This window comes from Dama dama, chromosome 12, assembly GCF_033118175.1.
Source record: "Dama dama isolate Ldn47 chromosome 12, ASM3311817v1, whole genome shotgun sequence".
NCBI classification, from domain to species: Eukaryota; Metazoa; Chordata; class Mammalia; order Artiodactyla; family Cervidae; genus Dama; species Dama dama.
The window spans coordinates 72,426,516-73,579,948 of NC_083692.1; the positions used below are offsets into that span (position 1 = coordinate 72,426,516).

General features: G+C 40.6%; 17 protein-coding genes, 2 non-coding genes and 3 pseudogenes across 22 annotated transcripts; 11 read left to right on the plus strand and 11 right to left on the minus strand.

Annotated features, from left to right (window-relative positions):
- Positions 1 to 136,679: 136,679 nt before the first annotated feature.
- On the minus strand, positions 136,680 to 136,787 carry LOC133067486 (U6 spliceosomal RNA). The gene has a single exon (XR_009695278.1). It is a non-coding gene; the product is annotated as a U6 spliceosomal RNA (small nuclear RNA).
- A 15,316-nt stretch (positions 136,788 to 152,103) lies between these two features.
- RYR3 (ryanodine receptor 3) lies at positions 152,104 to 531,220 on the plus strand. Its single transcript, XM_061158246.1, has 103 exons — positions 152,104 to 152,277; positions 178,193 to 178,300; positions 216,138 to 216,212; positions 218,467 to 218,545; positions 226,471 to 226,583; positions 227,793 to 227,892; positions 230,692 to 230,785; positions 236,176 to 236,250; positions 239,005 to 239,161; positions 252,614 to 252,787; positions 256,695 to 256,816; positions 270,665 to 270,833; positions 272,162 to 272,297; positions 275,509 to 275,604; positions 277,001 to 277,119; positions 284,775 to 284,908; positions 287,049 to 287,290; positions 299,757 to 299,949; positions 312,240 to 312,456; positions 317,682 to 317,786; positions 319,524 to 319,627; positions 321,122 to 321,205; positions 323,064 to 323,223; positions 324,559 to 324,706; positions 325,582 to 325,787; positions 326,374 to 326,548; positions 336,594 to 336,802; positions 338,389 to 338,564; positions 339,461 to 339,497; positions 341,281 to 341,444; positions 344,393 to 344,558; positions 351,197 to 351,283; positions 351,718 to 351,944; positions 354,966 to 355,761; positions 358,143 to 358,343; positions 367,478 to 367,580; positions 368,390 to 368,527; positions 386,973 to 387,246; positions 389,395 to 389,509; positions 391,009 to 391,138; positions 392,394 to 392,497; positions 394,278 to 394,413; positions 404,488 to 404,668; positions 405,874 to 405,982; positions 408,591 to 408,711; positions 414,084 to 414,253; positions 417,182 to 417,402; positions 421,431 to 421,521; positions 423,391 to 423,531; positions 424,958 to 425,121; positions 427,363 to 427,441; positions 431,517 to 431,606; positions 432,634 to 432,780; positions 432,965 to 433,027; positions 434,201 to 434,276; positions 434,392 to 434,515; positions 436,965 to 437,080; positions 437,603 to 437,670; positions 438,642 to 438,763; positions 442,107 to 442,156; positions 442,529 to 442,589; positions 444,887 to 445,125; positions 446,475 to 446,556; positions 455,332 to 455,462; positions 462,753 to 463,073; positions 465,317 to 465,557; positions 473,830 to 473,917; positions 474,019 to 474,111; positions 478,718 to 478,732; positions 481,355 to 481,525; positions 481,818 to 481,877; positions 484,483 to 484,614; positions 485,096 to 485,208; positions 488,278 to 488,374; positions 490,208 to 490,314; positions 490,718 to 490,769; positions 491,763 to 491,819; positions 493,036 to 493,135; positions 493,286 to 493,365; positions 494,817 to 494,893; positions 497,394 to 497,467; positions 497,723 to 497,740; positions 498,161 to 498,241; positions 498,690 to 498,778; positions 499,736 to 499,864; positions 502,754 to 502,858; positions 504,604 to 504,685; positions 505,345 to 506,678; positions 508,751 to 508,809; positions 509,912 to 510,083; positions 511,308 to 511,394; positions 512,594 to 512,794; positions 514,497 to 514,627; positions 518,899 to 518,941; positions 519,401 to 519,528; positions 519,943 to 520,003; positions 520,287 to 520,433; positions 524,548 to 524,682; positions 525,929 to 526,085; positions 527,135 to 527,199; positions 527,647 to 527,747; positions 530,080 to 530,131; positions 531,084 to 531,220. Exons 1-103 carry the CDS (start codon positions 152,104 to 152,106, stop codon positions 531,177 to 531,179), a joined length of 14,619 nt encoding a protein of 4,872 aa, XP_061014229.1. The 3' UTR covers positions 531,180 to 531,220.
- On the plus strand, positions 258,360 to 260,084 carry LOC133066499 (small integral membrane protein 15). The gene has a single exon (XM_061157648.1). It carries the CDS (start codon positions 258,738 to 258,740, stop codon positions 258,960 to 258,962), a length of 225 nt encoding a protein of 74 aa, XP_061013631.1. The 5' UTR covers positions 258,360 to 258,737; the 3' UTR covers positions 258,963 to 260,084.
- A 955-nt stretch (positions 531,221 to 532,175) lies between the features above and the next one.
- On the minus strand, positions 532,176 to 728,891 carry AVEN (apoptosis and caspase activation inhibitor). Its single transcript, XM_061158247.1, has 8 exons — positions 728,888 to 728,891; positions 728,539 to 728,618; positions 727,359 to 727,877; positions 687,668 to 687,845; positions 542,682 to 542,752; positions 536,647 to 536,742; positions 533,500 to 533,860; positions 532,176 to 532,682 (listed from the first exon to the last, which is right to left on the minus strand). Exons 1-8 carry the CDS (start codon positions 728,889 to 728,891, stop codon positions 532,567 to 532,569), a joined length of 1,425 nt encoding a protein of 474 aa, XP_061014230.1. The 3' UTR covers positions 532,176 to 532,566.
- Positions 638,668 to 640,214, plus strand: LOC133067265 (translation machinery-associated protein 7-like; annotated as a pseudogene).
- On the plus strand, positions 660,459 to 742,471 carry CHRM5 (cholinergic receptor muscarinic 5). Its single transcript, XM_061157647.1, has 2 exons — positions 660,459 to 661,067; positions 740,615 to 742,471. The coding sequence occupies exon 2, from the start codon at positions 740,692 to 740,694 to the stop codon at positions 742,288 to 742,290; it is 1,599 nt and encodes a 532-aa protein (XP_061013630.1). The 5' UTR covers positions 660,459 to 661,067; positions 740,615 to 740,691; the 3' UTR covers positions 742,291 to 742,471.
- Positions 679,607 to 681,153, plus strand: LOC133065867 (lupus La protein homolog; annotated as a pseudogene).
- Positions 742,472 to 756,256: 13,785 nt separating the features above from the next.
- On the minus strand, positions 756,257 to 771,390 carry EMC7 (ER membrane protein complex subunit 7). The gene is made up of 5 exons (XM_061157649.1): positions 771,097 to 771,390; positions 767,416 to 767,535; positions 760,723 to 760,861; positions 759,113 to 759,193; positions 756,257 to 756,731 (listed from the first exon to the last, which is right to left on the minus strand). The coding sequence occupies exons 1-5, from the start codon at positions 771,327 to 771,329 to the stop codon at positions 756,579 to 756,581; spliced, it is 726 nt and encodes a 241-aa protein (XP_061013632.1). The 5' UTR covers positions 771,330 to 771,390; the 3' UTR covers positions 756,257 to 756,578.
- Positions 771,391 to 805,408: 34,018 nt separating this feature from the next.
- Positions 805,409 to 856,084, minus strand: KATNBL1 (katanin regulatory subunit B1 like 1). 2 transcript variants are annotated; one of them, XM_061157651.1, is made up of 10 exons: positions 840,235 to 840,373; positions 822,672 to 822,802; positions 821,092 to 821,132; positions 819,431 to 819,710; positions 813,793 to 813,911; positions 813,075 to 813,125; positions 812,890 to 812,979; positions 812,442 to 812,531; positions 810,434 to 810,527; positions 805,409 to 809,010 (listed from the first exon to the last, which is right to left on the minus strand). In XM_061157651.1, the coding sequence occupies exons 2-10, from the start codon at positions 822,786 to 822,788 to the stop codon at positions 808,978 to 808,980; spliced, it is 915 nt and encodes a 304-aa protein (XP_061013634.1). In that variant the 5' UTR covers positions 822,789 to 822,802; positions 840,235 to 840,373; the 3' UTR covers positions 805,409 to 808,977. The 2 variants fall into 2 exon arrangements, with proteins under 2 accessions (XP_061013634.1, XP_061013633.1); XM_061157650.1 differs by lacking the exon at positions 840,235 to 840,373 and adding an exon at positions 855,953 to 856,084 and having other exon boundaries at positions 805,411 to 809,010.
- A 12,310-nt stretch (positions 856,085 to 868,394) lies between these two features.
- On the plus strand, positions 868,395 to 877,102 carry EMC4 (ER membrane protein complex subunit 4). 2 transcript variants are annotated; one of them, XR_009695154.1, is made up of 6 exons: positions 868,395 to 868,582; positions 868,906 to 869,020; positions 870,693 to 870,846; positions 871,172 to 871,332; positions 871,581 to 871,807; positions 876,153 to 877,102. XR_009695154.1 is itself a non-coding variant. In XM_061157654.1 (5 exons), the coding sequence occupies exons 1-5, from the start codon at positions 868,497 to 868,499 to the stop codon at positions 871,614 to 871,616; spliced, it is 552 nt and encodes a 183-aa protein (XP_061013637.1). In that variant the 5' UTR covers positions 868,395 to 868,496; the 3' UTR covers positions 871,617 to 871,958. The 2 variants fall into 2 exon arrangements, 1 of the variants encoding a protein (XP_061013637.1); XM_061157654.1 differs by lacking the exon at positions 876,153 to 877,102 and having other exon boundaries at positions 871,581 to 871,958.
- Positions 871,793 to 958,549, minus strand: SLC12A6 (solute carrier family 12 member 6). Of its 2 annotated transcripts, none has more exons than XM_061157652.1 (25): positions 957,617 to 958,549; positions 907,009 to 907,053; positions 896,289 to 896,383; positions 894,698 to 894,829; positions 893,857 to 894,003; positions 892,430 to 892,484; positions 891,822 to 891,952; positions 890,914 to 891,155; positions 888,690 to 888,904; positions 887,765 to 887,923; positions 887,487 to 887,585; positions 886,961 to 887,018; positions 886,262 to 886,436; positions 885,842 to 885,960; positions 884,439 to 884,537; positions 882,327 to 882,446; positions 881,516 to 881,620; positions 880,977 to 881,145; positions 879,300 to 879,495; positions 878,324 to 878,493; positions 877,439 to 877,570; positions 876,713 to 876,820; positions 876,343 to 876,527; positions 875,833 to 875,966; positions 871,793 to 874,861 (listed from the first exon to the last, which is right to left on the minus strand). In XM_061157652.1, exons 1-25 carry the CDS (start codon positions 957,885 to 957,887, stop codon positions 874,770 to 874,772), a joined length of 3,453 nt encoding a protein of 1,150 aa, XP_061013635.1. In that variant the 5' UTR covers positions 957,888 to 958,549; the 3' UTR covers positions 871,793 to 874,769. The 2 variants fall into 2 exon arrangements, with proteins under 2 accessions (XP_061013635.1, XP_061013636.1); XM_061157653.1 differs by lacking the exon at positions 957,617 to 958,549 and adding an exon at positions 937,599 to 937,834.
- A 3,555-nt stretch (positions 958,550 to 962,104) lies between these two features.
- Positions 962,105 to 963,224, minus strand: NOP10 (NOP10 ribonucleoprotein). Its single transcript, XM_061157655.1, has 2 exons — positions 963,088 to 963,224; positions 962,105 to 962,489 (listed from the first exon to the last, which is right to left on the minus strand). The coding sequence occupies exons 1-2, from the start codon at positions 963,139 to 963,141 to the stop codon at positions 962,349 to 962,351; spliced, it is 195 nt and encodes a 64-aa protein (XP_061013638.1). The 5' UTR covers positions 963,142 to 963,224; the 3' UTR covers positions 962,105 to 962,348.
- A 1,714-nt stretch (positions 963,225 to 964,938) lies between these two features.
- NUTM1 (NUT midline carcinoma family member 1) lies at positions 964,939 to 974,947 on the plus strand. Its single transcript, XM_061158418.1, has 7 exons — positions 964,939 to 964,982; positions 966,607 to 967,315; positions 970,088 to 970,216; positions 971,331 to 971,473; positions 971,950 to 972,233; positions 972,472 to 972,588; positions 972,932 to 974,947. The coding sequence occupies exons 1-7, from the start codon at positions 964,967 to 964,969 to the stop codon at positions 974,945 to 974,947; spliced, it is 3,414 nt and encodes a 1,137-aa protein (XP_061014401.1). The 5' UTR covers positions 964,939 to 964,966.
- A 1,094-nt stretch (positions 974,948 to 976,041) lies between these two features.
- On the minus strand, positions 976,042 to 983,314 carry LPCAT4 (lysophosphatidylcholine acyltransferase 4). The gene is made up of 14 exons (XM_061157657.1): positions 983,096 to 983,314; positions 981,680 to 981,822; positions 981,124 to 981,344; positions 980,753 to 980,865; positions 980,573 to 980,633; positions 980,230 to 980,288; positions 980,003 to 980,037; positions 979,423 to 979,477; positions 979,211 to 979,293; positions 978,790 to 978,915; positions 978,313 to 978,445; positions 977,050 to 977,148; positions 976,592 to 976,769; positions 976,042 to 976,388 (listed from the first exon to the last, which is right to left on the minus strand). Exons 1-14 carry the CDS (start codon positions 983,207 to 983,209, stop codon positions 976,234 to 976,236), a joined length of 1,575 nt encoding a protein of 524 aa, XP_061013640.1. The 5' UTR covers positions 983,210 to 983,314; the 3' UTR covers positions 976,042 to 976,233.
- A 21,396-nt stretch (positions 983,315 to 1,004,710) lies between these two features.
- On the minus strand, positions 1,004,711 to 1,004,944 carry LOC133066850 (metallothionein-1B-like). Its single transcript, XM_061158248.1, has one exon. The coding sequence runs from the start codon at positions 1,004,942 to 1,004,944 to the stop codon at positions 1,004,711 to 1,004,713; it is 234 nt and encodes a 77-aa protein (XP_061014231.1).
- A 24,698-nt stretch (positions 1,004,945 to 1,029,642) lies between these two features.
- LOC133067267 (olfactory receptor 4F3/4F16/4F29-like) lies at positions 1,029,643 to 1,030,581 on the plus strand. Its single transcript, XM_061158419.1, has one exon. It carries the CDS (start codon positions 1,029,643 to 1,029,645, stop codon positions 1,030,579 to 1,030,581), a length of 939 nt encoding a protein of 312 aa, XP_061014402.1.
- A 26,560-nt stretch (positions 1,030,582 to 1,057,141) lies between these two features.
- On the plus strand, positions 1,057,142 to 1,058,107 carry LOC133066851 (olfactory receptor 4F3/4F16/4F29-like). The gene has a single exon (XM_061158249.1). It carries the CDS (start codon positions 1,057,142 to 1,057,144, stop codon positions 1,058,105 to 1,058,107), a length of 966 nt encoding a protein of 321 aa, XP_061014232.1.
- Positions 1,058,108 to 1,082,186: 24,079 nt separating this feature from the next.
- Positions 1,082,187 to 1,083,173, plus strand: LOC133066852 (olfactory receptor 4F3/4F16/4F29-like). The gene has a single exon (XM_061158251.1). The coding sequence runs from the start codon at positions 1,082,187 to 1,082,189 to the stop codon at positions 1,083,171 to 1,083,173; it is 987 nt and encodes a 328-aa protein (XP_061014234.1).
- Positions 1,083,174 to 1,092,620: 9,447 nt separating this feature from the next.
- LOC133067268 (olfactory receptor 4F3/4F16/4F29-like) lies at positions 1,092,621 to 1,093,559 on the plus strand. Its single transcript, XM_061158420.1, has one exon. The coding sequence runs from the start codon at positions 1,092,621 to 1,092,623 to the stop codon at positions 1,093,557 to 1,093,559; it is 939 nt and encodes a 312-aa protein (XP_061014403.1).
- An 8,011-nt stretch (positions 1,093,560 to 1,101,570) lies between these two features.
- On the minus strand, positions 1,101,571 to 1,102,500 carry LOC133067269 (olfactory receptor 4F3/4F16/4F29-like). Its single transcript, XM_061158421.1, has one exon. The coding sequence runs from the start codon at positions 1,102,498 to 1,102,500 to the stop codon at positions 1,101,571 to 1,101,573; it is 930 nt and encodes a 309-aa protein (XP_061014404.1).
- A 29,947-nt stretch (positions 1,102,501 to 1,132,447) lies between these two features.
- On the minus strand, positions 1,132,448 to 1,133,385 carry LOC133066853 (olfactory receptor 4F3/4F16/4F29-like; annotated as a pseudogene).
- A 14,212-nt stretch (positions 1,133,386 to 1,147,597) lies between these two features.
- LOC133067498 (U6 spliceosomal RNA) lies at positions 1,147,598 to 1,147,703 on the minus strand. Its single transcript, XR_009695290.1, has one exon. It is a non-coding gene; the product is annotated as a U6 spliceosomal RNA (small nuclear RNA).
- Between the last annotated feature and the right edge of the window lie 5,730 nt (positions 1,147,704 to 1,153,433).

Sequence of the window (1,153,433 nt, forward strand, 5' to 3'; positions counted from 1 at the left end):
CGAACTCCTAAGAATAAAATGGCTGTCTCATGAAGTAGTGTGGTCCCTGTGTCCAGCCAGGAGCTGTGTAACCACCAGGTGGAGATTCAATAGAGCATTTCTGCCATGAATGACGTTATAGCTTAAAGTCCTACTTGAGCAGAGGAGAAGGTAATAGGACAGAAGAGAATCTTAGACTTCATTCTCTGTCAAGTGTGGGCTCAACCTGGGTCCTGGCAGAACAACCTACATCCTGGTGCACAGATATCTCCAGAATTGCCAGCACCTCATTTCATCAAGCCACATGATATTCAAGAGAAAATACATTTTTTAGTATTGAAAATTTTTCAAATTACAAATTTAATGTTCTCTGTTTATAGAAGTTCAAACATGACATAAATCCATACATACAATTATTTATCACATCATCCTCCTATAGAGTTTGGAGTGCATTTCTCCAAATAGTTTCCTCTGAATATACTAACATATATTATTATATATAACTAATGTATTAGTTAGTATATTAGTTACTATATTATTAGTAATATAATAACATATGTATAATTTATATATAATAATGTATTCCCTTTATGAATAAAAATCAAATTACTTTATACTGAGTTTGCAACTTTTTAAACTTAATTATCTTAGATGGTTTTCCATGTTAGTATATTTATTTTAAGAGGCTATGTAGCATTCTATTGAATGGGAGTCTCATAATCTAAAATTATCTTTTATATTTTTTTCTATTTCTAGAATAGTAATACTATACCAACTTGTAAAGGATGTCATTTTCTTTTTTAAAGATAAAGGTGACAGGTGATTTTTGGAATATGGGAAAGAGAACAAAACTTTCTTGTTGTGTGTGTGTGTGTGTGTTGGGGTGAGAGAGACATAACTGATGGGGTCATAAAAATTTACTGAAAAAAAAAAAGAGATTGTAATTTCTGGGCAAACGGTGACATTCTGTTGTTTTTACCTAAAGTGGTTTCAGCACCATGCTACTGAAATGAATGGAGTAGATCTTCTTGTCATTATTTACCTTCATCCTTAAATAAAATATGCACCAAAGTATGGCAGTACCCTAGGGAGCCACAAGACCAGGAACCCCAGAATCACTTGGAAGGGGCACGCAGTGATTATTCAAGGATTTACTTCCTAATTTGAATAATTGTATCCAGGGAAATGTTTCAACTATTGATATCCAAATGTAAGAATTGACATGGGTTTAACTGTATAAGGTTAGAATTCTTTAAAATACGCGATTTTGGGGGTATATCCTGTCATAATTAGAAATCCTATTGACATCAGAAAAACATGGTATGCAAGGTTCTCCTGTAACTCCCTCTTTATAAAATACCGAAAGAGCCAGAGGCAACCAGCATAATCATATTGCTTTGCTGGTAAATGCCCTAAGAAAATAGTGTGCCAGAAGACAAATTAGTGTTGTGGATTTTTTTTCCATAAGCTTTATTTTTCAGAACAGTTTTATATTTACAGATAAAAATGAGTAGATAGTACAGAGTTCCCATATTGCTCCCCTTCCCCCTCACGCTGCTGCTGCTGCTAAGTCACTTCAGTCGTGTCCGACTCTATGCGACCCCATAGACGGCAGCCCACCAGGCTCCCCCGTCCCTGGGATTCTCCAGGCAAGAATTTATAAGAATTTACAAGAACACTAGAAATTACAGAAATTACTAGAAATTACAAGAACACTGGAGTGGGTTGCATTTCCTCCTCTAATGCATGAAAGTGAAAAGTGAAAGGGAAGTCACTCAGTCATGTCCGACTCTTAGTGACCCCATGGACTGCAGCCCACCAGGCTCCTCCGTCCATGGAATTTTCCAGGCAAGAGTACTGGAGTGGGGTGCCATTGCCTTCTCCTCCCCCTCATAGTTTCTTCTATTATTAGCATCTTACGTTAGGATGGTCCATTTGTTACTGTTAATCAACTGATATTGATACCTTATTATTAACTAACATCCATAGTTATTCAGATATCCTTAGTTTTTACCTAATGTTCTTTTTCTGTTTGAGGATCCCATCCAGGATTCTACATTACATTTAGTTGTCATGTCTCCTTTACATTTCTCATGACAGTTTCTCAGACTTTGTTGTTGATGACCTTGACAATTTTGAGGCGTACTCATCAGGTATACTGTAGAAGGCACCTCTGTTGGAATTTGTCTGGTGATGTTTTTCTTGTGTTTAGGCTGTGGTCCTGAGTTTTTGAGAGGAAGATCACAGAGGTGAAGTGTTGAGTTCATCACATCATATCAAGCGTACATGTTATCAAGATGATTTATGACTCATGGTGCTGACCTCGATCAGCCGGCTGGTGCAATGTTTGTCAGATTTCTCCACAGTCAAGGTGCTTTTTACCTGGCTATCCACATTGTCATCTTTGGAGGGAAGTCAGTATGCACAGTCCACACTCAAAGAGTGGGGAGTTATACTCCACCTCCTTGAGGGTGGAGCATCTACATAAATTATTTGGAAGTTTCCTGCATAGATTTGTTTCATCTCCCCCTTTATTAATGCATTCACTCATTTACTTCAGTGTGAAACAATGCAGTGATCCCCAGTCTTTTTGGCACCAGGGACTGTTTTTGTGGAAGACAGTTTTTCTATGGACTGGGGTTGGGGGGATGGTTTTGGGATGAATCAAATTAATTAAATTTATTGTGCTAAGGATAATCTGTATTTGCAGCCACTCCCCAGTGCTAGCATCACCTTCTCAGCTCTACCTTGGATCATCAGTCGATTTTCACAAGAAGCATGAAACCTAGATCCCTCATGTGCTCAGTTCACAATAGGGGTTGTGCTGCTGTGAGAATTTAATGCTACCAGTGATCTGACAGGTGGTGTAACTCAGGTGGTAATGTAAACGATGGGGAAAGGACCCTTGAAATAATGGATATTTGTTTTATACCTTGAGTTATAATCCGGTATCACTTTGTTTTGTTGCTTATATTATTTCAGCTCTTGGTAGCTCTTTCAGTTGGCTTCTGTGCTCTTTTGACATACCCCTGTCATTTTATTTTCCCAGTAGTCATGTATGGATGTGAGAGTTGGACTATATAGAAAGTTGAGTCCCAAAGAATTGATGCTTTTAATCTTTAGTGTTGGAGAAGACTCTTGAGAGTTCCTTGGACTGCGAGGGGATTAAACCAGTCAATCCTAAAGGAAATCAGTCCTGAATATTCATTGCAAGGACTCTTGCTGAAGCTGAAACTCCAACACTTTGGCCACCTGATGCAAATGGCAGACTCATTGGAAAAGACCCTGATACTGGGAAAGACTGAGGGCAGGAGGAGAAGGGGACGACAACGGATGAGATGGTTGGATGGCATCACCAGCTCGATGGACATGAGTTTGAGAAAACTGCAGGAGTTAGTGATGGACACGGAGGCCTGGTGTGCTGCAGTCCATGGTGTCACAAAGAGTCAGACATTACTGAGCAACTGAATTGAACTGAGTGAAAAATTTGTTTCTATCCATCCACCATCCATTTACTTAATGGCTCACTTCTGGTCTGCACATATAACAATATCAGAATTGTTGACCCTAAGTCAACCAGAGTACAGGGCCATGTGCAGTTCATTTTGCCTTTAGTCTTATAGACTTGATTCATTTCCAAAGTTACAAGGAGCAGTATCTTCTCTGCACTCCTCAATAAGTTTGTTTCATACATTTGCAATAAAATTAGATTCTCATTGTCATCATCTTCATTCCTTTTTGATGTTTTCTCATCCTCTAAATGGTTTTTCTAAATGTGCATGCATTAAGATTCACTTTTTATGCTATAAATTTCAGTAGGTGTTGACAGATGCTTAGTATCATATATCCACATTATAGTATCGTACAGAATGGTTTATCACCCTAAAAATCCCCTGTGCTTCATTTCACCCTTCCTCCTCTGAAGCCCTGGCAATCACTGATCTTTTCACTGTATCTGTAGTTTTGGCTTTTCCAGAAGGCCGTATGTGTAGTTACAATTATCTAGTAGGTGACCTTTTCACACTAGTTTCTCTCTGTTAGCAATGTGCGATTAAGATTCCGCCATGTCTTTTTGTGGCTTGATAGCTCTTTTAATTTTTTTAGTGAATAACATTCCATTGGATGGATGTATCCTAGTTTATCCATTCACCTATTGAAGGACATCTTGATTGCTTTCAGTTTTGGCAATTGTGACTAAAGCTGCTATTAATAATATTCATGTGCAGGGTTTTGTGTAGACAAAGTTTCAAATCAATTCAGTAAATACGTAAGAGCGTGAATGCTGGACTGGATGGTAAGACTATGTTTACTTTGTAAGAGGCTGCCAAACTGTCTTCTAGGGTGGTGGTACCACTTTGCATTCCCAGCAGCAATGAGTGAGACTTCCTGTTGTCTGGCAGCCTTGCCAGCATTTGTTATGTCAGTTTTCTGGGTTTAGCTATTCTAATAGGTGTGTGGTGGCATCTCGTTGTTTTAATTTCCAGTTCCTAATGACAAATGATGATATGCAACTATTCATAGTGCTTTTGACCATCTGTTTATCTTCTTTAGGTGTCTATTGAGATATTTTATCCATATTTAATTGGGTTGTTTGTTTTCTTTTTTTGTTTGTTTTCTTATTGTTGAGGGCTTTTTTTTTTTTTTTTAAGCCATGCAGAATCTTAGTTCCCTGGCCAGGAATCAAACCTGTGCTACTTCATTGGGAGCACAGTCTTAACCACTGGACTGCCACGAAAGTCCCTATTGTTGAGTTTTAAAAGTTCTTGTTATACATCTTTGGATACAGATCCTTTTATCAGATTTGTGTTTTGCAAATATTTTCTCCCATTCTGTGCTTGTCTTTTCATCCTCTTAACAGTGTCTCTCATGTGTTGTTAAGTTTCATCACCATTTTTTTTAGTCTCAAAGAAGAGCTTTAGATTTGAAGCCTTCTGGTGGTAAACAAGATCAGTTGTTCTGATACAGCCAATACTTTCTCCCTCCCCTTCCTGCTTTGATATCCACTGTTCCAGATTTTCCCTGCCAGACCAAGGCCACCACACTTTGGAGTCTCTTGCATTGACTTAACTGGGCTGAAGCTGTGGGGAAGTAGGTACAAAAAACTCAAGAGATTTGATGCTTAGTTCTGGCTCTGCTTATTGCTGGCTCTGTGGCTTTAAAAAGATAGTGGTATTCCTTTGATTCTCAATTACTTTGGCTCTGGTACCCTGTATGTATGTGTGTGTGTATGCTTCCTCTGATACTCTTTTGGCTAATAGTGTATACGATATTATTCACAGGCAAAAGCTTTAGTGTCAAAGCTTTTGATTAGTCTCACTGAGGCTTAAGGTTGGCTACTACAATTAGTCTTTTTTAAAAATTGAGGCACAGTTGGACTTCCCTGGTGGTCCAGTGGTTAAGACTCCAAGTTTCCACTGCACATATGTGATACCTGGTTGGAGATCCAAGAACATGCATGCCATGCGATGTGACCAAAAAAAAAAAAAAAAAAGGAAAAAATTGAAGTAGAACTGATTTATATTTCAAGTGTACACCAAAGTGATTAAGTTATGTATACACACACACACATATATATATTCTTTCTCAGATTCTTTTTCATTATAGGTAATTGCAAGATACTGGATATAGTTTTCTGTGCTATACAGTAGTTCTTGTTGTTTATTTTATATATAGTAGTATGTTTCTGTTAATCCCAGACACATAATTCCTAATTTATCCCTCTCCCTTTTCTACTTTGATAACCATAAGTTTGTTTTCTAAGTCTGTGAGTCTGTTTTGTAAATAAGTTCACTTGTATCATTTTAGATTCTACATATAAGTGATATTATATGATAATTGTCTTCATCTGACTTACTTCACTTAGTACGATAATCTCTACATCCAGGCACGTTTCTGCAAATGTCAGTATTTCATTCTTTTTTATGGCTGAGTAGTATTCCATTGTGTTTATGTACCAAATCTTCTTTATCCAGTCATCTGTTGATGGACATTTAGATGACTTCCATGTCTTGGTTATACAATTAGCTTTTGAAGCAGAAGCCTGTCCTACTTCTGTTCTTGCATGGTGGTGATTTAAAGAGTCACTGTTAAAGCTGTCACTGGATCATGTCTAAAAAATATATAAAAGCAACAGTAAGTGTCTCATTTAACACATCAGGATTTTGTGGACCCATTTGTTTTTCTCTTAGAATTATATTTAGCATTGGTTATAAACATCACCTAGACCTAAATGAACTTTCCTTTGGAAAATGCTTCTCAAAATGTAGAACCTACTCTATAGGTCTTCTTCTGACATTGTTATACCAAGTAGAAAGGTTTAGAACTGCAAAACCCAGTATTATTTCATCATCTTCATTCTTCTGAGATATATAAATATATCTTTTATTTAATTTGAATTTCAGTAAGAATAGCCTTATTTGGAAGGTAGCAATGTACAGTCAAGTCTGGTTTTTTGCCTTGGTAAGATATTTCTGTTATTCCTTTTGCCAAAGGAAGCAGCTGAAAGATTTTAAGGAGAATATTGATGTTTTTATGTCTTCTTAAAAGAACTTACTCTTGATGGTGCAAAAGATATATTATGGGGACAAGAGTGGAAACAGGGAAACACATTAGAGAATGATTATGATGGGCAAGACTAGAAAATGGCTTGTACCGGTGGAGGTAGAGAGACAGCATCAGAGTTGGTGCCTATTTGGGAGGTTGGGCTAAGTAGACTTGCTGAGAGATTGAGTGTGATTGGTGGTTGGTGGGATAAGACCACCAACCACACTGATTCAACCAATACTGTCCCAGTTTTAGCATGGGTCATATTAGTAGGGGATTATACCCTCTTTAAAATCAGACATTGGATTAATATATCATGAAGGTTCTTCTTGGCTCTAAATTGTGTGTTACTGTGATTCTGTGAAATACTACTTTTAAAGCAGTTTTCCCCCAATTAATAGAAAGTTTTTGCCAGGGCCAGGGCAGGCACTTGAGGCAAAGTCTCCTCTATAAGAATAACATATCCCCCCTCACCCCATAACATCTATGTGAAAGAGAGTTCTTTCCCATAAGGGAGCTTTAGCGTCTATAAAAGAAATAGCTTTCTAACTGTATAGCCCTGGGAAATGGAAAACTGTGACTCCCCACTTCTAAGACATCTTTGAAGAGCTGTTTGGACATCCATTCATCTGAAGGCTGCTCAGAATCAAAGAAAAGGTTGACATGACCTTCTGAGAGGCAAATGGTTTGAGTTCTATAGCAAAAGAAGATGGCAAATGCAAAATTTAATGACTGTTTATTGTCATTACCCAAGATAAATGTTTAACATTCCACTTTCTCAGATACAGGTGACGTCCATGAAAATCCTCAGAGATGCATTTGACCTTGAAGCTATTCAATTCAACCTCTCTGCAGCACCTGCCAAGAAATCATTTGTGAAATAACCATGTAGTAAGATGCTCATTTGTTAGTATCTTATCCACTCAGTTCTAATCCTTTCTTTGGAATCTGGTCTGCCCCCACCTTTTATGATATATAGCACTGCTTTCTATTTGCTTTTCTTTCTGCAAACCGCACACATTAAGTGCAAACATTTTGACTAATGCCATGTGTGAAGCCCTGAAACTACCCATGGGGAAATATCTGGAGTCTTTTCAAATCCTGTAAATGAGAGCATCTTTACAAAAAAGAACTGCTAGGTGTCAAGTAGCACTTCATAATGCAGCTCTTGACTTATTATTTGAAAATGTGAGGCCTTTCATCTACTTTGCAAACCTGCTCTGGAATTGATTCAGTCAGCTTTCTGAGTGTGGCAGGAAATTGTGGTACAGGAATGGGGGTGGGGAGTAGTTTCTTACTAACTCTTACATATGAAGCTTCAATACTTTGGGCACCTGATGTAAAGAGCTGACACATTTGAAAAGACCCTGATGCTGGGCAAGATTGAGGGCAAGAGAAGAAGGGGACAAAAGAAGATGAGAAGGTTGGATGGCATCATTGACTCAATGGACATGAATTTGTGCAAACTTGGGGAGATAGTGAAGGACTGGGAAACCTGGCCTTCTGCAGTCCATGGGATTGCGAAGAGTTGGACATGACTGAGCGGCTGAACAGCGAAGAACAATAACTCTTACATATACTCTCTATAAAATAAGGAGATCTTCCTTTCAGGGAAGAGTTTCTCCAGGCTGAGCTGGAAGTGTACCCTGTCCTGTGCTCCTTGATTTCCCTAGAAATTCACAGGTAAAGGAGCTGGACTTCATTGGCTAGTCTGTGACAGAACCACCTTTGAGCACATTCACCACGTACCCTGACAGCCAAGAGCGTGGCATTAGCAGGCAGGCTTATCATCCTTATATCTTCTAAAAGAAGCATGGGATTTGGACAATTGTGTTTTCAATATTTAATCATGCACGTTTCTAACTTGTGGTCATTTAATGGCAAGGAGAATAAAACATGCTTATAATAATAGCTAATATTTATTTTGCATCATGCAATACCTCATTTATTACCCTCCTGTTACCACTGTGAAGTATGTTATTAGCTTCATCAAATAGATGAGGAAACTGAGGTTTGGAAACTTTAGGATGTTTGTCCAGGCTCTTTCTGCTGATGAGCATTAGAGATGGGTTTGCTGCTACTCTGGCTACCCCATAAGACAATCAAAGCCAGGATTATCTTCTCTTCTGCCATATTTGCTCCTGGGATATTACAGAACCAATCTTAATCCAGTCATGAGACATCTAAACGGTCTGGACCCCTCAGGCTGGTGTTTCTCCTACTGCAGCTGCATTTGTGGAGACCCTTGGTCACTTGAACTGCCAGAAGGAAACGGCTGCCTCTCACCCTGTTCTCCTGGTCTGGGCAGCACTGATGCTAGTGGTACCCAGTCGTGCTGAGATGCCCAGGACGAGAGCTTGATATCTCCTGGTACCTGTGCTGACCAGGTTCCCACCACCTCACCTAGCTCAGTTATGGGACTTTCTCTCCCTTTTCCTTTGAAATTATTCATTTATTTATTCATTCAATAGTTACTGTTGAGTACCTGCTTCATTCAGGACCCTGTTGTAGATACTGTGAGGGACACAAGCATAAGACCTGCAGCTGGGACATTTGGCTGGAGAGGCCTAGCAGGTGGATAGTAGAGCTGTGCTTGAATTTGGGAGACAGATGAGGACTGTAGCATAGATTTGTAAGTCATATATATGATGAGGTTCGAGGAATCTAAGTGAAGCAGTGTGACTTACTGGAAACAACCCAGAATTTGAAGTAAGAAGGTCTATGTTAGAGTTTCATGTCTCTCTATTCCTGAATGGTTGACCTCTGGCAATCTATATAATCTCAACTAAACTCAAGATTCCTTCTCTCTCAAAACAGAATAATTATCATTTCTACTTCACAGCTTTGTCACAAGGAAAGAAATAAAATATTCTGACATTCTGTTAATGTTCTATCATGATTTGTGGCATTGTTATTATTATAGTTACTGTCATTAACAAGTGAGAAAAACAAAAGTAGTTGAGGGTGCATCTTCATGGAATCAACCCCCTGGTTACTGGCTATCATTTTTGAGGTGGGCTTAGAAGTTTGAATTTGAATTTGTAGACCTTTCTCTATGGATAGATGCAATGGTACTGTCAGAAGAAACAATGATAGTTAAGAATACATCAAAATAAAATGTATAGGAAAAATTGTCATATGTTCGCTCTGAATTTTGGTTTCTTCCTTAGTAAAATGGAAATGATTATATAGTCAATACATATATGTTTATTTTGAGAATAAATGAAATTTAAAATGTGTATATAAAGCCTCTTAGTATAGTCATTGCCCATAATAACAATGCAAGACATTGGCCCAATGACAACTTAGAACAGTCTGGTGTTATGATGGTTGGTTAACGCTGCCACTTGCTTTGACCACTTACTCAAGTGTTAGTCCCTCAGCTCTCCCATCTGTATATAGATGGTTTATTGTGACAGTGCTTGCCACATAGTAAGCATCCAATCAGGGTATATATTATTAACATAAGTTTGTATATTGAGTTAGTGTGAGAGTTGAGATTCTTGGAAGCTAAATACTTAGACAGATGGGAACAAATGGGAATTTCCCACCTGTTTTTTCCATTAGTCAGGATCAGTTGTCTAGACTGGTAGGAAGTTAGGACCTGCTTCTGACTATTCCTATATTCAACAGAGCCTGAGACAAAGGACCTAGAAAAGACAGGTAGACCTGGAATTGCCACAGGTGAGCTTTTTATAGGTAAAGATGAGAAACAGTAGTAAAAGTAGAATTTATTGCCCAAAATTGTGTAGGCAAAAGGAAGGATTGGCTCATTTCACTCACTTGAAAGACTGTAACCAAATAAAATATTAAATTTATGGGCTTATGGATTCATTAACTTCAGTAAGCATCATAGTCAGGCTGTCAAACAACCAGAGATTTTAACTCCAAAACAATAATTAGAGTGATGGATTGTTATGGTAAGTCACAGTTTGTCAAAAGTAATTTATGAAAGCTATTGTTATAAGTTTATGTAAGAAGTCTTTAGTTGTATTCATTATATCAGAAGCACTAGAATCTTTCTGGAGGGGCTTACTCTTAGCAAATCTGAGAATGTTTTTGTTAAAATCTGGTGATTTCTCAAACTGAAGTATGTACAATGCTGCTGCTGCTAAGTCACTTCAGTCATGTCCAACTCTGCGCGACCCCATCCCTGGGATTCTCCAGGCAAGAACACTGGAGTGGGTTGCCAACAATAGACCACTAGAATTGAAGTGAATGAATGATAAAAATATCATCAATCTGTAAAGCTAGTCTGTTTTTAAAAGGTGTTATCTTGAACTAGATTATCAGCTCTTAGCCTTTACTGAAGGAAGATTTACTTTAGAAATGAATTTAATAATAGCAGCTTATACTTCCTTAGTAATGCTATTGACGTCTGTGATTCTGTTTCTTAAGCCTGGCAGAGCTTCCTCCCTGGACAAGCAGGCTGGGGGGCTCTGGGCCCAGCCTTGGTGCCTGAGGGTCTGGGCCGAGGGTGGGGTCAGGCAGAGCTGATCACAATACATCAATCAAGGTGATCTGAGAGGATCTTGGGGGTGCGTTGGAAATCACAATCCAGGGAGCCCTTCTGAAGAGGTTCCTGGGAGGGGACCAAGACGCAGGGTGGAGGCAGGGACACAAGTTCAGATCAGGAGAGTGTGTGGAGACTGCCCTGGTGGCCCAGTGGTTAAGAATCCATCTGCCAATGCAGGGGACGTGGGTCCAGTCCCTAATCTGGGACGATCCCACAGGCCACAGAGCGCCTAAGCCCATGTGCTACAACTACTGAGCCCGTGAGCCACAACTACTGAAGCTCGTGAACTCTAGAGCCTGTGCTCTGCAACAGGCAAAACCACTGCAGTGAGAAGCCCGCACATTGCAACTAGAGAGTAGCCCCTGCTCACTGCAGCTAGAGATAGGCTGTGCACAGCTTGAAGACCCAGAACAGCCAAAAAAAAGGGCGCTGTTGTTGCAAGGTGGGGTCTACAGTTGTTGCATTTGGAGAAAACAAACAACAAAAAAAGAGCATGTGAACCTGGATAAGGAATGAAGGGGAGAGAGTCCGCTGAGTCACTGGGATGGGGTCTCAGACACCTAGGACAGTTGCAAGCCTTCACAAGCTCTGACATCTGGAAAGACAACCTTTCTTCCTAGTCTTAAGAAATTGTTCAGTAGATAAGACTGAGGTTTACTCTCCAGGCACCAAGGCAACATTTAACTTCCCTCTTACTTCGCGTAAGATAAGCATCTAATAAATGGTAGATAATAACAGTTATAACGGAGAAGGCAATGGCACCCCACTCCAGTACTCTTGCCTAGAAAATCCCATGAACAGAGAGGAGCCTGGTAGGCTGCAGTCCACGGGCTCGCTACGAGTCGGACACAACTGGTTAACTTCACTTTCACACATTGGAGAAGGAAATGGCAACCCCCTCCAGTATCCTTGCCTGGAGAATCCCTGGGATGGAGGAGCCTGGTGGGCTGCCATCTATGGGGTGACACAGAGTCGGACACGACTGAAGCGTCTTAGCAGCAGCAGCAGCAACAGTTATAATATGGAAAGATAAGATTTCAGGGGCCACAGTTTAGCAGAGTCACTGATTATCATGTAGTCTAGTCCAGATGCTTCTTTAGAAAGGAGTGAGTCCTCTGCCTCATGACTTTGTCTGATTCTCTTGGACGGGTCTTTAGGAAGTGGAAGGTGTGTCCTGTCCTTCTTTCTGTCCTGCCTGCCTTTACTTGTCTGTTTGCTGCCAGTGTCTTGGTTTTCTCACCGTGTGGCCTGGTACCTGACATGTGTGGTGTTTGCAGCGAAGAGAGGTCTAAAAATGTTGAAAGAGGGCCTCGCCCTCCTTTTCTGATACTTAATCAGGCCTGTATTATTTAGGTACCACCTACTGTACTTCTTTAAGATGACATCGGCTCTGTTCTTGAATGATCTGAGAAGGAGCAACAAATAAGACCCACCCACCAAACAAGCAAACAAGACCCCCTGCCCTTGTAGGGACTTACTTATTTGAGGAAACTTACTTGCCACATTGCTCTTGCTTGCTTGACAAGAGAAATGTAAGGCTGTGTAGATCGGAGAGTGATCTGGGCATCACTGTCATCCCCGAGGGACCTGCATGGCACCCTATATTACCCTAATCTGTCATGAATTCTCCTAGGCTTCAGAATTTTTCTAATGTACAAACACCTTCAAGTTTTAAAATTTGAATCTAATTCTACAGACTACTAAGCCATCCAGATTTCCCAACTTGCTGCGTTTTTGTATTTAAAGTTATTTTATAATGCCTATTTAAAATGAGCAATGATCAAACTTTCCTGGTGTCTCAGTGGTAGAGAGTCTGCCTGCCAATGCAGAAGACATGGGTTCGATCCCTGATCTGGGAGGATCCCACATGGCAAGGAGCAACTGAGCCCTTGTACCACAACTATTGAACCTCTTGCTCTACAGCCAGCGAGCCACGACTGCGGAAGCCCGTGAACCCTGGAGCCTTTGCTGTGGAACAAGAGAAGCCACTGCAGTGAGAAGCCCATGCACCGCAGCTAGAAAGTAGCCCCTGCTCACTACAACTTAGAGAAAAGCCTACTCAGCAGCCAAGACCCAGCACAGACAAAAATAATAACTAAATAAATAATGAGCAATGATCTTTATACATAAGCTAGAAAATTTAGAATTTATGAATATTTTAATACATAGCTTCTCCTTTCACTAACTTTTAATTACCATGTAAACACAAACATACGGAGTACTTTCTCCCTCCTGCCATCACTGTTGAACCTGATCATGTGTGGGGTCTTTTAGATAAGAAGTATTTTACATGAATGGCAAACTTGTATTGGATCAGATTGGAAACTTCACTGGAAGAAGGGCTGCATCGAAGACCTTTTTACAAACCAGTATAGCATCACTGCCTTTCACCTTAACAAAGTGTGAGGGGACTTGCTTCACCTCTGATTACTTTCTTCTGTGCTGGCAGAGGAGTATGGAGTCAAGTTGCGTTCAAATCCTGGCTGAGTGACCATTAACAACACATACTTGCCCTGTGCTTTGCTTTTTAATGTGATAAAATAAGGATAATTATACTACCTTCATGGACTTGGCCAGGGAAACCACACTGGATCAAGCAGGCTGGGGGACAGGTGTGGCACTGTCCTGGGCACTCCTGCCCATCTGTGAGTTCAGACTCAAGCAGCCATCCGGGAAACGTGTCAGGGATTCTCCTCTGGAAAACTCTCTCAGCCTCTGTTTGTCTTACTCAGAGTTTGTTTGACAGTGTCTTTAGATGACTTATACAGAAAGGGGTTCAGGCAAGACTGAAATGCATCAGATTCAGTTCTGTATCCAGAAGGAAAATTCCTGTTGTGCTAATGTGAAAAAGAGGCTGCAGAACCATAGCGACCTATGACATGATTCAGCCTGGGACCTGGATAGAGCTCAGGTCCTTAATTCCTGCCCTAGAGTCTAATGTTCAGAAGAGTTTTGACTTCATATCCTTGTAATGACTGTTATTGAAACAGGGGTAACAGTAGTGTGGAAAAAAGTAGGAATAATTTTACCTTAATTTTCACACTATTAAAGTTTGCTTCAGTCACAGTCCCTTGCACCTCAGCAGCAGTTAAACTTGTGAAGATGATGCCCCATCACAACCCTTTGACCAAGAACACAAAGTGCTGCCTTCCCCACAGGGATGATGGCTGTTCTTTTACCAAGAAGAGGCATAATCGTAGCTCACAGTGAGTCCTTAACTGTGTGCCGGGTGCTCTTATAAGCACTTTTCAGGGGCTTAGCATATTCTAAGCACATTTCTATTCCATTTTTCTTACAATATTCTAAGTACTATTCTAAAGAGTATTTCAAGTGCTTAGAGAATTCTGAGAACACTTTAAGTACTTAGGTTCTTAGAATACATGGATTTCTTTTGTTTTTCCTCAGAGCCTCTTGATGAGGTAGGTGCTCTTTACTCTCCCAATTTAACCTGACCCACCTTCTGCCTCCTCCATTCTTACAGCCTAGTCCTGGTTACTGTCACTTCTTGCCTGGGTGCTACAATAGTCTCCTAACTACTGCTTCCATCTTTCCTCCCTTCCACCTCTGTTATGCAAAGCAACCAGCATGAGGCTTTAAAAGTATAAATCAGGTCATATCAAATCATTTGTTTCTTATATTAAAAAGAAGGTACAGTGGTAACAATAATAATAACAAACAAAAGTTTCCGCTCATTTTCCAACATTAGTTCAGTTCAGTCGCTCAGTCATGTCTGACTCTTTGGGATCCCATGGACTGCAGCATGCCAGGCCTCCCTGTCCATCACCATCTCACGGAGCTTGCTCAAACTCATGTCCATTGAGTTGGTGATGCCATCCAACCATCTCATCCTCTGTCGTCCCCTTCTCCTCCTGCCTTCAATCTTTCCCAGCATCAAGTGGGACTCATTTTCCAATGAATCAGTTGTTTGCATCAGATGGCCAAAGTATTGTAGTTTCAGCTTCAGCATGAGTCCTTCCGATGAATATTCCGGACTGATTTCTTTTAGAATTGGCTGGTTTGATCTCCTTGCAGTCCAAGGAACTCTCAAGAGTCTTTTCCAACACCACAGTTCAAAAGCATCAATTTTTTGGTGCTTAGCTTTCTTCACAGTCCAACTCTCACATCCATACATGACCACTGGAAAAACCTTAGCTTTGACTAGACAGACCTTTGTTGACAAAGTATTGTCTCTGCTTTTTAATATGCTGTCTAGGTTGGTCATAGCTTTTCTTCCATGGAGCAAGTGTCTTTGAATTTCATGGCCTCAGTCACCATCTGCAGTGATTTTGGAGCCCCCAAAAATAAAGTATCTCATTGTTTCCATTGTTTCCCCATCTATTTACCATGAAATGGTGGGACTGGATGCCATGATCTCAGTTTTCTGAATGCTGAGTTTTAAGCCAGCTTTTTCACTTTCCTCTTTTACTTTCATCAATAGGTTCTTTAATTCTTCTTTGCTTTCTACCATAAGGGTGGTATCATCTGCATATCTGAGGTTATTGATATTTCTCCCAGCAGTCTTGATTCCAGCTTGTGCTTCACTCAGCCCAGCATTTTGCATGATGTACTTTGTGTATAAGTTCAATAAGTAGTGTGACAATATAAAGCCTTGATGTACTCCTTTCCCAATTTGGAACCCGTCTGTTGTTCCATGTCTGATTCTAACTGTTGCTTCCTCACCTGCATACAGATTTGTTAGAAGGTAGGTATGGTGGTCTGATATTCCCATCTCTTTAAGGATTGTCCACAGTTTATTGTGATCCACACAGTCAAAGGCTTTGGCATAGTCTATAAAGCAGACGTAGATGTTTTTATGGAACTCTCTTGCTTTTTTGATGATCCAGCAGATGTTGCCAATTTGATCTCCGGTTCCTCTGCCTTTTCTAAATCCAGGTTGAACATCTGAAAGTTCATGGTTCACCTACTGTCGAAGCCTGGCTTGGAGGATTTTGAGCATTACTTTACCTGTGAGATGAGTGCAATTGTGCAGTAGTTTGAACATTCTTTGGCATTGCCTTTCTTTGGGACTGGAATGAAAACTGACCTTTTCCAGTCCTGTGACCACTGCTGAGTTTTCCAAATTTGCTGGCATATTGGGTGCAGTACTTTCACAGCATCATCTTTCAGGATTTGAAATAGCTCAACTGGAATTCCATCACCTCCACTAGCTTTGTTTGTAGTGATGCTTCCTAAGGTCCACTTGACTTCACATTCCAGGATGTCTGGCTCTAGGGGAGTGATCCCACCTTCATGATTATCTGGGTCATGAAGGTCTTCTTTGTACAGTTCTTCTGTGTATCCTTGCCACCTCTTCCAACATACTTTATTCCAGATTTCCTACACAGTCTTCAGAGGATCTGCAGGATCAGGTCTTTAGTTTCCTACTCTTGACTTTGCTCAGCTGGCTTCAGTCATAGTGGTTTCCTTGTCATGTGAGGTCACTATTTCTGCAGCCTCTTTTTCACATTAGCACAGCAGAGGATTTTACTCCTGGATACAGAGCTGAATCTGATGCATTTCAGTTTCGCCTGAACCTCTTTCTTTAGGAGTCAGCTAGAGACACTGTCAAACAAACTCTGAGTGAGACAAACAGAGGCTGAGAGAGTTTTCCAGAGGAGAAATCCTGACACATTTCCTGGATAGCTGCTCGAGTCTGAGCTCACAGGTGGGCAACCCAGACACAGTTCTGCCTCAGGACCTTTGCACTTCCTGTTCCCAGTACTTGGGAGGTTCTTCCCCTAGGTCATCATCATCATCATCTCCTCCTCCTTCTCCTTTTCTTGCTGTCTCTCTCCCCATCTCTTTCTCTCATGTCATTGAAGCCTCTGCTCAAAATGTAGTCTCTTCAGAGGTGCCTTCTCTGGCCCCTTGTCTAAAACAAAACTTCTGTTCCTCTGTATCCCCTTACCTGTCTTTATTTTGATGACTGTATTAATCGTAATGAGTTTACTGGAAAAGACCCTGATGTTGGGAAAGATTGAAGGCAGAAGAAGAGGGCAACAGAGGATGAGATGTTTGGGTGGCATCACCAATTCATTGGACATGAACTTGGACAAACTCTGGGAGATAGTGATGGACAGGGAGGCCTAGCATGCTGCAGTCCATGGGGTTATGAAGAGTCAGACACAACTTGGTGACTGAACAACAACAACAAATGTCCCCCCTCTTTACAAAATAAGGTTTATGAGGACAGACTTTTTGTTTCATTCATGACCACGTTCTAGCACCTAGAACAGTACCCAGCATATGGTAGTGCCATATATAAATAAATGTTATTTATTGAGATGCTATTAAGTACAATCAAATATACCCACTTAAATGAACTTAAATGTGATGAGTTTTGACAAATGTATAAACCTGCATAACTGCTACTACAATCATTGATGAAGCAGTCTCCCAAAAGATTTCCCTCTGTCCCTTTATAGTCAGTCATCTGCTCACTGCCCAGCTCCTAGGTTCAGGCAGTCACTGTTCTGCTTTCAATCCCTATAGATTATGTTTGTCTTCTAGAATTTCATGTAAATGGAATCCTGTAGTGTGTACTCTTTTTGTGTCTGGCTTCTTTTGTTCAGCATATTGTTATAGATAGGATGTATATCTATCTATTCTAGGTTGATCTATCTATGTATCTCTCCACTGATGTTATTTCATGTACCAGTGGTTTGTTTCTCTTTTTTTTTGCTGAGTAGTGTTGCATTATCCGCACATATCAGTTTATCAGTTCACCTGCTGCTGGCTGTCTACAGTCCTTGGTTCTGATGAATGAAGTTGTTATGAACATTTATGTACAAGTCTTCCTGAGGATACATGTTTTCATTCTGTCTACTAAACACCAAGGACTTGCTTAAAATATATTTGGATGAAGTTTACAAATGGGGAATTAGAACCTTAGAGAGGGTAAATGACCTTCTGAAGAACACAGCTGGCAAGTGGCCGAGCTGTGATTTGCCCCTGAGTGGTTCAACTCCAAAGTGCCTTCACTTTGAATATTTCCTTGAGGATTTCTATAGCCCCAGGCAGCTAAGGAGTCTGGCACGTGCCTCAGAGTGGCCAGCTCTCTACTCTTGGAGACGGAACAGTAGATTGTGGTCTGAGCAGATGTTGGACACCCACTTCCTCCCTGAGTCTCTTAGCTTTCTTCTTCCCTTCCTGCCTCTCTCGCTCAGCCCAGAGCAGTGGTGGCTCTATTAAGGGAAAGATGGTGCAGAGGACAGCCCCTAGTCTAATTGGAGCACATGGCATGTTCCCTGCTAACTGTAGGCTTCTCCTCCTGCATGCAGCTGGAGTCCACATGGCTCACGCGCCTGGCTGCAGGTCATCAGCTGGGCTGGTGTGGTTCCACTACTGCACATTCATATGTACAGTGAGAAATAGACACTAGATCTCAGCTCTCCTATTGGGTAAAGCAGCTCTTTCTTCCTCACCCAGGACTCACCACTGAGTGCCTGCTAAACATGTAACAGAATTATTACAAAGACTAGGACCCCTTGGCACTCTGCAGCCTCATTGGTCAGATGGTGAGCAAATATACACTAATGCCATTTTTGCAAAAGCATTGCAGAAATAAAACTACCTGCCCACGCATGGCTCTCTCTATTCCAGCAGTGTGGAAATTATATGGTTGTATCAATGGGATAGACTTCACAGGAGAGGATGAGGAAGAATAAAGTTCATGGATGTCTCCTTTTGAAGAGTAGCCAGAGCAGAGAAAAGTAAAAGAAAATGCAAGAGTTGCAGGTGCCCAGGCCTCAGGCAGCATCTTTAATGCAAAACATGGGCTAAACTAGCAGCAGAAAGGGCTTGCTTCACTGTGAAGTTAACAGCTCCCCACCTTGAGGAGCCCTTTTAAAAGAAAATGCAAGAGTTGCAGGTGCCCAGGCCTCAGGCAGCATCTTTAATGCAAAACATGGGCTAAACTAGCAGCAGAAAGGGCTTGCTTCACTGTGAAGTTAACAGCTCCCCACCTTGAGGAGCCCTTTTATTTTGTGTTTTTCCCTTCTGGAATGGCAGTGCCTTGGCTGATACACAAGCCAGTAGTCCCTGGTTCCCAGTGTGTGAAGAATAACCTGGTGCCATGTTCAAAACATAGATTCCCAAAGCCTACTCTCAGTGATTCGCAGCTAATCAATCTGGAGTGGGACCCAATAATCTGCATTTTAGCAAACCCCAGATGATTTAGATGATTGTTGTCTGAGAACCATACTTAGGGAGAGTGACCTGACCTCAGCATCTTCCTCTGTAAGCAGGGTCCTGTGCAAGCCCCAGGAAGGGAACTGGCCAGAAGCCAGCTGATGAGGCCCCAGGGCCCCAGGGCCCCAGGGCCTGAGTCATTTGGCCACTGACCAGGTATCCTTAGCCAGGCAGGACCCTCTTCCAGCTGTCTTCATGGTGTCCCCTGGGAGGTGAATCCAACAGGTTAAAGGTGTGTTGTTTATATCACATCGCTCCTGCCTTCTGTGATCTGTCACTTATTTTTTTTGTACCAAAGACTCTGCAGCTCTTGTAAATAAGAACTCCCTGTTGGCTTGTGTTATAGCATATATTCTTTGGTATTTTTGTCTTCTGTTCTCTTTTGCTTTGCTGTGTTCCAAAATGAGCAGCCTGATGTTCCCTCTCTCCTCCACATCATGGGGTTGTTGAGAAAATTAAGTGAGATAATGCATGTAAACCATTGAGAGTGGGACCTGCCACAAGCACTCAATAAATGTTAGTTGTCTTCATCGTCATCATCATCATTCATGGGTATAATCCTGCACATTTGCATAAATGTGTTTATATGTTTAAACCCTCTGTTCAGATGCTAGAACAGAGGCCCCAGGACCCAACTCAGCCTGGCGGCCAAGGTTGACTGCAGCCTTCCTTGTCCATCTTAGCTCTCTCTTTCACCCAGTGTTGTAATAGAGTAGAATCACTCAGTTTTCCCTCTACCGCATCCCACCCCATGCTTTTCCATGTGTCTTCTCATTCTTAACTCTAGGCTTGGAAAGTTTTTCTCTGAAACATCGTGTGTTTCATCATGGCTATCTTTCAGTGCTCAAGACAAGACAATAAAGTCTTCCCCTCCCCCAAAGTTTCCCTAACCTTCCTGGATAGTGTTAATATTTTCCTCCGAGGAAATTTCACACTGTGAAATCTGTATGATTTATTTCCCTTGCCTTATGCCACCTACACTTTCTACATTGTGGTAGTATCTGTTGAGCTTGGGTCTTCTCTCCCCTATTAGAGAATAAGGGCAGTGGCTTTAGCACAGGGCGATGAATTAGGTACTTCTTTGTAACCTCACTCTGTCCTAACTTCTTCCCCAACACTGATCCACACAGGATGGCAGTTTCATGCACGTTGAATAAATCAGCACAGAATGAACATCTCAAGGGTGTCCTGTGCATCCATCAGCAACAAGAGAAAGCAGGCAGCTTTTTTGCAGTGCCCACTGTCTTTGTTTATCTCACTTTATTCTTTGCAGAGAGACTTCCTTAGCCAGTGTGGCCACTGCTCTGGATTTTCCTTCTTACCTTCCTCTTCATTCCAATTAAAATGTCTTGGCTCTATGTTGATTACTGACTTGCTAACAATTGATAACTAATTTGTTTGAGCATGTTAAAGGTTGATAATAGCTTCAGAGCTTTCTCTTCCATTTTAACCAGTTGTTGTTGTTCAGTTACTAAGTTATGTCTGACTCTTTGCGACCCCATAGACTGCAACATGTCAGGCTTCTCTGGCCTCTCAGAGTTTGCTCAAACTCATGTCCATTGAGTCGGTGATGCCATCCAACCATCTCATCCTCTGTCATTCCCTTCCCTTCCTTGCCTTCTATCTTTCCGAGCATCAGGGTCTTTCCCAATGAGTCAGCTCTTCACATCAGGTGGCCAAAGTATTGGCGCTTCAGCTTCAGCCTCAGTCCTTCCAGTGAATATGCACGGTTAATTTCCTTTAGCATTGATTGGTTTGATTTCCTTGCAGTCCAAGGGACTCTCAAGAGTCTTCTCCAGCACCACAATTTGAAAGCATCTATTCTTTGGCACTCAGCCTTCTTTATGGTCCAACTCTCACATCCGTACATGATTACTGGAAAAACTATACCTTCAACTTTGGCTTCCCTGGCGGCTCAGATGGTAAAGATTCTGCCTGCAATGCAGGAGACCTGGGTTCAATCCCTGGGTCAGAAAGATACCCTGGAGAAGGGAATGACTCCAGTATTCTTGCCAGTTGAATCTATGCGCAGAGGAGCCTGATGGGCTACAGTCCATGGAGTTGCAAAGAGTCAGACATGACTGAACAACTAACACAGACCTTTATCAGCAAAGCGATATCTCTACTTTTCAATATGCTCTCTGGGTTTGTCATTGTTTTCCTTCCAAGGAGCAAGCATCTTTTAACTTTGTGGCTGCAGTCATCATCTGCAGTGATTTTGGAGACCAAGAAAAGAAAATCTATCACTGTTTCTACTTTTTCCTCATCTATTTGTCATGAAGTGATGGAACTGGATGCCGTGATCTTAGTTTTTTGAATGTTTTAAGCCAGCTCTTTCACTCTTCCTCTTTCACCCTCAATCAAGAGTCTCTTTAGTTCCTTTTTCTGCCATTAGAGTGGTATCATCTGCCTATCTGAGGTTGTTGCTGGCAATCTTGATTCCGGAGTCTGGTTCATCTAATCTGGCCCTTTGTTTGATGTGCTCTGCATTATAAACAGTACAGATCTCTAATGCTCAGTTTTGGGGTTCTGGGAAATCCTTTAGCCAGTGGATTCTAGCATACAGGATTCATAGGTTACAACAGGCGTTTTCAGAGGGTTTTCAAAGCCACATGTATACTAAAGATGTGTGTGCTGACTTAAAAAAAAACACTCTTTGAGATATTTATTTTTGTATTTTTTAAATTTAATTTTTATTTGTATTGTATAATTTTTCAAGCATATGTAGGTATAACTATAATTAGTAAAATGAAATGATCATTTAAAGAAATTACTAAATACATCTTTTTTGCCAGTGTGCCATTTCTCAATAATGGAATCTTAGCTTAAAAATCACTATTATGTGTTGAGGCCAAGAAATTTTTGTTAAAAGAGAGGTTATAGCATTGAAAACTTTCTGTTTCTCCCCATTGTGCCATCTTGTTTGGTAGCCACCAGCCACATATGGGTATTAAGCACTTGAAATGTGGTGGTTCAACTGAGGACTGGAATTTTAGATTTTGTTTAAAATTTAAAGTTTAAGTTTAAACAACAGATACTGGATCCAGCTGTTGGAAATGTTTTAAGTATGTTTGGAACAAGGTGGATATAAGGATCTACTTTTTCAAGTGTAAATTTTATAAAATCTAAATACAGATCAGGTATTTCTGGTGAAAATTTAACATCATAATTGAAGTGTGTAGTAAGTCAGAAATATACACCAGATTTCAAAGACTTAGTATAAAAATATATAATATCTCATAGTGACTTTTTTATATTGAGTCCAGCTGAGGTTGGAGAAGGAAATGGCAACCCACTCCAGTATTCTTGCCTGGAGAATTCCATAGGCAGAAGAGCCTGGCAGGCTGTAGTCCATGGGGCTGCACAGAGTCGGATATGATTGAGTGACTTTCACTCACTTCATGCTGAGGTGACAATATTTTGGATCTGTTGGGTTAAAAAAAAAAGTTCTGAACAGTTACTTCACCTTTCTCTACCTGTTTAAAATGAGGCTCCTAGAATGTTTATATTACATGTGTGTCTCACATGATACATCTGTTGGACAGCGCAGCACGAAACTGTATATCTCGGTGGTTAACTCATTGTTCACTGCACAGATCTTCTTTTTTCCTTATTCTCAGTGCTTTATGTGGACCAAAGAGGTTCTGTGATTACCGCAAAACTGCTGTCTTCCATGCATAGCTCATGAGCATTCCTTGTAGGATCCCTATCTGTACCTTTCCTCTAAATTCTCATTTTAACCAGATCATGATTTTTGTTAGCAGCTTGTAAAACCATGGGCACAATACTGGGAGAAATGCAAGATACAGTAACAGTGAGAGACTTCAAATATTTGGACCTGTACAGGCAAACACATTCAGCTGAAAAGCAGAGGGCCAGACCATGCACTGACATGCTTTACAATAAAGGTCCTCTTCTAAGATGGAGAAGAAGTGACAGGATGGACAGAATTTTGTCCAACAAGGAAGCCCCACATTGATGAGCTGGAGAAGAATGCACTCCAAAAGAAAGTGATTCTCTCCTTAGAGTTGATTAGAAAAAAATTTAAAGAAGACTAGACAGAGAAATTCAAGACTCGAACAAGACAGACTGTAGAAATGTCAGAAAAAGCAGGAGATATGATTCCACAGTATCTAATTCTAGCAGAAAAGAGTTATCTATAGTGTTGGGGCTTTCTCAAAATGTAACTCAGCAACTCTCAAATGATCTCCACAATAAAGAAAAGAAGATATTTAAGAATATATATTTAAGAACTTATCTTCTTTTCTTCATTGCTGAGATCATTTGCAGTTACCTTAGGAATGCTTAGGGAGCTTCTTCAAGAGCTCAGAGGAAGAGAGGATATACCAAAGATGGAGAGAAGGACATGTACCAAAAGGAGTATGACAGAGCAGCAACATGTAAGAACAGTACTCAGAAGGCTGAAGGCTCAGATCTGCTGATGCTGGTGAAAACTAGTGGCAATTTTAGGAGCTATTTTAGTTCAGGTGGTGAAGAAAGGATAACAAGAAGGGACAGTCTGGATAGACTTCCTCCTTGGGGCCACGGTGCTTATCCTTGCCTTAAGATGAGGAGAACAAACATTAATTAGTTGTGGGAAATTGAGAGCTTGTGGCTTGTAGCCTGGATGAATTACATCTGAGGGGACCAAGAAACAGTAAGATCACTGAATTTTCTACAGAATTTCTAAGAGATTGAAAGGAGAAGAAAGGAGCTCAGAGCTAGGAGAAAGAGTGATATAAAGTTTCTAGATTTAACAAAAAAGGAAGGAAATTATAAAGACCAGTAAATTGTAAAGAATGAATTTGACATCAGTTCCATCCAATACTCAAGAATAGGTTATGAAAAGGATAGTTTGTGAAAATTAGAAAAAGCTATCAGTGATCAATAGAAGCAAATTTAGGTTCACCAAGTGTAAGTAATCTCAGAGAAGTTGATTTTCCTTAATTTGTTAAGATTGAGATAGTTTTTCACATATACACCTACACTTTATACAGTACTTAATAAGGTCTCTTATGAAAGTGTAAAAAAAAAGAGAAATGTAAACTAAATGATATCAGAATTGTATTTAGTTACTAATGCTCATACTTAAAGGACACATCATATATTACTAGAATGCAAACAGTTTTATCAATGAATTAGGTAAAGTTTAAAAAGACATGCTTTTCAATTTGTAGATGTCATGAAGTTTCCAAGAGTAGTTAATATACTAGATGGCAGAATTTTAAAAAATTGTAATAGTTAGGAATGACGGGCCCCATCCAAGGTAAATTTTTTTAAATTAATTTTTATTGGAGCATGGAGACTCTTGAGAGTCTCTTGGACTGCAAGGAGATCAAACCGGTCAATCCTAAAGGAAATCAGTCCTGAATATTCATTGGAAGGACTGATGCTGAAGCTGCAACTCCAATACTTTGGCCATCTCATGCGAAGAGCCGACTCATCAGAAAAAACCCTGATGCTGGGAAAGATTGAAGGCAGGAGGGGAAGGGAATGACAGAGGATGAGATGGTTGGATGGCATCACCAACTCAATGGACATGAGTTTGAGCAAGCTCTGGGAGTTGGTGATGGACAGGGAAGCTTGACGTGCTGCAGTCCGTGGGGTTGCAAAGAGTTGGACACAGCTGAGCAGAACTGAATGGATATTTTACAATGTCATGTTAGCTTCTGCTGCTGCTGCTGCTAAGTCGCTTCAGTCATGTCCGACTCCATGTGACCCCATAGACGGCAATGTTAATTTCTACTGCACAGCAAAATGAGTCAGTCATACACATACCCCCTCCCTTTTGAACTTCCATCCATTCAGGTCGCCACAGTGCATTAAGTAGAGTCCCCTATACTATGTATGCAGTATGTTTTCATTAGGTATCAATTAACACATAAATGTGAAATCTAGAAAAATGATATAGGTGATCCTATTAAATATTTGCAAAGCAGAAATAGAGACACAGAAGTAGAGAACAAGTATATAGATACCAAGGGGCAAAGGTGGAAGAAGGGGTGGGAGGAATTGGGAGATTGAAATTAACACATATAAACTAAGATGAAATTTTATAGGAATTAATGTTGGGCTTTGTGTTAATACTTAGTTTCAAAAAACTAAGAGAACCAGCTGCAGTGGTACATGTGAACAAGACCTAGGGGTTTTAAATTGATAGTAAACTCAATATGAATTTACTGTGTGGTGTGCTTGTTAAAGGACTAATGTGAATTTGGGTAACACTGAGATAGACAAAGATAAATTGGAGCACGGGTTTGCTAGGAAAATGACTAGATGTTGATTAGTTTAAGCATTGTGAGCTAGAAGGAACTATTGGACTCTTGGAATCATAGAGCTTGGAGACACACAATCAATGGCTTTAACTACTCATAAGATAATTGTGTTATATGTGAGAGATTTGCTATACATAGGCCAAATGCAGAACAATAGGACCAGTTGGTAGAAAATGGGGGAGATGGATTTCAGCCCAACAACAGGAAGCATTTTCTAATAGTGAAGAGGGAATAGAATATCATAGGAGGAAACAAGCCACCCCATCTCTAGAGGGAGGCAAGGATGCCGGGATGACACTGGGTCTGTCTCATGTCAGAGAGGTCATTCTGTTTAGTACTGGGAGTAAACATTTTATTCACTCATTTAAATGCTACTGAAGATGTGCAGATGATTTAAGAGCTATGAAAAATATATAACAAAACGTTATTTTTATTTCTTTTAAGTGCATTATTTTCATCAGCCAGAGGCTGTGATCCCACCAGTGGTTATGTCATCAAATCAGAAAACATGCAGTTTACTGCCAGATGTTAAATTCTGTCACATTGCATTTCTGAAAAGAACTTTAGAAACTATAAAGAAAATAAATAGAAAAGAAGTAACTACAGAGACTTTATCTTTATTTCATTTGAATTCTTACTCTCCTCCTTTTTTTCATCTCTACCTCCTTATTTCTGCCCTTGTTCTTGACTCTCTTGTTCTTTTCAGATAATTGGTTTATTTTAAAAATATTTATTTTGACCTCGAAGTTTTAAAAACATTTTTTTGTTTTGTTTAAAGTGTACAACACAATTATTTAGTCCACATGTGTATTGCAAATTGATGTCCATAATTGGGTTAGTTAACACCTCCACTTCCTCACATAATTATCATTTTCATATGTCTGGTGATAACATTTAAGATCTACTCTCTTCACAGTTTTCAAGTATATAAGGCAGTATTGCCAACTATAGTCATCATGCTATATACACATTATGCCTCCAGAACTTGTTCATCTTATACCTGGAAGCTTGTCCCTTTAACCAACATCTCCCCATTATTCCCACTCCCTAGTTCTACCTGGTAACCACCTTTCTGCTTTCTATTTCTATGAGTTTGCCTTTCTTAGATTCTACATGTAAGAGAGAATATACAGTATTTTCCTTTCTCTGGCTGACTTATTTCACTTAGTATAGTGTCCTCAGGGTCCATCCATGTTACAAAAGGTAGGGTTTTCTTCTCCATGTGGCTGACTGATATTATTCGTTTATGAATCCATCCATCTACTGATGGTCACTTAGGTGGTTTCTATGTCTTTGCTGTAGTGAATAGTGCTACAGTGAACAAGGGGGCACAGTTATCTCTTTGAGATAGTGATTTTGTTTCTTTTGGATATATACTCAGATATGGGATTCCTGGGTCACACAGTAGCCCTAGTTTTAAGTTTTCAATGAGTGTCCATACTGTTTCTTATAGTGGCTGCACCAATTTATACTCCCATCAACAGTACACAAAGGTTCTCTTTTCTCCATATCCTTACCAATACTTATTTCTAGTCTTTTTGATAATAGCCATTCTAACAAGGGTGAGGTGATATCTCATTGTGGTTTTGATTTACATTTTCCTAATGATTAGTGATATTGAGCACCTTTTAATATATCTGTTGGTCATTTCTGTGTCTTCTTTGGATAAATGCCTATTCAGATCCTCTGCCCATTTTGAAAGCAGATTTTTGTTGTTGTTGTTATTGAATTGTTGAATTTCTTATAGACCTTGGGTATTAACCCCTTTTATCAGATGGATGGTTTGCAACTATTTTCTTCTATCCCATAGGCTGCCTTTTCATGTTTTGATGCTTCTTTTGCTCTGCAGAAGCTTTTCAGTTTGAGGTAGTACCACTTCTTGATTTTGCTCTTCTTGCTTGTGCTTTTGGTGTCATATCCGCAAAATTGTCTTAAAGATCAATGTCAAAGAGCTTTTTCCTACCTTTTCTTCTAGTAATTTTATAGTTTCAGGTCTTACATTTTCAATCCATTTCAAGTTAATTTCTGTGAGTGGTGTAATCCAAGGATCAAATTTCATCCTTTTCCATGTGAATATCCAGTTTTCTTAACACTATTGAAGAGACTGTCCTTTCCACATTGGATGATCTTGGCTACCTTGTCAAATACTAGCTGGTCATATATAACTGGGATTTTTTTCTTGGCTCCTGATTCCATTTCATTGGCCTATGTATTTGTTCTGTGCCAGTACCATACTGTTTTGACACCTGTAGCTTTATAGTCAAGTTTGAAATCAGGAATTGTGATGCTTCTCATTTCATTCTTCTTTCTCAGAATTCCTTTGTCTAATTTGGTTTTTTGTGGCTCTATATGAATTTTAATGTTGTGTTTCTTCCTCTGTGAAAAATACCGTTGGAATTTTGATTAGGATTGCATTGACTCTATATGTGGTGGTTTTTGTCTATCAACATTTTAACAATATTAAATCTTCTGATCCTTGAACACAGATACCTTTTCATTTATTTGTGTCTTCTTCAATTTAGTTCATGAGTGTCTCTCAATTTTCAGTGTACAGATTTTTTACCTTCTTGGTTAAAATTGTTCCTAAGTATTTTATTATTTTTGATGCTATTGTAAATGAGATTGTTTTCTTTATTTCTTTTTCAGATAGTTTATTGCTAGCATATAGTGATGCAATTTAGCTTTGTGTATTGAATTTATATCCTGAAGACTTACTGAATTTGTTGATAAATTCTTTTTTTTTTATTTTTGTGGGTTTTGTCATACATTGATATGAATCAGCCATGGATTTACACGTCTTCCCCATCCCAATCCCCGCTCCCACCTCCCTCTCCACCTGATTCCTCTCGAAACATCCCACCCTCGCCTTCTCCCACAGAGTTCAAAAGTCTGTTCTGTATTTCTGTGTCTCTTTTTCTGTTTTGCATATAGGGTTATCGTTACCATCTTTCTAAATTCCATATATATGTGTTAGTATGCTGTAATGTTCTTTGTCTTTCTGGCTTACTTCACTCTGTATAAGGGGCTCCAGTTTCATCCATCTCATTAGGACTGGTTCAAATGAATTCTTTTTAACGGCTGAGTAATATTCCATGGTGTATATGTACCACAGCTTCCTTATCCATTCATCTGCTGATGGGCATCTAGGTTGCTTCCATGTCCTGGCTATTATAAACAGTGCTGCAATGAACATTGGGGTGCACGTGTCTCTTTCAGATCTGGTTTCCTCAGTGTGTATGCCCAGAAGTGGGATTGCTGGGTCATATGGCAGTTCTATTTCCAGTTTTTTAAGAAATCTCCACACTGTTCTCCATAGGGGCTGTACTAGTTTGCATTCCCACCAACAGTGTAAGAGGGTTCCCTTTTCTCCACACCCTCTCCAGCATTTATTGCTTGTAGACTTTTGGATAGCAGCCATCCTGACTGGCGTGTAATGGTACCTCATTGTGGTTTTGATTTGCATTTCTCTAATAATGAGTGATGTTGAGCATCTTTTCATGTGTTTGTTAGCCATCTGTATGTCTTCTTTGGAGAAATGTCTGTTTAGTTCTTTGGCCCATTTTTTGATTGGGTCATTTATTTTTCTGGAATTGAGCTGCAGGAGTTGCTTGTATATTTTTGAGATTAATCCTTTATCTGTTGCTTCATTTGCTATTATTTTCTCCCAATCTGAGGGCTGTCTTTTCACCTTACTTATAGTTTCCTTTGTAGTGCAAAAGCTTTTAAGTTTCATTAGGTCCCATTTGTTTATTTTTGCTTTTATTTCCAATATTCTGGGAGGTGGGTCATAGAGGATCTTGCTGTGATTTATGTCGGAGAGTGTTTTGCCTATGTTCTCCTCTAGGAGTTTTATAGTTTCTGGTCTTACATTTAGATCTTTAATCCATTTTGAGTTTATTTTTGTGTATGGTGTTAGAAAGTGTTCTAGTTTCATCTAAGTTATTTTCATGGAGTCTTTAGGATTTTCTGTGTATAAGATCATGCCATCTGCAAATAGTTTTACTTCTTCCTTTCTGATTTGGATGCCTTGCATTTCTTTTCCTTGTCTAGTTGCTTTTGTTCAGACCTCCAGTACTATGTTGAATAGGAGTGGTTAGTGTGGGCACCCTTGTCTTTTTCCTGATCTTAGTAGGAAAACTTTCAAACTTTCACTGTTGAAGATTATGTTGGCTATGGGTTTGTGATATATGGCCTTCATTATGTTGAGGTACATTCTTTTTATACCATTTTTTTCAGGTTTTTTTAATCATGAAAGGCTGTTGAATTTTGTCAGATGCTTTTTCTGAATCTATTGAGATGGTCATATCATTTTAATCTTTCACTCCATGAATGTGATATATCATATTTATTGATTATTATGAAAATCATCCTTGTGTCTCAGGGATAAATTCATGCTCATGATGTATGATCTTTTTAATATAGTATTGAATTTGGTTTGACAGTATTTTTTGAGATTTTTTGCATCTATATTTATCTGAGATATTGGCCCATAGTTTTCTTTTCTTGTGTTCTTATCTGGCTTTGGTATCAGGGTAATGCTAGCCTTGTAAAATGAGTTTGGGGGTATTGAGTTGGAGTCCCTGGGTAGGCAGGTCTTGCATCTGGACTAGAGAGTGGGAAGGCTTGATATTTGGGTATATGGGGACACGCCTGGAGCCTGCTGTCACTAGGATGGGCCTGGCACCTGGATCTGCATGGGTAGGCTTGCATGGTGGGTCAACAGGTATCAGGGATCACAAGTGTGGCCTCAACACCTGGGACCCTGGGAGGAAGTCTGATCCTGGGACAGGCCAGGAGCTTGGTTTCCCGGGAGCTGGCCTGGTGGTTGAGTCTATGGGGCCCTCTGGTAGTGGAGCAGATCAGGAGTCTGGGTTCATGGGGGTTGGCTTGGCTGGGGCCTAGGACTTTATTGGTGAGCCTGGCACTAGGTCCATCTGGAAGGTTGGGTTTGTGGGTACCCACCTGGAGTCTAGGTTTGCAGGAGCTCATTGGAAGCCTGGGGCCACAGGAACTGCCTGGGCCATGAGTGCTGGCCAGTGCTGGGATGTACCAGGGGCCTGGGTTTGATGGAGAACACCAGGGGCCTCCGGTGTTCTCAGGAATTGACTTGGTGCTGGGTTGAGCTGTGTTGAGGTCTTCAGTGAAATGAGTGCCCACTTCACTCTCCTCTCCTCAGTTCAGTTCAGTACTCAAACTCATGTCCATCAAGTTGGTGATGCCATCCAGCCATCTCATCCTCTGTCGTCCCCTTCTCCTCCTGCCCCCAATCCCTCCCAGCATCAGGGTCTTTTCCAATGAGTCAACTCTTCACATGAGGTGGCCAAAGTATTGGAGTTTCAGCTTCAGCATCGGCCCTTCTAATGAACACCAAGGACTGATCTCCTTTAGGATGGACTGGTTGGATCTCTTTGCAGTCCAAGGGACTCTCAAGAGTCTTCTCCAACACCACAGTTCAAAAGCATCAATTTTTCGGCACTCAGCTTTCTTCACAGTCCAACTCTCACATCCATCCATGACCACTGGAAAAACCATAGCCTTGACTAGACGGACCTTTGTTGGCAAAGTAATGTCTCTGCTTTTTAATATGTTATCTAGGTTGGTCATAACTTTCCTTCCAAGGAGTAATCGTCTTTTAATTTCATGGCTGCAGTCACCATCTGCAGTGATTTTGGAGCCCCCCAAAATAAAGTCTGACACTGTTTTCACTGTTTCCCCATTTATTTCCCATGAAGTGATGGGACCAGATGCCACGATCTTAGTTTTCTGAATGTTGAGCTTTAAGCCAACATTTTCACTCTCCTCTTTGACTTTCTCCTCTCCTAGAGGAAGGCTATTTCTCTCTGAGCTGGGCTGCCTGACTTGGGGAAAAGAGAGATGCGGGTGATTTGAATCTATTTTTTTTAGCCTCCTCAATTCATCTTATTTCCGCACTTCATCTAAGTGCTATAATTCCTCACCTGAAATCCTTAGATCTTGTGAAGGTATTTTTCTGTGAAGATAATGGTTCCAGTTGATATTTCTGGGAGGGGACAGGTATTAGAAATTCCTGTACCAACATTTTGTTGATGTTCCCTCAGTTGATTTAATTTAAATGGTGGGAAATCCAATTGCATTAATGAGAAAATCTGAACAAGAAAAGAAAACTACAGACCAGTGTCCCTGATAAATATATAGCTGTCATGAGAACTTGTACACAGAATAACCTTGAAGCAAGAAGAAAGAGACAATGAAGCCCTAGAATGCTTGTGAGGCTTAGGCTGGATGAGGACCATTTCAAATGAGTACAATTATTGGTTTGATACGAAGGCTGCCAGGAAAGGGATTTGTTCTTAACAAGTTAAACAATGCCTGTGCATGTTGTTGTTGTTGATCAGTTGCTAAGTCGTGTCCAACTCTTTGCAACCCCATGAACTGCAGCACGTCAGGCTTCCCTGTCCTTCGCTATCTCCAGGAGTTTGCTCAAACTCATGTCAGTTGAATTGATGATGCCATCCAACCATTTCATCCTCTGCTGTCCCCTTCTCCTTCTGCCTGAAGTCTTTCTCAGCATCAGGGTCTTTTCCAATGACCCTTCGCATCAGGTGGCCAAAGTACTGGAGCTTCAACTTCAGCAGCAGTCCTTCCAATGAATATTCAGAGTTAATTTCCTTTAGGATTGACTGGTTTGATCTTGCTGTCCAAGGGACTCTCAAGAGTCTTCTCCAGCACCACAGTTGGAAAGCATCAATTCTTCAGCACTCAGTCTTCTTCAGGGCCCAAGTCTCCCATCCATTCATGACTACTAGAGAGACCATTGTTTTGACTATATGGACCTTTGTCAACAAAGTGATATCTCTGCTTTTTAATGCCTGTGCATACCATGATTTAAAAACAAAGCAAAATTCACCCCACCTTTTTTATGCAGAAGTAAAATATTATAAATTTCGGAGCTGCCTCCATATCCCTGAAGCTGCACCCCAGTAGCCATGCTAACTGATCTGATGACAACATATTCCTTTAAGTGCCCAGATTTTGTATGTTGCAAAGAGCTCAGGAGATCTCCCCATTAAGCCTCAACATTTTGCAGATGTGAAAATTGAAGCCTGCAGAGATAACTGACTCATGTAAAGTTGTGTGACTTCTCTGCAGCCAATGATCTCTTATATTGGCTGTAAAGTTTTCCTTTTCTGTGTTTATGGGCCACATAGTCTAATGAATGTATGTATATAGATATTGTTACCAGTGTAGGCAGGAAGGGGGAATACAGGTTTGAACTGAACTCTAGTTTTATTGCAATTTTGTTATTCTGCCAGTAAATTGCAAAAACCCATTCACTTTGCTCAGGCTGCCTAGTCAATCCCCTTTGGAAAAACCAGCCCAGCTACCAGTTCTCCAAGGTAAATCACAAAAAGACATTAGGACTCAGCCTAAGGAACAAACAGACCCCTACAGAGTTTGAAGTGCCTCAGCTTTTCTGAATATATCCTTCAGACTAGATTCTGGGTCATAGCCTGGTTTTGCAGCTTGAGTAGGGAAATCTCTCTCCCTATAGTAACAGTCTCTCCCTCTTCCCCATGCTGGCTTCTTATCCTGAGCCCCAGTGAACCACTTTGCATCTCTCCTTTCAGCATCAGCCAGGCTTATAAGTAAGCTTGGGGTGGGGGGTGCAGGGTTCAGCTTCAGCAGCCCCCATATTGGTCTGTGCAGTCCATATCTGTTGCAGGCTTTGCCTTTGAGACCCTTCTGAGGCTGTTTAAGCTGAGACTATAGGATGTGGTGAGATTTATAGATGTGCCTCCAGGCCCCATTTTAGTGGTGGTCAGTTCAGTGACATGTTCAGTATCAAAAGGGCACAAAATGCAGTGAGTCGTCCTGTTTTGGTCCACCCCATCAGAACAGGGTCTCTTCACTCGCAGTGTCCACAGGATGGCGCCCTCAGCAGGGAGAGCAGGTCTCTATCTGATGGTGGATCCTAGTGCCTTGAGATCCAAGAAACAAGCCTGAAGCGCCAAACTCACAGCAAAGTCCAGAAGAGAAGATTTCAATCAGAGAGAAGGCAGTGTCCCAAAAGCTTTACCTTCCTCAGTGCACCTCAAAATGATGGGTCCTTATCAGGGACATTTAGGCATCACCAGGAATATCTCCCAGGTTGGGGGAGGGCCTGAGTGATCCCTGGCTTTGTACCAGCACGCCTACTTGCAGCAACCACTCTCTCCTTGGTTGTAACTCATGTCACTATGTGCCTGATTCTACTTTACACATTTGAATGATATCAAAATCGCTTAATCCCTAAAACAACACAATCATCCCCGGTTTGCAAAGAATGAGACTGAATCACCAAAAAGTAAAGTTCACTCACCTAGGAAATGGCCAAACCGGGCAAGCTGGCTCCGAAACCAAGTCCTAACTGCTCTCCTCTGCTGTCCCACGATGGACCTTGTTAGCTTCCTCCTTCCACCTTCTAGCATATTCTCCTTACATTCTAGCCATTCCACGGTCACAAGAAGCAGTGGCACTCTTCCACCTCTATGCCTTTGTTCAGCTTCTTGACCTTGGATACTCCTGGCCTTCTCCCTGTTTGTTAAAACCTCCAAATCACCCATGGCCCGGCCCATATGCTGTCTCTTCCATGAAGCCTACCCTTCTCCTTCTAGCTGTAATAATTTCTTCACCTCTGTGCTTAAGAAACACTTTTATTATACAGTCTTGTCCTGTTACCTTCATGGCAACCATCGCTTTGTAATCCCTCATCTATCTTTCTATCTATCATCCATCTATCCATCCATCGTCTGTCTATTCATTGATCATCTATCAATCTTCTATCTATTATCCATCTATCCATCTTTTGTTGTTCAGTTGCTCAGTTGTATCCAACTCTTTGTGACTGCATGGACTGTAGCACACCAGGCTTCCCTGTCCCTCACTTCTGTCTTTATCATTCAACTTATCATCTGTTGTTCAGGTGTCTCCCTGCCCTAGTTGGAAAAGGAACGTGCTTATTTTTCTTTTCTTTTTCTAAAAATTCTTTTCCACTATGGTTTATTACCGAATATTGAATATATCTCCTTATGCTATACAGTAGGACCTTGTTGTTTATCTGTTCTGTATATATTTTGCTTATTTTTTTCTAATCACTGGATACCCAACATCTATCAGAGAGCTTGGACTCAAATATTCATTTAATGAATGAGTTAATAAGTGAATGGATGTTTGTACCATTCCTTTAGTTGCTATCACATTCTGCCCTATGTTTTAGTTCTCCTTATGAAATATTTCTCTGCCAAACTTGGTCATAAACCCCTTGGACTCTAAGGCTTAGAGCATGGACAGCATCTGATTCATCCCAGCCTCTATCCCACACCTAATCCAGTGTGCCTAGCACATAGGAAGTACTCCTCAGTGGATATTTGTTACTTGAATTGCAGGGGCCTCCTGACACTTTCAGCCATCACACTGCCATTTATTTGAATATTTCAAACAAGTGTTTGAAAATGCATCTTTTTCCTCCCTTGTAGGAGCCTTGGTACCATGGCAACGAAATTGGTTTGACTTGGAAGTATGTCTTAAGAGCTGAAGGCTTTTTCTTCTACCTGCTGCTATAAAAACCATATAGTGAGACACTTTCCAAAAAGAGCTTTTGTTTCCATCTGAACAGATTTGAGTAGGTAGAGCCCTTCACACTGCCCGCTCTGACACGGTTTCCACCTGGTCTTCCCCATCTCCACTTCTCACCCCATTACTGATGAGTTATTTTGAGGCCTGTAATCATGATGTCAGAAAATCAACAGTGATCATTCCCTTGGTGCTCTCATTGGCTCAGAACACTGAAGTCCAGACCTCCCATGCCAGATGTGCTGAGAAAGGCAGCTGGCAAGCCGAGCTGCTTGCAGAATGGACACAGCTGGCCGTAAAGAGCGCTGACTCTCAGTTCTTGGCCACGTTTCTCATCTTTCATGTAGGTAATCACTGTTGTGGCCCCAGTGTAAAATAAACTTTTCAAAGTGATGATAGGTACCCAGGTTCCCATTTTCCAGCTGGGCATTTTATGGGAATTGTTGTGCCAGGATGCTGGCATCTTTGGTGCAAGACAAGCAAGGCTGGGAGCCAGGATGGAGCAAGTCAAGTAAAGTGAGTCAGGTAAAGCATCAAGCGGAACCAGAGGCAAAACAGGAACCAAGGCAAAGTCAAGTTTAAGGCCACTTTAGACAGGCAGGGAAGACAGAAGAATACACCGGAAATGAAGATAACTGGAGAAGCAGCTGATAAGAGATAGGTGCTACTCCACACTGTCTACCACCTGCATTCTAGGGAGATTCAGGCCCTAGAATATAAACACCAGGAGACAAGAGTTTGGGTCTAGTTTATATCCTACTTGATCCCCACCTCCAAGAATAGTTCCTGGCACAGAAATGGTGCTCAGTATATATTTGGTTAATGAATAAATGAACCGAAGACAGATTTTTAAATTTAATATTTATAGCATATTTAGCAAAAGCATTCACCCACTGCATCCCATGTGATTCTGTAGCAATTCTTTGAGGGAATATATTATCCTGTTTTATGAATGAGGGAGCAGGCAGTGGATAAAGGGACTAAGCGATGGGGTCACTCAGCTGGAAAGTGGCATCTCAGGGTCTCAACCCTGACCTCCTTCTGCACTTGGAGTCAATCACCCCTCGGCAGACAAGCCAACAGGGACAGGGAGCTGGGAGCCAGGAACAGACTGACATCTGACAAGAGACCTCATGTCTGTTTTCTGGGAGTCAGGGGCTGGTTCTTCAAGTGGGCAGTGCAAGGCTGGAGATGCAGCAGCTCCCGATGCTTTGCGGGCTGTGGTGAGTGTGGCCAGGTTCTACAAACAGTACGTCCAGGGCTGGCTGTGAGGTGGGGGGTTGGCAGAGGGCCAATGGCCTGAGCCAGCAGTGATGCTGCTCTGCTGAGCACTCCTGAGCATCAGCCAGTGTATTTATGGGGTGTTTCTGCCAAGATGCTGAGGCCTGGAGGGCTTTGATACTCACCCTGGCCAACGAGCCTTTTGCCTTTCTGATGCTGCTGCATGGATGAGAGCTGATACCTGTTGATGCCTGGTTTGCCAGGCCCTGTGCTAACTGCTCCACATGGGGCCCTTACAGAAATGCCATGGAGAAGGGACCCATACTATTCTCAGTCTGTAGACCAGGAGACTCGGGCTTTGGTATCCAAAAATGGTATCCTTGCCTGGCTCATGAAGCTTTGCCATCTCTTTACTGTATGAATCTGCCTGCAGTGCAGGAGACCTGGGTTCAATCCCTGGGTTGGAAAGATTCCCTGGAAAAGGGAATGGCAACCTGCTCCAGTATTTTTATTTTTATTTTTTTTAAATATCAATTGCATTTTTTTTTCATTTGTTTTTATTAGTTGGAGGCTTACTTTACAATATTGTAGTGGTTTTTGCCATACATTGATATGAATCAGCCATGGATTTACATGTGTCCCCCATCCTGATCCCCCTCTCCCACCTCCCTCCCCATCCCATCCCTTTGGGTCTTCCCAGTGCACCAGCCCTGAGCACTTGTCTCATGCATCCAACCTGGGCTGAAGAATTCCATGGACAGAGGAGCCTGGCAGGCTATAGTCCATAGGGTTGCAGAGTCAGACATAACTGAGTGACTACACTGTCATACTTTGATCACTGTACGGTGTCTAAACAGCTTGCAGGTCCTCTCCTCTTGTGAAGAACCTGGCCTTTCACCATGTGTCTCCTGCTTCACCTGGACCACTGGCTGACCCTTGTTCTCTCCTCTTCTTTGATCTGCCTTTGCTGGCCTCCCACCTGCAAGACCCTCTCATTTTTGTCTCTCCTTGTGATTTAAAGCTCCACTCAAGTTTCAGCTCCTCATTGGCCTTCCTGACTATTCCAATCTGGGTTAAACTGTGCCTTCTTCAAAATCATGAGTTCTTTAACTTAGTACATGACAGTAGATATCCTTGCATTGCTCATGTTTCTCTATGTTATACCTGATCTGGGTTACATTCCCTTTGTAGGCAAGGGCACTGTCCTAGCCTGCTCTGGCTGCCATAACAAAATACCATAGACTGGTGGCCTAAAAAAAAAGACTTTTTGTTTTTTCTCACAGTTCTGGAGGCCAGAAGATCAGGGTGCCAGCATGGTTGGGGTCTGGTGAGAGCTCTCTTCCTGACTTGCCATCCAGTGGCATTTATGGCTGTGTTCTCATGTGATGGTCAGGGGATAAAGTGAAAGGGGAGGGACAGAGACAGGAGGAAAGAAAGGAGAGAGGATGAAGGATAACTTATATAACTTGTGTCTTTCCCTATAAGGGCACTAATCTCATTGTGAGAGCCCCACCCTCATTGTCTCATCCAAACCTAATTACTTCCTCCAAAGCCCCACCTCCTAAAACCTTCACATTGGGAGTCAGGGCTTCAACGAGAATTTGATGTCATTGCCAATAGAAAACACTATCTCATACTTCTCAGGGGTGTCTCTGCCTTTGCTCCCATCAGTGAGTTAACTGACCTGCTCTATTTTCAGCTAGTTTTCCAGGAATGGTGGCTTTTTGGTAGTTGAGTCCTCTCTTTCCTAGTCTCTTTTGGATCCACATCTGCAAATGGCTGAGGAGAAGAGTCCTAGTTCGTCACCTTCTGTCTTAAGAGTTCATCTCTGTTTTAGACTCCCTACTTGTTTTTGCCTTCTTTATCATCTCTATATAAACACCAGGTGATCCAGATCATTTGAGGTATTTATTCCTAGTTCGTCTACCAGAGAGACTTTCAACAAATTAAACTTCTTTGAACTTTGTTTCTGTGTCTGTAAAATGGACCGAGTAGTATTTATTTTCTAAGTTTGCCACAGGGTCTAACCAAATTAATGAGGCAACGGATCTGGTATAGTAAATGATCCACCTATTTTTAGGGAAAATAGTGTTGGGGATACACCACTGAGTGGAATCAATATATATTTCTGGACATGTGTCAGATATTGACTTAACAACTGCTCTGTGTTTTGTTTTTTATTGTCCAGGATAAGTTTTCAGGAGATGACTTGCTTTTTGTATTCTGATGTGTTTTAAATTGCATATAATCTTAGAAAAAGGCATCATAATGCTTAGTTCTGCCGCAGATCCTCAACAATGAAATTGGATTGCCTTGAATAGGTTTGAGACGATTAAGCTGAGGGCTGTTGGAAGTAGCAAATGTGGAAGAGGAAAGGCAGTACATGATCTAATTTGTCTCTCAGTCCTTGTGGCTACATGAAGATGCAGTCAGTCCTTGGGGTTTGCATGAAGAGGCTGAGAGGGAACTGTGTTCTTCATGGTAGTGCAAGCCCCCCACCTTTCCCCCACCCACCTCCCTTGAGCTTTGGGGGCTACATCATCTCAGAGCACAATCCTTCCTGAAGTACCCTAATGGCTTAATTTATAAGCAGCTTACATGGTATGTGGAACTGAAAACATAACGTTTCCTTTTAAAATAGCTAAGAGTTCTGACCTTAAAACCTTTAAAATACAATATACATCTCAGGGAGATTGAGCAAACAGCCATTTCACGGCACAGGATTTGGTCCCTACACAGTATCTATTTCTGACTCCCAATACAAGTGTCTAAGGCTTTTCCCCCCAAGAGCTGCCAATATTTCTGGTATTTTATAAAAGTGAAAGACAGATGAAATGGAAGTTGAAATCATTTTAAAATGTGTTTCAGTAGGAATAGAGAATAAGAGGGCAGAAACTATCAAAGATAATTAAAATTCACAGATGATTAAAGAAAATAAATCTAATTTTACATGATGGTATAAACCACCTTCCTTATAAGGCCTTAAATCAGGGATTCTGGTAGAAAACAGAGTTTCACTTGGTATCTTTTTATTTTCTCTGTCAAATCTCCAATGGAGCAACTAATCAGTAGTGAAATGTTGAAAAGATAGGTAACTAGAGGGAAGAAATGAGTAAGGACAACGACAAAAAAGAAATTAGAAAAGGAAGGAAAAGCTCATTTCAGACCCTGGATCCTCAGCATTAGAATAATTGAGTGTTGACTGTGGCTGCCTTCCTAACTGATCTCGGACTAATTCTAAACTCATCCCTCATTTAGTCAGTGGCTGAACATCACTCACACATATACACCCCCGTCCCCCACACCCCCACCCACCCAAATCCCATTCTTTCTCTGTCATCCTCAGTATCATCTCTGCCTTCTTTGCTTCTAGCAGCCCAAGCAGAGGGAAGTGAAAAATAGCCACCCTCAGTGGCATCAAGAAAGATGCCAGTTTCTCAACATATCAGATCAAATGTATTTCTTTGGGACAGTTTTAAGTCATATCTGGTGGCCTGAAATGAATCTCACTGGGGTTTAAAAAAACCAGCAGCAAATCTGTGTTTTGAATGGTAATGAAATGGTAATGTTATAATTGAAAGCAGGTGTGAAGTATATTGCACTGAACATTCAACAAGCAGAAATGGAATTGTGGTCGCATGTGTTTGGGGCATTTTGGATGCCCCCCAAAGCCCCTCAGGACGTTCAGCAGCTGCACAGCCTTGGCCTTCCATGGATTATAGCCAGCCTCAATCAGAGCTTCAAGGTCATGCCTCTTGTCTCTAAACCAAAGAAGTGCTATTATTTATTTTTAAAAGCTTTCTTGAGTACTTGTTATAATCACATTATTAAAAGCCTAGCTATCACTTTTTATTCAAGTAAGATATTTAATTAAATATGTCAAAAGAAAATAGTGTCGAGTGGAGAGGATCCAGCCTTTGGAGTCAAGAGTTGGGTTTTAATCCTTGGCTCTATGAATATGGGTAAGTTGAAAAATTTCATTGAGTCTTTGTTTTATTAACTATAAAATGGGGATAATAATACTTACTTTAAGGGGTTGACCTATCTTTAAGTGAGATAAGGTATAGATTGAATGTTTGTCTTCCTCCAGAATTTATATATTGAAAACTCACCCCATGGTGATAGCCTTAGGAGGTGGGGGTCTTTGGGAGGTAATTAGATCATGCAGGTGGGGCCATCACAAATGGGGTCAGTGCCCTTTTAAAGGAGATCCCAGAACACTTCCTTGCTCCTTCCACCATGTGAGGTTCTGTGTATGAATCAGAAAGTAAGCTCTCACCAGATGCCAAATCTGCCAGTGTCTTGATCTTGAACTTTCCAGCCCCCAGTAAATTTCCTTTGTTTATAAGCCACCCAGTCCATGCTATTCTGTTACAGCAGTCCAAATGGACTAAAACAGTGAACAAAGCATTTAGAACACCACTTGACCCATGGTAAATACTCAAGAAAGGGCAGTGACTGTTACTGTTATTGCTATTGCTATTGTCCTCCCTGGTCTGGGGATGGAAGAGGGGTTGATTCTTTAGCTGGTAATATAGTCTAGTCACCTGGACTAAGAGATGCAGAGTACAGATAAGGAAAGAAGTTGTCATAGTCCTCAAAGAACCTTAAAACTCCTAAAAGGAGGGAAATCCAGCTCCATTAAATTCAAGAGAGATTGAAGGGAGAAGGGATGAGTTCTGAATGAGGGCAGCTAGGGAAGTTTCAAGGCTCCAAACTTGAACATGGGAGTTGTGTTGTGAACCACTCTTTAAATCCACCAGAGTGGGATTAACAGTGGTAGAAAACTGCCACACATGGGGGAAAGAGAGGGAGTCCAGATTTGAGGCAAACATTTTTTATTGAAATAAAATCTTCATACCACAGTAAAATGGAAGGAGCTTGCATGTAAAGTTTGAATTTTGGAAATTGCATCCGCCTCTATAACCCCCGTTCTGATTAGGACATAGAACTTTTCCGTCAACACAGAAAGATCATTTTTTCCACTTTTCAAGGAACTTCCTCGTCATTCCAGAGACAACCACTTTCTAATTTCTAGTACTGTAGTTTTACCTGGTTTGGTATTTTATCTGAGTGGAATCACACTGTATGTACTTTTTCCTTTTTGGCTGCACCACATAGCATGTGGAATCTTAGTTCCCCAAGCAGATTGAATCTGAGCGCCCAGTCTTAACTACTGGACCACCAGGGAAATCCCCCATATGTACTTTTTTATGTGTAGCACAACCTAATGGTTTTAAGATCCTCCATAACACTGGATATATCAGCAGTTGGTTGTGTTTAATTGCCAAGTGGTATTCATTTGTATGACTATCTCACAACTTGTTCATTCTCTTCTGATGGATATTTGGGTTTCCATTTGGGGGCCATCATGAATAAGGCTACGGCAGACTAAATCTTTTGTGAGTATGTTTCATTTCTCACAGGAGAGCCATTCAAAGTTGTTCCAAATTGCGACAAGGGGACAGGTCTATTTTGTTCACTGTCATTAGATAAGAGTTGTCTCTGGGAACAGAATCTAACTCCGGTGAGGTAGATCCCTTTTGCAGAAGGAGACATCTGGGAAGACTCAGCTGTGAACTTCAAGAGCCAAACACTTGCAGCTGGGGGAATGAGGGTTTTGGTCTAACAGGGGGGCGCCTAGGTAGCTCACCACAGCATCCACTACACTGATCTAAGAAATTCTGTCCTACTGCAACATCATGCTTTCTTTTATGTTTTCCTCTGAAAGTTTCATGGTTCTTTTACATTGTCTATGACTCATCTCAAATTTATTTTTGTGCATGGAGCAAGTTAGGAATTGAAGTTCTTTTTTTTTACATACAGATACCCAGTTGTTCCAGCATCATTTGTTGAAAAGACTTCCCTTTCCCTATTGAATTTCTTGATGCCTTTGTTGAAAATCAATTGACCACATATGTGTGGGTCTATTTTTGGACTCTCTATTCTGTTTCATTGATCTATTTATCCTTACATGAGGCAGTGTTTGAAAGAAATCTGGCAGAAACGGCATAACCCTTTTTGATCAGGAAGGTAATTTAGTAGCTTAGGGAAGCAAGGAAAACAGTATGGTTTATGCAGACTCACTAAGGCAGATTATATAATAATGGGCCCCCATAATTAAAACCTGAAGTAAATTGCATGGTATGTGCTCAGAATTGATGAGGCCATGCCATGGTTATAAACCAATCTTGAAATCTTAGTGGCTCACTCTTACAGAAGTTTCTTTCCTGCTCACATCACACCTGGTGCGAGGTGAGTGACTCTCCTGGGTACCTCTTCTCTAAGCAATGACTGGGGACACTCCTGCTGCCTCCATCTTAGAGCTATGCCATTTGAAACAAACTTTCCACAGTGCCATGGACAGGGAAGAGAGAGCTGAAGGTCCACACATTTTTAAGTGTCCGCCCTAGGTGTGCTCACAGCATTTCTGTTGGTATCTAACTGTTCCATACCCAGTCACATGACACAAGCTAACTACAAGGAAGACTTCAGTAAGTAAGGGCAACGTAGTCTTTAGTAGACACAAGCATCGTCTCTGCCATAGGTGAGCCTGTGCAGTGAAGACACGGGCCTTTCCTTGTGGGGAGCTTTTTAGTAGCGCTGTTAAATTCCTGAGCTCTACGGCTAGATTTTTCCAGGTTCAATCCTGTTTCTGCCCCCTTACTACATGGGTGACCTTGAGCATGTCACATACATTTCCTGATACCCCAGATTCTTTGTAGGATGCAATGAATAATAATACTAAAGTCGTTGTGGTGAGAATTTAAAGGATTAGTGTACATATAACCCTCAACATAGGCTTGGCATACAGTAAGTATTAACATTTAATAACATTGTAGTTACCATTATGTGCATTCATAGAGACCTGCAGGCATTACTTGGAAGGGTTCAGATCCCTAGGAGCCAGTCAGCCTAGCTGGCACCCATCTAGTCAGTGTTTTGTTCCACGAATCCTGGGAACTCTTGGAGGGACCACAAGAACTGACACAGCTCTGTTGTGCCACTGTCTGTGTCTGAGCCTCACACTGCTTTCTGTTTTCAATTAAAGACAATTTTTTAAAATTAAAGTACAGCTGGCTTACAATATTGTGTTTCAAGTGTATAGAAAAGTGATTCAGATATATGTGTGTGTAGTGTGTATATATATAATTTTTTGGATTATTTTTCATTACATGTTATTATAAGATATTGAATACAGTTCCTTGTGTTATGCTGTAAATCCTTGTCTTTTTTCTGGTTTACGTATAGTAAGCTTTACACTGCTTTAAACTGACAGGTGGTGTTTCCTCGGATAATGTTAAGGGCTCAAAGGCCATACATAGCAGAATTTTAAGAGAATTTTTAGTTCCAAGCATCTTGGATTGTAAGTATTTTGAAGCTTTCTCGTCATCTTTGATAGAGGTTAATGTGGTCTGTGATAAGCTGATTTGCAATGACAGCTAGTGAAACCCAAGTTGTTTAAATGAGAAGAAGATTAGGAGAGAGGACCTAGTGTCCTTTTATGGAGCAAACTAGAAAGGTGTACTCAGTATTTGTTGGCTTGTCACAAGTTAGTTTTGGGACAGACGGTAGATTGAAAATATGTTTTATTATTATGATTAATCAGAGTTAAAAGTCTTGTCTGTGTTACTGCAAAGGTTCCCTTTTCTTCCTTCTAAATAACTGTGGATAAACTACTTCACCCCTCTGAGTGTCATTCTCTCCACATCTATATGGGAAAAAATTGGAGACGGTGTTGATAAAAGACAACAGATTTTGATCATCTTCTGATCAGGGAAAAAATGATAATCTTCTGATCAGTAGCAGCCTGGCTACTGCTTGATAATCACATACAACTGAAGAAATGTTGGTGACATGGTGAAACACTATGGTTTTCAAGAATTTGAAATGCCGATGATGTAATATTCTGAAATAAAGGTAAAAATGACACTTGGTTATTGATGACTAGTCATGCAGCTGTTCCTTATAATAGTCTAGAAGGACTAAAATTGAAGGGTCATGCTGGGGGGTGGGCATTGGGGAAGATTGGACACTAAGGTCTGGTTTGACTTTTTTGTTTATTTGCTTTCAAAGAAGCCTTTTGTTATTATTCTGTTAACAAAGTGCACTTGACTTTGACTTGGGCTGTCCTGCCACCTAGATTTTATCATTGTTTGCATATTTGTTTTTCACTTAATTGGAAGCAAACAATGGAATTAAGTCAACAAGAATAGAACTGAGACTGAGCCATCAAGTTCTGCTTCAGTTTCTAAATTGGTGACTTCTCTCTCTGCCGATCTTATCTAAAGAGGCTCCTGGTGCCTCAGCCTCAGCAAAAGGACTGACTGGAGTCTGCTCTTGGAGGCAGGAGATAGAACTCTGTATGGGGTTTCTTAAGCAAGTGCCTATTGCTTGCTCCAGGGAAATCCTTCCAACATTTTATTTTAGGGTATTTTCTGGCAGGGAACATTTGTCTTTGAGTGACTTCTAAAGTTCCGTTGGGAAGGAACTGAACTAGAAATGGCTTTGCGATTAACTACCAGGGTGATAAGCACTCTAGAATTCTCTATCGAGAGGGCTAAAGATAGCAGATTCCACATGCTGTACTTACTATCAGAATGCCAGGGAGACAACTCACATTACTTGGGCTTCATTCATCTTACATGGTGTAGCCAGTTGTGTATTTACACGTTGTCAAGCCAAACCGCTTGGAGTGTTCTGCAGCTGGTGTGGGCTGTGTGGTATTCCTCTGGCATGCAGGACATTCCTTTGGAGCCTGTGAAGCAACACATGTACCCTTAAGCCTAGTCTTAGGGAGATCCAAAATTGTCCTCAGCCTGCGAATCTCTCTCTAGTTCTGTTCTCAGTTAGCATCATGGCAGCGAAGCCTTGATAGCCAGCTATTTAATAGAGATGGTATTTTTAGGAAGCAGTGACTTATTCATGGTTTATCAAATCTATGCTATTCACCCATGAATTTAAATCTTAGGATGTAGGTCTGGGTCTTCATCACCTTGTAAAGATCAGTTATCTCCTAAATTGTTTCCAGCTTCCTATTTTTTTTTTTTTTTTTTTTTCTGCCTTCAGATGATCAGACCAAACTCCTTAAGCCTCTTAAGCCTTGGAAGTGTCCTCCATACACAGAAAACACAAAGGCTTTCTGCTGCCCAAATGAAGAAGTCCCGCTTCCGTAGCTCTGTCATCTGGCTCCCCCAAATTCCCAACCTTTTCCTATTAGTCTTAGAATGTTGGAGAGAAAAAAGATTTTCTAAGAAAATCTTAGAAATGCCCAGCACCCACACAGTAGGGAAGCTTTGGTCAAGGTTACACTGGGAATTAGCAGCAGCACCCCTGGAATGGATGCTCTGTGAGGTCACAGCAGTATTTTGCTTATTGCTGACACCGGTGTCCAGAACAGCCAAAAATTCAATAAATGTTTATTGAATTAATTCATGAAGGAGCCAGCCCTACACCGCCAGTCATCAAAATCTGAGCTCAGCTCTCTTCCTGTCTCCCTCTCTCCTCTGCAAACCCCACCCTATTACTCCTCCAGGTGTTTGCTCAGGGCATGCTCCCTACCGTGATGGCTCCTCTCAGTCTAATTCTTCCTTCAAGACTCAATTCAGTCCTGAAATAAAAGTGAAAGTCGCTCAGTCACGTCCAACTCCTTGGAACCCCATGGACTGCAGCCCAATAGGCTTCCCTGTCCATGGAATTCTCCAGGCAGAAATAGTGGAGTGGATAAGCTGTTCCCTTCTCCGGGGGATCTTCCCAATCCAGGGATCAAACTCAGGTCTCCTGCATTGCAGGCAGATTCTTTACTCTCTGACCCACCAGGGCAATTCAGTCCTACCACCCCTCAAAATCATTCTTAATGGCTCCAGATCTCGCCTTCTCTGATTCAGTTGGCCTCCTGTGGTATCTGCAACATTCATGCTCACTAGACCCAGGCTGCTGTGCGTTGTGCACTGATCTTGGTCACCTAGGGGCACCTTCACCTCCTCACCCATATCAGCAACTTTTGCTTTGCAGGAAATCTGTTCCTGGGTAGTGAGCATGGCAGTGTCACTAAGTGTGATGAGTTTCACTCAGGCTCTTACACGCCTCACTCCATCTTCTTTTCAAGGATCTATTATTTCACCAACCTATATGTCTGTCTTCATCCATCTCATGTCTTGGGTGTGCTGGGATAATAGTAGGTATAACAGTTGCTTCCAGAATGCATGGAGTTCAGATAAAGAAGGAAGGACACCAAAATTAAAATAAAATTTGAGTACTTTTAGAAGAGGAGTGAAAGTTGGCCAGACAGAGAAGGGCAGAGAGGACATTACAGGCAGATGTAACCTAGAAGCACAGAGTTTGGGGAACTGCATGTAGTGTGGTGTGACCAGAGAAAGACTGTGCATGGGGAAGTGGAGGAGATGAAACAAAGGGTGTAGGCAGCAGCCAGATGCTAAAGAACTTGTCTGCAGAAGGATTTCAACTTGACTCTGCACTCATTGTCATTTTGTTTCTGAGAGTACAAGATGGGAAAAACAACATAAATCCTCACAGAAAGGTGCTAATTAAATAAATTATGGTTTATACTTGGAAATGAATACCATTCAGGAGAATAAGGTACATCTGTATGTGTTCATATGAGAGAATCTGCAACTTAAAATGGATAAAAAACATTTGTGTAAAACTACAAATGTCCATGTATATATCACAGAAAAAATTGTGATACCTGAGAAACTACTAACAGTAGAATTTCTCAGACTCTGAGATGAGTGAAAAGTTGACATTTCATTGTCTATCCTTTAGTAATATCCAATACTTTGTCCACCTGATGCAAAGAGCTGACTCATTGGAAAAGACTCTAATGCAGGGAAAGATTGAGGGCTGGAGGAGAAGGGCACGACAGAGGATGAGATGGTTGGATGGCATCTCTGACTCAATGGACACGAGTTTGGGCAGACTCTGGGAGAGAGTGGAGGATAGGGAAGCCTGGCGTGCTGCAGTCCATGAGGGTTGCAAAGAGTCGGATATGTCTGAGCGACTGAACAACATTAAAAAACTTAAAACTGTATCTGTATCACCTTGACTAAAAGAAAATCCTTACTTAAAACATGAGCAGTTCTTTATACCTAGGGTCACTTGGCATTCTGGGAGATTTTAAATAAGGAAGTGATGTGATAAGATTTCCAAAAGATGGTAGGACAGCACTGGAGAAGGCGATGGAGAATGCTGATGCAGGGAGGAGACCAAATGGTGGGCTGAGACTCTTGCAGGAATCCCAAGCAGTAATGAGAGGCAGCAGTGGAAGTCAAGATCAAGTGCGATGGAAGAGCAAAAGGTGAGCATGTGAGTGCTCTAGGACAGGCATATAAGGAGCAGGGAGGAAGGTAGCGTGACTACGAGGTTTGTATTGTAGCAACTGGCTACCTAGTCTTGCTGCCACTGGAGAAGGAACATGGGAAAAAGAGTTTTTATTTTAATGCATGCAGTTTTTAGATATGTCACTTTTGAGGCGCTTCTGTTAGTATTCTTTAAGAGGACTGGTGGTCCTTGTTGGTGTCTTCTAAGAATTTCCTTATAGATTTCACACTAATAACATAAATGGACACCCACCGTTTTATGGCGTCCATAACACCTGAGTCTTGCTTTTCAAACCACAAGGGTCCAGTTAGTCTATAGTTAGTAGGACCAAGAAAGCAGAAAAACCAAATCAGCTTTGGCTCTGTGTCCTCTGCCCCTGTTTGATAGGGAGGGAAGTTCTGTCACCTTGATCTTGAATATAAGACCTATCCCCCACACCTCCCAAGAATCTTGCTATTTGTCATACAGTGTGATACCAGTGTTTGAACCCAGACTAAAGAAAGACAGTTTGACTGCTTACGCTCTTTTTTAAACTTTCAGAGCCCAGCAGTCTAGTTTGTCTGCTTCTCTAGGTATTTGAAAAGGTAAAATGAAGGAACGTAAGTTTAGTTTACCAACCCATTTATTAAGTTTATTTCATTTACTAAATACATGCCAAGGGCAGCATGGTGGGGGCATATTTCTCCAGAACTATCTGGATACTTCCTTTGAGCCTCTGATTGTAATTCAGTTTCCTGGACATAAATTGAGTACTTTGCACTTGTTGTTTTGACTAATGATTTTCCAAAGGTTGATTGGGGGTGGTATGGGATTTCCAGGGCTATCTCATAAGCATTTAAAGCTAAAACTATGGAAGGAATAGGAAAATCAGACTGTAATACAGTAGCCTTGATGTTTTCCCCTCCAAACCTAGATGGTCCCCAGAATAGAAAGAAAGCTAAACCCCTTCCCAGGAAATTTGATATAAACCAGTTCCTCAGGCTTTTCTTTATTCTCCTACTTTTTTGTCTATATTAAGGATTGTTTAATTTCAGCATGTCTACAGCACTTTGTCATTTCACTCATGGAAGCGAGATGCTGTGTGATTAGTTAATAAGTGTTTATTGATTACTTCTGGGCCTCTTGGTAGAATTGAATTAGAACCAGGTGCTACCCCTTTGTACTCATTGGTAATTTTTTTTTTTTTTTTAGTTTCCTTGTGGAAGATGAAGAAATATATTCTCTTTGCTGACAACAGTGACAATGGAAATTTTCTTTCTTACCTCTGTAAATGCCAAGATACTTAAGTGTGGCTTCCTATTTTTAGCTGAATGATGAGCAGTATGATTCAAGTCATTTTTTTCTGTAGCTGCCTCCAGTACAGTTTTTATACATAAAGTGAGGAGACCTAAAGTTAAAAAGTGGCTGCTGCTTCCTACAATAAAAAACAGAAGCAAAACCTGAGAGTTTAAAATCTGAATGACAAAGCCAAATATTCATCCTCTATATTATCACTGATTTAAGGCAGGGATGCCTTGTCCTGTTAAAAATTTTCACGAAATGTATTGATGCCACTACCCTCCTTTCTTTTCTCCAAAAGTGCCTACTATTGTAAAACAAACAACACTTTTTCAAAAAGAAAGAATGTATGGATATAAAAGTCTGAAATGTTTATAATTTTTTAAAATTTCTAGCCAATTTGTATAAGTTGATGGCAATTCATTTTATTCCTAGGCCCTGAAATTCTTTCCCTTCCAGCACTACTCCCTTATATATTCTTAGAAGAAGGTATGAACTAAGGATCGAATGCCTAAGTTCTTCTACTCACTAGCCTTTCATTCCTTGATGCCTTCATTTTATTATAGCTATGACTTATTTCCAAATAATGAAACAACTTTTAAGGTATCAGAGAGTCCATTCTCTTGGAGAAAAAATGCTTATATGAATGTGTAATATTAATATTGATCATTGTTGTTGTTGTTCAGTCACTAAGTCATGTCTGACTCTTTGCAACCCCATGGACTGCAGCACTCCAGGCTTACCTGTCCTCCACTATCTCCCAGAGTTTGCTTAAGTTCGTGTCTATTGAGTTGGTGATGCTATCTAACCATCTCATCCTCTGCCACCCTCTTCTCTTTTTGCCTTCAGTCTTTCCCAGCATCAGGGTCAGAATCTTTTCTAAAAAGTAGGGTCTTAGCATCACGTGGCCAAAGTATTGGAGCTTCAGTATCAGTCCTTTCAATGAATATTCAAGGTTGATTTCCTTTAGGATTGACTGGTTGGTGATCATTGCCATATCCAAAATTCATAAAATTAACATGAACTGGTACACTCAAATCAATTTGAAACCATGCCAGCATGGGATGAAATGGTAATTACCAAGAAATAATGGGCAGGTTCACAATGCTGCTATAGCTTCCTGTAAGTTGTTGCTTTTAACCATCTTAACCACTTTAAATGCATGGAACCGTATTAAGTATATTCACATATTCACATGATTGTGCAACCATGTCCATAACTTTTTCATCTAGCAGAACTGAAATTCTATACCCTTTAAACAACAATTTCCATTTCTCCCTCCCCTAGCCTCTAGTAACCATGATTCTTTATAATTTGGTTGCTCTAGAAACCTTACGTAAGTGGAATCATACAGTATTTGTGTTTTTGTGACTGGCTTATTTCACTCAAGATTCATTCATGTTGTGTGTGTCAGACTTCTTTCCTATTCATAAGGTTGAATAATAGTCCATTTTATGTATATACCACATTTTGTTTATCCAGTGATGTTTATCCAGTTTATCCAGTTGCTTTTACTTTCTGGCTATTGTGAATAATGGTACTGTGAACTTGAATGTCAGATAGTTCTTCTAGACTCTGCTTTTGATTCTTTTGCATATAATCACAACAGTGGGATTGCTGGATCATATGGCAGTTCTGTGTAAAATTTTTTTTGAGGAACCAAATACTATTTTCCATTGCAGATGTATCATTATATATTCCCACTAACAGTGCACAAGAGTTCCAATTTCTCTACCTATTCATCCACACTTGTTATTTTCTGTTTTGTTAGTAGTTATTCTGATGGGTATGAAGTACCTGTTTGCTTTTTGTTACTTGATTCTTAATTATGAATAATTAAGGACCACCAAATAGTTGAAGAGTTTGAAAAATGAAAAAAGAAAGAAAAATAAATAGAAAAAAATGACCTCACAGAAAATAGAAATTAGTCAAATGGTAAGAGAGCTTTTTTTATGATTTTTCAAGAATTTGTGAGTAGATATTGAATCCATAAAACAAGATGTTCTAAAAGAACAAATGCTCAAACAGTTAAAATGTGACTTGATAAATAACAAGGTTCTACTGTATAGCACAAGGGACTGTATTCAATATCTTATAATAATATATAATGGAAAAGAATCTGTAAAATAATATCTATATCTATATCTATATCTATATCTATATATATGAATCAATTTGCTATATGCCAGAAACTGATATGTTACAGACCAACTATACTTGAAATTTTTAAATGTGACTATTGAAATTTTAAAAATACTGAAAGCATAGGAGGTAATGTTGATACAGTCTCTTACAAAGTAAAATAAAGAGTAATGGAAAAAATAAATCATGGAGAATAAATATAGGATGAGACAGAGAGAACAAACAGAAGAGAAAGAAGAAACTTACCAAGCAAATGTTTTAAGATAATTTTTTTTAAACTGAAAGACAAGAATGAAACATTTGCTGAATGTCCAAAACAAATGAATAAAGCTTGGTCTACAGAGAAAACACACAGTTTCAGAAAGTTCTGAATACTTGGAATAAATGGAAGTTTTTTATAAACTTCTTGAGAAAGAAAATAACAAAATAAACATAAAAACAGGCAAACCACAAGGGAACAAGAATCACAGCAACAAGGGATGTGATTTGTTCATGAGGTAAAACTTCAGGTTTTTGAGTGAAAATTTTAAATTTAGATTTGCCTATCCAGCAAAATTGTCAGGCATGTGAGAGTAGAGTACAGATATTTTCAGATATTCCCTGAGAGGGAGAAAAAGCAAAAGAGGAAGGTAAAATTCTGAAAATAATTCCAGCCTAGGAGTGCAATGGAGAGTACCAGGATAACAGCTAGGTTGTACTGACTGGTAACAATTAGTCTTGATTTGAACAGGAGAAAAGATTGATATAGGAAGAAGTTATCAGAGTAGGTGTAGGTGAGGGAAAGACATTCCCATATAATATATCATTCCCTTTGATTCTCTAGATAATATAAGAAGGCAATACAGATAAACATTATAAAAAGGAAAACAAAAGCAACTAGAAACTCAAGGAAAAGTAAAGAACCATCAGTTCAGTTCAGTCGCTCAGTAGTATCCGACTCTTTGTGACCTCATGGACTGCAGCACGCCAGGCTTCCCTGTCCATCACCAACTCCCGGAGCTTGCTTAAACTCATGTCCATCGAGTCAGTGATGCCATCCAACCATCTTATCCTCTGTCGTCCCCTTCTCCTCCTGCCTTCAGTCTTGCCCAGCATTAGAGTCTTTTCCAGTGAGTCAGTTCTTCGCATCAGATGGCCAAAGTATTGGCGCTTCAGCTTCAGCGTCAGTCCTCCCAATGAATATTCAGGACTGATTTCCTTTAAGATTGACTGGTTTGATCTCCTTGCAGTCCAAGGGACTCAAGAGTCTTCTCTAACACCACAGTTTAAAAGCATCAATTCTTTGACACTCAGCTTTCTTTATAGTCCAACTCTCACATCCATACATGACTACTGGAAAAACCACAGCTTTGACTAGACAGCAATGTAATGTCTCTGCTTTTTAATATGCTGTCTAGGTTTGTCATAGCTTTTCTTCAAAGGAGTAAGCATCTTTTAATTTCATGGCTGCAGTCACCATTTGCAGTGATTTTGGAACCCAAGAAAGTAAAGTCTCTCACTGTTTCCATTGTTTCCCCATCTATTTGCCATGAAGTAATGGGACTGGATGCCATGATCTTCATTTTTTGAATGCTGAGTTTTAAGCCAGCTTAATATAACCATACTGTACCATTTAGCTTTCAGAGTGAACAATATTTATGGCATCATCATTATATAGATACTGTTTAGCCTAATTCTAAAAGTTGAAATCAATATGGACAAAGTGTGGAAGACAGTCACTGACTACAAAACAGCATGTAAACGATATCAGTCTTACACTATAAAAGTATAAATATGAGGAACAGAAGTTCAGAATTGGAAATTGGATGGAGAAATGAAGGGTACTCATAACCCTTCATTCCCACAGAGTGGAAAATCAAGAAAATCATCACTTATAGCAGATGGAAGAAAAAATGAAGAGATAATTTGTTGTTGCTTATTCACTAAGTTGTATCTGACTCTTTTGTGACCCCATGGACTGTAGCCCATCAGGCGAGAATACTGGAGTGGGTTACCATTTCTTTTTCTAAGGGATCTTCCTGACCCAGGGGTCAAACCTGCATCTCCTGCATTGCAGGTGGATTCTTGACCACTGAGCCACCAGGGAAGCCGAAGAGATAAGTATAGTATCTGGGTTTCCAAGGTGGGGCTAGTGGTAAAGAATTCGCATGCCAATGCAGGAGACATAAGAGATGTGGGTTTGATCCCTGGGTTAGGAAGTTCCCCTGGAGGAGGAAATGGCAACCCACTCCAGTATTCTTGCCTGGAGAATCTAATGGACAGAGGGGAATGGCAGCAGCTGAGATGTAGTAAGGCTGTTGTGATATTTTATTTTAACTCATTTCTTGACCATTTAATTTTAAACAATATGTATAGATTACATTGATTAAATGAGAATTTTTAATAACATATTAAAAGTAAATCTATAGCAAATAATGGAATGTAATAATAGCACACGACATCTGTAGAGAAACATAGAAAATATTTTGTTGTGCCTTGAACAATCTGAAAGTAGAAATACAATGTGATCATAACTTCATCAAATATATATGCATGTGAGCAGAAATTAAAATGTAATATTCTGATAAAATAGGTATCGTGTGAAATTGTGAATGAGTCTTTTTTTGCAAAATTTAATATTTTTATATTGCTTTTTCAAGGATGCAGCTTAGTATTTATTATTATTATTATATGCAGCTGTTTTATCTTTCAGAAATATTTACAAAAATGTAATGTGACAGTGAATTACATGAGAAAATAGCATCCTATAAATATGCTGCTTTGGCCCTAAGAAAGGTCACTTTGGCTATAAAAGAGTTCCAATGAAGAGGACCATTTATATAAGCTATGCTGATCAGTTTCCAATTTCTCTCATTTCAAATGTATAAATTATTGCTGAAAACTTGGTTTATGTTTGTCATAAACGGATTTTATGTCACTAGATGAGTTGGCTTCATTGCTGGAAATCTATGCTTTTATTCCAAGCAGTGTCTTGTTGTTGGGAGACAGGAGAAGAGATGGGCTTAGTTTCTAATGTGCTTCGCAAATGAAAGCAATCATCAAGCATAGCTCATTTGTGTTGTCAGTTGGAGATTTACAAAATTTGGGCTTGGGATATTCTTTGGGCTGGGCCTAGACTGGCTTCAATACCTATATACTTGGAGACATCAGGCACTACGCCTGAGCCACTTAATACTGATGTTTTCCAAACTACTCAGGACTATAGAACTTCCTACTAATTTACTTTTCTTTCTCTATTGATCTTATGATGTTGAAAATAGGGGGAAATATGTTCTATTGGTTTTCACAATTTCTTATTTACAGGAATGGTAGATGTGCAGAAAAGAGTAATATAACAGGCCTGAGGCCTTCTTTTGAAGGCTCTGCTTACAAGGCTGGCCCCTGGCTAGCATTTGGGAAAGTCTGGCACTTGACTCATTCCCTTTAGAGATAAGGGCAGTCCACTGCGCCTAGACTGTTCGCACAATGTGATCATGCCAAACACCTGCTCGCTTCTGGGACTCTAGCATGGTGGTATGTGGTAGGCAGAGGGTGCCTGTGTGACCATACCCCAGTAAAAACCTTGTGTGCTGACACTCTGATGGGATCCCTAGACAGAAACATTACACATCATTGTATTTTTAGTTGCTAGAGAAAGGAGAATACACAAATGTACACTTCCACAGGAAGGAGAGGGCAGAAGGAAGTCTGGCATTGATTCTTCTGCCTGTCTTTTTCTATTATGATCCAGCTGTGTATTTTTACTCTGTGGCTGTGACATATCCTAGCTAAAATACAGCTGTATGCTGAGTTCCATGATTCCTAGTGAATTTCTGAATGTGGAGGTGACTTTTTTGGGACCCATAAAATAGTAGGAAATAGATTAATCATGACCCCTTTCTCTTATTTCTCCAAACCACCACTTATCACCACCAAGTCAAAGATTTAAGAGTAATTTTCAAACACTTTTTCTAACAAAGGACTAGAAATCCAACCAGTCTGAACCAGTATGTCTCCACTGAGGTTATACTTTCCACTTTACTTTTGAATAACCTCAAGATTTCATGTTTTTAAGTGGAGTTGTTGGTGAGCTGCGATGTGGTATTCGACTCTGACTCTTTGCGATTCCATGGACTGTAGCCTGCCAGGCTCCTCTGTCCATGGAATTTCAAACAATTGACTGGTTTGATCTCCTTGCAGTCCAAGGGATTCTCAAGAGTCTTGCAACTCCACAGTTCAAAAGTATTGAGTCTTTGGTGCTCAGCTTTCTTTATGGTCCAGCTCTCAATATCCATACATGACTACTGGAAAAACCATAGCTTTGACTAGACAGACCTATTTCAGCAAAGTAATGTCTCTGCTGTTTAATATCCTGTCTAGGTTGGTCATAACTTTTCTTCCAAGGAGTAAGCGTCTTTGAATTTCATGACTGCAGTCACCATCTGCAGTGATTTTGGAGCCCAAGAAAGTAAAGTCTGTTACTGTTTCCACTGTTTCCCCATCTATTGTGCCATGAAGTGATGGGACCAGATGCCATGATCTTTGTTTTTTGAATGTTGAGTTCTAAGCCAGCTTTTTCACTCTCCTCTTTCACTTTCATCAAGAGGCTCTTTTGTTCCTCTTCACTTTCTGCCATGAGGGTGGTGTCATCTGCATATATGAGGTTGTTGATATTTCTCCCCGTATTCTTGATTCAAGCTTGTGCTTCATCCAGCCCAGCGTTTCTCATGATGTACTCTGCATATAAGTTAAATAAGCAGGGTGACAATATACAGTCTTGACGAACTCCTTTTCCTATTTGGAACTGGTCTGTTGTTCCCTGTCCAGTTCTAACTGTTGCTTCTTGACCTGCATACAGGTTTCTCAGGAGACAGGTCAGGTGGTCTGGTATTCCCATCTCTTTAAGAATTTTAAGGAATTAGAAGAGGGTATAGGTTTTTCTAGGTGCTCCAGCCACATTTGCCTTCACTCTGAAACACAGTCTCCTTAAGCCTCAAGGCTTTTAGAAGTGTTGTTTCTTCTGCCTGGGGCACTTTTCCACCTACTCTTTACAATGCTCCCTCCATACCCTTGCATTAGTCTTTGGCTAAAAGCTGCTTCTTAAGGGAACTCTTATCCCCACATGTAGATAGGTGTTTTTTTGTGTGTGTGTGTGTTTTTTTTAATACTCTGATTGTGTTCTGTACTTTGTCTTCATAGCACCCATCAATTAAACCCTTTTTTGATGTCTTTCTCTTCTGCTAGGGGCTTCCTTGGTGGCTTATATGGTAAAGAATCTGCCTGCAATGTGGGAGACCCGGCTTCAGTCCCTGGGTTGGGAAGATCCCCTTGAAAAGGGAATGGCTAGCTACTCCAGTATTCTTGCCTGCAGAATTCCATGGACAGATGAGCCTGGTAGGCTACAGTCATATAAATTTAGTGAGAAAAATATGGTGTCTGTCTTGTTAACTGTTGCAGCCCTAAAACCCAGGACAGGGCCCGCTACCTAGCAAACTCTCAAAAAAATTAATGTTGAATAAAGGCATGAAGAAACTCTGTTTGGTTGCAGTAGTAAAGGTTTTGGTCTCATCGCACGTGTCTATTTCTTAGGTTGGACTGAGTCACAAGCATATCTTAAGATAAGGTTGGAGTTCCAGTAGTTTATTGAGAAAGTGATTTCAAGAAGCATTGTTAGGGGAGTGGGGAAGCAAGGCAGGGAAGGGAAGCCCACCCAGAGTGAATAGCAGGTTATCTCTGTGGGCACAGTGACTCAGCCCTGCTCAGGGCCTCCAAGACTGTGCAGAACATGCCTCAGAGTTATTCTGAGGGGTGAGAAATTGGCTATCTAGTCACTAATTCCCTTTTCTATCTTGTCTGAAGGCTACTTCCTGCTGCTTCCAGCCTATTCCATTTGAGGACCTAGCAGGCTTCTGTGGTGAGGGATGCCTCCTAGGCAAAGAGGAGAAAATGCTTATAATAGCAGGACCTCAGTCTTTAGTGGAATGCTGTTGAGGGGATACCATCGTGGGTCACCAACAGCTTCTGGGACAGTCAGAAATGCAACTGGATGACATTGAAGCAAAGAGTATCTAGAACTGTGTCCTGTGGCAAAAATTAAAGGAAAAATAAAACTTTGCATATGCTTAGTCACTCAGTTGTGTTCGATTCTTTGCGACCCTTTGGACTGTAGCCCACCAGGCTCCTCTGTCCGTGGAATTTCCCAGGTAAGAATACCGGAGTGGGTTGCCATTTCCTTCTCCAAGGGATCTTCCCTACCCAAGGATCAAACCAACTTCTGCATTGGGAGGTGGATTCTTTACCACTAGTGCCATCTGGAAAGTCCCCAAACTTTGTATATGCAGTTGTTATTGTTGCTCAAGTATATTTGGGAAGTGTGTGGGCCAGTGAATTTGCACAAAAAGCTAGCACATGATGTATGTATAGCTGTAATCACAGGAAAGCTCATATTGACTTAAAGTTGGAGATGTTGCAAAACATTCTTTCAAAGTCCCTGAATGAGGGGCAGAGACCATCTCACCTCTGTCCCATGGAGTCATCTCTACCAAGAGGGATGTGGTCAACAGTGTTTAAGTGTGTTTTGTAATTGCTCAAACATTTTTAGGAAACAGTCCTCCTAGCTAGAATCTAATAACTGACCTGACTTTTAACAAGGAACTGAAAGATCCCAGGACTGAGTATTGGACCATGATCATTGCTTTATTTCAGAACATCAGCAAAAATATCAACTTTCTCTGTACCTACTGACTTTCCTCTCAGTGGAGTGGTTTTATTGCTAGAGCAAGGCTGTTGTAAAGACCACAAGAATCATGCTGAGAACCTATGTAGCATGAGTTCAACAGTGTTTCAAATATTTTCTGCAGAACCCAAAAGAGAGTTGGGAGAATCAGAATATCAGAGCGTGTGGTAATCTGAATCCGGTGGTCAGAAAGAAAGAATTTATGTTTCATGACCTAACTTTCCATGTGGTTTTGATTGGCCCAGATTTCAGATCTTTTTTTTTTTAGACGTGAGGGCATGGAGGTGGGTGGGTGTGAGACACCTTAGTTTTTTCCATCACTTTGAGTCACAGGTTGTCACTTTGTCTGCTGAACTGATTTGATCTCTTTGGGTGTTATCCTGTGAAGAGAACTGTAATATCAGTGGAAGAATTCTTTCCTTCATTGCATAAGATTCTTGGCTGAGGCCACAAACTAATTTGATTCTGAAATGATGCTATATAGAAAAACTCATCTTTGAGTCTCTGGGGCTTCCTCCAACTGAAATGTGCCGACTCTGTTTTTCACAAGTCACGCTAATTTCCACATAATGTAGCGATGGCTCAGGCAATAACAAGGGGGAGGGAAATTGATTTTGAAAGCCAATTCTGAGAAATGAATGGAGAAAAATTTGGAATTTGAAAGGTAGGGAGAACTGGCATATGGTATACCATGAGTCATGATGAGTTTTAAAAATACTGATCCCTGGGTCCCAGGGGTTCCGGTTTCATTGGAATGGTATGGAGTGAAGCTTTGGCACTGGGATTTTACAAAGCCAAAATTTGAGAACCACCAGGTTAGAAAGTAATGTGTGTGCTTCCCTGAATTGTGATGTCAAGGTAAGTTTTAGAGAAAAACTAAAATTTACTGAGACGTACCAGAAGGCTTCCCTGGTGGCTTAGTCGGTAAAGAATCTGCCTGCCATGCAGGAGACCTGGATCAGGAAGATCCCCTGGAGAAGCGAACCCACTCCAGTATTCTTGCCTGAAGAATTGCATGGACAGAGGAGCCTGGCAGGCTACAGTCCACAGGGTCACAAAGAGTCAGACACGACTGAGCAGCTAACACTAGACCAAGAAGGTGGTTTTACGGTCTGATTGAGAGAAACTAGTCCCTGCCTTCTTAGTGCACACACATCAAAGTCTCACTTTCCATATTAGTCACAAACCCAGGGGGCTAGCTGGAGCTGGTACCTCAAGCAATGGACTAATGGGAAAGCACTTCTTTTGGGGTGATGTTTTTAGGTTTCGTATTTCTTTACCCTGAGCTCCGGGAGCACTGCTGTATTTGTAATAGTTTGAAATTTAAAAGTGGAAGCCATTCAGGGCCCTTTTATCTCTACCATGGGCTGCATAATGCACTGCGCAGAAGTAGTTTGGCACTGGGCATTTCTAAGTGTCAGGCTAGGCTCTCAGATGACTGACAGGCAAACCAGAGAGACAGGCAGAGCATAAAATTTGAGCTGGTGATGGAATCCGTGCCGGACCCACTGACTGACAGGCTGCCAGTGACCCAGGCAGGAGCTCTGCAGAGTCTTTCCTCTGGAGCTGGAGCCCCACATTTGTCAGACATCCTAGAAATCATATCTGGCTGCTCTCTGCAGTGACGAACGTGGACTTGCTTCACTCTGGGGCTCCTGCCTGTTAAGTCTTCTCTGGTTAGCAGAGTGATTTATTTTGGGGACCGCTCGCCTCGGAATTGAGTTATCCGGTCTGCTCTGCCTATCCCTGGGGACGTCTGGCTTGGGTGAGTGGGTGTCAGACCCCACCCACCTGTATTATCATTCAGGGACACAGACGTTTTGGAGTCACGACTTTTCCTTGGATTCGGAAGAGATGTGGGTGTTTTCTGAAGTGATCTTGTATTCAGTTGTCGGCCCACTTGGGTAATTCTGAAAAGTTGGATGTATTCTAACCCAAAGTGGCTCACCTCACTGAAGGAGCCCAGCACAGGCTTTGTTGGGACTGCCCTCATTTAGATTAGAAATTGGAAAATACACTCAGTCTGTGTGGGTGGGAGTGGAGCGCCCCCATCTTACCCTTGTGGTGAACGCCATGGGTGGCACAGCTGACCCCTGCCCAATGGGGACAGTCATCGCGGTCACCTCAGTGGTCTTCTCCTGGCCTCTGCCCACCTGAGAGCCATATCGCCTACTCTTTGAAGTAATGGGACTTTATCAGAAGCTCTCCAACTCCTGTCTCTTCGATTCCACTCTCTAGATCAGAGATCTCATGCCCTTATGATCACATGGCCAGACAGATGACTCAGGGGCGTGACAGGTAAAAATGACAGGTCAGGGTAAAAGACATTGGGGGTTCTAGGGCCTGTGGTAAACTGGAGAACAGGGGACCCATCTACTGGCAATACCTGCTACTGAACTTCAGCCAGTTGTTGCCAAGAAGGGACTCGAGACCCCAGAGTCTCAAGACAAACTGTAAATACAGAATAGTATGAAATCTCTTGATTGTACATGTTAACAGCAAGTTAGTATTTTAAAGAGAATGAGACAGACAAAAAATTCTGTGTGTCAGATATGATCTGGGGCTGCCACTTCCAGTCACTCTCAGAAGCAGCCTCTTTCAGCAGTAAAAAGAATGAATTGTTTCATGGTATGATTTACAAACAGTTCATCTGTTCCCTTGTTGATGAAAATTTGGATTGTTCTCAGCTTAGAGCTATTATGAATAAAGACGTTATAAAGAGTCTTGGTTAAAAAAAAAAAAAGGAAAAGAAGCAACATCTTTCTTCGCCTCTGGATCTCTCTATCCCTCTTCTGCTACCCCTGCCTCTTGCTGCCTCTCAAACCTATACATGAGCATGTAGGAGGGACCCAGTCCAATATTAGGGCTCACTGTTACCAGTGAGAGGACAGATGAAGTGGGTGTGGAGCCCTTTCACCCACAGAAACCTCATCCCATGGGACGGAAGACTTGGGCGCCTTCTTCCTTCGACACCCTTTATAATCTTTGAAACCCAGCCAACTTCTTTATTTCCTTGGTCAAGAAACTAAGCCAGATGTATTTTGTTAATACTGCTAACGTAAAGCAAAGAACAATGTTTGCAGAAGAATTGGAGCTTGTGTATTCCCTGAGAAGGAAACAGAATACACTTGATTTTTGTGATCTGCCAAAAACCTAGAATTGCCATGCCTTTCTCCAGGGATCGTCCCAATACAGGGATCAAACCCAGATCTCCCGCATCGCAGGTGGATTCTTTACTGTCTGAGCCACCAGAGAAGCTACCTGATTTAATATTGATAATAACAATATAATTTATTTAAACTCTTTCTCTAGTGTCCCATTCAACTCAGGATTTCTTAAAGAATGATCCTTTATAAATTTAAGGTACCCTTAAATAAAATGTGTGACAAACACACAATGCTTACAGAGACTATTCAGGAACTGTCTTTGTTCTAAGTTTTGTTTTTGTGTTTTCAGAGTGTATAGATCGTGAAATGTCAGTGGTCAAAGCAAAGCTGATAGGTTTTGTTATTAGAAACTGTCAAGGTGGCTCTTCATCCACAGCCTTTGTGGATATCAGGTGTGCTCGACTTTGGTGTAGCGGCAATAAGAGGGATTTGTGGCTTTGTAATATCTTTACTGTCAAGAACATAAGTAGCAGACTCAGGGAATAGTGTCTGGCAACCTCAAAAGTCAGAAAGTTGGGGATCTGAGTCAAAATTGGGTCACTGAAGAATTTTGTTGTACTGAAATGTACTGCGGGGTCTTCCCTGGTAGCTCAGATGGTAAAGAGTCTGCCTGCAGTGTACTGTGTACTTTGCTTGATAGAATGCTGTGCAATGGAAAATGAATCTGTTCTAGTTTCACTATGTGTAAAACAAGTCTGTGGGATTTCAGGGGGAGAGATTGTCCCATGCTTTCCATGCCCAGGCGGGCAGGCTTTGGTTTCCTCCTGAGGGAATGAGGTTGCGTGGGGAGCACCGTGAAGTACAAAGGTGGGCAGGGACCTTACGTGAGGGGTGATGTGTGATGCAGACCCCCGGGGTAGAGTTGAGCCATGCGTCTGGCTCAGAGGATAGTGAGGCCCCAACCTGGAGGGGGTTCCCTCACCCTGGAGGATGTGGGCATCTCCAGTGGTCAAGGTTCCTGGGTGCCAATGGGCACTATAAGCTGTCACCTGCCCACAGCATGCTAAGAATTGACCTTTCAGATTATGCTAATATTTCTTGATTTTCTGCCTTGACTGTTTGGTTTCCCCAAATTGTAGCATTAGACATAAATCCAGAATCCTGCACCAGGTTTGGGATTTAGTTGAGTCGTAACTGAGTCCTGAAATCAGAGCCCTCATGGTAAAGAGCACAGGCTTAGCACCCCTGACACCTGGAGCCAGATCCTGGTATCATCTTTGACAGGGGACCTCCTCTGTCTGAGGCTCCATTTCTTTACCTGTGAGATAGAGTTGTGTTGTGGCGAGACTGTGATGACATAATTTGTATTTGCCTGTTACCAGTTTAAAGACAACATTTATAGTACTTCTTAGGGTCTGCATTGTTACAATATAATAAATCAATTGACCCAGAACCCAGCTCTCTTTCCCTATATTTAAAAATATAACCTTGAATAGTTCATGGGTCACAGCTGTCTACCAGTACCTTCCCACCCACAGGCAGGAAGAAGAGTGATATGGCAGCTGATACTAACATAAACCTAAAAGAAAGGTACATTTTTAGTTATAGCTGTAGCTATAAAGATGTGCGTGTGTGTGTGTGTGTGTACATATGTGCAAACAATCAAACCCTAAAGCTATATTTTTAATGAGCTTCTAAAATTGAAGTATTTTTGCCTGGGAAATTCCACAGGGTCACAAGGAGTTGGGCATGACTTAGCGACTAAACCACCACCAAACTTGAAGTAGAACAAATAGAGTTGTCCCTATATCATAACAATGCAGCTCAATGAATTAATACAAAATCTATATAACCCTAGGTCAGGAAATAGAGTGCATTATTAGAAGAATCCCCAAAGCTTCTCCCATGCCCTGCTCCTCTCCTTCTTACCCCTTCCCCCAAGGAACGCTCTGACCGGCTTTGTTATCCTGTGGCTACCTTTTGCTTGTTTTTGAACTTTAGATGGAATTGTGAATGTATTCTTCTGTGTCTGAATAATTCCACTTAAGAGTTACACTTATGAAACACAAACATATTAATGTAAAAGAAAAAAAAAAGTATGTCCTAACACTAGGCAAATATCAGTTAACTGGGACCATCCTGGTTTATAGTGTCTTATAATTATTGATGGCATATTTTTTCACTCTTGAAAGTGTCCTGATTTGGATAATAAATTGAATGACCAACCCTGCCTACCACCAAGGTAAAGAAATGAAATCCTTTTAAAAAGAAAAAACAAAAAAGCTTTTGCACAATGAAGGAAACTATAAGCAAGGTGAAAAGACAGCCTTCAGAATGGGAGAAAATAATAGCAAGTGAAACAACTGACAAAGAATTAATCTCAAAAATATACAAGCAGCTCCTGCAGCTCAATTCCAGCAAAATAAATTTCACATACCCTATAGGCTCCCCTTTTGTCACTCCTTTTTCTTTAAAAGCCACTCTCTCAATGATGAAGATAACTGATTGAACCTGTTGCTCTCTGCGTTCACGTGGGGGGAGTGAGCACGTGACACCCTGAGCCATTTCCCAGCTTAAAACTTGGTGAAACTGCAGAGGGCTGAGCTCCATCGTTAATCTGAACTTCCTTTACCGAGACCTTCTTCCTTCATGGCAGCTGTGAGAACAAGGTAAGAGAAAGAGGTGCTTTCCTGAGGTCAGGAAGGAAGGGGTAAGGTTTCTTGATTTTTTTTCTGGAGTTGGAAAGAAAAAAAATAGCTACAATGGTGAGATGCCTGAGTTGGTGTCCATTGGGAAGCAGTATTGCTAAAATTATCACTGATCTCTTTCTTGCTCCAACTCACACTCTGAAGCTATGACCTGAATGAAAAACAGCACCCCATGAACCCTCTTTTACAAGGTTTTGTGGGGGGTTTTTGTATTTTTCTTACCTCTTATCTCTGAGTGACTGTTTGGGTCAGTTATACTCACTTAGAACCAGGGCATCATGGCCAGGTTCATCTTAAGAGAAACAACTTGCCAGGCTAGCTGCCTGCCTTTACCACCCATGGTGACCTGGTCACCCTGAACTGGTAGCTTTAGTTACCATAAGAAATATGTTCTGGTTACCAGGACACGTTAAAGGCATTGGCAACCCTGGGCCAGATGTGAAGCAGTACTCTTTTTCAAAAAAGTGTTTATTGGCTGGGTCATGTAGGTCTTAGCTGTGGCGTGGTACGTCATGTGGGTTTGTAGCACAGACTTCCTAGTTGTGGCTTGTGGGCTCAATAGTTGTGGTGCACAGGCTTGGTTAGTTTCCCAAAAAGGGATCGAATCCCTGTGCCCTGCGTTGCAAGGCAGATAATTCACCACTGGTCCATCAGGGAAGTCCCAGAACTAGGGCTGTTATTATTTGCCCCCAGTGAAGTGTGTCCCTTGAGCATCTCATTTAGTGTTATCTTCTGCTCAGCTATTATGAGATCTTAAAAATAGCGCTGCCTTGTTGGGACAACCATCCTGAAGAATAGAGTCAAGAAACCCCTGGATGCTTTCCTTCACAGGATGGAAGTTCTGCCTTACGTTTCTAGGGCACTTTTAACTTCTCAGAGCTCATTCAAAAAGTTAATATTTTTATCCTTAAAGTAATAGCCTTGGTCAGGATAGATGTAACTTTCTTGTTGATTTCACAAGCACTCTGTATTGTATGAATTTAAGCCACCTGGTAAAACCGTGTAACAGGCCATCCAATGATTACATTCAGCTGTCCCCCTCCCAGCTGAATACTATGTTGCTACTAAAATGATGCTGTAAAGACATAAATATAGAGCAATGGAACAAAATAGAAAGCCCAGAGATAAATCCGAGCACCTATTGACACCTTATCTTTGACAAAGGAGGCAAGAATATACAATGGAGAAAAGACATTCTCTTTTACAAGTGGTGCTGGGAAAACTGGTCAACCACTTGTAAAAGAATGAAACTAGAACACTTTCTAACACCATACACAAAAATAAACTCAAAATGAATTAAAGATCTAAACATAAGACCAGAAACTATAAAACTCCCAGAGAAAAACATAGGCAAAACACTCTCTGACATAAATCACAGCAGGATCCTCTATGACCCACCTCGCAGAGTAATGGAAATAAAAGCAAAAATAAACATACATGACCTAATTAAACTTAAAAGTGTTTGCACAATGAAGGAAACTATAAGCAAGGTGAAAAGACAGCCCTCAGAATGGGAGAAAATAATAGCAAGTGAAACAACTGACAAAGAATTAATCTCAAAAATATACAAGCAGCTCCTGCAGCTCAGTTCCAGAAAAATAAATGACCCAATCAAAAAATGGGCCAAAGAACTAAACAGACATTTCTCCAAAGAAGACATACAGATGGCTAACAAACACATGAAAAGATGCTCAACATCACTCATTATCAGAGAAATGCAAATCAAAACCACAGTGAGGTACCATTACACGCCAGTCAGGATGGCTGCTATCCAAAAGTCTACAATGAACGCTGGAGAGGTTGCAGACAAAAGGGAGCCCTCTTACACTGTTGGTGGGAATGCAAACTAGGACAGCCACTATGGAGAACAGTGTGGAGATTCCTTAGAAAACTGGAAATAGAACTGCCATATGACCCAGCAATCCCACTTCTGGGCATACACACCAAGGAAACCAGAATTGAAAGAGACACGTGTACCCCAATGTTCATCACAGCACTGTTTATAATAGCCAGGACATGGAAGCAACTTAGATGTCCATCGGCAGACAAATGCATAAGAAAGCTGTGGTACATATACACAATAGGATATTACTCAGCCATTAAAAAGAATGCATTTGAATCAGTTCTAATGAGGTGGATGAAACTGGAGCCTATTATACAGAGTGAAGTAAGTCAGAAAGAAAAACACAAATACAGTTTACTAATGCATATACATGGAATTTAGAAAGATGGTAACGATGACCCTGTATGCGAGACAGCAAAAGAGACACAGATATAAAGAACAGTCTTTTGGACTCTGAGGGGGGGGCAGGCGAGGGTGGGATGATTTGAGAGAATAGCATTGAAACATGTATATTATCATATGTGAAACAGATCGCCAGTCCAGGTTGGATGCATGAGACAGGGTGCTCAGGGCTGCTGCACTTGGATGACCCTGAGGGACGGGATGGGGAGGGAGCTGGGAGGGGGATTCAGGATGGGGAACGCATGTACACCCACTGCTAATTCATGTCAATGTATGGCAAAAACCATAATTTTGTAAAGTAATTAGCCTCCAATTAAAATAAATTAATTTTTTAAAATGATGTAGAAATTTTAGAATTTCTGATCTGTAGAATACTTTTTACAGGGACAAATGTTCACAATATTTTACTGGAAAAATTAGATGATGAACAGTATGTTCAGTATGAGGCCATGTGGAAAAATAAAGACTAGGACAAATCGTTTTCTGTTTAACATTTTTGAAATAAGGATACATTTTACAATGTATGTGCCCCACTCTTACAGGGTTCTTATTAAAAGATGGGTAAATCTTATATTTGATAGCAGTTTGAGATCAATTATGATCTCTCCCCCCTCTCTCTAATCCATATCCATATAAAGAATTGAGCAAGGATATCTACCAAAATGTTTTTTTGTTTGTTTTTTACCAAGATGTTAACAGTGATTATCTCTGGGAAAAGACTGTGGGTGACTTAATTTTCCTTTTTCTTTCCTTTGTGTTTTCCAAATCTTCTGAGTGAATATTTATTAATTTCAACAATGACTTTTGTTGAACTATTAACAGTGTGTTAGTTTCATGTATATAGCACATTCAGTTACACATATTTAATATATATATTCTTTTTAAAATTATTTTCCCTTATAGGTGATTACAAAATATTGAGTATAGTTCCCTGTGCTATATAGTAGGTAATTATTGGTTATCTATTTTGTATATAGTAGGTATACTCCTAGTTTATCTGTCCCCCAGCCTTTTCCCCTTTGCTAACCAGAAGTTCGTTTTTAAAGAGTCTTCAGATGCTTAAGGCTCCAAGATCCCTTAATCTGGGGCAGTAGTCCCTATCAGAGAAAGATGAGATTCTTTCCCCATGATTATGATGAAGCAGCAGATAGAGAAGCAAAACATCTCCATATATGTGCTGCAGACATGGTGAAGAGTATTTAGAGAGAGGTTGCTTTGGGGGAAAGGGGATAGAAATCAGTGTAAATGTTGTGTTTTAAGAGTGCTTTCTTGGTCATAGATAGTTCTGTACAATGTAAGAATATCAGATGGGAATGACATAAGACACTAATACCTTCAGAGTTGTTTTTGTGGTTGATTCATTCACAAGTGCCTTCCCCATAGACCAGAGAGAATTTCCAAGAATGGTGAATTTTATATTTGATAGCATTTTGGGATCAATTCTGATCTCTCCCCCCCTCTCAAATCTGTATCCATATGAATAATTGAGCAAGGATATCAACCAAGATGTTAACGGTGATTATCTCTGGGGTAGGACCGTGGGTGACTTAATTTTCCATTTTAGTGGTCAGTGAGTTTTCCACAGCTGTTTCCATTTTATAGATGAAGAGGGGCAATGAATAGCACTGCTGAAGTGGTGTGATCAGTAAAGACCAGTGGAATTTAGATTTTCTGGTTTGATTTTCACTCCTCAAATACTGAAGGTGCAGAGAAGGCTTGCATACACCTGTTGCATCTGATATGTGAAAAGGCATTCACCAGGTGCTGGGTGTTAACTGTCATACTTGTGCTGATTGACTATCTACCTTGGATAAATATCCTTTATTCATTGTCTTAACCCAGACCTCTACTTGAGAACCTGATATATGGAAATACAGACAGTTAGGCTAGTGTCGTTTTTTGTTAATACTAGGGTGAACTTAACGTGTTAAACAGCTTTGCCAGACTTAGACCACCAGCTCTGGAGGTGATCCATTTGGCATAAATCCTGTACAGACTAAGAGCATGCCTCTCAGGACTTGTCCAAAGCGTGGGGTGCCCAAGACCTACTACTCAAGGACCCAGAAGACTTGCTGCTGTGGGATATCAAGTTTGTGTTTTTGGACTTGGTGCAGTTTGTTGTTAGGAAATCCTATGCCAGTAGGGCCGAGACTAATGAGGCTGACCGTGGCGTCAGCTGCAGAGATGTTAGTGGTCAGTGAGTTTCCCGCAGATGGACAGCGGTGGGCAGTGCCAGCCCCTTGGGCTCAGCCATGACCCTATTGTGTGTGACTACATCCACCATCACATGACTAGAGACAGGGTTATTTAAATGAGCAGTTATTGGCATTTCACTCTGGTACTTTACTTTGTGTCTTTTTTATGGGACAGCAAAGACATGAATGAATGGCTGGGACAGCTGATAGGGACATCAAGAATTGTAAAGACTTCATTTCTGAACCAGGACTCTATAAAGAGGTTTGAAATCCAGTAACTGATGAAAGATCCTGTTGGCCAGTTAACTATGTTGGTATTTGCTTTTTAACCATGTATGGCAGCAAATTAAACCTGTGAGAATGCTTTTTCTTTTTTTAAAATTCTGAGCCAATATCTTTATAAGATACTTGAGTTTATGAAGATAAGCAAATATAAACTCTAATAAGATATATGCTTAAAGCCATAAATCTAATACTGAAGACGGTGCTGAGAAATGCTGAGATTCATTTTTTTTGTTGTTAGTGGGTATTAGATGCTTTTAGTAATCAGAAATGAGTTGAAATACTTTATATGTCAATGGTGAGTGACTGAACTGAACTATGTATGCCTGATACATTTTAAATATAAACATTCTTAGTATATAAATATATATACACATACACAAGAGATGAAGATGTCTTTCAGTATTGATAGGTTTGATGAAGTCTCTGAATATTCTTCCAGGTCAAATTGTAAATTTCACTATAGAATAATAATTCTGTAAGAAAACTTTTAGTAAACATGTGTGATGCATTGATGTAAATATAATTTTAGAAAACAGAAAATGAATCATTTTTCTTTTTTCATTGAAATAAATAACCATGATTTTGTCTCCCATCAGCTTTATGGCCAATAATTATATTCAAGTATTTCTGTGTATGCTTGATATCCAATGCTGAACTTAAACAGTTAAGAGGAATCTGTTCATAATCAAGTCCATTGTTTTCTCCAGTTTCTTCAAAACATCATCACTCTTAGTTAGATTTGGCTGAGTTCTTTAAATAAATCCTGGATGGTTTCCAAATTAAAGCCAGAAGAGAGATTGTTAGCCAGCCATAACTTTAGATGAGTTGTAAAAAAATAAATGGTATTGCCAAAAAGCATATGGGATATCTTGTCAACCTAGAGATAAACAGTTGTTTTACATGGATATTTCTCACTTGTAATAGCAGGCCACATGTTCCTGCTCTGTCAGAAGTGTTTTGCCTCTCCCTTTCAAGGGTGATGTGGTAGTAAAAAAACAGCTTGCATCTGGGATGGTGCCTTTTATTAGAAGAAATGGTGACAGTATATAAAATCAAAATATTGCTTGTGCTGTTGTTTTTTAGCTTATACTGGTGACTATAAATGACAGAACATATTGGTGATCTTTAAAGGGAAGAAACTCTTTTATTGAACTTTTATGTGTCTGTTTGTCCATTTAATCCTCAAAATAATTAGTAATAAATATAATAATAATAAATGGTAAATGGTAATAAATGGTAAACACTTATCCCTTCTTAACCAATTTTAAATCTGGGCTTCAGAGCTGCTAACTAATTTGGCCAAGGTCACATAGATGGGGGTGGCTGTGGTCTAAATCAAAGTTTATATGATACCAAAGCTCAAATTTGTTGGGCTATACCATCCTCATTAGCCTGCTGGTTCATCCACACACAGTGACTGTCATTGAAATGGATAATTCAGTTAGCACAATGACTTAGCACAGTAAACATAATACAAAATAGGGACCAGTTTTAAATGAAGAATGTCTGCTTACTACTGTTGTTATCTTTAACTGTCAAATTGGAAAATACTAAGTTTGAGTCTCTGTAAAAAGCATATAAGCCAAGCAAATTATTTAAAAACCGAAAAGCATTACTGGTATAACGAAGTCTTAATGCAAATGGAAAATAGTTGAGTTCATAATACATTCATAATAAAAGTACAAATAGGACTAACACTAACTAGATTTTTGAAAGCTGTAGACCAGTTTTTGGGTTTTTTTTCCCCTTTCTAGACAGTTATTGTTTAGTTGCCAGGTCATATCTGACTCTTGTGATCTCATGGATCCTACATAGCCCGCCAGGCTCCTCTGTCCATGGGATTTCCCAGGCAAGAATACTGGAGTGAGCAGCCATTTCCTTCTAGTCTTCCTTCTATTCTTTCTAGACAGAATATGCACATATTCATATACATATAATCTTTCCTTAAAGTCCTCCCCTGCCCTCCACACCCATTATCAGATATCAAGTGTCCTAGAGGCCATCTCTTGGGGAAACTTGGAAGCAGAATTAAAATAGCATGAGTCAAACGGTCCAAGTTTAAGTCCTAGTTGTGGCACTGACTAGTTTGGTGACCTTGGGCACATGGAAAACCTTGGTTGTCACATTTGAAAAATAGAACCATAGTACTTCCTAGGTTGCTGTGAAAGCCTCAGTGAGATAATGTTTATGGAAATACTGTAAATACATAGAGTTCTCTGAATCAAGAGTGATGATATTTTCTATCAAACATAAAAAGAAAACTTCAGTCTTCTTGGGTGGGTATTTTTAGTGTGAGCTGTGGCTTAGTGATCTGAGTGAGCCGCCATGGCTGGTTTTCATTTTCTAAGGCCACAGTCCTGGCGCCAGAGACTGAGGCTGTAAACCACACTCCTGACACACCAGGTTAAGTATATGACTTGGAGTTTAACTGGGTAAGATGTGCTCTTTAAACTGTCTTCTTTCCACTCTCTAGGGATATTCCCAGGGACTTTTCACTGAGTTATTTGGCCAAGATTCTTAGCCAAGAGACAAGATTCTGGGACCATGGGAGGTTTATCTTGCCTTCCATAGTGAAAAGAAATATGGTTGAACAAATCTGGAGAACCATGAAATCTCTCTCTGGTGTGCTGATTTAGTCTTTTAGCCTGTTCGTATTATATGTTCAATAGTTTCTCCAGTAGAAAACAGCAGTCAACTCTGGATAGATCCTTCTCCGATACAAGCAGGTAATGCCTGTAGGTAGTAATGATGTGTATTAAAGATATTTCAAGTACAAAAATCCAACTCAAATGAGCTTGCAAAAATGGGAAAGTTATTTGCTAATGTAATTGGATAGTTACGGTGTTGGCTTCAGACCCAGCTGAATTGAGGGTTTAGATGATGTCATCAGGATTTGACTCTGTGTCACTTGGGCTCTGCTTAATTTTCAGGCAAGTTCTCTCTATGGGGACAAAGAGGTCCGCAGTGGCGCCAGCTTCTTAACATCCTCACCACTGTAGATCCTGGAGAAGAGAGTACATTCCTTTCTTCTCTGCCATCTCTATTCTAAAAAGGACTTTCAATGGCCATGCTTAGGTCATGTGCCTACCCTTGAACTAAGCAGAATACCTCGAAGGATGTGTTGCTCTGGTCATCAGCCTGAGTTACCTGCTCATCCCAGTGGCTAGGAAGGGTATTCAGTTGTAGTCAGGGGTTAGGATGGGAAGAGCATTGCCGTGGTTCATTAACACTTCGTGTGCTTTGAGGGGCATACGTGGACACAGCAGTGTGCCTGTCTGTGCCTGTGTGTGTGTGTACGCTCAGTCGTGTCCGACCCTTTGCGACCCCATGGACTGCAGCCTGCCAGGCTTCTCTGTCCATGGAATTTTCCAGGCAGGAGGACTGAAATGGGTTGCCATTTCCTTCTCCAGGGGATCTTCCTGACCCAGGGATTGAACCCGCATGTCTTGTGTCTCCTGTATTGGCAGGCTGATTCTTACCACTGCATCACATGTGCTTTCTTCCATTATGATCTTCTCTGATTAGAGAGCTGACTAGGGAGGAGGGAGTCTCAAGCAGTAGATAACTGATGACAGATAACTAACGCCCTTTGGCCAGATGGCTGGGCCTCTGGGTATTTTAGCGCCCCTCGCAGGAATCCTCCAACTCTTTTCCCCTCACCTACGGCCTCACTCCACCTCCATAAAACATCTATCTGTGATCTATTCCCATCAATCTCTGACAGTAAAAGGGTTGACCAAATGAGATTTAATTGCCTCTCAAGAACACTTACACTGGAGCTTTTCATTTTAAGGATAAGCTTTTAAGAGGCAAGAAATCAAACAGTGGACAGAAGATCTCTAAATGGGGGTCAGACAGCCCTGCCCTGCAAATGCTCAAGTGCGTGCTATGCAGGCAGGCCCCCAGTCTGCTGCGGGCTGCAGTCTCTGGCCCTGTGTTCTGAAGAATCAGTTTGGACGTGGCTGAAATTTAGCCAGCCGATGAGGAGGAGAAAGGTGTCAGGCCAGACTATGGATTCCTTCCACGGATGTTTATTGAATTCCTGATACCTGCCAGGTTTGAGTCTAGGTTTTGAGGATATTTCAAGGAACAAAAGCAAAGCTCCTCCCCTTATGGAGTGTTCATTCTGGAACAGAGAGAACAACAATAAATTGAGAAGCAAATAAATATGTATGTCAGCAGAGAAATAAAATGGAGCGGTGGGAGGAGGCTGTGTATGGTGGAGGGGAGGGGCCTCACTGGACAAAGGCCTGATGGCCGAGTGAGAGCGAGCCTTAGGGGGACCTGTGGAGAGAGTTCCAGGAAGAAGGGACAGCAGGTACCTGCGCCTGAAACAGGCCTTGCTTGACGTGACAGAGGAACAGCAGATGAGGTAGCTGGAGCCAGAGAGCTGGGGGCTTCAGAGGCCACTGTGAGGACGTTGACTTGTGTTGTGAGAGAGATGGGAAGGTCCTGGAGAGGTGACATGCCCCTGTAACCCAATAAAGACCTGCGAGCTGGGAAACTCATTTTGTGTCATTGGATGGAGTAGGATGGTGTTCACGTAACTTCATACCAGCCAAGTGGAACCCTTGTTCCTTGGCAGTGGGAGAGAGTGAGTAAAGAGAAAATGGTGGTGTCTGCAGAAAACCAGAGTGTAAAAAGAAAGGCATTTACTCCTAATATGGCTTCTGGCTTCCAGATTAACCATGAGTTGTATAGTTACCATCTGAGTGGTTCCTGCAGCATATGTATTTTTTCCTTCCCTTTTTCCCTCACTCGAGAGTCAAATCTAGTGGAGTTCTCCTGTACACTGTTGCTTGTGAGTAAGGTTCCCAGATTTAGAAAAGAAAAAGAGCACCCTACTAAACTTGAATTTCAGATAAACAAGTAACTTTTCCATATGTCCTAAATGCTATATGCCATCTAGTATTTTTATCTGGCAGCCCTCCTGGGCAGAACATCAGTGTTTTTAGTCTGAACCTCAACTGCTGCCCTCATTGAATGGAAAAATGAATCTTTAAGATTTATAGCCATTTACTTAAAGTGATTGATACCTGGAAAATATTCTTCACAAATTTGACAGAAATATATGTTTGTGCAGATGTATCTAGATGGGAGTTTAAAAAACCCTTAAGTATTTCTTTTCCATAATACAGCAGGGAGTCCACTTTTAAACTGCTAACCCGTAGCAAGTGCAGACAGAAGGAGAATTTCCAGTTATCCAGTTGATTTGGCCAAAATCCTGGGTGACTGCATTCTCCTTAGAAATACAGGACACAGTCTCGGGCCTTCCTCTCTCTGTGCAGCTCTCAGCTCTCTGGTCCTCTGTTCCGTACACACTTGCTGTCGCAGTCTCTCCAGATCCTCAGCTTCATCTCTTTCACTCAGGCTCCCCCTGGGGGGCCCCTCCCCGTGCCATAGCTTGGAACCCCCATAGGCAGAAAGCAGGGCCAGCTGTAGGGCCTACCACCCTCCTTTGCCTGATGGCCACTGTCTTCAAAACTGTTGTTTCATATGGATTATCTTGTCCTAGATTTTTTCTTCTTTTTTCTGTTGGCATTTCAAGTGGGAGGGTAAATCTAGTCCTTTTGTCTCATCTTGGCCAGAAGTGGGTATACAAGAGACAGTATCTTAGGAGTTTCTCATTCCTGGAGTTCTAGCTATGCTTGCACAATAGCTAAATTAAAACCCACCTCTTAGAGGGAATCAATTTATTTTATAGTCTAAAAAGTTACAAGGGACTCAGATAGTGCTAGTTCCCATTGCCTTTTTCCTTTGGACCTGGAATGGAGGAGCATTTCAACCCAAGAGACTCAGAAAAGTAGCAGGGTCTGGTGGTCCTAGAATTTAAATCATGTTTATAGCTTGAAGCAGTCCAAAGCAGGGGTAAATCCCAGAGAATGTAGAAGTCAAGTTCAAATAGATCTGTTTCTTTTCTTTCGTCATTGGTTTTGAACTTGGAAAAATTGTGCATCTTCGCTGCATATACAGGATCTGGGGCTCTGCGTATAGTGATAAATGAGAGTGAGAGGAACTATGTAACTGGCCCATAAAATGCAGCTTCCTGGGGAATACATGTCACTGCACCAATAAAGCACATATTTGGGCCCAATCTGTTAGCGCATCAGACTCGGGGCACTGTTGCTCCTTATGTATTTTTGAATAGCCGAATATGATGCTCTGCTTCTTCAGAGCACTTGACAAGCCCAAGACTCCCTAAATTGGAATCATCTGAGAAGAACTGAACAGGCAGGTAGCCACTACAGTGGAAATTAATTATTCACCACATGTCAAGATGTTGGGAATGATTTGTTACAAGTTTAGACAAACTTTTTGTCACTCAAGTTCATCCTCATTATTCAAACACAGGACCAGCCATCCATAATGGATTCAAGAAGAAAAGCTTGTCAGGCGAAGAAAGTCGGCTGTTCAGAAGGCATTGAGCAGTCTGTGTGTGCTTCATTGCCTTATTTTCATCTAATTGTCAGAGAGACTTGGAATTGAGTTGTAAACATCTCTTGGAGGTGTTTGCTCTCCACTGTAAATTGTTTCATCTCCAGAGCGATGGGAGGGGTAGGGTCCTTCAGACAGCCCAGCAGTGGGTGGAGAGCCCAGCCAGGTACACTTGCCACATCCATCCCTGGCTTAGAAGCTCACTGCTGGTACCCTGCTTCTCAGGCCCCTGTGCCTGGATTTCTCTTGCTCTGGCTGTTTAAAAGTTGCTTCCCCACTGCTGAAATTGTCTTGCTGAGCCCCTGAGAAAAGTTATAAGATACCAAGACTCAGTGTAAACAATAGATTGTTGTCTCTACACACGCTTAGCCATCACCGTGACATCTTTGAGGTATTAAGTGACACAGGTGAATGTGCTTCCTGCCTTAAGAAATACGGGGCAGACATTTGTCATCAAAGTGAACAAACCTGGCATGTTCTATTCAAATGCACATCATAAGAGGAGTTTGTGTGGCCACATATAGACATGAGAAGGAATAAGGTATAAGGATGGGTAGGTAGGATACTTGTGGGGTGATTAGGCAACATCACCTGTTCCTTGGTCATGTTCTTCTTTAAAAAACTATTTTTTAAAATTTACAGATTGAGTGAAGCTGCCAAAATCTGAATCACAGAACTTACCACAGCATCAAATTTACCTTGAGTTAATTTCCCTGACTGCTCATATACAAAAGATCATGAGGGCTACAGAAGTTTCACACTTTCTGAGAGCTTTCTGTGCAGATGTTTCTGTGTGGGTCTCTGTCCTTTAACTCTGTCATTGATGGCTTCTCCTGGACCTGACTAGTGGCCATCACCTCGGCAATAAGCCCTAAGGCATAGGGAGAAAACTGTCAGACCTCTTTGTCTGGTCTGTCTTTCCTGTCTTGTGGAGGTTTTCAGCAGTCATCAGCTCCATGAAGACATTTTAGGGCCAAATTAACCTCCAAGAAAGAACTTGTCACAGTTGTCCACCAAGAGATCTCCTGTTACCGCGAGTGTAATATCAAATGTGTGTCTCTTGCGAGTCAGTTACACCTGTTGATGACACTCACTAGGCTCCTTAGTGAAGAGTTTCTCAGTTATTGAGGATAGTTACTTAGGCAAATAGATACAAATACAGCCACTGAAATGAACTAGACATCCCCCTCTTAGACACAGTTTTGGGCTCACAGAGGCAGTAGTTTCTGGCAAAAGAATGCATCTAATGACCCGTTTGGCCCCCAGCTGGGAAGGGCAGCTTGCACTGGTCCCTGACTTGCCACTGACCTCTTCCAAGTGCCAGAGGTATGTTCCCAAGCTGGATCTGGGCTTGGATGCCACTCCGCCCAGGGGGCAAGCTGACAGTGGAAACTCCAAAGCTTGTTAAGCCCTTAGGAGAATCAGCAGGTGGTAGTGTGTGGGTTTCCATCAAGTAAGTCGACTGTCACCATAAAGATCACTTTGCAGCCATCCCTCCCAACAGACCATGTGTGTTGGCAGAGGTCTCCTGCCCTCTGGGGAAAGAAGAGGAAAGCCCCATGGCTTCCCCTCAGGGCCTAGCCTTTGTCACCAAGGCTCAGGAGGACGGGACTCAGGCCTTTTCCTGCCGCACTGGGGATGGACAAGGTTTGGTTGTAACTCCGAAGCTGAGCAGGGTGGCTAAATTGAGCTCCTGCTCTGCTGCTGCATTTTCAGACTGTCCTCCGGTTTGTCTGCTTCACACCCACCCACTTCGGCAGCTTCCTGTTTGCAAACAGATTGACTTGTTAAATGGAGAAAACCAAGTTCGTATGCATTTGTGTCAGGGGAAGGAGGAGGAAAGCCAGTCTTCCTGGAGGAAGGCGGCTGGGGTTGAGTCTTGATAGAGAAAAAATATTCTGTTCGAGAAAATAAAATTCCATAGGATGGTTTCTTATCTTTTCTATTGTTTTCTTTTTGAGGATGGGAATGGAGTGCCCATCTCTGAGCCTGAAAGCAAGTATACCGTCTTTTTTTTTTTTTTTTTTTTACCATTTTGATAGTCATGATTTTTTATTACCAAGGTTTTTTCATGTATAAAATGACTCTACTTTTGGAGAAGAAAAATGAGGTGTTCTTGCAACCTCTTGAGTTCTGGCATTTGTGCTTCTAGAAAGGGCCTAGCTCTGCTTTTTAATAGAGGAAAGTAACGAGTTATTTTCAAGGAAACACGGTAAAAACACACTTGTATTGTCAAAGCACTTTTTTTTTTTTTTTTTTGCTGATTTAGAGGATTCTCAAAAGATTTATGTCTTGGGCAAGAATTCATCCTATTTTACCAAACTTCTGAAAACATAACATTAGAAAGAGACCCTATGACAAGTGTGATTTCCAGGAGACTTAAAAGAACTCTGAATTTTCTTTTAAAAGCAGTCATTACAGTGTAGTATGTTAAGTGCTATGACAGAAAAGTGCTCCAGTGCCATAGAGGTCCGGAGGACAGTGAGACAAGGGAGTGATCACTGCTAGCTAGGGAGTGGGGAGCTTCAGAGAGGAGCTGACACTTGAACTAGACTTTAAAGGAAAATTAGAAATAGATGGAGAAAATAGAATATACTCTAGCCAGAAAGAAAAGCATAAATGAAGGCAGCAGGATATGAAAAGGCTGGACAGAGTGGGTTGTAGCAGGAGTTCAGTTTGGCCAGAAAAGGAATCGTGGAGGAAAGTGATGCGGAGAAGGCAATGGCGACCCACTCCAGTACTCTTGCCTGGAAAATCCCATGGATGGAGGAGCCTGGTAGGCTACAGTCCATGGGGTCTTGAAGAGTCAGACACCACTGAGCAACTTCACTTTGACTTTTCACTTTCATGCATTGGAGAAGGAAATGGCAACCCACTCCAGTGTTCTTGCCTGGAGAACCCCAGGGATGGAGAAGTCTGGTGGGCTGCCGTCTATGGGGTCGCACAGAGTCGGACACGACTGGAGCGACTTAGCAGCAGCAGCAGAGCAGTGATTCAGGGCTGAAAGCTGGGGAAACTGGCCTTTAGTTTATAGAAAACACCCTATAGAAGAAGCTACCCTGTCAGGGGTGTGTAACTGAAAGTTTTTGAATAGGAGATGACTTCAGGTTTGTATTTTAAGACAACTAGCTCTGGAGGCAGTATAATTGAATAACTAGGAAAGGCAAAGGTAGAAGCCCCGCCAAGACAAAGCATAAACTCATTGTCCAGAGACATTAGGGCCTTGACTTCAGACACTGGGAACAAGAATGAGACAAGGGGATGCGTTCATAAGATATTTAGATGGTGTAGAGAACAGGATCTGTAAAGTTGAGTTGCTTTAGGGAGTCAAGGCAGTCTGCTGGCTTGAGGGCAGAAGGCAAAATATAGTTCTGAGTTTTAATGGAATGAATGGAGGTAAAGAAGAGGCAGTTGTGAGGACAGATGACTCTATTTCCAGAAGTTTGAAAGTGCAAGAAAAGCAGAAAGTTGATTAGACTTTGGTGGGAGGACGGGGGTGGTACACAGCCATCCTGCTCTGTCTTGGGATCCTATCTACTTGGGATAGGACCAGGTAGAAAGAGAACAAGTCGAATTATAAGAGCAAGGGGATAATCAGTGGGCAAAAGTTTCTGAGGAGACGTGGACAGGGGCTGGGAATCAAGAATTAAGTAAAGGAGAGAAGTCAAATTTGAAAAAGCCACCCTGACAAATTGAGGTTGCTGAAACCCTCAATTCTCTCAGTAATGGTGGCATCGTAGACTTGAAATTATTCAACTTGCAACAAGCATCTTAGAGGTATCCGTCCTGTTTATGCCTGCCGTTGACCTCTCTAGAAGGGGTGGGGAGTCCTTTTCAAGTCAGGAGGTTGGGACAGGATATTGGAGGTGGCCAGGAAGCAATCAGTCTGATGTTGGATTCTAATCACAAACATTGAGTTCCTGCTCTCTTCACCTTTTTGTTTCCTTTTTAAAAATCTTTTCTTCAGACTTTAGTTTGAAAAGACATAAGGAAATAGTGCCTTGTAAAGTGTTCTTTGACACTTAATGGTGATAGTACCTTTGCCTGATATGTGTAGACCACATAAAGTACATTTTTTGTGCTTCATTTTCTTTATCTTGGTAACTTGGGCATTAGGTTTGATTACCGCTAAGAATCCTGTTTGTAGCTCTGAAATTCTGTGGTGGTGGCTCTAAGTTGAATTGGTGCCCATTTAAAAAACATGAAACAGAAGGAAAAAGTGATATAGCGTGTGCTCATCAGTGAGGGAGCCAGTGTCGATGGGCCACACATGTCTAAAGTCCCCTTGTCACCTTTCCAGGCGTCTGCAGTGCAAGGATATTCTGCTTGCATAAGCAGCGTATGCTTCAGCTCAGAATATATGCCAAGCACACTTGAGAACTTTCATATTTTGCAGCTGAAGTACAACACAGCTGGCCTCCTAAATGATGTAAAGTCTTCCTCTCCACCAGCAGAATTAAAACTAAGAGACTGTTATGGTGCCTCTAAGAGAGAGGAGATGCAACCTATAATTATGAATTTATCAGACAATAGGTGACTTCCCGCAAGCAATCCTTAACGTGTTACCCTAATCACACTTTTTCCTTTGGAGAATCCAGCCTTGTTTTCACAGATTTGAGTTGCATGGAAGGAAAAGAGGATGGAATAGGGGAAGTGGGTATGTTGCTCATCCATCAAGGGTGCAAAAAGAAAATCGATGGATTTTCTCTTTAAGGAGAAGGGGGCAACAGAGGATGACTTGGTTAGACGGCATCATCGACCCAATGGACATGAATTTGAGCAAAGTCCAGGAAACAGTAGAGAACAGAGGAGCCTGACGTGGTACAGCCCATGGAGGTCACAAAGAGTCAGACTTGACTTAGCAACTGAACAACAACTCCTTACCTGCAGCTGAGCAAACCAAAAGATAGAGGAATCAGAGTGTCAGGGAGATGGGTGTTCAGTAGGTGGCCTGGGTGTCTCAAGCCTAGGGTCCCATGTATATCTCTCCACAGAGCTTAATCCAGGCCTGTGTGTCATGTTACTTGTGTTGGTATTTAAATAGCCACTGTTTGGTGAAATTCATTGCCTTTCTTGCTATGAGAGAACCGAAGGCTTGCGCCATATAAGGGAAGGAGAAAGGGAGCATCAAGAGCAGTCACAAAAGGACAAATAGTGCATGATGCCTGTCATTTATATGAAATGGCCAGGAGAGGAAAATCCATAGAGGCAGAAGACAGACAAGTGAATGCTGGGGCTGGGGAGAAGGTTAAATCAGGAATGAGTACCAATAGGTATAGCATTTCTTTTTGAGGTAATGAAAATGTTTGAACATTAGATGCTAGTGAAAGCTACGAATTATAATCTTAATAAAACTGTCCTGTATAAAGGGAGCTTCAGTAACCCCAGCACCTTAATCACAGAAGGGGTAGGGCTAGTGCAGGGTTGGGGGGCAGAGGAATGTTGTAAATTGGTGCCAGCTTTCACCTACTTTTCTCCAAATCCTTCAGTAATCAGGCTGAGCCCAACCAAGTCAGGGAATTGCATGTGCCTAGAAGTTTATGCTTACAATTCAATAAATTAAAGACAAGAGACCAACATGAGAGGGACAGCTCATTTCAAAATCACAAGACTGTGAAAAATGTTTTCCTTGATATGATAAGCACAAAGCAGCCACAGTGTAAAAGGACTTGGAGGCATCAAAGGCTTTGAATTACCATCATTTTTCACATCGCTCCTGACAGTGTTTTCTTTTTCTTTTTATTTAACCCCAGAATAAACAGAACCTATTCTTGCAAGAATGGCAATTTAAAATCTTTTGATTTAAGTTGAGTATGTTTTCCATTATTACTTCTGTGGGCTTACCCTCAGCCTTCCGTCTCCTTGGGATCCTGCTGAGTTGCTGTTGCTTTAATTCTCCAGAGATAACCAGGGAGTTAAAATGGACAAGTTAAAATGAAAAGGATGTGAGGAAATCCAACCCTGCCACTAGTCAGAGCAGGCACATGGGCAGCAGATCTGGGAGGGCCAGGTTCACAAATGAGTCTTAGGAATTAGTCAAGTTCCAGTTTCTGGCTCTTATGTTTCTAACGATCAGTTCTTAGTAGAACAGTTTGGGGGACCAACTTCTCAAGTATAAAGGATGTGTACACATGCATTAAAACTGGGAATTCAGAGGCTCAGAGGAGTGACTGACAATCCTAGCTTCACATGTGGGATGAAATCAGGGAGTCAGAGTTGAAACCTAGGGCTTCCACCCTCCTCTGTTGCTCATCATCTTTTCTTCCTATAGCATCAGCTGCCACATGGGTCCATCTGAGTGAGGACTTACAAATTGGACTTGCTAAAGAGCATATGTGAACCTTCTCTGGGCCTGGACACTCATGACTAAGCCAAGTCACATCCTTCTGAATTGAGCATGTTGAAAGCCTCTATGAGGTTCTGATGAAATGTGGCATGACCTTTAGGTAAACTTCTCAGCTAGGCCTTTTGGGACTCAATCACACAGAATCCAGCTTGTTTCTTTTGGAATGCCCCCAAAGACCAGTATGACACCTGACATGGTGTCAGATGGGGGCTCCAGGAGAGAAGACCCAGACACACAGGTCATTTATTTCCACGTGGTGGTCGGGGGCCCAGGCTGCCCTAGGGAAGCACTGGCTCCGGCTTACTGATAATAAAAAAAACTCTGGAGAAGCAGAGAAGCAAGATTTTGATATTCCATCCTAATTCTGTTCGTTAGTGGATCCAACATTCTGATAAAAATAGGATCTTATTAGCATGACAAGAGTGGCAAGGGGAGGTGGAAATTTAGTGGTGATTCCTATCCAGTCAGGTCAGGGGTACGAAATAGACTCCAAATGAAAAGTAGTTAAAAGTTTAAAGTTGGATGTGGAGGATATGGAATACATTTTCCTAATGAAATAGTGGTGTAAATGTGGGTTGTAGGTAATAAAAACTGAGCTGAGCTGGAATTAGCTAACTCAGGAAAGGGGGAAAATCAAGGGAGTGTAACAACCAGGTAACCTCTTGAAAGAGAGGAAGAAAGGAGGTGATCAGGGAAAGATCTTTCTTAGTATAACACCCCCGCCCCATTTCATTCATAAAGAAGTTCTGTAAACCCCAGATGACATCATTTCTACCTAATGTTGAAATTCTCAGTCCTAAAGAACTAAATTTTCATTTTAAATTATGCCCATGTAGGACTGATTAGACCCTAATAATGCTGACCAAACTCATGGGAGTTTATTGATTAGAAAATCAGTTTGTTAATTATTATCTAGAAACCTATCTTGACTGGAAAACCACCTATTTATATCAACTGCATCTGCTAGGTAGTGCTTTGGAGTAATAACCCAATCCTCATATGTATTTAGAAGCAGAACAACAACAAAAAAGGTTGGATTTTAAAGGAGGTTTATTTAGTCACATAAAATGTGGAAGGTCTTCTACTGAGGAACAGACCTATTTAGTGGCAAAAATAATAAAATTACCAGTTAGAGGTTGGTAGCATTGGATGATTATTAACATTTTTATTTTTCACCTTCAAATTTTATTTCTTTGCAGTGAAACTCTGTGCATCTTTTAGTTGACCAATTATACTTCACTGGGAACACACTCTCGATAAACTGCTTCCCATTTGCCTTCTTAGGAAACTTCTAAGTTTCAAAGTGTGTGGATTTCTTAGTAGTCCCATAGGTTTGGGTGATTCTTTGCAGCTTTTCTAACTTTGGGATGTTTTACTTCTTACCTTGTATTCATGCTAAAATTTAGTATCCATTGAGGAAGGGCATTGAGGTGCATTGAGGAAGTATCAATGTATTGGTAGAAGTACCAAGTCTGGTAGACTACAGATGTACAAATAATCAATTGCTGTATTACAATTGCTATTATAGAGGGATCAATAAATAAAGGCAGTGGGCCATGGGTAAGGAGGTTCAGAAGTCCAGGCAAGGCTTCATGAAACTGAAACTGGATGATAGATAAGGTAGATCATAAAGGGATGGGTGCATAGTGAGCCCTTCCTAAGCACACGGAACAGCCTGGTCAAACCATGGTATGAGGGAGCCTCATGTTTCATGGGGCATGTCAGTGTCCCTGAAGCATAGAATTAGCAGAAGTGATGTGGCAGATGAGCCTAGACTTGGACAGGTAAGTAGGAACCAGATCAGGAAAGGCCTGGCATCTCCTGTAAAATAGTTTCCATTGTAGCCTATAGGTTGTAGGAAGTCACTGAATTCTTTTGAAGAGCATATTTTGAAGGTTCCAGGCTTATTTGCATATATTGTAATTCATATCCAGCATAGGGGCCAAGTTTGACACAGTTCTATAAATAAAGGTTGCATTTATTTCCCCTGGCAATGGTTGAGGCAACTGCACATTAGCTTTTTGTTTTCTTTGAGGGAATTTTTTTATTGTGTTAAAAATTATCAAATTATTAGAAAGGTAGATCAGATTATTAGAAAGGTAAGTCTGCTTACGCACACACACACACACACACATATACATATTTAGAGCTTCCCTGGTGGCTCACTGGTAAAGAATTTACCTGCCAACTCAGGAGATGCTGGTTCAATCCCTGGGTCGGGAAAATCCCCTGGAGATGGAAATGGCAACTCACTACAGTTTTATTGTCTGGGAAATCCCATAGATGGAAGAGACTGGCAGGTGGTCACAAACAGATGGACATGACTTAGCAACTACAACATATATATAACATAGAATTTGCCATTTTCGCCATTTTTAAGTACAATTTTTAAAGTACATTTTTAGTACAATCCAGTGGCATTTAGTACTTTCAAAATATTTATAATCATCTCTACTGTCTATTTCTGAAACTTTTCCATCACCCAAAATAGAGACTCTAACCAATAAACAAAATCTCCCTGTACCCCTCCCTCAGTCCCCTGGTAACCTCTAGTCTTTGTGTATCCATGAATTTGTCTATTCTAGACAATTTAATTGTTTCTACCTTTCGGCTATCGTGAATAATGGTACAATGAACATTGGCCTACATGTATCTATTTCAGTCTCTGCTTTTAGTTCTTTTGGGTATAAACCTAGCATTGGAATTGCTAGGTCATATGATAATCCTATGTTTAACTTTTTAAGAACTGCCAAAATGTTTTCCACAACAGCTGCACCATTTCACATTCCCACTGGCCATGTAGGAGGGCTCTAATTTCCTTACATCCTTGCCAACACTTATTTTTCCTTTTTGATGTTGTTTTGTTTTATTATTATGGCCATCGTAGTGGGTGTGAGGCACAACCTCATTGTGGGCTCATGCCCACTAGTTCTGAAATATGCAAAGACGTTTTCTAGTAAGTAATATCAAGCTCGAAGTAGTTTCTGTCCCTAAAGCTTCGTGTTTCTGGTTTCTGCCATGAAAAATGTTTGATTGTAGATTTTTATTTCCAAATGAATGGTTGTAGTTGGAGCGTTCCTTCAAAAAAATTTTTTTTTAAAGTAAGACAATTCTATGCTCTGAAATGCCCTCTATTACATTCAGGATCAATTTGTTAAAATAGCAGCCACTGGCTATAGCAGTGTGCTAGCGGTTCAAATCCTACTTTCTTTGCCCTGGTTCAGATCCTCCACATCTCTGGGATGGACTCGGGCACTGGCCTGCTTTCTGCGCTTCCTGCCTGTGATCTCCCTCTCTTCTAGTTCTAAGAGCGTAAGCATTGGAATCAGACCCTCATCAGAGATACTCAGAGCTGTCACTAGCTATGATGCCTTTGGGCAATTCACTTAATCTCACTAAGCCCTGTGTCCTTACCTATAGAAAGGGGAAGCAGTTGTGTCTGTTTGACTGGCCTGCTGTGAGGACGGTACATGCTGAGCCCTTGGTATCTGGCTTAGCACGTTGAGCACTCTCGGTAATTAATTTGGGGCCCATTTTGCAGCCGGCAGACTTAACTTTCTAATAATCTGATTATAGAACTCTTCTGTTTGAATTACTTTGGATGTCTGCTTTCTCAAAACAACTTCAAACTCTTCAGCAATGCAAATAGTGCAAATAGTGAAGGGCCCTTCACACCCTGGGTTGCTAGCCTTGTGTCCTATCTCACCCCTTTTCTTCAGCCTCGTGAGCCCCCGGCTAGTGTAGACCAGACACATTCGTGTCACTAGAGCTAAGTGTTTGCTCTTGCCTCTGCCTGACCAAGCCTCGTATAAGGAATTTGTCCTTGATTCTGAAGCCCATAGGAAGACCCGCTTCTCTGTGAAGCCCCATCTGGTATGCTGAGCTGGGTCATAGCTCACTTTTCTATATTACAGTGATTGTCTTTTATCACATGAGTGTTTTTGCATTGAACTCCTCTGTCTTACTTATCTATTTTACGCATCCAGTAGGGGTTTCATCAGGATGTGAATATGGTAATTAATTACCTGCGTAAATGATTTATAGAAAGCAGCTCTATGCCCTTGTTCTCTAGCTTGGCATGGTTTATGGGTAGAATTTCCTTATCTTAAAGCTCACCTGTCTTTCCTGGTAGCCGTATAATCATCAAAACAGACTCCTTAACAGTGAATCTTGTTTGCTTCTGTTGATCTCGACCACAGTTTTTTTGTTTCTTTGATTGGTACATGTTTGTTTGTTTGCTGTACATTATTTTACTTTATTTTTTTAACTTTTAATTTTATATTGGAATAACAACGTTGTGATAGTTTCAGATGGAGAGCAAAGGTACTCAGCTATTACATGTACAGGTATCCATTCTCCCCGAAACTCCCCTGCCATCCAGGCTGCCATATAGTGCTGAGCAGAGTTCCCAGTGGTACACAGTAGGTCCTTGCTGGTTATCCATTTTAAATACAGCAGTGTGTACGTGTCGATCCCAAACTCCCTAACTATCTCTCCCCCAACCCTTCTTCCCCACAACCATAAGCTCAATTCTGTAAGTCTTGTGAACAACCATGTTTTATTTATTCAACAACTTTATTGAACACCCAGTTTGTATAAGTCACTAGAAAACCCCCCTAAGGTAGACAAAGAATTGCATAAGAAGTTTCTCTTAATGAGGCTTCTCAAAATAAATGGTCTTGCTTACCCTGAGGCTTTGAAAAATGTAAAATCTAGTAGGAGAACTTGTAGTCTTTATCATTTCCTTCAGATGCTTTGGGAATTCTGAGTCCTCATGGCATCATTGTATTTCCAAAACAGTTCATCCTTCTTGGTCGGCAGATGGGGCCACTTGTAGTCCTGACTCAGCTCCTGAATTTCTGGTGAAATCTGAAACTAGAGAGATGAGAGGAATCCTGCTGTTTGCAAAGAAATCAAGAGGCAGCTCACAATAAGTAGCAAACAATTGAGAAGTAAACACTCAACAAAATAATCCTGTGTCATCTAGAGTCTACAGTGAGTTTTCTTATGCCGGCTGTTTAGTCTGAAGCTACACTAGGTTGAGACTCACAATTTTGTCAATTTTTGTCTTTTAAAAAATGTTCCTTCATTGTTTATAACCTGATTCCCTCATCTTAAAACAAAAACTACAAATTCAGTAGCATTCTTTTGAGAAGACATTAATGAAAGGGGGAGGAGGTGAGTCAGGAGAAAAGTGCTAGCAAAAAGCACAGTCTAAGCATTCTTTTGAAAACTAGACATAAAACTGAGTTCTAAGCTTCTTGACAGTTAAGGCAAAAGAGAATAAAATAAAGAATAAAATAAATAAAGACCAAGCACTGAATTAACACTTTGAAATATTAAGATTTAAAAAATTTTGAAATTGCTTAGCTGAAAGTTTTCTTAGTTTTTAAGAATATGATTATAGGTTTCCTCTCTGGTGCTTCACATCTTGAGATGATATTGGATCCACACTTGGAATGAGAATGGGCTTTTGTTCCTAAGTTTAAAAGATAGCCAGTTACGGGCACTCACTATTATCCCATGTTTTTCAGCTGGTGATTAAAAATGTCACCCCTAGAAGTGGTACCTTGCCATCCTTTTAGTGATTGAAGTGTAATATTTTTGTACTAAAGGCAGTTTAGTAGGTACAAAATAACACAAGAGTTACATAGTTTATTAACTGCATCTAATTGGATTCAGCCATCCCAATAACCCTCTCATGGTTTATCATCATCCATATTTAACATGGGTAAAACTGAAACTCATAAAGGTTGAGTAAGTCAACTGCTGATTTGTGGCAGAACCAGGATGGAAACCAGGTCTGGGGATTCTCTGGCCTCATTTTCTCCATTCCATCACACTCAACAAGTATTTGCTGGGTCCCATAGTTACTAGCTAATTAGCGCTTCTGATGGATGCAGAGGTTCACAGGAGAATGTGCAACAAAACATTGAACTGAGTATGTAGATAGGTGAGTCAGTGGGTGTTCATTAAAAATATGCAGTGGTATCAAAATTTAATGTTCTACTTTTGAATTTAGCCCCAATCTCATTAAGAGAGCTGGTGTCAGAAGATATTTCAGACTAAGGATCAAAAAAAGATTCAAACTGTGACAATTGGTAATTAGTAATAGAGAACTCTACTCATAGATATAATTTTGTGCGTTTATGAGTGTTCTCTTCAATAAATGTTTATAACTGGTATTCTTTCTTCCTTGAAAAATACATTTTGGGATGATGACTTAAAAAGAAATAAACTTTCATTTTCTGAAACTGGCTATTGTATGGTAGCCCATCCATGGAAGTTTATTCATGGCTGTCTCAGAAATGAATTTTTATGCATCTGTGCAAAGCTTGCCTCACGTCTCCAAGTGGGGCCGGTCACCAATCAGTGGCATCACAGTGAAAGCCACAGATGGAAAGGGAGCAAGTCCAGATCCACTAATGTAACACATGATACTGGAATCAGACATTAAAGAAGTGTTACGGCTGCATATCCTTTCCCCTATTCCTGTTGGGAAGTCTTTTTCTAGATATGAGCTCTGATTCAAAGAAATTAGCAAAGATCATGTTGAGTAACCTAGAAATGTTGGTTCAGGAAATATTGTCTTGATGAATCCTTTCTCTTTTCTCTCCTTCCATCCTAAGGCATCTCCTTGACCTCACCTCTTCCCCCTCATCTATCTCAACCATCGTGTATAATAATCTACCGTGTATGTCCATTATGTGTGTATAGTAAGCTCCTTGAAGGCAAGGTCGACATCTTTGTCTTGTTGTAGAAGACCTGCTGATATTCTTCAACAACATGGAATTCCTAAATAAGCCTCTTGTTCATCATACAGGGAGAACTATGGTACATTTCCTTCTTTCTCCACATCTTTCTCCATCTCTTGTCTTACACTGTGTTACTTCTATGTCAATGACACAGTGACACTTGACAAGTAAGCACTTAGTGTTTAATAGCAATGGACACTATCTCAGGTTTAACAAACTCTGCTCCCTGAAGGCTATCACTTTCTCTCCCTTTATTTCCTTTATGAAAATCATCTGTGTGGGTACAGATATTAAGGTCTATACTTTGAAGATTTTAATAATTCTTAGGCAAATATTTTGATAAAGAAAATCCTCTATGTTGTTTAACAAACAACAAAAACAGAATAACTCAGACCCTTGTTTCTGGGTCTTCCCATATCTACTTAAGGGAGAATAAATTGCCCATGTGGAAATATAACCAACCTTAATATAATTTTATTCGGGTTTTTTTTTTCTCTCTCCTGTCTTTGAAGGGGAAGATGTGTGGGACAAATTCTCAGATTCATTCCAAGATTACTTGATTCCTTAATCTTTTCTAGCATTCATATAGTCAGGGCCAATTCAAACATTTTTTTCTGCAACTTGAGTTTTAAGAGTGAATAGTACAATGAAATTTTATTTTAGAGGAAATAGTTTAATGAAAAAAAAAAGAGTTGTCAGCATGACTCTCTAGGGTACTACATTAGGCTTTTCACTGAAGTGGTTTTTGAGAGATAATTGACATATTAGTTTCAGACATACAACATGGTGATTATATATATGCATATGTTGTGAAAAGATTCCACAGTAAATTAACATCTATCACCACATATAGTTACAAATTTTTCCTCTTGTGATGAGAGCTTTTAATATCTACTCCCTTTCAGTTCAGTTCAGTTGCTCAGTCACGTCTGACTCTGCAACCCCATGGACTGCAGCACGGCAGGCTTCCCTGTCCATCACCAACTCCTGGAGCTTGCTCAAACTCCTGACCATTGAGTTGGCGATGCCATCCAACCATCTTGTCCCCTTCTCCTGCCTTCAATCTTTCCCAGCTTCAGGGTTTTTTCCAATGAGTCATCAGGTGGCCAAAGTATTGGAGCTTCAGCTTCAGCATCAGTTCTTCCAAAGAATATTCAGGACTGATTTCCTTTAGGATGGACTGGTTTGATCTCCTTGCCGTCCAAGGGACTCTCAAGAGTCTTCTCCAATACCGTGGTTCAACAACATCAATTCTTCGGTGCTCAGCTGTCTTTATAGTCCAACTCTCACATTCATACATGACTACTGGAAAAATCATAGCTTAGACTAAATAAACGTTTGTTGGCAAGGTGATGTCTCTGCATTTTAATATACTATCAAGTTTGGTCATAGTTTTTCTTCCAAGGAGCAAGTGTCTTTGAATTTCTTGGCCTCAGTCCCCATCTGCAGTGATTTTGGAGCCTAAGAAAAGGAAGTCTGTCACTGTTTCTATTGTTTCCCCATCTATTTGCCATGAAGTGATGGGACCGGATGCCATGATCTTCGTTTTTTGAATGTTGAGTTTTAAGCCAACTTTTTCACTCTCCTCTTTTGCTTTCATCAAGAGGCTCTTCAGTTCTTCTTTGCTTTCTGCCATAAGGGTGGTATCATCTGCATATCTGAGGTTATTGATATTTCTCCCAACAGTTTTGATTCCAGCTTGTGCTTCATCCAGCTGGGCATTTTGCATGATGTACTCTGCATATAAGTTAAATAAGCAGGGTGCCAGTATACAGCTTTGACATACTCCTTTCCCAATTTTGAACCAGTTTGTTGTTCCATATCCAGTTCTAACTGTTGCTTCTTGACCTGCATACAGATTGCTCAGGAGGCAGGTCAGTTGGTCTGGTATTCCAATCTCTTGAATAATTTTCCACAGTTTGTTGTGATACACACAGTGAAAGGCTTTGGTATAATCAATAAAGCAGAAGTAGATGTTTTTCTGGACTTCCCTTGCTTTCTTTATGGCCCAACAGATGTTGGCAATTTGATCTCTGGTTCCTCTGCCTTTTCTAAATCCAGCTTGAACATTTGGAAGCTCATGGGTCAGTCACTCAGTCAGTTCAGGTACTCAGTCATGTCCGACTCTTTGTGACCCCACATGAATCGCAGCATGCCAGGCCTCCCTGTCCATCACCAACTCCCGGAGTTTACTCAAACTCATGCCCATCGAGTCGGTGATGCCATCCAGCCATCTCATCCTCTGTCATCCCCTTCTCCTCCTGCCCCCAATCCCTCCCAGCATCAGGGTCTTTTCCAATGAGTCAACTCTTCGCATGAGGTGGCCAAAGTATTGGAGCTTCAGCTTTAGCATCAGTCCTTCCAATGAACACCCAGGACTGATCTCCTTTAGGATGGACTGGTTGGATCTCCTTGCAGTCCAACAACAGAAAACTAGCCAGTCTGATCACAGGACCACAGTTCATGATTCATGTACTGTTAAATCCTGGCTTAGATAATTTTGAGCACTACTTTGCTAGCATGTGAGATGAGTGCAATTGTGTAGTAATTTGAACATCCTTTGCATTTGCCTTTCTTTGAGATTAGAATGAAAACTGACCTTTTCCAGTCCTGTGGCCACCACTGAGTTTTCCAAATTTGCTGGCATGTTGAGTGCAGCACTTTCACAGCATCATCTTTTCGGATTTGAAATAGCTCAACTGGAATTCCATCACCTCCACTAACTTTGTAGTAGCCTACTCAACTTCACATTCTAGGATGTCTGGCTGTAGGTGAGTGATCATGCCATTGTGATTATCTGGGTCATGAAGATATTTTTTGTATAATTCTGTGTATTCTTGCCACTTCTTAATATCTTCTGCTTCTGTTAGGTTCATACCATTTCTGTCCTTTATTGAAATCATCTTTGCATGAAATATTTTCTTGGTATCTCTGATTTTCTTGAAGAGATCTCTAGACTTTCCTATTCTATTGTTTTCCTCTATTTCTTTGCTTGATCACTGAGGAATGCTTTCTTATTTCTCTGTGCTATTCTTTGCAACTCTACATTCAAATGGTTATATCTTTGCTTTCCTCCTTTGCCTCTTGCTTCTCTTCTTTTCTCAGCTATTTGTAAGGCCTCCTCAGACAACCATTTTTGCCTTTTTGTATTTATTTTTCTTGGGGATGGTCTTGATCACTGCCTCCTGTACAATGTCACCAACTTCCATCCATAGTTCTTCAGGTACTCTATCACTTCTAATTGCTTGAAGCTACTTGTCACTTCCTCTGTATAATTGTAAGGGATTTGATTTAGGTCATACCTGAATGATCTAGTGGTTTTCCCTACTTTCTTCAATTTAAGTCTGAATTTTGCAATAAGAAGTTCATGATCTGAGCCACAGTCAGCTCCTGGTCTTGTTTTTGCTGACTGTATAGAGCTCCTCCATCTTTGGCTACAAAGAATATAATCAATCTGATTTTAGTGTTGATCATCTGGTGATGGCCAGTGTAGAGTCTTCTCTTGTGTTGTTGGACGAAGGTGTTTGCTATGACCAGTATGTTCTCTTGGCAACTCTGTTAGCCTTTGCCCTGCTTCACTTTGCATTCCAAGGCCAAATTTGCCTGTTACTCCAGGTATCTCTTGACTTCCTACTTTTGCATTCCAGTCCCCTATGATGAAAAGGACATCTTTTTTGGGTGTTAGTTCTAGAAGGTCTTGTAGGTCTTCACAGAACCATTCAACTTCAGCTTCTTCAGCATTTCTGGTTGGGGCATAGACTTGGTTTACTGTAATATTGAATGATTTGCCTTGGAAACAAACAGAGATCAGTCATTTTTGAGATTGCACCCAAGTACTGCATTTTGGACTCTCCTGTTGACTACGAGTGAGGGCTACTCCATTTCTTCTAAGCGATTCTTGCCCACTATAGTAGAAATAATGGTCATCTGAATTAAATTCACCCATCAGTCCATTTTATTTATTTATTTATTTTGCTTATTTTATTTTTTATTTATTTATATTAGTTGGAGGCTAATTACTTTACAATATTGTAGTGGTTTTTGCCATACATTGATATGAATCAGCCATGGATTTGCGTGTGTTCCCCATTCCAGTCCATTTTAGTTCAGTGATTCCTAAAACGTTCACTGTTACCATCTCCTGTTTGACCACTTCTAATTTACCTTGATTCATGGACCTAACATTCCAGGTTCCTATGCAGTATTGCTCTTTACAGCACTGGACTTTACTTCCATCACCAGTCACATCCACAGCTGGGCATTGATTTTGCTTTGGCTCTGTCTCTTCATTCTTTCTGGGGTTATTTCTCCACTCTTTTCCAGTAGCATATTGGGCACCTACTGACTTGGAGAATTTATCTTTGTGTCATATCTTTTTGCCTTTTCATACTGTTCGTGGGGTTCTCAAGGAAAGAATACTGAAGAATACTGAATCTACTCCCTTAGCAACTTTCAAATATAGAATACATTATTATCAATTGTAGTGACCATGCTTTCATTATATCCCCTTGACTTACTCATTTTATAATTGGAAATTTATACCCATGACCATCTTTACCCATTTCACCCACCTGCTACTTCTCACCTCTGGCAACCACCAGTCTGTTCTCTATGTCTGAATTTGGCTTATTTTTAGATCCGTATATAAGTGAAATCATACAGTTTTTGTCTTTCTCTGAATCATTTCACTTAACTTAATGCCCTCAAGGTCCATCCATGTTGTCACAAAAGGCAAGTTTATTCTTTTGAATGGTTGAATAATAGTGCATTGTGTGTGTGTATCTGTATCTCACAATTCCTTTATCCATTCATCCACTGATCAGCACTCAGATTGTTTCTTTGTCTTGGCTGTTATAATACTGCAGTGAATATAGGGGTGCAAATATCTTTTCAAATTAATGTTTTCATTTCTTTTGGGTAACTATGCAAAACTGTAATTGCTGGAACATATTTTTATTTATAGTTCTAATTTTAATTTTTTTGAGGAACTTCCATACTGTTTTCCATAGGGGCAGAATTAATTTACATTCCTGCCAACAGTGCACAAGAGTTCCCTTTTCCACTCCATCCTTGCACTTCTTATCCTCTTTTTTTTCTTTTTTTAAATAATAACCATTCTGACAAGTGTGAGGTGCTATCTCATTGTGAGTTTGATTTGCTTTTCCCTGTGATTTCTGAGGTTGGGCATCTTGTCATATACTTGTTGGTCATCTATCTGTGTTCACTGGCAAAATGTCTAAACAGATCCTCTGCCTATTTTTAAATCAAACTGGTTTTTGTTTTTTTGCTATTGTATGAGTTCTTTACATATTTTGGATATTTACACCTTATTAGATATATGATTTGGAGAAGGCAGTGGCACCTCACTCCAGTACTCTTGCCTGGAAAATCCCATGGACAGAGGAGCCTGGTAGGCTGTTGTCCATGGGGTCACTAAGAGTCGGACACGACTGAGCGACTTCACTTTCACTTTTCACTTTCATGCATTGGAGAATGAAATGGCAACCCACTCCAGTGTTCTTGCCTGGAGAATCCCAGGGACGGCAGAGCCTGGTGGGCTGCCGTCTACGGGGTCGCACAGAGTCGGACATGACTGAAGTGACTTAGCAGCAGCAGCAGCAGCAGATATATGATTTGCAAATGCTTTCTCACATTATGTAGATTGCCATTTCATTTTGTTGATGGTTTTCTTTGCTGTTTAGAAACTTGACGTAGTTTCCACCTGATTATTTTTGCTTTAGTTGCCTTTGCTTTTAGTGTCAAGTCTAAAAACTTGTCAAGACCCAAGTCAGAGTTTACTTCGTATGTTTTCTTCTTGGAATTTTATGGTTTCTGTTTGTTATTTTAATCCAGTTAGACTATGTTTTTTATGATGTAGCATAGTGATCCAGTTTCCTCCTTTTTTATGGGGTTGTTCATTTTTCTTGACTTCCCAGGTGGATCAGTGGTGAAGAATCCACCTACCAATGCAGGAAACACGGGTTTGATCCCTGGGTCGGAAAGATCCCCTGGAGAAGGAAATGGCAACCCACTCCAGTACTCTTGCCTGGAAAATCCCATAGACAGAGGAGCCTTGTGGTCTACAGTCCATGGGGTTGCAAAAGAATTCAACATGACTTAGTAACTAAAGAACAACCACTTTTCTTAGCACCATTTACTGAAGAGACTGCCCTTTATCATTGTATATTCTTGACTTGTCATAAATTAATTGACAGTATATGCTTAGGTTTTTTTCTGGGCCCTCTCTGCTGTTCCACTGACCAATGTGTCTGTTTTTATGACAATGTCATACTGATTTTGATTATATTTTGATTCTATTTGTGATAGAGTTTGAAATCAGATAGTGTGGTTCATCGAGCTTTATTCTTCTTAAGTTGGCTTTGGTTATTCAGAATCCTTGTGGTTCCATACAAATTTCAGGATTGTCTTTAAGCTCTGTGAAAAATACCATTGGAATTTTGGTATTGCACTAAATCTTTAGATAGATTTGAGTAGTATGGACATTTTAACAATATTAATTTTTTCTAATCCATGAGCACAGAATACCTCTCTCTTTGTGTCACCCACAGGTTTCTTTCATCAATATCTAGTTAGTGTCCAGGTTTTTCATCTCCTTGGTGAAATTTATGTCTCTATGTTTTTATTATTCTTTGTAATTTGCAAATGGGATTGTTTTATAATTTCTCTTTTTGACATTTCACTATTAGTATATAGATATACTAAAGATTTTGGTATATTGATTTTGTATCCTACAACTTTCTGAATTTATTAGTTCTAGTAGTTTTTTGGTCACGTCTTTGGATTTTCTATAGGGATCATAGCATCTACAAACAAAGCAATTTTACTTCTTCCTTTCTGATTTTATGTCTTTTCCTTTTCTTGCCTCATTCCTGTCTAGGACTTCTAATACTGTGTTGAATAAAAGTGGTGAGAGTGGGGATTCTTGTCTTGATCTTGAACTTAGCAGAAAAGTTTTTCAGTTTTTGACCATTGAATGTGATGTTAGCTATGGGCTTTTCATATATGGCCTTTGTTATGTTGAAGTACATTCTCTTTGTGCTCACTTTATTGAGAGGGTTTTTTTTTTTTTTAATCATAAATGGATGTTGAATTTTGTCAAATGCTCTTTCTGCATCTGTTGAGATAGCCATGATTTTCATCCTTAATTTTGGTTAATGTTGTATATCACATTGATTGAAATGCAGGTATTGAACCATCCTTGCACCCTTATAATAAATCCCACTTGATCATGGTGTACAATCCTTTTTAATGTATTTTTGAATTCAGTTTGTTGTTACTTTGCTGAAAATATTTGCATTGATGCTCATCAGGGATATTGGCCTATAATTTTATTTTCTTGTTGTATCCTTGTTTAGTTTTGACATCAGAGTAATGCTGGCCTCACAAAATGAGTTTGAAGTGTTCTCTTCTGTTTTTTGGAAGAGTTTGAGAAGGATTAGTATTAAGTTTCTCTGAATGTTTGGTAGAATCCATCAGTGAAGCTGTCTAGTACTGGGCTAAAGGTTTTTTTTGTTGTTGTTGTTATTGTTTTAATTTTATTTTGGCTACACTGGGTCTTCATTGTGGGGCACAGGCTCTCTCTAGTTTCGGCACACGTGGACTTCTTTTGTTGTGGTGCACAGACTCTAGAGCATGTGGGTTCTATAGCTGTAGCACACAGGCTCAGTAGTTGCAGCCTGTGGGCTCAGTAGTTGCAATGTGCAGCCTCTCTAATTTGCGACATGAGAGCTTAGTTGCCCCATGATATGTGAGATCTGATCTCTCCAAAATTAGAGATTGACCCTGCATCCTCTGCATTGCAAGGTGGATCTTAACCACTGGACCACCAGGGAAGTCCCTCGATTAACATTTTAGAAATACCTGTCATAACGAGACCTCATACCAGAGTATGATTTGAGTGTCTGGTGACTTCTGTTCTTTATGCTATTGAAATTCTCTGCCATTGGAACCTGAGAATTTTAAGAATAACACCTACACAGGAACCTTGTTTCCCAGCCATCAAAATGGCCAGTTACTCCAGCATCTTGGGAAAGAAACAATACTTTATGTCTAAGGATGGGACACTGCAGGAATTTATTTCTCCTTTTCTTCTACCCTGATCCTTTGTATTTTTGAATATTCCTTTAGAATAGTTGTTGAAATAGATGATGCAGGAGGTCAATGAGGCTAATTTTTCAGTGTGTCTGTGTTTTTAAGAGTCAAACCACCAGGGACCCCAGAGAAGTTATCATTTTATTTCCTCTCAGTTATTATGGGTTGATCTGGAGATGTGTGAGAAAGCAAGGAAACATTTCTTAGCCCAATTAGTACCCTACATTAGTGAAGTATAGGAGTCACTGAGGGCTGTCATGTAGCTCAAAGAGATTTAGTGTTTTTCTTATAAACTACCTTCCTTGCAACAATAAAAGCAGCTCCTTCTGAGAAAGGTTAAAAAAAATCTGAGATGATAAATTATAAGTATGTGGTGCTGTAGGATTCCTCTCTTTTTCTTCCACTCAGCTTCTGGGAGGCTAAGCTTTTAATGGTGATTATCAGATTTGAGCTAATAATGGTGTTCTAATTTACTGGTTAAAAAGTGCCATTGATGGCACTCTGTTTTTATTGTGCTTTTAATAAAGCTCTTTGAAGAGAAGGAATGCTCCTTAGAACTCTGAATAATTCCCTAACACTCCTCTACATCCCCCTTTGAAACACTATTTTGAGGAACTTCTTCCTTTGTACATTTTGCTTAAGTAGGTTTATTGAGAACCTTTAGAACATGTATAGGAAAATCACAAAAATCCAATGCAATTTACTTATTATTATTAAGTGAATTATTAAGTGAATTCTTAAGATTCACTTAAGAATCTTCTTAAAATGACTGGGTACCTCTGACATTTGGCTTTTGGAAAGGCCAAAATACCATTTTAATATTATGTTTATATTATATGACACAAATAAAATTTCTTTGGAGAAGATAGATTCTTATTAGTGTTTCTTTAGAAAATGGAAATAGCAATGGGATGTGGGCTTCCCGGGTGGCTCAGTGGTAAAGCATCTGCCTGCAGTGTAGGAGACACAGGAGATGTGAGTTTGATCCCTGGGTCAGGGAGATCTGCTGGAGAAGGAAATGGCAACCCACTCCAGTATTCTTGCCTGGAGAATCCCATGGACAGCGCAGCCTGGCAGGCCACAATCCATAGGGTCGGAAAGAGTCGGACACAACTGACGTAACTTAGCATTAGCACAGACAGCAATGGGATAAAGACATTTCTTTGGTTTTCTACAATTCCTTCAGCCACAAGTTCTCCAGAGTACACTGGGCCCTCTAGCTGGGTATGCCTGGGATTGATCTAATACTCGAGGGGCATTCATTTGACTAAAAGAATGCGTGAGATTTCCAGCCAACACCAGAAAAAACTAGGAAAGAAGAAGTGTGTATTGTTTGAGAGAGGTGATCCCTAGTAAGCTCATCAAGTATCAGTAGCCTCAGAAAAGTTTAAATTGCTTTCTTCCTACTCCATTTTATTTTTACCCACCTTCTCTATCCCTGGTCAGAAAATGAACTCAGGGGTCCAAGAAAGAGTAGATCAAAGTGAACCGCCCCAGATAAAAATGGTGACACAATCAAACCTAGCTGAGAATACAGGGTAACTGGAACTCTCACTCATTACTCATGGCACTATAAATTGGTACCACTACCTTAGAAGGTGAATTGGAAGTTTTTAACTTGGTGTTGCTGCTTCAGTGTATCTAGCAGGAGATAAGCATGAGAGTATCCTTTACCAAATAACAGAGTATTTCCATACCATGGTAAACTATGAAGCAGTGAAAGGGCATAAGCTCGGTTTGTTCCAGATCAGCACAGAGGGATTTCCAATATGCATTGAGTTGGGGGAATAAAAGTTAAGAGATTACACACACACACACACACACACACACACACACACACACACATATGCATGAAGAAAGAAGAGCATTGTCTTTTTTGTGGGGGCTAGGGGTGAATCTGGGAAGTTTACAGGGCTAGAGGAAGTTTTTTGCATCATCAAGTGATCTGCTGACATATTTTAGAGAGCAAACAACTGGATTGGTTGGAGATAGAGTTGTTTCTACTGATGAGTCAATGGGCAACCCCGATCCGTAGTGCTATCCCTTGTCTTCTGATTTGGCTACTGGTGGCTCAGACAGTAAAGAATCTGCCTGCGATGCAGGAGACCTGGGTTCAATCCCTGGGTCAGGAAGATACCCTGGAGCAGGCAATGGCTATGCACTGCAGTATTTTTTGCCTAGAGAATTCTAGGAACAGAGGAGCCTGGTGGGCTACAGTCCATGGGGTTGCAAAGAGTTGGACATGACTGAGTGACTAACACTTTCACTTTCAAAATGTGAATGTATTAGCTGGCTCTCATTTATCTTGAAATTGCCTCACAAATATTAATTATTCAGTTTCAGATGAGAGTAAGTTGATGTTCTCTTCATGGCTGAATGAGTTTTTTAAAGAAAGCCAAGATGAATGTTATGGTAGGAGCTTGTGAGGATCATAAAAAATCATCGGTACCAAAGCACAAAGATGACTAGGACAGCAGGAAAAGAGCCATGTCTGCTTTAAGCTAAAAGGAAGAACAGCTTGGTCTCGAGGGAGAACAGGGGATATTATTGAACTGCATAGATGTTGTCTTGAAAACAACACACCTACATTTAACCTGCCAGCACTCATCCCGTAGTTGTATCATCTGTTTGAGAAAAATCACTATTCCAAGACTTTTCCTCCCCTCTGGGTTGTGAAACGTCCTGTCACTTAAGGGTCCTGCTCCTAAGATTTGGGACAAGACTGCACTTAAGTAAGGTTTTCAAACAACTATGGAACTAGTCTTTAGGTAGAGTCAAATATCTTACCCATCAACTTTTGACCATGGGAAGCACTTACATTCCACTAGATGCAAAGCTATTGTTTCTAGTTCCACTAATTCCACACTGAATTAGTTCGTGTGGAATTATGAAGTCAGGATAGAAAAATCAATAGACTCCAACTCTTTGGCCTAATTTAATCTTACAACCTTGGAAATAATGCCCATCGTATTGGCTGCATTAAATTAGTTTATTGACTAACCCTTTCACTTGATTTGTCCATTGTCCTAAACTGTATTTGGAGAAGGAAAGGGCAACCCACTCCAGTATTCTTGCTTGGAGAATTTCACGGACAGAGGAGCCTGTTGGGCTATAATCCATGAAGTCGCAAGGACTCGGCCACGACTGAGTAGCTGAACACACTAAATTGTATTAACCTTTACTTTTATCAGGTTTTGACTCAGGCTAACATTCTGGAGGAAGATGAAATGGGACCTTCCAGTTCATTGCTATCGCCTGTATAGAGATGCATTTTAAGTTGTCTGTAGTCAGATATGTGTTTTCTGTTAGTGTGTATGAAGCATAAAACTGCCACCTGGGCTTGGACCCAGGGGTCCCCACACTGCTCAGCTTACTGTCTCCCACAGGAAATCCATTGTTACAGAAGAGCATCCTGGTGTGATTTTTTTACAGCATTAGCATCAAAGGTTAGACCCTCAAGCCCTTTATTCCATTATTAGACCCTGAGTGTACCTTTGAATTTATCTAAAGCTATCTTGGTCATTCATTATTTCATTTAGTAAGTATGTACTAAGTGCTCAAAACTTATTCTGTATGCTGGACCTCAAAGATGAAAAAGAAGTAAGGACGTATTCTCAAAGAATTTAAAGGATATTTGGAAAAATTAATGTGTAAATAAATGCAGTGTTAGGAGTATGAATAAGAGTAAGAAAAGGTAAAATATTAGAAGTAGCCCATTTATTTCTTGATTAAGTAGCATCTTTCGGAGTAGTGAGTTTCCCATAATTATTCTATATAAAAATTACTTTTAGTGTTTTTGAAATAAAGTAGATATGTGTGAGATAGCACCTAACTTAGTAGCTAGTACATTTCAGATTTCCAGTATATGTTGATTTCTCCTTCCTTTTCTCAAGCTTTGAGATGCCTGGTCTATAAATTGATATATTCCAGTTACATTCCTTTTCAAATCTCATCTTCTAGATTGGCAAACTCTTGTATTTTAGTGTGACTTCATTGGGTATAACTTCATCCCCTCGATCATTATACTTAATTTTCTTGAATCTTCTCCAGATCCATTACATTTTTCTTTAAGAATAACAATTTGAACCGCACACAATGTACCAAATACATAAGCACCCTCGTTCTCCAGAATTATAGGATATTTTGTACCTTTTCTAATGATAATTGACATTCTGTTGGCCATTTTTCTGGGCAATAACACACTGGGTCAATGTCATTAAAAATAGTCTGTGATGTCATCAAGGCTTCTTTTTTAAGTTGCGCCAGTGAGAAGGCTCTTTAGGCAGCTGGGAAAATATGAGTTATTAACTTTCTTTAGTAAAATTACTGCCTTCTGCTCACCCATGGTGAACACTTTAATTAATTAATTTCTTTTTAATTTACTCTTTTATTGAAGGGAAATTGCTTTACAGGATTTTGTTGGTTTCTGTTGAACCTCTCCCATGGTGAAATTTACTAGTTGTTTTCTTTGTTGGTGGTTTGCCCGTCACAACTTCAGAAGCTTGCTCTGCACATCACCCCCAGTGCCTTGGTGGTTGTGGTGCTTAGCGTTCATATTGCTGCAGAAGTTCTGTGTCATCTGCACATTTAAAGATTTCAAAGTATATTAGCTCCAGGAGGTGTTAGAACTCAGTTGAATCCATTCATGCCTTCTATTTCCAGTGTGTCTAAAACTATCTCCTCTCCATTATACAGAATAGCACTGACCAATTTCATGGCGATGTTTTTGAAAACCGAGTTTGATATGGAACCTTGGCAGATTTAGGACATATTTCATACATATAAAAATACATAGTACCTCTATGTAAGGTACAAAAAATAAAGATAAAATGAACATACGTACTTATTATTCAGCTAAGCTAACATTATCAATAACTGTTTGTGTCTCTAATTATATTTCTTTCCCTCTTCCCCAGAGGTAACTCCTGGCCAAAATTTTGTATTTGTTATTCTCTTGCTTTTCTTTAAGGTTGGCTACATTTCTCTAAACACTAATAAACAGTGTATGTATTTTTTAAAAATTTTTATATAAATGCTGTCATGTTCTTCTGGAACTTGTTACTTAATAATGAGAGCTTCATTTATGTTGACATATATAGTTCTCATCAGTTAATCTTCAATTGTCCTGTGGTATTTCAATGCATACATTTATCACAGTGTATTTATCCTGTCAGTGGAGAGTTTAGGATTTTTTATGTGTGTGTTTGTGTGTGTGCTATGCCATGAACATTCTTGTACTTGTGTGAGAACTTCTGCAGGATATATACCTATAAGTGAAATTGATGAGCTGTGTGTCATCTTCATTCACATTGTATAATGTCAAACTGTGTTCCAGAGTGGTGCTAGTTTACACTCCCACCATCATTGCCTGAATCTGCTTTGTTCTATGTTCTTACTGTACTGTTTTTGTTGGACTTGTATATTTTTTGCAAATCTGATAGAATGAAACGGTGTCATGTGGTGTTTAATTCTTATTACTATTGCAGTTGGGTGTCTTTTTCATGTACTTACCAGACATCTGTGTTTTTTTCCTTAATCCCTGTTTGTGACTTTTTCCCATTTTTTTACCAAGTTACTTTCTTTTCTAAATAACTTGTAAGAGTTCTTAGATCTTATAATGTGCATTATACAGTAAATTTTAGCTCTTAAGCTGTGAGCTATATGTTACAAATATCTCCCAATTCTTGGCCTATACTTTTATATTGTCTTTAATAAAACTGTATTTTTAGTTTTAATGCAGTCAGGTACATTAGGTTTGCAAGATATGTGATATTGTTTGTTTCCTGTTTAAGTGGTCTTTATCTATCACAATGCCCAAAGTATTCTTATCTTCTAAAATTTTTTTTTTTTTTTTAGCTTAATCCATTCAACAGTAGAATTTTATTTTAAAATCAGAGTCAGGTTCTCTCTTTGATGTGCCCACACCCTTCTCATTAATGTTAATAGGAATATGCTCCTGCATCAGGAGAAAGTAATGACTGCCACACTTCCTGGTGACTGTTCACAGTGGTAGGACTTAATAACTGAGCAGCTGTCAGCATTCTGGAGAATAAATTTTCCCCATCTTTTGAAGATTCTTTTCCTTGTTTATATAAATCCTGTTTAGTCTTTGAAATATGAAGTGCAGATACATATGTCTTTGTGTCAGGATGACCCTTCTTTTTTTTTTTTTTTTTTTATTATTATTATTTTTTTTTTTCCAGTGGGTTTTGTCATACATTGATATGAATCAGCCATAGATTTACATGTATTCCCAATCCCGATCCCCCCTCCCACCTCCCTCTCCACCCGATTCCTCTGGGTCTTCCCAGTGCACCAGGCCGGAGCACTTGTCTCGTGCATCCCACCTGGGCTGGTGATCTGTTTCACCATAGATAGTATACATGCTGTTCTTTTGAAATATCCCACCCTCACATTCTCCCACAAAGTTCAAAAGTCTGTTCTGTATTTCTGTGTCTCTTTTTCTGTTCTGCATATAGGGTTATCGTTATCACCTTTCTAAATTCCATATACATGTGTCAGTATGCTGTAATGTTCTTTATCTTTCTGGCTTACTTCACTCTGTATAATGGCCTCCAGCTTCATCCATCTCATTAGGACTGGTTCAAATGAATTCTTTTTAATGGCTGAGTAATATTCCATGGTGTATATGTACCACAGCTTCCTTATCCATTCATCTGCTGATGGGCATCTAGGTCGCTTCCATGTCCTGGCTATTATAAACAGTGCTGCGATGAACATTGGGGTGCACGTGTCTCTTTCAGATCTGGTTTCCTCAGTGTGTATGCCCAGAAGTGGGATTGCTGGGTCATATGGCAGTTCTATGTCCAGTTTTTTAAGAAATCTCCACACTGTTTTCCATAGCGGCTGTACTAGTTTGCATTCCCACCAACAGTGTAAGAGGGTTCCCTTTTCTCCACACCCTCTCCAGCATTTATTGCTTGTAGACTTTTGGATAGCAGCCATCCTGACTGGCGTGTAATGGTACCTCATTGTGGTTTTGATTTGCATTTCTCTAATAATGAGTGATGTTGAGCATCTTTTCATGTGTTTGTTAGCCATCTGTATGTCTTCTTTGGAGAAATGTCTGTTTAGTTCTTTGGCCCATTTTTTGATTGGGTCATTTATTTTTCTGGAATTGAGCTTCAGGAGTTGCTTGTATATTTTTGAGATTAATCCTTTGTCTGTTTCTTCATTTGCTATTATTTTCTCCCAATCTGAGGGCTGTCTTTTCACCTTACTTATAGTTTCCTTTGTAGTGCAAAAGCTTTTAAGTTTCATTAGGTCCCATTTGTTTAGTTTTGCTTTTATTTCCAATATTCTGGGAGGTGGGTCATAGAGGATCTTGCTTTGATTTATGTCGGAGAGTGTTTTGCCTATGTTCTCCTCTAGGAGTTTTATAGTTTCTGGTCTTACATTTAGATCTTTAATCCATTTTGAGTTTATTTTTGTGTATGGTGTTAGAAAGTGTTCTAGTTTCATTCTTTTACAAGTGGTTGACCAGTTTTCCCAGCACCACTTGTTAAAGAGGTTGTCTTTTTTCCATTGTATATCCTTGCCTCCTTTGTCAAAGATAAGGTGTCCATAGGTTCGTGGATTTATCTCTGGGCTTTCTATTCTGTTCCATTGATCTATATTTCTGTCTTTGTGCCAGTACCATACTGTCTTGATGACTGTGGCTTTGTAGTAGAGTCTGAAGTCAGGCAGGTTGATTCCTCCAGCTCCATTCTTCTTTCTCAAGATTACTTTGGCTATTCGAGGTTTTTTGTATTTCCATACAAATTGTGAAATTCTTTGGTCTAGTTCTGTGAAAAATACCGTTGGTAGCTTGATAGGGATTGCATTGAATCTATAGACTGCTTTGGGTAGAATAGCCATTTTGACAATATTAATTCTTCCAATCCATGAACACGGTATGTTTCTCCATCTGTTTGTGTCCTCTTTGATTTCTTTCATCAGTGTTTAAGTTTTTCGTTTTACATTGAAATATTTAATCCAGTGAAACTGATGTTACATGTGTGGTGAAGTGAGGATCTACTTTTATTTTTCAGGTAGCTAACCAGTTGTCTAGATGTCACTTACTGTAATGATTTATACTTTTACCTATATCAATATCAAGATTGTGTACATGTTTATATGCAAGTTAATACTCGATTTGATTATAAGCAATAGAAAATATCACTAAAGTGGCCTGTTAAGCTAATATGGAACTCATTCATCTCATGCAATAACTATCTGGGGAAAGGCAGTTCAGGCAGGCATAGCAGTTCAAAAGCATCATCAAGAGCCTGAACTTCTTTTACATTACAACTCTGCCATCCTTCTCATCCTTAACATTTTCTTCATGGTTACAAGGTAGCTGCTGCACCTCCAGGGATCATATCTATGTTCATGTCTGGAAGAAGAGGGAGAATTGTAAAGGGCAAAGATCCAGTCTTTGTGATGCTTTACCTTTTATTTTCTAGGAAGAGAAATTTTTCCTGAGGAAATCTTATTGTATACAACTGTTTAAAAAAAAATGCTAGCCTTAGCTTAATGGAGATTAGGAATTTAAATAGACTGTTTAATTGGGCAGCCTCTGCTGCAGAAGAAAGCAAGATGGAATGAAGTAGAAATAAGTGTTGAGTGAGCCAACTCAACAGTATCTGCTACAGTGGCCTGTTTCTGAGTTTTCCATTAGTTATACTTACGCTTTTCCAATGGTATATGCTTATGTTGAGCGCAACACCGCATTATCTTACTATAACTTTCAAAGAGTGTTGTAGTGGTTGGGCAAGTCCTCTTTTCTTATTCCCTGTTGTTCTTCTTTCAAGCATCTTAGCTATTCTTTTTCTTTTTTTTTTTTTAAGAACTTTTATTTTTTATTGGGGTATAGGAGATAAGTCCTGGGTGTTCATTGGAAGGACTGATGCTGAAGCTGAAACTCCAATACTTTGGCCACCTCATGTGAAGAGTTGACTCATTGGAAAAGACCCTGATGCTGGGAGGGATTGGGGGCAGGAGGAGAAGGGGACGACAGAGGATGAGATGGCTGGATGGCATCACCGACTCGATGGGCATGAGTTTGAGTAAACTCCTGGAGTTAGTGATGGACAGGGAGGCCTGGCGTGCTGCGATTCATGGGGTCACAAAGAGTTGGACACGACTGAGCAACTGAACTGAACTGAGCCAATTAACAATGTTGTGATAGTTTCAGGTGAACAACCAAGGGACTCAGCCATACATACTCATGTATCCATTCTCCTCCAAACCCCTCTTCCATCCATCCTGGCACATAACATTGAGCAGGGTTCCATGTTCTATACAATAGGTCCTTGTTGGTTATCCATTTTAAATATAGCACTGTGTACATGACCTTCCCAAAGTCCCTAACTATCCCATCTTAGCTATTCTTACTTCTTTTATCTCCATGTAATTTTTAGAATTATCAAACACGTTCGCATCGCCCACAGACACACTGTTTTTTTTTTTTTTTGTATTTTACTGAATCGATATATTAATTTGAAGATAATTAACATCTTTATAATATCTTTGTTCTCTTTGATCATGGTCCATTTATTCAGGTCTTCTTTAATCTCTTTAAGTAATGGTTATGAGTTTCTGCTGAAATTGATAGATTTGAAAACATAATGATAACTAAAAGAAAGTGTGGAATCAATGGCACATTACCTTGTACGTCAGATAAATATACAGGCACATAAAACAGTAATCGGCACTTTACAAGGACTTGTACAAACAAGGATACAAGTCAAACACGTTAGAATGTTTTTCTGTGGGTGCTCTGGAATTGAAGTAGAAATCAAAGTGAATGGGCCAATATTGATCTTCTGGGCCAAGAGGTGAAGAGTGTTATCAGCTCAATGTTAAAAAAGTTAAGAAATTGTAAGTCCTTTAATCCTTTGTAATACATTTTTTTCCTGGTTCATTTGTTGTTTAAATCTTGTTATTATTTTTAATTTTGTTGGTTTTCATTGCTGGGACATAGAAATGCTTTTGGTTTTTTGGATGTTGATCTTAGAACCAGCCATTTTTAAAGTTTCTTAATATTTCTGCTTGTCTTTGGATTCTTTGGGCTTTCTGTACTTGAAAGCATATACATTGCAAACAGTGACGGGGTTTTTCTTTTACAATATTGCATAGCACAATGTTAAATAGTACTAGGGATAGTGGATATACTTGTTTTAATTTTTAAAAGGACTGCTTCCAGTATTTTAATCACTGAAGATGACTTAGCAAGCTCCCTCCACTTCTTGGTTTGCTGGATCAGGGAAAAGGGGGTGGGGGTATTGGTTGTTGTTTTTTTTTTTAATTTTTTGTGAATTAATATTCCAGTGCTTTTTCTTTATCTATTAAGATCATCATGTCATTTTTCTGCCTTATTCCATTAATGTCATTGGTGCAACATCAGAAAGTATATTTATGTACTCAATCTTGGTATCCCTGGATTGTGCTCAGTTAGATTATGACATATCTTCTTCTTACTCTATTGGATTCAGTTTGCCATTATTTTGTTGTTGTTTTAATTTATACTCATGAATGAAGCAGTCTTCGTCTTTTCCCCTATTCTCCTTAAGTGGTTTTAATTTCATAAAATAAAGTAGGGAATATTTCCTATGTCTAACCTCTAATGAAATGTTTTAAGACTAAATTAACTACAGCCATAAAATGGTTGTGTGACTGTGGACCAGTTACTCAGTCTCATTAAATTTCACTCTCCAGGTGAATAAAATGGGGACGATAATAGGACCAGTGCAATGAGATTATCGAGAGGATTCACTGAAATAACCTTATGAAGCTTTTAGCTCATCGACTGACATTGCAGGAAGCAAGTGTACAAAAAAATGATAGATACAGTTGTATTATCCTTCATTAGTCCCTTTTCAACCATAAACATATGGATGTGCTCTTTTCTTATGGAAAACAGGTTGCCTTTTATGTCCTGTAATTACACAAGCATGGATATTTGAAGCCACTGAATGCACCAGGATTGATTCCCTTGGAGCACAGTTAGAATAACCGAGCATCAGAGGGCAGGTCAGTGGGAGCAGAAGTTTGTTCCTTGGCTTAAAACTCACTCCTAATCTGACATCCGAGCGACTAGTAATGGCTAGTGCAAAACAAATTCCCTTCAATTTCTTGAATTATAACTCATCTTTTAACAAATTCAGTTCAACCTTGTGCAAGCTGTTATGGGAAATATGAATAGAATTGAGACTGGGATGCAGAGTACCATCTTGAACCAAAGTAAACGAGGACGCCCCTGGGTGAACGCTTGAACCTCACAGCTTCACTGTGGCAGCCTCCTGAGCCTCGATCCCATATGACTTTAAAGACAAAATAGCTCAGTGGTTTTCAACCAGGGGCAATTTTGTCCAGTAGTGGGTATTTAGTGATGTCCAGAGATGTTTTTGATTGTTAGCAGCTGGGGTGTTGGTGGCGTTCCTGGCATTAGGTGGGTAGAAGCAGGGGAAGCAACTTAACGTCATACCATGCACAGGGTAGCCCTGATAAGAGAGATCCAAACTAGCAATAATGCTGACTCTAAAACCTATTATGTATTGAAGGGACTCTGCGTCGTAGCATCTCTAGGTATCTTTTGGGTTTCTTGTCCAAAATTGTAAAAATCGTAGGCTCCATCCTTAGAGATTCCTTTTTTTCCCTTGTTTTATTAGTTGTGTGTGTGTGTGTTTTAAACTTTTTATTTTGTATTGGAGCATAGCCAATTAACAATGTTGTGGTAGTTTCAGATGGACAGCAAAGGGAGTCTGCCATACCTATATGTGTGTCCATTCTCCCCTCAAACTCTCCTTCCATTCAGGCTGCTACATAACATCAAGCAGAGCTCCTGGTGCTATACAGAAGGGCTTTTTGGTTATCCATTTTTAATACAGTAATGTGTACATGTCCCTCCCAAACTCCCTAATAATCCTTTTCCCCAGCAACCATAAGTTCATTTTCTAGGTCTCTGAGTCTGTTTCTGTTTTGTCCATAAGTTCATTTGTATCATTTCTTGTTAGATTCTGCATATAGGGGACTTATCCCTAGAGATTCTGTTTCAACTTGTCAGAACCTTAAAACCTGGATCTTTAAACACACAGATGAATCTGATGTAGGTGATGCAGGAAGTTCACCTTAGGAAATACTGAAGCAGATACAGTGTGAGCATTTTAATCATCGTGTTGAGCAAGTGCAAAGTACAAGAAGTACACAAGTACAAGAAGCGTAGAGCAGAAGCAAGAATAATAGTGATTCATCGTCAGGATCCAGGAGCAGCCAGGCTCTCATTGGCTTGTTCTCCTGGTGGTAAGAAGGACTTCTCAAGGCACTTGCCTTTGTGAGGCCGTGGCTGCTTACCCCAGTGACAGGCAGAGCACCGCTGAACAATTTCTGTCATTATCGAGCACTTTGTGCTCAGCCAGCCACATCTTCAGGGTCACTTCAGAGGTGAGGATCTGCCATCATTCTAGGCAGGCTACAAACAAGGCTGAGTGCTATGGATTAAATTTATAGTACTCTTCACAGAAATGTATGTATTGCAATCCTGGTTGCCGTTAGGGACAAGAATATCTAGAGGAAATTGCACATCAGGTTTTATTCCCTGTTTGCCAGATCATTCATTCTGGCTTTTGAATCATCTGTTTCTGCAGCAGTGTTTGTCACTTTGACCAAAAGCCCCTTAGTAGGAGTCATCTTTGAATAATAGGTGCTTCTTTAGCTAATATTACATAGCACTTAGAATTTTCCAGTAGTTGACACTGATGTTTTAATTTTTGAAACAGCCTTGATGAGTAGGTGCTATTATTATTCTCATTTTTAAGATAAGGAAATTGAGAAAGATAAGTGATTTCCCCCATAGTCATACAGAGAGTACAAAAGGAGACCGAAGTCAATGCTTCGTTCCAGAGTGCATGCTCTCAGCCACTTGACCAAACCAACTCTCATTTTCTGTGATTGTCGAATTAAATTTACAAAATGCTCATGCCCTAAAAGTTCATTGTTTAAAGATCTGCATTTAAGGGGATGCTCTGCTTTATACATTTGGCTCTTTAATTCTGTGTTATTTCTCCAGATGTCCTAAATACCTTACTGCTGTTGACTATGAAATACCTGTTGCAGGTCCTTAAACATGGTCACCATATTGGATTCCATGGCGAACCTCTTGCTGGAGACTGAATCATTTCCTTGAGAGTAGGAGAGAGAAGAGAAAACGTATTAATTGTACAGAAAAGAAGTGGTTTTCAGGCATATCACTGGAATGAAGTCACTCAGTCATGTACCACTCTTTGTGACCCCATGGACTGTAACCTGCCAGGCTCCTCTGTCCGTGGAATTCTCCAGCCAAGAATACTAGAGTGGGTTGCCATTCCCTTCTCCAGGGGATCTTCCCCTACCCAGGAATCGAACCCAGGTCTCCTGCATTGCAGGCAGATTCTTTACCATCTGAGCCACTAGGGAAGCCCCATCACTGGTATATCATTAAGCAAATTGATTCTCAGTTACCACTTTGGGGATTATTCATAGGTCTTTCCAAATTTCATTTTCTCTACCACTCAGGTGAGCTATAGGCTATTGACTAGGGTGAAACCAGAGAGAGGCAACACTAGAAACTGATGTTAGTGTTAGGAAGTCACTTTTGAGTCAAACAAAAAATATTTTTTTAACTTCTCAACTTGGTATTTGTCCCCTGTATTTAAAAGTTGACTATAATGATAATCAATATAATAAATTACCTTTGTGGAAATGTAGCCAGAGCATGGTTGTGAAAACAGTATTTAGCCAGGCAGTTGGCATTCACGACATGAATTAATTATATAATTCATTCCATTTCATTTTTATATTCTTCCAGAACCAAGTTAGCTATTGAATACAACTTACCTTTGAGCATTTGTGTTCAATTTTTAAAATTTTCTTAATATTGCTACTGCTGCTAAGTCACTTCAGTTGTCTCCGACTCTGTGCGACCCCATAGACGGTAGCCCACCAGGCTCCCCTGTCCCTGGGATTCTCCAGGCAAGAACACTGGAGTGGGTTGCCATTTCCTTCCCCAATGCATGAAAGTGACAAGTGAAAGTGAAGTTGCTCAGTCATGTCCGACTCCTAACTACCCTAAGGACTGCAGCCTACCAGGCTCTTCCGTCCATGGGATTTTCCACGCAAGAGTACTGGAGTGGGTTGCCATTGCCTTCTCCGTTTCTTAATATTAGGTAGTTTAAAAAAAAACTTAAATATATTTAATGGCCTTGTATTTTGCTCCTAAAATTCTTTTATTTTTTTTTCAATTATTTTTATTAGTTGGAGGCTAATTACGTCACAACATTGCAGTGGGTTTTGTCATACATTGACATGAATCAGCCATAGATTTACACGTATTCCCCATCCCGATCCCCCCTCCCACCTTCCCCCCCACCCGGTTCCCCTGGGTCCTCCCAGTGCACCAGGCCCGAGCACCTGTCTCATGCATCCCACCTGGGCCGGTGGTCTGTTTCACCATAAATAATATACATGCTGTTCTCTCGAAACATCCCACCCTCACCTTCTCCCACAGACTCCAAAAGTCTGTTCTGTACATCTGTGTCTCTTTTTCTGTTTTGCATATAGGGTTATCATTACCATCTTTCTAAATTCCATATATATGTGTTAGTATGCTGTAATGATCTTTATCTTTCTGGCTTACTTCACTCTGTATAATGGGCTCCAGTTTCATCCATCTCATTAGAACTGATTCAAATGAATTCTTTTTAACGGCTGAGTAATATTCCATGGTGTATATGTACCACAGCTTCCTTATCCATTCGTCTGCTGATGGGCATCTAGGTTGCTTCCATGTCCTGGCTATTATAAATAGTGCTGTGATGAACATTGGGGTGCACGTGTCTCTTCCAGATCTGGTTTCCTCAGTGTGTATGCCCAGAAGTGGGATTGCTGGGTCATATGGCAGTTCTATGTCCAGTTTTTTAAGAAATCTCCACACTGTTTTCCATAGCGGCTGTACTAGTTTGCATTCCCACCAACCCTTTTCTCCACACCCTCTCCAGCATTTATTGCTTGTAGACTTTTGGATAGCAGCCATCCTGACTGGCGTGTAATGGTACCTCATTGTAGTTTTGATTTGCATTTCTCTGATAATGAGTGATGTTGAGCATCTTCATGTGTTTGTTAGCCATCTGTATGTCTTCTTTGGAGAAATGTCTGTTTAGTTCTTTGGCCCATTTTTTGATTGGGTCATTTATTTTTCTGGAATTGAGCTGAAGGAGTTGCTTGTATATTTTTGAGATTAATCATTTGTCTGTTTCTTCATTTGCTATTGTTTTCTCCCAGTCTGAGGGCTGTCTTTTCACCTTGCTTATAGTTTCCTTTGTTGTGCAAAAGCTTTTAAGTTTCATTAGGTCCCATTTGTTTATTTTTGCTTTTATTTCCACTATTGTGGGAGGTGGGTCATAGAGGATCCTGCTGTGATTCATGTCGGAGAGTGTTTTGCCTATGTTCTCCTCTGGGAGTTTTATAGTTTCTGGTCTTACATTTAGATCTTAAAAGTTTCAAAGAAGAATTTAGATTTAAGGATTTCAGTGTGAAATAGTTTTCTGTGATGCTTCTGGCCAAAGTAAATGGGAAGGGAGTTTGCAAAGAAGTGACGTTCAAAACTGGCAATGCTGATAACAAAGACAATTAGCCCTACAGGTTATAACTACCTGACTGTATCAGCAGATTGCACATGGCTTGGAAATGTCACCTTTTATTTCCTTTCCTCAAGCCAATAAGTTTTAGACCGAAATTTCCATAAAGGTAGTACTTCTTTTATCTGGAAGTCACTTATCCAGTATTTGAACATTTAAAATATAATTGGCAATCTAATAATAAGCAGAGGCCTCCAAGCAACCAAAATGGATGCCACAGAGCCAAAACACAAAGTGCATGTATTCACTTACCCCAAAGGGCCATAAACAAAGGGCATTTGTTCTTAAGTTAGGTAGTTCTAATTGTTTTGCTCATTAGGATTTCCAGACCACTGCACAGTAGAAGTTGGGCGAAAGGAAGGAATGATAAACCGCATAGGCAAAAGCATAACATTTCTAGTCGATAACTAGAAAATCATCCAAACCCTGGAAGTCAGAAACAAGCAAAGAGAAGTGCCCTGGGGCTGTTCAGATGGGCCACCTCACACAGCTAAGGCCACAGCATCATTATCTAACTCGATTAAATGAGCCTAAGTGACTAACAGTGGGCTAAATCATGTTCAGTAGAGGCTGTTTAATAAAGCAAAAGTTTATAGTCCATTTTAAAAGAGATCAATCCATTATTGTGCCCTGAGAAAGTAGTGAACAGTCCCTAATAACAGGACAATATCATCGCAGAAGTGCCGCTACAGGGAGCCCAGTCTGGCCTGTGCGATGGCCTGGAGGGGTAGAGTGGGGGGAGGGATGGCTTGGGACAGAGAGGAGGATGCATGTGTGATTGTGGCTGATTTGTGTTTTTGTGCGGCGGAAACCAACACAGCATTGTAAAAATTTAAAAAACAAAATATCGGGGGAAAAAAAGTGCTGCTAACTTCAGATGGTAGAAACAAGTTGTGATGTTGTTCAGAATAGTCATTGTCAGGTTGTGGAGCCCCTTTTTGTTTTACATGACACGGGGACCCCAGAGTCTGGAAGTGATGGAGCGGACACACAGTTAACGTGCCCGTCTTGCGCGTGCACTTGGGAATTCACGGGCTGTGTCGCAGCCACCTGCATGCAGCGGTGGGTGCTCTTTGTCACATTTTCCCTTATAATTCCCTCTTGTGTTCTGCCTTCATCTAGCTCCTGCTATCTTTGGTGACTTCAGCCTACGTGTTGACAGTTCATCTGGGGTTTCATGTAAGACAGCCTGAAAATCTGTTCCATCCCCACACAGCACAGTTCCTGGGGGAGGCAGCCTAAGTCTGAAGTCGACTTCTCTCACAACCTGCGGGTTACATTGGGGTGATCATTGCAGGGTGCCTCATGTGCCTGAAATGAATTTGAGGGCTTTGTGGTTAGCAGTTTTTTTTTAATTTTTAAAAAAATTTTAGTCTGGAAAACCAAGTTGGGACCCACAGTACTACAAGTTGGGTGGTAGTGGGTGGGGGCAGGTTTTTTTCTATGTCATGGCCTGTGAACAGAGTCTTACTCAAAGCTGTGACCAGGAGGCTATCACAGACTCGGTCTAGATAGGTAAGTGACGCTAATTATTTAGCTCCGTAAACGGAAGCTTGTTAGAGCCTGGTTTTCCTAGCAGCAGCTTCTCTAATTAAGCCGATTTGCATTTTAATTTCCTTTCTGAAGAAGAAATGGTTTAAAAGTATTTCATATTTTGCTAATTTCAACCACAGAGCAATAAGGAAAAAGTGCCTCCCGATGCTGGGTTCAGCATTAGATAGCCAGAGTCCTACTTAGAAATCTCCTTTGTTTGGTGGCTGTTTATTAGGACTTTCTAATAAGTCCTAATTAGGTGGCTCAGATGGTAAAGCAATGTGGAAGACCTGGGTTCCATCTCTGGGTCCGGAAGATCACCTGGAGAGGGAAATGGCAACCCACTCCACTACTCTTGCTTGGAGAATCCCATGGATGAAGGAGCCTGATGGGCTACAGTCCATGGGGTCGCAAAGAGTGGACACGACTGAGTGACTTCACTTTCACTTTTCAGCCAGTCATGGGACACAGTGTTAGGGGCAGGACCTCCCTGCCCTCAAGGTGCTTACATTCTGGTGGGCAAGAGACAAAGAGAAAGCATGTAAATAAATACAGATTGTGACAGGTCCCTGATATATTAACAGCGGTGTAAGAGAGAGGGCAGGGGTGGAGAGCTCAGCATCAGGTTCCAGACTTAGACCTGAGTGGTGTGGTGAAAGTGAAAGTCACTCGGTCATGTCTGACTCTTTGCAACCCCATGAACTATACAGTCCATGGAATTCTCCAGACCAGAATACTGGAGTGGGTAGCCTTTCCCTTCTCCAGGGGATTTTCCCAACCCAGGGATCAAACCCAGGTCTCCTTCATTGCAGGCAGATTCTTTACCAGCTGAGCCACAGGGAGGCCCCAAAATACTGGAGTGGGTAGCCTATCACTCCTCCAGGGGATCTTCCTGACCCAGGGATTGAACCAGGGTCTCCTGCATTGCAGGTGGATTCTTTACCAACTGAGCTATCAGGGAAGTGAGTGAGCCGCCATACACGGAAGCTAGCAAAACAGCATGGCAGGCAAGGAGAATGGCAAGGTCAGAAGTCCTGAAAGGGAAAGGGCTTTACACATTCAAGGACTGAAATAAAACCGGAGTGGGTAGGTCCCAGTGACCTGGAGGGACACTGATGACAGTTGAGGTAGAGATGAAGACAATGGGCAGGTCTCATTGGACCTTGGAGGACACAGTAAGGCATTTGGATAAACTGGATAAAATTTGGATAAAATAAGTCATTTGAGGAAAACTGGATACTACCAAAGGTTTGTAGCCAAAGAGTGCTTTGATCGCTTAAGTTCTATGAAGATTGCGTTTGACTGCTAAGATGATCAAGGAAAATGAAGCAGGAAGTTTGAGTTCAGAAGCTTCAGCACTGGCCAGAAAAGAGGTTGGTTGAGCTTGGACTGAAGAGTCAGCAGTGAGGATGCTGTGAAGTGGCAAGATGGAATGTGGCTTGAAAGTGGTGGTGGTGGGAGCTGCCAAGGAACTGGATATTGGAGGAAGATAAGGGAGAGGATGGGATTGAAAGTGAAGATTTGAGCTTTGAACAACTGGATGAATGGTGGCATATTTGCAGTATTGAGGATGACACAGGAGGAAATTAAAAGATCGATCTGGAGCATAGTCACACTGAAATGCCTATTAGCCATCTAAGTGAAGAAATACATCTTACTTTTCCTGATTTGAGGCCCCCTCTGGGAAATGTGGCAGATGCATGGTAGGCCTTACATTTGGTAAATATCATTAAATTGCAGAGAAGCTGCCTCTCAGTTTTTCAGTCTCAGATGTGGATGTCAATTCCCGTCTCTCCTTATTTCATTTTGCCACAAGAATACGTGCTCATACACGATACATACATGAAAACCCTTTTGAGACTCAAAGAAGAGATTCAAGGGAAGAATTGATTTTGATTGAAAAGTTTAAAAATCATATTGACAAAGTGATTTTTTTTTTATTTTGGAAGTTAAAAAATCAACGTAATTGATCCTTATTTTGTACTGGGATACTGGATTGTACATTTTATAGCCAAAGAGGAAGGTTGGTGTAATTTTTTATACCATCATGAATAACAGTAGAAGTGCTTTAAATCAGACAATGAAGATGAGCCTTAAGACTCTGAAGGTTCTGAGATGCTGAAGCACTTTAGTAGGAGACTTGCTTCCCTTAAGCCTGTACATGAACTCTCAGGAGTGACTTCAGTGTCTAGTCCTGAGGACAGTGGAGACAATTTCTTAAGAATAGTCCCACCCCCACCCCCTGTATTTATTTTATGCATGAAAAAATTTTAGAATGGGAACTAAAAACATATCTTTTTCCCTGATCTGGAGAAAATGCCTTTTATTACTATTGGTCTAATTTCTCTTTTCCTCTTCTCTTGCTCAGATTAGTGTTCTCATGAGAACCAGGCAAAAGAGATTAAGGTAAAAGGTATAAATTTCAGACATAGGAAAACTGAGCTTTTCCCTCCCAGGTATGGGAACTTTAGAATAAACACCAACATCTCTTTATGTGGCTGGAAATTATTGTAGAAATAGACTGAATATACTTGTATTCGTTTGCTAGGTCTGCTGTAACAAAAGACCATATACAAAGCTATGGTTTAAAGAAATAAGTATATTTTCTCACAATTCTGGAGTTGAAGTTGGAGATCAAGGTGTCAGCAGGGCTAGGTTCTTCGGAGGCCTATCCCTTTGGCTCATGGGTGGCGCTCTCCCTATCCAGTATCTTCATGGCCTTCCCTCTGCCTATGTCTGAATCTCCTCTCCTGTTCAGGAGGCCAGTCATATTGGATTGTGGACCAGCCTAATGACTGAGTTTAACCTTAGTCACTCCTTAAAGGTTAAGGATTGATTAAGATGGTCATTAAGCTTATTATCTCTAAATGCAGTTGAATTCTGAGGTTCTGAGATTAGGATGTCAACATGTGAATTTGGAGGAACACAATTATTCCCGTAACAGTATTTCAATCTTGTAAAGCTCGTCCTCTCCACCCCCACCCCTAAAAAACTCACTCTGGTGTGGAAGCTTCCAGCCTCTCTTTTATAAAAAGACCAACTGTTAACTGTCGTGGATTCCCATCTCTACTCTGTCTCCTCTTTGCACACCCTCCCCTTTCTCCTGCTCAAGTCCAGTTTTTTGCTGTTGTTTAGTCGCCCAGTTGTGTATGATTCTTTGTGGCCCCATGGACTATAGCATGCCAGGCTTCCCTGTCCTTCACTGTCTCTTAGAGTTTGCTCAAACTCATATCCATTGAGTCAGTGATGCCATCCAACCATCTCATCTTCTGTCACCCCCTTCTCCTTTTCTCAATCTTTCCCAGCATCAGGGTCTTTTCCAGTGAGTTGGCTCTTCCCATCAGGTGGCCAGAGTTTTGGAGCTTTAGCATCAGTCCTTCAATGAATATTTAGGGTTAATTTCCTTTAGGATTGACTGGTTTGATCTCCTTGCTGTGGAAGGGACTCTCAAGGGTCTTCTCCAGCACCACAGTTTGAAAGCATCAATTCTTCAATACTCAGTCTTCTTTATGATCCAACACTCATCTGTACAAGTGCAGTAAGAACCTAACTGATCCCCATACCCTCCCTCCAGTTTGTTTCCCACACAATGTTCAGAGTGATCTGATACACAAATCCTGTTACTATCCTGTTTGATATCCTTCAGTGGTTTGCCATTTTCTAAGAGACAATCTAAACTCATTAGTATAGCTTCTCATAGTCTATCCCCACTTACTTTCCTATATTCCTCCCAGATTTGCCCCTTGAGTGTTGATCATGAACTGTTGGTGCTTGTCAAAGGAGCTGGGCTCTGTACATGCTTCTTCTCTGCCAGGAGCATCCTCCCTTCCCTTACACACATTGATGAAGGCAAGTTCTGTGATGTCTTCACAGCCTTGATCAGCTGCCTCCTGCTCTTTTCCCAACATCTGCAGTTGATTACAGACTCTTTATGATGCCATATTATACTTCTCATCCTACACCACAGTTCTTTACTTGCTTCTCTAATTTTGATTAGAGTGAGAGAAATGAGGTCAAGAAATGTGTTCAATGTTGTATTCTAGTGTTTAGCCTGACATTTAAGTGCTTAATCAATAAGAAGGTAAAATATGTACAAAAAATGTTAGATTTAGCTTGAAGGTAGCATAGCAACCCACTCCAGTATTCTTGCATGGAGACAGAGGAGCCTGGTGGCCTGCAGCCTATAGGGTGGCACAGAGTCAGAAATGACTGAAGCAACTTAGTATGTACAGGTGTAGCTGATATTTCACGTAGTGTGAATGAAGGTGATTTATTGTTCATTGCTTAAAGCCTGGTATAAATTACTTTGAATTCTCATGCTCTCATTAACCTCACACAGAGAACCCCCTGACTTCAGCCAGCCAGTAGTCATCAAGGTGACTAGATGATAATGATGATAACTGGGTACAAAGTGACAAGTATCCTTTAGAACAAGTAGAACCGAATAACCTGTTAGTAGTAGGTCAGGTGCACTCTCTGCCTGAAAGGTCTTCCCTGTCCACCCCATACCCATGCACACAGTGCTTTCCTCTGAACAGGACTGCGCTCTTGGACTCTGTAGGAGGCCGAGGTGATACTCTGCAGCGCCCTTTGGTCACTGCAGGCAATCTACTCGTGCTCCCTGTGGGAAGGGTGTGAGAATGGCAGCCTGTTGGAAATATAATAACATATACATCTAAAGCTTCATTGTCCAATATGGTAGCCACTGGCCATATGGCCGTTTATTCATATTTAAATTTGAAAAAACTAAAATAAAAATGTAATTCCTCAATTATGCTAACCATATTTCAAGTATTCACTAGACACCTGTGGCTAGTGGTTACCATATTGAATAGCACAGATTGTAGAACATTTCCATCGTCACAGAAAGTTCTGTTGTTCTACGTGGCTCTAAGCCTTAGATCATAACTTTTTGTTGGCCATTTACTTCCGTATGTGACAATGATCATAAGTCCCATTTAGTTTGCACTCATGTGTTAGACTCCATAAAATCTCAAGTTGAGCATGTGGAAATGGAGGCTCAGTGAATTAAGTAAACTGCCCAGGATCCCCAAATTAGAGAGTAAAGATTGAAGGCAGGAAGAGAAGGGGACAATCAGAGGACGAGATGGTTGGATGGCATCACCGACTCAATGAACATACGTTTGAGCAAGCTCTGAGAGATGGTGAAGGACAGGGAATCCTGGTGTGCTGCAATCCATGGGGTTGCAATGAGTTGGACACAACTGAGAGACTGAACAAGTGTTAGAATAATAATAAAAAAAAATTAGTCTTAAGAATTACTAGTTTAATAAGTACAAAATGGTCTTTCACAACAACTTCAACTTGCATTCAGCCACTGTGAAATTGAATAGTTCAAAGCTGATCCTAGAGAGACAGTCTTATGCTCAGCTGGTTTCAGGTTGCCACTACTCACCTTTTCTGGGTCCCCAGTGCCTTGAGGCAGCTGAGTCTTCCACTGAGGGGCTCCCAACCATGAGCAGCTCTTCTTGGAGAAGCAGAAGTCTGTCCAGCTGCCAGACTCAAGAGAATGTGGAGGCAATCTCCATCCTGACATATCTCATTTAGAAGGAAAGTTTTGAGCTTTTTGTTCCTCCTCCTTTTCTAGATCCAAATCATGTTTAACTGGGGCTAAGAGTAGGTAGGACTCTGAGAGAGCCTAGTCTGCCAAAGAAAAGATGATCTGGTTGAACAAGAAAAGAACCTTGAAGGTCTTAAGTATGTCAGTTTTTCATTCATTTTTTCTATGTGACTTACAGAACTCCTGATCAGGGGAGATTATTGTAGCCCTCTTAGAGAAATGGACAAATATTTCTAAAGAAGGGAACAAAAAAAATACCTTGACATTGAGATTTGAAGGTGACTGAACACTAATGAAATAAGGAAATGTACATAAAATACCAATCATAGAACAGCAGTTTTCACAGATGGTGTCAAAATAATGAGGGGCCTGTAGCTGCTAAAGCAAAGGTGAGATTTATCTGAAAATCAATTCTGTTTCAGCATAGTTGGGCTTCTAAAGAAAATCAAAGACAGACTGAGGAAGTGGAGTCCATGGGAAGTGGATTCTGGGCCTCATAGGTGACAGAGGATGACAGGGACTCTTCTCACACTGTCAGATCCTGAGGACAAATGGCTTTGTCTTGGTGGTCCATTCCGATTGATTGAAAGGGACTGCCTGGAGAGTGGGGAGAGAATGTGGTGTCCACAGATTCCAAAAGGGAAGTGGAGTACACTTGTCAGATACAGAGTAATTAGTTATCTGCTGCTGTGTAACAAGTTACCCCCAAACTTAGCTGCTTCAGACAACAAACATTTATGATCTCTGTTACTCTGGGTCAAGAAACTGGATGTGGCTTAGCTGGGTCCTCTGTCTCAAGGTGTCTCACAGGTCACAATCATCTCAAAGTTCTAATGGGGAGGAGGTACTTCAAGGTGACTCACCTTGCTGGCTTTTGGCTAGAAATAGCAGTTCCTGACCACGTGGACCCAGCCGTGGGCCTGCGGGCATCCACCAAAGAGAGCAAGAGAGGACACGAAACAGGAAAGCCTCGGGCTGTTTGTAACCTAGTCTTGGAAGTGACATCACACCATTTTGCCACATTCTTTTCATCAGGAGGATGTCCCCTGGTCTAGCCACACTCAAGGAGTGGGGGGATCCCGGGAAGCCATCTGAGAGCCTGTCTGAGGCATATCGTGGTGGGAGGGCAGGATATTGAGCATGTTACAGAAATACATTTGTGTTCCTGGTAATAAATTTTAAAATGTAACAGTGCCATGTGTAGTCCCATACTGCCTATAAAAATAACACAAATGCCATAATGAAACTCGGAAAAACCCCGACAGTTCCCTAAGGTTTAATCAGATTGCTTTTTGTGATGACATCGTGAGCCTGGAAGTTTTGACAAAGTGTGTAGGAGGTCAGTAACTTTGGCACATGGATCTCTTCGCTCCAAAGACCAGGAGCCCGTGCTGGCATGAAAGGAAGGTGTTCAGCCAGAGGGAAGCATTGACTACACTGACATTTTGGAAGGGAGGAGACAAAGGGCAGTCAGGGAAATGGGATAAAGTCTAAATGAGGTGGGAGAGTACACCAAAGACAATGGAAACCTGTTTTGAATTTTTACTTAGGGTCGGTCCTATCCTTCCCTATTAGAAAGCAAAAGATCCAGGTGTTCTCTCTCCTCTCTCAGCCCCTTTTCCCTCCCTTCTTATGACTGAAGCACTGAAACCTTGAGAGGAGATAAGGCAGCATCACGGGGCTAGTTCTGTTGACACCTTCACAGGGACACCCCTTTAATGGAAGAATGATCGAGTATCACTCGCCTGTGTGGCCTCACCCAACAGGCATGAACAAGAATCTGAGATTCTCCAGTGCCCTGCTATGCGCGTGCATACACACACACACACACACACACACACACACACACACACACAGACACACACACACACACACACACTGATCTTGCCAACTAATTAGCTGTTGAGTCTGTTGGCTACACTTGATTTGGAAAAATAAGAGCCTGATGGGGAATTTCTAACACAATAATTGATCTCTCAGGCTGGGAGGGGCAAGGGGAGGGACTGGGCCCTGCCAAGCCCCAAGCCACGTGCTATATAGCTTAGTGCGCTGCAAAGCCACATCTCCTGCCTTCATCTCGGGCCTCCCCAAGTCAGATGTTTCTGCACCACCATTTACAGAGCCCTGAGTGCTGAGGCAAAACCCTTTGGATCAGAGTGACATTGTCTGTTACCAGACAGAGCTCTAGCACTCCCTGGCCATTTTTGTTCATGTGTTTAAACACAGTATCAGCCTACGGACAATATACATAGCCTTTGTTTAGACTACAGGGTCTGCAGGATCCTTATCTTTGCAAAAGTATCAGCCCCAGCTCCCTGATCTTCGCATCCAGTCGACAGATTTTGGTCATGTCCAGTTTGCATGCACCGGTAGGGGCCAGAAAAGAACAGCCTTCTAGAATATGCGCTCTGAACCACAGGAGACAGAGCAATGTGTCTCCTACCCCAGGTGCTCCTCACCACCCTGCTCTGAGGTGGGAGGCATACTCAGTGGCTTTCCAGCTCACATGTTCCAGTATCTATTCCCAGCTTTGCCGTGATCTCTGAAAGAAGCACAGAGGAGATGTGTTTTGGCCCTGAGAGGCTCACTGAGGGGGCTGGAGAAACCCAGTGTTGGCAGAAGCAATGTAAAGATGAGGTGACTTTTCCCCTGATCCCCTCCAGCAGACCTGAATTCTTTTTTTCTTAATTTTCCACACTGTACATTGCATATCCATGACTTATTTTGCAACTGGAAGTTTGTATCTCTTAATCTCCCTCACCTATTTCTCTCCTTCCCCCAACCCCCTGGATTCTCATTTCATCTCTTACACTGTGTGGCTTTGGGTGAATGACATGTACTCGGAACCTTATTGCTTTTCTGTGAAATGTGTATGAGGTTATCGTCAGTGTTGATGAAGGACTGTTTACAAAGTGCCCCGCACAGAACCAGTGCAAACAGTCACCTTCTTCCTCTTTTCCCCAGCAGATAGCAAGATTGTCAGTCATTTGTGGATTCAATCCTGTATTCTAATCTCTTCTCTCTCTCTTTTTCACCATTAAGCACCTTTCAGGATAGTAACAGTTCCCATTTGCCTGGAAGAGCTCATGTATATTGTTGTTTAGTCACTAAGCAGTGTCCAACTCTTTGTGACCCCGTGGACTGTAGCATGCCAGTCTTCCCTGCCATTCACTAACTTCCAGAGCTGGCTCAAACTCATGTCCATTGAGTCAGTGATGACATCCAGCCATCTCATCCTCTGTCACTCCTTTCTCCTCCTGCCCTCAATCTTTCCCAGCATCAGGGTCTTTTCCAACGAGTTGGCTCTTCACCTCAGGTGGCCAAAGTACTGGAGCTCTAGCACCGCTCCTTCCAGTGAATATTCAGGGTTGATTCAGGATTGAATATTTAGGATTGATATAAACTGGATGAAGAAAAGCGCCCACTGGCTGTGTAACTCTGTTAGAAGTTGTCAGGACTGTCAAGAAAGAGGAGCTCAAGTTTAAAAAAAATCAAATACTGGGAAGGATTGTACCATCATATTAGTGAGGCAGACAAGGAGGCTCCATTAACTCCTGGATTATTAATGGCAGTGGCCTGCCAGAATTTAACTGAATGGAAGAGAACCCAGAAGATCAAGAAGCCAGAGATCAAGTCCAGAGAGGAGCTTCTGGGGATTCCCTAGCAAGGGTAATAGAGCCCCAGGCAAAATGGGAGACTAAAAGTAAAGCTGAAGACTAAAAGAATCTTGGTCACTATTATTTGTTATGATCTGATTGTTGCCCTGCCTGCATGGTTGTGTTACTTCTTACAGTTGTCTCTGACTTGGGCATTATTAATTTCATTTTGTAAAGAAGGCTCATAGAAGTGAGGACTTATCCAGAGTCACGCAACCAGTGAGTAACCAGCACTCAACCTGGGAACTTGGGAATTTCATTTTGGTGCTGCTTCTGTTAAATCCACTGTCATAAACTTAATCAGACTGTCTAGGGCACTGGAAATCTGGTTGAAGGACAGAGAAGCGCCTCCATACTGTAGCAGCCAACTAGAACTAGAGAGTGGAGTAGTACTTTGTGGTCCAGGGTATGTTCCTTTGTCTCTTTCCCAGAATTATGACTGGTTGCAAAGAATGGGAAGGATCCAAGCTGTATTGGGAATGAAGAGGCAACCTTGGCCATGGGGTTTGGAGCAGGTGGTTACTTGCTGTCTGGTCAGTGCTGGTGATACCGAGAGTGTCCATTGCAGAACAGAAACAGGATGCTTATCGTTTAACTGACAACATCCAAAAGCAGGACGGATACCGCAGGTGAGGGATTTTATGTTGTTTAGGTTTAAAGTAGCACTGCAGTTGCTATAAAATCAACCAGAAAATCAAAATCAGCCTAATTTCTCTTTCTAAAACATGGTTGTAACTCTGAAGACCAGTCTTTTCTATTGTTATAAGGAGACACAGGCCATTAAATGTTGTTTTTTCTTAAAGGCTTCTTAAATTAAATATGGTCATAATAGTAACAAAGTACCATTATCTGCTGAATGCTTGTTATGTGCAAGAACAGTTCCAGGGTTTTATATTCACTCATTTCTTCTCAAATGATGCCTGAAGAAATTATTTCACCACTGAAAAATATTGAGACCAGAAAGTGATACACTTTGCCAAAGGCCACATGGCTAGATTCAGAGATAAGATCCCAGCCTAGCCGGTCTGATTTCAGAGCCTGGTACTCTTCACCACTCTGCTGTAATGGATTTTATATGAAAATTGAAGCAGCAAAATCAATGAATGTGCAAGACAGACTTGAAAAACATCTTAATGCTTTAACCATAATTACATGAAAACCTACAGCAATATGTTACTGCCAGCGGAGGTTTTCTCTCTCTGAATGTGTAACTTGTCAGATAAAATTTCCAAGGCAGCAAGGCCCCCAGCATTCTGACTTTATCTGTTTCCATCTCTTCAAAAACTCCAGGGAGGTTTGCTGCTATTGAAACTAGGATTTTCTTCTTAGGCGCTGCAGCTGGAATTGTAGCTTGGAGCTTCAGAAAGGAATCTAGTGAAGCAACAAGTTGTATCTCTAAGCTCTAAATAAACTAAGACCTTTATTAAAACATCCGTTTGTCCAGTGAAATGGAAGAAAGTTGAGAAGGCTAAGTGCCATCTTAAAGCGAGATTCACGGACAAATAAACCTTAACCACTACTATGTAGAAGGCTTGTCAGCATTTTGTATCCATTTTGCTCTCATCCTGGCTCAGATGCAATGAATTCCACCAGCTTTTTCCAACTCTGTTAGTTGTTACCTTTAACTGTTTGGGAATTTTTAATATATTCCTCCTCTAGAGCCATCTCCCCGTAAAAGTCTGGCATTACATGTGTAGATAGCGAGAACATCTGTTTCCATGATTGCCTGGGTGAGAAAATCCTGTATATCGATTACTTGTCCATGAAAAAGCAGAAATCTAAAGAGGGACATATGACAATTCTGTAGGTTTAATGCAAAAGTCTGTAGCTTTAATGGTACTGTATTGAGTGACAATTTAGCCTCCCTAAGAGTATACATCTGTATGCAAATGTTGATGATGCCATTATACTGCAAAGTTGTTATATCCATACTTGGAAAATAAGCAGGAGGTATTGCATTATCTTTGTGTTTCTGCAATAGTCAACACACAGATTTCAGTTTGACTTTTTTTTTTTAATCAAAAGACAAAGCAACAAGGATTTAAAAAAATAGAATATTTCTGTACTTGGCTGCACCAGGTCTTAGTTGTGGCATGCAGGGTCTTTAGTTGTGGCACATGAACTCTTAGCTGTGGCATGTGGGATCTATTTCCCTGACCAGGGATCAAACCCAGGCCCGCTGCTTTGGGAGTGCGGAGTCTTAGCCACTGGACCACCAGGAAAATCCCAAGGATGTTGTTTTTAAGGGACGTATTGGCTTCAGAAGGGCAAACATGGAATTGATGCTCACACACACAAAGGAACTGAGATGCACAGCAGTGAGCAACCCTTGGACTCAGCTGAAGAGTCACAGCATGTTAGACGTGGGCTTTCTTTTGCCATGGATTCTTTCTGAGGCTCCATAGGTAGACATGGACTCGTGTTGAGCTAGGAGTTGCTGGGTTCTTGTCAGGTTTGGAGGATGAAATCGCCCTTGAAAATTGGCAGCCACTCAAAACCTGAACAGGCATAGTGGGAGTTCAAGTAAGGCTGGAGGACATCCCGCTGGTCTGTCCCTTTAGTTCTTTCTAAGGTGGGGGCTCATTTGGCAAAGTCCTGTGAATGAGAATGGAGGAGAGAAAACCATGGCTCCTGACATCAATGAGCTTCCAGTAAAGAGAAGACTTGAAGGCTAAGAAACAAGGAGTAACACAGTTGTTGGACACTTTTAAACCAGAGTAACCAGACAGCTTTCCTGTCTCATTCTGACCTCAGTGGATAACAGATGATCACCATCTTCCATATATCAATCCTTCCCATACTTGCAGATGGATAATAAATTTCCTTTCTGTTTGGAATTCCCAAGGCTAAATAACTCTAATAAAACCTGAAGAATTGACCTCACAGAATGCCAAGAGAATTAACTAGTTAACAGGCCCTGACTGTGGATAGACAGAGCAGGCTGGCACATAACAGAGGAGGTTTTTAGAAAATTTGGAAAGAGATGGCAGTTGAGGCACCTGCTCCTAAGAATGTTGAAACCAGCCTGCTGTTCCATTGCATGTCACATTGGCCTTTTCTTTCCACTGACTTTCCCGTCCAGTGGCCTGGCTGAACAAGTAAAAACTAGAAATTAGACGATGAACTCTATTGCATAACAGGCTGAGTTGAAGACCCTGGGCCACTAAGCTCATCATTCATTCATGAGGCATTTCCTGGGCACTTTTTCTGTGCACAGTCTTGTTCTCAGCATACAGATGAATCAGAGAATCGGACATAGTCCACATCTTCAGGGATCTTATAGCCAGCAGAGGGAGGCAGACAAAACCGCAATTAGGGTACAAGGTAATAATTATGCAGCAAGTACTATGGAAACAGGATGGTGGTCCTTTCCAGATTGGAAGATGTGTCTTCCAAGTCTTAGAAGATGGGCAGTATCATGGGGATAGGTGTTCTAGACTGAAAGAACAGCGTGTGCAGAGGCTCAGAGGTGAGAGGAGAGCATGGCACTTCAGTAGTAGCTCCAGAGGACTGAAGTTTAGCATTGAGGGAGGGACAGAGGGTGCAGGGGTGGGGACTGAAGCTGTAGAGAAGAGGGAAGAGCCAGATTAGGAGGGGCCGTCTGAAAGTTACAGGGAAACCACTGGAGAGATTTAGCTAATGGAGTGAACTCCTCAGATAGGCTTTCTGGGGATGTTGCTGTCAAGAGCATGGAGGGTTGGGGGAAGGCAGTGAAATAGAAGGCCAGGCTTGGTGAGGAAGCTATTGTGATCCTCAGGACCTAAACCAAGGTAGGAGCAGTGGGAATGGAGAAGAGAGGAGGAAGAAAGTATATTCTAACTGGATATATGAGAAGGAGAAGCTATGGATGACTTCCAGTTTCCTGCCATGGGCATGCGGATGCACACATGTCCCTGCACACCCATACAGGAAGTGCAGAAGGAGCAAGGTTGGGGAAGGAAGGGTAATGAGAGGCTTTGCATGAATTGACTTGTTCATCAGGGACATCCAAATGGAGATGATCATTTTATTGATGCTAACATAGGGGCCTGGGCACAGATAGGAGAGACTGAGGAGTTGTAAGTGAAGGTGATATGAGTTGAAACCAGTGACTTGAATGGAGTCACTTGGTAAATAGCATGAGCAGACAGAAGCCTGAGAAGCCCCCACCTCTCTAGGCATGAGTGAGGCTGAATAAGAGGTGAGATGATGGGAATGCACTGGGAGGGTCACGTGGTGCCATAGAAACCAAAAGAGAAAACATTTCAAGAAAAATGTAGAGATTTGCAGTGCCCCTGGCCTCATAAAACTCAGCAGTGGCCACAGGACTGGAAAAGGTCAGTTTTCATTCCAATCCCTAAGAAAGGCAATGCCAAAGAATGCTCAAACTACCGCACAATTGCACTCATCTCACACACTAGTAAAGTAATGCTCAAAATTCTCCAAGCCAGGCTTCAGCAATACGTAAACCGTGAACTTTCAGATGCTCAGGCTGGTTTTACAAAAGGCAGAGGAACCAGAGATCAAATTGCCAATATCCACTGGATCATCAAAAAAGCAAGAGAGTTCCAGAAAAACATCTATTTCTGCTTTATTGATTATGCCAAAGCCTTTGACTGTGTGGATCACAATAAACTGTGGAAAATTCTGAAAGAGATGGAAATACCAGACCACCTGACCTGCCTCTTGAGAAACCTGTATGCAGGTCAGGGAGCAATAGTTAGAACTGGACATGGAACAACAGAATGGTTCCAAATAGGAAAAGGCGTACATCAAGGCTGTATATTGTCACCTTGCTTGTTTAACTTATATGCAGAGTACATCACGAGAAACGCTGGGCTGGAAGAAGCACAAGCTAGAATCAAGATTGCCGGGAGAAATATCAATAACCTCAGATATGCAGATGACACCACCCTTATGGCAGAAAGTGAAGAGGAACTAAAGAGCCTCTTGATGAAAGTGAAAGAGGAGAGTGAAAAAGTTGGCTTAAAGCTCAACATTCAGAAAACAAAGATCATGGCATCTGGTCCCATCACTTCATGGGACATAGATGGGGAAACAGTGAAAACAGTGGCAGACTTTATTTTGGGGGGCTCCAAAATCACTGCAGATGGTGATTGCAGCCATGAAATTAAAAGACACTTTACTCCTTGGAAGGAAAGTTATGACCAACCTAGATAGCATGTTAAAAAGCAGAGACATTACATTGCCAACAAAGGTCCGTCTAGTTAAGGCTATGGTTTTTCCAGTGGTCATGTATGGATGTGAGAGTTGGACTGTGAAGAAAGCTGAGCACCGAAGAATTGATGCTTTTGAACTGTGGTGTTGGAGAAGACTCTTGAGAGTCCCTTGGACTGCAAGGAGATCCAACCAGTCCATCCTAAAGGAGATCAGTCCTTGGTGTTCATTAGAAGGGCCGATGCTGAAGCTGAAACTCCAATACTTTGGCCACCTCACGTGAAGAGTTGACTCATTGGAAAAGACCCTGATGCTGGGAGGGATTGGGGGCAGGAGGAGAAGGGGACGACAGAGGATGAGATAGCTGGATGGCATCACTGACTCCATGGATATGAGTTTGAATAAGCTCCGGGAGTTGGTGATGGACAGGGAGGCCTGGAGAGCTGTCGATTCATGGGGTCGCAAAGAGTCGGACATGACTGAGTGACTGAACTGAACTGAACTGGCCTCATAGACAGGTAAAAAAAGACAATCAGAAAAGATCCCACAGATATGACAAACTAGAGGTTACTGGAGACCTACAGTGAAAGAAGCTGGCCATAGGAGCAGAGAGAATATCACACATCATCAAATAAATGGATGAAGCTTTGTCAGATTGGCACATTTGTCACATGGGACAGACCCCAGGAATCCTAGTCTCTTGATTTTGGTTCTATACAAAAGTATTAGGCACAACTGCCTACCTTGTTAAACAAAGAGCAGCAAAAATACTTTATTGCCTATTTATTTGCACATAATGCCATGTTAAACAGAGGAGAGGGAGAATTAAGCACAGTTTATGCTTTCATGGAGCTCACATCCTCTAGTGCATAAGTATCAAGATGCTAAAATTGGGTAAATCGACCAAAAATAATCTTCTTTTAATGGATATTTCTGCAGAGTTGTCTTCCTACTGAATTTCCAATCACAAGATACTTTAAATACTGCCAGAGGAGACAGTTCTGTATTCTATTTGTAAATAACTGTAATCCAATCTTGATAATTTATGATCGTGTTTAACCCTCACTTTCAGTAAGACTTTTCTCATATCTCATTTTAGTCTTTTCTTCCATATCTTCAGAGCTTTCCTGTCTCATTCTGACCTCAGTGGATAACAGATGGTCACCATCTTCCATACATCAATCCTTCCCATACTTGCAGATGGATAATAAATTTCCTTTCTGTTTGGAATTCCCAAGGCTAAATAACTCTAATAAAACCTGAAGAATTGATCCCGCAGAATGCCAAGAGAATTAACTAGTTTACAGGCCCTAGCTGTGGGTAGACAGAGCAGGCTAGCACATAACAGGAGGTTTTTAATTTGGAAAGAGAAGTGTGAAAATTAGTATTACATCTTTCAGTAGGTTTTTATCTTCTCTTTTGATGCTGCGCCTGTGACTTTTCTCCCTCATTTGTGTGAATGAGCTCCCGAGAAATTTGGATTCAATGACTGCTGAGATGCTACTCCTCCAAACATGCTATGGTTCTGCGTAGATGGTTTTTACTCCCTGTGCCTTGGTTTGGAGGGATATTTGCACAGAGAACCTGATCTTCCATGCAGGGAAGAGGGAGGTCATGAGCACTTCCTTAGCATTTTGCTGGTAGAGATGGATACTGCTTTGGGCTGTTGCTGGTATGGTCTGCTCTGTACCGATGGAGTCAGTCAAATCATCAGAGCTACAGTTAGTTGTAACCATGGCTTAGTAGGTAAATCCTGCAGTGCAAGAGATGCAAGAGACACAAGTTCAGTCTCTGGGTGGAGAAGATCCCCTGGAGAAGGAAATGACAGCCCACTCCAGTATTCTTGCTGGGATAATCCCATGGGCAGAGGAGCCTGGTGGGCTACAGTCCATGAGGTTGCAGAGTCGGACACAACTGAGCATGAGATTGTCTTGTCTTGTGGGATAAAATAGGGGCCTTTCTATATCATTGATCTGCTTAATAAAGAAGAAAGCTAATACAATAATTATAATACTGTAAATCACCTATATTTCCATTTTTCTTCAGAAATATACTTAATCCCTTCTAATATCTTGTATTCATTCATTCATTTGTTATTTTTAATTGACATATAGTTGATTTATAATGTCATGTTAATTTCAGACAGACAGCACATATATATGCACATTCCTCTTCTGAATCTTTTCCCGTATAGGTCATTACAAAATATTGAGTAGAGCTCCCTTTGCTATACAGGAAGTCCTTATTGGTTAACTGTTCCATGTGTGGTAATGTGTATATATTAATTCCAGTCTCCTAACTTCCCAATCACCTATACTTCAATTTTTAAAAAATTTAAAAAAAATAAATGAATAAAAGCAATGTATAGTGCTACTTAACTCTTAAGTCAACTCAGGGATATACAATCTAAAATTATTAAAGGAAAGGTTCTTATCCCTAGGACTGTAAATATTACAGTGACTAGAATTCTGCTTATGTTCAACACATGCATAGCCACCTATTGATGAGCTGTGATTTCAGAAGTTTGTTTGAAATACGTCTACTTCTAAGTTACTCAAATTATGTAACATTGTGTGATCCCAACCATAAACATACCCCACCTCTAGGAAAGAACAGTAACATTGCTTTCTCTATTTCCAGGTAGAAAATACAAGACAGAGAAGCAGATGGATACCTGTTAGCTTTGGGACATCATTTAGCTATTCTGCCCCTCTTCCCAAATCAGCCACTGAGCAACTCTGAACATTTCCCTTATCCATTTTGAGGCTTGTTTGTCCCTAGCTACAAAACTCTTCAGTTTCTTTAGGGAATGTAAAGAGCGTTATTAATTCAGAATGGTTTTACTTACTCTTCTTTGAAGTTATCAGAAATTCATTCCTACTTGTCCAGGAGGGGTTTGGGAGTGTATTGGGAAAAAAAGAGGAAGGGTGCACAGGTTTCATGGCATAGATAATTTCAGCTTCACTGAGAACAGTCAATAAGTAGTCGCTGACTGGTTGGCTAGCTTTCTGTTTTAAACTTCTCAGCCCATTGTTACTTTATGATTCACTGGTTTTGGAGGTATCTGCAAGATGTTAGTTTCTCCTGGTGATTCACTTATAGCTGACAGATCATCTTCCTATCCCCTGTACTTAGGAAAAGGTGTCTCATAAGGCAATATTATAAATGCCTAGCAAAAAAAGAAAAGAAAAAGGGCATCAGACTGAATTCTAGAGGAACATACCTGATGAGGTCTGTTCTTGAGAGTCCCTCGGACTTCAAGGAGATCAAACCAGTCCATCCTAAAGGAAATCAGTCCTGAATATTCATTGGAAGGACTGATGCTGAAACTGAAACTCCAGTACTTTGGCCACCGAATGTGAAGAACTGACTCATTGGAAAAGACCCTGATGCTGGGAAAGATTGAAGGAGGGAGGAGAAGGGGACAACAGAGGGTGAGATGGTTGAATGGCATCACTGACTTGATGGACATGAGTTTGAGCAAGCTCCGGGTGTTGGTGACGGACAGGGAAGCCTGGCATGCAGCAGTCCATGGGGTTGCAAAGAGTCGGGCATGACTGAGCAACGGAACTGAACTCTGAACTGAATTCAACCTGATGAGGGGCCTGCATCATGACAGATGACTGGAGGGCCTCAGGTCAACTGTGGCCTAGCTTTTGTATCCTTGATTAAAAGGAAATGAGGATACTTGCTTTCCCCCAGGATTTTCCTTTTATTGCATCCAGAATGCACTCATTTTCCCCTGAGATTCCATATCTGTATCATGGTATCTGCCAGTCTTCTCTGACTTCCCCAGTTGTCACCTCTGACCTGAGTCTGGAAAGGAGTTCTCCATTCTCACTGTGCATGGTCACCTGGTGAGACCCACACCCAGTGTCCCTCCCCAGAGATTGCCATTATTTGGCTCAGGATGGGGCCCTGGTGTCAGCATCTTTTAAAAGTGCTCCAGGTGAAAAAAAAAAAAAAAAAAGTGCTCCAGGTGATTCTCATGTCTCCATGGTCACTGCTTTGCAGCAGAGACAGGTTTGGTTATTTCCTGTTGACTCATCGAGACGAGAGAAATTGGGGAAAAAATAATATAGAATAAAAATGAGTTACTTCTTTTCATTCTCATCCAGACAGGTTAGGCTTTGAGTCCTGGATATCTGGGACTTCCTTTGGTCCTGAGGACTTTTATTTTCCATAGTCTGTCAGAGGTGAAAATTGGAGTGGTCCTAGTAGGGGATGGGAGAAGGAAATAGCAACCCACTTCACTGTTCTTGCCTGGAGAATCCCAGGGACGGCAGAGCTTGGTGGGCTGCCGTCTATGGGGTCGCACAGTGTTGGACACTACTGAAGTGACTTAGCAGCAGCAGCAGCAGCAGTAGGGGATGGGTCCTGAGGCTTGGACAGGGTGAGGCAAAGTTGCCAGACCTGGCAAAGCCTTGCTTTTGGAGGCTGGAGGAAAGAACTTGGCAGGGGCTTCATAGGTAGGAAAGACCTGCAGCCCTGCCCATGTACTACCCAGGAGATGGTAGGGTGATGGGGCTCAAGATGCTGATCCTGAAGCACCAAGACTTGAGGACCACAGTCTCTATGTCTAAGAAGGGCAAAGAATTACTGGATCCCTGCCAGCAAATGGACCACACAGGCTTGGAAAATGGGTATCTTGACAGCAATTTGATGGACCAAGGACTGGCTGCTTTGCTCCAAATTTTATGGACTATATAAATCTCCTGAGATTGTTATATAGCTCTGGGGAAGGGAAAGTTTCCCTGAACATGACTGAGCTTGAAATCATTGCAAGTCAAGACTCAGAGCCAGACGTTACTACATTTAGAAAAAAAGGCAATATGGCATTATTTTTCACCTGAGTTATGGAGTAAATTCTATTCTGTATAACAAAAAGAATCAAGCCATCAAATAACCCAATTTCATATGCTTTAAATTTTATTGGGTTTTCATTAGATTTGGGTTTGGCCAAGAATTCTGAGGACTTTTTTTTTTTTTTTTTTTTGCTAATTCTGAGGTCACTTGCATTTTCTAAGCCTATTCATAGAATGTAGTACACTCTGAAATTTAAAAAAAAAAAAATTCTTAGGTTCAGGCAGGATTTACGGACGAAAGTGTGGTAGTGATCTAGTAAACAGAGTGCCTGAAGAACCATGGACAGAGGTTCATAATGTTGTACAGGAGGCAGCAAGCAAAACCATCCCAAGGAAAAATAAATGCAAGAAGGCAAAGTGGTTGTCTGAGTAGGCTTTACAAATAGCTGAGGAAAGAAGAGGAGTGAAAAGCAAGGGAGAAAGGGAAAGTTACACTCAACTAAATGCAAAGTTTTAGCAAGGAGAAGCAAGAAGGCCTTCTTCAGTGGAAAATGTAAAGAAATAGAGGTAAACAGCAGAAGGGGAAAGACTAGAGATCTCCCCAAGAAAATTGGAACTATCAAAGGAATATTTCATCCAAAGATGGGTACAATAAAGGACAGAAATGGTAAAGACCTAATAGAAACAGAAGAGATCAAGAAGAGATGGCAAGCATACACAGAGGAACTATGCAAAAAACATCTTAATGACCCAGATAATCACAATGATGTGGTCACTCACCCAGAGCCAGACATTCTGAAGTGTGAAATCAAGTGGGTCTTAGAAAACACTGCTGCCAATAAAGCTAGTGGTGGTGATGGAATTCCAGCAGAGCTATTTAAAATCCTAAAAGATGATGCTGTTAAAGTGCTGCACTCAATATATCAATATATGAATTTGGAAAACCGAGCAGTGGCCACAGGACTGGAAAAGGTCAGTCTTCATCCCAGTTCCCAAGAAGGACAGTACTAAAGAATTCTCAACCTACTAACAGTTGCATTCATCTCCCATGCTGGTAAGGTTATGCTCAAAATTATGCCTGCTAGGCTTCAGCAGTACATGAACTGCTAGATATATAAGCTGGGTTTAGAAAAGACAAAGAAACCAGAGATCAAATTGCCAATATTCGCTGGATCATAGAGAAAGCAAGAGAATTCCAGAAAATCATGTACCTCTGTTTCATTGACTACACTAAAACCTTTGACTATGTGGATCATAACAAACTGTGGAAAACTCTTAGAGATGGGAATAGCAGACCACCTTACCTGTCTCCTGAGAAAGCTGTATGTAGGTCAAGAAGCAACAGTTAGAACCTTGTGTGGAAAAGCTGACTGGCTCAAAATTGAGAAAGGAGTACGGCAACACCTTTTATTGTCACCCTATTTAACTTATACGCAGAGCACATCATGCAAAATGCTGGGCTGGATGAGTTACAAGCTGGAATCAAGATTGCTGGGAGAAATAACAGCCTCAGATATGCATATAATACCACTTTAATGGCAGAAAGTTAAGAGGAACTAAAGAGCCTCTTGATGAGGATGAACAAGGAGAGTGAAAAGACCAGCTTAAAACTCAACATTCAGAAAACTAATTCTGGCTTCTGGTCCAATCACTTCATGGTAGGTAGAAGGGGAATAGAAGGAAGAGGTGACAGATTTCCTCTTCTCTGGCTCTAAGATCACTGAGAATGGTTACTACAGCCATGAAATTAGAAGACAGTAGCTTCTTGGCAGGAAAGCTATGACAAAACTAGACAGTGTGTTAAAAAGCAAAGACATCACTTTGCTGACAAAGATCCATATACTCAAGGCTATCGTTTTTCCAGTAGTCATGTACAGATGTGAGAGCTGGACCATAAAGAAAGCGAACCACCAAAGAATTGATGCTTTCAAACTATGGCGCTGGAGAAGACCCTTGAGAGTCCCTTGGACAGCAAGGAGATCAAACCAGTCAATCTTAAAAGAGATCAACCCTGAATGCTCATTGGAAGGACTGGTGCTGAAGCTCCAGAACTTTGGCCATTTGATGCGAAGAGCCAACTCATTGGAAAAGACCCTGATTCTGGGAAAGCTTGAGGGCAGGAGGAGAAGGGGACGACAGAGATTGAGATGGTTGGATGGCATAGCCAACTCGATGGACATGAATTTGAGCAAACTCCGGGAGTGAAAGGCAGGAAAGCCTGGCATGCTGCAGTTCATGGGGGTTGCAAAGGGTCTGACACAACCTGGCTACTGATCAACAGTATGGTAGTGAATGGCAGGGATGGGTTGTAGGCAAAAAGAATGACCCTGGGGCTTGAAGTTCTATTTGCACTTGACTAAGATAAAGAAACAATTGGGTGTTTATATCTTATTTAGGAAAGAGGAAACTACCCCTTGAATTAAAGTCTTCTAGCTATACCACCACCAGCCCTAGTAGGGTGAGAAATTGAACAACAGCATGACATGGTGGGAGTGGTGTCAGTTATTAAATTACTGAAATGCTTTCTTCACCAAGAGGCCTTGGTACAGAAGGAAGGATGTGGGTTTGGAATCACACTGAACAAGATTTAAATCCCTACTCGCTAACTTGGATGCATTTTTGTCTTCTCAGGACCTAGTAGTGCATGGTGTATAATAGGCATTAATGAATACTTCATAAATTAATGAATAATGGATGAACAAAAGCAATAACGTCTGACTCTAGGCCATTACTTACCACTTCTAAGCCTATGCCCAAGTGGCTCTGCCTGTACGATGTGCATACTGATGACTTAAGGCAGTGAGGTTCTTGAAATGGTATAAAATATGAAGTTTTTAAACCTGCCCCTGGTGGGTTCTCCTTGTATTTAATTTGCCTACTAGCACATACCTTTCCTCAGTGCTGTGTATTCACTGATGGGTGATGGCAAGATCCTCACTGAATTGAAAGCATCAAGTATGAGAAATTTTTGCACATAGTAGTCTCCTTTTAACCCCAGATTAGACTCTGAGAATGAACCACTGAGTTCTGCTCCAGGAGCTGTGTCCAGGTGGATCCCTGTTAATAGGAACAGGCTTGTCTTGGCCCTCATGAGTCCCCTGCTTTTTCATGAGGTGTGTCTTATGATCCCGAACAATGTCTGGTTTTGGTTCTCTTGGTCCACAGCTGTTTACTCAGCTCTGACCCACCATTCTGACCCACCCTTTCTCCCCACGTTCATGATTTTCGTTTAACAAGCATCTATGGCATGTTGGCCATGTGGTTATTAATCTGGAATGTGAAAGTGTTAGCTGCTCAGTCGTGTCTGACTCTTTGCGACCCCATGAACTGTAGCTTATCAGGCTCCTCTGTCTATGAAATTCTCCCGGCATGAATACTGGAGTGGGTAGCTATACCTTTCTCCTCCAGGGGATCTTTCCAACCCAAGGATCGAACCCAGGTCCCCCACATTGCAGACAGATTCTTTACCATCTAAGCCACCAGGGAATACCATACAAACAAGATGGGAGATGAGAAGGATATTATCCTTGCCTGCCAAGCAGAAAAAGATCTGGTAAGGGGGATTTTAACAAGAAATCCAAGATTTACAATATGGAGGAGTCAGTTTTCTGATAGAAACACATACAGGAGCTCTGTCAGGAGAGAGAAGATGTCAGGGAGGAGAGAGAAGTATCTCAAACATTCCTGTGTTCTTCTGTCTTACTCAGATTATTCTGGTTCTGAATTATATCACTGTCTCTGCAAACCACTGCCACCTAAAGCCTATTTGAACCGATCTGTATGAATAAATTGTCATCCACTTGGATTGGGGGCTCCAGGAGGGCAGATACCTCGCCTTTGTATATACCACTTCATCCCAGGCCATGAAACAGAATCTGGCACAGCAGTAGGCACACAAGTATTTCTTGCATGACTGAATGTAAACTGGACGAAATGGATATATTTTTTAAAGAAACTAGCCCTGGACAGTTGATAGGGTTTTACACACCATTAAATGATGAAAACACTTCTTTTGCCTTTAAGTGACCTATTTTCAAAGACTTTCCTTCTCAATGTCAGTCCATAAATTTCATTATAGTCTGCTAACTTCATCAAGCATCTTTTTTGAGAAAGGAACAATGTTCCCTAGCTATTAGATTGTGTATGGAAATTTCTAGATGCTTTGTTCTTTCAGATGCAACCTCTTGTAAGTAAGTTGGTATGCACACAGAGTACATGTTACATGTTGGGTATTTTAGTTTAGTTTGCTTTTTCTTTTTCTTTTTCTTCTTTTTCTTTTCTTTTTTCTTTTTTTTTAAAATATGGAACGCTTCACGAATTTGCGTGTCATCCTTGCGCAGGGGCCATGCTAATCTTCTCTGTATCGTTCCAATTTTTAGTATATGTGCTGCCGAAGCGAGCACTAGTTTGCTTTTTCTACAAATCTTAAAGGGGAAAATTCCAGAGAGTTCACCATCTGAGGCACTACTTATGCCAGTAGAGAAACTCAATCCTTAGGTTATGTCTAAGAAACAGAAGCAGATGGTACTGTGTCCCACTCCCCCAAGATAGGAATTGTTAGAAGATCTGATTTAAAATGGGTGAACTGCCGCAGGTGAATTACATAGCCCAGGGAGGTGTTATACCTCAAGTCAGAAACCAAAGATCCCAGAATCAATGCAAAAAGTAAAGGAAACTGACTTAAAGATTAGATCTATTGTAAAAATGTAGGTATCATTGTACATTTCATCAGGGTCTCCCAGTAGTTTTGTTGGTAGAGTCAGAATTGGATACTCTTTGTCTCTTTCTAGGGTTTCAAGGTTCATGGTTTCTGAAGATGAAGGTGGCTGGCAAATGCATCAGCAGTTATAATACAAACACGGGAAATTGAAAAGCGTGCTGTTCAAACTCCCTAGTTATTTTTTTAAAGCTTAAAAAATTTTTATTTTATATTGTTGTCTAATTGATTTACAATATTGTGTTGGTTTCAGGTGTACGGCAAAGTGATTTAGCTCCACCTGGGCAAATGTGTCTATTCTTTTTCAGGTTCTTTTTCATGATAGGTTATTACAGGATACTGAGTGCTGTACAGTAGGTCCTTATGGATTATCTGTTTTATATATAGCAGTGTGTGTATGTTCATCCCCGTCTCCTAATCTATCCCTTCCCCTCTTTCCCCTTTGGTAACTGTAAGTTTGTTTTCTAAGTTTGTGAGTCTGTTTCTGTTTTGTAAATAAGTTCATTCGTATCATTTGGAGGGGGGGGATTCCACATATAAGTGGTATCATATGATATTTATCTTTTCTGTCTGACTTCACTTAATATGATAATTTCTAGGTCTATCCATGTTGCTGCAAATGGCATGAGTTCATTCTTTTTATTGCTAATATTCCATTCCACACACACAGACACCCACCAATATCTATATCTGTATATGTATACACATACCGTATCTTCTATATCCATTCCTCTGTCGGTGGACATTTAAGTTGCTTCCATCTCTTGGCTATTGTAAACAGTGCTCTAGTGAACATAGGGGTGCACGTATAATTTCCAGTTATGGTTTTCTCTGGATATATGCTCAGGAGTGGGATTGCAGAGTCATATGACAATTCCATTTTTAGTTTTTTAAGGAACCTTCCCACTGTTCTCCATGGTGGCTGCACCAATTTACATTCCCACCTTTTTCAAATTAGGTTCAGAGCAATGTTAGATCCAGAGACCTACCTTTCCCTGTTATAACTATTATCAACCCTTGCTTCCTCTTATACATCAAACATCATGATTGCTTTAGTATTCTAGCTTTTTCTACTCACTCTTCACCCCAGCTGATGTGTCTGAAGAAGAAAGAAACCAAAGGGGTATGTGTATGTTCCTGGGTGTGGTCACTCACTTGGCTTGGGGGAGACTATTCAAAATATTTCCCCCAAAGATATGTACAATTTTATTGGAAATTGTGTATGTACAATTTTATTGGGAAAAAAGCAATGTAGTGCAAAAAAGTTATGTACAATTTTACTGGGAAAAAGCAAACCTTCCTGTGGGGCCTGAAATTGCCTGGTACCAACTCGATCATTATTTTTCTACCCTGTGAGGATCGGAAATTTAAATAAAGTGACCATTATTTCTTGGAGAAGATGTCACAGGTCACTGCATTCTTCCATGTCAGCTAGCAGCCTAATCTAACTGAGAGGGAGTGAATTGCATATGGGAACCCTAGTGCCTGCTGCTGCTGCTGCCAAGTCACTTCAGTCGTGTCCGACTCTGTGCAACCCCATAAACGGCAGCCCTCAGGCTTCCCCGTCCCTGGATTCTCCAGGCAAGAACACTGGAGTGGGTTGCCATTTCCCTAGTGCCTGTAGATCTCCCTAATCAACTCAGGGAAGGCTTTCCCCCTTTGCCTTCTTCTCTGCAAATTCCAAAAGGCCCAAGCCGTGGGGGAGGCTGCATTGACTGTCTCATCAGACTTCAAATTCAGTCTTCTTGGCGGTGGGAAAAGTTGTCAAGAGAAAACAGGACACTCTTTCCAGGTCCCTGCCTGTAGGCTGTAGCTTGCTTCTTTTGTTTGTCTGCCCTTAATGTAAACCCTTAATCCCAGCCGAGTCTGAGGAATGTTTGGACAATTCCTGTAAAGGAATAAACCACTCGTCTTTTTCTTGGGGCTGAGTACCTACCTTGTAGGGCTTCCCAGATGGCTGAGTGCTAAAGAACCCACCAGCCAACACAGAAGACTCAGGAGATGCAGGTTTAATCCTGGGTTGGGAAGATCCCCTGGAGAAGGAAATGGCAACCCACTCCTGTATTCCTGCCTGGATAATCCCATGGACAGAGGAGCCTGACAGGCTGCAGTCTGTGGGGTCACAAAGAGTCAGACACGACCGAGCGGCTGAGCACACACGCATGTACCTTGTACCAGGCACTGTTTTGCCCATTGGAGATACAGTCGTGCCAAAACAGTATCCATGGAGGTTACAGTCTAATGAGGAGGGGATAGATAAGAAACAAACAAGTACATGTTCTTAGGTGGTAAGTGCTAGTGGGGAAGGAAGGCAGATGAAGCAAGGTGGAAAGTGTGGAGTGGGAATGGGGCTGTAATTTTATATTGGGAGGACCTCTCTGATAAACTGACATTGAGCAGACACCTAAGGGAAGTGAGGGAAGGAGCCCTGCAGGGAACTGGAGAAGAGCATCCTTGGCAAAGAAAGAGCCAGGGCAAAGGGCGGGAGGGCAGAGCAGGCTTCAAAAATCTAAGCTCCTAGAACCAGGCCAGTGCAGCTGAGACTAAGCAAGCAAAAGAAGAGAGATCACAGGCAAGTGGGCCTGTTTTTAGGACCACAGTAAGAATCCTGCCATTTTTCTGATTAAGACAGCCACTGAAGAGTTTTGGGTAGTGGGGAGATAGGATCTCAGTAAAAAAACCTTCCTGTAGCTAGTGTGTAGGGAAGAGATATGAGTGGGAAATAAGTTCAGAGGTGCTTGCAGTAATCATGTCAAGAGGTGATGGCATGACCAGGTGGTGTGGTGAGGAGGATGCAAGCTGGTCCAGTCAGATACATTTTGAAGATAGAATTGGTAGGATTTGTTGCTGGTGTGGAAGTGAGGTGAGGAAAAAAAAGAGGAATTAATTCAAGATTTTTCTTTTGCCTGAGTACCTGAAGAATGGAGTTGCCATGTCCTGAGATAGACCATAGGAGGAACATACAAGGGACATGATTATGAGTTGAACCTGTTAAGCAATTGGAGATAAAAGAAGTTTAAGCAGGTTATACAGATCTGAGAGTCATTAGTATTAATGACTGGAGCTTCCTTGGCAGCTTCAGTGATAAAGAACCCGCCTGCCAATGCAATAGACAGGGGTTTGATCCCTGTGTCAGGAAGATCCGCTGCAGAAGAAAATGGCAACCCACTCTAGTATTTCTTGCCTGGAAAATCCCATGGACAGAGGAGCCTGGCAGGTTACATACATGCATACATGGGGTTGCAAAGTGTTTGGACACAACTTAGTGACTAAACAACAACAATATTAATGACTACACATGATTTTTAAAGCCATGAAACCAAATGATATCACCAGGGAGGAGAGTTCAGGTAAAGAAAAGAACTCTGAAGAATAATTGTGGGGGCACAGCTGCAGCATTACAGAGGAGAAGATGAGGCATGGCCAGCCAAGGAACGTGAGAAGGAGATGCTGTTGAATAGGAGCAACATGCAAGAGGAAGTCTACCCTATGAGCCAAATGATGACTGTATTTTACAAAGGAAGGAATTATCAACTCTATCAATTTTGTCTCTTGGATCCTGGCATTTCCATTTTATTGCATTGTGCAATAAGCAATGAGTAGTAAGGAACCAGAGATAGTAGCTTAATAATTTTTAAAATGGGATTAAGAATATTTGTAGGTCTCATTGAGCCATTGTAGAAGTGAACAGGACATTACAGAGCCTTATATAACATTCCAACTGTTTCCATTTTGGCATTCTAGACTCTACAAGTAAGGAAATGCAGAAATATCTTCATGGTGCAATTTTTAAATATAAGTATGTTGTTAATATTACTAGTTTTCAATATATATCTTTCTTTCATTAAATTCACAAATATCTGTGCTTTTATATTCAGTGCCAGACACTGAGGATTCACAGGGAAATGAGAGGTTCCTGCCCCTGAGGAGCTTAGAATCTGAGGAAGCAAATAGTTAAAATGATTGATACCTAGGACACAGTAGACCGCCAGTGCTGTTAATCCTTATGAAACAGTCTGTAGATGGTCCTGTCATCCCAATAACCCACTTATTTTTCATTTAAGAGATGCTTTGGGGTAAAGCCTTGGAATAAGCTCTCTCACCCGTGTCTGTATATATATTTAGCAGGTAGCTCTAACTGTATCAGTTCCCAAAATAGTGCCTGCTGTTCAAGAAGAGTGGCGAGGCCACATATTCCTTTTTAAAGCAATAAATGGTTGTGGATTGTCCTCTGCAGTCCTGTCTGTGCTTAAATGTGGACAATGAAATCTGCTGGACTGCACCCTGTCCCACATGCACCCGCTCACGAGCTTCTCAGTATCAGTGATGTGCACGGCTAACTATAGGGCTGTCATCAGCTGCCTAACGATCGACCTTAAGTAGGGCTCTCAGCCATTTCATTTTGTCCCAAAGAGTCCTCTGCAAATGACCCAGAGAGAAGAGAGGGAACCAGGGTGCCCCTGTCCATCAACTCCAAGATGGCAAACATAGACCTTCTCTGGCCCTGGTCCTGGGAGTCGGGGTGTAAGAAAGAAGCAGTAGGAGTAGAATAGGCAAGCTCCATTTATTTTCAAGTTCAGGGTTCTCTAGCGGGGTATGGGAAGAACTTTGTCAGAGGCAACCTGTAACAATATGACATCTCAGCCGAGAGAGCCAAAGGCTGTATATTCTTGTTCAGGGACAATCACTCAGCACCACCCAGGCTGGAGCTATGACAGGAATAACCAGCGCTTGTGAACCACATGGCTTAGGGGGGATGCTGATATATGATATACCTTGGATTTTAGTCATTTCCCCCCACTGCTACAAGTTTAGGGATGATGTTCACTCCTTCCAGTGTTGTAGTCATGGGACACTGAGAGATTTGATTTTTATTTGATGTTAAGTTCTCTGACTGTTCTCTCTGGCATCATACTCTCTGATTTGGTTACTTTTTGAAGTTGGATCACCATGTGAGAGGGCCAGGATATATCTATTTTTATCAACACCATCACCGTGGGCCTTAGAATCAGGAAGACGTATTTCAAATCTGTTGTTAAGGTCAGTCTCTTGGAGTCAAGAGCTGTTTTGACATCATGATCAGGAGGACAGGCTCCCGATGCATGTAATCCCAGGTTCAAGGTTGGAATCTGTTACTTACATGTGGTTTGGTGCTAGGCAAGTTAATTAAGCTCTCTATGCTTCAGCCTGTTTATCTATGAATAAAGAGAATATTAGTACCAACTTTATAGGGAAGTTGTAAGGACTAAACTGAGGTGCTGGAACATGGTGACACATAGTGACTGTTCATTAAATGTATGTTCATTAAAATTAGCTAATTCCTTAGAGCTTTGGCTTCCTTATTCTTAGAATGGTTGTGTTGTTATGAGTGTTACCTAATCTAGGAGGGGAGGTTAGATTTCAGCAGAGTGTCTTGTATAGAATGAATGGTTATTATTATCAGCAATAAAAATTAAGCAACAGAAACTAAGAAATTTTGAAATGGACTCCAAAGCCTCATTATGGCTTTTTCCCCATTCCTTCTTTATGTCAATATCTATTTTCTTTTTATGAGTTTACTCAGTTCTGACTCATCAGTGAAGTAGTCACCCCTTCTACAAAAACTATTGTTCCATGAGAGTAATCTCTTCTTTTAATCAGATTTCGTATTCCAATCAGCCAACATAATTTTACCAAACACATTACATTCCTAGCTTGGATGGGGAAGCTGTTTTCTGCTCTAACAGAATTTGTAATTAACTGGGGTTGGAAGGTGGAAACACTCCCACTTAATAAGTTATAATTAGGTGCTTGATGTGTTTAAGGCACCATGCTTGTGAGTATCCCAACAGGTGTAAAGGTGAACCAGATGGGGACCCTGCCTTCAAGGGGTAAATGGCCAACTGAGAGAAGCTGGGAAAGAGAACGTGGATACAGTCTGTCCAGACTGGATACCAGGCTTCACCCCTTGCCACCAGGAGACCTTAGGCAAGTTACTTAACTGCTCTGCACAGGGACTTCTCATCTGTCACATGGAGATTACAATAGTAGCTACATCATAGCATTGACATGAAATTTATTTATTTTTTTTTTGACATTGAGTTTAAATGGGTTATTTTGCGTAAAACACAGTGCCTGTCACACAGCCAGAGAGCAGCAAATGTGAGCCATTTCCAAATACATAACTGGGTATATGGCATATTATGAATAATCATTATGCAAGAGGATGGTAATATTTGCTATGGAAGTTTGGCAAGAGAGGCATAGTGACCTGGACTTCATAAAGAATATGGTGTTTAAGCTGAGCTTGGGAGGCCAGCAAATCTGTGACCACAGGAAAACAGGGCAAATCGTGGCAACTTCAGAATTAGAGATGGCATGAGTAAGGGCATGGAGGTAGAGATGGCAAAGACACCTGTAGGGAAGAAGTTGGAAAGTGGAGGTCCTCATATACTGGTTTAGAAATTTATATTTGTTTTGTGGACAGTGTAGAGAGTCATTGTGGATTTTCAGCAGGAAAATGATGAGGTCAGGGCTGTGCCTCCTGTAAAAGGCCAGAGGAAGACTGCTTTGGGTATTGTTGTGGCCTTGTCCTGAGCTCTAGAACTCCAGTGTCTGCTTCCTCTGGTCCGTATGTTGCAGAAGAGGAGGGAGAGAAGACTCAGATAGGAGGTGATGGTGTTTCAGCCTGGCCTGCAGAGGGGTTGGATACATCATTGACAAATAGAGGAAACATAATAAAAAGATGAATACATGGAAAAGGAAGCCTTTTGATACAACAGAACATATTGGTTTGGGGTATTGAGAAGTCCATGGGTCAATCGGTGGAGATTTGGAAATATAGAATGCCATCAGGTTGGAGATGTGTGTGAGTATGTGTGTGCTAAGTTGCTTCAATCATGACTGACTCTTTGCAACCCTATGGACTGTAGCCCACCAGGCTCTGCTGTCCAAAGGATTCTCCAGGCAAGGACACTAGAGTGGGTTGCTATGCCCTTCTCCACGGGATCTTCCCAACCCAGGGATCAAACCCTCATCTCTTATGCCTCCTACATTGGCAAGCAGGTTTTTTACCACTAGCCCCACTGTAGGTACAGATGGCATAATGACTCTCAGAGTAAAGCTGGAAGCCTGAAGAATGGGTGAGATTGCTGAGGGAAAATGACAAAGGCCCATTCTTGAGTGATCCCTGTATTTAGGGGTGGCAGGAGAAAGGGAACATGGGAAGGATCCATCAAAAGGGAGGAGAACTAGGAGAATCTGGAGTTGAAGGAAGGAAGGGAGGGATTTAAAGAGGAGCATCCCATGATCTTTGAGCAAGACTTATTTAGGAGACGGTTCAATTCAGTTCAGTCGCTCAGTCGTGTCTGACTCTTTGCGACCCCCTAAATCGCAGCACGCCAGGCCTCCCTGTCCATCACCAACTCCCGGAGCTTACTCAAACCCATGCCCATTGAGTCGGTGATGCCATCCAGCCATCTCATCCTCTGTCATCCCCTTCTCCTCCTGCCCCCAATCCCTCCCAGCATCAGGGTCTTTTCCAGTGAGTCAGCTCTTTGCATGAGGTGGCCAAAGTATTGGAGTTTCAGCTTCAGCATCAGTCCTTCCAATGAACACCCAGGGCTGATATCCCTTAGGATGGACTGGTTGGATCTCCTTGCAGTCCAAGGGACTCTCAAGAGTCTTCTCCAACACCATAGTTCAAAAGCATCAATTTTTTGCCACTCAGCCTTCTTCACAGTCCAACTCTCACATCCATACGTGACCCCTGGAAAAACCAGAGCCTTGACTAGACAGACCTTTGTTGGCAGAGTAATATCTCTGCTTTTTAATATGCTATCTAGGTTGGTCATAACTTTCCTTCCAAGGAGTAAAGTGTCTTTGAATTTCATGGCTGCAGTCACCATCTGCAGTGATTTTGGAGCCCCAAAAAATAAAGTCTGACACTGTTTCCACTGTCTCCCCATCTATTTCCCATGAGGTAATGGGACCAGATGCCATGATCTTAGTTTTCTGAATGTTGGGCTTTAAGCCAACTTTTTCACTCTCCTCTTTCACTTTCATGAAGAGACTCTTTAGTTCTTCTTCGCTTTCTGCCACAAGGGTGGTGTCATCTGCATATCTGAGGTTATTGACATTTCTCCCAGCAATCTTGATTCCAGCTTGTGCTTCATCCAACCCAGCGTTTCTCATGATGTACTCTGCATAGAAGTTAAATAAGCAGGGTGACAGTATCCAGCCTTGATGTACTTCTTTTCCTATTTGGAACCAGTCTATTGTTCCATGTCCAATTCTAACTGTTACTTCCTGACCTGCATATAGGTTTCTCAAGAGGCAGGTCAGGTGGTCTGATATGCCCATCTCTTTCAGAATTTTCCACAGTTTATTGTGATCCACACAGTCGAAGGCTTTGGCGTAGTCAATAAAGCAAAAATAGATGCTTTTCTGGAACTCTCTTGCTTTTTTGATGATCCAGCTGATATTGACAATTTGATCTCTGGTTCCTCTGCCTTTTCTAAAACCAGCTTGAACATCTGGAAATTCTCGGTTCATGTATTGCTGAAGCCTGACTTGGAGAATTTTGAGCATTACTTTCAGATCATGAACTCCTTATTGCCAAATTCAGATTTAAGCTGAAGAAAGTAGGGATAACCACTAGACCATTCAGGTATGACCTAAAACAAATCCCTTATGACTATACAGTGGAAGTGAGAAATAGATTTAAGGGACTAGATCTGATAGACAGAGAGTCTGATGAACTATGGACGGAGGTTCGTGACATTGTACAGGAGACAGGGATCAAGACCATCCCCATGGAAAAGAAATACAAAAAGGCAAAATGGTTGTCTGAGGAGGCCTTACAAATAGCTGTGAAAAGAAGAGAAGCAAAAAGGAAAGATATTCCCATTTGAATGCAGAGTTCCAAAGAATAGCCAGGAGAGATAAGAAAGCCTTCCTCAGTGATCAATGCAAAGAAATAGAGGAAAACAATAGAATGGGAAAGACTAGAGATCTCTTCAAGAAAATTAGAGATACCAAGGGAACATTTCATGCAAAAATGGACTCAATAAAGGACAGAAATGGTATGGACCTAACAGAAGCAGAAGATATTAAGAAGAGGTGGCAAGAATACACAGAAGAACTGTACAAAAAAGATCTTTATGACCCATGTAATCATGATGGTGTGATTACTCACCTATAGCCAGACATCCTGGAATGCCTTAGGAATCAAGTGGGCCTTAGGAAGCATCACTATGAACAAAGCTAGTGGATGCGATGGAATTCCAGTTGAGCTATTTCAAATCCTGAAAGATGATGCTGTGAAAGTGCTGCACTCAATATGCCAGCAAATTTGGAAAACTCAGCAGTGGCCACAGGACTAGAAAAGGTCAATTTTCATTCCAGTCCCTAAGAAAGGCAATCCCAAAGAATGCTCAAACTACGGCACAATTGCACTCATCTCACACACTAGGAGACAGTAGGCAATAGGAATGAAGTAAGATAAGACAAAAGGTGGAGGGGAGAACTCAATGGTGGAGACATTTTGAAAGCCAGGCAGAGACCTTTTGACTTATTTGGTAAAAAGAAGGAAAACCTTCTGTGCTCTTATGCAGATTATTTCCTGGGGACCCAGGAGATCCATAATGCCCACCCAAGGACAGAGGCTGGGTCTGAAAGGTCTTACTGTTTCTGATTATTATGCCCTCCAAGCCTACTGCTTTCTTCCCTTTAGTGCCTCTCTTTTTATTATAGATGGAAGCTATTATTACTTGATAGTGACTGAGTTAAGTCTGCTGTAAGTCCTATGAAAAAGGAAAAAAATTATGATTGTGTTTCAGTGAAGCAAGGTTCAAACAAGTTGAGAATGTTACCAAAAATAACCCTCATAAATTTATTTATTGTTTGTTTTAATTTTTATTGGAGTGTGGTTGCTTTACACTGTGGTGTCCATTTCTGCGGTACAGCAACATGAATCAGCTGGACTGATTCATATATATTCATGTATATGTATATCCTCTCTGAACTGAATTTCCTTCCCATTTAGGTCATGGCTAAGCAGCGAGTAGAGTTCTCTGTGCTATATAGTTAGGTTCTCATTGGGTATCTATTTTGTACATAGTATCAACAGTATGTATATATGTCAATCCCGATCTCCTAATTCATCCCACGCCCCTTTTCCCCCTTGGTATCCATACATTTGTTCTCTATGTCTTGATTTTTACTTTGTAAATAAATCATCTATACCATTTTTCTAGATTCAACTTATATGAGTTAGTACACAATATTTTTAAAACTCCCCAAACATCAAAGTTGTTGTATTTTCTCTTTCAAAAAAATCAATCATTTTCCTTGCTGGGGTGGAGAAAATAATGATGATGGCAGTGTGCCCTCTTGGAACTGGCCAATTTGCTGAAAGAGAAAGCAAGAATAGTGCAATGAGAAAGCAAGCAAGAGAGAAGAATGCATCTGTAGAGTAAAAGTCCAGTTTTGGATTTTAGAACTGGATTCATTCTAGGTCATGACAAGGAAGGTTCATTAGAATGTGTTACCAAAACAGAGGGGCAATCATTAGGTCAAGGTATTCATTTTGAATTTGGAAAACTCAGCAGTGGCCACAGGACTGTAAAAGGTCAGTTTTCATTCCAATCCCTAAGAAAGGCAATGCCAAAGAATGCTCAAACTACCGCACAATTGCACTCATCTCACATACTAGTATAGTAATGCTCAAAATTCTCCAAGCCAGGCTTCAACAATATGTGAACCGTGAACTTCCAGATGTTCAAGCTGGTTTTAGAAAAGGCAGAGGAACCAGAGATCAAATTGCCAACATCTGCTGGATCATCGAAAAAGCAAGAGAGTTTCAGAAAAAAACATCTATTTCTGCTTTATTAACTATGCCAAAGCCTTTGACTGTGTGGATCACAGTTAACTGGAAAATCTTAAAGAGATGGGAATACCAGACCACTTGACCTGCCTCTTGAGAACTCTGTACACAGGTCAGGAAGCAACAGTTAGAACTGGACATGGAACAACAGACTGGTTCCAAATAGGAAAAGGAGTACATCAAGGCTGTATATTGTCACCCTGCTTATTTAACCTACATGCAGAGTACATCATGAGAAATGCTGGGCTGGATGAAGCACAAGCTGGAATCAAGATTGCTGGGAGAAATGTCAATAACCTCAGATATGCAGATGGCACCACCCTTATGGCAGAAAGCAAAGAAGAACTAAAGAGCCTCTTGATGAAAGTGAAAGAGGAGAGTGAAAAAGTTGGCTTAAAGCTCAACATTCAGAAAACAAAGATCATGGCATCTGGTCCCATTACTTCATGGCAAATAGATGGGGAAACAGTGGAAACAGTGGCAGACTTTATTTTTGGGGGGCTCCAAAATCACTGCAGATGGTGACTGCAACCATGAAATAAAAAGACGCTTATTCCTTGGATGAAAAGTTATGACCAACCTAGATAGCATATTAAAAAGCAGAGACATTACTTTGCTGACAAAGGTCTGTCTAGTCAAGGCTCTGGTTTTTCCAGTAGTCATGTATGGATGTGAGAGTTGGACTATAAGGAAAGCTGAATGCCAAAGAATTGATGCTCTTGAACTGTGGTGTTGGAGAAGACTCTTGAGAGTCCCTTGGACTGCAAGGAGATCCAACCAGTCCATCCTAAAGGATATCAGCCCTGGGTGTTCATTGGAAGGACCGATCTTGAAGCTGAAACTCCAATCCTTTGGCCACCTGATGCGAAGAGCTGGTTCATTTGAAAAGACCCTGATGCTGGGAAAAATTGAAGGCAGGAGGAGAAGGGGATGCCAGAGGATGAGATGGTTGGATGGCATCACTGACTCAATGGACATGAGTTTGAGTAAACTCCGGGAGTTGGTGATGGATAGGGAGTTGGTGTGCTGCAGTCCATGGGGTCGCAAGGAGTCGGACACGACTGAGCAACTGAACTGAACTGATTCATTTCTAATAGACTGTCCACAAGAACCTTGAAATTACTTGAGATGATGAGTAAAGCAGAGTGGAGAAAGGTTGTGGGCTCGCCTGTCAGGTGTCAGCTCCATTATTACAATATTAACAGATCACCTCTTATAAGACCTGGTGTACTTCATGATATCCTGGAAGAATTCTTTGCCCTTGGAAGGTACTCAATAAATGTGAGTTGAGTTCACACAAAAGTGTTTATCAAATTACCTGATTGTCATTAAGAGTCAGATAAAGGATGGGAGAAGTAACTAGTCTGTTGATAGACTGCCAAAGAAGATGTGGAGATTGGCTATCATGTGTCTCAAAATAGAAGATTTTTGGCGTCTGAGTAGAAGAGTAATCATCTGCATTGGCACTGAGGATTGTGAGGGGAGCTCGAGCTTCTGGAAGAAGAGATAACAAAAGTGGGAGAATTTGCAGCCTTCAGTTAAAGGGGCTTCCTCGGAAATAGCATTTTCTGGAAATCCCCAGCTTTGCTTTCAAGCAAAGGGATAAAGGAAGGGAGCTAACAAGAGGGGAGAAAGCATGCATCAGTATAAGGATTAGTAAACTAGATAGAGTTGGTAATGGCCTAGAGGGGGTTGTGTAACATGTTTCACTAGGGAGTGAGAGAATTAATGAAATGGGTTAAATTAACTCATCTCATGATTCCAAATGGTGCAAAGATTTCCGCGTCAAGCACTCTCTGGCTCCAGACGTCTGACTGTTGAAGGTTTGTGGTGCTCATAGCTGCTGTCTAGAGGGAAGGCAGGTACAGGCTGCCGTGCCGAGTGGCATCTACAGCCAGGTCCGTCCACAGTGTACAGTTCCAGACAGCAGGTGGGAAAAAGCGAACGTGTCTGGAGAAGGGTGAGTTGGCCCCAAGTCTCACAGCCACGTGTATCCCCCAGAATGCTGACTTGGATGGTGCCTGTATGTGAGTGCTTTTCGGGAAGTGGTTAGTGAGCTAGGGCAGTTCCTTTATTTCATGAGTTGATTGGTAGCCTAGGTTATGAGGATGTGAATTATAGCACAGGTCAATTTCAGAAGACAGATAGACCCCCAGGGCAGCTAGTGCCAAATGGTTTGGGCACTTGAGAGTGGAAAGAACTTGGGAAAGGAGATCATGGAAAGAGATTCTCTAAGACACATGTTATAAAGAAAACTTTGTTGACTTTCCCTTTGTTTGTGAGAAATCTGGTCCATAGATCAAGTTCTGAGATTTTCAAATGCCTGTTTCCACTGGCGAATGGTACGTGGGTGGGAGATACTTAAATTATTTCTCAACAAGGGGTCTTCTTGACGCTTTGGATGGAAAAATTATGTGTTTTGAGGACTGCCTCTTGCAGTACAGACCATTTAACTCCCATGTCCCTGTTTTGTGTCACCTTTCTGAAGTTTTTGACAACTCAGAATCCTCCCCCATTCCCTGTGCCCCCCAGGGGGATGGTAATGGCCCTGGGATCTAGGGGAGACTCTGCCTGGGGAAAAACTTCATTTTTTTTTCAGAGATCCCCCTGAGCCCACATTTCGAGAGAAGTGATATTCTGGAGTTCTCTCCTGTCTCAGCTCAAATGAAGACTGAATTCTGAAGCAGAGACTTGAATTTATTACTGACTCAATTTAGTGATGAACAGTGACATTTCAGGGAGAGCGAAAGTATGGAGCCTTTTTTATTCCCTCAATGTTCACCTGATATGTCTGTGATTTGTGATGTCTCAAATTTCCCTATCGCCCCTGGCGAATCCCTGGGCATTGCAGACCTCTTTGTGGGGGTTGGTCCTATTGAATCTCTTCATGTTCCCACCACATAGAGGATTTCATTTTTCCATGTGACTAGATGTGTTGTAGGCACAGTGGAAGAAAAATCATGTCTATTTAGCGTGCCTTTCCAATACTGGAGGATAGGATTGACGCTAACACAAGGGGATCTGGGAGTGAGATGGGGAACAGGAGAGCAAGCGCTGAGAAGAAGCATTTCCACCTGGTGCTCCTCTGGTTCCCCCTTTAATTCAGCCATGCCTGGAAGTCGTCTTTGGTGTTTGAAACCCGAGGTCAAGTGGTGGTGGCGAGAGAGCATGTGGACTGACAGGTTGGAGGAGCAAGGATGGAGGGATGGGTAAGGAAGAGGTTTGCCTCTCATCCTCAGGCAGGGTTGTGCAGGGGGTGATCATGTTCCTGTAAATGGAAGTCAGTCTCATTTCTGAACCATCAAGCAGAGGAATGCCACTCCAACAAGGTGTTTGCAATTGGAGGAGGGCTGCTTTTGAGGCTGCCGCCTAGGAGGAAGGTCCCCTCCTTGGGAGTTCAGAGTGGCTCTTCTATTTGATGACTCCTCCTTCCAGCCTGGATCCTCAAGGCTTCTCTCTGTCTTCCTTCCCTTTCAGTCTTCCTTAGATGCATATCTAAAATGCATCCCCTTTCCCATATAGATTATTACAGAATATTGAGTAGAGTTCCCTGTGCTATATATGTTTATGTTTAGCTGAGTCACTTCGGTGTACACCTGAAACTAACACCACATTGTCAGTCAACGATAACTCAGTATAAAAAGAGAAGTTAAAGGCATCTGCTGGTACCCTCCACAGCCTCCTCTGTCATCTCCGGCATATGCGTTTCCACTGCATACATCCCTCTCCTCCAACAAAACATGTCTTTTTCCAGCCTGTCATAGAATGGACCTTCCCTCCACAGATCCTGCCTCCCTCTGATCTCTGCCGCCATCTCAATTTCCCTCATTGTTTAATTGTTTATTTGGAGAAAGTGCTTAGGTTTAGTTTAAGGTTCCCTCAAGGGTTGAAATCCACTGCTTACCTGGATGGTGTGCAGTTTGTACATTTCAGAAGTGAGGCTCACACTGTGAACTTAAGTAGTACCTCTGTTCCAAGTCCTTGCTACCCTGCTCCCCAGAGTTGAGTAGAATCCTGACTCAGGGGAGGAACGCAGGTATGCCATGCGAGGAACAAACTCTCCTTTATCTAATAATCAAAAGTATGTGCCCCTCAGTGGACCTGATGAAGATGCAGCAGGTGCCTTAGGGGCTTGGCTATGCGTTGGGAGGTAGTCCCTTGCTCCTCACATGGGTCTCTGTTCCCCTGGCAGGAAGATGAAGTGGTCCTCCAGTGCATCGCCAATGTTCACAAGGAGCAGAGGAAGTTCTGCCTGGCAGCCGAGGGACTTGGGAATCGCCTGTGCTTCTTGGAACCCACATCAGAAGCCAAGGTGAGATTGCCCATCTGCTCTGCACCTTCCCTCTTGGCCTCCCAAGCACTTGTCCAGGGGTGGGACTGCCGGGAAGTGATGATGAGGGTGATGAGGGTGGTAAGGAAGAAATTTGAAAGATATACTTATCTTTGAAATGGGAAGCAGATCTCATAACTCTCCCCAGCCTAGAAAGTTGTACAGTGGAAGCCCAGAGGAATGCGAAGAATTAATAGTACCTGTCCTTAAGTGTTCAGCAGCACATGGGGGACGCCTGGAGGTCACTGTCAGTCTTCAGGGAGAAGATGCTTTTATTACTCCCCAAACACCTTCCTTGTTGTTAATTCCTAGAAATCTGAGTGTGTTTTCTTTACTCCCAGCTATTGTTTTATTGCTTCAGCGATCATGGGTCCTTGGGCCTGTGTCTGACAACAAGCTCATCACTTTCAGTTGCGACTGTGCTGAGGTGGTTGTAACTGCCTGCTGTGACTCAGGGGCAGAGAGGGACATTCGCTCTGGTCCCGCCTGCGTGGTGCCATGTAGTGTTCTCTCTCCTCAGTGAAACTTTGCTTCCTCCATTTTCCTTTGCTTTCTCCTTTTCACAAGCCGTATGTCAGGTGGATCTGTGTGCCCCATATTCTCACAGTACTTTGCAGTCCCAGAAAGACCTTTATATCAGTCAGGGTTTTCTAGAGAAATAGAAGCAATAGGATATCTTCCTTTTTCTGGATAGGTGGATGGATGGGTGGATGGATGGATACAGATTTATTTTAAGGAAGTGACTTATGCAATTTTGAGGGCTGGGAAATCTGAAATCCATAGATCAGATCAACTAGAAAATTCCAGAGTTGAATCTGTCTTAAGGCAGACATTTTTTTCCTCCTAGAAACCTCAGGTTTTATTCATAAGGTCTTTGAATGATTGGGGAAGGCCCACCCACATTATCAAGGGTAATAATCCCTTTTAAAGCCAACTGATTGTAGATGTTAATTATATGTACAAAGTATCTTCAGATCAAAACCTTGATTGGTGTTTGATTAAATGACTGAATACTATAGTCTAACCAAGTTGGCACACAATTACCCATCACCACCACCCCCCATACTCAGTTTTTCCTATAGACTACTTTAAATCAGAAAATGGTTATATTTTCCAGCAAAGCCGCCTGATTAGTATGTCATTGCTCCGTGTTAACATGTACAGCACAGACACATGCAGTTTGGCCAAATCCTAGAACATCAAGTGTGCCCCATGGTGGCCACGCCTCCCTGAAGCCCCTCTGCACTTCATCACTTGCCTCCCTCCCATGTAGGGAAGTCCCTGGTCCATGAGCGCAGACATCTGTCAGTAGCACGAAGGACAGAGTCACATTCAAATAAATGGCAGAGCAAAGAGACAAAGAAGATTTTTATCTTTTAGAGGTCTTAGGTTTGATTTCCCTGAGGTCTTTCCTCATTTACTTTTGCTCTTAGCTAGGTATTTTTCTCTTCGTTCCCAGCAGTCTGGGATAATAGGAAAATCATTAGATTATAAGTCAAGAAGTTGATTCTCAGCCATTAGCTCATCATGTGACCATCAGCAAGTCACTCAGTCTTGTTTCCAGCTTTCTCATCTTCCAGATAAGATGCAGTCCGGTGTAATGGAAAGGACATTGGTCTGAATTAGAAACCCATGGTACCATTTTCTAGTCATCCACTAAGTAGGGTGTAGGACATGGGTTTAGGGCATCGCTCTGGAGCCAGACTCTGAGTCTGAATCCTGTGTTTACCACTCACCAGCTAAGCTAGGGCCTTGAGCAAGGTACCTCACCTTTCTGAACTTCGTTTTCTTCATCTGCTTAATGGAAATTTAATAGTAACAACTTAGGAATGTTGTTATTAGGATTTAAATTAGTTAATATTTGTGAACCACCTAGCACAGTGTAAACTCTATTTAACCATTGGCTATTGTGATTTACTAGTACCTAGCCCAGATTACCTAAAACAGAGAACTATATATCATAACCTAAGAATTCTTTGCATCCCTCAGGTGTAAAATAATAACCCATGCCACTCAGAAGTACATTAGGGATGAGAAAAACCCTTCCTAACACCCACGTGACTGATTGTTCTTATTTTGGTTTTTCATTTTAAATTTAAAACAAGGTGCATTGGGAAGACCCAGAGGGATTGGGTGGAGAGGGAGGTGGGAGGGGGGATTGGGATGGGGAATACATGTAAATCCATGGCTGATTCATGTCAATGTAAGGCAAAAACCACTACAATATTGTAAAGTAATTAGCCTCCAACTAATAAAAATAAATGGAAAAAAGAAAACAAAATAAAATAAAACAAGGTAATGCAACTGAAGAAGTTTTCTAGGAAATATGTCATCTGTGACTGTATTCCCTGTCACAACTGTTATCATTTTTGTTTTTCACTCTGGCCTTTGTCCACATGTACTCATATATTTTCAAAGTCACACTCCTAGTGGATATTCAGACATTCTGCCTTTTTTCCTTCACGTTTCAGCCAGTTCCATATTGCTGTGTAATCTTCATGGTTATTAAAGAAAAATTTATGTACGTGGTTTTGTTGGTTTACTTTTGCTTCCTGGAGTATTGTCCAGGAGAAGAATTCATGGCATCAGAGTATAAACAACATTAAATTGGTTTTCCAAAAGGATAAACCAATTGTTAGAGTTGCATGAGTGTGTGTCTCTTCTGTATATAGTATGACGAAAGTGCACCATGAGGGCTTCTCACAGAAAAATAGGATAAGTTCATGGACAGGATAGATAGGTCTTCAGAATTTCCTGTCACCACTACTGGGAGCAGCCTGCTAGATTAACCTATTTTATGTGGCTTCAGGCTTTCCTATAGTCAGCTCCAGCTATGCACACAAAACTCTTCTGTCCTGCTCCCTCCCTTTTTCTCTAGATATTTCTCCTAATTCTCTACCATCAGATTTCACAACCAACAGTGCCATTCTTAGGCTCTTGGAAGCTAATGTTAACCATGCGATGAAATGAGAAGGTGTGTTTTTTCCCAAGCCTGGCAAACTGGGTATAAGGCGCAGACCTCAAACGTCACTCTTATCAACTGGCAACAGAGCCAGCTGGTGACCTTGGGCCATCCCAGTCAAGGGTATTTCAACTTAGTTGGGACTCAGAGAGGTAAAATTGAGATGAACTCTAGGGAGAAGGAAGACCTCAGAGAAAGAAGGCATGAGATAAGGTACTTAAAAGATATTCTCTGTGTTCAAGTTCTGAGAAAAAAGAGGTCATATTGAAGCAAGAGCAAGAGGGTAGAAATACAGGAAGCAAAAATTTTAGAATATCAACACCTACTATAAACCAGGAACTGCTGAGCACTTGGGAGAATTCTTGTGACTTTGAGCTTTGCTTGTCATGGCCTTTTCTGAAGGCCCCTGAAATTGCAGATGTTAACACAGAAGCACCCTTATTCAGGTTTCCATTCAAATAAGCACAGTGTGAGGAGTTAAAAGGTATTTTGTTTTGTAGGGAAGACTCAGTGTTGAAACCAGGGACCAGGCAACATTGAAGGGAAATGTTGCTTCTCTGTTTTTATCAATAGCAGCAAATGCTTATTGATGGTCACTTTTAAAAATTATTTATTTTTAATTGGAGGGTAATTGCTTTACAGAATTGTGTTGATTTCTGCCAAGCATCAACACAAATGAGCTATAGGTATACCTATGTCCCCTCTCTCTTGAACGTCCTTCCCACCTCCCTCCCCATCCCAACACCTCTAGGTTGTTACAGAGCCTGGGTTTGAGTTCCCTGAGTCATATAGCAGATTCCCAGTGGCAATTTATGTTACATATTGACAGTCATTTTTAAATGGAAAATGTATCCCCAGGAATCAGGAATTGACTATTTTTCCTCTAGTTCTTAATATTGTGTCTCATCTATGTTGTATCTGCAGTGTCCACCAAGAGGTTGCCTTTGGTTCAACTTAACATCCAGACTCATAAGATGCTGGTAGACCTCAGTCTGCTTAGTAGGACAAGAGCCACAGCTTGCCTGCTGGGAAGTGTCAGGCACTTCTGCAGAAATCCTTGCAGCCTCCAGGGCCTGCCTTCTGAATCCCCACCCCAAACGACAGCTCGGGTTCAAAGAGACAAGGCTCGCATCAGGCAGGTGTGGAGTCCACCATGGCTTAAAAGGCTCTGTTCCACAGGAGCTGATGTATCTCGTAACAACTCCACAGGCCTAGCTTTTGAAGGACCACTCCTGATACAAGGATCATCACACTTGGGGAATCACAAATAGACAGCTTTCTTTGAAGTACTGATGATCTTTCCAGTCCAGATGCAGGCTACAAATTAGGGATCATTTTCACCCTAAGCAGTATTCTCTCGTAACATAATTAGCATATCAGTTTTATCAGGTTGTCCCAAGAACAAAATTGGACAATTAACTGAAGGTCAAATTCTCAGGCGAAAAGAGAAGAGAATTTCATAAGCCTTACCCCACAGGAATCTTCACTGATGGCAGTTATTTATGATTATAGGCCAACACCTTTCCAAATCCTGACTTCTACCTTCCTTAATTGTAGATCATCAAAAAAGAAGAAAAATATGGGAACTTTTTGTTGAAAATCAGTTGCAACAGACCAAAGTTTGTTTGTCTCACAAAGTTTAGTAATGAAACTGATGTTGATGAGGTGAAACAGTTTACCCGACTGCCCTTAAAAGTCAGTGTCACGTCTTAAGTCTTTTGGGCTCTCTCAGAAAAATGTTCCGCCTTTCTGTCCGGAAGTACTGTGGCTTGCTGATCATGGTTTCCTCAAAATGGAAGATCCAGTTTCAAATCTAATTTTCAAATTGAACATTTTCCAGGAAAATTTTATTCCTATTGTTTTCACCTCTTCTTTTGAAAACTGAAAAAAACTGCCTCCTATGGTTTCTGAAAACTTACATAGGTACTGAACACCCAGAATTAAATATCTGTGTTTGTGCAAACATCATTATGTCAATGACATAAATTAGAACAGAATTCTTGGCTTAAAAAAAAAAAAAAAAAAAACCCTTATTTTCTGTTGCTTTTATTATCTTCAGCTCAGAAAAATTTACTGTTTACTCCTAAAACACTAAGTCTGCACAAATTTATGGAAGCAGAGGCTCAGCCTGAAGTTGGATACTTTTTTTTTAACTTCTCAATGTAATTTTAGTGTGTTGTCTTCGCTATGGGCTTGAGATCTTATAAAAGCCAAACTATGATAAAGCTTTAAAAATCCCGTGTCTTTTAATATAGAGATTTAAACATTGAAATTCTGATATTTTTTTAACATTTATCAAGCATTATAGTCTGTGTGTCATATACTGCTGTAGGTGCTTACACACTCATTTAATCTTTACAACCCTATGAAGCAAATATTGTTCTCATTGATTAAAAAAAAAAAAAGATTTAACAATTTAGAAAAAGTTAAGTGACTTCCTAAAGATGGTTCATTCCAAACTCAAATCACTGTCTAATTTCTATAGTACTCAGGAATAGAGAGTATTATGATTCTTATTTAATGATAAAGAAGCCATATTTCTTCAAGTGGCTAGATATTTAAGAATACCCAGGCAGATCTCCATACGCCCTCCCACAACCTTGCCACATCTGTCCTCTGAACGCCTGGCACTCCAAAGTTAGAAATATGTATTTGCTTAAATCAAACAGAATCTATTAAAATGCAAATGCTCTCAGTACATGAAGCAATATTGAAATTTTTATAGCTAAATTTTTTACAGATATAAAGAGTATCATTTTTTTTTCTAGAAAGTATATTTTTAAAAGAGTGATAAGACAGATGTATTGTGCCTCTGTATTGTAATATAAGGCACAGAAACCCTGTAAATGGGAGGGGTGTGTCAAAACATCCATTGCATTGATTTAGGATGGTTTACCTGTCTTTTCTCCTGCACTCCACCACTCTGTGATCCCCAAAGTTAAAGATGATATGGGTATACCTTAGAGACATTGCAGGTCTGGGTGCAGACCACCGCAATAAAGCAAATATCCCAATAAAGTGAGTCACACAATTTTTTTTGGTTTTCCAGTGCATATAAAAGTTATATTTACACTGTAATATTGTCTATTAAGTGTAAAGTAGCATTATGTCCAAAAATGTACATACCTTAACTTAAAAGTACTTTATTGCTAAAAAAATGTTAACCATCATTTGACCCATCAGTAAGCCGTAGTAGTAACATCAAAGATCACAGCTCACTATTACAAATATAATAATTTTGAAGAAGTTTGAAATATTGTGGGAAGTATCAAAACATGACACAGAGACAGAAAGTGAGCAAATGTGGTTGATATATGGTGCCAAGAGACTTGCTTGACATAGGGTGGCCACAAGCCTTCAATTTGCAAAAAAAGGAGGGTGTAATATCTGCCCAATTGGGGGAATACTGAATTCAAATGCCTGGAAAACATTCAAGAGGAAATTTTGATATGCATCTGGATATATGGATCAGAGAGGTTGAAATGGAGATAATATTTAAGAGATACTGGCTTAGGGTTAGAGAATTATGCTTGGAGAGAGTGAGTGGGGAAAATATGGGTTAAGAAGGGAAGAGAAGAGGGCTTGGAAAGTGTAGATATTTAAAGATGAGTAGAAGAAGAGAAACAGCACAGAGAATGAGGAGGAGAATCCTAAGAGATCAGAGGGAAAGTAGGCATTTGCAATGTCATAGAAGCCACAGAAAGCAAGGGAAGACTGTCAAAGAAGAGTATGGTCCACATGGTAGAATGTCACTTGGAGGCAAAGTAATGTGAGGTTGGAGTGTCCATTAGATGTAGTAACACGGAGGCCAATGGCAGTCTTGGTGAGACCTTGCCCAACGGGCTAACAAGGGCAGAGCCAATTTAGCAGAGGCGGAGTCCAAGTGGAAAATGAGAAAGAAAGTGCAGAAATCTCTGAAAGAGGAAGTGATGGCTGGAGAGAGTCGGCGGATGCAAGGATTTTTATAATAGACTTAAATGTGCTTAAGACTTAAGCATGTTTCCATGTTGATGGGAAGGTAGAAGTGGAGAAAGAGAAAAAAAGTGATGCAAAAGAGGGAATGGATAATTTAGTGTGCAAATTGCTGATACAGTGGAAAAAGCTGATGTTAAGAACAGAGGTGAGGAATTGATCTTCAAACAAAAGAGGAGCCCTTATTTCATTGAAGAGGAAGAAGGCAAGGATAGGACTAACCCTGTAGGTTTTTGTGCAGAAAGTTTTGGAGAGTGAGCCAAAACACTTGGCAGGGGTCCCCAACCCCATGCCATGGACTGGTACCAGTCTGTGGCCTGTTAGGAACCAGGCCACACAGCAGGAGGTGAGCAGCTGGCAAGCAAGGGGAGCTTCATCTGTGTTTGCAACTGTTCCCCATTGCTTGCATTACTGTATAATCACAATGCACAATGTAATAATAATAGAAATAAAGTACACAATAAATGTAATACACTTGAATCATCCTGAAACCATTCCCCCATCCCCGTCCTTGGAATAATTGTCTTCTGTGAAACCAGTCCCTGGTACCAAAAGGTTGGGGACCACTGGCCTAGAGGAGACTAGTGCAATTGCTGAGCAGTGTGAGGGCTCAGCCAGAAGGGCCACTTGAGGTTGGTGACCATAACTTTTCAGTGCTACCAGTCTTCCAAATTATGTCATCCTGTGCAGCAGCCCACCAGAAGCATGAAGAAAGTGGATAGTTGAATTCTGCCAGGGTCAAAGGGTTGCCAGATAAGTGTGATAAATGTCAAAAGGACAAGAGAGTTTAGGAGACTGGACCATGGTATCTTGGAATTTAAGCTGAATTGGGAAAGAACTGGGAGTGAAAAAGATTAAGGGGTGTCAGCAGTGATGAGAGTAATTGAGTGAGCAAGCCAACTGGAAGGTGGCTTCATGGTTGGACAGTGGGGTGTGTCCAGGAGAGGCTTCAGAGGAGACCAGTTTGGCTGAAACTAGGACCCAGGTGTATGACCATGACAGAGGGTGGCTGAACTGCAGTGTAGAATATCATTGACGAAGAGGAAGAAATATAGCTGAGAAACTGTAATATACAATAGATTATTCAGATAGCCCATTAGTTGCCTAGGGCTACTGTGACAAATTAGCATAAATTTAAGTGACTTCAAATAGAAATTTATTCCCTTACAGTTCTGGAGGCTAGAAGTCTGAAATCAAGGTGTTAACAGAGCTACTCTCCCCCCGAAGCCTCTGTGGGAGGATCCTTCTTGCCCACTCTGGTTTCTGGTAGCCCCGAGTGTTCCTTGGCTCGTGACAGCCGAACCCCAGTCTCTGTCTCTGTCTTCATATGACCCTTCTCTCTGTATATCTCTGACTTCACCTGGTGATTTCTCCTTCTTATGAGGACATCAGTCTTAATAGATTAGGCCTCACCCTAATGACTTCCTCTTAACTTAATTACATCTATAAAGACCCTGTATCTAAATCAGGTCATATTAATAGTTGCCAGGGGTCAATTGCTGGGGCTCATATATTTGAAGGGAGCACACAGTCCAACAAGTAACAATGTGAGTGTTCTAATCACCAGGAGTAGGAATGAAGAGGGGCCTGAGATTTCAGTGGACATGGGAAAGTTGAAAGAAATACACAAATAGCAAAAAGGGAGGGAGCAAGGGGTGATGTCACCAGGCATAGGAAGCTTAAAGGAGGAGTTAACTTGTGGAAGAGCAATGATCTAGAAACACTCCTGGGAAGGAGGAGGACGCAGACCCTACCTCCTAACCCTGGGTTATCTGAAGAATGAGAGAAAGAACATCTGGAATTGAGAGAACCCCAAGGGAAGATTGTTCACATTGGGCCAGGGACTTATGTTGTAGGTGGGACAAAGGACTCATTTTCTATTGGTCTATATGTAAATTCATCAAGTTGAAGGGCTGGAATCCAATCCTAGGGATGCTCAGATTCTGCAAATCATGGCTGCATCAGGCAATTCTTCCCATTCAGCAGCTAACCGGTTTCCTGTCCAGAAATTTTCTTTCCATTTCTACATCCATGTTGAGTCTCATGCTCTGCTGTTTCTAACAGTTAAGAGATAAGGGAAACAGACATCCAAACAAATAGCATAAAAGCTAAGAGCAACGCACATCAAGTTTATTAATGCATTTGTCGTTTGCCAGATATCTTCTCTAGTGAAAAAGAAGGGGGAAAAAGTGTTAACCCTGAGACCTTGTCTCATCTATATTGTCCTCCTTCCTATTTGAGTTATTAATACTGTCTTGATAACATACCTGCTTGAGGCATTACCGTCCCTTCTTTTTATTTAAAGACAGTCTGTACCTTTAGTGGTGGGAATCTTCACAGAGAATTTATTCAGCGTGTGAAGTGGCACCATGGCTCGGCTGCTCATTTGTCATTCACTTGTTCACAGCAGGCAAATGGCCCCAGGTGAATTATGAGAAGGTATTATTCATACCCGGGCTCCTCTGCAGCTCTTGGTGCTTTGCTTTTCAGACCTAATAGCTGCTATTTTGGTCTCGATTAGCAGTATTTTTTTCTTCTTCCACCAACTCCTGAACTTACTAATTAGATTACAAAGACTTGCCTTTTTTCCTCCTATGATTAGAAGAACATCTCTTTTCCAGTTGTTACTTTTACATGGAATTAAAATGATGCATTGCATTTGTGTTAGAATTTGTCAAGAACCCCAGGCATGTGACATCCATCATTTTTATTCCTCATGGGTGTTTTAAAACCTGGGGATAAAACCTCAGTCATGCTGATGACCTTTTCTGTGAGCTTTTGAAATGATGTGCATATTCATAGTTCACAGTTGAAATAATTGTTTACAAAGAACATTGGATAGGGATTCAAGAGATCTAGTTTTGCTCTCATTCCAACATGCTTTAAAATGTTACACAGAATAACCTCTCAGATCTGACTTGCCTGGCAGAGTTTTGTAAAGAAAATGTAAGGAAAATGAGAAGAGTTTTGTAAAGGAAATGTTTAAATTGTTTTAGAAGATTTCCAGTTTAGTTGACAACTTTATTTTCCTTTTCAGTAGTTCGCAGTGGTTTCATTGGTTTGTAAATAGTGACCTGAAATAACTATATGAACTGAAATATTTTTGAGTCATTTGGAAACAATATCTTGTTGGTTCTTAAATTCCTGTTGTTGTTTAGTTACTAACTCATGTTCCATTCTTTGTGACCCCATGGACTGAAGCATGCCAGGCTCCTCTGTCCTCCACTATCTTCCAGAGTTTGCTCAAACTCATGTCCATTGAGTCTGTGATGCCATCCAATCATCCCATCCTCTGCCACCCGCTTCTTCTCCTGCCCCCAATCTTTCCCAGTGTCAGGGTCTTTTCCAGTGAGTCGGCTCTTTGCATCAAGTGGCCAAAGTATTGGAGCTTCAGCATCAGTCCTTCCAATGAATATTCAGGGTTGATTTCATTTAGGATCGACTAGTTTGATTTCCTTGCAGTCCAAGGGACTCTCAAGAGTATTCTCCAGCACCACAATTCGAAAACATCTTAAATTCCTGATGTATAGCAAGCAGTTGATTTTAAATAATTGAAAATGCTATGGAGAATGAGTTTTTCTTCATCCAAATTATTTCAGGGGATTATTACAAATTGTTCTTAACACAGTCATTTCAGGATTTAGCATCTTTCTCTGTTAGGATGTTTTCTAATCATTTTTCTTCTCTTCCACATAAAGTCAGCTGAGCTTTATGCAAAGCCTTTAGATGAGAGCAACTGGTACAAGAAAGTTTTTTGTAAGCCTCTATCAGACAGCTGTTTTTGAGCTATTGAGTGGTTGACAAAATTTAAAAACCCTTGACCCTAATGATCTATTTCTTATTAGAGCACTTTCATCAAAGACTTTAGCCATAAACCCTACTTTAGCACTTTGCTATACATCCCAACATATTTCTGCTTCAAAATAGAAGAAATTATCTTCTCTTTGGGGTGGTTCAGGTACAGTACTGCCTCAGAACACTGAGGGTGGAGTAATTGCCACCCCACCACTCCCATCCCAAGAGCAGTCACCTGAGACTTGAAATTTGAATTATTACCCTGATAAGTTGTAGCATCTAGGTTCAAACAGGTCTACTTCTTTTGCCTAAAGATGAGAGCTTTTAGAATTTAATGCAAGCTCCTAGACTGAGTGAACACAAGAGGGCTTACTGTTGTCATTCAGCAAAACATAGTAGTACATGGCTCTAGAGAATTACATTTTTGGTGAAGAATATAGCCAAGAAAAATGAGAACTTTATGATGTCTGTGAGGAAGTTTCCACAACCTACTCTGATCATTTTTCAAGTTGAAAAATGAGCACTGTGGTTTTGCTCACTCCCTGGTTTCCCAGATAAATTATGTCATGAATGCTTTGTCTTTAAAGATGGTGATCTTAGCCAGCACCTGCAGGGTTTGGCACCGAGCTCACCCAGAAGGTCCGTGGTTCTCAAACTTGAATGAGCACATCCTTGTCTTGGGCGGGGCCAGAAACCTTCTTTTATTTTTTTAAACAAATTTCTGCGTGGCCCTTAGGCAGTTGGTCCACAGACCTCCCTTTTGGAAATTGTGGCAGGTCTGAATTTGCAGTCATCAGCCTTATACATCTGTTTCCCTGTTTGATTAAGTAATGACAAAGTAGCTAGATGTCATCACAAAATGAGGCAAAGCTACCACCAACCTTGACTTCATTAGTATCACGTTCACACTTAACTGCAGCCTGCCATGGAAAGTTTCCAACTGCCGTAGTGATGAATGAACTTGCTTCTTTCCCAAATAGGCAAGTTTACTAGAAAGCCAGACATGGCACTCAGCTTCATCTTATTCACTGAGAACTTTAGGACAGATGGTGCTGGAGGGCAGCTGATTTGAGACATTTATCTTCATGAGGTCTGACAAACTTCTCTTGGGTCACCATGAGCAAGGACTTTACACTTTGAGGTGTGGCATTGGTCTGTTGGTTTCTATCAGTGTGTTCATTCTCATGGTGCCGAGCTGACACAACTGTTGTGTACTGGAGGTGACTCCTGATGATGGCTTTTCCTTTCCCCTTCCCTCCTTGATAATCTTCTCTCTCCTCATTGTTGATGGTAAACCTCAGTCACCTGGGTTAGCTACCTAGCAGCGCTAAGGAAGGAAACTCAAGTTAAGGCTCTGTCATATGAGCCTGGATGGGTGGACAGGGGCAGTATTCAACATGGTTATTTCCTGGGCACTTTCATCAGATGCTGAGTGATGGGTTGGGTTCAAGTTAGAAGAGACCGAGTCTCCTAATGTTTTCCTTGTGATTATCAAAGCTGGCACATGAGCTGAGTGAAAGGTATCGGTGACTTCAGCAAGAGAAGGTTTGGAGAGAATGGAATCCAACAGATCTCCATAGTTCAATAAGCATGTTGATGTTTGTTTGTCCTTCATACTTAGAATGCTTCTGGGTAAGGAAGGCACTAGTGAAGTAGACAAAGACCAGTCCACTGTGAGAGTGCTTATTATTAAGTGAACATTTTTAATTCATGCAGCTACTTCCTGAAGGGTAGTGCTAAATCTCTCTCCAGTGTTTTAAAATATGTTTTAAAATATCTGTGTTGAGTACTATATTCTCTCTTGCAAATGGGGACCTGTGGTGCTAATCCTTGCAAATGTGAACATCTCCTGGTAGTAGTCTAGATCAGATACTATGGGGCAGTTGAAGGGGATGGGATACTGGAGGACTTGTACGTATTGGAGAAAAGTTTTATAAAAATTTGAACTATTAACATTTATAACTATTATTTGTTTCCACGAAGGTTTTTTAAATTTGCAACTTTTATGAACATATATCCATATATCCCTACCAAAAAAAATATTTTTGAATCCAGAAATGACATTTTAGGGATATTTACCAAAATGAAAATTCCACGGAGGGGACAAAAAATAAAAACTGCATTTCCATTCGGAATTTGGATTCAATTTGAGAGTAGGAAGGAGGTGTTGGAAGAAAAATTCAAACCATTTGGAAGCCAGACTGTTGTCCTTGGCCTTTGGCGCCCTGAGCTTGGTGTTCGCTTCAGACCCTGAATCCAAGAGCCTCGTGGAGCTGATGCCGCAGTCAAGCAGGACTCAGTACACAGGAGGGTCTCCCTGTTAATAATAGAGGTGATCATTGCCCCTAAGGGAGACAGCGCTGCTGTTGGGTACCCAGTGTCTCTGTTCCGTTAGCCTTTAGTTGAGCTTGGCATTTTCTCTGCTCTGTGGGCGCCTCAGAATGCTTCCCCCAATCTTCTCCTTCCTGTTATGCAATGAGAGGCCAAGAGAAACACATTGTCCTCTCCTGCAGCTGCTGGATACCACTTCTGGGTAATGGAGAAAAGCCTCGCCATGGTTCCTAAATTCTCTAACAACCACATCATTTCTCAAAAGAGAGGAGAGAGCAAGTGAAATTGCCAAGGAATATGGGGGCGGTGACCTGCTGATCAGTGTTCCTCCCACCAAAGCTAAAGGAAACCAAGCTCGAGACTAAAACGCAAACATGAGGTGGAGACTAGGCTTTCCTGCCAGCCTGCCCTCCTCAGCTTTGATCTCATCACTTGACATTTCTGTCAATCACGCGTCATTCTTGCTCTCCCATCCTATGCCCTCTGCTGCTCTGCTTGCTGATGCTGACACCCCTAATTTATTCACAGCGCATGGAGCACACATGCTGCTTTCATCTCCTTGCTGACCCGCTGCCTTTCCTCTTGCCTGAGCTCTGCTATTTTGCCAGCATGAAAGCTCTTTGGAATGACAACTTCAGTTTCTCGTAGTAGATCCCACTGAAAACTAGGAATTTAGGGTCCCATTTCTTAGCACAGAGCTTGCTGTATTATCTGTGCTACTCATTAAGTTAGAGTTTTATTTATGGCCATATTTTTTAGGACCATATAGAGAGTCATTGTTTCCACTCTGTCTATAAACAGTAGGTGGTGTTTGCTGCTCCTCCACACAGCTTGTTTTTTCCAGGTGCAAGTGTTCCGCATTTCCACCTTTTGGCACCTTTGTTATTTAACACGCCAGCCATGCCAGGCAGGAAGAACTTGGCTCAATCAAGAACCAAATCAACCATCCAGCCTGTCAGTTATGCGTTTTCCCAGCAGGCAGCTTTACAAGCCAGCTGCCCAGCATTTTGACTCTCATTCTTTGACTGCCCCTTCTTCCTCGTTTTAAAGAACACAAGCTTTGCAGCACTGATTTTTGCCAGACTCCTGGTGGACATTCTTCCTAACTGTGCCAGAAGCAACTGATGCTTGGCAGAATATTGGTGTCCAGGGTACCTCAGTGTTACTTTTGGTTGGGGCCATACCAGGCAAGATCATAAAAACAACAATTATGTGTATTTCAAATTATTGGGTTATTCATTTGCAAGAAATTCTTATATTTTAATGAAGTGAGTTCTTTAACAAAAGATCTAGAGTAAAAATCAGTTACTGTCCAGGGACCTGAATTTACTTGTTTGGTTCAGTTCCTCCACGTGTCTTTCAAATTAAGGTTAGAGAAGTCCTGCTTCAGAGTCATCTGGGATATTCTTTTAAAGTACCACCTGAAGAAGAGTCTCAGGAATCATAAGTGTCAGCAGTCTTGCCCTGAAGATTCTTGGGCCAACTGTGTTTCTACATTCACACTTCCAGAACAAGCTTATTTGTGTTGCCTCTTGCGAGAAATCTCTGAGCATCATCAAAAGGATAGCTGATGTTGCCAGTGTGGCTCATACTTGAATTAATAATATTCTCCCTGTTAGAGGCTAGACTGTAAAAGATCTGTTGATCAGTGTCAATTAAACAGCCAGTATCTGGGCATTTGAGGGATGAAGGAAACAAACAGTGACCGTGAGTGTTTTTAGTTCTTTATCACTTTCGGCTGGTATTTCCTGGCGGGACTTCTGTGAAAGGATATTTGGCCTGTGATTTGGATTTCCTGCTTCTAAGTGGCAGTGGCTCCTTGCTCACATAGGAAGTGTTTCAGCGAGTGTTCTACTCAAGTAAATTTTTAACTCCCTAGTGGAAGCTTTCTATTAGATTTTTAAAATATCAACACCTTTCTATAACCTGATAATATTCTTCCTTTCTCTTGTGAGTGATCAACCTACTCCATCTCTTTCCTTCTGAATAATCTTTCTTTCTTGAAGTAAACCTCAGGCCAGCATGGCATCAGATGCAGAAGTCACTCTGCTCAGGACTGTGATTTTGCCTAGTAAGTCTTCTTGCACTGTGGTAGTGATTTTCCACAGCTGTCAGCCCTCCCAGGGATGCTCACTGTTCCTTAGAATAAACGGCCACCAAGAGACTGGTGGATGCTGAGAACATTGCCTTCCTGTGGTTGATTCCTTGGGCATCAGAAGGCACTTTCTTTACTCCATTCCTTTAAAACATAGTAATATCTTTGTCCTCTCCTCCCCAAGAGAATGTTTTCCATCTCTGAGTTTAAATTCTGGGTGCCTTGCGGTTTACATACATGGTTTTTGTTAGCAAAGTCCAGGCAAAAGTTGAACTCAAATGTTTTTGAATAGTTTCTGTGTATAATATTTTCAGAAAGACTGTCTATCCTTTTCCATACCAAAATAAATTTTTAAAAACCTTATGCAAGGTTTTATACATTTTAAACTTGTTTCACACTAACTCTTAACACAGACAGGCAAAGTCTCTTCCCCCAACATGTGTAAAATCTGGATGTATACATGTTTAAAATCTACATACGTATTGTGTCCTTGGTGGAAACTTGTCTCGTCATGCCCAGAGTTGAATGCTTTTTGGAAGAGAGCACTTACATGGTAAGTCAGTGTCAGATTTCAGAACTGTGTAATGATGGAAATAAGCTTGCTTGCCAGGAGTCTCAACTTTAGAAAGTTCTTGAGCCCAGATAGTTTCACCAACTGCAGTCATAATCTTTGCATTCCCAGTGGCCATTCCAGACCAACCCTTCCTGAGATAGTCAAGAACCTAATATGAAGTCCTTAAATTATTAAAATACAAGAATTAGGAGGGGACTTCTGACCCAGTGGTTAAAATTCTGTGCTTCTACTGTGTAGGGCTGATACCTGGTGGGGGAACTAGGATCCCTGCATGCCCCTTGGTATGGCCAAAAAATAAAAATTGGGAGGGGGTAGCCTAGTAGAGGAGAAGGCAATGGCAGCCCACTCCAGTACTCTTGCCTGGAAAATCCCATGGACGGAGGAGCCTGGGGTCCAGAAGAGTCGGACACGACTGAGCGACTTCACTTTCACTTTTCACTTTCTTGCACTGGAGAAGGAAATGGCAGCCCACTCCAGTATTCTTGCCTGGAGAATCCCAGGGACGGGAGCCTGGTGGGCTGCCGTCTACGGGGTCACACAGAGTTAGACACAACTGACGTGACTTAGCAGCAGCAGCAGCCTAGTAGAGTTAAGAGTCCCACACATTGGTGTAGAGATGAGAACCTTCTCTTCAGGAATATTGACACAGTATCGGATAGAGTTGAGTTTGGAGTTCCTGACTTGAATGCTATTCTCAGATGTGGTTATGGGGAAGCCTTTCAGCCTTTCTGACTTACAGACTATCATCTTTTTGTTAAAGAGTTAATGTTAGAGTTAAATGAGGTAATACTTACATAGAAGGTAGTGCAATACCTGATATGATTATATAGATAGGTAAGTAGATACATTTTAAATGTATATATGAATTCTGTTCTTGTTTCTCCATTTGCCCATATTAAGTTTTACCTAATTCCTGTGTATCTCAGTTGAGCCAACTCTAAAAGAGTTGTAAGTGTTAGTGTTAGTTGTAAGAGTTAATGTTAGTTGCTCAATCCAACCCTTTGTGACCCCATGGACTGTAGCCCGCCAGGCTCCTCTCCATGGGATTCTCCAGGCAAGAATACGGGAGTGGGTTACTGTTTTCTCCTCCAGGGGATCTTCCTAACCCAGGGATTGAACCCAAAGCCACCAGTGACTTTTGTAGAAACACAGAGACTGAGCAACAACCTCAGATTTAAATATTCACTGTTATAACTTTCCTCATTATATTCTATCAAACACTTTGCAGAAGTGACAAAGGTGGATGTAAAAGGCACTTAACTGCATAAATACTTAAACCTGGTTGAGACAAGATGTAGGCATTAGTTTGGTTAATGATTGGCTCTGCCTTTAAAGTATAAATACAATGCAAATAATTATGTATTATCAATGATAGAAAGGCAGTCCACAAATGAGCTCATGTCTGCTGTAGATGGATGAGATCATGTCTATGAAGCACTTAAAACTCCTGAAATACAAGCTGCATGTCCCATCTCTAGCCATCCTGATGCTCTCCCATGGAAAGTTGGTCTTATCCAATGCCTTCTGTACCCCATGGGGCCAGATTGACCTGGAACATTTTCTGGGAGAGAGAAGAATTTTCTGCCCTCAAGGGCTTGGGAAGTCTTCTCATCCACAGTCTTTGAGTAGGACTCCATTGAGCCTCATGGAATGAACCCAAGTTTCCTGCATTTCAAGCAGATTCTTTACTGTCTGAACCACCAGGAAAGATCCCCTGGAGCAGGGACTTGCTACTCACTCTGGTATTCTTGCCTGGAAAATGCCATGGACAGAGGAGCCTGGCAGGCTACAGTCCATGGAGTCACAAAGAGTCGGACATGACTGAACAACAAATACTTTCATTCTTTTCACATTGAGCCTCATAGGGAGATTTTATCAGTCCTGTTTGAGGCACTGTGGTGAAATGGAACAAACAGGTCATGTAGAAGCCAGACCACTGGGGACAGAGTCCAGCTCTGCCCATCACTAGCAGACATGGTGCCCATGGAGATGAGTTGGAGGTGTGGCCGAATTAGGTGAAAAAGCAAAGGGAAGTAAGGACAGAGGTCCTGCAAAGCCTATAACTTTAAAATTCAGCTTCAACTAGTGGAATTTTAAGCAGGAAGAAAGAATCCACCCAAAAAAATGGAAAAAAAAACTCTCCCATCTTGTTCATTCATTAAATACAAATTCAAGTTCTGGCTCTGTGCCGGGAACTGCTTGCTCTTGTAACCCCTCTTCAGGCCACACTCCAGCCTGGGCTGACCTTTTCCATCACAACATCGCTGAAAGGCCTTCTGGGTCCAGCAAGACATAAAACTCAAACTGCTCAATTTAGCATTGAATATCAACTTTTGTATTATTTCATAAAGTCTCAGGTATGGTAGATCTGTCTCTTCAAGTAGCTTAAAAGTTCTTTGAAGGTTAGAAACCGTGTCTTTCTTCTTTTATTCCCCACAGCAGGTGACACAGTTGTTGTTCAGTCACTAAGTTGTGTCCAACTCTTTGCGACCCCATGGACTATAGCACACCAGGCTTCCCTGTCCTTCACTATCTCCCAGAGTTTGCTCAAACTCATTTCCATTGAGTTGGAGCTGTCATCCAACCATTTCATCCTCTGTTGCCCTCTTCTCCTCTTGCCCTCAATCTTTCCCACCATCAGGGTCTTTTCCCGTGAGTTGGCTCTTCACATCAGGTGGCCAAAGTATTGGATTTTCAGTATCAGTTCTTCTAATGAATATTCTGGGTTGATTTCCTTTGGAATTGACGGGTTTGATCTCCTTGCCATCCAAAGGACTCTTAAGAACTTCTCCAGCACCACAATTTGAGAGCATCAATTCTTTGGTGCTCAGCCTTCTTTACGGTCCAACTCTAACATCTATGCTTGACTAATGGAAAAACCATAGCTTTGACTATATGGGTCTTTGTCAGCAAAGTGATGTCTCTTGTTTTTAATATGCTGTCTAGGTTGGTCATAGCATTTCTGCAGCATTTCATCTGCAGTGATTTTGAGGGGTTTTTTATTAAGAAAATAAAGTCTGTCACTGTTTCCATTTTTTCCCCATCTATTTGTCATGAAGTGATGGGACCAGATGCCGTGATCTTGGATTTTTGAATGTTGAGTTTTAAGCCAGCTTTTCACTCTCCTCTTTCACCTTCATCAAGAGGCTCTTTAATTCCTCTTAACTTTTTGCCATTAGGGTGGTGTCATCTGAGTATCTGAGGTTGTTATTTCTCCTGGCAATCTTGATTCCAACTTGTGAGTCTTCCAGCCTAGCATTTTGCCTGGTGTACCCAAACTCATGTCCATTGAATCGGTGACGCCATCCAACCATCTCATCCTCTGTCATCCCCTTCTCCTCCTGCTCTCAATCTTTCCCAGCATCAGGGTCTTTTCAAATGAGTCAGCTCTTCGCATGAGGTGGCCAAAGGATTGGAGTTTCAGCTTCAACATCAGTCCTTCCAATGAACACCCACAACTGATCCCCTTTAGGATGGACTGGTTGGATCTTCTTGCAGTCCAAGGGACTCCCAAGAGTCTTCAACACCACAGTTCAAAAGCATCAATTCTTCGGTGCTCAGCTTTCTTTATAGTCCAACTCTCACATCCATACATGATTACTGAGAAAACCATAGCCTTGACTAGATGGACCTTTGTTGGCAAAGTAATGTCTCTGGTTTTTAATATGCTGTCTGGGTTGCTCATAACTTTCCTTCCAAGGAGTAAGCGTCTTTGAATTTCATGGCTGCAATCATCATCTGCAGTGAATTTGGAGCCCCCCCAAAATAAATTCTGACACTGTTTGCATTGTTTCTTCATCTATTTGCCATGAAGTGATTGGACCAGATGCCATGATCTTAGTTTTCTGAATGTTGAGCTTTAAGCCAACTTTTTCACTCTCCTCTTTCACTTTAATCCAGAGGCTCTTTAGTTCTTCTTTGCTTTCTGCCATAAGGGTGGTGTCATCTGCATACCTGAGGTCATTGATATTTTTCCCAGCAATCTTGATTCCAGCTTGTGCTTCTTCCAGCCCAGCGTTTCTCATGATGTACTCTGCATATAAGTTAAGTAAGCAGGGTGACAATATACAGCCTTGATGTACTCCTTTTCCTATTTGGAACCAGTCTGTTGTTCAGTGTCCAGTTCTGACTGTTGCTTCCTGACCTGCATACAGGTTTCTCAAGAGGCAGGTCAGGTGGTCTGGTATTCCCATCTCTTTAAGAATTTTCCACAGTTTATTGTGATCCACACAGTCAAAGCATATTGTTAGGTTCTCTAAATACTGGCTGACCACCTTTTGGGAATGGGAAAGGAAAGGGAGGTTACTTGGGCTGATTTTGGCTGCTGGGCCTCCAGGAATTCTCCTTTTGTGGAGAACAGGTGTCATTCTCTCCAATTCCTCATGTTTTCCCAGATGAGCCTCCCTCTGCTGACACTCTCAGGGCTACCGCTTTATCATTTCAGAGCCTTTGTTCTCCCATCATCATTCTGTTGCCCAAATGGAGATCCAGGGACAATTTGCTAAATGTAATTGCTAGGTGTGTGGTACTTCTGACCCTTGGGATGGCTTGTTCTTCCTAAATTTTTTTTTTTGCCCTCTTTTGCCATCTGATAGAAACACTGACCATCTTCCACTCCTCTCCTATATCCAATTAGTCACCAGATCTTCCCTCTCTTAACTTCTGAAGATTTTTCAAATTCACTACTTTATCTCCATGTCTACCACCATTACCTTACTTCATATCATTGTTTTCTTATAAGCAGTTTATTGCAGCAACCTCCTAACTTGTTTCTCTGCCTTGGTTCTAGCCCCTTCACACTGGAACTGCAGTGACTTTTCAGAGATGCACATTTGATTCTATCACTTCCTTTAATGTCACCTATTGCCCTGAAGATGAAGTTCAAAATCCTTGGCAGGGGGACTCATGACCCTCAGTGTAATGCCTGCTTCTTCCCCAAACTCACTTCTCACCTTCTTTCCTTGCTCCTCTCCCCCACTTCAGCCCCACTCAGCTCTCACACACTTCCTCATCCCTCTGTGGGCCTTTTGAATCATACTTTAAAAACTGTCCATTTGTCTTCACCATACACCACCAGACCACACAGCCTTAAAAGGCAGGGATTATCCTTATACAAAAAAAGAACTTGGAAAATTATATACATGAACATATAAGTGAGTTATGGATGTTTGGACTTCACTGCCCTCTGTGGATAACATTTGACATTTATTTAGTACTTACTATGTGCCAGACTATGTAAGACTATGTTTAAGTTCTGTAAACATAAAAACTGAGTTTATTCTGAGGAGTAGGTACCATTAGATCTCTACTTTACAGACAAGGAAACTAAGGCACAAAGAGGCAAAGCTCCCCACCTAATATCATTCAGCTAATAAGTGGTTGAACACAGATAGGACCTCAGGAAGTCGTGTACTACAATGTTCGCTCTCAACCAATAACCCATTAATGTACTCACAGAGTGTATCGTTGAGTCTTGGCTGTGTGAGAGCCAGGTGGATCAACACTCAATGGGAGGAGGCCCATGACAATAAGAGAAGAAAGGTCCCTTGAATCTTAAGCCGGAGACATGGGGAGGGGGCTCAGCCGGGCAGATGTGTGCTCAGCGCAATGTGTCTGCAACCATAGGCACCATCTGTCACATGCTCTCAGATAGTCTAGGACACAGAGTCCATTCAAGAAGGCTTGAGTTGAGCACTTGCTGTTCTGTGTACTGGAAAAACCAAAAGTAGAACTAGATATATATTTTGCAAGATACCCACAATTTAGTGAAACAGACTGCACCTTGTGAAGAACTGTGTGCTGCTGCTGCTGAGGTACTTCAGTCGTGTCTGACTCTGTGCGACCCCATAGACGGCAGCCTGCCAGTCTCCCCCGTCCCTGGGACTCTTCAGGCAAGAATACTGGAGTGGGTTGCCATTTCCTTCTCCAATGCATGAAAGTGAAAAATGAAAGTGAAGTCACTCAGTCGTGTCCGACTCTTAGCGACCCCCTAGACTGCAGCCTACCAGGCTCCTCCATCAATGGGATTTTCCAGGCAAGAGTACTGGAGTGGGGTGCCATTGCCTTCTCCAGAAGAACTGTGTAAGCCACAGAAAACTGTAGTTAGCAATGCAATGGAGAGAGGACAGCCCCACTTCTGTTAACTAATTCTTCTCTTCATTTCCCTGAAGGCTTGCCTCATACCAACTAGTACCCTGGTGAGCGTACAATGTGGGGTTGCTAGGTAGAAAAATGCTACGTGAAGCCAATAATAGAAATGTTAAATTCCCACCAGCTTGGACTTAGTAAGCCCCAGAAAAATACTTGGAGTACCTAGATTAAGGGAACGTGGAGGGTCCATAGGCCTTTTCTTTTGCTCTTTTCTATGTAGTGGGGCTAAATGAATACCTAGTTCCTGGCTTAAACAGAGCCCTGGCATCTCAAGGTTTTCTGTAGGACATTTGGAAATGGTGCTTCTCTAGGCTGAGGTCCGGGCTGCGGAGAGTGATGAGGAGCTATTTCAGAACAGATGTCAACAGAGCCCTTCTCTCCATGCTGAGAATCATCAAACACACGCCCCACGCCTGCCAGGCAGTGACTGAGGCTCAGGCTCCAGAGCACGGAGACAATGAGCCGGCCTCCTGGGGGCTCTCCCGCTGCAAACAAATTAGCTCTGATGGATCAGTGGCCTCTGTTCATTCTCGGGAAACGTGGAGGTGGGATCGCAGGCCGGTGTGGAGTTTAATTAAGGATGGCAGCTGGCGGAGCAGGTCAGCTGGCTCTCTGCTCTGCACTTCGTGTCAAAAGTTGTTGGCTGCTTTTTGTTTTTCTCCACATATTCCCATGGCCCTCTTCCTTCCCTTGCGACTGCCCACGTGTTGTTCTCAGTGAGTGGTGTGTGACCTTATCTCTGAATATGGAGAGTCCAGGCAGGACCACAGGCTAGAGGTGGAAAAACCAAACTCTAAGGAAATGATGTAAACCAGTGGGAGACACAATGCTCCCATAGGAGATACTTCCTCTCCATGCTTACTGTCTCTCTGTAAATGTATCCATTGGTACCAGTAATTAAATTTCTGCCATCTTGGGACTTTTACCTATTTTTTAACTTTAAACTTTTTATTTTGTATTAGGGTATAGCCAATCTACCTTGGGACTTTTAATATCTGGGGGGAGGGGGGAGAAAAGTTTAATTGGAGCCTGCCTAGTGTCTGGTATCAGGTTGGAGGATGGTGGTGCTCGAGGAGAATTCCTATCTTTGTCCAAGCAAGCCAGACCAAGAGGGAAGAGAGCTGACTCAGAATCACACAGTCTTGTATAAGGACAGAATCTCTAGCACTTGGAGCTGTGAAAGTTTGTGTCTTAGAGACTGGACTACACAGGGTTCTTGTCGAAGTGAGCGTGAATGTCGGGGTTATTCAGTTGATTAGCCAAAACTGCACCCCTTAAAGTACCAACTACACCTGCTGACATTCCTGAATAGAAAAAATTCCAAATCACATGCTCTAGTGAAGTGAAGGAAGAAGGAAAAACACTCAAACTCTGGCTTTTTTGGCCTCTTATTCTGGGGACATGAGATCCAGATAGACCAAGAAGTTGTAGGGGAAAAAAAAAAAAAACCTCTGTAAAATCTTGTGAGATGGCATCCTCTTTGGGAAGACTAAGTCAGACAATATATGTTTATGGCATATGATCTTTATGGAAATGCTTTATCATATTATTGTCTGCCACTTGTAATGATGCGATATGTGCTCTAAAAACACTCCCTAAATGTGAAGCCTTGCCCTGCATCACCAGCTGTCTGCTTGCTCCAGTCCCATACAAATGAGTTAATTACCTGCAGCAGGAACAAACCTTGAAAACAAAGCAAGAAGTGTGTAAAATAAAGGCTGTTGTCTCCTGGTAGTACAATTTCTCCTTGGTTATATCATGTTCATAAAGAGAACTGGGCAGTTTCCTGTAATACCAGAATTCTAGGAAGTCTGGGTTTTTAGGAGTTCTGACTGCAGAAACCCTGAGTAGAAAAGTATTTAAGTGGCAAGTACTCAAAATGTGAAGTCGCCCGTGGGCCAGTAGCCTTTGGGATAGGATCACCTATACTTGGATCAACCTATACTTGGTTGTTTTTTAGTCGCTCAGTTGTTTCTGACTCTTTGTGACTTGTGGACTGTACCCCTCCAGGCTCATCTGTCCATGGGATGTTCTGGGCAGATTACTGGAGGGAGTTGCCATTTCCTTCTAGAGGGGATCTTCCCAATCCAGAGACTGAACCCAGTTCTCCACATGTTCTGCAGTGCAAGCAGATTCTTTACTGCTGAGCCACTGGGGAAGCCCACTCTTGGCTTAGGGGATGTTAAAACTTTACTAAAGGGAAGGAGCGAGGAAGTCTAACAAGAGGGACATCTTTTTTTTTTTTTTTAAGGGCATTGAGGTTGAGGAGGAGGAAGAAGGTACAAACACTTGGAAAGTGAAGAGAACTTAAAGATTGGTGATTCCATAATATTTATTTTATAAATGAAAATGATGAAAATCAGAGGGCTTGTCTCTGCTTTAGCAGCAGGTTTGCTTTAGCTTTTAAGTTAAAGGTCCATGAAAGCAACGTTACCTGTCTCTGAGTGTTAGACATAACTGTGCATGACTTCTGGCCCTCATTCCTGTTACTCTCATGGTGCCAATATCACAGGGGAAACAAAGGTTTGGTGTGAAAGGTGAATGTAAGCAGCAGTATTCCCAAGGAAAATGGTGCATCATGGAACTGGGTAGTGATTTTGTTTGCATGTCTTTGTATCTTTCCGAATACCAAGCACTGTGTCTTACCAAAATATGATACTTAAATATTTGCTGAATGAAAATATTCTAATTGTGGAAAAATCTGCAGTGTGTCATCAGCAGCAGGAATAGAGTTAAATGTATGGATTTGAATCCAGCTCATCTAAGTGTAAGCCATCACCTTGGACAGATGACCTACGTTCTCTGTGTCTTAATTTCCTTTGCTGTAAGCTGAAATACTAATAATATCTGTACATGAAATAGTTGTGTGGATTAAAGAAAATCACTTAAAGCAAAGCACTTAAAACAATATCTGGAGCCCATTATACAGAGTGAAGTAAGCCAGAAAGAAAAACACCAGTACAGTATACTAACGCATATATATGGAATTTAGAAAGATGGTAACGATAACCCTATATGCAAGACAGAAAAAGAGACACAGATGTATAGAACAGACTTTTGGACTCTATGGGAGAAGGCAAGGGTGGGATGATCTGAGAGAACAGCATCGAAACATGTATATTATCAAGTGTGAAACAGATCGCCAGTCCAGGTTGGATGCATGAGACAAGTGCTCGGGGCTGGTGCACTGGGATGACCCAGAGGGATGGGATGGGGAGGGAGGTGGGAAGGAGGTTCAGGATGGGGAACACATGTAAATCCATCGCTGATTCATGTCCATGTATGGCAAAAACCACTATAATATTGTAAAGTAATTAGCCTCCAACAAATAAAAATAATTGGGGAAAAAAAAATATCTGGCCTAGAAAAGCACTCAGTGAGCATTAGGTGTTACTACAGTCTACAGAGAAAGGCTATCTTTGTGTTTGAGAAATGTTTGAGAATATCATGGTATTACCTGAGCAATGATGTAGCATGATTGCTGTAGGGGTGATCAGTTCTTATAGTTCTGGACATTTCTTTGTTCAGAATTAAATGTATGTAGCTCCTTTTACACTGTGGTGTCCAAATTTTCTGAACAAGTAAATAGATTCCCTATTTTGGTCACTGTTGTTGAAAGCCACATTTTGGCCTTGTCTGCTTACAAATTATTATGGATGAGATCCCAGTGACTTTCTTCCTTTGGTCCCACCCAGACATCGGTGTCAATCAGCCTTCCCTGCTTCCGTAAGGCTGTATGTGTAGTGTTCTCCCCTGTTTGCCCCCAGCCCTCACTCAAGTTGATCCTGACATCTTGGTCACTGTTCCCTTGAGACTTTGGGATTTTCTTCTCTTCCTACTTTAGAATCCAGCTTGAAACTCATCTTAGCATGAACAAGAAAAATCTGCCTTTTGTACTCATCCATCCATCCATCAAATGTTACTTTGATTCATAGGCTCTTTGCCCTTGAGATGTTACTGCGTGACTGATCCCCAACTGACATGAGTGGGTATCCTCATTCTGGTTTTATTTCCACAGTATGTTCCTCCAGATCTCTGCGTCTGCAATTTTGTGCTGGAACAGTCCCTCTCTGTCAGAGCCCTGCAGGAAATGCTTGCCAACACAGGTGAAAATGGTGGCGAAGGGGTGAGTACCTGAATTATGTCCTGGGAAGGGAGGCATTGGGACACACCATAACCCAAAAGTACACACTTCATTTCATTCCTCCAGTTTTGAACTAGAAAAATGTGGATTTCCAGTTTCCTTGAATCCATCCTCATATTCCTCTTATTCAGCAGCCCTACTTCCTCTGGGTTAACCAGCTTCCACCAGAAAATAGACTAGATCACCTTAATGCTGCCTGAGCGGGGCATAGGTCATTGAACCCATAGTCCACCAGGATATATGGAGAGGCTGAAAGGGCCTTGGAAAGGGGAGGGGTGGTGTATCTGTTAGGCTGATTCTTTTTTCTTGGAAAAGTCTCAGCAGAGATTTATGACTGTGCCAATGAAACACAGCCAGGTTACAGCCATTTGGAGAGGATTTCCTATAGAATTCAGAGTCATTGACATGTACCCAGATCTTTACAGTTTCACTCAAGATGAGCAAATACAGTTTCTATTGTCAGTAAAATTGTTTCCCAGTCTTTAACTGAGGGATAATGGCTTCCCAAAGGTCTCCCAGGCAAAACATTGACCATAGACTTCAGAATAATTTTTGACCCTTTCCCTAATGACTCACCTAGTTATATTCATTTATCATTTCAAATATTCTAATTCTATGAACTGAATATCTCACATGCAGATACCACTCTCCCACGCCCCTTAGATACTATATTAGGTGACTATCCTTTATCTTCTGGGTTATTACATCAGACTCATCACTCTGATTCCTTCTGTGCTTACCTCACCTACTATTTTATTTTCCCTAAGCTGACATAATGCTGTTTACAAAATATAGACCTAATCATTACACTTTACCATTTAAAAATTGTCTTTCTGCCCATTACCATGAATGAAACCCCATATTCCTTAACTGGGCATAAAGAACTTCAGGATTTGGTGTGTCCTGCTCACCTTGCCTGTCCTGTTTCTCCCCACATCTTCCCAAACACTCAGTGACCCAACCACATTGAATTCTTTTCACTTCCTCAAACATAACCATTCTCTTTGCCTCAGATCATATGTGTCAGCTCTTCCCTCCATTTAGAACAACTTTCTCCTCCTCTCTCTCTTCCCTTATATGACCTTTACTTCTCTTTCAAGGAACAAGTCTAAATATTAGGTCAACAGAGAAGCCTATAAGTTGACCCTGAAAGTCTAGGATGGGTGCCCTTGCTTGAGCAACACTCAGGGAAGAGTTCTTACTACTGTGTACTATAATTGCAAGTGTAATTCTTTACACTCTGTAGTGTGTGTAGGTAGGGATGTTTACAGTATCTAGCACAGTTTATTATTTGACTTGAATGAACTCATATATAATGAAGTGTCTCATTGGTGGTAGAAGAGACAATGTCTGTAGCCCCAAGAGAACCAATATTTACATTTAGGTCATCTTTCAGCTCTTAATGTGATCTTACATAAATCTTTTAATCTCTTGGGACCATAGTGTTCTCATCTATAAAATTAGGAAGTGTAATTAATTAATTTGCTAGGGTCCTTAACACCAACATTTGTGAATCTTCACTGTTTTGGTTTAGAATAATATGCTTTCATCAACCACCTGAAAATAGCTTTGTTTTGTTCCTTAGAGCATTAACACAGGTGAGATTTTGTTCTTTTGCAGTTTATCTCCCCCTGACATTGACCTCAGTACCCCCAACCTTTCTCCCTTAGGCACACACCCTCAAACATTTCAACTCAGTGAAATAAATTACTTTTTAATTGCTCACTTTTCCTCCAAGATAATTAACTCATGATTTATAGGCATCTTTGGTGAGGAAGACCTGGTTGATTTGGAATATCACCACTTTCAGTGTCAACCAAGATCAGCTAGACCCTGCCAACATATGGCCCCAGGATACAAATTGGGAAGATAGAAGCTATGCTAACTGGATAATTATCTCATGGGCATTCTCTTATCTTGTTTGTTCACAAATTGCATTTCAAAGGACTTCTTTGTCTTTACCATCTAATTTGTGTAGTTCAGGGAATCCTGCAAAGTTAAAGTCAACTGAAAAGTTCTGGTTATAATCCTTGCTCTTCTTTGTTGCCAGGAACTTTAATAATAGTCTTGTCCTGGTTTGTCATTTGAAAAAGAATAAATAATTCATTTTCCATATAGAATAGAAAGATTTTAATAAGATTGAATGCATAGTTTTGAATTATATATCTAATACCTATAATTACCATCCATGTTCTAGCAGAAGTTTACTCCATGTAGTTATATATTTCAGGGACGATCTTTAATTTACAATATTTAAAGACCAATAGGTTAAGTCTTATTGGAGGATCCAGTCTCTTTGAAAACTCCAGTCTAAAATAAGCAATCCATGACATTTTTATGGTTAAGTAGTCATTGGATAACAATCACTGTATTGAGTCAGACTCTAGAATTTCCCATATGCTGTATTGCCATTTTGTGCTATTTTACCAAAGAAAAGAGCAATTTAATAGTTACTTCCCATCCTGATATATTACTTCTATTGTAATTAATAACTGGAGATCTTAGTACTAGAAGGAAGAGACTTGGAAAGAGAGCTGGAGCACAGATAAGAGAGGGTGCTGCCTTAAAAGATTTAGATTTTATTATTTGCTGGTGGCTCCACTAGTTACCCAAATAGCAGCTTCAGTTGCTAGAACCCTCTTGGAACTCTCTCACCATTCCATCTGGGCTCTCAATCTTTATTATGAGGAATAATATTTTTCATATAACCTCTTGAGTCTGAATGTTTTGCTCTTCCGAAGTGATTGCTGTGTGCACTTACTATTAGTACTTAATTTGATTTGAAATGATAATATTCAGCAGGGGAGAAAAAGAAAAAAAGAAGAAAAATCAAGAAGGAAGTGAGTTAACACAACAGACCATAATGATTCTCTGGGGAGCCCAGGGATGTTTGAGTGGGTTGACACCTCCTCTGCATGCCAGTCCATTCTGTTTGGAAAGAGACATTTACTGCTTTTAAATGGATATTACTTACGCTAATGATCATTACTACCACCAGACGGGATGCTTTGAAGAGTGTCATTTTTCCTCCTGGGCATAAATTGGTCTTTGTGTGTCTGTTCACTGCTGCATAGCTGTTGGACTTTTTTAAAAATGATATTGGTTATTTGTTTATTCCTATGATGAGCATACAGAAGTCTTTTTGCAGGGATTGGTGGTTCTGCAGCAATTCCTTTCAGTAACAAAGAAAACAGAGGTGTCCACCTTGGTTTAACAACAGAGGGTTTATTATTGAAACATCCTTAGCTATAGCAAGTAGCACCTGGGACTCAGTTTTATGTTGAAAAGGAAACTGAATTGTGAGAAGGCCCCAGGGGGCAGAGGATGTCAGTGCCCCTCAGAGCCCACCCTTGTAAGCTCATCCTCGGGTCACTTTACTTCTGTTTAAATCCTGTCTGATGTTATTCTGGGGAATATTACCAAGAGATGGATGCTTGGCATGGTGGCCAATTAAATAGTTGGACTTTGATGTAAAATCCCTGCATACAAATATAATATATTTTTACCTTAATGGAACCTACAGTGTATGAGGTCCCCAGCCACCTTCAGCAGGACAGGGAACTAAAAAAGATGTCAGCATCTCCCTCTCAGTCCTCAGTCTTCATCATCCTATAGCAATGACTCTGAACACAAAACTAGCAGCATGTGCAGTGAGAGATGCTCCATCTTTGGAGTCAGGTAGACGTAAACGTGTTTTCAGTCCAGGCTGTACAGGAACAAGTGACTTCTAGGACAAATGGCTTCCCCTTTCTGTACCTGACTTTTCACACCTTCAAAATGCAACCTCCCTCATAGGATCAGGTGAGAATTACAGAAGTGTTGGCAAGTGCCGATGGGTGTGGAAGTGAATATTGGTTCCTCTTTTCATCTCTGGTCTGCTTCCTCCTGTCACAGATCCTTCAGGCATATTCAAATGCCTCAAAGGAAGGAGATTCCCATGCTATATGACCAGCTGCCTGTTAAATCGAGGGCCATATAACTACAAATGAGTTTTGACATGAATGAATATAATGCTTCTAAAAGTAAAAGACCTTGATTAACACAGTTACCAGCTGCACTCCTGATAAGGGCTCCAGTTTTCTCTAAAAGTTGACTTAATCACTGTCAGACTTTTACTACTTAAAAAAAGGGAGATGCAATATATGTAAAAAGAATGAATGTTATGGTTGTATAAGATCATCCTTGACTTCAGATTCTAAAATCTCTAGAATGCAAATACACAATCAGCCTTTTAAACTTGATTGGGAGATGTGACCTGGAAAGACACTGTTTCTGTAAGAACCTCTATCACAGATACACTCACTATGAGGGGGTCTTTTAATTCCCTGTATTACTTATGAGGGAAATCAACACTGAATATTCATTGGAAGGACTGAGGCTGAAACTGAAGCTCCAATACTTTGGCCACCTGATGCAAAGAGCTGACTCATTGGAAAAGACCCTGATGCTGGGAAAGATTGAGGGAAGGAGGAGAGGGGCCAACAAGGGTGAGATGGTTGGTTGGCATCCTTGACTGAATGGATGCGAGTTTGAGCAAACTCCAGGAGTTAGTGAAGGACAGGGAAGCTGGTGTGCTGCAGTTCATGGGATTGCAAAGAGTCAGATACAACTTAGCAACTGAGCGACACTTAATTATGAGATGGTCCCTTTAGCACTAAGCTTCAGACTCCTTTCACTTGCCCCTGTCTTTGAGCAGGGAGTACTACACACAGCACAGTTGCTCAAGAAATGCACACGTGTGGTGGTACATTTGTCATGCTCAGGAATGATATGTACATGTTTTCTGAGAAGCTAGAGGTTGCCTCCTGGCATTGTGTGACCTTGTAAACAGCCAAGGAGGCATAATCTTACATATTGTTGTGTGCACGTAGATTTTATTTAAAGTATGTGTCGTGAGATACTTACCTTGTAGCCAAGTTCAAAGCATTTATCCTTCTTATAAAGTCACAGAAAATTTAGTCACAGGAAGGTGACAGCATCATTAAAAAAAGAATCTGCTAAAGATGCACCTCCCTTGATGTGGTTAGGTAATGAACAAATCAAAACAGATGCTGAGGAGGGCGATTAGAAGCCTGTTTCTAAAGTTTGAATTCTGGCTGTGCCGAGATTCAAGAGATCTTGTGGGAACTTCTGGAATGAAGAAGGCCAATCAGAGCCTTACCTCTTTATTCCTGGGCCCTGAGACTCTCCTATCATCTATATGTTACAGAAGAGAAGGGACAACCCCCATCAACCAGAGGTAGTGTCTCAGTTTTCCGAGGTTTTTGTCTTCCCTCCGTAATTGTCAGAAAACAGCCAGAGTGAGAACTTACTTTGGTGTGTGTGGGGAAGGGAACAAGACTGATGGAGGAACTATGTAGACAATTCTAAATAAACTTCATCCCCATTGTCATTATTTAAAAGAAAGAAATCATTTGATGAGTCAAATCTAACAGGAGGTGTTAGTTGCACCTTTAAAATAGGACACATCAGATTTCCTTTGGAGAAATAGTACAAAGACACCTCTGCCTATTTGGGGATGTCAGTCCCAGGACTTGCCCATGTATGCCTTATAGCTGGGGTAGTCCGAATGTGCCAGAATCACCACGTTAGGTTTCCAAGTCTGGACTTGCTTTGAACTAGGTGGTAAGAAGCCACTGTGTCAAGCTCTCCAAGTACCTCCTCGGTGCTCCCACTCAGGACCTCCCCTCTCCAGCGCCAGCGCCTGTCAGCTTGTTTATCCCGGGGATGCTACCCATGCCTGCCTACCCGCTGCCTAACTGGGGAGATCCAGATACCACAGTATTAAATTCTTGACTTGTTTAACTTCATCCTGCTTTTTATTTTGAAAGGGAGAAAAATAACATGCTGATTTGGGATGCTTCCACTCCTTTTTTTAACCTATGGCTGGTCATCCACACCCACTATAAAAAAAAATACTACTTTTATATTAACAGAATCACTAAACCTGTTTGGTGAAATCGCTCTTATATAAAAAGAGCTTGAGTTTATATACTAAAACAGCCTCTTTACAGTTTGCTCCATGTTAGTGTTCGCTTACATTTGCTAATGGCAGCCTGTTTTGGTGACAAAGCTGTCAGGTGATTTAGTCTTAGAACTGCCACCTACTGGAATTTTGCACATTAAGTCGCTTCAGTCTTGTGCAACTCTGCGACCTATGGACTGTAACCTGCCAGGCCACTCTGTCCGTGGGATTCTCCAGGCAAGAATACTGGAGTGGGTTGTCATGCCCTCCTTCAGGGATGTTCCCTACCCAGGGATCAAACCTGTGTCTCTTATGCCTCTTGCATCGGTAGGCAGATGCTTTACCACCAGCTCCACCTGGGAAGCCCCCAGTGACAATAGCCCATCACTAATTAGTTGTGGAAACTAACTTGCTTGTATTAGTCATTATTCTAGAGACCCTGGCTCCCATAATATTAGGTAGATGGATAAATGGTTTTATTCTCTTTCTGCCTTGGTGTGAGCAGAGAGAATTTTTCAAATTCCATCCATAATAGCAACCCTAAAGCTCTAAGTGATGACAACATGGTCTTAATTTTTTTTTGAGACATGAATAGCCTATAAATCTTCTTATGGAAGACTATAAGAGGTATTCTGTAGTCTTGACAGGATTTCTTTCTTCAAGAGCCAAATATTATTTTCAGAAATTATACAATAATGAAAGATCTCCAAACTAAGGTTTTTAATGTATTTTTTTCACAGACCAAATTGTCATCAAACTATGTCCCTTCTCTTCTTTCTTTCCCCTCCTTACTGTTCTCTCATTATGCTATTTTATGCTGATATAATGGATTTAAATGTTTCTCTGATAAAATAATACTAATGAAAATGTGTGCAAGTAACATGCTGTTGAGCTGGCCTTTCGATAACGTGATATCATTAAAATTTGCCATCTGGAAGACCTTACTTCATGGTAAGAAAACTCCTCTTTGGTAAAAGAAAAAGTCTAATTGGTTGCTTGCAATATTTCTAAGAAAAAGAAATTCCAAATTTTCTGACGTAGGTACTGACCATTTTCCTTGGGTGGATTTTCTTGCATAAATGTAATTACAAAAAAATAAAAAGATTTACAAAGTTACAAAATTTACAAAGTTACAAAAGATTTAAAAAATTACAAAAAAAAATTTGCAGACAAATTTAGGCTACAGCATGTAGCATGTTTGCCAGTTTCTTGATGACATCAACACGGTACTGGAAAAGTAAAAACAAACTTTTACATCTAATGCCGCTGCTTACTCCTAGCTAAAATCACAAAATATTCACCAGGTAGGAATTTTATTCCCATTGGGGTTTTTGCTCTTCTAAGTATCAGCAGATTCCTCAGATGACTTGAACTCTTTCAGCACGACTGGTCCACACTCAAATATACATTGACTGTTTTGTGTTTGATTTTGCTAGCTCAGTGACCTCTTGGAATGGGTGTTATTCACTCCTTTATTGTATGTGTACTTTGCATGGACAGCTGACTCTAGCTGTATTTGGAATAAGCTAGGCTTTTCACTTGTGAGTGTTCAAGCCCGTTTCCATCCTCTGTGCCTCTGCAATTGAAAAAAGCACCACCACATCACACACCTCAGTCTGGTGGAATTAGAGGTGCTTGCACACTTAGAAATTTGTTGCTAAGAAACTTGTTAAACTGCTGCTCTGAAATTCAAAGGATGGCTTGCCTGTGGACTCATTTTTTCCTTTTCCTTCAAGATATTGAAAATTGTTTCTAAAGTCTTTTCCCCTCTGACTGTGGTCTAGATGGCCTGTGGGCACAGGTTTCAAGTCGGTAAGGTGACAGAAGTGTGCAGCCTTGCATTCCTCCAAGCTTCTCGGTGCTTCAGACTCACCTAGTCTATTACGCAAGTCCAGCTCTGCTCCTCTGGAAAGATGGAACTCATAATAAAAATGGAAAAAGCTAGTTGGATATTTCCCATTTTTTGTGCAGCATCCCCAGAGTGAACCAGCAGAAGAATCAAATGTTAATTTCAACAGTTAAGAATAACCATTAAAGTTAACTAGCTTTTTACATTTATTCATATCCTGAGTAGAAGCATTTTAATGTAAAGAGGCCACAGAATTAATTTTTAAAGCTCCAGACTCTATCAAATCTACTACTTTCTGAATATAATGTTTCAGCTTTATTGGAATAGCCTTTTCTTCAGTGGATTTTTTTCTTTTTTCATTCTGAAGTCAGTACCTCCTGCTTAGAATAAATATGCCTGTGTCATCTTGGGGTTATTTTGCTAATGTGATAACATATAGCTTGGTTGATGTTACATAAACCCTGAAACTCCTCTCATTGTTGCTGTGGACATCCAAATGCTCTGTGAGTATAGTCATGTCCTAATGACCTAAGCTGTCTTAGAAAGCTTGAGCTTCTTCCCCAGGGCTGGACTAGAGGTAGTTTTCAGTGGTTGAGTATGTTTGTGTGTGTGTGTGCTCTTTACATTTTAATTGCAAAAAATTAAACATCTTCATTAAAATTTCTTAGAGGAGTGAGGAGGGATTGGAGTACTTAAACTTTCTCTGGAACATACTAAGAGGTAAATAGTTGTATTCTTACATGAGATATTTTGAAGAGAAATTTGCTGAACTTTAAAAAGAAATAACTAGTTGAAGGGGCAGAGATGAATTTCAGCTACATTTTTAGGAATTTGATTTAATCCTAAATTGTTGAGTAGTTGAATTAGGGGAAATCTTTCAAGAGACTTGCTTACCTTTTAAAAATGAAGCACATTTGGAAATTCAAGAGATCCTGGGAGAATCGAAACCTTTCAGGTGATTTATTAGACTTCCCTTTGATTGTGAAATTTACTTTCATGACTACCAGGGTTTAAATATTTTTGTAGGGAAAATTGAATGAACTAGAAGAAAAGACCTCTTATTTATTTTCATTTCATGAAAGTTTAAGGTAAGCACCTATTTGGAAATTCTAGTAAGGAAAAATTAACTTGGTACCAGAGAAACCCTGATCTCAACTGGTGCTTTAATCCTCACTGGAGTAAAAACTGTGTAGCCATGTCCCAATGTTATGATTACTAATATTTGGTTTTTAAATGGAAGGATCTGGAATGACTAAATGGAATCAATGGAAAGAAAGCAAGAATAAGAACAAGGTTTCGGGAGTTTGGGGGATAAAAGTATTCCTGCTTTGTAGAAGAAGAGGAGGAAAGCTAAAGGAAGGATGTATCTTTTTACCTGGCATCTCCTGTAGCGGAGACTTAGGCTGGTACTGAGAGGGAGAAAGGAGCGGCTGAGCCTTGTTCCTCAGTCCGGAGATGTTGCTTTGATGGAAGGGAGGAAAGTGCAGGACTAGAAGGGGCTGGGCATTCTGGCCCAGGCATTGCAGCTCTCTGGGCCTTGTTCTGCCCCTTTGCAAAACGGGGCTTCTGAACTACATTATTGACTCCCGAGCATCTTTGGACTCTCTTCCAAGACAAATGTCTATCCATGAGGAAGAATTTGCGAGTCATCAGGGAAATTTAGAAGTAAAGAAAATATATGAATTGTTTCGTTAAGCCAAGTTTATAAATGGAAAGGCCTGCCTTTCTTATTTTCTGTGATTATGGCCTTTTTAAACAACGTTTTACTTTTTATAACATTTTAACTGTTATACTCCATTTACAGCTACAATAGAAAACATTGGCTATATTCCCCATATTGTACCACACATCCTACACCCAGTAGTTTGTACCTCCCACCCAAATGGTAACCACTAGTTTGTTCTCTGTTTCTGTGAATCTGCCTCTTTTTTGTTATATTCACTAGTTAGTTGTGTTCTTTAGATTCTATGTATAAGTGCTATCATACAGTATTTCTCTTTATCTGACATAATTCATTTAGCATAATGATTATGTCCTTCTTAGTATTTTATAACATAATTGTAATAAAGCTAGTGTTATTTTCTTTTTGAAAATTGTAGTGATAGTAGATCATAGCTTTCTTTTTTTAATGCAGAATGTATTGGGCCAAATATAAGATTGGCAACCATGGATGATCCGTTTTGGTCCTATTGTTGAAATTGCACCAGTTCTTGAACTTGTGAACCCCTCAGGCCTGTTTTCATGTACAGCTTGTGGACTTTATGTTCTAAGTAATTCCAGCCAAACACCAGAGATGTGTTTTAGCTCATTTCCAAAAAATGTTTTGATGAAACCCAGGTAGTCAATGCCCTTGTTGGTAGTAGGTACTCACATCTTCCTTGGTGGCTTACTCTGGGTCTTAGCTCCATGATGGAGGGAAGGGGGCTCTGAGTTCCCAGGCACCAGTTGTATCTCCCATGTTTTTGGTATGGAGAGACAAGTGAAGACAGCACATTGTTAAGAATCACCTGCTACCATTAGTGATGTGGAGCTAGAGGTTGGGTTCCCTGCCTGCATTTCTCTGCTGCTCATCTACTTTTATAAGGTGGAGGGCAGTGAGCAGGAGAACCAAGATGTTTCTCCTGAGAATGAATTCAGAACTGTGTCTGGGTCAATGTGGCCAGCCCTATGCAGGCTTCTGCAAAGAACAGCCTTTGGGAATTTGCTTGAGGAGGTGTTTCCTCTTCCTGAGCCCCCTGAGTTCTGCTCTCTGGGTGGGGCTGGGTAGTGATGAAAACTTATGGCTTGATCACTCCCGAAAAATACCTGTTTTCATGTCTCTGGTGAAATATTAGAAAGGTAAGATGAATGCATGACTTTTTTTTTTTCTTTAAACTATGTGTTTATCTTTAAATAGTTGTCCCTTTTCTGAAGCTTATGACTTGGTGTTAGAAGGTTCAAAATTATAGCTGGAGTACAAAAATCTCTAGATTTTATCTTATTAGTGGATACAGGTGACTGAATTATCATTCGTGAGGCACCTTTAGTCAGTCAAGCAGGTGGAGCTATCCGTGGTGCTGATTCTGTAAGTAAATGCAGCTCGCCTCGTGTTCATTCAATTCAGGACACAGCTCCAGGGGCAAGAGGACCAGGCATTTTGCCCCAATAATTTGTAGGACTGTTTCCCCATGTTACAACCCCAGCAACTTTACCTTATACCCTACCCTAGTGGGGATATTTCCATGTCATCTTGCTAAAGGGACTGTTGGGAAACCCTGATCCAATTTTAGGATTTACACAAATTTTGGAAAAAATAACTTCATGTATTACAGTATCTCAGATTCACCATTCTTTCTCTCAGCCTTTAACAGGGTCCAGTAACATGTTTCTATACCAATTTCATCCATTTTCAATAAAGGGGAAAATGGAGGGTGGATATTTAACAAGATGCTAACATTTTCAGACCTCCTCCTCCCCTCAGGGTTGCAAACTTTATGGTGAATTCAACTCCTTATTCTACTCCTGCATTGTACCCAGGCAGGCCTCAGCCCTAGGTGATGCTAAGGGCCAGGGGGTGGTCTGAGCATCAGGAGTTGCAGTTCTCTGACCCCAAGTGATTGGCCTGCATCACCAGAAGAATGAGCAACCGCTGTTCCCAGTTCATTGTTCCCTCTGGGCAGCCGCTTCAGTGTGTAGGGCAACAGGGATACACAAATCCATGATTTATTGATTGCACTCATTTCAGTCAGTGTCGATGGGGGAAAAATATAGGACTGTGGTACTCCCAGGTTCTCTCAAGGATGCAATCGTTTACAGACATAGAAAACAAACTTCAGAAAGGGCGGGGGAGGAAAGAGAATTTAGGAATTTTGGATTAACAGATACACACTACTATATATAAAATAGATAAACAACAAGGATCTACTATACAGCACAGGGAACGCTACTCAATATTTTATGTTAATTATAACTTAATGGGAAAGAATCTGAAAAACAATGGATACATGTACACACACACACACACACACACACACAAAACCAAATCACTTTGCAATACACCTGAAACCAACCACAACATTGTAAATCAACTATAATTCATTTTTTAAAACATCAGTGTTCTAATCATGAGGAAAGAAAACTGAAAAAAGGAATGCACTGTTGACCTGTTTATATAAAACTCCAATTCCTTGTCTCAAAACCTCAGTCTTTTCCTAGAGCAAAAATCCCTCTTAAAATATTTTTTTTTAATTTTTTTATTAGTTGGAGGCTAATTACTTCACAACATTTCAGTGGGTTTTGTCATACATTGATATGAATCAGCCATAGATTTACACGTATTCCCCATCCCGATCCCCCCTCCCACCTCCCTCTCCACCCGATTCCTCTGGGTCTTCCCAGTGCACCAGGCCCGAGCACTTGTCTCGTGCATCCCACCTGGGCTGGTGATCTGTTTCACCATGGATAGTATACATGCTGTTCTTTTGAAACATCCCACCCTCACCTTCTCCCACAGAGTTCAAAAGTCTGTTCTGTATTTCTGTGTCTCTTTTTCTGTTTTGCATATAGGGTTATCATTACCATCTTTCTAAATTCCATATATATGTGTTAGTATGCTGTAATGTTCTTTATCTTTCTGGCTTACTTCACTCTGTATAATGGGCTCCAGTTTCATCCATCTCATTAGAACTGATTCAAATGAATTCTTTTTAACGGCTGAGTAATATTCCATGGTGTATATGTACCACAGCTTCCTTATCCATTCATCTGCTGATGGGCATCTAGGTCGCTTCCATGTCCTGGCTATTATAAACAGTGCTGCGATGAACATTGGGGTGCACGTGTCTCTTTCAGATCTGGTTTCCTCAGTGTGTATGCCCAGAAGTGGGATTGCTGGGTCATATGGCAGTTCTATGTCCAGTTTTTTAAGGAATCTCCACACTGTTTTCCATAGCGGCTGTACTAGTTTGCATTCCCACCAACAGTGTAAGAGGGTTCCCTTTTCTCCACACCCTCTCCAGCATTTATTGCTTGTAGACTTTTGGATAGCAGCCATCCTGACTGGCGTGTAATGGTACCTCATTGTGGTTTTGATTTGCATTTCTCTAATAATGAGTGATGTTGAGCATCTTTTCATGTGTTTGTTAGCCATCTGTATGTCTTCTTTGGAGAAATGTCTGTTTAGTTCTTTGGCCCATTTTTTGATTGGGTCATTTATTTTTCTGGAATTGAGCTGCAGGAGTTGCTTGTATATTTTTGAGATTAATCCTTTGTCTGTTTCTTCATTTGCTATTATTTTCTCCCAATCTGAGGGCTGTCTTTTCACCTTACTTATAGTTTCCTTTGTAGTGCAAAAGCGTTTAAGTTTCATTAGGTCCCATTTGTTTAGTTTTGCTTTTATTTCCAATATTCTGGGAGGTGGGTCATAGAGGATCTTGCTGTGATTTATGTCGGAGAGTGTTTTGCCTATGTTCTCCTCTAGGAGTTTTATAGTTTCTGGTCTTACATTTAGATCTTTAATCCATTTTGAGTTTATTTTTGTGTATGGTGTTAGAAAGTGTTCTAGTTTCATTCTTTTACAAATGGTTGACCAGCTTTCCCAGCCCCACTTGTTAAAGAGGTTGTCTTTTTTCCATTGTATATCCTTGCCTCCTTTGTCAAAGATAAGGTGTCCATAGGTATGTGGATTTATCTCTGGGCTTTCTATTTTTTTCCATTGATCTATATTTCTGTCTTTGTGCCAGTACCATACTGTCTTGATGACTGTGGCTTTGTAGTAGAGTCTGAAGTGAGGCAGGTTGATTCCTCCAGTTCCATTCTTCTTTCTCAAGATTACTTTGGCTATTCGAGGTTTTTTGTATTTCCATACAAATTGTGAAATTCTTTGGTCTAGTTCTGTGAAAAATACCGTTGGTAGCTTGATAGGGATTGCATTGAATCTATAGATTGCTTTGGGTAGAATAGCCATTTTAACAATATTGATTCTTCCAATCCATGAACACGGTATATTTCTCCATCTGTTTGTGTCCTCTTTGATTTCTTTCATCAGTGTTTTATAGTTTTCTATGTATAGGTCTTTTGTTTCTTTAGGTAGATATACTCCTAAGTATTTTATTCTTTTTGTTGCAATGGTGAATGGTATTGTTTCCTTAATTTCTCTTTCTGTTTTTTCATTGTTAGTATATAGGAATGCAAGGGATTTTTGTGTGTTAATTTTATATCCTGCAACTTTACTATATTCATTGATTAGCTCTAGTAATTTTCTGGTAGAGTCTTTAGGGTTTTCTATGTAGAGGATCATGTCATCTGCAAACAGTGAGAGTTTCACTTCTTCTTTTCCTATCTGGATTCCTTTTACTTCTTTTTCTGCTCTGATTGCTGTGGCCAAAACTTCCAACACTATGTTGAATAGTAGTGGTGAGAGTGGGCACCCTTGTCTTGTTCCTGATTTCAGGGGAAATGCTTTCAATTTTTCACCATTGAGGGTGATGCTTGCTGTGGGTTTGTCATATATAGCTTTTATTGTGTTGAGGTATGTTCCTTCTATTCCTGCTTTTTGGAGAGTTTTAATCATAAATGAGTGTTGAATTTTTTCAAAGGCTTTCTCTGCATCTATTGAGATAATCATATGGTTTTTATCTTTCAATTTGTTAATGTGGTGTATTACATTGATTGATTTGCAGATATTGAAGAATCCTTGCATTCCTGGGATAAAGCCCACTTGGTCGTGGTGTATGATTTTTTTAATATGTTGTTGGATTCTGTTTGCTAGAATTTTGTTAAGGATTTTTGCATCTATGTTCATCAGTGATATTGGCCTGTAGTTTTCTTTTTTTTTGTGGCATCTTTGTCTGGTTTTGGAATTAGGGTGATGGTGGCCTTATAGAATGAGTTTGGAAGTTTACCTTCTTCTGCAATTTTCTGGAAGAGTTTGAGTAAGATAGGTGTTAGCTCTTCTCTAAATTTTTGGTAGAATTCAGCTGTGAAGCCATCTGGTCCTGGGCTTTTGTTTGCTGGAAGATTTTTGATTACAGTTTCTATTTCCTTGCCTGTGATGGGTCTGTTAAGATCTTCTATTTCTTCCTGGTTCAGTTTTGGAAAGTTATACTTTTCTAAGAATTTGTCCATTTCATCCAAGTTGTCCATTTTATTGGCATAGAGCTGCTGGTAGTAGTCTCTTATGATCCTTTGTATTTCAGTGTTGTCTGTTGTGATATCTCCATTTTCATTTCTAATTTTGCTAATTTGGTTCTTCTCTCTTTGCTTCTTAATGAGTCTTGCTAATGGTTTGTCAATTTTGTTTATTTTTTCAAAAAACCAGCTTTTAGCTTTGTTGATTTTTGCTATGGTCTCTTTAGTTTCTATTGCATTTATTTCTGCGTTAATTTTTAAGATTTCTTTCCTTCTGCTAACCCTGGGGTTCTTCATTTCTTCCTTCTCTAATTGCTTTAGGTGTAGAGTTAGGTTATTTATTTGGTTTTTTTCTTGTTTCTTGATGTAAGCCTGTAATGCTATGAACCTTCCCCTTAGCACTGCTTTTACAGTGTCCCATAGGTTTTGGGTTGTTGTGTTTTCATTTTCATTCGTTTCTATGCATATTTTGATTTCTTTTTTGATTTCTTCTATGATTTGTTGGTTATTCAGAAGCGTGTTATTTAGCCTCCATGTGTTTGAATTTTTAACAATTTTTTTCCTGTAATTGAGATCTAATCTTACTGCACTGTGGTCAGAAAAGATGACTGGAATGATTTCAATTTTTTTGAATTTTCCAAGACTAGATTTATGGCCCAGGATGTGATCTATTCTGGAGAAGGTTCCGTGTGCACTTGAGAAAAAGGTGAAGTTGATTGTTTTGGGGTGAAATGTCCTATAGATATCAATTAGGTCTAGCTGGTCCATTGTTTCATTTAAGGTTTGTGTTTCCTTGTTAATTTTCTGTTTAGTTGATCTATCCATAGTTGTGAGTGGGGTATTAAAGTCTCCCACTACTATTGTGTTACTATCAATTTCCTCTTTCAAACTCGTTAGTGTTTGCCGTATATATTGTGGTGCTCCTATGTTGGGTGCATATATATTTATAATTGTTATATGTTCTTCTTGGATTGATCCTTTGATAATTATGTAGTGTCCTTCTTTGTCTCTTTGCACAGCCTTTATTTGAAAGTCTATTTTATCTGATATGAGTATTGCGACTCCTGCTTTCTTTTGGTCTCCATTTGCATGAAATATTTTTTTCCAGCCCTTCACTTTTAGTCTGTATGTGTCTCTTGTTTTGAGGTGGGTCTCTTGTAGACAGCATATATAGGGGTCTTGTTTTTGTATCCATTCAGCCAATCTTTGTCTTTTGGTTGGGGCATTCAACCCATTTACATTTAAGGTAATTATTGATAGGTGTGGTCCCGTTGCCATTTACTTTGTTGTTTTGGGTTCACGTTTATACAACCTTTCTGCATTTCCTGTCTAGAGAAGATCCTTTAGCATTTGTTGAAGAGCTGGTTTGGTGGTGCTGAATTCTCTCAGCTTTTGCTTATCGGTAAAGTTTTTGAATTCTCCTTCATATCTGAATGAGATCCTTGCTGGATACAGTAATCTAGGTTGTAGGTTATTCTCTTTCATTACTTTCAGAACGTCCTGCCATTCCCTTCTGGCCTGGAGGGTTTCTATTGATAGATCAGCTGTTATCCTTATGGGAATCCCTTTGTGTGTTATTTGTTGTTTCTCCCTTGCTGCTTTTAAGATTTGTTCTTTGTGTTTGATCTTTGTTAATTTGATTAATATGTGTCTTGGGGTGTTTCACCTTGGGTTTATCCTGTTTGGGACTCTCTGGGTTTCTTGGACTTGGGTGGCTATTTCCTTCCCCATTTTAGGGAAGTTTTCAGCTATTATCTCCTCGAGTATTTTCTCATGGCCTTTCTTTTTGTCTTCTTCTTCTGGGACTCCTATGATTCGAATGTTGGGGCATTTCACATTGTCCCAGAGGTCCCTGAGGTTGTCCTCATTTCTTTTGATCCTTTTTTCTTTTTTCCTCTCTGCTTCATTTATTTCCACTATTTTATCTTCTACCTCACTTATCCTATCTTCTGCCTCCGTTATTCTACTCTTGGTTCCCTCCAGAGTGATTTTGATCTCATTCATTGCATTGTTCATTTTTAATTGACTCTTTTTTATTTCTTCTAGGTCTTTATTAAACATTTCTTGTATCTTTTCAATCTTTGTCTCCAGGCTATTTATCTGTAACTCCATTTTGTTTTCAAGATTTTGGATCATTTTTATTATCATTATTCTAAATTCTTTTTCAGGTAGATTCCCTATCTCCTCCTCTTTTGTTTGACTTGGTGGGCATTTTTCATGTTCCTTTACCTGTTGGGTATTTCTTTGCCTTTTCATCTTGTTTAGATTGCTGTGTCTGGAGTGGGCTTTCTGTATTCTGGAGGTCTGTGGTTCCTTTTTATTGTGGAGGATTTATCCAGTGGGTGGGGTTAGACGATTGGCTTGTCAAGGTTTCCTGGTTAGGGAAGCTTGCGTCAGTGTTCTGGTGCGTGGAACTTGATTTCTTCTCTTTGGAGAGCAATGGAGTGCCCAGTAATGAGTTTTGAGATGGGTCTATATGTTAGGTGTGACCTTGGGCAGCCTGTATGTTGACGTTCCAGGCTATGTTCCTGCGTTGCTAGAGAATTTGCATGGTATGTCTTGCTCTAAAACTTATTGGCTCTTGGGTGGTGGTTGGTTTCAGTGTAGGTATGGAGGCTTTTGGATGGTCACTTATTACTTAAAGTTCCATGTAGTCAGGAGTTTTCTGGTGTTCTTAGGTTTTGGGCTTAAGTTTCCTGCCTCTGGATTTCAGTTTTATTCTTCCTGTAGTCTCAGGACTTCTCCAACTATACAGCACTGATAATAAAACTTCTAGGTTAATGGCGAAAAGATTCTCCCCCGTTAGGGACACCCAGAGAGGTTCACAGAGTTACATGAAGAGGAGAAAAGGGAGGAGGGAGATAGAGATGAGCAGGAGGAGAAAAAGGGGGACTCAAGAGGAGAGAGACAGATCTACGCAGCTGTCTTCCCAGAGTGTTCTCCGTATCTCAGACACCTACAAAGATTCACAGAATTGGATTGGGAAGAGAAGGGGAAAGGAGGAAATAGAGGTGTCCTGAGGTAGAAAACAGAGAGTCAAGATTGGGAGAGAATAATCTTCGGTTTAAAAATAGGGCTTCTCTTCCTTTTTTTTTTGTAAGGTTATAGTGTATTGAAAATGAAAATTAAGGAGTAGTAGAGGAGTACTAGAGGACTTTAAAAGAATAAGAGAAAAAGAAAAATAGAAAAAAGAAGAGAAAAAGGAAAGAAAAAAAAGAAGAAAAAAAAAAGAGAAAAAAAATTTTTTTTCCTAATTAAAAAAATCGTAAAAATCTATGAAAATGAAAGTGAAGGAGTAATGGGGGAGTAATAGGGAATTTTAAAGGAAAATAAAAGAGAAAAAAATAAAAAAAGAAAAAAAAATTTTTTTTTTCTTCCTTAATTAGAAAAAAAAAAAAGTAAAAATATATCTAGGAATTTGTCTGGAGCTGTTGCAGTCAGTGTGTGTTCGGCTCAGTTTCAGATAGTTCCTCGTTCCAGCTTACACTTCTCGATATCTATAGGGCCCTTCCGATGTAGTCCGTGTTTTCTACGGGGATTTTAATCTGTTGCATCAGTCCCTTCTGAAGCGGTTCCCTTTGTTTATTTGGCTTCTGTTTGCCGGTCTCTTCAGAGCCTCATTTCCGCCCTGACACAGGCAGGCAGAGGTGGACTCTTATTCAGGTAGCTAGTTCCGTCGCTCTGCGGGGAGGGGCTGGTGCTGCCGGGAGGGGCTGTCGCTGTGGGGACAGGCTTGCGCCGCGGGGACGGCCTGGCGCTGCCTGGAGGGGCTGACGCTGCCCTCTCCGTCTGCGCCGCTCAGGCTCCCGGCTGTTCTATATGGAGTGCGCCCCGCGCTGTGCGAGGTTCCAGACCTCGGGTGTTCCACAAAAGCGCGGAAGGAAAAGCTGCGCCTGCTCTCTGTGCCTTCCCCGTCAGAGCGGTCCAGGCAGCCAGGGGCTTGGTGGGCGCACTCTCCCCAGGTGTGGCGCGCCCCCTCCCTTCCGCGGACCCAGTCTCAGTTTCTGCTGGCGCCAGTCGGGTGCGTGCGCCTTCTGCCCTCCGCGTCCCCAGCCCCAGTCCCGCCCGCGCCGGCCGGGTGCCTGCGCCCTGTGTCTCGCCGCGACCTTCCCCTCCCCCCTGCCTTCTGCCTCCGGCGGGGCTGGGCTGGTCCGTAGCCTGCGAGCTCTTCTCTGGACTTTCTCAGTCCCTTTGTTCTGCAAACGGCCGGCAGTGTGTTCCGGCCGGTTAATTTTCTCTCTCTCTTTTGATCTCCCACAGTTCAAGTTGGCCACTCACAGAAGCTCCCTCCGATTGTCCTCAGGGCACTCAGGCCCGGACCCTACCCCAAGCAATGCCGCCTAAGACTCCCTTCCCGGGACGGATCTCCGTCCTTAGCTCTTTTGTCTCACTTTTTATCTTTATATTTTGTCCTACCTCCTTTCGAAGACAATGGGCTGCTTTTCTGGGCGCCTGATGACCTCAGCTAGCGATCAGAAGTTGTTTTGCGAAGTTTGCTCTGCGTTCAGTTATTCTTTTGATGAATTTGTAGGAGAGAAAGTGGTGTCCCCGTCCTACTCCTCCACCATCTTGGCTCCTCCCCCCTCCTCTTAAAATATTTTTAGTATCTCTCCCACAAATGGAGCTACCTAGGCCATAGTTGCTTCACCTCTAATGCTATTGACTTGGTTTGTAATTTTTTATTAGATTTTATTAGATTGAGCTGTTCCCAGGGCAACCAGGAATAAGTTCACTTGCTGAATCCCAGAGCTAACAAGTCAGTTGGCAACTGATGTCTTGTTTCACTTAGTTTCTTTGTGCTTGCAGGAATATAAAATGCTCCTGAGTTCTGCCAGTCCCTTTCCCCCCTTTTTCTGCCTGTCCATAAGGACTCACTGACGTGTATACTTTTTTAAAAAATGGCATTCACTTCATTTTAATCCTGTTAATGAACCTTGAGATTTTTCTTTCTTGTGAATAATAAAGTATCAATCAACATTCACAACATTCCTTCACATTTACACTTGTCTTTCCAAACTTATCCTCCTATATAAAAGGAATCTATTTGTGTCTGTCCTTTTTATTTCATTTATTTATCCACTGTAAGACTCTGCTACTAAAGTATAGTTTTAATAGAAGAAAAAAAAAGCCTCCATTTAATTTCTTGCATTAAATTATGGTGAAAACTCAGTTGCTCAAATCTCTCCTCTGAAGGGTGATGTCCTGGTTGTTGTTTATTGTGAGACATCCCAAATGAATTAAGAGATTTCCATACTAGACATTCACTCTTGTTTCATCCAGTAAGGGCTACTTCAGCTTATACTCAAGTCTAGCACAAAACATAGGTACACCCATCCCCAGATGATCTTATTTTTACCATATATACCTATGTGTATCCCTCCAAAACAAAAGACATCTAAATCTGTAAGATCTATTTAAAATATACTTGCTTGATCTAGGACAGAAGTCTCAAGTTGAAGCTAGTTTTTTCCTTCAAATCCCAGGGTCCTCAAGAGCAGGGAAGGCTCAGACTCTACCTCCCACACATGGTCCCCAGTCTCCTTGAAGCTGGGACTACCTGACTCCAGAAGGTCCCGTTTGTGGTTCATGAGGCCTTGTGCACCATTCTTGTCCCACATGGAGCACCTACAATTCTTCATAACAGATTTTTTCTTTTTAAGTGATCCCTATGGTAATTCACCAATAAGGGTCAGCTTGGGTCGCCATGTTGTTATAATCAGTACAAGAACCAAACATGTGACTCCAGTGTTCTCCCACTTTCTAAACAGACTTTCTACTTTATACTTTCGTTTAATAATCTAGTGAGTGAAAAATAACATCGATATAGGGCTATCATAATTTGAGCTTAGAATTCCTGCTGTAAGTCTGATAGGAGCTCACGTGTATGTTATGGTGACACTTTCACATACTGTGTCACTGCCTTCCTGCTTTAGTATCATGTTAGACTCACACCTCTCTGCGGGTACCTGACATGTGCCAAAATGCAGCCTGCACTTTCTCTGTGATGCTTAGACACCCTCTGTTTGGCCCAAGGGGGTGCTCGTTAGCCCTTTTAGCATTCCTGCTGAGGTCTTTGAGAGCAGCCTCATTTCCTTGCAGGTGTAAGGTAGACCAGGCCCATCTTAAATTTTTTTTTCTTTTTTGTCACAGACATTAAATTGCATGACTCTTTGAATTCATGGCGAATAATATTAGAAATTAGATTCTGTGATGAGAGCTATATGTTAGATTGACCCCACCATGACTGGTAGAAAGGAAGCATTCGGTATGATACCGAAAAGAAATATTACTTAAAGCACATAGTGATCAAGACTTCTTTTTTATGAAGAACATGAATTTAAAGTTCACAATGATATGTCTAGTGTAATTTCAGCCTTACTAATTTTTCTGCCTTATTAAAACATGAGCACTTGTGAAACTATTTTTACTCTTTGAGGTGACAGGTTTCCTGTTACACTGTATTGGGCTGTCCTTTCTCCATTTATTTAAAAAGCACTTAGGGGATCCCTTCAATATATCCTTTCCACCCTCTGGTTTCATGGCACATTTTTCTAGTGTATTAAGGAAGATCTTAAAAGTGCATAAACAGGTATATATAGAAGCATATTGATTATTAGACAGTGATAAATTACCAGGAATTTCTTTACTGCTTTCAATCAAGATTCTCTGTTCCTCTGAGTTTCCCTCTCACTGCAGACTCTGTAGATAACATAGTTACTTCTTCAGGTTTCTGAGAATCTTTCATAGTCAAGCAGTGATTCCCTCCCAGTATAAAGAGGAGAAATCCACTGCAATATTCTTTTTGCTACTATTGTTGTTTAATTGGGATATAATTGATACACAACACTGGTATACTCTGAGACAACTTGGCATACTCTTATTGAAAAACAATTACCATAGTAAGTTTAGTTGATATCCATCACCTCTTATATACATTATTATCATTTTTTTCCTTGTGACAAGAACTTTTAGGATTTACTCTCTTAGAAACTGTCAAACATACCTACAGTAGTGTTACCTATAGTCATGATGTTATATATTGTATCCCCAATGCTTATTTATCCTAAAACTAGAAGTTTATACCTTTTAACCAACTTCATCCAATTCCACCACTCCCAGTCACTTGTCTTGGTAACCACAAATCTGATATCATTTGCTATGAGTTTGAGTAGTTTTAGATTCCACATGTAAGTGAGATTATATAGTATTTGTCTTATTTCACTTAGCCTAGTGCCCTCCAGGTCCATCCATGTTGTTGCAAATGGCAGGATTTCCTTCATTTATGGCTGAATGACATTCCACTATACCACATTTTTCTTTATCCATTCACTTCTGTTGATGGAGTTAGGTTGTTGCCGTATCTTGGCAATTGTAAATTGCTGTACTGAACATGGAGAGTATGGATATCTCTTTGACATAGTCTTTTCATTTCCTTCAGATAAATACTCAGAAGTGGACTGCTGAATCATATGTTAGTTCTATTTTAAATTTTTTGAATTTAAAATACTGTTTTCCATGCTGTTTTCCACAGTAGCTGCACTTATTTCCATTTCCATCAACTGTGCACAAGGGTTCTTTTTTCTCTGTGTCTTTGCTAGCATTTGTTATCTCTTGTCTTTTTGATAATAGCCATTCTAACAGCATAAAGTGATATCATAACATTTCCCTAATGATTAGAGATAATGAGCACCTTTTCATGTAATTGGCCATTTGTGTGTCTTTTTTGGGAAAAAAATGCCACTTCAAGTCCTTTTCCCATTTTTTAATGAAGTACTTGGAGTTTTTTTGGGGGGTGGTGTTGTTTTGATTTTTTGTTTTGTTTTTTCTTGCTATTGAGTTGTCTGAGTTCTTTATATGTTTTGGAGAGTAACCTCTTATTGGATTCATAATTTGCAAATTTTCCTCCATTTCCATTTTGTTGATTATTTGCTTTGTTGTGAACAAATTTTTATGTTTGATATAATCCCACTTGTTTTTAATTTTGTTGCATTTGCTTGGGGTGTCATATCCAAAAACAAATTAAAAAAAAAACATTGCCAAGACTTGTGTTAAGAGGCTTTTCTCTAGGTTTGCTTCCAGGACTTCTGTGGTTTCAGGTCATACATTCAAGTTTTTAATCCATTTTGAGTTAATTTTTGAGTGGCATAAGATCATTCTTTTACATGTGAATGTCCAGTTTTCCCAGCATTGTATTGAAGAGGCTGTATTTTCCCCATTGAGTATTCTTGGCTCTCTTATCAAGTACTGGTTGGTCCTGTATGCATGAGTTTACTTCTGGGCTCTTAATTCTGTTCCATTCGTCTACTTGTCTGTTTTTTTGTCAATACTATACTGTTTTGATAAAGGCTGTAATATAATTTGGTTCCATACAAATTTCAATATTATGTTTTCTAGTTCTATGAAAAATGCTATTGGAATGTTGGTTGGGAATGCACTATGTCTATGGATGACCTTGGGTAGTATAGATATTTTAACATCTAATTCATGAACACAGGACACCTTTCCATTTATCTGTGTCTTTTTCACTTTCTTGCATTATTTGTCTTGTATTCTTCAGTGTAAAAGTATTTTACCCCCTTGGCTAAATTTTTTCGTAAGGTGGTTGTTGTTTGATGTTATCATAAATGGGATCGTTTAATTTCTTTTTCAGCTAATTCATTGTTTGCAGTGTTCTTTTCTGTACCAGATTATCACATCACACTCCCACTGGGGAAATGATTGATTGATTTTTCTCCAACCATTGAAGGAGTCAAATATTAGCACAACTGAGATGTAGTGTTGCTTATTTTTGTGTGTTTTTTCAAATTGTAAACCATGCTTGACATTTCTGAGCCAGTCACTGTCTTCCTCCTCCTCTTCTCACAGGTTCGGTTCAGTTTAGTTCAGTTGTTCAGTCGTATCTGACTCTTTGCAACCCCACGAACTGCAGCACGCCAGGCATCCCTGTCCATCACAAACTCCCGGCACCTACCCAAACTCATGTCCATTGAGTCGGTGATGCCATCCAACCATCTCATCCTCTGTCATCCCCTTATCCTTCTGCCCTCAATCTTTCCCAGCATCAGGGTCTTTACAAATGAGTCAGCTCTTCACATCAGGTGGTCAAAGTATTGGAGTTTCAGCTTCAGCATCAGTCCTTCCAATGAATACCCAGGACTGATGGGTGGACTGGGTGGGACTGGTTGGGTCTCCTTGCAGTCCAAGGGACTCTCAAGAGTCTTCTCCAACACCACAATTCAAGAGCATCAATTTTTCAGCACTCAGCCTTCTTCACAGTCCAACTCTCACATCCATACATGACCACTGGAAAAACCATAGCCTTGACTAGATGGACCTTTGTGGACAAAGTAGTGTCTCTGCTTTTTAATATGCTGTCTAGGTTGGTCATAACTTTCCTTCCAAGGAGTAAGCGTCTTTTAATTTCATGGCTCCAGTCACCATCTGCAGTGATTTTGGAGCCCCTCAAAATAAAGTCAGTCATTATTTTTACTGTTTCCCATCTATTTGCCGTGAAGTGATGGGACTGGATGCCATGATCTTAGTTTTCTGAATGTTGAGCTTTAAGCCAACTTTTTCACTCTCCTCTTTCGCTTTCATCAAGAGGCTCTTTAGTTCCTCTTCACTCTCTGCCATAAGGGTGATGTCATCTGCATATCTGAGGTCATTGATATTTCTCCCGGCAATCTTGATTCCAGCTTGTGCTTCCTCCAGCCCAGCGTTTCTCATGATGTACTCTGCATATAAGTTAAATAAGCAGGGTGACAATATACAGCCTTGATGTACGCCTTTTCCTATTTGGAACCAGTCTGTTGTTCAATGTCCAGTTCTGACTATTGCTTCCTGACCTGCATACAGGTTTCTCAAGAGGCAGGTCAGATGGTCTGGTATGCCCATCTCTTTCAGAATTTTCCACAGTTTATTGTGATCCACACAGTCAGAGGCTTTGGCATAGTCAATAAAGCAGAAATAGATGTTTTTCTGGAACTCTCTTGCCTTTTCGATGATCCAGCCAATATTGGCAATTTGATCTCTGGTTCCTCTGCCTTTTCTAAAACCAGCTTGAACATCTGGAAGTTCACGGTTTACGTATTGCTGAAGCCTGGCTTGGAGAATTTTGAGCATCACTTTGCTAGCGTGTGAGATGAGTGCAATTGTGCGGTTGTTTGAGCTTTCTTTGGCATTGCCTTTCTTAGGGATCGGAATAAAAACTGACCTTTTCCAGTCTTGTGGCCACTGCTGAGTTTTCCAAATTTGCTGGCATATTGCATGTAGCACTTTCACAGCACCATGTTTTAGGATTCGAAATAGCTCAACTGGTATTCCATCACCTCTGCTAGCTTTGTTCATACTGATGCTTCCTAAGGCCCACTTGACTTCACATTCCAGGATATCTGGCTCTAGGTGAGTGATCACACCATCGTGATTAACTGGGTCATGAAGATCTTTTTTGTACAGTTCTTCTGGGTATTCTTGCCACCTCTTCTTAATCTCTTATGCTTCTGTCAGGTCCATACCACTTCTGTCCTTTATTGAGTCCATCTTTGCATGAAATTTTCCCTTGGTATCTCTTATTTTCTTGAAGAGATCTCTAGTCTTTCCCACTTCTCACAGGTAGAAGGCACTAATTTTAATGTGCCTTTCTCCTCTTGCCCGGAAAGCTTTGCTGTGGTTTCTTGCAGCTCTAGTTGGTTTTACTGTCAGTTCCAATCGGTTATCCTATCAATGTCCGTGTGATTAATTTACTGTCTGTATAATGGGGAGAAAATAGGCCAGGTATTGCTTCCTCTAAGCAGGTCCTGGCTTCTATTCACAGATCAGAAGAAGAGACTTTTTGTCCTCAAAGAAAAAAAAAATATTTTTCTTTTTGACAGAAGAATTAGTTGGTAGCAAGAACACTTAGACTTAAGCTAGGGTTTTGAAAGCAGCCATGTGAATCACACTGCTCAAGTGTTAGATGATTCAGAACAACTCTAAGAGACATTGTAGATGTAGGGGGGAAAGTGGGGTGTTATCAGTGAGAATGCAGGAGGGCCAGGAATGTAGAAACCATGGTGAGAGTGAAGATTGGAAGTGACTGAGTGGGGACGGGGTGACCAAGTAGTGAGAGAAGAAAAGTAAAATCCCTCCCTTATCATCTGTTCTGTTTTCTGCACTTAACGTCATCTCTTCCCAGGCCTTATAAAGCCCAGACTGGTGGGAGAGGGAAGGCCAGATTGCAGGTGACACCGCTCAGGAAGGGTCTAACTGGTCTTAGATCCATGAAGTTGGGTGCAGAGACCTAGAAGTCATGGGCCTGGACTCTTTTTAAACCAAGTCTGAATTGTCTAGAGCCCTCTCCACACAGGTTTTGCAACAGTTATCTGTGTCTTCCCACCTGTCACAATCATGGCAACAGAGCTAAGAGACCAAGAGTTTTAGCTCAACATGAGTCCTAGAACTTTCAAGGACAAGGGGCTGCAACCATGTTTGTTCTTTGCTTTGGTAGGATTCTGGAGAAATGCTAAAAGAAAAATCAGCCACTGGTCCAGGATGAGGCTTCTGAGAACAGGGAAGTACTTGCTGACTGTAAGCATCACATGGATTACTTATATGAAGGATCCACTGTGGCTGGGAAGGTCTCAGAAGGGTGATGGCTCTTAAGCCTGGCTATGTGTTAGAATTACCTAGGATTCCTGCTGCTGCTGCTAAGTCACTTTAGTTGTGTCTGTCCCTGTGCGATCCCATAGACGGCAGCCCAGCAGGCTCCCCCGTCCCTGGGATTCTCCAGGCAAAGAACTGGAGTGGGTTGCCATTTCCTTCTCCAATGTGTGAAAGTGAAGTCGCTCAGTCGTGTCCGACGCTTAGCGACGCCATGGACCGCAGCTCACCAGGCTCCTCCATCCATGGGATTTTCCAGGCAAGAGTACTGGAGTGGGGTGCCATTGCCTTCTCTGGACCTAGGATTCCTAGGACTCATCAAAGACCTATCAAATAAGAGTCTTAGGGAAATAGCCCTGCCTTTGGGGCTGGTTTTTTTTTTCCCCCTTGCTTTGTTTTCATTTTGAAAGCCCTACTAATGATTCTGATGGATATCTGGGATTGAGGTGCAATTCTGTATGATCAACCCATGAGAGGTTCTGAAGACCCATTGCTTCTGAACAGTGTGTGGTCCACAGACACATAGAACAGGTACTCCTAATACTTCCTATCTGTCCACTGGCTTGAACATACACACAGAACTCTGAGAATCAGCTTCTCTACCTAAGGCCACTTCATACACTTCAAGGAAAGATCAGGCTTTTGTGTGTTGTTTTTCTTGGAAGTGTAAAGTTGGCCCTAGGCTTATTTTCTGGATGTAGAGAGAACAGGATATATTTATCTCTATGCAACAAGATCATAATTGGAATAGTGCAAGGAGGTTGGAGGGATAAAGGAAAAAGAAGTTGTGTTGATAGAGAGAGAGAAATAGGTTAAAGAGTGCAGGGGAGAAGGAGGAGAATCGAATAACAGAATATACTTAAGTTCATTTTCTTCCTCATAGCCCATATGAATAGAGGTATTTGCACACAGTAGGACTCAATAGTGGTTTTATAATAAAAACTAACTCCTATTTTGTTAATTCCCAGGATGAATGGTGATATTTTTTCCCCCTAGGGACATAGTAGATTAAAGATAGTATTTGATTTTTCATGTCAGGAAAAATCTGAAAATCTCCTTTTCGATTTTTGTTGGAAATATTTGTTATTCATTACCTTGGGTGAAAGGAAATGGTTGAGCAGAGTTTTTGGTGCCACTGGCCTATCATTTCATCAGAGACATGATGGATGATGAGGATGTGTGGTTCATATAAAAACTAGAGCAGTGACTGGAAAACAGACCTGGCTGACAGGGGCCTTTCATGTAAAGAATGGACTTGGCAACGTCAGGTTCTTACAAATCTGTTAGTGAGCTATGGGAGAAAGGGGGGAAATTAATTCAGAGAAGAAAATAATTGCTTCGCCTCTTTCAAGGTATACTTGTCATCAGTCTAAATGTCATTAATACCCTGACAAATATCTCCTGTCAATTTGCTCCTTTAAAAGATACATAGGAAATAAGTTCGAGCTGCCACCCTGGCTGTCTGGTGTCTTCCTTCTAAGAAGAGCACAGATGCGTCTAGAATGACCCCATGCTCAATTTGGAGGCAGTCCCATGGCCACCTTCGTCCCCCTCAATGAAGAATGCTTATCCTCCTGTTTCACAATCAGCATTTGTAAAATCCCCGCCCAAGTGGGAATCTCCAAAAGTCATTTAGTTATTTCCCCACATGTCATGGGTCGGGAAAGAGAGGAGAGATAACAATTGGATGTGTCCACCAATCTCAAAGAGCCAGGACCCTTATTTTTAAAGACTTGAAAGACAGAAGATTCCTCAGTTGCCTTCAGTCACAAGTACAGGGCCCAAATCTGTACTGTCCACAGGCTCCTCCTTCTCATGACTTGAAGTGCTCCCAGGAAATTATGAACTCAGGGTCATCACAGCAGCTCCCCTGCAACCCCTAAGTCATCTGAGCCATCTCGGATTTTCCTTACCTGTTCAGCCAGATGTGTGCAAAACAGAAGCCCTGTAAGCACTTGCCTCAAAGAAAATACCTTCTTGCCATGCAGGTTCTTGTTACAGATGATGCATAAGACCCAGAACTTACAGTTCCTCACATCAGGCTCTGGGCTTTCATCCTTTTGTCCTGAACTGTTTCCATGTGGCAATGAAATTAATGACTTGAACAAAAATGAGTGCCCAAATCCTTCGCACTGAGGAAGAATAATTCCAGGTGCATCCATGAGGGAGGGTTGGCTGAATTCAGTGAATTATAAACTATAATAATTTGACATTTTATGGTACAAACTATGGTACACTTGGCATTCAGTGCTCGGTCGGGGGATGGATTATTTGGGTTTTGCTTTTATTTTCTCTATTTAAGAAGTGAAAGAAATTAATGATACTAGCCTGACTTGGTGCACAGCTTTTGGAGCATCCTTTCCTTGGGCTCTGGGATATGCAGTGGTGGGGAGCAGGCAGCACTGAGGGGGTGTGAGGTGGGCCTCCCTGGAGTCACAGTCCCCCTGCTGACCTTGAGGGTAGAGCATGGCCACAGACAGAGCACAGACTGCCATAGGCCCTCTGCAAACCAGTTTCAGCCTTTTCTCTTTGGAATCGTGTTGTGCCTGCAGCCTGTGAACTGTGGGCCTGTCTTGTCATTAAGGCAACTGGGGAGACGATCATGATCATTGAACTTGGGAAAGAGGGAGATGCTGCACTTCCTCCTCTTTCCTGAACTTCATTGAAATTCTGTTTCATGATTTCAGTTTTTAACAACATCCCTAGAGGCCCATGAAGGATGCCAAGAATGTGGCTTCCTTTCATGTGTGTTTATCTTAAGGGCCTGCACTTTCCTGGTTGAGTTGGCCCAGACTCACTTAGAAGGTTTCTTACAGGAGAAACCTCATTAGGGGACTCCATCCTGATGCTGTTGCTTTCTCAATGGCCAATGTCTCAGAAATCTTTGACTAAGAGTTTTAGATCCAGGTTAATTATCTTTTTACAAGTGGAAAATCAAGGTATCAAATTAAGAGAATGATACCTTAGACTTTTTATAATGTCTTTGTAGCGTGAAGTAGGGACCCAAAAGCTGGACTTGGCGATTACCTGGCTGAAGAATAGAGTAGCTGATCCAGAAAAAATGGTGAAAAGAAAAGGGTTTAGTGTCCTGCATTGGGTTTTTCAGGATTTCACATATAGGGAGGGAATTAGGATGCCTGGGATGTGCTTATAGAATTGCTGTTGGCATATTCCCTGGCTCTGACTCCAAATCACAAGTCAAACTAATCTGTACATGTGCCTTCCTACCTCGGCCCTTTCTAAAGTCCGGTATGCTACTTAAACTGTCATTAAAAATGGCAAGTTGTCTCTGTGACCAGCAGTTTCCAGTCTAAGACCTGTTTGGAAAATGCCCCATTAGTTTCTTTGGTGCCGCTTGAGCTGGCAGTTCCCATCTGTCCCACTGATTATGCAGTTCTGTCAACCTCTCCCAGAAAAGTAGGGTGCTTAAGTGGAGTCTTGGGAATTTAGCCAGAGGGGCATGATGGCTTGTAGCAGTTGGGGAAGGTGGTCCTAGAATCTGATGGCTGGTTGAGGCAGCCTTGGAAGCATAGAATAGTGTAGAAACCAAGTCTCTAGGAGCAAGGATGGAGAAAGAAATGGCAACCCACCCCAGCACTCTTGCCTGGGAAATCCAGTGGACAGAGGCACCTACAGTCCATGGTGGGCTACAGTCCATGAGGTCGCAAAGAGTTGGACACAACTTAGTGACTAAAGGGCAAAAGGAACAAGGATGGAGTCCAAGGTGAAGGGTCCACTAAGAGCCGTCAGAAGAGCCGGTGTGTTTGAGATCCAAGCAAGAGTGACCCCCTGGGCAAGAAATTTCCCCCATGGAGTCTGGGCTAAACCTGAGGGAACTCAGGAGAACAGAGGTGTCTTGGATAAAGCCTGCCTTTCTGGGCTTTCCGTCCAACACCAGGGTAGGGCTAGACCAGGGAGTCAGTGCCTAATTGCTAGCATGCCAGGTATGCTTTGCCAGCCACCTTTCAGGCAGGTAAAGTCATTTACAGAGAATCCTGGCAAATTAATCAGACCTCAAGGAACTGAAGTTTTAAGAAAGAACACTTTTGTAGCCCTCTGTTCCTTAAAAACACATGCAGTACAGTGTTGTCCCCCATGCACACACACTTATTACTGAAATGATCTTTTAGTAGTGGTGCTAGAGAAAAATTGGGAAAAGCAAAGTCTGGTGGCTCTGCACCTAGTCAAATGGCTATTTTATTTTTATAGGTTTCCTTATTATTCTTGCATATATACTAATAGTGGAAGGCATTTTGTGCTCTGCCTTTTCCACAGTGGTCTATCAGAACAGTCTTCTGTGTTTCTAGACACCTCTGTAAATTATCTTCTTTAATGGTTGCAGGATAGAACAGCCTGAAGAAGCCCCATGTTTTACTTGATAATGTTTTTCTTCTGGATATTCAGATCCTTTCCAGGTTTTTTGTTTGTCCCACTATGATGCTTTTTTCACAACAGTACCCATACTGTTTGGCTTTTTAAAAAAATTACTCCCAGAAGTAGGATTACTACAGCAAATGTTATTGACTTCTTTATGTCTCTTTTTATATATCACCATATTGCTTTTCAAAAGAGTTGTACTCAATGCCACCTTGTACAGGGTAGCACCAGCGAAATTATAGCTCTGATGGCATTCAGACTTTTTCTCCATTTTTGAAAATCTACTTGATAAAACATGATCCATCAAAGTTGCTTTAATTGTCTTTCCTTTTGTTACTAGGAGGAATAAAATCTCTGCCATATGTTTTAATTTTATGCCTGATATGAATCATTTATTCATATCCTTTGCCCATTTCTTTATTTGATGCTTTTTCCCCTACATTTCAATGAGATGTTCATCCTTTTGTCAACGTGATAACAGAGAGTTTCTGCAGTGTATTAAATGTTGATGCTTCCATTGTTCTGAAGTTTAGTAATCTTGGTAAAATCCTGTCTTTTATTTCGAGTTTATCTGTTGCTTCAGAGCATGGAGAAGTATTAGGTCTATAAAAGAATATGGACTGTTTATTACATGCTAGTTGTCATAGAATTTAATTTTAAAATGAATTATTTAACTGTTACCCATCCAAAATATATCTTTTATATTTCCTGTGGATCTTACTGAATACTTTTCTGTTTTGCTATCCACATATCTAAGAGACATTTACTTAATAATCGTGTCTTCCCCTCATTGTACTAAAAAATCTGCTTTATTATGTGCTGCGTTTCAGATTTGTTCATGGACTCTCTGTATTGTATTACATTCTTCTTTTGAACCATTACCAAAATCAAGGAATTAATTTTGCTTCTTAACATTTCCTAAAACGTGGTTCCTTTTTAGAATAAAACTTTCTTACTGTTTATGTTTGCAGATGAATTTTAGTGATTTTGTTGAATTCCAAGATACCTTACCGGAATTTTCTTTAGAACTACATTGAATCTGTAAGTTCAGTTCAGGAGACTAAGCATTAGCAAACACTAGTATTCTCATTCTATAACAAACTACACCTTTGCCTTTCACCAAATCAAGTTTTGTTTTATAGAGCAAAAGTTTGTGGTTTCATTTTGAATGTTTAGCTCAACATTTAGGTAAATTCCTTAAAATTTTAATGTTTTGTACCAATGGTGAATATAAACTTTCGCTATGTTTTCTAACTGAACATATTCGGTTCCTTGCTTTTACTTCTGCTGCTAGATGCTTACTAGTTTTTTGGGTTTTGTTTTTGTTTTTTTTGTTTGTTTGTTTTATTATTTACTTATATGGCATCATTGTTACTTCGTTGTCACCTGTGTCAAAGGAAACCTCCTCGGTGATGTAAAAGACCTCCGTGTGTTCAGGAAATGTTGCTCTGTGACCTTCTAGCAAGGCCTCTTTCTTTGATGGCCTAAAAGAATGGGGGTGGGTAGGGGGAGGAAGGAAGGTGGAAGTACATACATCCCCACCCAGGAAGTAATGTCATGCCTTACCAGCCTTCCAGGAAGTATCCCCCCAAAGCTTTCACAGCTTATGTTAGATCCACAAGGAGTCTTTCCAGATCCTGGGACCCCTAAGGTGGAGTCTGGGGTCCCAGATTATAAAAGAAGGTGGTATAAAGATCTGATAGTCTTGAAACATATGTATGGCTGGAGAGAAACAGAGTTACTCTCCCCTTTGTTGCCGTATCAGGTTTATCTTACTGGGTGACAGTGTCCTCTGGGAACCATCAAAAGAAATGTCAGTGACAGAATCACTTTTGCAATTACAGATGAGATGATTGAATTAATGATCTAATGGAACATTTTACTGTAGGACATGGCATCAGGGCACTTTTGCTGGCTTCTCCCCTTACTCCACTCCAGTCCAATGAAATGGTACCATATATTCTCATTCTGCCAATGATGACAGCCAAGGTCACTCCCAGCAGAGACGGGACTGCCATCCCAATAAAGTCTCACTAACTTGAGGCCTGGATCCCCCTTATGAACAGACCCAAGAAGTCTTCTTTGTGACACATCATTGCTTTCCTGAGATGTTATCCAGAATTAATGTCAAATAATGAAAAGATTTGGTAGAATTTGTAGTTAGACTCAAGTTCAAATCCACATTCACTGCTCACAAGCTGGTCCTAGGAGAGTTTGTCTTTTCCCATCTGTGCAAAGGAGACAAAAGGACCACCTCATCCAATTATTATTCATGCATTCAGGAAATATGAATATGAAAATGACATTAGTGCTTGCTTGCCAGGCACTGATAAGTCATATAGATGTGACAGAGAACATACCAAAGACTCAGGGAGCTTATGTCCTCAGGGGAGAGAGGGAAGAGAGATACATATCAAAAATAATATATAAGCTAATAAATGCCATGAGAAATAATATAGCAAAAAAAAAAAAAAATGTCCAGTAAGGGGGATTGTCTTTTAGGAAGGGTGAACAGAGAAGGCTTCACTAATTAGATATCTGAGCACAGAGGTGGATTCTGTGGGAATGAGCCATGAGAATGTTGAAGGAAGAGCATTTCAGACAGAGGGAAGCACATGTGCAAAGGCCCTGCAGGAGGAATTTGCGTGTCTGAAGAATAGAGGAAGGGCCACAGGGCTGGAGCAGAGTGGGTGGTGGAGACCCTCCTACTGGCCGGTGACGAGGTCAGATAGGTGGAGGAGACCAGATCAAGTAGGACAGGGATCACAACAGCAGGTCAGATCTAGCCTTTGCTTGTTTATATACAGCCCTCTAGGTGAGAAGAGCTTTTTAATTCATGAAAAAGTTGTTTAAAAAAGCAGACTATATCACTCGTGTCCTGCAACGCTCCAGTTCCTCACTGTCTGATCTTTTATAGAGAATATTTTGACAGTTCCTGATGCACAGCCTTAGAAGCCACAGTGTGAAAGGAGATCTTGAGGGGAGGGTTGAGTAAGAAAGTAATGTGAGGTGATTGACAGTCTTAAAAAGACAGCTGGGACTGCTGTGTTGGTTCAGACTATAACCAGAGTGGGTGCAGCGGGGAATGCAGTTAAGAGGCCATCGTTATAGCCTGGGTGAGACGGAGCAGTAGGAGGCACCAGACTGAAAGCAGAGGGGCGCTGGGTGGATAGAGAACATATTTTGAAGGTGGCACCGAAGGTGCTTTGGATGGACTGTGGCATGGGAGAGAAAGGAGGAAGTAAGGGATGATTCTAAGATTTTTCAGTCTATAGCCTCTCCTTAGGTTGTCTTGGAAACTGAACAAGAGAGTCATCTTTTCTGTCCTTAGGGTTTGATGCCTCCAGTTCTTTTACCATTTTGCAGTCAGGGTTACCTTCCTAAGGTACAGTTTTTGTTGTTCTCCATTCAGATGTCTCCCCCAGTGTCCCATTAGCTGTGGAACCGTCAGATGTGGCTCTCCATAGTCCAACAGCCCCAAGTCACTGCCAGCTATTTCCTTTGTTCCAACCCTAACCAGTGAATTGTCCACCAGTCCCCCCATGAACTTCATAGTCTCAACCTCCAACCCTTTGCCTATATGGGGTCCTTATTTTTCTTTTTTGTTACATTGTTAGATGTCAAGGATCCTACCAGAATATTATGGCCTACGTTTTTGATACTGTAGCTCCTAAATACCCTCATCACCTTCCTGGTCTATTCCTATTCCAATGCTGTTTGTCTTCCCATCTTAACAGCGATGTCTCTGTGTAACATGGGTTTTAATGCACAAGCCTGTCTCCTGCCAGAACACAGACAAGAAAATATTGTAACAGAGCACATAGTTAAATCCTCCCCTTTATTAAATTCCAGCTCTGCCCTTGGAACCTGTATGACTTTGAGCAAGTTACTTTACTTCTCAAAGCCTCAGTTTGTGCTTCTGTAAAATGGAGGTAATTCCATTGTCTCTTTGCAACACTAATCGAGAGGTAAAATGAGATGACTCACTATATTTCTTCTGTGCCTGCAATATGATCAGAGCTCATTTAATTGACACACTTGTGTCAATTCTGCTTCAGGAAGCTGAGGAGCTGGGACAGTATCTTTCTATTCTTCCCTGGTTTTGTACACAGTAGGCAAATGATTACATTATTTAAAAAATTAGGTGAAATGAGTCAGGTTTTAGACTTAACTCTGAGTTCAGTTCCCCCCACTGCCACATCGAGCTGTGTGACATCTAGGTAAGGCAAGAACCTTACCTCTGAGTTTTAAATTCTTCACATTCCAAGAGGATGAAATCACCCCTACCTTGAAAAGTTAGGAGAATAAGCTACGATGGTTGTAAAGCACCCAATGGTTGTAACGTGTGGTTTGTGCCAAGGATAGCGTTCTCTGAAATGATGATTTCCAGAGCTTCTGCAGAGAAAGCTCCTTTGCCATGCTACCACTGAAGCTTGATCATTCCTTAAAGCAGTGGTCCTCAAAATGCGGCTTCTGGACCAGCGGCACCAGTCAATGCCATTTTCCCCAGAACCCTTTAGAAACGCGTGTTCTCAGGCTCACCCCAGGCCTAGTAAAGCAGACACTGTGGAGTGGAGCCCAACAGTCTGTGTGTTAGCAAGGTGATATTCTCAGGCACCTAGGACCCACTGCCTTAGCAGAGGGAGGAGGTGGCTTGTGATGTCCCATACAAGCCCAGTGGGGTAGTTAAGTCACTCTGCTTTTCTGTTGGCATCAAAATAGAGGACATGAGGGCCAAGAATGTTAACCAGCATTGCCAGAGACGGGGAGCACAAGCCCCTTAGTGCCGCTCTGGGGTGTCAGCAACTCCTGATTCTTTACTTAACAATTCCTCACAGAGCTGACAGGAGCAAAGAAGAATTGGAGGAAAGTGTAACCCATGATAAACAATGGGAAGTATAGTTCACTTTGAGACACGAGACTAATCTGGGAGCATAAACCCACACCATAAACCATCACAAGCTATCAATTCACTTGCAGTAGTACAATTATACAGGAAGAATACCAGTGAGACTGACGAGATATGAAAACTCTTTCAGTATGACTGATTCTAAAGTAAGCTGTTGACACATTTGTAAACACAGCAACTAAAGTTAGTTCAGATGGTTTCAAGAAATCCTAAAACATTGCAAAGAACATTTAATCTTTTCATAGTATTAAAGTCTAGAGAGCATTTAAATATCTCTATAGCTATGGAAAAAGCACAGCCACATTTATATATAGTTGCTGGCTTCTTTTTAACGAGATACCACGTTTATTTTTTTCTTCTCTGTAGGCTCATGGTATGACATGAAAAGTCATCTCTTTGACAGGGTGATTCTGTTAATCCAAATTTAATCTGAATAGAGTTGAAATAGAAGTACTCTGCCTTCTTCCCCCCTTATTGTCTGTGGCCCTGAAGGAGGGTCAACACAGGAGAGGAGCAGACCCTGAAACCAGCCCTTGGGCTGCTGCTCTGAGGACATGAGCAGACTAACATATCATGCATAAGAGGTGCCCTTGGCTTATGGAAAGAAAATGTTAGAATTTCTCTTTATGATTAATTTTTTTATTCTGCCTTGGCTAGCCAACATTTTTTTTTTCTTTTTTTTGCCACTTTATTTTTTTAATTGAAGGATAATTGCCTTACGGAATTTTGTGGTTTTCTTTCACACATCAACAAGAATCAGCCATAGGTACACCCAGGTCCCCTCCCTCCCACGCCTCCCTTCCACCCCCCTCTTCATGCCACCATTCTAGATTATCACAGAGCCCCTGTTTAAGTTCCCTGAATCATAGAGCAGATTCCCATTGGCTATCTATTTTATATATGGTATTATAAATTTCCATGTTACACTCTCCATATTAATTTTTAATCTCAGGCTTTGAACTCTCTTTTTGTGTGTATTTGGGGATGGGCGCCTAGGCTCACATATTATTTCCTAAAAGGAGTGTGTGATCAAAAAACAGTGTGACTGCCTCTGAGGGCAAGCTCACTTGACAGGGAGAGATTTGGGTCAAAGGTTGAAAATGTTGATGCAAAAAAAAAAAAAAAAAAATCTAGAATCTTCTATAGATTTCAGTTTTCCATGTTACCTGGTCACCTGTCACTGGAATGCATAATGGTTTTGTCTCCTATCGTGTCAATACTCTTCAGTTCAGATCATGGTGTGCAAATCAAATAAAAGGAAAAGCAAGAGGCAGACACCAGTGGCTTTATGTGGGGCTGGCTCTTCTTCTTGGGCCTGTCCCGCTGCTCAGACTGCCGCTGAGTGGACAGCCAGAGAGGTGCTGGCTGGTGGGGCAGAGACAGGGCATAAATGGCCCCTTAACTGGAGGAGGTATCTATTCCCCATCACTGGTTACCCTTTTAAAGACCCGGATATCGGAGCCATCACTCACTGGTGAAATGAGGGCAAATAAGACCCATTTAAGTGAGCGAGGAGGAGACACAGGTGCCTTAAAAAGTCCACAAGGCACAGACTGAGTATATGATATGCCTTGTCCCGCCACCCCCTATGCTGCCTTTCTGTCACTAGGCTGTAGTTACATCACATTTGTTTCTCTCTCTCACTGGACGCTTCTGAGAAGTTTCAAAGGAAGGTAAGCGGTACCTATCTCATCCATGTGCTTTTCTGATAGAACAGCTCTGGGTTTCTGCTGATCCTGGGCAGGGGCCATTCTAGAGAAGAAGTTTGGCCCCGCTCACCCTCTCCCAAGGATGTTGCATGGCTGTGGTCAACCAGTCGCCCCCCCGCCTGTAGGCTGGCCACTCGCTTCTAGAATGAATTCCTCGGGAGCTTCGCCATGGGTCTTTCCTTTGTAGTGTGTCCTCCAAGAACGCTTTGCCCTCAGAGTGGCCACGCCTGGCCCGTGCTGACACTTCTTGCCCTCTTTCCCCACAGGCAGCGCAAGGGGGTGGCCACAGGACCCTGCTCTATGGCCACGCAATTCTCCTGCGGCACTCCTTCAGCGGCATGGTAAGTAAGCTCAGCTGGATCGCTCTCACCAGTCCAGGAGGTCGAGCAGGGAGGAGGGAAAGGGTGGGAAGCCAGCGAGTGTCTCAATCAGGTTAAGAAATCAGCGGGAGTCACTCGGAATGGAAATTATAGTACATTACTGTCTTAGTAACTTTCCTCACTCAGCAGTTGTACATCTGTGGTTGCTTAACATCTGACCACCCTCCTTCCCACTCCATAAGGGAAAGGATTATGTCTTTTTTTAAAAAATTTATGTAACTAAACCTAACTTGACCAAGTGTGGTGCTCTGATATACTAAATGCTTAGAAAATATCTGTTGAATGGATGATCAGATAAACCTGGAATAACTGATGACTCGCATGTGTAAGGATAACCAGCATAGGTGGAAAAGCAATCAAATGGGATTTTTGTGAAGTTTCTCTTTTACTAGCTAAAGGAAATAGGATGATATCTGGTCCTTCATTCCTGAATTTGAAGGTATTTTGTTAATCCAGAGGCAGGAGGCAGATAAAGAGCAGAGCAGTCACAGAAAGCAGATCAAGCTATAACTATTCAGGGATCTAGAACTCGAATTAACTGAAATGAGATAACTCAATATAACTTGAATTTTTTTTCAAGTTTTAATAAATGTAATTTGTAAAATTCAAATATTGCAGTTCTTTTGCAGGGAGTGTTAAGAGGAATATCGTAACCTCCATCAAGTATAATATGAGGCAATTTTAATGATATTTACCCCCAGTTCCTACATGTATCATTCTCCCTTACTATCAGTGTAAGGAACATTTCTTTCTCTAACCCCAGTGGAAAACTGTTATGTTAACTCAGGACTTTATTTTCACACATTTTACACCTGCAGTGGACACTGCAAAATTTGTCTCAAAGCTTGAACTGTCAAATTGGCAGGGAGAACAGCAGCTGCTTCTTAAATAATTTATTTATTGCAGCATTTTTTTTTTCCTGAACACTGGTAAGAAGTTGACCTTTTCAGCCTGAACATTCATCTGTGATAGTCCCTTGTGACAAAGGACAAACAAAAATGACCAAATGGAAGGTTATCTGAGCAGGAGATGGGGACCATTAGAGGGTAGGGAAATTTTGCACCCTGGCAATCTCTAGAACTGAGAGGTGATCATTTATCTTTAGGAATCTGGTGCTTATCCATAGGGTAAATAAAACCCTAGAACCTCTCTTTTTCTCCCTAAATAGAATAAATAAAAGCTCAAACAGTATACTTCTCTTGGCTTTAAAAACTCAGGCTAGCATTGTGCTACAAAGAGGAAGGTTTACATTATTCATCAGTAGGTTGGTTGCCCTCTACTCCCAAGAAATCCCACTCACAGTTAACATGAACTCTATACTAGCCAGTTCCTTTTAGGAATAGCTCTGAGAATAAAGCCCGTGAGAGATGTCTATACAACACAATGATTCTGTGTTTTCCTGTTGCAGAGAATTAGAATTATAACTCAAGAAGTTTGTGCCAAATGCGTATCTGCCTCTCGGTCCAGTTCTAAGACCACTTGCTGTGCCTGTCAATAAAGGAGGCAGGGAATAGGCTGTGGACTTTTTTCCTTTTTTAAGTTACTTTTGAAAATAATTTTTAAATTTTACATGCATATATATTTTTATAATTAGAAAAAATCAGACATTACTTGAGAAGTTTTAAAGCTGATAGAAAAACTGAAAAACAGAAAACAAATAGAAAGGAGGATATTATCATGGATGTTCCTGCTGTCCAAAGACAACCTATCAGCTTGGTGAATTCCCTTTAGCCTGGTTGCTAGGCATTTGAATTTTGCATATGTGACAACCATACAAGTACACTATTTTGTATATATTCCATACTGTTCTACACTGTTGATAAATACTCTCCATGGTAACATAATATTCCATAAAATGAAGTACCAGAGTTTATCAACCTTTCCATTATTGTTGGTCTTTTATGTTCTATTCATATTCTCAGTTTAAAAAGTTTCAGAGTATCTTTGAACTAAAGCATATTTCATATTTCAAACTTTTTCTATTTAAACTTATTTCTCATAGTCCTATGAGTCAAATCACTGGGTCATCAGATAAGAACACCTTTGAGGTTTTAAATACATTAGGAAAATATATGCCAGAAGCACTGTAGCCATGAACAATAAAGAAGCCCTTTTCATAGTAACTCAGTGTTGAAACTGAGAAGCCAATTAATGGTGAGATGCCAAGATCTGACAGAAGAGTATGACTTCACTAGCATCTGCTCTTATTCCACAGTATCTAACATGTTTGACCACATCAAGATCCCAGACGGATAAACTTGCCTTTGATGTAGGTCTACGGGAACATGCCACAGGTAAGTCAACATGCCCTAGATCTGCTGCTCAGTGGGATCTTGAGCTGGGGGCTTTTGAGAAGGAGCCTGGATGCAAATCATTTGGGATTCCAAACTAACCTGGTCAAGAAATAGGTCTGATAGAACTCTGGAGAAGAAGAATAATAAAGAATATTATTGGAATGCAGAATGAAAACATAGGAATGCAAAATGAAGGTGAGCATGAGGCCTTAAACCAGAGTCTGCCAGAGTCTCAAAGAAAAACAATTTTTAGGGTTAGATACTGAAAATAAGTAGAGAAGTTAAACCTGATAAAAACCAGTGGTAATGAATAACCACTTTAAAAAAAAAAAAGCATAATGAAGGTTTACATGATAAAATATAGTCTGGATTTTTTTTTAAAGTAGTCCCATTTTATTCTGCTGTGAATCAGCTATTTTTAAGGTAGGGTTTCCCAGATATTAGTCAATGATATCCACCTTCCTAGATTTGCCATTCCTGTGCATAAACTTTATTATTAATTTATATTTTTCTTTAAATTTAGTTTTGTATTTAAAATTTTATAGACAAAATTGACATCATTGCTATAAGTAGAAAACTGGTATTGCTTGCTGTAAAAAAGAATATAATGTAAAGAAAACCATGTCACTCAATAATTGGAGAATGTTGGCAAATACTAGAAAAGCGTTCATGGTATACAAGCTCTAAACTGAAAACCTTCTGTTAGAATCAGAAGGTTTGAAAGTAGTAAAGGGCAGATGACATGATCCTCTACATAGAAAACCCTAAAGACTCTTCCAGAAAATTACTAGAGCTAATCAATGAATATAGTGAAGTTGCAGGATATAAAATTAACACACAAAAATCCCTTGCATTCCTATATACTAACAATGAAAAAACAGAGAAATTAAGGAAACAATACCATTCACCATTGCAACAAAAAGAATAAGATACTTAGGAGTATATCTACCTAAAGAAACAAAAGACCTATACATAGAAAACTATAAAACACTGATGAAAGAAATCAAAGAGGACACAAACAGATGGAGAAACATACCATGCTCATGGATTGGAAGAATCAATATTGTCAAAATGGCTATTCTACCCAAAGCAATCTATAGATTCAATGCAATCCCTATCAAGCTACCAACGGTATTTTTCACAGAACTAGAACAAATAATTTCACAATTTGTATGGAAATACAAAAAACCTCGAATAGCCAAAGCAATCTTGAGAAAGAAGAATGGAGCTGGAGGAATCAACCTGCCTGACTTCAGACTCTACTACAAAGCCACAGTCATCAAGACAGTATGGTACTGGCACAAAGACAGAAATATAGATCAATGGAACAGAATAGAAAGCCCAGAGATAAATCCACGAACTTATGGACACCTTATCTTTGACAAAGGAGGCAAGAATATACAATGGAAAAAAGACAACCTCTTTAACAAGTGGTGCCGGAAAAACTGGTCAACCACTTGTAAAAGAATGAAACTAGAACACTTTCTAACACCATACACAAAAATAAACTCAAAATGGATTAAAGATCTAAATGTAAGACCAGAAACTATAAAACTCCTAGAGGAGAACATAGGCAAAACACTCTCCGACATAAATCACAGCAAGATCCTCTATGACCCACCTCCCAGAATATTGGAAATAAAAGCAAAACTAAACAAATGGGACCTAATGAAACTTAAACGCTTTTGCACTACAAAGGAAACTATAAGTAAGGTGAAAAGACAGCCCTCAGATTGGGAGAAAATAATAGCAAATGAAGAAACAGACAAAGGATTAATCTCAAAAATATACAAGCAACTCCTGCAGCTCAATTCCAGAAAAATAAATGACCCAATCAAAAAATGGGCCAAAGAACTAAACAGACATTTCTCCAAAGAAGACATACAGATGGCTAACAAACACATGAAAAGATGCTCAACATCACTCATTATCAGAGAAATGCAAATCTAAACCACAATGAGATACCATTACACACCAGTCAGGATGGCTGCTATCCAAAAGTCTACAAGCAATAAATGCTGGAGAGGGTGTGGAGAAAAGGGAACCTTCTTACACTGTTGGTGGGAATGCAAACTAGTACAGCCACTATGGAAAACAGTGTGGCGATTTCTTAAAAAACTGTAATTAGAACTGCCATATGACCCAGCAATCCCACTTCTGGGCATACACACTGAGGAAACCAGATCTGAAAGAGACACGTGCACCCCAATGTTCATCGCAGCACTGTTTATAATAGCCAGGACATGGAAGCGACCTAGATGCCCATCAGCAGATGAATGGATAAAGAAGCTGTGGTACATATACACCATGGAATATTACTCAGCCATTAAAAAGAATTCATTTGAACCAGTCCTAATGAGATGGATGAAACTGGAGCCCATTATACAGAGTGAAGTAAGCCAGAAAGATAAAGAACATTACAGCATACTAACACATATATATGGAATTTAGAAAGATGGTAATGATAACCCTATATGCAAAACAGAAAAAGAGACACAGAAATACAGAACAGACTTTTGAACTCTGTGGGAGAAGGTGAGGATGGGATGTTGCGAAAGAACAGCATGTATATTATCTATGGTGACACAGGTCACCAGCCCAGGTGGGATGCATGAGACAAGTGCTCGGGCCTGGTGCACTGGGAAGACCCAGAGGAATCGGGTGGAGAGGGAGGTGGGAGGGGGGATCGGGATGGGGAATACGTGTAAATCTATGGCTGATTCATATCAATGTATGACAAAACCCACTGAAATAAATAAAGGAAAAGAAAAAAAAAAAAAAGAAAGTAGTAAAGGAAATTTTTCACTATGTGACTCAGTGCTGTTTAATTGCCCTCCACCACTAGCACTATATATCATATACTGTGGGAAGTACTGGCTATTTTTTTTTTAGTTCAATCAAAAATGACAGTCAAGTGGTGGATCCTAAAAAAGATGGTAACCAGGATGATGCAGGTTTAAATGAAGAACAGAGGACCAAGATAACTGTCAACAAATGTTTCTAGTTAATCAAAGAAGGGGCTGACTTACTGTAGGTTATTGCAAAGACCAGTGGAACAATGGATAGAAGATGAAAACAGGCCCATTTCATCTCAGTGAAGAAAACCACTTTGTAATATCTGCAGTATCCAGCAAAGGCACAGCTGGCCTCGAGATGGAAGATGTTTCCTGTGGCTGGAAATATTCATGAGAAATCTGTCTGCCAAGGACATTACGTATGTAATTTCTGCTCCATTTAGAGGTTGGGCTTATGGACCAATCAGGATTCTTCATTGCAAACAGCAGAAACTGACTCCGTTAACTCAAGCAGAAAGAGAGTGTACTGGAAGGATGTTACATAGACATGCTCTGAAGCTGAGCCCCGGGCTTAGATATTGGGCAGGAAGAAAGGCCAGGGAAGAGCAAACAGCCTAGGTCACACGGCAGGAAGAGTCTCATTGGAGACAGTCTTTAATATTATGACATTTTCCCCCAAATAGGAGGGGAGTTCCATTGTTGGGGCCAAAGAAGGACAAAGTTCATGTAATTATTCTAAAACTACAGCAGTTCATAAGGAGATGGTCCAAGATTATCTGATTTTACATATGATTTAGAAAAAAAAATCTATAGTTTAACCTGTTTTTAAAAATCTAGAGTTTAACCTAGATTTAATCTGGGGGGAAGGAATCTAGAGTTTACCCTGGATCTGTTATTTCTGGGTCATACACCATCATGTCCAAGAACATCTGAGGTAAACCCCCTACCTCTCCTCCTCTTCCCCTCTTTATACAGAGCAGAAGAGTGAGCCTGCCTTAGCCCACGAGATTTGGGGGGTTTTTTTGTGTGTTTGTTTTACTAAAATCAGATTATATTTGAATATGATTTGAGGTTACTTTGTTTTCAGCTAAAGCATGTTATTCTTAAAATATAATTTCCTCTAAGGTGTTGTCAACCTTTGCTAAAAATTACAAAATGAGTTAATTGACACATTCTGAGTGTAAGCTGACCTCTAAATATAAACCAGCTATCTGTCTTGGAGCATGTAATCGAAAAAGTCATGTATGATCATACTATTTATACCAGTAAAATGACTTTAGACTTTTTGAGACTTGGCAAGAAATCTAAGAAATAACCACTTTCTAGTCATATGTTCAGGAAACCTGTTTTTTGGTTTTTGTTTTTAGTTACTAGAGCCTTCAATAAAAAGATAGGGAAATAGCAGAGAATATTACTCATTCTACCACTTTTTTTTTTACCCTAAATTCCTAAAATCAAACTTAGTATGAATTCTGCTAACAGATGAGGGAAACACATGCATCAACCCAGGTTCAAGCTGGCTTTTCAGAAGCTGATGTTGGCAGAAAGACAGGGGGACAGGGTTGACCAGATATTCATGAAAACCTGTAGCCTAAAATAATTTATTTTACTTCCCTCATCCGCAACCCATTTCATATTCTCCTTGAAGAAAGTCGGCTTGGTATATGTGGGGAAGGGGGAGAACTTCCCTGCAGCTCAGATACAGTTCAGTATGGCCTGGGGTGAGTCTCTCTCTTTAAGAGAAGGGTTGCTCAGGAACTGACAGAATAGCATTGCTTCTTTTACCCAGGCCATCCTGGGAATGCACTTTTGACTCAGAAGCCTCTTCTGAATTGAAACAAATAGTTGAGTTGAATCTCTAGGAGAATGTGAGAAGTTTGGAAGCAGTTTCTTGAATATTTCTGGAAGTGTTTCCCCTGCACAGCGGATAATAAATGATTTGACTGACTTAACTGATGACTATTTTGCCCTTGGTTTTGCTTAAGAAGTTCTTTCTTGTTTTCCTTTTGAAAGTTTTTGTTGTTGTTTTCTAGACATAGATTAAGGATTAGTTTAGAATTGAGGGGAAAACCACTGAAAGTACTGTTAGGTATTTTAGGACCCTCAACTGGCCCTCACGTACCTACTGACTTGGGGATTGGCCCATTCCTGGGCTCCAGACCACTGCCCTGTTCCCAGGAGAGGGAGAGCGCCCAAAGGTGCTCTTCTCCTATGCATCTCTTTAGGACCCCTTCATCCTGGCCCCCCTCAGTGGTCTAGTGCAAATGATGGAAATACACCTGTCATTTTCCTCCTTGAATGTAGAGAACAGCCTCTTCTGTTACAAAATTTTAAGTCTAATTAAAGTGTAATCAATATAATATTTATTTATCTGAAGTGAATCAAAGTAATACCTGTACATAGTTTAAAAAGAGACATAGCGCTCTTTTGCGTACCAGAAGCATCTACCTCTTGCCACACCCCTGCCTGTCCTGGATCCCCCCCTCTCTCAGGCATCCACTTTCAGCTCCTCCAGTGTGTTTCCCACTGTGCATGAGTCATATGGTTTACTGCCCTTTAGTTATTCTTTCCAGATTGGGCATGATAGATTGATGTCCTAAATGAATAATAAAAATTTACCTCTTGTGCTCCCCTCTTCTCTATTTTCTCCTTCCACCCTCCTAGTATATTTGCACCTATTTTTTATATAACTACCAAATCAATATTAACTACTTACATTGGTGTAACTATAACTTTTATTTGCAAATGAGACTCATGATATACTATGGTCAGTTCACTTTATGGTATTACTTCTGTGCTTTCCACTACTCAATAATTGCCTTGTTTGTTGCTTTACTTTCCGTGACCTAGTCATTTATTTCCAAACTGTCCCATAGAACAGTAACTGTCCCTGATTAGATTCAGTCACAAATAGCTCTTCTGTTGGTTTCATCTTCTTAGAAACATACACCATCATGTGGGAAATTTCTGTTTCCTCTCTCCAAGATTCTGTGTTTCCCGGATCTCATGTTTTTCTCCCTTATTGGTTGATCACACCATTTTGGGAGAGCCCATTTCCAGTAGCCTTTACAGAAAATATCCATGGGAGACAAACTATTGTCTGAAAGTTTCTTAATTTCAGCTTCCCAAGTAATTCATAGAAGCATTCTACATGGGATTTTTTTTTTCCTCAGCATCCTGAAGGTTTTTTGTTTTCTTCTAGCTTTTGGTCTGGCTGTTGAGACGTCTGTCCACATTATGCTTCCTGATCCTTTGTGTGTGACCTGTTTACATTTTCTGAGCTATCTGGATCTTCTCTTCTTGCCCTGATGTCTACAGTTCCACAGTGCTCTGTCTTGTCCTGGATCCTTCTTGTTCTTTTTTCTTTCTTTCTTTCTTTCTTGTTCTTAGTGTCACAGGAGTGGACCCTGGTGTGTGTGTGTGTGTGTGTGTGTGTGTGTGTGTGTGTGTGTGTGTGGTGTCCCTTCTCCACTGTGCTAGGGACTCTGCAAGCCCCTTCATTCTAAAAATGTTTGTCTTTCAGCCTTGGGAAAAGTTAAATATTTCTTAGTTAATGTTCTCCCTAGATGTTCTCTTCCTGCTTTCTGAAACTCCTCTAGGTCGGTTTTCTAATTTTCTTTGCAGTCTTGTTTCCAATCTGCTTTTCTTCATTCGTCATTGTGGGAAAATTTTTCAACTTTATCCTATAACTTTCATGTCTCTTTCTCTCTTTTTCAGGATCAAAGAGATTTCTTTTTCTTTGAAGGGACCCTTCATGGATACTCTCCTGGCTGCTTCCTGAATGTTATTTTTCTTATGTCTCTGAGATGATTAATTCTAAGATTTGTTTGAAGTTATCTTTAGTTCTCTGTAATCTTCATTTTTCCCCTTTCCCCACTTTTTGGTTTGTTCCTGTTGTTCATGTTAGAGACTTTCCTTACATATCAGCTTATCCTTGGTCCCAGTTGATGTTTAGATCAAGGCAGTAAAAGCCGACAGGAAGCCCCAACTGTGTGGGTGGCTTGCCATGTCTTAACTTTCACTTTGGGATAGTCTAGCAGGGACCTGCACATTGCACTGAATATGCCCAAACAACAGTATGGTTTTTGTTGGGTACTTTTGCTTCCAAACTAAACAGTAATCTTCATTTGGGTCATGGGTGGTTCAGCATCACAACTGGCATTCTGGAAGCTGAGGAATGGAGGTAGGGGAAAGGGAGCTGAGATTTTACTAATCAGAGCACAGAATTCTAATTATTCTCCATTTTCAGCGATATTCTTTACTTCCATGTCTGACAGTGCCTGATGCCTGGAGTGGCTTGTCATTCCATGGATATCACTTCTATTCTTCTTTAGAGTGGAGGAGGAAGTCACCTGGCCTGCAGGATAGAGAAAAAGATCAAATGTTCCCTTAAAACTTTCAGCCACTCCTGTTTTCAACCCCATCTTCTATGGTTGCCCTCACAAGAAACTGTTACCTCCAATTCCACAGAGTTTCTGGAGAATATGTAGCAGGAATGGCCTTACTTCTTAAGATCAACTTCTTAATCCATTTTCTTACCCAGAGACTGGAGTTGTAGCTTTGTCTTGGCTAAAAGCATCTTTTGACATCCCTTTTCCCAAAATATCAATTTTTCTCCTTTACTATTAATTTCTCACCTGCTATCTCAGACCTTATAGATTTAGACCCTTTGAAAACTTCTGATTTTTTGTTAGTGGAATTACTGATGATTTAGTAGAATTTCATGGGGAAGGGGTGAGGCAAAGATAATGGTCTGTAAGTGGTCAGTAGACCAATGAAGTTATTTCTGAAAGATTTGTAGGTGCATATGAAAAAAAATACCATTTTTTGTATGTATTAAAATTACTCAAAGACTTCTATAGCTTTTGGGCTCCAGTATTCTTCTCCAAACACTGTCTTTCTGTTTGTAAAGAAAATGAAAATGATAAATATACTCAAGAGCCAGATGTGGGGGAATGCTTATAGATAAATAGAAATTGAGGTCTGGAGGGTGCGTGTATGCGTGTGTGTGTGTGTGTGTGTGTGTGTGTGTGTTTCAGGGGTTCTCATCAGGAGGAAGGAGAATGAGGGGCAGAGTTAGGGACACTGACTTCTGTGATGCAGTCACTAACTCAAGGAGCCTTTGTGTAGGAGAAGCCTGTTGGTGGACCATTCATCCCGCTTCCAAGCAGAGGTCTGAGGGAGAAAAGGTTCGAATTGGAGATGACCTCATCCTTGTCAGTGTGTCCTCTGAAAGATACCTTGTAAGTATCTCCTAACACAAGCATCTTTCATTTCCAGAATTGTTTCTTTTAGGAATGGATGGCCAGGGAGAACAGAACTACATCAGATCGGGTAGGGTAAGATTACCTTTACACAGTGTACTTGAGACATGATTAAATTCTCTCTCCTGCTATTATCATGGGGCCTGGAATGTAACTTTATTTATTTATGTTTTTTTTAGATTAAAGCACTGTTCCCAGCTTAAATGCTCCCAGGCACTTCCTAAAAAGTCAACTATTGACACATTTAGTTCAGTTCAGCTCAGTCGCTCAGTCATGTCAGACTCTCTGAGACCCCATGAATTGCAGCATGCCAGGCCTCCCTGTCCATCACATTAGTTACCTTTGATAATAGTGTTAGTCGCTCAGTCTTCCAACTCTTTGTGACCCCATGGACTGTAATCTGCCAGGCTCCTCTGCCCATGGAATTTTCCAGGCAAGCATACTGGAGTGGGTAGCCACTCCCTTCTCCAGAGAATCTTCCTTACCCAGGGATCAAACCTGGATCTCCTGCATTGCAGGCAGATTCTTTACCATCTGAGCCACCAAGGACTCAGTTTATCACTTTGGTTAGCTCTTGTCTAATTAGGAACAAGCCAGAAAGTGTTGGATATAGAAACATAATTGGAGGGAGAAAGAGAATTGGACATGTTTCAGAGTGTGGGATGTCACAGTGGTTGGAAGAGGCAGGTGAAATATTGCCCCTGATAGTGATACTTGCATACCATACAAGATGTCAAGCAACATTGACATCAGGCCCTTAAGGGATGGGGGCAATTCCTTACAGATCAGAGAATTGTCAAAGATAAGTTTTTAAGCTTCTCAGCACCAGTTCTGCCAGCAGATTTTACTTTGCCTCAACCAAAGGCTGGATTAATTTTTCCCATTTGTAAGTCCCCTTCTCCTGCCAAGGATAGATATTTTGTAACTTCCTGTTGAATTTGAGATCCAGCTGAGGGGATGAAGTCAGCATGTCTGCCACCTCTGTAGCTGAATCCTCACCCTCCCTGAATAAAGTGTCCCACTTTGAAGCTGCTTCGAGATGGGGTGGAGCAATCTCCCACAGTCTAGGTAGAAAACGCCTGATGAGAGTAAAGCTGTTTAATTCAATCCTTAAAATTCTAGGTGAGCTGCTTCTATCAGGATTGGCCTGGTGATTTAAAGGATGTCTCATTTCTGTTTCTGCTGCAGCATCTCTCAATATCAAATGGTAACATACAAGTGGATGCCTCCTTTATGCAGACACTCTGGAATGTACATCCTACGTGCTCAGGAAGTAGCGTCGAAGAAGGTGTGCTTCTTTCTGTGCGTTCCACTCTCAGCCTGCCTGTTTGTCTTATGCTATGTATATTGACCTTTTTTGTGACTTTCCAGTTCTGGCACGGGTGTCTCAATATCCACTTAGTTCATTTTTGGTTCACCCGAATTCCTTTCTCTCATGTTAATATGGATTATTTCCTGTCCTGATTTCTGATTTCATGAGCACTTCTGACATGATTTTTCAATTCTTTCAATGCACCATGGTTTTGGCACTGTGTGCGTTCAGGACCTTGGAGACTTACCTTTCTTCTCCCGCTGACTTTTCAGTTTTATTTATGGTTATAAGTATACAGACCTTAGCAGGTTCAATTTTAGAAGACATTATTTGCCAAGAAGTTGATATTTTTTATATTTCTCCCCAATGTATCTCTCCCAACAGGTGGGAGGAGGACTTTCTCTATAATAAAAGGATGTTTGGCCATTTGTTTTTACTTATATTTATGGAAGGCCATTTAAAAATAACAAATGGCATTTTCTCCATATTTTATTTTTCCCTTAGAAGTCAGATCATCAAAGTTTGTTCAGCATATTCTATTTTTTTGGAGCTAGGCAAAGTCAATAACACCTTTCAAGTTATATAATAAATACACTGGCCTTACTTTACTCATGGGTAATATCACTGCTGAGTAGGATAATCAGATGCCAGTGACCTAAGGGTTATCACATCACATTCTAGCACTTTTTAGCAAGATCAGAGTTTTTTTAAATACTCATATCACAGGTTCTAACCCTATTTTAAATCTTGAGTCTGTGAAACCTCTTTCTATTAGATGATGTTGGAAAATGGAAAACTGAGAGTTGTCAAGGTGATACCCCAGTTTCAGGAGGCATCACAGCTAAGTTGAATAATCAGGAAGCAGCAAATTTTTAACTCTTTTGGCAACTGAAGGGAGGCTTTTCAAAGGCAGGATGTGTTCAGCTCTCTTCTTTCACACCAGAATTCACCCACTGCTCCAAATGTTTTGTCAGTCATTCCCTTTCTCTCAGGAACCAAGGAATCCCAGGTTAAAATCTTCCCTGAGGAAGTTCTGACTGAATCTTCATGTTAATTTTGTTCATTTCCACTATAGAGGGATAGTATTAGTGCCCAGTCCCAGAAGAGGGTTTGTGGAGATTAATTAATTGCGAATCATTTCACAACAATGCTTTTAAAAGTATTGAGAGCCCTTGTGGTAGAGCTTGGGCAGCTGATCCCTTGTGTCATCTGACTCTGTGCAAAATGCTCTCTCAGCATCTGCTGGTGAGAAACCCACTTCAGCCCCTGAGAAAAGGAGTCGTCCTCCTCGTGAGCCTTCTCTCCTGATTCCTGCCCTGGTATATTTCAATTAATAAATGTTGTGATGCGCCAGCATTTGGCAATTTCCTCCATGCCGTAGAATATTGATTGGAGACTCCCGGGGACTGTAAATGATGGGCTGCAAATGGAGCGTGGCTGTGCCATCATAAGATGATAGATCATTTAATCACGAACGTGATCATGGAAGGGGTTAACTTTCTAAATAAGTTGGCTGTTAACAGTTCCCCTACAGTATATCATGGATTATTTTAATGCAAAAAAGTATACAATTGTAAATATTTGTACAGTGAAAGAGAGGAAAATGAGAAAATGACTTCTAAACATTTCAGGGAAGCTTAAGAAGAACTTGCCTTACCTGGACAGATGGAGAAAATGAACTAGGGACTATCAAGACTATCCCTGCATAAGATGTACTGATAACACCCTTTTCTCCCCTGGCATGACTTCTCCTTCTTACTGTTATAATCCAACACTCAGAATAGTTTTACAGCCCTTTGAGTGATCTAATTATGTGATTTTCTCAAAATCCTGATACAGACATTGAACATATTAAGTCCATGTGTCTCCTGAGAACAGACTAGTTGGGAGAAATTTTTAATTCAAAGGGATGTCAAATTCCATTTCTTCATGTAAAGTTCATACTGGGGCCCTTCTCCTGCTAACCATGTTTTTTAAATGGAGACTTGCAGTTTATTTGAAGACTAATTGGTCGTCATGTCCTTGAAGTTCATTGTTTCCTATCCATCTCTGAACTCCATTGGTCTTGAGATTCCTTTCCTTATTGTGAAAGCTGAGGGCTAGGTGATAGCTGCCTCTCTGCTTGGCCACTCAGAGATTCTGGAATGTCATGCTGCCTTCTCTTGGTGTTGGAATAGCATTCAGGTTTGATCTGTGTTTATTTAACACATTCGAAAATTAGCTACTCCTAAGAAAGCTCAGAATAACAGTTTGCTTCTCCTTTCCCAGTATCATCTTACTTTCTCATGACTGCAATTTGATTTGAAACTTACCACAAAATATACACATCAACACTGTAAGAGCTTATCCAGGAACTTGGTGTTGGATGTATTTATGTCCTCGACAATTGGAGAATCCTTATCTTCCTAAGAATAGCAACTCAGATTTCCTTTTGGTTGTGTGTGTATGTGTATTTTTTTAATGTTGTATTATTTTATTGAGGCATAGCTGATATACATTGTATTAGTTACAGGTGACCTTTTGGCTTTTAATGACATGAATTGACATTGTTTTCACCTTCCCTTTTGATACTGGTCTTGCTCGTCTCTGAAACCCTATTAACTTTCAGTGTTAGAATTGGTTTGACTTTCTTGATTTTCTACCTGAGGCCTGAACTCGTGGAATCTGTCATTTCCCAAATGCTTCTCTCTTTGTGTTTTCTAAAATAACTGACTCAAATATGTTCTCATTATTCAGCTTCCTGTCAGCTCATGGTAGGGTATAATTCTGTTACAGGATACCTACTTGGTGGGCATGTAGTACGTCTTTTCCATGGTCATGATGAGTGTTTGACGATACCATCTACAGACCAGAATGATTCCCAGCACAGGTAAGCCAAGAGCTTCCTCCTTCTCTTGTCTCCTGTCTCCAGTGACTCAGACTAAAAATTTTGCATTTGGATATGTCCGCCAATGAATTCTGTAAGTGTTGGTTAACTGACAAACTTCTGTCCAGTCGTGTGTTGCAGTTGTAAAATAGGAAAGGCAGTATGCTCAAGTTTGCTCACAGGAATACCTATGTACACATGCTGCTTCTTAGGCAAACAATTCCATGATGCTTTTCAATCCCACTGTTTTCTTTGGTTGCTCTGGAGTCTAAGGACTTTCTGGTAGCTTTAATTGCAGACCAAAGCCCCCATTTTGGTGATGGAAATCAGGGTAACCATTCTAATGAGTCTGTGCACTTACATAAATTATTCACCGGGTTCTTCAAAGGCAGATCATCTCTGTTACTCCCCCTTTTATGTGCTATGAAGGTGGGGTTCAGTGGTTTCATCCTGCTTATCACCAAGTAGGATTGGAGAAGCCAAATGTCAGTATCCAGGAAGAGCTGGATTTAGCAGAGGACAGTGCCAAAGGAGCTGCTGAGGATGGTGCTTCCTCTGGTCCTCTAGTTATCCTCTCAGTGGATGCTTTTCCAGAGTTCAAAGGCAGGAGATGGAAGATGTTTATCTAGATCTTAACTTCATGCTGAAGCGTCATTTTGTGTTTGGTTTATATACAGAGGAACAGAGTATAAAAACTTGACCCCTGTAATTGTAAAACCGTGATATATTTTAAAAACTCAAGTCTCAGATCCAAATTAAACTGAACTTGATACAGCAACAAAACCACCTGCAATGCCGGAGACCCCAGTTCCATTCCTGGGTCAGGAAAATCCGCTAAAGAAGCGATAGGCCACCCACTCCTGTATTCTTGGCCTTCCCTTATGACTCAGCTGGTAAAGAATCCGCCTGCAATGCGGGAGACCTGGGTCCGATCCCTGGGTGGGGAAGATCCCCTGGAGAAGGGAAAGGCTACCCACTCCAGTATTCTGGCCTGGAGAATTCCATGGACTATATAGTCCACGAGGTCACAAAGAGTCAGACACGACTGAGCGACTTTCACTTTCACTTTTTCACTTGAGACACTGAGCGACTTTCACTTTCACTTTTTCACTTGAGACAACAGTGAGTCTGATCTCCCAGTTGTCTAATACGTCCTTTGTGTTTGCATGACACCTGTGGGAACCTCATTAACTGCATTTCTTTACTTTGTTAGAAACACAGGTTCACATCTACACATGTCAGAAACCGTCTAACTCAGGCTCCTGCCAAAGGTCACACAGTGGATGATTTCAGTTGGAACCCTGAAAACCAGAGATGCTAACTCTCTAGTCAGGGCTCCTTCCTTATTTCATGTCCTCAATGACACTCAGGAGCACTGTGCTTGAGCGTGTTATTGTACATCTTAGAAACTATCTGTTGGCAATGCTGTGCTGTGCTTAGTAGCTTAGTCATGTCTGACTTTTTGCCGACCCCAGGCTCCTCAGTCCATGCGGATTCTCCAGACAAGAATACTGGAGTGGGTTGCCAGGCCCTCCTCTAGGGGATCTTTCCAACCCAGGGATCGAACCCAGGTTTCCTGCATTGCAGGTGAATACTTCACTGTCTGAGCTACCAGGGAAGCCCATCCATTGGCAATGTCTATTGTTCTGAGCCTCTCCCTACTCACTCGGCCCTCTGTGTGTCCCTTCCTGGGAACCAGATGTGACCCAGAATGGTGTCTAGGACACATAAAGCACAGACCTCTGGCAAGTGCCTGATTAATTCTGGCCCCGTGGCTCACAGTTATCTCTGAGTAGAAAAGAGGCTGAGTTGATGTCCCTTCGAATTAAAGATTCCCTATGCTAAATGACGTTATATGCTCATATTTAGGTGCGATTTTCTTTTCCTTATTTTTAAACTGTAAGATTGTGCGGTAGCCCAAATGCTGTCTCTGTAATATCTTATTCTGCTGCATTAAGGGGAAGGCTTGCAGGTGGATACAGAACTGAAATTTTGTGAGTAGGTTGTGCAGAGTTGTCTACATCTAAGATGGAACACATTGGAACTCACTAGTTCTTTGTTTCCATTCCTGTTTTTTTTTTTTTTTTTTTTTCCATTCCTATTCTTTTTTAAGGAAAAATATTTAGAAAAAATTAAAATAACCTGTACATGGCCCTTTACCTCACTCCCCCACCTCCACATGCATGCATGCGTTCGTGCACACACACACACACACACACACACACACATGTCATTACATTTAGAATGAAATTAGAAGCAGCCCAAGCAGAAACTGTGCTGCTTGGAGAAGCTTGTCATTTTCTGGGCATTCCTGTTGAGTGGTTCAACAAGATCCTGACCCAGAGGAAAGTTTGGACAAGAATTTGAAAGAAGATGCTGGGGAGAGGAATTCCCAGAATGGGCCCCCGAGCCAGGCGTGCATGCCATCATTGAGTTAAGAGTAAAGGTAGCTTTCCTTTGACTGAGGATTTCATGTGAGCTAATTTGTATTTTGGAATAAAAGAAATAGGTAAAAATAAAAGGCTATTCCTTTCCTTTGTAACGAAGCATGAAAGGGTTGAGACTGGGTTGTCAGCAGTGGCTCCTTGTACTAGAACTTGGATCTCTGTAGTCACTGGTCTCTCATTCAACACAGGATGCTTTGGCATTATTTGATGTTTTTGTGAGGTACGTGATAAGCTTCATCATTGTCAGTCATCAGATAAATCCCCAGAATGGGCCAGGATGGCCAGGAATACCAAAATGTGGGAGAGCGCAAAGAAATAGGAAATTGAGAATATTCTAGGAGGTCCCCACAGCCAAGAAAGCGTGCAAGTGATTCCACTGTAATGGGGCTGACTTTCCAGAGGAAATCACTTGTATTCCTTGTGAAGCCTGAGAGCAGCCAGGCCCGCGAGGGAGGCTGACTGTCCCAGGGTGCAAAGCCAAAAGGATAATCTAACATCCTGAGCTCTGATCCTTGGCTCTGCCTCGAGCTTGTCAAGCACCCTGGGGTAAGTGATTTACTGAAGCCAAGGCTGAGTTGTCAGCCACGCTTTCAGAGCACCTCAGTTCCCCACCCACTCACCTCCTCTCCTGGGGTAATTGTTTTAGAGAATAGGAACAGGTTGTTTCAACCTCTGTAACCTTGCCAGATTCACTGGAGCAAGCTGCCTCCTTTTGCTAGATGGGAAGAACTAACCTTCTAGAATTCTTTAGATGTCACAGGGAGAGAGTCCTCAAATCATGTGATCTAAGGTGACCTGCTCCACCTTCTCTACCTGAGAGACCCTTTTGCTCTCATTGAGGATGGAGAAGCATCCATGAAAATCTCAACAAATTTTCCTGTGGGGCTAGGTCAGTGCAGCCTCATTACTACTCTGGGCCTGGCACAGAGACACCTGGGATGCTAGAGCTTCCTTTTAAATACTTACTACATATTTCCTGATAGTATGTACATTTGCAAAAAGTTTAGAATGTCTTCTATAATCCTACCAACCAAAGCTAACTGTGATTGATGTAGTGTTTTATTATATTTTTGTGCCACGTAATGTAGCTTTCCATGCATGTTTATAAGTGTCTATAAACAAAATTTGGATAAATCAACAGTACACAATATTTTATACATCCATGAGCATCTTTGTACATGTTCATTACTTTAAGGAAACCACATTAAATGCTCACAACCATTCTGTGACCTAAATAGCCTATTAGGTTCATTTTACAGACAAGGAAGCTGATGCACAGATTTGAAAGAACTTTGCAAAGTGACACAGCTAATAGCTTCAAATTCAGGTCTACCTGACACCCAAAATTAATATTTGTAACCAACTCATAATTACTTCCTGGGAGAAAGAAATAATTACTGCACATTTCCTCTTCCCCTCTGTTAATAAACTGTTGTCTCAAGACATAGGTCAAGATTCTCCTGGGGTTTGAGTAATTCAGTAGTGATACATTCAAACCTTCTACAGTAGAGGTATCTTTTTAAATTAGTGAAATTAAATGAAGTTAAATGATCAGCCTTGATCTAAAGTCACAGGATTCTCAGAAAGTATCTGGATTCAGTATGCCTGGTAATCAGGGACCCCTATTCATGAGACATACCTGTAAACGAGGATAGTTCATTTAATTCCTTATAATCTGATATAGATGAGTTGGTCCCTATTGTACAGATTTTTAAAAAATAGACTTTGCTAATCATCAGATATACATTCAGTTCAGTTCAGTCACTCAGTCGTGTCCGACTCTTTGCAACCCCATGAATCACAGCACGCCAGACCTCCCTGTCCATCACCAACTCCCGGAGTTTACTCAAACTCATGTGCATCCAGTCGGTGATGACATCCAGCCATCTCATCCTCTGTCATCACCTTCTCCTCCTGCCTCCAATCCCTCCCAGCATCAGGGTCTTTTGCAATGAGTCAACTCCTCACATGAGATAGCCAAAGTATTGGAGTTTCAGCTTCAGCATCAGTCCTTCCAATGAACATTAGACAAACCCATTTTTACAAAAAGCCTGACCTGTACTCTCCAAACCTGGCAAAGGCATGAAAAATAAGAAAATACTAAGAAACTCTAACAGACCAAAAGAAACAGGGAAAACATATTAACTAAATGCAATGTGACATCCAGGATGGGACCCTGGAACAGGAAACAAAATTAATAGAAAAACTAGTAAAATTGAAATAAAGTCTTGAGTTTAATTAGCAATGATGAGCCAATGTTGATTTCTTAGTTCTGACAACTCTACTTAGTATTATAAGATGATAACTCTAAAGGAAATGGAGTGAGACTTTACAGAAGCTTTCTGGACTATCTTTGCAACATTTTTATAAATCTACAGTTATTCCAAAATAAAAAATTTTAGTTAAAAACACTTTAAAAGATGACTGTTAATGCAGGAAAGGGGACAACAGTATAGTAATAAAACTCTGAACTCTACACTAGCTGAGCATAAACTTTGTTCCCAGCTTCCTAGAACAATGGAAATGACTTCACACTGTACTGCATATGTGTTTTACAAGTACAAATACATTTTCTAAAGATGTGAAACTGCATCAGGGAGCTGAACATGAAAGAAACGGAGCATTCAGTACTTGGTCTGATGATATGTGACTGGACTGTTTTGACTCCTGATGTCGAAATGGAGACAGTCCTTTCACCGTACACCCAGCAGCGTGTGCGTGTCCATGACGTGTATGTGGGGAGCATTTCCCTCCCCTTCAGCACCTTTTTTCCCTTTTAAGAGAGAATAGGAAATTATGTCTTTCTTTGAGTCTTGTTTCTCATTTTGCCTACTGTGAGTCCCGAGAAATACAGCGTGTTCTGAGCAGCGTCTGCAGGGAACTGTCCTCAGCCCAGTGCTGATCAGCATCACGCACGGAGGATCTAATCTCCACCTCTGTTCACAGGAGGATATACTATGAAGCCGGGGGAGCTGGCACAAGAGCCAGATCACTATGGAGAGTGGAACCCCTTCGGATAAGGTAGTGGAGCTTCAGGGCAGCATTCTTTTCAAGATTGTTTTTTTTTTCCAGGACAACCTATTGTCTTAAATGTTACATTTGTTCTACATTAGCTGGCAAACTCTCAGAAGTTACCTGGCAAAGAGGTAAATTCTGAAATGTCTGTGACTTTTGTTTTTGCTTTTAAAGCACAGCGTGCACGCACGCGCGCACACACACACACACACACACACACACACACACACACACACGATTTCCAAGACTTCTGCTTTGACTCTGAAGTAAGCAGGCTCTATTGCTTGATCCAAGCCCCCAGCTCCTGCTACCCTTGCAGTGTCTATGTTATAAAAGGCAAGCATAGACCTGTCCACTGAAAGCCATCAAAGCTCTTCTCCCATTTATTTTCTTAAATAGATTCTCTGGAACCCAGGTGAGTCTTCCTCCTCCCGGTAGCCTTGTGAGCTCCAAAGCAAAGTTAGCTTTAATTGACAGAGTGGTGGCTGTGATGGCATGAGGTAGGGAAGACTAAAACATCACTGGACATGTAGCTCTGAAGGAAACCGTCTTTACCAGAACTTGTCAGAAACAATGGGATGGAAGGAACAGGACACCAAGACTTTGGAGACAGGTACTTGAGTGAAAACATGGCATCTCTATTGCAGAGGAGTTCAGTTACACCCTGGACCTTTATTTTGCTGAGAGGGATCACAAGTTAGGCTAAAGCTAAGCTGCTCGGGGTAAGAGCAGAGGGTCAGTGTGGCCACTTTTGGTTTTCTTTCTCTGCCTTTCCCTCTAGCTCTCTATTCCATCTCTCCCTGAACACATGTTCAAAATAAAATCTCTAGTGGGTGGGGGAGTCTCCAGGGGGTCCTCAAGATAATCCATTGGCGATCAGGAGAAAATATTAGAATTTCTCTTACACACACATGCAGGTGCATTCAAATTTTTTTATTGAGGAACTCTAGAAGAGGCTGACTGAAAGACTATGGTGGCCTAAGGAGTACCCACTTGTTAGCTGGTTTGTGGCATCTATATTCTCTTTCAAGCCTAGTGAAGTTTTTATAGCAACATACTCTGATTTTTTTCAGGATGTTAGGGCTTGGTTCTTGTTTAATGAACTTTTTAAAAAATAAAAATAAGTATGTATACATAGTTCCAGTTATGGTTCTTTATTTCCCCTGAGTCTTAAACATGAAGAATTTAAGGCTTCTATTAATGTAATTTGATTCTTTGGTACTCGAAAGAATTAGATCAAGAGGAGAGTCATTTTAAAAATTGATACATGTATTTCTGAAACATTTTGTTCTAACTTAAAAGATAATTAGATACAGATTATTCAGTGAATAATTTCTGCCCTAGCACTTACCATGACTTTTGTTGAATGCCAGCCTTTTGATGTAGGACCATATGGTTCTACAACACATTCAGCATGAACTCTAACTTAAATCAATCATCTTATTCTGCTTTACTTTTTTCCATGGAATTTAACATCTTGTAACATGCCACAATATTTACTTATTTATGTTTCTTTGTTTATTATTTGTCTCTCCCTGGTAAGTGTAAACTGCATAAATATTCCTATTTCTTTTGAAGAGAGGATTCTTTTCATTATTAAAGTAGGATTGACATACAGTATTATATTAGTTTTAGGTGTACAGTATAATGATTTGACATTTGTTTACATTGTAAAATGATTACTGAAGTAAGTTTAATTATTATATGTCACCATTACAGAATTGCAATTTTTCTAGCAATAAGAGCTCTTAAGACTTACTTTCTTGGCAACTTTCAAATTGTGATGATAGTCAATAATATATATATTACTATTACTATATAAATAATATATATTATTGACTATATATATTACATAACATACATATTACTACCATGCTCTACCTTACATACATCCCCATGACTTATTTTATAACTAGAAGTTTGTACCTCTTGATCCCCTTTAACCATTTCTCCCAACTCCCCAACCTGCCTCCTCTCTGACAACCACCAATCTATTCTCTGTCTCTGTGAATTTTGTGTTGTTTTGTTTTCTCATTTGTTTTGTTTCTCAGATGCCACATATGAGTGAAATCATATGGCATTTGTCTTACTCTGTCTGATTTATTTCACTTAGTACCCTCAGGATCCATCCATGTTGTCACAAATGGCATGATTTCATTCTTTTTATGGCTGAATACTATTCCATTGTGTATGCATATATGCCACATTTTTTTAATTGATGAACACTTGGGTTGCTCCTATATCTTGGCTATTGTAAATAATGCTGCAATGAACATAGGGGTTCGTATGTCTTTTCAAACTAGTGGTGGTAGTGAAATCCTTGAGTGCAGATCATGCATTTGGAAATGCTTCACTTTCCCAGAAACAAGTTTCTCTTCAAAAGCGGGCTTCTCATTTTTGTGTGTGATTTTTAGCATCAAGACATTTCAGTGAAATGAAGGAAAAATTGGAAGCTTGGAACTTCCAGTTACATTAAACCATGGACCTGCCCACAGGACCATGTTCCTTGTTGGTGATCTTAAAGTTTAGAAGAGAGCTCACAAGAGAATGCCATGCTGAGTTGTAGACAGACACTTGATCTTAGCCAGAAGACTGAGTAGTGATGAGTTGTAGGCAGATACACAATCCTATAGCAAGCCAGGAGTCAGGGGGTGTACTTTAGGAGGGTACTGAGTCAGAGCATATATAAAAATGCTCAGGATAAATATTGAAAAAGATCTATTTTTTGTATAAATGCAATTTCTTCTCTCATCTATCCAGCTGGAGTGGCAGTAACATCAGATGGGGACAGGCTTTCCGACTCCGGCATCTCACCACAGGCCACTACTTGGCCTTGACGGAAGACCAAGGCCTTATTCTGCAAGACCGGGGGAAGTCGGACACCAAATCGACAGCCTTCTCTTTTCGAGCATCCAAGGTGAGGTGGATTTTGACTTTATTCTCAAAGCGAAAGCTCTGAAACCTCCAGGTAGAACTATGACTGCAAAGAAAATAGGCTGGAACAAAATGGAATTGGAAATTAGACCAATGATAAATATTTTGTTCTTTTATCTTTTAAATTGAATTCATAGAGGAATGTGTACCCTGGATGAATATTGAAGTCTTAAGAGAAAGGCTTGAATGGAAAGTGGAAAGCCCTAAAAAACAAAAAGGATCACAAGAATGGACAGTGTTGCGCTAAGGCTACTGGAAAATGTTATTGTTGCTTAATATGTTCTGAATTGTTTTTAATACTTATAAGTCTTATTAGGGCTTCCCTGGTGGCTCAGATGGTAAAGAATCTGCCTGCAATGCGAGAGACCTGGGTTCAACCCCTGGGTTGAGAAGGTCCCTTGGAGAAGGAAATGGCAACCCACTCCAGTACTCTTGCCTGGAAAATTCCATGGACAGAGGAACCTGGTAGGCTGTAGTCCATGGGGTTGCAAAGAGTCAGACATGACTGAGCAACTTCACTTTCACTGAAGTCTTATTGCTTCACTCCCATATAGCAAAGATAATGTGGAGGCAGGAGTTTCAGTGTTATATTTATTTAAATCAAAGAAGTAATTTCTCTCAGAGAGATGCAGAGAAGGCTTAATTCTGGACATGGCATCATCTTGCAGTTGTTTGTATTATACAGAATTACTAGTTCCTTTTCCTGGGTTGTCTGTTTTCTGCATATCTCTTAGCTCCACTGTGCCTCCCCTGCCTCTATGAAGAGCAGATTCTGTGGTAGCTAGGTTAACCCCAAGCATGTAGATTTGCCATTTGATGTGTAGAGAGAGAAATATTTTTTTAAACTTCTGTCTTTAACGGTCAGCCAGATTTTGACTCTGTGTCACTCAGAGTCTGATCCAGCTGGATGGTCAGAATCACACGCTGAGCTAGCTCCTGATGTCCAGTTTGGCGCTCTGTCACTTTATGATTGTTCTGGAAAGAGCACCCAAGCGTGAGAAGGGCTCTGCACGGTGTACGCATAGTTATAGCAGCACACACTCTCTAAGAGGCTCAGCATCTCCGTCGGGAGCTTCATCTCTAGCTTCACTCTTCTTTGCTCCTTTCCAGAGACACATCTTGATTTGTGTTCTCACCACGATTTCCATAAAGGGTTATTGATGATTCCATTCGTGTAGGACTTGGTGTCAGGCTGACAGCTGAATGTCCATGGGGACATCTCTGTTTCATAATGAATCAGAAGAGTCCAGCTTTTCAGCACCACCTTCCTTGAAGCAGGGGTTCAGACTCCTTTTCTCCTCTTTTATAGTCCTAAAGTATTTGAGGCAGAGAATCTCTTTGGCTTAGAGGTTTTTTTTTCCCCTGGTTACCCTCTATCAGAGTTAGGCTTTCCTGCACCCATTGTTCAAAGATTAAGAAATGAGAGCTTAAAAAAATAAAAATATAGAAGAAATGAGAGCTTCCTGGGACTTCCCTGGTAGTGCAGTGGTTAAGACTCCGAGTTTCCAGCACAAAGGCAAGGGTTTGATACCTGATCAGGGACAAAAGGTCCCACATGCTGTGTAGTGTGGCCAAAAAAAAGAAGAAATGAGAGCTTTCTGCCCTAAATTTCCTTCAGGCGTCTCCTGCTCTCTGCTTCTCTTCTAATAGTGCATTAGCTCCGTGACTCCATTCGGGTTCTCAGAGCACATCTCCATTTATGTTACCCTCACTTTTATTTTTTTAAGATTACCCACACAAGAAGGATTTTAAATTCAAGTTTATGACCATGGAGTAAAACATTTTTGCCTCCAGGAAATGAGCCTTGCAACTGGCTAAAAGGAGCAGCGAAACAAAACAACAGGATAGTTCTAAGAGCAGAAAGGAGTCTTCCCATTCTTCCCTAAGAGACAACTCGGATGTGGGGTGTGGAGGGAGGGCAGGCAGGGGAAGCCAGGGAGGGGCAGAAGATAAGAAGGCACACATCATGGCCGATGACCAAGTAAATGCCTTTCTCAGAATGCCAGCTTGGCTTGTCCACTCTTCGAGCATTCCATCCCAGTCTTCTCAGCCCTGGACCAACCCCGACTTGGAGATCTTTACCATTGCAGAAAGAGGCTTCTCTTGCAGAAAAGTCAGGTGGCCTTCCAGGCAGCTGGCAGGATCCTGTTCCAAGGGGACTGTTCCCTTCCATTCCTTTCTTGGCTCAGCCTCACGGAGCAGGGCTCAGCGCTGTGCTGCGGCCTCTGTGGGAAGGCAGAAAGGCTCAGAGCACCACAGAGAGTCTCCATAACACTCCTTTCACTTGGCACCACTTCCGGCCTGTGAGCTCATTTTACCCTCAAAAGGCTCGTTGCTTATCTCTGCCTGATTCCCACGCACAGGGAGGCCAGCAGTGGATGGCTGAAAGGCATCGTGGTACCAGGGGCTGCCCACATGGCCGGGCTGGACAGAAAGTCATCTATGAGTCACACTGTCCTATGCGCTTGCATTTCATTGGCGTCACGGTGTTGGAGGTTTAAATAATTCTCAGTGCAGTAGTATTCAGCCCAGTTACCTCTATTTTAATCTGAAAGAAACTGAAATTAAAATGTCCTAGTCTCCCTGTCTGATCAAGATAAGGCTGCTTCCCCCAGGAGATCTGGGCTTCCTTGGGATATTGTGTGGGCAAGGCATTGGGCATCTTAGCCGTGAAGCTGCACGGGAAGGAAGAACATGCGGGAGCCCGTAGTTCTCTCATCAGCAATCTGAAGAGCTCCTGGGGGAGAACTCTAGAGGTGCCTTGATTTCTCTGGGCCTCCAGACTCCTCCTCAGTGAATGCCTTTTTAAAATTTATTTTATTTTTGGCTGCACTGGGTCATCACGGCTATGTGCTGGCTTTCTCTAGTTGTGATGAGCAGAGGGCTACTCTCTAGTTGCACTGCAGGAGCTTCTCTTGTTGAGGAGCATGGACTCTAGGGCTTCAGTAGTTGCAGTGCACTCCTTAGTTGGCCCACGACATGTGAAATCTTCCCGGACCAGGAATCGAACCTGTGTCCCCTATATTGGCAGGTGGATTCTTATCTACTGGACCACCAGGAAAGTCCCAGTAAATGTCTTTTTATCATGCTTGGCGCAGGCTCTCTGCCTTAAATATACTCTCCACTGTGCTTCCCCTCACTGGGGAAGAGTGATGCTCCCCAGCAGAGGGATTAGTTGGCTCTGATTTTCAACAGCAGGAAGGTGCTGCATTGTCTTACTAGCTCTGGGCTCTACCAGTGTTAGGCGAGGGAGCAGACAGCAGAAAGTTGTCTGAAATAGTGGACCAGGTTCTGAGAGGTGGCACAGACGTTGGGGAGACTCACTGGGAAGGCTGAGAGGGGAGATAGTGTGTTCCTTTTGCCTCTGTGAACGAGATTGAGTGGGGGCATTTATCTGATCTTCTCTGTATGCTGGAGAACCTGGAAAACAAGAGAAGAGACTCCTGGAAGGAGCACCATTTAGGCTCCTACATTTCTAGGAGGACGTTGGTGAGCTGGGCTGTGAGTTATTGGCAGTGGTGGGCTTCCCACCCCATGTTTCCTGTCAAGTTGCGTTAACCCATGACAGCTATGACTACATGATCGGGGGTCTGGAGACAGCTGCAGGTATGTGTTCACATCCTCAGCAAGATACCCTTACGAGGAGGATTGCAGGTATCCATGTGAATCTTGTACCCACAGGACAGGACAGGGACATGACTGAGACTTACTGGGAGGGGTCAAGGTCGAGCATCGGCTGCAGTGTTGCTTGGTTCAAATGGAATCAAACTCTGGTCTCTGAGCAAACTGTGTGACTGAGCAGAAAGGGATCTTGGTCAGAGCTTGCACTCCTCTCCTTCACCAGGAGATCCAAATCGAAGTGGGGGTCTGGAAGTTGTTGAGGGCTCTGAATTACAGCCTTGCACCTGTTCCCTCAATCTGGAAGGAGTAGGGCGTCAGATAGAGCATGGGTCCCAGGTCACCTAGAGCTGGCCTTGACTCCCATCTACCCTCTGTGGAACCTTTAACACAATTCTTATTCTAGTTGCACCTCATTTGAAGTCTGTTGTGAAAGATGCCCTAAGAGCTGACCCCTGGGGACTTCCCTGGCAGTCCCGTGGTTAAGACTTCTCTTTCCAGTGCAGAGGGTTCCAGGTGGATCTCTACTCAGGGAACTAAGATCTCACATGCCTCCAAGCCAAAAAACCAAAAACATTAAATAGAAACAGTATTGTAACAAATTCAGTGAAGACTTTAAGAGCCAACCCCTGCCTACCCTGCCACAATATCTCTGGCCACCAGCTCATGCTTGCCTTGAACTCTAACAAACTAAGTACATTCTGTGTTTGAACATGGTGTCTTTTCTCACAGCTATACCTGTAGCTAGAATACCTTTTAACCCTCCATGTACCATAATCAGCAAACTCCTCCTCATTCTTCAGACAAGTGTCAAGCACCCCTCATGAGAAGAAGGCCTTTCCCTGCTCCTCCAGAAGGGCCCTTTTCATGACTCCGTTATAGCCATCACTCACTTGACTGGGAGCCCCTAAATGACAAGGAGCACACATCCCTCCACCCGCCTTTTCTGCACCTCTGCACCCCACACAGAGTGGAGCGTGTAGTAAGTTTGAATATCACGTGCTGAAAGGTTCCATTAAGTGTGGTTGTACAGTGAGATCCTTTCCAATTTAACCTCCATCCTCTTCATAGAATTTTATAGTCATTGTGTAATCATTTTCAATCACAACACAACCCTGCAAACGTTCAAGGAGAGAGATTCATTAATTTGAACATTGAAGTCAAATTTCTGTGAACTTGATTTCGCATCATTTTCCCATGGTCTTGACATTGCAAGGCCATTCCCCAAGGATTGTCGGGTAATGTAATTTAATATTTACTCTGGCGCAGCAGTGCTGTCTATTTAGATGTCATGTCTCCAGGTCAGTTTATAACACTCAATTCCTTTCGGGGAAGGATGAATTAATAATATTAAAGCAAGTCTTATTATATGAAGCCAATCACTTTTTAGCTATTTTTTTAATGACTCTACCATAAGTCTGGAATGATTGAGATAGAATCTCAAATTTTGCCTCCTTTGTTACAGAAAGGCAGAGAGCTATCACTGTTCTCAATTAGAGGAAATTTTTTCTCAGTGTATAAAAACAATTCAGTTCAGTAAACATTTGTCAAATGCTGTCTGCTATATCCTGGGGTCTGTGTTCTTGGCCAAAAATGATATTCCCTTTAAAAACTGCCCACCGCATACTCTGCTGTGTGCAGAAAGCATGCTTGTAGACCGGATCCTCTTCTACTCTTTAACCTCAGCGGTCCCACCGGAAACAAGAGGGCAGTTAGGTTCACAGCGTATCCCTCTGTGAAATCATGGGCACTGATGCAGTGCTGTTTGTACCTGTCCCCTTGCTTGCTCTGCAAGTTCTCAGTTGGGGAAAGAGAGGGTATGGAGGGAAGGGGAAAGAACAAGACATGGACCTTGAGATTCAGTCTTCCCCAGACACCACCACTTCCTGCAGTTTCAGTTGTTTTTAGGTATTTATTTTTGGTTGTGCTGGGTCTTCATTGCTGCGCATGGGCTTCCCATTGTGGTAGCTTCTCCTCTTGCAGAGCACAGGCTCTCGGCACATGGGCTATAGTAGTTACAGCCCCTGGGCTCTGTGGTGGGGTTCTCAGGCTCTAGAGCACAGACTCAGTAGTTGTGGCACATGGGCTTAGTTGGTCCATGGCATGTGGGATCTTCCCGGACCAGGGATCAAACTCATGTACCCTGCATTGGCAGGCGGATTCTTAACCACTGGACTGCCAGGGAAGTCCCTGCAGTTTCATTTTAAATGAAATCTACAAAGCATTTTAAAAATTTAAACCAACAATTTCCCAAGTCTTTTTTTTTTTTAATTAATTAATTTATTTATTTATTTTTTCAGTGGGTTTTGTCATACATTGACATGAATCAGCAATAGATTTACACGTATTCCCCATCCCGATCCCCCCTCCCACCTCCCTCTCCACCCGATTCCTCTGGGTCTTCCCAGTGCACCAGACCCAAGCACTTGTCTCATGCATCCCACCTGGGCTGGTGACCTGTTTCACCATAGATAATATACATGCTGTTCTTTCGCAACATCCCACCCTCACCTTCTCCCACAGAGTTCAAAAGTCTGTTCTGTACTTCTGTGTCTCTTTTTCTGTTTTGCATATAGGGTTATCATTACCATCTTTCTAAATTCCATATATATGTGTTAGTATGCTGTAATGTTCTTTATCTTTCTGGCTTCCTTCACTCTGTATAATGGGCTCCAGTTTCATCCATCTCATTAGAACTGGTTCAAATAAATTCTTTTTAACGGCTGAGTAATATTCCATGGTGTATATGTACCACAGCTTCCTTATCCATTCATCTGCTGATGGGCATCTAGGTTGCTTCCATGTCCTGGCTATTATAAACAGTGCTGCGATGAACATTGGGGTGCATGTGTCTCTTTCAGATCTGGTTTCCTCAGTGTGTATGCCCAGAAGTGGGATTGCTGGGTCATATGGCAGTTCTATTTCCAGTTTTTTAAGAAATCTCCACACTGTTTTCCATAGTGGCTGTACTAGTTTGCATTCCCACCAACAGTGTAAGAGGGTTCCCTTTTCTCCACACCCTCTCCAGCATTTATTGCTTGTAGACTTTTGGATAGCAGCCATCCTGACTGGCGTGTAATGGTACCTCATTGTGGTTTTGATTTGCATTTCTCTGATAATGAGTGATGTTGAGCATCTTCATGTGTTTGTTAGCCATCTGTATGTCTTCTTTGGAGAAATGTCTGTTTAGTTCTTTGGCCCATTTTTTGATTGGGTCATTTATTTTTCTGGAATTAAGCTGCAGGAGTTGCTTGTATATTTTTGAGATTAATCCTTTGTCTGTTTCTTCATTTGCTATTATTTTCTCCCAGTCTGAGGGCTGTCTTTTCACCTTACTTATAGTTTCCTTTGTAGTGCAAAAGCTTTTAAGTTTCATTAGGTCCCATTTGTTTAGTTTTGCTTTTATTTCCAATATTCTGGGAGGTGGGTCATAGAGGATCTTGCTGTGATTTATGTCGGAGAGTGTTTTGCCTATGTTCTCCTCTAGGAGTTTTATAGTTTCTGGTCTTACATTTAGATCTTTAATCCATTTTGAGTTTATTTTTGTGTATGGTGTTAGAAAGTGTTCTAGTTTCATTCTTTTACAAATGGTTGACCAGCTTTCCCAGCACCACTTGTTAAAGAGGTTGTCTTTTTTCCATTGTATATTCTTGCCTCCTTTGTCAAAGATAAGGTGTCCATAAGTTCGTGGATTTATCTCTGGGCTTTCTATTTTGTTCCATTGATCTATATTTCTGTCTTTGTGCCAGTACCATACTGTCTTGATGACTGTGGCTTTGTAGTAGAGTCTGAAGTCAGGCAGGTTGATTCCTCCAGCTCCATTCTTCTTTCTCAAGATTACTTTGGCTATTCGAGGTTTTTTGTATTTCCATACAAATTGTGAAATTATTTGTTCTAGTTCTGTGAAAAATACCGTTGGTAGCTTGATAGGGATTGCATTGAATCTATAGATTGCTTTGGGTAGAATAGCCATTTTGATAATATTGATTCTTCCAATCCATAAGCATGGTATGTTTCTCCATCTGTTTGTGTCCTCTTTGATTTCTTTCATCAGTGTTTCATAGTTTTCTATGTATAAGTCTTTTGTTTCTTTAGGTAGATATATTCCTAAGTATTTTATTCTTTTTGTTGCAATGGTGAATGGTATTGTTTCCTTAATTTCTCTTTCTGTTTTTCCATTGTTAGTATATAATTGTTGCACATGGGCCAGACAGAGAGGTAGTCAAGAAGAGCCTTGAACTTTGGAGTTAGAAGAAACCTGGGTTTGGATCCTGGCTCTGCCTTTGCTGTTTAGCCTTCCTGTCCCTGATTGTAAAAGCAAAACAAACAAACAAAAAGCAGGAGTGAAGAAGTGTGTCTTGAAGGACTCCTGTGAGACCAGGAAGATGACCTAAGAGACTGTTTCTTTATCCATGAAATGGCAGGAGTGCTGCTTACCTGAAGATGATTGTGTAGAGAGGGACTGATGAGAAAGGAGGAGGAAAGAGCCGAGCACAGTCACCTGCTCAGGACATCACCTTCCCTGATGAGACAGACAAGCCCACTCCCCGGCATGCTGGAAACAGCGGACGGCTGTCCTTGGCCTCCCACCAGCAGAGGCCCTGCAGCCAGCCTTGGGTCTAGTCAGGCTCCTAGCAGTGTCCTGCAGTGTGCAATTTTTTTAAGGCCATTCTAAGACCTCCCACTCGAAATCAGAATTTCAAAGGGGGACTATGTTGGTGGGAAAGTGAACCTAAAGGTAATTTCTGAGAGTTAGTCCTGGGAGTTTTAGGAAGCAGTGATCTGACCAGCACTGTGTTGGTGGCTGACCCCAGCATCCATGAATGAGGCCCATTGTCCCGTGTTTCCTTTTCCTCTGAATCTTTTTTGGTTGCTTCCTGTCTGTGGAAAGCTACTATCTTGTCCTCTGTGGACATAGGTGGCTTAAATATGTCAAGTTCAACAAATTCCTATCTAAGTAATAAGCATGAATTAGGACCTACTCTGTTCCAAATATCATGCTAGATTTCTATTACCATAGCAAAAACTGGTCTGTCTCTGTGTCTGCATTTCTTTTCAACCCATCATTCACCTTGTGGCTGGAACAGTTGTTCTAAAATACAACCCTTGTGTTTTCCCTGCTTAAAATTCTCAGTGGATTCCCATTACCTGCAATAGCTTTTCCCAAGAGGTGTTCCAAACAATGATTTATGAAAAAGATTTAAAATGCTATGTTAAACAGTTGAATAGGTTGTTTTTGTTCCTCTTGTTCTTCTTTGTCTTTTACTGTAAAACTCATAACAATCTAGTTAATGCTATCCTAACATTCCCTTTACCTCCTGAAAGAAAATACAGTACTGTCGGAAGTCCTCTTTTCCCACAGAAAGTCTGTAAACAGCGTGAGTTTGAGAAACATGCACCTGTAGGATAAAGTCAGAGTCCTTGTTGTTCAGGTCTTTTCTGGACTTCACCATTCTCCCTGCCACACTACTCCTATCTTACTACAATGTTGTCCCCTTCCATATTCCTCATCTCTCCTCTTTCCCCTGGCCATGCTCACGTCAAGCAGCAATTGGTATAAAAGCATCCTGAAGTCCCCAGGCACGGTGAATTTTTCTCTCTGCCAAATTCCAGTTGCACCTTCAGTATATCACTTTGTTGTCATTAGTGGTTTGTGTGTGTGACTCCTAAAGCTTATACGTTAGAACCCAGAGTTATTTTTCATAAAATAATAACATGTATTTTCAACGTCTTTGTAACAGCATCCTAACACCTAAAACATTAATATAATCAATGCTTAACTGTGCTGATGGTTACCATTCAAAAAGTTATGACCAAATGACCAACAGGCTTTGGATTTACACTTGGTTTTGCATTCCCTTTCATTACTTACAAGCTATAGGGCTTTGAACAAATTGCTCCAACTCTGCAAGCCTCAGTTTTATCATCTATAAAGTAGGAGAAATAAAAACAGCAGGTCCAGTGAAAGGTTTAGAGAAAATGTTTTTAAAGTGTCATGTATAATACATATCACTGTGTAGGCCCTTGGTAAATTCAAATGATGGTGTTGTCATTATAAAGTACTTGGCAAAAATGCTTTGCTCAAAGTAGGCATTAAATAAATACTTGTTCCAGTTGCCTTTCCTGTCCCAGAAATTTTAAATCAATCTGGAGAGCAGCAACTTATCATCTAAATACATGTTTATGTGACAATTGTTACGTGGTCACAACCATTTTCTTATAAACTCTCAGTGGAGACAAGGGATAATGATGATTATTCCCTTCAACACATGGTTAGGGCCAAGTAACCTGTTCCTTCTTAGAATCCGCTCATCATCTAAGATATGGAAGGTTGATGCAGATACACAGATAAATTGATGCCCACTGACCAATAAAGAACAAATTATTTGCAGCCTAGCAGAGCTTAGTGTGAAATGTAAAGACCAACAAACCTCAGTCTTGCCCTTGGAGGATTTCCAACCAGGCAGGGGATAGGAAGTCTACCAGCAAAAGATTCCTATCACAGAAGATGGTAAAGAGCCTTGAGAGAGAGCAAGGGAGGTGCCATGAAATTAGAGGACACGCACAGTTGGATCTGGGAAAGGCTGATGGAAGAGATGTAAAAATGCAGAGATGAAGTAGAGGCATTCTGAGCAAGGAGAGTAATGTCAGTAAAGGCCCTGAGGGAGGGAATACTTGATATAACACACAAACATAATCCAGTTTGGCTAAAGCATGTGGCATATAAGAACTTTAGAGATGAGAATTGTGTTCTGTAGGAACTGGGGAGTTACTGAAAGGGAGTGATCAAAAGACCCCTATCATATGGGAAGGTTCCCATAGGAAGATTCCATAGAGGAAGGTTCCAGCCATAGAGTAAATACATCTGGGCCACATTCAAATGAAGACAGAGGGTAGAACATTCGTTCATGACTTAAGTCAGAAGCTCACCCACCTGTGATCAGCCAAGTCCAGCTTCTGTGTCTCAGGATGCTCTCATTTCTTGAAACTGTGTCATTGTTGTGTAGTTTTGGGTAGAGTTGGCTTCAGTGTTCGTTGGTTTGTATACTTTGGTTTTCATTTTTGTTGCTCCTGTTTTTCTTTAAATTAGAAGCAGTCCCAACAATACTGGCCATAGAACTTTGGGAGTTGATGCCGTTTTGCAAAAGCAAAGACACAGAGAGACAGTCTATTCTATTATCAATAATGATCCGTTTATTTTAGAGACTCTAAAAAACAAATCTTAGTATTTATTTTGGCAAAGTAATATTTAAATCAATGAAAAGTGATAAAACAAGTGAAATGATCATAATCACTCATCATTCGGGAATATGTGCTATTTTAACTATGAGCTCTTGGTAATCACCGTAATTATTCATACTTAACAGTTGTAGTGTATAATATTTTTATTTTGCTGCATTGTCTTTGGTTAGAGAATAAGAGATGAAACCTTTGGCATATTTTAATTATATCTATTGGTTTGAGTGTCTATACTGCTATGGATATTTTTGAAATGAAAACGAAGTATCCATTATTTTATAGAATAAATGCATTCTTGACCACTTGCCTGTGGATAAATCCTTAAATATCAAATTCTGTTTTCCCATTGACTTTGTTATAAAATCAGAAATATTTTCCTTTGGAAATGTTCGTTTTGAGAAATGTCGTCTTGAACAATCCAACCAGTGTTTCAACATATGCTTAAAATAAGAACATTCTTGCAGTGTATTAATATCACTCAAAATGATCCTATAAATGTGTGCAAAATAACTAATTTTGCTTGAGAGTTTGAAGGAAAGAAATAAGAGCCGAAATGAAAAAATACACATTTGAAAGAAAAATGACTCAGTTGTATACATTTGTTCCTTCAACATATGTTTGTTAAATAATTGATAGGTGTGGATTCTCTGCATTATTGTTCCATTGCTAAGTCCTGTCTGACTCTTTGTGACCCCCATGGACTGCAGCTCTGTATTAGGAATCCAAAACTAACAATCATCTGGCCCAAATCCTTCATTCTCATAGCCTGGCAAAAGGAAAACATCATATAAAAGAGCATATTTACGTTATGGTTTGTTAAGTACTCAATAGAGGGATAAGACTCTGCTGGAGAAATACAGTAGGAGAGATTAACTCTACCTTCACAAAGAAGGTAACACCTCAGCAGGGTATTCAAGGGTGAGTAGGAGTTTGGGGCCATGGGAAGAGCATAGTCTCTGGAATCAGACTTCCTGGTTTAACTCTTCCTCTTTCACTACTTCTTGACTGACTGTGGATAAGCTATTTGTTTCTCTGTTCCTTCATTTTCTCCTCTGTAAAACTGGAATATTTGTAGCTACATCAGAGGCCATTATGAAGAGCTGGCATATGTAACAAACTTAGAGCCCTGCCTTGCACATGGAAAGAGCTCAATGCCTATGCTCCTGTCGTTCCATCATTAAGAATGAGAGTAAGGTTGGCACAAGCAGAGGAAACAGCATGCTGCATTTTTATTCTGTGAAAAATTTAAAATGTGCCTAGCTAATGGCTTTTACAAATGAGCAATTTAACGCAAGATGTACAGAAGAAATGGAAATAGGATAGGGCCATTCAGAGGCCCTGATTAATGAGGAGGGAGACAGAGTTACTAGACTACTAGTTGACTCACTGTGATAGGCGTCTTAGGTTGTGCCCTAAATTTCTCCATAGGGAAGTGGTCAACAAGATTTATTCTATGAAGCAATGGATACTTGATGCACAAAGGGAGGATACACACCTGGTACACAGAAATTCCCTTTCCCATACTAGCAGTGAGTTTTGTGAAACAGTGGCAATTGAAGAATGAAACCCACTGACTGCAACACACAGCTGAGGAGGCCATAAGGAACTAACATTGGGCTTCCCTGGTGGATCAGTGGCTAAGACTCCATGCTCCCAATGCAGGAAGCCCCGGGTTCAATCCCTGGTCAGGGAACTAGATCCCATATGCCCCAACAAAGATCAAAGATCCCACACGTGCAACTAAGACCCAGCACAGCCAAATAAATAAGTATTTTTTAAAAAAGAAACTAAAAATATAAAAGAAGCTAATACAACAATTACTGCATTAGACTTAAGGCACAGTAGCTCTCTACCTGCGCAAGAGTCTGTTTCCTCTGCTGATTTCTATAAAAGGTATTTTTATGATTTTAACAGATATATTTAAAGCCCCAAATGAAGGCTTTTGTATAACTATTAAAATCATAGAAGGTACAACTTGCTGAAAATAAGTTATTTGGCTATTAACGGTGAGTTATTAAGGTATCTGGGCTTCCCTGGTGGCTCAGAGGTTAAAGCATCTGCCTCCAATGCAGGAGACCCGGGTTTGATCCCTGGGTTGGGAAGATCCCCTGGAGAAGGAAATGGTAACCCACTCCAGTATTCTTGCCTGGAGAATCCCATGGACGGAGGAGCCTGGTAGGCTACGGTCCACGGGGTCACAAAGAGCACGACTGAGCAACTTCACTTTCACTTTACTTTCACTTTCATTAAGGTACCTAAGTCAGGATAAGGAAAAGTAAAAAAAACATAATGGAAAATTATATAAAACCAGAACCAAAGAGAGACCCTATAGGCTGCCTCCATTTCCCATGGATATAAATAATCACTAACATAGCCAAAACATGAAATCCATTGATTTTACAATTAGCAGCAAATAAGGGAAGCAAGCCTTTCTAAAATCCTGGCTTGGACAGGCACATCATGATTATTCTGGTAATCGGTTCCTTGGCTTACAAATTCTGCACCAGTGACCTGTTTTATACATTGCATTTCTACTTAATCAGACATGCCTACGTTTGTTTCATTTTCTGTGAAATAGGAAATCAAGGAAAAATTGGATTCCAGTCACAAGCGAGATATAGAAGGCATGGGAGTCCCAGAAATCAAGTACGGAGACTCTGTCTGCTTTGTCCAACATATAGCCAGTGGTCTGTGGGTAACCTACAAAGCACAAGATGCCAAGACATCCCGCCTGGGACCTCTGAAAAGAAAGGTAAGGGGTCAGACAGGCTGAAAGCAACTAGGCATGAGAAGTGATTGTGGGAATAAGGTGGGCATGATGGATTTTTACTTCTTAGCTTCCCAGATGGCTCAGTGGCAAAGAATCAGCCTGCCAATGCAGGTGTGGATTCGATTCCTAGGTCAGGAAGATCCCCTGGAGAAGGAAATGACAACCCATTCCAGTATTTTTGCCTCTAGAATTCCATGGACAGAAGGGACTGGCAGGCTACAAGTCCAAGGGGTCGCAAAAGAGTTGGACACAACAACTAAACAAAAATTCTTACTATTCTGAAGAATTATTTCTGTGACAGAGTGTGTAGCCTAGTGTGGTTACTCTGACTTCATATTCAGTGTGGAAAAGAAAAAGTTAAATAGATGACAAATCTGTGAAGAGGGGATAGAATATGTTCCTTGTGCTCTAAAACCTATACTAAATGACTTTTAGTGGTGTGCTGTTTGGGGATTATCCACATCATTGCTCCTTTCATTTAAGTGGATAATTGAGTTACTATGCAGTTTTCATAATATACAGACTAAATAGAATCCCTACAGAGAGATGCAGATTGCATGATAACAAGCACACAGGAACCAACATGCAGAAAGATGAGATACTGTTGAATGATACTATATCCACAGAGAGTGGATCCAGATCTCAGTGACCTGTTACAGCCTGTGACAGTGGGAAATCTGGCTTGAATACACAGAACATCTTTTTTTTTCCAGAAAGTCAACTGCCATAATAGGGTTTCTTTTGATAGGAACCAGGAAATAGATGCTCAAGGCATGCTTTAAAAAAAAAAAAAAAGCCCTTACAAAACACAGGTCTGGATAGTCAAGGAGTCCCATGATAAGGTTCTAGGAAACATTGTACACTGTAGTTTGTGTAGGTCAGCCTAATATGGAGGTGATGAAAAATTTCCCAGAAGGCTGATTATTGTAAGAAAGGAGGTTGGGAGGAACTCATAAGGTAATAGCTTATTTTTGTGCAAAGTAAAACTTACGAGGAAAAGGGAAAATTATGAAAAGGAGATAGAAAACAGAATACAAGGCCACAGAGACTTGCTTGTAGAAAATAGAATACGAGGCCACAAAGACTGCTTGTATGAGCCCAGCCCTTCCTCTGCCAACAATTGTAAAGGCTGGATTAAACATGGAAACAAATAAACCATCTGAAGATTTCAACAGCAAGGCACCCAGGACATGAGTGCTGAAGATCCCACTAGAATGGAAGTGCACTAAAGTGAGTTCCTGCTCTATCACCACTTTGGCCTCAGTGTCTTGCTGAGTTATCGCATAAGGAATGGGATCGCCAGTTCTATGGATTGGAGAGCCATAATTGTGGTAAGGTCAGCAGAGGTTTCTGGGACTTACGGGACCATATTCCAGAGTGGAGGAAGCTGTAGAAGCATGAACTTGAAATTCTAAATGCAGTTTCTCCCAGTATCTTAAGCTGACCATGAATAGGGTATAAAGCTAAGATGGCAAACAGAAAAGGATATTTCTCTGTGGTGGAGAAGAGCAAAGCAGAGATATGAACAGTGTGACAGTACTAGGGAGACAGAGGTTGGGGTGCAAAGTCCCTTGGGCTGGAATGGCCTTGAACATACAGTAGACTTTCAATTGCATTCCAAATAAGGGCTCTACCCCAGGAGTAAGGGCAAATGGAAAATAGATGCCAAAATCTGATCATCTCCCCTAACAACCTATCAGGAGAAAATGCAATCCTCTGAAGAGTATGATAATATCATCTAGAGTTTCCACAATTTTCCACACCTACTAAGATAAAGATGATATTGAAATAGAGTAGAATTTGTAGATCTGGGCTCTAACTCTGGGTAGGTGGGGACACACTTGAAGGACCCTGTCAACTAGGGGAGACCCCAGTTTGTGATGTTGGTTTATTGTGCCTGTCCCTACCTTTTTCTTCTGGGACCATAGTCCATAAGTCCATTTAACTGCTGGAATGTGGATTTGGGAGATGCTTTCAGAAACTCTCTCTAAATGATGCCATAATGCTAAGCCTTTGTCAGGGCTTCCCAGCTCCATTTCCTGAAGAACAAGTTAAGTTCTCCTCTAAAAATACAAAGGATGTCCAATCTTGTTAATTGTTTTAAAAACAAAATAGTAATTTAGAAAAACCAGTGGGAAATAGACATAGTGAGAAACCTGATGAATGGTAACTCACCTTTAAGGAAGCACTCTCTCTTTCCATTACCATATTCAGCTTCTGCTTTCTGATGTCAGTTATGGAATTCCTCCAGGAAAAAAAAGGACCTTAGGACCTGAGCTGCAGCGATCAATAGGACACATAATAACAACGTTCTAACAGCTGCATTTCCCCCATTTCTCATTACATTCTTGTTTGACTGGCCGGTTTGAATGTGTTATCTGAACGAGCAAAACATAAGGAGGTGGGTCTTTAGGGACCCAAAAGCTGGGACTAAGGCCAGAGTAAACCTAGTGAGATGTATTGCCAAATCTAAATGCAACATTGATAAGCAGTTGCTGGGAATCTCAAACTAATATTTTGAAAGAGTTGGTGAAATCCAATAGTAAGGGCATCCTTTGCTAATGCTTAAGCTACGGTATATAGATGAGATGCAGGTCTCTTCAAAAATGAACATAAATTTATGCAAGCCAGCATGCTTCTTCCTGGGTGAATTCATTAAATCAGGGTGCATTTTCAGAAGAATACAAAATGAGAGATTTTCACCTGGAAAGGAGGAAATAGGTGGTTTATTTGTGCTAAAAATGAGAGATACCAAAAATCCTTATTCTAAAGATATTTTTTGGAGCCACATGTTTTGTTTAATTGACATATTTACTGACTGACTCCCACCCCACTTCCCTAGGACCTACAGATGGTCCCCATTCACTTACTCACATCAAGCGGAAACCATGCCAGGAAGTTGAATGAGAATTTGACCCTGACCTGAATCAGGGTCAAACCATCCCGGTTAATAACCACACATATTTGGTTGGCCCTTTCAAGAGGAAAAAAAGCACTGACCTCCACACCAAAAGCTGCTAGCCCCATTGGAAAAAAAAATGTATCATGATGTCATTGGTGAGCAATAAGTGTACTTAACTTCCTAACAACTGATCTGAGATCCGTAATATGCTGTCCCTTATAACAAATATTCATTGAATACCTTTTATATTGTAGGTAACATGGTAAATGAATGACATGTAAAGCATCTAGTCTTCCAAACAAACCACTAAAATAAGTCCACCTGCAGATGGTGAAGTCAGAGCAGAGAGAGGTTAAATAATTTGCTGAAAGTCACACTGCTGAGAAGTGACCTAGAAGAGTTAGATGTCAGGCTGGCTGGTACCTAAGCCCATGCTTTCAACCCCCCTCTCTAGCTCCATGAGAAGCAAACCACTGTCTCAAGCTGCTTCCCTGGTTCCAGTCAACCAACCCAGTGTAGCCATCCTTCAGGAGAGAAAGTCACACCTCATCCCAGTAGAAAGTTTTAGAGGATTTTACTTTAACTTATCTTTCTGCTTCCTTGGTTTATCTCTGGAGAAAAAGGCTCTGAATGTAGTGATTTTTCTCATTTCCAGAGATAAGTTTTTGTGTTCTTTTTAAGAGAAAAAAATCTATCATAAAACTTGTTTTCACCCATTCAAATTGGCCATCCAGGCCCAAGGAATTTATTGTACCTCAAACCATAGTGGCACATAAAATTTTGTTTTCATCAAAGCACTGTGTCTCAGGAATGAATCATATGTCAGTAATAGGGTATATGGGCAAAATAACTTTGTTAATGTCCCACTTTCAAAATGAACGCAGGGGAACTTGGTCCATTGAAGGAATACAAGGGATGAGGAAAATACTGCAAAAAACATTGACTGTCCAATGTAACCTGGCCCTGGTGTCCTTGGCCCTGGGATAGGTCATACTCCATCAGGAAGGCCACATGGATGATGGGTTAACACTGCAGCGATGCCAGCGTGAGGAGTCCCAGGCTGCTCGGATCATCCGGAACACGACCGCCTTATTCAGCCAGTTTGTAAGGTACGTGAGTTCCTTCCTTTTCTCTACTCATGGGTTACTGGGTTCCTGTTTTGCAGCCATCCGATCCCACCGACCACCCCTTTTAATACTATGAATTTTCAGGAAATAATTATGTACCAGCAAAGAGTTCTACCAGAAAGAGCTTGGGATTGAAACCTTATTTCCCAGTAGGTGAGCTCCTACCAGCTTCACTCTTGGCCCAACAAATGCCCAAGCCTCTTTAGTTGGTGTCATTAGTTGGTATTCAGGTTGGCGCCATAAACAGCCAAGGTCTTCTTAAGAAAATTAAGTGGAAAGAGATGGAGCGCTGTAGGTCCCCTTTGTATTAGTGCATGAACAGGGGAGGAGAGAGAAAAAAATGGATCTACAACCTCTGTGCTATTTAGAAAGGTTTTCTACATCTTTCAAAATTGTTGCTATGGTTTGGACACAAGGAGATTTGCATGGAATGCTTGGGTCACCCACCTGTGACTGGGACTTAAATGGGGAAAGTAACTTAACTACCTACTTGGATCATAATCCTTCCAGCCTCAACAGTGCTGCCAGAATAGAATTCTGGATTGTATTCACCAATTAACCACAAAAAAAAAAAAAAAAAAAAAAAAGATTCGGTTGTAAACAATGCAGTGTTGCAAGCCATCCTTCTCTCATAGGAAAATCTCTCTAAAGCCTCGAGGATTTCAATTGCATGAAATGAGAAAAAAATGCTATGCCTTTATTTTCCTTCCTGTTGAATCACTGTGATCCAAGGGATATGTATTAGTTAGGATACAGGCTAAGCTGCTATTGTGGTTTGGAATAAACTTATTTCTTTTTCAAGTAATAGTATAGGGGAGGCAAGTGGTTTAGGGAAAACAGACCATCCTGCTGCTGGGACTCAGTTTCCGTCTGTCTTGCTGCTTTGAAATTTCTATAGGTTCTTTACGTATGTCCAGTCCAGCAGCATCACCTGGGAACTTGTCAAAAATACAAATTCTTGGGTTTTATCCCAGGTAGACCTAATCAGACACCTAAGAGTGGTGCCTCAGAAAAATTGAGTTTTGATGGGTCCTCCAGTTGTTGCTGATGCATGCTAAAGTTTACAGACCACTGCCCTGTGATAAAGGTTTTAAACTTGTCCAGGTATTAGATTCATCTGGGAAGCTTTTAACATCATGATGCCAAGGTAGCATCTTCAACCAATTACATCAGAATCTCTGGAAAGTGAAAGTGAAGTCGCTCTGTCATGTCTAACTGTTTGCAATCCCATGGACTGTAGCCTCCCAGGCTCTTCTGTCCATGCAATTTTCCAGGCAAGAATACTGGAGTGGGTTGCCATTTCCTTCTCCAGGAGATCTTCCTGACCCAGGGATTGAACCCAGGTCTGCTGCATTATAGGCAGACGCTTTACCATCTGAGCCTTAGAATCTCTGGGATGGGGTCCAAACACAAGCTTTTTATTAGAGCTCCCCAGATAATTCTACTACCCAGTCACAGTTGAGAACCAACTGTCCTGGTATGTATTCTTCAACCGTGTGATTAAAAATAGTGTACTAGGAGGTGAGTCGGGTGTGGGGGTCCGAACCCGTCGTCCCCGGCGAGATGTAGGGGAGGCGGGTGGCAGTCGGTGCCGCGGTTTTGCCCCGGTGCTCAGCGGAGGTGGCCACGGCGCCGGCGGCCCAGGGTGTGGCGGGGATGACCTCTGATTCCCGGGGACTGCCTGCTCTTCGAGCCCCGCCGGGCCCGCGCTCGCCGAGGCGGAGGGTCGGGGAAGCGTGGCCCCAGCGGCGGGCCACCAGTATATAGAATTTAAGCCTTCTCAGAAGTGTGTTGGTAGAGTTAAAAAAGAAGACAGCTAACCAAAGGTCATCTGAAATTGTGACTGGCTGATAATCCCAGGACAAAATTAGAGATCACTACTCAAGCATAAGCCTCCACGAAGATGTTTGATTTAAAGGCTTGGGCTGAGTATGTTGTGGAATGGGCTGCAAAGGACCCATATGGCTTCCTTACAACAGTTATTTTGGCTCTGACTCCATTGTTTCTAGCAAGTGCTGTGCTGTCTTGGAAATTGGCCAAGATGATTGAGGCCAGGGAAAAGGAGCAAAAGAAGAAACAAAAACGTCAAGAAAATATTGCAAAAGCTAAACGACTAAAAAAGGATTGAAGGAATAAACAGGCTGTGTGTCCAGAGGAAAATTGTTCGGAAAATTATGCATCTTTGAAAGGACCCATTAAGGTTTCTTTTTGGATCTTATGACAGTATTACTAAACGAAGTCTGAGTCTATGGAAGAATCATGTCAGTTCTCACCTGTACTGTAGCAGCTTTTCGGCTTCGGTATAGAAGTCTGTTGACAGTTACTGTAAATTGGCATTTATTATGCTACAGGTTCTTTTAACTGACTTTCATTTGCCTTTTTGCAGCTTATGTACGAATACTAAAATGAAAACATCCTGTGAAGAAAAGTGACTTTAGATTATGAACTCTATTCAAATAATGGCTTAAAATGTGGTCCTGTTCTGGACAGAGGAGATTAAGAATGTAAAAATCAAGAGTTGTTCTGAGCAGAAAAGCGTGGTTTGGCTTAAAAGATACATGGTGTATTAATTACATCTCTTATCGTTATTATTTCTTGGAATAGAATCATTTCTCGTTTCCTCAAAGCAAAATAATATTATTCAATGAGTACTTCTCTATTTTCTGTATTTTTCTTACTTTAGCTTTTGAGATACTGGTAATTACCAGATAGTCTGCATTTTTAAAAATCTAATTTTATAAAGAATTTTCTTGTCATCTTGATTATGTAGAATACCACCTACTGGATATAATCATTTTTCTACTTATGAACACTGCCATTTTCTTAGAGATGACTTGAGTAGAGGAACACTATGATTTAAAGCTTAAGAGCAAAAATGCCAAACCTGTAGTACCTTGGAACCAGTTTATTCTCACTTGTGCTAAGTAGAAGTGTGAAGTAGTTAACATGTCTTATCAGATAATTTGCTGATTATATAGATACCACTTTTGTTTTTTATTCTATTCTTTGTTTTAATTCATGTGGTGGTGATGTCCTTTACTTTTTGATCAGACAGGTTCATGGTGAAAATTAAAATTTCAACTTTCTTTTAAGGAACTTTTAAAGAGTTACAGTTATGTCATGTGTCATAAATGGTAACAAAAGTCTTAGCATTTGGAAAAATTTTGTTTGCATTGTATTGTGTGAAAAAGGTGTAAATTATGTCAAAATGAAAATGTTCAAAATAAAGAGGTAAAGGATATTTCCTTCAGTTAAATAGTATAGTTGGAACTTTTTCCTCTTTAACATGGCTTTTTTAAATGCATGGTTGATAATTTTGTTTTCAATAATTAATAGCTTATTAATGTTTTCCTCACCTCTAATAATGAATTTTAAATTGCAAAAAAAAAAAAAAAAAAAAAAAAAAAAAAAAAAATAGTGTACTAGCACCATGTCTGAGGTCTGACCTGAAAAGATGAGAAGAGAGAGGAAGTAGAGGGCAAGACAGTTCTTTTTTAAAAAAAATATAACCCAGAAGTAGATCACCTTATCTGGCACTCTGTTAGCTAACGCTAGTCACATGGCCACACCTAGCTAAATGAAGGCTGAGAAATATCATCTCTGGTGGGTTGCAACTAGAGGGTCTTGATACTAAATTGAAGGAAGGAAAGCAGACGGTAGGGGTCTTCTTGCCACAAGGTGGGACTGAGGCCTGAAAGTCAATGATCTTTGCCTGATTTTGGCTCCGCCACTGATTTCCCATGATCCTTGAAGAAAATATATCCTACTTTCTATTCTGTGTTACATCCAAACTGCTCCCCTTCTTCACAGAAAGAGGGTAAGAATGAATGGCTTGGTATAGGCAGAAAAAATTAGCTACATGCATACGTGAATTTTGCATGTAGTCTGGACTAGACCACAACCATTACCATAGGGAGTGGATGGTTTTATCTAATTCTCAATTCTCTCAACTTCTGCCCTTTTATCTTTCTTAAGGCAAGGCCCCTAATTCACACACTTACAAAAATTAAGTCAAAATGGATTAAAGACCTAATTGTAAAACTTAAAACTATAAAACCTGGGTGAGAAAGCATAGGCTCAAATCATCATGACCTTGAATTAAGCAATGCTTTATTCAATATCATGCCAAAAACAAAACCTACAGAAGAAAAAGTAGATAAATTGGACTTTATGAAAATCAAAAGCTTTTTGCTGTAAAGGGCACCATGGAGAAAGTGAAAAAACAACTCATGAATATTTGCAAATCATAGATCTGATAAGGGAATTGTATCCAAAATAAAGAACTCTCACATCTCAACATTAAAAAGACAAATAGACCAACTTAAAAATGGATGAAGGATCTAAACAGACATTTCTCCAAAGATGATATACAAATGGCCATAAGCATATGAAAATATGTTCAATGCCATCAGAACAAATTAAATTCAAACCACAATGAGATAACACTTCATTCTCACTAGGATGGCTGTAACCAAAAAGACTATCAATTAGAAGTATGGGACAGGATGTGGAGAAATTGAACCTTCATACACTGCTGGTGGGAATGTAAAATGTAGCCACCATGGAATACAGTCTGGGAATTCCTCAAAATATTAAGCATAGAGTTACCATATGACTCAGCAATTTCATTCCTCAGTATGTGCCCAAGAGATAGTAAATATTGATCAGTTGCTCAGTCATGTCCAACTCTTTGTGAGTCCATGGATAGCAGCACGCCAGGTTTCCCTGTCCTTCACCATCTCTTGGAGCTTGCTCAAACTCATATCCATTGAGTTGGTGATGCCATCCAACCATCTCATCCACTGCCATCCCCTTCTCCTCCTGCCTTCAATCTTTCCCAGCATCAGGGTCTTTTCAAATGAGTCTGTTCTTCACATCAGGTGGCCAAAGTATTGGAGCTTCAGTTTCAGCATTAGTCCTTCCAATGAATATTTAGAACTGATTTCCTTTAAGATTGACTGGTTTGATCTTCTTGCTGTCCCTCAAGAGTTTTCTCCAGCACCACAGTTCAAAAGCATCAGTTCTTCAGTGATTAGCCTCCTTTATGGTCCAACTCTCACATCCATATAGGACTACTGGAAAAAACCATAGCTTTGACTATATGGGCCTTTGTCAGCAAAGTAATATCTCTGCTTTTTAATAGGCTGTCTAGGTTTGTCATAGCTTTTCTTCCAAGGAGCAAGTGTCTTTTAATTTCATGGTTGCAGTCACCATCTGCAGTGGTTTTGGAGCCCAAGAAAATAAAGTCTCTCACTGTTTCCATTGTTTCCCCATCTAATTGCCATGAAGTGATTGGACCAGATGCCATGATCTTCGTTTTCTGAATGTTGAGTTTTAAGCCAGCTTTTTCACTCTCCTCTTTCACCTTCATCAAGGAGCTCTTTAGTTCCTCTTCACTTTCTGCCATAAGGGTGGTGTCATCTGCATATCTGAGGTTATTGATATTTCTCCCATAATCTTGATTCCAGCTTGTGCTTCATCCAGCCTGGCATTTTGCATGGTGTACTCTGCATATAAGTTAAATAAGCAGGATAACAATATACAGCCTTGACGTACTTTTTTCCCAATTTTGAACCAGTCTGTTGTTTCATGTCCAGTTCTAACTGTTGCTTCTTGACCTGCATATAGGTTTCTCAGGAGACAGGTAAGGTGGTCTGGTTAATGTCCTTAAGAAATTTCCATGGTTTGTTGTGATCCACACAGTCAAAGGCTTTGGCATAGTCAATAAAGCAGAAGCAGATGTTTTTCTGTAACTCTCTTGCTTTTTTGATGATCCAACGGATGTTGGAAATTTGATCTCTGGTTCCTCTGCCTTTTCTAAATCCAGCTTGAACATCTGGAACCTCTTCGTTCACATACTATTGAAGCCTAGCTTGGAGAATTTTGAGCATTACTTTGCATGTGTGATGAGTGCAGTTGTGCAGTAGTTTGAACATTCTTTGACATTGCCTTTCTTTGGGATTGTAGTGAAAACTGACCTTTTCCAGTTCTGTCACCACTGCTGAGTTTTCCAAACATATTGAGTGCAAGAATTTAACAGCATCATCTTTTAGGACTTGAAATAGCTCAGCTGGAATTCCATCACGTCCACTAGCTTTGCTCGTAGTGATGCTTCCTAAGGCCCACTTGACTTCACATTACAGGATGTCTGGCTATAGGGGAGTGATCACACCATCATGGTTATCTTTAAGATCTTTTTTGTTTAGTCCTTCTGTGTATTTTTGCCACCTCTTAATATCGTCTGCTCCTGTTAGGTCTGTACTGTTTCTGTCCTTTGTTGTGCCCATCTTTGTATGAAATGTTCCCTTGGTATCTCTTTCTTGAAGAGATCTCTAGTCTTTCTCATTCTATTGTTTTCCTCTGTTTCTTAGCATTGATCACTTAGAAAGGCTTTCTTATCTCTTCTTGCTAGTCTTTGGAACTCTGCATTCAGATGTGTATATTTTTCCTTTTCTCCTTTGCCTTTCACTTCTCTTCTTTTCTCAGCTTTTTGTGGGCCTCCTCAGATAACCACACAAAAACTTGTACACAAATGTTCAAAGCAGCATTACTCATAACAGACAAAAAGTGGTAGCAGTGTAAATGTCTATCAGCTGATGAATGAATAAATAAAAGGTGCTCTATCTATATATCAGAATATTATATGTCTGTAAAAAGGTATGAAGTTCTAACATACACTGCAATATAAATGAACCTTGTAAACATTCAGTTCAGTTCAATTCAGTTCAGTTCAGTTGCTCAGTTGTGTCCAACTCTTTGCAACCCCATGAATCATAGTATGCCAGGCCTCCCTGTCCATCACCAACTCCCGGAGTTTACTCAAACTCACGTTCGTCGTGTCAGTGATGCCAATCAGCCATCTCAACCTCTGTCATCCCCTTCTCCTCCTGCCCCCAATCCTTCCCAGCATCAGGGTCTTTTCCAATGAGTCAACTCTTCTCATGAGGTGGCCAAAGTATTGGAGTTTCAGCTTCAGCATCAGTCCTTGCAATGAACACCCTGATTTCCTTTAGGATGGACTGGTTGGATCTCCTTGCAGTCCAAGGGACTCTCAAGAGTCTTCTCCAACACCATAGTTCAAAAGCATCAATTTTTCGGCACTCAGCTTTCTTCACAGTCCAACTCTCACATCCATACATGACCACTGGAAAAACCATAGCCTTGACTAGATGGACCTTTGTTGGCAGAGTAATGTCTCTACTGTTTAATATGCTGTCTAGGTTGGTCATAACTTTCCTTCCAAGGAGTAAGTGTCTTTTAATTTCATGGCTGCAATCACCGTCTGCAGTGATTTTGGAGCCCAAAAAAATAAAGCCTGACACTGTTTCCACTGTTTCTCCATCTATTTCCCATGAAGTGATGGGACCAGATGCCATGATCTTAGTTTTCTGAATGTTGAGCTTTATGCTCAGTGAAAAAAAGCCAGTCACAAAAGACTACATATTGTATTACTGCTTTTATATGAAATATCTGTAATAGACAAATCTGTAGAAACAGAAAATAGATCTGGGAATGGTGTGACAGCAGGTGAAAAGGGGGAGTGACTACTTTTGGGTATGGGATTTGAGGAAAAGCTGATGAAAGATTCTAAAATTGACTTAGGTCATGGTTGCACAACTCTGTAAATATAGTAAAAACTATTGTACCGTTTGAATAGATTATGGTATAATACATGAACTATATTTCAATAAAGCTGTTATTTTTAAAAATTCAGTGGGAGTTACATGCCTAACAATGGGAAAATTATTTTTAAACAGCTTTATTGGGTTATAATTTGCATATCATAAAATCCATCCCTTTAAGTGTACAACTTTGTGAATTTTAATAAATTTATGCAGCTGTACAGCCATTGTTACTGTTCAGTTTTAGAACATTTTCATCACCCCAAATGGATTCCTTATGCCTATTGCAGTTTATACTAGTTACCACTCCCAGCCCTAGGCAACCTATCATCTGCTTCTCTCACATTTTAATGCATTAAATTGATAAACCATACAATATGTGGTCTGTTGAATCTGGCCTTTACATTTAGCATTACATTTTTGAGGTTCATCCCTATTGCAATATGTAATGGTGCTCTGTTCCTTCTTATTGCCTAAGAGTATTTCTGTGTGTTCTAAATACGTATTACATATATAAATTGTACACACATACATACACAAAAAGGTATACATGTATGTATATATATACATGATTGTGTATGTGTGTGTATATATATATATATGGAGAGAGATACACAAGTAAACTCATCTCACATACTAAAACATGTTTATAGTAAAATAGCACTATCTTGATTAATATAGCTTTATAATAAGTATTAAAATCAGATAGAGTGAGTCCTCCTACAATGTTGTGCTTTTTTTTGATATTATTTTGACTCTTCTGATCCTTTGCATTCCTATATAAATTTAAGGGTGAATTTATCAATTTTTGTAAGAAAGTCCTGCAGGGATTTTGATAGATATTGCAGTGGATCTATACATCAGTTTTGGGAAATTTTTATCTTAATAAATCTTTCAGTCCATAAACACAGAATGTCTGTCCATTCATTTATTCTTCTTGGATTCCTTTCAACAAGGTATTAGATTTTCCAGTATATAAATCTTACACTATTTTATGAAACCTACACAGTATTTATTTTTGATGCAACTACAAATGGAGGTGTTTTCTTAATTTCATTCATTTTTTTCTTAATTTCATTTCAGATTGTTCACTGCTGGTGTCTATATATACTGACATGTAGAAATTGAGTTTTTAAAATGTCAGCCATGTATCCTATGACCTAGATGAAATTTTTTATTATAGTGAAGGTATTTTTTGGTGTGGATTCTTTAGAATTTTCTACATACAGGATTGTGTCATCTGTGAATAAAAGGAGTGTTTTTTTCCTTTCCAATAAGAATGAATGCCCTTCATTTCTATTTTATTTTGCATGACTGCCCTGGATAGAACATCTACTGCAATATGGAATAAAGTAGAGAGAACAGACATCCTTGTCTTGTTCTTGATCTTAGTGGGAAAACATTTGGTCTTTGACTATTAAGTTTGGTACTTACTTGCAGAGTTTTCGTAGATATCTTTCATCAAGTTGAGGAAGTTCTTTTCTAGCTTGATGAGAGCTTTTTATATTGAATGAATGATAGTTAGATGTTGTCAACTGCTTTCTGTCTATTGAGTTGATGGTGTGGTTTTGTCCTTTATTTATATAGTTTATTACATTATCTGCTTGAGAATGTGTTTGAAATCAGTATTATTGTTAAATTGTCTATTTCTCCCTCAATTCTGTCAATTTTTACTTCACATATTTTGGTCTCTGTTATTGGGTGCTTTGAAAGTGAAAGTATTAGTCACTCAGTCACGTCCAACTCTGCAGTCCCATGGAGTGTAGCCCATCAGGGTCCTCTGTCCATGGAATTTTCCAGGCAAGAATATTGGAGTGGGTTGCCTTTACCTTCTCCAGGGGATCTTCCCAATGCAGGGATCAAACCTGGGTTTCCCACACTGCATGCAGATTCTTTACCGTCTGAGCCACCAAGGAGTTTATAATAAATACATCTTACCCCCAAACTGATTCTTATGAAATATCTCCCTCTTTTATTTTTTAAAAAAATTTTCCCCAAGTGTTTCTTTTCTTTGAAATTGAAATATAGTTGATTTATAATATTATATTAGTTTCAGGTGTACACTGTGATGATTCACTATTTTTTCAGATTACATTCATTATAAGTTATCACAGGATAATGGCTATAACTTCCTGTGCTATACAATATATCTTTGTTGCTTATGTATTTTATACATAATAGTTTGTATCTGATAATCCCATACCCCTATTTTGTCCCTCCCTACCTCCTTTTCCCCTTTGTTAACTACAAATTTGTTTTCTGTTGTCTGTGAGTCTGTTTTATATATACATTGATTTGTATTATTTTTCAGGTTCCACATATAAGCCATATTATGTAGTATTTATGTTTTTCTGTGTGACTTGTTTCACCCTGAATAATATTCTCTAGGTCCATCTGTGTTGCTGTAAATGGCAGAAGTTTATTCTTTTTTATGGCTGAGTCCCTTTTTATATGAATACTTTTTGTCTCAAAATTTATTTTGTAGAGCCACTCTGGCTGTCATACATGCTAGTTACAGTTACTGTTTTGCATGATGTATCTTCAGTCCTCTTACTCTCAACTTATTTGTGTCTTTGAATTGGAAATGTGTTTTGTAGGTAGCTTACTTTGAACCTTTTCTTCCCCCAAATGCAGTCTGACTGTCTCTTCCTTTTACTGGTGTGTGTAATGAATTTATAGATAGTGTAATTATTCAGATGATTGGTTTCATGTGTGCCATTTTGCTATTTGATTTTTATATGTCTTTTTCTTCCTCTATTCTTCCTTTACTGCTTTCTTTTGGTTTAATTGACATTTTCTAGTACTATTTTAATTCCTTTGAGTGTTTTTAACTACTTTTTAAAGTTACATTCTTAATTGCTCTAGGGAACTTAGTATGTCTTTGATATGAAATAATCTACTTCACATTAGTATGAACTTAACAAGTAAATCAACTTTGCTCCAATATTGTTCTCTTCTCTCTCAACTCCTTTGTGACAATACTGATATATGTATTATATCTTCATGTGTTATAAGCCCAGCAATACAGTTTTATAATTATTGTTTTATGCATTTTTAAATAGGTATAAGAACAAAAAAGAGAAACATTGGTACATATTCATATTGTTTTACATTGAACTGCATAGTAATCTTTACCACTGCTCTTTATTTCTCAGTATGGACTCTAGTTAGTGTCTGGTGTCATTTGCTTTCAGCTTGGAGTACTTATTTCTTGTGAGGCAAGCCTGCTACCCTTTGCTGATAGACCTGTTTGTGGGTTGGATAATATGCCCAAAGGTCAGGCAGTTTTAACTTCCTCCTGGATTTTACTTTCTGCTTACACAGGGCCTCATCATATTCAGCCAGAGATGAATAGATAGCTGGGGCCCTCTCTGGTTCTTCCTGAATGTGTCTGTCTGGGACCTTGCACATGGCCTGCCTCACCCTGTTAGACCTTCTTTTCCATGGAGCTAGGGGAGAGAATGGGAACAATCTGGAGCTGAAATATCATAGACTCCCACTGTTCTTACCAAGGTTCATTATTTAAAAAAAAAAAAAAAAACTTCTCAATTTCCTGTATACCTTTGGTCAATTTCCAGAATCCTAAAACAGTTTTTTGAATGATTTTGTCCAATTTTGTCACTTTTATTGGGAGAAAGAACTCACTGAGCTCCTTACTTCTGGAAGCCCCACCTTCAACAGGAGAAATTCTTGATTCTCCCTGACACGGGATGTTTTACAAGAAAGGAGGGCTAATGAATAGCAAACCAGTACAGCAGAGGTGAGGGCTACAAAAGCCATGGTACTTACATTTTGCAAGAGCTGGAAAGTGAAGGGTGATAACATAATTTGGAAATAGATTCTCTTCTTCCATCTCTTTTGAGAAACCAACAGTGCATGCAATGTACAAATGGAAACCAGAAAGAGAGATTGACCTTCTGCAAGAACAAGTTAAAGTTAAAGGAATAAAGAATGAAGAAGAAAGAACAATGAAGAAGATAATGTTTTAAGTTTCCCGTACTGTCTCATCATCCCCCGTGTGGTCATTGGGAAATGTCCCATAGGACAAATGAACAGTGTGATGGACCGAGGAGTCTCAGAAGTCCTGCTGGAGAGAGAAGATGCTATCCAGCTGTCCTCTGAGTTTAGCTTTTGGAGGGGAATGATATATAAATAATTATGGTAACTGTATGGTGAATACTCAGAATCACCTGAGCTTTTACTTGAGAAATCCTTGGCAAAGATCTGAGAACATAATGGGACAGTGGCTGTAGCGGCTGGAGGAAGGCTGAGCTGAGACAGGGGCCAGTAGTAATTAGTTCTGAACTGAGGCATCCTCTTGGCCCTGTCCATCTAGATCCATCTGGGTCTCCTCCCTCAAGGTTCTAGAGTTGACTGTAAGCATCATGAAACCATTCAGAGGATGTGTCCTCAATGCCAAGTACATGTTGTATGTTCTCTTTTGAAGAAAGGAGGCATTTTCCCTGGAGAACTGTCATATTGATGTTTCTTCAAGAGGCGAGATGAAGTGATCCAGCACTGAGAAGCCACAGGAAAAAAATAAATTAGACCCGGAAGGATCCTGGCAAACATAGAGTGTACCTTCCTATTTTTCAGGTGTGGAATTGAAGCACAGGAGTCTTAGAGGCACTCAAAGGACCTCACTGTTAAATGGCAGTGACAATACCCTGGGCTTTCCCACCCTCTGAATAGTGATGTGCTGCCCCATCAAGCTACAGAAATGCCTACAGATCTCTTCTTTCATCCTCATTTCTCATCACATGAGGACATACTCTTCACTTAACTGGCCTGAGTGTCTCTGGTATATGGGAAATATTAAATTTTTAAAAAGAGAGAGAGGGAGAGAGAAAAGCTCTGCAACTAGACCAGAAATATTGAGGAAAATGTATTCATTCTTACTGAAGCTGGAATTAGGGAGTCATTTCTGATTGAGTTCTTTTTCCCAAACCTTCACTTCATATCCGTATGGGATTCTCTTCCTCACTGTCTCTGAATTCAATAATATCCCAGAGAATCTTCAATAATCACTACCAGAGCACCTGCCATGGGCAGAGAACACACTGCTGAGAAGTACCTCCTGCCTGTAATTTACTCTTCTCTCATTGTGTGCACTTGGCGTTTTTATACAGAAGTGGGATTATTGTCATCTCATCACCTGAATATTTTCGGGACGTGTTTATAAGCTTCATCTGAGGCCTGGATCCTAGTCTTATTTAGCATGTGTCCAGACAGACATATAAGCAAATCTGCAGTAAATGTAAAGGACAGCTCATTAGAAACTGACCATGAAGGAAAAACCCTGATGTTATTCTCTCATGGAATAAGTTCCTATTCCGCTAGGGTCTCAGACAATGGGGTCTCAGATTCAGTTCCACGGACTGCATCCATTCCCCCTTCCTCTTCTTAGCCTTGGCCTCTGAAAAGCTCACCGGTGTACCTCTCAAGGAGATGGGAAAACAAAGGGTCATTTTGTCATCTGTGGAGGTTTGTGGCCGCTCTGTGTTGGAAGGATTCAGTTATAAGATTTGTTTGGAAAATTATGACAGAGGGAGTCAGACCCACATACATACAGGATGGGAGGAACACAACAGAGGGAGATGGTGGGGGCGTTGAAGCAGAGAAGAAGAATGTTGAGAGATGGGACACTGGTGTGGGGTGGAAAAACAGAGGCAGGCCACACAGAGGAAGTTGAAAGGAGAGACAGAGCAAGGGAGACATCAACACATCAACAAATAGGGTGCCTGCAAACATACAAACATTAAGAGGAAAACGCCCACAGAGTATCACAGAGACACATGGGGGGAGACAAAGGACAAAGATGTAGATGGAGGAAGAGACTCAGTGATGAACCCCTTCCAGCTGATGCTTAACCTGTCTCAGGAATGTGTGGTAGTCTAAAAGAACTATGGGTTAATAATTATCTATAAAAGCACTTCTACTTAGAAAGGAAGACCTGGCAGACAGCCAGGGCTCCTTTCCCTTGATTTATGAAATGGTTTTAAAATTGAATCAGAAATTCCTTCCCATTGTGCTGTTTGTCAGCAAACTTCAATTTGAGGTTATCTCTACAGTGACTCTCCCAGGTACCCGACAACCATACCAGTCCATGTGCGCGGTTCAGGGCAGGGAGGAGCCAGGACCTAGTGGACACTCGTCAGGGTCCTGCTGGAGACCCGCTGCCTAAGCCATGTCCGTTTTGTGGTTTCAGTGGAAACAGTCGCACAGCTGCCCCAGTCACCGTGCCGATAGAAGAGGTCCTGCAGACCTTACACGACCTGATTGCCTACTTCCAGCCCCCGGAGGAGGGGATGCAGCATGAAGGCAAGCAGAACAAGCTCCGCTCCCTCAAAAACAGACAGAATCTTTTCAAGGAAGAGGTAAGTCCAAAACATTAAAAAAATGAGATGCTCTTTGTGTCCAGAGCAAGAAGTACCCCGATGACTGCAATTTACACAGTCTCCATGCAGTCTCTTTGTCTCCATGCATGCATGCGTTCAAGAAAGAGAGAAAGCTGGAAAGAAAAAGATTCATTGGAAGTTACCCTTTCCTGTCAGCACCTGGATCACATTAGCAGCAAACATTGTTGTGCTTATACTTTGGTACATTCAAACCAGATTAATTTAAAGCCTCAATGTCACCCATGTATCCAAAATTCATCTTTCATAAAATCTCAGCTATGAGAGTGTGGCATTAGCTGTGATTCCCAAATTTTGGAAGGTGTCAGAATTACCTTAGAACTTTGTTGAGAAAGTATGAATTCCCAGGTTTCACCACATCAGAAATGCCTGGGGAGCTGGTTTAAGAGATACAGACGCTACTATGCCTCAAGGTGAACTTGAGCATCTGAGTCATGAGGGATGGTCATAGCTATGGGGAAAATACTAACTTGGCGCTTATGGAGTCCTGGCCCTAGTTCTGACTCCATCCCTGGCTGTGTGTGATCTTAGATCACATGGCTTTTCTAAGCTTGGACATGATGATTTGGCATTAATTTCAAGGCTGTGGTCATATTCCTGCGGCCTTGCATTCCTGTGGACAGGGCTTGTCCTTTGGGCATTTCTAAAGTTGGCAGTATGGGAAGTAGACCTGTCCCTACTGAGCCTTTGGCTGGGGGAATATTCTGTGTGCCTTTATAGACTGCTGAAACTACACTTATACCATTTCCCTCCTGCTCTGTAAGAACAGCTGGGCACAGATGTTTTTACTGGGTGGCATAGTACTGTAAATTAGATGGAAAGGTCATTTTAGAAAATCCTCTTTTAGTCTTATTGTCTCTAAATTCCCTTTTTGGAGCAGATGGGGAGATGCACAAGTTTGCATCTTAAAGGAAAATAGATCCTATATCCAAGGGCTGTTTCTAGATGAGTCAGAATCATTTCACACCAGACAGAGCAGGCTTCTGTGAGACTCATTCGTGTTCCCTCTTCCGCACTACGTCCTTGGTTTAAGTTAAACACGTGGGGGCAAGCCCGTGAGAGGAGACTGCTGACTCACTTCCAAAATGGATGCTATTTAGGTCTCTGAGGCATAAAAAATGCATATTTTGTTTTGGGGAGGCAAAAACAAAACCCAGATCACACCGTAAAGGTCTGTTTGCACATTAGTATCATCACCTTTGAAAGGTGAATGATATGGGAGAGGAGAGAACAAAAGGGATCCTGAGATCTTACCTATTTTTACTTTTTTCCCCAACTCGCCTTCACAGGGAATGTTAGCCCTTGTGTTAAACTGCATTGATCGCTTAAATATCTACAATAGCATAGCACACTTCGCAGGGATCGCCAGGGAGGAGAGTGGGATGGCCTGGAAAGAAATTCTGAACCTCCTCTACAAATTGCTCGGTGAGTACATGCCCAGAGCTCTCTCCCTGGGCAGGTGGCTGGGGAGGTCTGTAGGCATTTTTGTTGTGGGAAGGGGGGAGCCCAACAGGGGGCTTTTATCTAACATTCAGAAATGAGTGGTCTTGGGAGATATACGTGCTGACAAAACAAGAGACTTTGTTGGGAAGGGGCGCCTGGATGGAGGGAGGAGAGTTAAAGGACAGTTAGGGAACCCAGGAGGACTGTTCTGTCCCGTGGCTCACAGTCTCGGGTCTTATGGTGATGGGATTAGTTTCCAGGTTGTCTCTGGCCAATCACTGTTACTCAGGGTCCTTCCTGGTGGTGCATGCATTGCTCAGCCAAGATGGATTCTGGCAAGGAGGATTCTGGGAGGTCAGTAGGATATGTGATGTCTCCTTTTGACCTTTCCAAAATTCTTCCTGTTGGTGGTGCTTTGTTCTGTGTTCCTTACCAGGATCTCCTATCATAAAATAACTCATGCCAATGATTACTGTGGTGCCTGGCCAGGGTGGGTAGTTTCAGCCAATGTTTCCCCTAACATTTTCATGGAACAAACTGCTATTGTCATCCAGCATCATTCCTTGGAAGATTGTGCTAACCATTTGATTCTAACCCAGTGGATTATCAAATCAACCCTGAATATTCATTGGAAGGACTGATGCTGAAGCTGAAGCTCCAATACTTTGGCCACCTGATGCAAAGAGCCAATTCACTAGAAAGACCCTGATGCTGGGAAAGATTGAGTGCAAGAAGAGAAGGGGGAGACAGAGGATGAGATGGCTGGATGGCATCACTGACTCAACGGACATGAGTTTGAGCAAACTCTGAGATAGTGAAGGACAGGGAAGCCTGGTGTGCTGCAGTTGATGGGGTTGCAGAGAGTCAGACATGACTTGGTGACTGAACAACAACTAACCCAGCCATTCATTGTGTTAACTGCTAACTTATTTTACTTTCCAAAATGACAGCAACTGGAAGCAAATGGTGATTGGTTTTATCAAACTACCTGTGAAGCCCTTGGCAGTTCCTTATACTCCCTGAATCTCAATTCCTCATCATTAAAATGAGAGAACAAAGAAAAAATATGTTTAAGATACCCTCCACTTCCAGACATTTAACACCTGCAGTTGGAGGATGTCTACTCTGTTCAAAAGTGTACCCTTTCACTGTCCACTTGTTGGGCAGTCATGATTCCTGCTGTTTTGGCCTGTTTTTGTTTCATTTTGGTGAAAGAAAAAGGAACTTGAGTAGAGATATTCCAGCATCCAATCTTTCTTCTCATAAGTCTGAATGCATGGTGACCTTCCAGTGCCTGCTGTAACCTATGCCACGTGGGCCCAGGCTGCCAGCCTGTGAGAAGAAGACAGTGGAAGACAGTATTGGCCTCTGCAACAAGGTGGCCACCAATAATGATTTGGCCATGGTAACAAGGCAGCGTTTTAGGGCTTTTCTCTGATATAAATGTCCCATTGAGAGAAAGTCCATGGAAAGTTGAGCAGGCCAGAGGGGAGCCTGGAGAAGTCAGGCTAGACTCATTCTCGTTGTCAAGGGTCAGGCTGATTAGATTGTGACTATACTGAGTGACCTTATAAAGTCTCTTCCAACTCTTAACATTTTATGATATGGCTTAAACTCAGTAGTAATTATTACAACAGTAATAGCTAATGTTTGTTGATGCCAGGCAGTAGGATATCTCTTTTTGATCCTCAGAGCAACACTGTGAGGTGTAGGTACTATGACCATTTTATTGAAGAATCTGATGCTCAGAAATGTTCATAACTCATCCAGGGTCATACATGTTATAGGTGATAGAACTATGGCTTGAGTCCAGACAGCCTGACTGCAGAGCCCCAAGGTCAACCCCCTTGGTGATGTTCATTCACTAAATCATGTCTGATTCTTTGCAACCCCATGGGTTACCACATGCCAGGCTTCCCTGTCTCTCACTATGTCCCAGAGTTTGCTCAGACTCATACCCATTGAATCGATGATGCCATCCAACCATCGCATCCTCTGTTGCCCCCTTCTCCTCCTGCCCTCTTTCTTTCCCAGCATCAGGGTCTTTTCCAATGAGTCTGTTCTTCACATGAGGTGGCCAAAATATAGGAGCTTCAGCTTCAGCACCAGTCCTTCCAATGAATATTCAGGGTTGATTTCCTTTGGGATTGACTGGTTTGATCTTGTTATGGCTGACCTGAGAAGCAGGAGAGTTCAGACTGAATTCTGCCCTTTAATGACTGTGGAGGTACAAAGCAGAGGTCCTGAGGAAGAATTTCCTTATCCAAATACCTTAGAAACATCTGTGAATCCCACAGTCTTTGAAAACCAGCAGCATGACGAGCAAGCCTCAGGGCCAATCAGTTAACATGGACTTATTCCGGAGTCCCACCTATAGTACTGGCCTATGGAGGGAAGGTTACTTGGTCTAGATCAGTGAAAATCTAGTGACAGCATCTTCTCTGTCTACCTTTTCAGTATCATCTACCAGTGGTCCTCAAGCATGAACAGGCATCAGAATTAGCTGGAGGGCTGGTTAGAACACAGACGCTGGGCCCATCCCTGGAGTTTCTGGTTCAGTAGACATAGGACAAGGCCACAGAATTTGTGTTTTTTAACATGTTCTCAGGTGATACTGATATTCCTATCCGAGGATCACACTTTGAGAACCACTATCATGTACTGATTCATTTTAGATATTTTAGAGTTTCATGTTTTGCTATTACTTGCCTATTACTTTAACCCAACCCTTTCAGTTATATTCATTTGGATGCCTTCCTTTAGCACTGAAGAATAGCAAGTCTTTAGCTAGATTTAAGAAAACGTTAGAGGAAATTGAGTTCTGAAGCCAGCAACCAAGCAGATATGTTTTCTTTCTTATCACTATCTAAAGTAATTTTTTTAAATCTGTGTGTATTTTGTCTCTCTCCCCCATTTCACAAAGGCAGGGAATCTGTTGTTGTGTTCCCACTGCCTTATTCCCAGCAAGTAGACAGATGCCTCATACACAGTAGAATCTCTGGAAATATTTGAACGAATGGTAGATTTTTCTTGCTCTTCAAAATGTAGAGACAGGAATGTATCAAAAGGCTTGGGAGGGGAAGGGGACTGTTTCATTCTTTTTAATTGCTAAGCAGATGGAGTATTCAACAGCATCCCAAGTTCCCATACTATGCCCTTTAACCTACATGATCAAACATGTTCTCATTCACAGCTGCTCTTATTCGTGGAAACAGAAACAACTGCGCTCAATTCTCCAATAACCTTGATTGGCTGATCAGCAAATTGGACAGACTAGAATCTTCCTCAGGTAGGATTTGACAGGAAACAGAACGGGAGAAGGTGGGGTGTTTTTTGTTTGTTTCTGTTTAAAAAAGAGAGTTTAATCTCCAAACAGTTTTTCCCCCCACTGGATTGTAAGCAATCCTCAGTAATTACTTCAACAAAAGAAACACAATCCTAAATCTTCCTGGTACTCTTAAAACTTGATTGATCAGCTTTAAGCCAGGTGTCAAAACTCTTTCCTTTCCTGCTTCATTTTTCACTTTGTGCTCTCATCTCCTCTCCCTGGGTCCTTGAATCATTCCCGACCCAGTCTGAACATGGTCCTCTCCACTATTTAGAAGCAGGACTGAAAGATGACCAAGAACTTAGAGGATATGATACTCCTCATACCCCCGAGTCACCCTCAACACCATATCTAGAGCCCTTCTTGATGACTCTCAGAGAACTTGAGCCAAGAAAAGTGGTCATCGTTAGTAGGTGACAATGCCATGAGGCTCTGCAGTTTGCTTCCTCAGAGATGAGAGAACGTGAGAGGTGTGGGTCCCCCCCGGGAAGCTGAACGGTTTCAGTGTTCTTTTCATCATTTAGAGATGACAGGAGCTTGAACAGCAAGCCAAGGGAAAGCTCCTCTAGAATCATCCACCTCCACATATGTCTTCTTCCTGAGCCTCTGTTTCCTTCAGTGCCTCCTTCCAGGGGCCAGACTACATTTTAGGGTAATTTATGAAAACCTTGGGAAACAAAGAGAATCAAGAGGAGTCTTCTCAATATAAACCTATAAAGATATTAGTCAACAACTTACTGTGCATTTCCACCCCAGTGTTACATGCAGGTGCCAGGCTGCATGTTTTTCTTACACCTTCGCTTAATACAGAAAACCATCCAGTGTGCCCAGAAAAGGGGACAAAGCCCAGTAATCTTTATTTAGTGAGCTTACAATTTACTCATATACCATACCAGTGCATCTAAAAATAAATTCTGGAGTGATTCCTAGAAAAATTCTTTTTCAAGGAACGTTCAAAGCATTTTGTAAGTTATTTGAATGACCTTTAGAATTTGTAGTAAACTAGGTATCCCTTTATCTATCTCTTTTTAAATTAAGTATTGCTTGGTTTGATCAGGTTAAAAATTCTGTTTTCAAGCTGCTTCTCTATATTTTGACCCAGAAGGATCATGTCTTTGTCCAGGAAGAGGGAGGCGGGGTTAGTGATGAATAAACTCACCTCTAAATTACAGAGTGTTACCCCAGGGGCTCCTGAAGTCTATCCGAGATGGCTGCATCTTTCTTCTGGCTGGAAATATTTAATATATCCAAAGAATAATGGTATTCTGTCCCCTGAGGAGGATCATTTCACTCTCAGGTTTCTAATTAGTTCTGCCCGTTATTTAATGTCCAAATGATTTTTGTGGCATGCATGCAGGTATCTTGGAAGTTTTGCATTGCATCCTCATTGAAAGCCCAGAAGCCTTAAACCTGATAGCAGAGGGCCACATCAAGTCCATCATCTCGCTGTTGGATAAGCACGGACGGAATTACAAGGTAGGTGTGGAGAGAATCCCGAACAGGGATTGACTTTACCTGCCTTTTCCCTCCCTGCTTCCTAGTAACTATTGTGTGTTATGGAGAGAATATTGACTACTCTTTTTCTTGGCTTTGATTTTTTTAAAACAAATTAAAAAAAAAAAAAAAAAAACCTCTGGAAACTGAGGTCCTAAAAGAGAGAGAGTGATGACTACTGTCTTTCTTGGCTTTGATTTAAAAATAAATTAAAAAAAAAAAATCTCTGGAAACTGAGGTCTTGAAAGACCTGTCTTTCTTAGGAGTACACTCTGAGCCAGGCACACGGGCTTTGGGTGGTCCCCTCAGTTTCCACCAGCTTCCCAAGCCTGGATCATCATTACCCCCTTAACACCCAGCTGGTTTGTGAGGCATTCAGCTCTATACAGGGTCAGCTGCAGGAACTGATCCCACCCTCGAGTCTAGGAGCTTAGAAATGAAATGGCTAGTGCCAACTTTATAAAGAAGCTACACAGAAATCAGAGTTAGGATGATGTAGAAAGTCTTGGCAACATGGCATGTTCTTGAATGAAATCAGACTTGCCATGACTCAAAGCAGGTGGAAAAAATGGGCTTTTCATGAACAAGCCAGAGGGGACAAGCGGTGGGGCTCTCCCCTAAGAGAAAACAGTTGCGTGACCTTGAGCCCCCATCATTTCAGCTGTAAAATGAAGACAACGCCACCTCACTTACGAAGGCAGAATTCTGTGTGAAGTTTTGGTTTTTTTTTTTTTTTTTAAGGTCTCTGAAAGTTCTAATTTCTCTATTTGTATGAAATTATATTTCTAAGACACCATGATCTCTGGGGATTACTGTCAACTGCTGAGTCGTGTCCTACTCTTTCTGACCCTATGGACTGTACCCCTCCAGGCTCCTCTGTCCATGGAATTTTCCAGGCAAGAATACTGGAGTGGGTTGCCATTCCCATCTCCAGGGGATCTTCCCAACCTGGGGCTCAAACTTGGGTCTCCCACAATGCAGGCAGATTCTTAACCATCTGAGCTACCATCATACCATCTGAGCATGATCTCGGGAAAGTCTGTTAAAATATGTCTTATCCTGACCCATTGATATCTGCCCTGTACGTGGAAGGAGATATCTTACTGACTCATTAGTGAGCAGGCAGGTACTACAAGGCTGAAGGGGAGCATTTCAAGATCAGGTGGCATATTTGGATATGAGGGAGAGCAGCTGGGCTCAGGCAGAGTGGAGAGAACCCAGCTTGGTCACTGACCCTCTCTGCTCACCCTCAGCTGGGGGCACTGCACCTCGGAGACACGTCTTAGAGTGGGGGGTCCAGGAGAACAAGCCTCTGCAGCACTGCTCAGATGATATGTGTCATCCTAGGAAACAAACAAGCCTTAGCATCTGTGAAATTGCTTGGCAAAAAACAGAAAGAAATATGTGGGGTCGGTAATTGCTTTCCCAAATGTGGTAAATCAAAAGCAGGCATGAGGCTCCTGCTTCAGCCCAGCTTCGCTATGTCTGAACATGTCCCTTCCCATCTGCAAAGTGTAATAAGAGTAATTGATAAGCACCCAAGTAACCCACGGCCTGAGTCGTGAGCCACGGGCACATGTCAAGAGCAGCTCTTAGAAAGCCTAGCTGCTCTCCTTTCATTACTCCTGGGGCTGCTTTGTGATCACACCACAGAACACACTTAGTAGATAACGAACTTTGTGATGGCTTCTTTCAGCCAAAAGCCACAAGCCCTTACTGGATTGTCACTCGGTAATGGTAGCTGGTTACTGTTCTTTCCACGGTATGAGAACACGGTATGAGTATTCCACGGCTGAGAATACTGAAACCTTTTGTTGTTGTTGTTGTTCAGTCACTTAGCTGTATCTGACTCTTTGTGACCCCATGGACTGCAGCACTCCAGGCTTCCCTGTCCTTCACTATCTCCTGGCGTATGCTCAAACTCACGTCCTTTGAGTCGATGATGCCATCCAACCATCATATCCTCTGTCACCTCTTCTTCTCTTGCCTTCAGTCTTTCCCAGCATCAGGGTCTTTTCCAGTGAATTGACTCTTTGCATCAGGTGGCCAAAGTGTTGGAGCTTCAGCTTCAACACCAGTCCTTGCAGTGAATATTCAGAGTTGATTTCCTTTAGGACTGACTAGTCTGATTTCCTTGCTGTCCAAGGAACTCTCAATGCCTAGGGATTGAGGCCTAGGGAGCTTTATTATTCTGCTAGGAATGAATGCCTGGCCTAATAAGTTACCTGAGTGTACTAGCATGGTACTCTTACATCTTCCAGACTGAAAAGTTCTGGGCAATGATGTCAAAGCTGAGGCAATGTGATCATGTTACAAAAATCTCTTCTAGAATGTCCCATCTTTTTGTTTTCTGATGGATTTTTTGGATGGGGACTGGCTTGTCATGAATGCAGTTCCCCCACTAGAGTTTTTCATGTACATGACTTTTATTTTCAAGGGAAACCTAGTCTCAGGTCATTACCAGGGATATTTGTGGTAGCTTGGCAAAGAATGTGCTGGGTGCAGACTAGACTTCCATTGCAGCATTGTATCTTGACTTGGAAAATGCCAAAGCAATGTTTTCCTATCCAGGCTGCTCTGTTTTCCATAGTCCCAGGTTTCCAGACATCTCTGACCTGCTAAGTTAGTTTTCTGTGAAGATAGTGATTCAAAATACATAGAATTTTAGAGCTCAGGGCACCTCACAACGCCTCCCAGGGCACCTCACAGTGCCTCCAAAAACATGATGATGATAATGATAGTGTACATTTATTTTATGTCTGACAAATACCAGGTATTTGTCCGTGTTCACGTGCATTTTCTTTCTTCCTTGTTATTATTCCATGAAGTATTATTTCCACCTGAGGCAAAAACAAGCCCAGTGTATATGACACCTTAAAATATTAACTAAGGTTGCCAGACAAACCAGGACCATAATTTAAGTCTCCAACACTAAGTTCAATATTCTTTCCAATGTTTCTCAATCTATAGTCTGGCATGTTCTATGAGACTATGTTTAATTTTGTGTTCCAATTTTTATTACTGTATAAATATAAAACTCTTTGCAGTAAAAAAAATTCACAATCAGAAACCATTTTCATATAGTAAGTTAGTGTTTCTCAGACTGGAATTTGAGAGTTCCTATGGGTCCATGATGGAGAAGGAAATGGCAACCCACTCCAGTGTTCTTGCCTGGAGAATCCCAGCAGCACCATGGGTCCATGAAGGTGGTCTTCAGGACCATGACATTTTTTGTTAAAGGTTTATAGATACGGTAGGTTTGAGAAACCCCTTACTGTACCGTGCCTCCTCCATTCATATGTTTAGAAAAGAAAGCCATTCTTTGCTTCCTTTCTGAGCTGCCTGAGGGCTCACCATTGCAGGAGCTATAATGTGCTGGCTGTGACATCCTTTGTTTACTGATATGGCAAGTAATATTTTAGTTCTCAGCTCTATCCTTGCTGTGAAAAGCATTGCCAGTCATCTAAAGCATAGTCAAATTTAGGTCAAAAAGTTAGAGAGAAAGCACAGTCTTTGGAGTAAAAAGGACAGAAGTGGGGTGTGCTGCCCCAGTTTCTGAATGGACTCTACCCCATGACCTCACAAGTGACAAGGCTTACTCACCCTCAGCATCTCCTCACTTTCTACTTTTCCAGATCCCATCAAAATTCTGTTTGCCTTCAGAACAGTTCAGATGCCACCCTCTCCATGAATCTTTTTCTGAATCCCAGCCGTGGGATTCATTCCCTCTCCTCCCCTGTACACCATGCAGTCTGTTCCATGGTGTTTCCACCCTGCCTTTCCTTACAGATATACTACGTATATATTTCTCTCAGAGACTAAGTTTCCTTGACAGCAGGGATCTTGTGATCCCTGTGGTACCCAGCCCACATGTTACACACAGCCGGCATCTGATGCATGTTTTTGAGGGTGTGATTAAAACAAAGAGGAATGGATGAGTAGAACCACCATCTCCTGTCTCACCTTGAATGGGTGGAAGCTCACAAATGCACCCAAGTCTCATCTCATCCAACAGATGGCTGTTCGTAGTATGAGACACGCTTACTATGTTGGTGGCACCAATTTTATTGAGTAAAAAGGACAACTGTGGAAGATTCTGACAGTAACCCTCTAATTTTTCCGTGAAGAAAGTATCTAATAATAAAAATATAATATGCCCTTTTCACTTGCCCCTGTAACCTAATGTACTTCACACCTGCTCGACGTTATCACAGATGAATATTTTTTCACTCTTTGTTTCACAAGAATTTGGAGCCACCTGTGAGAAAAAATTGTTGTAAAATAGTCATATCATTGGTCGTGAGAAAGTATACATCAGAACTGAGATGTTAGCCCTAGTAGGTAGGTGGGGTGGGTGTGGCACAGAAGAGTCCAAAGGTAAGGAAACCATTAACTCCCACAGACTTGCTGTAATAGCTCCAGAACATCACCTCTGAGTTCCCAGGCAGTCAAGGCAAGATAGGAGTTCTCCCAGCCACTCAGTTCACACATCCACAGGGAGAACAGAATCTGTTCCCCAGGGAGAAAGCACTCATTTATCAAATATAAAACATGACATAAAATTCACCTAATTAAGTACCTTTTGTATTTTTAAAAAATAAAGCTGTTTTAATAGAAAGCTGAGAACAAAATGCAAGAGCCAAATGCTATTTCCACAGATGTGCAGTGCCTCTTTCTTACCTTTAAATCAGAATTCCCATGTGAGCCTGTGTTTGGGGTGGTGACTAATGGAGATTACATGCGCAAGGAAGGATCTTGGATGAAATGTGGTGTCAGTGGTGAAAATGGTTTTACAATTAAGCAGCAAATGAATTTCACAGAGTGGTCCAGGGAAATTCTCAAGTTGGACCAGTGTATAGATTAGAGAAGCTTAATTCCAAGACAGATACCCCCAGATTCTCACAGTGAAGTCACTGTCTGAGGCCGGCCAGTGGTAGGGCTCCATGCTGTGTGGTCATTCAGAGACACACTTTTCTTCCATCTAGCAGCCTCACTGTCCCCCAGGACAGGACTTCACAGATTGTTATGTGCTTGTGAATATCTGGGGAATTCTGTTAAACTGAAGGCTCTGATCTGATAGGTTTCTGGGGGTAAGTCTGAACATCTGTATTTCTGGCAAGCTCCTACATGATCCCAGTGTGGCAGGATCTCACTTGGAGTAAGGAGACCCTTGGGATTTGTAATCCTTCCCAGGATCTCCACATCCTGCTGGAAAGGGAGAGTCTAGGGGCCAAGCCTGAAAGCAGTGCATATCACATCCACCCACTTTCCGCTGGCCGGAACTCAGTCACATGACTCCACCACACTGCAAGTGTGTCTGGGAAGTGTAGCCTCTGTGCATAGGATGAGGAGGAGGCAGAGTGTGGTGACCACTGGGGAGTACCTACCACAGCCAACAAGCACCCCAGAGGTCACTGAGATGCTTCCTCTCCATCAGGAAGTACAGATGACCCCTAAGGACTATGTTTGCATTTCCCTAGGGTAGACTGACCCATCTACACGCCCTTCACTTTTCAAGAACAATTTATTAAGGTATAGTTGATGTACAATGTTGTATTAGTTTCAAGTGTACAGCCAAAGTGATTCGGTTATACATGTATTGATTCTTTCTCAAATTCTTTTCACAGATAGTTTGTTACAGAAGTTTGAGTAGAGTTCCCTGTGCTATACAGTAGGTCCTTGTTGGTTTCTGTTTTATGTACAATACTGTACATGTGTTAATCCCCAGCTTCAATTTTATCCCCCCATACAACGTTTCCCCTTTGGTAACGGTAGGCTTGCTTTTGAAATCTGAGTCTGTTTCTCTTTTGTAAATAAGTTCATTTACATCATTTTTAAAATTAGATTCCACATATGAGTGATATCATATGATGTTTGTCTTTGTCTGTCTGACTTACTTCACTCAGTATGACCATCTCTAATCCATTGCAAGTGGCAATGTTTCGTTCTTTTTATGGCTGAGTAGTATTCCATTGTGTGTGTGTGTGTGTGTGTGTGTGTACCACGTCTTCTTTATCCATTTATCTGTTGATGGACACCTAGGTTGCTTCCACATCCTGGCTGTTGTAAACAGCGCTGCAGTGAATGTTGGGGTGCATAACCCCAAGAAACGCCTGGTAAAATAAAGCCTGAACACTGTCAGCACATTCTTTATGGCATCGTTTATCTGTAGGTGATGTACTATTCCATTAGGCTGTGTGCTTTTCAGAGCCTTTTTTCTCCTCACTGATCCTATTGTATGTGGATTAAGCTCTCCTTTCGTTCCGGCTGTGACAGCAAGGCTCCTGCAGCCGTCTCTTCAAGGCAAAACAGATGGAAATGTGTGCTAGGCTGGATGATAAGTATTTAATTTCCTGGCCATCTATGGGCTCTTTTCTTAGAGGGACAAATTATCCTCTGGATTTCCAGCGCCACGGTCATATGTTTCATGGAGTGGCAATGGTGAGAGTCCTCTGTAAAACCACCTTTGGAGTTCTTTTCTGCTTGTCCCATTAATGTGCTCTGTGTTTATTTGGAATGAAGTTGACATTCAGGGAACCAGGTAGAAAACTGGTTTGTGAGAATTATGGATACAAATGCCATCAACAACATGAAGCCATCCAACCCCCTGAGCATGGAGTCTTCGGTGGCCACTTTGTAAGACTGAACTGGGGCTGCCCCCTCCTTGTCAGCGTAGCCTGCCTCGTTCCTGGCCAGCATTCATCCACTGCTGTTTACACACTCCTCCCCCTGGGGGAGAGAGGGAGGAGCAGTGCCTGGCCCAGCGTGTTTGCTCTGCCACGCGAGGAACATGAAATACGGATGAATGAGGATTCAGCCCAAGGAGACTGGGCAGGCAGGCCAGCGCGTGGGAGAGGTGCCCAGGGACTGTTCCCACTTCCCTGGCAGCTGGCATATGAGGTGGTTTAGGAACAGCGTGTGGTGGATCTGGTAGATTCGGAGTCTGCCTGCTTTGCTCACTCATGGTTTAATCTCACTCTACTGGGGGAAGAAAAGCAGATGAAATGTTTCTGAATAGGGATTTCTAGGAAGATAGGGATATCTTAGTGAGCTTTCGTGGCATCACAGCAGAAGACCAGCACTCGGAATCTGCCCTGTTGTCCCCTCCACCCCACCCACGCGAGGATCCCAAGCCTGCCACAAGCAAGGGACCTTAGCCAGATGGGAACCTGAGTGTCTTTCAGGCAGGAGCACGTGCTTCAGCCTGAGGTCCATGGGGGCCCTTCCAGCACCTACCCAGAGAGGAAGTTGTTACCGCACCTCACCCTAGTCCTGGACCTGGCTGGAAAAGGAACCTAGGCAGGCTATCTTCAGAGCTCAGTCTCTTACCCACTTGAACAGAACAGTAACCACAGGTGGCGTGCCTAGTTTGGAGGGATGGGTCACAAGACTAGGGCAAAAAGGAACTAGAAGGGAACCAACCTCATTTCCCCAAGGGGCAGCAGGCGCCTGGGCATCACTCACTCATGCCTGGTGGGGCAGGTGTGGCTTCCTTGACTCTGAACAGGTGCTCACCCCTGCCACCTGGCCCTTACCTTCATGAGGCGGGCTTCCTTCCTGTCCTGTGGCCATCAGGTCCTGCCCACCACCCCCCCACTCAGTGGTCCTGAGGTCTGCTGGGGTGTGTCCTGCCGCAGGTTCTGGATGTGCTGTGTTCCCTCTGCCTCTGTGATGGGGTCGCAGTGAGAGCCAACCAGAATCTCATCTGTGACAACTTGCTGCCCCGGAGAAACCTGCTCCTGCAGACGCGGCTGATTAATGACGTGACAAGGTAAGGCCACCACCATCATTGCAAATGCTCATCTTGTCCCCAGAAAGGAAAGGAAGAGTGCTGATCTCAACTCCAAAGCCACCTGCCCATCATCTTCATTCTGATGTGACCACATAAGGTAAGACCAGCAAATGTGCACATCTGTTAGGGTCTTGTACTCCAACCCCTTCAGCTGAATTTCTCAAACTTCTCCCCTGAAGTAGCCAAAGATGGAGTAAATATATCACCTGAGGACTAAAGAATTTGGCCTTAAGAGAGGGATCTACCATGTTTTATTTTAAACATTAATGCATATCTTATACCTTCTTCATAACATATTTTATTTTGATATACCAACTCTTTTTTCTAAAAATTTTTTGATAGAGTGGATGTCCCATGTTGAGACCATGGTTTCTTTTATCCTCTGGCACTTGGCCGTTTATCCCAGGGCCATCTGTGAAGGCCAGGATGGGCTCATGAAGAACCCTGGGAGTCATGAACTCACTGGACCTGGACTAGGGAGCAACTTCAGCAGCTCTCCACCTGGGCTCCCTCCCTACCTTGCAACATGAGAAAATAATGTCCCCTTCAAAGTGCAGAGCAGGTTAAAGTCTGTAGACATCACACAGGCTTTCTTCTGGGTACCAGGCTAGTTCTTCCCTTGCCCACCCAAAATGGACACAGTCTTACCCCAGGACAGCAGACCTCTAAGAGTAGGATTCCAACCAGAACAACTCCAAGTGGTTTGTCCGAAGCTTTTAACCATTTTTTTCTGGATATGTTAGAATCTCTATTTCTTAACAAGGTTGCCTAATACTGATGTATCTGCCCCCCCCCTTTTTGTCATAGAGGTTGAATTTTTTTTCAGCTTTATTGAGGTATAATTGACAAACAAAAGTATAAGATATGTAAAGTATACAATGTGATGATTCAACACATATAAACATTATGAAAGGATTCTCTCCCCCCATGAAGTTAATTAACACTGCCATCACTTCACACATTTACCATTTTTAAATGAGAACATGTGAGTCCTACTGTCTTAGTGAATTTCAGTTTTACAATACAGTGTTATCAACTGTGCGTGCATGCATGCTCAGTCACTTCAGCATGTCCCCGTGTGACCCCGTGAACTTTAGCCCACCAGTCTCCTCTGTCCATGAGGATTCTCCAGGCAAGAATATTGGAATACGTTGCTGTGCCCTCTTCCAGGGGATCTTCCCAACCCAGGGATTGAACTTGCACCTCCTGCATTGCAGGAGGATTCTTTACCCACTAAGCCATGAAGGGAAGCCCATTATCAACAAAGTCACCATGTTATATCCTCAGACTTGACTCGTCTGATAAGTGAAATTTTGTGCCCTTTTATCAACTTCTCACTATCCCCCTGCCCCTACTCTCCAGAACTACTTTTCATTTCTCTCTTTTTAGGAGTTGGACTTTTTTTTTAGATTCCACGTGTAAGGGATACCATGCAGTATTTGTCTTTCTCTCTCTAGATTATTTCTAATAGTGACTTCTTAATGCTTTTAAGAGGCCATTATTATTAATAATGCCTATGGGGGAAAGCTTAAACCAATTTACCAGAAGATGAAACCTGAGTAAGTCATTTCTTACACTTACAGAAAGAGGAGTTTGCAATCATCCAACTGTACATGATGTTTTCAACATCTTTGCCTATGGTTGGCACTCAGTAAATGTTTGTTGCCTTGAATATGGGAAGAGATATCTTTTATATTTTCTAACGGAATTAGTGTTGTCCTGACATCTCCCACTAAGAGCTTGATCAAGTGTTGGAGGCTTGAAGATTATTCCGCTTTAGAACAAGACAAAAATCATGAAATTGCTCTTGCTCTCAGTCTAATTGGGCTTTCCTGGTGGCTCAGACCATAAAAAAATCCACCTGCAATGCAGGAGACCCTGGATTGTGAAGATGCCCTGGAGAAGGGAATGGCAACCCACTCCAATATTCTTGCATGGAGAATCCCATGGACAGAGGATCCTGGTGGGCCATAGTCCGTAGGGTTGCAAAGAGTCAGACATGACTGAGCAACTTTCACTTTTTGGGTTAATTGGTCCCATGCCTCCTATGGTCTGGTTCAGTTTGCTTTCCTATTTCTCAAGAGTCTGTAGGTGCCACCTGTCTCATGTTTAATTTCAGTATTCGGCCAAACATCTTCCTGGGAGTTGCTGAAGGCTCAGCACAGTACAAGAAGTGGTACTTCGAGCTTATCATCGACCAGGTGGACCCCTTCCTCACCGCAGAGCCCACGCATCTGCGGGTGGGCTGGGCCTCTTCGTCTGGCTACGCTCCTTACCCCGGAGGTGGAGAAGGATGGGGAGGCAATGGTGTTGGTGATGACCTATACTCCTATGGCTTTGATGGACTTCACCTTTGGTCAGGTGAGCACCTTGCCGGAGCTTTGGGCCCTGACTGTTCAAATGGAAATGGTCACTTCTTGTTGAAATGATACAGACTCAAGTCTCAGCTAAGTAGATGGTTAAGTAGGAAGAGCATCACATCTGAAATGAGCCTGTCCTGCTTTTTTTATAGATATGATTTTATGTATTTGTTGGCCGTGCTGGGTCTTGGTTGCTGCATGGGGTTTTCTCCAGCTGTGGGACAAGTGGGGGCTTCTCATGGTGGTGGCTTGTCTTTTGCAGATTATAGGCTCTAGGGGCCATGGGCTTCAGTAGTTTAGCTGTGGTACTGAGGCTCAGTAGTTGAAGTTCCCAGGCTCTAGAGCACAGCCTCAGTAGTTGTGGCACACAGGCTAAGTTGCTCTAAGGTCTATGGGATCTTCCCGGACCGGTGATCGTACCCGTGTCTCCTGCACTGACGGGGGAATTCTTTACCACTGAGCCACCAGAGAAGCCTGAGACGGTCCTCTTTTAAACCACGAGTCTGTACTTCAGTTGCATCATCTAGTACAGATCACTTCACTTTTCTCAAGCTCACTGTCTGCTTCTTTACAGTCCATTGCATGGATTTGTCAAGGTTCCACGAGCAAACAGGAAAGGAGAAAAGGCTGAGGGTTTATTGACTTTGCAGTAAGCTGCATATCTTTTGTACATTTCTTCTCTCATTTTATCCTTACAATGACCCCCTACAGTGGATAATGTTGATCTCATAGTACAGACATGGAAACTGAACACAAAGATGTTTAGTTAACTTATTCGCAGTCACACAGAGAAGGCTCCATATCTGACTACAAGTCTGTCATCTTGTGGTTGTAAGATGTTGCTTTGTAATACACTTTATAAGGTGTCTGGATCTGTACCTGACACACAGTAGATGCTAATCTCTAAAAGATTTTAAAAACTTCCTTTTTAGATATACACTTATGCTTTCCCCAGAAATGTCTATGGTGGTTGCCTGTGGAGGAGTGAGTTGGCTTCTGAATGGGTAGAAATGTAAGACTAACCCTCATACTTTTACCCACAGCAGAGGCTCTACCCCTCCCTTCCCCTATCTATAGCTTGTCTTATCTGTATCTTTTGCAAAACTGGAACTGGAGATATTGTGTCCCTTATAGAAATTCCTTAGGTAAGCATAATGCTGTGTGCCTCTTACATAAGGAGCCAGGACATACAATCCTCCTTAAATCCAGTACCAGGAAAAAGTTTGTATGTACAAGGCAGACCTATGTATTTTCTTTTGTAACTGAGAACTACACAATCCATCACATTTTTCTCCCGCTTTTAGCTTCCAGCTAAAACCAATAGCTCAGGTTCTAGTGACATGTTTCTTACAGTTGATCTTTACTTTCAATTAATCAATATTTTTTAATCTTTGTGCTATTTTATATTCAGTATAAACATTTTTTTTACCTCCTAGGAATGGTGCAAATGTGTTTATTTATATATGTATCTGGGATCATTTATAAGAAGAAATTGTCTGATTCTGTGTTTTGTGTATCCCAGGGGACAGTGTGTTGCAGACAAAAGTGGGTACAAAATGGCAGGATGATAGAGTGAAGTGAACGTCTTGTTTTCTTATCCTCCCAGTTTAAATTTTCCTGGTTCCATTTCATGAGGGGTGAAGGTGGGTCTTCTCTGGATTCTCAGAGCCCCACCATAGAGCCATTGTTTCTGTGATCACACAGTTGTAGTAACCTTTAGCTTAGGTTATCATCAGATGGCATAAGAATCTCGGAAAGTTCTCTCTGGGGAAGTGGTTTGAAAAGAAAGAATTACTATTCTCATATACTTACAGCTCCTGAGTTTAATAAAATTGAACCTGTAGCGGGATGAGTGGGGTTGAGGAGAGAAAAGCATTGCCCACTGCCTGCTAGTTGCTGCTCAACTCCTTCCCTCTCTTCACCATGACCCAAGCGTATTCTCTGGATTCCAGGTACATGCGCTCAGTTGTGTCTGACTTGTTGCAGTCACATGGACTGTAGCCCATCAGGCCCCTCTGTCCATGGAATTCTTCAGGCAAGAATACTGGAGTGGGTTGCCATTTCCTACTCTAGGGGATCTTCCTGACCCAGGGGTCAAATCTGCATCTCTTGCGCCTTCTGCATTGGCAGGTGGATTCATTACCCCTGCACCACCTGGGAAGTCCTCTCTGGATCCCAGGCTGCACTTAGGGAGAACTCTGGATTGACTGAGGCAATATGAAGTCCACCAAGACCCTTGGATGGAGCAAATTGGCCCCTAGTTTCAAAGAAAAACCAACCATTCTCAAAAGAGAACATTTATTCCATCTTTTCCAGATTTCACAGCCCTCCATGGGGCACTTGACATATCCCTTTATAAAAATTTGCAAAATAAATGCATTAGTGAGTCAGGAGGCAGAGAACCCACTCATTGCACATCCAGAAAGTGCTACTGTCAGTGCATTTCAGGACCTGGACATCCATCCTATTGTGTATCATTCCAGGAATGTACAGTGCTCCCTTTTTCCTTCTTATCCGCTCAAGACCAGAAAGCCAGGTAAATATTACCCACATAGTAATATAGCTTCACCTAGGAGCATTTTGGGGGTCTTCATCACTCAATCTTCAGCATCTGGTGAGATGTAAAGAGACCGGCATCCACAAAATTGGCATCTTTTTTGCTCACTAAAACGCGAAGCTTCCTTGGGTCTGGGCATCATTCTGAATTCTCCAACTTGCACCCAGGTAACATTTATCTTGCAGAAGGCAGAACAGGTAAATATGTCAGCGTGTGCACCAGTGGAAGAAATAAGGTTTCTGTTAATGACTCCCAGCAGGACAGCAGTGAATTTTGGACTGTCTGATGAAAAGGTAATAGTTGATGTAGAAATGGAATGGAAGTGACGCTCCAACTTACTGCAGGAGAGACTAGAGGGTGGCTCGGGAGAAGTGGTGGATACTGGTCTGACCATTTTTCTTCCCTTCTTGAGATGTAAATGCCCAGGTCCACTGCCTGTATTTCTTATTGGAGTATAGTTGATTTACAGTGTTACGTTAGTTTGAAGTGCACAGTGAAGTGAATCAGTTATACACATATATATTTTCAATTGGGGTTTATTTAGAGCCTTTTTCCATATAAACTGTTATAGTGTACTGAGTAGAGTTCCCTGTGCTACACAACGTATTCTTATTAGTTATCTATTTTGTATATAGCAATGTATACATATCAATCCCAATCTCCCAATTTATCTCTCCCCCCACCAGTCCCCTGGTAACCATAAATTTGTTTTCTGTATCTGTGACTCTACTTCTGTTTTGTAAACAAGTTCTTTGGCACCCTTTTTTTTTAGATTCCACTTATAAGTGGCATCATATGTTTGTCTTTCTCTGTCTGACTTACTTCACTCAGTGTGACAATCTCTAGGAATGGAAAAACGTTTGCAAGTGAAGCAACCAACAAGGGATTAATCTCCAAAATATACAAACAGCTTATTCAGCTCAATATCAAAAGAACAAATAATCCAATCAAAAGATGAGTGGGATATCTAAATTGACATTTCTCCAAGGAAGACAAATGGCCAAAAGGCAAATGAAAAGATGTTCAACATCACAGATATTAGGGAAAAGCAAGTCAAAACTGCAGTGAGGTAGCACCTCACACCAGTCAGAGTAGCCATCATCAAAAAATCCACAAACAGTAAATACTGAAAAGGGTGTGGAGAAAAGGGAACCCTCCTACACTATTGATGGGAATGTAAGTTGGTACTATCACTAGGGAGAACAGTATGGAGGTTCCTTAAAAAAACTAAAATTAGAACTACCATATGACCCAGTGATCTCACTACTGGGCATATTCCCAGAGAAAACCATAATTCAAAAAGATGCATGCACCCCACTGTTCATAGTAACGTATTTTCCAATTTCCAGGGCATGGAAGCATCTTAAATATCCCTTGCCAGATAAATGAATAAAGAAGATGTAGTACATATATACAATGGAATATTACTCAGCCATAAAAAGAACAAAATAATGCCATTTGCAGCAGCGTGGATGGTCCATTACCTTTAAGCTTATCTGTATGCATAAATTAAGCCACAGCCTTGAGCTGGACTTTACTGCTTATTAAAGCACAAAGGACGTTGCTGAAGTTGGAAAGATGGCAGAGGCCCTAATACTTCTGTCAATAGAGAAATTTAAGAAGCAGCAGCATGACTTTGGAGTTATGCCTGGGTTTGAACCCCAGCTCTTCACTTAGTTGGTTTTTTTGACACCGGGCAAATTACTTAACCTCCCAGATACCTGGTTTCCTCTGATAAAATGAAGATGATACAAGACTCTTAGGAAATTTAAATGAGATAAAGGATGTGAAGTTCTTGACACACACTAAATGCAAAATAAATATCTCTTCCCTACTTTTATTGTCTATGAAGTCAACTGTCATCATAGAGACCAAGTGCAGAGTTCCAGGTATCTCCCTCGAGACCATGAGATTAGCTCCATCCTGAGAGGAAACGGAGCCCAGGCCCCATGCTGAATGGGGAAGAAAGTTCCAAAGTGCCATCCTGGGAAATATGAAGGAGTTTTTCCTCTGTGTGGGAGGAGGGCAGCCTTCATAGGTCTTCACCAAAGCCTATGAAGTTTCTTTCAATCATCAGCTGTACAAATATCCCCCATTTGAACCCTGCCCAGCCCTCCCTACAGACTCCCGAGTCAGCCCAGCCACTGTGAATATCCTTTCAAAGGAATGGCTCTTTTCTTGTCCTGGTATCACTTTTCCTCTCCTGATACAGCCTTTACGTATGTAGCCTTTCAGAACTGCAGGTGGGGGTGAATTAGGCTCAGAGTAGCCTGTATAGTAGGGCTTCCTAGGTGGTGCAGTGCTAAAGAATTTGTCTGCCAATGCAGGAGATGCAAGAGATGGGGGTTCAACCCCTGGGTTGGGAAGATCCCTTGGAGTAGGAAATGGCAACCCAATCCAGTATTCTTACCTGGGAAATTGCATGGACAGAGGAGCCTGGCAGGCTACAGTCCATGGGGTTACAAAAAGTTGACAATGACTGAGCACGCACACACATATACACACACACATACACAGTCCATATAGTACATCACTGGTTAGGGAGCAATTTCACAGAAGGAAATCACACCTCGTCTTCCCTTGTTGCAAATTTTCCCCTTGAAAAATTTGAGTAAGCAGAGGAATTCACCTTCCATAAGAGATAAAATGATACAGAAAGTAAATGAATGGAGTAAAATTCTTTTCTGATTACTTAGGACTTCTGACTCATCAGGACAATTTGATGAGTGGGCTCCTGTCTCCCTACTAAGATGAGCTCCAGAGTATTGGTTCATCTATCAAAACACAGCCCACTGTGACTTGGACTTTTCCAACCACAGTGCTATATGTAGAGGATTCAAGGAGTAGCTGTAGGACACCACAGTTTTGATGTATTTGGATCTTCTCTGTTTCCAAATGCCTGAGTATTTGTGTTTACGTTAGAAAACCAAACTCTGCGGTGCCTGGGGCGATGGAAATGCTGAGCGTCAGTGTTTCCAGTTGTCTATATGACTCATCAGAAGAAATAAAAGCCTGCAGTAACACATCCTTAAGTTCATTTGAAAATATGTGGTGTGTGATAAAGTGGCTCTTTACTTCATCTTAAAAGTGCTAGGCTTGGAACGGCCTTTCCAAGCCCTCTGGGACCTTCCAACGGTCCTGAGCCTCTAAGTCAGGGGTTTTCTTCAGATTTACAGAGGCCACAAGGCTTCCCAGCCTGTCCCAATAGGTGGTCTGTAGGATTACTCAGAGTTCCTAATATCTGGCAAAGCAGTTAAATCGATTTAGAAAAACTCTCCATGTCATATTTGCTTCTCCTTTCTACAGCCTCACATTCCTGTTGGTTGTGCCAAAAGCATCCAGTACATTTTAAATGTATTTGAAAATGCCTGTTTAGAGCATGGTCTTTCAATAGAGATTTATTGATTTTTCAGTAACTCCTTTTTTAAGTCACTTTCCTGGACTCAGTCCTCAATGCTATGATTCTCTGTACTGTTGTTTTTTCCTAATATTACAAAGGACATAATATCCCAACAATATGCTAGTAAGCTTATCTCTTGTTAACCTAGTGATGAAAGTGTCTGGAGTTATACAAGCAATAGAAATAGTATTTATTGTAGGTTGCACTGTGTCAGGCTCTTCCAGTTACTCTTTATGGAACAATTCATTCAAAACTCACAGTAACCCCAGGACATTATTATTTTCATTAGATAGATGAGGAATCTGTGTCCACAAAGTTAAGTGGCTTGCCCAAGCTCACACAGTGAGTGGCAGCACCAGGACTCAAGCCCAGGGAGCCTGGTTGTAGAAACACCCTTTACTGCCACATGCAACTGCCTCTCGAGAGGTACACAGGACATAAGTCATTGTCTTGTCAAAATCATGGGAATAATAATTTGCTGTGCTTGGTCACTCAGTCTTGTCTGATTCTTTGCAACCCCATGGACTGTAACCCACCAGGCTCCACTGTCCATGGGATTATCCCGGCAAGGATACTGGAGTGAGTTGCCATTTCCTTCTCTAGGGAATAATAACCATACCTTAAAAACCTCTTGATAGCATCACTGTGAGCGTTACTATCCCTGTTTTGTGGACATAGAGAAGATGATTTCTTAATGAAATGACAGCAGGTAAAGACTGGGTATTTGAACTCAGCCCTTTCTGTGGCTCCGAGACCGCTCTCACCCCCACCCCACCTCCATGCCACCTCATTACAGGCAGTTGGAAAATTAAACGTGGATGCAGGACCCTTCAGAATCATCTGGAGTCGTGAAAACCCTCCTCAGGTAGAGATTGCTTCTTCCAGATGGGAACGGTTTTGTGAAACAGAATGTACAAAAGCAGTGTCATCATTTTCTAGTTTCAAATCTTTATACTACTCACGTTTTAGAGCTAGATGTACTTTATCAGATGACCTTTTACAACATGAATGTTACATGAAATGGACTCTTTTATGCAAATAGACTTCTCATTACATTGCCCTAAGCACTTGCTAAGCACGTGCTTTATATCCAATGATTAACCAGTCTCCTTTCAGTTTCTGGATAATATTGATCCCAACTCTATATTCTCTATATGTTTTAAATATAGGCTCAGACTACGATTTCAGTTTGCCTACAGATGCTCTTAACAAGTGTTCCAATGGCAACTTCTACTAGGCTCCTGGTCTCTTAAAATAAGGGAGATGAAAGACAATGTCCTTCACCACAAGGACACAGTTGCTTATCCTGCTGGTGGTTTTCAACCGACAGAGCACACTGGACAGATATTCTCCCAGCCATCCTTCCTCAGGAAGGCACCTGGTGCTGTGGTGTAAAAAAAGCTTGGAAACTTGGTTTCTGATGGCATCAAAGCCCTGCTATATGAAGAACATCCACCGTGAAGGCTACTCTGCCTCCTTACTGGCTGAGTCTCAGACTGGCACGGAAGCCAGGAGTAAATTCTGAGAGGGTGGGATGAGAGGGCGCCGGAGTCACAATTCAACACGGTCAGTTTTGTCCTGGTTAATGTCGATCTCAGAAAGGTGAGATCTGTTAGTATCTTTGTTTTTTCTACTGAGTCAGGTCTTAGCTGCGACGCATGGGATCTATTCATTGCAGCACACGGACTCTCTCTAGTGTGGCATGTGGGCTTAGTTGATCCTCAGCAACTGGGATCTTAGTTTGTTGACCAAGGATTGAACCCACGTCCCTGCACTGAAAGGCAGATTCTTAACCCTTGGGCCACCAGGGAAATCCCTTCATTTGTATCTTTATCCAGTAAGGATATGGATACTTTTGAAGTTAGTTGTCTAACTCAGCATTTCAATTAACTCCTGGTTTTCACAAATTCATGGAAATCTCTTGGGATTTGTTCAAATGACTGCAGTGATATTTTCCAGAAGTTAAACTAATTGAAAAAGAAACAGTCGAAGCAGGAAAGATTGGTTTTTAATGGAAAAACAAGAGCTCTTAAGAATGAGACAATTATGGCAAGGTTTGCTGAGTTTTAATACCATAGGTTCCTTTTATAACAGAGTTAATATAATAAGGAAGTAAAGATTCTGGGACCCTGGGACCCATAAAAGGAGTTGAGAGGTCTCAGTCTTGTCAAATGGAGACAGGAAAAGTATCAAACCTACATACTCGTCAAGTTTGCTAAGATTTTGTTTTAAATAGTGTTGATTGTAGGTCCTACAGGCTTCCCAGGTGGCCTGGGAGTGGTTAAAAAAAAAAAAAACCCGCCTGCCAATGCAGGAGACATAAGAGACGCGAGTTTGATCCCTGGGTCAGGAAGATCCCTTGAAGGAGGGCACAGATCCCACCCCAGTATTCTTGCCCAGAGAATCCCATGGACAGAGGATACCTGGTGGGCTACAGTCCATAGGGTCAAAAGGGTCAGACACAACTCAAGTAACCTAGCATATACCTAAGTCCTACAGTGGGAGAAGGCAATGGTGACCCACTCCAGTACTCTTGCCTGGAAAATCCCATGGACAGAGGAGCCTGGTAGGCTGCAGTCCATGGGGTCCCTAAGAGTCAGACACAACTGAGAGACTTCACTTTCACTTTTCACTTTCATGCATTGGAGAAGGAAATGGCAACCCACTACATTGTTCTTGCCTGGAGAATCCCAGGGATGGAGGAGCCTGGTGGGCTGCCATCTACGGGGTCGCACAGAGTTGGACACGACTGAAGCAACTTAGCAGCAGCAGCAGCAGCAGGTCCTACAGTGAGGAAATTATTCTTCATTCTCAGTGATGCAACAAGGTGTAAAGTTACAAAAACAGAGTCTGAGGCCATCCCAGGCTCATTTGCCAGTGTGCATTGAATGTTTCAGATGCTGTTGTGCTGTTACTGTGCTGGTGGTCCAGGTTCTCTTTTTTTTTTTTTTTTGTCATACGTTGATAGGAATCAGCCATAGAGTTACACGTATTCCCCATCCCGATCCCCCCTCCCACCTCCCTCTCCACCCGATTCCTCTGGGTCTTCCCAGTGCACCAGGCCCGAGCACTTGTCTCATGCATCCCACCTGGGCTGGTGATCTGTTTCACCATAGATAATATACATGCTGTTCTTTCGCAACATCCCATCCTCACCTTCTCCCACAGAGTTCAAAAGTCTGTTCTGTACATCTGTGTCTCTTTTTCTGTTTTGCATATAGGGTTGTCGTTACCATCTTTCTAAATTCCATATATATGTGTTAGTATGCTGTAATGTTCTTTATCTTTCTGGCTTACTTCACTCTGTATAATGGGCTCCAGTTTCATCCATCTCATTAGAACTGGTTCAAATGAATTCTTTTTAATGGCTGAGTAATATTCCATGGTGTATATGTACCACAGCTTCCTTATCCATTCATCTGCTGATGGGCATCTAGGTTGCTTCCATGTCCTGGCTATTATAAACAGTGCTGCGATGAACATTGGGGTGCACGTGTCTCTTTCAGATCTGGTTTCCTCAGTGTGTATGCCCAGAAGTGGGATTGCTGGGTCATATGGCAATTCTATTTCCAGTTTTTTAAGAAATCTCCACACTGTTCTCCATAGTGGCTGTACTAGTTTGCATTCCCACCAACAGTGTAAGAGGGTTCCCTTTTCTCCACACCCTCTCCAGCGTTTATTGCTTGTAGACTTTTGGATAGCAGCCATCCTGACTGGCGTGTAATGGTACCTCATTGTGGTTTTGATTTGCATTTCTCTAATAATGAGTGATGTTGAGCATCTTTTCATGTGTTTGTTAGCCATCTGTATGTCTTCTTTGAGAAATGTCTGTTTAGTTCTTTGGCCCATTTTTTGATTGGGTCATTTATTTTTCTGGAATTGAGCTGCAGGAGTTGCTTGTATATTTTTGAGATTAATCCTTTATCTGTTTCTTCATTTGCTATTATTTTCTCCCAATCTGAGGGTTGTCTTTTCACCTTACTTATAGTTTCCTTTGTTGTGCAAAAGCTTTTAAGTTTCATTAGGTCCCATTTGTTTAGTTTTGCTTTTATTTCCAATATTCTGGGAGGTGGGTCATAGAGGATCCTGCTGTGATTTATGTCGGAGAGTGTTTTGCCTATGTTCTCCTCTAGGAGTTTTATAATTTCTGGTCTTACATTTAGATCTTTAATCCATTTTGAGTTTATTTTTGTGTATGGTGTTAGAAAGTGTTCTAGTTTCATTCTTTTACAGGTGGTTGACCAGCTTTCCCAGCACCACTTGTTAAAGAGGTTGTCTTTTTTCCATTGTATATTCTTGCCTCCTTTGTCAAAGATAAGGTGTCCATAAGTTCGTGGATTTATCTCTGGGCTTTCTATTCTGTTCCACTGATCTATATTTCTGTCTTTGTGCCAGTACCATACTGTCTTGATGACTGTGGCTTTGTAGTAGAGTCTGAAGTCAGGCAGGTTGATTCCTCCAGTTCCATTCTTCTTCCTCAAGATTACTTTGGCTATTCGAGGTTTTTTGTATTTCCATACAAATTGTGAAATTATTTGTTCTAGTTCTGTGAAAAATACCGTTGGTAGCTTGATAGGGATTGCATTGAATCTATAGATTGCTTTGGGTAGAATAGCCATTTTGACAATATTGATTCTTCCAATCCATGAGCATGGTATGTTTCTCCATCTGTTTGTGTCCTCTTTGATTTCTTTCATCAGTGTTTCATAGTTTTCTATGTATAGGTCTTTTGTTTCTTTAGGTAGATATACTCCTAAGTATTTTATTCTTTTTGTTGCAATGGTGAATGGTATTGTTTCCTTAATTTCTCTTTCTGTTTTCTCATTGTTAGTGTATAGGAATGCAAGGGATTTCTGTGTGTTAATTTTATATCCTGCAACTTCACTATATTCATTGATTAGCTCTAGTAATTTTCTGGAAGAGTCTTTAGGGTTTTCTATGTAGAGGATCATGTCATCTGCAAACAGTGAGAGTTTCACTTCTTCTTTTCCTATCTGGATTCCTTTTACTTCTTTTTCTGCTCTGATTGCTGTGGCCAAAACTTCCAACACTATGGTCCAGGTTCTTTATTCCCCGACCGCCCCTCATCAAGCTCAGCCTCTGCAAACTCTAGCCATTCTGCAAATATGTCATACACTCATATACTCCTTTTGCACAAGCTGCTCCTTCTGTCTGGAATGCTCATTTCTTTCTCATTTATCTAGTGAACCTTTCATTCTTCATTTTTAACTTGTTCCACACTCCCAGGCTGACTTAGCATCTTCTGCCTCTAAAGACATCTCATCATGTACACCTTCACTCAAACAGTTACACTGAACTGTAGTTCTTTATCTGAACCATGAATTTCTTCAGGACTGGAACTGAGTCCTCTGTCTTTGATCCCCACCCCCATGTACAATATCTGCCTCGTTACTGTTTGTGGAAGGGTGGGAGGGAATATAGTATGGTTTTGTCAATTACCCAAAATAACCAGAAGTGGGTACCTAATTTTTCATTAAGGAGAATGTAGTAGTTTCACTATTTTAAAATCCACCACTTAGTTTGGAATCTATTACTAGAATAGCAATAACCACTGAAAACGTAAAAGAGTTCTAAACAGAGATTAGAAATATCACATAGCATAGATGTATGTACAAGATTTATGAACAAGTCATACTCATAAGGGGATTTTTAAATTACCTTTTCATGGTGTGTTATTGTCATTAAAATCTATTTTCTGATGATATTCCATTATAAAATATTTACAATGTGATAAGTGGAAAAAACAAGTTACAAAACCTATAATATTCCAGTTTGAATATTTATATATGAAAAAATTAAAATTTTTTATTTTACATTTTTCCCTTATTTATAATTTTCTATATACACAATTAGCATTTATAATGAATGTGTACTGCTTCCATGATCAAGAAACAAGATATACATTTCTTAGAGTTTTGCTTAAAACCGTGTTCAAGGGTTTTTGACGAAACCTTCTGCCCCTTCATTACCCCCAACTGAACTGAAAACTTGGTAGGGGGATGGGCAGAGTAGTTCTGATAATTTACTTCTAAACCTTCCAGAATTAGATGGTATAACATAGAAAACTTAAGAGGTAATTTTCTTACTACTTCAAGTTAGGTCAGAAAATGATAAATCATCTTACAAAAGATAAGCAACAATAGAAGAAATCAGCAGTACAGCAAATAACTGACAATGGGTTTCCCTGCCTCAGTAAAGTAATAAAATTCTTTAGAACTAGGAAGTAAACTGTTCGTGACTAGACAGTCTTGCTCTTACTTACTTGAACAGCACCTTCATCCAGTGCTGAAGCAGTGGGACTCATCTTATCGTGGCTGTCCATTCGCAGAGCTTAGGAAACCATTTCTCATTGCTCACCTCACACAGGAAAGGCAAAGTCGCATTTAAAATGCAGTCTATCCAGACCTCTGTCCCTCCCACCTGCCATGGGTGGCCTGTGAATGTTTCCCCAGAGTCCCACATGCCTTCCTCCTGTTCTTTGCTCACCAGGTCGCATACCCAGAGCCGTGGCCTCCATCAACCAGCACCTCCTGAAATCGGACGACGTGGTAAGCTGTTGCCTGGACCTGGGGGCACCCAGCATCTCTTTCCGCATCAACGGGCAGCCTGTGCAGGGGATGTTTGAGAACTTCAACACGGATGGGCTCTTCTTCCCTGTGGTGAGCTTTTCAGCAGGTGTCAAGTAAGTTTGGCTGTGATTTCATGGAGAGTAGTTGTTCCCCCACCTCCCCATCATTTCTATGAGCTGGCAAGCATGGTAATCTCCTTCAGGGTTTCAGCACGATGAGCTACACTCCCCCAAGAAAGCAGTGGTGAAAGGGGAGGAGCAATTTAGAGTCACATGTATATACTTTTTGAACACATTCCTCCTGCCAGGGTTTGTATATAATGTCCTCTGATAAATAGTAAGATGAATAAGATAAATCTTACATAGAAAATGACCTTCATAATTATAACAAGTATTTTATGCTCTTTTATAAAGATAAAATTTTTTAAAATTTTATAAAAATTTAGCTTATAAAAATTTAAAAGATACCATTCTAAACAAGACAATAAATACTACCCGTGATCCCAGTGTTTACTTATAATCTCTATTACTATTTTGGTGTATTTTCATCAAGATTTTTATATTATAGATACATGTATTTTTTAATTAACATCACAGTAAGTAGGAAGTTTTATGTCTTGATTATTTTTCATTCAACAATAAGTAGTGAGTATTTTCCTGAGTTATTAAGTATCTTCCTCAAAATGATTTTTATGGCCAATAATATCCTTTTATTTGGCCATCCCATAATATAACCATTACTTTGTGTTAGACTTTCATGCTGATTTCATTTTTATTGTCACAAATGAAATTATCATCAACATCCTTGAGGATAGCTCATTGTCTGCATTTCTGTTTAGTTCCTCCCAGAAGCAGATTAAAAAGTATAATCTTTTTAAAGTCTAAACTTATAGTTGCTTGGCTAAAGAGACTTTCAGAAAGATTGTATGAACATTCAGAATTCATGATCAACAAGTCTAAAGTCTAAAAAGCTCTAACAAGCATATATTTCTTCTTTAACTGATTTCACTGCAAAATCTGACCTGAACTCATTTTATGGCAAAAACCGTCATCAACAGAAATCAGACTGTTTTCAATTTTTCGTGTATTCTATTTCTTGTGAATATTTACATTTAACTGCAAAAATATCAGTGTGTTTAATTATGGAGTACAGCCTCTCACCTAGCTGGAGGTTCTGTTTAATATATACTACATCTTATCTTTGGTCTTTTTTGTTTATTTGTTATTATTATTTGAATTCGCTGCTCCAGGTCTTATTTGTGGCACATGGGATCTTCAATCTTCGCTGCAGTATGCAGAATCTTCTTAGCTGCAGCATGTGGTATCTTTAGCTTCGGCAGGAGCACTTTTAGCTGTGGCATGTGAGATCTAGTTCCCTGACCAAGGGTGTAACCTGGCCCCCTGCACTGGGATCATAGAGTATTAGCCACTGGACTGCCAGGGAAGTCCCTGTCTTTTTTAAAATCTAAAGTCCCAAGTCTGAAGAACAGCTGCAAATATTTCAGAAAAAGGATTTGTGCCTGTGGTATCATTTAAAGTAACCCAACTGATTGGCTTCTCATTAACTTTTACTGTTATTGGTTATTTTTAATCTTTGCCAATTTGAAGAAATTGTATCTTAAAGTTTTAGCTTCCTATTTCTTTGATTACCGATGTGGTTAAACATCTTTTATGCTTACTATTTCAGCCCAGTATTTTTTAAAATTTTGTCTTCCCTGCCTTTCTGGTATTAATTTTATGAGCAATTTTTATATATTAAGGTTATTAAACTATTATTGCTTTCATATATTTTCCCAGTTTATGATTTACCTTTTTATCACTGAGGGTTTTTTTTTTCCTATTTTTTCCCTTTTACAAAAGTAATGCAAGTCCAAAAAATAGAAATACCAAGAACCCATAATTGTACCACCCAGAGATAATGATATTACTTTTTATTTATACATCTCAATAATTTTACATTACACTGGGCTTGTACTATGCCTACTGTTGTTCTTCATACTTTAACAATGCCAACTATCATTTTCATTGTTCTATCCCTTTCCTTGTGCCAGTTGGATGCTGTATTATTTTAGTCTGAGAATACATTTTGACATTTTTAAGGCAGGACCTCATTATAATGCTCTTGTTGCAAAATTTTCTTATCCATTCTTGATCCCTACTTTCTAAAGAGCTCATAATTGAGTGGGAAACTAGAGTAAATACAGTTAAAATCATGTTGGTTTCCATTAAAAAGGGTCATGAAAAGAGAGTTATGGAGAGCATACACTTAGAGCTGGCATCACAAAAAAATCCATCTGAGAACGTCTAGTATCCTAGTGATGAGACTTCCAGAGTGATACCACTGTGACAGGTCTCAGAACCTCCCGAAGATTGATAAACCAAGGCATATACAAGTATTCTCCCCCCAAAAAATGGATATAACTTTCTCTTTCAGTTAAATAAACTATTTTTGAGTAAAGAGTTATCCTTTGGACATAATATTTAACCTTTGGAATTTGTCACAGATATGCAGACGTATATCATATATAGGGCTTCCCAGGTGGCACTACTGGTAAAGAACCTGCCTGCCAACGCAGGAGATTTAAGAGACGCAAGTTCAATCTTTGGGTCAGGAAGATTCCCCGAAAGAGGGCATGGCAGCCCACTGCAATATTCTTGCCTGGGGAATCCCATGGACAGAGGATCCTGGCGGGCTGCAGTCCATAGGGTTGCAAAAAGTTGGAAATAGTCCAGGTAACTTAGCACACATGCACGCCTGCATAGTATACAGTACAGTTGTACCTTGTTTTATTGCACTTCACGTTATTGCAGTTTTTACAAATTGTAGGTTTGTGGCAACCCTGCATCAAGCAAGTCTATTTTTCCAACAGCGTTATTTTTTAATTAATGTATGCACATTGTTTTTCAAGATAGAATGCTATTGTGCATAACAGACTGTAGTATAGTGTAAATGTAACTTTTATGTGTACTTGGAAGCCAAAGTATTTGTGTGACTCACTTTATTGTGATACTTGCTTTTGTGATGTCTAGAACCAAACTCATAATATCTCCAAGGTATGCCTGTAATGTATGTGTGCGAACACACATGGTAACACAGAATACACATACCAGCACATGTACACATACACATGTACAGGCATGTTTATAAACATAGCCATGTAGATGTATATAATATATTGAAATTAAACATTTTCATTGTTTGAGCTTCTTATAACAAAAGAACAAGTGTAGTAAAACTTTGCTTTAGTTGCTAAATTGTGTCCTACTCTTTTGCTACCCCACGGGACTGTAGCCCATCAGACTACTCTGTCCATGGGATTTCCCAAGCAAGAATACTGGAGTGGGTAGTCATTTCATTCTCCAGGGGCTCTTCCTGATCCAGGGTTCAAACCCACATCTCCTGCATGACAGGCAGATTCTTTACCCCCCAGCCACATGGTCGGCGACTAGGGTTGTAAGCCTGCCCATCACAGGCTCAAGCCAGAGACACTAACATCAGCGTTAAAAACTGTGTTCTAAAGAGTTAAGAGTTCTTTACCTGTGTTTCTCTGTGCTGGGAATATTTCCATGAGAACGTCACCCCAATTCTTCCTTTTGAAGTGTGATAGAGTGGATCATTTCTATTGCAATCCATAAGGAGCATGTAGAAAACATTATTGAAAGACAGGCCCTGTAAACCCAAAGAAGATTTCTGGGGCAAGATTCTCTGGCAATTGGGGAAAAGCAGTACAAGCCCCACTGTACATCTTTCCCACTGCATTCCCCGGGAGTAAAGAGAATGAGCAGAAATCTACGTCCAGCGTAGCAGCATTTGGATCATCCACCTGTTGGTTCAGTGTTGTCTCTGGAGAAGCAAGGTCACTGATCAGTTAGTTCTCAGGACCACGTTTGCCTGAGTACTTAATGGCCTTGGTCACCCGCATCAGTGCCATCCCTGTTTTCTTTGACTGTGTCCAACGCACTGGGTTTTGCTAATTTTCAAAGAAAGCCCACCTACTTTGCAAGAATCTCATCTGAGAAAAGTGCTTAGCTTGTAGTCAGATCTCTGGAGAAGAGGTCTTTTCCAACCTGCTGGCTGATGGATTTTTCTGTATGTTCTGTGTTTAGCCAACAGTACATCTGATCCCACATGTTGCATGATTCTTAGTTGTTCATTCATCCATCCAGTCCCCCTCAGAGCAATGAGACAGAATTTTTGAGTATGTACATTTTTGTTGCTTGGAGTTTTTTTTTTTTTAAATCTTCTCTTGGTAAAGTTCCTGGTGGTTCAGATGGTAAAGCATCTGCCTACAATGCGGGAGACCCGGGTTCTATCCCTGGGTTGGGAAGATCTCCTGGAGAAGGAAATGGCAACCCACTCCAGTATTCTTGCTTGGAAAATCTCATGGATGGAGGAGCCTGGTAGGCTACAGTCCATGGGGTCAGAAGAGTTAGACACGGTTGAGTGACTTCACTTTCACTTTCTCTTGGTAAAGATGGTGGCTGGCAGGGAAAGAGATAGGGGGTTGGAAAGTATACATATGGAGAAGATGTTGTGACTAGGTCAGTGGGTCATGCGTCCTTCTCAGTGCACAGGAGAAAGAGAAGCAAAGTTCCAAGAAAGAAAGATGAGACATCTAACCCATTTAGAAGGTATAACTGCTGAGAGAATTTGAGAGCGGGAAGTCCAGATAGATTGACTTAAAAAGTTAACACCTTCAACATTAGAACTTCCTGGTTATAGAAATTGAAGGAGCATAAACTGAGGAGTGGTACTCAGGAACTTGATGTATCTTAAGTCTCCTTTCTATCAGGAAAAATATTGCCTGTGACATATTCCTATCTTTGGTTCTCAGAACATGATATGGTCTGAGCAGAGGTGGAATCAAAGTTGGTTGCATACGTGGGAAGTACATTTTACTGAAATACATCCAGTCCGTCACATGATGTCTTTACTCACAGTCAATGCTAGTCCTCTGTTGAAGTAACCAATTTGTTTATTTTCACTTTTGAGCAAATGGGATCACTGTAACAGTACTTACTCTTTCACATCAACTGGTAAAATATCATTTGGTACTGAAACCCAGCACTTCCCCTCTATATTACTTTGGTTCAGTTGTGCAAAAAGCTAGAAAAAGAAAGCAAGATATTAATTCCAAGTTAAAGTATCTTATTGAAAATAAATGTGTTTAATAACAAAATTGAAAAGAAATTAGTGTTTTCACCCAATATAGTAGAATACTTGCATAGTTTTATAATGTCATTCTCAGAAAGATGCAAGATTATTCCTATCTAGACCGAGATTTTTCTTCCATCATACAAGAACTCAGAATTGTTACTCATATTTAACTTCTCTTACAGCCCCATTTCCTCCTCTTTATTGGTCTTTACTGAGGTCATAGTCTTGAATTTGTGATCCCACAATTATTTTTATAATTACAAACTATGTTGTTAACAGTACCTGATCAGGATGTCCCTGCCAGAGGCATCAGAGAGCAAAAATCTTTTTCAATTAGATTTACCCACAGTGAAGTCAAAAGCAGTATGAGTAATTACTAACAAAATCCACAAATCAATATGTGCTCTTTTCTAACCATTATAAATGTGCCTCCTTGGTTTCCTCTCACACTAGTTTGTTTGTGGAGGGTATCATGAGTGTAATAGACCCTCAGTGTAACAACCTTATTTGTTCTAGGACAGAATTTGGCTTGAAGCATGTGTACCTTGGAGCCCACCCAAAAGGTTGAATTACTTAGATATCAGAAAGCTCTTATTAAAAGGCAATCTCACCCTGCCAAATGGCATGATGGTATGTGCCACACAGAGAACATTGCACTAAAGCCACAGTATATAGTGAAATTTGAGTGCTTAGTTTTGCAGAAAATTGATGAGTTAAGTTGCTATAGTAGAGTATATTTTATAGCTATGGTTAAATTCCGCTTGTGTGTGTGCTGAGTCACTTCAGTCATGTCCAACTCTTCGTGACCCTATGGACCATAGCCTACCAGGCTCCTCTGTCCATGGGATTCTCCAGGCAAGAATACTGGAGTGGGTTGTCATGCCCTTCTCCAGGGGATCTTCCTGGTCCAGGGATCGAACCTGAGTCTCTTAGTCTCTTGCATTGGCAGGTGAGTTCTTTACCATTGGCGCCACCTGGGAAACCCAAATTCCCCATCCATCTACTTAATCTTCATATGTAAGTCTTTTACCAGCCTTTCTAATATATAAAAACAACGCTCTCCAAAGATGGTTGGTATTTGCGGTTGCTGTTTGTTTTCTGCACCAGGCTTGGCTAAAATTCAGGTAACCAATAGCTTAGCTATTTCCAGCTTGCTGTGGTCAATGCTGTGGAAATTATTGCTGAGATAAATATACTTCTGTGGAGAACATGATGAGCACTGGCTGAATTGCCCTGGGCTTTCATCAAACACTGGCCAGAAAGAAATATGAATGTGGGAATGTACATAACTCAAATTGTTCTCCTGTCTTAGCAATGTGGACTAAAGATGCAATTATGAATCATGACTTATGAGTTGAATTCAGGTCAGTAAAAGCTTGCCATTTCTTTCTGCTGCTAACCATAGCCTGTATCCTTTTCTTCTTTGGAACACTGTCCCAACTCCTGGGAGGGATTCAGTAAGAATAATGAGACATCTAGTAAGACTAAAATGATTTCACAGTTTGCTAGTACAGTATGAATAAGGAAACTTAGTCATCTTTTTTGAGTATGGCAAAGGTTTGTCTTGATTTTTACTCTATTTTTTATTCATGGGTCAGTCTTTCAAACTTGAGGATTTATGATAGGTTTTCTCATCTCTTCTGCAAATTGGTAAGTAAAAATGTACAAATCTTAAAAGATGAAATTGCAAATGCTAGTGGGGAGTTTTTCAAGGCAGTTTTCTCTGTTTATAAAATTAGCCTAGTAAATAAAAAATTCCTCTATGCATCCTCAAACTTCACTACTCCCAGGTGACTATTACTGAATCTATTGCTCATCTTTAAAGTAGAGAAATCTAAAGAAACAGTCCCTTATTGTAATCACTTTAGGAAGACAAAAAAACCTTGGAGAGCTGATGGTGAGTCTGAGTTATAGGAAGAACCCTAGAAGATGATACAAGTGCTTTAGTGGAAGACATTAAATTGATTAATGAAATTGATTTTTAAAATCTATTAATGTAGAGAAAAATCAGAGGATGAAGAACTAACTTTAATGAGCTCTTAAATTATCTTTTTATTTTCAATTTAATATTTTTTGTGATACTAAGAGATTCAGTGGAACCCAAGGAGCAGGGAAGTATACCCCAAGAGAAGAGAGGTTTATATTTTAATTGAAAATTTCTCATTGATGAATGAGACCAAAGGATTTAAAAGATTAACAGTAAGTGCCAGATAACAGATTTATTGGAAAAAGTAGGCTAGATAGGTGTAACTGTTGTCTCTCTCTCCATGCCTTTAAATCCTTTCTCTGGACTCCTGGATAAGTTCTTGGGCAGGTTCTGTAGCCCTTATTACTCCTTTTAAGACCAGGAACCATCTTGCCAATACTTAAAAATTCCATCTTTTGAAAATATAAAAACTCCAGATTTGCATCCAGTTATCGTTTGAGCCCTTCCCTGCTCCCCCTGCAGTTTGAAGTCAGGCCCCTCCTCAGCCACAGGCTCCTGTCTCAGGCCCCTCCAGGGCCTAGGGTCCAGCCCAGACCCAAGATGACTGAAGGGTGAGCACGTTCCATGGAGCTGGTGCAGCTGCCTTGTGACATCAAGACTTCTGTAGCTGCTACATAATTGCTGCATCTTTCTCTTCTGAGGCTCTTGGGTAGGTTTCTCCGAGAGCCCCAGGCTGGGAGCATCCAACTGCAAATCTCTTGACTTGGCTTCCCCACCTGTGCTGGCCGCTCCCTTCTGGCTGACCCCAAGCCTCCTCTGTTCCCGCTCCCCCTCCAGCTATGTGGGCCTCCTCCCTCCCCCAAGCCCTGGGTTTCTGATCTCTGCTTAGTCATTTGCCTTTCCAGGCAGGATTCCTTTCTAATGGCTAGCAGCTGGCTCATCTGTCCCTCTGCTCTGCGCCATCACTAGGCAAACATGTCCCTTGCTACATTCCAGGGACACCCAGAAGCTTCTGAGTAGTTCCTTAAAGCCCTCATTTGACTTCTGATGGGAAAGGACTCCCATCTCCTTCCCCCTGACAGCTTTCTCCAAACGAATTCTTTACCTTTCTTATCAGTGTGGAGGTAGTGGGTGGGCTAAAGCTGCACTGATTTCACAGTTTTTTCATGGATCCTCATAGCTGTCCAGCACCTTATTTCAGGATGAGAAAACATTGGCATCCTCTGAATTATTTGCATCTGGGACCTCTACTAAACTAGAGACAAAGGGGGATCCCATTTTAATATCCTTACATCATTAAAGTGGGCTTCAGGTATTTTCTTTCTTGCTTTTGGTGGTTCCCTTTATACCTGTATTTTATCCCTAATTATTCCCTTTGACCTGGTTGCTGTGGGTCTCCGGGAGAGGGTTTATGAGCACCCCTGGCCTTCATGGTGGTTGTTGGAGCCCTTCCCGCAGACTCTGGGCAGCAAGCGGAGGAGCCACAGATGGTGGTGTGCCCACACCAGCTCCTGTCCAGCCCCGCCTGGCAGGGCTTGGGAAGCCACCCAGAACCCTTCTTTTTACCCCTGAAGCACAGCATAATGGCACTGTAAGATGAATGCTTCAGTAAGCAGTAAACATGTTAATTTTTTATTTTACTATCTTTGTGGCCATTCGAGGTGATAAGATTAAAATTTATAACCAAATTATCATTCTCCTTTTAATAACTGAATATAAAAGCAGCATTGTTCTCCCTAAGTGCTACCTAGATTTCTACCTTTCTTGATTTGTTCTCTATCCAGAGGACAATAGCAGATTTTAAAGCATAAGAGAAATGTTAAAACTATACGTAACTGGCAATAGGGTTTATGAATAATTAAGTCCATCTAGACGTCCTGGTAAGAGATCATTTAGTTGGTCTTAGAATCCATACACTAGTAACAAGAAATACACCAGTTGTACAAGCTCCTCTTGGGCATTCAGCTATTCACTGAAAGAATGCTCAGTAAGAAGGGGAAAGCAGAAAACTTCCCACACAAATTCTTTTCTCAAAACGATTTATTTTTGTCCCAGAATGATATAGTTTTATCCCAAAATGATTTAGTTTAGTCCCATAGTTCCAGCATGTTCCAACATGTCAGTAACCCAGTCTGTTCTGTTGCAACTGAATTTTGGAAAGGTCATAGCAAATATTAAGGCCTAATTATTATTTCCTGAAGGTTTACTAAATTAGTAACATTGCAGGCTAATGACTCAATTTTGTCCTAATATCTTTGTTCATATTCTTAATACATATAGATTGTGTCCTGTTATATAATGTTTAATGTAGGAACACTCACAGGGAATAATTGTGGTTCTAATTCTATATTATTGTTGTTTAGTACTTTAAAATGGGAAAGTGGGAGGCTTCATATGATTTCTGTAATTAATTTTAAAACAGCATAAAATGCTGTTTGGATAAAGAATTCGTTTATGTTGGGAAGGGGAAAAAAACTTAATGCCTTTTACTTGGAGAGACTTTTATTTTCCAATTTTATCATTAGCTGCGCCTGATCACAGTTACTCAGCCAACACTGAGACTCTGCTGCAAGGCTTCCCCCACCAGAATATTCCAGTTAAAGGAAGTGAGACCTAGTGGAGAGTATTGCTGTGAGAATCTTTGCTAGGTCATAACCTCCCCACATGTACCTCCACACACACGGGCCCACTTCATCACCAATTCCTAACAAGCCAAATTCCAAAACAAAATTGGAATCTAACCACTGCTTTCCAGCTTGGTCTTCATCATCTTGTTCCAACCCAGCCTTATCTCTCACTGGGACTAGATTGATGTTAGGTGCCTCCTAATTGGTCCCCAGACCTGTCTACATGGAACAGTGAGAAGAATCCTGTATTTCTTCTCCTCAAATCCCTCAGAAGCTCCTCACCTGAAAGAAACAGACCCTGCCTGATTTAGCCCTGCCCCCTGCCACCTCATCTCTCACCCCCTGGGCTCCCCATGTTCTCACACTGCCCTCCACCCATGTCTTCCCTACCTCAGGGCCTTTGCACATGTTGTTCCTTTCACCCAGAATGCTCTTCCTCCAGATTTTGAGCTCATTGGCTTCTCCTTTTCCTTTGGGGTCAAGAGAAATATCTCCCCCTCAGAGAAGCCTTTCTAGACCCCAGTCTAGCACCCCCCACCTTCCCCGAGTTGTTTCAGGCTCCCTGTTTATTCCCTCATCAAATGTCTCCCAATCAGTTGTTATAACTGTTTGCCTCATTGGATGCCTGCTCTGTGACATGAGGGACAGGGTATTCTTGATTTATTGCTGGATCCACAGTGTGGAGAACAGTGCAGTTCATGTGGGCTCAGTAAATATCATAGTTAGTTATGCTGAGGGGAAGTGGGAGGGAGTGAATATGTGTAGCTGCTATGTATGTGGATGGATTTTTCCTGTGTAAGATTATTGGTGATCCTGTAGGGCTGTGTATCTTATCATGTCTTAATTACTTAATGTTACCATCATATTTTCTCATCAGTTTAACGTGGTTACAGATGATTTGCAAAAGCTGTTATTTCTAGTCTCAAACCTAAAAGCCTATAAAGTGTCATGTTGAAATACTTCACTTTCACTCTCTTCTTGCAGAGGAACTTTGTGCTCTACCCTAACCTAACAATATATATGGGGCTGATAGTCAGCCAGAATGCAGAATTAAAATATTTTAAAGATTTCAGTTTGTTGGTAATCCATGCCAGCCCTGACTGTGGGCCCACAAGGAGTCTTCCTTCTTCCTTGGGAGGTCCGAGTGGGCCAGGGCATTAGGCCTGGATGCCAGCAAGGCAGTGGTGCCCCCTAGAAGGCTCTGAAACCCTAGTGAGCAAACACTGGGTGCCCCTTTGGCCCCTGCATGGCTGTGACCACCTGCTGGTACTTTCTCACAGCCTCCCTCATATGGCTACTTTGGGGAACTGCAGCCTCTTCAGTGTATCTTTTCTATTAACATCTCCTGCCATGTATACCATTTCTGTTTAATATTCTCGTGTTACTGGATCTTTTTGCACCTTAAACTAGGAATTTCCTATTTTCCCCAAATATTTATATCATGTTTTCTTTCATTGTTGTGTGAGTAATCTCTCTCAAGTAAAAGGACTTGAAGTTTTCATGCTGTTGTTTCAATGTGATCTTTTCAGAATCTGTCATTATCACTGTTACTCTTTTCAAACTATAGTAATAACATCTATATTAATGATATCTATAGTAATGATTCTCCAACTAGGGTAAGGATGAACTTGGTTTTTTAAATCTAGTGATTTTAATATATGATTTTTTTTTTTCTTTCTGACTTACTTCACTCTGTATGACAGATTCTAGGTCCGTCCACATCTCTACAAATGACCCAGTTTCATTCCTTTTTATTGGCTGAGTAATATTGCATTTTATATAAGTACCACATCATCTTTATCCATTTATCTGTCAATAGGCATTTAGGTTGCTTCTGTGTCTTGGCTATTGTAAATAGTGCTGCAATGACCATTAAGTGTATGTCTTTTTGAATTACGGTTTTCTCAAGGTATATATGCCCAGGAGTGGGATTTCTGGGTCATATGATACTTCTATTTTTACTTTTTTAAGTGCCTCCATACTGTTCTCCATAGTGACTGTATCAATTTACATTGCCACCAAGTGTGGGAGGGTTCCCTTTTCTCCACACCCTCTCTAGCATTTATTGTTTGTAGACTTTTTTGATGATGGCTGTTTGGATGAGTGTGAGGTGATACCTCATTGTAGTTTGGATTTGTATTTCTCCAATAACTGGTGATGTTGAGCATCTTTTCTTGTGCCTCTTGGCCATCTACATGTCTTCTTTGAGGAGCTGTCCATTGAGATCTTCTGCCCATTTTTTGATAGGGTTGTTTTCGGTGCTCTGTGATGACCTAGAGGGGTGGGATAGGAGTGGGTGGGAGGGAGGCCCAAGAGAAAGGGGATATATGTATACATGTAGCTGATTCACTTCATTGTGCAGCAGAAACTAACACAGCATTGTAAAACAATTATGCTCCAATTAAGAAAAAGAAAAAAAATCTAGTAGTTTTAATGTATCTTAATTTTTAAGAACTTAGCTGACATAGTCAATTGAGAATTGTCTGCAGTATGAACTGATACTTGGCTTTATCTCCAGTTTAGGGTGTTTACTATGATGTGTACTTTAGGGTGTTTACTGTGATGAATCTGACATCATTCACTTCCCAAAAAAATAATTTGGATGGGGGGAGCTGATCTTTAACTTTCATTTATTTGGGCTGGCATATTATTTTTTTAACCTCTCTCTTCCTGGTCTCTCCAAATAACACAGAGTACGTTTCCTGCTGGGTGGACGTCATGGAGAATTTAAGTTCCTGCCTCCCTCTGGCTATGCCCCTTGCTATGAAGCCTTACTTCCAAAAGAAAAGATGAGATTGGAGCCTGTCAAAGAGTATAAACGTGATGCTGAAGGAGTTCGAGATCTGTTGGGTACCACCCAGTTCCTCTCCCAAGCCTCTTTCATCCCATGCCCCATAGATACCAGTCAGGTAGGTTCAGGCTGCCAACAGGAGGCATCCCATGGAGATAATGTAACAGGGTTAAATCCTCTTTGCTTCTTCACCACTGAGCTATTCTTACTATACATTTTGTAGCATTGTCATGATATATGAACAACCATTATTCTTTACATTTTCACCATATGCAACAATTGAAGTCTGAGGATTTTGCAATCCATGAGCAAGTTGAGCACTTGCTACACACCAGGCATTGTACCAGACTCTGTGAGACACAGGCAGAAATGTCTCAAGACTCTCTGGGAATTCGCAACCAAGTTGAAGAGATAAGCAAAAAAAAAAAAGTGTAATTTTTTTTTTTTAAGTCTGACTTTCAGGCTGTGATTGACTAAGGAGCACTTAATTTAAACAGATTATCTTATTTAACCAGTAAAACCTAAATACAGTAGTCATTTGTTTGCTAATAGTTTTCCCAGTTTTGCTCCTTATCAAAACATCATGCCACTTAACTTTGACTTTTCAATAAGAAGTCAGTTTTTTAAAAGACTAGTCGAAAGTCAAATAGTGCCTTTTATACATAGCTTAAATATTTTATTGCTACTTTTCTCTGTAGTCTCCTTGTATGTCATTGACTTGGTATACTTTTTCTAAAAAAAAAAAATTCTCCACGAGCTCCCCTCCTCAAACATAACTGGGATTTTTGTAAATAATGGAAACACTAATAATCATTATACTAGAGCCAGGGAGATGACACAGAAGGGAAGCAGGTCAAAGGTGCAGGCCCTTCTAAAGCAGGTGGCGATTTCTTAGCCCTAGCTTATAATCGCCAAGTAAAAGTGTCAGGCCAACGTTAGAGTCTTCCAGTTGGTCAGGAGATACTAGAAATCTGAATTTTTATATGAACTCTTATACTTCTTATGAACTATCATCTAATAAATTAAAATGGTAATAATCATTTATTGTTGCTACTGTAGTAGTAGTCAATTAGAGAAAATAAGGGGGAGAAAAGAGAACTTGAGTCCCCAGTTTGTGACCTCTGTGGAGACAGGAGCAAAGTGCTGGGAAAACATAGAGAAACTTTCCCTGAAGGTATCTGGGGAAGACACTGAGACACTGAGCTAACAACAGGAGGATAAATATTGGGGTAGTTTGTATTAAAACCTTTACCTTCTCTTCTTTTCACAACTATTTGTAAGGCCTCCTCAGACAACCATTTTGCCTTTTTGCATTTCTTTTTCTTGGGGATGGTCTTGATCACTGCCTCCTATACAGTGTCACGAACTGCCATCCATAGTTCTTCAGGCACTCTGTCTATCAGATCTAATCTCTTGAATCTATTTCTTACTTCCAGTGTATAATCGTAATGGATTTTATTTAGGTCATACCTGAATGGTCTAGTTGTTTTCCCTACTTTCTTCAATTTAAGTCTGAATTTGCCAATAAGGCATTCATGATCTGAACCACAGGCAGCTTCTGGTCTTGTTTTTGATGACTGTATAGAGTTTCTCCATTTTGGGCTTCAAAGAATATAATCACTCTGATTTCGGTATTGACCATCTGGTGATGTCCATGTGTAGAGTCTTCTCTTGTGTTGTTGGAAGAGAGTATTTGCTATGACCAGTGCATTCTCTTGGCAAAACTCTTTTAACCTTACAAGTAGCTGTGAAAAGAAGAGAAGCAAAAGGCAAAGGAGAAAAGGAGAGATATACTCATTTGAATGCAGAGTTCCAAAGAATAGCAAGGAAAGATAAGAAAGCCTTCCTCAGTGATCAATGCAAAGAAATAGAGGAAAATAATAGAATGGGAAAGATTAGAGATCTCTTCAAGAAAATTAGAGATGCCAAGGGAATATTTCATGCAAGGATGGGCACAATAAAGGACAGACATGGTATGGACCTACTGGAAGCAGAAGAGATTAAGAAGAGGTGGCAAGAATACACAGAAGAACTATACAAAAACATCTTCATGACCCAGATGATCACAATGGTATGATCACTCACCTAGAGCCAGACATCCTGGAATGTGAAGTCAAGTGGGCCTTAGGAAGCATCACTACAAACAAAGCTAGTGGAGGTGATGAAATTCCAGTTGAGCTATTTCAAATCTTAAAAGATGATGCTGTGGAAGTGCTGCACTCAATATGCCAGCAAATGTGGAAAACTCAGCAGTGGCCACAGGACTGGAAAAGGTCAGTTTTCATTCCAATCCCAAAGAAAGGCAATGCCAAAGAATGCTCAAACTACCACACAATTGCACTCATTTCACAGGCTAGTAAAGTAATGCTCAAAATTCTCCAAGCCAGGCTTCAGCAATATGTGAACCATGAACTTCCAGATGTTCAAGCTGGATTTAGAAAAGGCAGAGGAACCAGAGATCAAATTGCCAACATCCATCAGATCATCAAAAAAGCAAGAAGTTTCCAGAAAAACATCTTCTACTGCTTTATTGACTACGCCAAAGTCTTTGACTGTGTGGATCGCAACAAACTGTGGAAAATTCTTAAAGAGATGGGAATACCAGACCACCTGACCTGTCTCTTGAGAAATCTGTACACAGGTCAGGAAGCAACAGTTAGGAATGGACATGGAACAACAGACTGGTTCCAAATAGGGAAAGGAGTACATCAAGACTGTATATTGTCCCCCTGCTTATTTAACTTATATGCAGAGTTCATCATGAGAAATGCTGGGCCAGATGAAGAACAAGCTGGAATCAAGATTGCCAGGAGGAATATCAATAACTTCAGATACATAGATAACACCACCCTTATGGCAGAAAGTGAAGAAGAACTAAAGAGCCTCTGGATGAAAGTGAAAGAGGAGAGTGGAAAAGTTGGGTTAAAACTCAACATTCAAAAAACTAAGATCATGGCATCCAGTCCCATCACTTCATGGCAAGTAGATGGGGAAACAGTGACAGACTTTATTTTTTGGGCTCCAGCCCATCACTTCATGGCAAGTAGATGGGGAAACAGTGACAGACTTTATTTTTTGGGCTCCAAAATCACTGCAGATGGTGACTGCAGCCATGAAATTAAAAGACACTTGCTCCTTGGAAGAAAAGTTATGACAAACCTAGACAGTGTATTAAAAAGCAGGGACATTACTTTGCGAACCAAGGTCCATCTAGTCAAAGCTATGGTTTTTCCAGTAGTCATGTATGGATGTGAGAGTTGGTCTATTAAGAAAGCTGAGCACTGAAGAATTGATGCTTTTGAACTGTGGTGTTGAGAAGACTCTTGAGAGTCCCTTGGACTGCAAGGAGATCCAACCAGTCCATCCTAAAGGAGATCAGTCCTGAATATTCATTGGAAGGACTGATGCTAAAGCTGAAACTCCAATCCTTTGGCCACCTGATGTGAAGAGCTGACTCATTTGAAAAGACCCTGATGCTGGGAGAGGTTGAAGGCAGGAGAAGAAGGGGACAACAGAGGATGAGATAGTTGGATGGCATCACCAACTCAATGGACTTGCATTTGAGTAAACTCCGGGAGTTGGTGATGGACAGGGAAGCCTGGTGTGCTGCAGTCCATGGGGTCGCAAAGAGTCAGACACAACTGAGCGACTAAACTGAAACTGAACTTGTATTAAAACCAGAGCTGGGCAGCAGTTAAAGAGGTAAAAACAGATCTTACTTAGAAGCTCTTGCAGTAGAGTTAAGGGAACCCCATTATAGAGCTGGGGTCAGTTCTGAACACAACACAGACAGGTGGAGATTTACAGCCAAGGAACAGGGTGGGGTGGGGCGGGCATGTCAGTGATGCAAAAGTAGTAAGTGGAACATTGCGGTCGGGATGGATTCTTACTAAACTGACCTAACAGTTCTCACTGAAGGCAGGTCTGAGTGATCTGATATCACCTGGGGGAGGATGGGGGGCAAATAAATTTGATCAGACATGGTGGGTGATCAGATATAAAGGGTGTGGGCTCTCAGTAAACTGAATTAGCAAGATTCTTGCTAAAACTGGAATCCTGAAGACAAGGTCCAAGGATTGAGCCTAGAGGAAAAATAGCTCAGAAGCACCCATCTATAGATAGGGCCAAGGAGAGAGTCTTTGTCATTTGTCATATGGCATGGGAGCAGGGATAGTATACATATTATGTGTGTTATGGGGAGTACTAATAAGAATAAAGGTTACATATATAAGGGCACAGAACTGTGAGACAGTGTGACCTTTGTGGAGAATTTCAGGAAATTTGGAAAGATGTGTTTGAGAGGACTGTGATGAGAGGACTGAAGAAAGGCACTATATTCTTGATTAATACATCTAGTCTGTGTATTTGGAAAGTCAAGGGGTACTTGCAGATGCTCAAAAGGAGAGTGTTTTGATGTAGTTGTATTATTGTCAGCTCATCAGTCTGGTCACAGTGTGAAAAATAGATTGGTGGGAGTTAGGGAGACCAATTGTGAATGGTCTTGTAATGGTCCAGGTAGAAAATAACAAGGTTGAGTGATGTGAAGGAGGGGAACCTTCAGAAAGATGTTTAGGAAATAAGCATGTTGGATTTTGTGACTGATTAGTTGTGGTTGGTGGGGGGGTGTGAAAGTGGGAGTATAATGCCAAGACAAAAGACACCAAGATGGCTTTCAGGTTTAAGGCAATTGTGGACACATTCATTCAACAAAAAAGAGAAGTCTAAAATGAGAAAAAAAATTTAAGGAAAAATAATGAATTCTGCTTTGAGTCATATACTGAATTCACTTTGGTGGAAAAATCCTGCAGGCAGTTGGAATAGTGGATCTGAACTACAAGAGTTCAGGCTTGACCACCTGTGGATGGCTGAGATCTCTCAAGAAGAGAGCATAGGGAGAGATGGTCCAGAGGAAGGAGTCTCTAGAAACAGCCCCTCTTGAGTGACATGTTGTTGTTTAGTTGCTAAGTCGTGTCCAACTCTGTGACCCCATGAACTGTAGCACGCCAGGCTTCCCTGACCTTCACCATCTCCCAGTCCCTGCTCGAACTCATGTCCACTGAGTCGGGACTGCCATCCAACCATCTCATGCTCTGTCACCCCCTTCTTCTCTTGCCCTCAATGTTTCCCAGGTCTTTTCCAATGAGTTGGCTCTTCACATCAAGTGGCTAAAGTATTGGAACTTCAGCGTCAGCATCAGTCCTTGCAATGAATATTCAGGGTTAATATCCTTTAGTGACATGTAATGAATTCAACTGGGGTATCTGATCTGCCTAGATTTAATGATAAGATCTTAAGAAAACTGATTCTCGTAGTAATGACTTCTCATTTGTTGTTCCCTTTTAGGTTGTTTTACCACCTCATCTAGAGAAAATCCGAGATAGACTGGCTGAAAACATCCATGAGCTTTGGGGAATGAATAAAATAGAGCTTGGCTGGACTTTTGGCAAGGTAGGTGTTTGAGTGGCCTGGCTAGAGTGGAGGGTTGGGTTGCCTTTTACCTGGAAGAGTTCTTCAAAGGCTCAAATGATAAAAAACAAAAACCTCACGAGCCCAAACCTACTTCTTACTGAGTCCATCCAGCTCTCACTGTGTCCAGCAGCCTTGCTCGGAATTGTGTTGAACCGTGGTCAGGTGTGCCGGGGAGACTGGATCTGCATAGACAGACAGGAGACCAGGGGCCAGTCTCCTTCTTACTCCCAAATGCTGGATGTTTTCTTCAGGGAATATCGAGTGTGGTCATCCCTCAGCTCCTCCTTGAGTACCCTCACGTCTTATTTCTCTTCAGAAAAAGCTGTCCTCTCTGCATGGCTGGTGAAAAGAGGCTGATTCATTGTTGTGAATTAGAATTTGTTTATTGTGGTTTTCAGACATATCTCTAAGATTCATGGACACCCGGAGAAGGTTAAGAAATTTCTTTCACTAGAGAACCTTGTTCAAAGAGGATGTAAATGGACTTTCTTCTGTGATTTGTATAAGGTCATGTCCGAAGGCAGAAGGACCCATGATTCTAGAGCTTCCTATGACCTTGACACTCTAAAATTATGTACCGTCCAGCTTAGTTACTGAAAGGGTCCCTGCACCCCAGCATGTATATATTGATATAGCTCATAAATATTCTCTTTATATGTGACCCCCTCTCTGCTATATGCTCTTGTAATGCCACAGATTTCTCCTTTGAGAATGAATCACAGTTGGAATTAAACACTTACTTCTTTGATGATTGCATTACTGCCCATAAGACTGTATCCTATTCCAGCTCACCACTGAACTCCTAAGGTCTAGCCCACAGCCCACCACCTAGTAGACATTCAGCAAGTGTTTGTGAAATAAATGAATGAATGAATGAGTGACTTAATGTCTGGATCTGCACTGCTCAATACAATAGCTATGGGCCACATGTGGCTACTAAGCATTTAAAATGTGACTAGCCTGAATTGACTTATGCTGTAAATAGAAAGTACACGGTGGCTTTTTAAGGCTTTCTATGAAAAGCCAATATAAAATAGCTCAGAAATAATTTCTTAATTATTTGTTAAAATGGTAAGGTTTTGAATGTATTGGGTTAAGTAAAATACATTATTAAAATTCGTTTCACCTGGTTTGGCTTTTGCTTTTGGGGGATGTTTTGTTTTGTTTGGGGTTTCTTTGTTTTGTTTTGTTTGGGGTTTCTTTGTTTTGTTTGTTTGGGAATTTTTTGGTTTGGTTTGGTTTAGGAGGATTTCTGTTGCTGCTGTTTTGCTTTTCTCATGTGGTTACTAGGAAATTTGAAATTACAAACGTAGTTCCCATTGGTGGTTGTGTTTCCATCAGACAGTGCTGGTCCAGAGTCTGTAGTCCTTTATGTTCTGAAGAATGCTACCCTGCAGTGGCACCAGGGTTCTATAAATTTGGGACTGGCAGGAGCATGGTTGCCATGAATAAAGTTGCTTCCCTGGGAAAGTATGTTCTGAATGCAAACACTTGACTAGAAGCAGTGCACCGAACACAAGTCACCAGCAGCCGGGGGACTGCATGTGTCACTTACTAGAGAGAAGATCGTCTATTTGTCTACCAGCAAATAGCTGTCATTGTTTTGCCTGATACGAATTGCCTGGGCCATGACTCAAAGTGTGTCCTTTTCTGTTTCCCCAGGCAGTGCCGGTTGTGAAAACTTAAAATTGTATTCTTTCTTATGTTGTCACCTAGATACGGGATGACAATAAAAGACAACACCCCTGCCTAGTTGAGTTTTCAAAGCTGCCCGAAACTGAGAAGAATTATAACCTACAAATGTCAACTGAAACCTTAAAGTGAGTGTTTAATTGAATTGAATTTGGATTAAACAGTGAGTAGATGATTTAATGCCTTATAACTAAATTACAAACCTGTTGTCTCTTGCCTCGAAAACATGATGCATTCTGACAAAGTAGCAGAAATGGGGATTATTCATGCCACGAAAGGATTTAGCATAGTGAATAATATATCCACTGTTGTTATTTAGCATATATAGTTCTTTAGAGACCATTTGCTATTTGCCAGGGACAAGGAAAATGTAGGCAGAAAAAAGGAAGAGAAACTTGCAAAAGACTGATTGCCTCCTTTGTTGTTTAGTTGCTAAGTCATGTCCAACTCTGGGATCCCATGGACCATAGCCCACCATGCTCCTCTATCCATGGGATTTCCCAGGCAAGAATTTTGGAGTGGGCTGCCTTTTCCTTCTCCAGGGGAATTGCCTCTTTTAGTTCATGTATCATTAAGAAAAGAAGATAAGATATATAGTAGGTTCTAGGTCATAGTGGAATTGTACAACTTAACCTAAGTCTCTCTTCTCTCATCTACAAAATGAGGATAGTAATAGTTCATATCTCTTCCTAATTGTCTTAATGGTTAAATGAGATGCTGAATATTAAAAAAGGATACAGCATTTCTAAAAATCAATGGGAAAACATAGTTTAATTAACTAACATTCAACTTAAAAATAACTTTTAGCTTCTCTATGATCCCACCCACAGTTTAAACATTGATTCAGATCTTCATTTTTTTTTTAGCCCAATTTTATATCTCCCTTCTTGAATTCCCTTTGTACTTGTTACCTGTGCTCTCTGCCTAGTATTTCTCTGTTCGCTCCTTGTCAGTACAGAACTTTTTAACTTCAGGTTTGCTGGCATAGTGATGCTCTGTCAGGAGCCTTGTCTCACAGGAACCCATGTGTAATGTCTTCCATCACAGTGACCCTCCTCAAGGATGGGGCTTTCGTACCTCATGGTATCCAGCACAACTCAAGGTGCTGTGTATGGGGAGCACCCAGGAAATGGTTGCTGACTTCTGGATTTGCTATTAGGGTCCCGTCTGTCCTCTGGAATTGGAGAATCAGGATACAATCCTAATGCAGATTCGTAAACTAGAAAAGGTTTCCCAGAATGAACAAACTTTTTTTGTTTCATTCTTCTGCTATGTATTCAGGAGTTGTCAAACTAAGATCCACAAGCTTATCTAACCAGCCACCTATTTTGGTTAAAAAAAAAATGTGTATTGTAACAAAGCCAGACTCTTCATATTGTCTTGCATATTGTCTATGACTGTTTCCCCTCTGCAGTGGCAGAGGTGAGTAATTGTAATAGAGACGAGACCTAAGGACCACAAAGCCTACAACATTTCCTGTCTCACCTCTAAGAAAAAGTTTGGCAACCTCTGGTCTAAATGAATGAATATAGTCTGTTTTTATCACTTCTGATGGAGGTTGGGGCTCTCACTGTCCTCCCCCTTGCCACTGACCTTTGATTTCTCTGTCCACTACATCACAGAACTCTCCTGGCCCTGGGGTGCCACATCGCTCATGTTCACCCTGCTGCTGAGGACGATCTCAAGAAGGTCAAATTGCCCAAAAAGTAGGTGATCTTTTAATGGTTGGGAACTTTAATGCTTCAGACTTAATGTTTAAACTGGGAGGACAGGAGGTCCATGCACAGAGGCAGGGGACCGCCCGAGATACTTCCAGCACCAGGTCAGGCAGTTCCTCCAGGTGCCTGGACTGCACTCAAACCCCAAGCAGAAACTGGCTGAAGTACAGGGTTTCCAGGCTTCCTCTCTTTTTACTCCTTCTGCCTGGACCCACGCTGCTATCTACTATTGTTAGTTTTGAGCCAGAAGCTGCGGCACTCGGAAGGATAAGCTGTCACGGTCTATAAGAATAGCAGTTGGCATGAGAACTTGAATATGGTCGGTAGCCACAGCAAAGATTCACTCCTCTGGCATTGGGCCAGCCTTGTAAGTCTTGTAGAAATGGGCCTGTCTGCCAAGATTTAATTTGGCCCCTAAATCTGCATGCGTCCTTCTCATCTATACATTCCCTTGTCATGTGTTCTCACACTCTCAGATACGGGCTTGCTGGCACATCCCCTGGCTCGCTTGCTCACTCACACATGTGCCAGCCATGGGGGCACACGCATTCACACCCAGGTGTCGTCATGAGTTGAGAGCCAAGGCAGTGCCAGCTCGAATCGAATGCTTATCTCCCCCTTCCTCGCTGTGAAACCCCCAGGCTCCACTCTCAGAGGCAGCTCCCAGTGCCAGGAGCCACACGTGTGAGAGGCGGCAGCTGGAGGGGTGGTTGGGTTCAGTGCTCAGTGGTCAACACGTGGTGACCTTGCCCAAGGTCAGGCATCCCTAGAAGGCGGATGAGGGACAGTATCATGCCTACAGTAGACTGTGCATCTCCTACTGCTCTGAGGTTCTTGGGTAGAGTAGCACCAGCCTGCAAGTCATCACATTTAGGTTCTGGCCCTGATCTGAGCAGTCAGTGGCCTTGGGGTCGTGAGTGCCTCTGGACTCATTCCCACAGGACTGTGGTCAGTTGCTCTCCTGTGAGTTACTCCATGTGGACCCCTGCTTCTCTCCGTTCACGCGATGCATCTACCTGGGCTCCTGCTGACCTTTTCCCACCCTCACATTATCTAGCGAATTACAGACAACTGTGGCTGTGATTCTTGGACTGGACAGCAAACCATGAAGGTCCTTTCAGGCTCACAGACTCTCTAATGCTATGATTTTTTTTTTTTAATCCTCAGAGTGAAGGTTTAGTTTTCCAAAACTGAGCAATCATATTCTGCTGCTTTATAAGCAATCATTTGGCTCAAGGTCATGTCCTTGCCCAGTGTGTCATAACCTTTGTGTTTGTGAAGTGAGGCAAAGGAGCTTTGGGTGATGCTGAATTACACTGAGTGTGCCCGTGGTTTGCAGGGCACAGAGTAGTTTTCTGAGAAATAAGGATGGGTTTGCACAGACCATCCATTTTCTCCACTAGTCACCTCTGATCTGTAACACATATTGGCAAAAAATAGATGATGAATTAAGGGCTGCATCTAAAGACTTGAAATCAAACTGAGCTATCCTTTCTGCCAAGGGGAGAACCTGTACTTGCATGCTTAGTTACTCAGTCATGTCCAACTCTTTGTGATCCCATGGACTGTAGCCCGCCAGGTTCCTCTGTCCACGGGATTCTCCAGGTAAGAATACTGGAGTGGGTTTCCATTTCCTTCTCCAGGGGATCTTCCTGACCCAGGGACTGAACCCTTGTCTCCTGCATTTCAGGTGGATTCTTTGCCACTGCGCCATCTGGAAAACACATAGAACCTGTGACTGTAGCCTTATCTTTCTAGTATTCTGACCCTGTGCTATTGGTCAAAAATCCGAAATGGGGGAGATTTACAGTTCTGTTCAAAATATATATTTTGCATTTACTTGTAGCTACATGATGTCCAATGGCTATAAGCCAGCCCCTTTGGATTTGTCTGATGTGAAGCTGTTACCTCCTCAAGAAATTTTAGTGGATAAGCTTGCAGAAAATGCACACAATGTCTGGGCAAAAGACAGAATAAAACAAGGATGGACCTATGGCATTCAACAGGTGAGAGGTGCTGGGTCAGGCCTGATGGAGAAGCCAGGAGATATGATCATCCATCAAAAAGGCATTTTGCTTTAGTGGGTATTAGATGGGAAGGTGGAGGTTGCCTTTGCAGTCTGTTGCTCATCCCTCAGCGCATTCATTATTAATAGAATCATGGGGCTGAATGGAATTCACAATGGTCACATTGACATTAACTGCAGTAGTACATAGGCTTACATTTAGTTTGTTAGTCCAACACACTTGTGATCAGGTTGCCTTGTGTATATGGCCTCTGGCTGCATCTTCTTTTATTCCCTGTCTTGCTGCTTGTCCCATGGAAGGCTTAGCTTTCACACACTCTTCAAGGCAAAGGTAAGGCTCACATGAATCAACATCACAGCTCAGCAATATTTTTGGAGTGGTCCCAAGTGTGTACCACTGTAGGGGAAACTAGCTCAGGAGAGGGGCAGACCAGCCCAACGATAAGCCTGTGTCCCCTTACTTCAATCCCCAGGGCCAGAGCTCCCAGGCAGAGTTCTTGGCTCATCCAAAGGCAGCAGGAGAGCCCAGCAAGAAGTTAGGTGGAGTTTACAACCATGATTCAGCCCTAAAGCACCTGGTGCACCTCTCACTCTGAAATAACCCCCTCAGCTCAGTAAGGCTCAGGATCAGGGAAGTTCACAGATAGCTGTGTGCACACGTGCTCATTCATTCCTGAGCCTCTCAACCTGCACATGTCTGGAACCAAGAAGATGACAACTAGGAAACCGTGGCAGGGAAGGGAGTGGGGAATTCAAAACAGCATGTCAGATTATGATGACTCATCACTGCCATTGTCATTGTCATCTTCTTAGTCCCCACTAAGGACCGGAGAAGGACTCTCATACACATATGTGCTATTACAATGCAACAGCACCACCATGGCCTTGCCACCTTTTCAAATGTTTCTCTGTGAGCGGAGATGCCTCTCTGTGAAGGATCTGTTGTGAGGAGGCCATGACAGTTTAAATCATGCATGATCTTTCGTAGGGGAATAGTTACGCAAACCACCATCTGCCTCGCCTTGGGAATGGAGGATTCTAACTAATTTCATGACACTTCATTTTATTCACAGGCTGGCATTATTAAAATGTGATTTTTACTGCTGGCTTTGATGTTAGTACAAATTTTCCATTTATACTCATTTAATCCTGAAGTGGCAAATATGTTCATTGGTAAATATCAAGCCACTGGGAGAAGAGCTGGCAGACTCACATGAGGAAACCAGGACTGTTGCTGGGAATACGTGAGTGGGACAAGCTCTTTGTAAAGGTGAAATGCATTGTCTCAGATTCTCTTTTCTCTGGCTTCACGTAGGATTTAAAGAACAAAAGAAATCCACGTTTGGTGCCATATTCATTGCTGGATGAGCGTACCAAGAAGTCAAACAGGGACAGCCTTCGTGAAGCTGTCCGGACGTTTGTTGGTTATGGCTATAACATTGAGCCATCAGACCAGGAGCTAGGTAATGAGTGCAGATTGTTCATTCTGGCTCCAGTTTGCTAAACAGGTCTTCTTCTGGAGAAATACTGGTGTTCAGTAGGTCTAACTTGTGCTGTTAGAAATACTATTGGTGCTAAAGAACATTAAAAACAATGGTGAATTTTAGGAAGTTAGGGGGGTGGAGGGGGAACCATGCTGATCATAGAGCTGTGTTCCATTGACCAGATTTTTCTGTAGTGAGCACATCTATGACCCGGCCCCACAGGGAATAAGTTATCCTCCAGCATAGCTGAGCTTTTCGGGATAGTTGGTCCCAAAACCAAATTAACCATTATTTCTCTTATTTTCCAAACATGAATATCATTTCACTTTGGGGCAGGTAATGTCATCTCTCAAGTGAATTCTATCATTGATTAAAATCACCACCTTACAAGTATTTAACATATCACTGCCACCTCATACCCCAGGGGATACCATAGGCACATGGGGCAGTAAAAAGTGGTTAAGGGGATGGATTTGGAGTAAGACAAGCCTCAGTTCAGATCTTGGCTCTCCTCGGTTTATTGGTTGTATGAGCTTGAGCAAGTGAACCTCTCTGAGCCTGTTTCTTCATTGGTAAAATGAAGATAATAACACTGATTTCATGGGATTATTGGGAGGAAACACTGAGATTTAGTTTCTCCTGCAGAGCACTCACACAGTGAATGGTAGTTTGTGTTTTTATGACATGATGATGATGGCAATGATTCTTTTATGAACATAATGTTGTATTGACTAGCAGGACATCTGCCATCAGCCTTTGTTGTTGAACATCCTTCGAGGAGTCCTCCCTAAATATTAAAAGCCTGTGTTCTCTCTCCCCCTCCGGCAATCTCTCCTCCCTTTCCTTCTTGATAGCTGACCCAGCTGTGGAGAAAGTCAGCATAGACAAGATCCGCTTTTTCCGGGTAGAGCGCTCTTATGCTGTGAGATCTGGAAAGTGGTATTTCGAGTTCGAGGTGGTGACCGGAGGCGACATGCGTGTTGGCTGGGCCCGGCCAGGCTGCCGACCCGACATTGAGCTGGGGGCGGATGACCAAGCCTTCGTGTTTGAAGGCAGCAGGGTGAGTCTGGCTGATGTTCACCACTCCTAAGTCCAGGTTTTTCTGCTCCAAACATTTCTCCAGAAGTGAGAAGTGCTGAGTATCTGGACCTCTGGCTTCAAAAGGGAGGAGCCACCACATGGACTAATTTAGACCATAGTACACTCATCACCTAGTGTTTTGTCCCTTTGCTCTAGGGCAAAGGGGAGGGCTTGTACACTCTAGTCCTTTCTGTAATCACTTCCGTATCTACCTTGCCCCTGAACCCACAGCCCCCTCGGCAGGGGAAGCTTACAGAACACCATGCAGCCAAGCATGTGGGCCAATCTTATCACTTTGTCTTAGAGGGAGTCCAGCTCATTTACATAGCTGACTAGGTATTGGGAGACTTGGGCCACCTTTTCTGATGAGCCTTGTATACCTTGGTTTCCCACATCTATAGATAGACCACTTCTCCCTGAGCATTGTCCTTAGTAGAAAGGGAAGTATCTTGTGGAAACCAGGCACCACTGCCCATTAGGAGAAATTACTCATGGGGTCACTTCTCCAGCAGCACAGGGGCCTCTAGGACCTCCATTTCTCTAATCCCTGGGCTCTTGTTTTCTAGGGCCAGCGTTGGCATCAAGGGAGTGGGTATTTTGGACGGACCTGGCAGCCAGGAGATGTGGTTGGATGTATGATTAACCTGGATGATGCTTCAATGATCTTCACACTGAATGGGGAGCTGCTGATCACCAACAAAGGCTCTGAACTTGCCTTCGCTGACTACGAGATTGACAGTGGTAAATCCACCAAGCTCCCCACCCCTTTCCATGTCCACAAGATGAAGGAAACTCCCCGGAGAGGGGTGAGATCTTCTGCCTCCTCACTCATGGCACACTGACCTTTGCAGATCTGAAGCCCTGGGGTGAAGACAGCTCTTATACTATCATTTTTGAAGAATCAAGACAAATAATAGAGATAGTTGATATATGCAGCATAAATGTAAGTCTGAACTTCCAGAGAGATCGACCAAGGAAAGTGTTTGTTGCTCAGTTGTATCCAACTCTTTGCAACCCCATGGACTGTAGCCCACCAGGCTCCTCTGTCCATGGGGTTCTCCAGGCAAGAACATTGGAGTGGGTTGCCATTTCCTTTTTCAGGGGATATTCCTGACCCAGGGATTGAACCCCGGTTTCCTGCATTGCAGAAACTCTTTACCATCTGAGCCAGATATAGACATAGAATGACCAAGGCGCTCACCTCTAATTCCCTGCCTTGTGCCTTGGCATGGTAATGTTCCCCGGGTTTCTCAGGATTACAAAGGAAGTGCTAATTGCACTGATGTGCATTGATGTCCCTAGCAGGAGAGAAAAGTCAATGAATTAGAATTATCCTCTTATTCTGATTTGAATTGTCATTGTGAATGTTGGTATAATTGAACTTAATGTTTTGATGAGAATCACTGAAACATGGAAGTTGACTTAGGTGCTCCTTGAATGAAATAGAATTTATTCTGAGACTCAAACATGCTGTGAAACCCAAGCACAGTTGCGCTTGTTAATGGCCGGGAATAGATTACAGTCAGGTTAGTGCTTCCAGCTACACAGAGGGGCAATCGGTGCTTCTTATTTCTTGTCTACAGAACTCCCTTATGTCCACAGGCTGCTGGCACCAGGAGTAGGAACACTGGCCTGTGAGTCAGCTGGCTTGCTCCTAACAAGCTGTGGGCTCCCAGAAAGGCTTGGCTTGACTCCTCTGGGCTTTGCCTCCTTCATCTGTACCAGAAAACAGGATGATAGATCATATAAATGCCAACATCCTCCTCAGATGTAATATTCTCTGGCAGTGACTTAATACCCACTGTGACCACACCTCTGTTCTTGGTGCTCTGCCCCTCTCTGCTGCTGCAGTACAAAGGAGGAGGAGGCAGGGAGGCTTAGAGCAGAAGAGGCTGCTCCAGGCACCTGGGTTACCCTCCTGCCTCTGTTCTTCCCCTCCTGTGACATCTCGGGTTGCTTTATTTAACCTCTTTGTGCCTCCTTTCCCCGTCTGTAAATGATTGGGGTTCTGGGTAGCTCCAATTTCTGGTACTTCACAAAAAGAGACCGTCTCCTCTCCCTGAATCAAACGTTAAAAAAGATGAAATTGCAGAGGCAAGAGCAGGAGAAATGAGCATATAATTGGGGCTTCCCAGGTGGTGCTAGTGGTAAAGAACCCATCTGTGAGTGCAGAAGACATAAGAGACACAGGTTCGATTCCTGGGTGGGGAAGATCCCCTGGAGTAGGGCATGGCAACCCATTCCAGTATTCTTGCCTGGAGAACTCCATGGACAGAGGAGCCTGGCTGGCTATGGACCATAGGGTTGCAAAGAGTCGGACACAACAGAAGTGACTTAGCATGCATGCATATTTTTAATACATATAAAATATTCTTTATTTACAATGTGTTTTAGCTTTATAAATCATTTTCACACTTTGTACAGACACCTACTATCTGCCACATGCATATCAACTGGACCTTAAAAGAGCCTTAAAGATTTTTCTAAGAGCCATATATTTGGGATAATAGAAAAGCTGCAAGTCAGTGTATTTTCTTAGAAAGACAGGATGACTGGAGCAATATGGGGTCATGTTTTAATGCCTTCTAAAAAGGTTTAAAATCCGAGTTTTAAAGATGATATTTTTGGAAACAACTGGGAAAGAAGTTGCTAGCAGAAAGAACGGCCTATGTACTGGTTCTGAGGCAAAGATGGGGGAACCATGTTGATGACATGAGGGCATTGGAGATGAGCCATCCTCTGTCACTGCTCTTTGGAAACAGATATTCACCAAGTACCCAGCACGGGCAGTGCTCTCTTCATGTTGTTGTTGTTGAGTCACTAATTTGTGTCCAACTCTTTGCGACCTCAGGGACTACAGCGTGCCAGACTCCTCTATCCTCCACTATCTCCCAGAGTTTGCTCAAACTCATGTCCATTGAATCGATGATACCATCCAACCATCTCATCCTCTGTCATCCCCTCTCCTGCCTCAATCTTTCCCAGCATTAGGGTCTTTTCCATTGAGTCAGCTCTTTACATCAGGTGGCCAAAGTATTGAAGCTCCAGCTTCAGCATCAGTCCTTCCAGTGAATAGCCAGGGTTGATTTCTTTTAGGATTGACTGCTTTGCTCTCCTTGCATTCCAAGGGACTCTCAAGAGTCTTCTCCAGCACTACAATTCGAAAGCATCAATTCTTTGGCACTCACCCTTCTTTATGGTCCAACTCACACATCCGTACATGACTACTGGAAAAACCATAGCTTTGACTATTTGGATCTTTTTAGAGTCATCAAAGTGATGTCTCTGCTTTTTAATATGCTGTCTAGGTTTGTCATAGCTTTCCTTTCAAGAAGCAAGTGTCTTTTAATTTCATGGTTGCAGTCACCGTTTGCGGTGATTTTGGAGCCCAAGAAAATAAAATCTGTCACTGCTTCCACTTTTTCCCCTTCTATTTGCCATGAAGTGATGGGACCAGATGCCATGATTTTAATTTTTTTAATGTTGAATCAGTTTTTTTCACTCTCCTCTTTCACCGTCATTAAGAGTCTGTTTAGTTCCTCTTCACTTTCTGCCATTAGACTGGTATTATCTGCATATCTGAGCCTATCTTCAGTGAGGCTGGAGAAAAACAAAGAACTAGGTAATTTAGGCTCATCCCCAAGGAAAGGAGCTTCCTGGAGTAGGCAGAGTTCAAAGTCCAGTGACCCTGTGGACTCGGGAGCTTACTTGTCTATAAGACTTTGGCTCAATATAGGGAAGAGAAAAAGATCTTGTCTGTGTGCAGAGTTCTAAGAACTCCGTGAGGTCTAAAGCCTTGATACTCAAAAGTGTGATCTGCTTGTTACAAATGCAAGGTCTCAGACCCCACGCTAGTCCTACTGATTCAGAAACTGCATTCAGACAAGATACTCTGACAACTCCCATGTACTTTGAAGTATGAGAGGCAGTGGTCTAAAGTATACACAAATGTAAATAGTAGCAAAATGAAGGAGTTAATTTTCTAGTTCAAAAAATAAATGAAAATCCAGAAAGGTAACCAATACGAAGCGATAGGTCAGAAATGGCAGTTGACCAATACAGGATGAAAATTCTAGAAGACTGGAATTGGAACTGAAAGTTAAATGAAGAATATGAGCTGTCTCGGCAACACCAGATGAGCTGTTTATCTCTAAGAAGGGTCTTCTCGGGGGAGGGGGGTGTAAGTAGAGTAATAGAGAGGAATCAAGAAACTGCAGAAAAGAGTGATGATAGCATTTGAATGATTGTGTATGGAATTTATAGAAGACAAAGCTGGAAAGAATGAGAAGTTACAGATTATAGCCTTGAATACCAAGACTTGGTCTTTTTATTCAGGAAACTGTATTGTCTAATCTGGGCCCACTCTTCTTGGACTCCACTCTCTATGACATGGGGGGCTGTCCTAGGGTTTGAGCAGAAGAATACTATAAAGAAAGGGGATGCTTTAGGAGAACTCTGCTTTTAGAGATCGTCTGTGCTGTAATGGAAGAGATGCCTCATCGACCCTTTGTATAGAGAGACATGATTTGACCTTCAGAATAACAAAGGCTATTATTAGGACTCTGTTTTATAATAGAATTGTACTGTATTATGTTAACAAATTGTACTGTAGCATCACACTGCACTTTAATAACACAGAGACAAGATAATTGGGAGGCCTTTTCAGTTCTGTGATGGCTCAGGAGTCAGAGGAAGGGCAATTGAAAGGGAGTCTGAGTGCAATTCTTTGACGACAATAACCCAGAGGCTTAGAATAACCATAGAGCAGCTCTTTAACCATAGAGCATCTCCGCATAAAGGGGAAAGAGGCAGCAATTCTTGCCTTGAGCTGTTAGGAAAACCATCTGTTGAATATAAAACATTGTGTGCATTACAGCGCCTCAGAAAGCAAAATCCCCTGTTTGTATGTGTGTTCTGGTAGCCAACATCCCAGCCTTGATTCAGGCCGTTTACCCCGCTGGGCTAAGTGTTTTTAGTCCTTTGGGGGAAGGAATGGGAGCAGGCACTACAATTCATGGCTGATTTTCTTTCCTCTGGGTGATTTATAAGCTGTCATCCCCATCCTCGTCTGCATCATAGATGACATACTCTTATCGGCTTCGTTTTCCTAATCATTGTTCTCTACCTGGCCTGCACCCTCACAGCTCTCAATGTTGTCACCGAAAGGCATCTGGAAGCTCAGAAGCTCTCACAGAGAAACCTTTGCTATTAGTCTTCCCTTTCATCCCATTTAAAGGAAAGGAAGATAAAATTCTGAACATCATTCTGGACCTCAGAACATGACGTCTGAAAAGAGTTTAATTTAGAACTGGTCTCCCTTGCTGCTGCTGCCAGACACCGCCTGGGCACACCCTGCTGCACTACAGCTTCAGCGCCTGCAGGGACAGCCTCCCAAGCTCTTCAGCTATCGGCCTGTCAGGGCTTAACAGATCCCCCAGCTCTGGCTCTACCAGCAGCCCTTCCACAGGCAGCAGGTGAAACTTTCTTGCAGGCAGAGTCACTGTCGTCTGTGCACAAACACGCTGGCACCTAGAGCCCCCCTGTCCTTCTCTCCCCAGGTGGGTGCTATGCTTCTGGAAGTGGCTGTGGCGGGAACACGGCCTCTTCATCCCTGTGTTTTCTACGGAGCTTCTGACAATCTCAGTGCTGTCCCTGAGCTCCATCTTTGTGAGGCTTAGAAAATTAAAATTAATGGATCAAACATGAACTGCTGGATGGAGACTCCGAGACACACCCCAGGAATGGTCTGGGCAGCCGTCTCTCAATGATCTCAGTTTTTCCATGACTGGGGAGTGATTGGCTCTCAGTAAATTTCTTCAGTTTGACATGGGATTTTAAAAAGGATCCATGGTTGGGGTGGTCTAGAGAATTGGTTTCTTTCCAAGCTCCTGAATTATAAAAAGATAACCTCCTGGGGGTCCCTCTTCCTAATCACACAACCCTATGAGGCCTTGTGTTACAAAGTTTATCAGAACCTGGGGTCCTCTGCAGCATTTAAATGAAGATGTTCTTGACATTCCTTTCCTCAAATAGGGATTTTATGTACCTCTAGGTTCCAAATAATGCCGTTTGCAAATTTCCTCCTCAGACCTCTTCAATGACGTCAGCATAATTGCATCTGCTAGTCTGCATGTCGGGATGGAGTATTGTTTTTCACCTTTATTTTTCCATCTTGTTACACCTCCTGTCTCATTTGAGCTGGGGGTTATGGTTGAGTTGTGTACAAAGTGTGGATCCTGGGGCATAGGTGACGTTGTTCACGGTGATGCCACGTGGCCTTACCAAGTGGATCTGTCCGTCCAGATAAGACCAACTCCAGGGAGCCGTGTGGCCACTTGTGACAGGCAGCCCTTCTCCTCCTGGGGCCCTGGAGTGCTTTGTGGTTGAACATCTCCAGCTGCCTGACCCAGAGGCAAACTAGTCAACTATATGACACTTGGGAAAGTCATCCGAAACGTGAAGGAAGAGTTCATCACAAAGCCAGTCACTGGAAATGAGAGTTAGAGAGCAGACATCCGGGCCTCAGTCCCCGCTGCTCGCTCTGGCCGGCTCCTCTGGCAGTCTTGTTCACATGCTGGCCCTGCATACGCTCCAGGAGACAGTCCTTTGAGCAGGTTACTCAAGTTGTTAGGCCTCAGTTTCCTCACTGTAAGACAGTCACGATAATATATCCATAGAGTGCTAAGCCCAGGACCTGACACCTAGAAGGTACTTGATAAATATTAGCTGGTGTGGTTTATCATCATTGTCACTCCCTCTATCAAGCAGAGTTACTGAGTTGCGTGAAGTTGTAATGCCTCATGTGAGGAAGTTGTGGAGAAGGAGTGATCCTTAGCTGGAGCCTTTCCACCAGGTGGAAGGAGCTGATCCAGTTGTAAAGTATTCCTCCCCAGGAGAAAGTGCTGGTGCCTTTGAGGCTGTCGCTTCGCTCTCAGCCCTTTCTGGGGTTTCACTTTTTTGATGGAAGCCTGGGATTTAGGTTCTCGTCTGCCACTGTACAGAGTTGCCCCACTGTGACCACTTAGCCCCCAGGAGTCCCTGACACTCCCTCCCGTTGCTTTGACATACCCGATTTTTGCTGCTGCTGAGGATCCTGTTTTCAGGCATGTTCAGCTCTCCCCCGCAGAGATGGCTTCTGCCCCAGAGGGCCAGTGCTCTGCTCTGCAATGAGGGCAGCCCTCTGCCCCGGGGCATGACTGCTGTTTAAATCTGGGGCATTCACCCCCTGTAACCTTCCCCCCTGCTCTTGCCCACTGACTGGCAGCTGGCAGCTGTGACTCAGAGGGACAGCAAAGTACTGTCCCCTCAGCTGATGTCTGAGGGACAAAGAGGAGCCCATGTTCCTTAGAAAAAGGGCTTTGTGCGAATATGACCTTTTTTCCTTTCCGTGTGCATCTTACATTGTCAGAGTGTCTATAATTAGGAAGTCACTGATGTGACCTGAAGTTATTCAGAAGTCCTCATGTTTTGAATCTGCTGCTTACTTATCCTATCATTCAAGTTATTGGAGAAGAATAGGAAAGAGTGGCTTTCTTTTTTTATTGATTTTATTGAAGTACCCTTGATTTACAATATTGTGTTAATTTCTCTTGTATAGCCAAGTGGTTCAGTTTTATATACACACACACACATACATACATATATGTGTATGTATATATATGCATTTTTTCATATTCTTTCCCATTATCATTTATAACAGGATATCAAATATAGTTCCCTGTGCTATACAGTAGGACTTTGTTGTCTATCCATTCTGTGTATAATAGTTTGCATTTGCTAACCCCAAACTTCAAACATGCCTCCTCACCCACCCCCCTTGGCAACCGCAAGTCTATTCTGTATGTCTATGATCTGTTTCTGTTTCGTAGATAAGTTCATTTATGTCATATTTTAGATTCCATATATAAGTGATATCCTGTGGTATTTGTCTTTCTCTGACTTACTTACTCAGTATGATAATCTCTAGGTCCATCCACGTTGCTGCAAATGGCAGTTTTTCGTCCTTTTTATGGCTGGGTAGTATTCCATTGTGTGTATGTACTGCATCTTCTTTATCCATTCATTTGTCAATGGACATTTAGGTTGCTTCCAAGTCTTGGCTATTGTAAATAGTGCTGCTCTGAGTATAGGGGCACAAAAATCTTTTTAAATTATAATTTTTTCCAGATATATGCCTGGGATTGTGAATACTGGATCATATGGAACTCTGCTTTTAGTTTTTTGAGAAACCTCTATACTGTTCTCCATAGTAGCTGCACCAACTTACATTCCCCACCAACAGTGTCAGAGAGTTCCTTTTTCTCCACTTCCAAGAGACTTTCTTAGGATGTCATGTCTCTGCTCACATCAGGGATGGAATGCTTCAAAATCAGGTCTTCCAGATAAGCTACTCTAGTGATACTTGTCCAGGTTGGAAACAAAAGTAATGTCTTGCAAGAGGGGATGTCTTACCATACACCATTCTCTCTCCCACATTCCATTTGTCATCCCCATTTCTCTAAGCCCCTGGCAACCAGGATGATTTCTCTTCCTTCCTTCACATCTCACAGCATAACACAGAGCCCTCTGTCCCAACAGGCACCCCAAAATTGTGCCAACAAGTAGTCCTTATTCCATACTAGAGTCGTATCTTCAAAGCTTCCTTACTTATAAAAATCTCTGTCTATAGAAGGGGGTAGTTTCATCTATTATAATCTCAAAGGCTATGAAGCATAGTCTCAGAAGCATAACAATGCTCAGGAAGGTCCATGAATCTGATCGACCAGACCTTCCGCCTTCCCGAGGGATGGGGCCACCACCAGTGGTCCTGGGTGGAGGCTGTTTATACAGACATCCCCTTCATTGCTAGGATTTCACTGTAGCTCTCTTACTTAGAAGTAGTATGAAACAGTATCACATAGTATGCTAAATAAGTTCATAGTTTCTGTAAACAACCAACTCAGCTTGGGAGGGATTTATCTTTCACTTATGTGACTTATTTACATAGCAACTTTGTGATTTAGGTAACAGTATAAACACTCCTTCTTTAGGAGTGACACGGTTTTCTTTATGGAGGGCTCCAAGCCCTGGTTTAGCCTCCAGCCTCTGAGCCCTTTGTCCTTTTCCGAGCAGTCTGCAGCTTCAGCTGCCCTCTGGCTGCCTGCCTCATGTCTTCCCAGGACTGGGATAATTAGTGCTTTCCCAACTCTGCTGATTTGTTGGTCCACAATTATGATTCATAAATAGCCCACAAACAAGAACACTAAGTGATCTGAACTTCTGCTTTGGGTCTGCTCTACACGGCAATGCTTTCTTTATTATGATGAGGACTCAGAAAAGAGCTTGGAGAGACAGTAAGTGTAGGAGCGAACGGTTTTCTACAGCTCCTGCTTGAAAATCTCACTTTCCTACTTAAGAGGGCGGGGACTGTAACAGGAGACTGGGAGGATGGGGTTTATAAGATGTATTTTGTAAACAAGCAGTTATAGTGCTAGCATCCAAAACTTCTTAGCATACTCTCAAATGACAAGAGCCATTACACCTCTCATTTCACTGGAGAAGATGCTGGGACCTAGAGAAATTTGGCAGTTTACATCAAGTCATTCTTTGGGCTTCTTGCATTGTTTTATTTGGGGCAAAATTTAAAATTACCCAGGGTTTAAGATATGGAAGCAGTCTAAGTACCTATAGACAGATGAATGATTAAAAGATGATGTGTCTGTATATTTATGTACATATGTATGTATATACCTGTACCACACACATTCACACACACATACAAATATTAGTTAGCCATAAAAAAGAATGAAATTCTGCTATTTGCAGCACCATGGGTGGATCCAGAGAGTATTATGTTTAGTGAAATAAGTCTGACAAAGGCAAATGCTGTATGTTATCACTTTTGGTGAAATTAAAAAATAAAACAACTGAATATATATAACAAAGCAGAAAGAGACTCACAGATACAGAGAACAAACTAGTGATAAACAGTGGGAAGAAGGTAGAGGGGAGGAGCAAGATAGGGCTATGAGATTAAGAGACACAGATTACTATGTATCAGAGATAAACAACAAGAGTATATTGTACAGCACAGGGAAATATAGCCATTGTTTTGTAATAACTTCAAATGGAATACAATCTATTTAAATATTGATTCACTGTGTTGTATACCTGAAACTAATATAATATTGTAAATCAACTATAACTCAATTTAAAAGAAGGTATCTCTCCAGAGATAAATAACATAAAATTACCCAGGGCCTAATTGATGCTAGTGATAAAGAACTTGCCTGCCAATGCAGGAGACATAAGAGATGCGGATTCAATCCCTGGGTAGGGAAGATCCCCTGCAGAAGGGCATCCCCTTCCAGTACTCTTGCCTAGAGAATCCCATCGGCAGAGGACCCTGGCGGGCTACAGTCCATGGGGTCACAAAGAGTCGGGCATGACTGAAGTGACTTAGCACACAAGTAATATCAGTTTTAACTAAGAATTTAACTAAAGAATTTCACTTTTTCTCTTATTGGTTTTACTTTTCCAGATGACATTTATTTACATCTTGGCTGGATGATTGTTTTTTCTGCCAATCATTTTGAACCAGACTCACTTGTCTTTCCCATATACCAAGGGCACCTGTCAACCCCACATGGCCTCCTTTTGTTGAGTATATGAGCCAGGAAGAAAGAAAAGGATGCTGTCCTATCTTTTCTACTGGGACTCAAAGCTGTGGAGGAAGCAAGGGTTCTGCTTCCTCCCAGCCTCCCGGGACAGTCCTGCAGGCTGACCGAGCTCTCTCACCACTCTGCAGGCTTCGTGCCCATCTGCTCTCTGGGGCTGTCTCAGATCGGCCGCATGAACCTCGGAATGGACGCCAGCACCTTCAAGTTTTATACCATGTGCGGCCTCCAAGAGGGCTTTGAGCCTTTTGCTGTCAACATGAATCGCGACGTGGCCATGTGGTTCAGCAAACGCCTCCCAACATTTGTCAACGTGCCCAAGGATCATCCACAGATAGAGGTATGCTACACGTGCACATCGTGGGGGGCCCTGGCAGGGCAGGGGGACCCAGGCACTGAGCTCCCACTGATGTTCCTGTAACAGCTGGTTCTTGCCTAAGTCCACGCCCTGGCTGTCCCCAGTCACCTCCTTGCCAGACTCCAGAGCTGTCATTACAGGCACCTTAGTTGTGGCAGCTGAGTGGCATCTTACAAGGGGTAACCAACCACCTTGCAGATCCATATCCCCAAATTTTTGGGTCACTACATTTTCTCCAGATGTTGCTATAGTAGTATTAGAGCAAAACAGCATCTAGAGTCCTTAAATGTCATTTTCCTAAAATAGTTCAATACCTGCACTTAAGATGATACGTCCCGGTCGTTGTTCTCCTCTGCTCAGGACTTAATGTCTTTTAGGCTGTGTTTAATTCCTGCAGAACCATGTCCAGTTTTTTAGGTGGAGGTGCAGTAGTTGATTATGGTGCTCGTACCTTATGTGGGGAGCAGAGAGGCAGAGAAGCCAAAGATTGTAAGGATTCTGATTTGGGTTCTGGTTCTACATCTCCTTGCTCTGCATCACCCACCCACACCACGATTTTTTCATGGTGTCAGGGTGGGACAGGAGCTGATGGGATGTCAGACAGATCAACTCCACTGAAGCGTTAGATTCAAGGGCTCGCTTCCACCAGAGTATAAGTCTCCTTTACTCACCTCCCAATCTGAATTCAGCAAGCATCAGCTCTTCATCCTCTCCTTTCCCCCAAACCCTTAAATAGTAGAGACTTGAACTTCTCCGATTTCTACCTGATAGTTACTTTAGAAAGCTGGCTCATAAACTTTTTGGAAGTCATGAGCCCCTTTGACAAACCGATGGGCTCTAGAGACCCTCCACTTAGAAAAATATGCAGACCCCACAAACCTAGGTAAGCATGCTCGTGGACCGCAGAATGGGAACTGTACTCTAGAATGCAGGGAGAAGTGCTCAGGTCATAACAAAATCGTCATTGTAAGTCTGCTCACTTCCTCTGCTCCCCATCCCACCCCCGCACATACACTTCAAACATCCAGTTGTGATCTTTCCTCCTCCACTGCACTCCTCGAAGAGCTCACGCCCTGGAGCTGAGAATTTCCTTCTTTGTCGGGAGCCTCTGTGTGACTCAGGCTGCAACTGTGGTAAAGGTGGGCAATCCACAGGGTCCTCTGAGGAAACTCTAATGTCACGTCTGGAGTCTTGGGCTTTCTGGCGCCTTCTCCCTTAGATATTCTCATGCCTGCTGACATGGGAAACCTATGGAAAGTTTCTTCTTTAGCCACTCGCCACCTTCCTAAAAGGTCAGCATCAGCAAACACACTGCAACACCCCTGCTGCCTGACGCCCCTGAGCTTGCAGAAAACCCAGCAGTCATGTTTTCGAATCCCTAATCTCCCCAGCCAGAGGTGGGTCTATGATATTTTACTGGGCAGGGTCCACGTTAGGATAAGGGTAATGGTTGGGTTACCACTCATGACCACCTTTGCAGTTCGCAGAAAGCCTTCCATAGGTGGTCTATGAGGGCAGAGAGGGTGGGCGGGGGTCAGGCTGACACGTGAGGCTGGTGGCATTTCCAGGTGGTGAGGATCGACGGCACCCTGGATACCCCTCCCTGCCTCAAGGTGACCCACAAGACATTCGGCACCCAGAACAGCAGTGCCACCATGATCTACTGCCGCCTGAGTGTGCCCGTCGAGTGCCACGCCTCCTTCAGCCACAGCCCCTGTCTGGACAGTGATGCTTTCCAGAAAAGGTGAGGAGGGGGCGGCTCCAGCTCTCAGAGCAGCTCAGCGTGTCTGCTGCAAAGGTGACTTTTTGTCTGCTGCTTGCTGCACCATGGCACAACCGGAGCCCAGTCTGTAGGGTTCCCTCTGCTTTCAGTCAGGAAAGAAAGAAGGATGTGTGCTCACACGTGTGTGTGCCCATGCATGTGTGTGTATGCGCACAGTGTACAACTAGAGGGCCAATCAAGCTTAACAATGTCACATCCAGTGGACACGTTTCTGCTCTTCTCAAGCTCTCTGAGTCCCTAGCCTCCTTGCAACCTGTAATTCCTCTGTTTGGGAGTAGAAAAGAATGTAAGTGCGTGAGAGGGTGCAATTGTTATTGCCATTGTGTGAAATCAGAAGCCTCTGTAGGCAGATACTGCCTTCTTTGCATAACTATGGCCAGAGTCCAACCCAGTAGCTGTGTGACTCATGAGTAATGTGACTTCCTTCTGCCTGATAAGGAATGTATTCCTTGCTCTCTTTCTTCCCTTTCATGTCTAGTTTTAATCGCTGATGTATGGCTCCTGCAGGTCTCCTCAAGAGTTTTACTATCTACCAAGCTTTAAACAAGCAAAGCTGTTTGAGAGAACAGGATAATGTATCCCAGGGTATCCCTGCCTACATTATTACCATCTCTCCAGCCTCCTCCTTGCCCTAGCTTACATCTGGGCTGAGAGACAAGAGTTGGAAGGCACAGTCCTGCCTGCCGGTAGCAGGTTGCAGATGAAAAGTTCCAAGATCAGTTGGGATCACTCATAAGTGGGAAATAGCCAGCTTCCTAAACTTGTCTTCATCATTAAAGGTAGATCAATTGCCTGTCAGACTTGTGGGCTTCTTTATAGAAGTGAAGAACTAAAACATGGATTATCTTCCCCCCCAGGAAACAGATGCAAGAAATACTCTCTCAAACAACAACAGTAAGTAAATGTGCTCAATTATGGTTTTAATTATCGGATTCTTTGCCATGCCTGGTAATATGCCCCTTACAGCAAAGGTCTGTCTAGAGATCCTCTTTAATTGCCAATTACTCTGCCTTTTAATATCCATCTTAATGCTTCCAGAACATATCTATGGTATCTCTCAAGTGGGGGAAAGAAAAACAGTTATTCAGTGCAAAACAGAACTCTACCTAGAGCATCTAATTGGGCACCATTCTGTACTTGGTGTCCACCAGGGACCCAGCACTGCCTTTCTGATTGAAAGGAACATCAGTTGAGGGGGAAAGGGGGGCTGTTAATTTAATCCTTTTGTTTGCTCTTTTATGTAAACTTCTGTGAATCAACTCTCCCATCTCTCTGAGCAGTGCCAGGATTTGACTGTTGAAAGCAGTCAAATGAGCAAAAGGAGCAGGGAGCAAGCTCAGAAGATGGAGGCTGCTTTTGGTTCTTTTTCTATAAACAGTGGTCAGAAAGCAGTGCTTCCTAATTTCTTTCTTCCTTTTGAGCTTTCCTGGTGGTTCAGTGGTAAAGAATCTTCCTTCCAGTGCAGGAGATTGGGATCTGATCCCTCGGTCAGGAAGATCCCCGGAGAAGGAAATGGCAACTCACTCCAGTATTCTTGCCTAGGAAGCCCCATGGACAGAGGAGCCTGGTGGGCTACAGGACAAGGGGTTGCAAAGAACCAGACACGACTTAGCAACTCAACAACAGCAACACATCTTTATTTAGCCCCTGACCAAAAAAAAAAAAAAAAAAAAAACACAAACAAAACTCTTTGTCAGAAATGCACATCACCGTTTCTATAAAGTTATCCTGCAAGCCGGTATTCATAGGTTAATTGTCAGGCATAAGGTTCTTGCCTTGGCGTGTCACACACTTGCTATGTGCAGACACTGCAGTGAGTACACTGTATCACCTTCCCCCTTAATTTCCACTGCAACCCTGGGAGATGAACAATCTCTTGCACTCCAAGACACGGAAGACAAATGACTTGTCTAAGGTCACACGATTAATAGCTGCCAGGGCCAAGATTCCAGCACAGGTTGTGTCTGGCTGACTCTTTTCTCTTCCAATAAAAAAACTGGAGATAACAACAAATAGGACTTCATTTAGAATAAATGTGTTCAGTTTCATAAAGAAAATGATGAAGCAGTCACTTAATTCAGTGCTTCAGTTGCTATTACAACATAGTGATAAACTTCACAAACTGTTACAGTGCCTACCAAGAATGGCTGTAGTTTTCAGCCCTGCCTGTCACTGAGCCTAATGACCGTATGAAGCACATTTGGCCACAATGTGGGCTTTTTCTTTTGTAGCATCCTTTTTAAGACTTAAAAAAATATATCTCTGGACTTCCCTGCAGAAGTGGCAAGTGGCCTTGTTCTCTGAACCTTGACTGTTCTCTCTGAAGGCATAGACAGTGCCCAGCTCCCCCCAGCAGCCCGGGGAACCAGAAGAGGGTGAGGGTTCTATGCTGACCATTGAGTGGCTGCCTCTAATCTCTGCAGTAGCAGCATCTTCTGGGCAGAGGGTGACAGATTAGGTGCCTGACTGTCTAGGTGCTAAAGCACAAGAGAAAGCGGGAAAACAAGGAAGACAAGCTCTCTCATCAGCCCTGCCCCTAGTCCAGAGAGCAGTGGTACACCTCAGTACAGAGTGTGCTTTCTAAGAAAGGGGCCAAGTGGGCTCCTGTGTAATGTCTACCTCGTGAGCCCATTCCCCCCAACTGGGGTCACTCACTCCATCTGTGGTCTCTCCCCAGCAGTGCTACTATGCAATCCGCATCTTTGCCGGACAGGACCCCTCCTGCGTGTGGGTCGGATGGGTGACTCCGGATTATCACTTGTACAGTGAAAAGTTTGACCTGAATAAAAACTGTACTGTGACTGTTACTCTGGGGGACGAAAGAGGCCGAGTCCACGAAAGGTAAGAGGACTTCCAAGGGGCAGGTTTGGCCATCAGGTTCCTCCCTCCCTCATCCAGCAGTCTTTTTCCTCTCTCTGCTCACAACTCAAAGAAGGAAACATCCCAACTTCTATTATAAAGAGGGGAAAAAAAGCACAGGCTTAAAATCCTTGAGTGAATGAGCTTGGGGCGGGGCGGTGGAGCGGGTACTGTGGTGGGAGAAGTTATTATCAGCCAAAATAAAGGGGTTTCATTACGTATATAAAACATGACCCAGGAATGGGAAATACAGATGGACAATTGAGAGGTCTAAGCTCCCTCTAAGTCTTTTCTCTGTGATTTCTGGGCAAGTCCCAAGTTCTGCAACATTAGAACAAGCCAGAGAAAAATCCTCAAGTGCTTGAGGGAAATAAATTCCAAAGAAATAAAAAGATGTACCACATCACACAGCAGCTGATCAACTCAGAACTCCCCATCCTAAAAGTTGGTAATGGCTGAAAGAATAAAGACCATCAAAGAGACATGACGAATTCAAGAATAATTATCGCTGGGTAGAAATTAGGGATCTTGAAGAAAAACATGTCTTAGGTACACCCATATCCTCCCACCAGTCCACTAGAACTACCATCAGAAAAAAAGATCTTTGGCCAGCAATGCCCCAGAGATGAACCAGCAGACTTTATTTCCACCTCAGTGAGATTTCCTAGAGTCCTTGCCCTTAGAGACTTATATAGAAATGCAAGAAATTGGTCCTCATGCTGACCTTTATCCCTAAAAAGCCAGGATGTTTTTCAGTCAATGCTCTTTAGATGCTACTTGCTCATCAAAATCTAGGGGCCGAGGTCAGGCTTGATTGCTGTGTCCTGGGAGACCATGGTGGCAGGTAGTTAAGAGGACAGAGTTTGGAAGCAAATTGCCCCCATTTTAAACTGGGTTCCATTGCTTTCTAGAGGTGTGACTTTGGGCCTGTTACTTAACCACCCTGGGTCTAAATCTCCTCATCCATAAAATGAGAATAATAGTTGTAATCTAACAGTGTTATGAGGGTTGAGGTAAAACATAGATAAGTGCCTGTAACAGTGCCTTGACCCAAGTACTCAATAAACATCACTCTTATTACCATAACTGAGTGTCCATCATGTTGTGAGACCCAAAGGAGATGCTGTGACCAAATGCAGTATCTGGTTTGGTTACAAAGGAGAGTATGTGAAAGCCCTTGTCTAGTCCAGACTTCACTCTTCAGCCAAAAGAACAAAAAGCCAGATGGACTCCTCCCAGCTGGGTCCCTTGCTCCAGTTTTCTGGCTGAGCCACACCAGACTGATGATTTTATTTATCTGAGCCTCAATCCACATTCATTGAGAAAAGTATGTGATACACTGGCACCTAGAATAAGATGCAGTAAATAGTAGGTGCTCAAGAACTCTTGGTTCTTTGTCTTGTATAATAAGAAACACGGGATGGATTTTCAGATGCTTTTGGGCATTTCAAACTTGAGCCCTTTAAAATAGGACCAAAGTGTAGCACTTCACACTCCCATGACTTTCATACATTATTAACTGAATTCTGTAGTCATCAATGTACTTAGTAGTCTAATCACTGGGAAGCAGTAGTAACACAGCTGCTGTTTAACCTTAATGAAAATCTAGCAATGGCTATAACTCACTTGAAAGGAGCAGTTTGCATTGGCTCTGCCTGAGGGCATTTACACTGGGAAACCAGCCCCACTGGTGCCCTAGAGAAGAGGCAAGCAGAGGAGGTGAAGGCATGCTTACAAAGGGGATTTCTAGTTGTTGGGCAAAGTGATAGACTTCGAGAATCAGAAAGAACCTGGGAGAATTCTAATCAAACTCTTGGCTTTCCAAGGCAAAATCAGATCGACCTTAGGAAGTTTGAAGGGCTGATGTGGTGTCCCATATAGAGTCACTTTCTCCTTTGTATGTGCTTAGTCATTCAGTTGTGTCCAACTCTTTGCAACCCCATGGCCTATAGCCCACCAGACTCCTCTGTCCATGGGGATTCTCAAGGCAAGAATACCAGAGTGGGTTGCTATGCCCTCCTCCAGGGGATCTTCCCAACCCAGGGACTGAACCCAGGTCTCCTGCATTGAAGGCAGATTCTTTACCATCTGAGCCACCAGGGAAGTCCTTTAGCCTGAGACAAGTCGTTTGATGCAAGTTTAAGTTCTCAGGCCCCTCAGATGGACACACCAGGGCTGGGCTTGCCCTCAGCCATCATAAGCAGCTCTGGGAACCCATGTACTGCTTCTCCAGGGCCCATCCAGTGGTTGAAATCTTACCATTAAGAAATTGGGCTTTGGGGCTTCAAAATCCTTTGGTTATTATAGTTGGCATTTTCATCTAAATGCCTATGATGGAGTTTTCTTCGTGGGGGTGGTAGCCAGCTAGCTGAGAAAGGTACCCAAGTGTGTAGGTGTGGAAGAGTGAGGGTGCAGAAGGCAGGACTCCAAACAGCTGGGAGGGCAGGTAGTACAGGTCAGGAGGCGAGAGGACATCAGAGATTAACCTTATACATTTTGCAAGTCTTCCGTGGCCCAGGTCTGCCATCCTAGGGAATGTGGGCCTGCATCTCAAGTGTTCAGTGGCCTTTTACCCTGGCACTGAGCTGGGATTCAGGACACAGACCTTTTTGTTCCTACCTCTTATACCAAACCTCTCTTTAAGTCCACATGCACCTTCAGTTCTCCCCTCTAATACTGTGGTCCCTGTTATCTGTTTCAGAAACGTGAATTGACAATGAGCCAGGAAACAGATGACCTGAACACTCTGCTCTTTGAAGCAGATAAATTGCCACATTCCTAAACTCAGTGAATTCACTTAAGAAAAACAGTTATTGGGTGCTGATTGGAAAGCTTCCTTGGAGGCTTTGGGGGCATTTCAGTCCTGAGTCTTGACTGCAAACTGCCCCAGTCCAGGTTATTCTTTGTCTTTTGCTCTCTCTGGCTCCTAGCGTGAAACGCAGCAATTGCTACATGGTCTGGGGTGGGGACATCGTGGCTACATCCCAAAGAGCGAGTCGCAGCAACGTGGACCTGGAGATCGGCTGCCTCGTGGATCTGGCGATGGGCATGTTGTCCTTTTCTGCCAACGGGAGGGAACTTGGCACCTGCTACCAGGTAGGAGTGGCTTTGGGGACCATGACGGTGGCATCCCAGGCCTGGGTGCTCAGGGCGCTGCTCCTCAGTCTTCTGCGTGGTTGGCATCTTCACCACAACACATGGAGTTGATGTACCCACGTGGTCCAAAGCTATCTAAGAAAACAAACAAGAACAAAGTGACTTCATTTTGTGCAGAGAGGGAAAGATCTTACTTATTGGTTGATTAGAAATGCTGGTCATCTTTCTAGAAGATAAGAAGGCTTTTCTGTGGTGGTGGGCTCTGAAAGGCTATTCATTAATTCCATCAGCATTTCCTGTGCAACTTTCACATTACCTATACTATATAAGATGCAAAGTCTAAAAGGTCAACAGAGGTACTCCTCACTTTAAGAAACTTCTGTGCTCAAAATATAGACCTATAAAAACTGATTACTTTGCCAGGGAGTATTCCTTTGCAAAAAAGGCTATTCTCATTCACTATGGCTTCTTTGCAGGGTCCTTTGAAAACTGCATTTACATAAATAATGTATCTCGCTCTTTCACTGACTATAAACTGACAGAAGTCCATGGGGAAACTATCAATTATATACATGTAGGTTTACCTGTCATTAACCGCAAGAAAGCTAATCTGCTTTAAGTTGGATTTTTCACCTTTGTTGGCCAAGTAAGCTTGGGAAATGCCACAAATTATGTCTTCCTTGCAGTAGAATGTTAGTACAGGAAAACTTTAAGAAATGGTTCAGAAAGAAACCTAGCCAACCATTTCTCACTTAACCAAGAAAAGCTTTCTTTTTTTTAAATTTAATAATTAGTAATATTCTGTCAGCTCAGAGTTCTACAGAGCATGCTCTGTAAGTTAGGGAATTAGATTTCTGTATTAAACTTTCTTGACACTTCAAAGGTAGAATGGAAAGCTTCCTGTATGTATGGATAGAGTGTTATTCAAGTTCAGAGAAGGAGGAGTCTGTGTCCATGGAGAGTGGTCAAGAAAAATTTGTTACAGAGAAATCTTGATTATGAAACAGAATACTTCCAGGTAGAGAGAGAGGTATGTACTCAGTTGAAAGAAGGGCACAAAAGCATAATGGAGATAAAGGCATAAGTGATGTCTGTGTTTGAGGAATGATGAACAGACTAGAGTGGGTAATGGCTGGTGGTAACAAATTTGGAAAGATAGGGAGGAATTAGGAAGCATTGAGGAACTCCGGAAGAGTTCTCAGGACAATGGCAAACAGTGTTGAGGGGAGCTCAGCCAGCTGCAGTGGATAAAAAGCTCTGCTGTATGGCTCCTGTGTCAATGGCTAAAACCCCAGATTCCAGAATCAGCCCAGGTTACAGCCTCCAGGCTGAAAAGCCCCAGCCGTTTTTCTGGCTTGTGGTTGGAGAGCAGGGGTCTGTAGCTGCCCCAAATCTGAAATGTTAAGTGAGTAAAAACACAGGCAGAGCCCTTCCTGGGGGCCAGGGGCAGCCTGCCAGTGGGCGCTCTTCCCCAGCACCTCCTGCAGTGGGTAGCCCCCTGCACACTACACGGGGGGCTCTTCCTCCTCCTGGAAAAAACTGGAATCACCACCACTACCCAGCAGCTGGGACCCCACCAGCCACTCCCAGAAAGAGGCCTTTGCCAACCAAACCGGGCTTTGAAGCAGAAAGTAACGTACTGTTCTTCCAGTACTTTCTCATGATTCCACCTTCCCCTCCCCTCTTAAGTCCCCTGAGAGGAGGCTTATATACATTACTACCATCCTTCAGAATCCATTAGCTTTTTCCCATTAACTTTTGAAATGAGTTTGACTAAAGGGTCCTCCCTGAGCTGCTGAGAGTTCCAAGGCATCTAATCACATTTAAGGTCCCTAAATAAATAAATAAAACCCAACCCATGGCATTTGCAGCAGCTATGACTTGCCTGCTTCAGGAAAGAGCCTATGATGATAAGATGTTAGAACAAAGAGCAGACACTCTGCCATTTGTGTCCTATCTTTCACAGCAGTTCCTGGATGATGTGAAGCTGGTCAGTTGTCTGAGCTGCCTATTGGTATCTGCACCCCGGGGTGGATGGTACAACTCCATGTGTGTAAATCCTCATGATTCTGCTCAGGGCTTCCAGCCAGCTCCCACCCTGAGGTGGGAATGGGGAGGAGGTCAGGGCTCTGAGCAGGGACCCTCCGGAAACTCCCACCCACCCAGCCCCCTTCTCATTCCCGACAAGACAGTTAACATGTCCAGCCATGTGTCTGGTCTCCCAGCCCTGCGATAATTATTATTCTGCAGTTGTAGCCATTTTCATTTTTCAATTATCTTGAGCAAAGCAGGGTAGTAATATTTATACACTGGCTTTCCATTCAGAAAGGACCAGCAACCAAAATAATAAGAGAAGGATTCTCTCCAAGGTTTCCAGACCTTCCCGTTAAATACTGCGATGCAATCTGAAACGCTTTTTCTGTCTCACTTAATGTAATCATGGGAGAAATGAGAAATAAAATGTATGTTCAAGAGATAGTCCTCAGTTACTGCCATCCCAGCCGCACAGCTCTGCGAGCAGAGGCCAGCTGTGAGATTCAGATTTACGAGAGGGGTTACCTTTCAATTCAGGCTGTTTCCTATGCCCTGACCTTCACACATGATTAGAGATAGAATGTCCATCATTGCAAAGACAAAGTAGATCAGCCAGCGATAAAAAGTACCTTAAACACAAAGGGAAGAAAGTCCATGGCACTTCATGGCAGCCTTAGATCTGGACTCTCTGCTTTCTCCATCAGGCTGCAGTACCCCCTTCCAGAATATAAGCTCCTTGAGGGCGGGGGCTGCCTCCCCCTCCTGGGTTCACTCCCGTATCCCTGCACATGAAACTGTGGTACCTGGCACCCAGGGAGTGCTTGCTAAGTATTTGTTATCAAACCGACCAAGTTGGCTGGGAAGTCACTAGATTTTTAGTTGCTGCCTAACATTACCACAGAATTAGCAGCTTCAAGCAGCATCCATTTATCATTTCATGGTTCCGTAGATTTGACTGGGTTCTCTGCCCAGGTGCACACGACGCCAAAATCAAGGTGTCAGCTGGACCGAGCTGGCTCTGTCCTGAGGTTCTGGCACCCTCCCTTGCAAGCTCCTTCACATTGTCAGCAGGATCCAGTTGTGGTTGTGGGCAGAGGTTCCGAGGTCCCCACTGCCTTGGTGGCTGACCCATCTTTGCTCCCAGAGGTACCCACATTCGCTCTCATATGGCCCTCTTCTATCCTTACAGCCAACAGAGGCACACCTGGTTCTTCTCATGTTTTGAATTTCTGATTTTCCCTTCTGCCCCCAGCAAGAGAAAACACCTGTTTTTAAGAATCCGTGTGACTGAATTAGGCCCACAAGGACACTGTCTCTATCTTAAGGTCAGCTGGTTAGTACCCTTGCTAACAGAATCAGTTTTGCCCCATGACATCCAGGATCACAGGACTAACCAAGGGGTCAGGAGGGCCATCTAGGATATTCCACTTACCGCACTCAGTAAGTTTCTTTTCTTATTAAGGACACCCATCAGGAGCTCACACTTGTGTGTTCTTATTATTTTGGTGATTGAAAAAAAGTTTCCATTGTGCATTGTGGTGGGAATGTACTCTGATGGTAGAAATAAACCAATCCCAGAGCATCCATCCTGCATGCTTTCAAGGACCCCCTCTCTGCAGGGAAGTTTGAGGAGGACCCTGCCATTTGACTGGGTAGCTTATGACAGTTGCAGCGATCATTCCCAAGGGACCTAAAAACGTGCGGCCTTCTTCAGCCTGTCACTCCCCATGATGGTATGATTTAGTTCAGCATCAGAAATCTCTGAGTGAGTGCATTTCTGTCTCTTCCACCTGGCTAATTCAGGCAAAGTTTTCTCACCCACCAGAGCTCTGCTTGCTTCAAGTTGCAATGACCTGAGAGGCACACATTGTTCTAGAATGTTACCTGTTAGAGTATTTGAGAAATCTGGGGCCAGCCTAAAGATGACTCTTGCCTTGTGACCAAAGTCACACAGCAGCAAATCAGAATTTCCCATTTGTGTCTATCACCCATAAACCCAGATCCTGGCACAAAGCAGGTATGTGCTAGGCACTAAATAACTGTTGAATGTCCACAGTAAAGCTTATTTTAGACATAGCCTAGGCAGTTCTAGCAGCTCCGTCCCCTACCTATTAGTTTTACTAGCATCATCCTTTTATAATCATCCAGAGATACCTGAAGCATCAGGTATAAAGCAACTGTATTATCTGAAACGTGAGCCCACTGCAGTATGCTTGAATGCCATATGCTGGGAACAAGCCTGGTGTTTAACCAGTCTGGCCACTTCATCATAAGCCAACAGCTATGAACCAGACAATCCTTTAAGTCACTTCCAGTCTTAAAAATGTGTTTATAAATATTATGTCTAAATGCATTGAGGAAGTTTATTATTTACAAGAAGCCTGTAACAAATATCCTGGAAGAAAGGAAAATCACTATATTCATTTTCTATTGCCTCATAACAAATTACCACAAACTCAGTGACTTAAAGGGCCTCCCAGGTGGCTCAGATGGTAAAGAATCTGCCTGCAATGCAGGAGACCCAGGTTCAATCACTGGGTCGGGAAGATCCCCCTGGAGAAAGGAATGGCAACCCTCTCCAATATTCTTGTCTGAAGAATTCCACGGACAGAGGAGCCTGGTGGACTACAGTCCATAGGGTCGCAAAGAGTCAGACACAACTGAGCAACTAACACTTTCACTTTACTTTCAGTGACTTAGAAGCATTCATTCATCGTCCCATGGTGTCCATGGATCAGGAGTCAGGGCACAATTTATCTGGGTCCCAATTTATCTGGAGTCAGCATCTCCCAAGGCTGTGGTCAAGTTGTCAGCCAGGCTTCGTTCTGTTTTATTTTTTAATCGTGCATTAGGAATGATGTTTCCTCGGCTTTTAAAAAACTTAATTGGAGGCTAATTACTTTACAATATTGTGGTGGTTTTTGCCATATATTCACAAGAATCAGCCATGGGTGTACATGTGTTCCCCATCCAGACCCTCCCTCCCACCTCCCTCCCCATCCCATCCCTCAGGGTCATCCCAGTGCACCAGCCCTGAGCACCCAGTCTCATGCATCAAACCTGGACTGGCAATCTGTTTCACATATGATAATCTTTTCTGGAGCTTGGGGTCCTTTTCTAAGAGCATGTGGTTGTTGGCAGAAATTCAGTTGTTTGTGTTTGTAAAACTCGGGCTCCATTCCTTGCTGGCTGAAGCCAGGAGCTTAACACTTTCAGCCCCATGAAACCCCCTGGAACTCCTTGCCACATGGCCCTCTCAAAACATGGCAGTTTACATCTCTGAGGCTATCTGGAGCAACTTCCTCTCCAGTCTGCTGAAATGGAATCTTCTGTATAATACAATCAATCAAGGGAGTGGCAGTCTTTTAGCTTTTGCCATATCCTGCTTGCTGGAAACAAGACACAGATTCTAGAAGAGGTGATTGTACAAGGGAGTAACTCACTGGGGAACACTTTTAGCGTATGTCCACAACACCCAGAAGCCCCTAATCTGATGGGTCGGGAGAGTTGTAAGCATGTCCTAATGTCTGAATTTGCTTAAAGGTAAAGGGCTTTAGTCAGTGGGATTAAAGTCGCATTCCTTCTTCTGTGGTCCTCCAAGTCTGATTGAAAGCTCCACATCAAAGTAAATAAGTGATAAATGAAGCCCCTGATGTCATAAACATATCAATTCACATGCCTCATCTAAGCAGCAGCTAAAAGGCAGTTGGTGAATCTCACACTATTTAATGTAAGAGGTAAAATCATAGAGTGAGGGAGGGGTGGAGAGAAGTCTAGAGGAACCAAGTGAGGAGGAGAGGTTCTGAGGGAGGAGCCAGGCTCTGGGGGCAGCTTCTTCATGGAAGCACCATGTGGTCCTTGCCTGCAAAGTTGGCTCTCGACTGGGGACACTTCTCCCTTCAGGGACATCTAGCCATCTCTGGAGACATTTTGGGTTGTCATGACTGTGGTGGGGTGGAGAGTACTACTGATGATAGGTTAGTACATAGAGGCCAGGGATGCTGCTAACTACCGTGCAATGCACAGGACAGACTTCACACAGAGACTTACCCAGCCCAAACTATCAGTAGGACCAAGGTTGGGACATTCTGCTATAAGTCCCCCAGGCTTGCCTGACCAGCGCCAAGTACCTTCCGAAAGAATATACTGAAGTCACTCACTGCCCTCACTCGTCACCTCCCATGGGCAGGAGTAAGGCATGACGGTGCTCCCCAAGGGCCAGGGGTCTCCTTGTGATGAGCGAGTGCCCTAACTTGTTCTGTGACCAGAGCACGCACTGCCTCTGGTGGCCAGATGGTAGCTCCCGCCTGTAGCTACCTGCCCTCCTGCGCGCTGGAGAAAGCTGCTGGCTTTAGTTACCTGAGAGGGAAAATGAAAGGATGAGACACTCAACCCTGAGTAGAGACAGGAGTGTTGAAGTTAGGAACAGTGACAGTAGCTACCATCGGATCTCTGGGAATTTCTGAACAGTGCCCAGTGAGCAGCCAGCTAGCCGTCCTCTTTCCCCGCAAGTTAGAATGAGGCTGTTGATTTAAACACTCATGACTTAGCCACCTAGGATTTTATAATTCTGGGCAAACCTCTGGATTTGTTTTGGTTTCCAGGTGGAGCCTAATACCAAAGTGTTTCCAGCCGTCTTCCTGCAGCCCACAAGCACCTCTCTGTTTCAGTTTGAACTTGGGAAGCTGAAGGTATTTATCTGTCCCTTGTCTAGTGGTATATATAAGAAGATGCACAGGCCATTAAGGGGAGAAGCTCAGGCATGAGGAAACCAGGAAATCTGTGACCTCCTGCTTCTCAAATGCGCCCCCCAACCCCCCACCCCCCCGCAAAACCTCTACACGTCCATGTGAAATTCATGCCGCAGAACATAGGTTCCCACTTTCCCCTTCTCCCACTTCTTTTGGGTGCCAAAAGGATTAATGGATGCTCGTATAACCCATCATGTCAGGTCTTTATTAGCGATGGAAAAGCCCTCATTGGTCCCTGGATGCATTTGTCTCTCTTTAATGTACGGCTCACTTTAATGTACGGCTCACTGTTGTTTATCGTGGGGCGGGTGGCTTGTCCAGTCACTGAGCATCTCTGTGTTGCATGCATCTGACACCTTTCTGCCTTGCCCCAGAATGCCATGCCTCTGTCGGCAGCCATATTTAAGAGCGAAGAGAAGAACCCCGTCCCGCAGTGCCCGCCGCGGCTGGATGTCCAAACTATCCAGCCTGTGCTCTGGAGCCGCATGCCCAGCAGCTTCCTGAAGGTGGAGACGGAGAGGGTGAGCGAGCGCCATGGCTGGGTGGTGCAGTGCCTGGAGCCCCTACAGATGATGGCGCTCCACATCCCGGAAGAAAACAGGTAGTAGAGGGGCCCATGGAGGAAGGGGAGGAGTCAGGAGCTGGGCGGGGGGCGGGGGTGGAGTCAGGGAGGCAGGACCCCTCAAGCCGCGCGGGAAGGGGGAGCATCCTCATTGGCCAGGGTCCAGGGTGGTTGCTGATTGCCCCAAGCGTGAGTTTCTCTTTTCTTTCCCTGCCCCACTTTAATTATTCACTCAAAAACAGGAGCAGGATATTCACAATGATGTGCCAGCCATGGGGCTTTCACTGTAGCTCTGAGTTCTGCACTCAGAGACATTTCCATACCTTAAATTTTAAAAGGCATACTCCAGGAATCTGTTATGATGGCAACACTGGGAAGAATGAGGCAAGCCTAGATTGCTCAGAGAACCAAGAAGCAGGCTTCTGGCCCCCTCCTCATTAAGAGGTGCTCCTGTTTTATGGCCTGGGTTCAGTTCCAGTGCTGCCATTTGCTGTCTGTGGCTCTTGAGTGATCTACTGATAGACCCCAGGCTTCAGTCTCCTCATCAATACAGTGAGATCAATGGTCACTCAGTGGATTGCTGGGAGGGAAGAAAGGAAGTTGTATAGATAAAATCGAGTTCAGTTTCAGTTCAGTTCAGTCACTCAGTCGTGTCGGACTCTGCGACCCCATGGACTGCAGCACACCAGGCCTCCCTATCCATCAGCAACTCCCAGAGCTTACTCAAACTCATGTCCATTGAGTCCGTGATGCCATCCAACCATCTCATCCTCTGTTGTCCCCTTCTCCTCCTACCTTCAATCTTTCCCAGCATCAGGGTCTTTTCAAATGAGTTAGCTCTTCGCATCAGGTGGCCAAAGGATTGGAGTTTCAGCTTCAGCATCAGTCCTTCCAGTGAATATTCAGGACTGATCTCCTTTAGATGGACTGGTTGGATCTCCTTGCAGTCCAAGGGACTCTCAAGAGTCTTCTCCTACACCACAGTTCAAAAGCTTCTATTCTTAGGGGTTCAACTTTCTTTATAGCCCAACTCTCATATCCATACATGACTACTGGAAAAACCATAGCTTTGACTAGATGGACAAAGGTCGTCAAAGTAATGCCTCTGCTTTTTAACATGTTGTCTAGGTTTGTCATAGCTTTTCCTCCAAAGAGCAAGCATCTTTTAATTTCATGGCTGCAATCACCATCTGCAGTGATTTTGGAGCCCAAAACAATAAAGTCTGACACTGTTTCTACTGTTTCCCCATCTACTTGCCATGAAGTGATGGGACTGGATGCCATGATCTTAGTTTTCTGAATGTTGAGCTTTAAGCCAACTTTTTCACTCTCCTCTTTCACTTTCATCAAGAGGCTTTTTAGTTCCTCTTCACTTTCTGCCATAAGGGTGGTGATATCTGCATATCTGAGGTTATTGATATTTCTCCTGGCAATCTTGATTCCAGCCTGTGCTTCATCTAGCCTAGCATTTCTCATGATGTCCTCTGCATATAAGTTAAATAAGCAGGATGATAATATACAGCCTTTCCCTATTTGGAACCAGTCTGTTGTTCCATGTCCAGCTCTGTTGCTTCCTGACATGCATATAGATTTCTTAAGAGGCAGGTCAGGTGGTCTGGTATTCCCATCTCTTTGAGAATTTTCCACAGTTTGTTGTGATCCACACAGTCAAAGGCTTTGGCATAGTCAATAAAACAGAAATAGATGTTTTTCTGGAGCTCTCTTGCTTTTTCAATGATGCAACAGATGTTGGCAATTTGATCGCTGGTTCCTCTGCCTTTTCTAAAACCAGCTTGAACATCTGGAAGTTCACGGTTAACGTACTGTTGAAGCCTGGCTTGGAGAATTTTGACCATTACTTTACTAGTGTGTGAGATGAGTGAGTTCAGTGTGCTGCTGCTGCTGCTAAGTCACTTCGGTTGTGTCCGACTCTGTGCGACCCCATAGACGGCAGCCCACCAGGCTTCTCCATCCCTGGGATTCTCCAGGCAAGAACACTGGAGTGGGTTGCCATTTCCTTCTCCAGTGCATGAAAGTGAAAAGTGAAAGTAAAGTTGTTCAGTCATGTCCGACTCCTAGTCGGACCACAGCCTACCAGGCTCCTCCGTCCATGGGATTTTCCAGGCAAGAGTACTGGAGTGGGGTGCCATTGCCTTCTCTGTGAGTTCAGTTTATGGACATAGAATTAAGTAAGTTTTACTTTTGTGAATGTTATTATCCCTTGATCACTTGGACAGAAAAAAAAAATGGAGGGCAGAGCTACATTGACATCTGTGTAGCTCCCATTTAGGTATTCCACTGGGTGATGGACAGCAGCAGCAGCACACACACGTGTAAGGAAGGAGCAGAAAGGAGGAGCCCTGCCAAGTAAGCTAATTGCAAAGGGTCCCCAGATTCTCAGTGAGAAACAAGACAAAATGGAAAAATCAAAGCAGAGATCAGAGCCCATGCCCTGGGCCTTCACACCAATACACAGCTAAAGATCGCTACAGTCAGGATGGAGAAAGTGAATTGACAACACCAACTCACCTCAGGTTGGAAAGTGTTTCCTCTCTGGACAAGAGTGCAGGCATATGTTTATTTTCAGGAAAGGGAAAGCCCTATGGCTGATGGTAAATTAGAGTTTATGTAGATGAGGCAGATGGTAGATTGATGGAGTGCTTTAGCTACATCTTCTTCAAGGGCAGAGGATGTCCTTGAGCCTACAAATAAGAAGACAGAGTCACCTGGCATGGACCTGAAAGTTCTCCGTATTGAGGTTTGGACGTTTGCCTAATGATGAGGACTTGCATGTTTGGTAAGCTAGTGTCTTCTTTAAGTCTTTCAGACTTTTGGGACCCTTAGAGTAAGAAACAGTGGTTTATCAGGAGCTGGGATATGGACCGAAACTGCGAGAGGAATAATAGCCTGTAAGACTCTATCTGCTCTGCCTTCCTTGGGTTGCATGAAATCCAGGGATTCCCAGAGTGAGCGCTCTGCTGAATCCTGGCACGCGGATTCGCGTGGAGGAAGTTCACATTCCCTCCGCCTGGAGCAGCTGATTGCCTGTCTCTTCCTCAGGTGTGTGGACATCCTGGAGCTCTGCGAGCAGGAGGACCTCATGCGGTTCCATTACCACACGCTGAGACTCTACAGCGCCCTGTGCGCCCTGGGAAACAGCCGGGTGGCCTACGCCCTGTGCAGCCACGTGGACCTGTCCCAGCTCTTCTATGCCATTGACAACAAGTACCTCCCTGGCCTCCTGCGCTCAGGCTTCTATGACCTGCTCATCAGCATCCACCTGGCCAGCGCTAAGGAGAGGAAGCTGATGATGAAGAATGAGTACATCATCCCCATCACCAGCGCCACCAGGAAAATCCGCCTGTACCCAGATGAGTCCAAGAGGCATGGGCTTCCTGGGGTGGGCCCGAGAACGTGCCTCAAGCCAGGGTTCAGGTTCTCCACCCCCTGCTTCATCACCACCAACGAGGAGCACCAGAAGCAGAGCCCCGAGATTCCCTTGGAGCTTCTCAAGACGAAGGCGCTGGGCATGCTGACGGAGGCAGTGCAGTGCAGCGGGGCTCACATCCGGGACCCTGTCGGGGGGTCCGTGGAGTTCCAGTTTGTGCCTGTGCTGAAGCTCATCGGAACCCTGCTGGTCATGGGGGTGTTCGATGACGATGACGTTCGGCAGATCCTCCTCCTCATCGACCCCTCTGTGTTTGGGGAGCACAGTGGGGAGACGGAGGAGGGAGCAGAGAAGGAGGAGGTGACGCAGGTGGAGGAGAAGGCTGTGGAGGCTGGGGAAAAGGCCAGCAGGGAAGCTCCCATCAAAGGCTTGTTGCAGACCCGATTACCGGAGTCCGTCAAGCTGCAGGTAACCCGGGGCAGCCAGCATCCTGCCCTTGGAAAGAACTAGGGAGGGAGACAGGGCAGCCTGGTGATGAGGTGTGCACGGTGGACATGGGCCTGAACGTGGAGTGGGGCAGAGATGCTGAGGGAGGGCACCCCCTGGTCCTGCTTGTTTCTAAGCTGGAAGGTACTCTCTGAAAGTGAAAGTGTTAGCTGCTCAGTCGTGTCCAACTCTTTGCGACCCTATGGACTGTAGCCCGCCAGGCTCCTTTCTCCATGGGATTTCCCAGGCAAGAATAGTGGAGTGGGTTGCCATTCCCTTCTCCAGGGGTTCTTTCTGACCCAGGGATCAAACCCATGTCTTCTGCATTGCAGGCAGATTCTTTAATGTCTGAGCTACCAAGTCTCCCTAAACCAAAATGAGAATACCAGCCCTCATCAATAAGGCACATGCTTTAGAATTGTTTTTCTGGTACCAGTGATAGATTTTCCCTGATCTTATCTCCGACTCCTTGGGACTAAAGAGTTTATTGGTGAGATCATCTAGAGACAGGGAGGAGCCTTTGGCTGTGGAATTGACCAAAGGAGCTGGCTTATAGGATGACTGCCCTCATCACCTACTCTCATGCACTGCCATACCCTGATCACCAGGCTGATGTGGGCCTGTTATACTGGCATTCAAAGAAAAAGCCATCTGAGCTAAGAGTCCTGCTCACTTAGAGTTTCCCCCTTGGCATCACCTGAGGAACCTCAGTATTTCTTAAAACATAGTCTTACTAGACATGAGCCAACGTCAGTGATGTACTGAGGATGATGGTGATTTTGTCTTTTCAGCACTGAGAAAAGAGAAATGAAAAGAAATAGAGGAGAAATTGACATAGTGCTGTAAATCAATTGTACTTCAATAACATTTTTAAAAAGTAAAAAAAAAAGAAAAAGAAAAATGGAGGAGAGGAGTTTGTCTTAGTGGAGTGAGCCTGGTCCAGGCATTCCTGGATTTTAATTCCTGCTCCTCAGCCACTTACTAGCTAAATAAATTTGCCAAGTTAGTAGCCCATCAGTCTTAGCTTTATGATTTGTAAAACGTGGATGGTGATATAATAAAACAATATTAAAATGTTTTTATAAAATATAATTTTAAATATATTTAGCATAAAATATTAAAAAGTAATCTGCAGTTAAGTTCTCTAATCCAATGTGATGGTGGTTATTTCATCAAAGCATTAGATATAGAGCAGAACCATAACAAATTTCACATATGTACCTTAAATATTTTATTAAACCATATAAATGTGCTATTCAGATGGAGGGCCAAGACCTTTTCTTTAATGTGAGTTCCTGACTGGCACATAGAATCCTCTCCTCCATGGATATTACCTGTCATGCACCGTCTATGATTGCCAGTCTGGGGTCTTTAAGGTACAGAGAGGTCTAGAGGTAATTGAAAGCAAGCTGAGTGCAAAATGCTTCTGGATTTTTATGATTTTCCTAATTTTTTATACTTGTCTAACACTTAATTTTAGCATTTTTTTTAAACTTGCCTTTCTCAGATGTTCCCTAGTCACTCAACTTAGTTTTCCTATTTTATTGACCCATGTGACTTTAAATGGTAGTTACAGTCACAAGGAGAACGGGTGTAAGAGATGGGTCCCAGTTTACCTGGTGGGAGCAGAGGCTGTCCTGGGTGATGGCACCCCACCCCAGGGGCCTTGTCTGTGCCCAGATACACTGAGGGTGCTCCTTAATCATGTGTGTGGTGTTAAGTGGAGATGGGTGAATAGAACTTCTGCTTTAGTAAAAATCAGGAAAATACACATAAAGTATGGCAAGTGCCTGGCACAGTGTCTGGCAGATAGCTGGTGCTCAGTAAGCTACAGATGTTGTTTTTCTTATTAGTATAAATTCTAGTATCATAAGATTAGCTATAACAATCCCGATAAATTGATCAAACAGTGCCGATAAGCAAAAGCAATGAAAGACTCAGAAACCAAAGACTCACTTTCCCATCATCCAGAACCAGAAGACGTCAGGAAAGAGACTCAGTCCTCAGATGTACTGTTTGGAGGTGGTCTCTGTACTGAGCTGAGAGCCGTGGGAGAGCACTCTCCTACATGCTGTTCTCTGTCTCCACAGGCAGACCTGCTCTATGTCTGATGAGCTCATTTTCCTATTGTGGTTGTGGTCTCAGCAGTGAAGAACTAGGCTCCAGGTTCAAATACTAATCCAGAGTCGTCCAGTAATAGCCAACTTGGATTCCAGTAATAGCTCTGTGGTTCCTGTGTAACACTGGGCAAGTTGCTTAAATCGTCTAAGCCTCAGTGTTACCATCTGTAGATTGGGAATGATCATTGCATCCCCAGTGGACATGAAATGTTGTTCTGTTCTCACGTGTGTACACTTTTACAGATGTGTGAGCTGCTCAGCTACCTCTGTGACTGTGAGCTGCAGCACCGGGTGGAGGCCATTGTGGCCTTCGGCGACATCTATGTCTCCAAGCTCCAGGAAAATCAGAAGTTCCGCTACAACGAGCTCATGCAGGCCCTGAACATGTCTGCGGCCCTGACCGCCCGGAAGACCAGGGAGTTCCGCTCGCCCCCACAGGAACAGGTGAGAACCTTCCGGTCTGTTCCTAGGGAAGAACTGCACCCTCTGGAGCAGGGTACACACAGCCTTTATGTGAAAGGGGGTGGGCAGCCATGAGATCTAAGGGAGATGCAAAGACCTCAGCCAGCACCAGCAGACAGGTAGTCCTGGGCTGAGGAGCTGATGAGCATCTCCAGCCGTCATGGATGGGAAGATAACCTTCTGAAAACGCATGGGGAGGGGGCCAGGCTTTCTCCCATCCTGCCATCCCACATGCCAGGGTGTCTGTCAGTAAGGCAAAGGCCAGATCACATCATATCACTAGATCAGCATCCTGTTTCACCCTTTAGAAGAATTTTTGTCCAGTCCATCCAAAAGCCACTTCTCTCCATCAGAGAGCAGCAGAATATGGTCAGCATTTCCTGACTCGTGAGGGCGGGCACACAGTCTTTTTCACCCGAGGGCCCAAACCTCTCACCCAGTTACCGAGACCCCCTGGAATCCCCCCCAACTCCAGTTCCAGGAAGCCTGGAGAGCAGATGTTGGGTGAGGGAGTCCCTTCTGTGATGTTCTGTCTCCATTCTCTGTGGTCCCCACCTCAGCCTCACTCAGATAGAAAGGTTGCTTGGAAAAGAATGAAAATCCTGAGAAACTTGCAGATAACAGAGGGACATCTTGTAAAATAATAGTTTCCAGTCGTCCCTGCTGCTCAGCTGCTCACATATATCCTGTAGGCCGTTCCCTCCTGTAGGCAAGGCTCCCTCAGCGTTCAAGAGAGAAGATAGATCTTTCAGGGAAGAAATTCATTTTCTGTCTCTGAAACCAAATCTTTGGATCTTATACATATTTGATAAGAAGCCTATCCATAAATTGTTGTCAGTATAATTACCACCACTTTATATTAACGACTCCACCACAATTTGGTCCAATTACTTTCCTAAAACCTGTTTTATAGGCTACAGATATTTATACTGGCTTAAAAAGGAACCGCCTCTCTGGGCTTTTTAAGATTCCTTTGAATGATACTGGCCTTGATAAAGAGCAGATGGAGCTTCACAACCCTTTGCTAGAGGCAAAATGAGAGGCCCTGTGGATGGATGGGAGCAGATACTTTGTGCTGTGCTAAGGAAAACGGAGTGAGTGTGTAGTGAGCGAAGTGCAGTGAATTATTCTTGAAGGCTTTACAAATGTTGTCAGGCTGCTTTCAGACTGGCAACAGGTGTGAACATTCCGTGTTTCGGCTGGGCAGATGCTGACTCACATTTGTGAAAAATGGGATGGCAGATGATGTGGTGATTAAAACACCGGTGTTGGCTTCAGAACCTGGCTGCCATTCCGGCTCTGCCATCACTCATGGTATAGTCTTGCGCATATTACTTCTCTCTGTCTCAATGTCTTCAGGCTGCAAAATGCAGATAATGTTTGTGAAAATCCCATGAGATAATTCACTTAGATCGCTTGGCAGGAAACCAGCCACGTAGTAAACATTCTATAAGTAGGAAGAGCTGTCATCAGTCTTAGTGTCAGAGGTATTTGCATTTGCCTCATGCCGTGTTAGCTCAGTTGGTAAAGAATCTGCCTGCAGTGCTGTAGACCCAGGTTCAATCCCTGGGTGGGGAAGATCCCCTGGAGAAGGAAATGACAACCCACTCCAGTATTCTTGCCTGGAAAATCCCATGGATAGAGGAGCCTGGCGGGCTACAGTCCATGGGGTTGCAAAGAATCAGACACGACTTAGTGACTAAACCATGTTCTATGACCTTCTGTCAGTGAGCCAGTGACTAGAGTTTACACATGTTTTCTGGCATCTCCTCAGCTCAACCAGGACTGCATTGTCCATCTGACATTACCTTTATCAACACAGCTCATGATCCTGGCTCCTGGAAGAACCCTTTCACTCTGGCTGCATTCTGCCTCCTTACCTTCTCTTCCGCCATCATCAGGGCCCACCATCACTTCCTCCTCTAACCTTGTAGGCAGTCCTCTGAACAATCATTTCAGATCCCTCTCAGAAGTCTGTCTCTCAAGAACTTCTTTCCTTATATGTTAGACCAGTGATTCTTGAACAGACATCAGAAGCCCTGGAAGACTTAATAAAACACAGATTGCTGGTCCCACCTCTAGAGTTTCTAATTCAGTAGGTCTTGGGTAAGTCCTGAGAATTTGCATGTTTAGCAAGTTTTCAGGTGATGCTGAGGTGTCCAGAAATGAAATAAAAGAAGGGACACTCTTACCAAACTCAGTGGTCTCCTTTGCCACCCCTCCCAGAGTATTCATTTCTAGAATAAACTACCATAGAAATTTCTAAATGATTAAGAATTTAATAAAGGATTTGGAGGATTTCAATCAATTTTAGGTCATAGGAATGCAAGATCACTTGGAAAATAGGATATATAGGAATTTAGAATTTTAAAATAGTGATATGATTACCTCACTCTTTAACTTTTGAGAATAAAATAGAGATTTTCAGCCCTATATCCATTCACTGTTTAAAAAGATGAAATAGAAACATACTTGGGGGTGTAACTAAGTACAAAGGTAGGTAAAGCTAGGATTAGTCCAGTGATTGTTGGCAAATTATCCAAGCATAGTCAGCAAGCCTTTCACTTTGAAAAGGACTTCATTAGAGGGTATGACCTGCAAAAGAAAATTCAGCTCACTCCCATTTTTAGTTATGCCCTGAGGGCTCCCACTTGCTTCCTAAGTGTTCCACTAAAAGGAGAATCTTTCAGTAAAGAAATTAACTTTCTGATTCTTGGAACCAGATCCTGAGATCTTATTTTAATGAACAGCTCATTGATATATGTTGCTGATATAGTTACCATAATTCAACCAATTTTACCATCATGAAACAACTACAAAAATGATGTTTCCAACCTGTTTTATGCATATTATACAAACAGTATGTCTACTTTCAAAAAATTATTTGCAGTAGAAGCTTTGAATAAGGATCTTCCTAACAATATTAAATAAGGTTCATAGTTTAATAAAAGATATTATAAATGTTTTCACCTAGAAATCCCAAACAAAGGGAGAAAATACCCCTTTGCCTCGTGTTTGAGTTACCCTATATGATATAGTAAAATGGATAAGATTACCTCTGGTTATTTTTGCTTACTTATTTATGGCTGCAGTGGTTCTTTGTTGCTGTGCATGGGCTTTCTCTCTAGTTGTGGTGAGTGGAGGCTACTCTCTAGTTGGGGTTCACACACTTCTCATTACAATCGCTTCTCTTGTGTGGAACACAGACTCTTAGCACAAGGGCATCAGTAGATGCAGGTTCAGTAGTTGCATCTCACGGGCTTAGATGTTCCACAGAGTGTGGAATCTTCCCAACCAGGAATTGAACCTGTGTCCTCTTTATTGGTAGGTGGATTCTTAACCTCTGGCCCACCAGGGAAGTTCTACCTCTAGTTATTACTTCAGTGCCTCCAGATATTTACTAACCAGAGTCATGGGTCTGTGGAAGAATTTAGACATCTAGGAATATGAGTGTTAGCTTTATTTTTACCAAATTTTCATTAATTTCTAATAGCACTTCTTTCAATTATTGATGGAGACAGCAAAGCAAATACTTGACTTTGTCACCCACAGAGGTTGTATATTTTTTCATATTGGTATCACAGTGGTTCTAATACTTGGTAATATCATTTACATTCATCACTGGTTCAAGATCACAGTGGGTATGAGGGCTGCCCCTAGATCTTTTTGTCTAATGAATTAATAAATAAGTATAAATGTTACTATATCACAAATATGTTTTTTATGATCTTGATAATTAGATTTCATTATAACTGTTTCTCTTTGTAATCCCTTACATTTTATTTTAGGTATTTAAAATATTAATTTGAGAAAAATATCCATGGGTTTCACCAGACTGTCCAAATAGTACGTGCATGCTTGGTAACTAAATTGTGTCTGATTCTTTGCAACCCCCACAGACTATAGTTTGCCAGGCTTCTCTGTCTATGAAATTTTCCAGGCAAGAATACTGGAGTAGGTTGCCATTTTCTATCCCAAGGGATCTTCCCAACACAGGAATTGAACCTGCATCTCTTGCATCTCTTAAATTGGCAGGCAGATTCTCTTCCAATGAATCACTGGGGAAGTCACGGTAGTCCATGGCACAGAAACAGTGAAGCACCTCTGACATAAATTTGTGCAGGAAAGGATGATAAGCTGGCTGCAAAACATAAAACTGACATGTCAAAAAAATTCTATAAACACAATTTAAAGATCACTAAAAACTGGGAAATGTATTTGGAATTGCAACCCCATGGACTCTAGCCTACCTACAGTAGGCTCCTCCATCCATGGGATTTTTCAGGCAAGAGTACTGTAGTGGATTGCCATTTCCTTCTCCAGGAATATATATTACCAAGAGATAATAATCTATAGAGATGTGCAAAGCACTTGCCAATTAATTTTTAAAAGATAATCACACAATAGAAAAGTGGAGGAAGAACATGGATGGGAAATTCATAAATGATGAGATGAAAACAGTCCTTCAGAGTAAAAAAAACAGTTCAACCTCACCAATTAAATGCAAATTAAAGCAATAGGGATATGACACTTTTTACTCATTAGATAGGAAGATATTTGAAAATATGTTAACTCTCATTACTGTAATGGAGTTGGCAAAGTAATACACACTCTTGTATAAATTTGGTAATATTGCAAACTGTTGTGAGTTTTCTGGAGAGCAATCTGGCAATTCATATCAAAAGCCATTAAAATGTACAAACCTTTTGATCCAGGCATTTCGCCTCTATGAGTTTATCCTAAAAAAATAAACAGAAATGTGAACAAAAATTAAGTGAAAGGAAATTCAAACCAACTTTATTTACAGGGATGAAAAAAATGAAAGCAACTGAGATATTTCAGAGTAGATCATTAATTTTACATACATTTTATATAAATTGCTGTTCATCCTTGTGATGAAATGCAGTGCACCTGTAAGAGATCAGGTTAAGAACATTTTTATTTTTTTTATTTTTTTTCAGCTAAATGATTTTATATTTTTTCCATTTATTTTTACTAGTTGGAGGCTAATTACTTTACAATATTGTAGTGGTTTTTGTCATACATTGACATGAATCAGCCATGGATTTACATGTATTCCCCATCAAATGCTTGAGATAAATTAAGTTGAAAAATTGAGTTTCAAAAAAGTCAAGTTAGATTCTAATCTCAATCTGCCTACATAGAGATATTAACTAACATATTAACAGCAGCTATCTAGTGGGGAGATCTCAGTAAATTTTCTTCTTTGGCTAATCAAATTCTGTATTACCTTTATAGTCAGAAAAAAGTAAAAGCTACTTTTATTTTTTTAGCAACTCACAGTTTATGGCTTTATTTCATTAGTGTATTATTTACATCTTTGTATTCTCATGACCCATCTCTCCAAAGATCATTTAAGATCCTTTAAGATCATCATAAGATTATTATGCATGCCTTGAATGCATGACTTTCTTCTCAGAGTCATGCGTTCCTTCTTTTTTTTTTTTTTTTTTTTTTTCATTTATATTAGTTGGAGGCTAGTTACTTTACAATATTGTAGTGGTTTTTGCCATACATTGATATGAATCAGCCATGGATTTACATGTGTTCCCCATCCTGAACCCCCCTCCCACGTCCCTCCCCATCCCATCCCTTTGGATCATCCCAGTGCACCAGCCCTGAGCACTTGTCTCATGCATCCAACCTGGACTGGTGATCTGTTTCACACTTGAGAATATACATGTTTCAATGCTGTTCTCTCAGATCATCCCACCCTCACTTTCTCCCATAGAGTCCAAAAGTCTGTTCTATATATCTGTGTCTCTTTTTCTGTCTTGCATATAGGGTTATCGTTACCATCTTTCTAAATTCCATATATATGCATTAGTATACTGTATTGGTGTTTTTCTTTCTGGCTTACTTCACTCTGTATAATGGGCTCTGGTTTCATCCACCTCATTAGAACGGATTCAAATGAATTCTTTTTAATGGCTGAGTAGTATTCCATTGTGTATATGTACCACAGCTTTCTTATCCATTCGTCTGCTGATGGCCATCTAGGTTGCGTCCATGTCCTGGCTATTATAAACAGTGCTGCGATGAACATTGGGATACACGTGTCTCTTTTAGATCTGGTTTCCTCGGTGTGTATACCCAGGAGTGGGATTGCTGGGTCATATGGCAGTTCTATTTCCATTTTTTTAAGGAAACTCCACACTCTTCTCCATAGCGGCTGTACTAGTTTGCATTCCCATCAACAGTGTAAGAGGGTTCCCTTTTCTCCACACCCTCTCCAGCATTTATTGCTTGTAGACTTTTGGATAGCAGCCATTCTGACTGGTGTGTAATGATACCTCATTATGGTTTTGATTTGCATTTCTCTGATAATGAGTGATGTTGAGCATCTTTTCATATGTTTGTTAGCCATCTGTATGTCTTCTTTGGAGAAATGTCTGTTGAGATCTTTGGCCCATTTTTTGATTGGGTCATTTATTTTTCTGGAATTGAGCTGCAGGAGTTGCTTGTATATTTTTGAGATTAATTTTTGTTGCTTCATTTGCTATTATTGTCTCCCATTCTGAAGGCTGTCTTTTCACCTTGCTTATAGTTTCCTTCGTTGTACAAAAGCTTTTAAGTTTAATTAGGTCCCATTTGTTTATTTGTGCTTTTATTTCCAATATTCTGGGAGGTGGGTCATAGAGGATCTTGCTGTGATTTATGTCGGAGAGTGTTTTGCCTATGTTCTCCTCTAGGAGTTTTATAGTTTCTGGTCTTACATTTAGATCTTTAATCCATTTTGAGTTTATTTTTGTGTATGGTGTTAGAAAGTGTTCTAGTTTCATTCTTTTACAAGTGGTTGACCAGTTTTCCTGGCACCACTTGTTAAAGAGGTTGTCTTTTTTTCCATTGTATATTCTTGCCTCCTTTGTCGAAGATAAGGTGTCCATAGGTATGTGGATTTATCTCTGGGCTTTCTATTCTGTTCCATTGATCTATATTTCTGTCTTTGTGCCAGTACCGTACTGTCTTGATGACTGTGGCTTTGTAGTAGAGCCTGAAGTCAGGCAGGTTGATTCCTCCAGCTCCATTCTTCTTTCTCAAGATTGCTTTGGCTATTCGAGGTTTTTTGTATTTCCATACAAACTGTGAAATTATTTGTTCTAGTTCTGTGAAAAATACCCTTGGTAGCTTGATAGGGATTGCATTGAATCTATAGATTGCTTTGGGTAGTATAGTCATTTTCACAATATTGATTCTTCCAATCCATGAACGCGGTACATTTCTCCATCTATTCGTATCCTCATTGATTTCTTTCATCAGTGTTTTATAGTTTTCTATATATAAGTCTTTTGTTTCTTTAGGTAGATATACTCCTAAGTATTTTATTCTTTTTGTTGCAATGGTGAATGGTATTGTTTCCTTAATTTCTCTTTCTGTCTTCTCATTGTTAGTGTATAGGAATGCAAGGGATTTCTGTGTGTTAATTTTATATCCTGCAACTTTACTATATTCATTGATTAGCTCTAATAATTTTCTGGTAGAGTCTTTAGGGTTTTCTATGTAGAGGATCACGTCATCTGCAAACAGTAAGAGTTTTACTTCTTCTTTTCCTATCTGGATTCCTTTTACTTCTTTTTCTGCTCTGATTGCTGTGGCCAAAACTTCCAAAACTATGTTGAATAATCATAGTGAGAGTGGGCACCCTTGCCTTGTTCCTGACTTTAGGGGAAATACTTTCAATTTTTCACCATTGAGGATAATGTTTGCTGTGGGTTTGTCATATAGAGCATTTATTATGTTGAGGTATGTTCCTTCTATTCCTGCTTTCTGGAGAGTTTTTATCATAAATGGGTGTTGAATTTTGTCAAAGGCTTTCTCTGCATCTTTTGAGATAATCATATGGTTTTTATCTTTCAATTTGTTAATGTGGTGTATTACATTTATTGATTGGCATTCTTAAAGGCAGGGATTAGAGCCATAGTCACCATAATGGTTATTCCGAAGAAGGAGGGCAGAGACAGTATTTTGGTGATGTAAAGCAATATTGCTAGAATATTTTCTTTTCCTTTTTTTGCTTTTGTAGTGGTGTTTCCCTCCCCAGTTGTTGAGGTTTGGTTAACACAGAACATTGTATAGCTTAAGGTGTACAACCATAATCACTTGATATCTGTCTATGCTGTAGAAGGATCATCACAGTAATTTTAATCAACACCTATCACCTCACATAGTTATGAATTATTTTTCTTATGATGAAAACTTTTAAGATCTATTCTCACAGAGGGAGAAGGAGAGAGCAGGACAAACTGAGAAAGTCGCACTACTACCTGTAAACTAGATAAGGATGAGATGGTCAGATGGCATCACCGACTCAATGGGCATGAGTGTGAGCAAACTCCAAGAGATAGTAAAAGACAGGGAAGCCTGGCGTGCTGCAGTCCATGGGGTCACAGTCAGACACGACCTAGCAACTGAACAGCAAGGAATCAGAGTGAGAGAAAAACTTTGTGCTGAGTATATTTTGTACTTATTTTTTAACTATGTGTATATTGCCTAATTAAATTAATAATAACTAATAGGAAAAATAAAATAGATAGCTAGTGGGAAGCTGCTGTGTAACACATGGAGCTCAGCTCAGTGCCCTGTGGTGACCTAGAGGTGTGGGGTGGCGGTGGGGGTGAGGAGGGAGGAAGGCTCAAGAGAAGGGGGACATATGTGTACTTACGGCTGATTCTTCTTGTTTTGCAGCAGAAACCAGCACAACATTGTAAAGTAATTATACTCCAATTAAAAATTTAGAAAATATCTACTGTCTTAGCAGTTTTCATGCACAGTGTTGTTACATTACAGCCGCAGACTTACTCATCTCATAACCGGAAGTTTGTGCACTTTAAAAAAAATTTTATTTTTAATTTTTTTAATGAAGTATGGTTGATTTACAGTGTTTCAGGACTTTGAACATTTACAGTGTTTAACAGCAAAGTGATTCAGTTATAAAAAGCTATTTTTAAATGTTGGCTGTCTTTACACACACACCAAAAAAAAAAAAAATCGAGTTAAATAAAGTTTGCAAAGAATGTTAGGTATCTAAGGTTGGATCTGGGTTCTTTAGACAAGACATTAAGAACCAACTAGCCATTCTTTTTCATCCCTCCAAGATCAACATGCTTCTTAACTTTCAACTGGGGGAAAACTGCCCATGCCCAGAAGAGATCCGGGAAGAGCTGTATGACTTCCACGAGGACCTTCTCCTTCACTGTGGTGAGCTTTCAGATAAAAGCTTTATCCAAGACAAGGCTGCTCACGGTTCCTTGGTTAGAAGTTCATGGGGGGTTGTAAAGTTAGTTTCTATTAAAATTATAATGTTAATTGTCCAAGAAATGATTCTTTCCAGACTATTTGGATCAGAAAAGATACAGGACATCATCCTGGAATAATACATGACTGAAACTCCTGTCTACAAGAAATGTTGCTGAGATCTAAGAGAGGGGACTGGGTCTCTGAAGAAAGAAAGAAAAGAACAGATCTTTATATAAACCTCACCCAATTTATCTCAAGTTAGATAGCTGGGACACTCTTCCAAGTTGAACCAAGATTCTGATCACCTTTGCTTTTTAGCTTCTGCAATGATATGAGTATGACCATGTCTGCCCTTAAGGATTCTGAACCAGCCATTTCTACTTTGATATGTATCTGCTGGTTTTAAGTGGCCATCAGCAATTGTGCTGCTTGGACATGAGTAGATTGAGAGCTATATGGATAAGAGATGACTTTTTCATTTGAAGTAACAGGTTGTTAACTGTTTCTTTCTAGATACTCTGGAGCCCATTTGGGGTATGGGTTAGAAAAAATTAGGTCTTGAGATTGAAATTACTTTATGCTTTTGTATACAAGAAATTATCATTTAAAAAGCTTGCCAAAAGACGTGATGTAGATAAATATTTATAGGAGGCTGCCAATAGTATATTTAGAAAGTTCCAATGGATGGAAAGCAGTGTTTCTAGTTCTTTCAGTTATCTGGTGGCTTTGTGTACTGTTTGAGGTTGTCCCTCTTTCTGTGGCTTGCTCAGGGGTTCCCCTGGAAGAAGAGGAAGTGGAGGAAGAAGATACCTCTTGGACTGGAAAATTCTGTGCGTTGGTGCAGAGAATCAAAGGCCCTCCCAAGCCAGAGAAGGAGCAACCAACGGAGGAAGAGGAGAGGTACCCTAGTAAGTTCCCATGCCTTTTGATCATGGTGCTCCCAACCCAGGACTCTTCTAAGGTGTAATGAAAGTGAAAGTGTTAGTCACTCAGTCGTGTCACCCTTTTGTGACCCCATGGACTGTAGCCTGCCATGGGATTCTCCAGGCAAGAATACTGGAGTGGCTTGCCATTCCCTTCATCAGGGGTCTTCCTGACCCAGGGATCAGACTCGGGTCTCCTGAATTGCAGGGAGATTCTTTACTGTCTGAGCCACCAGGGAAGCCCCTAATTAAGGTAATGAACTTCCTAAACATATATTGTGGGGTGGAGAAGGGCTGCTTAGCTTCCAGGAAGCATCTGGGCATTCTGTTATAATTGGTGCTCTTAATGCTCTATATTTGGGGCTCTGCTTTCCTTCTGTCTTAAGGAGCTTACTTTCAGAGTCTTCTGAAAGGAATAGATTGCTTGGTGGGTCTGCTTTTGTCTGTCTACTTTTAAATGCCTGATACTTGTACACAGATTTCTGTTTTTCTTTCTTTTATGTTTTCATAGTCTTCCTCTTGTAACCCTCATTGTTCTTGTCATTTTTTTTTTGTGGTTCCTTTGCATTCAAAATCGCCCCATACAGTCTGAGCTACCAGGGAAGCCCCTTAGCAATCAAAGGGAATAGGTTGTGAGGTTTGGAGCAGGGGAGTTTGTATTCACTTGGGGGCTATGATTTTCTTAATACAACACCCTAGAGGACTTGGACCTTCTATCTTTCAACTTTTCTGAACCTTGTTCAAATCATTTCTCTAATTCTTATAGTACAGATAATTCCTACCACTGAAACCATTTCCATGTTGAAACAAGATAATTGTTTGTAGTGCAAGACAGTTTACTATCTATAAACTATTTATACTTCAAGAGGAAGATTGTCTTCATATTATACTCAGTCTGCTCCATACTATGAAATTATGCAAGTATTTCACTTGTCTAAAGAAGAGGGAATTTCCCAGGTTTAATGTAATTGCCTTTTATCTTACTCCCTGTTCCTATCCATCTTAGAACATGCTTTCAAATTATAGACTAGAGCAATAGACTGTCAAGATATGATCAGTTTTTCTGAAAACACTACTTTGGGGTTTATACATCTTATTGCCCTTTCTATTGACCTTCCATCTTTGTCAGACTATCTCTGAAGGGAAAAAATTGTCCCCATTTATCAGCAGAAGTGGTGAAGCCTCAAAAGAGTGTCAGGGGTACTTGGCAGCAGTTGCACTGGCAACCCTTGATCGGTCCTATTTCTCACCATGGAGGAGGGGAGGTCTTTGGTGAGAACATGCCAGCATGATTCAAAGGTTCAGAAAAGTGAGTTTAGAGTTCTTTTGTGGTCACTGCCAAAGCAGAACTAAAAATAGACTGAACTGACCCACATTACCTGCAGAGTCTGTTTTTAAAATGGATGCTTCTTTCTAAGACAATATGTCACGACCAGGGGTCCTCCAAGGCAACCACTTCATGTTAGGTAAATAGAGTCAGATTAGCCCACCTGATTCTGAAGTCTCCCTAACTCTAAGAATGGTTTTCAAGCTCTAAGGACTACAGTGTTTAGCATTTGCTACCCCGGGGTTCAAGCAGAAAGATTATGTTTTATCTGTTCTGGCAGGACGTGCAGAACCACCTGAAAGGCCACTCCAGCGTGAGACTCCATGGTTCACCCCACACTTCTTCCCTTCCACAAGCAGAATTATGAGAGGTTCAGACTTTGTGTCATAAGTCTCCTATCCTGCAGTCCCAGAAACAGAATAGAAGGTGGCCAAACACGTCTGGTTGTCAGCATATGGGTTCCCTGCCAGGTGTTCCAGGGACACAAAACTCCTCACTCAGGGCCGACTTTTTAAGAGAAAATCTTGGAGATGGTTTTACTGCCGTACTCCCCCCAAGATTGTTTTTCACGTGATTGAGTGGAAATGATGGTTCTGAATACATACCCAGTTGCCATAAAAGATTCCAATCCTTTAAAATACTGGTAACATCACCCATGTTATTGCTTATGATTTCTCTTACCCTTGGATTTGATAAAATATTAAAAGTTTAGATGATGAAAATAGCATGCTATGGTGAACTGACAATTTCCAAAATACTTCATATGTGTTAGTTTACTGGTATTAGTTTTTGTCACTCTACCATTGTGTAGTTGATGAACATAAGACTCAGAAGAGCTAAAGGACACTTATTCTTTCCACCGTTACCTGGTACTAGAAGAATTTCCACTGAGTCATGTGAGTGTATGGCAAAAACCACCACAATATTGTAAAGTAATTAGCCTCCAATTAAAATTAAAAAAAAAAAAAAAAAAGAATTTCTGAGTGACTTGATGTCAACAGCCCAAGGTAACCAAGATGAGTAAAGCTATGACTTGATTGAGGTTTTCCACACTTCCAAGGTTTCCACTCTTCCAAACTTGACAAGGTTTTCCACCCTTTTTCCATCATCCCATGAAGCTTGCCATAGAATTTATCAGCATATATATTAATATGTTGAGCCCCCAACCTACATATTACATAGAGAATGCCTCTTGAAACCATCATCTTTTTATCTTGCTTATTGTATCTGTGAGGTAACTCATTCCTGTGACTCACTGTTATGTGTAGGAATCTGAACCCCACAGAGGTCAGAATTTTAACATCAAAAAATTGACTTAGCCAAAGATCTGGACTCAGGGTTTTCAGTGTAGGTGGTGTAATTTCTCCTCTATGAGCAGTTGGTGTTGGCCAGATAACCTGCAGGGGAACCTCAACATTTAGGAAAGAGGAAGAACAGTGTCCTGAAACCCATAAGAATCCTGCTAGCTGGTTCAATGTTAAAGGGATTTGCCCAAAGTAATTCTAACACATATAGAAGTTGCTACAATCCTATCAAAAAATTATATGATAATGAAGAGGTTAAGAAGCATAGTATCAGCCCACCATACAAAGTAACTTTTTTTTTTAATATCCCAATCCACCAAGTTGTCCAGAAAATCTTTTGCCTGTTAGTTGGAGGCCAGTGCTGCTCAGAAGCACACTACAATTTAAGTAGAGTTTCCTTGAATTTAAATTTGTAACCACTGAGTTTTTTCCTCCAGAAAAGGCCAACCAGCTCTTTCTGCTAACTTCTAAAATTAAAAAAAATAAAAGTCACTTGTCACTTCACAACTCAACGTCAGTGCCTTCCTGACCTCTGTCATTCCCTGAGTGCTTTCCCCATGGCGGGTTTTCACACTATCTTCTCTTCTGCAAAGAAAACTGCTGCCTATATCAGCTCTCACCCAGTCACTAAATAACCTGAGGCCCAAGCCCCAGATTCTCCGCCGCCTACATGCTGCAGCCTGTTCTCATACTGAGGAGGGAAAACAGTCTACTCTTCACCCCCAAAATAAATCCTGGGGCCCAACACAGATACACACAAAGTAAGATAATTTAGCAGTAGGTGTATCTGTGGTTCAGGCAGTGTTTCTAAGCCCCCTTAGATTCTCTCCTATCAGCTTCTCCCTAATACGTCCACACACAGACACATCCTCCAGGAAGTCTTTTTTTCCACCTCATGCTCATCTCCCTGCCCCTGCCACGTTGTCACAAAATTTCCAACAGGGCATGTGTCATCCAGGGCATAAGACAAACTTCTAACATTGCCATGTGTCTAACAGGGCAATGTAGGGAAAGTCATGCCACCTTAGGCAAAGTATTTTTTACTGGGACTTAATACAGAGACCACATCTTACTCGTTTCTACATTCACCTCATCAGCACAAATCTTTTCAACCTCTAATGCGTGTTAATCATTTGAGACTCACAAAGATGAAGAAAATGTGGCCCTTACAGACAAAGGAAGAAATGGGTGTGGACAGCCAAACTCCATATAGCATGCGGTCGGGTGTGCTCTAAAAGTACAGATAAGGGACAGCAGGTGGCCAAAGGAGGGGAGTGAAAACTCCATAAAGATTATAAATTGGTAGATGTTAAGAGGGAAAAGTATTTTTGATGAAAGGAGCTACTTCAACAAAGCCCAGAGGCTAAAAAACAAAAATCATATTCCAAGAGTGGCAGTGAATTGAGACTGGCTGAATTGTAAAAGGAATAGAATGAGGAAGTGTAGGAAAGGCAGGGTGTGTTAGAGCAGCGTGTCCTGAAAACTCCAGTGATTCACAGTCTCAGAGTGTGACATGTTATTGTTACCATGTATTTTATACTACTTGCCCTTACAGCTGCCAGGAGGGAGGGGCTGACATTTGCATGGTATACACACTGTGTCCTGAGTGTTGTCCTGGCACTTCTTTGAGTATTACCTCATTTAATTCTCACAACAAAAATATGCAGTCAACAATGTTATTCCTATTTTACAATTGAAGAAACTGATGTAAAGATAACTTTCCAGAGTCACACGGGGGGTGGCATAAAAATTCAAATCTTTGTTTATCCCACAGCAAACAACCAGATATAGTGGCAGCCAGGTCCCTATTTTGTACGCTAGGCAGCTAAGCCTGAGAGGAGCGAAGTAATGTGGACAAGGTTCTTGCAACAAGTAAAAAATAGGCCAAGATGAGAATCACGCTCCATATCCAGGGCCCCTGATCTTTGAGAACTGTGCAGGGATATTGTGGGGCTGGGGGGAGAGGGCAGGGGAGGATGGAGAAGCTCAGAGATCAAGGATGCATGGCCAGGAGCTTGCCTCAGCATCAGTTTATTCCCCACACCGAATAGACCTAGACACTAAAATAAAAGCAATTTGATTACCTTCCCAACAGGGTAAAGACAGAGACCTCAGGTCCCTGAGTCTTTTGCTGTCCCATCTGTGTCACATCCAGGATTTTCAGGGGTTTCCCTCCCTAGCACATCAGCAAACATCATCTGTTCTCTCTGTGCTCTCTTCCCCATTGTCATCATCAGTCATTTAATCGCCTGAATGTTTTCGAGAAAGTGATTATGAGGTTAGTTGACTGATTTCAAAAACAAGAGGCTAATTATCTCCATATGATGGATGAGACCCCAGGAGGCTGCAGAGATGGGCTGGCAGAAGTGCAGTCTCATGGATGCTTTGTGAGGCTGCCTCTGATGGGAAGGGGTGTCCGGCCAGCTGGGGAAATGGTCCTGGGGGTGATGCAGTTGTTTCACAAGTGGGGAGGCTCTAGCCAAGGTAGAAAACCACTGAGAGAGGGAAGTGGATTTAGCAGAAATAGTCAACCGCCAGGAGACTATCCACGCATGACCAGCCCTGAGAGCCAAGGTCAAGGGCAGCCAGACCAGGGGGACTGGGCGTTTTGTGAAGTCCAATTGTGCAGAGACGGGGGAGGCTCATCTCTTGTACAGCCCTCACTCCCATGCTGCCTCAGTCTATAGACCATCTATAGACAGGAACCTTGATTTGTTTATTAAATTGTAGCGCTTCTTTGCCTAAATAAAAAATAAAGTGAGGATTAGTCGAACAACAGCCATCCGTGTGGGGGAAACTTAGTTCCTACCACATCTGTCTTTTCTGTTCTTACCTGATAATCTGGAGAGTTAAGTGATGATTCAGGTACCACATTTAGCACAGAGTCAGACTCACAAGAAGTTCTTAGCAAATATTGGCTACTACTGTTGTGATGAGAAATAGAGTGTTCTATCTAGCAAGCTGCCTGAATTTTTACCCTTATTTCCCAGACAGGGAAGCCAAAAGAGAAGGAAACAAGTGCGCATGTCTAAAAATTAAGTACAGAGCTGAGATGAAGGAGAGCTGGGTGCTTTCTTAGATGTTCAGCTGCTTGCCGTGGAGCCCGGGGGAGCGGGGGGTTGCCCATCACATTCCTCTGGGGTCTGACCGCCAGTGCCTGTTCACTGGGCCCTGATGACACAACATGAACAGAGCAGTTCTTTCTTATCAGTGAGGAACAATGTCCAGTTGTCTTTGCAGGCTTTGCCTTTCAGGTTTTCAGAGCCTTGCAGCCTTGCTCTCAGTGATCTCTATAGAATCCTTGTTCTACAGAAATGAGGCAAAAGCGGTAACGAGTGCACAGCCCAAGCCAGAGAGGCACCAGGAAAGCTCAGAGGAACTGTTGTTTAGTTATTAAGTTGCATCTCTTTTGAGATCCCATGGACTGTAGGTTCCACTGTCCATGGGATTTCCCAGGCAGGAATACTGGGGTGGGTTGCCATTTCCTTCTCCAGGGGATCTTCCTGACCCAGGGATCTGCAATGGCAGGCAAATTCTTTACTGATGAGCCACCTGGGGAGTTCCAGAGATATTAGCATGATGAATTTGACAGATCTCCTTGGAATGTATGGATTTAGCTTTCTCCCTGACCTTCTCTGCTAAGAAGTCGTAGGTATTTGGTCACTTTATAACACAGACCAGACTTCCAGCCCAGAGGAAGTTCTGGAGCATGGAGCACAGAGGGCATGACACTCTCCCTAGTAAATCTTCCCAACTAAATCTAGTGGGTGTTATTGTGGCATCTGACCCCGACACAGGAAGGGCTCTTTCTCCACCAGCAATCAGGACAAGTCATCAGAAAGGCCATCAAGTTGCCACAGCTCATCTCAATGTAAGTGATTAGCGATGTGCGGTGATGCTTTGATAATGGCCACTTCTTCACCAGGGTCAGTAACCACTGGCATTTAAAGATTTTATTTCCTCAGTCTCAGATTTTACTATTAGCAAGTGCAAGCTGGGTAACATCGTGATAAGGCTGGTTGGCATTAAAATTCAGTGGTAAAATTCTCAGTGCTTATCAGTTTAACCCAATGAAGACACAGTTGTTCATTTCACTATTTTAATAAATTAGAACAACCCTTTCAAGAACTCAATGGGTCAGATAGACACAGAATTGTAGAATATTGAGCCACAAGTGACTTGACTTCATACAAGTGAGCAGAACCTCAGAGAGATAAAGCATCTTGACCAAGGTCACACAGGCAGAGCAGGAACAAAGTAGCCAGCACTCTTGTCGCTAGACGACACATTCATTCATTTTCTTAAACGTGAATTTTATATTGTTCACTTCATTTTATTGGTGAAGAATCTGAGCCTCTGGGAAAGTGACTAATCTGCCCAGCTCAGAGTCAGTTATAAAAAGAGCTAAAGCTTTATAATTTTCAGGATTTATTTCTGAATCCATTTTGGAGTTTATGAAGAGAGCATCTAAGCAGTATAATATAAAATTTAAAGCATTAATAAAGATAACTATTTTTCTGAATTTTATGAAGCTGTTGAGAGTAAGCGGCACTAAGACGGTAACATAGATGGGTTTAGATTCCAGCAGGCAAGGTTTGAATCCCAGCTCTGTCATTTACTGCTTATGATATTAAGCAGATTTCTGAAACTTTTCTGTTTTAGTTTTCTTGTCTGTAAAAAGAGAATAATAATAGTTCCTATCTCACAGGGTAGGAGAAGGGAATATGAGAATTCAGTAAATTAAGTATTCAGTGAATTCAGTAATTCAGTAAATTCAGAATTCAGTACCAGTATGTTCTGGTACTTAGAAGTTGGTATACCTTTCAGCTCCTAAAGTGAATATAAAAGGTATAGTTCATACATAAGAACTTCACTTCCATGTTTATCATTTCAGGTGCTTTCAGTAAAAAAAAAAAGAACAGAAAACCCAATTCAGATAGAGTAGCTGATAAAGGAATTTTATGACGGGTGTATCTGGAGGTGATGGCCCCAGTCCCTTTGTTGAATTAATTCCTTGGCTCTGCTCACCTCCACAGCCAACATGGTGACTGCATTTCTGGGCCTCATCCATGAACAACAGTGCTCAAGGGAATGGTGAGAAAGTTTCTTCTACTCTGGTATTCAAGGCAAGAATCCTGAGATCACTTTTGACTGGAGAACTTGATCAGGGGTCAACTGTTGAACCAATGAATGTGACCTAGAAAATAACATGTGCTAGTGACTTGGTCAACAGAGCCATCTTTGAAGTAGGGTTGGGCCCTTTCACAGAGGAACTTGGCCATGAGGTAGAGAGTCAGATATGTGTACAAAAACAGGGTTCTGTTAAAAAGGAAGAAGGGTCAAATAGATGCTGACTCAGTGGTCAGGAATACTCAATATGCCATGGTCATCACCTACAGCATCTTTCATTTACTCAGTGGGTAGTGTTGAGATGTATGCAGTTCTGCCCTTGATGTTCAGAAAGGGAGTAGAGGCCAAAAAGCTGAATTACAGGAACTAGAGAACGTGCTGTCTGTAATGTGTATACGGTATCTAAAGGGGCATAGTGGTTCTGTGGTAAGTACTTTCTGCGTTTAATGTCATTCACGCTTGACACAAACCCTGGGGCCAGATCCAGACAGTCTTCGCTTGTGTCAGCAACGCTGTCGTTTATTTACTCCAGTTGCCTCAGCAAAAACTTCGAAAACTAGCTCTCTCTCAGGTCGCATGTCTGTAGTGCTCGCTCACTGAAATGCTCCAGTCTGATTTGGACCTTCAGAAAAGGAGTCAAATATCCTCAACCCAGGACTTTCTATCCATGAGGCTATGTCAGTTTCCTGCACTGCTGTAACAAATTACCACAAATTTGGGGGCTTAAGGGCTTGCCTTGTGGCTCAGCTGGTAAAGAATTCACCTGCAGTGCAGGAGACCTGGGTTCAGTCCCTGGGTTGGGAAGATCCCCTGGAGAAGGGAAAGGCTACCCACTCCAGTATTCTGGCCTGGAGAATTCCATGGACTGTATAGTCCATGGGGTTGCAAAGAGTCAGACACGACTGAGTGACTTTCACTTTCACTTTTGGTGGCTTAAAACAGCACAAATTCACCACCACCCAAGTCTAGAGGTCATAAGTTTAAAATGAGTTAGTAGCATTACAGTTCTTCTGGGGAGAATCCATTTCTTGCCTTTCCCAACTTCGAAAGGCTGCCTGTATTTTTGACTAGTGGCCCTCCAGCAGAGGTACCAGTCCAGCCTCTTCTTCTGTCATCACAGGTCCTTCTCTGACTCCTAACCCTCCTGCCTCCCTCTTATAAGGACCCTTGTGATTACATTGAGCCCACCCAGATAACTTAGGATAGTCTTCCCATCTCAAGATCCTTAACGTAATGACATCTACAAAGCATCTTTGACATGTCAGGCAACATAGTCACAAGTTCTGAGAATTCAGAGCTGAACATCTTGGCGATGGGGTGGAGGGGCCTTATTCAGCCTACCACAGGGAGGAAGAAAGCAGAGGTCAAAATAAATACACTTATTCTTTCTACTTGAAATTGATCCTACCACCTGTTATGCCTCCAGAGCATTTACAGCATACCACAAGCTGACTTTTAATCACCTAGAATTTAAAAATAAGTCTACGTAACTTAGAGGCGCATAATTATTTTCTTTTCCCATTGTAAGTGTGAGCATTATAAATTGCTTTCTAAGTTTAAACTAAGTACAGTGCAGTTTTGTTGGCACCCTCTCCACAAAGTAATCAGAATACTTTTTCTTCCAAACCGACCCAGATTTAGGAGCACAGTCAAAGAAATGTCATACCAGCCTAGGCTTGGGAATCTGTAAGATGTTGGGATTTGCTTTGCTGTAGCCAACATCTGCTCTTTGATATTAAGCATGCACCTCATTGCTTGATGGCCAGTTGGACTGTGGTCTAAATTTAGGGATGAAAAGATTCTTTCCAGACCTCTGAAGCCTAAAAAATTTAAACCTGTACCTTGTGAATAAATGACCTTTCTCTTATTATAGTTGGCACTGCAAAGCTGGTAATTTGACCACTTAGAAAAGAGTTATACCAAGGATGATGGGTGATTCCCTAGAGAATTTTCTTGCAAGTTTCACAGAATAATGGACTTGAGATTCTGAGGTTCAATAGCTAGTTATAAAGTGACAAGTGGAAGGAAATAAGCAACCTACCAATAAATACTGGGCTCCCAAACTAATATATTAAACCTAGGTCTAATTCGAAGACACTCTAATCCTTTTTTCTTATTTGGCATGTCTGACTAGTCGAGAAATCGAGTAGTGAAGTAGCTGTTTTTCTTTTAGACTATCTTTCAGTCACCAAGTCTCCCTAAACAATACAGTGCCTTAGAAATATTTCCACTCTGAGTTAACCTGAGCAATCATTTAAAATGTGGCTTCTAGATCGTATACTTGATATAATTGCCTGAATGTGACTATCCCTAATTACACTAATTACAACAGTGGAGTGTGAGTCAGAAAGTTAATAATTTCATAAACGAAGCCATTTATAATCATCAAGGAAACCATGCGTATACATCTAGCTTCCCAAAGGCATTCTGCTTCATAGGAGCTGATTTTATTTCTCATCAGAAAAACAAGAGCTGGGTTCCATATCTTTCTTTCTTTTTCCTTTTTGAAAAAAAGCACTATAGCTTTTTTAAAATCCCATGAGCTATGGAAAACAGTGTGGAGAGTTCTTAAAAAACTGGAAATAGAACTGCCATATGACCCAGCAATCCCACTTCTGGGCATACACACTGAGGAAACCAGATCTGAAAGAGACACGTGCACCCCAATGTTCATCGCAGCACTGTTTATAATAGCCAGGACATGGAAGCAACCTAGATGCCCATCAGCAGATGAATGGATAAGGAAGCTGTGGTACATATACACCATGGAATATTACTCAGCCATTAAAAAGAATTCATTTGAACCAGTCCTAATGAGATGGATGAAGCTGGAGCCCATTATACAGAGTGAAGTAAGCCAGAAAGATAAAGAACATTACAGCATACTAACACATATATATGGAATTTAGAAAGATGGTAACGACAACCCTATATGCAAAACAGAAAAAGAGACACAGAAGTACAGAACAGACTTTTGAACTTTGTGGGAGAATGTGAGGGTGGGATATTTCAAAAGAACAGCATATATACTATCTATGGTGAAACAGATCACCAGCCCAGGTGGGATGCATGAGACAAGTGCTCGGGCCTGGTGCACTGGGAAGACCCAGAGGAATCGGGTGGAGAGGGAGGTGGGAGCGGGGATCGGGATTGGGAATACATGTAAATCCATGGCTGATTCATATCAATGTATGACAAAACCCACTGGGAAAAAAAAATAATAATAATAATAAAAAAATTAAAAAAATAAAAAATAAAATCCCATGAGCTGAACCATCCAGTGCACTTGACAAGGCCTTCTTGGAACAGGTAAATCGGTGGATAAAAATCCTACGATTGCAACCAAGACTGTGGAAGCAACTTCATCACGTGGTGGGGAGGTCCTAAGTGGAGCAGTTGGACGTCTGGGCACATGTGGGAGACAGTAAGAGGGGGCCAAACATCAAGGCAAATGGCAGATTGACCGCTTCACCTCACTTTTATGTTTTGCCTAGAGCCTCACCCCCTTCAGGAGGTGTGTTTTGTTTCTCTCTCTCTCTCTCTTTTTTTTTTTTTTGTAGTTTTAACAATTTGATCTTCAATTGATTAACAGTGTTATGTTAGTTTCAAGTGTACAGAAAACTAATTCAGTCATACATACACAAGTTTCTATTCTTTTCAGACTCTTATCCCATGTAAGTTTTTACAGAATATTGAGCAGAGTTCCCTGAGCTATACAGTAGGTGTTTGTTTGTTTTAAATGTAGCAGTGTATATACTTGTCAATCCAAAACAGGCTATCCCTTCCCTAACCCTTCCCCTCTGGTAACCCTAAGCTTATTCTCTAAGTACAGAAACAGACTCACAGACTTAGAGATGTTTTTCTTATGAACACCAAAGTGTTCTCAGTCATGAAAGGGCAGCATTTCCAAAGATGAACTTAGAAAAACAGCAGAAATGAAATCAGTATTTAGTTGCATCTGTCTCTGCTTAAGAAAGAGATTCAAGTATTCTTGAGAATCTTCTCCATTTGCTTTAAAAAAAAAAAAAATCTTCCAAAATTGTCAGCACTCTCCCACTGATATCAGAACAACAACAAAAAAAATAAGCATTTACTACATGAACTACTTGTATAAATTATCTTTTGAAAGGAAATGGTGTTGCAAACCATAGGAATGTGTTTCCTCTCAGATCATTTCATACCTTCCTTGGAAGATATATTCATGATAGAATTTTTTCTCCTTGCTTCTTTAATCTCCATGCAATATGCACCTACAGCTTCCCCTGTGGCTCAATGGCAAAGAATCCACCTGCCAAGCAGGAAAGACAGGTTCAATCCCTGGGTCAGGAAGATCCCCTGGAGAAAGGAATGGCTCCCCATTCCAGTATTCTTGCCTGGGAAATCCCATGGATAGAAGAGCCTGTCGGGCTATAAATCCTGGGGTCACAAGAGTCAGGCAGGACTTAGTGACTAAACAGCAGCAGCAATATGGACTTATTCTACAAATAGAAAGAACTTCAGATAAAGGACTCATCATTAAGGGGAAAAGTAAGAGAGGAAGATCTGATCATTTCTCTTTTCTGATTTCTTTTGGGCGTGTGTATTATAACAGAAGTTGTACCTTCTTATAAATGGTTTCGTTTCTAAATGTCCTGGGCAAATACAGTTTTACCCATTATTTTACACTTTATTTACATATTTAGTTTTCCCGGCTAGGCTGCTATGGGTAGTAACTGCGTCTTGACATAGTTTCGTATAGAGTACTTTATTCAGTATTGGGCGTATAATAGAAAATGTCATTCAGTTGATAAGCTAACTTAGGGGGGCCATAACTGGAGGTAATTCACCTACTAAGATGAGGACAGGCAGGAATGGATGAATGAGGTGTGTCCTGAGGCCTGGATACACATGGCCTCCAGAGCAAACCTTTCTAGACCAGACCACCCTGGTTTCAGGTGTTACTGAGAATAAAGTCTTTGCGGAAGGATCAGCAAATGTCAGGGGCAGAAAATCAGTGCTTCCCCTACAGCCTGCCGTCCTCCTTTTCTCTGTGCCTCACCGTACTGGCTGCAGAGCAGGCTGCAGAAGGCCTGGCTGCCGTGGTGTCAGAGATACCTGGCTCCATCCTTGCTCCCAGGGTGACTCATCTTCACCCCAAATGAAGGAGGGAAGCATAGGGCCCTTCAGGCTGGTGGGGAGCCCTTTGGTAATGAATGAATAATGGCCGGACCCCTTGCTGACTGCCAGGATTCAATTTTCAAAATAATGATTCTTTAATCTTCGCTTTATTTCTCCATGTGAGCTGTCTTACTCTCTTTATGCTCATTTAATTGACCTCTCATCCAGAAACAGAGAAAGCTTGCTAAGGCACAGTTTTCAAGGTTCTGGTCTCAACCACTTGATTAGAATCACAATCTAATGGAACAGGGTTTATCTTAGCCAAAGGGAATGCTGTGCCTTCCAGTAACAGCCATCCCCTAAGGTAGACCCTTTTATAGAGACAGTGATCCTCTAAATTTCAGCCTTGAGGCCCCTTTATGCTCTTAAAACTTACCAAGGATCCCAATATGCCTTAGTTTATGAAGATTGTATCTATCATATTATACAAGTAAAACTAAAATAGAATTTAAAACTGAGATTTTTAAAATAGTTGTTAATTCATTGAAAAATAAGAAACCCACTTATGCTTAATGAAATAAGTCAGAGAAAGACAAGGACAGTATATTATCACTTATATGTGGAATCTAAAAAGTAAACAAATGAATGTAGCAAAACTGAAACAAACTCACAGAGTTAGAGAACAAAGTAGTGATTAGCATTGGGCACAGTGGGGAGAGAAAGGGGGGGGGGAGGGGCAAGATTGGTTAGGGGAGAAAGAGATACAAACTATTATGAATGAAATAAATTGTGGTGATATAGTGTAAAACACAGAAAATATAGCCATTATCTTATAACTTTAAATCAAGTATAATCTATAAAAATATCAAGTCTTTTGGACACCTGAAACTACTATAATATTATAAATTAACTGTGCTTAAACAAATAAATAATAATAGAGTAAACCCATTACATGTTACATGAATAACTTCTATGAATAACAACTTAATGTTTAATAATTCAAAAAATGATTAGTGATTTTTGCATTTTTATAAATCTCTTATATCTGACTTAGAAGATAGCTGGATTTTTTTTTTTATTCTTATATCTGGTTAAAGAATTGGCCTCAAACAGATATATAGTTGGAAAGAGAAGGAGTACTATTAGTAGCCTTTTCAGATAATTATGGATATTCTTATGATACTATGTTAAGACTCAGCAAGTAATAGTTCCTCAAAAGTTATTTGCTATGTTGAATTTGAAATAATAGTAAAGACTTCTTTTAATTTGGTTATATAACAATCCATTGGTCTGTCTTGCTTGTAAAACGGATTCTTTTATCCATGATGTTTTTGTAACATCACACATTAATCATTCGGAAATGACTGGTTCACTGAGTTATACAGAGCTTTCAAATGTTGACACAGTTTATTATAAACTATTTCTTAAATTACATTCATTAATATCAACAACTTAATCAAAAAAGTCTTTAAATGTTGGGAAGCTGTCAAATTCACAGTGGCAGATAAACATTTTCCAGAATTCTAGTTTTCTCTTGAAAGCTTGAATTTTAAACTTGGCAACAAGTCCTAAGAGTTGTTTTCCTTGAAGTGACAGGCTTGTTTCATTTTTTAAAAAGTATCTGTCAGTTACTCAAGTGTGATTAACCAGTTTGTCTGTTGTTCTCTTAATTAAGATGGCATTCCAAGAAAGAAGCAGCTAGTTTAGCTAGCAACAATCATGATAATCACACAGGTGTTTTTCCTCAGGAAAACCGCTGGCCTTTGTACAACAGAAGTGCTTTAGAAATATGTATACTCAGGAATTTGTGTTCAGTTCAGTCGCTCAGTCATGTCCAACTATTTGCCACCCTATGGACTGCAGCACACCAGGCCTCCCTGTCCGTCACCAACTCCCGGAGTTTACTCAAACTCACGTCCATTGAGTCGGTGATGCCATCCAGCCATCTCATCCACTGTTGTCCCCCTCTTCTCCTGCCTTCAGTCTTTCCCAGCATCAGGGTCTTTTCAAATGAGTCAGTTCTTCACATCAGGTGGCCAGAGTATTGGAGTTTCAGCTTCAACATCAGTCCTTTGTTGTTAATAAAATTAATAACCTTTCTATGCCACTCAGAGCGTTCTTATGCAGGCAATACTGGTTGTTGTTCTGGTAATGCAGCAGGAAACCATAGAGTTTGGTGTTGCTGTCTTGATTTGTGCTAAGGACCCAGCTGTTGTTTTTGTTTGTTTGTTTTTGCCCCAGTAGTTTTACCCACTGTTGCTTTTTCACCATTAGTACAGCTAATCACACTATGAAAAAGGCAAATGGCATCTTAGAATTATTATGAAAGTACAGCAGGCCTTGCAAACTGCCTGAAGGGTCTTGGAGACCCCAGGGGTCTGTGAGCCAAACTTTTATAGTTACTGGCACAGATAGCATCAGAGTTACCTTCTATTAAGCCCATGGTTTGTGCCAGAGATGGTTATGTGCATTAATTATTTTAATCCCCAGATATGCAGTTACATGAAGAACCTTTCACATTCTAGAAAATGTATTCTTTTTAACCTCTCTAACCTGGTTCATTTATGCTGCTCTGTTGCTGGTTCGTGGGAGCTAATTAAAGTCTGAGCAGTTTTCAACAGCATTGCTGCCAGGGGTATAAAGCTCCATTTTCTCAGTCCCAGAGGTGTTTAGACCTTTAAAAATTCATGATTCAGCCTAGGTTCACTTGGTGGGTGCTAGGGCTCCAGCATATGTCAGGCCACAAAGTACGCCATGCTTCTCAGGGCTCTTAAGAATGTTTCTCCCCCATCCCCAGTTGTTTTTCTTCTCATCGTTATACTTTCTCTCACTTTCCAAACCTTGGTCTCACAATCTGAAACCTTGTCCAACAAGAATGGTCTTAACCTATCAATACACAATGATGAGGTGCTTTTTCTGTCAGGAGCTTGGTGGGGGGGTGGGGGGGGGGTCACAATTTTTTAACTGAGCATTAGCTTGGTCACACATAGATAATTGTTTATCCCATTGCCTCATATATACCTTAAAGGCTGACCTGGAGAAAGAACCCGTGGGGCATTTCCTGTTCTGCCCTTTCAGGCTAAAGAGCTGTTTCCCAGAAATGGACTCACAGACATAGGGAACAGACTTGTGGTTGTCAAGGGGGAGGTTGTGGGAGAAGGACTGGGAGTTAAGGATTAGCAGATCCAAACCTATTACATACACATTGGTTAACAAGGTCCCCTGTATAGCACAAGAAACTGTATTCAATATTCTGTGATAAACCACATGGAAATGAAATTTTTTTAAAACACTGTGCATATATAACATATATATATAATATATATGCATATACATAACTGAATCACTTTTCTATACAGCAGAAATTAACACAATATTGTAAATCAAGTATACAAAAATAAAATCTTGCCCTTTCCAAAAAAAAAAAAAAAGCTATTTCCTTTCCCATTTGCCCTCTCATGAGGAGGTGTGCTGAAATGAACCCTTCTCTAGGCTATAAATGCTGATTTGGATTGATAAGTCAGTGTGTGGCTAAGAGCTCACCCGAATCTTGAATTAATCTGAAAGACAGGTTAAGGGAATATTTACATGGTTTCATTGTGACTCTGTAGAATTCCCTGTTGAAAAGAGGACGGTCTTTGAGCTGATTAATACTTCTGGTTGCTTTTCGTGTGTGGCAGGGACTGTGGTCATGTGTATTATCTCTGCAAAGAATTTGGTTTTAAGTATCGAGAACTGTAATTCTTTCAGTCCAAGGTCAGGCTGAAGAGGAAACTGTACATGCAGGACCAGGTAAGCTTATGTTGCATCCAAGAACATCTGTGGTTTTGTCCTGCTTTTATTCATTAGTCTGACTATTAAGTAGGAGAAACAGAAACTTTTACATGTGACTGCTGAGGAAACAAGTTCCTTAGAGGAGACCAGGCTTAGACGGTAAATAACTTTTCTCCCCCAGAGAGTTCAGATATTATCTAACCTAACAGGTGTTAGTCAGCAATCCCTGCTGAGTGAGATCTCTTAGGAACATCTTTTAACTGTGCTTCTCTCTGCCTTGGGTATCTTTTTTTTGTTGTTTTTTAAGTTTTTAGCTTATGTCTCCCGTCTAAACCTAAAACACCCCCAGGGTTGATAGACACAGAAGTTAAGTTGAATTAATCCTTTACATCTAGATCTCTTCTGGAGCTTTGGTAACAAAGGTCAATTTTCATATCCTTATGATGAGCCCGTATGTAGAGAAGACACTTGCCATATTTAATGTCACAGAGGTAGAAAACAATTTAAGACAGGGCACAGGCTACTGAAAGCACTTATCCAAGTTTATTCCCAGTCCTTTCACTGAAGGACTGCATAACCCTCATCATCCCCCGAGCTCTGCCTTTATCACCGGTCTGAATTAAGGCTCTCGGTGCCATCCATACTTTGCAGAAATGTGACAGGCAGAGCTGGACTTGGATGCAGTTATAAGAACAGCATTTCTCACCTGTGTTATAGCATCTTCTGGAAATATGTATGACATGGAGGGGGGTGAGCAGTGCCTCCCAGACATTCTAGCAGGATCCCTTATCACACTGTCCTCCTGCTCAGATCTGCATCTCCCTTTTGGTCATCTTCCCACACCAATGCCCATCAGCGCTTCCCAGGGGCCATTCAGTTCACCCTGTGAAGGTCCCAGGGCTGGTTTGGTTCCCACTTGAGCCATCTTTCCTGACATGTGCAGTCAGTGGTGTTTCTGTGCAACCAGCGTGAGCCCTGATACGTTCTGAATTCACAGTCATACTGTTTTCTCCCCTGATGCTTATAAAGCGTCTGACACAGTGTCAGCTGACTCCTGCCAAAGACCCAGGACAACACAGTCAATTCAGCGGATGATGGTCAGGTGTCCAGTTGCAAAGTCTTTGGACCTAATATGTTCTCAGTCTGCCTCTCTCTATCCCCTAATGTATTTTTATGTTTGTGTCATCTCAAATACATTTTAGAGTTCTTGAATCACTTACTCAGTTCATGGTAGATAATATCTTTAGAATACTTGGAGGATAGCATTTATGGTGGAGAAATCCTAGCACTTAATAGTGCTTTACTCCTAAGAGGCAGTGACCAATGTCTTCTTATGTTTTCATCTACCCAGAAGCACTCCCCACTCTATCCTGTGGCACTTAAACACAACCCCATCTTAGTGTGTATTGCGTTGTATTATAAAATAAGGATAAAATGTAGCTTTTAAGTCAAAATGAAAATGTGAAGAGCCAAGTTGTGAGCACCCTGATGGCAAGAAGGCATCTTATTTTGTCCCCTACGTCCAGCATCATTCAAGCATCACTGAATGCCATTTAATCCAGATAGAATATTTAGCCTTCTCAATTCAAATGGAAGATATTCTTTTATTATAATATGGCTCATGCACCTGCCTCTTGGTATGTGTTCTACTTCTCTGGGTGCCATAATCTACCTTTAAGAATTTTTTTTAACCCTACCCAGCTGATGTTGTACGTTACCACTGAGCGAAGTGACAGAGGCGTGCAGCGCTCCTGAGCCTCGACAGCCACAGTACTGGTGCTTCCCCTTGTCCTTGCAGCTACCCTGAAGGAGCTCATCTCACAGACCATGATCCGCTGGGCCCAGGAGGACCAGATCCAGGATGCAGAGCTGGTCCGGATGATGTTCAACCTCCTGCGGCGGCAGTACGACAGCATCGGGGAGCTGCTGCAGGCGCTGCGTAAGACCTACACCATCAGCCAGGCCTCCGTGAGCGACACCATCAGCCTGCTAGCCGCCCTGGGCCAAATTCGCTGCCTGCTCAGCGTCCGGATGGGCAAGGAGGAGGAGCTACTCATGATCAACGGGCTGGGGTGGGTCATTCCCATCAGGGGCAAGCTTGCAGAGGAGGCAGTTCTGAAATCAAGTCACATAAAAACCTCTAGGTTCCCCTGATTTCACTCCTCTTGGGATTATATGCTCATTAAATCAGTCCCCTTCAATAACCTCAGAGAGCAGACAGTGGGCGACTTGGGGTGAAGGGCTGTGGCCAGAAGTAGGAAGGATTCTTGGAAAAAAGCAGATATTTAGTTTGAATCTGATAAAAATAGTCCCAGGAAAGCAAGGAAAAAATTCAAAGGAAGGGACAGTGTGTTCAGCCCAACAAGAGAGAAACTTTTTGAGCACCTAAGGTTTTGACTGGAAATCTTCTGAGACTTCCCTTTGAATAATTAGAGCCCTTTTCCTCCCTTTTCTTGGGAATAGAGTCAGGGTCTTCAATCCCTCAAAATGTATTTCCTCATGACAATAGCTTGTGGATCTTCCTTAGAAGCCACGACACTAGAAAGATTGAATTTTATTTATTTTCTTGTTTTTGTTTTCATAATTTAAATTTTTTTTATTTTTAAACAATTTTAAAGGTTACTTTCCTTTTACAGTTATTACAGAATATTGGCTATATTCCTTGTGTTGTACAATATATGCTTGAGCCTATCTTACACCCAACAGTCTGTACCTCCCATTCCCCTACCCCTATATTGCCCCATCCTCTCCTCCCCACTGATAACCACTAGTTTGCTGCCTATATCTGTGAGTCTGCTTCTGTTTTGTTGTATTCACTAGTTTCTTGTATTTTTTAGATTTCACTTATAAGTGATATCATACAGTATTTGTCTTTATCTGTCTTATTTCACTTAGCAAAATGCCCTCCAAGTCCATTCATGTTGCTGCAAATGGCAAAATTTCATTCTTTTTTATGGCTGAGTAGGAATCCATTGTATATGTATACCATAAGAAAGATCGTGTTTTAGATATCAAAAAGATTTCCTTTAATTAGGTAGCATAGTTCTGTATTGCAGATGAGAAACCTAAAGCCCCCCAAAATTCACTAACCCACAGCTTTACCTAAGTAAAATCAAGCACTAGAATCAGTCTTCCTGCTGCTGGAATTGTCATCCTACCACCCTCAAACCTGCAAAGTAAAGGAGCATCACTGAGGCCCAGAACAGAGATGCTGGCAGTTGAGGCAGGATGAGGGGATACATGCATTCCTTAAATTCATTTCCAAACAGGAATCTTACAGTAGAGGTGAAGAAACTTTTATGGAAAGAGGAAACAGCTGCAGAATTGGCCTTTCTCCCAGCCCTTGTAGTAGACATAGCTCCACTAAAACCTAGTGGTGTCTCCTTTTAACAGCTGCAACCCTCTGGAGAAAGAGATATGGGCTGAGAGTAACCACTTGCAAGGAATTACACAGCCAGGTCACAGGCTGCCTCTGTATTTTGATTTGCCTGCAGCTTTATTATGTGAATTTATGCTGAATGACTTAAAAACATAATTCTTTTTATGTTTCATTTTGATCATTTTATTGAGTGCTTACTGTCCAAAAATATTGTTGGTACCTAATACACAATTGCCTTAAGAAAAGGGTGCCCTACCATTTGGATAACTAAAGTACATAGAGACATAAATATAAGGACAAGAGAACAAAAAATAGAAGACCCTTAATATACAGAGGAAGAGAAATTCAATGGTTTGGGCTATCTCAAAACTATCACAAGCAAAAAAAAAAAAAAAAAACCCAAGGGGCAGCTACTTAATGTCATCAGAAGGAAATATTTAAAAGAAAAAAAGTAGAAATGAATGAACATAAGATATTCCTATCAGCTAAAAAAGGCCCTCCACATATATTCCACCAACCTAGTACCTTCTGACCATCTTTCCAGCAGATGGCATGTACATTAGAAGTGAACATTTTAGTCCCTCAATCATGTCCAACTCTTTGTGACCCTATGGACTGTAGCCTGCCAGACTTCTCGGCTCCTCTGTCCATGGAATTTTCCAGCCAAAAATACTGGAGTGGGTAGTCATTCCCTTCTCTAGAGGATCTTCCCAACTCAAGGATCAAACTCATACATTAGTTCACCCCAAATGTGTGTGCATGTGCATTTGTGTATTCTCAGCCCTGAATTGTCATAGCATTGAAATAAGCAAGTGCTGACTTCTCTCTCCGATTACCCTAGAGACATAATGAACAACAAGGTGTTTTACCAGCACCCCAACCTCATGAGAGTCCTCGGCATGCACGAGACGGTCATGGAGGTGATGGTGAACGTGCTGGGTACAGAAAAGTCTCAGGTAATGCTCCAAGGAGAATTTAACTTGAACTTGACCCCTGGGCCGGGTCATGTGAAGTGGCCTCTTCACAGGCACGTGGTTGGTGCCCACTGCCTAGTGATTCTTCCCAGGGAGGGCACGGGGGTAAGCACAAGGCCAAGAAGGAGCATGGAGATGGGACCCAGCCAGTGTGAGAGTTCTCACTCATCCACTGGGCTGCTCAGTCTCCTTCCCATCCTCTTCTGCAGTCCTGCTCCTTCCAAGATGGAATTCCTCCAGGTTCCACTTAAGAGCCTGGTATGTCTGGTGCTGTGTCAGAAGGCAGTTCTAAAGGAGAACAGGGTCTTAATAATGATCCTGGCACTGTTCCCACCGGAGTGTACATGTTTCCTGTCTGAGCCAAGCTCCTGATGATGTCGATTTCCTAGCCAGCCCTGCCATAAGGGGCCTGGGAGCTCCTGCTGCCAAGGGGCAGGGAGTGCCAATAGGGCCCACCTGGGCAGGTGCTGCAGCTTGTCCAGGTCCTCCTCAGAGTCAGAGAGCTTAAGGCAACAGATAGGGGATGTTTTTAAATATTGGAAATTCTAGAGTACCTGGTCCTAGGAAAGCAGCACCAATATTGACAGGTGAGCATTGTGAAGGAAGAACATAGGAGCCCCATTCACCTTGCTCCTCATTTGCTTCCTTCTGATGTCTCAGGAAAGTGGACTCTCCCTAGAAGGCCTCTGAACAAACGTCTGTGTGCCTCAGCAAACAGACAGACTAACTTTTAGAATCTTGCTTCCTAGAGCACGTTCCATCATTCTAAAAGCGGAAATCAAGGGCTTTCTTGGATCCTGAGCCAAGGTTAACACTGACACCATTTATTGAGCATGATTGATCAAACAGAGGATCCAGCCAGACCCTGGAGATGCTAATTACTTTGTTAAGCAGAGAAGCCAACCACTTTTGATGGTAATAGAAGTTGGCACTTTGGTGCTAAATTGTAAGAATCATGTTATGAATGCTGTAGGAGAGTGGTGATCAAGGACAGAGGTAATTGGGGAAGGCTCACAGTCTGAGAGGGTGATGCTGTTGAGGGTTCTACAGCAGTAGAGGCCGATCTTTATGCAGAAGACTCAGGTTTGATACAGTGCTAGGTCTTATTTTCTGTGATCACCCATCTCCATTTCTGTTCCCTCCCTTCCTACTCAGAAACAGTGGTCTGATGTAGGGTTGAACAATTTCACAAGATATCTGACAGTGACTAGAATTCTGGCTTGACATCTATTTTTTTTTGAAAGAAAGATACTTCAGGAGCTATAATTAGGTCTCGATATTTTTAGAAGCCTCTTCTTAGGTGTGTATTCTCTGTCGCTCCTATGAAAAAGTCTTGGAAACAACCGGAAGCAAGGAGAAAATTATTTTTCCCAACTGTTCACAGCTTGCAAGGCTCCAACCTAAGATTCTTTGAAGTCAGCCTTTTCAGAAAGGCTTCCTGATAGACTCTTCCCCGTGACACTTTCTACTTCTCCCTACAGATTGCCTTTCCAAAGATGGTTGCTAGCTGTTGCCGCTTCCTGTGCTATTTCTGTCGAATCAGCCGACAAAATCAGAAGGCCATGTTTGAGCATCTAAGTTACCTGTTGGAGAACAGCAGTGTTGGCCTAGGTAGGTCTTGTTATAACTTCTGCAGTTGGCTCAGGGGTTACCCTTCCCCTGCTGGCCACTTAGGCAGTGAAAGGAAAGAAGTCACATGTGTGCTATGGTATTTTTAAATCCTGGAGGAATTTTTAAATCCTGGAAGAAGGAATCCTGCCTGATCTCAAAACATGTGAGATAATAATAATACCATGTCTCTGCTCTCCAAACTAAGGAGAGAAGTCGCGGCCAACCAGCCGTGGTGACAGTAATGATGACAGATTTGTTTTGGCTTAGACACACAGTTTATAGTCACACAGTTTTGCCTCCTCTCTCTGGGGACCCGGGGTTCATGAAATGCTACCTGAGATTATGGATGTAGTCTGGAGATCCAGCGCCTCCCAGCCCATTCAGCTGACCAGGGAGCAGTGCTAATAAGACCAAGGTCATGGATCCAATCTCTTCTTGGCAGGCTGGCTGCAGGCGACATGCCTGTCCCATCAGCTAACCAGCCAGTGCTTTCATAGCTGCAAGGTAGACAGGCCAGGAGCGACTATGGACAGTGTAAATCCAACACCACTGCTAGAAAACCAGTGCATGCACTTGCCTTGCTCACTCTTCTGTATGTAAACTAAATGAATTTGTGGAAGACACAAATACATTGTGTGCACGTGAAATCTGAAATCTCAGGTTTCCTGTTTATCAAATGCAACCTCATGGGATTGCAAAAAGAGTCGTACACGACTTAGGGACTAATCAACAACAAGCTTAGACTAACCAACCTTTTTATAAAATGCCACCTAAAGTTTTTCTCAATTTTAGCCCAAGAACCAAACAAAGGGAAATGAAAGACAACGTTGGTGACCTGATATAATTCTAAGAGCTAATCTGTTTGAGGTTATTTTTAAACTCTAGGTGGTGACCCCAGAAATGACCAAGTTATGTGAGCTTGGTTATCAAGTGACATCTGAGACTTTTGAATGGTCACCAAACGAGGGCCCAAGAACTTCCATGTTAGAAAAGCACTTGAAAATACGTGGTCCCAGTTGCTCCTATGAACTGATTTTCTAACTTCAGCTATGTTCACGGTCAGTAATGAGTGTGGGGAGGAAGGATAGAAAACAGCTGCTGTTGAATGGGGCAGGCAGCCCCGCTTTGAGGACAGCGATGTGTCCAGGTTTTGTGTTTGCTGACCTCTCCTGGCCATGACTGCGCACTGCAACCTCAGCTCAGCGCCGGGTGGCCTCTTTCTCCCTTTCTCTCCCCTTCTCTCCTTCTTCCTCAGCTTCCCCGTCGATGAGAGGATCCACCCCGCTGGATGTGGCCGCTTCCTCCGTGATGGACAACAATGAGTTAGCGCTGGGCTTAGAGGAGCCAGACCTCGAGAAGGTAACTGGCCTTGGGGGGGGGCACTGTGCTTGCTCTCCCCTGCTTATAGCACGGCCAAGCCATGGAAAAGCAGACCAAAGGCTGAGCCTGCCTCAGAACCTCCTCAGCGTGTGAGGAAAGTGGGGCGGGTTGTGAGTCCTGGGAGCCGTGTGATAATTAGGACCAGAGCTTCTCCTGTGGGCAGGACTTGCCAGCTCCACAGACACCTTCACCTTCTTCCTATCCTGTCTTCACACTGTTTCCTTGACTGGACAGCTGACGCGACTGACAATGCACTTTCTCAGTTTGGAGAGGAGCCGTCTAGTCAGGAGGAGGGGGACGAGGAAAAGGCTGTCCACTGCGTGGTGGGTTTGGGAGCAGCTAGGAGCGGGTATCTGACCCCAACAAGGGGATCAGGAAGGGCCCTCAGCAAAGACGTGACCCCGAGGCTGGGCAGAAGCTACTCGGTCACATTGAAGACAAGCCTGTGCCAGGAATGTTTGAATTTCAGAGACGAGAGCATGGTGTGCTTGAATTTCAGAAAGCTGGCTGTGACCAGAGCTCTGAAGCTTGCGGGGAGTGCTGAGAAGGGAGGAGAAACAGAAATGAATGGGCCCCAGGCTGCCATTACTGCTAATAGCAGAGGTCCATACACCTGCGGAATCACTGTGTGCCCGGCCCCACTCAGAATTAAGTCACGTGACCCTCAGGACAAGCCTTTTTATTATTGCCCGAGTTACAGGAGAGGAAACTGAGGCATAGAGAGATTAGGTAATATCCTCAAAGTCATCGGGTTTGTGAGTGTCAGAGCCAGGGTCAAAGCCCTGAGCTTTTGGGACCTCACTATAGAGCCTCGAGCCCCAGAAACCACTGGAGGGCTTCAAGCAGAGGAGAAACACGACAGTTTTCTATGTTCTGGAACACGTCCTGGTTTTAGTGAGAAGTGGTGATTGGAATAGAAACAAGACAAACCCCACCCCACCCCATACACACACGAACTCAGGAGCTGTGCGCCCAGCAGCGAGTTACGTGGTTGCTGTTCTGTGAATGCCCTGAGCATTCCTGGCCTCTGCCTCTGAGGGGACAGAGTTTAGTCAGACTTGGCTATTCATCCATTTAAATGGCCATAAATATCAGTTTTCATTTAGGTGATCTGATGATAACTGACACCTGTGTTTAAAATTAGGTGATGATTCGTGATAAGACGGTGCCCCAGGGGGCCGTGTTCAGCACCCACCCTCAGCCACATTCACCTGTTCCCATGATAACTGCTCATCAGGGGCCCTGAGTCTCCCTGGGAAGGGAGACCAGGAGGCAGGGAGAGCAGAGAGAGGGTACCCAGGGAAGTCTGCAGAGGAGGAGGAGGGCCCACCAATCACCCAGTGACTGAACATTTTGGTTTTGAAATCCCATGGTCAAACAAACAGGGCCAGCCTGCATCCACCATTGTCTCCCCCGTGGCACCTTAATTAGGCCTACTTTTAAATGCCATGTCCCTCTTGCCAGCACTTTTAAATGGCATGTCCCTCTTGCCAGAACCGGGAAATCATAGCATATGGCTTATATCTACATAGCAGTGATCATCAGCCTTGTCAATTGCTTGGAAACAAAAATGAGTAAAAGGTTCCAATTTCAAATCTGCTAAATTATTTACTTGGAAAGTAGTGGGCTGTCTCCAACTTCTAGAGAAATGAAAGCCCTTCAGTTCCCAGAATTGTGCATGCCTTACCAGCTATATAAAAAAAACTTACATTAAAAAAAAAACAAACCTGGGCACTTAACTTTGTTTTGTTCTTGGCAGGTGGTGACCTACTTGGCAGGCTGTGGCCTGCAGAGCTGCCCCATGCTTCTAGCCAAAGGATACCCTGATGTCGGCTGGAACCCCATTGAAGGGGAGCGCTACTTGTCCTTCCTGAGGTTTGCCGTCTTCGTGAACAGTGAGTCTCAGTTTTCCATGCCTTTCAGACCTAGGATGGCACAATCGCAGTGCATACTAGGGAAAGGAAATTCTTTGCACTACTTCCTATCCATAAACATGATAGATTGTATAGGTAGGTGGCAACTGATAGAAAAACCTCTGGGACAATCAGGCTAGACAAGGATCAAGAATGGAATCCAGTGGAGAGAGTCCTGAATGCTAGGACCAGAGCCTACAAGGAGCTCACTACATCGGCCTGGGCTTGACACCTCTTTGTACCTCTTCTTCTAAAAGAGGGTGCTTGTTAATATCTTGATCTCACTTGTTTCCCAGAATTAAATGCAAGTGTGTCTCTAGATTCTTAGACTTTTGGATGAATGGATGAATGGTTGGATGGATGGGTGGATGATTGGATGGATGGATGAATGAATAAAAACATGGAAGAGCTGATAGCTGTTAAAGGTAACTAAACTCCCAGTAGGAAAAAAAAAAAAAAAAAGAATTGCTATAGAAGCACTAAATATTCTTATTCTTAATGCAAATCACCTCTCACTTATAGGGAATTCCAAGTTGACACAAATTCTGCATTTCCACTAGCTTAATATGCTGAATATTGCATAAAATGAGTAGTTTCTTAAAACTGCACCTTGTCTCCAAAATTTTGTCATGATATTAATACTGGCTTACTTGCATTTACATTATAGTTACAATCTTTCTCCCTTTTCCCATTTTGGAGTTTCTGGCCAACAAACCTAGCTGGGCTAGTTAAGTGACTACAGAGAGGGATTTCAGCTAATAAGCAGTCATGCCGGTTGTTCTATGAGAATTCACCTAAAAATGTATTGGTATCACGTGATCATTATCTTGCCATGTGCTCTTCTTGTCTCCACCTCCCCAACCCCCTGCTTATTTTCCTACATCATAATGCACGCTGTTCTTAATATTTGAATGGTTTCCGGTGTCCCGGTTTTTTCCCTTTCTTGACTTGGTCACAGACCTTGAGATGTTTGTCTTTTGTTCTCCTAGGACTCGTCCAGCCAAGTTTTCAGGGATTTGGGTTTTCTGCTTCTCTCTACGTCTTCCATACCTACTATCTGTTCATCATCAGCATTGCTAAACTCCCATTTTATTCCTCTGCAGCCAGTTTCATGGTATCCTCTGATAGCCTGTTTTATTTCTAGTCCAGATGATTGCATATCCTGAATTAATGCAGAGTTATTGACTGATGGGACTTAGCAGCAGCAGCAGCCTGTGGTAATAATGAGGCTTTCCTTGTAGCTCAGACGGTAAAGCGTCTGCCTACAATGCGGGAGACCTGGCTTCAATCCCTGGGTCGGGAAGAACAACTGGAGAAGGAAATGGCAACCCACTCCAGTACTCTTACCTGGAAAATCCCATGGACGGAGGGGCCTGGTAGGCCCCAGTTCATGGGGTCGCAAAGTCGGACACAACTGAGCAACTTCACTTCATTTCATTGTGGTAATAAAGGGAATTTTGTGTAGATTTTAAAGATTCAGAAAGTCCATCAAATTCCATAAATAGACTGTATGACACATACCAGATCCAGGAAAAACCCATTTATTCATCTTAGCCAACTTCACAGGAAGATCAAGGGTTTTATGAGTCAATTAGTGGGACTGTCTACTTGGGTTATGATGGTTGAGGAATCCACTGGCTGTTTTCTTACCCAGATGGCCGAATTCCAACACTTGCTTTTGCTTATGTGGTACAACTGTATTCAACTAAACTCTGAATCAATGCTCGGTCCACCCTCTTTGTTTTCAGATTGTTTTATGCCTTTTTAATATACTCTACAGTACAATTTCATAATGCAATAAACTGCAAATCTATTAGACCATCAGTAGAACGATATGTGCACTTTAACCTTTATTGTGTCTCTTATCATGTGAAGGTCACACTTGGTTTTGGCAAAGGTTATTGGCTTCTACTTTGAAGGAACTGACAGTCTAGTCAGGGGAACAGACATGGACAGAGGTCACTATAATAAGGAGTGGAGTAAGGTAGGGACAGAGTGTTAGCGGGTTTCATGAGGGCATACTCATATCCTGTTGAGATCAGAAAAGACCTCTTGGGGAGGTAATGTTAGAGATGAGCTTTGAAGGGTCAGATTTCTAGGTGCTGAGATGCAGGAGAGGAGCCAGTTGAACAGTGGCCTGAGGGCTAAAGCACATGTGCTCAGGAAACACAGTGATCAGCTGGTCTGCAGGGTAGATGCATGGTTGACAGTGCTAAGAGACAGGTGTAAAAGGTAGGCAGGCAGCTCTGATGGGGAGAATTTAAATGCCATACTGAAGAGTTTAGTCTTGATTCAGTGTGCAGAGAACTGGGGAACCTTTTCACCAGAAGAAAGACTGGCAATCACCAGGAACTTCTGTGCCCAGGTTAGGATAATGAGTTTCTGAATTGTAATGGTGGTGATGGGAATGGGATAGAGGAGATCTATTTGAAATAAGTAATAGAGACTGAATTTATCAGACCTGCTGGTGGTGGTGATTATAATGTCTGAGTCCTGGGTATGTGGACATAAGGGAAAAAAAACAGGTCACTTTAGAGCTTAGAGATTTAAGGGTAGGGAGAAAAGAAATAAGGATGGTCAGAAGGACAGAATGGTTTGAGATGGAGGGTCATGAACTTGTGTAGTTTGGGGAATGATTTTGCAGTGTGTGACCCCCCCAAATGGAGATGCCCCAAATTGAGGCTATAGAACAGAGATCAATCAGGAAACATATTGGGACCAAGGGGACTTGTGGGTCACCTGCAGTTGAAATGGTCCAGGGGAGAACATAGAAGAGAGAGGGATTCATATGAACAAACTTATTCATTTAATATAACAACCCAGTGAGTTAGATATAGTTATCATCATCATTTTATGGATAAACACCCTGATGCTTAAAGCCATTAATAAGTACCTTTGCCAGAATCACACAAGTAGTAGACTTTTGTGAGGATTTGAACCAGAACAGTTTGGCTCCAGAGGCCAAACTTTACTCAAACCATTATATAGCATTGCCTTGTAAACACTGTCTCCCTATTGAACAAGGAGAAACAGCACTTTCTCCTTTGAGCTGATCAAAAATTGTGGAATTGTTTAATTTCTGTTTGGTGCTAGTGTTTAAAAAAAATTTTTTTAAGCCAAATCAAAAGCTCTTGCTATATCAAAATAATAGAATTAGAAAATTCTTTTCTAACGTTATTTTACTAGTTTCTATTAATGTTGGTGTTAAATCTTCTTAAACAAGATTTGTCTTTAAGAGAACTTCTTAAAGCATATGATTTTCTCCACTTTATTTTTACTAGCTTGCTGGGAAACCTTGGGTAGTGTTTAACTCTAGGAGGACAAACGTTGAGAAGTTTCTATTAACCCAGCAGTTGCAAACTTTATAGCCTGTCTAGACACAGAGGTGTCTGAGTGTGTGATTAATCCCTTCCTAAGGTAGATACCAAGTAGGAAAAGATTCCTTACAGATACACAAGAGGAAGGGGAGAGTTGGGAATTCCCTGGCAACCCAGTGGTGGGACTTGGTGCCTTCATTGTTGAGGATCCAGGAGCAGTCCTTGGTCAGGAAACTAAGATCCCACAGACCATGGGCCACAGTCCAAAAAAAAAGAAGAGAAAGAAGGGGAGAAGTCAATCTGTGCTTCCTTAGAGTCCTTGGAGTGTCTCAGTGTATCTTCCTCAGGCTGCAGACTTATCTGAAGAACACAGTGTGTCCAGCTTTACTGAATCTGTCTCCCTAGGCAGCTTGATCATAACTTGGACATCCATCATGTGACATGTGAAGAGTACATGAGGGGCTATGAGAAGTGACAGGAGACGTGCACAAGATGTTCTGCCCTGAAGTCATTTAAAGTCCAAGCAGCAAACAGAGCAAACCAAAGTAAAATGATCAAAAACATTATATACATGCTAAAAACTCAGCTACACTCACCTACATAGGGACACATGTGACTGTTAGCAGGCCAAAAATGATGGTGCTTATTGGAATCTTGGAATATAAGAATGCCTGGGGAAGAAGGCAGATTGTTGAACAGGCAGGATGTTGTTGAACAACATCCTGAAGAAAGAAATGGACCTAGTTTGACAGAGTAATCAGGGGAGAACATACTGAGAGGCGTTGAGCTGGGAGCCGGAAACCTTTTAGGGTATGACATTTATATCTCAGTAATGCTGAAAAAAGGTCTTTTAGGATCAAGAATACAAATTTAGCATGTTAGATATGAAGGGCATAGTAGGTACAGATGCTTAAAAGAATCATCTGTTCTGTATTCATGTTTTTAGAGTCAGAAAAAATGTAATAACCATTCTTCATTGTGATTGGTATTGATGACTGGGGGTGGTTAAGATTAAAATGTCTTAAGATTTTGTTCTTGTTGTCAAATTTATAATCCTAGGAAATGGACAGCCTCAGTTCTTGCAAAAAACGGCTGATAATTGCGTTGGTAATGCAGTGATAGATAATCACCCTCAGCATTCCATTTGATTCTTTCAAGCCACTAAGTGATATTAACAAGAGGCTTGAGCATACAGGGTTAGATCATTCAGACATGGACCATGTTCTCATTAAATACACAGTCTAGTATGAAAAATACAGATACCAAAACATTCATTAATTACACTTGTGTACAATGCTTTAAGAAAGAAGATGGGGTGTTTGAGAGGATTAGATCCTCTGGAACTTTCAAGTTTAAGCTGATCCTCAGGGGCAAAATGGAGTTGCATAGGTCAAGGTTTTATGTCAAAGGAATGGAAAGGAAGAGAGCATTCCAGGCAGAAGAACTTAAAATAGGGATTGTGGTTAGAATACAGACAGTAAGAAAAGCAATGGGCAGTCATTACATTCTCATTAATCATTCCTGTGATGAGAATGACTGCTTAGGATTAAAATGGGGAGAATCATTCCATTTCCATCTAACTTCTCAGGAACATTGAAAACAAGGTAGTAATACGAAGGCAGTGTTGAGAGACTTTGAAGAGAAGCTCTGTGAACATGCACAGTTATTAAGCTTATTATTCATTTGGAACTCCAGCAAAAACACTGTTGTAAGCCCTTGGGCAAAACTAGTTTACCTCAGATCTCTCTCTCCCTTGAAAAATGCCCTCAAGATCAAGTATTCCCCTTCCCTCCTGGGGATTTGGTTGGCAGCCCAGCTTACTGAGCTACAGGTAATTAGAAGAGACTGTTCTCTTCTCTTCTAATTAGACCAACCTTTCTACCTTGCGAAACCTTGAGAAATCCTTTTCCTTGGTCCCCTCTCCAATTAGCATCAATGGTTGCACTTCAGTTCCTTCCTCTTGCAGAGTGCTCTCTGCATCCCCCACGGATGACCAATATCCAGTGATCAAGCTTTAGCTTCCTGGGTCCATTGTGCCAACCAACCTAATTAGCTTAGATCTGGCATCTGGTCCCATCACTTCATGGCAAATAGATGAGAAAATAATGGAAACAGTGAGAGACTTTATTTTGGGGGGCTCCAAAATCACTGCAGATGGTGACTGAAGCCATGAAATTAAAAGACGCTTCCTCCTTGGAAGAAAAGCTATGACCAACCTAGACAGCATATTAAGAAGCAGAGACATTACTTTGCCAATGAAAGTCCATCTAGTCAAAGCTATGGTTTTTCCAGTAGTCATTTATGGTTATGAGAGTCGGTCTATAAGAAAAGCCGAGCACTGAAGAATTGATGCTTTTGAAGTGTGGTGTTGGAGAATACTCTTGAGAGTCCCTTGGACTTCAAGGAGATCCAACCAGTCCAACCTAAAGGAGATCAATCCTGGGTGTTCATTGGAAGGACTGATGCTGAAGCTGAAACTCCAATACTTTGGCTACCTGATGTGAAGAACTGACTTATCGGAAAAGACCCTGATGCTGGGAAAGATTGAAGGCGGAAGGAGAAGTGGATGACAGAGAATGAGATGGTTGGATGGCATCACTGACTTGATGGGCCTGAGTTTGAGTAAGCTCCTGAAGTTGCTGATGGACAGGGAAGCCTGGTGTGCTGCAGTCCATGGGGTCGCAGAGTCAGACACAACTGAGCAACTGAACTGAACTGAAGACATAAGATTCAGATAAAATAAGGCTATCTTGGCAAATGAATTTCAATAGCAAACTCAATACAGAACTCACAGTCTTTAATTCTTCAAATCCTTTTGGACATTGTGGTCCACGTTCCATCAAACTTCATGACACTGATCACTTTGGAAAGAACAAAGTTAATTTCAGCATACTGGTTAAGACAAGGGTTGACCCATAAGTGTTTCCATTCTGAGAACTGAAAGAATCTGAGCATGGTGTTTAAATAAGCTTGACTAATAGGGTTGAGTTTTTTCCTCCATTTTTGACACTTAAAATGTCAAAGTTTTAGCTTCATTTTTCTTGTAATAGGAAATGACAACTGGGAGTGTGGATATATGTGCTACCTGATAGGTGTTGAGGGTCACCAATATTTGAAAGTAGTCAACTGTGAGTTACATCTGTAACTAAAAATACTTGCTTTCAGATATACTGATTCTCCTAGTGCTTTTCTTTAGGTATCCCTCTGTGAATAAATTCTATCATGTATAAATGCTAGGCTCACCTCATGGAAAACATGTCCTTAGAACTAACATCACTTCTTTATCTGAACTTCTCTGTAAACAGTACAATGTCAACCTCCCCTTGGGTTCCTTTCATTCCTGATTCATTATACCCTATCATTATTATGATTATTTTACCCTGTTAGCATCTCCTTAGAATTTTCTTCACATGGATTCTGGTTTAGTTAAAGACAAATTCTGTTTTGATACTATATTAGATGGAACTTGAAGAAAAACTTCTTTACAAAAAAATTTAGTCTCTTCTTGAAGGATTGAGTTATAAAATAGTGAATGCATGCTGATGGACTGTATAAATTCAGTTTAATGAAATTCTATTCTGAATCTAATTACACAGTTCTAAAACTTATGTTGGTGTATACTTAACAATCTTGAATTTTACCTGTGGTATAGAAGGTCAAGTGATAAAAGAGGATGTCAGCAGGCCACGCTTAGACCAGGAATACTGGTAGACTGTCCAGGGCTGTGAGACACAGCAGTGTGTTCACTGTGAGTTTGAGTGGGCACAGGTTAATTTTAAGTATTTGGAAGCAAGCTCAGCCCTTTTAATGCTGTGGACATGATGGAAGAAATCTCTGCACATGGGTAAGACTAATAGACTCACCCTAAAACTAGAAATATCAATATCCTCAGATATGCAGATGACACCATCCTTATGTCAGAAAGTGAAGAAGAACTAAAGACCCTCTTGATGAAAGTGAAAGAGGAGAGTGAAAAAGTTGGCTTAAAGTTCAACATTCAGAAAACTAAGATCATGGCATCCGGTCCCATCACTTCATGGCATCCAGTCCCATCACTTCATGGCAAATGGATGGGGAAACAGTGGAAACAGTGGCCGACTTTATTTTTCTGGGCTCCAGAATCACTGCAGATGGTGGCTGCAGCCATGAAATTAAAAGATGCTTACTCCTTGGAAGGAAAGTTATGACAACCTAGACAGCATACTAAAAAGCAGAGACATTACTTTGCCAACAAAGGTCCCTATGGTCAAGGCTATGGTTTTTCCAGTGGTCATGTATGGATGTGAGATTTGGACTATAAAGAAAGCTGAGCGCCAAAGAATTGATGTTTTTTAACTTTGGTGTTGGGGAGAAGACTTTTGAGAGTTCCTTGGACTGCAAGGAGATCCAGCCAGTTCATCCTAAAGGAGATCAGTCCTGGGTGTTCATTGGAAGGACTGATGTTGAAACTGAAGCTCCGATACTTTGGCCACCTGGTGTGAAGAGCTGACTCATTTGAAAAGACCCTGATGCTGGGAAAGATTGAGGGCAGGAGGAGAAGGGGACAACTGACAATGAGATGGTTGGATGGCATCACCGACTCGATGGATATGGGTTTGGGTGAACTCTGGGAGTTGGTGATGGACAGAGAGGCCTGGCGAGCTGCGGTTCATGGGGTCTCGGAGAGTTGGACACAACTGAGTGACTGAACTGGAAACTAGAAGAGGCACGAGTATCTCAACAGGACACATGAGACTCGGTGACCTGGTGCAGTGTGCCTGCTCACACAGGAATTTGCTAAAAATCTGGAGGAGAAGCCAGGTTTTATGGGTTCCCATTCACATGGACCACTTTAAGTTGATTCATAAAATTGTTCATTACACAGAACTTAAACTCTTGTGATAGTTTTAAAATACATCTATAAATTCTTCCTTGTACCTCCCTCCAAAAGACGGAGCCTACTTCTTCTGCCTTCGAGTGCGAACTAGATTCAGTGAACCACTTCTCATGAATAGGATATAGCAGAAGTGACAGTATGTGACAAGGTTGTAGAAGGTATTGCAGCTTCCTGACACTCTTTCTTGGATCCTTTGCTCTGTGGGAAGCCAGCTGGCGTGTCATGAGAACACTCAGGCAGCCCTTGAAGAGGTCTCATGGTGAGGAGCTGAGGCCTCCTGCTCACAGCCATGTGAGTGAGCATGGAAGCTGATACTCCACATCCAGTCAAGCCTTCAGAAGACGGCGGCCCTGGCTGACATTTTTACTGCAGCCTCATGGGAGATCCCAAGTCAGGGCTTAGTCACTCCCAAATTCCTGAACTACAAAAACTATGAGATAATAGTTAGTCTTCAATCTGTTAAGATTGAAGATAATTTTTAATACAAGGATAAGTAATTATTACAACAGTGTATCAAGATGCAACTTCTATTATAGAACTGAATCCTCCAATAATATCTAGTAATTTTATAAAAATATTTTTCTTCAGGTTTCATCCCGTACACAGTGTCAAAAAGCCTTGTCTTTGAGATTTGGCCCAGGGGTGAATTCTCAGACCAAATTAAGGTTTTGCCTGAGACTCTGAGACGGAAAGTGTGTCCCGTGAAATTGTTTCAACAAACTGTAAAACTGCTTTTTGTTTGTTTGTTTGTTTTTGTAAAACTACTTTTGATTATAAAACTCACTGAGAAGCATTGGTGATCCCTGTCCACATGTGACAGTTCACTGCTTAATCACTTCTTTGGGAAGTGATACCCTGTCTTAGTTATCTACGGTTTCTTCCAAAGAGAAATACCAGCAAATACAGTCATCAAATCTTTAGCTCCCCACAGAGGTATTCTAAGAATAACCAAGACAACTTTACCAAGTAGATTCTTACCCAGATAAATGATTTCAGAAGTGCCCTGAGGTCCATCTCTGAGAGTTTCCCTGGTGGCCCAGACAGTTAAGAATCTGCCTGCAATGTGGGAGACTTGGGTTGGATCCCTGGTTTGGGAAGATCCCCTGGAGAAGGAAATGGCAACCCACTCCAGTATTCTTGCCTGGAAAATCCCATGATACAGAGGAATCTGGCAGGCTACAGGCCATGGGGTCGCAAAGAGTCAGACATGACTGAGCAGCTAACACTGTCATCCCCAAGAGAAACATACCCCAGAGAGAACAACTGAGGCATGTCACCTCTCCAGATGCTAACTGAAACACACCAGCTTGAGTTACCCTATTACCTCATCTCAAGGAAGCAAGGAAATACCTATTAAGCACCCCAAGGGAGTTAATAAAGATATAAAGGTCTTTTGTTCTCTAAATCACTGGTGAATTAATCAGTAATCCATGGTAGATGCAGTAGTGTATTTCTTGCCCTCTGAGGACCTAAATATAGTGAAATAATGTGAACAGCATAAAATCCTGAACTGAGAAACAAGACTCTTGTTCTAATACTGGTTAATTGTAATACTTCAGATAAATAGATTCTGACCTAATTTATCAAAGCTTTCTCTGCATCAGTATTACCTACTAATCTTAAGAGGATGTGACAAGCTAAATCAAATACTGTTCTTCCAACCTTATCAATTAGAAATCAATTCTGGGCAACCTCGCCAGCAGTCCAGTGGTTAGGACTCCATGCTTTCACTGCAGCGAACACAGGTTCAATTTCTGGTCGGGAAACTAAGGTCCTGTAAGTCACATGGCATGACCAAAAAAATGACATCCGTTCTGAGGTTGTCCTCTCCAGCGAGATGGTAATAATGCCTCTTTCCCTTAGGTGAAAGTGTGGAGGAAAATGCTAGTGTCGTGGTCAAGCTGCTCATCAGACGCCCCGAGTGCTTCGGCCCCGCCCTGCGGGGTGAAGGAGGAAATGGTCTGTTGGCGGCCATGCAAGGCGCCATTAAGATCTCTGAGAACCCAGCCCTCGACCTCCCCTCACAGGGCTACAAGAGGGAAGTGTAAGTGAATAGAATTGCCTTCCAGCCTCCGTATGGTTGGTGAGCTCCCCAATATTCTCAGTACATGAATGATAAAGCAAGTGTCAATAACCTCTCCCTGGTAGAAGCAGCACAGGCTCTTTACAGCTGTTGCTCAAACAGCTTAGATCACTTCGTGAGCTTGTTATCTTGACTCTCCCAGTAAGCCTCGTAATCAGTCTTATCTTCCCTGCCTTCCGTTTCCCCTGCTCCAATCAAGTCAGTTGGCAAATCAAGAAGTCGCAAGCCCAGGCCCCACCACACCCCACCCCCATACCTCCCTATGGCATCCCCACCAGAGGAAACTGTATCTAGACTAACAGGTCTGGACCAACAGGGTTCCAGTCACTGTCTAACTCCAGCCCGTCCCCTTCAGTATTTTGAACCCCAGTTTTTCACCTCATATCTCTCATACTTTTAAAAAGAAGGAGCAACCTCCACTTCCTCTTCTGAAAGTGTCTGATTTGATTCTTGAGGTAAAAAGAAAGTTGCATAATGTGAAAAATCACAGCTCTACTAATCTTGGAATTTAACAGTTAAAGATGTAGTTAGTACATCATCGGCCTTGTGACCTTCCTTTCACTATGTCTTGTGACCATTTCCCTCTTATCACAGCCTCTAGGTTAGACCCCAGAATCTAGAGAAGGGATATAACTCAGCAAAGCTTGGGATTTAACTCCATCCAGGGGCTTTATTTATTTATTTATTCATTTTTTGGTCATCATTTCTGGTAGGTGAGCTGGTCGAGTTAGAACCGAAAACATAAGCTGTCCCAACTTCCTCATGTAATGTGAGAAAAACTGAGGCCCAGAGTCATATAGCTTCTTAGCATCACAGCCAGGGCCTGAACTTGGCCTTCCTGACTGCTGTCCAATGTGCTTTCCATGTCTTCCTAGCAGGAAAATGATGGAATGGTTGGTAGACATTTTGGGGGTCACAGTGCTGCTCCATGAGTGTGTGTAGAGCACGATCCACTCATGTCAGTTAAGTTCATGGGAATATATTTGGGTCATTTGAGCTTGCTGAGTTAAACCAGCTCATTGACCTCTGGGGGGAGAGAAAGAGTCCAGTGGAAAGAATGCATGATGCCCAGGGTGAGCAGAGAAAGTATTTCCATATCGTGTCTCCAACATGGTGCCACCTGCATGACTTCCTTACAGCTCCTTGTGTTGCTTCTGTCTCAGCAGCACAGAGGATGATGAAGATGAAGAAGAGATTGTGCACATGGGCAATGCAATCATGTCATTTTATTCGGCTCTTATAGACCTGCTGGGCCGCTGTGCTCCTGAGATGCACGTAAGTGATGAGTTCCCAGAGAGCAGCTTTGAGGGACTTGAATCAGGAACGTGGTAGATTTCGTGAAGGTCGTTTCTTCTTCTGTCCCTGGCATGTGTGAACGTGCCTTTCTCTCTGTTCCTTCTAGCCAAAATCAAAAGTGGTTTCTGCCTCTGGTACCTGATTCTACAGCTTTCTAAGGAATGACTCCTAGGAAAATCTCTGTGTTGTGTGATTTCTCTGTGATCCTAGTAGGGCATATCTGCTACATATTCTTGTTTCAGAAGCCTCCAAAAATTACATTTCCTTGCACCTCAGCCTGGTCACAATATGACCAACTTGATTTTGTGATTGTCTCTGTCTGGACACTCCACATGGAAAATCTTTTCTTGATGACCATGGTGTTAGGCATCAGGAAGGTAGTCATGATTCATGTTTGATTATTTCCCAGGGGTAAGCTTTGCAGACATACTGGAAAAGATGATTCTATTTTTATGAGACGTCTTCTCAAACATTCAGTTTCAAACTGAATTGGTGTTTTCACCTTCCCTTTTTCATCTCTGCTGGGCGTGGAGCTACATAGTGACCTTATTTCTCATAAAGTCTCACATTATTAAGTGAGAGAGGAAATGCTTCTTATAGGAAAATAGAAGACATAGCTTCTTATATTTTAAAAATACTTGGTAACTGTTTAATAGAACTTTGTTCATTCAGGGCTCAGGTGCGCTCTCCACAGTGTTCACTGCATTTGGATTATGCCAGTGTCTCCTAAAAGTATTTGCAATGCAGACTGGGGTGATATTTATATCTGGTGTTTTCTGGTATTGATGAGGTTATATATTTTGGTCACAGCCAAGATAACAGTGGGTATGTTGTATTTAATGCTAATGAAAAGATAGCATTGATTTAAGTAGTGGCTTTCAAATTTTTTTGACCAAAAAAATTATTTTGATCATAGTAAGAAATTTTGGGTTGGCTAACAAATTTGGGTTTTTCTGTAACAAGTTTTTCCAAAGAAACTTGTTGGGCAATTTAATATAATTTACATTGCAACCTAGTATACATATGTTCCAGAAACAAAACTTATCCTTGCTATGGCTAATGCACTCTAATATTTTCTATTCTATTCTAATATATTTCATGCCTTTCAATGCTGGGGACAATCCACTAACTGATTTTACAGCCCACCAGTTGGTCAAGACTACAGTTTGAAAGACACTGCATTAAAACATTCACTCTTATCTTTCTTCCTGTATGTCATGGTATTATCTACTTAACAATGTAGCCTGTTTGGAAATCCATCTACAAGTGTTTAGGGGAACTACACCAGTATGGAGGAATCTAGGGTAAAAGTACTGCGTGCTTTTGTGACCCCATAAACTGTAGCCCACCAGGCTCCTCTGTCCATAAGATTTTCCAGGCAAGAGTACTGGAGTAGGTTGCCATTTCCCTCTCCAAAAAAGTACTGTAGAGAAAAGAAAATCTAAATCTTCAAAGGGGAGGCTGATCAGAATTCTTAACTTGTAATAGTTTCTAGTTCCTACTGTGGAACTAGCACCTTACCCATCTTTCCATTTCTGTACTGTTAAACAAATAAAGGAAAATGAAAGGGAACTAGGGAAATTCTCAGATGTCCTACTATCTTAGGGTGGGGGGTCAGTTCCCCTGATCACCTGTCATCTCTTCACAAAGCAGGTTACAGTTTGCCTGGTCTCAGGAAGACTGGCCACATGGGATAGCTAAACCCTCAGAGCCCCACCTGGGGGAGAGTTTCTCCCTTGCTTACTGCCCCTCAGATTCAACCTCATAAATGCACACACATACTTCTCCCATGGCCCTTCCTGTGTGAGTAAGGGGAAGGGGTGATGCAGTCTTCACTCACAGCTGCCCCTGTGCTCACAGCTAGGGTCACACATAGGTGTTCCCCTGCCTCTGATCCTGCAAGCATGTGTCCCAGCATGTCAACCAACTACCTCCCAGGTAGGCTCAGTCCTGAGCTCATGACACTTACCTCACCAGCTCAGAGCCTGTGCCCAGAAGCGTGCCTGCTGCCCCCACATCCAGGAGGATGTGGCTGTCTACATGCCCACCATGGCTGTAAGAATCAGGTTATCCATCCCCAAACAACTCCCTTGAGATGCTGAAGTTCTCTCTGACATCGTCTATACCCCTCTGGTTGCCCTATTCCCAGCATAAGTCAAACTTTTTTGGGAAACCAAAAAAACCTAAGTCATGTCTACGTTTAGCAGAATTCCAGGGTCTGGAATCATGGCCACATGGTCACCACTCTTGTCATGGCCGCCGAGAGCTCCCAGGACTGCAGTCACACTGAGGCTTAACAACAGGCTGCCTTCACTGCTGAGACTACATGACTGTTGCTATCACAGCAAAGGAATCCACTTGCCCTCCTTGGCCAGTTATTCCCTCAGTAGCACCTCTTCTAGAAAATCAGGAGAAAGCATTTCTCTCTTTTTGTGGCCACCCATGTCTAGAACAATTGGGGAGGCATAAAAGTGTACCCATCCCATCCCCCCACAAGGAGAATCATTTTACTGCCCAAGGTTTGAAAGTGAGGTGGAGTGGGCGTATGGGAACCTCATTTATCTTACTCTCCAACCCTACCTTGCAGCTTATCCAGACAGGGAAGGGAGAAGCCATCCGGATCAGGTCCATCCTGCGCTCCCTGGTTCCCACTGAGGACTTGGTTGGAATCATCAGCATCCCCTTGAAACTGCCTTCCCTGAACAAAGGTAAGGGAGTGGCTGAAGACAGTCCTGCCAGCCTCCCTGGGGCCACCCGCTCGCAGCAGGATCCTGTGGGCAGTGTGGGGGTCCTCCCTGCCTCCTCCTGCAGGGCAGGCTTCACAGGGACAAGATCTTGCTCTTTTTCTGGTGGTGAAGAGTTCTCTCCTCCCAGCTCCAGCTGGCTGCTTGTCTCCTCTGCTCTTTTGGGTTGAGACTTCCGTACTCCATGTCCCATAAATGCGGCTAGTCCAGACCTCACTGTCTTCTGAACTCCAGTCATCTGGAGGGAGGCTGATGGACTGGGACCAACAGGAGCCCTCCCCAAACCTTCCATCTCCTTTGCCTCTGTGCCCCCAAACTGTGCAGCCAGCTGGGGCAATGGAAGGATAGGGTCTGACCCAGGCTCCCTTGGCCATAGTGCTGTGCACCTCACGGCCATGGACCATAAAGGGTCTTCTCCCACGGCTTCTCATGACATTGGGCATCAGTCGTGTTAACCTTACAAAACTTATACTCTCCCAAAAACACAGAGGCTCTCCATTTCACTCCACCTACTATCTAGTTAGTTTCCTCCTGCTGATGGAAAAATTGAAAAGATAGCATGATTCTGCTGCAGTGTTTCCCAAACTGGTGTTCCGCGAGACATTTTGGTAAAGGATACTAATTGCTATACATTTTAACAAGGGGTTTGGAGTCAAATAAGTTTGGGAAGTCTGGGGATATATCACCTTTTTCTATCTTTATTGAGATATAACTGACATATAATGTTGTGTAAGTTTAAGATGTACAGTGTGATGATTTGATATGTTTATCAAAATTAAGTAAATGCATGCTTCACCTTGCATAGTTATTATTTGTTGCTGTTATGGTGAGAACATTTAAGTTCTACTCTCATAGTAACTCTCAAGTATACAGTACAGCGTTATTAACCATGGTCACCATGCCGTACAGTAGATCCCCCAAACTTACTCATCTCGTAACTGAAAGTTTGTACTCTGGTCAACATCTTCCATTTCTCTCACTTCCCCCAACATGTAGTAACCATCAATCTACTCTCACTTTCTATGAGTTCAATTATTTTCATATATAAGTGAGCTCATACAATACTTGTCTTTCTCTAATTTATTTCGCTTAGCATTATATCCTCAAGATCCATCCATTTTGCTACACAAGGCAGGATTTCCTCCTTTTATAGCTAAATAGTGTTACCCTCTGTGTGTCTGTGTGTGTCCATATGTATGTAGATACCACATTTTCTCTATCCATCTATCTTTGGACACTTAGACTATTTTTTCTATGTGTTAGCTATTGTGAGTAATGTTGCAATCAACATAAGGATGCAGATACCTCTCGAAGATACTGATTTTGTTTCCTTTGGCTATATATCCAGAAGTGGGATTGCTGGATCATTTGGTTGTTCTGTTTGTGATTTTGAGGAAACTCAACACTCTTTCCATAGTGGCTACACAATGTATATTCCCACCAACAAGGGTTCCCTTTTCTCCTTATCCTTGCCAACATTTTTTATCCCTTGTTTTTTTATTGAATAATCATTCTGATGAGTGTGAGGTGATATGTCCTTGTGGTTTTGATTTGCATTTCCCTGATGGTGAGTGATGTTAAGCGTCTCTTCATGTGTTTGTTGGCCATTTGTATGTCTTCAGAAAATATCTGTTTGGGTCCTTTGCCCATTTTAAATCAGATCATTTGTTGTAGTTGTTGAGTTTTTGAGTTCCTTATATATTTTGGATATTAACTCCTTATTAGATATATGATTTGCAAATATTTTTATTGTATTCTGTAAGTTGCCTTCTCATATTGTTGTTTCTTTCGCTATGCAAAAACTCATTAGCTTAATTTGTCCCACTTATTGATTTTTATTTTTGGTGTCATATATCCAGAAAAATAATTGCCAAGACCCTATCAAGGAGCTTACCCACTGTGTTTCCTTCTAGGAATTTTAGTTTCTATTCTTACATTTAAGTCTTTAATCTATTTCTAGTCAACTTTTTTGATAAACTTTTGTGTGAGATAGGAATCCAAATTCTTTTCATCTCTGATTTTAGACAATTTTATTATAATGTGTCTTAGAGAAGATGGTTTGGGATTGAAATTCGAGGGTGACTTATTAGCTTTATAAACTTGGATGTCCAAATATCTCCTCAGGTTTGGGAAATTCTCAGCCATTATGTCTTTAAAATACGCTTTCTGCTTCTTTCTTCCTCTTTTCTCCTGGACTCCAGTGATAGGTAAATTGTTGCTCTTAATGGTGTCCCTTAAACCCTGTAGACCTTCTTCATTCTTTTTCATTCTTTTTTTCTGTTTGTTCTGCTTACTGGATAATTTCAAGTCATTTGTCTCTGGGTTCACTGATTCTTCTGCTTGGTCCAGAAGAAGCTCTCTATTGAATTTTTCCATTTAGTCATTATATTCTTCAGCCCTGATATTTCTTTTCTGTTCTTTTCAATGCTTTATGTTTTGTTCTATCACTTTGTTGAACTTATGTTTTTGTTCCTATTTTCTTTATATCATTAAGTTGTTTATCTGGATTCTCTTGTAGCTCTCTAAGCATCTTTAGAATAACTATTTAAACTTCTTTGTCAGGCCATTCATTCATTGCTGTTTGTTTAGTTTCAGTCATTAGGCATTTGCTGTGTTCTTTTTGTGGAGCATGTTTCTCTTGTTCTTTATGAGCCCTGTAGCATTGCATAGGAACTGTGCATTTGAGGAAGCAGTCACCTCTTCCAGACTCTATGGACTGACTTTGGTGAAGAAAGACCTTCACCTTCAGGTGGGGCTCTTCTGGTACCAGAATGTAAGGCAACTTCAGGTCCAGACAGCACATGATGTCTTGTTGACTCAGGCCCCTGGGTTCAACAGTATTGATGACTGCGTGGTTCTTGGCCAGAGCTGCCTGGGTTCCTCCAAGACTGAAAGGGCTGTCGGGGCCCTAAGCAGTGCTTCAGGCCCAGCATCTAGGGACCAGGGAAGGCAGTGGTGGTGGTGGCCAGAGCCAGTGGTACACACACTTGCAGGGACCAGCTGCAGACACACATGTAGTGGCAAGGGCGGGGCCAGCAGCAAAGACCAGAGCCAGCTATGGGTACATTGGCATGTGGGGAGACCCTGCTGGGTCTCACCTGGGTGCGTGTACAGCAGTGAAGGCCCAGAATAGGAGCTGGGCTGGCAGCATGCAGGTGCATAGCTGGAGTGGCTAGCTCTGCAGCTGAAGGAGTCTAGATGGTGTCTCATACTTGCACAATCACAGAGGCTGGGGCTGGCTGCTGGTGCAGATTTGGGGTTCTGGCTGTTGCTGGGGAGCAATGGGGGAGAGTCAGGTGACTGGGCATCTGTGAACACACAAACCCATGGGACAGAATCCTGTGAAATCTGGATTTTGTGGTGGCTGTGCTGGCTTTTGGTTTCTTCAGTGGTGAAAGCTGCTGGGTCCTCAGCAAGTAGGTCACTGGGAAACCAGTGGGGTTCTCCTACTGGGTGGCTGATACTGGTCACCCCTGCCCTTCTTTCCTGTTCCTAGGTGTCTCTAGGCACCTCAGCTTTGCCAGCCTCTGGGTGGGGTGAAACCAAAGCTGGTCCTTCATGAAGTGCCCAGAAGGCTCTGGAAACCAATCACACACCCTACTCTCACTAACTGGCAAAAGAAAGTCTTTCTAGTTGAGTTTCCTTCTTGGCGCTGACCAATGCCAACCCGAAGAATGCAGGCAACATGAAGCCACCCTTCCCTCCCTTTTTGTGCACTTACTCTCACGTATTTTATTCCACTATATTCATTGGAAGGGCTGATGCTGAAGCTGAAACTCCAATACTTTGGCCACCTGATGCAAAGAGCCAGTTCACTGGAAACGACCCTGATGATGTGAAAGATTGAGGGAAGGAGGAGAAAGTGGGCAACAGAGGACCAGATGGTTGGATGGCATCACCAACTCAATGGCATGAGTTTGGGTAAACTCCTGGGAATAGCGAAGGACAGGGAAGCCTGGTGTGCCTCAGTCCATGGAGTCACAAAGAGTCAGAGACAACTGCGTGACTGAACAACAAATAATGCTGCAGTTTATTGAGTGGAGCCCGCCCTAAGCCCTCCCCAAGCTGGTGTTGTCCATGGATAGCTGATCTTTGTGGGGAGATCAAGGTTGTGGTCTCCTATTCCCCCCATCTTGGTGACATCATTCTTGAATATATCACATTTTATAACTTCATGAAGCCTCTGAGAAATCACGTGGTAAAGAAGATAAATGTTGAACTCACTGTTTCCCAAACTTTTTGAACACAGAACGCTCATTAGCATCCTGTAAAAGTACTCTCTTTGGAATACCGGATGTTTGAGAGATTAATTCAGCCTCCCCTGTTCATAAACAGCTCCCCCTAGTGCTCAGGGGAGGAGACGCAGGCAGCGTCCTGTCTGGAAAGAGTCCTCCTCTCCTTGCTCTCCAGAAGTCCTGCATAGATGCCTGGGCTGAATTAGGTTTTGGGCTGGATAGCCCCAAATGTTTGCAACTCTCAGGGTGCCTTATGAAGTACAGAATTTATGTAAGCTGTGACTTTAGCTTGATCATTCCGGGGCACTCTTTTCTAGTTCTTAGTCTTACCTGTAGGAGGAAGACTTTTTCTTTTTTATCCCCTTTAGAGATCCTTTTTGTTCTCCACGTCAAGAAATTTTTTTTTTTCTTCATGGCATTTTCCTCACTTTATCTTTGACCCTTTTTATTAAAATAAGGTGACAATTCTTGGATGATTTTCTGATCTAAATTTCACCTAAACCAGATAATACTTACTAAATACTGAAAGAGTATGTCCTCAGTCTTGTGCTATTTAGGTTGCAGTGCTTCTAAGCATGACATACTTTTCAACTCAATCTGCCTTACATTTTTCTCCCTCTCTTTTTTATGTCATCATTGAACAAGCAGTAAATCAAGCCCTGACTCCTGGCATTTGCTCACCAACCTCAAGCTCCCAATGTGATATCGCTGGGCATAGCATTGGACAGAGAATTCACATAGCACCCTGCTGTACTGTATTTCAAACATACTAATACGTTAGATGTAAATAAAATCAAATATATGTTATAGTACAATAATTGGGAAGTGATAAACTTTGAATATTTGTCATGTTTTAAAATATATGCTTAATTACAAATTATAATTTTAATAATGGACATATCTAATAATGGGCTCACTAAATTCCTGAAATTTTAGCAATCAACTCTTCCAAGCCAGCATAAACGGACTCTAGTACATTGTATTATTTCAAAAATTCCTATTTCTTGTCAGGAGAACAAGCCATAGACAGACAAGCTCTGTGTTCCATTTGAGACTGTGGAGATAGAAAAGGGAATTTGACATTCTCTGTGTTTCTTTCAGATGGGTCAGTCAGTGAACCAGATATGGCAGCCAACTTCTGCCCCGACCACAAGGCGCCCATGGTACTGTTCTTGGACCGTGTGTATGGCATCAAGGATCAAACTTTTCTGCTCCACCTGCTGGAAGTTGGATTTTTACCTGACTTAAGAGCCTCTGCCTCCCTAGATACAGTAAGTGGTTAAAATGAGAAAATTATTTTTTCATCATTGTAAGAGATTAATATTGGAATTAGAAGTGAAGTTTCTATCCACTCCCTGATCACATATTAGTAGCTTGCTTTAAAGGGTGAGAAAATAGAGACACAGGAAATGGAGGATCTGAATTTCCTGGTCCAGAGACTTCAATGTAGGTAAACTGGACCTGAGACATTCAATCTAGCTCCGTCCAGTGCAGTTTCCTGTTGTGGTGGTGGCAGGGAGTGGTTCTCTCCTGTGCATTGCAGGGTGTTTAGCATCATTCCTGCCCTCTACTGGTACTACATACCAGTAGCACACCCCCAAAGCAATTCACCAGATGTACCCTGGGAGACACAATCACCCTCACATGAGAACCATGGCTCTATCACTTAAGAAGAAGGATGGCTGGCAAGCATGATAGGCTGAAAATACTCTTCCTACTCTGACTCCTTAAGTTATATGCACTGACCATCAGGAAGGGTAGTCTGAAGCTCAGGGCATGACAAGGTCAATGTAACGGGCCAAGTACAGATCCAACTTTGGAAGTCAAGTGTGACTTAGGGTAATCCATCATCAACAGACATCAAGACAGGAGGCCCAGGAGTTAGAAAACAAGAATGCCAGGTGCTCCAGGTCAGGACGAAGCAGAGAGATAGAACACTAGAGGTTCTGGGTTTAAGGAGGAAAGACCAATGAGATCAGCTTAAGTTTTAAAACAAATATTGACCAGCTTAGGTTTGTTTTTAAATTGTATTATTATTTGTTTATCTCGCTGCGCTGGGTCTTTGTTGCTGCGCGTGGCTACTCTCTAGTTGGGGGACCCAGGCTTCTTATTGTCGTGACTTCTCTTGTTGCCGATCGCAGGCTCTGGGTGCACGTGGGCTCAGCGGTTGTGGCTCGAGGGCGTCAGAGCACAGGCTCAGCAGTTGTGGCCCATGGCCTTAGTTGCTCCGCTGCATGTGGGATCTTCTGTTCCAGGGATGGAACCATGTCCTCTACATTGCAAGGTGGATTCTTAACCACTGGACCCTCAGCGTTGTTTTTAAAGAGCCAGTGGCGTATCTTCTTGATCAGTTGTCAAGTTTCTCAAAGGCACCACCTGGTGTCCAATAGCAGTAGAAGTCTGAGCTCTGGTGAGGGGTGGTCAGCTAGCCAGTACTTTAACTGGGATGAATTTCACTTGAATGAGTCACTCAGAAACGTATGGAGTCACCCAGAAGTGGAAAGCAGTATGGGCCCCAATCTGAATGGGCATTCCATCCCTATCTGTGGCATGGAGGTAAGAAATGGTATATCCATGAAGGCATTAGGGGCATATGGGTGTTTTGTAAAATTAAAACAGTTAAAAGCTTCCACTGCTTTGCTTTTTTTTTTTTTTTTTTTTTTTTGAGCTTTCTTATAAGTTCTTTGATTTAAAAAATAATTTAAAAAAAGATTAACTTGTGGGACATTCCCAGATTTCTTGATCAAAGCATTCACCTTGTTTATAAATCAGATAAGCAGCAAATAGTCTTCTAAAATTTGGTGTTCAAATCATAGGCTTATCTACACACTAACTTCCACAAAAGAAGCTTTGTATTCAGTTTCTCAGCACATGCATTTTCATGCATTCTCTTTTGAAAACTTTTAAGCCACTGGCATCAAAGCTCATCCTCATTTTAACAACTCTGTCTTTTAAAGAGATAAATGTGGAAGATTAGCTATTTCTTTCCATATGATTACTGCAGCTCCTAGAAGGCAAACTTTTGCTAATTAATAGAAACACCCAGAAATATGTTCCAGTCAAAGAAAACAGTTTATCAAGTCATGTTATAGGAAATGTGTTACAGATATAATGGCTGTGATCATCACAGGAAATAACGATATTTCATCTCTGTGTGCCTCAATGTTTCTTTAGAAATTCTGCACTTAAAAAAAAATGACAGTTAACCATGCTTTGGCTATATTTAGTGTCACTAAGTGGGCCTTCCTTAAATCCAGCCTGTCTAAATGAGCAGAGAGAACATTGTGAGTGATGATTACAGCAGAGTTTTAGAGAAGGCCATAGGTTTCTATTCCATGTACACATTTTACCGTGAAGAAGTGGGTTCCCTTCAGTGATGTCTTACCCTCATGCCAATTATCAGATTGCAGATTGTTCACAATGCTCATAAACTAGGTGATAGGGGTCTGAGCTCCACTTTCTCTCTGTGAAACTGTCACAAAATCAGTGTTTGAGTGTTTGCTGAGCCTGCGGTAGTGGGAGTTCAGTTGCTAAGTCGTGTCCAACTCTTGCAACCCCATGGACTGTAGCCCGCCAGGTTCATCTGTCCACGGGATTCTCCAGGCAAGAAAACTGGAATGGATTGCCATTCCCTTCTCCAGGGGATATTCCCTACCCAGGAATCGAACCCACATCTCCTGCATTGCAGGCAGATTCTTTACCACTGAGTCACAAAGAGCCTGTAACCGTTTGCTAATCTCAAAAGCACAAGAGGACAGCTTGTGAGTCTCCGTAATGAGAGAAAAGAGATGGAGAACCAGAATAATATTATAAATAATAATACAGGAACTTGGAAGTTGGACTTTGCAAACAACAAGGGTGTTGGGTTAGACTGGTCATCAGCTCATTTTAACAAGGGTTTGGGATTCTTCTTGAAGGAAACAGGTGTTTGTGGACCATTTGGAATGAGTTAGCACCAGTCAGCCTTTGCTTTTCTTTTGTTTATTATTTCTTTTAACCTGATTCTTTTTTTCCTTTAAGATGCAAAAGAGAAACAGGTCTCTTTAGACAGAGTAGGCAGTTGTTCAGTCTGTCACTGTGAAACACACATATGAGTACACCTCCCTGCCCTGCGGGTTATGAGCTCAGCACAGGGGAAGCCTGGCCCTGTCCTTCCCAGGAGACTGACCAGCATCTCAATCCCCTTCCCCTTTTCTTAGGTTTCCCTAAGCACCACCGAGGCTGCACTGGCCCTGAACAGGTACATATGTTCTGCTGTGCTCCCACTCCTCACAAGATGCGCCCCCCTCTTTGCCGGAACAGAGCACTACACTTCTTTGATCGACTCTACACTGCAGACAATATACAGGCTTTCCAAGGGGCGATCCCTCACCAAAGCTCAGAGGGACACCATAGAGGAGTGTTTGCTGGCCATTTGCAAGTAAGTGCACACTGCCCATGTGTTTCACTTCTGTGTGTGTATCTGTGTCAGCTGCATTTAATGGTGTAACCCTAGACCTGGTAAATCTAGTCTGAGGATACACTCAGACTTTTTTAAGATTTTGCTGGGTCCCCTACTTGCCACAGGTTCTTTCTTTTTTTTAATGTTCTGTTGAAATATAGTTGGTTTACATTGTTGTGTTAAGTTTCAGCTATAGAGCAAAGTGATTCAGTTATATATATATATATTCTTCTTTAGATTTTTTCCACTGTAGATTATTAAAAGATATCATTCCCTGTGCCATACAGTAGGTCCTTGTTTATATATATATATATATACACACACACACACACACACATATATATATGTATATATAATAGATGAACACACACACACACACACACACACACACATACACACACACACGGGCTTCCCAGGAGGCACAGTTGTAAAGAATCTATCTACCATGCAGGAGATGTGGTTTTGATTCATGGGTGGGGAAGATCCCCTAGAGGAGGAAATGACAACCCACTCCAGTATTCTTGCCTGGAAAACTCCATGGACAGAGGAGCCTGGAGGGCTACAGTCCATGGGGTCACAAAGAGTAAGACATGACTGATTGAGCATGCACATGTGCGTGCAAGCGTACACACACACACATATGTAATAAACTCCTAATTTACGCACAGGCTCCACAGGCTCTTTCTGATGAAGCTCATCTCTTGCTCTGGGGAAGTGATGGGACTGACAGCTCAGACTCTAGCCCTGAGGATTGGTAGGCCAGGAGATGAGACCATCTTTCAGTCCTAAAGTATTCAGATTAAGAAGTGATAAATTAGGTGGTTAGGATTGCACAATACTATATGTAAAACATATAACTAACAAAGACCTACTGTATAGCATACAGAGCTCTACTCAATATTCTATAATAATATAATATGTAATATATGGGAAAAGAAGCTGAAAAAGAATATGTGTGTGTATCTATAACTGATTCACTTTGCTGCAGACCTGAAGCTAACACAACATTGTAAATCAACTATAGTAGTAGCAGTAATATTAGTCACTTAGTCGTATCCAATTCTTTGCAACCCTGTGGACTATAGCCTGCCAGGCTCCTCTGTTAATGGAATTCTCCACAAGAATACTGGAGTGGATAGCCATTCCCTTATCCAGGGGATCTTCTAGGCCCAGGGATCGAACCCAGGTCTCCTTCATTGCAGGCAGATTCTTTACCTTCTGAGCCACCAGGGAAGCCTAAAATCAACTATACTCCAATATAAATTTAAAAATAAAAGAACTAATGCTTTAGTTCTTAAACTAGAGCCAGAAGCATGTTTTCCCTTCTGGATAAGTAGACCTTTACACAGGGGCCAGACTATAAAAGCGTGAGTCAAAGCAGCCCACCTCTAGGCCACATAAGACCTGGAACAAAGAAAAGAAGGCCTCTCCAGTCCCCATGGGGAATCGAGGCAGGAGTGTTCACTGCCACAGATGGGCAACCGGGACAGAGGGTAAAGCCAGCCTGAGACCCGGCATTGTCAGGAAACTACATCAGATCTCGTGGGGTCAAAGGAAGAGGGGTCTTCCAATGGCAAGTCTCAGCCACACAGTCCAGGACCAGGCTCTGCTGTTTAAGCCAGTGGTTTTCCACCTCAGCTATGTATTAGAATCACCTGGGTGTCCAGGCCACACCTCAGTCCCCCAAATCCAGACCTTTAGGGATGGGAGCCCGGCCCCTAGCTTGTGAAGCTCGTCAGACAACTCCATGATGCAGCCAAGACACTGCTGTAGGCTGTCCTGGGGTCAAGCCCAGCACGCGTCCCTTTAGTCGCCAACTGGGTCTGGCCCTGATTCTTGTGGAGTGGTTTGTTTCCTAGTCACACTAGAGATGACTCTGCAGTGGTGGGACTGGGGCTGCCTAGAAAAAAAGCAATTGGTCAGTCAGTTTAGGACATCAAATTAAAAGGCCATCTCACATTTATGTTTCAAGTGTAACATGGTCCTTCTATTTTAAATGCTTTTATGCCATCTGTCATCTAAGGCCTATAAGACCTCAGCTTTTGAGTTGCCCAAAAAGTTTGTTCAGGTTTTCCTGTAAGACATTATGGAAAAACTCAAACATGTTGGCCAACCCAATACTTTTACGGGTCAAGCTGTGTCATGCACAGTGCTATTTGCCTGTGGAGTGGAGGGGGTGGGCCATCCACCCAGGCCCCATAAAAGGGGTTTCTCTCTGAGATCCTCTGCCAAAATCAGGCTCTTATACTCTGACGGCACTTCATTCATTCCAGTATCAGAACTGGCAGAGAATTAAGCTTATTTGAATGCTGTTGGTTCTAGAAGGGAAACCAAGCTTGGTAAACACACTACAGGCCTCTAGGAATTAATAGGGTGATTAAGGTTTCCATGCCACCACTCCACAAGGAGGAGCAGGAGCCCCATGACTGGTGGATATGGTTGGGCATCTACTTTTCTCCTGAGTAGTGGCCAAGGGAACAAACAGTGAGTCTGCACAGAAATCCTTCCTGTTGGCATTGGTTCTATAATTGGCTGGTAGCTACATCCATCACAGCTGTAGGTCTTGTTCGACCTTTTCCTAGGTCTGAACTCACCAGGTATCTTGGGAACCAAACCAAAAGTCCTGTCTCCCAGCATAAGCCTCTTCCTAGTTTTTTTTTTTGTTTTTTTTTTTTTTTTTTAAGTCATGGCAAGACATGTTAGCATATATGTCTTTAAAGAATCAGACCAGACCTTGGGAAAATTAGAATTTTATATCAAACCAAAATTAGAGCTCACAGCCCTATTCCTGTATTCCTAGGAGCTTCTCCACTCCTCTTCTTGGCCATCTGAGCTCTAGAAACAGCCAACAAACTGATACTTAACTAGCTTTATTATTTATTAAGTCAGGAGTTAATCGAGTTAGAGATTTATTTTACTCCTCGATTTTATTTGTTAGTCTAAGGTGATACTGCTAATTAGGTAAACAGTGTAAAAAGATGATTTTATATGTTTATGATTATTACATTTAGAGACAAGCTTTTACTTGCTATACATCATGATTGATTTTTTCACTCCAGGGATTTTTATCGCAAGGCCAGCTCTAGCAAAGTTTGTGAAACAGACGAGCTTTGTTGTCCATCTCCATTCACATCTATCCTCCTTGTTGTAGATGCCTCTGAGGCTATCTTTGTGGCATTTTAACATTCAAGATCAGAGTTATTAACTTTGCCTCCTTGTCTCTTAGGCATCTCTGGAAAGGGGCCTGTGAGCTGAACATAATGTGCCAAATTCTGTCTGTGTGTGTATTTTATATGGGAAGAATCCAGAGGTTTCACAGAGGAGTCTAAAAATAATGGCCAAATCAACATGGTTTATCTCTCCTTTCTCTATCTCAGAATTTACTTGTACCAATACCAAGGCCATGAATGCTTTGATAATTTGATACATTGTTCTCTAATTATTCAATTTGCTTTTTAAAGAAGTTTTTTTTTTTCTTCTTCTTCTTTTGAGGACAAACCCTTAACCCAAAGACATGATTTTGCTAATAAGAATTTCAGGTTCAGTAACTCAGAGCGCCCTTCAGATCACCAGTAGGTGTCCTCAGATTCCACCTGTGCAGCTGGTCACCTCGCTTCTTCCTTGGCAGAGTTCGGGAGCATGGTCAGCCTGTAGAGAGAGTTCTAAAATCACCTGGACTTTCTTTCTGTTGTATTTCTGTTACATACATTTCTTTGCCCATAGTCAACGACTATATTTTGAGTGTCAGAGACCCTAGAACATCCTGTCACATGGTGATTAGAATTTAACCTTAAGGATCTCAGGCCATGAGCCCCACTCTCTCTCTCTGCATTTTAACTACACTTGATTTTTAAAGTGTTTTACCATCGACTGTGGTTTTATCCACAGTCTTGTGATTTAGGAGCTAAGTGTTTTGAAGGTTATCGCTGCTGAGTATTTCTTTCATTCTCTCTCCCTTATTTTTTTTTTTCATTATATCCTTTTGTTTTTCTTATTCTGTATTGCAGTCACTTGAGGCCTTCCATGTTACAGCAACTCCTGCGACGTCTAGTTTTTGATGTGCCACAACTCAGTGAATACTGTAAAATGCCTCTTAAGGTAAACCTCTCTATTGTTACAGAAATACAGTCTATGGCGCGGGAAACATGCCTTGTAAAACATGATCTTCACAACTGGGGGAGCAAAATACATCTGAAATGGGTTTTACCCCTTTGAGTTGACAGCAAACTAAACACAACGTCCAAAATCAAGCCCTTTCTTTTCTATGATTTATTTATTTTTAACTGGAGGATAATTGCTTTACAATATTGTGTTGGTTTCTGCCATGCATCAACATGAATTAGTCACAGGCATACGTATGTCCCCTCACTCTTAAACCTCCCACCCCCCTCTTACCCCATCCCACTCCTCCCAGTTGCCCTAAAGCACTATGGAGGGCTGTGGAATCTCTGACAACATACAAGCTGTTGTCAACATACAAGCTTCTTGAGTGCAGAGGTTGGAAAGAATAATTCTGCTGGATTCATTAACTGCTCCAATTTGCCTTAATCGATTTCCGCCAATTACTTGTTATTTAGCAGAGGTTAGAGAGGGGACTTAGATCTTTGTACTTTCCTGCCCTAATTAGGTTTTCAGAAGGTTTGTAATCTCAAAAAGCTTTGAAGTCTGTGATTCTTCGTTTAGGTACAGAAAGTAAAATGTCCCTTTTCTTTTCCGTACTATGTTATGCTTTTTTTTTTTCCCTTTTGTAACAGATCTTCTTTAAATTTTTTTCACTTCTTTTCTCTTATTAGTAAAAAGTAAGGCCACAGAGCCCTGTTTTCATCATCTGGTTCCTGATTTTCTCACAAATTACCAACATTTTATTGCTGGTATGGCGAGCATTCCGGCCTGGGCAAGAAGGCACCAGAATCAGTCACCCACAAGGGCAGTGTTTTTCATCTTTTATCTCTGAGGCACCTGCTCTAGTTGTATATTCAAAAGGGTCAGCAGTGGCCAGCCATACCTGAAAATTCTGCCTAGTGATTTCAACAGAACTTTCCTTCTTTTCAGAAATAACCTCAGCAAAGATTTCAGGAAGCATGTTACTGGGATAAACAGAATTCCCAGAGGCCTTTAGTCCATCCTCTTGTTCCATGCCAGATAGAAGACAGCTTGTATGTTGTCAGAGATTCCACAGCCCTCCATGGACTTTTTCTTCTGTCTAACCCTAAAACTCTCAGTTTTCTTCCCATAAAGTCCTTTAGATAAAAAACAGTTTTTACAGTTCAGCTTGGCATTGCTTCCTTGGAATGCCTGTGCCATCAGCTGAATTCTGGCTCCCAAAGAGACATCATCACTAGCACGCAGCAAGCTCACTTTTACCCCTTAGATCAGTGGGATTTTTCCTGTGGGATGTGGATCCCACCTGCTAGGATGGGACCTTTGGCAGTGTACGTGTCCCCTCTACTGGCCACGTGGGGAACTGCTGTAACATGGCTAGACCATCAAAAGGCTCGCGTGAAAGGTAGGGAAGCCAGGGGCAGGAATCAATGTGGAGAAATCTGTGGACCCACAGCCTGCTCCCTGCCCACCCCTCCCCACATCAGCATTACCAGATTTACAAGCAAAGATCTCAGAAGAAATTCTCCCCAGGCCTGACTGGCTGGAACACAAAGACTTCGAGAGGGTAGCATTTTCTTAACTGGAGTAGTAACAGTTCCTCTCCCATTTCATAGGAGCCTCTGGGGGTGATTTGGGAGGCATGAGAGTTAATGGGGCAGATTCCGTTTGGGCTAAAGCTCGTGAGGCGCAAGAGCAGGCCATTCCCAGTGGCGTCGGGGGCCTGTCTGCAGACAGCCTGACTATTTGCGTTGTTGGTTTCACTCTCCTGGTGGGTCTGTGCTGTTTTCTTCTTCCCTGTGTGCTGTCGCCTGCGGATCTTCTCTGCCCCACCCCACTGGTGCACACTTGTTCTCAACCTGCCAGCTTCTGACGAATCACTACGAACAGTGCTGGAAGTATTATTGTCTGCCTTCGGGCTGGGGGAGCTACGGTCTGGCTGTGGAGGAAGAGCTACATCTGACAGAGAAGCTCTTCTGGGGGATTTTTGACTCCCTCTCCCATAAGGTAATGGCGGTGCTCGTGGAACAAAGATGGGGTAAGGGTGGCCGGACCTCGGTGATACAAGCACCTGCACATAAGAATTGCTGATTCCCAGTCACCCTCTGCCACGTGCCCGAAACTGTGCCAAGCACTTTGCAAGCGGATCACATGCATTATCCCAACTACCCTGACCCTCATTTGACAGGTGGGAGATCTGTTGGTAACTTGCCAGACTCACAAAGTTAACATGTGGAGAGCTGCTTTCAGAGTAAATCAGAAGAATACCTCCTAGTTCCAGGATTAATGACTTACTTCATCCCCTTCCTTCCCTCCCCGCCCACCCCCACCCCCCACCCCCGCCAATGTTATATGGCCCCTGTTAGCCTGCCTTCACCAAGTTCAAGCCTAGAGAAGTCCTAGCATCTGCCCTGAGGTGGGGACGTGGGATTCCCAGGAGACCTTTCAGGGGAGGAGCTGTCCAGCCCCTGGGGACGAGGAGCCTGGCAGAGGACTAAGGGCCTCTGCATCCCCAGCCGTCCTGTGTGGTCTGATTGCAACACAGCCCCGATCTCACATTTGCTCCCCTTCCCTTGACATAGATTTGTCATGTGACCAGCTTTAGATGAAGTCAGTGACATTCAGGATGGTATGGCCGTAGATAGGTCACCAGCTGTAAAGTTTTCTGGGTTTTCATACAGAAGTCGAGAGCAGGTATACGGCTGCTGTCTGGCGTTTGTTGTGTGTATGTGCTCAGTCATGGCTGACTCTTTGAAACCCCATGAACTATACCCACTAGGTTCCCCAGTCCATGAAATTCTCCAGGCAAGAATACTGGAGTGAGTTGCCATTCCCTTCTCTAGGGGATCTTCCCAACCCAGGGACCAAACCCCCATTTCTTGCATCTCCTGCATTGGCAGGTAGAGTCTTTACCATGGCACCACCCGCAATTAAATGATCTTCACGCCTGTCTTCCTTTGGTCTAGTACAAGCAGATCAAAGGTTGTCCCTCACTCCACGTGTTTCAGCTGAGATTCCTTCCTGGCGATGTTTAGGAGAGAATGGTGATACCGAGCAATCTGCTGACTATCAGCGTGTGACCCGCCTTGGCTACTGGGGGCCCAGCCACGCTGCTGTACCCGCTCCAGGAATATCTTTAGATATTCCTGCAAGTAACTAATTATGAGATACTGATTTAAACCTTGATTTAAGGTTCCTCAACCTACAACAAATGGTGACTTGAAGGCTTTACAGATTGTCGCTTTTCTGTGACAAGGATACCTCAGTTTCCACCAGAATGCATTACAGGTCTTACACGTTCCCCATTGTGGTTAACCTGGGAAAATGCATGTGTTGCTTTGTTTTTTTTTTTCCCCAGCCAGTTGGTGAGTGGTTCTGCCGGGGGCTGTGGTTCTGGCATCTGTGCTAACGTGGTCTTTGTCTTTCGCCGCAGAAATATGACCCAGATCTTTTCCGGATGGCCTTGCCCTGTCTCAGTGCGATAGCAGGGGCCCTGCCACCAGATTATTTAGATACCAGAATCTCAGCCACATTGGAGAAACAGGTCTCAGTGGACGCAGATGGCAACTTTGACCCCAAACCCATCAACACCGTGAAGTGAGTCCAGAGTCATCTCTAAGCTGGTCCTCGATTTTACGCCATGGCCAGTGTTTCTCTTTCAGAAGGAAGCCAGAAATTTAAACTTCCTTCCCTTCTCTCCCTTCCCTTCCAACGCTGTTTGTCATGTCCCTTGACACTACAAGTCACATCAGGTGCTGGATTTTGACCTCAACTCCTGAAGGTTTAATCCACCTATATCTAATTATATGTTATATTATTCTATTCTGCACTTCTTTTGGGAGGGTGGAGTTGGTTTATTTATTATAAAAAAAATGGATGCTCTCCACATATGTCTCCCGAGGCATTGTAAGCATCCTGACAAATGATGCAATTAATTTATTAATGAGTTTTTTGACAAAATCTTTGCTCTTTGTGAATTAGGCCTGTAGAGTACTAATAACATCATACATCAAAGCCCCTCCTTAAATAACACTCAGCTGAGCTCCCACAAGACTTCAGGATGTGAGGGCAGAACAGCATGGGGGGTCCTTATTTGAGAGACTGGACCTGCTCTTTCCCAATGGATGCTGGATCTTTGGAATGACTCTACAATAACTCCTTTTAATTTCTCCCACTGATTCTCCAGCATGCCTCACTGGTGGTGATTAGGCCATGGACAAAGTATTAGACAAGATCTATTCGATTTTGCCTTTGGCAGTTCTGTCCCAATTATGATTATGGGTCATGGGGCATACAGGCTTCATCTCCAGCTGCATTTTTAGTGAAAAGCTCCAAACCAGCTGTGGTATGAGCAGGGAAAAGCAGGCATCCTGTTATGGACCCCTTGGACTTACGTTTTACGGCAGTAGTCCTCAGATGAGAGCCATAGTCTGAGCCCTTCTCTGGAGCTTTCAGCTTTGATAACGTATAAAATTCATCTTTGGGAAAACAAATACACATTCCATCAGCAGAGCCTTGAGCTGAATGAATGGTGGGAAATAGAATTGAACCTGCTGTAAGAAAGAGGTAAGGGATGTGGTGTACCTTCAGGCTGGCCAAAGGGAAGGCAGATATTGATTTTGGAGGACTTGGCCCTATGAAAACATCCGTGTGCCAAAGGATGCCAAAAGGTGTGATAACATGGACACTTTTATAAACATTATAAGACACTGTGAAACTCCAGCAATTGTGTGCTAATGATGACTTGTTCCATGCTAATTTGAGAACTCTGATTTCTTCAGATAGATTTCTGACATCAGAGATTCTTTGAGTAATATGAATAATGGAGACTAACTCTGACCAAAACTTAAACAGAAATGGACCTTATTGTAAAAAAAAAAAAAAAATACAGGGTCATTATTAAAATCTAGTGAAAGGCTGACTAAGCAGGCCTCAGCAAGGATAGGAACTAAAGCAGAGTGACCACATGGACATTCTCCAGGTGTCCCCATTGAATGCGTCACCATGAAGAGTTTTCTGTCCTGGTCTCATTCAACTCAAGATTCAAATGACAAGTTCTCTGGCGGTCTACTGGTTAGGATTTCTGCCCTTTTACTGCTGTGGCCCGGGGTCAGTACCTGGTGGGGGAACTGAGATCCTACAAACTGCACAGCACAGCCCTCCCCCCAAAAAAGATTCAAATTCCAGAGAGAGAGTCCAGTTGGCCTCATCAGAGCCAATCCTCAGTGACAATTCACATAAGACTACACACAATGCAGGAAGCCTTGCTCCTGAAAGAAAAGCAAAGGTGTCTTACCAACAGAAGGGGTAAAAGCTGTGGGGCTAACAGAAATGACAGGTGTCCACTGGACTGCCGTGATTCTAGCATTTAAGCATGAATCACCAGACCTCAAAAGGTAGACACACACTATTTTGGAACACTAGGTCCTCTAGCTACCCACTCCTGCCATCCCCCAGTTGGAGTTGTGAGATGGCAGAGCAGTGTCTTTGATGAATGCATTCTCGCAATCTGGCCAGGACAGGTCTGGCCCAGGAGCCCAAGTGGTTCTTAGGAGCCGAGGGAACCTGGGGCAGCTGGAGGAAGGCCGCCTGAGAAGCAGAGGCTGCTGCAGAGATGCCCTCTGATTAGCCGTGGGTGTGTCTGTGACCTGGTCCTGAATACGCCGCACCTGGAGCTCGGGAAGGTCACCGAGTCTGGTGTTCAGCTTCAAATCTGGAGTCAGCTGGTTGATCACATCCAACTTCTGTCGGCTGATTGTTAGTTCTGACTATCTTTTTGGTACATCTGGCCGAAGTGCTTGGGGAGGTTGTAAGTTTATTTTTCCCCTCCTTTCACAGTTTCTCCTTGCCTGAAAAATTGGAATACATCGTCACCAAGTATGCTGAGCACTCCCATGATAAATGGGCCTGTGACAAGGTAGGGATTATCATCCAGCCGACAGTTGTCAGGGGGGTAAAAATAACCAGCCCAAGAACGTTAAAGGGTTCAGTCCAGGAAATCTGCCTGATGTGTCTAAGTGACAGACTTGCCATGCCAAGAGCATTCATTATTTTTGAGTGGCCATTTCCCAGGGATGGTGGAAGTCGGAGAAATAGGTGGTGGCAGCTGCTGGTGCGGCTTTTCTTGTCTCTCAAGAAAATGATTTGATTCTGGGAAGGCTGCTATCTCTCCTCACGTTGCATTTCCTGGAGTTGGTGCTCAAGCACATGCTTATGTATGTTTGACATAAATGCTTAATGGGGGGCCGGAAGCTTTTATTAAATTTTTTTTTTAATGTAGCATTAGGAAAGGGAAAATTGAATAGAAAGCTTTATTCTCACATTTTGCCAGCAAGCTGAATTTTGGTCTAGGGAGGACACCCGTCTTCCCCTGACAGGCAGTGTTGGAACTTCCAGACTCTCCCTTATTAATAAGCCCATCCATCTGGTGTTTAAAATTCTTCACCACATGAGGTCAGGCTGCTTAATAAGTTTAATTGCTCTGTCAGCCCTTTAATGCTGGCAGGCAAAAGGAGAGGAATGTGCCAAAGCCATCCTGGAGTCCTGTAGGCAGCCAGTTAAGCACTGGGGCCATTGCTCAGCTGCAGTTTACAGCCCGAAACAGTGGACCCACCTCCACAGCACGGCCGCAGAAACCACCTCCCTGGTCGCACGCTGGATGAGATACAGCTTGAAGTCCTGGCTCAGCCTCTCTCATGAGCTGGGCTCAGCTCTGATTCTTTCCTGAGCTACTGTTTGGGGCTTATGACAACAACGATCATTGTATCTGTAGAATGGGCTCATGATTCTAGAACAGAGGTTGGCATGCTTTTCCTATGAAGGGCCAGATAATAACCATTTTAGGATTTGTGGGCCAGACAGTCTCCATTGCAACTACTCATCTCTGTTGTAGTGGTGCAAAAGCAGCAGTAGACAACATGTAAATGAAGGCACGTGCCTATGTAATACAGTAAAAACTGTATTTCTAAAACAGGGACTCGGCTGGATTTGGCCCAAGGGCTGTCTGTAGCTTGCTGACTGTTGCACTAGAGCATCTGTGTTTTCTCAGCACTCCTTCATATGCCCATCTGGGCAGCTTTGACTTAGGGACAGGGCCACCTCCATGAATCATCCAGTGCATCCCTAGGTCACATGCATTTTACCTCTTTAGTCACTCCTGAATTTATATAGTTCTCTCTGTCCAAGCCACAGTTTTAGACCAGGCTGCACTCATCTTTTGCCCAGACAATGTGATGACCTTTCAACTAGTCTGCCCACGTGCATCTTCTCCAGTCTGCTCTTCATGCTACAGACAAGCAATGACTGCAGTAGGCAAGTTTGGTCTGATTCCCCCAAACGGATCATGTTCTCCAGGCCAGACCCGTTTCCTTGTTAAAATCCCTTAATAGCTTCTAACTATTTTAATGTAAAAGTGAAAATCCTTTTTGTGGTCTGAGACCCTGCCACCATCTCTAGCCTCATATCTCTCCCCTCATCCTCTGCCTTCCAACCACATGCCTTTTATTTAGGCTCATTCCTTCCCTCCCTTCCCCACCCCATCTCTCTCTCTCACTCTCTCTCTCTCTCACTCACTCTCTCTCTCTCTCTCTCTCTCACACACACACACACACACCCACACACACTCTCTCTCTCTCTCTCTCTCTTTCTTTCTCTCTCTCTCTATGTAAGCCTGGATCCACCCTGTCTGAGCCAGGTACCCATCTGTACTCATGTGAAAACACCATTCATCAATTCCTCCTTCAAAATCTGTCCAAGTATGAATTCCTAGGACGCCTCTTTCCCAGATTCCTTAAATATAGGCCCTCTTAGCACCTTGCTGTTTTCCTTCCCAGTACTTTCAGAGCAGTCTCATATGATTCTATTTACAACAGTTATCCATTTATATATACCAGTTATGAGCTATGCATTTACTGGTGTGGTATTTGATGAATCTCTCTTTTCCACTATCCTGGAAGCTTCACATTTGTTCACTGTTGCCAGGCGGGCATTGATAATCTGACAAGGAGAAGAGTATTCTCCCCTGCCTTCAAGGACCCACAGTCTGGGGGGTCCTTGAACTAACTGAACCAACCACTGTCCAGGTTGTGCTATGCTGTGATGGGCATGAGCACAGGGTGAGAGCTTCTGGGAGGAGACCCCAGCCCAGTAGCAGGGGGTCCAGGAATGCTTCCTCGAGCTGACAACATGTACAGTATGTGATAGAAAACATTGTTCAGACATCAGGGAGCAAGTGCTGTGTAGGCTGTGGAAGCAATGGGTGCAGACCCTGAGAGGCAAGAGTGTGTAGTGGCTTTTAAGGAAGTTTGGTTCAACATGATGGGGTCACAGAGTCGGGCAGGGGAAGAAAGGCAGGACATGGGCCTAAAGGGGCCAACGAGCTCTTTGCTGCAGCCATAGAGGCCAGAAAGAGCTTGGATTTTTACCATGATGGCAATTGTGAATCAGAAAATTTTAAAGCAGCAGAGTGCCCTGATCAGAGTATTTTATAAAAATCACCTGACAGTGGTACTGAAAATGGAATCCGTGAAAGATAGCAAGAATGGAGGCAGGGAGACCACACAGGAAGCAGTTGCAGTAATCCAGGTGAGAGCTGATAATTGTTTAGCTGCTAAGTCATGTCTGACTTTTCCAGATTCCATGGACTCTAGCCCATCAGGCTCCTCTGTCCCTGGGATTTCCCAGGCAAGAACCCTAGAGTGGGTTGCCATTTCCTTCTCCAGGGAATCTTCTCAGTCCAGTGATCACAACCACAACTCCTGCATGGCAGGCGGATTCTTTACCACTGAGCCACCTGAGAATGCCCAAAGATGGCTTCTTCTTGTTGAGTTGCTAAGTCATGTCTGACTCTTTGTGACTCCGTGGTCTGTAGCCCGCCAGGCTCCTCTGTTCATGGGGTTTCCCAGGCAAGAATACTGGAGTGGGTCGCCATTTCTTCCTCCAGGGGAGAGCGATGGCAGCCTGAGCCAAAGCACTGGCAGGAAAGTGAGGGCGAGGCAGACAACAGGCCTGGGAGGTTGAACACATGTCAACAGGTACAGAGAGAAAGGGATGTTAAGGAAGGGTCCCACATTTCTAGCTTGGAAAGTGAGTGTAAGCTGATGGTGTTCATGGAGATACAGGGAACCCAAGAACAAGAGCCATTTAGAGAAGTGCAGTGCTGGTTCTCTTTCTGACCTGTTGAGAGGTACCTGCAGATATCCAAGCAGAGCTCAGATAGGTGAGGAAGTTATGGATCTGGACTGCAGATACTGATTTGATATTCATTTACTTATGTACCAGGGCCTAGATTATATACCCCCAGGAATAATGTGCCCTGAGAAGGGACACAAGCTTGAAAAACTCCACATTAACAAGTGGGCAGAAGCAAAGACTGAGAAAGAGCAGCCAGAAGTCTCTGGGCTGTGAGGTTATGAAAAATAGACTCTGACTTATCTCTGTATCCACAGTGTCTGGGACACAGTCTACAACCTACTGTCGTAGACATTCAACCAGTGTCTGTTGAATGACTTTTGAAATTTGTCAACTTCTATGATTCTAAGAAATATGCTTTGCTACAGTTTTGCTCTGGAGTTGGCATGCAAGGGGAGCAAACCAAATCAGTTCCCTCCATGCCATGGCCAGTAGGTCCATTTCTCACAAGCATTCAGCCTTGACACCTGTCCTTGCCTGTGATGGTGACACATTGACCTGAAAAGCATTGTTCTCGGGTCTTCTGAAGCATCCTTTGTGTCTGTAGAGGGCCTGAAACACAAGCAAGTAAGTGGAGGGGACAGCCACTAAAACAGGAAGAAATAAAAGGAGCAGGGTTCAAAACTCAGGGGGCAGAGAGCCTGACAGGCTTAAAAGATCAATTAGATATTTTGGGGGGAAATTTCCAAGCTCTGTCACATTCCATTATTCTATTTGTTCAATGAAAATAGAAGCTGGGCTGTGGGTCACATAGCAGGGCTCTCAGGGTGCCAAGGATATTTGAACTGAGAACATTTCTACAGAGTCAGAATGGATGGAAATATGGAATTTCCCTGGATGAAAATGTGAAGACCCATCCATTGATCCGGCCTTTCAAGACATTAACCGAGAAGGTAAGGACCATTGAATGGCCATGCTGGTTTCCCTTCCCCGGGAATTGTATCTGATGGCAGGGGAGCTGAGGGCACATTCACGGTCCAGCTCCTTAGAGACTTTTCAGGATTCGAGAAGCTCCTCAGGAGCTGGCCTATCACCCATGGCCCCAGGACCGGCTTCGAAGAGCCAGTTGGAGAAGGAAACACTGGTCAGCACTCAGAAGCTGGACCAAAACACATTTTGTGGTTCACTTGGCAACTGAAATAGGAAGGGCTTTTGTTAGATTATTGGGGGGATTATTTTGTTGAGATTTTTGGGGGGGAAACATGAATTCAGAATGGAAAGGACTTCCAATCACAAAGGATGAAAGGAATAGAGAAGAGAATCCCCAGGGAAGTATGGACAGGTCTCATAGTTCGGTTTGCTTTGTTCATTATGAGATTTGGTTCAGCTTAACTCTGAATTCCTATCTTGCCATCAGTAAGAGTTCTCTGTAAGCTTTAGACTTACTGTCACAGGTAAAGGATGATACGTATATCTTTATATGCATATTCACTGGCTATAAAATTGTATATGGCTCAAAAGAGAATTGTAAATCTAAGGAAATCTATTTCCCAAGCTCAGAGGAGAGCTTTGTGCAGACGCATTTTGACATGCGCCATCTTAAACACCTACCAGAGAACGGAAGTCACTCTTGAGAGGAAGGGGCGGGACCCAGGCGGGTGACGCTTGCGCAGTAAGCGCTGCCTGGAGGAGACGGAAGAGGTCCTCTTCTTGCTTCTCTTTATCAGCAAACTGTGGGTAATGTCTGGCACATTCCCCCTAAAAGCCGGAGACTGTAGCGTCTTTTAATTAAAAAACCTCCAAAAGGCTGATGACGTGTTTCAGATGGGATGCTGCAGAGGGTATTTTGACCCAGTGAGAGGAAGCCTGAGCCAGTTAGCCCCCTCCGCTGTGGGCTCCAACTTCTCTTCCAGGAGACAGGCCAGCCGGAGTGCTGGGGCCTGTGCCGTACACGGCTCTTCTGCTCCAATGTTCTTCCAGGAGAAGGAAATTTATCGCTGGCCTGCCAGAGAGTCCCTGAAAACCATGCTGGCTGTGGGCTGGACTGTAGAGAGGACCAAAGAGGGAGAAGCTCTGGTTCAACAGCGGGAAAATGAGAAGCTTCGAAGCGTGTCCCAGGCCAGCCAGGTATGACCATCAGGCCCAAAGGCCAATGCTGGGCCGGTAGAACCCATGGAGAATCTGGGAACGCTCTCCCCGGGTAGCAGAGATAAGGCTCACCATCCATGAGCCCTGGGAATTTTTTGGGACATACCTTTGGCAGCTGACGTTGGGGATGCTGATAGGAATGATTCTGCCTTTACTTCCCTAGGGCAACAGCTACAGTCCTGCCCCTCTGGATCTCTCCAATGTCGTGCTCTCCAGAGAGCTCCAGGTCAGTCTTGATGCCTTCAGAACCAGCATAACTTACTTCTAAAACCCCTCAAGTACAGGGCATGTCAAACTCCAAAGAGTTAAAGAAAAAAACAGAAGGGAGAGAATGCCTGAAATGTCACCGCTGAAATATCAAAATTAGGGAGGGCTACACGGAGCAGAGGCCACTCATCCGAGACAGTCTCAGCAGAATTGACCAGTAGTCAGAGGAGGTGAGGCTTCATGCTTCTTCTTGGGACATTGAAACAGGTCATAACTCACTAAGAGGAAGAACAAGCAGCAAGTTCCTATATCAAAACCCAAAACAGAACTTGTAACAGCCAGGAGAAATAACTAGTAACAAAACTAATAACAACTAAGAGAAAACCTATGAGCCGCCCCTGGGTGGGGGTGCTGGCCTGGTCACAGTGGGTTTCCCCAACCTTGAGGACAACTGTATATTCCTTGGTGGATTCACTCAAGTTGCCTGTGGTGGTGCAGATGAGTCATCACTGCAAGGTTTCAGGACTTAAAACCAAGAGGATGAGATTAAAAGCCCTAAGTGGCCTCCTCCCATTCCCCCCTTGTGCACACATTGGTGACTGTGACTGAGGCAGCTACTGCTCAGAGCATCCATCAGACCAACCCTTTGTACCCTAGAGAAAGTTTCTTTCCAAAGTTCACCCTTCATTCCAGGTCACTATCTTAATGAACCTTTTAAAGATGAGTTCTATTTGAGAAATCTCATTTTTGCCCCAGTTTTCTCCAACATGTGGCCATTTTTTAGTTTGCTAAGCTAAAGGCTTTTGGGGATTCTAGATTTTTGCTTGACCTCCCACTTACAGCTCCCTTTCTCAGGTCAGGAGTAAGACACTCAACTCCTGTGACAAATGAAATGCCACCAGCATGTAGTTTGCAGTGGAAATTTGTGTTCTCTCAGAAATGCATCAAACTGCCAAGATAATAAGTTACCAGGAAAGGACCGAATTAGAAATTGTTTTCTGTGTGTATGGGAAGATAGAAAATTAATGAGGTGCATAAGCACAGACTAATTAATGACAGGAGACACTCAGCAATGTGCAGTTAGCATTTGGTGGTGCTCTGTTTCCAAGGCTGCCTGAAATAGCCTGGCAGATATGAACCCATTTTTCTTGCTTGCTTTCTCTCTGACTGTCGTCTCCCTGGTGGGATCCAGGGGATGGTGGAGGTGGTAGCTGAGAACTATCACAATATCTGGGCCAAGAAGAAGAAGTTGGAGCTGGAGAGCAAAGGTGAGCTAGGTTCACAGCGTCCCCCACAGAAGGTGAGCTGGGGGGCAGGTGTGTTTTCCCAAAAGTGCAAAGAAAGAGCCAAATATTTTGTCATCTCTCACTTTACTGAACCCAGGTGGTGGCAGTCACCCTCTTTTGGTACCCTATGATACCTTGACTGCCAAGGAAAAGTTCAGAGACCGAGAGAAAGCCCAGGACCTGTTTAAGTTCCTCCAAGTAAATGGCATTGTGGTTTCCAGGTAAGTCGTCTTCCAGGTGATGTTAGTGGGACAGGGACAGGCTGGTGTGGTCTCTCCTGCTCTAGATATGTAATCACCTGCCTGCATAACAGATCAGAGTAAGGAGAGCAGGTGGGTCTTTTGAAGTAGGTAAATGTTTTGGGGTGTGAAGCCCTCTCTTCTGTCATAAATAAGACTGGTCAATGTCAATTTCTAAAAAAATCAAAGAACCATGCAAAGAATCTAGCAAAGAATCATGACAAATTATACATACATACCTTAAACATTTAATTTTAACTTAAAACACACAAATATGCATTCATTCACAAAGCTTGAACTGTAGGCCCCAGACCTTATTTTAGTTTGTTGTTTTATTGATTGGAATTATAAAGCACTTCCATAATGCATCCTCAAACATCTGAAACTTGGTCTTCCCTAAAGAGCGGTGAAAATTAAGGCACATACAAAACACTGTAAGTGCAGCATTCTAGGGTGGGTTTTTTTTTTTTTTTCTTCCAATTTTCTCTCTGTGTTTTACAGTTTTCTTACATCTAGTTCAAAAACTCTGTATTTGAAAACTTACAATTGCAGGTCTTTGTAAAACATGCAACCTAGTTCTCACATAATCACCAGTTCTCTTCACACTTGTATTTTAATGTTTTCTATGGTATTTAATAAAATGCCATAAAAGCAATAGAGACCATGAGTGACATCAACAACCCTCAAAAAAAAACTCGGCTCCTGGGGAGACTGGATGAACCATGATTTCTGAAGACTTTATCTCAAGCTTATGTTGATCAGAATCATCTAGATGAAGGTTTTAGATGAGGATGGTCTGGGCTGCTTAAGTCTTAAAGTTAGAATCTGTTTTCCTGCTGGTCAGGTATCAGCAGTGGACTGTGCTTGCCAAGCCCTTTGTAGAATGAAAAATAAGCAAGTGTCCCATCCTGATAAGCCATTTCTCCTGAAATGTCTGCCGAGCCGGCTGCTGTTTCTTCTTTTGGTTTCCTACAGAATTTTTGCCACTGAATGACAGAAACCCAAATAAAATTCTAGACAAATATTTCTATTGTAGCTCATATGAAAAAATAACAAAATGTATTTGCCGTATTGTTGAGTGGGAAAGGTCAGGCAGCCCGGGATAGTCCCTGGGGGAGCCTTTGAGAAAAACTCCCATCATCATTTTAATCCTGTTCTTAATGCTGCAATGCATGCAGACTGTGGTTTGCCAATAAATAACTCGCTCACAGAAATGAAAAATTCCTCTTTATGATAAAAAGGAAATCTAGGAAACAGGGAGGAAAAGGAAAAGATTACTGAATTCAGCAAACATATCCCTTTAGCGGCTTACCCGGTGCCAGAACCTGTGATGGGCACTTGAATATACCAATGAGGAGGCGACATCATATCACCAAGAACCCCTTAGTTCCTGCTGCCCACGCCTCAAATCTACCCCATCCTCAGCTTCCTCATCACCTGATGGTAGCCCTTCTTCTGGGTGCTCAAGCCAAAAACCTTGTCTCTTCTCTTTTTCCTTCAATTAGCATCCATTTCTTTAGGAAATTCTGATGGTTCTCCCTATAAGATACCCAGAATCTGGCCACTTCTTGCCTTCATGCTGTCACTATCATTGCTGAAAGTGATCATTCCCACACTCCCTATTTCAACCTTTGGCCTCAACAGTCAACTTTAAACATAGCAACTAGAGTACTCCAGTTACAATGTAGATCATATCATGGCATTCCTCTATTCAAAACTTTCAATAGCTTCCCATCTCAAAGCAAAAGGCTAAGGACAGCCCATGGCATCCTAATGATTGAGCCCATTGTCCACCCCACACCCCTCTGAACTACTCACTTTCATTCCATCCACAGTGGCTTCACTCAGCATGCTTGCTCCCACCTCAGGACCTTTGCACCCTCGCTCCTGATGCGAAAGCTTTCTCTCCTGATGTCTGTATGTCTTCACCTTCCCATGTCATCCTTCCAATAAGCCCAGCACTGATTTAACAACAGTCTGCTCACCCCCCCACTTCAGGCACTCTTGGACCCTTCATCCTTTAACTTTAGTTTTTCTTGTATTCACAAAGCTTATTAACTTCTAGCACTGCATACACTTTATGTTTTGTTTTATGCAGTGTTCCTGTCTGTTCATAGCTGGCATGTAAGTTCCATGAACACAGGGGATTCTTGTTTGCATCTCTGCTTTAGTCCCATTTCCTCATTTGTTGAATGAATGATGCAGATCTTTCTGAAAAGTCTTTTCAGAAATTATCATAGCTCAGATGTGGCATGCTCAGGGAGGCAGGTTCCAAGTTCAAGCGGAAATGAGTCAGATGTTGAGTCAGATCACTAAGCCAGAAAAACCATTAACATTTGGAAAACAGAGTTGACACAGGGAAGATTGCTGGTGCATTGAAGTCACATAGTTATCTCTGTTCCCCCCTGGGGTTTACCCATTTCCAACCTAGAGGTGTGAAGGATATGGAGCTGGATGCCTCCTCCATGGAAAAGAGGTTTGCCTATAAGTTTTTGAAGAAGGTTCTGAAATATGTTGATTCGGCTCAAGAGTTTATTGCCCATTTGGGTAAGTATCATTGTGAAATATCACAAAAATGTGTGCTTTTCCTAATAGCAAAAATAATTCGATATTCATTTTTCAAGGAAGGATGTTTTCATGCCATAGTTGTTCATGATTCTTTTAGGCATATGGTTTGGGGAAGGACACAGTGACTGAGATATTCCCACACACACACCCCACTTTTTAAAAAACCAGCTTTGTCTTTGGTTTTCCTTCTGGATTTGATTGAATCATTTGTCATTTTTAATATAACTTATCCTATTCTAAGTGCTCCATCTTTTTGCTTCGTGGCTCTGAGATCATGACTCAAGCTCTCATCACTAAGATGGTGAAATGGGTGGTGATACTCTAGAGAATTGACACAGAAAATAACCAGCTCTCACAATTGCCAAGTACTTTGTAAAATATTAGATATTTTGTAAAAATCAAATGGCCTTTTCATGATGAGAAGCTGCCCTGTCTCTCAAATGCTATGACTGTTTTGTTTCCTTTGCTCTGGCCAACTTTGTGTCACTTTGGTCTTCGTAGAAGCCATTGTCAGCAGCGGGAAAAATGAAAAGTCTCCCCATGACCAGGAGATCAAATTCTTTGCCAAAGTAAGTGACCCTGTGCATTTAACTAGGTTACTTTCTCCTTGGCAGCCACACAAATTAGGGTACAAGTTACGCAGGTTCAACAAAGATACTCAAAACGCCAGTAATGGCTTTGATCATGCAGAAGTGCTTGTTGTGGGACAGTCCTGAGGCAGGTTGGTGGTCCGAGGAGGTGGGCAGCCTGCTTTGCTCCATGCCATCACCCAGGGACTCAGGTTCTTCCTCTCATGATGTTCTTCCATCTCCTAGAATGTGATCCCTAACAATTTGGTCCAGACACAACTGTACCACATCTGTGAGACAGAGTGAAAGGAGAGGGGAAAGAAAGCTGCTGTTTTATCAAAGTTCTATCCCAGCAGCTAGAACATAATCATTTTAGCCTCGGCTAGCTGCAAGGGAGGCAGGTAATGCATTTTCTAGCTGGGTGACCCCATTCCCAGCTAAATTACAGGGGTTTCTACAGCTAAGAGAAAGAATAGGAGAGTGAACATGGAGGCCGGTGAGCTGTCTCAGCCACATAGCCCTAGGCAAAGGACTAAATACAAGTGAGGACTTGAGGTCGCCACGCTCTGAGAAGCAGAGCCAAGATGCCCCAGGCTAGTGGTGCTAGCCCATTCCTCAAGTATGCTGTTGAATGCCATGCCCAAGAAGCCACATCTGAGTGCAGACTAAGTACAGGACACGCCTGAAAGTGTTGGCTCGGGGCCCTGTGTGCACTTCTTTGGGTGCTTAGTATCTTGCTGTGTCCCTTTACATGTACCCAAGGCCTCTGGTTACAGGAATAGGAAAAGAAAATGTGTTGGAAACTGAGATCCACAGGATAGTGTTTCCTGGAAATTCCAGGACCAGTGTTCAGAGGTTTTTTGCTCACTGAGAAGGAACTTTTTCAGAGAAACCAGAGGAAGGACTTTTGCCAGCTTCCTAGAAGTTTGTCTCTAGTGGATCTTTCAGTTCACCTCCGGTGGATCTTTCAGGTTCTCCTGCCACTGGTTGACCAGTACTTCACCAATCATCGCCTCTACTTCCTGTCCTCACCTCTGAAGCCCCTCAGCAGCAGTGGGTATGCCTCCCATAAGGAGAAAGAAATGGTGGCCAGGTGAGTCTACAGGAGAGAAGGTCATGGTGCTGATGTGATTTCCATGAAACCCCAGATTCCTGGAACTTAAATGGTGAATCTTTTGAAGAAATGAGCTGTGGCCTGACAATTGGCAGCTCAGAGGTTTCGTTAACACCTTTTCTCTGAAAGTGCCTTTGTTCACACTTACCCGTGTATTATTTTGGCAGCCAAGAGAAGTGTACTGTTTGTGGGTATCAGTAGGATTAGGGGGTAGATTTATATACTCAGGTCAACTTCCATCCTGAAATATATTTAGAAAAAGGCAAAGGTAATTCTGAAGCTTGGGAAAAGCAAGCGTACAACATTGAGAAGAAACAGATTAACACTGTTTTCAATCCCATTCTTATCAGGTTTTTAAAGATTAAATTGCTTTTAAAGAATCAGATTTTACAAGTCCTGGTATGGATGATCTGAGATTTGAAATCTAGGGTGGCATAATTCAATTTAAATTCCTAACAGGAAACAAATTTTAATCAAAATTGTCAGCTTGCCTTCTCATTCCACTAGGTGTGACATGGGGGTGTCTCAGCAGAGCTGAGAACAAAGCGGGGTGCTTCATGGTCAGGCTATGGGGTGGATCCCACTATGCCTCAGGTTCTCTCTGTATTTGATTTATGAGTGACAAGAGGATGGGTTAGATTTCTAAAGAGCAGAGAGTTAAGGACTGCAATGAAAGTAGTCTACTCACCCTTTCCCTAGCATCCATTGATGGTGAAGAGTGTACTTTATATTTTATAAAGACCTAGCCATTGACTATCTTGGGAGGATTGTCTCAGCAGTGAGCTCAATTTTTCATATGCACAAATAATTGCCCACCTGTGGAAGTATCACTGTGAAACACCACAGTGCTTTAATTTCTAAGAACCACCCAGGTATTGTCTCCATTTTGCAGATGAGGAAACTGAGGTTTGAGCAGATTCCTTCCAGTGCCTACAGTGACCCCAGATAATAAGTGAGAGCAAGAATGAAAGCCCACCCCTCTTTATCCAGATCGAGGGCCATTTTCTCTGTACTGGAATTACTTCATTTACTGATATTTGTTAAACAGGGAGAAGCCCATGCTGTCAAAATGAGATGCACTTACAACCAGTTACCGACCTAAGATTTCCTAGATATGTCCACAATGCACTAATGTATTTTGTAAGAAGGAAAATGAGGTGCCAAGTGAGATATTCAGATAAGCCAACAGAGGGCAGGTGTGTCTGTTCTCTTCATCTATTTTTCTTAGATTATTAATTCATGGAAATGTAACATTTGTTCAGCCAGGCACCATTTGTCATGGCTGGAATACAACCTGGAGTGATCAGCCTTGCAAATAGCTTTCAGATCCGTCAGCAGGCCTGCTGCCCTCCCACAGTCGTGGTTGTGTCGGCACTGAACATGCTCCCGCTTGCAGACCCCTCTAGTCTGCAGCCTTCACCCGGGCCCCACCTCTTCTGCATCTGATGCCACATGTCATGTCAGTGCTCTCCAGAGTCTCTCCCCGGGGATCTCTTTATCAGCTTCTAACTCTGAGATGAGAGTGAGGTGCCTGGGGATGCTGTACCTCATAACTCTGGGCAAAGAACAGTGCTTCTGCTTAAATGGTGGGCCCCACAGGTGACCAAAAAAAAAGTGTCTTTGGAAATCTCAGGCCCTGGCTTCGGCGTGCCTGAGAGCACTTCTGACAGCAAGGGGAGCCACATTTGTATCAGAATCAAACAACCCAAGGATCTGCTTTAGCTCTAAAAGTTGTTTGTACAGAGTGGATCCACTTGGAAGCATTTTGCCAGAAATAACTGAGTTTATCAGCCCCTAATTCTGCAGACTAAGAGGGCCATGTGATGAGTCTCTGCCTACAGATGAGAAATCTAAAGCACAGAGGAGAGAGGTGGCTTCATCATGACAGCCAGCTAGTCCTGGCAGACACACAGGACTCATATTCCTCTGGGATCCCCGCCAACTCCATGAGTTTTCATCAGATACATAACTCAGAAAAAAGAAAAAAAAAAAAAAGAACACCCTGGGAAGAGAGAAAAGGCCCCAGTCCATATTTAATTTCACACTTGCTGCCTGCCAAGTTTCTGTTAACTTATTCTGAGCTCTCCTAAGCTCGAGGCCAGGGTTTCCAACTTATTTCCACTGCAAAAACAAATGACTAACCAGGAGAGACTTTGGCTCTGGTTTCCAGTAGACAGCCCAGAAAGGCTCAGGGCATTCACTGAGAACCGTTTCGAAGTGAATAAGTTTTCATCCCCACCAACACTTAGATGGATTTCTTCTTCCTTTGACCTTCCCACAAAGACTTCCGCCCTGTGTTAGAGCATGAGTTCTAAAACCATGGGAAGAACTTCAACTGGATCTCATCTGAGAATCCCACAGCCTGTGCGGAGTGATTTTATTCTACGTTCCCTCTTCCTGTTCCTTCAGGAAGGACTGCTCTCTGAAAGGGTTGTTAAGTTCTTGTCTAGCTGTGCCAATGTCAAATAATGTCAGCATTCTCAGCAGTCTCCTCCAGCAATACAGGTCAAATGATAGCCATAGTGCCCTGGGCGGGGTGGACATCAGGAGAGTGTTCCAAATGCACCTGTAGGCTCTTTGCTGACTGCACAAGGCCCTCTATTAGGCACTGTAAAAAGTAAAAGCATAAGACACAACTGGACTCCAACAGGTTCCATAGTAGAAAATATGGGTAAGAGCATGGAATAGGGTCAAAAAAAAACACAAAAGCATGGCAGGTGGGATTTCCTAGCTTCAAAGACGTGAATCAGACAGCAGTGAAGCCTGTAGGCTGATGGAGATGACAGAGAGAAGCCATTCCTTGAAATGTTTCTGGTGCAATACAGTATTGCCCATACCTGAATCTTTAACTTTATTCCAATCCCGCCATCTTGCCCACCTCCCAACTAAGGCCTCATACCCCTCACCCAGTGAAGACAATAAAAATGGCTTGCAATCCATTGCAACAATGGAAAAATCCTTCCAGAATGCTCGTTTATCCATGGATGTTATCCAAATGAATGTTATTAGTACTCTATAACAAGAGATGGTTTGCAACAGCTGGCTCATTGCGAAATATTGTAGCTGTTGCAGAAGGATTGTTTTCTGTAACACTGTAGATGCCCGCAGGGTACCTTTCACGAGTCCCCAATGAGACAGGGGGAACCACGTGTTTTCCTAGTGTGGTCCAGAGGACCCTTTGAGGGGAACACCATCCGTCTTCCTGGGTGGGGGGGCATTCTGTGCACTCTGTTTTGCCATATGGGGGGCTGAGGGATGAGGTTTAAATGGGTCTGCCTTGGATCTCTGTCCCTTTCCCACTTCCATTTTTTTTCTGCTTCAGCCTGTTCTGCAAACTCGCCGCTCTGGTTCGACACAGGATTTCCCTCTTCGGTAAGATAAGTGTTGTTAAAGGCTGCACATCCTGTGACTACCCTGAACTCATGTCCCGCAGACAACCTGAGCCTTAGGACTAAGGTGTCACCTAAATTTGCCATAGAAAATTGGGCTGAAGCATGATAAATGACCTCTGTACCCCCAAACAGCTTAGATTTTCCACGCCAATGAATGTTTTAAGCTTTGCCTCCAACATCACAAAGCCATGTGTCAGGCCGGAGATAAATGCTTTGGCCCCAAACAGAGCCCTGGCACTTTGCGTGTTGGTGGTTAATTATGCTGGGCTGTGGTTTGTGCATATTGAGAGGATTGGGTTTAAATGACAGGCTGAATGGCCTGGGGAGTCACAGGTGATATTTTTGATTTTAGGGAGTGATTCTGTGACAATGGTGAGCTGTCTTCACATCTTAGCTCAGACACTTGACACGAGGTAAGTGTGCCTGGCATTTTCCCGGACGCCCCCTCTGACTCTTTCTCTCCACTTATTATCGTACGGAAGAGGAACGTGCCACCACTCTGCAGGAGCCGGGGAGGGAAGGGAAGACAGGGAAAAGATGGAAATCACCCCGATGTCAGCACACTGTTCCTCAGCTCATGATGGAGGGCCCCTGTCGTGGCAGATACTGAATGCTGAAAGCTGAGCATTTGTACCTAATTCTCCACAGAAAAAGAAAAAGCTATCTGATGGGTGGTGAGGCCATAAGGATCCTGGGAGAGGGACTCATAGCACTCTGAGTTCAAAATGGCCAAGGAGGGGACGTGATTACCAAAAGATCAAAGACAAAGATAGATTCCGGCCTGAGGGTGGCCTGAGGGTCTGGTAGGAAAGATGGCTGAACAAGAAAGGAAGTCTTCCTTCCTTTCACATATTGGGTTTGGCCAAAAAGTTTGAGTTTTTTTATAAGATGGTATGGATAACACCTATGTATATAATATCAGATATATGTGTGTGTGTGTGTACATATATTATGGTAGTATAAAGTATTTGATGAGATTAAAAGAGAGGCAGTGCAAAGAACTGGAGGGAGCTTTCTTTAACAGACTCATTAAGCAGGGTTCTTCACAAAGACAGGAGAACATGCTTCCCAAAACCCAAGGCAGAAGAGAGGCAACAAACTAAAAGAGTAGCCAGATGATGAAAACCTCTATAAACTAAAAATGGTTAAAAAAAAAAGTTAAGGGCAGTTGAAGGGGATTTTCAGGTTTCTGAGAAAAACATGTTGTAGAGGTAGTAAACCTCTTAAAACTCTTCTGTGTGTTCAGTTGTATCCAACTCTTCGTGACCCCATGAACTATAGCCCGCCAGGCTTCTCTGTCCACGGGATTTCTCAGGCAAGAATAGTAGAGTGGGTTGCCAATTCCTACTTCAGGGAATCTTCCCAACCGAACCCATTTCTCTTGCATCTCCAGCATTGGCAGACGGGTTCCTTACCAGTGCACCACCCGGGAGGCCCAAAAGTACTAATACAGAACAAAATTTGCAGGATCAGACCAAAGCATTCCAGGGGTGCAGTTGGGTTGAGGAGTCTTTATTCCCCAAACTTGCAAAATGCCTCAAGAGCAGGTTTTCTTCCTGCAAAACTAAACAGAACACAAGTCAGTGTGTTTCATAGTCATTCCTGAGAAAATCTGAGGGAGATGGTTTATAAATACTTACAGGTTAGGAGCAAGCCTCACTGACTTTATTTCCTTGTTTTTATGTTTCTTATTGGCTGGATGATTATCGTGAAAATGCTGTAGATGAAAAGCATCTGGCCTTGTAGCAAGCCTGTCATAATCTTGTGAATAAGATGTAGAAATACGGAAAATAAAAGATAACTGATAGACTTTGTTCCAGTTCTGAGTTTTATAAGATAGTTTTAAGGGAAAGTCCCAGATACCTATAGCTAATCTCCATTCCCACATGGTTACTTCAGTGGTCTGAGTAAGCCATTTTAAATGGGGCTGACTCTTCTTCCCTCCCCTTCTCCAAGCTGGGACATCCCTGCAAAGTGATAGAAACCTAAGCTTCAGTTGACTTAATTCTTGGTCCTCTTTCTCTAAGAGGTCCTGCGCCACAGGAGAGCTAGTATTTCTAACTAGTCGTTATAAAGGTTGCTGAGCCCATGGGGAGCTGAAGAAAAGTTCCCTCTCTGTCCTTTTAATTAGGTATTTCCAGAAGAATGTAGCCAGCTGCAATATTATATAGATAACAGGTGACCAATATCAGTTTCTCTCTAAGTCGTCCTATCCATTCCCTAAGAATTGAGCAGTGTGTAAATGTAAAGTGTAGACAGCGTCCCAGAGCAGTTCTACCAGTATATGTGTACATACTCAGTCATTTCCAACTCTTTGTGACCCTGTGGACTGTAGCCCGCCAGGCTCCTCTGTCCACAGGATTTTCCAGGCAAGAATATTGGAGTGGGTTGCCATTTCCTCCTCCAGAGGATCTTCCCAACACTGGGATTGCATTTCTTGCATCGCCTGCATTGGCAGGTGGATTCTTTACCACCATGCCACGTGGGCATCCCAAGAGTTGAGCAGTCATGCCCTCAAATCAAGCATGCCTTCCAGTTGCTGGCCCATGCTTCAGGATTCTGTGATCCCAGTTTCTTTTTGGATGCTAATAATTACTGCAGCGATAGGGGTGTCAGATGCCTGGGTTGCCCTGAAAGTCCCCAGGCTCAAGAAGGCAGTTGGCCAAAAGTTCAGGTTATGCTTCTGATTTTGAACATTGTTTGCTTATAGGACGGTCATGAAGTCAGGCTCAGAGCTGGTGAAAGCCGGGTTACGGGCGTTCTTTGAAAATGCAGCAGAAGACTTAGAGAAGACTTTGGAAAACCTGAAGCTCGGCAAGTTTACCCATTCCAGAACGCAGATCAAAGGCGTCTCTCAAAATATTAACTACACCACGGTGGCTCTGCTCCCGATCTTGACATCCATCTTTGAGCATGTGGCTCAGCATCAGTTTGGGGTGGACTTACTCTGTGAGTTGTCCTGCCATCTCTCATGGATTCATGTGTACCCAGCTGCAGATCCTTAAGAAGTGTGTGGTTTATTCCCTCAGGCTGACCTTCAGTGCAGAGTAGAGACAAGCTTTCCACACTTTTTCCTTCTTAATTAAAAAAAAAAGCGGATTCTTGGAGGGGAAGAAATCCCCAAATTTCAGTTTATAAATATTTCACCTTTTCCCGCTGCTACTCAGGGCCAGAGTCTTCCATCCGCTGGTTTCACTCTCAGCCATTGTGTTCTCTCTTAATTTGAAAAGGTTATCTGTGAAATCTGTCGAGAGATACAGGTTTGCTCCCAGACACCAGTTTTCCTATTAAGAAGCTTTAATTTATTCACTGTATATCAGGAGCAAAGGAAAGCTGCTAACATCCCAGTATCTGAGCCTCCAGAAGAAAGACCATAATTGATTGGTTTTACTTTGCGTTTAGTACCACGTTCAGTCCTCTTATTCTGCCACCAAGCTTCAATTTCACACTGTAAATGGTGGCACGTGATTGAATTAGTTTAACCAATGGCCAATAGCTAAGGCTGTGTCTTCCATAGCCCTCAGTAGTGAAAATCAGTTATTTCCATGGGGTTAGGGAAAGAAGTAGGGGAACATCCAAACTCATTATTCTGTGTCATGGAAACAACACACTTTCTTGTTGAAAAATAAGAAATTAAACTAGTTCTTTGTGTTCAATTAGTTCCAGCCTTATTGTAAGTTCCATACATTAATAGAGGCACGTAGCCTGCCCATTAAATTCTGAGCACCTAAGCGAAAGATGCCCTTCCCTTGAGAAACATGGCAAAGTCATAATACAGGTGAATTACCTTTTGAAAAACATCTATCAGAGAAGCTGGGACAGGTGGACATGAGGTATTTTGCTCTGTCTTAGAAGAAGTAGGGACTTTGTACACGTCTCCCCTGGAAAAGGAACAAAAAGCTCACTCAAGCTTCAGATTGCTTACATTCTTCCTTTCAAAAGAAGGAAATAGTGCTCTGGATAAAATTTGACTGCAGTCTCCCTCTATTGGAGGGGAAAAAAATGGAAGGACTCACTGGTCAAATGATTCCTTTCCCTGAGAAGCTCTGTGATCTGTATCTGGGGTTCCACAAAAGACCTGGGATGGCACAATGGAGGGCATTTTCCTTTTGGTGTTTTCTCTTCCAGCTCAGCAACTGGCATTTGAAAAGAGAGGGACTCTCTTTGTTAAAAAGAAAGAGATCTTTGGCTCTTGGGTGAAGCCATCGTGTTTTCTGTTTGCAGACCTTTGCTGTGTGCGAGAGGTGGACCTCTGGGGTTGATGCACGAGAATGACAGTTCTTGTTTGTTCTTTTCAGTGGGTGACGTGCAGATTTCATGCTACCATATACTGTGCAGTCTCTACTCCCTCGGGACAGGAAAGAACATCTATGTTGAAAGGTAATGAGTGAACAAAAGAGGCTAACACATTCGGGCTGAAGGTGTTACTGAAGTCTTTAAACACTTAACAGTAGCATCTTTCCAATCCAGCAGAAGCAAAATGCTCACTGAAATGGCTTAGTGATTTTGAGCCTTGGGTATGAAATGTTTATGGCAGTATTTAGAAGTGTTAATGAGGCTTCTAAGATGTATGACTTCCGTGGAGATAGCTGGAGAATGTACGTGGCTGGAGGAGCAATATAGCCAAACTAAATCATGTGCTGGTGGCCAAAAAATGTCGAAGAAACATCTTTTTCTTTATGATCACAGCTTTCAGAGCACTTCCAGAGTTCCTGTGGTTAAAGCTTACTGAGAAGCTCAAGGGACGTGAGACGGTTGCTTTAGTGTTTAATGAGTTTCTATGTGATACAACCCTGGACTTCTACCATTCTTGGCTGTCAGATTAACTATAATTTTAAACAAGTCCACACTTTGGGAACAGAAACGCTACTCAGTGGTCTTGAATCTGAACAGGCTGATTTTCCGAGGTGTTTGGGTTCCCACTCTGCTCTCTAATCTGCCTGGAGCAATGGAGGCCTTTGGCCACCCCTTGCTTTTCAGAATCAAATGTCATGTGTTGTGTGATTCCATTTAAGTCCATGGAGAAGATCAGAAGGATAAACACAGTGTTAGCCAAACTCTAGATGTAGACTTAGCCTCGGAAGATTTTTTTTTTTTTCCTTTTTTGCCTTTTCAAATAAGGAAACTGGAAAGAATTTGATCTGTACTTAAAATTACTTAATCTAAACATCCTGTTGATATCCATGGTCGTAGACCTCCTCAATTTATGATCCTTTATCAAACAAACCAACGATAAATCCTTGTTTCATATCTAAACTTACATAAATTCTAATTGCAGTTTCTCAATAAAGCAAAAAAAGACCGGCTCCTTTAAGAACTCAGGATCTGATGACTTGAAATCATGTGCTAATAACCAAAGCATGTTGAAGAAATGTCTATGTCTTCATAATTACAGCTGTTAAATAGCTTCTAGAGTTCAAGAAATTAATTGAAGAACTAACAGCTAATTTATTTTGATTATGAGTTTAATTCCTTAGAGTTACATAGCTTTCCTTATTGTTTTACATGAAATATAGATAAATAGTTTTGTCCTTTAATAGGAACTGGGCAGACAAAAGTTATAAACATATTTTATACCAAATCAACAAGAGAATTAAAATTTTTTATAATAAAGAATTTCACTTAGGGAAGATATCTTTACTTTCATTAAGCATTTGTAAATATTTTCTCAACATCTTTTCTTATTCTCTTGGTTTATATGTATATACGTGCATGCTAGCTTACTTCAGTAGTGTCCAACTCTTTGCTACCCCATGGACTGTAACCTACCAGGCTCCTCTGTCCATAGGATTCTCCAGGCAAGAATACTGGAGTGGATTGCCATGCCCTCCTCTGGGGGATATTCCCAACGCAGGGATTGAACTTGCATCTCTTATGTCTCCTGCACTGGCAGGCAGGTTCCTTACCACTAGTACCACCTGGGAAGATCCTTGTATATATATACATGTGTCTATATGTATATGTGTTTTTTGGTACAATTTTTTGAAAAGTTTATGCGTTACTCTCTTCTGTTTTTAAAAAAAAAGTCAAAGAAAGGTCAACTCTGAAATGTCAGACCAGAAAAGAGACCATTCTTCATATGACTTTTTATACTCTATTCATATACTCATTGCACTGGGAATATCGGTGCCTGTGTTTTATATTCCATGCAAGTAGAAAGCCAGCCTTGAAGAAGCACCTGGATCAAGTCTGCCCCTATTGTCAGTCTGTTAGTTAATGAAGCAAGTAGGATATAAAGATTTAAAATCGTCAAGTTGTGATGCTGCCACCATTGGTGACTTTTATTTATTTTCTATTGTATTGTGAAAGTAAGACATACTTATTTAAAAAAAAAAAAAAAGTACAGACCTATGTAAAGTTAAAAGTCTGCTACTTTCTTCACCCCAGATCACCCCACCTAGTAACAGTTTGGTATATACCATTCTAGATGTTTTCTACATGTGCACATTTTTACACGTTTTAGGATCACAATATTGCTTTATAACTTTGTTTTGTTGGATGAAGCTAAAATCTGAATTTCCTTAACATACAACTCATATATTTTTAATTTATCGCTAATTAAAATAATTATTCTCTACTTTTAAAAAGATTACCAAGTTTAGTATATTTGCATTTCTGGCATTTCCTATACTTTCTACCTTTCTTTTTTTGCTGTGTAATTCTTTATAACATACATTTTACCCTGGAATATTTTAGGACTAATATTCCTTGAGCTGTTTACCTTGGTTTATATTTAAATGATTCCGTGTGTAGCCAATGCTTCTAAATTGTGATTTGCCCATTCTAAAACTTTTATTTGGATTTACCTCTTGGGTGGCCAGACTCCTCTTTTGTTGTTGTTTCTATAAGAGCACTTACTGTTGAGTGTTTGCATATTTTGTCCATCCATCGACTTTGCATGTGAACAGTTTCCATGGTATAAAATCCTTGGGTCGTAATTTTCCTCCCTCAGGAGTGTACAGACTTCGCTTTGCTGTGGTCTGACGGTGTGTGTGACCCGGTGATTTGTTCCCTGCACACGTGACTTCGCTGCTGCTCACTGGGTTCTTTCTTTGGTCTTGAAGCTCTTTCACTTCCCTGTACTTTGTCTCAGGGTTGTCTTTTCCGTATCAACCCCTGCACTTCTTCTCAGCACTTAATACACCCCCTCAGGTTCCAGAATTGGGCCTTACTTTATTTAATGAGTCTTCCATTTTATTATATTGTTGCCGAGTTTTTTGGTCTTAGCTGTTGTTCAAGGAGAGAAATTATTTGTATCTATTGACTTTTCCCTTAACCTTCCTCTCTCATTTTCTCTGTAGTAACTTTTAGCTAATTGTTCTTTTCTGAAACTTTTTTGATTTGGTCTGTATTTTGTGGCGTGAAGTTATCACACATTTTCTAATTTCAGCATAGGTCTAAATTTCTCAATTTTCCCCCAGCATTGTGGGTTTTAGAGGGGAGAAAATATAGTGAAACCTACCATTTCTCTGCCATGTTTTACTGAAGTGTCTTGGGTAGCAAATGTCTATAAGGTGGCAAAGGAACCACTCAATATTTGGTTTCCAACTATAGCGTGAATGCGTTGTAAATAGAAAAGATTCCAGACACCTCCATGATAGGGTTGACTGTGAGGAGGAAGAAAGTCATTGAAACAGATTAGAGACCTTTTCGGGGGAATATTTTCTAATTGAGCTAGACTGAGACAGTCACTGACAGGTAAATTTTCAGATACAATTTCAGAGTAGGATAAAGGCTTTTACCATGTGTGTTTAAACATGGAGAATGCTTAACATTCTTTAACCTGAATATACTTTGATTGATTTTATTACTATTTATTCATTTGGTTGCATTGGGTCTTCATTGCTGCATAAAGACTTTCTCTAGCTGCAGTGAGTGGGGGTTGCAGTATGTGGGCTTCTCATTGAAGTGGCTTGTCTTGTTGAACAAGGGCTCTAGAGTGCCGGCTCAGTAGTTGTGGCTCATGGGCTTAGTTGCCCCAAGGCATGTGGTATCTTAGTTCCTGGACCAGGGATCGAACCTGTGTCTCCTGCTTTGGCAGGTGGATTCTTAACCACTGGACCACCAGGCAAGTCCCTACTTCAATTAATTGATAGAGCATTTGATGGGGATGAATCAAGAAGACTAAGTTTGGTAGTTGACTACATTAAGCATTGAATCTCCATTTTATTTCAAATTAAAACTTTGTTTTTGCCTTCACACTTTAGAGATATTTATATCTGCCTGCCTGCTCTGTCCCCTTTGACCAGTTCTTTCCTGATCAAATGTTGCTCTCCCCAGACTGCTGAGATCACTGGTGTTTCTGTCTAGAACCTTCCCACGTCTCCACTTTCTGCCCCTCTGCTACCTGTTGTTTACTCTCTTTTGCATCCTCTGGAATTTACACAAAGGAACTTTCAAAATTGCAAAGCACCAGATATGTGCAGGTGTAGTTATTATTACTAGGATGACTTTATCTTAGCCTATGTCCCTGATGATAGACTGTTGAGAAGCAGGTCCCAATCCGTGGAAAAAAAGTTGACAGACTGACTTAGGAATTAACAAAAACTGAAATACAAATTGAATTGAAAGGAAATGAGGAGAGGGAGGGATAAATTAGGAATTTGGGATTAAAAGATACATACGGCTATGTATAATTTAGGTAAACAAGGACCTACTGTTAGCACAGGGAGCTATTAATATATTCAGTATCTTGTAATAACTTATAATGGAAAAGAATACACACACACACACACACACACACACGAGATCACTTTGCATTATAAATCAACTGTGAAAGTGAAAATCGCTCAGTCGTGTCCAGCTGTTTGCAACCCCATGGACTGTATCTTGCCAGGCTCCTCTGTCCATGGAATTCTCCAGGCCAGAATGCTGGAGTGGGTGGCCATTCCCTTCTCCAGGGAATCTTCCCAACCCAGGGATCAAACCCAGGTCTCTCACTTTGCAGGCGGATTCTTTACCATCTGAGCCATACTTCAATTTAATGGAAAAAAAAAAAAAAATTGGAGTCTCTTCAGTCAGCATTGACCAAGTACTGTTATATGAAAAATACTGTTCTTGACAGTAGTAACTGAGGGAGCTTGCAGGCAGAGTGCATTTCTCTATCCAGTGATCAACTCTTCCAGCATGCCCTTCGGTTGCTATGGAGCTGTTTCTGTAGCCCTTGTCCTTGGTAGCTGCTTGTAGCCCTTGTAGCTGCTTGTTCCACACCCACAATGCCCCCTGGGGGGCGCTAATAATCACCAGTATTTTAGCAGCAAGTTTTGTCTAGCTCCGTTGGTCTTGGACCTGGAGGCGAAGGTCATCCCTCTGGTATTTCACAGCCATTAATTGGCAGCCTTCTGGGCTTTTACAGAAAGAACTTTTCTCAGTGAGGCCAGCACTGTTGTTTCTCCCTCCAGCTTATTAGCATCGTTGTGTGCTCCAGACTAGACAATGCCTGTGGTGAGCTGGCAGAGACTCAATTTGTCAGTAACTAAATATCATGCTTGTCCCTCTCCCTCAAGTCATGGAGTCAGCATTAACACCAGAGAACTGTCCATTGCCCCCAAGGATTGCCTTTCATCAGACTAACTCTAGAAATCCACTTTTGGGAGATCATAATTTTAATTTTGGTGAGTGAAAGAGAAGAGAAGTAATATGGATCAATTAAAGTAAAAAGTTCCTTGGGCTGCAAGGAGATCAAACCAGTTAATCCTAGAGGAAATGACTCCTGAATGTTCATTGGAAGGACTGATGCTGAAGCCGAAGTTCCAATACTTTGGCCACCTGATATGAAGAGCTGACCCATTTGAAAAGACCCTGATGCTGAGAAAGATTGAAGGCAGGAGGAGAAGGGGATGACAGAGGATGAGATGGTTGGATGGCATCACTGACTCAATGGACATGACTTTGAGCAAGCTCCGGAAGTTGGTGATGGACAGGGAAACCTGGCATGCTGCAGTCCATGGGGTTGCAAAGAGTTGGACATGACTGAGTGACTGAACTGAGTGGGTCAATTTTGTACCAAGACAGCCCAGGACCAGCTGTATCCTAGATTCCTTTCCCTGCCCCACCTATAAATTTGCTCTCAGGTTTGATATCACCCCTTGTCACGTGAAGACATGTGGTTCTCCATGTTCCATGGGCACAGGCCCTCACTCCCAATCAGCTGTCCTGAGAGTTGGCCTTTCCACCACCACCATGAGCTTAGAAAGAAGTGAAGGAGTGGGAAGAGAAGAGGTGTTGAGGAGAGATGGGGAACAGGACTGGGGGGGCCTGTTCAGAAGCTTTGCAGAGCTCCCTGGAGAGACCCTCGGTCTCTGCGGCCTCCCCAGCCCCGCCCCCTGCCTTCCTCCACCACTCATGTGCCGTGTGCTCAGTCGTGTCTGACTCTGCGATGCTGCCGGGCGCCCCCGTCCATGGGATTTCCCAGGCAAGAATATTGGAATGGCTTGCCATTTCCTACTCCAGGCGATCCCAACTCAGGGATTGAACCCACGTCTCTTGCCTTGCAGGTGGATTCTTTACCTGCTGGGCCAGCAGGGAAGCCCCTTCCACCCCTGATGCAGCTCCCAAATAGACCTTCCAGAGCAGACCTGGATGGGACGATTTAACAGTCAGATCTTTCACAGAAGGACAAGGCTGTGTTGTTAGCTAACAAGTGCTTATCTGGCTGAGGGCATTCTTGCTTCCTGGAGGCTGATTTGAAAGTGATTTGAAAGCTCAAATACTTCAGGCCAAATAAGTTGTCGGCTAATCCCCTAAAAGCTGAGCCCAAGAAGAAGATAGAAAAGAAGGGATAAGATCACATGTATTAGTTGTCTTTTAAAGTAATGAAAAGATCACATTTGTCTTAGGTTTGATAACTTGGCTCAGGAGTGTGTGGAAGTTCCAAGGGGTACACAGCTTTCTTTCGACTTACCCACCCTCTCCCTCCTCCCTCTCTCTGGTCCAGCAGACTCCTCTGGCATCTCAAGCAGAACAGTTCTGTGGACCCCCAGGCTAGCCCCCAACACATTCTGACTCTACCCTAGATAGTCTTGTCAAGTCATTTTTTTCAGGACCAGTCAAGATCACATTTCTAACCCAACTCAAATGTGTATCCTTTCTCTATGCATAATGAAGTTGCAAGTTGATTCTAATCTTTATAATGAGACCATAAACATGCTATTTTGTCACATTACAGCCTGCCAGGCTCCTCTGTCCATGGAATTCTCCAGGGAAGAATACTGGAGCGGGTAGCCATTCCCTTCTCCGGGGCATCTTCCCAACCCAGGGATCGAACCCAGGTCTCCTGCGTTGCAGGCGGATTCTTTACTACCTGGCTTACTTCTCAGACAGCAGTGGGTCCCCTAGCTACCTCCCTGTCCTGTCCCCTAGTAAATGTTTGTTATCCTATCCAGAGACTCTACAGCCTTGACAGTCTGGTGTCTTGGTACTACTGGAATTATTGGCTGTTGTCATAGTGAAGGACAATTAATGGGATGCTGGGTATGGGTTTCTTTTTTCTTTCCATAGCACTTTTCTTTTAACTTTTTATTTTATATTGGAGTATAGCAGATTAACAATGTTGTGATAGTTTCAGGTGGACAGCAAAGGGACTCAGATATATATTGTATTCCTTCCCCAAGCTCCCCTCCCATCCAGGCTGCCACATAACAGCCTGGTATGCCTCATTGAGCAGAGTTCCCTGTCCTTGTTGATTGTCCATTTTAAATATAGCAGAGTGTACATGTTGTTGGGCATGGGTTTTGGTGGGAACTGCAGAGAACCAGGAGAACTGAATGCCTTCCTGTCTCTGCAGAACTGCAATAGTGGGGTACACATTTGCTCTTGGCTCCAAGCATGCCCCCTCTAGCTGACAGTTTTCTCCATAATGGCTCTGTAATATCCCCAATGTGCAGCCTGACATCCTCTGCCCCCAGGGCTTCTCCTGATAGGCTTCATGCGTAGTATCCACATTCATACTGATGAGTTTAAGCTCATCAGTCACAGAGGAAGGCTAACAAGATGGGCTTGAACCCTGTAATCCCTTTCGTCTCTTAATTATTGACCTATCGTCTACCTTTTCTAGTAGTTACCTTTGTATCGTGGTCTAACAAAGGACTCACATTATTGGTTTATTTGAAGAAATTTTTCCTCATATTTGGAAACTGGCATCACGTCTGTAACTCACAAGGCAGGTGTGTGTGGTCTGTCTGTGATCGAATGCCAGAGGGTGGCAGGGAAAAGATATTGATGGGTGGAAAACAGATGGCTCTGGTCTCCCATTCATCAGGAAGGAACAGATGTCAGGCCCCTTATGGGGCCCTTTGAGCCAGTGCTACGACTGTATTTCATCTCAGTAGAAGAAAGAACCTGCTGGGTTAGAAAGTACAAATCCAGGGCTAAGCCCAGGTCTGAGAGGGGAAGCACTCTTTCAATACTAGCTCTGCTTTGAGCAGCTGGTGGCTTGTGGTCCGTCACTTACTCTTGCAGACTTGGTTATCCTGCAGGTAAGCGTAAGTCCTCTTAGCCGGAGAACTAGAAATCTGAACTAGGAATCTCAAGCGTTTTGGTTTTGATTGATTGCGTCTTTCACAGAAAGACTTAAAAACCAAAGTTTAGTGCGTGGTGGATACTCAAGTGTTTGTGGAAGAAAGGGAAGTAATAGGTGTTGGAGCTCTTTTGTCTGCATCACGTAATTTGGTTTAGGGCATGTCATTTCTCTTGCAAGGCAGAACTTCAATTTTGTGTCTTACTGGTGTTTTGGGCCCATTATCTATGGTTCCCATTGGTTGACACAGGCTCCACTCATAGCAGGGAATAGACAAAGAAATTCCATGAAAGATTTTAAAACATTTTAAGAACCAGGAGGATCTGATTCAATTTGGATGCCAGCCAAACTTGCTCTCAGAGATGCTGGGAGAGAACAAAGCTACATAGTATATATCACCTTAGTTATTTAAAAACTAGGTAACAGGGAATGAAACCATTGTAAACCATTGGTTAGTATCCAGAAAAAGTGAGGGAGGGGAGGAACATGCAATCCAGCTGAGCTCAAGGCCCAGGATGTCCAGTGGAGCTATCTGTGGGGAAGTGGCCCAAGACATCCTGGGAAGGAGGCCTGGTCCACCAATGCATGGGGCCAGCATGGAGGTGGCACCACTTCTAAATGGACTTCTTTGTTTCCAGGCAACGTCCTGCCCTTGGAGAATGCCTGGCCTCACTGGCAGCTGCCATACCAGTGGCATTCCTGGAGCCCACCCTTAACCGCTACAACCCGCTCTCCGTCTTCAACACCAAAACCCCCAGGGAGAGGTCTAGTAAGTACCATCCATCAGAGGTCATCATTGATGTGCTTAGAGGAATGCAGGGGGAGAGAGAAAGCCAGAAAGGCACGGACAGCAGCCCCCAGCCCTGTCGGTTCATGTAGTCTGAGAGGGGCCAGGAGGTCAGAACTGGCCCCGTGTGACAGGTCTCCATCTTGCTGGAAAAGTGGGCACGAGCAAGTTCTTGGTTATCTTTAGACTTTGGTTTCCTCTTCTGTGAAAAGAGGAGACAGTGCAGTTGATTTCAACATCCCTTGCATCCTAAGAGCTCAGGTTCTCCTGTCTGCCCTGATCTCCGTTCTCTTTCTGCACCTGGAGATGGTGACTGTCCTTCTTTGTTCCTCTCCAGAGAGTGGGAACAAGGGGGTCACACAGAGCTGCACTGATAACCGTGGTGTACTCCTCAAGTCCACAGCGAGGCTGTGCTTCCAAGGATGATGACCTTAGAAGGATGATTCTTCATCGTCATGAAGGATGGAGAGAAAAACACAGGAAGGAATTGAAATTCTACACAAAAGGGAGTTTGACAGGAGTGCTGACCCGTGGAGTTCTAGAACAGTGCTAGGCTATGGTCCAAATCTAGTCTACTGCTGATTTTTATAAGTGGTGTTTTATCAGAACATGGTCATACCCATTCATTTACATGTTGTCTGTGGCTGCTTTAGCACTGTGATGTTGTTGTGTAGTTTAATCACTGAGTCGTGTCCAACTCGTTTGTGACTCCATGGACTGCAGCCCACCAGACTCCTCTGTCCATGGGATTTCCCAGGCAAGAATACTGGAGTAGGTTGCCATTTCCTTCTCCAGGGGATCTTCCCAGCCTACGGATCGAACCCACCTCTCCTGCATTGGCAGAGGACTCTTTCCCACTGAGCCACCAGGGAAGCCCTTAGCACTATGTAGGGAAGGAAAAAATAATTTTCCCTTTACCCTTCTTTATTTTTGGCTGAGACCTCCCCTCTGAAAAAGATAGATTGATGGGAGGAAAAAAAAACTTAATTGTGGACATATGTGTACATAAGTTCAGTTCAGTTCAGTCGCTCAGTCGTGTCTGACTCTGCAACCCCACAAATCACAGCACGCCAGGCCTCCCTGTCCATCACCAACTCCCGCAGTTTACTCAAACTCATATACATAAGGGAGCCCCACAAAGATATGAGACTCAAAAGCCAGCCCAACATTTGAGACTTATATACCATCCTGAGGAAAAGGTTAGGAGTCTAGGGCTTCAGAGCAGGTAGGAATCCATGGGAAAGTGAGAAGAGGAAGGGCTTGGTAAGCAGTGTGCCCCGCCAGGCTTGTGAATCTCTCAGATGAAAAAGTGGTCTTTGGTAAGAGCTCTCTTCTGGTACTGGCTCCCATAACTAAGGTAAACTTTGTTTACAAAGGTAGATTTCCCTTATAAAAGGGTAACTCTGTTGTCAGACATTCTCCTGGATCTTCAATTTCTTAAAAATAATCAGCTCAAAGTAATCCCTCTGCCAAAGGGGTATATTTTGGGGTGGCCCATTCTGTTTCTCTTCAACTGCAGTGATAGAGTTGAGTAGTCACAGTAAATATTGTTGGCCCTAAAATGGCTAAAATATTTACTGTCTGGCCCCTTTATAGGAAAAGTTTCCCCACCCCCTTTTCTAGAATAACCTGGAACTGGAATCCAAGGCAGGGGGTAAACCTGCTTCTGGGGGATGGAAGAGAAGAGTCCCCATGTATGGATAATTGTGATCCTGCTGAAGGACGATGGAGATCAGAGGCGCTTCCAACAGGAACCTTAAATGAAACTTGGCCTCCAACTGGAAAGAACTACCTTGACTTGATGTAACATGAAGCAAAAGCTACCACACAATGGGTTCGATTAATGTTAAGAAAAGCAGAATCTCCCCACCCCCCGCAAAAAAAAATCATAGCAAACCAGAATATATCCTGTTCAGAACAAGTATTTTCTTAAAATATTGTACCAGCAGATGACTAGACTGTGCCTCAGTTCCATTTGGTTCAAGCCCCCGTTTCAAACTGTCATGGGTCCTGAGAGTCCTAAGAGAAGAAGGGTTCTTGCTGCATTTTTCTCTGTCACTCTTCTTTCCATCTAAGAATCCAGAGTGCTAAACTTTGGCAGCTTTGTTCCCACTTCAGATAAAAGCAGCACCTGGTCCCCAGAAAACATGACCAGACATTTTAGACAAAATCGCTTTACCAAGTTCTCTGCTTGAGCTAAAATACAGTGGAGACCACTGCTCTCAGAGCTCATCGAGAGAGATATTGCCAAGATGCCTCCACGTTCCAAAGTCTCACATGGTATCTCTCAGTTAATTCCCCAGTCCCCTCAGCCTTATTTCACCCTTTCTCCCCTTTCATGGACTAGGAAAATTATAGTCCCAACCTTGTTTTTCTCTACTGTCTCATGATTCCACATGAGTTATGTCGTGCAGCTAAAGTAGGAGTTAAACGACAGAGCAGGCTTTGGTAATGATGAGGAAGGGCTGTAGCATCTGTAGACAGAAGCCAGCTAAAATATTGCTCCCCAACTTCATGACAGTGCTGGATACTGATGTATTTATTCTGCTCCAGCTGTGATTCAAGAAAAAGTGTCTCTCTCTGTGTCGCCAGTGTGTAGAGCTTGCACCTTGAGAGAGAGAGATCTACTTTGCTCTTGAATTCATAGAGGTAGTTATTGTTCAGTCGCTCAGTCATGTCCAACTCTTTGTGACCCCGTGGACTGCAGCATGCCAGCCTTCCCTGTCCTTCACCATCTCCCAGAGCTTACTCAAGCTCATGTCCATTGAGTCAGTGATGCCATCTAACCATCTCGTCCTCTGTCATCCCCTTCTCCTCCTGCCTTCTGTCTTTCCCCACATCAGAGTCTTTTCTAATGAGTCAGCTCTTTGCATCAGGTGGCCAAAGTATTGGAGCTTCAGCTTCAACATCAGTCCTTTTAATGAATATTCAGGGTTCATTTCCTTTAGGATTGACTGGTTTGAACTCCTTGCAGTCTAAAGGACTCTCAAGAGTCTTCTCCAACACCACAATTCAAAAGCATCAATTCTTTGGCACTCAACTTTATGGTCCAACTCTCACATCCATACATGACTACTGGAAAAACCATAGCTTTGACTAGACAGACCTTTGTTGGCAAAGTAACGTCTCTGCTTTTTAATATTCTGTCTAGGTTGGTCATAGCTTTTTTTCCAAGGAACAAACGTCTTTTAATTTCATGGCTGCAGTCACCCTTTGCAGTGATTTTGGAGCCCAAGAAGATAAAGTCTGTCTCTGTTACCATTGTTTCCCCATCTAGTTGCCATGAAGTGATGGGACACAGAGGTAGAGTAGCAGGTAAATTTGAAATTGACCCAGATGGAGGAAACCCTAGACTGGCTTTGGAGGGGAAGGAAATGACTGTGTCCCATTGTTTTCAAAGGCTGTTAGAAATATGTTTCTTCTTATCTTATATACCTTCACATTGATTTAGTAAGACATATTCATAAATTAAAAATAAATATCTTTCATTGCATACTCCATAAGGAAGAAGGGACAAGGTTGTGATTAGTGGTGACACTGTTGTTCATCCATCAGTCACACACTGTGGACTCAGGGTCCAAGTCCTCTGAGCCCATATTTTTCATCATTCAGTTAACAAAGAGTGAATTCTGATGATGTGTACAGCTCTTGAAAAGCAGAGTGTACATAAAAATGTATTCTGGGATAACCATGTTTGCCTGGAGCCAGACAATGACTGATGGGCTTGATGGGCTCTGAAAAGGTAGACTTCATTCACTACACACAGTAGGTGGCCTGAGGGACCAAGGAGGGAATAGGGAAAGGAACGTGACAGATGATGTGAGTCTTTGGTTGAGAAATAGAATATTAACTGATTTATCAAGCCTTCAGTCAATTGGACATCTCAATTAATGGAGTTTCCCTGGTAGCTCAGATGGTAAAGAATCTACACACAATGCAAGATACCCAGGTTCAATCCCTAGAGAAGGGAATGGCTACTCACTCCAGTATTCTTTCCTGGAGAAAACCATGGACATAGGAGCCTGGCGGGCTGTAGTCCATTTTGCCAGCAGAGTTACTCATATTAGGACCTCTTCTATCCTGTAACATCCTGGAGCATTTTTTAACTCATCCAAAATTGTTAAGGTATGTCTAGAAAAGGTTTTCTAGCTGTGTGCTAGATAAAATATTTGGTTACGTGTGGCAGTGGTCTATTAATCAGAATCTTGTTGTTGTTGACTCCATTCATGAGTAGAATTAGATCTTATGTGTGTATATACTCAGTCACTAAGCTGTCCAACTCTTTGCGACCCCATGGACTGTAACCCACCGGGCTCCTCTGTCTATGGCATTTCCAGGCAAGAATACTGGAGTGAGTTCCTTCTTCAGGGGATTTTCCCAACCCAGGGATCAAATCTGCGTCTCCTGCAATGGCAGGTGGATTCTTTACCACTAAGCCTCCAGGAAAGCCTAGTCAGGATAATAGATTAACCAAAACATCCTACTCACCAGCCAGGTTTACTTCTCAAATCTTTATTGGAAAAAATCAACCAGAGAGGAAGGAGGTCCGGTTTCCATGTAATACTACAGAAGTGGTGCTCTCTGATGCTGTCATCTTGAGGGAAGAGCTGCCTGGTGAAAAAAATACAGCTGTGGACTCTAACTCAGTCTTTCCCAGTGGTTCTCCCTTTGATAGCATGTATGAGGATCACTCAAAAGGCTTGTTGAAGAATGCCAAGTCCTACCCCTAGAGTTTCTAATTCAGTATGTCAAGATTCCAAAAAGGTCCTAACAAGTTTCCAGGTGATGCTGCCATTGCTGGCAGGACAATCTCACTTTGAGAACCATTGATGTGGAAGACGAAAGGACAGTGTGTTCTAATGGTTCCCCCCTCACAGTCTTGAGTCTGAGTCTAACAGGACCCAATTGAGCTATTTTTCAGGTAGATAACTCAGCAGCATTCATTCTGCCGGTGTATTATGTGGCATTTGAAGTACAAAACACCACCGGAATCGCAAATGTTTCTTCCCCTTGAGGACCAATTACATATAAATAACTTTCAAAGGTCATTATAATGACTCCAATGAAGCAACCTCAAGCAACTCTGTGTTTTTCTTAGGTAGGAGGAAAAAAAAAGTGTCTATGATGATGGATTGTCTGTGTGACATTTAAACACACACATGCTCTGAGCCTTCTCGTGTATAATTTTATAGCCAACAGTTGTAAATTTCAGTTGCCTCTGTGGCAGTCGGCACTGCTCTGGGTGCAGAGCCTGAAGGTAGAATGTTTGACTTCACCATTTGTACCTATTTATCTGACACTGTATGTGTCAAATGATTTTGTTTGTGAGAGTCTCCCCAGACCCCCACATTGATGTCACCCCCGATTCTTATTGCTCTGCGGCAAGGTACAGGCCAGACTTGTTCTCTGCAAATGACCAGCATTGGCAGTGGATCGTGTCTGACCTGAATAATTCCCTTTGGGGTAAATGGCAGGAGTTCGATGTTCTTTGGTTTTCATGCTGCTAGTCCTTTTGAATTGTCTGGATTTAAAGGACATTGCTTCACTCCTAACTTCCAAGGAAGAGTAATCAGCCTTCTACTTACCAAAGGCCATGCCAATAGCAAGAGAAAAACATAATTAGGGCAAGTGTTAGGACACCCCATGCAGGGCCTACTCCATAGCAGGGAGGCTCTTCTGAGTCCATTGATTTGCAGCTGCACCCCATCCTGTAGAACCGCTTGTATCAGCCACGGATTCATTGTCTCCTGGGTGAAGGTATCCCAAATGCCTTTCCTCCCCACCCCAGCCCAGGAACCAAGGTGCCTGTACTCTCTTTTCATCTCTTAGTCTATCTTCACAGGATTATTCTCTGTCTTTGCTCCAGGCAGTACAATCGTGAAGGAAATCAAGACAGACCCTTCAATTGACTGATATTCCTAAAAGCCAAAGCCTTTGCTGTGGCCTCTTCTTCATTAACCCTTCCGTTCCTATGGACTTAAAATCTAGAAAAGAGAGATTTCACACCAGCAGTAACCCCATGGCACAGGGCTGGAAGGTAGAACCCAACTCACTAAATGTCACATTTTATTTGAAGTTTTCTGCTTTTTCCTTTGAAATTCCTGAGAGCTTTGCACTTTACTTTTAATATCAAAAATAATGTACTCAAATCTTCTAGTGGATCCAATGTGCCCCGCTGGTGGATCTAAAAGGCACCACATTTTCCTGTTGCTTCTCTGACTCCCTAGGCTCCATGATGCCTGGTGTTTTGGCCCTGCTCTGAGAAGTTTAGCCTGTGGGTGGAGTCTGCACATGAGCTGCTGACCAGGATGCTCTGCAGAGCTTCCAGTTCCTGTTTCTTTCTCCACTGGGCCATGCCTTGCCACACAGGGCCTTTATATGCATCTCACCCATCAGCAACTTCAGGTTGCTTCTGGTCTCTCCTCCTATCTTGGAGGAAAAGAGTGTCATTTGCCTTAAGAAGAACAGGACAGATATCCCCTTGGCTTTTTCCATTTACCATCCTTGTACCTAACAATGTTTCATGTTGAACTCTGTAATCATCTCATCCTGTCTGTCCTTGTACAGTGAAGTGACCTCAGTCATTCACTGTGAGGAAAAGACAGGGCTAACTCACTATTCCTTGTCTATAAGCCTTCAAAAACAAAAAGGTCTAAGTGATTGACAAGAGCTCTTGGCAAAGGTTACTTCAGATCATCAGTAACTTCTTTTGTAAATGCAGAAATCAGTGTGTGTGCAATGTTTCCCACCCCCCACCCCCCACAGGTTTCAACTGGATGGAAAGCATTGTCTCTGGTCCAGCTAAAAGAATCTTTGATGCAAGAGGTTTCTTTTTCCTTTTCAAAACAGTACAGACATGATCTAGGTGACTGAACCACAAATTGGCAGCTCGATATCTATGGGTTGCTTTTCTGCTTTGGGTCCTGCCTTTCCTGCAGTGCATACACTGACGCCAGGAGGGAGAAGCCAAGAGACTGACTTTTTCACAGAAAAGTCTTATAAAATGTCCCTCAGCTGTGTCTCTGTTATGTTCCTTTAAGATTCAGTTTAAGTGTTTTGACCTGAATAGAACATCTGGAAGATAACCCAGCCTCTGGAAACTGCAGCCTTTACAATAGCTCCTACATATCCAGTGCTTACCTGTTTGAGATTCTAGGATGGAAAATTATGTCTCAAGGCCAAAGGAGGGGTGGACAGAGAGAGAGAGAGAAGGTTGCACTCTCTTTGTTTTGAATCACTGTCCCTTTATTATTCCTGTACCCTCTCGGTCAGTTCTGGGGATGCCAGACACAGTGGAGGAGATGTGCCCCGACATCCCCCAGCTGGAAGGCCTGATGAAGGAAATCAACGACCTGGCCGAATCAGGGGCCCGGTACACAGAGATGCCCCACGTCATTGAGGTCATCTTGCCCATGCTCTGCAACTACCTGTCCTACTGGTGGGAGCGGGGGCCCGAGCACCTGCCCCCCAGCGCAGGGCCCTGGTGCACCAAGGTCACGTCTGAACACCTCAGTGTCATCCTGGGCAACATTCTGAAAATCATCAACAACAACCTGGGCATCGACGAGGCCTCCTGGATGAAGCGCATTGCAGGTACCACGCGTGTCTTTCAGCCCTGGCATTGAGATGCCTAGACTCTTTTTCTTCTCTTAGTCTATCATTAATCTATCTCCCCTCCCTACCTTAGATAGTTAACAGTGAAAAGAACTGACTTATTCCCCTATAGGGCTTCCTGGAGCCAGTGCTCCTGCCTGACTCCCCAATTAATCTAGCCCCTCAAATCTCCAGGAAGCCCTTCTTGATAAACTCTGCAAGATTCTGATGATCATTGCTCATTTGCTTTTGGTACTTAAGAATCCCATTTGCTCTTACAGTAATTGTTCATATTTTCTGGGTAAGTGACCCTGTGTGTTTTCCACATGTATGAAACTCACTCCCATCTGGGCTGTTCTGTAAGTTTCTCGCATTTGTGTTTCACTTTATGCTTTCTGAGACACTCTCTGATTTAGGCTCACAGTAGCGTCACTTGGATTTTGGGTTTGTTTTGTATTCCTCTAGAACTCCTTGCATGCAGTAGGCTCTTAGTGAGTGTTACTCACTGATATTCTGTTCTAAAAAAAAAAAAAGGGGGGGGGGAGAGGCTTGGAAAATTAATAACCACATTTTTCATAGTCAGGAAATCATGAAGATTTTAGGGTCCTCTGTCACAGTAAAGTCAGAGGAGACAGAAGCTAAAGTCATTGCCTTTGATAGACCTGCAATTTAGATACACAGTTCCACCATAGCTGTTTCACTCCTACAGTTTCCTGGACCATGAAACACAGCCATTGGGTCAATAGGAGCTATTAGCTTCCTGGACAAATGAGTAGATACCCCTCTGCAAGACCAAAGAAGAAAATGTCCTACCTTCTTCCTGTCTCTGAAATGAACTGAGATTCAAATTATATTAATAAATACTTTGGTTACTGATGGCTCCTGGATAGTATAGGCCCCTGGGAACATGTGAATAGGTAAATTAGTGTTCCTTTCTTACCTTTTAGCCCAAGAATATTGTTAACCCTAAAGTAATTTGTTGAGGCTTAAGGGAAATCTGGCTTAAGGGAAGGAAGGAAATCAAAGGATGAACTCCCTTAGATTCCCCAGGGGTACAAAGGAAAGAAGTCAGCGCATGCTGATGAGAACTGAACTTGGCCTGTTATTTCACAAGTGTGTCCAGATCTCATTCAGTCAGGCCACTTCATTCCTGGTGTGTAAACAAAGTCAGTTTTCAAGAGCAACCTCAAATCACCCATATCTGGAAGAACCACTCTGATTCCAGGTCCAAAGCAGAGGTGCACCCTGGTGAGGACCAGGGTATGAAATGTGAGCCGTCATAGTGCTAAGTTTTGACTTCTTGATTAACACATTGCCACAGAGAACTGCCTTCGCCTTCTCTTTCTAAAAAAGTCTTTTTTATGGAACAAAAAATGAGGCACAGTGAGATTAAAAAGTTCTGGAGTATAGGCTATTTCCAACTGAAAAGCCCTACATTAAAGAACTTTGAAATACACAAAATATGTATTGTACTTTGTGAATGGTTCATCACTCTTGAGAATTTTATTTCACATATCTAAATAATTACTCTGATTCTGATCTTTATTATGAATTAGACCATTAAGATATTGCATATAAAAAAGTCAATGAGACATGTAGGTTTTATCTTTCTCTTTAAAAGGGCTAGAATCATAGTCCCCAAGTCCTACTTGTTTCTGCTTATTGACTTTGATGATAGTAGTTTGTCTGCTTTTCTCAGGGCCTAGAGGAGCCCCGAGACAATAGACTGGCAGTTCTCACGTGTTGGGGGCTGAGAAACTATGAGTTTCTCAGGGTTTGTGTATTTTTAAGAGATTTTTCTATAAAATAACCAGAAGGCAGAGTGTTAAGTATGTACTCTTGACTCAGCACAGTGCTGCTTATATAAATAAAAGACTTCCTTCAAGGAATTTATAACGTAACTGGTGAGCCAAAGTCACTCTGCTAAAATGAAACAAGATGGCCCATTATGAAGAGCTCAGAGATATAGCAAAGGCCATGCAAGAAGAGTTCAGGGGTGGCTCTTCTCATAACTTGAAGAAGCAAAACAGGAATAGGGACCTTCTCCTGTAGCTCCATCCATGCCTACCCCCACCCCAGCAACTGTGACTTCATGAGACAGACATGCCAAGTGGAAGATGAAGGAAGGGTGCCAGTCTGAGTCAACGGCTTTCCCCAGCCTCACCTTTGAGGGTCCCTTCTTTCCTTTTCTCGACTGTCATAACCTGTGGAATGAGGGGGAGGCCCTTTGTTTGCAAACACAGTGTACGCCCAACCGATCATCAGCAAAGCCAGGCCGGACCTGCTGAAAAGCCACTTCATCCCGACCCTGGAGAAGCTGAAGAAGAAGGCCGTCAAGACCGTGCAGGAGGAGGAGCAGCTGAGAGCCGACAGCAAAGGGGACACGCAGGAGGCCGAGCTGCTCATCCTGGACGAGTTTGCTGTCCTCTGCAGAGACCTCTACGCCTTCTACCCCATGCTCATCCGCTACGTGGACAACAACAGGTACGGAGGCATCTGGGCAGGGCCGGCCCGCGATGGAGGGGTGGGACTGGGTTCTGTTACAGGCGGGAGAGGAAAGTCACGGCTGCCGTCACCAGCATCCCCGCCGCCTCCATCCCTGCTGTGGGACCTCTGGGCAGCGCTTTCCGTGACCAGTGGTTCTGTATGATCAGTGGCTTGGCCACCCGTTTCACCCTCACAGGCCACTGAAGAAGGGCAGCAGCGACCCCTCCCACCCCTCTGCTCTTCTGTCACACACTCATTCAAGAGAGATTACTGACTGTCTGTCAGGCGCTGTTCTAGGCATTAGAGGACAGGCAAGAACAATACAGAAAAAAAGATGTTGGCCTAGGGAGCTTTCACTCTGGCAAGAGAGGGGGGCGAGCAAACATAAAAGTACTTAGACATTTACAGTATACTTCCCTATGTACTTATATATTTACCTATATACTTTACTTACCTAAGTAAATTATACAAGCAAAGTAAATGGAATCAGGAGAGCCAGGTGGCAGTTTTAAAAGGATGTTACTGAGAAGGTGAAATTTGAACACAGACCTGAAAGAGGTGAGGTCAGAAACCATGTGGATCTGGGGAAGAGGTTTGTTCCCAGGAAGAAGGAACATGTGGTGCAAGCCCTGAGGAAGGGACAGGTAGGGATGCTCAGGGGATCACAGGGAGGCCAGAGAGAGAGGAGTTGAGGGGTGGGGAGAGCAGCAGGAGATGTCGGAGAGGCCAGTTTCTCTCCACGGAGCCGAGAGTACAGAGCTTTTCCTCTGAGTGAGATGAGAGGCTGGTGCAGCGTTGAAGCTAAGCTGTGATGTGATCTGACTCAGTCTTCAAGCACTGAGGTGAGGGATCAGGGCAAATAAAGGGAGTGAGGAGGCTGGCTGGGAGGCTCACAGTGACCCAGTCAAGGGCTGAGGGTGATCTGGAGTTGACAGAGCAGACTCGTGGTGCCAGGACTGGGGCAGAGAGGGATGGGAGTCACTGTTTACTGGGCCTGGGGTCTCCTTTCAGAGTCCTGAAAATGTTCTGCAATTAGTCATGTGGTGGTCCAACATTGTGAAGGTACTAAATGTTGCTAATGAGTAAGTTGACATGGATGTTACTACAATTTAAAAGGAAAAAAATGGCTGAGTAATATTCCATGGTGTGTATGTACCATAGCTTCCTTATCCATTCGTCTGCTGATGGGCATCTAGGTTGCTTCCATGTCCTGGCTATTATAAACAGTGCTGCGATGAACATTGGGGTGCACGTGTCTCTTTCAGATCTGGGTTCCTCGGTGTGTATGCCCAGGAGTGGGATTGCTGGGCCATATGGCAGTTCTATTTCCAGTTTTTTAAGAAATCTCCACACTGTTCTCCATAGCGGCTGTACTAGTTTGCATTCCCACCAACAGTGTGAGAGGGTTCCCTTTTCTCCACACCCTCGCCAGCATTTATTGCTTGTAGACTTTTGGATAGCAGCCATCCTGACTGGTGTGTAATGGTATGGATGAAACTGGAGCCCATTATACAGAGTGAAGTAAGCCAGAAAGATAAAGACCATTACAGTACACTAACACATATATATGGGATTTAGAAAGATGGTAACGATAACCCTATATGCAAGACAGAAAAAGAGACACAGATGTACAGAACAGACTTTTGGACTCTGTGGGAGAAGGCGAGGGTGGGATGTTTCGAGAGAACAGCATCGAAACATGTATATTATCTATGGTGAAACAGATCACCAGCCCAGGTTGGATGCATGAGACAAGTGCTTGGGCCTGGTGCACTGGGAAGACCCAGAGGGATGGGGTGGGGAGGGAGGTGGGAGGGGGAATCGGGATGGGGAACACATGTAAATCCATGGCTGATTCATGTCAATGTATGACAAAAACCACTACAATATTGTAAAGTAATTAGCCTCCAACTAATAAAAATTAAAAAAAGAAGAAAAAAGAAATAAATAAAAGGAAAAAAAAAAGAGTTGGTGGTGGCTGGGGCCAGGCTGGTAGCAATGAAAGTTGACAGAATATGTCAGATTCTGGACCCAACATCTTAAAGGTAGAGCCTTTGGGACGTGCAGACTGGAAATAAGAGAAAAGAGATGAGTCAAAGATGATTCTGAGCAAATGGAAGGAGGGAGTTCCCAGCAATTAAGTTGGAGGGGATTGTGGGTACGGAAGTTTTTTTAGGGGAAGATGAAGAGATCCCTTTCAGACATGTTAATTTGAGTTGCCTCTTCAATATAAAAATGAAAATGTCAAGTGGGCAGTTATATGAGTCCAGAGTTCACTCTGGTGTGGACCTAAGAATTTGAGAGTTGCCTACATATTGGTATGTGGTCTTTGAGAGCCATGAGACTGAATGAGATAAATAAAGGCTTGAGAGGGAGAGAGAAGCGTTCCAAGGACTGAGCCCTTGTACACAGGTCAGGTGGGAGAGAAGGAGCCAGCGAGTGAGGCTGAGAGGAAGCCACCATTGAGACAGGAGGAAAGCAACAGCATGTTGTGTCCTAGGTACCGATTTCACAAAGGATTTCCAGAAGGAAAGAATAATGAATAAATGATTGGTGACCTTGATAAGAGCAGTTTCAATGAAGCGATGGAGTTGAAGGCCTCTTTGGAGTAGGTTGGAAGACAATAGGAGAAAAAGACTTGGAGATAGTGCTACAGACAACTTGTTCAGGGAGGTGTTTTTTTCTTTTAATTATTTTGGCTGTTCTGGGTCTTCTTTGCAGCATGCTGGCTTTCTCTAGTTGTACTGCATGAGGTTTTTTTGTTGGGACACAAGGCCATCTCATTGCAGTGCGTGGGCTTCCCTAGTTGTGGTGTGTGGGCCTAGTTGCCCCACAGCATGTGGGATCTTAGTTCCCCGACCTGGAATCGAGCCCACGTAGCCTGCATTGGAAGGCAGATTCTTAACCCCTGGAACATTACGGAAGTCCCACAGGGAGTTTCACTATAAAGGGGAACAGAGAAATGAGCTGCTAGCTAGATGCAGAATAGGTTCAAGAGGAGAGTTTTTAAGATGGGAGACTTTTCAATTTGTTTCTTTATGAATGGGAATGAGCCAATGGAGAGAAGAGAAATTGATGATGTAAGAGGGAGAGAGAATTTCTAAAGCAGTGCATTCAAACAGGCAGAGGATCAGCCTGAGATCGTTCATCTACAGTGACGGGCAGGAGGGCAGGGTGCACGGGTGCTGCTGCTGGCAGACACACAGACAGACAGACACACACACCTGCACACGCCCATATGTATTATGGCTGGCAGACTGTAGGAGTCCTTTTCTGGTTGCTTCCATTCTCAGTGAAGTAGGAAGCAAGAACATCAACTGAGAGGGAGGGTGGGGAGAATGTACTTGGAGGGTTGAGGAGGAAGCAGACAGTCTGGGGCAATGGCTGGGGCAAGTGGGGGGAGTGGATGGACCAGGGCAGTGTGGTATGGTTGCAAGGCAGCATCAGTGGCCCCAGTTGAGATCTGTGGTCATGGATTTAAAGTGGGACCATCAGCAAGTTGTGTTTTTCTCCAGCCAACTTGGCCGCCACGTACAGGCTGAGACTAGGTAGAGAGTTGGACTTAACCAGGGTTGGGGTTTTGCAAAATGAGTCTGATGGAAGAAAAATGGGTTAGGGCATGAAGGTGTATATAATAGGCTAATTATAAACATTGATCATGGAATTTAAGCTGAATAAGGATAGTTAGATCATCACTGACTCAAGGGACATGATTTTGAGTAAATTCTGAGAAATAGTAGAGAAGAGAGGAGACTGGTGTGCTGCAGTCCATAGTGTCGCAAAGACTTTTCTACGAAACAACAACAAGGAGGAAATGCAAGCATAGGAACCTTATGTTCATGAGCAGGCAAAGGAACAGAGAACAGCTGGTCCCAGTGGAAGGCAAAGACCAAACAGATACTTTATTATACCACACCTTCCCAAAGCTTCAAGACCTAAAATGGAAGTTTGCAGTGGTTTAATTTTAAAATACCCCATCGTAGATACTGAAAAGACTTGGAGACATTTGGGGGAACACTGCTAACTTTTTGAGTGGTATGCCATTCTGTCATGGGCAGGGAATAGGTCTGGATATGCCTATTTTAGCATTTATTTCATAAGGTAAATTATACTTACTATTTAAAATATTTACTTAAGATTACTTATATTTAGCTTTGCAGAATAAACATATGCACACTGTATATAGGTATATGTGTGTATATAATTCCTTAACTATCTATGGGCAATTTTACTCACTTTCTCAAAAGAAATCCTGCTCTCAGGGTCATCATTTGAGTCATTTCCGATAACATAATTATGTTAGCAGGTTAGCAAAGGAATTTGTCAGAGTCTGAGGTGAAAGCAAGAATGAAAGTAGGGTAAGACTGCTCCTGAAATAGCTCTCTAATTGCATTTGCCACTATTGACGATCAAGACTGAAGATAGAGTGTGTTCTACTTACGTAGTATTTGAAAGTTGCTAAAAATGACAATGTCAGAGAGTCTTTGAGATCATCATTAATTCATTCATCCCCACTTTTCAACCCGTTCTTCCCTGAACACCAGGGAGCATTAGGGCTATCTGAGCCTCACTTATAAATACTTCCTTCCTACGTGTGTGCCTGTACCTTCCTCGAGTCCTTTCTTCACCCTAAAGAATTGGCTGGCTTGGAAGTACAGGGTTGAGGAGTTGGCAGGAATATAGAGGTCAGCTCATCTAACTAGACAGATAAATACCCCCTTCCTTTTTCCTAGTGGTGCCTTTCCCACCTCTCATTATCCACCACGGTTATGGACAACAGACAAAGCTGGACCTGTGTGTACCTTCCCATTCTAGTTTCAGACATTTCAAGTCATTTTTTTCAACTCCTTCTCATTCATTTTTTTCTTCTGGTTTTATTGAGACATAATTGACACAAAGCCCTCTGTAAGGTATACAACAGAATGGTTTAACTTACATACATCATGAAAAGCTTACCACAGTGAGCTGAGGGAACATCCATCATCCCACACAGGTACAAAATAAAAGACAAAAAGTCTTTATTCCTTGTAATGAGAAAACTTAGGATTTACTCTCAACAACTTTCATGTAACATACAGTGTTAATCATATGAGTCATGTTTAACCTTACATCCCTAGGACTTATTTATCTTATAACTGGATGTTTATACCTTGAACTGCCTTCATCCAATTCCCCCAACTTTGAACCATTTTGAGTTCAGATCTATAACTCCTATCAGCTCAGCTTTTGCTCTTTAGAGCCACAAAACTACTCCAGTCTCTCCCTAAGCAGCTCTTTAAATATTGATGAGTGCCATCTTGCCCTGTCTTCCCCTGTTTTCTCTTGTTGTTTTAAATCTTTGTACTTCCTTCAGCCCTGTCACAGCAGTGTCAGGTGTCTTTGACATCTGAAGAGAAGCTTCGGTGGGTCAGTGATCAGCCTGAAAATGACCCAGAAGGAGCAAGAGTTCCAAGCATGCTGTGGGCATAGCCTGGTGATTCAGGGCTCCATCTCCTCAGGCCAGGAGGTTATAAATCAACATAGGTTCAACAAACCTCTCTGCACAAATCAGCTTCTCGGCTTCGTTTCTGGAAATCAGAGACACTCTGAACAGAGACGCACAGCTTTAGCGCGATTTGGAGTGAAAACTCACCTCTCAGACTGTTGAAGGGAATCCAGGTAAATCCTGTGCGGTGACTGCCTCAGGCTGAATCCTCGACAAAAGGCTCAGGGGCAAGGCAGAGATAAGCTCTTACCGCTTAGTCAGACAACCTGACCGTGAATACAGGAGCATGGCTTTACTTTCTTTCAAAACCTGATAACTGGCTTTACTTTCTTCAAAAACCTGATGACTTGTCATTTTGAAAATAGCAGTCTAACTCTCTCACTCTTGCCTTTCTCCAAGATTTTATTCTCCTGCTTTTTGTTTCTGTTTTACCTCTAAATCCAACCTTCTTCCCCACCTACAGTCTTGCATTTCCCAGCTGCCTTTTGGCAGCACAGAGAGCCGATGATAAAAGAAACCCACAGATCAGTTAAGTACCTCCAAAAGGATCAGTTGTCTGCATGTTGAGAGAGATCTTGAGTTCTGTGGAAAGCTAGGAGCAGTGGGGACAGAGCCTGGCTACTTCATTTGGGGGTAGGAAAAGATTCAGACAAAATGGAGAGGCAAGGTTGGAATCTTCTGTCCTCCTGCAAATAGTCTTAAGTCTGGTTTGAGAGGAGCAGAGAATTTATGTGCCTGGGAGAAAGCATTTAATGGTGGGTTCATGTGACCCCCCATTCTGAACCTGAAGAAGGACCCTCACTAAAGACAAAGGAAAAAATCTGTCTCTTGCGAGAAGGATGTTCAAAACAAAATTCACTGAGCTGAAAGCCAAGGTATCCAAAGCTGCTGCTTTCTCCTGTGAGCAGATGTTCACCTGATATTTTGTTTTCAGAGTTCCTGCAGGTCACATTCCCTGTGGCTGGACTTTTCCTCAGCAGGGTAGGATGTGTGCCCTCGTCTCTTCCCACTAGAGGCATAGGGCAAGTCTATAAAGCTCATTTAAGCCAGAACTCGGCAGAAGGAACAGCTGGTACTTCTGATAAAACTTGACACTTGACTCTGAAAAGGCGCTCCTGAAAAATCAATAAGAAAGAAATCAAAAAGCATTACCAATCTCAAGCCTCAAGTTTGGATTGCATTTGGCCCCTAGTGATGGATACCTTATAGAGTGGCTTAAAGTAGAAGTTAAATCTCACACATAAAAGAAGTGCAGAGATATCCAATCCATGGCCAGTGTTGTTGCTCCTCATTAGAAATCCTTACTCTTCTCACTTCCTGTCCTTAACATTGACATCCATCTTCAAAGTTACTTTACGGTGCAACATGCCAATTAGAGTTTGAGCTGTCATATTTTCATCCCAGAGAGGAAGTAGAAAAGCAGAAGGGCACCTTCAGCTATCTGATGCTTTTTAGAGAGCTTTTCCAGGAGTCTTATCCAACAACTTCCTCTTCCAGCTCATCGATCAGAGTGTAGTTCCACAGGTGTCCTTCAGGGGAGGCTGGGTAATGTGATCTTAGCAGCACACAGTGCCACCCAGGGTCAAATGGGGGTTTCTTCCTAAGGAAGAAGAGGAGAATAAATGTGGGGCAGATCACCTGTAGTATCTATCTATAAAACAGAGGCTAGTTGAAGTAGAAAACAAGAAGGATTAAACAGACGCATCCATGAAGCTAGAACTCAAGCAGTAAGGAACTAAGGAGATGAGAGAGGTGTCCACAGGTGGTCTTGGCCTTACGAGTCTTTACTTTCTTCCTTATTCTAGTAATGAGCAGAATGGACAGAAGGTACAGGCAGCTCAGGACAATTCAGTTTGATATCCCAGGTATAGGGAACTGGCTTTTGATAGCTATTCCCCTGCAGGCACCAAGGGACATGGAGTTTTTTAAACCATTCATGAGAGCCACAGTTTTCTTTAAGAAAGATGATAGACAATTTAACTCGTTACGCATTACTTTACACAGATATTTGAAAGTGGCAAATCACCCACCCCTTTCGAAATATAATTTAATTCAAATGTTTAAGATGATTACAGGCAAGACAACTTTTAGGAAGTGACTAAATTCTATGGTAGTGTAGCCTTCTTGTCACCACTGTGAAATTTCTTAACCTAGGTTAATATTTTAGATAGGGAATTTCCAACCCATTTCAGAGAGCATAGGAGTATTGGTCTCTGCCTGTACACTTCAAATATCAGTGAAAAACATTCTTACAGATTTCATTCATAAAAGTGACTTTGAAAGGAAAATAGGTGAGGCCTGAACTGTTTATAGAGTACTCAAAATTTCAGAGGCTTGACAGTAACAGATGTCCACGATACGATTGTATGTCACAGTGACCAAGACTTTCCTGATCTTGCTAACCTTGTGGATTAAAGGAGGCTAGTCACAAAACTTAGAGTGTAACTCTAATCATCTCTTCAGTTCAAAGGACCAAAGAAACCCTACTTTTGACCATTCTGAAATGTTGATTTCTAATGTCTGTTTGCTGAGATAATCCTGGCATCTTTTAGTAAAATAGAAATGACTACTGTAGGTCCTTCAAACATACCTACAACAATTGCATGTCTATATCTAAGCATGCGAGGAGTATATTGATTCTTAGCCTGTCTGAAGAATGCCTTTGGTGAGGATGCAGTTTTATCTGGATAAATGTGTACATCTGGTGCTGGTATAATTTTTAGAGTGTGACTGTTTCGATCACTGATGAATTCCACATGCATATTCATTTATCTTTCGCCTCAGATCTAACTGGCTCAAGAGCCCTGATGCAGACTCTGACCAGCTCTTCCGCATGGTGGCAGAGATCTTCATCCTGTGGTGTAAATCTCACGTAAGCACACACGGGGGCCCTGGCTTGGAGTCAGCAGTGCAAGGTATACACACGTCGGAAAACTCTCTTGTAATGTTTGCTTTTCTGTTCCCCCCACTCAGAACTTCAAGAGGGAAGAGCAAAATTTTGTGATTCAGAACGAAATTAATAATTTGGCATTTTTAACTGGAGACAGCAAAAGCAAGATGTCGAAAGTAAGTCCATAGAAATCAATCCCAAAGGCTCTCCAGCCTTGAACCAAGCTACATATCCTGGGTGTGTGAAGGGATCAGCTCCTACTGCGTTCAGGTCAAACCACACAAAACCAACAATCTCCACTGTTGTTTCTTTGAGAATGAGCCAGAAGAAACTGCTCTCAAATAAGCATGGGCATTACATTTGATAATAAGTAGCTGCTTTGTGTGTCTCAAGTTTGTTTCAAGACTTGCCTAAGGCATTGGAGAGGTCTGCAAAACCAGAGCTGCTCTTACTTGTTTTAAAGTAGAAGTACTTCCTGTGTAGAAAAGCTACAAAAATACACGTGCCGAGAGCCACCTTTTAATTAGCTGTAAGGACATTACTTTGCTTCGAAGATGTGGTTGGCACATTTTCTTACAATGCACTCATTTTCCTCCTATCCAGAACATCTAATAACTGCTTTGTTTCAGCTGTGCTGACCTCTTAATGCCTTCTATTTATTTTCCATACACGTTGCACTCAGAAACCCAAACATTTGTCCATCCCACTATAGGAAATGTTTGAAAGAGGGCATTCCAAACATCTGTCCGAAAACAGTCACCTACAGGGCGGGGTACAACAAAAATAGAGCAGGGGGATCTGGCCCCCCTGCTCCTCTTGAGTCAGTTCTGTACAAGGAAGCTTCTTCATCTTATGGGAGAGAATTCTCAGACACATTCCTTCAGGGGTATACACGAAAGCAAGGCTGACTTAAAGGTGCTGTCTCATTCCCAGCTGTTGTAGCTTACCTGAACTCTCTTCCCCTGAGAAGTGTCCCTCGACGAGGGTTGACTGTATTGTCAACTGTGTGTGACGTGTGACACCTGAGATGTCCATCTCTCATGGCTGGTACAGTGCTGCCTTTGAGAAGCAGGAAGGTGGAGGTTGCATGGGGACCTCTCAGAAGTGAGAATCAGTTCTGGGAAGATGACAGTCATGGGTTGATATAGTGAAGCCCTTGGGGCATCTTTCCAAATAACCATTTGCGATAGAAGATCTTTGTATGCACAGCTGCAGACCAGGGACTGGTATGACACCAAAAGTGAAAACTTCAGCACCCAAAACTTCACGAAGCTAGCTCTGTTCTTGCTCTGGTCAGCTGCAGTCACTCTGAACTTTCCATCCCTTCCATCTTTAAGCTATATTGACATTAACACTTCTTCCAGCATCCAAAAATTTATTCTCAGAGTTTAGAATCTGATGTCTGCTGGTCAGTAAAGTTTGATAAATAAAATTGTGCACTTACAATGCAGAGAGATTAGGTATATATATATATTCACAGTCAAGAGGAATCTTTGCTACAAAGGGATCTTACTTAAGATGTATCCTTTTGTGCTTTAGATAATTTTTATTTGATTTTCCAGAGTTTATTTTGCATTTAACTTCTGGCAAACAGCTACTTGTGTGAGGTACAGGAGAAAGGATATTTTCAGACTCCTGATCTCTGGACATCTGTCCCTCAGTTCCTCTGAAGACTTTTCTTACAGTGATTGCAAGCTCTCCTTTGACCCTGCTCCCCTACAGAAAGTCACTGATGCTCAGATTCCTTGCTTCCTTCAACTTGGGGGTAGATCTTTTGGCCTTTGGTGGAACCAGGTAGCATCCATTGTTATTGTCAGCGGATGGCAACAAAGCAAAGGAAATGACTCTGATACAGGGATTTGGATCCCAGATGAGCAGAAATGGCAAAGATATCTTAACCCTCTGGTGATGCATAGATATTCAGGGTCCTTGGGTTTACGCTTGGAAAGAGATGAGGTGACAAAGAATGATATTTTAAAACTAACCTACTAACAAACTAACCTGAAATTGTTCATTCACATCATTGAATGAGGAAAAGAGTATATTAGCCTTGTCAGAAGATGGTCAGAATGAGAATTCAGGTGGAAGGAAGAAAGAAAATCAGGGTCTTTGGGAACATCTTCCCTACTGGTAAGGTTAGTCCACAGGAGCACATGCTTTTGTTTCATTTCCATTGACATTGGATGCCAGTTTTTTTCTGAGTGATGTTGGAAAGGGTAAAAGTTACAGTGTAATGGATGGAAGGACACTCCCTGGATGTTAAATAACATTTGCTGTACTCCTCAGGGTAACAAATATTCATATTGTTCCAGTTGCCTCAGTTGAGACACAAAGTGTTAGAAGTAAACAGAACTAGATACCGAAGGAAAGAAAAGTCCCACGCTTGGCCCAGCTGATGAGTATAAGGATGGCCTTGCATCATTCACTTAACTTCTCTGGATCCCAGTTTACCAGTTTGTAGAATGGGCTTGAGCTTACTGCCTGACTTCTCCCAGCTCTACTAGTATGCCCTGTTAAAAAGTAAATTTTAAATGCACCTCTTGAATTGAATAATATTACATAAATGCAGCACATTATTTCAGATAGGGAAATACCATGCCTCCAAAAAACAGTAACCTATAGCTATTTCTGGTATTTTTTGGATGTAAAAGTATGGATTGAGAGGATGGGGAGGGAGTGTTCTCTTTAGTATCAGCTGACTCCCCACTGCCACCCTGAAATTTGATGTTCTCTCTTCTACCTGATCTGAATAGTCACCTGTGCTTGCTTTCATCTCCACTCTTAATTGAATTCTGGTGTTGTATAAATGATCTTGGCCTCAGTGCATATGGCAGAGAGATGTGTGCTGGAAAGCTGCATGCCCACACATACCACACATGCCATTGCAGACAAAAAGGAAGTGGAAAAAATATACAGTGGGTCACACTGTTCACACTTGATTAATGGAAGGTCAGTTCAAAGATAAGTCCTTTTTCCAGCAGTGAAAGCACATTTTGAGGAGAGCTCATTGTATATTTTGTTTATATAACACCGGTTTGCGGATATGTCAAGCTGTACATAACTGAGCTGAGCATGTGATTTTTGTTTTGTTTTTAAACTTGTTTTGTTTTCTGTAAAGATGGCAACAGCTTCCTCGGAGGGGAATGGTAAGTTAGAACACATTTAGCCCAAGAAATGTCAGTTCCTTGACCAAGATTATAAACAAAAGGGTTGTGATGCAAGGAATGTGAGGGTGCCTCATTGTTTAAAGCCACTCCACCGTGTGAGTGTGATTTCAGCGCATTGAGAAGGACAGGGACATGCTGAGAAGACATCTTTATGCTCCTCAAGGGTGTGCAGAATGACACGTGAGCTTGCTTCTTCCTCCTCAGTGACCCCCAGTTGGTCACTCACCTGTCTCTCTCATCCTCCCCCTTTTTTCATCTGTATTCCCTTTGTTCTTGCACTTGTACAGTTCAAGTGCTCTTTGTCCCTCTGCCCCCTCCTCTCTCCCACTTCCTGTTCTCCCTTTCTTTTACTCCAGCCTTTCCCCCTGCCACCCACCCCTCACCCTCCACCCCAGCCCCCACCCTGCCTCCCCCCCTCACTTCCTGTCTCCCTGCCCCCTCCATTCACTCCTCTGTCCTCCTCTCTCCTCTTACCAGCCTCCCTCCTCCTCTCTTCTCTCTCCCTCTCTCTCTCTCTCTCACACACACACACTTTCTCATTTTCAGACTGGCTTCTGGAAATTCATCTTTCTCTCTATTATCCAATGTAGAGTTGACTGGTCTCTACCTCTGTTACCCTCTCCCTGGGAATGAGCGCTTCAGATCGCACACCTCTGCCCTAGTTCCGAAGCCTCCCTCCACTCCTCCAACTCCCTTTCCCTTAAGAGTCTCTGTTTTTTCCTTAATTTCACACATAAATCAGCTATTTGATCATAAACTATTAGTGATTAAGTGTGCAGAAATGAAGTGATTTTGAAGGTATAGGAATTTCTAGGTTTGTTTGTAAAATGAAAAATTTCAGCTAACATTTAAAAATATATTAAAATTTAAAAAAATAAAATATAGAGAGAGAGCATGCATGAGAGAGAGAATTTCAAATATTAGGGAAATGCACTGAGTTAACTAATCTTAGCAACTTGTGAGGAAAAGAATAAAATTAGAACTTATAGCATGTAGGAGCCTTTTACCTAAGGTATATTTGAAGGTCACAGCACAAGAAGGGAGATGCCCCATCCTTTGGGTCTGAGGTGATCCTGAACCACTTTGGATATTCCTAGAGTATGGTTTTTAGCAAACATTTATTTAGGGGAAGCACATACATGGCCCCTCAGCTCAGTTCTCCTCACTCTTTTTGTAACCACAGATCTGGTGGTGATAATGGGGTGGGTGGAAGGAAGAAAGAAAATCAGGGTCTTTGGTTATGTGACAGATTGTCTGCAGCCCACCCAGGCGACAGGACGGAGTGGGGAGGAGAGAAGGCGTGAAATCTAAAGAGTCACTTGGGTGGCCAGATCTGAAGACCATCTAGGTCTGTGTGTCACACACTCTGGAATGCTGGTTCTGAGATGATGTACTGCTTGGTCTGGGTGTAAGTCCTTTCGATCCAATTAACCTCCATCCTAACCTCCCGCCCCCTCTTCATGCCATGGTCAACTGGCTTCCAGAGTGGTTGGTTTTCTGTCGTGTTGGCTGAGGAATGGGGGTGGAAGAGCTGTGACTAACATGCTTATGCTTTGGACCCCTGCTTTCACTGACTGACTTCTCCTTGTTTCTTTTCTCTTATCTTTCCACACAGGCCATGCAAGTAAAGGTACAGGTCAAATGCATGACGTGTCTTTTCTGTCCTAGCATTAGAGGTGCCAGACTCTGGCCACCCTCTGCACTGTGATCACCATGGGGGTGGTCCAGAATGGATTTTCCCACTTGGAGGTCCCCCAGGCCTGCTCCAGGGAAGACAACTGCCTGTCAAAGAGTGAATGTAGGCCTACCCACCCTTGGAATGGGGAAGCCGGGGAAGCCAGCCAAGCCTCGCCCTATCCGAGGTCTCCTTGCCATCTCTGCTCCCTTCCCAGCTGCCCACTCCGCAGCCAGCACACTGACAGAGATAGGGATGCTGAGCAGGGCACCAAAAGCCCAGGAGCCTCACTCCTCTTACCTACTGTTAGTGGTCCCAGCCCTTCCACTCTATACATGAATGGCTCTTGTGCAGGCCTCCAAAGAGTCAGAGAGTTTTCCAAGGACTAAAGTCAAGGATTTGAAATAGCCATGTTTGCATAAAATGTGTACCCAGTGGAATAAACCCTGGGACAATTTTCTAGTATCCTATACAGGTTATTGCTTGGAAGTATTTCTCTTTCTCTCCATTAACATATGTCTGCTGCCACCATCCCAAGACCTTTGCACCAGGTCTGTAGCAGAGACAGGGAGATGTGCAGGAACCAGGTCATGTGCAGCTCTTGGTAAAGAAAAATGGAGCCATGGCCAGGCATATGTCGGTCTGGATGTTGGCCTGGACTCATAACTGCTGTGTGTCCTTGGAAAAACATCACTTAACTTCCCTGAGCATCATGTTCCCCTTTATATAACTGACTTCTTGTTATCTCAGCATTGTTGGGAAGATTAAAAATGCCTTATCTAAGTACTAGGCACATTGGAGCCACATCATATATGCAGCATTTATAGTTAGAACAACATGAGATTGGCCAAAGAAAATAGCGAGCAAGAAATTATTTAAATTGTATATCAAGTCCACAGTTTTGCATATTAATTGTATATGCATGTTACTATTTACCTCTTAGGTAATGTCCGTGTACCTATACTTCATTATATATTTATACATGTAACACACACACACATATATATAACTGGGTTCTATTCTTTACGGACAATTTGAGGTATTTTCAAGGGTAATTTAGACTTAAGAGTTTTGCCTTAAGCACAACCTGTAGAATTTTATACCTGATACTAGAACATCTAAGGAACCCAGCAAGCTCTCAGTAAAGGTAGGAATTTCTGTAGGAATCAGCTTTCCAGCTGTGTGTCTAGAATACAAGACACTTTGTATCTTGCCTCAACCCACCCTCCTCCCTGCCCGCTCCCACTGCTGTCCTGGATCTGACCTGTTGTTCTCCAGCACCAGACCCAAGTAGAGTTGGCTGGCAGTATTTGGTCAGACTGGGTTTTGCCGGCCAGGGATTTCACTGTGGTTTCTGCAGTGTAACCACTTGAAGACTTAGTCGCCACAAGCTGGATAAAAGAAGCCACCTTGGTTTTGAGAGCGTCCATTAATAATACTCCTCCATCACACTTTGGAAAGTAAACAGGTCGGCGCTAAGGCGGTGTGATTCTGACCCTACTTGGTCTTCTCTCAGAAAACCAATCCTCCAGAAAGCAAATTCTACTCCAGCCGGGGGGGCCCCAGGTCTTACATGCCATTTTCAAAGGAGGGGTTTGGCCTCTCAGCAGCTCCCAGAGTGCGGAGTGTTTGTGTCATTGGAAACCACCGTGCGATCACCAGGATGCTGCAAACACTCACAGGCACCTCATAAAGCAAAAGCTCTAATAAGCCCCAGTTCTCCCCCATCATGGACCCTGACTTCAATCTCTGCCTCTGGCCTCCCAGCCCTTCCTCACTTCCAGCAGGAGCCCACTCAGCTGGGGCAGAGTCCAGCAAGTGAGGTACCACTTGGGCAGGGCAAGCCCACCCATATCCACCTTCTGCTGTGGGTGCGGAGGGCCCTCAGTTGGTTGCCTGGGGTTGCCACCGCCCAGTGCATTGGCCTCTTCCTGCAAACCTCCCACTTCACTGGATAAACGCCCCCAGAAAGGGTCCAGAAAGTGTAACCAAAGGAGGGCGGACTCTCCCAGACTTGGGGCGGTTCCTCTTCATCTGTCTGCACTGTTCCTCCTAACTTTGCCCCAACCAGATCCCAGAGCAGCCCTACCAACCTGCACGGTCTCGTTTTCCTGCCGACCATAGGATGCCTGTACCCCAAAATGCTCGCTCCAGCCCTGGCCAGGAGCTAGTATTCTAGGGTAGATGCTGTCTCACTTGTTTACTGCTGCCCACCATCAGGATTCTCAGTTCTTTTCTGCCGTCATTTTGTCAGTTAGCAAATCACTCTTCTTGTAAGAACACCACTTGTTCATTCCATCCAGATGCAAGCGAGCAGAGACAGTGGGTGTTGGTGCTGTGTGTCTGGTCACGTGGTTCCGTGAGCATGCGCACAAGGAGAAGGCTTAGCATCAGGGCTGGCCTTGAATGGCCCCTTTGGTTGGCTTTGTGTATCACAATCCTTTACTGTCCTCTGAAATGTAGAAAGGCCCGACCTATACAAGGGAGGACCTATACAGGAGGCAGGCTGCCTCTGAGGTGAGGCAGTGCCTTTCAGAGTCATTGAGCTCCTCTGTTTGTTTCAACCTCATCTCCTAGTCGGGAGGACAGGACCAGGAGCGGAAGAAGACAAAGCGGAGGGGAGACTTTTATTCCATCCAGACCTCCCTCATCGTGGCTGCGCTCAAGAAAATGCTGCCCATTGGTCTGAATATGTGCACCCCAGGCGATCAGGAGCTGATCTCCCTTGCGAAATCACGGTACAGCTATGTAAGTCACCCATCTGCTTTGGTGGAGCATTTAATACAGGTGGTGGTGATCTGTGCTCAGCCCTCCGTCCCTGGGGATCAATGAACAGAAGCCAAGGTGCATGGAAACAGCACACCATCATCTTTACAGCTGGCTTGGGAGTCAGCACATGCTCTTTCGGATAAGACTCTGTCGGTTCTCTTATTCTGTTCTTGTAGTAAAGATCCCAGCAAAACTCTTAGTACATCCCTGCTCCCCACTTTACGTTTCCATAGTAACCTATAGGAATAAAATTTCACATCTCTTTCCACAGAAGGACACAGATGAAGAGGTGAAGGAACATCTGCGGAATAACTTGCACTTGCAGGAAAAGGTGATGTAGCAGGAAAACAACTCACACAGAGAACTCACACAGGCTTCTTTCTGGCTGCAGGGGGCCCCAGGCCCACTTAGTTTACTCATATTTTTCTTAATGTGTTCTAAAAACAGTCTCAGAGTACTTGTGCTTAATTGGTAGAACTCTCTGCCTTTAATTTTTCATTTTTTGGTCCCCGATTTTTGTTTTTTTCTTTGCCAATTGCAAGGAGGTCCAGTAAAACATGTCTCTCCACCTCCCACTGTGTGAACATCAGAGCATGGCAGGGGGTTAGATTAGGTCTCAGAATTTACTGACTGTGAGGTGTGTTAGAGTGTAACAGAAACCTAGGGGAAGTTTTAGCACTTTCAGCTTTAGACATTTGTGAATAAAGTAACTCTGTGTCTGAGTTTGTATAACCCCCACCCCAAAATCCAACAAAATCAATACCAATTTTTATTTTAAGGCTATTTAAAATTTTTGCAGGCCTGCAAATCTGAACAGCTTTTCCCTCAAATATATTATGTTATGCCCTAAGATAGAAGACTAAAATGATACCAATAGCCTCTCCTTTCTACCCCAACTATACAGGAATGGTGGGTAAAGTATAGTATAAAAAAGGCGGTAAAAAGAAATTCTAAGTGCCAGAAAAAAGAAGTCATTCTAAATCTTAGTAATGAAGAGAAGACGATGCAGTGAAGAAAACTCATAAAGCTTTCCCGACCAGATACATATCACAGGGGATGAGGGTTTTAGTAATCTGGAAGAGGAGTTGTGGACCAAATTTCCCAGGTTTGGCATAAATTTAGAGCAAATCTGGATCATACCAAACTGGAAAATTCTTAAAGAGATGGGAATACGAGACCACCTTACCTGTCTCCTAAGAAACCTATATGCAAGTCAAGAAGCAACACTTAGAACCTTCCATAGAACAACTGATTGGTTCAGAATTGGGAAAGAGTACGTAAAGGCTGTGTGTTTTCACCCTGCTTGTTTAACTTATATGCAGAGTACATCCTGTGAAAAGCCAGGCTGGTTGAATCACAAGCTGGAATCAAGATTGCCAGGAGAAATATCAACAACCTCAGATATACAGATGATACCTCTCTAATGGCAGAAAGTGAAGAGGAATAAAAGAGCCTCTTGATGAAGGTGAAAGAGGAGAGTGGAAAAGCTGGTTTAAAACTCACCATTCAATAAACTAAGGTCATGGCAACAAGTCCCATCACTTCATGGCAAATAGAAGGGGAAGAAGTGGAAGCAGTGACAGATTTTAATTTCTTGGGCTCCAAAATTACTGTGGATGGTGACTGCAGCCATGAAAATAAAAGGAAGGAAGGAAACCTATGACAAACCTAGACATCATATAAAGAAGCAAAGACATCACTTTGCCAGTGAAGATCCATATAGTCAAAGCTACAGTTTTTCCACTAGTCACGTACAGATGTGAGAATTGGACCATAAAGAAGCCTGAGCACCAAAGAATTGATGTTTTCAAATTGTGGTGCTGAAGACGACTCTTAAGACTCCTTGGACTACAAGGAGGTCAAACCAGTCAGTCCTAAAGGAGATCAACGCTGACTGTTTAATGGAAGGATTGATGCTGAAGCTGAAGCTCCAATACTTTGGCCAAATGATGCAAAGAGCTGATTCATTGGAAAAGACCTTGATGGTCGGAAAGATTGAGGCCAAGAGAAGGGAGCGACAGAGGATAAGATGTTAGGAAAACATTACCGACTCAGTGGACATGAGTTTGAGCAGACTTCTGGAGAAAGTGAGGGACAAGGAAGCCTGGAGTGCTGCAGCCCATGGGGTCCCAAAGAGTCCAACATGACTTAGCGACTGAACAACAACAACAGAGCAAGAAACTTAGATAAAATGAGCCTTGAACCAGTGACACCCATGAATCTTCTGTAAAAACAGCCATGAAACCACTTAGAGACTCTACCTGCTAGAATATGGGCCATTCAACAAAACTCCTGAATACAAGTTCATATTTTTAAAAAACATACAGTGTGAATAGAAATCCATAACCATTAGAGAGACAGAATTTTCAACAAAAGGAAGAATTCAAGCCTAAGGAACTATATAAAGGAATTTTTTAAGTATTATAGAAATATTTAAAGAGATAAAGGCAGCCATATAAGCTATAAATCAAGACTTGGACATTATTTTGTAAAGAAAAGAGAGGGGAGGTAGAATTGAAAAGACCTCACAGTGATAATACAAAGTTAAAAATAATTATTGAAATTAAAAATTCCATCTGTATATGGTATGGAGATTCCTTAAAAAACTAGGAGTAAAAATGCCGTATATAGGTTAAAAAATGTAGTGGATAACAGCTCGAAAGAGAACTTATGAGTTGAACGGTTGATTTAAGGAAATCAGTGCAGCACAGAAAGAAAAGGATAGAAAATATGACAGAAGGGTTGAGACATATAGGCTATAATGAGAAGTTCCTATGAAGCATCTATATTGTTCCAGGAAAAATATGATAGAGAAAATGAAGAGGAGTTTATAGAAAAGACTCTTGAATACTATGGAACCATGCTAGGAGACAAAGGCCTTTTTATGTAAGAGGTATAAGAGATTGCTCATCTCATGTATGTACTTTAATCTGCAGTCTGATGATCCAGCTGTGAAGTGGCAACTGAACCTGTACAAGGATGTTTTAAAGAGTGAAGAACCTTCCAACCCAGAAAAGACAGTGGAGCGTGTGCAGAGAATTTCAGCAGCTGTCTTCCACCTAGAGCAGGTAAGTAGCATCTACCCTGTGGCTTGAGGAAGCAAGACCACCTTGCAGAATACAAAATTTCTCTCAACACTCAGCTTTTAGTTTCGAACGCCCTGTAAGCACCCTTGTAGGAAAGCAAGAAGTAAGGATCATCCTGGGTCATCCCAAAGTGTCATCTTGGTGCCTTATGGTAGCAACACTCCTTAATGTTTTACCTCCCAGTATTTTACAAAGATTTGCCATTAGTTCAAATAACCTATCCAAGTTCCTTGCTCATTTGTAAAGCTACTATTAAGCCGTAAGTCACCAAAAGCAGTTGGGAGAAAAAGAAAACCTAAGACTTCTACAAACTGAATCATTTAGTGCTGAGTACCTTTGGCTGGCCACAGTTAAGAAATCAAAGTTCTTTCAGGGTTGAGACGTCTGGGCTGTAGGTGACTATTGGTATTTTCTGCCACCCAGATCAGCTTATTGTATACCTAGCCATGTGATTTCTTCTTAGGTGGAACAGCCTTTGAGGTCCAAGAAGGCAGTCTGGCACAAACTGCTATCAAAGCAGCGGAAACGGGCAGTGGTGGCCTGTTTCAGGATGGCCCCTCTCTACAACTTGCCCAGGCAAGTATTCTGTCTTTATCTCCTGGCATGTGAGTCACAGATGAGAATTAAGGTGTCTTCCTATAGCTGTGCTCTCTTCTGGCTCTGACACTCATGATCCCAGGGGTAGAGATTGGAGTCCTTCACCTGCGGAGCCATTGCAGTCTGCATATAGTATAATGGCCTACAAAGGTAAGTATAAAAACTGAAAACAGATGAGATTTCCTAGTGCCCCCAAGCCTGCCTCACTTCATCTTTTTGCACTGTAAAGTCAGCCTTGTAAGCATATGGAAGCTCTCTAGTTTTACCTAGGTAGGATTCTTTGTGCAGCTATAAAGGCATTCTAGAAAAAGGAGACTTTTCTAAAAGACTTTACCCCAAATTCCATCCATAGATCAAGCAATATTTCCATGTTCAAGCACTTGATTGACACCAAAATTATGTTTCCTCGGCAAGTACAGAAATGTAACCCGAGAATCCTTCAGCATAATGTACTTGCCTTCAAGATGAAACTAGGCAACTGTTTAGAGATGCCCCTAGAGGCCAGTCATGAACATAAGGCATTTATCTGGATGTTTAGTCTATACTCTGAAGTAAAAAATATGCAAAGCCTTTTCGGGAATGTGTGTGAACGTGTGCTGCTCCAATGAAGGGCAGAGTATCGGTGTAGACTGGGCCATTGTTGACCACTGAGGCCAACGCAGTGACGTTGGTGGCGTGGCAGCATTCCCGTCCTCAGACTAATTGCACAGTCAGTAAGTTTTGGCCTCTGATCAATAAACAAAGCTGCTAGTTGAAGAGCCACTGCTTGATCAACTTCCAGTCAATCGGAATATCCTCACCTGCTCAGGAAAAAGAAACTGACTTGGCCAAGTAAATTCTGTATCATGTGTAAATACATGTGTTTCTTTGGAATTTCAGATGAAAGACTAGTCTATGCTTGACATTTTGCTTTCATCAAATTGTGTATGTTGGCAAATGTGCCCAGAGTGTCCCGTATCCCTGTCCTGAGCCAACTGGCCAACTGAGCTCTCTGAATTAGGGTCTTTGAAGATGGTGGAGAATCATGGCCTCTGAGACACACACCTGCTCCCACAGGTCTCTTGAGAAAGTAGACTAGTGTCTCTGGAAAGGTTGAGGCATCACAAATCAAATAGAATTCATTAATTTAAGAAAACTGAAAAATTAAGTCAGGCAGTAATGGGCATGAAGGTTGCTGAAGTCTTGGCAGACAAATAAAATGTATAGCCCAGTAGAAGAAGCGAAACTGCCTTGGATTTTTGTCTGTTTTCTAAAAGTGGTAAAACATCAGAAGGCATTCGCTTCCCCTTCTGGTAGAGAGCCATACCTGATGTGCTTTAACATGACCTCCAGAGGGCTTAGCTTTAAGCTCATATCTCCCGGGCCAGCTCGACAGCAATTACATCTCTCAAAAACAAGCATTTTTTTCTAAATCCACTGAAAATGATAGTACCATCCTTTAGTATTTTGGTCGCTCCTTCAAGAATTCTGCTATTGAATGGATAATAGTATGTCCAAGAATCCACTGTCTCCTTGATGAAACATGGCCACCCCCACCGCTAACCCAGCTGTTTAAAAAAAAAAAAAAAAACCAAAACTTCATTTTGCATTGGAGTATTGCTGATTAATAGTGGACAGCAAAGGGATTCAGCCATATATATACATATATCCATTCCCCTCCAAACTCCACTCCCCTCCAGGATGCCACATAACATTGAGCAGAGCTCCCTGTACTTCACAATGGTTCTTGTTAGTTATCCATTTTTAATGTAGCAGTGTCTAACATAGCTGTTTTAGAGAGGCTGCCCTGGATTTCTGCCTAGAAGTTATACATAGGAGGATTATATCCCTAGGAGGATTATACAAAGGTTTCATAATAACAACAATAACAATGAACAAGAGGCTAGTGGTCAGTACCATGCCTTTTCTCCATCTTAGGAGAATCTATACTGCATGGAGTCTTCCAAACTAAAGGGCTGAAGAGATTTATTTTTATCATGTGGAAACTTTCTCTGCTGTGAGTTTTTAAAAGAAAACCTGTATGCTTTTCCCCAGACACAAAATTAACAATTTCTTCCTGAGCACCTTTCAACGGGTTTGGCTGGAAAAGGTTAATGAAAAAACTCAGTATGACAGGCTTATACTCATTTTAATGGTAATGTAACCTGTGGAGAGACCCGCTCATTCTCTGCACACTTCTCCTTTCTTGACCATGATTTAACATGACCATGAAAACACAAATTTGTACAATTTTTAAAAAAAAAAAAAAACCTCTGATTGGTCAGATTTTGAAGAAAGATGGTAAGGGCTATATTCTACCAGAAATTATGACCAAGACTTGATGAGTCTGGTCTTGACCTTCCTTTTCTCTATGGTCCTTCTCACATTTCGGTAACCACTTACCTGCTCTTCAGTGGTTAATATTCCCAGAAGTCAATCGTGTCCTGTAGAGAGGGAGTGGCTTGTGCCAGTTTATTCAGTGTTCCCAGATGCCAGGGCCAGCTCTGGAACCCGTGAAGCATGCAGAAGTTTTGCTGATGAGTACAACATGCCCAAGCTTTATTTCCTGGGTACAGACTGGAGCCCTTGCAGCTGTGGTTCCTCAGAGGCCCTGAAAGAAGGACACTCTGCTGCTTTGAGTGTATCTGAGACTACACTGCTCACCATCAGCATAATTTAGATTGGATTACCTGGACAGGTGATCAGTCAAAAGGAATCACCAAATTGCCATATTCATAGATAACCCAGGGCTGTTCCTCGAACTAATGAATTCTCATTAGAGGGGAGACGTGATAAAGACCCAGTGAGACCACAGCAGGATTAATGTGACCTCAGGTCTTGAACTAACCATTGTTAGTTCATTCAGAAGGCTGTCTCTAAATATTCAGGATCTGCCATGTTAGCGGGTTCTGGTTTCTTTGAAATACATGCTTACAGTGTACTCCTAGCTACCCTGACCAATCAGAAGATAAGAATTGTACAAAACTGCTTACTAACCGTTAACCGCCCAGACTAAAACAAGGTGTCCCGTGGACCCCTCTTGACCTCATTCTCACCCCTTCCGCTCAGGCACCGCTCTATTAACCTCTTCCTCCATGGCTATCAGAGATTTTGGATAGAAACAGAGGAGTATTCCTTTGAAGAGAAACTAGTACAGGATTTGGCTGTAAGTACTGACTCAACTGGGAGCAGATATGGGTGCGAATGAGTTTGATTTTTGTATTCATGTGTGTGCATTATAACTTTGAAAGATTCATAAAGAATCGGGTGTATAAATTTGAAAGGAACTAACTGTATAAATTATCAGAGGAAGCCCTGCTAATAATAGTCCTACGAACCAGAGGATGAATTTCACTTGGAGGTGCTGGTCCTGTGATCATCCTCCTCCTTATTATTAACAACTAATATTTCTTGGGATGCACAGCCGTGCCTTGGAAAGTTTGTGCCGAGTTAAGTTTTGAACACCCTTGGTTGCAGAGGCCAGCCCGCCCTAGCCAAGGCCCTGCATTTCTGGTGGGTAGCTCCCCTTTGGGGAAGGCACATCTAAATGCCCTTCCTGCATCTCACATTTCTGTGTTTGGCCTTTCTGAAGATTTGCTATGCCCCGTCTCTCACAGGCTTCATATGCTTAAACTACTTGAAACCACACACAAGGGGTAAAGCTTACTGCAGCAGTATCACTGAGCTTCATCCTGGTTAAGAAAGAAAATACATCCTTTGGCCAAGCCCTAGTTCTTTTCTTCTTTCTCCTTATTTCTTCCATCTGTCTTTTTCTCTAATCTCTACTCTCTCCATTAGTCTTACCCTGTGTATCTCATGTTTACACTTTCCATGTGACTTTATCTGTATTTCCCCATTTCCCTGGTGGCTCAGAAGGTAAAACGTCTGTCTGCAATGCGGGAGACCCGGGTTCGATCCCTGGGTCAGAAAGATCCCCTGGAGAAGGAAATGGCAACCCACTCCAGTACTCTTGCCTGGAAAATTCCATGGACGGAGGAGCCTGGAAAGGTACAGTCCATGGGGGTCACAGAGTCGGACACAACTGAGCGACTTCACTTTCACTTTTCTTTCCATCTCCCTCTGTTTCTTTTCCTCTTCCTGTCTTTTGTCCTTTAATCCTTTCTTGCTCATTCTCTTTCCCTTTCTCTTTATGCCCATCAATCTTTCCATACATTCCTGTCAGTGAGAAAGACACTTGCTTGATTTTCCCAGTTTCTTGATTAGTGTGAGGTTGACAATGAGCATCATTTCAACCTTCCCCTTCATCTGAACCATTCACACAACCTATGTAGTTCTCACCAGTTTACTGAGTATGGTCCACCCTGCTGGTTCTACCTCTGCTGGGAAATCAACTTATTCATCTGGCATCAGCTGCTATTTCTGTAAAAGGAGACAGAAAAAAAGACTTGCTCCGAGGAGAAACTGCAAGGCTCGCAGCTCCAGGATAGCATCTCTCAGGAACAGCCAGATTTTCAGGATAAAGGCTGAGGTCAGGAAAGAGAAACATTTCACTGGGTTCAGTCTAGGATAGTTGTAGACGCCCAAATGGCCCCAGTGCTTTGTAACTCTTGCCCCACCCCCCATTCCCAGCGCAGCTCTGCAAGAGAAATGTCAGGTGTAGGTGGAGAGATACAGCCTCTTCGGTGCTCTCCAGGGCTTCCCTCCTGAATGCGGGTGCCCAGAGCTTGCATGAGAGTTCTGCTGACTGGAGTCTGGAGCACCTCCCCTGCAGTCAAGCTTTTGCTTTTCCTTCCATTTTGTTTTAACCCAAAATTGCAATGTTTATTTAATTGGCTGAAAAATATATTTATATATAAATATCATTCCCAGACCTTGCATCCTTAGGGCTTCTGTCCTGAAATAAACGTTTTGACGTCGTGATTCTCTTTGTGCTTTGAGTTGATGCGCTCTGTGCCTGGTGCTTCACCTTTGTTCGCGTGCGGTGGTATGCCATGTGCTGAAATTCATGCCTGAAACCTATCTGCCTCGGTTTGTGTAGAAATCCCCCAAGGTGGAAGAGGAGGAGGAGGAAGAGGTGGAAAAGCAGCCAGACCCGCTTCATCAGATCATCCTCCACTTTAGCCGCAACGCTCTCACGGAGAGGAGGTCAGCACCATGGAGCGCCCTGCTCACATCCCAGGCACGGCTGGGTCCTCCCCAAGCTGTCCTCCCCAGGTGTGCACAGAGCAGGTGCCAGATTTGAACAACCCTCCTCGCTGTCTTGTTCTTGGCCATCAAGAAACCTCTGGAGGAAAATACAGAAACCATAGCCCTTTTATCATATTGCCTGACACTGAGTCTGAAGATGAGGGAGCCTGAAACTGTAACTTCATCTCTGAATTCCATGTCAAGCCAATAATGATTCAGATTTTCAGAGTGGTTTCTAAGAATTGGGGTAAGGGAGGAGGGCTTCTAATTAATTCACTGGTATATTAGGATTTATATGCCGCTCAGTCTTTTCTACTGTGTTCAAAGTCAGTCTGCTAAACATTTCCTCCATTCTCTCCAGCAAACTGGAAGACGACCCTTTGTACACCTCCTATGCCAGCATGATGGCCAAGGTACACTTGGTTTTCTTCCTGTCATTGCAGTCTTCCCGCTTCCCTTTGACCTCTTCAGGCACGTGGAAACTGTCACATTGAGCAACTGGCCTAGGACTTGGGTCATGGCATGGGCTCCAGGCTTTGTACAATTCACATACTCTGCAGGCAACATTAGTAAACCGTTCTACCATCATCCTGTGAAAACGATGCTTTGCAGAAACAGTGGGGTCTGGTGTCTGGGTTCACATGATACTTCTCAGCCAGCTTCACAGGGTTCAGGTGTCCACATCATCCTTGAATTTTCTCCTAATGCTCAGAACACGCCCAACAGTTCAACCATGTCCGTAGGTGAAGGAAATCCAGTACATTTGAAAACAGGCTTAGAAACTAGAGGAAGTAACTAGTGTTCTAGAAGAGGCGAAGTGACCAGAGAGGATGTTTCTAGGTCACACGGGGTCAGTGGCCTCTGGAATGCTGGGTGATTAAGCAAACCTGCTCCTTCTCCAGTGGGAGCACTTCGTGTCTGGCAGAAATGGGGGTAAGTGTGGAGGGTACAGGAGCACCCCTTCCTCTGCCAGGTGCTCCGCGGGGTCACTTCGGGGTTCACATCCCGGCTTTCCCTAATCTTAGGGCCAAGCGTCTGACTCATGTTGAGAATGGGCCAGCTCTTTGCACTCCTATCTCCTGATTTACACCAGAACTTTACAGAATTCTATTAAGTAGGAGAGTTCAGGTCTGTGGTTAAACCAAGGACGTCTCCTTTGACTATGTGAGCTCGGCGTTCCCATTTCTCTTTTCTGAACTCCTTGGTAACCGCAAAGGTGGTATTTAGAGTAGAATGTTGCCTGCTGGGATCCAAATGTTCCCAGTTTTACAGAGTGCTGAGGTCTTGAGGTGCCTGTGAATTACAGCCCGTTCCCTGCCCTCACACAGTAAAGCAGAGTCCTGTTTACTAGGCCTGCCTTTAACCTGACTGTTTGCCTCCTCCTCTCCCGGCTGCATGGAATCCAGAGTTGTCAGAGTGGGGAAGACGAAGAAGAGGAGGAAGACAAGGAGAAAACATTTGAAGTGAGTTCTCACTAAGCTGGAAGCCAGCCAGGAGGGCCTTCAGGGGTGGATGCTGACATCAGCCATGCAACGTGCCCACCATGTATGTCAGGTGGCAAGTACGCAGGTCGGCGTGGACCAGCGCATTGGCTGTGGTTGCTGTCTGTTGGCCTAATGAAAGGTAGCAGGCAGCCAGTCAGTCAGCAGATGGTCCTTCAAGTTTGTTCTCTAGGAAATCTCCTACATCAACCCAAGTATGGTAGCAACAGGGGCCATAGAAGGTCACATTCAAATATTCAAAAGTGAAAATTCACAGCAGTGGAGACACTGGATGGTTTTTGCACTATTATTCTGTAAATGTACTTAATCTTGATATGGGGCAGTGTGGGACCCTGAGTCTCTCAAAATAAAACTCCATTAGTTTACTTGTACTGTTTTATAGACGAAGTATTCAAGAGTACAAGTAAATGAATACAGGGATTTCCCTGGTGGTCCAGTGGCTAAGACTCTGCACTCCCAATGCAGGGGGTCTGGGTTCTATCCCTGGTTCTATCCCTAGATCCTATACAGTGCAATTAAGACCCAGGGCAGCCAAATATATACATATATTTTTTTAAGTAAATGGATACAGTTCTGGAAAACTTTGGCTTCTAGCATCTCACATTTGTTAAGTGTGGTCTACACTTTCTGGATAAGCAGGCGTTTGCTATGCTCAGATGAATTCCAGCTGAGCAAGTTTTCCTTTATAACATTGAAAACAAACCATTTTAGTCTGAGGTCACTATTTTTTTTTTTTTTTCCTATGCTGGGTGTTCACTGGGGCATGCAGGTTTCTCTAGTTGTGGTACCTGGGCTTAGTTGCCCCATGACATGTGGGATCTTAGTTCCCGACCAGGAATCGAACCTGTGTCCCCTGTTTTGGAAGGTGGATTCTTAAACACTGGATCACCAGGGAAGTCCCTGAAGTCACTTTCTATAATCATAGTGTCACTGGAGAGTGGACTGTGTTTTGTACTTCTCAGTACAGAAAGTAGAAATTTCAGCATCAAAATGTGAGTAAATTATGGATGGACAGTTTTGGAAAACTGGGTCGCATCTAAAAATAAACTTCCAAGATCTGTTTTGTTCGAAATTATGTGTGTTGCCTTCCTAGGTGAGTAAAGAGTCTCTCTCTCAACTCATCTGACTACAGTGAATTCTCTGGGAGTAAACAAATCCGCCCTGCTATTTTTTCCAGGAGAAAGAAATGGAAAAGCAGAAAACCCTCTACCAGCAAGCCCGGCTGCATGAGCGTGGAGCCGCTGAGATGGTCCTTCAGATGATCAGCGCCAGCAAAGGTGATCTCAGAGACTTGTGCGTGGGTCCCTTAACTAACACTGAGATGTCACCCTGTGACGTTAAGTCATTATTAAAGAATCTGGATAAAGCCCAGTAGGTGTGATTTACCCTGTTACCTTGGTGATTCCATCTGATCTTTACTTCGACAGGCGAGATGAGCCCCATGGTGGTGGAGACTCTGAAGTTGGGGATCGCCATTCTGAATGGGGGCAATGCCGGTGTGCAGCAGGTAATGGGGGCTCACAGGAGGTGGTGCAGACTTCCTGGGGTGTTTCCATCTGACAGCTGTCACACTTCGGGGAAGAGAGGTTCACTCTGCTGCATGGATGGCCACCAAGAATCACCTTTGCTGGAGTTTTGTCCTCAGTGGCCAGTTATGTTGAGTGGCTGAAGAACAGATAAAACCAGGCCTGGGAGTCTGCAGACAAATATGTGCTTAGTAAAGAGGGGTTATCTAGGGTTCAAAGAGAAAAACATCACATTTGTTTCATCATTAAGTGATTTTCCGCAAAAATATACTCTAGAGGAAATTTTCTCAGCCTTTGGTTTTTATTTCAACACTTTCATTTGTTAGTTGCCTTACTGTGAGCAAGAAGCTTGATCAGTTAAGTGATGTTCATAACCCCACACACTTGTTTGTTCAGTCATTCATATTCATTCATTCATATTAACAGCTGCTTAGTGATCACTGACTATGTACTAGGGCCAGGCTGTCTTCTATGGGTAGGGGATGTAGCAGTGGATGATGAAAATAAAACTCCCTGCCATCATGCATTAAAAGAGAGAACACACAGAGATATACAGCTGAGTGCCTGGCACATGGAATTCATTCTTCAATCCGAACTGGAACTGGCTACAGAAGATAGACATGCAGTAGTGTCTCCTGAGCACTCCAGGCTCTAGCTAAAAATAAAAGCATCTGTGTGAACAGGAAAATGAAATTTCAAAGACTGTTGGCATTCCCAGAACCTTTGAGAATTTCTAAATCCATAACTACCACTATTGCACATAATTTTTCCCAGGCTTTAATTTGTCGCAAACCAAACTTCTCATTAAGAACTACCATTTCAAAGGCACCCTTTACTTTCTGTTCTCTTCCATCACCACCCCATCAGTTGACTTTCTTACAGAGCCCTTTAAAAAAGCTGAGAAGAGTCTTACTATGCCAGACCAAGTTCCTAGCTTGCCAGTAGTAGAGAACAGAGGAAACAGTCTCTTTGTGAGAGACACTGTGCTCTCAGCTAGTCTCATTACTGGTTACTAGCCAAGCTCCTTCCTCCAGTGCGTTAAACATTGCATGAGCTGTTCAGATTTTACCTCAGTAACCATGAACATTACCAGAGCCTAGTCCTAGAACCTGTTCCAAAGAGGAGAGGCTTCAAACAGTAAATCTTTGAAGTCAAAGATCTACTGTACCATCAACACCAGTGGACCTTTATAAAACATCTGCCCTAAGAGATTCTGGTTCTGTAAGTAGAGAGTGGGGCTCAGGCACATGAAAGGTTTAAGTCCACAGGTGGAATATTTTCATGCTTACCCAGGGTTGCAAAACCACCTCCTGAATCCCACTTGGTGTGCCTGAATGATTGGGAACTGCCATCTGGCCATCACAATTAGGAGGGTCGATATTTGTGCCATAGTTTTCATTGCTTTTCCTTTTTGAATGTGTCTCCCTTACAGAAAATGCTAGATTACCTGAAGGAGAAAAAGGATGCTGGGTTCTTTCAAAGTCTTTCTGGTCTTATGCAGTCTTGCAGGTAAATATGGGAAAACCACCCATAGCACTTTTTAAAAAATATTTACTGTCCAGGGAAAGGGGCATAGGATGGGAGAGTGCCACATAAACAAACTGACTTAGCACGGAATTACTGAGAAGAGAGTACCTACTTCAAAAGAGGATGGGTGTTATTCCTCTAGCCTTCAGGATTACCTTCAAATAGCATTCAGAAGGGAAAATGTAACACACACACACACACACACACACACACACACACACGCAGCTTACCTGTCTACACCTGTTTAATGTTTGAATTGCCCTTACCTCCTTTTTTGTTACTTTGTTTTCTTTGGAGCTGAGTGTGAGTTTCTGCTATTAAACATGTATACTGGTAAGTCAAACTAGCAAAGACTGGAAAAGAGGAATACCTCAGTGTGACTCAAGACTTTGTGTTCATTAGATCCATTAGGTACTTTGTTAATCTCTATCCTTAACAATTCTTTGAGCCTGAAGAGATATTTAGTGGGCACATATTTTGACAGAGGTACATCCTGATGTGGGAACATTTTGACATTGTCTGAAAAACAAAGCATTGAACTTTCCATTTATATTACCCGGTTGTGTAAGCCTCCCCTCTGACAGATGAACAATAGGTAACCAAAAGTCATAAGGTTACCATACTCACTCGTTTCAGAAACAAGCCAGCAGTCTTTCTAAGAAAAGTGTCAGCTTATTCTTCAAGATTCATATATATATTGAATCATCTGCAACTCATTCTGAAAGAAGTCAAAGTTATAATTACCTAGCTCATTTGCCTCCAATTAATAATTCTTAAAATTGGAACATTGGTCCAATTGAAAATTTGGGGGATGGACTTTTTATTTGGTGAACTTCATAATATTGCTAGTCATATTGGACTGGGTAAATATTGTACCCTGGGGTTGTAGGGAATTTATCTGAGCTGCAGTACAATCCCTTGTGTTCAACTACATTTTCCCCTCACCAACAGCCAATTCGTTTATTTCTTTTCTCTCAGGAAAAGAAAATGTAATATTGCCAGACCTGGCTCACTGAGGATAAAATAGTACATGTGGACTCAAAGATGGCAAAAATCAAGGCATTTCAGCTCCATATTGCTCATGAAATTCTCAATTAAATTTCTGAGTTCCCTTAATAGTCTGTAGAATTTAATATTGCTAAGCTAATATATAATGATGTCTTAGAGGGATAGGTGACTTACTCTTAAAGGCCAACTGAGTTCTACCAGAAGTTTTAAGATATTCTAATGGGTTTTTGCTGATTATGAAATAATACATATTTGTAAAATAGTGAGACATTCAAGAAATTAAAATTTGAAATGGGTATTTGGGGATGGAATAAAGGTCAGAAATGTCTGCTGCACAGATTGTCTCCTGAATCAGCAGTGATGCTTCAAAGCAGCTATGTCCAAATGCCCTGTGTCCATATTCTCCTCCCAAAATTGAAGGATGGTATTGTATTATTTTTTTTACAGACCCTTTTTACAGCAGGATCTGGGAAAAACCAACACAAGGGCAATAGGAATTTTCACTTTCTCTGTAAAATTCATTTAAATTCCAGAACATATGTGACTCCCTAAAAGGGGGAGAGGGGTGCTGGATTTTTCCCTAGAGTCTTTTCAAGCCGACAGTCATTTTCGTTGCCCAGTGGTTAAAGGAAGAGGGGAGTTTTGCAGAATCTTACTGGACTCTGCCATAAGCTTCCCTAAGGTCTATATTCTTATGAGACTTTGTGGTCTTAAGTTCTATGAAATCATTCATATTGTGGAAAGAGATAGACTCTATTAGAGAAACAGGGTGAGCCCCACTTGGAAATCACATGATCCTTATCCTCATGACCACAGCTCTGTGGTTGACTAGGGGTTCGTGGCTAAGCAGGATTGGGTGGTGGTTGTGAGTGGGAAGGCTATGGGAGGCGAGGACCAAATGAAAGCCGACTTTGTCACAGGTTCAGGAACACATAGGGACACCATGGCCTCTCAAAAGCATTGTCTTGGCTATTATTGGCTCCTGAAGCACAGAGCAAAAGAGATGGCTCTTCAAAATCTGAAACTCTGTAGCTCTCTCCATGGATATTTATCCTAAGCACTAAAAGCCACAATTCCTTGTGTTTCTCAGGAAAAAAAAGTAGGTGAATGTGGGAAGAACATGAATTAGTGCAGTTTAAAGTAATCTTTCCCTTAAGAAATCTTAGATACAGATTATTCCTTCTTTATTTGGAAAGCCTTTCTAAATCTTCAGCCATAAGAAAGGACTCCAACTGGACAAACAATGACAGTCACTGTAAGTGTTTCTGACCCCTGTCCTTGCATATGTCCAGAGCTGTGAGTGCCAGGCACTGCTTGTCACAAACCCAGAGAACCGTTAGACTCAACTGCACTGTAATGTAATTTATGGTAATACAAGGACAGGATATTCTTGGTTGATCGGTACATTGACATTAAAAACCCATTTTCCTCGTGTGCATAGCCCTGAAACTTGTTTTCTTTCGTCTGTTACAAGTGTCCTTGATTTGAATGCATTTGAGAGGCAGAATAAAGCTGAAGGCCTGGGGATGGTTACTGAGGAAGGAACACGTAAGTAACTGACGAAGGTGAAGGCTGCTCTCTTTCCGATTAAAATCCTGGTTAACTATTTATGGTTAGAGTTCCTGCTCACTGCTACTTAATCTCCAAGGACTTGCTCCATTTTAGCAAGATGTTTCCATCCGTAGTTTTGATAAAGCACATCCAGGCTGATGTGTTCACAGAACCAGTCTTAGCTAAAGACTGTCTATCTTGACATTTGTGGTTTTCTTACTCTGTGTTCTTCTGTTTTTCTCTTATCTCCAGTCATTGTTCGTGAGCGTGGTAAGTTTGAATCTCTGGCCTGAGTTCCTGCCATGTGTGTGAGTCCTGAGGGATCTTATTTAATTGGCCCAGCACAGACACATTTTCGGCTTGGTGGTTGCATGTTGAGTTTAAGTTAGCAGTCTGTTGTTTAATTAAAGAAGTGTCTTCCATCTTCTAAAGCATGGGTTATGGACTGTGAACCATTACTGCCAGCAGCCTAGTTGTTTTCCTTCCAAATGCATCTCGGGGCTAACAATTCTAACTTTGTTGGGCGTTGCCTCAGTTCCAATTTAAATTGGATTTGTCACCATTCATCCAAAGTTCCCTTTCCACACAGCTCTGACACAGTTCCTTTAGCATTTTTGCAGTCATGTGTATCCGAAGGTATTCTATGTTGAAAAAGCAAACAAATGCTTGCCCATATTCTGTGTTTTCAAGGTGAAAAAGTACTCCAGAATGATGAGTTTACACGAGATCTCTTTAGATTCCTACAGTTACTTTGTGAAGGACACAACAGTGGTAAGTGGAACACATTGATTTGTCAAGGGAAAACAACATTCAGGTGCAAAATTATGATTCATTTCATGTTGCCACCCTTAACACAACCAATTGCTAATTCAAGGACAACAGTTAATCCATTCCTCAATTAAAAAAAAACTCTATGTAACATGAGCTTGGCTAGTGTTATTTAGTGCCATCCAGGCTAAGTTGCTTCCAGAACCTTCAGATGTTGAAGTTAAATGCCTACCCCTTGCTGTCAAGTTCCTCAGAGCTCATGAAGTCCAGTTTCTGCTGTCACTGGGATGGGTGGGCTCAGGGTGGTGCTCTGACCACCTGCCAGTACCCAAACAGGGTGCCCTTGTCAGGCTTTCCACACAGTGCGTCTCTTCTGAGCTTAGCTGAGAGGGTAAGACTTGCTTCTCAAGCGTGACAGGGATGAGCTCTGACCCAACCCTGGTGTTCTCAGATTTCCAGAACTTCCTGAGGACTCAGATGGGCAACACCACCACCGTGAATGTCATCATCAGTACCGTGGACTACCTTCTGCGTCTGCAGGTGAGTGGGTGCTGGATGTTTGCACAGCTCATATACACTTCTAGAAGCTAAATACAGCTACAGAAGGTCAGGGATGACTGAGGATATGGTCCAGCCCGAATGCAGAAGATACTGTAATCCATGTCCACACACTTATGGGAAGTCACATACCTCAATGTGAGTTTGAAGACTGAAATGATAAAGAGGGAGCAGTTAAATATGAAATCTATTATAACCTGCTAGTTTGCTTTATTTTAGCTGATGTAAACTTAGCCACAGTACTCCAGAGCTATAAAACAACCTGTGAGTGAAAACAGGCTTTCACTAGGAAAAAGGGATACAAAAAGTGATGGAAATGAGTTTACAAGTTCTTAGTGTTCAGACATCACTTGGTTTAATTGTTTGAAGGAAAATCCAAATAATTTCAAGAAGATCTACACAAACATAAAAAAGGATTCTCTTTTCTCTTTGCTGATTTCTCAGCCTGGTTCTGCCCCTTACCAGTTCATGACCTGGAGCAATCTATTGAGCCTCCTTGTGTTCCATTCTCCTCATCTATAAAATGAGGAGTGTACTGTCTCATTGGGTGGTAGTAAAGATGAAGAGGTTTAATACATGTAACGTGCTCAGAACAGTGCCCGGTACTGACAGTGCCAGCTACTATATTGCTGAGTATTTGGGTGATCATATTTATCTTTAACATTTTGCGTTGTGAATAAATTGTCCTATAACATGGTCACCCAGCTCCGGCTGAACACTGTCCTCTCTTTCACCTGTTCTTTCCTGCGGAGGGGAAGTATCTGTACTTAGAAGATGCTTGGGATCAGATGTCTCTGTGCTTTCTCATAGAGTCCCAGGCTCCTGTAGTAACAAAGTGGTCACAGAAATGTAGGATCCTCTTGTACTCTTCCTGAACATGAGATTTTGCTTCACTTACTGATATGTGAGACATACTAAACTCTCCTTGTTTGTTCTTAGGAATCAATCAGTGATTTCTACTGGTATTACTCAGGGAAGGACATCATTGATGAATCTGGACAGCACAATTTTTCCAAAGCCCTGGCGGTCACCAAGCAGATCTTCAATTCTCTTACAGAATACATCCAGGTATGTGCTACAAAATGTTTGCTTGCAAATGAAGGGAACATTTTTAACATTCCCATATTCTGTATTCCCTGCAGAATATTTGGCTGCACATGTGGACTGCGGATCCAGCTCTAGCCCTGACAGTATTTCTTATCTATAAACAGGAACCAATAGTACCTACACTCTATGAAAAGCTGTAGTTTATGGACCCCACTATGACTTGTATATAGTATTTTCACACTTGATTTACATTGATCTAATTAACATTTTGCTTTCACTCCTAGACTGAAACTTTTTTGCAGACAGAAAATTTCTTAGGTGTTTCAAAATTCTTCATTTCTGGCATGTGTGGCACATCATGGGTGTTCAGTGAGCATGGAGAGTGGAGCGGAGAAATAACTGATAGTATGAAGGAATAAAGGGACAAATGATATTATCTTGAGCTTTGATGTTAAAAACAGAATTCATGAGAGCCTACTCATTTGTCAGAAATCAGCTCTATGGAAAAGGAACTTCAGAAGCACATAAACTAAGTACAGTGGCAGGCAAATCAACAGGTGAATTTCAGGGTGAATGTCTACACCTTACAGCATTTGCTATTACATCTTACAGCATCATGTATTCATTGCCTGCAGTGGTCTCATGAAATGAGTAGACGACGTCCTCAGGCAGAATTTGCTGTAAAATCAGTAATCATGTCATGGTCCTCTGTGATGGAATCTAAGATTTTTTTTTTAAGATCTATATGATGAGCCAACTGGCACACTCAGATCATATCTGCTTACTGAAACACAAGACTAAGACTTGAAAAGAAGAAGGAGTTCAAGAAGAGATTGATCCATCTTTACTCAAGGATTGTAAAAACATAGGGAGATCCAGCTAGGAACATGTGACCAATCTGAAGTTTCACAGCACGTGAACTACTTGTGAAGATCATTGAACAGATTGACGAGCATCTGATTTGCTCTCTGCAGAACCCATCCTAAGTTCCAGAAAATTCCATGGAGCACTTAGCCCAAAAGTAAAAGAAGATTCACCCTTATTTGGGGTGAATCTGAGATTCTTTAACAATCAGTTTTATTTCAAAAAAGAATCTAGAGGCATCTCGGGATCACATACCAAGTGTACATGAACAGTGAATTTTAAACATGCTTACTTGATTTAGGGATGCAGGCAAAATTTCTCCTGCTTACCTCTTCCCTGGGAATTCAGCCCAGCCTTTTCTAGAACTTGATACTAGAACACTAGTATCGGTGTTCCTTTTGGAAATTGACTGTGTGATTTGTAGAGTGATTAAACGGTAGAAAAATACAGGAAAAAGCATAAGGAACATAAGCAGAATGTGACAGAGAAGACTCAGTGTACAAGAAACATATAAAATAGTCTCATTGAAGAGGTAGAGAGTGAGATGCTGGCCTAAGAAACTTTGGAAATGAGAACAGTCTGAAAAACCAAAGGCACGAAAAACTTGACATAAGCACTTTGGTTGATGAAGTTTTTCCCATGTGGGTACGTGTTAATAATTCTGAAACCATACATACAGTGGGTTGGCCAAAAAGTTCATTCGGATTTTTCCATATAATTGTACAGAAAGCCCTGAATGAGCTTTTTAGCCAACCCAATATAATGGAAATGAGCCAGGTTTCTCACTGATGAGCAAGCAGAAGAGACTAGAAGATCCCTATGGGAATGAATGAGAGCTGGAGACACCCATATGCTAAACTCATGTTCATCTTAACATAGATTTAAATGGTTACATATGAAAGTATTTATGGATATGTGTATATACATGGATTAGTAAAACACATGTATTTCTGCTGCTCTGTCAGCCAGGAACACCTAAAAAAATGATACCCCAGTAGCAGCAAATACAACTAGAGCCCAGTTCTTGGTTCCTAATACCACTCTCCATTGAAAGGAAATAAGGCTCCTTAGAGAAATGACTGATTCTAGAACTAGAGCAAGAAACATACAAGATGAGCCTAGAGAATCTTATAGTGCAAGAAAATGCTAAAAAATAATGGTGGAGGAATGTCAAAGGGATACAGGAGCCAACTGAAAGAGCTCCCAATGGCCAAAATTAGAAAAATTAGAGCTACAAAATAATGTAAATAAAGTAATATTGAATTATAACCCAAAGCATAAAATGAATATGTCAAGTCCATACTGATGTAAATAAGTGCTAAATAAGAACAGACAACTCTCCATTCAGAAGAATTCCAAGTGATTTATTTTTAAAAAGAAACAGTGGTTCAGTAATGATCTTCAAAAGTAGGGAAGGTTATTAACATAGAAAATGCAGAGTGGTCATCAAGTCATCCCTCTGTTTGGCTTTTAGAAGAGAGAAATGATATACCTGACATGTAGGTTAATGATAAGAAAATCCTGAAAGTAGTTTAACATTCATAATTCAGACTTTTTTTACTTGAGTAGATAGCCATGTGGTCATCACATTTAATCAGTAGCTTTGCCTGCAGACAATGGAAACACAGGGGCCTCGTTTTCAAATTGTGCTCCTTTCAAACTGGAACTCCTCAGAACCCCTCTTAGGCCAAGGTGGGGGGGGGGGGTGCTGGAGTTGGCAGGAGTACCCTTCAGCCCTTTTTCAACCAGAGCATTTACTTTTAAAATAATGTTCTTTAGCATAAGAACAAACGCTAAAGAAAATCTCTGAAAATCACCACACTGTGAAATTCCTAGTGACTTTTCCTAGAAATAGGATCTTAGGATGGGTTGGGGGGTGGGGTGCACACAATGGAGTTGGGGGAGAAGTAATAAGTAACCTGGGAAAATATTGAGCTGCAAGATATGTGACATTTGGAAAGAGTTGATGTCAGATGCCCTTACTAAGGCAAATTTCAGAGCAGCTTGTGATGCTTCAGTGAGACAAGAATGTCCTCCTCTCCCCAGGGCCCGTGCATTGGGAACCAGCAGAGCCTGGCTCATAGCAGACTGTGGGACGCAGTGGTTGGCTTCCTCCATGTGTTTGCTAACATGCAGATGAAACTCTCTCAGGTACTGTGGCCTGTTCCCCGTTCCCCATGTGTCACTGATGTGAAATGCTTGGTCAGTCCCCACGCCATGGTCTTCCCACTGTGGATGTGGCTGCTTGACCAAATGCCTGGAAAAGCCAAGCAGATCAGATCTCACTTGTAAAACGAGGGCCTCAATGGGAGATGGGAATGAGCACCTCCTGGGGGGTCCCAGACAGGCTTTTGCATGAACACAGCTTCCTCCTTTGTGTCCCACCCACCTACCCTTTCCATCATTGCCTCAACAGTTGCTTTTTATGGTGCTGATCCCTTTTGCTTCCTTGTCACTGTTTCACAGTTTATGAACATGATCCACCACCTTGTCTGATCTGTCCAATGTCTGCATGTCTCTAATTCACATCTCCCTTCTCTCTCAACCTTTGCTGCCCCTACTCCCCATCTCTGCCTTTCCTTCTCACTCCCCATCTCTCTGGCAAGATGAATTGGAATCACTCAGAGCATTTATACGAACAAATAAATGTAGTGTCTGTAGTAGTTGATCACCTCTCTCCATGGCAATACATGAGGGAGAACGTCAGGATACGTTTCAGGCTGATTAGAGTCCCATTGGCAGCATTCATGTAAATAATGTGTATCTAAAATTTTCAAGGCTGTCACATCTGCCTCTCTCTTTTGGAATGTGCTATTTACCCCTTTCATTTTTCCCCTTTTGACTCTGGCCTTATGGGAAGAGAGAGTTCTTGGGAGAGCTGCCAGTTTGGCAGTAATACATCCACTGCTGTGTCAACCCAGCAGGGCAGTGTGGTGCAGAGCCCATAGAGGCAAAATCCTGACCCTGCCACCTCCTCATGGGTGTCTTCTGGGAAGTCACTTCCCCTTTCTGGTTTTTACTTTCATCATCTAGAAAATATTGGGAGTTAGAATAGATGATGACCTCAGAGGGCTCTTCAAGCTCTAACAGTGTACACTTCTGTGATGTTCTGTGGATATCTGTGACTCCCTCCAAAGGTGGGAGGAAAGCCTTCTGAAATCGGAAGGGCTTGCTAAAGAACTGTGTCCTGGTGAGAGAGAGTCTGTAAAAGAAGTGTGGCCCAGAACCCGTATTTTTAATCTCACCCTCAGATTCCCCACCTCAGACCTTCCAAGGGTTGTTTCCCTTCTGTGACACAGGTATCAAACCCAGAGCCCACTTGGCAATGCCTTTGTCTGCCATGCTGAAATGAAAACCAAACAGACTGGTATCAAAACCATCCGGAGGAATAGCCTCAATGATACAACATTTTAAGGGGCGAGTGGTACCCAGATCACCACCGATTAGAATCAGGAGAACCTAAATTAAGAAAAACAAGGAGAACCCATTTGGTGATTGAAACCTTGATCATTTAATTGGATTGCAATATGTATTCCCCAAAAGCTCACCGGTAATTCTTCAGTATGAAAAATGGCAACTTAAGCTACTAGAGATACCTAACGGGTCTTTGGTGGTTTGGGTTGTTCAGTGTTTTGGACAATTGGTGTATCTGACATGTTGTGCTAATAAAAGGAAAACTGTAAAGGAACTCTTCTGGATGAGGCCTGTTACAGCGAGCCTGCTGATGCTACAAAGAGAGGATGCTAAGCTGTCCGCATCCACCATGAGAAGGGAGCTCATTCTAGAGATGGACACAGCCTTCACCTGACCTTCCCAGAGCAGGCTCTCCTTGCTCGCTGCCCTGTACTTTGCTGAGGGATCAGATAGCTCAGGGGTATCTCCTGTTTCTGTTCTAGGATTCCAGTCAGATCGAGCTGCTGAAGGAACTCTTGGATCTCCTTCAGGACATGGTGGTGATGCTTCTGTCCCTCCTGGAAGGTTGGGCTGTTTGGAGTAACTAGGCGTTCACACGACTGTCACTGGTCCGAGCACTAACCGTACTAGTCACGCAGAGTATCCTTCTGGCAGGTCGTTGATGCCAGATGACATTGGTTAGAAAACCAAATTTTCAGAAACAGACAAAAGAAAATGAGTGAGGGGCACATGGTCTGATGGACAAAGCCTGAAACCAACTCATTTTGTATCAGTAGGAAAGCCAGAATGAACTGGGGAAAACCTCCAAGCTTTGCTCTTCCCTATCCTCTCCTCTCCCCATTGCTTTTCAATACATCTGGCTGCCAGTGTGTATGCCAGCCATCTAGTTGGGCACCCTCCCAGGTCTAAGGGGGCTAGAGGGGCACCACTTATCCCCATGTGTCCCTGATAACCTGATAACAAAGCCACTCTGCAGGCCCCAGGCCAGGTAGAAGGCACTGGCGTGGCCATCTCCTCCTTCCCCGTGTTTCTTTCCCCCTTGGCTCCTAGTGGTGGAGTCTTTATGGCTTGCTGCTCCCTCCTACCCATTTCCAGATCATCATGGTCAGAAAGAGAGCTGACCGATTTGGGATAGAAGTCTTCTAAAAATGTCTGCCTGACCAGTTCCATGATGACTTGGGTTTATTTATGTATCTGTGTGTCTTTTTGAACCTGCCTCACAGGGAATGTGGTAAATGGAACCATTGGCAAGCAGATGGTTGACACGCTGGTAGAGTCATCTACCAATGTAGAAATGATCTTGAAATTCTTTGACATGTTCTTGAAACTTAAAGACTTAACCAGCTCAGACACCTTCAAAGAATATGACCCCGATGGGAAAGGAATCATTTCCAAAAAGGAATTCCAGAAGGCCATGGAAGGGCAAAAGCAGTACACACAGTCGGAGATAGACTTTCTCCTTTCATGCGCAGAAGCTGATGAAAATGACATGTTTAATTACATCGATTTTGTTGACCGGTTCCATGAGCCAGCCAAGGACATAGGGTTTAATGTGGCAGTGTTATTGACAAACCTTTCTGAGCATATGCCAAACGACTCTCGCCTTAAGTGTCTGTTGGACCCAGCAGAAAGTGTACTCAATTACTTCGAACCATACCTGGGACGCATTGAGATCATGGGTGGGGCCAAGAAAATTGAGCGTGTTTATTTTGAGATCAGTGAGTCCAGTCGAACTCAGTGGGAGAAGCCCCAGGTGAAGGAGTCTAAGCGACAGTTCATCTTTGACGTTGTCAATGAAGGCGGGGAGCAAGAGAAGATGGAGCTGTTCGTGAACTTCTGTGAGGACACCATCTTTGAGATGCAGTTAGCATCGCAGATTTCGGAATCTGACTCAGCCGACAGGCCAGACGAGGAGGAGGAAGAAGACGGAGATTCTTCTTATGTGTTAGAAGTGGAGGGTGAAGAGGAGGAAGAGGAGAAGTCTTTTGAATGTGCCTCTGCATTTGCCATGGCTTGTGCCTCGGTGAAGAGAAACGTGGCCAACTTTCTGAAGAGGGCCACCCTGAAGAACCTCAGGAAGCAGTACAGGAAGGTAAAGAAGATGACCTTCAAGGAGCTGCTGAAGGTGTTCTTCTCTTTCTTCTGGACGTTGTTCGTGGGGCTCTTCCACTTGCTCTTCACTATAGTGGGAGGAATCATTCAGGTCCTCTGGAGCACAGTGTTCGGAGGGGGACTCATAGAAGGGGCGAAGAACATAAGAGTCACCAAGATCCTGGGCGACATGCCTGACCCAACCCAGTTTGGTATCCACGATGATGCTATGGAAGCTGAGAGGGCAGAAGTGCCTGAGCCAGGCATCACCACGGAGCTCGTGCACTTCGTAAAGGGGGAGAAGGGAGATGCGGACATCATGTCAGATCTCTTTGGACTCCACCCAAAGAAAGAAGGTGGCTTAAAGCATGGGCCCGAAGTGGGTTTGGGTGACCTCTCTGAGATTATTGGCAAGGACGAAACCCCTACCTTAGAGAGTACTGTACGGAAGAAGAGGAAAGCACAGGTAAGCACATGACTTGTCTCTGTCACCTTTCTTTATCCCCAGAAAAAGACCTGCCACTCTACCTTGCAATCAAGACTAATACCAGTTCTCTAGGAACAGACACTGTATTAGACACCAGCTCTTCCATGATGACCCTAATCTAATAATTCCAGCTTTGTTATGTCTGAAGAGATGAGACTTAGATGGTTGTCTCAATGTCTAATTGCTGAATGGTCTCCCAGTTTACACTGTAAGAGTTCAAACAGGGTGATCCATGACCTGCCACTTGCTTCCACACCTTTTATTAGGTTAGTTTGCAAGGCCCATGGATTCATTCAGTAACTGAAAGAGTAGAAAACCAGGTATACCATAAAAGGAGACCTTCCCGACAAAGTCATATGTCTGCAGTGTCCTGAAAGATCCAGATGTTAGCATACAGTTTAGCACAGTGCCCAGGAGTTTTGTCATGCTGGGGACATCTGGGGACATTTTCATCCTTGTGCTGCCCCCACTATCCAATTTGGACTTTGAATTAGTGGACTAGATTGAGTGAATAAGATAGCAAGAATTGAGAGCCCTCTGGCCATCAAAAGTTCTGGATGTTGCAGTATCCAACTCACAACATCATTCTAGCAATAGAGTATGGAGCGAAGTGTGAAGAGATCAGAGCCCAAAGACAACCTTTATTCATGAATTACATTACTGTTTACCAAATAGCTGATGTACACTTATCACTGTTTTAGGCTCTGGGAATACAATGGTGAATGAGAAATGCATTGTTCTTATAATTTAGTGAAAAAGGTTGACACTGGACAAGTTAGGACAAGGAAGGAGGACTGTCAGTGCTATGGAAATGTGTAGGAAAGGTGTGGGGAATCAAGAAAGGAATCTTCAGAATCATAAACATTCTGACAGTATTACTTGATTTACTCTCTCTTGCTCCCTGGTGTAACCCAGGGACTAGAGCAGAGTTTGAAACATAACAGGGACTCATTCGAGGCCTGCTATATGCCAAGCTGTATTCTTAGGATATGGGAACACGTTGGTTAATAAGAGAGACAACATTTTTGCTTTCATGGAGCTTAACTTCTAGTGGAAGAAGACAGCAAATAAATAATTACCATTTGGAGCACGTGCTGAAATGAATGAACAGGATTGTGTGTTACAGAGTGATTATGGGCCCTACTATAAATAGGATGCACAAGGTGCATCTGAAAATGTGTCATCTGAACCAAGTCCTGAAGAATGGCAGGCACATCAAAAATCAGGACAGTCATATTCCAAGCAGAGGATATGGCTTGTGCTAAGGTTCTGGTACGGGGAAGCATGTCTCAGGAAAGAAAAGGAGGTCTAGGTGTTCGTGTTGGAAATGAGTCAGATGTACAAGGTGAAGATGGAGAGAAAAGCCATAATCATAATGGCTTTAAAGGCCTTAGTGTGGAACTTGAGAGCATCCCTGATGGCTCAGCAGTAAAGAATCTGCCTGCAGTGCAGGAGTCACGGGTTCGATCCCTGGGTCGGGAAGATCCCCTGGAGGAAGACATGGCAACCCACTCCAGTATTCTTGCCTGGAGAATCCTACAGACAGAGGAGCCTGGTGGGCCACAGTCCACAGGGTCACAGAGTCGAACATGACTGAAACAGCTTAGCACACGAAGGAGCTTGAATTTTATTCTCAGTGCCATGGTCATCAATCAGAGAGGGTGGGGTAGTGGAAGAGGATTGAAGACAGGGCAGGGATGCTCTCTGATGGAAGCAGGTTCTGGATTAGACCTGCCATGACTTGTGTTCCATCTCTACCTGACCCCATGGAGCAATAGGACCACTGCCACAGGGCTCAGGCAATGTCCTAGCACACGTTTTCTCTTTAGATTGAATAATAGCAGAGAGATTTTCAAGCCTAAAATCTTTGATCTCTCCAGAGCCATGTAATGTATAGGAGGACACTTATGTTCTGTGATCCTGAGAACTGCCAAAGCGTAAATAGAGAGAGCCATTGGGATTTGTGACCATGTACAGTGGCTAGTGATATGGTTCATCATCATGAACATATTTATTTGAGGAAAGTTTAACTGATTGTTATTTTTGTCTAGGCAGCAGAAATGAAAGCAGCTCATGAAACAGAAGGCAAAATAGAGTCTGAGAAGGCAGAGTAAGTTCTTCATAGCTACTCTTATTGCTATGATTGATAGTTCTCAATATTATCTGCTGTTCTGTGGCTATGGTAAATAGAAAGCTTGAGTTCTGTTAACAAAAGGAACAGATATTGTGCAAGCTTTGGATACATTTATTTTTTCCTTTTTATGACTGAGTAATATTCCATTGTGTGTATGTGTGTTTATTCATTCCTCTACTTATCACTTCAGTTGCTTCCATATCTCAACTATTGTAAATACTGCTGCAATGAACATTAGGATGCAAGTATCTTTTAGAATTATTGTTTTTGTTTTCTTTGGATATGTACCCAGGAGTGGGATTGCTAGATCATATGGTAGCTCTCTCTCTAGTGTTTTGAGGAACCTCCATACCATTTTCCATAGTGGCTGCACCAATTTACATTCCCACCAACAGTGCACACGGGTTCCCTTTTCTCCATGTCCTCACCAGCATTTATTTCTGTTCTTTTTGATGATAGCCATTCTGACAGGTGTGAGATGATAGCTCATTGTGGCTTTGATTTGTATTTCCCTGATGATTAATGATGTTGATCATCTTTTCATGGTTGGATACATTTCGTTTTACCCCAGCTAGACAATAAACACATTCTAATAATTGTGTTCACTTTACAGTCCAAATAGTAGATCAGGGTTTTACCATCTGACCAAGCAAATGATCAAACACTCACACTTAGCAGCTTCATATAATGTTGGTGATAGTGCTATCTATTGATAGTAATTACTGAATAACTGCTACACACCAGGCCTTTTGCTAAGTTCTTTTATGCAATACTTCATTTAATTCCTAACACAAACTTGGAAGAGGTACTATTGGCAATTCTCATGAAAGCTTAGAAAATAAAGGACAATATTTCTGAAGGGGAGAAAGTTTGGTAAGGCAAATTTCAGAAGCCTACTAAATTATATATGTACACCTGTGACCATGACTCATCAAAGCAGGTAATCAAGACCTGAGATTCCCGGCCTCGGGGAATAATATGTCTCCCACCCCTCTCAGCCCAGATTCCTCTTTAGTCTCCCTGTCAGGGTCAGGCCTCCTTTTGCCCTCTGTGCTGAGTGGCTTTGTCATTCCTGCAGCATGGAAGATGGGGAGAAAGAGGACACAGCCAAAGAAGAGGAGCAGGCCGAGGCCCTGTGGGCAGACGTGACCAAAAGGAAGAAGCGACGGTGTGGCCAGAAGGTTGAGAAGCCTGAAGCTTTCACGGCCAATTTCTTTAAAGGGCTGGAAATCTATCAGACCAAGTTGCTGGTAAGCACTCTGGCCCTGGTCCCACTCGGGTGCAGGCGTTGGCACGGGCAGACCTCAGAGAGATGGCCACTGACTTTGTTTCACCAACCGATTAGTTGTGCTTCCTCATCTTTCTCGTTCCTCTTCCTTGCCTCTTCTTGACTACCTGCTTGTCCCTTCTGTGTTGGAGGGAAGAGAAAGCGAAAGTGTTAGCCACTCAGTCATGTCTGACTCTTTGCGACCCCATGGACTGTGGCCCGCCAGGCTCCTCTGTCTATGGCAGGAATACTAGAGTGGGTAGCCTTTCCCCTCTCCAGGGGATCTTCCCAACCCAGGGATCAAACCCAGGTCTCCGGCATTGCAGGCAGATTCTCTTCCATCTAAGCCACCAGTTAGCAGGAAAGGAAAAGGGGAAGGGCAAGCCCTCCGGCTCCTCTGCCCTGTGCTGTCCAGGAGGGAGAGCTTTATGTGTATGTGCCCTGTGGGGACTTGACCCCTGCCAGTCAGAAACTTCAGAAGTCGTGAGATCATTCGGATGCAGAAAGAACATTCCTGTGGTGTGTTAGGTTGTCATACTAGTTCTCAAAAGCTCTGTTACTCCAGAGGTCCTCAGCCCAGCTTGTAATATCCTCTCTCTGGCAAATTGCCCACTGAGGCACAGTTGCCAAAGGCCAGGACCACACCCTCCCAGCAGCACTGGTGGGAGCCTTTTCCATGGAGAGTGAGCACTCCCGCAGGCAGCTACCATTCCTGTCCTCAAGTGCTGGTGTTTCCACTGGGCGTGGGGATGGGGAGAGTCAGGGGAGCTTGGGCTGTGGCTTTCAAAGGACAAGGACTCTTGGCCATAGTCTGGCTCCAGTTGGGGTGGGAGCTGCAGGGTTCTTTTGTAGGCCTCGATCACTCATAATTTCCAAATTGACTACTTCCTTTGTGGAGTACACACACACCCCCTTCAGAGCAGCATTTGAGACCTGTGCTAAGGGTATGTTTAGGCATTTGGTTTCCTGAGCTTTAAAATAAGCAGGGTTCCCTTGAGCGTCATTCTAAGCAGTTTTTAAAAAATCATCATTTTTGATCCCCCACCAAATAAGTCGTAAGAAGGCCAGGATTGTCCTGGATGAGTGCTTACAGAAGAGTAGGACTAGCCCTGTGTAGACCTCTTCTGAGAAGATCCTCTGTTTGAGAGAGGGAAGGTCCCTCCCCCTGCCAACATTCTCCTACTTCTGCTTGTCCTTTTCTTTTCAGCACTACCTGGCCAGGAATTTCTACAACCTGAGGTTCCTTGCTCTGTTTGTAGCCTTCGCTATCAACTTCATCCTGCTCTTTTACAAGGTGATACTTCATTTGGGGGCTATTTGCTGAATAGATTATATGCTTTTTTAAGAAGTAAAAGGAGTTATGCTCTTAATTTAAGCAAAAATTCTAATATCTAAGGAAATTTCTAAGATGCTAGCTTCTAAAAAAGGATACTGTCTTTAGCAACGGAGAGAATGGAGAGACAGGTTGCAAGGGAAGCCAGTTAGGGCACCATTTCAGTCGTTCAGGATTGTTCTAGTTGTTACTTAATTCTTCAGATATTTGTTGGATGTCTGCAATGTGCTAGACCCTATATTAGGAGCTATAAGGATTTCAAACTGAATAATAACTACAGTTCTGTGAGTAATAAAAGTAACAGTCAGCCATGGTAGTTGACCCACATGTTAGAACTATTACAAAGAAAGAATGAATAGAAGTTGGTTTCTGGATGCGGAGGACAGGGACTCATCAAGATAAATGGAGATTTTAAATATTGGTAAGTGAGTCTTGTCACTGTAGGTGCATAATAAATGTTAGTTGAATGAATTAATGAGTGTCATAGGTCCTGGATTCTTGACATAGTCTTTAACTGGCTGTTGTCACTTGCCTCTCTCCCTTCCTATTTTAAACCACAGATCTAATTTCTATAAAACGTGCTCTTACCCACATCAGTCTTGCATTTGACAAACAAATGGTTTGCTGTTGTCCATGGTAGAAAAATGGAAATGTGTCGAAGGGCATGGTGAAGTCTGGCTTTAAACACATTGAGACTGAAATGATTCAGACAGGCACACAGGTGCAGACGGCCAGCAGGCAGTGGGACCTTCAGGGTGACAGCTTCAAAGGCACTGATCTGAGAGTCACTGTGTAAGGATGGCTGTGATGTTAACAGCCTCTAAGAAAGAACAGAAATGTTTTGTGTGTGCTATGTGTGCACTTGTGCATAAGTGTTTGTCTTAAGTCTCCTCCCAGGCCATAGCATTTCAAAGATGACCTCCTGCAGCAAAGGGATTGTAGAATATGTAGTAAGACATTCCTAACTTTTAAATTTGGGGCTTATTTTCACGAGCGAGGATTTGTCTCTTAAAAATATTGGTGGAATAAAGTACTTAAAAACCTTATTCACTCATCAGGTAATATGGAGTCAGTAGATGCCAGCAATATAAAGTATATGGGGAGAGCCTAGTGGCAGAGGTCTTTCTGATGTTTCTAAGAGGGTGTCTATCTTGGGCCAGGTCACCGAAGAACCTTTAGAAGAAGAGACAGAGGATGTTGCCAACCTGTGGAATTCCTTTAATGACGAGGAAGAGGAGGAAGCGGTGGTGTTCTTCGTCCTGCAGGAGAGCACTGGCTACATGGCGCCGACACTGCGGGCCCTGGCCGTCATCCACACCGTCATCTCTTTAGTCTGCGTGGTGGGCTACTACTGCCTAAAGGTGAGCTGAGGCACTCTGAGGCTAATCAGAACCCTTGGCGAAGAAGTGTGTTCGTTTCTGGTATTCAACAAAGCAATGCATTCGTGTGTGTGTGTGTGTATATATATATACATACATATATATATATATATATATATGATTCATTCATATATTCAATCATATATATGAATATTCATATTCATTCATGTATATGTGTGTGTATATATATATATACACATACACACGCACACATACATACACACATTTTTTTCATATTCTTCTCCATTATGGTTTATCACAGGATACTGAATATAGTTCCTGGCTTTCTCTGCTTCTCTTCCCATATCATCCGTGAACCAGCAGCAGTTACTGATTCTGCCCTGTGCAGTGCTCATGATCAGCCTTTGCCACCTTCGTATCCTGAGTCTTTTATTTCCTCAGTGTTGTTTCCTTGTTTTAATAAAAGGGTAAGGAGCAACAGTATTTAATAGCCTGTGATAAAGCATAATAGAAAAGAATATGAAAAAGAATGTGTGTATGTGTATGTATATATATATATGCATATGTATATATACATACGTATATCTGAATCACTTTGCTATAAATCAGAAATTAACACAACATTGTAAATCAACTATACTTCAATAAAATAAATTTTACAAAAATAAAGGAGAGGAAAAGGGTAGGCAGTAACTCTTTACAAATCATTATCAAAAATTTGCCTTTTTGTCTTGGAAATAAAGCAGCAGTGTGAGGGGTAGAGATATCATGAGATTTGAGAAAGCATTATTGGGAGAAATAGTTTGGAGACCAAGGTCTCAGGGATGTTGCCAAGTAACTAGTAGCTTTCCAGCTGACGAGAAGCCCTGGCTCTGTCTGAATTAAGCTTTTGTGGCTTGTTGGAGCTCTGACTATCCTGCCTTCTTATATCCTGAGATTCCAGTGGTATCCTCTGACCTTACTAACTAAAGTTTGTGTGATGGTTGGGGCAAGTGGGTTATTTTCCCAGTATTTCCTGTGTACGTACCTCTTTTGTGGTAGGTCTTTATAAAGACCACCATATCTAGGCTAGAAGCAAAGTCATGATTATAAGAGAATGGGAAGCAATGGTGGAGAGCAAGTAAGTGTGCCAGGCAGGAGCTCTTCTCAGAAGATAAGTCAGGAAGAAAACTTCAGTAGCAAAAGACTGTATACAGAGCCCAGTGAATCCTCTCATTCCAACTATTAAGCCATATTTCATTAACCAAGTTTCAAAGACATGAGAATATGACCCTAGCCATTGAAGGAAGCTGGAACTTTTACCGTATTATTCCAGCTGTTCAATATAGTTGATTGAACTAGAATAGTTTATTGTCCTTTCTAAATCTTGGTCAACCTCCAGCCTAAGAGTTTTAGGAGACCTAACTTATTCAGCCCTGTGATTCATCTACATATGGCCTTCTCACCAGCACAAGCCAGAAAGTCCAGTTGGTCGTACTGTCAGCTGTTTGAAGGCTGGCCCAAAGCAGATCAGCTCTGGAGAGGGAGGTGTATGAGCCAAAGGAGTGAGAGGTGATTTATTTAGCCTTGGACCCACAAGGTCCAAGGATTCTGAGGCACCCTAAGAATCCCACTGCAAAGAGATTGCTGCCCTGACATTGGAAGGCCCATTTGTGAGATATGCATGGGAGAGGATGCTGTCGTTAGAAAGCCTGCTCTGAGTACAGTGTCTTCCCTCTCCTAGGTCCCTTTGGTCGTATTCAAGAGAGAAAAAGAAATCGCCAGGAAGCTGGAGTTTGATGGCCTGTATATCACTGAACAGCCTTCCGAAGATGACATCAAGGGGCAGTGGGATCGCTTGGTAATCAACACGCCGTAAGTTGCCCCCACCCCAAAAAGGAAAAAGGAGTTTCTACTGTAAATAATACCTTTTCCAGCAGCCCTGGAGACTGATTAATATAAGCCTTCCTTTGATTTCTGGGACTTGTTTTCTCCCCTGCCTTTTCACAAAGTAGCATCTTGTTCCTCAAACAGTTGTATGTATTGCTATGCATTTAATGGCAGACAGAGGATATTATCAGAAAGTGCTGAGCATATTTAGTTAAGACCAGATGGTCCAGCACAATACTACTTAATCTAGTTTTCCATGTTTGAGTCATAGTGTTTCCTTGGCCAAGGAGTTTGGAGATCAAGCTGATCAGCTTCTTCAGAGTCCCTAAATGGCACAGCAGTTCTATGACAGCACTGTCTCAGAAGTCTTCTCCTTAAACAGATAGCCTAGCGGATACCAGAACTCCTCCCAATATAATTTAATAAGCAGTTCCATGGGCAGCTAAAATAGGATCATCTGGGTGATGATGTTAAGACCTGTGGCGTTAAGCCTGCCTTCTTGGTAGGCATGTGTGTAATTGCTAATGTGGTAGGAAAAGGCATTGATTCTGGAGGCAGAGAGGTAGAGGACTGAGCCAGCTCTCTCACTTAGATTCTGTGACCTAGGGCAAGGGAATCAAGTTCCATAAACCTCAGTTTCCTCTTTGTTAGTAGACTGATGAGAATACTACCTCCTACAGTCCCGGGATGTCACATGGCTGTACATTTCCTTTCACTGTTAAACAAAAAAATGGCCATCACCAATAAGTCAGACAGAGAAAGATAAATACTGTATGGTATCACTTATATGTGGAAATCTAAAAAAATACAGCAAACTAGTGAATATAACAAAAAAGCAGCAGACTCACTGATAGAAGGACCAAGTAGTGATTACTAATGGGGAGAGGAGAGAGGGGAGGGGTAATATAGGGGTAAGAGTAAGAAGTAAAAACGTTTAGGTGTGAAATAAGCTACAAGAATATATTGTACAACACAGGAAATATAGTCAAATGATTAAGATTGTAAAGTTATACATATTTTACCACAATAAAAATTCAGAAAAGAAATGACCGTTAACCATTAGCAAAGGTGATGCGCTAATGCCAGTATATTCACAATAGGGAAAATGAGAGCCGTAAGATAATGTGCTGAAAGAAAATTAAAGTAACAGGGCTGAATATAGAAACAAAGGTAACTTTTGAAACACGACTGCACCAATAAAATATGTACGTCTAGAAGCAGCAGCCCTGACCCTTGGGGGAAGAAAATGCTGCTTATCCAAAGTTAGTTAAGCAAATTGAGAGACGCAGCTTTGCAAAGGCACTGCTGAGCTTTGTAAAATAGTCCCTAGTAAGGGAAGGCTCGACTATTAGGGGAAAAAAGGTGAGAGCCTGCAAATCAAAACCACGTTTCTGCCTGCAGGTCACTGCCAATCTCCCCACTTAAAACTAAGGGAAACTACTAAGACTCATTTCTGAGCCCTCGTTATTATAGTACAAAAATTTTGAATATTACTTACAGAAAGCTTACCAAAGAAAGATCATTTATCAGTTAACGCTTGTGTCTGTGGCACAAGATGATATGGCCTAACAGTCCCAGTAAAAAGACAGTGCAGTTTCTAGAAATTTATCCTCAGGAGATAATGAGACAAGTACACTAAACTGTTTTGACAAGGATGGTTGTTAACATTTATTTGAAGTGGCTGAAATACCCGTGAATAGGGAAATGCATGTATAAGGAGAACAGCTGTTTTAAAACATTTCATTCAATGAACCTTTTTCTTCACAATAATGGTATAATTGTACATGTAGTACTTTGTAACCTTTTTTTAAAGTTAACTGTTATGTCATAGAGAGCGTTCATATTTTTATGTTGTTAAATACATATAGAAGAAGATATAGAATGCATATCTATTGTAAAGTATAGTAATAAAATGAACTACAAATCTTTAAAATTGGAACATCAATGAAAACTTTGAAGTCTTAGATATTATCCTCCCTGTCCTCCCCAGACCCCAGCTAACCACTCTCCTAATTTTAGTGATACTCATTGTGGGTATGTGTCCCTAAACATGTGGTTTCATGTTAACTAGTTTTGAACTTTATATAAATGGAATCAAACTATACGCACTGTACTGTCACTTGAATCATTTGCTCAGCACCCCATTCAAGAACTCAGCTAGGTTGATGTGTGTGGCTGTAACTGGTCATTTTCAAAACTGTGGCACTTTCCATTCGGTGAGTATATTATTGTATATTTAGCTGTTTTCCTGACAGTGGATACTTGAGCTGTTTTCAACTAGTGGCTGTTACAAACAGTGCTCTAGAGAATATTTTTATACCTGGTGCACAAGTAAAAGAGTTTCTCTAGACCAGACACCAGGAGACGAATTTGCTGACTAGTAGGATCTGCAAACATTTATCCTGATTTACATTAAACCAGCACCCTGGGAGAGCTCCTGCTTCTCGGCCTCCTTGTCAGCACTTGTTGTCCTCAGATAACTTTGCTAATCTGGTAGGTGTGTAATAACATCTTCTTGTGCATAATTTCGAAGAGATTGAGCCTCTTATGTTACTTTTCTTGACCATTCACATACAGATGTATCACTTATTTATGCATTTCCTTTCTGAATGTTCTTTGCCTACCCCTCACTTAAAGGAATACTACCAAGTGGAATTATGCTTTCTGCCTTGAAGGAGCTTACATGTCTAGTCAGGGGACAAGAATATTCAGATCAAAGTAAGATCACATCTATGAAAGGGGCTTGACCAGAGCCTTCTGTCACTGGCCCTTCAACATCACTTGTGGAATCCTCCACTTATGCCAAAATGTGGCCAAGGCTGAGTTGTGTGTTACAGACCATTTGTATAATATATAAGAGAAAGGAGACATCAGTGTGGATAGAGGAAGGGTGGCTTATTTTTGTTTTGTTTATTTTAGGTTCTAAATATAGGACATGAAAAATATCAAGTAGCAGAAAAATGGACAAAGAAGAAAATAAAAATAACTATTTCCATCTTCCATAGATAAAATCTATTAGCAGTTTACTTTGTAAGCCCAGCATTTGTTTTTTGTTTTTAAGAATCATTTGGACATTTAAGAGTGAGACTGTTTCAAATATCCAAAAAAATTTTTTTAAAGATTTGCCGCCCTGTCATGGGAGAGATGGCATTTGCTCAGGGTTATTCTGAAAGGTCCATGGACAGAGGGTGCCCCCCACTTCCTCATCACCAACTTGGGTGGCCTCTATAGAGTAGGAGACTGTTGTGTTCCAGAGCTAACAAGAATGACTTAAATGAAGGCATTAGTAAGAATGCTTGCATCAAGGGCAGAGGTTCCTTTGCTGCAAACTAGACTCACATGGAACCTCTCAGGTAACATTTAATCTTTCCAGATGGGAGCAAAATATCTTAAATGGTTTCTGCCAACACACGTGGAAGTAACAGTTCTTTCTTGACTCTAACAATAAGAAGCTATTTGCAGTGGAGCTGGTACAAGCTGCCTAGCAGAAGAAGTTCCCTCGTGGGCTTAAGGTTTGGATGGTGTAGGGACCATTTCCAAAGGAGAGAGGGATCTGATGCCTGGAGAAGGGGGAAGCCGTACCCCACAGGAATTATGTTGGAATGGAGAAGAGAGGAGAAGAACACACCATTAGGAAAACCCCCATGTAGATTAGCTAATAGGGATTTCCAGACTGGAAGCTTCAGAGTTAGGGACTTTGTCCACACTTCCCACCACTGTGACTGCAGCACCTACCCCAAGTACTGCTATAAGGTAGGCACTTGAAGTGAAAGTGAAAGTCACTCAGTCATGTCCGACCCTTTGCGACCCCATGGTCTATACAGTTCATAGAATTCTCCAGGCCAGCATACTGGAGTGGGTAGCCCTTCCCTTCTCCAGGGGGTCTTCCCAACCCAGGAGTTGAATCCAGTTCTCCCGCATTGCAGGTGGATTCTTGACCAGTTGAGCCACAAAGGAAGCCCAAAGTGGGCACTTGATGAAGGTTTATTGCATGTGTTTCCTGGCTCTTAACCATAATTTTGAAGTAGAAAATGCAAAGTAGCTTTTCCGGTGCTTCAGATGAGAACTCACCACAAAGTGAGATCAGAAATCTGGTAGACCTGTGGTGACTCTGAACTTCAATCAAGTCTTGAATTCTTCAATGAACAGGACAAAAACCAAAAAGATCATAGGTCCAGACACTCAAAAACTGCCAAGTTTCTTGATGTGCTTGCCTTGATGTTAAGAAAATCTCCTTTTTCATTTTCTTTTTTCAGATCTTTTCCTAATAACTACTGGGACAAGTTTGTAAAGAGAAAGGTATGTCTTGTCAGGGTGGCAGGGGAATTCCATGACCTCCAAAGAAATGTAAATTTCTCCAAGTTCTCCATTTACAAACATGGATCAATTTAATGCTGCTTTTATGGTATCACAAGGAGAGTAAGTCAACAGAAAGGGTTTTATATGAACTTATGTCATTTGGGGGCTTAGTTCCCATACTCATGCTTTAAACAGCTTAACACAATCACTTTTCTAGGTACTAGGTTTTTCCCTCCCTTCCAAAATGATAGCCAGAAAAGCATTTCTCACTTAATTGTCTTTATTGCTTCTGTTTTCTATGGGGGTAATTTTTTCTCTTCATTTTCCTTTTGCATTTTGATTCATATCAACCCCTTGAAAGAGCCCAGAGTGTGACACAGCTCTGGAGACATCGGGGCTGGAGAAAACACTGATGGTGGTGCATGATCTGAGCTCACCCTGTTCTCTTCTCTGCTTTAGGTGATCAACAAATATGGAGACCTCTACGGAGCAGAACGCATTGCTGAACTCCTGGGTTTGGACAAAAATGCCCTTGACTTTAGCCCAGTGGAAGAGACCAAAGCTGAGGCGGCCTCCCTGGTGTCATGGTACAGAGTTTAGGAGTTAAATCTCAAGAGTCTGGCTGCCTAGACCCTTTGTCTTTCCAGTTGTCTTCCCTATGCTGGAGGCAAAACTCATAATCATCTTTGTTGGCTCAGGCTCTGGTTTAGCCTAAGTCTTTCTTCTAGGTTCTAATATATTGGGGCAGTGGGGGGATACTGCTTTAAAAAAATGTAAAGACAGCCTTCATGCCTGATAGAGCTGAAGGAGAAAGACATTAAAATTTCAGGATGTGTGATTCAGCCACTCATTCTCATGGTGAACACATACAACTTCATAAAGCTCAGAACTGTATTTATAGATTTATTAAACCCCAAGAGAGAAAAAAAACACCCTTTTCCCCTTATTAAACACTTAAATCTTGACATTTATAAGTTTTGAAATGACTTGTTCCCCTTTAGGCTAAGTTCCATCGACATGAAGTACCATGTCTGGAAGCTGGGAGTTGTTTTTACTGACAATGTAAGTATGGCAGCTGGGAAAGTGAAATCCTGTGCCCCCAAGTCTAGGGATGTCATTAGATACCACAAAGAAACAAGCTATGGAGGCGGCCCAGGAAGATGCAGGGAGTTCTCGTGGAAGAGAGACAGCCTTAGGGTGTGGGGGGACACTTCTCTCTCATTCAGTAGTATAAGGCTGAGGGGGGGCTTCACTTGGCAATTCTTGGGTCAGTTCACAGCCCAAGATGAGAAAAAGTGGGTTTCATGAATGCCTGAAAAGCTGCTCAATTTCTTCCACTCCCCAGTCCTTTCTCTACCTCGCCTGGTACACGACCATGTCAGTCCTGGGCCACTACAACAACTTTTTCTTTGCTGCTCATCTTCTGGATATTGCAATGGGCTTCAAGACTCTGAGGACTATTCTGTCATCTGTCACTCACAATGGCAAACAGGTATGGGGTTTATACTGGTGCAGAATGGGAGGGACCAAGATACAGATAGGAAAAATCATAACCAATAACAACTAGTACACTAGTGTATGACAGGAAGATATGTGTTGTAGTGTATAATGCGCCTTTCATGGTCAAACGCTTGAATGAATAGTGATTGGTTTTGCAAAATTGCAGCCAATTAAAAGGCAGAAGACTTTGATTCAGAAACCTTTAACATTTAGATCAGTGTATGTGCTTAGAAAAGTCACTAGGTACTTGTGATGGAAGTAAGGGAGTGAAGTTGCTCAGTCGTGTCCAATTCTTCGTGACCACATGGACTGTAGCCTACACACTTCCAATTAAGAACCAATGACTTAGATATCTATGAAAGTGAAAGTTGCTCAGTTGTGTCCGACTCTGCAACTCCATGGACTGTAGCCCGACAGGCTCCTATGTCCATGGAATTATCCAGGGATCAAACCTGGGTCTCTAGCATTGCAGGCAGATTCTTTACTGTCTGAGCACCAGGGAAGCCCCATAGATATTTATCTACACACATATATACAGCTACATGCAGACATCCATAGCTATATATACATGTTTGTGTGTATGTCTGTATATAGCTGTATAGTCATTGCTCTATATCCAGTCTCATCAGTATCCAGTTTGTCTACTACAGAACTGTCAGGGTCAATCCCTTCATTAAAATTCCCAAATTGCTCCTCCTGTCAACAAACTCCCTAGCATTTTATTCCTCATTAAGTGCAAATCCACGCATGAATGAGACATGTTCCCTCACATCTCTAAATCTTTCTGGGAGGAAGGAGAAAAGAAGGTGAAGTTAATTACAACCATTATGGGAAATAGTACAGCAAGTCCTCAAAAAATTCAGTATAGAACTGCCATATTACCCAGCAGTTCCACTTCTGGGTATATATCTCTCTCTCAAGGAAATGAGATCAGTATCTTGAAGAGATATCTATATTCCCATGTTCACAGCAGCATTATTCCCAGTAGCCAAGATATGAAAACAACCTATATCCATCCTGGACAAATAAAATTTGTTATGGACATAGAGCAGAATATCATTCAGCCATAAAAAAAGAAACTTTGTCATTTGTAGCAACATAGATGAACCTATAGGGCATTATGCTTAGTGAAATAAGCCAGACACATGAAGACAAATACTGTATGGTGTCATTTTATGTGAAATAATAAAAAAGGCAAACTTCTAGAACCAGAGAGTAGAGCAGTAGTTACCAAGGGGTGTTGGGGGAAATGGCAGTATTGGTCAAAAAGTACAAACTTTTAGTTATTAAATAAATTGCCATTGGGGATCTAAAGTAAAGTATGGTGATTACAGTTAAAGCTACTGAATTGTATACTTGAAATTTGCTTAGAAAGTAGCTCTTCAGTGTTTTCAACATACACATACAGGAAATGTGTGAGATGATGAACATGTTCATTAACTTGAGCATGGTGATCATTTTATAATATATGCATACGTTAAGTCATCACATTGCACACCTTAAAAAATGGAAATTCCAACCAGAAAAAAAAAGTTAAATTAACTTTTAATTATTCTAAAATGAAAGGGTGCTAGATCATCAGATATTATGATGGTTTATTTCTTCGAGGCTTCTGGTAGCAGCAACAGTTTCTTGGTTGTTTCTTGGTTGACACTAAAAAGAATGGAGGGAAGCTAGAGATAGACATTTGCTGCCACAGAAGCTAAAAGTTTGGGGAGGTGATAACAGAACCTGTGATACAGATGTTTGCTTAGCATGGTAAATTCTTCCTTACAGGATCTGCAGAGAAATAGCGTTGTGTATTATTTTTCCATGTTTTATCCTATAAAAGTGACCTCTCCCAAAATGTGATTTATGGGATGCCAGTTCTCCAATATGTTTTTTTAATCAAAAGAATTATTTTCTTCCCCTTCACTCAGATATTGAAAGCTCACATTTTGTGGATTTGGCTTAGTGGCATTATACAGCAAAAGTACACCTTAAATGAAAAGTTTCAGTTCAGTCACTGCCATGTCCGACTCTTTGCGACCCCATAAGCTGCAGCATGCCAGGCCTCCCTGTCCAACACCAACTCCCAGAGCCTACCCAAACTCATGTCCATTGAGTTGGTGATGCCAACTCATTTTTTTATATGGGCTTGCTGACTAAACTCTGACAAGATGGTTTTTAAAAAATGTGCCTAGCTTGTACCATGTGCCTAGTGTTGCAACAGGCTCATAACCACCCTGCAAAGTAGATGTTATATTCACGTGAGAAAGAAGAGTACTGAGACTCAAGAGAGGCTAAGTATTTCACCCAAGAGCACTTTAGCACTTCCAAACCAGCTTCTTTCTGTGACGTCTGCTATTGAAGATATAAGTTACTAAATTCATTGTTCAAGAAGTCACTGAATATGTCAGTTCTGGTACTTATCTTGCCCGCTTCCTTTTGTGTAGCAACTTGAGGGCAAAGATTTTATCTTGTTGATCTTCATCAAATGAAGCCCAACACCTATTCCCTGGTGTAGGCCAGATGAGCAGGTCTTCTGTAGTCCTCATTTATGGTGCTTCCTAAAAGCCAAGAAACAAACAGGCCCTATGACTCCAGCAAAGGTCCAAGGTAGGTTTCTTCATTATGAAAGATGTCACTCTGAAGTTACTGTAAGAATGTTTATGTTTGACCAAAGCTGTGACAGTTACCCAGTTCATGGTTACTTATGAAATACTGTGATGTGGGGATGGATACCCGCCAGCCCAAGGAATCTGTAGTTTCCATTTTTTACAAATGTTACTGAAGTATTGTTGATTTACAGTGTCATGTTAATTTCTTCTGTACAGCAGTGTGACTCAGTTATCTTTTTTTTATTGAAGTATAGTTGATTTACAAATGTGTTAATTTCATGCAGTTTCTTTACCAATGGGGGTAGGGAAGGATAAATTAGAAGTTTGGAATTAACATATACACATGACTACATATAAAATATAAACAAGGACTCACTTTACAGCACAGGGAACTATACTCACTATTTTGTAATAACCTATAGGGAGAATATGAAAACGAATATGTAGGGGGGTGTGTGTATAACTGAATCATTGTGCTGTATGTACACCTGAAACTAACCACCACTGTACATCAACTACAAATAAATAAAAAGCAGCAGCTACATCATGAAGCTTCAGGTCATCGCTCTCTCTGTAAAAAACCAAAGTAACCATCCTTAGAGTGCCATCACTCTTATCATCCTTAAATCCCTCTGTAGTTTACACGTGCAGCACCCCGGCGTTAGTCTGCCCAGGCTGTTGTAACAATATACAGTAAGTCCCCTACATACAAACCTTCAAGTTGTCAGCGTGCCCTACTGTACTTTTCAAGGTACTATAAAATTTAAAATGTCTTATTTTTTGTGTCTGTTATGTATTATTTATGTGAAAAGTATTATAAACCTGTTACAATACAGTACTATATAGCCAGTTGTGTTAGTTGGGTATCTAGGCTAACTTCGTTGAACTTAAAAATACTCTCTCGGAATAGAACTCATTCGTACCTAGGGGACTTACTGTGCTCAAGACTGGAGGCTTAGACAACAGACATTGATTTTCCTCTCAGTTCTGGAGGCTGGAAGTCCAAGGTCAGGATGTGGGTAGCTTGGTTTCCCTGAGGCCTCTCTCCGTGGCCTGCAGCTTTTTCCCTTTATTACGCTTCAGTGCATACCTGGTATCTCTCCCGAGTCCTAACCTTCTCTTCTTGTTAAAAAAAAAAAAACCAAGTCAGATTAGAGCAGTGCCGACCTTAACAGCCTCGTTTTAATTTAATCACCCCTTTAAAGGCCCTTAATCATCTCTTTAAAGGCTCTGTCTCCAAATGCAGTCACATTCAGAGGTGTTGAGGGTTAGGGCTTCAACATATGAATCTCAGGGACCCAGTTTAGTCTGTAAGAGCTGATCATTACTCTTTTCTCCCAAGAAGCCTGTTTTTCTTCTCTGGTCTCATCTCTCTTTTGGCATCTGGAGTGTCACAGCCTTCGTTCCCATCCCCTCATCGTTCCACTTTCCTGTTTTCTTGGAGTCTCCCACCAGCCTTTCAAGGTGAAGACCCACTTCCTCTTCTCTCTCTCTCTTTGCTCCCAGTTGGTCCTGACCGTCGGTCTCCTGGCCGTGGTGGTTTATCTCTATACCGTGGTGGCATTCAACTTCTTCCGCAAGTTCTACAACAAAAGTGAAGACGATGACGAGCCTGACATGAAGTGTGATGACATGATGACGGTGAGTTCCCTGTGAGGCCGCCCGGCCTGGCTGGGGGAGCAGGGCTGTGGGCAGAGTGCAGACACACGACAGAGACGAGAACAGAAGACTGATGTCTGGTCCAGAAGCGAGGCGGGCCCTGGAAAGACGGAAGTGGTGGGATATACCGCTTGTCTGGGTCCAGGTGGAAGCAGCACACAGGTAAGCGGGCTGTCATCTGTCCACGTTCGTGTGTGTAAAGATGTGAGTTACCTATGTCTGTATCTTAACGGAAGTTTGGATTCTTTGCCTTTGAGAGCGGCGAGCAAAGAATCCCATGAACCTGGTGCTCAGTTTATTTCAGCAAGCCAGTGGGGCTTTTTTCAGAACACGTGTCATCTGGAAAATGTCATAGCAGTGGGATTGGGTCGGGGCAGCAGGGTCCTGTCAGGGCAGCTCTGCAGGGCTAGAAGGGCCTAGCTGCAGCAGCATCTCTAGACATTTATAAGAAAAGAATGTGTGTATTAGAGACCAATGACAGTACACTGCCCACCGCCCGCCTCCCCCACCGTGATCCTTTTTCCAGAAAATGGAGGCACTTTTTGGCTAAAAACCTTCCATATACTTTCTCAGGGCAAGCACCCCGTGAGACAGCAACACTACAGTTGCTAAAGCCCCAGTGTGACCAGCTCAGGCCCTGTGATGCCCCTGGTTTTTGATTTACCAGCCCTAAGACTGCCTCCCACACTTGCATCCCGAACCCACCATCACAGCCAGTCAGGAGGAGGGATGGGGGGCAGCCTGGTCTGTGAGCCCTGCCTGGTGCATGCATGCAGCTTGGAGGAGATGCTGTGGGGAGCCCCGCGCTCCTAGGTGTGCAGAGAACGCAGGAGGAGGGGAGCCTTTTCCTGGAGGCTGGCACTTTAAAATTAAATGAGATAAAATTCATATCTGGCCTATGCCATCCTCCTCAGAGCCGAAAGTCCTTTTATCTTATACACACCTAGAGTGAATTCTCATGTGTGTGTCCAATAGTTCAAAACTGTTTTTTAGAAAAGGAGCAAAAACTATCTTTTAAAGACTACTTGGAACAGCAGTCTCTACATCTTTATAGACAGCAGAGGGTGCAAACCCAGAGTTGGCAGTATGAATGTGTTATTGTGAAGCGTACCCTTCTCCTGCCTCGGGGCAGTCATATTTTTAATTACATGAATGATCGGACCATCTCCATAACAACAAGCAAAACTCTTCAGCTTTTACTCAAATTGCCATGATTTTTCTTCTCTAGTGTTACCTGTTCCACATGTACGTGGGAGTGAGAGCTGGAGGTGGCATCGGTGATGAAATTGAAGACCCTGCTGGGGACCCGTATGAAATGTATCGCATCGTTTTTGACATTACCTTCTTCTTCTTCGTCATTGTCATCCTGCTAGCCATCATCCAAGGTATGCTTCCCCGTTATGTTGTGTGCACGGGGCTCAGTCTAGATCTCTTTACCTTTCTGCATCTATCACTTAATTGTTTTATGTAAATAGGTTTGTGCATTCACTTACTCGTTCATTCAAACAAGACATTTCTAGACATCTACTATATAGAAAGGCCAAAGATATACCCAGGCAGTACAAGAAACTTGAACATCCTTGCAGAGGACCACCCTCCTTCACTGCCAAATCTGAATTGATCATTTCCATCTTATTCTACTTCTTAATTATCTCCTGTAGCTAGTATGGACACTCATGATTTCTGCCCTGATCATTTACCTCCCAGGCAATGGGGTGGGGAAGGAGCAGAAAGAGGAGCTGTGAGAGTGACATGTTTTTTCCTTCTTCACAGGGAGAGGTACTGGTATGTTAGTAGCTTGTCAGGAATTAGAGAACGATGGTGATAGATTTAGTTTAAGTCATGCCAAGTTGAGAGACCTATGAGCCATACAGGTGTTGAGGACCAACAAGCAGTTAACTCTAATACGTCTTTTAGGAGACAAATCAGGAATGGTATAGGATAAAAATATTAAATAAGGACATATAAAATAAGTATTAATGAATGCAAAAATAAAAGAAATGGGATCCATTAGTGGTGGTGGTTGAAGATGTGGGTGTGGAGATTTAAAAGCAGAAAAGCTGAGGAGGAACCCCAATCGATACACATCAGTGCCTAAGGGGCTAGAAGAGGAAGAGCCGATAAGGAAGACAGAAAAGTAACAGCCCTGCAAACAGTAGGACAAGGAAAGAAGGATGAGAAGAAAGAGTCAAGGAGGAGTAGTTGGCATCAAATATTGCAGAGAGGTGGAATAAGAGGAACCAGGAAAAGTGATTAACCAGGATGCAGCATCTGAAAACACAAGTGGGTTTTGTTTTTGTTTTTTTCTGATTTTGGTTTAATTGTATCATTCAGCTTCATAATTCCCCTTTTTATTTTTTAAACAAAGTGACTTCTGCTCTGAACTACTAAACAGGTTATGCAAAGCATTCTGTTTTCATATTTAAAATTCCAGGTCTTATTATTGATGCTTTCGGGGAGCTGAGAGACCAGCAAGAACAAGTACGAGAGGATATGGAGGTACCTACCGTTCTACTAATCCCAACTCCATTTTTGTATCTCACAGCAAATGGATTTTTTTTTTTTTTTTTTTTGGCAAATGGATTTTTTAAACAAAAGGTTCTGCTCTTCCTCAGCCCTAGGCAAAACTACTACCCAAGTTTGTTTTCCATGCCTGTCCTCTTATCTGTGCCCATCTACCAACTCTGGGCATTTCTTCTGCTCCACCCTCGGTGCCCCACCCGCCTCCCACCTGCCGCCTCTGTCATGCCCCATGCTTAGATGAGAGCAGGTACCCTGCGCTAGCCAGAAGCTAGGTACATGAGACTGTGGGGTAGGTGACTAACAGCCTGAAGCACGAAAAGGAAATATTTTTCAGTATCTCTCAATTCAGTTATAGATCATCACCCTTTTTCCAACTGCCTGTAATGTCACGCCTCCTCATGCCTTTTCTGTTATTTTTCTCAGACTAAATGTTTCATCTGTGGGATTGGCAATGACTACTTTGACACGACCCCTCATGGTTTTGAAACACATACCCTACAAGAGCACAACTTAGCCAACTACCTGTGAGTACCCTCGGTCAGAGGGAGGGGACAGGGTTGGGGGGAGAGCAGTGAGTTAAATGCAGTGAACGTCTTACAGTTCGCGTTCTGCTAACGTCTTTTCCTCCTTGGTCTCTGGAAAGTAGGAGCAATTAGGAAAGAACTTGCAGGAGTCCCCATGAGCCATATCTTTGCCGTATACCCTGCCTCTCCTGTCTTCCTAGATGTGTGCAGACAGTTTCTGCTTTCTCCACCTGCAATTAGATCTCATCCCTTCCCAAGGTCCTTTTGCCTCCAGCAGGTTTTCTCTTGGGGATTTTTCCTGGCACCTTATAATATTTTCTAATCCTAAACAAAGAAAAATGGCGATGGCCCCACTTTTCTTTCTCTTCCAGAAAAAATGGAAAAGTGTGCCTGTTCACAGTCTCCAATTTCTCTCTCTCACAATACTCACTCACTCTCCCCTGCAGTTGGCCTTCCTCCCCACCAATTCCTATTTGCTCTTGTCAAGGCGGCCCCTGACCTGCACGATGCTGGATTCCAGGGTTAATTTCCAGGCTGGGTTTCTTTAAGATGTGTGTGTTTTCACATTGCTGTATCCCAGCACCTGAGGCCTGGCACCCAGTAGGTAAATAATAAATATCTCATTCGGGCAGAAGTTATTCAGAGTCTATTGTGTGCCACAGACTGCCTAGGAAACTTACAGAATTTGCAGGGAATATACATCACCTGACAATTCAGATTCTGTAAGTGATCATCATTTTCAAGAAAAGAAACTGCTGGGCTCTGCTAGCTGGCCTGGCCCTTCCCCTCTGTGTCTACCCTGTATTGTTTAGAAAACTCTAATCTTTCTTTAGGATAGAATGGGCCTTGCCACTGAGGGAGGTTATTGTCAAAGAGAAGTAACAATGTCTTTTTGCTAAAATGAGTTTAAGACAAAAAACACAGGTTTAAAAAAAAAAAAAATCACTTGGGCATACCTTTCCTCAAACCATGAGTGTTCATCGCTGTTTGCATCCTCATGGAGGTGATCCGGATGGATGTACTTCTAGAAAAGGTGAGCCTGTGGCTCATCTCAGGCCCGTGGATAAACACTTGGGACTCTCGAAGGTACTTCCCATGGCACTCTGTACATGAGTGTATTTTCTCTGTGCCCCTCCACTAGCAAGCTTGAGGGGAGAGAACCAGTCTTATTCATGTTTAAAACTTCCCCCCGCCCCTGAAAATTGTGCTTTGTGAATTAAATGTGCTAGGAAAGCAATAATGTCCTATATGACAAGATACTGGTCACATTTCCTTTCTTAGTCTGATAAAAGGAAGGAAGGAACGTAGTTATTGCTTCACTGTGGGCCACAATCTGAGACTGTAAACCTAAGAATATCCTGGGAGAACTCAAAATCTGGGGTTTAGGCTCTCCTCACCCTCCCAAGGATGCTGTCTACGCTTTCTCTTCCTTTCACCAGCCTCACGGTCATTTTCCTGAAGGGCACAGGCCGATTTCCTTGGATGCTGTCTCTGAGATTGCATAATGTGAGCTGAGAGGCAGGCCCTAGCCTCCCATGATTCTGTGTTCCAGACATACTCAAACCTTAGACACAAGCCTCCTGGTTAGAGCAAGGGAAACTACACTGGCCTACCCCCGTTGCCTGGAAAAACAACAACAACAAAACAACACTTCTGAAAAAATCAGGGCAGCTGAGTGACACTCAGTACTTTTCTGTGACATAGCTTTGAGATACACATGATTTCAATTCTGCATTCCTATAAGAGGATAAACTGGCCAGCTAAAAATTATATGGTTAGAGTTTCGGCTATCATTTTATTGTTTATATTAGAATTTTTTAAAAAACAATAAAATGGTAGCTACAATGCTTCCTCAGAAGTGATCCTAGCTCAAGGTTTGGTGATAGTGAAGTGTGAAGTCACTCAGTCGTGTCCGACTCTTTGCAACCCCATGGACTGTAGCCTACCAGGCTCCTCCGTCCACAGGATTTTCCAGGCAAGAGTACTGGAGTAGGTTGCCATTTCCTTCTCCAAGGGGATCTTCCCAACCCAGGGATCGAACCCAGGTCTCCTGCATTGTAGGCAGACGCTTTACCGTCTAAGCCACCCGTTAAAGGGCCTCTTTTCACAGAAAGGCTCATTTTGAGATTTATGTATATTATTATTAGAAAATAATGGTGTATGTTGTCACACCACATTTCCCCAATTCTGAAAGGTACAGTGGTCAACATGATGCTAAACAATATATTTGATCCTCTCCCCAGTTCACTTGAGTAAATGAACTTTAGTTTTCTAACCAAAGTATCTAATACTGTCTTTCTCTCGGTTGTTAAAGCTTTTTTCCTTGTTCCAGGTTCTTCCTCATGTATTTGATTAATAAAGACGAGACAGAGCACACGGGACAGGTGAGAAATATCTAATAGAATCACACCCCTGTGTTAGAGCTTCCCCTTCCTAAGTCAAAACTCAGTAGAGAAATGACTCCATCCATCTCTTCCATGCATTTCCCCACTGCTTCCTGCATTGTGAACCATCTCTTTGTGAATTACGAAGTCAAATTTTAAGGCAAACTCCTATCTGTTCTACAAGGTCTCCTGGTTATCCTTCCCAGCACACACTGGCGTTTGCTAAGCCCTTAGGGTTGCTGCTTCTGAGCAGAATCACCGGAGGTGGGGAGAACGGTAACAGAGAAAAAGACAATGTGAGGCCGAGTGGGCGGTGCCGCAGAGAGCAGGAGCGTCAGAGTAAAAGGGTGGGAGAGACAGCGCGAGGAAGATAACGACCTCCTATGTGGGTGACGCAGGGACGCGAAGGGGTGGATGTGACAGTGTGTGTGTCAGAGGGATTCTGTGACTAAGTATGAACAAGAAACATAAAGGCAGAGAACAGGGGAGGAAGAGGTAGGTTACGGAATATTCAAACATCACTGGCTTTGTAGGAAAACTTCATGGCTCAGACACTCAGAGGCAATTGGCATCTGTATCTAGCCTTGGTTCTCCTGGCCCCTGCCTCAGTGGGCACTCACTGCTGTCTCCTCATCCATTCTGCCTCCTCCCAATTACAAATGATGCGGAATCAACTCACTGCTAAATCTTTAAGTATTTTTAGTGGCAATCATTGAGTTGGTTTCACTGGGGGTTTTTTGTTGGGGATGGTTGGGGCGGGGGGTGGTGGTCAGGAGAAGGGAGAAATGACTTCTTGCTCCCAAAATAGCCTGGAGCGGGGAGCAGTGGCTGAAAATAGAGCAAGAGAGAACGGTGCCAGTTGGACCTCATCCACATCAATATTCCCAAAGGGAGACAGAGACGGAAAATAAATTGGGTTTCAGCTTACTGTGGTTGGTTCTCACTATTTCAGGAATCTTACGTCTGGAAGATGTACCAAGAAAGGTGCTGGGATTTCTTCCCAGCTGGTGACTGCTTCCGGAAACAGTACGAAGATCAGCTTGGATAAATGGGAATGAAAGACGCCTCCACCATATTCTGGATGGTCAATAAAATCCTTCTCTTACAATTCTGCAACACATTGGAAAAATGCCGTTTCCTAAAGGCCTCCCGTACAAGGAAGAGTTCATTACATACTTGTGATATTTCGGAATTGACTTGGATTTTTGTACTTAATGGACTTACATGGTGGGAGATGACCCGTCAAAATGTTAAAAGGATGGCACAGCATCAAGGAAGCTCTAGTGGAAAGTCTTCACGTTTTTCAGTTCTAACTAGTGTATGGGGATGACGTCACTGAGGGAAGGGCTGGAGATGTAGGAAGTTTTAGATACATAAAACCTGGAATTTTAAACACTTGAATGCCACGTGACAGTAGCCCACTAGTGATTCATGGTCTGAGCTACAAAAAAAAAAAATCATTTTAACTGCAGTCTAATTTTTCCCATGGTACTTGCTAGTGAATGTATCCAGAATCAGCTTGAAAAGCTTTAAGCAGTTAAAGAAATAGAAAACAAAAAAACCACCACTTTGTCGACACTGAAACATCGATTAAGTGCCTTAAAAACCTCTTTAGATATAGCTATGCAAGTTTTTTATGTTTATGTTCAAGATGGACAGTTCCATTTAGTTGTGTTGATCTTCTCTTACTTTATGAACTGCACTTGAAAAGTTATTCATAAGATTTTTGTTTTTCAGTAACAGCTTATCAATTGCTGTTATTAGAAGTACTGTACTGAAAATTCAAAAAAAAAAATCTCAACCTTAAGCCAAATTGAGCAACGCTTTATGGTCCCTTGTAAGTAGTGGAGCTGCTCTATTTAGGTGAATCTCCTTAAGTAACATGAAGTGCCCACTGCAATAAAGTCATACACACCACTCCACGGCTTGGCCTCTTGTAATGAACCACCTTCTGGATGATTCCCAACCACCCTTTGACTGCAGGGGAAGGGACATGGGAGTAACAAATAGCCCAAAGCCCCCCACACAAGAAAGAAAAAAAATCTACAGACCAGTGTGTCTTTATTTTGGCCAAATGCATGCCTGGTTGCTTAACTCTCTTCTCTTCATCAGCAGCACCTGCTATGCTGTAAACAGAGGAAGAAACTGGAAACAAGGGCTGAAACATCTCTTGCCCTTAAGGCATCTACTCAGTTACTAAGCCAGAGAACAAATGTAGCGAGCCTCTTAAATGTCTATTTCAGATGTTGTTGAACATGGAGGAAGGCATCTACTGCACTAATAAGCGTGATGGTCACATGGGCTTGGGCGGTGCTTGTAAACCAGCTGTTCTAGGACAGCCTTGGGCCTGCGCACCATTACAAGGCAACCAAAATTGGCTTCAGGCAGTTTTCATTTTGTTTTCCCTCTCTCTTTTTCCCTTTCTTTCCTTGTCATTAGGAAATCATGCTGTCCAACCAGTCTTCAAGCTCTTCCTCGGTAACATTTCTGGATATACTTGGTTGCCCCGAGGCCACATTCTTTTCTTCCAACACAGATGGGTTTGCAGGTTCTAAGAAAATAAACGCAATGATAACAACTTCACGTTAGTCTCAGAATTGAGGGTTAATGCCTCCCTGGGGTTTGATCCATGCGAGAAATCAACCAAGTTGTTACTCCCCACCCCACCCCACCAATAAGAGGAAACGTTCTGGTATTGTGCCTACTCCCTAAGAAGATCCAATAATACCTAAACAAATTCATAAATGGGGTAGATTTGCTCTTCTATTTATTTGAATGGTGAATCTCACAGTTCATGAGGTTTTTGTTTTGTTTTTTAAAGACCAATAGCTCTGTCTTCTTTTTACTAAGCAGTGATCCTGGAAAGCCATCAGAGGGTCCTGAGGGCAGTGTATGGACGGGGCAGTCACTAGGCCTCTCCCTGTCAGATGGGCCACCATCTCACAGAACGGGCATGTGAGGAACTCTCCTCCTTTTTAAACAAAAGCGGAATAGCAGGCAAGAAGCACACAGATTTGGTCCCCAGGTCCATTCAGACAGTCGATTAAAAGGTCTGCTTCTGCACAGCTGAGGCCACAAGGCTCTAAATGCCTTTTATAGCATGAGTTCAATTTGTAGCCCCAGGTTTAAGATTGCAATCAAGCAGGTAGCAGCTTTGGAAGGCCAGTATTATCGAGTGAGAACGATGTTGTCAGAAAGGTCAGCTCAGGGGGAAGCGGAGATGTGAGCACAGAAATAGATGTCAGTGAACGAGGCCAGATCGATGGCAGACACCGATGAAGATGTGTAGGGATGTGATGGAGGTGAAGCTATTCTCAGAAAAACACCAGAATCAAGAAGATGGGTGGGGAATAAAATGAAAACCGTACCTGCTTCTTCGTGGACCACCTCCCCACCTTTCTCGGATTCCAGGTCCTGAGCTGTCTGGTCTGAGAAGATGTCACCTCCCTCTTTCACAGGCGCATCTAAATTAAGCAGCAGATCTAGCTCTTCTTCCAAATGATCTGCTGCCAACTGCAGCAGGGAAGTGGGGTTCTGAGAACCCTTGGAAGGACCCGATCCTGGGCCGTCTTTACCCGGGTACATGGGGAAGCCAGCGGTGGTGGATATCATCTCAGAGGGGGACCCCTTTCCTCCAGGCCCCGAGGGCCCCTTAAGCTGCATCCCTAGTCCTTTGCCATCATTATTTCTCTTTGGTTTCACCTGAGGGAGCTCTAAGGGAAGGGCCGTCTGAAAGAGAAGCACAATATCGGAGTTAAAACCATGAGCCCTGCCCTATTTGCTTAAGCAGGAACTAAAGCAGAGGAAGCCATCAGACTTTGTGGAGTAGGAAATTCAGTTCAGGCAGGAAGGTCACAAAGTATCTCCATCCAGGCTTGCCCCAGCACCCCTTCTAATTAACAGGGGTAAATGTGGGACACCTCAATGTTCACCCCATCCTTGTGCTAACCAGATTAGAGCTGAAATCAAAAGCCCCATGTGTTCCCATCACTGGCCTGAGATCAGACAGAACCACAGGTCTATGTGAATACACACTTAAGCCTGTGACGAGGCAGACGTCTGTAAAAGGCACTGAGGAGTAATAAGTAAACCAGATCTGTTCTTCGTACTAAAATGCACAAATACAGAGGTGAAGGGACAAATTCATTAAGAAGAAAAATAATGTTACTAACGGTCATTCATGAGTAAAAATTGCCAGACACTAAAGAAAATATTCTATCTGATTACATTTGTAAAAACTCCCCAAACAGGCAAAACTAACTCTTGAATAGTAGGAGTCAGGATAGTGGTTTTAGGGAAGTACTGCCTTGGGTCAGGGCTGGGTGGTGGCAATATTCTGATTCTTGATCTAGATGGTGGTTCCATGGTTATAAAAATTTACATGTGCACTTTTCTACATGTTGTAATTTAATAGAGTTAGAGCCTCCCCCCAGGTGACTGTAATGTAGAAGACGACTGAGAACCACAGTTCTGGAGGGAGGACTGAGGTGACCTGCCTGGCAGCAGTCGGGTAGATTCAGAAGGAGGTTCAGCTGCTCTTGGAACCACTATCCCCTTACTTGTACATTTAAGCATCCTTAGCAGATCCAGTTTGCTAATAACTCCTCAGGGCTTTTAAGACAGTAGAGCCTGACACACGAACTTAAACACTCGCCCAGCACTGTCAGTGTGCAGGGTGGAGCTGGGATGTGGGCCCCTGTTCTAATCTTGTAATCACTCAGATGGTCTGGATTGGCTGTCCGGCATTATTTTTGTCTGTCTGTTCACTCCCCAGGTGAGTAAGGTACAAACACAGTTTAAGAATAACTGCTCTACGTAACGGGGAAGGGATGGTATTTTAAAACTTTTTAGCCAAGTTTTCAAAGTTCCTGTAATTACTTTATATCTTTCCTCCTAAGGCCTGCCATCCTTCACTTTGGATTTCTCATAACCCTTCCCCCCGTTTCTCTCCTCAGTTCTGGGATCCCCATCACCTTCACCCCAATGAGGTCCTGTTAACCACTCCTCATTGTCTGGGACCAAACCAAGTATGTCCGAACTCTAACCATCTCTGGACACCCAGAAGAAAAATAATACTTGCCCTATCATTAAGACAACCCCAAACATGCCTAAAGAAGCCCCAGGGTGATTCCCCATCAGAGGCAAATGCCAGTCTTTCTACTTCTCAGTCCTGAAGTGTCCCCCAGCCCTGAATTCTACTTGCCCTAAATTTTAGGCAAGTTAAGTGCCAAAGAAACAGCAATTGGATGGGTAACCAGTTCATGGTGAGTTTAAGCTTGGCATCATATTCATCTGCAGAACAAAATTGATCATTTTAGTTGCTCGAATTCTATTTAGTACTGCCCAGGGTTTCACTTTAAAAAAAAAAAAAAAAAAAAAATCCAGTCAAGTCTCAAAGAAATTTCTAAGTTCCTTCTGGTTTAACATTGGACCCTTCCTCTCTTATCCCATTCAGTGGCTCCTCTTACCTACCCTATACTGGTTGTAACCCCGAAATTTATATTTCTAACCCTTAATTCTGAACTATAGATTTCAACATTCGATTTACTATTATTTTCACTTTGAAATCTCAGAACAAACTCATACTGTCCAAGCCTCGCTGATACTAGCTACCACTGGGTTGCACAAGCTGGAACACCTAGAATTCTTTGCCTGCTCCTGCTCCACTACCAGTATTTCACCAAGTCCTAGTAATTTTACTTTTGTAGTTCAGTTCTTGGTAAAGTCCAGTTCACCACTGCTGGTCCAGGCTACAGCATTACTCACCAGAACCGTGCAAGAGCCACTCACTTTGCCTCCCCTCATCCACACTAATCTTGCATGGGTGTGCATATGCAGACTTCCCCGACACACCCACCCCACTCTCACAGTCTTCTCTCCACTCTGCAGCCAGAATATTCTTTGTTATTGTTGTCATTATTACTAGCACTGCTATTACAGATCTGATTGGGTTACCTTTCTTTAAATCTCAACTCAAGTGTTCCTATACTTCGGCTCTCAGTTTACCTGTAACTTCTTCAGAAAAGTCATTCCTAACATCATACCAAAGTAGATCAGGTTCATTATTACATACTCTCATAGCACACGGTGCTTATCCTTCACAGGACTTAGTGCAATTTGGCAACTTGATTAATACCCGTCTTTCCCAACAGATTAAGCTCCATGAGGGCAAGAACCAGGTCTGTCTGTCCACCACTGTAACCTGAGTGCCTCACACGGAGCCTGGCACATAAACATTTTGGGTGCAACACAAGCCAGACTCTGTACTTTTACATTTCATTCAACTCCATTACATTTTATCCTTTAAAATGTTCCAAATGTATCAATAAAACAGGATAAAAACTTTGAAAAGTATTTCGTTCTCCCTCAAAACTTTACAAAATTCTACCCAATACAAAACCCTCAGCCTGTTGGAAGGAAAAGCTGATTCTGAGACATCCTGCAGGGAGATGTTTTTCAGTTTGCTTCTTCTGCCCTAATTTACACCAGCCTCCAGATGCCATCAGGGTTCCTACCTGAACCAATTCAGCAGCAACATTGAGTCGGAGTGAGAGAGGCAATTCGTGAAGGGCTCGAACCAATGACTCACAGTCCACATAAAATGCTGAATTCTACAGAAAACAGAGAAATTGATCAATCAAGATGATTACACATGACCTTTCAGAAATAAAAGGGCACAAGACAACAGTAGTAACTATAAATAAATCATCCATGACTTTTAGCTGGGAGTAATCCGATCATAAATCACACCTGATATGGTTCTATCATCTCTGCATGAAGATAAGCAAAACGAAAACCACCTTCTTGAGCCACAGCTCAGGTGGTCAGAGTAGCAGCAGGGTAGCTACTCTGTACACAGGGATCGAAAAATGCAATACGGCTTTTCAGCTGCCCAGGGTAGCTCAAATGTAGATTGTACGGAATGGGAATGCCCCAGTGGTCCAATAGTTAGGACTCTGTGCTTCCATTGGGCGGGGCGGGGCGGGGCAAGGTGGGGGTGGGTGGCGGTATGGGTTTGATCCCTTGTCAGGGAACTAAGATCCTACAGGCTGCACTGCATGGCCAAAGGAAAAAAGACAGCATGGTAACCTGGAAACTGTGGACGTTCTTGGAATTACAGAGAAAATTCAAAGCATTTAATGAAACATAACTGGACACCTCCTCCATATTCAGATGGCTGGCCTTTGGGAGGGCAGTGGAGAGCTGTCTCGGCAGTGACTTGGGGCTGACAGGCACAGCCGGAGGAGTCCAAGTGAGTACACTTCCCTTCCAACCAGAAATCTGGGGTGGAAACTTACCCTCCAGCTGGCAGCTCTGTGTGAGAGGCCAACACTAAAACTCCCTGGGACTCCATTCCCATTCACAGGCGCAAAGTCCCATCCAGGCAATGCCTTCACAAATTGACTGTATTTGAGAAGGCATTCCAGATCATCTCATGACCCCTAACAGCTGCTTCTAGGTACCCTGGCCATCCAAGAGAAGGGAAAAACTAAAAGGTGGGTGAAATCACCACATTCGAGTCAGATACCACCAACCACGTCATCCACCAAGGACTGTCACAGGTCTAGGTAGAACTGTGCCTTCTGCTATGATCACGGACTTCAAGTTAGAGAAGAAAACCCAGGGGTCATGGAGTCTCAGATCCACTATAAGGATGTCTTGGGTAGATGGGTTTATGATGACTGGAGGTGGGCAGTCATTCCTGGAGTTCTCAAGTAGAGCCCAGCACTAAATCCAGACCCACTCAAACTCCTGAGCCTCACAACAGAAGTACACAGGGATCGAAAAATGCAATACGGCTTTTCAGCTGCCCTTTTGAAAGTTTCTGGAGATGGCTAGCTCTTAGGGGAGCAATGTTGGCAGCATCAGATGTGGCCCCTTGCCCTGGAAAAAAAAAACAAACCTACATCTAAAAATAGAGAAAGAGTATTTAGGGAACAGGATGGAGGAAAACATAGCCCTGGCAGGAGAGCAGGAAATTCAGTCCACACACAGGCCCCGCCTCAGTCCTGCACTCGGCACACCTGGTGCTTCATCAGGGCCAGCAAGGCCAGCCTTTGTTTTGAAGTTTGAAGAAAATCTCTGAGACCACTAGAAAAATGTGGTCCTGAATCTGTAACACATGAGTAAATTACCTCATTACAAAACGGAAATCTCACCCTTCCCACTGCTGAGGTGTCTGCAAAGACCCCACGTGTAGACCCCCTGCTCCCTCCACCATGCCTGCCAACTACTCAGAGCTGCTAACCTCTCTCAGGTCTCCAGAGGAGGGCCACGGAGACGTGCCGCGGTCCAGCTACAAGTGCTCACACTTCCTCCCCACGTTCACATCAAGTGCAACACACTACAGGTATATTGTTAACAAGGAAGAGTCTGTGAGACGTGAGGAACGGCCAAGCTGTGCTTGTGTGTGTGTCCTGAATGACGGACCTTTGGCTGCTCCGACCCCCACATCTTTAATTCCCAGCCCCCATCCAAGCCCAGGTGACAGGGTACCGTCTCCATAAGGCCCTCACGACACTTCAGCCCAGCACAGTGGTTTCTCCTGGTCTCCCTGTAGAAGTCTCAGAGCCCAGAATCTGCCATCATCATACACCACTGTGTAAGAAGACTTTCCCTTCTTTTGTCACCAGTTTGTCCCCTAAAGAGCTAAAGCTGAATGCCTTCCGACATAAAGGGAGCTGTAGTGAATCCCTTGTAATAATAAAGTGTGAATTTGAAAACAGGTTTGATTGGAATAACCACCATGAGTTAGCTTTTTTGGGCTCCATGTTGTAAAGTAATTGGTGGGTTAACTTTGCCTGGAGCGCCCGGCTTCCACACCTATCTGGCCAACTCTATACCCACTCACAGTTGGAGCGTGTGTGAAGCCTGGCCACCTGGTGCCTCCTCTTCTGCAGACGTGGAGGCTGGGAGGGCACAGCCAGCCTTGACTATTAGAACGAGGTCCCTCCACCCCACGTCTCTGCCATAGTGTGCACAGAACTCGGTCTGGATGGTGAGAATCTATTCCCGAAGGTTCCTCCCTGTCTAGGAACTCGATCAGACTCCTAGTCTTGGTGTCTGTATGAAGACCATCTGGTGAGGAAAGAACCTGCTAAAACTCCACTTACAGCCTCTAATCAGACCATTATACCTTCCTCAGTAGCTACAGAACTCACTGTCCACATCTGGGGACTCGGGGCCACTTTACAGCGGAAGTGCCCAAATCAAGCAACACTTAGGAGTAAGCTGGGATGCCTTCCATGTACAGAGTCCCATCCAGAACTGCACTCTCGGGGGGAAGTGAGGGAGGGCATATACGCCATTAGGAGCCAGTTGTTCAGGAACCACCACACGTCACCCAGTGCTTGCTGCTGCTTGAGGAAGCGCTATGGAATAAACAAGTCACTAGTCAACAAAACTGAAAAGTAAAATGAAAAGAAAAAAAAGGCCTCGGATGATTTTTAAAAAATAATGGGCCTATTTTTTTCACCCTACAAAGTTCTCCTCCCACCTCACATTCCCTCTTCCCATGTTCCCACACTGTCCAAAGAACAGGTCTGAAAACCTCACTCAGGGATCGGAGGGACCAACTCCCCCGAAGAAATGGGGCCAACACGGCTGCAGCAGGGACCCTGACTGCCAGGCCACAGCCCCTTCCCCCTGCACACGGGCCACAGGCTTGTGAAGGCCAGTCACAGCCGCAGTGCCAGGCGCCTGCCGTCAGGGGCTGCACCAGGACCCACTGTCAGCTCTGCTTCCTCATGTCACCAGCTGCACTGGGGACACGGAAGCACATGAGGAACAGACAGATGGACAGACAGACAGGGAGGTAGGTAGACGGACAGATAGAAGGATAGACAGACAGGGAGGTAGGTAGATGGACAAATAGGTAGTAGACAGATATATAGACAGATTCTCCTCTTCTTTTTCTCTCTCAAGTAAGCAAAAATAAACAGAACCAAATGAGGAGTGAAGTGGGACACAAAGCAGTTATGACGGTGAAGTGATGAATTCACTTTGGGATATGTCCTACTAATACTTCAACTCCACACACTCACGGTCAAGACTGCCTTCTTCTGCTCCATGAGTTGTCACTGCTCACCTCGTCATCGTGCTGGGGAGCTGAGAACCCCTGCAAATCTTTCTTGTCCTTATGTCTCCTGTCTGGCCCGTGACATTATTCTCCGTCGTCCTCCACGCAGGCTCATCCATCAGTGAACTGTCTTCCCTGCCACGGCCCCACGCTGTCAGCCCACATCCCCTCCCATTACCCAACACAATATCCTCCCACTGCTTTTCCTTCTCCACCCTCTGACCTCTTCAGTCCCTCCCTCCCAAAACTGTGGAGGTCCAATCTAGCCATTTCCCTTTTCCTGCTGAACAATACTCTTGTGAACAAGTAACAGTAGCAATAAAGGCTAATTTTGAGTGTTTCCTATGTGTCAGGAACTGCACAGAAGAACTTTTATTTATAACGCAATCTAATCCTCATGACAACTCTGAGCTATACTTAATGATTAGTTCCATTTTACAGATGAGAACTAGGATTTACACTCAGGATTGTGTCTCTGAAGGCTATGCTCTCACCCACATGCTAAACTGCCCCAGATGAAAGTGAAGACAAAACTGCTGGTACTAAGTGGCCTAGACCTACCCTGGAAGCCGCCTCTTCTGAGAATACCACAGTCCAGCTATGCTCCCAACTCCGAGCACAGCCTGGCCTTTCAGATCTCATCATTCTCCTGTTGTTCCCCAGAGAGGACCCGCCAGAACCACACTTGTCCACCAGGGCCCATTCAAATCATCTTCACCCCACTTCACCTTCACTTCACTTCCTACTCTCAGTCACTGCCAGTCCAAAGCAGATTTCTTCCACCATATTATGTTCACTTATTATACCAACTATCTTATGTTGCATTCTTTTTCATTTATCATCTAAACATTTACTGATCATCTACCACATGTCATCTACCACTATGCTAAGGCAAAGGGCCTAGGGTGATGAACAAGCATGAGCTTTGTCTCATTCATCTTTGAATGCTGCCACTGCTGCTGCTAAGTCACTTCAGTCGTGTCCGACTCTGCGACCCCATAGACGGCAGCCCACCAGGCTCCGCCATCCCTGGGATTCTCCAGGCGAGAACACTGGAGTGGGTTGCCATTTCCTTCTCCAATGCATGAAAGTGAAAAGTGAAAGTGAAGTTGCTCAGTCGTGTCCGACTCTTCACGACCCCATGGACTGCAGCCTACCAGGCTCCTCCATCCATGGGATTGTCTAGGCAAGAGTACTGGAGTGGGTTGCCATTGCCTTCTCCCATCTTTGAATAAGGGGCATCTAATAAAAATATATAATAAAGAACAAGTGCTCAGTGTTTTGATGAATGAAAAACCTTAGAGTTATCTGAAAATCTCAAGGTAATTAAAATGTTCTCTTTTAGCCAACATGGTTCAAAGGAGTTGAAACACAAGCCGTTTGGCTTCCACTAAATTCTTCCATTTATCTGTTTTTAACTGTTCTATAACTCTAAACCATACTCAGGTACATCCCAAACAGACTCAAGAAAAACAAATATTTTTAATTTCCAACTTTTTCTATGTTGTAATACGTACTCTTTGTAAAGTGACAGGCAGTTATTTTACAAGCCACTTTCCTCCCCTCTGTCTTTCTGATAAGTCAATGTCCATCCCAAACAACTGAACATAACACCAGCCCACCTGGGATTGCAAGTCACCTACGGTGTGTACTGAGTTGACAACAGAATGGGCAGGAAGGGACCACACCTTACCCATCAAGTCTGCGGTTCGGTCTCCTGTCTGAAGCTGTGGGCGGACAGTCTGATCACTGTATTGGACAGTGTGCGCTAGTCCTGGGGTTGGGGAAGCATATGCCAAATCACCACTTATTCATCCTCTGTGTGTTTTTAAAGGGTGAGAATACCTGTCATCTCTCATATGAAAAGAATCAGTGCAATCCTGCTTGGAGAATCATCAAAACTCCTTTGGGAAGAAAATATGGTAGGAATACAAAGAAAATAAAGTGTGTGGGTTTTATGGATTCATTGAAAGACTATGATACTTGTTCTTATTTTATAGCTTTCTGTTCCTAATTATAGATAAAAGAGTTATTTAAAACTGCTAAGTTAAGGATTCTCTTACGTAATACCAAAAACACTGTGGGAGCAAAAAAACGAATTCTCAACTAATTCTAAGAGGAATTTTCACAGAGAGGGAAAAAGTGGAAGGCCAAATGGCAAGGTAATCCACTCAAAATCATAACCATAATCTTTGGCCCTGCAACCCAGTCTGTATGAACTATAGTCACAGATGAACCGTGTGAGGACTTCACACAGTGGCTGGTATGAAGGTCAACTCCAGCTCCAAGAACTTGTAAAATCTAAGCTCCCTGAAAACTTTCTAAGCAATTTAGGTAACTGAGGCTGAACTGTACACGAAGTACTAGACTCTTCTCTATGTGAAGACTCTGTCTAAAAACAACAGTGCAAAAGATGCTGGTCTTTATCCTTGAGAAGAGCCAACCCACATTCAACACAAAGCTTCACCTTACCTGTTTGGGGCATGAAGCTTCACCATCCCACTCTTTCTCCTCGGCAAACCGGAACTGTGAGAAGGAGTCCCCTGGGAATAGAAAAAAACACACAATTTTACATCAAGGCCAAAGGTGAACACTCAGTTCTCTAAATTTCCCTTTGGAAGGAAAAGTGCCATTTCTGAAGAGCTGACCATCCCAAACTTGGTGATAGCATTCGACAGAAGGTCCCGGTCCACGTCCTTCCACAGCAACCTGTGTGTAGGGGGCACTTGAAAATATTGTTGACAGCTGTATTCATTGTTTTATTCAACTCTCAATAAGCCACCATCCTACACACTTGAGGAACAACTAAACAGTCCTGGCCTGCAGACATGGCCATCTACCCATTTTAAGCATATTTTCATCTCTCTGCATAATGTATACATGGAAACTGATATGCATGATTTGGGGGGTAGGCAAGCAGAAAAGGACAGAGAAAACTAGAACTGAAGGAGAGCAATTCTCAACTGACCCATAATATGACGACTTAAAATATCTCTTTGAAGCGAGGTTACCAGCCTCAACCATCACTCCAAAAATCACCTGGTTAGAATGTCAGATGCAAAATAAAACCCAAAGGATGTGCCTTAGATTAATCAATGTGAATCATGACACATGGCTGGAATGAGCATGAGCTCTTGGAATAAAGGAAAATGAATCAAGATAAACAAGCTTGACAGATGATTCTGCACAAGGAGCCTGACACAAGGCTTATTTTGTAAACGTGTACTTACCTGATTATTTGCATTAGGGACAGCCAATTTATAAGCAAAGAACTATTTCTCTATCTAGCTTTCAGGATCCTCCAAAATGTGGTCCTACCTCATTAATGCACATTTACTTCCTATTTCTTCAGACTTTCTGCTCCAGAGTCAGCCTCTTTTTCACAGTTTGAACATACTTCATTTTCTATCCTATCCTCATTTTTCTTTTAATCCTCCTCCCTTGTCTGAAAGACCCACACACTTTTACCCATTCACATCCTATTTATATTTTAAGACTCAGGTACAGGCCCACTTCCTCCTCCTATAATCTCTCTCAGGTTATTTAACCATAGAATCCATTCTTTACTTCTAACTTTTAGAGGGGGAAAAGAAGTGAAGAATTCCAAATTAAAGAGGCAAAGATAAAACCTCCAGCATCTAACACTTGACAAGATCAAGTTCAAGGTAAAACAGGCCAAGAACATCAGTCTTTATCATGAGAAAGGGTAAAATCACAATCATTAGTCACTAGCAAATCAATTTGATCCCCCAAAAGTATGATATAAAGGATCTGAATTAATAAGGTCTTGTCTGTGCATGTGGGTATATAAGTGCATGTGTACACATATGTATTATGATTATATGTGGATACTTCATAAATATTTGTGTAATACTGGTATTTTAAAAGGACTATAGAAAGGTTACAAAAAAAAAAACCTTTAAAAATACCCTAAAATGCAGCAATCATACAAACCGTATTTGCTGGTGATAAACATCTGTAGCACATTTAGGCAAAGAGCCTATCTCTTATATACAAAGAATTTCTGCAAATTAACCAGAACAAAACCACCTAGTAGGAAAACAGGAAAGGGGGTGAGAATAAGAAACGCAAGTGGCTAGTATGTATATATGAAATGAATCATGAATAAATAAAAAATCAATCTGGTAGATTTTTTAAACTTGGTCGAACAGCTGAATATTTTATGAAATAGTCTTACTTTTGACATTTGTGAACTTCTATATTAAAAACGATCCTATGACTGCATGGATCCTATAATATGTAATCAGTACTAGATATCATCAGTCATCAGTTCAGTCGCTCAGTCGTGTCTGACTCTGGACTGCAGCACGCCAGGCTTCCCTGTCCATCACCAACTCCCGGAGCTTGCTCAAACTCATGTCCATCAAGTCGGTGATGCCATTCAACCATCTCATCCACTGTCATTCTAGATAACAGTAATGCAAACAAGGCATGCTCTATGTATTTTTAATATATGAATATTCAACTTCAAATACAGGTAAGTTTCCAACAGTGGCAAATAGCTTGTTTGAAATCAATGCTCTTACAGAAAACAACTAGGAACATTCCCCTACCACCATCCCAAAAAATCTACCTGAAGACATTAGAGAGTTACCAAGGCAGTGAGGAAGTGAGGGACAAAGTTCCCAGATTGAAGAAAAGCACAAAGAGATGAGTCTAACACTTAGAACTGCTTTTCCTTTTGAGGCATTTGTTAGTTTCCAAAGTGATACTGAGACACTGAAAAGTTAAGCATCAAGTAATAACCAAGAGGTTGTAAAACTACCGAGAACCTTCCACTAGTCTTATGGCACTGGGAGGACAAAAATGGGAGTTCAGGGCCCATGGGTGAAGAAGAATCCTGGAAGGTCAAGACTTTCAGATGAAACCCTTGAGGACTACATCTTAGAAGTAGGGATGAAGGAGAAGAGGGCAGCCTCACAAAGTCTGAGCCAAAGGAGTGAATCAACTCAATCTCTGAGTCTCACTAAAAGAAGCATAAGTAAATACTTTTTGGAGAAAAATGACATTATCAATAGCCTAGAATTATCTCTACTATATATTATATACAGTATCCAAAATTCATTAAAAACCACCAGGTATATCAGGAGATGAGGCCAAGATAACAGAAAACTTAGAGGAGTAAACCAGCCAACCAACCAACAAAATCCAAACAAAAAATGGGCAGACCACCTAAATAGACATTTCTCCAAAGAAGACATATAAAGACAGACAAAAAGCATATGAAAAGATGCTCAACCCTGCTAATTATTTAGTTCAGTTCAGTTGCTCAGTCGTGTCCGACTCTGCAAACCCATGGACTGCAGCACACCAGGCTTCCCTATCACCAACTCCTGGAGCTTGCTCAAAATAACACCCATTTCATCGATGATGCCATCCAACCATCTCATTCTCTGTTGCCTGCTTCTCCTCCTGCCTTCAACCTTTCCCAGCATCAGAGTCTTTTCCAATGAGTCAGTTCTTTGCATCAGGTGGCCAAAGTATTAGAGGTTCAGCTTCAGCATCAGTCTTTCCAATGAATAGTCAGGACTGATTTCCTTTAAGATTGACTGGTTTGATCTCCTTGCAGTCCAAGGGACTCTCAAGAGTCTTCTCCAACACCACAGTTCAAAAGCTTCAATTCTTCAGGGTTCAACTTTCTTTATAGTCCAACTCTCATATCCATACATGACTACTGGAAAAACCATAGCTTTGACTAGATGGACAAAGGTCATCAAAGTAACGCCTCTGCTTTTTAACACGCTGTCTAGGTTTGTCATAGCTTTTCTTCCAAGGAGCAAGCATCTTTTAATTTCATGGCTGCAGTCACCATCTGCAGTGATTTTGGAACCCAAAAAAATAAAGTCTGACACTGTTTCCATTGTGTCCCCATCTATTTGCCATGAAGTGATGGGACCGGATACCATGATCTTCATTTCTTGAATGCTGAGTTTTAAGCCAGCTTTTTTCACTCTCTTTCACTTTCATTAAGAGGCTCTTTAGTTCTTCGCTTTCATCTGCATATCTGAGGTCACTGATAATTCTCCTGCCAATCTTGATTCCAGCTTGTGCTTCCTCCAGCCTGGCATTTCCCATGATGTACTCTGCATATAAATTAAATAAACAGGGTGACAACATACAGCCTTGACGTACTCCTTTCCCAATATGGAACCAGTCTGTTGTTCCGTGTCTGGTTCTAACTGTTGCTTCCTGACCTGCATACAGATTTCTGAGGAGGCAGGTCAGGTGGTCTGGTATTCCCATCTTTTGAAGAATTTTCCACAGTTTGTTGTGATCCACACAGTCAAAGGCCTTGGCATAGTCAATAAAACAGAAGTAGATGTTTTTCTGGAACTCTCTTGCTTTTTTCAATAATCCAAAGAATGTTGGCAATTTGATCTCTGGTTCTTCTCTTTTTCTAAATCCAGCTCAAACAGTTCTCGGTTCACGTACTATTGAAGCCTGGCTTGGAGAATTTTGAGCTTAAAATTTTTTAAGAGCCAATAAAAACAAATCCAGTTACCAGACACAAATCTTGTGATTTTTGCAATGTAAAAATTTCAAAAATAGGAAAAACTATAAAAAAAAAATGACCTTCGTAAAGTCATATTTTCTTTTATGGTTTTTTACAGGATAGTGAATATATTAATAGTTTCCTGTGCCATAGAGTAGGATCTTGTTGTCTATTTTGTATATAATAGTTTGTATCTGCTAATCCCAAACTATTACTTTATCCCTTCCCAAACCTCTTTCCCCTCTTGTAAGTTTGATTTCTATGTCTGTGTTTCTGTTTCTGTTTTGTAAATAAGTTCATTTGTATCATGTTTTAGATTCCACATGTAAGTGATATCGTATTGTAATTGTCTTTCTGACCAAGAAGTCATTCTTGATTGATACCAAATACATAAAAAATATAAAGAAAAGAAAGTGAGAAAGATAAGATATTTAAGCACTTTTTGTTTACAGTAATCAAACTTCAAAACAACACAAATTTAAAATCCTAATAAAGCACATAGAGGCTAATCTTAAAAAAATAAGCTGGTTAAATGACTACTGAAGAATGTCTTACATGGAACCATAAAAGACCCCAAATTACTAAAGCAATCCTGATGGAAGAAAAGCAGGAGGCACAGTGCTCTTAGACTTCAGACAACACTGTAACACAAAGCTACAGTAATCAAATCAGTATGGTGTTGGTATTATACAAAACCAGACATATGGACCAGTGGAACCAACAGAGTGCCAAGAAATAAACCCACACACCTACAGTCAATTAATCTTCAACAAAGATTGCCAACCTCTTTAATTCTCTCACTGAAGATGAAAGTGCGTCCAGATTTGTCAAAATTACAACTCCTAGAATCAAGAGGACTTCTAGAAAACATGTTACCAAAACTCTTCTTATATCGAGACACACAAAACAATGCTGGTATTAGTAAACGTGTTATTCCTATATTTTGTACATCAGACATTTGGACTTCTTTTAAATAAGAAAGCATGATGCATTCACAATGCATTCAATTTTGCTCCTGCTTTACTCTCTAGTTGAGAGAGTTCCCGTCTCTCACACTAACAGTGTGAATCAGAATGAAGAAGTACAGAATGGAACCCAGTGAAGAACAGGGAAAGCCAACTGTTGTTGACATGGAATAAACATGGTGACATGTGTCTTAGGAGTCATAAGCATTCAAAGTTTTGGACACTCACCAGCTGAGTGTTCAGAAAGTAATTATAGCACAGCATAATGAACAGAACCAGAAAGCATAAAACGAGTATAGCACTTTCTTCCTTCTCTTTCTTCAAAGACTAATTTTATGATGTATAAGAGGTTGTGGAACTGCCTTGCTATTTACTTACACTGTATTCTCAAACAAGATGGAGACAAGCTAGTGTTTATTACATAAGGTGCTTGAACAACAGCAACAAAATCCCATAATATTTTACTTTGCAGATAACAGTAGCAAAATAGAAGGCCTGCTAAATCCAACGATTATTTATTACAAAATAATTTATTCACTAGAATCTGCTGAAAATGGGGGGAGGGGGAATAGAAGGATTTAAACAAAACTGATGCACCCTGAGAGTTCACATTTTTCCTATGTTATAAAAGTCCCATTCTATTCCAACAAAGCTCAAGTTGGTGTAATGCAATAAAAGCTGAGATATAGGTGATACGGAAACAATTCTGTCTCTCTTGAAATTCAACAACATTGCTCTACTGCCACATTTCTGGAGCCAAAATTAATGACAGATTTTTCTTCCAATCAATTAATTGCAAAAAGCATTAAAAAAAATTTGGAAAGTTAGGTATATGTGATCTTAGGTATTTCTGATAATAATCAGAAAGAATATTTCAAGCAGTGCACAAAGCACATGAAAAGATGTTCAACATCACTAATTATTAGAGAAATGCAAATCAAAAGTGAGATATCACCTCACACCAGTCAGAATGGCCATCATGAAGAAGTCCACAGCCTTTCAGCCTGTGGACACTGTCAAGTAAGCATCACTGAAGTCTTTCCTTGCTCCACTGTTATCATGTCTAAGTCAGTCTCTCAAAGAGCCTGAACAGCTATGGAAGCTCCTCCTTGGTGGACTGGGCTTTGGAACAACTGATGAGAGTCTGAGGAGCCATTTTGAGCAATGGGGAAAGCTCACAGACTGTATGGTATTGAGGGATCCAAGAACCAAGTGTTCTAGAGGCTTCGAGTTTGTCACATGTGCCAATATGGAGGAGGTGGGTGCGGCCAAGAAGGCAAGGCCACGCAAGGTGGACAGGAAACTTGTGGAACCAAAGAGGGCCGTCTCAAGAGAAGATAACTCAAAGGCCAGGTGCTCACTTAACTGTGAAGAAGATTTTCATTGGTGGCATTAAAGAAGACACTGAAGAACATAACGCAAGAGGTTATTTTGAATAATATGGGAAAATTGAAGTGATTGAAATCATAACTAAGGGGCAAAAAGACAGGCTTTGCGTTTGTGACCTTTGATGCCCATGATTCCACAGACAAGACCGTCATTCAGAAATTCCACACTGTGAATGGCTACCACTGTGAAGCAAGGAAAACCCTATCTAGGTAAGAGATGGCTAGTGCTTCACCCAGCCAAAGAGGTCTAAGTGGTTTGGAGACCTTGGTGGTGGCTGTGAAGGTGGTCTTGGTGGGAATGACAACTTTGGTCATGGAGGAAACTTCAGGGGTCGAGGTGGCTTTGGTGGCAGCTGTGGTGCTGGTGGATACGGCGGCAGTGGGGATGGGTACAGCTGATTTGGTGCTGATGGAAGCAATTCTGGAGGTGGCAGAAGCTACGGTGATTTTGGCAATTACAATCAATCTTCAAATTTTGGACATGAAAGGAGAAAACTGTAAGCAGAAGTTCTGGCCTTTATAGTGGTGGAGGCCAATACTTTGCCAAACCAATGAAACCAAGGTGGCTATGGTGGTTCCAGCAGCAGTAGCTACAGCAGCAGCAGAAGGCTTTAATTACTGCCAGGAAACAAAGCTTAGCAGGAGAGGAGAGGGAGAGAAGTCACAGGGAAGCTACAGACTTGTGAACTCAGCCAAGCACAGTGGTGGCAGGGCCTCGCTGCTAAAGAAGACATGTTTTAGACAATACTCATGTGTATGGGCAAAACACTCAAGGACTGTACTTGTGATTAATTGCATAACAGGTTATTTTAGTTTCTCTTCTACGGAAAGTGTAAAGCATTCCAACAGAGTTTTAATGTAGATTTTCTTTTTGCACCAATGCTGTTGATTGTTAAATGTAACAGTCTGATCACAATGCTGAATTAATATGTATTAAAAAAACTATAAATATTAAATGTTGGAAAGGGGGTAGAGAAAAGGGAACCTTCCTACACTGTTGGTGGGAATGTAAGTTGGTATAGCCACTCTAAAACAGTATGGAGGTTCCTTAAAAAACTAAAATTACCTCCTAGAGTAATGGAAATAAAAACAAAAGTAAACAAGTGGGACCTGATTAAACTTAAAAGCTTTTGTACAGCAAAGGATACTATAAGCAAGGTGAAAACACAACCCTCAGAATTGGAGAAAATAATAGCAAATGAAAGAAGTGACAAAGAATTAATTTCCAAAATATACAAGCAGCTCATACAACTAAATACCAGAAAAACAACACAATCAAAAAGGGGGAAAAAGACCTAAACAAACACTTCTCCAAAGAAGACATACAGATGACTAACAAACACATGAAAAGATGCTCAACGTCACTCATTATTAGAGAAATGTGAATCAAAACTACAATGAGATATCACCTCAAACTGGTCAGAATGGCCATCATCAAAATGTCTACAAAAAATGCTGGAGAGGGTGTGGAGAAAAGGGAACACTCTTGCACTGTTGATGGGAATGTAAATTGATACAGCCACTATGGAAGACAGTATGGAGATTCCTTAAAAAACTAGGAATAAAACCACCATATGATGCATCAATCCCACTCCTAGGCATATAACCTGAGGAAACCAAAATTGAAAAAGACACATTGTTCATTGCAGCACTATTAACAATAGCTAGAACATGGAACTAGCCTAGATGTCCATCAACAGATGAATGGATAAAGAGGTTATGGTACATATACATGATGGAATATTACTAAGCCATAAAAAGGAACGCCTTTGAGTCAGTTCCAATGAGGTGGATGAACCTAGAACCTATTACATAGAGTGAAGTAAGTCAGAAAGAGAAAGATAAATATCATACTCTAATGCACATATATGGAATCTAAAAAATGGTAACAGACATAGAAAATAGACTTGTGGACAAGGGGCGAGGGGAGGAGAGGGTGAAATATATGGAAAGTGTAACATGGAAACTTACACTGCTATATGTAAAATAGATAGCCAATGGGAATTTGTTGTATGGCTAAGAAACTCAAACAGGGGCTCTGTATCATCCTGGAGGGGTGGGATGGGGAGGGAGGTTCAAAAGGGAAGGGATATACGTATATCTATGGCTGATTCAGAGGTTTAACAGAAAATAACAAAATTCTGTAAAGCAATTATCCTTCAATAAAAAAAAAAAAACAAAAACTAAAAGTATATCTACCATATGATCCAGCAATCCCACTCCAGGAAATATATCTGGAGAAAACTCTAATTCAAAAAGATACATAAACCTCAGTGTTCACAGCAGCACTATTTTCAACAGCCAAGACATAGAAGCAACCTACATGTCCACTGACACACGAATGGATTGAGAAGATATGGTGCATGTATGTACATTACTGAGCCATAAAAAGAATGAAATAATGCCATTTGCAGCAACATGGATGGACCTAGAGATTATCATAGTAAGTGAAGTATACTAAGTGAAGAGAAAGACAAATACTACATCACTTACATGTGGGCTCTTAAAAAAAATAATACCAATAAACTTGTTTACAGAAACAGACTCAGACAGAGAACAGACCTGTGGTTATCAAAGAGGAAAGGGCTGGGAGGAGCATAATTAGGAGCTTGGGGTTAGCAGATACAAACTACTATATTCAAAATAAACAACAAATTCCTACTCTATAGCACCGAGAACTATATTCAACATTGTGTAATGAGCCATAATGGAAAAGAATATGGGGGAAAGGGCAGTGCACAATGCTTCAGTTTGGAGGATTCCATCAATGAAACTCATGATCAAACAAATCTCCACATCTAGCAGTTAATGAAAAGATAAATCTTCATCTAGTCTATTACCTAGTTTTTATCCAGTTACTCTTAGAAAGGACATTTGTGAGGAGTAGCATTACCCTCAACAGTATTCTGTTCTGGCAGAACTAACCAAATAATACTTTGCTCCTCCACCTACCTCAGCCAAGCTAACATCTATTGAGTATCACAAATGTGCAGGATGGTACAGTGACTATAGGGACAATCTAACAGCAGACAGTGGTGAGAAATGAGAATGCCTCTATATGGTCAAAATTAAATCTGGCCACTAAATCTTTCATAATCAAGTTTTAATTTTATTTGAAATTTCAGATTTTTTTCATGTATTTCAATACATCCATTCTATGACAGTGATATTTAGCTTTAGCTTCAGCTGAATATGATTCAACACTTGACATTTTGGCCAGAATGCATATTTAATGTGTATACTATAGTCAATTAGTGACATTTTATAAGGTCACTTTTTAAAAATACAGTAGTTTATATAATGTATGTACATCATGGTGACTATAGTTAATACTGTACTGCATAACTGAAACTTGCTAAGAGAGTAGATCTACAAGTTCTCATCACAAGAAAAATAAAACTCTAACTATGTATGGTGATGGATGTTAACTAGACTTCTTGTGGTGATCACTTTGCAGTATATACAAATACTGAGTCATGATATTGTATGGTTGAAACCAATGTTATATTATCAATTATACTTCAATTAAAAAAATAATATAGCTTTGTATGTACTGCCATGGAAAGATGCCCATCATCTCAATTGTTTCATGAAAAAAATCAAGTTTTAGTACAGTATGAATAACACACACACATGTATACACACACATACATGCACATGCTATATATGCAGATACATATGTGTACAGATCACAAAAATACTAATAAATGCATAGAAATAAGTCAAGATGATTATATTTTGAGAATGATTCACTCTCAGAGGGCAGGGTTGAAGGAGACTTATCCTTTCTGTATAATACATTTTCCAGTTGAATTTTCCTTTGTAAACAATAAGCATGTGTTACTTTTGAACTGAGCCAAACAAAATAAGGAAATCTAGAAAAAAGTTGAAACTTCTTAAGGGCTAAGACCTTCTCAGAATGCATTTAAGACAAAACATCCATAGACTTCAAGAGCTGCAACACTAGATGTCATTCATTCTAACCCTCACTTTCTAGAACAATAAAGAAACTTAGGTTCAATGGCCTGACTAGTCAGTTAATGACTAGACACTAAGACCTCAACTCCAAACATTCATTATAATACTTCTAACTATTAATAACAAAGCTCTTTCCACTATTTCTACTTGTCTTCTCAGCCATCTGAGTTCCCCAGGAAAAAAACATAATAAATATTTCATTTACTGAGTAGTGACATTTGATACACTACTATTGATATGCTGACAATATTTGAAGATATGAAAATCCAAACTCAAAAACAGAATTCCTCCCTTTAGGAATCATTTCAGGGGTTCCTGTAAATCAGTACTTTAAAAAGTAAGAGTATTTTTATAGACCTAAGTATTCTAACAGCAGTAGCATCAGAGAAATAAAGGTGATACGCCAACCACTGGTGTATGGTTGTATACCCAGGATGCTCACTCTGCCTGACTCCTCAAACTAGTCTAACACAAATGTTAGGATCAGTGACAAAGTAGACACCAAACTAGCTAGACTTCCACAACACCAACACGCTATCAAAAAATATACCCTCTAGTCATAGCTAAGACAGCTTTGAATGTTAGGCTTACCCTTTCAGCCACATCAGCATAAAAGAGCTTTCACTCAAGTTAAAGAACTTAACCAGTAAAAGTTCAGGCACAATCTTTATCTGGGCAAAGAAACCTACAAGACTTTCAGTTTCAAAAATACAGATCAGATGTATATAAAGAGCAAATGTGGAAGATGGAAAATGTGTCCAATGATTTGGGAGTGGCAATTCCTATAACAGACATTTATCCTAGGTGTTTGGATCTTATCCTTATCAAACTGGCCCAGACCCTTGTGGTATGTCCATTTGGAAACCAACTGTAGAAAGCAAGAGGAATGTAGCACTATTTCTGGATGAGTACTTCATTTCAGGGCTTCCCTGGTGGCTCAGATGGTAAAGAATCTGCCTGCAATGCGAGACACCTGTGTTCAATCCCCAGGTTGGGAAGATCCCCTGGAGGAGGGCATGGCAATTCACTCCAGTATTCTTGCCTGGAGAATCCCCATGAACTGAGGAGCCTGGGAGGGCTGCAGTCCAAGGTGTTGCAAAGAGTTGGACACGACTGAGCGCCTAGGCACACACGCACTTCATTTTAAGCTCCATTTTCCTGACTCTTCTTTATTGTGATCACCTTATAGGCTGACAAATTCACAATCTTCATAGAAAGACACTTTAGAAAGACACATAGAAAGACCATTGTCCCAATGGTCAACATCATGGCTGCTATAGAAAATGGAACATACCCTTCTTCTCTCTGAATTTCTCTAGCTCATCTATGAGACATACCATATTTGGAAAGGCAAGGTAGATCCCAAATCCACACACTGACACAGATCAATCCAGAGATGATCCACAGTTCAGTCTATAAGGATGTAAAGAAGTCCTTGCCACCCCCAATTTCTAGCTTCCACTGATGAGTCTTTCTATTAATAGATTCACAGGTCAAGCACTTCAGTATTTAACCCTAAAATAAAGCAACAGCTAACACTTTGGTCTTTGTGAGAAAGACTGTAAAAGCCACTAGAATGATGAATTTTAAAAGTTCGGTTGTTGCAAAAGAACAAGAAAGTTAGAAAATTCTCTCCTCTAGCTCAACAGTGACCTATAATTAGCTTTCTCACCAGGTATGGGGCCCCAAAGGCCCTTGAGCATCAAATATCCACATTGAGCACTACATGATAGGATGTGCCTATCTTCCCAATGCCCCTAAAAAGGTGCTTCCCCATCTGCATAGATACATTGAAGGAAAAGTCAGATATACTCAGGTACCACAGAAGGGTTCTAGGCTTTATGAGCAAAGGATGATGCTGACATTCTGGAACTCAGAATCCAGCTTGTTTTCCCCAAAACAGTTGTCAAGTATTCCGTATTAACCCTGTTCCACAGTAGACAATTTAGTAAAATTTCTCAGATCAACTGTTTTCAGAAACCAGGCCAACACCAAACTCTGGTAGATGACAGTAGAACTCGAATATGAGAGTAAATGTTCAGACAAGGCTGAATAAACCAAAGAATATGAAGACTATTCCTCAGACGGACAATGAAGTCATAAGATCCTAGAACTGATCTGTAGTAAAAAGTGCGTCAGTGAGGATGATGTCTGGCTGCATGTAATGAAACCTGAAAAATTTTGACTTTAATAAGATAAAGCCCCCACTGATGCTACAAAGAGAGGGGCTTGGAAAGACCATGAAGATCAGAAGCAATTGCTCCTAATCCCTTGGGTCCCTTGAGGTCTTGCCCTGCCAGTGCCTTCCTGGAGCCCAGACCAGTATCCTACTGCCTTCTATACTGGGACTTTTGTGTCACAGCTGAGCTATCATGGGATGAACTTCCTAACATCTTCAGTTGACCAACCTATAAGTGTTGGAGACTTGACATCCCATAGGGTCATCCCTGACCATCCACCAGCTCCCAGCTCCCACCAAATACTTTCTTCCAAACACAGTGTGGGGAGACAGCAGCTTCAGACAGCTTGTCTGAAGATACCAAGAAGACAGGGAGCTGGCTTGTTATCAAGCTATGGTAATTCAGAATGCACAGCTACATTTATTCTCCTCCTCCCCTGCCTCTGCAGATGGCATTAGTGGTAAAGAGACCACTTGCCAATGCAGGAGATACCTGAGACAAGGGTTCAACCATTTCTGGACGAGTACTTCATTTTAGGGCTTCCCTGGTGACTCAGACGGTAAAGAATCTGCCCGCAATACGAGAGACCCGGGTTCAATCCCCAAGTTGGGAAGATTCCCCTGGAGGAAGGCATGGCAACCCACTCCAGTATTCTTGCCTGGAGAATCCCATGGACAGAGAAGCCTGGTGGGCTACAGTCCATGGAGCTGCAGAGTTGGGCACAACTGAAGCAACTTAGCAAGCAGAGCAACACGCAGCAAACAAGGTAAAAGGTTCTATTTCTGTCAACTAAATGAAGTTGAAATTTAGGCGGTCAAAGGCTGGGATGGTGGCCCAGGCTCCCTCCAGCTCATTGCTCTGCTATTCCTACGGAAGCACTTCTCACCTTGATCCCAGTTGTTGACCAGAACGCCTGCTGCTGCTGCCAGAGCTGACACCAGATCCTCGCTCAAAACCTGTCAGTTTGGTTCAGTTGCTCAGTCATGTCCGACTCTTTGTGACCCCATGACTGAAGCACACCAGGCTTCCCTGTCCATCACCAACTCCCAGAGCTTGCTCAAACTCATGTCCATTGAGTCAGTGAGGCCGTCCAACCATCTCATCCTTTGTAGTCCCCTTCTCTTCCCACCTTCAGTCTTTCCCAGCATCAGGGTCTTTTCAGGTGGCCAAAGTACTGGAGTTTCAGCTTCAGCATCAGTCTTTCCAATGAGTATTCAGGACTGATTTCCTTTAGGATGGACTGGTTGGATCTCCTTGCAGTCCAAGTGACTCTCAAGAGTCTTCTCCAACACCACAGTTCAAAAGCATCAATTCTTCAGCACTCAGCTTTCTTTATAGTCCAACTCTCACACCCATATATGACTACTGGAAAAACAACAGCTTTGACTAGATGGACCTTTGTTGGCAATGTAATGTCTCTGCTTTTTAATATGCTGTCTATGTTGGTCATAGCTTTTCTTCTAAGGAGCAAGTGCCTTTAAATTTCATGGATGCAGTCACCATCTGCATTGATTTTGAAGCCCCCCAAAATAAAGTCTGTCACTGTTTCTATTATTTCCCCATCTATTTGCCATGAAGTGATGGGACCGGATGCCAGAACTTATACAGGACTGGGGAAACAGACTCTTGGAGGGCACAAACAAAACCTTGTGCACATAGTTTCACTGAGTTAGACAAGGTTGTGGTCCATATGATCAGTTTGATGAGTTTTCTATGATTGTGGTTTTCATTCTGTCTGCCCTCTGATGGATATGGATAAGAGGCTTATGGAAGCTTCCTCATGGGAGAGACTGACTGAGGGGGAAAGTGAAAAGAAAAGTGAAGGTGAAGTCGCTCAGTCGTGTCTGACTCTTTGTGACCCCATGGACTGTAGCCTACCAGGCTCCTCTGTCTATGGGATTTTCCAGGCAAGAATACTGGAGTGGGTTGCCATTTCCTCCTCCAGGAGATCTTCCCAACCCATGGATTGAACCTGGGTCTCCTGCATTGTAGGCAGACGCTTTACCATCTGAGCCACCAGGGAAGTCAACTGAAGGGGAAACTGGGTCTTATTCTGATGGGCGGGACCATGCTCAGTAAATCTTTAATCCAATTTTCTGTTGATAGGCAGGGCTGTGTTCCCTCCCTGTTGTTTGACCTGAAGCCAAACTATGGTGGAGGTAATGAAGATAATGGCAACCTCCTTCAAAAGGTCCTGTGCTGTCCCCACTCAATGCCCCTGACCCTGCAGCAGGCCACCGCCAACCCACGCCCCTGCTGGAGACTCTTGGACACTCATGGGCAAGTCTGGGTCAATCTCTTGTGGAGTCACTGCTCCTTTCACTATGTAGGGCCACCCAAGGTGGACGGGTCATGGCGGTGAGTTCTGACAAAACATGGCCCACTGGAGAAGAGAATGGCAAACCACTTCAGTATTCTTGCCTTGAGAACCCCAAGAACAGTATGAAAGGCAAAACCTGTCAACCCCCACCTTTAACAGGCATTAACATAAATGCTTGAGTCACAGGGTCCAGAGATAAGAAAGTTACAAGGGAAACAAAAACCAGACAGAACCAGCTAGAACCAAGATGGCAATGAATCTGACCTCCAAAAGACTTTGAGTCTCATTATATGTGGATTTTACTACATTAGCATATTAAATAACATGTCTACCACAGCCAGGACTGGAAATCAAGGACCAAAATGGATAAAAAGGGAGAGGCATCCTACTTCCTCTAAAGCCCTGCCCCTTCCCTTTAGACTAACACATATACTTCCCCATCATTAGCCACCCCCCTCCCCTCTTTAACTCTTTAAATCAAGTGCCTCTCATCACCTGGCCAAGAATTTCATCTGTGAAGGAAGCTCCTGCTTCTCCGTTCTTTGGCCACTGAGCAAAGCTTGTGCTGCAACAATCTCAAGCTTCAGTTTTCTTATTTGGCTACAGAAACCCAAAGAGAAAAAGAACCTTTTACCACCAAGGCAGAGGAATGGCCTCAGCCAGGTTGGGATATGAGCAGAGTCCACACACTTAGTTCAGTAACAGAAATTCTACACAGAAAGATGGACAAAGAGTTGGAGAAAAAGAGGCAAAAGACATGCGGCAGCCATCTGTTAGGTTTTCCCAGAAGCTACCACAGAACATTTCCACTCTTTCGGCTAGAACTGTATCTATCCCTTTATCAAGCCACAAGGAAGGCTGGATCATTAATTTCTTCCCCAGTGGCTATGTGTTCAGATAACAACCAGGGGTTTGAGTTAAAAAGGAAGAATGCATATGAGGTAGGGAAGCAACTGCAGTCTGTGACAAACTACAAGAGGGTCCTACTCAAGAGGTCATTAGTAAGAGTCAGCTGCTAGTTAGTGATTGTGTGCACCAAAGTATGAGTTGCCTCCAATGATTTCAGTGAAATTCTTGTCATTTTCAAACTTCTCAAACTATAGTTAACATTAATTTCAGACAAGATGTGCCTTTCAACTTTTTTCCCAATTCTGTTATGAAGAAAGTGAAAAGTGAAAGTATCAGTCACTCAGTCGTGTCTGACTCTTTGCGACCCCGTGGACTATAGCCCGTCAGGCTCCTCTGTCCATGGAATTCTCCAGGCAAGAATACTGGAGTGGGTGGCCATTCCCTTCTCCAGGTTATAAAGTAAGAGTGGGATAAAGTTCTAGTTTCCAGCATAATCCAAAATTAATACTGTTAACTGCCATTCTCAGGGATGTTAAACAACAATGACTTTAAGAGGAAAAATTCATTCATTAAATTTATTGATTTTTTTCGTTCTTTCATACATTTTTCAGCACAATTGTGTCAAACACAACTGGATGTAAACAATATAAATAGAGAAGACTTACTCCCTGGTTCACTTGCTCTCAAATCCTGAGTTGAACAAGACAAGAGGAAACTACGGAAAAATCAACAAACAAAAGAAAAGGAAATTTAAATTCCTTTTCCAAAGCTTCAGTAAGGTTTGCACTCTCTCCCTTTGTTTTAAACATATATCCCTATAAAATAACTCACTCGTGGTGTTAAATTCCTCAAAAAAGATTTGGTCCACCTAAACCTTTGCTTAGGCTTTTTTATTTATCTGATACCCAAAATGTTGACTCTGTTGGTTATCACAGCTAATGAAACCATCATACCTGGAATCTAAGGTTCCAGGTCTAATCAATCACTCAAGTAGACTGCCCTCTAATCTCATTACCAATCTTGCAATGATATACAATTCACTTCCAAAAGGAGTAGAGGAGAAAGAAAAGCCAGATCAAGGCCAAATCATCATTATCTAGGAGGCAGCCTGTATTTGTAGGATGCCACTCAGATTCAAGCACATGCCTGCACCCACTTCAGTGCAGGACAGAAAAAAACAGTCCCACAAGGACAATGACACTCTCCTTTCCAAAGGTCACTGCAAAACTCCCAGCAACCTGGTCCCACAGTAGAGTCACACCGTCCCTGAATTTCCTGGCCCATCATCCATTCCTCCCTACTATTTAATTTTCTGTTACTGTATTGAGTACTTTTTTTTGAAAGTCAATCTATCCCTATTACCACTTACACCTCTCAAACATAGTATTTTCTACCTTAATCTGCCCAAGTTTTCCTCTTGCAATTAAAAGTTCTCCATCAAGGTAAATGTTAAATAATTAAAATCCCCAAACACTGTAATTCCATGATGAAGCAGACATCAGATGATGCCCTCAGAGAAAACTGCGCATTTGTGAGAGAAAATGTCTGAACCGCTTTCTATCAGGAGTATGAGGTGACTTTCAATTTGTGGTTTACTGGCTAGATGTAGGCCAGACTCTCATATATTAAAGGATAAAGAAGTCTTATCTATTAGCTTTGATTTGTTTCACCATTTTCTTACTATATATCAACTCAGTTCATCTTTCTGATACTAATTCACATCTTCATAGTATAAAATCCAAATTCACATCCATATCTTTAGCTACTGACTGTTCTTTTCTCTCCTTCTAGCTTCTACTTTCATCTAAGATTCTGTAAAGTCTTAAATCATATAAGAATTCACTGCTCACCAGCACAACATTCTTCATAAAATCTCCATCTGGGCAGCTCTAGTAAGCACAAACAATACCAAGCTGAAGACAGAAGACCATTAGTCAATACACTGTTTTCTTTCTTTCTTTTATTTAATTGGAGGATAACTGCTTTATAGGTTTCCCTTGTAGCTCAGCTGGTAAAGAATCCGCCTGCAATGTAGGAGACCTGGGTTTGATCCCTGGGTTGGGAAGATCCCCTGGAGAAGGGAAAGGCTTCCCACTCCAGTATTCTGGCCTGGAGAATTCCATGGACTATATAGTCCATGGGGTTGCAAAGAGTCGGACACGACTGAGCGACTTTCACTAACCCGTTCACTCACTGCTTTATAATGTATTAGTTTCTGTTGTACAACATGGAATCAGTTATATATATATTCACACATATCCCCTCCCCATACACACAGACATATATACACACACATGCGCATTTCCCCCTACCCACCCCCCATCCCACTCTCTAGGTCAGCACAGAGCACTGAGCTGAGCTCCCTATGCTACAAAGCAATTTATTTTACACATGGTGGTGTATATATGTCAATGCTACTCTCTTAATTCATACCAACTTCTCCTTCCCCTTCTCCCTGGTGTCCACAAGTCCATTCTCTACTTTTGTGTCTCTATTCCTGCCTTACAAATAGGTTCATCTATATCATTTTTCTATATTCCATATATATGTGCTAATATATTTTTCTCTTGATGACAGACCCTAGGTTCATCCACATCACTACAAATGACCCAATTTCATTCCTTTTTATGGCTGAGTAATATTTCATTGTATATATGTACCTATCCATTCCTCTGTCAATGGACATTGAGGTTGCTTCCTCAATATACTTTTTTTGAGGTCAACTCATGCAGGCAATGTAGAACCTGTGGAGGTTAGTTCTGATTAACTTCATGTCTCAGATCCTTGCTTTTCTTTTTAAAATTCTCTTATTTCTAGCTCTTGGGTACACCAGGAGTGAGTTCGGTGAGGTAACATCTCCCCAGAGGAAACCCATGAGCAGAGGCCTCAAGACAGAAGGAATTTTGGCCATTGGAGCAGCAGAAGGCAGGCCAGTGTGGCTCCAGCATGATAAGGGGTAAAGAGGCAAGACAAGGCTGAAGACAGGCTGGGTCATATTCCTTATGGGACTCAACACTGTCCAACCAGGTATCAGGTTCCAGGGTTTAACACTATATTCAACAATAATAACCAGGCTTGGTGAAATCCAACTCATCCTAGTTCTTACCTGCTAAACACGTTTTACATGAGTATCCACCCTAATTCTCACACTAATTCTCAAGGACAATTACCCTTACCATTTACAGATTAATAAGACAACACAAAACAGTAAAAACAATTATTTAAATAAAATAGCAGGGTCTGTCAAATTGTCTGTCACCTTCAAAATAAAGAAGGTAGAAGATAGAAAATTTCTCTTTGCATAGGATAATAATTGTCCTCATTAACACTACCATGGCTACACATCCTCTCCCCCAGCCATGTCGGAGAAGCAGAAATGTAAATATGATGCTAAGGAATTTGGCAAGCTACCCTAACTAGTAATTAGCTTGGGGAAAAATTTGGTGGGACCTCTATGAAGTTTGGGTACAGAAAAATCTCCATGCTTAAGAACATGCCACTTTGCTGTTTAATATCCAGAATCACTCATCTGGAAGGCAGACCTTCACATTGTTAGTGACAGAAGGGAGAGGAAATGTGAGAGGATGAAATTGGGGAGTACACACCTCATAACGTGATAAATCCCTGTTGCCTGTCCCAGATTGGCAGAGAGGCAGCATTTAGCCTTCCGGTTCTCTGTTCCTCTTACTCACAGATTCTAGCCCTGTTGTTACCTGGCGCTGGCTTCTGAATCCTGTCTCCCAGACTTTAGCTATTTAACACCAGTTGTTTTGCTCAGCACCTTTCCCGATGCAACTCTTTTTTTTTTTTTTTTTTTCAGGTTGGATTTCTTTTTTTTTGTTTGTTTGTTTTTATTATTTTTTTGTTTGTTTGTTTGTTTGTTTTATTATTATTTTTTTCCAGTGGGTTTTGTCATACATTGATATGAATCAGCCATGGATTTACATGTATTCCCAGTCCCGATCCCCCCTCAAATATGAATCTCAGCCTATGTTTTGATGACATTTAACTTCCAGCCTCTCCTAGTCCATCATTTTACTGTGGAATCCATTTCTTGGCTGTTTTGTTCTTCACAAAGATGGCCACTGATATTCTGATGATAGCTGGCAAGTGGCTCAACGCTTAAGTGCAGAACTCTGAAGCCAGAAATGCAAATGGCATACTTGGAAGCCTTAGTATTTGTTTTTACTGAACAAATTTTGGTGGGTACTTTTGGGGTCCTGGCATTATTTATGTGCTGCTTGTATTGGAAAGTCACAAATTGGGTGACTAGTATTGGGTGGATCTGTTTAAGAAGGTCAGTAGTGTCGATGTTGATTCTCATTATTTACGGCTGCCTTAGAGTATACTTGGCTTGCTTTTATCTAAAGTTTCCATTCCACAACTAAAAGACAGAGTGCTGAGTTTTAAGAAAATATGATATACAAAAAGTCAGTTATAAGAAAATAACTTGGTAAGCTGAACTATTATTTATTGATTTTTTACCAAAGGATTTACCGAATATATTTACCAAAGAATTCATGATGGATTCAGAGATACTGAGATTCCTTGACATATTTTAAATGTGATTGAATTTCCAAAAGCTTTACTTAACACTTTACAGAATATGCTTATTGTTCAATAGTAGGAACATCGGCAGATTATCTATAAAGAAACATCTGTTGTTTGGATGCTAACTCTAAAATGTTCCTGATTTGATGATCATGTTTGTGTTTTATTATATATTCAGCATAAATATTTTGATTTTCATGGGTACTGTCAAAAGTAGCAACGTCTTTTCAAGGCTTCAAAGCTCAAAACGGAACCTGCATAAATGAACTATTAGTCTCTCTAAATCATTAATATGTCTCTCATGTTTTAAAAGTAGGGCAAGCGTAGTAAATGTTGGGTTTGTGTTTCGCTTTTTTAAAGCAAGGACTCTTATACATCTTTTTAACACAAAACTATGTAAGAAACTTTAGACAAGGTGCCAGTGGAATGAATCTGTTTACGAAATTCCATTTGACAAGTCTTAGGAATTACTTTTGACATAATTAACCAACTTTGCTCCATTTCATGTTTGCTCTGTTTCCAGGAGATGCCACTAGGCAGAATTCAGCAAGTTGAAGGCCTATATGCTTTCAGCACTCATATCTGCAAATATAGTCCCACCTGAGGCTTTCTGGGGGTATTAACCAAATAGCATGCTTTTCTTTTAAACTTGTGTATATGCCTCTAAAGTATAAGGTCTCTTTTTTAATAACATAGGAATAATATCATATGTAAAATGGCAGTAGTTAAAGAATAATATTATCAAACACATAGACAATATTTAAGTATACCCATAAAATGTTTTGGGTTTCTCTTAGGAGAGGGAGAAGTGGAAGAATGTTTTTTTATAGTTAATGCATTCAAACCATAATCCAAATAAATTCCCCACAATGCATTCAGTTGATTTGTCTCTTAAATCTTTTTAGTATTCATAGCTTTTTTGTTGAGCAAAACTGAGCATCTGACCTCTTGGTCTTTTTACTTCCTGTATTTTGCTGATTGGTACTCTCATATTATTGTCTAATCTATTCTTCTATTCCTTGTATCTCCTATAAACTGGTAGCTAGAACTAGAAGCTTGATCAGACTGAAATTCAATTTTTTGGAAGGATGCTTTTTAAATCAGAGAAAATTAATTGAAATGTATAAGGGCAGAATCCAATTTCAGATAAAGGCATAATGTTAGGCTTTTAGAGTTATCTGGACTGAAGGTAAGTATCCCTATGTTTGCCAGAAATTTTTAGGAAAGGAGCATATCCTAAAGATACTCATCAGTAATATCATTTAGTAGTGAAATTAAGATAAGCTTCCATTAGAAGGGGAAAGTTTTATAAAAACTGAAGTGATTGATACAATGCACAACCTATATGGCCATTAATAATAACATCACATAAAATCCAGATGTCATTGACAATGAACTTTTATTCAGATGAGAAAAGATTAGATCATGAGCAGCCAGGGAAATAACTGTATACAGACAGTCCTCAACTTATGATGGTTCAACTTATGATTTTTTGACTTTCTGATGGTGCTAAAGCAATATAGATTCAGTAGGGACCATACTTTGAATTTTTATCTTTTCCCCAGGCTAGTGACATGCTGATACTCTGTGATGCTGGGCAGTGGCAATGATCCACAGCTCCCAATCTACCACATAACCAAGAGAGTAAATGACAAAAAACACTTACATCCATTCTGTACCCACACAATCATTCTGTTTTTCCACTTTCAGTACAGTATTCAATAAATTACATGAGATATTCAACACTTTATTTACAAAACAGGCTTTGTGTTAGATGACTTTGCCCAACTGTGGGCTAATGTTAAGTGTTCTGAGCATGTTTAAGGTGGATGAGGCTAAGCTATGATGATCAATAGGTTACAGTATTCAATGCATTTTCCACTTAATATATAAGCTTTCAGCTTACGTAACCTCACTGTAAGTCAAGGAAGGCCTGTATCTGTAACCAGTTTTGAACTCGTCCTGTTTTCCAAAAAGAAGAGGTAGCAAAAGCAGAGACAAATGCCACCTTCCATGCCACTCTCCCACCTTGGTTGTTTAGACATGGAATACAAAGAGAAGCAGATGCATGCCCAGGGCAAATTCAGAATTCTGCCCAAGGAAATTTCAAAAACTGGTGCAAAATTAAACTGAGATTTCTAAAGGGGGAACGATAAGCTGTTTGCGGTTCTTTGGTCCCTGCTCCGGGCTGGCTGCTTCGTGGACTCACAGGATGGCAGGACTTGCTCCTGCACAATTCACACATGGGAAGAAAAGAAAGCGTGCATGCAAACAGCACATAGGGGCTCCCCATTCCCATATACACATCACCTCAGGGTTTACAAGTCTGATCCTTTCATCTCCTCGCCTAAACATGATGTATGGACTGCCTTCTTTTCTCACACTAATCCAGGGATGCTGACACTGAAGGGAACCTAAACCCCTTCCTACTCCATGTAGCTGTTTCCAATAAATTGTACTAAGCATCCTTTTGTGCTCTCAAATTTTAGTGAATGATACCTATTAAGTGCATGTATTTACAACTGTCATTGTGAAGCTATTATGCCACTAAAAGTCTTTATGTCATAATTGAAATTGAATTGTAAGGTGGTATTTTGCTACAAAATAAAATTTTAATTTCTATTGCCTCCCCCACTTCAGGAGAAGATGTTAATTTAAGGTTTTCTCTTTTATGGTGGAGAATAAGGGAAAAACCAATTTGAAACATCAATGTTTCTAAATCCAATATATATTTTAAACTGTTTTAATGTAATAAATTCTGGCATTGCTTTCCTTTGGCTTCTTTTTTAGAGAGGTCCATCTTCCTGCCAAATAAGAAGTAGATTTTTTTTTAATACCTGTGACATTTAAAAGCTAATAATTCCATTTATAGATGTAAAGCCCTTCAAGTAAACTCCTGTCACTAGAGAAAGATTGGATTATGTAGTTTACCTATGTTTTGTTATTTTAACTAAAATCTCTCTGTGAACTTGGTTAATTAACATGGTTAATTTTTGCTTTTCTTGGGTTGGTTGCTGGGCCTGTGATCCCCAAATGGCACGAAGACCACAGTAGGCTGGCTTCACAGTGGTGCACTTAAGTAATGAACACTCATAAACTACATCAAAATATACACTAGCCATCAACGTGAAGAAAAAATAGCCATACCACAGATCCCAAAATAAAATGGCAGAGAGCAATATTATACAGAAGGCCATCAACATAAAAGGAAGACTCTCCTATGAAGACTTTCCAAAGTTCTCAAAGCAGGTCTGCTCATCAAGGACTATGAATCAGAACGTGTGTGGCACACAAGGCCACATGATCTTGTACAAGCAAGATCCAAGATGATGTGTTTGCTCTGATGGTAAAAGCCAGTGCTAAGAACACATTCTCAACTGCTCCTGCTACCCAGGACCTGGGAAAGAATCCACAGATGAAACATCAGCCCCAGAGAGGTCTTTCAACAACGCTGCCCGCACCAGATAACTGATAACATGTAAGAGTCTTGTCTGACTCCAGAGTGTCAGATCCAATGACCATGTAACACCAACACTGCTAACAAGGGATATGGTAACTGGATGTTGTGAATACAAGAGGAAATTCACAAAGCATACATTTGAAAGTTTAAGATGATTTTTTTTTAATTTCATAATGTTTTAAAGAAATAAAGCTTTGCCTGACAAGATTCAATGACACCATACTATATTATGAAGAAGTCAATGATACTTTTAAAGGTAAAGGACTCGGTGCTAAGGGGAAAAATGAAATCAACCTTAAGGATACCAAGTCAAATTCTTATAATTTTCAAGGAAGAGGAAAAAGACAGAAAGATACCAAAGAATTCAAGTGAGTGAAATTGGGGGTGTTAATTTAGAGAAAATTATTTTGGTAAATCCAAGTATAAGTAACACATATGTGCCTTTCTGGTTGTTAAGTCATTTGCCTCTGACGTCAGACTGTCTTGAGTTTGAACCATGGCCCCACTATTTAGTGGCTGCATGTCTTTAAGGGAGTTGCTGATACTTTCTGTGCCTCCACTTCCTGTCAAATGAGGATAATCATAGTTCACAGTTTAGCAGGATTATGAGGATTAAATGACCTATGCACAGTCACCACTGGCAGACAACAAATACTTCATAATTTTAGTTGATGTCAACATAATCACCGAGCCGTAAGTAGATATTATGATGCTGCTCCATCCTGAGATATTTGTGCCCCCTAAAGACAAGCGCTACCAGGGCTCTCCCAAAAATGTCACTCAGGCTAAATTTCCTGTACCAATTTTGGAAAGATAAACAACAAAGAGAAAAATCTTTGTCATGGGACCATAGGAGTTAAATAAAATTGAAAGAGTAATAGCCAGTATGGTAATTGTTTGAAAGCTCACATTTGCTTTCTACTGTAATGAATTTCTTGAATGAGAATGAATAAAAAAGTGAAGCTTAACAGACAAAGGATTAATCTCAAAAATATACAAGCAACTCCTGCAGCTCAATTCCAGAAAAATAAATGACCCAATCAAAAAATGGGCCAAAGAACTAAACAGACATTTCTCCAAAGAAGACATACAGATGGCTAACAAACACATGAAAAGATGCTCACATCACTCATTATCAGAGAAATGCAAATCAAAACCACAATGAGGTACCATTACACGCCAGTCAGGATGGCTGCTATCCAAAAGTCTACAAGCAATAAATGCTGGAGAGGGTGTGGAGAAAAGGGAACCCTCTTACACTGTTGGTGGGAATGCAAACTAGTACAGCTGCTATGGAGAACAGTGTGGAGATTTCTTAAAAAACTGGAAATAGAACTGCCATATGACCCAGCAATACCACTCCTGGGCATGCACACCGAGGAAACCAGATCTGAAAGAGACACGTGCACCCCAATGTTGATCGCAGCACTGTTTATAATAGCCAGGACACGGAAGCAACCTAGATGCCCATCAGCAGATGAATGGATAAGGAAGCTGTGGTACATATACACCATGGAATATTACTCAGCCGTTAAAAAGTATTCATTTGAATCAGTTCTAATGAGATGGATGAAGCTGGAGCCCATTATACAGAGTGAAGTAAGTCAGAAAGATAAAGAACATTACAGCATACCAACACATATATATGGAATTTAGAAAGATGGTAACGATAACCCTATATGCAAAACAGAAAAAGAGACACAGATGTACAGAACAGAATTTTGGACTCTGTGGGAGAAGGCGAGGATGGGATGTTTCGAGAGAACAGCATCAAAACATGTATATTATCTATGGTGAAACAGATCACCAGCCCAGGTTGGATGCATGAGACAAGTGCTCAGGCCTGGTGCACTGGGAAGACCCAGAGGGATCAGGTAGAGAGGGATGTGGGAGGGGGGATCGGGATGGGGAATACATGTAAGTCCATGGCTGATTCATGTCAATGTATGACAAAACCCACTACAATATTGTAAAGTAATGAGCCTCCAACTAATAAAAATAAATGGGAAAAAAAAAGTAAAGCTTAGAAATTCCACCTGAATAAGTAATTGCCTTCAAAGACCAATCATCTACTGCCAGATATCAAATGTTGAGCCTAAATTATGAGGCCTGTAGAAAGAACTGGCATTGTTCCAAGGCATCAAAAGTACTCTTCAGTACACTAAATTATTAATTTATCACAATAAAAAGAAAAATATAAATGCAAAATATTAAATATCTTTTTTTTCCTTACCTAGAAATAGCTCTACATCAAATATCAGTATATAATTTATCATCATGCCAGAAAATTATTCTGGAATAAGAGGGAAAGACAATCTCAAAATTCACCCACCAATTATTGTGATGTTCCAGACCAAATCAGCCTCACATTCACCTTGCTCATCCGCATAACTCATTTAGAGTAATAGAACCAAATTTGCTCACAATTATACACACACATATAATTTAATGGGACTTAATCATTTAACTCAGATTACCATTATATCTACTACTGTGGGCAGGAATCCCTTAGAAGAAATGGAGTAGCCATTATAGTCAACACAAGAGTCCAAAATGCAGTACTTGAATGCAATCTCAAAAACAACAGAATAATCTGTTTGTTTCCAAGGCAAACCATTCAATATCACAGTAATCCAAGCCTATGCCCCAACCAGCAATGCTGAAGAAGCTGAAAACTGAATGGTTCTATGAAGATCTACAAGACCTTTTAGAACTAACACCCAAAAAAGATGTGCTTTTCATTATAGGGGACTGGAATGCAAAAGTAGGAAGTCAAGAAACACCTAGAGTAACAGGCAAATTTGGCCTTGGAGTACAGAATGAAGCAGGGCAAAGGCTAATAGAGTTTGGCCAAGAGAATGCACTGGTTATAGCAAACACCCTCTTCCAACAACACAAGAGAAGATTCTACACATGGACATAACCAGATGGCCAACACCAAAAACAGATTGAATATACTCTTTGCAGCCAAAGATGGAGAAGTTCTATACAGTCAGCAAAAACAAGACCGGGAGCTGACTGTGGCTCAGATCATGAGCTCCTTGTTGCCAAATTCAGACTTAAATTGAAGAAAGTAGAGAAAACCACTAGACCATTCAGGTATGACCTAAATCAAATCCCTTATGATTATATAGTGGAAGTGAGAAATAGATTTAAGGGACTAGATCTGATAGACAGAGGGCCTGATGAACTATAGATGGAGGTTACTGATGCTGTACAGGAGGCAGTGATCAAGACCATCCCCATGGAAAAGAAATGCAAGAAAGCAAAATGGCTGTCTGAGGGGCCTTACAAATAGCTGTGAAAAGAGGAGAAGCAAAAGGCAAAGGAAAAAAGGAAAGATATACCCAACTGAATGCAGAGTTCCAAAGAATAGCAAGGAGAGATAAGAAAGCCTTCCTCAGTGATCAGTGCAAAGAAATAGAGGAAAACAACAGAATGGCAAAGACTAGAGATCTCTTCAAGAAAATTAGAGATACCAAGGGAACATTGCATGCAAAGATGAGCACAAAAAAGGACAGAAATGGAAAAAAAAAAAAAAAAAAAAGGACAGAAATGGTATGGACCTAACAGAAGCAGAAGATATTAAGAAGAGGTGGCAAGAATACACAGAGGAACTATACAAAAAAGTTTCTTCACGACCCAGATAATCATGAAGGTGTGATCACTCACCTAGAGCCAGACATCCTGGAATGTGAAGTCAAATGGGCTTAGGAAGCATCACTACGAACAAAGCTAGTGGAAGTGATGGAATTCCAGTTGAGCTATTTCAAGTCCTGAAAGATGATGCTGTGAAAGTGCTGCACTCAATATGCCAGCAAATTGGGAAAACTCAGCAGTGGCCATGGGACTGCAAAAGGTCAGTTTTCATTCGAATCCAAAGAAAGGCAATGCCAAAGAATGCTCAAACTACCGCACAATTGCACTCATCTCACACGCTAGTAAAGTAATACTCAAAATTCTCCAAGCCAGGCTTCAGCAATACGTGAACTGTGAACTCCCAGATGTTCAAGCTGGATTTAGAAATGCCAGAGGAACCAGAGATCAAATTGCCAACATCTGCTGGATCATTGAAAAAACAAGAGCGTTCCAGAAAAACATCTATTTCTGCTTTAATGACTATGCCAAAGCCTTTGACTGTGTGGATCACAATAAACTGTGGAAAATTCTGAAAGAGATGGGAATACCACACCACCTGACCTGCCTCTTGAGAAACCTGTATGCAGGTCAGGAAGCAACAGTCAGAACTGGACATGGAACAACAAACTGGTTCCAAACAGGAAAAGGAGTACATCAAGGCTGTATATTGTCACCCTGCTTCTTTAACTTATATGCAGAGTACATCATGAGAAACGCTGGGCTGGAGGAAGCACAAGCTGGAATCAAGATTGCTGGGAGAAATATCAATGACCTCAGATATGCAGATGCCACCACACTTATGGCAGAAAGTGAAGAAGAACTAAAGAGCCTCTTGATGAAGGTGAAAGAGGAGAGTGAAAAAGTTGGCTTAAAGCTCAACATTCAGAAAACAAAGATCATGGCATCCAGTCCCATCACTTCACGGCAAATAGATGGGGAAACGGTGGAAAAAGTGGCTGATTTTTTGGGCAGGGGGGCTCCAAAATCACTGCAGATGGTGATTGCAGCTATGAAATTAAAAGATGCTTACTCCTTGGAAGGAAAGTTATGACCAACCTAGACAGCATATTAAAAAGCAGAGACATTATTTTGTCAACAAAGGTCCGCCTAGTCAAGACTATGGTTTTTCCAGTAGTCATGTATGGATGTGAGAGTTGGACTATAAAGAAAGCTGAGCACAGAAGAATTGATGCTTTTGAACTGTGGTGTTGAGAAGACTCTTGAGAGTCCCTTGGACTGCAAGGAGATCCAACCAGTCCATCCTAAAGGAGATCAGTCCTGGGTGTTCACTGGAAGGACTGATGTTGAAGCTGAAACTCCAATCCTTTGGCCACCTGATGCGAAGAGCTGACTCATTTGAAAAGACCCTGATGCTGGAAAGATTGAGGGCAGGAGGAGAAGCGGACGATAGAGGATGAGATGGTTGGATGGCATCACCGACTCAATGGACATGAGTTTGGGTAAACTCCAGGAGCTGGTGATGGACAGGGAGGCCTGGTGTGCTGCAATTCATGGGTTCTCAAAGAATTGGACATGATTGAGCGACTGAACTTAACTGAATCATTTGGCTAAGATTTGCTGGGAAGTAAAAAAATACTACATAAGGTGACCAAATATGAATTTAGTTTACTTCTTACTCTTACTTAGATAATCGTTAATTGACTTAATACAAAGGGAAACTAAAATATCTTTTGAAATAACATATCAAATATATTTAATATGAAAGCATTTTTTTAAATATAAATAATTTTTTAAAACTTATGTCTGTCACTTGCAGCCACCTCTTCCCAAGCTATAACAACAAGAATTTAACACCAGCCAAGGGAATTTACTTGAAAAACTAGAGAAATTTAATAGAAGGCTGATTACAAGATAAATGGAAAAAAAAAGTCAATAACTTTCCCACATGTATCAATAAACACAGTGGTAGGGAGGAAAAAAGAACTCCTTCATGAGTTCAACAAACTTAACAATGTACACTAAGACTTACATGAAGAAAATTATAAAACTATGTAGAAAGATTCTTGTCTATTCATTTAACAATAATTTGTATCGCAATAGGCTATATTAAGAGCCAAAAGTACAACACTATATAGGACATTGCCCCCTTGAGTTCATGGTTATATAAATAAGCAATCACAATTTTTTTTTTAATTTTTTTCTTTTTCATTTATTTTTATTAGTTGGAGGCTAATTACTTTACCATACTGTAGTGGTTTTTGTCATACATTGACATGAATCAGCCATGGATTTACATTTATTCCCCATCCCGATCCCCCTCCCACCTCCCTCTCCACCCGATTCCTCTGGGTCTTCCCAGTGCACCAGGCCTGAGCACTTGTCTCATGCATCCAGCCTGGGCTGGTGATCTGTTTCACCCTAGATAATATACATGTTTCGATGCTGTTCTCTCGAAACATCCCACCCTCGCCTTCTCCCACAGAGTCCAAAATTCTGTTCTGTACATCTGTGTCTCTTTTTCTGTTTTATATATAGGGTTATTGTTACCATCTTTCTAAATTCCATATATATGTGTTAGTATACTGTATTGGTCTTTATCTCTCTGGCTTAGCAATCACAATATTTAACGAAAGACACAATATCCTATGGAGGCACTGGGCGGTGGGGGGGAAAGGGAGATAATTAATACAGGTTGGGGCAGTGTCAGGACTCCTAGAAGAGATGATGCCTGATCTGAAAGATGGCAAAGTTTTATCAAAATCAGAGAGTGAAAAACTTAAGATATTGTGGGTATCCACAGGCAGTTTGGTGTTACTGGAGCATACAATTTGAGGAAGGAGTAACGAAAGATAAGGAAAAGGTATAAGTGGAAAAATAACATTACTATATGAAATCTTAGAATTGTAAAAATGTCAATCTCTCCCCAGTATTTATACTCAATGCAATTCCAATAAAAAATCCCAACTTGGAGTAGAGGGAGAATTTGTCAACTCTTCTGTTTCATTTGCAACAGTAAAATGCATAAGGACTTCTCTGAAATTTTTTAAATAAAAAGGAAGAATAAGCCCTACCTATCAAATCAAAATAGCAGACTGTAAAGTTGTAGTCATTAGTACAGTCCTGGCAGAGGAATAGGAAAATAAAATACACACTTCAGAAAGAAACCCAGACATACAACTTCATATGTGATGAAGACAGCATTTCAAATCAGTGGGGGAAGGACATAATAGCCAATGAGTGGTACAATTTTCTTATCCACATACAAAAGGCTAATATCATTAATATACTGAGATCACTAACACACCAACTCAGAAAACACACTGAAAAAAATTAAACACTCAGAATAGAACTGAAGACAAAAGAAAACACAGATGAAGTAAACATAGGAAAAGTTGCTCAAACTTACCAATTGCCAGAAAATTCAAATTTAAAAATCACAAGAGACCACTTTAGTTTTTAAGCATGAGACACAAACATTTTAAAAACTGACAAATCCAGGATCAGTTAAGAATGTGGAGAGATGGGGCATTATATATTGCTAGTAGAAATATACCTTGGAACAAGTTTTTTGAAAGGTAACTCTGCAGTACCTTAAAATTGGCCAAAGAAAATTTACTCTTAGAAATCAGTGTATATGTGCAAGCGTTGCTTATAAAAATGAAAAACTTGAAGCATCCTCAATATTCATTAATAGGAGAATGGTTAAGTAACTAATGGCATATTCCTAACATAGAATACCAATCAAGTCATTAAAAAGAACGAGATAAGTCTGTATAATTAATACAGGACGTTTGCAATGCACTGATGCATCAAAAGAGCAAGCTAAGGAACACCATTGTATCAGGGATCCCTAAGACCACCCTCAGGTTCAATGAAGGAATCATACAGTTGCACTCATAGCTTGATGACAACAAAAGAACACAAAGCAGAATCAGGCAAGGGTAAAGGGGCATGGATGAAGTCCAGAGGCACAAGCTTCCGACAGTGCTCTCCCAGTGAAGTCACCTGGATCTAATTCCTCCAGCTACAATAAAATATGACAATACATGTAAGATACTGTCCACCAGGGAAACTCAATAGGGACTTGGTGCCCGGGAACCTACTGGCAGCTGATCACAAAGGCACTCACTGCCTAGGCCTGTTCCAATATTCCAGATATCCAGAGGAGAGTGGGTGTCTATCATAAACTATACTGTTTGTACAAAAAACTTAGCTACAGTGAGCCACTCTGATCAGTTCTGGAAATGGTGAGAATCCTCCCAAACTCCAAGTTCCCAGAAATCAGCCAAGGGTCAACCTGGCAGGCAGGCCCTCCTAAAGGGAAGCGGTCCCAGGCCTACTTTGTTAACAACCATGAAGAGTAAAGGCAAACCACATGCTGGGAAAAAGATGCATTTAGAGTTGGGACAACCAGGTTCTAGTTCCATCCTCACTAACTCCATTGTCTCATCTGTGAACTTCATTCTTTCTTTTATAGGTTGGTTCAATGTTTATTGAGCATCTATTATACACTGTCCCAGATTTGCGGGGGGGGGGGGGGGGGGGGGGTGGGGTGATACAGAGGTGAGTCAAACAAAGGCCTTGCTGTCTTCTATCTTGGAGCTGACATTCTATCTACACATGCAGTGTGTCCAGCGGCTGTCAGCGCTGTGCAGAAAAGCAAGCAGGGTACGAAGAGCTGGGACCAGGCAGGGAGGGTGGACTGCTAAGTCATCAGGGAGAGGTCAGGGAAGGCCTCTCTGATGGTGAGCACTGTGCTGCCTCCTCAAGGAAGCAAGGAAGGGAGATTTCTGGAGGAAGAGCATTCCAAGAGGAAGGGCCACGGGCAAAGCCTCAGGAGGATGCTTCGCACATGTGAGGAGCAGCTGAGCCCAGAGTAACTAAAGCTATGGGTCATTACCTTTCTTCACAGGATTGTGAGAGGACCTGAAACAAAGTGTAAATGTACTTTATAAGCCAAATTGGCATTTTTATTCAATAACTTTAGCCTTGGGGAATTTAAGGTATTGTCTACAGGAAATAAACTGGGAATTCTGCTTTTTGCCTATTTTGGTGCTCAGTTAAGATGTACTCTTACAGACATTTGTAAGAGATTATTCTTTTAGTTTACATGTACAAGACAATTTACCATTCAGAAAATATTTAATTATATCTTACACTTTGAACATTTGCCATTTAGAAAAGTAAAAACATCAAGAATCTATTCTATTAATGAAGCTATAAAAATTAGCCTACTGCGCTATGACTTTGAATGACAAATATATTACATTCAACAATATCAAGACCCCATTATCCTACAGTGAGAGACTTCTCTGGTGGTTCAGACAGTAAAGTATCCACCTGCAATGCAGGAGATCCTGGTTCAATCCCTGGGTCGGGAGGATCCCCTGGAGAAGGGAATGGTTGCCTACTCCAGTATTCAGCCTGGAGAATTCCATGGACAAAAGAACCTAGTGGGCTATACAGTCCATTGGGGTTGCAAAAAGTCAGATATGACTGAGAGACTTTTTTTTATCCTGTAATGATGACCTTTTAACCTAAGTCAGTGTAACGAACCATTTCCAACCAATACTAAAATAATTTCTTTTAGTATCCAGCAGACTTCTGGCTGTTCTGCCCTCTCCACTATTGGCTTAGGAAGTCTGCTTTGTTGCTTATTTTTGCACACACTATGAGCTCAGCTGAAAACTCAAGAAAAATATTAGGCTCATTAAGAAGTTCACATTGGGGGGGCTCCCTTGGTGGCCCAGTTCTAAAGAATCCGTCTGCCAAGGCAGGAGACGTGGGTTCAATCCCTGGTTCAGGACGATCCCACATGCTCTGGAACAAAGAAGCCCATGCCACAACCACTGAGCCTGTGCTCTAGAGCCCCAAGCCCCAGCTGCTCAGCACACACGCCACAGCTACCGAAGCTCGAGTGCCCAACAGCCCAGGCTCCAAAGAGACGCCGCCACCATGAGAAGCCAGCGCGCTGCAGCTGGAGAGCAGCCTCCACTCTCGGCAGCCAGAGAAAGGCCCACGCAGCACAAAGACCCAGTGCAGCCCCAAATAAATAAAGACAATTATTTTTTTTTTTAAAGAAGTTCACACTGACCCCTTGGATTCACCCCCTCACATGCCAATGTAACTCATAACTGTCTGTTTTTCTGCCTCATCCTCATCCTATTCAAACCAATGCGTCTGAAATACATTTCTGCATGGAAAGAACCATCAGTATCCAACTTGTATTCTCATCCCATTAGATTTTCTTTACTTCTATTTTTATTTTTGAAAAACACTAAGTGGCGTGTTAGTCGCTCAGTCGTGTCTAACTGTTTGTGACCCCATGGACTACAGCCCGCCAAGCTCCTCTGTCCATGGAAGTCTCCAGGCAGTAATACTGAAGTGGGTTGCCATTCCTTTCTCCTGGGGATCTTCCTGACTCAGGGATCAAATCTGGGTCCCCTATTGCAGGTAGATTCTTTACCATCTGAGCCACCAGGGAAGCCCTGAAGTATTATTCTATTGAGCTATGATTTAATGGTCAAATAATATGCAGAGTAATTTGAATCTTTAAAGTTTTTGTTTTGCCTTCCTGTCAAAAAAAATAAAGCAAATAATGTAAGAACTGTGGTTTTCTGTGGGTTGAGTCTTTCCAGACTTACAAAGGAGCTATGGTTCCTTTCCCTCACCTACACGGAGAGAAGGTCTGGTGTACAATTTGACCATAGGAGTGGGTTGGGAAGTGGTGGTTACAAAGCCTGGTTGTGAAAATTACGTGCAAACAAATGTACTTCCCAACTGGGGTAGGGGCACAGCAAGGTAGCTGCAAGCTCAGTGCCCTGCAACACTAAACTTCACCCCAAACCAATCTACCATAGGTATTAACCCAAGTTCCCTTCCTCATGAATCACACTGACCTCACTGGTAGTGTCGATGCATCACTGATAGTGCCTCAGTTTTTATTCCTTGAAAATGCGAGTTTTTTTTCCTGTTCCTTGAGAGGAAAGGGGTGATGCAAATGATCTGATCTTTGTGGGGGTCCACCTCATCTTGCTCCATGCAAAGCCAAGGTCATTTCTGCATCTTACACACACCTTCTCTAAAGTAATCATCTCAAGTATAGTAACTTGAGCTTATTGTTTTCATTATCACGTCCTCCTGCAACTAGTGCAGTTTCTGGCACAACAGTAGGCAGTTAGTAAATGCATATTTACTATATGAATAATGCATAAATCTGTGCATGCAAGAGTGAATAAGCAAATGAGTAATGTACAAATCAAAGAACAAGTCAGCAAATGATACAAGTAATCTATGTGACATAAAGAAGGTAGAGGATAAAGAAATGAGAAAAATAGTAAACATTTTATTTTCATAAAACTTGCCAGAATATAAGGCACAAACTTAAAATACAGAATTATATTTGCAGTCAGAACTTTCTGTTAAATCAAGGACCTCAATTGAGAACAAGAGGGGAGGAGGAGAAGCTACAGAGATTTTCAACTGGAAATTCTCTTATACTGCCCTCTCAAAATGAAAAATATTCTAATGCCACTATCCAAGGCAAGTGAATGGTGCAAATTTATGAATATGATCATTGCAGGAAAAAGTCCTATAGCCAAGTAATTTTTGACAAGGACACTGAGAAAACACAATGGGAAAAAGATAGTCTCTTCAATAAATGGTGCTTGGAAAACTGGACAGCCACATGCAAAAAAATGAAACTGGACCCCTGTTTTATACCAGTCAAAAAATTAACGCGAAAATACATTAAAAACTGTAATTTAAGGCCGGCAGCCATAAAATTCCTAGAAGGAAACTTAGGAGAAAAGGTCCTTGACACTGGTCTTGGCAAAGATTTCTTGGATAAGACATCAAAAGCACAGACAATGAAAGCCAGTGAGACTACATCAAACTAAAGAACTTCTTCATAGCAAAGGAAATCACCCACAAAATGAAAAGGCAGCCTACGGAATGGGAGAAGATATTTGCAAACCATGTATCTGTTAAGGGATTAATATATACACACACACACACACACATATATATATAACCCAATAGCAAGAAAAAAAACAAATAAGCCATTTGAAAATAGGCAAAAGACTTGAACTGACATTTTCCTAAAGACAAGATACAAATGGCCAAAGGTACATGAAAAAGTGTTCAAATCACTATTTATCAGGGAAATGCAAATCAAAATCACAATGAGATCACCTTGCTCCTAATAGGATGGCTATCATCAAAAAGACAAGAGGTAACTAATGTTGGTAAGGATTTGGAGAAAAGGAAACTCTGTACTCTGTTGGTGGGATTGTAAATTAGTGCAGCCCACTATAGAAAACAATATGGTGGTTCCTCAGAAAGTTTAAAATAGAACTATGATATGATCCAGCAAACCCATTCCGGGGTATAGGTATAGCCAAAGAAAATTAAATCAGGATCTCAAAGAGATACATGCACACCCATATTCACTGCAGCTTTATTCACAATAGCCAAGATATGGAAACAGCCTAAACATCCTCAAACAGATGAATGAATAAAGAAAATGTGGTGCTTGGAATACTGAAATATTAATCCATTAAAAAAAAAAAAAAAGGAAATTCTACCATTTGCAGCAACATGGATGAACCTAGAGGGCACTATACTAAGTGAAATAAACCAGATAGACAAATACAAATACTACATGTGGAATCTAAAATGGAAAACTTATAGAAGCAGAGCAGAATGGTGGTTGCCAGGGGCTGGGGGAAATGGAAATGGGGAGATATAAGTCAAAGGATACAAATTCCCAAATTAAATAATAAGTTCTAAGGATCTAACATGCAGCATGGTAACCATAGTCAATAATACTGTATTGCATACTTGAAAGCTGTCAAGAGTAGTATTAAGTGTTCTCACCATTAGGGGGGGAAAAAAGAACCTATGTAAGGTGATAGATATCTTAATCATCTTGATATCATTTCACAATATATATGCACAGCAAAATCAATACATTGCACACTTTAAATATATACAATTATATTGACAAGAAAGCTGTGGGAAAAAAATCATTAAAGTAAAAAGGAAAAACACTAAAATATTTATTAGAAAACATTGCTTTAAAATATTCCACTTGCAAACTAATCCTGTATGCCACAGCTATTGAGCCTGTGTTCTAAAGCCCAGGAGCCACAAGGACTGAAACCTGTGCACTCCTAGAGTCCTTGCTCAACAAGAGAAGCCACCGCAATGAGAAGCCCACACAGCACAACTAGAGAGGAGCCCCCATTCACGGCAAACTAGAAAAAGCTCGCGTGCAGCAATGAAGACCCAGTGCAGCCAAAAATAAATAAACACAATTTTTAAAAAATAAAATATTCCACTTGTATAAGGACCTACTGTGCAGCACAGGATTCAATATCTTGCTATAACCTATAATGGAAAATAATCTGAAAAATAATATGTATGTATGTATGTATGTAGAAATGTATAACTGAATCACTTTGCTTACACAGGAAACATATAGTTCCTGTGAATCAACTATAGTTCAATAAATAAAATATTCTACTTGCCACTAATAAGCACGTTTTAGAAACCTTAATATATAAGAGAAGATTCATGCAAATACCAGTCCTGCTTATATGATAAAGCAGTATTTTCCTGAAGATTTTCTACTTTTAAACTACTTTTTGCAATACATAATGAGCTAATATAAATTCTTCAGAAACTTCCTTTTGTTCTTTTTGCACTTTATCTTTCCTGATTAAAAACTGCAGTCACCACTAGGAAAATGAAAATGGTCTGAGATGTCTCCTAGCTGACGGGAGGAACTGCAGCAGTGGGCAGGCACCCCTTAGGTTCTGTGCTCAGCGCACCTCTGAGCAGCTTCTTCTGATTTCCATCAAATATAAAATAAATGGAAGAAGCAGTTGGAAGAGAGCATGGTGACAGGGTCTCATCAATGATAACAAGTTCCCTCTCAAGGTTTCTGCAACAGAAAAGAGTAGGAAGGAGGAACAATCACAATGCCAAGAATTTTAAACAGCTCTTCACCAGCTCCCAAGAGTACAGAACTCAAAAGAAGCTGCTGGATCCTATCACATCTCCAGAAGGATTCTGCTCTGTTACAGAACACTGGTTACAGAACACTGAGGCACTCACAGACTTTTCTCGGAATCTCAGTTTCCAGGGTAGGAGCACAAAATGGGTGGCTTAACAGAAATGTATTCTTTCAGAGAGGCTATGCGGCCACACTCTCTCTGAAGGCTCTAGAGGAAGATGCTTGCCTGCCTCTTCCTAGCTTCTGGAGTTACTGGCAGTCCTTGGCATTCCTTGGCTTGCAGCTGCACCACTCCAACATCTGCATCTGTGGTCACCTGGCCTCCATCCTCATGTCTCCCTTCTCTGTGTCCAAATTCCCCTCTTCTTTTCAAGTCATTAGATTAGGGCTCATCCTAAAGCAGTGTGACCCTATCTTAATTTGACTATATTTGCAAAGACCTTATTCCCAAATAAGGTCCTATTCACCAGTACTGGGTGTGGGAGGGGGGCTGTCAGGACTTGAACATATCTTCCGAGGGGACACAATTCAATTCTAACACTCGCAAGTAGTATGAAACAAGGCAAAATATGACCTATAATACAATAAGATGTATAAAGTACTTTCATTCAGAAGCTCTAGTGGGGTTAAGAGAGGGCTTTACAGTATATGAAAAAGAGTATTGAAGACAGTCTTGGAACAGAGAGTATGATTTGTGTCAGCAGATATGCAGCAGAAAGGTGGGAAATTGTAAGTTAAGGGAAGAAATGCTAAAATGTTATAAACCAGAGGCAAGAAAGGGTGGGTAAGTAGAGAAGCAGCCGATTTGGTGAAAGCATTAGCGCTAAGTGTAACACACTGAAAAGGTAGGTGGGAACCAGGCAGCAAGTGGTCAAATATCCTCCTAAGCGAGGAGCCTGGGGACTTCCCTAGCAGTCCAGTGGGAACCTGCCTTCCAATACAGGGGATGCAGGTTCGATCCCTGGCTGGGGAACCAAGACCCCACACATCACAGGGCAACTGAGCCTGCGCTCCACAACAAGTGAAGCATGAGTGCCTCAACGAAGAGTCAGTGAAGCCTAAACAAATAAACACACATAAAATGGGGAGTCTCACTACACTCAGGAGACGCTTGGGGGCCGCCAAGGGACTAAAAAATGGTAGAAAGAGCCCTCTTTTATCGTCTCTGCCTGGTTATCACATGGAAGAAGTTCTCATAACATGACAGGAGACTTTCCAAAGTAATCACTGGACTGTTCATATCATGGTCAGGTAGTATGCGTTAGTCACTCAGTCGTGTCCAACTCTTTGCAACCCCATGGCCTCTAGCCCACCAGGCTCCTCTGTCCATGGAATTTTCCAGGCAGTAGTACTCGAGTGGGTCACTATCTCCTCCTCCAGGGGATCTTCCCAACCCAAGAATCAAACCCACGTCTCCTGCATTGGTAGGCACTTTCTTTACCACCGAGTAGTTATTGGACTGTTCGTATCACTCAGGTAGCACTTACTGATCCCAGGCTAAGAGTTTTCCCTACTTATTCAGCTATCATCTAATATCAGAACTAGAAACAGCTGGAGGGCCCCAAACATTGTGACTCAGTTCAGTTCAGTCACTCAGTCCTGTCTGACTCTTTGCGACCCCATGAATCACAGCAGACCAGGCCTCCCTGTCCATCACCAACTCCCAGAGCCTACCCAAACCCATGTCCATTGAGTCAATGATGCCATCCAGCCATCTCATCCTCTGTCGTCCCCTTCTCCTCCTGCCTTCAATTTTTCCCAGCATCAGGTCTTTGCAAATGAGTCAGCTCTTCATATCAGGTGGCCAAAGTACTGGAGCTTCAACTTCAACATCAGTCCTTCTAATGTACACCCAAGGACTGATCTCCTTTAGGATGGACTGGTTGGATCTCCTTGCAGTCCAAGGGACTCTCAAGTGTCTTCTCCAACACCACAGATCAAAAAAAATCAATTCTTCGGCGCTCAGCTTTCTTCACAGTCCAACTCTCACATCCATACATGACCACTGGAAAAACCATAGCCTTGACCAGACGGACCTTTGTTGGCAAAGTAACGTCTCTGCTTTTTAATATGCTGTCTAGGTTGGTCATAACTTTCCTTCCAAGGAGTAAGCATCTTTTAATTTCATGGCTGCAATCACCATCTGCAGTGATTTTGGAGCCCAGAAAAATAAAGTCAGCCACTGTTCACTGTTTCCCCATCTATTTCCCATGAAATGATGGAACCGGATGCCATGATCTTTGTTTTCTGAATGTTGAGCTTTAAGCCAACTTTTTCACTCTCCTCTTTCACTTTAATCAAGAGACTCTTTAGTTCTTCTTCACTTTCTGCCATAAGGGTGGTGGCATCTGCATATCTGAGGTTATTGATATTTCTCCCGGCAATCTTGATTCCAGCTTGTGTTTCCTCCTGCCCAGCATTTCTCATGATGTCCTCTGCATATAAGTTAAATAAGCAGGGTGACAGTATACAGCCTTGATGTACTTACTCTTTTTCCTATTTGGAACCAGTCTGTTGTTCCATGTCCAGTTCTGACTGTTGCTTCCTGACCTGCATACAGGTTTCTCAAGAGGCAGGTGAGGTGGTCTGGTATGCCCATCTCTTTCAGAATTTTCCACAGTTTATTGTGATCCACATAGTCAAAGGCTTTGGCATAGTCAATAAAGCAGAAACAGATGTTTTTCTGGAACTCTCTTGCTTTTTCGATGATCCAGCGGATGTTGGCAATTTGATCTCTGGTTCCTCTGCCTTTTCTAAAACCAGCTTTGAACATCTGAAAGTTCATGGTTCACGTATTGCTGAAGCCTGGCTTGGAGAATTTTAAGCACTACTTTACTAGCTTGTGACTACCTGTAGTCTATTTCACTCATCTGCTGAAATAGTTTCCTCTTGAAAATGCAACATTCATTCAAAAGTGTTTACACTATTTGCTTCAGTAAAAGCCTTCTCTAATGTTAACTTGCAAGCTAGCACACAAAATTTAGTAAGGTTTCTAACTCACAGGAGAACAATTTTTGTAGGTAATTCCTCTCTTCAAAGGAGTATTTCTGGAGTGTAAGCCAACTCATTCTTTTGAGTTATAAAGCTGAGGATCCTCAGACCACAGCTACGTTATTTTTCACAAACAGGGAGAAAGTCATGTGCAGACACGTGCACAGAGTAGAGGACCCAGCTGACAATAATTCTGCTGAAATTCACGGGGGGAATGCCAAGGTCACAACTATTGCATGTACTCTTGTCTAGCATTCTATATCTGTATTTAAGAATCTTCTCCCCGCCAACCCCCATTTCTTCTAAGCTCTCTTCTAGGATTATGTAATTGCAATTGCTCTATAGAAAGGAGTCCTTGAAACCCTCTGGATTCAGAAGGTCACCTCTCCCACAAAGCTCCATTGTGTAGCTTTCAAATGTTTTCAATTCTCTGAGATCACAGCAACTCTAGTATAGCAAAGTAGATGGAGAAACATTTTTATTTATTTTAAATACAAAAAAAATCTATTACATAGCTGAATAAGTTACTTAAAATATCATTTCATTTTGGTGTCCTATTTCTCTTCCACCGCAACGTAATTTTCTTAAGGATTAAAACTTGACATTCAGCTACAAGTGATAGAGATCTTTTATAAGGTAAAAGAATGATAAAAATATAAACTTTTAAATAAAAAAGTTTAAAACAAATTCTTTTTCTAATTCCTAATTGATCAACTTCATAAATGGCAGCATCAGTCGATTGCATTACCAGTGACCAGCTTACTGTTTCTCCCTCAGGAGGAACTCTAAGACGTCTTTCTCCCTTTCTCACACAGATGGCCCAGGTTGGGGCTAGGGAGAAGGAAGTGGTGAGCCAAACGAGACTGAGTATGTCCCTCTAACTGGATTTCAAAAGCAAATACAAATCATGTAAAGATAAGCCACTGATTCATACTTCTCGTGCCTTTCCTATAACGGAAATCATGTAGGGATAAGCCATTGATTCATATTTTTCGTGACTTTTCTGCCCTCAATTGAGAGCCTTGTTTTCTAAATTTTCCCACTTGATTTCATTTCAACAACAGCTTTGAGATACAATTCATATACTATACAATTCACCTACTTAATAAGTACGTTTGCTTTTTTTTTTTTTTTTTAGACTATTCACACAGTTGTGCAACCATCATGATAATCAATTTTGGAACATTTCATCATCACAAAAGGAAAGCTGTACCCATAAGTGGTCACATCCATTTCTTCCCTACACCCCAAACCCTAGACAACCACTACATTTTCTCTCAATGCATTTGTGTTATCTGGAGATTTCATATAAAAGGAATCAACATGTGGTCTCTTGTGACTGGCTGCTGTCACTTAGCACAATGTTTCCAAAGTTCATCCAAATTGTAATAAATACCAGTGCTTCACTTCTTTTTATTGCCAAATATTCCCCTGCATGAACATAACATTTTATTTATTCAATGAACAGTTAATACTGCTTTGTTTTCTCTGAACCCAGACCGTGCTTGCTTTTACATTTCAAGTAAAATAATTTCTGCCTTAATCTTACATCCTTATCTTTAGCTGTCTCTCCTATCATTTGATGATATTTGCCCCCAACACCCTCCCAGAATTGATAAAGCACTGCCACCTGTTTGAAGTCACCAGATCTGAATCCCCTTCCTTATAAACCATCCTTTTCCTACAATCAAAGCAGAAAACACCAGCTGCTCCATTTTTACTTCTCTAAAACATAGGCATGTAAACAAGGCCACACTGATCACAAATATTCATTCCAATACTTGAATCAAAAGCTAATGACAAGGATAAGGGACCATTACTCAGAATCCATTATTAGTGTTGGGTGGTCACAACTATTACCAGTCTCCAGAAGGACAGAGCAGTGCCTAGTGTGGGTAACACTGGTGGAGCTGGTACAAGTTGCAGAATCCCTCTGCACCACGGCAGCAGCTCCATCCGTTCTGCACAGTAATTTGAGGCCCTGCTCCTAGCTCTCTAGCCCTGGGCCTGGTTATCAGGCCCTTCCAAAGAGTCTGGGAGCTGCCCAGTACATTTCTGATAAATTCCTTTTCTGCTTTAAATTAGCCTAAGTCAGTTACTGTTACTTACAACTAAAACCCTGATTGATACAGTATCTTGATCTACTTAATTTTGTGTATTTTGGGCATTATATAATCTCACTAACTATAAACTTCCTATAGATAACTATAAACTATAACATCATAGTTATAGTTTACAAATATAAACTATAAACCACAGATGGGATCCTATGTAAGGAGATAGATTCGGGGCGGGGGGGAAATATATATATATAGTATTAACTCTTTGCAGTGAATAGATCCTCATTTGTTCTAAAAGAATGACTGTCAAGGAAAAACTCAGCTGTTTTTCCTATGTAGGGAAAAACCTCCTTCTCTTTTGCATCTTTCTTTACCGTTAGAAAAAACACTTCACTACTAGTCACTAAATATGTGGAGGCTTTTCCCCACAACAAGTAATTCTCTGCAACACCAGCTGAGTGTCCTACCATTCAACATAATTCCAACACTGTGTACCCAGAGACAGCATCAGATCCCACAGGTAAGAGCTCAGCCCACCAGACTGTCCCCTCAGCCACACATACACATACACACACACACACATACCAGTCCAGCTGCAAGCCCAGGTTGCCACCTGTGCTTCCAAGCAACCCACTATAGACTGGAAATTCTGATGACCACCCCCCCCCCACCCCTACTCCACTGGATTCAATTAATTTGCTAGTACAGTTCCCAGAACTCAGGGAAACATAATTTTCATTTACCAGCTTATTATAAAAGGATATGATACAGGATACAGATCAAAGCAGGTGGAAGATATAGTATGGAGAAAGGGCTTGGAGTTTCCAGGCTCTCTCTGGGAGTACCACCCTCCCAGCACCTCCAAGTGTTCATTAACCTGGAAGCTCCCTGAATCCCATTTTGGGGGAGCTTAGGGAGGCTTTATTACATAGGCACAGTTGATTAAATCACTGGGCATTGGCAACAGACTCGACCGTCCCTCCCTCCCTCTACCCTCCCCAAAGGTCAGGAGGGTGCGACTGAAAGTTCCAACCCTCTAATCCCAGGTTGGTACTCCTAGCAACCAGCCACTACCCTTAGGTGGGGTCCGAAAGTCATCTCATTGACATAAACAAAAGAAAACCTTTGGCTCTCCGTTGCTTAGGATATTCCAGGAGTTTCAGGAGCTCTGTGTCAGGAACAGGGAGCAAAATCAAATATATATTTCTTAATTACAAATCACATGGTATATAAAAAATAATATGAACTCAGATGTCAGAAAGAACTACTTTTCATTGCTTATTTGCTGTGAAATCTTGAAGTTATTTACACTCTCTGGGCCTTAGTTTTTCTCACTGGAAAAAAAATGAGGATGATCACACTCATCTTGTAGGGCTATTTCCAGGAAAGGTAATATAGCTAACACACCTACTCTAAGATCTGACATGTATCCATGCTAAATAAACTTTTACAGTTCTACCATCATGATCTGTACATCCTGCCAATGTCAAATCCAAACTCATCTCCAGGAATTCTTTCTTCCCGGCTAGGGGAAAGTAAAACTCACCCCCAGACCCAATCTAACCAAAGCACCAACCCTGGTGAAACAACAGCCTTTTTATGTTTAGTACACTAGTAAGCACACTGTCCTTCCCTACATATCTAATTTCTAGATTTTCTGAGTACCTCCTATACATGAATTACTGTCCTTACATCCACAAAGGCATGTTTATATTAAGTTGTCAAATTTGACTTTAGGAATGTAACTGTCCTAACAAAAAGAAAATGATTAAGGCTGAGCTCAAAGCCACTCAATCATCTAAGAGCAGGTGCTTGCTTCCGTTGACTTCTTGATTGGACCTGGAGTCAGTGCATGTGTATCTGGCCTCCTGCTTTGTCAGATGGGCGGGGTGGGCAAAGGGCAGGAAAGACGGACACTAAGGAGGAAATGGAGCATTCACCCACAGAAAGGAGAAGCCCTCCACGCCGATGCATTCCAGAGAGTAACAGAGACACCCAAGGGGTTTTCACAATCCTCTGATTCAACTGCTTCACTTTACAGACATAAAATATGAGGTCCACATTGGTTAACTGACTTTCCAAACGCAAGCAACTGTTAATGACAGAGTTAAGGACCAAGTTCTTGTGGATAGTTCACAGCTTTCCCCATCAAACCACGAATGATAAGAAAAATGATGAGGGACTTGCAGTGTCTTCCCCATCAGCATCTGGACCACAGAGCCTTGTATTACAGCATTCCAGGAATCAGCAGGATGTACCCCTGCTCGCCCAATGCCAATTCCCTGCTGACACCTATGAGGCACCAGGTCAGCTGGTCTCTCCTTACAACTGAGCCTTCAGATGATGGAACTGGAGGCCATCTGCTTTTCTCCCCATTCAGACACTGCAAGTCTCAAGGGCAGACACCTAAGGTCACAATCATGGCAGGCTCTGGGGATCTTAAGGGGTATCTCATAGGAAAGTTTGGGGTACAAAGGTTACCTTGCTTCCAAACTGGATTATGCTTTTGAAATGATACATTGGTTCTTAAGGGACCAGGCCAATCCTCTGCCCCTTTTTTTGCTAAGTCAGTCCATCCAGAATGAAGGAAATGTAACCTTGCTTTAGGCCAGCATGTTGTGAACGTCCTCATCATTTATTAAGTGGTCCACCCTGTAAGCACAGATTTTCTGTTGCCATGTGATTTTCATTCCCCTCTCCTCGCCATTCTGACAAATATATACAAGCCTAAATTCAGCTGTTTGTTAAGAATCAAACAGAGAGCAAAGGTTGTTCCCCTCAGGTCCTGGTAATCCTTGAAAGTAATGAAGCACTTGCTGTACTCCCCTAAACCTCTAAATTCCCAACATCAAAATAAACTTAAAAGGTGAAAGTGCTAGAAGAAAACATCGGTAAAACTTATCTTTATAACCTCGGGGGTGAAGATGACCTTTATAAACATGATACAAAAGGCCTATGACGCCACAGCATGTAAAGCATCTGTATAGCCAAAAGCCATGAAGTCAAAAGACAAATGACAACAGAAGAGAAACATCTGCAACACAACAGATAAAAAGACTGCTCACCTTCTACAAGGTAAACCCTCTAAATCAACTTTTAAAAAAATGTTTGTGGTAAAATAGATACAACACAAAAAGTACCATTTTGATCATCTTTAAGTGCACAGTTCAGGGGTATTAAGTACATTCACATTGTTATACAACCATCACATCATCCATCTCCAGAACTTTTTTCTCCTCCCACACTGAAACTCTGTACCCATTCAAGGATAAGCTCCACTCCCACCTTCCCCAGCCCCTGGCAACCCCCATTCTACTTTCTGTCTCTATGAATTTGACTACTCAGAGGACCTCACGCAAGCATAATCATGTGTGTCCTTTTTAGTGACTTATTTCATTCAGCATGTCTTCGAGGTTCATTCATGTTGTAGTACGTGTCAGAATTTCCTTCCTTTTAAAGGCTGAATAACATTTCATTCTATGTATAAACCACATGGCTTTTGTTTTTTTTAAAGAATTGTATTATTTTTATTTATTTGGCTATGGTTGACCTTCACTGAGGCACGCCATATCTTTGTTGCCATGTGTGGGCTCTTAGCCGTGACATGTGGGATCTAGTTTCCTGACCAGGGATTGAACCTGAGCCCCCTAAAGTAAAAGAGCAGAATCTTAGTCACCGGACCACCAGGGAAGTCCCTACACCATGTTTTATCCATTCATTCAAGGGTCATTTAACCGGTTTTCATATACTGGCTATTGTATACAAGGCAATGTTTTTAAAAGACAAAGAATCCAGTTAGTGGATAAAACTCAGGAGGTTGAGAGCCTGGCTCCTGCAGAGGACTGCTGCTGGGGAAGAAAAACCAGCTGACACAGCAGCAGCCCTGTAGGTCTGGAGGGACAAAGCTGAAGATCTGAAACGTGACTCATGTCCCTCGCACAGTGCTTGCTGAGTTCTGAAGACGCTGCAGGGACTAATGTGCTTTCGTATATTTTTCCTATCCTCTGCAACAGCCTGCCACCACTCTGAGTTGCCTCCTGGGCTGTCCCTCAAATGACCTCCCCAAGTAGTACTTACTTTTGTGGTGCTTGAGTCAGGTAGTCATCTGGTCACAAACCTGCCTAAGTTCTGAGTGGCCAGCTCCTACACCTGTTTTTCCCTTAAGCCTTATTATTTTAGTGTGTGATTTTGCAAAATTTCAGGTTCCTCAAGAAGGCATACAGTAGAAACAGCTTCACTTCCCTACCCAGGAACAAAGAAAACATTTCGTACCTTCTACTTTAGAGAGAGGGAGAAAGCTAGGCAACAGGCAGGCAATTCAGAGAAAAATACAAAAGTAAAATACTCAGGGGGCATGGGAGGGGAAGTAAGAGCTCTCATATAAATAAACTATTTGCCCATTTGTGATTATAAAATGATTGTACACTAAATTAATACACTAACAGTAACATGAATGAATAATGATATGTTACTAGTTCAGGGATTGAACCAGAAAGCAGGAATCTTTTCTTCCCATTAACAATAACACTTGCTGGAAGATACAAAATTGTCATCTACAAAGGTGAGAGCTTCTTAATTGCAGGCACTGTCAGCACACTGTTCCTTGGAATTTGCAATTTAGCTTCAGAAGTGAAAGAATTTTGGCTAGATACTAAAAAGTGTCAGTTACATTCTTAACCCCTGTCAAGCTACCAGTTAAAAATCATCTAAGTATTTTTTTTAATGTTTAAAATCAAAACACTTTTAGAATGACTAAATTATTATCATCTAAAAGGTAAACAAAATTATAAACACAACTTTACATTTAGGACCCCTTTTTTTTCATTTATTTTTATTAGTTGGAGGCTAATTACTTTACAATATTGTAGTGATTTTTGTCCCTTTTTTTTAAGCATTAAAAGCACATGCTTAGTAAGCAAGGTGTGCAGGCACGTTCAGTTACTTCAGTCGTGTCCAACTCTTTATGACCCTATGGACTGTAGCCCACCAGGCTCCTCCGTCAATGGGATTATCCCTGCAAGAATACTGGAGTGGGTGGCCATTTCCTACTCCAGGGGGTCTTCCCGACCCAGGGATCAAACCTGCATCTTCTGTGGCTCCTGCACTGGCAGGTAGATTCTTCACCACTTGAGCCACTTGGGAAGCCCTAGTAAGCAAGGTACTGCCTGTTAAAATGAGTCTCTTTCAGGGGTCCCCTTGGCCTCTGTGGGAGGCACACCTTCCTTCTTTTTCTCTGAGATCTGTTAATGGGGAGCTCCAGGTGGTGTTAAGAACAGAGAAAGTGGGAAGTTGTGAGTTGGCTGGGAAGTTTGTTGGAAGACTACCAAGTTGTCTATTTAGAAATCAGCCCCAGGAAAGATCAGAAGAGAAACAAAAAATAATACAAAGCAAACCCATTTACCACATATCCAATGTCTGCAAAGTGTTGGGCCTGGTGCTCTAAGAATTAGGAGAAAAGTGGATGGAAGTTAGTTACTGGGGCCTGAATATCATGCTCCCAATACTACCTTGTCCCATGGCTAAAGTGACGCCAGCAGAGCCCTCCTTTCTCACAGACACTAGGGGAATTTCTGCTCCAGGATTTTAAAAAGTGACTGATTGCACCTCACCTCATAAATGCCCAACTCACCAAAAGGAGACTTACTCATTCTGCCAGAAGGAGATCTGTATCAGGGACACAGTGGTGAGGCTGGAATAAAAGGAACATTCTACAGAGCGCACTGAGGCATTTACTCCTACAGGGACAGACCTGAAAAGAAATCAGCACTGTCCAAAGTCCAGCCAAGAGGAGGCAGCTCTGACGAAGATGGACGGGACACACGAGTTCCACCACCAGTGCCAACTAGGCATCGCTTCAACTATTTGCCTACTTCTGGGCAGATATCAAGATCATGAACATCCACCATTAAAGTGCCTTGAGCTCTCTGGATGGAAAGCAACCTTACACGGATGAATCATGACTCAGCACTGAATTAGGGGACAGAGCTAAAACAGTGAGAACAGTTTCAAACACTAAACTGCACTACTGAATCCCAGTCATTAAAACCCTCTCACAATATTTACAGATATTAAACCAATGTTCCTTAGTCCTCTGGGGACCAGCTCCAGCACACCTGCTTTTCTTTAGCATTCTCAGCATCAAAACCCTCCCTGTGTCCTCATTGTGTTAGGGGTCAAGCAAAACACATGGTTAAAGCTTGCTCCATGGACTAGATATCACCATGAAGGCAGCAGATAAAAACCAGCACCAGACACCTTGTGAGGAACAAGAGGGGCCCACAGGCACGACACGCTCAGCAACATCAACAGTGTCATTAGCTGTCACTGTCATCTGTGACACTTTAATTTGTGTTTCCTTTATTTTGATGAGATACATTTAAATGACCGAATATTTTACATAGCCTTTCACAGGGCACTGCACATCTTTCATTTAAAATAACTCAGAAGAAGGGAGGAGCCAAGATGGCGGAGGAGTAGGACCGGGACACCACTTTCTCTCCTACAAATTCATCAAAAGAATAACTGAACGCAGAACAAACTTCACAAAACAACTTCTGATCGCTAGCTGAGGTCATCAGGCGCCCAGAAAAGCAGTCCATTGGCTTCGAAAGGAGGTAGGACAAAATATAAAGATAAAAAGTGAGACAAAAGACCTAAGGACGGAGATCCGTCCCGGGAAGGGAGTCTTAGGCGGCATTGCTTGGGGTAGGGTCTGGGCCTGAGTGCCCTGAGGACAATCGGAGGGAGCTTCTGTGAGTTGCCAACTTGAACTGTGGGAGACCAAAAGAGAGAAAATTAACCGCCGGAACACACTGCCGGCCGTTCGCAGAACAAAGAGACCGAGAGGGTCCAGAGAGGAGCTCGCAGGCTGCGGACCGGCCCAGCCCCGCCGGAGGCAGGAGGCAGGGGGGAGGGGAAGGTCGCGGCGAGACACAGGGCGCAGGCACCCGGCCGGCGCGGGCGGGGACTGGGGACGCGGAGGGCAGAAGGCACTCGCACCCGACTGGCGCCAGCGGAAACTGAGACTGGGTCCGCGGAAGGGAGGGAGCGCGCCACACCTGGGGAGAGTGCGCCCACCAAGCCCCTGGCTGCCTGGACCGCTCTGACGGGGAAGGCACAGAGAGCAGGCGCAGCTTTTCCTTCCGCGCTTTTGTGGAACACCCGAGGGCTGGAACCTCGCGCAGCGCGGGGCTCGCTCCATATAGAACAGCAGGGAGCCTGAGCAGCGCAGACGGAGAAAGCAGCGCCAGCCCCGCCCCACAGTGCCAGCCCCGCCCCGCAGAGCGACGGAACTAGCTACCTGAATAAGAGTCCCCCTCCGCCCGCCTGTGTCAGGGCGGAAATGAGGCTCTGAAGAGACCGGCAAACAGAAGCCAAATAAACAAAGGGAACTGCTTCAGAAGGGACTGGTGCAACAGATTAAAATCCCTCTAGAAAACACCGACTACACCGGAAGGGCCCTATAGATATCGAGAAGTGTAAGCTAGAACGAGTAGCTATCTGAAACTGAGCCGAACCCACACTGACCGCAACAGCTCCAGAGAAATTCCTAGATATATTTTTACTTTTTTTTTTTCCCTAAGTAAGGAAGGAAAAAAAAAAAATTTTTTTTTTATTTTTTCTTTTTTATTTTTTCTCTTTTATTTTCCTTTAAAATTCCCTATTACTCCCCCATTACTCCTTCACTTTCATTTTCATAGATTTTTACGATTTTTTTAATTAGGGAAAAAAAAAATGTTTTTTTCTCTTACTTTCTTTTTTTCTTTTTTTCTTTTTCTTTTTTCTTTTTTTTTCTTTCGTTTTTCTCTTTTTTCTATTTTTCTTTTTCTCTTATTTCTTTTAAAGTCCTCTAGTACTCCTCTACTACTCCTTAATTTTCATTTTCAATACACTATAACCTTACAAAAAAAAAAAAGGAAGAGAAGCCCTATCTTTAAACCAAAGATTATTCTCTCCCAATCTTGACTCTCTGTTTTCTACCTCAGGACACCTCTATTTCCTCCTTTCCCCTTCTCTTCCCAATCCAATTCTGTGAATCTTTGTAGGTGTCTGAGATACGGAGAACACTCTGGGAACAGACAGCTGTGTAGATCTGTCTCTCTCCTCTTGAGTCCCCCTTTTTCTCCTCCTGCTCATCTCTATCTCCCTCCTCCCTATTCTCCTCTTCATGTAACTCTGTGAACCTCTCTGGGTGTCCCTAACGGGGGAGAATCTTTTCGCCATTAACCTAGAAGTTTTATTATCAGTGCTGTATAGTTGGAGAAGTCCTGAGACTACAGGAAGAATAAAACTGAAATTCAGAGGCAGGAAACTTAAGCCCAAAACCTAAGAACACCAGAAAACTCCTGACTACATGGAACTTTAAGCAATAAGTGACCGTCCAAAAGCCTCCATACCTACACTGAAACCAACCACCACCCAAGAGCCAGTAAGTTTTAGAACAAGACATACCACACAAATTCTCCAGCAACGCAGGAACATAGCCCTAAACGTCAACATACAGGCTGCCCCAGGTCACACCTAACACATAGACCCATCTCAAAACTCATTACTGGGCACTCCATTGCTCTCCAAAGAGAAGAAATCAAGTTCCACGCACCAGAACACTGACGCAAGCTTCCCTAACCAGGAAACCTTGACAAGCCAATCGTCTAACCCCACCCACTGGATAAATCCTCCACAAAAAAAGGAACCACAGATCTCCAGAATACAGAAAGCCCACTCCAGACACAGCAATCTAAACAAGATGAAAAGGCAAAGAAATACCCAACAGGTAAAGGAACATGAAAAATGCCCACCAAGTCAAACAAAAGAGGAGGAGATAGGGAATCTACCTGAAAAAGAATTTAGAATAATGATAATAAAAATGATCCAAAATCTTGAAAACAAAATGGAGTTACAGATAAATAGCCTGGAGACAAAGATTGAAAAGATACAAGAAATGTTTAATAAAGACCTAGAAGAAATAAAAAAGAGTCAATTAAAAATGAACAATGCAATGAATGAGATCAAAAACACTTTGGAGGGAACCAAGAGTAGAATAACGGAGACAGAAGATAGGATAAGTGAGGTAGAAGATAAAATGGTGGAAATAAATGAAGCAGAGAGGAAAAAAGAAAGAAGGATCAAAAGAAATGAGGACAACCTCAGGGACCTCTGGGACACTGTGAAACGCCCCAACATTCGAATCATAGGAGTTCCAGAAGAAGAAGACAAAAAGAAAGGCCATGAGAAAATACTCGAGGAGATAATAGCTGAAAACTTCCCTAAAATGGGGAAGGAAATAGGCCACCCAAGTCCAAGAAACCCAGAGAGTCCCAAACAGGATAAACCCAAGGCGAAACACCCCAAGACACATATTAATCAAATTAACAAAGATCAAACACAAAGAACAAATATTAAAAGCAGCAAGGGAAAAACAACAAATAACACACAAAGGGATTCCCATAAGGATAACAGCTGATCTATCAATAGAAACCCTCCAGGCCAGAAGGGAATGGCAGGACGTACTGAAAGTAATGAAAGAGAATAACCTACAACCTAGATTACTGTACCTAGCAAGGATCTCATTCAGATATGAAGGAGAATTCAAAAGCTTTACAGATAAGCAAAAGCTGAGAGAATTCAGCACCACCAAACCAGCTCTTCAACAAATGCTAAAGGATCTTCTCTAGACAGGAAATGCAGAAAGGTTGTATAAACGTGAACCCAAAACAACAAAGTAAATGGCAACGGGACCACACCTATCAATAATTACCTAAAATGTAAATGGGTTGAATGCCCCAACCAAAAGACAAAGATTGGCTGAATGGATACAAAAACAAGACCCCTATATATGCTGTCTACAAGAGACCCACCTCAAAACAAGAGACACATACAGACTAAAAGTGAAGGGCTGGAAAAAAATATTTCATGCAAATGGAGACCAAAAGAAAGCAGGAGTCGCAATACTCATATCAGATAAAATAGACTTTCAAATAAAGGCTGTGAAAAGAGACAAAGAAGGACACTACATAATGATCAAAGGATCAATCCAAGAAGAAGATATAATAATTATAAATATATATGCACCCAACATAGGAGCACCACAATATATACGGCAAACACTAACGAGTATGAAAGAGGAAATTAACAGTAACACAATAATAGTGGGAGACTTTAATACCCCACTCACAACTATGGACGGAGAATTAACAAGGAAACACAAACCTTAAATGACACAATGGACCAGCTAGACCTAATTGATATCTATAGGACATTTCACCCCAAAACAATCAACTTCACCTTTTTCTCAAGTGCACACGGAACCTTCTCCAGAATAGATCACATCCTGGGCCATAAATCTAGTCTTGGAAAATTCAAAAAAATTGAAATCATTCCAGTCATCTTTTCTGACCACAGTGCAGTAAGATTAGATCTCAATTACAGGAAAAAAATTGTTAAAAATTCAAACACATGGAGGCTAAATAACACGCTTCTGAATAACCAACAAATCATAGAAGAAATCAAAAAAGAAATCAAAATATGTATAGAAATGAATGAAAATGAAAACACAACAACCCAAAACCTATGGGACACTGTAAAAGCAGTGCTAAGGGGAAGGTTCATAGCATTACAGGCTTACATCAAGAAACAAGAAAAAAACCAAATAAATAACCTAACTCTACACCTAAAGCAATTAGAGAAGGAAGAAATGAAGAACCCCAGGGTGAGCAGAAGGAAAGAAATCTTAAAAATCAGGGCAGAAATAAATGCAAAAGAAACTAAAGAGACCATAGCAAAAATCAACAAAGCTAAAAGCTGCTTTTTTGAAAAAATAAACAAAATTGACAAACCATTAGCAAGACTCATTAAGAAACAAAGAGAGAAGAACCAAATTAGCAAAATTAGAAATGAAAATGGAGAGATCACAACAGACAACACTGAAATACAAAGGATCATAAGAGACTACTACCAGCAGCTCTATGCCAATAAAATGGACAACTTGGATGAAATGGACAAATTCTTAGAAAAGTATAACTTTCCAAAACTGAACCAGGAAGAAATAGAAGATCTTAACAGACCCATCACAGGCAAGGAAATCGAAACGGTAATCAAAAATCTTCCAGCAAACAAAAGCCCAGGACCAGATGGCTTCACAGCTGAATTCTACCAAAAATTTAGAGAAGAGCTAACACCTACCTTACTCAAATTCTTCCAGAAAATAGCAGAAGAAGGTAAACTTCCAAACTCATTCTATGAGGCCACCATCACCCTAATTCCAAAACCAGACAAAGATGCCACAAAAAAAGAAAACTACAGGCCAATATCACTGATGAACATAGATGCAAAAATCCTTAACAAAATTCTAGCAAACAGAATCCAACAACATATTAAAAAAATCATACACCACGACCAAGTGGGCTTTATCCCAGGAATGCAAGGATTCTTCAATATCCGCAAAATCAATGTAATACACCACATTAACAAATTGAAAGATAAAAACCATATGATTATCTCAATAGATGCAGAGAAAGCCTTTGACAAAATTCAACACTCATTTATGATTAAAACTCTCCAAAAAGCAGGAATAGAAAGAACATACCTCAACATAATAAAAGCTATATATGACAAACCCACAGCAAGCATCACCCTCAATGGTGAAAAATTGAAAGCATTTCCCCTGAAATCAGGAACAAGACAAGGATGCCCACTCTCACCACTACTATTCAACATAGTGTTGGAAGTTTTGGCCACAGCAATCAGAGCAGAAAAAGAAGTAAAAGGAATCCAGATAGGAAAAGAAGAAGTGAAACTCTCACTGTTTGCAGATGACATGATCCTCTACATAGAAAACCCTAAAGACTCTACCAGAAAATTACTAGAGCTAATCAATGAATATAGTAAAGTTGCAGGATATAAAATTAACACACAGAAATCCCTTGCATTCCTATACACTAACAATGAAAAAACAGAAAGAGAAATTAAGGAAACAATACCATTCACCATTGCAACAAAAAGAATAAAATACTTAGGAGTATATCTACCTAAAGAAACAAAAGACCTATACATAGAAAACTATAAAACACTGATGAAAGAAATCAAAGAGGACACAAACAGATGGAGAAACATACCATGTTCATGGATTGGAAGAATCAATATTGTCAAAATGGCTATTCTACCCAAAGCAGTCTATAGATTCAATGCAATCCCTATCAAGCTACCAATGGTATTTTTCACAGAACTAGACCAAAGAATTTCACAATTTGTATGGAAATACAAAAAACCTCGAACAGCCAAAGTAATCTTGAGAAAGAAGAATGGAACTGGAGGAATCAACCTGCCTGACTTCAGACTCTACTACAAAGCCACAGTCATCAAGACAGTATGGTACTGGCACAAAGACAGAAATATAGATCAATGGAACAGAATAGAAAGCCCAGAGATAAATCCACGAACCTATGGACACCTTATCTTTGACAAAGGAGGCAAGGATATACAATGGAAAAAAGACAACCTCTTTAACAAGTGGTGCTGGGAAAGCTGGTCAACCACTTGTAAAAGAATGAAACTAGAACACTTTCTAACACCATACACAAAAATAAACTCAAAATGGATTAAAGATCTAAATGTAAGACCAGAAACTATAAAACTCCTAGAGGAGAACATAGGCAAAACCCTCTCCGACATAAATCACAGCAAGATCCTCTATGACCCACCTCCCAGAATATTGGAAATAAAAGCAAAACTAAACAAATGGGACCTAATGAAACTTAAAAGCTTTTGCACTACAAAGGAAACTATAAGTAAGGTGAAAAGACAGCCCTCAGATTGGGAGAAAATAATAGCAAATGAAGAAACAGACAAAGGATTAATCTCAAAAATATACAAGCAACTCCTGAAGCTCAATTCCAGAAAAATAAATGACCCAATCAAAAAATGGGCCAAAGAACTAAACAGACATTTCTCCAAAGAAGACATACAGATGGCTAACAAACACATGAAAAGATGCTCAACATCACTCATTATTAGAGAAATGCAAATCAAAACCACAATGAGGTACCATTACACGCCAGTCAGGATGGCTGCTATCCAAAAGTCTACAAGCAATAAATGCTGGAGAGGGTGTGGAGAAAAGGGAACCCTCTTACACTGTTGGTGGGAATGCAAACTAGTACAGCCGCTATGGAAAACAGTGTGGAGATTTCTTAAAAAACTGGAAATAGAACTGCCATATGACCCAGCAATCCCACTTCTGGGCATACACACCGAGGAAACCAGATCTGAAAGAGACACGTGCACCCCAATGTTGATCGCAGCACTGTTTATAATAGCCAGGACATGGAAGCAACCTAGATGCCCATCAGCAGATGAATGGATAAGGAAGCTGTGGTACATATACACCATGGAATATTACTCAGCCATTAAAAAGAATTCATTTGAACCAGTCCTAATGAGATGGATGAAGCTGGAGCCCCTTATACAGAGTGAAGTAAGCCAGAAAGATAAAGAACATTACAGCATACTAACACATATATATGGAATTTAGAAAGATGGTAACAATAACCCTATATGCAAAACAGAAAAAGAGACACAGAAATACAGAACAGACTTTTGAACTCTCTGGGAGAAGGCGAGGGTGGGATGTTTCGAGAGGAATCGGGTGGAGAGGGAGGTGGGAGCGGGGATTGGGATGGGGAAGACGTGTAAATCCATGGCTGATTCATATCAATGTATGACAAAACCCACTGAAATGTTATGAAGTAATCAGCCTCCATCTAATAAAAAAATAAAAAAAATAAAATAAAATAAAATAAAATGACTCAGAAATAATGCAATGCCTGGAAAAAGAGGTATACATTTTATCCAGTATGCCAAGACCAAATGGAAATAACTCTGTTAAAAGCATATGTGACATTTGAAATCTAAGGCACTCCTGGGGTCAGGGTCTTAAAATAAGTAGCTCTGAGTCATAAACTGAGACAGTTAAAGAGCTAAACACAATGGTTAATATCACAGAACTTGCAAAGTTAAAGCATATATTATTTAAACTTTGAGAAGCCATTGTGTATTTGTCTAATAGGCAATATGAAATGATTAAACTCTAACTTTTTCTAAATTACACAGAAATGGGATGGCAATTAAGGGATGGCAATTAAGGGATGGCAATTAAGAATCATCTTAGCAAACTTCCCAGTCCTTAGAGGGTGACAACTAGCTGGTGACTTACACAGTTTCCTTGATTATTCTCAAGTTATATATTGAGAGAGAGATGAAACCCAAGTCAGTTTACTCTTTTTAGAGTGGATCTTCCAACAACTAGCATTGAAGACAGTAACGGGGAGGAACTCTAGGCTTCAAGAAGGATCTGTGATGCCTGTATGTTCCCTGTGTGGTGTGAGTTATCCGTGCATCTTTGGAAGCTGAAACTGTACCAGGTAGAGGAAATGAGAGAGATGTGCGCCTGAAATGCAGTTCCACAACTCATCAGCTCTGTGACCTCGGTAAGGTTAACTAATCTCTTAACTTTCTCATCTATAAAATTAGAGGTAAGCCTATCTACTTCATAGAATGAGTCCAGCAGAAGCGAAAGAACACAGAATGTCTTTCAGAAGAGCACAATCGTTAGTGCTGCCTACATGCTCTCCCTGTTCTCCACGTACCAAGGTAACAGACCACAGCTGGAAGGCAGCCTGCGTAATCTGGTAGCTTTTACTTACTATTTTTAAATGATCAGTTATGGGGCAGTAGTTAGTAAAATTTGGTTTATGAAAAAAATTCTTAAATATAAGAAACGGAAAACATTCGTAGCAAAGGTTATTTAAAAATAGGCATCTGAAAAAAAAAAATAGGCACCTGAATGAGATTCCTCACAAAATTATTATATATAATTATATATAATAATTATATATATTATTTATAATATATAAAACACTATTATTTATAATTAAGTGTTAGGGACAATTCTTGGTAAAAGGGCAAAACTACAATATGACACATTACCAAGTATGGATTTCCCCCAACATGTAACCTAATTCCTCTCAAAGAGGGCACCTTAGTTGCCGTTCTGCCAATGTGGAATGCTTAGCTGTTCTAATCTTAGCTCTTTCATGTTCTCTTTGAAGGAAGAAGCTTGTCTTTCACTGCTAATTGACCAAATCAATCATCACATGCATACTGATGACACACGACACTTACGTGTACTATGCTGATGGACTGACATCCTGATGGCACAGGGAAAATCCTGAGTCCTAGAGGTCAGTGACTAGAATCCATATTTGGCAAGATCCTTCTAAAATTCATTAGTAAAAGTAAAGTATTCATTTATAGTCTGAACATATTATTTAGATATTATTGCATAAAAGACATAAGAGGGAAAAAATAATATAAAGGGGCTTTAACCTAAACATAGCAACCATGTCTACTTTAAAACAAAAGCAAAAGTGAAGTCACTCAGTTGTGTCCAACTCTTTGTGACCCCATGGACTGTAGCCCACCAGGCTTCTCTGTCCATGGGATTTTCCAGGCAAGAGTACCAGAGTGGGTTGCCATTTCCTTCTCCAGGGGATCTTCCTGACCTAGGGATCAAACCCAGGTCTCCTGCATTGCAGGCAGATGCTTTACCCTCTGAGCCTTTTAAACAAAGGGTGAAACCAAATGTTCAACTTTTGAACTGACTGGTTTTAAAGAGAGTAGAAATATACATATAGATGCCAAATAACCCCAATTACCAAACAGTCAGCATTACAATTGTTCAATTCATGAAGAAGGTAATAGAGACAATCAAAACATCATTAATTTGGGACTGTACAGCACATTATAGAACATAAGGGGCTTTGAGCAGATTTACATTCCTAATTATGCTTTGCTTAATCTAATATTAAAACTGCCTTACAGTATTTCCTCAGCCTTGTGGTGGGATGACTAGCAATACTTTAAGTGGCAAGTGCAGTGAGCCTGGGAGATCTAACACAGTAACTCTCTCATATACAAATCATCCGAAGTCATTAAAGTTTACATGTTTATACTGAGGCCACTGGGTCATAATAAAATGACCAATAATATAATTAGTCTTGGCATCTTGAGTGCTTTTCCCATAAAATCAGAAAGAAGGCAAGAATGCCCTCTCCCATCACTTTGAGAACACAAAAGGGGACTTGAGTGCATGAAAAGCTGCCCCCTGCTCTTGCTAAGGACATCTCAGCATCATCAAAGGGTACCAGAATGGAAAATGGAACCTACAGAGAATGTAAATATGTGAGGAGACATAAAAGACCCTTCTTCCTCTCTCAATTTTGAAAAGACAACTGATGCTTAAAGCAAAAGTCACAACATTTTAAGGAGGAGTTCATTACTGTATGTGGAAGTAAACAATAGCACAAACAGTGAGGAGGAAGTGAATGGGATTAAATTTACATTTGAGGACACTGAAGAGTAAAATGTCAGTTCTTCTTAAGTGAATGTTATCAATTTCATGAAACCCCCCAAGATGGCAATGAGCTCTTTTACAGTAGTTTTTTTTTTTTTTTTTACAGCAGTTTTATAGTTGTTCTTTATAAAAAAAAAAAAATTCAAATGTGAAAATAAAGATACAAGAACAGCTAGAAGGACATCAAAAAGAAAGAGTCATGAAAAAATATTAAAACACATTAAAAAGCCTCTTTGGGGGCTTCCCTGGTAGCAAAAGTGGATAAGAATCCACCTGCTGACGCAGAGAACATGGGTTCAATCCCCAGTCCAGGAGGATTCCACAAGCCACGGGGCAACTAAGTTAGTTTGCCACAATTACTGAGTCCGCGCCCTAGAGCCTAAAAACTGCAACTACTGAAGCCCATGTGCCTAGCGCCCATGCTCCACAATAATGAGAAGCCCAAGCACTGCAACAAAAAGTAGCCCCTGCTTGCTGCAAGTAGAGAAAACCCGAGCAAAGCAACAAAGATCCAGCGCAACCAAAAATAAATAAAATTTTAAAAGAAAAAGCCTCTTTCATTAAAAGGGTATGTAGTACACAAATACACAGAGATGCCCCTGGAACAGGAAGTCCACAAATAAACCCATCTCTGCCATAGGAGGGAGATGTATCTCAAACCACCGAGGCAAAGACAGCTGTTTGAACAAACAGGACTGCTACAAAAGGATAGTTATTGGAAAAAGATAAAATGAGACCCATTCCTCAAACAATACAGGAGAATAAACTCCAGATGCACCAGAGACCTAAATGTAACTAGAAGAGATTATAGGTGGATTCCTCTTTAACAGGAGTATAGAGAAAGGCTTTTTAGAGATAATTTAAAATCTAGATGCAAGGAAAAAAGATTGATAATTTGTCTACATAAAAACTTTTACATAAGCAAAATTGAAAGACAAACTGGGGAAAAAATATTTGCAACATACTACAGAGATAAAGGGTTAATTCTGAGCCCAGCCCAGCACAGCTGTGACAAACCTAGACAGAGTATTAAAAAGCACAGACATTATTTTGCCAACAAAGGTCCATATAGTCAAATCTATGGTTTTTCCAGTAGTCATGTATGGATGTGAGAGTCAGACCATGAAGAAGGCTGAGCATCGAATTGATGCTTTTGAATTGTGGTGTTGGAGAAGATTTGAGAGTTCTTTGGACTGCAAGGAAATCAACCCTGAATGTTCATTGGTAGGACTGATGCTGAAGCTCCAATACTTTGGCCACCTGATGCGAAGAGCCGACTCACTGGAAAAGACCTTGATGCTGGGAAAGATAGAAGGCAGGAGAAGAAGGGGATGACAGAGAATGAAGATGGTTGGATGGCATTACTGACTCAATGGACATGAGTCTGAGTAAGCTCCAGGAGATGGTGAAGGACAGGGAAGCCTGGTATGCAAATCCACCTATAGTCCATGGGGTTGCAAAGAGTCGGACAAGACTGATCGACTGAACAACAACATCATCCTCTAATATAAAAAGGTTAATACCTTTTAATTTTTCAAATTTTATTGAAATATAGTCGACTTTACAACAAAGAGGTTTTTAAAACGGAGAAGAACATGAATATAAATCCTACAGAAAAACAGGAAAAGACAATTCACAAGAAGATATAAAATGTCCCTCAAAATATGAAAAGATATTCAACTTGACCCGTGATGAGAGAAGTGCAAATCTGAACAATCTTAAGATTATATTTTCCAGCCACTATATTTGCAAAGTTTAAAAGCTTGATAATATACTTCATTGGTCAAATTATGGGGAGACAGACACTTGCTCATTGCTGGTGAGAATGCAAAATGGAGGAGACCGGCATTATAATATAGCTGCATATGCATTTTCCCTTTGATCCTGTAACCCTCGATTCAAGGAAGGTACCCTGAAGATAATCCTCACCAGTGTGAGGGTGTATGTGCACCTGGTTATTCACTGCAGGACCATTTATAACTGAAACAGATTTAAAACCACCTAAATGTTCAAGAAAAGAACAGCTCAGTGAACTATTTTCGATATACACAACAGAGTACTAAGTAGCTAGTTAAAAAAGCAAAGATCTCTATGAACTGACATGAAGTAATTTCCAGGAAATACAGTTGAATGTAAAAAAAGCAAAGTGCAAAAAGAGTACATATAACTTGTTACTTAAAAAAATCTTTGTTGAGATATAATTCACACCACCATACAACTCACTCACTTAAAATGCATAACTCAACAGCTTTTAGTACCTTTAGAGTTGCGCAGCCACTATTATGATTTTAGAACACTTTCATCATCCCAGGCAGAAATTCTGTACCCATTAGCAGTCACTTCTCATTCACCCCAATACTCTAGTCTAGCCCTAGGCAACCACATATTTACTACTTTCAGCCTCTTAGATGTGCCTATTCTGAACATAGTGTGTGAAAAGGAAGGGGAAATGAAGAAGGCATAATATTCCCATTCTTATGAAATGAATCGTAAGGAAGATAAGCAAGAAAACAGTGAGGGAAATTACCCACAAGGGGTGGTAGAAGCAGGGTAGAAGAGATACTGAAGGGAGTGAGGCTTCTTTGGATGTACCTCGTACACCAAAGTCTTAACCTTTGGAAGCTTTAGCAGTGTTATACATACAACTGAATTAGTATGGGTGGGTAGAAGAGGAAACATCTAAAACAGAGAAAAAAGAACGTCTTTGTAATCATAACCACACTGAAGGAGCAGGGAAGAGAGGAATAACTTACTCAAGATATTCATTTTAAAATAAAAAGGAAATCTATAAACACCAATATTTGACTGTACACTCTTAATTGTGGGGGGAAACAGCAAATAAATCCCACCTCTTTCTGGTGGCTTTGATTTTTGTAGTGGAAAATGAGAGAAGAGGTTTGGAAATTAGACTAGTATACCAGATGAATTATAGGACTAAGCAAATAAGTAAATGGGTTAATACTGCTGAGTGCCAGAGTTCTCACTGTGAAAGAAGGAACATACAAATATGAAGGAAAAGGCAAGAAGGAACTTTGGGGATAGGCTGGAATTGGAAGTTCTAGTGTGAATTTCGGAGAAGGCAATGGCACCCCACTCCAGTACTCTTGCCTGGAAAATCCCATGGATGGAGAAGCCTGATAGGCTACAGTCCATGGGGTCGCTAAGAGTCAGACATATATGAACGACTTCACTTTCACGCACTGGAGAAGGAAATGGCAACCCACTCCAGTGTTCTTGCCTGGAGAATCCCAGGGACAGAGGAGCCTGTTGGGCTGCCGTCTATGGGGTCGCACAGAGTTGGACACGACTGATGTGACTTAGCAGCAGCAGTATGAATTTATGACCATGAAAGAAAAAAGGTTATCTGTAGAGACATATACATGCATATGTGTGTACTGCTGTATGTTTACATACACACACACACACACACACACACATATACATTCATATATGTCCTACCTCTGACCACCTAGGCAAGGCACCCCGGGAGCAATGCGCCCACCTAGAACCATATTTTTGTCTTTAAAACCATCAGCACTGAGAGGAACTAGAGCCCCTGAGACAAATAGTCACTTCCAGGATGGGGACAAGGCAGGTTCAAGATGAGTCTGGAATATCCTGAATCACAGAAAGGAAGTACCCCCCAAAATTAGGAGGCATATCATAAGCATACAGCAGCTAGCTAAAAGGGGCTTCCAAATGACCAAATTCAAGATAGTTTGAAGTTTGCTATAAGTATAAAAAAACAGATTTCAAATGTTTAGTACTCTTCCACCAAAATATATATGTGTATAATACATCAGTTATTTTTACACTGGTTAAATGTTTAAATGATAACATTTTGAATATATCTAATTAAAATATATTATTAACATTAATTGCGTTTTTCTATTTTTTATAATTTAGCTACTAAAAAACTTAAAATTGCAAATGGCTCCTATTACTGAACAGTATTGTTATCCATTAAGAGATTTAAAAAAAAAAGAATTTTTTTTTTAATGAGATAAACTATAATGTCTAGTTTATAGACATAATATGTCTGGGGCTTCCCAAGTGGCACTAGTGGTAAAGAACCTGCCTGCCAAGGCCAGAGACTTAAGAGACGCAGGTTTGATCCCTGGGTAAGGAAAATCCCCGAGAGGAGGACATGACAACCCACTCCAGTATTCTTGCTTGGAGAATCCCATGAACAGAAGAGCCTGGTGGGCTACCGTCCATAGGGTCGCGAAGAGTTGGACGTGACTGAAGCGACTTTACACACACAATGTCTAGAGCTACATTTGTGTGGAAAAAAAAAAAAACTTTTTGAAAACACAGGAAGTCATTACTACAAATCAGTACAGTGGTTACAGAGACAAGGACTAGGCTATGATGAGGCTGGTGTACAACGAGGAACCGTGGGGTATGAAGTTTTCTTTCTTGACCCAGGTTGTGATCACAAGGGTATCTGCCTTGTGCTTAAGCTATAAATTTATTCTGTGCAGTTTACAGTATCTGTTTTATTCTAGAATTAAATTATGCAACAAAAGCAGAGATAAGATATTTCACTTTAAACTTTCTTATGTAAAAGCAGATTCATATATGTATCCAAGAAAAGCAAAGCAGAAACAATTGGCAGACCTGGAAAAGAGTAATCACCTTTTAAAATTTTCTTGAAGCTTCTTTAAAATGACCATAAAATTTAAGCTCATTTAGCCCCTCCTCAGTACTTTAAAAATCAAACTGATGTTTTAAATCTAGCAATGTTCTTCTAAGTCTTGTTTGTTAAATAGTTTAGACAACACATGTTGAACATTGCTATAATTTGTGTTGAAGAAAAATAGAGCATTTTATAAAATTTAATGAAGCATGTTATGGCTTCCCAGTCTTTTAAATTAAAGCATTTTTTAAAGAATTAAATTTCTTATAAATTATATAGTTTCAAATAGGTAGACAATTCTTCAACATGGAGAAAATTAATCTTTTTTTAAACAGAGGTTAATATTGTTGACTTCTCAAATATGAATAGCATATGCCTCTGCTTTTGTCTGTGTCTTTAAGAAAAAGATCCATATTAGCATTGTGCTGACAAATTTTCTAAGAAAGAAGAAAATAAATTCTAGACTCTACTTCAAACTTCAATAATGTCTGAAAACACTAGGTAATGGTCATACTATACCGCAAAGGCAAATACAGTAAGGCAATTCTAACCTTAGAAAGACTAAATATTTCTCAAAAAGTAGGTGTGTAACTCTCATGTATTTCAGAATCATCCAAAGAGCATGTTTAAAACAGAAATGCTCAGGTCCTCTCCAAAAGCTACTAAACCAGAATTTACAGGGTAGAATCAACATACATAAAATTATCCCCAAATCTCAGTGGAATATCAATTCCCCTTAGACAGAAAACAAGAAGGCTGTGGGAATGGACCATATGAAGGCTGAGCCCTACTTGGCTAACACCTCAGCAATCTGTGGCTCAGAATAAGATCACATAAGGAAAAGAGGGGCAAGCAAAAGGCATTTTCTACGTGTGGGATGCTCCTTCCAGATACGTGAGACTCAATATACACATTCCTCAACCGATCATTTTATGGAGCACATTTAATCTCATTCCCTCAAGCATTACAAAGTACCAGTAAGAACAATTTCAAGCTACCTATAAGGAGCTTGCCATCTAACAGCAGGATTGGATTTATAAGGAGTGTAGGTTAAGTATCACTTCCGCAGAATACATATAAACTTCCGTCTCCTATTCTCGGATTACAGAAGCCTGTCTCTTCGGCATCTTCTCAGTACATGTGCTCTGTAGGAGCCCTTACTAATCTCTTATTTATTCCTCATCCATCCCCTTCCCCACAGCTAAGTGACTCCATGTGTTTACTCTCACCAGTACCCCTTATTCCCTTTCTACGCTGGTCCAGCAAAACCCTAACCTTGGATTCAAGACACATCTGCTTCTCTAGGCAACAGGGCATAGCGATTAACTATGGCTTGAGGATTTGTCCTACTTACTGTGATAAAATAAACATAAAATTTACCACATTAATCGTTTTTAAGTGTACAGCTCAGCAGTGTTAATCATGTTAATACTGTTCACAACCAATCTTAGAACTTTCTCATCTTGTGAAACTGAAACTCTATACCCATTAAACAACTCCCCATTTCTCCCCTCATCCAACCCCCGCAACCATTTCTACTTACCACCTCTATGGGTTTGAATACTCGTCTGAGTGGGATCACACAATATGTGTCTCTTTGTGACTGGCCTACTTCACTTGGTCCTACTATTTTCTTGTCAATACTTTACAGTACTCCTTTTTATAGCAGTCTCATTCCTAATTTTGACTGCTCTCTTAATCCCTGTATTCTCTTTCATCTTTCTCCTACTACTTTTAAAAGGACAGGCCTTTATTTCTGATCATAAAAGTAATCCATGTTCAAAGCAAAACACTTGCAAAAAAACAAAAAAGGCATTGTTTCCTGAATTCCTAGTATCGAAAAAGAATCACTATTAACATTAATGATATTATAGTATTAATAAGGTCCTTACAGTCATTACTTTCTGTGTCTTGTTTCTGTACACATATGGACGCAGAAAAAAGTCTAACAAACTGGTATTATAACATACATACTGGATTTTTCTTTCCTGTTGCCCTGTTGTGTTCTTCTCATGTTCTAGACCATTAACTGGGTGATCTTTCTGCCTTTAGTCTTGTACTTTTAAACCACATGCCATATATTCCACCAAAGAATCTTCTTAATTTGTAAATGTCATTGTCACTCTTCTCTTAAACCCCTGAGTAATTAGTACGTAGAAGACAAAGTCTAAGATCTTTAGGACGCCCAAGCAGGCACTGTTACTGCTCCCAGCCTGCCTCATCAGCCTGAGCCCTAACCACTCCCTACTGCCTCCTTACAATTCAGTAACGGGCACACACATCCTTCCACTCTGCAATATACTGAGATGCATCTCCATGCCCTGGCTTTTGTTGTTCCCTCTCTCTGGAATGACTGTCCCTCTTTCTCCTTTATCCAGCTCACCCCTATGTATTTTAAAAGCAATCGTCGTCAACCTCCACTGCCCCCTTCCAGAAGGTTCCCTTCGCCCACTCCTGCCCGCATCCGCGCCCCTCTCCTGCTCACTGTAACAGCCAGGACTCGCCTCTTCTACTAGACGCGCCACACGGTGCCCTAACAACTCTGTGTGTGTGTCCATCTCAGCACTGGACTGAGCCTGAGGGCTAGGGCCACATCGTCTTTGGATTTCTAGCACAGTGGCAAGAACATAAAAGACTCAAAAAAATGCTGGATGATTAATGTTCTCAATGTACTTCCTCATTTTTTCAATAAATTTTTATCTGCCCTTGATAATTTTCCATGCTTTTCTACAAAGTCTAGCTTCAACCACTTATTGTGACCAAATTCCTTCCACTGAATTTCAGCTTTAAAAAAAGTGACACTCTCTACAATTAAGATTCGCACTCCTTTAGGCTGCCAAGAGAGACAGGCAAAGTAATGAGGTCCAACCTCCCTAGAGATTAATTTCAAATCAAGAAATATTTACAGGACACCTGTTTTGTACCAGGCTATACTTATTACTGGGGAAACAGTGTGTTTCTAAGCCGACACTGACACAGGCCTATGATGGGGGAGCTCAGACACAGGAGAGTACAGCCATTCGTTCTTTAATAACATTTTTACTAATTATAAAAGTAAAAACAAAGTCTTTACAATTCCAATAAAGTATATTGAAATTATACAGAAAACTAAAATTACCTGTTATTCCACCGTAGTTAGACAGCCCGTCATTGTATTTTCACCTGGTCATGCTCTGTGTTTATAATTTTATATAAATTGTACATATTCTAAGTATACCATTTAAAATCAATATTAAATCACAAATGTGCCCAAAGTTACATATATCCTTCCGTAGCCCAAACTTAATGGCTGTGTGATGCTCCCTTTTATAGTTAACACACAATTTAACCATTCCAACATTTGGAAATTTAGATGGGTTTTCACTTTTCATCAGAAATGATGATTCAATTAACTTTATTATGCATAAATCTTTATCTGATGCTCTATTTCTTAATGATAGGATCAGAATAAGTAAAGTTTTTAAAACGAAGAACTTTTTATATCTAGAAATATATTAATGCTTTAACTAAAGGATCTATCGATTACATTGCCAATAACTATGTAATGAGAGTGCCTCTCACACTATACCTTCATCAACAGTGAACATTATCATCTCATTTATACTCACTGATTTGATAGGAAATATTTTACTTTTAGCCATTTTAATCTGTATTACATTGATAAGTATATCAAAATAACATCTAATCTCACTCGTTAATAACCCCTCTGTCCTTAACAGTCATAGTTTTAAAATCTGCCTCTTAAAAGATTCATCAAAAGAATCTCACTGAGTTGATTGATCTGATAGACCCAATCTTCTCTCACCCTCCTTACCATGTTCTGTACTTACTCAGTCATTATTACTGAATACCTAAAAGCTTAGAGAATAAAACCTACACTTTATAAGCTTTGAGACAGCCCCCCTCCTTACCAATTCTTGTCTTAGTGAATATGGCTTCCATTTCCACATGTCTATTTCCTTCTTCTATTTATCACTTTCTACACCAAGTCTTTTTCCAAATTAAAAAAAAAAAGAAAGAAAGAAAAGAGCATCTTACTCTGTATATACATTTCAAGTTGCTAGTTATTGTATCAAGAAACAGGCTAATGTCAGCACTCTCACTGTGGCCACCTCATTAAGCCTGTGGGGATCTCACAATTTATTGAAGGGAAAATTTGGCGAGTCAGACAGGATCTCCATTACAGAAAACCTGGCTTTGGAAATCGGTGTGCTCAGAGAATGCTTCTTGTGTTTAGGTAGCATGAATTCCTCTGGCATCAGAATTCATCTCAAATACAGTCAAAATCTCTTGAAGGCATAACAAGCTTCAGTGAGTAACTTAACCTCTTAACCACCAATGAATTCCTGACTTATTTTAGGACATTTAAAAGAAAAACTATTGGCTCTTACATATCTCAACAACAATGACAGAAATTAACAAAAAGAAGTGGCAGTTCTCCTGCATGCCAGACCCTGTTCTACACTCTTCACACATCACTCACTCAACTTTTCACAGCCACCGCATGCAGTAAGATGCAAACACATGGGGAAACTCAGGGACATATAACTCACAAAAAGGTTAGACATGAGCAATCCTGGTGGCCCAGGGATTTGTACTGTCTAGAGTCCTCCACCCTTACCCACCCTGAGTCTCCGCAGTGCACAAGTCCTCATGCACAAGTGACATGTCTGATTTTTAAAGACAAACACAAAACATAGGAATACAAAGAAAACAGTATCTGAAAAACAACCTGAAGAATATGGGCCTGACCATATTTTATTACATTATTATTATTCAAGTACCCTCAACACCTGGACCAACTCCTAATAAAGAATAACCTCTGCCGTACTGTACCCATGTACCTAATGCACAAACAACAGTGGCCATCCTTCAGGAGCCCGAAAAATAATTAGGGAGAAAAACAGACATGTTCCAGGTGACATTTGCAAACAGTGACTTAGCATTATATTTCGGAAAAGAGCCTCCTGTAAACTGGTTGGCAGAACAGGAAAGAATTCATCCAGAATTGAGAGAGGACTGGAGTTCAGGCTTGCGTGAGAAGAGTGAGTGAGAGGGGGCATCCGTGGCAGAAGGAACTTTCCAAAAGTCACAGGCATGACGGAGCCATGTGGGAGAAGTGGTTCTCTCTTGTTGGCAAGGAGGATTCTTTAGAAAAATGGAAACCGAGAGAGTTGGAAAGGTGAGTTGGGACCAGACTGCACTGCCTTGAAATTGTGGAAGAAGATACTTCAAACCACACCCCACAGAGTGGCAGCAGAAATGGTGAGAAAGCAACAACCCAGTAAGGACTGAGAGTCAGAAAGATTCATCTGGATACTTGACTTCTTATTCTGAAAATATATGTATAAGAATCTTACTCAAAATTTAAGCATATCCACAAATTTCCATAAATGTTAAGAAAAAAGAACAAAAGGAAAACTCAGGGCACATGCTGTAATTGACATGGCTTTACTGTCCTGCCTCCATCTCCCACAGGACGGATGTTTGTATGTGAGACGGGGTGGCAAGGAGGTAGGGGGGCATGACTAGGGAGAGAGATGGGGAAGTGGTTAGTAGCAAGCCTACAATTCATTTTCTCCCTTTTTGGGGTTAGACAGACTGGGGTATGGAAATGCTCTAGGAGAGAAAGACGGCAATTAACCTGGTGAAGTCTTCTTGTGAACAACTAGTGTTAGAGCTCTTGACCAAAAAAAAAAAATCAACTTATGTTTATTAGCAGGAGAGTCCTTATCTATGGAGTCCTTTTAGCAAGAAGTACCTAGTTCATCTGGGTTTCCCTGCTGGCTCGGACAGTAAAGAATCTGCCTGCAATGCAGGAGATCTGGGTTCAATCCCTGGATGGGGAAGATCCCCTGGAGAAGGAAATGGCTACCCACTCCAGCATTCTTGCCTGGAAAATCCCATGGACAGAGGAGACTGGCAGGCACAGTCTGTAGGGTCACAGAGAGTCAGACACAGCTGAGCAACTAACTCACTTTTTTTTTTTCCCACCTAATCTGTCTAGCATGGATCACTTATCATTAACAAATCTGGAATCTTTGGATTTATGGAGGATAATCCCTTGGAAAATATGTCACATAAGTTTTGTCACCATCAGAGCACAAAATGGAAATGCATCCCAATGGAAATGCTGTCCTAACACATCACAGGTATTGCTTAGGGATGTGGTAACTGTAAGGCAAACTAGAGGATCCTTTTGCAGCCAGAGAGGACCTGGGGAGTGAACGGGGCAGTCCTGGTCCTCATCATTCTTTGTGAAGCCTCAGGACCATCTGTGTCCTTAAAACATTGTTAGTAAAGACTAATGGAAGGTACGGTCTGATTCTTGTGAATCTGATTTGACGATCAAATCTTCAGTGTTATCTTAGAGACCTTCTCTCCTAAACAAATATTTCATGACCGATTGTTTTCTGCTTTACTTTTGACACATAAATGCTCCTCCCCACCCTCTTATTTTGGGGGGGGTGGGGGGGGTTCCTGTGACCATATCCTAAAGACATTCACAATTCCCTGTACAAAGCTCGAAGTTTGGTTAAGAATAAACAAGTGAATGAATGAATATTAAATTTATATCTGCTTTACAGGTATTGTAATTAGTATCATGTGTACATTTATTAAATATCAATTTAAAATAAATCTTATGCTTTCTGAGTTAACCTAAGAACATATATTTTACAGATACAAGTTTTATACAATAATTAGCAAGCTCTCACAAGATTAAGGCAAACTACATTAAAAAGGGATACACTGAAAAGACAGGGATATAATCCTGGTAATTACCATGCTTTTGTTCCATTTCAATGAAATATCTCCATTAGGCAGAAAAAAAGAATTAGTAATGTAAGATTTAGTCAAACATTGTTTTACCAACTGAAGGAATGAGTATTAAGACTTGGGAATTCATTCTATCTCTGAAATATGTATTCACTTCCAAAATGTTGATGGTAATTATATGTAACCTTACAATAGTAGTCAAGCAGATGCATTAATGAGGAGTAATCACAGTTACTTCACTTAGGCATACTAATTGATTTATTCTGTGATTACTAAATTGTAAGTGCCTGCAATATCACAAATGTGGAGCGAAGATCAGAAAACTTTTTTGGCAAAGGGACAAACACTATTCTAGGCTTTATGGGTTACACAGTCTCTGCCACAACTACTACCTCACTATCATAGTGCAAAATCACTCATAAGCAATAAGCAAATAAATGAGTGACTGTGTTCCAATAAAACTTTATTTACAGAAGTCGGCAATGGACCAGATTTGGCCGTCAGATGGTAATTTGTGCACCTGTGATGCAGAGCATCTTCATCTCCACCAACCACGTACTGAATGCAGAGAACAGGGATATAGCCTGGCCCCTCTCCTCCAAAAAGTAACGAAACTGGCCAATAACAAAAACAGCACCTACTGAGCATAAAAAAGTTGAAATTTTACGGTTTCACAAGCAAATGAGAAAACAGCTGAGTGAATTCTATGTGGAAAAGTTTAAAAGGGATCATGAAAGTGTGACACAAATTCTGAGAGGCATGCAGGCAGGTGAAAGTGTTCAGATGAGATGGGCAGCTCTACAGATAGGAGGAGGTAAGGTCACTTTCAAATCCCAAGAGGCCTGTATGTGACTCCTAGGTCAACAATGAGAGGCTGTTAGATTTAACACAACTCTCAAGAGTAGCACTGTCCAGAAGGCCTTTCTGCAATGATGGAGGCATTTTATATCTGCTCTGCCCAGGAACCAATTGGCAGAGTCTGGTGGATTTCATGAGAATCTTTCATTACATTAAATCATACCTCATATTATTCTTTTTATAGTACATCATTTTAAGGTTTACTATGAATGCTGGAATTCTAGTTGAGCTATTTCAAATCCTAAAAGATAATGGTTTGAAAGTTCTGCACTCAATATGCCAGCAAATTTAGAAAATCAGCAGTGGCCACAGGACTGGAAAAGGTGTTTTTATTCCAATCCCAAAGAAAGGCAATGCCAAAAAATGTTCAAACTACCACGCAATTGTGCTCTTCTCACACGCTAGCAAAGTAATGCTCAAAATTCTCCAAGCCAGGCTTCAACAGTACATGAACCGAGCACATACAGATATTCAAGTTGGATTTAGAAAAGGCAGAGGAACCAGAGATCAAATTGCTCACATCTGCTGGATCATAGAAAAAGCAAGAGAGTTCCAGAAAAACACTTACTTCTGCCTTATTGACTATGCCAAAGCCTTTGACTGTGTGGATCATAACAAACTGGAAAATTCTTCAAGAGATGGGAATACCAGACCACCTTACCTGCCTCCTGAGAAGCCTGTATGCAGGAAAGAAGCAACAGTTAGAACCAGACATGGAACAACAAGACTGGCTCCAAATTAGGAAAGGAGTATGTCAAGGCTGTATATTGTCACTGTGCTTATTTAACTTCTATGCAGAGTACATCACGCAAAATGCCAGTCTGGATAAAGCACAAGCTGGAATCAAGACTGCTGGGAGAAATATCAATAACTTTAGATATGCAGGTGACACCACCCTTATGACAGAAAGCAAAGAAGAACTAAAGAGCCTCTTGATGAAAGTGAAAGAGGAGAGTAAAAAAGCTGGCTTAAAACTTAACATTCAGAAAACTAAGATCATGGCATCCTGTCCTATCACTTCATGGCATATAGATGGGGAAACAATGGAAACAGTCATAGACTTTATTTTGGGGGGGCTCCAAATTCACTGCAGATGGTGACTGCAGCCATGAAATTAAAAGACACTTGCTCCTTGGAAGAAAAGCTATGACCAACCTGGACAGCATATTAAAAAAGAGACATTACTTTGCCAACAAAGGTCTGTCTAATCAAAGCTATGGTTTTTCCAGTGGTCATGTATGGATATGAGAGTTGGACTATAAAGAAGGCTGACCATGGAAAAATGGATGCTTTTGAACTGTGGTGTTGGAGAAGACTCTTGAGAGTCCCTTGGGCTGCAAGGAGATCAAACCAGTCAATCCTCAAAGAAATCAACCCTGAATATTCATTGGAAGGACTGATTCTGAAGCTGAAACTCCAGTACTTTGGCCACCTGATGCAAAGAACTGACTCACTGGAAAGAACCTGATGCTGGCAAAGACTGTTTAAGGCAGAAGAAGGAGGGGACAACAGAGGATGAGATAGTTGGATGGCATCACCGACTCAATGGACAAGAGTTTAAATGAGCAAGCTCTGGGAGTTGGTGATGGACAAGGAAGCCTGGCATGCTGCAGTCCATGGGGTCACAAAGAGTCAGACATGACTGAGTGACTGAACTGAACTGAACTGATGACTGTGTTCTACTACTTTAACAAATATGCTCTTGGAATTTCTTCAAAGCATTCTGAAGCATTAAAGTTATACAGTGTAAGGATTCAGAACACATTCCTGCTTCTCTTTGTAGAGTATTCCACTGTTTTCATGGATCCAGAATTACTGGCATTATTTGAAGAAGGAGAATGGATACATCTATATGTATGGTTGAGTCCCTTTGCAGTGCACTGGAAACCATCACTACATTGTTAATCAGCTATACTCCAATATAAAATTACATTTTTTTTTAAAAAGAATGAAGTTATTTTATATGTACGAATATTGGACAATTTCTGATACATAATGTTAAAAGACTAAAGTAAAGAATATGGTATATATTTTTAAAAAAGGAAGTCCTCTCCGTTCGATAACGCACTGGTACTACTGTTAAAACACATTCCATGAAACAAAGACCAGAGCAAACTCTTCACTGAGTGCTATCAATTCAAAGAGGAGTCTGCATGAGAAAACTTGAAAGCTCTGTAATCTTAAAGCTCATGTCATGAAAGAAACCCAAGAGAGGTGTTCCCAAATTTGACTGAAGTAGGGCCAGCAGGGTGAAAGCAGGAGATCAACCAAGGCAGGCAAGGCTGTAAGGTTGGCGGCAAAGGTGGCCATGAAAGAATTAGAAAAAGTGGTGGGGAAGCCTCGGCCAGCAAGCATTGAAGAATGCATTTTGAGGACTAACAGTACAGGAGTTTGAAGCTGAGTATGGGGAACAGTAAGATGGGCAGAGTGCTCTCCAAGAAGTAGCTGATTGGTGGGGAGAGAAAACTTGCTCTCAGTGGATCTTCAGAATCCTGGACATGGAGAATGGGATGCTTGACCCAGAACAAGCAATTATGCCCAGCACATAAAGTATACTTGTTCTATCAGTCTTAGTACCTGAGTCTTACTTGCTCCCTGCTGCATTCTGCCTCCCACACCTCTCTTTATTCCCTCCCAGGTCTGTATGTTGACTGTCAGTCACTGAGGCGCAGAAATGCTGGTCTTAGTCACCCAGGAAATTTAAAGTTATACTGCCAACGTCCTGACTTCCTATTTTGAGTGATGATTTCAACCAAGCTGCACATAGCTGTAAGTACTCTTTCAACAGAAAGGATTGAGATCAACCTCTGGGTCAAGGGAAAAAAGGAAAAACACTGTAACATGGGTGCTGGTGCTGGCCTTGTGGGCAACCAAAGAGAAGGAGGCCAGTTTTCAAGGCTCCTGAATTGACAAATGCTTCAAGGATCATCAGATTTTTAATTGTTCAAACCAACCATGAAGCTAAAGCAACAATTCTCTACCACCATTGCAAAAGATGAATTTGTTCCAGCAAGCAACCTAAATTTGCACACAAAATGGGAAGGGGGAGCCATTACCGTGACTAATTACTCTTTACTACCCTTTTCAAAGATAGATCAAAACAGCCTTTAACAAATGTCAATTTAATTTTACTGCTGAAGATTAGCAGCAGGTGATAAATGGGAAACACAGTGTCCCTAAATACACAGTGAAGCAGATCAGTCTAGTCTTCACATATCTGAGAAGGGAAATTTATTCAGAACAAATAGGAACATAAGGCATTAAACTACTAACAAAGCAAATAAAAAAGTATATGATAACAGACTGATGAATAAAGTATGCTTGGTTAAAACTGGCACAACTGCTGCTAACAACAACAACAACAAAAAGACATCCAGTCCTTTCTTCACGAGTGCTGCTGCAAATCAAGCATCTGCTTGAGACACACCAAGAGAGTCCTATAAAGGCACCAGCATCTTGATGAGCAGATTAAGTAACTGCCCCAATATGACACGGTTAGTCCCCAGACAACAGGTCAAAATTAAAAACGTCTTCCATCATATTACAAATAACCTTCTGCTATCTTTCTCTGTCCCTCTGTCTGTGGTTTCCTAACCATTTAGGAGTACGCAGAACCATGGTTCAAAGTTGAGATTTTATTAGGGGGATAAAATCTGATTCAGGATAACATCTTGACACCTAGTAACTTGAGACAAGGAAGTAAACCATGATACAAGAACTATTTTGAGGCTATCTGTGACAAAGAACCACTTGAGTAATCCTTAGTGACAGTTTATTAACCAAATACTAATTTCAAGTCCAGTTTAAGCCAAGAAGAAGTATTGTCCTAGACAGACACTTTCCACAAAAGAATGCTAGCAAGAATAAAACATGCATAAATTACAGTCCACAACTCTTTAAGCAAAAGATTCCCTCTTTATTTCATATGAAACAGCCTATAAATACATTTTTGCTAAATATAAAATGCTGTGGAAATAGTCACTTAGACCCAAAATTGAAATTATCATAATGAATATACAATTCTGAATAAAAAGCAATCTGTAATAATTTAAGAAATACTGACTTTATTTTTCTGTGCTCCAAAATCACTGCCTATGGTGACTGCAGCCATGAAATTAAAAGACGCTTACTCCTTGGAAGGAAAGTTATGACCAACCTAAATAGCATATTAAAAAGCAGAGACATTACTTTGCCAACAAAGGTCCGTCTAGTCAAGGCTATGGTTTTTCCAGTAGTCATGTATGGATGTGAGAGTTGGACTATAAAGAAAGCTGAGCGCAGAAGAATTGATGCTTTTGAACTGTGGTGTTGGAGAAGACTCTTGAGAGTCCCTTGGACTGCAAGGAGATCCAACCAGTCCATCCTAAAGGAGATCAGTCCTGAGTGTTCATTGGAAGGACTGATGTTGAAGCTGCAACTCCAATACTTTGGCCACCTGATGTGAAGAGCTGACTAATTTGCAAAGACCCTGTTGCTGGGAAAGATTGAGGGCAGGAGGAGAAGGGGACGACAGAGGATGAGATGGTTGGATGGCATCACCGACTCAATGGACATGGGTTTGGGTGCACTCCGGGAGTTGGTGATGGACAGGGAGGCCTGGCGTGCTGCGGTTCATAGGGTCGCAAAGAGTCGGACACGACTGAGTGACTGAACTGAACTGAAAGGCAGACTGCATGGTTATCATAATAACCATGATGTCGGAATTTTAAACATCCCCTTTTCTTCCCTGGACAGATCACATACTTCATTTGCATACACCACCCATTTCTTAGAAAAATTAGAAGTTACAAATAGGTGCTTTTCTTTCAGAATGACTACAATGAAAAGTATGGTGTAAGCAATGAGTAAGTTATCTATAGCCTGAATCGTAAACCATTATCCCTCTTCACCTAAAGAAAAGGAGGCATCTTTCAAAAACTGAAATTTAAATATTTCACTCAATTTATAGGATCTTTGTATGGATTTAGTTTGAAGTTATTTCAGTCAGCATATGACTGTCAAATTAAGAGACATTTTTAAACTTATTTATTTGCCAAAAAGAAACTATGCTGAATATTTTCATTAAAATTAGAACAAACAGTACGACAGCAAAATCAAGTACTTAAATTTAAATATTTCATCTCTTTTTCTTAAGAGATTGGTCATTAGAATCATGTAGTAAGCAGAACACATTATCTAACTGCTTAGAGTGATTCCTTTCTCATATCTAGAAGTATAGCTAATTTGCAACAGACAAAATAGCTCATCATAGTCAAAATAATCCCCTTAACAGAGGTGAGGGCTCAGAGAAAGAATAAAATATGAAGTTCACACTCGAATAAGCCTGATTCTGAGATGACACTGATCTCCAGGGAAATAAATTACAATAAGAAGTAGTATCTAGCATCCTATGAAATCAGTTTGAACACTCCTAGTCTGGAAGTATATCTTTCCATGTCAGGATGCAGGCCAGTAAGACCATTAATGGTACAAACAAGTTACATCTGACTGGCAAGAATGAACTAAAATCTGAAGAATAAAAACAGATTCTAAAAACCTTTGGTCTTCTTTGTAATACATACTACATTAATATATACTCAATTTGGCAAGTTTTCGTAACCACTATTTCTAAACCAACAAAACAGTTTGGAGTCTCAATTTCCAACCAGCGGACACACATGTTTAAAAGTCACACAGTAATCTTCTCAGTTACATTCGCACACACCAAAGACAGTTTCAAAACAACAATGTGTTATGTACACTACATAGTACACTGGTAAACTGTCTCCTTAAGTCAATAGTTTTTAAACTCCAAGTCTTGGCATATCAGTGTTTTGTTAAACCAACACAGCAGGCATCTTCAAATAAAATAAATAGAACACATCAAAGACATTACACGTGGTACATACAAGATTTCATGAGTCTTATTTTTGGTGGATGAGGGGAAGGGATGGCAATATAAGCTGTATGTCTTACTTGGATCCTGTTCAAAACAGTTTGAAAGCCACTGCCTCAAGCACTGCCTCTACAGACCAGAACAGGAATAATCAGTTCCTGACATGAAAGAAACCCTGAGAGAATCCTGTTCCTTCTCAGAGCCTGCAGTCACAGAACCACAAAGGTTATTCTAAGCCGGTCACAATCACTGTGCCGTTGGAGGAGTGGGAAGTATTCCCAAGACAGCTCTTGTCTACACACTGCTGGAGTAGAATGGTCTTTCAAAAGCAGAAACAAGGCTGTGAAGCTCTGACAGAACATGGTCAGACCTAAGTGATCTGTCCAGCTCCATGCAGAGATGCAGAGATACCCTAGGCCAGGACATGTGGCAACTATGTAACAGCCAGTAATCATCACAGGATGAGAAGCTACAAGAGAGGAAGCTGGGTTATCATCAACATGATACAAAAAAAACATCCTGTCCATATATTTTATCAAATGGCTGTGAGCCTGACAAGTCTAAAATAAAGACTGAAAATTTTTTTCACCTGTAAGGTTCAATCTGTTAAAATGACCCTTGTTTTCCCATAGACTCACCCTAGTCCCCATTTACCTTTACAATACTTATGAGATGGACTTTCCTGATGTTTCCAGCAGCTAGGCCTTAGTGCTCCCAACGCAGGGGACCTAGGTTTAAACCCTGTTCAGGGAACTAGATCCCACATGCCGCAACTAAGTCCTCCCCCTGCTGCCTGTCCACCACAGCCAAAATAAATAATTAAAAAAAAAAATACTGATGAGATGTGGCCTATGATTCAATCACTTTCTAACATCACTAGTCACATTATTAACACTAGCTGGGATGAACGTCTCAGTGAGCAGCTATTTTTTCTTTTTTCTTTAAAAGCTAAAAGTGAGAAATCAAAAGGAAGTTCATCAGGACAACTAAATTGCACAGTCAAGACATTACATCTTTTAGAATTAAGGCATCTAAGAAAGGGAAAATCTTTGTTCTAAAGGAATCAAATGACTCTGTCTTCAAAATAAGCTCAAAGACCCAAACTTGCTAAGATACTATGAGAGATTATTTCTCTCAAAAAAAATTAATCATAAAGTAAACTAAATAAAATATTAATAAATGTGCAAATCTGCTAAATGCGTACTGCCAACATGCTTTTTATGGCTACACAAAGCTTTAAATAGGTACCCTCTCAGTGTCAGAAAAAGTCCAAAAGTATTTGAAGGAGAACGTAGTGAAGTCTCATTGAAAATGTTATTTGAATTTAAAAAAAAAATCAAGTCAGTAGTGAGTTCTGCTTGCAATGAAGATTTGGATCACAAGATATGAAAACAGTTTAACAAGCCTAGATTCTACTTATCAAACAAGTCTAAAACTAAAAATTAGCATCAGCAAAAAAAGGGACCCATAATGGTAAAAAACTGGTTTAAGAAAAGGAATTTTCACTGCTAAAGAAATCCCTCTTTGTCCATTGCTGAGGCTCAATCAATTATTGAGCAAAACTACCCAATAAAATTAAGATAACATGATCAAACAGATTTTCAGGAGCTAGATTACAAGCAATTTTTCTAGGAACCCAAAGAAAAGAATTTGTAGGTGGCGAGAACAAAAGTCAAACAGGGTCACCTATACCCAGTGTGGGTTTATTTTGTTTTTTATATTGATCTATCTCAAAATAATCTCGGAAAGCTATTCTTAGCAATCCTAATGCGAGCTGGCTCCCTTCACAGCAGCCTCTCTGGTAACTCTCTGCAGAATATTAGCATCCTTACTGAAGATAACCAACTGGTGAGCAATGAATGTATTCAACTCTTTGCATCTTGAAATCAATAAGCTACAGACACAACCTGAATATAATGTATTTACCTAGTGTCCTGGTTACACAGTCTTTCAAAAAGGAAGTAACTTAATGAAAACAACACGGGTTCTATTATCAGAAAGATGTGGTTTCAAACTCCATTTCTACCACCTTCTGATTGTGTAACTCAGGAAGTTATCCACCCAAATCCTAAACCTCAGTTTTCTCAACTGTAAAGGGTAAATAAGAATATGTACTTCATATGGTTGAATGAAAATCAAATGAAATCATGTATGTAAAGCAAATAGTGTACTGCCTGGCAAAGTATAGGTCTCAAATATTATTTACTTTGAAAATAATCATGCCCATCTCAAATCCCAGAAATAATTTGATTTTCAGGTTGTTCATCATAAAATAGGAAACTGAAACAGATGTCTCTAAGGCCCTCTTTAGAAGTGGTATGATTCAAAGTGCTATGGTTCCATGGTAATAACGTACAGATATGGTGCATGTATCCTGATGGCTGTATTTTCTTTTGTTTTGAATCACAAATGCAAAAATTGAAAACTTTGAGACATTTCATATAAAATTGTTTTGTCACAGTTACCATGAAAATACTGTTTCAAGGCATAGAAAGTCAGGCATAGCAGTCCTTTTTCTAGGAATCTATCACATAAGTATAATCTTATGTGATAAATCTATCACTAGAGTAAGTGAAGATGTGTGTACGTGAGTGTTCATAGTCTATCATTATTAGTCAAAGACCGGGAAGAACTTTAATAGAGAAATGTTTGAATTATAATGTATTCATAGAAGGAAGTTTTAAGTAGCATTTTTTAAAGTCTTATATTGTTGCATTAGAAAAGTTGCCAGATATATGCAACATGATATTAAAAATGTATAACAAGGAACTATTGTTTAGTAGGTGGAACTCTGCTCAATGTTACATGGCAGCCTGGATGGGAGGGAGTTTGGGAGAGAATGGATACAGGTATGTGCATGGCTGAGTCCCTTCCCTGTTCACCTGTAACTATCACAACGTTGTCAATTGGCTAAACTGCAATACAAAATCAAAAGTCAAAAAAAAGGTATATATAGCATGATCTCCACTGGGAATTTTTTTAAGGTTGTGTATGTGTATATATGCAAATGATCATAAATATTTATAAATAATCAGTCTAGTTCATTTGTGCATGTGGAGAAAAAAGGAACAATATATACAAATCAGTGGTCACAAGCAGGAAGCAGGGATGGATGGAAGCAGGATGCCTTGACTTCATAAAATATGAACAGAAGTGTTTAGAGAGGTTTATGACTAATTTTTACTTCCTTTAATGTGTTTGAGTATTTTCCAAATTTTCTATAATGTACCATGAATGTTTGACTGTTTAGAGATTCTTTGTTATTTTGCTTTTTAAAAAAGTTATTCCTATTGAGTCAAGATATGGTCACACATTAAGTTCTGTAATACCACTGGCAAGAAATGCGTCTAAGAGTAACCATTTAATTTCCTGAAGACACAATCATAAAATGAACAACTTTCAAAAATTTAAAATATCAAAAATAAAACTTGGAATAGGAGGGAACTTCCTTAAACTGATAAAAGTTATACAAAATCTTCAACAAACATACATAATGGTGAAACTTTAGAATCATTTCTAATCAATTAAAAATAAAACAAGGATGCCCTCCATCACTGCCTCCATTCAACCTGTGCAAAAACTAGTGTGATAAGAAAAAGAAATCAGTGATCTAAGAAGTGCAAAGGAAGAAACAAAACTGGTTTTGTACTCAGACAATCTGGCCAGCTACATGAAAAATGCAAAAGTATCTGCAGACAACCTGCAAGAATTAATGAGAGTTTACTAAGATTACTGAATCAAATGTGTTCCATTGATAACTACAAAATATAATTGATAAAAAAGTCTATGCATCATTACAACCAAATTATTAGAATAAATGCATTAAAATATATCAGACTCCTGTGGAGAAAAAGTTACAGTATCTTATTCAAGAATAGAAAAGAGCTAAATAAATGCAGTATGTGCCATGATCATGAATGAGGAATCTCAGTATCAGTTCAGCCCAAATCATCTATAAATTCAATGCAAATCCAGACATAATTCTTAAGTTTGGGGTTAAAAAAATTTTTTTTTGTTTTATACTGGAGTACAGTTGATTAATAATATTATGATAGTTTCAGGTGGACAGCAAAGGAACTCAGCGATACATAAACATGGATCCATTCCCCAAGTTTGGGGCTATTTTTCAGTTTGTGTGTGACAACTAACTAGCACTAAAGTTCACATAGAAGGGCCAAGAATGGCCTAGAAAAGTTAAAAGCATGACAAAGTAGGACCTTGCCTTCTCAGATATTGAGACTTAATATATAACTATAATAATTAAGACAGTGTGGGAATGTTACAGGGAAGAGCCAGTTTTGATTCCATGTTGGATCTGGTTTCTTTTTCTTTAACCTTTGCTTTGCATCATTTTTGTTAGCTAAAAGGATACTCTCCATACAAAATGGCCTACCTAGGGGAACCCTGCCCCTGTGCCTGCATTTTAAACCAAAATATCTTTGTTCAGGACCCTGTCCACCTATGGATAAGCTACAGGAAGGAAGGAATTAACACCTCCTCTCCTTGAGACTGGCTATTCCATGAGACATATGCAAGACTAATAGGCTTTTTAATTTTACTTCCTCACCTCCCCACTTCTCTGTTCTATACAACAACCTGGCATCCAGACCCCATAAGTGGTTATTTTGAAACATCAGTCTGCCATCTTCTTGGTCTGCCTGCTTGCTGAATAAAGTTGTATTCCTTGTCTCAGCATCTCATCTGCAGACTTATTGCCACGTGGTGAGCAAAGTGAGCTTGAACTGAGTAACAAGAGTGATACAATTACAGATAAAACAGTGATTAAAAATTAAGACTCCAAAAATGGACCTCTATGTCATTATAAATCAGTGGGGAAAGAAAGGCTGATGCAATTAATGATGCCAGGACAACTGATGAGCTGTACAGGAAAAAAATAAAACAAAATCCTGCTAAGGGCTGAACAGTGTCTCTCTAAAATTCCCCCAATGTGATGATATTAGATATGGGCTTTGGATGGCAATCAGATTTACATGAGATCATGAGAATGGGGTCCCCTTGATAGGATTAGTGAGTTCCCTTATAAGAAGAAAAACAAGAGCTTGTATACTATCTACCCATCCCCAGCACTACTGTGTGAGGACACATAAAAGGTGACTGACTGCAACCCAAGGAAAGAGCAGCCGTGCCGGCACCTTGACCTTGTGCCTCTAGTCTCCAGAATTGTGAGAAAATTAATGTCTGTTGTTTAAGACACCCAGCCTATGTTAAGGCAGCCTGAGATGATTAATACAAATGCTTACTTCACACAAAAAAGCTATGATAAACCCAGACAGCATATTAAAAAGCAGAGATACCTCTTTGCCAACAGAGATCGATATAGTCAAAGATATGTTTTTTCCAGTAGTCATTTATGGATGTGAGAGTTGGACCATAAAGAAGGCTGAGCACAGAAGAATTGATGTTTTTGAACTGTGGTGTTGGAGAAGACTCTTGACGGTCCCTTGGACTGCAAGGAGATCAAACCAATCAATCTTCAAGGAAATCAGTCCTGAATATTCACTGGAAGGACTGATGCTGAAGCTGAAGCTCCAATACTTTGACCACCTGGTGCGAAGAACTGACTCATTGGAAAAGACCCTGATGCTGGGAAAGATTGAAGGCAGGAGGAGAAGGGGACGAAAGAGGATGAGATGGTTGCGTGCCATTACTGACTCAATGAACATGAGTTTGAGCAAACCCTGGAACATACTGAAGAGCAGGGAAGCCTGGTATGCTGTAGTCCATGGCGTCGCAAAGAGTCAGACACGACTTAAGTGACCAAACAACAACTTACACACACACACACACAATCACATAATAAATAAAGTACTAACTGTGAAAATTAAGGAATTTAAAAGAAAGAAAAGAAAGCAAATATATACATATAAGATACATTCTGGGAGAAAAGAAAGATTGCTTGATGTAATAGACCTGAAACAATAAAAGGAAATGCTGAAAATTAGTTACTATAAAATGTAAATGTTACATTCAGCAAAGGACACCATAAACCAAAGTAAAAAAACAGGCCACTCTCTTTGCATCATGTGAGAACACAATGGAAGTCAACAGCCGAGAAGAGGCCTCTCACCAGAACCAACCACACAAGCGCCTTGACCTTGGACTCCCCAGCATCCACAACTGTGAGAAACTTCTGTTGTTAAAAGCCACCAAGTTCATAGTGGTGCTTTCTTTAGCAACCCAATCAGACTAAGACAAACTCAATAATTTTTCTCTTTTATAAATCTGTTCAATATGAGTCCCATCTAAAAAACACTTGCCTAACTCACAAAGTTTTTCTGATTGTGTCCAGAATTTTTTTTTAATTGTAGCTCTTATTTTTCCAGTTTATGATAGATTTTGCTTTAATTTATTAAATTGTACAAGGTTTAAAAAAAAGGTTTTAGCAGGCCATTTCTTGGGAGAAAATATTTAACACATACAGCTAATCAAAAATTAACATCTAGTTCTACAGTATACAAAGAACTACAAATCTAAACTACCTGCTTGACGTTTACATGGAACCTCTTAGCAGCACCTTGTTAATCAAATTGAGAATGCACTGACTATATAATCAGAGTAAATGACACAGTTACTTTTTCAATGAACTCTAAATGTCTTACTGAAATCATCAAGTGTCCTACCAAACCCCCAGTGTCAGATATGCCTATTTCCTTTAATGGCACCATCACTGCCCAGGCCATGAAAGCCTTGAAACCTCCCAGCAGTCTCTTACTCTTCCCTCTGAAGTTATCACTAAATCTCCAATGCAGTCACCAGAATTTAAATTTTAATAATCAGTTATAATTCATGAATTGCCAATGTGTAAAATAGCACCATTTTAGGAGATATGATCAGAGGCTAGAAGGCAGTATCAATTGTTTTTTTGATGGAGTAATATGTACAACTGAATAAAAAATGCAAAAGATAAAGCCCTCTACAGAGGTAAGCTCTAAAAGAACAGGGTGGGAGAGAAGGAGCGAGAGCTCACAGCCACACTAAGAACTTGCGAATGCACTGGAAAGAATTTTAAACTAGGAAATCAGGAGACCCAAATTCTAGTCAATGGCCCACCATTAATTAGCTGTGAATGAAGCAAGTGACATAAAAACCTTTAGTCTTCAGCTTTCTCATTCTTAAAAACAGGGTGAGATAATTGTTAAAAGTTCTAAAAGCTCTAAAATTCTATGATTCTAAACTCTTCTCCATGGGTGGGGAAAAAGTGGCACAGTGAGCTAAAAATAACAATTTGGACTGATGGGTAATGGTAAATTTTTATAGCATCTCAGTTTCCTTTAAACAATCTTGAAAAACTATTAAGATATTTACTATCTCTTTTAATATGCAAAATTCAAAAGAGTGTAAAATCAAATAAAATAACACCAACCATTTCAAGAAAACAAACTTCCTTTTCTTTTTCCTCTCAATCAAACACTTTCACTTCCTGCCTGTGTTCTGAAGTGCAAATAAAAACAATGTTAGGGGTTACTGATTGGCAGGATCTCTCCTCCCTGTTGCTTTCTGTCCCCAAAGCAGATTTCAGTCATACCTATGAGACTGGACAGCAGAATGCCAATGTAGAATCTAGCTGAAGTGTCTATGTGATCTGTGAAATTCTTATCTGTTAAGCTGACCATCAGGGATGCAATTTTATTTGGACCATACATCCCTCTTGTAACCTACAACAGAACTCTGGCTCTAGTAATGCCTAGCCCATCTCTCTACTGTTTGTCCTACTGGGTATTAGTCTGGCCAGATGCCGTAAGAAAAAAAAAATGCCACGTTTCAGAAACGCTGCACGCTATACCTCATTCTTGAGCAATTAAAAATGAACATGCAAATATTAAAGGCTCTAAGAAGTCCTAAAGATGTACATTGATCTGATTTATACTGTTTAACATTTTAGGAATCACTGAACTAAAATGGACTGGTAAGGGCAAATTTAATTCAGATGACCATTATATCTACTACCGTGGGCAAGAATCCCTTAGAAGAAATGGAGTAACCATCATGGTCAACAAGAGTCCGAAATGCAGTATCTGGATGCAATCTCAAAAATGACAGAATGATCTCTGTTCGTTTCCAAAGCAAACCATTCAATATCACAGTAATCCAAATCTAGGCCCCGACCAGTAATGCTGAAGCTGAAGTTGAACAGTCTATGAAGATGTACAAGACCTTCTAGAACTAACACCAAAAAAGATGTCTTTTTCATCATAGGTGACTGAAATGCAAAAGTAGGAAGCCAAGAGATACCTGGAGTAACAGGCTAATTTGGCCCTGGAGTACAAAATGAAGGAGGGCAAAAGCTAACAGAGTTTTGCTAAGAAAACAAACTGGTCATAGCAAACACCCTTTTCCAACAACACAACAGACAATTCTATACATGGACATCACCAGATGGTCAACACCGACATCAGAATGATTATATTCTATGCAGCCAAAGATGGAGAAGCTCTATACAGTCAGCAAAAACAAGACTGGGAGTGGATTGTGGCTCAGACCATGAACTCCTTATTGCCAAATTCAAACTGAAATTGAAGAAAGTAGGGAAAACCACTAGACCATTCAGGTATGACCTAAATCAAATCCCTTAAGTTATACAGTGAAAGTGACAGATTCAAGGGATTAGGTCTGATAGACAAGAGTGCCTGAAGAACTATGGACAGAGGTTTGTGACACTGTACAGGAGGCGGTGATCAAAACCTTCCGCAAGACAAAGAAATGCAAAGAGGAAAATGGTTGTCTGAGGAAGCCTTACAAATAGCTGAGAAAAAAAGAATTCACCCATCTGAATGCAGAGTTCCAAAGAATAGCAAGGAGAGATAAGAAAGTCATCCTAAGTGAACAATGCAAAGAAATATAGGAAAAAACAGAATGGGAAAGACCAGAGATCTCTTAAAGAAAATTAGAGATACCAAAGGAACATTTCATGCAAAGATGGGCACAATAAAGGACAGAAACAGTATGGACCTAACAGGAGCAGAAGATATTAAGAAAAGGTGGCAAGAATATAAAGAAGAACTATACAAAAAAAAAAAAAAAAAAACTTAATGACCCAGAAAACCACGATGGTGGGATCACTCACTTAGAGCCAGACATCCTGAAGTCCAAAGTCAAGTGGTCCTTAGGAAGCATCGCTATGAACAAAGCTAGTGGAAGTGACAGAATTCCAGTTGAGCTATTCAAATTCTAAAAGATGATGCCATTAAAGTACTGCACTCAATATGCCAGCAAATTTGGAAAACTCAGCAGTGGCCACAGGACTGGAAAAGGTCAGTTTTCATTACAGTCCCAAAGAAGGGCAATGACAAAGAATGTTCAAACTACTGCACAACTGCACTCATTTTACATGCTAGCAAAATAATGCTCAAAATTCTCCAAGCTAGGCTTCAATAGTACATGAACTGTGAACTTCCAAATGTTCAAGCTGGATTTAGAAAAGGCAGAGGAACCAGAGATCAAATTGCCAACATATGCTGGATCATCAAAAAAGCAAGAGAGTTCCAGAAAAACATCTGCTTCTACTTCATTGACCATGCTAAAGTCTTTGACTGTGTGGATCACAACACACTGTGGAAAATTCTTTAAGAGATGGAAATACGAGACCACCTTACCTGCCACCTGAGAAACCTGTATGCAAGTCAAGAAGCAACAGTTAGAACCAGACATGGAACAATGGACTGGCTCCAAAGTGGGAAAGGAGTACATCAAGGCTGTATATTCTCACCCTGCTTATTTAGTTATATGCAGAGTACATCATGCGAAATGCCAGGCTGGATAAAGATTAAAGATAAAAATCTCCTGGAATCAAGATTGCCAGGAGAAATATCAATAACCTTAGATATGCAGATGATACCACCGTTACAGCAAAAGAGAAGAGGAACTAAAGACCTCTTGATGAAAATGAAAGAGGACAGTGAAAAAACTGGCTTAAAACTCAACATTCAAAAAACGAAGATCATGGCATCTGGTCCCATCACTTCATGGCAAATAGATGGCAAACAACGAAAACAGTCACAGACTATTTTCTTGGGTCCAAAATCACTGCAGATGGTGACTGCGAGTGATGAAATTAAAAGACGCTTGCTTCTTGGAAGAAAATTATGACAAATCTAGACAGCGTATGAAAAAGCAGAGCCATTACTTTGCCAGCAAGGGTCCATCTAGTCAAAGCTATGGTTTTCCCAGAAGTCATGTATGAATGTGAGAGTTGGACCAAAAAGAAGGCTGAGTGCTGAAGAATTGATACTTTTGAACTGTAGTGTTGGAGAAGACTCTTGAGAGTCCCTTGGATAGCAAGGAGATACAACCAGTCCATCCTAAAGGAAATCAGACCTGAATATTCATTGGAAGACTGATGCTGAACATGAAGCTCCAATACTGTGGCCACCTGATGCAAAGAAATGACTCATTGGAAAAAACCCTGATGCTGGAAAAGATTGAAGGCAGGAGGAGAAGGGGACGACAGACGACGAGATGGTTGGATGGCATCACCGACTCAACAGACATGAATCTGAGCAAGCTCCAAGAGATGATGAATGATAGGGAAGCCTGTGTGTTACAGTCCATGGGGTCGCAGAGAGTCAGATCAACTGAGCAACTGAACAACAACATACTATTTAATCTAAGGTTCCTCAACCCCAGGAACTACAAAAGTCTTTCTTCATAGAATATCTATTAACACCTTATAAAATCAGTGCTCCAAGGAAGCCACTTTAGAAGCTGCTTGCTTAAACATAATTTGCTCAAAATGTGATGATATTTAATTCACACATTGCTAAACAGACACTGATTCACTTTCTGCAGCTAGCATTTTACATCAAAGAGTCATTTACTCATTTCTAAATATGAAATTAGTTCTTCAACATCTAGTTGTTTGAGGTTAAGTAAACAGTAAGGCTGTCGCCTGACACAGACACCTGAAACCTACCAACCAAAGAATATGGCCACGTGTGATAGGAATCATCACCAGCTGATCCAAGTACTCAAATTACTATTACCCCATCAGAACGTAACATATCCATTCTAGTCTGGTAGCTTTAGTATTAGTTTTGGTAACTGCACAGTTGACACTTAAAAAATGAAACAGAGCTTTGAAGCAAAAGGTAATTAAAATACAGCCAAAGAAAGAACACAGCCAAAGAAAGTCACCAGCAGAGGAGGGGTGGCTTAAAACCTGAAAATGGACAGATCTTAAGATATATTGATATACCACACCAAAGAATAAAAATTTATGTGTGAATAAAAAAACATAAGACTTATGGAATAACAATCTTACAGTCACATATTGAAAACATAAGTCATCACTTGAATTAAGATTGACTTAGATCCACACAAGATGGGACAATACTTGCAAAAAGTAGAACACTTTGTTAGCTGCCTATACACTTCAGTTTTTCACCATTTTCTTTCTTGACAGAAACTGCTCTTTCTCCCTTCAAGCCATGGCAAAGAAAAAGAAAATAAAGGCAAAGCCTACCCTAAATCACAACCATCAGAAACACTTGGTCCTGGGGGATTAGCTAACAAAATGCTGTTCATCAAGTAGTTGTTTAAATTCACTCTACAAATTTAGTGACACGAATCATCATGGCATTTGAAGACTTTCTGTCAGATCTCAAAAAAAATAAAAATGTTCAACCAGTCCTCATTAAATAAATTCAGCTACTAAATCCAATGACAACTATGACTAAATACAGAGAAGAAAAAGCACTGAGTATTAGCTGCCAATGTCAACTTCTATGATTGTGTCATTGTATCACCTTTTTCTTTAGAGTAATGCATATTCTTCTTGCTGTCAATTCATATTTACCATCCTACTTCAAGCTCCTTTTCAAAAATAATCACTTTCAGGGAATCTTGAGTTGCTGACATAATTAGACTTTACTTCCCTACTAAATGCCTGTGGTACTAAGTGTTAAAAGATGAAGTTGTTCTTTGTGACATGTTGCTCTGGGAAGATGTTTTTTATCTTCATGTACATGCATGGATTCTTCTCAACTAGATTTATCCTGAGGATTTCTTTTGCAGTTCAGGGCTTCTCAAATTTTTTTTTTTTTTTTAAACCAAAGTACTCCTTTTGTTAAAGGATTTACTACAGAATCAAAATTTATTTGAAGGCTTCTGTTTTACCTTTAAAAGTTACTCAAAAATGTAAGAGTCAATATCATAGTATATTTGTTTTAACATAAAAATAAAAATGCGTTAATGTTGGTGAGGCTGTGAAGAGAGTAAAAAAACACTTATACACTACTGGGAGTTTGTAAAATGTGACTGCTACGGAAAACAGTTATAGAGGTTCCTTCAAAAAATTTAAAATAGATGATCTACCATACTATCCAGCAATTCCACCTCTGGAATATATGTATATACACACACATATACATATTGGAATATATATATATCCAAAGGATTGAAATGAATCTAAAGGACATATTTGCACATCTACATTCACAGCATCACTATTCATAGTAGCCAAGAAGCAACCCAAATGCCCATTGACAGGTAAGTGAATACATGAAATATGATACATACATGCAATTATATATACAATGGAATATTATTCAGGCTTAAGAAAGCTGCCTTACTGAATGACTTAGCATACACACATAGTTTTCATCTACTAATCCAAAACTCCGAATTCTTCCCTCCCAGGCCCCTCCCCTCTTGGCAACCACAAATTTGTTCTCTGTCTGTGAATTTGTTTCAAGGATAAGCTCATCTGTGTCATACGTTAAGATTCTACAAGGATAAATTCTTTTTACTATTCTTACAGTATTTCTACTATATCAACTATGCAGCCCTGAATGTGGCTCACAGAACAAAACCTACTTCTCTCCCATTTCCTGCTCAATTCACAAGATATCAAGCAAGCAATGAGTACGTGGTAAGTGAGAGAGAATATAAAGATTAATTAGGCCATGATCCCTGCCCCTGAGCAGATAGGAGAAACCAAATGCACCTAGCTCAATACTGGGAACCTATTATCTGTGCAATGAATCCACCAGGTCTACAGTTCTCCTCAATTATCTCCTAAATTGTGGGAGGAAAGTGGGATTTCTCTGGACTGATGTTTCTCTGGGCAGTTCCCCTGTAATAAGCACAAAGAACAATACCCACATGTGAGACAGAAGTCAATATAAATTTTAAAACATTCACCAAACATTCAAAAGCTCTTTTGTTAACAGAAAAACTTGAAGTAAAAATGACAGAAATGACCTTCCACTAAAGCAGATATATAAAGAATCCTTAAGGCATTTAATAGCCTACCGCAGCAGGGATGGACTCTCCATAGCAACAAGAGACGGCAAACACTGTCCAACGGGATAGAAATACACAACTGGATAAAATACAGAATTTATGGCAGCAGCAGCAATAAAGAAATGTGCTAGCACAAATTCCAACATGTTATCCATCAGACCAGCTGAATTCAGTTCTGGGCAGTGTCTCATAATGCCAGCACCTGGAGTTGTCCCCTAACAGTAATAACCCGTGTTATTCTCTGGTGGGTCTTTTTGTGTGTGGCAGTATCAATTTTGTCATAAATCCTAGTATTTCGATTCTGGGTACAACCACGAGAGATACTTAGTCTCTAAAACCAAGCTTACTTTCCTTAATAATGGTACATGGCAGATTGTATTACCACAGAAACGGCGCTTTGCCTCCAAGGGAATCTGATAACATGGGCATTATGGAAAAAGCGGCTTTGCTCCATCCTCAGGGTCTCATCCTAGGCCTTCATCATTTCTGGATTATTATAAAAGCCTCCTACCTGCTCTCCCTTCCTCCAGTCTTGCATGCCTCAAACCCATCCCAGTTTACACTCAAGAGTCAATCTTTCTAAATCCAAAACTTATCACAGCACTACCCTGCTTAAGACCCTCCATGGCTCACAAAGCCTTTAGGGCCTCTGACATGGCATAGGAGACTCTTAATGATTGAGTCCCTGTGTGACACATTAAAAAAAAACAACATTTTATTTTCAAATAATTCCAAACATTTTGAAATACCGTAAGAATAGTAAAAAGAATTTATCCTTGTAGAATCTGAAATATGACACAGATGAGCTTATCCTTGAAACGAACAGACTCACAGAGAACAAACTTGTGGTTGCCAAGAGGGGAGGGGTCTGGGGAGGGAAGAATTGGGAGTTTGGGATCAGTAGATGCAAACTGTGTGTGTATGCTAAGTCACTCAGTTGGGTCCGACTCTGTGACACCCTATGGACTGTAGCCCACCAGGCTCCTCTGTCCATGGGATTCTCAAGGCAAGAATACTAGAGTGGGTACTGCGGTGGGTAATGCCATGGCCTCCTCCAGGGATCTTCCCGACCCAGGGATCGAACCTTCATTTTTTATGTCTCCTGTATTGGCAGGCAGGTTCTTTACCACTAGCGCCACTTGGGAAGCCCAGATGCAAACTACTACATATAAAATAGATCAACAACAAGATCCTATTGTATTGCCTAGGAAACTATATTCAATATCCTGTGATAAACTATCACGGAAAAGAACATCAAAAAGAATGTATAGGTAACTGAATCACTTCGCTATACTGTAGAAATTAACACATTTCTACTCTATCAACTATAACTGATTCTTTCATCCAAATTCACCACTCACAAGCCCTAGGAAACAACCTCAGTGAGAGCAGGAACTGTGCATTTTTTTCAGTGTCTGGCACAGAGTTGATATTCAATAAACTCATGGAAGAAATTAATCTGTAAGTGGACCGATGGAGGAGCTGATGAGGGGCAACCTCTGGTTAAACAGAGTGGACTGAACACAACACGTCACCTCCACTCGTTCCTGAATATTCACTTAAATGACTGTTAATCCTAAAGACAAAGAGAAGAGATGGCAGCAGCCAAGTGTGGGAAGGCAACTGACCTGGCAGCCCAGCCATGAGAGCCTCAGAAGAGCCGCTCAGAAGAAAGGCTTAGGAGTGCAGGCACAGGTGTCTCTGACACTCGGGCAGAAGGGCTGCAACGGGAAAGGCAGGCTGAAAACACCTGGGAGCGACTAGTCTCCCCAGAGCTCCTGCCCAGCATCACACAAACATGTAACCAACTCTCCCTGCAAGGTCAGCAGGGAAACTTCTCTAGAGAAATGTGTTGCATTGATGGACGGTGAGCAGCTACCCTGTGCCAGGCTCAGTCCTGGATGCCCGGAAATCTCCATGGAGACACAGCCAAGGCCTGTCCCCATGGAGCTGCTGCCTTGTGGGGGAGACACAAGCCAGGGGGCCTGTGATAACTGCTCTGGAGCAAGCGGCAGTGGGGCAGGGAGGGTGACGTGCTTCTGGCTGGAGAGCAGGGCCCTGGAAGGAGAAGTGAGCCGTGCGGACACCCGAGGGAAGAGCATCTCAGCCAGACACAGCGGGCGGGACGCGCAGACCTCGACAGGGAAGCACGCTCAGCGAGCGAACACCGTGGAAGCTGATGTGGTGGGGGCGGTGATGGGGAAGGTGAAGGGGGCAAAGGGGGCCTTAGATGGCCTGAGGGGCCAGATCACAGAAGGATCCACTGATTTCCCCAGCTGCCTGCATTCGGGAATCACCTGGAGAACTTTAAAAAATTGTGAGTCCCACCCTAGAGTTTCTGATTTGAATTTTTGATAGTCATGGGGTGTGGCTGGTTATCAGTAGTTTGAAACCACCATTGGAGATTTTGAATGTGCAGATGAGGTTAGAACCATGGAGTCGAGGAGTTCTGGGCTCAAGGACACCAGGTATAGATGTGGGAGGAAGTGGGGGGCTCCACGGAAAACAGGGAGATTAAGAAAAAGGTGACAAGCCCCCAGCCCCTCCCACCTCCTTTCCCACCTGACTGCAAGAAACCACTGACGGAAAATCCTGGCAGCCAGACTCTCACGCATCCATTGGAGACTGATCTGGCAACAGTGAATGCCCCAGCAAGAGGCAGGGAAAAGTCAAACAGGGTGCACCTAGTGCTTTAATTTCTTGAAAACCAAGAGGCATACATACCCCAACTAACAGAATAGGAGAAATGAAAAACTGCCATAACCGCTGAGGAAAAAAAAAATGAGGAAAATAGAAATATCTGTAATATAGATGACTGGGGGACTATGTAATTAAGTAAGTAATTTAACCATGAAGTATGACTGCTTAGACACCCTTGAACACAATCATTTGGAACAAAACTGAGAGCCAGGCTCTGTAATGGATGGAAACACTGCAATAGTTTTTACTAGGTAGAAAATACATGAACAATTCCAACAGTTTTAAAAGCTTTTCTTTTTCCAGAATGATACAAAATCTCTTAAAACTATACGTATAACATACTCAAGTATATATACAATTAGATATAAACATGAGACCACATGCTATTTCTAAAAATATCTAATATACTTATGAGAATATCAAATATCTCTTAATTGCCTATATCAGCTGTCTCAATTACTGTACAAGTTGACAGAAGCAAGCATCATTAAACAAATTTATCTTGTATACTTTAAAAGTAAAATTCAAATACCTAAATGTCTAAAGAACATCAATATTTTAAAGATGCCAATGAGGCAGAAGGCATAAAGTAACAATATTTTTAAGTAATACTTCTAGTATATCTAAAAATACTAAAAATGTAAAAAAAAAACAAGAAAAGAACCCTCTCTGTACTCATGGATATGATGGCAGGAGTTTGAGACCTCAAGAATGCATCTAAAATATGATTTTGGGGGGTTGTTTAAGCATGACAATTCAACTCATTTCCACAAACATTTATTTTTTTAATTTAAATGTACTATTTTATTTATCTGTAATCATTTGACATATCTGGCGTTATCTCCATTTACATTTATTTATTGATGTCCTACTATAAGCCAATAAACCATCAGGTGCTGACACCTCAAAGATGAAAAGTATTGCCTCTGCTTCAAGGAACTTAGAAGTCATGAGGGAGAGAGACACCCGAAAACTTCAAGTTGTCATTACAGGTCATGACCAGGGTTGTGAGAATGCGGGTCCAAGGGACAGAGCCAACACAGAGAAAGGAAGGACTGACTGACCGCGCTGGGCTATCAGGGAAAACTCCAAGAAGGAAACAAGGATGAGGGAGAGTCTTTAAAGAAAAGGCAAAAGTTGGTTAAGGGAATAATCAGACGAAACACCTGGTTAAAAGGTAGAGCGTCTGGTATGTTCCGGAAACGGCAAGCAGTTGCTACTGTTAAAAGAAGAGTGAACTTGAGAGAGGGGGTAGGGCCTTGGCCGAGGCCAGATCTAGGGAAGTCTCGTGTGGTGCTCCAGTCTGCATTTCCAGCACCAAAATCTGTATGCAGGCCTCCTTGAGGGAGGAGGCAAACACTGTTCAAGGAATAGCTTGCTTCACACTATTCCTGAAACAATTTCTCAACAGTTAATACTTCGACCATGTCGATGTAGTACAATACTTACATTGTCAATGTAATACTTACATTATTCCCTGAACAAAAATTAAAGACTAAACAAGCCTTCAAATCCTTCATTCATTTCCCTTTGCTTCCTTGTAGAATTTCATCTCACTATTCTCGAGCCCACGCTCTTCCATTCTCATCAAACCTGTCTCCTTGAAGGCAAGAGACATTTTACCCAAATGATTCCAAATACGTAAGAAGCGAATTTCCTTCCCAATCCATGTCAACAGACACAAATTCTCAAATTCAAGTTTTGCATTCACGCCCTTCAGCACATTTTCTCTACAACCTCAGTAATTCTATAACCTCTGTGCCCCGTTTCTAATTCACATTCTTTCTGAATTCACTTAGTTTATACTAAACATAACACTAGATCCTTGCCAGGAATTATGCTACTGATTTTATGTCTACTGTATTTCCAGTTTATGTGAGTGTAGCATTGCTCTTTAGGGTTCCAGGAGAATAAAGAGTGGAGATAACAAACACAAAATGACCTATGGCATTGTTGATACGATATATCCTCTCCTACATGCTCGCAAACTTTGATCTACTGATGATTACTTCTTTTTGTTTCATTTCAATGTCATCCTTTATGGGCCTCTTCTTCACAACCCACTTACAAGCTTAAGTTTCCTATACTTGAAAATGTTTGAAATATTCTGCAATCCACGCACATCCTTTCCTTGGATTGTCTGTCTCTCGACCTCTGCCTCTTCTCCAACAAACTTCTTAACATGAGCTAAACCTACTCTCCATTTTTTTCTCATTCATCCTTCAGATCCCAACACGCCGGCTTCTGTACTCACTGCCCCACTGAACTGCCCTCACCACGGTGACTCTCAAGCCACAATTATTTATTATAAATCCTCATCCTGCTTTACTGCTCTATGGCATTTAACATCATTTCTCCTTGAAACCTTTGCCTTTTTCATTTCCACCAGAAACTCTTTCCTATCTTTACCCCTCTCTCAAGTCCACATTCCTCTTCTGTACATCCCTCCAGTGTTGATGCTCCCTAGGAGTACCTCTCAGTAAAGGTTTCCAAGGAGAATACTCACTCCCTATTTTGTGCTCATACCCTTTCTGTGTACCTCTACCAGATGCGGGTCACATATTTGCATACTTAGCCACCCTGCTAGTCTGAAAGCTCCTCCAAGGCAGGGACCAAGTCTTGTTCCTCTTTGTGCCCCTACCAACCTCCCCAGGGCCCTAGCACAGTACCCAAACACACGCTATTGTTCAACAGATGTTTCTGGAATGAACAACAAATCAGTAATCAAATTAACAAGACTATTTGTATTTTTTAAAATATATGTGCATGTAATACTGAGATAATTCAGCTTACAGTTCCTACAAATAATTCTTCCTACAGTTCCCACAAATGAAATTTATTTTAAATATTTAACCAAATAATATAGTTAGAGTGACTATAGTTTATCATTTTAATTACCTCTACAGCATCCAGTTCATCTGGTCTCAAAGGCCATAAAAAGTTACAAGGTACCTTCAGCCAAATGAGCCAGCATGGCCTCAAAAGCCAAATTCACTTTATGCCAAATGGCAAGTATCTCTAGCATCCATAATCAGGGATGAAGAGGGAGAAGGGGGGGGCAGGCACCATGTTGGGCCACGAAGGTGGCAAGAAAAAGCCCCTAAAGCAACCCAGAAGCATATTGAGGAGACGGATGAGGAAGATAAGGCATTCAGGCAGAAAAAGAAAGAGAAACAAAAGAAACTGAAGGAGTTAAAGCGAAGGCAAGGAATTCCCTGGTGGTCCAGTGTTTAGGACTTCGTGCTTTCACTGCCGAGAGCCCAAGTTCAATCCCTGGTTGGGAAAACAAGATCCCACAAGCCAGAAGGAGAGGCCAAAAACAAAACAATATAAAATAAAAGCAAAAGCCATGGGAAGAGGCCCCCTGGCCACAGGTGGAATTAAGAAATCTGGCAAAAAGTATGCTGCTCCTTGTGCCTGAGGTAATGATGATTCTTAATTCCATTCCTGTTTAAATTCAATTCCATTTAACATCTGGATTCTCTGCTGTAACATCTGTTGCCACATATAGTGAGAATGAAGTACTGTCTTGGAAACTACTGTACACTTAAGAGTAAATTTTTGTTAAAAAAAAAAAAGAAACTAGGGAAAATTTTATTATTTAGATACTCCCAGCTATGAGGGAAAAGATACTTACCAACACAATTAGGGTCACCCTAGAACAAGCCAAGCAAACCAATAAGCAGAAGAAGATGTAGGTGGGGCCTACTTCCAAAGTTCAAGGACCACATCCACTACTGAAATATCACACATACAGTGAATATAAAATCAAGAAGAAATTATTTAAGAAAGACCAAGGCAGCAGAGGAGGGGAGTCTGACAGCTAGACTTCGAAGTTAAACTGTATCTTAACTAAGAAGGATGTTTCTATTCTTCAAGGAAATCACTCTTACCTCCATCGATAAGGCCAGATAAGACCAATGCCAAACACTAATTTCCTAAATACCTACCACACACAATTCACTCTTCTCCATTCATGTAAGCACAGCTCTAGAGCACAAAAATCCATTCCATTTCAATAGCAAGGTCTCCAGATCACCAAGAGTTTATGTGACTATAGTAACAGAAGACATGCTTTAGGACCAAATTTCTCTTTATCTGGCTTAGTTTTTAGCAATCAGTCTATGCCGAGGTGGCTACATATTCAACAGATAACAGCAGCTCACAAATGAAGGTGGGGGGAGTGGGGATGAGTAATATTATCTTCAATTAGAAAAATGCCAGTTCTGTTTTCCACATCAAAGAGGAAAGAAAAATTCGTTCTAATTTTCAAGGGTACAGATGGAGGGAGTTGGAAGAGGCAACGCACTGAGAAGACAGCAAAACACCTTGCAACCTATTTCCTGAACGATTAGAAGACAACTCCTAAATTTATCCTACTTTGTCTATATAGATGTTTGCCCGTAATTGGTAGCACCTGTAGTATTTGTTGGTTAGAGGCAAATATGAAATTAAATCTCATTTACTGCAATTTCAGTATCTTTCCTCTTTCTGAGTCAGACATCAGCAAGCTCAATGGCAAAAATTACAATGAATCTCTGAAAAGAGATGAAATTGCATAAATAATGAAACAGAGTAACTTTTTTTAAATGTCTCCCAAACAGCATAAATAGAAAAATAGAGTAAATATGCATTTGATTTTTGTATAACAACTCAAATTTACCTAATTTTCTGAGACAGCTGAACTGGATATGAGATGAAACTGTCTGACTGAGGAAAACAATATAGACAAAATGTCAATCAATAACTACATTTGAGTGTCTAACATAACACTATAAGACAGCCACATACACACAAGAATGCCAAGTCTGACCTGACCTTTGTCCACAGAATCTAAAAACGGAAATAAAACATTTCAAGGAGTACCCCAGTATTAGTAAATAAGATTCTTCCATTTACTTTCAGTCTCACAAACTCAATTCTTCATAATTCAGATGAACAACACCTGAGTTATCAATGTCACCATTTCTCAATCATTAGTTTCTACCTAGACAAGTCTCTGAAAGCACTACTGACAAGTACCAGATGGTTATCTTCCTACAACTGTGCATTGAAAAGGGTACAAATCATCTTGGTTAGTGACTACCTATCCAAGAATTCAATACAAAATGATATGCTTACCTTTCAGATAGCATTGAGGATACATGGTTGCCTTTTTTTTTCTAACAGCACCTACAGCCCTGCCCATCAGAAAATCCTATAGGATCTGTGCTCATCAGCATTCAAAGTACTCTCTTAAGGTTTATCTTTTCGCTAAAGCTTTTGCCTTAGTGACTCAAAGAGACTACTGAAATATACTTGGGCAAAGGATTAAGTTTTTTTAAAAATCTAGACAGCGACCAAAATGTGAGTAAGAAGGAAAATGTAAATTAAGCTAACGTTCTGGGTTGAGCAGATAATTACAGTCTTTGATAAGAAAGCAAGCAGACAAAAATCTCATTAAATATTTGGTGCCCTATTTGCCCCTAATACTTATAAAATCTGAAGCCATAATCCACAAGGTATAACACTTAAACCATGGAGACTGCAGAGAATGATAACATCCTAGACCAAAAGGTATAGGTATAGTAGCCATCTGATCTCATCTGCTGCCTCCAACACTAAACTAGTCATGACAAGTGACAATAACCTCATTTTAAAGAGGATCATGAATTCTGGAATTCTGAGAATAAAATGACAAATGAAGCAGAAGCAATAAGAGGAGGATAAGAAATATGAGGGGAGGGGAGGGAACGGAAATAAAAATAAAAGTGTGTGTGTGCATGCTCAGTTGCGTCTAACTCTGCAACCCTATGAATTGCAGCCCTCCATGCTTCTCTGTCCATGTGATTCTCCAGGCCGGAATACGTGAGTGGGTTGCCAGTTCCTACTCCAGGGGATATTCCTGACCCAGGAATCGAACCTGAGTCTCCTGCATTGGCAGTCGGATTCTTTACCACTGAGCCACCAGGGAAGCCTAGATTATTATATACCTAACAGTTTGTTTCTCTTACTCTCCCCTACCACTATATTGCCTCTCCCCGCTTCCCTCTCCCCCTGGTAACCACTGGTTTATTCTCTGTATCTGGGAATCTGCCTCTCTTTTGGTATATTCACTAGTGTGTTGTCCACACATTACAGTCTTTAAGAGCCTGTGCCCAGACCTGCACTTGCCTACAACATGGTGGGAGTGTGAGCAAGTGGACACATGCTCCATGGAGATCCCAAGACCACCATTCTGTTAAATCACACATATCTCTTGCTTTTTCAAAATCAAGCAGTAGTAGTTCATCTCTCTCCCAATCAGTAAATTATGTTACCTATTCCTTGGCAACCAACAGAGACAGAGGGGTGACTGGCCACTATTAGCTTAAACATTCAGTGTGAACATAACTTGACTGTAAGAGAAACTAAGAGTGGAAATAAGCAACTAAAACAGTATGAGATGCACTTCATTCATTCACATCTTCAAAGTACCCTCTATAAAGATGAATGAAATAACAACTGTCCTTAAATTATAATTTATTGAGAGTGCTAAATGTGTTTGATTTAAAACTCTATCTTGGTGCTCAGATGCTCAGTCATGTCCAACTCTTCATAACCCCATGGACTGTAGCCCACCAGGCTCCTCTGTCCATGGGATTTTCCAGGCAAGAATACTGGAGTGGGTTGCAATTTCCTCCTCCAGGGGATCTTCCCAACACAGGGATCAAACCTGCATCTCTTATGTCTCCTGCATTGGCAGGCAGATTCTTTACCACTAGCACCGTGTTCAGTTCAGTTCAGTAGCTCAGTCATGTCCGACTCTCTGCGACCCCATAGACTGCAGCACGCCAGGCCTCCCTGTCCATGACCAGCTCCTGGAGTTTACTCAAACTCATGTCCATTGAGTCAGTGATACCATCCAACCATCTCATCCTCTGTCATTCCCTTCTCCTCCTGCCTTCAATCTTCCCCAGAATCAGGATCTCAAATGAGTCAGCTCTTCCTATTAGGTGGCCAAAGTATTGGAGTTTAAGCTTCAACATCAGTCCTTCCAATGAACATTCAGGACTGATTTCCTTTAGGATGGACTGGTTGGATCTCCTTGCAGTCAAGGGATTCTCAAGAGTCTTCTCCAACACCATGGTTCAAAAAAATCAATTCTTCAGTGCTCAGCTTTCTCTATAGCACCATGTAGGAAGTCCCAAAACTCTTTTTTTTTTTGTCTGTGCTGGGTCTTAATTGCCACATATGGCATCTTCAGTTGTGCCATGTGTGATCTAGTTCCCCAACCAGGGATCAAAACCAGACCCCCTGCATTGGGAGTGTGGAGTCTTAACCACTGGACTACCAGGGAAGTCACCCAGAACTCTACCTTAATGTTTTTTTAAAATAAAAACACGTCGGGCATAACGCAACCTTCTGCAGTGACCCTGATGAGTCATTATAAAGGGACCCTTTAAAGACTACGATACCTCAGGGCTGTTTGCCTCCACCATAATGAACGCTGAGTTTTGGCTTCTGATGTCTAGTTTCCCCATCTTCTCCTCAACGTGAGTTTGCTGCCGTCACTCTTTGCTATTGTCTACGTGCTTGGCCCCACTTACCCAGTTCTGTTCCAATTTGCTGACCCTACTCTTTTCAGCCTCTGTGTCTCTGCTCCTGCTGTTTCCTCAACCCCAATGCCCTTCTCCAGCCACACCCTTGCCAACATGATCTCAAACTTTCTGACATCTGTCAGTCTGAAAACTGAAAAATATGGATTTCAGTTCAATTTTAATTTGCATCTCTCTTGTCATGAGTGGGTTGAAAATCTTTTCACATATTTAAGAGCCATTTGCATTTCATTTTCTGTGAATAGTCTGCTCATAGCCTTTGCCGATTTTTAATAAGGTTGTTAAAACTCATCACATACATGGTGGAAATCAGTTCTCTGTAATGAGTTATAATCCTCTCCACCAACCCCCACCACCATGCATATAATCATATGTCTTTTGGTTTTGGTTATGGTTTTTGCCATGCACAAATTCTAAATTTTTATATGATTATGTTACCTATTCCTTGGCAACCAAGAGAGACAGAGGGGTGACTGGTCACTATTAGCCTAAACATTGAGTGTAAACATAACTCCAAACATAAGACCAAAGTCTTGTATGGTTTCTGGATTTTATGTGTCATTTAGAAAGACCTTCCCCATTCTTGGGCTTCCCTTGTGGCTAAGCTGGTATAGAATCCACCTGCAGTGCAGGAGACCTGGGTTCGATCCCTGGGTTGGGAAGATCCCCTGAAGAAGGGAAAGGCTACACGGTCCAGTATTCTGCCCTGGAGAGTGCCATTGACTGTATAGTCCATGGGGTCGCAAAGAGGCAGACACAACTGAGCCACTGTCACTCTCCCCATTCTGACATTAGAAAAGAATTTGTCCGTGATTTGTTCTAATACCTTCATGTGATTTTTGCTTTACATTTAAAATTTTGACCCACACTGACTTTATCCCACTATATAGTCTGAGGTTTGAATCCCACTTTTTCCCCAGATGGTGACTCCACTTGGACCATTCATCACTGATTGACAAAGCCATCTTTTTCCCAGTAATAAGAAATGTTTGAAGTTTGGCGTGTTTGATTATGTCATGATTCTTTGGTGCTTAGAATTTCCAGAATAATGACATTGAGGTAAACTATAATTAAGAGCAACTTAAGACTTTAAAAAGATATAAGGCCATGCTTTAAAGTATAAGAATTTATTTTACCTGTGAGATTCTTGGGGCAGGTATGTAGGACCCACACACCTTTCTGTGACTAGCATACAGTAACTGTTTAATAAAGGTCCTTTGAATGAATACTGGTCAACATTTTCTATGACCAAGTACAAATTTAAATTCTCTCAGGATCTGGAGAGAGTTGCATCATTGTTGATTAACTGTGTATATGCCCCGAAGGATGATTTTGCCAAATTTCCCCTATCCACTCTAGCCTTTTCTTTGACAAAAGCCCTTCAATCTAGTAAAAATCTAGTAACCTCACTAGAGTTCATTAACAGTCAATCACAGTTCAACTAGTTATACTACAACCACTATGGAAAATGATCTGACAGTTTCTTAGAAAATTGAGCATATATCTACCCTATGACCCAGCATTTCTACTCCTAGGTATTTACCCAAGATTAATGAAAATGTGTGACTGCAAAGAGACTTGCATGTAAATGTTCATAGAAATTTTATCCATGATAACCCAATACTGGGACTAAAACAAATGTGTCTGAACAGAATCAATAAACCAACTGTGCTGTATTCAGATGATAGGACACTACTCAGCAGTGAACAGGAATAAACTACATGCAACAACCCAGGTGATACTCTCAAATCATTACACATATGAAAAACAGCCAGACATAAAACAGTACATTCTGTGTACCTTCATTTGAATGCCATCCAAAAAAGAAGGTAAACTAATCATGATGATAGAAAACAAGCCATACTGATTCACATCAATGTACGGCAAAAACCACTACAATATATTAAAAAAATAAAATAAAAATTAAAAAAAAAGAAAACAAGCCATGATTCCCTGAGGAAAGAGGAGGAGAGATCGCTCTGGAGGGATGGTAACACTTTCTATCAGTGATTTTCAAAGTGCTGGCCCTGGACCAATAGCACTGGGGGATTGTCAGGGATGTAAGGTCTTAAGTCCCTGCCCCAGACATACTGAATCTGAAGCTGAGGGTGGGTCCAGCAGGAGCATCTACGCTTTAACAAGTCAACCAGGTCTTTATGATGCTCCCTGAAGTGGAGAGCCACTCTTCTGTATCTTGTGAGTAAGGGTGAGTACACAGGTGCATATAACTATCAAAACACAAGTAAATGTTCACATAGGATCCAAGCATTTTACAAGCAAATGATACCTCAATTTTTAGAATTTGGATATAATTCCTTAAATAATATCTTTAACCCAAATCTATCTCCACCTCCTGTTTTCTACAGCTTGACATCTGGCAAAATAATCCACCTGGAAGTCTGAATGAGAAAACTTCCTCTTCTACTGCTTCCCCTCCTTTGCTCTATGCAGTCAATCACCACTTCTGGTAAATGTACTCGGAAATGCCTCCCCTCATCCATTTTTAGAATCCCTCATCCAACATCCCAATTCAGCAGACCTCCTCATTGTTTCACCTGGTCTAACCAAACAGCTTATCTCTCTCATTGTCTGATTCAGTCTCTAAATCACCAGGACTATTTCTCTGTGTCAGCTCGGCACTTTCTTACTTTTTTAAAGACTTTTTCTTACCTTTTCAAAGACCATGGCTCTCATCTATCTCGAGTACAAAGTCTACACCAAAAACTTTTAGTAACCTTTAGTAAACTATGCAGTACTTTAGTAAAAATGCAGTACTTGGATGTAATCTCAAAAACGACAGAATGATCTCTGCTCGTTTCCAAGGCAAACCATTCAATATCACAGTAATCCAAGTCCATACCCCAACCAGTAAGGCTGAAGAAGCTGAAGTTGAATGGTTCTGTGAAGACCTACAAGACCTTCTAGAACTAACACCCAAAAAAGATATCCTTTTCATTATAGGGGACTGGAATGCAAAAGTAGGAAGTCAAGAAACATCTGGAATAACAGGTAAATTTGGCCTTGGAGTACAGAATGAAGCAAGGCAAAGCTAGCTTATAGAGTTCTGCCAAGAGACTGCACTCGTCATAGCAAATACCCTCTTTCAACAACACAAGAGACGACCCTACACACAGACATCACCAGATGGTCAACACCGAAATCAAACTGATTATATTCTTTGCAGCCAAAGATGGAGAAGCTCTATACAGTCAGCAAAAACAAGACTGGGAGCTAACTGAGGCTCAGATCATGAACTCCTCATTGCCAAATTCAGACTTAAATTGAAGAAAGTAGGGGAAACCACTAGATCATTCAGGTATGACCTAAATCAAATCCCTTATGACTATAGAGTAGAAGTGAGAAATAGATTTAAGGGACGAGATCTGATAGAGAGCCTAATGAACTATGGACGGAGGTTTGTGAGATTGTACAGGAGACAGGGATCAGGACCATCCCCATGGAAAAGAAATGTAAAAAAGCAAAATGGCTGTCTGAGAAGGCCTTACAAATAGCTGTGAAAAGAAGAGAAGCGAAAAGCAAAGGAGAAAAGGAAAGATATTCCCATTTGAATGCAGAGTTCCAAAGAATAGCAAGGAGATATAAGAAAGCCTTCCTCAGTGATCAGTGCAAAGAAATAGAGGAAAACAATAGAATGGGAAAGACTAGAGATCTCTTCAAGAAAATTAGAGATACCAAGGGAACATTTCATGCAAAGATGGGCTCAATAAAGGACAGGAATGGTAGGGACCTAACAGAAGCAGAAGATATTAAGAAGAGGTGGCAAGAATACACAGAAGAACTGTACAAAAAAGGTCAGCTTTCATTCCAATCCCAAACAAAGGCAATGCCAAAGAATGCTCAAACTACCACACAATTACACTCATCTCATATGCTAGTAAAGTAATGCTCAAAATTCTCCAAGCCAGGCTTCAGCAATACGTGAACTGTGAACTTCCAGATGTTCAAGCTGGTTTTAGAAAAGGCAGAGGAACAGAGATCAAATTGCCAACATCCACTGGATCATCCAAAAAGCAAGAGAGTTCTAGAAAAACATCTATTTCTGCTTTATTGACTACGCCAAAGCCTTCGACTGTGTGGATCACAATAAACTGTGGAAAATTCTGAAAGAGATGGGAATACCAGACCACCTGACCTGCCTCTTGAGAAACCTGTATGCAGGTCAGGAAGCAACAGTCAGAACTGGACATGGAACAACAGACTGGTTCCAAATAGGAAAAGGAGTATGTCGAGGCTGTATATTGTCACCATGCTTATTTAACTTATATGCAGAGTACATCATGAGAAACGCTGGGCTGGAGGAAGCACAAGCTGGAATCCAGATTGGCAGGAGAAATATCAATAACTTCAGATATGCAGATAACACACCCTTATGGCAGAAAGTGAAAAAGAACTAAAGAGCCTCTTGATGAAAGTGAAAGAGGAGAGTGAAAAAGTTGGCTTAAAGCTCAACATTCAGAAAACTAAGATCATGGCATCTGGTCCCATCACCTCATGGGAAATAGATTGGGAGACAGTGGAAACAATGACTGACTTTATTTTCTGGGCTCCAAAATCACTGCAGATGGTGACTGCAGCCATGAAATTAAAAGACGCTTGCTCCTTGGAAGGAAAGTTATGACCAACCTGGATAGCATATTAAAAAGCAGAGACATTACTTTGTCCACAAAGGTCTGTCTAGTCAAGCTTATGGTTTTTCCAGTGGTCATGTATGGATGTGAGAGTTGGACTATAAAGAAAGCTGAGTGCAGAAGAATTGATGCTTTTGAACTGTGATGTTGGAAAAGACTCTTGAGAGTCCCTTGGACTGCAAGGAGATCCAACTAGTCCATCCTAAAGGAGATCAGTCCTGGGTGTTCATTGGAAGGACTGATGTTGAAGCTGAAACTCCAAAACTTTGGCCACCTGATGCAAAGAGCTAACTCATTTGCAAAGACCCTGTTGCTGGGAAAGATTGAGGGCAGGAGGAGAAGGGGATGACAGAGGATGAGATGGTTGGATGGCATCACTGACTCAATGGACATGGGTTTGAGTGGACTCCGGGAGTTGGTGATGTACAGGGAGGCCTGGCATGCTGCGGTTCATGGGGTCACAAAGAGTTGGACATGACTGAACAACTGAACTGAACTGAGTAAACTTTTAGTAACAGCCCAATATATACAGTCCTATCCCAAGTCACTGGCTCCCTTGGACCTTACACCATACCCACCCTGGCAGTCAAGATTGTCCTAAAATGCCAACCATGCTCTTGCTCCCAAATCCTTCACTCAAGCTGCTTCCCATCTCTAAACTGCCATCCCTCCCTCCTCCCTGCCTGGTGTAATCCTTGCTGTCCGTTAAAATCCAGCTAAAATATCATCACTTTTGTAAAAGTTCCCTATCTTCTTACCCCAGGCAAAATTACTTGCTTCCTTTCCTCCTTCAGAGAATGTGTATCTATCTATGCCTCACTCTTTTTCTCAGGAACATTTCAGTCTTCAAGTCAGCAGTTCAAGGCAATCTCCTTATATCACATCACCACTTATGACCTTTCAATGGGTTTCTATTACCTACTAGACAAATTGTAAATTCCTTAGCAGAAAGTCCAGTACGAGTCTGCCTTCAGGTCCCTCAATCTCTCTCTAACCCAGCACTCACAGTCCCGAGAGCACTGTGAGGAAGCACCAGATCTCAAAGCAGCACGCTTTCTTGAGTTTTACTCCTGTGCTTCCTTTCCCGCCTAGAAGACCTTCCCCGGCCCACCCCCACTTCCTCTTTCCCCGACCTCCGCTCACGCTCTCTAGTGAAAGAAGAGTGCTTGGAGTCAAAACTACAACAAACCAGGAGCAGGACATCAGGCTTGAGAACAAGGAACAGGCAACAAAGAAGATCAGAAGCCAAGGAAACTTGAGTCAGAGCCAGAAGGAAGAAGCTGAGCTGGCCTCTCCCAGCAAATGCTGGAGACGCGGGTAAAGCCTGGGGTCTGCCCTGGAGAAGCTCTAGTGGACAGACATAAAACAAATGTCTACAATGCAGTGTGTGACAAAAGAATGCTATTATTTGAGGAAGGACACACATCAGATACACAGACAGACACATATTTAAATAAATTAAAGGCACATCAACGTGAGATTTAACCAAAGATCAAGGAGATCCCTCTTCAACTCCAATACCATCACTGGTGTGGTGTGAGTGAAGTGAAGTCGCTCAGTCGTGTCCAATTCTTGGCGACCCCATGGACTGTAGCCTACCAGGCTCCTTGGTCCATGGGATTTTCCAGGCAAGAATACTAGAGTAGGTTGCCATTTCCTTCTCCAGGGGATCTTCCCAACCCAGAGATCGACCCCGGGTCTCCCGCATTGTAGGCAGACACTTTACCATCTGAGCTACCAGGAAAGCCCTGCTGTGGTGTATTAACTACTAAATCCTTGTGGAATTACTTGCCCTCAGGCATATCATTTAACCCTTCAGATCTTCAATTCCCTTATTATGAAATAAGAGAACTTGATCAGATATGGAGGATTTTTTGAGCAATACAACATTCACAAACAACAGCAGAATCCTAGAGACACTGAATATGTGGACTCTGTCAGCATGAGGGGAAGAGAATGACTTCTGGGTACTCAAGTAGATGGGAACATAAAACTGATGGATGGGATTTTATGTCACATCGGTGAATATGACATTGAATTTTAAAATCCTGAAAACTGCAGCTTATATGGATCTGCTGACACAACCTCAACCATACTAGCAAATGCACTCCCATAATCAGGTTGTTATGGCAACAAGAATACTTGGGTTAAAAAGAGGAAGAGAATATGTGTGCGTCTGTCCCAGATTTTTGCCACTCCGATTATTTTAAATGTTTTTGCACATAATCTCAATCTAATTCTCCACTTAGCACACAAGAAGCCTCTTGTTAATGTTTCAGGATAAACAAGGAAAATAAAATGAGCTTCATAAAGCTGATTCTTCTGGAGGGGTTCAAAGAACACTGAGCCATTATCTATCCCCAGCACACCTCCTCTCCAAAACCTCCCTGATCTCTCCAGGTAGAACTGTCTCTTGCAGGCAAGCCCCATTTTACTGACTATTCCACAGCCACTTTAGTAACTATCACACGAAGGACCACATTGTTTGTTTCTGTGCCCCACCCCGACCCCCCGTGTCAGCTGCCTGGAAACAGTTTATCCTCAGTGACCTTTACCTATCCAGCCTAGATTGCTTCAGATATTTTAGGTGCTAAATTGTTCAAAGACTAAAATATCAACCCTATCAAATTATAAACATGAAATCTCTACAGAAGACGCTTTTACTTTATCCAACATATTTCTCATAGAGCATATTTCACTTCTGTTATTACTCATGAGAATTCATCTTATGAGAGAGAGCTGACAGGCAGACGGTATGTCTCATGGAAAGAACTATAGGCTGGGATTCCGATCCTTGAGGTTCTACTGCTCTACCACATCTACCCTCAACCAGTTGCCAGATCTGCATCTTTGGGTAAATGCCAACCTCTCAGATGCGCAGCATTTTTATCTAGAAAATGAGGTGTCTGGATCATCTGAGGATGGCCCTTTCTGCCAATGAGCCAAGGTGATCAAGAGACCAAAAAACAGAGAAATCTGGACAAGTCAAAACTCATTCATAGAAGATTTTTTTAAAATTATTCTCAACCAAGTAAGGGTGGGGATGGAAATATGCATGGGCATATTCTCTCCTACAGTGGCTTTTTCAAACCACACCCTGTACAGAAGGACTGCTATATCAATTTCTTTCCTAACTCCCTGGAATACCTGCAAGGAGAGAAGTTATGATGAGTATGTATTACATGTAAATAGTGGAGACAAGAAAAATCAAAAGTGAGGTTAAAAGTCATCATTTAAGATAGAGAAAAAGGCCTATTTACAAAGATTACATGTAAGAGTATGTTGACTCACACATAAAAGGTATTTAAATATTTAAGAAGGTAAAACACCGATCCACAGCCTAGACTGTTCGACATTTTCTCTTCTGATCTTCCTCTTCCCAAAGCTGCTCCCCAGGGAGCTTCCCTGGTTTCAGCAAATGGCATCCCCATCCAGCTACTCAAACCAGACTATTGAGCATTCACAACTCCATCACTTCACTCTCCATCCCTCCTCAATTCATCAGCAAGCTCTATCTTCCATATTCCAAGATATTTCTTTAATCTATCCACTTCTTTTCTTTTCCACTATTACTACCTAAGTCTAAGGAACTGTGATGGACTGAATATGTGTCCCCAAATCCGTATGTTGAATTCCTAATCCTCTGATGATGACACTAGGCTGTGGGGCCTTTGGGGAGTAATAAGGTTCAGAGGAGGTCACAAGAGTAATGCTCCCATGAAGGGATTAGTGCTCTTGTGAGAAGAGACAACAGAGATTCCTCTCTTGACTATATGAGGATACAGCAAGAAGGAACCCATGTGCAAGTCGGAAAGAGGCCCCTCACCACCAGAACCTGACCATGTTGGCATCTTAAACTTGGACTTTCCTGTCTCTGAAACAGTGAGAAACAAATGCCTGTTGATTAAGACACTAGTCCATGCATAGAGAAAATCTAAATGTCCATTGAATGGATCTGAATGGATAAAGAACATGTGGTACCTATATACAATAGAGTATTATACTCAGCCATAAAAAAAAAAAGAGTGAAATAATGCCATTTGCAGCAACATGCCTGGACTTAGAGATCATACTAAGTGAAGTCAGTCAAAGAGAAAGACAAGTATCGTATGATATCACTTACATATGATACAAAGGAGCCTATCTATGGAACAGAAACAGACTCACAGACACAGAAAACAAACTTGTGGCTGCCAGAAAGGAGAGAGGCTGAGGAAGCGATGGATCGGGAATTTGGGATCAGTTGATGCAAACTGTCATACGGAGAACAGACAGACAAGACTATATTCAATACCCTGTGCTAAATCACAATGAAAAAGAATCCTTAAAAAGAATGTGTGTGTGTGTGTGTGTGTGTGTATACAAAACTGAATCACTTTGTTATACAGCAGGAATCAACACAACATTGTACATCAATTCTATTTCAATAACACATACTTGTGAACTACAGAAGATTTATTAAACTTGGATTAAGTATTTCTAATAAATTTTTACTTAATTAAAAAAAAAAGACACCAATCTATGGCATTTTGTTACAGCAGCCCAAGCTAAGATAGCAAGCAACATATTTTGCCTAGATCATCACAATCATCTCCTTACTAGGCTACAGATCTCTTAATTTCTTACCATGTCACATGGGACTCAGAAATCTTTAAAAACGCAGCAAATCATGGAAGGCCCCTGCTTAAAACCTTCCTATAACTCTCCACTTATCTTCAGGCATATCATCATATAGTTGTTATCAGCATTATTTTCACCTATTCATGCCCACACTAAAATGGATCTACCATTTCTCACTCATAGAGCTCCACTCTAGAATTGATCTCTAATAGCTTTATATACTACTACCTAATCTCGGGGCTTTTCTCATATTCTCTGTGTTTCAAATAATCTATTAAAATGTTACATGAAACCTGTCTCAACTCCTAGAAGATTCCCAAAGCTTCTCCATTCCAAGAACTGATGTCTGTCTCTATACAATTCTCTCCCCAGTTCAGACAATTGGGCTATCCACTTAAACATCTGCAAAATTATATATTTAGCTATTTACTAAGGTTTTTTAAATAGATTTTAAGGTATAAACTTTGTCAAAAATATTTTAAAATCTAAAATATAATCCCCCTGTTTCTACTCATCCATATAGTTATTTCTAAAATCAAGCTACCTTTTCTTCAATTGGTCATCTAAGTATTCAACGATTCCACACTTTTAAAAATAGATCTACCATCCAGAAAGTTACTAATCTATTATTTTCAGAATTCCCTCTGGAACCTCTGATACAGACAAAAGACTAACAAATTGCCAGGTTTTTTATACCATCACTGTTTACGTAGAAATTTTTCATGCTTTCCAAATTTCACCCTTAATTTCTTTTAAAACTCACAATTGCCATTTACTTCAAAATATTTATCCACATAAAAACTCCTATGAAATAGAGTAATCATTAAGCTGATAATGACTGCATCAAAATTTTGGCCTTCCTACTCCAGAATAGATAGCACTGAAAATAAAAACTCCAGTTAAACAGACTATTTGAAAGAACACGATAACTTACTGTGTAAAACAGGTGATTAAACTATCTCTGAAGTTCTTCCAATACAAAAATTAAATTAAGCCCCATAATCACAATAACTGCTGGTGTTTATTGAGCATTTCCAATCTATGTGGCAGGGGCCATTCTGTGTACTCTTCATGGATCACTCAGAATAAGCCTATAAGCACGAAACTAGGAAAGCACCCCTAACATACAAGAAATGCAAGTGGGACACAGATCCTTCCTTAAAAAATGTCTATAGTATAAAGCAAAATGGAAATGGAAGATCCTGAACTGGGGGGATTACCTTGTTCCCTGAAACTGGGGAGGCGGACTCCTATCTGAAGTGATTCTCTAAAGACTAGATGCCTAGAGTCAATGAGAAGGGCATCAAAAACAAACAAAACAAAACCAGAGCCTATCCAAATAATCTGGTTTGCCCCAGAGAATGGTTCCCGGCCAGACTGATAAAGCTGCACTATCAGGGCTTTCACTATCAGAGAAAGCAAAAGTGATTTCACAATAGATGAAGAGCTGCAGAGTTTAAGAGTATTCACAGAGCTTTGATGAACCTGGAAATCTGAAGGGCCCTAGTAACTGGGATCTAGGATCCTGGGATCTAAAAATACATGGACTTTCCTGGTGACTCAGTAACAAAGAAACCGCCTGCCAATACAGGAGACATGGGTTCAATCCCTGGTTTGGGAAGATCCCCTGGAGAAGAAAATGGCAACCCACTGCAGTATTCTTACCTGGGAAATCCCATGGACAGAGGAGCCTGGCGGGCTGCAGTCCATGGAGTGGCAAGAGAGTCAGACCAACTTAGCAACTAAACCACAATAAAAAGGATATGATGTGGCCGTGCCTAACATTAGTTTTGTGACCATGCGCTCACGTTAGTGTCACTACTAGGCTGCAGGGTTCTTAAGGGCAGAGGCCTTACCTTTTTTGGTTTGTTTTAATCTACCCCAGGACATAGCCTAGTCTGGGACCTGGAACATGAGAAGCACTTAATATTTAATGAGAAATACTAGTAAATGACATCCCCAGGAACGTATCTACCCCCTACACTGGGGTGAGCCTGGTAAAACCAGCTTTCTGAAGTGTGGTCTGGAGACCTCTAGTGGTCGTCTGCAGGTCACCTGCAGAACCTCTAGTTCTGCAGGCCCCTAGTGGTCATCTGCAGAACTCAAATCTGAAGGGCAGATTGGATGGAAAAGGTCAAATGCCAGCACACAGGTTAAGCCCAAAATAAAGAGAAACAAGTGCGTGCTATGGTAATAAACTAAAGAAGTTTAAAAGTGAAACAAAAAACTAATCCAAAGAATATAAAATTTCAATCAGTTTTATCTGAATGTGATATATGTGAAGGACTGTTGCCTATCAATTTTATTGTAAAGGACAAGTGTAGTTCATATCTCCTCATAGCACAACACTGTTTAAAAATTTTTAATTAAACATGAATGACTGGTATTCTGAAACATACTACTATTTGAGAGCCTATAAAAGAATAAAATGAGTAATTTTAGAAAGAAAAAAAAAAAAATCACCCCTTTAAAAATGCTAAGCATGGAAGCTAGAAAGGAAGCATTCCTTCTACATTAAATTCTCTGTCCTCCTCTCAACGACAGTGCAGCTCTCAGGGTCATCTGCCGGATCGTCTGGGATCTCAGAGACACTGCAAACCTCACTTTGAGAGTGTTGGTTACGCTGGAGAGGCACCTCTCTCAGAATTATACTCGGAGTCTCACACATAAAGAAAAAGGCTCCACTACCGTTTTCCTCATGTTAGGTAGTTAGAACAGATTGTGGTGGCTAAAAGACAAGGAAACGAAAAGCCCGCGAAAATGGAGCAAAAGAAAATCTGAGGACCAGAGTGAGAACCTCAGGTGAAACAAACAGCCCTCCTGGCTAGCCCGATTTACATAGGGCAGGCTCAGGGGAGGAGAAAAAAACACATAAAAAGAGGAGACAAAATGGAACCCTGCTCTTCCTTTGGGTCAGCCCTCCTTCACACCTCGAGGATGTATTTTCCTCTGCGTGCCAAATAAAACGGAGCTGTAACACCGGTCCGCCGTTTCAAATCTTTGCTGCAGCGAGACAGAATCAAGGAAATTACACACTCCCCCAGCTCTGAGTAGGGCATCTTACTGGGTTCATACCACAGTTCAACATATTACCCGCTGTGTCAAATTGAGCAAGTTACTTAACTTCTCTGTATCTCAGTTTCATCCTTTGTAAAACAGGATTGATAACAGCCTGCTCCAAAGCTACACAAAGTAGATGTATTATACATACAAAGAGTATAGAGTTGTATTGTGTAACTAGGAAGGAATCAAACATTTGTTAATTTTTACAATTAATGGGTGAAAGTGATATGGAATGACCCAAGTAGGCCAACAAAGATTTGATGTTTTTAATAAGAGCAACTGGGGGGAAAAAAAAGGATATTTATTTTAGAAAGAACTTGTGGGAATCCAGAACACTCTTAAAAATGCAACTTTTTGCTTTATTAACTGAAAATAATCACATTCAACTGAGATTACAGGTATTTTAAATGCCCTAAAAATAAGTAGTTGCCACAGAAGAAGTTCTGAAACACATCTAAGGACTGGAGAACATAAAGAAGGGGTTATCTTTTACTTTTTCTTTATAAAAGCAGTTTTAATTTTGCAAAGACTCAAAAACAGCTGTGAGCATACTTCTTGGTATGGACCAAACATTCTTGTAAGAAAGAACTTTGTGGGGAAAAATCATTTATCTTACTATACATGAAACTCTTTTATAAATCCATAAAGACCAGGAAACATCTGAAGTTCTTTACTCAGTTTTATAGTAGAAATGGGTAAGTTTAGATTAACTTAAATTTAGAGAATAAAGGGAGTTGCGAGATGGGAGTTGAAATGTCTGAACAAAGGAAAACTGAGCTTTATCATGTGCATCAAAGAGAACATAAAAGTCCCTGAGACTTTCCCTCCACTTCCTGTGAGGGTGGGGAGAATAAGCCATACACCCAACCAACTGCTCCACCCATGATATCTTTGAACAATAGTATTCACAGAGACAAAGCCTTACTTCGAAGCAGAAAGTCCATCCTACAAAAAAGCAGAAGTTTTTGGCCCATGTTTCTATTCAGTTTATGTACATAAAATGGTCATAGTCATTAACTACTTACCAAGCTTTCACATATGTAGGTAATAAACACATATACTCCTTGTCCAGCAAGATTTAAGGGACAAGGTACAATTTCAGAACATGAAGAAATGTACACAAAGTGACCAAACAGTCACGTGACAGGAGATACAGCTGGGGTGCACCCCTGTGGACACTTTGGGAGAGCAGAGCTCTACAGCCCTCCAGAGACATGGGAGCATGGTCCTTACACTGGCTCTGAATCCGGGTATAATTTCCACCCATGCTCTTTTAATGGCTCCCCATATTTCACCTTCCCATTCTCATTTATCCAGCCAACCAGGAAGATGGAGAGGGAGACAAAGAATCTGGATGAAAAATGAAGAAAAAAATCTCAACAGCAAAGAATGCAGCACACAAGTTATTTGACGACCTCATATTATTGTACTCCTAGAAAAGTTAAATAGGCAGCCAAATGCTCTGCTTTTTCAGAAAGGAACTGGGAGTTCAATCTAATTGGAAAATAAAAATTCATAGGAAAAAAGGTATTACTGGGAAACAATTATACAATTGGCAAAATTATATTATCTTATGGATATAATTATCCAGTATTACAGTCATTTGTCCACATGCACACAGTGACGTCTGTCTTTTTAGATCATCACAGAACTTTAAGACACATTTAATTGCTGAAAGTGGCTCAATAATCAATGGCTTTAAATTGGAGTGTTTATTAGAGCAATGTTCTATTGTGTTTGACAAAGTAAACAAGCAAGATGGTCTTTCTCAGCAATGAAGCAAAAGTAACTGGAATGCACTTGACTGAAAATGCCCAGCCCCAAAGGTAGGGTCCATAGCTTGGGCAGAATCCTGAACTACATACTCCAGAACAAGTCAAAACCAAAACTTACAGAAAGCAATGAACTTAACCAATGGCTAATCATTACCATACAAAATTATATTCCTTTTTTTAGTATCATGAATAATGTTAGATGGAAAACTATTGAAGAAACATGTTCTCTTCTATGGATATTCATATTATGAATGTGTCTAGAACATTACAATAAAACTAAATTTTATCTCCTTCTCATATGTGATCATCTAAGACAGTGTTTAAAATTCTAATGCTTAACAACTAAATATAATGTGTGGGCTATATCTAGATCCTAATTTAAAAAAATTAAAGAATCTATGGAAAGAGACAGTTTCTGAGACATGAGAAGTTTTAAACAGGCTGAATATTGTTGTTGTTCAGTCGGTAAGTCATGTCTGACTCTTTGCAACCCCATAGACTCAGCACACCAGGCTTCCCTGTCCTTCACTATCTTCCCGAGTTTGCTCAAACTCATGTCCATTGAGTCGGTGATGTCATCCAACCATCTCAACCTCTGTCATCCCCTTCTCCTCCCTCCTTCAGTACTTCCCAGCATCAGGGTCTTTCCCAATGAGTAGGCTCTTTGCATCAGGTGGCCAAAGTATTGGAGCTTCAGCATCAGTCCTTCCGATGAATATTCAGGGTTGATTTCATTTAGGATTGACAGGTTTGATCTCCTTGCAGTCCAAAGGACTCTCAAGAGTCTTCCCCAAAGCTGTGGTACATATACACCATGGAATATTACTCAGCCATTAAAAAGAATTCATTTGAATCAGTTCTAATGAGATGGATGAAACTGGAGTGAAGTTTATACAAAGTGAAGTAAGCCAGAAAGATAAAGAACATTACAGCATACTAACACATATATATGGAATTTAGAAAGATGGTAACAATAATGCTATATGCAGGGCAGAAAAGAGACACAGATGTACAGAACAGACTTTTGGACTCTGTGGGAGAAGGCGAGGGTGGGATGTTTTGAGAGAACAGCATCGAAACATGTATATTATCTAGGGTGAAACAGATTGCCAGCCCAGGTTGGATGCATGAGACAAGTGCTCGGGGCTGGTGCACCGGGAAGACCCAGAGGGATGGAGTAGGGAGGGAGGTGGGAGGGGGGATCGGGATGGGAAATACATGGAAATCCATGGCTGATTCATGTCAATGTATGGCAAAACCCACTACAATATTGTAAAGTAATTAGCCTCCAACTAATAAAAATAAATGGAAAAAAAAAAAAAAAAAAAGAGTCTTCCCTAGCACCACAGGTGGAAAGTACCAATTCTTTGGCACTGGATATTATATGACCCCAAACAATTATTAACAAGTACTCCTTTGCTAATTATTGTTAATTATTATTAAGTATGATAATGGCACAGTGGTCATGTGAGAAAGCATTCATGCTTTAAAAATATACCTACTGTTTATGGAAAGTACCAAAGTGAAAAATGTCCATAAACTGTATCTTTTGCCTTTTCTGAAGACAAAACTGAGGGAGACAACCTTACGTTACCAGCATGGACTTGGGTTAGATATAAGAAAGAATTTCCTGACAAATGAATGAGAGATACTGGATCATAAAATGAGTGGCCAAGAAAGAACAGACCTGAAATAAACTAGTTGGCAGGTGTCATGCATATAAAACTTACATATACTAAAGTACACAGGGATGAAATGAGATTTACTTAAAAATACCTCAGCTGAGAAAAAGAAAAAAGCTAAACAAAGCTAATGTGGCAAAAATCTTTTTTTTTTTTTTTAACCTGGACTGTAATTGCTTTAAACATTGTGTTAGTTTCTGCTGTCCAACAACATGAATCAGCTGAATGTACACATATCTACCTCTCTCTTAGCCTCCCTCTCCCACACTCCCCATCCCACCCCCTGGGTTATCACCGAGCTGAGCTCCCTGGGCTTTGCAGCAGCCTCCCAATAGTTATTTATTTCACACATGGTGGTGTATATATGTCAACACTACTCTCTCAGTGTATCCTACCATCTCCTCCCCCACACTGTGTTAATGTGGCAAAAAAAAAAATCTTCATAATTATTGAATCTGGGTGGTAGGCTTATGGAAGTTCATAGATTATTTTTCATAGTTTTCTATAAGTTCAAATTTTCATAATACTTTTTAAAAATATTTGAAAGCATCCCATTGCCCAGAAACTCTAAAGGGACTCTATGAACGAGTAGGGGAAAAAAAAAAAATCTTGTGATATGTTAAAAATGAAGTAAAAATTATGAAATTGACATTTTAGGTCTATTAATTTATACAACTACTCAAAATTCCATCTAACTTAAGAGCATCTTAAAAGGAAAACTCTAATAAATTTTTATGTCAAGTGATGCTTTATTCTAAAGCAACCAAACGCATGTGCCTAAAACATATGTAAAAACATAAAAATATGTTTTAAAAAGCAGCTTTTTCTCTGCTTTCCCTTGTATTTATGTCTGAATACAGCTGACAATTTTTTTTTTTTTTTTACACATCTTTCACAAAAAGCAGCCTTTTTACTGCTATAATTTTTTTAAACTCACAATATACTTTTCTGTCTCAAAGACTCTTTAAAAATTATTTTCCTTCTTTAGGGAAAGCTATATCATGTGTAAATAGCTCAGCAAAAATCCCTGCAAATAATGCAGAGGTAAAACACAGATAACTTTCTTCCAGCCAAAAGGACTAATAGAGAAAAATGAACATTTTCAAAAGCATTTTGGAGACTTATTCCAGCTACCTTTGTGCTCAGCTCTCTTTTTCCTCCCAAAATACGTCACTTGACTGTCTGTCAAAACAACTCTTGCCCACTCTACCTGATCACATTCCAAAGCTGCAGCTCTTCCTGGATTCACTTCTCAGCGACAAGCTGCTCAGACAGACAGCACCTATTCAACCGAATGTGATCCTCTGCTCCTTCCTTCTTTCCTTTCCGGGCATACTGCTGTCCATCAGGAGAAGTAATTAATGGGTTTATTATGTATGAAAGCGTCAGCCCATCAGTTCGCTGTCTGGTTTGAATAGCTCATATCAGCTCTTCATTCATGCCAAGCGTGCTCACTGTCCGGAGATGATGATAAAGCCGTACCTCCCTTCGGATTTTTCCCTCACTACTCCCAGAACAGTGGACCAGAACTGTGTGTTACAGAAACGCGAGAAGAACAGAAGAAATCCCTCCATCCTCTGCAGAAAGGAAGCTCATGGACTGAAAAGTTGATAAAGGGAAAAACATGGAAAGCAAGAAAATGCAAGAGAACACCATCCATGTTTCTGATCCAGACAATTTTTTTTAAGGCAACTTGATTCGGGAGCATGTGTAATTCTGAAATATGAACAGAACTTTTGCAGGAGGTAAAATGTGTATAGAAAGGCTCAAGATTTTTCAATTGATGAAACAGCCAATGAATTTTTAATAAGTTCTGAACACTCAAGTTGTCTGTGGTCAGACCGAAGGCTGTTATCAGAGAAAGGCAAAATTCACCCTTCTGGTTCTATCATCCTATCCAGAAGAAATCTTCATCTACTGCATGCCATCCTAACTAGTGCTTAGAGGATTACCAGGAATACAGATACAGAGACTTGGCAGGAAAGAAAACGCGGTGGTAAAAGAAAACACGAAAGGAAGTAGAGAAGGCATTTCAGGTATCGGAGCCTTACTATTTTCAGCCAGAGTTCAAATGACTGAGCTTCAAGCAAACCACTGCCAGGTAAGATTTAATTTTATAACATTACTCTGGGTCTCAACCACAGAAAGCAAAGCTGCTGCTGAATGAGCCAGTAGATTTGAAATCCATGTGATCCTCTCTTAAGCTCTGTGCACGTTTAAGCCTTGTGAGGTAAACGCTTGTTTTTACTTATGCTGCATAAACTAATCATCCATAACTAGGTAAGAAAATACTCCAAAATTCCATTCATTTTTTTTTTCAATAATTTGTCCCATCTTTGTCTTCATTTTTAAAAGCCCAGTTTTGGTATATTTAACAGCTTGAAAAAAAATGCCTGAAGAAAGCCCTACACGGGGCACAAGAGACATTCCAAATCACGTTTACCAAACATACTCAAATGTACCTTGTTTCCCAGGGCACTTGGTAGAACAAAGAAAACTGTGTTTTTAAAGTCATTTCTACTGAAGCAAAGGAACAAAGCTCAATGACTGATTTTTATCATTAGCCAAAAAACCACCCCCCCCACACACATCTGTGATGTCATCCTCATTCACACTCAAGAAAAACAATCTCTAGTAAACTAAGGTATAGCACTTCAGTAGAATATCCTAAGGTTCTGGGCATATTTTCATAACATTTATAAATGAAGACCTTTTTAACAACAGAGCAAAAAAAAATGTCTGATATCTTAATACCTCAAAAGCTTTAACTCAGATCAAATGGCCCAAACTGTACAATACAAAGAACTAAAACCAAAGAATTTTAAAAGGTACAGTGCCTTTTAGAAATTTCCTAGAAATCACTCCATAATGAGACTTTTAGACTGTCTTATATTTTTTTTTGTCTTATGTTTTAAAAAAGAAAAGGGTTTGTCAGAATTTAAGTTCCTTAGATTTTTAGCAAAAGTTCAACCATATTAACTTCAGTAGGAAAAGTTCAAAGTTTAATCTTTTCATAAAGAAGCCCTATAAATAATATGCTCCTTCTATTAGGAGACAGAAGAGAAACAATAAAAGCAACTAAAGAGATCTTCTGATATATAAGGAAATTTATCTAAAGTAATTATTCAGTACTTGCCTAGTACAGTCAAATGTGAAATTATTCCACGTCACTGAATTCTTTCCTTATTTAAAATTTTAGTTGATAGAGTAAATTACATGACCCATCACTCTTTTCAAGACAGTCTATAAATAAACTTAAATATCCTAAGTCTTTTGCATTGGTATTCATTACAGAAATCCACCCATCATTTTCCAGTAATGGAAAGCAGCAATTCAGATACAAGCATAATAGTGTAGTGTACCAATTCATTGCTGAGAAGAATGTTTACTTAAAAATTTCAAAATGCTTACTTTGCACATCAACCCTAACTGACAAAGAATTAAAGTATTGTTTTCTAACTACACTGAGATGCACCTGAACCCTTAAGCATTATTTTCTTTTTCCTCATTATATTTTGTAAACTGACATGCTTTGAAAATATGCATATATTTTTAAGTTTAAAAAAATATTTTAACTCAATTAAAGAATTGCTTAATTAACTTAAGAGAAAACAGGAGAGTAACAATATTAGGCTCAAACAACTTGCTTTCAATAAATAGAACTGAGGAGAGTACAGAATTCCATTCCTCAAGTCTTCTGCATTTTATTTCCTCTCGAAGGTACAAAGAAACCCAGGTCTCACCAGTCTAGGGGCTGTTTCTATGGTTTATCTTCTAAAGAAAATGGAAAGACAAACCCCCTCCCCTTTAGCTGGACTGGTTAGCATCAGTCCCAATGAAGCCTCACTTTTTTTCCCATCTAAATCAATATTTCTCTATAATTCATTCTGAATAGTGATTATTGAGTTTTAAATAACAGCTTTCAAAAACCTCATTTCAAAGAACAATTTATTTCAAATTATTCCAATATATAGTTTCTTCTTCATTTTACATGAAAAGGTAAAGAATAAAACCATTAGCTAATTTTTAACACATCATTTATCAAATGATTCAAGTGAAAATTGCTTCAACTTTAGCATCCCATGGTACAAACAGATAAGAGATTTTATGCTAGAAGATTTGGTTTGATACCTAAAGATTTCATTTGTTTATGGGACTTTTTGTGTTGTGTGTTGATAGATTTAATAATTGAATAGATTTTTGAACATGCTTGGGAAGTATTCAATGACTGTTTCTGTAGTTTAGGATGCCTTTATGCTCATATGCTATAAAAGTATTATATTATAAAAGTAATATTATTGTGTATTAATGGATTCTTTCATAGAAATAGAGCAAATATCTTGGCTAGCATATCCTTGCAATGATATTTATCACCGCTTTTTTAGCTTCTGCTCTTTCTAAATCACCCAAAGGCTACACTTTTTATTTAAACCATGAAAGTATAAAAGTAAGTATATAGGTCAAAATAAAGTACATCCATTTAGTGTCTTTGCTGACTTTTTTTAGGTATGTTATCTTTGTCTGAAATACAAGCCGCATAATTTTGCACAGAAAATTAGAAATATTCCTGTAAGTCATTTTGGAGTGTTAACATTTAATGCAAAGGGACTGGTACTACATAATATTTTTAATTCAATAAATATTTACTGATATCTATATTTTTATAACTCCCCAATTTTTCCTTAGAATTTGTAAAAGAATTTCCCTCATTCCAGTATCATGGAAAAGTTTTTCAAGCTTAATTCAACAGGGTATTTCAACTAGCTGGTATCTTTCTTCCTTATCATGGTTAATTTTTCTTCATGAAATGACCAAATTTGAATTAGGCTGATGGTTCATCATGGAGATTCATCTCCTCTCCAGCTTCTTCCTGCTGAGAGAGAATCATCTTTGGTTTGTGGCATCACAATCTGAGCTGGGGAAGTGGCTTTGATAGCAAACCAATGATTATATCCTTTCAGTGTAAATAAGCTGCAAGAGATGTGAGCACTATCATTTCAAGTCCCGTCTCAGAGACTCGACAGAGACGCGTGGCAGGAGCTGAATGAGGCAAAGAGGCTTGCCCTGCATGGGTCACTTTTACAGTATCAACCATTAAAGATAAAAGTTCCATTTCACAGTTTATTTCATTAAAAATTCAAAGAAGGAGTTAACATCATGTTAATAAAAATTCACAGATGATGATAAAAGGGGAGGAGGAAGTACCAGCAAGCAACCAGGCAATAAAGAGGGACCAGGAGAGGGAGGGATGGACACCCAACCCCACCCTGGTTCAAATAGATACGGACACCGCTCAGGAAATGGCAAAAATTATCAATACACTCGAAATGGGAAAGAATCTCTCTGAATGAGAAAGAGCCCCTAAATGTAGGTTATAAAATGATCTGGTGACAAAATTAATTAGTGTTAGGCACATACACGGTACTGGGACATGGAGGTGTGAGAAGGAAGCTGGCGAAATCCTTTTAAGAAAACATGAATTCATAAAACAGGGAAACAAAGCTACTGTGTTCTATAAAGTCTTCAACACAAATTTGCAAAAAAATTATAAAAGTAATTTGGGAGTTAGAGTTCGACAAAGGAGACAAAATGAGTGCCCCTCTTATATACATGTAAACACTTACACAGACCATCTCTCCTTTTTTTATCTTTTATGCAGTTTTAGCTGCAAAGGAGAGGACAGAACCACCAATCCTTCCACAGTGAACACATGTGCAGTTTATCCTTTGATTAGTTGCAGTAGAAGTAATTCAAAATATCACTTAGCCTCCTAAACACAGAGTCAATGTAACGATTGTGTGCAAAAAACAACTACATGAATTCCTAGAGGCCAACCTGAAGACACGTCTATAGTTACTTGGGTTGCTTAAAATGACGCTGTGTTAGAGAATTCCTAAAGCAATCTTCCAGTCCCGTGTACTGGTTAATTACTACCACTATGTTATTCAACAGTTGTTTGAAGATTCTGTCATCCTCCACTTTTCATATGATATTCAAGGTATTAGTGAAATAGCTTGATAATCCAGATTAAATATAACCACTTTTGTAGACTCACAGTGTGATGTCACACTGTTTTCATTGTCAGAACATGTGGGCTTCCTATTTACTAAGTATCACTGTAGGAATGTAGCATTGAGTAACATGCTCTTCGAGTAGCAAAGGTCAAAGCCAGCTTCCAGTTCAGTTATCTTTATATATATATACAGATATGTGTTGCAGTTCAGTTGCTCAGTCATGTCCAACTCTTTGTGACCCCATGGACTGCACATGCCAAGCTTCCCTATCCATCACCAACTCCCGGAGCTTACTCAAACTCATGTCCATCGAGTCGGTGATGCCATCCAACCATCTCATCTTCTGTTGTCCCCTTTTCCTCCTGCCTTTGATCTCTCCCAGCATCAGGGTCTTTTCCAATGAGTGAGTTCTTCGCATCAGGTGACCAAAGTATTGGAGTTTCAGCTTCAGCATCAGTCCTTCCAATGAATATTCAGGACTGATTTCCTTTATGATTGACTGGTTTGATTTCCTTGCAGCGTCTAGCCAACAATCACACCTGTCGTACCATATTATGGTCCAGGACTTCATCAACAGTCCAAAGGGACCAAGAACTGACCTTACTATTAAAAGGTGATTACAGGAGAACTGGGATAAGCAGTTTGCAAAAGAAATTAAAGCAGTACTACAATCAGCTTGCTACAAAGATCAGGATGGGGAAGTGGCATACCTACAAATCTTACATTTATTCTGTGCTCTATGTGATGAATGCATCTATATAGATATCTAAGTCTTCTGAGTTTGAGAGCCACTGTCTTCTATGTTAAATCTATGCCAATAATGGTGATCTCGTTCAAAGCAGGGACAAAAGCTGAAATCTATGTTGCACCTGATCCTCTCTGATATAAATTAAGATAAGAAGAGTGTGGAAGCAGGCCAGCATCACTCAGAATTCATCAGCATATGTGTTGGGATGGAGTCAGCCATAGTCTCTAGAGATGTTCAGGATAACCAGGCAGATGCATCCATTAGTCTTCAAGGAAATCTGTGGTTTGATGTTAGTGTGCACAGCTTGAGGTTTTTAACTTTATCCCATCATTTTTTAGCAGTGTTGCATTCTTTCAAACAAGATCTCAGATATGAAAACAGATTTCCCCTTGTTGGGTTGAGATAGAAAGCCTGGAGCTCTGTTAGCTAGAAAGTCCCCTTTGTCCCCCCATTTCTCCTTGCTCTCCCCTCCCCACACTTCTTGGAAAGGCTCCTGAGGCGTATTTGCTGTATTTGTTCTGCCATCTAGAGGATCCACAAAAGCATTCCTCCCTATTTTAATACACATAGTTGAACCCATATAGAGACTGCCGAATGTCAACACTTTTATCTAAAATTCCTAGAATGAGTTACGTCAAGCCCTAGCTTTTGCTAGCCCAAACAGGCACGTGTTGCAAAACAGTGCTAGCTAAACATGCAGACTGGTGCTCAATTATTATGTTGTCTCAACAGTGATCAAGCAACCAAGAACAAGGAGTCAAATTACAAGTTGATAAACAAGGACTAAACATCTGTAACTGGGGCTAGGATATCCAGAACTAACTAAAATTCCAAAACTCTCAGAAAATCTCAGAAAATTGTATCATTTGCAATCAAGAAGTAAGACATAGAAACCAAAGAGTGATAATTTGTCACAAAAGGAGTAAAAAGCAATAAATTGTTGGAAACCTAAGCAGCTTTCTTTACAACATTCTTTCATTTATAATGTGTCAGACATTTTAGTTGCCTTCAGTTCATTCCAGGTTTCTATGTTCTGTAATTTACTTTAAGACTGAGATAGGGCTTAAGTATTTAAACTACAAACAATACAGAAGCAAATGTTTTATCTAGCAGGACAGAGTGGATAAGAGCAACCTTTTTTTTCCCAAGAGGAAATATCATTTTCCATCCCTCCAAAACATGTTTCAATGATGGTGACCCACTGGTTATGTAATAATTTATTCATTTCCATTCACTGACAATCTCCAGCACTATTTCCTGCTTACTAAAGAATTCTCACAACTATTCCAAAATCTCAAATGACTCCTATTTGAAGCTAATCTTCTACATGAGCAATGTCTTCTTCCTCCCTAAAATGTTTTAAAATACTTTGAAATATTTTCTTGATATTCTTTAATATTTTACTTTGAATTACTTCAAACAGACAGCCAGTACCCATGTACTTACCACCCAGCTTTAACAAGTATGAATTTTTGCCATCTTTGCATCATATTTTATGTTCCCTTCATAAATAGGTCTGTGAACAAAAACTCTAGCAGGCAATACAACTGTTTTCTCTAAGATAAGCATATTAGGAGCTAGCTATAATTCTACATCTTTATTTAGGTTTTTAAGTATCAGAAGGATACTTAACTAGTTATTACAGAACTATCTTCATTACAACATTTTGTTTTGCTTTTTTTCTGTATTGAATTTTTTTTCCATTTATTTTTATTAGTTGGAGGCTAATTACTTTTGGTGCACTGGGAAGACAACATTTTGAATAACTGTAAATACCAAGACAGAGACAAAGATTTTTTCTAAATTTATTGTACCCTTCCTATCTCAGACAACCAGCTGAACTTCTGAAATAAATGTCCTAGACAACAGAATCATAGGCTCGTTTCTTTTACCTCCCCACTGTGTCAGCTTCCTGTGGTGCAGTAATATCCTGGGTAGAAGTAAAATAATCAATATTACAGGGTCCCTGGGAAGGAAACCAACTCTCAACAGTGATTTCTTATGTAGAAAAGAGATGACCTCAACTTGTGATCACAAAGGCATAAACTAGGTATGGTAAAGTTAATACTGTGTTTTTTAAAAAACGCATTTTTGGCTCAAGTTGGTACCAAAGAGGTAGGGAGACTGAAAATATACATCTCCTCACTTGAACAAAAATCAAGACACTTCCCTTTTTAGAAAGAAAATAAAACAAAAACCACAGTAACCACATTTACAGGGACTATAAAGGCTAGACTTCTTACAGAGAGACAAGGAAGCCTGCCTTCAGGATAGCAATTGGAAGTGAGCTCCAATACTCTCATCCCTTAAAAAATACTGTTTCTGAAGGGGAAAAGTGGAGGGTGGGATAAATTAGGAGTTTGAGATTAACATATACACACTGCTATATATTGAATAGACAATCAACAGGCCCTACTGTATAGCACAGGGAACTCTACTCAATATTTTGTAATAATCTCTATGTGAAGAGAATATGAAAAAGAACAGATATATGGATAACAGAATCACTTTGCTGTACATGTGGAACTAATACAACACTGTGAATCAACTATGTTCAAAGAGAAAATAAAGATTAAATTAAAAAATACTGTTTCTCCCACACTGTTATCATAGAAAGATCTGATACAACATATCAACAAACGCTGGAGATGGGACAGTTTCAGGCAAACACTCCCTTCTCACCGCCTCCTGCGTCTACGCGCTCCTGCCTCTATCCACTAGCACATCAAACACCAGACATCACAATAAGTTCCAACTTTGCACATTCACTTTACCTCTCATCAGGAGGCCCTGACAGCATCCTTAGGAGTCAGGCTGTCGTATCCCAGCCGAGTGCCTTCACCCAGCACGATGCATGAGTTCTCTCTCCTCAAGGACACTTTGAAAGGATGGTCCGCGCATATTTTCCTTTTATGTCCCTGTATCTCTGTGAGATTTTGAACCTTGAAACTCTATCTCTATGAATGGAGAATCACAGGTGCTCTATTAAACTCTAAGTTTCCAATAATAAAATCTTCAGATAAGTGAGTCCTCTCTGTTAAAGCAGCCAGGCTTCAATCAGACTGAAAATTCACTGCTCCTGTTTAAAACTACAAATGAACCGGTCCAGAAATATGGGGGATCACAGTAGATGATGAGAGAAGAAAATCTCTCTTTAGGCAGAGATCCAATATAGATAGATTGGTCCTTCTGATCAAAGTGGCTCTTATGTATTATTACTATTTCCTGAACAACCTCAGAACACATTGTAGTACTAGAATATGGTAAATCTACTGCAGACAGAGGAGAGCTCTCCTGAATTTTTTTTTAAAGGAAAAGAAATACATTTTTTTAAATGGGGAAAAAAGTGAAAATTATACTGTACAAATCAGGCCTTAAAGGATCTGAGAAAAACAGAAATCAGTCTCAGTTTTTTTTCCTTTCCTACAGTTCCTACACCCAAGAAACATGAGAAGGATATAAATCACAAACGTGAAAACCAGGTAGTAGTAATCTTCGCCGTCACACTGAAGTCCCAGGTCTAATGAAAGCAAACATGGAAAACTGACATAGGAGAAAGATGTATGCTTGTATCAGACAGGAGCAGAGAGAAGGCGTAGCAGAACAAGACAGCCAAAAATCAGAAAATAGATGGGACTTTTTTGGCTTATATGGTATCCCAAGTTTCTTTTTCATCCTATACGCAAGTTTGGGAAAGTTTATATACTTGAAAACATTGTGTAATGGTAGTTCTTAAATCTCTATTCTCTGGGTTTCAAAACAAGAAACAACTCACTTTTTCACTATGATTTTGAGTGTTTTAAATAAATAAAAAAAAAAAGAGCATAAGAATAATAGGGGCAAAGGCTCATAATATTCTGGTTGAATTAGTACTATTTTTTTTAAATGATCCCCTAGTAAACTAGTATGGCTCATAGCAACCAGACACAGTAGAGATGATGTGCAAGAAAATCAAACAGGTAGAGATGAAGATACATTGCTTTAAAGTCACATCAGGAACAGCAAATTCTCTAGGAATTATACTGTATAGCGGACATGCATACTCCTACACAACCGGATTTAATAATATCTTTTTGTTAGCAGCTTACCTTTCAAGTACCAGTGCACAGAGAATGTCTTAACTTGACAAGACCTCACCCAGCAGCCTGCTCTAAAATGATTTCACTTTACCTGTTGTTTTTCTTATGTAAGAGTGTCCTAGCGTGGTCCCTGACATGAACGCTCCAAATGGACTGTCTCTCAAGCAACGCTCCCTCTCATTTCTCCAACTGTGGCCCAATGGGCATATATGATGTGAGCACAAAATATGAATATAAAATATGCAAGGATGGGCTTCCTGGGAGAGGTACCTTGAGAGCAGGCAAAGCATAAAGGAGTACCTAAAAGCATTGGGCAAGTACCTAAATGGGAAAGTGCCACAGAGGAAAAAAAGAGAGGTGTAAAGGTAAAATGTGTCCCTCAAAGTGTCCCATTTATCATTAGCTATATAGAAAAAGAGCCCCAAAATTACTTCCTGCTCTCAGCAGAGATATAGACAAGTCCATGAGCTGTTCTCAAATTCCATTTACATCATATGCAAATTAAAACATCAAGAATATGATGAAAACTACTAATGTGCCATATCATTCCTACTTCAAAACGTAAGGGAAAAGATTGTTGTTTAGTCACTAAGTCATATCTCCCTTTTTTGTGACCCCATGTACTGTAGCCCACCAGGCTCCTCTGTCCATGAAATTTCCCAGGCAAGAATACTGGAGTCGGTTGGCATTTCCTTCTGCAGGGGATTTTCCCGACCCAGGGATAGAAGTCTCATCTCCTGCATTTCAGGTGGATTCTTTACCACTGAGTCACGAGGGAAGACCAAGGGAAAAGATATGGCTCTCCTTAAGGTAACTTGTCTACCCTAAAAATGACATCATGACAGCCTCCAATCAAAACTCAAAAAAGACAAACCTGGGATTCAGAAATGCTTTGCAAATAAGTACTCTCTCACTTAAAAACAGGGATCACACCAAGTTGCAAAAATGTTCAATGGTCTCCTGAGGTTACAGTCGACCAGTTTATGTATGAATATTACAACCAACTTTTTCTATGACTCCTCTAAGCCCTGGCAACAATCCCTTTGGAATTTCTCTCAAAATTATGGTAGGATGTCTAAATAAGAAATCCAAAGGATAATGTGAAAAATATTAACAATAGTGATGCCTTGTCAATTTTCCTAATGAATCAAATGAATTTCATTCACACAAACACAGCACATGGGTTAACACATAATTATCTTCTTGCTTGAGTTGATAATTATCAGCAGTCAAGAAACTTATTTCCATATCAGAGCTTCAGACTACTTCTGTCATATTAAGTCAGATAGTTGAAATAAATCCCTGTTTAGTTTTCCATATTTTTCAGTATAAATGAAACAAATAGCAAGTAACAAGAGCCATGTTCCCATTCTCATGACCAGATAAACAAGCACCAAGCTATCCAACAAAGCTAACTTTTTTAAAGTAGCTAAAAGTTCTGTTTTGCCTTTTCTTTCTTTTTTTCATTATGGGGCAGGGCAGGGGCGCAGAATATAACTATTCCCAGATCTTGAAATGACTCGATTTCTATACAATATACCAAAAAGGGCCTGAATGCATAGTCCGAAGTTAAGAGTTCAACAAAGAACAGTGATGGGTTTTGGAATCAAGCTGACAGGTATTACATACATTGCAGGTCCATCATGTAATAGTTATGTGACATTACGCAAATTAACTTGAGTTTAATTTGCCACATCTGTAAAATGGTCTAATACCGACCCTGCAGGGTTATCTTGAAGTTAAATAGAATATTGTATATAAAGTACCAAATACCTAGCCAGGTGCTCTACAAATAACTATTTTAACACATCTGCTTATGTGTATACCTTATCTAGGGCTTCCAGGGTTGTGCCAGTGGTAAAGAACCTATCTGCCAATGCAGGAGACATAAGAGACGCAAGTTTGATCCCTGGGTGGCAAGATTCCCTGGAGAAAGGCATGGCAACTCACTACAATATTCTTGCCTGGAGAATCCCATGGACAGAGGAGCCGAGCAGGCTACAGTCCATGGGGCCACAAAGAGTCAGACATGACTGAAGCAACTTAGGACACATACACGTATCACATCTACCCCCTTGACCTCAAATTAAGGCAGTTATTGTTACTCAACATAAGTTAGTATGAAATGGCCCCAATACACTTCACAGCAATGTTGCCTTCTCCATTGCAAATTTCTGCAACTATACCCCCTCTTACCCAAATCCTACTCTGATGACCCCAAGAATGAGAAACGCTGTACTCTGCAAAGAAAAAAATAAATGAAAGTATTTCTGATAATAGCTCATCACTAAAATTATTCTGGAGCAAAGCAGTAACCTGCTTAAGAGACCAAATTTCAGTCTAATGATCAGATTCAATATGACGAACTGCTGTTAAATCATTACTGCCAAATCGTGTTCATATTTTTCTTAAGCTCTTACAAATTTTTTAAAATGCTGTAAGTACTTTCCCATATCTAGCACTGTAGCAAATTCTACTATTCAAATTTTCTCTTACTCAAATATCTAAGCAAGAATGCATTCAGATTATGGCGCTGTGAATAGCAGTAACAAATAAGTGGTTATATCATACATCAAAATGTCATGATTTTTTCCCCTTATCAAAATTTACCTTATCAATCTTAACCACAGTATCTCTCTGGATCAGCCCCTGTCTGGACAGCACCCCAGGGGCAACAAAGTCTACCCCAGAATTACCCCCACTTCCATGGAAGATCAACCACATAGGTGGTATATGCCGGCTCAATGAAACATGCCCCTTTCTCATCTATCCACTTCTGCTAGGGTAGCTTTTGAAAGATGACACCTCCAAATTGCATGGGACACTATGCCTGTCTCTTGCATAAGAAATTCAACATTAAATGAAGTTTTCTTTAAACTGAAGTTGATTTACAATGTTGTGTTAGTTTCAGGTATACATCACAGTGATTCAGTTATACTTATATATCCATCCTTTAAATGAAGTTTTCTGACCAATGGATTTTAGACATGTATACAAGTCCTTTGGAATGAAGCTGTTTATACACATACATATATACACACATACATGCATATATAAACACATATACATATACACACGTATGGGTTTCCCAGGTGGCTCAGTGGTAAAGAATCTGCCTGCCTTACATCTATATATATTCATATATACACATACATACATATCTGAGATTATTGATATTTCTCCCAGCAATCTTGATTCCAGCTTGTGCTTCCTGCAGCCCAGCATTTCTCATGATGTCCTCTGCATATAAGTTAAACAAGCAGGGTGACAATATACAGCCTTGACATATACCTTTTCCTATTTGGAAGCAGTCTGTTGTTCCATGTCCAGTTCTAACTATTGCTTCCTGACCTGCATATAGGTTTCTCAAGAGGCATGTCAGGAAGTCTGGTATTCCCATCTCTTTAAGAATTTTCCATAGTTTATTGTGATCCACACAGTCAAAGGCTTTGGCATAGTCAATAAAGCAGAAATAGATGTTTTTCTGGAACTCTCTTGCTTTTTCGATGATCCAGCCTCTTGATGGACGTGAAAGAGGAGAGTAAAAAAGTTGGCTTAAAGCTCAACATTCAGAAAACTCAGATCATGGCATCTGGTCCCATCACTTCATGGCAAATAGATGGGAAGACAGTGGAAACAGTATCAGACTTTATTTTGGGGGGCTCCAAAATCACTGCAGATGGTGACTGCAGCCATGAAATTAAAAGACGCTTACTCCTTGGAAGGAAAGTTATGACCAACCTAGATAGCATATTAAAAAGCAGAGACATTACATTGCCAACAAAGGTCTGTCTAGTCAAGGATATGGTTTTTCCAGTGGTCATGTATGGATGTGAGAGTTGGACTGTGAAGAAAGCTGAGCGCCAAAGAATTGATGCTTTTGAACTGTGGTGTTGGAGAAGACTCTTGAGAGTCCCTTGGACTGCAAGGAGATCCAACCAGTCCATCCTAAAGGAGATCAGTCCTGAGTGTTCATTGGAAGGGCTGATGCTGAAGCTGAAACTCCAATACTTTGGCCACCTCATGCGAAGAGTTGACTCATTGGAAAAGACCCTGATGCTGGGAGGGATTGGGGGCAGGAGGAGAAGGGGACGACAGAGGATGAGATGGCTGGATGGCATCACCGACTCGATGGGCATGAGTTTGAGTAAACTCCGGGAGTTGGTGATGGACAGGGAGGCCTGGCGTGCTGCGATTCATGGGGTCGCAAAGAGTCGGACACGACTGAGCGACTGAACTGAACTGATACATACATATGTACCTTACTTGGGAGCTAACACATACTTCAGAGATAAATAAGCATTTTGTAACTGATTAATGAAGAAATTAAAATCAATTGTTGATGTTTTAACCTTGTTTAACAGATGTACCCTTATTCACTCCACTCAAAGAATATAAATACTTCCATTCTTCAAAGAAATTGACAGAAAGATCAATGACACAAGAATAGCACCATGTGCACAACAGATAGCTCTGCAGTAAAGCATAAACAAATTGAAAAAGTCAACCATTTAGTATTTCAGCATTCCTGCTTATCCCAGGCGACTCTCAGCCTCATTCTGAGAAAACTGGTTCCCCTGAGGCTGTAAGGAGAAACAGAACATTTGCACAGCCTCAAAATATTTCCCTGAAGATGTTATTTACTTCATTATTTTAACATATGCCCACAAGCTGATACTCCTCCTGAGTAGGTGAAGCTTAATTCCCATTCCCTGGGGAATGAGTAGGACTCAATGATCAGGGAGTAGGAAGTAATTTGACAGTGGAGAAACCTGACAAATACCACCTTCATCAAGGGATCAGAGTCAACACTATCAGTAGGACTACACGGAATCATGGGTGCCAACAAGAAAGGCACATCGGCTCTGTGGTATTCCCCCCAAAGTCCATAACCTCAATCTAATCATGAGTCAACATCAGAAAAACCCAAATTAAACATGCTACAAAATCCCTAACCATTATTCTTCAAAAGTATTGAGTCCAGAAAAGACTGAAGGACTGTGACAAACTGCAGGAGACTAAGGAGATAAATAAATGCAATGTGATATCCGGCATTACAACAAAGAAAAAACATCAGTAGGGAGAAAACAGGGAAATTCAAATGAAGTCTGTCATATACCAGTGTGATTTTCTTAATTTTGCTAAAGGTACTATGTTTAAGATGTTATTTAACATTAAAGAAAGCTAGGTGAAGGATATTATTGCAACTCTTCTGAAAAATCTAAGTAGTATTAGAAAATTAAAATATCAAAAATAAATAATTGGGCCTTAAGTGAAGATGGCAGGCTTCCCTGTAGCTCAGACGGTAAAGAATCTTCCTGCAATGCAGGAGACCTGGGTTCAATTCCTGGGTTGAGAAGATCCCCTGGAGAAGGGAAATAGCATCTCACGCCAGTATTCTTGCCTGGAGAATCCCATGGACAAAGGAGCCTGGCGGGCTACAGTCCATGGGATTGCAGAGAGTAGGACAGAACTGAGCAGCTAACAGCACTACTAAAGGACAACAGGATCTGAGGTTGGAGTGATGTTCCCACAAGCCAAGGAACATCTGGAACCACCAGAAACTGGAAGAGACACAGAACTATTTTTTCCTAAAGCATTCAGAGGGACTATAGTCCTGCTAATACGCTGATTTTGGACTTCTAGCCTCCATAATTATGAAAGAATAAATTTCTATTGTTTAAGCCAAATAAATAAATGGGTCTTCATATCATTTAGTACTAAATAAATCCACATGTAAGATATTCTGCACCTTTATCACCTTCCTCACTTGTTGGAATATATTTAAGCTAGGCTACAAAGTAAGTCGCTTTTCATTGAAGACTACCTTCCCAGGGCTACAGTTCTTAAAAAGAAGATAAAGTGTAGTACCAAACGTATGGACCACTGACGCAGTAAATCACACTCTGTGATTCTTAAGGGAAACACTGAAACCACAAAAACGATCCACTTCGCTCGTAAACAAGAGACGAACAGATGAAGAAAAACAAGTTCTCAAACTTCATGATTTTGAGAGACTGGCAGTATCATTATTAAAAATGAAATATTTCCCTCCATGTACAATACACAGGATGCAGTATTTAAGGGACGATAAATAATGACCAAGAGACTATTAAGTCCCTTTCACAAGTGCCAATGAAACATGTAAGATACAGGTTTTATTTCCAAAAGTAATTCTCACCACAGATTATGACAAGCAGTAAGTTGACATCCTCACTATTCGTGGAATGCACATCACACTCAGCAAGTGAATTAAGCAGTATATATTGATATTTCATCAGCATCAGTTCCATTCTTAGGTAACTGAAAATACTAAGACCAATGTAACAAATTACGTGAAAGCATTCCTCCCATTCTCTTTAAGTATGACAATACACTAAGAATATACAATGCAGTATCCTGTATGTGTTCTAATCTTTTGATTTATGTCACCTTTCAACTGGAAAAGGTATATCTGAAGTTTTTTCCCAGAAAATTCATTTATGATATTGACTTTAGAAAAACAACAACAGAGTCGATAGCACCAGGCAGTCCTTGAATCTGTCTCTTGCCTCAGCAGTGCTGGGCGGGACAGACCCGAGAATTGCCCCCATTCTCCAGCCTCTGATCTTCCTCCAATCCCCTCTTCAGCTGCAGCCCCCAAGACCATCTCCACGCCACCCCTTGCTTCCAACAAGTTAACACCAGGTTTTGTGGTTGGCTCCCTGTCCCCAGTCAACCATGAGCTCCCAGACCCACCAGAATTATTCCAAAAAGGTCAAAGCTGCAACCACCCACCTGGTCAACCTGCATCTGTGGGCTTCCTGTACATCTCTCTCTCTCTCTGGGCTTCCATTCCAACTGCAAAAGTGTGGCTGGCCAGAGGTACTGGGAAAACACAAGGGTGCCATAATCTCTAGAAAATTCGAAATTAGGGCTGTAGCTGAGTCTTCTTCTGGGACATGCAGAAGCTACCTCAAGATGAGTGAGGTCACAGTCTTGGTGCCAAGGAAGAGATCTTGAGCCCAGAGGAAACCCTGAATCAGGTCCTGCTGTGAATCTGCAAGCCCTGGGTTCTGCCCAGAGAGATGCCCACCTGACTTCATGAAGAAACGCTTCCTGGATCACAAGGTGGAGTTCATCAAGAAGGACAACCACCTGACAAACTCCTCAGGCCAGCCTGAGGCAGGGCTGGGAGAGACCTCTTTGAAATGCTCACCCTTAAGCATGACTAGAAGCCTCCAGGGGCAGCACCTTCTAAAGACCTGCTGCAGCTCCCTGGCCTCTGGTCTGCCTGAGTCTCTGCCTCCAACTTCTTAACCAGCCACAAACCCTCTCCCAAGCTGCAGACCAAGTGTAAACAATAAAGCTTCCTTTTGCAGAAACAAACATACAAGAGAATGTGTATCTTAATGATATATATGTAGATTTTAATGGACAGTATCAAATGGGAAAGATACCAACTCTGAAGCCAGGCATAAGTTTAATCTTTATTCGGCTACATGCGAATGCTGTACATATTATTTAACATTTTTTTAAGACTTAATTTCAACACACCTAGAGATAATGAAATCTATCCTATAGTAACAGTTTCGAATCAATGATACTGAAACGAGCCTTTGTATCACAGCTTATACAGAGACTTCACCCGGTAGGTATCCAGGAAATGGTAGCACTTATTTCCATCAGCTCGTTAGCTTAAGGTCATTTGCTGTCACAGGGTCACTAATGGCCATAGGGATCCATTTACACATATATCTCTTGCTTATTTATTTTAAGCCTAACTCTTCTGAGAATGCTGGATGTGTTAACTTAATGCACTTGGGTAAAATGCTATAGAACCTTTGCAAAATTTAAAGAAGCCAGGAGAACAAAATTATAGGGTTAAAAAAAAATTCCTTGGGAGTTCTCTGATGATCTAGTGGTTAGGATTCAGCACTTTCACTTCCATGGCCCAGGTTCAATCTGTGGTTGGCAAACTGATATCCTGGCAAGCCATGTGGTGCAGCCAAAAATTTTTTAAGAATAAAAAGCACAATAATATTCCTTGCTAAATCACCTTGCCTGTCCCTGTGCAGCAGGAAGGACCATTGTTGAATCCATCCCAGTCAGATGAGACCATACCCATATTGAAAGATTTCCAATCAAAACAATTCTACAACTCTCCCTTAAACGCCTAGTTAACATTTCATATACAAAATACACATAAGTTTCCATCTCCCTGACATTTTAGTTAAGCACATTTGGCTTTTTTCCACTGTCTTTAGGGACTGGAACACATATGACATAATTATTAAATCACTTCTCAGACTTCTTAGCAGCATAAACCTTCCATCAGAAATCCAGTTTTTCCCATTTTTAATCACCTTGCAAGTTCCCTGTGTCCTCTCTGCAGCTGCAGAGACTGAAAGAGGTCGACAAATCCCATAAGATAGAAAACCAAAGAATGGTCACTGTGTTTTACATTCTAATTATATGTGTCAGTATTATACTGTTATTTTAATGATGATCCTATGTTAATGGTGTGACTTCAAACACAGAACTAGCTTTTCTCAACCATCACACTGATACGACATACTCTACTCCAACAGTTTGCTTGTCTTTGCCTATCAAATAATTCTTAGCTTTTTATACCACTTTATCGTCGAAAATTCTACATGATCCCTGCAACCATTTTGGATTAAAGCAAGGCAGGTATCATTTCTAATTCACAGTTTAATAAAAATAAAAAAGGAGGGTCTCAGAGTTTCACTCCCTCCAGGGCATGTAGTTAATAAGTGACAACCAGGACCAAGACAGTTCAGCTGACATCCATCAATCCAATGGACTTCTATTTACAACCAAAATATACATATGACACTTCAGTACACTTACTGAAACAGAGAACTTTGTCCTCACAATCCTGTGGTTACATCTGCCCTTCTCTTAGCTTTAAATTCATGTTCCATGCCTTTTATATTAGAAGAGGTTCTCCGCTGACCTTCATTAAAGGCTTATACCAAAATAATTCTTTTAAAATCTCTTTCTAGAGCAAGTAAAGAAACTTAGCAACTTCCACTTAATTATGACATTGATCATGAGCATTTATTTGCTCTGTTTTCCAAAAGCCTCCTTTATATGAGGGTAATTTTTTAAAGGGAAGTATCAGTCCCCAAGAATAAAGAGACTGACAGGGTAGACAGGAGAGTCAAAAGGAACATGCCAGATGCTGTTAGAATGTAACACGCAGATTTGATGATGCAGACAGTTAGACATTTATCAACCAGAACAGTATCTGGAATACAAGTAAAGTCCAAAAAGATTCAATAATGTGCTCTCATTAAGATTTCTAGTAAGAATAATTTATCTAACAGTGTAGGTAAACATTCAGTTCATAAAATGAACTTGAGACACTGTGGTCTCTGCTAGTGGTCCCTGCAGCTAAGCTCTGAAGGACTAGGCTCAGGACGACAGCCACAAGAGCAGAAAACGGTGCTGGTAAAGAAATGGCTGCCCTGGGACCAAAATCCATCATCAAACCAAGTGTTATCTGAATGACTTTAATTTGCCATAAGATAGCTTTTTAAGGAACAGATCAAACCGGATGAAAGCTGGGTACCTCTGTAGATAATAAAATTCAACAGGTTAAAAACGCCTACAAACTTAGAAATATTAAGAAAGTCAAAGTCAGAACTCATGAAAATAAATATAAACCTAAAATCAGAAGCTCTCCATGTAAAACTCCTTCTGATGAGAATAAAATGTCTGATGACTGTTAACTATAAAAAATAATGTAAAAACAGATCCATTTATATAAAAGAATTTTCAACTGGCACAACCTATGGTGACAAAAGAAATAGTAGTAGATAAAGATAGAGCACAAAATATTCAAATTAGAAACACATTTACAAAGCATTTAAGAATTCATATTGTAGTGTCTAATTTTGCTAAAAAGTTTAGAGACCTCTGACCAAAAGTATAAAGACAGATCATCTAATGCTTTTCAAGGAAGATTAATTTGCAAAAAAATAAAGGAGAGAAAGAAGGCAAAATAAATCATAAGCTAAATTAAGGCCTAAACAAGAGAAAAAAAGTGCTATAAATGCTGAAATGAAATCTCTACAATGAAAGACTGGGTGTTTGCTGAATTTTTCGGATGACTTAGATGATCTGACCTATAGAGAAGATCAAGACTTCCTCTTCTCAAACTGTAAGGCAATAAAGTGGATACACTTTATCAAAAGTGCAAGAGAGAGATACAATTCTATTTCATGAGAAAGCAATAGAAATAACAGACATGGCTGAAGAAGCCAATAATGGGAACCTCCAATTAAAGAACAAAAGAGAGAGATGAGGAGTATAAGGAGAGGTACAAAACACAGCCCTGAAAAAGTCATGGTGGATCAACCAGAATCCCTCAACAAATGGAAATCAAAAGGTCACAGACTTAAAGGAAAAGGAATTAAAGCAGCATAGCTGTGTCTGTCAAAAGAAAAGTACAGTTTCAGAGCAAGGAAATGAAAACTGATAGCGATGGTGTACATGATAAAAAATGAGGCAGCTGGACCAGTAAAAATAGACAAAGAGCCTTCATCAAAACAACAGAAAATACAATGGTGCAGGAGACCAGTAGGGTAGCAAACAACTTTTTAGGTATTCAGCTGCTACTAACTTTGGAAAACAAAGTTAGAAGGTTTGAAAAACAAAGAAAATCAAATTAGACCCAATTCAGTGTCCAGTTAAAAGAAAGGAAGAGACTTTTTTGCTTCTATGGTTTAACCTTTTTGTTTCTGTTGTTCAAATAAAGACTATTTTAATGTATAGTTGTGCCTGTGTTACTTCAAATGATTGAAATATCAAAGAGAAGTTTTTCCACCAAGTTGCCTTTGTAATACGAGAATATATTAGCAAAAACTAATAAAATACATACCAAATAAAAAAATACATACCAAATAAAAAGAGGGAAAAACAAAGAACTGAATCAAGGAGGTCAAATACAACTCAACTATCTTGCTGCTTCACAGGAAAAAATGTTCCAAGTTTAATTAAAAAATACAGGTGCTAGAATGACAGCCTTCTTTTCCTTTTTGGTCTAACTGCTGCCAAGAGGATATAGAGGCAAAGAAATCAAATATCATTATAATTAAAACCTCCCCCCCCCAAAATGAACTTTCATAAAATGATGAGGAAGATAAGATAGTAGCTGTTTGTGAAGGTCTAAATTGGTTTTATTCAATGACCCATGAATCAAGCAGCATCCCATCCATAGGATAGACAGGCTCTTTCTGTAATAGCTTCAAATAAAAACATGCCTAGACAGCTGTGCTGACCAAACTGTAGTCTAATCATTTCATTTTTATTTGTTCCACTTAAACAGCTTATAGACTTGCACATAAAAGATTGGTTTTCTCATGTTTATCTTCAATATTGCTCCAGTACATCCTGTTCGCACTGTAAACAGTTTTCTAACTCTGTTATCCAAGGCATCTTAAATGGGGGAATAAAAAAAAAAAAGCATATGGCATGATTTTAATAACTCACCATTTGGGGGGAAAAAAAGGAGAAGGCAGAAAAATTGCTTAAAGATCTCAGTTTTTAATGCGTCAATATGAGTATGGTACCCTTTTTAAAACTTTTGAAATTTAGAATTGCAAGGATATTGTTCAAAAAGAAGAGCTAAAAGCATGATTAGCTATAAGCCTAAGGCTTACAGAAAGAGTACTAAAAAGATATCTGAAGGCTCCCAATCCTATCAGAAAAAGTAAGACTTCAAACAAACTAGTCCCCTTCCCATATCCTCCATTTGTAAAACTGTGATGCCATGGCCCCTGGCCAGAAACTCAAAGCAAAAAGCACCTGCACATTGAAGACACAAGTTGAAGGTGCAAAAACAGGCTGCCTCTCTCAAAAGGTTTCTTTTGGTCTATGGTAGTAACTGAAATTCTACCATAAGAAATCCATTTTTAGACTTTTTTTCTTAGAGAGAGAGATACATAAGCAATACATATATACAATCTAAATAATTATTAAACAAACATAAGTAACTACTACCCAGATCAAGCAATAGAATACTGCCATCATCAGAGCCATCTCCCTCACCCCCACTGCCCACACCCACCACACACCCCTCCCCAGTTACTACCCCTCATCGCTCCACTGGAGGTGACCACGGTCCCGATTTTTATAATAATCATTTCCTTGATTTTCATTTTACCATTTAAACATGCATCCCTAAATAACACTATTTACTTCTTTTTCCTCATGTCTCAACTTTATATGAGTAGAATCCCACTGAGGTATTGTATACTTCAGTTATATATGCTTGCACCCATACAACAGAATGTGAATGGGGGCAAACATACCCTTTCTCACCTTAAACTCATGACCATCAACCTCCAATGGGTCTCCATTAGCTGTCAGCAACCATACCACATTTTCCTATTTCATTCAAGTTCCTACACCCTGGTTAACTATTTGCCTCTTCAGTTTTTTTTTTTTTATTTTTGAAATGCAGTTGATTTGCAGTACTGTGTTATTTCAGGTATACAGCAAAGTGATTAGTTATATTTTTCAGATTCTCTTTCATTACTGAATAAGATGGGAGCCTGTTGTTTTTCTATTTGACATAAAGTAGTGTGTATCTGTTAATCTCGTGCTCCTAATTCATCCTCCCCTCCTTTCTCTTTTTGGCAACCACGGTGTTTCTTTTCCTATAGATAACTATCTCTTAACTTCTACCCTCTCCTCACATTTCCAGTATCTCCTCTCTGACTCTTGCTCATAGCTTTCTTATTTCACTAAGAAAACAGAAAGAAGCAGAAGAGAACCTCACACCCCCGTCACATCTACCCATCCACCTACACTATGCCCAAATACTGTGTGTGTGTGTGTGTGTGTGTGTGTGTGTGTGTGCGCGCGCGCGCGTGTGTGTGTGTGTGTGTGTGTGTGTGTGTGTGTGCGTGCGTGCGCTGAGTCGCTTCAGTCATGTCCGAAAGCTTTGTGACCCTATGGACTGTAGCCAACCAGGCTCCTCTCTCCATGGGATTCTCCAGACGAGAACACTTAAGTGGGTTGCCACGCCCTTCTTCAGGGGATCTTCCCAACCCCGGGATGGAACATCTCTTAGGTCTCCTGCATTGGCAGGTGGGTTCTTTATCACTAGCGCCACCTGGGAAGTCTGGGTATCCTCCAATCACAGTTGAAAAACTGCCCAAGCCCCAAGCAGTGGGCAATCAACTCTATCTCTACAAATGATTCCATCATCTCATGTAGACCAAAGAACATAGATCCTCAATTCTCATCTCTTCTCATATTATTTTTTACCTCTTTTCTGGATGTTTTTAATCAACCAGTAAACATTCAATTACTTCTCCCATGTTTAAAAAAATACGTTTTGATCCACTTCCCCCATCAGCCCATTACTCTCCTTCCCTTTAGAACAAATCTCAATATTAATAGTTGTTTATACTTTCACTGACATGTCTCTCCTTCCATATTCTTATTAAATGCAAGAAAGAGTTTATCCCACCACTCCAATAAAACTGCTTTAGCTAAGATCACTAGTAAATTCAGCTGTCAATTCTTGCTTGTCATCAGCTGCATTTGACACTGACCCCTCTTTTTTCCTGGAAACATGTTCATTCTCCTTTGCTGGTTTTTTCTCATCCGTAACCACTAGACACTGTGGTACCCAACGCTCAGTACCTTTCTAGCCAGTAATTCCCTTGGACATCTCATGCGTTCTTGTGACTTTCAACACCATCTATAGGCTGGCTTCACCCACATGTCAATCTCCTATCCAAACCTGGGTCCTGAACTCCAGAAACCTTCATCCAACAACCCGCTTGACATTCTCAGTATTTCCTGTTGGGCACTGTGCTGGGTCTCTTCCAGTTACCAGTCGGGATTCACTCTCCACTGGTCTCCTCCCTGTTCTGCCCAGAGGTTGATCTATACAGATAACAGCTACAGGTTTTCCTTGCCTTCTGACTTTCAGCAGGTTAGGCTTATGGGAAGCCTTGGCAGGACAATGGAGGAAAAAAGGAGTCTAAGACCAGAGTACCTATTGCCCTGTCCTTCTCCTGGTGGAGTCACCTATGTTGGCTACACCTTTTGGCCAAGGTGATTCATCCTCTCAAGGTAAACATCTCACACGACACTCTCCTTCAGCGTCCTAGTAACAGGGATGTTAACATCTCTGTCTTTACCCGCCCTCCCAATACTGTACCGTCTTTGTGTTTTCTCTACATCCTACCCACACCTTTGTAACTGATTCCTTTGTTAAAACTGCCTTATAATTATACTGAGTGTACCATCTATTTCCTACAGGATTCTGACTAATACAGATGTCTAACTGGCATCTCATTTCTAACACACGTAAACTGAGCACCTCCTACAGTTTTATCCATCTCAGTTAATGTTAACCCCGTTCTTCCAGCTGTTCAGGCCGAAATCTTGGCATCATCTCTATGCATCTTTTCATCTCACATGCACATGTGCAAGACCAATCTCATACCCTACATTTGTGCTTGCTCTGCACACGAAGTCACTTCAGTCATGTCTCTTTATCACTTCAGTCATTGCTCTTTGCAGTCCTATGGACTGTAGCCCGCCAGGCTCCTCCATCCATGGGATTCTCCAGGCAAGAATCCTGGCGAGGGCTGCCATGCTCTCCTCCAGGGGACCTTCCCAACTCAGGAACTGAATCCATGTCGCTTACATCTCCTGCACTGGCAGGCGACTTCTTTATCACTAGCGCCACCTGGGAAGCATTCCTTCCAAAAGAGATCCAAAACTCCACCATGTTTCACCCACCTCCACAGCTCCCACCCCTGGCCCCCGCCACCATCAATGCCTGTCTGCATGACAGTCGGCCTTCCATATCTGCAGGTTCCTCATCCTCAGATGGAAATCTGCAGATGCTGAGTCCATGGAAACAGAGAGTTGGCTGCGCTGCATACCACTTACTACACCACAGAAACAGACAGTTGACTGTTATGTAAGGAGCTTGAGCGTCTGCAGATGCTGGTATCTGCTAAAGGTCCTGGGACCAATCTCCCACGGGTACTGAGGAACAGCTTTATTGCAATACCCTCTCTGGTCTACCTGCTCCTTCCCTCACCTGTCTTCAGGTTTTTCCAACTCAGCAGATAGAATGACCTGTTAAAACAAGAGTGAGCTGTATCTCTCTTCTCTTCAAAACCCTCCAGTGGCTGCACATTTCACTCAGAATAAAAGCCAGCATCTTTATTACGGTCTACAAGTTTCCATGGGACCTGGTCACGTGACCCCTCTCTGACGTCACTGCCTCCCTGCTTGCTTTGCCCAGCCACGCTGCTCTCGGTTACCGCCTTGACTCCTGTCTCAGAGCCTTCGAACTTGCTCCTCTCTCTGCCTGGAACGCTCTTCCCCACAGACATCCTCAATGCCTGCTCCCTCACCTTCCTCAGGCCTTTATTCATATGTCATCTTACCGGTACGGCTTGCTCTGGCCACCTTTATAAAATGGTAACAGCCCCTCCTCACTTCATTTCTATCCTAATTATAGCCATTTAATATCTTCTATAGTTTCCTTTTCTTTATTGTTTGTGTCTGTTCTGTTTCACTTCTGTATGCTCATCCTCTGAAATGGTACCTGGAAATGGTGGGTGCTCCAGTAATTGTTGAAAGAACCTCAGCTAGATATCACTCAATCAACTGGTCAAGAGAGACAGAAAAAAAGGTTTAGCGGCTCTACATACTGGCGAAAACTAGGACGTTCAGCTTGTCCCCTCTTTGGAGAGCAATTTGGCAGTATCTAGGAAAGTTCATGATGTGCACATCTATGATATTTTTTCTGAGTTATAAATGTATTTATACAAACTAGGACAGTATACGAAAAGTCACAATCATTCTAAGGAATATGGTCAGCCTGTCTATAGGACATGCTTAATGTTTTATGATTACAGAATGAACTCCACTTATCAAAAGTAAACCAGCATAGCCCTACCCCATCACAGAGGAAGAAAGCATGGCAGCTCTTCTCAGGCTTATGCTGCAGTGAAAAGAAAATGATAGATGGGCAGCAGAGTGGGGAAGAAATGTAAGCACATATCAAGATGTGATGGCTGTGATCTCTCAAGAAATAATTACAGATAAACAAACCACTCAGGAAATCAGTAAGCAAAGACAGGCTGTAAGAAAAATACATATGAGACCCAAACCATGCCAGGCTTTAAGTTATAAATAAAACACTAAAATAAGTAACCAAAGTCATAAGCCAATGCACATAAGAGTTGGGTTAGACTAGAATTCTGAATTGCCTTCAAACATTTATACAATATATTTTATTGCCAGATAGTGTCCTAGTAACTGACTACACAAGTGATTCAGTCAAATCCAATGGTAGGTAGTCCACAGGTTAACTTTATTGCACTACTTCAATTTTCCCTCTAAATCTTTTAGCAAAACAGCTGATTAAAAACTGAAACTGACCAGCTCACATTTCACCTTTCTCCTATTTGAAGAAAAGATGATTATAAATCCACAACTGGCCAAAATGCAGACAAGAAGAAGGAAACACCCATCTGAGTGGCAAAAAACCCATCTCTGAACAGTCAGCAAGTTGGACGCCACCAACCACACAGGGGGATGATGCTACTGGCATAAACATAATGACCCCAGGCTGAATCTGTTCTCCTACTCAAATCTAATTCTCTCTCCCCTTCCTCTTCCTCTCCTACTCAAAGGGTTTATTCTATTAAGTTAGAAGAGAATTCACTTTACGATTCTTAGTTTGGTACAGCCATTTAAAAATACAGGTAGATGAGAAAAAAAAGGTACAACTTCAACATAAAAGTTGGGAAGAAGAGGGAATTCAAAACCAGTTATCTGAAAATACTATTGTCACTTTATTTCTCTGCTTCTCACAGCTTCATCCTTTACTTTTTTTCATCTGGAAATTTTTTGAGGCAATTATAAATTCATATAGTTATAAGAAATAATACAGCAAGATCTCCTATACAGTTGGCCCCAATGGTAACATTTTTCAAAACTATATAGTTGAATATGCCACTCAGGAATTGACATTTAACACAGAATCCAATCTTATTCAGACTTCCCCTGTTTTATTTGTGCTCACTTGTGTGTATTATGACTGTATGTATAGGTTTGTGTGTTCACCACCACAATCAAGATATTGAGCAATATGAGCAATGCAAGGCATAGCCTACTCCCACCCTCCCCCATCCCTAACTCCTGAAAACCACAAGTCTATCCATCATTTATCATTTCAATTCTTATGTCATAGCCTGGTAGCAAATAGCCTTCTATACAACCAGCTCTGGTCCATTTCCTGTTACTACTCTCCAGCTTCACACTGCTGCGCATCACTCCAGGGAGTCAATCTACATGGATGGTCATAGAAGTAATTAGTTTTTCACCTTACTGATAAAGAAAACTATTCAAAAACAAAAAGTTTGGTGTTTAGGTACATATGGCTTCAGTGTGCCTATCCACTAATATGTTATATTCCTGGTTATAAAAGAAGGAAGAATGAACATATATTCTAGAAACATAATAAACCTTTGTATAAACTTAAGTACCTATTCCTCTGAAATCAAAGAAAACACTTCTGTCTCTCAGCCTACTACCCAGTTTAGCAGGACACAGTTTAGCATTTCATTCCCATAAAGCCTTTCACCCATTTCAACCAGAACTTAAGTCACTCTGCATCAGTATGTGGAAACCCAAGGCTTCCACTTAAAGAAGTACCACTTTTTCCTTGCAAACCATTAGATACTGTCCTTTACCTGGATTTAAAATCCAAACAATGAATGCTAGTTATTAAAATGCTATTTAAAAAGGAATAAAAATGTCCATGCAACTTTCATAGCACTAAGTAGTATGCACCTGGGATTCATACCTGCAGAGCTGAGAAGAACACTGAAATCTGTCCCCCTCTGTGATTCTCCACTTTCATTATCAACTTCTTTTTCAGTATCTTGATATCGATCCCAGTTAGAGACTATCTTCCTTTTAGAATAATTTCCCTGTTCTTCATTCTCTTCTCCATAGGTCTCTGCATCACTGTCATCTTCGATCTGCAATCATTAGAGACAAATCAATAAGCTGGCAGTAGAAACCCTGACCTTAGTCACCTTGGCAATAAAATGTTTAAAAACAAAACAAAAACACAGTACATCGGTATCATGATAAAGAGTACATTATATAAGCCAAGCTCTCTGAAAACATTAAATAGTATTTTAAGAGAACCCCATTATATCATACATTGTGCTTTCCGGGTAAATTTTCATTTCGCTGTCAAAAGGAAATCTGATGAGTTCCTACCTAAAATTTGTGTAACTGAATCTCTAAAATCTACCCCAATGTATCCTATTTCAAGAGTTGTTTCTTCTTACTGAAATAATCAAAGCTGTAAGAGTCACAGGCAAAAGACTTAAAGATGAAAATCACTTCGTCCAATTTACAGATTTTACAAACACACCCCATAAGTATATTTTATAAGCTTTAAATGGGAGCCCTGCTTAGATGCATTTTAGACAACAGTTTCCAGTCTTGGGCATTAAAATGTTGAGAGAGCATGCAGAAAAATGCAGAATGTGAGAAATTACAAAAGATAAATGGTCTAGTTTCTTCAACAAATAAATTACAAGGGGAAAATGGTGAGAGAAGGAGGGAAAACCTACAGATTAAAAGAGCTTAATGGACACATAACCACTGTAATGTGGGAGCTTATTTGTACTCTGATCCAAATAATATAACTAATGGGAATTCTCTGGCAGTCCAGTGGTTAAGAATTGATGCTTTCACTGCCATGGCCTGAGTTCAATCCCTGATCAGGGAACCAAGATTTCACAGGCTGCATGACATGACCAAATATATATATCAAACAATTTACCTAGAAAAAAAAATCATTTATAATACCATTGAAAAAATGTGAACAATAACAGGGTATTTTCTTATATTAAGGAAATCTTTTATTTGCTTATTGTTTGCTGTGATACCATTATTTGTTAAATATTTTTATCTTTTAGAAATAAATATTGAACTATTTATTGATGTAAAGATATGATGTAGGATTTGCTTCAAAATCATAGGTGGAGAGGACTGGTGGGTAGAGATGAAATAAACTGAGCATAATTGATAATTTCTGAAGCTGGATGATAAGTATATGGAAATTCATTATATAATTCTATCTACTTTAGTACATGTAAAAGATGCATACAGAATCTAAAGACACAATTCAAACGAGTAGCCCAAAGATTATAAAATCTTTATGAAATACTGTAAAACACATTAAAATAATCCATTTGTACAGATGAGTTTACACTTTTATTGACACGGGAACAGGACATGTATACTGCAGAAAATTAGGAAGGAGAGACGAGCCAAAAAATAAAAACCCCAGGTTCCCATCACCTGGGCACACCACTACTAACACTTTGCTCTACATTCTTTCAGATCTTTTACTATGTGTATATTTCTATATACTTTTGGTAACCAGACTTTTTCATCAATATTCGCCACCTCTGCTTTTCAGTAAATTTCATTTTCTATAGCATCCAGACTATTTCCAAATTTCCCTAACTGATCCCCAAAATATCCTTTAAAGTTGGTTTTTCCAAGACAGTATTCAAGACCATGCATTATATCTCACTGCTTGTCCATTAAGTCTCTTTGAATCTACCACAACCTCTATTTTTATGACATTTATTTACTGAAGAAGGGAAAAGGACCCACATACTGTCTGGTTATTTCCTTGTGGCATTAGTACATTAATTTATAGGAAATAGTGGATAAAAAACATTTTTAATCTGAATGCTCAGTAGACTTGAGTTAAATATTTTTGGCTAAAATACATCACAAATGGTGAATAACATATGATAAATGGCTAAGCCAACATGAGTCAAGTGGGAAAGCAGAAAGTGTTAGTCGCTCAGACGTGTCCAATGCTTTGTGACCCCATGGACTGTAGCCCGCCAGACTTCCCTGTCCATGGAATTCTCCAAGCAAGAATACTGGAATGGGTAGCCATTCCCTTCCCCACGGGATCTTCCTGACCCAGAGATCGAATCCGGGTCTGCATTACAGGCAGGCTCTTTACCATCTGAGCCGCCAGGGAAGCCCCAACATAAGTAACGCTAAGATTAGCCAATGAGTTTGTATCATGAAGCCTGATCTACCCACCATAGTGAGGTTTTTCCCTGTTGCATCGAGCAAATTACTGTGTGGTGTTATTTTGGTCCACTACAAATTTCAGGTTGCCCATCAACCATTTACATATCAAATTTAAAACTAGTCAATAATCCTTGCCCAAATCAAATTTCAAAAGCTTTCATGAAGCAATGAAGTAAGCAACCTTTCAAGATCACTTTCAGCCCTCAAATGTCATCATAAACCTCCTTGACAGCACAAAAAGACGGCAATCCACGTTATAATCTAGAGATCTTAAAGGCTGCCTGAAACCTAACGGTTTCCTGTCATTCCTGAAAGTTTCTCAGAACCAATAGATGCTGGCAAATTAAAGATAAGTGGCTGAATGAGATCTGCTATATAAATAACAAATGCCAGGAACATTTCAAAGAAAATACCTTGCAACTGATGAGAATCTGGTAGGTAGACTACAGCTGAAAGTATCTGCAGGGTTTATTTTGGGAAAATTCAATATTCTTTTGTTGACCCACTGGGTAAGGAGAGTTCAGAGAGGCCTCTCCAGTCAGTGGAAAACTTTGAACACAGATATAGCCAATGGCAAAAATGTAAACCCAAGCAAAATAATTAGCTCGATGTGAAAGGATTATGATCTGAAACACCCAAGGAACTATTAACCAGAAATAAGCACTGAAATGGGAGACTGGAGATCTAGACAGAATTAATGATCCTGCCATCACCATCATTTAATATTTACAAAGTGTTTATAATAGCTTGGGCCTTGCTGCTGAATGACTCACTAATCTCCAACTCAGAAGAATCACTGAACAAGAATCTCATTATCTCCACCTAAATGTGGAGACAAGAGTCATCATTAGCCTCCATCACAAGAGGGTAGTAAGAAGTAATAAAGTTTGGAAGACATTTGATATAACTTAGAGAAAGGTATATCTTAAAAACTCCTAGAGATTTTATGTTTACTTCATTTTGCAAAAATCTGGGACAGGATAAAATGTGCAAAATCCCACAATGGGAGAAAGAGCAGAACAAATAAGAAAGCAATGTGAAAACTAAATAGGAAGGCATCATTATAAAAACATTATTATGAAATGTCTGGTGTATACTGTGAACTGTAAGACACTGATGAAAGAAATCAACAATACAAATGAAAACTAGTTCATGCCTAGATCTGAAGAATAGTTAACATGTCCATACTATCCAAAGCAATCTACAACTTCAATGCAATTCCTATCAAAATTCCAATGGCATTTTTCACAAAAATAAAACAAACAATCCTAAAATTTGTGAGGAAACACAAGACCCCCAAATAACCAAAGCAAACTTGAAAAAAACAGCAAAGAAACAGGCATCACAATTCCTGGTTTCAAACTATATTACAAAGCTATACCAATCAAAACCGTATAGTATTGGCATAAAAACAGACACAGTTCAATGGAACAGAATGAAGAGCCCAGAAATAACCCCACGCACATATGGTCAATTAATTTATAGCAAAGAAGCTAAGAATATACAATGGAGGAAAAAAACCAGTCTCTTCCTTAAATGGTGATGGGAACACTGGTGAGCTACATTCAAAAGAATGAAACTGGGCCCCTATCTTACACCATAAACAAAAATTAATTCAAAATGGATCAAAAGCTTGAATGTAAGCTCTGAAACCATGAAACTCCTAGGAGAAAACACAGGTGGTAAATTTCTTGACATCAGTCTTGAAATAAGTTTTTGGAGTTGACAACAAAAATAAACAAGCAGGACTACATCAAACTAAAAAGCTTCTGCACAGCAAGGGAAACCACCACCAGAGTGAAAGGCAACCTACCGAACAGGAGAAACATTCACAAATCATATATCTAAATCGGCTTCTCCTTTAACAATCAATCTTAAAAGCAATTATAAAATAACAAGTGCATAATTATATCTCTGTATGTTATAAACCCAACAATAAGATTCTTGCAATAAAAGCTATAAATATATGCTTACTCCTGTTTCTTATCTCATATTCTTTAAAAGATATAAAATTATAAAAGGTAACAATTATAACAAAATATTGTCAGTTTTGTGACATATGGATGTAACATATATAAAACAATAGAATAACAAAAAGGGGGAAAGAGGAATAGAGCTGTATTAGAGTAATGCTTCTATATCTCACTGGAATTAACTTAGTTGACGAAAATTCTAAGTTAAAATATATATGGTAAGCCCTAGAGCAACCACTAAGGAAACAACTTCTTTAAAAAGTGGGGGGAAAAATTAAAAGAATTAAACTGTTGCACTAAAAATATTTACTTGGTGCAAAAGAAAGCAGTAAAAGTGGAACAGAGGAATGATATACATGAGACCTGTGGAAGAAAAAAAGTAAAATGGAAGATATAAATATCCAACTGTGTCACTACTAATATTAAATATAAATAGATTAAAGAATCAAAAATGGAGAAACAGGCAGAATAGATTCTTTTAAAATCCAACTATATGCTGTCTACAGAAAACATGTTAGATTCAAAGATTAAAATGTCATTAAAACAAAGTAAAAGAATGGAAAAAGATACTCTAGGCAAATAGTATGCAAAAGAAAACTGGAGTGGCTATACAAATTTCAGACAAAATAGACTTCAAGGAAAACCTGTTATAAGAGACTAAGAACATTGTTCAATGATAAAAGGGTCAATCCATCAGAAAGATAACAACATTTAAACATATGCTGCTAACAAGAGAACCTCACAACATAGGAAGCAAAAACTGACAGAATTACAGGTGAAAATATTAACAGTTCAACAATAGTATCTGGAGACTTCAACACCCCATTTTCAGTAATGGCTAGAACTAAACAAAAGGTACCAATATACACAGCAGAACCAATACAAAGATTTACTCACTGAAGATGAGGTCCTATTTTTCTTATAACAATAATTTACATTAACTTACAACAACTTAACTTAGCCAGCTATGAACACTATATTTGATCGACATTATTTTTAAAACATCCCCTTACTTTCTTTTTTCCAAAAAAGCAACAGTCAATATTTAGTGATTATCTTTATCCTGAAGAGCCTGCAAATAAGCCAGTGTAATTTGGGACATTGCTAACACATACCTAGACAACACATCCTTTTTAAAGCCTTTCACACTCAGAAGCCGAGTTTCTGAAGGTCCCTGTTCTACTTTCTTCTGGAGTAAATGAGTATAGCAAAGGCTTTCCTGCTTTGAACCTAACAAGGAGGTTGAAAATAGTCAGTCACACATTTTCAACAACCTTGTTTGTTCCTCACAAAATGTAATTAAACCACAGAAGGGAATGAATGAGATTAAATATATATATATATATATACACACATATACACATACACACAAAAGAAAGCATATTGAAGGAAACTCTCCTACAGAAAGTCACTGAAAACTAATTTCAGTAATTAAGTAATAAAGTCAAATCCAGCCAATCAAAAATGCTACAAGGTAATTGGAAAATTATATTAATTCATCCTACTATAAAATTTTTAAATGTTATCAAACTCTAAAACATATCATTAGTTAATAGTCTAGTTGACAACTTTTATACCTGTAACTCTATTAAGGTCATTTTTATCTTACATAATAATCATTGGGTCATAAGCAGCAACTGATCCTAGCTAAGAGCTCAAGAACAGCTTTTAGTATTAGAAAAGTGTGCTTCAGACTCAGAGAATGAACTTACTGCTACCAGAGGGGAAGAGTGATGGGAGGGATATTTAAGGAGTTTGGGATTGCCATGTACACACTACCATATTTAAAATGGACAGCCAACAAGGACCAAATGTATAGCACAGGGAACTCTGCTCAATATTAGATAACAACCTAAATGGAAAAAGAATGTGAAAAAGAATAGATAATGCTATATACCTGAACTAACACAACATTGTTAGTCAACTATACTCCAGTAGAAAATAAAAAGTTAAAAAAGGGCTGCCAAAAGTCATTTTTACATCATTTCAGGAAGCTAAATTTTAATAAATGACTGAATAAAAAATACACTATGTACATAGTATACAGGTATACCAAGAAGGATATTTCCATTTGTCACTTGTGTATTAAATAAAATACATATTGGTGCACGATATTTGAAAAAGTTCATAAGTGTAATATATAGCATATATAAATAAATTATTTATTGAGCCCAGAACAATGTACATAGCATTAGAGCTCCAAATTACTGTGGCCATTAAGAACAGGAAAAAAAAGTGATCCAGACTGTATTGAAATTCGACGGTTTTTCCAGCACAAAAACTGTATACAGCCTCTTTTCTTGTCCCTCCTTGTGATCAGTGTATGAGAAAGGAGGGAGGGGAGAGGCCTCTGAGAACAGAGAAAATGGTAATCCCAGCTTCAAAGCAGCTGTTCAGTGACACGTCTCCACAGGGCTCCTCTTTCACCCTGGTCCTTACATTTTTCTCAAGTCCTTCTATCTGCCTCACCTGTGTAATTGTTTCCAAAATTGCCTAAAAGTAGGAGGCAGAGAAAGCTAATTACCATTTGCTGGCAGCCCACCTAAGAGCTTGAGAGTTTATTGCTTTCATGACTTAAGGGCAGTCTGGGAAATTAGGGCTGCAGTAACTTTCACTGGGCCAACTGGTGATTTTAAACTATCTTTTGTGTAAGTCCTTTTATGGAAGCCCTTATGGAAAGGAGGATGGGGGTGGCAATAGAATGCATCAATTTCATTTTATCTGCTTTACAACTTGAGCTCCATTTAAGAATTCAGGCTAAAAAAGGTTTAAAAGTTACCAAATTAATCCACCTTGCAAGTCCCAACTCTCAGGGAAAATTCCACAAATTCGATTAACATCAATGGTTTTCTCCAGTAAAGGCACTAAATGTAATTATAACCAAGACAATTTGCCTCTCGCTGTGGTTATGATCTCAATCACACAATAACTAGAGATCCAACTAAAAGGCCTTCAAGTAAAAACTTTGCTTTATCAAAACATTTGACTAAAAGGTTTTTTGTACACAAAAATAATCAACCTTCATATGTAGGGTGCATGTACACTGAGCATTCCTGGACAAGTTCAGTGTACAAAACATGCTCCGTTTACTCTCCCTAAGAAAGCAAGTGGTACTTCAGGCTCATCAGCCTCTCTTCAGTCTTCCCAGGGATTACACTGCATGGGTTTAACACTGGAAACAGCCAGGTTTTCTTTTTAATTAATCTGTCTTTACTGAAGTATAGTTGATGTATAATATTACAGAAGTTTAAAGTACACTACATACTGGCTTAAAGCTCAACATTCAGAAAACTAAGATCATGGCATCTGGTCCCATCAACTCATGGGAAATAGATGGGGAGACAATGGAAACAGTGTCAGACTTTATTTTTGGGGGATCCAAAATCACTGCAGATGGTGACTGCAGCCATGAAATTAAAAGACGCTTACTCCTTGGAAGGAAAGTTATGACCAACCTAGATGGCATACTAAAAAGCAGAGACATTACTTTGCCAACAAAGGTCCGTCTAGTCAAGGCTATGGTTTTTCCTGTGGTCATGTATGGATGTGAGAGTTGGACTGTGAAGAAAGCTGAGCACCAAAAATTGATGCTTCTGAACTGTGGTGTTGGAGAAGACTCTTGAGAGTCCCTTGGACTGCAAGGAGATCAAACCAGTCAAACCCAAAGGAGATCAGTCCTGGGTGTTCATTGGAAGGACTGATGCTGAAACTGAAACTCCAATACTTTGGCCACCTCATGCAAAGAGTTGACTCATTGGAAAAGACCCTGATGCTGGGAAGGATTGGGGGCAGGAGGAGAAGGGGACGACAGAGGATGAGATGGCTGGATGGCATCACCGACTCGATAGGCATGAGTTTGAGTAAACTCCGGGAGTTGGTGATGGACAGGGAGGCCTGGCGTGTTGCAATTCATGGGGTCACAAAAAGTCGGACACAGCTGAGCGACTGAACTGACTGACTGAACTGACATAGTGAATCACAATTTTGAAAGGTGAATATTTCATTTATGGGGATTCCCTCGTAGCTCAGTTGGTAAAGAATCTGTTTGCAACGCAGGAGACCTGGGTTCAGTTCCTGGGTCGGGAAGATCCCCTGGAGAAGGAACTGGCAACCCACTTCAGTATTCTTTCCTAGAGAATCCCCATAGACAGAGAAGCCTGGCAGGCTACAGTCCATGGGGTCACAAGAGCTGGACACAACTTAGCGACTAAAATCACCACCACTGTTTCATTTATAGTTATGGTAAAATATTGGCTATATTCCCTTTGCTGTCTAAGATATCCTTGTTCGTAGCTTATTTTATACCTTTTAACCTCCTACCCCTATCTTGCCCCTCCCTGCTTCTTCCCTCTCTCTACTAGTAACCTCTAGTTTGTTCTCTACCGGCCAGATTCTTTTTGACTCTGTCTCGGTTAAATTTTCACCTCACTTCTCTATCAACACAAGGTCAGTTTCCTTAGTTACTAAGGTCTTAACATCATCACCTTCCACTTTCCAGAAAAATCAGAGGCCACTAAAGAGCTGTTGTTTATCTGGCCAACTTTAAGACACTCTCCAAACTTTCAAATCACCAGAGAGAACTTAATTAGTAAAGAATTATCAATCTAGAAAGAACCTGGGTAGCCTTGGCCCACCTTATGCCCTCAAGCAAGATCATGTAGAAATCACACTGTGCCTGTCTACCCGGGTCTGTGTGTTCTCTTACCTAAATTAACCATATTTCTTCCTTCATAAGAACAAAGTTCTAATTCCTTAATCATTATCATTGATAATTCTACATTTCTAAAATTCTCCATGACTGCACAGAAGAGATGTAGCCAGCCAGAAACTGATGATTCAAAAACCATCTGATGTATGAAACCACCTTTCCTACATCAATGACACCATCTTGTATCTATCAAAACTCATTCTCATGAAATTATATTTCAAAGAAGCCCTGGAAGATAGAAAAGACCTTATCCATAATCAATTATATGTATACAGATGCAATACAGTTGAAACAAGTCACATCCACTCCCAAAACTTACCAACCACACAAAGATCACAAAAATGTATCCATGGTAACCTGTTCATGTTAATTATTGGAAATAGCAAGATTCACAGAATGGGGAAATGGCTTGATAGTAGTAAGTCACTTATAGTTAAAAGCAATAAAAATGACCAGAGGCTGGGGGGAGAAGACACACATAATCAATGACATGAAGAAAAACATGCAAATTTAACAGGGAAGTTGATTAACGTTTTCAAAAATTGTTGAAGCTGAAATAAATGATGTCAATGGATGACAGACTGATAAAATGTGAAAAAACTACAAACAGGTGTGATTTAAATCTCATGCTGTCTATTCTTGTTAATTAAAGAATGAATGCCACCATCTGGTAGAATACACTTCTCACACTGCCTCATAACTCAAATAGACTACAATTTTCACTGCACTTTCCACAGTGACTTTCAAAGTTACAGCTGTGAGGCTAGAAATTTGTGTGCCTTCATACCAGTTCTATATGTCACCTCATTCAGATCCATTGACTGAATTACAACCTTATCCTCCTTGTGGCAAAAACCTATAAGCTTAACTAGGTCAAATTTCCAGAGATAAAAGAACACTTCTTAGCTGTTCTCTCTTTAAAGACAAGGGCTTAACTCAGGCCCTACTCAGTGAGAGCTGTTTAATTTGCCATTTCACATGAAAGAACAAACAGACCTAAGAGAATTCTCTAAAGTCACTACCATATATAATGTGGGGCAGCCCATATACACACTGACCAAATGAGGAGGAATGAATCACCTGAAAAGTTGTCCTTGGTGCATATGTCTTATCTGACACTTAGATGAGCCGATGTATGCCTCCATCTCTGGCTTCCTACCATCTGAGGCTCCTCTTTTGAATCTGTCCTCCTACTCACTTCTTCCCTGATGAACAGAATCTGTACACAATGCATAACATTTCTCTTTTGTGGGCATGATGATTTTTTTTTTTTAAACATTAAATCTTTTATCTTCAAGAGCACTTACACACGACAACATTAACCTGAAAAGGACGCACACGCTGTCAGCCGGCTCCCTGAGCGTCCGGAGAATGCGGACGACAACTTCTGCATCATATTTAGAGATCTCAAAGGCAAATATTCTGTAGATGGCATTGAAGACAAGTGCCTGCGTTAACCATGAGGCCTGCATCCACCACACAATGCATGACATCTGCAGGACGATCAAGCTGCCACGCTCTTCTTTTCAGGCTGAACTGCCCTTTCTGTTCCTCTGCCATCAACAGAATGGCATCATGAGTACATATCAGTAAAAAAATCCTTTCCTTCCCACCCACAGGGCTTTAACCAAAATTGAGAAATGAGGCAAAGAAAATGCACTTTCCGGAGGCAGGGAAATTCGCTAGATGATCTCCCCCGTGAAAGGACAGCATGCTATAATCTGCATTTCTCTTCTGTTCTTTTCAAGTGTGACCTTTAGGAAGCTCTCCCAACATTAGGGAGGAAAAAACTTTAATTAAAAGAAAGGGCAGCAAAGACATGTAAGGAAGGGAGAGAGCTTTTTCCTGGCACTAGAGAAAGGTGGATTTTCTCAAAGCTCTCAATCCACAAGGACAAGACGCAAACCCCAGGACCAGGATTATGGAGCGCACACAAGCCGAGGGCCTTGAAGCTGGGCCGCCGCACAGTGAGCCTTAATAACCGTGTGTGGTAAAATTCTCTTGGAGTCAGCAGTACTGACGTCAGTGTGCCTCCTCTCCGCCTCACAGAAATGCAAAGCTGTGAATTCCACCTTGTCTTGATCCCCACCAGCAGTGTGGGTCTTCCTTTTGTGGAGGAAGCACAAATGAAATTCACAGTATTGCTCTCCTCTAACAGGGCGACCTGTGAGTGGAAAATCTTCATCGAAACTCTCAAGAGGCATAAATACGAAAAGCCTCTTAGAACATGAGCTCTAACCTTGGCAGAAGGAAAATGCTGTCTCTTCCCATAATATGCTCAGCACAAAAAGGCGCATCTGCCCCCAAAGAGTAGCCCCACTGGTATGTCTAAAGAGGCAACACACTGACAAAGCCCTCCCCTGAGAGTAACACACTGTCATTATCACAGTTTTGACAAGAAGAGAAAAGAATGTCGGGAGCGAGATGTATCATTAAGACAGTTCTCAATGGGCACTCAGGGACAGCCCTAGAGAACAGAAGGGAGAGGAAGAAGGCCCTGGGTCTGTCCCAAAGAAAATGCCAGTCACCAGCAAGACAAACTTGCTTCTTTCTGCACACCATCCTAAAGCCCAGCCTTTAGTGCAATTCAGTGCACTAAAGGTTAAAAAGGAAAAGGGAAATTCCTCTTATTATTTCTAATGGTCCTGAAGTCGCTCGAAAAGCAGTAAGATCCATAGCGGTAGATTTTGTTAGCCGAGGCACACAATTCACTTGGAAAGACATCGCAGGGTTACCAGTGTGCTGAACAGACACGCTCTTCTCTCACCACTGAGGAGAGCTGATGACCTCCTCAATGCTGAAGTATGTCATGCAAAAAATAATAACCCTCTTGGTCTGGAATACTTACCTTTTTAGGATCTGATAAAAACTCTAATTAGATGGTCTCCAATAATTAGTTCCTTTGATCAATTTACATATAGTAAAATACAAAGTTTAGAAAAATGGAGTCAAGATAACTACCACCACCAAGATACAGGACAGTCCCATCGCCCCAGATTTCCATCATCCCACCCTCCAAGCTTCTCTCTCTCAGCCTAGTACATTCGCAGTGGATTCATCCATGCTGTTCTGAGTAAAGGTGACTCATCACTTTTTACCACTAACTTCTAGTCCTTTGTATAGTTCGTGTATTCATTCATCAGTTAAAGAAATCTCTGGTTGTTTCTGGCTTTTGGCAATTACGAATAAACCACCGCCATACACAATCAGGCATATAAGTCTCCATTTCTTTGGGGTAAATACATACCTAAGAATGGGATTGCTGGGTCAAATGAAAAGTTTAACTTGATAAGAAACTGCTTGGATTTGGTATTGTCCTGTTTTCTGAAGCCATCTAACAGACATGGGGTTTCCCTGCCAATGCATGAGATGCGGTTTCAATCCCTGGGTCAGGAAGATGCCCTGGAGAAAAAAAAATGGCAACCCACTCTGATATTCTTATCTGGGAAATCCCATGGACAGAGAAGCCTAGAGGGCTACAGTCCATGGGGTCACAAGACTCGGACATCACTTAGTGACTAAACAACAGATATAAAGTGGTTTCTCTTTGGCTTTCCCTAATAACAAATGCCATTGACCACCTTGTGCTATTTGCCATCAATCTATTTTCCTGGGTATACCATCTGTTAGGTCTTTCCCCCATTTTTAATGAATTATTTACTTTCGCATTGAGTGGTGAGAAGCTCTATTTTCTGGATACAATCCCTTGGTTGGATGTGTGATTTGAAAATACTTTCTCCCAAGTCTGTGGCTTGTTTTTTTAATAGACTTTATTCCTCATTAATAAAGCTTTATTAATAGCAATTTTAGGGTCACAGAAAAACTGCATGAAAGGGAACAGCAATTTCCCATATAGTCCTGTGCAGCTTATCTTTCTATTTTCTCAACAGCATCCTCCCCAAAGCAGAGGTTTTTCATTTTCAAGAAGTCCAACTTAGCTATTTTTTTTCTTTTGCATGTCATCCTTTTGGTGCTATATCTAAGAAATGTTTGCCTGACCCAAGGCCACAAACATTTCCTCCTATGATTTCTTCTAAAAGAAGAATGGCTGTCTTTCCATTTATGTCAAGATACTTTAATTCACGGAGGGAGCAGAATTATAATGATTGCTTTAAAGTCTGGCTCAGAATGCCATGATCTGAATCATCTATGGGGTTGGCATCTGCGAATTGTCTTTTGCCTCAAGAATTAGTCACATTTTCCTGGTATACTGTAAAACTCTGGATGTAGAATAACACTCTGAATAAGAAGTTGTTTAGACTCTGGGTCCCGTTAAAAATCCTCTGGAGAACGTTATGGTTTTGTTTGTTCCATTTTATTAGGCAACCAATCTGGTTAGCTTCAGACAGTAAGTTCTGTCTCATCCTCTGTGGGCGATAGTTCCAAGTGTCATCTCAGTTCTCAAGGTTTTTGCTCCACAGCGGCTTCCCGTCTGTCTGGCCCACGTGCAGTTCTGAGTGAGCCTGTCTTTGGCCATTTCATGCTCCGAGAGGATCGCCTTCCAGCTCTCCCCTCTCTAGGACTGTCCCAACCCTCTGGCCCAAAGGTTGGCTTTCTCTTAAGAGTTCAAGCTGCCCACACTGCCCCTTAGAGAGCAAAACAAAGAAAAGGAAAAAAAGAAAACAGACATTTTCTCATGCTTTTTGGACTGCAGGAACCCAGTTTCCTGGTTCCTCTGGCCAGAAAGACAGACTTATATTTCAGCTGCCGGCACCACCAGCCAGCCTGGCTCTCCAAAGAGTCTGCTGCCCTGTCCCATTCCCCCATGATTCAAAAGGAGGAGGGGACCTCCCCCCATACTCTCCATCTTGCATCTTCCTGGTCTTCTGGTTAAAAAGATGGAACTCCCCTTGGTTTTTAGCTACCGTGGACACAGCTCTCCTGAGAGCCTGCCTTAGATTCAAGACTGGAGAGAAAAAGAAAACATTGAGAAACTCTCACCCCTGCTCCCGTGTACAGGGTGCTTACCCGGGTCTTCACCCCCAGTACCACCTGCCAGCTCTTCTTCGCTTTTCCAAGTCTTCAAGTAACCCGTCCACAGCGTCGAGCTGCACACAGCGTCACCGGCTCTACCGTGGTGCGTCCTCCCACTAGTCCTGCGGCTGCTTGTGGAGGCGGCAGCTCTCTCGACCTCTTAAACTATGAGATATTCCACACACCTGAGCTGAGGGCCGGCCTGTTTCTCATTTTCCACTTGATAGTATCACCGGGGGAAAGAGAACCCCATCACTGAGTCTCATAAAACCATGACATTCGTGCACATTTCTCACTCTCCTCTTAGGTGTCACGGTTTATCTGATACCCTCAAAAACACAGGGAAGAAAACCAAAACTTCCTGACCCCTGGAACACTGTCCTATTCTACTCACTCTGTAAGCTTTGCCTCTTACGCTCCCTGCCAATCACATGGGGTGTAAGAGACCGATGGGTGGGGAACCGTTCATTGTAAACAGCTGCTCACCAGGTATGCTGCTAGAGACTAAGAAAGACTAATCCACACATGTTCGGGCTGTTCAGGGCCCCAAAAGAAAGAAAGCCGATGTTGAAAATTCTGATAGATGCTTCTTTCTTGGACGGAGGCATTTAAACTCCTTCTGGCTCTTTTCACTGATGGCAAAAGAGAGTACTGTATGCAGAGAGGAGCCCAGAGGGTGGATGTGGTTTCAGTTACACTTAGCCCCGCTTTAGTGCTTTTAGTTTTAGCAGGAAAACCAGAAAAATACTAACAGAAAATAAACATGAATGTTTCCAGAATATTCTAATGCCATGCCTAAATACAAACTCCACTATTCGGTCATATAAGAAGTGTCCACTGAGAGTCTGCACTATGCCGGGTACTGTTTGATGTGCATGAAACATTCCCTGCCCTCTTGAAGCTGACATTCTACTGTAGGAGTCAAACAACCAACACATACACAGATATATAATGTTTGTACAACTACATGCATAAAACACAGTGCTTTCAGGTAGTGACAGATAAGACCCTACAAAGATAAAGCAGAGTAATGGTTTAGAGAATGATGAGAGCACTATTTTATACAGAATCTGCAGTGAACCATCTTCAGAGACATTCAAGCAGAGAACCAGATAAATGAGGAAGTAAGCCTGCAGGGACCTGGGGGTGAAGAGGCAGAACGGTCAGGCCCTCAGGAGAGAACAATCTTGCTACATTCAAAAACCAGAAGTGAAGCCAGTATCCTGGCTACAGAGTGAAGGAGCAAGTTCTGAGAGGTTCACAGGAGTCAGAACTTGAAGAGCCTTACAAAGCAGGGTAAAGAATCCAGATTTTATTCTAAATGTGATGGGAAGGGAGACCCACAGACATGAAAAACGCAAGGTTTTAATCTGATCATCTCATTCTCAGTTCTAACCAAAAAAACTACTTTCAAAGTCAGAGCTAAACCTAACACTCAAATCCACTTCAGTCAGCCTTCACTGATTAAGAAGCCAATATAAAGTCAAATCACAGAGTTTAAGAGGAATAAAGCATAATTAATCAACCCCCCAAACACAAGTTATTTTTCATAAATAATGTTCTCAAATGCCAAATTATTCCTTTTCTACTAGAAAACAGAATTGACAGCATGATTTTTTGTTAATTATAATAAATCAATACTGGTTTATTAACTGTAACAAATGTTCCATACTAATGTAAGATGTTAATAATGGGAAAAAACAGCATGGGATATATAGTGACTCTCTATACTAGTCTCTTCATTTCCCTGTAAATCTAAAACTGTTCTAAAAAGTCTATAAAGTCTATTTTAAGGCATATATTTATATAAAATCTCCCTGCAGGATACATGCTCTGAGACCACATAGCAACAAAAGCACTCACCTTATCCTACTGCTATGAGTTATTCAGTTGGTACAACAATGAGACTGAAAATCAGCCTCTAATCAACTAAGTAATTCAAGTTTTAGATCTTCCACTTTTTCCTCAACAAGCACTATCCATACTCTACCTACCTCTTAAGTATATGAACATGTTTAGAAAAGGTTAGGCATGTTTACTTCTTTAAATAAGTTCACAATGGCAACAGCAGATAATTACTATTATTGGAGAAATGGAGCTGGTAATAAGAATAAAGCAAACACGAGACATTTTTAAGTCGAGCAAAAGTGAGAACATTACATCCCAGAGCCTAAAATATTCCAGAAGTCTGAAACAATGGCTCAGTTGTAGGCTAAGTACAGGTGTGACCAACCTTATTTAGCTCAAACACTTGGGTGGGGGAGGGTATGGGAATATTTTAGAGGGAAAAAGCTAACGTGTTTATTATTGACCACAGAATAGACAAGATTTTTGTTTTTCAAAAGAGGACACAGGTTTAGACAATTGAGAAATACATACCACGATCCTTCCTAGAAAACACTGGCTAAAAGGTAAGAACTAACAATTTCCCAAGCAAACTTTTCTTATACTTTATTAAATATATCACTTTCTGCCTGTGATAGGCAAAATAATGGATCTCCAAAGATGTTCATGTCCTAAGCCCCTGAATCTAGGAATATGTTTACATACACTACAAAAGGGCCTTAGGATTGCAGATGGGAATTAAGGTTGCTAATTAGCTGACCCTGAAATAGGGAGATTGCTCTGGAATATACAGATGGGCCCGATGTAATCACAAGAATTCATAAGAGTGAAAGAGGGAGGCAGAAAAAAAGAGAAAGGGAAAGAGATGTGACCACAGAATTCAGAAAGAAGCTGTGTTGCTGACTTCAAAGACAAAGGAAGAATCCAAGAGCCAAGGAATGTAAGCAGCCTCTAGAAACAGGAAACATTCTCCCTGGAGCCTCCAGAAAGGAACACAGCCCTGTGGACACTTGATTTTAGCTCAGTGAAACCCTTAGTGGGACTCCAGAGCCATAAGATAGTCATCTATATTGTCTTAGACCACTAAGTTTTTGGTAATTTGTTATAGCAACAATGAAAACGAATGTGCTGCCTCTAAAAAGAACTCTCCTGAGTTAAATAGTAAAGACTTTTTAAACCCAGTATCAGATGGCATCTCTACACTGGCCAATTAAAGGCGGGGAAAGGTGTTATTTACATATGAAGTAAACAATCACAAATAAGAGAATCTAAAACTCAGCTGGCACCCTGGTGGCTCAGCGGTGAAGAACCTGCCTGCAATGCAGGATCCACCGGCAGACCTGGGTTTGATCCCTGGGTCAGGAAGATCCCCTGGAGGAGGAAATGGAAACCCACTCCAGTACTCTTGCCTGGAAAATCCCATGGATGGAGGAGCCTGGCAGACTGCAGTCCATGGGGTCACTAAGAGTGGGACAGGACTGAGCAACTTCACTTTCACTTTCTTTCAAAGCTCAGTAACTAAAAGAACTGATATACGTAAGCTACAACAAAAAGCAGACTGGACTATTCAGTTCAGAAACAGTCAAGTGGTCTTAGTTGCATTAAAATTCCCATCCGTTTCTCAATCTATTTCATCTGAAGTCTTCACACTAACCAGTATAAAACTATTTATGGCTAGAAAACCATCTGTATTAGTCATACAGACTGCCAAAACAAAATTCCACAGACTGTGTGTTTTAAACAACAGAAAGTTATTTCTCATGGTTCTGGAGGCTGGCAAGTGCAAGATCAGGGTGGCAGCAGACGGTGGACCTACCTGGCTGGTTAGATGCCTGCCTTCTCACTATATCCTCACAAGTCAACGAGAAAGGGCTCTGATCTCTCTTCCTGTCCTGACAAGAGCACCAGCTCAATCAGATTAGGGCCCTGCCCTTACGACTTATCACCTCCTCATAAGCCCTGTCTCCAAATGCCATCACCTAGGGGTTAAGGCCTTCAACATGTCAGTTTGGGGGGAACAGAAACATTCAGTTCATGACATCATCAATAATCCTTATTTAGGTCAAGAAGCAAAAAATATTCATTAGGGAAAATTATTAAGTCACATAAATTAAGAAACTAAAAACTGGGAATATAAAGAGCTTCGAAATAGTATAATAATCAACATATATATTTATTAACATGCTAATATATGTGTAGATATTGAGAGGGGCACAGACCAACTGTATGTGTTTATACAACATATACAGTCAGTTCCTACACTAAAAAAAGAAAGATGCCTCTTTAATTTGTTCTTTTAAAATAAATCTGTTTTTAAGGATATACCAGCTTTGGAAATGGAAAATACAGATGGCTAAGGCACCAAAAGCCACTGTACACATAAACTGCAAATATGAACTCAATTTCTACATTCCAGAAAATGAAGGAAGTAGTATAAACAAAAGTCCATGTATCAGAAGAGGCACATAACTCAAAAGAAACGAACTCCCAAAGTTTGCTGTTTATTCTAAAAAATTTATTCTGTAAGCTCTACCTTGACTCTAAGCCACTAATGCCAACAATCAATGAAACTATACTGAAATTTCACAAATATGATAATACATACCAGATCTGGAGTTCATACTGCAAGTCAATTTCAGTCAAATTTTTCATCTAGAAAACCTACGTTAAGGATAAATAAAGCACCATATTAAACACACATTTGCTCATGATCCTTGCCTGAATTACCCTTAGCCATGACACACGCACCAGAGATCAGAGATAAAGCTCACACATACAAGAGATAAGAAACTCCAGCATCAAAAGATTTTCTCCTACAACTTGTTTCTCTGATTCCCACTCTTTTTTCCTCTATGGTTAAAACTGTACTAGTCTAACAAAACATGGGGAGGAGAAACACAAAATGATGAGTGTATATCATTTCTCAGATCCTCAATCTGGTTTGAAATAATATCAACAATCTAAGAAACAGTCAAAACTGAGGACTGAAGAATTATAATCACAATCAAGACTTTGTTGCTGCTGTTCTGATCTACTCAGTCAAGGTTTGAATACACTCAGGTTTGCACGCATTCCAAGGCTGTTCAATCCATCACTAAAGTGTGAAAATGAATGTTACTCCCATTTGGAAAAATGTTGGACTGCTTACCCCACCTGCTGTTCAAGGCTAAAATTGCTTTGGCTTCTGGTTTCACGTCATCTTTGAGCAGACACACATTCGGTGCAGCAGATGATGACTGGGGTGGCCTGAAATTTTATTTTCATTGCTGTTTTGGAGCCGGACAAGGTACTTGGAGTTCATACATCTAGTTCAACCTGCATTTGACAGGCAGCTCAGCTGTTCTTTATTTGATTAGGCCAAAAAGCACTTACACATTCGCTTTTATCTCTATTATTCACTTCTTATTTAAAAAAAAAAAAAATCCTTTAACTTTTGTAAAGAGAAATGAAGCATCACCACTTTAGTCATTTTTAAGCAGTCTGCTCTTCCAGAATGGGGACTTACAGAACACATGTCAATCTAACATGATTTTTAAGCTACAGGATGATTTAATTGATTATAAATATACTGATGATATTCTAAAATTGAGTGGTCTCATATGATTTTCACACTTAAATGTTTTATAAGTGAGAGAGAGAGAATGAGAATAGATTAATATTTGTTTGCTGTAGACGTCCCCATTTTAGAAAGAAAAGAAATTGAGAAGGGAAGGGAAGTGAGATGCAAGTTTCCCAGGTTTTTTTAATATCTTTTGATATGTTTTTAAAATCACAGAGCACAGCAGACCACTTAGAATCCCTTATTTCTAAGGAACTGGAATCTGGGGGATGGAAGCAAGGCTTTTTACAGCCTGAGAAGTACAGTGTGGTAAAGCCACACCCCTAGACCAAGGATACTGGGCAGAAACCTCCATTTCTGTTGCATCTGGTGAAAATCTTAAATTCTTAAAATCTTAACATCTTAAAATCTTAAATTCCCAACCTCTCTTCTGCTATCTCTAAGAGCAATAAGTCACATACAAAATAAACTACAAAAGCTTAAGTTAATAAAGCTCTAAGGGATAAACTAAAATTCAATGTAGCGTATTTGCTATAATAGAAAAGAAACATATATGTGCTTGATAGGAAAGCATGAAAAATACATAACTCTTCTAAGAGGGAAAAAACAATTCACAATTCATTATTTTAAACATCCATAAGCAACAGCAAAAAAAAAAAATTCTTATCCTAGAAGTTACAAACCTCAAGTTCAAGCATTCATCCCACCACCAACTATGTAGCTGTATTACTTAAATGGCCTAAAGTACACCCAACAACTAATTCCTTCATCTATAAAATCACATTTAATACTGTCTGCCTCCAAAATAAGGAGGTTCTGATCATCATTTAAATGTAAGGATGACTTTGAGAACCTACGCTGAAAAAGCAGTTCTAGTTAACTTGATGTTTGATTTGTTTCTTTCCTCATATGAGTAATGCCTGTTCATGGCAACAAAATAAAAATTCAAATACTACAGAAAGATCTGCCTCCTGAGAAACCTGTATGCAGGTCAGGAAGCAACACTTAGAGCTGGACATGGAACAACAGACTGGTTCCAAATAGGAAAAGGAGTACATCAAGGCTGTATACTGTCACCCTGCTTATTAACTTATATGCAGAGTACATCATGAGAAACGCTGGGCTGGAGGAAGCACAGGCTGGAATCCAGATTGCCGGGAGAAATATCAATAACCTCAGATATGCAGATGACACCAACCTTATGGCAGAAAGTGAAGAAGAACTAAAGAGCCTCTTGATGAAGGTGAAAGAGGAGAGTGAAAAAGTTGGCTTAAAGCTCAACATTCAGAAAACTAAGATCATGGCATCCGGTCCCATCACTTCATGGCAAATAGATGGGGAAATAGTGGAAATAATGACTGACTTTATTTTTCTGGGCTCCAAAATCACTGCAAATGGTGACTGCAGCCATGAAATCAAAAGATGCTTACTCCTTGGAAGGAAAGTTATGACTAACCTAGATAGCATATTAAAAAGCAGAGACAAAAAAAAAATAAATAAAATGAAATGAAATAAAAAATAAATAAATAAAAAGCAGAGACACTACTTTCCCAACAAAGGTCCGTCTAGTCAAGGGTATGGTTTTTCCAGTAGTCATGTATGGATGTGAGAGTTGGACCATAAAGAAAGCTGAGCACCGAAGAATTGATGCTTTTGAACCGTGGTGTTGGAGAAGACTCTTGAGAGTCCCTTGGACTGCAAGGAGATCCAACGAGTCCATCCTAAAGGAGATCAGTCCTGGGTGTTCATTGGAAGGACTAAGCTGCAACTCCTGAAGCTGCAATTCCAATCCTTTGGCCACCTGATGCGAAGAGCTGAGTCATTTGAAGACCCTGATGCTGGGAAAGATTGAGGGCAGAAGGAGAAGGGGACGACAGAGGATGAGATGGTTAGATGGCATCACCGACTCAATGGACATGAGTTTGAGTAAACTCCGGGTGTTGGTGATGGACAGGGAGGCCTGGCGTGCTGCGGCTCATGGGGTCGCAAAGAGTCAGACACGACTGAGTGACTGAACTGAACAGTCACTTTCATATAAAAGTCCTTTCATATAAAGGAAAATCCTCCTTTTCTATCAGTCTTATTCCCGAAAAGTAACCACTACATGCTTCCTGTAGAGCCTTCCATTCTATGCCTATGTATGAATATTCTCTTTTTACACAAATGTAGTAATACTATACTTACTTTTCTGAAGTAACCTTCTCCCTTAATATTAGACATTTTCTGTATCTATCCTATAAATTAATAGCTGCAGGTAATCTCTGCATGGACATAACATAACCAGTCCTTCTTCACAGAGATTTAGGAACTTGTTTCTAGATTGTCCTTATTTTAAACAATGTTGCAAACAACAATCATCTATTTACACAAGCTAACTATTCAGAAATACATGTAAGAGAAATTGCTAAACATGGAATTGTTGGACCACAGGCTATATAATCAGATAGCTTTAAAGAATAACTTCTCTAATATTTAATAATTGACAAAAAAATGGCAAAGGACTTCAAAGTGTAAACAAAATTAAGAATCAAGTTTGAATAATACATGCCACAAATGAGTTTAAAACATAAATAAATTAATTAAAAAGATATTTTTTTAAACACATATAGAAAACAAAATAGTGAAAACGAGTGCTATATAAGAATCCTGGACACTATAATTCCTGTTTTATTCTCATAGTTTAAAAACTCTGTTATTTGCTCAAACTGGAAAGTTTAAAAATTTAGAACAAGGAAAATATGAAATCCATGTGATTTAAAGCTGTTGTACAGATCTGGCCCTTGGGAGGGCAGTAATTTTTTTAATTACTGAGCTTTCAACCATCAAAAGAAGGGCACTTCAAATAGCATAACAAAGGCAAATGAAACATAAAAAATTCTGACCTGAACTCCCCAAACAGCATTGTCTAAAGACACACTACCTCCCTCAATTCAGTCACTCAGTCGTGTCCAACTCTTTGCAACCCCATGGACTGTAGCACACCAGGCCTCACTGTCCATCACCAACTCCTGGAGTTTACTGAAAGCCATGTCCATTGAGTCGGTGATGCCATCCAACCATCTCATCCTCTGTCGTCCCCTTCTCCTCCTGCCTTCAATCTTTCCCAGACCAGGGTCTTTTCAAATGACTCAGCTCTTCGAATCAGGAGGCCAAATTATTGGAGTTTCAGCTTCAGCATCAGTCCTTCCAATGAACACCCAGGACTGATCTCCTTTAGGACGGACTGGTTGGATCTCCTTGCAGTCCAAGGGACTCTCAAGAGTCTTCTCCAACACCACAGTTCAAAAGCATCAATTCTTTGGCGCTCAGCTTTCTTTATGGTCCAACTCTCACATCCATACATGACTACTGGAAAAACCATAGCTTTGACAAGATGGACTTTTGTTGGCAAAGTAATGTCTCTGTTTTTAATATGCTGTCTAGGTTGGTCATAACTTTTCTTCCAAAGAGCAAGTGTCTTTTAATTTCAAGGCTACAGTCACCATCTGCAGTGATATTGGAGCCTAAAAAAATAAAGTCTGTCACTGTTTCCCCATCTGTTTGCCAGGAAGTGATGGGACCAGATGCCATAATTTTAGTTTTCTGAATGCTGAGTTTTAAGTTAACTTTTCACTCTCACTTTCATCAAGAGGTACTTTAGTTCTTCTTCACTTTCTGCCCTATGGGTGGTGTCATCTGCATATCTGAGGTTATTGATATTTCACCCAGCAATCTTGATTGGAGCTTGTGTTTCTTCCAGCCCAGCATTTCTCATGATGTACTCTGCTTATAAGTTGAATAAGCAGGATGACAATATACAGCCTTGACGTAATCCTTTCCCAATTTGGAACCAGTCTGTTGCTCCATGTCCAGTTCTAACTGTTGCTTCCTAATCTGCATACAGATTTCTCCGGAGGCAGGTCAGGTGGTCTGGTATTCCCATCTCTTAAAGAATTTTCCACAGTTAGTTGTGATCCACACAGTCAAAGGCTTTGGCATAGTCAATAAAGCATAAATAGATGTTTTTTTGGAACTCTCTTGCTTTTTCAATGATCCTGTGATCTTTGGTTCCTCTGCCTTTTTTAAATCCAGCTTGAACATCTGGAAGGTCACAGTTTATATACTGCTGAAGCCTGGCTTGGAGAATTTTGAGCATTACTTTACTAGCATGTGAGATGAGTGCAATTGTGCGGTAGTTTTAGCATTCTTTGCATTGCCTTTCTTTGGGAATGGAATGAAAACTGACCTTTTCCAGTCCTGTGGCCACTGCTGAGTTTTCCAAATTTGCTGGCATATTGAGTGCAGCACTTTCACAGCATCATCTTTTAGGATTTGAAATAGCTCAACTGGAATTCCATCACCTCCACTAGCTTTGTTCAGTGATGCTTCCTAAGGTCCACTTGACTTCACATTCCAGGATGTCTGGTTCTAGGTGAGTGAAAACACCATTGTCGTTATCTGGGTCATGAAGATCTTTTTTGTACAGTCCTTCTGTATATTCTTACCACCTCTTCTTCTTATCTTCTGCTTCTGTTAGGTCCATAGAATTTCTGTCCTTTATTGTACCCATCTTTGCATGAAATGTTCCCTTGGTATCTCTCATTTTCTTGAAGAGATCTCTAGTCTTTCCAATTCTTTTCCTTAATTTCTTTGCATTGATCACTGAGGAAGGCTTTCTTATCTCTCCTTGCTACTCTTTGAAACTCTGCATTCAGACGGGTGTATCTTTCCTTTTCTCCTTTGCTTTTAGCTTCTTTTCTCAGCTATTTGTAAGGCCTCCTCAGACAACCATTTTGCCTTTTTGCATTTCTTTTTCTTGGGGATGGTCTTGATCACTGCCTCCTGTACAGTGTCACGAACCTCCATCCATAGTTCTTCAGGCACTCTATCAGATGTAATCCCTTGAATCTATTTGTCATTTCCACTGTATAATTGTAATGAATTTGATTTAGGTCATACCTTCATGGTCTAGTGGTTTTCCCTACTTTCTTCAATTTAAGTCTGGATTTGGCAATAAGGAGTTCATGATCTGAGCTACAGTCAACTCCCAGTCTTGTTTTTGCTAACTGTATAGTGCTTCTCCATCTTTGGCTGCATAGAATATAATCAATCTGACTTCAGTACTGACCATCTGGTGATGTCCATGTGTAGAGTATTCTCTTGTGTTGTTGGAAAAGGGTGTTTGCTATGACCAGCACGTTCTCTTGGCAAAACAGTTATCCTCTGACCTGCTTTGTTTTGTACTCCAAGACCAAATTTGCCCATTACTCCAGGAATCTCTTGACTTCCTACTTTTGCATTCCAGTCCCCTATAATGAAAAGGACATCTTTTGGCGGTATTAGTTCTAGAAGATCTTGTCGGTCTTCATAGAACCATTCAACTTCAGCTTCTTCAGCATTACTGATTGTGGTATAGACTTGGGTTACTGTGATATTGAATGGTTTGCCTTGGAAAGGAACAGAGATCATTCTGTTACTTTTGAGATTGCATCCAAATACTGCATTTCAGACTCTTGTTGACTATGATGGCTACTCCATTTCTGCTAAGCGATTCTTGCCCACTGTAGTAGATATAATGGTCATCTGAGTTAAATTCACCCATTCTAGTCCATTTTAGTTCACTGATTCCTAAAATGTCTACGTTCACTCTTGCCATATCCTGTTTGACTACTTCCAATTTACCTTGATTCATGGACCTAACATTCCACATTCCTATGCAATATTGCTCTTCACAGCATCGGACTTTATACTTCCATCACCAGTCACACCCACAACTGGGTGTTGTTTTTACTACCTCTCTAGCTTGCCCCTTTTACCTTATAACTCCTCTATTTGTCCAAACATCACAATGCTATATCATGTACCAGCCTTCAAGTAGCTTACAATGAATGACAGTCATACACAAGTTAATAACTGACTATAATAAAATGAAGATGAATACTAAGCACTCTATTTACAAAGAAAAACTGCTGAGGAAAACTAGAAGCTTCGTGGGAGAAAAAAAGGTGACATTTAATGAACTGAGCATGTGAAGATGAATAAGATTTTGAAAAAGTGTGAAAAAGATAATTTATTAGTCAAAGTTTAGGTTGCAAACTGTAGAAATCAATTATGGCTAACTCAGGCAGAAAAGAAGTTTACTAAAAGAATTTCAAGTAACTTGTAAAATGAGAAGTCTAGAGGTTGAAAAAAATAAAAAACAGCAGGCAATAGGCAACTGAGAACCCAGCCACCTAACAGAAATAGACTAGTAAGGATGCCAGGGTAACTGGCATAGTGAATTGTCCTATATCTGTATGTCATTCCCTTGAGATTCAAAGCCTAATAAAGTACATTTTTGGGTCAACGGGGAAAATCTCAATAAGATTAGACAACAGTATTGTACAATACTGTTTAATTCTTGCATTTGATAATTGTGCTAATGTTATATATGGGATCGCCTTGCTTTTAGAAAATACAACTGCAGTGTTTAGGGATAAAGGGACATCATGTCTACCATTTACTCTTAAAGATTCAAGAAATCCTTAAGAAAAAAAACAAAACAGTGTGTGTATATGTAGAGAGAGAGAAACAGGGGAAAAGACAGGAACATAACCTGTCCAACCTAAAGTGATCCTCTTCCCACAGGAAGCCCTCTGTATGATACATGACACCATTCAGTCCTTCTGCCCAAAGATAATCCGTATTATTTGTAAATGCATATACTCTTGCCCACCTGACTCATCTCTCATTTTCTAATCAAAGTTCACTTGTAGAATCCTCTTTCCAAAATGTCATGTATTTATGTTTCTAATAACACACAACTATAAAAAAAGCTGACTGAAGGGAAGAATAAAGTTCCACAAACTCTATTTTCCCCACTCCACATAGATTAGCAGCTTGATATGCATTCATCCTCTTTTCAGTTCAGTTCAGTCACTCAGTCGTGTCTGACTCTTTGCGACCCCATGAACCGCAGCACGCCAGGCCTCCCTGTCCAACACCAACTCCTGGAGTCCACCCAAACCCATGTCCATTGAGTCGGTGATGCCATCCAACCATCTCATCCTCTGTAGTCCCCTTCTCCTCCTGCCCTCAATCTTTCCCAGCATCAGGGTCTTTTCAAATGAGTCAGCTCCTCGCATCAGGTGGCCAAAGGATTGGAGTTGCAGCTTCAACATCAGTCCTTCCAATGAACACCCAGAACTGATCTCCTTTAGGATGGACTGGTCGGATCTCCTTGCAGTCCAAGGGACTCTCAAGAGTCTTCAACACCACGGTTCAAAACTATCAATTCTTTGGTGCTCAGCTTTCTTTATAGTCTAAATCTCACATCCACACATGACTACTGGAAAAACCATAGGCTTGACTAGACAGACCTTTGTGGACAAAGTAATGTCTCTACTTTTTAATATGCTGTCTAGTCTAGGTTGGTCATAACTTTCCTTCCAAGGAGTAAGCGTCTTTTAATTTCATGATTTTGGAGCCCAGACAAATAAAGTCAGCCACTGTTTCCCCATCTATTTGCCATGAAGTGATGGGACTGGATGCCACGATCTTAGTTTTCTGAATGTTGAGCTTGAAGCCAACTTTTTCACTCTTCTCTTTCACTGTCATCAAGAGGTACTTTAGTTCTTCTTCGCTTTCTGCCCTAAGGGTGGTGTCATCTGCATATCTGAGGTTATTGATATTTCTCCCGGCAATCTGGATTCCAGCTTGTGCTTCCTCCAGCCCAGAGTTTCTCATGATGTACTCTGCATATAAGTTAAATAAGCAGGATGACAATATACAGCCTTGATGTACTCCTTTTCCTATTTGGAACCAGTCTGTTGTTCCATGTCCAGTTCTGACTGTTGCTTCCTGATCTACATACAGGTTTCTGAAAAGGCAGGTCACATGGTCTGGTATTCCCATCTCTTTCAGATTTGTCCACAGTTTATTGTGATCCACACAGTCAAAGGCTTTCGCATAGTCAATAATGCAGAAGTAGATGTTTTTTTGGAACTCTCTTGCTTTTTCGGTGATCCAGCAGATGTTGGCAATTTGCTCTGGTTCCTCTGCCTTTTCTAAAACCAGCTTGAACATCTGGAAATTCACAGTTCACGTATTGCTGAAGCCTGGTTTGGAGAATTTTGAGCATTACTTTACTAGTGTGTGAGATGAGTACAATTGTGCGGTAGTTTGAACATTCTTTGGCATTGCCTTTCTTTGGGATTGGAATGAAAATTGATCTTTTCCAGTCCTGTGGCCACTGCTGAGTTTTCCAAATTCGCTGGCATATTGAGTGCAGCACTTTCACAGCATCATCTTTTAGGATTTGAAATAGCTCACCTGGAATCCCATCACCTCCACTAGCTTTGTTCGTAGTGATGCTCATACTCTTTTAGGATACTTTAAATGCATGTCTATATCTTATAATTGTCCAGTGAATACATATTATCTTTTTTTCCTTAAAAGTCTTATCATGACATCTTTCCAGTTTCATTTAACATCAAAATGTTAAACAGTGGTTATATCTGAGTGGTGATATTATCGTGCTGAGTCCTGTCCTACTGTTTGCAACCCCATGGACTATAGCCTGCCAGGCTCCTCTGTCCACGGGGATTTTCCAGGCAAGAATACTGGCGTGGGTTGCCATTTCCTTCTCCAGGGGAATCTTACCAAACCAGAAATTGAAGCAGGGTCTCCAGTTGAGCTACCAGGGAAGCCCCATGGTAATTTTTATTTTATTCTTGTTATTTTTCTGTTATTTAAAAGAATAGGTAGAACTTTGGGTCTTAGAAGATACATTTTTCTTGATACAAAAGAGAAGGAAAGGTAACAAGACTGATTTTGATAACATGGCGAGGCATGTTGAAAGAGAACAAATCTGAGATGAGTTTAGAATTGAAAAAATCGCATAATGGAAACCATGATGTAGTGTACATCAGTCACACATAAGTGAGTGTCATCCAGGATGTACTAAAAAATACCAACTAAATTAGAAGCCAAAATCTTCAGAAGAATCATGAAAATAGCCTCATAAAATGATAAAATATATTTGACTAAATAATTAAAAATCATTAGCTTTTGCCTACTTAACATATTCTAACAGATGTGATCAATCCCAAGTTGATAGCTTGAAAAAAAAAAGTCTTTCATATTAAACACTAAAGTCTCCCAGGACATTTTTAGTCTTAAAAAGATCATGGCATCTGGTCCCAACACTTTATGGCAAATAGACAGGGAAAAAGTGGAAACAGTGGCAGATTTTATTTTCTTGGGCTCCAAAATCACTGCAGATGGTGACTGCAGCCATGAAATTAAAAGACGCTTGCTCTCTGGGAAGAAAGCTATGACAAACCTAGACAACATATTAAAAAGCAGAGACATCACTTTACTGACAAAGGTCCATATAGTCAAAGCTATGGTTTTTTCAGTAGTCACGTATGGATGTGAGAATTGGACCATAAAGAAGGCTGAGCGCCAATGAATTGATGCTTATGAACTGTGGTGTTGGAGAAGACTCTTGAGAGTCTTGGACAGCAAGGAGATCCAACCAGTCAATCCTAAAGGAAATCAATCCTGAATATTCATTGGAAGGACTGATGCTGAAGTTGAAGCCTCCAATACCCCTGGCCACCTGATGTGAAGAGCTGACTCATTGAAAAGACCCTGATGCTGGGAAAAGATTGAGGGCAGGAAGAGAAGGGGGCGACAGAGGATGAGATGGTTGGATGGCATCTTCAACTCAATGGACGTGAGTTTGAGCAAGCTTCAGGAGATGGTGAAGGACAGAGAAGCCTGGTGCGCTGCAGTTCATGGGATCGCAGAGAGTCGGACATGACTGAGCAACTGAACCACGACAACGTAAGTTCATGTATATGACTAAATGCGTAGCTTTGCATTTGACCTGCATACTCTGAGAAGACTCTGCATGGGTGAAGACAGCACAGTGAATGTAGATAAAAGGACCACCTTTGATTGTGTTCATCTAATTTCAGTCTTTACAGTTTTGTAAGGTAGACACTCTTACTCACCCTGTACAGTAAGGGAACTGAGCTTTATGCAACTTTCCTGAGGTTTTACAACTAGTAGGTGGGGGTTGGAAGGTAGGATTCTAAGCAGTTTGCTCAACTGCAAAACACATTGATTACCATGAGATATAACCCCTGAAAGAAAAATGAAAAAACAAAAACACAGGTGGGAGAAAAAGGAAAGAAAGGAAGAGAGACAGGGAAAAATAAGAATACTTGGTACATTTTGAGAAGTTACACCTTAGCTATTCATTTGTCTGTAAAGTCATGCTAACTGCCACCTAGATACAGTAATTCCTATTTGTCCATTCAGTTCAGTTCAGTCACTCAGTCATGTCCGACTCTTTGTGACCCCATGAACCGCAGCACACCAGGCCTCCATGTCCATCACCAACACCCGGAGTCCACCCAAACTCATGTCCATTGAGTCAGTGATGCCATTCAACCATCTTATCCTCTGTCATCCCCTTCTCCTCCTGCCCTCAATCTTTCCCAGCATCAGGGTCTTTTCAAATGACTCAGCTCTTCACATCAGGTGGCCAAAGGATTGGAGTTGCAGCTTCAACATCAGTCCTTCCAATCAACACACAGGACTGATCTCCTTTAGGATGGACTGGTTGAATCTCCTTGCAGTCCAAGGGACTCTCAAGAGTTTTCTCCAACACCACAGTTCAAAAGCATCAATTCTTTGGTGCTCAGCCTTCTTTATAGTCCAACTCTCACATCCATATGGACTATTTGTCCATAATTCCACTCTAATACTTAAGCTTTCAGGGACCCCATCCTACATGAGATCACCATGGTGCCCCCGCCAGCATGGACAACCTGACATCAACAGACATTTCCCATCCCCTCCCTGAACCCTAGGAAGCCACGCCAAAAAAAGATGAGATACAAACCTGAAGCCCCCCTACCTGCCAACTCTGTCTAGAAACCCTCCATTTTAAGTCTACTTCCAAATTGTAAAAATGAAAAACCATCTTATCTCCTTAATTTCCCCCTCCAATGTACATAAGATAATCGCTCTTAAAATAACATCTTCTAGTCTTATCTTAATTCAATGATTCTCTTGGCTGTGAAGAAAAGAAAAGTACCTTAAAACTTATCAGGGAAACAACAAGGACTTATTGTACAGCTCTGGAATTCTACTCAATATTCTGTAACAATCTGTATGGGAAGAGAATCTGGAAAAGAGTAGATTTATGTGTATGTATAACTGAATCACTTTGCTGTACACCCAAAATAACACAACACTGTAAATAAAATACACTCCAATAAAAATTAAAAATAAACTTAACAGAAACCATTCCATAAGATCATAGACTGCCAACATTAAAAAACAGCAGCAAACCAAAACACAACCTGGGAGTGGGGTGAAGGGCAGTAAGGAAAAAAGGAAGCCAGGCTTTGTCTCTCTAAAAATACTCATTTTTTAATCGAGCTTTGCTCCCAGAGAACTCCTAAGTTTTTCAGAAGGACTTGAAGTTTGTGTATCCATAACAAGGATTAAGCCTTTTTCAGTAGCATAAGATTAGGCTTTTATTAGCCCAAATATTAAACAAAGACATGTTTTATAAACCTTGTAGTTAAAAAAAAAAGAGAGAGAGACTGAAATATTCTAGTCCTCAATATCACAAATCCAGCTACTGGGATGTGAACTTTAGATTCACTAAATCCACGTTTTAAATGAAATTCACACTTTATTAGACTTTGAGAGTGAAGGCTAGTTAAGTATTTTACATTTTTCCAAATTGCCGATGTTAATGGTCTTTTCAAGCCAGAGACTATAGACAGATAAATCTGGTGACTATCTCAGAATATACATCCACTGACAATCTCCCAGTGTAACTTTCCACAACTAAATAGAGAAATGGAGGAATCACAGCACTGACATATCCAAGAGTATACATAAATTTTTGATAAAAGTTCTGCCATCCCAAAGCTTTGCCTATATTAATATTAAAATGTGGTTCCTATGCCTCAATATAAGTTTGACTTGGTACTAAGGATCAGACATATTTGTATCTGTCCTTAAAAGCAAGAAGATGAAGCCAAGATTAAGTAGGTATAATAGGGAATTCATTCTATCAATCTCCCTGTTCTAATTTTAATTCTATTTGCACATACCAGTGATGTGACATGGATGGTACAAACAGTATCCTTGGGAGTACTGCTCTTTACAGAAACAGTCTTAATTAATTTAAGGTTGACAAACATTAGGTCAGTCAAGTTCTAAAAACAGCATCCTTGCAACACCAGGACAAAACTTCGCATATCAATTTGTATTTCGCAACATCCTTTGACACAATCCACTCAAAAGTGAGGGACTGATTTCACTTGCAGCTCAGCTGGTAAAGAATCTGCCTGCAATGCAGGAGACTGGGTTCAATCTCTGGGTTGGGAAGATCTCCTGGAGAAGGAAAAGGCTACCCACTCCAGTATTCTGGTCTGAAGAATTCCATGGACTGTATAGTCCATAAGGTCACAAAGAGTCAGACATGACTGAGTGACTTTTAAAAAATAAATAATTTTTTTTTTAAATTTTAGAAGTGAGAGACTGTCTATAACAATTTCCAATGCAATGCCCCATGACACCTGTTTGGAATATATTCAGACCAAAGTTGTTGATTATTTCCATCCAAAAGGAAAAAAGAAAAAGTATTAAAGAACTTATTCTTGGTACCTCAATACACACACACAAATGGCTCTAACAAAAGAGAAAGAAATTTTAAAGAGAATGGATGTAGTGCCCTAACAAGTTCATCGGTGCATGCATGCTCCATCAGTCAGTCGTGTCCGACTCTGCAACCTCATGGACTGTAGCCCATCAGGCTCCTCTGTGCATGGGATTTTTCAATTTTTCAAGCAAGAATACTGGAATGAGTTGCCATTTCATCCTCCAGGGGATGTTCCCGACCCAGGGATCCAACCTGTGTCTCCTTCATTGCTTCTATAAAATAGAAATAATTGTGTCAATATGGTCTTTATTTCTCCCTATTCCAAAGTGCATCAGAAAATAGTGACATCTGAATAGAAAACACCTTCACAGCCACTTAAGTTAATTTCTTAAAAACTAAGTCAGGCATGCTGTGGTGTGGTTACGACCCAACAACTTACACAGCCTCTCTAGAGGCTACTTGCCCAGGATTGTGAAAAGTAATCACTACTTTTTCTAAAGAAAACACGAAGAAGCAGAAATGGTTAAAAAATAAAATAAAATAAAGAAATGGTTTACTACCTAATTCCCCAGGAGATAGCCTGGTAGTCTCGAATTATGAGCTTGCCGTTTTCCATCCTAGCAGTAGTTTAAAACAAAGACAGTAACATTACTAAGATTGACAAAAGCTGGAAAATTGAAAACATTATTCTGCACATGTCAAGAAACCAAAAAAAAAAAAAAGACCACCAAAGAAAAACAAAAACACACCCCAACCCTCTTGGTGAATAACTGCAATAAACCATATTGTGCACAGTCGTGTCCAACTCTTGGTGGACCCATGGACTATAGCCTGCCAGGCTTCTCTGCCTATGGGATTTTTCCAGTCAAGAAAACTGGAGTGGACTGCCATGCCCTCCTCCAGGAGATCTTCCCGAACCAGGGATCGAACCAGATTTCCTGCATTGGCAGGCGGGTTCTTTACCACTAGCGCCACCTGGGAAGCCCACTATATTACTAAGCGGGGTGGGAGGGGCGGCGGTTAGTATTGTGATTTTTTTTTTTTCCCAACTTTGAACAGTGAACAAGGCAAGCCCCGGTTGTCTAAAACAAATCAGAATGTCAAGAACTGAGGCAAGATGACAAGGCAGCTCAAACAAGGAGCACTGAGCCAGGTGGGTGCTGGGCTTCAGGATATTCAGGAAGAGCATCCCTAAGGAGGAGATCCTCAACAGGGCCTCTGACAGTCCTGCAATAGCAGAGTCTTCACATATTGATTTCCTCTGTTCCCGGCATTACCTTTTTCACAGGGCTCCACACAGGCTCCAGATAGAAAGGAGAGCTCGTTAAGTAATGTGAGCTTACTCCCCAGGCCTCAGATGGAGAAAGCATAGGCCTGGGGGTTCACAAAGATTTTTTCAATGGGTTTTTGATCACGCATTCTTTTTAAAAGAATCAAGTTCCAGATGTTCAAGGTCCATACTCTTTCCTAAGAGCAGTCTATCTTGGAAATACAGGACATGGGGACTTCCCTCACAGTCCAGTGGTTAAGACTTCACCTTCTAATGCAGGGGCTGCGGGTTCCATCCCTGGCTGGGAAGCTAAGAGTCCACATGTCTCATGGCCCAAAACACCAAAACATAAAACAGAACCAACAGTATAACAAATGCAGTGAGGACTTTTAAAATGGTCCACATCAAAAACACTTTTTAAAAGAGAGAAAGAAAGAAATACAGGACACTTAGCCCTTGAGGGCAAGGAAACCTCTTCTGGGCCAATCTCAGTCTGCACTGTGTTCCTTGAACCCCAAGAAAAGGTAATTTGAAATACGGGTGTAGATGTTGAGAAAGTGTAACTCTAAAGACCATTCACAAATAAGTAGTTTCCAATTCCTTGTTTTCAACAAAATTGAAGTGGGACCTAATCTACTTGTCAGCTGACAGAGTATTCAAATGCTTTACAATAATGATTCTGGCATATAACCAGAAAGGTATTCAAAGAACTGAGTGACACATATGATGAAACCCCAACCATTCCCATCTACCAATTTATGAGAACTATGTTCCTCAGTACTTATATCTATAAAAACAAAAATTTGGAAGAGAACTGATGGTGAATCTTGTCTCATTCAGGCAATAAGTAATATTCATTCATGGACACCCAACTAAACTCACTAAGGAAAAAAAGATGCATTCACGAAATTTTACATTTAACGACTGCTAATTAAAGTATACTGCTATAAATCAATGTGATTTTAATTTAGTCTAAAAGAAAAAACTTATACCCAAACCTTAAGGTTACAAAACATTTTAAACATTTATTTTTAATTGCATGATAATTGCTTTACAATATTGTGTTGGTTTCTGCCATACATCAACATGCATCAGTCAAAGGTATACATATTTCCCCTCCCTCTTGAACCTCTCTCCCACTTCCCACTCCATCCCACCCCTCTATTGTCACAGAACTCCGGTTTCAGATCCCTGAGTCACAGAAAAATTCCCACTGGCTATCTATTTTACATATGGTAATGTGTATGTTTCCAAACTACTCTCTCCATTCATCCCACCCTCTCCTTCCCGCCCAGTGTCCACAAGTCTGTTCTCTATGTCTCAAGGTTACATTTTTTTAAATCACTGTTTTTTCTAGACTAAAAGATTTCCAAGTTCAAAAATATATTACACTGGGCCCAATTCTATGGGAGATGTGAAATTAAAACACAAGTTAGAAAGAATAAGGAATAATATAAATCTTCTTACTGCTAAAGAGTTTATTAATGTGGTTCTTAAATAGATGGTGGTATACAAACTTCCAGTTATAAGGTAAGTAAGTACTAGGGATCTAAGGTACAACATAGTAAATATAATTAACACTGCTATATGTTATATATAAAGGTTAAGAGAGTAAATCCTCAAGAGTTCTCATCATAAGGAAATGTTTTCTATTTTCTGAATTTTGCATCTGTATGAGATGACAGATATTCACTACACTTGTGATAATCATTTCATGATGTATGTATACAAATTATGCTGCACATCTTCACTCGTAAACTCATTATATATCAATTACACCTCAAACTGGAAGAAAAAATGCCAAAAAAATAAAAGAAAAAGGTGGAAGAACAGACACATAATGACAGTGAGTATTAAATGACTATAGTGTTTTCAGTATATATTTATTTTATGTTGGAAATTTTATATTCTGAAACAATCAGAACCATTGATTTAAATGTTCATTACAAATGTTAAAGTACAACATCTTACATAATTTATCAAAATATTTTTAAGGAGGCTATAAGCAGGACGTTTCTAGGATCAGTTGCCTGTGTTGATAATCTAAAATATGTAAATGAAACAATGGCCAGCGAGAAAAGCAGACCTCCAACAGATACATTAGCAAGGATAAGGATGCCAAAATAGTTATAGGGTTGGAGCAGCGGTTTGCAGCAGGGGAGAGGGCCAATTCCGTGATTACCAAAAACTAATCTCAAAGCAATTTTCTTTTGGGACACTTAATCACGTTCAGTTTCTAACCTAATTTGTTTCAGGCTTTCTGAAAATAGGAGCAATGCAGTCTACAGGCTGTCATTTGAGTTTGAGCTTTTAATAGGCTCTCAGTCTCTGAGAGCTGGCTGACGTGATGCAGGTGACTCCCTTCAGTCACAACGAAAGAGCAGGTGCCCTTGACTGCTAGTAACTTTTTTTTTTTCTTTTCTTTTTTTTTTTTTTTTTTTATTAAGTTGGAGGCCAATCACTTCACAACATTTCAGTGGGTTTTGTCATACATTGATATGAATCAGCCATGGATTTACACGTATTCCCCATCCCGATCCCCGCTCCCACCTCCCTCTCCACCCGATTCCTCTGGGTCTTCCCAGTGCACCAGGCCCGAGCACTTGTCTCATGCATCCCACCTGGGCTGGCGATCTGTTTCACCATAGATAGTATACATGCTGTTCTTTTGAAATATCCCACCCTCATATTCTCCCACAGAGTTCAAAAGTCTGTTCTGTATTTCTGTGTCTCTTTTTCTGTTTTGCATATAGGGTTGTGGTTACCATCTTTCTAAATTCCATATATATGTGTTAGTATGCTGTAATGTTCTTTATCTTTCCGACTTACTTCACTCTGTATAAGGAGCTCCAGCTTCATCCATCTCATTAGGACTGGTTCAAATGAATTCTTTTTAATGGCTGAGTAATATTCCATGGTGTATATGTACCACTGCTAGTAACTTTGATTTGCCATTGTTTCTTCTTACCGGTTCACACTAAGCATGAACACCAAAGTCAGAGAATTCCCTTTTACTAAGTAAAACAGTAGCAGTAAAAACGTTGGAAGCATCTACTATTAATGACTACTTATGCAAAGGATTTACATCACTGTTGGCAAAGCAAAAAAGTTTCATCCAAAAAAAAAGCCTCCAAGTCTACTCCCCTTAATGCAATCATAAACAACTGCCTTATCTTTTACTGGACATAAGTAATCTAAAATTGAGTAAAAGCGACTGACATAAACATGGAGCAAGAAAGCAAAGATCTGACATCCACAATAATGGAAAATGGTATGTGTCACCTTAAAACCTTATAATTATATCAAACATCGGGAAAACAGGTACGTGAAAAGGATCCACACATCCACTCTTCAAATCTCAAAGTCACTCCAGAGCTAAAATGCCTGGGTAGAGTTCAGGCTCTGCAATCTGGTAGCTGAGTGATACTGGGTAAATACCTAACCTCTCCTAACCGTGCCTCAGTTTTCTCATCTCATACTAAGTGCTCAATAAATGTGAGTTATCATTAATATTACAGGGAAGGAAAAAATTTCCAATGACTGCCAACAGGCCTTGACTTACTCTCTGTTAATAGTTCATCAAAAAGATTAATACTAAGAAAATGCTAGTACTTGGGAATTTTTAAGTGAATGACTGCATTAACTATAATATTACACTTCTAGCAGATAATCAATGAAAGTAAGTAGTCTTACGACATGCTTACTCAAACTCCATAGAGATGAGGTTCACATCTATAGAAGGAATGATTTAAGAGCAAATGCCTAGTAGGCACAACATAACCAAGTTACCTTGGAGTATTATGAATCAAAAAGTTGTTTTGTTTTGTTTTCCATTTATGTCATGTATCCATAGTAGTCTAAAGCAGAAAGCAAAGGGAATAGACAGTATTAAACTCTGGAGTTAGGTACCTGGTCCTTACAAAACTAAAACTCTATTGTAAATTTTTTCTTTCTAATCATTTCAGTGAGTCTCCATTTGGGGTACAAATGCACTGTAGGATATAAGAACAAAGAGGTCAAAAGCAGCTTAACCAACTTTGTCCCATTTAGTCTTTAGGCATCAAGAATGGTATTTTTAGCAAGCCTAAATAGGAACAGCACTTCAGAACCTGAGAAGCAGAAATGAGGTAGAGGCCACCAACCTAAACCAAAATGAAGGAATAATTTTTCCAACCTCTCTTCATCCAGCTCTACCTGAAAATATGATGGTGATAGCAACAGTGTCTGCAGCTACTCCCCAGGTACCGTGCCAAGCATCTACGTTCACTGACATATTGAATCCTTAAACTGTAAAGTGAGAAAATACTAAAAGAAAATAAGAGATGGAATTTTCCAAACCATTCTAAAAATTGATAAAAACTTGAAGTCTTAATACAATAGTTACTACATTAGTGCAAATTTTAAATTATTTGTCTCTTGATAATCTATCATTTTACTCAATTTAGTTCAATGAAGACCAAATACCAAAGAGACCATAACTACAATTACTGTTAAAATATGATCCCTGCAACCAAGGAGTGTCTGCTTTGTTCTCAGTAAAGCAGTAATTGATTCACAAAAAAAGAGAAATAAAACATAGTCAAGGGCTGTGTGTGCTTAGTCGCTCAGTCGTGTCCGACTCTGCAACCCCATGGACTGTAGCCCACCAGGCTCCTCTGTCCCTGGGGATTCTCCAGGCAAGAATACTGGAGAGGGTTGCCATGCCCTCCTCCAGGGGATCTTCCCAACCCAGGAATGGAACCCACATCTCCCTCATTGTAGGCGGATTCTCAGATGAGCCATCAGGAAAGCCCTGGACAAGGGCAGCTGGGTGTAAATCCCAGCTCTGCCACTATTAGCTACAAGAGCTTAAGCAAGTCAGTTAATCTATAAAAACAAGGTTTTATACATATAAAATTTATATTGTTTTGTTGTTCTAGTTGCTAAGTTGTGTCCAACTCTTTGCCACCCCATGGACAGTAGGCTGCCAAGCTCCTCTGTCCAAGGGATTTTCCAGGCAAGAATACTAGAGTGGGTTGTCATAAAGTGTGCATATGCATATAATAAATTTGTTATAAAGTTGAGATGGCTGGATGGCACCACCCACTCGATGGACATGAGTTTGAGCCAGCTTCGGGAGTTGGTGATGGACAGGGAAGCCTGGCATGCTGCACTACACGGGGTCGCAGTCTGACACCACTGAGTGAGTGAACTCAAAGTTGTTTAAACAACTTCAAGTTGCTAAAAAATGTTGTAATAAAGTTTAATATACATTATGTTATAAAGACAAAATGTGATATATACAGTGTACACTGGACTGGTCAGGTTCCTTTACTTCCTGGTGAGTTAAGAATTTCTTCATACCTCTCAAATTTTACTCATTATCTACCTTAATCAAGGTTGAATATGCCAAACTTAATTTTAAGCTTTTTAATTTTTATCCAATTCTCTTTCTGTACACAACTCCTTTCTTTAGGGACATTCTATTATGCCCTTAAGATATTACAAATACTTCGGTAATAGGAATTTCTAACCAAAAATAAATTTTCAATCTATGCACATGGCAATTCAAAATATAAAGATGGTTTTGTACTACAAATGTTGAAATAACAGAATAGTTCATAAAAACAGTGATTTAACTCCTTTAGCTAAGATAGCGTATAGTAAAAGTCTGCCCCCAAATCATTCCCTGCTTCAAGCTGTAAGACATTTCCAAGTATGAATGTGTGAATATGGCCGATTATACTACTAAAATTGAGACCTGACTGCTGAAACATTTACAGATTGCAAGTTCAGACAGATGAAGATCACTGACCTCTGATTCTTATACATCGATAATAATAGAGAACTACGCTATTAAAAAAAAAAAAAAAAGTATGCATCTGATCCTAGCCCCAAATAGTATACAGTTCAGCCGGTCGGGGTCATTCTTTTATTCAATAAACATTTATTATGCGACTACTGTGTGACACGCATCGCACAGGCAGTGAAGAAACTGAGCCCCAAATCTCTTCTTTCTTACTTTAAGAAACGTTCCTCTGCAAGGTCAGGCAGCAGGAGACCAAGCCCTGGCTGCCTCCACCCCTGCCCATCACACTGACACCGTACCCGAACCCAACGGGCCCTCTAGACTCGCGGGCCCACAGCCTCGACCGCTGGGTTCTTTAATAAGTAGGCCAAGGCCCCCTGGGTAGGCTGAAGCAGCCCTCCGCGCCGAGCCTCCGGGCGCCCAGCGGAGAGGCGGGCCACAGGGGCGCACACCCGCCCGCGCCACGTGCACACCCCGGCGCGCGCCCCCGCCGCCCTCCGCTCTCCCGGCGCAGGCGCCGTCACCGCCCAGCTGGCGCGCGCCCCGGACGCCGGCCACGGTTCTTGATTCGCCGAGGGGTCCCTCACCAGCCCCGGTCCCACGCGGCTGCGACCCCCTCTAGAGCCCACCCGCCGTTGCCTCTTACCGGTTCGCTGGTCCTGGCGCCCCGGCCTCCCGGCTCCCGACGGCCGCCTCGTGGGGCGCCCCCTCCTCGGCCACCGCGGCCGCCCCGGAATCCCCGGCCGCGGCCTCGGCGGCCGCCTCCATCTCCACCACCACCTCTTGCTACGGCGGTCCCGGCGCCCGCCCGCTCGCGGTCGCGATCGCCGCCCGGCCGGCCGCGGCCGGGTCGGCGTCCCCGGCCGCCCCGAGCTCCTCGCTCCGCCTGCATCCGGCTGCCGCCGGCGATGCTGAGCGCACGGGAGCGGGGCCGCCGCAGAGACGCCCTTGCCCCACCGGAAACGGGCCCCACGGAGGAGCCGCGAGCACCGGGCCTGGGCGTCGGCGAGCGCGGGGTGCGGGGCCGGGAATGGAAGCCGGCCGCGGCCGCGGCGGGGGCGGGGCTGCCCTGGGGCCTGGCAGGTGGGGCGGGAGCCGGGCTCCGGGAGGGCCGAGGGTTCAGAGGAGAGGCCTGACCAGTGGGGGCTGCGGGGCAGGGGTGATCCTGGGGGAGGGGCCGTGGTGAGTCAAAGGGTGGGCTCTGAAATAAACAGCTAACGTAATATGAATTCACTTTCTAATGAAAAAAATGAATACTGATATGGTGTGTTTGCATAGGGTCTTTAAAAGTATATGTCAAAATATTAGTGTTACACCCCGCTCCCAAAGTCCAAGCTCCTCCTCCTCTCCTTAGGACAGGCTAACAAATTGAGAGATGAGTTGTTGGGGCAAGGAATAGCCGAGGGGAAAGCCAGCAAACCGAGAAGATGGGCTCCCACCGTCCAAAGAACTGTCTCGCCTGAGCTAGCGTTTTAGCTTCTTTTATACTAAAAATGGAGGAAGTAAACGCAAACATTTCCTGGTTCCAGTCGGCCTTGGAAAGGGACTGCACAGGCGGGCCTGGTCAGGATGTTTCTTGTGAGCCACACAAAGGCGTTTAATGCTCTTTACCTGGGAGGCAGGTAATGAGATGGGCCATTATGTACAATTGAAACTTATGGGCAACAGCCCTTTAGTGATTAACCTGTAATAGAATAAAAATGTTCTTCCATATTACACTAGTGGTTAGCTTCCAGTGAGGTTTTTGTTTGTTTATTTGTTTTTCCTTTTTTTTCTGTTTAGTCTCCTGACTTTCAGGAATGAATACGTTTAATTATTAAAGTTACACTGAACTCCGAGTTCAGAAAGAGGTATGAAGAAGGTAAGGGAGGACCTTCAGGTGAGAGGCGCAGGCTGCAACAAGCCACTGGGAGTGGAGAGACAGGACCTCAAAAGAATTTTTGTAGAAGTGACTCCTTTAGGTCACACTAAGTGCATGAGAGTTAAATTCTCCTATCAGCCCTATGTGGTAGGTACTACTGTCATCCTTATTTTACAGGTAAGGAAATAACCCTAGAGAAAGTAAACCACTTGTCTGATATGACACAACTATGGTAGTGGTGGAACTCAAGCAAACTCAGTCTCTTCATGTGTGTGTCAGTGTCACTTATTTAGTAGAAAGTTTTGGGGACTCACCCATGTTTTGTGATTTAATATTTTGTTCCTTCTTAGTGCTAAGCGGTAGTCCATTTTATGGATCCACTCTTAACTAAGGAGGAAAAGGGCAGTTGGTGATATGGATACGTGGGAGCCATTTTTAACTTTATTACAGAAACCACATGAAAAGAATACAAAGAAGGGTTTACAGCATCCATCATCCAATCAGTGTGGCAAAACGTGTTTTCTTCCCAATCCTTTCTTACCCTTTTTCACATTCATAGACAGTTAACACTACTCATTGCTCCTAATTATCTACTCTGTTAGGTACAATGCTTGAAGATTTAAAAAAAAAAAAAAGAAAAAAGCCACAGTCCTTGTTCTCCAGTAGCTCACTTCCCACAAGGAAGATAATAACTCTGTAGAGAGAGGACTGCACCATTGTACTGAGTACAGTGAGAGGTTCAAGGTGAAGGCCGGAAGGAAGAAAAGTTACACTGCCTAAATCAATGAGTTTTCCAGGGCTACATGAGAAAAAGACCCAGGAGCCAAGGCCTGATGGTTGAGCAGGAGTTTGCCTTGTTAATACGTGGAAATAGGGAACTACTGAAGGATTGTAAACTGGAGAGAAACACAATCTTAAAGTAATGCAGAGCACAGTTCTAAGTATTGACACTTCCCATATAGCACTCCCCTACAAACCTCACAGCAGCCTTATGAGGTACTACTACATTCATGCTATGTCGCTTTAGCTGGGTCTGACTCTTTGTGACCCTGTGGACTGTAGCCTGCCAGGCTCCTCTGTCCATGGGATTCTCCAGGCAAGAATACTGGAGTGGGTTGTCATGCCCTCCTCCAGGGATCTTCCCAACCCAGGGATTGAACCCACATTCTTATGTCTCCTGCATAGGCAGGTGGGTTCTTTACCACCACCTGACAAGCCCCACTAGGTACCACTACTGTCATCCATCTGAGAAGGCAATGGCACCCCACTCCAGTACTCTTGCCTGGAAAATCCCATGGACGAAGGAGTCTGGTAGGCTGTAGTCCATGGGGTCTCAAAGAGCTGGACACGACTGAGCGACTTCACTTTCACTTTTCACTCTTACACATTGGAGAAGGAAATGGCAACCCACTCCAGTGTTTTTGCCTGGAGAATCCCAGGGACAGTGGAACCTGGTGGGCTGCCGTTTAAGGGGTCGCACAGAGTCGGACACAACTGAAGCGACTTAGCAGCAGCAGCAGCAGCAGTGTCATCCATGTTTCACAGATAAGGGATCTAACACAGAGATGTGAATTAACGTCCAAGATCACAGAGCTAATGGATTGATTCCACAGCTAGGAATGGAGTGACTGGGACCCGGAGCCATCTGACTTCAGACTATGCTGTTAACTAACCACTATAGCTCAAACGGTAAAGAATCTGCCTGCAATGCAGGAGACCTGGGGTTCAATCCCTGGGTTGGAAAGATCTACTGGAGAAGGAAATGGCAACCCACTCCAGTATTCTTGCCTGGACAGTTCCAAGGACAGAGGAGCCTGCTGGGCTACTGTCCATGGGATCACAAAGAGTCGGACACGACTGAGCTACTAACTTTCACTTTCATACTCAGAAAACCATTCCATACAGGACAATCAGAATTCTAGGCAGCCCTTAGGAAATAACTGGAAGAATCCAAGTGACAGATAATTAGGGCCTAAATTAAGTTGAGAGCTAAAAAGGAAAATAATGAGACAGATAGGAGATGGGAGAACTGATAGGCTTCTTGTCCATTTCTAAGTGGGAGGTCAGGGTAAGAAGTTAGGGGTGATATCCTAGGTTTCTTGTTTGAGTGACCAGGGAGTTAATGGTCCCATTAGTCAACAGATGATATACAGGGTTATGAGAGGAGATGTGGAAGGATAATAGTATTTTTTAAATATTATACTCTGTATTTTTCTCTGTTACTTCATTGTCTTAATAATAACATTTTTGTCAATAGACACTATTACTTCTCACCCAATACATCAATTTTTCTTTCTTTTCCCTCTCTACTCTTCTCCGGTCTTTCCCTTTTATCCCCACCTTATCCTATTTTTCTCTCTTTTTTTAACCTTGTCTTTGTTTGTGAAATTAAGACTGTCAGCGGCACTCAGAATTGAGTTATTCCTTCTTATGCTAAACTCTCAAATTCACACTCCCACCCCTAGAGAAACACTAACAGACAGATGGGAATAGTAGCAGGAATTCTATGCTTTTCTTTGCACCCCATAAAGGAACTAACAGGAGAATCCACTGGACAACCTGGGCCCTCATCATCTGTGTGGCCAGGAGCTATAACGGTTTGGTACATTATCTCTTCCTAAGTGTACAGAAAGTTGGCTGCTTGAAACCGGTTATAGTGGGGATTTTTAAAAAATTATTTATTTACTTTTGGCTGTGCGGGGTTTTCGTTTGCTGTGTGGGCTTTTCTGTAGTTGCTGCGAGCAGGGGCTCCTCTCTCTTACAACACACGGGCTTCTTACTGTGGTGGATTCTCTTGTGGGGCTCAGGCTCTCGAGCGCAAGCTCAAGTAGTTGTGGCTCATGGGCTTGCTTACTCCAGGGCATGTGGGACTTTTCAGGACCAGGGATTGAACCCATGTCTCCTGCATTGGCAGGCGGGTTCTTTACCAGTGAGTCACTAGGAAAGCCCTACAGTGGGAATTTCTATACCACAGAAACTGGCAAAATTCTGCAGAATTAGGACTGTTGGAAGTGGGAGTGGAAACAGGTAGTTAAATATTTATCAGCAGGCCACAGGCTCAGGCTCTCACCAAGATGAAGATCCACATAATTAATCTCACACCAGACAGCACAAATCGGGGCTTCTCAACTTTGGCACATTTAGGGTTGGATGATTTTTTGTGTAGTGGTGGCTTATCCTGTGCATTGTAGAATGTCTAACAGCATCCCCAGCCTCTACCTACTAGGTGCTACCCACTGGCAACCCTCCATTCCCCCAGTTATGACAACCAAAAGCGTCTCCAGACATTTATCCCAAGGGACAAAATCACCCTGGTTGAGAACCACTAGCACAAATTGGTTTAACTATATGACTGTCCTGCTGCTGCTGCTAACTCGCTTCAGTCGTGTCCAACTCTGTGTGACCCCATAGACGGCAGCCCACCAGGCTCGCCCGTCCCTGGGATACTCCAGGCAAGAACACTGGAGTGGGTTGCCATTTCCTCCCCCAATATATGACTGTCCTAGAAGCCTCCAAAATTATAAAATTGAAAAGATCAGTGGGTTTTAGATTAAGCCAACCTCGTTAGGACATGGAGAGACTTTATTTGTGGATAGTAAGAACTAACATTTACTTAACATTTACTTTGTGCCTGGCACAACTCCAAACACTTTACACATGCTAAATTTAATCTTCATTAATATTTCTATGAATAATATAAATACTGCTATTCCTACTTAACAGATAAGAAAACTGAGTCACAAAGGAGTTCAATCATTTGCTCAAGCTAATGAGTGACAAAACTGAGGTTCATACCTGATCTGTCTGGTTTCAGAATCTGCATTCTTCAGTTTATACTGCGGATGCCATCAGAAGTCCAGAAACTACATTACTTTGCCCTCCCCATCTATCAGTTCAAGGGTCTTTTCAGTTAAACCAAGAGTGTTTAGAATATGGAGAATTCGGGGGTCTCCTGCTAATATGTAATTAGAGGACACCACTAGTAGAAATTCTTTTAACCAGGATGTTGAGTGTATTCTCATCTGATTATGATCCACATGGGAAAAGTGTCTGTCACCTACTATACTGCAAAAAGAAAAAAAAAAAAAACCAAAGCGATCTTATAGTTTTATAAATAACAAAGGGAAGAAGGAAAGGAGGATTATCTGCTATTGCTTTGACTTGATAGTCCTGATTTTAAATATATGCCACTGCATGAATAAAAAATTCAGTTTTCCCTTAGGTAGTATTCATGAGATACAAAAGCAAAGTCTTGATTACATAGGTGACTCCTTAAGAAAATAAACCACTTTTTGACATATTTTTAAATATATATGACCTATGATGTCAATTCCTTAAGGCAAGAGTTCTCAAAATGTGGGCAAGCAGCATAGTGTCACCAGGGAATTTATTAGAAATGCAAATTTTGGACTTCCCTGGTGATCCAGTGGTTAAGAATCTACCTGCCAATGCAGGGAACATGGGTTCGATCCCTGCTCCAGGAAGATTCCACATGCCAAGGGGCAACTAAGCCCGTGCTCTAAAGCCTCAGAGCTGCAACTACTGAAGTCCGTGCCCAGAGCCTGTGCTCCAAAGCAAAAGAAGCCACTGCAATAAGAAGCCAGGGCACCACAACTAGAAAGTAGCCCCTGCTCGCCATGGCTAGAGAAAGCCCACGCTAAGCAAATGAAGATCTAGCATAGCCAAAAAATTAAAAAAGAAACGAAAATTCTCAGGCTTTACCCCAGAATCAGAAATCTGGGGATGTGGCCCAGCAATCAAGGCTTTAACAAACCCCTCATCAGGTGACTGTGATGAATGCCCAAGTTTGAGAACTACTGTCTCAAGGTAGTATTGGGCATTTAAATATCACAAGAAAGCCTCCTAATTCCTAGTCCAAGACCATGGATTTTATAAGCGCTCATTGTCTGACGAAAGCAGGTATTATGATAGGATTTTTTTAAAGGCACTGTCCCCTTGCAAATATTTTCTGGGGGAAAAAAAGGAGTTCCTGCTTCTTCTCTCTGTAAGCAGGCAGATTTTCTACAGTTTAGTTCACTTCTGATGCATAGTCTATGAACAATGCAAACTGGAAAACACTGAGAAGGTCTCTCAAAAAAGACGTCCTTTTATTTACTTTGTGTTTTGAACAGCTGCATTCACTACTGAGGGGTGTTCTCAGGCTGCAGGGGAAGGGAGTCTGGCAGGAGCCATCCTTTCAGGCCAGGATCCAGCCTATAACCGAGTGAAGATGAAGGCAAGCGAACTGTCTGTCAGCTCACAATGTTGCTTTGGCCTTGAGCTGGAATCGGGGTAAAGAACTCCCCATAATCAACGGAACAAACTCTCAACACACAGAATTCATAACTTGATCCCGTCTCCTCTCTCCCTCCATCCTCATTCCCAGCTGCTATTCTTGCTTTCTGTTTCACAGAGAAATAGAAGCAATCAAAAAAGACTTTCTACCACCGCCATCACCACAAATCCTAGGCTACCTATCTGCGCCAGTACACGTGTCCCCTCCCTCCTCTCCTGTTCTCCAAACGGGCCTCAGCTCCGGTGCAAGGCCAAGGCCTCTACTATGGTACTGGCCCCTCTCCCCGCTCACCTGCTGGAGGACATCTCTCCAGCAACGTCAGATAGTTGCTAACTGATCAAACAGTTACTCACATTAGGCTGCAAAAATGCTGTATTTCCATCTTTCTTTAAATTAAAAAAAAAAAAACTCTCGTCTCCGCATTCTAGTCCAGCTTCTGCCCCATTTCTCTACTCCTTTCTATAGCAAAGCTCCTCAGAAGAGTCATCTACAGTTCTGTCTTATTTCTCCTCCCATTCAGCCTCTAATTCACTACACAAGGCTCTCATGCCCACCACTTTACCATCGTGATTTATGATCTCCATGCAACTAGATCCAGTAGGTCTCAGTCTTAATCTTTCTTTTTTTTAATTAATTTATTTTTTATTGAAGGATAATTGCTTTACAGAATTTTCTTGTTTTCTATTAAACCTCAACATGAATCAGCCATAGATATACATATATCCTTTCCCTTTTGAAAATCTTTCTTGATTTATCAGTTTCATTTGATGCAATTGATCACTCCCACTCTTTGAAACATTCTCTTGTTGCTTCCAGAACACACCAGGCTAGGGAATTCAAAGATGCATATATAAGGCACATCTCCAAGTCATTAGGAAGACTTGGACAATACAGTCAAGAGTGTCTGAACTTCCAGAGTTCTACATAAATCCATTTGTGGCAGTACTGCCCAGACTTACCCATGTCCTGACACACATAAAAAGAACACCTGCCCAGTACTGTGGGAGGAGACAAAACTGATCTCAACAGAAGGCAACCCACCTAGGCAACTCCAAGCCCTGAGGGTCACAGCACATGCATTGAAGGACTCCAGTTTATGTCTTCATGTAAAGCAATCCCACCTCTGTTTTCCAGATACAATGAAAATACAGTCATTTGATGACCTCGGTAATAAGACTTTTCCATCGCATAACTGTAAAGGCTCAACAATTCATATGTCCTCTTTTTCTTAGAATTGTGAAAGTTTAACTCCTTCAGTTCAAGAACTATTGTATAGCTCTTATATACCCCGTGGCATGTAGCCGAGTGGTAATCACAGAACATGTTTTTAAAAACATATCAGATTAAAATTCTGCTTCAGATAGTATTGCTTCAGCGACACTGAGACATCTTTTTTTTTTTTTTAAGTGAAAACAGGTTTATTTAGAGAGATACGCATTGCACAGGCAGAATGCGGTCTGTCTCATGAGGCAAGAGTGGCCCACAAGTCCTTTCTTAACCACCAGACACTTTTGGACAGCACTCTATTCTACCAGGAGTTAGATAGAACTTACCTGACAGAAGAAACCAAAAACAACAAGTCCAGGACCTCCCTTACTCACACATGTTGTCATTGGAAGTTGGAAGTTCTTTCTGATATCTAACTTGATGGTAAGTACCACGTGTTTACACTTACTTTCTATGATTTCTCTTTGAAAAGGAGGGAGAAGGGAAGCAGCATATGAATACTCAATATAACAACATGAACTGGTGATAGTGGTGTCCTGACATAACAGAACTGTAGACGCTATTGAAGTTTTCCACTGTGGTTGTTATAGAAACAGTGAGGAGTGGTTCGGGCATAAAGCTTCTCAGAGAAGAGGTGCTTCAGAAAAGCAAAGCCCCAGAAGTCATCAAGGCCTCTCCACAAGGAGAGAAATTCATTTGGTACAGTGTTACCTTTTTTGTTTTTATGCTGTTTTACTTCATTTGTAATAATTTATTGACAACAAAGAAGCAAGAAGCAATCTACCAAGGTCAGGAACAAGAACAGTTTTATTTCTCCGAGATTCTTGTTTTCTGTTCAGTAGTGGAAAATGAACCAGGGATGACTATCTGCTCTCTGTTGATTCAGGCACCCTAGAAATAAACATACTCTCAACACGATGGTGAAAAATGCTAACTTTTAAACTTTGAGTAACTAAGTAAGAAGGTTTCCACAGTGGCTTAGAGGTAAAGAATCCACCTGCAATGCAAGAGACTCGGGTTCAATCCCTGGGTCAGGAAGGTCCCCGGGAGGAGAAAATGGCAATCCACTCCAGTACTCTTGATGGGAAAATCCGACAGACAGAAGAGCCTGGTGGGCTACAGTCCATGGGGTCGCAAAGAGTAGGACATGACTGAGAGGCTGAGCACACACACACTCAACCAAATAAGAACTCAGAAGAAATCTCACCCCCACCATAAACATTTACACAGAGGGAAAAAAAAGAAAGTTAAGATTTACCCCTCCATAAGTATCATTTTTCAGTCAAAAACCGTTTAATGATTCAAAAAGTTTATCGTAGAATACCATGATGCCTTAAGGTTGGTTTTCACCCTCAACTATCATCCAGCTATTGTAACAAAAAGAAATCAATCTTTCAGTCATGGAACCTACTTCATGTCCCAAATGCCTTTGTTTGTGGAAAGATCTGTACATTCCCAGCAGGTTAGGAATTGGGGCAGGCATGGGGGGAATCATTCTCCCAAAAGTGAAGCAGTGGGAAAAAATGAAAGAATAGAAGGAACCAAAGGTGGAGAGGAAATATATGTTAATTTCAAATAGGAGCAGTAAAAATAACTTGGAAGGCAGAGGGGAGTCTGAATTGTTACTGGACATTTCAGTTGGAAAATTCCAATTTCAGCAGCACATTGTAAGCTATGATTCCCCTTTTCTAGGAAGTTCAGAAATTACCCTCAGCCTTGTTATGTACAGTTCCTAGATCAGCAGCATTAAGAGGTTTCTAGAAATGTGGAATTGCAAGCCCCACCCTTCTTCAATTTAACAGGGTCTCCCAGGTAATTCATGACCATTTTGAGAAGCACTGATTCTGTTCTGGTCCTGGGGATCTTTCAGATCTAATGTGCTTACCTTGAATGACACGGATCTAGAGAGGACACTGGCTTTCCACCCTGGCTCCACGTGAGAAACACCAGAGCAATTTCACAGCAACATGGACCCATGTCTCTTCACATATTTAGATTCTGAGTTAACAGGTCTGGGGTGGGACCCGAGATGTCAGTATTTTTTTAAAGCTTCTGCTGCTGCTGCTGCTGCTGCTAAGTTTTACTTCAGCCGTGTCTGACTCTGTGCGACCCCACAGACGGCAGCCCACCAGGCTCCACCGTCCCTGGGATTCCCCAAGCAAGAACACTGGAGTGGGTTGCCAAACGCAGGAAAGTGAAAAGTGAGAGTGAAGTTGCTCAGTCGTGTCCGACTCTTTGCAACCCCATGGACTGCAGCCTACCAGGCTCCTCTGTCCATCAGATTTTCCAGGCAAGAGTACTAGAGTGGGGTGCCATTGCCTTCTCCATTAAAAGCTCCTAGATTATCCTAATAAATGGCTTAGGGTAAGATCTACTTACCTAGACTAACTCTTCATTTTGTAACAATTAAAACCCCAAACTGCCATTAGAGAAGGACCTGGTGGTATCCCTACATTATCTGATTTGGGAGTCCTCAGAACAACCTGTAAGGTGGATACAGCAGATATTGCTGTACTCTTTAACAAATATTATTATATCTGTTTAACAGAAAATTAGCTGAGAGCTGCTTTCACTATACTATATTATAGAGCAGTTAAATAACTATTTCCCTGGCTGAAAACAGAGGAAAGTCAAGGTCAAAAATTAATACAACATCCAGTGTTTTACATTGTGAGTCTACAAGAAAAGCCTGAACTCACTTTAAAGAATAAATCACCAGTGCCAACCTCTTAATTTTATATGTGAGGAAACTGGGGCCCAGAGATTTGTCTCAAACCACAAGATGTTAGCTGAAATGAGAACTCAAGATCTCCACCCCCCTAGTTCAGTATGTTTCCCACTAAACTGCATTTCCCAAGTATGATCCATCTTGTGGGATTCCACAAGATACTAACCTCTGTTCCACTGAAAAATGTTAGATATGCTAAGTCACCTCTGAGTTAAAACAAATTCAGGAGTGTCCTTGACCTCAGGACCTCTCAGCCTTCACTGGGCTCCTGTGTCTTCTGAGTCTCAGAGAGTTTTTAGATGGCATTTCCAGAACTTACCAGACTATGGAAACACTTTTTTCAATCAGGAATCTTAAGGTGGTTCTATTCCAATGAGCAGACTTTGAGAAGGGCTGTAGGCTACTTGGCTTAAGTGGTTGGAAACAATTTGTTCTGCCCCCAGAGGTAGGGCACCAGCTACAGTCACTGAAGGGGAGAGTTTCATCAGTACCATGAAGCGTCTGAAACGACTGGCTCAAGGTTGCAGAAGTATGGCCTCATCATTTTATTCCATCTTGTCCCTTAAAAGACCATGCCTCAGACCCATACCCACAGTAGGAAGAGTCATTTTTGACGTCCTTCTTGCTGGATTGCTACCTTGTAATGAGCATGTTCCCGTGTCAGTCTTTATGCAAAGCACTTAACCCGGATTATCTTGTTTAATCTTTAAAACAATCCTATGAGGTAAGGACCCTTAGTATTGCTGTTTAGTTGCTAAGCTGTGTACGACTCTTTTTCGACCTCATGGACTACAGCCTCACCAGATTCCTATTTCCATGGGATTTCCCAGGCAAGAATAATAAAATGGGTTGCCATTTCCTTCTCCAGAGGATCTTCCCCACCCAGGGATCAAACCCAAGGTTCCTGTGTTGGTAAGAAGATTCTTTACCATTAAGCCACCAGGGAAGCCCTAAGGGTTCTTAGTGTCCCTATTTTAAAGTTTAAAAATCTGAGACTTAAAGAGGTTCAGTAACAAGTCCAAAGTCATTCAGTAATGAAACAAGGTTTTAAACCTGAAGCTGCCCAATGCCAGATTCAGTTGTATGATTATGAGATAATGTTGCCACTATAAATGATGTTTTTTTCCATGTATCAAAGTGCTTATTCCGTTTATTGGGGGGGGGACTTTTTGAGGAATTTTTAAGAACCAAGGGAGCTAACAAGTCTGAAATGTTCAGTGTAGGCCAGTAGGCTGGAAATCCAGCAGCAGTTAATGCTGTAGAATTGACTCTGAAGGCAATCTGGAAGCAGAATTCTTTCTTCTCAGCCTTTTCCCTTAAAGATTTCAACTGACTGGAATCATCCAATCATCATTTATGGAGAACAGTCTGCTTTACTTGAAATCTACTGATTCAGCATGAAAACACAAAAGACCCTGCAGCAATCCTGAGAAAGAAAAATGAAGCTGGAGGAATCAGGCTCCCTGACTTCACGCTATACTACAAAGTCACAGGAATCAAGACAGTATGGTACTGGCACAAAATGGAAACACAGATCAATGGAACCACATAGAAAGCCCAGAGATAAACGCATGCAGCTATGGTCACCTAACCTATGACAAAGGAGGCAAGTGATACATAAAGAAAAGACAGTCTCTTTAATAACTGGTACTGGGAAAACCGGACAGCTACAGGTAAAAGAATTAAATTAGAACACTCCCTAACACTATACACAAAAATAAACTCAAAATGGATAAATGGATTAAAAACCTAAATGTAAGATCAGACACTATAAAACTTTTTGAGGAAACCATAGACCATTCTTTGACATAAATCACAGCAAGATCTTCTATGATCCACCTCCTAGAGTAGTGAAAATAAAAACAAAAAATAAATGTGACCCAATTAAACTTAAAAGCTTTTGCACAGCAAAGGAAACCATAAATAAAATAAAGAAGACAACCCTCAGAAAGGGAGAAAAGCTGTCAAAATACATGCTGTTAGCATTGATTACCCTGGCAAGACAATATTAGAAGAAACTTTTGCTTTCTAAATTATACATTTTGACATTGCTTGAACTTTTACAAGGAACATATTACTTTATAATCAGAAAAAAAAAAGATAATTTAAAACAATTTGTGACATTGAAAACAGCCACAAAATGGATGGGGGGATCATTATCTTTAGCCGCTGGGGCAACTTTTGAACCTTTTAGATGAAAACTGGGTATATGTGGGGAGTTTGTACATTAAATCAGGGGGAAGTAGTGTAATACAGAGTTGGCTCACAACAGTGCCTCAATAATGTTTAATAACTGAATTCATAATTAAACTCAATAATGTTTAATAATTGGACTTATAAAGTAGATACAACTTGTCTTTTTCCCAAGTGCATGAAAAATATAGGTACTTACCGCCAGAGCTTAAAAAACAGAGGGTCTTCCCTCAAACAAGGAAAGCCATAGTCTAAGGTAACGTAACATCACCCGTTTTCCCCTCTTTACTGCCTTCCAACAATTTGATTCCTTTTTGTTCCCATTCTGATTGCCCTTGTCATCCTACTGTTTTTTAAAATTGCCTATTGGAACCACAAGAGGGCCTCATGTACAAGAAAGGCTCTCAGGCAATGGTAATTATAAAAAGCAAAGGGAGGAGATGCCTATAACAAGTGTTATCAAAACTTCAGGGATTTCAGCATCTTGCTCTCAATAGGTGTGGGACCACATTTAATGTCCTGTTGGAAATTATAAACAATGAGTGGAGAAGAAATTCATGCTGGTGAGTGGAGCTAATGTATCTCCCTCTCTTCCAGATGCTGCGCAGAAGAGGTGAGATAGAAAAGAGAACTGTCTAGAAGCTAAGACGTCTAATGTACACTCTTGCACCAGGATGGAAGGGGAATCTTACTACAATGCGTCTACTGTCAATGGCACCCCAGTGAGTCACCAGCCTTTGGAACGCCATGGGTTGTGGGAGGTCATCACCATCGCAGTTGTCACGGCTGTGGTGAGTCTGATCACCATCGTGGGCAATGTCTTAGTCATGATCTCCTTTAAGGTCAACAGCCAGCTGAAGACAGTTAACAACTATTATCTGCTCAGCTTAGCCTGTGCAGATCTCATCATTGGAATCTTCTCCATGAACCTCTACACCACGTACATCCTCATGGGACGGTGGGCTCTCGGGAGTCTGGCTTGTGATCTTTGGCTTGCGCTGGACTATGTGGCCAGCAATGCTTCTGTCATGAACCTTCTGGTGATTAGTTTTGACCGTTACTTTTCGATCACAAGACCCCTCACGTACCGGGCCAAGCGTACCCCAAAGAGGGCTGGCATCATGATTGGCCTGGCCTGGCTGATCTCCTTCATCCTCTGGGCCCCAGCGATCCTATGCTGGCAGTACTTGGTTGGGGAGCGGACGGTGCCCCCAGATGAGTGCCAGATCCAGTTCCTCTCTGAGCCCACCATCACTTTCAGCACAGCCATCGCCGCCTTCTACATCCCTGTTTCTGTCATGACGATCCTCTACTGCCGCATCTACCGGGAGACGGAGAAGCGAACCAAGGACCTGGCTGACCTCCAGGGCTCAGACTCCGTGGCTGAAGCTGAGAAGAGAAAGTCAGCTCACCAAGCTCTGCTCAGGTCCTGCTTCAGCTGCCCCCGGCCCACCCTGGCCCAGAGGGAAAGGAACCAGGCCTCCTGGTCGTCCTCCCGCAGGAGCACCTCCATCACTGGGAAGCCATCCCAAGCCACCGGCCCGAGCACTGAGTGGGCCAAAGCCGAGCAGCTGACCACCTGCAGCAGCTACCCCTCCTCAGAAGACGAGGACAAGCCCACCACTGATCCAGTCTTTCAAGTGGTTTACAAGAGCCAGGCCAAGGACAGCCCAAGGAAAGAGTTAAGTGCTGAAGAGACCCAGCAGACTTTTGTGAATGCTCAAACTGAAAAAAATGACTATGACACCCCAGAATACTTCCTGTCTCCAGCTGCTGCTCATGGGCCCAAGAGTCAGAAGTGTGTGGCCTACAAGTTCCGACTGGTGGTGAAAGCCGAGGGGACCCATGACACCAACAACGGATGCCGCAAGGTCAAAATCATGCCGTGTTCCTTGCCAGTGTCCAAGGACCCCTCAACAAAAGGCCCCGATCCCAGCCTCAGCCATCAGATGACCAAACGAAAGAGGATGGTCCTCGTCAAAGAGAGGAAAGCCGCCCAGACCCTGAGTGCAATTCTCCTGGCTTTCATCATCACTTGGACTCCTTACAACATCATGGTCCTGGTTTCTACCTTCTGCGACAAGTGCGTCCCAGTCACCCTGTGGCACCTGGGCTACTGGTTATGCTATGTCAATAGCACTGTCAACCCCATCTGCTATGCCCTCTGCAACAGAACCTTCAGGAAGACCTTTAAGATGCTGCTGTTCTGCCGATGGAAAAAGAAAAAAGTGGAAGAGAAGTTGTACTGGCAGGGGAACAGCAAGCTCCCCTGAAAATTAACAACTCCCCTCAAAGTATAACCATGATCAAGGTCCTTTGAGGATGGGCCAGCTGATTCTTGTTTACTTTCCAAAAAGATATCTGTCCTTTTGAGTCCCTGAGGCCTCTGTAAAGCATCAAGGTCTACTGTCAAAAGGAAGGAGTCATAGCTGCCACAATCACTGCCATACTGAGTGACCCTTGTCTGTGACCAGGACAAGAGTGTCTGATGCCACTGGAGTTTTCCACTGAAGTAAAGAGACAAACTCAGGCCCCTTCACAGGAGGAGGCACCCTGGGTCACAGTGAACAACGGCTGAGGGAGCGCCTATCTAACCTTCCGCGGGGAGCAGCGAGGAGAGAAGCCTGGTCAGAGTTTTGTGCAGTATGTTTGTGTCTATGCAGTTGTCTCATCTCAGCGAAAACTGGGAAGATGAAGTCAGTGTCACCTGTTAACAAGAGCGATATTCAGCTGGTTTCTAGGACTCTGTTCCTTTGTAAACTGATCAGTATTTATTACGCTGCTATTCTGTGTTCTATACTGTGGTGTGTTTTCCTGTTCCTACATCTGAGTGAAGCTCTTGCTCCTCCCTTTCACAATGATGCCACTTCCTGGTACCCACGGAGGCCAGGCTGGTCCCCACAGAACCACCCTTCCCCTCAGAGTCTCGGGTCTGAAAGGACACTGGAACCCGATCACACCCAGTCAGTCCTACAGAGGGGCCTCTATTCTGCTAATAAAGATCACCAGGTCTCCACAGTCAATTATTTTGTTTTTACCAATGGGAAGTTTTTCCTTTTATGCAAACAAATACTATGTATTCTAGTTTGTGCCCTTTGGAACCCATTTACTTAGGCTCGTCCTTACGAAGATTCATTGTATGAAAGCCCTTTACTGGGTAAAGACCTTCTCCAATCTGTTTAATCACGGTTCTCAAATGGTTTTCAGAAGCCTTACATTCTCATTTCTTCACAAGGCAAACCTGAGGCAAAATGTGCAAAACAAATTTGTTTTCGCTCCATGCTTTTGAACTTCTTCCTGTCCTTTTGGCAGGCCCTCATCCAGACCCCTAATTCACACCCAGGCAGAAGCAGGTCACTGTGATGCTTCCAGTCAGAAGTGTTATTTAGAAAGACAGTGGGGGAAAGGCTGTTTAAAAAAAAATAGGTCTTTCAAATCATGGCTCAGAAATGACTGACTTATTCATTCATCTCCAAATTCCCCAAAACAAGAAGCCCAGAAAAATACAGTTGAGATCCAGTAAAGCTGGCTATGGTCATTAAAAATGACCATGTTTTCTTTAAAAGCAAAAATGGAGGCCACAATAATATATAAAAATAAAGTTATCAACATAGGGAATTCCCTGACGGTCCAGTGGTTAGTGCTCCACACTTCCACTTCAGGGTGCACAGGTTCGACCCCTGGTCAGGGAACTAACATTCCGCATGTCATGCAGTGTGACCCAAAAGGAACAAGATTAATCAACATACATGTAAGTATCAGGATTATCAAAAGAAAAATTTTAATTGCAATCTGTGTATATAAATAAACCAAATCTCAGAGTTTCCTTTGATAATTCTGAAAATTAACTAACATGCAAAAAATTAAAACAATACAATAGGGCATAAAATTAACGGTCCACAAAGAAAGCAGCAATATAGCACACAGCAAGGATTTTAAAGTTGAAGCACCTCTGTCAGACAGAAGCTCATATGTAACCTGTCGACTATAGCTGCAGTTGTATGTAAAAATCTCTGGACTTCTTTTCACCTAATGTGGGCCAGTTCTTTTTTAGCCTCCTTTGCTAAGGGGATGTAAAAATATCCGGCTTCATTGTCCTGGGAATTTGGTAAGTGAATATAGGAGAGTTTCAACCTTCCACTGAAGAGTGAACTGGCCTCCTCGAGGGAGTCCCAAGAAGGCTTCACGGAAGCGGAAACCCAGGCCTCTCCAGCCCTGTAGGAACTTAATGCCTAGATGGAACATCTTAGAAGCAGTATAGCTGTTGAGTCTTTATGAAGGGCAGGTTGACGCCTGCCAAGAATTTGATAGAGAATATTAATGAACTGGCTCAGTTCTCCAAGACAGAGGATCCCAGCTCTATAGGATGCCAGCAGGGTGTGCAAACCTGCTCCACTAGTTCTAGATAAACAGTTGATTCTTCTAGTTTAAGGCTTTGACTCCTGACAAAAGTGAAAATCCCTCCAAGAGAATAGTGCTCTGAGCTCGTTCACTGTTCACAGTAGAGAGAGAGATTAAGCTAATTCAAACAAAAGGACACAGAATGGAGGGGGAGGGTTGCTGGGGGCCCATCTTTCTCACTCCACAATTGCCTAGAACTTAGACTTTTTGGTTCGTCTTTTGTGAAATTAATTGAGAGGCCTAGGTCTCCTTCATCATGGGCTTTGGGAGGCAGCCAGTTATGCAGACTACCTATGTCCCTTAACAAAGACAAAAAGGATGCCTTAAACTACTAGGGGAAGCTGGACTTCTTTAGAATAGGGCCTCTGGTGGGGTCCTCAGAATGAACAGCTCCAACTGTAAACTATGGGGACCTGACTAGTGGATGGGTGGGGTGTGGGCCGACTTCGGATTTTAGGCCTTCTTATGTCCCATCTCCACAACTCCGTCTGTGGTAAATTATGTGCATCCTTGATTAGTTGCCTATTGGATGCCGCCATGTTGCTAATATTGTGGTTTATTTCTCCTTGGTGTGAATCTGATGGCTTGTCAAGGAATCTGTTTTCAGTACAGTTTTTGGTTAAAGCACTTTGTCAATATTCCTGGTTTCCGCTTTGTTGCTTTGGTGAATGTCCTTTGAGGGCGATGCTAATGTTTGGCTCTGTCATTGTGAAATCTGTACCTAATCTCTGGGTAGGAAAATACCATTGTCTCCTGTAAATACTGGGACTACAGCAAAGGATGTGGGAACTGGGCTGCTTTCCTGTATTGTACTAGCATTATTCTGGATATTAAAGAAATGTAACCACACAGTAGTCCAAGGCAAAGTGTTAAATAAGCAAATGGTCTCAGCGAGCTTGCTAGATCCATCTATGTTAAAAATTACACACACACTCACATGGCCTGGCCTTTTAAGAGGAGCGGGATTGATACATAATGTAGACACGTGTGCCCCTTGTCACCTTTGTGGTTTCCCCCTTTCCTCTCATTTACCAATAACCAAATTAAGATAAAATAATGCTGACAAAATTCCTATGACTAAAATGCTTCCATTTCCCTCCAGGACAAGGGAGATGAGGCAGACCTCAAACCACAGCCCTTGAGCCAGTCAGTATAGACCCTGTAACAAAACAGAACAGCAACCTTTCCTCTCCAGCTGCTCAAAGAGCAGGTGGCCCAGTCATTTCACTCCCATTGTTAGTGATACTAATTCTCATCACCCCCACTCAAATCACCAGTAAAGTGTGAGATTATATAAATTCTTTCCCATAAGAGCCCCAGATAGAGAGTGAGTGGGAAGAGGAATGGAAATGTTTTTAAGTGCCCAGAAAGGAACCAGAAGAAAGATTTTTTTAAACATACAACTTTTTTTGGGAGGGAGAGATAATTTTAAACTTAGAGAAAAGCTTCCAGAATAGTACAAAGGGGGCTTCCCAGGTGGTTCAGTGGCTAAGACTCCATACTTCCAATGCAGGGGTCCTGGGTTTAATCCCTGGTAAGGGAACTAGATCCCATATGCCACAACTAAGACCCAGCACAGCCATATGAATATTATAAAAATTTTAAATTAAAAAAGAATAGTACAAAGAACTCAGATATCCTTCACCCACATACCCTAATTATTAACATTTTGCACATTTGTGCTGTGTGTGTGTATGTGCATGTGTTACGGGCAGGGAGGGGTGATGGTACCACCTGAAATTATCTGTGATTAGGCAAAGAACGTCAAAGTCTAATCACAGCTCATGGTCTGCTCACTGCACTTTACCATCATTCAGGCTTGTCTGTGAGTGAGCCTTGAAAGTGAAAGTGAAAGTGACAGTCGCTAGGTCATGTCCGACTCTTTGCGACCCCATGGATTATATAGTCCATCGAATTCTCCAGGTCAGAATATTGGAGTAGCCTTTTCCTTCTCCAGGGGATCTTCCCAACCCAGGGATAGAACCCAGCTCTCCTGCATTGCAGGTGAATTCTTTACCAGCTGAGCCATAAGGGAAGCCCTTATGGCAATCTATTTGTGCAAAAGGTCCTCTTCTTACTTTATATGTCCCTTGAACAAGCCTCACATCACCAGATGCCCTTCGGCTCCTGCTAAGAGCAGATGTCCAAAGAGTTCAATTCCCAGACTTCAGCAATGATTTTCTAGAGAGTTATCCTGCATGAATGCATCTCAGTGGTATTCCAGTAAAGGAATGGGTACTCATCTCTAACAAAGAGCAGCTCACACTCAGCCCATTTATCCCCACTATCACTCACTGGGGAGCTGGTGCTTTTTTTTTTTTTTTTTTTTTAGCAATTTCATATATATCCAAAGATGGGTTTGTAGTCCAGCTATTTTCAGTAAAATTCATGACGTTACTGACCATGGCGTACTAACAACAGGCCAGTCTCCCTATTGTAGTTTATAGTAGACTATAGTGGAAAACACTATGGCTGGAAGACAGGTTTGACCTGGAATTCGGAGGACTACTCTTCTCCCTGAAAAAGTAGATAGCCATGACTGGAAAATCTTTTTGTTGGAGCCTTTGTACCCAGAAGTAGAGCCTATCCTGGAGAGTCAGAAAAAAAAACAACTATACTAGGTTTTATTTTATAGTCATTTTTATGATATAGTGATTAATAGAATAGCATATATTTGCTTAGAAAATTTGGGAAATAAACAAATAACAAAAAATTACCAGTAATTCTACTACCCAGAGATAACCTCTGCTAAATATCTAAGGGTCTCTCCTTGTAAACTTTCTGTATACAGAAACAGATATTTAAAACACACATAGCTGCTAAGTACTGTTTGGCAATCTTAATGTTCATATCTTGCAGGAAATAAGACCACTCAAGTTCTTTAAGAGCAGAAGATCATAAGGCTTCAACTAACACGGGGAACTCCTATCCATAATTAAATGTAGATTAAAAAGAGGTCTCTTCTGTCCTTTTTCATCTCTTTTAGATGCACACAAATGCCCCAAACCTTTGTACCCTTTTTCCCTTCACCATCTTCTTAGATTTAAGGACCACTATCCAGGCAACCTGACTACTCCTTTCTTTAGTTACTCCTTTGTTTCAGCAAATAATTATTCATCTCTGGGGGAACCGTGGGATTGCAAAGAGGAATTAGACACTGTCCCTGCCTCCAAGAACACGCTAACAGCATGTGGGACAGACAACAGTACAAAGAGAATCACGCTGATGGGGGGAGGCTTCCGGTTCTCCACCTCTCCAAGCACAAACATTTCCCCTCTCTAGGCCTCTGTTTTCCCTGCCCTTTGGTTCGGAGGGGAAAACTAGCACCAAAATTTGAACCATAAGAAGTAGAACACTTACATGACTGAAAAGAGAATGAGAGTGAAGAATAACAAAATGAATGTGGATTATATCCAACATTTTACTTAGATGCTCTCAAGTAATTTTTTGGTCTTCTTTTTTTCTCAGTTTGGTTTCCAGGCCTTTCAGAAAGGAGTCTTGCCCTGTCTGGATATAGCCTAACCTTCCTATTCCATAATCCAATCCCTTCTTAAGGTAGAGGTCAGGTAGGCATGCAGAAGTTAGAGAAGGTACCAGTAGGATTCTGCAAGGATAGTTTCAAAATCAAATATATATAATCACACACATATTTACATACATAAAACGAAGCAGTGAGGATAGAGAAGAGCCTCGGGTTCAAAGTGGCAGCAGTTGGTTTGGAGTGGGAGGGCTGAGAGCCTACTGGGAACTCAGAGTCCTCTGAGATGCCTTGAAGAAGAGCTGAAACTTTGCTCCCAACCAGTCCCCAGAGAGGATGAAGAGGAGAAACTTTCATGCCATAGATCTCTGCTGGATCACATCATTTAAAGACATGAGGTTGGGCCAGAGGTGGGCAGAAAGCAAGTGAGGAGGGAAGGCAAGACTTGTTTTTCTTCCATTATTATCTCATAAGTTTTTGGGTCCTTGAGGTTTCTACTGGACTGCAGGCTTTGGGCAGTGATTTTCATACCCCGCAGTTTGTGTGCTCAGTCGTTGCAATCGCGCCTGACTCTGCAACCCCACGGACTGTAGCCCACCAGGCTCCTCTGTCCATGGGATTCTCCTAGCAAGGATGCTGGAATGGGTTGCCATGCCCTCCTTCAGGGGATCTTCCCGACCCAGGGATCGAATCCATGTCTTCTGCGTCTCCTGCACTGAGGCATATTCTTTACCCACTGGTTATCAACAGTCAGCCACACTGGGTGACCATGGAACACCACACACAGGGTTTTCCCTTACCTTTCGTCTTGAGAGGCATGAGGTATCTTTGAGAAGGTAAGGTAAATTCAAGCCTGCAAGGCCTCCAGGTCCTCCCCTCTCTCCTCCTCCGCAAGTGCTCCAGTCACACGGTTCTTTCAGTTCCCTCAGGGGCAGACCTCCCTCCCACCTCAGTTCACACTGAGAAGCTCCTCATTCTCATCCCTTCTTCTCAGGCTCAGCCTAGTTAATTCCTATATAGTCTCTCATAAAGGTCACTTTCTTAAAGAAGTGGTCCTACGTTGGCCCTCTACCCTCTCATCCGTGTTATGAGCTTTTAGGGCATCCGGGACTTTTCCATGGAGCACCTACTAAGGTCTTCATTACACATATGTATGTGCTTAGTTATTCTTGCCCATTTCTCCTGCTAAACTCTCAGCTCTGAAGCCAGAGTTCATGTTATCTTGCTCAATGATGAGTCCCCTCACTTAACAGACTTTGGCACATCGAGGGAGGAGATGGCTGCAAGGTTAGGCTCCAGGGTTTTGTGGGGTTTTTCCAGCATAGCTAGTACCTATGTGGTTCCCTGAGAAGTAGAAGCTTAATTCACAAGTCTCTGATCTCTTTGATGATTTGAGTTGGGAATCCCTAAAAATGATGATGCTGTATGTTGCAGCCACCCCAGAACTGTTTTAGTGGAGAAATTTAGCTTCTTCCCACCCTTCTTTAGGATAGGGGGGATAGGATTGTTGTATCACTAGTACTTTACCATCCAGATACCTTAGAATTCAGAGAGGGAAGTCGGAGAAGTAAAAAGGTGGTTCAAGAAAATGAAATTCTATAATGGTGTAAGCACAGGCATGAGAAGGAACCAAAAAAAAAGGGGGGGGGGGCTCTTATCTAAGTCCTAGGGGCATCTGGAAGACTTGTCAAGGGTGATTTCCACATTAAGTCCTAAAGAAAATGTAAGTAGACAAGAGAAAGGGGTAGGGGTGAGGTAGAGAGTTGAGAGGAAGAAATAAAAAGGCCCAGAGGTGAGCACACATATAGAACTTAAAGTGGGGAAATGAGGAAAATTCAAGATTCATGCAGGAAGAAAGTGCCAAGAAATGAGTCTGTATGGACCATGGTCAGAGGGTTTATCTTGAAGTCTATGGAGAGTCTACAAAGGATTTTTAATTAGGGACTGACGCCATCACATTTACCTTTAGGTTTACAGTGTCTGAAGAAAGATCTTTAGATTTACAGTGTCTGAAGCTCTAGGCACCAGAAATTAGGTCTAGAACTGCTTTCTCCTGGAAGTCAGTTTCTCTTGACTATACCACCCGCTTCTCTCTGAGAAGTGTTTGGAAGGAGGCAAGTGCCCAGATCATGCCAGCAGAGGGAGGCAGACGGCGGGCAAGTGAATAGATGTAAGGCTGTGTACTGATGGTGTGCATGTGAATCTTAGTCTTTTCAGTTTAGCTTGTAAGAGAAGCACTGTAGGAAATGGTTAACAGGATATGCTCTAGGTTACCAGCTGGTGAGTCTGGGAAAATTTTAACCTTTGTTTCCTCATCTGAAAATTAAAGTGAAAGTGAAGACACTCGGTTGTGTCCGACTCTTTGCGACCCCATGGACTGCAGCCTACCAGGCTCCTCCATCCATGGAATTTTCCAGGCAACAGTACTGGGGTGGATTGCCATTAAGAATATTAATAATTACAAACTTTCACTGAACACATATGAATAGGATTAGTATAAATGGGATAATAAATGTAAAGTGTTCTAAACAGTCTTACTTATTAAGTAGATATTTCCTTCATTTTACAGATGAAACCTGTAGTCCATTTTACATTTGATGAAACTGATGCTTGGAAAGATTTCTTTTCTAAGATCATATAATTAGTACGTGATGAAGCAAGGACATGTGTTCACCCAATTTCTCCCTTAACTCAGAAAGTTCCTTGTGACCCATTCATTCAAGATGATATAGAGGCAACACAGCCCGATTTTTCACTGACTGATGGAAAAGGAGAAGGCTTTCAGTAGACTGGAGATAATTTTAGTACGCTCTGGAAAAGTACATTAAGTTAAGACACGTGAGTTCAAATAACAGATACCTATCAGAACTAGCTTAAGTAAAACACATAAACACTATACTAGACAGGAGACCCTGGTTCTATTCCTGGGTCAGGAAGATCTGCTGGAGAAAGGGATGGGCTACCCACTCCAGTATTCTGGCCTGGAGAATTCCATGGACAGAGGAGTCTGGCAGGCTACAACACACAGGGTCGCCAAAGTCGGACACAAATGAGCGACTTTCACTTTCAGAGCTCCATGGAATGTAAGGGAAAGAACACAGCGGCCCCAGGACAGGATTTGAACAAAGGCACAGTTCTCAGATTTTCATCTTCCACTTCAGCTTGGAACCTGTTTTCTGTAGTGTGTGTGATAAAGAGCCATGAACATCTTGCAGATTTATATGTTGTAAACTACTTCTTGAATCCCTGAGTTTTCATTTCAAATTCCTAAGAGACAGCCTTTGGCCTAACCTGGATGGCAGGCCCACAAAAGCAGAGCCACACAGCAAACAGAGCTGCTAGGACGACAGTTCTTTGAACTGCACTCTTGCCCAGGGGACAACCAGTCACAGGCATAAGCTGGATGACAAGTCAACAGGTGTACATTAAAGGAAGGAAAGCTCCTATTGTCAGAGTTTAGATTTTCCTCTGCCCTTCCCCACTGTCCAATGTTGTTGATATTCCTCCATAAAGCATCAATTCTACCATTCCCTCACATTCAGAGAATAAAATAATTTACTTTGGGGGATAGGAAGACGTTTAAGAGAGCAGTGCTGTGCTGTGCTGAGTCACGTCCAACTCGTTGCAACTCCATGGACTGAAGCCCACCAGGCTCCTCTGTCCATGGGAATTCTGCAGGTAAGAATACTGGAATGGGTTGCCATGCCCTGCTCCAGGGGATCTTCCCAACCCAGGGATTGAACCCAGGTCTCCCACATTACAGGCGGATTCTTTACCGTCTGAGCCACCAGGGAAACCCAAGAATACTGGAATGGGTAATCTATCCCTTCTCCAGGAGAATGTCCTGACCCAGGAATTGAACCAGGGTCTCTCGCACTGCAGGCAGATTCTTTAATAGCTGAGCTACGAGGGAAGCCCAAGAGACCAGTAAGTGTATATATAAGCCCTCCTAAGAGGTGACTTTTGCCCAATTTTTTAAGACTGCCAAGAAAAGTAAATCTCCTGATCACTGGCATTTCACCACTGTTTACCATGCTAAGAAACTCTTCTTCACAAGAAACTAATTCCTTTTGCTGTATTTAAGTCCATTTTGTTTTTCAGACTTTACCGAGGGGTACACAGTTCATTAGAATTTGCTTTAGAAAGATTATTAAGCATTTGAAAAACCCCCTTAGCATTCTTTACCAAACTAAAAAATTATAGCCACTTTAATCCTTCTTAAAGTACACCTAGTTAATATAGTCAGGAGTCAGTAGAATCATTTGTATAGAAAAGTATGAATATTAATCCCTGGCAGCTTTTCTCTAGACCTGCTCTATGTATCTTACTATAGAGGCTAACACTGGACACAGTATTCTTCAAATCAGATAAATGATAAGTAAGGGGTTAGGGTACAGACAGTCAGGGAAGGGATTCAAGAGGCTTTCACTGAATCCCTGCAAGAACAACAGAACCTCCATACACTTGAAATGCTGTCCAGCAGCTACTTGCTCCCCCAATCTCTGGAGTTACCATAGTCTTTCTCCCAGTTGGGCATCTGTCATGCTCTTTGTGAGCCGAATTCCTCAGACCATTGATTCTGCTTACCTGTAGCTCAGGATCAACATACCACCTTCTCTGATCCAGTACCACCCAACTGACTGGCTCAAGTCCCACCCTCAGTCCAACCAGCTGTGGGTGAGAAAATAGGTCCATCCAGGCCTATAGAGAAACAAGTGCAAAATGAACTTTTTCTCTTTCCTATGTATGATGCACATGATTTCATAACAGTGATTGCAAGGAAGCTTTCCTTATACATCTTCTCATGGTCCCTTATGAATCACCTCATAACACTTTTAGAATGAGTCCATTTCTTAATCTTCATGCCAAATTTTCATGATCATTTAATTTTAAAGATTTTATAATTTTACTAGTTATTTCAAATATGTTTTAAAATATCAAAATATATAAAGTAGGAGCTCATTGAGTGGAATTACTTTATATATATATATATATATATATACATACATACATACATATAGGTATATATACACATGGAAAATTTTTATTTCAGCATTACCTAAGGAGATATAGATGTGAATCTTCAATCACTACTAGTTTATTAAATTTTAGTGCAAGTAGATGCTTGTCAAAGTTTTCTGTTGGAAGTGCTGTGCACAGCTAGTTTTTTGGCTCTGCCCATTCCTCTTGTTCACCACCTAACATTGTTAATTTACTCCTCCATCTTCCCAGGTTTGCCCAGGCTAGCCCAATCCTACCTGACTGAAGGCGTTGTGAAAGGTTTCAGTTCCCTATGCTCCCATGATAAAGTTGTTACTGTGGGAAAGGAGACCAGATAATACTGGGTGCTACTTGGGGGAGGGGGAATTTTTTCCTAAAATAGCTATTTTAGTATTTCATCTTTCTTTTTCAGGATTGTTAAAACAATGTTCATAATTTATAGGCAACATATGAATTTCACAAAATCTACCCTCCTCAAGTTCTCTAAATAATTATAAGTACTTATACCAATTGGATATTCTCATAAACCTTACAAATTAAAGCAATAACTGACTTGGATTACAATAAGCACAACTAAAATGCTGAAAGGAGGGCACAACTCTGTCCTGCCTCAGTGTGCTCTTTGAAGAGACTGAAAGACTGGGTCACCAGCCTCTAGTGTGTTCTCTGAGGTTAGTGCTTAACAGAATTTTATTGGGTTAAAACACAAAATGCATATATAAGCCATCCTAAAAGATGACTTTTTGCCCAATTTTTAAACAGTTGACCATAACCATGCAAAAATGTGACTATGTGACCTGGAAGGCAATTTTTAAAAATGAAAATGTTTTAGTTTTTTCTTTAAGATACTTAATAAAAATATTTTCACTAGATTTTTTTTAGTTGAACACACACACACACATACACAAAAACAACAACAAAAAAACCCCAAAACTTTCTGAAAGTCAGAGTAATTACTTAAATGAAAAAGGTCTCCTTTATCATTATTGACCTCTTTGGGACCTTGAAACCCTTCCAGTTACTGAAAAGTATACTAAATGGTTGCTTCTTCTCTCCTGTCAGAGGAAACATAAGAACAAAATGATTACATACTTTACTACTTTGGGCATGTTAGGTAAAATACCTAATTTTTTCAAAATGTTAGCCAGACTTGAGATGAGTCCTGAGGTTTTGACTCCTAAAAAACTGAAAATCTGGGAGCTGTTGATACATCCCAGGTACTTGGAACTTCCTGACAAGAATGGGCAACTAAGATCTGTTTTGTACAAAGCTGCTACTCACGTTTAATTCAGCAGAAGTGAAAAATTTTTAACCACAAAGGTTACACTTAAAAGGAGATACAAGTAAACTGAATCTAAGAAATACTTTTAAAAAAGAGCAACATACTGTGTCTCCATGTGGGGAATAGCAAAAAGAACCCAAGGAAGTAAAAAGAGAAAAAATTAGCACAAATCATACAAATTCTTAAGGGTAAGAATTAAGAAGAACTGGGTTAAAATTATATTGGAATTTTGGGTCTGAAAACGAATTTACAGGTCTAATCCAAAACTCTCAGTTTTACAGATGAGGAAACTTGAGGCCCAGTTATTCATTCAACAAACATTTATTATGTGACTGCATGCTCAGTGTTGGAAACACAACAATGAACAGGACAAGAGATGGTTCAAAGTGGGAATCTGACTTGCCCAAAGTCACAAAGCAAGTTAGCAACTCAACAGGGGCTCTTTGCACTCAACTCCACAATGTCTAACATACCATCATTTCTGCACCTGTAAGCACACTAAGTATTTGATGGAGGGTCTGTGCATAAAACTTTCACAACCGATGCAATAACATTCTGTAATATGGTAAGGGGTATATAGATATATTTATATTATATTCAGATTGTGTTAAAATCTATATAAAATAATCACATATACTTTTTTAATTAGCATGGAAGTGCTTTCTAATTTCTAGCTTATCACATATTCCATGTGCAAATTCTGACAATCCAAATTTTGAAACTTTTGAACATAATTTCTGGCCAAACAACTATGATTCTTACTATATTCTGGCTCCTCTGAACTGCAACTTTAATTCAACTCATGCTCTGATATTTTAGCTATTTCAATAAATAATTATTTTAAAAGACCTAGCTCTACCATTAACCAGTTTATTCACCTTATTCATTCACAGCTTAACCTAGTGTGGTAACTTTAGTGTATGTAATATAATCAGAGATACAGTTTTTAAAATGTCCTGACTCAGAACTTCTTCTTTTTTTTTTTTTGGCCAAGTCACATGGCATGCAGGATTTAGATCCCCAACCAGGGATCGAACCTGTGCCCCCTGCAGTGGAAGTAGAGAGTCCCAACCCCTGGACAGCCAGGAGATTCCTTTTTTTTAATTGTTTTTAACTTATTTCTTTAAAAGAAAACTCAAAATACCTCATTTCAAAATGAACAATAGCCAACAAAGACCTAGCACAGCCAAAATAAATAAATGAATAAATTAAAAAAAATTTTTTTAATGAACAATGGAAAATAAAATAAAATAAAATAAATGAACAATGGTACCTATTATAAGAAGGAAAATAAGAATTTTTTTTTTTAACTTAATAATCCTAAGAAAGCACAGGGGGGTTCTTTAACATAGCAGAAGATAGGAGCCCTGCTAGAAGCAATACTGTGGCCTCAGAGTTCTTTAAATTAAAACAATCTAGAAGAAAAGTTGCCTTATCGACATAAAAAGGTTTTGAGATACTCCTAACTGCAAAGTAGTAATTTATACTCCAGCACCTCTGAGAATGAATAATGGGGAAGATGAGAGGATTTGTAAGGACCTCTGCTGTACTACCAACATGACAACATGGGGCTGTGAGGTTGATTTTCCATCCTCAGACTCTATAAGGCTCTCCTACTCCTGCGCTTGCTTCCCCTGGCCACTCACTCTCTGTTATTATTTGTGTTTCCTCCACACATAATAACGTCTATTGAAGACTGCATCTTACCTTGAATCACAGTATAAAGCTGATGTTCAAATTGTAAAATGAAACCACAGATGGTGAACAGAATTTAAAGATTGATAACATCCACTCTAATTCATATATCCACACTCTGAAACCAGCTGTAATAATAAAAATTAAAACTACATCAGGAACATGGAGTTCTACTTCAAATATCAGGGAATGTTAAAACTACAGGGCAGGACTAAGAATTTTAAATGGTCTAGTTACACAGAAACCCATGGTGCATGCTGTTCTAAAAACACCAAGCAGGTGTTAAACAGGAAAGGTTAAGTTCAAGCCTCAGATAATGAAAGACAGAAGAAAATTTTAAGGAACAAAGGAAACTTTAAACTGAAAAAAAATGACAAGATAATTTTGTCTCTGGATTAAGACTTATTTTAATATACATAATGTATCATACTTCATATAATTTATTAATGTCATTTTCTATAGGACACTGTAATTAATTCAGTGACATCAATATTGACCTCATACAAACAAAGGATGAAAGCTGGGTTTCCTTGTGTACCAAATATAAAACATGTGCTAAAGAGTTACCACACATAACAGTTACGAGAGATCAACTTTAAGGATGACTCAGGTTTACAGTAGTTGCTTCACACGGTTTTCCCTCAAGACATGGATGTCACCCAGTGTTACTGTGTTTGTGCAAATGCCATCTCTGGCCTGCCTGACTACCTCCTTTTGCCAGCCCCACTTTTGCCTGTTTTACTGCTGCCACTGCTAGATTTGCCAGATGATTTTGAAGAGAAGAGTCTTGTCATGAACTCAGAGACATCAGGCAATTCATGGTTGGAATTCAGCATATTCATTGACTGCTCCATTTCCTGTGGGAAGACAAAGCACATTGATATGAAAGGCACAGGGATCTTTCAAGTCACCTAGCAACTAACAATTCCACTAAGGAAGGAGGAAAGAAACGTAAAAGGTACTGGTTCTGAGCAATGATGTAATGTCACACCCAAGAGCATTTCGAAACCATGTTTCATGCTTCCCTTATATCACTCAGCATTCTGATCCTCAGTAAATGCTCAAAAGTGTTGCCTGGGGTTTGATTCCATTTATGTTTTTGTAAAGGGGATTTTCTCTGATAATGGACATAATGTGATTATATTCCTGCAACCTAATTTTGTTTTCTGATTAAAATACTTTGTTTTAACAAGTATTTTTAAACTCATGCTTCTTCTAGATGCATTTAGCTAGAATATCAATCTTTAACTATATATCAAGCTATCAGAAAAGTCTGAAGATAACTATAGCATTTCCAAGAATTGATTCCTAAAGTGAAGTGAAGTCGCTCAGTCGTGTCCGACTCTTGTGACCCCATGGACTATAGTTTTCCAGGCTCCTCCGTCCATGGGATTCTCCAGGCAAGAATACTGGAGTGGGTTGCCATTTCCTTCTCCAGGGTATCTTCCTGCCCCAGGGATCGAACCCAGGTCTTCGGCATTGCAGGCAGACGCTTTACCCTCTGAGCCACCAGGGATTCCTAAGGGCCTTAGTAAATCTATGAACACTGTATGACTTGAATGACCTCAGTTACAGCATGTAAAGCAAGCAACACAAATGTTACCGCCACTGGCAGGACCTAAGGAAATAGTACTTTTATTCTGAGGTTTCTGTCCTACCCCTTACTGGGCCAACAATCTCTAAAGTACTGTTCCACTTTTGACAATATTAATGTCTGCTTCATTTGAATTTCATGTGACATTACAAAAGTGAACTCATAATTGTATTGGTTCAGACATGAAACAAAATAGGAAATACCCTATTATCTATCATTATCTATCATTTAAAATTGAGCTTTTAATTCAATTATTAGCTAGGGCTTTCTCCCCAAAGGTAGAGTTTTCAAGGAGAAAAATGCTTTAAATAAGGCCAGGAAAAGAAACATTATAAATATAAATCAGATATATTAACATCCCCTAGTAATCAAGAATTAAATGTATATGGTAACAGGTCTTGAATCTCTGCAAAAATATATCAACTCTATTTTTGAATCTGTTCAATTCTGAAGCTCTTGAATGAACAGCTTTTTATACTTCATACTATGTGAAAAGCATTTTGCAAGAAATGAATTTTTAACCCAGTGTGACTTCTAATGCTTCCTTCTATTGATACCACAGAGTTAACTGCCTTAACAGATACAAGGATACAGGAGGTACACTTTCCGACCAACACTGAGGCAAAGACGCCAAAACTTAGCAATAAAATATTTTGAAACATCATAAAGCCTTCTTCTTTCATGAAGTTTTTTTCTGCCATTCCAGCATGGGATATACGCCTTAACAGAACTTAATCACCTAGTACCTCAGCCAGCAGACATTTTTATTTATGGATAGCTTATTTTTCCATTTAAAACACACACACACACACACACACACACACACACACACACAATCCTTTGATGGAAAGAAGAGTGCTTTATAAATACATTGTTTCCTATAGTTAACTGAGCTTGTTGACAACAGAGATGACATATAACCCATCTTTGTATCCCCTGTATCCAGAACCTAAAAATTGATAATAAATATTTATTCAGTAATCAGTAGGTGTAAATACATCAGTATATTAAATACAACAGAAAAACCTGGAATTCAGGAGTTCTATGTTGATGGTTTGGGTTGAAGAATAGATAATTTTTTTTTCAATTCTGAAGATTTTATACAGAAGCCAATATTTATAAGAGATGAGATGGTGGCACTAAATTTGAAGCATCTTAATTGGCAACTCCTATCCCCCTCACCAAACAGTATGATCTTGTGGTAGAGTTTGAAAACGACTATTCTATTTTTCTCCTGTGGTTTATCAAAACTTCTTTTGTGTGTCTGAATATATAAACTAAAAGTATATACTCTGAAGAACTTTATAAAATAAAGGTAGATTATAAGAAGCTACCATTTAGTGAAATATTTAGATTAGGTATACCAGAATCATTATGCATTTCAACTATTTAACAAGTGAGGTACAAAGAGGCAAGTACTAAATAGAATGTCTTAACTATATGAAGAGATCCAGGTTTTTATTAGACAGAACCAACTGAATCTATCTGGTCCAATGGAAACAATTAAATACCAGAAACATATAATACTGTATCAACACAACCTGTAGATGAGTTTGGCTTGGGAATTAGGATAAAGCTGGACAAATGCAAGCCATTCAGCCACAATGGATGGCCAGGCATCAGAACATGGTTCAGTCATCTTACCCGCCTCATGTCAGGATCACTTGTGTTGACCACTTTGGGCAGAAGCACAAATATCAATAATGGAAGAACCATCATCATAACCTGTGAAAGAAAAAAAATTTAGAAAATATTTTTTCCACTTAACTGTAGAACAAAATCTGAACTTAACAACCAATGATGGAATTGAATATTGTAAAATGAATAAAACTAGCAGTCACCATTTCAATTCTATTGAATGAGCCCTGATGACAGCAAAGTGCACTGTTGTAATATAAGAGCTTTATCTATAAGTTTGTGTGGACTTTCATACAGACACCTTGCTTCATATCTGTGCTACCTATCATTTTGCAGAGTTCAGAGTTTGCAAACAGTTTGCAAACAGAACTATTTGTTCACTTTCTTCAATCTGCAGTCTGCCACTGAGATTGGTGATTGTGATGACCAGCTGAGCTTTTTCCAGATGACTTGCAGTTTTTGGAGAAAACAAAATAGCCCCCTTCTATGCTAGGAGGGACTCGGGGCAGGAGGAGAAGGGGATGACAGAGGATGAGATGGCTGGACGGCATCACCGACTCGATGGACGTGAGTTTGGGCAAACTCCGGTAGTTTGTGATGGACAGAGAGGCCTGGCATGGGGTCACAAAGAGTCGGACAAGAACTGAACTGAATGTACAATATACTACTAGGCAACTACTATAGCAGACAAGTTTTAAAAAACGACCTAAGAGCTTCTCACACTGCATATATTCCCATGGAAATTTCAGAAATGAGAACGTGGAAGATATTTCTCAATTAGCTTTGGAGTCTCACTACTGATTTCGTCCATCCACTCTACCCTCCTGCTTCTTCATGCCTAACTGCAGATTCCAGGTACTAATTTATTCCTCTCAAAGGATATACAGCCTGAAACATCCCTCCTTGTGATCTAAATAACTATCACCAAGAAATATGATTAACACTTAAATAATTCTAAGGTAACAATTCAAGTTTCAAAAAACAGCAAAGAAAAAAAAAGTTAACTTTTTTCCTGAAGAATTATGCTATTAGAATTTTATAATAGTGGATACCGTAACATCATTTCATGAAAATATCAAGTACTTAGACTACCACAGAATAACTTTTCTGTTCATTCCACATTCAAAAGAAAGAGAAAAAACACGTACTTGTCCCATCAAGAGGGCAATTTATTAAGTGATGGCACATTCACAGGTAGTATGAGAATGAGAGCTAACTTCATGTGTGGCTTACCACACATGTGACTTATCACATGACTTATTACATGTGTGACTTATCACATGACTGTGTGTGTGTTTAGCTGCTCAGTCAGGTCTGACTCTCTGCAACCCCATGGAGACTTACCACATACTCATTCTATGTAAATTTTAAATGTAAGTATTTATCTAATTTCTGCTGCATATTTCAATGTCAAATCTACCATGCCATTCTTGATACTATTTTTTTCATTATGTAGTCCCAAAGCTATTATTTTCTTGAAATTCATAAACTAGTCACAATAATCCTTTCATCCAACAATCTGACCCCAGCTTTCCTATCACAGGGTTAGGATTTTTCAATTGTCTGTAAGCAAAGTAGAGATTAGTAAAGGTACTTTATTATAGCCTGATACATACCATTGGGTTCATCAGAAAGTCTGTCCAGCCCCAAGACTCCCTTTTAATAAAGTAAGAAGGTGGGCCTGAAGATTTCATCTGGAGAGGATAGGGCAGTCTGACCACTTCTGATGTTTTGATGTAATTCACGTATCTTGCTCTGATAAAGCAACATGAAAAAAGCATCAGTATTCCTATTACAAGCATTACTAGTTAAAAGAACTGCTTATATTAGTATGCCTTATAATTACCTTTAGCTTTTTCCAGAATGCTTTGGCATTTAAATTTTTGATCTTGGAAATCTGATCAAAGAAGCTTCATCTATATGTCTAAAATACTTAGCAAAATGCAGAAAAGAAACTAGATTTAGAATCAAGAGACCTAGTTTCTAGTTATAGATCTGTTATTACCCAGGCTTGTAAGTCTTAAGTTCTTAACTTTTCTGGTTATACCAAAAGTTCTTCTGGAATTCTTCCAGCTCTAAAGCTCTTTGATTCTATTTAATAATAAACTTATTTTGCTATAAATATATAAAAAGTTGGAATTTTTTGATTGTCTGAGATATGCATTATGGGGAATACCTAATTGCATAGGGTATTTTGCAAGAAAAACTTATGACTCAAAAAGTCCTGCAACAGTGCCATAGGTGGTAACATTACATTTTTACCAGACATGCTATGAATTTTAATCACCCATGTCCACACATATTTCAGTGTACTTTTTAAAAATTGCTTCCCCCATTTCCTCTTATCATTTCCTTTTGGAACTTCTATTAGACAAGTGTTAGATCATTTCATTCTTTTTTTTTTTTTCATTTTTATCGAGTCTTTATTTTTATTTATTTATTTATTTATTTTTTAGTTCAACCAGTTTCTTGCTACCAACCCATCTCCCTCCACCCTCGTGCACACACGATCAGTCATGTAATCCCATGGACTTCAGCCCGCCAGACTCCTCTGTCCATGGATTTTTCCAGGCAAGAATACTGGAGTGGGTTGCCATTTCCTTCTCCAGACCATTTCATTCTTTATGGCAGGGGCCAGGAGGGTGCAGAGGAGCCTGTGCTGGGTCTCCATTGCTGAGGAGGCTTCTCATTACAGTGCCTTCTCTTGTTGCGGAGCACCGGCTCTAGGGCTGGAGGGCTTCATTAATTGCGGCTCCTGGGCTCTAGAGCACAGGCTCAATAATTGCAGAGCAAGAGCTTAGTCACTCCATGGCATATGGGATTTTCTTGGATGAGGGATCAAACCCATGTCTCCTGAACTGGCAGGCAGATTCTTTCCCACTGAACCATCAGGGTAGTGCCTTTTTCATTCTTTGCTCCACATCTTGTTAAACTCTCACATTCAGAGTCCTTTCCTTCATCTGTATTGATTTCTGGCTAATTTTTCTGATCTGTCCACACATTCATTGAGTTTTATATTCCAAAGCATACACTGATTGCAAAAGTTCAATTTTATTTTATTTTTCATATGGTCTATTTGGTATTATCTATGGTCTATTTTGGTATTATGGCAAGGAGTATTTTTGTTTAAAGCATTTTAAATATACCTTAAACCATCTTATCTAGTCTATATCCAATAGTTCTACTATCTAGAGTTCTCAGGGCTTCCCCGGTGGCTCAGTGTGAAGACTCCACCTGCCAATACAGGAGACATGAGGACCATCCCTGATCTGGGAAGATCCCACATGCCATAGAGCAACGAAGCCCGAGTGCCACAACTACTGAACTTGTGTTCTAGAGTCCAGGAGACGCAATTAATGCAGCCCTGGAGCCCTAGAGCTGGCGCTCCACAACAGGAGAATCCACTGCAGTGAGAAGCCCTCACACCACAACTAGAGAGTAGCCCGTTTCCTGCAACTACAGAAAAGCCCGCACAAAAACAAAGACACGGCACAGCCAAAAATAAATAAACAAATAAATAAAATTAGAGTTATCAGATGTCTGATTCATCTGCTAACTCCATGGACATTGCTTTCTTGGGTATTTTTTATAAGTTAAGTAGACGTTACTTATGTTTGGGTGTGGACAGAGAGTATCTGCCTCCAGAGAGGTTATGCACTCATCTCTGCCAGGAGTCCAGGATTATGACCAGGGATCACATTATTAATTTTTCAGACTGGAATTTTTTGGATCATGCAGGAAGTAATAAGTGCATACCCCAAATTTCAATGAGGGTATAACCATCAATTTTCAGGTAGATTTTTCCCTCCAAAAGCCAGGGCCAGGTTGGGAATCTGATCTCTTGGGTTTCAGGCCAAGGGTTGAGGAGAGAACCAAGTCTCTAGTCTGACTCTGACTCCCAGAATGCCCAAAGCTTGCCTTCCATCTACACACTGCTAATAAAATCTAAGCATCTTGGTGAGAGAATAACAAATTCCCCAGGTGGGAAAACAGTTTATTCTCTGGGAAATTCCCTTACTTTTGGGGGAGTTATACATTTAAAAGGAAATTTTTATCATGTTTTATCCAGCATTTCTAAAATTTTTCATTTGGCCAAAATGTCAGAAATGGAAGTCCCATTTATTTGAAACTAATTTATCATGGACACTTGCAAAACATTGGTCAACAATATTAGTATCTTATATAAATCCTTCTTTGTTCTCTACTCTGTTGCCCAGCCCCCAATTATTAAAATGATAAGGGCCTTTTTTCAAAGCTATGCTTCAAGTATCCAATCATCAGGAATAAATCTGCAAACATGAATCCCACTGTTGCAACCAATCCTTAAAAGTTAAAGCAGGTAGTACTCTTTATCCAAGGTGAAAGGGCGAATAAAACTTTGTATTTTAGGAAAATATTTCTAACTGCTTAGACTACTTTATTCAAAAGGGGAAAAGATACACCCAATTGAATACAGAGTTTCAGAGAATAGCAAGGAGAGATAAGAAAGTCTTCTTAAGAGAACAATTCAAGGAAATAGAGAAAAACAATACAATGGGAAAGACCCTTCAAGAAAACTGGAGCTACCTAAGGGATCATTTCATGCAAAGATGGGCACAATAAAGAAAAGAAATGGCAAGGACCTAACAGAAGCAGAAGATATTAAGAAGAGGTGGCAAGAATACACAGAACTACACAAAAAAAAGTCTTACACGATCCAGCTAACCATGATGGTGGAGTCACGCACCTAGAGCCAGACATCCTAGAGTGCAAAGTCAAGAAGGCCTTAGGAAGCATCGCTACAAGCAAAGCTAGTGGAGGTGATGGAATTCCAGTTGAGCTATTTCAAATCCTAAAAGATGATGCTGTGAAAGTGCTGCACTCAACATGCCAGCAAATTTGGAAAACTCAGTGGTGGCCACAGGACTGGAAAAGGTCAGTTTTCATTCCAATCCAGAAGAAAGGCAATGCCAGAGAATGTTCAAACTACCATACAACTGCATTCATTTCACACACTAGTAAGGCTCAAAACCTTCAAGCTAGGCTTCAACAGCACCTGAACCGAGAACTTCCAGATGTTCAAGCTGGATTTAAAAAAGGCAGAGGAAACAGAGGTCAAATTGCCAATTAGTTCAATAATAGAAAAAGCAAGAGAGTTCCAGAAAAACATCTACTTCTGCATCACTGACTACGCAAAAACCTGTGTGGATCACAACAAACTGTGGAAACTTCTCAAGCAGATGGGAAAACCACATCACCTTACCTGCCTCCTGAGAAAACTGTATGCAGGTCAAGAAGCAACAGTTAGAACTGGACATGGAACAATGGACTGGTTCAAAATTGGGAAAAGAACACGTCAAGGCTGTATATTGTCACCCTACTTATTGAACTTATATGCAGAGTACATCATGCAAAATGCTGGGCTGGATGAAGCACAAGCAGGAATCAAGATTGCTGGGAGAAATATCAACAACCTCAGATATGCAGATGATACCATTCTAATGGAGCCTCTTGATAAGGGTGAAAGAGGAGAGTGAAAAAGCTGGCTTAAAACTCAACATTCAAAAAACTAAGATCATGGCATCTGGTCCCATCACTTAATGGCAAACAGATGGAGAAAAAATGGAAACAGTGGCAGAGTTTATTTTCTTGGGCTCCAAAATCACTGAAGATGGTGACTGTAGCCATAAAATGAAAAGATGCTTGCTCCTTGGAAAAAAAGCTATGACAAATCTACACAGCATATTAAAAAGCAGAGACATGATTTTGCCAACAAAGGTCTGTATAGTCATAAATGATGTGAGAGCTGGACCATTAGGAAGGCTGAGCTCCTAAGAATTGATGCTTTTGAACTGTGGTGCCAGAGAAGACTCCTTGGATAGCAAGGAGATCAAATCAGTCGACCCTAAAGGAAATCAACCCTGAATATTCATTGGAAGGATTGGTGCTGAAGCTGAAGCTCTAATACTTTGGCCATCTGATATGAAAAGCTGACTCATTAGAAAAGACCCTGATGCTGGGAAAAACTGAAGGCAAGAAGAGAAGGGAGTGACAGAGGGTGAGACGGTTGGATGGCATCATTGACTCAAAGGACATCAATATGAGCAAACTCCAGGAGATAGTGAAGGACAGGGAAATGTGGCGTGCCACATGGGACGCCATGCGATCGCAAAGAGTCAGACATGACTTAGAAACTGAACAACAGCTTTATTCATAATTCAAAGTAAAAAGAATAAATAAGAACAAATTAAGAGTTTTTAATCAACAGATATCCCATTTTAAACAACTCTCATTCCCTCCAGTATTCAGTTTTTTATTTGTTTGGCCTGGCCACTCAGCTCATAGTATCTTAATTCTCCAACGAGGGATTAAACCCAGGCTCACTGCAATGAAAGTGCAGAGTCCCAACTACTGAACCCCAGGGAACTCCCAGTATTTTCAGTATTTTTTAAAGACTCTCAAACTTATATAAAGTGCATATGGTAAATCTACAAACCCCTCCATGTCCACACTTGCAATTCTAAAATATATAAAAAGTCATGATACATTCTTTACAGTTTAGATATTAACATACTAGAGGTTTTACATATAAATATATATTTTTTAAATTTTATGCCTCTAAAAAGACATGAGAAAGTCAATAGCTAATGAGATTCAATTACTTTGAAACAATCCATTTATTACACTAAAAATATTTATAAACATATTTGCAGGATATCACTTTAACTAAAGTTTTACCCTTGTTCTGAGTAGCCAAGTAATATTAGAATCTGGACAAAGTAGAATATTCTAAGACAACAATTTAACTTCAAAAATATAGGAGAAAGTAATTTGCTTCTAAAGAATGTATTTTTCATAGCATCACAGTATTGGTTTCATAATAATACCAAGAATTTAAATTACACAGAATAACTGCGTTCACTACACATGCTAAAAGAGGAAAAAGAAAACTCTACCTATCCATTATCAGGAGCTGACATCAATGAACTAACATATAGCTGATATAACGGATGTATGATATAAAGCTCAACATATGACTATTTTAATTACAACATATTTACATATTATACTTTAAAAATGTTCAATAATAAAAAAAAAGTACAGGAAGAAGGAAAGCACTTTGGGAGTAAACGCTGACTCAAATATAAACCTTATGGTACAAACCAAACACCTCTCTTACATCAACTCAACCTGAGGTCTCCACAAATCAACCTAAATATGCTAGGCATGTGAAGAAAAGATCAGTAATAAAATACAGTTCCTCTAACCCCAAATTATTTTTGCCTTTGCATGACCTCTTTTTTATTACTGCATGCATGCTTAGTTGCTCAGCTGTGTCCGACTCTTTGCAACCCTGTGGACTGTAACCCGTTAGGCTCCTTTGTCCATGGGATTTTCCAGGGGAAGAATACTGGAGTGGGGGTCGGCATTTCCTCTCCAGGGGATCTTCCCAACCCGGGGATTGAACTCAAGAGTCCTGAGTCTCCTGCATTGGCAGGCAGATTCTTTACCACTGAGCTACCTGAAAAGATTGATTACGGCAACACGAAGTAATTCTGTGATAGCTCAAACAAAGAAGAGATATTACCATTTTAACTGTTTGGTACTTGTCAATTACAGCTCAATAAAGCAAACAAGCAAGAAAGAAAACTGCTTCCTATACCTCCTGGTCAGATTACACCAAAGAGAGCACTATTGGCATGAGACTAATAACAAATAAATCAACTGGGCTTATAATAGCAGAAGGCTAAATCTGAACACTGTGGACATCTACACAACCGATTCTAACTTGAAAGGGGTCTGTGATATTCCAGAATTAGTTCAAAATTTTCACTCGACTTCAAAGCATGTGTTCATCTACTTAGAAATTCTAAAACTTTTTCCTGTCTTCCAGCCTCTAATACTGTACTTTTTCTCATTACGATCCTCATTTTGAAATAAACTCCATGAAATTATCAAAATATCCCAATGAAAAACAAATGATAAATATTTTCAACTTAGAAAAGTTAAATTATTTCCAACTTTAATAATCGCATTTCAATTAAAACTTTCACAGTGCTTTTGCTCCTATAGTAAGTAATCTTACCTCTTCTCTATATAGTCATATCAGGAGTTTTAAAATAAATATTAAGCCAGAGCAGGAGAAAGTTCAACTGTACAATATTATCAATACTCAAATTAGAACAATATAAGGATGCTTTAAATGTTTTAAGGAATACCTTCAGTTTAAAGAAGAAATCTTTCAACCTTAAATATAAACTCTGAAAGGAATATATAATGAGGTACTCAGGAGCCTAGCCTATGGTAAAAATTAAATCAGCTGTCCTTACCTCATTTTGCCTTTTGAAGTGATATCTACTCGGACAGGATCAAACCTATAAGCTGGAGAAATAACTTCCACTACATAAGATCCAGAAGGTATATCATGAACCACAAAACTCCCATCCGTCCTGAAACAATGAAATTATCATTATTTAGTCACTTATGATCAACAGTTTATTCCTTTGTTTTAAATCATCAGTTAACTCCCAAACCAATACCCCCCAAAATGACAAAGTATTTAGCAAAATAAAACAAACCCAAACTGGTGAGAGTTGTTCCACATTTCAGCTTCCATAATTACACCTCATGGATAATGAAAATGCCCCAGAACATTCCACAGAGAACCCTGACACAGAAAGCACTTCTCTTCCATCTGCAGGACAGAGATGAGAGGTGATAGGAGTACAAGTCCAACTTTAAAGTCATGTCTTCATTCAAGGGAATGAATATGTTATTCCTACAATACTGGGGTTCCAATTTTGCCAAACCCCTCCAACAATTTCTTAATTAAAAATGGCTTTTTTCCCTAGTTTTAATTTGCATTTTGTTTTCTTGTTTTTTCTTCTTTTTTACAAAAAAAAAAAAAGTAATTAAATATTGCTTGTTCCACTTGTTACAAATAGTTCCTATCTATTTTGGTTACTTCTTTTTGGCTATGTGTAAGTTTAAAATGTTTATGGGAATTAAAACCATCCACTTTTACCTTACTGATTCTCCTAAACCTTCTAGACTAAGAAAACTACCCCATCCAGAACTAGTCATTTCAGGTTCACAGACCAAAATTAATTTGTTTTGCTAATGAGAAACTGCCATTCTGATGGCAAAAAAAGTTTATGATTCAGGAGAACAAAGATTCTAAAAGGACTGATTTTATCAAAGAACTGCCAGTCTCACAATAACGTTAAAATAATGTTCCTTACATCATTAGGCTCTTTCACAGTTAAAGGAATGATTCTGTCACATCCACCATGTTTACTAAAAAGTAAGAGGAAAAAGTTCCATACTATTTCAAAGTACACACTAAACTGAAACAGAGTTGAAATATAAACATCAAGTTAACTTATTTCTGGGCTAGACGTCTTCTATTTTCCCTCAGATCATTCTCCAACCTTCTCCTCTCCGAACAGCAGGAAAGGAAGAAAACAAGCTTAGTATACTTTCCTCCCAGCTCTTTCCATGCGAGGCCCCTTGACTGGCTTTGGCAAGGGACCCAGCTCCTCTCTAGGCCGTTCTTTCCTCTTTTCTAGATTCCAATAACTTCTATTTCCCTGCCTCCATTCAGCCTTAGAGGTGACAACAGCCTTGATGTTGTAAACTTCGGAGTACTGCTTAATCTGATTGTTTCCTTACAACACGACCACCCTGGTTAATCCTTTCATTAAACTTTCCTTGAATTACTCTAATTATTCAGTTTCTTGATGGAACCCTAACTGAATGAATTTCAAATTTTTTTTCTAGGTCCAGAAAAACAAAGAGTTCAATTAATTCCTGTGCAACACAAATAATAGCAGAACTAATGGCATAAAGAAAAAGCAAATATATTTTTCATCCTAAGGTAAACAGTTTACTTTAAAAGATAACATACACATTTAACAATGAAAACTTAAAACCTGGTTTTTAAAATGTACTCTGCAATACACAGACCTTGCTGGACTCTGATCTGAAAGAATAAGCACATTAAAAGTATTTCTGAAGTAAGTGGGGAAACATAAAAATGGACTGGGTACTAAATGACATTATTACATATTTTGTGAAATCAGTAACGGTACTGTGAGTTTTTTAAGCCCTTATCTTTCAGAGATACATAACAGTGCTTTTACAAGTGAAATTATATTATGTTTAAGATCATATTAAAATATTCCAGAAAGAAAGTAAAGAGGTGCATATAGCAGATATGAAATCAAACAGTAAGCTGTGATGAGTTCCTAAGTTATTCTGTTTATTTTAGCATATGTCTGAAGTTTTCCATAATAAACAGTTCAAAAAATTTATAGTATATAATCTTATATAAAGCATAACACATAATTAAAAAAAACTGAAAACTATCTAAATGCCCCCAAACAGAGGACAAGATAAATTAAGTTCACATACACAGTGATGAGAGAAAGAAGTGGCATGGGTAGTCTTCAGTTGAAACTCCCCTAATCTTCTATTAGTAAAGTCTCAAGTCACCTTCAACAAGCATAAACACAGTCAAAATTGCAGGCTAGTTATGTATAACAGGTACAGGACAAATTACCTATCCCTCTTCCAAAATGGTTGCCACAATAAGCCCCTCATATTAATTCTCAACCTTTCTACATATACATGAAAGAACACGAAATGGCACCAGAAGCTGCTCACAAAATATTAAATGAAAAATTAAAACAAAAATTAAATGAAAAAAAGTTACAAAGCACTGTATATTGTATATCAGTATAAAAATGTCATATAATTCCCAAAAGATGTAACAAAATGCTCAGGCTTGCTATCTGTATTCTGTTTATATTTTCTTCAATAAACAAATCACAAATTATTTTCAATAAAAATAATGCTTATTTTAAAAACTGTATATGGCAGAAGAGAGATCAAATGGTTAATCATGGCTAATTTTCTAAAGCTTAATGAGAGTTTTATTATTAAAAGATCATTTATTAGGGTAAAACTTCAAGAATGGCCTAATGCCAGATTTTTAATGATAAACAGCACTTTAAAAATGATCGTAAGCTTCTCTTCACTATTTATTAAACTGAGTTTGAAATTCTCATTCGAAGGCACCCGGAGACTCTGAATATTTACAAAACATATTTAGAATTAAATTGTCTTGTTTTCAGATACCACTTGTTAGTATACAAACCCACCAGAGGGACACTTCCTTTACTAAATACTTTCAGTTCAAAGTTTCACTTTCCAAGCAGCAATTGAAAGATTTAAAACATCATATTACACTTATGCCTAGATACCTGAAAAGCAGGCTGATGCAGAACTACAGTGCTAATAAATTCCCCACGTCTTTTAAATATAGGCTCAAATCCTATTTCTATTCATTGCCAGTCAGGACAGAAGAGCATAAACACTGTATAATCTTACATAAATGACAACAGTGATGCTGCAAATCCCTCGATAACTTCAAGTGTAAAAAAGAACAACAATCCCACTTCCAGGCAAAAAAGGTGCTTTGATTAGGGACTTGAGGGCCCATTAATTTTAGAAGTAGCAACATTAGCCTCCAGTCTGTGTCATCACTAGAAGCCCTGTGGGCTTTGAGAATTCCCACTTGCTTAGCATCATTCTACACAACATGAAGCTACCAAAAGACTGAAATGAAGTGGAAAAAGAGGCCAAATTCCAGGAAAACCAGATGAGGTAAAAAAGGAAAGAATTCATCAAAAGACAAATAAAGGGTCCACCTGTCCCCAGGGCCCAGAAGTGGTGGTCCCCATCCAGGGCTAAAAGGGAGTTGAAGATAACTGATCCACTGCTCTGGCCCTGGGACGAGCACCTGCTATCCTCATTTCTGTGGTACAGGATCGTGAAGGGGAAAACGTCAGACTGCCTGGCAAGGTACCCCCGGCACAGCCCCGCTAGCGGTGCTTGCCCTTTCACCCTCGGGCAGCGACGTCGTCAGGTTTTGACACTCAGCGCCCCTAGGGGGAATTCCCTTGCAGCTTCCATCCCAATTGCTTTCGCGCTGCCCTCAGGATGCTCACTTCAGAAAGCCGACGTGCTCTTCTCCGTCTACCAGCACTCGGGCCGCCGAGATCCAGTCCTGGGGTTTCACTCCAGGAACAACCGCACGCCCCTCAATCTTGAAGCGATCTCCAATGCCGACCCCACTCCCTCCTGACCCCTCAGAGGTAGACCCAGACACCTCCGAGCTCTGGGCATCCCTCGATAGTAGCAGCAGGAGGACGGAAAAGAAGGCCCAGAGAGTGGCCGCCATGACAGCAGGTCTCGGCGGTCAGGCCGGTAGCCCCGGAAACCCTCCCAGTCTCTCGCAGTCGCCGCAGCCGCGCGCTGATGTCGTCATCTCTGCGCGCCGGTTTCGGGCGCCCACTGTGGGCTCAAAACGCAGCGCAGGAGCCTCGTCCAATCCACTAGCGAGATGCGAGTGTTGCGGCGACTTCCGCGCGCTAGAGAATGGAGGGCGCTGTGAGGTGCGCCACTTTAAGGCAATTGCCCCCAAAGTGAAAGTAAAGTGTGAGTTGCCGTGGTCCCCACTGAGAGGGACGAGGATCTTAAGTGTGTGTTGCCTGTTAAGTCGCCTCAGTCGTGTCCGACTCTTTGCGACCCTGTGGACTGTAGCCCGCCAAGCTCCTCTGTCCTTGGGATTCTTCAGGAAAGAGTGGGAGTAGGTTGCCATGCCCTCCTTCAGGGGATCTTCCCAACTCAGGGATCGAACCCTCATCTCTTATGCCCCCTGCATTGGCAGGCGGGTTTTGTTTTGTTTTTTAAACCACTAGCGCCACCTGAAATGTAAAACAAAACACACACACACACACACACACACACACACACACACAAATTAAGACTGAGAGGGATGAGGATCTTAAATAGTGTCTGCAAATGAGGCTCTGATTTAGATAGAAGTCAGAAGTCCAGTACAGAGCGTTTAAAAAGCCTTTAGAGATTCCGCAAGACGTGCAAGATGAAAAGGCTCCCGTTTGTACGTTTAGAGGCGATAACATCTCTGCACATAAAAACAGCTGGAAAAATACGTACTGTTAACTAAGGATTACGTCTGGTGAAAAGGGAAAGATTTTGAGGGAATTTATCTGCGTTTATTTATCTACATTACACCATTCGTCCAGTTTTGAATGCTTTACCGTGATAACAAATGAGTGGGGGGAATGGACTGCAGCACGCCAGGCTTTTCTATCCATCACCAACTCCTAGAGCTTACTCAAACTCATGTCCAGTTGGTGATGCCATCCAACCATCTCATCCTCTGTCGTCCCCTTCTCCTCCTGCCTTCAATCTTTCCCAGCATCAGGGTCTTTTCAAATGAGTCAGCTCCTTGCATCAGGTGGCCAAAGTATTGGGAGTTTCAACTTCAGCGTCAGTCCTTCCAATGAATACTCAGGACTGATTTCCTTTAGGATGGACTGGTTGGATCGCCTTGCAGTACAAGGGACTCTCAAGCATCTTCTCCAACACCACAGTTCAAAACCATCAATCCTTAGGGGCTCGACTTTGTTTATAGTCCAACTCTCACATCCATACATGACTACTGGAAAAACCATAGCTTTGACCAGACCTTCGTTGGTAAAGTAATGTCTCTGCTTTTTAATATTCTGTCTAGGTTGGTCATACCTGTTCTTCCAAGGAGCAAGAATCTTTTAATTTAAAGACTGCAGTCACCATCTGCAGTGATTTTTGGAGCCCAAAAAAAGTCTCTTACTGTTTCCAGTGTTTCCCCATCTATTTGCCATGAAGTAATGGGGCTGAATGACATGATCTTAGTTTTCTGAATGTTGAGTTTTGTTGTTTTTTTTTTTTGAATGTTGAGTTTTAAGCCAACTTTTTCACCCTCCTCTTTCGCTTTCATCAAGAGGCTCTTTAGTTCTTTTCCCTCTCTTCCATAAGGGTGGTTCATCTGCGTATCTGAGGTTATTGATGTTTCTCCTTGAAATCTTGATTCCAGCTTGTGCTTCATCCAGACCAGCATTTCTCATGACGTACTCTGCATGTAAGTTAAATAAGCAGGGTGACAATATACAGCCTTGGTGTACTCCTTTCCCAATTTGGAATTAGTCTGTTCCATGTCCAGTTCTAACTGTTGCTTCTTGACCTGCATGTGGATTTCTGAGGAGGCGGGTCAGGTGGTCTGGTATTCCCATCTCCTGAAGAATTTTCGACAGTTTATTGTGATCCACATAATCAAAAGCTTTGGTGTAGTCAATAAAGCAGAAATAGATGATTTTCTGGAACTCTCGTGCTTTTTAAGTGATCTAATGGATGTTGGCAATTTGATCTCTGGTTCCTCTGCCTTTTCTAAATCCAGCTTGAACATCTGGAAGTGAACGGTTCAAATACTGTTGAAGTCTGGCTTAGAGAACTCTGAGCATTACTTTGCTAGCGAATGAGATGAGTGCAATTGTGGGGTAGTTTGGCATTGCCTTTCTTTGGTATTGGAATGAAAACAGACCTTTTCCAGTCCTGTGGCCACTGTTGAGTTTTCCAAATTTGCTGGTGTATTGAGTGCAGCACTTTTACAACAACATCATTTAGGATTTGAAATAGCTCAACTGGAATTCCATCACCTCCACTAGCTTTGTTTATAGTGATGCTTCCTAAGGCCCACTTGACTTCACATTTCAGGATGTCTGGCTCTAGGTGAGTGATAACACCATCGTGATTATCTGGGTCATAAAGATCTTTTTTATATGTTCTTATGTGTATTCTTGCCACCTTTTCTTAATATCTTCTGCTTCTGTTAGGTCCATACAATTTCTGTCCTTTATTGTGCCCAACTTTGCATGAAATGTTCCCTTGGTATCTCTAATTTTCTTTAAGAGATCTCTAGTCATTCCCATTCCATTGTTTTCCTCTATTTCTTTGCAATGACCACTGAGGAAGGCTTTCTTATCTCTCATTGCTATTCTTCGAAACTCTGCATTCAAATGGGTGTATCTTTCCTTTTCTCCTTTGCCTTTTGCTCCTCTTCTTTTCTCAGCTATTTGTAAGGCCTCCTAGATAGCCATTTTGCTTTTTTGCATTTCTTTTTCTTGGGGATGGTCTTGATCTCTGCCTCCTGTACAATGTTATGAACCTTCATCCATAGTTCTTCAGGCACTCTGTGTATCAGATCTAGTTCCTTAAATCTATTTCTCACATCCACTGTATAATTGTAAGGGATTTGATTTAGGCCATACATGAATGGTCTGTTGGCTTTCCCTACTTTATTCAATTTAAGTCTGAATTTGGCAATAAGGAGGTTCATGATCTGAGCTACAGTCAGTTCCTGGTCTTGTTTTTGCTGACTGTATAGAGCTTCTCCATCTTTGGCTGCAAAGAATATAATCAGTCTGATTTTGGTATTGACCATCTGGTCATATCCATGTGTAGAGTCTTCTCTTGTGTTGTTGGGAAAGGGTGTTTGCTATGACCAGTGCATTCTCTTGGTAAAACTCTGTTAGCTTTTGACCTGCTTCATTTTGTACTCCAAGACCAAATTTGCCTGTTACTCCAAGTACGTCGACTTTCTACTTTGCATTCCAGTCTCTTATAATGAAAAGGACATATTTTTGGATGTTAGTTCTAGAAGGTCTTGTAGGTCTTCATAGAACCATTCAACTTCAGCTTCTTCAGCTGAAGACCTGGTCTTCAGCTTCTTACTGGTCGGGATACAGACTCAGATTACTGTGATATTGAACAGTTTGCCTTGGAAATTAACATTCTCTCGAATGTTTCCACGAACAAACGAGATCATTCTGTCATTTTTGAAATTGCATCCAGGTACTCCATTTTGGACTCTTTTTATTGACTATGATGGCTACTCCATTTCTGCTAAGGGATTCTTGCCCACAGTAGTAGATATAATGGTCATCTGAGTTAAATTCACCCATTCCAGTCCATTTTAATTCACTGATTCCTAAAATGTCTATGTTTCACTCTTGCCGTCTCCTGTTTGACCACTTCCAATTTGCCTTGACTCATAGACCTAACATTCCAGGTCCCTATGCAATATTGCTCTCTATAGAATCGGACTTTACTTCTGTCACCAGTCACATCCACAACTGGGTGTTGTTTTTGCTTTGGCTCCGTCTCTTCATTCTTTCTGGAGTTATTTCTCCACTGATCTCCAGTAGCATATTGGGCACCTACCGACCTAGGGAGTTCATCTTTCAGTGTCCTATTGTTTTGCCTTTTCATACTGTTCATGGGGTTCTCACAGCAAGAATACTGAAGTGGTTTGGCATTCCCTTCTCCAATGGGCCACATTTTGTCAGAACTCTCCACCATGACCCGTCCGTCTTGGGTGGCCCTACACGGCATGGCTCATAGTTTCATTGAGTTAGACAAGGCTGTGGTCCATGTGATCAGATTGGTTAGTTTCTGTGATTGTGGTTTTCATTCTGTCTGCCTTCTAATGGAGAAGGATAAGAGGCTTATGGAAGCTTCCTGATGAGAGACTGATTGCAGGGGGAGGGAGGGGGGAACTGGGTGTTGTTCTGATGGGCAGGGCCATGTTCTGTAAATCTTTAATCCAATTTTCTGTTGATGGGCAGGGTTGTGTTCCCTCCCTGTTATTTAACCTGAGACCAAACTAGAGGAGGTAATGATGATATTGGCGACCTCCTTCAAAAGGTCCCATGTATGCACTGCTACACTCAGTGCCCCCAACCCTGCAGCAGGCCATCGCTGACCCACACCTCCCCTGGAGACTCCTGGACACTCATGGGCAAGTTGGGGTCAATCTCTTGTGGGGTCTCTGCTCTTTTCTCTGGGTCCTGGTGTGCACAAGCTTTTGTTTGTGCCCTCCAAGAGTCTGTTTCCCCAGTCCTGTGTAAGTTCTGGTGACTCTATGGTGGGGTTTAATGGCGATGCCATTTAACCTCCAAGAGGGCTTATGCCATACCCAGGTCTACTGCACCCAGAGCCTCTGCCCCTGCAGCAGTCCACTGCTGACTTACACTTCCACAGGAGACACTCAAACACAGTTCTTGCTGAGTCTCTGTGGGGGTCTCTGGGCCCAGGTGCACACAAGGTTTGTTTGAGCCCTCCCAGCATCTCTGGTGTGCACAAGGGTTTCTGTTGGCCTTAGACATTGCCACTCTTAGAGTTGGCCTCCCAGAGAAGAGCAGCAAGAACTGGAAAAAAAAAAAAAAAAAAGAGATACAAGAGCAAAGGGCTCTGAACCCCTTGGCAGGGTGTAGTGACACAACCTCCGGGGACCACCCCATACTCTATTCTGAGTGTCAGTAACTGCAGCTTAGGAGTACTTTCCCTGAGTCTTCTGAAGACAGCCATTTCTTCACACTTAAACTTTTGAAGAAGCAGAGATGTTTTAAAAAGACCATGTGCTCCAACCCTCCCCACAAACACCAACCATCAAAACTATGCTAAATTATAAAGTTAAATTTCACTTTTCTCAAATGGTACAAAAATTTACAAATATACAGAAATAAAAATAGCTTCATCACAAATTTTTCCTGTTTTCTTTCACACAGTTTTGGTGACCCTGCCTTGCTGATGCCTTAGACACATGTTCAGTTTGATTACTATGTAATCAGTATTCGTCTTAATACTCCAGGTAGAAGCTGGAAAATTTACTTTTTATGTGGGGCAAAGGGTGGCAGAGGACCAGTGGCACAGTGTAACTGAACTCTTTGTATCCTCATTTCTCCCTTTCTCTTTCTGTCCCTACCTTACTGTCACTCTAATACCAAACTATCCAATGTTTTAACCCTTCAATTGCCTGGTTTATACCTCTCCAGAGGCGTTAGAAGAATTGATTTCAACCTGTCCTGCTGGAGAAGACTCTTGGGAGTCCCTTGGACTGCAAGGAGATCAAACTAGTCAATCCTAAAGGAAATCAACCCTGAATATTCATTGGAAGGACTAATACTGAAGCTCCAATACTTGCCCTGATGTGAAGAGCCAACTCATTGGAAAAGACCCTGATGCTGGGAAAGATTGAGAGCAGGAGAAGGGGGAGACAGAAGATGAGATGGTTGAATGACATGACTGCCTCAGTGGACAGGAGTTTGAGCAAACTCTGGGAGATAGGGAAGAACAGGGAAGCATGGCCTGCTGCAGCCTACGCGGTTGGAGAAAGTGAGACACACTTAAGAGACTGAAGAACATACAAGAGGCATTAGATTGAGGAGAGACGGCTAAGCAATGCTTTCAGTTGGTGTGAAATTGTTATCTCTGATGTTTTTCAGGTAACCCACAGGAATTGCATAGAAGGAAATGGCAACCCACTCCAGTATTCTTGCCTGGAGAACCCCATGGACAGAGGAGCCTGGTAGGCTACAGTCCATGGGGTCGCAAAGAGTCGGACACGACTGAGCAATTTCACTTTCACCTTCAACTCCAAATTATACAAGTTATTCCATAATATAGCATATAAAATAAACTATAATTATAATTAAATATTTTAGAAAGATTTTGTGCTATACTTCCTCTGTTTGCCCAGTCAGATCCACTTTCTACCTTTCACTCCACTTTGTGCCTGGAAGGATTGCAAAAACTTGATTCCTTTGTCCTCTGAGTGCTTCCAGTTGGATTCAGCCAATAGGAAGTATAAGTAGGACATCCTTTTTAGTTTTCTTCAATGTCCATACTTCCAAGAAAGTTTAACAAAGGGATAATTTACAATCACCACTTCACATCTTCTATCTGTTTTCTCAAAGATCCTGACCCATGTGAATTTCAAGCAGACCTACTTTATTATGGAAAATGATGTAAAAGTGAGAGGTGATCAGTTTATCCTTCAGGATTTTTGCTTTCTCTCCTTATTTTGCTGCCTGGTTCTTGGCTTTTTCAAATCATGGCCACAAGGGGGTGAGCAAGCATAAGGACAGAGGCAGCACTCTAAAATCAAACAAGGGATATTTATAAATATTGGATTATACCACAGAGGTTGACTCTGAATTTTATAGGTAATATTTATTTTCTTTTTCAAAGAGTTATGTTTCTGATTTTTAAAAATATTTTATAATTACAAACATAAATATATATATATATAAATTTTTAAAATATAAGGCTATCTTTAAAAAGAAACTAAAATTGTTAAATTATATATATATAAAATAGGATTTGTTTTGAACTGTTAAGAGTTGAATCAACCAAAGGGCAGTTGCCACCCTTATCCAGAGTTTTCATGATCACTTAATGTGGAATCTTTGGTGATAATTCTAATCTCTTTTCTAATCTCAGTATTCTGTTTGTCAGCATCTCACAGTATCATGGTGCTTTTCAAACCATTCTTCACACTTTTGCTGTCATAGTAGGTTATAAGGTGTGACTACAAAGTAATGAGAATCATACTTTTAGCTTCTCTGCTTATATTTAAGTCAATGGGTTTATTTTTTAAAATAAGAGTATACTAGCTGAATGCTTGGGAAACTTTAGCTGTGCTAATCCCCAAATACCCTGCTACTTAAAGTGATTTTTGCCCTCTGAGTTTTCAAACCTCATTTACTTCAAGTAGGTTAGCTAATCTTTTTCAATCAAGTAACCTGGAGCCAATTCCCTTAATATTTAAAAATGCCTATCATCCACTAGGACCCGAGGTTTGACTTTCTAAAGTTCCCTCTGGAAGTCTTCTGAAATAGACTTAGAGTTCAAGAGGCATCAAATTTGTCTTAATTCCTATAGAAATAAATCACATTGGAGGTTTCACTTTTTTGTTTTACCCTAAATTCTCATCTCTTCCACCACATTCTTTGAAAATCTAAGTATAAGAAAGTAAGAAAGTGTGAAGATATGCTAAACAGCTTAAATATGAGGAGAAAGCAATCACCTCTGACATTAAGAGGCAAAAATTTAAACATCCCCTGTAGCTCTAGCAAAAGTGCTCTGAGTTTGCTAAAATTTACATATCGTTAGTGTATTTGGACAGTAATGAAAAAGCCGAAGTGTCAGCATAAAGGAATTAAGTCACACTTAACTGCCTTCTGTGCCTTTGGGCCCTTCTGGCCTGGTGGACCCACTTGGCACTCACTTGTGTTGCAGAGTAGGAATGTTCGATGCAGCACAGGAACCGAAGCTGAAGGACTGACTCCAAGACCAATCACGGTGCCTGAGAAGGAACTGCAGCTGAACTCTAGGCTCACAGAAGGCCTTTGTGAGCCCTCCTTGGGCTTGCTTTCTGTCGTCTGCCTCACATGCCAACCCTTAGAAAGCATTTGCCCTTTATTTACATCTGCGCATAGTAGGTCTGAAAGCTGGATATTCGTCATGCCTTGATTTGAGTATTACCGCTTTTCAATAATTGTGATAAAATACAAATGGCATAAAAGTTACCATCTTAATCATTAAGTATACAGTTCAGTAGTGTTAAGTATATTATTTACATTGTTGTACAACCACTCTCCAGAACTTCTGGAACCTGCAAAACTGAAACTCTATGCCATTAAACAACTCTCCATTAACCCTGTGGGCTTCCCCGGTGACTCAGATGGTAAAGAATCTGCCTGCAATGCGGGAGACCTGGGTTCGATCCCTGGGTTGGGAAAATCCCCTGGATGAGGGCATAGCAACCCACTCCAGTGTTCTAGCCTAGAGAATCCCCATGGACAGAGGAGCCTGGCAGGTTGCAGTCCATGGGGTCGCAGAGTCAGACACAACCAAGTGACTAAGCACGCATTAACCCTGCTCCAAGTCCCTGGGAACCACCATTTATTTGACCTTCAGTTTCTGTAGCCTGAATACTCTAGATAACACATGTAAGTGAAATCATACAGTATGTGTCTTTTGCAACTGGCTTATTTTACCTAGTATAATACCCTCAACATTCATCCTTATTGTTATTGTTGTTTAGTCACTAAGTTGTGTCCATCTGTGCAACACCATGGACTGCAGCACACCAAGCTTCCCTGTCCTTCACCATCTCCCAAAGTTTGCTCAAACTCATGTCCATTGAGTTGGTGATGCCATCCAACCATCTCATCCTCTGTTGCTTTCTCTTCCTGCCCTGTCTTTCCCAGCCTTGGGGTCTTTTCCAATGAGTTGTCTCAATGTGTCATAATTTTCTACCTTTATAAGACTGAATAATATTCCACTGTATTTTGTACTACATTTCTTTTTAATCCATCTGTCGATGGATTTTTGGGTTGCTTCCACCTTTTAGTTATTGTGAATAATGGCAGTATGAATGAGGGTGTACAAATATCTATTCAAGTTCCTGCTTTCGCTTTTTCTGAGTATATACCCAGAAGTGGGATTGCTGAATTATATGGTAATTCTATGTTTAATTTTTTGAGCAAGCACCGTATTCTTTTCCCTAGCAGCTGCGTCATTTCACATTCCAACTAGCAATGCACAGAAGTTCCAGTTTCTCTGTATCCTCCACAACACTTATTTTCAGTTTTGTTGTTGTTGTTTTAAAAACCCATCCTAATGGATGAAAAGTGGTTCTCACTGTGGTTTTTATTTGACCAGTGGTATGATCTGAACATCACCACAAAATTCGTTATGTTGAAATCCTAACTCCCAAAGATGATGGTATTAGGAGGTGGGGCCTTTGGGAGGTGACTAGGCCATGAGGATAGAGCCATCATGAATGAGATTAGTGTACTTATAACAGACACCCCACAGAGATCTCAGACCTTCCCACCATGTAGGGACTCAATGAAAAGATGACCATCTATCAACCAGGAAGTGGGACTGCACCAGAGTAAGACTGTGTCGGTGCCTTGACTTTGGACTAACCAATCTCCAAAACTGTTAGAAATAAATTTCTGTTGTTTATAAGCTACCCAGTCTGTGCAAGTTTGTTATAGCAGCCCAAAGAGACCAAGACCGCTAGTAATGCTGAGTATCTTTTCAAGTGCTTATTAACTATGTGCATATCTTCTTTGAAGAAATGTCTCTTCAAATCCCTTGCCTATTTTTCAAGAGGCTTGTTTTTCTGTTGCTGAGTTATAGGAGTTAAATATCTGGATATTAACTTTATCAGATATAGGATTTATAAATATTTTCTCCCATTCCATGAGTTCCCTTTTCATTCTGTTGATAGTATTCCTTTGATGTATAAAAGTTTTTAATTTTGATATAGTCCAATTTATTTTTCCTTTTGTTTGGTATTACATCCAAGAAACCATTGCCTAATCCAATGTCATGCAGCTTTCCCCCTGTGTTTTCTTCTAAGAGCTTTATAGTTTTCTTACCGTCTTTTTTGACCATCTTTTCCACATTTGTTGGAAGATTTCTCTGCTTCCTGTAAGATCTGAACTACTCATTTCTTGATGGGTAGAGTTGTTGGTTAAAGATTTTTTAAAAAAGCAAACAGTATTACTTTTGGAGAAGTCTCTCCTACTAGAATGAAGAATATATCCTAGGTAGGATTCTTCTAAAACTGACAGTGCTCTTGATTTTCCCATGTATACGTATCACCTGAGGATTTGCTAAAATGCACATTCTGATTAGCAAGGCTGACTAGGGCCTCGGGTTCAGAATCTCTTAACACATTCCTTTCTGTGGCTAGCCTGTGTCAGGGAGAGCTGCGGTCACTGAAGTACGGCCCTCTGTTCATGGGTGAACTATGAGGATCCTCCAACTCAGATGCTGAAATACACATTCTTTCTTTAGTTCTTACCACATGACAAACAGCTCCATAGAATTTCATATAGCATTAATTGCTATTATTTTGTGAGTTAATAAGAGCCATTAAAATGTGGTATCCATGAGCAACATTAGCAGAGTATTAGAGCTTACAATAAAAGCTTTACCATGATTTCAGAGAGCCCTAGGCACTCCTGCCTTTGTAGACCTCTTCCTCTATTAAAAAAATAAGAAAAAAAAAAAAAATTTTGTAATTCTGTTCTATGACTGCATTGATATAAAGACAAATATAATCCAGGCAGATTATTATATATCCATTATTATTTATTTTTCCTTATTTTAAAAGAAATCAAGACATTTGTGGGCTCCTGAACGCATCCTGCACCCTAGGCATGGTACTGCTGTGCCTGACACATGAGTTGGCCTTGGTGTATGGAAGATTCCAAATTAGAATCCCACAGGAAGGCTGGCAGCTGCACAGGGCTTGGCAGGTTGCTGAGTTCCCACAATTAATGAGCAGAGGCAGAGAGTTAGAATTCCTACAATTTTCAGATGGGCTGCTGTCTGAAACAGTCAGCAGTGCTGTGAGTTGGTCATAATTTTCAATTGCTGCTCTTCCTACATTTTGCTGATAAAATTAGTGTACTTTATCTGTTAGTGTGGGATTTAACCCAAGAAAGTTTGATACGAATCAATATATTTTTGCCTATTAACTTTCCAAAAATCAGACTTTAAGCTATATATTATTATAGTTCAAGTGTTAATTAGTCTCTTTTTGCTAAACAGGTAGTTCCCCATAGTGTAATTTTCAGTTGTCAGAGCATGCTCGTAAGTTCATATTCTTCTCTTAGAAAATAAATACAAGTGAAAAAATTATTTTTCTTGTACTTTGTTTTATATCTGAAGAATCAACTTGAGTGTTGAAAATGTCATCAGTGATGGTAGGGATCTAGATAGACTCACAGGCTAAAAAAGTGGTGGGAAAATATCTCGAATAGGTTGGTTAAAAGTGACAAAAAGAGATCACAATAATTTCAGCAAAGAAGATACATGATAGAACGACAAAAGTCTAGATGCAGCAGAGGAGACAGAGGAGAATGCTGGCCCCAGAGAAAGGATACTGGAGAAGGGACTGTCTCTTGGGCATAGTTAACTTTTACCATAAATTGTAACTGAACTGCAGATTTTCTATGCTAGTAGATGCTAATATAGAGTTGTTTCCATGTGTGATTAAAGCTTCTTTCACCCTGGCCAGTCTACCTGAATGGTCACAGTAGTAACCAACACTTGTCTTGCTTATCTTCTAAAATTTGAACCTTATATCCCAGAGTACCTATAGCAAGAAAGTCCTAGGAAAATGTTTCTTCCCAACACTGGTTTAACTTACTAGCTCTCGCCTGTATCTGACTCTCACTGAATCCAGGCCACAAAAAGTTAACATTGATGGCAACTGTACCACTGGTTATGACACATTTGCTGTTTTTCTCTTGGGCTCCAGAACAAGTTCTAGTTTGTGGGACAGGATGGTGAAAAGGAAATGTATATCTAAAAGAAGAAATGTTAGAACTAGAAGTTCTTGGGCAGTGAGGACATGAATGTTCTTTCTTCTTTTGAGGTGCAAAGGAACAAATGAATCACAGGAACTTGATGTACAGTATATTTCTCATTTAGAAGAGACCAGTCAACAACCACCAGGTTTTTAGAGGATCTGAACAATGCACAAAGTAAATATGTTAAACTTTAAATCTGGCTACTACATCTAATATATCATAACAGTGACATTAACATAAAAGGAACTTAGAGTGTTTTAACAAAATGCAAGATCACATTCCTTTTCCTGTCATATGCTGCTGCTGCTAAGTCGCTTCAGTCGTGTCCGACCCGTGCGACCCCATAGACAGCAGCCCACTAGGCTCCTCTGTCCCTGGGATTCTCCAGGCAAGAACACTGGAGTGGGTTGCCATTTCCTTCTCCAATGCATGAAAGTGAAAAGTGAAAGCGAAGTTGCTCAGTCATGCCCAACTCTTAGCGACCCCATGGACTGCAGCCTACCAGGCTCCTCCATCCATGGGATTTTCCAGGCAAGAGTACTGGGCCTCTATATTTAAATACAGAGTATTTAAAAAACTACTATAGTATAAACTACTATATATAAAATAGATAACCAACACGGACCTACTGTTTAGCACAGGGAACTATACTCAATATTTTGTAATAACCTATAAGGGAAAAGAATCTGAAAAATTATATATATGTATGTATATCGCTGAACTATTTTGGTGTACACCAAAACTAACACATTGTAAATCAATTATGCATTAATACATACATAAATAAATGAATAAATGCCCACATAAAGAATTACTAAAATTTATTTTTAAAATATGAATCAATGAATTTAGTCCTATAATTCTAAGAAAATAGTCTGACAAGATGATGACCTGGCCATGGAACAAACAGTCTCAGAGAGGCATTCTGTGACCTTTCAGAAACTAACAATCAGGGAGTTACTTTCTGACCAAAGCTTTTGGCTGATTGATTTGAGTAAGAAGTTCTGAAGTCAGAACTAGAACCCATGTACGGAAGCTCTAGATAAATGGATTTCACCTCATTATAGGGAAGAACTTTCTAAGTCAGAAGAGACTGCTTCCAGGAAAAGCCAGTTCTCTAGCAGAAATAGGCCACTTGGTGGAGATGCTGTAACAAAGAATTCAAGTAACATATGGTTTGTCCATGATGACTTTAATCTTAGGATTTTGTGATTCTTTATTTGGAATCTGAACAGTTGTTGTTTTAAACTGCTTGAGATTTTATTAATAGTGGTTACAGGAAATATCTTTCACATGCCAAGTGAAAAAGATACAGCAAATACAAAAGAGTACTACTTATTACCACAAATAAACAATCAGGAAAAAAGAAGAATGAGATGACAATCAGTTTCACTGTGTTAGGTCATAATGCAGGCATTGCCAATTAACATTTATTAACTGAATTTAGACAGGATAATGGTTTGGAATTCATGAATTATCATTTAGTCATTCCCAAACTACTGTGAAGCCCTAAGCAAGTCTATAAACTTGAGAATCATCATTCCTAAAAAATCTTCCCACTCTTCACAGACCCCAGTAATTTTCAAACTTCTGTGTGTGTCAGAATCACTTGAGCAGCTTATTAAAGATCAGATGGCTAGTCCCCACCCACGGAGATTCTGACTCAGTAGGTCTGGGGTGGGGCCCTGGGTATTTTCACGTTTACCAGTTCCCTGGGTGATTCTGATGGCACGACAAATTTGGGAACTGCTTACCTATCTCAGGAGAAAGCATTTGCATTAAATAAGTAGTCTAGTAAAGCTCTTAGAAAACAAAGTATAATATAAATGCTAAGCTTTGTTGCTTTAAGCAGAAGACATCCTGTGCAGCTATTGTTAGCAAATTTCCAAAAGCAGAAATTAGTTATGTTCATATATCAGGATGCGTCCCCAGTGGGTCAGAATCCCTTGTGGGATTCCCTTGTGGTAAAGAATCCGCCTGCAAAGCAGGAGACCTGGGTTTGATCCCTGGGTCGAGAAGATCCCCTGGAGAAGGGAAAGGTTACCCACTTCAGTATTCTGGCCTGGAGAATTCCATGGACTGTATGGGATCGCAAAGAATCAGACACGACTGAATGACTTTCACTCACTCACTCACCCACTCATCAGGATACTAATTTCTCTCCAGCTCCAACCCAACATTCAAAGCATTGTAGGGGTTAAAAATACAAACATAGGCTTCGAAGTCAAACCAGGGGCTGAATATTGGCTGTCAATCATGAACAGTGAGATTTTGGCTGGATACTTCACTTTGCTGAGTCTCAATTTCTTCACGTGGAAAAAACAGGAATTAGAGTGCTTGTCTCACAGGGTTGTTATGAGGATTAAATGAGAAAATGGAAGTGAGGTTTTTATCACAGCTACAGGCGTGTGGAAAACACTGAATAAACAGAAGTACTGTTATGGTGACCAATCCTAGATGATTTCAGTGTGATCTTGCCGTGATTAATGCAGGATAAGAAACACAATCAATTTAACAAGCTTTCTGTGACCATATATATGTTTCAGGGGAGGGTGAAACATACATGTGTTTTCATTATACACACTACAATCAAATGTTTTATCTATTTTAAAGTAATTTTATCTTGTCTCTTCCATTCTTCATTTGTTTATATCACTTAGAAATAAACTCCCCTATAGTCACATAAGGAGATCATTTTACTAAAGAAATTAATAGCCTAAAATGGCCACCTGTGTGATATCCTAGGCCACACAGCACACATAAGCTATGGAAATCCAAGATCTGAAAGACTAACTTTTATATCCCAAACAAAATTCTCCTCAAAACCAGAATGTTTTTTAAAAATTGGTGTATTAGTTGACTTATAATATGTTTCAAGTGTACAACATAGTGATTCAATATTTTTATAGATTCAGAATGCCTTTCTAAAACAAAAAATAAATTAATCTTACAGCAATGAGAAGCTTACTTCCTAATTCCAGACAAAAAAGTGATAACAGAAATCAGCAAACAGTATTAAACATTGTTCTTTCAGCTGGAGTACTCTGACCCATTACATTAAAATGAGTATGAACGATTTTCAGATAAAGAATCTTCAGCAACTAGATTTCCAAAACAGCAGTTCAATTCCCCTATCCCACACTTACCCAACTCTTGTTTTCAAAAGCCCCTAATCTTTTTCATTCCCAGACATCTTATGATTTTTGCATGGGTAAGAGTGGGGTTGAGGTGAGGTCAAAAAAGGCCCCAGAGCTAACAGAGGTTGATAGTGCTGACATCAGAATTACTGAGCTCCCTGATCCCATCTCTGTGTGGGAACTGGTCAGAGGAGCAACTGATAAGAGTGTGACCAACAATATTCATGCCTGATCTACTAGGAGAAATACGGAGGAGCTGTTGGAGGTTCCCCTCAGTTTTTATTGTCGTTATCAGCACACATCTATCAATGAAACTGTAAAGGGTACTCTGCTGGCTACCTTATCAAGCAACAACCTTCCATTAATTCTGCAACAAAATATAGTGTCTTACAATTCATGATCCATGTGTTAGGCAGCAAATCCCAATGGCAGTAACAGGAGGGTTTGCAGATGTGCTCGCGGACCGCATGGCAAGGTCCTGTTACAGGAATTCTATTCCTGAGTGAATCGTCCCCACGGAAAAACAGGTGCGAGTTGGGGGTACAGCCAAGAATGGATGACTGATACGTAGAGACACCTGGGACTCACCCAATTGTTCTGGTTTAGTAAAAACACCCAGCAGCCATTTGTTTACTCATTTATTCAACAGATTTGTGTTGAACGCTTCTTATTTAGGATGCATGGAGCTGGTTGCTGGAGGTACAATGGTGTGATAAACAGACTGATCCTACCTAAGAGCTACTGACAAAAAAATAAATAAAATGCAGTATTGCCAATTTATGTACCCTGGTAGCAGCAGGGCAGGGTACCCTCAGAGCAGACAGAGTAACACCTCATATGAACAAAAACTGGGGGAATTCCCTGGTGGTCCAGTGGTTAGGACTCCGTGCTTTCACTGCTGAGGACCCAGGTTCAATCGCTGGTGGGGGAACCAAGATCCCCTAAGCCATGAGGTGTGACAAAAAACAACAATGACAGAAAAGTGGAAGTGAAGAGAAAACTAAGAATCAAAGGTTCAAGGAAGGGTTATTTTTGGAGGAGGTGAAGAAGGTAGTTGGAGGGAAAAGGCAGGGAATGGGGAAGGAATGTTCTTGGCTGAGGGAAGAGCAAGTTTGAAAGCTTGGAACTGAAATTTCAAAGTGTGTCAGATGAACTGGGTAAAGAAAGCACAGCCCCTCAGTGCAGGTATGAAGTCAAGATGAGATGAGGCCGGAGAAGAAAGCAAAGCCAAGAAAATGAGGGGTCTAGTAAGCCAAGGTATTTTATCCTGAGGCAATGCACAAATACGGACGTGTTTCAAATCTTGATCTCCTTCCGTGTTGGAAAGATCTCTGTAGCTATTTGCTACAAAAGATAAGGGAGAAGATTTAGTAATTTCCTTCATCTCCTCCCTCAAAGACAACCTGTCAAATAGGTTCATAAAGTTTTATCTTAGTATTTTCAAATTTACTAGAACCATATGAAGGGGCCGGGAAGGCCCAATAGGGTTATTAGCAGCGCTGAGTGGCAGTGCTTCCATTTAAGCAGATTCTGAGCCAGACTGAAGAGGGTTAGGCATCTTTGCACTGTAGGTGTTGATACTCTCACCCCTTAACCTTATCGAGCCTGTCTAATCCTAACTAACTGTAAACTATGGAGAACACAGACAGCAGTTTGGTTGACATCAATAATAAAAAAAAACTATTTCAATTAGAAAATAAAGAATTTCTGCCCACAGTAAGTGTATAAAGGTTTTGTCGAAACAAATTTGGCATTTGATATGTACTGCTTGAAATTTGAGTACAAATACCATGTTTTCCAGATTCCTTCAAACTCATCAGCCTATGGCCAAATATACCTACCAAAAAGAAAAATATAAACAAAAGCAACACACACAACCACACCCCTCCCTCCACAGGCTTTCTGCAACTTACATTTTAGCTTCTTTTTCCATGAACCTCCTTAGAGAGCAGACAGAGCCTTGCATATAGCAGGTACATAGAACAGGGTCTTTTAAAAATGAAGATACAGTTTTAAAACACTACTTTTAAGTGTGTAACAATCTGTTGGCCAGAACACACTTGGTGATTCAATTCAGATTTCACACTCTCCCAAACAGAGAGGTAAAGTAGTAGGAACTTCTGAAGAGATCAACCCAAAGGATCTTATCTTCAACATGGACCAGAGGCTCACCAAAGGGATCCTAATTGTGCTGACTTCACTTTCCACTGCAAAAACTTGACATTTGAAATATACTATTTGAAACTGTAATCAAGCACAAACCTATGAGGCCTTCCCAGGAAAAATGCCTCCATCTCCTCTGCCTACCTCTTGTTTCTAAGAAAAGTTTAGCCTCCTAGGCCTTCCCCGTTCCAAAGAGCACATTTAACCAGACAAGTGAGAAAATCTAGAAACAAAGGAAAACAGTCAAACATGGCAAAATAAAAATATTTTAACCACTAAACAAAGTCAAGGATCTTCGGTTCCTCCTCAAAGGCTAAAGATAATATTCTGAGTCACATTGTTGTTCAGCCACTAAGTTGTGTCTGACTCTTTGAAACCCCACGGACTGCAGCAGGCCAGGCTTCCCTGTCCTTCATCACCTCCCAGAGTTTGCTCAAATTCATATTCATTGAGTCAGTGATGCTATCTAACCATCTCATCTCTGCTGCCCTCTTCACCTTTTGCCTTCACACTTTCCCAGCATTGGGATCTTTTCCAATGAGTTGGCTCTTCCCATCAGGTGGCCAAAGTATTGGAGCTTCAGCATCAGTCCTTCCAATGAATATTCAGGATTGATTTCCTTTAGGATTAACTGGTTTGATCTCCTTGCTGTTCAAGGGACTCTCAACAGTCTTCTCCAGCACCATAATTCGAAAGCATCAGTACTTCATTGCTCAGCCTTCTTTATGGTCCCTCTCACATCCACACATGACTACTGGAAAAACCAGAGCTTTGACTATATGTATCTTTGTTGGTAAAGTAATGTCTCTGCTTTTTAATATGCTATCTAGATTTGTCATGGCTTTCCTTCCAGAGAGCAAGCATCTTTTATTTTCAAGGCTGCAGTCACCGTCCGTTTCTTGGGAACCCAAGAGAATAAAATCTATCACTGCTTCCATTTTTTCCCTAAATCTATCACTGCTTCCATTTTTTTCCCTAAATCTATCACTGCTTCCATTTTTTCCCTATCTATTTGCCATAAAGTGATGGGACTAGATGCCATGATCTTTGTTTTTTGAATGCTGAGTTTTAAGCCACCCTTTTCACTCTCCTCTTTCACCCTCATCAAGAGGCTCTTTTGTTCCTTTTCATTTTCTGCCATTAGGGTGATATTATCTGCATATCTGAGGTTACTGATATTTCTCCCAGAAGTCTTGATTCTGCCTGTGATTCATCCAGCCTGGCATTTCACATAACAAGCAGGGTGATGATATACAGCCTTGACGTACTCCTTTCCCAATTTTGAATCAGTCATCTGGTTCCATGTAAGGTTCTAATTGTTGCTTCTTGACCTACATACAAAACTTGTTAGGAGAGAGGTAAGGTGGCCTGGTATTCTTCTCTCTTTAAGAATTTTCCAGTTTGTTGTGATCCACATAGTCAAAGACTTTAACATGGTCAATGAAACAGATGTTTCATCTGCTTCATGCTTTCAGAGAAAGCATGAAATTGCCTTGCTTTCTCTATGATCCAATGAATGTTGGCAATTTTATCCCTGGTTCCTCCTGCCTTTTCTAAATCCAGCTTGTCCATCTGGAAGTTCTCGGTTCACATACTGCTGAAGACTAGCTTGAAGGAATTTTGAGCATAACCTTACTAGCATCCAAAATGAGCACAACTGTACAAGTAGTTTGAGCATTCTTCGGGATTGAAATGAAAACTGACCTTTTCCAGTCCTGTGGCTACTGCTGAGTTTTCCAAATTGGCTGACATATTGAATGCAGCACTTTCACATCATATTTTAGGATTCGAAATAGCTCAGCTGGAATTCTATCACCTCCACTAGCTTTATTTGTAGTAATGCTTCCTAAGGCTCACTTGGATTCACACTCCAGGATGTCTGGCTCTAGGTGAGTGACCACACCATCGTGGTTATCCAGGTGATTAAGACCTTTTTTTGTATAATTCTTCTGTGTATTCTTGCCACTTATTAATCTTTTCCACTTCTGTTAGGTCCTTACCATTTCAGTCCTTTATTGTAAGTCATATCCCTTAGCTATTGTGCATATACTAAAACCCCCACCAGGTGTGACTGCATGCTGACCACAAACACACAGATCCCAGACCGGTTGGAACAGAAGGTTGATACTGTTGATTCCAGTTTGCCTCACCACCAACCAATCAGAAGTATGTTCACAAGTTGGTCAGACATCTTATAACCCTCTCCCTCACCTTGTCTTTGAAAACCTTTCCCTTAAAGCCATCAGGAGTTTGAGGCTTTTGAGCACAAGCTGCCCACACTCCTTGCTTGGCCTAGCTTGCAATAAAATGTTGCACTTCCCTTCACCACAATCTAGTGTCATTAGACTGGCTTTACAGCCGGTGGGTGAGCAGATCCAAATTTAATTCAGGGACAAAATGATTAACTGCTAACCTTTTAGAGTAAATGACAGATTCCTGGGCTTTTCAGGGTGCTCTGTGATACTCTCAACTTAAGCCACCATCCTTTACTTTTCTGAAAGAACAGGTCACATGGAAGACCTAAGGCACAGGTTGGCACAGAGCTGCCTTACTGCCCATGTTCTAGTCTTAATTTCCATTCTGTCATCCTAGGGAAAGCCAATATTTCTTATGTTAAAATCTTAAACAAAGGGGAAAAAAAGCACAAAATGATCACAAGCTTCTTTTACAGAGGCTTCTGATGTCATTCTATCTCATTTTTTCTTTGTACTTGGCTCTCACAATCAAATTAAGAAATTGTAATTTGTGGTATTTTCTAATTTTCATGATATAAATACTCCCACCACGACCAATGACAACTATTAATTATGTCATGCCACTGAAGGGAGAGTTGGGATATGCTCAGTTGACTTTTCCAGAAGTTAGTGCAAGCTGGTTGCATGCAGCATACCAAAGGATACGATCATAGTTGAGTCACACCAACAACACGTCAGTCGAGTCATCCCCACTTTGGATCCAGTCATGGTAGAATAGATATGATCTGTTCCTGTGTGCCCTGCCCAAATTCCTGACTCCCCAAATTGTGAGGATAATAAGCTAATTGTTTATTTTTAAGCCACTAAGTTAAAAAACAGCTTTATTTGAGATCTAATTCACATACCATATAATTCACCCATTTTAAGTGTACAATTGAGTGGCTTTTGGTATATTCATAGAGCTGTGTGTCCAACATCATAATCAATTTCAGAAAATTTTCATTACCACCTCCACAATCCTACCCTCTTTAGCTGTCACCTCCCAATCCTTCCTTAAACCCTTTCCCTAGGCGGCCAATAATCTATTTTCTACCTCTACAGATTTGCCTATTCTGGACATTTCACATGTCCAGATCATACAGTGTGACTTTTTGTGACTGGACTAATTTACTTAGCATACTGTTTTTAAGGTTCATCAGTGTTGCAGCAGATATGAATATATTATTCTTTTTATTATCAAATAATATTTCATTGTATGAATATACCACATTTTATTTATTATTAGTTGGCTGGCATTTGGATTGTTAATCCTTTATCTTAGTCCATCCAGGCTGTTATAACTCACAAATTAGGAATCTTGTTTTCATTTTGTGACCTTACTATATGGTGTCCTAGTTACAAACAGAATGAATGACAAAAGGACTTTCCACACTACTCCTTAAACACTTCCTGCTTTGTGGCTATATCTGAATAATGAATACATTTACATACACAAGGACAATGAGACAATTATCTAAATTAAATTGTGGCAAAAACAAAGTAATTTAGATATAACAGCAACACCTTTTCTCTGCCTTAAGGCACAGGTTTACTAGAGTTATTTTAGCATCAATTTTCTTACATAGTTTTGCTTATATTAGGGTATTGGTAGATTAGACCTGATCTTGCCAATTTTGATGCAAAGGAGGTTTTGCTATCTACTACAACCTGCATAGTTATGGAAAAATATAAGCAGGAACACCTTTTATTTCTTGCTATACTTAGGAAAATAAATTTTAAATGAAAATTTTCTTATGCCACCTATAACTGAAAAGGCACGACACCATGGGGACGATCTTGTGTGGTGCTGCAGCAGCACAGACAGATAGTTAAAAGTATACATAACAGGTATGAACAGAGATATATTTTAGATCTTATAGAAAAATGACTGCTATTAAGAACTGAAACTTAGCAGAAACTGATCAAAACATCTATACTTAATATGTATCATAAAAATAATAGATACATGTGCTGGGAGAATAAAACATTATTTGAAGAATCAAAAAATTCACACATATCAGGGATGATAGTAATACCTAATTAAATGCCATATTCAAATGTCAAATTTTGTTTAGACTGCCCCACCTCCACTCTTCTTCCCACCTCCTTTCTCTTACTATTTTAGGAGAGAATAGTGCGGTGGTTCAAAGTCTAGTTGTCTGCTTTGCCAGTTTTGGGCAAGTTAGTTAAATTCTCTGTACTTCTATTTCCTGAAAAGGACAATTATAGAAACTACCATGTGGTGGCTTGAGGACAAAATGAGTTAATACACATAAAGTGCTCAGATTACTGCTTGGCACACAGTATTCAGTAAGTGTTAGACACTATCATCATCTCCAGAAACTTTTTCTTCTGAGGGCCTTCAATTATAACAAAGACTTCCAGAAACAGTGAAATATTTGTGTCCTTTAGTATTATCACTTTTTGATCTGCAATAAGACATAGATAAGCACAGTATCAACAAGAAGTCAAATGATTAGAAAAATGCTTACTAAAGTAAAGCTGCGAGCACTAATAACTCTTGGGAGAGAAATGACAGGGGAAGAGAATCACTTGATTCTCATAACCCTCTGACGTGGCCAAACTGTCTTGGGTAAATAGACATAAAATGTTGGAAGAGCTCAGGAGTGGAAATCAAGAGTTGCAAGTAGGAGTCAAAAATGTGCTTATGGGACACAATTACAGCTTTGCTGTTGCTTCACAGAAACAATGTTTAAGTTCCCTAAAAGTGCTGAAGGGATCACAAACTGAATCAAGTGACTCAGCAAATCCTGTTAGAAGGCAATGTATTCAATGAGTACTCTTCCAACTAAAGTGTTGTGATATGTATAAATATAGAAATTTAAAACTTATAATCAACCAGCTGTTGTGTATTTATTGATATCTTTAATATCTTAAATATACAAAAAAAAAAAAAAAGAAAGGCACCGGGTGGGGGGTGGGCGGGGGGAGGTGAGGAGGGGGAGACCAGGTTACAGTAAAGGAGCTAAGCTTATTAAGGATTAAGGATTTAGTTCTACTTCTGGCACAGCCTTCAGAAACATAAAAAGGTCTCAGCTGATGTAAAACACTGTCTAAATCTGCCTTCACAAGCCAAATTTGACATCACTTTATCAAGATACTCTTTCTCTGTGGAGTCAAAGCAGAAGTTATCATCATGAAGCAGAGTTAATTATTATTTTGGGTACTGAGCTAAAGTCAGACCCATTTCTCCCAATTCACATATGTAAAACCTACTTCAGTTGAGAATCTGAGTCTGTTTTTAAATGTTTAAATCTCAGGGTCCCCTGATCCCAACTCTGTGCTCCTTCCCCTCTGTCACTGCTTGGGACTCTGCACATGCTAAGAAACAGCTATCTGTTGAATCTTTAAAAGGAAACACTCAAACTCCCTATAACATAAAAATGAAATGTTCAGCAATTTCATTTGAAATAGTTCAGGGAATGTATTTATTTCAGGCAAACCACACCCATACAGAGGGAGTGCTTTTGGCATAGGGCTTTATCTTGTACATTAGGAAGGCAATCTGCAGTCACTGAATAACCACTGTACAATGCCAATTTCACGAGGCAATGGTATTTTAGCTAAAATAGTTGTATTAGTGAGGTGAGTGGTAGGAATACCTAAAGACCATGATTTTACCTGATTTACATATCATTTTTAATAAAAGACAATGGCATCACAGACCGAAAGAAGAGCTGCAGTCTTGCTTTTACATATATTCATAATTAAAATATAACCTTCCCCTGAAAAATCAAAAGTACCCATTTAGAAAGAATGCTACTGCAACAATTCGGGAAAGAACAAGTGACAAACAGATACTCAGAATTTAACAGGCAAGCCGTTACCCAGATGACATAGGACACAAGCCCTGAGGGCACGTGCAGCCTAGCAGATTTACAGTCTAAATTAATATGAACAAGGGTGCACATGACCTACAGAAAAACCAAAGTAACATAAAGGAAGGTGAAGAGAATCTTTATTTTTAGCAAAAATTTGAAGTATATCAGCTTCTTAAGGGATAACTTTCATCAGTATCGAAAGGTATGAATGGCTAAATGAGACAATTATTAACTATAGGCACTATGTTTAGAGTAGACTTCTAGAACTTATTAATCTTATGTAACTGAAACTTTTATACTCATCAAACAATTATTCTCTATTTCCCTCTCCCCTCATCCCCTGGCAACCATCATTATTTTCTGCTTCTCTCTTTTTTTTTTTTTTAATGTCTCATATAAATGGCAACATGTAGTATTTGTCTGGAAATGAGTTATCTCACTTATCACGTCTTCATGTCCAACCGTGTTGTTGCAAAAGGTAAAATTTTATTCTTTTTTAAGGCTGAGGAATATTCCACTGTATGTATACAACAAATTCATTTGTCTGTCAGTGCACGTGTGAGTTGTTTCCATATCTTGGCTATTGTGAATAATGCTGTACTGTGCACTTAATATTTTGAAGAGGATATTTCTTGCCACATATTCACACACACAAAATTTCCTTTCACACAATGAAATTTTTGGAGGTGATGGATGTTTATTACTTTGTGACATAATAAACATCAAATTGTGTGTACTAAATGTGCAATTTTTGTACACCCCAATAAAGCTGTAAAAAAATTAAAATAAGCATAAAGATGATCTGGAAACAATGTAATCAAGAGTTACAGGGAGGGGAATTCCTTGGTGGTCCAGTGGTTAGGACTCCATGCTTCCACTGCTTTTACAGTCTTTACTTTAGAAGACAGACCCTTAAAAACATTGCTGAGATTTATGTCAGAGTGCTCTGCCTGTTTTCCTACAGAAATTTTATACAATCTGGTTTTACATCACTGTGATTTATGTGAAAGGGTGTTCTGCCAATCTTTCTTCAAGGAGTTTTACAGTACCCATTTTGAGTTTATTTTTGTATATGGTGTTAAGAGAATGTTCTAGTATCAGTTTTCTACCTGTACTTGTCCAGTTTTCTCAGCACCAATTATTAAGAGACTTTCTTTTTTCCATTGCATACTCTTGCCTCTTTTTTCATAGATTAGGTGGCCACAGGTATGTTGGTTTATCTCTGGACTTTCTGTCCTGTTCTACTGATCCATATTTCTGGTTTTGTGTCAGTACCATAGTGTTTTGATTACTGTAGCTATGTACTGCAGTCTAAGGACAGAGCCTGATACCTCCACACCTTTCTTCCTTCTCAAGATTGTTTTGGCTATTTGGGGTCTTTTGTGTTTCCATAAAAAATTTTAAATTATTTTTTCTAGTTCTGTAAAAAAAATGCCATTGGTATTTTGATAGAGATTGCACTGAATCTATAGGTTACCTTGGAAATTATGGTCATTTTAACAATTTAAGAACATGGTACATTTTTCCATTTATTTGCGTTGCCTTCAATTTCTTTCACCAGTGTTTTATAGTTTCCTGAGTACAGGTCTTTTGCCTCCTTGGTAGATTTATTCCTAGGTATTTTATCCTTTTCAAAGAGATTGTAAATAGGTTTCCTTAATTTCTCTGATATTTCATTGTTAGTGTATAGAAATGAAACAGATTTCTATATATACCCTGCAAGTTTACTAAATTCACTGATGAGCTCTAATAGTTTTCTGGGTGGCATATTCAGGACTTTCTATGTATAGTATCAAGTCATCTGCAGTGACAGTTTTATTTCTTCTCTTCTAATTTGGATACCCTTTCTTTTTCTTCTGATTGCTGTGGCTAGGACTTCCAAAACTAAGCTGAATAAAAGTGCTGAGAGTCGATATCCTTGGCTTGTTCCTATCTTAGAGGAAATGCCTGCAGTTTTTTAATCATTGAGTGTGATGTCAGCTGTGGCTTTGTCAGATTTGGCCTTTACCATGTTGAGTATGTTACCACCATGCCTACTTTCTGAGAGTTTTTATCATAAATGAACATTAAATTTTATCTAAAGCCTTTTCTACATCTATTGAGATGACCATATGGTTTTTATTTTTGTTATTTTGTATGTGATACAATCAATGTATCACATTGATTGATTTATGGATACTGACAAGTCCTTGCATCCCTGGAATAAATTCTTCTTCCATTTGATCATGGTGTATGATCCTTTCAATGTACTGTTGTAGTCAGTTTGACAGTATTTTGTTGAGGATTTTTGCATCTATGTTCATCAGTGGTCTTGCTTGTAATTTTCTTTTTTGTGATATCTTAGTCAGTTGGTATTAGAGTGAAGCTGGCCTCATAGAATGAGTTCAGAAGTATTTCTTACTCTGCAATTTTTTGGGATAGTTTCAAAAGGATAGGTGCTAACTCTCCTGTCTAAATGATGGTAGAATTCACTTGTGACGCCATCTGATCCTGGAATTTTGTTTGATAGAAGTTTTAAAATTACTGATTCAATTTCAGTTATTGTGATTATTTTATGTTTCTTCTTGGTACAGTATTGGGATATTGTGCCTTTCTAAAAATTTGTCCATTTCTTGGAGATGGCCTATTTTATTTGTATATAGTTGCTTATAGTAATTTCTTATGATCCTTTGTATTTCTGCGGTGTTGGCTTTAACTTCTCCTTTCTCACTTAAGATTTTGTTCATTTGGGCCCTCTCCCTTTTGTTTCTTGATGAATCTGGCTAAAAGTTTACCAATTTTATCTTTTCAAAGAACTAGTTTTTAGTTTCATTGATCTTTTCTATTTTTTTTCAGTTTCATTCATTTATTTCAGTTCTGATCTTTATGATTGCTCTGCTTCTACTAACTTTGTGTTTTGTTTGTTCTTCTTTATCTAGCTGGTTTAGATGTCAAGGTTAGGTGGTTTATTTGAGATTCTTCTTATTTCCTGAGGTAAGCTTGTGCTGCATAAACTTCCATCTTAGAAATGTTTTTGCTGCATCCCATAGCTTTCAAACTGTTATGTTTTCATTTTCACTTGTCTTTAGGTATTTTTTGACTTTCTATTTGATTTCTTCAGTGATTCATTTGGTTCTTTAGTAGCATATTTAGCTACTAAGTATTTGTGTGTGTGTTTTTTGCAGTTTTTCCCTTGTAGCTGATTTCTGGTTTCATAGCGTTGTGGTCAGAAAAGATGCATATGATTTCATATCATATTTTCTTAAATTTACTGAGGCTTTTTTTGTGGTCTAGCATGTAATCTATCTAGAGAATGTTCCATGTGAACTTGAAAAGATGTGTATCCTGCTGCACTTGGATAGAATGCTCTCTATATGTCAATTATAACATTAAAGATAGCCATCAAATCACAAGCTGCTGCTGCTGCTAAGTCGCTTCAGTCATGTCTGACTCTCTGTAACCCCACAGACGGCAGCCCACCAGGCTCCTCCATCCCTGGGATTCTCCAGGCAAGAACACTGGAATGGGCTGCCATTTCCTTCTCCAATGCATGCATGCTAAGTCACTTCAGTCATGTCTGACTCTGTGTGACCCCATGGACAGCAGCCCACCAGGCTCCTCTGTCCACAGGATTCTCCAGGCAAGAATACTGGAGTGGGTTGACATTTCCTTCTCCATCAAATCATAAGAGAAGAGAACAAAAGAAGGGAAAAAAAACCACCCACGAAAACAAATCCAAAACAATTAACAAAATGGCAATAAGAACATATATAATGATAACTGCCTTAAATGTAAATGGACTAAATACTCCAACTGAAAGACATACAGAGGCTGAATGTATACAGAAACAAGACTCATACATATGTTGTCTACAAGAGACTCATTTCAGATCTAAAGACACACAGAGTGAAAGTGAGGGGATGAAAAAAGGTATTCTATGCAAATAGGAATTAAAAGAAAGCCAGAGTAACAATACTTAGACAAAACTGACTTTAAAATAACGACTGTTAGAACTTCCCTGGTGGTCTAGTGGTAAAGAACCTGCCTGCCAATGAAGGGGACATGGGTTCAATACCTGGTCTGGGAAGATTCCACAGGCCGTGGGGCAACTAAGCCTATGAGCCACAACTACTGAGCCCACATATCCTAGAGCCTCTGCTCTGCAACAACAGAAACTGCTGCGAGGAGAAGGCCACAAACTGCAACTAGAGAAAGCCCATGCGCAGCAACAAAGACCCGGCACAACCAAAAATACATAAATAAAATAAAAACTTCTTAAGAGGAAAGTTACAAGAGACAAAGGGCACTACGTAATCATCAAGGGATCAATCCAAGAAGACGTAACAACTGCAAAGTCTTACGCAATAGCATGGTTTAAGACCATGGTACATTTATCATTTTAACCCAACTCTTTGAAGACAGGTACTATACCTAACCTTTCTGTCTAACATCAACACGCATATAACAAGTAACCTGTTGATCACGGACTGCCTAACTACCTCAACCAGCCAGTATCTTATTACTACCGGATATCTGACAGCTTAATGCCTCTGATTTAGCATCTGGAAACAATGACAGATAGTATACAGAGAATTTTAGACACAGCCTCAATCACAACTGTTAGCATTCATTAGGACATACATCCACCTTTTTAATTTTCCAATAAAGTTTCAGGAAAGTGGGGGCTCCTCTGGCAGTCCAGTGGTGGAGACTGTTTTCACTGCAGGGGGCACAGGTCTGACCCTCAGCTGGGGAACTAGGATACTGCATGTTGTGCAGTGTGGTCAAAAAAAAAGTTTTAGGAAATTTACTTGAAATATGATATATAGGGAGCTGTATAATCAGAATGACTAAGAGCAAAAAAGAAATTTCGATTAGTCTTACTTGAGGAGAAAAAAGTTCCACAGACTGAAGTTTAATTTTGAAGCTCTGTTCCTTATAAAAATTTAAATACTTGTTAACTTCTCATTGCTGAGTGTTTCAAATAGGTTTCTTTGGCACTTGTAAATATTGGCTTATAGTGGCTGTGTATATATTTCTAAACTAGCAGTGTTACAATTTACTCACATCGGTACTAGTAAATACTACTAGTATGTATTTGAGGAAGCTTTTCTTTCCATATATTCAGCTGTTGCTTTTTACTTAAAATAAGAGATGGAAAAGATTGATCAAGAGATAAAAGTAGCAGACATGAAACTCATACCACATGTGATTTGACAAATGGGGGTGAGCCAGCTGCTACAAGCAGCTCATGGAAGCTGTGTATATTTTATAAATATCTTAATTAAAGTATTTGATTTCAAAGATACAATGCAGTTCCTCAAATATCATACTAGTCAACAGCTGAATTAACATTTTAAAAAGTACTAAGCTGTGTCATTTAAACACAAATCTTATAACTGAGTCCTCCCATATCAACTTATATTTGCAAAGAATTATTAGGTCCCACTACCTAATAAAAACAGAAAAACAAAGTCACACTATCTTCATTTAGTTCAAATTACAAAAGTGTATCATTTGTTCAAGAAAATCTTAGAATGCTTTAGTACTTCTCTAAAACATCAGCTACTCTCTTGATGACTACATCAAACACGTCAATTATTACAATAACCATAGTTTTCACTATTTAATTCCAAATTTACATCAATATTTAGGTAATGAAATTTACAGAAAATTATTTTAAATAATTTGACCAATATAATTTCTAGTTCTGAAAAAGTTTAAAGCAAACTTTTGCTATATCATATTTTGAAGATTTACAGAATGAAGTCATTACATGTATTAATCTAACTACATTCTGACTGAGCAGAAATTATTAAATTATTACACTAAGGCAACAATACCATGGCCCGGAATCAATACTATCAGACATTCTTAAAAACCTAACATGTTAAGATGTTTCCATTGCTATCCAGTCACCTTTAAAAACTAATTTTATATTTATTTTAAAATGCTCATAAATAACAAAATAAAAGTCATGTAGTACTTGAATGTTTAAAACTTAGTCAGAAGGGTACTAAATTGCAGGGAGCCGGCCTGAATGTACAGGCCCCTTACGGCCCTAAGAGAGATCAAAAGGTCTCTCTTTGTCCTGCCACCCCTTCTTGTTAAAGTATAGACTGGCATTTGTCTCCTTCAGGGAAAAAACACACCGGTGACCTTTTTGCCTGTTTTTCTGGTGCTGATAAGCCCATCATGCTCGAAACCTGTTTTCCATCTAATGTTCTATTGATGAAGCCTGTTTTCTATCTAATGTTCTAATGATCTTAATCATGTTGGGCGCTAGGGTAATTAATGCTTTACTGATCTTGAGTGTGGGAATTTAAAACATCTGTAGCTCTGCACGTATGCAAACCCTCGATCTATTCTTAGTAACTCCTGTTAGCGTATATATGGGCGTGGTATTCTTCAATAAAGTTGGCGGAGTCAGACGCAAGCGGACTTCGTCCCTCTCAACCCCATCTTTCTCTTTCTGAGTCTTCTTTCTGAGTCTTCTTTTTCCTAGGTACTCTGGTAATTGCGTTCTCGACCAGTTCGTTCGCCGGCAGGCTCCGGGCACTAAATAATTTTCTATTGATCAGTTTTGCTGTTAATTAGCTTTGAAAGTGAAAATCAAAGAAAGCAAAACTATACTAGGTTAAATCACCAAAAACTTTAAAACATGGGGAAAAAATTTTATTGCTTTTTCTTTAAAACACTTAAATGGTTGTGAAAGCAAGCCAATATAAATTATGATCTCAGAATTGATGAAGACTAAGGAATTTTACCTCGTTAGTAGTGTAAACACACTAATCCATTACAGGACAATGTTCATTCAATGAAAGTCATTTGTGTGTCTCCCTGTAAGAAAATCCCACTCCCTTTATTATCCATAAAGATATAGTAATTTTATGACTGACTATAGCATAATAGGTTGATCTTAGGCACAGGATAATATACACATTATATATGTATTTGAGCATGTGTTCATCAGTATGTATAATTGCTAGCTTTATCTACCTGTTTCTATTCACCATTAAGTAATGTTTTTCTCCATTTCCAGCATTAAGTGACTTTCCTCCATGATAATGCAATGATTACTTTTTAATTAAGAATACAGAATCTGGGGTTTCCCTAGTGGCTCAGTGGTATAGAAACCGCCTGTCAATGCAGGAGACACAGGTTCGGTCCCTGATTCAGGAAAATCCCACATGCTGCAGAGCAACTAGGCCCATGAGCCACAGTTACTGAGCCTGTGCTCCTGAGTCCAGAAGCCGCAACTAACGAGAACCCCGGCTCTGCAACAAGACAGGCCGCTGCAGTGAGAAGCCTGTGCGGCCCCTGCCAGCCGCAACTAGGAAAGACCTAGGCAGCAACAAAGACCCAGCACAGCCAAAAGCTAAAATAAAATAAGTCATATACATTAAAAATATAGACTCTGAAGAGCAATTATTTAGGTAGAAGAGAAAACTATTCAGTTAGAAGCAACTTATTAGATGGACTATGTAGAAAATATTTTAAGAGTCAGGTTATTCGGAATTGATTTGGATGGGGCTGAATCTTAAAAATAAAATCTTGGTTCTATACAGACTTAATATTCATAGTATTGCTCAATGTTATGTCAGTTTCATAAGTAACGGCTGAATTATTATTTATTCTGAAAATTAAGAATTGATGGTTAGAGGAAATATGCTATAGCAGAAGTTGAAATTTTGTTTTGGAAAACAATCATTTAAATGAACCTATGTTTCTTTTCAAAATACAGAAGTTATACTCTTTTTCCTTATAAGTTTTCTTCCTAAAATAAAAATTTTTATAAAGTATGTTATGATTAGGAATGGTCAAAGAAAACAGAATCCTATATTAAGAATGCTTCAAAAGTAATTCTCAAACATTCCTTTTTTTTCCAATTTCCTCAAAGAAATTAATAGTAACTATTTTTAATGTATACCTTTAATACACAGGAAAGTTTTTCAGTTATCTTCAAGCTTTCCCAGTATATAAAAAGTAGGAAACAATATACTAAGATCAGTATGTACAGTATGAATCTATTGCATTAAAAATATGCATACATATAGAAGAAAATCTGAGGACAGACAAAGTGTCCTCATTCTCCCTAGGTGGATGAGATTATGGGTGTTTAATTTTCTTACTTTTCTTACTCCATTTTCAAAAATAAGGATGAACTACTCTTAATTTAAAAAAAAGAATTCATTAAAAAAACCCCACTATCTCGCATGACTCTCAATTGTTTTAAGATAAAAGCAGAGGAGAAACACAAAACTTCAATATCAAGAAAATTCATGTATTATACACATTACATGAAAATACCTTAAGTTTGAACTTCATAGATGGTCCTCACTTGCACAGATCTTGTGTGGAATGTAGAAACCATACAATAGGGAAACATGCAATATCTTATAAGAATCAAACATTTTAGCTAAGGTTTTTGTTACAGCATGAACATTTACAAACCAATTTCATTAAAACAGAAGTGATAGAAGAAAACTGGATACTTTGATTCTAGATCTACTCATTTTTAGTTGCTTTACCATCTGAGCCACCAGGGAAGTCTCTTTTAGTTGCTATGCTATCTCAAAATAGCTCTGGATTACTAAATTACTTTCTCACCCAGCGTATGTCCAAATATGCTACACCATTGCATTTTTATTCCTAAGAATTAAATGGCTATTACTGGTAAGGCTGGGTAAATGCTAAGTCCTGAGAATGGACAGAGAACACGGACCCTGGTCTCAAACAGCTATCAATCTATTTGGGATGACAGATAATAAGCAATTGCAAAGCACTACATGCTCTTAAAAACAGAGTTGAGATGAAAATGTGGGCAGAGCCTCTAACAGCAGAAGAGGCTTCAGAGAATGCTTCCCAGATGTACTGTGTTTTACACTGAGGCCTGAAGGCTAAGAAAGTGATAAATGGGGGAACTTCAGGAGAAGAGTGTTCTGACAAACATTTGCAGAGGAAGAGTAATGCTTTCCAGAAACTGAAACAAGTTCTTTCTAGCTGGAGCATTGGGAGGGGCAGAGAGGAGGTGGTACTATTGAGAGAATCCAGTCTGGAGGTTGCTGGAATAATGTAGACTAACGTGAAAGTCGCTCAGCTGTGTCTGACTCTGTGACCCCATGGACTATACAATCCATGGAATCCTCCAGGCTAGAATACTGGAGTGGGTAGCCTTTCCCTTCTCCAGGGGATCTTCCCAACCCAGGGATCAAACCCAGGTCTCCCGCATTGCAGGCGGTAATGGCAGAAGTGAAGAGATGCAGCAAGATGAGAGAAATTTAGGGGGTTGCACCAACATGATTTGACGAATGATCTGGAGATGATTCAAAGATGACTCATAAGTTTGTGGCTTGATAACTACTGATATCAGGAATATTCAATGAGAATGGAAATCCAAGACCCTAGGTGGTAGTGGTGGGGAGGGGAATGGGTGACAGTTTGGTAGAGGGAGTGGAGGTGGGAGAATGAGGTCAATTATGGATAATATTTTATTTAGGATGTCTAAACAATATCCCGATGAATGTTTCCAGGAGGCAACTGGATATATATAATGGATGAGCTAAGATTTGGGTTTAGAGCAAGATATTGACTTGAGAATGATAAACATACAGTTCAATGTTTTCTCAACCTTTTAAAATATCCATGCCTATTTGATCAGTCAGAAAATAACCTCCCTCCCACTCCCAAATGAGAACAGTTAATATTTACAGTAAGGATGCCACGGGAATAAACGATGCTTTTCAGGGAAACAGTAGAGTGACAAGAGTTTAACACAGAACCTTGAAGGATACCAATGTCTAAGAGAGAGGCAGGGAGGTCTCCAAAAGAGGAAACTGAGAGATGAACTGGTTTCTTCCTTCACTGGTTTCTTGTCCTCTAAGGGAAAAGGAATCTGGATGGCTAAGGGGAAAAAATAAGCATCTTTAAAAACCTCTTGTAAGCTTTAGAATCTGCCTGAAAGAGAGGCATTAACTTGCATTTCTCTTGCTGTTGTTGAGGCCAGACTTCAGTTGTACAGAGAGGAAACAGTGAATGCACTGCAGGGCAATGGGAGCCGAGGTGGGTCCTCTTTCACCTGTTCAAATGACTGACACAGAGGTCTCATGAAGTTTTTTGCAATTTTTCTTTCTTCTCTTCTCCCTTTACTTTCTTTCTCAAATGAAAGTAGAAAAGTAAATGGACGCAAACTCTGCTTCTGATTTTTGGAACGTGAAGACTAATTCCCATCCAGGCCCCAAGTTGCAAGTTTGCTTGATAAGTGCAATACAATAATTCTAGAAGCAAGTTAACTCTAGAAATTTGGTATTTTTTATGACTCCCACAACAACTTTCTTACCCTAGAAAATATCTGGATCAACTCTTCTTAGCTTTTGTGCAAATCCAGAGTGTCACAATGGTCTTGACCAGGTCTAGGATATTGAAAAAAAGAAATCCTGGTTTAAATCTGAATGAAAATACAGAATACTGTAAAGCACAGAACTTGAACAGTAGTTCAAGCATGTTCAGAGGCTGACTGCTTATCTAGACTCAGCATCTCCCAAGAGAAAACGTCACAGTTCAGAGAATAGTAACTCTTCATATCAAAGAATATATAATAAGCATTGCTATAAAAAATAACTGGCAGCTGTGGGGCTGCCCTTTCACAGAACTACTGATACTTAGTAACAATGTCTTTTCCTGTTTTATGAGTACAGTCTATAAAAGTAAATACTGTGTTATATACTGTTTCATTTGTAACTGTACTTAATTTTTAGTAAAGTTTGATTTTAGCATTTACTGTCAATTCAATGATCTGACTCAGAGAAAATTATGATGACTACCATAATTTTAAATATTAAGTACATTTTTGGAAAATGCACTCATATACTGGATATATGATATGCAGTATTTATTCTTATCGTTATCCTTGGTGCTGTTACTGAATCAATCAAGTCATATTACACATTAGAACCATACAGTGTTTCAGGATGAATTTTTATTCTATATGCCTGTTACAGAATAAAAAAGGAGGGGGAATAGTGTGTCACAAAGTTCTATGACAATTTCCACAGCTAGAAGAATTAAAAATTAAGGGCGAAAGAATAACATAGAAGTCAATACCTACCAAAATGTCCAGCAATACTATTTTCATCCGAAATAATTTAGAAAATAAAAGTCTGTGTTGAAAGATAAGTAGTGCATCCAAATTCCAGTTGAGTCAACTGTTTGTGATTCTAGTTTTTTTTCTTTAAATCAAAAAAGGCAACTAACATTACCATTTTGTTCTTAAATAGGAAGAAAAAATAACTGGGAATGACTACCAAAATGTTAGCTTAAATTTTGTTTTATCAAACTCCTTAAGTAACTAAATAAACATTTAAATATAATTTCTATTATCAGCATTTAACAGCTAATAATCATTACTCAAATTAGATTCCATTGATATTAATTATATCAACAACTTGTCAAATATAGAAATGGTCTAAGTTTGAGGAAATTATTTCAAAGTCCAAATATATAGCTTTGAAGCCACACAACCATTTTTAAGGTTAGGACAAGACACATACCACATATACTTAGGGGCATTAGGATTTAATTCCTCAGTGGCCCTTCAAGTTCAGTGCTGATATTAATGATTCAAAGTGGGTACAGATATTTATATCCAAATTCTCGCACCTCAGGATACATGTAAATAATGTATGTCAATTACCTTTGAAATCACCGCCAAAAGATGTTTTTAAAACCATTGGAAAATGCTTGCTTCCTAACTTTTAACTTTTCTCTGAACACTCATTATCAAATCATTTACTTTACCTCTAGGAGAAGCAAATTACTTGATTATAACCCTCTATCATCTCAAAAAAACTGAATAAGGTAGAAGAGAAAGGCATAGAGACGTTGGGTAGTCCTTCAGTTATATTGCTTAGCAGCACAGCAACAAGAGTGATGACAGATAGCAATTGTTCTAATCTAGGTCAATACAACAGCCAAAATACTTTGTAAACACTTTCTTTGGCTCTTTCTGGAGATCAACACTGTTCTGATTAAACAGCATGAGAAGGACTTGATAGCAATGTAAGGGTTCAACAATATGTACTTATCTTTTATCCGAGAGTCTTAAAATCACCTAATACTAATCATAACCCAATAACAGAGAGAGGTAGGTACTAAGGTAAACTGCAAAGGCCAAGAACAGAAATTGGGAGTGTGGGCCACTGAATAGTATTTATGAGCTAAAGACTGCTGCCTCATATAGCTCTGAATATGTAAAAATGAAGTATTATCTACTATCCTTTAAGAAACTCAAATTCAACATAACAGGGAAATACTTTTTCTTACTATATTTCATTTGTATTTGTACCAACGCATTAACAAGATAATACCTTTTCTTACTGTTTTATTTGTTGTTTGTACCTAATTTTTACTGAAGTTTGATTAATTCAAGTTTGGTTTTCAGAAGACACTGTTTAGCCATTGATCTTAACCAGAGAAAACTATAGTGACATAAATTTTAGACATTACATTATTTTAAATATTAGATTAAAAGTCTATAGTTTCCTATGTGCCAATTATTTGAATTATCTTTCCACTGAAGGGTCTGTGTTATTTTGTACACACCATCTTCCTTGTGAACAAGAGGTGAATTTGTTAGATGTATGCTTAAGGTGCAATCTGTAGCCATGAATAGTTCTGTGTAAGTGTTAACAAACACTTAAAAGGAGTGAAGTCCTGTCTTTAGCCTCATTAGCACCATGTACCAACTGTATTAACTGGTTGAAACTGTAAGAGAGTGAAAACTAAAGGAACAGGAACAAAGAAAGGTTATATTTCATCATCTTAAGGTTTCACAGAGATGATGCAGGTTTACAATTCAAATTTCCACCCCCTGAAAAATGACTTCTTAAATAACTCAACTTTCAAAACCCAGAAATGCAGTAACCTGAAATTATTCTAATCTAAAATCTTTAGAGAATAATTAATTACTACAACTGATGTTCACTATGAGGAATACATAGCTATGTAAAATATAGCTACACAAAAAAGAACTCGGTGAAAAAACATTTTTAAAGTAAGAAGATGCGTGTTTCAGATTCACATTAGTAGTGGCTAATTGGGTAAATGCTAAAGATTTACATTCAAGTGCTTAAAAGGATTACTGCACAGAAATTCAACTCCTAAAAGTTTTTGTTCAGATGCCTCTCAGGCTTATTAAAGATGAGACGATATGCGAACCACCAACAGTGGTATTTAAACCCCAATAACTTTCAAGGTAATGTATGCAGCTGTTAAGACATTCCAGAAGTGGGTTCTCTGATACTAAAACTGGTATTAAAATAAAAGAGAGACCTCATACAGTCTGCTGGCATTTCATACCAACCTTTGGAGGAGGTAGTAAAGTACTGGAATTTAAAATACAAGGTCAGCACTAAGTGTAAACATTTCTAAAGCATTGTATATAATTCTTTAAACATATGTAGTGAAAAAAAAGTAGAATTCATATAAAATCAGAACTTGAAAAAGCAAAAAATAGAAATATTTAGTGAATTTACTCAAATGAAGAAAACTTAAATGATACAGAACTGAAAATATCAGATATCTATATACAATAAAAAGTGAATATAAATTAGTCAATTCCATAGACATTTCCAGTTAAGCATTCATACAAATACAGATTCACCTTTTTCTTATATATAGGAGTAACACATACATACATATATGACATGATTCTGGCAAAAAAAAAATCAGAGATACTAAAAATATTCTCAAGTTTTAAGAGTAGTGTGGAATAAGTTTTAACAACATTCTACATGAATGGAAACCCCTGATTTAATTCCATGATTTTATCATGCCAGAAGCATGGTTGCTTTTAATTTTCTTAAACAGATATTGGTATCATACACGTTGGCTTATTAATAATTAAGGCATTTTGCATACACAGTATCTCAGTGTGAACAAAAAACTTTTAGTACTGATTATTTGCTATAATGGTTTAAACTTTCAAAGTCTTTTCAACATAAGAAAATAGTAGCTGCACACATTTAAGTGTTTTCTTATAAAACACAATCTTAAAAAAAAAGTAACGATGATTGGTCTCTGTGATTCCTAGTAGTAAGTCCTGTCTTATTTTCCACATAGTATAAATTATATTCTTATGCAGGATTGCATGAAGACCCAGTAGCTCTTAAACATGTTACCAAATAACCACATAAACCTGAACACAGCAAAGGTGAACGACCTTCCTAGTGCACTTCCACCGCACCAAAGCTGAAGCTGCTCCTCTTGGATCTTTTTCCACTTCAATGTGAAGGAGATCGGTAGCATTTCATTAGTGGTTTCATCATACGTTTCTTTAAAGGAAAAAATGGTTTTGATTTCTTCCATAGTTCACAGTTCTCAGATGAGATATTTTTGGGGAAATCATGTAGTCCAAGGATGTTTTGAATAGCCAAATGCTACAGATGAAGTCTCTCAATGCAACTGTAATAAATAAGCATCGACATCCTTGGAGAATAAAACAGAAACATTTCATTAGCCAGTACTGTAAATACACATATACACACCCCATTTTCTTCTCCCTCTTTGTCACTTGTTTTGCCTTAGTGACCCTCTGAGTGCAAAAGATCTGCCCTACTCAACATTTTATCCGCACTTTGGTAGCACATAGCATGTGCTCAGGAAGTGTTTGCAAAGTGCTTAGGGAATGTTGTAGCTTCTGTTATCAAACAACTCTGCTTTTATAGCTAAGCAAGATCATTATATCATTCACAGCAGTTCCTTCAGTGCTAAATAAATGCCAGGCCAGCTTGATGATGGCCATTCTGACTTCTACCCTCAAAAAATTACAGTGAGGGTATAATATTGTTAAGGAGGTTTTATCATGGCTTAAGGAACTTCACAGAACTTTTAATTACTCAATATTGTTTATAATAACAAACACAGTACCTTGCAAATTTCTAAAGAAATAATCTTTCAGTTCTACTACTAAGAATACAAGGTACTTTCAGAATAATGTGATATATCATGTATTCTATTTTCTATCAACTTTTACTTCATTTTCCCTCCTGTTAACAAAATAAAAACAAATAATAATTTAAAAACTTTAGGAAATTGGTTCTGTTCATAACATTTTCATCATTAAGAATTCTACAGAGTAAAACTATACACATTGGTATAACATATTTGCTTGATACAAGATTATCCTTCTTTTCATGAAGGTATTTCAAGAAAAATTTTATATGTCAGTCTGAGACATAAATCCTTTTTTAAAGAATATCATATTTTTTAAACCAGAGGAAGTTGTTTTATTTCTGGCTTAATGCCCATTTATATGATAGCAGTATGCCCAATGTAAGGGTGGAAATATTTTTTAATAATGATTTACTTTTGCAATTATATTTTAACTACCAATGTTTTCTGGAGTCTAAATATTAAAATCCAAATTAGTAATGTACTTTTTCCTTTAAGATCAAGCAAATCAATAAAGAATGATGTCAAATTCATATTGTGATTTGAACAATTTAACTTTCCCCTAAAAGTATGGCATTAGCAAAAGCCAAGTTAAAAATATTACCAAACTATTTGACTATGTTCCTCACCCCTTGCTTCCTGAGTATCACTGCCGTTTCAGATGCCTTCCTAACCTGGGTTCTTAACTTTTTTCCAAATATTTTTCTGTAATTGGAGGAAGGTCATTAAATACCTACTAGCATATATTGCTATATATGAAACACATTCAATGACTAATTCTTATGTTCCTTGCCAAAGTCATATTCATATCCAGAGCACCTTAAGTGTTTATAAATATGAAACTGACTTTAGACCTTATTAGAGTAGTACTTAACTGGACATTCAAATGAGTTCATTTATGACTGCATAATACTATTATATTATCCCAAAGTTTTAGTTAAGCTTAAATATAGATTACCTTGGCTATATTACCAGTATATCCTGGAACCAAAGTAAGATGGTTTTCCTGTTCCCACAACCCACTTAATTGCTGTTTTAAAATCTGAATATTTCTAGGAGAAAAAAAGAAGAAAAAATACAAATATAGTGAGTTATGGAGTTTGGTAGCTAATATACTTAATGAAAACAGCTTTAAAATGTTCAAGTCTTCTTCAGGATAAAATTATACCATTTGAAGTCAAGCAACTCTTTAAATTAGTACATGTCAATCATGGAAATTAAAGGTTACTCAGTTGTTAAAGCAAGCAAGAAAACAATGAGGCATTTGGGACATTTGGACATCCAGTTTTTGGGTATGAAGTGGGGAAATTCTGAGAGCCTAGAAAGCAAATTATGGACTGAAAGGAGACTGTTGGGATATATATATATATATATATTGTAGTTTCATGATAATCTGGCTCATTTGGGAGAACACCCACACACTTTCACATCAAGACAATACTCAAACTATGATTATAATTCAGTTTTTAGAACTGTAATCATCCACACTGGATTCTTATGTTAATGTCCTTTGGCTATCTGATCCAGATAGCCAAAGCACGCCTCCAGGATGACTCCATTTCTGGGTCTCAATTTTACTCCACCAAAGGTCATCTCTTTTTCTCTCTCTCACTCCTTTATAACGGATATAAAGGTTTTGTCTCTCACTACTTTATAATGGATATGTCTGTGCTTTTGCCTCCCAAAATATATATAATGGATGTAAGTCTGTGCTTTTGCCTTCCAAAAGGGTATGGTTCTGCCAGAACAATAGACACAGGGGATTATTGGGCTCTGGAATTCAACTTTCACATGTAACATTCGAAATATGAATGGTATCCCAATTTATTATTTCTCTGAAAATGAAGAGAATAAGTACTATATACTGACAATCTGCTTCACTGACCATGCTAAAGCCTTTGACTGTGTGGATTACAACAAACTGTGGATAATTCTTTGAGATGAGAATACCAGACCACCTTACCTGCCTTCTTAGAAAGCTTTATGAAGGTCAAGAAGCAGCATTTTTAACCGGACACGGAAAACAGACTCATTCAAAACTGGAAAAAGGAGTATGTCAAGGCTGTATACTGTCACCCTGCTTATTTAACTTCTATGCAGAGCACATCATGCAAAATGCCAGGCTGCATGAATCACAAACTGGAATCAAAATTGCCAGAAGAAACAACCTTAGGTACGCAGATGATACCATTCTAATGGCAGAAAGCAAAGAGGAACTAAAAAGCCTCTTGATGAAAGTGAAAGAGGAGAGTGAAAAAGCTGGCTTAAAACTCAACATTCAAAAAACTAAGATCATGGCATCTGGTCCCAACACTTCATGGCAAATAGATAGGGAAAAACTGGAAACAGTGGTAGAGTTTATTTTCTTGGGCTCCAGAATCATTGAGGATGGCAACTGCAGCCCAAGAAATTAAGACACTCGCTCCTTGGAAGACAAGCTATGACAAACCTAGAAAGTATATTAAAAAACAGAGATATCACTTTGCTAACAAAGGTCCATACAGTCAAAACTATGGTTTTTCCAGTAGTTGTGTATGAGTGTCTACCATAAAAAAGGCTAAGTGCTGAAGAATTGATGCTTTCGAAATGTGGAAATCAACCCTAAATATTCACTGGAAGGACTGATAATAAAGTTGAAGCTCCAATACACTGGCCACCTAATGTGAAAGACCAACTCACTGGAAAAGACCCTGATGCTGGGAAAGACCGAAGGCAGGAGAAGGGGGTGACAGAGGATGAGATGGTTGGATGGCATCACTGACATGAATTTGAGCAAACTCTGGGATATAGTGAAGACCAGGGAAGCCTGGAGTGCTGCAGTCCATGGGGTTGCAAAGAGTTGAACACAACTTAGCAAATGAACAACTGATAATCATAAAATAAAATTATCACCTAAGTTAATCAAGCTACTTTCCTAAAAAAAAAAGTCTTTAGTAACACAAGTTTATCTCTAAAGGTATACTCACCCATCATTCACAATTTCTGTTTTGGATGATAGTTCTGACCACCATCTTTTTATGACTGCTTGAAGCCAGTTTAAACCAACTATTATATACCTGAAATGACATTTTGTTACAAAATTCAAGTGTTTTCATCCAAGAAACCTTTTAGAAAAGATGATACTCTACCTGCCTCAAAAAATGCATACACACACATACACACAAATATGCATACACACTGATTAAAAAATACACAGACACACCTTTATAAATTAATTTTTCACTACTTTCACCAAACTGCATTTTATGTAACATGTTTATAGATAATTTTCTAAGTGTTCTTTAGTCAGTCTATATTCTTAAAACAGAAACCACATATGTCTCAGGGAGCTCAATCTACCATTATGTACTTCTAAGGCACAAAATCAAGGATGATGAAAGAGAAAAATGAATTGAGATTCAGATTAGCACTTACTCTTCAAATCTGCTTTTAAGTAGTGACTTTACTAGAGGCAACAAATCTACACAGCAGCCAAGTGAGATGTACTGTTTTTCTTCCTGTAAACTAAAATATATAAATACTAATTTATAAAAATATGAACAGGTTGTAATCTGTTCTTCTTTAAACTTCCTTTTATTTCTGAAAACTAGTCTTCTTACCTATTGGTGAGCACGGGAAGGCAATCCACCACAACTCCAAGGTCCTCTATCCTGTGAGAACAAAACTGCTTAAAGAGAGCTGATTTCCTTATTTCCTTTTATATTATAACCATCACACTGCTTTTGAGAAATTTACTCACTGAACAAATGATCTGAGTGTCTATGATGAGTCAAGTGTTAGGGATATACCAGTGAACAGAGAGACAGGGCTTATTTTTCAATGCGTGTGTGAGTATGGGAGGAGGGTGGAGAGGGCAGCAACAGACAATAAACAAATCAAGTACATAAAGCATGCTGATGCTGAGAAGTACTGTGGAAAAAATAAAATGGAAAAGAGGGATAGAGAGTGAAAAAATATATCTATTTAAGTAAGGTGGTCAAGGAAGGCCTCACCAAGGTAACATTTGTGGAGACAAATACAGTGAGAAGGTAATGTTTAAAATTTTTACTGAAAGGTTGGTTTTTGCATAATGGTATCTCTTAGTTTTATAGATAAGAATCTTAGTCAGAGAAGGTAAAATGTTTGTTCAATATGATAAAACAAACAGTTTTCTGTATTTTGGTTAATTAGACTGTAGATAAATATAATTTAAAACATATTGTCACTATGAAGCTAAATATAGGAAGTGTAAAACTTTAACCAATATAGCATAAAAAAGAAGAGATAATACATTGGAAATAACTTTTACTGAACAAAATCATTAAGGGTCACACTTACCTTACCAAATATGCTACAAGTTCACTAATACTTCTCTTTCTCCAGAAAGTTAAAGCTACATTCAATCTCAAATTCCTGCTGAACAAAACCTGTGCCATTGTTTCATGGTCCTGAGAAACCTGAAAGGCAATAATCTAATTTGTTAAAAAGCACATCAAGGTATGACATAAAATCATCTTTTTCAATTAAATTATTCTGGTAAACATATTTTAAAATTAAGCAAAGGTAATTCCTTTTACTGGTCCACAAAAAGAAATATTGCAGTGAACATAGTAAACAAATGATTTGAAACAATTTAGGACCTGTTAATTTTTTATCAATACTTTTTCTTATTTGTTACTATTTCCTTTTAAATCTCAATAATTCATAGAATAAATTATTTTTACTCACCTACAAACCTAGGATTTAATTTATAATGTGAATTAAAGGAAAAGGTAACCATACAGGCTAGTCATTATCAACTAATTAGGATGAATAGGGAATCACAAAAATTCAGTTTTATGACAAGATTTAAATTCATTCATTTTTTTCTATATAATTAAGGTAACACATTCCTGTTGCAAAAAGTTCAAGTAGCACAAAACTTTATAAGTATTTTCTACTTATCCACAAAAATATTTATTTAACTCCTGAGAAGTAATCACTGTTAACATACTGGTAAGTATCTTTCAAACCACTTTCTAGACAAAAACAAATTAGGCAGGTAAAAAATTAAAATATTCTAATATTTATATTTTTGAGAACTGTTTTTTCACTTAAATAATATGAAAGATTTTTTTCAATATCAAAACAGATCACTAGAGAAGGAAATGGCAACCACTTCACTATTCTTCCTAGAAAATTGCATGGACAGAGGAGCCTAGTGGGCTACAGTCCATGGGGTTGCGAAAGAATCAGACATGACTTAGTTACTAAACAATAACATCAAAATATATTACAAAACCATAGCAACTGAAATAGTGTGACACTGACAAGAAGATAGACAAATAATAGCATGTTAAAGAAACTTCAGATACAGACAAATGTATATACAACTAACAATTTATGACAAACATCACATAAATATAATTTTAAAAATTTCTTAATAGATAAGTTGAATATCCATTTGGAAAACAATGAATGTTGACACTACTTCCTAACATAAAAAAACTTAAAACTCCAGATGTAGTATGTATCAAAATGTGAAATAAAAATGCTTTTTGAAGGAAAAAAACAACACATAAATCAGTCTCATTTTTAAGAAACAATTACATATTGGCCAGTCTTTATGAACCACAATTTTAGACTGATTCTGGTATTTCCCTACTAAAACTGTGCATCAATGAACACCTTATGTATGTAAATATGGACACTTGTACAAAAACTTCTGTAGGATTAATTTTAGAGCTGGAATAGCTAGATCCAATTTTTTTCAATAACAGATTAAGCTACAATTCATATAACATAAATTGACCATTTAAAATGCACAATTTAGTAATTTTTAGTACATTCACAGAGTTGTGCAAGCACCACCACAATGAATTTTAGAACCTTCTCATCACTTCCAAAAGAAACCCTGGACTCCATTCTCCCCTCTCTCCAGCTATTCACAACTATTAGTCTATTTGCTGTCTCTATGAAAGTGAAAGTCACTCAGTCATGTCTGACTCCTTGCAACCCCATGGACTATACAGTCCATGGAATTCTCTAGGCCAGAATACCAGAATGGGTAGCCTTTCCCTTATCCAGGGGATCTTCCTAACCCAGGGATCGAACCTAGGTCTCCCACATTACAGGTGGATTCTCTACCAGCTGAGCCAGCAGGGAAGCCCAAGAATATTGGAGTGGGTAGCCTATCCCTTCTCCAGCAGATCTTCCCGACCCAGGAATCAAACCGGGGTCTCCTGCATTGCAGGCAGATTCTTTACCAACTGAGCTGTGCCTAATTTGGATGATTCACATAAACTGAATCATATAACATATGACCTTCTTTAATGTGTGGCTTCTTTCACAGAGATGTTTTCAAGATTTATATAGAGTGTAGCATATACTGGGATTTTACTCATTTTTAATGATCAAATAATATTCTATTATATGGCCTATGAGATTTTATTTATCCAAGTCAGGTGATGAACAACTGGATGGTTTCCACTTGGGGTTATTAAAAAGTGTTATGAGTATCTGATGAGTATCTGTGCGGCCTTTTCAATTCTCTTGGGTATATACCTAGCAGTGCAAAGGCTGTGTATATTTGAACTTAGACAAAATAATATAGCATCACTTTTAAATTTAGGTTTTCAGAGAAGGCACTAGCCAATCAGGAAAAAAAAGTCTGAAACAACAAAAGAACAATTAATAAACCTATTAGTTAAGCAAGCACAGGGTTAATGAAGGTTTGTGGAAAGCAGTCAAAATGGAAGCTAAGTAAAAGGGAGGCCTTTAAAAATGCCACACACAAAAAAATGTGGCACTAATACAAATGTACAACTGAAGCTTTTTTTTAAAAAAGGCATTTTCACTAAGAATGTTTACTGCCTCAGTTCAACTGAGTATCCAATGCAGGTCCCAATCTAGGCCATATTTCTGGATCAGGGTATGTAGTTTCTTTGATTTTCTAATCTGTGTTAGTTTCATCACTTCTATAACTACATGAAAGAAGGGGCAGTGTCTGTTTTTCACCCACCAATCTGTTTCTCAGAGCCTCAGAATACACTGCACAGCAGGGAGCCATCAAATACATATTTGTGAATGAATTAGTATGACAGCGACCCTCAATTCTAACACTAAGGTTTAGGTACCAACTGTTTCTCCAGGGCTCATGAAAATTCACTACTAAGTCAAATTCTCCTTGCTCGCTCTTTTCTCACAGATACTACAGACACTTACTTCACCTCTCCTAGCATTACTAACTTTCTATTACTCCGGGATCTTATTTTTACAAGAACATTTTCACTGACAAATGGAATCCTTTTTTGTTATCATTATGGTTTTAGTTAGGAACACTTTGATTTTTACTGTTCTTTCACATTATTTATTTGTAATTATTATCCTACATATGATGTTCATTTTTATTCATCTACATACTTATGATGATTTTAATATAAAGGTTTTTTTTTTGCTTGTATGCCATAAAAAATGTTTTTCGAACTGTCATGTCAGAGAGAAACAATACTAAGCTTACCAAATCATAGTTTAAGAAATTAAGGTACATTCATGCACTATAACGTTATGTATCCCCATTAATTAGGCTTCCCTGGTGGCTCAGTCAGTAATATCTTTGTATGGTGACAGATGACAACTAGACTTATCGTGGTAATCATTTCAACATATACAGCAATATCAAACCACTACATTGTATATCAGTAATTAACATAGTGTTGTATGTCTATTATATATAAAAACAAACGCATAAACTCATAAATTCCCATTTCTGAAAGAGATGGGAATACCAGACCACCTGACCTGCCTCTTGAGAAACCTGTATGCAGGTCAGGAAGCAACAGTTAGAATTGGACATGGAACAACAGACTGGTTCCAAATAAGAAAAGGAGTACGCCAAGGCTGGATATTGCACCCTGCTTATTTAACTTATACGCAGAGTACATCAGGAGGAACGCTGGGCTGGAGGAAGCACAAGCTGGAATAAGATTACCAGGAGAAATATCAATAATCTCAGATATGCAGATGACACAACCCTTATGGCAGAAAGTGAAGAACTAAAGAGGCTCTTGATGAAAGTGAAAGAGGAGAGTGAAAAAGTTGGCTTAAAGCTCAACATTCAGAAAACTCAGATCATGGCATCCGGTCCCATCACTTCATGGCAAATAGATGGGCAAAGAGTGGAAATAGTGAGAGACTTTATTTTTTGGGGCTCCAACATCACTGCAGATGGTGACTGCAGCCATGAAGTGAAAAGATGCTTACTCCTTGGAAGGAAAGTTATGACAAACCTAGACAACATATTAAAAAGCAGAGACATTACTTGCCAACAAAGGTCCATCTAGTCAAGGCTATGGTTTTTCCAGTAGTCATGTATGGATGTGAGAGTTGGACTATAAAGGAAGCTGAGCGCCAAAGAATTGATGCTTTTGAACTGCAGTGTTGGAGAAGACTCTTGATAGTCCCTTGGACTGTAAGGAGATCCAACCAGTCCATCTAAAGGAGATCAGTCCTGAGTGTTCATTGGAAGGACTGATGTTGAAGTGGAAACTCCAATACTTTGGCTACCTGATGCAAAGAACTGACTCATTTGAAAAGACCCTGACGCTGGGGAAGATTGAGGGCAGGAGGAGAAGGGGACAACAGAGGATGAGATGGTTGGATGGCATCACTGACTCGATGGATATGAGTTTGGGTAAACTGTGGGAGTTGGTGATGGACAGGGAGGCCTGGCGTGCTGCAGTCCATGGGGTCACAAAGAGTCAGACACAACTGAGCGACTGAACTGAACTCATAAACAAATAAACTCACAGAAAAAGATCAGATTTCTGACTACCAGAGGCATGCATGAGTGGTTGACAGGGAACTGCATGAAGACAGTCAAAAGTACAAACTTCCAGCTCTAAGTACTAGCAATGTAATGTATAATTTGGTAAATACAATGAACACTGCTGTGTGTTATATATAAAAGCTGTTAAGAGAGCAAATCCTAAGAGATCTCATCACAAGAAAAAAAATTCTTTTTCCATTTCTAAAATTTTCTATCTATACATGATGAATATTTGCTAAACTTAATGTGGTGATCATTTCATGACATATTTAACTCAAATAATTATATGTATACCAAATGCTGTATGTCAATTATATCTCAGTAAAACTGGAAGGGAAAAACCATACAAATGCTATCTAATTACATGGAAAAATATTAAAATTTATTAAACATAAAAAACAAAGTTATCAAACAATATGTATATGAAAAGAGACATCAAAAATTTAACATTGCTATCTACAGATGTTAAGCTTATGGATAACTGTTTCCTTTAGGTTTATTTTCTACAACATATACAATAAATGTAATAATTTTAATTATTTTAAACTTATGTGTTTATAAATTTTTCATCAAACCATTCTTTCAAATGACCATTTAAAAAAAATTTGTCTTCCTGAGTTATAATTTATTTACCATAAAACTCTTGTATTGAAAGTAATTCAAAGATTTTAAATAAATTTATGTATGGAGTTGTGCAACCATCACCACGGTCCAGTTTTAGAACATTTCTACTATGCAAAATAATTCCCATAAGCCTGTTCAAACAAATAACTGCTGCTCCTGAGCCAGAAGAGCAGCAAAACTAAGCAGGTTTGCCTAAACAAAGTTTCCAGTGGCAATTTTGACAGCCCACCAAAATGTGCCTGGAGAACTGGCTCCGTGGTCCACTTTTTATGCAAGATTTCTGATCTCTTCCCTTTCTTTAAATCTCTACTGGCTAACTTGCCATTCTGGAAATTTATAGCAGCTTGTCAATCATTTCATCCCTAACTTAGAAAAAAGGAATAAACAACAGATTCAAATTTTGTTAATCTAGAAAACTGTTGCAGGGAGTTAAAATCTCTCAAATAGTCTGAATTCAATAAACAGTGAATTATTTTACTAGTAGACTACAGGAAGGAAAAAGCCAGTAATTAAAAAAAAAAAAGTTAAGTTTATCTAATGGCTTACCTCAGAAAAAAAGCCACTATATTTTGATGATGGGCTTTCTGTCTGTGAAGAACCAGAATCACTGGAGTTAATCAAATATGTTCGACTATCATGCCGTAATTTTTCAGGGAGGTGGCCTGCACAAGCCAGTTCATTTTCTTTATTTGCCATGACACAGCCCCCACTTTTAGGGGACTGCTTTTTTCTGTAACAAGGATTTTGAATAGGATGATGAACTTTCTTTCTTCTATAGATCACCTTACGTAGTTTATCTGGGCTTTTCACAGCTTGTCCAACTGTTCTGTAGAAAGAATTGATTTTCTTAAATGATAAAGAACCATATGAAAAGCTTTAAAAGTTTTTAAAGAGACAGACTTAGTAGGCCACATTCTGTGATCACTATCTACTAAAATTAGAAGCAGAATAATTTTAAAAAATCTTAAGTCTTAGATTGAAGAGAAAAATAAAAGGTAAATTACAAACTATCTGGAAAGCAATGAAAAGGATGATACTTTGGACCAAAAAGAAAAGAAAACATCATAATAACTAGATGTTTTTAAAATGCAATGTTACAATGCATTCAAGAAGTATGAAAATTAAAACAATTTCTATTCACCTAATCTTTTTCTAACAAGGTGACACAATAATTATGCAAGTTTGAATCATGCAAGTCTGAATATATACTTTAATATAAAAGAGAACATTTATTTTGATTAAACCCAAATATATTTAATTTGTTTGAATAAGATAAAACGACAGAGAGCCCATCTCATGGTTTAGTAGAGCGGCTCTCAAACGTTTTGACCTCAGGATGCTTTGCACTCAAATCACTGACGTCTCAAAAAATTTTTTTTGTGAGCAATATCTACTGGTATTTGATGCATCAGAAACTAAAAAGGAAAATTTGTTAATTAATTAAAAAATGATAAACTCATTACTTATTATATAGAATATTTTTAAAAAATCCTTTATTTTCTAAAACAAACAAAAAATACAGTGAGAAGAATGGCACTGTTTTGTATTTGTGCAAAATCTCTAATATCTGGTTTAACAGAAAACAGCTGGATCCTCATATCTGTTTCTGCACTCAATATCTTATATCATGTAGCCTCTGGAAAACTCTACTGTACACTTGGAACAGTGTGAAAATGAAGGTTAATAATGTCTTATTATTTTTCCCCGCAGGAGAAAATGGCAACCCACTCCAGTACTCTTGCCTGGAAAATCCCACGGACAGAGGAGCCTGGCAAGCGGTAGTCCAGGGGGTCACAAAGAGTCACAGGCACATGACTGAAGCGACTTAACACATATGCATTGTTGGGAAGACAGTTTTGATGTCATAAACTCCTTGAAAGGGCTTTAGGGACCTCCAGGGTCCCAGATCATAGTTTGAGAACCAGTGGTTTAAAGGAAAGTGCCTTTGGAGTTCAGTAGACCTGAAAGTAAAGGCTGTTTTTACCACCTTCTGGGTGTATAACCCTAAAGAAAGCCAAAACCTTTTTTTTTTTCCAACTCATCACCTGTCTGGGGTAACGGTACCTGTCCATCTTACACTGACATGCTTAGCACAGTGTTCGGCACAAAGGAGCTGCTTGACAATAAATTATCATGCTAAAACACAGTATTTTCTTCTCCAGCTTTCAATATTTGCTGTTTCCCACAAATTTCAAAGAAGTTCTTACCTAGTTATGTAAGCAGCCAACTGTTTTGGAGATTTCTTAACCTGAAAAACACAAGTAGACAGTTGCAGCATATTTAAATTATTTAACCAAGCTATGTAAACTTTGTGATTGATGTCAACAAGTCTGAAATTCAAGTTAAAAACTTTTCAGATAAAGCTATTACTGTACTGATGCTGTACTTTCAATTATTAGTTACAACAACACTGCATGTATTTTTGACAATGCGACATATCTGTTTGACTAGCTTCCATGCTACTAGTTATATATTAGATATGCAGGGTGCTAAATAAATGTGTTGAATTTTAATATGGTTTTAAGAAATTACACCAGTGCTAACGAGCCTTGCAATGGTGAACAAAAAGCACTTCTGTGATTCCTCTAAAATTAAACTAAAATATTTAAATTGTATCATATCAAAACAATATAGTAGCCAAAAAGTTTTTAGATTTTGGAATATAAACAGATTTCAATTTTTTATTAATTCTACCTAATTTGGGCAGGTTAAGCAAAACTATCACCCTCCCATTTACTCAGAACTACCCATAGACTTGACCAGACGGACCTTCGTTGGCAAAGTAATGTCTCTGCTTTTTAATATGCTATCTGACGCTTTTGAACTAGGTGTTGGAGAAGACTCTTGAGAGCCCCTTGGATTGCAAGGAGATCCAACCAGTCCATCCTAAAGGAGATCAGTCCTGGGTGTTCATTGGAAGGACTGATGCTGAAGCTGAAACTCCAATACTTTGGCCACCCCATGCAAAGAGTTAACTCACTGGAAAAGACCCTGATGCTGGGAGGGATTGGGGGCAGGAGGAGAAAGGGACGACAGAGGATGAGATGGCTGGATGGCATCACCGATTCGATGGGCATGAGTTTGAGTAAACTCCGGGAGTTGGTGATGGACAGGGAGGCCTGGCGTGCTGCGATTCATGGGGTCGCAAAGAGTCGGACACGACTGAGCAACTGAACTGAACTGAACTGAACTGAAATATTATGAGTAATCTAGAGATGATTTAACAGAGAAGGCAATGGCAACCCACTCCAGTACTCTTGCCTGGAAAATCCCATGGACTCTTGCCTGAAAATCCTCCCATGGAGGAGCCTGGTAGGCTGCAGTCCATCAGGTCGTGAAGAATCGGTACGACTGAGCAACTTCACTTCACTTTCACCCATAGACTTAACTGTTTAAACTGTATCAAACTGAATGACTGTGTTTCCCTGAAATTCCTATGTTCAAACCCTAAACCACCCCCACCCTAGAGTGATGGTATTAAGAGGGAGGGCTTTCAGGAGGTGATTAGGTCATGAGGGTAAAACCCCATGAACAGGACTAGTGTCCTTATAAAAGAGAGTAGAGAATTCTCTCTCTCTCCTTCCACCATGTGAGGAGGTAGATGACAGCTATCTATGAGTCAGAAAGTAGACACTTATTGGATACCAACTCTGCTATGGCCATGACTCAGCCCCTAACTGTGAAAAATAAATTTCTGTTGTTTATAAGCCATCCAGTCTCTGGCATAATGCTGTGGCTATCTAAATAGACTGAGATACTGTCTTAATCCTAGAAACCATGGACTTACCTCCTTCATGTTCTTATTAGTGAAATTAGAGATCCTTTTTCTAGGAAGATCAATGGAATGATCCTCAGTATTATTACAAAAGTTGCGTTTTTTAACATTGTGGGTTTCAGATGCCATAATCTCTTAAATACCTAGACAAAAAATAAAAATAATAAACAGAAAATACAAAAAGCAAAAGAGCCTAATCTTTCCTTAGCACATACAAAAATACAACAGCTGCATAAAAGAGGCTTACAAGTACAGCAGAGGACGTAAAGGCATACCTCAATTTATTGCACTTCACAGTTTTGTTTTTTTTTTAACAAATTCAAAGCCTGTGGCAACCTTGCATCAAGGAAGTCCACCAGCACTGTTTTTCCAACAGCATTTGTTAACTTCGTGTCTGTGTCACATTTTGGTAATTCTCACAATATTTCATACCTCTCCATTAGTATATTTGTTACAGTGTTTTGTGATTAGGGCTCTTTGATGCTGATACTATAATTGTTTTTGAGCACCAAGATGTGTCCACATAAGGTGATAAACTTAGTTGATAAATGCGCGTGTTCTGACTGCTCCACTGACTGGCAAGTCCCATCTCTCTCCCTATTCCCTAAGGCACAACAATACTGAGATTAGGTTAATGAACAACCCTACCGTGGCCTCTAAGTGTTCAAGTGAAAGGAAGAGTCACAAGTCTCTCCCCTTAAATCAAAAGCTAGAAATGATAAACCATAATAAGGAAGGCATGTCAAAAGGTAACAAGACTAAAAGCCAGGCCATGTGCACCAGTCAATTAAGTTGTGAATACAAAAGAAAAGTTCTTGAAGGAAATTAAAAGTGTCATTCCAGTGAACACATGAATGAATGGTAAAGTAAAACAGCCTTATTGCTGATAAGAAAAAGTTTTAGTGATCTGGATAGAAGTTCAAACTAGCCACAATATTCCCTTAAGCCAAAATTTATTCCAGAGCAGGACCCCAACTCTTTTTACTTCTTTAAATGTTGAGAGGTTAAAAAAAAAAAAAAATCCAGAAGAAAAGTCTGAAGCTAGCAGAGGTTAATTCATGAGGTTTAAGGGAAAAAGCCATCTCTCTGACACAGAAGTGCAAGGTGAAGCAGTAAGGGCTGATGTAGAATTGCAGCAAGTTATCCAGAAGGATCCGGAGAAGGCAATGGCAACCCACTCCAGTGTTCTTGCCTGGAGAATCCCAGGGACGGCAGAGCCTGGTGGGCTGCCTTCTATGGGGTCACACAGAGTCGGACACGACTGAAGCGACGCAGCAGCAGCATCCAGAAGGATCTAGCTAATTAATGAAGGTGGCTATACTAAATGACAGATTTTTCAGTGGAGATGAAATAGCTTTCTGTTGGAAGAAGATGCCATCTAGGACTTTCATAGCTAGGAGAGAAGTCAAAGCTTGTCTTCAAAATTTCAAAGCACAGTTTGGCTGTCTTGTTAGGGGCTAATGTGTCTGATGACTTTAAGCTGAAGACAATGCTCATTTACCATTCCCCAAATCCTAGGGCTCTTAAGAACTATGCTAAATCAATTTTACCTGTGCTCTCTAAGTGGAACAAAAAAGCCTGAATGAAAGCATATCTGTTTATAACATGGTTTACTGAAGTTTATAAACCCACTGTTGAGACCGACTGCTCAGAAAAAAAAAAAAAAAAAAGACTCCTTTCAAAATATTACTGCTCATCTACAATGCACCTGGTCACCCAAGAGCTCTGATGGAGATGTACAATGAGATTCGTGTTGTCTTCATGCCTGCTAACACAACATCCATTCTGCAATCATCCATGGGTCATGAAGCAATTTTGACTTTCAAGTATATAATTACTTAAAAAACATATTTTGGAAGGCTACAAAGCAGAGTAAACTGAAAATCTTCTGGAACAGATTCATCATTCTAGATGCCACTACAAAACATTTTTGATTCATGGGAAGTCAAAATATCAACAACAACAGGATTTTGGAAGAGCTGATCCCAACCCTAATGGACAACTTTGAGGGGTTCAAGACTTCAGTGGAGGAAGTAACTACAGATGTGGTGGAAACAGCAGAAGGACTGGAATCAGAAGTGGGGCTGGAAGATGTGGCCGAACTGCCACAATTTCACGATAAAACTAACAGATGAGGAGCTGCTTTTTCCGGATGAGCAAAAAGAGTAGGTCCTTAAGATGGAATCAACTCTTGGTGAAGATATTGTGGAAACTGTTGAAATGACACAAAATAATTTAGAATATTTCACAGACTTAGTTGATAAAGCAAGTGGCAGGATTTGAGAGGACTGACACCAATTTTGAAAGAAGTTCAGCTGTGGGTAAAGTGCTATGAAGCAGCACTGCATGCTAGAGAAGCTGTCTGTGAAGGGAAGAGTTAATCAGTGTGGCAAATTTCACTGCTATCTTATTTAGGAAATCGCCACAGCCACTCCAACCTTCAGCATCCACCTCCCTGATCAGTTAGTAGCCATCAACGTTGAGACAAGAACTTCCACCAGCTAAGAGATTATGACTTGTTGAAGGCTCCAATGATGGTTAGCATTTTTTAGCATTAAAGTATTTTTATTTTATCTTTTTGACCAAATTGCACAGCTTGCAAAATCTTATGTTCCCCATCTGGGTAGGAACCCACGCCCCATGCAGTGGAAGCACAAAGTCCTAATCACCAGACCACCAGGGAATTACCAGCAATAAAGAATTTTCAAGTTAAGGCATGTACATACTTTTTTTTGTTTGGTTTTTTTTTTGGCACTTGTCAAAGAAAGATTTTATTTTATTTTATTTTTTTCATATTTTTTGACATAATGTTATTGTACACTTAACAGACTACATGTAGTACAGTGTAAATATAACTTTCATATGCATTAGAAAACTAAAAATTTGTGTGACTTGATATATTAAGGAGGTCTGAAACCAAATCTGCAGTATCTCTGAGGTATGAATGTAGTTCTAAGTTAAACATTTTTTAAAGCATTAAACACAGAGGGAAGCACAAGGCAGGGCATTCCAGAAAATTAAAATTCTGTTCTCGTTCTTAAATTACAAACAGTTACAATAATATGGCATGTACTTTTGACAACACAATATGTCAATCTTTCCATTTTCCTTATCACAAGCCATGTATTAAATTTAAAGTTTATGAAATCAGGTCTAATAGTAGTGGTATCCTGACATTCAAACGCATTCAAGCCTACAATTTTGGAATCAAATCACTGGGTCATAAACAACCATAAGCAGTCAGGGGACCCAAAATTGGATTATATATATCTGAGTTGTTTTATACCTAATCTTTAAATTTTTCTTTCATTCATGTAACAAGCTCTCCAGAGTTTTCTTCCACTTTTGAAAAAAATAACCTGCACCTTGTTACTCCTCCAATTATATCCAAAGGGCGGAAAAAAGATGCTGTGACTTCATTTATGTAGGGGCTTTCCATCTGGTGCTAGTAATGAAGAATCCATCTGCCAATGCAGGAAATGCAAGAGATGCAGGTTTGACCCCTGGGTGGGGAAGATCCCCTGAAGTATGAAATGGCAACCCATTCCAGAATTCATGGATGGAAAATTCCATGGATGGAGGAGCCTGGTGGGCTTGGCCATGGGGCCACAGAGTTGGCCACGACTGAGTTGTTTTCATTTCCATTTATGTAACAGAGGAAATTAGTAATTTTCCCATTTGCACTCAAGTTTCACACAGGTCATCACTTGAAACCCAAGTTTCTCCCTCATCCTTCCTTTATACATTTACTGAGTATTCACTGTATGCCAGGCCAGATGGAGATCTTGTTCTACAGAATCATTTAGGAAGCTTTTTGAAAATTCGTCTTTCTCGGCCTAATTTCATGAAAACTACTATTTATTTAATGGCCACACTGCATAGCTGGTGGGATCTTAGTTCCCCAACCAGAAGTAGAACTTGGACCTTCAGCAGTGAAGTCATGGAGTCGTAACCACTGGGCCACCATGGAGTTTCCCTGGACCCTAATTTCAGACTATCACTCAGCAAGTATCAGGAAAAAAGCCCAAAGCAAGGAAACATTTAGGAAGCCCTGCAGGTATTTCTAATGCACATTCTTTGTTAAACAAAATTTGACTTAGTTGAACTGATTTTCCAAAAATATGTACAAACACATGAAATTCTGCAATCAATTTCAAGGTATTCTAAAGCTTCTTGCTGCTAATTCATGGACAGCCCATCCACTTGTGCCCTTGAGTTCAGGAACCTCTAGTATGAGACTTTTATAAAAGTAAATAAAAGACTGCAGTATTACAATAAGCACACTGACAGGGGCACCCATGCAATCCAGCCAAGCTCCGCTGAGGAGAGTCTTCCAGGGCAAACAGCACACTCAGAAAATAGCACGTGCAGAACTGAAAGGCATGAGCAACATGGTTTGTTTGGCAATCACTTAAGCAGATGCATGTGACTAGAGCTTAGGCTGGGGGTGAGCTGCAGTGGAGTGATAAGTGAGGCTGGAGAGACAGGCAGAAACTAGATGGTAAAGGGTCTTGGTCACAGGGTTTGTTCTTTTTTTGTAAGGGGACTTTTAAAGATGATGGACTGAAAAAAAAAAAAAAAAAAAAAAGATGATGGACTGAACACATGCAATTACATTTACCTTTCCCTGAAATCCTATTACAATGACAGTAAGGCAGATTTTAAAGGTATAACCACCAACAGGACAAAGAAGAGAAGATGAGGTGATGGCAACAACATTTTGGAAATGCAAAGCTTTAGGGATAAGAAACTTAGCAGATCTGAGAAAGCCAAACCCTAAAGCATCAGTAAGGAAAGATGAAAAGCAGAATCCCCCAAAGGTTTAGAAACTGGCAATACTGAGGGCCTTAAGAAGTGGGATGAAAGTGCACTTGAAAACAAGTACAATGAATGAATATTCATTTAAGACACAGAGTCATAGATGTCCTTCCCAATTCCAGTAAAAGTCTGGGGCTTTACCATATGGAGAATCTAAAACAGAGTCTTTGCGATAGGAAATATCAGGCACAAGTGAGGGTGACAGGAACATATTCTAAACAGGGGGATCAAGTGAAAGTTTACATGTTAAATGTTAAGACCTCTAACTTTCTACTACTTGCCTCACAGAGGCTTGCAGCCAGGCTTAAACACTCCAGAGAAGAGTACAGATGTTTCTTTGGGAACTCTAGTTAGTCCCAGAGGAAAACACACACAAACACACTCCTAAAAATACTGACATCGGTGATGGTCAAAGTCCCCAAAGAACTGTTTTATATCTTGATTATGGTGGTAATTAGGATAAATTTCTGCTGCATGTAAAATATCTCAATAAACCCAACTTTCAAAAAAAATCCTCACGAAATAAGAACAAACTGCATCCATGAAACACAAATGAGACAAAAACAAACTGACAAAGACTCTTGGAAATTAAAAATAGGATGCAGTAATTAAGTTGGCAGAAAAACTCAACTGAAGTTGGAAAAGAAGTTGAGGGTATCTCCTAGAACTTAGGGTAAAAAGATTTACATATATATAAAAAAAAAAACCCCAGATTACCTTATAGGCAGCAACATCCAAATAAATAGAATTTCAGAAAGAATACAGAAAAAAAAACAAAGAGGAAATCAAAGAAATAACTGAAAACTGTTCATGGTTGAAGAACATGAATTCTCAAATTGAAAGGGCACACGAACGGTCAGCACTGCAGATGAAAACAGACCTACAAGGCACATCCCTGTCACATTTCAGGGCACCAGAAAAGCCAGAGAAGGTGAACACATACAGTGAACAAATTAACACCCCCTACCAAACCCAAAGCAAGTCACATACAAATGGGAAAGACATAGAACAACACCTTCATAATTCTTAGGAAACTTAAATTTTTATATCCCGACTAAACATCACCTGAGTGCAAATGCAGGGGGAAAAAAAAAAATCTTCAGAAACTCAAGGTTCCAAAAACAAATTCCTCCTGTACCAATCTGAGAAGTCATAGGAAAAAATCAGAAATACAAGAAATGGAGAGCCAGCAGGGGAAAATGACAAGAACCACTCTCATGACAGTTATGAGAAAGATCCCATGATGAAGGCTGTGCACCAGAAGTGCACAACAACTGGATCCGGTTAGCAGACTGAAGGGAGAAGTCTTCACATAAACGAAATTGACTTATAATACCTGGGGCTCATTAGAGAAGATGGTGGAGAGAACTGAGGGAGAGTCGCAAGGCAGAGGCACATGTATCAAGTACTGAAAGAAAGAACTGTCAACCCGGAACTTCCTGTGTGGGAGAAATATCCTTCAGGAGTGAAGGAGAAACCAAGACATTATCAGATAAAAGGAAATTAAAGAAGGAATCTTAGAACAACAGGGAGATAAAATGAAAAGGATACGTTAAATTATGTTTGATGGTTGAACAAAAATTGTAACACTATTTGATGTGGTTCAAAATACATGCAGTGGAATGTTTTAAGACAATTATGTTGTTGTAGGGAAAGACAAAGAGACATAAAGGGAGGTAAAGTTTTCGCACTTCACTCAAGCAGACTATGATAAAATACAGATGTGTAACATAATACCTAGAGCTATTTGCTAGAAGCTACTGCTATTGCTCGAGTCCCCTGGTGGCTCAGAGGTTAAAGTGTCTGCCTGCAGTGCGGGAGACCTGGGTTCGGTCCCTGGGTCGGGAAGATCCCCTGCAGAAGGAAATGGCAACCCACTCCAGTATTCTTGCCTGGAGAATCCCATGGACGGAGGAGCCTGGTGGGCTACAGTCCACGGGGTCACAAACAGTCAGACATGACTGAGCGACTTCACTTTACTTTCACTGCTACTGCTATATCAAGAAATACACTAAAAAATAATACAGATAAATCAAGATATAATGTTTAAAATGTGTTCAAATAATTCAAAGAAAGGCAAGATAAAGAGAAACAAAATATTTGAAATGGGAAATATAATTAGTACTTTTCATTTCAAGATCTCAAAACTGTTTACCAGTCTTCCTTAATCAGGGAGAATATTCTGGTCACCAACAAAGGAGGTTCTAATGTTAGACAAATCTGTCTTCCCTCTGCACTCTGAAATAAGTTTATTTCAGCTAAACTACAGATAAAAGCATGGAGGCAGAGGATGGGGTCAGGTTTAAAGTCAGTCGGGTGTAAACACAGACGTGATAAGCTGCAGTAATAAACATACGGATAACTGAGGGGAAAAGGGGAGGAGAGGGATGAGCTGGGAGACTGGGACTGACATCCATCCACCACTGACACTCTGTATAAATCAGATTAACCAATGAGGACCTGCTGTGGTGCACAGGGAACTCAACTCGGTGTTCGGGGGCGACCAGAATGGGAACACATGCACACATACATATGTGTGTACATATGTATACAGTTGATCCACTTTGCTGTACAGAGAAAACCAACACAACATTGTAAAGCAACAATACTCCACTAAAAATTAAAACACACACACACAAAAAGCCACAATGAGATATTGCATCACAACCACTTGTATGGCTATAACAAAAATGACAACCAACAGCAAATGTTGAGAGGGATATGGAGAAACCGGCATTCCCACACATCACTGAGGGAGTGTAAAATGGTACAGTTTGGCAGTTTCCTAAAATGTTAAATACATATCTACCGTGTTGTCACTGTAGTTTAGTCATTAAGTCGTGTCTGCCTCTGCGACCCCATGGACTGTAGCCCTCCAGGCTCCTCTATCCATGGCATTTCCTAGGCAAGATACTGGAGTGGGCTGCCATTTCCTCCTCCAAGGGAGCTCCCTAACCCGGGGTCAAACCTATGTCTCCTGCGTCTTCTGCACTACAGGTGGATTCTTTACCACTGAGCCACCAGGGAAGCCCCAGATTTACTGTATGACCCAGCAATTTCACATCTACATATTTCCTTGTGAGAAATCAAAGTTTTTCATTGTTTGTTCTTCAGTCGCCCAGTCGGGTCTGACTCTTTGCGACCTCATGGACCCCTTCAACATGCCAGGCCTCCCTGTCCCTCATCATCTCCTTAAGTTTGCCCAAGTTCACGTCCACTGCATCGATGATGCCATCCAGCCATCTCATCCTCTGATGCCCTCTTCTCCTTCTGCCCTCAGTCTTTCCCAGCATCAGGGACTTTTCCATGAGTCAGCTGTTCGCATCAGATGACCGAAATACTGGAGTTTCAGCTTCAGCATCAGTCCTTCCAGCGAGTATTCAGGGTTGATTTCTGTTAGGATGGACTCGTTTGACCCCCTGCTGTCTAACGGACTCTCAAGAGTCTTCTCCAGCACCACAATTCAAAAGCATCAATTCTTCAGCCCTCCACCTTCTTTACGGTGCCTCTCTCACAACCATACGTGACCACTGGGAAGACCATAGACTTGACTATGCAAACCTTTGTCAGCCGAGGAATGTTTCTGCTTTTAAACACTCTAAGTGTGTCTTAGCTTCCCTACCAAGAAGCAACTGTCTTCCGATTTCATGGCAGCAGTCACTATCTGCAGTGATCTTAGAGCCCAAGAAGAGGAAAGCTGTCACTACTTCCACCTTTTCCCCTCTATTTGCCATGAAGTAATGGGGCCGAATGCCATGATCTTAGTTTTTTTTAATACTTAGTTTTAAGCCGGTTCTTTCACTCTCTTCCTTCACCCTCATCAAGAGGCTCTTTAGTTCCTCTCTGCTTTCTGTCCTCTGGCCATGGGAGTTCCTAGGCAAGACAACTGGAGTGGGCTGCCATTCCCTCCTCCAAGGGATCTTCCTGACCCAGGATCAAACCCGTATCTCTTGCATCTCCTGCACTGCAGGTGGATTCTTTACCACTGAGCCACCAGCGAAGCCCAAGATTTACTGGATGACCCAGAAATTTCACTTCTACATACATACATACTCATGAGGAATCAAAGTTTATGTCCACACAAAAACATGTGTGCAAATGTTCATAACAACATTATTCAGAACAGCCAAAAAGTGGAAATGACCCAAATGTCTATCAACTGGTGGATAGATAAACAAAAAGTAGTATGTCTGGAACATTACTCAGTAACAAAAAAGAAATGAAATACTAATACATGTCACAAATATGTATGAACCCTGGGCTAAGTGAAAGAAAGCAAACACAAAAGACCATATATTACATGATTCCATTTATATGAAATGTCCATAAAAGTAAAATCTGTAGAGACAGAAAGTAGATTAGTGGTTGCCAGAAGAAAGCTGAGCGCCGAAAAATTAACGCCTTTGAACTGTGGTGTTGGAGAAGACTCTTGAGAGTCCCTTGGACTGCAAGGAGATCCAACCAGTCCATCCAAGAGGAAATCAGTCCTGGGTGTTCATTGGAAGGACTGATGCTGAAGCTGAAACTCCAATACTTTGGCCACCTCATGTGAAGAGTTGACTCATTGGAAAAGACCCTGATGCTGGGAGGGATTGAGGGCAGGAGGAGAAGGGGACAACGGAGGATGAGATGGCTGGATGGCATCACCGACTCGATGGACATGAGTTTGAGTAAACTCCAGGAGTTGGTGATGGACAGGGAGGCCTGGCGTGCTGCGATTCATGGGGTCGCAAAGAGTCGGACATGACTGAGAGACAGAACTGAACTGAACTGAAGACTGGATTGGGAGTGGGAATAACTACAAATGGACACAGGGCTCTTTGGTGGGCAATGGAGTTATTCTAAAATTAGATTTGGGTTGGTAACTACATAATTCTGTATGTACTTATAGTGAAATGTACATTTAAAATAGGCAAATTTTATGGTATATAAATTATACTTAAGTAAAGTTTTAAAAAAAGAAAACAAATTATCAACACTAATAATAAAATCTCATTACAAAGAATCTTTACACTATACATTCCATTTTGCTGTGTCATGTGCATTTATTTGGTAGTAAATGATCAAGACCATCTCCAAGAAAAAGAAATGAAAAAAGGCAAAATGGTTGTCTGAGGAGGCCTTACAAATAGCTGAGAAAAGGAGATAAGCAAAAGGCAAAGGAGAAAAGGAAAGATATACCCATTTGCATGCAGAGTTCCAAAGAACAGCAAGGAGAGATAAAGCCTTCCTCAGTGATCAGTGCAAAGAAATAGAGGAAAACAATAGAATGGGAACGCCTAGAGAACTCTTCAAGAAAATTAGAGATACCAAGGGAACATTTCATGCAAAGATGGGCACAATGAAGGACAGAAACGGTATGGACCTAACAGAAGCAGAAGATATTAAGAAGAGGTGGCAAGAATACAAAGAACTATACAAAAAAGATCTTCATGACCCAGATAACCACGATGGTGGAATCACTCACCTAGAGTCAGACATCCTGGAGTCTGAAGTCAAGTGGGCCTTAGGAAGCATCACTATGAACAAAGCTAGTGGAGGTGATGGAATTCCAGGTGAGCTATTCCAAATCCTAAAAGATGCGCTGTGAAAGTGCTGCACTCAATATGCCAGCCAATGTGGAAAACTCAGCAGTGGCCACAGGACTGGAAAATGTCAGTTTTCAATCTAATTCCAAAGAAAGGCAATGCCAAAAAATGCTCAAAGTACTGCACGATTGCACTCATCTCACATGTTAGCAAAGTAAACCTCAAAATTCTCCAAGCCAGGCTTCAACAGTATGTGAACCGTGAACTTCCAGATGTTCAAGCTGGTTTCAGAAAAGGCAGAGGAACCAGAGATCAAATTGCCAACATCTCTTGGATCATCGAAAAAGCAAGAGAGTTCCAGAAAAACATCTACTTCTGCTTTATTAACTACGCCAAAACTTTTGACTGTGTGGATCACAACACACTGTGGAAAATTCTTAAAGAGATCAGAATATCAGAACACCTGACCTGCCTCCTGAGAAAACTGTATGCAGATCAAGAAGCAACAATTAGAACTGGACATGGAACAACAGACTGGTTTCAAATTGGAAAAGGAGTATGTCAAGGTTGTATATTGTCACCCTTTCTATTTAACTTCTATGCCGAGTACATTATGCGAAATGCCAGGCTGGATGAAGTGCAAGCTGGAATCAAGATTGCCAGGAGAAATATCAACAACTTCATATATGCAAATGACACCACCCTTATGGCAGAAAGTGAAGAACTAAAGAGCCTCTTAATGAAAGTGAATAAGTAGAGTGAAAAAGTTGACTTAAAACTCAACATTCAGAAAGCTAAATCATGGCATCTGGTTCCATCACTTCATGGCAAATAGGTGGGGACATAATGGAAACAGTTGAGAGACTTTATTCTGGGGGGCTCCAAAATCACTGCAGATGGTGACTACAGCCATGAAATTAAAAGACGCTTACCCCTTGAAAGAAAAGCTATGACCAACCTAGACAGCATATTAAAAAGCAGAGACATTACTTTGCCGAAAAAAGTCCATCTAGTCAAAGCTGTCGTTTTTCCAGTAGTCATGTATGGATGTGACAGTTGGACTGTAAAGAAAGCTTAGTGCCAAAGTATTGATGTCTTTTGAACTGTGATGTTGGAGAAGACTCTTGAGAGTCCCTTGAACTGCAAGGAGATCCAAGCAGTCCACCCTAAAGGAAATCAGTCCTGAATATTCATTAGAAGGACTGATGCTGATGCTAAAACTCCAATACTTTGGCCACCTGATGCAAAGAACTGACTCATTAGAAAAGACCCTGATGCTGGGAAAGATTGAAGGCAGGAGAAGGGGATGGCAGAGGATGAGATGGTTGGATGGCATCACCGACTTGACGTACGTGAGTTTGAGCAAGCTTTAGGAGTTGGTGATGGACAGGGAAGCCTGGCATGGAGCAGTCCATGGGGTCGCAAAGAGTTAAGACATGACTGAGCAACTGAACTGAACTTTGCTGGGCTGAACCGAACACAGGATTATCCTTTTCCCCAAGAGCATTTAACAGCATTATTCAAATAGCTAAAAGCACTTATTGAGGTTTCTAGGTAGGTGTTTCCTAAACTCCATTTGATAATATAGGCAGAGAGAATAATCTGAAGTAGGACTAACAGCAGTCGAAAGCAGTGGTTAGAAACTGGAAAGGACGCTCTTTTAACGAAAAAAGAATAAAAGGAAACAGGCCTTAAGAGAATAAAAGCAAAGAAGGGTAAGAGATACTGAGAAGAGACCAAAATACTGACTGATAACTATTCTGAATTTGGATATAGGGAAGCATGTTTTCTTAAATCAAGACAATAAAGTGATTGCTTATGGGTATTTTCTTGAGAAGGTAGAAAAATGAGTGGTATTGTAGAAGCTGCTGAAGGGATGAATTCCTTTTATATTATATAATACTTATCTCCTACCATAAAGATGAAAAGGGATCTATTAGGATAATCTTACAATGGCTATCAAACCAAAAGACTAAATAATTTTAAATATTACTTAGATATGTCTCATCTACTCACAATGAGAAAACCTCATCATACTTAAATGAAACATGTCTGGACTTTTGTCTCCAAGAAGTTACAGCTCAAGATCAAATGAACTTAAGCTTTCTTTTTCATTAGTATGCTACAGCATATCAATTATTTGCACTGTGTTTAACTCTGCAACTTAACTAGGCAATTTCATTCTTCACCTTGAAAACTTTGCATCAGTGTACATAGAATTATAATAATAATTATTCCTGGTATCAGTGATTCTCCTCCAATCACCACCATAGAATCACTCTCATCACAAAGAGCGTGAATTGTATTCCCTCAGAGTCTTCAGGCTTAAAACTCACCACTATTGTATACTAGTTAGATATAAAGAGGCTTTCAAATTTAAAGCTTCAGCCTAATATTTTTTTTTTCACCTAGAGAGATCAAGTAACTTGCTCAAAGGCACTTAGCTAGTTAGTGGCAGAATGTAGGGCACAGAATCTATGCTATTCTACCACATCTTTGATTTCATTAACTGAATCCAATTCATTCCCAACTACAATAGAGTCACCATTTTCAATCCTGAATAGTCAAACAAGATGAGAGTGCCAATTTTTATGAGGAGATGACAAGAGAGGGACAAATGAACATAAACTACAATGGAGCCTTACCTTCCCTTATCCTATAAGGGCAACCTTTTCTTCTCTCTTCCAGGGACCATTAGGGAGTTTAAAGGGTTTAGACAAATCAGAGGTTTCCCCAAGAGACAGATGCCACACACAAAATGAAAAGGAAAATGAACATGGACTTTTTCCCTCAAGAATTTCAGTGCAACCACCAGCCCAGGCTGGATGCATGAGACAAGTGCTCGGGACTGGTGCACTGGGAAGACCCAGAGGAATCAGGTGGAGAGGGAGGTGGGAGGGGGGATTGGGATGGGGAATGCATGTGAATCCATGGCTGATTCATGTCAATGTATGGCAGAAGCCACTACAATACTGTAAAGTAGTTAGCCTCCAACTAATAAAAATAAATGGAAAAAAAAAAAAATCTCAGTGCAGGAGAGAGGAACAGAAGGTAAATTGAGATTTTATGGGGCAGTCTTTAGGGCCTGGAGATGCTGATTCTTTCCTCCTAAATTCAGTTATCAGACTCTAAATAAATGCTTTGGTATCTTAAGTCAAATAATGGAATTTGGATCAGGTTAAAAAACAAGGTGATAAAAAATGAATTGAGAATGCCAAAATTGACTGAAATGGGATCAGTTGCTTACTACTGAATAATAATAACACTAGTTTCAAATAATATCTTGTGAAGTAGAAGAAGGTTAAAAAATAAGTTTATAAAAGGCAGGATAGAAAAATAAAAGTACAGTATAATTCTGGATTTTCAAAAGCTATATGTATATAATCAATACATTCAAAAGAGCTCTATCAAAATATTAACAGAAGTTATTTATGCTGGTAGAATTACAGGTAAGTTTTTCCCCTTCCTTTACACACTTCTCTATTTTCTACTATGAATATGAACTATTTTCAGTTTGAACAATATTCTAACTTAATGAGGTTATAAAAAGAAGTCTTATAAAAAAGCAGCTAAATTATATAACTACCTTGTAGTAAAAAGTGAGAAAGGTGTACATGTCAACACAAAGAGGTAACATTTCATAGGAATTTAACTTTCCCAAAATTAGGGCAACTCCATCCAACTTTCTCAGTTCTTGCCTTCTCACTTCACTTAGGACTTAGATCCCACGCACACTTTTTTATCTTCAATGTCTCCCTTTGAACTGATTCTTCTCTTCTGCTTTCCAACTTGCTCAGGTTTCCCCTATCAACTTCTATACTCTTTCTCTACCTCTCCTTCCTGCCAAATTTCTACAATGAGTGCTTTTTAGTTTCCATTTTCTCTTTAACCCTTTATAACCTTGCTTTTATTCTGCCCTCTTATCAGAAAAAACAAAAACAACTGTTATCTTCAAGGTTACTTGAAGCTATAAGGGAGCCTTTTGGACCACTGATGATGCCCACTGAGGTCACCCAAGCCAACTCCACAGACTTTGCTCGTTCCTCATCACCACCATCAGCTTTTTCACCACTTCATCCCCCAACCCTCACTCTTCTTGCTCACAGGACACAGCACCACCTTGATTCTCCTTGTTCCCTTACTCCTTTCTGACACCTTTTCCTTTACCAACTCTCTTCTCTCTACACTAAAACTGGAAAAATATGCTTTCAGAGCTTCAGTTTTTTCCATAGGTCCAGACTCTCCTCTAACGTCTATGTATTTGACTTCCTGATCTACCATTGCTAGGTCCAAGACAACACACCTAGAACAAACCTCTTTGATCTCTTCCAATGGTGAGCCAAATGGCTCCCCTCCTAGCTACCAAATATTAAATTACTATCATCAAATTTCTCTCAGACTGGAAACCTAGGAGTTATTTTGACTCCTCACGCCTTCCTTTGAATCAATCCCTGTCTTTTTTTTTTTTTTTTTTTGGTCACTCCTTAGTACGCAGGATCTCAGTTTCCAGAGCAGGGATTGAAGCCAAGCTCCTTACAGTAGAAGCATGGAGTCCTAACCACTGGACTGCCAGGGAGGTCTCAATCACGATGTCTTCTTTAATCTTTCTTCAAAGTATTTCACGGATCCATTTGGACCTTTTATTTCCCAATGTCAGAACACTAGCCCAATCACTTCAAGCCTACTTACTGTATGGACTATTTGATTTTCTTGCCTTCAGTCTCTTCCAGTCCCTACAAATCAGTCTTTGCAAGCTATGATGTTGATGGCACAATCCCTAAATCTCTAAAAATTTCCTACTGTTTACTACAGAATTTCCCAAATTATGTTTCGAGTATCCACATAGATTTTAGTGGATATTTTACTCTGTTCACATAAGTTTAGATATGTTAGATGTTAAATTACTGCTTGGAAATCAATTAAATACATTAAAAAGGTTCTGAGGGGCCCTGCATAATTTTGTTTAACTGATTCCCAAACTTAGCCACTATCCTACTTTTTAAAAAAATTTCTAATTTTGACCAATACATATAAAATTTGAAAGATGCTGATGTTCCAAGAAAGAGTTTGTAGAATCGATTTATTACAAGACTAAACTATTTATCTAAATATTGAAGGCCTCCATAATCATAATAGTATTATATATAACCATCATAATGATACTATTAGAGATTAATAATTTTTTTAATTATAAGGAAAGCTGAGCAAAACATTCCTTACTGTATTTTTTACATGGGGGAAAGGGAGGTTTTCTGTTGAGGGAGGGAGGTTTCATTGCAATAGTGTTAATGAAATAATGGTAATATAATTAAAAATAATAGCACCCTTTATCAAAAGCTTACCACGTGCTAGCCATAGGCACTGTAATTACATATTACACCCTTCCTATAGTCTAGAAAACTGAAGGACAGAAAGATTATACAATTTATCAAACAGCAAAAAAGCAGTAAGAGTTAGGACTAGAACCCAGGCATTCTGTCACCACGGCCTCCACTCTTAACCAATACACTCAACTATGTCTCAACTAATGAAGAGTTATTAAGGGTAAATGCATAGAGACACAATGCACATTTTAGTCACTTCTGATCTCGTGATCTGCAGATCAGAATTTATTATATTTTCAATGAGTTTTCTCAAACACAAAATAAGACTGTTGCAAAGTTCAAAATAAGATTACATGCAAGTTACCACTGCTATTATCACTCATATTTATGTTAAGTGTAAATATATATGACTCTGGTATTTTGGAAGACAATCTGACAAAACTATAGAGCAATGAACTATGACCATATCTTGTCACTCAGTTTACAACAACATACAATTTATCATCCAAACCAGGACACATTTAAGAATAAAAGAAAATACTACTAAAAATTCCCAGAATAATGGGTCAAGAGGCATAAACCATCCCAAGCAAATTAGGATGGATGGTCACCCCCACCTTGGCCCAGTTAAAATTTTTACTTAGTTAAAATTTAGTTTACTTTTCTAGATTTATTTTCTGTATCAGTTACTCAGTAATAAAAAAAGGAACAAATTACTGAAAAACATGATGCATGAGTAAGCTTCAAATGCATTATGCTAAATGAGAGAGACATTCAAAAGGCTACATACTAGGCTTCATTTTTGACATTCTAGAAAAAGCAAAATTACAGGGAAACAAAAATATCAATTTTTTGCCAAAGTCTGGAAGAAGGGAGATGTTGCTACAAAGGGATAAGAGGGTACTTTTCCTGGTGAGGGACATGCTCTATATCCTGTGGTAGTATTCATACATCTGTGCATATGTCGAAGACCACATAAATAATATCTCAATAACCTGACTTGAAAAAACTGGGGTGCATAGCACATGTCATTAATAGCTTTTCACTAGGCTCCTTGGATACTCAGAACTCGCTTGATGGAACTGAGAAATAAGGCTCACTGGGCCCACGTCCATTCTTTTTTCGCCAAAAAACTGAGGTCCACACTTCAGGCCTAGAGGTTCCAGAAACATTCTTCAAAGCATCTGGAATATGTATCTGTTTTGACAGGTGATTACTGAGGCATGCCCTTCTGGCTTTCTCTATATTCTACTCATCCATGTGGGCTGTATCCAGACTTGAGGACACAAGATGCCCTCGATGTCTTCCCTGTGCAATGATGTACTGCCCTCACTTGGAGGCCAAAGGGAGTTAAAATCTTAACCTGCAAAGGCCTCCAGGCACCTCCTGTCGCAATCAGCTGTCTAGAAATCTTTCTGCTCACCATGCAGCAGGAATTACAACTCACCATCTGGGTGAAAATTTAAAGACTCATTCAACCTTAAAGGCAGGTGTAGCTAAAAGACTAGGTCAAACAGACCCATGGTTCACATTCCCAGCTTACCCACTTACCCAGCTACTTGGAACTATCTGAGCCTCATTTTACCCTTCTATTAAAGTGAAAATGTTTGTGTATTTACCTGCTTGACTCCAAAAAAAATGAGAAAACCTGCGGACACAGGAGGATCTAAATATATAAAGCAAATATTAATAGACATAAAAGGAGAAACTGACAATGTAGTAGGGACTTCAACACCCTCATTTACATCAATGTACAAGATCATCCAGACAAACTCAACAGAGCAACAGGGAGCATATTAGTATCATCATGATCAAAGTATATTAGTTTTTTAAGGTTAATTTTTAAAATAATTAAAGACAAGTAAGCTATGTATTCAATCCAACATGCATTTACTGCAAACCTACTAGGTGTCAAGATTGATGTGTTTGCCTGAACTTCCCTGGCAGTCCAGTGGTTAAGACTCCATGCTTCCGTTGCAGGGGGTGAGGGTCTGATCCTGGGTTGGAGAACTAAGATCCCACATACTGTGTGGCCAAAAAAAAAAAAAAAGTATATTCCTTATTTCTCAAGAAGTTCATAGCCTGGTGGGAAAGAAAGCCAATAAATATAAAACAATTAAGAGCTATAAAATAAAAATAGTACAGACTGCTTAAAAGAAAAAAAAAAGCAGTAACAGCACATCTAATGTGAGGGGCAGCGAAATACACAGAAATATGTCTCAGGTTACACTAGATCTGAGTCCTAAAGAAAAACAAGAAATTGGGAAAATGAAATGAAGGAAAGCTCCTAATTAATGAACCATCGTAAAAACAAAATAAACTTACGAACTCAAAAATCAGCATCAAGAGCTTTCCTTATTTCTGTATTGTCAGTTCTCCTTCAGAAATGGTTATTCAATTTGAACATGAATAGAAAGCAAAAAAAGATACAGAGGCTGATGGGAAACTTCACAATGGATAAATCAGGTTGACAATATCCAAATCACTAATCAACTTTATCATTACAAAGAAGGAGGCAACCAAACATTATATGCCTCCTGATGTCCCAATGACGTGATAGATACAATAAGAAATACTATAGAACACTATTATTAAGTATTCTTGTCAAAAAACCTAACCATATTTAACCTGAGTGCAAGCCTCAATTATCTGTTACCAACTACCAGTTTAGAGGAAATACAGAGAGGAACCCGCTAAGCACTATAAGGATGGAATTATAAAAACATCCAGAATATAGAAATTTTTTAGGGCACAGTTTCCTCAACAAATACTTTGCAAGGGAAAAAAGAGGAGGAATCTGCATAATAAGAGAGGCTGTATCAACCAAATACATCTGTCTTATTTTTTTTTTTCATTTATTTTTATTAGTTAGAGGCTAATTACTTTACAATATTGTAGTGGGTTTTGTCATACATTGACATGAATCAGCCATGGATCCTATTTTTAAAAAAACTGTTAAGATGTGTAAGAATCAAGGAAATTTGAGTATCAACTGGATATGTGATGTTAAGGATAATTGTTTATAGCTCTAAAGTATAACTAACATGGCTCAGACGGTAAACAATCTGCCTGCAATGCAGGAGACCCAGGTTTGATATCTGGGTCAGGAAGATCCCTTAGAGAAGGGCATGGCAACCCACTCCAGTATTCTTGCCTGGAGAATTCCACGGACAGAGCAGCCCAGCAGGCTACAGTCCATGGGGTCAGAAAGAGTCAGACACGACTGAGCAGCTACACTTTCACTTTCAAATCTCACACATTTAAAGTGTATGTATGGGATTTCCCTGGTGGTTCAGTGGTAAAGACATTGTCTGCCAATGTCTGTCCCATGCTCTGCAACAAGAGAAGCCACGGCAACAAGATGCCTAAGCACCACAACCAGAGAGCAGCCACACAGCTAAGAAGACCCAGTGCAGTCAAAAAAATTTTAAATAAAAAGTTATAGAAAAATAAAATGAAAAAAAATTAAAGTATACATACATATACATCCATTAAACCATTAACAATCCAATAGTGACCCTATCTTTCACCTTCAAAAATTTCCTCTGTTCTTTTTTAATCCCTCCCCAACCACTTGATCTGCTTTCTGTCACTACAGGCTATTTTACATTTTCTAGAATCTATATAAATAGACTCATACAGTATATACTCTCTTTTTTGGAAGGGGATAGTTTCTTTCACTCAACATAATTATTTTGAGAATAATCCATGCTATATATACATAGTCTATTCTTTTTTATTGCAAAGCAGTATTCTATTATATGGATATCCACAATTTGTTTATCCACTTACCTGCTAATAGTTATTTGGACTGTCTCCAGTTTTGGCTATTACTAATAAAATTGCTATGAATAGTCATGTACAAGTCTTAGGATGAACAGATACTTTCACTTCTCTTGGGAAAAGACCTAAGGAATGGAATAGCTATTATGGAAGGTGTTGTTTAACTTTATAACAAAATCACTGGTCTTTTTAACATGATTTTACATTCCCAACAGTATATGAAAATAAGACATTATTAACTATTTCCAGTTGAATGATACTGTGGTTACATCTTTTTTTTAATGAGTCTTTCAGAGATATATATATCATACCATGAAAAGAGATGATGTATAGGATTTGCAGAGAGAAAGGGAAAATTAGTGAAACAAGAAATGTTAGTAACTGCTGAACCTGGGTAACAGATGTTCATACCAACATCCTCTCTATTTTTCTATGTGATTAAACTTTTACATGTTATAAGAACTAGTGATTCAATAAGCAAAGCTTATATGTGGGCTATATATATTGTACTGTTCTTAAAGATACAGTTAAAATAGTATGTTCTTGTTCTTTGGGCTAGAGGTGGTATTCCTTTAGTGACTATAGATGCAATCAGCTTTGTCTCAACAATAATACAATCCTTAATTATTTTTAATTTAATAAATAAATCCATGGCTGATTCTTGTCAATGTACAGCAAAAACCACTACAATATTGTAAAGTAATTAGCCTCCAACTAATAAAAATAAATGGGAAAATAAATAAATAAATAAATGAAAATAACACTGTGAAAGTCGGGTGGGGTGGGAGGAGACGGAAACAAAAACGGCTGTGTAAAGGACTATGTCCTGTCCCTCCCTCTCTCACTCCACAATCCTGGATTTGGGAACAAATGAAGTCTGCTGCATAAAAGGAAAAAAAAATTAGAAATAAACACTGACAAAAAATTATCTCTCACTTTACAATATTCCAAAAAACACTGAATGCTTCTACAGAGGTGAACTGCACAGGTGGGGGCCAGCTGAGAAAGTTTTTACTTTATATGTACTTTATACTAAATTTTGCATTTCACGCAAATGTTACTTAGTTTAAAACAAATTAAAAACTTTTATTTTAATGCCAATAAATCAACCACCAAATAATATTCTGGTGTTTTTCTTCTTATACAGTTAGTTTTATATGTTGTATTTTGTCATTAACATATATTTTCCTATATATTAAAAAGTCTTCCTGAAAATGATTTAAATTAATATATATTTTATCACATGGATGCTGCTTGTTTTTATTTTTGCTATTACAGAAAACACTTGATGAATGTCTATGCATAAGTATTTGTACACATTTGATTATTTCCTTTGAATAAGCATATTACTGGGCTGAAAAATATGGTTTTAGAGCTCTTGAAATATATAGTAAGAACACTTTCATATAATGTGACTGGGAGTGGTGGCTGACCATTCAAAATCATTTAAAAAATCATTTTGAGAATTCACGAAAAAAAGAGTGACAGATGTATACACATACGTTAGATATTTAAATTTAAAATCTAAAGATAATGCATACTCATCATCTATGACTTCTTGGATTTCTTTAAAGTGGCTCAAGAACTCATTGATACAAAGCATCACCAGTGCAAAATTCTAAACTGTTACAGTTTTACTTTACTTATCTTTAGTTTTCTAATCTATGCTGAATTTGACAGAAAGTTTTTGAATCACTTGCCTTCGTCCAGTCTATCCAAAGTACCCTCATTAGTTTTCACAGAAACAGTGTTTTTCAACTCGCATTTTAAATTTTCACATTTTCTAAGTCGGGTGACTAGGTAAGCGTAGCAAATGTGGCAGAGATGGACAGCTGTTCCCCAGATCCAGACTTTGGTCAAATGAGGTAGAGAAAGAACCCTCTCAGCACTCCCAGTAAGAGAAGACTCTGTATTATCAATTTTTCCCTTTCAAAATCTGACAGATAATAAACAATGCTTTAGTTTGCGTTTGAAATATTTAATAGGTCATATTTTTCTTATGTGATAAAACTAAGAGGACTTGGCAGTAGGTGGTAAAGGGGAAGCGAGTCCTGGAATCAGGCTTCCTGGGCTGGAGTCCTGCTTTAACTATTCACTGGTTATGTGGTATCAGGCACCTTACTTAGCCTCCTATTTTCAGAGTAGAGTTACGAGGATTAAATAAAGTAATCCACTTAACCACAATGCCTAGCACATGGTTAATCACTCAGTAGATGTTAGCTCTCATTGAGTTACACATAAATATCACTAAGAAAGCTGCCTCTGTTGTGAGAAACAAGCCTCATGGAGTCAGCAGATATTAATACCGGTTCCTAAACTTGTTAAATGTTTCTGTCCATGTGGACATGAGCACAGGAAAACAGAAGACTGAAGGGATAACAAGTTCTTCCTGAAGACTGCTATTACAACTGAATCCTTTTTTTCTTGTTTATGTCTCTACAATATTAAGATGGAATCATCTTCTTTGGCTTATTCTTCTGAATCAGTTTTCCACAGTAAAAAAATAAAAAATAATTTTCTTTTAAAAAATATGAGGACAATACATTAAATAGGAAATATAAGTTTCGTAAGCTTTGAAACACACAAAGTCTAAAGTTAAACAACACAAAATAACTCTAAAATTTATGACTTGAATCACTTTAGGTAGAAGAAAAATCTCAGTATTACCTACAATTACATTATAGTAACTAGCAGTTTCCCGCTTCATTCCTGCTTATAACCTTAAACTTCCCAAACTTTCCTACTGTAAAATTCTCACCATCATCATCATATTTACAGAGGGAGAAACACAAGTAAGCAATTATAATAGATTATGTTAAGCATAGTGATATCATGTATCTAAGAGGGGGGTGGGGTGGGGTGGCTCTTTGAGTTAAAAATATGAAATAGAATAGAATGGCTTAGAGCAAACGTACTTTTTTTTTTTTTTTAGTTGGAGGCTAATTACTTTACAATATTGTAGTGGTTTTTGTCATACATTGACATGAATCAGCCATGGATTTACATGTATTCCCCATCCCGATCCCCCCTCCCACCTCCCTCTCCACCCGATCCCTCTGGGTCTTCCCAGTGCACCAGCCCCGAGCACTTGTCTCATGCATCCAGCCTGGGCTGGTGATCTGTTTCACCCTAGATAATATACATGTTTCGATGCTGTTCTCTCTAAACATCCCACCCTCACCTTCTCCCACAGAGTCCAAAAGTCTATTCTGTACATCTGTGTCTCTTTTTCTGTTTAGAGCAAAGGTACTTAAAGAGTCATTCTACAGAGAGTAACAACAGATTCAAGGCCAGCAGGACTCATCCAGTTCAACACTCCACTCAATGAGTTACTAAATTTTAATCAACACGTAAGACACATTTTCATAACTACTTCAACAAGGGTGTTCAACATGAAGGGTGTGCTAAACAGACTGTGTGACCCAGTGGAGAGCAGGTACAACTTACCACAAGCAGGAACTAGAAACACATGCATTTTAATGTCAAGCCAGATTAAAAAAAAGATTACATGATTCCCTAAATGTGACCTTCATTTCTCAGTATATTTGGGTGGGGGTGGCAGTGGTTTACAAAAGGCAGCAAACATTTGTAAGACTCAAAGTGACAAAGTGTGTTTTATAAACTATATGAGAAACTATTACACTGGCAGAGTAATGATACATTCTGTTGGCTTGTTTCATTTCTTTTGGAGCCTTGTAATCCCTTCTAGGGCACTTCCTTGTGGCTCAGCTGGTAAAGAGTGTGCTAGTCTAATCTGATTGAAGGTGAACATTTTGAAATATGTGTCAATTAGATGGGGTATAAACTGGAGTGGGGGAGAGAGGAGGTGAACAGTGATGGGAGAAGAAAGGAGAAGCACAGAAACAAGCAGAGCCGGGGCTTACTCATGCACTGTCCAGGGGAAGGTGCCCCATCAAGTTGTCCAGATATTCCCGTGTATTTTTAGGCTTATTCCTACTGAGGAAATGGATTTACCAGGTTACCAGAGCCTGATATTATTAAATGTTCAAATCATAAAACTTAAGTACTCTCATTCTGATACCATGTTCTTAACAACTCAGAACCCCTACTATCTGGAGTAAACCCCAGGGGCTTTTTTATTTGTTGGGTGATTCATCACATCATCATCTCTTAATTCAGTTTCCCATGGAAAGCTGGTGTGAGAGATGTCAAACTCAGGAAAGAGGGGCAAGCATGAAAATATAGATTTCTGGCAATTCAGTGGGTACAACATGATGATACATGATTTCAATCAATTAGACCAAACAGAATTCCAACTCTCTTGACTAACTCACCCTGAAATAAAAATTACAAAATTGATACTCAGTGGCAATTACCATTCCTACCACCAACTCCTCAGTTTTAGTAATTAAGTCCCCTCAGTATACCTTAAGGAACCAAGATTAATAATGGGGAAAAAACAAAGTTAGCTAAATTCTGATAACTAGGTGTTTTGTTTATCATCATCTTTATTAACAGTTTTGGACTTACAGCTTTTTTCAGTGACTATGCCTTTCACTGGGAAGTTGGCAGGGGCCAGTGGAGGTGGGAGAAATAAGGTACAGAACAGTATTTTATTACCTAGGTAAAAGATGAAGTGTACATGAGTGATTGCTTACATATTCACTGAGTGTCTTTGGAAGGATACACAGGAAACTGGGGACAAAAGTCATTTCAAGAGAGAGGATATGTGTGGCTGGCGGGGTGAGGTGAAATGGAGACTTCCTCAGACTTTTTAAATTTTGTATCAAAAGCAAGTATGGTGTTTTATTTTCAATCATTAAAAAATTGAAGCATAGTTAATTTACAATGTTGTGTCACTTTCAGGTGTATAGCAAAGTGATTCAGTTTTATATATATAGGATTTATGTATATAATATATATATTCTTTTTCAGATTCTTTTCCATTATATTAATAAGTTATTACAACATATTGAATACAGCTTCCTGTGCTAGACAGTAGGTCCTTGTTTATTTGTTTTATATATAGTAGTGTGTATATGTTAATCCCAAGCTCCCAATTATGTTCTAACTAAATTAAAATGTATTATATATTACTCTTCTTACAGCTATATAAACATCCAAATCTTTGGGAAGACTTACGAGTTTCTTAAACCACGTAGATAATTATCTTAGCCTGTTTTGATGAATATCCCTTACTCTCTTTGTTAGAATATTCCATTATTTTTCTGGAAAAATTCACAGAGAGGAAAAACACTCTAATCCTTTCCAGTGTCTTCGTAAACTCAGAAATGTAAATATATATACACACGTATAAAATGTCATCCTTAAGGTTAAGGGTCCTTTTTGACCCCTTGTTTAGCTACTAAAGATACTTCTGATGCTTTCAAGATAGACTCTATGTATGTGAAAGAATATGCCAATAAGACACACAACTCTCAAAAAAGACAATACAAATTAATTTTAACACCCTATCTTCATGATTTGAACTAGGATTACCAGTCTGTAACACATTTCTAATTTTGAAATCAATAGAGTGAAGTATATGCTTACATCCTACATATTAGGGTAGGCTGCCCTTTGAAAATCAAATGAAGAAATCAACAGAAGAGGAGGTTAGCATCCTTTTATAGCAATGGTTTTTAATGCTCATACACTGGAATGCTTGTGAGGACTACAGTATCCAACTGTCAGTTACAAAGGTTTGTTACCACCATTATCTCCTGGGCTGGAAGCAGAAGAACATACACTGAAGGCTGAAAACACTCCCTTAGGCAACACTCCCTTCTCTTAGGGTACTCCCTTCTCCAGCATAGGAATCACATATTGCTTTAAGGAGATACAATGACTTCCAGGCCTCAGACTTGGGAGTAACTAAATTTAACACATAAGACTCATTAAAAAAAAATAAGTAAAAATCACTTGTCTCCATGTTTCCCCTAACTCTGGACTCATATCTTTAATGCTTTAAAAGTCAGTTCCACGTGGATGTCTAACAGTCATCATTCTTGAACTTAACATACTGAAAATAGAACCCTTAATATCCACCCTCTCAAATCTGCTGCTCCTCACTTCCTAACTCAGTAAATGTAACAATCATCTTCTCAGTTGCTCAAGCCCAAAACAAAGGATCCATCCTTGATTGCTCTTTTCCTAAATGCCCTACTTCCAATCTACTGACTCTGCCTTTAAACTACACTCCCCAGTTGTCCATGTCTCTCCTTTTTCATTATCATCCTACATCTAACTACCATCATCTCTCTCTTGGACTATGGTATCAGCATCCTCCTAAATGCTCTAGTCACACTGGTCTGTCCTTAAACTTGAAAAGCTCATTTTCATTTTGCGGCACTCCTTCTGGTTACACTATCCACCGCTGCCACTAACACACTCTCAGGGCTGCTGCTTCCCAGCTCCAACATCACCCACTCCAGAAGATTCCCCTGACCACCCCACCAAGGAAAACCCCACCCTCACCTCCAACCAGTCTCTACAGCAGTACCACATTTCCCCTCTCCATAGCACTCATTACTATCTGGAATTAACCTGGTTATTAGGTTATTGTCCATGTCCTCCCACTAGACTGTGAGCTCCACGAGACCAGAAGCCATGCTCACTGGGCCAGGAATAGTGCCTGATATACAGTGGGCACCTAATAAACAGCTGATAAATGTAGGAACATATCTAAAGAAAGTGCCCCAACTGAGGTAAACACTAAAACTGGGTTATGACATTCCAGTTCTTCTTTCAGATACATGATAGGTTTATACTTGCCCATCACCCTGAAGTTAGGCATGGAAAGTTGACTTGCTCAGTATTCCTGAGCAAGGATTACACAGAGTCGAGACCCCAGACAACTGTTCACATGTAACACAAATTGAGAAGAAGTAAGTCTTTGTTATTTTAAACCACTGAGATTTGGTGGTTATTTGTTACCACAAAATAGTAAAGCCCAGGCTTCCCTGGTGGCTGAATGGTAAAGAATCTGCCTGCCGATGCAGGAGACTGGAGTTCAATCCCTGATCTGGGAGGATCCCACATGCCATGGGGTAACTAAGCCCATGCGCCACAACTACTGAGCCTGTGTTCTAGAGTCGAGGAGCCACAACTACTGAGCCCATGTCCCCTCAAGCCCGTGCTCTGCAACAAGAAAAAGCACCACAGTGAGAAGTCCGTGGATCACAACTAGAGTAGTCCTGCTTGCGGCAACTACGGAAAACCCTGCTCAGCAACAAAGACCCAGCACAGCCCATAAATAAACAACATTATGTATCTATAAAAAGCTAGCCCACCCATACTGAAAAACCAGCCAAGCAATGCTGTGGGCACAGAAGAAGACTTTTGAGAGTCCCTTGGACTGCAAGGGGATCCAACCAGTCCATCCTAAAGGAGATCAGTCCTGGGTGTTCACTGGAAGGACTGATGCTAAAGCTGAAACTCCAATACTTTGGCCACCTCATGCAAAGAGCTGACTCATTTGAAAAGACCCTGATGCTGGGAAAGATTGAGGGCAGGAGGAGAAAGGGACGACAGAGGATGAGATGGCTGGATGGCATCACCGACTCGATGGGCATGGGTTTGGGTAGGCTCCGGGAGTTGGTGATGGACAGGGAGGCCTGGCGTGCTGCGGTTCACGGGGCCGCAAAGAGTCTGACACGACTGAGCGACTGAACTGAACTCACTAAGTACTCAACTAATACTACTAACTCAACACACTACCCAGGTACTTAAGATTAGGCCTTAGTTTCCAAATATGTCTGCCAACAAAGAGAGAAAAAACTGTTTATGCAGACTTTTTTTTTCTTGTTTATGTAGACTTTAAAGGATTCTTGTTCCTTGATGTTATTTTTCAGTAAATTAACAAGTCAGCCAAACAATGAATGCCACCCAATACAAGGCTTCTTGAGAAACAGTCTGTCAGCCTCTCCTTATCTGAAAAGATACTTTCTAGGTAAGAATAATTTTTTTTCATTATTATCTACACCGACTAGTCAATGATGAAATAATTAGAGTCCAGGAAATTCTCTGGCAGTCCAGTGGTTAGGACTCTGGGCTTTCACTGCTGACAGCCTGTGTTCCATCCATGGGTAGGGGACAAAGATCTAACAAGCGGTGGGGTGGGGTGGAGGCGGGGGAGCAGTTAAGAGTCCAGGTCACTACAGAGAAAAAATCTGGACAGATTAGAGAGGTATGTTGGCTAAAATGCAGTATCACGGAATGCTGGGTCAGGATTTTGGAGTCTGCAGACAAAAAAGACTTACTGCAAAGTTTTATATAGGAACCATATGATTAAAATATTCCTGAAGATTATTTTATATGGTAGCTGTAGAACTAGAATGACCAGAATAGAAAAGCCAAGAATGCTGGTCTCATCCATGCTATGCCATGAATCCTCCATAGATGAAAGGCCAACTTTTAATCAACATATATGATTTAGTTTTGCAATAACACTAACCATACTGTTAATAATGATATTAAGTGGTACAGGGAACAGGCAAAGCACAGATTTTTGCAAAAAGGAACACTGATAGGTCAAGCTGGCACCAAAGTAAGGCCTGGTGATAGACAAAACTGCACTCTGTGAGCATGAGGAGCAGTCAGGACGGTGATTACTTAATAGTTCTGAAAGGCGGTCAAGTGAATAATGGATGCTTTACAACAACTAGGAGGTATGTTTATATTGTAGGAATGACTGGGTTGTAATCAGGTAGATTTGCATTCTGAGTTCTTTCAAAGCTTGTCTTTCCTCAAAAACAACTCATTCCTTCACTCATTCAACAAATACTAGGTACATGAAAAAGTGAAGCGACGGTCTTAGTGGTTCAGTCATGTCCGACTCTTTGTGACCCCATGGACTAGAGCTCACCCAGGCTCCTCTGTCCATGGAATTCCCCAGGCAAGAATACTGGAGTGGGTAGCCATTCCCTTCTCCAGGGGATCTTCCCGACCCAGGGATCAAACCCGAGTCTCCTGCATTGCAGGCAGATTCTTATACCGGCTGAGTCATCTACTAATTACCATTCTAGGCACTGGGAAACAAAAGTGAACAAAACGAAGATCCCTGCCTTCCTGGAGCTTGTATTCAAGCAGCACTTAAAATTCCATTCTAAAATTCCATCCCCAATCTTATTATAGGGGAGTAGCTTTTACAAATGCCTTTGGAAGAAATCACTTATGATCTATGAGTAAATCATGCTAAGATGTGAAAGACTAATAGTCTTCCAGTGGTAAATGCAAAAGCAAATACTTCACAGATTCACACTCTTAAGAGCTAGTAAGGACCTTGGAGATAATTTCAATCTACAGATAAGATTAAGGGATTTGCCCAAGAATGCTCAGCCACTAATAGGAGAGCCAGGCTTAGAACTGTGACTTTGTGTTACAGCATTTCCTATGTAACACCAAGCTGCCTCTTTTAAGATTATACTAAAGCGAAGAAATGCCAGAACGGGCATTCATGATTCATACATAGGCAGGAGGTTCCTGAGTGACTTGTCCAAAGGCAAAAAGAGTTTCAGGCAGTGTGTACTGAAGGGGAGAGAGGTGATGATAGTGAAGACAAACTGGGGGGAGCTTTCACAAGTTTCTTCCCATCTCTACCCTCATCATGTCCCAAGAACAAAGAAAATACAAAACTTCTCCAAAGTTAATGGCTTTGAACTCCTAGTGAGGAGATGCTAGGGGTCGGGGTGGGGTGGGGTGGGACACAAAGTACTAAAGAGTCAATAGTAAAAAAGCCAGATTACATCCTATCCAATTTGAAAAGCACATATTCCCAGGAAAAGTACCATTTGTATTAGCTTTAAAGGTTTTTTTTTTTTTTTTTAATTTACTTTCCTTTGTTTTCCACAAAGTACCAGATTAACTGGTATAGATCAACAAATATAATGATTGATAAAATAGGAATGTAATATTGACTGATGTGATGTACTGAGGCATCTCATCAGCGGACAAGACTTTCTAAAGATAATTCCTCCTCCTCTGGGAGAACTACATTCACCTCTTGCTTACAAATTCTGGCAATCTATGCATTTAAAAAAACCCAAACTAGTTATTTAATTTTTCAAAGTAAAGATTCATGATCAACAAACTTAAGCCTTACTTAGTATTCTAAAAGAAAACTATTTTTAAAATGGAGAAGAAAATGGCAACCCACTCCAGCATTCTTGCCTGGAGAATCCCAGGGACAGAGGAGCCTGGTGGGCTTCTGTCTATGGGGTCACACAGAGTCAGACACGACTGAATCGACTTAGCAGCAGCAGCAGCAACAGAAGCGGGAAAACTTGTTAAGAAAGAACCGAAAATTAAGCTTAGTACAAAAAAAGAAAAGTTAAAAATAAAAGAGGAAGATTACTAATTATAGGAGTTATAGGAAAAATGAAAGCTGATAGGCACCAAGGATCCTCATTAAAATCTCATTATGTGTCTCTGTAAATGGCAGTTTATATACCTAAGATGCAAAGTATTATGAGAATCCCAGTTTTTAGATTTTTTTTTTTGAAGTCTTTATTGAATTTCTTACAACACTGCCTGTGTTTCAAGGGGTTTTTTGTTTTTGTTGTTGTTGTCGTTTAGCTGCAAGGCATGTGGGATCTTAACTTCCCGACCAAGGATCAAACCTGCACCCCTTGCATTAAAAGGTGAAGTCTTAACCACTGGACTGCCAGGTAAGTCCTGAGAATCTCGGTTTATTTCAGTAGCTACACCATTATTTTAGCTTCCCAAACTTAAAATCGTGCATAAACTTTTACCTCTATTGTTTCCTATAGTTCATCAGTTATCATAATCTAATATGTCTTCCTTCAAAATGTCCACAAGGGCTTCTCTTGTGGCTCAGCTGGTAAAGAATCCCCCTGCAATGCAGGAGACCTAAGTTCGATCCCCAGGTTGAGAAGATCCCTTGGAGAAGGGAAGGGCTATCCACTCCAGTATTCTGGCCTGGAGAATTCCATGGACTGTATACTCCACGGGGTTGCAAAGAGTTGGACGGGACTGAGTGACTTTCACTCAAAATGCTCTTTTGAATACAAAGCAAGTATTTCCAACTTCAAAACAACACACACACATACACAAAAGAAGCCTGACCATTAAAAAAGAACATTTTCAAAGAATGAGAAATATTCATGATATGCTGAGTCAAAAAAAAAAAAAATCCCCACAAGGAGAAAAGTGCATAATCCTAGATTTATAAAGGAAAAGAGCAATCATCATTAAAAAAATAATTTGAAAAGAACCACCACAAGAAAATGTTAACAGTTGGTCTTTCTGCTTGGGGGATTTTATAAGTGGCTTTCCCTCGTTTCACACTTTCTTTGCATTTCCTAAGTTTCCTACCATGAACATACATTATTTTCAAACTCAGGAAAAATATTATTTCAGTCATAGCCTCATTTCACCACCTGTGCTTTCTTAGAGCACGCTGAGTCGTTCTCTGACTCTGCAACCCCATGAATGTAGCCCACCAGGCTCCTCCATCCATGGGATTTCCCAGGCAAGAATACTGGAGGGGGCTGCTATTTCTCCATTCTCACTGCTCCTATCCTAACTCCTTACAGCCTCTCCCTCCCCCAAGACTCTAACAATAGTCTTCTTGAGGTATCTGAAGCAGCTTCTCCCTAACTTTAACATTGCTTATACTCTTGCTCTGAAAATTCATCATTCATACTTATCTAAAGCCGTTGGAAGCAGAGGCTAGCCATGTAAACAAAGCTTTAAAGAGGGTTTCTCAACCTCCTCAGCACTGACATTCGGGGTAATGAGTTTTCGTGTCCTGCTGCAGGATGTTCAGCAGCATTCCTGGCCTCTATCCACGAGATGCCAGGAGCACCCCACCCCCAAGTTGCGACACTGCCAAATGTCCATGTCCCTGATGGGCAAATCTGCCAGTAGTGGAGAATCACCATTGAAAAGTCTGTAAACTTCTAGTATCATCTCTCTCTCTGCTTTATATTTATGTCAGACCTAAACTTCTGTGACCTGTGAGTCTTATATAACACTCCTGGCACTCTTCTGCCATAATCTTCTTTTCCTCAGTAGGAACTTTCCAAAGAGACCAGACTTACTGTACCCTAGAAAAATAATTTTCACTCCCAATTCCGAATCTTTGAACACACTGCTTCCCCCTAAAATTCCCCATTCATATTATTCAAGGTCCTACATCCAATCTTTAGCTTGGGTTCTCTGCAGAAGCCTTACTGATCTCAGTCCAGTTCACCACACACCCACTGTACTCATGAAGAAAATCTCATATATCTTTTTTTTTTGGTGGTGGTTGTTAATTTTATATTCCAAACTAGACTAACTTCCCTCAGGTTTTGCTGCCCTGGCACATTTTTTTGGTGTAACTAATTGGGCCTAACAGTGCTTGGTAACTGATGAATGAAATTTAAATGCTCAGCTGTAAATAAGTGTAAACGGTTACTTCTTCTGAAATGATTTTGCTTTTGAATCCTATTTCTTGTCATGGAGTTATTATTTAAACTAATTCAGTAGGTTTTCAGAAACAAACACTAATATACAGTGGTATATTTTAAGCAATACATAGGTTTCAAACTCTACACTTTTAGGAAATGATACAAACGAATTAAAACTATAAGCTACAACACAAACTTTATACATTCTATTTATCTTAAAATAGCCAATTGATTTTTTTGCTTAATGCACAAAACTTAGGCATGTCCACGGGAGAACTCGATTTAATAGCATGTGCCTGTACACCAACGCACCTCACAGGTATATTATCTCGCCAGTTGAGAGAAGTAAATGAAATGAAACTGCTTTGTAAACTAGAAAGAGCCACATGTAAAGGAGGCAGTAGAGAAATACAGCTAAAAGAGTGGAGCCGGTTTGCTTGGGTCCCAATTATATTAGCTGTGTAATCTTGTACAAGTCACTTTTAACTTCTCTGTGCCTCAGTTTCCTCCTTGTCAAAATGGGGATAATAACTCTGCCCAAAGCAAAGTTCTCAAAACAGTGCTTGGCACACAGAAAGCACAAAATAAATATTAACCAATGTCATTGTTATAACGCTGATTATTGGCCAAGTTAAAGCCTCAATGTATAAACTTCTGATTCAAGTCTGAAGTTGTTTAAAAAAAAATACACAACGAAATAAACTATAGAAATTGAAGCTATTAGATAGACTAGTTTCTCAAAATTTTTGCCAAGTGCTAAACTGGTGATTGTTACAGACCTAATTTGTTATAATCCTTTTTTTTAAGATCTCAAAGAAACTGACATAGACACCTCTGTTTTCAAGGAATTTTACGAGCCACAAGAAAACAAATCAACTCTTTGTTTTCTCCATACTTAAGCCAATTTAAGAGCGTGGTAAAAGCCTAGGTACAGTTACAGAACAACTTTTCAGAAAATACAATGAGGTTTTTAAAGCTGTAATCAGCAATTCTTATGCAGTTATGTCAAGTTTTTGTCCTGCTGAACAAAAGGTTATGTGTCAGGGAAGCAAGGACCCGGCAGAAAATAAGGAAATGCCACTGCCGGGCCTAGGCGGCTCTCGGGAAAACCTGTCCTCAAACACTGTGCCTCAGACGCCGGCGTCCTTCCCCCTCCGCGGGATGCACACGTCGGCTCCACCCGAAGATAAATAAGTGACAGCAGGTTCCGTCCACGCCTCTCCCGGCCCAGACCTCTCGCGCCCACCCGGGCGGCCTCCAGCACCTGCCGCCCCGACCCTCCTCGCCACGGAAGCGTAGGGGGCTCCACCGGACACCGCAGCCTCGCCGCCCCGACCCCCGACCCCGGCAGCGTCACGCGGGCCAGGCCGAGCAGAGGCCGCCGCAGGGCCTGCAGGTGGGCCTAGGGCGCGGTCAGGCCCGGCCCCGGCAGGGCAGCCGCTGGCGCAGGCCCGCTCGTCACTTACCGGCGCCTCATGGTACCGCGGCGCCTCCGCCCAAACCAGGCGCTGACCGACTGCGCCCGGCAGCCCAGACTATCCCTCGGCTCCCCGGCCGAGATCCAGGAACGGCCATTCAAACGCCGCCGCGCGCGCGGCCCGCCGGGATAGCTCCCCCTAGGGCTTCTCGGAGGCTCCGCCCAATGCTGGCTCCGCCTCTTTCAGGTGGCTCGGGGTTGGAGGGCGGGGGAAGACAACATGTGGCCACAGTGCCCCCTGGTGGCCACAGGCATGCAGTATGTAGTCGTGCTATGTCTGATGTGGCAAGTAATGCTGCTCTAGGAACGGAGGGTAAAAGAGTCAAAGAATGACCCCGCGCTAGGGACATTCTAGTGGATGAAACCGTACTTTAAGTGTTGGACCAGGAGGAGCAAACAATCTGCTATAAAAATGTGGTGCAGGGAGAGATTTATTCACTCACTCTCATTTAAGTGCTCCAAGGCAAAATTTTTGAAAGGGCAGACTGGAGCTCTGCGACCTTTGGGAAATCATATAAACTCCCTTAAGCTTTGGTTTCCCCACCTATCAAATGGGGTTATTAATGGTTATTAATGCCTCATAGTTCTGAGGATTACATGAGTTAACACATAGAAAATTCTTAGAGAACTGTATCTGGCACATGGTAGTATCAGTCAAACACAATCAGTTGTGTTTGACTCTTTGTGACCCCATGGTCTATAGCCTGCCAGGCTCCTCCACCTGTGGAGTTCTCCAGGCAAGAATGCTGGACTGGGTAGCCATTCACTTCTCCAGGAGATCTTCCTGACCTAGGGATAGAAGCCAGGTCTCCTGCGTTGGAGGTGGATTCTTTCCAGGGAAGTCCAGCACATAGTAAGCACTATATAATTGTTAGCTCTTATTTTTCACTTCCTAATACTTGCTAGACTCTTTTCTGGACTCTTTAAGAACACAACAAATATGCACGATGTAGACCCTGTCCCCAGGAAGCAGGCTCAGTTTCTTTAGGATAGGGAACTCTGAGATGAGGTCAGGGTTGGTTCTGTCCCTGAGGTGCTTTTTAATTATCGAGAGCAATTCTCTTCATCATAGTGGAAACAGAGTCTATCTATCTTCAAAAGTAAGCTACTGATCAAATTGTGATGGGAGCAAGTTTATCTTTGGTGGGCCTTTCATCCCTTGCAGAAGCCACCCAAGTAGTGCATTTGACGAAACAGTTCACTGTAAGATTCCACATCCCCTTAGCTCACACCCCTTAGCTCACTGCTTTTCACACTCCATTAAGAGCTCCCCAAGGCTGCCTAAGGAACAGGTTGCTTAAGTTGGGTTCAGCAATATTTTTGAAGGCCCACCATTGTGCCAGGATGCACTCTACAGGGAGACAGCTTGGAGGAGTTCACAGTGGCCTGGATAAATAGGGAAGGTGATCATTCCAGTACACTGTAGTGAATGCAATGATAAAAGGTTTACCCTAGATGCTCTGGAAGTTCAGAGCAATGTGAGGCCTGGCAGAAAAATTAGTCAGAGCTAAAATATCATGTTGTGATAATAACAATATATTTTTCCTATCTAGTAACAAGGCCCTTATTAAATACACACACACACAAAATTAAGTAATGGTAAAAATTTCAGGCACTACTTGAGGTTGATGGGAGAAATACTGTTGGGGTATGTTTTGCACAAGCAGTCTTGGAGAGCTTCTCAGATCGTACAATGCATGCACAAGCAGGCACATGCCTCTGCATGGCGCCCGGCTTGTTAACAGATGGGAGGGTTGAGAGTCCTGCAGGTTGAGTGAGGGAGCAGAAGCTCTGGGTTCTGGGGCTGTGTAGCGTAGAACATTCCCTGAGTAGGACTTACACTAAGTGGGTGTGCCATTTTAAAGAAAATAAAACTGATACGTGGGTGAAGTCACTTTCTCTCAAGCTATTTCTTCATCGCCATGATCATAAACAGGAATTTCTTGACCCACTACACAAAGGCAATGTGCTAGGCCCTCCCCAGAAGAGGGTGAAGAGAGTATAAGGCATAGTTCTTACCCTCAAGGAAGGCTGGGTGATGAGGTAAGACAACTAACGGAGTCCCAGGACTCAGGGAATCTGCGGTGTTGACACAGAAGGATTTCAGCTCAAACAAGGCCTCGGGTTGTCTGAAGGCCAGAAGCGAACCTTGATATTCTCATTTCTAAAACTTCTCAGGGCAAGAGTCTCAGGTAGGTTTGTCTCCAGACTCGGGTTCCGAGGTTTAAAGACATCTGGCCCACATGGCTGCCAAACGTCAACATAGCTTAAGGTGAAAAGAAATAAATTTGCCAAAAAAAAAAAAAGAAATTTGCCTTCGTATTGCTATTTTGGAAATATATACCATTTTAGTGATGAAAATGCAGGTTGGTTTTTTTCACTGATACTTTTCAGTCAATAAAGTTGCATTCCCCCCCTCCTTGGAACTCAATCAAGATTTTTTAATGGATTAAAAAAAAGTGCATTCCACACATATTTTTATTATCCCTGCACCACCATACCTTATGCATAGAAATGTAGTTCTCGGAGAGCCCTCCGCAGTCTCAGAGAGTTCACCCCTCTAGCCATTCCCTCAGGCCTTCCTTCCGACTGCCTTAAATATTCCTTCTATTTGAGTGATCAGGCGGCCGAGTTAGCCTCTCTGCCCTACATCTCCCTCTTGCAGGGATATGGACTTCTTTCAGGAACGGTGTGTAGAATAACTCTGGCTATGAACACCCACGTAAGAAAAGAACTCTCATGCCATGCCATATGAGTGCTTCTGAGTGGAGATTAAGGGGCGAGATCATGTAGGAAGGCTGGAGTTGAGAGGATTTTGACGGTGGGAGAAATACAAAACAAATTCCAGGACTGCTCTCTATTCCGATTTGAGCCTGGTGGAAAGAGCTCTAGCTAGTAGCAGGAACAGACTGTCACCTGACAGGTTGTGAAGATCTGGAATGATCAAGCTAAGGTGTTTGAGAAGGAAAAAAATTATTAGAAACCAGTAAAAGTCTATTACTTATGGACAAGCACTGTTTCTATTTGAACATGTGTTTTTTTTCAGATGTTTTACTATGCAATTAAAACTATATTTAAGGACAGAAATGAGATCATATCCTACTTACCACTTTGTAAGCTGCTTTTTTATGATAAATATCATATTTTGCAGATCAATCCATACAAAATTAATTGAAGTGCCAATTTGTATAAATGCACATAATAATAAAAATGGCAGCTGAAACTTAAAAGGGGATAGCCATTGAGCAGGGAGGTGACAGAGTTACATCAGTACCTTGGAAGTATTGCAAGGTACTGCAAGACGGCTAGTAAGAGGAGGGAGGGAGGGTTGGACTTTAGTTTATGAAGTGCGGTTGTTCAGCTAAGAGGTTTAGGGAGCCTGAGCGTTTACTATGGTGATGCCATTCTCACCCCTCCAGAATGACGCTGGGCCTGGTAGAAGACCAAGAGTGAAGAGGTGTAAAACACAACAATAGCTCATCCTTTCCATGGCTAACTACATCCACTGCTCAGCCTCAGAGCCCCTGGAAAATTCCAGGCAGCTGACTTTGGCACAGTGAGAAGTCCGTCCCTTTTATTCTGCTCCTCCCTTCCCCACCTTCCTGTGCAGACTTTGAAAGGAAAGAACGGCAGTCGGGAAAGTTTCAGATAAGACAGTACCACTGGAAACCGGCAAAGTGCACTCCTAGTTTGCAAGACTCACAGTTGTTTCAAATACCACCACAGCACACATGCCCTTCTTGGCGGCAGAAGCAGCGGTTTCCTGGATTTTGTTTGAGGGGTGGAGGGTGGGGACAGCTGAGTGGGAGCGGATCCCCCTGTTAAAGCAGTTTGTTTTGGATGCAGCTGTTACCCTTTGACAGCTGGAAAGCAGATGATGATATTTGTTATAGATTTTGCGAATTCGAAGCCCAAGAGACCATTTTCCTCCTCCCCCATAGATTTCCTGCAATTAGGTACACTGTCGCCAAGTGAAAGAAGGTAGGAGGCAGCATGTTAGAGTGGAAAGAATGCTAGCTTTGGAGCAAGGTTCATCTCTAGCAGAAGGCTAGATCACTGCCTTCGGGCCCTTCCACGCCACTTTTACCTCAATTGCACAATGGGGAGAACAGTAACTCTTCTCTCAGGGGCTGCTGGGGAATAGGGCAACCTATGTAAAACACTCCAATAGTACATCCCACTGTAACTCTCTCTGAAATATTTCCCACCCCTAACTTTACCTTTTCAGTGATTTTTCTTTTTTTTTTTTTCAGTGATTTTTCTAAGAGAAGAATACAATTTGGTTGACTGCTCCCTTGGAAAGCCAGACTTGGAATTAGTTCCTCCAGGAGGGGAACTAGTGCTGGGGAGACAGACTCACTGTGGTGCTGATGGCCTGGTAATCAGTACAGAGTATCTCAAAGCTATGACCATTCGCAAAACAAGTCCAGTCATGCGGTTGCTTAGGGGGTTCCATACTATGGAGGCCTCAGCACAAATGCATAGTGGAGAGGAGTTCAAAGGCAAGGTTCAGGCAGAAAGGAAAGGAAATGGCAGGACAAGGAGCATCAGAAGCAGGATAATGTCTTTGGGAAGGGTACTTGAAAGAGCAAACAGGTCTACAGCCTCAAGAGATTGGAGCTGCAGGAAGACTACTAAAACTGAAGTCTGCTTCTTAGAGCCAGACACAAGGCCAAACCACTTTGCCAGTAACAAAATTGAGTCTGAACAGAAACTGGCTATGCAATATTAGATTCTTTGGAACACCTGTTCTGCAAGATGTATCCAGATTGAAAATAAAAAAGAGAGAAGAAGAAAAAAAGGCTTCCTTGGCCACAGAAGTTTGGTAACTATTGGATAAAACAAATATTTCTTTACTGTAGTATACCAAAGTCTTTTACATACTAACATTAATTGTTACTCTAAAAGAAAGACAGGGAATTCTCTGGTGGGCCAATGGTTAGGACTCCACACTTTCACTGCCAATGGCCCAGGTTCAACTCCTGGTAGGGGAACTAACATCCTGCAAGCCTTGAGGAGCAATAGATAGATAGATAGATAGATAGACAGACAGATAGATACAGGTGTATGAGCATGCTCAGTCACTTCAGTCATATCCGACTCTCTGTGACCCTATGGACTGTAGCCCACCAGGCTCCTCTGTCCATGGGATTCTCCAGGCAAGAATACTGGGGTGGGTTGCCACGCCCTCCTCCAGGGGATCTTCCTGTCCCAGGGATCAAACCCATGTCTCCTGTGTCTCCTGCATTGCAGGCAGATTCTTTACCTACTGAGCTACCTGTGCAACCAAAGTTATCTGAACTCTGAATCCTTTAAAGGGGAGGACACAAATATTCTACAGCGTTATTCTCATCTACAAAGGGTAGCAGGACCAGTCCCAGTCCTGGGAAATGGCATGTGGCTCCAGCTGCAGGCTGGGTGGGGAGGACTGTGGAAATGGGGCAGGGAGAAAGTGCAGTGTGGCAGTGCCTCACGATCTCAGCCAAGGCTGGATAAAAGCAACAGAACCTGAACATCTGTCAGAGGCATCAGAGAATTAAAACAGAAACAAAAACCTGAAAGATTTAGCCATATTTTTTCCTTTGCCTGTCCTTTACCTTTTATAAAAATAAAAATATGGCCCTTCATGGAATAGCATGTTATAAAATATATGTTAAATAAGTAAAATTATAAATAAAAAAAGTCTGAGAGAGTCTAAATCAAACTGTCTATGAAAATTGTTATCACTTTTTTGCATGGTAGGATTTACTACCTTTTTAACTTTTTTGTATTTTCCATTTTATACAATAAGTGTCTTTTTTTTATATAATTAATGTTTAAAAGTAACTTTACTGGGGCTTCCCTGATGGTCCAGTGGTTAAGAATCTGTCTTGCAAAGTAGGAAATGTAGGTTCAATCCCTGGTCAGGGAACTATGATCCCACATGCCACAAAGCACCTAAGTCTACATGCTACACCTACTGAGCCTGCAAGCCACAACTAGAGTCCATGTGATGCAATGAAAGGTCCTGCCCAATGTAACGAAGATCCAACACAGCCAGATAAACAATAAATACATTTTTTAAAAAATACAGAAATAAAAAAAACACTTTGCTAATTTATAGCAATTAGGAAATTAAAACCGCAAAATTTTTAAAGTTTAGGATTTGATTTGGCAGCTTTGGGGAATATTCTTTTAGTATTTGTGATTATTTCTCACTTGAGCTAGCCCTGGTTAGCTTAATTCATTTGAATGGAACCCCTTTCAGAAGGAAACTTGTATTAGTTTCTAGGACCACGGTAACAAAGTACCAGAAACCTGAGTAGCTCAAAACAGAAACACAATCTCTCACAATTCCAGAGGCTGGAAAACCAATATCAAGGTGTTGGCAGGGCCATGATCTTTCTGCAGGCTCTACACAAGAATCTTTCTTCCTTGCCTCTTCCTAGCTTCTGGCGGCTGGGGCAATCATCGACTTGTAGCTTCAGTACTCGTCTCCCTCCACTGTCCCATGGACTTCCACCCTGTGCATGTATCTGTGTGCCTGCTCTTCTTACCGGGACATCAGTTATTGGGTTTAGAACCCACCCTGATCCAGTATGACCTCATCTTAATTACATCTGCCAAGTTCCTATTTCCAATTAAGGTCACATTCTGAGGTTCCAGGTGGATGTGAATTTGGAGGGGACACTCTATAACTCACTATAAAACTAAAAATAATTTAGTCCACAAACTCTTGAAAGTACCAATTAGCACATCTTGAAGGGCCTTTTTGAATCTATTAATATTGTAACCGTAACCTCTGTGGCAGGTGACCTTAATTGTATGAATCTCCTATAGAACTATGTTGACAAAGTACCCAGGGATATTTTCATAGTAACTTTTTTTTTCCCCCATAACACTGACAAATGGGAACAACCTAAATGCTCATCAATTAGGGACTGGTTATATTATCATACATTTATGCCATGTATACTCTCTACCCTTTAAAAAGAATGAGGTAGATTTGATTGACAGACATGGAAGACACTCAATATGGATTAGGAGAAGGAAATGGCAACCCACTCCAGTATTCTTGCTTGGAGAACCCCGTGGACAGAAGAGCCTGGTGGGCTGCGGTCTATGGGGTCACACAAAGTCGGACACAACTGAAGCGACTTAGCAGCAGTAACAGCAATATGGGTTAAGTGAGGGAAAAAAAAAAAAAGACAGTAGACAGTGTATAATATGTTTTCATTGATGTAATAAACTCCTACAAATTAAACAATCTTACATTTATTTTATGTTTTAAGGGATGACTTTATCTTTCAAAAGAACTTCAATAAGCACCAAAAGGTACTTATTATTCTCCTTCAAGTCTTCTGAATCCCACTTCACCCTTTTATTAGTCTGCCTGGGGCTACTGTAACAAAATACCACAGAATGTATGGCTTTGACAATAGAAATTTATTTTCTCACAGTTCTAGAAGCTGAGAAGTCCAGGATCAAGATGCCAGCTGATTCAGTTCCTGGTGAGCACTCCCCTCCTGGCTTGTAGACAGCCACCTCTCACTGCGTCCTCACATGGCAGACTGAGAAAGCAAGCTCTCTGGTGTGTCTTCTTCCACAGACACTGATCCCAGTGTGACAGCCTTACCTTCATGACCTCATCTAACCCTGATTGCTTGTCCCCACAAAAGCCCCAGGTGGTGCTAGAGGTAAAGAACCTGCCTGCCAAGGCACAGAGTGACATTAGGGTTTGATCCCTGGGTCCAGAAGATCCCCTGGAGGAGGGCATGGCAACCCACTCCAGTATTCTTGCCTGGAGAATCCTGTGGACAGAGGAGCCTGGTGGACTACAGTCTGTAGGGTAGCAAAGAGTCAGACACAACTGAAGCGACTTAGCACACACACACAAAAGCCCCAATTCAAATACATTGGGAGTTAGGGCTTTGACATATGAATTTTGGGAGGACACAAACATTCAGTCCATAACAATTCTCCTTATAAAAAACTCAGGCTATAAAACAATGCTTTACAATGGAACCAACTGAAGCTTTTTAAAAATTAGCACATAAAAAATGCCACAAAGGACCTGGATTGGTCATTCAGATCCTGGATGTAGAGACAGCTTACCCCACTTCCAACATACCCGAAATTGACCACCAGATGAATCCAGAGTAACCAAGCTTGAAGAAACATGTTACGCCATCAGGGATGTATCATTATGACTCATACTATGGTTGTCATTCTTATTCTTTAATGGATCTGTGGGAATGGCAATCCTCCCAACTCCCTAAGCAAGTGCTGGAGGGAAATGCTATAATGGAAACCTGTTAAAATGTGAGTTTCACAACCGTCCTCTTGAAATGAGAAAGGTAGTTGATAATGAAGAATGGCATTACTAGCCAGCCTCTTCTCCCAGCACCATATTAATTCATGTCACTGCTGACAGGGGCATTTCATGACACTAAACAGCTATGAACCAGAAACAGAAAAAACCATAATCTGCACAGAAACGATGCAGAAACCCAATCTGCACTAACAAGGTAGGATCTTACCCCCCAAAAATACATATATTTTTTTCTGATAAAGGGGTTTGAAAATGCAAACAGACAAAATGGAGAAAAAAATTTTTGTCCTGTTAAAACCCTATTACTGACATGGAAATAAGTGTACCATGAATGGTATAATAGTAAGGTGTTCCTTTTCAGAAGACAATAATGATAGTAGAGTTAAATAACACAAATAACTAGAGATTGCAATAGAAGCCCATTTTACTGAAGCTGCTAAAAGGCTTAGGAGCTTTTTTTAAAAAACACTGGGGGAACTGGTTGAACCAGTGAGGCTAGCCAAATAGAATTATAATAGAGACACTGTAAAATGGCATAGACCAAAAACTTCAGAGGTAGCTGTAGAACTTCTTCCTTTAGAGGGATGCGTTCTTACAAATCTGGTTGTATGAACAGAAGATTTCTTTGTTCGTTTTAATCCAAATGCAGATGCTCTGAAGAAAATGGCATGAGGTATTAGAAACAGTCAGCTGCTTAGACCCTTAAAGGCTTCCCTGTGGCTCAGCTGGTAAAGAATCCACCTGCAATGTGGGAGACCTGGGTTCGATCCCTGGGTTGGGAAGATCCCCTGGAGAAGGGAAAGGTTACCCACTGCAATATACTGACCTGGAGATGGACTGTGTAGTCCATGGGGTCACAAAGAGTCAGACATGACTCGGCGACTTTCACTTCACCAGACCCGTCAAGAGGTGTTTGGGGATGAGACGGGAAGACACAAACACAAATGCCAAAACTGTACAGTGGCACAAATTGTAAAAGTAGACAAGGCAACTCATACGACCTGTGGAATCATGGTTTGTCTTCTCATAGTTTCTTCAATTAAAATAACATTTGCTCAAAGCCACAGAGTAAAGGAAGTTTAATATTTATTTTTACAGCTTCAGTATTCCTATTATTTTCTAATTCAAATTTCTCCCAGTGGGGAGGAATACAAGGAGGCTCTCAAAAACTAATGATTGCTTAAACTACTGTGTAAATTCAAACCTCATCATTTTAGAGCAATGAAACACTCTTAAGTTAGTGGTTCTGAATCCTTGCTGCAAAGTAGAATCACCAGGAGAGCCACACAAAAAACACTGATGCATTTGATCCCCCCTAAGCAGATGAATGGAGAAGGAAGTGGCAACCCACTCTAGTACTCTTGCCTGGAAAATTCCATGGACTGAGGAGCCTGGGGGCTACAGTCCATGGGGTCACAAAGAGTCGGGCACGACTCAGAGACTTCATAAAAAAAAAAAAAAGCAGATGAAGTAAAATCTCTAGGTGTGGCCAAGAAATCAGGATTTTTTAAAGGGCTCTCAAGGTGAATCTCTGAATCATCCTGCTCTTAGGTTTAAAATCATGTCATGTTATAATTAATAACATTTATTTTTTTCTAAATCCAAAAGTGGTAGCTGCCTAACGCAGAGAATTAGGAACACTATGAGAAGTACAATTTTAAAAAATGATCTGAAATCCCATTATTCCTTTATGTGTTTACAATGTCTGTTTTCTTTGAATATACCATCTATGAAAGAATAATATGCAAAAAAACTAGAAGTTACCATTAGAAGTAATCTAGTATAAGTCCCTTATTTTATACATGAAGAAATGAAGGCCAACAGAATTCCTTCCTCTCTTAGGAGTTCATTTGGAGTCAGGATTAGAATATAGGTTTCCCTTTACTTTTCTTGTAAAACGCATTTTTGTGCAAAAACTTGGATCCACACAAGTTTCATTACAATCTGAAACTCCATTTCCATAAAAAATCTATTATTTCTCATGATATTCTAACAATTTTTAAGAATATCAGTTAGATTGTTAAAGACTGACTTCACCTTTCTCTTGAATTCGAGCACACAGGTAGCCCCCTGTGTTCTACAGAACACTGATTCCATTGGAAACTAACAGATGTAATAAAAAAAAAGAGAGAGAGAGAGATTTCTCATTCAGGCAGATTGGAAAACAAAATGAAAGGAGTTTCTTTACTGCATCACTTCTTGTGGTTTTAGTGTTATACTAATAACACTGAGAATCTCTGGGATGTATGTGCAGAATACTATATCTCGAATTTTTTTGACCTTGGAACCTTTCCTCAGTTCAATCTCAATAGCTTCATGTTCTTTGGAACACATTTCAGCAAATAACACTGTGAGATTCCTAGAATAAAGAAATAAATAGATCTGTAGTATCCTATTAGGGGCTTCCCAAGTGGTGCAGTGGTAAATAATCCACCTGCCGGGCAGCAGATGCTGGTTTGATTCCTGGATCAAGAAGATCCCCTGGAGGAGGAAACGGCAACCCACTCCAGTATTCTTGACTGGAAAAATCCCATGGACAGAGGAGCCTGGCGGGCGGGCTACAGTTCATGAGGTCGCAAAGAGTTGAATGAGACTGAGCCACTCAGCATGAACATGAGCACTCTAAAAAATTTTATACCAAGCAGAGGAGTACTTTAAAAGGGAAGGAGTGTATGATTTGAAGGACAATGGCAGCAATATTGGTTATAAAAGGGGAAGAAAACAGTAAACAACTTAAATACCCGGTAATAGGTTTAATTATGATATAGGCATATAATTAAATATAAAACCCAATCACTAGGAAGAATGTTGGAGATTAGTGATGCTAAAAAAACACAGGACTTCCCTGCTGGCCCAGTGGTTAGGAGTCAGACTGCCATTGGGGTGGGGTGGGGGGGCACAGGTTCCATCCCTGATGAGGGGAGATCTCACTTGCTAAGGAGCAATGAGGCCCCTGCACCACAACTACTGAGCCCATTCCCAGCTACTGAAGACGGGCTGGGCCCTAGAGTTCCTCCTACACAAGAGAAGCCACTGCAGTGAGAAGCCAGAGCACCGCAACAGAAGAGTAGCCCCTGCTCCTCATAACAGAAAGCCCACATGCAGCAACAAAGATCCAGCACAGCCAAAAATAAATAGATAAAAGTTAAAATAAAAGACATGGAATGCATTTGTGGCAAGCACTCCATTTAAACTCAGAACAAGAATTGAAAGCAGGTGCGCATGAAAAGGTTTGAAAACAAAGAATCTGACTTGCCCCAAAGTCACACAATTAAGTAGTGAAGCCAGGACTCAAAGCGAAACTGAATCTCAAGCCCAAGAATCTTAAAACGCCCACAGGCCTCCCAGGTTTTGTGCAGGGCAGGGATAGAACTATCTACGACGCATTGTTACTGTGAGAATTAAAGAATAGAATAAACACAAAGCTACTGGAATACAGTGGACATTCAATACTCAGGAGCCACTAAATAACTCGCTCAAAGTCACACAATGCGTGGTTTCACCACGCATATAAACAGAGACCATACGGATATAAGCAGAGATTTGAACTTGTGGTCCCAAGAAGGCGTAAAAGTTGCAGAAGCCCTTGCCTTCGAGGCTTTCCTGGTAGCTCAGCTAGTAAAGAATCCGCCTGCGATGCAGGAGACCCCGGTTGGATTCCTGGGTCGGGAAGATCCGCTGGAGAAAGGGTAGGCTACCCACTCCACTATTCTTGGCCTTCCCTGGTTGCTCAGCTGGTAAAGAATCTGCCCACAATGCGGGAGACCGGAGTTCCATCCCTGGGTTGGGCAGATTTCCTGGAGAAGGGAAAGGCTACCCACCCCAGTAGTCTGACCTGGAGAATTCCATGGACTCTATAGTCCATGGGGGTCCCAAACAGTCGGACACGACTGAGCGACTTTCACTTTCACTTCACTTTCTTGGCTTCAACCTCTAACGCAGAGTCAGTATAGACTTTCCTCTGTCCCATACACCGCACCTCAGAGGTCAGGGAACACCCAGAAAGTCTCTTCCGAAAGCAGAGAAGGCGCAACAGTCCCTTTAGCACCAAGCTCACTCACCAATTGGCTGCTGGACAATTTCCGGGGCGGAAGTGACGTCTATAGTTAGGCGCCGGAAATGGACTTACAGAGTGAACCCAAGAAGTCGCCGACGGCTTTGGGCTTGAGATCCGGCTACGCTTTGGTCCAGAGCTTTGCCGCATTGGTAGGCGGCCGTTGCCATGACGGCCCAAGGGAGCCTGGTGGCTAACCGAGGCCGGCGTTTCAAGTGGGCGATTGAGCTGAGCGGACCTGGAGGAGGCAGCAGGTGAAGTGCTGGGCAAAGCTCGATATCAGAGCTTTCACTGTATAACTACCCCGGAGGAATAGGACCTGAGCCCTCAGGCACAACTCTGTAAAAAGACGACTCCTGGGGAGCTAACGGCGTCTCTGCCGTGGAGGTTTCTGTGTCCAAAGGATGCTTATTTTATCCCTACCAGTAGGCCAGGATCTGACGAAACCGCGGGAGGGCTTGGTCTAGTATAGGTAGATGCATCTGAGGATCTTTATTCCTATGATGAGAACTGGAAATGTGGGATATGAAGTGTGGGAGGCTACAGCCTTAGTTTTTGTTTGTTTGTTTGTCTGTAGGGGCCGAAGTGACCGGGGCGGTGGCCAGGGAGACTCGCTGTACCCAGTTGGTTACTTGGACAAGCAAGTGCCTGATACCAGCGTTCAAGAGACAGACCGGATCCTAGTGGAGAAGGTACAGAGGTATAGATGTAACCATAGTCCTTGGGCCAATTCTGAGCTACACACCTATCTCTTCTTCCAAGCAGCACATGGATATCTTTCTTACTGAAGATGGCCCTTATCCCGAATATCTGGTAGCTAAACTGTTTGAGATAAGTGTTACATTAGTTGACTGTATCAGCTCCAAAAGTGCTAACTGGAAAAAATAGAAGACGGTTGAACATAAGGTAGAATAAAGTAGGTTGAAAATTATCTATTGGGGCAGCGCATTCCAGTTGAAGTCCTTTTTCTACTCTGATACCCTTATACCACTCATCCAATCTGTCAGAGTAGTCTGTTGGTTCAAATAGATTGAAAATCTTATTTCTTATTGCTTTAATCTATCATCCTGGTCTAAGTCACTTCATCTCCTACCACTTTCCCTTTTGTTCACTCCTGTCCCCAGAATGGCGGCCTTGCTGCTTCTTAAATATGCAAGGCACCCAATTTCAGGCTTTTTGTACTTGTTCTTCCTTTTTCCCCGATTCCTTTATGATTCACTGTTTCATCTCCTTTATGTTTCTCAGATGTTACTTTTGTAGTGAAGTCTATCCTCATGGCACTCCCTGTCTTATTTTCTTACTTTATATTTCTCCATATCATTCATATATTTTATTATCTCTTTTCACTGTTGTTAAGCTCTATGAGAGCAAGATGTTTGTCTTCCAAGTGCCTGCAACAGTGCCTGGCACTTTTTTTTCCTCTCAGCCTTAATACTGCTTTTCAAAAAGCCCCTTTGGCTTTCTTGATGTAGAGCAAATTTCATTAGTTTCTGCTCTCATTTTGATTTCCTTCCTTCCCATTTCCTTGGGTCTAATTTATTCTTCTTCTGATTTCTTGAAATAGATGCTTAGATACTTTTAGTCTTCTAATATGTATGTAAGGGTGTAAATTTCTCAAAGCTCTGGGTCTTACAGTTTTAATATATGGTATTTTTGTTATCAGTTAATATTTCTATTTTCCACTGACATTTCTACTTTGATTAGTGGATCATTTAGAGCACATTTGTTCATTCTGAGACATAGGAAAAATTTTCTAGTTAAATTTTTGTTACTGATTTCTAGCTTAATTACATTATAACCAAATAATATGCTTTGTATAATTTGAGTTCTTTGAGAGTTATTGACATGTTCTCCATGGCTCAGTTGTCAGTTTTTGTACATGTCCCATCTGTGTTTGAAAAGAATGTAAATTCTGTATCTGTTAGGTGCAGTGTTGTATGTCAGTTGGGTTAATAATGTCGTTCACATCTTACACATCTTGATTTGTCTGCTCTATTAGTAAATGGGGTGTGCTGATCTACCATTATGCGGATTTTATCTAGTTCTTCAATTGTAGATGGGACAATGATAGGTGCATAAGTATAAGAACAAAAGTAGGGAAGTCTTTTCTTTACCTAAAGTCATGGGGAAAAAATGGTATCTGGAAAACCCATAGGGAAAAACATAAAATAGTGAAGATGCCTTATTTTTAGTAGACGAGCAAGGTTCCTGTGGCAAAGTGAGAGAAGGGCAGAGGTGGTGGACTTGAGGAGTTAGCTCAGAAGCAGAGAACTGGGAGTTGTGTTCATTTGACTTTAACGTCAGTGATATGATAAATGTGGAACTAAGGATAGTAATCAGTGGTTAAAACTGTGTTTGTTTTAGCGCTGCTGGGACATTGCCTTGGGTCCCCTGAAACAGATTCCTATGAACCTCTTCATCATGTACATGGCAGGCAATACTATCTCCATCTTCCCTACTATGATGGTGTGTATGATGGCTTGGCGACCCATTCAGGCACTAATGGCCATTTCAGCCAGTAAGTATTCTTTTTTTCTTTTTGCCAGTAAGTGTTCTTGAAATAGTAATCCACCCTAACTAAGCTTTAAGAATCACAGGCAAATTCTTTGGCAAAACCCACTGTAAATCCTTGGCACAGCTTGCTCTTAGCTAGTTGCAGTAAGAGTGTGTGCAGGGTGGTGGCATGGAGCGGAAAATGGTGCTTGTGGGTTTTTGTTCACCTTTAATGGTTCTATTTGCTATCTTAGTATGGGGCTGTTTGTATTATTTATATTAATATATGGCCTGATTCATACTGAAGAAAAAGTTGTTTTGGTTTTTGACACTTTCTGTTACCCCAACAGCTTTCAAGATGCTAGAAAGTTCAAGCCAGAAGTTTCTTCAGGGTTTGGTGTATCTCATTGGGAACCTTATGGGTTTGGCATTGGCTGTTTATAAGTGCCAGTCAATGGGACTGTTGCCTACACATGCATCAGATTGGTTAGCCTTCATTGAACCCCCTGAGGTAAGGCAAAAGGAAAGTTAAATTTGGGGCAGCTCTAATGTACAGTAAATAGCTGACCCATTTGATGGTGGGGGATCACAGTTGGTATTAGAGCTCATTTCTTAAATAAGATCCATTAGGAATTTGAGAGTTGTTATTCTTAAAAGATAAAGTAAAATCAAGCTTGTGGTTAAAGTAGTAGATACTCAATTCAGGAAGTTATTTCAACACTCATTCACCATTAACCTATTTACTTTTTCATTTCTCAGAGGATGGAGTTCAGTGGAGGAGGACTGCTTTTGTGAACTTAAGATAAGAAGAACCTGGTACCTATATATCTGGATTCTTTATGCCCAGTGGCTCCTTCTCCGCTTATTAACCCTTAACATTATCTCCTGCTGAAAAGAACCAAAAGCTCCTTTCTCCATGGTGAAAGACAATGTATTCATCACTACAAACACAAAAAACTATACCACAACTCTTGACTGAAAATAAGGTAGAAAACTTTATTTATGTTTCCAGTATAGAGCAAAACAACAAATAAAACCATGACTATGTAAACAAAAGAATGGTTGCTGCTAAATCAAGAACCACAGCAGCATCTCTTTTTAATAAATTAAATGGTTGAGAACAATACTTAAAAAAAAGTTGCACACGTTTTCCTTAAATCTATTCTCCTTAATATTTCACTTCTATTTAACACAAGCTGGGACATAAAAATTCTGTTGGAGATACTTATGGAAGATGTGAATTCAGATCATACATGATGAAGATAAACCAGACCAAAAAAAGCACATAAAATGCTTACAGTGTAATTGCTACTTTAATATCCACAAAAATGGATTTTTAACACCTTTGGGGAAGTAAAGATTGGCAGGATCACTGGGGCAACAGGAGTCTGAGGCAACGGAAGATATAAAGTGGTGATCTTACCCCCCGGGAGAACTGGGAACTTGTCAAACAGATGCTGCAATTCAAAGTTCAGTTTTAAGATAGCTATGCAACGCAGAGGGCCAGCAATTAGAAAATGAATATTGTCATAACCTGCCCTGGTCAAGTCATAGCTAAGACTTAAAAGCTGGATCTCATTCAAAAAGCAGGAAGATATCTTTCCTTTTTTTTCTTCCTGCTTAAAACACAAAGCCTCCGCACCTAAGATGCATTCTCTCGTCAAGTTTTCAGTATTGCTTTATTTGCAGTGATTAAGAGACAAGACACTTTGCAGACAACATAAGTGACGTATAGACATGAAATGCTCTAGACAGAGATGAGTTTAAATCTGGCCCAATAACCACTTCCCCATGTAACAGTGATTGTTTTAGGGGCACAGTAGGGGTTATATTAGCAGCCACTAATTCCATTATACCTTTAAAGGATTCTTACAGAGCTCCAGCCACAAAAAGCTCTTCTAAAAACTAACCTTATTTTCTGCCCACATTTTTTCTATATGAAAAAAAATATATATACATATATCACTTTGGCCAGAGGGTGTGTGTAAATATAAAGGAATTCCTGGGCAAGCTGACTTTAGAGCATGGGTCTTTAATAGCTTGGGTCCTCGGTGACTTGTTCTGCTACTGGTGGACTCAACTTAGTAATCGAGTGTTGCAATGGAAGTTGTAAACAATGCTTCTACCCTCTGCAGGAAGCAGCAGGAAAAAAAAAACAAAAGACTTATAACATGCTACCTGACTACGCTTGGACATTTAAAGAAGAGGAAAGGGAATAAATCAAAATGACTCAAATTTCCTAAGTCATATTGAAGGGTTTTTCTCCTCTGTCCATAAGGGTCAGAATAGTCTGCAGACCATGGAACAAAGCAGCTTGCTCCATATCCTACTGGTAATCAAAGAGTGGCACTATTTATCATTCATAAAATGAATTTCAAAAGCAGCCATGAATACAGGCAAGATAGTTTCTTGAAATACCCTATCTATCCTGTAAAATAAATGAAGACGTCACATAAATAACCACTCAGCCACACAGGGTAGCTTCCCTATGCTTGAAAGTCAGATGTTTTGTGATCATTAAGTTAGCAAATAAGCAAAGTTTGCACAAGTATTTTCTTGACACATTTTGAGCTTTCTGAAAATGAAACTGAAATAGCAAAAGACTGTTAACTTGGATAATTTTTTAGTTCAGATCCAAGTTTCTGCAGTCAGAATGAAGAATTGAAAAAAAAAAAAAAAATGCTCGTAACTTTGAGCACTGAGGCGCATGCCTCAAGTCTTCACTATGGCTTTGGGAATAAGTCCACAGGTTTCTTAAAGAAGTTTCTTGAATCAGGCCATTGCCAATTATACACCACTTCAGTGAAGCAGGTAAGAATAGCAGCAGCTCAGTAACTTTGGCACTATGGAAGGAGTATGGCTCTAAACTTCAAATTCCACTGCTGGATTCCCCCTTTGAAGGATAGTCCAAAGGTTTAGGGAAGGATTTTTGCCAGTCTTCCTAGCGTTTGTTCCTATGATTTTTGACGTGTGCCTGTAACCCAGAGGACATAAAAGGGAGAAGGAAAGGAGGATCTGTTGGTCAATATGCATTATCATCTATATTTCCTGGATAACAGCTTATGTATTTTACCCATATCACATAGGTAACTACAGACTGTATGTATCCAGATCTTGATAGATACCTTTTGAGGTTCCCTTAGTTTGTCCATTTGAAAAGAACCTGAAAGAATTTTTACTCAACCTTCTAAAAAACAATTTCCATGGTAACAGTGCCTATATTACAATCTTAACCACAGAATGGGTTTTGAAAAACAGCTGAAATATATAATACAGTATGTGTACCTAAACGTATTTTGGGGGAATCTTGTTTTGGAGGAAGTAGAGGCTGCAGTTTCATGTTTCAGTTTTTACATATTAGTACCCTAATATAAAATTAAGAGTCCTGGAGAGCAGTGGATGCACTGATGAAAATTTTCATCTTGGCCTGCCACAGTTACCTACACGAAGATGTAAGATCCCCGTGTACTTGGCCATGAATTCCTTAGTATGATGAGGCTGTCTCTCTCTGGCTGTTACCCCCACGGTGTCATCACTGAATCATGACTTCTAAGACTCGTCTTTAATGTTAGATGTGTACTTGTGTGTTTGCCTTTTGACTTCAGTTGAATTTCTAGCATCTCTTTTACCAGTTTATTTTATTGGTTTAGTTTGTTTATCCTAACTTGCCTTCATCTGGTACAGGCATGGCTTGTAGGACTTGAGCACTGTTCTGATGTTGAGGGAAGATCTGCTTCTTTAAGGACAGCAGGTCATATGGTAGCGAAGAACAGATCGGTTTGTACTTTCCTGCACAAGGACTTGAGGTTCAGCTCATTAAGAGTTCAGCGTGATGTATACAGAATACAGGTCTCTAGTTGATGGGAGTGGTAATGAAGAGCTGGCACTTCCATGGAGGATAGAATCCTTTTCAGAAGGTGAAGCCAAGCAGAGTCATTCAGGAGTAGATTATGAATAAATGGTGATCACTTCACTGCCACCACCTCTGACAAGAAGGACTCGCTCTAGTCCTTCAGTGAGTACTTCTAGGAACTCCATGTCTTCAGAAATTGTCAAGGAGGCAAGTAAGTAGGAAAAGAGCATTCTTTACAACCTGGCATCATGATAATCTGAGTTTATCTGACTACAGAGCTGAAAAATCAACAGGCTTTATTACATAGTTAGAACCAGAGAAGTCTGAACTCTGGATTCAATTCAGTTCTGTGAAGTTATCTGGGGATCTAGTCTCTTGGCATAAATAATATTAATGCAAAACTCTTTCCCACTTGTTAGATTTTTTTCCTGTTATTTTAAAATGGGGGAAAGCCACAAGTAGTAATGTGTTATTAGTACACAGTAAATAAGCCAAAAGGGAGAAAAAGCCACAACAGGATAGATTGTAAGATTCCAAGAGAGAATCCAAGTAATTTCCAAGTGCAGCTCCTGGAGTTACATTTTTTTCCCTGCCACTTTTTTCTTTTTTTCACTGAAATACAGATGATTTACTCTGTTTTCCTTTAACCTCTTTTACTTAATGGTACTTGTAGAAATGGACCAGTCTCTGCTATTTCAGTGCTGAAGAGGTCCCATAAAAACAGTCCTGGAATTAGAGTATGAGGATGAACGCTTGTCTTTTCCCCTCAGTTAGAGGAAGTTCCCCTTTAACTGCTTCTCCCCTAACTTCACCCAAAAGAGAGAGACTTTGTGAAGTGGGAAGAGCCTGGAGAGGAGAAAGGATATGGTGCTCCATCTCTAGGATGATAAGAAATGGTTCTATATACTGAATGTTAAAAGTCATTGTGCAGATATACCACCTAAAAAATCTGTTTAGGGTTCAGAGAGAACATTACACCCAACTCCCCTGAAGAAGCATAGTATCACTAGTTAGTAAGGATCCTTGCCTGAGACGTTTAACAGTCTTCCCTTCTCAAGAGAGGAAGTCATAGACAGTGACCTTTATAGTTACTTAGTGTTTCATCTAAAACACATTTTAGATTTTCCCTACCAGCAATTCTGCTCTCAGAAAGGATACAGTTTTCATCACCCTCAGGGTTTCGGGGTGGCCCTGGCATATTCAACAAAACCAGCTTTGCTTCATGGGACTTGTTAACTATAACCTCATTGAGCTTCACTGCTGTATGCATCCGCCTCACATTGGACTGGTCCCTGGAAAGGGAGGGTGAGGGGTTAGAAACAGAAGTGGGTTATGGCAAAGAGAAAACTAAGGCATACTGTCAACTCTAAAAAATTTGGTTTTTTGCTTAGAGTATGAGTAACATAATGAACAAATGACTGCCTTATAATATTGATATCATGGGTTTTCTCATTCTGTGTTTGCTTGTTTTATACCAGGAACACAGTTTGGACAGGAAGAAAGATGGTTTGTGTACAACATTAATTGGTGGCTGGTATGCATAGGCAAACAACAGAAAGAAGGCTGGATCTGGAGAGAGATGAAGACTAGATCCCATCCCGTGTCCCCAGGCAAAGTCCCATCTGTGGCACTAATGGCGACACTGTTAGGTCTGAGTGGGAAGCTTACGGGCGCATGTTAAGCAGGTCCTGGAACCCTTCCATTGACTTGGCCTTCTGCCCCCGAGACGCCATGTACTTGTCTTTGGTCCACGTCATGTGCACCTTCTCCTGGTAAGTCTCTGTCTCGTCGTCCTCGTCAGAGCCGATGCTGGTCAGCCGTAGCATTGAGTTCCGGTCTTTCACCAGCTGTGCCTGGGGAGGCCCGACACAACTACGATCCTACACCCGTTTTCTCTCATGCATCATCTTTAATTATTTTAAAATGTGGCTACTGCAGAGTAACTAATACGGAAGTAAGGAAGAGCCCGTCGTGCTGTGAGAGGAGTACCCCACCCCCTCAGTGAAAGGCCTCCCGGGCCGGGCCGCGGCCGCCTCACCTCGCGGTCCCGCTCCGTCTTGGACAGGCGCATGTGCCGCAGCATCTGGGACCGCTGCTCCATCATCAGCGTGCGCTCGTAGGTGTACGCCGAGATGTCGCTGTCGTGCTGCCGTGCCGACCACGCAGGTGAGCACAAAGGAGCAAGAGACACGCGCTTTCATTTCCACTCACTCATTAAACCAGAGCAACCACCACACTATCAACCTGGGTTTCAGTTTTTGTTCAGTCACTGAGCTGCATAAAACAATACTGTGGCCTGTAGATCAAATCCAGAGCTCTGAGTCTTTCCCACAATCTAACCATTACATACGTGTTTTCTTGAAACACAAGACACAAAATCCTGTTATTTTAATACTGCCAGCTTATTAAAAAAAAACAAAAACAAAAACGCTATGTGTGACTTTAGCATGAATATATGAATAGAAACTTAATAAAACTGTATTAAGAAAAGAATCTGGCAGAAATGTAAGGACTATAATAAACAAGAAAGCAAAACTAAAAACCACCACCAAAAAAAAAAAAACAACAAAAAAAAAACCGCCACCAAATACACACCACATATGCCCTATACTTATCTAGATCAATATACTAGAGTTTTGTTGGAACTAAGGGATTAATCCACATTTGCAGCTGAAGAAATTCCCAAACTAGAAGAGATTCTAGAATGACAGAGTGGGACATGGAGGAAAGGTAGCTTCTCTGATCTCAAACTCAGCTCTCTCACCATCTCGACCACTTCCACCTCTGCCTCAATGCGAAGGTGATATAAGAAGGTGGCCAGGTCCTTCTTCATCTGAATACTGTTGTCTTCTAGCTGGGCTACTGTGAAGATCCGTATGCTGCATTTTCGCCACACCTGAGAAAGTACCATATATACATGGGAAATTAAATGCAAGGAAGCAGAAAAAGGCATTTTTGCCTAGAACAACCTTGAATAGTATCAGGGTATTTGTTCCTAGCTTCTTACTTGCTATATTATTGTACTTGGGCAAAAGTTTGACTATGAAACACATTAAATACAGTTTAAAAGAGTTCTTATTTAATAACAAGAAAAAACTGGCAAAATAGAAAAGACAGAATGTGATACATTAATAGATGCTTTAGTCAGATAGCATACCAATGACACTGCAGACTATACTGTTTACTTTTTTTTCCTGTGGCAAAAAAAAGTGTATTAAGGAAGGAACAGAAAGAACAGAAAAAAAAATACCTCAAGGGAGAGGTGGGCCAAGCCAAGACAGAAACTGGCTATATTTACTATTTTAAATTTCAGTCTTACCAAAGGCTGAGCAAGACACACATACCCCTTAGGTTTCCAGCACTTTACTCTTTTTTTTTTTTAACAGGACATGTTCACTTGTTAATGTTTTTTCACAAGGGCTCATATGGAGCTTAATAAACTTGTTGAATTTCCCTTGGAGATGGTTAGATATCAATTACAAAGAAAACTATTTCTCATAAGGTTGAATCTGGGATCATGGAAGGCCAAAAATAATCCCCAACATTTCTAAGCCCCAACATTATAGAATGAAAGAAAAAAACTGTCTAGTGAACCAACCAGGACAGAAGTTGAGGGAGAGAGACTTTTTTAAAAAAGGTGTCAAAATACCTTATGCTGTTTCAGTAGGAATGGTAACAGCATGAGCATCCCCCCATCATGCACAATCCACCACACATCAATGTTGCCCTCAGAAAACTGCTCCACGTTGCTGGGGAAGAAGGAGATGTTTTTGGCCACCAGCAGGGCCAGATGGGCAGCAGTTGTCACTCGAACTGTGCCTAGAGAAAAAATAGAGAATTGGGGAGAAGCAGAGATGAATCTTCAGGCTTGCCTTGCTTCCTACCACGTCAGCAAAGAAAGGGTAATGGCCTTTTATAGTCCTTTGAGTAGGGTGTCCTGGTTAAACAGTAGGTTATACCAAATCAAGTAACAAAAATTATTAATAAAGATCTGAACAGCTAACAGAATTAGACTGAGAACCATGATTTACATCACGAGCTGTATTCTGATTACTATATTTCTAAGGGGGGGAGTATATGAATTTGGGAGATTTTGATGCTGAAGAACACTTCCTCCAACTCCTGAGAATGCCAATGTGGAAGATCACACATGGAAATATGACAATTTCAGAGATAATTCCTAACATAAGACTTGGCAAGATAAACAACTGATGAACATTATGTGAGGCTGGAGGAGGTGAGAAGAATTAGTTGTTACTACTAATAGTTATTTGTGCTGTCTGCTCAGTCACTCAGTCATGTCTGAATCTTTGACCCCACAGACTATAGCCCACCAGGATCCTCTGTTCATGGAATTTTCCAGGCAAGAATACTGGAGTAAGTTGCCATTTTTTCCTCCAGGGGATCTTCCCAACCCAGGGATTGAACCTGCGTCTCTTGCATCTCCTGCATTGGCAGGTGGATTCTTTACCACTGTGCCTCCGGGGAAGCCCAACAGCTATTTAGGTGTCCTTATAAGGCTATGTTTCAGCAATGGCAGAATTTCTACTGTAGGAGGCTAGAGCATGGGGTCAGAGTATATCCTCTATTTGGGCCCTCAAAATAGTACAAGAAGTGCTTTGTACCAATAAACGTCTTCCAAGCTCGAGCATCTTCACTCTGGCGCCAGCCATTTGGCCATCCCATCACCACTGTGTTGTGCTTCATGCCCCCAAGGCCACATGACTGGATGAGGTGGGAAATGCCCTCCCTCAGTTTGGCGGCCACCACCAGCTGGGAGAATCCTTTCACCTTCTCTGCCTCCATTAGATGCTTTATGGTCTGAAAGAGAGAACCAGAACCTCAAAATTGGATTACTTTATCCTGGGTCTTTTAACTTCTTATTTCTTATCCATATTATATTCCCCTCCTCTTTGCAAACTCTGCATAAGATCGTATCTCGTACAGAACAATTTAAAAAGTTTAATTTATCCCAATGAAATTTTATTATCCTTTGCTTTTTCACTTTCTAGGTGCTTATTACACACGTAGATAGTTGTCTACATGTAGCTCCTCTACATTTCCCTCCCTTCTGCTTTTCTTTCTAACATACCAAACAAATTGAGAACAGGGATCTTCACAAAGCAAATATTCAGTATTCCTTAATGGCCCAGGGTTAGTGTGAACATAATCTTCCTTCCCCAGTGTCAGTCTTGCACTGACTCATATTAATAGAAATTCAATATGACAATTCAGTTTCACTTCAGAATTTTCTCAGGTATGTTTTATTTTTTTGTTTCTATTTTCACATTTCTTTTGATATTTTAATGGTGGTTATTAATGACACTTGTATTTCTTTTACTTCACTCTCTTGGTGGAATGGTGAAGGGAATAATGGTATGGAAAATGGATATGATTTTCTCAAAGGCACAGATTAAGTCAGGGTGTATCTAGATTAATCAGTGTCTCTTGATTTCTAATACTGTGCTTTTTATTTATTTTTATGATCATTCTGGACTAACGTTTCTTCAGCACTTCTAGTTTTAGTGTTTCAAAGCTAAACATTTCATTTCATTAAAAAATGAAATCCAGTAAATTAAAAAAAATTTTTTTTATTACATTTACTTGTTTGTTTATGCTGTGCTGGTAAATTTTCACTGCAGCACTCAGACTTCTCTAGTTGTGGCATGTGGGTCTAGTTCAATGACCAGGGATTGAACCCTGCCCCTCTGCATTGGAAGCATGGGGTCGAAGCTACTGGACCACCAGGGAAGTCCCTCAGTAAAATTTTTAAAATGCAACTGAAACTTCCCCAAGGTAGTTCTATCTATTGCTTATAATAAATATTAGAATGGAAACTACTTTCTTCTTCAGGAAGAACTTTAATTCCCATAAGCTAATCAGACTTGGCAAAAGAATCCTGGTTCTGCTACCATGTATTAAGATTAGTAAAGAGGAAGAAAATGTGCTAATTGCTCCTTGGTGTCACAATTAGATTGAGAGAAATTATCACCATGGTTCAAGGGATGATTTATTTATGTGACTTCTCTCAGGGCTGAGTCAGTGTCTGGAGTCTATTTGGAAATGGTGCATAGCCTTGATAGTCTTATAGTTTAGAAAGTTTTTAAATGGGAAGAATAAATTATTATCTTCTGGTTCACTTTATTATTTGGTGAATATGACCATACAAGTCAGCACAAGAAGGACACCTCCTAGGTTGCTCAGGAAAGGGATCAACTTAGAAATCTGAGGTCTTGTGATTCAGCTGCGCTAAACCATAAGCTAAATTACATTCTACTAGGTCATTAAGCCTTGACCCTTACCTGCTCAGCAGCTAACGCTTCACCGTAGTTCTCCAGGAAGTTCCCGACGATGACAGAGCCCACAATTGTGAGACCCTTCCCTGCCTTAAGCTGTGAGGCAAAGGTGAGGAGGCGAGGATGCTTGACGTGGAGGTCTTCATCTAGCTTCAGCAGCACAAGCAACTGAGGCCTGCAGGGAGGTTGGCAGGGGGACGGTGGGATGAGAAAACACTGAATCTGAGGACAGAATGACAATCCTCCCCTTTAACTTAGAAGATCTGTATAAGACATGTAATTTGACAGAAGGAAGAGATTAGAGAAAATGAGGAGGCTATATAGTCATTCTGAATTTTTTCAGTATTATCTCAAGTTGATCAGTCTTGAAGAATGAAAAGGGTAGAAGTCTAGATCATATACAACTAAAAAGTCACAGAGATCAAGGATTTAGAATCAGTCAAAACAGGTCCATTACATGAATTCCTTGGGTCACATGATTTCCTTATGCTGTAATCAATGAAGTACACAATTCTGTGTGGCAATTCTGTTGATTTTTTCTTTACCTCCAGTTTTTAGTGTGTGGCGGTCCTTCCTCCAGCCTAAGCAAAGCAAATCGGGCTGCACTGAGGGACAGCCCGCGGATACCATCACCCCATTCTTTCTCAGCTCTGAGAGAAAGAGGCGAAAAGAGCAGAGACAGATTTAAAATCTAGCAAGTACAATTTCAAAAGCTGAAGTTTACTTTATTTAAAAGTAGCATACACACAATGTCGATTAAAACTTATATTAGCTACTTCTCTGATGCTCACTACTAACACAATGAACCCACTGTATGCAGATCAACACCATCCTCTATGAACACACTGCACTGTACAACAGTTCAGAATGAAGGCTGAGAGGGTCACTCACTTGTCCTGCGACGTAACTGTTGAAAAGCAAGAATGCTAAATAGCAGTTTGGATTAGGAAATTACTACAGATCCAAAGTTCAAATTATTTCAAATATAATGCAGAGAAAGCAAAACTCAACATAATCTAAATCAGAGTGTTATTTATTCCTAATTTGGGCAAGTTGTTAATGAAGTTGTTACAAAGTTATTCAGGACCGATTTCTTTTTCATCTCAGACACAATTCCTTGTCTGAAGAGATAAGCAAGAATATTTATATTTGTTTAATACTAATCAGTATTATTTCAGTACCTCCTTTTATTTTTTCATTGATCCATATTTTCTCAATAGGTTCCCCTTATGATCAAAATTTAGGTACAGATGAAGTTATCTGGATCCCTAACGTAACTTTCACTGGTATGGCTCTAACCAAACTAGCCAGTTTCCATAGTTTTAGCATCGATCAAGATTGCATCGACAGACTCACCCTTGGTACTCAATGTATTTGTAGATCATACCAGCTATTACCATAGCTACGATGGCATAATACCAGGAAGAAATGAACATCAGAGCCAGACAGATACTCATTCCCATGAAAGAGAGTGCCCTAGAAAATCAAAGACAAAAACAAATAAAAAATGTTTTTTTCTAAGCAGCTATAAGAGAAGCCTGTGACAGAGGTGCTTCTTAAACTGGTGAAACATTTTTTAAAACTCCAATATGTTGTAGACAGAACCTCTGTAAAATGCAGTAAAATTGAATTACTAGAAAAAAATGTTATATGTTTGGATGCCGTGCCAATGTCAAATTGGTATAAAAGTTTCTAAACATTTTTTCCTGTGTGTGTGTGGGGGGGGGGGGCGGGGGGTGAGGGGGGCGCTGTGCCGTGAGGCAAGCAGGACCTTAGTTTCCCCAACCAGGGATTGACCCCATTCCCCCTGCAGTGGAAACACATAGTCTCAACCACTGGACCACCAAGGAAGTCCTTTTTTCTTAGTTTTTATAGTTATCTTATCATGGATTGGCAACAAGCAGTAGATCTGCACTGAGCCCCAAAGCATCCTTGAAAAGAAAGTGAAAGTATTAGTCGCTCAGTTGTGTCCAACTCTGTAACCCTATGGTCTGTAGCCCACCAGACTCCTCTGTCCATGGGATTCTTCAGGGAAGAATACTGGAGTGGGTTGCCATTCCCTTCTCCAGGAGATCTTCCTGACCAGGGATTGAAACCCTGTTTCCCACACTGCAGGCAGATTCTTCACTGTTTGAGCCACAGGGAAGCTCCTTAGTGCTGATGTTTCCCATTGCTGGAAAAATATATAAATGAACTGGGATGCTACAAAAGTCATCTGCAGTTACGAGAACAATTAATACCTGCATGGCAAAGCAGGGATGGGACATGTAGTCAGAATTATTAATAACTCTATGATCTTTAGAAAAAAAGCATCTCATGTGATTATTTCTAAAAACTTTATGAAAATTTACTAGCATACCTGCAGAACCCACTGAAAAAAAATCTGCCATTAGTTTCCTTACTTTACATAGGGAACTTGAAAGAAAATAATGAAATTCTTGTTTTGATCAAATAAATTAGATAGACAACTACATTTACTGAAGTTGTTCTGTATAAAGAATGAACCAAGTTGTATGACAAATTTCAAAGAACAGAGCATTTGTTAATCTGGGGAAGATTAGATCCAATGAAATGAAAATATAGGGTGTAAAGAGAAAGAGGAAAAAAACACAAAGGCAACTGGTAACACAAAAAACGTTCATAATGGACTTTTAACTAACATTAAATCTAGAAAGAGGATTAATGGTATTAAGATCAGTTGACGATCTAAAATTGTGCCAGATAAAGGTCACATCACTACCCACTTGTGGTAAGTGAAGCTAGAAAGGGATCAAGGAAAATGTCAGCAAAGAGGAATGTATAAACAAGTATATAATAGGACATATTAAAGAACTTCTAGCTATGAAAGAAAAGAAATGGGATGGTGGCTAAAAATGTGATAGTTCCTTTAAGGACTGAGATGTGAACACAACAGCAACAGCGGTAGCAACATTTCATTAAGAGCTTTACTACGGACCAGGCACTGTGCTAAGCACTTTAGGTTATCTCAAAACAATCCTATGAGATAGATAATATGATTAGTCCCATTTTATTAATGAATAAAATGAAATTTTATGTGGTTATGTGCTTTGATGAAAGCTACAAAGCTAGGAAATAGTAGAGCTAAACTTGAACTTAGGTCATCTGATGCCATAGGCTCATACTCCTTAAAAAAAAAAAACTTACTTGAATGTGTTCTTTTTCTCTCTCTTTTTTAAAAAAATAATTTTATTTATTTATCTATTTATTTTTGGTTGTGCTGGGTATTAAATTTAACTAATCCAACAAAGAGGAAATGAGAGCCTGAACTCTGTACTAAAAAAACATAGTAGGATGGTAGAAATTCATGTGAACACAGGAAGCTAAAAGAGACAGTATGAAATAGATGGCCAAGAAAAAAACTGGATTGAGAGTTCAGAATCTCCTAGCTTTCAAGTTCAATGATGAGTTCTCTCCAAATGTGGGGAAGAAGGAAAAAAGCAGACTTACCAGTGGTAGTAGCGGAACCGGGGTCTCCAGTTGGGTGTTCGAAGCAATGTTTGCAAGGCACATGCCAAATTCACAAAGAGGTAACACATGAGAAAAAACCTGGCAGAATAAAAGAAGTATGAGGAATGATTATTATTGTAAAATAATTCTGCAAGGATTACTTTAAATAACTAGAGAGCTTTGCTGTATTTAAGCCTTTGTTCTAGCCCACTAGCATTTGAGTAAGACTAGAGTGTAGAAAAACTTCACCTCCTCACAAACTTGCTCAACCTCCTAAGTTCTCACCCAGTGAAAGACACTACCACTTTTTATCCAGTTACTCTTGGGATAATACTCAGTTTTCTCTTCACTACTCAACCTTGTTCCAAGTTCACTTACCAAGTCCTATGGATTCCCCCTATTTACAAAACTCTATAAACTTTTCCCCTCTCCTTTCCACCTCTACTTCTATCAGCATAGTTCAGGCTCTCAATTCTTCTTTGTTGGATTAGTTAAATAAGCTTCCAACTGGCATTGGAAGCTTCCAACTTCCAGCTCAATTTTGGCCTCCTCCTAACCTATCTTTTATACAGAATTCATCATTATGAAATAGAAATATGACCATTTGTCCTCAAAGGATTACCCACTATTCTCAGGTCCTCTGTGATCCACCTCTGCTTACTTCCCTGCTCTGCACTTAACCCTACCTGCACCTTCCACTCTCAAAGTCAGACTTCCACTTCTCTGAATGCACTGCACTATTTCATCTCTCAATTCCTTCACACACATTCCCTTCACACACATTCTCTTTCACCCCTTCGTTCACCCCTTCACTTCATGATATAAGCATCGCTTCCTCCAGAAAACCTTTCCTGATTCTCGGTCCAGTTAGGTGCACCACTGTAGAGCTTATAGAGCATGCAGTGTTCACCCTGACCACAGTATTCATCACACTAGACAAGGATCACTGGTTTCTTTATCTACCATCAGTTCCCTAAGGTTGTGTCTTAGTCATCTTATGCTTATCCTCAGCATACTGAAAATAACCTAGGGGGCCAGAAAATAAGCTAAGCTTTAATGAAAGTTTTCCCCCTCAAATTATCATAGTATCTGTTCTTTGCAGAAAAGTATAGAAAAAAAAAACTTGGGAGGAAATTCACAATCATAACTGCTAACATTTAGCACATCTTGCATATTTACTCTGTTAATTATGTTTTTAAAAACATAGATGAGACCACACTGCGCCCATCATTTTTTTCCCTAGCCACACTGCATAGCTTGTAGGATTTCAGTTTCCTGACCAGGGATTGGACCCATGCCCTTCAGTGAAAGCATGGAGTCCTAACCACTGGTCCACCAGGGAATTCCCATGAACCTAGACTTCACATATGCAACAACAAATGAAGAGAATAACTGGCTCTTACATGGAAAGAATTGGAGCCACGAGATCCAGGGAGGCAATAAGGATTCCCAGTTCTGCAATGGCAGCAGTTAGAAGTAAAGCCCAGGTAGGTTCCCCATTGGCTTTGCTGTGACCAAAAACCTGTACATAGAAGTGAATACCAGACAGATGAGTGTGGGAAAGGTTTGAGGCAATGTTCCCTTGTTCCTCTGTGCTACAGTTTCAGAGACCTGTAAGATAACAGCATTACAACTGTGGTAGCTTTTAAATACCTTTATTCCACTCACATATAAACTCATACTAGAGATTTAGAGGGCTACACAGAGTCTTGTGCTAAAACCCATCTTCATATTATATGACCCAATAATTTCTAAGCCTATGAAGATCAGTTTCTCCTAAAACCTGAGAAAAAAGGAAGAGGGCATAGAATAGGGTCACTCACCCTCAGAAAGGGTATGATGTTATCCTTGGCTATAGCCTGTAGAAGCCTCGGTGCTCCTGTGAGACTCTGAAGTCCAGCCCCACACGTGGAGAAGAAGGAGCCAATAACAATCACCCACGGGGATGGCCAAGATAAGGTTCCTACCACCAGATTGCCTTTCACAGCATCTCCAAACCTGGGAGAGAATATCAGAGTGGGGACGTTTCATCTGGAAATCACTTTAGATGAAAATGCTAGACAGACATTCACTCAATTTTTTCTATTTATAATTTTTTATGTTCACAGATGATTAGAAAGGAAAAATACTTGTAGTCTGTATGAAGGAAATGAAGAAAGGAAGTTTCAAGCTTTTATTTAGAATGCCAATCAGATACCCTTATGTCTCATAGAGAAAACAGAAACTTAAAAATTTTTAAATTTTTATTATTTGCCCTCCTTTACTTTTAGTCTTAGTTTTCCCAACAGCTCTTATTGTACAGGAAAATCCTCAGTATTCAGACAAATTCACTGCTTTTTTGAAGAACACTTGTTGCATCATACACAACAGCGTACTGGCATCTCTTCTGGGGACCTATACATATGTGCTTTCTATTGTTAGTTGTGATACACACCTCAGGTGGGCTTTGAGTTTATGAACTGTCTTGGTGCTGCATGGGATGACCAGACATAATGGAAGATAGGAAGAAATCAATTACTCACTTGTCTCTGAGGACAACACCTTCAATACATGCGCCAAAAAGGACAACATTGCTTAAATCTAAGACACTGAGAGTCAAGGAAACTGCCATTCACCCTCTAAGATGAACGTAAACATAACATAAACATAACACTCAGGATATTTCTATCAGTAAAATGAGTGGCTAAATTGACTAATCTCATAAATTCTTTCTAGAGTTTTAGAGATGAGGTAGGTAGATTATCTGGGTTTCCCTTGTGGCTTAGCTGGTAAAGAATCTGCCTGCAATGTGGGAGACCTGGGTTTGATCCCTGGAGAAGGGAAAGGCTACCCACTCCAGTATTCTGGCCTGGAGAGTTCCATGGACTAAGTCCACGAGGTCACAAAGAATCAGGCATGACGGAGCAACTTTCGCAGGTAGATTATCTGGTGTGAAGTGAGGTGGTAGAAAGCAGTTATATCTTTATTACCAGGATAAAAATACTGATCACCCTTATTCTATGGCTGCTCCTGTAACTAAAACTCAAACTGGATCCATCAAAAGGATACAGACAAAGGAGGTGGTCAGGATGGCGAGGATAGTGCCAATGGGAATGGACTTTTGAGCATCTTTCAGATCCCCAGATCTGTTTGATCCTGCCATGATGCCTTTAAAAAAAGAAAAAAGAACAAGTTAACTTCTTTAGTTCCTGGACACTGATATTTGTATACTGCTATCAAAGAATAGAGGAAAACCTAGGAATCCTGAGAATATAGCTTTGTCTCCTAAGAAAAATCCCTTCCTGGGTCTGATCACCTATAAAACAGGCAACAGCCCATGTGCTTACCTGTGACAGAGGGAAAGAAGATGCCCACCAGAAGAGTGAAAGAGGTGGTGATGTCCACAAGGACATACTCATGGTTTAAGCTGCCTAAGACATCGGAAGATTTGGCTGAGGGCTTTTCAATGATCTCTCCCTTTGGTAGATAATTACTCCAAAGATTCTCTGCAGCGGGAACAAAGGGTATAAAAGTAGTAGCAGTGTGGAAAGGACTGGATAATTTTCTAACCAACAGTATTCTAAATCATCTGTCATTTATATGGTTCTTAAGGTATGTTTGCGTCTATAGAGCACAGATGTATGCACATACATATCACATAGTAAAGCACACAAAAATAAAAACCTAATGCCCTTTCTCATCTGGTTCAAATGCAGTTTGACAAATACTTTGGTATGTACAAATACAGTTATGTTTACCAATGCAAATTAGCAAAAGTTAAACAGACTGAGCTGAATGCCCTTACAAAGTTTATTTTTTTTAAAAAAAATTAGGTATCAATGCTAACACCTTAGTGTAAACTTGCTTACATGCAAAGAAATTTGTGGACCAGACAGTTAAGACAGAAATCACTTAAGGAAAGAATTTCAAAAATTTATATGAGTCAGGAAAACACATGTGGGTTTGATGACATTAAAGTAATTCTAGCTGTCGCTGTTTGAAAAACTGACAACTTTACAATGTGTTAACACACAGAATACTTTATTGTCTTATGTTTAAAAGTCATTTGTTCAGCCCTGCTTTCAAGAGCAGTAAATTTTAGCAGACAACGCTACAAAGATGTCCTGGAAAAGGATAAATTCATTAACAGAAAAGCACAAAGATGTTGCATTGAGTTTTATGCTGAGTTTAAGAAGGGAAGTGGCCCTGTGGCAGTGAGTGTTGATGGGTAATAGAAGAGTAAGAAATGTGTCCCCAAACCTCCTAACTCACCTGTAATGACACCGCTAGCCAATCCAGGGATGCCCTGGATCGAAGTGACATTATTGTGAACAAAGTATTCATCACAAGTGGCATTGAAAAACTGACTTGAGTTGCAGAAGAAGCCCCATAACTTTGACGGTACTGTCATGTTGTTAGCTTCCTTGGTCTTTGAGCAAACATCAATATGTCTTGATGAAAGGGTGCGGTTGCCCAGCATGCAGACCCTAAGTGAAAAAGAACAGGAACAAAACTGAAGCCAAGAGGAAAAACCATTTTAAAAAAGGAAATAATTTAGAAATAGGTTAGTATATATATGCTTTCAAAGGAAAAAAAAAACCTCATCTCAAAGAGTTTTTACTGTCATGGGTAGGAAAAGAACTACTACTGACTAGCACTGTAAATGGTATCTTACATTTTCTGCCAACCTAACCCTTACAGCAATCTCACAAAATATGTACTGGTATTTCTATGTTGTGGAGGAACTGAAATTTAGGGAGAAAAAGTAGCCTGCCTGAGCTCACACAGGTGGTGGGTAGTAGTAACAGAATTCAAATACAGGAACTGTCTGAAGATGCTGTGCTGAATCATCTTATAGAATTTCTAGGTTATTAACCAATTGTTGGGTCTAAAATAAATCTTAAAAGAGTCCTTTTGTTCTTCTAAGACACACACACACACACACACACAGATACAAATTCACCTCTTTCATTTTGGCCTAAGAAAAAGCCTTATGCTCATAACAACCCCTTGGAAAATATATAGAAAAAGGTCAAATCTTCTGGATACTGTTTCAGGGAAGACAGCTTGGCTATAATTAGGCCATCCCTCTATGGCCTAATAGAAAACTGTTTTTGAACTTAAGCCTAGACCTAGTGGAGTGAGAATATTGAAGGATATTACAAATACAGACTGTTCATTTCATTTTTTAAAATTTTTTAATTTTTTTTCCTTTAAACCAAAGATATAAATACAAATAAAGGAATAATACACCCACAGTTAAAATAACTCAGGAGGAAAAAAGCAACTTTTGAAATCTGCAAAATGATAGCATACATATGTGATAAATCATGTGCCTGTCACTCAGCTTCAACGACTCCCAACATTTCCCAGTCTTGTTTTATGCATTCCTCTAGGTTTTTAAGACTTGTTTTGCTGAAATATTTTAAAGAAAATACCACATATGAATTTTGCCCACCAAATAAGAGGAGACATATCAAAGGAAAACTTGAGGCAAAATGGAATTTCCCAAGTTAAGATATAGCCAGAATGTAGCCTTTAGCACTTCTATGACTCAAGTGGATCTCCAGTTACTTTACAGCTCCTGGATGAGCAGACTGAAAATTTATCATGGACAGCTCTTAGCACAGGTGAAGAAATACTGGACTGGGAGTCAGCAAATCACAGGGTTTGTGTTCTTGCTCTGCCAATCATTAACTTTGGGGCAAATCATTTAATTTCTCTGGACCTGTTTTTTCATCTTGAAAAATCTGTTTTTCAGTAATCAGGTTAAATCAATATAAGACTGATGAGTGTGATCCTTGGATTATTTGGATGATTTTTCAAAGACAGTCACTGTAACAAGGTTACAAGCAATACTCAGTGCTGGCTAGTTCCTATGCCACTAGTCAAACGGAAAACAGGTGAGCCTTTGAGTCACATATCTGTACAAATCCACTTCTACTTCAAAAAGTATACATTAAGGCACCTATACTACTTATATGTATGTCATATAATTCATATAGAAACATACATATGCAAATGATGTGACATTTATTTCCCTTTATTTTGTGATTAGAGAGTTCATTATTGTACTAAAAACAAAATAAAAAATTCAATTGTAAATACTTAGGTAGGAATTAAGGTTTTCTTGACTCTCTTGATTTTTCATTAATAAAAGGAATCTAACATTTAAATACTTTATTAAGGTTTCTGGCAGTAACTATGCTGTTTGAAAGCCCTTAATGAATAGTTCAAATATACATACTCATTATCAGAAGGTTTTGAAAAACCTACTATTTATATCCAAATGATGGCCACAGCTGCCAATTCTATGCTTGGGACATAAGGAAGATGACACACACAGTTTCCTCAGAGGCTTCCTGCACAGATGCTAACTGGGCTTATCCAAGAGGGAAATCTCAGTGAAACTGTGAAATTCGGCCTTGAAATGATCACATCACCAGATATTGTTAATGACGACCCAGTAATGATGCCTAGTCAGAGAGACACGTACGGGAAGTGTGGAGGGGCGAAAGAAGACTTGATGGCTCCAGCATAGATGGCCAAGATGGACACAATGACACAGGCCAGAAAGAGTGAGGCAAACTTGTTCACATAGCGTACGCCGATGAATACCACCAATACCATGAGGACCAAGAAGGCTGTCCCATAGACACGCATGTTATTTAGCATGGCTGCTGACTCCTTGAGCGCATCATCACTATGAAAGATGGCAGCTCGAGGGACGATATATACCTGTTAAGCAAAAAAAGGAGAAAATGAGGTCATCAAAGTAATCAAATAAAACGGCTGTTGTTTGCATTTGCTTTCACAAACGAAAGCAAAACTGAGACAGAAAGTGACTGGAGACATAGCCTAATTCCTGTTTCGATCTAAAATGCCTACAAAAGTAGGATATCATTGATTAACCTACATGCTATTCTGAATACTTACACTTCCAAATGGAAAAACAAGGGATATGTTATTAGCTTATTCAAAGTGTTATACAAAATAACTGTAAAGATTATCTTGAGTCCTACTTCTGCTATTTTTACTTTAAATAGTAAAAAATATATCCTAGTGAATGAATAAATAAACATTTTATGTCACTGGGATAAAAACATCAAAGGAGATATAAACTTTATTTTACCTTTTCCCCATTAGCACGAGTCTTGCCTCTGAGACTTTACCTTTTTGGCTGAGGTGGCAGGGTGCTGGTGATGGGGTGGAGGGGAGGGAGCAGGCAGGCCAAAGGAGAGCCTCAAGCTCTCTGACTCATACTCCCAGTAGGAGGTCAACAACAGGTCAATCACTTGACTGATTCCTAAAGATGACTTCTCAGAAGCTTTGGTATCAAACAGCAAAATAAGTCCAAATCTGTATATTTTCCATACTACAGACCACAATTAAGCCATGACTCACCAGAAAAATTTCAATGGCACCAAGGATATACATGGCTGCTGCAAATGTGGTACCGAGATAAAAGCAGAGGCCAACAGCTCCACCGAACTCTGGGCCCAGTGCTCGGGAAATCATAAAGTACGAGCCTCCAGCTAAAAGGTAAAACAGAGGGTGAACACGATACAGAAAGTATGCTAGAAACAGGAATGTAAACAAGTCGTAAAAAAGGATAAATGCTTCAGGCTTTTAAAAACCCTGAATGTGATAACAAGTAGACTTCTCAGTAGGAAGTAAAAGATGAAACCTTCACACTACACATCTAATATCCCACATGAAGCAGCACAATTTTGTATTACTGAGAAAAATATCAGATTATATTTACCACAGGCATCAGATAGCTGAATAAAATATAAATTCTAACTAAAAGAAGCCAAAAATGCAGTAGAAATGAGATATTCTAGCTTAAAAAATAAAGATTTTTTTAAAAGAAGTTTTCTCAAGTCAAATAGTAGTGCCTGTGGCCAACAGACTAAATAAATAACATTCCTTGGAAGTCCGCACCTCTATCTTTATAGCATAAATATACAGTAATCAGTGACAATCCATGAACTCCAGTCTCAGCTACTGACCTGGCACCACTCCATTAGTGGCAATGGCACTCATGGAGATAGCAGTCAACATCGTCTATAAAGAAAGAAAAGAGAAGGCTGTTACCATACAAAGACAACATTTCCATACTACTTTCCCCTCTGCAGGTCTCAGAGCACTTGAGTATTCAACTCTACACACTTTTATGGAGGGAGTTCCCTCACACTCAATGGTATGGAAATGAGATGATGAGCTTCATCACTGCACTAGTCACACTACTGGTATCTGGAGCATTCCGTTAAAATGCTCCTACATGGTAATCAGTGGGTTAGGTGCTATCAAGAGCCACTGACACTACCCTGGTCTTCTAGTTAAAAACTTGGAAAACAGGTTGGAAACTGAGTAAACACTGGCTAATATAACAAGAATAATATTCAGTAACGAGAACCACTGAAGACTTCTGAGTTCACAAGAACTGTATTTTAAAAAACATTACCTGAAAAAAAAAAAAAACATTACCTGATAGTGGCAGAGTACAGAATGGACTGCAGATAGGGAGGGAGCAGATGGAGGCAGAAAGACTTGTTAGCAGGCTAATACAGTAGTTCAGTGAGAGGTAAGGACTGCAGTGGTAGAAGTAGGAATATAAAGAAGGGGTTGAACAAAAGAGATTTCAGAGGGAGACCTCATTGGCCTTGATACCTGATGAGATATGACAAGCAATCAAGGAGTCAAATATGACCCTGAAGTTTCAAGACTAAGAAACTGAAAAAAAAAATGGAGTTATGAATGATATGGACTATGTCCGCTTACCCTGCTTTGCATGGTACTCAGCTCAGCAAAATGTAGAGGGAGTGTGTGATGGTGACAGTAATAAGTCAGTAGACAGCTTAATAGTAAAAAAAATGTTTATAATAATTTATCAATTTACAACAAAATTGAGAGATGTAGCTGGGATACACAGATAAGAGGAATTTAAAGGAAGACCAGAATGTTCTCAGTATAATGGAAACAAGACCTGGAAATAACACCCCAATTTCTGGGGAAGGGGTAAGGGATGACACTTCAGAACAAAATACTTCTTACCCCCAAACAACAATCAGCTGTTTACTGGTACTGCAGTGGAGTAATACATCACATTTTCTAACACATTTTCCATCACAACACTAGCATTATCAAATTCAAATGGTTTGTCTTCTGAAGTGTTTGAAGTTAGGGGCTGTATCTTCTACTTCCAAGGGAAGCCTTTCTTTGTAATTTTGAGTACAATATATTACAGATATAAGCAGTGAGTAACTGACTAAACTGAAAATCCTTTAGATTTTAATACCAAAATAATCTCTCCTGTTGAGATCATGAGGATTTTCCTAGCATGTATTCTTTCTTTTATTCCCAAAGAGGTTAAAGCATGATACTCGTGAGCTCTTGCATGTTCCAGGTGATTTCCAGGGGTCAACTTGGGACTTACACAGCAACAGCAGATAAGGACAATCGCAAAGGCCTGCAGAACTCCAGCTGTGCCCACCACCCATGTAAGGCGTAGAAACAGGATCACTCCAAAAATATTTTGTAGACATGGGAGGTAGACACCCATGAAGGTACCCATCTGGGGAGTCTGGAAAGAAAGATGTTGACAAAAAAAAAAAAAATCATGTAGTCATCTAGAAGAACTGATTCATCCCTTTACTTTTATATAAAAACTTGTGCCCTAACTATAATTTTAATTGCAAAACAGAGATGATAAGTTTAAGCAGTATCTTTAAATAGGCACATACAAAATCTCCATCTAACCAATGTCTATCACCATACTTATTATTTCTAGAGATACATATTTTAACTTTATGGAGGTCTCCACATGTTTTTACATAGGAATCCCATCACGGACTTTTATGTGCATCTCCAACAATTTAAAAGTTTCTGTTCTTCAAGGACAATAGTTTTTTCTTTAAAAAAAAAAAATGGGATAATGACTTGATGGAATTTCTTCAGAATTTGGCATAAATCTTTCATAGTAGTTGGTAAAATGGAGTTGATAAAAAAGATCTGAGTGTTGCTTTACTCCTGAACAACCAGAAAGCTAACTTGTAATGTTGTTCCGTATTTTCATGGGTGTGGACACTTTCCTTGTGACCTGCTACTCCCTCTCCCTGGAATGCTCATCTCCCAGCTACACATTACACAACTCGCCCCTCAGGTGCCTGGCATATGCAAAGTGTTCATAGTTCTTGAGCAGAGAGTGTCACCCTGGACATTTCTCCTCTCCTCTATACGGGGCCCCCTTAACCGGGCTTACTAGGCTAAGGCCTCACCTTGGTGGGCTTCTTCTTCCCCTCAGTGATGTTCTCTGCCTCCTCGTGCTCCTTTGCTCCTTGTGTCAGGTTAGTGTAATTGGCCAAGCGGCTGAGGAGAGAAGACACCTTCGGTCTGGTGTCCATTTCTTCCTGTAGAGCCAGAAGTAAGGAAGAAATACATGATGAAGGACACCGGGAATGATCCATCTACCAGAAAACTGCAAGGTAATCACAGGCAAATATTTTTTAAAAACTTATCAATGAAACTTTATTCTCTCCTCATATTATAAGATGTAATCAGACCTACATAAGTTCTGAGGAAATTCTTAAATGAATAGCTTTATGACTGTAATAGTTGACAGAAAACAAAAAACCACACTGGCTCCTTATAGATAGTTATAACCTCATAAAAGGCTTCCCAGGTGGCGCTAGTGGTGAAGAATCCACTTGCCAATGCAGGAGATGCAAGAGATGCTCATTCAATCCCTGGGTCGGGAAGATCCCCTGAAGGAGGAAATGGCAACCCACTCCAGTATCCTTGCTTTGAAAATGGACAGAGGAGCCTGGCAGGCTACAGTCCATGAGGTCGCAAAGAGTAGGACACGACTAAGCACGCATGCGACTGCAAACCTCATAAAGAACATTGATAACGTAATTTTTAATCACAGTACTGTTAACCATCTACTAGGAGTATTACTAATAGTCAACTCATATTTATAGTTATTATTTACAGCACCAAGCGTGGACATGTCAATGAAAAACTTTTGTGACTGAACCAAATATTCACCTCTTTCTTGAAGGAAGCTAAGAGAAAATATTATTTAAAAAATAGGAACACTGAGAAAAGTGGCATTCAAATCATTGTCCAAAGTAAGACAAAGCAGTGCTGGACTAAACCAGGCTCCTTTCAACAATCAGGCCACAGATATCATCAGAATCCGTGCCGTCTCAGTCAGATGAGACATTCAGGTCCTCTTAATCCGTCAGCCTGCTTCCTACCCTGCTTTTTGGTTACTGCTGTGCTAAGTCGCTGCAGTCGGGTACAACTCTTTGTGACCCCATGGATTACAGCCCGCCAGGCTCCTCTGTCTGTGGGATTCTTCAGGCAAGAATACTGGAGTGGGTTGCCATGTCCTCCTCCAGGGCATCATCCCAACCCAGGGATCGAACTTACGTCTCCGGCAGCTCCTGCACTGCAGGCAGATTCTTTACTGCTGAGCCACTAGAGAAACTCTTTTGGTTACTAGTTCTAAGGTAAGTAACATTCATCCCAAACACAGAATTGAAAAACTTTACACTTCATAGATTATTACAACATAAACATTTACATCCTAGTTAAATTAGACAGCAAGATTCTCCATATGCCTGTGATGTCAACATTTCTCTTTATTTCACAGAAATTTGATTCAATGGTTATTTATTAACTAGCAATAATTAGATTAAATAGATTAAATCAACTACAATGACAAACTATAATGAGTATTCTATTTTAACAGTTAGTTATTAAATTATCCAACCTGTACTATTTTAAAACTAAATGGGGTGGAAGACAACAATCTTGAGATTTCTGTTCCTGAAGTCTCTGCCCTAGTTTTCTCCCAAATATTACCTCAAAGAGTGCCAAATTCTTATCAAAATATTCATCTCCTTCTTCATAATTGGAATTGTTAAGATAAGCATTTCGCGCTTTCTTATGTCCATCATCTGGAAAAAAAAGTACACCATGTTAGTTTCTCATTGGTACCGAAGAGGCGTCAGCACCAAAGAACTGCATGCTGCCACTTGTAACAACAGAACTCACTTTCATGTTCAGATTTTCATCTCAGAGTGGTAGCATTGCCTGGAGAATGTGACTTCCTCTTGAAAAGGAGCAAAAGCAAATCTCTAAGAAGTAAACATGGGTCATTCCTTTTCTTAACAATGTGAAGACTGGAAACAGCATTCTTTTAAGACTCTAGCCTAGAGAGACCCTACTCTTAACGTCATCCAAAGCCAGGAGGAAAAATAAAAAGTCATTGAGTACCTGCTGGGTGTACAACACTGCTGGTCAAGGCTACTTTACACACTGTTCCTGTTGATAACCGCAATAAAAGCCCTTGGCCTTCAGGGCTGTCTGACCTTTTCTAAATAACACCATTTTTGTACAAACATTTGCCACATATCTTTTGATGTGAAAACAGGCATCCCACAAGAATTTGGTGAACCCACTGAGGAAAAACGAGAGAGAGATTGGGTTCCCTAAAACAGTAGAGATTCTGTTGTTTGAGTGCTTTCTTAACTTTGATTCTTTATCGTGTAAAAGTTACACAGTTATACAGGTCTGGCACAAGAGAAAATTTTAATAACTGTGTAAATGTCATTAAGAACTAAGATTTTAGAGACTTCTCTGGCAACACAATAGTTAATAAAACTCCATACTTTCAGTGCAGGGGGCACAGGGTTCAACTCCTGGTTGGGGAACTAAGATCCCACATTTGGCACAGTGAGACCAAAAAATAATAAAGCCCCCCCCCCAAACTCTAAGATTTTAAATATTGAGGAACTAGAGATCAATATAAAAATTAAAGATTTTAACCTAAAGTCCTAAAACTTTAAATATGTAAGATGAGCTTGGGAAACAGAAAGTCAAAATAACTGAGTCATGTCAAAGGACAGAGGAGTCAATCTGAAGGTGTTCCCACTGGCTAAAAATGGGATAATGTGAACACTGAAAATATATAATGCAATGAATTCAAATGCAACTACTGGAAATATCCAAATGGTACATAAAAAAAAAAAAAACAAAACTAGTCCCTTTCGCAGAGTTGCTATGAAAAAATATCAAAGTATGAAAAATAATAAATGTAAAGAATTAAGCAATTAGCTCTAATCCCACCTTACCGGTACCAACTATATTTCAAGGTAACCAAACAGAGAAAATTTCTTCATCATAGAAACATTCTAGCTAATACATGCAGATGGAATGATATAATTACAAAAACAACACCAATTTCCAACCCCTAATGAAATAATGGTTATGAGCAGTCATCATCAATGGTTACTAAAAGCATTAGGTGAAAGCCTGAGACAACCCACTGATCAAATTTAGCAACACTAAAAGTGGGACAACACAATCTTCTAAAGTAATGCAATAAAAGATACACTTATACAATTTATGATGTATTCTTACCCAAAGAATGAATGGAAGCTGAATATAAGCAAACCTCTAAATCTAACTATCAGCTCACACAAAAGAAAGGAAGAGCAACATCACCAAATGTCAGGAAACAATCAGAGGAATATGAATATGGATTGGTTATATTCTTTAGAAAGGGCAAGTAAAATCATATGATATCTGGAATTTCCCTTAAAATATTCTGGGGAAAAAAATCTGGTGGGGGCTGAAAAATTTGCAACATTGTTGAAGCTGGGTGATGGGTTCATGTTGCTTCATTATGCTATTCTACTTAACTCTTCTGTACCTCTGGAAATTCCCATAATAAAAAGTTATAAAAAGAAATGCAATTATTATCCTCTCTCTAATGCTTCCAGAAAATTCTAGAGAATGACACAGCTAAAAATTATCACCACTTTTGAGTAATTCATTTATTCAATTAATTCAATAAGTAAATACTTACTAAGTTCTTATATGTTGGGCACTACAACAGTAGACAAGGCAGTTAAAGACTATTTTCACTGTGCATATACTAAAGTCACAAAAGACAGAAAATAGCTTTTAAAAAAGTGAAAAATTCAATGAAGAAAATGAAACATGTACTGGGATAGATTATGACTGGGGATGGGAAGGCAGACAAGTTTTGGTAAGATCATTAGAGTAATGATAAGCAGGTCCTCCAGAATTATATACTACAGTATTTGCCAAATATTCACATAGGCTAATTTAAAAATACTAACGTGATTTCACTGAACTTGGTTTCAGGAAGAGGAGATACACTTGGTTTTCATGAGCTGGTAAACAAGAGACATAACAAGGACACACAAAGGATAAAAGGAAAGGAAAGAGATGTATCAGGAAAAACCTAACCAAAATTAAGCTGGTAAAGTTTTATTGCTAGCAGGTAAATTTTTCTTTAAGAGAAAAACTTTATTAGGAATGACAGGGTAACCACACAAGGCCTAATCACCAAGGAAGTATATAAATTGTAAACATACATCTAGTGTTTATAGTTATCTCTTTCTGTGTAACAAATGACTCAAATTTAGAGGCTTAAACAACACATACTTATCATCTTAGTTAGTGTATGCTAGGAATATGGACATGGCTTAGCTGGGCACTCTACTCCACAGTCTCCTGTCAGAACCGTGGTCTCACTGGAAGGCCTGGGAAGATTCTCTTCCTCACTTACATAGTTGGCAGGGTTCAGTTTTGTTTTTCAGGCTGTTAGCCAAGGGCCTTTCTCAACTTCCTTGCCATGTGGGACTTTTCACAGAGCAGCTTACAGCATGGCAACTGGATTCCCTCAAAGCATGCCATCAAAGAGCCAGGGATGGGGTGCAAGGCAGATGTCACAGTCTTTTTGTAATCTCATTTTGCAAGGGACAGCACTTTTGTCATATTCTAATAATTAGAAGTTTTGCAGTCATAAAGTCCAGCCCTCATTCAAAGGATAGAGGATCACACAAGAGCATGAATACCAGCAAGAAAGGATCAACAGAGCCAATCTAAAAGGTTGCCTAGGGAGTTCCCTAGTGGTCTACCGGTCAGGATTTGGTGCTTTCACTGGTGTGGACTGGGTTCGATCCCTGGTCAGGGAACTGAAATCCTGCAAGCCAAAGTGCAGCTAAAGAAAAAAAAGGCCATATCCATCCATCCATCCATCCATGCCTCAAAATATTTGAGGCAAAAATGAACAGAACTATATCAAGAAATTAATTTACCATCACACAGGGAGATTTTTAACATACTTTCCCTCAATAATTGATAGGTGAAGTAGACAGAATAGCAAAGGTAAAGAAATCCAAATAACACAATGAATAACCCTGACCTTAATGGAGATAAAAGTTCTGCATGCAAAATAAGAGATTATACATTTTAATCAAACATACATGGAAAATTTATATATGGAAACTTATCACATACTAGATCTTAAAGATTGTACAAATATCAAACACATCAAATATAAGCCATGATCTTGGTGTATAACAAGAAGTTAGAATTTAATTATAAACAGACAAATTTAAAAACCATGCAAATTTAGGAATTAAAAACCACACACTGTCTAACAATTCAAGGATCAAAGATTAATCTACTTAAAAACTGAGTAACAACAAAAACACCACCTATTGAAACTTGTTTGATGCAGCAAAAGTATCACTTCAAAGTAAAGTTATTGCTTTAAAGTTTTATATAAGGAAAGTAAAAAGAACAAAAATTATATGAGCTAAATACCTATTTTAAGAAGCCAGAAAGGAAAGAGAATAAATCCTAAGACAATAGAAGGAAAAAGATAATGATAACTATACCAGTTGTCTTTTGGTTAAATGTCCTTTTCTGTTTTCATTTTTCCTGGGTTCTTATGCTGTAGGTAGACATCCTATAAAGAGCGTGTAGCTGTGTTTTTAAAAATCTGACAATCTTTTTAGTTGTCAAGTTAGGTCCATCAACCTTAGCAACTGATATATTCGGACTGAATTGTACCATCTTTTTATTTCTCTTTGGTTTTCTTTCTCTCTGATTCATTCTCATTTTCTCTCTGGATTTTTTGGTTTACTTTCCCTTATTCCATTTTCCCTCTCTCCTCGCTTGGAGTTTTCACACTCTATTTCTATTCTTCTGTCAGTTCCAACTCTCGCCTCCTGACTTACTGTCCAACATTTCTAGGAGTTTTTTTTTTTCCACTACACAAATAAGACACTAAAATTATTTCATATTGACAACACTGACTTGGGTGAAGGTCTACATTTACCATCTCACTTGTTCAATATTCTTTGTTGCATTTCAGAATACTAGTCTTCAGGGATCCTTTTCCTTTCACTTGCAGTATATTCTTTAGAATTCCTTTCAAGAAGGGTTTCTCAAACTTGGCACTGTGAAATTTCAGACAGTATAATTATTTGTTGTAGGATATTGTCCAGAACATTTCAGGATGTTTAAGAGCATCCTTGGCCTCTAGCTGCTAGATGCCAGTAGCATCTCTAATAGTGACAATCAAAAATATCTCCAAACATTTCCAAATATCCTTTGGGGACAGAACTGTCCCTAGTTGAAAACAAATAGTTTAGAGCAAGTTTTGTGGTTAAAAAAAAGTGTTGTTGGCTTTTACTTATCTACAATTATATTTTGCCCTTGACCCCAAGTGTCTTGCTAAGCACAATTTTAGGATAATAAAATTTTTCCAAACACTTAAAGACATTCTTTGTTATCTGAGAAGTTTATTGTTCTGTTGTTCTTCTGATGATCTGTTTCTTCTCTCTGCTGCTTTCAAGATCTTTTCTTAGATGTCCTGCAGCTTTATTAAGATATGTCTACATGTGGTTTTCTTTTTGTTCACAACTACCTTTTGCCTGTTTCTACTGTTTAACCCCTTCATTTTTAAAAATATCAACAATTGTTTGTTTACCTTCTCTTTAAACAGTCTCATGTTCCTAGCTGCATCCTCTATTAAATAATTTAGACATTTAATAGTGTTATATTCCAGACTCAACACCACTTCATTCCTTTTGAAAGTTACAACAGGAGGAAAGGAGTCCCAGCTTTAGCATACTACTTCCCTGCTATTCAATAGCCCTATAATATTGTTGCTATAAAAATCTGACTTCAGAACTCCCCTGCCCCCACCCTGCTGCCCGCTGGTCTAAGCCATCTCCTAGCAGCTCTGGCTTCCTGGGCTGCAGCCCTGGCACCTCTGTTTGAGGCCTCTCTAGTCTCAAGTTTCAGGTGCAGCTACCCTAACTTTCAGACACTCTGGTTCTGGAAGTTTCTGACTCAACTTCTACTCACTTGCTTAATTTTGTTTTGGGTAGCTGGAGGGAAGAATGTCTCCAGAGACTTTGCCTGTGTTTATGAGACCAATGATGCCTTCCAGATTGTCTTACCCAGGATTTACTTGTGGCGGTAGGAGGGTCCAGCAGAGCTCCTGGTCAATTATGAAATGTCAGGGCTTTCTGGGCAAGGAGCAAAGCTCTATCAGAAGTGGTTAACTGAAAGGCGTGGTTCAACCAGGTATGAAATCGAAAGTGGTTATACTGAAGGGCGTGGATCAATTCTTGGTCTGAATATCTTGGAAATCATGCTGCTTTCTGATGTACGACCTTCAGAAATCTGGGTCACTACTATGACTCCAGGAAATCCCAAGTGGAATGAAAATTCTAGTTTCTGAATAGCAAATAACCTTTACTCTGCAAGAACTAAAAAAAAAAAACAACTCATATCCATCCTAGGATTTCTTTAGAATTAGGTAGAATCCTAAGATGTCTTTGAAGGATATCTAGCGAGACTGGCCTCAGTAGTGCTTTGAATTAAACAGCCCATCAGATCACTATTATGTTACTTTATTCTCATTTTATCAACCATATAATGCTGATATTATTGAAAAACACTGCTGTTTCATCAAACATTCAAATGAAAACTGATAGGAGTGCCACTGAACTGATAGGCTCTACTGAAAATATCAGATTTCCATTTGTTATGGCATACTGTTTTGTAGGCAGAAAGAGTATGCCAGATTCTTGCTCTTTATAAGCATTTTATTGTTGTGGTGCGATTATTTCTATAATGTCGCTTTTTTTGGTTCAATTATCACTTACACTTCGACTTAGATGTAAGATAAACATCAGATTCCTCCCTTAGACTCCTGAGCTTGTCTAACGGCCTTTGCTGGTCTGAGCAAGGCAGAACAAGACCAGTAAGTATACTTAATCTCCCTTGGCACAGGTTTGGGTCTGAACTATATGACTAAGTGAACACAAAAGGTCGTCTCAAATGTTATAAATTATGTTTTTGATTTTTAGTTTGATGTGTGTGTGTGTGCTCATTTGTGTCCAACTCTTTGTGACCCCATGGACTGTACCCCACCAGGCTCCTCTGTCCACGGAATTTTCCAGGCACGAATACTGGAGGGGGTGGCCATTTCCTACTCCAAGAAGAAAGTCTGAATCAACAGCCGAATAAGAGGCACACGTTACGACTGGTTGCTTATCTCTTAAGTCCACTGTCTTTCTCTCTTTCCCTTCGCAGTTCACTTATTGCAGAACCTATGTTGTGTGTTCAGTAAAGTTTCTGATGATCTGGATTTTGATAAGCATCCATGTGATGTTGTTTAACATGTTGCTCTGTTTTCTTCTATTTCCTATATATTTGTAATTGGGTCTAGAAGCTTAACCACATTCAGCATTTTTATGGGGGAGGGAGGAAAATACTCTTATAGGGATATTTTGATCATCCATCTGGAGGTACGGGTCATCTAGTTGCTTTCTTTTTCAGATACTAGCAAATGTTGATGATGAATGCCTAGGTTCATTAATTCATGAGAGGCTACAAAAATGGTGATATTATGTTATTTTTCCTTAGTTTATTAGCTGAAATACTTTTATAAACAGACATTCCCTGTAATTTACTATTTGGTTACCCATTGGTATAGTCAAAAGCAAGATAAATACTTCATTCTTTTCTTTTAGACCAATTCTCAGAATAATGAATTGATTCACTAGACTTCTCCAATGGTGACCAGTTTTTTATGAGCTCATGAATTTAAATACTGAATATGTTTCCAATAAAATCTTTTTCTTACAATCTACTATGATGATTTTATGTTTTTCCTTCAATATGTTTAATATACTAAATTATATAAATTGATTTTTAATGATAAACCAACCATGTATCTTTACCAAAAAGTAATTTTTTGTAATTTTTTTTTTAGTAACTTTTAAAAATACAGGTGACCCCTGAATAATGCTGGGGGTTACTCAAAGTATAACTATAGTTGACTCTTCACATCTGAGGTTCCTCCTCTGCATTTGCAGATTCAACCAGCCACAACCTATGCAGTACTGTAGTATTTACTATTGAAAAATATCCATGTTTAAGAGGACCAGTGCAGTTCAAACCCAAATTGTAAGGGTCAAGTGTATATTGCCTGATTCAGACTGCTAATATTTCATTTAGGATGTTTGTATCTGTGTTCATAAGTAAAATTGGTCTATAGTGTTCTCACATTGTCATTGTTAAGTTTTGGTATCAAGGTTATGCTAGTCTCAAATTGAGCAGAGAAGTGTCTACTTGCTTTTCTGTTCCTTGAGAGAAACTGTAGAAGAGAAATTATTTTGCTTTGAATGTTTGATAAAAACTGTAAGAACACCAGGGCCCACTGTTCATTTGCTTGCTTGCTTTCTAAAATGTTTTAAATGGAAAATGACACACACATAAAAATTCATGAATTGTAAGCATACACTTAATTCTTTATCACAACTGCAGTTTCACCCATCTGTACATCTCCTCAGCCTGACCCTGTGTTTTGCAAGAGATGTGATGAGTCAGTGGAAATAGTAGATACATTAAAATAACTTTACCCTGTCAAAAGGAAAGCATTTAGAAGATTTGAAAGATCCTATTATAAACTCCATTCAGCAGGCAAGGCAACTGAAGCAGTTTTTCACCTACTGGGACAAATTATCCTAAGTGAGATTTTTTATAGAATCTGGCAAGATTTTAATTCAAGCTACCAATGCCTTTTCTGAGGAATCATAAGATGATTAGAAGATATAACAATAAATTGTCTTTCACTCTTTTGCAACTCCAAAAATAAAAAAATAAACCAGTAAGGGGAAAACCCTTACTGTGGTTAGAACTCTGCTCTTTCACTGCTGAAGGTGTGGGTTCAATTCCTCGTTGGGATTTCACAAGCTGCCAGCATGGCCAATAAATAAATAAATAAAAATAAACCAGTATAGATTTTGAGGTTGTAGCTAAACATACTTAGAACAGGAGACAGAGGATGACCATATCAATAGCATGAGAAAAAAGGAGAATATAATCTGACCTAATGAACCTAGGAGAAAGAACCCAGGGTAGAAGGATGAACTTAACCTAAACTGGATAAATTCCCAGGTTTATTTAAAAGTGAATGCAACTGTAGGTTGCCAAATGAGACTAATGTCTGGAGCAGCCTCTTTGCAAATCCTAGGGGTTTTAAATAATACTGAGAGAACTCTTTATGATCGCATACTATTTCTTTTCACCTATAATTAATTTATCTACTATCTTTTACTACAAAGTGCTTACTTGGAAACAAAACCCAGCTTAGTAGCATCGGAATGGTACCAACTCCCCTGACTGTTCATTTCATTAACTAAGTCCTCCCTCTATCTCCATTACACACGTGTGTTCCTGCTCAGATGATGAACCACTCTTCAAATGCCTCTACCTGTTAGGCAGGTATCAGAGACAGAGCAATTTAACAGTTTAGGGGGAACTGTACTCCTCATGATCTACCGAAATCTTCTATGAAATCAATCATTCCAGGTTCAAATATGAAATTTTTATACTAAGAAGACTAATTTTGAACAGTTTAAATAAAATAATATAAAAATATAAAAAAGAGAATAATGACAGCCATAATACCACAAGGCTACATATTTAAAAGTATTTTTTACACTTTATTCATTTAAAATATATATTTAAAAGTACTTAATTCACTCATAATTAAAGAGGTACAAATAAAAACTAGAGTTGCCATTTCACCTACTAAAGAAAAAATGTTAATATTGATAACACCTACTTTTGATGATAGGGAGCTTAGTATGTGTCCATACTCTTTATCGGTGGGTTTAAGCTGATATATCTTCTTGAAAATATATGTACCTTTTGACCCACTGTTGGGAATTAAGGAATTTATCCAACCAGGGATCAAACCCATGCTCCCTGAATTAGAAGCAGAGAGTCCTAACCACTGGACTGCCAGGGAAGTATCAATCACACATTTTTATATTAAATACTATGATTATCTTTTTTCCTTTTTCTATCAGTGGAGTTACACAGTATGGATCGTTCTGTGATTTCCTGTTTTTCACTTAATATTTTATCTTGGACATCTTAGTACATAAAGATCTGCCTCTTCTGTTTGTAGTAGAAAAGTATTTTATTTATGTGTATAATTTTATTTATGAGTATTTAAGTTATTTCCAGGTGTTTACTGCTATATTGCAATGAACATCTTGTTCATATATACTTGCACTCTCACTGCCAGTATATTTAAGTATACAAAGAGATAAGTATACATCTGTATAGATACATCTACACAGATCTATACAGTATATCTGTACAGTGTAACTCCACTGACAGAAAAAGGAAAAGACATAGTCACAGGAAAAGAAGGGGACGACAGAGGATGAGATGGCTGGATGGCATCACTGACTCAATGGACATGAGTCTGAGCAAGCTCCGGGAGATGGCGAAGGATAGGGAAGCCTGGCATGCTGCAGTCCCTGGGGTCGCAGAGAGTCGGACACGACCGAACAACAACAAAAATACTTAATATAATGTGTAACTGAGACTTCCCTGGCAGTCCAGAGGTTAGGATTCCCTGCTTCTAATGCAGGGAGCCCAGGTTTGATCCCTGGTCAGGAAACTAAGATGCCACACACCATGAGGCCAAAATAAATAACTGATAAATTAAAAAGCAAGAGAAAATGTGTAATTAAAAACTTCTGTAAGAATTCACAATGAAGTATCTATAGCAAGTTTACCTTGGGGGAGCAGAGGTGAGATGGGATACTTTACAGGACTTCTGTATTTTATATATATATAAATATATATATTTACTTTTTATATTATTTTAATTCCTTTCATTCCAGAGTATGTTTTTATATTTGAAAAATTCATCAGTTTTGAGATGCAATTTCTTATCAAATTACAAGTTTACTGCAATTTAAGTAAGTGATATCTAAAAGAAATCAATTCATTTCCGTAACTTATTTCACAGATAAGGAATTTGAACATCAGTTTCTTTAGCTTGCTGAATGAAGGCTGTGCTGTTCCTGAAGTACTTTTGAGAATTAAAATGAAGGTGATCACAAGATATTACAGAATATTGTATCTTCTTTTCCAAAATTATCTTGGAAAAAAGAAGCTCTAACTCTTACAGACCTTTTTTAAAACCACAGACCATGGAAAATTACTTTTTAATGTAACTAAATTGAGTCTTAACAATCAACTACAGAATAGATTCCTAAAACTTACCAAGTTGGGAATAGAAACAGCAGGAAAAGAAGCTGAGGAGTGAAAAGTGGAAAAGGGGTACAGAAAACACAATTAGAGAAGGGAATAATATCTCTTAGTATAAGCAGGAAAAGGATGACTTTAGAGAGAGTGAGCCCCCACAGAAATACTGTACCTAACAGCTGGCTGTGTTCCCCTGTGATGGAGTTCTGACTCGGGTCTGAAAAACAAACAATTGAAAAGAAAAGAAAAATGAATGAACAAAACAAATAATTTCTTAAAAATCAGCAACAAAAGTCAACCAAGGAAATAAGCAAAAAAAAAAAAATAATAATAATAATAATGCTCAAGAAACATTAATGAAAGGATAATAAAAATATGACTATTACGAAAAACAATTCCACAGCTTCCTTAAAAAGTTAAACAGATTTGCCGTGTGACTCCTGGTACACACACAAACGAACTGCAAACAGGGACTCAGATACTTGCAGAGCAATGTTTACAGCAGTGTTATCCACAACAGCCAAGGGTGGAAATAATGCAAGTTACCTCCAAACACGAATGGGTAAACAAAATGTGGTATAGGTGGTCCTTGACTTAAAAAGGCTTAAGATTTTTTGATTTCATGACGGTGCGAAAGCAATATGCATTCAGTAGAAACCATATTTCAAATTTTGATCTTTTCTCAGGCTAGTGATATGCAGTACAATATTCTTTTGTGATGCTGGGCAGGGCAGCACACAGCAACTCCCAGTCAGACGCGTAATCAATAGGATAAACAACCATAACAACAAATTCTGTACCCAGACAATCTGTTCTCTACTTTTAGTATAGTATTCAGTAAATTACATGAGATATTCAACACACAGTGATAAAATAGGCTTTGCGTTAGATGATTTTGCCCAATCTGTGGGCATAAGTATTCTGAGCTTAAGATAGGCTAGGCTAAATTATGATGTTTGGTAGGCAGGTATAGCAAATGCACTCCGAGTTACAGTATTTTTAATTTAGAAAGGGTTTATTGGGATGTAACCCTACTGTATGTCAAAGAAGATTTGTATATATACACACTGGGGTATTATTCAGTCATAAAAAGGAATCAAGTTCTGATACACGCGCATATACCCTGAAAACATTACACTTCGGGGAAAAAACCAGAAGCAGAACAACAAATACTGTATGATTCCATTTATATGAAATATCTAGAAAAGGCAAATTGGCAAATTTCTAAAGATAGAAAATAGGTTAGAGGTTAGCTGGGAACTGGAGGTGAAGTTGGGAACAGGATGTTATTATTTAATAAGTTGTAAAAGAATTTCAATCTAAAATAGAACTGGAGCATATAAAATGGCAAGACTCATACATGTGCCCTCAGGAAAACAAAACTTAAAGACTAAGAGGCTGATTTCCCCAAAATGCCTGACTTACAGAAACAAAATTTTCCTAGATGATGGGGGGTTGATCAGAGGCCTCATTTCAACCCTGGTAAAGTTTTGCCAGAGGCATCAACAAGAGATGACCCAAGTTGGGTTGCTCTCACAAAGTGGGCTGAACAGAACTTTGTTTGTGTGACTAGACTAATTCTGTCTTCTCAGGAAGTTTTCAAGGCTTATCTCTGTTTATTTTTTATTTTAACTGACTCAAACTGAACTCTCCCCTCTTTACATTCCCTGCCCATAAACACAACCTTTCCTAAACTTTGACCAGACTCATCTATAGCTTACTAGTTTGCTTGTCCCAAATTGCAACTCCTATGCTATTACTGAATAAACTCATCTTTTCTAGCTTGCCTAAGTTTACCTCTTCATTTAGGTCAGAGTACAGAGTTTCTTTTCTTTTTCACAACACTGCACAGCATGTGGAACTTCCCTGACTGGGTGACCAGGGATCAAACCTGTGTCCCCTGCAGTGGAAGTGTGGAGTCTTAACCACTGAACCACCAGGGAAGTCCTGGGGTTTTTTTTTAAAAAAGTTTTTTTGGCCATGCAGTGCAGCTTGTGGGATCTTATTAGTTCCCTGAACAGGGATCAAACCCAGGCCCACCTACAGCAGTTAAAAGCATGGAGTTCTAACCACTGGACCGTCAGAGAATTCCGAGAAGACACAGTTTCTGTTTGGGGTGGTGAGAAATTTTGGAAACACTGGTAATGGTTGCACAACACTGTGAATGTATTTAATGTCACTGCACTAAAAAATGGCTAAAATGATACAACGGCAAGTTTTGTGTTATATATATTTTTCTATAATAAAAAGTAAATTAAAAAATAATCACACAAATTTAGCCAATCAATATTAGTTCCATAAAGTAGAAGAATGATTCAGGACCTATGACATGAATTACATTTTCTCTTTAATGATCAAAGAATATGTAGCCATAGCAGCTGCAAGTCAAGACATAAGTAAAGCATTCATTACTACCAGCAGATATGTTCCGATTTGACTTTAAGATAAAATGACTAAACTGGCTTTTATAAATATCTCTTTCTTCAGTATTCTGTGATAAAATTAGTGACAATAAACCAAGTTCTTAATCCAAAAGATACTGACAATTGCCAATTAACAACTTGCTTATTTCAAAGGCTTATAAAGCGTTAAAAGCTCAATAAGGAAAAGACTCTGAGCTCCACTTTCCTCAAAGGGTAAATCTCTTGAAATATAATAGAGAATTACATCTGGATTTCTTGAATGTGTTTGGGGAATGTATAATTATGGCTGATTTGTGTTGTTGTATGGCAGAAACCAACAATACATTGTAAAAATTAAAAAACAAAAAATAATATTAAAAAAATAATTTTAGACCAGGGGTCTCTGAACAATGGGTAAAAAATTACATCTTCATTGCCACTAACCTCTAATTGAAGTCGAGTGTTTTTCTCAAATATGATGTAGGTAACAAACTACATAAAAAAAATTACCAGTGATTTTGTCAACAATAACTGATATTTTCATATCACATTACAGTTGTATATACCTCATAGTATCTTTTAGGTTCCACACTACTTTGAAATTATGGTAGTCGTTAGAGTGCCTGCTACGTTTAAATGGGCTTAAGACTGCCAAAGAGGTCCAAGATACAAAAAACATTAAGAATTATTTTTAAACAAATTTTAACATTTTAAACATTAAGAATTATATTTTAAACAAAATTCAAATAACATTTCCATGGTGTTTCTAAATATAAATGTATATACATAATTAAATCTAACACTAAGCAGCCCAGACAGACAGATCCAATCAGAAACTATACAAATTCTGATTTCTGATATATACAGTATATATTAGAGTATATTCTACATAATATAATCAAGGAAGACATCACACAGAAATCTGATTCCTAGAACTAAAGTTTTAAATGGTATGTGAGCATTTAATGATATATTTTGAGAAGATTTTCTTCCATAATTTTGTTTTAAGAGAAATTTCAAATTTTTAAAAGATATTTTCCCCAACATGCTAGAAAATGATTTTTCAGTTTTTAACTTAAACCAGTTTTATTTCCTATCTAAATAAAGAATATGGGTTGTTTTTGTACATAATACAAAAGTAGGACTAACAGTTCTATAGCATATTAACATATCACACAAGCTCTCTCTGTCACACACACACACACACACACACACACACACACACACACACACACACACACACACACACACACACGGGATGAGAGGGTAACAGGTAGGAAGGCCAGAGGTCCCCAAGAGGCAGGAGGAAATAAACTGCAAGTGGTAGACTTATTTTTTCCTTCTCTACACAAAATTAAAAGAAGTTTCTTTTAATTCTGTGTTGTAGACACCTGGTTCTGCAGGAACTTTTCTCAAACCTTGAGCTAAACAATGCATTTTTCTTATGGAAATGTTTTTCTTAAGCTATTTTAATGAAACTATGTATCTGCTTTGGGATCTGCCTTTCTTCAAAACAGTTCTGCCTCAGTTCAGTTCAGTTGCTCAGTCATGTCCGACTCTCTGTGACCCCATGGACTACAGCACACCAGGCTTCCCGGTCCATCACCAACTCCCGGAGCTTGCTCAAACTCATGTCCATTGAGTTGGTGATGCCATCCCACTATCTCATCCTCTGTCATCCCCTTCTCCTCCTGCCCTCAATCTTTCCCCCCATCAGGGTCTCTTCCAATGAGTCAGCTCTTCGCATCAGGTGGCCAAAGTACTGGAGTTGCAGCTTCAACATCAGTCCTTCCAATGAATATTCAGGACTGATTTCATTTAGGATGGACTGGTTTGATCTCCTTGCAGTACAAGGGACTCTCAAGAGTCTTCTCCAACACCACAGTTCAAAAGCATCAATTCTTCAGTGCTCAGCTTCCTTTATAGTCCAATTCTCACATCCATACATGACTACTGGAAAAACCATAGCCTTGACTAGATGGACCTTTGCTGGCAAAGTTATGTCTTTGCTTTTTAATGCGCTGTCTCTAGGTTGGTCATAACTTTTCTTCCAAGGAGCAAGTGTCTTTTAAAAATTTCATGGCTGCAGTCACCATCTGCAGGGACTCTGGAGTCCCCAAAAATAAAGTCTCTCATTGTTTCCACTGTTTCCCCATCTATTTGCCATGAAGGGATGGGACCAGATACCATGATCTTAGTTTTCTGAATGTCCGCCTAAGACTAACTTCTTTTCTCTAACCTTGGGCTGATAACAGCGCAACAAACAAGTATTCACGTCAATTGTTTTATGGCCGGGGATGACACAGCTTGTGCCAGTCTACCTCAAAAACGCACACCGTGGGAGAGAAAGCAACAGTCAGTTGCACAGTCATGTCCAACTCTGTGCGACCCCACGGACTGTAGCCCACCTGGCTCCTCTGTCCAAGGAATTCTCCAGGCAAGAATACTGGAGTGAGTTGCCATTTCCTTCTCCGGGGGATTTTCCCAACCCAGGCATCAAAGCTGGGTCTCCTGCATTGCAGGCAGATTCCTTACCAACTGAGCCACCAGGGAAGCCCCTTGTGGGAGAGGGGCCTGGTGAAACTCCCTTAGCCGCGAGGTCTCTCTCTCATTAGCCGCTTTCTAACAGAAATAAAACGCCTTGCTAAAAATTAGCAAGGGGCATTCTTTCTGCCCTCTTCTGATGTCTATGTCAGAAGCTTTCCCTATCTCTTTTATACTTGAATAAAATTCTGTTACACAAAAAGCTCCAAGTGGTCAAGCCTGGGCTCTGGCCCCAGATCGAAATCCTGTCCTCTGGAGGTCACAAATCCCATTGCAATACACAGCTCACGGCAACCACCTTTCACTATCATTACAGAGAAACAGGTATATAAGTAACATGAAAGAAGAGCAGAGAAAGAATCATATGATTTCAGAACCAGAAGAGCCTTGGTCATCATCTAGATATACTCCAGTGCTTCTAAAGGAAAAGTTGCAGAAAAGTTATTAGCATCATCTGTTTTCTTCCTAAAACTATACCAACAATCCTTCTGAAGATTCTGACTCCCAGATACTGTCACTAACAGGAATGCCTTTATCCATCAGGTGTGCTGGGACAGAACAAAGCTGAGCACCTTGGATTTTAACATATATAACTGGCAAGATGAACGCTTGGGTTAATGAATGACCAGAGACACACCACACTAGGACAAAGAAGAAAGGCTGGAGACACAGTCATGATGTTTGAGAACCTGTGTGCATGCTTCTTAACACTCTTAATTCTCATTTCCTTGTTCTAAAATAAAGTACAACAGCCTAAACAAGTTATCTGGAATCGCCAGGGCATGTATCTATGAAAAAAAAAATCTCAGATAACTCAGACAGAATAGGTATGATTTCAGAGGGGGTTACATAAATGACTTTTTCTTTAAAAGAATTACCACTTTCTTCACTGTATATTTTCTTGCCTTCTGAGATGTGCACACATGATTACATGAATTTTCTAGTTAAGCCAAGACTTTTCCCTTGAACATTCTCCTATACAGTCAGTCCTCTATTTCTGAGGGATGAGGGTGGGAGTGGAGTGGAACCTACAGATTTGGAGGGCCAACTACACTACACCATTTTATATAAGGGATCTGAGCATCTGCACATTCTGGTATTCCAGGGGTAGTGGGGAGGGTACTGGAACCAATCCCACCTGGATTCTAATGGACGACTATATTTAAGATGAGTAAAAATAACTCTACTGTGTAGTTCTTTACAAGTTTTTTCATGTATTATAATTAAAGGGACATAGGGAAATCTTTACTTGATACTTATTTGGTAATATGAAGACTAACTCCCAAGGACCTGCAAATAAATGCTTCATTAATATATGTAAAAGCTGAAACAAGGGCAAATCTAGGGGTAAACAAGCTCATGAACCGACTGGAATGAAGCTAGCTATGGTAGTAAAAAAAAAAATCACAATTGGTAAATGGGTTTATTAAGTTGAAGGGTGTTTCTAGGCATGCAATCCAAATTGTGTTCAACAATACTCTGAGATATGTCTGGGCACCTTTGTATTGTTCTGTATCTGAACTCTCCCATTCAACATTTTTTCTGTCTGTGTCACTAATGAGGGCACACCCAACCCAAGTTTGCCTAATACTGGGAGTTGTCTGAAATATTACTCAAAATGGTATCTGTTTTAACCAAATTACTTCCTGTAATAAGAACAATCTGCCAATAATGTAACTATTTTAACCCTTTGACGGCCTTCCTAAATTAAGCTATTTCTAAGTCATAATACAACCAGATTATATACAAAAGCCTGTGAAACTCTATAGATAAAAGGACAGTTCAAATACAAAATAGAAACATATACCTTTTCACAATGGGTAAATGGCATCAGAAAAGTGAACTGAAATTATTTCCTTGGAACTATAATGATACAGTGGTTTTATAAAATGGGCACTTGCTCAATATATTTGGTTTATCCCGGGCAAATGGTAAAAAGCAGAGATTTTATTTCTTGCCATCTGCCTCAGAGAATAGAGAGGAAAAAAAAATGATTGTGGGTGGTATTCCCTTACAAAACTGCCTCTCTATACACAGTTTTTCTGAAAAGCCTTATTATCTCCCTTAGTTTGCCCACAGCAATAGTCTTTTTCTGAATTTCCTTTGATAATCATTTCATCTACCATTCTTGGCAGAGAATTTGAAGCAAATGAAAGCTAATCTACATTGTGCATCTAAATATCACTGTACATTTTAGTCATTAAAGATAGAATCAGTAATTTCATTAAAATAACACAATCAATAATAGAAACTATTGCCTAAACATGTAGAAAAAGAAGTAGGCATGACCAAGGGCAGCAGAAATTATTTAAAGACACCAAATACCTGAAATCATCAGTCTTAACACATTTCTAATTTTTTCAATTACAATTTTAAGAAAACCAAAGCAGCAGCATCATCATAAGAAGCCATTTGGACTCAAAATTAGGTAAAGATGATTAAAGATGAAATCAAAGACAATTATTCTAACATTCACATTTATTAGATTCTGCCTCTATTTTGAGTAAGTTCCAATTTTGATGGGAAACTTAGGAGGGAAAACAAGTTGATATAAAGTAAAATTTGAAAAACCTATCCTCTTTACATAGACCTTGAACTGACTGCAATGAAACTAAACAGAACTAAGAAAATTCACATGTGATTAATTGGGTATAAATAAATAGACGGGTGACAAAATCAGGGAATTTTAGGCAAAGTAATTAAGTAGTAAGATGGAAATGTAAAGCACTGCCTACAAAAAGTTACTAAATCATTAGTTATTTATACTTGGTGTGTATCCCATAAAGGAAAATCAAGAGATCCTTTTTGCTTTTTTTAAATGTAATAAAAATATAACTTTTAAAAGATATTTAGAAACATCTGCCAAAAGAAGATGGTATCTACTGGGATACTGTTGAAGCAGAGTAGGACCCTGGAGGGGCTCCTGGGCATGGGAGTCTTTCAGTTCAGCCTCCATGACCTTCCCTGAGTTCCAGAGGGCAGGTTCAAACAGTTTGCCTGTCTGGGAACGGAAGGGATGCAGAGTCAAGAGAGAACAGCCAGAAGACAACAGTGCAGCCTCGGAGCAGGGCATAAGAGCAGCTACACAAAGGCCTTAGAATGGGAATAAGCTTGGCATGTTTGGGAAACAATGTGACTAACATACAGAGTAGGAAAGCGGTTTTTAGAGAAAGAAAGGTCAGCAAATTAGGGGGCAGAGACATCTTGCAGTACCGCAGACTATGGGAAAGAGTATGATAAGAAAATGGTATGAGATAGCTGGAAAGGTTTTAAAGAGCAGCATGACAGGTCTGATCAACTTTTAGAAGATGGAGGCTACTGGCTGAAGAGAGGACTGTAGCAGGAGCAAGAGTAGAAATGGGAGAACCAACTAGAAGTCCACTGTAGAAATCTTAGAAAGGTATGATTAGGACAGCAATGAAGACGGTAAAAGTTGAGAGCCTGACGATATCTTCTGCAATGAGGGCTCATGAGTTAGTCTTCAAAGGTAATGTTCCTGTGACTTTAAGTTTTGTAGCCCTTTTCATTTTTCTATTCAATAAATATTTTTTGGGCACCTTCTACAGGTGAGCCTTCCCTGATAGCTCAGTTGGTGAAGAATCTGCATGTAATGCAGGAGACCTCGGTTTAATGCCTGGGTCGGGAAGATCCACTGGAGAAAGATTAGGCTACCCACTCCAGTATTCTTGGGTTTCCCTTGTGGCTCAGCTGGTAAAGAATCTGCCTGCAATGCGGGAGACCTGAATTTGATCCCTGGGTTAGGAAGATCCCCTGGAGAAGGAAAAGGCTATTCTGGCCTGGAGAATTCCATGGACTGTATAGTCCATGGGGTTGCAAAGAGTCAGACACAACTGAATGACTTTCACTCACTACATGTGAAACACTGCTAATTACTAGAAATGTAACAATAAAAATCCCTGCCATCAAAGAGCTTACATGTTAGTGGAGAAGAGAAAAACAAACAAGCTAAGTGTCAAAAGTAATAAGAAAACATAAAAGAAAAGCAGAGTAAGAATAGAGAGGACTAGTGGGGGGATGGTTTGTGTGCTAATTTATAATTTAGACACTGAATCTAAAAAATGTCTGTCAGATAATGTGACATTTGACCAGAAACTTATCTGCAAGAACAGTGCAGGCAAAGGGAACAGTTAGTGCAAAGACCCTGAAGCAGGTACCTGTTGGCTTAATCAATAAACAGCAAGGAAGCTAAGTTACACAACAGAATAGCAAGATAAAAGTGGTAAGATGTGAGATAAGAGATGGATGTGTGTCAGGGGCAGGGGCACAGATCATGTGGAGCCTTGTTGGGACACAGTAGGGACTTTTACTTTGAGTGAGCAAGAAATCCATTGGAAGGTTTTGATTTGTATTTTAATATGACCACTCTAGCTGGAGAACAGACTGCAGGAGGCAAGTTGAGGAAGCAGAAAATTGTTAGAAGGCTTTTACAATGGTCCCAGAAAAGATAATGGTAGTGTGGATCTGCTCAGTGGTAGAGGAGGTGCTGAGAAGTAATCAGATGCTGGGTGTGTATCGATGGAAGGATTCACAAGATTAGCATGCTGATGACTGCACATGGGAAAGCGGTAAAGAAAGGAGTCAAAGTTTTTTCCAACAATTACATGAACAGAGATGCCATTTACTGAGTTGTGGAAAACTGAGAGAAGAGCAATGATGGTGAAGTTTTAAAGACACCTAAAACTGCTAGATACTGTGAGGAATAAAAGAATGAGTATATTTCTAACATTAAGAAGCTCATAATTTTGTCGAAGAGTCAAATTCAACATAAAAAACTAAAAAAAGAATCCCTCTGCCATTCTGGGCATGAGACGATATAGTGAAGCCCATGTGGTTATGGAATCCAACACAGAGTCAGGGATGAAAGGGTAGAGATATTAGGAAGAGATAAAGATCACCTATGGAAGACAGTAAATATGGTTTAATTTTTACTATCTAAAAATGTTTAGGAACTATACTATTTCACTTTTGCTATTTTTATGTTTTGATTACTTCTGTAAGAACACAAGCACTCAGGGACTTCCCTGGTGGTCAGCTGGTTAAGAATTGCCCTTGTGATGCAGGAGATGCAGGTTCAGTGCCTGGCTGGGGAACCAAGATCCCACATGCCATGGAGCAACTAAGTACCGCAACAAGGATCCCACACGCTGCAGCTAAGACCTGACACAGCCAAGTAAATAAATATTAAAAAAAAAAAAAAAGAATGAGCACTCATAAATATTTATCATAATTTTATACTAAAGGTTTATTAAATTCATTTGTTCTAAACATCTTGGCAGGTTTTATATCTGCGGTTTCAGATTATCAGGATGTGACTCCACCTTCTCTCTATACCCTTATCATTAACCCTGTTACCCAGAAGTTGAAGCATTTTATCAAACAGAATTTTCTTATGTCTGTGCTAGAATGTCTGTAACATCTCGTCAGAACTCTATGGTCCCTTTTTTTAACAGGCTTAGAGCCTCTGCTTGGCAACGTTAAAATTTGCTGTGAGCAAAATTAAAATCATTTATATTACATCTATTTTTAGTTTGTATTTTATTTATACAGTGGCAAGCATACTGAGATTTCATTTGGTGACAAAGTTTCCATATAAAGGAAACCAGAAAACCAGTGGCTCAATGTAAGAAAAAATATTAAATAGTGCAAAAGTGATATATAAAAATGTAAAGGTTATAAAGGTAGTCTCCAAGAGATTCAATTTAGGGAAATTTTCCTACTATCATCAAAGCAAGCCTACACAGAAACCCTGCAAGAAAGACTTATTTTCGTGTTCCAAAAGAAACTCAGAAAACTGAAACGAGTTGCCCAAGGGGTACAGCTGATAATCTATGGTACTGCCTTTAGTGCTGCAAGGCTCCAAAGGAGAAGAGCAACATGGATTGAGTGCAGTAGGAATCTTAAGTAAAACTTTTAAAAACCTTAAAAATCATGGAGAACTCAAAATCACAGAAGAGGAATAAACATGGGACATGTATGGGATCATTTGCTTGGAAGGGTTGATCCCTTAGGAAAAGTCTTAAGACCTCTAAAGGAGACGAAAAGTAACTGAAATTCTCTGTGTGGAAATATAAAAATAAAAGCAGTATTTTAGGTAAGAAAACAAGAGTGCAATATGCAAATGAAATGAATATCAGATTTATCAGAGGCCAAGAAGGTATAATTATTACCAGGCCACTGTAGTTTACCCATGTGCTAACAAGCATCTCTAGCATGATCTCTAGATGGTTGTTATTAGTTCAACCAACACTCTGAATGCCTACTCTGTGTTAGGTGCTATCCTTGGCACTGAGACACCAGTAGTAACCCTTTCTTCTCAATAATCTGGAGAGAAAACATGTGAACGATTATGAAGACAATAAAAATAATTCTTATAGTATGGGTACAAATACTGTGGGAATCAAAAGGTAAGGAAAACAAAATAAAATGGTGATTAGGGGTGGTCAATGGGATAACTGAGCTAAATTTTGAAGGATGGATAGTTCATTAAAAATAAAAAGCAGAATGGGTGAGAGAAAATGAACAAGGGGAGACATTCTAGTCAAAGAGATTGACAACAAGGACACAGCTAATGGAGAAATTCTGGAGATAACATGGGAAATATACATCTAATAATATACCTGTATACAATATTAGGTATATACTATATCTAATCTATAATGTTACATAATGTTATTTTAGTCTATAATTGTTGTACAGTCGTTAAGTCATATACAACTCTCTGTGACCACATGGACTGTACCAGGCTCCTCCGTCTTCCACTATCTCCTGGAGTTTGCTCAAATTCATGCCCACTGAGTTAGTGATGCTATTCAACCATCTGATCCTCTGCCACCCCCTTCTCCTTTTACCGTCTATCCTTCCCAGCATGAAGGCCTTTTCCAATGAGTCTGCTCTTCACATCAGGTGGCCAAAGTATTGCTGCTTCAGCTTCAGCATCAGTCCTTCCAATGAATATTCAGGGTTGATTTCCTTTAGGATTGACTGGTTTGATCTTGCTGTCCAAGGGACTGTCAAGTATCTTCTCTAGCATTACAGTTCGAAAGCATCAATTCTTTGGCACTCGGCCTTCTTTATGGTTAACTCTCACACCTGTACATGACTACTGGAAAAATCACAGCTTTGACTAGATGGACCTTTGTCAGCAGTGTCATCTCTGCTTTTTAATATGCTCTCTAGGTTTGTCATAGCTTTCCTTCCAAGGAGCAAGGATCCTTTAATTTCATGGCTGCAGTCACTGTTCACAGGGATTTTGGAGCCCAAGAAAATAAAATCTGTCACTGCCATACATATATGTATTGTACCTAATATAAAATATATACCCACTTAACAGGAGAGGAGATTTTAAAAGTTGATTTAAAAAGTGGCTAAGATACAAAGCAGAACCAGTCAGAAGATGTGTTTCCAACTTCTGATTCTTCCCCTTTCTCATTCATCAAATGAGATGGCTTCCATATCAATCTCTTCTTTCCATCACACTGCCATCTATTAGAGTCTCATTATTCATAGCCTGGACCACTGAAATAGTTTAATTAGTCTCCCTGCCACCAATTTTCCCATCTTAAAACAATCCTTCATTTTCCTTATTAATTTTGCCCTTATCAGCTTCTTTATTGTTTAAAAAACACTTTCAAAGACCTCCAAGTGAAAATGCAGGAGTGCCCAACCATTTTGTGAAGGGAAGATGGATTGTTCTCACTGCTTGCTTATATTTTGACATCATGTGGGGTGCTGATTCAAGTCTCTCCAAGAAAAGGAAAGGGCTGCATTTTGCAGGCTCTGTCTCTACATGATCTCTAGCATGATCTCTAGATGGTTGTTATTCGTTCTGGTTGGGCATGGTAGTGGTAATGATGGTGGCAGCAGAGGTTAATGGCGTAAGCAGCCATAAATAGATACCAGTTTACAAGTTTGAATCCCTTGGCTTATAGCGTGAACTCCAAAAACCTGATCCTGGCTTTCAAGTTCCTTTATAATCTAGCACTAGTCTACTCCTAACTTTATTGTTTGTTGTTTTTAGTCATGAGCCCTCTGCTCCACACTACCTGGAATGCCTTGAGCCTTGGTTCTAGACACATATATCTTTGTCTGTATCACATGTCATTGAAAGTTTCCCTGTCTACTGTCTCCACTTACCTGATTTCTACATCTTTCAAAAGTTCAAATAAAATGCTTCTTCTTTCCTTAGCCCTACTCTGAGCTTTAATTTTCTAAAGATTTAATCTCCCTCTGAACTGTTGGACGTATGCTGCCTTGTATTATATTTTAACTAATCAATATATTAATTCAACAAATACTTCTTAAGCTCCTGTAAGTATCTGACTATATGCCAGGCACTGGGGGTTACACAGAGAAGCACAAACGCAGTAGCTGCCCTTAAGGGACTTATAGCACACGTGGTTAAGACAAGCATTACTAATAACAATGGGTGTTTAAAGTACTATACTAGGTGTTTATTAGGGATGTGGATGGCTTAGCAGGTAAACAATCCTCCTGCAATGCAGGAGACATAGGAGATGCAAGTTCGATCCCTGGGTTTGGAAGATCCCCTGGAGGAAGAAAATGGCAATCCACTCCAGTATTCTTGCCGAGAAAATCCCAGGGAGAGAGGAGCCTGGCAGGCTATGGTCCACACGGGGTTGCGGAGTTGGACACAACTGAAGCAACTGAGCACAGCACACACAGCACAGGGAGCGTCCACGTCACGTCACGTCACGTCACGTCACGTCACGTCACGCCACGCCATGTCACGCCACGCCATGTCATGCCACGTCACGTCACGCCACGTCACGTCACGCAATAGGGAGGCCAGGAGGAAAGAAGCGATCCTTCAGCTCAGTCTTCAAAATAAGAGTGACTGTTGGATCGGGATTGGAGGAAAGAACATTTCAGGACTATGAAACAAAATGTGTGGAAACAAAAAAGACATTCAAGAATATTTGCTATGGTGTTTAGTATGTATGAGCAATAGATAGGAAGGCAGTTAAATTAGGATATTCTAGATAATGAAGGTATATGTACGACCTGCCAAACAGTATAGGCTTTATTCTGCAGAATGGGGAGATATTAGTGGGTTAACTTAAATGAGGAAGTAAAAGAATGAGATGTATTAATATATTAGAGAAAACGTCTCCTGGTATTGACTGTAATAGCAGGCTTTTGGAGGCTAGACATGAAATAACAATGGACTTATTCTGAACCAGTGCAGTCACAGTGAGAGCAGGGAGATGGGGACTGACTTGAGAAATATTTAGGAGACTAAGTAAGCAACAACTGGTAGGAAAGAGGAAGAAGGAGAGGTGGAGGAGAGAGACTAGACAGTTTCATACTTAGTGGGAAGGTTTAAATAAAGTAGAAAAGACAAGAGAGAGGAGGCAAGGGAATTCCCTGGTGATCCAGTGGTTAGGACTCCATGCTACTACAGCTATCGGCCTGGGTTCAATCTCCAGTATAGGAACTAAGATCCCACAAGCTGAGTGGCATGGCCAAAATCTTTTTTTTAAAAAAAATAGAGAGGCAGCAAGAGAATCTCCGCAGAATCGTGTACAGATGAGCACTGATAAGAAGGAAGAATGTAAAGGGTAAGCATCAAAACAGATGGTGCTAAGAATTGGGGAAGAGGTATTTTGGAAATACATCCTTTATTTAAACTTATATACACTTCCTTATTCAACTTATATGCAGAGTACATCATGCGAAATGCCAGGCTAGATGAATCACAAGCTGGAATCAAGACTGCCAGGAGAAATATTAACAATCTCAGATATGCAGATGATACCACTCTAAGGGCCAAAAGCAAAGAGGAATTAAGAAGCCTCTTGATGAGGGTGAGAGGTGAAAAGGCTGGCTTAAAAACGCAACATTCAAAAAACTAAGATCACGGCATTCGGCCCCATCACTTCATGGCAAACAGATGGGGGAAAGATGGAAACAGTGATAGCTTTTTTCTTGGACTCCAAAATCACTGTGGACATTGACTGCAGCCATGAAATTAAAAGATACTTGCTCCTTGAAAGGAAAGCTACATGCTACAGTCTGTGGGGTCGCAGAGTCAAACACAACTTAGCGAATAAACAACAACTGCCAAACTGTCAGTCATCTGCTGAACATAAGAGAATAGAGGGTTGGGGGTGCTTAATGAGCATTTTAAGTTTTGTGAGAAACTTCAAGAAAGGAGTTTAACTAGGATCACACAGAACTTTTGAAAAGTGTTAACAGTACAGTTGAGGTGGAAAAGATTAGGAAAAGAAAATAGAATAGGATAAAATAAAATGAATCATTGATACCTTATGTCCTTCTTTGGCTTTATGGATGATCCAAATGATTTTTCATGTACTGTAGAAAAACATATTTCATGTTTTCTTCATTTTTAAAGATTTAAAGGTTTTGGGAGAATAAGGCCCAACAATACAGACTACCTCCTTAACAAAAAGGGATGAGAACTGACCTGAACATCTGAATTGTAAGGAGCCACAGAGCTAAGGAACTAAGGAGCTGAAGCTTTGCATTATGGAGACTAAGAGAACATGGTAAACATTTCTGATATTTTAAGAGCCTGTGTTGGTTTTATGTCACTGGTAAAAAGATAATTGCTTAATGCAAGCTGAATTTAACATTTTCTAGATTTTCAAACATACAGAGAAGTTAAAATAGAAACTCTTGTACAAACTGCACTTTAAAAAGTCTGTTTCTCCTGGTGCACTGGGAAGACCCAGAGGGAGCGGGTAGAGAGGGAGGTGGGAGGGGGGATCGGGATGGGGAATATATGTAAATCCATGGCTAATTCAAGTCAATGTATGACAAAAACCACTACAATATTGTAAACTAATTAGCCTCCAACTAATAAAAATAATGGAAAAAAAAGAAAAAAAAAGTCTGTTTCTAATGTATATGTCTGTGAAAATACACATGCACATAACACATATCTTTTGACTATCAGTAAATGTGTAATGGTCCTCCATAATCCATTTCACTCCCACCTTGCCCAGTCCAAAGCAACTACTAATCTACTTTCTGTCCTCATAAATTTGCCTATTCTGGACATTTCATACAAGTGAAATCATATGTGGTCTCTAGTGATGGGCTTCTTTTATTTTGTATAATGTTTTCAGGGTTCATATATATTGTAGCAGATAGCTGAGAAAAGAAGAAAAGCTAAAGACAAAGGAGAAAAGGAAAGATAAACCCATTTGAATGCAGAGTTTCAAAGAATAGCAAGGAGAGATAAGAAAGCCTTCCTAAGTGATCAATGCAAAGAAATAGAGGAAAACAATAGAAAGGGAAAGACTAGAGATCTCAAGAAAATTAGAAATACCAAGGGAACATTCATGCAAAGATGAGCACAATAAAGGACAGAAATGGTATGGACCTAACAGAAGCAGGAGATATTAAGAAGAGGTGGCAAGAACACACAGAGTTGAAAGTTAAGTTGCTCAGTTGTGTCTGACTCTTTGCAACCCCATGGACTGTAGCCTACCAGGATCCTCCGTCCACGGGATTTTCCAGGCAAAAGTACTGTAGTGGGTTGCCATTTCCTTCTCCAGGGGATCCTCCGAACCCAGGAATCAAACCCGGGTTTCCCACGTTGTAGGCAGACGCTTTACTGTCTGAGCCACCAGGGAAGTCACACACAGAACTATACAAAAAAAATCTTAATGACCTAGATAACCATGATGGTGTGATCACTCACCTAGAGTCAGACATCCTGGAATGTGCAGTCAAGTGGGCCTTAGGAAGCATCAGTACAACAAAGCTAGTGGAGGTGATGGAATTCCAGTTGAGCTATTATTTCAAATCCTAAAAGATGATGCTGTGAAAGTGCTACACCCAATATGCCAGCAAAACTGGAAAACTCAGCAGTGGCCAAAGACTGAAAAAGGTCAGTTTCATTCCAATGAAAGGTCAGTTTCATTTCAATCCCAAAGAAAGGCAAGACCAAAGAATGTTCAAACTACTGCACAACTGCAGTCCTCTCACACACTAGACTCCAAGCCAGACTTCAACAGTATGTGAACCATGAACTTCCAGATGTTAAGCTGGATTTAGAAAAGGCAGAGGAACCAGACATCAAATTGCCAACATCCACTGCTGCTGCTGCTAAGTCGCTTCAGTCGTGTCCGACTCTGTGTGACCCCACAGACGGCAGCCCACCAGGCTCCCCTGTCCCTGGGGTTCTCCAGGCACAACATCCATTGGATCATCGAAAAAACAAGAGAGTTCCAGAAAAACATCTACTTTTGCTTTATTGACTACGCCAAAGCCTTTGACTGTGTGGATCACAACAAACTGTGGAAAATTCTTAAAGAGACTGGAATACCAGACCACCTGATCTGCTTCCTGACAAATCTGTATGCAGGTCAAGAAGCAAGAGTTAGAACTGGACATGGAACAACAGACTGGTTCCAAATCAGGAAAGGAATACGTTAAGGCTGTAGACTGTCACCCTGCTTATATAACTTATATACAGAGTACATCATGCGAAATGCTGGGCTGGATGAAACACAAGCTGGAATCAAGATTGCCTGGAGAAATATCAATTAGCCTCAGATACGGAGATGACACCACTCTTATGGCAGAAAGCAAAGAAGAACTAAAGAGCCTCTTGATGAAAGTGAGAGAGGAGAGTGAAAAAGCTGGGTTAAAATTCAACATTCAGAAAACAAAGATCATGGCATCTGGTCCCACCACTTCATGGCAAATAGATGGGGAAACAGTGGAAACAGTGACAGACTTAATCTTTTTGGACTTCAAAATCACTGCAGATGGTGACTGCAGCCATGAAATTAAAAGACACTTACTCCTTGGAAGAAAAGCTATGACAAACATAGGCAGCATATTAAAAAGCAGAGACATTACTTTACCAACAAAGGTCCATCTAGTCAAAGCTATGGTTTTTCCAGTAGTCATATATGGATGTGAGAGTTGGACTATAAAGAAAGCTGAGCATTGAAGATTTGATGCTTTTGAACTGCAGTGTTAAAGAAGACTCTTGAGAGTCCCTTGGACTGCAAGGAGATCCAATCAGTCCATCCTAAAGGAAATCAGTCCTGAATATTCATTGGAAGGACTGACGATGAAGCTGAAACTCCAATACTTTGGCCACCTGATGCGAAGAACCAACTCATTGGAAAATATCCTGATGGTGGGAAAGATTGAAGGCAGGAGGAGAAGGAGATGACAGAGGATGAGATGGTTGGATGGCATCTCCAACGCAACAGACATGAGTTTGAGTAGGCTCCAGGAGTTGGTGATGGACAGAGAAGTCTGGCGTGCTGCAGTCATGGGGTTGCAAAGAGCCGGATACAACTGAGCAAGTGAACTGACCTGACCTGACCTGTATTTCATTTGTTTTCACTGCCAGATAATACTCCATTATATGAATATACCACATTTATCTATTCATCAGTGGACATCTGGGTTGTTTCTATAATTGGGGCTATCATGGATAGTGCTCCAATGAACATACCTCTACAATTTTTTGTGTGGACATATATTCTCATTTTAAGTATATACCTAGAGGTGGAATTGCTGGATCATATGGTAAGTCTATATTTAACTTCTTGAAGAACTGCCAAACTGTTTTACAAAGTGTCTGCACCATTTTATGTTCCCACAGAAAATATATGGGAGTTTCAACTTTTCCACATTCTTGTCAACGCTTGTTATGGTCCGTCTGTTTTATCAGAACCTCCCCAGCGGATGTGAAGTGGCACCTTGCTGCAGTTTTGATGTGCATTTCCCTGATGGTTAAAGTGCTTAAATGTGCTTATTCAGCACCTTATCCTATCCTCATCTCCATCTGGAAACCTCTTAGCTCTTTCCTCCCATAATTTTGAGGTTTTGCTTAGACTTATTTAGTACTTTTACATCATAAATATTATTGAATTGTTCCCTGAAGTATGTCCCTTTTTTATGTCCTTATTTAGCGTAACATTCCCAGACAGTCTTATCATTTTCTACTTTTTCTATCCCTTTCATTTTGTGATCTGTGCTCTGACTCATTTATTTGGTTAAAAACCTTTCTTAAATATTCTCTAGTTATGTGGGTAATACACTCTCTAAAGTTACATTTATGCCATAGCTCCTCCTTGTAGAGGGGATGATATTTTCACTGGAAATGGGGATTTGGGATTACAGTCTTTTTCTGTTGGTAATCTGTGGATACTCTTTCACTGTCTCCTAATTCCCACTGTTGTGAACTGGAATTCTGATGTGAGTCTCAGACTATTCTGAATATCATACTGTAATTTGGAAGCCTCCAAAATGAATCTCTGGAGTTCAAAACTTTACCTGGACAAGCCTAAGTGTGTTCTTTACAACACTGATCTTCCCTGTAATGTCAATCTGCACAATGAACTTTATCTTTAGCTCAGGAGTTTTAAAAAAATATCTTTAATTACTACGTCTCTTCCATTTGTTCCTTTTTCTGTAACTTGTATTAGCCACATTAGGTGTCCTCTTCCAAGTCTCTTTCCTATCCTATCTATCCTCAATCTATCTTCCAAGTTTCTTATCCCTTTTTCAATCTGTATTTTTAACTCTGGGCTTTGAATCTTCCAGGCCAATAAATGATCACACTCATTCAATCCTTTATTCAGTAATTAGGTACTGAGTGCTTACTATGTACAAGACTGTTCTAGACACGGGCACTGACAGCAGTCAATGTACATAACAAAAAATTCCTGCTTTTATGGTGTTTACATTCTAGTGGAATTTTTTTTAAGTGTATGTGCATGGATTGCAAGTCAGGTAGTAACAAGTATTTAGCAGGGAAATCATATCTTTTGCTCCCTAAGTCTTTTTTCGTACTTCACTTGAACTTAAGTGCTCCACTGTTTATTATTTTCATATTCAAGTTACTGTCTTCTCTGGCATTTCTATTTAGTTTGTCTGTTGCACTGTTTACTCTGGGCGCTTTTTTCTCTTTCTGGTTTCCTGCCTTCCCCAGATGGGCTCTTTTTCTGTGTTGCTTCAGAGAGGCTTAGGTTTCATTGTTGGAGCATCATGAGTGGTAGCAGTCTCAAGACAACAGAAAGGCAGAGCAGCCTCTACACCAGTAGACGGGCAGGGCGGCAGGCCAGCCACCAGCCCTCTCGAGGCCCAGGAGAAAGTCCTTACATCTCCCAGACTCAGAGGCAGGGAGATAACAGTCCCCTAGCTCTTTCCCCTTCTTCCCATTAGGGGAGTCCATGGATCTTTACCAAGCTAAGCTCTTTCTGGATCTGCCACTCTTATCCTCACTCTGAGGATCTTGTCCAGCCCTTGAGGAGCAAGTCCTGGGTCAGCTCTCCCTGAAAGAGCTCCCACAGAGCTGAGGCCTCACTTGCCTCTAAGTGTTCATCAGATCCAGGGGTCATTTGACTCAAGAGTGGCAGGCACAAGTTGAAATTAGTAACAGAGACATAGGGAGATTTCACCTTCCCAAAACCGTCTCTGAAAAGTAAGTCCTAGTTACAGACTAATCCTAAAATCACTCAAATCTTGGCAAAGAAGTCAGCATTTTAAAAAGCTTCTGGGAAGTCCAAACATCTGTGGCTTGTATCATGTTCAGCCACTGCCCTAAATGTTAAGCTCTGTGAAATAAGGTAGATCATAATGTTAGTTGGATTTTAAAGGATATTGACTAGACGGATGAATCTCAAATTATGTTTTATAAAAGCAGTCAGAGGAAAAAAAAAAAGCAGTCAGAGAAAACAAAGTACATACTATATGATTCCATTCGTATAAAATTATAGGAAATACAAACTAATGTACTGTAGTGACAGAAAGCAGATGAGTGATTGTCCGGGGACCAAAGAATGAGGTAAGTAAGTTATAAAAGGGTAGAAGAAAGTTTTGAAGGTGATGGAAATGTTCATTATCTTGACCATGATAACTGTTATAGGAGTGTCATGTTAAAGCTCAAACTGTATAACTTAAATATATGCAGTTTATTTTATTCCAATTATACCTCAATAAAACTTCAAAAGAAGCATTGATTGGGAAAATATTTGTCATACTAAGGATTGATGTCCCTAGATATAAAGAACATCTAAAAATAAAAAAGACCAGTAGGTAAGGGAAATGAACAGAAAGTTATCGAACTTTTTTGAGTTTGAAATTTTCCATAAGAAAAAAATACATACAATTTTGAAATAATAATAAAACACTGTCCCTCACCCTCATATAATACACAATATAGTGGAAGAGATAAAAATATAATTAAAAAATCAAAGCACATGCAAAGCATATTTGAGTGGTGAGGGATACTGAATGACAGAATAATCAAAGTTGGGACAGAGGATTAGGCAAGTCACCTTGAAGGAATGAGCATGAGCCTATTCTTGAGGTGATGTGAGTTTGTGCAATTTTTTAATGGCAGACAGGCAGTAGAAAGGGCTTCCCTGGTGGCTCAGTGGTAAAGAACCTGCCTGCCAATGCAGGAGATGCGGCTTGAACCTCTGGGTCGGGAAGGCCCTCTGCAGAAGGAAATGGCAACCCTCTCCAGTATCCTTGCCTGGGAAATCGCATAGACAGAGGAGCCTGGCAGGCCACAGAGTCACAAAAGAGCCAGACACGACTGGAGCAACTTAGCACGCACACACTCCCTTGTTGTTGTTTAGAACTATGGGATTCTTCGGGCAAGAATATTGGAGAGGGTTGCCATTTCCTTCTCCAGGAGATCTTCCCGACCCAGAGACTGAACCTGCGTTTCTTATGTCTTCTGCCTTGGCAGGCGGGTTCAGAAAGAAGAAAAGAATTCAAATGAAGAAAAATATATGGACAAAGGCAATGTGGTGGTGGAAGGATGAAGACAGCGTTTGAAAAGGACTCTTACAGGTTCACCATTTCTAATACAACTACGGAAATCTCTAGTCACAAAAAGCTTATATGAAGCAGAGTAAAGAACACATAAGAAAGGAAATGAGATACAATTCAGTGTATGAGGATTCAAAATAGATCAATATCAATTATGCTATTTATGAACCATATCAATCTTGGCCATGTCTATGCTCTACCTATATTAGTATTTTTCTTTAAACAGACTTGTGTTTTTAGCTTTATTCTAAGTCATAAGATCCATGAAATGGAATATTACAATTGTTTCTAATACACTAAAATAAATGCATCTTTCATGCCTTTATCAGCATGTTTATTCTTAACGTTATTTAAAACTGTAATTCTTTCACTTACTCCATATGCCCATTTTTCCCCTTTAGTCTTTAAGGCTCCTATTCCCATGTCACTGATAAGTGCATTTCCCTCAAAAGTTAAGGAGTAGAGGACTATTAAAAGACCATCAGATTGAGCCAGATGACTAGCCTGCCCATATCTCTCAATTTTTAGCATCATTTGAAAGAATATCCTACATTTGGAAATACTCTATGCCAAATAAAAAAGCAATCCCACACACAAAAAGTTAAAAGCTACAAGTAACTTTCAACTAATTTTGAGAAATCCACAAAGACAAAAAGAAACAGAATCTAAGAATTAGTCACTACTGAAAAAGTAAAGCAGATGACTTTAGAAAACATAACATGTTTTAACGTGTGTTTAAAGCAAGAGAGACGGTGGTGTGATGAAAAGAAAAACAGCTTTAAAGTCACAGACCTTACTTTGAATTTCACATCTACCACTTAAATGAACTATTTAATTTCTTGGCACTTCACTTTCCTCATCTCTAAAATGGTGATTAACTGTTCCCTGCCCTGGTGGTTGTCAGGATTAAATAAGCCAATATTCATAAACTGCCTGGCATATATTAGGTGCTGTACAAAATTAAGTCAATTCTACTCTGGTATATTGCCTGTGGGGCAAAAGCAGCAGAGCACAAAGAGGGCTGGTACATCAAACAAGGAAAATCTGGGGAGCTAGATTCTAAAAAAAAAAAGAAAATCAGTGATAAATTATGAATCACCATATTGTACACCTGTAACATATAATATTGTACATCAACTATACTTCAACTAAAAAACCCTCAGTATACAAAAAAATGGTGATAACAGCAGTGAAATGGAGAATGAAAGTGTCGGTCACTTTCACTGTCTGAGTATAACATGAAAATGACCAAGAAGGGTTAATGATTTAAACAAAGTTTTAAGACGTACAGAGCTGAAAGCAGTCAGTCTCAAATTTGTATTCTTGTATTAGGGTCTCAAGAATATGTAAAAAAACATGGTGAAAAGAATGTTGTTTCAGGGAGGTGTTAGTCTTTCTGACAATGAATACTGGTGGGGGCAGGGACGCAGAAAAACGTGCCTCATGAAGCTGAGTTTAAAAACAAACTTTTGACACTGAGATTTTAAAACATGCAGGTCTGAAAGTGTTAGCTGGGTTGATATAAAATCCCATGTGAATAGTTAAAAAGCTTTTAATTATTTACTACGGAAAAGATTTTATCAATACAAGGAAGCTCTTTAGTTGTCTATTTTAACACTAGTTAGTAAAAAGACAGTCCTTATCACCTACTTTAGACATAAGCAGAACTAATGTTTAGGTTACAATCTAACATTTTGAGGGTTCTTAATAAAATTTAAACTTCACTTAACTCATGCAATTTGGGTTGCTGCTGCTGCTAAATTGCTTCAGTCGTGTCCGACTCTGTGTGACCCCATAGATGGCAGCCCACCAGGCTCCCCCGTCCCTGGGATTCTCCAGGCAAGAACACTGGAGTGGGTTGCCATTGCCATTTCCTTCTCCAACGCATGAAAGTGAAAAATGAAAGTGAAGAAGCTCAGTCATGTCCGACTCTTAGAGACCCCGTGGACTGCAGCCCACCAGGCTCCTTCGTCCATGGGATTTTCCAGGCAAGAGTACTGGAGTGGGGTGCCATTGCCTTCTCCAGCAATTTGGGTTACTAAGAGTTAATGTTTGAAGATGCTCTTCAATACCAATATTAGATTCTCTTTCTTGGAGAAGGAAATGGCAACCCACTCCAATATTCTTGTCTGGAGAATCTCATGGACAGAGGAGTTTGGAGGGCTACAGTCCACAGGGTTGCACAGAATCAGAAATGATTGAAGCAATTTAGCATGCACACACATCCTTAATACTCTGTCTTCCTGGACCAACCCATCTTACACTGTTCCTTTCCTTCCTCTTTTCCTCTCTGCCGCCTTCTCCTCTTTCATTTCTTCCTCTCTCCTTTCTTTAAAAAAAAAAAAAAAAAAAATTCCTTCTTTCCTGCTATGGGTTCATTTCTGAAAATCTCCTTAGAAATCTTCCAATCTGCTATCTGTATCAACTGAACGCAACTTCAGATGTTGAAATCCACAGACATTGTAAAATCTGATGAGGAAATTCCCCGGTGGTCTAGTGGTTAAATTTGCACTTTCACTGTGGAGGCCCAGGTTTAATCCTTGGTCTGGGAACTAAGAACCCACAAGCCTCACAATGTGGCAGGAAAAAAAAGGAAATCTGATGAGCGAGGTAGAAGATATGAAACAAATATTTCATGGAAATACTTTAACTTGTAAAGCAATTATCCTTCAATAAATGAATAAATGCAACATTTATACCTGATTCAGTAAGTGCAATAAACAGTAAAATTGTTTGTTTTACTGTTCCTATAAAAAAAACTACAGATTTCATAATGTTTACATCAAACCCTGTGACCCACACACATTTAAGATATTAAGCAACTTGCTCTTGTTTTTCAAAAGCTAGGACTTGGCATCATGGTGAGATGGGAAGCACATAAAATTTATCAGTTTTGAACACAGGCTCTGTTACTACTCAGCAGGTAGCTTTAGGCAAGTTACTCACGGTCAATGAGCTCAGTTTCATTACCTTTGAAAAGGCAGTAGCACCCACTATCCCAGAGTGGGGACAGGATAAAACTGGTTAACACTTTGCCAAGTAGCCTCATCCCTTGCTTTACCACACACCCAATGTGCAAACTACTGTACATGTCTGTTTCCCACCTGCTCTAAACCTTCCTCATTCCTTCTGTTTCTGTTGCTTGTAATCTCACCAAGACCTCCCCTCAAGAATCAGTGCGCCAACCGCTATATTTAAAATGGATAACCAACAGAGACCTCCTATATAGCACAGGGAACTCTGCTAGATAGTTACGTGGCAGCCTGGATGGGAGAGAAGTTCCAGGGAAAATGGATACATATATATGTATAACTGAGTCCCTCTGCTGCTCACCTGAAATCATAATATTGTTAATCAGCTATATTCCAATAGAAAATAAAAAGTTTAGTGGAAAAAAAGATTGTTAAAATAGCATCAGTACGTCCTGTCTTCTGAGATACCTGTCCAGGGTCCCCTCCAGGCAATATTATAGTCTTCTCCAGAATCTGCTATCCAAAGTGGTTTACTTTTGCTCTTATTAAACCACTAATCACAGTAGAGTAAGTAGTCGGTAGCTCTTGTTTTTGAGTGCTGTGTCACACATGTGCTAAGTGCTTTATGTTCCCGTTAATTCACAACCACTCTGTGAAGTAAGTAGTATGTTACTCCCTCTATCAATGAGTAAAGTAAGACAAAGAAGAGTTAAATCACTCGCCCAAAGTTACTCAAGCAGTAATTAATAGAAATTATTGCTACTCCTAATTAGTAATAATTAGTAGAACTGGGATTCAAAGCCAGGTAACTGGGTCCAGAGCCGTCCTGCTGCCTTTGGTGGAGAACTTACACTTCCTTCACCTTTGTAGCCTTAGGAAAAAAGCACAACATCTGGCACGAACATGTGCTTAAGTGAATTTTTAAAAAAAGGCAAAAAACAAGTCTGTACACTGAATCGTCTACTGTGTGTAATTCACCTGGACGTGGAGGTACAATATTATTCAAGATCTTTACCCTCAAGGAACCTATAGGCAGGGTATTTGGGAGAGGGACAAGTGAACAGGTGATTACAATCCAGAGTGTGATACAGGCTATTTCTGTGGACAAGCCTCAGAGAAAACATAAAGAGGGCACCTAAGCTGGACCAGAAAGAAGGAATCAAGAAAGATGTTACGTAAGTCTGAGTTTCTGCCTTTCTCTTCGAAACCAAATTAAGTAGGGCTTTACTAGACTGGCATTCTAGTAGTTGGCATGGCAGAGATGAATGTACTACTGTTTTTTAATTAAAGTATAGTTGACTTACGAATGTATGTTCAGTTTTTAACACTGTACAGGAGGTGGGGATCAAAACCATCCCTAAGAAATGCAAAAAGACAAAAGAGTTGTCTGAGGAGGCCTTACAGAGAGCTGAGAAAAGAAGAGAAGCAAAAGGCAAAGGAGAAAAGGAAAGATATATCCATCTGAATGCAGAGTTCCAAAGAACAGCAACGAGAGATAAGAAAGACTTCCTAAGTGATCAATACAAAGAAATAGAGGAAAACAACAGAATGGGAAAGACTAGAGATCTCTTCAAGAAAATCAAGAGATACCAAGGGAACATTTCATGCAAAGATGGGCTCAATAAAGACCAGTATGGACCTAACAGAAGCAGAAGATATTAAGAAGAGGTGGCAAGAATACACAGAAGTACTATGCAAAAAAGATCTTCACTACCCAGATAACCACGATGCTGTGATTATTCACCTAGAGCCACACATTCGGGAGTGTGAAGTCAAGTGGGCCTTAGGAAGCATTACTACCAACAAAGCTAGAGGAGGTGATGGGATTCCAGCTGAGCTATTTCAAATTCTAAAAGATGATGCTGTGAAAGTGCTGCATCCAGTACGCCAGCAAATTTGGAAAACTCCTCAATGGCAACAGGACTGGAAAAGGTCAGTTTTCATTCCAATCCCAAAGAAAGGCAATGCCAAAGAATGTTCAAACTACCGCACAATTGTACTCATCTCACACACTAGCAAAATAATGCTCAAAATTCTCCAAGCCAGGTTTCAACAGTACATGAACTGTGAATGAACTTCCAGACATTTTTTAAAGCTGGATTTAGAAAAGGCAGAGGAACCAGAGATCAAATAGCCAACATTTGTTGGATCATAGAAAAAGCAGAGGGTTCCAGAAAAACACCTACTTTTACTTTATTGACTATGCCAAATCCTTTGACTGTGTGGCTCACAACAAACTGGAAAATTCTTAAAGAGATGGGAATACCAGACCACCTGATTTGCCTCCTGACAAATCAGATGCAGGTCAAGAAGCAACAGTTAGAACTGGACATGGAACAACAGACTGGTTCCAAATCAGGAAAGGAATATGTCAAGGTTGTATATTGTCACCCTGCTTATTTAACTTATATGCAGAGCACATCATGCAAAATGCTGGGCTGGATGAAGCACAAGCTGGAATTGCCAGGAGAAACATCAATAACCTCAGATAGGCAGATGACACCACCCTAATGGCAGAAAGTGAAGAAGAACTAAAGAGCCTCTTGATCAAAGTGAGAGAGGAGAGTGAAAAAGTTGGCTTAAAATTCAACATTTCAAAAAACGAAGATCATGGTATCTGGTCTGATCACTTCATGGCAAATAGATGTGGAAACAACGGAAACAGTGACAGATTTTATTTTCTTGGGCTCCTAAATCACTGCAGATGGTGACTGCAGCCATGAAATTAAGATGCTTGCTCCTTGGAAGAAAAGCTATGACTAACCTAGACAGAATATTAGAAAGCAGAGACATTACTTTGCCAACAAAGATCTGTATAGTCAAAGCTATGGTTTTTCCAGTAGTCATGTTTGGATGTGAGAGCTGGACTATAAAGAAAGCTGAGCGCCAAAGGATTGATGCTTTTGAACTGTGGTGATGGAGAAGACTCTTGAGAGTCCCTTGGACTGCAAGGAGATCAAACCAGTCAATCCTGAAGGAAATCAGTCCTGAATATTCATTGGAAGGACTGATGCTGAAGCTGAAGCTCCAATACTTTGGCCACATGATGCAAAGAACTGACTCATTGGAAAAGGCCCTGACGGTGGGAAAGATTGAGGGCAGGAGGAGAAGAGGGGGACAGAGCATAAGATGGTTGGATGGCATCATCGACTCAATGCACATGAGCTTGGGCAAACTCTGGGAGATAGTGAAGGACAGGGAAGCCTGGCATTTTGCAGTCCATGTGGTCGCAATGAGTCAGACACGACTGAGCGACTGAATTGAACAGACTTACAGTATTACATTAGTTTCAGGTATACTGTACAACAGTTATTTGGTATTTTTCTACATTACAAAAAGATCACCACAATGTACTTTTAAAAATTAGTTTAGCGTTCCCTGGTGGTCCAATGCAGGGGACACCTTGCCTTGCAATGCAGGGGACACCAGTTCAATCTCTGGTCGTGAGGATCCCCCATGTTTAAAAACAACTAGTACATGTGCCACAACTATTGAGCTTGCACGCCTGCAGCCTGTGATTCACAACAAGAGAAGCCACCACAATGAGAAGCCCATGCACTGCAACAAAGAGTAGCCTCAGCTCATCACAACTAGAGAAAGCCCAAGTGCAGCAACAAAGACCCACCACAGTTCAAAAATAAAATAAACATTTTTTAAAAATTAGGTTATGCTTACAATTATCTATTCTATCTCAAATTATCTAGTTCAAATACATCTCATGTTCTAAAAAACACATCTTAAGGGATGATCTGCCTTCCAAATATGTTCAGTTTATATGACGGTACATCATATTTTTCTCTCTTCACAAACAAATAAGGAGAAAAACTCCATAAAAAAAGTGACTAGTTACCTAACTGGCTAGTATGAGAATCACCTGCAATAAAATCACAATCAATTTAGGATTTTAACTCAGAAGAAAAAGAGGCTATAACTTATCATATGTCAAGCAACTGCTCTGCAACCACTATCTTCCTCAACAACGCTTTTTGCCTAAGCAAAAAAAAAAAAAAAAACTTTGAGGTTTTCCCCATATATGTTGCCTTCCTTTTTTCCCTCTAATTTAATCCTAAAATAAAGATAAATATAAAAAAAAGATAAATACAATTTATTTGTTTTTAATTTTTTTTCATTTATTTTTATTAGTTGGAGGCTAATTACTTTACAATATTGTAGTGGTTTTTGCCATACATTGTTAAATACAATTTAGAAAATGTATTTCCATCAATTGTTCACTTACCAAACAACAGTTCATTCAAGTGGATACCTTCTGGACTGTCATGGAAAATGCCAAAATAAAAAGCCTTATTAAATTCAATTTATATTATATCTGTCACTTCTTCCTTGTCCAAAGCAATTACTATAGAAGAAAATAAATTAAGCCTAGCAGTATTATTTATTACAAAGTTTGGTTGCTATAAAAATGTTTCACCAGTTCTCTAGGTGGTTACTAATAGATTAAATGATTTCTACACTGTTCTAATCTGAATAAAGTGGATTTCCTCAAACATTATGGAACCAGTAAAGACAAAATAATAGAATAAAATAAGCAAATATAATAAAATAGTAAAAATAAATATAGTAAAATTGAGCAGGAGTGAAGAATGCACTGCTTTGCATTTTGGGGGATTATGAGGCGACAGCAAAAACAAAAGCTTAAAAAGGATTAAAATCTAAGGGCAGCAAGCACAAACAACAAAGAAAGCGCAGCTTCAAATACACACAGTCCCAAAAGAGAACCTAAATTCTTTGACAGAGTTTCGGAGAATCAGGTATAAGTACAATGTGGGTTGACCTTTCTTTTTTTTTTTTTTTAATTGAAATATAGTTGATTTATAATGTTATGTTATATTTTCAGCTATACAACATGATCAGTTTATATATTTTTATATGTATTCTTTTCCCTTACAGGCTATCACAAAATACTAAGTTCTCTTTCCTATGCAGTAACTCCCTGTTGAGTTTAAATAACCTTAAATTCAACTTATCACCCTATTTGTTTAGCAAAATGAAAAATACCCTGGTGGAAAAAAAAATAACCTGGAGGAAAAAGAGTTTCGATAAAACCTTCTTTCTTATCTTCCCCTAGTAAATTCTCTCACTAAAACGGAAAGATAAACAAACGGAGCTTTATTTTGATAAGCCTTATCTTTAAGTTAGAGATTCTTAAAAATTCATGAATGCTTGGTAGGACAGGAGAGAGTCAACAGCAGTTACAGCAACGAACGTGTTTACTTGCTAGCGGAAAGTCAGAATCACGGAATCAAAAGGAATTTTAAGAAACTTTTATTCCCTTTGCCTGTATTCACAGACTAGAGAAATTTTTGAAATTTATGAAAGTTACAGACTTAAAATATAAAAGGCTTCAAACTATGGCTGTATTTAATACCATAATATTAACTCAGATTTTAATGGCATGTTAAAAATTCAAAGCCACAATTCCCCCAGCAAGAGTAATTGTTACCATTCAGAGAAAATAATAGGAATAATCACATTCATCAAATTTATTAAACCTGAAGCTATGCTAATCACCATAATTGACCTACTGTACTTTTGTTCTTTCATTCAAGAATGCTTAGATGATTTACTATTGAATTACTCTTAAACTGGTAAAAACTGAGGCAAAATACTGAAGAACTTGACAAGTACAAGTGCAAAGTCCACTGTACAAAACTGCTGAACCATGCTCCTTGTTGATGTACTTTTCCAGATATAATTTAAACTGAGCAAAAGATGAATTCTAAATTCCACATAAATTGCCTCTAACTGTGCCTTTCTTTTTGCTTGAAAACGCTTTTCATACACAGGTACCGGTTCAGTTTCACCAGTAGGTAATGAACACTGAACTCATTGTGGGCAAAAACAAACCAGAATGTGAGTTATCAGCTATGCAAAGGAGTGAAACAGCTGACTGAAAAGCACTTGAACCACAGTACTTTTTCTCCATTCTTCACGAGGCATGTTGAATATTTTAGCTACTATTTCTTTGACGAGACCTCCGGTTTTCCAAAGCTCCCAAGTTGAGTACTCACCTGGTTCGTGGGAATGCTGAATCGGGGCTTTTATTTCTGCTGGACGGGGCTCCCCTTCCTGGGAGCCGGCCGCTGCCGCCCCCTCCTCTGCGTCCTCTACTTTAGTCACCGTGAAGTGCGGCATTGTTACAGCGAGAACGCTGCTCTCCCTCTGTTTGTTTCCTTCCCGTCTACTTTCGACCCTTTCTGACTCTGATCCCTGCCCACGGGAGACCCGGGCAGGGAATCGGGAAGTACTTTCAGTTCACGTGACCTACCCTAAGGGAGGGGAACCTGGAAAACACGCCTTCCCAGGTGGTGTTTACCATTCACTTACAAGGATTAGGCATTCCACCTCTTGCTTATTTGTTATTAAACTGTGAGAATCACAAGAATGGCTTAGGCTGCTTTCCCAGAGAAGCCAAGGACGGGAGAGTGGGAAGAATGCTTGAAACTGTCCACTGTGTACGCACCCTCTAGTTTCTTTAAGTTCTTTGCACATCAGGATCTCAGCCTCTGCCCTCACATCTCACAGGACAAAGACGAGCGAACAGCTCATTAAAGACTGGTACTACATCAAGGTAGAAAATCAACTATTTGTAAGTTTCTGTTGTTGCTTTATTTCAAAGCATATTGAAAACAGTCATGCAAGTCAATGTTTTTTCTTATCTTTCAGATGAGAACATTCATTCAACAAATATTTAACGAATACCTATGTATTTTATATAAGGCATAGTTCAAGATGTTGTAGGGTATACAAGGACACCCAAGAAGAGACATTAACTTCCCTGAAAGTCCAAATTTGTTTAAAAGAGCTAAATATTTTTAACAGGAAGAGTTAAGAATTTTTTGTTTTGTACAGAGAGTTTAAACATTGTGTTTTAAAGAAAAAACAATCCAAGAAAATCTCTGATGGAGAGGTGTAATAGTTCCTTCAGCACACACTTAAGATAACATACTTAACTCCTGATATATTCTGTCAGATAATTGTGTTCTCAGTTGATGACTTTAACAGAGTATGATGCCCTACCCAGCACTCTGACACAGGAAGGAGTTCAGTAACTTGAGCTCTGTGCTAATTTCCATGTTAATAATGTAATAGGAGGACTTCATTGTTAGTAACACCTGACAAACAAGATTTCACTAAATTTAAAAGAGAATAATGATGGTTTATAATCCTCATTTATTCCAATATACACCACTTCCAAAAGAGAACAAAGCCGATAGCTGTTAAAGACCTACTTGTACACTGCACGGAACTAGAAACTTTTCATTAGGATCTCATTTAATCATCACAAAAACAGAAACATTAGGCTAAGAACTTGCCCAAAGTCACACAGCTTGTAAATGGTGAAGCCCAAATTAAAAATCGCCAATACCCTTGATGTTAGTCAGCGTAGAGGTTTCACAGAAAAGAAACTCATATACACTTACTTAAATTTTATTTCATGGATTCCTGTATAACATTGGCTTGTAATCTTAGGCTACAAATTGGAATCAGCTGGGGAGATGTTAAAACTACTCATGCCTGAGTCCCATCCTAGATATTCTGATATAACTGCTCTGGAGTAGAACGTGGCAACAGGACTTTGAAAAGTTCCCCCCAAATGGTTCTAACAGGCAGCCAAGGCTGAGAATTACTACAAGAAAAAAAAAAAAAAAGACCTGTAGCTACTTAGATTTTTTTCTCTGAGAGAAAGAAGTAAGTCAGGTGTGGTAGCGCCCTTGGTGATTTTTCCATATTAACCACGTAGGCAGCGACTCAACTAATTTACTCAAAGGAACTTAAAACAACTGCCAGATTGTCAAAGATTTCCGTATTATATTCTAGGTTTCAAACTTATTAATATTTTAGTGTCACTAGATATTTCCAATGGGATCTTACCTTTTCATATTTATTTTATAAAAAGAGTTGAACTGTGCCTAATTTTTTATAGTCAATGAACAGAAACAATTACTTGTGTTTATAAATCTATATGTAGCTTGTACATATAACCCTATGTACAAATGTTATCCTGTCACCTCTCCCCTCTAAAAAACCCCCCAAACTAAACAAGTAGGAAGGTAACAAATGTCTGTCAATCAACAATAGGTATAATTTATTTACCAATTTAATGCTCTGGTACCATAACGGTCAGCAAGTTTAAAATAGTTCTCTCCTAGATTGTACTGTAGATAGTGCGGGATCATAAAAAATTCAAGGCAAAGTTAAAGTAATACAGAAACGGGGGCAGGGAGAGTGTCAAAGAAGAGATGTGTAAGTTCTGTATAGGAACAGTGGTTAGATAGAGAAGGTGGGATATAAGAAACAGCGATTTAAAGACCAACAAACTAAAACAAGGAGGTATACCATTCCATAGCCAGCATGACAGATAAAACTGGGAAGATGGACAATACTAAATTTGGTGGGGCTGTGGAACGGAAGGAACTTTCATACATTGTTAATGAAGCGCAAACTGGTTCACCACTCTGGAAAAGGGTCTGGTACTTATCTCTATAATCCAACAATTTCACTCCTTATATTTACCACCCTGAATTTACCCTGTGAATGAAAATATATTCCCACAGAAGGACTTGTATAAGAATGTTCATAGCAGTTATTAACAATAGCCCAAAACTGGAAACCCAGCCCCAAACAGGAAGCCCACAGAAGAATGAGTAAATAAACTCTGATACATTCATACAAGGGATTACCACTCAGCTATAAAAAGGAATGAACCAGTGATACCTACAACAATATGGATGAATCTCAAAAACATTATGCTAAGTTACAGAAGCCTTAAACAAAAGAATACATAATATATGAAACAACCAACAGGACAGTGCTGGCAAAAGTAATATGGTGGAAAAAAACAGGACAGTGGTTGCCTCTGGAGGAATGGAAGTGGAGATTAACTGGGATGGAACAAAAGAGAACTTCCCAGAGTGTTGGTAAGATTCTACATCTTGACATGGAGTTTAAGAGTTCCACAAGTGTATGCATTTGTCAAAATTCAGTCAATCTTCACTTAAAAGTTGTGTATTTTACTGTATGAAAAGTTTAACTTGAAAGAAAAAAAAGCTGCAAACAGAAAATGAATTCTATTTAATAGTATGTATTCTGAGGTATTGGGGGAAAATGAACTGATATCCACAATTTAGCTTAAAATGCATATAAATGGATAGACAAGTTGTGAGAGGAAAAGTGTAATAAAATGTTAACGACAGATTCTGGAGTGTTCACTTTAAGTCTTTCAATTTTCTGTATGTTTGAAATTTTTTTTAATAAAATGTTGAAAAAATACAATAAAACTGACACTATTATGAAAATGAATAGGCAAGTCAAAGACTGGGAGAAAATATTCATAAAACATATGCCTGACAAAGGACTTGCGGTCTGAATATATAAAAATTCCCAAGAAAAGTGAAAGTGTTAGTCACTCAGTCATGACCCCCACTCTTTGTGACCCCATGGACTGTAGCCCATCAGGCTCATCTGTACACGGAATTCTCCAGGCAAAAAGACTGGAGTGGGTTGCCATGCCCTTCTCTAGGGGATCTTCCCCACCCAATCAACAGTAACAAGACAACTCAACAGAAAATGAGCAAAAGATTCAAACAGACAATTCACAAAAGAAGCTATATACAAGGATAATAATAAGCAATTGAAAAAAACACTCAACATCAGTGGCCATCAGGGAAATGCAAATTAAAATCACAATTGAAACTGTTGGCAAGGATGCAGAGCAAATGTTAATGGAAATGCTGACCACTTTGGAAGAAAGTCTGGCACTTTTAAAATAAATTTAAACACACATCTACTTTATGACCCAGCAATTCCTCTTCTAGGTATTTACCAAAGAGAAATAAAAGCTAAAATCACAAAAAATTTTGAACAAGTATGTACTAGCAGCCTTATTCAATTCAATTCAAACAGAAAACAGCTTAGTAGGTATCCATCACAGGATACACAACCTATAGTATATTCATACAATAGACTATTACCCAACAATAACCAGGAATGAATTACTGATACATTCAACAACATGAATGAATCTCAAAAACATTATAAATTATACATTACACATTAATTATACACATACTTAAGTGTTTAAGTGTGAAGCACACTGATGTCTGCAACTTACCTTTGAAATGCTTCAAAAATAGATGGATGATTGCAAGGGATGAACATATGACAAAACAAATACAGCAGAATGCTAACTGTAGCCTCCAGAGGGCATGGTTCTGAGTATTTATAACATAATCTCTCAACTTCTGTGTATGTGTGAAATTTCTCATAAAAAAGCGTTGGGAAAAAAATACAATGAACTAAAAGTTCACTGAAATCTAAAAAACTTTGGAACAAATCACTTGTGGGTCAAATTTCATTTCACATAAAATTTAGGGAGTTGCATAAATGCTTTTCCTGAACTTTGATTCCAGAGTGTTGAACACTGTTTGAAATGACAGTCACCATGCAGGTCTGAGGAGAAGGCAATGGCACCCCACTCCAGTATTCTTGCCTGGAAAATCCCAAGGACGGAGGAGCCTGGTGGGCTGCAGTCCATGGGGTCGCTAAGAGTCGGACTCGACTGAGCGACATTACTTTCCCTTTTCACTTTCATGCATTGGAGAAGGAAATGGCAACCCACTCCAGTGTTCTTGCCTGGAGAATCCCAGGGACAGGGGAGCCTGGTGGGCTGCCGTCTATGGGGTCGCACAGAGTCGGACACGACTGAAGTGACTTAGCAGCAGCAGCAGCATACAGGTCTGAAATATGTACATTTTTATATTAAAAAAAAAAAATCCAGGGGAGAACAGATTTGTGGTTGCCAGAGAGAACAGTGGGTGAGGGAGGGATGGATTGGGAGTTTGGAATTAGCAGATGCAAACTACTATATAGAGAATGGATAAACAACAAGGTCCTACTGTGTAGCACAGGGAACTATATTCAATATCCTGTAATGAACCATAATGGAAAAGAACATGCTACATAGCAGAAATTAACACAACATTGTAAATCAGCTATACATCAATACTTTTTTTAAAAAAATCTATGCTTAAAAAAAACTATGGTATTTTCAAGCAGTAAGATATAAGGCCAAGCTAGGGCAAAAAGGGCATTTTATTCTTTAGGCTAAATATTATACATGCTATATTTATTAGTTACTTTCACTAAAACACTTTACTTGTGACTATGTCTTTTTTTAATTAAAGAATCATGACCATTCTTTAAAAGAATGGGTCTATTTTGGGTATATTTTGAAAGTACAATTTACCACTCTATTCTATTATTAATTTTTAATCATGGTTAACAATTCATGATAACCAGCATTTTATTTTATTCAACCCATTTATTAAATAAAAAAAAGGCAAGTTAGCTTCAGTGAAGACACTGAAACAGGGGAAGTCAATAGGAAATTACTTTCAACATAAGGATTCTTTCAGTTTGTGATATTTGGTTAAATCCCATCATGAAACACTCAATTTTAGAGGCCTCCCTGGTGGTCTAGTAGTTACGAATCTGCATGCCAGGGCAGGGTACATGGGCTCAATCCCTGGCCCAGGATGATCCCACATGCCAGCAGAGCAGCTAAGCCTGGGCACCACAACTACCGAGCCCGTGCTCCAAAGCCCACACTCCCCGACGGGAGAAGCCACTGAAGTGAGCAGCACATGCACCGCAAAGAAGAGCAGTCACCTCTCACTGCAACTAGACAAAGCCCACGTGCAGCGACAAATTCCAGCACAGCCAAAAACAAATCAATCTTAAAAAAAAAAAAACACTCAACTTTAGAGCAAATCATGTATGTATTTCCACTTAGTTTGAAGAAATTGAGAACTGTACTATACAAAACCTATGCAAATTATCTAGAACCACACACTCTCATTGCAAATTATCTTTGGTAAAGGACTACTTTTCTTTTAACTGCCATTTATTATGGACAAAAAAAAAAAAAAGACCTGTAAAAACATAAAACAAAAATTACTAGAAAATGAAATATACAAAACACAAATTCCAATTTTTATTATTAGATTCAACAGAGATAAACTTACTCTAACAAATTGCTAAGCAAGTTCTAAAAACTTAATTTCTGAAATTATCTCTTCATAGAGGTAAGGAGGTTTATAAATAACTCATAGTCCAGCACCATCTGCATACCTCACTCTGAATGGCTCTGTTAGAGAATGTTCTAAACATTTTATTAGAAGTAAATGGGCAGTTCACTACTTAAATTTGAAAAGTATACAGAATCTCATTATACACAAATTTCCTATTTAACATACTCAGCAAATCCTTATTCTCCTTCAAATACTGGGGCAATAAATATTAATTTAAAGTATAAAAATGATCACAAATTCTAAATTTTGCCTTGCTATGTAGACAACTATAAAAAGAATTAAATGAGCCGGTTACTTTGGTGAGGACCAACTATCATGGATAGTAAGGCATTAAAACTTCTAAATCTCAAAATCACATAAAATTGTCTATGAATGGATTTTTATAAAATGATATTTATAATGTATTTTGGGACTGATGACTAAAAGACAGTAAATACAAAAAAGACATTATTTTCTGATAGATTCGTAATACTATATATAGGGTAAGGATAACAAAGAGTTCTCCAAATCAAAACATCAGAATAATCTCATGCTTTACTGAGGCTGAAGGATTCATGCATTTATTCAATATACCATATGCCAGGAAAGAGGAATGCAATGGAGAACAAGACACTGCTCCTGCCCTCAAGGAGCTTGCAGGCTTATTATCCTATTAACTACATAATAACAAGCAATATAAAACCAGGAGTGTAAGAATCAGTCTTGAGAGCACAACAGTACCACCTTGCCCAGCTTCTTCTGTAGGAACCTTAAGTTGTGAGTCTTCACTAGAGGAAAGAATAACAGTTGATGGCTAGTGCTACTTTGAGGGCTATGCTATTCATTTTGGCTACTGATCCAAATACTAAAGAAGGCATTATCAAAAGCCTTTGAGTACTTAGAGCCCTCAGCTTCTACTGTTATCTTTTTCAGAGTACTGCAATTCCCTATATAAGGTTGCTCATCCCAGTGTCAATTGTAACCTACAAATGAGAGGCCCCCCAAAATCAACCTAAATATGAAAACATAAACTACTTACTCAGTAACTCAGATTTTCACTTCTGAGGTATGATACTTCATTCTTTCATTATGAAATATGATCTATGGGCTTCTAGTCAATGCTACCAATAGTGTATAGAAAGTAAAACTGATATTAAACATTATAAAAATTTAGGACATATTTCTAAAATATAAAGAAAGGAAAATGAAAACATAATTTGAAACAAAATTTCCTTGTAAATTTTTATTATTTTTTTTTCTTGTAAATTTTTATGTCAGAGAACAAGTATTTTTTATAAATTATTGCTTTCTTTCTCCCCAGCAACAAAACTCCATTTTAAAATAGATCTACTGAGGATGACAGGCACAGACTTATTGTTAAGATTCAGTGGTCCAGTGGGAACCCATGAGTGTTGGAGGTTAATGCATAATGACAGATGATGCTTTGAGTGGATTTTTTCCTCTCACACAAACAAGTCTCTAATAAAAGAACTTTATGTTTAAAAATAAATTAAAATAGATCTATTGAGCAAGGGTCAAAACATGAATATTAATTAACTTTAGATGGCTTCCTTGGTGGCTCAGACAGTAAAGAATGCCTGCAATGCAGGAGATCTGGATTTGATCCCTGGGTTGGGAAGATCCCCTGGAGAAGTGAATGACAACCCACTCCAGTTTTCTTGCCTGAGAATTCCACTGACAAGAGGAGGCTGGTGGGCTACAGTCCATGGGGTTGCAAAGAGTTGGACATGACTGAGCGACTAACACTTTCTTCACTTGCTTTTTTTTTAAATGGACTAATGTAACTAAACCAGTAAATCTTCATGTTAATTAAGCACTATTATAATGCCCTGGGGCCTCCCTTGTGGCTCAGCTGGTAAAGAATCCGCCTGCAATGCCAGAGACCTAGGTTCGATCCCTGGGTTGGGAAGATGCCCCGGAGAAGGGAAAGGATACCCACTCCAGTATTCTGGCCTGGAGAATTCCATGGCCTGTATAGTCCATGGGGTTGCAAAGAGTTGGACACGACCGAACAACTTTCACATTCACTTTCATAATGCCCTAAGTATTTGAGATCACTGTGTAAAAGAGAGTGAAAAATGCATTTTTAGGCCAGATTTCTTACTAGGAACATAGAACCTTAGGTTATTCTGGAAACATATCATTTTACTATATTTTTTAAAAAACCATTTCCTTTCATGCCCACAATGTGAGGCAAAATAACTACAAAAATATACACAGAACATAAAACTTGCATTTCCTCATACCTCTTCTACTCTATTACACATTTGCAGCTTAATAAATATTGCAGCAGAGCCAACAACTGTTGTTGGCCAGGCTTCCCTGTCCATCACCATCTCCCAGAGTTTGCCCAAACTCATGTGCTTTGAGTTGATGATGCCACCCAACCATTTTATCCTCTATCCCCCTCTTCTCCTCCTGCCCTCAATCTTTTCCAGCATCAGGGCCTTTTCCAATGAGTCGGTTCTTCACAGGTGGCCAAAGTATTGGAGCTTCAGCTTCGGCATCAGTCCTTCCAATGAATATTCAGGACTGATTTCCTTTGGGATGGAACGGTTTGATCTCCTTGCAGTCCAAGGGGCTCTCAGGAGTCTTCTGCAACACCACAGTTCAAAAGCATCAATTCTTGGATGCTCAGCCTTCTTTATGATCCAACTCTCACATTCATACGTGACTACTGGCAAAACCATAGCTTTGACTAGATGGACCTTTGTCAGCAAAGTAATGTCTCCGCTTTTTAATGTGCTGTCTATGTTTGTCATAGCTTTTCTTCCAAGGAGCAAGTGCCTTTTAAGTTCATGGCTGCAGTCACCATTTGCAGTGATTTTGGAGCCCAAGAAAATAGATGTTTCCACTGTCTCCCATCTATCTGCCATGAAGTGATGGGATCAGATGCCATGATCTTAAGTTTTTTGAATGCTGAATTTTAAGCCAGCTTTTTAACTTCTCCTCTTTTATCTTCATCAAGAGGCTCTTTATTTCCTCTAAAGAGGAAGTTTCTGCCATTAGGGTGGTGTTATCTGCCTATCTAAGATTATTGATATTTTTCCTGGCAATCTTGATTCCAGTTTGAGCTTCATCCAGCGCAGCATTTTGCATGATGTACTCTGCCTATAAGTTAAATAAACGAGGTGACAATATACAGCCTTGATATACTCCTTTTCAGTTTGGAACCAGTCCATTGTTCCACGTCCAGTTCTAACTGTTGCTTCTTGACCTGCATACAGATTTCTCAGGAGACAGGTAAGGTGGTCTGGTACTCCCATCTCTCTAAGAATTTTCCAGTTTGTCATGATCACACAGTCAAAGGCTTTACTGTAGTCAATGAAGCAGAAGTAGATGTTTATCTGGAATTTCCTTGCTTTTCCTATGATCCAACAGGTGTTGGGAATTTGATCTCTGGTTCCTATGCCTTTTCTAAACCTAGCTTCAACATCTGGAAGTTCTAGGTTTATATATTGTCAAAACCTAGCTTGAAGGATTTTGAGCACAACCTTGCTAGCATGTGAAATGAGTGCAGTTGTGGGGCAGTTTGAACATTCTTTAGCATTGCCTTTCTTTGGGATTGGAATGAAAACTAATCTTTTCCAGTTCCGTGACCACTGCTGAATGTTCCAGATTTGCTGGCATATTGAGTGCAGCACTTTAACAGCATCACCTTTTAGAATCTGAAAGAGCTCAGCTGGAATTCCATCATCTACACTAGCTTTGTTCATAGTGATGCTTCCTCAGGCCAATTGACTTCACACTCCAGGATATCTGGCTCTAGGTGAGTGATCACACCATCATGGTGTGAGCTTGGGTCATGAAGATCTTTTTTGTATAGTTCTTCTGTGTATTCTTGCCACCTCTTCTTTTAGGTCCATACCATTTCTGTCCTTTACGGCATCATCTTTGCCTAAGATGTTCCCTTGGTATCTCTCTTTTTCTTGAAGAGGTCTCCAGTCTTTCCCACTCTGTTGTTTCCTCTGTTTCTTTGCACTGTCCACTTAAGAAGGCTTTCTTATCTCTCTTTGCTATTCTTTGGAACTCTAAATTCAGATGGGTATATCTTTCCTTTTCTCCTTTCCTTTCACTTCTCTTCTTTTCTCAGCAATTTTAAGGCCTCCTCAGACAATCAGTTTGCCCTGTTGCATTAGCAGAGTGTAATGACAAGAATACTGGTGTTTGGACTTCTCTGATGGTCCAGTGGGTTAGGATTCCGCCTGCCAATGCAGGGGACAGGAGTTCAATTCCTGTTCCAGGAAGACTCCACGTGCCACAGGGCAACGAGGCCTACAAACTCCAACGACTTAGCCTGAGTGCCCGAGGGCCTGGGCTCTGCAGTAAGAGAAGCCACCACCATGAGAAAAACCCAGGCGCTGCAACTGGAGAGGACCCCTGCTCAGCCACAGCCAGAGAAAGTCAGTGCACGGCAAGACTCAGCGCAGCCAAGAACAGATAACAGTAGTGGTGTTAGAATCACACACACTGTTCTTCAACTTATTTCTCATAAGACTTTGGACAGGTTACTTAACCTTGTCAGCTTCATTTTCCTGCAGAAGAAATCTATCTTAACTCATAAGTAAATGACATTATTTTTTAAATGAAATAATATCAAAACTGATGATTTTTCAACAGAGAATTAACCTCATGTAATTCTCTATTTTCTATTAATTCCTAAAGTTTTGTTTGGAAATTAGCACACTGCTAAACTAGAAAAAAATAAAATAAAAAGCAGAATTTTTTTACAACCATCTTGATGTAAATTAGCCACTGTGAATTATTTCTGAATATAAAAACATGCTTAAGCATTAAAAGCAAATGCTCTCAAAATAAAGATAAATTTCAGATGGATTTAATTCTCATAGCTCCTTGAAGTGAAACTGTACATGTGTATACAAGAGTTTTAAACTTAATACTGTTTGCTTTTTTAAAATTAACAATATGAAAAATTAATACTCTTACCCACAAAGTAAAAAGCTTTTGATACAATAGAGGAAATTTAGGTGCCACTTTGCCAAATATTAAAGCTATCTACAAAAAGGTCCCACCTGTAAACAGACAAATGCTATCAACTGAGTATCTTGCATGGATTTCTCAAGGCCATATAAAATATAATAAGGCTTAGCTATGGAGCAACAAAAATACAAAGCAGAAGACTGAAACCCAGCTCTCAGTTAAAATAACAGGAAATTTTAAAAAGAAAAAAACCATGGGATTTCCCTGGTGGTCCAGTGGTTAAGACTTCTTGCTCCCAATGCAAGGGGCATGAGGTCAATCCCTGAGCAAGGAACTAAGATCCCACATGCACCCAGCATGGCCAAACTACTCTCCGTGCCAGTAAGGAAAAAAAAAAAAAGCCAAAACAAAAACTAAAGTTAAATCCTAAGACCTAAGTATATCTACCATTTCCTAACAACTTAATACTGCTTTTGTTTTCATTTTTCTATCCTGTCCAAATACAAAAACATAAATTTTAAGAAGAAGAAAAAAAAGCTTTAGCCCTTACATTTTTTCAGTTAAGATACCCAGAGGTAACTTCAAATTTTCAAGTTTTGCACAGCCTTTCAGATTGAATTATTTACAATATTGGTTTGATTCTGATACCTTGGTAACTTTAAGTTCTACCTGTGATTTAAGGAGATTAAAATTTTTCAAAAGTAAGATGCACTTGAGAATCAGAAATGTTAAAACTTTGACAAATGAACACTTTGGAACTGAGCAAATACAGTAATAACATTTCCTATTAATCAATTATTGAACTTCTGCAGTTAAAGCAAGGTGCTGTGTGTGTGTTTGTGAGTGTGTGTTGTATGCGCTGCAGTTTTGTGCTCATAACTTTATCCAACATTGCAGGGATTCTACAAAATACACCAAAGCACTAATAACAAGGTTTTAATGGGGAATATCTTCTTGGTTTTCCACTTACTTCTAAAATTTCATTAAAATAATACACTGTTTTACACAATCACAAAATAAAGTGCTTTTATAATTCCTATAATACAGCTCTCCAAATTTGCGTATCTACTGCTAAGAAACACATCACTAAGATCTTAAATACATATAATGTGCATTACTCTGAGTCGACAGGCCCACCAGGTGAAGTTATGCAGATTATATCAGACCAAAAGGGCAAGGAGGGGGAGACTGAAATCCAGTTTGCCCTTTTCCAGTGAAACTTGCAAAGGTGGCCATTTTAGGTCTGGCTAGTCCAAAAGCATTTATTACACAGAGTAAGAAAAAAAAGAGCAGCTTCGATCCAAGTTTACAGCAAAATATCGTCCTTCTAGGTCAGCACAAATTGCCTTAAAACATTCCTCTTATTTTAACAGCTTTAACACGGAAAAGCATGACTATATAAGATTCTTAGGTCCCCAGTCCCTCTTCCTTCTCTTCCAGTCCCAGTACAGGTAATAGCAAAACAAAGTTTATGAGAATCCCTCAGAAATGCACATCAAAACTGCAATGAGGTATCACCTCACACCGGTCAGAATGGTCCTCATCAAAAAGTCTACAAACAATAAATGCTGGAGAGGGTGTGGAGAAAAGGGAATGCTCTTGCACTGTTGATGGGAATGTAAATTGATACAGCCACTATGGAAGACTGTATGTATGGAGATTCCTTAAAAAACTATGAGTAAAACCACCCTATAACCCAACAATCCCACTCTGAGGCATACACCCTGAGGAAACCAAAACTGAAAGTGACACCTGTATCCCATTGTTCACTGCAGCACTCTTTACAATAGCTAGAACATGAAAGCAATCTTCATGTCCATCAACAGATGAGTGGATAAAGAAGTTGTGGTACATATACACAATGGAATATTACTCAGCCATAAAAAGGAACGCATTTGAGTCAGTTCTAATGAGGTGGATGAACCTAGAACCTATTATACAGAGTGAAGTGAGTCAGAAAGAGAAAGATAAATATCATATTTTAACGCATATATACGGAATCTAGAAAATGGTACTGAAGAATTTATTTACAGGTAAACAATGGAGAAACAGGCATAGAGAATAGACTTATGAATATGGAGAGAGGGGAGGAGAGGGTGAGATGTATGGAAAGAATAATATGGACACTTTTATTACTATATGTAAAACAGACAGCCAATGGGAATTTGCTGTATGGCCCAGGAAACTTGAACAGGGGTTCAGTATCAATCTAGATGGGTGGGATGGGGTGGGAGATGGGAGGGAGGTTCAAAAAGGGGATATATATATATATCTCGATGGCTGATTCATGCTGAGGTTTGACAGAAAGCAACACAATTCTGTAAAGCAATTATCCTTCATAAAAAAATAAATTAAAAAGAAAAAAGAAACATGCCTCTGACAGGAAAAGAAAAAGGCCTCTGATGCAAAGAATTAGTGAGGAGATAGGAGAGACCACCCAGGATAAAAGACAAGAAGTTGAAGCAATCACTCTTCCAGTCACTAATATTTAATCAAATATCTAGAGTATTCTCGGACAGACTCTATAAAAGAAGGTCCTTTCTATTAAATCTATTTCTGGATTTCAGTCCAACTTCTTAAAAGCTTGTATTACAGATGTTTTCAAATATACACAAAACCAGAGAAAACAGTAAGATGAATCCTCATGTACCTTTTACTCCAATTCAACAAATCATAAATGTTTGCCAGTCTTGTCTATCTCTCAAATTTTATTTTTTTGGTATGAGAGGAGGGTGGAATACACTTCATTTCATCTGTTAGTATGTCAATATGTATCTCTATAGATAAGGGCTTTACATTACCAGTGTCATAAATATACCTAAGAAATTTCACAATAATTCCTTAATGTTGCTTAATATTAAGTGCATGGTCATGTTTCCCTGATTTTCTCAAAAGTCTTTTTACAGTTGTTTGCTCACATCAGGATCCAAAAAGAGTCCACACATGTATTTGGTTGATACTCTTTTTATCTGAAATAGCCTTTCCCCCTTTCCATCAACTCCTCTTCCACCACATTCACTTATTTGTTGAAAATTCTAATTATTCAATAAAATTTGCCACACTCTGGATTTAGCTGATTGCTACTTGCAGTATAAAATATTGATAACACAGTATGAAATTTAATCACTAACTCTGCAGTATTGAGAAGAGGGGAAAAACGGACGTGGTCTGTAACCAAAATGTCTCACACAAGTGATAATTTGTCTTTTCAAAAAATGGGGGGTGAGAATTGAGCTTGGGGAAAAAAACATGTACCAGAGGATGCTATTAGGAAAACCAAGAAAGTACCAAATCCACATGTTTTTACAAAACTATCCCTTTTACTACCCTATACACTGTTAGTTACAGCTCTTTATTAGCATGTCAAAGTGAAAAGGATAGTATTCAATAATCATATATGAAAGGTATTTTTAAAAGAAAGTTAATAGTCACCTATAATTGTCAATACAATGTAATTCACTTAGTTTTGTTTGGTGCAAAAAATTAGACTTTTTTTCAAAAGCATAAAAAAAGTGCTTGGTACTTTGAAACATGTTTTTATGAGAAAAAAAGACAGCTTTCCAATTTTATTCTGATTCTTAGTCAAACATTATTTAACCCCAGCTCAAGAGACTGATATGAATACCAATAATACAGAATTGGTGGATCAGTAGAGTGGGCTTAATGTCTGTGTGTAATGTAATGGTGCCAAGTGCAGATAAATATTTGTTAAGACCTATCAGCATTTAAGGAAAAGACTGCCAGGCCTTATCCACTTGGTGAATGTCTATTTACCCTTCGAAGCCCACCTATAGCAGGAAAATTCTTCACATGTATATTAATCCCTCTTTCCTTTTGAGCTATGGTCCCCACCTCTGGCTGAAGAGTTTTTAAATACGATGGACAAAGAATGTTTCTGCTGTATCAGTGAACAATGGCTGTTGAGGCCATCAAGACATCTGTCATTGCAGTCACCCTCGATGGTGCACCTTAAGGAGATTCAAAATGGAGAAAAACAGGATACTGGCCCTAGACAGCTAAGGTGCATCTCAAAGGAATGATTTCAATAAGCCCAGAGTTTTGCATCTTCTCATACATAGAAAAGCACTAAATTTGCTAACTTGAGATGTCTAGTTTTCCTTAACAAGCAGTAATCTTTTGATGTTTCAACTATTTGGTTTTTTGGCAAAAACTCCTATATATCCTGGCTCCTCCATACCCTCCTCCTTTATAACAGTCCCTCAGGGCTTACTGAGAGGCTATCTTTGGGTTGAAGTCCTCAGTAAGTCTGCCAAATAAAATATAATCCTCAACTTTTAGTTTGTGCATTTTTTGCCAAGTAAAATATAATTCTCAACTTTTAAATTGTGCATTTTTTTTTAATTGACAACATTATGCTCTGAGGACACAAAGACAGCTTTGAGTCCCTGTACTTAAGAATCTTACAGCCTAACTAAAATAGGTGCTATAGAAGTAGTCTGCGTAAGAGACGTAGGGACTTAGAGATCTGATCTATCTGGATTTGAGGTTGAATGAGACAGAGGTTGTCAGAGAGAGGTGACCCCATGAAGGGGAGGCTTATCTAAATTACTCTTGCCTCTCTAGCAGCTAACAACCATCAATAAAAATTTGGTGACAGCCAGCCTCAAAGTACACTTGGAGCTTCTTGACTCAACTGGCTTTTATTTTTACTCCACCTCAGAAACTCACTCCCAAGGCTGTATACTAGGATCACATTAACACTGGAACTGATCCACCTCTGAATACATTGACCCCAACTTTCAAACATCTGATCACAGTCTTTAACCCTTCTACATCTTTCACTACCATTTTACCTGTCAAGTCCTCCAGTCTCTCAGGGTCTCAGTTCATTTTTCCCTCAGTTCATCATTTTCCTTTACTGTATTTTTCTACTGTATTATTCTAAAATTTACTTTATTTTTCTTTTTTGTATTTTGATGTACACTTCTCTTCCTACATTTATCATACAGCATTTTAATTTATACAAAATTTTGTTTGCTTTCTCTATTAGATCATAACTTTTAAAAAAATTTATTTATTATTTTACTTTACAATATTGTATTGGTTTTTCCATACACTGACTTGAATCCTCCATGGGTGTACATGTGTTCCCCATCCTGAACCCCCCTCCCACCTCCCTCCCCATCCCATTCCTCTGGGTCATCTGGACTCTGTGGGAGAGGGCAAGGACGGGATGATATGGGAGAATGGCATTGAAACATGTAAATGATCATAACTTTCTTTAGAACAGTAATGGGATTCTTTTTCTCAGTCCTGCATCCTTCACACCCAGAACAGGCCTGCTGCTGCTGCTGCTGCTAAGTCACTTCAGTCGTGTCCAACACTGTGCAACCCCATAGACGGCAGCCCACCAGGCTCCGCCGTCCCTGGGATTCTCCAGGCAAGAACACTGGGGTGGGTTGCCATTTCCTTCTCCAAGAACAGGCCTAACCCATATTAATTGCTCAGTAAAAGTTGGTGCAAGCATTCTTGTCATTTTCACCACTATTTCTGTGAGCTCTCCAAAGGCGGAACCTATATGTTACCTGAGTATTTAGTAAAATGGGGTTGACCTATAATTTCTACTGGAGTGCCTCATACATATCAGAGCCCCCAGGAGCATTTGTTGAATTGGAAAAGGTTGAAATGTTATTAGAGTCTGTATAAGACATATAAAGATATGTTCTCTGCTCTATCTTGGCATTATTATTTTAGCAATCATTTAAGTTAACCAAATAGTTAAGAGACCAACGTAAAAAATGTTCATTGTGGCAGAGGCAAACGGAAAGCCCTGAACAGAGAGGTCAGGAGGCATGCACTTCACTCTCAGCTCTGCCACTCAGAATCTACAAATAACCATCTCTGTAACCCTTAGTTTCCTCATTTATTAAAATGGGGTTTGACGAGAATTTGATTCTTGATCATCTGAAAGTTCCCTAACTAATATGCTATGGCTACCAAATTTTTTTTTTTTTAATTAGAAGTGATACACTCTCAGATTTCCCTAGTGGTACAGTGGATAAGAATCTGCCTGCTAATGCAGGGGACATGGGTTTGATCCTTGGTCCAAGAAGATTCCACATGCCGCAGGCAACTAAAGCCCACGTGCCACAATTACGAAGCCCTCGTGACTAGAGCCTGTGCTCTGCAACAAGAGAAGTCACCGCAGTGAGAAGTCCATACACCACAATGAAGAGGAGTCCCCACTCACGGCACAGAAAGCCCTCAAGCAGAACGAAGAACCAGCACATGGAGAAGGAAATGGCAACCCACTCCAGTATTCTTGCCTGGGAAAGTCCATGGACAGAGGAGCCTGGAGGGCTGCAGTCCATGGGGTTACATGACTGAACATGTGTGCACGAGGGTGGAAGGAGATGGGTTGGTAGCAATAAAGTGGTAGAACTTGAAGGAAAAAAAAAAAAGAACCAGCACAACCCAAAAGAAAAAAAGAAATGATTTTTTTAAAGGTATAATTTCTCATATAAAGAATAAAAGTGATACACTCTCAATATAAAAAATTGTATATGCCTTACTGAATTGTTTAAAGGGAAATTCCTTCTCTCCACTGTTTTCATAACTCTCTGGAGACGTCCACTCTCAAAAGTTCCTTCTGTACATTTAAAACATTCTTCATGCACAAGCAAGTATAGTGCTAAGATTGTTGATTTTATTTACCAGCCTGACTGTCCCAGAAATTCTAATGGGACAGTGACAAAATGAAAGAGAACTATAAATACCTTGATAGCAGAAAGACAATTACTACTCAAGAGGCCAACAGTAGAAAAAAATTAAAATACAGATAGAAATATTTAAAACTTGTTTAGGTGGAATCTATCTTGTTTAGGCGGGTACTAAAGTTACAGCTTGGTCCTCTATCTAAAATATTCCTTAATATTTAGTTTCTGGTACTAGATGAAAGGGAAATTAACAGTCCGGCCATTAGATCACACTTCTTCTTGGGAAATGAGTTTCCTACTTTCCCAGTGACCTATTTTTTTTCTTACTATCTTTAAAAAAGATTCTTATGATGGCAATCATCCTGTGATATATTTCCCACACCATCGGAGAGAACTGATTGGAAATATACTTAAAGAACGGCTTATAGATAAGAATAGCGGCCCAGACAAGGATCCTGTTTCTGCAAGGTTAATACATTACTGATATGTCTACTTTTAGAAACAACAAAAATACAATTCTATAATACATAACTTGCAAACCTATCAACACTTAACTATGAATTGTGTATGTGTGCTCAGTCATGTCCAACTCTTTTGCAACCCCATGACCTGAAGCCTGTCAGGCTCCTCTGTCCAGGGGATTACCCAGGCAAGAATACTGGAGTAGGTTGCCATTTCCTACTCCAGAGGATCTTCTGGACCCAGGAATAGAACCTGTGTTACCTAATAACAATTACAGGCTTTCCAGGTGGCTCAGTGATAAAGAAGTCGCCTGCCAAATAGTAGACTTGGGTTTGATCCCTGGGTCGGGAAGATCCCCTGGAGAAGGAAAAGAGAAGCCACTCCAGTATTCTTGCCTGGGAAATCCCACGACAGAGGAGCCTAGTGGGCTACAGGCCGTGGGGTCACAAAAGAGTCAGACAGGGAAAAAAAAAAAAAGTCAGACAGGACTTCGTGACTAAAGAACAACAAATGACAATTACAACATAAAAAAAAAACTGGTATTTTTACAACCTAAATACAGTATAAAGGGTAAAAACTAAAACTATAATTTAGAATGTGGAAGAAGAGAAAATGATAAATTATTTTAATTCCATAATGTAATTTTAATACCATGGTACATAACATAAACTCTGTCATGAAGGTGAAAATTGTTAAGTCCAGGAATTGACCTGTAAGGTCTTCATAAAAAAAAAAAATTAGTCAAGGACTATAAACTAGCAAATCTACCTTGTCTCTTTACATTAAAACACACTAAACAGAAATAAGGAACTAAAATCATTTTGGTTTCCTGCGCCCTGTAGGTTAGAAGGAACAATATTTCCTGACACCGGAAAATAGCAAGTCAGTGGCTGAAGATGGTTTTCAAATGTGGGTAGAATATCATTTTAAGAGCTTTTAAAATTCTTAAGAGAATTTTCATTACCAGACAGATCTATGTTAGAACATAGCATAAAACTAAATATATAGAGCAGTACGGTATTTCTCAAATTTTTCTACTTTAGTCCAAAAAATGTTATGACCTGTTTTATTTCATCACCTCTTTCTCACTAAGCGCAATGGAAACCTCCAAGCCTGTTGACACAAATTGCTTTAGGAAGCTAAAGGTCTGCGGTGGTCAATACAAGTCAAAAGTGGCTCATGTGCTATTCCTGACTACAAAGGCTTAATACTCAGTACATGCCATCTAAAGTACAAAATGAAAAAAATAAAAAATCATGTGGAATCAGGCCCTAAAAGCCTCTTTAGAATTCTCCACTGGACAGGGCAGCCCACTCAGGTCTACCCACCCTCATCCTGACTGAGCTTAGCTACTGGAACAACTGCCTCTGTAAAAATAAAAATTTTTAAAAAGAATTTTGTGATACAATATCTTAAGTCTCTTCAGGAAAGCCAATAACTAAGATATGATCAATAACTACTCCATGTAACTGACCTTAAAAGCAAACTGTCATAGTTAGACCCCCAAAGCCAATTCTCCGCTAAATTTTACCATTTAGGATTCTCCTTCCTAAAAAATGATTAAATTCTTTGATACTCATCCTTAACCAAAAGACCCATTTCAAGTCTGAGACAAAAACGAGGAAGTCAAAACACAACCACTTTCCTTCTTGCCATATACCTTCAAACACATCAAGTTACTACTGCAGAGATTCTCTATGCAAACCATTATCCTAAAGGGTTCCTAAACATCTCAAAAACAGGTTCCTTGGTTCCTAATGATGATTCTATAACGGAAACGTGATCTCTCGGTATATATTCTCCCTGGACAAACAGGTCAGTAATGGAAGTATTTTGTTTATCTATGTTTCTACTCACCCTCAGTAACGTCCTGGGGGTTAGATGTCCGGTCACTGGCTGGATCCAGTGCAACCGTTCCCAGGGAAGTGGTGGCCCCAGACATCTCACTCATAGGCTCACTACGGCTGGTTTCGGGCACACTTTCCCGGGAGCTAAATCTTACTCGGGAACTGGATCGAGAGCTGAGGTCCGGACTGGTGTCTGACAAACCTGGAATGTCATCGATCTTTGTTGGTGTCACCATGAACCGAACTGAGGCCATCTTGCTGGTGGTTTCTGGAGGATGCATTTTTATTTTTCTCTTCCTTTATAAGGACAAGGAAAAAAGAAAAACCCTGCAAAACCCTTCCTCCTTTGCAAGCTACTTCTGATTGCAAAAATAGAAAAGATAACTAAAAACACGAAAAACCTTCAGTTACCTTGATTTACACACGAAAAGCCACTACATATAAGAATCCTTCTACTCAAGAATTCAAGCTGTCCTAAAAAGTGCACTACCAACAGTTGAAAAATATTAAAAAAAAAAAAAAAAAAAAAAAGACAAAACGATGCCAATCTCGTGTAACTTCGTTCCTTCAGAATGAAGAGATACCTAGTTATCTCCTCTGGTCCAGGGATGTGGGCTCAGGGCCATGGTCGGAAAAGCAGGTGACGAAGCCTTTCTCGCCTCGACCCTAAGGTTTCCGCCGAGGTAGTTAGTCCTTTTTTTAATCTGTAAATGTCCCACGGTTAGTTGAGCAAAGTGCGCACAAGCCCACCCTTATCAGACGAATTTACAGCATGGATCAGATTGCGAAACGGTGTATACCCAGGCACCTGTTGTGTATCAGGTGAATACCCCACAGGTCTGGCTGGGAGGAGGTGTGTGTAGAGCCACCCGATGTTTCTGAGGCCGATAATCCACTTGGGTCTGGTGGCAGAGGTGCGCACGCATAACGGGAAAAATAATCGCACACTCCGGCCCGAAGAGAATGAGGAGAGAAGGGTGAGCAGAAGAGGCTGCAGGGGCAGAGCGGATTTCTGCCTTCAAGAGGCCTGCGGGGGTGGCCCGCCCGCTCCTCTGGCAGAAAGGTCCCTAGGATCCGGGAGGAGGCGGCTAGCTGACCGAGACTCCGCGGACTGCAGCTCAGGGTCGAGGCAGGTCGCTGCGAGTCAGTCCATCGAGCCCCCGACTGGCTCACTCGGTTTCTCTTGCGCGTGACAGGACGAGCCACCCCTTTGCCGAAGAAGCTCTCTCCCCTACCAGAGCCCCGGCGCAAGGTCAGCCCTCGCTGTTCTTCCTTCGGGTTCTAACTGAAGAGGAGGTGGCCTCAGGCTGGCCCTGGCTGAGCTGGAGAGAGCAGCGAGGATGTGAGTAGGAAGAGGTCGCAGGTGCGGGATCTCGGCGCCAGCTGATGAGGGTGCGCGCGCAGCTGTTGTTTATGAGCCGGTAACTGTTTCCGAGCCACGGCGCGCGAGGAGGGCTGGAGCTGCCGGGGAGGGCGCCCCCTCCCTGGCCAGACGCCAGAGATGCAGTTACGTGACCTCGCCACCCCCGGCCCCCGGCCCCGCGGGCTGGGCCCGCGCCGCCGCAGCCCCGCCCTTTCCTCCCGGCTCGTTCCTCATTCGAGGTTAACGGTCCGAAGAGAAGCCTAGGGGAGCGGTCGGAGGGCGGCACCGTCCCCACGAGCGCCTGAGAGCCCCGCCCAGTCTCTGCAGCCCGCGAGGTGGCCGAGAGGGCTGCGCGCATGCGCTCGCTCGGGTCGCAGCAGGGGGTGGGCCCCCAGTATGGGAAGCCCGGAGCACGACGGGAATTGTAGTTGGGTGTGGGGGCCTCAGCTGCGTTCCTTTGGGAAAACAAATGCTTTTCCTTCTAGGTCCTGCTGTCTTGCACTAACTCTAGAGGTGGAAGGATTTCAGGGAACAGTGGGTACTCCATACTCTCAGAACCGCAAAAACCATCGCTACTGAATAAGAGCATCCTGAAAATACCATTCATAATTTCTTTAAAAATCACAAACCTCACACCACCATATACCTCCAAAATATATGGTATATATTGGATATGACCCTCATTGGAGTTTTTATTAGTGGTACATCCCAAATCATTGTATGCTCAAATTTATACATACTTTGTGCTACATTTTCTATTTCCTGTCTTTGGGGAACAAAATGGTTTTTACAGGTATACACCTATCAAATATTCGTATCGTACACCTTACATACATACAATTTTGTGTTTCACCTCAGACTGAAAGCTCCATTAAAAAAAACCATCTTTTAGACATGAAGATGACATTGAGATACTTTCTCTTGACTCCAGTGTTTTCTCTACTTCTGCCACCATAATATTTTCCCTAGCATATTTAATGCATGAATAGAGGTCTTCAATAAATTTGATTCATCAATATTTTGTTTGCAAGTTATTTCCTAGAGCTCTGATCAAGACACTTTTCTTAACTTTAATTTTTCCTAACTTTATTTATTGACAAATTGTTGATTTACAATGTGCGATCTTTGCTATACAGCAGTGACTCAGTCATATACATATTTTTAAAAATTTTTTCCGTTATGATTTATCACAGGATACTGAATATAGTTCCTTGTACTATATGTAGGGCCTTGTTTATCAAAAGTTATTTAAATTCAACAACCTGGGGCCTGACTTTGCCTGGTCCTTGCTCAGCACAAGTAGAAATGCTTAACATCATCCTTAATAATAGATGAGAACAGTACTGAAGACCTGAGCCAAGAAATCTCCTTTTATCACATGACACAAAGTCCACAGTCTGGTGTAAAAGATACAGGTAACAAAATGTAAACTAAATTCCTATTTTAAAATGTAAATCTCCTCAAAGCTTGATTTTTTATAGAGTCTGTGATACTGATTCAGGCTGTTTTCTCGCAGAAGCAAGAAATTTAGCTCCCTGATCAGTTTTCTTCTCAGGCAGGCCTGCTGTTCAGTCTTAGAGACATTCCCCTTATTAAAATAAAAAAAATTCCTAGATTTCTACATTGAATTTTGTTTCATATCACAGTGTATTTTCATTCACTTTAGACTAAAGAGTTTCCCATTTCTGAGAACATCTCAGATACCTAGGAGATCTCTTTAGGAAAAAATCTTCGGTATATACACACCAATTTGAATTTTCCTTAGTCTACACAGTAGGTAGCATGGAAAATGCTAATCGTTTTCTGGGGGGCGGGGGTAGCTTATAAAGACAGAATCACAGTCTGCAATTTTCTTTAAAAAAACATAGGATTTGTTTGTTTTTTTAGCCACACCATGCAGCAGCTTGCAGGATCTCCCACCCCAGGGGCAGCAGAAGCTGGCAGTCCTAACCACTCGACCGCCAAGAATTTCCCTGAAGTTGGTTCTTTAAACACTTCCTTAGCAGAACCTTTTCCCTAGTCATTTGCAGAATTTCTAGCATTTCTTCAAACATTAACCTCTAATAGGATAGAACAACTTTTTACAATCTCTTTAATGCTAAGAGCCTTAAGTGAAGAGGCTAAGAAACGAAAAACTGCTTGACAGAAAGTAACTATACCATTTCACCATTCTCATAAGTAATAGAACTGGAAATCATGTCTTATTATTAACTATGTATGACCCAAGTCTTCAGGTTTTTTTCTTTTCTCTGAAGAGTCAACTATTCTCAATTTTTCTGCTAGGACAGTCAGACATCAGCATCAGTGAGAAACATATTTACTCCTTTCCAGGGCCAGTCTTGATAAATCAAATTTGGGCTGATGTATGTTACAGTGGCACTAGGCAAACATTCGGTTCAGTGTCAAAGGCCACAAATAAGAAGTTCAGGAAGTACCTAATTGACTTGATAAGGAGAGGAAGAAGCAATCATATCTTGAATGCCTGTATATATTTTGCCTCATCATCCCCATGGTGTGAAGTAATTGGATTACAAATTTATGGTTGCCCCATGACAGAAGCTCAAGGCCTAAGAAATCTTCCAGGATTAAAAAAAAAAATCCTCCAAGATATTTCCAGAGAGGCAGTCAAAATGCATAAAGGCATTCCTATTCACAATGGTTGGATGAATTAAGATCTATCACTGAACTCTATCAATTTTAGAGGTGGAAGAGTACTTAGAAATGATGAGAAAAACGGAACTAAACAGGTTGACTTTCTCAAAGTTATAAATAGGGGGGTGAATACTGGTTTTCTGGCTTCCAATTCAACATCTTCCTCCTCCCACATAGCTGCTATTATTTTTCAAGCAACTCTTCCATTTTGAGTGAAATGGCATTTCAAGGGACAAAAAATTACTTAACTGAAACACAGGTATTTCTTAGTGAATGCTGACGGTTGCACAAGTCTTTCTCAAGCCTTCTTCCCCTTCCCCAGCACCCTGCCCTGAACTCACAGCACAGCACGACTGCTGCGGCAGTCACCTAAGTTTCTCTTCCAAGTAGTCTTGTTGTACCCCTGGGGTACTCTTCCCTCTCGTCTCCCTTGTTTTTGTTTTTAAACCACTCCATTTTTCCCACAACATACAAAATAACAGCTCTTTGAAATCATTTTAATAAACTGGCAGTGATTCACTGTACGAAAAGATTGAAATATCTCCCCTGGGACGGGGATGCTACCATGACTGCCTCAAAACAAGCATGATCAAAAGCAAAGATGAGACCGGATTCGAGAAGCAAGAGTCGGAGCAAGCTTCCAGTCTCACAGACTGAAGAGCCTGGCTGCAGATAGTCTCTTGGGGGCTGGCAGGCAGCAGAAGACACATGAAATGTTAAGACATCCTCAGAGGACGGGGCGCGGCTGCTGGGTCATGAGCACCTTGAAGCGTTTCTTAATGGTGATTCGGTGTCGAGAGTATTTGTCGTCTGGGGAGAATCGAGCAGGGTGGGCCGAGCACGTCTGTTGTCCCATAGGATCAAGCTTCTGCTCGAGGAGGAAAGAGAACATAATCTCAGCATTGGAATGGTGGGGAAACCCAATTCCTAGCCTCAAAAGGGAGATGGAGCTGGGATGGGGAGTTCAGTTCAGTTCAGTCGCTCAGTCGTGTCGACTCTTTGCGACCCCATGAACCGCAGCAGGCCAGGCCTCCTTGTCCATCACCAACTGCTACCAAACCCATGTCTACCCAATCACCAACTGGTACCAAACCCATGTCCATTGAGTCGGTGATGCCATCTAACCATCTCATCCTCTGTCTTCCCTTTCTCCTCCTGCCCTCAATCTTCCCCAGCATCAGGGTATTTTCAAATAAGTCTGCTCTTCGCATCAGGTGACCAAAGTATTGGAGTTTCAGCTTCAACATCAGGGGGCCGCGCAAAAACAGTAAACATGAAAACAGTAGATGCGAGGTAAGATCTAGAAGCCACGCATTTCTGCTTCCATTAATACCACGCGGCTTCTGGAGTTTCTAGTCCCGCCCCCCTCCCGCCCAAGCAGCTAGGCAACTGACGGGCTCCTCACGACCGCTCCTTCCAAGGACATGCATCGCTAAGCTCACATTCAGCCCGTTTACCCGTCTCACCTTCAGCGTGTAGACCCGCTCTCCTTGCTCGTTGAGGTAATACTGGAGAAACATGACCACACTAAAGCACTACGTTCCAATTCTGTCCGCAGCTGCCTCTAACTGAAGGCCTCACGTGTTGGTCAATTTCCTTCCTGTACAGCCGGAAGTCTCGCTCTGAAAGCACGCCGGGAAATGTAGTCCAGTGTATTTAGACTTTTCTCCAGCCGGACAGAAGGAGGCGCACTAGCGCAGAACTTCACCAATTGCAACCCAGTTGCAATCTTGCAGGAGTTGTGAGACACGTGCAGTATACCCACTGTGTGCCTGGTACTGCTAAGGAGAGGGGGGTAGGGATGGATATAGATTAAACATAACTGAATAGTATCCTGTTTTTAGCTCACGATGCACATCCATTTCAGAGGCAATGAGTTTCTAGTACCTGCAGAAATAAGGGCTCCGGGATCCAGAGCCCCTTTTACCTTAGGAAGGAAAGAAGATTTTCTTCCTTCCCCTATTGTACATCCGGTTCTCTCGCCCTGTTTCAAACATTGGCGGTAAACATGCACGATGGGTATTCCATATTCTGCACAGCGAAAAGAGCGTGAAGTTATTTTACGAAACCGGTGAAGCATATTTTAGTGGTCGACCCAAGATTCAAACTCAGGTCTCTACCACAAATTCAACTTTCTGTAGTGGTGAGTAGCTAATAATAACGTAATAAATGCGCCTCTTAGAGGTATGGCGAATTTTTTAAAGAACGTACAAAAGATTCTGGTTTAAAGAAATGAAAATTGGAACCCGAATATCATTAACCGAGGTTATCATTGCGGTATGATTTATAATGGCGAAAACATTGCAAGATACGTTAGCTTTGTAACCAGAAAAACCTAAAAGTTGTTTTTTGGTTTTTTTTTTTAAAGTATAGTTTGTGTTTGCTTGTAGTTGTATCATGTATCTCAGCGAGGATTCAGAATAAATCTGGTTTCCTCTGGCATAAAGAGTTCAACTTGGTTCCAGAGGGAATGGAGGGGGACTTGCTGTGTAGTCCATTTTAAATAGTTTGACTTTTGAACGGTCCTGATGTACTACCCATTTTAAAAATTAAAATTATTTAACAAAATTTAAAACCACAAAAATAATTTAACAAACAAACAAAAAAGACTTTTGGGTCTTGGAATTTTACTCTGAGTGGCAGTTTTTGATTAAATGGGAAGCTTTTCAGCCCAGGGTAAGGCTGAGCCTTCTGTGGACTGCAGAGGTGATGGTAATAGTCTATTTTGGAACTGCAAAACAGCTTTCTAAGGAAATGTTATGCATACAGCAAATCAGCACCCTTGATATTGTGAGACAACCCTAATTTGAAACATTCTGTTCCCTTGACCCTTAAATATACAGACTATGTGCTCTGATTTTGGTTTAGAAAATACAGCAAACATTGAATTGTCAAGAGTTTGCCACAGTCTGCTGTTAATAGGAAGTCAGGTACAAAACTGGGTGGAATTGAAAGGCACACAAAACTAGATATATTGGTGAAGACGTGTATAGGGAACCAAGATGTAAAACTATGTGGTTGGGAATCTGAGAAATAATTTGCAAGTTGTCCTGAAGAGATACACAATTGTGTCGCCATACTCTGGTTTGGAGGGAATTCCTGGTTACTGCCTACATACCAGAGTTCTTTGTGGAATATCTCCCTAACCTCACCCCATTTCCCCCACCCCTCCCCCTACTGTAGAATACCTTGAGTTCTAGATTCTAGTTCTGTTTTGATTTGATCTTTACCCTCCCTTCCTTGGATCCCTGTGTTTCTACTGGAGGTTACCCTCTGGGTCCTGGACCTGCCTGTCTCATTCTGGAGGCTTCCAGACAGCCACAGTTAGTGCCCAAACCTGAGACGATGTCTTCAGATGGAGGTGAGTCTGCCAGTAGGCGAGGGTCCCCTGCCACCAGCTCCCTCCTTGGAGATTCAAAACTTGACACTTTACCTGGCGAGGAGCTCTCAGGGCTGACCTAGAGGGATGTGAGAACACCAGACACCACGAGAGGCGTCACACTGGGGGAGGAGATGGTGCTGTTAATATTAGGGGCTGGGGAAAGGAAGGGGGCCTCCTGGGTGGCAGATCAGAGCACCTCTGAGGAAAGAGCTGAGTAGAGAGAAGGGATGGTAGTTAGCAACTTGCTTCTCTGGAAGAGGGATACCTTCAACACGTGTTTGTGTGGCAGGGGCAGGGATGTGTGCGGTCCGAGGGACACAGGGGGTTTCCAGGGGAAGGCCCAAGTTCTGGTGTCTTCTTTAGGCAATTGGAGGCTGCTCTAGAATTTTGCCCGAGAGAGCTGATCTGGGGCCGCTCTCAATCTTACTGGGTGTAGGGACTGGAAGCCTTGTCTGAAAAACTGTTCAGTGGGGCCATCTGTTGCCAAGTCCGTCGAGAACTATCCGCCCGGAAGCTAGATGAGGAGGTGCAGTCAGTGCCTCTGCTCAGAGCCTCCTGGCTCCTTCCAGCCCCAGCGAGGGCTTCTCTTTTAGTGTGGGGAGCAGTCTTCCTTGCTTTCCCAGGGTCAGGGGAGGTGGGTCACTCCAGCAGGGATGAGGACTGGGGCTTCCCTGAGACGCTCTGACTTTCTGCCTTTTGTGGAACTCAGGCCTCAGACCCACTTCACTGTGTTCCGTGCTTCAGGGAGTATCCCCGGTCCTCTGCTCTATGCCTGAGGTGAAGAGTCTGCTCATCTTCCATGTCTCCTTCAATGGTCAGGAAGCAGCAGAAGCTGAACGTTGTTAATTTGCCAGCAGAATAATCTATCTAAGAGGGGGAGGAGAGCAACCTGAAATTAGACAGACGATCTATTATTATTGAAAGTCCTAGGAGACACACGTCCTGATTAAGTACACGTTTTAATATATTTATCCTTGGTCTCTTTAAGGACTAGAGTCCACATAGCCCCTGAACTGTGTCTCAGACTTCACGGTCAGTGCCTTTCAAAAGTGGACCCTAAATTTCTGACATTAGGAGTTTCAAGCAGAAGGATCACAGATAACATTTTAGTATGTCCAGCATCTACTTAAAGCTCTGGAAACCTCCCTCCCCACATGGCCCTCCCTTTACCCATTTCCTGGCTCTTATCTCTAGTCATTCCCTGCTGTTTAGAAACAAAATTTCTGGGAACAGAAGCTCTAACCCACACATCCCCTCCTGGGAAGAGTGCTTCTGTGAGTGGTGGCAGGGACCAGAGAGAAGCTGGGAGCAGGGTCCAGGTGGCTTGACCGTGTTTGGAATGTGCTTGTATGCTGGGTGGCATGTGTTATGGAGTTATGAGCTCGTGGGTCCAAGGTCACTGCAGCTTCCCTAGTGCAGTCATTCTCAACAGGAAGTAAGGGACATCAGAAACACTTGGGGGACATTTGCAAATATACACGTTCCCATTCACTCACTTGCTGAGAATCAGTGCTCTGCTTCTTCAGGGACTAGAGAAGAACTCAGCTGACCTAGCTCTTGGTCTCTTTTTCTGCTACTCTAGCCCCTCTTTTTGTCTCTACAGCATCTCCGCTGCCAGGATCGGACATGACCGTGAATCCTGGCACCGCCCTGTCTCCTTTCACTGCACTTCCCTTCCCCCAACCTGCTCCTGGCCCACCAGACCCACCACCGTGGGAGCCGCCCTCGCAGGCCCCCATGCCTTCAGCATTCTCTCCAGGCAGCCCTCTGGTGCTCTCTGCTTTCCCCAGCCCGTTGCTGGTGACCGGGGATGGGGGCCCTGGCCCCAGTGGAGCCGGAGCTGGCAAAGTCATTGTCAAAGTCAAGACAGAAGCGGGGTCAGCTGAGCCCTCTCAGACTCAGAACTTTATCCTAACTCAGACCGCCCTCAGTTGGATTGCCTCTGCCGCTCCCTGCGGGGGTCCTGAGAGTCCTGCTGCCGGGATCTTGACAGCCTCTAATGTGAAGACCCTTCTGCCCACTGAGGCTGTGGGGCTGAACCAGGAGGGTGTCCCATGCCTTCCTGCTCAGGCTCCACCACCAGCTGCCCAACTGGCCCCCATCGTATCCCCAGAAAAGGCTTGGCCAGGGCCACAAGGGACAACCGGGGAAGGAGGTCCTACGGCCACCCGACCCAAGCCCTCACTGGGTGACCTCTCCTGTGCCTCCAAGGGTGTTTATGAGAACTTCCGGCGCTGGCAGCGCTACAAAGCCTTGGCACGAAGGCACTTATCCCAGAGTCCTGATGCAGAGGCCCTTTCCTGCTTTCTTATGTAAGTGGGGAGATCGAAGATTCATTATCCTAGAGACTTTTAAATGAGAGGGTTTGGGGATGGACAAAGCGGTTAGGCTATTTAGGGATACTTGAGGGCAGGTCGTGAGGATGGTGAAGATGCTATGAGAGTTAAAATAACAATGCAACAAACCTCTTTACCCATGTGCCGGAGGATAATAAGCCTCAGGTGCCTTCTTTCAACTGATCTTCACAGTCCTACATGTTCAGGCAGGCATTTTTCTGGTCATCCTCATTTATGGATGAGAAGGCTAATGCTCAGAGCGGTGGTCAGAACCCAGGTCTCTGATAAGGAGTGCCAGGGCCCTCTTGTGCTATTTCACTACCTATTTTTTTTTTTAATTATTATTTATTTTGGCCCGTGCTGGGTCCTCGTTGCTGCGAGAGCTATTCTCTAGCTGGGGTGAGTGGAGGCCACTATTCAGTTGTGGTGCTCAGGCCTCTCACTGCTGTGGCTCTTGTTGCAGAGCATGGGCTCTAGAGCGGGCCGGCCTCATTATTTGCGGCTCCCGGGCTCTTGAGCAGAGCTCAATAGTTGTGGCCATCAGGGCTTAGTTGACTCGAGGCATGTGGGATCTTCCCAGATCAGGGATTGAGCCGTGTCTCCTGCATTGGCAGGCAGATCCTTTACCTCTGAGCTACCAGGGAAGCCCTTAATTATCTTTTGACATGGAGTTGAACTGTCCAAACCGACTCGGATGAGGAGCGCTGGGAGGGGAGGATGGTGTGGTGCCAGGCCAAGGAGCTCATGGGCCACCCTATCTACTGTCCTGTTTTATTTTGCTTCAGGGTTTGGGGCCATGCCTAGCAGCTTGTGGGAATCTCAGATCCCCATCCAGGGATCGAACCAGGGCCCACAGCAATGAAAGTGCCAAGTCCTAGCCACGGGATGACCCCGGAATTCCACATTCCCTGTTTTATTAGGAGAAGTCAAGTTGAAATAGGGAAGTGGCAGAGCTCCCCTGGGCTCCCTTGGGGGCTCAGATGGTAAAGAATCCACCTCCAAAGCAGGAGACCTGGGTTCGATCCCTGGGTCGGGAAGATCCCCTGCAGGAGGAAATGGCAACCCACTCCAGTATTCTTGCCTGGAGAATTCCATGGACAGAGGAGCCTGGCAGGCTGCAGCCCGTGGGGTCAAAAAGTCACACACGACTGAGAGACTAATACTTGGTCTAGAGCTCACTGATTGGTCAAGGGCTGGGCCCCACCACTTACTAGGTGTGTTATCCTGGGTCCTGGCATTAGTTTCTTTGCTCTCAGCTTTCTCATCTAGAAAGGGGATGGTCACTTACCTCACAGAGTTGCTGAGATCAAACGAGTTCCTGTGTGTGAAATGCTTAGCAGAGTGCCTAGCACAGAGAATGCCTCATCAAATGGCAGCTGCTATTGTTGTTGTTATTGTTATTATAAAAAGGCAATCTAGAAGAGAAAAAGAACTCACAAAAGGCCAGAATGTGCGGAGTGGATGCTTGGCCTGGGAGCCCAGGGTCACGGGCTGTTAATGTTTATAAAGCAAAGTCATTAACTATCTGGGGAATTTTCTCTTCTTCCCACTAAGAACTCTGCCTTCCTCAACTGCACTGCACTCTCAACATTTTGTGTAAACCATCATATAACAATATGCCGCCTCTCGCACTTAACCTTTGGGCTTCTCAAGTGGCACTAGTGGTAAAGAACCCGCCTGCTAATGCAGGAGATCTAAGAGACGAGGGTTCTATCTGGGAAGATCCTCTGGAGAAGGGAACGGCAATCCACCGCAGTATTATTTCCTGGAGAATCCCATGGACAGAGGAGCATGGTAGGCTACAGTCTGTGGGGTTGCAAAGAGTTGGACGTGACTGAAATGACTTAACACATACATCTCTTACTGGATTTGAAAAAAAAAAAAGAACATCATGTTCCTCCAGTGGCTGAACCCCTAAGGGAATCTCCCTTTCCTTCCTGACTCTGGAGTGAATTATTCAAAAGGATATCCCAAAGTCCTTGGTGTAGATCACTCTCCGTTTTTTCCAGACAGCTCTGGGTGTCTTAGAGCCTGGGAATCTGAATTTCTAACTCCTGGCCTATTTCTGTTCCCTATGTTCAGGGGCTCTGGGCAGGGTCTCTGGACCAGACCCTCTGCTACAGTCACCTGGGAGGCTGATAAAATGCTCAGTCCGGTGATTCTGGGGGTGCTGGGATCCATGTTTATAACAAGCTTCCCCAGGTGATTCTAGGCAAAATAATGATTGAGGATTCACAGGAAGTCAGAAAAGCAAAAATAAATCGCAAAGAGCTCAAAGAGTATTGATACTTGATTGTGAGGGGTATCCTGGAGGCAAAAAAAACACTTAAAAAGCAACAAGTAAAAACACCCCACAGCCTTTAATTAGATTCATTTGAGTTAGTGAGTGCCTTTTTTTTTTTAATGTAAGAGCCTTTGGGCAGGGTTCCACTTACTTTACAATGAATAACCTGAGTGCTTTCTTCCTTGTGTTTGGTTGAAGATAGTACTGTGAGAATTCAAGGTAGTTGATTTTAGAAGAGGGGGAGAAGAACTGTCTGATTTTCTGTGAGGACTGTAAATTTCAGTGGGAAGAAAGACCAGTGTGGTAAACGGCTGGCTGGAGGTTGGGGGTCTGGAGTCTAATCTGCAGTGGGATGTGACAGGGACCTGGAGATGCCTGCTCTGATGAGGGGCAGAGGGTGGGGTTCAGGGCAGGTGGGTGGCGAGTACACTTGCAGACTGTGACTGACCCAATGGGGGTTTTAGCCCAGTGCTTCGTTCCCTGGCCCGGCTGAAGCCCACGATGACCCTGGAGGAGGCACTGCCAAGGGCTGTGCAGGAGTGGGAACGTACTAGCAACTTCGACCGGATGATCTTTTATGAGATGGCAGAAAAGTGAGTCCCAGCAACCCTCATCCTCTCTGGGGGTGGGGGTGGGGGTGGTGGTTCTGCGTGGCTGAGGGCAGGTAAGAGAGGCTTGGGTCTGGGCTGTGGGTGGTTACTGTAAGGGATGCTGGAGGAGGGGTGTAGACTAGCAGAGGGTCTCCTGAATCCTCGCTGCTTCTCCCACCATCTTGACTCTTGGGACTTTTCCATTCTGTCTCCTCTTGGAAGCTTACCCTTCTCCAGATCTTGAGTTACGTAGGGGCTTTGATATTGAAGCTCTTAGGATGGGATTGGATCCCAATTGGTGTAAAAATCCCATGCTGAAGGGAACCTAGTGATGAAGAGGTTTACGGCCTACTAGGCAGGTTCTTTCCGCCTCACTGACCAGGTAGCACCTTGGGGTCACCACTCCGGTGGAAACAGTGGCACAGGAATCATTTAGCCCATTGCCTCAGGGAAGGGCTTTTTCTGAAGGAGGTTTGTCCGGGGAAGGTACTGGATGTCCAGGGTGGTCTTCTGGCTCATATCCCCCATTCCTCCATGATAATCTCCTTGGTTAAAAAAGTAACTCAGGAAAATGAACCCTATCCTCCAAGCTTGGCTATCATTTTCTCCCTGGAATCTTCTAGACTCAACTTCCTAGATTGACCCTTCTGGGACCCCAGTCCCAGCCTCAGGCCTGCTGGGTCGCAGCACTGCCTCCTAGTGGGAACTTCCTTGAATTGCAACTCAGGCTCTGCTTCAGGAATGCAGCCATTCTTTTTGGTGGTAGGCGTGAGCAGCTGAGGCGGTGAGGAGGGGATCTTGCCAAGTGTGGCACAGGCCTGACTGAACGCAACAAGCCGTTATTAATCTGTATACCCTCGATGTTGAGTGGGATAGGGTATGAAAAAGCCATGATTCTGTCCTGTAAAGCTTACAAACTCTAGATTCTTTTCTTTTTATTAAGATTAGTTTCTTAATAAGCTTTCTAAGTGACAACTTCAGGGAGAGGGGCTATGTGGTGACCTTGTGAGGGTTTTCCAGAACTGTTGTTCATCCGGCCATCTGTGAGCAGATCCCCTGGGTTTTTAATGAATCATGGTCTTCTCAGCACTGCCTGGGCCTTCTGCACCCCCTGCAGGTTCATGGAGTTTGAGGCTGAGGAGGAGATGCAGATTCAGAACAACACACAACTGATGAGTGGGCCCCAGAGCCTGCCTCCGGCAGCCCCTCTGAAACTTGATCCTTCAGGACCACCTGCCCCTGAGGTTTGCCAGCAGCCAGGTAAGACCACCCAATGCCAACAGGAGCCTGTGGGCCAGGAGCTCAGAGAGAGTCACACAGAAGCCAGTCACTTCCATCCAGGGGGTGGCATGTGATGTTCCAAACAGGAGAGGCATAAGTTCCCTTTGTCCCGAACTAGATGTTGATCTTGGCCGAGTAAACCAATGGCTCTCTCACTGAGACTCTAATTGAAGCACATAATGCCTCATCTGCCTAACAAATGAGGGCTGGACCAGGGGGCTTTTTGGAATTTCAGGGGTTCTGAGAGTCCTCCTCCAGATTCTCAGACCCTCCAGCTCCTAAGTATTCTCCCCTGGCTGGTACTGTTGTCAGGTCGGCCAAATCCAGTCTGGAACCATCTCAGTGTACCCAGGTCACCGCCCTTACAAGCGGGGAGTGGGGGTGGGAGGGGGTGGGAGACAGGAGCTGAGGTCTCAGCACTGCTTCCCATTTCTGCTTCCCGCCTCGCCCCTCAGCGTACATTCCCAAGAAGGCGGCCTCCAAAGCACGGGCTCCCCGCCGGCGGCAGCGCAAAAGCCAGAGGCCTCCGGCCCCTGAGGCCCCCAAGGAGATCCCACCAGAAGCGGTGAAAGAGTACGCGGACATCATGGAAGGGCTGGTGGGGAGCCACTTGGCCCCTGAGGAGTCAGATGGGAGACAGGAAGAACAAGAAGAGCAGCAGGAGGAAGGGATATATCCAGATGCCGGTCTTCTGAGCTATATCGATGAGCTGTGTTCTCAGGAGGTCTTTGTCTCCAAGGTGGGCTAGCCCAAGAGGTGTGGTTTCTAGCAGGTCCTAGGGTGGGAACTCCAGGGAAGATCTAGGGTTTTGCCCGAGGCCTTTGGGAACTAGTCTGTCTTTGGTGCTGAGGAAAGTGTGTAGCTGGTGGTTTCCAACCACCCAGGTAGAGGGTGGTGAGTGGGGAGGTGCATGACTGCCTCTTGGTTCATGTTACCTCCTCTCAATGACTCCCATCACTTTCACTTCTGTTCCCCAGGTGGAAGCGGTCATTCACCCTCAGTTTTTGGCAGATGTGCTGTCCCCAGAACAACAGAGGGATCCCTTGGCCTTAATTGAGGAGCTGGAACAAGAAGAAGGACTCAGTCTTGCCCAGGTAAACCTGGGAGGTAGAGAATATCAGAATGAAAAACTTACGTGGCTTCGCCTAACCTTACACTGTCTTGGATGATGTGGCTTCTGGAGAGGGACAGCTTTAGCATCCAGCTTTGGGTGTAGAACAAGCAGACGAGGGACCATGGAAAAGGGGAATTTAGGGCTCAAAGCATGGCAGGAATAAGACCCAATAAGGTGGAGAAAAAGAGCGGTGGTACCTGGCTTTGATGCCATCACTTAAGCCACTTGTTTGTATCCCCTCCTGCCTAAATACCATCTTCCCCCACCCAGCCTGCTCCCCCTTCTCACAACCACATATATGTATTTGTCCATTCTTCTTCCAGCTGGTCCAGAAGCGACTCCTGGCCTTGGAAGAGGAGGAGGATGCCGAGGCACCTCCAAGTTGCAGTGCAGCCCAGTCAGATTCAAGTCCGTCTATTTCTGATGAGGATGAAGATGGGGGTGGGCGGCTTCGGCCCTCACCTGGGCCTCGGGGGGCTGGGGGCTCCCTCTGTCTTGGAAAGGCTGCTTCTCTCGGAGAGCAGGCAAGAGAAGTGTCTGGTGGTCAGGAGCAGGCCCTACATGGCCTGAGGGTGATGGGCGGGGATGGGAACACCTTGCCATCCCCCAGCGGCTGGGGCCTGCAGCTAGAACTTGCAGCTCCACAGGGGACTCAAGGGCCCCCGAGTATAGAGAGGAGAGGGTCTGGGGAGGTTACAAACCAGATATCCCCACCACAGGATGACCTCCTGGGAGGTGCTGGGTCCCCTGGGCGCTTCCTGGGCACTGACAGGACTTCTGAGACTCTCCCCCTACGCTGGCAGGAAGGCCCCGAGCTAGAGCTCGTTCCCTGTTTGGATGTTGGACTTGCAGGGCTGGCTCCTCTGCAAGGACAGGGGTTAGAAAAGCAGACCCTGGGGCTGCAGCCAAGACAAGAGGTAGAGGGTATTGGAGTGGCTCCTCAGAGCATGGAGCCATCGGTATTGTCCCAGAAAGGCTCTTCAGAGGCCACGTGGGGAGATGACAGTGGTCTCCCCACAGTTCAGAGTTATGATCAGAACCCTTCACCTAGAGCAGCTGGGAATAGGGACGAGGCCGGGGCTTCTCTCAGCCCGAGGCTATGGCTCAGCAGTGAGATGGATGCTGCAGGCTTGGAGTTGCCCTTACAGATCGAGGAGGTCGTAGAGAACCTCCATGAGGGGGAATGTGTAACTGAGCCTCAGGGGGATGGCCAGGCATTGGGCTCTAGAAGCAGAATTTCCCTGGGCCCCAGAGAAGCCCTGGCACCTGGGGATGTGGGAAGCAGTGCAGTTCCCTGTGGAGACACGGATGCCACAGTTGCCCTAGAAGAGAGAAACTATTGTGGCCTGTCGGAACCTCAGACGGCCAACAGCCCGGCCTCGAGGCCTAGAAACGACATGGCACAGAGCCCTGGGACTCTGCAGGATCCTGGTGATCTGTGGCCTGAAGATTGCCCCCCTTTGCTAGAAAGCAGAATTGGGGCCTCTACACTGGGGGTTTCTAAAGAAACTCGCCTGCCTGCAAGTCAAGGCAGTATCCTTTTCCTGGAGACCCAGGACACTTCCTCCTTTCCTGAGGCCAGCCCAGAGGCAGGGAGCAGTCGCAATTCCATTTCTCCTCTGTTGGAAACCACGTATGTCAACCTACTAGACATCAGGGATGCCTGTGGCCTCCAGCTGGGGGTCAGCGAGGATATTTGCCCCCTAAGCTTTAATTCTTATGACCCCCAAGGAGAAGGCAGGGAGAATACTGATTTATCTGAGCCTAAAGACCTTGCTCCCTCACCAGGGGATCAAGAATCTTCTGGCCATGGGAACCCCAAATCAATACCTCCTCACCAGGGCCTTAGAAGCACTTCCCCCAGCTGGGGAACCAGGGATGCCTTAGTTGCAAGAGAAGCCTCTCCTGTTATTGAAGCATGCAGTTCAGCAGATGGGGCCAAAGCGGAGGAGGAAGAGGGGGAGGAAGACAAGGAGCTGTCCAACTTTGCCTACCTCTTAGCCTCTAAACTTAGCCTCTCACCGAAGGGGCTTCCCCTCAGTTCTCTCCCTGCTTCAGGCTTGCTTGCCTCAGGGCATCCTCAGGGGACCCAGAGAGCATCGCACTCCCTCGCTCCTAAGGCAACAGGCCTCGGCCAGCCTCCTGCTGCCAAGTCTGGGAAGCGAGCCCTAGTTGGAGGACCAGTCCCTGTTGAAAAGAGGCCTTTACAGGGGGATGAACCAGGGGCGCCTGGGGAGAAACCAGTGGCTCTGGGAGTGATTTGCACCTCCCAGCCTCGTAAAAGAAAGCGCGATGGTTTCTCCAAGAGCAGGAGGAAGAAACGACGTCGCAGCCAGTAGGGGGCAGCCAGACCATCCTGTCCCACCTGCCAATCCCTGTGGGTGGGGGCCCCCCGGAGGAGACTCTCTCTTCCTGGCAGCCTGTGAACAGACACCAGACCTTGCTCTCAGCCCTATGTTGTTTTGTTGTTCTGCGCCTGGGGCAAAGGGGTGTCACGCTGGCTAGGTTGGAGGTGGTCCCCTGGGTGAGAGGTTGGGGGAAGCACCTTTGGAAGTTGTATGAGAAAAAAAAATAAAGCTTTTGTTGTTGGCAAATGCTCTTTGTGTGCCCTCACTTCTTTGCTGCTAGATGGGGTGAGATGCTGAAAAGGAGAAAGGAGGTGGAGGCAGCCTCAGATTTGATGGATCTAGATGGCTTTCCAGTCTCCAACCTTACTGAGGTATCCTGATGAACCTGGGGCTGAGGGTCCTGTAATTACTTTATTCCTCCCTCATCAGAAGCCTGGACATGGTGTTGGGGAGGGCTTCTCTGGACATCCTGCCATGATCTGTCTCCCTTAGAAGTCCCTAGGTGGAAAATTGCTTCTTTTTAACCTGTCAGATTTCTGGGATAGATCTCTATTTCCTTAACCTAACTTATTTTCAAAATGGTGCCTAGACATACCACCTTCTATAGGAGGGGCCTATTCTTGTTCCTTGAAAAGCAGCTGGACAGAAGGGACTTCTATGTCCCCAATTCATCGTATGGCAGAAACTGGAGTGGCCGGTCTGAGCTGCAGGTAGGAGGGCTGGGTCCTGATACAGCTCTCTGCCCCGACCACAGGGGGCATCAACCTTAGTATGATTATTAAATATGAAATGGCGTTCAGCTATTCTTTAATCTCTAATGAGGACAGAACAAGAGGGAACAGGCTGAAAAGAGGTTCAGGAGGAGGCCTGTTACAGGCTGTGACAACAGGAGGGAAGATACCAGATCCGCATGATCCATCCACCCCCAAGTGAGGACTAATCGGCTGTGGCCAAGAGATCTGACCTTGGGAACCTTCAGGGTCTTCCCAGGGCGGCCTGCAAACACTACTTCCTTTCCTCCCCAGCTAATGATACCATCAATGTGACTGAGCTTCATTTTTTTTAAATAGATATAGATATATATTTATATATAAAATAGTTTCTTACAAAATAAAACCAAACAAACGAAAAATGAAAACCAACTTAAAAAAAAAAAATCAACGACAATAATGGAAAGTCAAGCAGGACAGAGGTGGGCTTGAGGCCCAGGGGTGGCCCCTGGCGCTGCCCTGAGTCTGTGGGCGGGTGGAAGCTGGCGGGGCGGGGGGTCGAGGCGCTCAGTCGCCCTTCTGCTTGGGGGCTTGCACAGTCCCGTTGGCCAGAGCGGTGGTGCTGCTTGGGGACGAGGCGGGTGGTGTCTGGGAGGGGCGCAGGTAGGTGCTGAAGAGCTTCCCGTGGAGCGGGTGGTGGAGGGAGAAGTCCTGGAACTCACCTGGAGGGGAAAGGAAAGACCTGAGGAGAAGAGGAAGAGGTCCCCGGCTCTCCTCACTGTCTCAAAGCCAAAGTACTGTCCCCTACCTCCCTGGCTGTATTCTGGCCTCGCCCTGAGGATGTCCTGATCCCCCCAAGCCGGCCACCGGCCCTGTGCTGCTGACACCCCGACCGCCCGCACGGGGCCTGCAGGGGATGACTCACAGAGGGAGAGGCCCTGGCGAGCCCCCGCCTGGCACAGCTCGGCATGCAGGGTCCTGGCAGCGGGGCGCGGCGAGCCGAGCAGCAGGTGCAGGATGGTGCTGAAGCCGTCTTTGTAGAGCAGGCGGCCGGGCCCCTTGGCCTGCTCCTCAGCCTGCTCCTCCGGCTCCTCGGCAAAGAGCTGGGAGGAAAAGGGAGGCAGGTCACGCTCTTTCCTTGGGACATTGCCCTGCATGTCTGTCTGACAGGCTCCTCCTTTTTTGGAATTATAATGGTCATAGCTGCTTCCTTCTACCTGTTCCCAGTGAGGCCCCAGCAGAGACACTGGGACTCTGCGGTTCAGACAGTTTGGCACTGGGGTGGACACCAAGCCCCTACTAGCCAGAAGCTCCTGGGAACAGCTCACCGTGGGTGGGGTGAGCACAGGCACTCCGGGGCCGACCCCCACAACTTCCTGATACCTCAAAGGCCAGGCGAGTCAGCTCCTCCAGGCTCCTGCCCCCACTCAGAGCTGCCAATGCAAGGGCCACGTCTCGGAAGTCCACCAAACCATCGGCATCCTGGGGGGTGGGAGAGAAACCAAGGCAATGTAGGGACCAACCCCGTACCTGCCCTCCTGCTCTGGATCTCGGCTCTCCGCTCTTTTCAGCAGGCATGGGGGTGACCCCTGTCCTGGGTCTGCTTCCCCTGGAACAGTGGGCCCCAAACTCTCCAGGATTCCTGACAGTTCTCTCGGGTCATGGGTTCACTCATATTATACCTCTTCAAGTCACCTGGTGACAACGCTCTCCTATGAAGGGATCTCCCGGGAATGATGGAATCCCTCACGCATGTTTCAGTTACCATCATTTCTGATATACAATCAGGGCATTTCAGACCCCAAGCTGGAAAAACTGGTTCTCTTCTGACTCTGGCCTATGTGGGAGAACTGGTCCAGCAAACTAATAAAAGGGGGCCACTGGCAAAATTTCTTACCAAGAAAAAAAAAAAACAAACCTGAGGATGCCTGCTGTGCTGTATCTAGGGGGGACCAGGGCACCTGGGTTTTGGCTCTGCTCAGCTACAGGCTATGATAGGAAGCTCCTTTCAGGGACAGTCTGCCCCAGTCTGAGGAATCAGCACATCTGGGTCACTCTCTGTCCCTTCAGAGGATGCTGAGAAGCATGGTCTGCATCTTAGATCACAAAGAACTCCTTAGGACCATTGGGGGTTGTTCATAAACACTGCGTATCATCTGAGGTTAATATAATTCAACAGGACAACCTGGATAAGTCCCAGGAAATATATGGCTCATCAAGATTCTTGAGAAAGTTCAGGTATCCTCCAGAGAAGCTCTGAGACATTTAAAATAAATCTGCCCAAGTATTACAGATACTTCTGGGTCTTAAACTCTCAACTGTCTAACCTGTCCAGTGTCATCTCCTCCATATGTCACCTTCCCCACCCACTGCTCACAAGGTCATGTGATCTCCTTGTGATCTCTCACAAGGTCATCTCCAGCATGCCTCAGAAATTTATGGATCTCACTGACCATAATTTCTCCATCATTCTTTCCCACAATGACTAAAACACCTCAATGTATAAGAAAATGCATCTCCCAGAGGACCTCAGAAGACGTCCGTCTACCAGCAGCTATTAGAGCATCCAGCCTCCACTCCAGATTGGCCATCCACACAGCCCCTGGGATACTGTCTTTAAAATTTTGAGCAACCCCGCCCCTTTACCTGCTGGAAGTAGCTAAAGGCACCAGCCACCGTCTGGGAGTCAGAGAGCTGCAGCTGCTTGGCAAACTCTTCCTGACTGATCCTTCGACTCCGGCCTGGCTCTGTCCCAGCGTCTACACAGCCAGGTGACAGCCTACAAGGGAATTGCCGTCGAAGGTGCAGTGCTGACTCAGTTTTCTCCCGGAAACACCACCCACCAGCACCTTGGCCCCAGCCCCAAGAATCCTCCCAGCACAGGTACATCTGGTATTTTTCTAAGAGGTACTCTGACTCACAGTCCCTGGAAAGCCATTCTTACCTTTGCCATTGGGGTTATTACGTATCTTTTTTTTCCTCCTTCCTTTTACTCCATTATCTTTCAAAACATTCTTCTCATCTTCCTACTTTTTTTTTTTTTTTAGGACTTTTCTTCCTCCTACCCATTTTCCCTTTTCTCCTTTTCCTCTTCCCCATACCCTCATCTCCAAGGTCACTTACCCAGCCTTCCGAAGCACTTTGCCCAGTTCCCAGAGCTGTGGCTCCAAGGCCACCTTCAGCCGGCCCACCACAATCACGGGCAAGCTCTCTACAAACTCACACTCCGTGGCTGGAATGCCCAGGGCCCTAGAGGATGAAGAGGGATGGGATGCAGGGGGAATGAGTTAGAAGATACATCTGATTCTGTTCACACATCACATTCAGTTCATCACTGATTCTGGCCTGCTGACCAGGGAGAGGAGATCAGGCCCCTTTCACTCTCCCATCGCTCACACATCAGCTATCCAATAGCCCTTCCCCCGGACCGACTGCCTCCCCTGCTACAGTTTTGCTTTGAAACCTCACTCAGCACTCCTCCCCACTCCTGTGGTTCCTCTGCCCTGTATATCTGCTTTCAGGAAACACCCTGTGGGACACTTACTGTGCCATAACCCTCTGGACATTGTTGGCATAGAGGGTGGGGTCCCTGCTCTCCTCCGGGCTGGGGCGGTATACAGGTAGGAACTGAAACACACACAGACACAGGCTTCTCATCAGGACTTCAAAGTTAGGGGTGACCACTCCCACCCTCTTTCCCTGAAGATCCCCAGCTCAGCTGATGGCTGCTCTCCTACCCCACCCCGGGAGTCATACCTCCACATCCACGATGCTGCAGGGCTGAGAGGCTGTGAGCCAGAGGACTTTGACTCTAAGAGAAAAGAGACCTCAGATGCTCACCAATCTCTAACTATGGGTACCCCCCAGCCCAAGGATGGGAGTGGCAAAGTTCTGCCCACTGATAAAAATCAGCTACTAGCTGTAGTCAGCTGGATGAGTATGTAGCTGGGAGATAGAAGGGCCAGAAAGGTGGTAGGTGGGATAAGACAGCACTGCAGGGCCCTGCCAGAGGAAGAAGTATAGGTGAGGGGTTTGAGGAACCACGAGAAGGAGCAAGCCTGGTGCTGTGGATAACTGAGAGAGAAAAGGTTGCAAAGTGAGTCAAAAGGCACCATAACCACAGCAGGAATGATTAGCAGGGATAGCTGAGGGCACTTTCTGATGATATCTCAGGAGATCAGAACAAAACAAAGGGATATGGGCAGCCCCTTCTCTAGAGTTCTCTCAGTTCCAGGATGAACAAGGGCGATTCACCTTGTCTGGAGGGCAGAAGACGGGCCGTGAATTCTGGTGGTCCCCACTCCCCACCCTCACCCCCAGGAATACCACTACTCACACTCCAGGGCCCCTCCAAGCCCAGCTGGTAGTGTCCTGTGGGAGAAGCAGAGGTGAGAGGAGAAAGGCATTCCTTTTCTTCCCTGAACTGACTAATCCTCTCCGAGCAGAGGCCCGCGCGCCGACCCAGCCCCACCTCCACACACATATCTCGTGGCAGCACCAGCAGTTTTCACTGACTCGCATGCAGGGTGGACTTGGGCCTCCCTCCCCCAGACGACGACTTACCAGACTGTTGGGGTAGCGGATGAGGACAGGCTGCACAGGCACCCCCGCGATGAAGGCTCCTAAATCCCGTTTCCACCCCCACCCCCAAGGCAGAGGTTAGTGCATGGAGGCAGCTGGAGGGCATGGAGTACAGGGGTCTGGATCAGCTCCACAAGGAAATCTGGCTGTGCTCCATTTCATTTATAATTTCCTCTGACTCCTAGAGACTTTCCAGTGTCAGCTAGGAGGTTCTCTATCTCCCTCCCTCCCCCACCCCGCCACTTTTCCTGGGTTATTCCAGAGTCCCTCTCCATATATGGGGCTCCTTTCCTACAGCCCTCCCATCTACTGCTGCTTTATTCACCTGGTTTGAATTTCAGCAGAGCCTTCTTGTTGGAACAGGTACCCTCAGGAAAGAACAGTACCTGGACGGGGGGGTGGGGATCAAGGGACCAGAATGAGGTGGGTGGAAGGGGAGAAGAGGCAAGAGAAGCCTCCTCAGGAGCACATAAAATATGAGGACGTCCTCCGACCTTTGACCCACCTGAGGCCACTTGCCTCCGGAGGTAGCCCGCCTTCGGACCTCTTCCACCACTCTGCGCCGAGAGGCTGGGTCATGCCTGGACACTAGGATGGCTTGGTTGAAGCGAAGAAGGGCTGGGGTAAAGACAGAACACAAGGAGTCACTTGGTTCTTCCCCAGGGGCACCGATACCAGAGCTCCCTGCTCCCTTCTAAGAACAGAGCTCAGAATCTAATAGGCTGCTTCACAAATAGTATTAATTTGCATTTCATTTGCCAGCATCAGTCGATATTGCTTCTAACTTCCCCCTTCTCCACCTGGGACCAGTTCTCTCCAGAGTCTTTCTTTGCCCAGAGTAGCCATCTCTCCCCTTCACTCCTCTTAATCTCTCACCTCCAATGACGGGAACAGAAAGGTTCTCAGCTCGAGACACAACCTTGGGCAGGTCACAGGGCAGCAGAACAATGGGGTCAAAGAAAGTAGAGTGAGGGGCGGCAACCAGGACGGGCGCTTGAAGGCGAGAGGCCCGCTGGCCCCGAACTCGAATCCGGAGGAAACCCAGCAGGAAAAAGAGCAGGCGGCTGAGGCCCAGCACCCCATGGTGGCACACAGTCCTGCAGGGCAAAGCTGGGCATCAGTGGAGGCAGCTATCCTGACTTTCATTCATCCCCAAGCTCAGGCACCCAGGAAAGCAGGTGCCCTTCTTCTGCCCTCTATTACCTGGCCAAGAGGCTAAAGTCTCTCGTTAGCCGGGGACATATCCACGTGCCTTGTTTAGAGTTAAGGTCCTGGGTACCAGGGTCTGAGCTTGGTTGACTCATCTCACCTACCCAGGTTGGGTAGGAGAATTTCAGAACCCTCCCTCATCCTCTTCTCAAAGAGGGAGCAGAATGGATAGCAGGGAAGGGAAAGGAGAAATTGGGTCTCCGGGGGCTGATCCCTCACTTACTTCCTCCATCCGGTAATTGGCTCCTGAAGCTGCTCCTCAGTAAGACCAGCGACTTGCAGCCAGGCAAAGGGCCAGAGGAGAAAGAGGACGATAAAGGCCAGAAGCACTCGGATGGGGGCCAGAAGTGCCCCCAGGAGGCAGAACTGCAGAGGGTGGGAGAGAAGGGCCACTTCAGGGCTGTGAGATGCGCCTTAGAGGCTTCCCTCCCCCACAAGGATGGACCCAGGAGCAGAGGGCCATCACCCCACCCCTGTGGATCAGAAGACGAGTAGTGTGGGAACAGGAGATGGGACTGGAACCCAAGGTGGGACGAAGATACCAATAAGGGGAAGAGGATAAAAGATTAATAGGATCAGGGGCCTCATTTTCATGTCTCTCAGTTGGCCCCCACCACACCTACAAAATTAAAAGGCTGTTAAGAGGAGTCAAGAATAACCAGTGTCAAAGGGCCCAGCACTGTGTCTGGTGTAGAGTAGGCTAGAGACAGATCCTTCCCCCCCCCCCCCGCCCCCCCCCGCCCCCGAACCCTCTTCCATAAATAGATCCCACGCCCAGCAGAAACCAGGTGCATAGTCCTTTTCACCGTGGGCCTGGGAGGTAGAGGCCGGAAAACAGAGAGAGGTCCACTTTTCAGATCGAGGCCAGTCTCTAGCCCTGCACAGCCGCACGCCCCCAGTTCTAGGAACTGGGGGGAGAAAGAGAGTTCGGCCTTACTCCACAAGGCAGGGGTTGCCAGGGTGACTGCAGGGGCTGCCCTGGGGAACGTGCAGGTAAACAAACCGAGCTCCAGGAGCCGACCTCGGGGGAGATGAAGGCAACGGAAACCTTGGACACTCCCTTCTCACACCATCCCGCAGCTCCCCCAGGCCCGCGCGGCCCTCCACTTCCTGTAGCCAACCCCCTTCTTCACTTCCCTCCCCGCCCCCACCAGGAGGTGCTGCAGTGCGCGTGGAGGAGAGGGTAGAGCCAAGTGGGGGTGCTGAAAGGGCAGGGGGTGCAGGTTCCTGGCCCAGCAACCTCTTCCAAGTCAGAGCCTCGGAGAAGCACTCAGCACGCCTCTGCGCCCACCCCCGCTCTTCGTAGCCTCCAACTCCCTTCTACCCATCTGCATCCGCAGGATGTAATCCGCAGTCTCCAGGGTGCTCCATCTCCCCCACCCCTGGGTCCCCTGCAGTCCTCCAGGCTCACCTAGTCCATTCTCACACACCTTCAGCTTGCCTATCGCCCAAGCCCGCGTCCTCTCCAGGGCTCCTTGACCACCCCCGCCGCCCCCACGTGCGCACCCCGGACTCCCCGCCCGGCTAGCCTCTCACCCACCTCCTTCCTGGATCTCCATCCCCATCTGCGTCAAGGCTCTAAAAGGCCTCCTTTTTCTATCCTCCCGAGTCCTCCGGGCGCCCCCCGCCCACACCTTACCTTAACCCTCTGGAGGCGGGAGAGATGTAACTCGTGCACGAAAGGGTTGGGGGGCGCTGGGGGTCCGGGGGTAGGGTCGAGGGGGGCCCAGTCCCCCGGACTTCCCTGGCTCATAGCGGCGGGAGAAGGTGGGAGGGCGGGCGCCCCGGCCCGGCTCCGGCCCAGCCCCGGGCCCCTCTTTGCAGAGCAGCGGCTGCGCCTGCAGCGGCGGCGGCGCTCTGGCCGCGGCCCCGCCTGGTGCGGGGCGCCGAGGGGCGGGGAGCGGGCGGCGCGGCCGGGCCCGCGTTGTCAGGGAGCCGGCCGGGGGGCGGGGCTTCCAGCGCCCGGGTGCCCCTGCTCCTCCGCGACCGCAGCCGCGTCCGCAGCCCCTCGGGCCATTGTTACGAGGCTGCGGGTTGCGGGAGCGCGATGTCCGCCTGCGGGTTGCCCCCTGGCCTGGCCGTCCGGGAGTTAGCTCTGGGAAGACTCGGCCTCCGCCTCCCCGCAGGCCTCCGGCTCGGAGCCGGTTTAGGGCCGCGGGGAGCGAGCGAAGCCGAGAACGCCCTACGACCCCGCCCGGGCGTGGAGGTCACCCTGCAAGCGCAGATAGGGTGGGGCCCTCCGGCGGGTGAGCGCGGAAGGGTGGGCGCGCAGTGCGCGGAGGCCCGCAGCTCCCGTGCGACGCGGGCCCGAGCTGTCCCGGCGGGCTCCCGGGCCCCATCCATCTCTCGGAGGCCGACCACCTTTCCTTCCAGGTCGTGTCGACGCCATCGCGCGTGAACTTGAGCGCTCGCGCCCTCTGGCGGCCGCCTTACGTCTCACGGCTCGGCGTCCGCGTACCACCTGCCTTAGGCAGGGCTGCTGTCGGTTGTAAGGACTCCTTGAGCCATGCAGACCCGGGTCACAAACTCATAAGAGCCCAACTAGACCTGGCTAGGGTCGGGCAGTGAGAACCTGGAAAGCTGGGATACGTGTCTCTTTTTCCTGTCTTTCTATTTATTTCTTCCGCTCTCCACTGCTTGAGAGGACAAAGGAATACCCTTCATCCCCAAACTCCAAACTATCTTGTTCAGTTCAGTCGCTCAGTCGTGTCCGACTCTTTGCGACCCCATGAATCGCAGCACGCCAGGCCTCCCTGTCCATCACCAACTCCCGGAGTCTACCCAAACCCATGTCCATCGAGTTGGTGATGCCATCCAGCCATCTCATCCTCTGTCGTCCCCTTCTCCTCCTGCCCCCAATCCCTCCCAGCATCAGGGTCTTTTCCAATGAGTCAACTCTTCGCATGAGGTGGCCAAGGTATTGGAGTTTCATCTTCAGGATCAGTCCTTCCAGTGAACACCCAGGGCTGATCTCCTTTAGGATGGACTGATTGGATCTCCTTGCAGTCCAAAGGACTCTCAAGAGTCTTCTACACCACCACAGTTCAAAAGGATCAATTTTTCGGGCTCAGCTTTCTTCACAGTCCAACTCTCACATCCATTCATGACCACTAGAAAAACCATAGCCTTGACTAGATGGACCTTTGTTGACAAAGTAATGTCTCTGCTTTTCAATATGCTGTCTAGGTTGGTCATAACTTTCCTTCCAAGGAGTAAGAGTCTTTTAATTTCATGGCTGCAGTCACCACCTGCAGTGATTTTGGAGGCCAAAAGAATAAAGTCTGACACTGCTTCCACTGTCTCCCCATCTATTTCCCATAAAGTGATGGGACTAGGTGCCATGATCTTAGTTTCCTGAATGTTCAGCTTTAAGCCAACTTTTTCACGCTCCTCTTTCACTTTCATCAAGAGGCTTTTTAGTTCCTCTTCACTTTCTGCCATAAGGATGGTGTCCTCTGCATATCTGAAGTTATTGACATTTCTCCTGGCAATCTTGATTCCAGCTTGTGCTTCTTCCAGCCCAGCGTTTCTCATGATGTACTCTGCATATAAGTTAAATAAGCAGGGTGACAGTATACAGCCTTAATGTACTCCTTTTATCCTGGAAAACTCATAAACTGTTGTCATCAGATAGTGGTGAGATTAGGGAATTGGGTAGACTTTGAGATCCACACCCAGTGACACAATCAGAAAGATAATTCCTGTGACAGAAAAGAAATAAAAGCCTCATTGCTTTTGGAAAGAATTTGCCTTCAGTTCACCCTGCTTTAGGGCCCTCTCCTTTGTCAGTCACCATTTCTTGAGGGTAATGGAAACAATGGCAGGTCAATGGGCTACTGGGTCATTGAGTAATATTAATCCTTTACTGAAAGGGAGACCAGGCAAGAGTCAGGAGTCACTTCTAGCTAGACCCCCTTCCCTCCCTTCTTGCCCCATAATTTACCCACTTCCATTCCTGCCTCTGTCTTTATGTCAACTACAAATTGGCGCTTGCCAACGGTATTAGCCACCTGCCTTTGTCGATATTAAATCCTGTGCTGCTGTAGCAGCTGACCTTCAGGACATCCTGAATGGAGTTAAGGGTGGAAAGTGAGGCAGTGTGTGCTCCAGGGAAACTGGTGGAACAGGTTTTTAGGTAGGTAGATATTTTCAGGAACTTATTTTATGATCCCAATCCTGGCATCTTCTCATATCTAGAAAAGCACTGAATCCTTCATAGTGACATCAGCTCCTAGCAGAAAACCTTTTGTAAGTTAAGTGCTTGATTGCATTGAACTCCCCTTTCACCAGAATCACATACAATGACCTCCTCCCACTGCCTCTCTGGAGCAGTTTCTCAGAGCTGTCTGAGGTGCTGTCTCCTGGGCTGCAGTCCTGATTCTTCCTCAAATAAAACTTAACTCTCAGTTCTCATGTTGTGCATGTTTTTGAGTCGCCACTTAGGAGAGCAGCCAGCATTCTCAGAGAAATAAAAGGATATCCTAGGCAATATTTATTTCTTATATATTTTTAGAGATGATTCCATATCTCTTTAATTTTAGCAATTTACTTTTTCACCTTTTTTGAGATATTAATGCCATATATGTAAGTTTAAAGTGTACAATGTGATTATTAGATACAGATATACATTTTACCTATTATTTAAGGGAAACCAGGTTCTGTGTGTCTTGGTTTTTCTAAAGTAGCTGCAATATTTTTATAATTTCATTTTTTTCAATTAAGGCAATTCATTAAAAACATAATTGCACATAAGTTGGAGAAGGCAAAGGCAACCAACTCCAGTACTCTTGCCTAGGAAGTCCCATGGACGGAGGGCCCTGGTAGGCTGCAGCCCATGAGGTCGCTAAGAGTCGGACACGACTGAGCAACTTCCCTTTCACTTTTCACTTTAATACATTGTAGAAGGAAATGGCAACCCTCTCCAGTGTTCTTGCCTGGAGAATCCCAGGGACACGGGAGCCTGGTGGGCTGCCGTCTATGGGGTTGCACAGAGTTGGACACGACTGAAGCGACTTAGCAGCAGCAGCAGCAGCAGCACATAAGTTGATTTTTATGCTTCTAATATTTTCAGTTTAGTTCAGTCGCTCAGCACTGAGCATGCCAGGCTTCCCTGTCCTTCACCATCTTCTGGAGCTTGGGCAAACTCAACTCCATCGAGTCGGTGATGCTATCCAACCATTGCGTCCTCTGTCATCCCCTTTTTCTCCTGCCTTCAATCTTTTCCAGCATCAGGGTCTTTTCCAATGAGTCAGTTCTTCACATCAGGTGGCCAAAGTATTGGAGCTTCAGCTTCAGCATCAGTCCTTCCAGTGTATATTCAGGACTGATTTCCTTTAGGATTGACTGGTTGGATCTCCTTACAGTCCAAGGGACTTTTAAGAGTCTTCTCCAACATCACAGTTCAAAAGCATCAATTCTTGGGCACTTAGCCTTCTTCTTTTTTTTTTTTTTTTAATATATATATATATATATTTTCCATTTATTTTTATTAGTTGGAGGCTAGCCATTTCACAACATTGCAGTGGGTTTTGTCATACATTGACATGAATCAGCCATGGAGTTACATGTATTCCCCATCCCAATCCCCCCTCCCACCTCCCTCTCCACCTGATTCCTCTGGGTCTTCCCAGTGCACCAGGCCCGGGCACTTGTCTCATGCATCCCACCTGGGCTGGTGATCTGTTTCACTATAGATAATGTTCATGCTGTTCTCTCGAAACATCCCACCCTCGCCTTCTCCCACAGAGTCCAAAAGTCTGTTCTGTACATCTGTGTCTCTTTTTCTGTTTTGCATATAGGGTTATCATTACCATCTTTCTAAATTCCATATATATGTGTTAGTATACTGTAATGTTCTTTATCTTTCTGGCTTACTTCACTCTGTATAGCACTTAGCCTTCTTAATGGTCCAACTCTCACGTCCATACATGACTACTGGAAAAACCATAGCATTGACTAGATGGACCTTTGTTGGCAAAGAAATGTCTCTGCTTTTTAATATGCTGTCTAGGTTTGTCCTAGCTTTTCTTCCATGGAGCAAGTGTCTTAATTTCATGGCTGCAGTCACCATCTGCAGTGATTTTGGAGCCCAAGAAAATAAAGTCTGTCACTGTTTCCCCATCTATTTGCCGTGAAATGATGGGACCAGATGCCATGATTTTCACTCTTTGAATGTTAGGTATTAAGCCAATTTTTTCACTCTCCTCTTTCACCTTCATTAAAAGGTTCTTTAGTTCCTCTTTGCTTTCTGCCATAAGGGTGGTGTCATCTGCATATCTGAGCTTATTGATATTTCTCCTGGCAATCTTGATTCCAGCCTGTGCTTCATCCAGCCTGGCATTTCGCATGATGTACTCTGTGAAACTCTAGAAGTTTTACCCTTCTGTAACTCTAGAAGTTAAATAGGCAAGGTGACAATATACATGCTTGATGTGTTCCTTTCCCAATTTGGAACCAGTCCATTGTTTTATGTCTGGTTCTAACTGCTGCTTCTTGTCCTGCATACAGATTTCTTAGGAGGCAGGTAAAGGTGGTCTGGTATTCCCATCTCTTAAAGAATTTTCCACAGTTTGTTTGTGATCCACACAAAGGCTTTAGTGTAGTCATTGAAGCAAAAGTAGATGTTTTTCTGGAACTCTCTTGCCTTTTTTATGACCCAGTGGATGTTGGCAATTTGATCTCTGGTTCCTTTGCCTTTTCTAAAGTGAAGTGAAGTCGCTCAGTTGTGTCCAACTCTTTGCGATCCCATGGATTGTAGCCTACCAGGCTTCTTTGTCCATGGGATTTTCCAGGCAAGTGTACTGAAGTGGGTTGCCATTTCCTTCTCCATGCCTTTTCTAAACCCAGCTTGAATATCTGGAAGTTCCTGGCTCACGTATTGTTGAAGCCTAGCTTGGAGAATTTTGAGCATTACTTTGCTAGTGTGTGAGACGAGTGCAATTGTGCAGTAGTCTGAGCATTCTCTGGCATTGCCTTTCTTTGGGATTAGAGTGAAAACTGACCTTTTCCAATCCTGTGACTGCTGCTGAGTTTTCCAAATTTGCTGGCATATTGAGTGCAGCACTTTAACGGCATCATCTTTTAGGATTTGAAATAACTCAGCTGGAATTCCATCACCTCCACTAGCTTTGATTGTAATGCTGCTTCCTAAGGACCACTTGACTTCGCACTCTAGGATGTCTGGTTCTAGATGAGTGATCACATTATTGTGGTTATCTGGGTCATTAAGATCTCTTTTGTGTAGTTCTTCTGTGTATTCTTGCCACCTTGTCTCAGTATCTTGTGCTTCTTTCAGGTCCATGCCTTTTCTGTCCTTTATTGTGCCCATCTTTTCATGAAATGTTCCCTTGGTGAAGATCAAAGTCTAGTTGAAATTGACTCATCTGGCATCTTGGACCCATTTGAGTCTTATCAGTTTCTGTTGTGTCCTTGGGCTTTGTCATTCTTTCAAACAGTGTGCCTTGCCTCCTTCCCTCCTGTTTCAGTTTGACTGGGGAAGGATCTGCATCTAACCCCCTTCAGTTGGTGGCAGAATTAATTTTCTTGAGGCTGTAGAATTCATGGCAGCTTGATTCTTATAGCCAGTGCCAGAGAGAGAGAGAATCTCTGACCTCCAGGCTCTCTTTTAGGTTAGCCCACCCAGGACAATACTGCCTTTGATTAACTCAAAATCAACTAATTAGGGATTGTGGTCCTTAACTACCTCTGCAAAATCCATTCACTTTTTTGTTATGATGTAACATAATCACGTGAATGATAGCGCATCACCTTTGCCATATTCTGCTGTTAGAATCAAGTCAGGACATGCGCAGTCAGGAGGAAGGGATCATAAGGCCACCCTAGAGTGTGCTTACTATAGACACTAAGTGATTTTGGGTTCATTGCGAAACATACTGGATATCCAGTATGTTTCACTGTAGTGGGGAAATATTTTTCCTGTAAAAGTAAAATTTTTTCTCTCATTCAGAATTTATTGTTTAACCATCTCACACTCACAATTATTGTTCTGTCACTAAGTCATGTAGAGCTTTCTGCAACCCCATGGACCGCAGCATGCCAGGCTTCCCTGTCCTTCACTAGATCACACTCACAATTACAATGAGCTATACTGAAATGCAGATGTAAACAAAAGCTCTTAGAGCATAACAAAAACAACATTAAGTAGAGTGAGTTCTAGAACTATTTCAAGAGCGAATTCCCTAAAGAAGGTCATTTGAGTTAGATCTTGATATATAAGTAGTGATTTGTAAAGAAGCTGGGAAAGAACAGGTCAGACAGAAAAGGAGCACTTACTCTGGGACAGGAGAAAGTTAATGAGGGTTTGAACACACCCACGTGGTCAGACTGCTGGGAGATTGGGGGCAGAGGTGGAGACTGAAAGATGTTGTGCAAAACTGTTAAAGCAGTCTAAATGATTTGTGTTTGTTCCTACCTCTAGTAAAGAGTAAGCTTTAGTCAAATAAGGACACAGCAGCAGTGGAAGTTCTATCAGTTCAGTTCAGTTGCTCAGTTGTGTCCAACTCTTTGCAACCCCATGAATTGCAGCATGCCAGGCTTCGGAAGTTCTATAGACATCTGCATAGTAATACATATAATCACACATTTTGTGTGACTGTAACCTCACTGTAAATGGACCATGATCTCAGACTTCCAGCCTCCAGAACTGTGAGAACATACCTTTCTGTTTCCTAAGCCATCCTTGTTATTTTGTTCTGGTGCCTGAACTAAGACACCCTTATCATATTGTTTATCACAAATCTGCTATTTAAACCTGAGACTATGTCCTACCCAGGGGCTGGAGACAAGAAGGGTGCTTGAAGTAATCTGAGATGATGCTGAACCATTGCAAACTTACTTTCTAAACAAATGAGAGTTGGTAATTGTGTAACTGGGAGTTTTTTGAGTTAAATTCCATGCAGAATATGGTGTTCATCAAAGGATAAATAATAAAAATGTCCAACTTGTAGTTTAAATAAATATTTTTAAAACTCAAAAGTAACCTTAGCAATTGTTTAAAACTTGGACCCATAGGGTATTTTTTTTGGAGGAGTATTTTATCTTTGACATTGTTCAGAATTGCTGGAGCATAGTGATAATAAACTACTGAGTAATTTTTGGCTGGTTTTATTATTGTTTTTAAATTTTCTACAGACAATGCACACTTTTGTTGCCTACACGTGGGGCTGACCCTGTCTAGCAACCTGCTTTTGGTTCCCTACTGACTCCATGATCTCTTAGGTGCTTATTTCACAGATTAAGAATGACTGGTCTAGTTTGGGAGACTTGCAATATTTGGGGTTGACATGATTTAAACATATTCATTGTGAGGCATCAGCCAAATCCAGGTGGGACTGTCTAGTAGACCTTTAATAATGTGGATCTGGGGCTCAGAGATGGAGATAAAGATTCTGGAGTAGTCTATGCATCTGGTAGAGAAATCAAAATTAGGAGTGTGGGATCAGATGTATTTCTATTGCTTCAGAGGTGCCTTAAATCAAGAAAGAATTCTTCTGATCATTATCTTTTCTGTTTTCAATCTAGTAAAATAAATATTTATTAAGCTACACCTATGGATGGTGCAGTGGTAGAATTCACCTGCCAATGTAGGAGATGCAAGAGACTGTTTCAATCCCTGGGTCAGGAAGATCCCCTGGAGTAGGAAGTGGCAACCCACTCCAGTATTCTTGCCTGGAAAATTCCATGGGATGAGGAGCCTGGAGGGCTACAATCCATGGGGTCGCAGAGAGTCAGACACGACTGAGCCAGTGAGGACACACATGCATCTATCAGACACCATGCTATCTATCTGTCTATACCTGGGTGTGTTGGACACAGGCTCTATTGTGATTGTGGAAATTGAATTCCAGATTCCCAGTTCTGTCTTATTCTTCAGTCAGGCTTTATATTGAACCATTTTACACAATCTCAATAAGCAAGAAGTTCATTTAATACCAAGGCAGATTCTCTTTTTAAGGTAGCTAACAGGTGGGACTTCTCGTTGATAGGGACAGCACAGTTGTGATGTCTTCATTTTAGGTTCACACAGAATGTCCTTGGAGTGATTAGAGACTGGAAAAAAGAGTCACAGTTAAACTTTAACATATTCAAGAATATTCAAGATAGGTTTGAGATGAGAAAAAAAGTTTCAAAGGGGGAGCTTACTGCTTAAGGGCACATGTGAGCAAGGGAAAAGAGGTGATTCCATCTCTGTGGTCCTGAGTGTACCATAGTGCTGAGTGTACCTATGTTTAATAAATGTTTTCTGGTGTTTGAGAGTCTCAAATTTTTAATAAATCAATAATTGATGCAGATCTCAGACATCTCCTGTTCCTCCACGAGTCACTTAAATCCAGGGACCTGGAATAATGGACATCAATCACTATACCTGAGTGACTATGCTGAGATCTGCATTCACGGTGAGCTTTAGAGAATACTAGGCCACTACACAGAAGAATATCTTTGGCATTTATGCAGATACCATTGCCATCTGAGCAACCAGCCTTGGTGTTATATTTGCATTAATTCTTCCTGAAAATAATGATATAAATTTGAGTTGCTAGAGTGAGACTGGTTCAGAATAAAGTAAACAGTCTTAAATTTGGCATCACCCAATAGTTACTGCTGTCTGGTCACTCCTTTGCTTGAGGCACATGCCCCTACCCTTCCTCAAGTCCCCCTGTCTAGTGTTAGCTGTTCCGGCAGCCACTCCCTTCTATTAATACCATCCTAAGCTTGTCAGTTTTCTGGTGATAACCAAAAGTTATGTTTCTTGCCTTCTTTTTCACTTAGAAATACCATTTAAATTTTGATGAACTATCTAAGAACTAGCAATGATTAATGGGAAAGAATTAGGTTAGGTACTGTATGAGGTGGTTGTGGAATGTGTGAAGAGGCAAAGCAAAGCTTGCATTCAACATCATCATATCCATTAGGCCTAGCACAGTGTCTGATGGAAAGTACTTCGTAATTATTACTGTTGGCTAAATGCATAGTAGTATTTATTGCTTTTTCATGCCAGAGTTTGAAAAATTCTCTTGTTGGCTTACAATCAGAAGACATAAAATAGAATATAAATGATCAAAGAATTAGAGGCATAGGAATCAAGATGGCAGAATAGGAGGACATGGATTTCACCTTCCATTACAAACACATAAAAAATCCATCTGTATGTGGAACAGTTCTCACTGAAAACTACCTGGGACTAGCAGAAAGCTTGCTTGCTTCCATAGCAGAGCGGGGGAATTCCTTGGTGGTCCAGTGGTTAGGACTTTCTGTTTTCACTGCTGAGGCCTGGGTTCAATCTTTGGTCCGGAAACTAAGACCCACAAGCCACACAATGCAGCCAAAACAAAAATAAACAAAACCAACAAAGCAGGGTGGAAAAGGCAGATCGAAAACCATGTGGCTGGCCGACTGGTTTCACTGACCACCCTGGCACATTCTGCGACCTGAACCAAGTGAATGCTCCAGCACCGTTCGCCTTGCGTTGCGGCTCCACACTGGAGTGACGGTTCCCATAACCGAGCAAAAACCCTGGCCATGAGGTGCTGCGGTGGCTCAAATCCTAAGCAGAGTCTGAACAGGGAGGGGCAGCCATTGCTGGTGACTGTACGGCGGCCCATCAGAAGCAGACCACGTCTCTGATGGTGGCTAGACAGACATACTCCATGCCGCACTCTCCATGAATACCCACACTGGCCCCTCTTACTCTAACATTGCTCCCCTCTGAGGCTGAGGGTGCTCTCGTTGGGAGGAAGCAGAACATAAACTTACAGAAAACAAAGCCAGCTGGGACCAGACCCTCAGGGTTTCAGCTCCAGAAACTTGGGACCTGACCCCGCCCCGATAGGGTAGTGACAGCCACTAAAGAGAGGGGCAGAACCACCTCCCCCCGGCCCAGACCCTAGCCCTTCCATTGCCAGCCCCATCTTCTACCAAGGTGACCGCTGCCAGCACACCCTGAGAAAAGATGTGACCTCAAATCCTCTCTCACCAAAGCCATTGGGCACAAACAGACTGTATAAGGGCCCCCTTCAAGACTAACAGTTAACTGTTTCACCTAATTTCATAGAGTCAGAGAAAGATGAAAAAAAAAAAAAAAATGAGAATAGGGAGGGCAGGGGAATGAATGATGGAGTTCAGACGATTTTTCAGGCAATGAAACTACTCTGTATGATACTAAGATGGTAGATACATGTCATTATAAAAAGATTAAAAAATGGTACATGCTCAAAAAAAAAAAAAAAAAAAAGAGAGAAAACAGAAGAATTTTTTTCAATTGAAAGCGCAAGAGAAAAGCCCTGAAAAAATAAACTAATGAAACAAATAAATGATTTACTAACTAAATAATTCAAAGCATTAGCAATAAGAATTCTAACTGAATTTGGGAAAAGAATAAATAAACACAGTAAGAATTTTAACAAGGATCTAGAAAACGTAAAAAAGAATCAGTGGGAGCTGAATATAGAAGCCGAACTGAGCTGAAACACGCTAGAAGGAATAAACAGGAGACTAGGTGATACAGAAGAACACATAAGTGATTTGGAAGATAGAATAATGGAAACCAGAATAGCAGAAAGAAAAAAAAAAAATGGAAAGAGTTTAAGGGGTCCTTGGAAACACATCAAACATCAACATCTATGTGGGACCCAGAAGGAGAAAAGAGAGACAGAGTGGAGTCGAAAATTTATTCAATGACATTAGAACTGAAAACTTCCCAAGCCTAAGGAAGGAAACAGATGTGCAGGTATAGGAAGCACAGAGGGTTGTAAATAAAATGAACACAAACAGACGCATACAAAGACGCATCATAATCAAAATGGCAAAAGTTAAGACAGAGAATCTTAAAGGCAGCAAGAGAAAAACCAAAGCCATACATAAGGGAATCCCATAGGGCTAAGCAGAAACTTTGCAGACCAAGAGGGTCACCTCAGATACCTGTCAGAATGGCCACCGTCAAAAAATCTACAAATAAATTCTGGAGTGGGTGTAGAGAAAATGGAACCCTAGTACACTGTTGGTGGGATTGTAAAATGGTGCAGCCACTATGGAAAACAGTTTGGAACTTCGTCAACAAACTGATAATAGAACTACCATATGATCGAGCAATTCCACTGCTGGGTATACATCTGAAGACAGTGAAAACTCAAATCTTTTTGCTTTCATTTTTAAAACTAATTTATTTTTAATTGAAGCATAGTTGATTTACAATGTTTATTAGTTTCTGATGTACAGCAAAGTGATTCAGTTACATACTTTCTTCATACTCTTCTGAGGGACATTTTAGCTACTTCCAGGTTTTGGTATTGTAAATAAAGTTGCTCTGAACATTCACATACATGTTTCTGTGTAGATGTAAATTTTCACTTCTCTGGGACAGATGCCTAGGAGTGTGATTGCTGGTGGGGTTGATGTTTAGCTTTATAAGAAGCTGCCTAACTGTGGCTGCCCATTTTACATTTGCACAAGCAATGTACAAGAGATCCAGTTATTCCACATATCCTCATTAGCATTTAGTCTTGTCACTATATTTTGTTTTAGTTCTTCTAGTAGATGTGTGGTCATATCTTATTTTGGTCTAAATTTGCATTTCTCTAATGACCAGTGATGGTGAACATCTTTTCTGTTGTTGGTTTTTAATCTTTCAGCAAAGACTTCACCATGATAACTGACCGAGACCACATGTTCATTTTTAAGCTTGGTCCTGATGAAAATCCCTCCTCTCTGTACTCTCCATGGGAGATGGCTATTTTTCATAAAAGTCTTTGCATCCCCCTTTGCTCCAGCACTACCTGGGGTGAACACCAATAAGGCTATTAATGACAAATAATTTTCTGAATAGAAGCCCTGTGTTTGGAGACAGTGCCTCCAGGTGACAAACATTGTTACAGTGAAAGAATTAGTTGGTACGTGTCTGAATACATTATCTCTAGATGTTTTTGATTTTAACTAGATTTCATTTTTTGTTGTTTTGTTCAGTTGCCAAGTTGTGTCCAACTCTTTGAGACCCCATGGACTGCAGCATGCCAGGTGTACCTCTCTCCCATCATCTCCTGGGATCTGCCCAAGTTTATGTCCAGAGGTTATTTTATACTGTAGGGCACAGATCGGCCTCAGTGAGAAGCTCCGTGATGTAATACTTGGGAGTTAATCTTTAGAATGAGTCCAGTATACATTTAATTCCTGGTTTTGCCATTTCTGAACTTGGTGACTTTGGGCAAGTTATTTAAACTCTCTAAGCATTAGTTTTCTCATACAGAAGATGCGGATAATAATGGCAATTACCTCATAGGATTTTTCTGAAGATTATCTGTTTTAGTCATCTATGGTTGTGTTACATGTCATCCCAAAGCTTGGTCCAACAAGAATTATTTATTTCTCATGATTCCGTGGGTTGACTGGTACTATAGATTGAATGCTTGTGTTCCTTCAAAAATTCATATGTTACAGCCCCAGCCTTCAGTGTGCTAGTATTAGGCAGTGGGGAATTTGGGAGGTGATTAGGTTATAAGGGCAGAGCCTTCATGAATGGGATTAGCACCCTTAGAAAAGTGACCCTGGTGAGCTCTCTTGCCCCTTCCACTATGTGAGGACACAATAAGAAGGTGGCTGAATATGATCCAGGTTCAGGCTCTTACTAGACACCAAATTTTGATCTTGGGCTTACCAGTACCCAAAACTATTGTGTCTCTTTAGACATTATTTCTATGACACATTTTTCTTTTTTAAAAGGTCTAGGCCAAGCATTTTGTAAAATTCTCAGGTTCTTGATTTGTTTATTTCTTCATGATGCCACATCATTTGTTTTTCTCTCCCCTGTATTTCCCGTACACATCATTGGGAGGTTTAGAGGCTTGGTTATTTTCATTTTAACAGTTTTGACAAGAATATATCATAGTTAATGTTGTGTATTTGATATTGTGTCACCCAAGGAAACAATAATGTCAGGTTGTTCCAGTGTTAGTGAGAGTTAAGATGGTGAATACTAGATCACATATTTTCATCTTTATAATCAGTAACTAATCAGTAGTTTTAGATCAGTTAGTTATTGCTGCATAACAAACCATCTCAAAATTCAGTGGCTTAAAACAACGATTATTTAGCTCATGATTCTGGGGATTTGAAATCTGAGTTTAGAAAGCAGCTCTCCTGGTTTCAGTTGGACTTCCTCATTTATCTGTGGTCAGCTGTGGGTTGGCTAGGTGGCCCCGCTCCAGGGAGTTGATGCACTGTTGCCAGTGGCACCTTAAGTCTCTCAGTAGGCTAGCCTGCATTATTCTCATGACACTGGTAGGGTTCCAACAAAGCAAGTGGAAATATGTGAGGACTAGGCTAGGAACTGACATACTGTCACTTCCACATTCCATAGATCAAAACAAATCACAAGTCCAGTTGAGACGCATGAAAGTGAAAATGTTAGTCATTCAGTTGTGAGTGACTCTTTGCAACCCCATGGACTGTATATAGCCCACCAGGCTCCTCTGTCTGTGGAATTCTCCAGACAAGAATACTGGAGTGGGTAGCCATTCCCTTCTCCAGGGGATGTTCTTGACTCAGGGATGGAACCTGTGTCTCTAGCATTTCAGGCAGATTCTTTACTGTCTAAGCCATCAGGACTCAGTTGAGATGTATAGGATAGGGAAAATAGACTCCATCTCTTTATAGGAGACCATCAAAGTCACATTGCAAGAGGTTTGGTTACAGGAGAAGAACTGGGACAATTTTTTAACATCCACTGGTGATTCCCACCTGAATCAGTTATCACATTGTGCCAAAAGAGTGATTTCTTAATAATCTCTTCTATATTTTCTCTCTAGCATTCATCTTTAAAAAGTCTTCCTTTATTTTCCTTTCCTCTCACTTTTGAGCATTATTATAGATAACATTTAAATCATTATGTAAAAAACATATATTCATAACAATTCAAGCAATATAGAAACACCTAAAGTAGGAAGTGAAAACCTTTTGTAGTCCTACTTTCTAGAGGACCCCATTGTTACAATTTTGTATACATTCTTTCATATGTATATATAAATTTGTATAATATGTATGGGATACAAAAATGAGATCTTACTTTACACAACACTCAGATTTCAGATATTTTTGAAATATCAAAATAAACATATTACATTAATTAAACTACTAATTAAAAACAACAAAGTGGCAAAACACTTTCCTCAAAACTTTTTTTTCTTCCTACATTCTTCGCTTTTCTTAGAAAGGTGGATTGTAAACCCAGCATTGTAAATCCACCAATCACCACTTCCACGTCCAATTAGCCACTAAGTCCTATTTAAATCCTGTTACTGTCCTTGGATTACATCTTCAACTTGGCCCCCTAGCTACTTCTCAGTTTGCTGACTCCTGTCATCCCCAACTTCACCTCCTGCTACTCGATCTTTCTGCCTCAGTCATGTCAGATTTCTTTCAGTTCCTTGAACTCACCGCACTTTTAATGCCTCCTAGATTTTGAACATCCCCTGCTTATCTTCCCTCCAGCCCGGCCATGCCTGACTACATCTTATTCATTTTTAGTTTAGATAATACTACTTCAGGGAGACCTTTTTTCAGTCACAAACTGATTTATGTTTTCCTGTTTTGTGTCCTATAGCACTTGAAATTAATGTTTTCATTCATGGTCAGATTATAAGCGTCAAAGGGTACAGTAACTGTGTCTCCACTGTCCACCACTGTATCCTCAGGGCTGGCATAGCATTTGGCACATCATAGGTGCTGAATAGGCTTCAGTGGGAAAGAATCCGCCTGCAATGCAGGAGTCGTAGGAAACGCAGTTTCAATCCCTGGTCCGGAGATCTCCTGGAGGAGGTCATGGCAACCCACTCCAGTATTCTTGCCTAAAAGAGTCCCAAGGACAGAGAAGCCCGGCGGGCTACTGTCTGCAGGGTCACAAAGAGCTGGATACGATCAAAGCAACTTAGCATGCATGCAGGTACTGAAAATATGTTATTTAATGAAAGAGAATAGAATGGTATTCTGAAATATTGGGAACTGATACTGAGTAGGGCCCTGTGGAGCTCCTGGGCACAAAAGCCTTTTCTCTGTGTCCCCCATTTCTTTGATTATAGGAAACTGCCTACATTCAGCCTCCATGACCTTTGCTGAGTTTAACTGGCAGATTCAAACAGTTGTTAATTAGAGAAGGGAGAGGATGCAAGATCAGGGAGAAACAAACAATTAAGAGGAGTGATAGTGCAGCCTCGGGGCAAGATCATAGTTCGCTATCAAGGGATGCACACAACAATCTTTGAGCTGTTTTGTAAATACAAAACCTCCACCACTTGGGAGGAGTTAATGGCTAACTACAGTATGTTGTCCACAAGCATGGAGACCTCAGATTGGTTGGAACCAGAAGGTTGATGATGCTGACTCCTACTTAACCTTACCATCAATCAATCAGAGGAATGTCTATGAACTGATCACACCCTCTTTGAACCATTACTATAAAATTTCTAACTACCCTCTTCAAATGGGGACACAGTTTTGAGGGCCTTCGGCCACTGTGGTCCCCTTGCCTGGCAAAACAATAAAGCTATTCTTTTGTACTTTGTCCAAACCTCTGTCTCTGAGATTTAATTTAATTTTGGGGTGCAGAGGCTGGATTTTGCTTCATAATCAGGGTCACAATCCTATTTCCAACCATTTTCCTCCTCCCTAACCTTTCAGTTCCTGCACTGTCAATGCTCTGCCTAGATCCTCTTGGATCCTTGATAAAACTGTCTGCTTTTTATTAGCCAACACCTGCGGCTCTCTTAGAAGTACTATCATTGGGTGATTAGAATTGCTTTTTTTGAGGTATAACTGACAAATAAAAATCCTACATACTTAGGATATACAACATGGTAATTTTTAATTTTAATTTAAACAACAATTCAGAAATACATAGAAGTTATTCTTTTTCTGTTGTTGTTCACAATTAAACAACATGATTTTGACAGGGACAGAGTGGGATAATCAAACAGTTAGCTCAGAAATCCCATTAGGGGATTATAGATAGAGAGGGAATTTTAGGGGGTCTTAGGGAACCACAGTAAGTTAATAATCACTAAGAAAGCAAGTTTGTTAAACCACAAAACCGAGCAGACTCGCTTAGCAACAAACCACGCAGCACAGCATGAGACATGCCCCCAAACAATAAAACAATGGGAGCATGAGACCCCCATCCCACACAGTGGGCTCAGTAAGCTAATGACCCCTAGGATATGCTCTCTGCTCACATAAAAAAATAATTTATGGAAAGATGACATTTCAAAGTAAAGACCTTCATTGTACCGAGATTTGAAATAATTTTTCCATAGGCCATGACAGTTCTGGCTTAATCATGTAGGAATAATAAAACTCCCCTGCCCAACCTGGAGGAGGAGCTGATGACAGAAGTATGATATCTACTCAAGAATGAGGAAGAAGATGGTCTTTCCCCCCCTCTCTACTCTTCCTTTGATTATAAAATTGTAACCCACTATGTACTCACGACAGTGTAATGCTCACCTCCCCACTTGTAAGCCTCATAAGTGTACTATTCTAATAAATCACTTCTTATCTATTACTTTGCATCTCACTGAATTCTTTCTGTGCTGAGACACAAAGGACTGAAGCTCCCTGAAGACCCCCTGAAATGCTACCTGGTAGCTTCAACTTGATATGCATATATATTGTGCAGTGACTACCACAATTAAATTAATTAACATCCATCGCCTCACAAAGTTAGCCTTTTTTTTTTTTTTTTTGTGGTGAGTTAAGATCTACTTAAGATCTACTTTCTTAGAAAACATCAAGTACATGTACAGTGTTATTAACTACGGTCACCAAGATGTTCTATCTCTGGAATGTAATCATTTTATAAGTGAAAATCTGTACCCTTTGACCAACATCTCCCCATCTCCCCCAGCTCCCAATTCCTGGAAACCACTGCTCTATTCTCTGATTCTGTGAGTTCAATTTTTTAGATTCCACATATGAGACCATTAAGTACTTGCCTTTCTGTGTCTGGCTTATTTCACTTAGTATAACTTCAGGGTATATAGCCAAAGGAAATGAAATCATTATTAGAGCTGCTTTGCTTAGGGAAAGGCAAAAGGAATTGACCGGGAGTTTACATTCCTTCTACACCAACTCATCCAGTCCTCAACTGCTGCAGAAGTATGAAAGCCCCACTCCTTTGACTCCAAGTTGGGATAAACTCTAAACTCTGAGCAAGAATCTACATTCCAGAGGTCTCCTGCAGGATCTGGCTGAAGTCCAGACTTTGCATGGGATCTCACCTTTTTCTGTCTTTCTTCTCTCCCTTTCCTGCTTCCCCAGCTCCCTTACTAGTTTCTCTTGGGCGGGTTTTCTTCCTACCTTCCTTTCGTTTCAAGAAATCAGGATATATTGTTCCCATGAGCCACTTCTAAATTTAATTTTTAATAAAGCTATAATTGGCACATAGCATTATTTTAGTTTTAGATGTTCAACACAATGATTTTTTTAAATTGAGACATAATTGACATACAATATTATATTAGTTTCAGGTGTGCAACATGATTTGATGTTTGTATAGGTGTGAAATTATCATTACAGTAAGTCTAGTTAACATCCTTCACCTCAGTTCAGTTCAGTCACTCAGTCGTGTCCAACTCTTTGTGACCCCATGGACTGCAGCATGCCAGGCTTCCCTGTCCATCACCAACTCCTGGACTTTTGAGTGGGTGATGCCATCCAACCATCTCATCCTCGGTCATCCCCTTCTCCTCCTGCCTTCAATCTTTCCCAACATCAGGGTCTTTTCCAATGAGTCAGTTCTTCGCATCAGATGGCCGAAGTATTAGAGCTTCAGTTTCAGCATCAGTCCTTCCAATGAATGTTCAGGACTGATCTCCTTTAGGATGGACTGGTTGGATCTCCTTGCAGTCCAAGAAGACTCTCAAGAATCTTCTCCAACACCACAGTTCTAAAACATCAATTCTTTGGCGCTCAGCTTTCTTCATAGTCCAACTCTCACATCCATACACAACTACTGGAAAAATCATAGCTTTGACTAGATGGACCTTTGTTGGCAATGTAATGTCTCTGCTTTTTAATATGCTGTCTAGGTTGGTCATAACTTTTTTTCCAAAGAGCAAGCGTCTTTGAATTTCATGGCTGCAGTCACCATCTGCAGTGATTTTGGAGTCCAAAAAGATAAAGTCTGTCACTGTTTCCATTGTTTCCCCATCTATTTGCCATGAAGTGATGGGACTGGATGCCATGATCTTAGTTTTCTGAATATTGAATTTTAAGCCAACTTTTTCACTCTCCTCTTTCACTTTCATCAAGAGGCTCTTTAGTTCTTCTTTGCTTTCTGCCATAAGGGTGGTATCATCTGCATATCTGAGGTTATAGATATTTCTCCGGGCAATTTTGATTTCAGCCTGTGCTTCATCCAGCCCAGCATTTCTCATGATGTACTCTCCATGTAAGTTAAATAAGCAGGGTGACAATATACAGCCTTGACATACTCCTTTCCCAATTTGGAACCAGTCTGTTGTCCAATTCTGTTACTTCTTGACTTGTATGCAGGTTTCTCAGGAGGCAGGTCAGGTGGTCTGGTATTCCCATCTCTTGAAGAATTTTCCATAGTTGTAATCCACACAGTCAAAGGCTTTGGTGTAGTCAATAAAGCAAAAGTAGGTGTTTCTGGAACTCTCTCTCTCTCTTTTTTTTTATAATCCAACAGATGTTGGCAATTCCTTCACCTCACATAGTTATGATTTTGTGTGTGTGTGATAAAACTTTTTTTTTTCTTCTATTTTTTGGTTACTATTGGCATGTGAGATCTTAATTCTCCAACCAGGAATTGAAACTGAACCTCCTGCAATGGAAGTGTGGAGTTATTAAGAAATCCTTTGGGCTGCCAGGAAAGTCCCTGATTAAAGTTTTAAGATTTACTCTCAGAAACTTGCAAATACTAAAGATGATTAATTAATTGTTAACTCTAGCCACCATGTTGTACTTCATATCCCCAGGACTTATTTATCTTATAACCGGAAATTTGTAAATTTTGACCACCCTCATCAATTTTCCAACCCTCCTACCCCCTGCCTCTGGAAACCACCAATCTATTCTCTCTATCTGTGAATTTAGTTTTTTTTTTTTTTTTAAGATTCCATATACAAGTGAAATTATACAGTATTTTTTTTTCTCATTCTGACAAATCACTTTGCATAATGTCCTCAGGGTCCATCCATGTTGTTGCAAATGGCAAGATTTCCTTCCTCTTAAATGATTTTATAACATTCGATTGTACACATATGTATCACATTTTCTTTAAAAAAATTTTTTTTAAATTTATTCGGTTGCACCAGGTCTTACTTGAGGCACATGGGATCTTTGTTGTGGCATGCAACATCTTCAGTTGTGGCATGCAGGATCTAGTTCCCTGAGCAGGGATTGAACCCAGCTTCAACACTGGAGGCATGGAGTCAGCCCCTGGACCATCAGAGAAGTCCCTATACTACATTTTAAAAGTCCATGCACCCATCTCATTAGGACTGGTTCAAATGAATTCTTTTTAATGGCTGAGTAATATTCCATGGTGTATATGTACCACAGCTTCCTTATCCATTCATCTGCTGATGGGCATCTAGGTTGCTTCCATGTCCTGGCTATTATAAACAGTGCTGCGATGAACATTGGGGTGCACGTGTCTCTTTCAGATCTGGTTTCCTCAGTGTGTATGCCCAGAAGTGGGATTGCTGGGTCATATGGCAGTTCTATGTCCAGTTTTTTAAGAAATCTCCACACTGTTTTCCAAAGCGGCTGTACTAGTTTGCATTCCCACCAACAGTGTAAGAGGGTTCCCTTTTCTCCACACCCTCTCCAGCATTTATTGCTTGTAGACTTTTGGATAGCAGCCATCCTGACTGGCGTGTAATGGTACCTCATTGTGGTTTTGATTTGCATTTCTCTAATAATGAGTGATGTTGAGCATCTTTTCATGTGTTTGTTAGCCATCTGTATGTCTTCTTTGGAGAAATGTCTGTTTAGTTCTTTGGCCCATTTTTTGATTGGGTCATTTATTTTTCTGGAATTGAGCTTCAGGAGTTGCTTGTATATTTTTGAGATTAATCCTTTGTCTGTTTCTTCATTTGCTATTATTTTCTCCCAATCTGAGGGCTGTCTTTTCACCTTACTTATAGTTTCCTTTGTAGTGCAAAAGCTTTTAAGTTTCATTAGGTCCCATTTGTTTAGTTTTGCTTTTATTTCCAATATTCTGGGAGGTGGGTCATAGAGGATCTTGCTTTGATTTATGTCGGAGAGTGTTTTGCCTATGTTCTCCTCTAGGAGTTTTATAGTTTCTGGTCTTACATTTAGATCTTTAATCCATTTTGAGTTTATTTTTGTGTATGGTGTTAGACAGTGTTCTAGTTTCATTCTTTTACAAGTGGTTGACCAGTTTTCCCAGCACCACTTGTGGATGAAGCTGGAGCCCCTTATACAGAGTGAAGTAAGCCAGAAAGATAAAGAACATTACAGCATACTGACACATGTATATGGAATTTAGAAAGGTGATAACGATAACCCTATATGCAGAACAGAAAAAGAGACACAGAAATACAGAACAGACTTTTGAACTTTGTGGGAGAATGTGAGGGTGGGATATTTCAAAAGAACAGCATGTATACTATCTATGGTGAAACAGATCACCAGCCCAGGTGGGATGCACGAGACAAGTGCTCCGGCCTGGTGCACTGGGAAGACCCAGAGGAATCGGGTGGAGAGGGAGGTGGGAGGGGGGATCGGGATTGGGAATACATGTAAATCCATGGCTGATTCATATCAATGTATGACAAAACCCACTGGGAAAAAAAATAATAATAATATTAAAAAAAAAAAAAAGAAAAAAAAAAAATAAACTCATTTCCTACTTGAAAAAAAAAAAAAATAAAATAAAAGTCCATGCACCTGTTGATGAATACTTAGGTTGTTTCTATATCTTAGATATTGTAAACAGTGTTGCAATGAATATGGAGTACAGATATCTTTTCAAGATAAGTGATTTCATTTCCTTCAGATAACTATCCAAAAGTGAAACTGCTGAATCATATGATAGTTTTACTTAAAAAAAAAAAATGTTTTTTTTTGAAGTCAACAACTTTACTGGAAATCACTTGTCTCATAGAAAAAGGAAATGTAGCACCAGGTCAGGTTGTGTGAAAAAAAATAAAAATAAATTTGTCATGGTTGCTCTATCGACAACTGGGGCAGGCTCTGCCGGGTATCAGGTGCAGCAGTTGCACTTGTCCGAGGCCCCTTTGCAGATGCAGCCCTGGGCACGCTTGGCACAGCCCACGGGGCAGCAGGAGCAGCAGCCCTTCTTGCAGGAGGGGCACCTGCAGACCTTGCAGGTGCAGGAGCCAGCACAGCTGCAGGAGCCGTCCATGGGGCAGGAGCAGTTGGGGTCCACTTGGAAGAAGGGCGAGATCCGAGGTCCAAAGCAAGTGTAGAAGAACATCCCCCGGCCCTGTGGGAGGTGTACTTTAAAATTTTTGAGGAAACTCCACACTGCGTTTTTTTTTTTTAATAGTGGTTGCACCAATTCACATTCCCATCAACAGTAAACAGGATTCTCTTTTATCCATACTCTCATCAACACTGGAATACATTTTCTTAATAAATCACCTGAATATGAAGTTTTTGTCTCAGTCTGCTGTTTCTGAGTCAGGGCACTTGACCTTCCTTTGACTTCTTCCTTCCTTCCTTCTTTCATCCAGGTCTCTCTTCAGGTTTCTGTTCAGGTACCATCCCCTCTTTGAGGCTTTCCTGAACCCTAATATAAACTAGCATCCCTCTGCTCTTTCCATCCTAATCTTGTTGCTTTCCATCTCAGTATTTGCTCCATTCCTCTTTCATAGCACTAAGGACTCTCTGAATTACATACTTAGCTTTGTGTTTATTGACTATTTCCCTGGTGGCTGCTTCATGAGGGCAGGAGCTTTGTCTTTTTTGTTATTGTTGCTTTGGAACACAGCCCCTAGTGGCACTCAATAAAAATCACTTAAATGAATTATTACTCTTTACTAGAGCAGGGAAATGTAATAGTAGAAATTTTGGATCAAAAGAATAAGATAAAAATTCTACTGTTAAAATTTATATTTTCCTGAAACTTTTCTGTAATCTTTAGAACTTTGCATATTTTTTTGGTTTTCTCTTTTTTCATTTTGCAACTATTTGTCAGAAATAAATATTTTATTTAGTGTTGTATGGCTTCCTTATAGGAACCCCAAGTTCTTCCTGAGAACTTAACACCACTTTGGATGGTACAAATGAAAATAATTTGCAATGAAAAGAAGAATGGAGTGATAGCTGTAGTCCTTGTTTTCTGCAAGCTAGCTCTATAATCTTGGTCATCATACCCTTTTTGTAAAATGACTGGGTTGGGCTGGATCAACTGTTCTCAAACTTTTGTGTACCAGGTAGATGAAAATTTCCTGACCCAACCTAATAATTTTTAATTCAGGAGGTCTGGGGTGGCCCTCAGCAATTTTCTATAAATATATTGAAAAATAGAATATTACCTGCCATATCAGTAACAAAGGATGTCATAGTCATCAGTGATTGTCGCCATCAGCTGTAGTGAGCTGGTGAGCCCTGAAGGAACTCAGGAAGGAGACAAAGAACAGATTGCAGCCACTCCCCATGGCAAGTCCTAAGGAAACTCAAGATATGAAAACACAGGCCCCTGGCACCAGATAGCTGAGGTGCACTTCAGAGGAATAATTTCAGTATCTAGACTCTTGTATCTTCCCATGCATAGAAAAGCATCAAATTCCTTAACTTGACATATCTGGTTTTCTTTAATTAACAATAATCTTTTAAAGTTCAGACTTCTGCCCTTTGTTGCAAAACTCCTATATATCCTGGCTTCCCCTCACCTCTTCAGAACAATTCTCTCAGGGTTATTTGAGATGCTCCCTCCTGGGCTAAAAGTCCTAAAAATTCCTGTCAAGCACAACATAACTTTCAACTTTAAGGTTATGCATAATTTTTTAGTGTACAATACCAAAACCAGGTGACTTAGAATGTGTCTGTAAACCACACTTTTAGAAAAAACTGGACAAGATGTTCACTTATTATGTCCATCATTCCACAAACATTTACTGAGCATCTACTATGTGCTCTGCTATGTGTTCTAGAGCCTGTAGATATAGCCATGAACAAAATAAGCCAATCTATAGTCATTTGGAGCTTCATTCAAAAGTATGTGCATGAGTGTGTGTGTGTGTGTGTGTGTGTGTGTAGACCCTAACTTTGCTCACTCCCTCCTTGGTCCCTGCTCCCAGTGGCCATGAGGGCTTGCTGGGTGGGGGCAGCCCCCAAAGAGGGGGAGCAAGTCTGCAAATCTAAATGTCCTGGGCCAATTGGGAGGAGGGGGAGACAGCCGGATGGTGGCCAAAGAGGAACAAGTAGTAAAAAAGTTCAACATGGAAAATGCCCAGGAGGAGAATGAAGGAGGGGACCAGGCCTCTGTGCAGAGTAGAGAGGAATCTTGCCATTTGGGAGAGAGGTCAGGCCAGAAGCCTGAGGCAATTCAAGCTGGGGCAAGACTAGGTGACTTGTCCCTAGTCTTGACAGGCCATATCCAGCAGGCATAGTGATCACAATAAAGTGGGAGAGGATGTGGACAAGTACATAGGGCAGATGAAGGAAATCAGGAGAAAGATTAGGGAGCAGCGATGGTACAGCTTTCAACTTTTGAGCCTGACAGTCATCACGACTTCTGCCTTATACCTAAGAGTGCTAACTTTCCCCCTGAGGTTATAATGAGGCTTCTGCTCTACAAGTTTGTAGCTCTGTGATCAACTAGACCACCTGACCTGCCTCTTGAGAAATCTGTATGCAGGTCTGGAAGCAACAGTTAGAACTGGACATGGAACAACAGACTGTTTCCAAATAGGAAAAGGAGTTCGTCAAGGCTGTATATTGTCACCTTGCTTATTTAACTTACATGCAGAGTACATCATGAGAAATGCTGGGCTGGATGAATCACAAGCTGGAGTCAAGATAGCTGGGAGAAATATCAATAACTTCAGATACGCAGATGACATCACCCTTATGGCAGAAAGTGAAGAAGAACTAAAGAGCCTCTTGATGAAAGTGAAAGAGGAGAGTAAAAAAGTTGGCTTAAAGCTCAACATTCAGAAAACAAAGATCATGGCATCCAGTCCCATCACTTCATGGCAAAAAGATGGGGAAACAGTGGCTGACGTTATTTTTTTTTGTGCTCCAAAATCACTGCAGATGGTGACTGCAGCCATGAAATTTTATTTATTTATTTATTTTTATCTTAATTGGAGGCTAATTACTTTACAATATTGTGGCAGTTTTTCCATACATTCACATGAATCAGCCATGGGTGTACATGTGTTCCCCATCCAGACCCTTCCTCCCACCTCCCTCCCCATCCTACCTCTCAGGGTCATCCCAGTGCAGCAGCCCTGAGCACCCTGCCTCATGCATTGAACCTGGACTAGCAATCTATTTCACATATGATAATATACAAGTTTCAATGCTATTCTTTCAAATCATCCCAGCCTTGCCTTCTCCCACAGAGTTCAACAGTCTGTTCTTTACACCTGTGTCTTTTTTGCTGTCTCGCATATAGGGTCATCGTTACCATCTTTCTAAATTCCATGTATATGCATTAATATACTGTATTGGTGTTTTTCTTTCTGACTTACTTCGCTCTGTATAATAGGCCTCAGTTTCATCTACCTCATTAGAACTAATTCAAATGAATTCTTTTTAATGGCTGAGTAATATTCCATTGTGTATATGTACCACACCTTTCTTATCTATTTGTCTGCTGATGGATATCTAGGTTGCTTCCATGTCCTGGCTATTGTAAACAGTGCTGCAATGAACATTGGGGTACTCGTGTCTCTTTCAATTCTGGTTTCCTCGGTGTGTATGCCCAGAAGTGGGATTGCTGGGTCATATGGCAGTTCTATTCCAGCTTTCTAAGGAATCTCCACACTGTTCTCCATAGTGGCTGTACTAGTTTGCACTCCCATCAACAACGTAAGAGGGTTCCCTTTTCTCTGCATCCTCTTCAGCATTCGTTTTTTGTAGACTTTTTGATAGCAGCGATTCTGACCAGTGTGAGATGGTACCTCATTGTGGTTTTGATTTGCATTTCTCTGATAATGAGTGATGTTGAGCATCTTTTCATGTGTTTGTTAGCCATCTGTATATCTTCTTTGGAGAAATGTCTGTTTAGTTCTTTGGCCCATTTTTTGATTGGGTCGCTTATTTTTCTGGAATTGAGCTGCAGGAGCTGCTTGGATATTTTTGAGATTAACCCTTTGTCAGTTGCTTCATTTGCTATTATTTTCTCCCATTCTGAAGGCTGTCTTTTCACCTTGCTTACAGTTTCCTTTGTTGTGCAAAAGCTTTTAAGTTTAATTAGGTCCCATTTGTTTATTTTTGCTTTTATTTCCATTACTCTGGGAGGTAAGTCATAGAGGACCCAGCTGTGATTTATGTCAGAGAGTGTTTTTCCTATGTTTTCCTCTAGGAGTTTTATGGTTTCTGGTCTTACATTTAGATCTTTAATCCATTTTAGTTTATTTTTGTGTATGGTGTTAGAAAGTGTTCTGGTTTCATTCTTTTACAAGTGGTTGACCAGTTTTCCCAGCACCACTTGTTAAAGAGATTGTCTTTTCTCCATTGTATATTCTTGCCTCCTTTGTCAAAGATAAGGTGTCCATATGTGTGTGGATTTATCTCTGGGCTTTCTATTTTGTTCCATTGATCTATGTTTCTGTCTTTGTGCCAGGACCATACTGTCTTGATGACTGTGGCTATGTGGTATAGTCTGAAGTCAGGCAGGTTGATTCCTCCAGCTTCATTCTTCTTTCTCAAGATTGCTTTGGCTATTCGAGGTTTTTTGTAATTCCATACAAATGGTGAAATTATTTGTTCTAGTTCTCTGAAAAATACCGTTGGTGGCTTGATAGGGATTGCATTGAATCTACAGATTGCTTTGGGTAGTATACTCATTTTCACAATATTGTTTCTTCCTATCCATGAACATGGTATATTTCTCCATCTATTTGTGTCATCTTTGATTTCTTTCATCAGTGTTTTATAGTTTTCTATATATAGGTCTTTTGTTTCTTTAGGTAGCTTTATTCCAAAGTATTTTATTTTTTTCATTGCAATGTTGAATGGAATTGTTTCCTTAATTTCTCTTTCTGTTTTCTCATTGTTAATGTATAGGAAGGCAAGGGATTTCTGTGTGTTAATTTTATATCCTGCAACTTTACTGTATTCATTAATTAGCTCTAGTAATTTTCTGGTGGGGTGTTTAGGGTTTTCTATGTAGAGGATCATGTCATCTGCAAACAGTGAGAATTTTACTTCTTCTTTTCCAATCTGGATTCCTTTTATTTCTTTTTCTGCTCTGATTGCTGTGGCCAAAACTTCCAAAACTATGTTGAATAGTAGTGGTGAGAGTGGGCATCCTAGTCTTGTTCCTGACTTTAGGGGAAATGCTTTCAATTTTTCACCATTGAGGATAATGTTTGCTGTGGGTTTATCATCTATGGCTTTTATTATGTTGAGGTATGTTCCTTCTATGCCTGCTTTCTGGAGGTTTTTTTTTTTTTTTAATCATAAATGGATGTTGAATTTTTTCAAAGGCTTTCTCTGCATCTATTGAGATAATCATATGGTTTTTATCTTTTAATTTGTTAATGTGGTGTATCACATTGATTGACTTGCAAATATTGAAGAACCCTTGCATCCCTGGGATAAAGCCCACTTGGTCATGATGTATGATCTTTTTAATATGTTGTTGGATTTTGTTTGCTAGAATTTTGTTAAGGATTTTTGCATCTATGTTCATCAGTGATATTGGCCTGTAGTTTTCTTTTTTTGTGGCACCTCTGTTTGGTTTTGGTATTAGGATGATGATGGCCTCATGGAATGAGTTTGGAAGTTTGCCTTCCTCTGCAATTTTCTGGAAGAGTTTGAGTAGGATAGATGTTAGCTCGTCTCTAAATTTTTGGTAGAATTCAGCTGTGAAGCCATCTGGTCCCGGGCTTTTGTTTGTTGGAAGATTTCTGATTACAGTTTCGAGCTCTGTACTTGTGATGGATCTGTTAAGATTTTCTATTTCTTCCTGGTTCAGTTTTGGAAAGTTATACTTTTCAAAGAATTTGTCCATTTCTTCCAAGTTGTCCATTTTATTGGCATATAGTTGCTGAAAGTAGCCTCTTATGATCCTTTGTATTTCTGTGTTATCTGTTGTGGTTTCTCCATTTTCATTTCTAATTTTGTTGATTTGCTTCTTCTCCCTTTGTTTCTTGATGAGTCTGGCTAATTGTTTGTCTATTTTATTTATCTTCTTGAAGAACCAGCTTTTAGCTTTGTTGATTTTTGCTATGGTCTCTTTTGTTTCTTTTGTATTGATTTCTGCCCTAATTTTTGTGATTCCTTTCCTTCTACTATCCCTGGGGTTCTTCATTTCTTTCTTTTCTAGTTGCTTTAGGTGTGGAGTTAGGTTATTGATTTTTCTCCTGTTTCTTGAGGTAGGCTTGTATTGCTATGAACCTTCCCCTTAGCACTGCTTCTACTGAATCCCATAGGTTTTGGGTTATTGTGTTTTCATTTTCATTTGTTTCTATGCATATTTTGATTTCTTTTTTATTTCTTCTGTGATTTGTTGGTTATCCAGAAATGTGTTGTTTAGCTTCCATATGTTTGTATTTTTCATAGTTTTTTTTTTTTCCCTGTAGTTGACATCTAATTTTACTGCATTGTGATCAGAAAAGATGCTTGAGATGATTTTGATTTTTTTGAATTTACCAAAGCTAGATTTATGGCCCAGGATGTGATCTATCCCAGAGAAGGTTCCGTGTGCACTTAAGAAAAAGATGAAATTCATTGTTTTAAGGTGAAATGTCCTATAGATATCAATTAGGTCTAACTGGTCCATTGTATCATTTAAAGTTTGTGTTTCCTTGTTAATTGTCTGTTTAGTTGATCTATCCATAGGTGTGAGTGGGGTATTAAAGTCTCCCACTATTATTGTGTTACTGTTAATTTCCCCTTTCATTCTTGTTAGCATTTGCCTTACATATTGAGGTGCTCCTATGTTGCATGCATATGTATTTATAATTGTTGTATCTTCTCAGATTGATCCTTTGGTCATTATGTAGTGTCCTTCTTTGTCTCTTTTCACAGCCTTTATTTCAAAGTCTATTTTATCTGATATGAGTATTGCTACTCCTGCTTTCTTTTGATCTCCATTTGCATGAAATATCTTTTTCCATCCTTTCATTTTCATGTATGTGTCCCTAGGTTTGAGGTGGGCCTCTTGTAGACAGCATATATAGGGGTCTTATTTTTGTATCCATTCAGCCAGTCTTTGTCTTTTGGTTGGGGCATTCAACCCATTTACATTTAAGGTAATTATTGATAAGTATGATCCCCTTGCCACTTACTTTGTTGTTTTGGGTTCATGTTTATAATCCTTTTCTGTGTTTCCTGTTTAGAAAAGATCCTTTAGCATTTGTTGGAGAGCTGGTTTGGTGGTGCTGAATTCTCTGAGCTTTTGCTTGTCTGTAAAGCTTTTGATTTCTCCTTCATATTTGAATGAGATACTTGCTGGGTACAGTAATCTGGGTTGTAGTTTTTTCTCTTTCATCACTTTAAGTATGTCCTGCCATTCACTTCTGGCCTGAAGAGTTTCTATTGAAAGATCAGATGTTATCCTTATGAGGATCCCCTTGTGGGTTGATTATTGTTTTTCCCTTGCTGCTTTTAATATTTGTTCTTTTTGTTTGATCTTCATTAATTTGATTAATATGAGTCTTGGGGTGTTTCGCCTTGGGTTTATCCTGTTTGGGACTCTCTGGGTTTCTTGGACTTGGGTGGCTCTTGCCTTTCCCATTTTAGGGAAGTTTTCAACTATTATCTCCTCAAGTATTTTCTCATGGTCTTTCTTGTTGTCTTCTTCTTCTGGGACTCTTATGATGCAAATGTTGGGGCATTTGACATTGTTCCAGATGTCTCTGAGGTTATCCTCATTTAATTCTTTTTTTCTTTTTTCCTCTCTGCTTCATTTATTTCCACCATTCTATCTTCTACCTCACTTATCCTATCTTCTGCCTCAGTTATTCTACTGTTGATTCCCTCCAGAATGCTTTTGATCTCAGCTATTGCATTATTCATTATTGATTGACTCTTTTTTATCTCTTCTAGGTCCTTGTTAAACTTTTCTTGCATCTTCTCAATCCTTGTCTCCAGACTATTTATCTGTAACTCCATTTTGTTTTCAAAATTTGGATCATTTTTACTATCATTATTCTGAATTCTTTTTCAGTTAGACTCCCTATCTCCTCCTCTTTGGTTTGGTTTGGTGGGCTTTTTTCCTGTTCCTTTACCTGCTGAATATTTCTCTGCCTTTTCATCTTGTTTAGGTTGCTGTGTTTGGGGTGGCCTTTTTGTATGCTGGAAGTTTGTGGCTTCTCTGTATTGTGGGGTTCCTCCCTGTGGGTGGGGTTGGATGAGTGGCTTGTCAAGGTTTCCTGGTTAGGGAAGCTTGCGTTGGTGTTCTGGTGGGTGGAGCTGGATCTCTTTTCTCTGGAGTGCAATGAAGTGTCCAGTAGTGAGTTTTGAGGTGTCTATGGGTTTGGTGTAACTTTTGGCTGCCTGTAGTTTTGTGCTCAGGGTTATGTTCCTGTTTTGTTGGAGAACTAGCTTGGTATGTCTTGCTCAGAAACTTGTTGGCTCTTAGATGGGGCTTGGTTTCAGTGTAGGTATGGAGGCTTTTGGATAAGCTTTTGTTGATTAATGATCCCTGGAGTCAGGAGATGTCTGGTGATTTCAAGTTTTGGTTTTAGGCCTCCTGCCTCTGGCTTTCAGTCTTATTATTCCAGTAGCCTCAAGACTTCTCCATCTATACAGCATGGATGACAAAACATCTAGGTTAATGGTGAAAAGATTCTCCACAGTGAGGGACACCCAGAGAGGTTCACAGAGTTACATGAAGAAGAGAAGAGGAAGGAGGGAGATAGAGCTGACCAGGAGGAGAAGAGGGGGAATCAAAAGGGGAGAGAGCAGTTTAGCCAGTAATGAATTCCCTATTTGTGTCCACAGTCTGGAACACTCAGAGTGGTTCACAGAGTTCCATAGAGAAGAGAAGAGGGAGGAAGGAGATAGAGGTGACCAGGAGGAGAGGAGGGGGAGTCAAAAGGAGAAAGACCAATCTAGCTTGTGATCATTTCCCTAAGTTTTCTCCACAGCCTGAAACACCCAAAGAGATTCACAGAGTTAAGTAGAGAAGAGAAGAGGGAGGGAGGAGATAGAGGTGACCTGGGGGAGAAAAATGAGAATCAAAAGAGGAGAGAGCAATCAAGCCAGTAATCACACTCGTAAGTAAAAATGGGTACTGAAGATTGGATTCTTAAAGGTAAAAAATTGATAACAAATACCAAAATGCAAAGATTAAAAATCTAAAGTAGAGGTTAGACATTCAAAAATACAATATTAAAAAAAAAGAACAAAATCGCCAAAGTTATATAAAAATATGAAATTTGCTTTAAAAATAGGATTTTTTTTCAACGTAATAGTAGGTTTTAAAAATGAAAATTAAAGGATTAATAAAGAACTTAAAAATTAAAAAGAAATTAAAAAATGATAATAGGAAAATATATCTAGGAATTTTTCTGGAGCTGTTGAGGACAGTGTGTGGTCAGTTCAGTTTCAGATATTTCCTTGTTCCACCTTATACTTCTCAAGGTCTATAGGTCCCTTCCAATGTAGCCAGTGTTATCTACAGGGTTTTAATCTGTTGCACCCGTCACTTCCAGAGTCGTTCCCTCTTCTTTGTTTATTTTGGCTTCCTCTGTTTGCAAATCTCTTCAGTATCTAACTTCCATCCTGACACAAGGGGGCAAAGGTAGTCATTTATTTAGGCTCACTTGTCCCACTGTGCTGCGGGGAGGGAGGAACACTGCATACAGATGTCACTGGCGTGTGTGGGGAGCGCTCGCAGTGTCTGGATCACACTGGGTTTGCCCCAGCTCACGGCATTTGTGCTTTCCGGTCTGCACTGCTTAGGCTTCAGGTTGCTCTGCCGGGAACCGTCTGAGGCGGCCCTGGGTTGCGTGCACTTCCCAGGTCTATGCCGCTCAGGTTCAGGTTCTCCGGTACTCCACAAAGGCCCAGACTCAGTTGGGCCTGCGTTTTGTGCCCTTCCCAGGCCCAAGCAGCTCAGGCGACCAGGAGCTTGGCGAGTGCACACTCCGCAGGTGCGGTGCATCTTATCACCTCCCCGGTCCCAGTCGCTTGGTGTCCTGGGTGTGCAGCTGCGTCTCAGGTGTGCCGTTGTCTCTTTTGGGGCGCTGATCTCTGGCTGCGACCCTCCTGACGGATGTCAACCGTCCAGGATCCCAGGAAGACTTGGTTAGCGACTGAGAGCCTGCTTGCAGTTTGGTAGGGGATGCCGTCTCTGGGGCCGAGTTTGCCCCTTTCTCTCTAGCTCTGGCTAGCGCCCGCCTGCCTCCCTGCCTCCTGCGGGGGATGGGCTGGTCCGCTGCCTGCTAGCTCTCATCTGGTATTTGCTCAGTTCTTTGTTCTGTGGTTGGGCCCGGCAGTGCCTTAGATTAGAGCTTTTCATAGGAAAGTTCTCTCTCTCTCTCTCTCTTTCCTCTTTTTTGCCCCCCACCTCTGGCTATCCCAAGGTGTGGGTTGCTGTCTCATGTTAGCTCCCTCAGATTGCCTTAGGGCATTCAGGCCTGGTCCTTATCCTAAGTAGTGTAGCCCGGCCTCCTTGTTCAGTCCCCGCTTGCTGGTGGTGGAGGCGAGCGTCTGGGCTACTTCTCCGTTAGGAGTTGTAGTTGGCCCCATAATCTGTGGGTTTTATTAATTTATTTTTTCCTCCTGGTTATGTTGCCCTCTGAGATTCCAAAACTCCCTAGAGACCCACCGGTGAGAGGGTCTCCTGGTGTCTGGAAACTTCTTTTTTTAAGACTCCCGCCCTGGGATGGTTCTCTGTCCCTAACTCTTTTGTCTCTGTTTTTATCTTTTATATTTTGTCCTACCTCCTTTCGAAGACAATGGGCTGCCTTTCTGGGTGCGTGGTGTCCTCTGCCAGCGTTCAGAAGTTGTTTTGTGGTATTTGCTCAGCGTTCAAATGATCTTTTGATGAATTTGTGGGGGAGAAGGTGGTCTCCCTGTCCTATTCCTCTGCCACCTTAGGGCCGCCTCCAGCCATGAAATTAAAATACGCTTAATCCTTGGAAGAAAAGCTACGACCAACCTAGACAGCATATTAAAAACCAGGGACATTACTTTGCCAACAAAGGGCCATCTAGTCAAGGCTATGGTTTTTCCCGTAGTCATGTATGGATGTGAGAGTTGGACTATAAAGAAAGCTGAGTGCCGAAGAATTGATGCTTTTGAATTGTGATGTTGGAGAAGACTCTTGAGAGTCCCTTGGACTGCAAGGAGATCGAACCAGTCCCTCCTAAAGAAAATAAATCCTGAATGTTCATTGGAAAGACTGAAGCTGAAGCTGAAACTACAATACTTTGGCCACCTGAAGGCAGGAGGAGAAGGGGAGGACAGAGGGTGAGATGGCTGGATGGCATCACTGACTTAATGGACATGAGTTTGAGTAAGCTCCGGGAGTTGGTGATGGACTGCGAGGCCTGTCGTGTTGCAGTCCATGGGGTCGCAAAGGGTTGGACACAACTGAGCGGCTGAACTGAACTGATCAACTTTTCTGTAAACCTTTTGGGGTTTCTACTTACCAGTTTCTAACTGATTATTGTTTTGTCTCAGTGTTAAACTTTCTGTCCATCAGTTATAGGAAAAAATATTCTTTTCATAGTATGAAATTAGTGTTCAGTTTAGTTCAGTTGCCAACTCCCAGAGTTTATTCAAACTCATCTCCATTGAGTTGGTGATGTTTTTCTGGAACTCTCTTGCTTTTTCGATGATCCAGCGGATGTTGGCAATTTGATCTCTGGTTCCTCTGCCTTTTCTAAAACCAGCTTGAACATCTGAAAGTTGATGGCTCACATATTGCTGAAGCCTGGCTTGGAGAATTTTGAGCATTACTTTACCAGCGTGTGAGATGAGTGCAATTATGTGGTAGTTTGAGCATTCCTCGGCATTGCCTTGAAATTAGTGAAGCAGTTTAACAAGGAAAACAAACAAATAAAACCTCTGTGTGTGTTTGTGTGTGCGTGTGCAAGTGTGTAACAAGAGACACAAACAAAACAACACTTAAAAAATACCTAGTGTCAGATGAAGCTAAGTGCTAAAGGGAAAACTGAAGTAAGGGTGAGGCTAGAGGGCTGATGGTGATTGGGCTGTAACCACCAAGACTCACTGAGGTGGTCATGTTTGAGGACATGGAGTGAAAGGTGAGACTGTCTGGGAGAATGGCATTCCAAAGAGAGAAAAGGCTCTGAGGAGGCGCCTGACTGGGTATGCTCGAGGATGATGGGCAAGGAGTGGAGTGATGGGAGATGTTGTGGGGGCATCCTGAGAGGCCAGATCACAGAGTGCCTTGTAGGTCTTCTTATAGTCTTAGGTTTTACTCTGAGCAGAATCGGAGACTAATGGAGGGAAAGAGACATGGCTTATTCTACTCTTTAAAAGATTCATTCCCCAGGACTTCCCTGGTGATCCAGTGGTTATGACTTCACCTTCCAATGCAGGAGGTACAGATCTGATCTCTGGTCAGGGAGCTAAGATCTCACTTGCCTCGTGGCCAAAATGCCAAAACATAAAACAGATGCACAGTTGTAACAAATTCAATGAAGACTTTAAAGATGATCCACGCACACACGCACACAAATCTTAAAAAAATTTTTCACTCCTCAAGGATGGAAATAGGCATCTGCTAAGTGCTTTTTATGATTAAGGTAATTTAATCATCATAACAGAAAGCTTGAACATTCTATTATCTACTAGCTTTCTGTGTTGGTAAAAAAAAAAAAAATCCATTTTTTGTTTTGTTTTGTTTTTTTTGTCTTTCCTGCTTTTCCTGTTTATGCAGCTTACTCATTCTTAATAATTTACAATTTCCTGACCATTTTTTCTTTTTGACAGGGGTGTGGTAGAATAGGAAGAAGGAAGGCCAGTCCTTCTTTCTTCTTGACATTTCCTTACTCATGGATGGATATATGTTTACCCAGCACTGTGGCAGTGGGAATGTTGTATCATACTGGATTTGTAGACCGAGAAGGTGGGCATTCCCTCAGTCAGTATTCATCCCTCTCAGTTCCTATAGGCACTAAGTTTTTTAGGAACAGGCTACTACTTGGGAAGGTCTGTGGTGGTTTAGCACTGTTTGAACTCTTAGCAGTGGATCTAGTTTGGGGTTCAGTATTCAGAGAATTTAGCTCTCATACTTCTGTACCCGGGCTGACACCAGCTTATCAATAACAAAAGTGAAGCCTGGCCTTCAACCACCTTATTTCTTATTTTGATCTTTATTGATCACAAGGTAGAAAAGAGCCATAATTCTTGGGTCATCTCAAGCCGTAGCATACTCTTTTGAGCTCTTCTCTTAGTTCTTAGAACAGTTTTAATGAAGTCTTATTCCAAGATAAAAAACTTTGTTGGCTGGTCATTCACAAAAAGTACAGTAGGTGGCAGACACACTCTATCAAAATCAATATCTGCAGCAGTTCTACTAAGGAACTAGTCAATTTTTGCAATGTCACATTGCAAAAGGCTGTATATCGTCACCCCGCTTATTTAACTTATATGCAGAGTACATCATGAGAAATGCTGGGCACAAGCTGGAATAGAGATTTCTGGGAGAAATATCAGTAACCTCAGATATGCAGATGACACCACCCTTATGGCAGAAAGTGAAGAAGAACTAAAGAGCCTCTTGATGAAAATGAAAGAGGAGAGTAAAAAATTTGGCTTAAAGCTCAACATTCAGAAAACTAAGATCATGGCATCTGTTCCCATGGCATCTGATCTGGTCCTGTCACTTCATGGCAAATAGATGGGGAAACAATGGAAACAGTGACAGACTTTAATTTTGGGGGCTCCAAAATCACTGCAAATGGTGACTGTAGCCATGAAATTAAAAAAAAAACGCTTGCTCCTTGGAAGGAAAGTTATGACCAACCTAGACAGCATATTAAAAAGCGGAGACATTACTTTGCCAACAGAGGTCCGTCTAGTCAAAGCTATGGTTTGTCCAGTGGTCATGTAGGATGTGAGAGTTGGACTGTGAAGAAAGCTGAGCACTGAAGAATTGATGCTTTTGAACTGTGGTGTTGGAGAAGACTCTTGAGAGTCCCTTGGACTGCAAGGAGATCCAACCAGTCCATCCTAAAGGAGATCAGTCCTGGGTGTTCATTGGAAGGACTGATGTTGAAGCTGCAACTCCAATACTTTGGCCACCTGATGCAAAGAACTGACTCATTTGAAAAGACCCCGATGCTGGGAAAGATTGAAGGCAGGAGGAGAAGGGGTGACAGGGGACGAGATGGTTGGATGGCATCATGGACTCAATGAACATGAGTTTGAATAAACTCTGAGAGTTGGTGATGGACAGGGAGGCCTGGTGTGCTGCAGTCCATGGGGTTGCAAAGAGTCAGACATGACTGAGCAACTGAACTGAACTGTCTTTGTTCAGGCTGTTAGAACAAAACCATAGACTGGGTGGCTTCTGAACAATAGAAATTCATTTCTTGCAGTTTTGGGGGCTGAAAGTCCAAGTTCAGGGTGCCAGCACTGCTGAGTTCCCATGAGGACCCTCTTCTGGGTTGCAGATGCATGGCTTCTCATTGTATTGTCATATGGTGGAAAGGCAGCAAGAGAGCTCTCTGGTCTCTTCTTATAAGGGCATTAGACTCATTTATTAGAGCTCCATCATGACCTAATCAACCCCAAAGGCTTCACATCCAAATAACATCACATAGGGATTTCAACATATGAAATCTGCATGTAAGGATTTAAAGGTATGTCTTAAGAGCAAACTTACCCTGTGCAGCTTCAGAGAGCAGATCCGAAGCCAGGGGGCACGTAATTACATCTCTTCATAAGGAAGAGTTTTCTAACATCTAGAGTAAACACAGAATGGAGCAGCTGGTGAAATAGTGAGCACCCGTGCTTGGAGAAAGAGTCTATCTCTTTTGATTGCTTTGTTAAATAACATCATCATCATCAACAACAGAAACGTCCTGCTGTTTGCCTAGCACTGATGTTCACTCTGGGTTTACATCTGGGCGCTGCTATTTGGAGCAGCACCACTAGGTGGGGCTGGTGGACAGACTTGGCACCTAGGCTTCACCAGATATGTAACAGAGCGAACTGCTTGTGACTCAGTTTCCTCATAGACAAAGGAGGATAGTTACGGAATTTACCTCATGAAGTTATTGTGAGGGTTTCATAAGCTGATCTTAGTGGAGTCTAAAAATATTTGGAAAGCATGAGCTATTATTTTTCGATTTGTGATTGTCACTGTTATGGACGGCATGTTTGTATCCCCCCTCCCCCTCCACGTGATCGCCAATGTGACGGTATTAGGAGGTGGGACCTTTGGGAAGGTGGTTAAGTCCTGAAGGTGGAACCTTCATGAATGGGAGTGGCAACTTTATTAAAGAGACTCTAGAGAGCACTCCTGCTCTCCTCCATGTGAGGACACAGAAAGAAGATGGACATCTGTTAACCAGGAAGTGGGTTCTCACCAGACACAGAATCTGCTGGTGTACTGATGCTGGAATTCTAGACTTCAGAACTGTGAGACATGTTTGTTGTTTAAGTCACCTAATCTATGATAATAAAAGTAAAATAAAAATAAATAAAATAAAAAATGGATTATTTTATGTTCCAATAAAGTTTTATTTATGGACAATGATACTTGAATTTCATATAATTTTCACACAGCTTGCAATATTGGTCTTTGATTTTTCTCCCCCTTCAAACTTAAAAATGCAGAAGGGGATATACATATATATCAGGTAGCAGGTTGGCTTTGGCCCATATGCCATAGTTTGCCAACTTCTGCTCCAAAATAATACTTTAAAAATCCAGTCACTTCAAAATTTCAAGTCATTACTTCCCAGAGATTTGAAGTGATTATTCATATATTCATCAGTAAGTTATATCAGCTGGTTTCCACATTTGTCTGAACTCAGACAGTCACTCAGACAGTTCCACACATTTGTGGAACTCAGTTTCCACATTTGTCTGAACTCACAAGTCACTATAGCACTTGTAAAATAAAAAGTGTGCTTTCATATTTCCAAGACAACATTTTTTTTTTTTTGTAATTTAAGGATGAATCCCACTAGTTTTATCCCAGGGTCATAGAGTTTTTTGAATGTCCATAGATGATGGAATTGGTTGAAAGTATCTTTTATTTTTTGGGATAGTCAACAGCTATTCAGAGCCAAGTCTTTTAAATAAGAAAAGCTATTATATTAGATTTTCTTTTTTATATTGGATTTTTAATGTGTAGTAGGATAATTTGGGGAAGTATTCACTTGCATTGTGCCATGTATTTATTTCTGACCTTCCAATCCAAGTGCATGGCCAGGGCCTTTTAGAAATTCCTTGCTTTAGATATTTATTGTAAGCTATAAATACAAATTTTGATGTCAATAAATCTTTTATGATTTTGATAGAGTATAACCTCCATTGAGGTTAAGTCCTGAAGGGGTAAGAAAGAGAAGAATAAATGAACAGAGAGAGAAAAGGAAAAGATGCCAGGAAACTTGGAAAAGGATAAGAGTCACTGGGATTTGTGCTTATTAGAACCCCAGGCATTGGGACTCCTAGCTTTGCTTCTGACTCCACTGCTCAAAGTGTGCGCAGAAGAGGTGAGATGCTGAACCAGAAGGGACCACAATCTATTGGTACAAAGGGCTTCTAAGGCAATCACGGTAGATGACTGAGAAACTCTCTCATGCTTCAGCACTGAAGGAACACAGGCTCTTGGCACAGCTTGGGAACTGGGAATCCAAATAGTGTGTGGAATGGCATTTCTCCAGCAGCCTGGCAGAATGGGGCTCAAAGTCAGATTTCAGATGATTGAAAGAAAATAAGGCAACACAGTATTTCTTGTATCCCTGAATTTGTGGACCAAGAGTCATATCTGCTACAAATATTTTTTTGCTAAATACAAATTTATGTCTCTAAAATAACCATATTTACTTTTCCAGCTCTGATGTTTTAATTAAAATAATTTTTTTTTGGCTGTCTGTGCCATGTGGGATCTTAGTTTTCCTGATGAGGGACTGAACTCACGCTCCCTGCATTAGAAGTGCAGAGTCTTAACTACTGGACTGCCCTGGGAGTCCCTGTTTACCCCAGGGACTTCCTAGAGGAGATTATCTTCCCGTTTAGGTCACCACAGAGCATCGAATAGAGTTCCCTGGGCTATACAAAAGGTTCTACTCAGTTACCTATTCCATACGTGGTATCAATAGTGTATATATGTCAATTCCAATCTCCCAATTCATACCACCCCCTCCTTGGTATCCGTACATTTGTTCTCTGTCTGTGCCACTATTTCTGCTTTCTAATTCGGTAAATAAGATCATCTATACTAATTTTTCATATTCCACATATATGCATTGATATATGATATTTGCTTTTCTCTTCCAGACTTCACTCTGTATGACAGTCTCTAGGTCCATCCACATCTTTACAAATGACCCAATTTCATTCCTTTAAAAAAAAAAAAATTGTGGCTCATGTTATTGATGCTATTATATTTACAGAGCATAAACCTTAATATGTTAATAAATTCTATTTTAAAATATTGGTATTATGCACTTTACTGGTTTTTAAAATGAACATTTATTAAATGTTCAGTTTAAGAAATTTTCCTTTGATTTGAAATGCAGAAGTTAGCCAAAATAACATCTCTTCCCACCCCAAAATATATACACATATTTTATTTTGAAAAAAATTTTATTTTACACATTTACATAATTTTACATATTTATTTTACACAAATATTTACATGTTTACATACTTACATAAATTTACATATTTAGTATAATTGCTTTACAATGTGTTAGTTTCTGCTGTATAACAACATGAATCAGCTTTAAGTATATATATTTCCCCTCCCTCTTGAGCCTCTCTCTCACCACACCCCAATCTCACCCTCTTAGTCATCACAGAGCCCTGAATTGAGCTCCATGTTCTATACCACAGCTTCCCACCAGCTATCGATTTTACACATGGTAGTGTATATATGTCAGTGCTGCTGCTACTGTGAAGTCACTTCAGTCGTGTCCGACTCTGTGCGACCCTATGGATGGCAGCCCACCAGGCTCCCCCATCCCTGGGATTCTCCAGGCAAGAACACTGGAGTGGGTTATGTCAGTGCTACTCTACTATTGATTTGTTCCACCCTCTCCTTCCCCTCATTGTGTCCATGAGTTTGTCCTCTATGTCTGTGTCTCTATTCCTGCTCTGCAAATAGGATCATCAGTACCATAGATTTTTCTAGATTCCATATATATGTGTTTACATATGATACCTGTTTTTTTCTTGCTGACTTACTTCACTCTGTATGACAGACTCTAGGTTCATCCACATCACTACCAATGACCCAGGTTCACCCCTTTTTGTGGCTGAGTAATAATATCCCAAGAAAAAGAAATGCAAAAAAGCAAAATGGCTGTCTGAGGAGGCCTTACAAATAGCTGTGGAAAGAAGAGAAGTGAAAGGCAAAGGAGAAAAGGAAAGATATACCCATTTGAATGCAGAGTTTCAAAGAATAGCAAGGGGAGACAAGAAAGCCTTCCTCAGCTATTAATGCAAAGAAATAGAGGAAAACAATAGAATAGGAAAGACTAGAGATCTCTTCAAGACAGTTACAGATACCAAGGGAAAATTTCATGCAAAGATGGGCTCAATATAGGACAGAAACAGTATGGACCTAACAGAAGCAGAAGATATTAAGAAGAGGTGGCAAGAATACACAGAAGAACTATACAAAAAAGATCTTCACTACCCAGATAATCACAATGGTGTGATCACTCACCTAGAGCCAGACATCCTGGAATGTGAAGTCAAGTGGGCCTTAGGAAGCAAAGCTAGTGGAGGTGATGGAATTCCAGTTGAGCTATTTCAAATTCTAAAAGATGATGCTGTGAAAGTGCTGCACTCAGTATGCCAGCAAATTTGGAAAACTCAGCAGTAGCCACAGGACTGGAAAAGGTCAGTTTTCATTCCAATCCCTAAGAAAGGCAATGCCAAAGAATGCTCAAACTACCGCACAATTGCACTCATCTCACACGCTAGTAAAGTAATGCTCAAAATTCTCCAAGCCAGGCTTCAGCAATACGTGAACCATGAACTTCCAGATGTTCAAGTTGGTTTTAGAAAAGGCAGAGGAACCAGAGATCAAATTGCCAACATTCGCTGGATCATCAAAAAAGCAAGAGAGTTCCAGAAAAACATCTATTTCTGCTTTATTGAATATGCCAAAGCCTTTGACTGTGTGAATCACAACAAACTGTGGGAAATTCTGAACGAGATGGGAATACCAGATCACCTGACCTGCCTCTTGAGAAACCTATATGCAGGTCAGGAAGCAACAGTTAGAACTGGACATAGAGCAACAGACTGGTTCCAAATAGGAAAAGGAGTACGTCAAGGCCTGTATATTGTCACCCTGCGTATTTAACGTATATGCAGAGTACATCATGAGAAACTCTGGGCTGGATGAAGCACAAGCTGGAATCAAGATTGCTGAGAGAAATATCAATAACCTCAGGCAGACGACACCACCCTTATGGCAGAAAGCAAAGAAGAACTAAAGAGCCTCTTGATGAAATTGAAAGAGGAGAGTGAAAAAGTTGGCTTAAAGCTCAACATTCAGAAAACTAAGATCATGGCATCTGGTCCCATCAGTTCATGGCAAATGGATGGGGAAACAGTGACAGACTTTATTTTGGGGGGGCTCCAAAATCACTGCAGATGGTGATTTCAGCCATGAAATTAAAAGATGCTTACTCTTTGGAAGGAAAGTTATGACTAACCTAGACAGCATATTAAAAAGCAGAGACATTACTTTGCCAACAAAGGTCCATCTAGTCAAGGCTATGGTTTTTCCAATAGTCATGTATGGAAGTGAGAGTTGGACTATAAAGAAGGCTGAGCACAGAAGAATTGATGCTTTTGAGCTGTGGTGTTGGAGAAGACTCTTGAGAGTCCCTTGAACTGCAAGGCGATCCAACCAGTCTATCCTAAAGGAGGTCAGTTCTGGGTGTTCATTGGAAGGACTGATGTTGAAGCTGAAACTCCAATACTTTGGCCACCTGGTGGGAAGATCTGACTCATTGGAAAAGATCCTGATGTTGGGAAAGATTGGAGGCAGGAGGAGAAGGGGGTGACAGAGGATGAGATGGTTGGATGGCATCACTGACTCTATGGACATGAGTTTGGGTAAGCTCCAGGAGCTGGTGATGAACAGGGAGGCCTGGAGTGCTGCAGTTCATGGGGTTGCAAAGAGTTGGACATGACTGAGTGACTGAACTGAACTGAATATTCCACTGTATATATGTACCACATCTTTTTTATCCATACTGCTGTTGATGGACATTCATAAATATTTGCATTTCTCTAATAATAATTGATATTGAGCATCTTTTCATGTATTTGTTGGCCATCTGTATAGTTTCTTTGTAGAAATGTCTGTTTAGGTCTTCCACCCATTTATTGACTGTCTTTTTTTTTTTTTTAATGTTGAGCTGCATGAGGTGTTTGTATATTTTCAAAAATAGTATCTTGTTTTTCTTCATTTGCAAATATTTTCTTCAGTTCTGAGGGTTATCTTTTTGTTTTGTTTATGGTTTCCTGTGCAAAAGCTTTTATGTTTAATTAGGTCCCATTTGTTTATTTTCTTTTTATTTTCATTACTTTAGGAAGTGGATTGAAAAAGATCTTGCTCTGATCTATGTCAAAGAGTGTTCTTCTGTCTACATTTTCCTTTAAGAGTTTTATAGTATCTGGCATTTAGATCTTTAATCCACTTTGAGTTTATTTTTTAAATTTTATTGTTTAAAAAAGCATTAAAAATTTTAAATTTTTGTTTATTTATTTGATTGCCTCAGCCCTAGTTGTGATGCACAGACCCTCTAGTTGAGGCTTATGGGCTTAGTTGCCCCAAAGCATTTGGAATCTTAGTTCCCCTACCAGAGACCAAACCCTTGTCCCCTGTACTGCAAGGCAGATTCTCATCCACTGGACTACCAGGGAAGTCTCCCTAAGTTGGTTTTTGTGTAGGGGGTTAGGGAGTGTTCTAATTTCATTCTTTTACATGTAGTTGCCCAGTTTTCCCAGCACCACTTATTATAGAGATTGTCTTTTCTCCATTGAATATTCTTGCCTCCTTTGTCATAGATTAGGTGGCTATAGATGCATGGGTTAATCTCTGGACTTTTTTCCTGTTCTATTGGTCTGTATTTCTGCTTTTGTGCCGGTATTGTACTGTTTGGATTACTGTAGCTTTGTCTGAAGTCAGGGGGCCAGATTTCTCTGGTTCCATTCTTCTTTCTCAAGATTTCTTTCACTATTTGGGTCTTTTGTGTCTCCATACAAAATGTAGAGTTTTTTATTCTAATTCTGTGAAAAATACCCTTGATAATTTGATAGGGATGGTGCTTGATCTAGAGATTGTTTTGGGTACTGCAATTATTTTTTCACAATGTTGATTCTTCCAGTCCAAGAACATGGTATATTTCTACATCTGTTTGTGTTATCTTTGGTTTCTTTTATCATCTTATAGTTTTCTGAATACAAGTCTTTTGCTTCCTTGAAAGTGCGAAAGTGTTAGTCGCTTAGTCGTGTCCAACCCTTTGTGACCCCATGGACTGTAGCCCTTCGGGCTCCTCTGCCCATGGAATTCTCCAGGCAAGAATACTGGAGTGGGTTGCCATCTCCTTCTTTAGGGGACCTTCCCGACCTAGGGATCAAACCTTGGTCTCCTGCATTTCAGGTGGATTCTTTATTGTCTGAGACACCAGGGAAGCCCTCAGATAGATTTATTACAAGGTATTTTATTCTTTTAGATGCAATGATAAATGGGGTTGTTTCCTTAATCTCTGTTCCTGATTTTTTGTTGTTTGTATATAGAAATGTAAGAGATTTCTGTGTTCTAGTTTGGTATCTTGTAACTTTACCAAATTCATTGATGAGCTCCCATAGTTTTCTGTGTTTTTTTTTTCAACTTCTCCAAATGCATATATCTAGGAAATAAGTTGTGTGTGTTTGTGACTGTCTTATAATACTATATGCATATGTGAGAACAATAAAAATTATTTCATTAAAAACTACTTAAAAGATAGTTTCATAATTTTTTGGGGGGTGGCTGCATGCAGCATGTGAGATGGGATTTTAGTTCCCTGACTGGGGATTGAACCCATGCCCCCTCCAGTGAAAGCAGGAATTCTTAACCACTAGAATCTGCCAGAGATGGCCCAATATTTTCATAAATTTTAGGACTTTACCTTCACCTCAAGTCCTGGGTTAGGAAAATAATCTGATAAAACCTGTGTATTCATGAGGGATCTCTTCCCCTAGGTGACTCATTAACTGCCTCCTCCTATGTTGCTCTGGGAAAATCAATCTTTTTCTCTGAGACCATTCTCCACACAGATTAAAGTCATATTGATCTTCCATGTTCTATTTGGTACCACTTTTTACTAACCTCTGTATTATTAATCAGCTACCTCTTTTCTACTTTGGGGAAATTTCAATAGCTCCACATGCCAGATGTGATTTTTCTGCAGATGGCAGCTATTTTAGGTCTGCTAGAGATCAGGTGGATGAGAAGAATGGACAGAACAAATTCATTCAGATTGCTATGTTTTGTCAACTAAGATATTTCCTGGTAACTAAATCATCACTAGAGATTTCAAACTGTGGTTTAGTTGTGGTGTGGAAGGAAGCATCCAGAAGACAAAGAGTTGAGAACATAGTTGAATCAGTGGTGCCAGGCTTGAAAAACACTTGGCAGGGAAACTACCTTGGTCTTTAAATGGGGACAAAGAAGGTGCCTGGACAAAAGTGATATATTTATTCTGAAACTTGAAATGAGAATAAAAATTTGTTGTTCTTAGGTTGGTTAATCCTACAACTCTTTATCAATGTTTAATGTAACATCAGATAGCATTGATTCATTGAGAGCCTCCACTCTACTCAAGTTCAAGGATAAGAACCATGATGTGAAAGTCAGGCATGACTCGGAGGCACATAGGATACATATGGGATGTTTATGTTTACCTCTTGATTCAGATTAGTTTGGTGATAAACATACATTCCAGAGTTGGTAGCAGAGTTTGCCCTGGTTGCCCAAGACATCTTCTACACAGACCAAGCAAATATTTGCCAAAGAAGCAAGGATTGTATGCTTTTTCCTTCTACACTGACAATTTAATCAGTTATTATAATAAATGACTGAGGAGAAAAATTTTCAAGAGATTGCTGAGGTTGAATATTCTGATTTTTTGAATCGAACCCCAGTTTTCCTGAAATATTAGAGAAACTTGATATCTGGGTTATTTGTACATCCATTTTTTTCATTCAACAAAAAACACTTCTTAAGCTTCTGTTATGTTTCCAGCATGGTCTGGGGAGCTGGGAGTACAGAGAAAAAGATACCATTTCACTCTCCCATGAGCGCACAGACTGGTACTGGGAGAAAAACTCAGAAATAGCAAGTTATATTGCATCACTGTGCATTTGGAACAGGAATAGGTGAGTGGTGGAAGGTAAGGAAGGGTGGAATGTTTTTTAGGAAAATATCTCTTTAGGAAAGAAGTAGAAGAATGGGGAAAACTTTAGTTTCAAATTGAGGATCTGCTATCTCCATCCATGAATCTTTCTGTCAAATATTTTCTGAGAAGGAAAATTCAGATCCAGTCTTAGTGATACTAGTTTTTCCATCTAAAATCTTTCACTGGGTGTGTGGCTAGGGCTCTTTGGAACATTCAAGATGTAAACTAATTTTAAATTCCTTTTCTGTATTTTTCCATTTAGGCCTGTGAGTCTCTAGTCTTGGAATTTGAGGGAAATTTCTATAGCATTCTTTTTTCTTTCCTCTTTCTATTCTACATAATTCTTTCATCGTTCTGTTTTTCTCCATTTCTTACTCCTTTGCTTAATTTTCTTGTTTCCTTTATTTGTCATTAAGGCTTTTCTTCCTATCCCTCACCATCTTTCAATTTCTTCTCCTTGTATGTTTCTTTTATCTTCATCTTCTAAATGATGTTACATTAAACAATTAAATTGAAATTGCAAAGGAATTAATTAAAATTAATTCAACAAACACATACTGGTTTTCTAGAACTGACTGTTCTGCCCTCTGAAACTGCCCAAGGAACTGAGTATCACGATAGAGATGAAAATACAGAAAACCCTACCTTTTAGTGCTTGAAAACAGAGGAAATGAGTCATGCACATGTAACTATACCACAGGGCGAAAGGTGCTATGATAAATACAGTGTTATAGGAAATGAGGGGAAGAAGATTTTTTTTCTAGCTAGGAGAATTGGGGAGGTTTCATGAGTGGCATTTAAACTGGGCTGTGAGAAATGAACAACATTTCAAGACACATGAGGCAGGTTTTTATTTGAGTAGCATTCCATTGTGTATGTGTGTATACACAATGTTTTGGCCATCATAAACAACACTTCTATAAGCATTGTGGTGCCTGTATCTTTTTGAATTAGTTTTCTACGGGTATACACCCAGGACTGAGGTTGCTGGATCATACGACAACTCTATTTTTAATTTTCTAAGGAACCTCCACAAAGCTTTCCATAGTGGCTGCACAAACGGTGTAGGAGAGTTCCCTTTTCTCCACACTCCCTCCAGCATTTGTTATTTGTGCAGTCTTTAGTTCTTGATTGTGGGTTCCGGTTCATTTTTGCTCTTCCGCATTTTATATCCATCTTCCCTTCCTCAGTGCCTGTCCTGTAGACTTCAAACTACAGCATTAGATGCAAGGACAATAGACTTGTAGAGACTGCTGAATCAGCTTCTGCAGGATCAATAAGACCAAGTCACTGTCACATCTCTTGGTATATTATCTCCTGGTGGTTCTGCTTCTCCATTGGAACCCTGAGTAATATGGCCAGTAATCCAGATTTCTTATTTTTCCTATTTTTTCAGGCAAATTTGGAGCCCAAAGTGACTGAGACCATGGGGGGAGGAAATCATTCGGTGGTGTCTGAGATTGTGTTGGTGGGACTCACCAGTTCTTTGGAGATGCAGCTTGTCCTCTTTCTAATTTTCTCTGTGTTCTATGTAACAAGTATTTTAGGAAACCTCCTCATTGTTCTCACAGTGACCTCTGACTCCCATTTACACTCCCCTATGTACTTCCTGCTAGCCAACCTCTCCTTTATTGATGTGTGGGTTTCCTCCATTACAGCTCCCAAGATGATCTCTGATCTTTTCAAAGAGAGAAAAGTAATCTCTTTCCAAGGATGCATCACTCAGATGTTCTTCATTCATGTTATTGGAGGAACCGAGATGGTTCTGCTCATTGCCATGGCCTTTGACCGTTATGTTGCTATATGTAGGCCTCTCCACTACCTGATCATCATGAACTTCAAAACTTGTATTTCACTCCTGGTTGCTGCCTGGACCATTGGGGTCATCCACTCACTCATCCAAATTCTATTTGTTGTAAATCTACCATTCTGTGGCCCCAATAAAATGGACAGTTTTTACTGTGATCTTCCTCGATTTATTAGGCTTGCCTGCACAGATATTTACAGACTGGAGCTTGTGGTTACTGCCAATAGTGGTTTCATCTCCCTGGGAACATTTTTCATTCTGATCACCTCCTATATCTTCATCTTGGTCACTGTTTGGCAACGTTCTTCAGGTGACTTGTCCAAGGCCCTCTCTACGCTATCAGCTCACATCGCAGTGGTGGTGTTATTTTTTGGCCCATGTATTTTTGTGTATTCATGGCCATTTCCCACAGTACCAGTGGATAAATTCCTTGCTATTTTTGATGTAGTTATTACTCCATTTCTGAATCCTGCCATCTACAATTTGAGGAACAAAGAGATGAAAGTGGCAATGAGGAGGATATTCAGTCAGATGTTGAGTTTCAGGAAGCTGTTTTAAGTGACTTTGATATCAAGAAAGATGAACAACCTTACTATTCCCTGCCATGCCACAGACATGAATCAACAAAACATAGTACCATGGATGCTTTACTTAATAGTTTAATTACTAATGTCCAGAATTTTCTTAATGTGATTTCTGCCCATAACTGAGAAAGATATGGTATTCTTCTTTCTTGTGCAATGTGACAGAATAAAAGAATTAACGCAGGACTATTTCCACATTATCTTGGGTCTCCTTGATAAAAATGAATTTGGACTGGTCCCTTTTATCTCTTTTCCCCTCTGGATTCTGAGGAAGATCCTCAATTGTCAGATTGAGTTTTGGGGTTTGTGATACAGAATCTGAAGAACAGTGCTTTGGAAATATGACAAAATTTGAAATTATTCAGGATAGTTTTTTTTTCTTTTTTTGAAGTTCTGTAGTGAGACGTGTGTATAGTAATTAAACTAGTAAGCAAAGCATCCATGGTGTTGTGTTTCAGCTGTAATGTGTGAAAAAACAGATGAAAGGTAAAAAGGGGATTTTAAAGAGCTACTTTTGGCTATTTCTTCCCTTCAATATAATATTGCCCTTCAATAAAATAAAAGAGTTAAAGTTATTTTGAATTATTTTTGAGTTTTAAAAAAATCAAAATATCAGCCTAAAATCGGATCACTGGGGTATGACTTCATAAGCATTTCAGCTAATGCACACAGTAAGTATGAATTAAGCCTTGTAACTACTACAGTTTTTCCAAAATCTTTGTTCCTGTATCATCTGGGGATTTGAACAATGGAAACCGGGTAATGAGCAAAGACAATGACCCAGTTAGTGCTAATCCTTGCCTTAATTATATTGAAGCCACCTAAAATTCCTCAGAGTTGTTGTGTTCAGTTATTTAAGTTGTGTCCAACTCTTTGCAACCCCATGGGCTGTAGCTGTCCAGGCACCTTTGTCCATGGGATTTTCCAGGCAAGAATATTGGAGTGGGTTGCCACTTCTTTCTCCAGCGGATCTTCTCGACCCAGGGATCAAACCCAATTGGCAGGCAGATTCTTTACCACTGAGCCACCAAAGGAGGCCTCCTCAGAGTTAGGTAACTCTTTTCTTTTCAGTGACATGGTTACAAGTGCAGACTCCTGAGCCAGACTGAATTCAAAACTTAGCTTTGCTTTTTCAATAATGCATGAATTGTTTAACCTCTTTACCCCTAAATTCTGTTATCTGTAAAATGAATCATCTGGAATTTCTATTTGACTGTTATTGACTTACAAAAATAGCAGTTCCTTATGGCTAAAGGTACTTTTATACCTTTCATACTTATTATAAGGTGATAAGGATTAACTGAATTAATACTTGCAAAGTGCTTAAAGCAATTCTTGGTCTATAGTGTTATATACGTGCCTGTTCAATAAAATAAAATGAAACATTAAAACCACTTCTCAGTTTTGACAAACTTCTTCCACGTTACTACAGATTATTTCTTTCCATTCTAACTCTGTTTTCATCAGTCATTGATCAAGAAATTGTTCTTTTTCTAAGAGGAGTATTTTAAATTATTGAATTCCTTGGGTAAAGAGACCTCAAAATGCCACAATTCAATTTTCATTCTACACTTTTTCTCTTGTATTCAAATTGCATTCTTTTTTAAATTTATTTTTTTAAAATTGAAATATAGTGGCGCTAGTGGTAAAGAATCTGCCTGCTAATGCAGGAGATGTGAGAGACACAATTTTGACCCCTGAGTCATGAAAATCCCCTGGAGTAGGAAATGGCACTCCAGTATTGTTGCCTGGAAAATTCCATGGGCAGAGGAGCCTGGTGAGCTAGAAGTACATGGGGCCGCAAAGAGTCGTACACAACAGAGCAGATTGAGCCTATAGTGTAATTACAGTGTTGTGTTAATTACTGCCGTAGAGCAAAGTGATTCAGTTATACATGCGTATATATTCTTTTTCACATTCTTTTCCATTATAGTTTTCACAGGTATTGAATATAGTTCCCTGTGCTACACAGTAAGACCTTGTTGTTTATCCATTCTATACATACCAGTTTACATCTACTAATCCCAAACTCCCATACTTACCCTCTCCCACCCGACTCCCCCTTGGCAACCCCCAGTCTATTCTCTATGTCCCTGATTTTGTTTCTGTTTCATAGACAGGTTCATTTTAGACTTCACTCATAAGTGATATCATATGGTATTTCTCTTTGTCTTTCTGATTTACTTCATTTAGTGCGATAATCTCTAGTTGCATACATGTTGCTGCAAACAGTATTACTTTGCTATTTTTTTTTTTTCTGAGTTGTATTCCATTGTATACATGTACCACATTTTTTTTTATCCAGTCCTCTGTCTATGGACATTTAGATTGTTTATATATCTTGGCTATTGTGAATCAGTCAGTTCAGTCATTCAGTTGTGTCCAACTCTTTGTGACCTCATGGACTGCAGCATGCCAGGCTTCCCCGTCCATCACCAACTCCTGGAGCTTGCTCAAACTCATGTCCATCTAGTGCTGTTATGAACACAGTAATGCACGCACCTTTTTGAATTACAGTTTTGTCTGCATATATGCCCAGGAGTGGGATTGCTGGATCATAAGGTAATTTATTTTTAGTTTTCTAAGAAAACTCCATATTATTTTCCACAGTGGCTGCACCAAATTACATTCCCACCAACTGTGTAGGAGGGTTTCCTTTTCTCCACACTCTGTCCAACATTTGTTACATGTAGACTTCTTAATGATGGCCATTCTGAGCAATGTGAGGTAGTACCTTATTGTAGTTTTGACTTGCATTTCTCTAATAATTAGTAATGTTGGGATCTTTTCATGTACCTATTGGACGTTTGTGTTTACTCTTTGGAGAAATGTCTCTTTAGGGTTTCTGCTCATATTTTTGTTTGGGTTGTTCATTTTTTTCTTGTTGTCTAGTTGTATGAGCTGTTTGTATATTTTGGAAATTAAGCACTTGTTGGTTGCATTGTTTGCAATTATTTCCTCCCTTTCTGTAGTTTGTCTTTTCATTTGTTTAAGATTTCCTTTGTTGTGCAGAAGCTTGTAAATTTGACTAGGCGCTTTTGTTTCAGTTCAGTTCTGTTCAGTTGCTCAGTTGTGTCCAACTCTTTGTGACCCCATGGACTGTAGCATGCCAGGCTTCCCTGGCCATCACCAACTCCTGAAGCTTGCTCAATGTCCATTGAGTCGGTGATGCCATCCAACCATCTCATTCTCTGTTGTCCCCTTCTCCTCCTGCCTTCGATCTTTCCCAGCATCAGGGTCTTTTTCCAATGAGTCACTTCTTCACATCAGATGGCCAAAGTATTGGAGCTTCAGCTTCAGCATTAGTCCTTCCAATCAGTCCTTCAGGACTGATTTCCTTTAGGATTGACTGGTTTGATCTCCTTGTATTCCAAGGGACTCTAAGAATCTTCTCCAACACCATAGTTCAAAAGCATCAATACTTTGGTGCTTAGCTTTCTTTATAGTCCAACCCTCACATCCATACATGACTACTGGAGGAACCATAGCTTTGACTAGATGGGTCTTTGTTGGCAAAGTAATGTCTCTGCTTTTTAATATGCTGTCTAGGTTGGTCAAAGCTTTTCTTCCACTATTAGTTTCATGGCTGCAGTCACCATCTGCAGTGATTTTGGAGCCCAAGAAAATTAAGTCTGTCACTGTTTCCCCAACTATTTGCTTATTGGACATTTGTGGTTATTCTTTGGAGAAATGTCTCTTTAGGTCTTCTGTTCATTTTCTTGGTTTGTGTTGTTCATTTTTTTCTTGTTGTCTAGTGATGGGACCCGATGCCATGATCTTAGTTTTCTGAATGCTGAGTTTTAAGCCAACTTTTTTACTCTCCTCTTTGTTTATTTTCATTTTTATTTCTATTGCCTTGGGAGACTGACCTAAGAAAACATTGGTATGATATATGTCAGAAAATATTTTGCCCATGTTCTCTTCTAGGAGTTTTATGGTAACATGTCTTATGTTTAACTTTTTAAGCCATCAATTACATTATTATATGCTCTTCAATAGTTTTATGAAGCTTGTCTTGGTTATCTATGGTTCTTTTTAAGATTTAAAATTCTAAAAAAATTTAAAGTTGAAGTGTAGTTGATGTACAACATATGCTACAAAACTATATGTTACATAATATAATGTCACAATTTTTAAAAATTTACTTTTAATTGAAGGATATAATTCACAATTTTTTAAAAAGATTTTTTGATGGGGACCATTTTTAAAGCTTTTACTGAGTTTGTTGCAATATTGCTTCTGATTTATGTTTTGTTTTTTTTGCCACAAGGCATGTGGGATCTTAGCTCCCTGACCAGGGATCAAACTTGCACCCCCTGCATTGGAAGGTGAAATCTTAACCTCTAGATCACCAGGGAGGTCCTGATTCACAATTTTTTTTTCCATTTATTTTTATTAGTTGGAGGCTAATTACTTTACAATATTGTAGTGGTTTTTGTCATACATTGACATGAATCAGCCATGGATTTACATGTATTCCCCATCCCTATCCCCTGTCCCATCTCCCTCTCCACCCGATTCCTCTGGGTCTTCCCAGTGCACCAGGCCCTAGCATTTGTCTCATGCATCCAGCCTGGGCTGGTGATTCACAATTTGTAAAGGTTATGTTTCATTTACAGTTATTATAAAATATTGGGTATATTCCCTGTGTTGTACAATATATCCTTGCAGCTTATTTTATACATAATAGTTTGTAACTCTTAATCCCCTTTTCCTATACAGCTCCTTCCCCTTTTCTCTTTTTATTGGTAACCACTAGTTTGTTCTCTATATCTGTGAGTCTGCTTTTTTTTTTTTCACTTTTGTCATATGCACTAGTGAAGTGAAGTCGCTCAGTCATGTCTGACTCCTTGCGACCCCGTGGACTGTAGCCCACCAGGCTCCTCCATCCATGGGATTCTCCAGGCAAGAATACTGAAGTGGGTTACCATTCCCTTCTCCAGGCAATCTTCCCGACCCAGGGATTGAACCCAGGTCTCCTGCATTGCAGGCAGACGCATTAACGTCTGAGCCACCAGGGAAGCCTGTCATATGCACTAGTTTGTTATAATTTTTGGACTCCACATATAAGTGATATAATTCAGTATTTGTCTTTCTCTGTATGACATTTCACTTAGCATAATGCCCTCAAAGTCCATCCGTGTTGTTGCAAATGGCATTATTTCATTCTTTTTCATGGTCGAGTTATATTTCACTGTATATATACATATATGTATATATATGTATTTATATATATATATATAAAACATCCTCTTTATTATCTATGATGCTGTTTTAAAACTTAATTTATTTTTTATTGAAGGATAATTGCTTTACAGAAATTTTCTGTTTTCTGTCACACCGCAACATAAATCAGACATCAGTTCAGTTCAGTTCAGTTCAGTCTCTCAGTCGTGTCTGACTCTTTGCGACCCCATGAATCGCAGCACGCCAGGCCTCCCTGTCCATCACAAACTCCCGGAGTTTACTCAAACTCATGCCCATCGAGTCGGTGATGCCATTCAGCCATCTCATCCTCTGTCATCCCCTTCTCCTCCTGCCCTCAATCCCTCCCAGCATCAGGGTCTTTTCCAATGAGTTAACTCTTTGCATGAGGTGGCCAAAGTATTGGAGTTTCAGCTTCAGCATCAGTCCTTCCAATGAACACCCTGGACTCATCTCCTTTAGGATGCACTGGTTGGATCTCTTTGCAATCCAAGGGATTCTCAAGAGTCTTCTCCAACACCACAGTTCAAAAGCATCAATTCTTCGGCGCTCAGCTTTCTTCACAGTCCAACTCTCACATCCATACATGACTACTGGAAAAACCACAGCTTTGACTAGACAGACCTATGTTGGCAAAGTAATGTCTCTGCTTTTTAATATGCTATCAAGGTTGGTCATAACTTTCCTTTCAAGGAGTAAGCGTATTTTAATTTCATGGCTGCAATCACCATCTGCAGTGATCTTGGACCCCCCAAAAATAGTCTGACACTGTTTCCACTGTTTCCCCATCTATTTGCCATGAAGTGATGGGACCAGAAGCCATGATCTTAATTTTCTGAATCAGGTATACATATATCCCCTCCCTTTTGAACCTCCCTCCCATCTCCCTCCCCATCCCACCCCTCTAGGTTGATACAGAGCCCCTGTTTGAGTTTCCTGAGCCATACAGCAAATTCCCATTGGCTACCTATTTTACATATGGTAATGTAAGTTTCCATGTTACTCTTTCCATACATCTCACCTTCTCCTCCCCTCTCCCCATGTCCATAAATCTATTCTCTATGTCTGTTTCTCCATTGTTGCCCTGTAAATAAATTCTTCAGTATCATTTTTCTAGATTTCATATATACGTGTTAGAATACAATTTTTATCTTTCTCTTCCTGACTCATTTCACTCTGTATAATAGGTTCCAGGTTCATCCACCTCATTAGAACTGACTCAAATGCATTACTTTATGTGGCTGAGTAATATTCCATTGTATCTATGTACCACTACTTTATCCATTCATCTGTTGATGGACATCTAGGTTGCTTCCTTGTTCTAGCTATTGTAAATAGTGCTTCAATGAACAATGGGACACGTGTGTCTCTTTCAATTTTGGTTTCCTCAGGGTATATGCCTAGCAGTGGGATTGCTGGGTCATATGGTGGTTTTATTCCTAGTTTTTTAAGGAATCTCCATACTGTCTTCCATAGTGGCTGTATCAATTTACATTCCCATCAATAGTGCAAGATCATTCCCTTTTCTCCACACCCTCTCTAGCATTTATTGTTTGTAGACTTTTTGATGAGGGTCCTCCTGACCAGTGTGAGGTGATATCTCATTGTAGTTTTGATTTGCGTTTCTCTAATAATAAGCGATGTTGAGCATCTTTTCATGTGTTTGTTAGCCATCTGTATGTCTTCTTTGGAGAGATGTCTGTTTAGGTCTTTTCCCTGCTTTTTGATTGGGTTGTTTGTTTTTCTGGCATCGAGTTGTATGAACTGCTTGTATATTTTGGAAATAAATTCTTTGTCAGTTGCTTCATTTGCTATCATTTTCTCCCATTTTGAGGGTTTTCTTTTCACCTTGCTTATAGTTTCCTTAGCTGTGCAAGAGCTTTTAAGTTTAATCAGGTCCCAGTTGTTTACTGCTGTTTTCCTTTTCATTACTCTAGGAGGTGGGTCATAGAGGATCTTGCTTTGATTTATGTCATTGAGTGTTCTGCCTATGTTTTCCTCTAAGAGTTTTATAGTTTCTGGTCTTACATTTAGGTCTTTAAACCATTTTGAGTTTATCTTTGTGTTTGGTGTTAGGAAGAGTTCTAATTTCATTCTTTTACATGTAGCTGTCCAGTTTTCCCACCATTTATTGAAGAGGCTGTCTTTGCCCCATTGTATATTCTTGCTTCCTTTGTCAAAAATAAGGTACCATAGGTGCATGGGTTTATTTCTGGGTTTTCTATCTTGTTCCATTGGTCTATACTTCTGTTTTTGCACCAGTACCATACTATCTTGATAACTGTAGCTTTGTAGTATAACTGAAGTCAGGAAGGTTGATTCCTCCAGCTCCATTCTTCTTTCTCAAGAGTGCTTTGGCTATTCAGGGCCTTTTGTGTTTCCATATAAATTGTGAAAATTTTTGTTCTAGTTCTGTGAAAAATGCCACTGGCAATTTCATAGGGATCACATTGAATCTGTAGATTGCATTTGGTAGTATAGACAACCACAGTATTGATTCTTCCTATCCAGGAAAATGGAATATCTCTCCATTTATGCCATCTTTGATGTCTTTCATTAGTGTCTTATAATTTTCTGTGTACAGTTCTTTTGTCTCCTTAGGTAAGTTTATTCCTAGATATTTAATTCTTTTTGTTTCAGTGGTGAATGGAATTGATTCCTTACTTTCTTTTTCTGATTTTTCATTGTTAGTGTATAGAAAGGCAAGTGATTTCTGTGTATTGATTTTGTATCTTGTAACTTTGCTAAATTCCCTGATTAGTTCTAGTAATTTCCTGATGTTATCTTTAGGGTTTTCTATGTACAGTATCATGTCATCTGCACACAGTGAGAGCTTTACTTCTTCTTTTCCAATCTGGATTCCTTTTATTTCTTTTTCTTCTCTGATTGCTGTAGCTAGGACTTCCAGAACTATGTTGAATAATAGTAGTGAAAGAGGACACCCTTGTCTTTTTCCTGATCTTAAGGGGAATGCTTTCAGTTTTTCACCACTGAGAATAATGTTTGCTGTAGGCTTATCATATATGGCCTTTACTATGTTGAGGTAGGTGCCTTCTATGCCCTCTATGGTGCTTTTTAATGTGCTAGAAGAAGTTAACAAGCAGATTTGGTTATGAGGAAGATTACATGAATAGAAATTTAATTAATCAAAAAAGATACTGAATGCTCACTATACTCTTTTTAAACAAACTTCATTTTGTATTGGGTTATAGCTGATTAACAATGTTGTGATAGTTTCAGGTGAGCAGCCAAGGGACTCAGCCATACATATACATGAATCCATTCTATATTCTAAATCCTGTGCCAGGATCTGTAGAAAACTGTTCAGTTCAGTTTAGTTCAGTTGGTCAGTCGTGTCCGACTCTTTGTGACCCCATGAATCGCAGCACCCCATGCCTCCCTGTCCATCACAAACTCCCAGAGTTTACTCAAACTCATGTCCATCGAGTAGGCGAGGCCATCCAGCCATCTCATCCTCTGTCATCCCCTTCTCCTCCTGCCCCCAATCCCTCCCAGCATCAGGGTCTTTTCCAGTGAGTCAACTCTTCGCATGAGGTGGCCAAAGTCTTGGAGTTTCAGCTTCAGCATCAGTCCTTTCAACATTAGAAGTACACAAATCAACTGTAGGAAGGGACAGTGGATTTCTGAGGCAAAAGTCACTGTGAGCAAGTAAGGGGTGTGGTAAGGTGGGCAGACTCAACAAAAAGGTTTGAGTAGAGGGGATTCATGAATTTGTGAACATTATGGAAAGGAGTTAGAGGCCATTACAATTGTTCTTATGAGGTAAGTGCATGCCTTGGAAGGAGAGAAGTTCCTGGAAAGCTCTGGAGGCTAAGAGTAGACTGATGCTACAGCATGACAAGGCATGGATATCTACTCTACCTCGTTGCCTAACCAGGGTCCACGAAGACTGAAAAGATTTGACTCTGTCAGTGTCACTGAGTCTTTTTCACTCTTCTTAGCCATTTTGGACTTTCTGTTGCTTGAATACACCAGGCTTGTGCCCTGAGACCCATACACTGGCCCTTTCCTCCACTTGCCTAGAGTTTCGCCTAGATAAATGTAGGATTGGTTCCTTCTCATCATTCAGATATCAGCTTGTGTGTCAATGCCAGGAAAAGACATCCTATCTAAGGAAGTTCCCTCTTGCCTTTCTAAAGCTCTTATTCTTTACCATATGCTTTTTAAAATGTCTTCATACTTTTAAAATCTATTTGAAATATTGCTTTGTTAACTATTTTTGTTTCTTTCCATAGGGGAAAAAAGGTTCATAAAACAGAAAGTAGGATTTTTTTGTTCTTTGTACCTAGAGGGATGCCTGATTTACAGTAGGAAGTTGATAATATTTGCCTGACCTACTGTAGGAAGTCAATAATTGGTTGTGCATAGAGTAATGGTAAATAAAAGCTGAGAGGGAGAAAGAAATAACTCTTTCTTTCTGAATCACAATGAATGGAAAAGGATGGGAAAACCTAGTATATTCAGCACAACCATTAAAATAAACATTTTCAGAGACACATGTACCCCAATGTTCATTACAACACTACAATAGCTCGGACAAGGAAGCAACCTAGATGTCCATTGACAGATGAATGGATTAAAAAGCTGTGGTGCAAACATATGATGGAATATTACTCAGCCATAAAATGGAATGAATTTGACTCAGTTCTAGTGATGTGGATGAAACTAGAGTCTGTTATACAGAGTGAAATAAGTCCAAAAGAGAAAAACAAATATTGTATATTAATGCATATACATGGAATCTAGAAAAATGGTACTGATGAACCTACTTTCAAGGCAGGAACAGGGATGCAGGCATAGAGAACAGACTTGTGGACACAGTGGGGGAAGGAGAGGGTGGGACAGAATTGAGAGAGTAGCACTGACATACACTACCATGTGTAAAATATATAGCTGATGGGAAGCTGCCATATAATACAAGGAGTTCAACCCGGTATTCTGTGACAACCTAGAGGGGTGGGATGGGGTGGTGGTTTGGGGGGAGATTCAGGAGGAAGGTGACATATGACATATATACACTTATGGTTGATTCACATTGTTGCATGGCAGAAACCAACACAACATTGTAAAGCAATTATTCTCCAATTAAAAAAATACTGCTAAGTCAAAAATTAGAAAAAAAAAAAGGAAGCTTACCTATAGAGAAGCACAAAGAAAAGAAAAAAAAAATCACCAAAAATAATCCCATTCAAACATAATGGTAAAAAATTTGTTATGAGTCTTAATGTATTTATTTATATACTTAAAAATTATACAGTGTAATATCACACTGTTCCACAATTCATTTAACAATATGATATGATATGTAAATCTTTTCATGTTGATGTATTCTAGCATGTAGTTCTTGGTGGCTATTTGGTAATATAGTGAATAGATAAGAGTTATATCACTTTGTTTAGTTGCTAAGTCATGTCTGACTCTCTGTGGTCTCATGGACTCTAGCCCGCCAGGCTCCTCTGTTCATGGGATTTCACAGGCAAGAGCACAGTAGTGGGTTGGCATTTCCTTCTGTAGGGGATCTTTGCAACCCAGGGATTGAACCAGGGAGTCCTGCTTTGCAGGCAGGTTCTTTACCATCTGAGCCAATGAATACTTTATTGTTAACATTTGTTTCCAATTTGTGAAAGTGAAAGTGAAAGTCACTCAGTCTTGTCTGACTCTTTGCGATACCATGGACTTCTCTGTCCATGGAATCCTCCAGGCCTGAATACTGGAGTGGGTAGCCATTCCCTTCTCCAGGGGATCTTCTCAACCCAGGGATCAAACCAGTTACCAACAAAACTGCTATGAAAGATCTTGATGTACCTCCTTGTGTGTATACTTGTGTATAAACATATATATATATAATATATATATATATATAGCTTTGATTACTTCCTCATGACAACTTAATAGAAATGAAATTGCTGCTAAAACATATTTGTAGGGTAAATTAAATATTGTAAAATTGCCCTCTAAAATGGTTCCACAACCAGCAGGATGATGCACAAAATGCTTTCCAAGAGTTCATCGAATCTTGAGGCATGGATTTTTTTTTTTTGCTATAGGAATAAACAAACTTACTTCTCATTGTCAAAAATGTATTGATTGTAATGGTTCCTATTCTGATGAATAAAGATGTGTTTGAGCTTAGTTATGATGATTTAAAACCCAGGGTCTGAAACCAGTATCACTTTTGCCACAACCCAATATAATAAATGAATTCAGTAAAGTTGCAGTATCAATTTAAAATTCCTCATCAGCAGTAAATTAGAGGACCAGTTGCTCCCACCTTTGCAAAACGTGGATCTATAATTAATTTGAATCTTTAGAAACTGAAAAATTGAAAAATGTTATCTACTGATACAATTAAAATTTTCTTACTTTTTGTTATAAAATATTACATATTTACAAAAATGTAGTATGTATTTAGTTAGAAAGCATGATACCTGCGAACCCATCCATCATTGCACCTATTCTGCTAACTTCTATTCCTTTAATCTGCTTCCCATTCAGATGTAATCAATATTCTGGGTTTTTTTTGTTTATGCTTCCTCAAAGCTGTTCCTCTTACAACTATGCAAGAAGTTGTTCAAGAACTCAGTGCTAATCATTCTACAGTTGTTTAGCATTTGAAGTAAATTGGAAAGGTGAAAAAGCTTGCTAAGTGGATGTCTCATGAGCTAACTGAAAAAAAAAAATCATTGTTTTGAAGTGTCATCTTCTGTTATTCTATGCAACAACAATGAACCATTCCTTGATCTGATTGTGATGTGGGCTGAAAACTGAATTTTATATGACAATCATTGAAGACTAGCTCAGTGGCTGGACTGAGAAGAAGTTCCAAAGCACTTCCCAAAGCTGAACTTGCACCAAAGAAGGGTCATTGTCAGTGTTTGGTGGTCTGTGGCCTGTCTGATGCACCACAGCTTTCTAAATCCCTGCAAAAACATCACATGTAAGATTTATGCTCAGCAAATCCATGAGATGCACTGATGACTGCAATGCCTACAACCAGCATTGGTCAACAGAAAAGGCCCAATTTTTCTCCATGACAATGCCTGACCACACATCACACAAGTAACTGTTCAAAAGTTGAATGAATCAAGCTATGAAGTTTTGCATTATCTGTCATATTATGCTGACTTCTTGCCAACCAACTGCTACTTCTTCAAGCATCTTGACAACTTTGTGCAGGGAAAATGCTTCCACAACCAGCAGAATGATGCACAGAATGCTTTCCGAGAACTCATCGAATCCTGAGGCATGGGTTTTTTTTTTTTTTTTTTTTTTTTGCTACAGGAATAAATAAATTTATTTCTCATTGGCAAAAATGTATTGATTGTAATGGTTCTTATGCTGATGAATAAAGGTGAGTTCAAGCCTAGTTATGATGATTTAAAATCTAGGGTCTGAAACCAATATCACTTTTGCACTAACCCAATAGAATAAATGAATTCAGTAAAGTTGCAGGATACAAAATTAATATACAGAAATTTGCTGCATTTCTATACAATAATCCAAAGAAATCAAGAAAACAATCTTATTGACAGTTGCATCAGAAATAGTAAAATATCTAGGAATAAATTTAGCCAAGGAGGCGAAAGACCTATACTCTGAAAACTAGAGGATATTCACGAAAGAAACTGAAGATGACCCAAATAAGTGAAAAGAAATTTTTGTTCATAGATTGGGAGAATTAATTTTGTTAAAATGTACATACTACCCAAGGAATCTACAGATTCAGTGCAATCCCAATTGAAATATCCATGGCATTTTTAACAGAACTAGGACAAACTATCCTTATATTTGTATGGAACCATAAAAGAACTTGAATATTCAATGTAATCTTGAGAAAGATATACAAAGCTAAAGGTATCATACTGCATGACCTCAAACTATACTACAAAGCTATAGTAATCAAAACAACATGAAAATGGTGCAAAACAGAAATATAGATCAGTGAAACAGATAGATAGCCTGGAAACAAACCCATGCATATACAGTCAAAGCAACTAAACAATACAACAAATGGCAAAAGGAGCCAAGAATATACAATGGGGCAAAGACAGTGCTAGGAAAGCTGGACAACTACCTGTAAAAAAAAAAAAAAAAGTGAAACTAGATCATTTTCTCACACCATATATTAAAAACCTCAAAATGGATTAAAGACTTAAAGGTAAGCCCTGAAACCATAAAACTAGGAGAAAACATGAGCTATGTGGTCTTCATATGCAGTTTCTCTTTAAACTCAGTCTTAGCAATATTTTTTTGGATTTGTCTCCTTAGGTGATGGAATTCCAGCTGAGCTATTTCAAATCCTCAAAGATCATGTGGTTAAAGTGCTGCAGTCAATATGCCAGCAAATATGGAAAACTCAGCAGTGGCCACAGGACTGGAAAAGGTCAGTTTTCATTCCAATCCCAAAGAAAGACAATGCCAAAGAAAGTTCAAACTACTACACAATTGCACTCATTTCACCTTCTAGCAAAGTAATGCTCAAAATTCTCCAAGCCAGGCCTCAACAGTATGTGAACCAAGAACTTCCAGATGTTCAAGTTGGATTTAGAAAAGGCAGAGGAACCATAGACCAAATTGCCAACATGCGTTGGATCATAGAAAAAAACAAGAGAATACCAGAAAAAACATCTACTTCTGCTTTATTGACTATGCTAAAGCCTTTGACTGTGTGAATCCAACAAACTGGAAGGTTCTTAAAGAGATGGGAATACCAGACCACTTTACCTGCCTCCTGAGAAATCTTTATGCAGGTCAAGAAGCAACAGTTAGAACCAGACATGGAAAAATAGACTGGTTCCAAATTGGGAAAGGAGTATATCAAAGCTGTATATTGTCAACCCGCTTACTTAACTTATATTCAGAGTACATCATGTGAAATGCTGGGCTGAATGATGCACAAGCTGGGATCAAGATTGCTGGCAGAACTATCAATAACTTCAGATATGCAGATGACACTAACCTTATGGCAGAAAGCAAAGAGGAACTAAAGAGCCTCTTGATGAAAGTGAAAGAGGAGGTGAAAAACCTGACTTAAAACTTAACATTCAAAAAACGAAGATCATGGCATCTGGTCCCATCACTTCATGGCAAATAGATGGGGAAACAATGGAAACAGTGACAGACTTTATTTATTTCCTGGGCTCCAAAGTCACTGCAGATGGTGATCGCAGCCATGAAATTAAAAGATGCTTAATCCTTGGAGGAAAAGCTATGACAAACCTAGACAGCACATTAAAAACCAGAGACATTACTTTGCCAACAAAGGCCCGTATAGTCAAAGCTATGGTTTTTCCAGTGGTTATGTATGGATATGAGATTTGGACCATAAAGAAGGCTGAACATCCAAGAATTGATTCTTTTGAACTGTGGTGTTGGAGAAGACTCTTAGAGTCCCTTGGACTGCAAGGAGATCCAACCAATCCATCCTAAAGGAAATTAGTCCTGAATATTCATTGGAAGGACTGATGCTGAAGCTAAAGCTCCAATGCTTTGGCCATCTGTTGTGAACAGCCAACTCATTAGAAAAGACCGTGATACTGGGAAAGATTGAAGGCAGGAGGAGAAGGGGATGACAGAGGACATGATGGTTGAATAGCATCCCCAACTCAATGGATGTGAGTTTGAGCAAGCTCAGGGAGATTGTGAAGGTCAGGGAAGCCTGACGTGCTGCAGTCCGTGGTATTGTACAGAGTCAGACATTACTGAGCAACTGAACAAATAATAAACCTTTTTATATGTCAAAGAAGGCTGTCTATTTGTAAAAGGTGTATCTATTTTCAGAACATTCTGGCATAACAATTCCTCTTAAATTGCAGTAATTAACATTAATATTTTATAACTTGACAACACTCTGATGAAACATGTCTGTAGTACAGAGTCCTGAATTTTGAGTCTTGTGGGACTGAAAGGGATTTAGTGAGCCAAAATTGCTGATAAAAGAGATAGCCTTATGTTCTGTGGTTTCTCATTTGCTGTTACTTCCTTTTCTCATGAGTGTCTTTTTGCTATGAAACCTCTAGTAAGTACTAGAGTAGAAAAATTGTTTTTCCTGCTGATTCGCGAGCATTCTAAGGTGTTGGGTTTCTTGGTTACATCTACCGTACTGACTCATATTAAAGCAAAAATAGTTCTGTACATCGATTTAAGACACCATTAAAATGATACCAAGAAGCTACTTTCTTTTTTCTGTTCTTTTTATTTCCCAGGTGAAAATCAGGACGGAATCTGAGGCATAATTCACAGGAATATCCAACGAATGAAGGGCTGGTTATTCCCAAGACTCACACAAACGCTTGGCCACCACAGGATAATTAGATTTTTTTTTTAACTTGAGGAAAACAATATTAAGCTCTTTGTTTCAGAAAGGTTTACAATCTCAATCAGAGTGAAACTGTCCTTTCCTGAACCTAGAAAAATGTTTCTATTTCAAGCACTATCATGCAAAACATATGTAAAACAAATGTTTTACTGTTTAGCAGATCCAAAATTAATCCACCCTATTCTTGGGTCTCTCTGCAGTGATTGCTCAGTAATTTCCTCTCCCTTTAACTTAATCTACAGTTTTATTGTTATTGACTTATTTGATACATATGTATTCTGGGCAATACAAGGAAAGGAGTAGCAAGATGTATAACACTGTGACTTTTGCTAAGGGTACTAGGGAGATGCTGCTGAACTGGATGGTGAATGAAGAGTGGAATTTTGACTGGAAAAGAGGGAGGAGGAAAAGCATGATATTTTTATCTTTTCTATGCCTTATTCCTTTCTATTCCCCTATGCTCTGTGTCCTTTTAGTTTTTTCATGGTAGATAAATTCCTAAGTGAAGTTTTCCATTTCTGTGTTTTATAAACTCTCACTTTCTGTCATTTGGTTCTCAGAATCCATCAAACTAACTCCTGTTTTTTTCTTTTAGAAATTATAGCTCATATAATGGAAGTTTTCTATCTTCTCACATAATTTGGAAGGAGTTGATCTACCATTTGAAGAAAATAGACTCAGCGTAACTCAGGTAAGAGAGATTTCTGGCTCTTACTGCTCTTCTTTGCAAATAGGATTAATAACATTTTCCTCACTGGATATGAGTCATTTCTAGGGCTCTGAGAAGATTTACTTGTGTTGTTTCTGATGCAGCACAAATGAAACAGACAGTGGAATGCAGTAAAATACATTTCTCACATGAAAAGCTCATTATAGGGAACTAAGATCAGGTATAGGCAGCATAGCAAAATTTGGGTGTCAAGTTGTTGATGTCTCTTTCTGATGTGCAAGGAGGGTGGGTTAAAAATGTGGGAGACCTCTATGGGCTTCCCCAGCATTCCGGGGGTTAAAACTCTGTACTTCCACTGCACAGGCCTTCAGCTGTCTGATTCCTGGCTGGGGAACTAAGATCACACATACTGCTCAGTCAAGAAAATAAAAAGATGGGACAGTTATAGCAACCTGAAATACTCCAGAAGCACGGCACAGTTTGTTGTTTAGTTGCTAAGTCATGTCCAACTCTTTTGCGATCCCATGGACTGCAGTCCACCAGGTTCTTCTGTCCATGAGATTTCCCAGGCAAGGACACTGGAGTGGGTTGCCATTTCCTTCTCCAGGGGATCTTCCTGACCCAGGGATCGAACCTGCATCACCTGTTTGACAGATGGATTCTTTACCACTGAGCCACCAGGGAAGCTCATGGCACAATTAGGGACACATGTAACTAAAAGGGCTTCCCTTGTGGCCCAGCTGGTAAAGAACCTGCCTGCAATGCAGGAGACCTGGGTTTGACCCCTGGGTTGGGAAGATACCCTGGAGAAGGGAAAGGCTGCCCACTCCAGTAGTCTGGCCTGGAGAATTCCATTGATTGTATACCCTATGGGGTCACAAAGAGTTGGACACGACTGAGTGACTTTCACATAACTGAAATAAAAATCTTGTGACAGTCGTTAGATTTTGGGTTTTATATAAACCTAGGTGACTGCATTGATTCCCTCTAACCCTTCACGTAGAAGTGGCTCAACATGAAAATGGCTTAATTGAAAAGGGTCTGGAAGGGATGCTTTGGAGGCCAGGAACTTGGAAGAGACTAGATCTTGGTGAGGATGTCATAGTGGAGGTCTTGGACAGCCAGGGACTGTCTGAGAGAAGTAGATAATGAGCAGGAGCAGAAGGCAGTATGACAAGAGATGGTAGAGGAGCTGGAGATGAGGTGGCCGACACCAAAGACCCTCTGCCTGTCAAGTTCCTTGTAGTAAAAGCTACTTCCTCACACCCTTGAAGTTACTTTGTCGTTAGCTTGTCAGTGACTTATAGAATAGCCTAGTGAAAAGCCCTGGACTCTGGAGTCAACTTGCTTTTTAAATTAATATTTTTTCTATAAAGAGACAAACACATTCAAAATAGAAAATTTGTCATCCATAGCCTCTTCATAGAAAGCAACTGTTAAAATTTTGACATTTTCTTCCAGTACTTTTTAACCCATTGCATCTTCAAAACAATTGCAAGAATCGGATTTGTATTGGACACCTAGCTATGCAAAATTAGGCAATTAATTCAATCTCTTTGAGTGCTTATTTTGTATCTGCAAAATATGGATCATATTCCTTTTTCCTTTGCTCTACCCTGCTACTGTGAAACAAAAGAGATGAAAGACTTTTTAGAGCTGTAAACTTTTAGAAAAAGGAAATTAATGTTATAAATTTTGATTTTGTATTCTGTAGGAAATTATTAATAAAACAAGGTTAAAAAGTAACAGCATTTTGGTAGGAAACAACTTGAAGAAATTGTCTTATTTGAAATTATGTGAGAGAGTAAGGTGCATTCTTGATTTAGATGAGTTTATAACTCATATGACTAACTGTGAGGAATAATGATATTCCTACAACCTGTATTTTATTTTCAGAGGGTATAGCACAGCTATAATGTATAAATTAAATAATATATTATATATATATATAATATTAATGTTTTCTAAAGCCAGCATGAGATCAGAATAAATAGAAGTATGTCATGCAAATTTCAGGAAATAATTGTATTATGTATATGAATAAATAGACTCTTTTTAATATCTTACAACCAAGATTTATTAACATGTTAAGGAGGTAGAAATATGTGTAGACAGTAAAGAAGACAAGAAATCTACTAACATGTTTAAAAGAGTTGAGAAAGGAGATGTCATTAGTAATAAAAAGTGTTTAAACTTCACGTAAGATTAAGGAGAGGTATAATACTGAAAAATTATGTCATTTAGTCACTGACCAAAGATTTAGTTGATGGCTTCTTTGGCATTTTTCACATGCATAGTGAAGTGAAAATCGCTCAGTCACGTCCGACTCTTTGTGACCTCATGGACTATACAGTCCATGGAATTCTCCAGGCTAGAACACTGAAGTGGGTAGCCAGTCCCTTCTCCAGGGGATCTTCCCAACCCAGGGATCGAACCCAGGTCTCCCACATTGCAGGTGGATTCTTTACCAGCTGAGCCACAAGGGAAGCCCAGGAATACTGGAGTGGGTAGCCTATCTCTTAATTAAACCGGTGTCTCCTGCGTTGCAGGATTCTTTACCAACTAAGCTATCAGGGAAGCCTTCACATGTATAAAATATCATTATCTGGTGAATCATAATAATTTCTATCTCTCCTAAGTAGTAAGCAGAAGTAAATAGTTGTAAATAATCATCCGAAGTAAATTATGTCTGAGGCTTTGGAGAGGAGTGAGAAGCCATTCACGAAGTCCACAAAAGGATGCACAAAACAGGTCTTAGAATTTACACAGTTGCACATATTTAAAGTAGCTCATTGTGTATATAGCCTTGATCTTCCCTTTGGCCTCTAGGTTACAATGATTCATGTCCTTCCCTATGTTAATGATTCTAGTTATAATCTTTTCAATTATGCCCACATAAGAATGCTTAGAGAAGTGGGGTAATTAAATAAGATGATATTGTTAAGTTATCTGGAAGTGAGTCAGAATAAATCTATACTAGCATCAGAGACTAATATCTAAGGCTTTGGATCACTTACTTTTCATTTAAGAGTATTTTGTGTGTCCCATGAACAGAAATATCTGTGGCTCATGGAGAAGGAAATGGCAACCCACTCCAGTATTCTTGCCTGGAGAATCCCAGGGACAGAGGAGCCTAGTGGGCTGCTGTTTATGGGGTCGCACAGAGTTGGACACGACTGAAGTGACTTAGCAGCAGCAGATGCATATAATGGGAATAACCTTTGATGAAAAGAGATAGTTAAAGTGTTCCTCACTAGGTCATATCTGACCCTTTGTGACTCCATGGACTAAAGCCTGCCAGACTCCTCTGTCCATGGGATTTCCCAGGCAAGAATACTGGAGCGGATTGCCATACCCTCCTCCAGGGACTCTTCCTGACCTAGGGATCGAAGCTGCATCTCCTGTATTGGAGGCAGATTCTTTATTGTCTGAGCCACCAGGTAAGCCCATTTCTCTTCAAATATAGACCAGGCAGAAATGTAGGCTAATTCTTCCCCCATAGAGTAAGAATTCAAGCCTCTTTTTTAAGAAATCTCCACACTGTTCTCCATAACGGCTGTACTAGTTTGCATTCCCACCAACAGTGTAAGAGGATTCCCTTTTCTCCACACCCTCTCCAGCATTTATTGCTTGTAGACTTTTGGATAGCAGCCATCCTGACTGGCATGTAATGGTACCTCATTGTGGTTTTGACCCAGCAATCCCACTTCTGGGCATACACACTGAGGAAACCAGATCTGAGAGAGACAGGTGCACCCCAATGTTCATCACAGCACTGTTTATAATAGCCAGGACATGAAAGCAACCTAGATGCCCATCAGCAAACGAATGGATAAGGAAGCTGTGGTACATATACACAATGGAATATTACTCAGCCATTAAAAAGAATTCATTTGAATCAGTTCTAATGAGATGGATGAAACTGGAACCCATTATACAGAGTGAAGTAAGTCAGAAAGATAAAGACCAATACAGTATACTAATGCATATATATGGAATTTAGAAAGATGGTAACGATAACCCTATATGCAAAACAGAAAAAGAGACACAGATATACAGAACAGACTTTTGGACTCTGTGGGAGAAGGCGAGGGTGGGATGTTTTTGAGAGAATAGCATCAAAACATGTATATTACCTAGGGTGAAACAGATCAGCAGCCCAGGTTGGATGCATGAGACAAGTGCTCAGGCCTGGTGCACTGGGAAGACCCAGAGGAATCAGGTAGAGAGGGAGGTGGGAGGGGGGATCGGGATGGGGAACACATGTAAATCCATGGCTGATTCACGTCAATGTATGACAAAACCCACTGCAATATTGTAAAGTAATTAGCCTCCAACTAATACAAATAAATGGGAAAAAAAAAAAAAAAGAATTCAAGCCTCCTGTAATGTCCATAATACCCCTCCTTCACTATTATCAGTTGTCTGTCCTTTAAGTATTCTTCCTTTGTCTAATCTTTTTAATTTTTTAAAAAATTGAGTACCATTGAAATATAACATTGTATTAGTCTCAGGTGCATAGCATAATGGGAACATAAATCTGTAAGGACTTAAGTCCTTTCCTATGTTAATGACTAGTTAGACTTCTTATTTGAGGAGTTATAATCTTCAGGTCCAGCCTGTAGAATAGGCCTTACCAACAGAGAGAGAGATGACAAAGTCTTTGCACATCCCATTAGCCACAATACTTTTCAGAAAGTAGGAAATGGTGAACAGTATAAGATGATGCATAGACTGATCAGAAGGATAAAGATTTAGCTATTTTGAGGTATTTGGTGATCTTCATGAGACCAGTTTAAAGAAGGTAGAGAGACAGCTGTTAAGACTGCCAAGAGTTGAGGAGGAGGTCATTGATGGGCAATAAAGCAGAGAGTATAAGGGGTATAAATATTTCTTTAAAAAAATCTTTACTAGAAGATAATTACTTTACAATATTGTGCTGGTTTCTGCCATATATCAACATGAATCAGCCATAGGTATATTTATGTCTCCTTCCTCTTGACCCTCCCTCCCACCTCCTACCCTGTTCCACCCCTCTAGGTTGTCACATAGTACTGGATTTGAGCTGTCTGCATCATATAGCACATTTTCACTGGCTATCTGTTTTACATGTGGTAATGCCTATGTTTCAAAGCTACTCTCTCAGTTCGTCCCACCCAGCCCCTTGCTGGCTCCACAAGTCTGTTCTCTATGTCTGTGTCTCCACTGCTGCTCTGCAGACAGGTTCATCATTACCATCTTTCTAGATTCTATATATATGCATTAATATATAAGATTTGTCTTTCTCTGACTTGCTTCCCTCTGTATAATAAGCTCTAGGTTCATCTACCTCATTAGAACTGAGTCCAATGTGTTCCTTTTTATAGCTGAGTAATAAGGAATTTGTACTTTTAAAGGCAATAAGACCCACTGGACAATTTTTGGTGGTAGTAGTTATATAATCAAAGTGCTACTTAGGTACTTGGGCTTCACAGGTGGCTCAGATGATAAAGAATCTGCCTGCAATGCGGGAGACCTGGGTTCAACCCCTGGGTTGGGAAGATCCCCTGGAGGAGGGTATGGCAATCCATTCTAGTCTTCTTGCCTGGAGAATTCCCATGGACAGAGGAGTGGGGTCGCAAAGAGTCAGACACGACTGAACAATTAAGCCCAGCACCTCGGTGGAGTAATCTGATGGCCAGAATATATGTTAGATGGGGAGAGATCAGTTGTTTGGTATTGCAGGATTTCAGTAATGAGGAGGAAAGGCAATCAAGATTTGAGAAGAGTAGGATGGATAAGATGCCTGAAGTATTATAATAGATCTGGAAGAAAAGCTGCATTGGGGGATAGAGAGATTATTAGTTTTGTAGTAATCATGTGACATTTCACCAATATATAAGCATCTAGGAGATAGTGTTTAGTGAGCTATGGGAAATACAGATATGAAGCTTAGGATAGAATTAGGGGATGAATAGATTCAACTTGCATTTATATGCTGGGAAATACTAGACATTTTCATATATATTATCTTTCACACAATGGTCAGGCTTTTGGGGAAGGTATTAATATAATTAGAATACATGAAAGCCCATTGGGTGAAGAGAAAAACAACTAGATCTTAAATAATGTTATTATTTATACAGTGAATAAGTGTTGAAAAACCAGGGAAAGACAAAAGGAAGGGCTTGAGAAATAGGACTACCAGGAGAGTTTAGTGCCACTAAAGATATTTATAATAACATCATTATGATTAACAGTTATTGAGTTCTTGGTATGAGTCAAATACTGTTCTGTGTTCTTTTCCTTTAGATATTTTTGAGGCCAGACTATTTTCACTCCAATTTAACAGTGAATAAACTTAAACACAGTAAGATTAAATAATTTTTCCAAGGTCAGGGTAAATGGTAGGGCAGGTAGTTGGGTTTAAACATAGCAATCTGGTTTGTGATTTTTCACTTTTAACCAATATTTTACATCTCTCTCTCCAGAACATTAAATATTTGAAGGAAAATGAATAAACTAATTTAAATAAACTACATAATACTCTAACTTGTACATTTGGAAAGATGAACAGGATTGGATTTTATTTTGAATTCTAATTTTTTGCTATTTTATAGAGAAAATTTCATTTATTTTTAAGGTCAACCTTCATTTTGGCAGAAAATGTTTGACCTGAGATTAATTCTGACTTTGAAGCCCTAAAATATCAAACTCTCAGGTTGAAAAAAGTGAAAAGTGAGTTAGTCGCTCAGTCGTGTCCAACTCTGTGACCCCCATGGACTGTAGCCCACCATGCTACTCTGCCCATGGAATTCTCCAGGCAAGAGTAATGGAGTGGGTTGCCATTCTCTTTTCAAGGGGATCTTCTCAACCCAGGGATTGAGCCCAGGTCTCCTGCATTGCAGGAAGATTCTTTACCATTTGAGGCACACGTAATCTTTTCTTTAATCATCTCATTACAAAACAACAAATAAAAATATTATTCTTGAGAGTTACAGTTACTTCAAACATCAGTACCATGTTATTTACTTCACAGATTTTTAAGCACTCTTCTATTGCCAAGTAGTTATTCCAATAACACTTAACAAGGAATTTAATACTGTGTATTAGGCGGTATTTACATAGCTGGAGAGATCAGAGGGTGAAAAATATCAGATTGACTGGATACATTGAATGAATCTTGAAAATGAATGGGATAGATGATTTCTGAAAGTTCAGTTCAAATATTATAATCTACATGTATAAAGCATATATTAAGTATATGTGATACTAGGGTATGTTGATACAGGACTGCTGCAAGAATCAGATGCTAATTTCAATAAAAAATTATTAACAGCATACAGAATGATTCATGAGTAGCATAGTAAGAACTTTTGGAATGGACCAATTCAGATAAATTTAAGCAGAGGATGATTATTCTTGAAATTCAAATTTGAGGCTGGAAGGTTAATGGACTGCATATTTTAATGTACATAAGATAAAGATAGTGAGATGGAAATCATGACAGTAAGCAAAACAGGGAAGATAGATTCAGGAGGCATAATATGTAAAACAAACAGAAGTTTTAGAGGATAAAAAGGAACTGATTTAATTTAAATGGGAAGAGGAATGAGAAGAGGGGTGTGAAAAGTGTTTTAAAGAACTCAGCTTAACTGGTGTTGGGGAAAAGTAGAAGGAAATAAAATATATTAATAGGAAAATAATTGGCATCTTATTTTAAAATAAGAATGCAGAAATGTATCTCTGGAAGAGACAATAAACATGAAAAGAATAGATAAGTATATAGGACTTTCGTGTTAATATGGATGTGAGAGTTGGACTATAAAGAAAGCTGAGCGCAGAAGAATTGATGCTTTTGAACTGTGGTGTTGGAGAAGACTCTTGAGAGTCCCTTGGACTGCAAGGAGATCCAACCAGTCCATCCTAAAGATCAGTCCTGGGTGGTCATTGGAAGGACTGATGTTGAAGCTGAAACTCCAATATTTTGGCCACCTGATGTGAAGAGCTGACTCATTTGAAAAGACCCTGATGTTGGGAAAGATTGAAGGCAGGAGGAGAAGGGAACAGCAGAGGATGAGATGGTTAGATGGCATCACTGACTCAATGGACATGGGTTTGGGTAAACTCCGGGAGTTGGTGATGGACAGGGAGGCCTGGCGTACTGCGGTTCATGGGGTCAAAAAGAAAAGTCCATGAAAAGTTGGACACGACTGAGTGACTGAACTGAACTGAAAATGAATACTATCTTTACCAAACCAACACAAATTAAATGTGGAAAAGTTCGCTTTTTGCTGATGACATTATCATAAGCCAAGAAAATCCAAGACATTACTATAAAAAATTATCACACAGAATGTGGTAAGGCATCTCTGCATACTAGGACAGAATGAACTTTTCTTCATTCTTGCAAGACGAATCTAGACATGGAAATGAGAAAAGAGATTCTGTTCATAATGCTAAGAAAAAAAGCTAAGAAATACAAAGGAACAATTTTTACAAAGAAGGTAGGGAATATGTGTAATAAAAGACAAAATCTTATTAAATGACATGAAACAAAATTTGAACAGATGAATAGATGCACTATATTCTTATTTATTTGACTGTGTTGGGTCTTAGTTGCAGCATAAGAACTCTTAGTAGCAGCACGTGGGATCTACTTCTCTGACCATGAATCCAACCTTGTACCCTTGCAATGAGAACTCAAAGTCTCAGCACCTGAACCACCAGGGAAGTCCCAAGCATGATGTTCTTAAATGGGAAGATATCATCATAACAATGCTACTTCATTCCAAGTTAATATATAAATTTCATGCAATTAAAATCAAGACCGGTGGAATTTTTTAGGGGGATTGGATAAAATGATCTTAAAGTTTATATGGAATAATACATACTCAAGAATAGCCAAGAAAGTATGAAAAATAATAACAGGAAAGGAGGGACTTGCTTTATCATGAGACAAAGCATAAAGCCACTATTATACTCTGATATTTCTACAGATGTAGATAAATATATCAGTGGAAATAGAAGAAAGAATTTGGAAGCAGATCCTAAATATCTGAAAACTTAGCAAAATAAAAATGGTAATTAAATTCATTGGGGAAAGACTGGGCTATTTAACACATGGTGCCATTACAATTCTATTATACCTGGAAGAAATTAAAAGTGGACTGATATTTTAAAACATATACAAATGTAATAGAGCACAGTTCTAAATAGAAAACAAAATACAATGAAATATTGAAAGAAAATCTAAGGGTATATATGTATGATCCAGGAACAAAGGAGATCATAACTGAGACTAAATTCAGTAGCTATAAGGCAAGTAAGAGCTGTATTTAATGATATAACAATTACAAACTTGGGTATAGTCAAAGAAATCATAAACAAAATAACAGATAATTGATTTAAAAATATAACAAATGACAAAAACTTAACATCTACAATATAAAAAGAGCTCTTATAAATGACAAGAAAAAGCACAGTAAGAAATAGGAAAATACACGGAAAAGTAATTCACAGAAGAGCAAATCCAAACTGCAAGAAAATATGTTCAAATTTTTTGATAGTCAGACAATGAAAATTAGAGTAACAATGAACTATAACTTTTCACTGACTACACTGGCAACAATTTTAAAAGTGTTAACATTTATTCTTGTGGAAATATGTCTATTGTAGCCTTTGTGGAAACGCAATCAGAAAAAACTACCCAAATTAAAAATATATGTACTTTGACCCAGTAATCTCATTTTAAGTGTTGATGCCATGAAAGAAAAAATTAATACAAAAGGATGTGTGTGTAAAGATATTTGTAGCATTGTTTGTAGGGCTCCCAAAACTAGAAACCAGGTAAATGCTTATTAACAGGGAAGTTAGTAAATAAATTATGGTCTATCCACATTGTGAATCAGGCAACTATTACAAAGAATAAATTAGAGCACCTCTCCGGACAGCTTTCTGTACCTTTTGTACATATTTTCATTCTGTGGCATATTTCAGTAGAGAAATTTGGAAGTACAAATCTCTCTATATCCTGACTAACCTCTCTTTAAATCCAAAGGTGCTTTTGTCTACCTTTTCCTTTCTTGTTTAGATACTAAAGCCCAAACTAAATTTGAGGTACATGATTAAATGATACCAAAGATTTATGCAGGGAACATTTCTGATTCTGGCTCTTTGTCATACTTGTACTGTGTAAACTCTAAGTAACTCTGTACAATGGCAAGGTGATCTTTAGTTTCTGACATTTCTGCAAGGACTTTCTTTCCAACTTACTAATTATGTCTGTCTCCCTCTCATACTCTTCAGTTAACCTCAGGGTCAGCCTTGTGCATGAAGTTGATGGATGGAGGAAATCGCTCGGTGGTGTCTGAATTTTTGCTGCAGGGACTCACCAGTTCTTGGGAGATCCAGATTCTTCTTTTTCTCTTTTTCACAGTATTTTATATAGCGAGTATGTTGGGAAACCTCCTCATTGTGCTCACAATTCTGTCAGACCACCATTTACATTCCCCCATGTACTTTTTGTTGGCAAATCTCTCCTTCATTGACACAGGTGTTTCCAGCATTGCAACCCCAAAGATGATTTCTGACCTTTTCAGAAGACACAAAGTCATCTCCTTGAGAGGCTGCATCACTCAAATGTTCTTTATTCACACTGTTGGGGGTGCAGAGATGGTGCTGCTCATAGTCATGGCCTATGACCGGTACTTGGCCATCTGCAAGCCCCTCCACTACCTGACCATCATGAGCCTAAGAGTGTGCACTTCTCTTCTGGCTGTTGCTTGGACCATTGGACTCATCCACTCTGTGGCCCAGCTGGCTTTTGTTGTCAACTTACCCTTTTGTGGCCCCAATGAAATGGATAGCTTTTACTGTGATTTTCCTCGGTTCATCAAACTTGCATGTACAGACACGTACAGATTGGAGTTTCTGGTCACTGCCAACAGTGGTTTCATCTCCATGGGCACCTTCTTGATCCTAATTGTGTCTTATATCTTCATCCTGTTCACGGTTCGCAAACACTCTTCAGGTGGTTCATCCAAGGCCCTTTCTACCCTCTCAGCTCACATCACTGTGGTAGTTTTCTTCTTTGGCCCTTGCATTATTGTCTATGTGTGGCCATTCCCTACCTTACCCATAGATAAATTTTTAGCCATCTTTGATGCTCTTATCACTCCTTTTATGAATCCCATTATCTATACACTTAGAAACAAGGAGATGAAGATGGCAATGAGGAGACTGTTTGGTAAGGTTTTAAGTTTGAAGAAGAGTTTTTTCATGCACAGTCCAAGAAATTCAGATTGATCTTGACTATTCTTGGAAATTGTCCTCTTTTAATTACACTTTTCATATATATTTTCAGTGCATTTAATGATATTGTTTGGGCTTCCCTGGTGGCTCAGTGGTAAAGAATCTGCCTGTAAGCAGGAGATAACAGGTTTGATCCCTGGGTCGGGAAGACTTTTCATAAATCTTTTCAGTGTATTTAAGATTTTCAGTATCCACTGTGAAACCTCTCCTCAGGGATTCTGTTCTGAGCTCATCAGTTTTTCATAGGGATACTTACTCTAAAGAATCTGATAATATTAGGGAGTAGAAAATTCAGTGGGCTTCTCCGGTAGCTCAGCGATAAAGAATCTACCTGCAATGAAGGAGATGCAGGTTCAATCTCTGAGTTGGGAATATCTACTAGGAGGAGGGCATGGCAACCCACGGACAGAGGAGCCTAGTGGGCTACAGACCGTAGGGCTGCAAAGAGTCGGACACGACTAAAGTAACTGAACACACATGCACAGTAAATTCAGCACTGAAATATAATGTCCTTATTAGTTTTTATTATAGATGTTGGTAGAGGCTCATGTCTCATATAATGGGCACGTTTTCTATTAAAACAAAATGTTGGATACTCTTCTCTTTGGTAGCAATTCTCAAATATGGAGCTCTTCTGGTATACATATATACTGTTATTCAAGCTCTTTGTGTTTCTCAGTGTCTATATACCCAGAAGAAAAAACAAAACAAAAAAAGAAAACTACCTATGTAACTGAGAATTTGAGGCTTCTAACATCTTAATTTTGCCATCCACACCCAGATTTAATTAATAATAAGGTGTTTTCATTTAGTTAGGATTAGAATATTAAATTTTGGATAACTCATAGAGTGACAACTCAGGAGGCATTAATCTTATTAATTAATCAAATGTTTTGAGACCCGGTCATGTAAATTTCTACTCCTCAGTGTTTATGATTTTTCCTAAGCAAGAATCACTATTTTTATATGACAATGATAATTATGTGAGACTAAATGATTATAAATGGATTGAATATTTTTTAGATAAGAGGCAATACTGAATTTAAAAAAAAAGATATCTATATTATGAGAATGAGGTTAATAACTAAATAAAACAAAGTGTAGAAATTACAAAAGAAAATTTATTACAAAACTGTATAAATGAAGAAATAAAAAGAAAATCTATTACTAAACTGTATAATGAAGAAATGTATTAAACTTTCCATGTGTTAAAATGTTGCATGTAATTATTAAAAAATAAATATACCATTCAGAAATAGTATAAGTATTCAACGAGTATCTCACTGTTCTTTTTTTTAAAGGAAAGTTTGTTTTTATTATTTAACTGGAGTATAGTTGATTTACAATATTATGTTAGTTTCAGATATATAGCATAGTGATTTTTTCTGATTATATTCCGTTATAGGTTATTATAAGATATTGAGTATAATTCCCTGTGCTATACAGTAAATCCCCGTTGCTTATTTATTCTTGTACAGTATTTTTTGTATCTCTTAATCCCATAATTCTAATTTATTCCTCCTCTCCTCCTTGGTAACCATAAATTTGTTTTCTGTGTCTGTGAGTCTATTTCTGCTTTGTATACAGATTCATTTGTATTATTTTTAGAGCATATATAAGTGATATCATGTTGTATTTGTCTCTCTCTGACATTTCACTAAGCATATTCTTTAAGTCCATTTATGTTGCTGCAAATGGCAATATTTCATTCTTTTTTGTGGTCGAGTTGTATGTCATTTGTATATATATATATATATATATATATATACATATATATATATATTATTCTATGGTGCTTTTTAATGTTCTGGAGGAATTCATCAAGCAGACTAGCTTATGCAAAAAATTGCATAAATAGAAATTCAATTAATCAGAAAATGTACTGAATATTTGCTGTATCTAAATCCTGTGTCAGGAGCTGTAGAAAACTGTGTTAGAAGTATATAATTTAATTTTAGGAAGGGACAATGGATCTCCAAGGCAAAAATCATTGCAAGTAAGTAAGGAGTGCGGTTGGGTGGGCAGACTGAACAAAAAGGTTTGAGTAGAGGGGATTCATGAATTTGTGAACATTATGGAATGGAGTTAGAAGTCATGCTGACTCATCTTCTGAGGTAAGTGCATGCCTTGGGAAGGAGAGAAGCTTCTGGAGAGCTCTGAAGGCTAAGGGTAGACTGATGCCACAGCATGCCAGAGGATGGATCCCTACTGTACCTCATTGCCTAACCAGGGTCCACGAAGCCTGAAAAGATTTGACCCTGCCAACTTCATTGAGCCTTTTCCTTCTTCTTAGCCATTTTGGACTTGTTGCTTGAGTATACCAAGCTCATGGTCTGAGACCTGTACACTGGCCCTGCATTTCACTCGTGGAGAGTTTTGCCTAGGTAAACGTAGGGCTGGTTCCTTCTCTTCATCCAGATATCAGCTTGAAGGCCAACACAGAAAAAATTCTTATCTAAGGAAGTTTTTGCCTTACTACTCTTGTTATTCTATACCATATGCTTTGTTTAATACCTTCATGACTTTTTAAAAAAATCTATTTGAGAGATTGCTTTGTTAGTTTTTTTTCTCCCACTGGAAAGAAAGGTCTATAAATCAGGAAATAAGAATTTTTGTTATTTGTACCTAGCGTGCGTGCATGCTAAGTCGCTTCAGTCTTGTCCAACTCTGTGTGACCCTATGAACTATAGCCCACCAGGGCCTTCTGTCCATGTGATTCTCCAGGCAAGAATACTGGAGTGGGCTGTCCTTCCCTCCTCCATAGAATCTTTCTGACCCAGGGATTGAACCCATATCTCTTAAGTCTCATGCACTGGCAGGAGGGTTGTTTACCACTAGCGCCAACTGGGAAGCCCTTTGTACCTAGAGGGATACCCAATTTATGCAGGAAGTCAGTAATATTTGCCTGCCTTAGAGTAGGAAGTCAACAATTATTTGTGCAAACAGCAATGGTAAACAAAAGCTGAGGAGGAGAAAGAAACAACTCTTTCCTTCTGAATCAGAAGGTATAGAAAAGAATGGGAAAATCTGGTAGATTTATAACAAACATTTTGTGTTAACTTTTTCAGGATAACAAACTAGTGGAGTCTAAAGTACATTTGTAGCTTACATATGCTGCTAAGTCGCTTCAGTCATGTCCGACTCTGTGCGACCCCATAGACGGCAGCCCACCAGGCTCTGCCGTCCCTGGGATCCTCCAGGTAAGAATACTGGAGTGGGTTGCCATTTCCTTCTCCAGCTTAGATATAGATAAGCACAAAAAAGAAGAGGAAAAAAGTCACCAAAAATAATCCCACTGAAACACAACAGTTAAAATTTTGTTATGTTTCTTTTGAGATATTTATTTATGTATTTGAGCTTCCCACATGGTGCTAGTGGTAAAGAATCCACCTGCCAATGCAGGAGTCATGGGTTTGATCACTGGGTCAGGAAGATCCACTGGAGGAGGGCATGGCAGCCCACTCCAGTATTATTGAGTGGAGAATCCCACAGAGGAGGTTCTGGCTGGCTACAGACCATAGGGTCATTTCCAATTATCAGTTACCAACAGTACTGCTATGAAAGACCTTGATGTATATCATTGTATATATAAAGCTTTGACTCCTTACTCATGACAACTTAACAGAAATGAAATCACTATGCTGAAATATATTTGTAAGGTTTCATTATATATTGCAAAATTGTCCTCTAAAATGGTTGGGTCAATTTAAAATTCCTTCACCAGCAGTGAATTAGAGGACTAGTTTGTCCCACCTTTGCAAAAGGTGGATGTATAATTAATTTTAATCTTTATAAACCTAAAAAATAAAATTGCTATTTACTTATCCAATTAAAATTTTCTTAATTTTTGTTATAAAATATTACATATTTATAAAATATGTAGCACATATTTAAGTTAGAAAGTATAATACCGGTGATCCCACCTATCATTGCACATATTCTCCTAACTTCTATTCCTTTACTCTGCTTCCCACTCAGGTGTAATCAATATTCTAGGTGTTTTGGTTTATGCTACTTTTGCCTTTTTGAAAAATAATTTTAATAAATAAGTATATATTTACAAACATTATGAAGTTTAATTTGACTCATTTGTAAAGTATATATGTATGCTTAAAATATGCATAATGTATTAGAACTTATTCAAGAAAAACTATGAATATATATTTTTAAGGAATTTCTCTTTTTCATCTTCACAGTTTTACAATTTATTTGCATACTCAACGTTGAAAAGCTGAAAGTTTTTCCTCTAAGATCAGGAACCAGATGAGGATGCCTGTTTTTGGTACTTTTAGTCAACACAGTGTTAGAAGTCTTAGCCACAGTGATCAGACAAGAAATAGAAAAGGCATTCAAATTAAAAGGTAAGAAACAAAAATGTCACTATTTGCAGATGACATGATACTAAATGTAGAAAAACCTAAAGACTCCACCATGTGAAGTGTAATGAATGAAGACAAGGTGAACCCTTCAAAAAAAAAAAAAAAAAAAGACTCCACCAAAAAACTATTAGAACTAATAAATGAATTCAGTAAAGTTGCAGGATACAAAAGTAATATACAGAAATTTGTTGCATTGTTATACACTAATCCAGAGAAATCAAGAAAGCAATCCTATTTACAATTGCATCCAAAAGAATAAAATACCTATGAATAAATTTAATCAAGGAGGTGAAAGACCTATACTCTGAAAACTAGAAGATATTAATGAAAGAAACTGAAGATGACCCAAATAAGTGAAAAGAAATTTTGTGTTCATGGATTGAAAGAGTTAATGTCATTAAAATATTTATACCACCCAAGGCAGTCTACAGATTCAGGGCACTCTCAATCTAAATATCCATGGCATTTTTCACAGAACCTAGAATAAACAATAATTAAATTTGTATGATAGCTGTTCAGTCATGTCTGACTCTTTGTGATCCCATGGACTGTAGCTTGCCAGGCTTCTCTGTCCAAGCAATTCTCCAGGCAAGAATGCTGGAAAGGATACCCATTGCCTTCTCCAAGGGATCTTCCTGACCCAGAGATTGAACCCAGGTCTCCCTCATTTCAGGCAGATTCTTTACCATCTGAGCCACCAGGGAAGCCCTAAATTTGTATGGAATCATGAAATATCCTGAACAGCCAAAATAATTTTGAGAAATACACACAAAACTAGAGGTATTGTAGGACTTCCTTGCTAGTCTAGTAAAATATCCACCTGCCAATGCAGGGGACACAGGTTCCATCCCTGGTCTAGGAAGATTCCACATTTCCTGGGGCAACTAAGCCCATGGGTCACAACTACTGAGCCTGCATGCTGCACTTACTAAAGCCAGTGTGCCTACAGCCCACACTCCACAACAAGAAAAGCCATCACAGTGAAAAGTCCATGCACTGCAACTAGAGTAGTTCCTGCTCGCTGCAATTGAAGAAAGCCCATGCATGGCAATGAAGACCCAGCATAGCCAAAATAATAATAATAATAATAAAATAGAGGTATTCATACTCTTTGACCTCAAACTACACTACAATGCTATAGCTTCCCAGGTGACTCAGTGGTAAAGCATCTGCCTGCCAATGTAGGAGCCGCAGGAGACATGAGTTCAATTCTTGGATTGGGAAGATCCCCTGGAGGAGGGTGTGGCAGCCCACTCCAATATTCTTACCTGGAGAATCTCATGGACATAGGAGCCTGGTGGGTTACAAATCATGGGGTCACAAAGAATTGGACAAGACTGAGCATGTACACACAGTCATAGTAATCAAAACAGCATGATACTGGCACAAAAACAGACACATAGATCAATGGAACAGAATAGAAAGCTCAGACATGCAAATGCAGTCAATTTGTCTATGGGCAAAGGAGAAAAGAATATACAATGGGGAATAGACAATGTTGGGAAAACTGGACAACTACATGTAAAGAAATGAAACTATATCATTTTGTCACACCCAATATAAAAATAAACTCAAAATGGATTAAAAACTTAAAGATCAGCCCCAAACCCACAACACACCTAGGAGAAAACATGACCTATGCTATCTTCATATTTAGTTGCTCTTTAATTTAGTCGTAGTAATATTTTTTTGGATCTGTCTCCTCAAGCAAGGGCAACAAAAACAAAAGTAAACAATGGGACTACATCAACCTAAAAAAAAACCCAAAAGATTTTGCATAAGGAAGGAAACCACCAATAAAATGGAAGAGCAATCTACTAAGTGGACAAGATGTTTGGAAATGATATCTGATAAAAGGTTAATAGGCAAACTATATAAATAACTCATACAACTCAATATCAAAAAGATGGAAAGAAAAATGAGCAGGTGGGAATGTAAATTGGCGCAGCTGCTATGGAAAACAGTATGGAAGTTCGCCAAAAATTAAAAATAAAAATACCATGTGACTCAGCAATTCCACTCTTGGGTGTTTGTTGGAAGAAAATGAAATCACTTATCTTGAAAGGATATGTGTACACTGATGTTCACTGCAGCATTATTTATAATAGGCAAAGTATGGAAACAGCCTAAGTGTCTGTCCACAGGTGAGTGTGTAAAGATGTGGTGTATATACCTTAGCCTTAAACTCTGCAACCACATGGATAAACCTGCAGGGTATTATGCTATGTGAAACAAGTCACAGAAAGACAAATGCTTTATGTTTTCACTTATACATGGACTCTAAGAAACAAAACAAACAAACATTACGAAACAGAAATGGACTCAGATACAGAGAACAAACTTGGTAACCAGAAGGGCTTGGGTGAAACACACGAAGGGGATTAAGACTTCAGTTATAAAACAAATAAGCCACAGGAGTGTAATATACAGCACAAGGAATGGAGTCAAGAATAACTTTGTAAGGTATATAACTTTGTATGGTATATAATCTATAAACATATTGAATAACTATGGCGTATACCTGAATCTATTATAAAATGTCAACTATTAAAAAAGCCATCTAACTAAAAATAAAGAAATAAAGATTCTGAAGTAAAAAATTTAATGGTGTGAAGAATTATATAGTAGTTTTATTATTTTTTAAATAATATATTTATATAATATAGATGTATACTTTTTTGGTTCTGTTTCCACCTCTGTCTCTATTGTGTGGATATATATATATATCACATATTTACATACATATCTGATATATATATATATATATATAAATAAGATGACTGATATGTGTCAGCTTTATTGAGGTATAATTGATACATGAAAAACTGAACATACTTAATATCTTTGGATACATGCAAACATCCATGATACAATCACCACAATCAAAGTAACAGTCATATGCAATACATCCTTAAATTTCCTGTGCCCTTTGTTTTATATATATGCATATTAGCATACATTTGTTTTTTGTGGTAAGAACACTTAACATGATATCTACCATTTTAACAAATTTTGAAGTGTAAAATAGTATATTGTTAACTATAGGTACTATGTTGCATAGCAGATCTCTAGAACTTATTCATTTAACATAACTGAAAAGCATTAGAATTAGAAAAAAATCTCTTTCACAAACTTATACCTTGATAGCATTTGTCATATAAATGGAATCATGCAGTATCTGTCCTTCTGTGAATGGTTATTTCACTTAGTACCATGTCTTCCAATTTAATTCTTACAGTTGGAAATGGCAGGATTTCTTTTCAAGGTTGAATAATATTCCACTGAATGTAAATATCACACTTTCTTTTTCCATTCACCTGTCAGTGGACACTTGGATTGTTTCCATACCTTGGCTATTGTTAATAATGCTGCAAGAAACATGGGAGTATAGGTATCTCTTTGGGATGCTGACATAGTAGCATACTGTTTTCCATAATGGGTGTACCAATTTATTTTTCCACCAATGATGTCCAAGAGTTCCAGTTTCTCCACATCCTCACCATCACTTATTATCATTTTGATAATAGCCACCCTTCAGTTCAGTTCGGTCACTCAGTTGTGTCCTACTCCTTGCGACCCCATGGACTGTAGCATGCCAGGCCTCCCTAGCTCCCAGAGTTTACTCAAACTCATGTCCATTGAGTTGGTGATGCCATCCAACCATCTCATTCTCTGTCGTCTCCTTCTCCTCCCACCTTCAATCTTGCCCAGCATCAGGGTCTTTTCAAATGAGTCAGTTCTTTGCATTACGTGGCCAAAGGATTGGAATTTCAGCTTCAGCATCAGTCCTACCAATGAATATTCAGGACTGATTTCCTTTAGGATGGACTTGTTGGATCTCCTTGCAGTCCAACGGTCTCTCAAGAGTCTTCTCCAACACCACAGTTCAAAAGCATCAATTCTTCAGCACTCAGTTTTCTTTATAGTCCAGCTCTCACATCCATACATGACTACTGGAAAAACCATAGCTTTGACTATGGACCTTTGTCGGCAAAGTAATGTCTCTGCTTTTTAACATGCTGTCTAGGTTTCTCATAGCTTTTCTTCCAAAGAGCAAGCGTCTTTTAATTTCATGGATGCAGTCACCATCTGCAGTGATTTTGGAGACCCCCCCAAAATAAAGTCTGTCACTGTTTCCACTGTTTACTCATTTATTTGCCATGAAGTGATGGGACCAGATGCCATGATCTTAGTTTTTGGGATGTTAAGCTTTAAGCCAACTTTTTCACTCTCCTCTTTCACTTTCATCAAGAGGCTCTTTAGCTCTTCCTCGCTTTTTGTCATATGAGTGGCGTCATCTGCATGTCTGAGGTTATTGATATTTCTCACGGTGATCTTGATTCCAGCTTGTGCTTCATCCAGCCCAGTGTTTCTCATGATGTACTCTGCATATAAGTTACATAAGCAGGGTGACAATACATAGCCTTGCTGCTGCTACTGCTAAGTCACTTCAGTTGTGTCCGATTCTGTGTGACCCCATGGACTGCAGCCCTACCAGGATCCTCCATCCATGGGATTTTCCAGGCTAGAGTACTGGAGTGAGTTGCCATGTCCTTCTCCATATAGCCTTGATGTACTCTTTTCTCGATTTGGAACAAGTCTGTTGTTCCATGTCCAGTTCTAACTGTTGTTTCTTGACCTGCATAAAGATTTCCCAAGAAGCGGGTAAGGTGGTCTGGTATTCCCATCTCTTTAAGAGTTTTCCACAGTTTGTTGTGATCCACACAGTCAAAGGCTTTGGCATAGTCAATAAAACAGAAGTAGATGTTTTTCTGGAACTCTCTTGCTTTTTCAGTGATCCAACAGATGTTGGCAATTTGATCTCTGGTTCCTCTGTCTTTTCTAAATCCAGCTTGAACATCTGGAAGTTCACGGTCCACATATTGCTGAAGGCCGGCTTGGAGAATTTTGAGCATTACTTTGCTTGCATTTGAGATGAGTGCATTTGTGTGGTAGTTGTAACATTCTTTGGCATTGCCTTTCTTTAGGACTGGAATGAAAACTGACCTCTCCCAGTCCTGTGGCCACCGCTGAGTTTTCCAAATTTGCAGGCATATTGAGTGCAGCACTTTCACAGCATCATCTTTTAGGATTTGAAATGACTCAACTGGAGTTCCATCATCTCCACTAGCTTTGTTCGTAGTAATGCTTCTTAAGAACCACTTGACTTCACATTCCAGGATATCTGGCTCTAGGTGAGTGATCACACCATCGTGATTATCTGGGTTGTGAAGATCTTTTTTGTATAGTTCTTCTGTGTATTCTTGCCACGTCTTCTTAATATCTTCTGCTTCTGCTAGGTCCATACTGTTTCTGTCCTTTATTGTACCCATCTTTGCATGAAATGTTCCCTTGGTATCTAATTTTCTTGAAGAGATATTTAGTCTTTCTCATTCTGTTGTTTTCCTCTGTTTCTTTGCATTGATCACTGAGGAAGGCTTTCTTATTTCTCCTTGCTATTCTTTGGAACTCTGAATTCAAATGGGTATATCTTTCCTTTTCTCCTTTACCTGTCACTTCTCTTCTTTTCACAGCTATTGTAAGGCCTCCTCAGACAACCATTTTGCCTTTTTGCATTTCTTTTTCTTGGGGATGGTCTTGATCCCTGCCTCCTCTGCAATGTCATGAACCTCCATCCATAGTTCTTAAGGCACTCTCTATCCTAAATGGTATGAAATGATATCTCATTGTAGTTTTGCCTTGCATTCCTTTGATAACTGATAATGTTGAGCATTTCTTCACACACTTTTTGGCCATTTGTATGATCTTTAGAAATAAGAACAAAGTTGGAGACATCACACTCCTGACTTCAAATTATATTACAAAGCTTCAGTAATTAAAACAATATAGTACTGGCATAAAGACAAACATATAGACAAATGGAACAAAACAGAGAGCCCAGAAAGTAACCCATGTGTATATGGTCAACTGATCTTTGACAAGAGTGTCAAGAATGCACAATAGAGAAAGCATAGTCTCTTTAACAAATGAAAAACTGAATATCCACATGTCAAAAAAATGAAAGGGAACGACACTGGATCCCTAACTTACACCACACACAAAATTCATATCAATGGATAGACTTAAACGCAAACATAAATTTTTAAACTTCTAGGAGAAAACAGGGGAAACACTTGATTTTGGCAATGATTTCTTGAATATAACACCAAAAACACAGTAACAAAAGAAAAAATAAACATAAAACTAAAAAGTTTCTACACAGCAAAAGAAACAATCAACAGAGTGAAAAGGCAGCCTATAAAATGGGAGAAAATATCGGCAAACTATGTATCTGGTAAGAGGTTAATTTCCAAAATATATAAGTAATTCAGACACTCAATAGCAAGATACCAAATAATCCAATTAAAAAATTGGCACAGGATTAACCAGACATTTTTAAAAAGAAGACATGCAAATATGTAATTTTGTTCTGCTTCCTGCAGTTAAGAAGAGGATTGTCTAGATATTAGTCTTTCCAAAGAACTAACTTCTGGCTTTGTTGGTCTTCTCTATTTTATATTTATTTTCAGAATTTTTGCTCTCATCTATTTTACTTTGTTTTAATGTATTTTATTTGTTTTCTAAATTCTTGTGTTAGGAACTTAGATATTTATGTTTTGGCTTTATTCTTTTCTCATGTATGCATTTCCATTAAAGTAGAGGTAGGATTTTATATCCTACAAGTTCAGTTCTAAGTATCTAAAATTTTCTACAAATTTTCCATTGAAATAAATTATTTAGAAGTTTTAAAATTTGATAATGTATTAGAATTAGAAAATGTTTCTTTCATAAACTTATAACTTGATAGTATTTGTTGATATATTCAGGTCTACTTGGCATTAATTCTATGAAATATGTTAAACTTACTTATGGTCTCTTACTTGGTCAGTTTTTGTAACACAAACTCCATATCTGTTTGAAAAAAAAAAATCTGTGTTCTTTAATTGCTGAGTAAAAAGTCCCATATACTTCAAATAGATCCTGAGTTTTTAAAAAATTGAATTATAGTTGATTTAAACAAAACTATTCCATGTTAGTTTCAGGTGTGTAGCAAAGTGACTCAGTTTTGTGTATACACACACACACACACACACACACACACACACATATATACACATATATGCATAATTCCAGAAAAACATCTGCTTCATTGACTATGTTAAAGACTTTGACTGTGTAGATCACAACAAACTGTGGAAAATTCTTAAAGAGAGGAATACCAGACCACCTTATCTGCCTCCTATGAAGCTTGTATTCAGGTCAAGAGGCAACAGTTAGAACCAGATGGAAAAATAGACTGGTTCCAAATTGGGAAAGGAGTACGTCAAGGCTGTATGTTGTCACCCTGCTTATTTAACTTTAATGCAGAGTACATCATGTGAAATGCTGGACTAGATGAAGCACAAGCTGAAATCAAGATTGCCGGGAGAAATATCAATAACCTCAGATACACAGGTAACACCACTCTTATGGCAGAAAGTAAAGAAGAACTGAAGAGCCTCTTGATGAAAGTGAAAGAGGAGAGTGAAAAAGTTGGCTCAAATTAATTCAACATTCAAAAAATGATCATGGCATCCGGTCCCATCATTTCATGACAAATAGTTGGGGAAACAATGGAAACAGTGACAGACTTTATTTTCTTGAGCTCCAAAGTCAATGCAGATGGTGACTGCAGCTGTGACATTAAAAGATGCTTGCTCCTTGGAAGAAAAGCCATGACCAACCTAGACAGCATATTAAAAAGCAGAGACATTACTTTGCCAACCAAGGTCCGTCTAGAATACTGGCCTGGGTTGCCAGGAAGTCCAGGGGACCTTCCTGACCCAGGGGTTGAACTCGCATTCCCTGCATCTTCCTGCACTGCGGGTGGATTCTTTACAGCTGAGCCACTGGAGAAGCCCATAATAATCTCTAGGTCCATCCAAGTTGCTGCAAATGGCATTATTTCATTCTTTCTGTATGTCTGAGTAATATTCTGTTATGTATATAACACCTTTTCTTTATATACATATATATATATATATACACAAACCACCTTTTCTTTATCCATTCATTTGTTGATGGACACAGATCATGATTGTTTATTCAATCATGAATATTGTCCATAATTGTTCAAATCCATAGCAATGCTATTTTTTTTTTGTTGATTTGACTTATAGTTGGTGTGTAAGATATGTCTTGATATTTTCTATTATGTTTGAAAGAATGTTGTATTTAATTAATTTATACTTTATATAGAGACTATGATATTAGTTTTATACAACTTTAGAATATTCTTGGTGAATTGAACCTTTTATTATGCAGTAGCACTCTCTGCTCCTAATAATGCCTTTTGAATTAACATATATTGTCTGATATATATATAACCATGCTAGTAGGGTTTTTTGATATTTAATTCAGTTCAGTTCAGTCACTTAGTCGTGTCCGACTCTTTGCGACCCCATGAACTGCAGCACGCCAGGCCTCCCTGTTCATCACCAACTTCTGGAGTCCACCCAAACCATTGAGTCGGTGATGCCATCCAACCGCCTCATCCTCTGTCGTCCCCTTCTCCTCCTGCCCTCTATCTTTCCCAGCATCAGGGTCTTTTCAAATGAGTCAGCTTTTTGCATCAGGTAGCCAAAGGATTGGAGTTTCAGCTTCAACATCAGTCCTTCCAATGAACACCCAGAACTGATCTCCTTTAGGATGGACTGGTTGGATCTCCTTGCAGTCCAACGGTCTCTCAAGAGTCTTCTCCAACACCACAGTTCAAAAGCATCAATTCTTCAGCACTCAGTTTTCTTTATAGTCCAACTCTCACATCCATACATGACTACTGGAAAAACCATAGCTTTGACTATGGACCTTTGTCGGCAAAGTAATGTCTCTGCTTTTTAATATGCTGTCTAGGTTTCTCATAGCTTTTCTTCCAAAGAGCAAGCGTCTTTTAATTTCATGGATGCAGTCACCATCTGCAGTGATTTTGGAGCCCCCCCCCCAAAATAAAGTCTGTCACTGTTTCCACTGTTTACCCATCCATTTGCCATGAATTGATGGACCGGATGCCATGATCTTAGTTTTCTGAATGTTGAGCTTTAAGCCAGTTTTTTCACTCTCCTCTTTCACTTTCATCAAGAGGCTCTTTAGTTCTTCTTCACTTTTTGCCATAAGGGTGGTTATTGATATCTGAGGTTATTGATATTTCTCCCATCAATCTTGATTCCAGCTTGTGCTTCATCAAGCCCAGCGTTTCTCATGATGTATTCCGCATATAAGTTAAATAAGCAGGGTGACAATATACAGCCTTGACGTACTCCTTTTCCTATTTGGAACCAGTCTGTTGTTCCATGTCCAGTTCTAACTGTTGCTTCCTGACCTGTATACAGTTTCTCAAGAGGCAGGTCAGGTGGTCTGGTATTCCCATCTCTTTCAGAATTTTCCACAGTTTATTGTGATCCACACAGTCAAAGCCTTTGGCATAGTCAATAAAGCAGAAATAGATGTTTTTCTGGAACTTTCTAGCTTCTTCAATGTTTAATTATTTCCTATTAAATTTCTCTATCTGCATGTTTTTAGGTACGTGTCTTACAAATATCACATAGAGGTATTTTTAAGATCCATTTTGATATTCTCTACAAATACATAAAGCTGACAATATCTTTAGTTCACTGAATTCTTATAACAGCTGGTCATCATAAAGGTTATGTTTATGAGGCATGAACCATTTGGATATATTGATTAGTTATAAAAATTATTTTAAGGTACATCAGAAAAAATTAGTCAAGCATATTTTTAAAATGAATATCATTAAATATTGACTATGTGTTTTGCATTGCATACCACTGTTTGCCAGCATTTACTGATCAGGTGATGGGTATGATGGCGGTATGGCACTAATCGATTATAATTCTTTCTGAGAGTTAATATGAAGCAATAGTACCTGAGGGCTTCCTAGGTGGTGCTAGTGGTAAAGAACCCACCTGCCAGTGCAGTAAGATTTAAGAGATGCAGATTTGATCCCTGGGTTGGGAAGATCCCCTGGAGGAGGGCATGGCAACCTACTCCAGTATTCCTGCCTGGAGAATCCTATGGACAGAGGATTATGGTCCATAGGGTCACAAAGAGTGGGACTTGACTGAAGAGACTTAGCATGCACAATACTACCTGAAGAAGGGTGGTGGTAATTGAAGCAAAGGAAAATATTATAGGATAATAAAGATAAAACTATATAATAATCACTTTTATAAGATGTGGTCAAGGAAGGTTTCCTATTTTGAAAGGGTGTATCTATTTTCAAAACTTTCTGCATAACAATTCCTCTTATACTTTAGTAATTACAGTTTAGAACTTGACAACACTTTCATGAAAAAATGTCTGTAGTCTAGGATCCTCGATTTTTAGTCTCATGGGACTGAAAGGCATGTAGAGAGCCAAACTTGCTGAAGTAAAGTTATGTTCTGTGATTTCTCATTTGCTGTTACCTCCCAGTTTTCATTGAAGAGTGTTTTTGCCATAAAACATCTAGTTAGTACTAGAGTAGAGTCATACTCTTTTCATTTCCTGCTGAATCTCAAGCATTCTAAAGTGTTGGTTTTCTTTACACTTATTGTATTGTCTCCTTTTAAAGCAAAAATATTTCTGCACATCGATCTAAGACATCATTAAATTGGGTACTAACAATCTACTTTCTTTTCTCTGTTCTTTTGTTCTTTTTATTCCCCAGGTGAAAATCAGGATGGACTCTGAGGCATAATTCCCAGGAAAATCCTATCAATGAAGGGCTGGCTATTCCCAAGATTCCCACCAACACTTGGCCACATGCTAATTAGAATTTTTTTTTTTTAAATTGAGAAAAACAATATTAAGCTCGTTGTTTCGGAAAGGTTTACAATCTCAGTCAGAGTGAAACTGTCCTTTCCTGAATCTAGAAAAATGCTCCTATTTCAAGCACTATCAAGCAAAGTATATGTAAAACAAATGTTTTACTATTTAGCAGATCCAAAATTAATCCAACTTATCTTTGAGTCTCTCTCCAGTGATTTCTCTGTGATTCCCCTACTTCTTTTATCTTAATCTATGGTTTTATTGTTGTTTGATGTATTTGTTACATATGTATTTTGGGCAATGCGTGAAAAGGAGTATCAAGATGAATAAAAATATGACTCTTGTTAAGGGTATTGGGGAAGATTTTGGGGTAAGGCATGGAAAAGAGTTTCAAAATGAATAACTCTTTGACTTTTGCTAAGGGCATGAGAGAGATGACACTAAACTGGGTGGTGAATGAAGGGTGGGATTTTGACCAGAAGAGGGTGTTCTTGAGAGGAGGAAAAGCATGATATTTTCATCTTTTCTATGTCTTATTCCTTTTTATTCCCCTATTCTGTATTTCCTTTTAGTTTTTCATGGTAGATAAATTCCTAAGTGATGTTTTCAGTTTCTGTGTTTTATAAACTCTAAATTTCTGTCATTTGGTACCCAGAATCCATCATACTAATTCTTACTTTTCTCTCTTAGAAGTTATGGCTAACATATAATGGAAGTTTCTATCTTCTCACACAATTTGGAGGGACTTGATCTACCATTTGAGGAAAATAGGTTCTTTGATCTAACTCAGGTAAGACAGAGTTCTGGTTCTTTGCAAATAGGATTAATAACATTTTTTAATCACCAGATATGAGTAATTGCCAGAGTTCATAGAAAATTCATTTGTGTTGTTCTTGATGTCTTAAAGTACAATTCTCATGTGAAAACCTCACCATGGGAAACTAAGATTAGGTATAGACAATGTAGCATAAGTTGGGTGTCAAGTTAATGTCTCTTTCTGGTGTGTAAGCAGGGCAAGTTAAAAGTGGGAGAATTGTGGGACTTCTCCTACAGTTCAGTGTTTAAGACTCTGCTTCTACTGCAAGGGACTTGGGTTCGATCCCTGGTCAAGGAGCTAAGATCCCACATGCTGTGCAGTCCCCTGCCCCCCAAAAGTGGTAGAATTGTAGCAGCTTGGAATACTCAGGAAGCATGTTACAATTAGGGATGTACCTAACTGAAATAAAAATTTTATGAGAGTATTTAGAGTTGGGTTTTATATAAAACTAGGTGACTACATTGATTTCCTCTAGCCTTTCATGTAGAAATGACTCAACACGTAAACGGATTAATTGAAAAAGCTCTGGAAGGGATGCTTTGGAGGCTAGGAACTTGGAAGAGACTAGATCTTGGTGAGGATGTCATAGGTGGAGGTCTTGGACAGTCAGGGACTGTCTGAGAGAAGTAGATAATGAGCAGGAGCAGAAGGCAGTATGACAAGAGATGGTAGAGGAGCTGGAGATGAGGTGGCCGACACCAAAGACCCTCTGCCTGTCAAGTCTTTGCAGGCAGCCCATTTTGCCTGTCAAGTACCTTGGAGGTAAAAGCTGCTTCCTCACACCCTCGAAGTTACTTTGTCGTTAGGTTGTCAGTGACTTATGGAATAGTAGAGTGAAAACCCCTGGGCTCTGGAGTCAACTTTGTTTTTTAAATTAATAATTTTTCTTTAAAGAGAAAAAGATATGCAAAATAGAAAATTTATCACCCATAGTCCCTTCCTAGAAAACAACTGTTAAAATTTTGACATTTCTTCAAGTACTTTTTAATCCACTTGCATCTTTAAAACAATGGCAAGAATAGGGTTTGAATTGGACACCTAGCTGTGCAAAATTAGGCAATTAATTTAATCTCTTTCAGTCCTTATTTTCTTATCTGGAAAACATGGATCATATTCCTTCTTTCTATGCTCTATCCTGCTATTGTGCAACAAAAGATATGAAAGATTTTTTAGAGGTTGTAAACTTTTAGAAAGAGGAAATTAATGTCATAAATTTTGGTGTTTGCCTCCTGTAGGAAATTATTAATAAAATGTGATTAAAAAACAGCATCATGTCACAACTTGAAGAAATTGTCCTAGTTGAAATTACGTGAGAATAGGAACATTCTTAATTCGGAAGAGTTTATAACTTATATGGTTAACCATAAGGAATAATGATATTCTTACAATTGTATTTTATTTTTAGAGTGTAGAGCACAGCTATAAAATATAGTATACACAATATTAATGTTTTCTAAAGTCAATATGAGATCAGAATAAACAGAAGTATGTCATACAATTTCAGGAAATAATTGTATTATATTTATGATTATATACACTCTTATTAACATTTGATAACCAAGATTCATTAGCATGTTAAGGAAATAGAAATGATGTGTAGATAGTTAAGAAGACCAGACAACTATAAACATGTTTAAAAGAGTTGAGAAAGGAGATGTTATTAGTAATAAAAAGTATTTATTCTGGATATCATATGACTAAGGAGAGTCATAAGATTAAGGAGAAGTTAAAAAAATTATGTATTTGAGTCACTGACCAAAGATTTAGTTGAAGACTCCTTTAGCATTTTTCACATAGATCATTATCTTGTCAGTCATCATTTCTGTCTCTCCTGAGAAGTCAGCAGAAGTGAACAATCTTAAATAATCATCTGAAGTAAATTATGTCTGAGCGTTTGGAGAGGGTTGAGAAAGCCTTTCATGAAGTCCTCAAAAGGATGCCCCAAACAGGTTTTAGAATTTACATATTTGCATATAATTACAGTTACATTAAGCATTGTGTATGTAGCCTTGATCTTCCCTTTGACTTCTAGGTTACAATGATTTAAGCCCTCCCTGACGTTAATAACTCTAGTTGTAATTTTTTCAGGTATGCCCATATAAGAATGCATAGGGAATGGGGAAATTAGATAAGATGGCACTGCTAAGCTAATATCTGGAAGCAGATCAGAATAAAGTTATACTAGAATCAGAGGCTCTAATATCTAAGCCTTTGGATCACTTACTTCTCATTTATGAATATTTTTGTATGTCCCAGGAACAGAAATGTCTCTGGCTCATTTTATGGGAATAACCTGTGATGTTTTTCTTCAAACATAGACCAGGCAGACAAAAAAATTAGTCTATTTCTCCCCTCATGGAGAAATCATGCCTCCAGTAATGTCTGTACTACTCCTTCTTCACTACCTTCAGTTGTTTGTTCTTCCTCCAAATATTCCTACTTTCTCTAATATTTTTAACTTAAAAAAAAAACTGAAATACAATTGAAATATGATATTATATTAGTTTCAGGTTCACAACACAATGGAACCTAAATCTGTAAGGATTAATTCCTTCCCTATGTTAATGACTCTAGTTAGAATTCTCATTTGAGAAGTTATAGCCTTCAGGTCTAGCTTGTAGAATAGACATTATCAATAGGGAGAGAGATGACAAAGTCTTTGCACAACCCACTAGCGACAGTATTTTTCAGAAAGTAGGAAATGGTGAACAGTATAAGATGATGCATAGATATCAGAAGATTCAGCTATTCTGAGATATTTGGTGATCTTCATGAGACCAGTTTAAAGAAGGTGGTGGGGACAGCTGTCAGACTACAAAGAGTTAAGGAGAAGGTAATTGATGGGCTTCCCTGGTGGCTCAGATGGTAAAGAGTCTGCCTGCAATGCTGGAGACCTGGCTTTGATCCCTGGGTTGGGAAGATCCCCTGGAGAAGGAAATTGCAACCCACTCCAGTATTCTTGTCTGGGAAATTATATGGACGGAGGCTCCTGGTGGGCTACGGTGCGTGGGGTCGCAAAGATTCAGACGTGACTGAGCAACTAACTTTACTTTAGAATCAAGACTATTAAAGAGGAATGAATATTTCTTGAAAGTAAGAGCAGAGAGGGAGAGAGCATCCTGGAAAGATGGCTTGGAACCAAATTATAGGAGCACATTCTATGTTAGGAGTTTGTACTTTTAAAGGCAGTGAGAATCACTGGACATTTTCTGGTGGTAGTAGTTATATCATCAAAGTGTTACTTAGGAAGAGTAAGCTGATGGCCAAATGCAAGTTAGATGGGCAGACATTGGTTGTCCTGTACTGTAGAATTTCAGTAATAATTAGTGAAAGGCAATGAAGATTTGAGAAGAGCAGGATGGATGAGATGCCTGCAGTATTATTATAGATCTGGAGGAAAAACTGCATTGGGAGGTAGAGAGACGATTATTAATTTTGTTGTAGTCATGTGAAATTTCACTAATATATAAATGTGTAGGCGATAGTGTTTGGTGGACTATGGAAAATATGACTATGCAGTTTAGAATAGAATTAGGAGATGAATGACCAACTCCTAGGATTCAACTAGCATTTACATGCTGGGGAAATACTAAACCTTTTCATATATATTGTCTTTCACACAGTGGTCAGGCTTTTGGGGAAAGTATAACTAGAATACATGAAAACCCATTAGGTGAAGAGAAAAACAACAAAATCTTTAAAAATGTACTATTTATATAGCAAATAAGTAATGAAAAACCAGGGAAAGACAAAAGAAGGATTTTGAGAAATAAGACTACCAGGAGAGTTTAGTACCACTAAGGATATTTATAATAATATCATATGGCTAACAATTATTGAGTTCTTGGTATGAGTCAAATACTGTTCTAAATTCTTCTCCTATAGCGATTTTTGAGGCCAGACTATTTTCATTCCAATTTAATGATGAATAAATGTAGATATAATAAGATTAAATCATTTGTACAAGGTCAGTATAAGTGGTATAGCAGGTGGTCAAGTCAAGTTTAAACCCAGCAGTCTGGTGTGTGATTTTTCATTTTTAATAAATGTTTTACATCTCTCTCCAGAATATTAAAAGTAAGAAGGAAAATGAATAACTAAATAAACTACATAATACTCAAATTTGTATATTTGGAAAGATTAACAGGGTTGGATTATCTTTTAAATTTTAGTTCATTGCTATTTTCTACAGAAAATTTCAATTATCTTTAAAATCAGTTTTCATTGTGAAAGAAAATGTTTGCGATGAGATTAATTCTAAGTTTGGAGTCCTAAAAAGTCAAACTTTCAAAGCAATAAATCACAAAGCAATAAATAAGAATATAGCTATTGAGAGTTATAGTTTACTTCAAACTTCAATACCATGCTATTTATTTCATAGATTTTTAAGCACTTTTCTATTGTCAAGTTATTATTCCAAAAACACTTAACAAGGACGTTACCTCTGCATTTAGGTGGCATTTACATCTCTGATTGACTGGAAGACACTGAATCTTGGGAATGAATGGTATAGATGATTTCTGAAGGTTCAATTAAAATATTATAATCTATGTGTATAAAGCCCATATTAAATACATGTGATGTTAGGCTGTGTTGAGTACAGAGCTTCTGGAAGAATCAGATGCTAATTTCAATAAAAAATAATAACATCATGTAAAAGGATTCATAAGTAATATAAAGAAGACCCTTTGAAGTTGACCAATTCAGATGGGCTTAAACAGAGGGTGATTATTCTTGAAATCCAAATTTGAGGCTGGAAGGTTAAAGGAATGGATATCTTAAAAAAAAATGTTTATAAATCTATTTATTTTTGGCTGTGCCGGGTTTTCTTTGCTGCACGGGCTGTTTGCTCGGCAGCGAACGGGAGCTACTCTCCGGGTGCGGTGCAGGAACTTCTCATGGCCCGCCCTTCTCTTGTTGCCAAGCACGGGCTCCAGGGCACGCGGGCTTCCAGGCTCTAGAGCGCAGGCTCAGTAGTGGTGGCTCGCAGGCTTCGCTGCCCCTGGCAATGTGGAATCTTCCCGGATCAGGTATCTAACCTGCGTATCCTGCATTGGCAGGCTGATTCTTTACCACTGAGCCACCAAGAAAGCCCAGGAGTGGATATTTTAAAGTGCATAAGATAAAGATAATGAAATGGAAATGATGATGGGAAATGAAACAGGGAGGATAGATTTAGGAGGCATAATATGTAAAACAAATAGAAGTTCCAGAGGATAAAAAGGAACTAATTTAATTTAAATGGGGAGAGGAATGAGAAGATGGGTGTGTAAAATATTTTAAAGGTCTCAGCTTATTTGGTGTTGGGAAAAAGTGGAAGGAATCAAAATATACTAATAGGAAAATAAATTAAGTTTTAAAAACTAATTTATTTTAAAAATTAATAGGAAAATTAATTCCTACTAGTGGGAAATTAATTAATTAAAAATAATTGGCATATTATTTTAAAACAAGAGTGCAGAAATGTATTGCTGGAAGAGACAATAAACATGAAAAGAACAGACAAGTATATAGGACTTCTCTATTAATAAGAGTGATAAAATGAATATACTATCTTGACCAGATCAACACAACTTAAATATGAAAAAGTTCTCTATTTGCTGAAGATATTATTGTAAAACAAGAAAACCCAAGACACTGCAGTAAAATACTATTACCCAGAACATGGTAAGGTAGCTACATATAACAATGAAATTTCCTTCATTCTAGCAAGAGGAATCTAGAAATGGAAATGAGAAAAAATATTCTGTTCATAATGCTAAGAAGAAAGTTAAAAAATACAAGGAATAAGTTTGACAAAGAAGATATAGAATATGCATGGAGAAAAAGACAAAATCTTATTAAAGGACATGGAACAAAGTTTGAACAGATGGGTAGATGCATAATGTTTTTAAATGGGAAGATACCATCATAATAACAATGCTACTTCATTCCAAGTTAATATATAAATTTAATGCAGTTAAAATCAAGAAGTGCAATGGAATTTTTTTGAGGGGTTGGATAAAATGATCTTAAAGTTTATATAGAATAATGTATATACTCAAGAATAACTGTACTTCCCTGGAAGTCCAGTGGTTAAGAATCTGCCTGCCAATGCAAGAGACACAAATTTGATTCCTGGTTCTGGAAGATCCCATATGCCACAGGGCAACTAAGCCCCTGTGCCACAATTACTGAGCCCTAGATCCAAAACTATTAAGTCCATGTGCTGCAACTACTGGGCTTGTATGCCTAGAGCTGGTTCTCCACAACAAGAGAAGCCAGCACAATGAGAAGCCCACACACTGCAACTGGAGGAAGTTTGGGCACAGCGACGAAAACCCAGCAGAGCCAAAAATAATAATTAATTAAAAAAAAAGAATAGCCAACTAAGCATGAAAAATAATTACAGGAAAGGAGGGCCTTGCTTTATCAGGTGACATAGGATAAAGCCACGGTTTTGAAACACTCTGATATTTATACAGATGTAGGTAAATGTATCAGTGGAAACAGAACAAAGAATTTAGAAACAGATTCCAAATTATCTGAAAAATTAGCAAAACGTAAAAATGGTAATTAAATTCATCAGGGAAAGAATGGGCCACTTAACACATAGTGCCATTACAATTCTATTATACCTGGAAGAAATTAAAAGTGGACTTATATTTTAAAACATATATAAAAGTAATAGAGCACAGTACTAAATAGAAAACAAAAAACAATGAAATATTGAAAGAAAATCCAAGGGTGTACTTGTATGATCCAGGAGGGAGGGAGATCTTGACAAGGCTAAATTCAGTAGCTATAAGTCAAGTAACAGCTGTATTTAATCATACAACAACTAAAAACTTGGGAATAGCCAAAGAAATTATAAACAAAATAATAGATAATTGATTTAAAAATATAATAAATGACAAAAACATAACATCGACAATATAAAAAGGGCTCTTACAAATGACAAGAAAAAGACAGCACAATAAGAAATAGGAAAATACATGGAAAAGTAATTCACAAAAGACCATATCTAAATTGCAAGAAAACATGTTCAAATTTATTGGTTGTCAGGGAATGAAAATTAGAGTAACAAAGAGCTATCACTTTATACCCAGTATACTGGCAACAATTTAAAAAGTGTTAACATTTATTGCTGTGGAAATATGTCTTATTACAGCCTTTCGGGAAGGCAATCAGGCAAACCTACCCAAATTAAGGGTCTTCCTCAGTAGCTTAGTTGGTAAAGAATCTGCCTGCAATGCAGGAGACCTGGGTTCAATCCCTGGGTAAGGAAGATCCCCTGGAGAAGGAAATGGCAACCCACTCCAGTACTCTTGCCTGGAGAATCCCATGGACAGAGGAGCCTGGTGGGCTACAGTTCACGGGATCGCAGAGTTGGACATGATTGTGTGACTAACTTTCACTTTCACCCAAATTAAAAATATAAGTACTTTGTGTCAGTAATCACATCCTGAGAATTCATGCCATGAAAGGAAAACAGTACAAAACGAGGACATACATAAAGCTATAGAGGATGCAAAGACATAAAGGATGCAAACATAAAGATATTTGCAGCATTGTTTGTTGAGCCCCCAAAACTGCAAACTGGGTAAATGCTTATTAATAGGGAAATTAGTAAATAAATTGTGGTCTATCCACACTGAATCAGGCAGCATTATAAAGAATAAATTAGAGCACCTCTCCAGACAGCTTTCTGTACCTTTTGTACATATTTTCATTCTGTGGCATATTTCAGTAGAGAAATTTGGAAGTACAAATCTCTCTATATCCTGACTAACCGCTCTTTAAATCCAAAGGTGCTTTTGTCTACCTTTTCCTTTCTTGTTTAGACACTAAAGCCCAAACTAAATTTGAGGTACATGATTAAATGATACCAAAGATTTATGCAGGGAACATTTCTGATTCTGGCTCTTTGTTATACTTGTACTGTGTAAACTCTAAGTAACTCTGTACAATGGCAAGGTGATCTTTAGTTTCTGACATTTCTGCAAGGACTTTCTTTCCAACTTACTAATTATGTCTGTCTCCCTCTCATACTCTTCAGTTAACCTCAGGGTCAGCCTTGTGCATGAAGTTGATGGATGGAGGAAATCGCTCGGTGGTGTCTGAATTTTTGCTGCAGGGACTCACCAGTTCTTGGGAGATCCAGATTCTTCTTTTTCTCTTTTTCACAGTATTTTATATAGCGAGTATGTTGGGAAACCTCCTCATTGTGCTCACAATTCTGTCAGACCACCATTTACATTCCCCCATGTACTTTTTGTTGGCAAATCTCTCCTTCATTGACACAGGTGTTTCCAGCATTGCAACCCCAAAGATGATTTCTGACCTTTTCAGAAGACACAAAGTCATCTCCTTGAGAGGCTGCATCACTCAAATGTTCTTTATTCACACTGTTGGGGGTGCAGAGATGGTGCTGCTCACAGTCATGGCCTATGACCGGTACTTGGCTATCTGCAAGCCCCTCCACTACCTGACCATCATGAGCCTAAGAGTGTGCACTTCCCTTCTGGCTGTTGCTTGGACCATTGGACTCATCCACTCTGTGGCCCAGCTGGCTTTTGTTGTCAACTTACCCTTTTGTGGCCCCAATGAAATGGATAGCTTTTACTGTGATTTTCCTCGGTTCATCAAACTTGCATGTACAGACACGTACAGATTGGAGTTTCTGGTCACTGCCAACAGTGGTTTCATCTCCATGGGCACCTTCTTGATCCTGATTGTGTCTTACATCTTCATCCTGTTCACGGTTCGCAAACACTCTTCAGGTGGTTCATCCAAGGCCCTTTCTACCCTCTCAGCTCACATCACTGTGGTAGTTTTCTTCTTTGGCCCTTGCATTATTGTCTATGTGTGGCCATTCCCTACCTTACCCATAGATAAATTTTTAGCCATCTTTGATGTTCTAATTACTCCTTTTATGAATCCTATTATCTATACGTTTAGAAACAAGGAGATGAAGATGGCAATGAGGAGACTCTTTGGTAAGGTTTTAAGTTTCAGGAAGAGTTCTCATGCACAATCCAAGAAATTCAGATTGATCTTGACTATTCTTGGAAATTAACCTCTTTAATTACCCTTTTCATATATGTTTTCAGTTTCCTTAATGATTTTCAATATTCGCTGTGAAATCTCTCCTCAAGAATTCTGTTCCTAGCTGGTCATTTTTTCCATAGGGACCCTTGCTCTAAGGAAACGGAAAGTACTAGGCAGGAATGAATTCAGCACTGGAATATAATGTTATTAAAAACTTACAGATGTTGGTAAAGGCTGAAATCTCACATACTGGGCACATTTCCTGTTAAAACAAGATGTTGGATACTCTTCTCTTTGACAGAAATTCTCAAAGATGTATCTCTTCTAATATACATATGTACCAATATTCAAGCCCTTTGCGTTTCTCAGTGTCTGTATACCTGAAGGAAAAACGATGAAACAAAGGCTATTGTCTAGGTAGCTTTGAGATTTTGAGGCTTCTAATGTCTGAATTTAGCCATCCACACTCAAGATTTAATTAATTACAAGGTTTTTAAATTTAGTTAGTATTGGAAGGTGATATTTGGCTAACTCAAAGAGTGACAACTCAGAAGATATTAATATTTTTTGATATTAACATTTTTAATTAATCAAATGTTTTGACACCAGGTGTTGTAAATTCCTATATGCCTCAGTGTGTGTGATTATTTCCTAAACTTAGTCACTATTTTTGTATGGCAAAGATAACTATGTGAAACTAAATGATTTTAAATGGGTTGAATATTTTGTAGATGAAAGAGGTAAGACTGAATGAAAATGCAAAAGATTTATATATTATGAGAACCAGGGTAATAACTAAATAAAACAAAATATCAGTTCAGTTCAGTTCAGTTGCTCAGTCATGTCCAACTCTTTGTGACCCCCATGGACTGCAGCACACCAGGCTTCCCTGTCCATCACCAACTTCCAGAGCTTACTCAAACTCATGTCCATTGAGTCGGTGATGCCATCCAATTATCTCATCCTCTGTTATCCCATTCTCCTCCCACCTTCAATCTTTCCAAGCATCAGGGTCTTTTCAAGTGAGTCAGTTCTTTGCATCAGGTGGACAAAGTACTAAGTGTCAGCTTCAGCATCAGTGCTTCCAATGAATATTCAGGACTGATTTCCTTCGGGATTGATTGGTTGGATCTCCTTGTAGTCCAAGGGACACTTAAGAGTCTATTCTAATACCACAGTTCAAAAGCATCAATTCTTTGGCACTCAACTTTCTTTATAGTTTTTATATTTATTTAATTGGAGTATAGTTGATTTATGATGTATTAGTTTCAGGTATATAGCCTAGTTATTTTTTTCAGGTTATAGTCCATTATAAATTGTTATAAGACATTGGGTGTAATTCCCTGTGCTATACAGTAAGTCCTTATTGCTTATCTATTTTGTCTATAGTAGTTTTTGTATCTCTTAATCCCATAATCTTAATTTGGTCTTCCCCTCCTCCTTGGCAACCATAAATTTGTTTTCTATGAGTCTGTTTATGTTTACAGATTCCTTTGTATTATTTTTATATCACATGTAAGTGATATCATGTTGTATTTATCTTTTGCTGACATTTCAAAAGCATATATTCTCTAAGTCTATCCATGTTGCTTCAAATGGCAATATTCCATTCTTTTTTATAGCTGAGTAATATTCTACTGCATATAAATATTTCACATCTTCCTAGTCAATCATCTGTTCTTGGGCACTTTGGGCTGCTTTCATGATTGGCTATTGTAAATAAGGCTGCCATGAACATTGGGATACATGTATCTTTTTAAAAAACAGTTCGATATATAGTTATTTTTTAAGTAGATTAATTAAGATTTTAGTTGGAGTTCCAATAACAAACTCTCAAAAATTAATGGAATGAATATACAGAGGAGTAGAAGGATATAGTAGACCTGAATAGCATCATGAATAAATTCAACAGAATTAAGATTTATACAATTTTCACACAACAGTAGGATACAAATTCTATTCAAGTTCCCATAGACTATAAACTAGGAAACTCTGGAACATATACAGGGACATAAAACAAGGTGCAAAAGTTTCATAGTCAAAAGGTATCGAAATCATACAAAATCTGTTCTCCTATCACTGTGGAATTATATTAGAAATATCAAAAGATATTTGAAAATAACCCATATATTTTCAAGTGCAATGTGACATTTACCAAGAGATCTTTGACTTAGCCATTGAAAGCCTCGGTAAAGTTAGAAGACTGAAAAAACACAGAGTGTGTTTTCAGAGAGGAAAGCAATGAGAAATTAATATTGAAGTGAGAAATTATTATCAAAGATGCTTTAACAAATCTTATATATTTGGAAATTAAATGTCTTCTTTAAATGATGGGTGTATTTAAGAAAGCCAAAACAAGGAAAATTAGAAAATATATGTAATAGAATAAAAGTTAAAAGAGAATTTACCAGAACTTGTTGCAAGCACCTGAAGGTGCACAGTGTAATTAAAGTACAATATGGAGTCTTGAATAAAGCATGAAAACAAATAATAAACACTAACATAAAATTTTGTTAATTTAAATAAAATCTATACTTTAGTTAACAATTCTGCTTCCCTTGTGGCTCAGCTGGTAAAGAATCTGCCTGCAATATGGGAGGCCTGGGTTTGATCCCTGGGTTGGGACGATCCCCTGGAGAAGGGAAAGGCTACCCATTCCAGTATTCTGGCCTGGAGAATTTCATGGACTATACAGTTCATGGGGTCACAGAGCCAGACATGAATGAGCAACTTTCATTTCACTTCACTTCACTTCATGGGATGCATGTATTTTTTTGAATTAAGAGTTTTCATTTTTTCTGGATATATACTCAGGAATGCAATTGCTGGATCATCCAGTAGTTCCATTTTTAGTGTTTTAAGGAACTACAGACTCTTCTTGTGGCTATAGCAATTTACATTCCCACCAACAGTGTAGGAGCTTTCCGTTTTCTCCACACCCTCTCTAGCGTTTACTGTTTGTAGATATTTTGATGGGAGCCATTCTGACTGGTGTGAGATGATACCTAACTGTAGTTTTGATTTGCATTTCTCTAATAATTATTGACATAAGAGTATCTTTTCATATGCATTTTAGCCACTTGCATGTCTTCTTTGGAGAAAAGTCTATTTAGATCTTCTGCCCATTATTTGATTGGGTTGTTTGCTTTTTCATACTGAGCTGCATGAGTTGTTTGTATATTTCAGAGATTAATCCCTTGTTGCTTCTTTTGTAAATATTTTCTCCCATTGTGAAGGTTGTCTTCTTTCTTTTCGTTGTCTTTGTTTCCTTTGCTGTGTAAAAGCTTTTAAATATAATTAGGTTGTATTTATTTATTTTTGTTTTTATTTTCACTACCCAAGGAGGTGGATCAAAAAACATCTTGCTGCAGTTTATCTCAAAGAGTGTTCTGCCTATGTTTTCCACTAAGAGTTTTATACTATTTGTCCTTATACTTAGGTCTTTAATCCACTTTGAGTTTATGTTTGTGTAGGGGGTTAGGGAGTGTTTTCATTTCATTTCTTTACATGTAGCTGTCCAGTTTTCCCAGCACCACTTATTGAAGAGACTGTTTTTTCTCCATTCTATATTCTTGCTTTTGTTGTCATAGATTAGAAGACCATAGGTGCATGGGTTTATCTCTAGGTGTTCTATTCTATTCCACTGATCCATATTTCTGTTTTTATGTCAGTACTATACTGTTTTGATTACCGTAGCTTTATAGTGTAATCTGAAGTCAGGGACAGCCTGATTACTCCAGCTCTATTTTTCTTTCTCAAAATTGCTTCAGCCCTTCATGGTTTTTTGTGTTTCCATACAAATTGTACAATTTTTTGTTCTAATTCTGTGACAGTGCCATTAGTAATTTGATAGAGATTGTATTGAACCTGTAGATTGCTTTGGATAGTATAGTCATTTTCACGATATTGATTCTTCCAATCCAAGAAGATGGTATATTTCTCCCTCTGTTTGTGCCATCTTTGATTTCTTTTATCAGTATCTTACAGTTTTCTGAGTATAGGTTTTTGCCTCCTTAGGTGGGCTTATTCCCAAGTATTTTTTTCTTTTTGATACAATGGTAAATGGGATTATTTCCTTGATTTCTTTTTCTGATCTTTTGTTTTCAGTGCATAGGAATGGAAGGGATTTCTGTGTATTAATTTTGTATGCTATAACTTTACCAAATTCATTGACGAGTCCTAGCAGTTTTCTGGTAGCATCTTCATGATTTTCTATGTATAGTATCATGTCATTTACAAACGGTAACAGTTTTACTTCTTTTCCAGTTTGGATTCCTTTTGTTTGCTTTTCTTCTGTGATTGGTGGGCTAGGACTTTCAAAACAAAGTTGAATAATAATGGCAAGAGTGACATCTTTTTCTGTTTCTTGTCTTAGAAGAAATGTTTTCAGTTTTTTACCATTGAGATTGATGTTTGCTGTGGGTTTGTTTTATGTGGCCCTTAATATGTTGAGGTGGTCCCCTCTATGCCTACTTTCTGGAGAGTGTTTTAAAATCATAAATAGGTATTGAATATTGTCAAAAGCTTTTTCTTTATCTCTTGAGATAATCATGCATTTATATTTTTCAGTGTGGTGATGTGGTGTATCACTTTGATTTGTGGATCAACCAGGAAGAAATAGAAAATATGAACAGACCAATCACAAGAATGGAAATTGAAACTGTGATTAAAAATCTTCCAACAATCAAAACTCCAGGACCAGACTGCTTCACAGGCAAATTCTATCAAAAATTTAGAGAAGAGGTAACATGCACAGTTCTGAAAGTCTTCCAAAACACTGCAGAGGAAGCGACACTCCCAAGCTCATTTTATGAGGCCACCATTACCCTGATACCAAAGCCAGACAAAGATAACACAAGGAAAGAAAATTACTGGCCAATATCACTGATGAACATAGATGCAACAATCCTGTCATATCATTTTGAGCTTTTAAATCTCTATGTCTTTTGTGTGTGGGTGTGTAAAGATCACTCCTGTCAGTTTAAAAAATCCATGGTGAAATATTTGGTCCCCATTTTCATCTGCTCTGTGGAAACGTTTTTCTGTATTTTTTCCTGCCATTCGTTTTGATGTTTGTTTTGTCCTTTCTAATTGTGTAGATTTTGTGTTTGCTCTTTTTATCTTTAAGTTCTGAATTTAAATCAAAACTTTTTTCTTTTTCAAACTGCTTCACATTTATTTAGCATTTTACAGTTTAGAAAGCATAGTTGCTTGTGGTAGTCTTACACTCTTTCCTATTACAAAATTATATTTTGCTCCAGTATCTTGTTTGATGTATCCTTTTACCCTCTCTCTTTCTCCTAATCCCTCCCTTTTCTTTTCTCTTTCTTAGGTATTTCTTTGGGATAAAAATTTAGTGTGAGAGTTCCAAATGAGTCATTTTTCTGTTTCCCTAGCTTGGGGTTTACTCTTCATTCTGGGTCCACTGTTTGTGGTTGAAAGTTCTGTCTCTGAACCTGAGGTGGAGATAGGTAAGGAGAAGACAGAATGATGTTCCATACACAAAGGAATATTGCCCTGGTCACTACAGACTGACCCTCTCTCCCTGCTCTTTCCCTCACGTTCCTAGCCTCCATGGGCAATATAGTGTCTGTCTCTTCTCCCGTCCTCTTTCCTTCCCTCCTCTCCCCTCTGCTTCCCTCCCTTCTTCTCTCCTCTCCTCCCTCCCTCCTCTCTTCCTTCTGTTCTCCCTCCCTTCTTCTTTTCTTACTCCCTTCCTTTCTTTTTCTTTCTCTGTTTCCCTCTCTTTCTTTCTTTTGTGATGAGTACTTTAAAAATCTATTCTCATAGCTGCTGGCTCTATTTAAAATGTGGTATATCTTTTCCTGCACCAACTCTTTGTAGGAACTTCACGTCAATGAATGAATGAAGTTGTGTTTTAGCTAGCAGAATTTTTTTTTAATCAGTGAATTTCTTTCTTTGTAAACTTTTTCCCCGTTACTTCTGTAAGCCATCAGAGTTGGTCAGGCCACTATAGGGCTGTATATAATGCAGGAAGGTTTTCTTTCCTCTCTACCCTTCACACTAAACAGATATACTATTTCTTACAATTCGTATTTACTACTTCTGTGATAATTAGTAAAAAAAAATTGGCAAGATTGAATTTCATTTATCTGCTGAATTTTTTATTTCTTGTGTTTGCTAAGCCATATATTCAATAATTGATCTTATATTTTATACCTTTCCTCTCCCCACGATTTAATGAGAATATATAACTGTTCATAACATAAGAAGCTTAGGAACTGGAAGATACTCTAGAAATTATTTTCTATAACCTGCTCATTTTACAGATGATGAAATATTACTATAGAGAAATGAAGTGAAACATCTGAAGTTAGAGTGAGTTATTGAACAAACATGAATAGAATTTAAGTTTTCTGATTCACAATCTACAATGAAGTCCAACACAGTAGTTATTCTCTGAGTTAAAAGTATTCTTTTTATGTGAAATTATGGGCCATGTAGCTGAATTAAGTTAAACAGTGTTTCATGTATATTATGCCAGTTTTTGAATGTGAAACAGACCAATAGCCTTACAGATAATTCACACACATGCACACAATAGGGATTTCTATGAAGTTCCCTGTTTTCTGGTGAGTTTCTTGGATGAAGTTGATTTGATATGAATATAACAAAGGTATATTTATGTGTTTCTTGGGAATTCTTTAACTTTACTCAGATTAAGTAAACATACTGGTGTTTAAGATGTTTTCTGATCTCTTTTTCTTCCTGTCTGTGGCTCATCCATAACTTCCTCTGTTGCTGTGGTAGCATTCTGGGTGACAATTCCCTTGGATAAATGAAATCATATTGGCAATCCTATGTCTCTGCAGTATCATTTGGTCAGTACTCTCCTGTGTGCCAATTAGCCAGATCTCTCCCAATAATAGCATTTTTACAGCTATTTGTACACAAAGCAATGCTAGTTTTAACCAATAAAAGTTGAATATGGTTAACTCTTTGGTAACAGTCACATGTCAGGTCTTTATATGAGTAGGTTGGAGACAAATTCAGAAATAACTTGAGGATATTGGTGTACAATGTTGAAGTCCCTAAAGACCAAGACTCAACAGACGTTTCTGGTGACAGGGTCATTTTGTAAAGAAATCAGTTAATTGTTACCTTGTACAATAGAAGCAGCTTCAGCTGAGCTTAATGAGTAAGAATTAACACCAATGAGAAAGAGCACATACAGTTAGAAACCAAAATTATTATTATTTTTTTTTTCTGTTTATCCATTGCTTTCTAAGATTGAGATCCAAGAAAGGGAATTACAAAAGGCAGGAGATAGTTTTTCTAAGTGGGAACAGAATTCGAATTAGTGTAGTGCTGGGCTTTATTTTCTTTCTGAATGTGGAGACTGAGCACTTTTGCTTCCTCTGTTATTGAAAGCACTAAAGTAGAGCCTCTTCTATGGGACCCTGAAGACCTTCATGTGGATTAAAGCAATTGCAGTCTGGGAACTCAACCAGGAGCTCTGAGATGCAGGTATTACACAGATTTGCCCTTTACTACAATAGCCAGGAAGAATTATGGCTGTGTTATGTTAAATAATCAGAAAGTCATGAGAAAAGTCTCTCTATATACTGGTTAAGAGGCAGATCGGGGAATCAGTGTCAGTTCTACCACTTGCTGTTCTAATCTATGGCTTTCCCTCTCATGGTCTCGATTTCCTCCACTGTGAAAAGGAGCTGATAACTTTTATGGTGTTTGTAAGTACCAAACAGATAGTGTCAGTAAAAGTGTTATTGCAGTGTCTTGGCCGTGGTGCTCACTGTATTTGTTTTACTTTGGCTTGTTCTCGTTATTTTCATTGATAGCTTATCAAACACTGCTTCAGACTGGGAGCTATTCCCTCATTATGTCTAACAACTCTTTCAGAGTCAGATATGAAGCTGTATATCCAAATAACTTATATCCATATCTTAAACTGCATCATAGGTCTTGATTTCTTTCTGAAGACAGCCCTGTTCATTCTGGCTCACGTGTATCTTTTCTGCTTCAAAACTTCTATGCTCATACTACTGATTTGACATTCTCGATGTAAGAATTTTTTATTGTTTGTATTTTAGTATGTGCTGAAATGTAAATGCCTTAATGGCAGTGGGTATTTTAATACTTCAGGAAGCCCATAATGGCCTGGGACAATGCATTGGGCTTAGTAGGTATCTAGAAAATATCTGCTGATTGATTACAGACTGTTATGATAAAGGGAAGATTAAATGACATAGCAAATTTACAATAATATGCTAATGAATGTAAGTGGAACAAAAACAATTAGAGAAGAGGGAAACTAATACAAGGAGAGGGATTTTATGGGATATGGGACTTATGACCAACTGCAGATGAGGGAAAAGGTGGTGAATGAGGTAGCACTCCAACACAGGGAATACCATCATTGCGGTGAAGTTCATTACCTACTGTGCTGGCTCTGTGTAATAAAGTCATAGAAATGTTAGACTTGAAAGGATTACTTAGCATCACCTACTCAGTCCCCTTTATTTTCCAGATGATGGATCTGATTCCAGATGATGGATCTGAGTTCAAGAAGTGAGTTGAGTGTGGAAGGGATGGGAGAAAGAACTTACTCTAACTTCCCATGAACTTAGGGCTTGAGCTTGATCACAACTTTCCCAATTACAAGTACAGTGTTCTTTTCAATCTTGCCAACATTCCATGAACCATGAAACGTGAACATGGCATGGGCAGTTATCTCCTAATGTAACACAGGATTTTGTTTGCTGCATTGCATTATCTCATCCATGTTTGGAGTCTGCAGCACAGATTTCTTTTCTGGCTTGTCCTAACTCTGTCATATGCTCTCACAACTCAAGCTTTGTGATCACTTCCACTCCTTGAGCTGAGCTACAGAAGCTGAATACATTTTTAAGGTTTTTACATTATCTTCTCTCTTTATGGGGAAAAGATGACTATGATTTGATAAAACTGCCATATGTTTAGCTTTAAACATAAGAGAGTATCAATGAAACGGATAGCATTTCATATCGGAGGTAGTCAGAAGGTAAAGAAAATGAACATCATCACAATTTTCTGGAGTTTGGGGAAATCCATGCATGAGAGTAACAAACTGTGAGAAAAATCTATAAGTTCATTTCTATTTCCTCTTTCCTCCCTCATGGTGTTCCAGGGCACTCCTATCTGCTTCACATAAGCCTTCTGATTCAGCAGAATATTTAGTTCTTTTATCAAAACCTAGAGAATTCTAGAGAGGCTGGGGAGTTAGAAGCAGTGCTTTGTGGGAAATAATCACTGCATATCTTCTGCAATGGCATTTAAAAAAAGACTACTTTTAATTGAAGGATAATGGCTTTACAATATTAAGAGGTTATATTATATATGTTTTGGCTGTGTGAATTTTGACAGTATTTTCATGCGGTCATGGACTCCTCACAAGGTTGATTTCATTTTTATTCTCTTTTTAGGTGAAATTGAGTCACCTCTGTTTGCAGAGACAATGGGTGGAGCCAACCACTCCTTGGTGTCTGAGTTTGTGTTCCTGGGACTCTCCAGTTCCTGGGAGATCCAGCTGCTTCTTTTCCTCTTTTTCTCTGTGTTCTACATGGCAAGCCTGATGGGAAACCTCCTCATTGTGTTCTCTGTGAGTGCTGACACTAGCTTGCACTCCCCCATGTACTTCCTGCTGGCCAACCTCTCCTTTATTGATGTGGGGGTTTGCTCTATTGCTGCTCCCAAAATGATTTATGACCTTTTCAGAAAACGCAAAGCCATCTCTTTTGGGGGTTGTCTAACTCAGATCTTCTTTATTCATGCCATTGGGGGCACAGAAATGGTGCTGCTCATCGCCATGGCCTTTGACAGATATGTGGCCATATGCAAGCCTCTCCACTACCTGACCATCATGAACCCACGAATGTGCACTTTGATGTTGGCTGCCGCCTGGGTCCTTGGCCTCATTCACTCAGTGGCCCAAATGGCTTTTGTTGTAGACTTGCCCTTCTGTGGTCCTAATGTATTGGACAGCTTTTATTGTGATCTCCCCCAACTCATTAAACTTGCTTGCACAGAGACCTATAGACTAGAGTTCATGGTCACCGCCAACAGTGGACTCATTTCTGTGGGTTCCTTCTTCATATTGATTATTTCTTACATCTTCATTCTGGTCACTGTTTGGAAACACTCCTCAGGTAGCGTATCCAAAGCCCTCTCCACCTTGTCGGCTCATGTCACTGTGGTGGTCTTATTCTTTGGGCCATTAATCTTCTTCTACACTTGGCCCTTCCCTTCGTCACACTTGGACAAGTTTCTTGCTATCTTCGATGCAGTTCTCACTCCTTTTCTGAATCCAGTCATCTATACATTCAGGAACAAGGAGATGAAAGCAGCAATGAAGAAACTCTGCCATCAGCTTGTGAGTTACAGCAAGATGTCCTAAATACTCTAAAGATAAAAGATATTTAGCTCTACCTTTAATGACAACAGAAAAAATGTCATTTCAAGCCTCTACTAATTTCATGTACTAGGTTATGTTTAGGGATTTTTCATGTTGCTATACACTTAATAAGGTTAAAGAGAGCTTACATTGTAGTTTTCTATATTTCCAGCTTTTGTTGGATGTTTTATATGAATTGTTTTATTTACTATTCATGATAACTCTGGGTGGTGAGTATTTCATCTTGTCTTTTTAATAATTAAGAAATGCATAGCTCCTTCTTTGTATAATTACTATGTAAAATACTTCAAATGAAAGCTGATTATCATCTTAATCCACCATATCCAATTGTCGTATCTCTCAAAAGGTGCCAAACAGAGAAGGTGTTCAATAATTCAGTGTTGGAAATTAGAATATTATTCCTTTTCACTGTTATTCTTTCCCTGTTTGGAATTGGTTAATGTTCATTTCTCAAACTATCTACCAAACTGCCGTAATACCTGATTGGTTTTTTCCAATACGTAACTGTTTTTCCAATAGATAACCTAGGTAACTGTTGACTTTATAATAGGATTGTTGAATTTTATAACTGAAATTTGAACGATCATGTGTTCTAACCCCTTTATTTTATCAATGATAATACTCAGGCAGAGATATGTGAAGTGAGAAATCTAGGATAACAATCAGATCTCAGCTCTCCATCCCTGCCCCAATTTACTGGGGAAAAATTGACAAATATAATTGTATATGTTTAAAGTGTACAATGTGATGATTTCATATACATATACATTGTGGAGTGATTGCCAATATCAAGATAATTAACGCATCCATCAACTGACACAGTTAATTCCTTTCTTCTCACCTTAGATTAAAAAGATGGAAAAAAAAAAACAAAACTAGGCCAATTTGTTAGTTTGTATTCTAACTAACAAAGTATTCACTGGCTTTCTATCTCTGACCCCAGTGATAGCAGAAGTGATGCTGTAAGGTCATTACTCTTTTCATCGGTACCAATTTCACATGATTATTTGCTCTTTTGAAGTTCCTTTTTCTGCAGCTCAAAAAGAAATTTCTTTAACAGGGTACTGGGTATTTTATAACTGGATGATAATGTTATCACTCACCCATGGCTTTTATTTATGTCACTTATTAGAAGCATACTATTAAATAGTATTCTTCTATGTTGATTTTTTCCTTTAATCAATACTTTAAAGGGCATTCACCATAACTTTTCTTATTGCTACCAAGATTTCACAGTTATTTTAAATGAGCTTCAAGAATTTCATATATGAATATTATAGCATTCCTTGATCTGTTTTTATTAGTGGATCATGGTTTTCATAACTAAACAGCCATGGCAATTTCAAGCTTTTGGAACCCAAAAATGATATAGGCCAGAGACAGAAATCTTTCTAATCTATATAAATAAACTAAGCTATTGATATACAAAGTAATGATTATGAAAAAATCATTCTAATGGCTACTTATTTTAAAGATTCTTAAAAAATGTAGGTTAGCAATTTTTGGTAGAATTTTGTAATGAAATCCCTTTTTGAAACTACTGATAGGTGTCGGACATCTTTTAGGAAGTTATTTTACTCTTTTACACTCTTCTTGTTTTGGACTTTAAAATCGTTAATTCATAACACTTTAAGCAGCCTGTCTACTGATGGGTGGGTCTGTATTAATTAACACTCTGACATAAATCACAAAAGATCCTTTTTGACGTACATCTTAGAATGATGAAAATAAAAACAAAAGCAAACAAATGAGACCTAATTAAAACTTAATTAGCTTTTACACAGCAAAGGAAACCCTAAATAAAACAAAAAGACAACCCTTATAATGGTAGATAATATTTGCAAATGAAGCAACTGACAAAGGATTAATCTCTGAAATATACAAGCAGCTCAATATTAAAAAAAATCCATCTGATCAAAAATGGGCAGAAGGCCTAAACAGACATTTCTCCAAAGAAGACATACAGAAAATCAACAAACAAGAAAAGATGCTCGACATCTCTCATAATTGAAGAAATGCATGTCAAAACCATAATGAAATATCACCTCAGACCAGTCAGAATGTCCATTATTAAGAAAGCTACAAACAGTAAATGCTGGTGAGGGTGTGGAGAACAGGGAACCTTCATGCACTGTTGGTGCGAATGTAAATTGATACAACCACTATGGAGAACAGCATGGAGGGTCCTTAAAAAACTGAAAATAGAACTACTCTACAACCCAGCAATCCCACTATTGGGCCTATACCCTGCGAAAACCATAATTCAAAAAGACACAGGTACCCCCAGTGTTCACTGCAGCAATATTAACAGTAACTAGGACATGGAAATAACCTAAGTGTCCATCAATAGGTGAATGGATAAAGAAAATGTGGTACATATATACAATGGATTATTACTCATCCACAAAAAAAGAATGAAATAATGCCATTTGATGCAACATGGATGAATCTAGAAATTATATTAAGTGAAATAAATCAAAGAGAAATATCACATGATATCACTTTTATGTGGAATCTAAAATGATACAAATGAACTTATTTACAAAACAGAAACAGACTCATAGACATAGAAACAAACTTAGAGTTACAAAAGGGATAGTGGAGGAGGGGAGAGAGATCAATTAGGAGTTTGGGATTAACAGATATACTACTATATATAAAATAGATGACAAAAACCTACTGTATAGCACAGGGAGCTATACTTCACATCTTGTAAAAAGAATATATATATATAAACTACATGTAACTCTAACTATATGTAACTCTATTAACTATATTTCAATAAAAATACATATTTATGAACATTGATTAGGTACCAGCTGGAAAGGAAAAGAACTAAAGAGTAAAACTATTAAGGTGCAGTTCAATAGCTCTGTGGAGTTGGTGTACAAAAAGTACTTTAATGTTGTAGAATATGATAAGTAAAATGAAAAAGGAAACAAGAATTTGAGAGGGACATTTTGAACATAAATATAATAGTTAATATCTTTAACATATATGTGGTACTGATAAATCAATACAAAAAATAATATTCCACCTATGAGGAAGCAGGGAGAATACTACAATAAATAAGAGAGTAAAAAAGCTGGTTTAAAACTCAGCATTCAAAAAACAAAGATCATGGTGTCTGGTCCCATCACTTTATGGCAAATAGAAGGGTAAAAGTGGAAACAGTGACAGAATTTATTTTCCTGGGCTACAAAATCACTGTGGATGGTGACTGCTGCCATGAAATTAAAAGATGTAAGCTACTTGGAAGAATGGAGAAGGAAATGGCAACCCATTCCAGTACTCTTGCCTGGAGAATCCCATGGACAGAGGAGCCTGGCTGGCTACAGTCCACGGGGTCGCAAAGAGTCGGACACGACGGAGCAACTTCACTCACTCACTCACTTGGAAGAAAAACTATGACAGACCTAGACAGTGTATTAAAAAGCAGAGACATCACCTTGATGACAAAGGTCCATATAGTCAGATCTGTCGTTTTGCCAGTAGTCATGTACAGATATAAGAGTTGGACCATAAAGAAGGCTGAACGCCCAAGAATTGGTATTTTTGAATTGTGGTGCTGGAGAAGACTCTTGAGTCCCTTGGACAGCAAGGAGATCAAACCAGTCAATCCTAAAGGAAATCAACCCTGAGTATTCACTGGAAGGACTAATGCTGAGGCTGAAGTTCCAATACTTTGGCCACTTGATGTTAAGCGCAGACTCACTGGAAAAGAACGACATTATAAAGAGATATATATACTGAGATATTACTATTAATTAACTCCATATGGTGATTTTTAATTTTTAATCTCTAATTTGCAAATAAATCTTACATGATAAACATATTTTCTTTTTTATAAGAAGAAAAAATAATATTTTCTTAAGGAAATAAAACAATGAAAGATTTCACATCAGAATTAACTGAATATACAGGGTTCTTAGAGCTGTAATTGTCAATATCCCTTTTTAAAAAATAAAAAAATATTTTGACTCTGTGGAGTCTTCATTGCAATGCATAGGGTTTCTCTACTTGCAGTGAATGGGAACTACTCTCTAATTGTGGAGCACAGGCTTCTCATTGAGGTGGCTTCTCTTGTTGAGCAGCATGGTCTCTAGAGGATGTGGGCTTCAGCAGCTGTGGCCCACAAGCTCAGTTACTCTGTGGCATGTGGGATCTTATCGGGCCAGGGATCAATCCCTGCACTGGCAGGTGGATTCTTAACCACTGAACCACCAGGGAAGTCCCTGTCAATATCCTGTTAGATGCTAGAACCACAAATTAAACAAATATAGGGAAGGGGACAGATATATTGGGCATTTATTGGCTCAGCTAAGTGACCAAGATGAATGCAGGCTGAGAATGAAGCTAAATGCCTTAGACACATGAAACCAAGAATTTGAATACCGGTAAGCTCCTGTCTTTAAATCTTACATCTTCTTCTCTCAGGTATCTTTAAGAAAGTATACCAGATTCAATTTCTGACAGCTGGAAATATGATTGACAGCAGTTTCTGCACAACATACTCCAAAAGGCACTGGGGCTTGCTTTCTCTCTATTCTCGTCTAACATCTCAAGGAAGAGCTCAGATTTGGCCCATCATGGTCAGAGACCCACACTTGCACCATTCAACTGTGAACTGTAGATATGTCATTATGACTTAGGTCAGAAGCTCAACCTTTGACCAGACAGCAGTGGTCAGCGAGGTGCGATCTACACGTCATCTTCTAATCATATCACATGGTTACTTCAAGAGAAAGATACATTCACGAAAAGAAGGAGGTTGCTGATCTGGGCAAACAGCAGAGTAGACATCGACAAAAAGACATACTTTCTTCAGAATAAAAAATAATGACATTAACAAAGTTTTACATTAGATAATATAGAAACATCATTATGTAGGTGGGGAATCTAGTCACAGATACACACCTGACACAAGGCCTAAAGAGATAGGATTGTATACAATGGAAAAAAGACAACCTCTTTAACAAGTGGTGCTGGGAAAACTGGTCAACCACTTGTAAAAGAATGAAACTAGAACACTTTCTAACACCATACACAAAAATAAACTCAAAATGGATTAAAGATCTAAATGTAAGACATTTAGCTGAAGCCCACATCCTCTAGAAACTATAAAACTCCTAGAGGAGAACATAGGCAAAACACTCTCCGACATAAATCACAGCAGGATCCTCTATGACCCACCTCCCAGAATATTGGAAATAAAAGCAAAAATAAACAAATGGGACCTAATTAAACTTAAAAGCTTTTGCACAACAAAGGAAACTATAAGCAAGGTGAAAAGACAGCCCTCACATTGGGAGAAAATAATAGCAAACGAAGCAATAGACAAAGGATTAATATCAAAAATATACAAGCAACTCCTGAAGCTCAAATCCAGAAAAATAAATGACCCAATCAAAAAATGGGCCAAAGAACTAAATAGACATTTCTCCAAAGAAGACATACAGATGGCTAACAAACACATGAAAAGATGCTCAACATCACTCATTATCAGAGAAATGCAACTCAAAACCACAATGAGGTACCATTACACACCAGTCAGGATGGCTGCTATCCAAAAGTCTACAAGCAATAAATGCTGGAGAGGGTGTGGAGAAAAGGGAACCCTCTTACACTGTTGGTGGGAATGCAAACTAGTACAGCCCCTATGGAGAACAGTGTGGAGATTTCTTAAAAAGCTGGAAATAGAACTGCCATATGACCCAGCAATCCCACTTCTGGGTATATACACTGAGGAAACCAGATCTGAAAGAGACACGTGCACCCCAATGTTCATCGCAGCACTGTTTATAATAGCCAGGACATGGAAGCAACCTAGATGCCCATCAGCAGATAAATGGATAAGGAAGCTGTGGTACATATACACAATGGACTATTACTCAGCCATTAAAAAGAATTCATTTGAATCAGTTCTAATGAGATGGATGAAACTGGAGCCCATTATACAGAGTGAAGTAAGCCAGAAAGATAAAGACCATTACAGTATACTAACGCATATATATGGAATTTAGAAAGAAGATAATAATAACCCTATATGCAAAACAGAAAAAGAGACACAGATGTACAGAAAAGACTTTTGGACTCTGTGAGAGAAGGCGAGGGTGGGATGTTTTGAGAGAACAGCATCGAAACATGTGTATTATCTAGGGTGAAACAGATCAGCAGCCCAGGTTGGATGCATGAGACAAGTGCTCGGGCCTGGTGCACCCGACCCAGAGGGATTGGGTGGAGAAGGCGGTGGGAGTGGGGATCGAGACGGGGAACACATGTAACTCCATGGCTGATTCATGTCAATGTATGACAAAATCCACTACAATATTGTAAAGTAATTAGCCTCCAACTAATAAAAATAAACAAAAAAAAATAAAGGAGCTTTTCATAAGAGAGAAGAAAAAAAGAGATAGGATTGGCAGAAGCAGGCATTTTTGTATGCAACATACATAAACAGTAAGGAATATGGGAATCCTTGCTGAATCTACGGAACATTATTTAATCAATGGAAGAGAAAACTTAGTGAAACTTCCATTTCTAAAATACCAATTCAAAACATTATAGGGAGACTAAGATTAGTGCTAGCTAGTAAACTGATAATAGGTATTGGTTTCCCAAGGGTCTAAAAATGGACTGAAAAATGAATAAATGATACAAAGGCAATGGATATAAAAAGAAGAGGCAAACAAATTATCAAGGAGGATAGGTTATGAATTAAATAAGGATTGGGCTTCCCAGGTGACACAATGGTAAAGAATCTGCCTGCCAGCACAGGAGATTAAGAGATGTGGCTTCAGTCTCTGGGATGGAACGATACCCTGGAGTAGGAAATGGTAACCCACCATGGTAATTTTGCCTGGGAAATTCCATGGACAGAGGAGCCTGGTGGGCTACAGTTCATGGGTTGGAAAGGGTCAGATACAACTGAGTGAGCAAATCCATTCAAATCAGGACCACATATCAAGTCAAAGAAGTACTGATAAACTGGTTAAGATATATTGAGTAAGTCTAAGAATGTATAAAAATCAGAGTTATGTCCAATACCTTTTTTTAAAAAATTAGTTTTTGTTCTTTGTGAAAATGTGTATGAATAGAAAATTCTAAATCTGTTGATGGAAATCCTTCATTTCTATAGAAGAAAATAGTCATATATAAAACACTTTCCAAACTAAAATTTAGCTTGCATTGCAAACAAGTCATTCAAATGCGACAGAATAGTCATGCCAACAGAAAGGAAAGGAAGAACCTGGCTGATTACATATGGAAAGAATACTGCATCTGTAAATAGACAGAGGCTAAACAGCCTGAAACAGTGTATGACCATGAGTCAAAGCTAAGTCTTGTGATGACCAGCCTGCATCCAGAAAAAGAGCCTGGTGCTTACACCAGGATTCTATTTTTCCAAATGTGATGATAGGCATATTGTAGAATGGAGATATAGGCACTAAGTATCAAAATCACCAGTCATCAGTTCTCACTCTGATTCCCTGTTTTTAATGTTCCTATCATCATTTGACTTCCCAGAAATTTTCCTACTGTGTAAAAGTGAGTTACACCTAAGTGGAAATTCAGGCCACTTGACTGATTTTTTTTTTTTTTTTTTGTGGCAAACTAATAATTGGGCATCTAGATGTATATAGTTCCATCTATTATGGATTTACCTAGTGTCAATCACCATTCCCTTATATAGCCCACTCTGATACTGAAGAGACTCAATTTTGAAGTCTAAACCATAGTAGATTCATCAAGGTAATACCTCCTCAGAGACAGGCATGTAGCTTTCTCCATAAGACACTATTTACAATACCACATGCTTCCTCCAACCAGAGGTAGCAACACAATTTCTCAGTTAACATTTTTTAAAGAATAATGCTATTTTAAGCTGGGACACTTAAATATTAATAAGAAACTTGGAAGCATCTGATATGAAAATAATAGAAATTTAATTTTACTTCAAGTCAGTAAAGAGACTTTGTAATATTTTTGGAATTTAAGAAATTCTTCTATATATAATTAAGTGACTGCATAGTTTCCTCATTGCCATTTTCATTTCTTTGTTCCTGAATGTATAGATGATTGAATTGAAAAAAGGAGTGAGAACTGCATCAAAAACAGCAAGGAATTTGTCTAGGTGTGACCTGGGGTGAGGCCAGATGTAAACGAAGATGCAAGGGCCGAAGAACAAAATCACCACCATGACATGAGTTGACAAAGTGGAGAGGGCCTTAGATGAGCTACCTGAAGAGTGTTTCCGAACAGAGATGAGGATAAAAATGTAGGAGACGATCAATATGAAGAATGATCCCAGGGATATGAATCCACTGTTGGCTGTGACCATGAACTCCAGCCTGTAGGTATCTGTGCAGGCAAGTTTGATAAATCGAGGAAAATCACAGTAAAAGCTGTCTATTATATTAGGACCACAGAACGGCAATTTTGCAACAAAAACCAGTTGAACTATAGAGTGAATCAAGCCAATTATCCATGCAGCAACCACGAGCAAAATACACTTTTTTCGACTCATAATAGTGAAGTAGTGGAGAGGCTTACATATGGCAACGTATCTGTCAAAGGCCATGGTGATGAGCAGCACCATCTCCACACCACCAATGATGTGGAGGAAGAAGATCTGAGTGACGCAGCCACCAAAGGAGATGACTTTACGATTTCTGAAAAGGTCATAAATCATCTTGGGAGAGATGACAGAAGAAACTCCCAGGTCAATGAAGGAAAGGTTGGCCAATAGAAAGTACATGGGGGAATGTAAGTGAGGGTTCATCATAACAGTGAGCAAAATGAGGGAGTTTCCCAACATGCTTGCCACATAGAAAACAGAAGAGAACACAAAGAGGAGAAGCTGGATCTCCCAGGAGTTGGTGAGTCCCAGGAACACAAACTCTGACACCACAGAGTGATTCATTCTGTCAGTTGATTTACCAGCTGTAATGTTTCCAGATAAAGCAAAAGGAAACTAACATAAGAATATTAATCATTCTCCATATTATAATGATTAATTACTCAAGGATAGTCAAACTGTAAAGACTTTAGATCTCCACATTTTCTTGCTCAGGGCCATATCATCATTAAATAAGCATTTCACCTGTGGCCACCTAAAGCAGTTGAGTCACTTCCACACGCAATATCCCTTTTACCACAGCCCCCAGGACTGCTCGTCTACAAATAAGAGAATGAAACAAACATGGTATCATAGTAGATGTGCATGGCAAAGATTGAGAGGGGAAGGGAAGGGGGGATAGTGCACAACAAAGAGAAAATGAAGGAAGAGGGGGAGATGGATTTGCCTGAACACACTGGTTCTATCTTTATTGTTCATAAAACAATTCTTCAGCCTTTCAAGTTGTGTCATTTCTTAAACTCACTTCGTCTTAGGCACATAATATGTGTCTTGAATCATTTTATATCACTATCTACAATCATATCTGCAATTCACACAAAGCCCATGGAGTAGAGATGGACATGGGAGAACCAGGCATGGGGCATAGGGCTGACTCTATGGTATGATAGGTCTAAAGAATGGCAGAATGGACATTCATAGCACAGGGTATCTGCATGGGCACTTAGGAAAATAGGTGAAATACTAAGTAGTGTGTTTAGCAGCCAGGACGTGGCCAAGATGTGCAAGGTAGGATTGGTGTGGGTGGGGAGGTTTTGATATGGGAAGTCAAGAAACTTAAGGAAGTCAATTTGGTTTACCGATCTAGACTCTTCTCAATTTTTGAGGTTCGTGATATAGCTTGGTTATAGCTATTGGAACTCTACTTTTAGAATTTGCTGGGGATGAAGAAAAACACACTCATGGCATAGTTGTCCTAGAATAACTAACTCTTTCCTGTTCCTCCCTCTCCCATAGCCCCTTTTATACTTCTTATCTCTTTGCTTCAAACCTCCTATGTGATCTGGTGCTATAGCCAAGTCTTTTCTGACAATAATTTGGGGTACTACATAAACTCTCTGGCTTCCCTCGTGGCTCAGACAATAAAGAATCCACCTGCAATGTGGGAGACCTGGATTCGACCCCTGGGTTGGGAAGATCCCCTGGAGAAGGACATGGCAACCCACTCCAGTATTCTTGCCTGAGAAATCCATGGACAGAGGAGCCTGGTGGGCTACAGTCCCTGTGGTCACAGAGTCAGACTGAGCAAATAAACACAGCACATAATCTCTCCAGGTCTTACCCATTTTTGCAGGGAATACACTGTTACCACATGGAACATACATTCTTCTTGACTGTGCTTCCCCATGTCAAGCTCTCCTGTTCCCATAATTTGTACACACGCAGCTAAAAGCTGGAGTGAGTTGAAAAGGGGAGACAGGAGCATAAATTGTAAAGGAATTGTAAGATAAAGGTGCATGAATGCACAAAAAATCTCAGACCTGGAACTGAAGGGGCAATAGAAATCCAACAATAGAAAAAGTGGATCTCAATGTTTTGCTTTTAATGTGGGCATTTATATATACACACACGTCAGTGTTCATAATTAGTGAAACTGGCCATAAAACTATTATCCCAAAGCATCAGTACTGATTTTGTAGCCCAAAGTAATTGTTTACAATATCATTCAATATCACAGTAATCCAAGTCTATGTGCTGACCAGTAATGCTGAAGAAGCTGAAGTTGAATGGTTCTATATAGACCCATAAGACCTTCTAGAACTAACACCAAAAAGAGATGTCCTTTTCATCATAGGGGACCAGAATGCAGAAGTAGGAAATAAAGAGACACTTTGAGTAACAGGCAAGTTTGGCCTTGGAGTAGAAAATGAAGCAAGGCAAAGGCTAACAGAGTTTTGCCAATAAGAATAGCAAGGAAAGACAAGAAAGCCTTCCTAAGTGAACAATGCAGAGATATGGAGAAAAACAAAAGAATGGGAAAGACTAGATATCCATTCAAGAAAATAAGAGATATCAAGTGACTATTTCATGCAAAAATGGACACAATATAGGACAGAATCAGTATGGACCTAACAGAAGCAGAGAAGATTAAGAAGAGGTGGCAAGAATGCACAGAAGAACTATACAAAAAAGATCTTAATGACCCAGACCACGATGGTGTGATCACTCACCTAGAGCCAGACATCTTGAAGTCCAAAGCCAAGGGGACCTTAGGAAGAAGCATCACTACAGACAAAGCTAGTGGAGGTGATGGAATTCCAGTTGAGCTATTTCAGATTAATGATGATGCTGTGAAAGCGCTGCACTCAATAGGCCAGCAAATTTGGAAAACTCAGCAGTGGCCACAGGACTGGAAAAGGTCAATTTTCATTCCAATCCCAAAGAAAGGTAATGTCAAAGGATGTTCAAACTACTGCATGATTGCACTCATCTCACATGCTAGGAAAGCAATGCTCACAATTCTCCAAGCTAGGGTTCAACAATACATGAACCGTGAACTTCCAGATGTTCAAGCTGTATTGAGAAAAGGCAGAGGAACCAGAGATCAAATTGCCAACATCCACTGGATCACAGAAAAAGCAAGAGAATTTCAGAAAAACATCTACTTCTGCTTCATTGACTGCCTTTGACTGTGTGCATCACAACAAACTGGAAAATTCTTAAAGAGATGGGAATACCAGACCACCTGACCTGCCTCTTGAGAAACCTGTATGCAGGTCAAGAAGCAACAGTTAGAACTGGACATGGAACAACAGATTGGTTCCAAGTTGGGAAAGGAATATGTCAAGGCTGTATATTGTCACCCTGCTTATTTAACTTATATGCAGAGTACATCATGAGAAACGCTGGGCTGGAAGAAGCACAAGCTGGAATCAAGAGTGCCAGGAGAAGTAACAATAATCTCAGATATGCAGATGACACCACCCTTATGACAGAAAGCGAAGAAGAACTAAATAGCTTCTTGATGAAAGTGAAAGAAGAGAGTGAAAAAGCTGGCTTAAAACTCAGCATTGAAAACATAAAAATAAAAAACAACAGCAACAACAAAAAAAACCCTCAGCATTGGAAAAATGAAGATCATGGCATCTGGTCCCATCACTTCCTGGCAAATAGATGGGGAAAGAACGGAAATAGTGACAGATTTTATTTTCTTGTGCTCCCAAATCACTGGAGATGGTGACTGTGGCCATGAAATTAAAAGAAGCTTGCTCCTTGGAAGAAAAGGTATGACCAACCTAGACAGCATATTAAAAAGCAGAGACATTATTGAAAAATGTCTGGAAAAACCAAAGGTCTGGCAAAACCATAGTCAAAGCTTGGTTTTTCCAGGAGTCATGTATGGATGTGAAATTTGGATTGTAAAGAAGGCTGAGCACTGAAGAATTGATGCTTTTGAACTGTGGTGTTGGAGAAAACTCTTGAGTGTCCCTTGGACTGCAAGGAGATTCAACTAGTCAATCCTAAAGGAAATCAGTCCTGAATATTCATTGGAAGGACTGATGCTGGAGCTGAAGCTCCAATACTTTGGCCACCTGATGTGAAGAACTGACTCATTGGAAAAGCCCCTGATGCTGTGAAATATTGAAGGCAGTAGGAGAAGGGTACGACAGAGGATGAGATGGTTGGATGACATCACCGAATCGATGGCCATGAGTTTGAGCAAGCTCTGGGGGTTAGTGGTGTTAGTGAAGGACAGGGAGGCCAGGCGTGCTGCTGTCATGGGGTTCCAAAGAGTCAGACACGACTGAGCTACTGAACTGAACTAAATTGAATAGTTCCCCACATAAAAAATAAACCACAGTGTATGGCATCATAGTAAAAACTGTAGGTGCTTGTTGGTGGCCTGGAAGGACACAGAAGAGTCCACTGGGAAATTCAGAAAGAGCTTTACAAAGGAGAAAGGACTTGGGAGTTTTGAAGAATCAGTAGGAGTTTAATAAGCTGGGAGGAGAGGGGAAAGTGTTCTGAGAAAAGATAATAACATTCCTTATTTAGAGCAAATCCTTGGCTATTTATCTTAGCTTTTCAGTGGTTTTAATTTTTAATCTGTAGAGTCTCTCTCTCCAAATATATTGTAAGTTTGAGGAGGATAAAGATAATTTCTTCTGGCTCTTTCATTTTTTTAAAATAAAAATGTAATAAGTAGCAAATATTTCTTGATTATTTAGTCTATGACACTTCTCTGAAGTAAAGTCATTTTTTTCAGGTCCACAATTTTTCAGGTCCAAATTTCCGTATTTCTTATTTTTCTAGTCCAACATCTTTACTCATTAACTCCAGCAGGTATAAAGGAAGTTTCCAAAATTAAAACTGAGCATTAGCACATTTCCCAACCACTCCCAAGAGAGTGCCTGATATTCTTGCCAAAAATTTCCAACTGTCTAGTAGGGAAGCTTTATCTCAGGCTTATAGTGGTCCATGGTTAAACTTCTGAAGTTTCAGAAATCAGTAAGAAGCATGTAAACAGAAGAGAGAGGCAGGAGGTAGGGGGAAAGAGATGAAAGAGAAGCAATGGTTCTAACAGCAGCCAATACAGCAGGGAACATACAGTGTCTATCCAGGTTTTATGATACAATTAAGAGTCATCCTCTATGCTATTCTTAAAGTCATAGAATAAAATAGAGATAAATTAAATCCATATTTTAAAGTTTCTTAAATAGTTAATGCTGGAATTTTAGAGCTAGAAAAGCATACATTATCTGTGTGGCGCATATTTACTAAGTACTTTCACATATTTGAGGCTTTTGATTACCTTTTGGGTGGCTATTTCCATAATAGAATTATTTTCATTTATAGACAAGGGATCTCAAGTTCAGAGAAGTTAGAAGTTGTCCCAAAACATAGATTTACTGAGTTTGAAACCAAAAATAAAGTCATCTGATTTCAAGTCTATTGCTCCTTGAGTATATTATGCAAATATGTCTGTTCAGGATCTAAAACAGTTATTTTATTATGAATTTTAAACAAGAATTAAAAAATGTATACCTGAAACTTACACAATGCTGTATGTCAATTATATCTCCATTAAGCTGGAAAAGAAGAATTCAGTTTAACTCAGAAGAATATTCCATCCTACATATGTAAACACTTAACACATACCTACTTAACTCCCAAGATTTCACAGCTACTAGCAGCAGAGATGAGAGTTAAATTCACACATTATTGTTATAACTTAAGGGGAATGGAGAAAGGTGGTTGCTGCTTTGACTGGGAAAATAGCAAACTACACTAAGGTTTTGGTCCCAGTAAAAGGTTCACCAAAGTCAGGGGGCAATTTATTCATAAAAAACCATAATAACTTACAGTTCAGAAAGATCCCAGCTAGAAACAAAAATGTGGAAATTATCTAAAATATAAAATCAAGACAAAAGGGATTTGTTTGAAGGATAACATATAAAGAGATAAAAGTAAATTAATGGAGAAAATATACATGGCCCCAAATGAACATAGACTTTGTATTTGTCATGATCCTTATTATAATACTATCACTACTATTTTTATATAGTATCTGCCTTTATTATTTATTTTATTTTTGTATTGTTTGGCATATATAGGATCTTAGTTCCTCAACCAGGGATCAAGAGTCTAAGCCACAGGACCACCAGGGAAGCCCCAGTGTCTGCCTTTAAAAAACCCTGTTTTTGTGCACAACAACAAAAATCAAGGGAGAAAGGAATGTCAAAGAGCTAAGTAATGGTTGTCATGTTCCCATGTTACAAAGAGATCAAGAAGACTAAGCAAGCATGGATTTAGGACCGAGATTTCTTTGGTGCCGTAAAAGAGATCAGATGAAATCAAACAGAAAAGAGAGAATTTAGATTGTAGGGAGGGGTAACAAATGGTGATAAAGTTGAGAAATCAAAATCAGAAATGATGAATAGTTTTGATAATACAGGACAAAAGGTTTTCTTGGAAATGTGGAAAATCAGGCAATATGCTATGTGCACAAAACTTGTAGAAGGCAGAAATTATAAACAGTTAAAAGATAAATAAATTTCCAAGCAGCTGTGACAATCTTGTTGAAGATGGGAATCATGAACTTGGACAAAAGCTAGATGGAATATTTTCGTAACACCATTCAGAAACACTCATGAACTCCATACTTAGCATTTTCGAGTAGCACATTTGTTGAGCATGATAAGCATAATGGAGTATCAAAAGAGACAGATCTTCGGGAGCTAGAGGTCACATTGAAATTATCTGACCAAATTACATTCTGGACAATACAGCAAGTGACACCAAAGATGACCAGATATACGGAGAAAACAGAATCAGAGAATTTAAAAGCAGGGGCAGCAATTGTAAGCTTATGGTAACTTCTCTTTCTCTCCTATCTTGATTCTCAAGTCTGAATTCTCATAAAAAATTAACCACACTATAGTCATGTCTAACTCTGTGATCCCATTGACTGTAGCCTGCCAGGCTCCTCTGTCAATAGAATTCTCCAGGCAAGAATACTGGAGTGGGAAGCCACTTGGAATAAAACCTTTAAAAACTGTGCATCACTTTATTGTACACCTGTAACACATAATATTACTCTACATCAACTATACTTTAATTAAAAAATAAACTAATAAAAAAATTAACCACACTACAGTGTGATGATTATAGTTAACATTCCTATAGGATAACTAGGAACGCTGTTAAGGAAATAGATTCTAAGAGTTCTCATCAAAAATATATTTTTTTCTCTTTTCCTTTTATTGTATCTATATGAAATGATGGATGCTAAATAAAACCTATTGTGGTAATCATTTTACAATATACATAAATCAAACCATCATGTTGCACACTTTAAACTTATATAGTGGTATATGTCAATTATTTCTCAATAAAACTAAGAAAAAGAAAACAACCTCATTTTCCTCTGCCTTTCTCTATACAATTTCACTGGCTCTTCCTTCCTGGACAATTTCTGCTCCTGCTCATTCTGTTACAGCCTTCCTCTCTGGAAGCCTGGGAACCTGAGAAGGAGATTCTTCTTGTGGTAGACTACAGTCCACCAACCCCTCTATCCCACCTACCTAATCTATCAAAAGATCTCAGAGGGCAGCATGGTCAGGGAGTTTGAGAAGTTCCACAAATTAAATTTTCTCTTGTGCATGAGCATTACCCACATCCTTCCACCCACCCACCCCAGGATAAGAAGAGATGCTATTTTAAGAGAAGTGACTAATTAGCTTTAGGAGAAGGTGGTGACCAAGTGATGCATTAGAATTCTGGGATGCTCAGACTGAGATCATCAGGCCAAGGGAATTGTCCCATAGGATTTGAGGGAGGGGTAATGGGGTGCATAATTTTCTTAAATGGAAAATATTTATCATTTTGTTTTTTAAACATTTTAATCTTCATTTTATTATATGACTCAGGGGATCTCTAATGAAAGGGATGTTATTTTCTAATTTTTAAATGGAAAAAAAGTCCAACAGTTTCCTGTAAAACAAAACTTAGATCTCTTGACACCTTTAGTCAACTAAATCTCTGTGTGTGTTCGAAGATCCAACAATACTTAGGAGTAGCAAGCATGAGTAAATAGTAAAAACTAATGAGAAAGGATGAGGATGCCTGGAATAGAAACAGAGTAGAAAAGAAACAAGGTGGAAGCAGGGATGGCGATAGAGAGATGTGTGCATATACCCTTTATTTCCTGGAGAAACAACAGGAAACCAACCAAAAGAATTGAGAACAGCATTTTTGAAAAATATAGAATAATTAACCCACACATCTCAATGGAAAAGATCTTGCCTGCCACAACTAAGACCTGACACAGCCAAAAATATTCAAAAATTAACAGTCATCAAATGACAAAGGAAGCAAGCAAGAGAAGAAGGAAGGAAAAAAATAACTGCAAACACAACCCCAAAACAATGAACAAAATGGCAAGAGTATATATCTAGCAATAATTATTTTAAATGTAAATTTACCTTGCTCAGCCATAAAAAGGAACACATTTGAATTAGTCCTAATGAGGTGGATGAACTTAGAGCTTATTGTACAGAGTGAAGTAGGAGAAAGAAAAAGAAAAATATGCATATTAACACACGTGTACGGAATCTAGAGAGATGGTACTGATGAACCAATTTGCAGGACAGCAATTGAGACACAGACATAGAGAACAGACTTGTGGACACAGTGTGGGAAGGAGAGGGAGGAAAGAATTGAGAGAGTAGCATGGAAACATATACATTACCATATGTAAAACAGACAACCAATGGGAATTTGCTATGTGACACGGAGAGCTCAATCCACTGCTTTATGACAATGTAGAGGGGTGGGATGGGGTTGGGGATGGGAGGGAGGGTCAAGAGGGAGGGGACATAGTATACCTGTGACTGATTCATGGTGATATATGGCAGAAACCAGCACAATATTGTAAAGCAATTATCCTCTAATAAAACGTTTTGAAAATGTAATGGACCAAATGCTCCAATCAAAAGACATAGAGTAGGTGAATGGATAAAATACAGGACCTATCACAGGAGGCATACTACAGATCAAAGACATTCGTGGACTGAAAGTAAAATGATGGGAAAAGGTATTTTATGCAGATACAGATGACAAGAAAGTTGGGTACAATATCTATATCAGAAAAAAAAGAAAAGATTAAACAAAGATTATCAAAAGAGAGACAAAGAAAGAAGGACATCATGTGATAATCAAGGGATCAGTCAAACAAGAACAGAAAACAATGGTAAATATGTAGACACGCAACACAGGAGCACTTTACTACATAAAGCAAATATTAACAAATATCAGGGAAGAAATTGACAGTAACAAAATAATAGTAGAGAACTTAAAAATCTAATTATACATATGGACAGATCACAGAGACAGAAAATCAATAAGGAAACACTGGCCTTAAATGACACATCATATCAAGTGGGTGTATATGTTTGTCTGTCTGTCTCTCTCTATCTAAAACATTCCACTGAAAAGCAGCAGAATAAATATTCCTTTTAAGTGCACAGAACATTCTCCAGAAAAGATTATGTTAGGCCACAAAACTAGTCTCAATATATTTAAAGAAAACTGAAATCATATCAAGCATCTTTTCTGACCACAATGTTATGAGGCTAGAAACTAACTACAAGAATAAAAAAAAGTGCATAAAACACATGTGGAAGCAATATAATATGCTACCAAACAACCAATGGAACAGTGAAGAGATCAAAGAAAAAAACCCTAAAAAAATATTGGAGACAAAAAAGAAAACACAATGTTCCAAAATCTATGGGACACAGCAAAAGCAACTCGAAGAGGGAAGTTTATAGCAATACAAATTTACCTTGAGAAACAAGAAAAACTTCATACTTGGAGAAAGGCAATGAAATTTTTGAGACAAAAATTACGATTATTAGAATTATTTTAGAGGGTAATTTTGAAGGGCAAATAAATAAACACCAGTGATTATTATTTACATAGGCTAGCAAAATGTCTTTGTCAAGGTTCAACATAAAAATCTGTGAAAAAGATCATAGTTTAAAAGCCTATTTTTGTATTTGATAATTTTAGTAGTTTCTTTCATTATCATACTATATTATAAAAATATTAAAGCTATAAAAAGATAATAAAGACCACCTATGTCTTAATATCACTATTATATCTTATATCACTATTAACACGTTAGCTTATATACACACACTATTTTGAAAATAGATCAAGTTTTTTTTTTTTTTTATTCAAATGCATTACATTTACTGTGTGCTTTATTTTTATTATTATTACATTGTCATATATAGTTAAATAATTATACAATTCATCATAATGCAGAATCAGATCATCAGGCATTCGATTCTCAAGAGGAGTATATAACCTAGATTCCCTCACATGTGCAGTTCACAGGAGGGCTTGTGATTCTGTGAGAAACTAACGCTGCTGCCGGGCTGACAGGAGGTAAGGCTCAGGTGACGATGCCAGTGATGGGGGCACCTGAGGTCACTCCACTGGCAAGTGACGGAGTTGGCTACTGAGCCAAAGCTTCTGCTCTGACTGTACTGTCCACTTCTGTCTCCATCCTCTGGTTGTCTCTGAGTGAGAGCCGAGACCAGACAGAGCCTTGTCTTGTTCAATTGCAGCTGGAAATGGGTGCATCAGAGGACTCAATGTCTTCACTGCTCAAGCACATCTTATTTCTTAAGAGGGTTGAAGTAGCTCACAGAGTCAAATGCATAGTGTCAAAGAAGATTCAACATGAAGCTAGCAGGCAAAGCCTCCCCAGGAGATTCTGATGCAGGCCACAAACATACCTCTTCAGCATCACCTATCACATAGCTTTTCTGAGGAGTAATTCTTATCTTTTAAAGTGCTTGATGTTTCCCTGGTGGCTCAGACAGTAAAGAATCTGCCATCAATGCAGGACATCAGCTTTGATTCCTGGGTCAGGAAGATCCCCTGGAGAAAGAAATGGCAACCCACTCCAGTATTCTTGCCTGGAGAATTCCGTGGACAGAGGAATCTGGTGGGCTATATAGTCCATGGGGTCTCAGAGTCAGACACGACTGAGCGACTAACACAATCCACTAACTATTAGGAGAACATGGCAGAACCTCTGAGATCTGCATGGTTTTTCTGATTGCTTTTTGTTTACATAATGGTCTACACTTTTTTCATGTTACCACAGATGCTTTTGAATGACCTCTCTCCATAGCTTTCTCCCAGGACCTTGGGTCCTTAGGGAAAATGATGTTCTTTAAAGTCAGCAGACCCATCGCCATCACCCCTCATGTGGTGCTACACTTAGTACTTTTCAGAAGTCATCCATGTGAATTGCTTTGTTAGATTTTCACAGAAGCGATGGAAAGAAGGCAGGGTGCAGATTGCTATAATCCTCCTTTACATGTGTGTTGGCTAGATCTCAGGGAGCCCGTGAAACCCACTGGCTGGGCAGAGGGAAAGAGTCAGGACCCCAAACCCACTCCACCAGAGTGATGGCGTGGAACCTGCCTAAACTTCTGAAATGCCAGTAGATTCTGTGCAGAAAGGTTTCTATTTCTATGGCTCTTTCGGGAACCTTGTAGCCTCTGAAACCAGAGTCCTGGTGACTTGCACCACTCAGAGGTGGTCTGGAGACAGCAGCTCTTCATCTTTTGTTTTCTTCATTAGCCCAGCTTAGTGTATTAAGCATCATCACTGATAAATTATTCATGCCAACACATGATCACTAGCTGTCATTAAAATAAAATGGTAACTCTGAAAAAAATGAGAAGATTAAAAAAAGTGATTTCAAAAAAAAAAAAAAAGTGATTTCAACTGTGGGCCACAAATAAAATAGATGTGTTGCTTTGCCAAGCAACAGTAACTAATCATGAAGCAGAGAAGGCTGGCAGACCTAGGGACAATAGGCTGTTGTTTTAGACATTTATCCAAATGATATGTTTGTCCATTGTTATGTAAAAATGAAAACAATACATGAAAGCAAAACCTAATCTTCAATCCTTATACCTACTCAATCCCAGGCCCCATCCTAAATGCAATGGCTATTACCAATACCCAGACATTTTCTATGTTTTTTTTTTTTTTTTTTTTTTTTTCCCTTTTTTTTTTTTTTTTTTAATTTTTTTTTTATTATTATTATTATTTTTTTCCAGTGGGTTTTGTCATACATTGATATGAATCAGCCATGGATTTACATGTATTCCCAATCCCGGGGGGATCGGGATAGATCAAGTTTTAAATCTAGATTTGTTATTGCCTTTTCCCCTCATGAATATATCTTCAGCAACTTTTCATGTTATTAAATATTCATTATTTGATAGCTGAACTGTATGTATATACCAGATTTCCACTGTTATAATTTATTTAATTTAGAATTGTTTTACCGTCAACAAGGAACTGACATAAATATAGGGGAAAATAATTTAGGCAAACTGGCCCTAAATGAAGAAAAGTAAGATAGGATTCTCCAGGGATCAATATTAAACCTATTAAATAATAAAAAACTAGCATAATGATTAAAAAATTTGGTCTCAGGAAATATATTGCCTGCCTTTAAACTCACATCTACTATTTATCAACATTACATGTTATTTAACCTCTCTGTGCCTTCTTCTCCTAATCTATAAAATGGGGATATTAAAAGTACCTACCTCAAAGATTACTATGAGGATTACTATAAGTCAATATAGTTAAAGCTAAGAGCAGTGCCTGACACATAGTATGTGCTCTGTAATTATTTCCCATTATTATTTTTCCAATTAACTGAAAGAGAAAGCAAACCATTAAATCTTCAATTTGGCAGGGGACAAAAAGGAATGTTAAGTATAACGGTTCAGTTCAGTTGAGTTGCTCAGTCATGTCCGACTCTTTGCGACCCCATGAACTGCAGCATGCCAGGCCGCCCTGTCCATGACCAACTCCCGGAGTTTACCCAAACTCATGTCCACTGAGTCAGTGATGTCATCCAACCATCTCATCCTCTGTCCCCTTTTCCTCCTGCCCTCTATCTTTCCCAGCATCAGGGTCTTTTCGAATGAGCCAGATCTTCATATCAGGGGGCCAAAGTATTGGAGTTTCAGCTTCAACATCAGTCCTTCCAATGAACACCCAGGACTGATCTCCTTTAGGAGATGGATTGGTTGGATCTCCTTGCAGTCCAAGGACTCTCAAGAGTCTTCTCCAACACCACAGTTCAAAAGCATCAATTCTTCGGCACTCAGCTTTCTTTATAGTCCAACTCTCACATCCATACATGACTACTGGAAAAACCATACCCTTGACTAGACGGACCTTTGTTGACAAAGTAATGTCTCTGCTTTTTAATATGCTCTCTAGGTTGGTCATAACTTTCTTTCCAAGGAGCAAGCGTCTTTTAATTTCATGGCTGCAGTCACCATCTGCAGTGATTTTGGACCCCAGAAAAATAAAGTTTGACACTGTTTCCACTGTTTCCCCATCTATTTGCCATGAAGTGATGGGACCAGATGCCATGATCTTAATTTTCCAAACGGTGAGCTTTAAGCCAACCTTTTCACTCTCCTGTTTCACTTTCATCAGGAGGCTCTTTAGTTCTTCTTCACTTTCTGCCATAAAGGTGGTGTCATCTGCATATCTGAGGTTACTGATATCTCTCCTGGCAATCTTGATTCCAGCTTGTGCTTCATCCAGCCCAGTGTTTCTCATGATGTACTCTGCATGTAAGTTACATAAGCCTTGATATATTCCTTTTCCTATTTGGAACCAGTCTGTTGTTCCATGTCTAGTTCTAACTGTCGCTTCCTGACCTGCAAACAGATTTCTCAAGAGGCAGGCCACGTGGTCTGGTATTTCAATCTCTTTCAGAATTTTTCACAGTCTATTGTGATCCACACAGTCGAAGGCTTTGGCATAGTCAACAAAACAGAAATAGATGTTTTTCTGGAACTCTTGCTTTTTTGATGATCCAGTGGATGTTGGCAATTTGATCTCTGGTTCCTCTGACTTTTCTAAAACCTGCTTGAACATCTGGAAGTTCATGGTTCACATATTGCTGAAGCCTGGCTTGGAGAATATTGAGCATTACTTTACTAGTGTGTGAGATGAGTGCAATTGTGCGCTAGTTTGAGCATTCTTTGGCATTGCCTTTCTTTGGTATTGGAATGAAAACTGACCTCTTCCAGTCCTGTGGCCCCTGCTGAGTTTTCCAAATTTGCTGACATATTGAGTGCAGCACTTTCACAGCATCGTTTTTTAGGATTTGAAATGACTCAACTGGAGTTCCATCATCCCCACTAGCTTTGTTCATAGTGATGTTTCCTAAGAACCACTTGACTTCAGACTCCAGGATATCTGGCCCTAGGTGAGTGATCACACCATCATGATTATCTGGGCCATGAAGATCTTTTTTGTACAATTCTTCTGTGTATTCTTGCCACTTCTTTTTAATATCTTCTGCTTCTGTTAGGTCCACACCATTTCTGTCCTTTAATGAGCCCATCTTTGCATGAAATGTTCCCTTGGTATCTCTAATTTTCTTGAAGACATCTCTAGTCTTTCCAATTCTATTGTTTTCCTGTTTCTTTGCATTGATCACTGAGGAAGGCTTTCTTATCTCTCCTTGCTATTCTTTGGAACTCTGCATTCAAATGGGTATATCTTTCCTTTTTTCCTTTACTTTTCACTTCTCTTCTTTTCACAGCTATTTGTAAGGCCTCCTCAGACAGCCAGTTTGCTTTTTTGCATTTCTTTTTCTTGGGGATGGTCTTGATCCCTGTCTCTGTACAATGTCACAAAGTATATACTACAGTCCTATAAAAAGACAAGATAATGGAGATATAATCACAAGATGTGAGTGTGTGTGAGAGAGAGAGACAGAAAAGGAAGTACAAAGTAGAAGGTAAGTTTAATGTACATTAGAAGATAAAGTAAATTTTAAGCTGATAGACTCCAAGCAAATACTTATAATTCAGGAAAGGAATTAAGGTTAATTTTTAAATTGATAAAGTCTTTTCAGATATCATCTCACTTAATCATAGACATAAACATGTGAATCCTACTGTAGTCTTTGAAGAAAAAAATTCAAGAGGTTAAGTGACTTTAGAATGATAATACAGCAAATGCACTGGTGCTGCTGGGATCAAAAATCTCTGAATTTTAACTGTAAATTTTGTGTGATACTATATGGCCTTTCATTTTAGACTCTTGTTTTAAGATAAAAATTGATAGTTGGGAGAATAGCCAAATCTATATGATGGGCATCCCAAAACTGGCCTGCCTTCTGCTTTTGTAAATAACATTTTATCAGAACTCAGCAATACCTATTCATTTATATGTTGTCTATAGATCAAATTGCCAACATCTAATGGATCATAGAAAAAGCAAGAGATTTCCAGAAAAACATCTACTCCTGCTTCATTGACTATGCTAAAGCCTTTGACTGTGTGGATCACAACAAACTGTGGAAAATTCTTAAAGAGATGGGAATACCAGACCACCTTACCTGCCTCCTGAGAAATCTTTATGCTGGTCAAGAAGCAACAGTTAGAACCGGACATGGAACAACAGACTGGTTCCAAATAGGAAAAGGAATACATCAAGGCTGTATATTGTCACCCTGCTTATTTAACTTATATGCAGAGTACATCATGTGAAATGCTGGTCTGGATGAAGTAGAAGCTGGAATCAAGACTGCCGAGAGAAATATCAGTAACCTCAGATATGCAGATGATACCATCCTTATGACAGAAAGTGAAGAGGAACTGAAGAGCCTCTTGATGAAAGTGAAAGAGGAGAGTGAAAAAGCTGGCTTAAAACTCAACATTCAAAAAACGAAGATCACGGCATCTGGTCCCATCACTTCATGGCAAATAGATGGGGAAACAATGGAAACAGTGACAGATTTTATTTTCTTGGGCTCCCAAATCACTGGTGATGGTGACTATGGCCATGAAATTAAAAGACGCTTGCTCCTTGGAAGAAAAGCTATGACCAACCTAGACAGCATATTAAAAAGCAAAGACAAACAAAAATTCAGCACAAATCTCACCCTATACAAAGCTTACACAAACCACTGGACCAACATTAGGAGGGCAGAAACCAAAAGGAAGAAAGAATTCAACCTTGAAGCCTGGGAAAAGGAGACCTCAAACAAAATAAGCTACAAAAGCATAATGAAAAGCCAGAGAAATACTACCCAAATGAAGGAACAAACAAGAAACACAGAAGTCCAAATAAATGAAGAGGAAATAGGCAAACTACCTGAAAAAGAATTCAGAATAATGATAGTAAAGATGATCAAAAACCTTGAAAACAAAATGGAGGAAATGCAAGAATCAATTAACAAGTCCTTGAATTAAAGAATAAACATACAGAGACAAACAACACAATTACTGAAATTAAAAATACTCTAGAAGGAATCAATAGCAGAATATCTGAAGCAGAAGAACGAATCAGTGAGCTGGAAGATAAAATGGTGGAAATAACTTCTGAAAAGCAGAATAAAGTAAAAAGAATGAAAAGAACTGAGGATAGTCTCAGAGACCTCTGGGACAATATCAAACACACCAACATTCGAATTATACAGGTCCCAGAAGAAGAGAAAAATAAAGGGTATGAGAAAATTTTTGAAGAGACTATAGTTGAAAATTTTCCCAACATGGAAAAGGAAATGATTTCAAGTCCAAGAGGCACAAAGAGTCCCATACAGGGTAAACCCAAAGAGAAACATGCCAAGACAAATACTAATGACACTAGAAAGACTAAACACAAAGAAAGAATATTAATAGCAGTAAGAGAGAAGCAACAAGTACCACACAAGGGAAAACCCATATGCTTAACAGCTGATATTTCAGCAGAAACTCTGCATGCCAGAGGGGAATGGCAGAATATATTGAAAGTACTGAAAGGGAAAAATCTACAACCAAGATTACAGTACTTGGCAAGGATCTCATTCAAAATTGATGGAGAAACAAAGAGTTTTTCAGACAAGCAAAAGTTAAAAGAGAATTCAGTACCACCAAACCAACTTTACAACAAATGTTAAAGGGACTTAAATAGTCAAGAAATACAAGAGAAGAAAAAAGATCTATAAAATCAACCCCAAACAATTAAGAAAATGGCAATAGGAACATATATATCAATAATTACTTTAAATGTAAATGGATTAAGTGCTCCAACCAAAAGACACAGACTAGCTGAATGGATACAAAACCAAGACTCATATATATGCTGTCTACAAGAAACCCACTTTAGACCAAAAGACACATAGAGTCTGAAAGTGAGAGGATGGAAAAACATACTCCACACAAATGGAAAGCAAAAGAAAGCTGGGGTAGCAATCCTCATATCAGACAAAATAGACCTTAAAATAAAGAATTTATAAGAGATAAGGAAGGACACTACATAATGATCAAGGGCTCAATCCAAGAGGAAGACATAGCAATTGTAAATATCTATGCACACAACATAGGAGCACCACAATACATTAGACCAATAGTAATAGACATAAAAGGCGAAATTGACAGTAACACAATAATAGTGGGAGACTTTAACACCCCACTCACACCAATGGACAGGTCATCAAAATAGAAAAGTAATAAGGAAACATACATCTTAAATGATACATTAGATGAGATGGATCTCCTTGATATCTTCAGGACATTCCATCCAAATGCAGAAGAATATACCTTCTCAAGTGCACATGGAACATTCTTCAGGATAGACCATATCTTGGGTCACAAATCAAATTCCAGTAAATTTAAGAAAATTGAAATTGTATCAAGTATCTTCTCCTACCACAATGCTATGAGACTAGATATCAGTTATAAGAAAAGAACTGTAAGAAACAAACACATGGAGATTAAACAGCACGTTCCTAAATAACCAATAGACTAGTGAAGATATCAAAAGGGAAATAAGAAAATTTCTAGAAACAAATGGCAATGAAAATACATGACCACTCAAAACCTATGGGATGCAGCAAAAGCAGTTCTAAGAGGGAAGTTTATAGCAATACAATCCTACTTCAAGAAACAAGAAAAACATCGAATAGACAACCTAACTTTATACCTAAAACAACTGGAAAAAGAACAAAAAAACCCCAAAGTTAGTAGAAGGAAAGAAACTATAAAGATCCAAGCAGAAATAAATGAAAAAGAAATGAAAGAAACAATAGTAAAGATGAATAAAACTAAAAGCTGGTTCTTTGAGAAGATAAACAAAATTGACAAACCTTTAGCCAGACTCATCAAGAGAAAAAAAGAGAAGAATCAAATCAACAAAATTAGAAATCAAAAAGGAGAGGTTACAACAGACAATGCAGAAATACAAAGGATTATAAGAGACTATTATGAACAACTATGTGGCAATAAAATGGATAACCTGGAAGAAATGGACATATTCTTAGAAAAGTTTAATCTTCCAAGACTGAACCAGGAAGGAATAGAAATTGTGAAAAACCTAATTGCAAGCACTGAAATTGAAGCTGTGATCAGAAATCTCCCCCAAAACAAAAGCCCAGGACCAGATGGCTTCTCAGGAGAATTCTATCAAACATTTAGAGAAGAGCTAATGCCTATGCTTCTAAAACTCTTTCAAAAAATTGCAGAGGAAGGAACACTTCCAAACTCATTCTACGAGGCCACCATCATCCTGATACCAAAACCAGACAAAGACAACACAAGAAAAGAAAACTACAGGCCAATAGCACTAATGAACATAGATGCAAAAGCCTCAAAAAATTTTAGCAAACAGAATTCAGCAACACATCAAAATTCTCATACATCAAGATCAAGTTAGGTTTATTCCAGGAATGCAAAGATTCTTCAGTATATGCAAATTAATCAATGTGATACACCATGTCAACAAATTGAAAGATAAAAACCATATGATAATCTCAACAGATGCAGAAAATCCTTTGACAAAACTCAGCACCCATTTCTGATTAAAACTCTTCAAAAAATGGGCATAGAAGGAACCTACCTCAACATAGTAAAGGCCATATATGATAAGTTTAAAGAAAACATTATTCTCAATGGTGAAAAACTGAAAACATTCCCCCTAAGATGAGGAACAAGACAAGAGTGTCCACTTTTGCCACTATTATTCAACATAGTCCTGGCAGTCCTAGCTACAGCAATCAGAGGAAAAAAAAAACAAAAAAGAAAGGAATCCAGATCAGAAAAGAAGTAGTAAAGTACTGTTTGCAGATGACATGATACTGTACATAGAAAACCCTAAATATAGTATCAGAAAATTACTAGAGCTAATCAGTGAATTTAGCAAAGTTGCAGGATACAAAATCAATACAAAGAAATTATTTACATTTCTATATACTAACAATGAAAAATCAGAAAGAGAAATTAAGAAATCAATCCCATTCACCACTGCAACAAAAAGAATTAAATATCTAGGAATAAACTTACCTAAGGAAACAAAATAACTTACACAGAAAATTATAAGACACTAATGAAAGACAGCAAAGATGAGATAAACAGATGGAGAGATATTCCATGTTCCTGGGTAGGAAGAATCAATATTGTGAAAATGACTATACTACCAAATGTAATCTACAGATTCAATGTGATCCCTATCAAATTACCAATGGCATTTTTCACAGAACTAGAACAAAAATTTTCACAATTCACATGGAAACACAAAAGACCCCGAATAGGCAAAGCACTCTTGAGAAAGAAAAATGGAGCTGGAGGAATCAAGCTTCCTGACTTCAGATTATACTACAAAGTTACAGTCATCAAGACAGTATGGTACTGGCACAAAAATATAGACCAATGGAACAAGATAGAGAGCCCAGAAATAAACCCATGCACTTATGGGTACCTTAATTTTGACAAAGGAGGCAAGAATATACAATGGGGCAAAGACAGCCTCTTCAATAAATGGTGCTGGGAAAACTGGACAGCTACCTGTAAAAGAATGAAATTAGAACACTTCCTAACACCATACACATAGATAAACTCAAAATTGATTAAAGACCTAAATGTAAGACCAGAAACTATAAAACTCTTAGAGGAAAACATAGGCAGAACACTTGATGACACAGATCAAAGCAAAATCCTTTATGACCCACCTCCTAGAGTAATGGAAAGAAAAACAAAAGTAAACAAGTGGGACCTGATTAAACTTAAAAGCTTTTGCACAGCCAAGGAAACTATAAGCAAGGTGAAAAGAAAACCCTCAGAATGGGAGAAAATAATAGCAAATGAAACAACTGACAAAGGATTTATTTCCAAAATATACAAGCAGCTCATATAACTCAATGCCAGAAAAACAAACAACCCAATCAAAAGGTGGAAAAAGACCTAAACAGACATCTCTCCAAAGAAGACATACAGATGGCTAACAAACCCATGAAAAGATGCTCAACATCACTCATTATTTGAGAAATGCAAATCAAAACTACAATGAGATATCACCTCACATCAGTGAGAAGGGCCATCAGCAAAGAGTCTACAAACAATAAATGCTGCAGAAAAGGGAACACTCTTGCAATGTTGGTGGAAAAGTAAATTGATACAGCCACTATGGAAGACGGCATGGAGATTCCTTAAAAAACTAGTAATAAACTACCATATAACCCAGCATCCCACTCCTAGGCATATACTCTGAGGAAACCAGGGTTGAAAAAGACACATGTTTCCCATTGTTCATTGCAGCACTATTTACAATAGCTAGAACATGGTAGCAACCTAGATGTCCATCGACAGATGAATGGATAAAGAAGCTGTGGTACATATACACAATGGAATATTATTCAGCCATAAAAGGAACATATTTGAGTAAGTTCTAATGAAGTGGATGAACCTAGAACCTATTATACAGAGTGAAGTAAGTCAGAATGAGAAAGATAAATATCGTATTCTAACACATATATATAGAATCTAGAAAAATGGTACTGAAGAATTTATTTTCAAAGCAGTAATGGAGAAACAGACATAGAGAATAGACTTATGGACATGGGAAGAGGGGAGGAAAGGGTGAGATGTGTGGAAACAGTAACATGGAAACTTACATTACCATATGTAAAATAGATAGTCAATGGGCATTTGCTGTATGGTTTAGGAAACTCAAACAGGGGCTCTGTATCAATCTAGAGTGGTGGGATGGGGCAGGAGATGGGAGGGAGTTTCAAAAGGGCAGGGATATAAGTATACTTATGGCTGATTCATGTTGAGGTTTTACAAAAAACAACAAAATTCTGTAAAGAAATTATCCTTCAATAAAAAAAAATTAAAAAAAAAGTAAAAGAAAAGGACCAGGAATCAGAAAATAAAAGCACTTGAGCAGAAATGAAAAAAAAAAGCAGAGACATTACTTTGCTGACAAAGCTCCATCCAGTCAAAGCTGTGGTTTTCCACAGATGTGAGAACTGGATGATAAAGAAAGCTGAGAGCTAAAGAACTGATGCTTTTGAACTGTGATGTTGGAGATGACTCTTGAGAGTCCCTTGGACTGAACGGAGATCCAACCAGTCAATTCTAAAGGAAATCAGTCGTGAATATTCATTAGAAAACCTGATCCTGAAGCTGAAACTCCAATACTTTGGTTACCTGATGCGGAGAACTGACTCAGCAGAAAAGACCCCAACGGTGGGAAAGATTGAAGGCAGGAGGAGAAGGGAACGACAGAGGATGAGATGGTTGGATGGCATCACTGACTCGATGGACATGAGTTTGAGCAGGCTCTGGGAGTTGGTGATGGACAGGGAAGCCTGGTTTGCTGCAGTCCATGGGGTTGCACCACATGGTGTCAGACACGACTGAGAGACTGAACTGAACTGATCGGATGGATATTTGATTGCTACAGCAGCAGAACTGTTTGGTTGCAACAGAGATCTTATAATCCACAAATCCAAAACTATTTATAATCTGGCCCTTTGTAGGAAAAGTTTGCCAACACCTGCTCTACTTGGCTAAACATAAAGTCAAGAGCATCCTTCAACATATGGAACAAAGGATGAAAACAATATATGTGAATTAGAACGTGTAAGCAACCACAGATCTGAAAGCTAATTGCTGCTTCTAAAAAGCATTACCGAAAAACTGAAATACTGAAATACCAAAGCAGAACAAGTGAAAAGGTAGATTCAGGATACAAACAGATAAAGAACTATGATGTTAACAAATGTACTGATTATAGGGCAGAATAGCTTGAAAACTGTCATATATTCATAGTGAGAAAACAATCATATCATTATACAAAATGTCTGATTTGTGCTCTTATTTGGGAACAGAAAAGTAAGGGCTGATATAATCTTTGATTTATATACCTTTAATATTTAATATAAAATTTCCTCTTTCTTTTCAGAGAAGTGTGTCAGTGAGAACAAATAGACCCCACCATCTGTGTGGGAAGGTCCCTTCACACTAAGTGTGAACACTCAGTGACGTATAATAATGATGGGAAGAAATTTTCACATGTTGAGGTGTGGAAAATCATTCTGGCTTATGCATGATTTAAGTAGAACTTTAGGCAAACCAAAACAGCTTGTTTGAAGCCTGTTAAACATGTATGGTACATTTGCTTGAACCATTAAAAAGAAGAATGCATTTGAAAATCAAAATGGAGTAACTATGGATCAAGCATTCAAAATGTGCCTGGGTGACTATTGTGGATGTAGTTTCTGGCATATTCCTGTAATACAACAACTTGAATTTTGTGAATGTTATCAAACTCAAGGATAACAGCAGCTATTCTCCACACAATATTTACTAGCACCTACCAACTGCAGCCTCATAGTCTCAAATTCTCTTCTTGTGACTCTGCAACCATTTTGGACCCCAACCAACCCTTGCTTAGCAAGCATCTTACTTCTTCCCAGTTACAACCCTAATTCATGACAAAATTTAACTTATTTTGCACTTTTTAAAAGCCTTTATAAGCCTCCCCTATTTGTAGTTCATGGAACACAATTCAGGTGTTTTTTGAATTGTTTTTTTGAAAAGTGTTTTTGAATGGAAGTGTATCTCCTGGGCTATAATCTTCATTTAGGACAATTAAACTAGATTCTATTCCTGTCACAGACTGTTCACTGATTATTTTTGTCCTCAGTATTCCAATGGCCCCTGTTTTGGTTCAAGATGGCGGCTTAGCGGGTTATGGACTCCCCTCCTCCCGTGGACACATTCCGTCTGCAGCTACATGTGGAACAACTTCCTCTGAAAACAGCCTAAAAACTCGCTGAGGAACTCCTATGAGTCAGGCCAAGGAGAGAAAAGCCACCAGACAGCAGGTAGGAGAGGCTGGGGCACAATCTGGCCATAAATCCCCTCCCCTCCCACCGGCACAGCGACGCACCCTGTCAGGAGGGAACTCAAAACCCAGAACTTCTGCCTAAGGAGCAAAGGGTTTGAACCTCACACAAGGCACCACTAGATTTTAAGCCCTGCAGCACCTGAATGGCACACTTCTAACACAGCTAGTTTTGCAAACCACGGAGCCGTTTCCACAGAACACCTGAGAATCGACCCTTAAAGAGCACTAGCTTGAACTCACCTGCCACCGGGCTCAGCTCCGAAGCAGCAGATCGAGGGCCACTCAGAAGGTGCAGTAGACGCTCATTTGCGTTGTGCTTGTCTTGGAGGGTGGCCTGAGGGTCAGGCAGCTGGTCTGACGGGTGTGCAGGCCTGTGGGGCGCCCTCCTGGAGCGAGACTGGCGGCGCCATCTTCATCTCTGCTTGAGCTCTAGATGCCGGGATTTCCCCGGGAGCTTTCACCTGAGGCTGCTGCCCTGGTCTCTGCGGCTGCTGCCCAGGGGTCGCCACTAGATTATCTGGGTCTAAGGGCCGAGGGCCTTGCGTTCCTGGGTTTCGCAGGACCATTAACAACTGGAGAGACAGTTCTTACCTGGCTACCACCTCCAGGGAACTGGACAGACAGAAGACTGACAAACCCCAGTCTTTCTGTGATGATCTTGTCCTGGAGTTTCAGCCTGAGGGGCAGCTTTAGGTTTGGTTCCTGGCGGGAGGGCCTGTGATGGACTTGCCTCCGGGAACCTAGGCGAATGCAGGGTGTCTTTCTGCTCTCTTTCTCTGCCTCATTGCGGCTCACTGATATCTTTCAGATAGGAGGTTATACACCCATCTGGAACCCCCGTTTTTGCAACTGACACCTCTAGGTTGCTTGGCTCTGGTGGACAGTGGGACTTAATGCTGTGGCCCTTCACGTCTGCATCTGTTTGCATACTTCACTCTCCTAGTCTCCAGACCTAACATCATTATAGGATTACTCTGGCTGCTGCATTGTAAAAACACTTCAGAGTTTCAAGGATGGAATTAGGAAGATGATTAGAAGCCATTACAGTAAGCCAGACAAAAGATGATGGTGACTTAGATCAAGCTTATAAACATAGAGGTAGTGAGAGCTGCTTATAGTCTGGATATATTGACATGATGCATAGTGAAATGTCCAGCACTGCTAATAACCCTGTCTATTTAGAGATTGTGAAATAGTGAAATTTTTATATAAAAGTAAACAAAAAGACTCAAATCTCCAAAATTATGACCATTGGTGATAGAGTAAATATACATTTAGTCACCAAATTTAATGAGGACTCAAGAATAAAGAGGCATTGGAAACTTCAAGGAGGGAATCTGAGGGAGGTAAAGACGTAATCCTTAAAGCCACAGAACTTAATATCACAAATAGTGATACATGCAGAAAACATTATCATAACCCAGTAGTAATTTTTTTGACACATGATATATATCATAAGGCATATACTGGCCACTTATACTACAATAAATGACAAATAGTGTAAGGAAATCATGCTTTTTTGGAGTTATATGCATTTATTCTGCCAAGACATCTAGAGCTATGGTAAAAATGTGTGCTTAACTGAAGACCCCAGAAGTGAACAGTGTAATATTACAGTCAAGTATCAGTTGAACCTCTGTTTAAGAAATGTAAAGTTACTGCTCCCTAGCCTCTCTTTATAGGTTTATAGTCAGGGTGAATTAAACGGTCAGAAATATGTAGCTCTGAAAGTACAGATATATTTTGTATGATTGTCAACACTATTCTTGAGCTAATCTGCTGCCATTGAATCTACAAATTATCCTAAAGTTCGCCAAAAAGAAATTGCAAATGATTCCCAATTCCACCCATGACCAACAGATAAAAAATTCCTATACATACTCAGAGTTTCATAGGACTGAGTGAGGAGGTGAAAGCATTTAAAACAGTATTCGGATGATTCCATGGATGTTTGAATTAAAGACACATGAAGAACCATGACATTTCATCGATACTCTCCAAAAGCTGAAAGAAGATATACTACAATCTAAAATATAAGAGAAAGCACACTGGAGTGTCAACAAGTGAAATAATATAATCAAAGGAAATATAACAATAAGGAATCTGTACATTGGATACACAAGCAAATTAGTGCAAATGTCATGCAGTAATGAAGACCTAGCATAGCCAAAAATAAATAAACAATATCATTAAAGTTTCAGTGACTCTTTAACATTTGCTCTCTAAACATAATCAGTTGTTTCAAAGATTTACATAGATTTGGTCTTCTAGAAGAGATTTTCATGCATTTGGAGTTTGTAGTTGAAGAAAAAAGGATGAGTGTCCTACTAATAAACCCATAGAAATAAACCAGTAACTATATAAAGTGCATTTCTGGTCCAGCCCACATGATACATCAGTGCATATTCAAGTCATCAAAGACATGCTTTTGAGAATTCAACATCTCCCTAGTCTATCCCCATGCTTTATCAATTTGACTTCTCTGCTTCCAAAGGAACTTTCTAGTTCTTTATTTCAGCTTATGTCCGCTTGTCTGTTACTCTGTGAAAGTAAGATACAGATGTTGTCAAGGATTATTCTATATATATCCTCACTGTCCTTGAAGCAAGCAACAAAATTAACTTGTCCCTTCCTTTCTACTTTCCCCTTAAGATCAATTTTCATATCCCTGGGTTCCTAAATATGTTATTTTTCTCTCAACCTTATCTACATCTATTTGACAAACTGATAACTGCAATTAGGGAGAAAGAAACAAGTAAATTCCCAACATGCATAGAACATAGCAAAAGGATTAATTTCCCTTTAATACCATTAGAGCAGTTTTTCTACAATCACAGTTGAAAACAATGATAGATTAGTAATGAGACATGCAGATAGGGTCAGGTTTCTTCTCAGGAAGAGAATTTACCAGTCTGTCTTTCTCCAAATTCTGTGTGCACCATTTGGTTTTAGTCCCAAGAAATACCGTAGAGAACCAGTTTCTAGAGGATTTATTCCTTTTTTAACTTCCCTGTAAATACAGAAATTGAACAGTGTAAGTGGTCTTAACTTCTAACTTCTATGGGTTATTAGTTTCCCCTGTACTCCTTTCAGAAAGATTAATGAGATAAAAAGTAAATAAACTCTGTTCTAATTTATCACCTGAACCCCCAAGTGCCTTGCCTCTGCTAAAGACACTGTGTAGTGCTGACCCTGACTCTCTATTATGGCTTTGATTTTACTCTGAAAGCCTAAGACACATGTCCATGACCAGATAAAAGTCTAAGTCAGTTATTTGCTTTTGTCCACAATCTATGCTGCTGCTACTGCTAAGTCGCTTCAGTTGTGTCTGACTCTGTGCAACCCCATAGACAGAAGCCCACCAGGCTCCCCCGTCCCTAGGATTCTCCAGGCAAGAACACTGAAGGGGGTTGCCATTTCCTTCTCCAGTGCATGAAAATGAAAAGTGAAAGGGAAGTCGTTCAGTTGTGTCCAACACTTAGCGACCTCATGGACTACAGCCCACCAGGCTCCTCCATCCATGGGATTTTCCAGGCAAGAGTACTGGAGTGGGGTGCCATTGCCTTCTCCACAATCTATAGCTCCTTATTTATTCTCTGATATGATCTGTTCCTTCTTTCCTACATTATAGACTATTTAACCACAACCAAAAAATTATTTGATATTGCAAATGAATATTCTGTCACTAAGACTATTTTTATGAAACTGAATTTAATAGATTAAGTTCAATTTTTTCTTCTTATTATCTGGACTGGATATTTTTAGAGCATCATCTCTGGGAATTTTATCTGTCAATTCTTACTCACTCACTGGTGGTTTAAAAGGAGGTAGAAATGAGTGGAGTGTGAAGACATTAATCAAAATCTGTGGAGTGTGAAGACATTTAATCAAAATCATCTGGATTTCACCATAAATTTCAATCAATCTAAGCATCCACAATGCTGAATAAGCAGGAGAAAATACTCCAACCTCCTTCACATTAAAAAATGGCATTGGAAAGAATAATACGTTCATATTGGGTAGTCAAAGTACTTGGGGTCTGAAGGGTGAGGAAGAGTCAGCAAGGGAGATGGTGATGCATTGGCAATATTTCTAGCAGAAGAAACAGTAGACAAGCCCTAGATTCAGGAGAGAGCTGTGTCTCTTCTACTCTTCAAAACCTGCTCAAAGTTCTCCAGTTCCACAGTCCTACCAGGATTGAGTCCCAGCAATGTATTGATTATTCTATGTCTTTCTGGCACCTTTAGGGTCTTCATTCAAATGAACTTAGCAAGAAAGTGTGCATAAAAATAAAATCAATTAAAAATTTACTTAAAAAAGGAATGATTCCTTTGAATATGCTCTTTTCAAAAGGGAGTCTTCCAGTACATATGAAACAATGTTAAGCATAAATGTTGGTATGAATTAGTGATTATATTTATTAAAATGCAGGAAACAATCATAATTCACTTTGAAATGTATCAAAAATGTATTGATAAATGGCTAGATGCATGGCAAAGCATCTGTTTATGTGTTTTATTGACATGTAATTGACATATAACATTGTATATGTTTTTAATTTATATACATATCACATTTATCTAAGGTATACAACATGGCAAATAGATGGGGAAACAACGGAAACAGTGACAGACTTTATTTTCTTGGGCTCCAAAATCATTGCAGATGGTGACTGCAGCCTTTAAATTAAAAGACATCTGCTCCTTGGAAGAAAAGCTATGACCAACCTAGACAGCATATTAAAAAGCGGAGATGTTACTTTGCCAACAAAGATCTGTCTAGTCAAAGCTATGGTTTTTCCAGTAATCATGTATGGATGTGAGAATTGGACTATAAAGAAAGCTGAGTGCCGAAGAATTGATTCTTTTGAACTGTGGTTTTGGAGAAGACACTTGAGAGTCCCTTGGACTGGAAGGAGATCCAACCAGTCCATCTTAAAGGAAATCAGTCCTGAATATTCATTGGAAGGACTGGTGTTGAAGCTGAACTCCAATCCTGTGGCCACCTGATGCAAAGAACTGACTCACTGGAAAAGCCCCTGATGCTGGGAAAGATTGAAGGCAGGAGGAGAAGGGGACAACAGAGGATGAGATGGTTGGATTGTCTCACGGACTCAATAGACATGAGTTTGAGCAAGCTTTGGGAGTTGGTGATGGACAGGGAAGCCTGGCATGCTGCATTGGGTCGCAAAGAATTGGACACTACTGAGTGACTGAACTGAACTGAACTGATACAACATCATTTGACATATGTATATATTGCAAAATGGTTATCACATAAATTTAATTAAATCTATCACTTTTCCCAAAAGTTCCCAACTAAAATAATATTTTGTCCCTTAAACTACTGTCTGGCTTTGTTTTTTTCTTTGTTAAAAAAAGTTCTATTTTTAAATAAATTTAGTTATTTTGGTCATTAAATGGATGATTGAAACTGTATGAGAAGTATTATAGCCAAAAAAATTAACAGTGCAAAGTAAAGATATTTGTTTTTATTGTCAGTGGGAAAAAGGAACAAATTTGTCCTATGATAAAATGTATACTTATTCCAAAATCAGAAAGAGGACAGATTTGCCTGAAAAGACAAAGCAGAATGGAGATTGAAAGTTGTAAAAAGTTCAAGAAATCAGTTCTTTTTGCCTTGATTTATTAAATATATATATGAATATGAATAAATTCATAGTTCAGTTCAGTCTCTCAGTCCTGTTTGACTCTTTGAGACCCCATGGACTGCAGCACCCCAGGCCTCCTCTGTCCATCACCAATTCCCAGAGTTTATTCAAACTCATGTCCATTGAGTCAGTGATGCCAACCAACCATCTCATCTTCTGTTTTCCCCTTCCCCTCTGCCTTCAATCTATCCCAGCATCAGAGTCTATTCAAATGAGTCAGTTCTTCACATCAGCTGGCCAAAGGATTGAAGTTCAGCTTCAGCATCAGTCCTTCCAAAGGACCGATTTCCTTTAGGATGGACTGGTTGGATCTCCTTTCAGTCCAAGGGACTCTCAAGCGTCTTCTCCAACACCACAGTTCAAAAGAATCAATTCTTCAGTGCTCAACTTTCTTTATAGTCCAACTTTTACATCCATACATGACTACTGGAAAAACCATAGCTTTGACTAGATGGACCTTTGTTGGCAAAGAAATGTCTCTGCTTTTTAATATGCTGTTTAGGTTGGTCATAACTTTTCTTCCAAGGAGCAAGTGTCTTTTAATTTCATGGCTGCAGTCACCATCTGCAGTGATTTTGGAGTCCAAAAAAGTAAAAGTCTGTCACTGTTTCCATTGTTTCCCCATCTATTTGCCAAGAAGTTATGGGACCAGATGCCATGATCTTAGTTTTCTGAATGTTGAGTTTTAAGCCAACTATGAATAAATACAAATATATGAATATAAATACATATAAATGATATATAGTAACTATTTTGGCAAAGTTTACATAGCTCAGATTTGATGGATTTATATTTTAAAATTTAGTAATGCTTTGCCACCACATACTATATTGAAGGAAGACAAAATTTGGTTTTCCCTGTTAGGATGACATAACAAATTTATTTTTGTGTATTTGTTTTGTTCTTGACTAAAAGCAGTAAATGTTGTCCTTTATGTAGATATAATATTCCTAGTTAGCATAGATGCTTTAGCTCATATGAATAAGTTTTTGTGGCTTATGCTGACTCTATATGTTCCATTACTTAAAAATATAGTTAATTGCCTATGAAAGAGCTGAAGTTCCATCTATTATTTATTTTAAATCTGTTTTCACACTTATTAAGAGGTAACCTACAGTCTTTCTTGTTTTCAGATACCTACACTATCTGCACTACTGATGTGGATTGATTTTTGTCCACCAGACATCTTGAAATCCTAAGCCTCAATATCTATAAATGTGATCATACTTGGAAATAGGTATTTTAGATGTAGTGAAGTTCAAGTTTGGTCATCTTGAACTAGGGGGACTGGGAGAAACTTCTCCCTGTTCTGAAGGCCTTAAAGAAACCTTCCCTGGTAGATATTTCTAAGAATTACTTCATATTCTTATTCCTTAGAAATTTAGACTCAAGATTATTATAATCTTTGTATTACAAATAGCTTATCTGTAACTATCTCTTTTCAAAAGTGAATTTCCCTCCCTTCTAATCAAAAGACAAAGTGAATTCAATGTAAGTGTATAATCAAGTCAATGTAGGACAAACAAGAACTTTTTTCTGAGTTTGACCATCAGTAATGAGCATCAGTAATCACTAAGGGCTCTCACAATACAGTAATTAGTCAAGAGATCTTTTGTTATTTACTAGCTGTTTGCATACTCTCCTCATTGCCATCTTCACTTCTTGATTTCTGAATGTGTAAATAACAGGATTCAGGAAAGGAGTAAGAACTGCATCAAAGAATGCCAGAAACTTATCCAGATGTGTGGAGGGAAATGGCCACACATAGAAAAATATCAAAGGACCAAAGAACAAGACTACTACAGTGATGTGAGCTGAAAGTGTGGAGAGAGCCTTGGATGAACTACCTGAAGAGTGTTTCTGAACAGTGAGAATGATGACAATATAGGAAATGATCAGGATGAAGAAGGAGCCAACAGAGATGAATCCACTGTTGGCCGTGACCATGAATTCTACCTGGTATGTGTCTATGCAGGCAAGTTTGATCAACCGAGGGAGGTCACAGTAAAAACTGTCCAACACATTAGGGCCACAGAAGGGTAAGTTTACCACACAAGTTAGTTGAACCATGGAGTGAATAAGGCCAATCATCCAGGCAGCCACTAAAAAGAAAACACACATTCTTGGGCTCATGATGGTCAGATAGTGGAGAGGCTTACAAATGGCAACATATCTGTCAAAGGCCATAGCGATGAGCAGCACCATCTCCACACCACCGATGACATGAATGAAGAAGATTTGAGCGATGCAGCCACTAAAGGAGATGACTTTATCCTTTCTGAAAAGGTCATAGATCATCTTGGGGGAACAGACAGAAGAAACTCCCATGTCAATGAAGGAGAGGTTGGCCAATAGAAAGTACATGGGAGAGTGTAAGTGAGGGTCAGAAGTCACAGTGAGAATAATGAGGGAGTTGCCCATCATGCTTGCCATGTAAAATGCGGAGGAGAACACAGAGAGGAGAAGCTGTATTTCCCAGGAGTTGGTGTCAGGAATACAAACTCTGACACCACAGAGTGATTTGCTCCATACATTGGCATTGTACACTTTGCTACCTGAAGGGAGTTAATAGATGAAAATTTAAAATATAATAATGATTTTAATAAATTAGAAGAGAGGTTACAGTTATGAATGGCTGTTTCTACTTTAGCATTAAAGTGACCTCCCAGCCTTTGCAATGTGATCACACAAAAAATTGGTGGCTCTCATGTGCTGTTGTTTTTCTACCACCAAGTTTTCTCCGCATTTAATACCCTTTACTACCATTCAGGGTGGATGCCATGATATTATGCATGAGGTACAAAATGGTTAGCAAGAGTAACAGGAATTCAAGCCCAAACCTTTTGATTTTGAGTTTAAAACCAATATGATCTGGCTCCAGTCACATAGAACTAATCAGCATTGTGATCCCTTCCAAGCCTATGAACTTTCCTCTGGCCCCACCTGTGGGAATTTATTCATCTTCAGTATTCCTTAAATGTTTACCACATCTACAAAGTTTTGCTTTATTATTACTAGCATTTATTTTATTACAGTTTTATCATAGTGAGTTGATTGCTATTCTAAATTACCAAGTAGATTCTAGGATTTTTGAAGGCAGAGATTTTGACTCATTCATATTTGGACTCCCTGAACCAAAAAAAAAGCAGTCCACACAGAGAGGTGTAGGCCCATGAACTGTCTGTTATCAGTTTGTATATTAGGTACAGAGTTTGTGAGTGAGTACTTAAAAACTTTTCTAGCAGTTTGATATACAGTGATCCCAAGTTGCTGATTTTGTTTTTCACAAAGTAATAGTCCATAAAAGACTAGAAATGAAAGGAAAAATCTTATCCTATGGCACAGATACTTTGAGAAACACTGCTTTAGGTTACTTAGCACATGATCTGAAAATCTCAAAACTATGAAATGCATAATGCAGTGAAAACTATTGTATACAAATCTGCATATAAGGACTAATCATATTATCTTGTAATTATTTACTCTTATTTAGGGCCCCCCAGATGGTGCTAAAGAACCCGCCTGCCAATGCAGGAGACGTAAAGAAATGTGGGTTCGGTCCCTGGGTCAGAAGATCCCTTAGAGGAAGGCATGGCAACCCACTCCAGTGTTCATGCCTGGAGAATCCCTTGGACAGAGGAGCCTGGCGGGCTACAGTCCATGGGATCGCAAAGAGTCGGACAAGACTGAAGTGACTTAGCATGCAGACATTCATGTCTTAGCAAGAGGAATGTGAGTGTTGGATTTAGATCACAAGATTTATGCTAATGTCCAACCACTGACAACTTGGTGTTAGGCAAGTTACTTAAACTCTTTGAGCCTCAGTTTATTTGTCTATGAAATTGTAATTGGTAAAATAACTAATACATCTTAATCATATGGCTATAGTAAGTATTCAGTAAACATTATGTTTCCTTCCCTATATTTCACTTGCCCATCAGTCTAATTCTCTATTTCAGTTGCCCCTACAGCTTTCAACATGTGAGACATAATAAATAAATAAGAAAGTAAAATACTGTTGACCAGCAGGGAGTATCAGACTTTCATATCAGAAAATATATTTCAGTAAAGAACTATGATAAATACAACATTCACATTTTCTGTGGTAGATTTAAACTATCTTGTATACATTTAATTGATTTGCTCTCAAAGTGAAAGGAAGTGAAAGTGTTAGTTGCTCAGTGGTGTCTGACTCTTTGTGACCCCATCAACTATAGCCCGTCAGGATCCTCTGTCTATGGGATTTCCCAGGCAAAAGTACTGGAGTGGGTTGCTATTTCCTTCTCCAGGAGATCTTCCTGACCCAGGGATCAAAATCCAGGTCTCTTGCATTGCAGGCAGATTCTTTACCATCCACAAGTATAATTTGTTATTTGTTCAATTTCTCCTTCCCAATGAGGTTGCAAGCTCCGTTAAGGATCACATCTGTCTTCTTCAATCCAATATAGCAAAAATTTAGATCACAAATAAATATGTGCTGAAAGAGTGAATAAAATGTATTTGCTTGCATTAGAGACTGACCATGTAAAGAAAAAAGGAAAGGTCAAGAGTGTGTGGAATTCAATAAACTGAAAAATTTTAAAGAAAACCAAAAGTAGGAATAGGACTAAAAGGAATCTTCAGTATAGTCAGAAGTACTGAAATCAATGAGGTCAGCTTTGGGACCTACAGATAAAATCAATATCCATAATTTAGAAATTTTGAAGTCATTGTAAATTAAGAAGTACATATCCAAATGTGTTAAATAACCTGACCCAAACCATAAATTTACTTAGAGTTTATATTAAAACCCCAAGCAACTGACTCCAAGATCTTTTCTGTGTCCAATTCCCTATTTTCTTTTCATTGCTCATGACTACCTGAATAAAAACATGTGATGGGGTAATGGTAGCAACTGTTGGAGGAAATAAGCCCCTCTCATGGCTGATGACTGCCATTTACTAACATACTGGTAGCTGCTACCTTGGTGATCATGATTATTCATCCCTGACAATGATCTGTTATCTAATTTTTGTACCTCAGTGTCTTGGAAAACTTGGCAGTTTGTTGAAACATTTATTCTTACTGTATTTGTTCAAGCAAATACTTTATTTGGAGCAGAAGTCTTTTTGGATGGACTGACAATATAAAATTCCAGTTTAATCAGTTCCACCCAATCATTCTTTCTTCATAGGTTTGTAAAACCCCTGAACAGGGTCCAAGATGAGCTGACTACTTAAAAGACTCCGTAAAGTTGCCTGTATCCCTGTTCTACCTCCTTCATGAGATCACTCTTGATTCCTCCAACCTGAGTAGTTTTCTGATTCCAGTCTTTCATTTAACCTCTCTGAATGGAGTATAAGACAATTCTACCTTTCATATTTCTTTATAAGCTTGGAAGAGTGCTAGAGAACATAACAGGTCTTCAGTAAAAAGCTTGAGTGCCTGATTCAAGTCAAAGTATATTGAGGTCAATCACCAACCTCAGTGTGGATGCAGGGAATCTAGATTCGTTCTAGGACTTATTAAAAATAGGCTGTGTGTATGACTACATCATTCAAATCTGTCTCTATTTTCGCTTTTACAAAATCTTACAGCAGTTATTCCTATTACTGTTAAAAGCTTCATTGGATAATGAAATGAATATAGGCTTCAGTATCTGAAAAACCACATTTCACATTCTGTCACTTAATTACCTGTTGAATATGGTAACATACCTTTTACCTCTGGGCCCTTTTCACAGCTGTAAGATGGAGAAAATGAATATTTTACTGAACTGAGAGTTAGAGATAATATTTGTCACCCAATCCAATTAATTCTTCCTCTTTAATGTTCCTAGTAATGGAAATAACACATACGTTCACAATGAAGTCAAATACAAGTAACTTACTATGGATTAATACAATGTAACAAATTATTTAGAAAGGAAACAGAATGAACTAGACTTTTTGTCATGAAAAAAATCTCAAAAATATATGTTGACTGAGAAACATCAAATTATAAAAGAATGTATGCAACGTAACAATATTTATAAATTTCAAAAACATTTGGTGATTTAAATAATATTAAATATAAATATTTAACTAGGTAGCAAAAAATATTTAAGTTTCAACAAAGACTATCCAAACAGTTCAGAATTGTTATTCAATTTGGGGAAGGAAAGATACGAATCTGATAGGTGAATGGACTATTTGTAATTTGTAATTATTTGATTATTTGTAATCCATTATTTGTAATGGATTTATTACCAAAAAGTCTGATAAAAATGACAAATGTTCATTATTAAATATTGGTGTTAAATATACAGTGCCGTTCATACAGTTTTGAGTACCTTTTAAACGGATAAAGTATGTCACAGTTCTTTTCTAACTGAAAGCATCTGCCGTGTATCTGCTCCTTTCCCTTCTCATGCCCCTACTTTCATCAGTTCCTACTGCACCTACTGAGAAAGGTTATTAGCACCCTTTCCTTCAACTGTTTTTGCTATTTCAACAAAAATCCAACAATTCTCAAAACATAACCAGTCATAGTTTAATAGTTTAATGTGTCCCTTTTTGTTTGTTTCCAGATGACTTTCTCAGTTCCATTAGAGCTTTCAAACCTTTTGGAATCTTGCTTTTATAACCTCATTTTCTATTTCTTTTTCTTACTTCCTTTCTTGCACCTCACGATCTGACATCACCTGTTTATTATCTGACAATGCTATATGCTACATGCCTTTAAATATACTGGTTCTTCTTCCCCAGTGCCGCTTTCACCATTTCACCATCTCCACCCACTGCTCTTCTCTCTGGAAGAGAAGGATAATTCATACCTCGACATAAACACATGCTATAATGTTTAGACTTCCTTTCCTACCATCTCTTTACAGTCTGAGCAGATTTATACCTTCCTTGTCTATGTTCCTATTCACTTTATTCATGCCCCAAAGCATCACTTACCATGTCACATTATAGTTATATACATAAGTGGATTGAGGGGAGGAATTGCGTTTATCTTTTTTTGTAACCTCAAGTTCTAACAGATGCTAAGAACAAAAAAGGAAGAAGACACTAAAAACATTGCCCCATCAAATATAAGCTAAAGGTTTCAATAATATGGAAGTTAATACCTAAACATAATGAAGGAAACATGGGAAAATCAGATTGCAACTAATATAGTAACAGATACAGTAAATTATGTATTTGTAATATAACAATTCAACAAATAGGGGAACCCACAGGGTGACTGAAAAACAGAAAAGTATGGATGACTATGTAACTAAGAAGATGAATAAAAAGACTTGAGAGGAGTTCTGAAGAAGCAAAAAAACTAAAAAAAAAACCCCAGGAAAACCTACCCCAGAAAATAGAGATTATAAAAATGAAGAAGAATTAAGGAAAAAGAAGTAAACTACGTCAAAAATGAAGAGAAACTAAGAAAGGTATGTGTAAAATGATAAAGAAGAGAAAGAAGTTTCACTTTAATTTAAGTAAGAGGTTGTTTATGGATTATTATTTTCATTACATTCTGGGTACACTCTTCAGAAACTCTATAATCATAAACAACTTTGAGTATGCTCTAAAGCACTGTGTCTTAAAAGATTTCTTCCATAAGCTTTTATCAGTTATACAGTACTAGATGTGAATTTATTTGCTTTTTTGCTCTCCAATATCCTTCAGCTACCTGAGAATGAAGAATTTGAAAAAATGAGTTCAAAAAGGGCTATAATATGAAACCTAATAGAATAATACCGATTACTCTTGGTTACACTGAAGTGAGTACTGGAAAAAGAAAGTTAGAGATGTCAAAAATAAATTTTCCCTAGATATACTAACAAGAAAAGAAATATAAAACCAAATATTAGAAAATATAGAAACCCACAGTCTGATGTGTGAAATTCACATATCAAAGTTTTAAATCCACCTGAGGCATAGTCAGGATTCTATTCATGCCCCAAGAGGTAGTCATAGATAGGATTTTAGATGGAGATACCAGGGTATGATGTTTATTTACCTGGAAGTCATTGAATATCTATAATCAAACTCCTGGTTGATTAGGTTCTGAAACCACCATCGCTTATTAATTAGTTGTTCTCAGAAAAGAGGTTTTAAAGTTGTTTTTCTCAGACACATTAATTATAATTATCTAATTAAATATACATGTTATAAAATAAAAAGTCCAGATGTTTTGCTTTTATTGTGATTAATCCTTTTTCTTCACCCATATAGAATTGATTATCTTCCAGAAAAAGATTCCTAAACATTTTATCTTCTATAGATGGAGGAAATATCAATATTTGGGATTCCAAATAATAGAATTATCAAACTGAAAGAGACCTACATATATCTCATAGTTTTGAAACTCTAAACCATCATTTATATACATTTTTCCTCAATCTCAAAATATTGAGAGGCTAGAACCTGCCTCAGCTAAACTGGACTTCATCTTGTCCTTCAAATTGTCGTAAAATCCTTTACCTATAAGTAAAAGTTTGCTTCCCTATTTTAAGACCCCCTCTTTTTTACTTTTTATAACTGCGTGTAATATAAATAGTTTTCAGTGTCTGTTTTATTAACTTTTTATGTACAGAAACTCAACAACCCCATTAGCTTTCTGTTTTCAAGACTCAAAAACTAAACCCCTTTTATATTTCTTTTTAGAAGGAAAAGTACCTTTCACTTTTGGAAAAAAATCACATTTGTCAACTTTCTCTAAACCCTTCTGCATTCTACTTATTGTTTACAGGTAAAATTAATAAAAAACATTGTAAAATTGTACAGCATATAAGAATACAGGAGAATCAATTGATCTCCTGGTAGTTTTCATTTTTTTGGTAAGTTTTGAACATCATATTTTAAGTTAGAATTTACACTGGAAACAGTTTACTCAGATTTGGGTTTTCAGGCGTGTCTTCTTTTCAAGTATCTATAAGACTTCCTTCTTGAAAATTTTACAAGTATCTAGTAAATCTCCTTCCATTACCACTGAGAATCAGTTTATACTTTATCTCTTTTTAGAAACTAATGAGATTATAGGAACCCACGTTTTCTCAGATTTATGTGTCACCAATTTTTCTTACCTGTTTATCAAAGTGCAGAAGATGAGGATCTTTCATATAATCATCACTGGCAACAGAAAACGCTGACTCCAAAAATTATAAAGCCATTGGCTTTTCCTATATCTTTCACATAACCCTAACACTGTGTGAATCTAGTTAAACTAAAGGTCTATTTACCTTCTCCAAATGCCAATGAACTTTTCCCAGTTATTTTCCACTACTAGTCAGTTTGTTACTCCAGATGTTACCTTGCTTTAGGATAACACTCATTCAGTCATCTCCATAGCAATTCAACAACAGAATCATGTCTGACACTAGAGTTACTCTACATATTATTAAATTTATCCATTTTCCTCTATTTCACCTGTATAAGAAACATTTTCATGAAGTCTTAGGTTTTCCTGTGTTTTCTAACAAAGAGTGCCATAAATCTTGTCATTGTGGAAATAAAGCTAATTAACAGCTCTAGAGGACGGTGATCAAGTGATTGCTTAGATAGGAGTTTAGAAGGACTTCATGAATCAAGGGACTTTACCTCTAGGGACCTATTTGGTTTGACCAGAACAAAGGTCCAAAAGACTCATAATACTCATAATAAGATACTAGACAAGAAGAAACAATATATATTTGTCAACATAGAAGGATAGCACATGCTGTACTCATGATTTTGTTACCTTGATGTATAACTTCTAAATATTTCAGTACATAGTTAATGGACTTCCATTTTCACACTTGATCTTGTCCCCACAATTGTCAGAGGAAAGAAGTTTTCTATTGGCTGGTTTGGTGATGTGAAGAGCCCCAAACTGTCAGAGGCCAGTTGTAGCTGTGTTCTCTTTGGAACATTCTTTCCTGGGGGCACCAGGACCTGTGAATCTATTAAACCAAAGTTCACAAGAATAGGAAGCATCAATGTTCATGGTAAATTATTTGGCTCTATTGTTAAAGAGGCTTTTTCTCCCTTGGGTACATACATTCTGGCTAAAGGACAGATGGTAATATATGGTGGCCATTGGCTTTAAGATATATACTGCATCAGATAGACAGCTTTCTAAACTTGTAAGGTGTTCATTCCCTAGCTGATATAAAATTGAGCATTCACCAGGCTATTCCATCACTCTATGAGTGATTTTTTTTTTGGAATATGAAACATAGTAAGTGTAGTAAATTCTACAGGTGTGAGACTGTTGTCACACTTCATTTTCTATGAAAATGTGTCCAGATCCAAAATTGCATGGGACGCCATAGGAATAGATAAGGTAGAAAAAATACTGTGTAAGTCCATAAAGGGTAGTGTGCTAACAGAAGCACCATGGTTGGGAAAATAAGTACCCAGAAAAAAATTATATCACTATGAAGACAAGTCTTAAATCCTTCCAGAAAATATAGACACTGAATCTACTGAGAGTTTAGTGAGTTGTGGCACCGTGGAGTGTACTGAGGCTTTACTTTTGTATTGGCAACGTAGGCAGTTGGCCGTAATGATAGCCAGGTTACCCATTGTGAGGGGAAATCAATGTTGTTAAGTCTATGCAGATACTTCAGTTAGACAGCCACATAATAATTGTAGGGGAATTAAATGCCCCAGTCACATCAATGGATGTTTTGATATCTTGGTAAATCTGATGCTACTTTAAATCTGTAGGTGAGGTTGTAAAACTGAATCTAAGAGCTTTATGTGTAGCCATGTTTCTCTATTTAAGACATGTGTTACTCTCACTGTGTGAATGTGAAGTATTTTCCTCCATCAATGAGATATTGACAACTTTTATACAAAGATTTTAAAAAGAAAAAGGTTTTAAGAATGTTTCTCTATTTAAGACATGTTTTAGTCTCACTGTGTGAATGTGAAGTATTTTCCTCCATCAATGAGATATTGACAACTTTTATACAAAGTTTTTAAAAAGAAAAAAGCTCTATAAGAATTGGTTTATAGAGATTACTAAGTGCTGATGTAAATCTAATGAAACTCATGTTCCAAAAAGTCTTTTAACTGATTTCTACTGTTTTAAATGTGCTAGCTTTTTCAGAAAAAAATTCTCATTAGAAATTATAGCTCAAAAGCTTTTTACATGATCCAAATTCACATAATCAAAATAAATTCTTGAATAATTCAGACTTATTTGATACATTTTTTAAAGTAAAAATTGATGGTTTCCTCGATCTTACCAGTATAGAGCAAAAATAAGCATTTAAAATTAGAAAAAGTATAAAATTATGTGTTCAATCAATTTGAGTTATACTTCTAAGAATATAGTGTGTCCACTTAAACTTAGCATTTAATGTCCTTAGGAATTTTAAGACCTTACCTTACTATCAAATACAGTAATTAGTGGATTGTCTTTGAACAATTTAAAAATAATTTTGAATACCAAAACATTGGTCATTGTGTGTGTACGTATGTGTGTATGTTTGGGTATGTGACTTATTTATTTATAGAGCATCTATATCTTTTTTATCAAGTTAGCAAATGTGTTAATTTTTGCTACTTTAAGCATAACATTTACTGCCTGTAAGTAGAAATGTGTGTGTAGAATGTGTGTGGCTGTTGAGAGTTATATATTATATATAAACTTTGCTGGCTTACTAAAATGACTCAGTATCATACTGAGCAGTTGGATAGACTGCTCTCAATTATTCACCTTCAGCAATTCTCAGTGGAATAGAAATTAGTTATGTTGGTTAAAAGTCGTAATTAATATGGGTGATTGTGACTATACTAGAATTTAACATGACCCCAAAATACTACTGACTAAGCAAGTAATAGAATGTGGACTTGCTTACCAAGGGGTTAAAGAAAGGACATTATTCTTAAAATATTACCCTTTAAAAAAAAAAATCACTGAAGTATAGTTGATTTACAATGTTTCAGATGTATGGCAAAGTGGCTCAATATCTATCTATCATCTATCCTTTTTCAGATTCTTTTCCACTCTAGGCTGTTACAGGATATCGAATATAGTTCCCAGTTCTACTCTGCAGGTTCTTGTTGATTATCTATTTTATTTATAGTAGTGTGTATCTGTTAGTCCCAAATTTCTAATTTATCCCCCCACCCCCAGTTCCATACTTCTTTCTCAAGACTGTTTTGGCTATTCAGGGTCATTTTTGTTTCTATACAGATTTAAAATGTTTTGTTCCAGTTCTGTGAAAAATGTCATTTGTTGTTAGGTAGTTAGAATAAGGAAAAAGAGTCCAAAATGGCGGTGGCTAAAAGACCTGGAAGGGAAAGCCGGCGAAAATAGAACAAAGGAAGGTACGAGGACTGGAGTGAGAACCTCAGGTAAAACAAACAACGCTCCAGCCTAAGCCCAATTTACATAAGACAGGCCCAGGGACAGAGAAACATATAAAAAGAGGAGCCAAAGCCCTCTTCTCCCTTTTTGCTCCCTCTCTCTACCGTGCGATGGGGCGATCTTCTCTTCGCGTCTTTGGATCGACGTGCCCTCACACTTCGAAGATGGATTTTCCTGCTATTATCTAAATAAATAGAGCTGTAACACTGAGCTGTAACACTGATTTATTTAAGAGCTATAACACGGTCCCTTCGAGACCTGAGAGCTATAACACGGTCTGTCCTCCGAAGACTGTGACCCGCCAAGGGGCTTTAATGTCCGTCACTCCAAATTTTTGTTGTGACGAGACAAAGAACCGAGGAACATACACGCGCGTGACAATAAGATTGTGTTGACTCTGTAGATTGCCTTGGGTAGTATGGTCATTTTAACACTGCCAATTCCTCCAATGTAAGAGCACTGTATATATTTCCATCTATTTGTGTCATCTTTGATTTCTTTCATCAGTGTCTTATAGTTTCTGGAGTACAGGTCTTTTGTCTTCTTGGGTAGGTTTATCCGAGGTATTTTATTCCCTTTGATGTGATAGTAAATGGAATTGTTTCCTTAATTTTGCTTTCTGATAGTTCAGTTTTAGTGCATAGAAATGCAACAGATTTCTTTATATTAATTTTATATCTTGAAACTTTACCAAATTCATTGATGAGCTCTTGTAGTTTTCTGGTGATATCTTTGGGATTTTCTATGTATGGTATCATGTCATCTGCAAACAATGACTGTTTTACTTCTTCTTTTCCAATTTTTATTCTTTTTTCTCTTTTTGCCGGGGTCCAGCCTCGGCAGGATCCAGGGGTACCCTCAGGATGAACAGCGTCGGAGAGAGAGAGAGACAGACAGACAGAGAGAGAGAGACAGAAACAGAGAGAGAGAGAGAGACCAGACTGGGGGGGTGCAGCAGAGTCTGGCAAATCTTTATTTTTTACCGTAGCTTTTATATTCTAAGTTAGTACATTTTTAAGGGGAAGATAGTTTAATATTAATCAGCTTGTCCTACAAGAAACCAGGGTGTTTTCTGCATACTTCTTTGTGAGACTCTTGTACATTATCTTCTGGCCTTGGGGCCTATTGACATTTTCTGACCTAGGTGAATGCAAAGCTGTTTTCCTGTAATCTATTCTTTAATGAACACAAAGGTCAGTCCTTTTGCAGAAGTTATCAGTTAAATTTATCTTAAAGGTTTACCACACAAAGACTCTGCAGCTCCAGTGAGGCAGTCCCTGTTTAGCATTCCTGGTTAAAATTAACAACTCTAAACTCTTATTTTTCTAAATCTTTAACTATAACCGCTTTTAGAATACTATTTTTATGTTCTCTAATAGGGCTTCCTCACCCCCGAAGGGCTCTGTGCCTATTAGGGCCTTTTGTGTGATCAGGTTCTTTATGCTGTTCATGATTAAGGTGTTGTGAGCAGTCATGTGCATTAGTACACATTTGCCAAGCAGGCTAGAATGCCAGCAAAGGGGTCTAAACTGAAACACTCCTTTCATCCTGGATAATCTTATAGGATACCACCGTCTGGGGGACATATTGATTAAAGTTCTAAGTTGATTCTGTTTGGAGAGAGATCGGGGAAGGCCTTCTACCTGTGTCACAGAAATTAGGGAGTAGTCTAATATAGCAAGCATCAGAAAGACAGATCATCTTTAAGGTGAGCGCCGGGGCAGCTTTTCAAAATCCCTGAGGTCCTGATCTGCCTTGCTTGTCAGGTCTTCTCCTCATGACCTTGTTATGGGTGGGATCTCGTGTGCTGGCTCCCGGCATCTTTTTCTTTGATTGTTGTGGCTAGGACTTCCAAAACCATGTATAACAGTGGCAAGAGTGGGCATCCTTGAATTGCTCCTGATCTTAGAAAGAATGCGTTCAGTTTTTCACTGATGAATACGATGTTAACTGTGGATTTGTCAATATAAAGCCTTTATTATATTGAGGCACACTTTCTGGAGAGTTTTTGTTTTTTTTTTTTAAATCTTAAATGTCGAATTTGATCAAAATCTTTTCCTGAATCTATTGAGATGATTGTATGGTTTTTATTCATCAATTTGTTAATGTGGTATATCACACTGATTTGCAAATATTGAACCATCCTTCCATCCCTCAGATAAATTTCATCTAGTTAAGGCATGTGATACTTTTAATGTATTATTGGATTGGGTTTGCTAGTATTTTGTTGAGGACTTTTTGTATCTACATTCAACAGTGACATTGGTTTTAATTTTCTTTTTTGTGTGTGTCACTTGTCTGGTTTTGTTGTCAGGGTGACCTTGGTCTCATCGAATGGCTTTGTGAGCATTCCTTCCTTACCAATATTTTGAAGTAGTTTGAAAAGAGTAGGTGTTAACTCTTTCTAAATGTTTGGTAGAATTCACCTGTGAACCCATTTGGTTCTGAACTTTTGTTTGTTGGGATTTTCAAAAAATATTGATTCAATTTCGTCTTTTCTCTTCTTCCTGATCCAGCCTTGGGAGATTGTACCACTCTAAGAATTTGTCCATTTCTTCTAGGTTGTCCTTTTTATTTGCAAATATTAATCTCTTATGATCCTTCATATTTTGGTGGTGTTAGTTATAACTTCTTGTTCATTTCTGATTTTACTGATTTTGGCCCTTTCCCTTTTTTTTTCTTGATGAGTCTGGCTAAAAGTTTATCACTTGTTTATCATTTCAAAGAATGAACTTTTAGTTTCATTGATCTTTCCTAGTTATTTTTTTTTTGTTGTTGTTGTTGTTTCTATTTCATTTATTTCTGATCTTTATGATTTCTATCCTTCTACTAACTTGGGTTTTGTTTGTTCCTCTGAGATTTAACTTATTCTTTGAGGTAGGCCTGTATGGCCATGAAATTTCCTTTGAGAACTACTTTTGCTCATCAACATTTGATGATAGCCACTCTGACAGGTGTTAGGTGATATATCATTGTGGTTTTAACTTGCATCTCTCTGGTGATTAAAGATGTTGAGCATCTTTTCATGTGCCCTTTGGCCATCTGTATGTGTTCTTTGCAAAAACGTCTGTTCAGGTTTTCTACCCATTTTTATTTTATTTTATTTTTTCTTTTAGTTTTATTTAATTTTTTTTCCATTTATTTTTATTAGTTGGAGGCTAATTACTTTACAATATTGTAGTGGTTTTTGCCATACATGGACATGAATCAGCCATGGATTTACATGTGTTCCTCCCTCCTCCCTCCCCATCCTATTCCTCTGGGTCTTCCCAGTGCACCAGCCCCGAGCACTTGTCTCATGCATCCAACCTGGGCTGGTGATCTGTTTCACCCTAGATAATATACATGTTTTGATGCTGTTCTCTCAGATCATCCCACCCTTGCCTTCTCCCATAGAGTCCAAAAGTCTGTTCTGTACATCTGTGTCTCTTTTTCTGTCTTGCATATAGGGTTATCGTTACCATCTTCCTAAATTCCATATATATGCGTTGGTATACTCTATTGGTGTTTATCTTTCTGGCTTACTTCACTCTGTATACTGGGCTCCAGTTTTATCCATCTCATTAGAACTGATTCAAATGTATTCTTTTTAATGGCTGAGTAATATTCTATTGTGTATATGTACCACAGCTTCCTTATCCATTCATCTGCTGATGGGCATCTAGGTTGCTTCCATGTCCTGGCTATTACAAACAGTGCTGTGATGAACATTGGGGTGCACGTGTCTCTTTCAGATCTGGTTTCCTCAGTGTATATGCCCAGAAGTGGGATTGCTGGGTCATATGGCAATTCTGTTTCCAGTATTGTAAGGAATCTCCACACTGTTCTCCATAGCGGCTGTACTAGTTTGCATTCCCACCAGCAGTGTAAGAGGGTTCCCTTTTCTCCACACCCTCTCCAGCATTTATTGCTTGTAGACTTTTGGATAGCAGCCACTCTGACTGGTGTGTAATGGTACCTCATTGAGGTTTTGATTTGCATTTCTCTGATAATGAGTGATGTTGAGCATCTTTTCATGTGTTTGTTAGCCATCTGTATGTCTTCTTTGGAGAAATGTCTGTTTAGATCTTTGGCCCATTTTTTGATTGAGTCATTTATTTTTCTGGAATTGAGCTGCAGGAGTTGCTTGTATATTTTTGAGATTAATCCTTTGTCTGTTTCTTCATTTGCTATTATTTTCTCCCATCCTGAAGGCTGTCATTTCACCTTGCTTATAGTTTCCTTTGTTGTGCAAAAGGTTTCAAGTTTGATTAGGTCCCATGTGTTTATTTTTGCTTTTATTTCCAATATTCTGGGAGATGGGTCATAGAGGATCCTGCTGTGATTTATGTCGGAGAGTGTTTTGCCTATTTTCTCCTCTAGGAGTTTTATAGTTTCTGGTCTTACATTTAGATCTTTAATCCATTTTGAGTTTATTTTTGTGTATGGTGTAAAAATATGGAATGCTTCACAAATTTGCGTGTCATCCTTGTGCAGGGGCCATGTTAATCTTCTCTGTAGGTTCCAATTTTAGTATATGTGCTGCCGAAACAAGCACTCTACCCATTTTTAAATCAGGTTGTTTGTTTTTATTGATGTCTTGTATGAGCTATTATATATATATATGTAAAATAATATATATATATATATATATATATATAGGGTATTAACCTCTTATTGGCCATATCATTTGCAAATATTTTCTCCCTTACAGTAGGTTGTCTTCTTGTTTTGTTGATGTTTCCTTTTTTAAAAAAAAGCTTTTAAGATTAATTAGGTCCCATTTGTTTATTTTTGCTTTAATTTCCTTTTCTTTGGGAGTCAGATTCAAGACAGTATTGCTATGTCTTATGGAAATAGTGTTGCACAGTTTTTTCCCAGCACTTTAAATATATCCCTCCACTCTTGGTCCTGTAAAGCTTCTGCTGAGGAATCAGCTTATATTCTTATGGGGCTTCCTTTGTATGTGATTAGTTGTTTCTCTCTTGCTCCCTTTAAGATTCTCTTTATTTTTAATTTTGTCATTTTAATTATAACATGGCATGATGTGTTTCTCTTTGGGTTTATCTTTCTTGGGACCTTCTCTGCTTCCCGTATCTTGATGTCTGTTTCTTTTCCCAGAGTAGGAAAGTTTTTAGTCATTATCTTTTCAGAGAATTTCTCTGTCTCCTCTCTCTTTTCCTTCTCAGAGTGCTATAATATGAATATTACACACTTGATGTTGTCCCAGAGTTCCTTTAAACTCATCATTAAAAATTTGTTCTGATTGGGTGCCTTTCACTCTTCCATCTTACAGATTGCTTATCTGTTCTGTACTATCTAGTGTCCTGTTGATTCCCTCTCATTATTTTTTGTTTCAGTTATTGAATTCTTCATTTGTGATTAGTTTTCTTACATTTTCTGACTCTGATAACATTCTCACTGAGTTCTTCCTTTGTTTTTTTGAGATTGATAAACATGCTTATAACTATTTTTAAAAAACTCTTTTATCAGGTGAATTACTTACCTCCATTTCATTAGGGGTTTTTCTATTCTTTCATTTCATTCTTTTGTTTGGAACATATCCCCCTTGTCTTCTCATTTGGTTTCGCTAATGATTCTTGCTTCTGTGATAGGTGAAATAGCTACCTCTTCCTGGTGGCTGAGATAGTAAAGAATTTGCCTGCAGTGCAGGAGACGTGGGTTTGATTCCTGGGTTGGGAAGATCCCCTGGAGAAGGAAAGGCAACCCACTCCAGTATTCTTGCCTAGAGAATCCCATGGGCAGAGAGGCCTGGTGGGCTATCGTATATGGGGTTGCAAAAAGTCAGACACGACCGAGTGACTAACACTAACACTAACCCTGGTCTTGAAAAACCTTTTGTAGGAGCATACTTTGAGTTGACAGGGTGTGCCTTGGGGCTTTGGCCATTAGGCTGGAGTGTGAGCCTTATACTGGGAATAGTATCTGGGGAGTGCTATGCCTAAAGCCACTTTGGAAGGAAGACTGGGGATTGAAAAGGTGCAGATGAGGGAGATCCCCAAAGCTCACTAGCAACTCTGATATCCAAGAGTGTTCCAGAAGTTCCCTGCCCATTTGACAGATGATCTAGGTAAGTTATTAAATGGATTTTTTCCCCATCTAGTCCAGGTGCCCATTAAACTGCTATTTTTTCACTGTATCTAACAGTGAGTGAGTTTGTATTCTGCCCTTTAGCTACATCCCTCCCTGCCACAATTTGCCATGATGATTTAGGGTACCACATTCCATCATTCCTACCTGTGTTTCTGTAGACTACCTCTGTGCATTAGCTGTTCAATCAGCTGTTTGATCTTCAGCAATACTTGCTCCATATGTAGGTACAGATTCAGTGTGCTTAGGGGAGGAGATGAGTTCAGGGTCTTTCTAAGCGTCATTTTGCCCTTCCCCCAGTCAGGGAGTACTGTGGTTGTACAGTTCCTTGGAAGGAAAGATGACCTATGGTACAGATCTTACTAATCTGTGGACAAGGCTAATTGCTGATGTGTTTTGTTTAAGAACTAAGAGAGAACAAGAGTATAAGTTTCTTGAGATGCAATCTAGGCTGAATTATGTGGATGGACTTTTCAGAGAGGGCAGAGAGAATGCCCATGTAAAAGTCCATTAGAGATTATTCACTATACAGGAACAAGGTAACTTGCCTCTGTGATGTAAATCAGCCTCTTTTCCTTAGGATAGTACTGCTTCATTGATACCTTATACTGTTCATTCTTAATGGATTCTAAAGTGTGGCCATAGAAACATAGTTGAAGTCTCTGCATAGACACAACAGCATGAGTTTCCCCTTACCACGGGTGATCTGGCTACCACCATGACTGACTGTGCAAGTTTGTAAGGCAGAAGTAAAGCCTGATCACAATGGATGGAGCCACACCTCACCATGCTGTCAGTATACTCGCCATCCACCTGTTCTGGAAGGATTAGGGACTTGTCTTCATAGGGATATGAATTTGTTCTGGGTATTGATTTTTCTTCCCCAACCATAGTGCTTCTGCTAGTATTACCATTATGGACTAATAGAACATTTTTTGCCATATCTATTCCTATGCAACTTTGGCTCTGGAGATGTTTTTATAAAAAGTGAAGTGTCACAACAGGCTTATGCCCCTAGAATTCACTAGACTTACTCGCACTCAATAACCGAGAAACATCTCATGGATATAGTGGAGGAATGGCTTGATGAATGGTCAGAGTTTTTGTCAACTGGGAGGTGAACAACTTAAAAGTTTATGAGGCTGCCTATTTGATGCAGAAAATAACTTAAACCAGTGGCTGCTATATATTGTCCTCTGCCTGATACCTAGCGTATATGAATCCCAAGGGTAAAAAGTCACTTTAACAATAGGAGTGAACTATTATGGGAATTTATGTTTTTTATTGGAGAAGGAAATGGCAACCCACTCCAGTATTCTTGCCTGGGAAATCCCATGGACAGAGGAGCCTGGTGGACTAAGTCCATGGGATCGCAAAGAGTCAGAAAGGACTGAGCAACTGAAGATGAAGATGCTTCTTATTATTGTGAACTTTGTTTTAGTAGGTTCAGAGGTCCTAGAGCCCCAGGGAAGAATATTCCAAAGGGAACATAGCTAAGACTGGCCTCTGACAACTTTGAGCTCTTCATATCGCTGAATCAGTAAATGGAAAAGGGCTTGCCTCTGACAATTGTGGTAACTAGGGAAACACTGAAAATGGAAGCTCATAAGCCATATATTGTAACATTTGAAGATTATAAATCAAAGAAACAAAATCTTAAGTGCAGTGTGTTCTATCCTTTAGCATTGATAAACGTAAATATGTTGTTTCCTCTTTGTCTCTAGTGTCTTTTTTTGGCTGCACTGCATGACTTGTGGGATCTTAGTTTCCTGACCAGGGATTGAACCTGGGGCCACAGCAATGAAAATGCCAAGTCCTAACACCTGGACCACCAGGGAATTTCCTCTAGTGTCTTATTATGAGTCTTTAGTACCTTTGTTCTGGTCCAACCAATAGGTCCCTTAGGGGTAAAGTCCCTTGATCCATGAACTCCTTCTAAATTCTGATCTTTGCAGTATTACTTAGTTATTGTCCTCTAGAGCTGTTAATAACCTTCATTTACCACATGTGGCAAGATTTTACAGAATTTTTTGTTAGCACAAGAAAATCTAAGACTCTATGAGGACTCTCTTTTCTTTGTACAGGTAAAATAGAAGACAGAATAAATTTAACATTAAGGCAAGTAGCTATACTGTTATACATGATACTGTTTTGGAACTGCTACGGACATGAGCCACATCTTTAGGTTCATGAGTGGTATCATAAAGCAGGATAGCTAGTGTCTGGGGGTAACAAATTGACCATTCAGTTCAGTTGAGTTGCTCCATCGTGTCCGACTCTCTGCGGCCCCATGAATTGCAGCATACCAAGCTTTCCTGTCCATCACCAACCCCTGGAGCTGGCTCAAACTCTTATCCATCAAGTCGGTGATGCCATCCAACCATCTCATCCTCAGTCATCTCCTTCTCCTCCTGCCTTCAATCTTTCCCAGCATCAGGGTCTTTTCCAGTGAGTCAGTTCTTTGCATCAGGTGGCCACAGTATTGGAGCTTCAGCTTTAGCATCAGTCCTAATTGACCATTGGTGGAGCATAATTGTGAAAAGGATATTGACATATTGAATAAGGTAAACTGACCTTGAATTTAACTAGAATCACACAGTGCTAGAGTAAAGTGGAAGACATTAGGAAAAGTGAAATGACTTTATAATGTTGGTGGTCAGCATTCTGTTGTTAGTGATAATTACATGAATGATTCTCAACCTCTGCAATTTGATAAACAGTTAAGGAAAATTGGTGACACTTTAAACTAAGAAAACAAGGGTTCTTATTATCTCCATTCATTTTTCAAAAGAGATAATGTATAAACTGATTCTCTTCTGTGAAAAGGGAAACATTCATTTAGTACATGCAAAATTTTCAAGCTGGAAAAGAGTCTAATTAACACATAAATATAAGAGAAATCCAAAGCCCCAAAGCTGAATAAATTATTTCCAACTATGTCACTTTAAGTTATGATGTAGAAAATATACAAATGATATGAAAACTACCAAGAGAGGAAATTGGTTCTCCTGCTCTCTTATGTGCTTTAATATTTTATGATTTTTTAATGTTGTCTCCAAACTACAGATAGAAAGCAGAAAATTTTAGAGAAAGCTGACAAAAGTGATTTTTTGGGGGGAAGTGAAAGATAGGGGGTAAAGTGATCCTAAGAGGAAATATAAAAGGGATTGAGGTTTTGAGTCTTAGAAATATAAGTGGTGATATAGTTTGCTGGGTTTTTGTATGGAGAAAGTTAGTTCAAAAGGACACAGAAATTATTTATATTGCATGTAGTCATAAAAAGTAAAAGAAGTGGTCTTAAATTAGGGAAGGTAGACTTTTATTTGGATGTGGAGATTTTATGGCAGTTTGAAGGATAAATTGCTGGACATTTTAGCTGATGGAAGTTACAGTGTCTCAATATTTTTAGATTGAGAAGGAAATTTATACAGATGACAGTTTATATTTTCAAAACCAAGAGATGTCTATAGGCCTCATTCAGATTGATAATTCTATTACTTGGAACCCCGGCTACCTATATTTTCCTCACCTATAAAGTTAAATGTCTGGGAATGTGTTTCTGAAAGATTGATCAGTTCTATATGGGCCAAGACAATGAATTAATTACCATAAAAGGCAAAGAGCTAGACCTCTTCTTTCATATCATGAACACTTAATTAACTAAAACAAATGGTTATAATTAAGTGTTGAGAAAAATAACCTAACAGCTTATTCTTTTGAACAAGACCAACCTGTAAGAGAATGTGGTTTCAGAATCAATCGGGAGATTGATTGTAGGTATTTGATGACTTCTAGGTGAACAGACATCATATCCGGGTGTCTCCATCCTGAATCCCTGAGCTCAAGGCAATAGTCACAGATACCCACTTCACACTATGAGGTTTTTTTTTTTTTTTTTAAGCTTAAATGTTTTAATAGAGATCAAATTGCCATAACTTGATGTTGTATGTGTATAATGCTTTGCCATTAATATTGTACAATGTGCTTAACTATTTACCATGGGGGGATAAAAGCATCAAATAATCAGTAGCATAATAGCATTTCAAAAAAGCTCTTGAGAAACTGTGAGATAACTCTGAAGCTAAAAATTCATGTAGACATTAAACAAAACAAAAGCAAATTTCTGTCTAAAGTAGTCAAGCTCCCAGAGACAACATAGGATTGTGGTTTCCAGGGA

Bases quoted from the DNA above. Each gene is read 5' to 3' on its own strand.
- RYR3 (XM_061158246.1), top strand. From the start codon at position 152,104: ATGCGTTGGGAGGTAGTCCCTTGCTCCTCACATGGGTCTCTGTTCCCC. The intron at 499,865-502,753 runs GTATGTGCTACA...TCCTCTCCCCAG, and splicing joins CTCTTACAGAATACATCCAG to GGCCCGTGCATTGGGAACCA. The intron at 520,004-520,286 runs GTAAGTATGGCA...TCCACTCCCCAG, and splicing joins GAGTTGTTTTTACTGACAAT to TCCTTTCTCTACCTCGCCTG.
- LOC133066499 (XM_061157648.1), top strand. From the start codon at position 258,738: ATGTTTGATTTAAAGGCTTGGGCTGAGTATGTTGTGGAATGGGCTGCA.
- AVEN (XM_061158247.1), bottom strand. The intron at 536,743-542,681 runs GTAAGGTGAAGC...TGTTTTCTGTAG, and splicing joins AAGCTTCATGCCCCAAACAG to AATTCAGCATTTTATGTGGA. The intron at 533,861-536,646 runs GTAGGAACCCTG...CTTCTCTTTCAG, and splicing joins TTGCTGCTGAATTGGTTCAG to ACGGCCCTTCCCTTAGAGCT.
- CHRM5 (XM_061157647.1), top strand. From the start codon at position 740,692: ATGGAAGGGGAATCTTACTACAATGCGTCTACTGTCAATGGCACCCCA.
- EMC7 (XM_061157649.1), bottom strand. From the start codon at position 771,329: ATGGCGGCCACTCTCTGGGCCTTCTTTTCCGTCCTCCTGCTGCTACTA. The intron at 767,536-771,096 runs GTGAGCATCCTG...TCATTGTTTCAG, and splicing joins GAGCACGTCGGCTTTCTGAA to GACGGATGGGAGTTTTGTGG. The intron at 760,862-767,415 runs GTAAGGACAGCT...TTGCTTTATCAG, and splicing joins ACTTCAAAAGGCAAAATGAG to AGCAAGATACGTGAATTACA.
- KATNBL1 (XM_061157651.1), bottom strand. From the start codon at position 822,788: ATGGCATCTGAAACCCACAATGTTAAAAAACGCAACTTTTGTAATAAT. The intron at 821,133-822,671 runs GTAAGTCCATGG...TGTGTTTTTCAG, and splicing joins CTAATAAGAACATGAAGGAG to GTTAAGAAATCTCCAAAACA. The intron at 812,532-812,889 runs GTAAGTGCTAAT...ATGTCATTTCAG, and splicing joins CTTAAAAGCAGATTTGAAGA to GTATATAATAGTTGGTTTAA.
- EMC4 (XM_061157654.1), top strand. From the start codon at position 868,497: ATGACGGCCCAAGGGAGCCTGGTGGCTAACCGAGGCCGGCGTTTCAAG. The intron at 868,583-868,905 runs GTGAAGTGCTGG...GTTTGTCTGTAG, and splicing joins GGACCTGGAGGAGGCAGCAG to GGGCCGAAGTGACCGGGGCG. The intron at 871,333-871,580 runs GTAAGGCAAAAG...TTCATTTCTCAG, and splicing joins CCTTCATTGAACCCCCTGAG to AGGATGGAGTTCAGTGGAGG.
- SLC12A6 (XM_061157652.1), bottom strand. From the start codon at position 957,887: ATGCATCCTCCAGAAACCACCAGCAAGATGGCCTCAGTTCGGTTCATG. The intron at 886,437-886,960 runs GTGAGTAATTGA...ATTCTCTCCCAG, and splicing joins GGTGTTGTCCTCAGAGACAA to GTTTGGAGATGCTGTGAAAG. The intron at 885,961-886,261 runs GTGAGTGACCCT...TTCTATGTACAG, and splicing joins ACATCATACCCTTTCTGAGG to GTTTTTGGTCACAGCAAAGC.
- NOP10 (XM_061157655.1), bottom strand. From the start codon at position 963,141: ATGTTTCTCCAGTATTACCTCAACGAGCAAGGAGAGCGGGTCTACACG. The intron at 962,490-963,087 runs GTGAGACGGGTA...CTCCTCGAGCAG, and splicing joins AGCGGGTCTACACGCTGAAG to AAGCTTGATCCTATGGGACA.
- NUTM1 (XM_061158418.1), top strand. The intron at 967,316-970,087 runs GTAAGTGGGGAG...TGGGGGTTTTAG, and splicing joins GCCCTTTCCTGCTTTCTTAT to CCCAGTGCTTCGTTCCCTGG. The intron at 972,234-972,471 runs GTGGGCTAGCCC...TCTGTTCCCCAG, and splicing joins AGGAGGTCTTTGTCTCCAAG to GTGGAAGCGGTCATTCACCC.
- LPCAT4 (XM_061157657.1), bottom strand. From the start codon at position 983,209: ATGAGCCAGGGAAGTCCGGGGGACTGGGCCCCCCTCGACCCTACCCCC. The intron at 981,823-983,095 runs GTAAGGTGTGGG...CACCCTCTGCAG, and splicing joins CCCGCCTCCAGAGGGTTAAG to TTCTGCCTCCTGGGGGCACT. The intron at 978,446-978,789 runs GTAAGTGACCTT...ATTCCCTTGTAG, and splicing joins AAAGTGCTTCGGAAGGCTGG to GCTGTCACCTGGCTGTGTAG.
- LOC133066850 (XM_061158248.1), bottom strand. From the start codon at position 1,004,944: ATGTTCTTCTACACTTGCTTTGGACCTCGGATCTCGCCCTTCTTCCAA.
- LOC133067267 (XM_061158419.1), top strand. From the start codon at position 1,029,643: ATGGGGGGAGGAAATCATTCGGTGGTGTCTGAGATTGTGTTGGTGGGA.
- LOC133066851 (XM_061158249.1), top strand. From the start codon at position 1,057,142: ATGGATGGAGGAAATCGCTCGGTGGTGTCTGAATTTTTGCTGCAGGGA.
- LOC133066852 (XM_061158251.1), top strand. From the start codon at position 1,082,187: ATGGATGGAGGAAATCGCTCGGTGGTGTCTGAATTTTTGCTGCAGGGA.
- LOC133067268 (XM_061158420.1), top strand. From the start codon at position 1,092,621: ATGGGTGGAGCCAACCACTCCTTGGTGTCTGAGTTTGTGTTCCTGGGA.
- LOC133067269 (XM_061158421.1), bottom strand. From the start codon at position 1,102,500: ATGAATCACTCTGTGGTGTCAGAGTTTGTGTTCCTGGGACTCACCAAC.